The 1,153,433-nt window shown below is 48.2% G+C and overlaps 3 protein-coding genes across 8 annotated transcripts in view; 2 read left to right on the plus strand and 1 right to left on the minus strand.

The window, feature by feature from the left end:
* Nucleotides 1–5,411: 5,411 nt before the first annotated feature.
* Nucleotides 5,412–421,327, minus strand: LOC138452988 (NACHT, LRR and PYD domains-containing protein 3-like). 3 transcript variants are annotated; one of them, XM_069605372.1, is made up of 10 exons: nt 420,969–421,327; nt 209,258–209,571; nt 208,734–208,775; nt 190,986–191,069; nt 163,889–163,930; nt 157,089–158,790; nt 108,585–108,755; nt 92,454–92,621; nt 45,297–45,387; nt 5,412–6,243 (listed from the first exon to the last, which is right to left on the minus strand). In XM_069605372.1, the coding sequence occupies exons 2-9, from the start codon at nt 209,532–209,534 to the stop codon at nt 45,309–45,311; spliced, it is 2,565 nt and encodes an 854-aa protein (XP_069461473.1). In that variant the 5' UTR covers nt 209,535–209,571; nt 420,969–421,327; the 3' UTR covers nt 5,412–6,243; nt 45,297–45,308. The 3 variants fall into 3 exon arrangements, with proteins under 3 accessions (XP_069461473.1, XP_069461472.1, XP_069461474.1); XM_069605371.1 differs by lacking the exon at nt 420,969–421,327 and adding an exon at nt 222,866–222,999; XM_069605373.1 differs by lacking the exons at nt 45,297–45,387; nt 420,969–421,327 and adding an exon at nt 222,866–223,059.
* LOC138452987 (NACHT, LRR and PYD domains-containing protein 12-like) lies at nt 223,124–691,290 on the plus strand. 4 transcript variants are annotated; one of them, XM_069605368.1, is made up of 12 exons: nt 223,124–223,374; nt 298,201–298,514; nt 313,927–313,962; nt 368,890–370,567; nt 423,526–423,696; nt 430,287–430,457; nt 455,533–455,703; nt 545,857–546,027; nt 591,947–592,117; nt 621,552–621,722; nt 653,771–653,938; nt 687,698–691,290. In XM_069605368.1, exons 2-12 carry the CDS (start codon nt 298,238–298,240, stop codon nt 687,774–687,776), a joined length of 3,264 nt encoding a protein of 1,087 aa, XP_069461469.1. In that variant the 5' UTR covers nt 223,124–223,374; nt 298,201–298,237; the 3' UTR covers nt 687,777–691,290. The 4 variants fall into 4 exon arrangements, with proteins under 4 accessions (XP_069461469.1, XP_069461471.1, XP_069461468.1 ...); XM_069605367.1 differs by lacking the exon at nt 223,124–223,374 and adding an exon at nt 276,429–276,608; XM_069605370.1 differs by lacking the exons at nt 223,124–223,374; nt 423,526–423,696 and adding an exon at nt 276,428–276,608.
* A 95,347-nt stretch (nt 691,291–786,637) lies between these two features.
* The window catches only part of LOC138452738 (vomeronasal type-2 receptor 26-like), a 433,093-nt gene continuing 66,297 nt past the window's right edge, over nt 786,638–1,153,433 (plus strand). The window contains exons 1-7 of the mRNA XM_069605086.1: nt 786,638–786,681; nt 804,847–805,138; nt 832,569–833,317; nt 880,089–880,106; nt 890,320–890,345; nt 1,000,994–1,001,007; nt 1,042,773–1,042,997. Coding sequence (XP_069461187.1) covers nt 786,638–786,681; nt 804,847–805,138; nt 832,569–833,317; nt 880,089–880,106; nt 890,320–890,345; nt 1,000,994–1,001,007; nt 1,042,773–1,042,997 — 1,368 coding nt within the window. The remainder of the gene's footprint in view (nt 786,682–804,846; nt 805,139–832,568; nt 833,318–880,088; nt 880,107–890,319; nt 890,346–1,000,993; nt 1,001,008–1,042,772; nt 1,042,998–1,153,433) is intronic.

Below are 1,153,433 nucleotides of genomic sequence, written 5' to 3' on the forward strand. Positions count from 1 at the left end.
TGACCTAACTTACCCAAGCCTTCTATGGCACGAACAGCACCATTTTGGATCGTCTGAAGCTTGGTTATTTCTCCTCTCCCGAATGCCCTGTAACAGGCCAGCGCAGTAACCTAATTTGGTCCCGATGATGGCACGGGCGATATTAGCACAGATGCCATCTATCAGGAAGGGTCTTAGCTGAGCCAGCAGCTTAATATAATAGGAAGGCGAGACCACGCTGTTCACATGAGCCTTCAGATTAAGTTCTTGATCGAAAACGATGCCCAATATTTTAACTTTGGGCAGAGTAGCAATGGGGCATCCTGCTATCAGAAATTCCTGTACATAAGGTCACGCTTTCTTAGCCATGCAGCTGTGCTCATTATCATCTGCTCTGTTTTAGAGTCATTAAGGGACAGGCCATTGTCATCCATAAAAAGCTGAATCAAGGAACAGATAGCATTAATGGTTTCAGTATCTTGAGCATAGTTACCCGAAGAGTGGTAAAAGACACTGGGCCTCATTATGAGTCAGTCGGTCCGGAAAGAACAGTGGCGGTAAACTCGCCACCACCGTTGTTTCCGGACCGGCTGATCTCGAGTCCTGCAGGTGGGAGGCGTCACTGCCGCCAGGTCTGACCTGGCGGGTTTAACACCACCCGCCTGCAGGCAGACGTGGAAACACCGGCACCATTACAGCATGGTGGCGGTGTTTCCACTTCCCCACTCCCATGGAGTCCTACTGGACTCCATGGGAATGGGGACTTACAAAATTCCGCCTCTGGAATTCCCGGGTCACCGGGGCCGTAATGACCTGGTAATTCCGGGAATCATGTAGGCAGAATGGTAATACGAGTCTGGGGGTAACCTGCCGGTTTTTCCGGCACGCTTACCACCGGACTCGTAATGAGGCCCACTGAGTATCATCAGCGTAGTTTGGATATGTAACCTCTTTGCAAATCAAACAGAGGCTTTGTAAAAATGTTGTATAGAGTAGGGGATAGACATGCTCCTTGAAGGACTCACACACCACCTCAAATCCATCAGCAATGGCATTGCCACAGAAAACTCTAGTGGAACGGCTCGATAAAAAGGACTTAATCCAATTTTCAGCTGTTGGTGAAAAAGAGGCAGAAAGTAATAACCTATCAACCAGTAAGCAGTGCTCTACAAGGTCGAAAGCTGCAGAAAGATCCAGGAGCAGAAGTAGTGCAGTACCACCGTTTTCCATTATCTGTAAGATATTGGACTTTAGGTCAAGCAGTGCTATTTTGGTGCCATGAGCAGTCCGAAACTCGGCCTGCCGCTGACCTAAGATGTTATTTTGAGTGAGAAAGCCCGGAACTTGGGTATAAGCAGCACGGTCAAGAATTGTGAGCAGGAAAGGAACATTCTTGACGGGTCTGTAATGTGAAGGAACATTCAGATCCATCGTTTTTTTAACAGAGGAGAGATCCAAGCCTGCTTAATGCAGGATGATACCAAACTTTCCATAAAAGATTTATTAACAAACTTGGTGATAATCGGAATAAGCAAAGAGACACTTGCCTTCACCAGCATGGAAGGACCCACATCCCCTTTGCAATATGTAGGTTTTAAATGGCCAATGATATTAGTTACTTCCAGTTCAGTAACTAGTCTGAACTCAAGTACATTTTGATGTCGTCAGCCTTCGGAGTGTCAACCTCCAGCCTAGATCTGTCAAGAAAAGAACATTTGCTGGAGATATTTTGCTGAATTATCTTGATTTTATTGACCATAGTGTCTAAAATGGTCCTGCACCAGGTTTTATCTTTAATAGTTTTTGGTGTAAGTGAGCAAGGTTCTCCACCTCTTTCAGAATTTTAAAGTGTCAGAACTAGCATTCACAATCCAATCCTCATATGTAGATTTTCTTTGCCTGGATGCCGGTGGGTTTGTAGGTTTTAGCTGTACGATTCTTTATATCTCTTTTCTCCGCAGAGTTGGATTCCAGCCACGCATCATAGGCTTTGCATTTAGCTGTTTTTAGTTCATGTATTTCTGAAGAATGCCAGAAATTGGATTGCTTGTTTTTTGTTGAATCTGTTGAGTTTTTAGAGGAGCAACCAGGTGAACAGCTTTGGCGAGCGTCTCTCGATATGCTGCTGCAATTTCATCATTGTATTATATATGGTCAGGTTGTATACAAGAGTTTCCAAATGAGGGGCCATAGCCTCAGGGGTTAACTTACGCACATTCGTACATGTGATCAAGATTCTCTCTGGTTTAGGCTTCTTAACCTGAGAGAGAAATAGATTATTAAAGTGGATGAAACTATGGTCTGACCAACAACATGGTACACGTGCTACGTTGCTAATAACAACATTCAGACTAGCAAACCAGTAGAGCTTCTCCCCTTTGATACAAGTTAGGTCAAAAACATGGCTCATAAAACCCAGGTCATTCAATGAAAACTCGATGGCCGCCAGAGTTTAAAGTCTTAAGGTCTTATGCATTGAGATAATCATGTTGCAAAAGTGGGTGTGAAATTCAGGCATAGCCGAGGGTGGCCGATATAAGAGTAACACCGTAACAGCAGTATTAGCATCAGTTAACATTTTAACATGTAGCGTCTCACATCCTAGTGGACCTTGAGCATCAACCTCATGAACCATCAATCATGATTTGTAGATCAGAGGAACAGCCCCCCACCCCGCCAACTTGAGGCGATAAAATATAAAATGCAACATCTACAGCTTGTTTGACCAATGATCTGGTGTTTAGCAGAATGCATTTCAGGAAGTTAGTCATGTTCCGAGTAGCTATATTTATGGAGGCTGTACAAGGCACAATGGTTGATTATCAGTACATGTAACATCCTGACCAGTGCAGCTCCACACATATCTAAATGGTCAACCGGCTGCATGAGGTCATCCCCTTCTGCATTTGGACTCAGACTAAATTGTTCGTCACACATATTAATTCTGGCCATGGGTTCCTTTTCTTCAGAGGCTGTAGTGTATAGAACCTGAGAAATTCTGCACATGTCTGTCTTTGTAACCACCCGGCTGCATTAGGTTACTGCCCTCTGTGCATGTGAGAAAAAGTATGCTGCATTAACACATTATTTCCCTCCCCACCTGCTGAGTCAGAACAGACTTAGTGGTCTCCTTACTAGGATGATTAGATTGGAGTGGCAGAGCACTAGAGGCGGCAGCAGAAGGCCCATATCCAAATGTTTTTGAAGTATTGCTTTATGGCGTGTATTTGAAGGAACAGACCCGCACTTCATAATAGCATGCAGATATTCATTACAACTGTTGGGCAACAAAGGTACATGAATATAACAGTGCGTACCTTTCAAGAACACGCCATACACGAACCAGCACAAAACAGCGCGCCAGCGCTAACGCGCTTGCTGGGTAAATATGTATACACCCAAGTGAAGTAATTATGGGAAACATAGTCTCCCAATGCTATAGGATCTACACAATTTCGATTTCCGATTTTTCTTACTTTCTTGCTTTCCTAATTGAGTGCGAGTGAGAGCACAGTTAATTTGGTAAAATTACAATTGCTGCAGCTAAGCAGGTACAAGTAAAATGCAAATGGAACAATAACGTCCACCCTTACAAGCAAGTCACTGAACACAAACAGTAAACACAGCTAGCACAATGGGGTAGCTGGAGGGTAGACTGGTCTGCCTGAGCACATGGAAGGAGGAGTTAGAGAACAGAGATCACGCAAAGCAAAGGTTAGGGTTTTGGTCCACAAAAGTCTCTAGGTCCTTCATCAGAACCACATATCTACCCGTCTGACTGGAGCCATTCCAGGGCGCTCACCAGATCCTGGCTGGGTCTCTTCAGTGACTTGGATGCTCTTGAGGTTCCTGGCCATGAAACTGGATATTTTGCTGGAAGAGGACATTCTCCAGCCTTACGGGTGTAGATATGCTGGCCTCCTCATGGTGTTTTAGTGTAATTTGGTGCCATGAAATCAAGCAGGTGCCTGAAAGCTTTGAATTCACAGTGAACTCCTAAGCACTAGTGAGTGCTATATAAAACATGGTGTACCATTCCGCAAATGCAGTCCACGCCTGTACAACCACTGTCTGATCTTAGTCTGTAGTCTTTGGTACGAACCTTCTCTGTTGTACCATTCCGCACATGCAGTCCCCGCCTGTACAACCACTGTCTGATCTTAGTCTGTAGTCTTTGGTATGAACCTTCTCTGTTGTACCATTCCAACTTTGCCAATTGGGGATGGGGAGGGGGGCTCTTCTACAGAACATCACAAGTGCCCTCCTTGTATGTTAGTAAGATGTCCGCCTAAAATGTCAATTTTCTTCTGATCCTCTTCTTGACTGAAGAGTATTTCAAAGTACTACCCCTTCAGCTGGGTACATAGGTTTTCAGGGGTCAACATGGTTTCAGTAACTGGCATGCATTGAGGAGCCTCTACAGACTGCTCTCCTGTTCAAGAATAGCGTCATCTTCCCAGAGATTACTTGGTCTAAACCTTGCTCCGGTTTTCTATTTTATTCCAGCACACTTTCGCCTCCAATTCCAACCTGGAGCAGCCCAGTTCTTTCCCGGCATCTCCCTTTGTACTCTACCACCAATCCTTTTAGCGTCCTCCTTCCGTTATCGGGGGGGGGGGGGCTGTATCTTAGGATTTCACCCAGCTCCCGCTTGACCTGTGGAAAGGTTCCCCAGCTTGGGCTTGGCAAGGGTCATATAAGGATAACTTCCGATCCAGCATTGCCTCCACACCTAGGGTACTCCCTGTGACCTGCAGACTTGGCCCTGGAACCTTTGCATTCACAGGGGATGTTTCATGACTATCTCAAGAGACAAAGGGACTCCATCACAAGTTTGGCATTACACAGAATACCGCCAAACAGATTAACCGTTACCGCCACTTGGTCAGGCGGGATTACCGCCGTATTGCCAGTGGTGTTATGGCAGTGTTAGTCCCCATTCATGGAGTCCATAGGACTCCATGGGGATTTTGGTGGAATTTGGGGGCGAGGCAGCAGAATTACCCCTAGCATTTTCTGGATGTTTTTCCTCCGAACGTATAGTATGGTGGTGCAGTAATGAGGCAGTACTGCAGAGGCAACAGTTACCACTGCATTACCGCCATTCTTTCCTGCACCGCCGTACTTGTTATGAGGCCCAAAGTGTTGGAAGGGAGGCTTGTTCTCATCTGTGTGCCATTATACAGACACCTTTCGAGGGAAGGCCCCCGCCATCTGTAAATGTGATAGTTTAAGTCAATTCTGATCGAAGTCCATACATATCACCTCAGTTAAATAGCTGCTATTAATTAAGGCCACTACATAATCCTCTAGTAGCCTGGACCTGCTTAGATGCTGGTATCCCAAGGTTCTACCTTTAACTGTGAACTGTAAAAAAAAAAGACAAATCGAAAAGCAGTCTTCCAGAATTAGCAGAGACAGAACACCAGAACTCTTGCATCAAAAGTCAACTCTGGGCATTGGGTGCTTTAATGCAATTGCTATCGCAGTCATTTGTTAACAGTATTTGCACAGGCACAAAAGCAGATGAAAGCCTGGTCCAGGGACTGGAACAGCAGCTTACCATGACCTAGTTCACAGTGTATGTATCTGACGGGTAACGGAGGAGCACCTGGGTCAGCTATATAATACATTAAGGAAAAGGCGCAATTACCAAATATCGAGGACATGTTTTCTCACACTAGGGGGATTTGTATTTTATTGAGAATTTGTAGGGCACTTTCTACAGCAGCATTGTGTTTGAGAACACTCGGGAGCCTAGTTCTGTAGCTGTCATTTGATCTTGGCAAAACATATCAGATGTTGTGTATCCATGCCAGGTACCCGGTGTGTGGTGTGTGGGCAATGGGGAGGTTTCCTTGGTGAGTGGAGAACCATGCAATGTCTCTTGGAGCACTTCTCAGAAAAGCGCTGCATGAAAGGGAACGACATACCTGCATTCTCAGAAGGCCTAAGTGCGCAAAGAGAGACCCTACACAGCAGGAGAAGCATATCCCGGAATGATTAATGTGTTCATATAGGAATGATTAGAAACATTTAGTGATCCGCGCATTGGCGGCGCGCCCCTTGCACCCATGCTTCACACAGCTTTTGGCAATATAAGAACATGTTCCTGTAGGCATCATTTATAAGGCACTGATGTTTAATTACAAGCTAAAGCTCCAGCCAGACACAGGCCTTCATTGATCTGCTGACTTCATGAGGCTTCTGACCCTCCCAGTCTTCTCTCCTGCAGAGCCTGGTTGCTGAATCATTCTTTAATTGCTGAAAGGGAAATGGGAAAGAATGGTCACATTAGGTGTATTCCATGGGAAGTGTCCTGGTTCCAGTGTATCGGCTCATATCATCTGGGAAGCAACGCTATGCATATACTTCTCTGCTCATTAGGAACTGTGCATAAGCATATCTGTCATACCCTGAGACCCAGCTAAACTGCTGCGCAGGGAAGGGAATCATTACCTCCAGATGGGCCTCCGATCACAATGGAGTGGCTGATGCGCCAGCCATTTTATGTATATAGCGCCCGAGGCATCAAGGCGCTCATAAAACAGACAACACAAAAAAAGAAAAAGCTGAATAATACTCATCAAATTATAGAAACAAGAATCAAACAGAGCACAGTTCAAGAGTTAGTCTTTACAAACCCTGAGGCTGTTCATATTAAAATATATTCTTCATTGTTACAAACATTCTCATGTTATAGTGAATGTAGTGAAAAGCAAAATGAGAACAAAGCCCGGTGTGCATTAATCACTTAGTGATTCAAGCATACAGCCCTTTCATCAGAGACATATATGTCAAACATAAAAATATGTAAAGCAGGCTGGAACCCTCACTGGTGCTATTTGCCACCTCCCCCTTTCTCATAGGGGTATTTGGAAAGAGTATAGGAATTTACCAGACTGTCCATCTTGGAATGATAACATTTCAGAACATAATTTATATGGTAATTTTAGGTTCTGATCATGTGCTTTGGCCTACAGGGAAAATGTAACATTGTTGTATGGACTATGGTGGAAGTGATCATTAAAAATAGAGAATGTCAAAAGTTAAAAAGAGCCAGTAGGAAATGTTATGTGACGAATGCAGGATTCAAGCCATCTCTCCAAGAGGAAGCCACCCCCTTTGGGAGTAGGGAGGTGAGCCGGCGAAGCTTAACATCCCGTAGGGGTCAGTGCAAGCGTGATCCCACTGGGGGCGCCCCCACCCATTAGAGGACTGGCAATCCCTAAACATCGATATGCGTTATCCTTCCTTGTCTCAAGAGACCGATAGCTTTGCTTGTTATATAGGTGTTAAACTGTGTAATGACTTACCACTTCCTACACCAATGGCTGGTACGCTTTATGACCCATTGCAGGCACCGGCCACACCTCAGAAAAGAGATCAGCGCATAGACACAACCCCTGGTTGTGTGTCAAGATAAAGACACAATTAGCATTGCTACACAAAAGGGGAGAAGTCTGCAGAGCTGCAGAGGCAGAGAGATCGGCTACTAGAAGGTACAGCAAGGGGAAGCCAGCACACGCATGGTGTGGCAATTCGAAGCGTGGCCAAACCCGAGATAACGAACGGAAAAGCCAGGCTCACAACAACCCCAAGACGTGGAGAACGTATAAGCAGCAAGCAAGTGGCAAAACGAGGAACCAACACTGAAGCCCACTGCAAGAGAGTGGGATGGGAGAGCCCGAGACAACGAACAGAAATATCCGGCTCATGAAAACCCCAAACAGTGGAGAACATACAAGCAGCGAGCAAGTGACATAATGAGGAACCAACACTGAAGCCCACTGCAAGAGAGTGGGATGGGAGAGCCCGCGACAACGAACAGAAATATCCGGCTCATGAAAACCCCAAACAGTGGAGAACATACAAGCAGCGAGCAAGTGACATAATGAGGAACCAACACTGAAGCCCACTGCAAGAGAGTGGGATGGGAGAGCCCGCGAATACGAACAGAAATATCCGGCTCATGAAAACCCCAAACAGTGGAGAACATACAAGCAGCGAGCAAGTGGCAAAACGAGGAACCAACACTGAAGCCCACTGCAAGAGAGTGGGATGGGAGAGCCCGAGACAACGAACAGAAATATCCTGCTCATGAAAACCCCAAACAGTGGAGAACATACAAGCAGCGAGCAAGTGGCATAATGAGGAACCGACACTGAAGCCCACTGCAAGAGAGTGGGATGGGAGAGCCCGAGACAACGAACAGAAATATCCGGCTCATGAAAACCCCAAACAGTGGAGAACATACAAGCAGCGAGCAAGTGGCAAAACGAGGAACCAACACTGAAGCCCACTGCAAGAGAGTGGGATGGGAGAGCCCGCGACAACGAACAGAAATATCCGGCTCATGAAAACCCCAAACAGTGGAGAACATACAAGCAGCGAGCAAGTGGCATAATGAGGAACCGACACTGAAGCCCACTGCAAGAGAGTGGGATGGGAGAGCCCGAGACAACGAACAGAAATATCCTGCTCATGAAAACCCCAAACAGTGGAGAACATACAAGCAGCGAGCAAGTGACATAATGAGGAACCGACACTGAAGCCCACTGCAAGAGAGTGGGATGGGAGAGCCCGAGACAACGAACAGAAATATCCTGCTCATGAAAACCCCAAACAGTGGAGAACATACAAGCAGCGAGCAAGTGGCAAAACGAGGAACCAACTCTGAAGCCCACTGCAAGAGAGTGGGATGGGAGAGCCCGAGACAACGAACAGAAATATCCGGCTCATGAAAACCCCAAACAGTGGAGAACATACAAGCAGCGAGCAAGTGGCAAAACGAGGAACCAACACTGAAGCCCACTGCAAGAGAGTGGGATGGGAGAGCCCGAGACAACGAACGGAAATATCCGGCTCATGAAAACCCCAAACAGTGGAGAACATACAAGCAGCGAGCAAGTGGCAAAACGAGGAACCAACACTGAAGCCCACTGCAAGAGAGTGGGATGGGAGAGCCCGAGACAACGAACAGAAATATCCTGCTCATGAAAACCCCAAACAGTGGAGAACATACAAGCAGCGAGCAAGTGGCAAAACGAGGAACCAACACTGAAGCCCACTGCAAGAGAGTGGGATGGGAGAGCCCGAGACAACGAACAGAAATATCCTGCTCATGAAAACCCCAAACAGTGGAGAACATACAAGCAGCGAGCAAGTGACATAATGAGGAACCGACACTGAAGCCCACTGCAAGAGAGTGGGATGGGAGAGCCCGAGACAACGAACAGAAATATCCGGCTCATGAAAACCCCAAACAGTGGAGAACATACAAGCAGCGAGCAAGTGGCAAAACGAGGAACCAACTCTGAAGCCCACTGCAAGAGAGTGGTATGGGAGAGCCCGAGACAACGAACAGAAATATCCGGCTCATGAAAACCCCAAACAGTGGAGAACATACAAGCAGCGAGCAAGTGGCAAAACGAGGAACCAACACTGAAGCCCACTGCAAGAGAGTGGGATGGGAGAGCCCGAGACAACAAACAGAAATATCCGGCTCATGAAAACCCCAAACAGTGGAGAACATACAAGCAGCGAGCAAGTGGCAAAACGAGGAACCAACACTGAAGCCCACTGCAAGAGAGTGGGATGGGAGAGCCCGAGACAACAAACAGAAATATCCTGCTCATGAAAACCCCAAACAGTGGAGAACATACAAGCAGCGAGCAAGTGGCAAAACGAGGAACCAACACTGAAGCCCACTGCAAGAGAGTGGGATGGGAGAGCCCGAGACAACGAACAGAAATATCCTGCTCATGAAAACCCCAAACAAACAGTGGAGAACATACAAGCAGCGAGCAAGTGACATAATGAGGAACCAACACTGAAGCCCACTGCAAGAGAGTGGGATGGGAGAGCCCGAGACAACGAACAGAAATATCCGGCTCATGAAAACCCCAAACAGTGGAGAACATACAAGCAGCGAGCAAGTGGCAAAACGAGGAACCAACTCTGAAGCCCACTGCAAGAGAGTGGGATGGGAGAGCCCGAGACAACGAATAGAAATATCCGGCTCATGAAAACCCCAAACAGTGGAGAACATACAAGCAGCGAGCAAGTGGCAAAACGAGGAACCAACACTGAAGCCCACTGCAACAGAGTGGGATGGGAGAGCCCGAGACAACAAACAGAAATATCCTGCTCATGAAAACCCCAAACAGTGGAGAACATACAAGCAGCGAGCAAGTGGCAAAACGAGGAACCAACACTGAAGCCCACTGCAAGTGAGTGGGATGGGAGAGCCCGAGACAACGAACAGAAATATCCTGCTCATGAAAACCCCAAACAAACAGTGGAGAACATACAAGCAGCGAGCAAGTGACATAATGAGGAACCGACACTGAAGCCCACTGCAAGAGAGTGGGATGGGAGAGCCCGAAACAACGAACAGAAATATCCGGCTCATGAAAACCCCAAACAGTGGAGAACATACAAGCAGCGAGCAAGTGGCAAAACGAGGAACCAACTCTGAAGCCCACTGCAAGAGAGTGGGATGGGAGAGCCCGAGACAACGAATAGAAATATCCGGCTCATGAAAACCCCAAACAGTGGAGAACATACAAGCAGCGAGCAAGTGGCAAAACGAGGAACCAACACTGAAGCCCACTGCAAGAGAGTGGGATGGGAGAGCCCGAGACAACGAACAGAAATATCCGGCTCATGAAAACCCCAAACAGTGGAGAACATACAAGCAGCGAGCAAGTGGCAAAACGAGGAACCAACACTGAAGCCCACTGCAAGAGAGTGGGATGGGAGAGCCCGAGACAACGAACAGAAATATCCGGCTCATGAAAACCCCAAACAGTGGAGAACATACAAGCAGCGAGCAAGTGACATAATGAGGAACCGACACTGAAGCCCACTGCAAGAGAGTGGGATGGGAGAGCCCGAGACAACGAACAGAAATATCCGGCTCATGAAAACCCCAAACAGTGGAGAACATACAGGCAGCGAGCAAGTGGCATAATGAGGAACCGACACTGAAGCCCACTGCAAGAGAGTGGGATGGGAGAGCCCGAGACAACGAACAGAAATATCCGGCTCATGAAAACCCCAAACAGTGGAGAACATACAAGCAGCGAGCAAGTGGCAAAACGAGGAACCAACACTGAAGCCCACTGCAAGAGAGTGGGATGGGAGAGCCCGAGACAACGAACAGAAATATCCGGCTCATGAAAACCCCAAACAGTGGAGAACATACAAGCAGTGAGCAAGTGGCAAAACGAGGAACCAACACTGAAGCCCACTGCAAGAGAGTGGGATGGGAGAGCCCGAGACAACGAACAGAAATATCTGGCTCATGAAAACCCCAAACAGTGGAGAACAAACAAGCAGCGAGCAAGTGACATAATGAGGAACCAACACTGAAGCCCACTGCAAGAGAGTGGGATGGGAGAGCCCGAGACAACGAACAGAAATATCCGGCTCATGAAAACCCCAAACAGTGGAGAACATACAGGCAGCGAGCAAGTGGCAAAACGAGGAACCAACACTGAAGCCCACTGCAAGAGAGTGGGATGGGAGAGCCCGAGACAACGAACAGAAATATCCGGCTCATGAAAACCCCAAACAGTGGAGAACATACAGGCAGCGAGCAAGTGGCATAATGAGGAACCGACACTGAAGCCCACTGCAAGAGAGTGGGATGGGAGAGCCCGAGACAACGAACAGAAATATCCGGCTCATGAAAACCCCAAACAGTGGAGAACATACAAGCAGCGAGCAAGTGGCAAAACGAGGAACCAACACTGAAGCCCACTGCAAGAGAGTGGGATGGGAGAGCCCGAGACAACGAACAGAAATATCCGGCTCATGAAAACCCCAAACAGTGGAGAACATACAAGCAGCGAGCAAGTGGCAAAACGAGGAACCAACACTGAAGCCCACTGCAAGAGAGTGGGATGGGAGAGCCCGAGACAACGAACAGAAATATCCGGCTCATGAAATCCCCAAACAGTGGAGAACATACAAGCAGCGAGCAAGTGGCAAAACGAGGAACCAACACTGAAGCCCACTGCAAGAGAGTGGGATGGGAGAGCCCGAGACAACGAACAGAAATATCCGGCTCATGAAAACCCCAAACAGTGGAGAATATACAGGCAGCGAGCAAGTGGCATAATGAGGAACCGACACTGAAGCCCACTGCAAGAGAGTGGGATGGGAGAGCCCGAGACAACGAACAGAAATATCCGGCTCATGAAAACCCCAAACAGTGGAGAACATACAAGCAGCGAGCAAGTGGCAAAACGAGGAACCAACACTGAAGCCCACTGCAAGAGAGTGGGATGGGAGAGCCCGAGACAACGAACAGAAATATCCGGCTCATGAAAACCCCAAACAGTGGAGAACATACAAGCAGCGAGCAAGTGGCAAAACGAGGAACCAACACTGAAGCCCACTGCAAGAGAGTGGGATGGGAGAGCCCGAGACAACGAACAGAAATATCCGGCTCATGAAAACCCCAAACAGTGGAGAACATACAAGCAGTGAGCAAGTGGCAAAACGAGGAACCAACACTGAAGCCCACTGCAAGAGAGTGGGATGGGAGAGCCCGAGACAACGAACAGAAATATCCGGCTCATGAAAACCCCAAACAGTGGAGAACATACAAGCAGTGAGCACGTGGCAAAACGAGGAACCAACACTGAAGCCCACTGCAAGAGAGTGGGATGGGAGAGCCCGAGACAACGAACAGAAATATCCGGCTCATGAAAACCCCAAACAGTGGAGAACATACAAGCAGCGAGCAAGTGGCAAAACGAGGAACCAACACTGAAGCCCACTGCAAGAGAGTGGGATGGGAGAGCCCGAGACAACGAACAGAAATATCCGGCTCATGAAAACCCCAAACAGTGGAGAACATACAAGCAGCGAGCAAGTGACATAATGAGGAACCGACACTGAAGCCCACTGCAAGAGAGTGGGATGGGAGAGCCCGAGACAACGAACAGAAATATCCGGCTCATGAAAACCCCAAACAGTGGAGAACATACAAGCAGCGAGCAAGTGGCAAAACGAGGAACCAACACTGAAGCCCACTGCAAGAGAGTGGGATGGGAGAGCCCGAGACAACGAACAGAAATATCCGGCTCATGAAAACCCCAAACAGTGGAGAACATACAAGCAGCGAGCAAGTGGCAAAACGAGGAACCAACACTGAAGCCCACTGCAAGAGAGTGGGATGGGAGAGCCTGAGACAACGAACAGAAATATCCGGCTCATGAAAACCCCAAACAGTGGAGAACATACAAGCAGCGAGCAAGTGGCAAAACGAGGAACCAACACTGAAGCCCACTGCAAGAGAGTGGGATGGGAGAGCCCGAGACAACGAACAGAAATATCCGGCTCATGAAAACCCCAAACAGTGGAGAACATACAAGCAGTGAGCAAGTGGCAAAACGAGGAACCAACACTGAAGCCCACTGCAAGAGAGTGGGATGGGAGAGCCCGAGACAACGAACAGAAATATCCGGCTCATGAAAACCCCAAACAGTGGAGAACATACAAGCAGTGAGCAAGTGGCAAAACGAGGAACCAACACTGAAGCCCACTGCAAGAGAGTGGGATGGGAGAGCCCGAGACAACAAACAGAAATATCCGGCTCATGAAAACCCCAAACAGTGGAGAACATACAAGCAGCGAGCAAGTGGCAAAACGAGGAACCAACACTGAAGCCCACTGCAAGAGAGTGGGATGGGAGAGCCCGAGACAACGAACAGAAATATCCGGCTCATGAAAACCCCAAACAGTGGAGAACATACAAGCAGTGAGCAAGTGACATAATGAAGAACCGACACTGAAGCCCACTGCAAGAGAGTGGGATGGGAGAGCCCGAGACAACGAACAGAAATATCCGGCTCATGAAAACCCCAAACAGTGGAGAACATACAAGCAGCGAGCAAGTGGCAAAACGAGGAACCAACACTGAAGCCCACTGCAAGAGAGTGGGATGGGAGAGCCCGACACAACGAACAGAAATATCCGGCTCATGAAAAGCCCAAACAGTGGAGAACATACAAGCAGCGAGCAAGTGGCAAAACGAGGAACCAACACTGAAGCCCACTGCAAGAGAGTGGGATGGGAGAGCCTGAGACAACGAACAGAAATATCCGGCTCATGAAAACCCCAAACAGTGGAGAACATACAAGCAGCGAGCAAGTGGCAAAACGAGGAACCAACACTGAAGCCCACTGCAAGAGAGAGGGATGGGAGAGCCCGAGACAACGAACAGAAATATCCGGCTCATGAAAACCCCAAACAGTGGAGAACATACAAGCAGCGAGAAAGTGGCAAAACGAGGAACCAACACTGAAGCCCACTGCAAGAGAGTGGGATGGGAGAGCCCGAGACAACGAACAGAAATATCCGGCTCATGAAAACCCCAAACAGTGGAGAACATACAAGCAGCGAGCAAGTGACATAATGAGGAACCAACACTGAAGCCCACTGCAAGAGAGTGGGATGGGAGAGCCCGAGACAACGAACAGAAATATCCGGCTCATGAAAACCCCAAACAGTGGAGAACATACAAGCAGCGAGCAAGTGGCAAAACGAGGAACCAACACTGAAGCCCACTGCAAGAGAGTGGGATGGGAGAGCCCGAGACAACGAACAGAAATATCCGGCTCATGAAAACCCCAAACAGTGGAGAACATACAAGCAGCGAGCAAGTGGCAAAACGAGGAACCAACACTGAAGCCCACTGCAAGAGAGTGGGATGGGAGAGCCCGAGACAACGAACAGAAATATCCGGCTCATGAAAACCCCAAACAGTGGAGAACATACAAGCAGTGAGCACGTGGCAAAACGAGGAACCAACACTGAAGCCCACTGCAAGAGAGTGGGATGGGAGAGCCCGCGACAACGAACAGAAATATCCGGCTCATGAAAACCCCAAACAGTGGAGAACATACAAGCAGCGAGCAAGTGGCATAATGAGGAACCGACACTGAAGCCCACTGCAAGAGAGTGGGATGGGAGAGCCCGAGACAACGAACAGAAATATCCTGCTCATGAAAACCCCAAACAGTGGAGAACATACAAGCAGCGAGCAAGTGACATAATGAGGAACCGACACTGAAGCCCACTGCAAGAGAGTGGGATGGGAGAGCCCGAGACAACGAACAGAAATATCCTGCTCATGAAAACCCCAAACAGTGGAGAACATACAAGCAGCGAGCAAGTGGCAAAACGAGGAACCAACTCTGAAGCCCACTGCAAGAGAGTGGGATGGGAGAGCCCGAGACAACGAACAGAAATATCCGGCTCATGAAAACCCCAAACAGTGGAGAACATACAAGCAGCGAGCAAGTGGCAAAACGAGGAACCAACACTGAAGCCCACTGCAAGAGAGTGGGATGGGAGAGCCCGAGACAACGAACGGAAATATCCGGCTCATGAAAACCCCAAACAGTGGAGAACATACAAGCAGCGAGCAAGTGGCAAAACGAGGAACCAACACTGAAGCCCACTGCAAGAGAGTGGGATGGGAGAGCCCGAGACAACGAACAGAAATATCCTGCTCATGAAAACCCCAAACAGTGGAGAACATACAAGCAGCGAGCAAGTGGCAAAACGAGGAACCAACACTGAAGCCCACTGCAAGAGAGTGGGATGGGAGAGCCCGAGACAACGAACAGAAATATCCTGCTCATGAAAACCCCAAACAGTGGAGAACATACAAGCAGCGAGCAAGTGACATAATGAGGAACCGACACTGAAGCCCACTGCAAGAGAGTGGGATGGGAGAGCCCGAGACAACGAACAGAAATATCCGGCTCATGAAAACCCCAAACAGTGGAGAACATACAAGCAGCGAGCAAGTGGCAAAACGAGGAACCAACTCTGAAGCCCACTGCAAGAGAGTGGTATGGGAGAGCCCGAGACAACGAACAGAAATATCCGGCTCATGAAAACCCCAAACAGTGGAGAACATACAAGCAGCGAGCAAGTGGCAAAACGAGGAACCAACACTGAAGCCCACTGCAAGAGAGTGGGATGGGAGAGCCCGAGACAACAAACAGAAATATCCGGCTCATGAAAACCCCAAACAGTGGAGAACATACAAGCAGCGAGCAAGTGGCAAAACGAGGAACCAACACTGAAGCCCACTGCAAGAGAGTGGGATGGGAGAGCCCGAGACAACAAACAGAAATATCCTGCTCATGAAAACCCCAAACAGTGGAGAACATACAAGCAGCGAGCAAGTGGCAAAACGAGGAACCAACACTGAAGCCCACTGCAAGAGAGTGGGATGGGAGAGCCCGAGACAACGAACAGAAATATCCTGCTCATGAAAACCCCAAACAAACAGTGGAGAACATACAAGCAGCGAGCAAGTGACATAATGAGGAACCAACACTGAAGCCCACTGCAAGAGAGTGGGATGGGAGAGCCCGAGACAACGAACAGAAATATCCGGCTCATGAAAACCCCAAACAGTGGAGAACATACAAGCAGCGAGCAAGTGGCAAAACGAGGAACCAACTCTGAAGCCCACTGCAAGAGAGTGGGATGGGAGAGCCCGAGACAACGAATAGAAATATCCGGCTCATGAAAACCCCAAACAGTGGAGAACATACAAGCAGCGAGCAAGTGGCAAAACGAGGAACCAACACTGAAGCCCACTGCAACAGAGTGGGATGGGAGAGCCCGAGACAACAAACAGAAATATCCTGCTCATGAAAACCCCAAACAGTGGAGAACATACAAGCAGCGAGCAAGTGGCAAAACGAGGAACCAACACTGAAGCCCACTGCAAGTGAGTGGGATGGGAGAGCCCGAGACAACGAACAGAAATATCCTGCTCATGAAAACCCCAAACAAACAGTGGAGAACATACAAGCAGCGAGCAAGTGACATAATGAGGAACCGACACTGAAGCCCACTGCAAGAGAGTGGGATGGGAGAGCCCGAAACAACGAACAGAAATATCCGGCTCATGAAAACCCCAAACAGTGGAGAACATACAAGCAGCGAGCAAGTGGCAAAACGAGGAACCAACTCTGAAGCCCACTGCAAGAGAGTGGGATGGGAGAGCCCGAGACAACGAATAGAAATATCCGGCTCATGAAAACCCCAAACAGTGGAGAACATACAAGCAGCGAGCAAGTGGCAAAACGAGGAACCAACACTGAAGCCCACTGCAAGAGAGTGGGATGGGAGAGCCCGAGACAACGAACAGAAATATCCGGCTCATGAAAACCCCAAACAGTGGAGAACATACAAGCAGCGAGCAAGTGGCAAAACGAGGAACCAACACTGAAGCCCACTGCAAGAGAGTGGGATGGGAGAGCCCGAGACAACGAACAGAAATATCCGGCTCATGAAAACCCCAAACAGTGGAGAACATACAAGCAGCGAGCAAGTGACATAATGAGGAACCGACACTGAAGCCCACTGCAAGAGAGTGGGATGGGAGAGCCCGAGACAACGAACAGAAATATCCGGCTCATGAAAACCCCAAACAGTGGAGAACATACAGGCAGCGAGCAAGTGGCATAATGAGGAACCGACACTGAAGCCCACTGCAAGAGAGTGGGATGGGAGAGCCCGAGACAACGAACAGAAATATCCGGCTCATGAAAACCCCAAACAGTGGAGAACATACAAGCAGCGAGCAAGTGGCAAAACGAGGAACCAACACTGAAGCCCACTGCAAGAGAGTGGGATGGGAGAGCCCGAGACAACGAACAGAAATATCCGGCTCATGAAAACCCCAAACAGTGGAGAACATACAAGCAGTGAGCAAGTGGCAAAACGAGGAACCAACACTGAAGCCCACTGCAAGAGAGTGGGATGGGAGAGCCCGAGACAACGAACAGAAATATCTGGCTCATGAAAACCCCAAACAGTGGAGAACAAACAAGCAGCGAGCAAGTGACATAATGAGGAACCAACACTGAAGCCCACTGCAAGAGAGTGGGATGGGAGAGCCCGAGACAACGAACAGAAATATCCGGCTCATGAAAACCCCAAACAGTGGAGAACATACAGGCAGCGAGCAAGTGGCAAAACGAGGAACCAACACTGAAGCCCACTGCAAGAGAGTGGGATGGGAGAGCCCGAGACAACGAACAGAAATATCCGGCTCATGAAAACCCCAAACAGTGGAGAACATACAGGCAGCGAGCAAGTGGCATAATGAGGAACCGACACTGAAGCCCACTGCAAGAGAGTGGGATGGGAGAGCCCGAGACAACGAACAGAAATATCCGGCTCATGAAAACCCCAAACAGTGGAGAACATACAAGCAGCGAGCAAGTGGCAAAACGAGGAACCAACACTGAAGCCCACTGCAAGAGAGTGGGATGGGAGAGCCCGAGACAACGAACAGAAATATCCGGCTCATGAAAACCCCAAACAGTGGAGAACATACAAGCAGCGAGCAAGTGGCAAAACGAGGAACCAACACTGAAGCCCACTGCAAGAGAGTGGGATGGGAGAGCCCGAGACAACGAACAGAAATATCCGGCTCATGAAATCCCCAAACAGTGGAGAACATACAAGCAGCGAGCAAGTGGCAAAACGAGGAACCAACACTGAAGCCCACTGCAAGAGAGTGGGATGGGAGAGCCCGAGACAACGAACAGAAATATCCGGCTCATGAAAACCCCAAACAGTGGAGAATATACAGGCAGCGAGCAAGTGGCATAATGAGGAACCGACACTGAAGCCCACTGCAAGAGAGTGGGATGGGAGAGCCCGAGACAACGAACAGAAATATCCGGCTCATGAAAACCCCAAACAGTGGAGAACATACAAGCAGCGAGCAAGTGGCAAAACGAGGAACCAACACTGAAGCCCACTGCAAGAGAGTGGGATGGGAGAGCCCGAGACAACGAACAGAAATATCCGGCTCATGAAAACCCCAAACAGTGGAGAACATACAAGCAGCGAGCAAGTGGCAAAACGAGGAACCAACACTGAAGCCCACTGCAAGAGAGTGGGATGGGAGAGCCCGAGACAACGAACAGAAATATCCGGCTCATGAAAACCCCAAACAGTGGAGAACATACAAGCAGTGAGCAAGTGGCAAAACGAGGAACCAACACTGAAGCCCACTGCAAGAGAGTGGGATGGGAGAGCCCGAGACAACGAACAGAAATATCCGGCTCATGAAAACCCCAAACAGTGGAGAACATACAAGCAGTGAGCACGTGGCAAAACGAGGAACCAACACTGAAGCCCACTGCAAGAGAGTGGGATGGGAGAGCCCGAGACAACGAACAGAAATATCCGGCTCATGAAAACCCCAAACAGTGGAGAACATACAAGCAGCGAGCAAGTGGCAAAACGAGGAACCAACACTGAAGCCCACTGCAAGAGAGTGGGATGGGAGAGCCCGAGACAACGAACAGAAATATCCGGCTCATGAAAACCCCAAACAGTGGAGAACATACAAGCAGTGAGCACGTGGCAAAACGAGGAACCAACACTGAAGCCCACTGCAAGAGAGTGGGATGGGAGAGCCCGAGACAACGAACAGAAATATCCGGCTCATGAAAACCCCAAACAGTGGAGAACATACAAGCAGCGAGCAAGTGGCAAAACGAGGAACCAACACTGAAGCCCACTGCAAGAGAGTGGGATGGGAGAGCCCGAGACAACGAACAGAAATATCCGGCTCATGAAAACCCCAAACAGTGGAGAACATACAAGCAGCGAGCAAGTGACATAATGAGGAACCGACACTGAAGCCCACTGCAAGAGAGTGGGATGGGAGAGCCCGAGACAACGAACAGAAATATCCGGCTCATGAAAACCCCAAACAGTGGAGAACATACAAGCAGCGAGCAAGTGGCAAAACGAGGAACCAACACTGAAGCCCACTGCAAGAGAGTGGGATGGGAGAGCCCGAGACAACGAACAGAAATATCCGGCTCATGAAAACCCCAAACAGTGGAGAACATACAAGCAGCGAGCAAGTGGCAAAACGAGGAACCAACACTGAAGCCCACTGCAAGAGAGTGGGATGGGAGAGCCTGAGACAACGAACAGAAATATCCGGCTCATGAAAACCCCAAACAGTGGAGAACATACAAGCAGCGAGCAAGTGGCAAAACGAGGAACCAACACTGAAGCCCACTGCAAGAGAGTGGGATGGGAGAGCCCGAGACAACGAACAGAAATATCCGGCTCATGAAAACCCCAAACAGTGGAGAATATACAGGCAGCGAGCAAGTGGCATAATGAGGAACCGACACTGAAGCCCACTGCAAGAGAGTGGGATGGGAGAGCCCGAGACAACGAACAGAAATATCCGGCTCATGAAAACCCCAAACAGTGGAGAACATACAAGCAGCGAGCAAGTGGCAAAACGAGGAACCAACACTGAAGCCCACTGCAAGAGAGTGGGATGGGAGAGCCCGAGACAACGAACAGAAATATCCGGCTCATGAAAACCCCAAACAGTGGAGAACATACAAGTAGCGAGCAAGTGGCAAAACGAGGAACCAACACTGAAGCCCACTGCAAGAGAGTGGGATGGGAGAGCCCGAGACAACGAACAGAAATATCCGGCTCATGAAAACCCCAAACAGTGGAGAACATACAAGCAGTGAGCAAGTGGCAAAACGAGGAACCAACACTGAAGCCCACTGCAAGAGAGTGGGATGGGAGAGCCCGAGACAACGAACAGAAATATCCGGCTCATGAAAACCCCAAACAGTGGAGAACATACAAGCAGTGAGCACGTGGCAAAACGAGGAACCAACACTGAAGCCCACTGCAAGAGAGTGGGATGGGAGAGCCCGAGACAACGAACAGAAATATCCGGCTCATGAAAACCCCAAACAGTGGAGAACATACAAGCAGCGAGCAAGTGGCAAAACGAGGAACCAACACTGAAGCCCACTGCAAGAGAGTGGGATGGGAGAGCCCGAGACAACGAACAGAAATATCCGGCTCATGAAAACCCCAAACAGTGGAGAACATACAAGCAGCGAGCAAGTGACATAATGAGGAACCGACACTGAAGCCCACTGCAAGAGAGTGGGATGGGAGAGCCCGAGACAACGAACAGAAATATCCGGCTCATGAAAACCCCAAACAGTGGAGAACATACAAGCAGCGAGCAAGTGGCAAAACGAGGAACCAACACTGAAGCCCACTGCAAGAGAGTGGGATGGGAGAGCCCGAGACAACGAACAGAAATATCCGGCTCATGAAAACCCCAAACAGTGGAGAACATACAAGCAGCGAGCAAGTGGCAAAACGAGGAACCAACACTGAAGCCCACTGCAAGAGAGTGGGATGGGAGAGCCTGAGACAACGAACAGAAATATCCGGCTCATGAAAACCCCAAACAGTGGAGAACATACAAGCAGCGAGCAAGTGGCAAAACGAGGAACCAACACTGAAGCCCACTGCAAGAGAGTGGGATGGGAGAGCCCGAGACAACGAACAGAAATATCCGGCTCATAAAAACCCCAAACAGTGGAGAACATACAAGCAGTGAGCAAGTGGCAAAACGAGGAACCAACACTGAAGCCCACTGCAAGAGAGTGGGATGGGAGAGCCCTAGACAACGAACAGAAATATCCGGCTCATGAAAACCCCAAACAGTGGAGAACATACAAGCAGTGAGCAAGTGGCAAAACGAGGAACCAACACTGAAGCCCACTGCAAGAGAGTGGGATGGGAGAGCCCGAGACAACGAACAGAAATATCCGGCTCATGAAAACCCCAAACAGTGGAGAACATACAAGCAGCGAGCAAGTGGCAAAACGAGGAACCAACACTGAAGCCCACTGCAAGAGAGTGGGATGGGAGAGCCCGAGACAACGAACAGAAATATCCGGCTCATGAAAACCCCAAACAGTGGAGAACATACAAGCAGTGAGCAAGTGACATAATGAGGAACCGACACTGAAGCCCACTGCAAGAGAGTGGGATGGGAGAGCCCGAGACAACGAACAGAAATATCCGGCTCATGAAAACCCCAAACAGTGGAGAACATACAAGCAGCGAGCAAGTGGCAAAACGAGGAACCAACACTGAAGCCCACTGCAAGAGAGTGGGATGGGAGAGCCCGACACAACGAACAGAAATATCCGGCTCATGAAAAGCCCAAACAGTGGAGAACATACAAGCAGCGAGCAAGTGGAAAAAACGAGGAACCAACACTGAAGCCCACTGCAAGAGAGTGGGATGGGAGAGCCTGAGACAACGAACAGAAGTATCCGGCTCATGAAAACCCCAAACAGTGGAGAACATACAAGCAGCGAGCAAGTGGCAAAACGAGGAACCAACACTGAAGCCCACTGCAAGAGAGAGGGATGGGAGAGCCCGAGACAACGAACAGAAATATCCGGCTCATGAAAACCCCAAACAGTGGAGAACATACAAGCAGCGAGCAAGTGGCAAAACGAGGAACCAACACTGAAGCCCACTGCAAGAGAGTGGGATGGGAGAGCCCGAGACAACGAACAGAAATAACCGGCTCATGAAAACCCCAAACAGTGGAGAACATACAAGCAGCGAGCAAGTGACATAATGAGGAACCGACACTGAAGCCCACTGCAAGAGAGTGGGATGGGAGAGCCCGAGACAACGAACAGAAATATCCGGCTCATGAAAACCCCAAACAGTGGAGAACATACAAGCAGCGAGCAAGTGGCAAAACGAGGAACCAACACTGAAGCCCACTGCAAGAGAGTGGGATGGGAGAGCCCGAGACAACGAACAGAAATATCCGGCTCATGAAAACCCCAAACAGTGGAGAACATACAAGCAGCGAGCAAGTGGCAAAACGAGGAACCAACACTGAAGCCCACTGCAAGAGAGTGGGATGGGAGAGCCCGAGACAACGAACAGAAATATCCGGCTCATGAAAACCCCAAACAGTGGAGAACATACAAGCAGCGAGCAAGTGACATAATGAGGAACCGACACTGAAGCCCACTGCAAGAGAGTGGGATGGGAGAGCCCGAGACAACGAACAGAAATATCCGGCTCATGAAAACCCCAAACAGTGGAGAACATACAAGCAGCGAGCAAGTGGCAAAACGAGGAACCAACACTGAAGCCCACGGCAAGAGAGTGGGATGGGAGAGCCCGAGACAACGAACAGAAATATCCGGCTCATGAAAACCCCAAACAGTGGAGAACATACAAGCAGCGAGCAAGTGGCAAAACGAGGAACCAACACTGAAGCCCACTGCAAGAGAGTGGGATGGGAGAGCCCGAGACAACGAACAGAAATATCCGGCTCATGAAAACCCCAAACAGTGGAGAACATACAAGCAGCGAGCAAGTGGCAAAACGAGGAACCAACACTGAAGCCCACTGCAAGAGAGTGGGATGGGAGAACCCGAGACAACAAACAGAAATATTCGGCTCATGAAAACCCCTAACAGTGGAGAACATACAAGCAGCGAGCAAGTGGCAAAACGAGGAACCAACACTGAAGCCCACTGCAAGAGAGTGGGATGGGAGAGCCCGAGACAACGAACAGAAATATCCGGCTCATGAAAACCCCAAACAGTGGAGAACATACAAGCAGCGAGCAAGTGGCATAATGAGGAACCGACACTGAAGCCCACTGCAAGAGAGTGGGATGGGAGAGCCCGAGACAACGAACAGAAATATCCGGCTCATGAAAACCCCAAACAGTGGAGAACATACAAGCAGCGAGCAAGTGGCATAATGAGGAACCGACACTGAAGCCCACTGCAAGAGAGTGGGATGGGAGAGCCCGAGACAACGAACAGAAATATCCGGCTCATGAAAACCCCAAACAGTGGAGAACATACAAGCAGCGAGCAAGTGGCAAAATGAGGAACCAACACTGAAGCCCACTGCAAGAGAGTGGGATGGGAGAGCCCGAGACAACGAACAGAAATATCCGGCTCATGAAAACCCCAAACAGTGGAGAACATACAAGCAGCGAGCAAGTGGCAAAACGAGGAACCAACACTGAGGCCCACTGCAAGAGAGTGGGATGGGAGAGCGCGAGACAACGAATAGAAATATCCGGCTCATGAAAACCCCTAACAGTGGAGAACATACAAGCAGCGAGCAAGTGGCATAATGAGGAACCGACACTGAAGCCCACTGCAAGAGAGTGGGATGGGAGAGCCCGAGACAACGAACAGAAATATCCGGCTCATGAAAACCCCAAACAGTGGAGAACATACAAGCAGCGAGCAAGTGGCATAATGAGGAACCGACACTGAAGCCCACTGCAAGAGAGTGGGATGGGAGAGCCCGAGACAACGAACAGAAATATCCGGCTCATGAAAACCCCAAACAGTGGAGAACATACAAGCAGCGAGCAAGTAACATAATGAGGAACCGACACTGAAGCCCACTGCAAGAGAGTGGGATGGGAGAGCCCGAGACAACGAACAGAAATATCCGGCTCATGAAAACCCCAAACAGTGGAGAACATACAAGCAGCGAGCAAGTGGCAAAACGAGGAACCAACACTGAAGCCCACTGCAAGAGAGTGGGATGGGAGAGCCCGAGACAACGAACAGAAATATCCGGCTCATGAAAACCCCAAACAGTGGAGAACATACAAGCAGCGAGCAAGTGGCATAACGAGGAACCGACACTGAAGCCCACTGCAAGAGAGTGGGATGGGAGAGCCCGAGACAACGAACAGAAATATCCGGCTCATGAAAACCCCAAACAGTGGAGAACATACAAGCAGCGAGCAAGTGACATAATGAGGAACCGACACTGAAGCCCACTGCAAGAGAGTGGGATGGGAGAGCCCGAGACAACGAACAGAAATATCCGGCTCATGAAAACCCCAAACAGTGGAGAACATACAAGCAGCGAGCAAGTGGCAAAACGAGGAACCAACACTGAAGCCCACTGCAAGAGAGTGGGATGGGAGAGCCCGAGACAACGAACAGAAATATCCGGCTCATGAAAACCCCAAACAGTGGAGAACATACAAGCAGCGAGCAAGTGGCATAATGAGGAACCGACACTGAAGCCCACTGCAAGAGAGTGGGATGGGAGAGCCCGAGACAAAGAACAGAAATATCCGGCTCATGAAAACCCCAAACAGTGGAGAACATACAAGCAGCGAGCAAGTGGCATAATGAGGAACCAACACTGAAGCCCACTGCAAGAGAGTGGGATGGGAGAGCCCGAGACAACGAACAGAAATATCCGGCTCATGAAAACCCCAAACAGTGGAGAACATACAAGCAGCGAGCAAGTGGCAAAACGAGGAACCAACACTGAAGCCCACTGCAAGAGAGTGGGATGGGAGAGCCCGAGACAACGAACAGAAATATCCGGCTCATGAAAACCCCAAACAGTGGAGAACATACAAGCAGCGAGCAAGTGGCATAATGAGGAACCGACACTGAAGCCCACTGCAAGAGAGTGGGATGGGAGAGCCTGAGACAACGAACAGAAATATCCGGCTCATGAAAACCCCAAACAGTGGAGAACATACAAGCAGCGAGCAAGTAACATAATGAGGAACCGACACTGAAGCCCACTGCAAGAGAGTGGGATGGGAGAGCCCGAGACAACGAACAGAAATATCCGGCTCATGAAAACCCCAAACAGTGGAGAACATACAAGCAGCGAGCAAGTGGCAAAACGAGGAACCAACACTGAAGCCCACTGCAAGAGAGTGGGATGGGAGAGCCCGAGACAACGAACAGAAATATCCGGCTCATGAAAACCCCAAACAGTGGAGAACATACAAGCAGCGAGCAAGTGGCATAACGAGGAACCGACACTGAAGCCCACTGCAAGAGAGTGGGATGGGAGAGCCCGAGACAACGAACAGAAATATCCGGCTCATGAAAACCCCAAACAGTGGAGAACATACAAGCAGCGAGCAAGTGACATAATGAGGAACCGACACTGAAGCCCACTGCAAGAGAGTGGGATGGGAGAGCCCGAGACAACGAACAGAAATATCCGGCTCATGAAAACCCCAAACAGTGGAGAACATACAAGCAGCGAGCAAGTGGCAAAACGAGGAACCAACACTGAAGCCCACTGCAAGAGAGTGGGATGGGAGAGCCCGAGACAACGAACAGAAATATCCGGCTCATGAAAACCCCAAACAGTGGAGAACATACAAGCAGCGAGCAAGTGGCATAATGAGGAACCGACACTGAAGCCCACTGCAAGAGAGTGGGATGGGAGAGCCCGAGACAACGAACAGAAATATCCGGCTCATGAAAACCCCAAACAGTGGAGAACATACAAGCAGCGAGCAAGTGGCATAATGAGGAACCAACACTGAAGCCCACTGCAAGAGAGTGGGATGGGAGAGCCCGAGACAACGAACAGAAATATCCGGCTCATGAAAACCCCAAACAGTGGAGAACATACAAGCAGCGAGCAAGTGGCAAAACGAGGAACCAACACTGAAGCCCACTGCAAGAGAGTGGGATGGGAGAGCCCGAGACAACGAACAGAAATATCCGGCTCATGAAAACCCCAAACAGTGGAGAACATACAAGCAGCGAGCAAGTGGCAAAACGAGGAACCAACACTGAAGCCCACTGCAAGAGAGTGGGATGGGAGAGCCCGAGACAACGAACAGAAATATCCGGCTCATGAAAACCCCAAACAGTGGAGAACATACAAGCAGCGAGCAAGTGGCAAAACGAGGAACCAACACTGAAGCCCACTGCAAGAGAGTGGGATGGGAGAGCCCGAGACAACAAACAGAAATATCCGGCTCATGAAAACCCCAAACAGTGGAGAACATACAAGCAGCGAGCAAGTGGCAAAACGAGGAACCAACACTGAAGCCCACTGCAAGAGAGTGGGATGGGAGAGCCCGAGACAACGAACAGAAATATCCGGCTCATGAAAACCCCAAACAGTGGAGAACATACAAGCAGCGAGCAAGTGGCAAAACGAGGAACCAACACTGAAGCCCACTGCAAGAGAGTGGGATGGGAGAGCCCGAGACAACGAACAGAAATATCCGGCTCATGAAAACCCCAAACAGTGGAGAACATACAAGCAGCGAGCAAGTGGCAAAATGAGGAACCAACACTGAAGCCCACTGCAAGAGAGTGGGATGGGAGAGCCCGAGACAACGAACAGAAATATCCGGCTCATGAAAACCCCAAACAGTGGAGAACATACAAGCAGCGAGCAAGTGGCAAAACGAGGAACCAACACTGAAGCCCACTGCAAGAGAGTGGGATGGGAGAGCCCGAGACAACGAACAGAAATATCCGGCTCATGACAAACCCAAACAGTGGAGAACATACAAGCAGCGAGCAAGTGGCAAAACAAGGAACCAACACTGAAGCCCACTGCAAGAGAGTGGGATGGGAGAGCCCGAGACAACGAACAGAAATATCCGGCTCATGAAAACCCCAAACAGTGGAGAACATACAAGCAGCGAGCAAGTGGCAAAACGAGGAACCAACACTGAAGCCCACTGCAAGAGAGTGGGATGGGAGAGCCCGAGACAACGAACAGAAATATCCGGCTCATGAAAACCCCAAACAGTGGAGAACATACAAGCAGCGAGCAAGTGACAAAACGAGGAACCACACTGAAGCCCACTGCAAGAGAGTGGGATGGGAGAGCCCGAGACAACGAACAGAAATATCCGGCTCATGAAAACCCCAAACAGTGGAGAACATACAAGCAGCGAGCAAGTGGCAAAACGAGGAACCAACACTGAAGCCCACTGCAAGAGAGTGGGATGGGAGAGCCCGAGACAACGAACAGAAATATCCGGCTCATGAAAACCCCAAACAGTGGAGAACATACAAGCAGCGAGCAAGTGGCAAAATGAGGAACCAACACTGAAGCCCACTGCAAGAGAGTGGGATGGGAGAGCCCGAGACAACGAACAGAAATATCCGGCTCATGAAAACCCCAAACAGTGGAGAACATACAAGCAGCGAGCAAGTGGCAAAACGAGGAACCAACACTGAAGCCCACTGCAAGAGAGTGGGATGGGAGAGCCCGAGACAACGAACAGAAATATCCGGCTCATGACAACCCCAAACAGTGGAGAACATACAAGCAGCGGGCAAGTGGCAAAACGAGGAACCAACACTGAAGCCCACTGCAAGAGAGTGGGATGGGAGAGCCCGAGACAACGAACAGAAATATCCGGCTCATGAAAACCCCAAACAGTGGAGAACATACAAGCAGCGAGCAAGTGGCAAAACGAGGAACCAACACTGAAGCCCACTGCAAGAGAGTGGGATGGGAGAGCCCGAGACAACGAACAGAAATATCCGGCTCATGAAAACCCCAAACAGTGGAGAACATACAAGCAGCGAGCAAGTGGCAAAACGAGGAACCAACACTGAAGCCCACTGCAAGCGAGTGGGATGAGAGAGCCCGAGACAACGAACAGAAATATCCGGCTCATGACAACCCCAAACAGTGGAGAACATACAAGCAGCGAGCAAGTGGCAAAACGAGGAACCAACACTGAAGCCCACTGCAAGAGAGTGGGATGGGAGAGCCCGAGACAACGAACAGAAATATCCGGCTCATGAATACCCCAAACAGTGGAGAACATACAAGCAGCGAGCAAGTGGCAAAACGAGGAACCAACACTGAAGCCCACTGCAAGAGAGTGGGATGGGAGAGCCCGAGACAACGAACAGAAATATCCGGCTCATGAAAACCCCAAACAGTGGAGAACATATAAGCAGCGAGCAAGTGGCATAATGAGGAACCGACACTTAAGCCCCACCGGAAGGATTGCCACCTGCCGCTTCCCTTCACAGAAACCTAACTTTTCTATCATGGAAATTGTGTCCGAGTCTGGTACTATCTACCGAAATGTGCTCTTTAGTCTCTACGGTAGAACTTCAAATAACTTTTGAAACTTCCATAAAGTTGCATAAACAAGGTTGCTTACCTCGAACCTTGTGGAACACTTGTTCTAGGTTAGGGAGCAGACATGCTAAGTTAACTACCGAGAATTGGTGCTGCCTTATACAAGTTGACCTTTGATAAATTGTTTTAACATCTCCATCCCCATCACCACCCCAATTTAGGTAATTGCGACAGTAATGCTATTGAAACTGCACAATTTATAAAGTGTGGCCTCTTTTCCATTTTGCGATTTTGGATTAAACTGCGATTGCGTCTATATGGGATACATTACTCGCCGTAATCATATTTCTGGTGCTTGTATCTGCTTAGATTCACATCTAAGCAGACACATCTGCATAGTCCGGCTTCTTGCGGACACGTAATGAGGCCCATTGTCTCCATCATCAAGGGAAGCATTAAAGTATCAGAAGTCTAATTGATGCGATCTTAAAAGATTTTATCTGGGTTTCTCTTTTGCATTTTAAAGCTTTAAATACGCTAAAAACACAGGCTTGTGAAATTGTTATTTATAAACGGCCAGATAAACCTTTGAATTGTACAAAAAAAGCAAACCGTTTTTGTGTCAAATGAGCAGACCTTAAAATGTGCTTGCCAGAGGCTTGCGATATCTGGTGGCTTTCTTCTGTGTAGGTCCCCTCCCACTCAAATGGCCTATTTAAAAGGAAAGTTCAGGTAATGGGCTAAACAATGCCGCCAGCATGTGAGATGGCAAACCTTATTTCACAGAAGGCATCACAGTACTGTCAGTGATATAAGATGATGTGTCCAGGATCACTGCATCATCTGCTAGCAAAGTCAGGACACGAGAATGAATGCCTTGGTTTCACAGTCTTCAATATGATTAACTAATCACCGCTCCAGACTAACACTTGTGCTCATCATTAGGGGTGGCTACCTAGATTTTACAACCACCCATCTGAAGAAACCGAATTATGATTTTTAGACCATCACCACACTGATGCTCTTTGGTTTTTATAGCAACTGCTATCTAGTGCAGTTTCATTGCCGATAATAGCACCTGCTGTGCTACAAAACAAAGTAAATATACATGCATGTTTATCAACTTGCGACATAGGAAAGTCTGAGTCGGCCTTGCTGGAATTGGTTTTGTAATCTTGCATATGAATACAGACAAATGATGTATACTACAGTGAACAAAGAAAGCATTAGACGATTAATTAATCAGAGCAGAAAGTTCTCGTCAATAAAAGACAGTCAATAGATTCAACCTCAGCAGCATGCCATAAAATATCCCAACATGTGCCATTTATGTCTGCTCAACAATGAAAACTGACTTTAAAAGATCATGCAGCCTTGTGGGGCCCCCTCCAAGGTGGGGGCCCGGGGCAAGTGCCCATTTTGCCCTCCCATAAAGACGTCTCTGTTCATATAAAGAAAATAAAAAAAGAAGATGAGAACATCATAGCCAGAAACGTAACTGTAGAGAAAATATTTTCAGAACTGGTTCGTGCAAATTCACATATCAGCAGCCATATTTCTTGGGAAACGTCCAGAAGAGGGATCAGCGCTCTTCGCATATGAGAATAGTATGCTGTGGGTTTACAAGACATTTGGAGGAGACGCTTGGCTCAACTATGACAGGGAATACAGAATGATGGACAGGTACCCCGATTTAGAACGGGAGGAGGAAGATTCAAATCTGTACATAAAAGGCAGGGCCACACAACGCACCTCTACATCCTTCACGCATAGCACAAACACAACAAATGGCAGGCGGAATGTATTTATTTATTGTGCATTTGCAAGGCGCTTATACAAGTACATTTTGTTTCAAAGCGCCCACAGGGCAACAGGCAGGGAACATAGGAATGAAAATCAATTAAAACAATGAAGGATAGAGGCGGACCTACTAGGCCTTGTGAGCATTCAGAATGTGCAAGTGCAGCGAGAAGAGAAGGGGTGGGTGAAGTGCTAGGTGTGCCGGGAGGGATGTGCAAGGGCGTGGGCATCTGCCAATAAATAAGCAAGTGCAGTCCTGCGGTGGCATGCACAAAGCGTGCCAAGGCAAGTGCTGGGAGCGGGTGGAGGCTGAAGGGTGTGGGTGTGGGAAGCTAGAGCCCAGAAGGAAACATAAGGGCCCTGGTCACCAATCTCAGCAGCTGTGGGGTTATCAGTTACCAGAGGAGAGAGGAAGGGAAGGAGGAGGTGAAAAGGAAAGTCTTAAGGAGCTTCCGGAACTTGAGGAGAGATTGGACACCGGCTCTCTGTTTGGCGAATCGCTTTACACACAGAAAGTTGGTGGCGGAAGAGCGTAAAGATCTGGAGGGAGAGTATTTAGTGAGAACAAGATGAAGATAGCGTGGTCCCTGGCCCCAGAGAGCCTTGTGAGTGATGCAGAGGGATTTAAATTTGATCCTTGCAGCAACCGGAAGCCAGTGGAGAGTTTTTAGGGCTGGAGAGATGTGGTCCCTAGGCTTGAGGCCAAGGATATGTCTTGCTGCCCTATTCTAGATTAGCTGGAGGGTTCATAGAGAAGAGGAGGGTAGATTGACAAAAAGGCTATTGTAGTGGTCTAGCCGAGAGAGAACCAAAGCTCTAGAGACATTGAGCTTCTGGGGGAAAGTGAGGAAAGGCAGAATTTCTTTGGGGAGGTAGAGTTGAAAGTGGGCCTTCTTGGCAAGGTCCTGAATCTGAGGGAGGAAAAAAAAGGAGGAGTCGAAGAGGACTCCAAGGTTTCTGGCTTCAGATGAAGGAGACGCCCATAGAGGAAGGTCAGAGTGAGGGGAAGAAAGAGGGAGCAGGAGTTCCAATAGGAAGACTCTCAGTCTTGCTGGCTTTGAGGCAGAGATCATTGGAGGTGCACAATGACTGTATAGTGGATATGCAGTCAGGAATTATGGAAGAAGTAAGGAGAGGGTCAGAGGGCAGTTTGAAGAAGAGTTGTGTGTCATCAGCGTAACACTGGAAGTTGGGGGAGTAGGTGGCGATGAGGTGTACCAGTGAAGCAAGGTTAGTGTTAAAGAGCCAGGGGGAGAGGTTGGAGCCATGGGAGACACCGCAGGTGGAGATATAGGTAGGGGAGGAGAAAGAGCCCAGAATAATCTGGGACGGAAGGTCACTGAAGGAGGTCAGCCAGTCCAGTGCCCGCTCCGAGATATCCAGGGTATCATGGAGCCGTTTTATGAGGATGAAGTGGTTGACCGTATTAAATGAAGAGGAGAGATCAAGTAGAATGAGAACAGCTCGAGAGTTGGAGTCAAGAAATGCGAGCAGTTCCTCACGGGTGTTCAGAAGAGCAGTTTCCGTGCCTCTGGATGCTCGGAATCCTGTTTGATGGTCGTGGAGGCCACCAACAAGTTTGGTGTGCTGGGTAAGTTGGGGGAAGGCCAGCTTCTCCAGGATTTTCCCAAGGAAGGGGGTGATAGATATGGGGTGGTAGTTGGCTGGACAAGTTTGGTCTGCTAAGGTTTTTTCAGGAGGGGGCGCACAAGGGAGTGCTTGAGGGAGGAGGGGAAAGATCCAGTAGCAAAAGAGTGGTTGCAGAAAGCAGCAATTGCAGGGGCCAGAGTGCCAATATTGTCCTTAATGGTTCTGGGAAAGCAGGAGGGAGACCTGTTTGGAGGGGATCATCATGGAGCGGACAACTCTGGTGAGCTCATCAGGTGTGATAGGGGAGGAGGAGAGAAATGCAGAGGGAGGGTGGGAGTGCATAGGACGGCAGGAGGGTGTGGGAAGTGGAGTGGTAGCGGGACGTAAGGGTTCTCAAGATGTCCTGAGTTTTTGTAGTGACGTGTGTGGTCAATGCATTGCAGAGGGCCTTGGACGGAAGAGGTGAGGAGACTGCAGAAGGGTTGGCTAGTTCCCTGCAGATTTTAAAGAGTTCAGCCGTGTTGATGGATGCACCACAGATGCAAGCCTGAATGTGGGTCCTTTTCTTGGCTCTGATGGAGTTTGTATTGCCTTTGGAGCAGGCGACAGGCCAGTTTGTCAGAGGGTGTGCATGAGGTCTGCCACTTCCAATTTGCAGCTCTACACTTGCGTTTCAGGGCTGCAAGTTCAGAGTCGTACCAGGTGTTACGCTTGGAGACAGGTTTCAGGCGGATCCTCATGACTGGGGCAAGAATGTCAAGAGTGTTAGTAATGTCAAGATGGAGGTTTCTGAGAGCAGAGTCAGAGGTACAGTCAGCGGTGCGGGAAGTGGGGGGAATGAAGGTGGATGCAAAGACAGCAACTGATACTCGTTTCATCAAACGGATGTTCGTGAACAAGGTTGGCAGGGCTTGGGGAGGTGCGGTCACAGGGCCGAGAGGACCCAGGTGAGATGAGAGAGTAGTCTGACCAGGAGAGTAGGGGTGATCAGTGGAGAGGAGAGTGAGAGATCAGTGTGGGTGAAAGCATCAAGAGTGTGTCCAGCCGAGTGGGTTGGACCAGAAGGGAGAATGGGGAGGGAAAGTGAGGTGCAAAGGTCACCGAAGAGAGTGGATGCTGTGACAGAGGAGTCCAGGTGGATGTTGAAATCGCCCATGAGAAGGAGTTTAGAGATGGTTGAGAGGAGAGAGGAGGAGAAATCGGCGCATTCAGAGTGGAACAAGGTGGTAGAGCCAGGTGGCCTGTAGATGGTTGCAACGGTCAGAGAGGTGGTGGGAGAGATGACCAGCTTGCAGACCAGACTCTCCAAGGAAGAGTACGGCTGGGTGGGAATGAGGGAGGAAGGGACCCACTCGGGGAAAATACATCCAGAAGCAGGTAAAGCAAACAGCCACAGTATAGAGGGAGCCAGTTCTTTGGGAGGAAACAGTATGGGGGACAAAGATTTACAGTATGTGGCAACCAGTTTTTTGCAGACCCAATACAGGGAGGGCCCAACAACTGCACCACGCCAATTTGCTGGAAATTTAAGAAAGGTTTCTGGAACTGGGGGAGCGAGTGCAGATTCCATCATCAGTGTAGCAAGTGCGGTGGGGGGGCACATTTACCTTAAAGGTACAAAAGTCCCTTCCTTCCAAAGCACCCCAAAATCGTCTGAAGTCAAGAACCATTGAAAGTAGTTTTTCATTGGGGAAATCACAAATGAAATAGTAGGCCATGTGTTCTTGGCTCCAAGAATTTCCTGACAAAGAAACCAGCACATCTTTAGAAGAAGGTTTCAAGAACGGCTTTCTTATCCCTTTTCAAAGTCACAACTCAGTTAACATCCCTAAAAACTTAAAATCAGCAGTAACAGACCCCTAACGGGTGGAAAAACAAATTCAGAACAAATGGCTCTAGGAAGAGTTAGCAGGTATTTTGGCCAGATCCCTTTCCAAGAATGTATGTTCTCGCCGCTGGGATTAGTACCCAAAAAGGTGAGCTTAGGCTTATACATCACTTATCACTCCAAGTAGGCAAGTGAGTTAAAGATGGGATCCCTCACTCGAAAGCTTAGCTTCCTCGAAGCCCTAGAGTTAGTAAAGAAAGCCGGGAAGAATGCATTCTATGGAGAAGTCGGAAATAATGCATTAGACGGAGAAGGCAAACAGACAATCTGCGTTTTGACTACTCCCAGTACACAAGAACTCGTACCCTTGGCTATGTTTCCATTTTGGAAGGAATTTCTTTTTCAATAAACGGGGTGCTCTGTTTCCTGTGCATATTTTGAATGTTTTAGTGCTTTCATTCAATGGACATTGAAAAAGATCTTCCCAACGTATTATTGGTGCACTGTCTTGACGAATTCCTATTCGCAGGACCAAACAAGTCCAATTTATGGGGAAAAGTCTTTAAAAACATTTGTCAAACCGTCACAAGAGGGGGACATCCCGTTAAGCCCTCACACACGATCACATTCCTAGGAATAGAAATAGATTCCAGCAAAGGGGAATGGAGAATCTCAAAGGACAAGATAGATGACATGCTAGAAACAATCTCTTCACTGAAGGTAAAAGGAAAAGCTACTTTGGGGGAATTACAATCTATAGCAGTGAAGAACAAGTTACTTACCAACTGTAACGTTCTTTCGACTGGATGTTCCTCCCACGTATTCCTCATCTTGTGATAATTCGTTATCTCCAGCTTCGCTGCTTCGGAAAAAACTTTTGCGGCAGGGGGCGCTGTGCTCAAGGTCGTGGCGTCGATTGTCCCTCGACGTACTCCGTACTCTGTCGACGTCACCAATGGTATAAATAGCTCAAGCCGCGCCCGTTGCTTCAGTTCTGTTTTTTCGATGAAATATATAGGAGGAACACCCAGGCGTGCCCCATGACCGATACATTCTTCATGAGAGGAAAGTGTAAGGAAACGTAAAACTGTACTGTGGGGTAGGATGGCAGGGTCGATGAGGAATACGTGGGAGGAACATCCAGTCGAAAGAACGTTACAGTTGGTAAGTAACTTGTTCCTCAAATGGATTGTGTCCTCCCAAGTATTCCTCATCTTGTGATAGGCTCCCATAGCAGTAGCAATTTTGGAGGCGGGAGTACTAATTTCAGTTTTCGTAGACAGACTGCAGAACTGCCTTGGCAAATAAACCCTCATTAGAGGAGGCAGTATCCAAACAATAATGTTTAAAAAAAGTATGCATTGTTTTCCAGGTTGCAGCTGCACAAATATCTGCTGCCGGGACTCCCCTCTTTAGAGCCGCAGAAGTAGCCATTCCCCTTGTATAATGGGCACGAAGCACATCTGGTGGTTCTTTCCCCGCTAATCTGTAGCATTCAACTCTGGCTAATATGATCCAGCGGGAAATGGTCTGTTTTGTTACATATAAGCCTAATTTATGACCAGTATAACCCGCAAATAGTTGGTCATCTTGTCTCAATTTAGCCATCCTTGAGATGTAAAAACTAAGAGCCCTCTTGGGATCTAATCTGTGTAATCTCTCTCTTCCTTGCCCAGATGAGGAGGAGGATAAAAAGTTGGCAGTGCTATTTTTTGTGACAAATGGAAGTCCAAGACTACTTTTGGCAAGAACAAAGGTTTATCCTTATAAAAAATTGTATATGGTGGTTTGCATGAGAGAGCCTGAAGTTCGCTAACCCTGCGGGCTGATGATAGGGCCACAAGGAGGACAGTTTTCAGAGTCAAAAGCCTCAATGGACATGAGTGCAGAGGCTCAAAAGGTATGCAAGTAAAGAATTTTAATACTAAATTAAGTCCCAAGTTGGTACATGAAAAGATACTGGAGGGTATACATTAGTAAGCCCTTTTAAGAATTGAATTATTAACGGTATTTTGAAATATGAAACCTCTTCCGAGGAGCGCTTGAAAATGGACAGTGCAGCAAGGTATCCTTTGATTGTTCCTATCCGGAGCCCCAGATTAGCTAGATGTAGTAGAAAAGAAAGCACCATTGGGGTGCCACACTGAAAAGGGTCCTCATCCTTGTCTTTGCACCAGTTACTAAACCTGTTCCAGCGACATCGGTACAGAGATTATGTTGCTGGTCTTCTGGCCGAAAGCAAGATTTCCATTACGTCATCCGGAAGATCCCAATCCTTGTATCTCAACCTCTCAGAAACCATGCGTGAAGGTTGAGTGTCTTGACCTCTGGATGGAGAACCGGACCTTCCTCTTGCGAGAGAAGATCCTCTCTTTGCGGAAGACGTATTGGAGGGCAGATGGACATGTCTAGAAGGTCCGGGTACCACGTCCTCCTGGCCCAATCCGGGGCAATTAGGATCATGGTTTTCCTGAACTTTCTCAACCTCCTGATTACTTGAGGAATCACAGGGACTGGGGGAAACGCGTACAGCAGTGGAAACTTCCTCTCCACTACGAATGCGTCTCCCAGAGCTCCTCTTTGAGGAAATTCCCTTGAGCACTACTGATCGCACTTCCGGTTGATCGCTGTGGCAAAAAGATCTACTTGAGGGGTTCCCCAAAGGGCGAAGATCTCCAGAAGGACTTCTTGAGCCAGCTCCCACTCGTGAAAGACCGTGCTCTGCCTGCTCAGAGCGTCTGCCGCCGTGTTCTTCTCTCCAGCTAGGTGAATTGCCGATAGAGAGATTCCTTCTCGTATTGCCCAGAACCAGAGCTGCATTGCTTCTCTGCACAGTGGCAGTGACCCTACTCCTCCTCTTTTTTTGAGGTAGTACATGGCCACCGTGTTGTCCGTCATTATCAGGACATTCTTTCCCTGTACAGAGGGCAGAAAGGCCTTCAGAGCTAGTCTGATTGCCCTCAGCTCCAACAGGTTGATGTGTAGTTTGGACTCCGTAGTAGACCAACGACAGCTGATTGTCAGATCGTTGATGTGTGCTCCCCACCCCGTGAGTGAGGCGTCCGTCACTACCGTTATCTCCGGCCATGGTTGCCAAAAAGACTCTCCCTTGAGAATGTTGTCGTTGCAAGCCCACCATAGAAGATCCTGAGCAACTGCGCTCGGGACTTGCAGAAGATCCGACATATTCCCTGAGAACTGGGACCACTGAGTTCTGAGTGCCCATTGAAGGGATCTCATTCTCAACCTGGCCTCTGGTACTAGGAAAATGCAGGATGCCATGAGGCCGAGCAACCTGAGATAATCGAAGGCCGGTAGACGTTGGGCATTCTGAAACTTCGTTACCATCTGCTGGATGTGGAGAGCTCTCACTTCGGGAGGCGAGGCTTTTCCCGATGAAGTGTCCAAGACTGCTCCGATAAACTGAAGTTTCTGGGATGGTATCATGTGGGACTTCTTGAAATTGAGGGAGAAGTCCAATTTGTGGAGGAAGTGGCAGGTGATCGAAAGATGTTCCTGAGCTTGTTCTGGAGAACTTGCCCTGATCAACCAGTCGTCCAGGTAGGGATATATGTGAATACCTCCTCTCCTGAGACTTGCTGCCACAACCGCCAACAGTTTGGTGAAAACCCTTAGGGCGGAGGTCAACCCGAATGGCAGAACTCAAAACTGATAATGAGAATTGCCAATTGCGAACCTCAGGTACTTTCTGTGCTTTGGATGGATTGGCACATGAAATTAAGCATCCTGAAGGTCCAATGATACCAACCAGTCTTGGAGTTGGAGAGCCTGAAGGATCTGAGAAAGAGTCACCATCTTGAACTTGTCCTTCCTGAGGAACTTGTTCAAGTTTCTCAAGTTCAAGATGGGTCTCAGTCCTCCGTCCTTTTTTGGGATGAGAAAATATGGGGAGTACCAACCCCTGTTCATCTCCGCTACAGGTACCAGTTCTATGGCACCTTTCTCTAGCAGGGTTAACATTTACTGCAACAGGAGCGGATCTGGAAATTTGGCGGAGTTGGCTCCCGGTGGATGATTCCGAGGCCTTTTTATAAAGGGGAGACAGTAACCTTGGGCTACTGTTTCCAGTGCCCAAGCATCTGAGGTAATGCCCCGCCATTCCTTCAGATGTTGAGAGATCCTGCCTCCCACTGGTGTTTTGTGTAACAAGGTCTCAGAGGGATTTGGAGGTGGCTGCAGGAGTGGCTGAGGGTACAGATGCCGCTCCTGAGGCTGATTTTGCACCTCTTCCTCGTGCTCCACGAGGGAAGTTTCTTTTGCCCCTTTGAGAAGCCTGTCCTCTTCCTCTACCAAAAGAGTAGTAGTATCGAAAAGAACGACCCCTCCAGGAAGAGGAGCCGGAATAGGGTTTTAGAGGCTGGCGCAAAGAGGCGCTAAGTGATTTAGCTGCCGCTTTCGAGGTCTGAAGTTTTTCGAGGCTTTCATCAGCCTTTCTGCCAAATAGCCTCGAGCCATCAAAGGGCATGTTGAGAAGTCTGGCTTGCACGTTCGGTGCAAACCCCGAAGTCCTCAACCATGCAAATCTGCGTAGCACAACGCTTGCAGCCATGGATCTGCTGATACTATCAGCAGTATCTAGTCCAGACTGGAGACATTCCCCCATTGCCTCCTTCCCGTCTTTGACTATATTCAGGAAGCCTTCCCTTTCCTCACCTTCTGGAATATGATCATCCGCCGCCAAAATACAGTCCCACAGGTTATGGGTAAACCTGGCTAGGGTACAGGTGACATTTGCCGACTTAAGTGCCATACTGCCTGACGTGAAAACTTTACGTGCCCAGGCATCAATTTTTTTATCCTCTTTATCTGGAGGGATAGTTGGATAAGCAGTTTGTTTTGAAGTAGATGCTGCCTGAATGACTAAACTCTCTGGAGTTGGATGTTTATTCAAATATTCAGGATCCGTTCCAGCCGGTCTATATTTTCTTGAAAAAGTGCTATCTGCAGCAGCAATAGTTTCTGGCTTCTCCCAGTTTTTCTCCACAGTCCTTTGGAGGGCTCTGTGGAAAGGGAGAACAGGATCTTTCTGAGGTCCCTTGACGATTATATCCATCATGTCATCTTGTAAAAAAATGGGTGAAGTATTACCCCAACCCATATATTCAACTACCCTGGTCATAAGACCCCTGTACCCAGCATCTCTAATTCTGGGGATGTGTCAATTCCACTGGCAGAATGTAAAGTATCTCTCAGGTCTCTCATTCTAGATTCCTGGTCAATAAGTTCCTCAGGAACTTGTCTTGTACCATAAGTAACTCCCAAAGGAGTAACCTTGTCTTCTTCTGAAGCAGACTCTTCATAGATTGCTGACATAGATTTGAAAAAGTCTGACCTGGGCAAAGGAGTGAATCTCCTTTCTTCCTCTTCCATCTGCTTCGAAGGAATTGGCAAATCCCTCAAAGTTGTCGAAGGGGTCTTTGAAGTCTTTGAAGATGACTTCGATAATGGCGTCGAGGACGTTTTTGGCTTTGGAGTCGAAGTTATCGACGTTGAGGGCGTCGACGAAGTTGTCGAAGTCTTCGACGACTTGTGTTTCTTGTATGGCACTGGAGAAGTGCTCGACTCTCGAAGAGTCTTTGACGGTTTTACGTCGACTCGAGGTTTTTTGGATTCCTTGACGCTACCAGTCTTTGCCATGGTAGCCTTGGACTTCCCTTTGTCGTCCAATGGAGCGACTTTAGGGGTATGGCTTTTTCGAGGGTCTTTCGAGGGGGTCGGGCCGCATTCTCGAAAACCTCCCTCATCTTTTTGCGGAATTCTTCCCACTTACTGGGAGAATCCGATTTAGTCGGACAACGCATTTCTTCGGTCGACTCTGAAGAAGATGATGATGATGAGGGAGATCTATGTCTCCTCTTCATTTTTTTCGATGATGACAAAGAGTGTCTCGACCTACTCCTAGATCGAGATCTCTTTGAGTGCCTATGGCGATCCGATTCCTTAGAATCAGTCGCTTTCTTGTGTCTTTTTGACGAAACCTTTTTTGAGGCCTCCCTCACCACCAACAGTTTACTTCTCCTCTCACGAAGAGCTTTTTCGGTCATAGATTGGCAGGACCCGCAGTCGTCGGTTCGGTGACTGGAACCGAGACCAGAGACAAATCCGGTGGGGATCAGTGATCGACATCTTAGATCCACAATCTGCACACTTCTTGAACTCAGTCCTGGGTGTCCAAGGTGTCGAAGATGACGACATTTTCTTCACAGAAAATAGAAGCGCGCCGTTCTCGATAGCGAAGCGATCGGAAAAACGGAACTGAAGCAACGGGCGCGGCTCGAGCTATTTATACCATCGGTGACGTCGACAGAGTACGGAGTACATCGAGGGAAAATCAACTCCACGACCTCGAGCACAGCGCCCTCTGCCGAGAATTTTTTTTCCGAAGCAGCGAAGCTGGAGATAACGAATTATCACAAGATGAGGAATACGTGGGAGGACACAATCCATTTGAAATAAAATTTTGAAGCCGGAATAATGCCACAAGGACCATCTTCCAAAGAAGCACTGAGCTCAAGACAAAGAAGCCACTGCATACGACTGGGCAAAATGTTAGGGAGGGCTTAACAGCCTGGGAAGATTTCTTGAAGAACTTCAATGGCTATGCGATATGAAGAACACCATTAAATGGAGATGAGAAGCAGTTATTATTCACAGACCTAGCAGGCAGCATTGGTCTCGGGCCATACGGGATAATAAATGGAGTGTAGGTCATGGCCGTTGGCTCGACATTCAAAAGGTTGGACCAAGAAAATCATAGTGGTTGGTAGAAATGTTTCCGGTATGGGTAGCACTCTGCTTATGTGGTGAAAGGTTGAAAAACAAACTGGTGACCATCTGGTCAGACAACTTGGCCGTGGTACATCTGAGCAATAGGGGCTCCACATCATGTCAACTAGTGTTAAAAGGATCCCCCCATAGAGCACGAATGGGTGGGGAAAGGTTGGAGCTTCGTAGAAATAGAATGCGTAACTTACTCCATTCAGGGGGGAACACCAACGTTTCTGCATGGAATGGGACGTGGTTCTGAAGTTACTCCAAGGTGACGCCAGGGTATATGGTGCCTGAGGAAAATGAAACTCCTAGGGGTGATTTGACCAACATAACCTCAGGGGTCACAAAATGCCTGGGACTTATGAGTCCTTGTCCATTGTCCAAGGACTTTTGAGGCCTTGGACAATGGACAAGGGAGCACCGTAGTCAAATTGTGACAAAATGCACCTTTCCATCGTGCGTGCATACTTTGCTTTGTTTGTTATGCATTTACGCACTCCTTGCATTACCCACTTGGGTAGACATTATTAGAGCAATTGACTTGCCTGTTACCATCATGCCTTCCAAGATGGCCGTTTTTCTGTTTCATTGTGAATGTTGCTTCCATCTTCTGGGCCAGCTCCTGCCTCCCTCTCCCATTGGTTGCCTTGGCCCCCTTTAGCCAATGGCTGCAACCGGGAGAAGGGAGCCGGCCACACTGTCGAAGGCCCACAACAAAGGCCCTGTCTACCGCTGTCCACCGCGGTACGCCGGATCGCCTACCCCTCCGTGAGTGTCTGTGTGCCCCCCTGCCCCCGTGAGTGTCTGTGTGCCCCCCTGCCCCGCCGTGAGTGTCTGTGTGCCCCCCCCGGCCCCCTGTTAGTGTCTGTTTGCCCCCCTGCCCTGCCGTGAGTGTCTGTGTGCCCCCCTGCCCTCCCGTGAGTGTCTGTGTGCCCCCCGTGAGTGTCTGTTGCCCCCTGCCCTGCCGTGAGTGTCTGTGTGCCTCCCCTGCTTGCTCCCCCCCTTTTTTGCTCTGCGTTTCACCCCCACTTCCTGCCTCCTTCCCTTCCCCTCCTCCTTCACTTCCATCCTCTTCCACTACCTTCCTACTCCCCTCCCCATCTTCTTTCTCCCTCCTCTCTATCTTCACCCTCCTAGCACTTACTCCTATCATCGGTTCCTTGACTCTTGATAGCAGCTTGTCGGTCTCCCCTCCTCTCCCCCGTGTTCTCCCCTTCTACTCCTCCCCTGCTCTTCAAATCTGTCACCGACATTTTGCTTAGCAGCGTGCCTTGTTCTCCTTCCCCCTCCGTCCCCTGCCCCCCCCACCCTGCCTCTTGTTTACCACCTGCACTGTGTAAATTGTCGTCAGACATAGTAATGTTACTGCTTGCTTTGTTCTCCTTCCTATCCATTATCTCCTGCCTTACTTGTTCTATGGACTTGCACTATCAGAAATGTCGACAGGCCTATTATGATAGTTATTTTCACATTCTGTATTGCTTCAAGGACTTTGCTGAATGTAACTGTATTCTCCTATGTCCCCTCCCTCCTTGAAGCGCTTTGAAACACATTGTGTATAGGCGCTATATAAATAAACTATCATATCATATCATATCATAAAGCTGCATGACACACGAGAGGCATGAGGGTAGGGAGAGGAGAGTTCACCAGGATTCCAGGGACAACATAGATGTTTAAGTTAAAGCTTGGATATGGAATGGAGGACATGGGCTACGGAGGGTTAGGGAGGGGGGAAAGTTTGTTGAAAATGGCAATAAAAATCTTTTTTTTTTTTTTAAGTATTGAGGTCAATAACAAAAGGCAACACTGAGGCTTAAAAATGAATTGAGAGACAGACATATTGCCGGGAAAGAAAAAGCCATTGCCAATGCCTTGTCTCATTCACAGTTGGGAATTCTCAGGAAACGACAACCAAGAGCGGAGCAAAATATGACGCCAACAAGAAATGTTTGGGAAATACAGGACACATAAGAGAAGAGCACGACCCTGGCAGCAAGAGGGTCCGAAAAACAAAGCACTAAACACAAGCAACAGATACTACGAGCATAAAGACAGCTAACAGTATCAAAAGAAAAAACACGAGGACCGCAAATAGAGAATTAACGGATTTGGCAAAAAATGCCTTAGCGACGAAAACGGCAAAAACAGTCTAGTAAGTGCTTTGAAACCTTTAAAACTATAATAACATTTGAAAAGTTAGAATGTATCAACGACCAAGATATCAAAAACCGTCTTACAATGGTCATTTTTACAAAACAAGAAGAAATCATGGACATTGGCTCATCCGACAGCAGTTTCATATCTCGTTAAGTTGGCTCGGGGTATAGATCACCCACATAGATAAAGTATGCCCTAAAAGGACTGGCCATGTTAGAAGTGCAAAACTAGACAAGAGGAGACTTTTGAATTCTGATACATTATTGAGGCTGTTGGAAATATTGGAAAAGATTTGCAACAGCGGCTGAGAAATAAGGCTCTTTAGGGCAGCTTTTGCGCTAGCTTTTTTTGGGGCTTTCAGAGTAAGCAAGCTAATTGCTAAGAATGCATCAGCAGGGGACGGGCTAGCACTGGAAGATGTGTTCTTTTATGATTGTCTACATTGTATTTTGAATGTTTTTAACCACATTGGGCTGTAAAAGATTGTGTTTTTGAGATATGTTTTTTTGAGAGATATTGATTATTGAGAAAAATATAAAATACATTTTCTATATGATAAATGCACTTGTGTGATACCCAGCACCTATTTGGTACATGGACTGGGTGAGTATATAAAAAAAGAGGGAGAAGGGAGATATCGAGAGAAAAGATTTTAAAGAAAGGAGCCACACTGGTTCTTTGGTTTTGACTTTATGAGTGCTTTATGGGCAGAACCTTTGTGTCATTAAAATAGCCCACAGTCTCCTTTTGTTGTTTCAGGAACCATGGAAGCATGTCACCTTAATCCCAAAATCAAAAACAGATCAGTTGGTGAATGGCAGGTTAATCAACCTATATTGCATTGATGACCCTGCACATTCGCCTCTCCTTCCCCCCGACCCTCCACTGGCGTCCTTTATTGATTCACAAAGATGGCAGAGCGTTAAGCAAAAGCAATTAGGGTGACCGGCTGGGACCCCTCAAGAGTTTGAGACCCATTCTTTCTGCATAAGAGATGCCACATCGGCATAGATAGGTGGCTTGTGAGAGAAAAGAGTGAACCGGGATCTTATAGAAGATATATCAGGAAAGATATGGTATAATACCGAATTTCTCTTCCACAGGTGCTCCCTCCAGCCCCCGTCAAGTCGGTTTGGATAGTGGGACACTCATTTGCTGCGGTAGCAGGGAAGTGGCTAGAAGAGGCACGCCACAACACTACCATATCCTGGTGAGGAACCCCAGGCATGCGTTGGGAAGACATACATGACAGGTTATCCGTCTTAATAGGTTTCAGAGATCCACCTAATGTTTTAGTAATACACTTAGGGGGGGAACGAACTGGCCGAACTGGGAAGGAGACATCCAGTAGGAGACATCTGCACATCCCTGGGAAAGAAACCAAGCTATTTATATCCAAACTTGTGCCCAGACGGCACTGGCATGGAGCCAAACATCTAGAAGGAAATTGAACGAAACATTGGCAATATTCTGCAAAAGGAACGGTTTAAACTTGATCAGACATGGTAACATAACATTGGGTAACCCTGACTTTTTTCAGCCGGATGGGGTACACCTGTCTGGGTTAGGTGGATAATTTTACCAATAACATTTTTGATGCACTAGTTGTAAAAGCGTGCGTATAGGTATCTTTTGGGGAGAACCGGATCGGCCGTAGAACCTCGCAGGTGTGGCAGCACGGGTCAGAGAAGAGGAAGCCCACCTTCAAATAAATGACTGCCAGCCAGAAATTAAGTAAAGGAAAAGACTCATGGATTTCCAGGCCCCTCTTGCTGAACGCCTGAGGGGACCTGGGCAAGAACCCAGAGCTTCTGACCGGTAAAAGGATGGCACCGGGATGGACTGAATGATTAGCTCTGGGGAACTAAAGGAAGCAGCTTGCGGCGGGAGTTGGGCCACTCCCCCTGACCGCGCAGTGCCCAAAAGCACACACTTCCAGTTTGCATTTGATATGTTGTCATTAATAAAGCAGGCAGCCAACTGTATCCACTGATCAATAGCATCATGTCCTTTGTACGTCTCATGCCTCTTTATGTCTCTGCTCCACTTATAGTCTAAGCCTTAATGCGCAGCCTCCTCATCAGGTGAGAGTTTGATTAGACTGCTGTGGTGAACCGTTGCCGGTCAAATAAAGTGGACTTCTCAACACCTTATACCAGCAGTGCATGAGAAATGCCTAACAGCGGTTAACAGCCATTGCCTGCCCTCCTCACATCTGGACTGCCACAACATATCACAGGGACCACTCCATGAGTGGATAGTTCACAGCGGTACTCCAGAAATAGAACATTCAAAAAGGACCAGAGCAGCGATTACTTTCCTACATGCTTTTGAAATGATAAGACAGAACCACTGGTTCTAAAATCATCAAAACAATTCATGATATTACCAAATATGGTGGTTATCTTCTGGGAAACCAGCTCGCCACGGCTGCAAACATCGACCTAGTGCCTCCTTCCGTTGGTTCCAATTTAGAGATTCTAGAGCAAACCACAGAAAAAATAAGACGTGACAGCAGATCTGCGTAATTCTGCGTAATCCTAGGACACACATGCACGTAGACAGTCTCTAGGCCTCACTTGACAGCAGATCTGCTCAATCCTAGGACACACATGCACGTAGACAGTATCTAGGCTTCACTTGACAGCATATCTGCCTAATCCTAGGACACACATGCACGTAGACAGTCTCTAGGCCTCACTTGACAGCAGATCTGCCTAATCCTAGGACACACATGCACGTAGACAGTCTCTAGGCCTCACTTGACAGCAGATCTGCTCAATCCTAGGACACACATGCACGTAGACAGTCTCTAGGCCTCACTTGACAGCAGATCTGCCTAATCCTAGGACACACAGGCACGTAGACAGTATCTAGGCTTCACTTGACAGCAGATCTGCCTAATCCTAGGACACACATGCACGTAGACAGTCTCTAGGCCTCACTTGACAGCAGATCTGCCTAATCCTAGGACACACATGCACGTAGACAGTATCTAGGCCTCACTTGACAGCAGATCTGCCTAATCCTAGGACACACATGCACGTAGACAGTCTCTAGGCCTCACTTGATAGCAGATCTGCCTAATCCTAGGACACACATGCACGTAGACAGTCTCTAGGCCTCACTTGATAGCAGATCTGCTCAATCCTAGGACACACATGCACGTAGACAGTCTCTAGGCTTCACTTGACAGCAGATCTGCTCAATCCTAGGACACACATGCACGTAGACAGTCTCTAGGCCTCACTTGACAGCAGATCTGCTCAATCCTAGGACACACATGCATGTAGACAGTCTCTAGGCCTCACTTGATAGCAGATCTGCCTAATCCTAGGACACACATGCACGTAGACAGTATCTAGGCCTCACTTGACAGCAGATCTGCCTAATCCTAGGACACACATGCACGTAGACAGTCTCTAGGCCTCACTTGACAGCAGATCTGCCTAATCCTAGGACACACATGCACATAGACAGTCTCTAGGCCTCACTTGACAGCAGATCTGCCTAATCCTAGGGCACACATGCACGCAGTCTCTAGGCCTCACTTGACAGCAGATCTGCCTAATCCTAGGACACACATGCACGTAGACAGTCTCTAGGCTTCACTTGACAGCAGATCTGCTCAATCCTAGGACACTGTCATGTCTTCGGGTCGTACCTCCGGCCATGTCCCGTCACCCAGTCACAGGACCACTCTCTCTCATTCACCTGTCTCCCGGGACTCGCGCAGGCAACCCAGTCTGGCTTGCGCGCTGGCAAAACAATCGCCATACTCCTTTCAGTCGCGCTTACGGCCGTTTCTCCATTGGCAGTTGCCATGGAGATTAGGCAGCCGCTCGAGCGGTAACACACGCGCTCGTACCGTTGTGGCCCGGTCACGTGACTTGTCTGTACGGTCATGTGCCCCGGGTTCACGGTCAAGTGGCTCCATTCAATGTCACGTGACCAGGAAGTAAACGGTATTTAAGCTGTTCAGTACCTGTACTCCACGCTTCACAGCTGATTTCCTTGGAGACCCTGTCTGGCTGACTTACCCGTGTTACTTACCCGGCTTCCTTGAAACCTCGCTCTTGCTTTTGGACTTCTTGTGGATCACGTTTGGCTGCGGCGACACCGGCTCCTCTGTTCATCACGGCTTCTGACCTCGGACTGAATCACGGACTCCCTCTGGATCTTGCTCTTTGTTCTTCCATTTATTCGGACGGCTCTTCCTGGCTTCAGACCCTTCTTTTGCTCAACGGACTCCTCTTGGATTTCCCAGATCGCCTCGCTGCACGGTGGGTCACGCCTCCCAAGTGGTGGTTGTCATCTGACTGATTGGGACCCTTTACTCCAATACAACCCTCTCCAGGTGGAGACTGGCGAACGACATTTGGTCCTATCCCTGAAGGTGGGTCCCTTGCCTGCGTGAGTCCTGGAACCATCCTCCCCTTCAGGTTCAACGTCCTTTTTCATCAAGTCCCCGGTAAGACTCTGATTGTTCTCTGTTTGAATACATGTAGTGCCCTGCCTGCTTGGATTGTAATCATTGCCTTCTTTCACAGCTGCCTTGGGGTTCCTAGTACTTCGGTTCCGGCTTCGGATCTTCTCCACCTGTGGCCTCAAGGGTTGCACAGGGAGTGATAAGTGATTCTCCCTGTGCGGCACTTGGGGACGGAGGTCTCCTATATCTTCACGACTCTCAACGCACAACAGACTGTGAAGCCTAGTCGTGTAAGATATGGAGGGTGCCGCTGAAGACCCCCTGGCCGCTGTCATCCAAGCACTTACGGTACTACGGGCCGACATGGTGGCTGCTAATGCAGCAGTCCATCAGCGTCTCGACCTATTGCAGAGTGCCCAGCATCCCTTACCCGCAGACCCGGAGCTGGTTGACGCCACTCCAGCATCTGTACCCCTTGCACACCCACTCCCGACTCCCCCGGCTCCCGTTCCGGTGGTCCTACCCTCTCCCTTTCCTTTGGCTGCCCCAGAAAAGTTCCATGGGGACCCGAGGAAGTTTAGGACTTTCCTTAACCAGTGCAAATTGCACTTTTTGTGTCGACCCCTTGCTTTTCCTGACCCCACCACCAAGGCGGCATTCACTCTATCTCACCTAGCCGGCACGGCTGCTGCTTGGGCAAACCCGCTGTTAGAAAACTATCATCCTGCCCTCTATGATTTTTACCAGTTAATATCAGAAATGTCCAGAGTGTTTGACACCAGATATAAAGCGCAATCCCATGATCTAGAATTGCTGGATTTGTCCCAGGGTAAGGGCTCCCTCATCGAGTACATTACACGATTCAATCAACTGGCAGCTGAGACCTCATGGCCCGAAAGCAAAACATCGGTTGTATTCTATAGAGGGCTAAGCAACCCTATGAAAGACGCTCTGGCTGTGGTACCGTCCCTACCAGTTCAGTTCCCGGCTCTGGTGGATTTGGCACTCCAAGTGGACGCACGGCGCTCTGAACGCAGGGCTGAGGCCGGGTTTTCCCAGTCTGCCAGCTCTGCCGTCTCATCGTCTTACTCTGAGCCCACCAGCGAGCCTATGCAAATAGGGGGTGTTAGGAGTCCCATCACCTCAAGGGAGAGGGAGCGCAGAAGGGCTGAGAACGCCTGTTTTTACTGTGGATTGGCGGGGCATTTAGTGAAGGAGTGTCCTCGGAAACCCAAATCCAAGAAACCGGATTTTCGTCCAGCTCGATCCTAGATACGGGGGTAGGATTGAGTTCTCCATGCCCTTCCCCGAGTCACACTCCATCGTTTGGTCGAATCAGGCCTATCCAAGTAGAAGCCACCATACAGCCTGCCCCTGGTATCATTCATCCCGTACAGATCACTATTGATTCCGGGGCCTCCGGGAACTATATCGACATCACCCTAGCCCAAACACTGAACCTACCTTTGATCAACAAACACCGACCCAACCCGGTTCAAGCAGTCGACGGGACTGAGCTTGTTTCTGGTCCCATTAGGCAACAGACAGCTCCCCTCGTCCTGACCATCCAATCGACCCATAAAGAAACCCTCCACTTCGATTTAATATCCATGCCCCAGTTTGGCATCATTATAGGTATACCGTGGTTACGAGAGCACAACCCGCATATCGATTGGGGAACGGGACACATTCATTTCGAATCCGTGCTCTGTCAGAACTTCTGCTTACCTGTGGACAGAGAGACAGACACCCCAGCAGTAGCTCTTGGTGCGGTTGCCCAACTATCAATACTGGGCGACGAAATTCCCCCTGCCTCACACATAGTGGGTTTAGTCACCAATCACATTCCTGTGGTTTATCGGGATTACAGCATGCTATTCGATCAGGGCTCCTCCGAAGTACTCCCTCCTCACCGCCCATATGATTGCCCGATTGACTTGGTTCCCGGGGCTGTGGTACCCTCGGGCCGCATCTATTCTTTATCCGTGTCGGAGGATCTGACTCTTAAAGAGTACATCGATAAAGCGCTGCGCTTGGGTCACATACGACCGTCTAAATCTTCTGCAGCTAGCCCCATATTCTTCGTGCCCAAAAAAGAGGACGACCTTCGTCCCTGTGTGGATTATCGTCGGCTCAATGCCGTCACTGTTAAGAACCATTACCCAATACCACTCATCTCTCCTCTTCTAGACCGGTTAATCCATGCCTCCATATATACTAAGTTGGATTTGCGGGGGGCCTATAACCTCGTCCGCATCCGAAAGGGAGACGAGTGGAAGACAGCCTTCTGTACGCGGTATGGCCTTTATGAGTATACAGTCATGCCCTTCGGTCTATGCAACGCCCCGGCCACCTTTCAGCATTTCATGAATGACATCTTCTCGGGCATCTTGGACATGTTTGTGGTGGTGTATCTTGATGATATACTCATTTTTTCTCACACACTGAAAGAACATGTTCAACATGTATGAGAAGTGTTGTCCCGGCTGTGACACCACTCGTTGTTTGTGAAACCCGAAAAATGCTTGTTCCATGTAACTAACGTGGAGTTTTTGGGGTTTAACATTACACCTGGTGGTCTGGCCATGAATCACACCAAAGTACGGGCGGTCCTCGAATGGCCAACACCAAAAACCCTAAAATCCTTGCAATCCTTCTTGGGTTTCGCTAATTTTTATCGGCGTTTTATCTCTGGGTTCCCTTCTCTTGTGTCTCCTCTCACATCCCTTACCAGTCCTCTTGTTCCGTTCAAGTGGAAGGAGATGCACCAGCAGGCCTTCGACGCATTGAAGAACGCCTTCACAACTGCCCCTGTGCTCCAGTACCCCAACCCTGACCAGCCGTACGTTGTTGAGGCTGACGCCTCTTCCTTCGCATTGGGGGCAATCCTGTCACAAGCCTGTCCCACTACAGGACGGCTTCATCCTGTAGCCTTTCATTCACGCAAGTTTAACCCTGCAGAAACCCACTATACCGTAACCGAAAAAGAGCTACTGGCGGTAATGGACGCCTTTCGAACCTGGCGTCATCACCTGTTGGGGGCCAAACATAAGGTCACGGTATACACCGACCACAGAAACTTGCAAGACCTGGCAGCCCTGAAATGCGTAAACAGTAGACAGGTCAGATGGCACCTGTTCTTCGCCGCTTTTGACTTTCAGATTAAACATCGCTCTGGCTCTGAGCATAGTAAGGCCGACGCTTTGTCTCGCTCCCCTGGGGGGGTTTCGTTACCAGTGTTTCCTGACACACTCTTACCCCGGGGGCATGTTATTTGCACTTGTACACCTCCCCTACTGCTACTAGAGGAGATTCGCTCTTGGGTCAAAAAACATCCCGATCATTTGTCGGAATGGGATCCCACCTTTCACAACGGTCTGCCGTATGTACAGGACCGTCTAGGTCTCCCTACCACTGACACCAGAAACCTAGCCCTGGAGTGGTCGCATGACGCCCCGATCAATGGTCACCCGGGCCAGGCCCGCACCTTGGATCTCTTAAAACGCTGGTGTTGGTGGCCTTCCATGAGACGGGACGTGGGCTGTTACGTCGACTCATGCTCAGTTTGTGCTCAGGGCAAACATCGTAGGGGTCGTCCGTTGGGACTTTTGCGCCCCTTACCCATGCCACCAAAGCCCTGGCACACCCTGAGCATGGACTTCGTGACCGATTTACCCAGGATCCAGGGGTATGACACCGTGTGGGTAGTGGTCGATGTCTTCACCAAGATGGCCCGTTTCGTCCCTTGTCATGGTATCCCTTCTGCCCCTGCCTTGGCCAAGCTTTTCTTTGATTCCATTTTTTGCCTATACGGCCTTCCATCTGTCCTGGTGTCCGATCGTGGCTCTCAGTTCACTTCCCGTTTCTGGCGTGCCTTGACCGCTCTGCTAGGTATCGATGCACGGTTCTCCTCCGCTTACCACCCAGAAACCGATGGTCAGACGGAAAGAACAAATCAGTCCATGGAACAATATCTACGTTGTTTGATGCTGCAGCAGCAAACGACCTGGTTGCAGAACATCCGTTATGCTGAGTTTGCCTATAACAACGCTACACACTCTTCCACTGGTTTCTCTCCGTTCTATGCCATGTATGGTCAGCATCCCCGATTCCTCCCTGTCCCCGACATTTCACCCTCCGAGAACCCTGCCGCAGCAGCCTGCATTCGGGATATGACGACCCTCCATGCCCAGGTCCTCGTTCACCTGCAGGAGGCGCAGGCTTCCATGAAGGCCTCCTCGGACGCTAGGCGTACCATGGCGCCTTTGTATCCCGTTGGTTCCCGGGTTTGGTTGTCCTCCCGACATCTCCACTTGAAGGGCTGTCGCAAGCTGTTGCCCCGTTTCGTGGGTCCTTATGTAGTTTCCCGGGTCATCAACCCGGTGGCCTATCGCCTGGTTCTCCCTTCCTCTTGGCGGGTTCATCCTGTGTTCCATACCTCCCTCCTCAAACCTTGTCCCTCCTCGACACGTCTTCGCCCCTCTCCTGCCCCTGTTTCCCTGGGGGTGCCTGATGTTTTCGAGGTCTCGAACATTCTGGGGTCCCGTTTCCTTAGGGGTCGCCTACAATACCTGGTCGATTGGTTGGGTTATGGTCCGGTCCGAAGGAGCGTTCCTGGGTCTCTGCCTCGGATGTCCAGGCCCCCCGGCTGGTTGCTCAGTTTCATCGAGAGCATCCTTCGTGCCCACGGGGTCGTGGGCCTTTGGGGGGGGGGCTCTGTCATGTCTTCGGGTCGTACCTCCGGCCATGTCCCGTCACCCAGTCACAGGACCACTCTCTCTCATTCACCTGTCTCCCGGGACTCGCGCAGGCAACCCAGTCTGGCTCACGCGCTGGCAAAACAATCGCCATACTCCTTTCAGTCGCGCTTACGGCCGTTTCTCCATTGGCAGTTGCCATGGAGATTAGGCAGCCGCTCGAGCCGTAACACACGCGCTCGTACCGTTGTGGCCCGGTCACGTGACTTGTCTGTACGGTCATGTGCCCCGGGTTCACAGTCACGTGGCTCCATTCAATGTCACGTGACCAGGAAGTAAACGGTATTTAAGCTGTTCAGTACCTGTACTCCACGCTTCACAGCTGATTTCCTTGGAGACCCTGTCTGGCTGACTTACTCGTGTTACTTACCCGGCTTCCTTGAAACCTCGCTCTTGCTTTTGGACTTCTTGTGGATCACGTTTGGCTGCGGCGACACCGGCTCCTCTGTTCATCACGGCTTCTGACCTCGGACTGAATCACGGACTCCCTCTGGATCTTGCTCTTTGTTCTTCCATTTATTCGGACGGCTCTTCCTGGCTTCAGACCCTTCTTTTGCTCAACGGACTCCTCTTGGATTTCCCAGATCGCCTCGCTGCACGGTGGGTCACGCCTCCCAAGTGGTGGTTGTCATCTGACTGATTGGGACCCTTTACTCCAATACAACCCTCTCCAGGTGGAGACTGGCGAACGACATTTGGTCCTATCCCTGAAGGTGGGTCCCTTGCCTGCGTGAGTCCTGGAACCATCCTCCCCTTCAGGTTCAACGTCCTTTTTCATCAAGTCCCCGGTAAGACTCTGATTGTTCTCTGTTTGAATACATGTAGTGCCCTGCCTGCTTGGATTGTAATCATTGCCTTCTTTCACAGCTGCCTTGGGGTTCCTAGTACTTCGGTTCCGGCTTCGGATCTTCTCCACCTGTGGCCTCAAGGGTTGCACAGGGAGTGATAAGTGATTCTCCCTGTGCGGCACTTGGGAACGGAGGTCTCCTATATCTTCACGACTCTCAACGCACAACAGACACACATGCACGTAGACAGTCTCTATGCCTTACTTGACAGCAGATCTGCCTAATCCTAGGACACACATGCACGTAGACAGTCTCTAGGCCTCACGTGACAGCAGATCTGCCTAATCCTAGGACACACATGCACGTAGACAGTCTCTAGGCCTCACTTGACAGCAGATCTGCTCAATCCTAGGACACACATGCACGTAGACAGTCTCTAGGCCTCACTTGACAGCAGATCTGCCTAATCCTAGGGCACACATGCACGTAGACAGTCTCTAGGCCTCACTTGACAGCAGATCTGCCTAATCCTAGGACACACATGCACGTAGACAGTCTCTAGGCCTCACTTGACAGCAGATCTGCCTAATCCTAGGACACACATGCACGTAGACAGTCTCTAGGCCACACATGCACGTAGACAGTCTCTAGGCCTCACTTGACAGCAGATCTGCCTAATCCTAGGGCACACATGCACGCAGTCTCTAGGCCTCACTTGACAGCAGATCTGCCTAATCCTAGGACACACATGCACGTAGACAGTCTCTAGGCTTCACTTGACAGCAGATCTGCTCAATCCTAGGACACACATGCACGTAGACAGTCTCTATGCCTCACTTGACAGCAGATCTGCCTAATCCTAGGACACACATGCACGTAGACAGTCTCTAGGCCTCACTTGACAGCAGATCTGCCTAATCCTAGGACACACATGCACGTAGACAGTCTCTAGGCCTCACTTGACAGCAGATCTGCTCAATCCTAGGACACACATGCACGTAGACAGTCTCTAGGCCTCACTTGACAGCAGATCTGCCTAATCCTAGGGCACACATGCACGTACACAGTCTCTAGGCCTCACTTGACAGCAGATCTGCCTAATCCTAGGAAACACATGCACGTAGACAGTCTCTAGGCCTCACTTGACAGCAGATCTGCCTAATCCTAGGGCACACATGCACGCAGTCTCTAGGCCTCACTTGACAGCAGATCTGCCTAATCCTAGGACACACATGCACGTAGACAGTCTCTAGGCTTCACTTGACAGCAGATCTGCTCAATCCTAGGACACACATGCACGTAGACAGTCTCTATGCCTCACTTGACAGCAGATCTGCCTAATCCTAGGACACACATGCACGTAGACAGTCTCTAGGCCTCACTTGACAGCAGATCTGCCTAATCCTAGGACACACATGCACGTAGACAGTCTCTAGGCCTCACTTGACAGCAGATCTGCCTAATCCTAGGACACACAGGCACGTAGACAGTATCTAGGCTTCACTTGACAGCAGATCTGCCTAATCCTAGGACACACATGCACGTAGACAGTCTCTAGGCCTCACTTGACAGCAGATCTGCCTAATCCTAGGGCACACATGCACGCAGTCTCTAGGCCTCACTTGACAGCAGATCTGCCTAATCCTAGGACACACATGCACGTAGACAGTCTCTAGGCTTTACTTGACAGCAGATCTGCTCAATCCTAGGACACACATGCACGTAGACAGTATCTAGGCTTCACTTGACAGCAGATCTGCCTAATCCTAGGGCACACATGCACGTAGACAGTCTCTAGGCCTCACATGACAGCAGATCTGCCTAATCCTAGGACTCACATGCACGTAGACAGTCTCTAGGCCTCACTTGACAGCAGATCTGCCTAATCCTAGGACACACATGCACGTAGAAAGTCTCTAGGCTTCACTTGACAGCAGATCTGCCTAATCCTAGGGCACACATGCACGTAGACAGTCTCTAGGCCTCACTTGACAGCAGATTTGCCTAATCCTAGGACACACAGGCACGTAGACAGTATCTAGGCTTCACTTGACAGCAGAATGCCTAATCCTAGGACACACATGCACGTAGACAGTCTCTAGGCCTCACTTGACAGCAGATCTGCCTAATCCTAGGGCACACATGCACGCAGTCTCTAGGCCTCACTTGACAGCAGATCTGCCTAATCCTAGGGCACACATGCACGCAGTCTCTAGGCCTCACTTGACAGCAGATCTGCCTAATCCTAGGACACACATGCACGTAGACAGTCTCTAGGCTTCACTTGACAACAGATCTGCTCAATCCTAGGACACACATGCACGTAGACAGTCTCTATGCCTCACTTGACAGCAGATCTGCCTAATCCTAGGACACACATGCACGTAGACAGTCTCTAGGCCTCACTTGACAGCAGATCTGCCTAATCCTAGGACACACATGCACGTAGACAGTCTCTAGGCCTCACTTGACAGCAGATCTGCCTAATCCTAGGACACACATGCACGTAGACAGTCTCTAGGCCTCACTTGACAGCAGATCTGCTCAATCCTAGGACACACATGCACGTAGACAGTCTCTAGGCCTCACTTGACAGCAGATCTGCCTAATCCTAGGGCACACATGCACATAGACAGTCTCCAGGCCTCACTTGACAGCAGATCTGCCTAATCCTAGGACACACATGCACGTAGACAGTCTCTAGGCCTCACTTGACAGCAGATCTGCCTAATCCTAGGGCACACATGCACGCAGTCTCTAGGCCTCACTTGACAGCAGATCTGCCTAATCCTAGGACACACATGCACGTAGACAGTCTCTAGGCTTCACTTGACAGCAGATCTGCTCAATCCTAGGACACACATGCACGTAGACAGTCTCTATGCCTCACTTGACAGCAGATCTGCCTAATCCTAGGACACACATGCACGTAGACAGTCTCTAGGCCTCACTTGACAGCAGATCTGCCTAATCCTAGGACACACATGCACGTAGAAAGTCTCTAGGCCTCACTTGACAGCAGATCTGCCTAATCCTAGGACACACATGCACGTAGACAGTCTCTAGGCCTCACTTGACAGCAGATCTGCTCAATCCTAGGACACACATGCACGCAGTCTCTAGGCCTCACTTGACAGCTGATCTGCCTAATCCTAGGACACACATGCACGTAGACAGTCTCTAGGCTTCACTTGACAGCAGATCTGCTCAATCCTAGGACACACATGCACGTAGACAGTCTCTAGGCCTCACTTGACAGCTGATCTGCCTAATCCTAGGGCACACATGCACGTAGACAGTCTCTAGGCCTCACTTGACAGCAGATCTGCCTAATCCTAGGGCACACATGCACGCAGTCTCTAGGCCTCACTTGACAGCAGATCTGCCTAATCCTAGGACACACATGCACGTAGACAGTCTCTAGGCTTCACTTGACAGCAGATCTGCTCAATCTTAGGACACACATGCACGTAGACAGTCTCTATGCCTCACTTGACAGCAGATCTGCCTAATCCTAGGACACACAGGCACGTAGACAGTCTCTAGGCCTCACTTGACAGCAGATCTGCCTAATCCTAGGACACACAGGCACGTAGACAGTATCTAGGCTTCACTTGACAGCAGATCTGCCTAATCCTAGGACACACATGCACGTAGACAGTCTCTAGGCCTCACTTGACAGCAGATCTGCCTAATCCTAGGGCACACATGCACGTAGACAGTCTCTAGGCCTCACTTGACAGCAGATCTGCCTAATCCTAGGACACACATGCACGTAGACAGTCTCTAGGCCTCACTTGACAGCAGATCTGCCTAATCCTAGGACACACATGCACGTAGACAGTCTCTAGGCCACACATGCAGGTAGACAGTCTCTAGGCCTCACTTGACAGCAGATCTGCCTAATCCTAGGACACACATGCACATAGACAGTCTCTAGGCCTCACTTGACAGCAGATCTGCCTAATCCTAGGGCACACATGCACGCAGTCTCTAGGCCTCACTTGACAGCAGATCTGCCTAATCCTAGGACACACATGCACGTAGACAGTCTCTAGGCTTCACTTGACAGCAGATCTGCTCAATCCTAGGACACACATGCACGTAGACAGTCTCTAGGCCTCACTTGACAGCTGATCTGCCTAATCCTAGGGCACACATGCACGTAGACAGTCTCTAGGCCTCACTTGACAGCAGATCTGCCTAATCCTAGGGCACACATGCACGCAGTCTCTAGGCCTCACTTGACAGCAGATCTGCCTAATCCTAGGACACACATGCATGTAGACAGTCTCTAGGCCTCACTTGACAGCAGATCTGCCTAATCCTAGGACATACATGCACGTAGACAGTCTCTAGGCCTCACTTGACAGCAGATCTGCTCAATCCTAGGACACACATGCACGTAGACAGTCTCTAGGCCTCACTTGACAGCAGATCTGCCTAATCCTAGGGCACACATGCACGTAGACAGTCTCCAGGCCTCACTTGACAGCAGATCTGCCTAATCCTAGGACACACATGCACGTAGACAGTCTCTAGGCCTCACTTGACAGCAGATCTGCCTAATCCTAGGGCACACATGCACGCAGTCTCTAGGCCTCACTTGACAGCAGATCTGCCTAATCCTAGGACACACATGCACATAGACAGTCTCTAGGCTTCACTTGACAGCAGATCTGCTCAGTCCTAGGACACACATGCACGTAGACAGTCTCTATGCCTCACTTGACAGCAGATCTGCCTAATCCTAGGACACACATGCACGTAGACAGTCTCTAGGTCTCACTTGACAGCAGATCTGCCTAATCCTAGGACACACATGCACGTAGAAAGTCTCTAGGCCTCACTTGACAGCAGATCTGCCTAATCCTAGGACACACATGCACGTAGACAGTCTCTAGGCCTCACTTGACAGCAGATCTGCTCAATCCTAGGACACACATGCACGCAGTCTCTAGGCCTCACTTGACAGCTGATCTGCCTAATCCTAGGACACACATGCACGTAGACAGTCTCTAGGCTTCACTTGACAGCAGATCTGCTCAATCCTAGGACACACATGCACGTAGACAGTCTCTAGGCCTCACTTGACAGCTGATCTGCCTAATCCTAGGGCACACATGCACGTAGACAGTCTCTAGGCCTCACTTGACAGCAGATCTGCCTAATCCTAGGGCACACATGCACGCAGTCTCTAGGCCTCACTTGACAGCAGATCTGCCTAATCCTAGGACACACATGCACGTAGACAGTCTCTAGGCTTCACTTGACAGCAGATCTGCTCAATTTAGGACACACATGCACGTAGACAGTCTCTATGCCTCACTTGACAGCAGATCTGCCTAATCCTAGGACACACAGGCACGTAGACAGTCTCTAGGCCTCACTTGACAGCAGATCTGCCTAATCCTAGGACACACAGGCACGTAGACAGTATCTAGGCTTCACTTGACAGCAGATCTGCCTAATCCTAGGACACACATGCACGTAGACAGTCTCTAGGCCTCACTTGACAGCAGATCTGCCTAATCCTGGGGCACACATGCACGCAGTCTCTAGGCCTCACTTGACAGCAGATCTGCCTAATCCTAGGACACACATGCACGTAGACAGTCTCTAGGCTTTACTTGACAGCAGATCTGCTCAATCCTAGGACACACATGCACGTAGACAGTATCTAGGCTTCACTTGACAGCAGATCTGCCTAATCCTAGGGCACACATGCACGTAGACAGTCTCTAGGCCTCACATGACAGCAGATCTGCCTAATCCTAGGACACACATGCACGTAGACAGTCTCTAGGCCTCACTTGACAGCAGATCTGCCTAATCCTAGGACACACATGCACGTAGAAAGTCTCTAGGCCTCACTTGACAGCAGATCTGCCTAATCCTAGGGCACACATGCACGTAGACAGTCTCTAGGCCTCACTTGACAGCAGATCTGCCTAATCCTAGGACACACATGCACGTAGACAGTCTCTAGGCCTCACTTGACAGCAGATCTGCCTAATCCTAGGGCACACATGCACGCAGTCTCTAGGCCTCACTTGACAGCAGATCTGCCTAATCCTAGGGCACACAGGCACGTAGACAGTATCTAGGCCTCACTTGACAGCAGATCTGCCTAATCCTAGGACACACAGGCACGTAGACAGTATCTAGGCTTCACTTGACAGCAGATCTGCCTAATCCTAGGACACACATGCACGTAGACAGTCTCTAGGCCTCACTTGACAGCAGATCTGCCTAATCCTAGGACACACATGCATGTAGACAGTCTCTAGGCCTCACTTGACAGCAGATCTGCCTAATCCTAGGACACACATGCACGTAGACAGTCTCTAGGCCTCACTTGACAGCGGATCTGCCTAATCCTAGGACACACATGCACGTAGACAGTCTCTAGGCCTCACTTGACAGCGGACCTGCCTAATCCTAGGACACACATGCACGTAGACAGTCTCTAGGCCTCACTTGACAGCAGATCTGCCTAATCCTAGGACACACATACACGTAGACAGTCTCTAGGCCTCACTTGACAGCAGATCTGCCTAATCCTAGGACACACATGCACGTAGACAGTCTCTAGGCCTCACTTGACAGCAGATCTGCCTAATCCTAGGACACACATGCACGTAGACAGTCTCTAGGCCTCACTTGACAGCAGATCTGCCTAATCCTAGGACACACAGGCACGTAGACAGTATCTAGGCTTCACTTGACAGCAGATCTGCCTAATCCTAGGGCACACATGCACGCAGTCTCTAGGCCTCACTTGACAGCAGATCTGCCTAATCCTAGGGCACACAGGCACGTAGACAGTATCTAGGCCTCACTTGACAGCAGATCTGCCTAATCCTAGGACACACATGCACGTAGACAGTATCTAGGCTTCACTTGACAGCAGATCTGCCTAATCCTAGGACACACATGCACGTAGACAGTCTCTAGGCCTCACTTGACAGCAGATCTGCCTAATCCTAGGACACACATGCACGTAGACAGTATCTAGGCCTCACTTGACAGCAGATCTGCCTAATCCTAGGACACACATGCACGTAGACAGTCTCTAGGCCTCACTTGACAGCAGATCTGCCTAATCCTAGGACACACATGCACGTAGACAGTCTCTAGGCCTCACTTGACAGCAGATCTGCCTAATCCTAGGACACACATGCACGTAGACAGTATCTAGGCCTCACTTGACAGCAGATCTGCCTAATCCTAGGACACACATGCACGTAGACAGTCTCTAGGCCTCACTTGACAGCAGATCTGCCTAATCCTAGGACACACATGCACGTAGACAGTCTCTAGGCCTCACTTGACAGCAGATCTGCCTAATCCTAGGACACACATGCACGTAGACAGTCTCTAGGCCTCACTTGACAGCAGATCTGCCTAATCCTAGGACACACATGCACGTAGACAGTCTCTAGGCTTCTTGTTAACCTTTCCAGTCTTTTTGCAATTTACTTACTCTTCCTACTAGCAGTTACTGTAAAGCACTATAATGTGCAAACACCCCTCCCGGCCCACATTTTTAACATCAAATCTCTATTTCAAGATATCATCATATGCTCTCTTTTTAAATGTTCTTGGTGGAGCTGTACTCGCCTGTTCCCTGCAAAGAAGTCCCCTGACTAAACTTGGTAACCTATAGTGGGGTGGACAAAGGGGCCATGTGGCACCCCAAGCTAGTGGATTCTGGGACTGGGGTGCTTATATGGGGGATCCAGAGGCAATCCTCACTGGGCCACTGACCTGGGGCACTCGTAATGGATTGGTGGAGGAGTGTATCAAGGGTAAGTAGATTATTTATTAAAATGCCCTGGGCACTGGCACACAATGTCCCCAAAGGTGTCCACATGTTCTGGCACTTCTGCCACATTGTCATATGGGCAATCAAAGGCTGTATGTCTGTGTGATCCACAAGTCGCTGTTTTGAATACCAGCGAGACTGACTCAGCCCTTCATTCTGACCTGGGTGATAAATGGAGTACCCATTTCTACTGGGTAAGTACACATCTTACATGGGGTGTCTACACTCTGCAACAGTTTCTCTCCCACACAAACCTAATGTCGAGCATGATCCTGTTCTTGGAGTTCTCACAAAATCCCCCCTGGGAGCAGCTGAGAAGACCCAAACCGGATTCAAACAGCAACACGACACCCATAACAACAGAGACCCGCATCCCAGGGCAGCAGAAACCTCACCACCGAAAAAGAGAATCAAAACTCCAGTCTAGACACTCGTTTAGGAGCAGACAGTTGCTAGATAGTTGCGATTACCATTCGGTAGCACTAACTAAGAGGTACGGGCACCTGGGCTAGGGAGGGAACGCACGTGAGGCAAGAGAGAGGGACGGCCTTCGCGCCATTTCCCAGACCCCTTTTCCAGCTGGTGAATCCTATTGAACTATCTGTTTATTTTCTATACTGAACAATCTACACTAAAGGAAGAATAGCCAGTTTCCCCTTTTCCTGTCATTCCATATAACACAAGTGAAGTTTCCTGGTGACTCTGCAGTCTTTGAGGGCATCTGTAACAGTTTGCGTTTAGCTAAAATAATAAAAGAATCAAAATGCACAATTCCATTTTTACCAAAATACAAAGAGACCCAAGAAAATCTACTCTGAGTTGTCAAAGGACCGGTGCAAGATCACAGTTACAAATCCTAACAAAGCAGACTCAGACTTTTCACTCTTCGCGGTAGGTAAACTGAAGTTAAATGAAACAAGGGTTTTAACGCTAAACAAATGTTTACACAGTTTGTGAATTTCGCACAGTAATTTGACATGACTATTATACACAGAGACGTACCCTGATAATAAGGAAGGTAACGGGGTCAGGGGAGGCACGGGAAGCCAACCGACGACCACTGTCTGAATCAGAAACGTCGTCTACGTACGAATGGGAAAAAAAAAGAAAGTAAACTTGATAAATCTGAACTGTGATATCGTGATCAAGAGAATAAGGGAGGTGAATGCAAGTGAAATGGTGAATGCAAGTGAAATATTAATAAAGAATTATATCAATGAAAGCGAGAACCAATATTAACAAATCTGAATACTTGCAATGAAAGAAAGCTAATAATACTGATAGCCAAAAGGGCTCATAATAAAGCAGACACATCTCTACCCTGGCAAGGGGGGAAACCAAATCATTTGTGAAAAGCAGAAGAGTGGGAGACAAGAAAGAAAATGATGAATTGGAGGCCAGGGTAGCCTTTAATATGAGTCAATCTGAGTCGATGCGAGGCACTCGTAAGGTGGAAAGTAAATATTCCAACCTGAGGAAAAAGGTATACAAACTGATAAGAAGAGTCGCCAAAGACTATTGAAAAATTGGATATCAAGAAAACGTTATTTTTAAAATGAGAAGAGCAGTGCGGAAAACACCCAGCAGGAGAAGGGAGTCATTCTAAATAGTTATGTGCATTCTGCTTCATTCATGGCTGCATTAAGAAGAGGAGTTCACAGACATAGGTGTTGGCAGCATCATATTTTGTGAGAGTATGAAAGTTATAGAGTTACATGGTGGGAACATGATGGGGCAGATTCGTGATCCCAAGAAATGCATAGCTTCTGCTGATGCTCAGCCAGCAGGGGGAGGGGCGAGCTTGGAATGCAGAATATGGGCCTCATTACAAGATTGCCGCTAAGTTTACCTAGTTTCTGTGATGCCGATGCCACAGTTTCCGGCAACCTGTGGTTCCGGAATGAACAGATGATTAAGGGTTGTCGGGCACGCGTATTCCGTCATGCCGGAAACGGCGGCATCAGCATCACGGAAACACTGTGAAAAGTTGCCAAAACAGACAACACTGTTGACCTTGGTGCCGGTGCCCCCGGATCCAGCATCGCGATGCCACACCCAGCGGCGCCAGAAACTGCGGTACCACAATTACTGTGACCGGAAACAAAGTGATCGCCGGAACAGGATTACAAAAACACGCTTCACTGCAATCTACAACTACCAGGCGACATCCACCCCTCCTGACTGAAGAAATATCACAAGGAGCATGTCATCTTGCATCTGTGAGACCCGCAATAGTAAGCCGCGCTTTTCAGAGGTCGAGCTCAACATGCTTGCGGACACCATTGTCCTGCATGCAGGGGAGTTATTCTCCAATGATCAGCGCCGCCAAACCCAGCTGCGCAAGAGGATTATATGGGACGAGGTGGCACAGAAAGTGTCAGCAGTGGGGACACCACCACGCACAGTGAGAGATTGCCATAAGCGCTGGGACGACCTCCGCCTAAGGGTCCGGAATCTCCTCTCTGTACAGCGGAGCCAGGGCAAGGCCACAGTTGGACGTAGCTACTCACCAATAGGTTTGATGAACTGGGAGGGGAGGTGCAGCAGTGTGCTACACCTGGAGTCAATAGAAGGGGTTGGCGCTGAGGAGGCCGGAGCACCCGAAGAGGCCGGTGAGTAAACGTAACCCCAATGTAATGACCATCAGCCCTGGCCACCCTGCTCCGACCAGTCTACCAACATATCACTGAAATGGGAATTGCAACGTCCACAACACCCCCAAAACACCCCCCCCTGCACATGAACCAACATCCAGGTTGCATTCATGGACATACACCCTGGCCCCATAACAATGACCTATGTCTGAAAAACATGCTGAAGACTGCACCGGCCCTCTGTACTGCCAAGTGCACAAGCATCTGCACCCACACAGACACACATCACCCAGCCACAGCATACTGTATGTGTGCCCGCCGTACACAGCAATGCTGACCCCCATCTCCAGCCACACATGACCACCCTTGCACGCAATGGCAATGACATGTGTCCCCCATGTCACAAACCAAATGCACATACTGGCCCTGCAAATGGGTAAGCCATCAAGCCCATGCTTGCCCCATCAATACCACCCCCATCCCCACCCCAACACCCCACAGCCCAACCAGCCAAACCCCCCAACACCGTACCCAGCAAGTGCCAGGACACCACGCCAGTAGCCCCAGTACAGCAGTCTACCATGTATAAACATCCCACATCCTGCAGCTCAGTACGCACAAAAGAAGCATGTGTGCACCATGCCATGTACCACACCATGTCCACAATACAGCATGGCCACAACCAATATAATGCATGCATCAGTGCTTCTTGAATCCACACTGCTCCCTAACATCATGCCTTTCTGACACCCTCAGGCACATCATCTGACAGTGAAGTAGGCCAACCAAGCACCTCAAGGGGCACCAGACGCCACAGCTGCAATACAGCACAGACCACCACCACCCAGGACACCACTGCTGCACCCATCCAGGCAGCTCAACCTGCTGCTGTCACCACTGCTGCACCCATCCAGGCAGTACTACCTGCAGTGCCGCTATTGACCACAGGCCAAGCAGCAGGAGGAAGTACACTACCCCCATCACAGCAGCCATATGCAGGTGGGCAGGATTCCAGCACAGAGGACGTAGCGAACAATGCTGGAGACACCACAGGGGATACCAGCGACCACATGAGCTACGAGTGTACTGAATTCAGCCCAATTAACCCCATGTGCCCACAACGCCACAGTGTCAGGGAAATGGACAGCCGTCTGCGCCGTATTGACGAACGGCAGGATGGCTTAACTGCACTAGTGCAGCAGCACCTTGAAGAGGCCCAGATGATGAGGGAAACTGTGCAGGCCACTGGCCATCGCTCTGCACTTGCCCTTGGACATGCCACAACTGCCACCGCACTGATGGCCAAGAGTGTCTGCGAGGGAAATAGCATAATGTCCTCCATTGCTGAGACTATGGCAATGTCCCTTCAGGCGTCCCAGGATAGACGTGCCAATGAGCAAACACACATGACATCCACGAGCTCCACGCCCGCTGGTTCAGTGCATAGCAGTCCAAGGCGTAGGTCGATGTGCCCGTCGGCCATACCACACAGTGGCCTGCCTGGTGGCAAGAGACCACGTGAATAGGCCAATGACGAAAATATGCCCTGGATGTGTCTTTGGCAGGGTCTACATGGACAACGTGGCACAAGTTGGGGAGCTGGCGTGGGGAGGGATAGTTGGGGAGGTGGAGTGGGGAGGGATAGTTGGGGAGGGGAATTGGGGAGGGATAGTTGGGGAGGAGGAGAGGGGAGGGATAGTTGGGGAGGAGGATTGGGGAGGGATTTGTCCAGCTGAGCGTGGGAGAGCGGTCGCCGGCAGCCCATGAGGGAACTGCAGGCCTTGGATGCCCTTCCTGGCCCATCGGGCCCCCGTGAGTGAATCGGCACCTTTTGTTTGTTTTTCATCCGCGCTCTGAGTGCGTTGTCTGTTCCTGCTCCCCCCCTCCCACTTCCTGGTCCTCCTCGTGCTCCCGCCTCCCTGCCCACCCACCCCCCCCTCTGATTGGCTGTGTGGCTGCCTTCCCTCTGGGCTACTCGACGCCCGCTCCCCACGCTCGCTTCTTTGTCCAGCTGAGCGTGGGAGAGCAGTCGCCGGCAGCCCTTGAGGGAACTGCAGGCCTTGGATGCCCTTCCTGGCCCATCGGGCCCCCGTGAGTGAATCGGCACCTTTTGTTTGTTTTTCATCCGCGCTCTGAGTGCGTTGTCTGTTCCTGCTCCCCCCTCCCACTTCCTGGTCCTCCTCGTGCTCCCGCCTCCCTGCCCGCCCACACCCCCCCATCCCCTTCCTCTCCTCCCTCTTCCTATAACCACCCCCCTCCTGGGCAGCCCTCTGCCCGGCAGCCCCCTGCGGCTAAGGGCCCCTAGGCCAAGGGCGACTCCTACAGTTGCGGCTCCCTGTGTGTCTGCAGGTGTCCACAGGGGACGCTTGGCGCCAGTACTTGCTATCCGCGTCCTCGCCCACCCCAGCTACACCAGGCAATTGCACTTGCTTGTTGTCCTCACCTCACTGTGTCACAGTTGTGGTAAACTAGGGTTTTTCTCCCCCCGCAGGACTCTCAAACTTAGGTGGCCCCACCACTGTGTACCTAATTTGCATACCGTTGTCTGTTCTGAAAATGTGGTAAACCAGGGTTTTATCCCCCCGTAGGACTCTCAAACTTAGGTGGCCCCACCACTGTGTACCTAATTCGCATACCGTTGTTTGTTCTGAAAATGTGGTAAACTAGGGTTTTCTCCCCCCTGCAGGACTCTCAAACTTAGGTGGCCCCACCACTGTGTACCTAATTCGCATACCGTTGTTTGTTCTGAAAATGTGGTAAACTAGGGTTTTCTCCCCCTGCAGGACTCTCAAACTTAGGTGGCCCCACCACTGTGTACCTAATTCGCATACCGTTGTCTGTTCTGAAAATGTGGTAAACCAGGGTTTTCTCCCCCCGCAGGACTCTCAAACTTAGGTGGCCCCACCACTGTGTACCTAATTCGCATACCGTTGTTTGTTCTGAAATGTGGTAACTTGTGCTTGCCGCTCTCTTCCTGTCTGCGTGCTCTTGCATCGTCTGTCCTCCCCCCCACCCCATCCTACTCCATGGTGATCTCTATCTCGCCTATCTTCTCTAACTGCTTCTCTATTGACTATCCTGCTCTCCTCACTAAATCTGGTAGGAAAAAGTTTAAAAAGGACATCCTGGTCTCCAACCCAGGCCTCCCTTTTGCTGAAACCTACACTAGTGCCTGCTCTAAGGAAACTCTCACTGACATCCTCTTTTTCGTGCCTTCGCCTGACCTATGGACCCTTCATATGGTCTCCGTGCTCTCTCCTTTTTCCTCTTCTCCCATTAATGGTGGCACCCGTTGGGATGTCCTCTTGGCCTCCTTCCACTCCTCTAAGGCCATCATTAATGTCTACGCTAATGGGACCGTCTTGGTCCAAGGCCCCCAGGCCAACCTTCACCTCTTTGATAGACGCTTCCCACGCCTCATCAACTTCCTTTCCTCTCCTGCTGTCCCCCCTCCTCTGTCCTCATCTACCTTGCCTCTACCCTCCCTCCCTGCTCCCTCTCATGCTCCTTCTTCACCTCCTTCTTCTACACCTCCGCAGGGCGTACCTCTGATCTGTACCCCTCCCCGGAAGGCTTTCAAGGTTGCAACCGCCTCCACATTGCCACTCTTAACTCTCGCTCTGCCATCAAGATTTCCTCTGATATCTGTCACCTTCTCGAGGAACAGGACCTTGACGTCCTCGGTCTCACTGAGACATGGTTCACAGCCAGCTCTGTCACTAGCTTTGACACACTCCTACCTGATGGTTACATGATCCTCTCCGTTCCCAGGCCTAACCGTGCTGGGGGGGGTGTTGCCCTTATCTTCCCTGAGTGGATTCCTGCCACTGTCATTCCTACGCAGACCTACTCCTCTTTTGAATGTCTTGTCTGCCGACTCTCTCTCTCTCCCAGCCATTCCCTTACCGTGGCTACCATCTATCGGCCACCTGGTCAAATTTACCCCTTCTTCTCTGAGTGGGCTGACCTCTCCTCCTCACTCCTGTCTGCTACCACTCAACTCCTCTTTCTTGGTGACTTCAACATCCACCTGGATGCCTCCTGTCCCCCCACTGGACTCTTTCGTGACCTCTGCGACTCTCTCTCACTCTCTATTCTCCCGTCTGGGCCTACTCATTCTGCAGGGCACACTCTTGATGCTCTGATCTCTTCTGACCTTCCCCTCTCTGTCCCTCTCTCCATTTCTCTCTCCTGGAGTGATCACTTTCTCCTATCCTCCCACCTCACCCTCCCTACCCCTCAGGCAAAGCCACCCTCATCATCACCACCCACCTTCTCGGCCATCCGACCCATGAAGCGCGTGTCAGTTGAGGCTTTCGCTGCCACCTTCTCGCCCCTCCTCCCCCTTCGGCTGACTCCCACCCTGACACAGCCCTCTCCATGCCCCACTCTGCTATATCTGATACTCTTGATACCCTTGCCCCTGTCATGAGAATCCGCCTGAAGCCCAAAGCCAAATGTAACTCCTGGTATGACTCGGATCTCGTCACCCTTAAACGCAAGTGCAGGGTGGCAGAGAGGAAATGGCGTGCTTTGTTTTCATCCTCTGATAAACTGGCCTGCCGCCTGCTCCAAAGGCAATACCGTCTCTCCGTTCTCATCAAGAAGAGAGCCCTCATCCAAGCCCGCATCTCTGCGGCATCTAACAACTCGGCTGAACTCTTTAAAATCTGCAAGGAGCTTGCCAACCCTGCTGCAGTCTCTACCTCTCCTGTCCCCTCCCAGGCCCTCTGCACGGCACTGGCCTCTCACTTCATCTCCAAAACTCAGGACATCCTGTCCTCACTCTCCTCCTATCACCTCCCTCCCTCTCTTCCCTGCTCTTCCTCTGGCCCTTCTGCAGCCACCCCTCCTCCCTCCTTCTCTGCCTTTCCCCTTTTTTCTGCTGACGAGGTCTCCAGACAAGTCCGATCTGTGAAAGTCTTGTCTAAACAGGTTCACCTCTGTTCCTCCAAAACTATCAAGGACCACATCGACTCCCTGGCTCCCGCCCTGGCTGACCTTTGCAACCACTCCTTCGCCTCTGGAGTCTTCCCATCCCCCCTCAAGCACTCCCTTGTGCACCCTCTTCTTAAGAAACCCTCTTCCGACCCCTCCTGCCCGGCTAACTATCGCCCAATCTCCATCACTCCCTTCCTGGGCAAGCTCCTGGAGAAACTGGCCATCTCCCAGCTTAGCCTCCATGCTGAATCTGTTGGTAGCCTTCATGACCATCAGTCTGGCTTCAGAGCTGCCAGAAGCACAGAAACTGCTCTCCTGAACATCTGTGAAGACTTACTCTCCAACTTTGATTCTAACACTCCTTGTGTTCTCATTTTGCTCGATCTCTCTTCTGCCTTTGATATTGTCAACCATGCCATCCTGCTCAACCGTCTCCGTGATAACCTGGGTATCACTGGTCAGGCTCTGGCATGGCTGATTTCTTTCCTTTCCAATCGACCCTCCCAGGTCCAACTTGGGTCCTTCCTCTCTGACGTCTTCTTCTCCACCTGTGGTGTTTCCCAGGGATCTAATCTCTCTCCCTGGCTTTTCAACCAGTACCTGTCACTCCTTGCTCACTGCATCGCTGCCCTCTGCCCCAATTTTCAGTGCTATGCGGACGATACCCAGCTCATTTTCAGGCTACCCTTGGCCTCCTCCTCTGCTTCCCTCATCTCTGACTGTCCAGGTATGGTGTGCCGCCAATGACCTCTGCTTTAATGCCAGTAAGACTGAGATTCTGCTCATTGGCACACCCACTCCCTCCTTCCCTGCAGCTCTCTGGCCGGCCTCTCTTGGCCCTCTTCCTGCTCCTACCTGCAAGGCTAAAAACCTCAGGGTCATCTTCGACTCTACACTCTCCTTCTCTCCTCACATATCTGACGTCTCTAAGAAGTCACACAACCAGCTGCACCTCCTCAGAGGTATTCTTCCCTTCCTCTCCTTCCCCCAGAAGCTCACTGTCTCCCGAGCCCTGGTTCTCTCGAAGCTGGACTACTGTAACAGCCTCCATCTTAATCTGCCTGCCTCCACTCTCCGCCCTCTGCAACTCATCCAGAACAGAACTGCGAGACTTGTCCTTGGCCTCAAGCCCAGGGACCGTATCTCTCCAGGACTGAAATCTCTACACTGGCTCCCAGTGGCTGCGAGGATTAAGTCCAAAACCCTCTGCATTATCCACAAGGCCTTCTGGGGCCTGGGGCCGGAATACCTTCAACTCTCTCTCCCTAAATATCTTCCTTCTCGAGCCCTTCGCTCTTCCGTCTCCAACTCCCTCAGGGTCAGCCGCTTCTCAAAGCAACGAGCTGGGGGTAGATCTCTCTCCGCGGCAGGGGCCTCCCTCTGGAACAGCCTTCCTGCCTCACTGGAACTTGAGGAGAACCATCTCCGGTTCCGGAAGCACCTCAAAACCTTCCTCTTTGCCTCTGCTTTCTCTGTCCCTCTCCCGGGCTAAATTCTACACTGAAATTGCACTGAATCTGCAACTGGGCCACTCTCACCGACCTCGGTCCTGGGCCCAGCCACTCTCCCCTGCACTGCCTTCCTGGCATCGCATCCCCTGCACTGCGGGACTGTCTCTGTATCCCTACAGCCCCCCCTTCCCAGCACTTGGCTGCACTTACCTTGCACTTGCCACCAGCTGGCCCTATTTATTTATTTATTTTTATTCTACTTACTTGTACTGCACTCCCCCCCCCCCCTTCCCCTTGCACTTTTCCCTTCCCCTACCCCTGCACTTGCGCGGTCTGAATGATACCTGGCCTAGTGGGATCGTTGTCTGTCTTCCCCTTGTCCCCCCCGCCTCGTCGCGCCTTGAAACACTTGTGTATAGGCGCGTTACAAATGCCATATCATATCATATCATAGTTTGTGAGGGTGGTGTTGGTCCATCTGTTATTGCATATCATTCATCACATTATACTTGGTGTTGCATAGAAATCATGACTGGACATTCATTTTTAGTGTGAGTGTTTTATTGCCTGTACAGTGCAAATTGTGTTTGCTGGCCTAGGCCATGTACTTGTGTGATGTGCTCAGAAATAGTGTTAATCAGTGCAGCGCGTACATCACAGCCATCCACGGCATCCCTACATTATGGCCAATGGCAGTTCATCATCACGGTCATTCTCATCCCACGCCTCTGCGGGTGCATCATGTCTGGGGGGCAGTGGTATGTTGCGCCTGATACACATGTTGTGCAACATGGCACAAGCCAGGACTATCTTGCCCACCTTCACGGTGCTGGACATGAGTGCACCCCCCAATCTGCTCAGGCAGCGGAACCTTGCCTTTAACAACCCAAATGTCTGCTCGATTGTGCAACGTGTCCTGATGTGAGCACAGGTGTAGCCCTGCTCATGCCGGTTCTTGTCCTTTTTCTGTTTTTACCGTGTGTTCTGTTATGTTTTCTGCCCCGGAGTCCATTTGGGACTCCTGGCAGTGCAGCTCTCTCTTTTGGTTTGGTGAACAGACCCATGGGATACCCTTATGGCACCCATGGGTAGGGGTACAACCCTGTGCCCCTAGTGTATGTTTTTGGGCACCTGTGGGTGACCCCAGAGCAGGGTATGGGCTGGTGGCAGCTGCGTGCTGAAATTGACAGGTGCTCCGGGTGTCCTCCATTTTGGGATACCCCGGCCCTGCCATTGGGATCTGTTGATTCCTGATAGGAAACAAGATGGCCCCTGTGGCCTCTTGCTTTCTATTGCCTGTTATCTTGTTTTCCCAAAGTCCTGGGAAGCCCTGTCTCTGTCCCTTCCCCCTGACTGGCTGTTGGGTGGAAGTTCCATGTATGGTATTGTTGTGAAGGCCCAGCTAGACTGGCTGGAGCCTTCCCAGTGACTGTATGTTGTGGGTACCTCCTGTGGGTGGGACCTGGGTGAATGGAGTGTGTGACCAATATACACTTCTTGTTGTGGTTGTCTGGTTTCTGGCATGAGAGACAAAGACTGAGACAGCCCTGCCCGAAACTGGCCTGAATGCAGTGTGTAGTGTTGAATGGCTGGGTACTTGTCCCAATCCACATTTCTTGTTGTGAGTGTCTGGAAGGGAGGAGTGTGGCCTGAATGCACTGTGTGCCTGATTGGCTGACTGACTGCATGAATGCCCTGCAGTATGATTGGCTGCTGAGTGTGTGCCAGCAGCGTGGATGAGAGAGAGGATAGTATATCTGGGGACCTCTCACCACTGGAAAAGTGTTCAGAAGGGACCTTTGGTTGAGAAGCGACCATTGTGCTCCTAAAGCAGCCAGGGAGCTGAGTCTCCACTCTACGAGTAACTGGAACTGCTGATCCTCGACGTCCAGCTGGAAGAAGAAGACTTGCTGTGGCATTTGCTTCGACCGATCTGAAGGCTGACGAGATCGTCGAGGGCTGACCCGAGAGAGGACCTGGTAAGGCGCCCTCTTCCCGTGCTCCGAGGGACCATCGAGCACCGCTCCATCTTCGCCGAAGCGCCCTGGAAGACAGACCCTCGAAAGGTTGTCGACCCGAGACGGGACCGCTGAGGAGATCGAAGTGTAGCACCCGGACATCGACGCCGTCGAAGTCCATTGCCGTCGACCAGGGTTCGCAGGTTTGTGTAACCGCTGGAGGCCCGTCGAAGTTGTGTTGCCCAGCCGTGGGAACCACTTGACGCCGTGCCGCCGACGACCGGAGCCGTCCGCTCCTTTGCCTAAGAACATTCAATCGAAGGACTCCCTCGACCGCATCGTCGACCGCTTATCCTGCCGGAGAAAGTCGAGGCCGACCAACGCGCCGAGGAGAAACCTGCCGGTGGGTTTCCCGCCACCCGACGACCTCAAAGACTCGGACAACTCGACGCCCTTGCTGGGCTTCCGTCTCTACAATCTTTGCGGTCCAGAACTATTGTCATCGAGGTGCCCCGCACACCTCCGCCTTGCAGGACGCCGACGCCCCGACGCCGACGAGCACCGCTCGGACGAAGCTGCCGCCTCTTCGACATCGTTCTACCTCGTTTGTCGACGGACGTTCGATGCCCCGTGCCTCCCGCTTGAAAGGGAAGGCATTCAAGAAGGGCCGTCGATTCCCCGTCGCCGAACAGCGAGTCCCTCGACGTTTGTCGACGCCTTCGAGGAGCTCGACTCCACCAGGTACATTGGGGGGGTAAAAACATCATAGGAGAGAATAAGACTTGCAGAGCAATATATGGACTGGGCTTGTGCTATATCTTTCTTTACAGGTTGCCCAGGTGGGGGGATCTCCACACAGAACTGTGCCTAGTGGTAGGGGTCAGTATTCTGCCTATTGCTCAACCATCTTATTTTCTCTCCTCTCTCTATTGCTGGTTTCACTCTATTGGTCTGTGTGACATTGTACAGTATTGTTCATGCACTTCAATGAGATCTAGGGTGGTACCACTTTAGGATTGTAAATATTTGTCATTGTAGATTTTGCCAGAGTACAAAGTGAGTTATCATGATGAATGTACATAACTTTAACTATTGACTATATAAAGACTGTGTTCTAACCAATACAGAGTGTGGATATTCCTTTGTGGGGGCTTGGGGGATACACTGTACTTAAGAACCAGCCTGCATCACCTCCTGAGAAGCTAGGCCTTGATTGCTCGACCATTGCTAACGAATAGAGAATCTTGGCTGGGGTCTCCTGTGCCTCTCCTCCACCATATAGGGAGCGGAAGTACAGACACCCCCCACCGGTCGTTGAGATCCGTTCTCTCACACCCTACAAACAGACTATGGTAGAGGTTAAGTAGACTAGAGGCATCTAACAAGGCTTTTCTAAGCTCTGATCTTCTCTCCGCCCCTAGACTTCTACCATGGGGTCTACGGATGGTAAGGGCCCCTCACCCTATATCAAAAAGGCAGGGTATTGCTTGCATCGCCCCCCTCCCCCCACCTCCTGTCAGCTAATACCCAGAGAATACAGTCTACTCTTATTTGGTCTGCATTATCTGTGTTCTTGCTCTCCTCGGTAGGATGGTTAGTGTTTTTATTAGTTTGTTTGTAGAGAGGTAGTCTGTGCTAGAAACTCTCTTGGACTGCAGCCTGTTTACTGTTTCTTTTTGGACTACAAAACCCCTTGCCTGCTGCGGAGTTGTCCAGAGAGGCGTAGAGAGGTAGTCTGAGTAGTCTGAGACAGCTGTCAGCTCGGTGCCTCTTGCTCCGGTGTCCGACCCTCCTCCCACGGCTGGCTTCACCATACAACTCAGAGAAGGTAGTGAGACCAGTTCTGTTTAGCCCGTTTTGCCTACCTGCTTAACTTTATTCTGACTCCCAAAGCGATTTCTGACTTCACCCTAATAACGACTCACACCTGCGTGGTGCATTACTTACACATCTTATTCAGTGGCAGTCGACTGACTCCTCTGCCCCAATTGACATTGGGCTGAGGGGTCAGAGACTGCGGGCCCGCGCCTCTGAACCAACCCCAAGTGTGTGGGTGGAGACTGCAGGCTTTATAAGCCTTTGAACTGCCTCGGATTGCTGGGCTGGTGACTGCGGGCAGTTTACGCCTTTGACCCAACCCAGCCTGGTAGGTCGGCGACTGCAGGAATCTTACGTCTTTGAACTGAGTCAGACTGCTAAGTCGGTGACTGCTGGCTATTAAGCCTTCGAAACGTCTCAGTTAGTTAAACCAGGATCTGTACACAACTGAGCACTTGCGCCGCTTCTTTTCACTCATGCTCCCACTTGATTATAGTCCCACCTATGTCGTATGCCTATATGCTCAAATCAACGAAGGCGTGCAAAAAAGCTCTTGGCCCGACCTCATCTAGATTGTGCCAGGCCGCCGTGCAAAATCTTATGGGCCACTCTTAGAAAGTTTTGGCTGACCTGGGACAGAAAGACTCTTTACCTGACATTCGATCTCTCTGGTAAAAAATCTTGCAGAAAAAAAGAAAAACCGGTCCATCCCAAATGTGGTTGGTCTACCTTCAACACATGCTGAACTTTGCCCTGAGAAATCAGGAAGCACTTTTAATAAATCTGGATGATATCCCAGACTCAGCCCTTCTAGAGAGCGCAATAGAAATGGAGACAGCCTCGCTCCCGTCGAACGGCAGAGTGCATCTCATGGACCAAGATCTTGAAGGGGCCTCTGCTACCTCCATGGAACTTATGCCTAGGGCGGAGGTCCAGGTTCACTTTGACCAATCGGCATAGAAACCACTCCTAGCGACTCCGATCTCTCAAACTTTAGAATCTGCACAAATATTAACCTTTCCTCCTACAGGTGTACAAGATCAGAGTCCCCCAGTGGGGACGACTGCCGCACCCCTCCTTCTTGAATTACAAAACAACCCTACTGTGATTCATGACTCGCAAATGTTAACCACTCAACAAATAAACCTCTCAGCGTCTCCGGTCCTATACTTGAAAACTTTAAATTCCACATTTAACTCATCGTCCTCTGAAATATCTTTTGTAAATCCAACTCCAAGATGATCCTTTGGTCTACCGACCCAGGGACCATCCTTAATTGAAATTTCACTGACGGCTATCAACAATGACATCTTGGTTCTGCAAAAAATATTTCAAACAATGGAACCAAAAATAGAAACTCAGACGCTCCATTTGAATACTGATGAATAAAATTACGGGAATAGGAGGTACCATACACCAAATGAATACTAATCATGATAAGGATCCTAGCTCGTCCGTCGAGCTTGATAATATAAATGACCCCATCTCGATAATATCTCGTAATATCCCTATAACAGAGGTGACTAACTCAAAACAACGTTGCTGAGAAAGTCACTGAGCAATTACCCTCGCCTAGGTTAACTCTGCTTGATGCAGAAACCATTCCTGACTCAGCTGATGCCTTTAAATACCAAGCAATTGATGGACCAGCAGAGGCGAGTCATTGAAGTGCCCTGCTTTCAGGTGTTTATGAATGAAAAAAAGTGCAAGAAATCAAAACTAAAGCAGCAAGTAAAGAAATCGAAGAACCAATCTCCGTTGATAAAATCATTACAACTTGGTTCAAAAGAAATTGTGGGTTCCCTTTCAGTTCCCACTCAAAATCAAGGCTCCATAAAACTAGCTAATAAGAAAGGTAAAAGGAAATTGATAATAAACTCGACGCAGAGGTTGTAGACTTAAGTGAGTCTGGACCTAATGCAGACGTTCCGTCACTGAAAAGTGGCAACTCTCCCTTCTGTACCTTTGAGCCCATCAATTGACAAGGACTTGTGTAACCTATCTACATATTCAATCTTAACCCACTCAGATTTCCCTGCTGTGTTATGAGATAAAGACTGTAAATTGTGTATATCCACTGATCCTCTATGTTTAGGCATATTATATAACTTGTAAACTATGTATATTTCCTTGTAAGTATAACTGTTGTATTGGTTCTCTATGCTTTTGATGCTTCCAGCAATGTAGCCCAGCGGGATTCTATCCATTGTGCTTTCTGTAACCTAAGCCTGACAATCCGCTTGCCGCTTACACCCCTGGGTTAGGTGCGCACTACAAATAAAATAAACAAACAAACAAACAAACAAATAAAATATGACCTTCTCTCTTGTAGAAGCGACTTTACTATGCTTGAACAAATAAGAATTATAACTCTAAAGAATCAAGAGAAGCAGACAGGAAGCTTAGCTCTTAGCCGTAATGAAGATCTAGTCGCCCCAAAGAAGGGTAGTGTATCCAGGAATGATTCGTTCTTAGCTCAAAGAGTCCCTTGTGATTATCAAAGAGACATGGGAAGGCATTTCTGAACCTATTGTTAGTAACAACGGCCACCAGTCGGATGACTATTGTTCCTTATACTTACAGATGCAAGATAGATCTAGACGAGACCCCCACCCTAATAGAAGCAATGTTCTAAGACTTATGACATTGACTCCGGGACCTGAAGCAATTAGTTCAAGAGACATTGCACTAGTACAATTCATCGACTTCAATATTATTAAACTCATTATCCTGTCCAAAGTTAGGAAAAGAAAAGGAAGCTATTAGCACACCACATTTAAATTCAGATGCAGAATCCAGGTCCCGCTCGCCTACCCACCCAGACTATCTGCCCCTACGAATCTCCTCCCAGGGTGCCAGGGTGCCAATGGCAGCCTAACAAAGGAAGTGGCCATTATGCATCCTTTACCTTTAAGCGATCTTCAAGATTGGTCTTGGATGCATGGAGCCAGAACAAACCAAAAATCAAATTCCAGGAAATGATGTCAACAACTGACGTCAAAACGGAAATTCACTCTAGCCTCATGGAACACTAGAGGCTTCATGCACCTGCTCTCAGAAAAAAACTCGAAGACGGCAGAGGCAGACCTAATTCTACTCCAAGAAACATGGATGTCTGAATTTCCAACATGGGATAACCATTATTGAAAATGAGTTTATAAATGCTGTAGAAAATATGCTGGACCTCTGTCAATACTGCGACAATTTTTATCAAGAAAAGAAAATACTATTTTCGAGAGCGAAGAGATGGATGCAGTTAATGCATTATAGGAATTTCATAATGTTAAATGTAGCATTTAAAGGGGACCAGCCCCTCATCCAACCTTGCGAGGAGAAAGCCGTAATCGATAATATTTTCGTGTCTAGAGATGCTTTTCTTGAAGTACCTGCTTTTGAAGTGGTCCCTGAACACACTAGTGACCATGACATCTTAACATTAGAATAGGAACAATAATTCCCCATCTACACCAGAGAAATGTACAACCACAAAACTGTGATTGAAGCGGGGAGGAATAGACTGAAATGGAGAGAGCCCAGATTGGGGAAATTAAGAGACAACCTCAGCAATAGCAATTATCATCTATTAGAGAGAAAAGACAAAGATTATTCAGAAACTCTGAATCTCTGTGCCCAAAAAAACCTCTTATTTGCTCGCCCGACTTTTAAACGCAAACATGCGTTTGATCCAGAAATAAAATTAAGAAATACCCAACTGAGGAAAGAATGTCGACTGCAATTGAAAAGTACGAATAGCTCCAAATGGCCCATGCTAAAAATGATAAAACAGAGGTTTAAGAACTGGCTCAAAATGCATAAGAATATGCTGATGCAGCAGGATGGTGAGGCGATATTATCGGCCATAAACTCCAAATCAAGCGGCCAAATATGATCGGATTTGAAATTTGCCTCCAAGGACCTGCCTCTTCCATTGATGATAAATACTATCCAAGAGCAGGAATAGTGTAACCCATTTTGGCAAGATATACAAACTGGCTCAGACCCAATATCAATTCTTATACCAATCAATTGACAATTTGCAGAAGTTCTCATTTGATGTCTAGGATATCAGACATGAAATTAAAGGATTATCTTCTCCACGTACACTGGCCCCGGATTGTTTAATTCTTAAAACACACCCAGACCATTGGGCCTTCAACTGTGGTATATTTTTTAAAAAATCCTTCGTGAGGGGAACATTCCCCAGATTTGAAAACATTCTATCATCAGTCCAATTTTTAAAAAGAGAGATAGATCTAACCCCCTAAATTATCGCCCAATAACCCTGTTGCACGTCCCAGGAAAATGGTTTGCGTGCCTGATCTTGCAAAGGTTTTCCAAATGGGTAAATGAAACATCACCGTTTCATATCTGCCAATCGGGTTTTATAGCTGGGGTAGTTACAGCTCAAAATCTTCTAATTTTATCATCTAGAAAGAAGAGAGTTATTCAAACAGGATAGCAGGTTTATGAGGCTTTTAATGATTTTGGGATGGCATTCGACTCAATCTCGAGAGAACTACTGTGGACTAAATTGAAGGAGACAGGATATCCAGATTACATCCTGAATTTAATTAAACAGTTATACACAAAAACTTAGATCCAAGTTAAACTAAATAAAGACAGCCTTCTAACTGCCCCAATTCTGACATATCGTGGCCTTAAGCAGGGCTAAATGTTGTCCCCCACCCTTTCTAATTTCTTTGTAAAGGACCTGGGGGCTAGTCCCTCTAGAGTCATTTCCTTTCCACCAAAGCTGGGATCGGTGCCAATATCTTGGCTCCTTTACGCAGATGATTTAGTTATGCAGCCGAAAATAGTTTGAATATTAACGCACAGATGTCTAAAATACTGATTTTTACGCCTGAGGAATCCTTAAAAAAACTGCTTTTAGATGGAGAATCTGTGATCAGACCCTATATATACTCTAAGAATATACTAATCTCTCAGATAAACCTTGTTAATCAACTGTGAAACAAAAGGTGCAGACAATGACAGCTCAAGCCTCCATAGTTTACAAAAAGTATTGTGCTTATTCAGTCGTGCCAGTGATTACCTTCTATAAGCAAAAGGTGACCCCTTAGTAATTTATGGAGCCAAGACAAAGTTAATGCTGAATAGACCTAACTGGGAGAGGTTGGAAGGCCTGTACTGGAAGAGGATACTATCATTGCCCCAGAGCTGTCCTATCCATCTAATTCGCTTTGAACTCGGCCTTCCATAGCCAATATGAATGGTAGAATGGAGAATATTAGCTTCTTCCCTCTTCCCAGTACTAGCCCAGCTTCTAATACCTTCAAATTGATACCTCTTTAAACTCCTGGAAAAATCAAGGGCTGATATTGGCATTGATTTATCACTAAGTGATCCCAACCGTGCGAAGAAAAAAAAAAAACACTTCCTTAATGATTGGATAAGAACTTGGGAAGCATGTCATACTTTTAAAGCATTTCATTCTGGAAGCTTCTTGCCGAAAGCGCCAAACCAACTTCCTACTTACTTGCAAAAATGTCCTAGAGCAAGATACAGAAATCTGTTCTTGAGACTCTGCCTAAACATGTGTCTCACAAGAGAACTTTCTGAGATCTATTTGAGGCTGCCAGTGGACGGAAGAGCATGTAGATTCTGTGAAAAGTCATACGAAACAGAAACCCTAAAACATATTCTTCTGGTCTGCCCTAATCTAATAACGCAGAGGACACAATACCTTCACCGGTATTTTAAGCACTATATATCATTATCAACTGATAGGAGATGGGAAATGATCTTCAATGCCCAATCCTCTTCTCCAATTCTACAAATTCGCCCCAATAAGAAGGCGCTGTTATAGGAGTCACGAATGGGGGCTCTTGTATTGTGTATACATACAGCATGTTGGGAAGATAATGTTTTTCTTCTAAATCTGCACTTTATGGTTGTTAATCTGAAATTCGGTTTATATGCAGTTTGCTGGGAAGGCAATGCTCTTGGTTCTAAATTTGCACTTTGCACATGTTTATCTGAAACTTCTATCTTGAAAGAAGCAAATTGGATATGCACTTTCTACATGTCCTATTCTTAATGTTCTAATGATGTGATGTCTTTTTTAGAGGATTTTAACCTTTGTTAAATGCTGATAACAGTTGTACTTTGCACTTCTTTCTTCGCTTTCGTCTAATCTTATTTTTTAATATTTACTTCACTCTCTTTCTTCTATCCTTTTTTTCCCTTTTTTCTCTCATTTTGCCTTCCCAAACTATGTATGCACTTTCTAGATTTCATCATGTTTGTAAATGTATATTGAAAGGCTGTAAATTAACTCTGATATTGTTGACTGGAGGCTTCCATACAGGTTGACACATCTCTTGAAGTGTATAGCCGCCCTCTGCATATTCTGATCAGTGTTGCATCAAAAGTAGTGCAAGGTTAAGTACAGTGCTTAGAAGCCATTGATTTTCCCTGTACTCCTGCTGGAAATAGTTAGTCACAGAGGTATTAGGGCTCATTGTGTAGAAGCCCGAGATATTACGACATCCTCTGATAGTGAATGAAAGGCTTTGAGAGCTGGGGTAAAGGGGTCCTGCACGCTGAGGCCCATAATCTGCCTGGCCGCATGGCTCTGGATGCGCTGTAACAAGAATTTACAATAATTGACGATGGAAAGTATTTAGAGTTCCAGATAGGCCAATCTTTCTCGACATATCCCGATGCAGCCTGATCTTGCCAGGCATGTGCAATTTAAAATGCACTTTGTGGATTATCACGTTGATTTCTGAGGTAAATGACATTTCAGAATCCAGGATATTGCTAACGTTTTTAAAACCTTGGCTGGTACTGGAAGGGGCCAAGGGAAACTTCTGTCCCTTCACACTGCCATCTGCCGCGCTGACAAGGCATTGGAAAAAAACCTCAATTTTCGATCGATTTGAATCTTGTGTCCTACTTCCGATTCTACCTTTCTTGCTGCTAAAAGCAACACTGCTCCGATTTCATTTGATTACTCACCCCCATTCTGTTTGTCTGTTTCAACTCTTGAATCATATCTGATCAGCCCCTTCACCTGACTCTTAGGCATCCTCCTCTCTTTCCCACACTGATTGTGCCCTCTTTGCTGATGAGGTATCTTCTATGCTCCTCTGCTCCTTCTGCTGCTCTTGGAGGTACACTCACGTCTCATTCCATATCTGTTCGTCTTCCCTTTCTTTTTGGATTGACGGATTCAGGTGGTGCTTGTTTTCTTGCTTGTGCTCCCACTTCTCTTCTTGACTCTCTTACCCAGGATTTGTCATCACCTTCTTCCTTTCATGACCCCTTTCTTTAACATTTCCCTTTCAACCTCCAATGTTCCCACTGACTTTAAGCAGGCAGCCATTCTACCTATGTTTAAGTAGCCATCTCTTGAGCCTTCTATTCCTGCTATCACTCAGTTTCACTTCTTCTGTTATCTGTCTATTTATTTATTTACATTTTTATAATACGCCAACGTGCCTGCGGGACTCAGGGCGCACACAGAACAAGATACAGGACACACTAGACATGAAACAGCAGAGAGGGTGAGGAGATGGGTTTTTACAGCCTTTTTGAAGAGAGAGTAGTTTTGGATTTGACGTATGGCTGCTGGTAATAGGTTCCAGAGTATAGGGGCCAGAGAGTCAACACTAGAGCCTCCAAACCTAGTAAGCCTGGACCTTGGCTGGCTGAGCATAGTAGCTGCAGTAGAGCGAAGATTTCTATTCTTAGGCTTGATTTGAATGCGCTCCGATAGGTATGTGGGACTTGCAAGAGCTACGCATGGGTGCGCTAGTGTGAGCATTTTGTGTGTTATTCTCCGTTTTACTAGAAGCCAGTGTCGTGTTTTCCTGAAAGAGGAAATATGGGTGCAATTGTTTAAAAATAGTGCATACAGCATTATTTTGTGTGACCTGAAGAGCCTGTATATTTGCAGAGATGGTGCCGGTCAACAGGCTGTTGCAATAGTCTACAGTTTATCAATGCGGTAGACAGGAGAGCACAGTTGTCAGTTGTGATGAAAGGTCGACTATATTGTATTCGTTTGTTGATAAGTCCACAGCATGACCAGATATTGGAAACATGAGGCTTCATGGAGAGTTCGTCATCCAGAATGACACCCAGAGTTTTTACTTTCTTTAGGACAGTTATGACATTGTCTGCAATCAGGAAGTTGGAGTAATCGGAGGTCAGCTTACTCCGAGTGTTCTTGGTAGAGACAATCATCAACTCGGTGTTATTATTCTTGAGGGCCAAAGAGTTACAGGCCATCCAATGCTGAATATCTCTGCACATGTTATTGAGGGTATTAACATACGTCTTGTATTGGCTACTGAGCTGAATGACAACCTGAGTGTCGTCTACGTAGTTTGTGTACTGGACAACCAGGCTGTTCAGAAGATCTAGTAGTGGTTGGATATACAGATTGAAGAGTAAGGCACTTGAGCCCATAGACACTCTTCCATTCCGTTTCTTCTTGATCTATCTCTGGGTTTCGATGCTGTTGAACCCTTCACACTTCTTCCTGCCATACAGTCCCATGACCTTTTGGCGACTTCTCTTCAATGGTTGATTTCCACTAGACATGCTCATTCCTTGCACACTTAACATCATGGTGTCCCCCATGATCTCTTCTTGGTACTCTACTTTTTTAATATGCATCCCCTTTTGCTTCTATCATCAATTATTTCTGTCTTTCTTATATCACTTTTAGGCCAAAGACTTCTTGTCTATTGGCAACCCAATCTTAGATTAATTCTCACTTTCTTAATGTTAAACACTTCAAAAGAAAATTTCTTGTACCAACTGTTTCAACAACTCTCCCTCCCTCCCCATCTCCTTTCCCCATTCACGTTTCCTTTTCCCAATCCACCCACAAACTTGGGAGTCATATTTGACTCCTCTCACGCCTCTTCCCACATTTTTACTATCTTACTTGGATGCCATTTGTCATTTCTCACTTTGACTATTGTTCTGCTTTGCCTATTGGCGTTCCAGCTTATCAACTTTCTCCCTTATCTTCGTCCTTCAGTTTGTCAATTTGCATTCTTTTGTGCCTTTCCTACTGTACCTCTCATCTTCTCTTCCTTTTATTTCCTGGCTACCCTTCGAATCCTGCCTTCTCTTTCCTTTTATATGTATTGTCTTTAAATGTACTCATGGTCTGGCTCCACTATATCTTTCTGTTTCCCTTGTCATTTTCCAAGCCTCTCTCAGCAGAATCTCGTTTTAATTCCCACACATTACCTGCACCTAAACCTTGGAATTCCTGCCCTCTACCTGTTACATGTTCACCTACTCTTTCCACTTCACTCTTAAAGCCTGCCTGCTCGGTCAACATGAGTAATTAATTTGATTATTGGCTGTTTTTGCATAGAATTTGTACTGCTTTTCATGAACAGCACAATGCTTTCAGGATCTCTCTGCTGATGAATATGAGGGTAGTTTTGAAATTCCTGTGATGTTTGAGTCCCGACTGCATCAGTTAACGAGCCAAAAGACTCACGCTCTTCTTTTAGTCCCCACCACAGGGAATGCTTTGTGCCTCGTGGAATTATTCAGCAACTCTGCTACGAAACTGGTGGACACTCATGTCCCCCTAAAATCCAGCCGGGTTAAGACCAAACCATCCGTCCCCGTGGTACACTCCCAAGCTAGCCTCCAACAAATGCTCAATCACAGCCCTAGCAAACGGTGCCACAAAAACCATAACTGAGGAGACCTCACCAAACTCAAACCTCTGAGCACAAACCGTAGGATTCTTCTTACAGAGGCCAAAGCTGCTTACTACTCCACCACCACCATTAAGGCAGTCTCTAACAGGAGGAAATCCCCCTTTGTAGTAGTGAAGCATTGCACTAAACCCTCACCCAATCCTGAAGTATCAGCAACTCAGGAAAAATGCAAAAGAATCAACATATTATTTAATGAAAAAATTGATAAAATCAGACAGTCCATCAAATAAACCTCTCACAGCATTAACATCCTCTGCACCCTGGCACGCACACCGCCCCTCTGGACCAAATTCTCTCCTCACTGTCCCACAGATCTCCTAAAGATGATTGCCTCCATCAAACCTACTTCTTAGTCGTGATAAAATAATTCCACCCTCCATCATTAAAAATAATTGTTGATCCCGGCGCTCGACGCGCTCCTCAGCATCATCAATGCCTGCCTCACAGAAGCATCATTCCCGGACACCCTCAAGACTGGTCTCAACCGTCGTCTTTTGAAAAAACCTACCCTATATCCAGACGACCTGGCCAACTACAGGCCCATTATGACCCTCCTGTTGGCAAAATCATGGAAAAAGTAGTTGCTACACAACTACTCGCCAGAATCGAACAACTCCACCTCCTAAATGCCTATCAGTCAGGGTTCTGGCCCAAGTGTACCATCGAAACAGCCACCATCCAGGTGGTGGATGATGCTCTCCAAATCATGTATAAGGGCCACTCATGCCTCCTCATCCTCCTTGACCTCTCGGCTGCATTCGACACCGTCGACCACGGTATCCTCCTCTCCCTCCTTGCTGACAGGATGGGCTTCTCTGGCACTGTCCTGAATTGGTTTAACTTCTACCTCTCAGGCAGACACCAGGCTCCAGATGAGACTCCAGCTCTCCCGCAGAGTCCCTCAAAGCTCCATCCTCTCAGCAATCTTTTTAAACCTTTACATTGAGCCTCTGGGCACTCTCCTCAAAGATCCCAATATAGCCATCCACCGCAGATGATACTCAGTTATACAGGAGTGTAAATAGTATGCAGGACATCACTTATCTCTGTGATTACCTAGCCATCATCCAGTCCTGGATGTTGACTGCCTACCTCAAACTAAACCCATCCAAGACTGAATTCATTCGCATCTGTCTGCCTGCTAAAAAACAATTTGTGCAACAATAGCTCAATGATATGCCCCTAGAAGGATTTGATCCACAACTCTCAGACTCAGCAAAATCCTTAGGCTTCACCATTGACAGTAATCCGTCCTTTCAGAAACACATAGCCAAGAAGGCCCAAATATCCTGGCTCAGAATCTCCACCCTTTGAAAAATCAAACCCTTCATCCTGCTTCAGGACATTCGTACCATAGTGCAGACCCTTGTGGTCTCGCACATCGATGTGGGAAATGCTCTCCTGACAGGGCTCCCAGCTGCTCACTTGGCTCCCCTAAAAGCAGACCATCACGCTGCAGCACGTCTTATTACGGGAGCACGGAAATGTGACCGAACTACCCCCATTTTACGTGAACTACATTGATCTCCACTCCAAGCCAGGAGACTGTTCAGGACTGCATGCACCATCTACAAAGCAGTCACAAGTAGCACACAAACATACCTGGTGGCTAAGCTCCACATATCTTTTGGCACACGCTCCTCCTGCAGCGAATTGACCAACCAGCTTGATTCACTCATCCGCAAAGAGAGGACCCGCAAACAATCCTTTCTTTTGTCAGACCCCCAGAATTCTCCAATTTTGCAAATCTCTCAAAACATGGCTCTTTCAACAACACCTGACCAAGACTAATCCCAATGGACAACACAGACCTCACAGTACTGGGAAACTGTTAAAAGATGCAAGCCCAAATGCAGGCTGGCCACACTCTGTACAGCGCTCTGCTGCTCTTGAGCTAGGTCTGTGCTTTAAACAATGAAAAATAAACAAATTTGGCTTTGTCTGGTATGGTACATCCAAGGTAAGGGGGCATGTGTTGGAATCCTGTCTATCTAGGGCTGTTTCGTTCATTGAGGAGGTGATTGTTGCCTCCCTGAAGGACTGTGGGATTGTACCAATCGCAAACAACGCATTACAGACATAAGCAGTGGGATGCAGGGCATGGGAAGGATTGCTCGGACCCACCCAGAAATGCCCTCATGCCCTTGACTCACTAGACAACGTGGGAGTGGATGCTGGTTTGAAAGCAATTAGGTGGGGATATGCCTAGTTTCTTTGCTGGGCACACGGAGTAGGCTGTTTTTGTCTTCACTGAATGGGGATGGGACTACCTGGATTTTATCTGATAAGACACACCCATTTTGCTCCACAAGCGTCTGTGAGAGAATAGGGTCGGATGATATTTGTGAGGGGCTACTGTGCTCTTAAAGATTCAGTCGGATTGTTGGTAACTAGGTGCACTCTGTTTTGGAAAAACACCCTCTTTTTCCCTTTCTAACATCGTTCAATAACCTCTGTCCTGCATATAGAACCACTGTTTATTCTCAGTGGAGTGTGAGTGTCTTGAATGATGTTCTAAGTTCCTCACTTTCTTCTTTGGGTATTGAGCCATTTATGTGCCTTGTTGTAAAGGTTTTCAGTCTTTTCAGGGCTGCCAGTGTAAGAATGTCTGACCTAGTAATCTCTGGGCTCCAGCACCCCAACAAGGAGTTGAGGTCCTGACGGGCATTCAGGTTCACGGCTGTTGGCTTGAATGTTTCGTGGAAAGCAACTGGGGGGGAGTCAGGGGAGTTGCTAGGTCTGGAAAAGACCCGGGGCTAAGCTGATGGTGGTACTGTTGGGACTGGGGGCTAGCTAGTCTTTTGGCTGTAGCTCCTGAGATTCTATCCGGGGCTACAACCAAAAGATCAGGGGCTATAGCCCCCTTAGCCCCCCCCTAGCAACACCCCTGGGGGGAGTCAATCTGGGCCCAGGCTCAAATTGTTCACAATCAGTTGTCGTGTGTATTTCATCAATGTCCTTATTGAAGTGTTGGCGCATAGGGCATCATTCTGTATTGGTCTGCTTCCAGTTGTAAGTAAAACATTTTAGGGGATGGATTCCCTATGGAATTTGAACATAACCGTTTCTTTCAGTGACATTTGTTACACAGTTAAAATAAGGTTCAAGGCCCAGTTGAAATGTAGTCCTAAAATATTGTTTAAGGAGAGGTTTGTTGTGGTTGGGATGTTTGTTATTATAAAATAAATAAACACATTTTTAGAAAAAAACAAACAAGAGGTTTGTCATAATCTTTATTCAGTAAATCCATTAATAGCAGTCAGCTTTTTTCACTAATTGCAGAGTAGACTGCACAAATGAATCTGGGCTATCGCATCTTCATCGTTGTGAGAGTATGCCTCACACATGTAAACCAAGACCAAGGTTTAATACTATTCCTTCTCAAGACATCCAACAACATTGCCCCCTTAAACACCTTTAGCTCGGTACTTGTCCATAGCTTGAGCTATAATAATGCTGGCCTAATTCCTATGGTGTAGTCAATCCCCATTACCCCTAATTCTAGTTTTGAGTGGTGTAGAAGACGTTCCACGGGGTCATGCCAATAGGCTCTTACAGAATGTATTTTCAATAGAGATTAGACGGTCAAGTAAAACACACTCCAAGATAGTCAAAGGGTTTGACTTGTTCAATCGAAATTACATTAAGAACAATGTTTACAGGTGGTGGGGATTTCCAGTGACAAGTCATGACCTTTGTCTTGGGAGTGTTAATGATTGGCTCTTTGTTGCTGCACGTATTAACAATTGTATCAAAAGCTATCCTCCGTCCAAAGGGCGAGGTGGACAGCAAACCGCAACATCGTCAACATGAACAATATTTTACTTTCACCATTGATAGTCGGTACATCGGCCAATGACGATATAATTCCCAGAGAGTGACAGTGCAAAGGTGTGGGGGGGGGAGAGTGACAGTGCAAATGGGGGGAAAGAGTGACAGTGCAAACGGGGGAAAGAGCGACAGTGCAACTGGGGGGAAAGAGCGACAGTGCAAGGGGGAGGAGGGACAGCGTAAGGGGGAGGAGGGACAGTGCAAGGGGGAGGAGGGACAGCGCAAGGGGGAGGAGGGACAGCGCAAAGGGGAGGAGGGACAGCGATAAGGGGGAGGAGGGACAGCGCAAAGGGGGAGGAGGGACAGTGCAAAGAGGGAGGAGTCACAGTGCAAGGGGAGGAGGGACAGCGCAAAGGGGGAGGAGGGACAGCACAAAGGGGAGGAGGGACAGCGCAAGGGGGGCGGAGGGACAGCGCAAGGTGGGGGAGGAGGAATAGCACAATGGGGGGAGAGCACAAGGTGAAAGGAGGGAAGGCACACAGGGGGAGGAGAGACAACACAGGTGAGGAGTACATCTGTTGGTTGTATGCATAATTTCAGCCTTTGCTCATAGTTGTGCTATATTGTAGTTTTGATCTCAATGAGGCACATTTTCAGCACAGCGTAGCATAAGCAAAATCTATAAACGCCTTGCGTAAAGGCTTTTATACATTTTGCTTAAGCTATGCCCCATTTTTAATCATTTGTATGGCAAAGAGGAAGGGTGGAACGCAACATTCCGCCATACGCCACTTTCCTTTCTCGCCACCATACAAATGCTCCAGCATTTGTGCCGGCATGCATTTTCTCACATCTCTTCTCATTCACCCAGCCCTCACTGGCCAACAGCACATACATACATCAGACACGCACTTCAGACATGCAAAGTACACATCACATTTTAAAAAGAAAAAAGCTTTTTACCTGTTTTGCCAGCTCCGGCCTGTCACTCCAGGCCACCTTTGGCTCCCCGTGCTGCTCACAAACAGGAACCAGGAAGCTGCGACAGCTTCCGGGTTCCTGTATATTAGCCGCGAGGAAGCCGGAGGAGAAGGGCTTGGAGCTGAACGTTGCATGTGACATGCGCAGCACAAATCAAGCAAACGCCCCCTACTGGGAGCTTTTGCTTACTGCTGCCGGAGAGCAGAGCTTAACATTAGAGAAGAGGCTGCTTCAATATTCATAATTGCCTTGACTTTCTTTTAGGTTTCCTCTGCTCCCCCAGTCCAGGGGAGCTCAGAAAACGTAGCAGATGATTCAGAATTGAAAAAAAGGCATCTTTGGGCAATAATGTTCTGTGCAGCTTGTATCTGAATCTGTACTGAAGGGAACCATTCACCACAACCTGTAGCCGTTAACATTATGCTTTTTAGGATAAGCCCTCAATTGACGAGAGTAAAACATTTAAAGTGCTCACTGCACAATGCCCACACACACCCCAGACTGCAGACCAGGAATCTGTGCAGATTATAGCCTTCAGGACATTAACTGACAGCGCAACCGCTTCCTTAACCAGTGGCTCATTTTTCAAACAGGCCAATGCTGCACACACAGAGAGAGGCCCGTTTCTCCTCACTGCTGATGAACATGGTTCTCGGGTGCGCAGTGAAATATCTTCAACTGGCCGAGTGGGACCCTAGCCTGGGAGCAGTCCAACTGCACTGCTGATAAAATAGGTGTATGTCCATTTTGGGCCCAGCTTCATAAATAGTCAAATACCGAATTATAGCACTGGAATACAAATCGGACTTTGACTACTTCCACTATCAACAAGCTAAGTAGACACTTTGAGGGGAAAACACAGCAATTCCCATCTTTCTGAATTACAGTCCCAGTCCCATTTGAATCCCCTTCCCCAAACAGCCTGTAGGGGCCCACAACCCAGCTTTCCGCTGTGTCTCACTAACGTTACTAAGTGAGTTAAGAACTAAACAAAGGTTTTAGTTCACTCACTAAGTAACATTAGGTTTACCAACTTACCTGAAAGAAATTTCAGGGGTTGCAAGGGAGACCGCAGAAGTCTCAACTGCAACCCCCAGTGTCCCCCAAATGACATCTGTGCCAGCATTATGTAAGCCAAATGGAATTGTCAGAAGAACAATACGGGCAAATATGATACAATTCTCCTGACATAAGAGATCAGTTTTGAGAAACCTAGAACCAACATTGCCAAGAACCAAAAGAGATTGTGAGAGAAATAAAGAGGCAAAATGTGTAAAAAATTCTCCGGACATGGGATGCCAGTTTGGGGGAAATTGGCACAAGTAACAAATGAAGTAAGCAAGAGTTTGATAGTGAAGCAGCATCATTGTGTAATATGTAAGGACAAGGTGAATGTTGCAGAGAATCCTGGTAAGGTATGAAGTAGTGAAGCCTTTTTGGAAGGAGATACCTGGCAGGCGAGTACACCAGGGGATCTAAGTGAACTACAAAGGGGCTATTCCTGGCAGTAGAGTAAACCAGGATTTCAAGAGTTTTCAGTTGGGGAGTTTCCTGGAAGGAGAGCATACCAGGAAACACACTTTGTTGTGGTGTGTTGAAAACAGACTTGGTCATATTACATTCTTATTTCCTTTGAACATTTTGTCAACCAGAAACTTTGAAAAGACTTGCCTTTTGCCATACTTGAATCTATGTTGTGAAAAAAACCATTTGTTTTGCCATCCAGAAACCAATGAACCAACGGAAAGACAGTCTTGACAAGAGGAAATGTACGACTGAATACACAGGCTCACCAAGACAGAACGACCAGAACACCAAATCAACCCCACTCCGACCCTGAACCATTCAAAACCTCAACTGACCATTGTCACACCAGATAATAAGAGAATATAGATACTACCAAACCAAGCCCCACACCCGAAGAAAGGTCCATACGCACCTATCAACCCAAACAATACACACTATGACACACAGGGGTCAGCACAGCACCAACAAAGCGAGTAGGCCCATGAGGAACCAGCATAAACCCAACACAAAGGGATACAACTATAACGGAACCAGAAAGTACCTGAATCAGACACAAACCCAACCCTCTATCTTCTGCATACTTAAACCACACATACCCACACAACCATCTTTCTCCCAGCAATCCGCACGCACTTCACCACGCCGCATCAACAACACATAAACATCACCTACATCACTAGAGGTCTCGCCCGATCCGATACTAGCACCAAAGCCCAGCACTCGGTGTATACCGAGTTGAAGCTGCCAACAGTACATCACCTACTTCCTTGGGCTCAACCACATAGGAACCTGCATCCAATTCTGATTGGCTGCCCGCCTGCATTTGTAATCCAATCCTGAGCCGGCAGGCTCAAGCCGGCCCACGTCCAAAAGCACACTTCCCAAGGCACCATATCCTGTCGTGAGCCTGTCAGGAGCCGTCGAGCCTAGGGCCATGACCCTGGCTCCCCCCGTGACCCTCACCCGCCGCCGACACTGCTCGACTGGGTAAGCGTGCTGCCATCCAACATTACAGACTTTCCCATGCCGTCCCCAACATGAGTCATACACCGAGGCTCCCACTGTAATACTGCTAGTTTCTTTGACCCCAACTTCCACTTTCCTTGAATCCATACGGTTCTCCTAGTCAACGTGCAATCTCTTACCCCACCCACTTACTGCTACGGTCTACAAACTTTCAAAGCCGCCCATGGACGCAACTACAACTCATTAGCATTGTGCATATGCTGTATATAGGGAACCAAATGTCGTGCTGCATTCAATACGCCACCTGCATATAAGATACGATCTAGACTTGCACTCTTGGCAACATTCTGAAGTTAGGTGGAAGCGGCATTTGGGTAGGCTGCACTGAGGCATGGACTAGCGGCTTCCCAGTGCCTTTACTAGCACCGACAGCTGCTCCCACACACTCCGAGTACTGTGTTCTCCCTGTGAGAGCAAGCATGGAGAAACAGGGTTTAATCTGACTTGTGAGTGAGGTCTCTGCAGTCCGCAGCCACAGTGCAGAGCTAGCTTCGCTCCTTCCCTGATGGAAGGCACCCAGGACGATTTCTCCTTGTGTTTCATTGTGAGGCCACATCATCTGAGAAGCGTCCGTGGGCTGAGAGATAGTATTCTGAGGGGTCGGTCAGTCCATCCTAACCTGGCCGTGAGGTGTGGCGGTCGCACAGATTCTGATCCCGCTGAGGAGGCAGGATGGCCTGGAACATGCAGAGAGTAATGTCCTTACCAGGGGGTTGTGGATTTTGTGACAACTGGAGGGAGGCCATAACATGGGGAGCAGACGTGGGGCATTAGCTGTGAGGGCAGAATCACCATATTCCTCTACCCCTGGTTTTGTTGATAAAGTGCCTTGTGTACTCCCTGCAGGGAGCTCCTTTCAAAGCAGGTGGTCATCCTGCTCCCCTTAGCCCTCCATGTCTGAAGAGATGGGTAATAAATCACAGGCTATGATCTCGATCCCTGGCATCTGAAGCATATCCCATTGCTCCTTTGGGCTGGTTCTCTGAATTTTACACATTGTTAAGTAACCTGCACCCGTCCCTTCCCGCCCAACTACCTGCCTTATTTAACCTCACACTCACAAGTAGTACCTTTCCAGCCTGCTACAAAACAGCCAGTCACGCCTCTCCTAAAGAGACCAAGTGCTGACCTGCATAGTCAAGTCTCTTGAAGCACACTCGCTTGCTGATTCCCCCCTCCTCCAATCTGGGCTCCGTTCCAAACACTCTGCAGAGACATCTCTGCCCATCCGCATCGTCAGTTCCCTTGCCACTGCCCCTTGACTAGGCGTCCTCCTATCACTCGGACCACCTCTTCTCGGACTCACAGGGTTCAGGCACCTCCACCTTTACACCCCTCCCCCATGGAGGATCCTCAGGGATCAGTCCTAGGCCCACTCTTCTACCCCCATACACCTCCTCCCTTTGCTTAAACTACGTTGTGACCCCATCTGCACGTATGCACTGCTTTCCCTCTTCGCCCAATGCCACCTTTACAGGTAGCAGGGAAACGCAGGAACTGCACAAAACCCTGCATGATCAAATTGTACTTTCTCTTTTAAAAGACATTTGAAAGCTCAGCTGCAGAAGAGAATGACCACATTTTAGTCTGTAAAGGACTGCATGGCATGCTCCGTACTGTACCAGCCCCTGTATGTCAATTGTTCACTAGTATGGACTGGCTGCGCCAATCAGGATGTATTTATGTACCTTAACTATTTAGCTCTCGATTAGTCATTTCTTGCCAACTTTTACTCTCTGTTTATTAGCCATTACCAGTACTTTGAAGCACTGTTTTTGCAATTAACAAATAAAAAAAGGAAATAAATCTTCTGCTTTTTTTAACCCATAATTTCTAGGCCATACAATCTATAGAGGCACTAGAGGTCAACCCAGAGCCAAATCCTTTGGTTCTAGCCACTAAAACCACACACCCCCAATCACAACTAAAAAGCACTAAGCTCTTGTATAATTACTCACTCCAGATGGACAAGCTGTTTGCAAGCCTGCTGCAGTTGTTCAATAGAGGTGATGGCTCGTTCCGAGAAGAGGTTGGACTTCAGCGACAGCGAGCGCAAGGAGTGGTTTGCCTTCACAGCGCTGCAAAGGTCTTCCACACTGGCATCCGTGAGCGTGGTCTCGTTCAACCTAGAGATGAAGGATACACTCATGAACTTATCATCAAGGGCACAATTCCAAGGTGTAAGCTGCTAGTCTGGCATCCATGTCACTAGCCACAGTGTAGTGCCACACATTTCACACACACGTCCATCATGTCATACACAGGACGGCACATCTGCTGACTGATGATGGAACCCTCTCAAAGAATGACCAGCCATTTGCAGAGGATTTTCCTGAGCTGCAAACAAAACATTCAGTTTGTATCTCACACAGAAAAAGAACATGATCCTCACTGATAAGAAGCAGGGGGATGAAGAAACATTTTCTACCACTATTTGATATTTTGCAGACCTTGCGCCAAGTCATTGTACTGCGCTATGAAGATAATACATGGTGCAGTAAAAGCTACTGACCTGAGGGGCTGTAAGTAAGTGTAGTGGTCTTTTATGGTGCCCTTCTGCCAGTTCCGATGGACTTGCCCTGCATGGGCCCTGTAAACAGGGCGGGTGGGATGTGTGTTGTTCATGTATGCAGGTCTGGAGTTCACGGTTCTTGAGTGCCGGCCTGATTCTATGTGTTTGGACGTGACAGTTGAGAGTTGGTTGATCCGGATGGGAAAGCTCAAGGTCTGATAAGATTGCAGCGCTCTAGACCCGAGTCAGCCGCTGATGTGGGAGCTGCAGTAGAGCCAACAGTCTTCGAGGTGGCTCAATGAATGAAAGAATGCTAGACCTGTGGTGGACGTGTGGGCATGTGGGTGTATGTGTGTAAGGCGGTAGTAGTTCTTAGCAGCGAGTTGGATAGCAAAGGAGAAGAATGGGGAGACTAACTTGCGCAAATACAACAGTATTGTGTGTGCTTTAATTGAGACCACGTTAATAATCCGTGATAGGAGGAACAGTGAGAACACAGTACAGTTTGGTTTATATATTTTCATGCGTTTACAATTTGAGGTACATATTATACAGTTAAAGGGGTTTGCCCAAAGCATGTTCAAGGGCTGTAGGTGTCATTAGAACCCAGGTCTCCACGTTCCAAGGTCAACTTTGAGACTTTCAAGCTCACCCCTCTCCCCCTTTAAACAAAAAAGGACAGGGGTGAATGTCTTGTGTCAGAGAAACTAATTGGCCACTTCCATGTAATAGTAGTTCTCCAGTGCTGGCATCTTTCATAGATTCACATGCATCGTCTGGCTGGGAAACGCTGGTATGAATAAATTGCAAGGAAGTAAAATGATGCTTTCACCTATAGCCTATCCACCTCATTTTGCTCCTGAAGCAACAGGGAGCCAATCTTCATAGCGGAGTTAACCCCTGCCTGGCCCTCGCCCCCCCACCCCTCAAAGCATATAACCACATTCATATTCCCCTTATCACAATGATTGCACAGACTCATTTTGCATTGGAACACATACAGATCACTTTATTGGAGCCAACTCATTAGCTGTCCAAGCCTTGCCCTAGTCCTGAGTCATGAGTGGACCAGGCATAAAACACCTCAAAAAACACTTCCCCGGGTGGCCCTTCGGAATTCCCTGGGCTTCAAACAAACCGGTGACTTCGGTTTTACTCTCCTTCCGGGTGACCCTGTCACTTCCGGTTTTAGTTCTTAGTCAGTAATCAAGCCCACCTGCGGTTTCATTTTTCTGCCAGGACAGTCACTCCCATTCACCTGCATGGAGTGTAACCCCCCCCCCCGGGCCACTGCAGCTGTAGAGGAGTCCCAACTGTCCGTAAAGGTGTCAGTGCCTGTGGAAACCCCACCTGGCTCCTGCAGCCAGTGGGTAAAACGTGTGGCAGTATCTGCAGCGGGACTGTCCCGCAACTGTGCCACGCTTTGGGGGTGGCCCCCCCACATCCCTCAATTCCCCCATTCACCGCAAAACATACTCACCTTAGCCTCTTATTAAACCTTGTGAGGAATTCCACCATCCGCAGGGTGGGTGTACACTCGCCTGGCTTGTTTGAAATTTTATATGAAATTGAATGTGGCTAATCTACACACATTTTCCAATGCTCACTGCACAACATACACATAGAACTGTGTACTCTGGGTGGACAAAGCATACAGGCGCAGTCCCCCTGTCATATTTAGTTGGGATATGACAGTCAGGATGACACCTTGTCTCTCAGAAGGGGGAGGGCAAAAACCTTCCTACTGCATGGCCAGCCTAATTAACTATCAAAGGCTCCATGGATCTGCCCTGTCCTTTTGTGTAAGCACTGCAGAATGGTGGCAGCAATTAACATAATTAGCATACTAATAGAGTATACTTCAAACAGGCCCATATGGGGCCTAGCTCCAGAGGTGAACAAAGGTGACAGATAACCCCAACAACCTTTGATATGCAGTGTGTCAACATGAAGCCAGCTCCCACACTTAGCGTCACTGGACAGTGAAATGTCATGCCTGGGAATGCGTGGATTACAGTAGTCATTCTTGCAGGGAAACCCCATTCAGAAGGAAGGAGTATGTGATTTGACGGAGACAGAAAGTATGGTCCCGCCGTAGCTTTAAGGGAGACCTGGCGCTTTAATCAGGAACCATAGAGCGCTCCATTAGCTAGAGAGACCCTTTGATCTACAACAGACAGGAAGATGGGTGGGACTTATTACATGTTTTCACCCCTTTACCTTTTCTGTTGCAAAGCACTCTGGTTATGACATCACGTCTACAGGAGATTGTTGGTGGAGACCAATGGTGTGGTTCATTAGGGTAGACTTAGCCTACACCGATCACTGTGGCCCATTTGGTTTTAAAAGAGGGATGCGCACCTCTTATGGGGAGATCATCTGAAGGCTTCGCAAGGTGTAACAAGTAGAACTCATTTGGACACTGGCTGAAGGTACAGTCTGCCTTACAGCTTCCGCTAGTGAAGAAAGGCCAGGATTTCCAAAGAGGGAAGCAAGATCCCTCCCCTAAACATTCCCCAGGGAACAGAGGAAGAAACTGAATCCAGGAGGACCCTCCGGCAGCTCAAGAACCGGTACCCAGCCAGCACACAGTGTGCCCTGTTAGTCTCTGTAGGAAACCTCCTAGGTGGTAAGTGCCAGAGAGTCTCAGAACCAAACCAAGGACAAGGCCGTTGCCTGCAACACTCTCCTCAGCTTTGTGCCATCTGCCTTAAAGGACGATACAAGCCCAGTGAAGAAGCTAGGAGGAGTGCATTGACAAGCATCAACCAGCGTCTGCCTTAAAGACATTTTCGAGCCAGTGGAGCCCCTCGAACTGCAACTGACTACACCACTGACTGTTGTAACCCCCAGTTGCTAACGTCGTCAGAGACACCTCGACCAGTGCTTCAGACGCACCAACCAGCACTGAGACGATTCCTGACCCAGAGCCGCCGTGTAGGCTAGCCTGCAGCCGTCCGTCCAGCCTTGCTTGCCGAACTGCCTATCGACTGAAACCCGCAGCTGTCTCCCGTCATGAACTCTGTCGCAGGAACTGCAAATCGCCCGGTACCGTCTCGACCCTGTCAAGCACCAAGAACTTCTACAAGCACAAGGTACTGTGAGAAATCTGAAGGTGTCTCACGTATTAGTCCCCGGGGATCTGTCATCCAGGTGGCCTGGACACGGCCACCGCTATTGGATCCAGTTCCTGGGGGTGGACTAGTGAGGGAGGCTCATCTGGATGGGGGGGTCCTCGGGGAGTGGAAGTGGGACACCGATGGGTGCGACGTGGTATCCCCCTTCTTATACCTTTTCCTCATCCTACCGGTATAACACGCAAACACTCAATCCCCTGCCCCCTTCCGACATGAACACTTTCACCCATCGCGAAAGATGACGGACAAACACCAGAGTCGTTTACCTGACAAGTCCCAACGCCAGGGTCAGGCAAAGTCAGGCAATTGACCAGAATCACACTCCGGACGGCCCTTTCCCTTCCCCACAGGGATAAAAGGTGGAGCATGAGAGCATAATACGAGCAAGGCAGACCATACGACAAGAGAGCTAAATCAGGAGGAGGAGAAAGACGGCGCGAACCGAGAGGGGGACAAGGAGAGAAGTGACCTTGCCCTTTCCATGCCAGGCCCATGAAACCTCCACAGAAGGAATGGCAAGACCACAAACAATAGCTAGCATATGTTGCAGCCGATGTCAACGGAACACAAGGCCTTCCTCCGCTGATAACCAACCCGAGGGGAGACGCTTGACTTCGTGGTACAGGCCTTGACTCCAGAGAAAAGCAAAGCAGAGCGGTTCATCACAGCTGGTGAGTCGAGAGGAGAACCAATAAGAAACCAAACTGTATTTTAATAAAAGTAGCGCAACCGACTAATTGAAGTAAGTACAAAGAACTGCTATTTCAATACGGAGGAGGGGAAAGCCAGCTACAGGGAAGGCAGGCACCACACAGGTGCTTGCTTGAGAAACTCTGGCCAAATACCCTATGGTTGAAACTACTGTTCCCAGAGACTTGGGTCGAAGTGGTCATACAGGGTCGAGCAAAATCCTCTGTACAGTCGAAAGTCTTTGACTGGCAAGTGAAGGTGAAGTTAAGGGAAGTGAATCCTGCAGTTTGTGAATTTCAAAGGTTGGCAAGAGTAAACCCGACAGAGGGAAGCTGATGATCAAGAGAGATCTGTGCCCGGAAGAGGGGGGAACCAGGGGTGAAAAGGCAGAGGAGTCTGAGCCCGGAAGAGGGGGACCCAAGGGTGAAGAACCAGCACTCTCAAGATAAAAAAATAACTTTTTGTTTTTTGCTGTTTTGAATATCATGCCCTCGGAAGCAAGAGATTGAAAACCGAAGGTCCCGATATCGAAAATAACTTTCTGCCTATCTGAGCCCGTAAGAGTGGGATCCAAGGGTGAAAAGGCATCACGCAACATGCAAGCAGTAAGGAACTTTTGTTTATTATTTAACACATCAGATCCTCTGAGGCAAGAGACTTTTAGCACAAAAGAGACTTAACCACCAAAGGCCCCGATACCTGAGAGCAGAACTGTAGTCTCATGCTGGGAAAGCTCGAGTGTGTGCTGTGCTCTGGAGTCCCGTCTTGTCCCGTGCTCAAAACCTGGTGAAGGAAGTCCCCGACTACCGCATCCTGACTTTTTATTTGTGAACACTTCTTTCTTTCCTGTGAACATTATCCCACACTCATTGTTTGTATTTAGCGAAAGGATTGGCAATAGGTTTTTCTTAGTATTGGCCCTTTTATTTGACAAGACGACCACTAGGCTTGCCTTATTATTTGATGGCTGTAGCTTGCTCCCATCTTAGCTTTAGGTTTAGATTAGGTGTTTTTCCAACCTGCATATGCAGTTTAATAAATGCCCTTGAACTGTGATCACTTGTGTCTGTCTTTACTGTTGCCACCATGAGTTCCTTACAGTACATTGTGGTTCTGTCCCCCATGTCCTTCTCCGAAGGCCCCTAGTGACACTTTACAACCCATTGCTCCTCTTGTGTTGATCCTTGAACTACTGAGATTAATCACTTTACCAACTACCCATCTTTCATTATCCAGATTGCCTCCCTTTTCCTTCTTGAAACTGTCTGTCCTCTGCATTCCTTTACAGGCCAAAATTGGACAAGGAGGTTTATAATTTAGTTGTGTTTCCATCTGTTCGGATCCCTTCTGGTGTACTAGAGGTGTGGAGCAGATTGATGATTTAGAAATCGAAATTCATCCCTGGACCACTGGTGTTCCCGGAAGTTGATTCATCACAAACCTCCTAAATTTTTCCATGGCCACATTGGACCCAGCACCCCGCCAAACACTCTGTGGGATGGGATAATCTCAGACCAAAGTATTTCCGTGCCTTTCAACATTTGCAGCACGATCTTGATACTCTCCTGCATCAGACCCAGAAGCCGTCCCCTATCCAGGGTAGTGATATCCATGCCCCCAAGGTGCCCACCAAGCTTCTGGTTACAGGCAACCTGACCAGTTGCCTTTGAACTGCCGGCACCAGAGTGGGCCATTACATGCCCGGTGTACCAAGCCAGACCACCTCTGTTTTTCATCCCAATATTTCCTCTTTCCCTCTGGCATTGCTGTGCTCTTTTCTCTGCTCTTGTGACAAAGGAGTGCCCGATAAACCAAACGGTTCTGCAAGCTGCTGCAACAAAATAAAATCTGTTAAACACCATATCAAACATGCTCATCTCTCTTTTTTCTTTTTTAAAGGAACAACACCCTATTATATGCTACTGTTGTGGAACTGCCAGAAACCATTTCCTTTGGCCTGATATATTTCCTAAATCTGTTGGACTTCCATCTGCCCAATTTCATCATGGCCGCCGCAGGCATCCCTTGCTGAAACGCGGTGGTGGCTGCCCCTATCCTGTAGCCATGTGGCGTCTGCCTTACTCAATGCCGCCGCCAAAACCCTGAGAAATTGGAACATTGACAGAGGGGAGCCAGCCTCATGGATTAGTAGATGAGAGCAGCCAGGTCGGTCAACTTTCGTCTTCGGGTGAACAACAGTGGGTGATCCATCGCCCCTTCCATGATCCATTTTGGACTTCCTAACCTTTTTTCTCATCCCGTCTCCCATGAACAAAACATCCCCTTTTAGCAAAGCTCTCCCCGACCCATCATCTGTGCACTTCGCCACTAGTTTGCTGACCCCAAATGCGCCAAAGAAAGTCAATGACAAAGCAGCCATGAAGAGTACAACTTTGTATGGGCTGTAACACACCCCGGGCAACACTGCCACGATTCTAACCAGCACCCCGAAATCAATGGGCCTGCGCTCATCCCTAGTCGGACCTTCTAATTCCACGCAGCCCTTCAGAGCACCATGCACCTTGAAACGTTTAGTGGGATCCCCTTTTTCCACCCTGCTTGCTGTAAAATGCACAGCTGCCCAACTGTAATGCTGGCCTGGTTCGCGCTGCTGTGACCTCTTCTAACGTGATGCGCAGGGTTCGGAAGACGGACTGGACCGGGCCCCTAAATCTGGCTTCCCTGGCTCGCAGAAGTATCCTTCTGTAGGCGAAAATAGGGGATTAACTGTCTGCGGGTTAATGCAATCGGCCTCCCACTTTCCCCTCTCACCCTCCTCGAAACCCTTCTGTGATTTCTCGTAGCGTCTCACCTTAGGGTCTGGAAGGACGAGCTCTCCATCCTGCTTCTGATGCAGGGGCGCGTTGGTATCCAGTTACTTCACTGGATTTTCGGATTGGTGAGAACCAAACTTGCTTGGTTTCCAGGTAAGTTTTTTGATAAGAGGTTCCCCTTGTGTCCATGCATTAATGTACTAATGCTAGTGTCTTTTTCCCCATAGGGGCCGGGGTAGGGAATGCCGGGGAACAGGCACCGACCCGAGATGAGAGGTGAAATCCTTGTAGAAATCAGGTAAGTCTTTAATGAGCGTTTTTTTGGTAATGTCTTTTCATTCGCTCATTAACGCTGATGTCTCTTTTTCCCCTTAGGGGCCGGGATCCGGAAATGCCAGGATGCGGCGCGGACCCGAAATGAAGAGGGAATGAATCAACAGGTAAGTCTTAACATGGAGATTTAGCTTTCCTTATTCCCTTCTCTCTCTCACCTTTTGTTCTGGGCTTTTTCTCCCTAGGCGCTGGGGCGTGACTGCGAATCCGGATGATCGCTGCTGAACATGGAGGCGCCCTGTAAAGGTGAGTGGAATGCAGCGCTGCAGCGATCGACGCGATGAGCTTTTAAATTAAAGTCTTCCTTTTCAGGATTGTCGGCGAGATGTCTCCGGGATGCGGATTTAGCAGGTAAGGACTTTTCCTTCTTCTGTTCTCTTCTTCTCTTCCTTTGCAGGTGATCCAGGATGCTGGCAGGCGTGGCAGAAGTCAGGATGCAGGAGCAGACACGGTGAGCGTCCAGCTGCTAGATGCAGAACAACGCGAAGTACGTGTGGCTGTTCGGGTGGGGTTTAAATAGCCTTGGAAGAAGTTCCAGGTATGTATCCTTCCTCCAATCAGGTATGTATCCTTCCCCGACCACGCCCGGATGGTAAATTAGTCCCACAGGTAAAGTAGTTCCTTTCAGGCCTCAAGGAGGCCGGGATCCTGCAGCATGCATCAGGTAAGTGCACCCAAGCACTCCCATAATGAGCCTGGCACCATAGGCGCAAGGACACTGTCCAAAGGGCCCCTATATGGGGTTGCTGGGTCCTTCCTTGGGGACTGGATGTCCGCTTTCGGGGACGCAGGGCTTGAACCGGCTCCCCGGGAGCGGGCATCATGACAGCACTCCCCCCCAAGGCCCCTCCCAAGGTTGTTCCCTCCGGGGGTTTTGGTTTGTCTGGGAAGAGTCGGTGGAATTTCCTGACTAATCGAGGTGCATGCACATGGTCGCTGGGTTCCCACGACCTCTCCTGAGGTCCGTACCCCTTCCAATCAATTAGGTAGAACAGTTTTGACCTAAACATTTTTGAGTCTAAAATGTTCTTCACTTCGAATTCGGGCTCACCATCTATTAGAATAGGTTCTGGAGGTTTGAGTAGTCGGGTTCCGGGTACCACTGGTTTCAGAAGTGACACATGAAAAACAGGGTGAATTTGCATACTAGCTGGCAAATCAAGTTTAACAGCCACTGGGTTAATTATTGCCGTAATAGAATAAGGTCCCAGATATTTTGGGTTAAAAGTTCGAGGCCCTTTGAGTGGTAAATGTCTGGTAGCTAACCACACTTGATCCCCAATCTGATACGGAGGTGCTTCACTCCGATGTAGATCAGCATTCTCCTTGTATTTTCTCTTGGCTTGTTGTAAATGCGTAGTTGCCTCTTTGAAGGCTTGGGTAATTGTAGAATGGAGATGTTCTACTGCAGGCATTCCGAGGTTCTGAGGTGAGTCAAGGTTTGAGGTTCGAGGGTGATGCCCAAACAAAGTATAAAAAGGACTGTGGCCAGTTCCAGAGTGTACCGAATTATTATATGCGTATTCGGCTATCCAAAGAATGTCTTTCCAGTTACTTTCAGATTGCTGTAACATACACCGTAAGTACTGTTCAAGGGTCTGATTTGTCCTCTCGGTCTGACCATCGGTCTGGGGGTGGTGACCGGTCGATAATCTTACGTCGATCTGCGCCATTTGACAACATTTGCGCCAGAAGTGGGAAATGAATTGGCTTCCCCGGTCAGAGTATAGATGGGAATCCATGTAGCCGAACAATATTTTTGAGGAATTCTTTGGCTAGGACAGAAGCTGAAGGTAAACCTTTCAAAGGAATAAAGTGGGCCATTTTGGAAAACAAATCCACAATTACCAGAATAGTATTGTACCCTGAACAAGGAGGCAGGTCCGTAATAAAATCCATTGATAGTGTGTGCCAGGGTGCTGGTGGTATGTCTAGAGGTTGAAGGAGACCGGCTGGTCTTTTCTTTTGACTTTTATTTTGGGCGCAAACACCACAGGACATCACAAAAGATTTAACATCTTTTCGCCAAGAGGGCCACCAAAATTGTCGTTTCACCTTTTCCTCTGTCTTGGCAATACCGGGGTGTCCCTCTATTAATGTATCATGATAACCGGAAATAACTAGTTCGTGTAATTCCTTATGTGGCAGGAATAAGCGTCCTTGGAAATAAGGTAAACCATTATCTATGGTAAAGTCTGATCCCTTTTGTATCCATTCCTGTAAGGTTGTAGGGTCCAGGAGTTGTTTCACTCTAGCTTGAATGTCTTCAAGCGTCTGTAACGAAGTCATGCCTAGAATCCTCTGTTCGGGAATTATTGGTACTGGTTCTGAGTTTGTATCAGATTCTCCCATTCCAATTCGGGATAAGGCGTCTGCTTTGCCATTCTTGCAGCCAGGTCGATAGGTAATCACAAAATCAAATTCAGCGAAAAACAAAGCCCATCGGAGCTGCAGTGATGACTGAGCCTTGGCGGTTTTCAAATACTGTAAATTCCGGTGATCAGTGATCACTGTGATGGTATGTCGAGCGCCAAGCAGATAAAAGCGGACTTAATGGCTAACAGTTCTTTGTCCGTGATTGCATAATTAACCTCGGGTGCCGAGAATTTTCTGGACCAAAATGCTACGGGATGCAGTTGGTTGGTTTCGGGATCTCTTTGGGACAGGACAGCTCCCATGGCTAGGCTGGATGCGTCAGTCTCGACGACATAAGGGAGATCTGGACTCGGGTGTTTCAATATAGGTGCGGAGGTAAACTTAGCTTTTAAATCCTGAAAGGCCTGCTCGGCTTCTTCAGACCATTCAAAACGTTTATTTTTCCTCAAGAGTGCAGTAATGGGTTGTACCACGTGTGAAAATTCCGGGATAAACCTGCGATAGAAATTGGCAAAGCCGAGCATGCTTTGAACCCCTTTTACAGAGCTAGGTGATGGCCATTTGAGGATGGCATCCACTTTTCTTGAGTCCATTCGGACTGCTTTGGGTGTCAGGATGAAACCTAGAAACTCGACTTCTGTGGTATGGAAAACACATTTCTCCAATTTAGCAAATAGTTTGTGTTGGCGCAGTTTTTCAAGTACTGCCCTGACATGTTTTCTGTGATCAGATTCCGAAGAGGAGTACACCAGAATGTCATCGATATATACGACAACACAAACATCGATGAGTTCCCGAAGGACATCATTCATGAAGTATTGGAAGGCAGCCGGCGCGTTACACAATCCGAAAGTCATCACGTGGTACTCGAATAATCCGTATTTAGTACGGAAGGCAGTTTTCCATTCGTCGCCTTCTTTAACTCGTACCAGATGATAAGCCCCCCGGAGATCTAACTTGGTGTATATGCAAGCGTCCTTCACCTGGTCAAGGAGTTCAGGGATCAGAGGCAGAGGATAACGGTTTAAAACCGTTATCTGGTTCAATGCACGGTAATCGATACAAGTTCTAAGGTCGCCTTCTTTTTTGGGCACGAAGAACAAAGCCGAGGAAGCCGGGGACTTTGACGGGCGAATAAAACCATTAGCTAGGTATTGATCCAAATATTGTCTCAAATACAGGCCCTCAGGTTCGGTAAGGGCATAAATCCTGCTACAAGGGGGTTGTGCACCGGGAACCAGATCGATTTGGCAATCGTACGATCTGTGAGGAGGTAACGTGTTGGCCTGTTCCTTTTGTAAGACGTCCTGAAAGTCTTGGTATTCCGGAGGTAGTTGCATGGAGGCAGAGGTTACAGATGCTAGATTAATCTTCAGGTTTTCTGGGTAGCAGGTTTGTGTACAATCCGGGAAGGTTATTCTCTTAGCTCGCCAATCAATTTGAGGATTATGTGTCTCTAACCAAGGGATTCCAAGAATAACCTGAAACTGTGGAGCCTTGATTACATCAAACACAACACCCTGCCGATGGCCGTCGGGACCAATAAGAGTCACCTCAGTAGTGGAATGTGTTACCGGTCCAGAGGCAATTTCAGTTCCATCGACTGTGGTGATGACATCTTTGCTGGTTTTAGGACGGAGAGGGAGGTTAATCCTAGAGACCAATTAGCGATCTGCATAGTTTCCAATAGCCCCACTATCGATGTATGCCTTTATTGCATGCAACCGCTTAGGCTGTTCTGGATCTATGAGAACCATTGGCACAATGAAATGCGAGGTCTGAGAGTTAGTTTTCAAGCTCGGCAAGCAGACCCCTACACTTGTCGGTCGGAGTCGTTTCCCGAAACAGAGTCTTCATGGTTTTTATTAGCGGCTCCTACCGCCTTTCGGGGCGGTTTTGCCGGGCAATCTCGTAGAAAGTGTCCAGAATTCCCACAATAAAGACATAATTTTAACTGCCGACTCCTCTCACGTTCCTTTTGAGTTAAGGGTCCTTTAACCCCTCCAATTTGCATAGGCTCAGAGACATCAACTCCCTTGGGATTAGCATGGGTCTTGACCAACACCCGGGTCTCAAACCTGGACCGATCTGCTTTTCTGTTTTGAAGTCTGTGATCCAATTGGACCACTAAGTCTATATACTCTGTGCATTCTTGGGGCGGATTTACAACTTGGGCCAAGACATCTTTAAGTTCTCCGCGAAGGCCTCGATAAAACAACGTGACTATTTTATCCTCTGGCCATCCCGTTTCCATAATTAGTCTATTAAAGGTTGCAATATAGGATAGGAGGTCCTGATTGCCCTGTCGCAGGGATAGAAGTTCGTCATCCAGAGCCTGCCCCCAAGAGTGTCGAGCAAATAACCTTTCCATGCTTGCTTGAATCGGGTCATCTTGACTAACCAGTGGAACTGACCAATCGGCAGCGCAGCCGCTGAAATATGACAATACAAAGGCTACCTTGGTAAGATCATTAGGGAATGCCCCAGGTCTGCATAGGAAGTGCAAACGACACTGATTCATGAATACGGCAAATCGTTTGGAGTCCCCAGCAAAGCATTCGGGTGGGGCCAGCGGCATGTTTCCAGGTAGATTAATCTGCACAGGGTTACTGGAAACCACAGGAGCGGGGTTCCCTCCGGAACCGGGTAGAGGAGTTTGCCCAGCTTGACCTTGAAAAAGCTGTCTGGCCAGGTCATCAGTTCTTTCCTTTGATATTATTAATTCCCTCCTGAGGGCATTAGTCTCTTGACGAGTGGCATGTACTTCGACCCGTAATTCCCCCAGTAATTGGCCCAACTGATCAGTCTCAGAACTTTCCATAGCGCCTGGGTGGGAATTTGTAGGAAGTCTTCGCGTTCTGTAATGCTCACCTGACTCCCACGGAGGCGCTGGCCTGGTTCGCGCTGCTGTGACCTCTTCCAAGGTGATGCGCAGGGTTCGGAAGACGGACCGGACCGGGCCCCAAATCTGGCTTGCCTGGCTCGCAGAAGTATCCTTCTGTAGGCGAAAATAGGGGATTAACTGTCTGCGGGGTAATTTAATCGGCCTCCCATTTTCCCCTCTCACCCTCCTCGAAACCCTTCTGTGACTTCTCATAGCGTCTCACCTTAGGGTCTGGAAGGACGAGCTCTCCATCCTGCTTCTGATGCAGGGGCGCGTTGGTATCCAGTTACTTCACTGGATTTTCGGATTGGTGAGAACCAAACTTGCTTGGCTTCCAGGTAAGTTTTTTTATAAGAGGTTCCCCTTGTGTCCATGCATTAATGTACTAATGCTAGTGTCTTTTTCCCCATAGGGGCCGGGGTACGGAATGCCGGGGAACAGGCACCGACCCGAGATGAGAGGTGAAATCCTTGTAGAAATCAGGTAAGTCTTTAATGAGTGTTTTTTTGGTAATGTCTTTTCATTCGCTCATTAACCCTGATGTCTCTTTTTCCCCTTAGGGGCCGGGGTCCGGAAATGCCAGGATGCGGCGCGGACCCGAAATGAAGAGGGAATGAATCAACAGGTAAGTCTTAACATGGAGATTTAACTTTCCTTATTCCCTTCTCTCTCTCACCTTTGTTCTGGTCTTTTTCTCCCTAGGCGCTGGGGCGTGACTGCAAATCCGGATGATCGCTGCTGAACATGGAGGCGCCCTGTAAAGGTGAGTGGAATGCGGCGCTGCAGCGATCGACGCAATGAGCTTTTAAATTAAAGTCTTCCTTTTCAGGATTGTCGGCGAGATGTCTCCGGGATGCGGATTTAGCAGGTAAGGACTTTTCCTTCTTCTGTTCTCTTCTTCTCTTCCTTTGCAGGTGATCCAGGATGCTGGCAGGCGTGGCAGAAGTCAGGATGCAGGAGCAGACACGGTGAGCATCCAGCTGCTAGATGCAGAACAACGCGAAGCACGTGTGGCTGTTCGGGTGGGGTTTAAATAGCCTTGGAAGAAGTTCCAGGTATGTATCCTTCCTCCAATCAGGTATGTATCCTTCCCCGGCCACGCCCGGATGGTAAATTAGTCCCACAGGTAAAGTAGTTCCTTTCAGGCCTTAAGGAGGCCGGGATCCTGCAGCATGGTCTGCATCAGGTAAGTGCACCCAAGCACTCCCATAATGAGCCTGGCGCCTATGGCGCCAGGATTGATGTCTTTTATGAGCCTGGCGCCATAGGCGCCAGGACACTGTCCAAAGGGCCCCTATATGGGGTTGCTGGGTCCTTCCTTGGGGACTGGATGTCCGCTTTCGGGGACGCAGGGCTTGAACCGGCTCCCCGGGAGCGGGCATCATGACACCAACTCCTTGTTTTATCGGCCTTGCGTGCCCGCATATCTATATAAGATATCTTCTGCTCCTCATTGCAGCACACAGGTTCCGCTTTTACTCTTATGCGGACGACACTCAGATCTTAGGCCGCCTTGATCTAACTAAATCTGATACGGCCTCCCGTCTTGGATGCTGCCTTGAAGATCTTGGAATATGGATGTTGCAGAACTGGTTGAAACTTAATGGAAGTAAAACCGAGGTTCTTATCGTGGGTACCCCCAGTCCTCAACTATTCTGGACTACTGATTTGTGGCCCCCATCCCTCGGTCCCCTACCTATACCAGTTTCGTCTGTGCGGAATCTTGGTGTGCTGATCTCAGCCACCCTGACCATGGACGAACAGGTCGGTGGGATATGTAAATCCGGCCACTTTAAACTTCAGACGCTCCGTAGGGTTCTTCCTTTCATTCCGACAGAAGATCAGGCACCAGTAGTGGCTGCATTTGTTCCGAGTTTCTGGACTACTGCAATTCGCTCTATTTGGCTCAACCTGGTTACTTGACGAGGCAGCTGCAATTGCTTCAGAATGCTGTGGCTAGATCTGTCATCCGTCCTGCTTTTGGGGCTCACATGACCCCTCTGCTGAGGCAATTGCATTGGCTTCTAATTGCTCAGCGGATTATGCTTAAATCCATGTGTATTGTCCACAGGACCTTCTATGACACTGGAGCAGAGTACCTGCAAGCCAAATGTCCCCGCTACTTGCCTACCCGTGTTCTCCGTTCGCAAGCGGCCTGTTTGGTCACGGTGCCCCGTTTCAGATTGGTCCACAAAGGCGGCGTGCATTTTGGGTGGCAGCTGCAAAAAGGTGCACCAACCTGCCCCTCCCCCTCCCCGAGATACTACCGACCAACTCACATTTCGGCGGAACCTGAAAACTCTGCTCTTTTAAAAACGACGCCCTGGAATCTCTCGTTCCCCCTCCTCCCTCTCAGCGCCATGATGCCCTTGGGTGTATGTGCAACTTACATACCATCACATCATGAAATTGACTACTTCAATTAAATGTGGAAGGCTACACTGCTAAGGAGAGGAAGATGGCTCACAGCCTTCTCTTTAACCTCCCTGGGCATGCCCCTCCCTTCCCGATTCTGTACCTTTATTTGTCCTCTTGGCACTCCGACTTGAAGCTCCTGTTGCGCATAAGGCTGTGTGTGCTAAAAAATCCCATTGAATAAATAGGACTAAAGCATACTATCACATTTTGCACGGCGGCGTGGAAGAGCTTGGGAAGTGACTCTTTTGCACCTAGAGTCACTCTTCAACTACATAAATTAGCCCATGTATGGTGAAATCAGGGAGAGGGCAGCTGGACGGACTGACATTTGTTAATCACCGGTTCGGGAGCTTTCTCAGGCGCTGGGAGTTACCCGTTAAATAAATGTTCTCAAAGATGTGGAGCAGGTGGAGCACCGTAGAAGGAAGCCCCAGATCCCATTTACTTGTTAAAAGTGTGTAGGGAGCGCCTACTGTCAGAAAGACATGGCCTGATGTGGGCTTTATTAGTCATGCTGCTCAAAGACCTTTTCACATGGAATCCTTTGGCTTAAATGGGTCTTGGGGAGTTTGAGCGGGTGGGGAGAGGGAATAATCTTTTTTGTGCGTGTCCCTCTTATTAAGAACCAATGTAAATTAAATTGTGATCTTCCCTCATGGACAGGGCAGTTTCATAAAAATTCACGATCAACTCTCTGCAGCGCTACACTTAGATGCAGGGCTAGCATGTGCCACCATGTTTAGGTAGAATTTAGAAGTCATACCCATCACACCCATAGCCCCAAGCCCCCTTAAATGCATTATTCGAAGCCTGGACAGAAAGCAGATGGGTATGGGACAATTTATAGGGCGAGAGAAGAGAACCTCAGTCAATGGACAGAACACGATTTAAGAGGAATGGGTAGGACAACAGTCTTCCAAACATTAATGTAATAAACTCAAAAAACAATACTCAGGAGTACTTACATCAAGCTCTGCAATTGACAGCAATGTGACCTGAGGGCACAACACAGGTGTTTCATTCCAGATGCGCTTAGCGGAGTGTGGCTCAGGTCCAGCACTTTGAGAAATGAAGATTGTCTGAGCACTTGAGCAAACATTTCGTAACAAGCATCTGTCAGGCTGCAAGCATTCACCCTGTGGGAGGTCAAGGTACACACTGAACAAATACTGAAAAAAGATGCCACATTGTTATGTTAACGTACTAAATTCCATAAAGGTTACAATAATTAAAGGACAGTGTAAAACACCAACCACTGCTCATGTAATCCCACATTTACATCTGATGGAATTCTAGAACAACTTGCTGTTGCAAATGGTCCTGCGCGACTATGTACCTCGCCACTCACCCTTATACCATCTGTCAAGAACCTCTGCCACTACTTCCACCACCTTGACTCGTCCTCTCAACTATGTGCGCTGTCTTGGAACTGTTCTCGGACCTTCTACACTCTGCACTGCTACCTGTCTAGGATTGTACTCTATAGGCCCCATGCTCGGAGCCAGATGTCTGGGGTGCGGGTTTTATTCATTGGAAACCCTGCAAGCACAGCAGAAAGAGGCAACTTAATTTGACAGTCTTATGAAATCAGCAATAGACCCGCCTTTGCATCGAGAAGGAATTTGCCCAGGTGAAAGCAGTCTAGAGGTCTGTTATTACTGCTGATCAGGCCACAGCACACTCAATAATCTTCCCTGGGGTGCACTAGGTAAGTCAGGCTTTGAACATAACCACATATTCCTGCCCAAACACAGCACAGTATTTTCCCAGCAACCTTGGATCACAAAGGGCCACAGCCATCCAAACCCATTACACCCTGCCCCATGGAATGAACACTATAAAGATACTCTCCTCACTAGAGAGTCTCTGCATTCCTGAGAAAACTCCCAGGCTTGTTTGTCGGACCAAGATAAATTCCTAAGTTTGTAAATCAGACAGTGCTCAAAAGTCGAGGGACTCCCCGCATGACCCCCCTGATGTGTCACCATCCGTAGCTCTCATTAAGGTAAATCTGGAGACCCTAGGCTTCCTGACTGAGCAAGAAAACGATCACTTCCCAAGGTCCTAGTGCCTGCCTGGGCCTGGTGGTTGCGGACCAAGAACGCCACGAGGAAAATGAACAGGAAGATCCACAGGAGCCCTCATACGCCAGGGAGAGACAGTGCTAGAGCAGGGGTTTACACCATCTCCTACTTCATTGCCAAAAGTGAAATGGTCCAATAACGTATCAGCAATTGTCCATTAGGAAAGGGCTAACATATCAATACCACTAATTTAGAACTGATCCCACCAGCTGGAACGATACCAAAGTGGGAAAGCCTGTTTACGGCCTAGAAAGTAACATTTAAATACCTGGGTGTATGGATTCCTTTAGACCTGAAATAAGTTAACACTCTTAATTATATTCCCATTAATCGGAAAATGATGGCTCACCTATTGAGATGGGATGTACTACCAGTCTCAATAACGGGTAGAATTAACGCTATAAAAGAAAATTTCATACCCAAATGTACATATCGTACGCAGATGTTTCTAATACGTTTATTCTGGCATATGTTTTTTAGGGACTTGGATGCTTGCTTTTCGAGATTCACGTGGAGAAGAGGAACGCCAGACTTAAAATCTCAATTATTAAAGCAACTAAGAATATTCGTGGCCTTGCTTTTCCTGACTGGAGATCCTAAAATCGAGCAGCACAGTTGGTCATGATTAGAAGATGAGTAATTCCAGAGGATATTCCTGAATAGAACACAATTGAGATTTATAAGGTAGATCCATGGGATTTGACCCAAATACTTTATTTACCCTTGAATATGGTCCAGAGATATCTGAAAGCACATCAAATAACTGGTTTTAAATTGATGGCATGGACAAAAACATTGCATGATTGGGGTGCACCATGTAAGCAACCACTACCTGACACATGTGGTAAGTCAGAATCAGGAAACTGGCAAGATGACCTTTTCTAGAGTGCGAGTTTATTTGAGCACCACAAAAACCCTATCCAACCTCAGTCCGACGAATAAGGAAAAGAAAGTCCAAAAGGGTGCAAGTCAGGAGGTCTTACAAAATAATGTCTGTCTGATGTCTAGAGACCTATCCTAGTCTGATAACTGTCCCTACCACTGTTAGGGAGAATTCTCTGTTTAGGCTGAATTTCCCTACCTAGTGAGTCCCCCAGCAGCTTTGCTGGATTTCTTGGGGTTTCTTTTTTTCTCCTGCCAAGAGTGAGACCCTTTTTCCCTCACTCTTGGGCATGTTTGAAGAGTGTTTCTTTGGTTAACCTTGTGTTGAATGGGCTATGGGGTCTTTTACTCCATAGGGCCTCATGTGTTTTTGTAATGTGGGTTACACAGCACCCTCTGTGCAGTAACCCAGGAGTGTCCTAGGGACTCCCCAACATAGACTCCATACCCTGGGACTGACTACTGTCTCCCAGGGCAGGTAAAGTCTCCAAAGACTTTACTAGTCTTAAATCCTGAACAGAACCAGTACAAACCATCATATTGTGGACGTACTGGCTGGGGCAATTCGATTGCCCCAGGGTCTGTTAGTCAAGGGGGCACGTCTCCGTCCCCCCTGATCGAGTTTTGGCTGGTGGCAGTGGAAACTACTTTTTATATTCAACCGCGAATATTTTCCTATGGGATTTCCCATTGTTTTAGGCTAACACATTTAATTATTTATTTACGGTAGCCTCAAACATACCGCCGGTTTATATATTTATTATTATAACTCCGGTTGGGATTTTTTGCCAAAACTTGATCCTAAAATGGCGTTGGCGTCCGCCTCTGTAACTCTGGCCCAAAGTGGAGCCCTTTGTTCCACTTTTGGCGGGCTTCTCCACAGAAGCCCTCCAAAGTGGTGCCACTCTGTCTGGGGTACTTAGGAGGGGTGGAGGGGGATTTAGGCACCCTGGACTGAGTTACCTTGGTAACTCAAGTCGCACTCCGTCCTGATTGGCCCAAGTGGTGAGCCGGCCGGCTCACCACTTAGCATGTTTGAGTGACAGCTAGGCTGGGTGAATGGGGGTTTGCTGCATAAAAGCAGGGCTTTGGGGACTGGAACTTTAGAAGTCGCCACAGGACCAAGAATCCGACGAGGGAAGAGCTGAGCCGACCTGCTACGACGACACCACCCGGTGGAGCCCTGCTGAACCGTCTCACCACTTTTCCCAACGACCAAGGAGAACTCTTAACGGAGTGGCTCCTTCCCTTGACTGGTGGGGACAACCAGTTTTCACCTTCTTTCCGCTTCTTCGAGGTGTTTCGTGGCCGCCTTGCCCGTGCCAAGCACCCCGGCAACCGGAATACCACACTTTTACCACAACCGCGAAAGTCGGTACAACCCTTTAACCGGAGGACTCCGCGGCTGGTTTCTTCCCGGGCAGTGCAACGACCTTCTTCTTCTGCTCTTCAGCGAGATCTTCTTCTTCCCTGACCGACGTCGAGCCTTGCTGCCACTGCCTGGAACAACTGCCACCGCTGGAGGATCCTTCCCGTTTAAGGTACCGTGTTCCGCCTGGCTTCCCTTGCCACCGACTGTACGGGGTAGTTTTAGCCCCCGGCTTTCGAACCTGGGATTGCCTGGGACACCCTGGCTAAACTTTCTAAGCCTCTCTAAACTCTTTCTGAACTCGTTTGCAAGACTCTGAATCCCTAATAACTGTGTGATCTTGGGCACATTTTCGCTCCGTCTGCTCTAAGAGTGGGCCCTGCCTAGTGACTTTTGCTCACCTGTGACTTTGTGCTTCCTTGAACTTACAAAGAGTGTTCTTGACCTTAGAGTGGTGTGTTTATCCTAATTCTGCTCTTTTTCCCTCCCTTCTTTGAACCTACTAGAGTGTCATCTAAAGTTAAGCACTCACCTCTGTTTGAATTATGTGGTGTTAACCAAGAGTTGTCTAGTTAGGAATAAGGGTTGGGAATGCTTTCCATATAACTATGTTTGAAGTGTTTTACTATATATTGCTAGAGTGTTTTCAACTTATGTGTTCTTAAAATAAATAACTATATACTTCTGAAACCAAGCTCTGGTCAGTGTTTGCTTGTGCTATTGTATTTGAGTACATATTGTGTATACTTTGCATACTGCCTAACTCTTCTTGAGGGAAATCTGACTGCTCAGCCACAGCTACCAGGTAAATCTGGGTGGTGCAGACTGCTACCAAGGAACAAGTTACTTACCTGTAACTGTTGTTCTCCAGCATGGGTCTGGCATGGATTCACATGCTCATGAATATTCCCTGTCGTCAGGCTGGGAATCCTCGGTAAAGAAAAAACCAGTATCAGTTTCGTTTCTGATCTGTCTTTCGTAGTAACAACCAATCACTGGTCTCTGCGTCATACTGACCACAGCCAATGACTGCCCTCTACCTAAGCACCGCCTCTGGCAGCCATCTTCAGATTTGGAAGCACGTGAAGTGGCAGTATGACCAAGTGAAGAGCCGCAGAGGGGTAGGCGGGAGGGTTCGCATGTGAATCCATGCCAGACCCATGCTGGAGAACAACAGTTACAGGTAAGTAACTTGTTCCTTCTCCAGCATGGGGTCTGGCATGGATTCACATGCTCATGAATAAAGAATACATAGCAGTACACACATGCACAACCACGGGAGGTGGCAAAGGCTCAACATCAAGCATCACATCAACTCAACATTAAGCATCTTACCTCCTCACCAGGCTCACCTCAGGCGAACAGGTTGCGCAGCACTGCTTGGCCGACCCTGGACTCCTCCCTGGAATCCCGGTCGACGCAGTAGAATTTCGTGAAGGTGTGCGTCGACCTCCACGTAGCAGCCCTGCATATGTCCAGCAGGGGCACACCAGATAGGAACGCCGTGGTAGCTGCGATCGCTCTGGTGGAATGGGCTCTCGGACGGCCAGGCAGCGGTCGGTTTGCCAACCGGTGACAGCACATGATACAGCCGGAGAGCCATCTGGAGATGGAAGCCTTCGAGAGAGCCTTCCCCTGATTGACAGGTCCAAAGTTCACAAAGAGTTGTGACGTCTTCCGAAAACCCTTCGTGCGGTCCACGTAGAACTTCAGCGCTCTAGCTACATCCAGCGAGTGCAAAGTCCTCTCAGCCGGCGACGAAGGCGACGGGAAGAACACAGGTAACACCAAGGGTTCGTTGAGATGGAAGTCCGACGGTACCTTGGGCATGAAGGAGGGGTGCGTCCTGAGCACTACCCTCGTGTCGTGGAAAGTCAAGTACGGGGCCTTGCAGGAAAGGGCCTGGATCTCTCCCACTCGTCGTGCGGAGGTGATGGCCACAAGAAAAGCTGTTTTCCACGATAGAAACTTCAACGGGGCCGAGTGCAGAGGCTCGAACGGAGGTCCCATGAGCTTGGTCAGCACCACGTTGAGCTCCCACGCCGGGGCCGGAGCCTTCACCGGCGGGAACGATCTGAACAGTCCCTTCATGAACTCTTTCACCAGACGATGAGACCACAAGGACGTCCGCCCCGTGGTTCTGGTGTATCGGGAGATCGCAGCAAGATGAATCTTGATGGACGCGTGTGCCAGACCAGCTTTGGCCAGCGTCAGCAGGTACGGCAGTACTTGGGGAGCCGTGATCCGTAGAGGGTTAATCTTCTGTGCGCGGCACCAGACAGAGAACCTCTTCCATTTGTGTCCGTAGCATTTAAGAGTCGAGGACGCCCTGGCCTTTGCAAGAACCTCTCTGCAATCGGCCGGTATGTCGTATCCTCCAAACTCTAGCGCTGCAGGAGCCAGGCCTGCAAGTTCAGCGACTTCGGGTCGTGGTGGAGGATGGCGCCTCCTTCCCTGGAGAGTAGATCCGCGTCCGCCGGCAGCTTGATCGGCGGGGACGCTGACAAGTCCAGCAAGTCCGGGAACCATATCTGCCTCGGCCACGCAGGTGCGACGAGGATCATCCTGCACCGTGACCTCTTGAGCTGGTTGATGAGCCGGATTAGCAGAGGCAAAGGAGGGAACGCGTAGAGGAACAGGCCCTCCCAGGGGAACGAGAAAGCATCGCCCATGCTCCTCGTCTGGGGAAACCTGCTGGCGAACCTCCGGCACTTGGTGTTCGTCGCCGTCGCGAACAGGTCGATCTGGGGTGTGCCCCACCGTCGGAAGAGGCGATCCACCAGATCCTGCCGTAGTTCCCACTCGTGGCATGAGCGCAGCTCCCTGCTGAGTGAGTCGGCGATGGTGTTTTTTATCCCTGCCAGATGAAACGGCACCAGAAAAATCCCTTGGGCGACGGCCCAATGCCACAGGTCCTGCGCCTCCTTGGACAGCGCTGGGGACCTGGTTCCGCCCTGTTTCCTGATGTAAAACATGGTGGTGGTGTTGTCGGTGAAGATCCTCACCACCTTGCCCTTGAGGGACGGAAGGAAGGACCTGAGGGCCCAAAACACTGCACGGAGCTCCAGGACGTTGATATGCAGGGACTTCTCCGTCGGGAGCCAGAGTCCCCTTGCGTGCAGATTTTCGGTGTGCGCTCCCCACCCTTCCAGGGAGGCATCCGTGGTCACAGTCTCCTGGTGGGCTGGGGCCTGGAAGTCCATGCCCGCCGTCAGATGCGCGCGGGTGCCCCACCACCGTATCGCTCGTCGGAAGCTCTCGTCGAGCTTGATCCTTTCCTCGAAGCTGCCCGTCGTCTGGATCCAGCGCGCATCCAGGAATTCTTGCAACGGGCGCATCCGGAGCCTGCACATGGGAATGAGGTAGATGCAGGAAGACATCATCCCGAGGAGGGACTTGATGGACCTCACTTTGGCCGCGTCGGCCACCAACATCCGTTGCACCTTGCCCAAGATGGTCCTGGTCCTCTCCTCCGACGGGGAGGCCAGAAGGGACACTGTGTCGAGCCTTGCTCCCAGAAACAGTGCGACTTGCGCGGGCACCAGGTGGGATTTGGCGTAGTTCACGGAGAATCCCAGGTCCGTGAGGAGTTGGACGGTCCTTGCCGTGTGGACCACGGCGAGCTCCCTCGTCTTGGCGCGGATGAGCCAGTCGTCCAGGTAGGGGTAGACGTGAATCCCCTCGCGGCGCAGCTGCGCCGCCACCGGTGCGAGGCACTTGGTGAATACCCTGGGTGCCGACCGTAGTCCGAAGGGAAGGGCTTTGAACTGGTAATGACGCCCTTGGACCACGAACCTGAGGAATTTCCGGTGCCCCTTTAGGATGGGAATGTGGAAGTAGGCATCCTCCAAATCCAACGACGATAGGAAGTCTCCTTCCTCCAGCTGACCCAGGACATGTTGGAGGGTGACCATCCGGAACTTCTGCGCCTTGATGAACTTGTTCAGACGTCGCAGGTCTAGGATGGGGCGCCATCCTCCCGTCTTCTTCTTCACGAGGAAGTATCTCGAGTAGACTCCGGAGCCCCGAAGCCCCTTTGGGACGAGTTCGATGGCGCCCTTCCTGAGCATCGCCTTTACCTCCAGGAGAAGTTGAGGGGCGTGAAGTTCTTTCCTGGCCACGGGGGGGATGCGCGGGCACCTTCTTTGAAACTCGAGCGCGTGGCCCCGGGCCAGGGCGTCCAGCACCCAACGGTCGGTGGAGATGGACTCCCACACGCTGACGAAGCCCGCCAGCCGGCCTCCCACCGGGGTGCTTCGGTGGGGGCCCGACCCCACGGCCGGTTCAATCCTGCTTGGACGCGGCCTTGCCGCCTTGACCTCCTTGGCGACGACGGCGGGGTCCGCTAGACTTGCCTCGTCCTCTGTAGGCCTCTTGCAACGACGAGCGGGCCGCTTGACGGTAGGAAGCGAAACCGCCGCCGGAACCTTTGGAGGCGCCCTTGCCTCCGCTGCTCCGAAAGGGCGTCCGTCGTTGCTGCAGAACTCCAAGGGCCCGGGCCGTCTCAGTATCCGCCTTGATGGCCTGAAGGGAATCGTCCACTGTCTTCCCAAACAGATTGTTCCCGTCGAAGGGCATGTCCAGGACTCTGGTCTGGACGTCCTGCCGGAAGTCCGTAGCTTTGAGCCATCCACGACGTCGAAGGCAAACGCCGTTGCCCAGCTGGCGGAACCCAGTGTCGGCGATGTCCGTCGCCACGGTGATGGCGTGGTCCGAGGCCACCTCACCTTCCTGCAGGATCTCCAGGGCCTCCGCCCTCTTGTCGTCCGGCAGAAAATCCAGCAGGGGAGCTATCTTGTACCAGAGCTCCCTGTCGTAGCGAGCCACGATAGCCAAGGCGTTGGCCGCTTTAATCGTCGTCGCTGCCGACGAGATGACTCTACGTCCCATAGCATCCAATTTCCTTCCCTCGCCGTCCGGCGGGGAAGTCGATGTGGAGGCCGCACCCCCCCCCGCTTTCTTCCTGGCTGCCGCGGAGACGACGGAATCCGGGGTAGGCTGCGCCCGGAGGCACAGGGGGGCCGTGTCCGGGACCCGGTACTTTTTCTCGTACCGGTCTCTTCTAGCTGGCGTCGTGGAAGGGTTCTTGAGGAGGGAAAGGCCCTCATCCCAAATGTCGTCCAACAGAGGCACTGCGAGGACCGTCTTCCTCTTGGCCTCGCGCCGCTGATAAAGGAAGCCTTCCTTTTTCTTCTCCTCAGGGCAGAGTTGGAAAAGCTCGGAAGCCCTGGAGATCATGGAGTGGAAAGATCCGATCTCGTCGGGCGGAGAAGCCCTGGCGGGAGGCGACGACGGAAAATCCTCGTCGTATGCCTCGTCGTCCGTACCCGTCGCTGCCGTGTCAGTCCCCGTATCATCCCCTCGGGTGGACGGGGAGGAGGGCTGGACGGGGCGCGACGGTTGAAAAGGAGGTGGTGGATGGATCCTTCTTTTCTTGGTAGGGGGAACACCAGAAGGTCCCGGTTCTGGATCCCCCGACGGGAGAGGTTCCTCCGTCGGTAACGGTAGCCTCGTCCTTATCTCGGAGCATAAGGACTGTATGGCCAACAAAATGGCCGCCGAGTTGTCTTGCGGCGCTGGCAGAGGGGAGTCCGACGGGCGAGCAGGGGCCCCGTCGGTATCCTCGACGATGTCGTCGTCGTCACCTGCGTCGGGGTCCATTCCGACGGGCTGGCCTTCTTCCACGCCTAGGCCGTGGCTTAAGACCTCGATCAGCTCCTCTTCTGAGGTTGAGGCCGAATCTACGACGACGCCCTGCCCCCCCTTCTTCTTCCCCACGGAGGGTTTCACGGGGGTCCTATCGATGGGCACAAAAGAAGACTCCCTCCGAGGAGGCAGGGAGATTCTGGGCCCCGAGGTCGCCACCACTGGTGCAGCCTCCACAGGCTGAGCCAGGGCCGCCGCGACCGTTTCGATAGAGGGCTTGGTCGGATGGATCAAGGCCTTCACCACCTTAGGTGCGCTCACCGCCTTATCCTTGAGGGAGGGGGCACTGCCACGCTCCTCCTCTGCCTTAGAGCTCGACCGGGGCCTCTCCAGGAGCTTCGCCGGGTGCTCGGCCTTCCTCTTACCCGACCCAGAGCGTTGGCTCGTGGTTGATGGTGCCGGGGAGGGTGCGCCCTGCCTGGCACCCGTAGAGCCCGACCGTTCGGCGCTCCCGGTGCCAGCGGACTCGCGGTGCTTAGCCTTATGTTGGGCCCCCGTCGCCGGGGCGCCCTCAAAGGTCTTAGAAGACCGCTCGGATTTCTTCTTCTTCTCGCCAGACGGGCTCTTACCCTCCAGCCAGTTGGCGAGACGTTGATGGCGGTCCTTCATGGTCCGTTCCGACATGTTGCCGCAAAACGCACAGTCCTTCTCCACGTGCGTCTTGTCCTCATGAAGGCAGTAAAGGCAGAAAGAGTGTTCGTCCTCCTTAAAGACGTTCTGCAGCTGGCATCCAGGGCAGACCCTGAACAGCTTTCCGGGCGTCGAGCTTCCCTTCTCCTGGGCCATCTCCGAGACCGGGCCTGAGAAGCTTCTGGAGTCCTCCGAAGTGTAGCTCGACGAAATCTTCACCCTTGAGGGGCACAGACGAATCCGACACGGGTCCCCGTTGATCGGATGTAGGATCGGTGGAGCTTGAGGCTCTTTTGACCGAAAGAATCGAAGTTTTTTGTGAAAAAGCGCGAAAAATAGCACTAACGCTCGAGAGCAATAGCACGAGGATCCCAACACATGAACGTGCGGTAAAAATCTGAAGATGGCTGCCAGAGGCGGTGCTTAGGTAGAGGGCAGTCATTGGCTGTGGTCAGTATGACGCAGAGACCAGTGATTGGTTGTTACTACGAAAGACAGATCAGAAACGAAACTGATACTGGTTTTTTCTTTACCGAGGATTCCCAGCCTGACGACGGGGAATATTCATGAGCATGTGAATCCATGCCAGACCCCATGCTGGAGAAGTGGGTTTACTGCTATACCTGTAGTCTTAAATCTTTTGCAGTGTTCCCTAAGGGAACTGCACAGGTTTCTGCCTAACACTGGTGTACAGCGGTGGGATTTGTATTGAGTATACATTTTAGTGTGCTTTAGATACCTTAGTGCAACTAACCACAAAGCTTAGCACTGTAAAAGTAATCCTCTAACATGTCAGTTATAGAAAGCTATAGTCAAGAGTCCCTTGCAGCAAAAACTGCTGATTGTTTAAGAGTGCTCTGTAAACATAAGGATCTCATGACTAAGGGCAAGAAAATGGAGCTGATTGAAAGATTGTTAGCTAACCAAAGTCTGGGTGATGGTTCAGAGGAACCTACCACTCCAGCAAATGTAGATGACAGTATTGAAATTGACATAGAACAAAATGTTGATGATTTTGAGGAAGAGTCAGAAGAGGAGGGTGAGGCTGTTGTGACTGTCCCCCCTAGGCCTCTGCCTGCTCTACCTGCTGTGCCTACTGGGCCTTTACCAGGTCCCACATTTAGTCCTCAGTACTATGAACTGGAGAAAATGAAACTAGAATTGGAGTATAAAAAACTTAATGCTCAAACTGAAAAAGAACTAAGGCTAAGGGAAATGGAGCTCAAGCATGAGCTAGAAATGAAGAAATTGTCTGTTGAGAATGCTTCTCTCTCTGGCTCCTCTAGAAGTTCCAGTCCTTAAAGACCCCGGATGCCTAAAGAATTGGTTGGTATGTATGAGCCTAAGTTGGATGTGTTGGATTGGTTGTCTCTGTTTGAATATAATCATGGGCTCCAGAACATCACAGGAAATGACTTACTCACCTGGTTGTTCTCTAGGCTTCCCCCTGTTGCAACTGATGTGGTAATGGAGATGGGTGAGGAGGATAAGAAGGACTATGAATGTGTGAAACTAGCTTTGATAGCTAGGTTTGGGAAGACCCCTTCCCAGTATCTTAAGAGGTTTAGGAGCCTCAAAAAGCATGATGGTACCCCTTGGGCTACCTGGGTGAGTGAAGGGTTGAAAAACTTAGAGGGATGGATTAAGGGTTACAAGGTGAACACTTATGAAGGTATGAAGAATTTGTTTATGTTGGAGACTATTTATGATGCCTGCTCTCCTGAGCTCAGACAACACTTGGCTGATTCCAAGGAATTAGATTCCCGGAAACTAGCTAAGGCTGCTGACTTGTGGGTTGCCAACAGGGCCACTCACAAGAATTCTGGGGTAACTCATAAAAAGGATGGGGAGAAACAGCCTAAGAAGGACTCCAAAGAGAATTCTAATACTACAAATTCCAAAGAGGGCCCCAAACAAAACTATAAGGGTAAGCCACAAGGGAAACCGAATCAGGCTAGTGTACCTTCTGGTCCCAGACCAGAAGGAGGTCAGAACAAGCCTCCATTCCAGCGAGCCTTTGGCTCATGCTTTGTTTGTAAGGCTACTGACCATGTGAAAGGAGATCCCAGATGTAAGGGTAAAATTTCAGGGGTCTAGCTTGCCTCCTTAGCCTTCGCTCCAGAAGAGGAAGTACATATGGCAAGTGGAAACTTTCTATTACTGGCTGATGAACCCACTGGAGTCTCAGCTAGTGTTTCTTTAGTCTCTCGGGGGTTGTGGGAACAACAGAATTTAGATGTCTATAACTCTATCCCAGATAATACTAAAGAGTATTATAAGGACAGTGTCCAGGTGAATGGTCAGGAGACTCCTGCCATTAGGGACACTGGAGCCAGCATAACTGTGGTGGATGAATCATTTTTCAAGGCAGAGGATGTTGCTAAGGCACCCAAATGCCTCACCAAGTTAGCTAGTGGGCCTGTGCAGATGTGTCCCCAGTTACCAGTTCTCATCCAATGTAATGATATGGCTGTGAAAATACCTGTCAGTGTACAATGTGAAGTGCCAGGTAGGGTTCTGTTGGGTAATGACCTAAAAGCTCTTGGAGTTGTGTCACATACCCCCAGACCACCTAGTAAAAGGTTACAGGAGCTCACAAAACCTGCAAGAGAGAAAACCCTGAGAGGGGTATCTCAGGAGATGATGACAGAAATCACTCCTCTCCCACTGGAGCAACTTACTGCAGTAACTACCAGATCAGGAGCAAAGGGGCAACCCAAGACTCCTAGGAAAAAGCCAGCAGCAAGCACTCCAGTGCTTCCGACAAGGACTTCCCCTAGGTTGTCCAAAGTTACACCTGTAACTCCACCTCCAGCTGAGGCTGAGAGGGAGGTACAACCCTGTGTGGTTGAACTAGACTCTGAGGAAGAGCTAGAAGGAGGCCCAAACCTTATTGGAGATTTGGACCCTGAGGACCATCCTGAGCTGCAGTCTTTACTGGCAGAAGGTGGGCCTAGCAGGGCGGCTTTTCGTAAGGGGCAAAGAGAATGTCCAACTCTGGAAGGCCTCCGCCACCAGGCAGCTTCTCAGGCTGATGGGCAAGAGCCTGGGAAGTATAGGTTACACTGGGAAGATGGCCTCTTCTACAGTGAACCAACTGAGTCTGAACCTGGAGACTACAAGCGCCTTGTAGTCCCGCAAGAGAACAGACAACAGTTCTTACAACTAGCCCATGAGATACCTTTGGCTGGTCACTTGAGTTTCAAGAAGACCAAGGAAAGGCTCTCTCTCTACTTTTATTGGCCAAAGATGGGGGCTGAAGTAGATAGATATTGTAAGAGCTGCCATACCTGCCAGACTTCTGGTAAGGTTGGTTCCAAGAATGTGGCACCTTTAGTGCCTCTCCCAGTTGTGGGAGTCCCATTTGAGAGGATAGGGATTGAAATTGTTGGTCCCCTTGATCCCCCAACCTCCTCAGGCAACAGGTTTATACTTGTTGTAGTAGACCATGCTACTAGGTACCCTGAGGCAATTCCTATGAGGACTGTTACGGCTCCGGCTGTGGCTAAGGCCCTCCTTGGTATTTTTACCAGGGTTGGGTTTCCAAAGGAAGTAATCTCTGACAGGGGATCAAACTTTATGTCCCACTACATGAAAGCCATGTGGAAAACCTGTGGAGTTACTTACAAGTTCTCAACAGCATACCACCCTCAGACAAACGGGTTGGTTGAAAGGTTCAACAGAACCATGAAGAGCATGATAGGTGCTTTAGAGGAACCCCTTAAAAAGAAGTGGGACCTTCTACTGCCATGCCTTCTCTTTGCTTATAGAGAAGTCCCTCAGGAGGGAGTAGGTTATTCTCCCTTTGAGCTTCTCTATGGCCATCCGGTCAGAGGTCCATTGGCCCTGATTAAGGAGGGATTGGAAGGTCCTCCTCCCCTCAAGCCAGTCAGAGTGACTGACTATGTGATAGGTCTCCGGAGGAGAATGTCACACATGCTGGCAGAAGCAAGTGACAACTTGAAAGCTGGTCAAGCTCTGGTCAAACATTGGCATGACCAGAAGGCTAACATGGTTGAGTTTACTCAAGACCAGATAGTTCCAGTTATGCTCCCAACAAGGCAGAGGGCCTTGCAAGACAAATGGATGGGACCCTTCAAGATTGTGGGAAAACTTGGAGAGGTCAACTATCTGGTGGATCTGGGCAGACCCAGGGAAGCTCCTAGAGTCTTCCACACCAACAGACTAAAAGCATACATCTCCAGACCTGACGTAGGAGCCTTGCTTCTAGCTTCAGCTGCAGAGGAAGAAGAGAGTGAATCTCTCCCTGATCTCCTCAGAGGTGTGCCTTTAGATGAAAAAGTTGAAGGAGTCAATCTCTCTTCAGACCTGACACCTGAGCAACAAGAGGAGTGCAAATCAATGTTAAATCAGTTTGCCTCCCTGTTCTCACTGTCACCAGGCTTGACCCCTTGGGGTCAGCATGATATACTCACTGGTGACTGTCTGCCAGTCAAAAGCAGAGGATACAGAATGTCAGAACATATCAGAACCAACATCAAAGGGGAGGTCAAGAAGATGCTTGATCTCGGGGTAATAGAGCCCTCTACTAGTCCATGGTCTAGCCCAGTTGTGTTAGTAACAAAGGCAGGATCCAAAGACTTGAGATTCTGTGTGGACTATAGAGCTCTAAATGCAGTCACCAAGACTGATGCCCACCCTTTGCCCAGGACAGATGAGTTGGTGGATAAACTTGGTGCAGCCAAGTACCTCAGCACATTTGACCTTACGTCAGGCTATTGGCAAATAGCCCTGACAGACCATGCCAGGGAGAAAACTGCATTTTCAACCCCAGTTGGCTTGTACCAGTTTAAGGTCATGCCTTTTGGATTAAAAAATGCACCTGCCACATTCCAAAGGATGGTGAACCAAGTTCTGGCTGGGATGGAAGACTTCTGCATGGCATACTTGGATGACATTGCAGTCTTCAGCCACTCCTGGGAGGAACATGTGAACCACCTACGACATGTGTTGCAGGCTCTGGAACAGGCCCATTTGACAATCAAAGCAAGTAAATGCCAGATAGGTCAAAGTAAAGTGGTCTACCTTGGGCATGAGGTAGGAGGTGGAGAAATAAGGCCTTTGCTCAGCAAGATTGAAGCTGTGCAAAATTGGACAACACCAACTACTCAAACCCAGGTGAGAGCCTTCCTAGGCCTCACTGGGTATTACAGAAATTTCATTGAGAACTATGGGACCATAGCTTCTCCCTTGAATGTAATCTCCTCTCCTAAATTCCCTAAAAAGGTAAAATGGAATGAGGAGTGCAATCAGGCCTTTGAAAAACTGAAGAGAGCTCTTTGCCAAGCTCCAGTATTAAGAGCTCCTGACTACCACCAAACTTTCATTGTACAAACTGATGCTTCCAATGTAGGTATAGGTGCAGTTCTAAGCCAACTGGATGAGAAGGGTAGGGAGCACCCCATTTGCTTCATCAGTAGAAAACTGAAGGATCCTGAGACAAGGTGGGCAACAATCGAAAGAGAATGCTTTGCTATTGTGTGGGCACTGAAGAAGTTTAGACCATACTTGTATGGTTCTACTTTTGTTATTCAGACTGACCACCAACCCTTGAGATGGTTAATGCAAATGAAAGGGGAAAATCCAAAACTATTGAGATGGTCAATCTGCCTGCAAGGGTTTGATTTCACCATTGAGCACAGGTCAGGGTGTCACCATCAAAATGCTGATGGACTCTCTAGGATGTATATCATCGACTAGAGGTATGAGGTTCATCCAGGAGTGGATTAAATCCTCCTGTCCCTTAGTCTGGGGGGGGCGAGTGTTAGGGAGAATTCTCTGTTTAGGCTGAATTTCCCTACCTAGTGAGTCCCCCAGCAGCTTTGCTGGATTTCTTGGGGTTTCTTTTTTTCTCCTGCCAAGAGTGAGACCCTTTTTCCCTCACTCTTGGGCATGTTTGAAGAGTGTTTCTTTGGTTAACCTTGTGTTGAATGGGCTATGGGGTCTTTTACTCCATAGGGCCTCATGTGTTTTTGTAATGTGGGTTACACAGCACCCTCTGTGCAGTAACCCAGGGGTGTCCTAGGGACTCCCCAACATAGACTCCATACCCTGGGACTGACTACTGTCTCCCAGGGCAGGTAAAGTCTCCAAAGACTTTACTAGTCTTAAATCCTGAACAGAACCAGTACAAACCATCATATTGTGGACGTACTGGCTGGGGCAATTCGATTGCCCCAGGGTCTGTTAGTCAAGGGGGCACGTCTCCGTCCCCCCTGATCGAGTTTTGGCTGGTGGCAGTGGAAACTACTTTTTATATTCAACCGCGAATATTTTCCTATGGGATTTCCCATTGTTTTAGGCTAACACATTTAATTATTTATTTACGGTAGCCTCAAACATACCGCCGGTTTATATATTTATTATTATAACTCCGGTTGGGATTTTTTGCCAAAACTTGATCCTAAAATGGCGTTGGCGTCTGCCTCTGTAACTCTGACCCAAAGTGGAGCCCTTTGTTCCACTTTTGGCGGGCTTCTCCACAGAAGCCCTCCAAAGTGGTGCCACTCTGTCTGGGGTACTTAGGAGGGGTGGAGGGGGATTTAGGCACCCTGGACTGAGTTACCTTGGTAACTCAAGTCGCACTCCGTCCTGATTGGCCCAAGTGGTGAGCCGGCCGGCTCACCACTTAGCATGTTTGAGTGACAGCTAGGCTGGGTGAATGGGGGTTTGCTGCATAAAAGCAGGGCTTTGGGGACTGGAACTTTAGAAGTCGCCACAGGACCAAGAATCCGACGAGGGAAGAGCTGAGCCGACCTGCTACGACGACACCACCCGGTGGAGCCCTGCTGAACCGTCTCACCACTTTTCCCAACGACCAAGGAGAACTCTTAACGGAGTGGCTCCTTCCCTTGACTGGTGGGGACAACCAGTTTTCACCTTCTTTCCGCTTCTTCGAGGTGTCTCGTGGCCGCCTTGCCCGTGCCAAGCACCCCGGCAACCGGAATACCACACTTTTACCACAATCGCGAAAGTCGGTACAACCCTTTAACCGGAGGACTCCGCGGCTGGTTTCTTCCCGGGCAGTGCAACGACCTTCTTCTTCTGCTCTTCAGCGAGATCTTCTTCTTCCCTGACCGACGTCGAGCCTTGCTGCCACTGCCTGGAACAACTGCCACCGCTGGAGGATCCTTCCCGTTTAAGGTACCGTGTTCTGCCTGGCTTCCCTTGCCACCGACTGTACGGGGTAGTTTTAGCCCCCGGCTTTCGAACCTGGGATTGCCTGGGACACCCTGGCTAAACTTTCTAAGCCTCTCTAAACTCTTTCTGAACTCGTTTGCAAGACTCTGAATCCCTAATAACTGTGTGATCTTGGGCACATTTTCGCTCCGTCTGCTCTAAGAGTGGGCCCTGCCTAGTGACTTTTGCTCACCTGTGACTTTGTGCTTCCTTGAACTTACAAAGAGTGTTCTTGACCTTAGAGTGGTGTGTTTATCCTAATTCTGCTCTTTTTCCCTCCCTTCTTTGAACCTACTAGAGTGTCATCTAAAGTTAAGCACTCACCTCTGTTTGAATTATGTGGTGTTAACCAAGAGTTGTCTAGTTAGGAATAAGGGTTGGGACTGCTTTCCATATAACTGTGTTTGAAGTGTTTTACTATATATTGCTAGAGTGTTTTCAACTTATGTGTTCTTAAAATAAATAACTATATACTTCTGAAACCAAGCTCTGGTCAGTGTTTGCTTGTGCTATTGTATTTGAGTACATATTGTGTATACTTTGCATACTGCCTAACTCTTCTTGAGGGAAGTCTGACTGCTCAGCCACAGCTACCAGGTAAATCTGGGTGGTGCAGACTGCTACCAAGTGGGTTTACTGCTATACCTGTAGTCTTAAATCTTTTGCAGTGTTCCCTAAGGGAACTGCACAGGTTTCTGCCTAACAACCACTATAAACCAAAAGAACCTAATTTAAACAAAAAGTGCTCATAAGGGCTTCTTTCCAAATTATGGAATGGTGGCTGGTTTCTCGCCCCACCTGGATGTGTCCCTTTTAGATGAGAGCTTCTTGCCCGAAGCAGTTCAAAGTAAGTCACCAATAAATGTCTCCAGTGCTTCTCGCCTGGTAGACAGTTCCAGTAGAGTTCTCAACAAATGTCTTTGGGGCTTCCTGCCCCTCCAGGGCACAGTTTAAGGAAATCGATTTACAAATGTCTTTCCTCCCCTTCTGGATTACCAGGGGCCTCTTTCTCTTCCTTCTTGGAATCTCTTTGGTTCCTCACCATCTCTCGGGTCTCTGGTTTCACACCTTGCATTGTGGACAGATTTATCTCAGCCCACTCTAGGTTCTACTGTCATCTACCCCACTCTGGGGTCTTGGGTTTCACACACCCTCTTGTGGTTGGATTTTGCCTGGATAACCCTGGTTTCTTCTACCGCGCCCTGCGGTCTGAGGTGTTGCACTCCCTCTTAGGATTGGACCTCTTAGCTCATTCTGGGCTGTGGACTCTTATACCCGGCCATGGGGTCTCGGGTTTCACACCCCCTCTTGGGGTCAGATCTCTCTTAGCCCAATCTGGTTTCTAATACCCGCCACGGGGTCTTGCTTTCACACGCCCCTCTCGGGTAGGATGTCTCTTAGCCCATTCTGGCCGACGGTTTCTTCTACCCCACCCTGCAGTCTTGGCTTTCTCACCACCTCTTGGGGTCGGGAATCCTTAGCACAGCTCTGGTTGCCCCCCACTCGGGGTCGGATCCATCATCCACCCTGCTCCCAGGAGCAACCGTGTACCTCTTCGATCAATGCTCCTTCAGATAGGCATTCGCCCTGGATGACATGGCTTCTCTGTTCCGACCTCTACTGACGGCTCTGTAAAATGGAGTCTGAAACCATACCAGCCAACGGTGTCAAAACGGGTAAGTCATTACACATATAACTCCAATGTAACCAACAAAGCTATGAGAGTCCTGGGATAAAGGAGGGTAATACATATTCCTATTTCGGGATTGTCCATATCCAGAAGGGGGGGCAAGGGGCACCCCCAGTGGGATCCCACTTGTCATGTCCCCTAGGGAGTGTTAAGCTGCGCAGGCTCACCTCCCCAGTCCCAAAGGGGGTGGTTCCCTCTTGAGAAAGGACGAGTTCCCTGGATTCGTCACACATAATAGTGAAAAATTGTCTTCATGGTACACAAGGAGTTAAGGGATGGCATATTCCGACCTATATACGTACAAATGATCTATATCCAGACTTTTGAGATGTGTTGTCAAAAGGGCATTTTGTAAAAAACAGAATAGATGTTCTGCTCGGGACTTCAGCAGGATTTACAGAAAAAATGATACCCTACTGCTATTGACTGCAAGTAAACATGTTGGGAGGACACAGAGCTCCGGACACGGTACTCAAGGAATGAACAGACTTATTTATTGTTTACGGACAGCAATGCATGTGCTGCATTTATGGCGTGTGCTGTGTCTCTGGATCTACACATTCAAATAGAAACTATGGAGTTGAGTGCCTTATAGGACTTCATCTCGAACATGCCATTTCCCTCACTTTGAGATGCGCAGTTTAAACGCCCTTGAGAATCTATTATACTCCATATACACTGTACAGAATGGGTTCAATGGAATCTCCCATGTGCTAGCGATGTGGGCAGGAGCCAGTATCGATTGGTAATATGTTTAGGTTCTGCACCAAGGCAAAACGAATGGGGGAAGATTTAAGAATATGTTTAGATGATTTAGTCAATGTGCTCCTCCGGATTCATCAACGTTTTTGGCTTTAGGGAGAAAGTATACTCCATGTAAAAGCAGGCGACACACAGTCTTTTGATCTCAGCCATACGCTCAATAGTGAGTGTGTGGAACACTGAATGTGGCCCGTCTACCTGATCATGGCATAGTACGTCAACTAAGATAGCAATACCTGAATTACAAGGTTTAATTAAAAGACTGTTGCTGAACAAGATGGAGCAGATTTGGATGGTATACAATGTACTGTTGTAATCCAAGAATGCATAGCGAGAAATATAGCCATTGGACTGTATGTTGACTATACACACACACACAACTTCATTGCCATTATCGGTTCCATGTATATCATCGCCCTTATTTATAGGATTGATTTACTGTGGGATTTTCTCGTCTGTGAAAAGAGAGGGAGGTTTAAATGATTGCGCGTCTTATAAACGTGTTCTACTAAATATACATACACTAATACCAAGTGCACTATTAGGAGAGGTTGATATCTTTTAGTTGGATCATAACAAAGTAACTCAGGTTTATACTTGGTCACGGTTTGCTTTTTTATGTTGTTTCATTACTTAAAGGAATAATGTTCTGAATTTGTTTTTTATATGTGGTATTTCAGAGATCTTGTCAAGGTGTAACAAGTTCCGCAAAGTGATTTAATGAAATTATTTCTCGGATTTAAATGAGACGTTCAAATGCAAAGTTTGGCTTCTACTCACCGTCCGTTGATTACAATAGAAATATAGCAAAGAAAAAAAGGAAAAAAAAGAAAGGGGTCTCATGACCCCACGCCAACAGTGATGCCACCTACAGACCACCTGAAACCCAAAGTGGTAAGAACAATTTCTCCTGTTAACATTCTACCAACTGAGAGCCCCCCTCATTCGGACCCCTGCAACCCACTGGAATATGCCACAATGTCTCCACCTGCCCTTCCACTTGGCAAAATCTACATAAGTCTACATTAGACCTGCCATATCGTTTGTGGACTTCTTTAGTGGGGAGCAAGTTGAACCTCAATCTCATGAACTGAGTCATATACCACGGGTACGGTAAGAGCCTAAGATATCGGGGCCTTTTGCCAAATGCCTTGCTTTCATTGCTCAAAAACCAATTCCACCTACGGGAGTTTTTATCCTCTAGGGTTTGTGTCCATCCCTGGGCCCAGATTTTTCTTCAAGTTGATAATATACGGGTCAAGGAACCCACGAGAAATATAAAGACAGATATATGCAAAAACAGTAGACGCTTGTCAGGAGCATACACCAAGTGTCCCAGAAGGCCAATATAACAGAGTCTGGGACCCAGGTGAACCACAGAGACAAAGCCAAAGTAAACGGGTCAGTGCAAAAAAAGCTGAAACAACTGTATAAAATATCATAAGAGGAACAGTACCTGGCAGGAGAGTACACAAGGTCTGTTCAGTTGGACATTGAGTGAAACAAGTATAGAGAACGAGCGTAAGCAGAAGACAGGGATCTGGGTCCTATATGAAGTTGGGCGAGGCCCACTAAAGCAAAGCATGCAGGTCAACAACCCATACACGAGTAAAGAAGGAAATAGTCAAGTCTGGCAGGATAGTGCACCACACTTGGCAATACAGTTTTGGAGTTCAAGACAAGAACAAGGATAAGAGAGCTCCCCCCACTTTAATACTTGGGAACTATGTTTACAGTCATTCCGTTTGTTTCATACCACAAACTCAACTTTCGAAAGGGGCCATGTCCAGAATGAGAGAAACCTCCTTATGGATCAAGAAGGCGCCCACTTTTCCTTAGTACAGTGTAAGGGACGGAAATAGGTCTGGTCAGAGGACATTATACTTTTGACGGACAATCCCGATAGTCCCTAGAGTTTGGTTTGCTACAGGGAAACCCCTCTTAGTGCTAGGGCTGGATAAGGGTTTTCCTTTTCTTTATTTTTATAATAAAAGTCTTTGCCAACGAGCATGCCACTACTGTGTCAGACTCGTACACCTGCACCCTTACAGGAGGAAGAAGTGATAGACCAGCCTAATAGAGTGCTTAATGACACATTTAAATCTCCTTTGCATCAGAAAATGTAATCATTGTTGGCAGACAAGATGAATAGGAGGAACCAAGCTGCTCATTCAGACGATAAAAAGAGAAAATTATAATGAATGTGTCTTCCAAAGTGCCTTTAATTCAATTAGCATTCCCTCTCTTTATTTAATGTATCCAATATACTAAAACTGTTTGTTAATTAAGATGAATGAATCCCCTGTATTTTGATATAAAATGCGAGAGCACTTAAAATTGGAATTGTCTGGATCTCAACCTATGAAATCCTATTGAGAGAAAAGGGGTTTCTTGAGCAAGTGAACTGTCAGGTTTGTTGATCCAACTCGATCTAAGGGCCTCTTGAACATCACAGGTGAATTTAAGTCTTGAACACAGAGCAGAGGATAGTTTCATTTTGAGCCACAATCACGGTATAAGGACTTGTATATGCTATATAAAAGTCAGTCCTTAGCTACAACAGTGTAAATTGGCATCTCTATAGATTTCCTGATCAGTAATTCTATTATTTAGTGTAAAATCTGTCTCCAATGAAAAATGTACATCACAAATCCAACAATAAACCTCCAAAAACCTCAGACCTCTTCCCACTCAGATACACTTTCTTTTTTGAAACTATTCAGTAACCCACAATCAGTTTCCTATACAGCATGTACTAAACCAAATTTCGTCCACAGGCCACAGAGTACGAATTGGTTAAGTAACCCCATTTAAATCCAGACGCAAGTGGGGCAGAACTTCAACAGGGAGTATTCATTACCGAAGGATGGCAGAGGGCTCTTAGACATTTTTTTTAATTAAGACTCGACAGTAATATAAATATATAAGATTATGATCAAAAGTACCGAGGGCTTCTTAACATCCTTCACCAACTCGAATTTGAATCGGTGACTCAGTTTCAGTTTACTGAGTTTTCTTTGTATTCTTTCTTTCCCTGTCACTTCTGCCATTCTCAACTGGGTCCATTTTGAAATCGAGAACTCTCTGTCCTGTGTGTAGGAAACTGATGCTACACGATCTTGTGCGTTATTCTGAGGTTTTATTCCATACTCGTTATTAGCGATGCCGGTGGGTTTTCCATCTAAGATGAACGAGCCCCCCAATCCACATGGGACAGAACTACTATACCTTTCAGCTTCAAGAAAATGTCTATCCTCGAGACGGAGAAAATCATACTCTCCCTAAAACTCTCAAATTGTAAGGGAGACAGTTGCCCAGCCCAAAATCATAAAGGATGCAGCTAAAGACCTAGCCCCTTTCATCTCTAAGCTTATTAATGCCTCCTTCAAGACTAACACAGTGCCCAATAACCTTAAAGAATCTTGGGTCCTCCCTCTGCTTAAAAACAAACATTAGACCCCACCATCCCGACCAAGTACAGAACAATCACTACAGTCCCCTTCTTGCTTACAATTATCAATAGAGTAGCTTACCTTCAAATTCAGGAATACTTGGAAGCTAATCACCTATTAGGATCATGGCAATCTGGCTTCCGCCCTCTTTATGGCACGGAAACAGCCCTATTAGACCTTAAGACCCAAATTGACGAGTTGAAGGATAATGGGAAAACAGCTATGCTACTCCTCCTTGACCTATCAGCAGCCTTTGACCTGGTGGATCATGCAGTCTTATGCAACCACCTTAGGTCGGCTGCCCATTTCTCAAGGGATGCCATAACCTGGGTCCAGTCCTTTCTAGCTAACCGTACAATGAGAGTGTTTTCCCCCTCAGCCTCCGCTGACCCCATTCAAATGTCCTCCAGCGTACCACAGGGATCCTGTGTCTCACCTACTATGTATAACATTTTTACTAAGCCTTTGTTTGACAAGTTAGACATACTGGGTGTCACCTCCAAAAATTATGCACCTGACACCCAGATCCTCATCTCCCTTTCGGGCAACTTTCTCGAGGACACAGCCTTAGTAAACAAGATATACCTCCTCATTCAGACATGGATGTCATCCCATGGCCTCTGCCTGAACGACAACAAAACCAAGATACTGATCCTAGGCTCAGAGACGAACCTCAAAAAATTTAGCCCTAGTTATGCCTCCTTCAACATTGACAATAACTCCATCAAGGTGATGCCCGTAGTTAAAACTTTAGGCTTCTTCCTTTTATTTTTTTCAAACTCTTTTTATTAGTGGCAACATAGGGATAGCACTTTTCCGCCTACACCATACATATTCAAAACAAATTGTAAGCATCATGGTCATGACATTTACATAGCATGACATAGATTCGTCATCATCAGAGGACAGGTTACCTAAGTAAGTTCTGAAAGGGCCTCGTATATCTTTAGGTCTGCAGGCTGTGGGTCGGGTCATTACATACTGTTCTTCTGATTCATTTACGTACGTCAGTCCACGAAGAAATTGGTTCATACTGGGTGGGCCCGCATTCTTCCACTTCAGTAGGATACACTTTTTAGCAATTGCACATGCAACATTAAACAATCTTCTAGTTTTCTTGGAACATTTGCCTATGTCGCCAAATAAATATTTTTGGGGCTTCAGGTCTGGGGGGATCTGTGTGATTTCTTCCAACATTTCAGCAACTTCCTTCCAAAAGCACATCACCACCCGACACTCCCAATACATATGAAAGTCTCCTGCCTGTGGCATATTACACTTGGGGCCTGTATCCGACGCGCTGGGGGTACATTTCGCTATTTTAATTGGGGTGTAATGTAATCTGTTCAATAGCTTGAATTGGATTAACCGCAGGCCAGCATTTAGGGAGACCTTCTTAGTCAACGAGCAATATCTGTTCCATTTCTCGTCCTCAATGGGTCCCTGCAAGTCCCTCTCCCATTTTTCTTTTATCTGGTTTTTAGTGGGGGTTTGGGCTTGCACCGCCACGTACAGTCTAGAATTCCCAGGCCTCCCGCAGCGGTCACCATCTGCACACATCGGTGTGGCTGGGGTTCGTCTGGAAACAGCGGCCATTTTTTTTTAAATGCTGACCACATGCGGTAAAATTTAAGTGTCCTGAGTGGCCCACCTCCAAACGCTCTCAATATTTCCCCCAGGGTCGCACATTTGCCATTTATGAACATATCACCAATTTTCATTTCCATATTGGGGTTCCAGGATTCCTGTATTGTGCTGTCATGTGTGGGGGGTATACCTGGGTAGTTCCAAAGAGGTATCTCTGGATTATAGGGTGCTTCTACCTGTAATCTTTTATATATGGCCTCCCACGCTTTAACTGTACCGCTAACTAGGTTGTATTTGCATGTGTGCTTGTATTGTGTATCAGAAACGACTGATTGAATATTCGTGGGGCGTGTGGTGTATTCCTCTATTAGTGCATTGGGTGTCTCCTGTGCGGTATCATACCAATGTTTTGTAAATTGTGCTTGAGCCACATGGTAGTATAGCTCAAAGTCGGGTGCCGCTATACCGCCCGTGGAGTATGACTCAGTCATCTTTTCCCAGCTAATCCTAGCAGTTTTCCCATTCCAAAGGAACGTCACTACTATGGAACGGAGCTTGGCGAAGAAGGTTCTACCCGGCCATATGGGAATATTAACAAACAGATAAAGCAGCTTGGGCAAGATTATCATTTTAAGGACCGCCACTCTGCCATGTAGAGATATCGGCAAACGCCCCCACATATGGAGCTTTGTGGTGATGGTCTGCAGTGTAGTCTCATGATTGTCCAGGTATAGTGTGTTCCTATCCCTAGACACCAGGATCCCCAGGTATCTGATGTGTTGATCCGACCATTTAAGTCCGTGTAGCGCTTCAGGGCACTCGGTGGACGGCGTGAGTGGAAATATTTCAGACTTGGCTCTATTCACTGTGTACCCCGAGTAGGCCGCAAAATGTTGTATTTCTGCCATTATGGGAGCTATATTTGTTTTAGGCTCACGAATATATAGTAGTGTGTCATCGGCGTATAGTGAGATTAATTGGACGGACCCCTTTATATTTATGCCTTTATCAGTGTGTCTCAGTCTCACCGCAGCTTTCATAGGCTCTATAGTCAGTGCAAACGGCAGGGGCGAAAATGGACAGCCCTACCTGGTGCCCCTGACGAATAAAAATAGTTTAGAGATGGACCTATTGGTCAGAACTCGAGCCCCCGGTTCAGTGTATAGTAGCTTTACATACCTAATGAAGTGGGGCCCCATCCCAAATGTCTCTAGTACCGTAAGGAGGTAGACCCAGGACACCGAATCAAAGGCTTTTGCAGTGTCCAAGGATATTGCAGCTGCGCTTCTCTTGGGGTCTATCTGTGCCATTAGACCAAAGAGCCTAAGGAGATTCAGGGCTGTGGACCTGGTGGGAATAAACCCGTTTTAAGAGTCTATTGGCCATTACTTTATTTTAGCATCCGTGTTTATGAGTGACAGGGGGTATACCTGGGTAGTTCCAAAGAGGTATCTCTGGATTATAGGGTGCTTCTAGCTGTAATCTTTTATATATGGCCTCCCACGCTTTAACCGTACAGCTAACTGGGTTCTATTCGCACGTGTCCTTGTATTGTGTATTAAAAATGACTGATTGAATATTCGTGGGGTGTGTGGTGTATTCCTCTATTACATATTACATTACATATACACCACAGGATGTGTAGGAAGACACATCCTGTGGAGGTCGTCTCGGCTTTGGGAGCACTGTGATCACCACCTCCCTCATGGATGGGGGCAGTATATTACATTCGAGGGATTCCTCCCACACCTGAAGGAGTATCGGGACAAGTTCTTCCCGCACTTCATTATAAAATTCTGCCCCTATCCCATCAGACCCTGGTGCCTTACCCGTTGATAATGTTTTGATAGCTTCTGTAACCTCTTCTGCCGATATCCGCTGATCCAACGCTAAACAATCAACCTCTGAGAGTTGAGGAAGGCTGCGAGCCGCAATATAGTTTTAAATGTCTACGGGCGATATTTTATCCTGGTTCGAGTATAGCTTGGTATAAAATTTGACAAATTCTTGGTTTATCTCATCTTCCCTTAAAAGTACCTCCCCCTGTGTTGTTTGTATACTAGTTATTTGGTGTGGTTTTTTATCATATTTGAGAAGATTGGAGAGTGTCCTGCCAGCCTTGTTACCTTCTCCGTACCTACGTGCACGCATGGGGGCTGCCATGTAATGCACTTCTCTAGCGGCCAGCTTATCGAATTCCTGCAAGTGTGTGTGTATATCCGCTAGTAGTTCCCTATTCTGTGTACGAGGGTAGTTTTCCTCTAATACATTCAATTTACTTTCAATGTCCGTAAGTTCAGCGCGCACGCTCTTTAACATGCCAACGGACTTGGACAACAGTACGCCTCTGATCCACACTTTAAATGATTCCCACACAGTAGAGTATTTGCTTACCGTTCCCACATTGTTAGTGAAAAATTCTGCCATCTCAACATGTAGTGTTTCCACCACCCCTGGGTCACCCAACATTCCACTCGGCATTCTCCATCTTTTAGCGGGACAGGGGGTGTCCTGAATCTTCAATTCTATCTCACTGGGGAGTGGTCTGAGAACGTACGGGGCAAGATTTCACACTTCTGCAGCGCAGAGGACATGACCGATGCAACAAACCAGTAATCAATCCTAGACTCAGAGTCATGCATCGAAGAGTAATATGTATATCTCCTGTCCCGAGGGTGTATCATACGCCAGGCGTCCATCATTGACAGCTGTGAAAGAATGCTACTCAGGGTGGAGGCTGTTTTACTAGGGGCTCTAATAACCCTGGAAGACCTATCCAACACAGGGTCCATCGCCACGTTGAAGTCCCCTCCCCATATCACATTAGTCAAACCCTAGGCAGTGATCAATTGGTATATATTCACATAGAACGCAGGGTCGTCTATATTAGGCCCGTATGTATTAACCAGAAGCATTTGTTGTCCAGCAAGCCTTCCCCATACAGCCACATATCTTCCCTGTGGATCCCCCTTATGCGCCTCCAGCCCGAACCCCAAGCTTGGGTGGATAAGAGTAATTACCCCTCTGGCCTGTGTAGAATAGTCTGTGTAGAAACACTGAGTTCCCCATTTGGGCATCATGTGTAAGTTATTGCTTCCCATTGTGTGTGTCTCTTGCAGCATTAGTATCTGAGGGCCATGTCTAGTAACATAATTAGCCATTTTCTTGACTTTCACCTGGTTATTCAGTCCCCTTACATTCCAAGTAAGCAGTTTTATTCTCATCCCGTCACCAGTATTATGCAATAACAAATCTTTCCAAATCCATGACCATTAGAGTTGTGCCGTATGTATCAGCCGATCAGTGCTGCTCCCAATGCGACCACTTTTTCAACATAAAACAAACTATTAACCATAATCAAACTATAACCTGGGTCAGTCTTCTTCAGGTGACCAGAACTTCTCCCTTCAGCAAAATCGTTTCCACCAAAACTCGACCAACTCCCCCTACCTCCCCTCACCCACCCACCCTCATCATCGACCCCAACTTCACGATGTACCCAAAGGAACTCTTGGATCATTCCAGGGGTAGCCATGTTGCGTCACATGACCGCCCATTCGTTTCCACAACTCCAATAACCATATGGAGTGGAGCCGCCTTGATCGTGGAAGCACTAGGACTGCAGCCCTGCTGGTGTAGTAGTGTAGAAAGCGTTTTGACTAAAAAGTGTACCTTAATCTTTTGGTCTGGGTCTGTTATTTTGAGCCCGTCTACCTCCTCTGGGTGGGAGGGGTATAGAAGCCTCAATATATTGCGTGGCCTCAGCTGTGGACTCGAATAAATGCGCCCTACCCTCATGCTGAATCCTCATCTTGGCGGGGAACATCAGAGCATATGGTATTTGCCATTCTCTTAGGAGTCTTTTGACCGGTTTGAAGGATCTTCTTCAAGTGCTTGAACACCGGCCGAAAAGTCTGAGTATATATGTATCCGGTTTCCTTCATGTTGTAGTGTTCCAGCCTCCCTAGCCATACGCAGGATTAAGTCTCTGTCTCTATAATTAAGGAGTCTTGCAATTATTGTACCAGGCGGTGCCCCTGGCTTGGGGACCGGGGCCAGTGTGCGATGCGCCCTCTCCGCCAAGAAGTGTTCGGAAAATGCTTCCTGGCCGAATATCGTTTTAAGAAGCAGTTCAAGTTGTTTTTCCATTTGGCCTCTTCTGAATGTTTCCGCAACGCCCATCACTCGGATGTTGTTTCGCTTTGATCTGGATTCGAGGTCTTCGCATTTATTTTGCATTTTAGACATAGCTCTTTGAGTTGGGTGATATCCTGGCTATGGTGTGCAATCGTATCTTCGTTGGTGCTTATTCTATGTTCTGCTTCTGTTACACGCGCACTCTCTTTGTCAACCCTGGCCTTTAGGCAGCCAATGGTGGACACTATGTCATCCAGCTTCGTATTGACTGCCCGAAATCCATCTTGTACGATTGTTGTTGGTCTATCTTCTTTATCACCATTCTCCGGGTTCAGAGCTTCATTGTTGTTGATGGGTATATCTGCAGCGGTAGATTGTGTTTGGCTGGCAGTGTATACGTCCATAGGGCCTTTTTTCTTGGGGCAAGACCCCAAGCAACCTTTTCCATGTTTTTGGGGGTCATCCATGTTGTTGGCCGTAGTATGCTCTTGCTATAATACCCTTTTCTCTGGCCGTAGCCCGTGTTTGCCGTCTGGGTGTGGTATAACATTTCGCCCTGTCACCCGGATCCTGGCGTGTGGGCAGATGGTGCACCAATTCTGATGGACTGTGTCCTCCCACGTATTACTTCATCAATACTTAATAGAATGGCTCTGAGGATCGTTAAAGAACTTCCAGTGTCCAGGTCAGCTAAACCGCTAGGGAGGGGTTTCTACCTGCCGTGCCCCTATCTTCAGTGCTGTATCTTGACCAGGTGACACCTCCTGGTAAATCAATGGAGGATAGGGCCGAGTGTATCCCTCGGGGCAGGCCGGCACGGCCCGCAGCCGCGGTCCAGTGTATTGGGCAGCAACCTGGTTTAGCGGGAGAACCAACCTCCCTCCTTCCCACCATCTACCACACAAACCTCTTTCTCCCAAAGTGTGCAGGTCGGGTGTGGGTCACGGGTCAAATTCTATATATAGGTTCACCACCAGCTCAGTCTCTGTTGGGGTACACACATATGATAGATGTTCTGGGCCGCAGAGTTGTCGGCAGGGTCCAGTGTTGCTACGGATGTCTGCTTCTGCATGTGTCGCCTCCCCGCCGTTTTGGCAAATCAAGGGCGACGGCAGGCACGGTCCGCCGCCGTCTCGGGGCGGGCGAGGGACGCACCCCCCACCAGTATCACTGCAAGCATTATCTCGCAGCAGTTCGGGTCATTTTATGTAGCCGGGCGACGCACCGACGGGCCTTTTATCCCGCAGCCGCCTCAGCAGTTCTCCTTACTAGGTGTGCGTCGGGCCGTGTCCTCGCTCTGCCCGGCCCCAGTGCCTCCTGCGGAATCGCTGCTCTGTCGTTCCGCGACGGAGCGCCGCAGGATATGTAGGATCTCTGGGGCTCCGCAGCAGTCACGTTGCGATGGTGCCGACGCCGTCTCCTCTTTACGACCGATGTGCCTCCCGGAGCTCCGTAACCAGCCACAAGGCGCAGGCGGCATTCACAGGCCCCGCCTCGACCCGGCCCGGCGTTAGACTACGACCGTGGCCTCCAGTTACCTCCTCACGGAGCCCCTAGGCGGATCGCGCCAGCACTGGCGGTCGGCGAAACTTCAAGTCCCCAAAACTCCAGCGTTTCTCACTGCAGCACTCTAGGATTTGCAGGCACCAAGGACGGGTCTTTAATTAACCTATATCTCGATTTGTGAGTCTTACGGCGGCTCCATAAAGGATTCATAATTACAGCATTTTGAGCCAGAGTGGGAGCTCACAGATCAGGCAGCCATCTTCACAGTGCGCAACAGCGCCCCCCAACTTTAGGCTACTACCTTGACTCCACACTTACCCTTAAGAAACAAGTTAACTCATTTGCATCCACAACAGCCTACACCTGCAAACTCATCCGAGCCTGCAGACCATTCTCTCTGAAACTAGTTGTATTACCTTGGCCAATGCTCTTATAATGTCCAGATTGGGTTATTGTAATAGGTGCCAATAAATACATCACTGATACAATTCAAAGATTGCAAAATAATGCCCTAAGAGCAGCTCTGAATATTCCTAACAGAGAGCACATCTCTAAATTTAGAAGAGATGTCCACTGGTTAAAAATAAACAACAGGATCCTCCTTAAAACAGTCTCACTCACGTCTAAGTGCCTGAACAACTCAGAACCTCCATATCTCTCAGAAAGAATAAATAGGAGAATTTCTACTCGCCCTGTGAAATCTGCCAATGCCTAAACTCTAGAGAACCCCAGATTCAAACAAACCACAGCTGGTGGCTCCAGTTTCCCAGTCAAAGCAGCGCAATCCTGGAATGCCCTCCCTTCAGATCTCAAATGGAACAACCCTACCCTAAATTTAGACGCAATGTACTAAAATGGCTACGAACAAATGACTCCTAACCGGCTCCGCCCCGTACCAAGACCGCACCTCCTACCTGATAGCTGTTAAGATCTACCACATTCACTGTGTCTGCTACCCACTGCACTAGTCGACTGCAATATGTATTATGTAATATGTGACCCCCAGCTTCCACCACTCTACTGTAACCTGGAAGTGGCAGTAATTTTATATTTATTTGTATGTATGTATATGTACCCAACGTGTTTTGTAACTAAGCTTTAAGTTTACTTGTCCTGTTGCTGCCAGCTACCTAAGGGTTCGGTGCACATTACCAAATAAATGAACAAACAAACAAACAAACAAGAGGTGAAATGGAAAGCCCCGGAAGTATGAAACACCAGCTGTTCTGAGATGATCAGGGCCTGGTTTCAGGGAAGTCCCGTAACACAGAGTAGACTGAGATAAATCCTTATCGCCGCCCTTCTTAAAACAAAATGTTTTGCTTTTCTTGCAGCTAAGATGATCCGCTCCCTAAAACTGAATTAAAATATTCTTTTGCGGTTATCAGGGCATCCATTGAGAACCTGCAATATATCCTGGAAGTAATGGGGCCATGCGCGGAGCTGTCTGGCATAACAGTGAATCCTAAGAAATCATGTATATTTCCCCTGGGTAGATATAAAGGGATACCACGAGAGGAACTGCCGGTATTACAAATACAATGGGAGACCGAGACTTTCAGATACCTGGGGATTGATGTATACCACTCTGTTGGGGTCGAATACTAGCAGAACACAGAGAAGGCGGTGGCTAACATTAAAAACAGCATGAGGTTCTGGGCCAAGCTCCCTCTGACCATGATGGGAAGAGTAGCACTGTTAAAGATGCTGGTGCTGCCTACACTGTTGCACTGAAATAGTGCTGGAGGGGCAGCCCGATATGGCCATAGAAACATTTTACGATGTATCAGACGGAGGCCATGAGGTCTCCCGGATTTACGAATTGCTGATGTCAAAGGTGAGGAGCGAAGTGCCCCAGTTGAGACAAGATTGGGAAGAGGAAGCCGAGGAATCTTTGAGTGATGGGTTGTGAGTGAGGGCACAGGGATACCACAGTGTCCAGGAATGCAAGGTTGCAACAAATCCAGTTATATGTTACCCATAGAGCGTATATGACCCCTCAGAAGATTGCACGGTTTAAGAATGCAGGAATACAAACATGCCCTAAACGCGGGGAGGTGAACGCGGGACTGGTACCTATGCTCTGGGAGTGCCCGGAAATAAGGAGATTCTGGGGGGATGTGGCCCACCTTTTGAAGGAGAAGGGGATTCATTTGGAGGTGGAATCTTTGTGGGCATCTATGGTGGGGTGGGGGGTTTCCTAGGCCGCGTAAGTTGAAACATGTGAGTAAACTTAAGGACCTGGCCTATATACTTGCTAAGCGCAGGATTGCCATGGGCTGGAAAGCATGCAACAGACCAAAAGCAGAAATTTGGTGGCAAGACCTTCAGAAACAGGCGGGTGTGTGTGTTAGGCAGAATTATATGCAGTACTCTTTGGGAACACCACACACAATTAAGACTACAAGTGACAGAACAAATTCACCTTTGGTACAAACCTGTACTACACAGTTAAAGTGGTAGCTGTGGCTGAGCAGCCAGACTTATCTCAAGAGCAAGTGAGCAGTGTCAAATAGTTACACAAAGGACAGCAATTACTATGATTCAGGCAAACACTGACTCGGGTTTTCAAGTAAAAGAATATACATATATTTCACTCTTCAGTTGTATAACAGTTCACTCTTCTAAGCAATTTAAAAATCACACTCTTAATACACCACACCACTTCCCTTAAATTCCAGACAAGTTAAGCTCACAAAATGAAATGGGAGCAAAATGGCACTCCAGCAATTTAAAAGGGAGGGAAAGACAGAAGTTAACAGAAATTGAATCACACCAACAAGTGAGTACTCAGGGCAATCGAACAAGAGAGACTACAATTATAAAATCAGATAGAAAACGCTTAGGCCCAAAGTCAATGGTTCAAAAGTCTTTTTCTCAAGATAATACAGTTCAGTGTAGTTTGCGGTAAAGTTCGTGGCACGGTTTCCGGACGAGGTTAGTTGGTAGAAAAGTAAGTTCAAAGAGAAGAGAAGGACAAGCCCTCGGATTGGAGAAAACACTTTCACCGCGGCTGAACGAAACAAACAACCAACATTTCTCGATTCACAGAGATCACTAGGCTTATATGGGCCCCCTGCCCCCACCCCCGATATGGCATACTGCATTCGCCACCTTACTTAGGAGACCTTTTTGAAACCAGGATGTTTTGAAGGGTGGGGGTCTTGTGATATGAACTCCAACGTCATTCTCGAGCCTGTCAGGTTCGCGAACAACGTGGGAGTCAGTTTACCTGGAGCTATGGAGGGAGCGCACCCACCTGGGGGCTCTTATAATAAAGACTCTTAAACCTATTAATAGTGTTGTGATAATTGATACCTTAACAATTGGCAACGAGGAAACAAGAGCCTCCAGGGAGCGGACTACTGCCTGATGCCCCGGGAGCCCAGGCAGAGCAAGGAGGATGCTGCCGACCGTGGGGTGATGCAGCAGAAAAGCCAGAGCAGCTACACGGCAGAGCAAAGTACATTTTGGGGGCACAACAGAGGCACCGGTAGGTCAACTGAAAGAACTTGAAAAGAAATCAAGCTAGGGCCCTAAAGGAGACACTTACCACACAGCGCAAGGGAGCACATCCAAATCGCATAGCCCGGCGCGTGTACAATGCTCATTCTGGCTAACCCTAGAGGAAAGGACCAAAAAACCTCCCGATATGCAGCGGCCATTTTGTTTGTACACATTGTTGACGACACATTGCTATGTCAACACAACACGGAGCGCAGTGATCGTTTTGTTGTTGTAGAGCACTACCAATATAGAAACCAGCACGGCAAACTCATCATTACTTATTACTCACCAAGTTAACAACAGAATAACTGGACCCCATGTGCAGATCTAAATATAGAGACTGTACAAATGTTTTCATGAATCGAAGAATAGCAAAGCCTCAGGACCCAATGATATCCCATGAATGCTTGCACAGAGTTTGTTAAATAAATAACAGAAAAAAATGAAAGAATAAATATATAAAACAGCGAAAACAATCAGAGAAATGCAGAACACGCCTGCTCCTTGCCCCTTCCTTACAAATCCTGGCCGCCCCATCACACGGTGGCAGCAGTGGGTAAACACGTTCCAGGTGTATCTACGAGCCATCGGTGGAACAAAATGCAATGATGATCTTAAGGAGGCCATCCTGTTAAATTCCACAGGAGCTGAAGCACTCCGGATTTTCTGCACGCTAACCAACCAGGGCAATAGTGACGAGAGGGCAGGAGATTGCACTAGTGCCAGTAGCAACAGATGATATGAAGCTGCTCTTTATAAACTCTCCCAACATTTTGGGAACAAGATAAACGTTGGTTTAGAGAGATATACAGAATAAGGGAGAATCAGTAGATACTTACATTGCAGCTTTGAGAGGGCTACTGGCAACATGCAAGTTCACGGTTGTTTTGCAGATGAATATTTATGCCCCACACTGCAGATCCCCACATTCACCAAAGGTTGTGGCAGACTAAGGGCCATACTCTGGACCAAGCAGCAGAGATTGCCAGAACAATGGCATTAGGAGATAGATGCATGAAAACTGTACACAGCAAACAAGATACAACAGAAATCAGGAGCATGCAAGCAGAAAGGGATGAGGATGGAGAAGATGCCACAGAAGCGTTGATAAAAAAAGATGTCCACGGTGGCTTCAAAAATGAGACCTATTAAGAACCAGAGAAAGGAAAGATATACTTTTAATAGAATGCAATGGAGGTGTTGCAAATGTGGTTGTGGCAAGCACATCAATGGTAACCGAGAATGCCCAGCATACGCAGCAGAGTGTTTTGGATGTGGAAATATTGGACATTTTGGAAAGGTTTGCAGAAATGGCAAAGGAAGGGGAAGATTTGGTTCAAGTAGCAGAACAAGCGAGGAAAAAGTAACCACCCCACTAATGCAAATATTAGAGCCTTGGAAGAAATAGGGGGCCGGAGCAGCCTATTATATGTTTCAAATTCCAGAGAAGAACAAGAAGTACAAATGTTGACAATCACCTCTGCAGGAAAGAGGGCCATCGGTGTGCATGATTATCAATAAAATACCTATACCAGTGATGGTAGACACAGGTTCGCCATATACAAAAGTAGACAGTCTAACATTCACTAAATAATTGAACGGGCGATATGAAGAGTTGAGCACAACAAAAATCAGAGCCACTGGATATGGCAAGCGTCCCATTAACATCATAGGTTACAAATGGGTCCATCTCACCTTTGAAGGTAGAGGGACATACTGTTAGTTGTATGTGGAGAAAAATGGATCGTCAGTGGTAGGATGGGAGGAGCAGGCAGCTCTCAGAATAAAGACACACCCGGGAGAAGTGATTCCGATATTATGTGTGCCTAATTTAGAATTCAATGAAAACATCGGAATGCTCAAAGGTTTGAAACATAGGATTGTTCTGAAGAGAGGTGCCAAGCCCATTGCGTACAGAGTGAGAAACATTTCGTTGCGAACAAGAGATGCACTACAGAAACAGTTGAAGAGATTGTGTGAACAAAAGATTATAGAGCCTATCGATTCCTCTTAGTGGTTATCCCCAATTGCAATTGTATGCAAACCAGATAATTCCATAAGGATGTGGGTCGACCTTCAGGATCTCAATGCCAACATTTGGATTGATAGGCACCCCCTACCGAATATAAGTGAGATGCTAACAACCATGAAGCCTGCCAAGTTTTTTACTACACTTGAATTGTCATCAGCATACCATCAAGTTGTTCTGGATGAAAGTTCAAAGCATTTAACCTCATTTATCACTCCTCTAAGGGCTTTCAGATATACGTGCCTGCCTTTCAGACTAGCATCCGCTGCAGCAGTTTTTCAGAGGCTAATGCAAAAACTGTTCGGGGGCCTTTACGGTGTATATTACTTCCAGGACGATATTCTGATTGCCACCATGACAGAAGAAGAGCACAATGCCAAACTGTTAGGAGTTCTGCAGGTCATACAAGAAAGGGGACTCACACTCAAGATTGATAAGTGTAAGATCAAAGCGAGAGAAGTGATGTATTTGTGACAGGTTATACATTCTGAAGGGATCAGTCCAAAAGAGGAATCTGGTTGAAACAATATACAAAATGCCGGCTCCCTCAACTAAAGATCAATTGCGAAGTTTCTTGGGGCTAGCACAATACTATTCTAAATTTGTACCACATTTTACAGACAGAACACAGCATATGAGGGATCTTATGAAAAAGTCAACAAGATGTGTATGCCAAGAGAAACTAGAGAACATCAAGAAGAGCATATAAACAGTTCACCAACACCAAGTATGTTTAGCAGCACAACCGCTAAGGTAATCACAGTTGATGCTAGTAACGTTGGCCTGGGTGGATGTTGGAGCGAGTCCAGGAGAATGGCTTTGTACCAATTGCATTGGCTTTGCATGTACTGAAGGCGGCAGAACTGAACTACTCAACCATAGAAAAGGAAGCCCTCGGAGTGGGATGGATTCTGGAACATTTTAGAGGCTAGCTATGGTGCCTTCCAGTAGCCCTTCAGACTGATTACAAGCCATTCAAACATATTAAATTCGAAGAATGTCAACATTTGGTGTCCCCTAGAATTCGTAGATGGATTCTTAACATAATTCAATTCAATGTAAAGATAGATGGTAAAATTAATGTCATCGCAGATTGTTTCTCCAGACTACCTTGGGATAATGGAGAACAGAACAGGGATCAGGTTGATGAGAAGGATATTGAATGCATTATTGCACATATCAAACCAGGAATATCAAAAGAAGATTGGGCCAGAGCATCATCTGAGGACACCGAACAAAGATTACTGCACCAAGCCGTACGAGAAGGATGGGAGAAGGTTGACCATGCTCTGAAAGAATACGCACACATTGGGAACAAGATTGCAGAAGATGCAGTGTGTACTTTTAGGGGCGATCGAATAATTCCACCTTTTACATTAAGGAAAAGAGTCATGGATTTGGCACACAAAGGTCATCTCGGAAAGAATCTTACGAAAAGAAGATTAAGAGAATATTACTGGTGGGCAGGGATGTGGAAGGAAATTGAAGAGTTGGCAATGAATTGTCAGGCGTGTGCGTAAGAAACTGGTTATAGATATTACAGGACCTTTCGAGACATTGGATGCACAAGAAGGAACAAGTTACTTACCTGTACTGTTGTTCTCCAGCATGGGTCTGGCATGGATTCACATGCTCAAATATATTTCCCTTTGTCAGGCTGGGAATCCTCGGTAAAGAAAAAATCAGTTTCAGTTTCACTTCTGAACTGTCTTTCTCCTAAAAACCAATCACTGGTCTCTGGGTCATACTGCCCCCAGCCAATGACTGCCCTCTACCAGCCATCTTCAGATTTGGTAGCATGTAAAGTGGCAGTAGGACCGAAAGAAGAGCCGCAGAGGGGTAGGCGGGAGGGTTCGCATGTGACTCCATGCCGGACCCATGCTGGAGAACAACAGTTACAGATAAGTAACTTGTTCCTTCTCCAGCATGGGGTCTGGCATGGATTCACATGCTCATGAATGAAGAATACATAGCAGTACACACATGCACAACCACGGGAGGTGGCCAGGCTCAACATTAAGCATCTCAACATTAAGCACTTCTCTAACCTCCTCACCAGGCTCACCTTCAAGCGAACAGGTTGTGCAGCACTGCTTGGCAGACTCTGGACTTCCTGTCAACGGAGTAGAACTTGGTGAAGGTGTGCGTCAACCTCCACGTAGCAGCCCTGCAGATGTCCAGCAGGGGCACACCAGACAGGAACGCCATAGTTGCAGCGATCGCTCTGGTCGAGTGGGCTGCCAACCGATGACAATGGGTGATGCAGCCGGAGGGCCACCTGGAAATGGAAGCCTTGGAGAGGGCCTTCCCATGGTTCACACAGCCAAAGTTCACAAAAAGTTGCGACGTCTTCCGAAAACTCTTTGTGCGGTCCACGTAGAACTTCAGCGCTCTAGCCACATCCAGCGAGTGCAAAGTCCTCTTAGCCGGCGACAAAGGGGTCGGGAAAAATACAGGTAACACCAAGGGCTGTCAGATGAAATTTGACGGCACCTTGGGCATGAAGGAGGGGTGCGTCCGTAGCACCACCCTCGTCTCGTGGAATGTCAAGTAAGGCGCTTTACAAGAGAGGGCCTGGATCTCTCCCACTCGTCGTGCGGAGGTGAAGGCCACAAGAAACGCGGTTTTCCACAACAAAAATGTCTGTGGCGCAGAATGCATAGGCTCGAACAGTGGACCCATGCGCCTAGTCTGCACCACATTGAGTTCCCACGCCAGGGCCGTGCCTTCACCGGCGGGAACAAACGAAAAAGTCCTTTGATGTACTCCTTGACCAGGCGGTGTCACCATAACGACTACCGTCCTGGGGTTCTGGTGCAGCTGGAGATAGCCGCCAGATGAACCTTGATTGAGGCATGAGGTAGCCCTGCTTTGGCCAGTGACAGCAAATACGGCAGCACCTGCGAAGCCGTAATCCGTAGAGGGTCGATCTTCTGTGCACGGCACCAGACGGCAAACCTCTTCCACTTATGTCCGTAGCATTTCAGTGTAGACAAAGCCCTGGCCTTGGCAAGCACTTCCTTGCAGTCTGCCGGGATATCGTATCCTCCAAAGTCTAGCGGTGCAGAAGCCAGGTCTGAAAGTTAGCGACCCTGGGTCCTGGTGCAGGATCGCGCCTCCTTCTCTGGCGAGAAGACCTGCGGCCGCGGAAGCTTGACAGGAGGGGACGCAGACACGTCCAGAAGGTCCGGGTACCATATCTGTCTCGGCCACGATGGTGCGACGGGGATCATCCTGCACCGGGACCGTCTGAGTTGATTGACTAGTCGAAGAAGCAACGGCAATGGAGGGAACGCATACAGAAAGAGACTGTCCCAGGGGAATGCAAATGATTCCACCATGCTCCCCGGCTGGGGAAATCGACTGGCGAACCTGCGGCACTTGGTGTTCGTGGCCGTCGCAAAGAGATCGATTTGGGGATTGCCCCATCGATGGAACAGAAGAACCACTTGGTCCTGCCGAAGCTCCCACTCGTGGCAAGAGCGCAGCTCCCTGCTGAGGGAGTCGGTGATGGTGTTCTTCACTCCTGCCAGATGAAACGAGACTAGGAACATCTGCTGGGCAAGGGCCCAGTGCCATAGGTCCTGCGCCTCTCTGGAGAGCGCTGGGGATCTGGTGCCCCCCTGCTTCCGGATGTAGAACATTGTGGTGGTGTTAAACATGAAGACCCGTATCACCTTGCCCTTGAGGGATGGAAGGAAAGATTTGAGGGCCCAAAACACTGCCCGCAGCTCCAGTTCGTTGATATGCAACGGCTTCTCCTACAGTAGCCACAGGCCTCTTGCGTGGAGACTTCCAGTGTGCACGCACCAACCTTCCAGGGTGGCGTCCATCATGACAGTCTCCTGATGAGGTGGTGTCTGGAAGGCGGCGCCCGCCGACAAATGCGTGCAGACTCCCCACCACTGTATTTCTCAAAGGAAACTCTTGTCGAGAGAGATCTTGTCCTCGAAGCTTCCAGATACCTGAATCCAACGGGCATCGAGGAACTCTTGCAGTGGCCGCATCCGCAGCCTACAGAGCCGAATGAGTTATATGCATGACAACATCATGCCGAGAAGGGACTAGATGGACTTCACCCTTGCGATCTTCATGGTCAACAGCCGTTGTACCTGGCCCAGGATGGCCGCTATCCTCTCCTCCGACATAGACGCAAGGCATGACACTGTGTTTAGCCGAGACCTAAGAAACAGTGCGATTTGCGATGGCACCAAGCAAGATTTTGCATAGTGCACTGAGAACCCCAGTCGTCCAGATAGGGGTAAACGTGGATCCCTCATAGACGCAGCCGCGCTGCCACTGGTGCCAGGCACTTGGTGAGAACCCTTGGCGCCGACTTCAATCCGAAGGGAAGGGCCTTGAACTGGTAATGTAGCCCTTGAACCACGAAGCGCAGAAACTTGCGTGTCCCTTGTGAAGTGGGATGTGAAAGTAGGCATCCTCCAAGTCCAGCGACAAGAGGAAATCCCCTTCTTCCAGCGGTCCTAGCACATGCTGAAGGGTGATCATCCAAAACTTCTGGGATCTGATTTACTTGTTCAGATGGCGAAGGTCTAGGATGGGTCTCCAACCACCCGTCTTCTTCTTGACGAGGAAGTACTGAGAGTACACTCCGGAGCCCCAGAGCCTCTTTGGAACGAGCTCTATCGTGCCCTTCTTCAGCATGGCCAGCACCTCCAGCAGAAGCTGAGGGATGTGGTTTTCCTGCCTGGCCACTGGTGGTATGCAAGGACACTTTTGTTGGAATTCAAGGGTGTGTCCGTGGGCCAGATCGTCCAGCACCCAACGGTCGGTGGAGATGGACTCCCACACGCTGACAGAGTTCGCCAGCCGGCCTCCCACCGGAGTGCACATGTGGGGGCCCGATTTCAGGGCCGGTTCAACCTTTCTTTGCTGTGGAGGCGCCGCCTTGCAGACCTTGTCGACTACAGCGACCTCCTCCAGTCTTGCTGGGGCCTCTGAAAGCCTCCCAGGAAGAAGAGCAAGACGGTTGACGGTAGGACGAAGAACTTCCACCGAAGCCTTTGGAGGAAACTTGGGGTTTACCCCTGGAATTGCAAAAGGACGGCCGTCGCTGCTGAAGCGTGCCCAGGGTACGAGCCATCTCAGTGTCTGCCTTGATGACCTGAAGAGACTTGTCCACGGTTTTGCCAAACAAATTGTCCCAGTCGAAGGGCATGTCCAATAGCCTCAACTGCACATCCTGGCGAAAGTTAGTAGCCCTTAACCAACCTCGCTCACGAAGGCAAATGCTGTTGCCCATTTGGCAGAACCCCGTGTCGGCAATGTCCGTGGTCACTGTTATTGCATGGTCCGTTGCCACCTCGCCCTCCTGCAGGATCTCCAAAGCTTCCGCTCTCTTGTCAAGGAAGTCCAGGAGGGGAACGATTTTAAACCAGAGCTCCCTGTCGTAGTGCGCCGCAAGGGCTTTGGCCGCCTTGATGGTCGTCGCCGCCGATGTGATGACTCATGTCCCATAGCGTCCAACTTCTTCCCCTCGCTGTCCGGGGGGAGGAAGTCATTGATGCGGCAGAGCCAGAAGATGTCTTCCTCGACGCCGACAAGACTACTGAATCCGGGGAACGCTAGGACCTCAAACACTTGGGTGCAGAGTCCGGCACACTGTACTTTTTTTCGTACCGGTCCCTCTTCACCGGGGCCGAGGACAGGTTCTTCATAAGGGATAGCCCCTCATCCCAAATGTCGTCCAACAGAGGGATCGACAGCACAGTCTTCCCCTTTGCCTTGCAGCGTTGGTACAGGAAACTCTCTCCTTTTCCTCGGGGGTCAGCTGAAACAGGTCCAAGACCCTAGAGATCATGGCATGGAACAAACCTATCTCATCGGGCAGTGGGGCTCTGGGCGACGGAGACAGGAGGTATCCTAACCCGCCATCGTTGTCTGTGCCAATCTTTGCCGTGTCCGGGTCCATAGCCTCCCTCAGCGGAGTGGAGGGGGGCGACGGGTGACAAGGCGGTGGAGGGTGAAATCTCCTCTTCTTGGTAGGGGGCACGCCTGATGGCCCCGGTGCCGCAGGATCTTTTGGTGCCGCGGGTTCTTCCGTCGGTGGAAGGGTCATCCTTGTCCTAATCTCTGAACACAAGGGGTGGAGTGCCTGGAGAATGTCCACCGAAATGTCCGCTGGGGGATGAGGTGGGTGCTGAGGTGACGGAAGTCGGAACAACAAGGCAGCGGTGTAGGGTTCTCCAACTCCTCCACGGCCTGCTCCTCCTTATCTGTCTCGTCGCCCCTCTCGACGTCTCCCTTGTTGGGTTCCTTCCCGTAGGACTTGGCCTCGACAAACTTCTCGTCTAAAATGGTCTGGAGAGTAGAAAGCTCCTCCTCAGAGGAGATGTCCGTGCCCTGCAGGACTATTGTGCCCCCCCTTCTCTGCGCCAGGGGAGACGGTTTCGGGGAGATGATGGGTATCAATTTCTTCGATGTCTTCTCTATGGGTTGAAAAGATGATTCCCTCCTGGCAGGCAGGGAAACTCTCGCCTTGGGGACCGCACAATACGAACCCGCGTCCGCAGCCTTCGCTAGGCACGCCACCACGCCTTCAATGGATGGCTTTGTCGGGTGAACCTGGGCCGGCATGGCCTTGGTCGAGCAAGGGGCCTTCACCTTGGGGGGAGGGTTAGCGCCCCGCTCCCCCTTGGCCTTCTCCAACTGGCCTGTCCGGGACTTCTTCAGAAGCTTACCCGGGTGGTCCGACTTCCTCTTCTTCGACGAACCGGAGCGTTGACTCATGGTTGAAGGTGCTGGAGACACTGAGCTAGCCCTGGCCTCCGGGGAGCCAGTCGCAACGGCACTCGCAGTGCTTAGCCTTACTGAACAAAGGTCCAAGCACTGAGCAGCAGTGACAAGGAAACCAAGCATTTGGATGGATGCAGTGCTCAGGATTTGGGGGTCAAGCAGCACAAGAAGGTCCTGGAAGACACCAGACCACGAACAGATCCAGCTGTTCCCTCTCAAAAGGGTCTTCCTGGCAGCAGGTGAGGCGGAAGCTTCACAATCAGGTTTTTCAGAGTCCAACAGACGCTGATTATTATGTATGATGTCATTGTTTCATGTCGGGCGACATCTGAGCTGGCATGGTTCTGGAATCAAGCTGATTCTAGAACGATGCAAGTTGGAGAGTGGCTTTGACTGGAAGTGCCATCCCCTGGGGGCTCTTACAATAAAGTCTAAAGAGTGACATAACAATTGGCGACAAGGGCCATTGAAGATGAGAACCCCCAGAGAGCAGGAAGAAACAATGTCGGAACACACGCGTGTTCAAGAGGGACAGTTTACGGCCTGCTCGGAGGTACGATCGGATGGCCGAAGTAATTTCATAGAGAAGCGCTGCTCCGGACACCATGTAAAAGGAAACTGAACGTGTATAAAGTGACCCACAGATTATAAGGTACTTTACAAATTAACGTTTGAAGAAAAACGGAAGCGCTCACCGCGGCTGCCTCATACGAATGTGCACCCGCGAACCGGCAGCACCAGTAACTATTGAGGAAAGGACTTCAGGATATGTGCGTGGCGTGACAGCCATTTTGGAAATTGTTTACAGAAAGGGCAACCACACGTCACAGATCACTGCAAGCATCACATGGTTATAATCCTTGTATTGAGACGGATGCAAGCAACGTTTCACTTTGGAGCATAAAGCGCACGATGATAGGACACGAAAGGCATGAAGTGGGATACTAATCCCTGGGGTAACAAAGTAAAGTGTGCCCATCATTACAAAGTTAAGCACCATTCCAAGTGAGACAAGGCATAAGAACAAAATACCCCAAGCAAACCACAGTGCAAATTCATTTAAAGCAATACGCAACTATTGCAGGGGATGAATAAACAAGGAAAGAATATAACTTCATAGTAGGTTCAAGACCCTACCATTGGGGAAAATGCAACATGTGATGGCACCGGTCCAGTTCCTCCCGCAGCCAGGGAACCAGTCAGTCCATGGGAACAATGGATTGATGGGTTTCAAGTCTATATAAGGGCAATCAGAGGTGCCAAGTTTAATGATGACCTGAAAGAGGCTACTTTATTGAAATGTATTGGTGCCAAAGCTCTCCGAATATTTCGTGAGCTGCCTGATCTGAATGAAACAGAGAGTGGGTCAGGTTATTCAACGGGTGCAAGCAGCAGCAGAAAATATGAGAATGCCCTAAGCAAATTGACCAAATACTTTGGGAACAAAATCAACATTGTTCTGGAGAGGTATCGCTTTTTTTCAAGACGACAGCACAATGGCGAATCCATTGATACCTACATGGCAGCGCTGAGAGGCTTGATTTCTACATGCAGATTCACAGGGGTTGCTGATGAGTACTTGAGAGACCAGTTGGTATTGCATGTAGCTGACCCCCGCAATCAGCAGGGACTCTGGCAGGCAAATGACCCCTATTTAGAACAGGCATTAGATATTGCCAGAACAATGGAGTTAGGGGAAAAGTGTATGAAAGAAATACAGAGTAAGGATGCCATCAGAGAAATCAAATCTGTCCATGAAGAGACAAAAGATGACAATGAAGAGTCATTGATAGCTTTAGTAAAAAGAATGTCTGCAAACAGTTTCAACACAAATCCTAGGAAAGAGAAGGAACCTATAAGCAAATTCCAAGCTCGGTGTCAAAAATGGGGTTGGAATAGGCACACTAACGTTGAAAAAGAGTGCCAAGCTTTTACTGCTGAATGCTACAAGTGTGGCTATACTGGACATTTTGCTAAAGTTTGCAGAAACATTAGAGGTAGAAGTAAAGTAGGACAGCAGTATGTCAACGTATCATAGAATGTTAACATTAAAGCATTGGAAGAGAGTAGAGGACCCAGCAAAGTATTTCACCACTCTCGATTTGTCCTCGGCGTACCGCCAGGTCAAGCTAGATGAAGAGTCTAAGCACCTGACATCTTTTGTCACCCCCCTGGGGGCATTCAGATATAAAAGAATGCTTTTTGGTTTGGCCTTAGCGGCGGCAGTATTTCGAAGACTCACAAGTCACCTTTTTGGTGGTCTTAAAGGTGTCTATTGCTTCCGGGACCACATTCTCATTTCAGCTATGACAGAGGATGCACATAATGCCAGCTTACCTGGTGTGCTACAGGTGATTCAGGAGAGAGGCCTCACATTGAAAATAGACAAATGTAAAATCAAGAGGAAGGAAGTGTAACGCTTACCTGGACTCCTCAGGAGTGTAATGCCTTCTCAGTCTGTGACCTGTACTTGGGCACTCTTTGGATTCCCTTTCTGTATAAACAATAATAACAACAATAGAACTGCTATAACATCTATTAACTGAGAAGGTACTGCATTAATGTATACTTCTGTAATCCTCCCTTCTCACCTGTGTTTATTTTTTGTGGAGCTTTCCATCCTGCTATCTACAGGGGCACGTTGAGATGAAGATACAAATGGAATTTGGAATGCTGAGGTACACTATAGTTTCTTGCCTTGACAATGTCTATACTTTTCCAGAATTAGTCTTTGGATTAAGTATCTTGGAGAATATACTTTATTGTCTTATGTCTTGAAATTATTCCTACGTTGGAGAGATCCTTCTTTCTAATTAATTGACTATTTCTTGGAAGTTCTTGGAATTCAGAAAAATCCTATGGCTGCGGATGACTGCGAAGTTACTCAGGATAAGGAAACGTTAAACAACCTAAGTTTGTCTATATGAGTAACTGTAACCTTCAGGAAGAGCGCGGAAACAACTGTGAGGTGAAATCTTGAAGAACTTCAGGTATGTTAAACTTATTTTAAAACTTCTTTTGTTATTTTCTATTCAGTTCGTTCGTTAGTTAAATACCTCGATTTGTCTGCAGGTTTTCAGAGAGCTGAGTAAAATACCTTCGGAAGATGCTGAGGCTGCGGATGAAACTTCTGACTGAAGACGCTGCGACTACGAGCAAAAACTGTTGCTGGAAGATGCTGCGGCTGTGAGAGAAACTTCTGACAGGAGCTGCTGCGGTAACGAGCGACCACTGCTGACTGAAGATACTGCTGCAGAGATAACTTCTGTTCGGTAAGTTTTTTCTATAAACTGTTGTATTCTGTTGTCTTTTTCTGTAAAGCTAATGTCTTTATATTTTCTCCTTAGACAGGTTCTTTGAGGAGAAACGCTGGTAGCGTTACCCGCTGTCAGCAGAGCAGACGCGAATCGTGTGTTACAGCAGAGGCTGGTCTTAAGTAGCTCCCTCTGCAATATGAATAGAACATGCTGCAAGGTACAAATGGATCTTGCAGCTGCAATGTTTAGAGTATAAAACCAATGTTAACACTATGCGAGTCTATGGAAACATATGCTGTGAATGGTGCAAATGCCATATATGGCAGGCTAACACCCACCTTTGACCCACTGACTGATGTAATGTTCCTTGCCTATCTCGAATGCCTGAATGGGAACTGTGCTCACTGACTGGGATCGTGACAGGAAGTTACATATTTGGGACATTTAATAAATGCTGAGGGAATTAAGCCATGGAAGGAATTAGTGAACACTATTATGAATATTCCAGAACCTTCCAACAAAGATCAGCTGTTGAGTTTTTTGGGTATGACAGAATATTATTCAAAATTCATATTCCATTACAGGGAAAAAACAAAATGCATGAGAGAGTTTATGAAAAAGTGTGTGAAATTCATATGGTCTGGAGAATGCAAGAACGAGTTTGAGCAGATAAAAATACACATAAACAGAGCTCCTACGTTGAGTATGTTTGACTGCAAGGCTAGAATTGTGATTTCAGTTGATGCTAGTAAGGTGGCTTTAGGGGGGAGTTTGTGAACAAATTCATGATGATGGAACAGTTCCCATTGCTTTTGCCTCTAGGATATGAAGAGGTGCAGAAATGAACTACTCAGCAATTGAGAGAGAGGCAGTGAGAGTCAAGTGGATTTTAGAACACTTCAAGAGTCTTATATGGGGTTTACCAATCATAATGAAGATGGGTCACAAGCCTTTAGTACATGTGTTGAACTCCAAGAGCCCACACTTGATATATCCAAGGATACGAAGGTGAATACTGAACATAATCCAATATAATGTAAGTGTAAGGTAAACTCCTAGAAAGTGAAACATGGTGGCAGAGTGTTGAGGATGTTGAACAGAAGCATCTCAGGTAAGCCATTCAGAGTGAGTGGAAAGAGATTGATCAGAGCACAAGGATGTACTCTCAAATAAGAGGTGAGATTTCAACTGATGTGTGTTTACAGGGGAACTCATATTAGTCCGCCTGTAGAATTAAGACAGAGAATAGACTTGGCATATGAAGGTCATGTGGGAAGAGGTCTCACAAAAAGGATAGTGAGAGAAAGCTATTGGTGGCCAGTTATGTGGAAAGAGATGGAAGAAGCTGTTAAAGATTGTTCAGCATGTGCTGTCAGCGACAAGGGAAAGAATGTGAGAAGAACACCTTTGCAACCAGTGGATATTCCTGATGCAGTGTGGTCTAAACTTGCAATTGATTCTACAGGACCATATGAAAACGTGGATATGCAAAAAGTGTACATCATTGTTTTATTGGATTAAACATATTAATGGGTAGAGTGGGGTATTGTTGAAGGTTCAGTTAGGGCAAGGAAGATAGAGACATTTTTAGAAGAAGTGTTTAATAGGGCAGGAGACCCATTGGGAATAGTGTCGGATAACGGAGTCCAATTTATGTCAACAGAGGTACAGTCATTCATGAAGGAGAGAGCTATTGAACTCAAAACCACATCATTATATCATCCCATGGCTAATGGACTTGTTGAGAGGATGAATGGCTTTGTTAAAAGCATCATTCAATTAGCCATTGCAAATGTCTTACCGTGTCTTACCGTAGAAGGACACTTTAAAAGAAGATCTCAACACCTACAGGATGACTCCACATTCAGTGACTGAAGAAGATCCATTTACAATGATGAGGGGAAGATCTGCATCTAATCAACTGAGACCTGCTTGGTTAAATTGAGTACTCACAAACATATTGATATTAGTAACGTTGTAAGAAGACTAAAGGAAAAGCAAGCAAGATACAAAGAATATTATGACACCAATAATAAAGTAGTAGAGAGCAAGATTAAAGATGGAGATTGGGTTTGTGTAAAAGATCCCAGAAGAACAATGAAAGGAGAGTAGAAATTTAGGCCCCTCAAAAAGTAATAGGTTCCTCAGGGAAGGCTGTGTTACTGGAAGATGGTAAAAGATGGTCGTGTGACGATGTTGTACGTGTGGAGAGGAACATTCAAATGGAGATGGAAGACTGTGTCAATGACTTGCAGGGGTCAGATGTAAAGGCACAGGAGACAGGAGTAAAGACCAAGGACTACTTGGAGGGAAATAGGATGTCAAGGAAAAACAGAAGAATAATTCAGAATTTCAGAAAATACTTTGTTTATTACTAGACCATATATTTGCAGCAGTTCTGTACATCCACATCATCCTGTTCCTGGATGTCAGGTGGAGAACCTATATCCTTTAAAAAAAAAAGTGATTTAATGTGATAGAGTATGGCTTATCAATAATAATAATGCTGTTAGAAAGCCTTGCTTCATACTGAGTATCTTGAATGCAACTTAGCAGTCTACTTTCAATGAAACCCACTCCCTTTTTGTACCTTCCTAACCCATCCCATTGTCTGCCTGTGGCGCTTTTTTTAGGACTCTGCATGCAGGTCTCATAATGTGCACTTGCAACTAGCCATTGGCGAAGGATAACTGGCTGCTGGTGAGTAAGAAATGGTGTGCTGTCCTGTGTTCCTGGGTTGAACTGAGGTGGCGAGTAACATTTTATGACTGGCTGGTAGCTTGCAGATGGACATTTTGACCTCTTGAAATTTTAACCCCTGCTTGCATGCGTTTAAAAAGCTCCAATTAAATACTTGAATAGAGAATACACAAATAAGTTACTTTTAAAAAGTCTGTTTTCAAATAAATGCTTACTTCAGAGTTGAACATTTCAGCAGCGATGGCTGGAGGGCCATGCTATCTTCTGCACGCATTTTGTAGGATGATATCCTAAATTCTTCAAGTTCAGGAAGGTTCTTCAAACAGAACAACAATATTCTGAAGTCCAGGGCTGACACCGGTCTTCCCAGAGCTGCACCGAGATGGAGGCACTTTAAATGGCCCAGCGCATGCTTCACAAACTCTTCATCATGTAAATCATATAAGCAGTGCAAGAGGCCCATTTGGTACGTGTTAATCTCGCCTGAGATCAGCTTGAGTTCCTCAGACATCCACTTCAGAAGATCAGACTTCACGTCATAAGAAACCTTCCACTTCAGGTTCTTCACCAGCTGGGTCTCTCTGTCTTTTTGGAAGATACCAAACATGAACCTAACAGTTAAGGCAAATTTACCACCTTGACTTTCACTATATGCTTCCAGCAAACTCGTCACCTCCTTTCGATGCTCCTCAGTTGGTTCTCTTCCTTCTTCTCCTGTGTGTACATAAAACAGTGCTGTCAGAAAATCCTGCACACTCACGTGAGTGAAGTCAAAGTACTCATGACACTCGATGAACCTTACAAAGATGTCATTGTTTAGAAATATGGACTGATTCTCTTTTACAGCTAACCCATACATGGGGAGGGATCGTGCTTCGAAGAATATTTTCCCATTACGTACTCCGTCTTTGGCTAAAGCACAAATCTTCTTTAGCATTTCCAGGGGCGGTGTGCCAACATGGTCCCTTACTAAAATCGAGACAAACGACATGTATGAAGCGGCTGTTGTTCTTGGAGCCAGTAAGAGGTTGTCCCGCCTTTCCATTTGCTGTTTTATGGATGTGCAGAGAGACCAACACACAAGAGGTACAAAGCACATGGTGAAAAGAACTTCATTTTCTTGTACAATGTTGAAGGCCTTTGTTGCTTCGTCTGTGTTTTGGAAGTAATTCTCAAAATATTGCTTTCGGCTGGCTCCAGAAAATCCAAGTATTTCTGCATAACGGGGATTACACAAAGTGTCATTGAGTTTGTTTAAAGCCATCGGCCTAGTTGTAAATATTACGGTTGACCCCGTGCAAAACCGTTTCTCTATCAAGTCTACCAGTACTTGCCCCATGGTCATCTCCTGTAAAGGAGCATATAGTGGACGATCTGCGAAAAAATCCAACTCGTCTGCGCCATCGACCACAAAGAGCACTCTGTCTGTGCAGGCAAGTATCTCGAGGACTGGCAAATCAAATCCAGGGAGTCCATGCAGAAGGAGATCTTCCAGGGATGGATTTTGAGAGAGCTGGTTGAGATCGCGGCAGTTGATGTAAAAAGCAAAATCAAACCTCCCCTGGAACAGTTCGCCGCAGGCCCACTCAAGCATGATCTTGTGTGTAAGCATGGTCTTACCAATCCCAGCAGGTCCCTGAATCACAATGGTTGTAGGAACATACCCATCCGACTCTGGGTCAAAGAATTCTTCAAGACTCTCATAGATAGATGCAGCCCGTTGGTCCATCATGGTCACATGTTTCTCTCCGTACCATGTTAACTCTTTCTCTCGCTGCTTCATGTCACGATGCTTCTTTATCATGAGCAGAGGTGCGTAGCGGTCCCTAAAATAAACGTATTCCCCAAAGCGACTATTTCGGTCTTCCATCAGACGGTACCTGGTTTTCAGGCGTTGCGTATATAGCCTGTTGTAATCTATATTAAGAGACATAGGGAATACAAGAAATACTGTGTTAATTAAAAATTCATCCTAAATTTGATTATTTACTTATGAACAAACAAAGAATTCTCTGCATCTGTTTTAGGAATTTGTGACACACGTTTAGTTCCGATCTAAAGCTGCAAAACATATTATGGTAAATGGGTTATGTACAGACCTAAAATAAACCCGGTTGTCTTCAGTTCTGACATTCAGGAGTATTACATTTCCATACTTTCATTTAGACTGAAAAATCTCACCTTTGATCCAGCAAAAATATTTTGTGACATGTCGTTAACACTAATGCTTAAATTCCATCTACCCTAACCTCACATTACCATAAATTTGAAAATAAACTGAAAACGAGGGATTATGCTAAACAGCAGCTTTTTCATACCTGTTTTCTCTCTCTACTTCTGCCCCACTATCGAATAGCATTCTTGTAGTGGCCTAGCATCTGGCTGGATATGTTTTGTGTTTGTGTGTAAGTGGAGTGGAGCTTGGAATGTGGTGAGGGGTCTGGAACCTAGGTGGCACCCAGGGTCCAGGGATGACGGTTATAGAAATAGAAAGCTAGCCAGAGGGAGTAGAAGCTGTATTCTTGCTCGCCTTACTTACCTTCCCCCTGTAACTGGAACAGATAAAGCAAGCTTACCTTTTATACATAACAACTCTTGAGTGGTTCCTGTGTCCTGCCTGATGGTTCATGTCAACCAAGATACATCCAGTCTTTTTTTAAATTACATTTTAAACAGGATTTACCTGCTCCTCTTAGCCCTCCCTCAGTCCATCCAAAAACAGAATCAGCCTCTTCTTTATAAAACAAGTATCAAATTTGAAGCAAAATAAATCACCCACTTCGAGTCCGAGGGAGGGGAAAACACAACACGTTGGCCCTGGGGAAATTTATCTCGTTTCTAAAAGGCTTCTAAAAAAGGTTCAGAAACAGTTTTTTAAACATGCAACATAATGAGTAAACGTTTACAGTGAAGAGGGGACTGTTGCAATATCTGCTCAAAGCTGCATGTTTCCCTTTAATGAAACATAAATACGTTTTGAAAACACATACACTAACCTAGAAGAGTGAGTGGAAGGAGGGGGCATTTTGAACCCCCCCCCCTTCCCTATTCCTACACTTCCTGGGTAGGCCCAGTCACGGCTACTTTGGGTTCAGGGCCCCGGCCCCGGAGCACTCGTGCGGGAACACCCCTAGGAACTGTGACCACCCTTGTAAAACCCCTTATAACAGTGTAAGACCAGAGGTGAATAAGACTCCATTTTGTAAGTTAACAACTCCATTTTGTAAGTTAACAACTCCATTTTGTAAAGACAAAACAGCCATGAAGTTTCAACGCAGGCCTGCAGCTCTCCCAGCCCGGCGCGCACAGCGAGCAAGTTCCTCCCCCCCACCTCCTCCCCTTTGCCGTCCCTGCAGTTGTTCGGTTCCCATGAGAAGACTGGCTGCGAGAATGCAACAAAACTCACACTGTATCTTCTGTCTTCCGTCTCACTTCATTGATCCAGATACAGCCCTGAGCAGGGGCCAGAGCAAAAGCTATCTGTCTCTATAAACCTGCCCCACAGACCCAGGCCATAAAGAACATAGTCCCCATACCCCTCAGAACAGAGTCAACAGTTAGAAAGGACCCCTGAGTCCGTTTGATCATTTGCGCTCTAATGTGGACAGAGCCAACGTGCCTTTTGCATGCAAGATCATATAAACCTAATGATGGGGCAATGTGTATGCTAGTGAACAATATGACATATATGTGTAACTAGAAGTTCTTATGTTAAGCTTAATAATGAACGTGTGATGTATATTAACATATGGTAGATAGATGCTCATAGAAATAGATTGCAACAACATAATGCATAACCAGTACAATATTGTACACGCCAGCACTAAACTACCTCATTTTCATGAGTTCAAATGTAAATACATGTACGATATTGTGTAAACATAATACAGCAGCTAATCACTCTCGACAAGCCAGAATCCCTGCTAAGGCTGCACACGCAAACCCCGAGCCATGAACTGCTTTTAATGAAAGATGAACATTGATTAAAGCACACGTTTTTATTTCTTGATGAGTTCTTTGTTTTCTTTTGATATGATGAGAGTGTTTAGCCAGACAGAAAATATAGTATACTTTAAAATAGTATGAACTGAATACAACATAGTAAGCCACGTGTAAAAGCCTGCATGTAAAATTGTGTTTTGAAGGCCCTGTTTCTTTGTGCAATAAGGAACCATACAACAAAGGGGTTTCGATTCCTCTCTACCCTTCATGGTGTCAAGATGGATTAGCAGAGATTTAATGATGTTTGCACATCTGATCACTAAACCCCCCACAATGAAATGTATGCCCATGATGATATGTGCCTCTTGTGACATAGTCGTTGCAACAATATATTTAGAATCCTCTTTGTAGTTGTCTGATGGACACCCCAGGCCATACAATGACCCAATGAGCTCTACCCCTTAGTCAGTATATCCTGAATTGTCTAAACAGGTCAAGCGCAGTGTTTAATAGATTAAGTTTAAATCTATGGATCTATGGCAGGTAATAAGTAACATGCCTTTGAACCATGTTTTCGTAAGTGTTTAAGACACAGGTCTTTGAGGTCACCGGACAAACAGATTATGGTAGTGAATGAATGGGAGTGTGTGGCCACAAGGGCAAATCTCAAATTCACAGCCGAAAGGGACATCCAATTACACAAGCCAGCCATCTTCAAGAATGTCTCGGTGCTGTGACCCTGTGGGGGAGGGCCCTTGGGTACTAAAAAGGGACCCGCTGAACTTTCAGGCTCTGAGCTTATCCCGTAATCCAGAAAGACAATGTTGGGCAATCCTCAAGAGTAATCTTGATTGGACACTTAGATATACCATCAGGGTTATGTTGTGGGAGTTGGGAGGTGGGGGGGGAGAAGGAGGGAGAAATAATGGGGGGGGAGAAAAGCTGTCATCGAACAACTTGGGACTTACGTTGCTCAGTACATGTTTTCGTGTTTTGGTGGCTGTTGAAAAATAATAAAATAAAGCTTGTTAAAAAAAAGAAAAAAAACTGCCATGTTTTCTTGTCTGTGGTCGTCCAGAGATCGACAATTTACGGACCTCACTTTAGAAAGAGCTGTACAAGTCTATCCGAATCCAAGACTCAACTCAGACAGACCATAACTCCTGCAGGCTCTTATGCTCCAGGCCGCATCCTTGAAGAGCCCAGTTAGTGGGCCACAAACTGCTGCACCGAGCAACGTCTGACAAATATATGCCTATGTGACATATTTAGGAATTTGTATCAAGGTGCATTAGGGCCCACCTTGAAGACATTTTAAGTACAATGGATCATGTGCTGGGTGAGTACATTCTTTGCTTTACTTTGGTGGCACCTATTTCTGACGACAATGGGTCTTCATCCAAAGAACAATCTGTCGACTTCATATGAATGGTATGAAAACAACTCCCTTTAATTAGGGCCCCAGTGGACTGGCACAGAATTAGGGATCAGGCTGAGAACAGTGTGCCCAGTGAAGTCCATGCGGGCAGCGCGAGACATCCAGACCCTGCTCACATCTGCCTCTCGCGGCCCGGTAGAAATGCCTGGAACCGCTCAAGAGACAGAGACATTCACCAGCCTGGGTGAAAGGGATATCCCTGGCAGTCAATGCAGTTATCCCAACAGGAATGCAGCCATGATGCTCTTCCAGTAATTAGACTTCCCAACACGTACATAAGAGTTCATTGATACACCTGGCAGGTCATATTCATTACTGCTGAAAACGCGGAGTAAATGGTGGTTTCAATTAGGGAATTGTGTCTGAGGAATTTCTCCAGACTATGAAAGACTGGACACTTCCATCAAGATGCACCTGCACTGTCAAGTGTTACAGATTCCAAAATCAAATCTAATCAATGGTTTGAAGGAAAGTGACTTTCCCTTAATCCCTATTTAATCACTCCGATAAGTATGGGTTAAACCATACTCTTATTTTAACAATGTGATGGGGTCCTCAAAGTTCTCTGCTGGCACACATAACCCCATGAAGTCCCCATGCAATAGTCTGCCTTCTGAAAGGCATGGGAGTTTGCCCTTCTGTCGATGATTGAGCAGTTCAGCATTATTGCAAATATCTTTTAACGGGTTAACAATGTCTGGAGTCCCACCTGCCTAGCACCAGAAAAAAAGACATAGAGGTTCGTAAAATGAGCACAACTGAGTTGGCTAATAATACATGTTGGATAGTAGCAACAAGGAATGTTTCACACAATAGAAAATGTTGCATGGCACTGGCCTAACCAAACCTAAAATTGAAAAAGATCAACCCAACAGCTTTAATCTTGGGTGCGTCGACCGATGACCGCCGTTCTTCACAAAACATCAGTTGGATGCGACATGTGGATGAACCACATCTGTCAAGCGTAGGCTAGGGAACGAGCATATCAACTGCTATAAACTGTCTCAGGAGGATGGCTCAGTGGCAACGCGCTCGCCTTGGAAGCAAGACGACAAGGAGCAACACAGGTTCGATCCCCGGCCTGCGCTTAGAAACCTCTGCGTATTAAGCGCGTTATAAATAACCTATCATATAATATCATACCATCAGACAGCGTGAAAATGAGAATAAGCCTTAGCGAGTGACGAATGAGGGTGCACCAGCTACTTATACGAGTTTCTCAGATCTGTGCAGCGAACCTCTTTTAGTGGAAGCACTGAGTTTTCTGCACCAACAAACAGCAAGGGGATGTCTGGCTTAGACGGTAAAGGGATGTCTGCCCCTCTTCGCTGACTCCTTCCACACATCTTTCCTAGCCTTCCTCCATTGCCAACTGCGGTCTGCAACCCACCTAGCTGCAGCACAATGCACTGGGCGTTGGCCTATTTTATGCGTCGCGCTTAAGCCCTGTGGTCTGCAGGCTTCAATCACAATTTTCACTCCCAATGAACACTTTCATATTTTGCTGATATGCTGGAAGACTACTTGCATATCAAAGTGAAGTCAAATTCTTGATGTTTCCAAAAGAGTGCTCCCTTCCTCTAGGAAGCTGTGGGGAACAAAGCACTTACATTCTTGAAAACAGTTTCAACATACCTTCAATTTTGACTTTCGACAGTTTTCGACCCGATTCCAATTCTGAAAAAAACATTAAGAAAAGATGAAAACTCATATTTCAACGTAAAATATCAAAACATATATGCAGTATCGTAGATTGTCATTTTAATACAAACAGGTCAAGACTGCAGAAATAGCTTTACAGTGCTAAAATATCTAGTCCCCTGTTTAAAACGACTTTGATTGTTTAAATTATAGCTGGGGACACATAAGTGTGTGACATTTCAGTGGTGTTCACCCTGGAGTTTCTAACGTATACGGACTGTTGATGAAGGCGGTTAATAGGGGAGTGGGGAGCGGGGGGGGCGGGCCTTGGGAAGCAGTGAAGGGAACCCCTAAATTTAAAAAAAAAACAATGAAGTAGTAGTATACTTTCCAAGTAATTACTTTGAAGTAATTACCGTTGTTGACATGACAAGGAACCATACTCAGGGTTAATTCTGTCCTTTCTCCTGCCGTTCAATGACATCACTCCCTGTAGTCAGCCTCATTGGCCAGATGACTTAACTGCAGAGTGGCATTCTTAATACACACTAACTTCAGGTGGCCCAGGAGGGTGTATGCTGACATACAGGTTAAATGACAAACTGAAATGCAGTATTTTGACAGTGTTGTTCTGACAGGATCATGTTCTGAGTAGAAGGGAGATAAAGGCTGAGAGAGAGAAGGTTGGTTTGGTTAGGGGTCCTCTGCTTGATTCTGGAGATTTCAAGAGGGGTGATCAAGGATGCCGGGTACCTACCCAAGCTTGAAAATGATTAGCCTAAGGGCAGTATCTGGAGAACACCCTCACCATCCGCCATTTGGTCCCTATCTTTTGGCACAGGACAGTCATGGAACCACTCCAGCCCTGCGTGTGCTGCCATGGTAAAACACCCTGACCGTTGAAAGCATACGCAGAAAGTTAGCAGCGTTCGACTGCATCGACCTGCACTCCCCTCACTGTGCCGGGCTGTAGCTAAAGTCATCCTTATTTTTTATTTGTTGCTGTTTTATTTATATTTGGTTTAGTCAAAACCTTTACAAAAAAGACATCTTACATAGTTGATACAATAGAATCACATAAAATACGAAAAGGTTTCATAAATACAAACAAGTCAAATTCAGTTTTTATATTAACAATATCCATAATTCACTTCTTAAAAGTTGATTTGACAAATTAACTTATTGCAGTTGTACATTAATTATAGCTAAAATGCAAGTGAGGGTTTTAATTAGTGCTTCATTTTTACCCCACATGAGACGTAACCAAAAAACATTTCTGGAAAACTCAGATTCTCCACGATGATCAAGCCCAAGGAATTGCTTCCATCATTACATTTTATGTACAGCGCGTACTTGTGGAACTACTGTACTGCTACTAATAGATCATAAGCATGTCTCTGGGGTCTAATGTTTTTAAAATTAGCCTGGGCGACGCATGTTTTGAGAGAATTAACAACCATTTCGGTGATATTGTTTGCATTGTCCTTACCATTTATGTTATTGGGATTCAGTACATTTGCTCTTTGGAGATGCTTCCTCAACAAATTCATAAATGAATTACAAGAACTGTTGTTCCATCTAAGCGTGAGCCCGGAACGTTCAACGCCTACAAATGCAATTGCAGGGCCCATTCTCTAGGACTGGAGATTTATTATGCAGTTTAAATTGCAGGATCATGGGGTTGCCCAGCCCTGGGTTTGAGATCTCAACACTCCCACATTTGGTTCTTCTAGACGCAGAAACATAAAAGTAATTGATCCTGGACTTTGCACTGCCCCTAGACCAAGTCTAAGTCAGAGTCTCTTTAGTATGTATGTATGTATGTATTAATGCTTGTATAGCGCCGGTAGCACAAGGGCATCAGGGCGCTTAAACAATACAACACAAAAGCTACTAAAATAGACAAAAGAATGTCATATACCAAGACTAGAACGACCCTGAACAGGCTTACAGACCGGTTCTTTATCTAAAAAGGTGTGTCTTCAGCCGTTTCCTAACTGCCAGGTGACTGACTTCTGACCTCAGAGATTCAGGGAGGCTGTTCCACAATTGTGGTGCCAGCACCACAATAGCTGCTTCCAGTTGCCATACATCCCATTCTGAAAACAATACATTCCATTCCCGCCCCCTAGAGTCTCTTGTGGGTCCCATTCAATGTAATTTACGATTACTATGGCTGTGGATGCAGCCCTCATTTTCCCGCTGCACTGGGCTCCCAAAGTCTATTGACCACATAGGTAGATGCACATTTCCTCTGCGGATTGCCCTGGGACTCTGACATTGCTGCGGATGCAGCTAGCGGCTACTTCCGATGTGGGACTTAGAATCCACAAGTCTGCGGAAACCGACCAGGAAACATGTAATTAAAACACAAACCAAATTCTCATGCTAACTCTATCCTGGCAAATGTCATTGAAGGTGTAAAACGACCCTTATAAAGAGTTACTTAAAGGGGCTGATTGTGGGAGTTGACGTCTTTGGCCTCGCGACTTGTTAAATCCACAATGTTCCAGTGTTGTGTGTGAAAGAAAAGATCGGAAGAACCACTACCCATCCTCCGTGGCTGAATAGAGTTGTGTTGTTTTCACACATAAACAGCGCCACACAAAATTAAGTAATTTCAATTTTGAATTTATCTTGTTCAATAAATATATCACAAGTCTCCTGAAGGAGAGCCCTTTTGTATGACACGTGTGTCGGCTCTTCTTGAGCCTCTTTCAAAATAGGGCATATTTTATGTAAGCATAAGTTCCATTCTTATAGTATTCTGTATTGGCAAACTGTTTTCCGTTTCTTGCATTCTCTGGGTTAGAATCCCAACTCAAAAGTTCAACTATTCGTCTCTGTTCGTCGGCTTATGGAACAAGATCAATTCAAAATTGAAACTACTTAATTTTGTGTGGCGCTGTTTATTTGTGAAAACAGCACAACTCTTATAAAGAGTTAGGCTAACCCACAACCACAAGGACACAAATAGAGGCCTCCCTGGATTGCAGCTAATCACATACCCTAACCCCTCCCACGAGACGGATACAAATTCTCACCAGCAGCCAAGGCTAGGTGGGGTATTACAGCCTGATATCAACCAAACAGCCAATGTGGTATAGGAGTTTGGAGAAGACGGTTGGAATAGGTTGGCAAGCATTACAAGGGTTGAAGAGGAGAGTTTGGAGAGGAGCTTCGAGTCCAGATGGGAAGAATGAGATGGTTGAAGGAAGTGAAATGGAGGTTGGTGAGAACAGGGAGGGGGTGGAGGAACATCAAGAGGTGGTTGGAAGAAGTGAGGAGAAAGAAGTTTGGTGATAGCAAGTAGTAGGTGGAAGAACAGAAGGAGGTGTTTGGGGACGTAGTGATACAGTTAGGCGAGTACAGCAGAAGGTGGTGGGAGAAAGTCAGGAGGATGGAATGGAACGCCACAGGAGGCAGAGCAAAAGCCCCAAGATAGGAAGAATCAGCAGGGCCAGTTGGCCCTAGGCAGGTGTTATTGGCGGGAGGAGGAACAAGGTTGAGCCAGAGGTCAGAGGAGGCGTAGCTAGAGCAAAGAGGTGGGGAGATCAGTATCTATAGCATGGAAGGTTAACATACCTCATCCAGAGACCTCCAGGAGGAGGCAGTAGGTTAAGCATTGAGTTCCAGGTATACTGTACAGAGAAGCTGCCATAACACCACAGACACGTGGAAGGGACCACAATGTGCGTTCAAGAATTTCAAAAAACAATGGGGAAAAGCATTATGGTTCAGAGGCCACTGACAGCCTGCACATGACAAATAAGTAGAAGAAAGATTGTGGGAAACCCACAAACCCGAGATTAAGACTGTGGGACAAAAGGTTTGGGAACTCCTTGAAACCTATCACGAAGTAAGGAGGTTGAGCGCTAACCAGTCAGTGAACCTGTGTTGTATGGCTGTGCAGATTATAGTTATTTTTGGTGTGAGCCAAATATACAAAATGTCGCGTCTGGACTATTTTGGCTTCCCACTTGGCTATGTGATAAGTCCTACAACAAAGTCCCTGAAATAGGAGTTTTTATCCCTAAATTCCAGAGGTTCCCTGTCCTCTTAGTTAGGGGTGGGGGAAAGCCCACCATACCACTGTTGGTATTCACTGGCAGAGGTTTCTGTCTCACTGAGCATCAGAAAAGGCCCTTCACGAGGTGGAATGCCTCTGTCCAAGACCTGGCCAGCTGACGGACAGATGACAGTACTAATCCAATAGTTGATATGTCTTAGTTACTTACCTGTAAATATTTCTCCAGCATTGATATCTTTCATAGATCCACATCCTTGAATATTCCCCATCGTCAGACTGGGAATCCTCGGTAAATGAAATAATATCAATTAATATATTAAACCTTTCCCTCGGGAAAGAAAAGGAAAGAAAGCTACACCCACAGGGCTCTATAGGGGCACTTGTGGAGTCCCCCCACCTCCTTTTGGTCCTTTTAGGCCCTAACCAACGAGGTGGCAGGGCTTAGGCTCCACCCCAGTCAGCCATCTTCAGATTTGATTTTGAACCGTGGAGGCTAGTAACCGATGACTGACTGGTGGAGGAGGGCAGGGGCGTGTGAATCTATGAAAGATACCAATGCTGGAGAAACACAGTTACAGGTAAGTAACTAAGACTTCTACAGCATTGTATCTTTCATTGATTCACATGCTTGAATAGAATGCCTAGCAGTCATAGACCTCATAACATGCTTGATAGCTGTAAAGGAGCACCGGAGGTGCGTGTCCTGTATCTATATTTATACGTATATCATGTAATAATACTTATAGTATGCCAAAATGAGGCTACCAGTAACATGTTATGGGAGGGGACAGTCAATCAATAATCAACAACAAGGAACCACAGGCTGCTCCTACCTTAAGCAAACAAATGCTGGAGTGCTGTTTGTCCCACCGCAGATTCATTCTTGCTGTCCTCTTCCAAGCAGTAGTGCCGGGCAAAAGTGTGGAGTGCTCCATGTGGGTGCCCTGCGGATGTCCTTTAAGGACACTCCCTCTTGAAAGGCTGTTGAAGTCGCCCTCGCTCTGGTTGCGGGCGCTGTGGGCGTGGCTGGCAATGGGTTGTTTCTGAGTTCATGACAGTGCGTGAAGCAGCTGGATACTCAACGTGCCAGAATTTGCTTGGATATGCATTTGCCTTTGGTCCGTCCCGCAAACGCGATGAGTTTCTAAACTCGTTGGTAAGTTCTAAGTAGTATTTAAGTGTTCTTGCCATGTCCAGTGAATGCCATGTCCAGTGAATGTAGTGTGCATTCAGCGGTGGTCTTGTGGTTGCCGAAGAATGTAGGTAGAACGATCCGTTCTGCCAGAATGGCTTCCGACACGATCTTAGGAATACATTTAGGGTGAGGCCGTAAAACAACCTTATCTCTGTGAAAATAGATAAAAGTAGGTTCAGCAGATAAAGCCTGCAACTCCCCGATGCGTCTGGCTGATGTGATGGCTACAAGGAAAGCTGTCTTCCATGACAAAGATTTTAAATCACACCTGTGTATGGGCTCGTATGGTACTCTCATTAATGCGGCTAATGCCCTGTTAAGGCTCCATGGTGTGGCGATTTTCCTTTGTTTGGGAAAACGATGTGTGAGTCCTTTGAGAAAAGTCCTAACCGCTGGTGAGGCTTTGTTATTTAAGAGGCCACAGCCGAGAGGTGGACTTTAATGGAAGTTATTGCTAGACCATCTTTAGCTAAGTATAAGAGATAAGGTAATATTTGTTCCGCAGATGCCAATAGGGGATCTGTGTTGGTCTGTAGAAACCATACTCTGAAACACTTTAATTTTTTGGAATATATGTGCCTTGTTGACAGGGCTCTTGCCGCCCGTGGTATGTCCCAGCACACAAGATCTAGCGTGAGGTTGTGAAACTTTCTCTGCTAAGGAGCCAACCCCTGGGGGATAGACTGGCTGGTCGTGGTGAAGTAGCTCGCCCTTCTGCTGAGATAAGAGATGCGAGTGGGGTCGGAGATATGAAGGCTTCCTGATAGCTAGTTAAAGGAGCGTTGGGTACCAGGTCTGCCGTGCCCACATCGGGGCTATTAGAATCATGGTGCAGGGTTGCTCAATCATTGTGCGCAGCAATCCTGCAATCCACGCGCCGCCAATGATCTCTGCCTGAATGCCAGTAAGACAGAGATCCTCATCAGCACACCTGGCTGGCCTCCCTTGGCCCTCTTCCTGCTCCAACCTGTGAGGCGAAGAACCTCAGGGTTATCTTCAACTCCACACTCTCCTTCTCCCCTCACATTTCTGACGTCTCTAAGAAGTCAAACTACCAACTGCACCTCCTCAGAGATATTCTTCCTTTCCTCTCCTTCCCCCAGAAGCTCACTGTCTCCAGAGCTCTGGTTCTCTCTAGGCTTGACTACTGTAACAACCTCATTTTTAAATCTACTCTCCTCTACTCTCAGTCCTCCGCAACTCATCCAGAACAGGACTGCAAGACAAGCCCAAGGATCGTATCTCTCCAGCACTGAAATCCCTCCATTGGCTCCCACTGTCTGCAAGAATCAAATTCAAGACCATTTGCATTGTCCACCATGCCTTCTGGGGCCTGGGACCAAAATACCTCCAGCTTTCTCTTCAGAAGTATCTTGCTTCCCCGAGCTCTTCGCTCTTCCACCTCCAACTCCCTGAGCGTCAGTCGCTTTTCTAAGCAACAAGATAGGGCAGATCTCTCGGCCGGCACAGGAACAGCCTCCCTGCCTCTCTGAAACTTGAGCAGAATCATCTCTGGTTCCGGAAGCAGCTCAAGACTTTTCTCTTTGCTTCTGCCTTCTATTGTAAACTTCCCTGCTGATCTCCTGTCTGATAATGCACTGGTTACCTGGCTACCCTCTGAACCATGGACCCAGGTGCCTGCCCGCCCAGTTGCACACCTGCACTGCCTCCTGGCAACCCTGCACTTGAGGTTGTATCTGCATCCCTACTGCATCCCTGCAGTCCCCCTACTTGCACTTATCTAATACTTGTTGTCCGCACTTACCCCTGCACTGCCACCTGTTGGCCACACTCTTTTCTATGTCTTTATCCTATGTCTCGCACTTCTTCTCCTCACCTTCCCCTGGCACATTTACCCTTACTGCTCCCCCGCACTTAAGATCTCAATATCACTAGTCTTGTCCTCCCTTGTTCCCCTCACTTGCCTCATCGTGCCTTGAAACACTTGCGTTTAGGAGTGCTATGAATAAAATATCATATCATATATCATCTGATATCACCCGCGAACCGAAGGTGTCGGTAGAAACCCGTAAAATAATGTTTCCTTCCATGGCACGGAGAATGCTTCTTTCTGTGAATGTCTTTCCGGGTACCTGTAAGCGAACTGATCGCATTTGTTGTTGTGTTGAGTTGCGAACAGATCTATGTTGGGTTTCCCCCATATGCGGACAACTCTGTCGAGATCTTCGTCATTGATCTCCCACTCGTGTGATTGTAGAAAGTGCGTGGCTGAGCTTGTCTGCTAAGATGTTGTCCCTGCCGGGAAGGTGCTCTGCTCTCATGTGAATTTTGTGATGAAGTGCCCAATTCCAGAGCAGTTGTGCTTCCTGTGAGAGAATGTTGGATTTGTTGACCCCTTGTTTGTTCGTGTAGTGCATCAAAGTGGTGTTGTCTGTCTGCACGGTCACAATCTGACTTGTCAAAACTGAAAGTAAGGACTTTAGATCCCCACAAATGGTTCCAGCACGTTTATGTGTAGGCAAGATTCTGCTGCTGGTCTGGAGGTTACCTAGATGAGCTCCCTAACCAGAGAGTGATTAATCCGTCCTCAGTAGCAGGGAGGACAAGGGGGATTTAAAAGGGCCCACTGAATGGCATGCGAGTTCCATCACGTTTATGTGTAGGGGAGATTTAGTTGGTGACCATATCCCGCTGGCCAGGAAGTTGTCCAGATGAGCTCCCCATCTTGTCCCGTGATGCGTCCATCCTCACTAGCAGGGTGGACGTAGGGGGTTGAAAAGGGAGACCACGTAGAAAATTGGGGCAGCAGGGCAACCATCAGAGAGCCTTGTGAAAACTTGGGGTGAGGTGAACAATGTCTTCCCATGACCCGCTGTGCTGTGCGGTTGCATCCTTAGTCTGCAGTTTGGTATGAGAAGATACAGGATGGCATCATGCCCAAAAGGGATTTGTATTGCCTGACAGAGTTTGTCCTGTTTACAAACCATGCAATGAGATTTAGCATTGCAGTCACCCTGTCTGCTGAGGGGCGTACTCTGGGTACTCGGGTGTCAAGGTCTGCCCAATTGTTGTTTGTGCAGGGATAGGCGAGGACCGATGTTCCCTCTAATTATTTTTCTCTATGTGCGGAACCGGTTGGCTGTTGTGCACACATTATTTTTCATGTGCGCAAGATACTAATGAGATAAGCCACTTTGTGAGCTACCATCACAGAAGATTTTGGAAAGGAATGTCCTCTTACCAGCCACTGCAATTCTTTAAAAATCTTACAACACTTTTTCCAAATACAGTCTAAAATAAAATATATGTCATATGTGATTAAACAGAAAACTCATCAACCAGTCTGCCACAATATCCCAATACCACAATATCTGCCACAGCACCTTTCAAACGTACTTCTGAGCAGAAGAAATGTCGGCCTCATTACGAGTTTGGCTGTAAGTGGTAAAGTTGCAATGGAGTTACCGCCAACTGTACCACTATGCCAAATTACAACTTCAGGACTGGAGTGGAAGATTCGCCTCCAGGAAAATCCTGGAGATAAATCCTCCAACTCAATGCCGAAGTCGTCAGAATTCCTGCTGCGGTAATTCTGCCAAAAAAGCCAATATGGATGGGGAATTACACTGACACCACCAGTTGTAATCCCGCAGAAATTTCTCCGGACAAAGTCACGGTAACAGTAATTCATTTGGACGGTATTCTGGTGGCTTTATGCCGGGATACCGCCCCAAGTCGTAATGAGTCCCTGTATGTTTTATGTAACTGGAAAATCACTCAATTTTATTACAAAACACAAATATCTTAGTTGTGTTCCCAGATATCTCGCGCAAACAATATTGATTCTAAAAGACATTTTTCTTTGTATTCTGATTTTTCAAAAAAATTGAATTTTATTTTTGATGCGATAATCTCGTGGTCAGCCGACACGTGTTTCGACCCAAGGGGTCTTTATCAAGGCTGGTGTGTTATTGATCACTGACCATTAAGTAGGTTGGCTCTTGGTGGTGGGTTAGGGTAGGTGGGTTCCACTCCTTGAATAGGCTGGCTTGTCAGCCATTGCTGCAAACGACATCCCTGGCATTTGTGGCCTTCAAATATCTCTTGTCATAAGTGATGTGGTTGTCAGGAAACTCAGACTGAATACATTTACTGATGGATTAATGGCAATTAAAGGCAATGTGTCAAAAACATGTTGACTGGAGTTCAAGTGCCACTTTAAGTAATTCAAGGGGCAGGAGAACATGCTTATGGGATGATAATTGCATCATAATAACTGCACCTTAGAATATGATGATCCAAGATTCCTGTGCCTCTGCTTACTATACACTTTACGTTCTCCTGTGGGTAGTGATAACACCAGCCTTAGAGCTAAGAGACATATGCACCATGCATGTTTACTCCCTCAAAGGAAAATGTGCCTAACAAAAACAAGAAATGAACCTATCATTGCTTCAACCCACAAAGCTCCACTGATATTTTTTTGAATTAGTGACCAATAGAGCCGCGGCATAGGAAGGAAATAATACTATTAATGCACGATCCTAAAAGGAATTTTATGGGGAAAGCACATCTTTTAATAAGCATAAAGTATCCCTATTGGCAAAGCTTATTACTTTTGACTCCCTCACAAATCACAACTCCACGTAGGGAGCAAAATCTGTTTAGAGTCCTGCTTATATTCCTGACATAGGGAGTGAAATGACAGGGCACATAATAAAGTGTATGGTTTTGCCCACTCTTCCGCACCACAGCCTAGATAAAATTAAACAAGAGCTTTACTGAGGTTTATTATGGAGCCCTGTTGAAGAAGATCACACATATATACCTTTTTAAGTTAATGGAATCAATCGATCAGAGATACAACTGAGTGAGTGCCTTCTTCTGTAACTATGGATCACTCTTCTGTAATTCTTTGTTATCAGTTAAATAAGATGCAGGGGGATGCTAGAGACCATACACACAGAACACATGGTTATATTGAAAATCCCTCAGCAGCTGAGCATAGAAAGAAAATGAAGGTGCTGTTGTCTAAATGGGTGCTAGAATTTCCTATCCTTTAGCAGACACGCAACATATTTCCTTCAGTGTACTGCCAAAATGTCTGCCTTGGTTTTTTAAATGTGCTGCTTTGTTCATCACACGCAAGGAGTGATGCTTCAACCCATACACTTCCCCGGACCCTGTGCTTGCCTCCAATATTAGTTGATAGAGCACTGTAAAAAGTGAGGGATTGTAGCAGTGAACACTCAATGGGGTATTTGCAGACCCACAAATCAAGGCATATTTAAATGCCTCAACATTTGATGTGCATTTTAAGAATGTCGTGACTCTGCATGTACACAATTCTTTTGCAGTGCATAAAAGATTGTTTGCAATATATCCCACCGACCCTTATATCATTGTGTAGGATTACACAAGTGCTCAGTGAAACAGTTTTTGTAGAGAAGCGAGTTACCATATAACTTGTGAATGTCTATGCCCAAGGGAACTCTGAACACTTGGAAACAATGCAGATTGTATGAAAAGCATTCTCCTGTCTGGATATCTGGTGCCCTGATACTACGGACGAATAATCCCAGGCATAGTCCAAACCCATTATCCATTGTAGGCTAAGTAAATGATATTGCAATGTGGCTCTCTACTTATAGGGTAATGTTAGTAATGCTAAAGTAGGAGGCGCTGAGCATCACATTTGTCTTTTCATAATCTTTAGAGGACAAGTAACTATTTGAGTTTTATAGTGCGTTAACTTTCAAGGGGGCCGCTTCAAAGCACTTGCGTGACATATGTATAAAGAAGAGGAAGTATGGGATTTGGTTACACATCCCAGTAGCCTGCTTACTTACAGTCATATCCAATATATGAGCTGGTAGTTCGATTATATAGTGTGGGTGACGCTTTTGGTAAGGCACAATGAGTAACAGAAATTCTGGCACATGAACGTTATTCATGTCACAACAAACAAAAAACAAGTGGATGTAGGTACACGTCAGCTAACCTTTCGCAGAGCCAAGAGAGGAAGAGTTAAAGTTGTCTGGTAGAAACGTAATGTACTCTGGGGCAGAAGTTAAAATCATAAGGTAAAAGTCTGGTAGAGTCAGATTTAGGAGTCATGGGTGGGCAGGGAACATTTTTGGCTAATGTGTGCAGACATATCTTGGTTAGATTTCACTGTTCATGGAGCCAGTTTTTCATATTAGTTTTTAACCTCTTGTGTTGTATTTTGCTGTTAGGGATTCTAAGTGCATAGCAGTGTAATGCAAATTAGCTGAGTATCAAAACTATTTGCTTATTTTAAGAGAAAGAACATTTGAGGTAATTGCTGTGGCTTGTGCCTTATTCAATCTTTTTGAATAGGTGAGAATTGTCTGTGTGCGCTGCTAAAAGTCTTCTGAGCGGCACCCAGAAGGAAGCTGGGCAAGCGCACATGAGCACAGCTTAGAGGGAACATTGGTGAGGACTTATCCTCTTTTTTGAGAACCCTAGGTCCTGGCGAAGCAATGTTGTTTCCACTGCTGCCGACGTTGTGTTTAGAGAGGTTCCTTTCACTAACCAATCGTCCAGGTAAGGGAAAACCTGGATTCCTGAGCACCTGAGATGGGCGGCTACCGGGGCTAGGCATTTCGTGAATACTCTTGGTGCAGAATTTAGTCCGAAAGGCAGCACCCTGAACTGGAAGTGTTGGTCGCTGACAGTGAACCGGAGGTTATTTTCTGTGTGTTGGATGGATGGGAATGTGAAAATACACGTCCTCCAAGTCTAGAGTGGCGAGGAAATCATCTTTTCTGAGCCAAGGGAGAACCAATTGTAGGGTAGTCATTTTTAATTTTAGGCGGCAAACAAATTTGCTGAAGGCCCGCAGGTCAAGGATCGGGTGCCACAGGCTGTCTTTCTTTCGTACTAGGAAGAAGTCGGAGTAGAAACCCTTTACCTTTTGAGGGTGAGCTGCCCTCTCTATTGCGGCTTTTCGTTGGAGTTTGGTGGTTTCTACCTTCAACTGCTGCAACTGCATTACGTTTTTCTTTGGTAGTGGGTGGGGTGGTGGTTTCTGTATGAATTCTATGGTGTGTCTCCCTTTTATCACCTAAAGCACCTGTTTGTCCGACGTTAAGTTGTTCCAATGGTTGAGGTGCCTTGAAATGCGCCCTCCTACCGGGGTTAGGTTTGGGAGGAGCGTTGGGTAAGGGTCAATTATTTATTGCCTGGCTCCTGCATTGTCCCGAGCCTCTTTTGGCGCACTGATTTTGGTACCTGTTGTAACTCTGTTGGTAACTGCACCCCGACTGGTAGGGGTTTGAGGAAGGCGCCGGACCCTGGTAGGATTTGCCATAAGACTTGTATTTGGCACTCTTGCCTCGAAAGGTACAAAAGGAACGTCGGCCTAACTGCTATAGCTGTGTCAGTGTCGGCCTTGAATCCCTTTAAATGATCGCCATCGTCTTCAAAACTCTCACTCTGACATATAAATACCTACAGAAGACAGCTCCTACTTACCTTGCAGACACAGTCTCTAGATCCCAATCCAACAGGCCCACATGCTCAGCACACCTGCATCTGCTATCCATACCGAGATTCAAATTACAGAAAGCCGGAGGCAGTAGCTTCCCAGCAATAGCTGCTAGACACTCGAACACCCTACCAGCCAAACTAAGGTCTGAAGATTCATTCTGGACCTTCCGAAAACAACTGAAAGCCTGGCTCTTTACACAGGAACTACGTAACTAAGTCATGTTCATCAGTCAGTAAGCTAGCTACATAAGCAACACTCCATTCTAAGATTACGTTATAGCCTAGCTCGTATTATCATATTATCTGTCATGCATATGTGCAACTATGTAACCACTGTATTATTTACTGTCCTCTTCTGTAAGAACAGTGCCTAACTGTCTCTGGGTTGGGTGGGCTATATAAATTGCTAAATAAATAAATAAATACATACATACATACATACATTTCTTATCAGGACCTATTCTTTTTGCCGAATAGGTCCTGACCATCGAATGGCATGTCCAAGATTTGAGCTTGTTCCTTCGGTCTAAAACTGGTGGCCTTCATCCAGGCCTGGCGCCTAAGTACTGTTCCGTGTGCCATCTGCCTGAAACCACATTTAGCGGTGTCCACCAAAGTGTCTATCATGTGGTCCGAAAGTGCCTCGCCATCAGCAATGATGGACCTGGCTTCTGGCTGGAATTCTTCCGGGAGATGCTTTGCCAGTTTAGACATACAGAGCCATAGCTCTCTGTCAAATCTAGCCATCATGGCCATGGCGTTGCTTGCTCTGACTGTAAGCGATGCCGCTGTTGAGACCTTGTGGCCAATGGCCTCTAGCTTATGTCTCTCTTTATCTGGTGGAGCGGTGAGGGGTGAAGCCGGGTTCTGCAGCCTTTTTCTTGCTGCTACGGGGATGACAAAGTCCGGTTTTGGATGGCCTCTGAGGCATAAAGGGGCAGAGTCTGGGGCCTTGTATTTATTCTTCGGTCTAGCTACTGACGCTGGGGTGGAGAGTGGTGTAGCAAGAATCTTCACACCTGCATCCCAGATGGTTTCCAAAATAGGGATTGTGGTGATGGTGCAGCGCCTCTTGTCCCTGTGTTCGTAGAGAACCAACGCTTTTTCCTCAGTAGCGACCTGAATCTTAAAACATTTCTGCTGATTTTGCCATGATTATATGAAAGGATACCACATTGTCTGGATGTGATGAACCCTCTGTGAGTCCCGTTTCCTTTGTTTTTTAATGGTCACTGACTCCCAGTCATCTTGGTCTGTTGTCATGTGAGTCCCGTGGAAGCTCACCCTCCTCGCGAATGTTTTCCTGTTTATCGGAGTCTGAGAACTCCATGACTGGGTCATCAGGTTCCCCTTCTACCTCTTCGGAGTGAATGGGAATTCAGGTCCCAATATTGAGGGAGCTGATCTTGCTCTTTGCGGAGAAGATCTCAGGAGACATGGGGAGTGTCTCCTCCTCTGCGTTCTGTGCTCCTCCTGATGGCGCTCGCCCCCCTGGTAGCTATCCCTTGAAGTGGATTGACGGGGCAGTGGTGAACAGTGAGGCGTGCGGTCTCTAGGAGATCTGCTCCGATGGCGGTGCATAGGCGATGTACTTTGCCGTTGTCCTATTACTGAGACCGACTGTGAGGAGTGTCTTGCTCTTTGCATCCTGTTGAATTCCTCCATAATCCTGCACATGGATTGTAAGAGCGTTGGGTCGAAAGGGTCTGCAGCATCCTCCATTGTAGTTGCCAGTGAGGGCTATTTTTTTCTTGGGTTGAACTGTTAAATGTCCCTCCCCTTCTGAGGATTCCTCTTGTAAGATGATATCTGGGAATTCATTCATCTCAGTGATTGGTGAGAGGGAAACCGTGCCTTCTAGGCCGTCCAATTGCGATTGGACACTTAAAACCTCATATTGTTGAGGCAGAAGCTCCTCACTGACCTCTGCAGGAGTTGCGTTAAACTATGCATTTGGCTCGTCAACGGTTCCTCCGTTGACGGCGGTGGAAGCTTGGTAGATGACTGCTTGTGCGTCAAGGTGCTTACCGTGGATGGGCTTTCCGCCAAGGACCTACCCATAGATGGAAACTTTCTGCAACAGGCTCTCCGTGGACAACTTAGCCATTGATGAGTGCTTCGTGGACGAGGACGTCTTCTTCATCAACAAGTATTTGCTCGATGACTCCTTCGTGGATGTGGATGAGCGCTTTGCCGACGAGTCCTTTGTCGATGAGGATGGTGGTTTGGTAGAAGACGACGGTTTATAGTGAGGCTAACTTGGTTGTCGATGGAGTCCCTGTGGACAACTGCTTTGCAGAGGAATGAGAGGAAACGGAAAAAAACTTTACCTTTTTGTAAATCCCCCGTCACCATGGCCTAGAGGGTTCTTTGGAGGACTTTCCACTCCTCTTCCTGACCTTGGCTGGTGGGGAGTGTGCTCTGTCCACTGAAGAAGATCTCCTTTTGTGAGCTCGCTTCTCAGTGTGCATGGAGGAGGTTGATGGTGCAGTCTTGCAGGATTCCTCATCTGAGGAAATGTGCCTGCTCTCCAGATGTAAAAGCAGTGTTCGGTGCCTGTCCTCCAGGGTTTACTTGGTTAATGTCTGACAAATACTGCATCCCTGAATGTTATGAGGGAAAAGGTAGTAGATGCAGAGTTTGGGTCCCTCACAACAATGACCTTCTGAGAATTCCGGAATGGTGGCCAAGGTGGAAGCAGCTTAAGCCTTCAGCTCCTGGTCTCCTCCCTGAAGACATTTCATTGCTGATATGAATTCCAAGAAAAAGATCCTGGAACCTGAGAACCCTACTTCTAAAAAACAGAAACATATTTCTGAAATAGATGAAGAGAACCCAAGCATTCAGCATTTGTTCAAATTGATGTGTCAGGTGGCCTTGGATATGGCTGAAGTTAAAACTACCATGGCAGAATTGAATACAAAGGTCACCCATTTGGATACAAGGCTGACTGATTTGGAGAAGAAATGCTCAGATATGGGATCTGAAATGGCTGGCAGCTACAGGGCCTACAATATCCTGAAATCTGATATGCAGAAAGAGAAAAATCATCGCTTGGAAATGGATTTAAAACTGCGTGAAAGGAATATCAGACTGGTGGGAGTAGAAGAGCATTCAGACCCTAAAAGTGAAAAACTACTGCCGTTGATTTTACGGATATTTAAGGAATGCTATGATGTGGGTTTGCTTCTGGAGAGTGATGTCGATTATGTTTATCGGATTGGTAAGCTTCTAGGAACTAAACCTCGACACATCCTGGTGGCATTTGCTCTGGCAAGGAAAAGGGAATCTTTATTGGACGCTTCAAGGGCCAGGGGCTCTGTTGTTTTTAAAGGCAAACCTATTTATGTGTTGCCTGGCTATCCCAAGGAGGTGATGGAAGCAAGGAAGATGTTTAAAGCGGGAACAGAGCGTGCTAAATCTTTGCAGATAAAGGTTTTCTTGAATAGGTTTAACAATTTGACTTTGGTTTTGCCGGATGGTAACAGATCCACTTCTGATCCCCAGGAGACCGCTTCGTGGCTGGAGAAGATTCATGCTCCTGATAATAACAATATTGTTGACTGAATGGAGGCAGACCCCCTTTTTATTTTTATTTTTATTTTTTATTACAACTGTGTTTTTTGCTATTGTTTGTATTGGCTAAAATGGCGCCCAGTGAAGATTTCAGTTGGATTTCTTTTGGTCATGTTCAGAACGTTCATTTTAATGTGGCTTCATAAAATGCTTTGTGTTCTGAGTAAAGTACCTAAGTGCTATCCTGGTCAGCTGACGTGCCTCTTCTACCTTGGCTCCGGATGTAACTCTGTGCGTATGGGTGGCGCTATTGGGCACGCTGTGTTTACGATCGGAGATGATCAGTGGGGTGGGGGCTGGACGCTTGCTGTGCCCGATCCCTGCTGTCATTCGAACACACTTGGAGAGCGGTGAGGCGGTTCGTTTGGCTGTGGGGAGTCAGTGAGCCAGGGACCGGGAAGGTACTGCTGCCGGTCCCCGTGGCCCTGTGGCTTTTGTGATGTGGGGAGGTGTTGATTTGTTTTGGCCACCCGGCGCTGTTGTGCTTGCATCGGCGGGCCGTGTCTCCCCTGGTGACGGATCTCCTCGATATAGTGTGCTCTTCTTAATGGAGCCCAGGATACTTTGCTGTAGGAGGAGAGTTCCGCAGGGGCACACCTTATTAAGCCCGCACTTTTACTTCACTCTCTGTCAGCTGCCGCCTTTTATAATGAATCAACATTTCTTTGTGGGCAGCATTCGCTGACACGCATCATGCACTCGACTCATTGCGGGAGCGGCAGGATTATTGGAGAACTTTCGTAGACAGCTGGATTTGTAGATGGAAACACTCCACTCGTTCTTGTGTTCTTACTGTATTCACTGGAACTTCAAATACGCTGGTTATGCCAGTGCTTGCTGCCAGATGTTGATCATTCATCCTGTTATATTTATTATTTTTAATGTACTTGTTTTCATGATTGCATATTATCACTCATGGTCTGTCACCACCTAAACGGATACTGGCAGTTCACAGTGGGCGCACCTTGCAGTGAATATTACATGTGTGTGCTGGTTGTGAGAGCAGGTGTGGGAAGTTCATTGAAATGTCTGTCAATACATGTGATTGTGACTCAGCCGTGTTCTCGACTGGCTGTAGTTTCTGATCCTAGGAAGCCGTGATGTGCCTTCTTTTTAAAATGACACAGGTCTTTCTCTTGCTTCTTTATTTTATTCGGAAAAACTGTGTTCTGTGGTAACTGCAACCATGTTCACACTTTTGCTGTCATGTTTCAAGGCAAAATGTTTTGAAGGGAGCTTCTGTATGAATGTTTTGTTCTCTCCTTATCTGGCATAGCAGCCCTTATGTAATCAGCTTCTTTTGATAGGTTAATGAGCGTACAATTTGCATTCTAATAATATAGTTTTGGCATAGGGGTTTTGCGCTGTTTTTTCTGTATTTAGGTAATTTATTTCCGAGCCCAGATGGACAATATTTCGCAGTTGAGCGCACGCCCTCTTTCCATTTTCTCCTAGTGGCTAAGGTTGGAGTGTTTTCATCGTCATGCCTTGTTCACACACCCTTACTGTACTCTAGTGATTTATCTGGGAATCTCATTGTATTACATTATCATTATTGTCATTTTAACATGCGTGACTTTTATTACCTGCTTGCTTAAGTTATTTACGTTGTTGCATTTCAGTGTGTGCTTGTTTTTATTGCCAACTTTTGCTATAGCTGTGCTGGGATTTTTGGTGAATATGGGGCTGGTAATCTATTCACATGCGTCTGATACTTCTGGTTGAGTTAGGGAAACTCATGGGGACAGTGAATCTTATAATTAGATTATAACAGTTTTCATCGTACTTAGATGTATGTTCCCGTTCTACTACGTACACTTTTAGCTGGGGGTGGAACGAATAGTGTGGTTTGTCTTATATTAGATGTGGGTTTGTTGGGGGTGTGATTTTGATCTCTTTTTGCTCTGTGTTTTTCTTGTGGGTTCAAACTGTGTGGAATCTTCTTTTGGTTTGGGAGGGGTACCGGGGGTGCTGGGCATCCTTCTTCTGTTTCAGGGGGGTTTGGGGTGGTTTTTTTTAATTATTTTTGTTGTATTTAGTGGTTTTGGGAGTTTTTTTTTTGGTTTTTTTTAGACTTTCTTAGATTTCTTAACATGTCTACCTCAGGGGGATCACGACTTTTACTCTCTTCCTGGAATGTCAATGGATTGAATAATCCTGTCAAACGGCAGAAGATTTTGAACTGTTTAGTGGATATGCAATGTGATGTTTATTTTTTACAGGAAACTCACCTTTTGCTGGAGGATATTGAGGCATTACGTAAGAAATGGATGTGTGAGGTTGTTGCCTCCTGCTATTCCTCCAAGAGTAGAGGGGTTGCGATTCTGATACGCAAGGGCTCTCCTATTAGGGTCCTGAAGTCCAGGTGTGATCGGGAGGGTAGGATTGTGGCTCTCCTGGTGGATATTCAAGGTGTTCAACATGTGTTGTCTAATGTTTATGCTCCCTCAGTGGACGATGTTTCTTTCTTTGGGATTGTGTCGCAGTTCTTACTTGATTTGAACTCCCCAATATCATTCTTGGGAGTGATTTCAATCTGGTCGTGGATCCTTTGGTGGACTGTACTGGACGTAAAACCATACAGAGAAAGGATGCACATTTTTGCTCATTAAGAATGATGATTGGGGATTTTGATCTGAAAGATTGCTGGAGATTGCAATATCCTGACCCCAAGGAATTTACATTTTTCTCTGGGTCTCAAAATTCTTACTCAACGATTGATATGTTTTTTTACGGCAGGTAGGGCGACTGCAAATCTTTTGAGTAGCCGGATAGGTTGTATTGCGGTTACGGACCATGCTCCCATATTCCTGAGTCTGTCTTAGGATTTTGATTGCTGTAAGACCTTTCAATGGAGGATGAACACCTCAATTCTTCATGATGAGACTATTTTGGACAAAATTAGAATGGAAGCTGAATGTTTTGTGAAAGAGAATTGTTCCGGTGGGATTAGTAAAAGTATTATTTGCTAGGCATTCAAATGTACAATGAGGGGTATTGCTTTGGACTTGTCGTGTGGCAAGAGGAAGAAACTGCCGAAGACACAGTTGGAGACTGAGACCCATATTGCTGAGGTGATGAATGGTTTGTTGCGTGATACTGATGACGCAGATAAGAGAAGGGAGCTGAAGAAGTTGAAAAAAGACTTGAATGACATTTTGAGTGCTAGAGCCGAGAAAGATTTATATAGAATCAAATGTGCCTACTATGAGAAGGAAGAAAAGTGAGACAGGTGGCTCGCTTACCGGTTGCGGCAACAGGGTTCGGAGGGAGCTATCAGTTCTATTAAAGATGTGAATGGAGTGGTGTCTTTTGATCCGCGTGTGATTAATATTGTTTTCAGGGACTTCTACATTAACCTTTATGAGAATGAACCTGGTATTACTGGTCGTGGTGACTACTTTTTTGATAATTTGAATATTCTTAGGGTTTCTGATGAGGAGATGCCTGGTTTGGGTCGGTCGGTGACTCTGGATGAGATTAGGACTGCTATTACCTGCTTAAATTCTGGGAAAACAACGGGGCCTGATGGCTTGCCGGCCAAATTTTATAGGATTCTCCCTGAAGCGGCTTTAGGTCTCTTGAGGGATATGTATATGGAGTCTAAGGAGGTGGGTATGCTTCCGGAATCGTCCAACCATGCTACTATTTCTGTATTTCTGAAAAAAGGGAAGAACAGTCTTATTACCTTCTAGTTATCGACCGATAAGTTTGAAGTTTGATAAATACAGATAATAAGATCCTGGCCAAAATTATTGTACTACGCATTGAGGATGTAGTTCAACGACTTAATCACACGGATCAGTCTGGTTTTGTCAAACATCAAGCAATATTCGAAGCCTTCTGCTTACTATATCGCAGGCCCAGGATTTGGATGAGGATGTGGCTGTGTTTTCTCTCAATGCTGAGAAGGCATTTGATCGTGTTGATTGGCGTTATATGTTTACAGTGCTTAGGGCAATGAATTTAGGTGATGAGTTAATTTCCTGGGTCTCCCTTTTGTATGCTTGTCCCACAGCAACTGTTAGAACAAATGGCTTGTTGTCTAGTGTTTTCAGTCTTCAGAGGTGCACCAGACAGGGATGTCCGCTTTCACCTTTACTTTTTGTTCTAGACATTGAACCGCTCGCTATTGCTTTACGGGAAGATTTATGCTTAAAAGGTGTGCCCTTCCATGGAGTTGAGAAGAAATTATGTTTTTTTTGCAGATGACCTTTTGCTATTTCTACAGGATTTGGAGACTCCTTTGCCATCTTTGATGAACATCTTAGATCATTTTCATACGGTGGGCGGATATAATATAAACTGGTCGAAGTCTGAGGTTTTACCAATCACGAGGAGCAGTGCTAAGTCAATGTTGACTAGTTATGGTTTTCAATGGTGTCCACACAAAATGACATATTGGGTATTTGGTTGACCCCAGTGGTGAGTGATATGGTGGAGGCGAACTTGAATGAGATCTGTCATGAACTGAAGATATCTATGCAGAGGTGGTTAGTTTTGTGCTTAACGCTATGGGGCAAGGTGAATGCCTTGAAGATGGTGGCGGCTCCGAAAATCAACTATGTTTTGAGCATGCTCCCTTTGAAGATCAGTGCATGTTACAGGAAATTGATTGATGCAACTCTTCAATCGTTCATTTGGGACGGGAAACCTCCTAACTTGAAACTGTGGAAACTTCAGCTACCCGTTGAGAGGGGAGGACTTGGGGTTCCCAATTTTAGGGTGTTTCATCTTCCCTTTTTTTCTTGCCAGTTTTTGCTTCCTTTTCTAGTTGATTCTCCGAGTGCTTGGGCAATGGCGGAGGCGAGCTATTTGGGTCCTCCTGCCCCGCGGGCTCTACTTACAACAGTTAGCAAACATGGTAGGAGGTCCCTTTTGACTGAATTTTTGAGAGATGTGTGGAAAGATTTTCATGATATGTGTGGCTCAAGTGCTCTGAAATAACCTTCAGCATCGATTTGGCTAAATAAAGCGATTACGGTAAACGGTTGACCTATATTGTGGCCGGAATGGTTTGTTGGTGGAGTTAATTGGATTGGTGATGTTTACAGAGATGGGAAGTGGGTTGACTTTGATGTGTTGTGCACGGATTTCAATATTGAAAACCTTTCAGTAGCAGATTACAGGAAGTTAAAGAGATGCATTGGTGTGATTGACAGGAATGACCATGTGAGCTTGGAGTTTTCTTTGGTGGACTGTCAGCCTGTTGCGAGTAAGGTGTATCGCCGGATTGTTACTAATTACAAAGATAACATTGGTCTGCTAGATGAATGGAGTAGGAGACTGGGATGCGAGATCACTGTGGATTTGTGGCTAGAGATATGCGCAAATGTTAAGCTTTGCTCAATCAATTTATGTGAGCATTCAAGGCAAATTAAAATTCTCAACCAGGTTTTTTGGTCTCCGGAAAGGCTCAAAGGCAGAGTTATGTCTGATTCAGATGTGTGTTGGTGTTGTGATGTGGAGAGTGGCACTCTTGAGCATTTGCTGTGGGATTGTGTCCGGGTCAGAGGCTTCTGGCAGGAGGTTTGTACTATATGTCTACAGGTTTTGGATTGCAGCATTGACTTGGATTTCAAGATGATGGTTTTGGGCAGCTGTATCTTACTTGAGGACTTGTCCATTTTTGAGAGAATGTTCTTGTTTAGGGGTGCGTCAATTGCTAAGAAACTGATCTTGAGAGGGTGGAAATCCAGAGTACCGCCTGACTCAGATGTTTGGGCTGATGAGATGGTCTCTTTGGCGGCTGTTGAGAAGTTGATTTATCAAAAGCAGGGGAAATTACATTTACATGCTAAGATCTGGGGGGGTGTTTTTGAACATATATTAGTGGTGATTTTCTTTTCTTTTCTCTTTTTCTTTTACTTTTCAATTAGTATCAGTATTTTGTGGATGTACTGTTTGTTTACGATATTTTTATGTGCTTTGGTTGCCACTTGTATGTTCTTGTATTGCAATGTATAAATAAAGAATTTTAAAAAATTTTAAAAAAAACAATGACCTTCTTGCCACATTTGAACAGTCTTTGAAGGGAGAAGTCTTCTCCTTGACAGTTTGGCCTTGTTCAGCCACGAGGAGAGGAGAGTGAATCAAACACATGACGTTTTTAGGAGTAGGGCTAGGAACCCCCGGAAAAAAAAGGAAGCTGAAAAGCTTAAATTGTTTGTTAAATACCAGAGTTAAACTATGAAAAATTTCAAAAAGGCTCAGAGAGCCGAGAGGATTCCCCTGTACTGTAAAACACAGTAAAAAATCAATCTGAAGATAGCTGACTAGGGTGGAGCCTAAACCCTGCCACCTCATTGGTTAGGGCCTGAAAGGACCAAAAGGAGGTGGAGGGACTCCACATGTGAAAGGCTACACAAGCCCTATAGGCTCCTGTGGGTATAGCTTTCTTTCCCAAAGGAAAGTGTTAATATATTAATTTATATTATTTAATTTACCAAGGATTCTCAGTCTGACGACGGGGAATATTCAAGCATGGGAATCTATGAAAGATCCACTGCTGCTGGAGAAGTGGTTAATTTCACTGAGCAGAGTTTGCTGGATGGTTTTAGCCCACCACTGTACTAATGAGGTGGGTCATTCACACGGTCTGTGAGGGAGGTAGGGGGGTGTCCATGGACATGCCCAACACTGCCTTGGTTCTCACAAAGAACCAAACCAGTGAGCGCCACCTCGGGTGTTAATGTCAGTGGGGACAGATCCCTATAGCGTAGTGCTTTTTCTGCCCTTCAGATGTGCCTCTGCAGAACCCATGAATTAGGAGGGAAAGAGTGTTTTCCCGAACACAGTAGCTTAAGACCCATAAACAGTACCACACTGGTGCCTTTTAGCTGCTGGAATTAGGTTTATTTGAATCTCTATTTGAATGCCTTATAGGGGCACTTAAACAACTCAATGTTAATTTGCACTGAGTTTGCCTATTTTATACGCTTGTGCTCGGTGTGTTGATTTCCCCATCTATTTTCCATTCTTTCTATAAATATTGTCACCCCTGTCCACCCCCAACAAGTAATTAAATGCGTGTTGGGGAGGGATGCATTGTAGATATTTGGTGCATCTTACATATATTTCTATATGCATTTGCCCCTATTTTACATAAATGTACATATATGAAATGTAAAACACTCTGGTTATTTAAAACACTACTCCAGAGTTCTTCACATATGGCAGTGATTTAAATGTGTGGGTAAGGACTCGTACAAACCTTGGGTACAGTGAGGCACCTTCAGCCGAGTTAATCGCTGGCGGATGGACGCACTAAACCAGAAGTCTGCAACCTGTGGCTCTCCAGATGTCTTGGACTAAGATTCCCATGATCCTCCAGCACTGACTATGCTGGCTAAGGCTGATGAGAATCGCTCATTATACTAAATGGAACAAAGCTCAATCGGCTCTAGTCAGGACCCAAAACATTGATTATATATTGAGCCTCTAGATTTTCGTCCTCCCACCCTTAATTAGAGGGGTCACTTGGAGGCCCAAAGGGTGAGAGTGACGGACAGATCCCTGCCCTACATCAGTTACTACCCAAACAAAGATAAGGCCAGAGGATGGCCTCCGTAGGTTGTCCCACACACTATACAAACGAAGGCAGGCTACCGCTTCCCTCACGTACTTCACACCAGAGTGCACAACCCTTCTAGTACTTTTACTTAACACTAGAATCCTACAGCTACACCTACATAACATTACCTCTACATAACATCCCACCACACAAAACATTCCTACAACAATTAACATGCACGTAAAGTACACGGCCTGCGGTAGCGGCCGTGTAGTTATGGTTAAGTTGCTAAAACCATAAGAAGAGCAGTTTTTTGGCGGCTTATAACTTTGCTCTCCCTGGACGAATCCTCACCAAACTTTGCAAAAAAAGTATATGGCCCACCCTGAATATTTTTCGGCAGGTTTGGTGAGGTTTCCTCAAGGGGGATAAAGTTATAGGGGGAATCCCAAATATTTTTTTTTTCTTCCATAGACTGAATGGAAAAAACTTTGCTCACGCCTAGAGTCCAAACCGCTAGATGGATTTTCCCCAAATTTGCGGGAGGAGTGGCAGTTTGGTCCCGAAATCGTGCTTTTGTAAATTTGGGGAAAATCAGTCCAGTAGTTCTTTTTAAAACAGGCAAAATGTAAGTAAAAAATATTAGTGATATCTGGCTCCGCTCTGCGGACCCATTTCTCTGTTCGGTCCGTGGACAGGCATACAATTGGTTTAGAGGGTGACGTGATGTCTGCGGACATCGGACCCTGATTAGATGGTGAAAAGCGTGAAGTGCGTTAGATTCGCAGACTTCGTCCGATCGCGGTAAAAACATATAAAAAAACACAACATTACACTTGTCAAACTTATCAAACAATCTCTGGGGAGGTGAGGGGTGATGTGGATGGGCTGGGATATGGCCATAAGAAGCCAAAAAACGGGTGGTTTTCAGTGTAAAAGTCCTGTGAAGTTCGGGGACATTTCAGATGTTCGGGAGCAGTTCTTGGATGGCTTATAACTTTGACATCACTCAATGAAACTGCACGAGATTTTGGAATTCTATTCTAAATCTGGTACTAAAAGGCTTTGCAATGTTTGGTGGGATTCTGTAAAGTGGGGGTCCCAAAATAATGTAAAGGCCTATAAAGGCTTATACATGTGGTGCCATTTGTCGAATCTGCACAAAAGTTTGCAAGACGATTTTAAATCTATATATATATGTTCTTGCAATGTTTGGTGGGATTCTGTCAAGAGGAGGCAAAATTAGAGGGGAGTCCCAAAATATTGTAAAGGCTTAGAAATGTGGTGCCCAGTTGACAAATCTGCACAAAAGTTTGCAAACGATTTTAAGTCTAGATGTAAATGTTTTTATAATGTTTGGTGGGCTTTTCTCAAGAGGGGGCTAAATTAGAGCGGGTTTCAACATTTTTAGATGGCTTATAACTTAGTTGCCGTTTGACGAATGTGGACAAACGTTTTCAGAAAGATTATAGACCCAACCTTGAATGTTTGTGTAAAGTCTGAATGGATTTTGTCAAATTGAGGGCTAAGTTATACGACTATTGTATGTACATACATATTGACACTTTTGAAAAAAAAAGCATGGGCCGATTTCAAGCAAACTCATGTAAGGAGCATTGGCAAGGACCGGAAAGCAGGGTTTTGCAAACGTGCCTGTGTTTTGATAAAACATTTGTGATGTCATCTTTGATGTCCTGGGTGTTAGTCTTAGCAGTGCACGGTGGTGGCGCAAGTTATGGTTGCTTAGCTTAGCCTAACTTGCAAATTTCTGAGGTTTTTCAGTTTTACCTGTAACCATAACGTTCCTGTAACAACGTTTTTCCATTGAATTTCACAGGTTTTTATTAGTGCAACTTAACCATAACGTTCCCTTAACTAAGTTCTTTCATTGAATATATACATAATTATATAAACAATGGCATAGAAACATAATACATTTTGTCACATAGGAGTGACTGCAGCAGTCGGCCACCCCTTTCACAGTACCTTATTTAGCCGGCCCGACGACATGGAAAATGGTGGTTCTGCCTTGGATGTCCTTTAGGGTCTGTTCCCACAGTTCCTTTATCACTGTGTGGCCCATGCCTTAACAGATTCTATAGGCCCCTGCGCAGGTGGGGCCCCGTCATGATCACTGCTGCACCCGTGGCCCGTTGCTTTCTTCAGGTTGGTCCCATAGACTCTGTGGCCATCCCCCACGCTCACTGCCCCTCCGCGGCCCTTATAGAGGCCCATCCGCTATCAGCTCTGCATCCACGGCCACTTTTACCAACCTCTGGGCGCCCCCATAGCACCATATTAACTTCAGGTGGCATCACCCTTGCAAAGGGGATGCTGACGTTGTCACCACCACACTCGTGGCATTGTGACAGTCCTTGCCACCCTGCCCACTCTGCTTCACTTTGGAGATAGGCACGGGGAGACAGGAGATAGTCTTCACCCAGACCGCAATGACAGAGTGGCCTCGGACTTCTCTTCAGCTAAGCTGCTCCAGCAGCCCAGGGCTTTACTTCACTGCCCCGCCCGTCGAGGGAAGGGAAGTCTTCCGACACCTCTCTCTCCACCTCCCAGGCCGCACACCCCACATAAACCGGACAGGGTGGAGCTTCCCTCCACCCCCCTCCACCAGCCCACACACTAAGTGCGGGGGCAGGGAGGGGTTCCTCCATTGGGCCCATCCGGTCTTGCTGCTGGGTGGGCCGACAGCCGCCACAGCCCTGTGGGTGCCCGAAAGGCTCTGGGCTCGCAGTACGGGCCCATTGTACCAACTCCTCCCTCAAGTGAAATGCATCTAGGCCCTAGAGGGCAACTCAAGGCTATGTACCGCCCCCTCAGGATGCTGTTTTTCTCCTTCTCTCCTTTTAATCCTTCAACTGTTCACTAATGGTATAGAATATTTTCTCCCCTGACTAGCCCATTCTTGAGCAGAGGAGTTCTGTCCTTTTGTGTTTTTTTCTTTTTTCAAAAATAGGGCTGGATGGATCAGTCCAGTAACCACTTAAAATCACCTACATGCGTACACACACAACATACACATATCAAATATTTCATTGAATACCCTGGTGCCTGCGTCTTTATTTCTAGATGTCCTTAAGGGCAGAAGCAGGTAGCCCTTTCTAGCCAGGCCCCATTAGGCCACGGGCTACAAATACATCACACGTCAGTACGGAACAAGCTATGGTTGTGGAGCACTTGAAGGATTGGCATTAAAATGTACTTCCATTTTGAATAAATATCTTAACTTGTCGCACTTGCTTAAGAGATGAAAATCATTCTTTACAATCCACTTGAGGATAAAACATACCTTGGAGTCTGAATTTAGGTTTCTCTTTTTCTTTTTCCTTTTCTTGCACTGTTTTTTGGTACGATTCAATTCGGGAAAACATACCTATTTGAAAAATATACGTAATTATTCATCCATTAATACATAAAACTAAAACATGTAAGTTTTACCAACTGTTTCAGCAACTCTTAATGGTTGTGTTATCTAAGCGTAGTTCATGTATAAATACAAATAACTGGTTGCTCGTCGCAATGAGCTTTCATTCATATTGGAGTGAGGACAGTATTAGGGGCAGCATCCATTCATATCGGAGTGAGGACAGTATTAGGAGCAGCATCCATTCATATTGGAGTGAGGACAGTATTAGGGGCAGCATCCATTAGGAGCAGCATCCATTCATATCGGAGTGAGGACAGTATTAGGAGCAGCATCCATTCATATTGGAGTGAGGACAGTATTAGGAGCAGCATCCATTCATATTGGAGTGAGGACAGTATTAGGGGCAGCATCCATTCATATTGGAGTGAGGACAGTATTAGGAGCAGCATCCATTCATATCGGAGTGAGGACAGTATTAGGAGCAGCATCCATTCATATTGGAGTGAGGACAGTATTAGGAGCAGCATCCATTCATATCGGAGTGAGGACAGTATTAGGAGCAGCATCCATTCATATTGGAGTGAGGACAGTATTAGGAGCAGCATCCATTCATATTGGAGTGAGGACAGTATTAGGAGCAGCATCCATTCATATTGGAGTGAGGACAGTATTAGGGGCAGCATCCATTCATATTGGAGTGAGGACAGTATTAGGAGCAGCATCCATTCATATCGGAGTGAGGACAGTATTAGGAGCAGCATCCATTCATATCGGAGTGAGGACAGTATTAGGAGCAGCATCCATTCATATCGGAGTGAGGACAGTATTAGGAGCAGCATCCATTCATAATGGAGTGAGGACAGTATTAGGAGCAGCATCCATTCATATTGGAGTGAGGACAGTATTAGGAGCAGCATCCATTCATATTGGAGTGAGGACAGTAGTAGGGGCAGCATCCATTCATATTGGAGTGAGGACAGTATTAGGAGCAGCATCCATTCATATTGGAGTGAGGACAGTATTAGGAGCAGCATCCATTCATATCGGAGTGAGGACAGTATTAGGGGCAGCATCCATTCATATCGGAGTGAGGACAGTATTAGGGGCAGCATCCATTCATATCGGAGTGAGGACAGTATTAGGGGCAGCATCCATTCATACTGGAGTGAGGACAGTATTAGGGGCAGCATCCATTCATATCGGAGTGAGGACAGTATTAGGGGCAGCATCCATTCATATCGGAGTGAGGACAGTATTAGGGGCAGCATCCATTCATATCGGATTGAGGACAGTATTAGGGGCAGCATCCATTCATATTGGAGTGAGGACAGTATTAGGAGCAGCATCCATTCATATCGGAGTGAGGACAGTATTAGGGGCAGCCTCCATTCATATCGGAGTGAGGACAGTATTAGGGGCAGCATCCATTCATATCGGAGTGAGGACAGTATTAGGAGTAGCATCCATTCATATCGGAGTGAGGACAGTATTAGGAGCAGATTCCATTCATATCGGAGTGAGGACAGTATTAGGGGCAGCATCCATTCATATTGGAGTGAGGACAGTATTAGGAGCAGCATCCATTCATATTGGAGTGAGGACAGTATTAGGGGCAGCATCCATTCATATTGGAGTGAGGACAGTATTAGGGGCAGCATCCATTCATATTGGAGTGAGGACAGTATTAGGAGCAGCATCCATTCATATTGGAGTGAGGACAGTATTAGGAGCAGCATCCATTAGGAGCAGCATCCATTCATATTGGAGTGAGGACAGTATTAGGAGCAGCATCCATTCATATCGGAGTGAGGACAGTATTAGGGGCAGCATCCATTCATATTGGAGTGAGGACAGTATTAGGGGCAGCATCCATTCATATCGGAGTGAGGACAGTATTAGGGGCAGCATCCATTAGGAGCAGCATCCATTCATATCGGAGTGAGGACAGTATTAGGGGCAGCATCCATTAGGAGCAGCATCCATTCATATCGGAGTGAGGACAGTATTAGGAGCAGCATCCATTCATATTGGAGTGAGGACAGTATTAGGAGCAGCATCCATTAGGAGCAGCATCCATTCATATTGGAGTGAGGACAGTATTAGGAGCAGCATCCATTCATATCGGAGTGAGGACAGTATTAGGGGCAGCATCCATTCATATTGGAGTGAGGACAGTATTAGGGGCAGCATCCATTCATATCGGAGTGAGGACAGTATTAGGGGCAGCATCCATTAGGAGCAGCATCCATTCATATCGGAGTGAGGACAGTATTAGGGGCAGCATCCATTAGGAGCACCATCCATTCATATCGGAGTGAGGACAGTATTAGGAGCAGCATCCATTCATATTGGAGTGAGGACAGTATTAGGAGCAGCATCCATTCATATTGGAGTGAGGACAGTATTAGGAGCAGCATCCATTCATATTGGAGTGAGGACAGTATTAGGAGCAGCATCCATTAGGAGCAGCATCCATTCATATTGGAGTGAGGACATTATTAGGAGCAGCATTTGACAAGATGCTCCAGAAAGTTACTTTATGTTTAGACATTTCCACTTACCATCCTGAGAATATATTAAGATTGCTTAGAAATCCTTAATTACATTTTGTGTGCTATTTTAGATCTGCCATTTTAGGACTTGCCAAACCTATAAATATACATGCAACAAAGTCCCCTGCTTATACTTTGGGGCGATGGTTGGCTTCACTCCTGCTGTGAAGCTGGGCCCATAGGTGTTGTGGGGAGGAACCCCGGCCTACATCACTGCACCCTCAGGGAAAGACAGGGGCTCATCACTACAGACCTGCTGTCCCACGGATGGACCCCTTTAAGGGGTTCTGAGGTTTAGAAGCCTGCTGTCCTGTGCATGGCCTTGTTCAGCAACTCTAAAGCCTTGCAAACCATCTCTGAAACATTGCAACACTCCTCACAGTGCCAAAGGCCACATAACTCAGTATGGAAAAAGAGAAAGAACACTTACTGCCTTGAACTGAGTGGGCCGAGTCAGATGCTCTGAGATGTGCCTGCGAGTGAAATCGAAACAAACAAGGAGTCCACACTGGACTTACCATTGAGCTGCTATTTTACCAAGTCAGGAACAAGTAGCGGGAGGTGCATAGTCCTGAGAAGCCACTTCCAGTGGGTTCCCAATTATCACACATAGCTTAAGGATATTTATTGGAGGGAGGTCTCCTGGGAGCAGGTGTGTAGAGAGGGGGTGGGTATTTGAATACCGAGTTCATTCAGACGAGGAAGGAAGAGAGAGCAGTTGGAGGGAAAGCAGGACACAGGATTTGGAGGGAGGAGGAGGGTTGTGACAAGAGAGGAGAGGGGCAGAGGAGGAGAGGTGGAATACCAGCAGAGGAGAGGAGAGTTTGAAAGCAGAGAAGAGCAGGAATACCAGCAGAGAGACAGAGAAGGTGATTAGAGGGAAGGGCATGTCTAGCCCAGACAGAACCAAGTTTGTGCTGTTGCATTGGCAAGCCCGGGTTCTGAGAAGGAACAGCCTGGGTTGAGTGGAGAAACAAACGTGTGGCGAAGCATCAAGGACATGTAGCTGATGCACAAACGCAAAAGAGGAGGAGAGGAAAAGGGCAGAAGGTCCCATAGGTATGTGGCAGATCGTTCATGACAGAGCGGGCAGGTGGGTAATAGGACTAGGACCTGGAGACAGCGAGGTGGCAAGAAGCCTAGGGGAAAGCCAGTGAAAACGGCAAGGTGGCCACCTACTTGTTCAAAGCTTTGGTTCTTTTTTAAAAGTGGACTCGGGTAAAACATGTTTCGCAGTATCCGCTGGACGATACGCAGTCTAGATAGGGTGACCCGAGAAGCCCTGGGAACAAAATGTCCCACATAAAAGGGATCTGAGCTGTGCCCTGGACTTCTGGGGCTGCACTATCCAGACAACACAAGGAGGGGGAAACGAGCAGCAGGAGGCCGGAGCACACAGCAGGTAAGTGCGGGCGGAACATTTGGGGGGGGTCGAGGGGGGTACACTGCGCGCCCCATCCCCCTGGCTGGCAGGGAGATGGTCCCATCTGCGGAATGTGGCCTTTTGGGCTGCAATCGCAGGTGCTACCTTTTGTGCGCTGCCATAGTCATAGAACCCAGCTGGACACTACCAGTATGGATCTGGAACCTGAATGCACCACCAACAGGTGCATTACCAGATAGGTAATTTATTTCCAAACAAAGGGGGATTGAAGGTATGGCAGAACTCTACGTTCCCCCAATTTATAATTAGCACTAATAGCTAATGTTTGTGTTTGTCTCTTTTGCAGTTAAGGGGAAGATTTCTGGACGAAAATGTTTTTAGAATTCTTTTGAGAATCAAGAACCTGGACATACTAATTGTGACATAGAGTTTAGCTCCTGACGAATGTTCACCACTTTGAGGGCACAGGAACAGAAACATCTGGAGCCTTAGAGTGGACTTATGATACATCTAAGAGTACCGCACCTTATCTAAGATTTCTAATCTGTAACTTGGTGACTGATAGGGTCTAGAAGAGTCACTTGAGCACTTTCTTACTTTTGTATAGCTTTTGAACAAGGTGTTTTTGTATGTGTATTTTTGAAAATGTTTTTAACTTTGGTGTATGGAATATGAATTGATATTATGTGATTATTTAATAAATTGAAATATTTTTATATCACAGAAGGGTTGTATTTAGTTCCCTTACCTCCACCCGTCGTCATCAATATTACTAATTTTTATGCTGTAAGTGTAAGATATCTAGACGTAAGTGGCTAGTATATTACATGACCCGAGTTGAAGATGATACAGAAAGCAGATACCCAAGACTAAGACAGAAGTGTGGGTAACTTGGACAGGGGTGATGGGACAGAGAAGCATGGAGCAGAGGGGCGGAGAGCAGTGCGATTCAAGGGAAAGTTAATATTGGGAATTATGGTGACTGGATCAGGGTGACATGAGCGAAAGATGAGAACAATTTACTGAATTGTGACGTGGAAGAATTTACTGTGGTGGAATATTATTTTACAAAACCTGCACTCTGATGGTGACATCACACACTGGACCTTTTGGGGGCTACCATTTGATTTCTTTGTGTGGATGTGGAAGGCCAGGCCCTTGCTTTGGCCGCCACCTCCTTAGTTTTATTTGGAACTTTCCTTCTGCGTGAGCCACTGTTGGCTGCCACACATTTGATAACGGAAGGCATCCACGCTAGAGTTTTGCGGTCACAACCAACATTTAGCAATTTTACATATCGAACAATGCGAAACATTTATTAATTATGACTATAAATCCTATGAAATCAGTTGGTGGGCCCATGCGCTTCCAGAGTGGCGCTCAGGCGGGTATCAATGTGGGCAATGGGTAGCAGATGACAGAAGCAGGAGGGTTCCAGTTGACGCCCAGTATAAGGCTCTGGTCGGCATGACAAACTAATGTGGGGGGAGGAATCTTGTTGGAGGGTGGGTGGGTGACGGTGATTGTGCCATATTACCATTTTCTCATATTACTGTGCTCTTGTATTATCCACTCTTGCTTCCTGTCATCTATCTCGTCACTCATCTCTTCGTATATTTGCAATGCGGTGTATACTCACTGGTGCCGAGGGTCCGGCGCTATTCATACTGTTCGGGGCATAGGTTTGCAAGAATGGTAAATATCCTCAGTTGGGGTGTCCGTTGACCATTTCGAAAACTAGTTCTGGGCATTTGCTGGGGGTCGACTGCACTCCTAGCTGAAACTTTAGGTTCCAATCACCTTTCAAAGAACGGAACAAGGGCGGGGTCCGCTTCCCTTTTTTTGGGGTATCTGGGGTGCAAGATTGAGGCGGTATGGAGCCATCGGATCAACTGTTGATGTTATCTCCTTTAGCTTTTCTCAAATCGAAATGTGTTTCCTAAATGTGAATATGTTTTAAGAATAAAGGAGTCCGTCTTTTATGTACCTGGGTTCAACTGAAGGGCCCAGGTTTAGGTCTGATCAGGTGGGTTCTTCCCTCTACCCATGCTTGGTCAGAGTGGCGGGTGCTGGGTTGTATTCTGATGGCACCCATTTGGAGTACTGCATGACAGACAATAATAGGATAGCAAGCAATGTATAATAATCCCTTTATTAGACATTCCTTAGGTGACCGTACATACTCTATGCTTCCCAATGTCTACAAATCCTGCCCAGTTTGAGCAAAAATCTTGTCAGATATGCGCCAAAAAATTGAAAAAGAAATAGCATGGGCACCATCCTAATACAGATCGGGTACTCGTGCTTTGGGCATGAATTGGTCGGGTGGCTGGGTGGAGGGCTGAAATGCTGCAGTCCTTCCCTTGGGACCTGGCAACAGTCAGATCTGTGTGGACTTTTCTCTCCACACTCTGGTCCGTCCATGGCTTTACAACTAGGCAAGAGCCTTACTTTTTTGCATTTGACAGGAGAACCCTGGATCCCCGGTCTCTGCTCAATGGTTCCCTGCTGAGTGGAGACAACAGCTATGGGACCTCTCACTTTCGCATTCCGGGAACATCCTTGTGTACTGAGGGCTCTGGGATGACTTTGGCATTTAACCTTGCCCAGAGGACGCAACTGTTCATGCAGAATCTGCCTTCAGTGCCCTCGACACAAAGGAGACACATAATCATGTCAACCAAAGCAGCCAATGGTCTGTCTAGAAGACACTGGTCCCGGCAGCCAATGGTCTGTCTAGCAGAGACTGGTCCCCGCAGCCAATGGTCTGTCTAGAAGACACTGGTCCCGGCAGCCAATGGTCTGTCTAGCAGAGACTGGTCCCCGCAGCCAATGGTCTGTCTAGCAGAGACTGGTCCCCGCAGCCAATGGTCTGTCTAGAAGACACTGGTCCCGGCAGCCAATGGTCTGTCTAGCAGAGACTGGTACCCGCAGCCAATGGTCTGTCTAGAAGACACTGGTCCCGGCAGCCAATGGTCTGTCTAGCAGAGACTGGTCCCCGCAGCCAATGGTCTGTCTAGCAGAGACTGGTCCCCGCAGCCAAAGGTCTGTCTAGAAGACACTGGTCCCGGCAGCCAAAGGTCTGTCTATCAGAGACTGGTCCCGGCAGTCAATGGTCTGGCTAGCAGAGACTGGTCCTGGCAGCCAATGGTCTGGCTAGCAGAGTCTCGTCCCGGCAGCCAATGGTCTGGCTAGCAGAGATTGGTCCCGGCAGTCAATGGTCTGGCTAGCAGAGACTGGTCCTGGCAGCCAATGGTCTGGCTAGCAGAGTCTCGTCCCGGTAGCCAATGGTCTGGCTAGCAGAGATTGGTGCACATTAGGTCTGATCATCATCCGAGCAGATCATGGAAGTTTCGGGAGAGTGATTAACACTTTGCTGAGAGTGCGGTCTCATTATGATCTATTTGGGGTATGAGATATGTGTGGAGGGTGAAATCTAAACTACTGATGGTGGCCTCCTCCGACAATGCAATGTGCCTACAGGTGGTGGTCTACCATGGGAAGGGAAGGGTTTGCTAGCGGCGATGGATTAACATTTCATACCCGTCTTTAATTAAGGAAGACATCTGCATGTACTATGCAATAATGCACATTTGTGATGACAGATCTTTTCTGACTTACTGCATACATTCTGCATTACTTTTGGCAAGATGGAACCTGCTATCCCTAAGCAACGGTTCTGATTCTGATCAGACTTCAGTGAAAACATGCAAGACTCATTTCCCATACGACAGAAACTATACTGTACCAGAGTTGAATTAAGATGGTATTCCCAACATCATTGCATGTGCCCTGAAAGCGTTACTGTGTTAAAAGTTGAACTGAAGGTATTCCAAACATCATTAAGTGTGCCTGGTCGCATACACATTACTGATTACCACAATATCACACTACTACGCTTACTCTCTCCTATACACCACCATTCAACTAGAACACAGAAGTCGGTAAAGCTGTTCTCATACTAACATGACTCATCAAACTACCCATCATCCTAATAAAACACAGCTAGATAGCACATACCGGCTAGCTTAGGCGTCTCCTCAGGCCTAACGCAGCCAGAACTCAGTCTGGATGTCCACCCTCCAGACTGAACACATTGAACTGATTTCCTCAGCACCACACCTACCGCTAAGAAGCATCTATCATGCAACAACCACACCAGCTGCACACATACCTGGTGCCCGCACGCACTTTACGACTCTCTCTCTCAACTGACTTGAACTGCGGTTCCCGAGGGCGTTTAACCTACCAGCGCCTTGAGATCATACCAATGATACATAAGGCGTTATACAAATGCAAAATAACATAACATAACATATGGGGAACACAGCTGTGAGTGGGGGGGGGGGATTTTGTATAAATCACTAAACAAACTATCACTTATTGATGCTTAAAGGATAGTTCCGGGACTTTTTTTTTATTGTCCCTACGGTTCAGCCATGTGTTTTTAAGCATAAATCGGTAGATCGTAGAAAACTTTCCTATGGACCTTACCCGACTTTTCGTCCATTAACGCACTCGAAATAAGCCGCCATTTTCTGATAATCCTATCATTTCCCCCCATCGACCTGGCTCACCTGCTTTTGCGGCACTAAATCAAATCCCCCGCCCCTGAGCCTGACATCAGCAGACGCGTACCGCCCATTTCCCAACGCCAAAGCACGTTTCGTGTCAACAATCGCTGCGCCTCAGCTAATGACGTGTCGCCATGGAAATGGCAGGACGCCTCTTTCCTCAATAAGTATAAACACACCGTTTCACAAAACACAGCAGCAGATTTTCGATTCCATTCCTCTCTCTGTGTTACTTTGAGTATTCTGTGACTCGTTTCTGCGCTCTGGTCAGCTACCTTCGCCGCTTCTAGGCCTTGTGAACACCTGTACCATCTCTGTAAATTATTTTACTTTCTTTACCACACAATGGCTACAATAATGCCGTATATGTACGAGCCCGAGTACACCGAGGAGGAACTACTGGAAAGGCAAGCACGCGAAAACGATGGGGATTCGGACGGCAGTTGGGAGGACCAGTCAACGGATGAAGAGCCTGGACCATGTCGCATGGACGGCATCTCCACCTGGTGCACGTGCAATCGGTGCGAGCTAATGCCAACTGAGGAGGAGAACTGCTGCTGCCGTGAAAATTCCGGGTGCTTGGCCTACATTTCGGAAGGCGAGCCAAGTCCGCAATGCATCACCGAGCTGCCAGAGTTCAGGGAAGCCTGCCTCTCATGGACCGTGTTGAGGATGATGATGGTGCTTATACACGAACTTCGCGGCACTGTTCGTCCACGTAATCCGAGTAACGAGTAAGTATACTCTGGTTATGATGTCAGTGATGCCACTACTATTTCATGGTCGTCTCCCACATATAAAATTACATCTACATATCATTCGAACGCATGTAAATTGGTTCCATTGCATCTTTCTTTTTCACAGGTGGTACAGGCTGGTGGCCTATCGTTGCTTCACTTGGTGGCTTCACGGGAGGCTCGGACACCGCGTTCGGAGAGTAATACCTGCCTGTGCGGTACTTGCCATTAGACAACATTTCCCCAGCGACAGTGGACAATACCGCGGATTTTCCCTGGATGTGCTGCAACCGGAACTTTACAATGTGTAATGTTTATTATTTATGTTCAATTGAAAATAAGATCTAAAATAAAACCCAACATGTATTTTAACAATGGTTGTTTTGATTTTTTAAATGAATCTAGTGTGTCTCCATTGAATAGTCTTCCTGTGCCTTGTCTTGTCACACCACATGTCTCCGGCCAGCATCCTCCCTCACGCTGGCCGCCCACCTTCAATCCACATAACCGTTGAACCCATATGCAGCAGACATACATATGTTATTTTGCAGGTTGGCATCAAGCCTCCCGGCCTTGCCTCCTCCCCCAAAAATACTTACCACACCACTTTGTTCAAGCGTTGGCAATAAAAGGCCGTTGGATTTTATTGATACAAAACATGGTTATAGGTAAATAATCAATATGGTTGATCATAATAAATCATCCTTTTGGGCACCGGGTACAGAGATGACCCCCTCTGGCCCGTGCCGCCTTGCCACCACAGGCCAGCCTGCTGCTGACGAACTGCCTAGGCATCCAGGGTCTCCAGGGTGAACTGCACCCATATATTCTCCTGGGAGGGTGAGGTATTTATAAACTCACCCCCCTGCCTTCCATGTACTAGATCCTGCAGCCTGCCTCTTACATGCAGTTAGATGGCCTCTCCTTGGTGAGGCCCTGCGGCAAACGAGTCTTGTCTGCACGACCACCGCCCCAATCCACCCCCCCGCCCTATCAAAGGCAGTTCGCACCGGGGTACTTGCGCTGGCAAGTGGAGCTGTCAGGGAGCGATAAAGGCCAAGAGGTGCCAAATAGCATGTACACTTCAAAGTGGTCAATAGAGCATTGGTTGTTGTTCCCATGTCTACCTCCAGACCCCGTGTCTCCTGCCAAGCATCCCCCCTCACGCTGAACGCCCCCCTGCAATCCACATAAGTGTGTCTCCATTCACGAGTCTTCCTGTGTCTTGTCTGCACGACCACCGCCCCAATCCACCCCCCGCCCTATCAAAGGCACTTCGCACCGGGGTACTTGTGCTGGCAAGTGGAGCTGTCAGGGAGCGATAAAGGCCAAGAGGTGCCAAATAGCATGTACACTTCAAAGTGGTCTATAGAGCATGGGTTGTTCTTCCCATGTCTACCTCCAAACCCCGTGTCTCCTGCCAAGCATCCCCCCTCACGCCGGACGCCCCCTGCAAACCGCATAATGCCACGACATATACACGTCATTCATTCACAAACACACCCCTGTTTCGAATTCTTTATAACCCACTTCATATTTCTAATGAGAACTTCTTTACGCTTTGCTAGTCAACCCGTGAAGGTGCTGGTTATCTGCTCTTCGTCTCTGTGAACTTCCGTGACCACTTCGAGGAAACTCGTCAGTTTGCAACCTGTGAACTGCTCCCTGTTCTACGACAAGAAACTACTCTGATCCCTGCATCTAACTGTTTGTTCGTCAAGGTAAGGCCATGTACCATAATCATTTTGCGTCCAATTTCTTTTCGTTCAAGACAGTACATGCAAGGAACTAGTCACATGTTCTGAGTTTAGTCAAATTATTTTTCTATTTTTTTAAAGTTATTCAAATACTTATCCGCATGTGAATAACGTGTATAGTTCCAAGAACCAAAACGAACCTTGCATTGGACCTTTTATGTGTCATTTAATTTTTTAACACATTGGTATTCATAGAGAATTGTTGATCTTTACTTTTCAGAACTTTCCACAATGCCTGCCTGTTCCATTGGCGGTTGCCCTTCGAAGACTCATAGTAAATCTGAAGGTACTATAATGCATGTTTTCCCTAAGACAATAGATCAGATAAGAGAATGGGTCCGATATTGCGGATATCCACCGTCTGAGCTTGAAAGTAGAGTCCTAGAAGTCTTTGCGGACAAGAGGGGTGATCGATACCGCATCTGCAGCAGGCACTTTAGCTCAGACATGTACTCCACATCATTGCTAATAAAGAAGAACACACCGCGAGCGAAGCGAAAATTGCTCTCAACCGCTATTCCCACTCTATTCGTCCACATCCCTCCACTGGTGAGTCAAGTTTACGTATTTATCTCTCGGCCTTGCGGTAGTGTGTAGCATTAGCTAACAATAATTTCCCCATTTATGTATCCACTCAATATGAAGCCGGAAGATTCTCCATCCGTGTCGTTATTGCAGTCATCAGCCACTTCAAGCGCCTATCGGGTAATCTTACTTAGCTATTCTGCCACTGACTTGTTTTAGGCATGTAAATCAGTAGTTTTAATTTATCGTGTGATTATTTTACCTAATGGTACACCCTTGTACTCGTCCTCTAGTCTTTGTTTTCAGTTATAATTATTGTTATCCAAAATAATGCAAGTACTGTCTTTCAGGGAGATGCTGAGGAGTCCAACGCATTGACGACAACCGTTGATGTCACTCAGATGCTCGAGGTACGTTTCCGGACAGTTCCATCGATGGAGATCATCAGATCTTGCATTCTTGTAGCGTGATTGTTACACACAATGTTTCTTTCGTTTTTAGCCATTGATATGTCCTTCTGTCGTCGCCCTCCTATGTGCCTTCTTTTTTCAATATTGTGTTCATTACTAATGAAAGTCCTATGTTTCAGGGAGTCGATGGAGCATTAGTGCAAGAAGAAGGGGGAGCATGCAGTTACGGGTCGGCGCAACAGCTTGCAGAAGTGTGCACCACAGTTACATCGTCCCTTGATGTTCTTATGCATTTCGAGGTATGGATACTGACAGTTCGATCAAGCAAAATCATATGACGTGATTACATCCGCTATACTTCTTTCTTTATTAACGCAAGTACTATGTTTCAGGGAGATGACGGAGCTTCTTCTACAAGAACATCACCCCTAGTAGTTGATGCAGATCTCTGGGTGGTGACACTTCCAACGATCGAGCAAATCGAATCATATTTAGATATCCATTATTTATTTTAGACAACTGATCATTTGTGCAGGTCTATTTAGATGAGCCGTTGACGCCTGCACAAAGTTTATGTTCTTTTTAACAAAATAGAAAACCATACTAATGCAATTACTGTGTTTCAGGGAGTTACTGAAGCATCCTCTTCAATAATATCATCAATGGAAGTCTATGAGGAGCCCGAGGTATGGATCTTGACAGTTCCATCTAACTAGATCAACAATGCGTGAATAATTGTCGTTTGAATGTTCTACACAAAGCGTTCATTCGTGTTTTGCTATTGAGATGTACGTGGGTATTGGTCCCCAAGTACATTTTTTGTTTTCAATATTATTATACATACTAATGAAAGTTCTATGTTTCAGGGAGTCGATGGAGCGTCAGTGCGTGATGGATGTGCTTATCATGAAAATATAGTCGTTGCAGCGCAAGAGGAAGTGGAGACATGCACACACGAGTCGGAGCAACAGCGTCCCGATGTTGAAGTTCGAGGCAAGAAAGTTTCAAAGAAAAGAAAGCAAAAGAAGGTTAGTGTCCTGGTCACTATATTATGTTGTTTTTCACTGTTAATAGTTCAATACTGTAAGTTGTGTTTAAACTGAACATCCCTTTTCCAATCTGTCCTCTAGTTGCGAGTGGGTGTACGAACTAGATCTACACAGACAGTGAAGCGAACGAGAGATGTTGCTTGTCAAACCTTTTGGCAGGGACTTGAGACTGGAGATGCATCGTGCCAATGGGAAGAATATGAAGTGATTGACAACGGAGCTATACCACATCCAGCCATTGATAGTGAATGTCCTCCTGGTAGTTCGGATGCAGTCGGAGATCAATTCACAGAATCCACACCCGCAAAAACTAAGACCGCGAGAAAGTTGAAGAAATTGTTTTATTCACCCATCGCCGGAGAAGGAACAGATGTTGCAATGGAAGAGAATGAAGTGGACGACAATGAAACACCATCAATATCACTGAACATAGTGGAAGACGATATCAGAGATTCTACCTTTCATGTGAGTGACATGTCCTCAACGTTACAGGCCGAACCAGCTGGGATGCAGAGTGACAGTATAAGGAAAGAGGCCAAATTCATTGTATTCGATAGTTGTTTGATTGATATTATTATTCGGATGAAATGTGGGCATTCGGTTGGTGGGGAAGTATGTGGGGAGCCATTGATTAATGTGACTCGTGCAATTCGAGGCACTAACCTTAAAATACATGCCACCTGTACAAAATATCATCCTTTCTCATGGTCTGCACAACCCATGCTGGGGCAACTGCCAGCAGGCAATCTACTTTGTGCAGCGGCTGCACTTTTTAGTGGTTCAAGTTTTAAAAAGTTAGAGTCTTTCTTTCAGTTTGTGGGAATCCATTTCATTGCGAAAACTCAGTTCTACAAATACCAAACCGATTATCTATTTCCAGCCATTAGCGAAGCTTGGAGAATGGAAAAAATGTCTATTGATAGTACATTTGCGGGCAAACGGTTCAGGCTAGCCGGTGATGGACAGTGCGACAGCCCAGGATTTTCAGCCAAGTACTGCACCTACCACTTTCAGGACATGAAAGTAAGAAAATTGTGAGTTCGGTGGTCGTGCAGGTGTCACAAAGTACATCCTCAGTGGCCATGGAGAAAGTTGGCTTTGTAGCATCATTGCAAGAACTACAATCGCGGAGAATGGTGATCGACCTGATAGCCACGGACAGACACGTTTCAATTGCCAAGACAATGAGAGAAGAGTACAAAAATATAAATCACCAATTTCACGTTTGGCATCTTGCAAAAACAATCAATAAAAAAATGTCGGCTGCAGGTAAAAAAAAAGATATGCAAGGTATTTCACAGTGGTCCAAGTCAATCAGCAACCATCTTTGGTGGAGCTCAAAAACATGTGGAGGGTCGTTGGAAATTCTACTGGAAAAATGGCGGTCAGTAATGTTACACTGTAGCAACGTTCACCGCTGGACCACAAACCAACATTTCCACAATTGTGAACATGGCCATTTGTCCACAGAGGAGGCACGGAAGAAGAAGTGGTTGATTCCTTCATCACCCACTCACAAAGCCATTGAAAAGATTGTATTTGATAAAACTATAACAAGAGATTCGAGGGGACTCACGGAATTCTGCCACACAGGAGATTTGGAGGTGTTCCACAATATGTGCCTAAAGTACAGGCCAAAACGATTGCATTTTGGCATGGAGGGCATGATAAATCGGACTCTTCTAGCGGTCTTGGCACATAACCATAATGTTGGCCGTCAACAAAGTAGGACGACCGGAACTTTAGGGACGCTTCGCTACAATAAGGCCTTCACAAAAAGAAGTAAACAATGGGTTATCAAACCAGTGTTTGAGGATATGCAATATGACTTTATTAAGAGACTTATTGTTGATGTCCTAGATAGGCACATACATGGAGTTGTGAACGAACCTGTGCAGGGGACAACTGCATTGCCACCCAACATTGCCTCTGTTCCATGTCCACCTAAAGAAGAGCTCATTGAGAAATACACATCACGGTTTAAATGATTGTAATTTGATTGTCTGTTCTCTCGAGTCTCCTCATGTCGCAGGCCCATTGAATATGTGTAGCTATGTAATGTGTAAATAAAAGTGATTGCTCAGTGTACATGCAATGTGTCTCTCCACCCTTGATCCCTCCCTTCACCGTGCAGTAGTGCGAACCACCCGGGTGTCACCTGTGACTTTGCTCTCGAGTCTCCTCATGTCGCAGGCCCATTGAATATGTGTAGCTATGTATTGTGTAAATAAAAGTGATTGCTCAGTGTACATGCAATGTGTCTATCCAACCTTGTTCATTTGCGCATTAAATTAAACCAAACAGTAATATAAATCATTTTTCAAAAAATATAGAATGTCTCCGTATTTATGGTTCTCTGGGGCTGCAAAGCACGCAGACAAAATGCAAAGATGGAGTGTAAATTTCAAGTCCTGTGAGATGGCCTTACACTGAATGTAGCTAACTAGGAATGTGTGCTCGTTCAAAGTGAAGGTCAGCTGCTTTGATTTTTTGCTCGGGTGCCGGAATGGCCCACGACTCAGTATAAGGTTCTATTGTTATTTGACCTTGACAGGCCGGGACCATCCCGAAAGACTTCTTTTTGGGGGTGTGGTGCAATAACGTAAGAAACGATAATGAATAAAATTTCAGAAACGATAGCCATTTAATGTTCGTTCATTAGAAGAAATAACGTCGGCATAGAAGGAGTGGTATTTCGGGGCTGCCCTACGCACAGACACAATGGAAAATGCAAATATAATGTAAGTAACTCTTTAGATGAGTTTATACCGCAATTTAATTACTATACAGTAGCTTTAAAGACGGGTTAAGTTGTACTTGTTCGTTCTATGTGGCATATTGTTTTGTACAGCGCACTATCTTGAGGAGAACCATCTCCTTTTACGGAAGCACCTCAAAACCTTCCTCTTTGCTTCTGCTTTCTCTCTCCCTCTCCCCTGCTACAACTGATCCACTGTCTGCGACCTCGGTCCTAGGCCCTTCCACTCTCCACCTGCACTGCCTCCCTGTCAACCCCTGCACTGGGGGACTGTCTCAGTATCCTACAGCCCCCCCTTGACGTATAATACCCAGTTGCACTGTCCTAGCTATGAAATAATTTCCCGACCTAATATATAAAATGAATAATTTTAATAAAGATCTGATGGTGAGACTAATTTCATTTTTTATGTTTTTAAAACAGGTACATCCTTCATTTTTGTCTGTGTCACGAGTACCAGACACCGGCGGATGGCTTCTACAACCGCCAGTTGCTTCTCCGCGTGAACAACGTTAGCACCCTGACCATTTTATGGGACGATCGCCAAGTACAAGTATGCCCTTACGCGGTACTAACGGCTAGATGCAACATACAGACCGTTGTGGTGGCCTAGTGCCTCGTTGTTGGAACAGCCATGCGATTATCAGTGCGACCGAAGAGCTTATTTTATCGTAAACCAACACCCTGTGTATTGCACACGAACATCGCTTGCCTCAAGACAAACTATTTTGGATCGAGAGCAAAGAAAAATGCAAATCGCAGAATATTCTCTAAACATTTGATGTCCAATAAATGTACTTTGCCAAATGGACAATCTTGCCGTTTGCTTTTAAACCACAGTTTCATATTCCGAATTGTGGCGCTGTATTGTGAGATGATCTAAGACCCTGTGTACAGCAAAGGAACATCGCGTGCCTCAAAACGAACTTTTTGGAACGTGAGCAAATAAAAATGCAAATCGCTGAATATTCTCTAAACATTTGATGTCAAATAAATGTACTTTACCAAATTTACAATCTTGCGGTTTGATTTAAAAGTAAACTTTCATATTCCGAATTGTGGCGCGCTGTGTTGTGAGCTAATCTGTGTTGGTTTCCGGGTTCTGTGTGGAGTCGCGTAGAAGACGCCTGGGCGCGTTTGCCTACGCAGCACAGAAACGTCACAGAGAGAGGCGGGGAATATGAATGTTTTGATAAAGTCTGTTTCAGGGTCGGGGGATTTGATTTAGTGCCGCAAACGCAGGTGAGCCAGGGCGATGGGGGGAAATGATAGGATTATCAGAAAATGGCGGCTGATTTCGAGTGCGTTAATGGACGAAAAGTCGGGTAAGGTCCATAGGAAAGTTTTCTACGATCTACCGATTTATGCTTAAAAACACATGGCCGAACCGTAGGGACAATAAAAAAAAAGTCCCGGAACTATCCTTTAAGTTATTTAGGGGTGCAAATATAATGCGTACGAAAGCGCTTGGCGCGTCCGTACAACGCACTTTAGTTTGCATGAAACGTAAACCAGAGTTGGAGGGATGATGCGTGGATTTTCCAGTTTTATTAGTTGTGGACAACCAATCCTATTTCTGCCATCTTTTTGATTTTCCTATTGATAACACCTAAACGTTCAACAGATTAGTGCCATTGGATCAAAGATGGCCCTCCAGCCTCCTTTCCACCAAATATACCTGGAGAGAGGAAAGATCTGCTTTTCTTTAGGAATTGCTGAACATGGGAAGGGTAAATAGCCCTTAAACTGCACAAACCACTGCATGCAGGAAACCCGCAGGGCATTGGAGTTAAACCATATATGTGTAGCGTGACCTAGAATTCTGGCTCAAGTAAATGCCGGTGTGCCATCTAAGGGGGTAAAGCATGCACAGGGTCTCATGCAGGAGACGTTACAGTTCCTAATATGTATCGCAACAGCTTACCTTCATTTCTGTTTTGTCTTTGCCTTCGATACTCCCTGAAGCCTGAAAGAGACATTAAATACATATTTGGAGCCATTGATTTTACAGCAGCACATCATACAGAGCAAACAGACTAAACCAGCCGTCCAAATACCAGTGGAGGGACACAGGGATCCAGAGCCAGTAGGTGCTCCCCAACGTTTCCTCAACGCCTGGATCCTAGGCTGGAATCCCCCGATAAGCAGCCATCATGGGAAAGCATGCATGGTACAGAGTTGACCGTGTGCAAAGTTTGTGCAGTTTGTTTTTTCTGAACAAAGTAGTCACATTGCACCTAAACAATGTAATACCAAGGCTTTAAAAGATCCCAACTTATGAAACTAACGTCCCCCAAATAAAGCGTTTCCCAACAAGGTCTTGCATTACTGCTGTTCTAGCCTGTTCTGCCGTTTAGGAGACATTAGAATTGATGGTTGATTGGCATAAAAAAACATAACACTTTAAACCTGTTCAACAAAAGGATCTCACAACAAGACGCTACTCACAATACAGGGATGATTCCTCATAAGTATCCAAGAGATCCCGCCTGTGGATCTGGTGCAGGATGCTCCTCCCGATTTCCAGGGCATAGTCCTCTTTGTAGTAGGAGATCATAAGGTAGGCAATGTCGTCTTTTTCTGCCCCCTGAAGCTTCTCGGCCGGGATCTTGGTGCAGCCCCGTCTCAGTGGGTAGATTTGCAGAAAGTTCATATATTCGGCCATTTCACTCTCTTCCAGTTCATTCAGATAGTGAAGTAGGATACGCTCGCCCATGCTTGACATCTTGCCTCTTTTTGCCACGTGTCAGGGTGTAGAGGAGCTGAAATGAGAACCAGAATATATATGGCATATTAGGTATAAACCAGTAAGAACTCCAACGTCGATTACAGATATTGTCACTTTGGCCGGCGAACCTACCACCAGAATATGATTGGCGCTATAGTAGTGTTAGTCTCGGTGTCCAGTCAAAGTTTCGAAACAATAGTTTCGAATGACAAAAGTTCTGAAACAAAATTTTCGAAAAAAAAAGTTTCCAATGTATTTTTTTTAATATTTTTATATTAAAGGGTTTAATTTAAGTTTGTATAGTAAAATAAGTGTTTAAAAAAATAAAAAATTACATTCTAAACTTTTTTTGCCACACTTTTGTGTCAGAACTTTTGTCATTCAGTCACTATGAACCGTTAGTGTCCATTCATGTGGTCCAGAAAGATTCAGAGGAATTCATGGGGGTACTGATCCCCCCCTGTGATAATCCCTCCATCTTCAGTGTTAGTCCCCATCATGTGGTCCAGAAAGATTCAGAGGAATTCATGGGGGTATCGATTCCCCCTGTGATAATCCCTCCATCTTCAGTGCTAGTCCCCATCATGTGGTCCAGAAAGATTCAGAGGAATTCATGGGGGTACCGATTCCCCCTGTGATAATCCCTCCATCTTCAGTGCTAGTCCCCATCATGTGGTCCAGAAAGATTCAGAGGAATTCATGGGGGTATCGATTCCCCCTGTGATAATCCCTCCATCTTCAGTGCTAGTCCCCATCATGTGGTCCAGAAAGATTCAGAGGAATTCATGGGGGTACCGATTCCCCCTGTGATAATCCCTCCATCTTCAGTGCTAGTCCCCATCATGTGGTCCAGAAAGATTCAGAGGAATTCATGGGGGTACCGATTCCCCCTGTGATAATCCCTCCATCTTCAGTGCTAGTCCCCATCATGTGGTCCAGAAAGATTCAGAGGAATTCATGGGGGTATCGATTCCCCCTGTGATAATCCCTCCATCTTCAGTGCTAGTCCCCATCATGTGGTCCAGAAAGATTCAGAGGAATTCATGGGGGTATCGATTCCCCCTGTGATAATCCCTCCATCTTCAGTGTTAGTCCCCATTCATGTGGCCCAGAAAGAATCAGAGGAATTCATGGGGGTACCGATTCCCCCTGTGATAATCCCTCCATCTTCAGTGTTAGTCCCCATTCATGTGGCCCAGAAAGAATCAGAGGAATTCATGGGGGTACCGATTCCCCCTGTGATAATCCCTCCATCTTCAGTGCTAGTCCCCATCCTGTGGTCCAGAAAGATTCAGAGGAATTCATGGGGGTACCGATTCCCCCTGTGATAATCCCTCCATTTTCGGGAATTAAATTGGGAGGATTTGCCTCCAGCATTTAGCACATTAGGGCCAAAAGTACACGAGTGTAAGAAAACTGCCAGTAATTCAATTAGTGCTACAATAGGGCACTGCCAAACTCAAGACCCATATTATCTGATCATCACAGGAGAAAACAAACTCCAGGCCAACAGCTCTACATTACGCCAGAATACATTTACAACGTGGACTGGAAAGTAATGGCACATTTTCCAGAAAAACACTGACACTGATATTAGTGCACATGCAATTATAAATCTATCTGGTTTTACTAATGTTATTAGTATGATATGATAGAAGTATTTTAGAACGCACCTGTACACAACTGTTTCTCGGCGCGACAAGAGAAGGGAGGGAAGACAGAGGGAGGACAAGACAAACTATCTTACTAGGCCTTGTGTCATTCAGATCATGCAAGTGTGAGAACGAGAAGTGCAAAGGGAATAGGAGGGGGCGGTGCAAGGGAGAGGGGAGGGGAAAACAGGGCTGCAATGATCTGAGTAAGTGCAGCCAGGGCAGCCCGGCTCTGGGTAGTGCAAGGAGACCAAGGGAGTGTAGGGTTACAGCCCCTAGGTGTGTGGGAGGCCCGGAGGCAGTGAAAGGGTGACTGATCAAGAAAGAGACTGGCACCCAATGAGACTCTGTGGGTAGCCAAGCAACCAGTCAGTACAGCTGACAGGTAGGTCAGCAGGGAAGGGAGAGAGAAAGCAGAGGAGAAGAGGAAAGGGTTGAGCTTCTTCCGGAAGGAACTTCAGGTGGTCCGGCTCAAGTTTGAGAGGGGCAGGGAGGCCATTCCAAAGGGAGGTATCTACAGTGGACAGAGATCTACCCCCCACTATCTGCCTGGAGAAGTGTCTAACCCTTAGGGAGTTGGAGGTAGCTGAGCGAAGGGCGCGAGAAGGAAGGTATTTTGGAAGAGAGCGTTGGATGGAATGCGGTCCCCGGCCGCCGCCCCAGAAATCTTTATAGACAATGTAAAGGGTCTTGAACTTCATCCTTGCAATCACAGGGAGCCAGTGGAGAGATTTCACAGCTGCAGAGATATGGTTCCTGGGTTTGAGGCCAAGGATAAGTCTCACAGTCTTGTTCTGGATTAGTTGCAGAGGGCAGAGAGTAGCTGAAGGCAGATTGAGAAAGAGGCTGTTGCAGTAGTCAAGCCTAGGGAGAGCCAGAGCTCTGGAGACAGTGATATTCTGGGGGAAAGTGAGCAAGGGAAGAGTCCCTTTGAGGAGGTGCAGCTGGTAGTGGGACTTCTTAGCAACATCTGAGATGTGAGGAGAGAAAGAGAGTGGAGTCAAAGAGGACACCAAGGTTTTTTGCCTTGCAGGAAGGCGAAGGAAAAGGGCTCAAGGCGAGCAGCCAGAGTGACAGAGGAAAAGCAGGGGTGGGGTCCCAATGAGAAGGATCTCTGTCTTACTGGCATTAATCACGGATGGACAGTCAGGAATGAGCGAGAGAGGAGAGAAGGCTGAGGGGAGCCTGAAGAAAAATAAGAGTGTCATCCGCATAACACTGAAGGTTAGAGGAGAAGGTAGGGATCAGGTGGGCCAAGAAAAGGTTGAAAAACCAGGGTGAGAGGACAGAGCCCTGGGGAACACCACAGGTAGAGAGAGGTGGCAGAGAGAAAGGGACCAAGTTGGACCTGAGAGGGGCGATCCTAGAGGAAGGAGGTCAGCCACTCCAGGGCCTGATCCATGATGCGCAGGTTCTCACGGAGTCGATATATCAGGATCGCGTGGTTGACCGTGTCTAAAGCAGAGGAAAGATCAAGGACAATGAGGATAGAAGGAATGCTGGAATCAAGGATAGAGAGCAGATCTCTATGGGTGTTCAGGAGAGCAATTTCCTGTGCCTCCAGCAGCTCAGCTCTGAAGCCAGACTGATGGTCATGGAAACAACCAACAGATTCAGTGTAGAGAGTATGCTGGGAGATGGCCAGCTTTTCCAAGAGTTTGCCCAGGAGAGGGTTGATGGAGATTGGGCGATAGTTTGCCGGAGATTGGGCGATAGTTTGCCGGGCATGTAGGATCGGCAGACGACTTCTTGAGGAGGGGGTGCACAAGGGAGTGCTTAAGGGGAGAGGGGAAGTTCCATTGGTGAAAGAGAGATTACAGAAATCGGTAGCGAGGTTGTCAATATGGTTCTTGATTGTTCTGGAGGAGCAAGGGAGCATCTGTTTGGACGACACGTCAGGTGTTGTCAGAGAGAAAGAGGAAAAAGAAGAAGGAGAGGGAGAGATGGCCAAAGGGGGGACGGGAGAGGACGAGGAGATAGAGGACAGGATGTCCTGAGTTTTAGCAGAGAAGTGGGAAGCCAGAGTCATTCCGAGGGCCTGGGACAGAACAGGAGAGGTAGAGACTGCAACAGGATTGGCCAGTTCCTTTCAGATTGTCAAGAGTTTGGATGTGTTGTTAGAGGCTGCAGAGACGTGAGCTTGAATATGTGTTCTCTTCTTGAACAGGACAGTCAGTCTCTATTGTCTTTGGAGCAGAGGGGGCTGCAGGCCAGTTTGTCAGAGGAAGCGCCTGAAGCCATCCACTTCCTCTTAGCCACCCTGCACTTGCGTTTCAGGAAGGTGAGGTCAGAATCATACCAAGAGTTGCACTTGGAGGTAGGCTTCAGATGGATTCTCATGCCAGGGGCAAGGAAGTCCAGGGTGTTGGAAATAGAAAGATGCAGATTAGAAAGGGTTGTGTCGGGGCGTGGGTCAGCTGCAGGAGTAGGAGGAGCAGAGAAAAAGGAGCCAAAGGCATCCACTGACACACACTTCATTGGCCGAATGACAGGGAAGGTAGGTGGCAGTGCTGGAGGGTGGGGGCTTTGCCTGAGGGATAGAGAGTTTCAGATGAGAGGAGAGTAGAAAGTGGTCAGTCCAAGAGAGAAGAGTGGTTAGAGAGGGGGGCGGATGTCTGAGGTGATGAGAACATCCAAAGTATCTCCGGCAGAGTGTGTTGGGCCGGAGGGCAGAATGGAAAGAGAGAGAGAGTCGCAGAGGTTGCGGAATAGTCCAAAGGAGGGATTAGAAGCATCCAGGTGGATGTTGAGAAGTAGAGGCAAGGAGAGAAGAGGAGAGGTTGGTCCATTCAGAGAGCAAGAGGGCGACCTGGCCAGGTGGCCTGTAGATGGTGGCCACAGTTAGAGAGAGATTTCTACCGAAAAAATTGTCCAGAGGAACTAAGTTTTTTAATAAAGTATCAAAAAAATGTTTATTAAACTTCATGCGTCATTTATTCAAATGAGTTAATCATGACTTAATAAGCACATAAAACTCTAATTTACATTGCAGGAGAACACACCATTAAGAACATACAAATGAATACAACTGACAATAAATCATTCGCACATTCAGCTGCATTCATCAAACAAATCACTTAAAAAATTCTACCCAAATACATTAAATATGTGGTACGACCTACTAATGGTCACATCCAACAGTCCAATTTCATATAGTACATTCAATGTACAGGACAACTAAAATTCAGACATATGTGGTCTACTAATGGAGTGGATCAAATAGATGTAGTCTGCAATCACATCCCCAATTTTTCGACCGGTTTCGACGTATGAAGATGACTTGATAAACATCTTCATCAGCAATAAACATATATATATATATATATATACATGTACACTATACAAGGGAAAAATGCACGAAAGTTCATTAGTGCACTGCCCTATCCGAACAGACATTACACACTGAACAGCTAGAAGAACCATTCTTCTTGTTTGTGCCCCAGCAAAAGACTCCCACTTAAACACCAAAAAAGTGTTAAAAGGCAATAAAGCAATACTGCCAGATTCATATTCTCGGCTGTACAGCTTATTTTACAATGCGAAAAGCTAAGTGCCCCCAGAAACTGTGCCCTGTGGTGGAGTGGTGGAAGCGCCGATGGCATACAATAGTTAGAGTGTGTCCAGGAGAGATAGAGAGCCTGCAGACCAGGCCTTCAAAAGGAGGAGTAGGCCTGCGTTGGGATGACAGAGGCTGGGACCCACTCCAGAAAGATCAGGGCTACTCCACTTCCAGGACGGTTAGTTCTGGGTTCAGAGACGATCTTATATCCCACAGGGAGGTGACTGTCAAATCTCGTGACAGAACTGGCCGTAAACCATGTCTTGTGAGAGCAAGGACATCTAGGTCGAGTACATGTGTTAGTGTTCATAGTGGGTCCACATAAGCAACATATACAACATATAACTGTGTGTAATGTGACGCATGCACTTGGCAGCTCAAGCCCAATAAGAACCCAGAGAAGTTGCTGTGTTCGCCCCGGTGAGCTTGAACGACAGAGTAAGCAAGCAAAGACTGGTTGTGTTCTGCCATTCAGATGTGAGTCACGTGCCATAGAATTGTGGTTTAGAGGCTGACAGATCATGTGCCCCCAGTTGTAAGGAGTTTGCCTCATGAACACCATGTCAATAGGCAGCTTCGGGACGTGCATGGGAGGCCATCAGTTATCATTGCACCCCTACATTTGTGGCATGATCCAAGGTCGAACCGCTCAACATCTCCAGCCCTGAGTTTCTCCAGCATGAAGACAGTGTGCACTGCCGCTTGCCTGCTCCCCTCACTGAAGGCAACTGACATCCGCTAATGAAGAGCTTTAGCTCCACAGAGTCCACCTGTACTAGATATTGAAGGGCCTTCTCTAACCACCTAAATATCACTGCTAATTCGCGCTCCTATTGTCCGTCCTCTGTTTCTCATTTATTTATTTCTATACAGGGAAGAGCAGTGCTCTTTTAATCACAAAAGAATGTACAATAAATAAGATATCAGATTTGACGGGAAGCCGTGAGCTTCTTACAATAGGGGTGAGTTTGAGTGACATTCTGACTAGGTTGTGGAGGGGACTAAATGGAGCAGTCACTGGGGACAATACACGGATGGGCATTTATAGATTAAGGGCAATCAACATGTCAGGTGATCTCTTACCTTCTTCTGACTTCACTCCTGTCCCCCGTATTTCTTTACCTCCTTCCTGCTCACTTTGAGATGTCCCTTCCGATTCTGCTCCGAATCTCCTTTTCCAGACAGCTTGCTCTCTGGTCTGATGACAAGATCTACCCCGAGAGGAAGCCACCCTGCCCCTCGAACTCGGGGCAAAGGGGGCCCCCGAACCGGGGTAAACCGGTGTAGGGGAAAAAGCCCGGAAGGCACAAAAAACCCCTCTTTTGCAGGTCTCTGTAGGAGGATGTGGCAGGACTGCCGGGCAGGACAGAGGTAAGCCGGTAGCGAAGCTTGGAAGGTCCGCTAAACAGAACAAGGCAGGAGAGCCTGCATCGGAAGGTCGGAGCGATCAAGCACAAACGGAAGCCAGCAGGCACAATGGGAGAAGACACCAGTAGTTATAAGCGAGGAAGAGGAAAACAAAACAAAGAGAAGGACTAGGAGGACAAAAAAAACAGGAGCGGAAGGAAAGTACCAGGGAAGCGAAGCGATGTACAAGGGGGAAATGTGGCGGCAGAAGCCACGGAAAGGAAACACTACAGTGTACCAACCCGGAGCCTGACGCGAGGGTTGCAACGCGCGGGCTTCCGGGTTGGATGACGCTAAATAGGCTCCACAGAGGCGGGGCGAAAGAAACTAGACCGCTGCAAGCGGACGTCGGCAGCGTGACGGCCAAATCAATGGCCGCCCCATCGCCAGCGTCTCCACAGCCGCCATCGGCGGCCGAGCGTGACACAACATTAGACATTTTTAAGTGCAGGTAGGCGGTACGGCCAGCTGTGTTAGGGATGTGATCATGATGGACAAAGTGCTGGAGTGGAGGCAGAGAAAGCGAGGGACAGAGGCATGTTAGAGGCGAGGGAACCATGTTGGCTTGAAGGCAGATTAGAGGTAGGTTAAGAGGGTAACTCTGAGAAGAGGAGGTAGGCTTCCAGTTTGGTTTTGAACAAATCAGTGTGGATTGTTTCTAGGATGTCCAGGGGAAGAGAATTCCATGCAAGTGGAGCAAGAGGAGAGAAAGAGCAGACATGAGAGGAAGCGCAGGGAGGGCAGGGAGACACAAGGGGAGTCGAGGAGGCAAAGCAGAGATTACGAGAAGGCCTGCAGAGTTGGATAGAGGAGGATGGATGCAGTGGTGCCTTACCAGGGATAGATTTGTGAACCATGAGACGACATGTAAATCTGGCCCAGTTATGCGTCAGCCATCCAGCCTGGTGACGGTACAAGGAAGTCAGTGTGAAGTGAGGGAATTCAAAGAGAGTCATGGTTGCCAAGTTAATGATCTTGTTGAGAGGATGTAAGCATAGTTGAGGAAACCAAAGAGGGTGTTTTCAAGCCTGCAACCCCTGCGGCATCCGCCGCCACTTCATGTGGTTTATTCCCATCCGAGGGAGAAAGTGCCTAGCGCTCTGATCGGAGCTCCAAAAGAAAATAAGCAGCCCGCCCCACCAAGGAGAGACCAGCGCGGCCCCTGCGCACCAGTGATGATCTTCTCCAGCATGTGTAGGGAGTGGAGTAGCATCCGCCGCCAGAAAGGAGATAAGGTACTCGCTCGATCCGTGGGCGAGAGGAGGAGGAAGGAAGAGAAAGAACCCAATGGCATTCCCTCTGCGGGGCAAGGAAGGAGTAATCCTGCCCCGCTGCTGTGAGGAGAGGCGTTTCTCCAGTGGGGCGCACCTAGCCTGCACATTGCTGCCCAGCTCAAAGCATCATATGATCCCAGGTCAGGCGGGCTTCGGAAAAGAAAGTGCTCCGCACTGAGCAAGTAAGAGATGAGCAGGCGGCCACACTGCCGGCAAGGCATGCCAGCTCTGCCGTGCCGGTAGCCCCCTGATGTTCCCCGCTGCTCCAGGAGAGTCCCCAGGCCTCTGGCGGCAAAAGAAAATGAGGCGCTCCATGTCGGAGCAAAAGAATGGAGAACCCGCTGGGTGTCTGATCCAACCCAGGCCCGCAGGTGGTGCATATCTAACGTGCTCCCGACGTCAGAGCGCATGATAAAAATGAGGCTCCCCATGCTGGCACAATAGGAAGAGAAAATTGTGAGTGACCCTCTGTAAATCCCGGGCAAGCTGACAGTGGAGCTATGAATGCTCCGTGCCGGAGCTTTCACAGAGGAGGCACGGCTGCGACTGCACCGGCTGATATAAGGCCAGAGAGTCAACCCAGGCCACCCAGTTGTGAAGTATAACGTACTCCTGTCATCTGAGTTTCAAAAGGAAAGATGCTGTTTTAAGAGCACTCATTGCTAACCCAGTGTCGAGATACCACACACAGCCTAGTGTCTCACACCTGCACAGCATGATATGCCAGTACACTGATCTGTGGCACTCAAATGAAGGACCTCTGCTGTTTGAGTACTGGAAGAGAAGTGGCAGTACTGCACTGACACAGGCCTGGGGGGGGGTTGCAGCTCAATAGGAGTGCTTGTGCGCCCTCTACTGCTGGAAGTGCCATGCCAATATCCCCTGCTTAGGGGAGGGAAATGTGTGGCTCACATACCCTGCCACCAGTGCTTCCCTGCCTGCCACCAGTATCTCTCTGCCCCACACCCACCACCAAGAGGAATGGGACGCCTGCCTGGGGGAGAGTAAGTGAACACCTCCTGCCTGGGGGAGGGAGTGACTGAGGGTGGCCTCCTGCTTCTTTTGGAAGAGCACCAAGTGCAACTGCCCGGCTGACAAGTGGGCAGCCCCTTCCGCCCCTCAAGTCACTTACCTGGCTGTGACTCTCCCCCCATGAGAGTGCTTGTGCGGCCAGGTCAGGAAGATGACCGCAAGACCACCAGCCTGGGCGGGGGAGAAGAGTGGCAGGTGTTGCTACATGTAAGGTGATCCTTCTGTCGGGGGGGGGGTTGGGTGGTAATGTGGTCCAGACACCATGCCATCAATGATATGATATGATATTTTATTTGTATCGCCCTCGAACACAAGTGTTTCCAAGCTGTCCCACACCAGCGGCAAGGATGTGACTCGGGCTTACTATGTGCTGTGGTCTCTCTGAAGGCAGCACTGACCTTGGCACAGCTTTTCGCTAACAGGATGCTCGTGCAGCCAGGAAGAGGGGGTAAGTACCCAATGCGGCTTTGTCAGCCGCTGAACTGTGCGCTTGTCTGTCCAGAACTGATACTAAAGCAAGTTTGAACTGGTTTAATGCAGCCCCGCAAATGCTTAACGGGGACTCAGTAAATATGTCCGTTGATGCTGTGAGCCTGCTTGCTATTTCCATGCTTAAGGTGGTCTCAGTAAGGATATTGATGTGAAGTTGTGCTCCTGCAGATTGTCGGCCTGCTCTAGGTAGCGCCAGTAGCCGACAATGGAGTCATTCAGTGGTTGGAGCTCCACTCACCCGAGATTACTAAGGGGTCTCTTAAAATGTGCTATAACTGCCAACAGACCACCAGCAGTTCACCAACACCGGCTGTCACCCGCTGAACATGTATTAAGTGTTCGATGTGTGTCACATGTCTACAACAAGTCCCTCTGTATGTTCCATTGCTGTGCCCTACAGTTCCCAAGTGGTCTTAGTCTTGTCGCTTTGTAACGGGGTGGGGGGAATCCAGTGCTATTTGTTTTTGTTCATTATGAAAAAGGAGGAGTATTGTGTGCCCCTCCTATGTGTAGTGCCCTTTTAAGATGCGAATAAAAGGAGCCCCTGCAAGCACATGCCGCAGAACGGCTGCAGACCCCAACAATGGAACTGCTGTCTCTGCCTCCCATTTCACGCCTGCGGGTCCACACTGTGTGATCCCGGTCCTGCAGCCCTGGCCTGCAGGCCCACACCGTGTGATCACAGTGTGCAGGTTCTTCTGATCTGGGCCCCCCAGGGTCCAGCCAGGCCACTCTATAGCCCAGATGCGCCCGGCATGCACAGTGCCCGCGGCACCCCAGGCCTATGTCCCCATGGGCCATCAGGGGCTGCCTTTCAACACCAGTAAGTCTCGGTGATCCCGGCAATCTCCTAAAGTGCTGGGCCCCCCAGCAATGGCGAGGCCGGCTGTGTGTCCACCGCCAGCCCCACAACAATGACCGCTTATAGCCTTTCTACTTCTCTGATCTTCCCCTAGAACGCTTTGAAGTAGTTTCAAGGCATTTTTTGTAACATAATCTTACTTTATGTTGCTGGGAACTGCCTTCTTCACCACCACCGCCTAACTCTTAATTTATTTGAGAGCTATTGGCTTTTGTTACACTTTCAATTGAGAGTAAAATTGTTGGAAAAGTGCATACTTGCCAACCCTACCGATTTAGGCGGTAGGATACCGCTTTTTAAGCAGTCCTACTGCCTACCGACTTTCGTGGCTGCACTATGGATTTTCAGGCCTGTGCCTGAGGCCCCATAGCACTGGGGGCGTGACTGCCCATCTCAGATTTTGATTGATGACACAGGCGTGCGCTTGGCGAGGGGCACGCCTCTGTCATCAATCAAAATCTGAGATGGGCAGTCACGTGACCCGGACGCACCGTTGATAGTGTTTGCCTGCAGCGTCAAGTGCCGTGATCCTTCGGGCAGTGCCAGTGCCTCAGCTAAGTTGAGTCACTAGTGTCTGTCTGGACGACCGGACTCACTCTCAGTCAGGTAAGAGAAAAAATATTCTGTTTACGCTATTCTCATCCCACATAATATAGGCGTAGCACACCCTGTTAACATGGTAAAATATAACATTGTCAACTAGGGTGGTGTGGAGCTCTTGCCATGGTGGTGGGAGGTTCTGGTGGGGGCGTGCAAGCAATACTGTGAGACAGTTTTCACGCATTGCGCTGTTTCTTAATTACTTCTAGGTACTTTGGGATACATCTTTGTGCCCGTTCGATGGTTCCTTTTCCATGGATATCTTTAGCTTTCCCGGTGATTCAACTCGGCACAAGTTGCTGCTCATATGGAGGCAGTGCGATGATTTCTGATTTGCAGTCTGTCATTCGCATTAATAACCTACCGGGCCTGTCACACTGTCATTCCCAGTTGCTGCAACAATTTGTTACAAACACAGGACCTGATTCATAAAGAAAATTGTTTGTCTGTTTAACAGGTATCTTGGGTTATTTATGCAGAAAACGTGAAATGAAATCCACTTTATAATCACAAAAAATGTCACTGTCAAAGAACTGTGGCAGTTTTTCAATGCACTTTTTATGGGTAGGAAAGCATAATGGGCCTTAGTGCAAAAACAGCTGAACTTTTCTACAGACCAGTGATCTGCAAATAATCCCGCTAGCATGAGGAGGCCCATTAAAGTATGATCCATCGTTACATCAGGAAGTAGAAATGCACTTGCAAAATCTACTTTAAAAACAATGTTAAACACAGGAAATTTAAAACTGGGTTACTGATTTTTAAAATAAAGTGTGTGTGCCTGAAACACAGTTTGCATTAACGGATATGCATACTGAAATGCTCCATGCCTTTCAAAATTCTGTTTTGGTGACGTTGCTGGGAGAGGCGTAAGGGGGCTATAGCGCCTGGTCTTTTGGTTTTAGCCCCGGATAGAAGCTCAGGGGCTACAGCTAGCCCCGAATCCCGCCAGTCCCGACATTAGCGTAGTCCCGGATCTTTTTCAGACCTAGCAACACCGTGTGACCCACACATAATTCGGTGGCAATGCTTTCTATAATATGTATAAACGAACACTATGGGGTCTGTTGTGGGGAAAGAATGTGTCGCTGGAAGTTATTTGGTTTAATAGTTGGTTGAATAAATGCATAGCACATTCCACGGTAGCATGTAACGGTGGGTGTGGAGGGCAGGGGGGTTTATTTACGGTTGCATGTTGTACTTATTCCACGGTAAGGTGATTTTTTAAGAAGGAAGTGATGTTTACGCGTTGGCCGCAGACATGGGTGCTGACTTTCACTAGCTATGTAGGAGATTTTTTTATATTGTCCTCATATTCAATCTTTAACCATAAGGTTTTCAGGACATCACGATTTGCAACAAATAATTGTCAACAACTTAAAGTAGATAGTTACATACTTGCCAACCCTACGGATTTTTTTTTTTATATGTTTCTTTTTTTTGCCCACGCCAGCTCAGGGGGAGTCTTTCCAGGGCTCCCCCGAGCTGGCATAGTGGGAGAAGGCATGGCATGCAGGCTTTTGATGTAAAAGGTGCCCACGGCGGTGGGCTAAACGCATCCCTCCGCTGCGGGTGCCTTGACAAAAGGCGCCATTAGCCCCCCACCACGCCAGCTCAGGGGCGTCTTTCAAGGGCTTCCCCGAGCTGGCGTAGCAGGAGAAGGGGCAGCACGCAGGCTTTTGATGTCAAAGGCACCCACGGCAGTGGGCTAAATGCGCCCCTCCGCACTGGGTGCCTTTCACAAAAGGCCCTGTTAGCCCCTCACCACGCCAGCTCGGCGGAGTCTTTCAAGGGCTCCCCCGAGCTGGCATAGTGGGAGAAGGTGCGGCATGCAGGCTTTTGATGTAAAAGCCGCCCACGGCACTGGGCTAAATGCGCCCCTCCGCCACGGGTGCCTTTGACAAAAGGCGACATTAGCCCCCCACCATGCCAGCTCGGGGGAGTCTTTCAAGGGCTCCCCCGAGCTGGCGTGGTGGCAGAAGGCATGGCAGGCGCCTCATTGTCATTGAATGCACCCACGGCGGCGGGCTCATTCAATGACAATGGGCTGCAGACGCGCCCTATCCCTATCATTACCTCCTCGCCTGACTATTTTTGAAACTTTAAGATTCCTACAGATTTTTGGTCACAGAATGTTGGCATGTATGAAAGTGCCCTTTATTAAGACAACCAAAGCATAAGATAGAAAATGAATTCCGGGTTTAAATATTGTATACTTATTAATTTTAAGTAAAAAGTTAAAAAGTATTTATACAGTGCAATGATGAGGTACTTTTGGGGGAGAAACTGCAGTATGTGGGGGTGAGGGGCACCTGTACTTGGGTGCGTATGGGCGGTGCAGGTGCTCATAGGGCGTGTGATTGCTGGGCTTGGCTACTTTAAAGGCATCGCATTCGCATCTGTACATTTAATAGTTGCTTTCTGCAGCGCCTGCATGCCGAGGGACTCACTTCAGGGCGCTCTGGCGGGCACCTGCCGACGCTGATGGCTTTGGGGGGCGGGGCGGGCGGCGGGGGGGTCGCCTGGCGGTTGCGGATCCCGTGCTCGAAGTCGAGACCCACGGCCGCTCCTCTCTGTTGCAGGAAGTGTCACTTCCTCAACGCCGCCCCCCCACCCTCCTCGCCTCCAGCACGGCCGGCGCTGGGTCCTAGCGCCCGCCGCCACGCAGGGAACTTTCTAGAAGTAAAGCAGCCCAGCTGGACACGTTCCAAAGAAAACCACGCGTGTCTTCTGGGGATGCATGCACGCCACACACGCACATTAAAAGAGAGAGGCAGGCAGACACGTGGCAGAAGGGGAGTGGCCCTCCTCCCACTGACACCATCACTTGTGAGGCCAGGCTGGTCACCTGAGGCAGTGTGTGTGTGCGTGCACACTGCACTGAGGCCTGAGGGCGGCTTGCACAACGGCCCCAGCACTTCTGCCTCCCTTGACAATAGACTGATCGTCCATTTAACAGGTATTGCCATCTTGTGGCCAGTTACTAACCTCACATTTGTATTTTCTATTAATTGAAAAACAGAATGTCATTTTTTGATCCCCACTGCTGGTGAAAACAGCAGATTTGGTTTTTGGGGTGAACCCATTGAAGTGTATGGGTGTGCAAGGGGCTTCGCAGATGAGTAAACAGATTACGGAGTCTAATGGCCTCGAAGGTGCCCCATCACACGCCATGCTGCAGAGTACAAAATGGACAGTCACAGAGCTTTCTCACAGGCGTCCATCTTTATTCAATATAAGGCAAATCTGCCAACACCCCGCTGTTAGTAAGAATTCTCATAAATGTTCTAATTCCCTTCACCTTAGAGACCCCCAGCAACTTTGCTGTATTTTGAGGACTTGATTTTTTTACCTGGAAAAAGTGTGAGCCTTTTTTCCCCACTCTTTCATGTATTTTGATGTGTGTTTTACTCTTGCGTTCTTTGATTATGGAGTTTTAAGAAAACTCCATAGGCATCTTTTCCTGTGTGTTACACAGCACCCTCAGTGCAGTGACGCAGGGATGTCTTTCTGACTTCCCAAAGGTGTATATACCTTCTCTGGGATAAACTACTGTTTCCCAGAGTATGTAAGGTTATATTGACTTTACTAGTCTTTCTAAATTCCTGGACCCAGCACACACTATCTTCCCATAGAGTGCTGGAGGGGTTACCTAGTATCCTCTATGTCTAGAAACTCATGTAGCAGTCAAATGCTACCCTTTTCTATTGAAATGGCTGATGGTAGTGGTTTTACAACAAACTACCATGATTTTTCCCGACCGCAAACACCAGTAGCTAAAAATCGCAGGAGCCATGTTTTTCAAGATGGCGCCTTAAGCCCCTTTGTTTAAACGGGTCCCGGTTTTCTTTTTTCGCCATTTCTTTTTGGAAAGGTCCTTCTAGTGTTTGTCTCTGCACGGCAAACTAGGTTTGGTCCCTTTGTTTTCATGCCTTTGGCGGGCTTCAGGACTGAAGACTGCCTCTGGCGTCTGAGTGTCTGGGGTGGGCAGGAAGTGAGGGAGGTGCCCGAAACTCCCTGTGCTTAGTCTCCTAGGAGACCCAAATGCACTATGGCGTGATTGGCTGGCTGACTGTCCGGCAAGGACAGCCACCCTGCTGGGTAAGTGGCAGTTAGGCTGGAATGAAAGGGAGAGAATTGTTTAAAAGGCGAGTCTCTTGGCCTGGAAGGCAGAGTCGACCACTGGAACGAAAGAACCGAAGACAAGCTGGAAGAGGACGGCTGTTGCAACTTCTGGACAGTTGGTTTGCCCGGTGAAGCCCTGCTGCAGGTTCGAATTGCCAAGTTCATCTCGACAGAGAAGCCCCTTCAAGGAGGACTTCTTCCTTTGAGTTGGTGGCACCAATCAACTTGTAAGCCACCTGGATACCATTCTCGGAGCTGGTTAGGATTAACCAGGGGGAAGGACACCAGCTTGTGTGCTTGACTACACCTACTCGAACTGAAGTGACTTCATTTTGTCCGCATTTTCCGACGATCCCGTGCAGTGCAGGAGTCCCCTGACGTCCTCCCTCTTGTCCCCATGACTGAGGCTCAGGAACACCGAGATCTGCAGGAACTGCCAGGAAGTAACGTCTTCAGCTGCATCTTTTGCTTCATATTAAGGTACTGTGCCAACCCGATTGAGAGAACGCCTCTCTCGCGGTGAAATATTGTGGAACTTTTCCAACTTGCAGGCCTAATCAGCTTGTGACCCAACATATGATTATTTTCCGTACAAACTACTTCTGAGAACTTTCGCAAAGACTTTACTGTTTACTTCAAGCACTGCTCTTTCCTATCCAAGAGACTAGCCCATTGGCTTTGGCCTAGGCCTATTGAATTGAATCGACTCCTCTAGTGAACTGAAACTATTTGCACTGCCTAAGAAATTATTTGTGATCTATTCTATTAACTTGTGCCTTTAACCGCCTTTTTAAAGTGACTGAAATGCTATTTTGCTCCTATTTCAGGGGAGCCTAATTTACTCAGAAACGTATTGGTTTGCTGTTGAAGTTTATTTGTGTATGATATTACGTTGCCTCCTTCTGGTGAATGTTTTCTAAATGATTGTGTAATAAATTAATAAGTGTTTTACCTTGAGTGTAAGTTTCTAATTGAACCACTGTGATTGTAAGACCTCTGTGTAACATCCTTGTACTGCTCACATTCCCTCTTGAGATAAGCCTGGTTTCTCAGCTCGCTACCACAAACTGTGTAGTACAGACTTCTACCAAAGGTTGGTTTTGCTTACACCTGTAGTCCTAATTGTATGTGGTGGTCCCAGAGGGTACTGCATGCAATTCTGCCTAACAGCCGCCTTCCCACGTCACTTCCCACCCAGCCTCACGCCTCCTTGTAACCTGGAACAACTGTGTCAACATGACACCCCCCTCCCAATTTAAACAGTCACCCAACGATGTGATAAACTATGCAGGAACATTGTTCACTAGGCCATCTCCTGAATGAGCCGGCGAGGCTTATGATATATGATATGGCATTTATAAAGCGCCTATACACAAATGTTTCAAGGCGCGACGAAGCAAGGGAGGGGAAACAGAGGGAAGACACATGGATCCTACTACACCAGGTGACATTGATATCGCGCAAGTGTAAGGGAGGGAGGAAAGGGAAAGGAGAGGGGACAGTGCAGTACATAGGATAACAGTAAGATAAATAAAGACAATAATTAAAAGTGCAGCCAGCAGGTGGCAAGTGGTAGTCGGGGCTGTAGGGATACAGAACAGTCCCTGAATGCAAGGGTTGCCAGGGGGCAGTGCAGGTGTGCAACTGGCGGGGAGGGGTCCTGGGCCCGAGATCAGAGGGTAGCCAGGTAAGCAGTGCAGTTTAAGATTCAGTCAGGTGATCAGCAGGGGAGAGCAGGAGAGAAAGCAGAAGCAAAGAGGAAGGTCTTGAGGTGCTTCCGGAACCGGAGATGGTTCTCCTCAAGTTTCAGAGAGGCCGGGAGGCTGTTCCAGAGGGAGGACCCAGCAGAAGAAAGAGTTCTACCACCAACTCGCTGCTTGGAGAAGCGACTGACCCTGAGGGAGTTGGAGGTGGAAGAGCGAAGAGCTCGAGAGGGAAGATATTTAGGAAGAGCGAGTTGAAGATATTGAGGCCCCAGGCCCCAGAACGCCTTGTGGACAATGCAGAGGGTTTTGAACTTAATCCTCGCTGCCACTGTGAGCCAGTGCAGAGATTTCAGTCCTGTAGAGATATGATCCCTGGGCTTGAGGCCAAGGACAAGTCTCGCAGTCCTGTTTTGGATGAGTTGCAGAGGGCAGAGAGTAGAGGCAGGCAGATTTAGAAAGAGGCTGTTGCAGTAGTCCAGCCTAGAGAGAACCAGAGCTCTGGAGACAGTGAGCTTCTGGGGGAAGGAAAGGAAAGGAAGAATACCTCTGAGGAGGTGCAGCTGGTAGCGTGACTTCTTAGAGATGTCAGAGATGTGAGGAGAGATGGAAAGTGTGGAGTCGAAGATGAGCCCAAGGTTTTTAGCCTCACAGGTGGGAACAGGAAGAGGGCCAAGGGAGGCCGGCCAGAGAGTGACAGGAAAGGAGGGAGCAGGTAGTCCTCTTGGCCCGAAGATCCAGAGTCCTCTTGGTCTAGGGATCATCAGACATATAGTTAATGGGTATTCTCACTCTCCCACTTATTCGTCAGGACCCCGACATTGGAACTTTCTTGAAATGGGATGAGTTACGAGTGGTTGAGCCAGTGTTCCCTTGGGCCGTAATCATGGATCCCTTTTTCTCCATAACGATCAGGGGTTCCTCATGAAACAAAGGCGTGTGTTTGTGTGTTTGAGGCTGTCTTTCTGCAACAATGTCCCCTACTTCTAGGTGAGGCTCCCGCGCCCTCCGGTGCTCGTCCACGTATTCTTTCATGCGCTCCTTTGCGGACCCCATCTCCTTCCCTCACTTCGACATCCACAATTGCTCCATCTTCAGGCAGAGTGGCCTGGGGTAGCCTTGTCCGGATGTCTCTCCCAAACACTACCTCTGCAGGGGCTTTCCCAGTGGAGCTGTGCGGTGTGCTTTGGTAGTGCCTCAGTGATTGATGCAATACTTGTTCATAAGGTTGTCTGGTGAGCCGGGCTACCTGAAATGCCCTCTTTAGATTGCCCATGGACCTCTCAATCATGCCATTCGCCTGGGGCCACAACACAGTGACTTTATGATGGTGAAACCCCATGTATTCTCTGAAGTTTGTGAAGCTGTGTCCATTAAACAGGGGCCCCTTGTCTGTCTTCATTACCCGAGGGACACTGTAAACCATGGAGATGCAGTCCAGCACTGGTATCACATGGTGAGATGCTGTCGCCGATATAATTTGCGCTTTGGGATATCTGGAGTACTCGTCCATGATGGCCAGTACATCCCCCCTCGATAAGGCCAAAGAAATCAGCTGCCACTGCCTCCCATATACCTTCTGGTAGTTCGGACTTCTTCAACGGCTCCGGATGTCTGTTCAGCGTGAGGAGGCAACAAGCGGGGCATAATTTGAAGAGATCTTCCACCCTGGTGTCTAGTTGGGGAAACCACACTTTTTGGGGCAGCATGCGCTTTGTTGAGACCACTCCTCGTGGCCTTCATGGGCCAGCTCAATTACCTTTCTTTTCAGGAATGTTGGAATTACCACCTTGTGACCCTTCAATAGGAGGTTGTCACCTGAGAGTGCCAGTTCCTCTCTCACTTGTAGCAACCGCTCTACCTCCACCAGTACATCCTCTGCTGCCGCACTCCCTCTTTCCTTGGTTCTCCTCCATTGGCCCGACATGAGTCCGTCCCATATGATCCGACATGCCGGCTCCGCCTCCACTTCTTGGGCCATTTGAGCCAGCTCAATCCCTTCTGGTATGGCTTATTGGATTAAGATACCAGTCTGCCACTAACGGTTCAGGGGTGCATCCGGTTCTATGATGTCTGCAAAAGAAGTCAGCTGGGTTTTCTTCCTTCCCTGGCCGGTATACTATCTCAAATGAGTAGTCCTGTAGCCGGAACCCCCATTTCGCGATGCAGGTGGCATTTTGGTTTGTGGGTTGCCATACAACAATAGGAGTGCCTGATGGTCCGTCACCACTCGAAACGACTTGCCGTAAAGAAAAAGATGAAAGTGTTTGCAGGCCCAGACCACTACCAAGCTTTGTTTTTCAGCCTGGGAATAGACTTGCTCGGTGGCTGACAGGCTCCTACTTGCATAGGCAACAATGTGTGTCTGTGACGGGTCTTTATGGTCCACCTTTCAGGGTTGTAGTAGGACATATTCTGAGCTCTGGCGACTCTTTCCCGAATCATCTCGAAAGCTCTTTGGCACGTGTCCGACCATTTAAACACTGCATTTTGTTTAGTCAGCGCTCTCAGGGGTTCACTGACTATGGCAAAGTCTTTAATGTATCTTGTGCAGTATCTGGCGAGGCCTAAGAATGACCTCAGTTCAGAGACATTGCTTTGGGGCGATGTTTTATTCAGCACTGCAACCTTCTGCGGATCCATGCCATTTTCTGAGAAGACATGACCAAAGAAGTGCAGTGTCCCTTTCCTGAACTCACACTTCTCTTGGTTGAGGGTGAGATTTACACACCTTCGCCAGGGTCTCGTCGTGCTTGCTGACATCCATCGCGAACACAAGGAAGTCGTCACTATAGTTTATACAGTTCGGGATATGTTTTATCACAATGTGGACCTGGGCCTGAAATATCTCCGTTGCAGAGGAGACCCCGAAGCTCAACCTCTTGTACCGGTATAGTCCCAGGTGGGTGATGAAAGTTATGATGTTTCTGCTTTCAGTTCTCAGTACCAACTGGTGATATCCTTTCTTTAAGTCCAACTTCGAGAAGACCCTGGCCCCGTTCAAAAGTTCAAAAGATGGATCATGTCAGTGATGCCATGTTCCTCTCCTTCCGGATGGTCTGGTTGGGCCTCCTCATATCAACGCACAGCCTGATGGCGTCAGAGCCTTTCTTAGGCACCGGAACAATGGGCGACACCCAAGTGGTGGGGCCTGTGGCCTGCTCTATTAAGTCCTGTTCCCAGAGCTTGTTTAGCTCGTCTTCCACATTTTTCTTTTTGAATATTCACTGGTAGGCCCCTGTAATGTTGTGCTACGGGGCACACTGTCTCATCTATGTGCAGCTTCCTTTGTCTGTTTCGGAGTTTACCAATCCCTTTAAAGAGATTGCGGTAGAGGTTTGTGATCATCGCTACAGGATCAATGTATTGTGTACCATGATTTTGTATAGGACATGTATGAGACCCATCTCAATGGTCGCCTTGAAACTAAGTACACAGCCACTCTCATTTTCAGTCGCCAACACGTGTATGGGCACTCTTGCCCCTTGTAGCAGCACAACCCCTCGAATCGTCCTATGCACTTGAGTGGTGTTTCGGCTCCATAAGCATAAATTATTTATGGTAGCAGGGATTTGTTTTGGGCTCTGAGGTAGTTCTTTGAATATTTTCTCGCTGACTATGCTCACCATAGCCCCGGTGTCGATAAGAAACTTGGTGGGTCTTTCGTTGAGCTTTATGATTAATGCTGGACTGTGCTCTGTGGCTACTGGATTGCCCAGCACGTAGCCATATGCTTTCTTTCTTTGTTCACTCCCTGATGAACTAACCTCAGATTCAGACAGAGATTGCTCTACTAGGTAGAGCACGTGGTGCCTGGATCTGCGTTCCGGTCTCATGCGGATCACGTACCTTCTCCTTTCTCTTGTCTCTGTCTCTCATCACCCGATTCCCGCTCTTTTGGTTCTGGGTCTGCATGCCTCGGTGGGGGATGCGATGTTGTCCCCAATTACTGTGATGTCGGAGGCATGGCCCTCTGTTTGAATCTCGGGAGAGATTCTGTTGCTCTCTCCCTTCCTTCCTCCCTGGAGAATCTACACACTGATTTAAAGTCACCTTCCTCTCCACACGTGGTGCATCGGTGGCCAATGGCGGGGCACGTACCTTTGTGTTGGTATTGAAAGCCACATTTGTAGCAAAATGGTTCCTCCAGTCTCCTCTCCTGTTGGAGTCGATGAACTGCGTTCACTGGCGTGGAGGTGTTGAAACTTTCCACCTGCAAGTCAACTGCTCTTTCAGCACGTGCCAGTGTTAGCATTTCGTCCAAAGTGCAGGATTTATGTTGCAGCTTCCGACTGAACGTCTGTGATTCGCATCCTGCAATAATTTGAGATCTCAGGGCCCGTGTATTAGAGTAATTCGCCAAATCACAGTGCTTCATTATAATGCGCAGTCTCATGACATATGCATCCATAGTCTCACCTTTTGCCTGTTTGGTGCTGTGAAACAGGTGGCGATCGTAATCCACATTAGTGTGTGGGGTGAAATACGCAGATAAAGCCTCTTTTAAGTCCTGAATGGAATCAATACTGTCAGAGGGCATCTCATCAATAATATCACGTGTGGCCGGGCCTACTGCCAGTTTTAGAAGAGATTTTTGTCTGTCATCTTCAATGGGCCCGTGGCCCCCATGTACAGTTCAAAATACCTTATCCACCGGGCCCACTGCACCCCATGTTACTTGTGTCCATGACGTCGAAGGCACCTGGCATTTGTGCAGCCAGGATATCTGGCAGCCTGCATGGGGCCTGTTCCTGTATCTGTGGCCCCTGGTTCTGGCCACCCGGTGCTCCATCTTGAACCGACATTTTCCCTTGAACCTCTGTTGTTTGGTCCCCTTAATGACTCTGTGGCATCCACAGCCGCCTGTCAGGAACGAGCACCGTGTTGTGGCATGCAAAATATCTTCTGGCCTCTGAAATGGGGTGTTGCGCAATGATGGCCGCCTTACCAGGCATGAGCACCATCAGCTGGGATCACCTCCCTGCCACCTCCCACCGTGTGTGTGAGGCACAGTTACTGCCATAGCCCAGGACTCCGAGCTGCTCTACTGTGAGCATTCCATGAAGATCACCTTTGCGGCCCGGGAGAATCAGCTGCTCTGAGACGAGCGTTCTGAGTGTGCGGGTACCTTAACAGTGTATGCGTGTGGCCCGGCATGGCCTCTCTGTGCGACCTCCTGCGCCACGTGGGACGGCGGTCTCCGTGCCTCCAGGCATCCGCTCTGCTCGCTCTGCTTCACCCAGACATGGGTTACTGCACAATCAGTGCACCGACTTCATTGACATTGTAATGGCCTCGATGGTGCCCCTTCGCCTGCTGTGCTGCGCAGTTCAAAATGGACAGGCAAAGAGCTTTCTCACAAACGTCCTTCTTATTTCAATACAAGGCAAATCTGCCAACATCCCGCCTTCCCACTTCACTTCCCACCCAGCCTCCTGCCTCCCTGTTACCTGGAACAACTGTGCCAGCATGACACAGAGTTGAGAGGTATGACTTACAAAGTAGGCAATAACAGAGAGCAGAGGAGGTTGTGATAGCCCCCATAAAAGGGCCAAGCTGGCATTGGGCGTGGCATTCCCAGCACCCACAACAGTATACATGTCCGGTTATTGCAGAACATGCTGTGGGTGCACGCATGCCCTCACAGAAAGTGGCTAATTCCCTCGCCAACATTGGTGATAAAGGCGGTGCAGCCAATGGAGTAACTTTGCTTAAAATGTCGGGGTGCGAGGGGCGGGGCATTACAGCTAAATGAAAGCAGCCCATGCCAAAGGAGTGGGACAAAATGGTGTGCCACAAACGTTGGGCGGGGACAAGCACTCGACCTCCCCCAAAATCACGCCCATGGGTGCAGCCCAGCCAGTATTTATTTTATTTTTGTATTTATTACATTTGTAGCAGCGCACAAAACCCACAGGCATCAAAGCTCTAGTTTCAAGACAGGAAATGGGGTTGTGAATGAGTGGTCGGAGAAAGTCAGGGAGGAGGAACCTTCTCGAGGTTGTGCTTGAAAAACTGCCAGAGCGCCTAGGCCCACATAGCAAAACAACGGCCACTCGTATTCAGCAGGCGCACAGGAGAGGTGACGCACCCCAGTGATCAACGTTGCTGCCCAGAGGGTGACGGCTCCATCTCAGAGTGCTTGTGCTCACCCTTTGTGCAAGCATGATCCGGAGGGGAACATCATTTTAGGAAATGATACTTGGCCCCTATAAGCAACTTCCGTCAGGTTACAGTTACTTGCAATAAAATGTGTGTGGGGATTTATCATTTTTAAGAGGTCCCACATAGGATGCCTATGAAGGAGCTGAACACTGCATGTTAGTAGCTCATCCAGGAATTACCACCTAAAGAAAATAATACAGAAAGTTTGACAACATGGGTGCGGCAGGGGACAGACTCATGCCACCTCCAAGGCTAGCTAACAGTGTGTTGCATTGGTGGGATTCAATGTCACGGGAGCAACATTAAGCCAAGAACACCGCTGATCCCTCTTGGTGGAGAGGTTAGAAATGTACTTCACAGCCAAGTGTGAGGACGATGGTGCTACAAAGCGGTGCTCTCTGCTACATGGCGGGGCTTGAGGAGCACATCATTTTCAATACCTTCTCCGCAACAGATGGTCCATACCAGGCAGCTAAAATGCTCTTGGCGGACCATTTCATCCCCATAGTCAATGCTAATTATGAAAGATTCCTGCCAAGAGAGGCCAAACAGAGGGAGGATGAGACTCTGGATACGTGTCATGCCCAATTTGGACAACAGGAGATCACCTGCACCCTGATAAATGCCAATGAATAAGTGAAGGCACAAGCGGTACAAGTTTGCTTCTCTGCAAAATTACGTAAGCAAATATCGCACAAAGCTGGTATCTCTAAGATTCTCAAATTAGGATGAGCACATGAATTAGCTAATAAAAGGGATGTGGACATGGACAGAACACCTTTTTCATTGGGCGTGGAAGAAGTAAGTGTTGTCTCAAGATCCAGCCTTAAGGAATAACCACAGCAAAGCAAACCAAGTCGGAGGGGGTTTGAGACCCACTGGAGGCTTCAGCTGTGGTGGTGATGTGCTGCTGCTGCGGTGGAGTGCTACTGCGTATTAGCTCCTGCTCCTCCGCTCCTGCCCAGCCAAAGGGCAGGATGGTGGTCGCTGCGGCAAATCCAATCATTTTACAAGGGAGAGGAGATCTCGGCTCTTTCCACGGAGGTGTTGTGGTCAAGCAAACACTGCAAGAGGAAGTGTAAAAATAGCCCAAGTCATTGCTTCAAGAGATGACCACGATGAGACGTCACAGCCAGAAGAAGAAATCTTTTTCATCTTGGCCGTTTTGGGTGCAGGACATAAATGTAAGAGACAACCCCAGTGGTACAAAACCGATCCCCATAGAGTGAACAAAAGTCAGTGAAGAGATGTTGCTGGGGTGTGAAACCGGGAAAAGAATTACAAATGGTTGCATTTGCGGTATACACAGAAGACGTGTCCATCCTCATCGACCAGCATTGTCCCTTACTCAAAGGTGTGGGGCGCCTAAAAGGAAACCCATACAGCTAATTGCACTAAGGCAGAGAGAGTGCCCTTCTAGTGAGAGAGAAAGTGGGTCAATAACTAGATAAGTGTTGGTACAAGGGGATATCTTTGAGAGAGTGGCTGGCCCCACACTATGGGAATCCCCCATCATGATCTTAGGAAGCCAAAGCAACCATGCTCGGTACACAACTGTGTGTGGATATGCGTCTCCCACATGAATCAATTGGGCAGGAATGGCACTCTACCCACTATACATGCTGGCTGACCAACAGGGTGCAGCATTCTTCTCAAAACCTGATCTGTAGGCTCGGTACCACCAAGTAGTGCTGCACCCTGAGTCTCAGTACCTCACTCTGTTGACCACACATGAAGGCTTTCATCTGTATGAATGCCTGAGGTTCGGTGTTTCATCGGCTGTGCAAGTCTACAACACATGGGAGTATGTTGGCAGGCTTCCCAGGGGTCCTCAACATAACTGGTACTATTGTTGCCTATATGTCCACTGAGTAGGAACATACAGTTTGGCTAGACTATAAGAACATGGTCCCATCTTACATAAAGAAAAGTGCAAGCTCCTAAAGAAACGGCTGATGTTTTTCGGATATGTTTTCCAGGTGGTGGGTTATCTGCCGATCCCATAAGGTATGTGACATTCATATTGAACCAGCACCCGACAGTGCCGAAGAGGTGCAAAGCTTTCATGGAATGGTCACACACTGAGGCCAGTTCATCCGAGACCTTGACTCTTTATCCGAACAGTTAAGGAACATCACCAAGTGTAACGCTCCTTGGCAATGGGCTGCTATGAAGGAAAAAGGTTTGCAGGCCGTCAAGAAGGCACTAACAGAGAATGCAAATGACTTTTTTTATCCAGCGTGTCCCACTGAAATAATCGTAGACACAAGCTTATTTAAACTAGGGGCAGTACTAGCGCAAGAGGACAACAATTGGGATATTTGCATATTTAAGCCGATCACTGACGGGCTAAGCGTAGGTATTCACAGTGCGGGACACGCTAACAGTGTTAGGGGGCTGTCGTCATTGCTACATCTAGGTATGGGAAACTGGGATTGGTAGTGACCGATCACACGTCTCATACCGATTATGTCTGGTCCAACACTATACCTCCCAGTCTGGAGTATGATGTGGCTCTAACATACTAATCGGGGGTGACAACCTTGATGGGTGCTTTCCAGGCACCCAGGAGACCCAGGCACAGAGTATGCGCAAAAGGAATTACTGGCAGAACAGAACATGTAACAGAGTCATGTTAATGACCCTGTCTGATGAGAACCAGGGCCCCTCCCGACTTGGGTTGGTGTCCTACCAGAAGGTATATCGGAGCCAGTCCTACTCAGAGGCAGAGTGGGGGGACGACGTCCGTATCTTCCCTGGTTTTGTATTGTATATGTCTGCTTGTACGGCTGTCCTGTCCACAGTGCCTTTCAGCCTCTCTTCTGGCCAGAGTTCTCTTTTGTCTTTTTCAGAACCGCAACTCCCAGATTGCACTTCGGCAGAGCCTGGACTGGAACCAGGGGAATGGAATCAAGTACTGACATGGAATGGATTCAGATTGTTCCTGCCCAACAGAGATAAGACACCCAACCTACCAACACCAGATGGACCCCAGAAAATTGGTGGGGAAACAAAAAATGAACTGAGAGTTTGAAGTGTCTGCAGGGGAGACACAGAAATAGCCCCCAACCCAATTGGGAGAAAAACCCACCAGCATATGTAGAAAGACAAAAGGAAAATGGGAAGCCTGAGCACATGGCCGCCACCCTGCAAATGGAGATTGTAAAAGGGGCGTGGCTAAGCATTCTTAAAGGAATAGTGCGGTCAAAAATTGTATGGGCTTAAAAGATGGGCAATAATCTAAAACAAATAATAAACCTCTTTTTAATTAAAGTTCCTATGTAAAACATTTCACAAATAATGTTTAAATACCTTTTAAAATCAAGCACTAAGAGGCGTCCATTTTGTGAAATGGATGAGCCTCCTGTGCTCGAGTTAATGTCTGGCCTCGCAGCACTAATGCAGAGCATATAGAGCTATAGGGACCCACTCAGTCTCACTCATCCCAGTCTCCATACAAAATGAATTCAACAATTCAATTTCCTGACATCTTTGTCTGTGGATTATTGAGGCTGTCTAATGATAATGATGTGTTATTTATATAGCGCTTTCGCCAAAGCGCTTTACAGAGAAAAAATTTACATACAATACCACCCAACCGACGTTGGTACTCATTTATCAACCTTGGAAGGATGAAAGGCTGAGTTGCCCCTGCCGGGATTTAAATGTGCCACCTGCAGATCACCCACAGATCGCAGCAGCGAGAGCTCAACCTGTTGAGCTATCTTACCGTTTACAACACTAACTAAATTTGCATGCTCACCAAGGCGGGTTCTGGTTTCCATGACACTGCAGGGAACTGCTGTTGCATCTGCAGCATATGAGTGTTTCCAGCTCGCTCTTGAGGCTTTCTGGATAGGAGGATGGAAAGAGCTTCTGGCCTTCCAGGAGCGCCGCACAGCAGCAATGAAAGCAATCTCATAGAGCCTGTGGAACATTCACCACTATCTTTCCGAATCACTGTAGGGTCTGTTGTTGCAAGATGTTTGCATCAATGTATATTGATCCTGATTCCAAAGGTGCTGGAGTTGGCACACAAGGGTCACCAAGTCAAAAGCGAATCCAAGGCAGAAGGGTGGTTTCCCGAGCTGGAATCCAGAGTTGAGGATTTTGTACAAAAGTGTGTCTGGTACCAGGCTTATACCCGATGGACCGCCCTCCGCCTCGACAGTCACATGAAAGGAGTGAAATCCTTTGGATGCTTCTAAGCATGGATTTTGCAATGATCAACACAGACCAACACTTTCCAGTGGTGGGTGACTCAGTGGTAAATATATCCTGAAGTACTGTTTGTGAGGTTCCTAGCCACCAAGGACGTAAATCTGGCTGTCGCAAGTATCTCTGCCACACATGGCCTTCCTGTGGAAATTACGAGTGTTAATGATTCACTGTTTCAAAGGGAGGTGTTTTAGATTTTCTTAAATCGTTAAGCATATGCCTCCAACGCATCACCCCTTTTTGTGACCAAGGAGAAATGGGGATGCTGAGCGCTTCATGCGCACCTTAAAGTTTTTCTAATCTGCGCCAAGCCCTCTGCCAATTTCTATGAGAGTGTACTGCATGACCCCTCACTCGTCCACTGCAGTGTCCCTGGTGGAAGCATTGATGGGACAATCTATTCTGGGGGCCATACTGGCCACCCTACACAAGAGTATCACTCAATACAGAATGAAACTGTGTGGGAAAAGCCGAGGCAAGCTAATGAAAAAGAAAGTGTTCAACTCGAGCGGCAGAGAGATCAACTACTGGTCAAATTAGAAAGCTGACAAACAAGTTAAACTTCAATTTTAGCCGCGGCAGGTCACTTATGTCAAAGGTTCCATGCTAATGGCAAAAACAGTTGCAAGAAATTTGAACTTCCTCTGAAAGATTCCCCAAGGTGACTGTTATGAAGAAATAAGAGTGGATCAAGTCCCCTGGACCCACAAGACTATTCGTGCCCAGGTTCTGTTACTGCAGCATGCGCTGCAGGTCCGTACATGCTCCCAGAGTGAGTGGCTCACTCCCCCGCTAACACTATGATGATATGATATGGAATTTATAATGCACCTATACACAAGTGTTTCAAGGCGCGACGAGGCAAGGGAGCGTCAGGTGTCTTTACATAAGAGCATTATTTAGCTTAGTGACATATACCATGTAGTGAAAGGGTACATATGCCGGGATCAGCCGCAGGGACTGGAGGACAAAACAGTATTTTATAACACTGATAAACTGAGACCAGTATGACAAGTACTGCCAGCTAATGGCCAGGCACTCGCATCATACGCCAGACTGTGCCTTCAAATACCCACATCCTCAGCATATGTTGATATCACATGCCAAGTACACACATCATATGTAAGGTATCACACTCGAATAAAAGGGCCTTGCATCATAAGGCAGGAATTGCCATCCAAAGGCCATGTACACAACCGGGTATTTCCATCATTTGCAGGCCCCCGCCCCGACCAATGCCTAAAGGTCTGACCAACACCTTCTTGCCTTGCACAAGACGTGCCCTGGTGGGCAGAATTCCGACAGGCCACTGAGCACTGCCCCTGAGAATGGTGGGATGAGATTTGAGGCATTTCGCAGCCTGCTAACAAGCATGCGAAGTAAAGCAAAAGGGGTGATTGTGGCCCCAAATTTCAAGCAGCCCTTCCCCTGAACCAAAGGGTCTTGCCATCCATAACCCTTGGCTGTAGCTTATGGACATTGACTGGAGTTTATAGACTGCCCAATCCCTCATCTGCCAATTGGCAGAGGTTTATTTTGTTGCATATGGGATACAATGTATTGATGTGAGACAGAATGGGGGGGGGAGAGCGATTGAAAGGGGAAGAGTGAGCTAGTGAGATGGGACCTGTATGTAAGAGTGGTGGGAGTGCATGGTTGTTGTGCATTGTACGACCCACTCTCCTGTTCTCCTGACTAACCTTCTCCCCATCTAAGATCTCCTACCACATTACACTACACACAGAAACCCCCCACAGACGCCCACTACAGGCCTAGCCGTTAGCACATCAGCACTAACCGAGCCACGACTAAGATCTCCTCTTTAGCCGTCACACTCTCCGACATCAGTTGCTAACCAGACCAAAAGCTCTCAATGTTCTCTGCCAAAACCATACCTGCAGCCATCAACACCACAGGGTTTGCATCGGCCTTTCCCACTGCCCCACTAATGAACCCCACCCCCTTTTAGCTCAAAGAGCCAAGCAAGGCCACCAATAGTGGGTGCTAAACAAGACCACATACATTACATGTGCGGGTTGTGAATGATCAGGAACTCGCATCATCACCCATGTGCTCACATAAAATACCAGATAATCAGTGTTTTTTATTTTATTTATTTATTGTGATTCTGGTTGCTCATTCTCATCCTTACACAAAAATGCATATAAAACATCTAAAAAAGACCAAAAACATGTCAAATGCAAATACAAATCCATATATACTTCAATACTTATAAAACAATTAAAGACCTTTGAGTATTCGAAAGAAGACATTTCTAAATAACTAAGAGAGGGAAGAAGATTCATCGCATTTCTTAATCGCCACATAGAACATAATCAGCACCTCAAGTAGCTAAGCCACTTGTTTATAATTTTTTTATTAGCACTTTGGTTTACAAAACAGAAAACCTTTGGATATTTTGTTAATATATGTATTGCATCCATAAACGACATATTCAGTAAAAAAGAAAAGATAAAAGAAAAGAGCAAGACATTATTAAATTAGTAGAATCTGTCACAATTTTTACAAAAAGACACATGCTGAGTCTAAGTCACTTGTGTTTTCTTCCATCTTGGCCTTATCAAGCCAGACTTATGTAGGATCATAACAACAGCAATAGTAGCAATGTTCTCCTCAGCACTTGATATTCGGGCAGATAAGTGATCTGTATTGAGCAGAGAAGAATTATGTCCGTAACGCCCAGCTATACATTTCTAACTACTGTTATGGCGGGACAATTCAGAACAATGTGTTCTCCATTTTGTAAGGCTGCCAAGTCCTTGCACCATGAACTACCCATATCAGTCACCTTATTCAGCGATCTAATCTGGCATATCTCACCCGTGGGAACAGGTCCAATCTATATCGCAAGAACTGGCAAGCCCAATACGAGTTTAGGAAATAGTTTAGGAATACCACCCCGGGGCTTATCAAGTGGTGACAGACTGCTGTATAATTTATATTGCCTTATCTTTGAAATTGTAATTATCCAATCATGTGTCATCAGACGCTTCTTTACCTCATTTGGATCAATTATAAGATCACTGGTTGATAGCTCCACCTTATTCAGGATTTCATCAGCACTTTTCCTAGAGTTGGTCACAGCTGTTATTGAGGACGTGTGAAGAACCGTTGCCAAGTCTTCTTCCAAGGAGTCCTTCACAGGCTCCAGCAACGTTCTATACAGCAAGATTATCCTCCAGTCTAGCAAGCACCTCAACAAGGTTAAACCCAGCTCATATCTCAATCCGGTAAACTCGGGTATCGCTTCCAAACCATGGATTTGATCTTGTCATACAGAAGCGAGCGCAGCTTGTGATGTATCTCGGTGCGATATAGCAACCCTGGGATCACCTTCATTTTATAATAGGTAAGCAACAGGCAGAACATACAGTAGTGGAACCAAATCTTCTTCATCTGTGATGCGCTTGAGATGCCATTGGGAGATCAATATTATCGTGCATATCCATTATGAAGTTTAAATAGGTTAACGATGGTGCTGGGATAAAAATGTGATCTTCCATATGCCAGCCATAACCCATTTTACTTTTTTATAGCAATGAATCTAATCACGTTGGTCTTCTTGCTATTAATGCACAGTTTGTTCCGAGTGGAGTATTCCCAGATGGCATTAATCTGTCTTTGCAGGCCCACCTGGGTCCTTTCTATGAGGATGACATTGGCCGTGTATGTTAAATACTGGATTGCCACGGACGATATCCTAGGTGGAGGAAATTAGGATGTTGATAACAAATCGCCCAGCCTAGACAGGTAGAGGTTGAAGGGGCAGGGAGCTAACAGGCAGCCGTGACGTAGCACCCTTCTGGCATGAAAGACCTCCGTCAGAGCACCCTGTCCGTTCAACCTCACCTGCAAGAGTGTGCACTCGTGGAGATGAATCCGGAAAGATAAAAGGGACCCAGGTATATTCTAGACCCACAGTTTACACCATAGAGGATTGTGATTAGCACAATCAAATGCTTGTGTGTAATCAATGGCAAGTTTTTCCGCCAAACGAAAACGAAATGGATATTTCCAACCTGCACCCATCAAGTGCACAGGTTTTGCATCTGCCTTTCCCACTGTCCCACTAATGAGCTCCATCACCTTTTCTCTTAAATATCCAAGCGAGGCCACCAATAGTGGCAAACGGGGTGGCTATACAAGACCACTTACATTATATTACATTTGCAGGTAGTGACTGATCAGGAATTCACATCATCATCCATGTGCTCACATAAAATACCAGGTAATTAATGATTGGATGGCAGAAGGCTGGGTATTTATTGCCCTTGAAGGGCAGAAACCTACGCTAAATACATCAAATTTACATAAAATGGTATATTATGGCAGGTGTAACCTTAAAACGGCCGGGTGCCGAACTGGTGAGAAGTTCTAGGTTTATCAATGGGTATTTACATTATAAAGGTAGCACCATCATCATTCCAGGTGTTGTCATATGCCATTTACAGTATCACCAAAGGTTGTACAGGTATTGGAATCAAATGACAGGCAATCACATCATAGAGGTATTGCTATCAAATGTAGTGTTTCCTGATTCTTTGACTTCTGAAGGACAGAGGGCTGAGTCAGCCCTCTGGGGATTTGAACTTGAGGCATACAAGCCTACCAGAAGTGAAAGGTCAGCTCTTAACCCATGTGCTTTACACCCAGCACTCTGGCCCAATAGGTCGTATCCTAGGTATCGCCTCAAATGGCCAGGTACTCGCATCATATACATGCATTGTCTTGTAGGATCAATAGACCAGACTCGCTGAACTTAAAGATTGCCATTGTTTATTTGAAACCAGTACTAACAAATAGGGAAAAACATGAAGTGTAAGTCAGGCATTTCTGAGTGCTCTGATGAATTCTAACTGAAATAAAAGGAAACCTAAAGTTTCTCATGTCCCTTGCAGTATGCGTGGTATCTGGATTTCCTTCCCACAGTGACATGGGTCACCAAAAGAACATTCCACCCAAAACACATTTCTGATGTTTCTCGAGGCTGTATTTTCTTTCTGGGGTCCCGTATCTTAGTTAAAAACAGTGCACAAAGGAAACCTGTAAACAAATAGTCTCATTCTTGGGTTTCCTGGTTACCTGCACATTGTTAAGTGTCTACAGGCTGGTCTGTCCCTGTTCGGCAAGACTCATGGTGCAACCTCGAGATGGAGGTGGGAAAAGTAGATTCGGAATTGCTTTTCTAGCATCTGCTCAAATATTCAAGCCATTACGAGGACCTGGACTTCGCTTTCATGCATGCACAATTTTTAACACATACCTTTTTTCTTTTTCTATCTTTCCAAGTCGGTACTTCGCATAAACCATACCACACGCTGATCCCACCATGATATAAACAGGGGAAGGTGAAGAGTGAATTCTGGTGAATGCCCCGTGATTATAAGCCTAATTGTCTTGTCTTATCTGGAATCTGGAAGACTGGTGTTACTTGGTAGGTAGGTAACAGAATGAGGATGTAGATGCTGTGACAATGAATAAGGAGCGGGGATTCCTCGGAATGCTTCGTAACAAGTAGCTTAAGACTGACTGAAGACTCCATAAATAAGGGGGAAGGACAGACTGTAAGGCAGAGAAACAAATGAAGGAATAGAAGTAGGCACAAGGGATGAAAGTCAGAATGACCACTGGAGGATGAAAAGAATCAGAAAAAATAAAGAGTTTCTATGAAAGGCTTACCGAGTCGTTGCGACGCGTCTAGTTCCCATCCGAGAAACGGACCATAGCAACACCCCACATACTCTTCTTCACGTGACTTCCGGCGTCATCATTGTGAGCAATTTTAGTGAGCGGGAAGGCTTCGGTGGCCAGTACAAGTACAACCGGAATCTGCCTGATTTTGGCGTGCAGCGGTTAAGGTGGTGAAATGATCCCGATTATACCTTCTTTATTTTGATGATAGGATATCATATGTACACTCCACTCGGAAGATTACATGCGCTTGCCCACATTCTCATTCTAAGTTCACTCTAAGTTCCGTGTGTGTCACAGATTTCCCCCCCTTCTCACCTGTCTGAGTTTTTTGTTGGAGTTCTTCGATGGCGCCTTCTCTCGCACAGTTCGGGTCTTGTATAACCCTGTGCGTAAGTCCTCAGGTTCCAGCGTGCGTTCAGCGTCCCATCTCCTGGAAACGTTCAGATGTCCGGGAAAGGTCCAGGAAACGGCAAGGAGTGCACTCGGGAAATTAGTGCAAGGAGATCCGGGAAGCAACAGAGGACAAAAAGGGAAGTAATGAAGGAGCAGGAATTTAGGGGACCGGGAACCAGGAATCAAAGGAATTCACAGTACGAACTATGGCAGCACACGTCTAGCCACTGCAAGCGGTAGCGTTGAGACGCGCGGAGCCGCGGGGGCGTGTCAGCTTTATAGAACGTAGTGCATACGACGCGGAAACTGGTAAACAGCGTTCCGCGTTCGGCGGCCATGTTGGGAGTACTGCTGAGTGTAAGCCCCTATGGGTTAGGGACCAGGAAGTCCAGAAAGGACGCGTCCAATGGTTCATGACAGCATGCCTCCTCCGAAGGCCTGTTCCTCCGGGTTTGCCCGGGTGTATAAGGTGGTACCTATGGAGTAGACTTGGGGGCATTTAGGTTTGAGACTGGTTCCCAGGTGCGTTCACTGGGAGGGTACCCTTTCCACTCAACCAGAATCTGTAGCTGACCACGTCTGTACCTGGAGACACATATTCTGGACACTTCGTATTCTAGCTGATCATCGACAATCACAGGGGTAGATCTTGGAGCAGTCCGGGAGGTCTGGATGTATGGTTTCAATAGAGAAGTGTGAAACACTGGGTGGATCCTCTTCCAGGAGTCTGGTAGTTTGAGTTGGAAGGCCACTGAGTTAATGATTTCCTTTATGTAAAAAGGTCCATAGTACCGGGGAGCCAACTTATTTGGTCGTAAGTGTCGAGGCAGTAGTTTCGAGGATAGCCAAACCTTATCACCCACTGCATAGGAAGGCCCTGATCTTCTTTTGGAGTCCGCATAGTGCTTGGTGTTAGTTCAGGCCCTTTTGAGGTGTTCTTTGGCTTCCTTGTGTACGTTGATGAGGGTTTCAATCCAGGAGTCGACTCTAGGAACTGGTGTAGGATGTGGGAGAATGGATGGTGGAACCGAAGGGTGGAATCCTTGACTGCAGAAGAAAGGGCTGTTCTTGACAGCCGAATGATCCGAATTGTTGTAGGCGAATTCAGCCACAGGTATTAAGAGTGACCAATTGTCCTGGACCTTGGTGGTGAAACAGCGAAGATAGTGCTCCAGGGTTTGGTTCACACGTTCAGTAGATCTGTTGGTCTGTGGATGATAACCTGAGGAGAGGGCCCGTTGGATTCCTAGTATACAGCATAAGTGTTTCCAGAATTGAGATATGTATTGAGGTCCTCTGTCAGATATGATCTTGGAAGGGAGTCCATGAAGTCGGAATATGTGTTCCAGGAAGATTCCAGCGAGTTCTGAAGAAGATGGTAGTTTATACAAGGGTGTAAAATGAGCCATGTGAGTGAATAAATCAATGGTAACCATGATAGTTGTGTATCCCTTGGAAGGTGTTAATTCCACAATAGTCCGTAGCGATGAATTCCCAGGGTCCTGTTGGTAGCGTTGGTTGGAGTAGGAGACCTGCCGATCTCTTGGTATCATGCTTGTTTAGATTGCAGACTGCACAGGCTTGGATGTACTGCTGGACGTCAACTTTAATTTTTGGCCACCAAAACTGTCTTTGTATTAAACAGAGAGTGTTGGTGATGCCACAATGTCCTGAATGAAGGGTATCATGACAGAGGCTTGTAATCCTTTGTTGCAGTCTCTGTGTGGGGATGACCAGGCCATTATCCTTGAACAAATACCCGTCCTTTGTTTTAAGATTCCATCGATTCTTCCCAGTAAATTCCTTCCAGATCCCAGAGGACTGGGTTAGTATCCGAATGTCTTCCAGGAGGCTGATTGCTTGGGCTACAAATATTGTGTGGGGAAACATCTTTGGGAAGGATCCATCTTCAAGAGTTTCGTAGTCGGGACGTCGGGATAAGGCGTCAGCAATTATATTGTGTTTTCCAGGAACATGATGCATTTGGAACTGGTACTGGGCAAAGAAGAAGGCCCAACAGGCTTGCCGACTATTCCCACATTCCATGTATTGTAGAACTTGAAGATTCCGATGGTCCGTACGGACCTGAACAGGATGTTTTGCTCCCAGGAGTAGATGACGCCACTCTGTGAAGGCTTGACGGATGGCTAATAGTTCCTTTTCCCGAACAGAATAATGGGTCTCGCTAGGAGTTAGGGTTTGCGAGAGATAAGCAATGGGGTGTTCTAGCTTGTCCTCGAATTCCTGCTTTAGGACTGCTCCGATGGCATAGTTGGAGGCATCCGTCTCCACTAGGAAAGGTCGATCAATGTCAGGTTGAGCCAGGATGGGGGCTTGTGTAAACTCTGACTTCAATCGTTGGAACGCTTCATCTTGGGCTGCTGTCCAGAGAAAGGGAGTATCCTTCTTCAACAATGTAATGATCGGTTGTAGGGGGGGGGGCGTGGCTAGCTGGCCATGGAATAGGACGTGCTGCGTGAGGAGCTCCTGATGATCCGACTCTAATTTTGCCAAAGTTACCCGTTGAAACTGCAACGAGCGCCTAGAACTTTGGGGATCAGGCGTCGGAAGCCGCACGCCAAGTGAAGTTTGTTGGAGAAGCTCATAGTCCCTGGGAATCGTGAGATATACATGTTTTTGTTGGTACGGCTGTGTGACCGCTTCGACACCAAGATGGCAGCTAACAAAGAAGAGGCCTCCGAGGAGAAACAAAACTGATCCCCCTGAACTGCGGGACATGGCTGCGAGAATTGCCTGTAGGAATAGTACAAAGGGGACATATGGCAGGGTGTTCGAACTAGCACCATGAGAGAGCCCGGCCTGGCACACGTTAATGGAGCCTCGGCGATCTGACCGCAGGAAGAGATACCATTGGATGCTTGGGCGACAAGGCCTACGGGAGTTGAATGAGGAGTGTGAGGCCATAGCCCACCCATAAAACAATTCGTAGTGCCATCTCGAATGTGAGCTAGGGGACCTGGGAGCCAGACCATTGTCGGACCAAGGACAGGGCAACAGCTGCACTAAGGTGGAGTCGTACAGGAGTAAAGGGCAGCGCCATGTCGGCTAAAGGGTTGAGAGTCAAGGCTAAGCAACCCACGATGGAGGCTTTCATGAAAACGCAGCGGACCCCCTCAGCATCGGTGCAGAGCATGGTCACGACCCCTGCGGAGGACACCCCCGAAGGGGACAAGCACCAGATCCTGGAGGCCATAACGGGACTGAGTGCCAAATGGGACCTGGCAATGGCGGACCTACGCACAGCTCTAGAGAACAAGATCGATTCTGTAGGTACGGAACTCACCCTGCTATGTCAAGATGTCAGGGCGCTTGCAGAAAGGACCAGCGGTCTGGAAAGTGGGGTGAAGATTAACACCGATGTTAGCGAGAGCAATGCAAAAGAGATTCATGTCTTAAAACAACAGGTCGCCAACCTGGAAAATCGTGTTGAAGAGGCGGAAGGAAGGACGAGGAGGAACAACATTCGCGTGGTTGGCCTTCCGGAGGGGGAAGAAGGCCAAGACCCCACAAACTATGTGGAAAACATGATCCTGCAAGGGATCGGAGCAGGGAATCTTTCGCAGGGATTTACGGTTGAGAGGGCGCACCGCGCCCTAAAGAGGAAGCCCCGGCCGGGCGCCCCACCAAGACCGATCATTGCGAGGATCCTGAATTACAGGGACAGAGAGAAGATCCTCGAATACTTTCGTAAGGGCGGCACGATAGAGAGAGCATCCACCAACATCACAGCATACCCTGACTATACGATACTGGTGCAAAGGCAGAGGTACAGTTATGTTGCCGTCAAAAGAAGGCTGAGGGCGGCGGGAGTCAAATATATGCTGCTGCATCCGGCACGACTGAAAGTGCTGCATAAGAACAAAGCGCTATTTTTTGATACCCAGGAGGATGTTGTCACATGGCTGGACCTGCAAGGCTGCCCGGAACAAGAAGCGGATAGTGATCGGCAGGATCATACCGAATGAAGATTTTGTAAACACGGACATTGTGAGAGTGAGCGGGATGAGGACCCTGAGTGTACAAAGAAACTGTAACTGACTGAACTTTGAACACAATCTGAGCACAGTGCTCGACTTGGACTGGAATATAGTGAGTGTAACTGTAATTGGTAACTGTATGGCATCTGTATGCGTAACGTTTTTTTTTTTTTTTTAAAGGAGCAACAAAACGTGGATGACCTACCCCAATAGATTATTAGTTTCAGCGGCCATTAGGGCGGCTTTACCCTACTGAGCCCTGAGTAGAAGCTTGTGCTAGGCAGGGCTAGATGTGGGGGTGCCTGAGATCCAGGAATGGAGCTGGGCACCGTTTGGGGAGGGTATTGTTGGGGGAGGCGTGGGGGGGAAGAAGGTGGGGGGATGGGAAGTTGAGTGTGTGTGTGGATTTGGGGAGTTTAAGTTTTGTTTTGAGCCTATTTGAAGGAATCAGCATGTTGTACTTGCGGTGCAGGAAGGGGCGGAATCGGCGGAGGATCGAGAGGGTGCTTATTAACGACCTATGGGGGAACTCAGGATAATAACGTGGAACGTCAGGGGCCTTAACAGTTATCTGAAAAGAAACAAGATAATGATGTATCTGAAAAGGCAGAAGATAGATATCGCACTACTACAGGAGACGTACTTGACGCGAGATAAGTTGGAGTTGGTTAAGAAAAAGTGGAGAGGGACTGTAGTGGGCTCGCCATACTCTGCATACGCCCGGGGTGTGTTAATTTGGGTGGCACTGCATGTCCCGTTCAAATCGATACAAGAGGTAGTTGAAACTGATGGAAGGATGGCGATATTGCGAGGGCTGGTGGAGAGCAGGTAGGTATGCATAGTAAACACGTATGCCCCCAACCAAAACACAGCAGCATATTTCAGAGCCCTGTGTACCAATCTTAGTACGTGTATAGGGAGCGCGGTGATCTGGGGTGGGGACTTTAATTGTGTGTTGGATCCTGTGGTGGACAGATCAGATGGCAAGGTGGGTAAGCCTGGCCCAGCGGCGAGAGCGTTGCAGACACTGCTAACTGATTTTGGCTTTACAGATGCGTGGAGGATGAAACATCCCACTGAAAGGCAATACTCGCACTATTCAGCCCCGCATCAACTGCACACTAGGCTCGATTACGTCTTTGCTACGGCAGATGTGATGTCTGAGATTACCCAAATCGAATATAGGGCTAGGGTCCTCTCGGATCACTCGCCCCTGATCCTCGGATGGCAATATTGCCCCCCCGAGGGCGAAGATCCCTACATGGCGCCTCCGAGCGGAGGCGCTTAAAGATCCAGTCTTTAGAGAAGATATAAGGGAAGAGATTACTAACTTCTTTGAGGAGAATACTGGGAGTGTTGATTCCGCTGGCACATTATGGGAAGCTTTTAAGGTGGTGATGCGGGGGGCGGCCATTGCTAAGTCAAGAGGGTTACAGGGTGGGGTCTTGGCTGACCTGCAGAGGACGGAAACCGAGCTAGAAACAGCACTGAAGAGCGGTGACGTAGACACGGAGCTGGTACTCCAACTACACCAACAATGTGCAGGGCACTGGGAAAGACTCTGCAATCTCAATTATAGGAAATATGTTGAGAGGCAGCACGCGAGGGGAGATAAAACAGACCGCCTTTTGGCCTGGCTATACAAAAGCGAGACCCCTAGGCCTCCTATTAGGACCATTATTAGGGAGGACGGGGAGGAAGTGGCCACGCAAGAGGGGTTAACAAAGAATTTGTGGAATATTAAAGTGTGCTGTACGGAGATGATGAGATGGGTGACCAACGCAGGATAATCAAGACGTTAGAAGACATAGGGCTGCCCAAGATAAGTGAAGAGGAGAGGGAGGAGTTAGATGAGCCAATCACGTTGGAGGAGTTAGAGGAGGTTGTGAAGCAGTTGCCTACCTGTAAGACCCCGGGAGCAGATGGGTTCCCCAGCAAATTCTATAAAGTATATAGAGAGGAAATCCTCCCCCCAATGCTGGACATGCTTAATGAAGCGTTTGAGATAGGACGGTTGCCTGAGTCACTCAGAGAGGCGATTATAATACCGCTGCCCAAGCCCAATAAGCCGGAGCATAGATGTGGTTCCTACAAGCCTTTGTCAATGCTAAATCAGGACAGCAAGATTCTCATGGCTGTCCTAGCAAATCGACTGCAGAAAGTGATTGGTAGACTCATACATCCTGATCAAACGGGTTATGTCCCGAACAGGAACATAACACACAACCATAGGCGACTCCATCGGGTGGTCGAATGGGGTAGTAAGAACGAGGGTGAGATGGCGATATTGTCTCTAGACGCAGTTAAAGCTTTTGATTCGGTCAAGTGGTTGTGGCTATTGGCTGCTTTGGAAGGGTATGGTATGGGGCCAGGCTATATCAGATGGGCTAAAATGTTGTACAGTGAGCTGCTTGCCAGAGTCCGAACTGGAGCGGTGATATCCGCGAGATGGCAACTTGGTAGAGGCACCAGACAAGGGTGCCCCTGGTGTCCGATGCTTTACATCTTAGCCCTGGAACCTCTGGCAATATGCCTTAGGGCACAGTATGATGCGATAGGCATTGAGGTAGGAGGGGAACGACACTTGATATCCTTGTACGCAGATGATTTGTTGCTGTACTTGCAATACCCAGAAGAAAATCTCTTATACATACTTGAGGTGATGGAAAGGTATGCAGAGTTGTCGGGCATATCGGTGAACCCCCAAAAGTCCATCATATTCCCGCTGGGGAGCTATAAGGGGACCCCTGTAGATAGACTACAGGTACCATGGGCAACTAGCCCTTTCGTTACTTGGGCGTAGATGTATATCACACGGTGGAAGAAGAACACAGACATAATACGGAAGTAGCCGTCGAGAAAATTAGGAACAGCATGCAGTTCTGGGCAAGATTGTCCTTGGCAATGATGGGGTGGGGGGCTATGCTTAAGGTGGTAGTTCTGCCCAGACTCCTGCATTACTTTAGTAATATCCCATACATAATACCCAAGAAGTTTTTTAGTAAATTGAACAGCATGTGTAGGGCGTTTTGGAAATTGCAGAACTTCTATGAAAAAGGAGGTATCAGACTGCCTCATTTTGAGGTTTATTATTTGGCGGGACAGTTACAATATGTAGCTAAGTGGCTTTCTGATGAAGTGACCACTGAGCACAGGGTGCTTGGACAGGACTGCGCCCCGTTTTATTTGAAAGAAATGATTTGGCTGTCTGATACCGAAATGAAGGGGCGTCCTGCGATGTTGAGGCTTGGCTGGAAAGTTTGGCGTAGGGCTTGTCGTTTGATGGAAGTCCCATGGCCGTGCCTCCCGCAGGTACCGCTGGTTTCTTTGGCAGGAGGGGATAATCAGTTGAGGGTGATTGTTAGGACCTACTGGGAATCGGTGGGGCTGGCAACGTTTGGCAAGAGGGATCCATTAAGGAATTCATATAACTCGGCGAAGAGGCGGGGCTACACACGGGCCAATATGTCACGTACATTAGGTTGGTACGGATGATTAAGAACACCTGGCCAGAGACAGTTTTGATAGAACAACCAGATGCAGTTTTGGGAGCAATATACGATATATCCGAAGGGGGTCATGAGATCTCGAGACTGTATGAGATGGTAATGGCTAAGGCGGGAAAAGAATTGACACATCTGAGACTGGACTGGGAGGCGGAAGTGGGGGCCCCGATGGAGGATGGGATGTGGGAGCATGCCCTGGGCTACCACAAAAGTGTCTAGGAATGCCAGATTAAAACAAATACAGCTGTATGTAACGCATAGGGCATACATGACCCCCTTGAGGATATCTAAGTTCCGAAACGCTGGAATACAAGTGTGTCCTAAATGTAACCTGGAGAACGCTGACATGACACATATGTTTTGGTCGTGCCCGATCATTAGGTGTTTTTGGGGAGAAGTGGCGCAGAAACTGGCTGATAAAGGGGTTACTCTTGTCACAGACACGGCCTGGGCCTGCTTGTTGGGCGGGTTTCCTAGGCCACGGAAACTATGGCATATTGAGAAACTGATAAATCTGGCGTATGTGCTGGCGAAACGTAGGATCGCCTTGGGGTGGAAGAAATGCCACAAACCCAAGGTGGATGTTTGGTGGAAGGACTTGCAGAAATGGGCGGAGGCTGAAACGGTGGCATGGTAAGAAGCGAGTAGCCGGGCTGATGAAGGGGAGGCGGGCACCCTGTTGGCTTGGAAAACGCTAATTACAGAATTGTTTGGAGTAATATCAGATCCAACAGACTCTGAAGAGAACGAAACCCGGCCACAAGTGCCAAACATTGAATGAGAGTGACAAATAGGCTCACGGGGGGAGGGAGGGGTAGTGGGAGCAGTGATTAAGACAACTCGATGTGTAATGGAACTGTTATGATTATGCTGCTAGTTTGGTTTTTGTTGTTTTGTTTGCATAAAATCAATAAAAGAAATTTAATTTAAAAAAAAAGAAAATGATCGGTTGTACTATACTTCCGAAAAGGAAGGTATGAATTTCCGGTAGAAGTTGGCAATCCCCAGGAAGGATTGAATCTGTTTCACAGTAGTTGGAACAGGCCAGGATAGTATGGAATTTACTTTTGAGTGGTCCATTCCAATTCCTTCTGGACTAAGGACAAATCCGAGATAGTGAACAGTAGAGACATGGAAAAGGCATTTCTCGGGTTTAGCCAGGAGCTTATGTTCACGTAGCCGCTGTCAGACTGCCTTTAATATGCTCTTCATGCTTAAGAAGGTCCTTGGAGTATCTCAATATATCGTCCAGGTAAACTATGATGAAGAGGAACAGCATATCAGAGAACACCCGGTCCATAAAATGTTGGAAGACCGCTGGGGCATTGGCAAGTCCGAAGGGCATAACCAGGTATTCAAAGTGACCAAAGGGTGTTCTAAAGGCTGTTTTCCATTCGTCACCCGCCTTTATACAGATCAAATGGTAGGCACCTCTGAGATCCAATTTCGTGAAGACTACAGCTCCTCTCACCGCTTCCAGGATATCCGAGATTAAGGGCAATGAGTAGCGGTCCTTCAGGGTGCATTGATTAAGACCACGATAATCAAGGCAAGGCCTAAGCTCCTTGGTATCTTTCTTGGGAACGGAAAACAACAAAGCTCCCACCGGGGATTTGGATGGACGTATGGTGCCATTTTCTAGGTTGGTATTCAAGTATTCTCGGAGGGCCCTTTTCTCTGGTTCTGATAGAATGAACATCCTTCCAAAGGGAATCGCTGCTGAGGGTTCAGTATCAATAGCGCAGTCTTCAGGTCTGTGAGGGGGTAGGGCCTGAACTATGGCAGTTGAAAACACATCAATGTAATCCTGATAGGCCCTGGGAACCTGGATCATATTTGCGACCGTGAATGGGCCTTGCCGGTCTGTCAGCGTTCCTTCAGAGGATCTTGACAAGGAATCCAGGGATAGACAGTGAGACATAGAATGTTCTGAACCAAGAAACAAGGATCCTGCCGCCCAGTTGATGTATGGGTTGTGCTTCGGTAACCAGGGCATACCCAGTACCATTGGATAATGGGCAGACTTTATGATGTCAAATTTGATCACCTCCTGATGATGGTTTATCGAGAGCTGGATCTCTTTGGTTTGCAGGGTTATGGGTCCTGAAAAGAGAGGTCTTCCATCGATGGCCTCTACAGGTTGCATGATGTCTCGTGTTTCATATGGAATGTGGTGGGTAGTGACCCAATCCTGATCTATAAATATCCCCATGGCCCCACACTCCACTCTTGCCAGAATGGGGTACGTTTCTTTCTTGGACGGCGATAGAAAGGCCTGCAAGATCACAAGGTTGTTTTGTCCAGGAGAGTTCAAGGATGGAATAGATGTGGAGCAAACATCTCTCTCCCGAAACTGTGCTCCATCTAGGATCGGGAGCTGGCGTTTCCCGAACGCCGTGGAGGGGCTAAAGGACATTCTCTCACAAGATGTTTATCACAGGCACAGTACATACACAGCCCGGTGTGAATCCGTCGCATCCTTTCTTGCAGGGATATGGGTCCGCGGAAGGCCCCTAGTTGCATGGGTTCTGGGTCTGTGGTCGGGGCAGGAGCGGGCTCAGGTATAGAGGAAGGTTCTATAGAGGTCTTTTGGTAAGGCATTTTAGTCTTCTTCTTTTCTGCCTTTCTTTCCTGGATACGAAAGTCTATTTGTAAAGAGAGGTCCATAAGAGCCTGGAAGGAACCTGGGCGAGCTACCCTGGCTAGCTCATCTTTTATCTCTTCATTCAGTCCTCTTCGAAAAAGGGTAAAGCAGACCTCCGAGGACCAATCTGCTTCCTGGGCCAGTTGCTTAAAGCGTGTTACATAGGTAAGCATATCCTGGGACCCTTGTTGGAAATCCAGTAGACGTTCTTGGGCACTGTAAACCTGTTCCGTGCGGTCAAAAATGGTCTCTTTAGAGCCCGTACAAACCCATCATAGTCATTCAGGAGGGCATCTCCAGAATTAACTAAGGGCGTAGCCCAAGTTAATGCATTCCCGGAAAGATGCAAAATCATAAAGCTCACCTTTACCCTGGGGGTAGAGAAGTAGTAGGGCTTAAAGGTAAAGTGTACTAAACACAAATCAAGGAAGCCACGAAGGTTCTTCGATGAGCCATCATATCTATCCACTACTCCGCCCTGCAATACACTTTCCTTGGTCACGCGATCACGTGACAGGACTAGTTGTTTTAATGCGGCATTCTCGGCCTTGAGATTCTGAACTTCTATTGTCAACTCCTGCATGCCGCACATGAGGTCTTGAACTGCAGCCTTCATGTCCGTATCTGTATCAGTTTGTTGGCGTCTCAATCTGTCACAGGTCTCCCCACTTCTCACCTGTCTGAGTTGTTTGTTAGAGTTCTTCGATGGAGTCTTCTTTGGCACAGTTCGGGTCTTGTATAACCCTGTGCGTAGGTTCTCGGGTTCCAGCGTGCGTTCAGCATCCCGTCTGCTGGGAATGTTCAGATGTCCAGGAAAAGTCCAGGAAACAGCGAGGAGTGTACTTGGGAAACGAGTGCAAGGAGATCCGGGAAGCAACAGAGGACCAAAAGGGAAGGAATGAAGGAGGAGGAATTTAGGGGACCGGGAACCAGGAATCAAAGGAATTTGCAGCACGAACTACGGCAGCACATGTCTAGCCACTAATTACGGTAGCATGAGACGCGCAGAGCCACGGGGTCGTGTCTGCTTTATAGAACGTAGTGCGTACGCCACGGAAACTGGTAAACAGCGTTCCGCAGCCATGTTGGGAGTACTGCTGAGTGTAAGCCCTTATGGGTCAGGGACCAGGAAGTCCAGAAATGACGCGTCCGATGGTTCATGACAGTGTGTGCATTCCACCTATGAAGAATGCTACACATCTCATTTTTCTCCACAAAGCAAAACACAATTATGTAAGAGTACAAGATCTGAGTGACTTGATAAGACATTACAATGCAGGTTACATAAAATATAGTAACATTAAGAGCTAGAGGTAAACACTGTCTATGTAACCTACTGTAACAAATAAAGTAACATTTGAGGAATAAATGTAAAACAAAACTAAGAAACTTGATGTAACATGACTACATCACAGATGAAATCTGAAAGTAAAACATGAACACGCATGCATGAGGTTTGAGGTGCTAGCATACATCTACACACGTTTTAACAGTGGTATTATTTAACATAATCTTTCAAATAGGATGGTCTGCCACAGTTCCTAATGGGATATTCCCTTCTATGAATTTTACAAATCTCCTTGCACATAACTCGATCATTCTCTTCTCCTCTCGCCTGCAATTCTCTAGACTGCTTTATAAATCTACACACTCTATTCACATTCCACACCCGTCCATCTGACACTTCCACCGCACTATGTAATCTTTTAATAACCTTCATGGGTTGTGACCTCTTTAAACCTCCTTCTACCCTGTTGGTGGGAAATTGTATACACACCCAATCTCCTTCTTTGAGAATGCATTGTTTGGTCGCCTTTCTTACGTCAAAATTGGTTTTGTTGCTCATCCGTCTATTGCTAATCCTTTCTTTAACGGTATCCTTATCAATATTTTTCTGACATGTTCTGCGCAACCACCCTGGGCAAACTCTTGTGTTAGGTTTCCTTCCCCTTAACATTTCAATTGGAGATATATATGTAGTCACATGAGGGGTGAATCTGTAAGCTACTACAGTATACTCTGCAGCCTTCTTCCAATCACCTCCTTCTGAAATGACGACTCTTAATACTGTCTTTGATTACTCTATTAAATCTTTCAACTATTCTGTTGGTTTCTGGGTGATCGATGGCACTGGTCTTATGTTCAATCCAATCACTTTCAAATATTCTTTCATTTCATCTGCAACAAATTGTATGCCATAGTCAGTTATGATGAAGGTGGTATATCCTTCCCTCTTAAACACTCTATCAAGACATGCAATTACATCTTTGGCACACACATTTTGAACCCACAACAATTCCACCCAATGAGAAATCATGTCTACCAAAACTATACCATATTTACATATCCCTTGCAACCTCACTGATCCTACTATGTCCAGTCGTACTCTTTCTTTACCAGGGAACGGATAGAATAGACATGAGTCATTGGTTCTACTCTGTTGACACAACCTTTGGCTTTCTATCTGCAAGTCCTTTCCTGGCCACCAATAATCATGCCTAACCAATTGCTTCATTTTGTTCATTCCGTGGTGACCTTCATGCGCAACTTCGAGAATCCTTTTCCTTAGCCCTGTTGGAGGAAGTATTTTATCACCCCTCAAAATCATGCCATCTTTTTATCAGGGGTTAATAAAAAACATTCTTAATACGATCAGTTATGATCCCTCCCCTAATTACAGTACTTTTCAGCCCACACTCTAATCTTTCTCTGACATCAATTAAAACATTATTACTAACATAGCTTCATGCAATTCATCCTCTGTCACTACTGCTTGATTTATACTCATAATTTGTTCATCTTTGTCCTCATCGTAAACTTCATCCTCCACTACATTAGTCAGTCTGGACAGACAATCTGCTGCCTTATTCTTAATCCCTGGCAGATATTCAATTTCCCAGTTGTAATCTTCTAAACTGGCTGCCCACTTGCGGATTCTAGGTGACACTTTATCTAATCCTTTTGTTGTGAGAATCCCTCTCATTGGTTTATGATCAGATCTAATGGTAAACTTTACTCCCCAAAGAAATTGTCAAAGCTTCTCTATATCCCATTTGATAGCTAATAATTCTTTCTGTATCGTACAGTAATTTTTCTCTGTGGTTCTTAAAACCCTAGAGGCAAATACAACCATGTATTCTTCTCGCTCAACCGCACCTCACCCATGGTTGCTGGCACCAATGTTTTTTTTTAATATATTTTTATTTGTTTTAACAAAACGTGAACTGAAGCATTCTGTACCACCGCCACACGCAGTGTGTACAATAGGCATCATCATAACACATCGTCAACTCCCCCTTAACTTCCCTATCCTCCCCTCCATCCCCCAATTCCCTCCCTCCCTCCTTGCAGTCAGGATCATTGCTCTTTTCCAGTAATATCCCTAGCGTGACTGGATCACCCATTCTCGTCAGTGAAACTCGATCGCTTCCACCCTAGCCGTTGCATCTGCAGTGAACAAAGTTTGTACTAACACATTACATCCCATAACTCCAGTTGTGGTCTCATCCCGGTCGCCCTCCCACTGCCACCCTCCATACCACAGTTTCAGCCAATGCCCATTTTTTAAAATCTCACCACCATTCCTCTACATCTGGTCTCTTGGGGGATTTCCATGCCATGGTGATCCTGCGTTTAGCTAGTATATACTCTAAGTCCTTAATTTTACTGATATATTTTGCTTTTTTGGTATGTGGAAAGCAGTCCAGCAAGCATGCCCTCTGATAAGTAACATCTAGTTGCACTCCTCCTCTGCCAAATCTGCCCGCCACCTCCCCCCAGTATTGCCCGACCACCGGACATGCACAAAACATGTGTAGTATCCCCGCCTCTGCCGCCTTGCACCTGGGGCACAACTGCTCCTCCGCTCCTGGAAACTTGGAAATACTCTGCAGCGTCATATATGCCCTGTGAGTTATCAGTAGCTGCAGTCTCGAGTTACGTGACACCCTCTTATGGTATCTCAGTACCTTCTTCCAATTGGCCTCCGTAAAGAGTTTCCCCAGATCTTCTTCCCATTTGCCCTTTATCACCAGAGGGGGAGGGCAGCCGATTAGTCAGTAGGAAATCGTATATCCATGATATGGTGTGCCCTCCCTCTGATATGTTGTACATAGTGTCCACTATGGAATGCTTCTCTTGTAGCTCACTGTAAGTGGGCCACCTACGTACAATCTCCCCTTTAATTGCGCCATGCATTCGAAATTGGCCTGTATGCAATCCTGTATGTTCCGCTAGCTCTGCGAAGGGTATGAAAGAGGCATCATGCAATAAATCTTCTACAGTAGCCACCCCATGGGGTTCCCAGTTCGCACGTATTGCCAGTCTCCTCTGTGCCGTGGGTGCTGCAACAGAAACCAGGGGATCTGCACTGGGAACGGGTCAGTAAGTCCTAACATTGCAAGTGCCCTCTCCCACATGCACACCCCTAGGGACACCAGGTGTCACCATTGGCCCACTCGGGGCTTTCTAATCCACACCAGTTCCTTCAGATAGTATTGTGCTCCAGTGGGCTGCAACATTAATGTATCCGGAGTTGGGTCATCTGCGAGCCAATCCACTATGAACTGCAACTGTCCCGCTATGTAATATAGTCAGAATTTGGGGTTCTAATGCCTCCTTCCTCATACAGCCAGGCAGTGTAGTGAGCGCTATCCTGTTCCTCCCGTTTGCCCACAGAAAACCCCTGCAAATGCTGTCCAGTGTCTTAAAAAAGATTTTGGGTATATTGAATGGGACATTTACAAAGAACTGCAACACTCTAGGCAGTACCACTATTTTTAGCAGGGCCGCCCTACCCATTAGCGAACGGGGCAGTTTGGCACAGAACTTCATTGAGCCTTTGATACCCTCTAGGGCCTTCAACGTATTATTTGTATGTTCTTTCGCTGGTTCATGTTATATATTGACCCCCAGGTATCTAAACATGGACATATCACACTTCAGGGCAAGAACCGGCAGCTCCCTTTGTTCTATCCTGTGCAGTCCAGCCAACGGGAATAGGGCTGACTTGTATATGCGGCTTGTGATTCCTGACAATTTTGCAAATAGCACCAGGGCCTCTCGTATCAGCTCTAGGTTGTCTTCGGGATTCTGGACATATAGTAACGTATCGTCGGCATACAGTAATATCAAATGTCTGGTCACGTCTATCTCTATGCCTACCACTATGTATTCTGCCCTTAGATAGTGTGCTATTGGTTCCATGGCAAGTATCTATAGCAACGGGAATAGCGGACAACCCTGCTTGTTCTTTTTCCAGTTCATATGCCTCAGAAATACATTTGCCTGTTTTCACCCGTGCCATCGCTCTTGTATACACCAATTGGACCCATTTAATATACGTCTGCCCAGAGCCAAACCTACGCAGAGTTGCAGCCAGTCCCATCTTACTGAGTCAAACGCCTTCACCGCGTCCAATGTAGATATGGCGCACGGGGCATCCTGAGATGCTGTGCAGTCTATCATATGGTGTAGCCTCCTCAGGTTCAATGTATGCTGCGGCCTGCCTGTTAGGGAGAATTCTCTTATAAGGCTAATTTCCCAAACCTAGTGAGTCGCCCTGCAGCTTTGCTGGATTTTCGGGGTTTGTTTTTTCTCCTGCTAAGAGTGAGACTCTTTTCCTCCCACTCTTAGGCATGATTTGAGCGTCTTTGACTTTTTGTGTGCTTATGGGCTATGGGGTCTTTTACTCCATAGGGTATCATCTATTTTTTTATGTGTGTGTTACACAGCACCCTCAGTGCAGTAACACAGGGGTGTCATAGTGACCCCCAAACATAGACTCCATTCCCTGGGACTGACTACTGTCTCCCAGGGCATGTAAAGTCACCATTGACTTTACTAGTCCTAAATTGTGAACAGAACCAGTACAAACCATCATATTGTGGAAGTACTGGAAGGGGTTAATTATATTGCCTCTGGGTCTGTTTTCAAGGGGGCACTGTCCAGTCCCCCTTGTCGAGTCTATGGCTGGTGCCAGTGGTTACCACGCAAAATATTCCACCAGAATATTCTCTATGGGATTTTCCCTTTGATTTTAAACGCACCACTTTTTGGTGCAATGTTAAAGATACCACCGGTTTATTTATTTAATATTAAATCAACGGTTGGGTCTTTTTGCCAGAACTCTTTTCTAAAATGGTGTTCGTGTCCGTCTCTGTAACTCTGACCAAGGTCGAGCCCTTTGTTCCACTTTTTGGCGGGCTTCTCCACAGAAGCCCTCCAAATGGTGCCACTCTGTCTGGGTTCCACAGGAGGGGAGGAGGGGGGAATTGACACCCTGGACTCCGTTGCCTTGGCAACTCAAGTCGCACTCTTGTATGATTGGCCCAGTGGTGAGCCGCCCGGCTCACCACTTAGCATGTTTGAGTGACAGCTAGGCTGATGAATGGGGGTTTTGCTGCATAAAAGCAGGGCCTTTGGGACTGGAACTTCGGAAGTCGCCACAGGACCTAAGAATCCGAAGAGGGAAGAAGCTGAGCCATCTGCAACGATGAGACCACCGGTGGAGCCCTGCTGCAACGAACTCACCACTTTCCCAACGACAAGAGGAGATCTTCTGCTGGATGAGTCTTCTTCCTCTGAGCTGGTGGGACCAACCAGTTCACCCCTTTCGCCTTCCAAAGACGTCCCTTGGTCGAATCGCCCGTGCCAAGCACCCGGCGGCCGGATAGCCAAGCTTCACCACTTTGACCGCGAATAAAAGGAATGCACCTTTTATCGACGAACTCCGCGGCTGGCTTCATCCCTGTGCAGTGCAACGACTCCACGTTTCCTCCTCGACGAGATCTTCAACAAACTGCAACCCCTGCCAGGAACAACTGCCACCGCTGGAGCTTCCTCTCTCTTAAGGTACTGAGTCCTGCCTGGTCTCCCTTTCTTCGGTTTGCCCAAGGTGACCCTTAATTCCTTGGCTTGGCAACTGGGTTGGCCCCAGACCTTCTAACTTTACCTTCTTGAATCACCCCAACCTCTTTTGAACTTTCTGCAAAGACTTTAGTGCATTTTAAACCATGTGCTCCTTTTAAAGTGGGCCTGGCCTATGAACTTTGGCTCTACAGTATTTACTGCCTTTATTCCCTTGCTGAGAACTCCTAAAAGTGTTGGGACCTGTTTTATTTCTATGCTCTGCCTTTTTCTCTCCATTTAACTGAACTATTGGTCAGGCTATGCGCTCACATCTGTTTAACAAATCGTGATGTTTTAACTCTGACTTGTCTGATAGTTATCACGGGAGGTGTATATACTTTACCTGACTGTGTTTTAACTTGCTTTTGATTTAGAGTGCTAGTATATTGCCTAAAGTGTGTTTTAAATAAATAATTATATACTTTTTATACAAAGCTCTGGTCAGTGTTTGTTTGCTCTACTGTGTTTTTAGCCCTATTGTGTATACTCTATATACTGCCCTACTCTTCTTGAGAGAAGTCTGACTGCTCAGCCACAGCTACCAGGTAAATCTGGGTGGTACACACTGCTACCAATTGGGTTTACTGCTTACTCCTGTAGTCTTAATCTTTTTTCAGTGTTCCCCAAGGGAACAGCACAGGATTCTGCCTAACACTGGCACATAACCAGTTTGGTCTGGGTGTACCAGAGTATAATTTGTTTCAATTTGTTTGCTTGTATCAATGTCAGTATTTTGGTATTCCTGATTTAGCATCAAGAGGGACCTATATGAGCTGCATTCCGTTGAGGTTTTATGGGGCTTAAGAAGTGGTATAATGAAGGATTCCCTCAGACTGAGGGGAAGGATGCCTGCCTTATAAGAGTCTGTGAAGGCGTTGAGCAAATGTGGGGCCAACTCCTGAGCATATTCTTTATAAAATAAAGTAGTCCGTCTGATCCAGGAGTTTTTCCGGTTAGCAATGCTGTGATCGTGCTTTGTATGTCTACCAGGGTAAGCGGTTCCTCGAGGCTGTCTCTTGCTTGCTGACCTAGCCTAGGGAGTACTATCTCCCTTAATACTTGCTCTAGATAAGCCTCTGGTGTCTGTGTCCGGGGCCCTTTGAGGTAGAGGTTTTTGTAAAACTCTTAAAAGGCGTCATTAACCCTGGTTTGGGTATGGCATAAATCCCCATTACTCATGTGTATCGCGTGGATAGGGCCCTGATTCTCCTCTTTTTTAACCATGCTAACAGGCGGCCAGGCTTATCCCCCTCTTTGTGTTGCCTCTCAATGTATTTTGCGCAGCTATGTCTACCCAGCCTCTCCCAGCATTCCACGCCTGTCTATTTAAGCTCTATGACACCAGCCTTCTCACCTGGTAGCTGTACCCGGCACTGCTCCAGTTTCCTCAATCGTTCCTCCGTCGAGGACAGTTCTTTATTAATGGTTACTTGGACGTTGCATGACCCAGCAATAGCTGCTCCCCTAATTAACCCCTTTAACATTACCAAAAGGTTCCTGTACTCGGTACACTCCCCACGTCATGTGAGACAAAGTCTACGATGCTGTCCTTCAAGCAGTCACGGAATGGGGGAACTTTCAGGAATTCACTTCTAAGTCTCCATGTAGGATTCGGGGCTCTCTGGGGTGCGTATTGCCACTGCAGACTGATCGGGGCATTATCCGATAGGACCCTTCCTTTATACTGTGAAAACGTGATTAGGTGCCCCATCTCCCATCCCACAAAAGAATTCTCTATTTGTGTGTGGACTGTGTGCAGCGCTGAGTAGTGCGAATAATGTCTAGTATCCAGATGAAGCACTCTCCAAACACCTACTAGAGCAAATGAGTCTACGAGCATCTGTAATGTCCTGGCTGTCAAGCAGGTTTAATGTATTTGGTATCTGATCTGTCTAAGGACGGGTTTAACGTGCAATTAAAATCTCCCCCCCTTATGATGTTACCAACCCTATAGTGGCCCAGCCGATGGTATAGTGACCGAAAGAACGCATCTGCAGCATGATTGGGGGCATACGTACTAACAAGGCAAATATCCATGTGTTCGAGGAGACCCTACCAACACCATCCTTCCCTTGTTATCGGTTTTCATTTGGGAAACCTCAGAGGGTACCGTGGGTGCTATCCAAATCAGAACCCCCTGGTCGTAAGTGGAATACAGAGACCCAAATACTCACGCCTCCATTTATTTGCTAACCATGCTTGTTTTTCGGCCGTAAGGTGAGTTTCCAGCAATAAAGCTATGTCCACTTTGCACCTCCTTAGATAAGAATACACTGTATTCCTATTGACATAAGCATTTAACCCCCCTAGGTTCCATGTGAGTACATTTACAGTTCCAGCCATTCGCTCGTGTCTCTTGCCAATAGTCCATCTGCGTCTACTTCCGACGCAGCAGAGGGTTCTCCCTGTCTCTCATACATTTATCCAGTCCGACTTACACTACTACTACTCCTCTTTAGCAAACATGCTGGCAAGACCCCAACCCATCAGCCCCCCTCCCTACCCTCCAGAACATTCCCAACAAAACTCAATTGCCCAGTGTCATTGCGTTTGCTCAGGTGTGTCCACTTCGTGCATTCGCTTCCTGTAAGCATACCTGAGGCTAGTGCACAGCAGGTGGGCAACATAAACAGGTGTCCTCAAAAAGCAGAACTAGGAGGGTGCGGCAGCAGCAGCCGTATTTTCAGCCTCTTTTCCTGTGGTGTAAAATCTTGACTGGTGGTAGTCCTTGGCATGCAATAGAAATGTAAGCATCTCGGCCCCCTCAGAGGAAAACTGGTCCCCCTAGCAAGGCCTGTTTATCTGGAGATGCCCATTGTATTGTTGATCCGCCAAAGCGCCCAGCAAAAACCACAGGTCCAGCCAAAAGTTCTTTAGATGCTCCTAGTCACTGGTTGTGTTGAGCTTTCTCTGTGCCTCCATTGAGTGTCGGCCCGTCTCCGTCACCACTGGGTCTATCTTCTCCCTTACCATCCATGCCTGCGCCTCCTCCGGGGCATCAATGAACCAAGACTTGTTTTGATGTATGACCTTGAGTCGTGCCGGGTAGATTGACATGTATTTTATGCCAGCCTTCCTGAGCCTGGCTTTGGCCGCCGAGAATTGCGCCCAGCTCTTCTGCACCTGGAAAGTGTAATCCGGGTAGTCAGCCAGTTCCGCCAAAGCTCTCTTCAATTCTCCTCTCTGCCTGGAGTATACCATGATCTTCTCTCTGTCCTTGAAATTCAGGACCTTAGCGATGGTCTCTGTGGGTGTGCATCTGGGGCGGACAGCTTGTTATTGCCCGGTGTGCCCTCTCGATCGTGAATCCCTGTGTCGTTTTCCAGGCCCATTTTCCAAGAGTAGCATATTTTCAATGTATGCTATAGGGTCCGTACCTTCTTCTCCTTCCAGCAGGCCTACTATATGAATGTTATTTCTCCGGGCTCGACCGTCTGCTTCTTCATCCCTGTTTTCTTCCAAAAGAACATGAGTAATTTGTTCAAGCAAGCTGCCCTTCTGCTGTAGGACGTGGAAATCCGTGCACACTCCCAGAACACTCCAACATTTTCTTTTAACTGGGTCTCCAGAGTGTTAGTGTGCTCTGCCAAGCCCTGTACATCCTGGTGTAGCAGTCCAATGTTCATTTGCACTGCTTCGATCTGTGCCCCAGGGAGGTCTTCAAATCGGCAATAGCCTGCATCATGCGATTATGCAGTTCTACCCAGCGCTAACTTCTACCCAGTGCTCCCCCAACTTGGTCTGAAGCGTAATCCTACAAATGCTGATTGTGGCTAACTGGTTGCACAGGCTTTCAGAATGTAGTTCACTAGAGGGGGCAGGTGTTGTGTTCCAGGGACTGTTGTTGCCTCTCGCGCCCTGGTGCCCTTTAGCCTCGCGTTGGTACCATGTTTGCCAGAGACTGTCCTCCAAGGCTGCACCACTTATGGCTGTTATTTGTCAGCCGCCTGTTAAAGTTTTTCCCAAAGACTGTTTAGACCATAGGGATTATGGGCTACCTCACCTGCGTCACCACCCATCCAGGTCTCCTTATTTCTGTTACTGTGTCCTCTTTCTGTCCCCCAGATCCTGGGCTCTCCGGAAGAGCAGCGTTCTGCAGAGCTCCATCAGCTCCATTGAATGGGACCCTGTAACCTCTGGGATTCTTAACTGCCAGCAGACCCGGCTTTACCCCAATGTCATGGCCCCCAGTAATGAGAGTAGCTTCCTTGATGCTCTCCAGCACATCCCTGCACCTCCATGTGCCCGTATCCAGGGCACTGACCCCAAATAATGCTCCTTATTTAACACAGTGCGGCCCGAGCCCGCCGTTATGTATGATTTCTGCTCACTGGCGCCGGGGAGCAGTCTCCTTGGGGGCGGGGGGTGCTTTGCGCTGCCTTGTTTCACCCTTGTGTCACCTGCCCTGTGCCTCACCTTGCAGCCTCCCCAGGCTTGCTGGTCCGTGAGCTTCTCTTCTCCACTGTGGGGGGGTACAACATTCCCCCCCATGCTTATCATCCTTATAGGGGGTCTGTGTTTCTTATGCTGCTTTCTGGTGGTTGTTGTGGTATTCGTCTCGGTCGTGTTTTTGTTAGCTGCTCTCCATCTTCCATTCCACCCAGAAATCTGTGTGCCAACTCACAAACACTTTCCGAGGCCACATCTTCATTTAGGGGCACTTCTGCCAGCGTTCCAAACTCTTGTGGCCTCGCACTATGTTACTTGTTCATCTTGGCAGTGTTGATCATTGCCTTTGCAGCCATTTCCCCTGAAGACGTCACTTATCCTTTTGTACCTTCTGTAAAGACTGGAGGGGGGTCTGTACTTCCGCTCTCTATATGGTAGAGGAGAGGCACAGAGGACCCCAGCCAAGATTCTCTATTATGATAGCAATCAAGGCCTAGCTTCTCAGGAGGTGATGCGGGCTGGTTCTTAAGTACAGTGTAGTCCCCACGCACCCACAAAGGAATGTCCGCACACTGTATTAGTTAAAACACAGTCTTTATATAATTGATATTCAAGGTTATGTACAATATCACGATAACTTACTTTGTACTCGGTTATCTATAATGGCAAATCTATACAGTTCTACGTGGTACCACAATTATTATTCGATCTCTTTAAAGTGCATCAACTGGATGGTTAAATGTCACACAAATCAGTTTGTAAAGGAAACCAAGAATAGATATGAGAGGAAAGCAGTTGGTTAGAACAATTGGCAGGATACTGGTTCCTACCAATAGACACAGCTCTGTGTGGAGATCCCCCCACCAAGGCAACGTGTAGAATAAAGATATATCACAAGCCCAGTCCATATATTGTTCACAAGAGTCTTTACAATAGTTCAGCAACCCCAAAGTACCTGGCGTTGTAGCGTTCCTTGTCTGGGAATCGACGGCCCTTCTTGAGTGCCCTCTCTTTAAGGCAGGAGTCACGGGTCGCTGAACGTCCAGCGAAGAACAGGGTGAACTACGGCCGTGAAGTGGCAGCTTCTTTCCTAGCGGTGCTCGTCGACGGGGAAGCATAAACGTCCTACAAGGAAGAGGTGTGTGGGACACCTCGATGTCGATAGTTCTGGACCGCAAAGAGTTGGAAGAACTGTGGCCAAGCAAAGGTGTCGAGTCGTCGGTGTCTCTGTGGACTTTGGGTGGCGGGAAACGTAGACGGCCTGGCCTTCTCCGGCAGGATAAGGCGGGACGGCGGTGCAGACGAGCACGTCCGTGGATCGAAGGTTCTTAGGCAACGGGAGCACGGCGGCTCCAGTCGGCGACAGCGGTCATTGACGGTGGCGGACAACAGTCGGGCGCTTCTCTTTGGGATTCCGTGGCAGTCCCCGTCTCCGGTCGGCAGCCTTTCATAGGTCTGTCTACCAGGGAGCTTTGGCAAAGATCAGCTGGTGCATGAAGGTCCCTCGTAGCTTGGGACGAGGGCGCCTTACCAGGTCCTTTCTGGGTCAGTCCTTGGAGACGCAGCAGCTTTCAGATTGATGAAGAAGAGCAACGGCAATTCTCTTCCAGCAGGGCTTCTAGGTCAAGCTTCAGTTTCACTCCAGTTACTCTTCGTAGTTTGGACTTCAGCTTCTGAACACGATTCCTAGCAGTGAGGGGTCCCCGATATATGGTTGATCTCCCATTCATTCTGCTGCCAATCACTTTGAAGGGCATTCAGCAGTCAGTGAGTCAATCAGGCACACAGTGCATTCAGGCCATTCTTCTCCATCCAGACACTCAAAACACAGCATGTGGATTCGGACAAGTGACACGCCCTTCAACACTACACACTGCATTAATTCCAGTTTCAGGTAGGGCTGTCTCAGTCATTGTGTCAAACACCAGATACCAGACATCCACACCATACGGTCGTTGGGAAGGCTCCAGACAGTCTGGACGGCACTTCCCCACACTACCATATATGGAACTTCCACCCAACAGCCAGTTCGGGGGAAGGGACAGTGTCCGGGCTTCCCGGGACTTCAGGAAGATCAAAGTAACAGGCGATGGAAGGCAAGAGGCCACGAGGCCCATCTTGTCTCCATCAGGAATCTACCGATTCCAATGACAGGGCCTGGCCATCCCAAAATGGAGGACGATCAGGGCACCAGTCAATTCATCACAGAGCTGCCCCCAGCCCATACACTGCTCTGTGGGCCACCCACAGGTGCCCAAAAACATGCACTAGGGGCACAGGGTTGTACCTCCACCCATGGGGGCTATAAAGGTATCCCATGGGTCCGTACACCAAACCAAACGAGAGAGCTGCACCGCCAGGAGTCCCACATGAACTCCTGTGCACAACACGACAGAATACATGATAAAAAGCAGCATCAGACAAGGATACAGAGGCCCTGTCCCTCCGATGCATTTCCAGCGTCACACCTTCTTATTTCTCACCCTCTGCTCTGTCGCATTCACTCCTTCTACCTCACACTGGAACTGAGATATTCCTGTTTCCATCATATATTCCTGTTTTCTTGAAGTCTTTAACTCATCCTTAGTTTTGTCCGCTTGTCCCACTTCACGCACTTCTTCCGCCATATTCGCTTTCCCCTCTACCTCTTGTATCCTCATCTTCCTCTGTTTATTTACCTCATTGTGACTTTTGTATTTTGCTATGATCTTTGCAGTAGCAGAAAGTACATAATGGGCCTCATTACAAGTGTTGTGGTCCGGAAAACAAGGGTGCCGGTAAGCTTACTTACTACTTACACACTACGAGTCTGCCTGCTGAGGCCACTGCGCCCGACAGGTCTGACCCTGCCGGGCACAGTGGCCCGGTAGGCAGAATCTTCACGTAAGCACCGGCACCGTTAGCAAAAGTGCCGGCGCTTTCATCTCCCCACTCCCATAGGGACTCTATGGGAATATTTGGCGACTGACTTCCCGCGCCACCCGGACTTGTAATGTCCCGGTGGCAGCGGGAAGTCTGGCACAGGATTTAGTGTTACAGGGTTACCGCCAACCTCGCAATGAAGCCCAGTGTGTTATTTCTTCCGGCCCTCTTACTTTGCCATCTTTGGCCTGGATGGTTCTTTGCATTTGCTCTCTTGCCTTTGTGGCGGCAGTCTGTTCCATCTGCTCCTGACCCTTATCTTGAATGTATCTTCTTCTCTCACTTTCCTTGAGTGCAAAGTCTGCTCTATGTGTTGCTTGGACCTCCTTGTATCAGTGGACTTTCTGTGTACAGTTTGGACTGCATGCTCCTTCGCCATCTTAGTGGTCTGCATGTTTTCCTTTTCTTGGTAGGCCAGCAGACTTTGCTGGATGGCGGATGTGCATTGTTTTCTGTTTGGAGGCCCCACCCAGGTGTTTGATGGCAGGTGTGGTCGATATTCACATTCTTGGCTGGGGTCAGTATTTCTACCTTCTGTTGCCAGGATCGGCTTAAAGTCTCTATAGTATTTTTCTCCCTGCGCCGGGATCACCATCTCTTGGACCGTGTTGGTTCTTGGTTTCCCTTGGAGTGCGGTTTGGCGTGTGGCATGCAACGGAGAGCAGTCTTTTGCCAGGTAGACGTAGCTATGCGGGGTCAATACTGCAGTGTGGGCGGCAGCCTCTTGCCCACTTCGGGTCGCAGATGTTGTTGACCAGGCACGTTAGAGCAACAGCTCTATAGCCCAAGGATCAGTGTATGGATTTCTTTTGCTTGTGCCATAAATAACTTTCCTTCCTTCTCGTGTTAGTGGAGGAGGTACGGACTGCCCCTCATTACTTTCTTTTGACGAGCTGGCTGTTTTTTCAATTCTGCTATTTTGTTTGGCACATTCACTGGTGGCGTATTTTTATGCGCACTTGTCGGTGTCTTCTGACTGTGCACTCAATGGCGCCTTCTCTCTTGGATGTGTGTGCTCCCTTTCGCATTTTTTGGACTTGTGTGCTCCCTTTGGCATCTGTTGGATGTGTGCGCTCTTTTTGGCGTCTTCTGGATGCATGCGCTCTCTTTGGCATCTTCTAGCTGTGCGCTCTCTTTGGCGTCTATTGGATGTGTGTGCTCTCTTCGGTGTCTTCTGGATGCGCGCACTCTGTTGTATTCTGGATTCGTTCTCTCTTTGTTATCTTGGCCATGCGCTCTCTTTGGCATCTATTGGATGAATGCACTCTCTTTGGCGTCTTCTGGGCATTTGCACCCACTTTGGTGTCTGTTATATGTGTGCGCTCTCTAGGCGCCTGCGTTCTCTCTGGGCGGCTTCTGTAATCCTTGCGTGTGGTCTCTGCCTCTGTATTGCAGGTTTGCTTGTGGTGTCCCGTGCTGCTTTTCTTTACTTTCTGGTTCCTCTGGTTTAAGGTTTTTTTGGATTAAATTAGAGCTGTGCTCTGGACCTGGCCCAATAAGGGACAGAACCAAATTGGAAAATGGACTTTCTTTATTCGTTCTCTACATTCGTCTGTTCTCTGGCTCCCTCAGCCCCATCTCTTCCTCTCTACTTCCCTCATGTTCTCAGTCTCTGTCTCCTGTCTATGGATACATCAGGTAGTTGTCTTGCTACCCCCTGTTTTTTCAAAAGGGATTTGATGTTGGGCTGGCACATCCCTCTGGGAGAAATGGGTGGCAAGCTGTGCTTTTCAGGAGCCTTGGGGGCTGTGTAGGAAGCCTCCCAGATGATCTCTTGGGTATTGAAGAAGTTCCCTGGCTGCACCCTGGGGCCTTCCAACGATTCTGCAGGTGCTCTGGGGCGCTCCCTTAAGTCTTTTGTCTCTGTCGACTGCAGAAATGTTGAAAATCTTTTCCCGGTGGCCATAGCTTCAGCGGGATGGCATAACTGCCAACCCTACCGATTTAGGCAGTAGGCTACCGCATTCTAAGCACTCCTAGCGCCTACCGATTTCCCTGTCAAAACCTACTGATTTGTGATGGCTCCACTAGTCCTAGCTGCCTGAGGCTGGGAGCAGAATCCGCCAGTGTATTGAAGGAGGGCATGTTAATGGCCATTCATGTTGATTGATGGCAGGCTGCTGCCTGGCGAAACAGACACTCACTGCCCTATGCACCAGCTCAGTATCAGAGCGTCAGCGTGACGCGCCATCCTGCCTCTGAGCTGCCTTCCTCAGATCCGCCGTGTTGTGTATGTTCAGAGCTCTGAGCCGGTGTCTCACTAGAAATTGTTCAGGCTTCTGAGGGAGCACTGGATCACCAGCTGGAAACTGGGATCACAAAGGCTAAAAGGTCCCGAATTAGTCAGATGGTCAACAAACTGCATTTGGTGAAGGTAAGCTTGTGTAACCTCTTCCAGCTCCCACCCAATCACTGTGATGCTGGGTGCAATGGTAAACACCTGAGCACACTTCATATTCTCCCTCTTACTCTCATCCGCAAAGCCTTCTAATCACAGAATAGAAGCCGTCCTATGCCAAGAAGATACCATCATATCCCTTTGGGCACTGCCATCCTACTCCACTGTTAAAACACACAAGACGTCTCAGTGCTAAGGCAACATCAGTATAAATGACTGTTGCTTGCATCATTGTCCATGGGGTTGTATCACCATGTGCCACGGGCTGCCTAAGCTCTACAAACAACCTCATCTCTCGCCCATTCCGTTTACCGCCCTCATACATCAAGTGACGATCCATTGCCAAGGGGACTCCACTTTTTAAATTGGCCCTGCCCAGTCCTTTTGGTCGCATCAGCTGAAAACGTGCACTTTGCTCAGACTCAAGACTACAACACCCAGGATGCATTTGTATGTTAAATGAAACCCCTACACTGTTAAAGTGGTACCCAGGTTTCCCAGCTGACAGGAACAAGTTGTGTTTATGTCAGCATGGGTTATCCTCATGTTGCTATAGGAAATGTACAGTAAATATCGTGCCCCACCTTTTCCTAAATAATAAGAGTGTGATCCCTGCGGCTGGCGTGGGAAGGGCGTTTATTATCCTTTGAAAAGGAATGTGATGTTCTGAGAGTTGTGTACTCTTGCTCCCCATAAGCACTTAGCCCGCTTGACCTCAGCTGGGCACGCGGCCAGAGGGCAAAGCGTCAGTGCTCACCTGTGAAAGTATTCAGAATATATAACTGCTGATTTAAGCCCTTATAAATAGTCAGATAAAGGTATCCTAATGAGGGAAAACAATCACTTCCAGGACCACGTGATTGACATCAGGGAAACCAGTGTGCAACCTCTCTTTACTGGTTATCAGTAACAGGCCTGCTGCAGGCTGATTGGCCAAGGGGCTTGCTGTGCCTTGGGGCGGGGCCACGGAAGGCCCTTTGGTCAGTTTCTGGTTAGACACATGAACCCAAAGCCCTAATGGCACATGCAATGGATCTGGTTCCAATGCTGGGCATGAGGCAAACTGACCATAAGCCCTTAAAGTGGCTGATGAACATGAAGGGAGAGAATCCAAAGTTGCTTAGGTGGTCCATAAGTCTACAAGGCTTCGACTTCACTATTGAGCATAGGCCAGGTGTCCAACATAGCAATGCTGATGGGTTGCCCAGAATGTTTAACCGACCTGAACAAGAGACTCATCCAGGGGTGGATTAGTTCCCCCTGTCCTTAGTCTGGGGAGGGCGAGTGTTAGGAAAGATTTCATAATTGTATGCAATTTTCCCTCCATGTGTCAACCCCCAAACCTTTTGCTGCTGTTTAAACACCTGTAACTAAACTTTGCCAGAGAAGCACAGCCCTCAGCTGCACTCCTCTGGGCTTTCGCTCACTTTTTATGGGGAAATTGACATGCCCTTAAGACAGTCAGTACTGGGAGACTTTGTTTCCCTTAGTCCTTTCTTCATGTTGCAACTTTTGTGCAACATGTAACAGGTGTACAATGTCACTTACCTTGCAGTACACTTGGGTCTCTAGTCTTTTCAACGGCCCTAGAAACTCTCACAGGACTTTTTAGGAACTGTGCAGATGTGTCATGGACGGGACTGGTGGCAGCTTTCGTTTACATATATTTTTAACCCTTTCTTGCCATGTTAACCGCGTTAACCGCGTTTGGCACGAAGAGGTGGCCTGGCTCCAAAATGGACATGCCACGAGGTTCTTTGTCCTGTCCTTTGGCCATCTTGCCCCTTCACCTTCCCCAGGTCGAGTCGACCCGGGTCAGTCCTTATTTGGTCATGCACTTTCCCGCGAAACCCAATGCTTTCACGGGCTTCTGCATGCCTTGTGTGTGTGCCTCCAGGATGTGGGCTGGGATGTCTGTTCCCAATACACATCCTGCCTGCCAGAGAGTCTAGAGTGTCCTGAATGCCTGGGACCACTGTGGTCCGTGATTAGTCCACGTATGGAGTGAGTGTTTGTGAGCAGATCTCCCATTGGGTCCTCTCTGTTTTGGCGCAAAGGGAACTTTGGATAATAGGAGGCTGAAAACACCACTACCATGTCAATCTCATGAGTTCACACGAACAAAGGATAAGGAGCCATGTATCCTGCAACAAGAAGCCGAGTCGAGGAACCGCTGGAGACCCGCTGGAAGGTTTGGCACACTGAGCCCGCTGTCGTCCCGTGGGACCCCTCTGCATCTGATCGTCCTAGAAGGTCTGCGAAGACGCTGCGAAGACGCTTCGACCCATTGGAATAGTGGGATCAACTATTCTCGGCACCTTCAACAAACCCTGCAAGTAAGCCTCTTCGGAAGTGTCCCTGGGCCAACCAGTGGACTGACCATCTTACACGGGACGTTTGCTCTGTTACCGCCGCTGTTTTGAGGAGGCCCTCGAAACTTGGTATACTTCTTGCTCTGTGTCCACGGCACCCTCACACCGAATTTCGTACACTTGGTGTTCCAAGTTCTGAAGTGAGACGAGTGCACCCGGACCGGAGTAAACGCGGTTACCGTGTTGCCCTGCTGTGGCAACGACCTGTGCAAGTTTTCTGCATTTGTGACCCCTCTTCCCCTGAAGCCTGCTGCAGTGGAATTGGGCTGATTCCTCCACCCGGAGCGGAGAAATCGCCACTGTCCCGTTTGGGAATCCTCGCTGCATCTCAGGAACTACACGGTGTCGAGACGTCCTGATTGTCAAACCTGCTAGCGAAGTGGAACTGTACTGGCAAAGTTTGGGTCTGCCTGCGTCGGGGACCGGTGAGTAGTCCTACCCCAACCGGTGGCCCCTAGCGTAGGAGCCCACTTTTACGCACAAAGTGGTCTTTGAGGGCCCCTTTCTTTTCCACAGCTATTGCGAAATAGCGACTCCATCCTGCACTCTCAAACTGCCTCTGCCTTCAAGTGGTGCCTCTGCCTTCAAGTGGAGGTCCTGCTTGAATAGTGGGAACTTGTTCTTCATCGTCTTATCCGAGCTGCTAGAGACCCTTGAAGAGACCCTATTTTGTCCATTTGCACAAGCTCGTGCATGTACTATTGAGCATAAGGCTCCTCTCTTCGTAGGGCTTGGACTGCCTCCTAGTTAGGTGTATTCTTGATGTTGAACTGGGTCTAAAGATTACTTGCACTGCCTGTTTTCCTCCCCATCTAGGTGGTCTGCATATTTCGTGCTTTTAATCCCTTAGACCCCATTGGTCTTGTATATATATTGTATTGATTGTGCTGTATTGGTTTACTTTGTCCATTTGCACAAGCTCGTGCATGTACTATTGAGCATAAGGCTCCTCTCTTCGTAGGGCTTGGACTGCCTCCTAGTTAGGTGTATTCTTGATGTTGAACTGGGTCTAAAGATTACTTGCACTGCCTGTTTTCCTCCCCATCTAGGTGGTCTGCATATTTCGTGCTTTTAATCCCTTAGACCCCATTGGTCTTGTATATATATTGTATTGATTGTGCTGTATTGGTTTACTTTAGTATTGTTGTGATTCTTTGCTATGGTCTATGTTACAAAGGCCTTGTAATAAATGTGTCTATATTTTTGATATAACACTTGTCTGGAGTAATTTGTGATTGTCCTTGCTTTGTGTGCTCATTGAGGTCTTTCAGTCACCCTCACCCCTCTTGGGACTTAGTCTTGACCACCTGCCATAGCTACCCTGATTGGTCTGGCTTGTCCAGAGGTTACCCTGTTCCAAGAAACTAGGTTGGCCTTCTGAACCTCTGCCCCTCCAGGTAAGAGTTCAGAAATCCCTCTTAACACCTGCCTTTTGCTATAAGTATTATTAAATAGCAAGTTTATTATATAATACCTGCCAAATGTCATTCACAACAAATTAGCTTCAGCAATATTGTGCTTGTGCCACGCCTTAAAAGATTTTTTTTTTAAATGACCTCCAGTGAAGTATTTTCTAATCCCAAGCACATTCTGACGCATTAGCAGACAGTCTTGGTTTGCGCACGGGCCTGAATGACATGCAGCGGCCGATACTCAGGCAGAGCCTGCTCTTCTGCACTGAGGATAACTGTCAGGCTGACAACTCTGGGTACATCTAGAGAAACCTCTAAACAAAAGCACCACGATTGCTGGTTTGGTTTGAAAAAGAACGCATATCTCCCCTTTCTGGTATATTCTGGCAAGAAAATATGGTAAATTATTGGTTTCTTTTTAAGTTTGTTTAATAACCACAATGATCAAGGCAGGGACGGCATCAGTGCCTTTCCACCTTTTCGGTTGCAAGGGGCCATGCATGAACCTCAGGAGGGCCCCCAGCCACTGCCCCATGTTGCCAGTCAGCAGTCTTATAACACAACAATATATTTTTCTCTAAATTACTTTGGTTCTGGGGCTTTAAATGTGCACTTTGCAGCCTGTGATGTCATGTCCTGACATTTCATTGGGTCAAATGCATGTGACATCACTTCCTGTGATGTCGTCATTATGCTAATTACTATTTTTGAAACTTTAAGATTCCTACAGATTTTTGGTCACAAAATGTTGTCATGTATGGGATGGATTGGGACCGCCTTTTGCTCTCCGTCATACCTTGCAGGGTCCCTCAGAGCTATCGTCATGAGGTGTGACCCCAAAGTGTTCTCCTGTCCCTCCAGGGAACCTGCTTGAAGTGGAGGCAGCAGCTGTGCCTCATCTAGATGGCAGGGGTGTCCCTTTTGACCTTTATGGCATAGGCATCGACTTCCTGATCTTCAGAGATCATCTTAGTGACTTTTGACGCCTCTGGGAGGCCGATGGTTGAAGTAAACTCCTGCTCTGCAAGGTGCCCGATTCCCCCTGGAGTCATGGGTCATTCCACTAGAGAATGGCGGTCTCTGGGCAGAGGAAAGAGGTGCCTCTGTTTTGGAAATCTGTTGGGCGGCCACCTGGTCCACTCCATTCATGCCTTTTAAACACTATTGCATACAGGCGAACCCTACCGATTTTACAATTAAAAAAAAGTTATTTGTCCCTTTCCCCCCCATAAAATAATTCTTTCCTCAATGCAGGCTTATGGGAATTTCTCCTCTTTTCCGTAACAAAATCTCCCTCCCTGGTGCTTCAGAATGTTGCTGTCATGTATGCTATTGCCTCTCTCTTGCATCCCAGGAGGATAACAGTCACTAGTAAAAGTATAGTGTCACTAGGTGTGCAGTGCTTCTGTGTCTGGTGTGGTTTACTCTCCTACTCCTGGAGTGCCTCAGTGTTTCTATGCCAGTGGTATAGGTCAAGAGTAAGGACTGTTGGGGGTCGCCGGGGGTAATCCGACGGGCGGCCCCGGGCGCTATCTCTGCTAGCGCCGTGCAGTCCTGTTGTTGCGGCCGCTGCCGCTTACTTGCTTGCTCCCGACTGGAGCAGCATCCGCAGTCGCCGGGGCGGGATGACAACGGGGTTTGGGGGAGATTACGCGCCGGGGCCACAGCGCGTCACAGCGGCCCCGCACAGCGGACGCCGCAGGGGTTCGCCATCGGCCCCTCCTTTTGCGGCGGACACCGCTCATTGCTTTTTCGGGGGGGGGCACACACACAATCATCCTCCCCACGGCAGGGGTGCCGGGGGTAATCCGCACATGACCCACCCCGGCGGGTGGTGTACATCCTCTCTTCCTGCAGCAACGAACGTCGCAGGAGCAGCAAACATCGCAGGGGTGCCGCCATGCTCCGATCCCGGCCGCACGAGCACCCTCCTTACTGAAGGCCGCGGCCGGGGCGCAGCACGCAATGGCTCCCCTGCACTTTCCACCACGGCAACGAATCGCCGCTCCTCGTCCATCATCCTCTTTGCGGCGGAATGCCGCGGGTGAATGCCTCATCGCGGGGAGGCCCGGGCCTACACCACGGTGGTGAGGCGCAGGCCACTCCGGACCACGATGGGGTCGGACGTTCCTCCCCCCCCCACCACTCACTGGCAGCATGGGGGGGCCACGTGGACTCGTCTTCGTCGCCATTGTTGGGGGTCGCCGGGGGTAATCCGACGGGCGGCCCCGGGCGCTATCTCTGCTAGCGCCGTGCAGTCCCACTATGTGTGGGGGTGGGGGCCTGCCATGGACATCCGGCATGGCCCCGGGTGCCTGGGCCTCTGGCACCCTGGCGTGGGGTCACAGCCTGCCAGGCCTCTGACCGAGGGGACCTCGACTGCCATCCTGGCATGCGAGTCCCTCAGTGTCTGGGCGTGCAGGCCTGCGCCTCCACGTGTAGGCCTGTGGCCTACATGGATAATGAGACACGGACTCAGTCGTTCCTCTTTGGGAGTCTGCAGCCGCTCTGTCTCACGTGCCTGCAGGAGCTCCTTTTATTAGCTTGGGCCATGACACAGTCATGGCCCCTCTTAAAGGGGCAACACACGTGGGAGGAACACATCCCCTTAAAGGGGCAATGCACATATGGAGGGTCACCCGTAACAAGGACTGGGAAGGGGGAAGAGTGCCGTGAAGGTAATGTTTGGATAACTTAGCAGTAATCTTAATTCCGCCTCGGCCTACTCTTTCTCATTCTAGTACATTTGTCTCCCAGGGAACTGCGTCATGACTGGTAAGGTTTGGGTAGTGTCCTGACAGTCCTTCGGCATGTGCCCACCACTTACATGCGTCGGAAGGAGGTGAAAACAGAACAGGGTTTGAATGAAATAAGTTTAGATCACTGTCAGGGCGCCTGCAAGAACAAGTACTGGGACGAGGAAGAATAGGCCACGCGTAATGAAGATTGCGGAAAGAAATTCGAGTATTCCACTCAGGGACGTCTTTTGTTGAGGCGCCCTCTAGCGTAGGCGAATTATAAATGTACAGCATTCTGACCTTTCTGAAAAAAGAAAACTCTGAGAAAGGAGAGGGAGGACTTGCACACACTGCTCACTCCCACACATCACCCAGGCCTGACCCTCAGCCCAGGAAGTGAGAACTGTGGGGATCTGACTCATGGCCCAGCAAGCCACAGGCACGCAGAATAGCTGGAGAGCAGTGCTGAGTGTGCACCTTGCCCTGGGGTGGCACTCTCACACAGCACTCTGCCAACACCAAGGCAACAAGGATTCGGGAAATGAAGCAAATGGGACCGGCTGGCAACAGCACACATTACTGATAGGTAATAGTACACTTTCTTCAGTGGAATGTTTGTTCCTGTTTTCGCTTCTTATTAACCGTTATTTTAGCATTTTATGTACTGCCTAATTTCTTTTTGAAGTGTCTCCTTCTCTGCGCCACTGGCACTCTGCTGCCTTCTACAGTCTTGGCTACAGTGTCTCTGCCATAATCGAAACGTTGGGCCTCCCTAGACATGGTGGGAAGCGTGAGCAGTCACTGGCATTGTAACATCCTCAGCTGAGATGTAAGAGCTTCAATGGGGGCTGAGTGTTTGGGGTCCACCAGCCAGGGTGGGTGACTCATGCTGCTGTACAGATATTCTGTCCCTAGCTCCTCGTTCTCATGGAATCAGAAAAGCTATCAATCTGGAGCTGTGGGCAGAGAAAACACCTTTTTGAGTTATTTTTGCCTTAGGCAACAAAAGATTTGCCAAATTCGGAGGCTGAAATGCCTGACATTTTAGCTGAGCCATCGATCCCTTTGGCCTCCTAACAGGCAGACACTAATTCCATCACTACTTACCAGTATTCCTCATTACACCCAGTCCTACTCTTCCTGACCTACTCCATGATGTGAACCCTTCCCAAATCTTTCTTCTTTGAAACTCTGCCTCAAAGGTGTAAGAACCTCACCTAGCCACAATCCTACTACCCAATAACTGGGGCGAATCCCACCAAACTAAGGGAGGGCGCAGCAGGGAGCTGTATGAAGGCGCAAGAGGGGGAGGTTATTACCAAACATTGGAAGCATTAGAACTCATAACCTTACCGCAACTAGAATCAGAGAAAGCACAGATGTTAGACAAAACTATAACATCCCAAGAGGTGCTGGCCACAATCAGGACGTTGCCCACGGAGAAAACACCGGGCATAGACGGGCTGCTGGGCGAATTATACAGGGAGTTTGCAGACAGCCTTGCACGGGTCCTGCTGAAAATATTCAGGGAGGTGCTTGTAACGGGGACACTTCCAGGTAGCACAAGAGAAGCCATATTGATCCCCCTCCCTAAACCAAATAAAGGTACAATGGACTGCGGCTCATACAAACGACTGTCTCTACTGAACCTAGATAACAAAATATTCACAACACTACTGGCAAACAGATTAAGGAGAGTAATAACCAAACTAATACACCCTGACCAAAAAGGTTATGTGCAAGGTAGGAACATCTCAGGAATTTACACAGGTTACATCAGGTAATCACCAGCACGAAAGACCAGGATGAGTACTGCGCAGTAGCCTCGCTAGATGCTTAGAAAGCATTTGACTCAGTCCATTGGGATTGGCTTTACACGACAATGACGAAGATGGTCGTCGGGCTGCAATATATGCAGTGCGTCAAATTGATTTGCACGAAACCGACAGCAAGGGTAAAAACGGGAGGCATCTACTCTGAGAAATGAAAGAGGAACTAGACAGGGTGACCACTATCCCTGATGCTCATTATGGCGGTGGAACCAATAGCAGCGTTCCTCAGGCAAGAATACCAAGAAGCAGGAATCTGGTTAGATAGCAGGAGGCATGTTATATGCATGTACGTAGACGACTCTCTACTGTACCGACAAAACCCAGAGGATAATCTCCAACACATACTAGATGTACTGGATAACTTAAGTGCGCTGTCGGGTATCACGGTCAACAAGAGCAAATCATGCCTATTCCCGCTGGCCAAACTGGCCATGGTAAGCAGCGCAGAGCTACCAATGTTAGCAATCCCATGGAAGTTAGATACCTTTAGATACCTAGGCCTAGATATTCACCACACCTCTGCACAAGAACACGAGACTAACAGAGAGAAAGCGTTAGTGAGCCTAGTAAGCTCAATGACACTCTGGGGGAAATTGCCACTGTCAATGATGGGGAGGGCAGCCTTAGGAGACCTGTGGAGAGAAGGTGCCCTAATACCCTTTGTAGAATTACACAACACAACAGGGATACACAAAGGACAATACTTCCTGCACCAGTCCATAGTGAACACGATGAAGAAGCGATGGCCAGTACTCAGACCTATGTACCCACTTTCAAAAGAAGTAAAGCTGGGGATTCCAGCTTCCAGAACCTAGCTCCAAAAAACTGGAACGACCTTCCTACGGAACTCAGGAATGAAAAATCATACCAAGCTTTCCGCAAACAGCTAAAAACCACCCTCTTCAACTAACTCTCTCTTCATAGTGATTTTATGTGACATCTGTAACTATGCGCACACTGGTTCTTGCGACATCAGTATGTATCAACCACACGTGTATCTATTCTATGTAACCCGTCAAACCACCTACCTGTTGTAAATTATGTCTCTTGAAATGACATGTACTAAGTGAGAATAGTTGACCAGCGCTATGATGCCCCTGGGCAGATGTGCGCTATACAAATCCAAGTAAATAAATGAATAAATAAGAGAGGACACTATAGAACAGGAAGAAGTGGAAACAATGATGAACACATCAGAGAGAGGACACACAATATCAAGGCTATATGACATATTAGTAGAAAACCACTCAACGAGCGAGTTAAGAATCCAGACAAGATGGGAGGCAGACCTAGGCAAGTCCTTCACGGACAAGGAATGGCAAAAAGTATTACACTACAACAAGAAAGTCTCCAGGAATGCTAGATTTCAACTACTACAAATGTATATAACGAATAGTGCTTACTTAACACCAGAAGCGATAGCTGGATTCAAAGGGGCAAGTTAACACAGCTGCCCAAAATGCAAAAGGGTGAATGCAGGAATGCTACATATGTTTTGGGATTGTAGTGTCATAGCAAAGTTTTGGGAAGGCATAGCACACAGATTGTCCAGCGGGCACATAGAACTCGATGTACAGTCACTGGAAGCATGCATGTTGGGGCTTTTCCAGAGGAGTAGGAACGGAAAGGCGTTGGCAAAACTGAAAGACTTGGCATATGTACTACCCAAACGCTACATAGCAATGGAATGGTAATCAGTCAAGGGCCCATCATTTGAAAGGTGGTGGAAAGATCTGCAAAAATTGACAATAGCAGAGACGGCTGTATGGTAGTAGGCGATTAGTGCACAGAAGCAAGAATCTAGCGTAGACCTGCTGCGGACAGAATGGACAGAACTAACACTAACACTCTTGAAAACAGTAAGAGACAGGCTGTACAAGAGTCACCCAATACGGGCACATAAGCCATGAGGTGACAGCCGTAGTGAGGATGTCACGTAAATAGTTTGCTACTGTCTGGCCAGTTGGGTCAGCGGGGCTTGGGGGTGAGGGGGTTTCACGAATTGCATGTGTCATAGGTAATGTAGTGATATCGATCTGTGATCACATGTCTAAATATATGTTGTTATAAAAACTGAATAAAAACATTTTAAAAAAACATTCAATCACAGCTGAGCATGATTCGGGCAGAGGTCTTGCAGTCACTACAGAAAGTGAAAGGGGACATAGCGAATCTGGACGAGCGGACAACACTACAGAGAATGCTATCCAAGAAATCCCTGAGGACACCCGGAAGATCGACGAGCTGGTGGATCAGTTGGCAAGGGTCAAACAGAACCTAGAAATACAAAGCGAACACTTAGAGACGGCTTGAGAAGATCTATAATCAGAATAAAAGGCCTAGGCGCGGCGGTAGCGGACAAGGACCTATGGGAAATGGTGTTGGGGATACAACTGGACCGCATCCATAGAGTGGGGCCTAAGAGAGGAGAGCCGGGGACCAGACCCAGACATGTAGTGGTGGCCTTGCACCAATACAGCCAAAAAGAGAAGGTGTTGGCGGCTACTAGGAGGGCTAGGTCAATCAATTACAATGGGTCAGAGCTCCAGTTGTTTCAGGATTTAGCACAGGCTACCCTGGGGAAGCGAAGGATGATGGGCCTGGTGGTGCGGCCCTGGCACATGCCGAGGTACGCTATGGATGGACCTTTTCCTTTGGACTTCTAATTGAATGGGAGGGTATGCAACACCGGGTCACTACTTGCAAGGAAGGTTTGAAGGTATTGAAGATGGAAGAGGATGCGACTCCCCGACAGGAACGGAGATCTGCAAGAGAACACGCCAAAAGGAAACTATTGGAGTGGTCAAAGGTCCCGGTGAAGGGCTTCAGAAAGCGGGATCCATGTGGCTCGATTAAACGGTATGCAGAGATTTTACCAAATTAAATATCAGAGACTGCTTTAATAACGAAACAATAATAACGAAAAAATATCAAATTTTTGTTTAAAATGTATATGGGGTGGGGTAAGGAGTTAACACGGATGGGGAGGTGGTTGGGGTGAGTTTAAAAGCATAGGGAAACAGAGGGTTTGGGGGAGACCCCAATAAATTCGATATTTTTCTTTATAAAATGTTTGTTATTAAAGCATTCTCTGTAATTTAATTTGTTACAATCACATGGACCCACTTAAATCCCCTGATAAGGGCGGGGGAGCAGAGGGTCCTCACCCAGCCACAGACAAAGGTCCACCATGCTGAGGGGCAGGAGGGGTGACAATAAGTTCTAAGTACTAAGTCGCCAGGGGGAGGGGTTAACGTGGGAGGCGCTAGGGGTGAGGGGTGGTAGCGGAGTGCATTCTTGGTTTGGTTCCATGGGTCATTGGGGATCTGCACAGATTTACTCTGGGTTGCTTCAGGGGTTCAACCCCCAGGACGTAGGGCCGGGGGGAGCGAGTGGTTGGTTGAGCCTGACCACAGAGGGGGAAATGGGGGGTTTGGAGGAGGGGTATTTGGGGGGTTAGGGGAGGGGAAGGACGGTAAAGAGAGGGGAGGAGGTGTGGGGACACCGGCTGGGGACATTTGGCTTCAGGAGCAGTTTCACCACCTGGGAAGACGCTTCACATTACCACCCTCAATGTTAGGGGGTTTAACTTCCCGGTCAAGAGGAGGAAGGGTGAGCAGTTCCTGGGGAGGGGGAAGTCAGACATTGTGGCTCTTTAGGAAATGCATATTCAGAGGAGGGGCAAGGACAAGTTGAAACTCGAGGAGTATCGTCATTTGTTTCAATTCAACGTCCGTAGCCACGGGGGGTGTTGATAACCATCCGGGATCTACTGGGTTTATATGTCGTGGCCACAGAGGGGGACAATGAAGGTAGGTACCTGGCAGTATCGTTCCGCTGGGAGAGGAGTGTTTGGGAAGATTTCTCTTTACTGCACCTTTCCTTCCTCTTTAATGGACCCCCAAACGTTTTGCTTTTATTTTTTATCCTGCCCTGAACTGTTTACAGTGCAGTGAAGACTTAAACTTCACTACATTGTCTTTTGCTCATCTGTTTTGGGGAAACTGACATGTCCTTCAGGCTGTCAGTACTTGTAATCATCGTTACCCTTGCCTTGATACTGCTGATACTACTTTGGTAACTTCTGTATCACTTTTGTAACTTGTACCATGCTTCTTGCATTGCAATACAATGGAATACACTTTTGTTTTCTGCCCTAGACGAATACTTTTGCCTTTTTGGTTTCTCTAGGTCTGCTAAATGGACAAGCTTGTGGCAGCAGTGACTTTTTACAATTTGTTGATGCTTTTAGCCTTACAGCGTTTGGCTACTAACTGTTGCTAGTGACCAAAATGGCCATGCCACAAGGTTTTTCGCTTGTCCTTTGGCCATCTTGTCTTTTAGCCTTCAACATACTTATATGACTTCCAGTGACCGGAAAAGCAGAGGCTTTTGGCGGGCTACTGGAGGGCTATGTGTGTTTCCTGGCAGGATGTGGTCTGGACTGCCGGGTCCTAATCCACAAACTGGTTTCAGTGTGTCTGCGTGATAAGCACGAGTGTTCCCGCCAGTGGCCCTGATTGGACCACTGCTGGGGTGTGTATGTGAGCGCTAGTTCTACTATTGGCTAGTGAGAGTTACCGCTCTTACCTGGCTTTTGGGGTAAAAAGAGGACCCCTGCACCCACACTGAGGAGATCCTGGAGACACCTGAAGGAGCCAAGACTCCTGTCCAGCTGTGAGACTTGTGAGGAGACCGGTGACCCATCTGAAGGAGTCCTGGCGACCAACTTCTGCTGCTGTCCTGGAAGAGCCCTGTCTTGCTGTCGATCTTAAGCAGTCCTGCGAGGGAGCTGCGACCCTTGGAGTGGAGGGAACATCCATTCCTGATGTCGGCTCGGTACCCTGCGAAGAAGAGCTTTCGGAAGTGCCCCAGGACCGCCCTGTGGTTGACCAGCTCCGAGTTTGGGCTACCGTGCTGCCAATGTCGCCATTCTGAGTTGAAGCCTGAATCCTCAGTTGTCCAACCAGACTTACCTCAGCAAAACTTTGGAGTCCTAGCGTCAAGGGGACCCGAGATAGGAGGTAAAGTCCGACCACGACAAGCGAGTCCCGTTACATCGCCGTGCTATGGTGACCACTGTCCTAAAAGTCTGAAACAATTCACCTGGGTCCAGTCCAGTTGTGAGAGGGGTCCTGCATCATTTTCTGCTGCATTCTGCCACCGAGGGTGCTTGTACCAGCCAATGGCACCGATCAGAGATCCGCTCGAACCTGCAACCCTTGCTAATCAAGGACTGGTGCTGCTGGCGGGTAAAGCAACCACAGACCTTCTTTCATCGACCTGCTGAGTCCTGCAAAGAACTGGAGTACGGGGGTAAGTTACAGTGGTTCTTACCTGCCCCTAAACTCCTTTAAAAGTTTTGCTAACCTTCACAAACTTTTATAACACTTTGGCTTTGCCGCTGCTTGCTTGCGCAAGTCTTTGAAAGTTGGGGACACTTAAGTTGACTAGTGTAATTTGTCTCCTAACCCTTGGAATCGTTCACTGGACCCCAGACAACCTACCTTCATTGTTTCCAGCGTTACAAACTTCCTGAACATTTGGGTGTCACGGTCAGTACTCTCGGAACCCATCTGCACCGCCACCCACCGTGGGAACATTGTACCAACAAGCAGCCAAAAGAGGCCCAAAACCACTGAAGAGGACCACTTGGTCTCAGTCCTGGCGCCTTTGGCACCAGGCTCATCATGGTGATTGTGGAACCATGCAGGACAGGGAGGCATCAAGCATGGAGGACAGGAAGTCATCAAGCATGGATGACAGGAAGTCAGGGTCCTATTATTCCTTTGAACATGCAGTCTAGTTTATTGGGTGTGGTTGAGCACATGGGCGCAGCTGGCTATATAAGCCACGCTCAAACCTGGATCCATGCTTCGCGTTACTCTGCACGCCAGCAGCGTGACGCTCACTGTGTCTAACTCCCGGCGCTCCACGAACTTCAAGTCCCGATCCTGATCTGGGCTCCGACCTGCAAGGAGAAAGCAAAACAACATTATTCCTTGGCTTACCTGAGAATCCTGTGAAGTCCTCGATCATCCATCGTCGAGCTGCATCCTGCAACACAAAACAGGTTAGAGAAACCCACAACCCAGTGCTAACGCTTTTTCGCTTTTGAACTCGCCTGCCCTCTTCATCGTCTTCATTCCACCGCAAGTCTTCTGGGCTTCTCCGGCTCCGGCAAAGACAAAGGGAAATAGCATGTAAGTCGATTAAGAAGCGTGAAAGAATACAAAGGGACACGCAAAGAAGAAACGAAGGCAGAAAAGGAGCAAGGGTACAAGAAAAAGAGAGAAAAGGAGCAAAAGAGCAAGTGTGAGAGACCGCAAAGAACACTTATAGAAAGAACTGAAGGAGAAAAGAAGTAAGAGGACAGGAGTGAAAAACACACATAACGCCGGAAAAGACTGAAGTAAGAACAATCTCAAGGACCAGTGAAGTAACTAGGCCATACCATACTTCCCCAGCAACAGCACCCCTGCATAGACGAGCAGGATGGAGAGCCCACCAAAAACATACCTAAGGTGAGAATTACTCTAGAGGGAAAGACAGTGAATGCCGGAGGGAGGTGTGGGTCATTCCCCAGCAGGACCAACACCCTAATTCCTTTCCTTGTCATAACAGCAGCCTCCTTTCATCCCAAAGCTGACCGCCAGAGCGTACAGAAGCATAGTCAGCAGATGACCACGCGCAGCCCCGTCCGGTGCCCCCGCAGAGACCAGGTGAGCGTAACATTGGGCATAAGGCCCCAGACAATTTAGGGAAGGACTTTTGAAGCTACAGCTAATTCTCTGTGGACCTGTAGTGCATAATATAATCTGGTTTCACTGCCCTTGGTAACCCTAGGTCTCCTGGGGGCAACCAGACGTGGTCTCCCTCTCACTGTGCTTAGAGAGGCATCAGCTTCACCTCACTGATGATCCCCAACAAGGGTGAAACACGTGTATGGGGTTGCTGGTGGTACTCTCGTTCAGGTTGGAATTGCCATTGCATTTCGGTGCTGGACTGCCCCAGGGCAGGACAAAGACTGATATGCAAATGGATATTTCCCATCTGTGAAAGGCACAGTGAGTAAAAGCAGTGGCTGCGAACTCTCAAGTGGTTAATAACCACTGAACAGGTTATCAGGCCTTGTTCTGTCGGGAGAGGGGCGCCCGCTACCTTTGCAAACTAAATTTCAAGGAACCTGGGATTGGTAACCCTAGGTCTCCTGGGGGCAACCAGACGTGGTCTCCCTCTCACTGTGCTTAGAGAGGCATCAGCTTCACCTCACTGATGATCCCCAACAAGGGTGAAACACGTGTATGGGGTTGCTGGTGGTACTCTCGTTCAGGTTGGAATTGCCATTGCATTTCGGTGCTGGACTGCCCCAGGGCAGGACAAAGACGGATATGCAAATGGATATTTCCCATCTGTGAAAGGCACAGTGAGTAAAAGCAGTGGCTGCGAACTCTCAAGTGGTTAATAACCACTGAACAGGTTATCAGGCCTTGTTCTGTCGGGAGAGGGGCGCCCGCTACCTTTGCAAACTAAATTTCAAGGAACCTGGGATTGGTAACCCTAGGTCTCCTGGGGGCAACCAGACGTGGTCTCCCTCTCACTGTGCTTAGAGAGGCATCAGCTTCACCTCACTGATGATCCCCAACAAGGGTGAAACACGTGTATGGGGTTGCTGGTGGTACTCTCGTTCAGGTTGGAATTGCCATTGCATTTCGGTGCTGGACTGCCCCAGGGCAGGACAAAGACTGATATGCAAATGGATATTTCCCATCTGTGAAAGGCACAGTGAGTAAAAGCAGTGGCTGCGAACTCTCAAGTGGTTAATAACCACTGAACAGGTTATCAGGCCTTGTTCTGTCGGGAGAGGGGCGCCCGCTACCTTTGCAAACTAAATTTCAAGGAACCTGGGATTGGTAACCCTAGGTCTCCTGGGGGCAACCAGACGTGGTCTCCCTCTCACTGTGCTTAGAGAGGCATCAGCTTCACCTCACTGATGATCCCCAACAAGGGTGAAACACGTGTATGGGGTTGCTGGTGGTACTCTCGTTCAGGTTGGAATTGCCATTGCATTTCGGTGCTGGACTGCCCCAGGGCAGGACAAAGACTGATATGCAAATGGATATTTCCCATCTGTGAAAGGCACAGTGAGTAAAAGCAGTGGCTGCGAACTCTCAAGTGGTTAATAACCACTGAACAGGTTATCAGGCCTTGTTCTGTCGGGAGAGGGGCGCCCGCTACCTTTGCAAACATAATATAATCTGTACTTTCCTTTACATGGGTTTGATCTGTATTATGCCCTACTCTATGGCTGTATATATGTATTCCATTATTAGTGTTGTGTGATACTTATGTTAGTAGTCATTTTTCATAGTATTGTTTGGCCATAAATAAATAACTGTATTTTTATACATATTGTCTAAGTGTAATTTGTGACTCCCATTGTGTGTACTCATTGTGGATCCTTTACAAGGTCATCGGCTCTTGCGACTTAGCCTAGAGCAGTCGTCAGTGCTACCTTGAACTGGTTTGGCTACAGTTCCCAGAGTTGTCCCTGTCACAATATAGGTTTGCCTTCTATACATCTGTGCCCCAGGCCCAGTATAGAAAATCAGTCCTAGCAAGGGGGAAGTACACAATAGCAGAAATGTATGCACCCAACACGCGGCAAGATGGGTTCAAACGGGCAACGCTGACCAACCTGGAGAGGTTCACCACAGGGTACTTAATACTTGTGGGAGACTTTAACCTTGTGTGGGACCCACAAGCTGGCATGAGCACAAGGGTTTTTCACAACCAGGGGATGCCTTCCGCTAAATTGAAAGAGTGCGTGGCCCTATTGGCTCTGGTAGATTTCTAGAGGGAACTGGGGGGGGGATACACATTCTACTCTCATGTCCACAGAATTTCCTAAAGGATAGATTATGCTTGGATCTCTAGTACGGTTCTGGGACTGGTAACAGGGGTGGAGCTGGGGCGATTAAACTGTCGCACCATGCGCCCATAACTATAGCAATACATATGGGGAGGCGTGAACCTGGCTTGTGGCGATGGAAGTTTCCCAGCCATCTTGGATAGGGTCATAAGTGGGGCCCTAAAGAACAAAATAAAGGAATTCTTCAAACTTAATATGACTGAGGGAGTAAAAAAACATGTGCTATGGGACACATTTAAGGCCACCATAAGTGAGGAGCTTATTGCAAAGAAATGTCAGAGGGACAGACACTTAAGCCTCTTGCAAGAGGAACTGGAAACTAAATTTAACAGGTAATGGCCAAGATGGTGGATAATACGGGGAGCGGAACGAGGAAGGAATATTGGCTAATAAGGGGCCAATTGGATGTTTTGCAGACCAGGCACAGAGAACACTCATTACTATACCTCCAGCAGAGGTATTACGCCAAAACGAACAAGGCGGACCACCGCCTAGAGAGACATGTCAGGAAAAAAGAGGCATCAAGAACAATCCTCAAAATCAAGACGGGGACAGGAACGGATAGCACCTCTCTACCCAACATAGGGCCTAATTCACAGAAGTGTTTATAATGGCAAAACCCCATTGGAAAATGCTCTGTGAATTAGGCCCATAAAATCTGCATTTATGGAATACTATTCCTCTTTAGACTCATCCAACTCCCCTGAGGGAGCTCAGAGTATCTTTCCCAATGCGGCCTGCCAAAGGTCACTGGAAAGGGAGGAACTTGATGAAGACATCACTCCTGATAAAATAAGGGCAGCGATTGCGGCCTTGCTGGCGGGGATGGCCCTGGCATAGGATGGCTTTCCGGCGATCTTTTATAAGGCCATTCGGGAGGCTTTGATTCCACGCCTAGTCCCGTTGTTTAATTCTTTTAGTAGAGCTGGGTGAATCACCCCCTCAATGGAAGAAACCAAGGTGGTTTTACTTCCTAAACCGGGTAAGGATGTCAGGTTATGCGACACATATCGCCCTATAGCCCTTATTAACCTTGATGCGAAAATGTACACTAAGGTGTTGGTTTCACGCCTGGATAATCTCCTCCCCAAACTGATCGATCCTGACCAGTCGGGATTTATTAGGCAAAGGCAGACCTTTGACAATATTCGGCGGGTGTGCCATCTGACTGAAAAAGTCAATAAATCCAGGACCCCCGCATTGATACTAGCATTCGACCGAGTTGAATGGATGTTCCTATTCCATACAATTAAGATCATGGGGTTTGGGTCTACATTTCTCTCAATGGTCAGAGCTAATTATCAAATGCCTTCCCTGTTTCTGTGATTAACGGACGCCTCTCCTGGAGGTTACAGATGTCAAGAGGTACCAAACAGGGATACTCGCTTTCCCCGCTTTTAAACGCGATCCACAAGGAGAATCTTTAATTATTTTTTTTAACCTATTTTTATTGGGTATTTGCATAGAGTAAAATCAACAGTATACATGGCTCCCCTGCATAAAATCTTCATCCCTAGTCTCCCCACACCTGCACACCCACCACTTCCCACAAAACGTACAGCTGTACAGCACCCTCCCCCACCCTTACCCTAAACTATAACAGCTGTTATAACATTATCAATGATACACACGACTTGTAGAACAATTTGGTTGGTTTGACCAGTGAATAGCCCTAAGGCACACCACATTCTGTTCCCCCCAAGTAACTAGGGCTCATGCTAGAGGTTATCGTGTGTGATAAAACTTATTGAGATTGTACAAATTGAGATCGTTCCAGCAAACCAGCAGTTGGGTCATTAATGGGGCCCGGGGCGCTGAACGATGTTCTGGATGTGAAGCTTGTTTATGCGATATATGTGTCCATCACATCCCTGAGGTGATCTGCCTGGTCAGGTCTACCCTGGCGCCTGAGGATGCAGCACTCGAGTAAACAGATCTTGGTGATCAGCATTAAGTGTGAGTATATGGTAGAACTTCGGCCGTTTTCCAATGCATGATTATAAGCTTGCATGCAGAGAAAAGGATTGAGTGTGCCAATCTCCTTATAATAGGGTCAGTGTGCCAGTCCACATCTTCTGCCCGAACAGCATGGTACCGGGGGCCAGGCCAATCGTTATGTTTGGGATGCGTGATAAAAGCTTATGTAGCCATTCCCAGTATGTCTTAATCAGGGGGCATGTCCAAAGGACGTGGCAGATAATGCCCAGCCCATTATATTGTCACCAGCACGCCAGTTCCGAGCAAGGCCTAAACGAAAATGTTTACTCTGTGTGTAGTACTGTCTTTGGATAAGCTTATAATGTATTTCTCTGCTGCGAATACTATAAGACGTTGCTGTTATGGTCTCAAAGTAATTGTATACATTGCATGCGTCAATAGGGATATTTAAGTCATTGGACCATTGTGTTGCTAGGATTATGTTGCATTTACTGTTGTTCGGAAGGCAAATGGTGTAAATGAGCGTATTCTCGGGTACACTGTCAGGTTTTGTTCCATTATCAGTTCCCCTTCCAATGGGTTGGTTTGCAGTGTTTGAGTAGTTGTGTTTGATCGAATCTCTTCTTTAATAGTGTGGTAATGTAACCAGTCAGTGTGTCGTAATTGAAGAATGTGGTTAGTTTCTTGGAACCCCCATAAACTTGTCCCCATCGAAAAGATCTAGTACCCTAATCTCTGGCCAAGTGGTGTCTTAATGTTTATGTAAGGTCTGGTCAAGTTTTATCGAGAGGATTGCTTTTACGCTAATCCAGGCAGGAACTGCCCAGGTGTCCGATCCCATCTGCTGTCTCGTTCTATGCCATTGTGTCAATGATAGGCCTATCAGTGGGTGTGATTTAATGCGGTTGGGTATATTGGGTGGGATGGTAAGGATTTCGGCAGGAGTATATGGAGCTATAAGAGATAGTTCCATCGATCGCCAACTCAAGGAGTCTGACGTATCCAGCATCTTTTGTCTCAGCAAATTTGAGCGGATTTGGTAGTACGTCTGCCAGCCCCCCATCGTTTTTGGAGGCTTGTAGAGTTTTGAGCCGAATTCTTGCCTTCTTTCCTCTCCAAATGAATTTTGCTAATTCTGCATCTAGGTCTTCATACATTTGTCGAGTTAGGGCATTGGGAAGCATCATTGCTAGGTAGATACGTTTTGGTAGAGAGTTCATTTTAGAGGCATTGATCCGGTCGATGAGTGACATCGGGAGTGAGTTCCATCTAATAAGATCCTATTTTATCTTTGTTAAGGTAGGTGGATAGTTTAAGTCCATATTTCTTTGGAAAGATGGGGTTACATGGATACCCAGATGTTTGATGAGTGTAGTTGGTGGTGGAAGGGGGCTACCCCGCCAGGATGCCATGGAATGTCTGGTCTCAGAGGTAGAACCTCCGATTTTACCCAATTTACCTTGTATCCCGTCATCGGCCTACATTCAAGGAGCAGAAGGTGTAGGCTCTGAAGCAAAGATGCAGAATTGCCAACTTGGACCAGATGGTCGTCTGGGATATTCAGTGTTCTTCGGTTCCGCGCATCACACCGCTCCAATGTGGATCAGTGCGCAGCTTCTCCGCTAGTGGCTCGATGCATATAATAGAGGGGACAGAGGGCATCCCTGTCTGGTGCCTGAGTATAGATCAAATAAGTTTGAGGCGGCACTGTTAGTGGTCACCGAGGCCTGGGGATCCGTGTACAGCAATCGTATGAGCCCTAGAAGTGTCAGAGGGAAGTTGTAGACTGTGAGCACCTTTAAAAATAAAGTCCCATCAAACTTTGTCGAATGCTTTTTCAGCATCAACGGTCCGTATTATTTCACTTGGGTCTCTGCGTCCAGCGAGTACATTTAGCAAGCGCCTAACATTATCCGCGGAATGACGGCCCATGATACAGCCGGTCTGATCACTATGCATAAGTTGAGGGAGGGTTTTCTAAATTCTACGTGCCAGGCATTTAGCAAGAATTTTGACATCAGCGTTGATATGTGAGATCGGTTGATATGATCCACAATCCTCTGGGTCCCGGACATGTTTGTGGAATACAATTATATTGGCCGCCAGCTATCGACCTGGGCAGGTGACTTGTTGACTTGAGTAGCGGGGCGATGCGGTCGACCATTGTTTTGTATAGGTCAATAGGTATGCCATCTGGTCCGGCCGCCTTTCCCGCCGCCAGTGAGGATATGGCTTAAGTAATTTCATCTGCAGAGCTTACTGACTCGAGTTCTGATTTTTGCGACTCGTGATGGACTTCAAATGAAGTGTGTTGAGGAAGTTATCTATGTAGTCCGGTGCAGTTGGGCTAGGGTTAACGTGGAGTTTGCCGTAATATTCTGCAAAGAGTCTATTAATTTCTCTGTCTTTAGTTAGTAGGTTTCCGGCTCGGCCTCGAATGCAAGCTATATGCTGGGAAGCTTGTCTAGTGTGCAGGGCAAGCACCATCAGATGGAGGGGTCGGTCGGAGTCATGAGAATATGTCTACGACCAGCTAGTGAACGATTTCTGTACCCTGTACCTTTGGGTAGTGACTTGTTTAGGTTCAGCTCTCAATTTGCTAAGTCGGGTATACGTGCATACATGTCGGGAACCGGTGTCTGTTTTTGCTGAGATTCTGCTAGGGCAATGTCTGCGACGAAGATTTTTTCCTGTTCTTTCCGGCACTTAATTGTGTGTGCCCACCGAGAGATGCATTACCCTCTAAGAAAGTCTTTGTATGCATCCCAGCACGTAACAGGAGAGTAATCTGGGGTCAGGGTAGTTTGCCAGAATAGGTCAGTGACATCCTTTATATGATCTAGAAAATCTTTGTATGTCAATCCTCTCCGGTTTAGACGCCATGATGGTCTGTCAGGCGGGTCACCGGGTAGGTCGATGTGGAGAAGTACAGGCGCACGGTCCGATATCGTCATAGGGAGTATCAAGATAGGGCATTTATCGGGGCTACCCAGTAATCGAGTCTAGAGTATGATTTGTGGCAATCTGTGAGGCTTAAATCAGACATGAGTGTTAGCAGGGTCGTGCGTTTGTGGTGGGTCAGAGGCTGCGATAGGGGTGTGCCATTGCGGTCCAGTGCTACATCCATCAAGAATCGTGTTCCAGTCTCTGCCAATGAATGTGAGGTTCTGCATGTAGTGTGTGCACTTTGCAAAAACCTGGGTGAAAACCGTGGGCGTGTCTCCGGTTGGGGCATATATGTTCATAAGGGTGAGGCAGTGTAAGTGAATCCGGCCGTGAATTAGAATGAATCTTCTGTCCTTGTCTGAAATGGTATGGATTACCTGATTACCTGAAATGGGACACGTTGGGACACGTTTGTGAATAAGAATTGAGACCCCTTTTTACCTCTGCGTGGAGATTGAGCTGTTGTCCCGACCCAACCACGGTTCAATTTTCCTGACTCAAGAGCATTCAAATTTGTTTCCTGGAGGAAGGCTATATCGCACTGTGAGTCACGTAGGAAGTTGAGAACATGTCTTCTTTTGATTGGGTGGCTCTGGAACTTGTGCAGTAAGTAATTGGGGTTGACCTTATTGATTGATGGAAGACTACATGACTTAAGTCCAGTCATGTTTGGGGTTGAGCGTCATTGTGGTCGGTCCATTTGGTTGTCTGCCGGGACACTGGTGTTTACTTTGTGGCGCTGCTGATGTTGAAGAAGTCATTGCGGGCTGTCTGTATGGTGAGCTGAGCCTCCTGCCCCTGCGTCCACAGGGAAATCCGTAGAAACCAGACCTTGCTGGCGTAAAAGGCGCCAGGCGCCTTCAGGGTCATCAGAGTGCAAATTCTTTATATCTAATTGGATGCACCATATCACAGGAAATTTGAGATACAATTTCTGATTGGAGCTTTGTAGTGCCATAAACAATGGGGCTTTTCCTACATCTAGAAACTTCGATGGAATAGTCATTAAAGATGCAGACTTCCGATCCTTCTGTTCGGATTGTGCCGATTGCTCTATAGGGACATAGGATCGAGACTTTGTGCTGGATGTTTAAGAGCTGCATTGTAAATGGGCTAGGGAGGTCTGCAGCCGCTGGTTTCGGGATGAGAGCTCTGTAAATTCTCTCATTCACATATGATCTTGGGCCCTGGTTGTGGAGGTGATCTTGCAACAGGCGGTAAGCATAGGCCTCGAGATCAGTCCCCTCTACCATTTCTGGAAGGCCGATGAGCCTGAGATTGTTACGCGTCGACTGATTTTCTTGGTCCTCAACCTTTGCGCCGAGGCACTACATTTTTTTAATGAGCCTATCTACATCCGTGGCTGACACAGCACTGGCATCCTCAAGTGCACTTATCCATTGTTCATTGCCTGTTGTGCGTTCTGCCTGTGCATTCAGATGAGTTTGCATGTTCTGGATGTCGCGTTTTATCTCCAAGACGGTGACACTAGTTTCTTGAGTGCTGTGCCCTATGGCCCTCATTTCTGTGAGGAGTGTTTGCAATTGATTTTGCACATCCAACTTGGTGTGTTAGCATGCAGACCGACGTAGAGGTGTTATTATTGGTTCTGGAACGATGTGTGTGATGATGCTGTGACCAGTCAGGTTTTTTGCCATACCCCGGAGGCAGGCCAGAAATAGGTGCTTTGGTTTTGTGTGCCCCGTGAAGTGTAGTGGTTACCCATTGGCGCCTACCACAATCCGGTCTGAGAAGCAACTGCTTCCCCGACAGTAAAGATACAGCTGGCACCCTCGAGTTGTTGTCTCTTTTTATGGGATCAGCTGGTGTGGGAGTAGTGTGTGGTATTCCTGTATGGCCGTGCGGATAGAGTGATTGATGTAGCCGGTCTGCCGCCTGAGATCTTAGGTGCAGTGATGGAGGCCGTTCCGAGGGGAAGCTGTGGTGTTTCCGTGAATCAATGCAGCTCGCTGGGCATGACGGATCACCAAGTCTGCATAGGTTCGGATCAGCTGGAGTAGTTTGTTTATACGTGGGCCACTTCCCCTTCCAGAAGACTGATGGACGGTGATGTGAGGCACTGTATATGCAGAACTGGGACACTGTATATGCACAACAAGGGCGCAAGATTTATTAATCATATAGGTTGCATAGGTGGGGCGGGTGGGCCGGCCCTCCGTGATGGGGGGCCCAGGCGTTGAGTCAGTAAAAAGCAGAGTGGCTGTCAGACGGTGCAAGACCCATATATTTATTAACGCTGGTGGTAGGAATGGTATATTTGCGTGAGAGTGTGGCGTCTATTCGGCCCATCCCAGGCTACGAGGGGGCCAGCATTGCACTCTCCCATTGCTCTGATGTCACCAGGCCAATGGTCTGGTGCTCCCTTGTGTGGGGCCCTGTGTCAATCGCCAAGATGAGGGATCGGTGCTGGAGGCATTGGCTGAGCAGCATATCAGTCTACGGATTGTATCATCTAGCATTTGCCGCCGTGCCCATCTCCCGTATAGCCCGTAATACGGGCGGGTTGATTGGCAGGACCAAGGGGAGGTGGGCCCACTCACTGGTGATTCTCCATGTGTTGTGCGTCTCAGGTGTCCACTGCAGCGGCATATTGTGTGGGTTGTGTCAGGGATGAGTCGGTGGCTCTTCGCCTCTGTACGGCCCACGAGCACGACGGTGGATGCTCCTCACCAGTATGAGCCCCCACCGTACAGGGGCGTGCCTGGGCTCTGGTAGTCCTCTGTCCAATCCTGGGGTTAGTTCACGCGGCGCTGCACCACGTAAGCTGAAACGGTGGGTTCCACGGGTCAATGTTATGCAGAGATCAGCCGTGTGGATCAGCTCCTCCCCTGCAGCACATGCCGACAGCGCTGGCACTCGTACAGCACACAGCGGCCTCCCTCAAGCTGCATCTGCATCCCGGGCACTCCAGCCAGCTGGACATTAGGTTTTATCATCGGGCGATTCCTGGTGCAAAGAAGAAACCATTCCAGACAGTTGGAGCAGAGACCCAGTGGGGAAACACACTTATTCTGCAGGATTCCGCCCGCCTTCTTTAGAGCAGCATCAACTCGCCACCATTTTGCTCGGGCTCTCTCGCACGTACCCCCCCACCTGGAAATGCTTTTGATGAGAATTAGGGCAACCCTGGAAATCAGGGGGATTATCTTCGGAGGCAAAAACCACAAAGTTATGCTGATGACATGCTCCTCCTGTTTACTGACCCGGACACAACCATCCCAGGGATATCAAGGGAACGTTGGGGTAGTCGCAGGGCTAGAAATTAACATTCATTTTTAGCCCTGCGACTACCCCAAGTCTGAACTGCTGAACTTGTTTAATTTGCTGGCCAAGGTTCAGGAATTGCAGGGCTCGGTACTTTATAGACAGCATCAAGTATCTGGGGTCCAAATTACTAGATCATTGGATTCCCTATACCGGGCTAGCCACCCACCACTGATGGTGAAAGTGCAACGGCTGTTGGCTGAATGGGGACCCATGTCTATATCATGGCTGGGGAGGATCAATGTTCTTAAAATTTCAAATCCATTGGTCAAGGCCACGGCCACCAGGGAACTTACTCAATTTGAGAAGTATGTCAAGACCGACACAGGAGATAAACACTTGGTAGGTGCAATGTATAGGATTGGTGCTGTTGTGCCGCAGAATTGCCTTACATGGCTCAAAGGGAATTCGCAGTGGGGCACCTGCTAGAAGGGGAGCAGTGGAGTTAGCTGTGGACAGAGGTATCCAAACATACATGTGCCATCCAGATTTAGGAGAATTGGGTTAAGATAATGGTTCAATGGCATCTCACCCCCGTAAAACTGCACAGATATTACCCAGCTATATCAGCGCTACTTTGGGGAGGATGTGGGGAGCTGGGATCTTGGAAATGCATCTGATGGGAATGCTCAGATATACACCCTTTCTGGGATATGGTCTGCACAGTAGTGAACACGATCTTTGGCAATCAGATTCCAGACAATGCAGAGGAGGCCATGACGGGGGAACCTATCCTCAAAAATACAAAGAAAGGCATATGTGATATGTTTGATGGTGGTAGTGATGCTGTTGGTGGCACACAAATGGAAGCAGAAAGATGCCCCCACAGAGCATAAATGGGTTGGTAACATTTAGAATGTTGGTGCTCAGGAGTGGGTGACCCACTCGATTCAGGGGGACGACCAGAAGTTTCTGATGGACTTGGACGTAGTCCTGAAGTATCTTCAGATGGACTCACGAGCTGCCTGGTGCCCACAGAGACTGAGATTGTTGAGTTTGGTGTGATTGGTTATCTATGAAAAAGAGAATAATTTGTCGGATGTCCACAGGGGTCATGGTTGTTACGGTTGGCGTGGGGTGCTGTGGAGTGGAAGGAGGATCTGGAGTTGGGTGAGGGTCTTTGTCACATTGACTGTCGTAAGAACCTGCACCCGCAGAAGCTCGGGACTTGACCTGGCTCGTGGTAGTTTACAGGTGGGGGAGGGGAAAGGTTTTGATGAGGTTTTTTTGGTTTATATATGCTGGGGATAGGGAAGGGAGGAAAGGTGGGGGTGGGGGCGCAGGGAGGGATGCAGGCGTATGTGCAGTATTTGAAGAAAATGAAAATAAAACACACATTAAAAAAAGTCACCAATGAAAAATAAATACAATCTGAGTATGGCGTGCCACGAAGCACCTAGAAGCTGAGCAACAAGGAGCTCTATAATGCACATGCAAGGAAGGGGATTTGTCACAAAGAACCCACTGTGAAGAAAACACAGTAGTTATTAAACATGCATGCACTGATATACATACATTGGGGAATTTAAAAAAAATCTATATACTGTGTGCTCTTTTCATAAATTGGTTAGACGTTGCAGTCACTGTTTGCAAGGTGAAGTCTGAGTGACTTGGAAAAACTGGTTTTGCAGGGTTTGGGGCTGAAGAGAAGTTAATAAGTAACTGTGACATTTAGCAGATGGACAGCCAACTGGCCGCCTGGGGTTTTTATGGCTTGGCAGTATCGCGGAAGGCAGATGCAATCTTTTAAGTAGATGGGAGCTTGTTATTTATTGTTTAGGGGGATCTACCCGTTTGCTTTTTGACCATCAATAAAACTGGGGTGAAGGGACGCCTGAGGCCAGAGTTGACCGATACTTCATGAGTTATGATTGTTTTCTCAGGTTGTGACAATAGGCCATGCCTGTTGAATTGGTAGTTGTTTTAGTTCCAAAAATGCCAGCAAGTCGGAGTGGGTGAGATGGTTATCACCAGATCTAAGGTAACGTGTTTATTCTTCTCCTGCCCATATTGTTGAAGTACTCTTGCAAACCATGTGCAATTATGTCTAGGGTTAGGAGGTCTCAGGCCAGCTGGGACTTGTAATGAATTATGTTTTTATGTGAATGTGTAACTGTGTGTTCATGTCATGTCCTACCACGGACAAATCCTAAAAGGGGGTGTGTTATACACATGAGTTGAAGATGGTAGTTCAAATAACTGTGACCAATGAGAATGGGGGAACTGGAGAAAGATTGGATTTCTTTTGTACAGGTTTTGACCAATCATGTGTGGGGGCTGGTTTGTAATAGAATATATGGCAGTGTTTTAACGGTTGCAAAAATGTATATAATGTGTCAACTTGTGTGGTTCAGAGAGACTCGGGTTAGTTTGGCTCTATAGAATCATATAATCCCTTCCGGCCGATTGTACAATAAACTTGCTTTATGTATAAATGTGCACTCGCTTCTTAAGTGGGTCTGCTTTGGGTTAAGGTGATTAGAGGCCCATCCGCACACCAATCAGTTTTTGAAATTGTACAGAATTGGTAGCGCTAAAAGGTTCCATGTGTTTATAATGAATTATTAAATAACAAAACGTTTTCCGTGAAGGATAAATAACGAACAAATAGTGATTTTTAATCCCTTTTTTTATTTGGGGGGAGAGGGGTTCCCTCCAAACACCGATGTTTCCCTAGATTTATTACTCCCCCAAATCCTCCCACCCTTTTTAATCCATTAACCCACCCCCATGTATACTTTCAACCAAACATTGGAAATTTTTTTGGTTATTTATATTTCATTATAAAAGCTATTCGTTATTTATTTTTTGTTATAGTCACTGTATACTGCGCAAAAAATATCCTTGGTCAAATGTTCAATTGTGGCTTGATTTTGGGGTAAAACCCTCTGATAAAGGCATGCAAAGTGAATGAATTTAGAAGTGATCTACTATAATGCTTTTGTCTATAGTGTTATTTCCTCCTCTTTTCTCTAGATTTAAACATCAAGCTTGTAGTCCGTGGGCAGAGCTTGTGCTTCATTAGGGCCAACACAAGAAAACGTCTTGTGCTTGTGTGCACCATACAGGGCAGAAAGTGCCTGTGATTGTTGAATATCTTTGATAAAAATCTGTCTATCGCTGGCAAGGCGACCTCTGTAGAGAGACTGCCTCTAAGTAATGAGATCTCACTCAAATGTTTGTATTGCACTGCTTAACTAAAGTTGCCACCCAGACCTCTTTAGAACCTCTGTCTTTCATTGCAGCCCATCTCAATCCTGAAATACATCTGATCGGCTAGAGATGGCAGGAATTGCCAAACACATCCTGTACTCTCATTTGAGGCAGCTAGAGGAAAGCCAATTACAAGACTTCAAGTCTCTGCTGGAGAACCGCCCACTAGAAGGAGGACGCTCTGAATATCCACAAAGCTGTGGTAAAAAGGCTGAATATGTGAAGATGGCTGATCGAATATTAAGAGGCCGCAGCGAAGAACAGGCCTTTGAGATGTCTATTAACTTCTTGCTCCGAGTCAACCGGCCAGACCTCTCAGCACAGCTTAAGCAAGCTTCCCTAGAATGTGAGTACCATCTTCTGAGTTGAGCCAGAGCAAAATATTCATGTTTGTAATATAGCGCCAATGTTTGTGTTTAGCCTATCCCAAAACAGTAGTTAATTTGTGGGGGTGCTTGCCACCAGTGAGCACTGGGACTTATTTCTAAACACTAGCACTTGTTTACTTTGAATGTGCAAATTATGTTTTGTTTTGGCATCTTTATTGTTTTAACTGTCTTCCAATCGTAGTCAAACAACAATCACAACAGGTTCCGGGACATTTACCTCTGCCTCCAGAGCTGGCTCATCCTTGAGCCAGAAGAATCACGCCAGAGCTGCTGTGCTAGCATGGTAGTTATCCATTTCCATGAATAACAATAAATGAAAGCTGACGCTCCTGCTGACCATGCCCACACAAACTGTTCCAGTTACCCTGCAGGGCATTAGTATTGCTGTGCTACTCTAATAACTGTCAACATTGCCGCAGTGGGGTGCCTGAGAGTATGGTGTGGGCATCAGTCAGACAGCTGTGGTACTGGAAGTAGCTGACTAGTTCAGTAGGCAAGTAAGCATTGGTGTGGGCGGAGGGTATGAGATCTGGCACTGTTGTCCATCTGCAGGCAAGGGGATGCAGCGGGGATATGCAGGGTCTTGTTAAACTGTGTGCTGCCCCTTCCACCTCAAGTTTGCAGCCAGTGTGGGGTGCACCAATATACAGACATGTGGCAGTCGCTAACACTATGAGCCTTAAATACACGCTGGCAAGTGACTGCGCTTGGTGGTGCGCAGATGGGGCTCCCTGCATTGAGAGGTGAAGAACAGTCATCAGCCACAAGCAGCATATCGGTTAAATGAAGCCATCTGAAAGGCTAAACCCATCTATGTAGCCTTTATATTTATCAACTACACAATGGCATTCAACAACATAGAGAGTTCCTCTAGCACAAACCTCTCATTTGGGGTTGTCCGCTGCACCTACTGAATATGGTTATGGCCCTTCACACCAACACCGTGGTTAGGAAAACATTAACTCAACAAGGCCTTTTATCGTCAGCGCTTAAGACCAACAGAGGCCTAAAGCAAGGTTGTGTGCTGGCCCCAGGCCTCCAGATAAGGTGCGTACTAGGCCTTTTTACACATGAAAATCTTGTAAATACGACAGCTTTATTATTTTCCTGTGTACATTTACAGACACGTTTAGATCAGAGTGCAGTGCAAAGGTCAGATTAACTTGACAGAAACCAGAACACTGCTTTAGATTTTTATCTACATGGATGTAATTGCAAGCCATGGAGAAAAGCCTCTGAAACAGAATGTATTTCTCTGAAGCTTTTAAAAAAAAGAAACTGCACACTGTGAAGGGAATGGTTTCTTTCCATTCTGCTTGATGCTCATGGAGCAAACAGAAGCACTGCACATATTTATTTCCCTAGCATTTTAGGATTGTATAATTAATAAGATGGAAAACTAAGTTCCAATTGAGAATTAATCTTTTGTAACATATTATGCTTTTTTCCCAGTGAAAGTAAACCAGTATTGCACAATTGTATTTTTCAGAGTTCCTGTGCTGTATGCATAATCATGCAGAGGCAGATAGTTTTTACACTTATAATTTAATTAACACTCTAATTATACAAACAGTGTGTAAAATGATGAGTATGCACGGTCTAGTTTACATCCATTCAACCTTGCAGTCAATGGGGTACATTACTATAAATGGTCAGTGGCAGCAGAGTCTTTGCTCAAGGGTGAGTGATTGTCATTACACCAATCACGGGTGTTCTAGCGTCTTAAACCTGACTCTCCAGGAATTGCAAGCGCTGCTCAAAACAAACACATGAAAGTTATATTTGTAATTGAAATAGAAACTCAGCAAAACCTGTCCCTGTGATAATCCAGATAGGTATTTAACTTTATGTAGTGCTTCATACATGGTTTGTCCAACATCTAGGCACTGTGATTATTATACCTTAGTCGATACTCAGTTTACCGACCTCTGAAGGATGTTAGCCAATAAGAGGACTCAGCCGGTTGAGCACTTGCTGCTGCGATCTGTGCGCGATCTGTAGGTTGCAGGTTTGATTTCCGGCAAGGCCAACTCAGGCTTTCATTCTTTCGAGGTCAATAAAGTAGTACCGACTTCAGTTTCACTGTTGTATCATAACATTGGCATAGCATCAGGTAGTAATAGCTCCAGGACATGAGGACTTTCATTAAATATCAAAAGATAATTCTTTTATGATACACAATACAATTCATGTTTGCTTTACTATGTAATTGGCTAGGTATTTGTGTTTTCAGCAAGAGAGATCAAATGGCCAGTCCTTAGAGAATAATAAATAATGAAATGTGTATTCTGTCACAATGCAGAAAGCTGCCGCATAGTAATGATTTCCATACAGTTTTTGCACACGCCGGCTAGATGTCACATACATTTTACTCTCTTGCAAAGGAGAAAAGTCATGTTTACTCTCTTAAAATCAAATGTATTCTCACAGATAAAAAATGGGGAGTAAAATACTCCCACCTCAAAATCTTATCTGTAGCACTGGTTGGCCCTGTTGCTTTTTAATTTATATATATCTGAAATGGGAGATGCGAAGGGTCAGTAAATGTTTTCAAATAAAACCTTGCTTTTCCTACACTACCAAGGAATTTCCTACCTAGTCTAATGGCTTAAGGAACAATCTCTAGCATGGGTAAACTGGCCCTCACTCTAAACAACAAACATTCAAAGAAAATGATAAAAGCAACACACGATAATACACAATATTGTACAATATTTGGATGACCTTCACCTGTCCTGGGTAAGATCATTTCCCCAGGTTTTAAAGTCAGCTTCAAAATGTTCAAAGAAAAAGAAAAGTCTTGAACCAGTTCTTATATTTCTAAGTCAAAACAAAAGTCCATCCAACAAAAATCCACTGGTAACAAGTCTTTAGGAGTTGGTTGTTAAGATGGTTCAGCCCCTGTGTCCTTATCTTGGCCACCCTGACGAGGATCTTTTAACGATGGTGTGGAGGGGAGATGAATTATATTTTAGGAGCAACACCTTGCCTGATGCCCATGCTTCCTGCAAGAGAAGATGGGGTAAAATAGTTGGTATATTTTCCTCCTCCAGGGGTTGATAATCTAGAGGAAACCCAAAGTCCTGCCATGAGAGAACAAGTTCCTCTTCACTTCCAAGGAAGTTTCTGACCTTGATAGAATATCTTCCTCAGATGGCATGGACATATCACCCAATGAGGAGGTCTAAAAAATCTTAGACTGTGAGAATTCACAATTCTCTGTCTCTAAAGTTTGCAGGTACTTCATAGGTAACGGTAAGGCAGAAATGTTGTGATTTTCTTTATCTGGAGCCTTCACTAAAGAGACCTCTATTAGCTGTTCACATGTTTCATCACTCTAAGGCATTAGCTGGAACTATCATAGTTTCAAGTGTGTTACAATCTCCTGCTCGGTCAAGGAGAGGCATCTCTGGTGTTATGGAGATTTCTTGGAGTTGTGTTTTCTTCCTGTATTAAGCTTGACTCAATTTGTGTGTAACTGTATTCAGAGGTTTTCTCTGTTACCCACTGTGAATCAGGCGAAACGATTTCTGCCCCCCCCCATCTCAATTTGATTTTCTGGCTTCTCTAATATCAGACTGGGGCAGAGAGTGGCAAAGGGTTTCATGTACCAAAAGTCCAACCAGCTCGCCTCTCTTAACCAATGTGACAAATTCAAAAGGGTGATTTTAATTTCCCTCCAACAAAACCTCAGAGGTAGCACCCTTAACATTGCCTTTAGTCTCTCTCCACTCATGTACATAAGATGCACAGCTGGGCCCGATGGAACGTCCACCCTGAGCTCTAGGGATGTGAGGCAGACAACTGCTTGTAGTTTTCTCAAAGTAAGATATTTTATTAAAGTAAATGTTTTTAAATAAAACCTTGCTTGCCCTACTCTATCGAGGAATACCCTACCTAGTCTAAAGGCTATGGGAACAGTCTCTAGCATGGGGGCAAACCGGCCCTCGCTCTAAACAACACACATTCAAAGAAAATGATAAAGCAACACAAGATAATACACAATATTGCGCAACATCTGGATGACCTTCACCTGTCCTGGGTAAGATCCTTTCCCCGAGTTTTAAAGTCAGCTTCAAAATGTTAAAAGAAAAAGAAAAGTCTTGAACCAGTTCTTATCAGTTCGAAGTCACAACAAAAGTCCATCAAACAAAAATCCACTGGTAACAGTTCTTTGGGCTTTGATTGAAAAGATCCCCTTCCAATTCCAGCAAAGAAAATAGCACCAGTGGCAATCCTAGTTATCTTCTCTTTAAGAGTATTTTCCACAGTTCAAAAGAATAAGTATGAGACCTCTCCATCTACAACTTTACAATTGGTTAGGACTTCTGCAGTACATTTGCTATATTTGTCAGGATGCTTCTCTTTGGGTTGCTGCTTCCTTTTCAACAACCACCCTCCTACTGTTGTTACTGTGAGAACAGCCACCTTTGTCCAACAGTATGCCACTACTACAAACTACTCCAATGTGACATCCGCTGAGAACTGTGCATACCACCACAGTTCTGGTACTCCTATCAATGCTTTGTACTTCTGAATTATCAGGCAAAGTCTGACAAGATCCTTCGACCTCTTCAGGTAGGCAAGGCACTCTTCCCTTTACTGACTTTCTGCAAGGGGGCAGCCTCTTTGCCTTTTCCATCTGTCTGACTGCCCCATAAGAATAACCTGCCACTGCTCACAAGACTGACTTCCTTCAGCTTCAGTAGTCCTCGGTATTACAGGTTAACTTCTGAATATTCTTTATAAACATCCATCTCCCCTTCCCAGGCATACCTTTTCTGCCCATGTAATTACCCAGAGGCTGTTGTGCCACTCCTTCAGCTTCAGGTAACAATGTCGCACTTCTATCTGAGGCCACTGGACTGTTGACAACTTCACAGATTAGGTGCATGGGTCTAATCAAGACTGATTTCACTATGGAAAGGGTTTGCCTCATGGCTTGGGTGTTGCTTGTTCGCCTCTTCAGTATTTTGACTTCTTGAATGTGAATTCGGGATAATACAAGGCTCAGTCTTCAAAGTTAAAACATAATTAGTCACACACGACCACTCTTTAAGGTACAGTTTTAAACTTGGTGTTGAATACAACTGTGTCCCTGTGTAGTATCAAGGAGGCCACTTCTGACTTCCCCCAAAAAGCACAGTTGGTCACATGCGCCTTTCCTCTGATGCAGCTTTCACTCGTTATTAGTTGTAGCTCTTTTAAGACGTTAATGTTAGGTTTTCAGAATGACTTCAACGAGCGTTCCTTTTCCAAAATGAAGGACATGCGACCACTCTGGTAATTTGAACAAGTTTTAACAATTGGATGTAACAGCTTTTACTTCTCACGCAAACACTACAGCTTTCAGAATAAGCATGAGTGCTACATTTCCATTATTAACAGTCAGTTTAAGAATGTCAAACAACTTCTGCTCACTTTTAATTATTTAATTATATGCGAGACACTCGGAGCTGGTTACAGTTACCACCAAGGCTTGTTGAGTGGATCTGAACGCTGTGCTTCACTCACCGGCTTCAGGGACACTGTGGTTGCAGGTTTCTCTACTTCCCCAACTTCCTTGGCCACTGGGTGATATGTCCACCCCGTCTGACGAAGATATTCTATCAAGGTCAGAAACTTCCTTGATAGACAAATGTGAAGAGAAACTTGTTCTCTCATGGCAGGACTTCGGGTTTCCTCTAGATTATCAACGACTGGAGGAGGAAAATATAGCAACTATTTCACCCCCATCTGCGCCCTTGAATCAGAAATGTTGTTTCCCTGCCCTTCTCCAGCACGGGTGTCTATGGCCCGGCCACCTTAATTGGGAGTCTTTAATTCCAGAGACCCTCGGCTTGCATTGTGCTTTTGGCCTTGGGTTCCTGCACGGGCACGGCTCTGCAATCACAGCAACTCGGCTCTGATGGAGAAACTTTACTTCCAGCACGTCTTCCTCTGCGCTGCCTCTGCATTACAGGTTTTGGAAACACAGGACCCTCTCAGAACTTGCAGGGGAAATCTGCGGTCTACCCATTCCGGCGTCCCTTCTGTGCTCCCACTTCCTCGTGAATTGCCAGCCTCGTGCTTCTCCTCTACTACCACTACTACAGCCAGCCTTCTGACTCCTGCTCCAGCCCCTTCTTCTTCTGCTTTCCTGTTGGAGCCTTTTATGTCTCACAGGTTTGGCAATTGACTTCAGGTGTGAGCCATTAGTCTCAATTGCCTGACTGCTGCAATAGCGATTAGGGTTCATTGCCTGACCACTACATCTAAATGCTTCTTCAGCATTCTGCCTCGTCTCAGTTTCTCTAGAATTCTGGGATATATAGTTTGTTTTAGCAAAGTAAATTTCTTCTGCTTCTTGATTACTTACAAAGGTAGTTTTAATTCCCTTAATAATTTTAACAGAGGGGCTGTGGGTTTTAACTTTTATAGAGGAAGATGGTTTAGAGAAGACAGCATTTACCATGTACCTTTGGAATTGATGAGGGCATTTCATTTTAGATATAAAAAGAGACTTTCTTTTTGTATGATATGCTTTGATGTTACAACCTAGGGTTCACCACCTTAGATTTAATAGGAGGCTTTGAAACATTAAAATGACAATAAGCCCAACATTCGTCGAGCGCTCAACCTCATTGAGGTCGCGACCCAGGAACAACGGGGGCTGGCGGTCTTGACTCTGGATGCCACCAAAGCATTCGACAGGGTGGACTGGAACTTCATGCGCCTTACCATGAAGGCATTCCGGTTTCGCCCGATATTCCAGAAAATGGTGCTAGCAAACTACAAGGCCCCGAGAACATCACTCCGCCTGAACCAGAAGACCTCAACCCCGATCCGGCTCTCTTGTGGGACGAGACAGGGCTGTCCGCTCTCTCCGCTGATCTTTGCTATGGTCATGGAACCGTTCGCCCAAAGGACACGTGCCAACGAGAACATCACCGGACTAGAAATAAATGGCGAACAATTCAAAATCTCCCTCTACGCCGACGATGCGATGTTCTCCATCGCCAACTGCCAATCCTCTCTGCCCGCTACCTTGGAGGAGATGAAGGCCTTCGAGGGAGTAGCCGGATTCCAGGTGAACTACTCCAAATCAGAGGCCCTGAGTGCTCCCCTCGTGGCCAGCCTCCAGGCGCTCTGTCCACTATCATGGAGTTTCTCTTCAACAGCCTACCTGGGTATTCACCTTACAGCCGATCCAAAACAGCTATACACTGCTAACTTCCCCCTGCTTTTCAAGGAACTGGAGGAGGACCTCCAATGATGGGACAGCCAAGAGATCTCCCTATTAGGCCGGGTCACAGCGTGCAAGATGAATCTCCTCCCTAGGCTGCTGTACCTGTGCTCCGCTCTCCCGCCCCCACCCCCCCACCCCCAAAACAGGCCTTGGAACATCTACAGAAGAAACTAGGGAAATTCGTATGGAGGGGACGCAGAGCCAGGATACCCATGAGGGTCATGACCGTGGCTGCTAAATGTGGTGGCTTTGGGCTCCCCAACCTGATGAACTATTTCCTGGCGGCCCAATTGGCAAGCGCTGTGGCCTGGGCGATTCCGGAGGCCCCCCGAAATGGTCCTGCATCGAACAAGCCAGATGCCAGCCACAGTTACACTCTCTGCTGCATATCCACGGGTCCCCCCGGAGGGCACTCCACCATTTCACCAACTGCTGGGCCCCAGTACTGGATTACCACTCCAAATTCCCGGCGCTAACATTCCAACCCCGCCTGGTAGCAAACTATCTGCGTCCCTAGAGCCCTGATGGGTCGCCAACCCATCAGGGTGCCACAGACTAAAGGGGTGGAGGAGGAGGGATTGCGGGAGGTGGTAAAGAGTTTGCTGTAGGCATATTAGTTGTAAAGGGACTCACAATAACCCTGTAATGCATAGATAACGCTGTAACCGTAATAAATAAAGTTGTTAAAAAAAAATGACAATAAGTCATAACCCCTTTTGACACAGTGGTAAGAGTCCCTCTATCAGAGGAGAAATACTGTGTCTCATTCCCCGGAATCTCCTCACTACCTGGGCCCAGTCTCCACCCAGGTGATCCTCCCGCAGTACACTGCCGTCAGGGTTCGGACCGGGAAGCGTCTGCCTTTCCCTGGCCACCTGGGACGAGACTTTAGCCAGGGTTTCAGTGAGTAACCCGCAGGATTCTTCACAGAGAACTAACGAAAGTCCCCCTTTTTTTTATTTTTTATTGATACAGCTGAAATTAATCAACTTTTCAATGTACTTTTTCATTACAAAATATGTTAATTCATTCATTTTCCATTCTCATTAATAACAAAATATTCTTACAAGTTTTCTTTATATATACAAACATGGCTATTTTCCTCCCCAGTTAGGCCCGATGGCTTTCAATTGGCTATTATATGGGGATGATCTAGTTCTCCTTCATTGCACACAAGTTGGGTTACAACGCCAGTTGACCGCATTGGGGGCGTACGCTGTGAAGATTGACCTGATCATAAGTGTTAAAAAAAACTAAGACCTGCATTTTAAAATCAGGAAGGAAAATCACGCTTCCAAATTTTAAGTGGCATCTTCAATACGCATAATTATAAAGATTGTCTTCTTTCATATATTTGGGGTTTAATTTATTCACAGGTTCTTACAAGGATAACCTATTTAAATCGCTCTGATCTAAGATCCTATGTTTGGTTTCAAACTAAAGTGTGTTGCATTAGGCATGAGCTGTTGGGTTTTCAATTTGATGAGTCTGTCGAAGAAAGGCTTTTAAGGTTTTCTTGCTTGCTAGAGTGCCTGCTAGATTAAGAAGGGCAAGATATTGAGGGGCTGGTACGCCCTATCCCTCACCCCCTCTAGGTGTCCCTCAGGAGGTGGTGTTCTTCTGGTTAATGGGTACGGCCTTGGCTGCTCTGCAGAGGGTTATTGTTTCTTTATGTCTGCTAAGATATTGGCCCTCATTACGACCCTGGCGGAAAGTGACTGACCGGACCGCCACAGCGCAAATAGCGTTTCCGCCATTGTACGAAGGAGCAAAGTGCGGCCCATTCCGACCCATCGGGCACGAGCACCACGGCATGGCGGAAGTGCAAAGTCCGCGATGGCGGAAAAGACCCCAAAATGGCCCACACCGCCGCCGTACGGCGCCCTAGGTGCAATACCGCCACCCATCACAGCGGACACCGCAGTGTGCGCCTACCGGAAAGTACGGTGACCGGAAATATACGGAAACGGAAGTTAAAACATGGGCCCGGAACGGGAAACATCCCACGTACACCTATAAAACCACTAAAACCACACACCCACTAAAAACACTACCCTGAGACACACCCCAACCCGTCATCCACCCTAGCGAAACCAAGAAAAATGGGAAAAGTAGCGAAGAAAGCGTGCGACCGCAAGCGGCAGGTCCACTTCTCCCGTGAGGAACTCACCGTGCTAACAGAGACCCTCCAGGAGAATGCTGCCGTCGTCTTCTGCACGCAAATGACCAGGACGGCACTTGCAAACAAGAAGGCCATATGGGCTCTGGTGGCACAGCGGGTAAGTGCGGTGGGGACCGCACCCCGCATCCCACAGCAATGCCGAAAGCGATGGGACGACCTGCGGATACGCGTCCGCAGCATACTCTCTGCCAACCGCAACATTGCCACAGCCACCGGGGGAGGTCCTGAATCACCCATCAAGTTGACCCCCTGGGAAGAAATCTGTGCCTCCACCATCGGAATGGAGAGCATAGAGGGAGTCGGAGGGATGGAGAAAGGAGTGCAGACATCCGAAGATTCAGGTAGGTGGGCCAGATAAAACAATGCCAAATCCACAAAGTCCAACCATGTGAAGTACCATGTGTCCACATAGTGCAACAGAAACACATGTCCAGGAGAACGTCCACACACATCGGCCTGATAGCGCACGTTAAAACCCACAATAAATACATAAATAATTAAAAACCCCTAAAACACGCACTACACGTGCAGCAGGCACACCCTAACTGCAGGCTGCCAAACAACTGCACCCTCACTCCACACACAAATGAAAGCACCTCCAAGGCCCCGACCCAAATCACCCTCAGGTACCACCCCAATGCATGTGATACAATGCCATTCCAATTCCCACAGACCCATCAATAACCCTCGCCCTCCTTTACTCCACCACAGGGTCCGATCCAAACGACGAGCTACAGGACACCCCTACCAGCACACCTGCAAAGAGGGCCAAGACCAACGGCCAAAGACCCTCCACCTCAGCTGCACGCATCAAGACACGGCAGCAGCACAAATCAGGTGGCAGCACAGAGGAGGGAACATCAACAGGCACCCCAGCAGCCAGCATGCCCACACCACCACCACCACAGGTCCCCCCAACGGATGCCACAGAAGGCACTGCCTCTGGTGGCAGCAGCACCATAGGTGACACCCCATTGATGGCAGCATGCTCCGACACAGAAGACGGGGATGTCGAAGACAGATCCATCCATGACCTGTCCCAATCCCCCTGTCTGTCCCATCCCGTACAACATGAGGATACCACGCAGGGGCACCCACAAGACGACGACTGGCCATCCCCCACAAGCCATGTGGCAAGGCAACATGAGGTCAACAGCCCCTCTGTGACACCCCCGCAAATGGCCATGGCCCAGCAGAGGCAACAGTCCCTCGACCAGTTAATCGTGCAACAGCAGCAACTGGCCACGCTCCTCAAGGACCATGCCGATGAATGTGGGGGCACTAAGGCAGACATAGAAACATCAACTGAGACACTTAGGGCAGAAATGGAGAGAGGTACAGAGACACTAAGGGCACAAATGGAGAGTAGCACCGAGAGCCTGGGAGTCCAAATGGAGAGAAGCACCGAGAGCCTGAGGGGGGAACTGCATGCGACGTCCAAGGACGTATGTGCCGAACTTGCCGCAGTGCGCCGTGTGCTCACTGAGCTCTCGCAAACCCTTAGGGACATGCATGGACGTGAGCAGGCAGAGACATCATCCGTTGCAAGTTCCGTCCAGGGCAGCCCCCAACGTAGATCTGGGAGGAACCTGCGCTCCACAGGCAGGGGTGCCCCTGATACCCGCAGAGGGGGCTTGCAATAGCGACAGCCCACTGACAATGAGCATCTTTGAACACTGGTGTTCGGGGGGGAGGTAGGAGGGTGGAGGGGGTGTGTTGGGCTCACTTGGGTGGCGGGTCGATAGGGTGTTCAACATGATATCACATATGCCATAAACAGTGCACGATCAACCAATGGGATGTGTGGACATTGATCTTTGTGTACTAGGCCATCATAGGCGTACAGTCCATATTGTGCATGTCCCAGACACACACAGTGCCACGAGTCCCGTGTCCATGTATCAGCCACCAGGCGTGAGTGCTAGAAGCATACATCAATGAGATGCTGACGAATGTCACGGCCCTCCGGTGCCTCGCAGACTCCTTGAGGTGCTGCCACATCCCCGCCCTCATCATGACCATCATCAGGTGCTTGCAGTTCTGCGTCAGGGGGCATGGGCACATTTCTACGTACGCACATGTTGTGGAGCATGACACATGCCATCACCATCTTTGCAACCTTCTCATGGCGGTACAGGAGTGCCCCGCCAGACCTGCTGAGGCAGCGGAAACGACCCTTCAGTAGGCCGAATGCCTGTTCTATGACTACACGGGTACGTGAGTGGGCATGGTTGTAGTCCTCCTCATGCTGGTCCCGTGGGTTCCGGACTGGTGTGAGGAGCCATCTCTTCAGTGGATATCCAGCATCACCTGTATGTGGACGAGAAACGTATGATGTGGAATGCCATTGCTACGTACGCACCTCCCCCCCCCCCTTCCTGCCAGGTCATTGCCGAATCACATACCCCACATTATCATGCATGTAATGAGACTCACCGAGTAGCCAGGATCTGTTCCCTGCGTGTCGCTCCATGTAGCGTGGTATTGTAGAGTTCCTCAAGACCATAGAATCATGGGTTGATCCAGGGAATCTGGCACAACAATGTGTAATGATCCTGTTGGAGTCACACACCATTTGTACATTAAGAGAATGAAATTGTTTTCGGTTGCGGTACTGGGCCTCCATGGCATGTGGGACGACCAATTCCACATGGGTGCAGTCGATGGCACCAATGCAACCCGGTATGCCGGCAAGTGCATGGAATCCCACTTTTGTGTTGGTAATTTCCTGCTCCGAGCGTGGTAGAGAGATGTAGTCGTCTGCGTGCTGCAGGAGGGCATCGAGCACTTGCAATAGTGTCCGTGAGAACAGTGGCTGAGAAATGCCATGCAACTGTCCGACTGTGTGCTGGTAGGTGCCTGTGGCCAGGAAGTGGAGTACAGACACCACCTTCAGTAGGGGTGGGATGGCGGTTGGGCTGTCTATCATGCTGACAAGGTCAGCCTGTGTCATGTCCACAATGGCGGCTATGGTGTCCCGGTCCAGACGGTAGAGGGTGTGGATCTGCTCATCAGTGAGGTTGAACGGATGTGCTCGGAGGCGTGGGATTGCGGGCTGCCTGCGTGGTGGTAGTGGCTGTGCTGGCGGCCCTTGCTGGCCCTGCCTTGCCCTCCTCCTCCTCCTGCGTCTCCTCCGTGCGGCCGGTTGTAGTTGGTGTTCGTCTTCTTCCTGGAGTTGGAGTACTTGCAGTGCTATCAGGTCCCCCAGGGCCAACATCGCGAGTCCTGCCGGTAGCATTTCGGTGTGGTTGTGGGAGGAGACTGGCTGTGCAATTTATGTGTTTTCAGGCTGTATGGCCTCCACCTGTGGTGATTCATTCCACCTGTGCAAACTGCTCTCCCCTTTGGCCGAGCACGTCCCGCACACAACGCTGCAATTCGGGGAATGGCATCTTGCTATTGCAATCATGTATTTGTACCCGATGGCCGTGTAACATTGGTTGATATGTTCATTCTGCTATGGTCCCATTGTTTCACATACTATCTGTGCAGTCGCGAACAGACTTGTGAAGGGTCAGTGGTACGTAGTACTCGAGTAACGGTGGGCCCTCATGCATCACTGTACCGAGTTGCAACGACGGGCGGGGCGTCCCATTTGTGGGTGAAGGCAGTTGCCATTTTCACACACAGCCGCACTTGATGGATTAATTAGTGATTTCAAACGGCCACAGATGCTTCTTCGACGTGATGTTGCAAATGAGGAATTCGAAGGGCGGCGCTTTCGGTTTTCAGCTAGCGGCGGGGAAATGCCCACAGGTCTGTCTGCAAATATAACGTACTATTGTTCAATGTCCTTGGGACAGGGGCCATGGCGAGGATGCAATGATTGATATGAATGGTTTGGGATGCGCAATAGCGACGTGGGCGATGAGGCCGGACGTTCCCAAATACATGTTACTTCACAACACTGGCATTACGGGCTGGGGCACTGTGGATTTTGCAGGCTGCATAACGCACAGACTCAATGGATATTTCTAATGTTATGTGAGTAAATATTCAGGCGTTTTAATCCCGGGATGAGGGAATGATGAATGGATGCATGGGCAGGTGATTTGATACAGAGTTTGCCATGTACAGGGCTTCTTGGAATCTATCCGCCTCCCCTGCGCTATGTGATGCAGGGCTGCCATAGTGGGACCATCGTCTATCTGGCCTTGTTGAGCCCTCCCTGTCTCGACGCGCCCTCAGACACTTGTGTCCATGCACGTTACCAATCCCATCTGATGGATTCTGTTTTGACAGACGCATGCACAGGTACACTCGTTTGTGATGGTGTTTACACCTCGATATAGATAGTTATGAGTCGCAAGTGGTTTTTGGGTGGTGATGAACCTTTGGAGTGGGCTAGCATGCATATGGCTGTGGATTTAGTGTGATCATTGAAGTGAGTTGTTCGAATGTAGTTCTGATGGCCATTCTGTTCTTTTTCTTTTCTTTTGGTTGACAGGTATCTCCTCCCCTTTTGCCACTGCCATCTGTATGCCACTCCTGCAGATGGGTTTTACTCCCGACACCTGCTGCTTCGTGTTAATCAGTGGAGCAGCATTACGATCTTATGGGACGATCGCCAATGGGCCACATGCCCTTACGCAGTACTGGTGGCTCGGAGCAACATTTCGGCCTTTCAGCTGGACTAGTGCCTCCCCATTGGGACGGCCCTGCGGTTCTGTGCGCTTCCATGTTGCCTTTTCGTACGTGAATGTGGCTCTGTGTACCATGATGGAACAGGGCGTCACACAAGTAGTGGCTGGTCATTTCTTGCGGATGCAGCCCACAATGGTGAAATGTGTTTTGGAGTTCATGGCCTGATGGCTGTATGGGCTTGGTGATTTTGTTGTGCATTAAATTTCTTTTCTGATTTGGCCCGTGTAGCGTTCTTCTTTGCAAGTGATGTGGCATATTCCTATTTGGGGAGCGATGTATTGTGAGGAGATCTGCATTGGGTTCCAGCTTCGGAGTTTAGTTGCGTGGTACTGTACTGGACGCGTTTGCCTACGAAGCCCGTGAGGTCAGGGATGGGGGCTGCCAATATGACAGTTTGAATGTTGTCATGCTCAGGGGCGGGGGATTGGGTTTTGTGTAACAGATGCCGGTCAGCCAGGTGGACTGGTGGAATGATGTGATTTTCGGAATATTGCTGGTCACAGGTGCCTGTGTTTGCGTGCGTTTCTTGGTGGGGGACTGTGGTCATGTCCATTGGGATGGCTTCTGTATTCGTGCCATCTGTGCCCTGCAGCTCCCATTGGCCCCTCTTGTGTTTCATTTGTTCGTTGGCATGCATGGGTGACTTGTACATTTCAATGGTTGCATTGTGACTTCATTGCACCTACGGGGAGTTGTACTTTGTGGGCAGGGAGCGGTGTACAGGCACTCAGTGGGGCCGTTTACGGTTGATTCGCGATGCCGTACTTCTCACCATGGCGGAATGGTTCATTCCGCCATGCTTGATGGCGTTAGGTACATGTCCGCTAGGGTCGGAATTGGCGTACCCTTGCGCCATGGTGGTGTTTACGGTTTGGCATGGCGCGCGCGCACGTGCTTGGTGCAGTTTGCGTTGGCGTTCACTACGGTGTCGCTAATGGCTTCGTACTTTGCGGTGACGGGTCATAGTCGCACCGAGCGCTATTCGATGGCGGTATTGCATTTCCGCCATCGTTTTCCGAATTCCGCCAGGGTCGTAATGAGGGCCATTGTCAGATAAAACCCCATATGTAAAAATATATCGTTTTACCTCAATGACACTGGTCTTTCCAACTTGAGTCTTATGAAATGACTGAAAATGCAATTAAAGAAAAAGTATTGATAAGGACAACAGAGTGCATATTTACAACAAGTGCTAATTTAAAAAAGACACAGTCCCATTTGCTGAATTACACAAACTGTACAACAAAAATAGTATGTAATGAACGAGGTTCACGAGGAAATATGTGTATAAGAATGTGTCTAATTTTCTTTTCAGATTTGGATCAAAAAGAACTTGAAAACAAAGCAAAACGTAAGTACATTGAAAACACACATTTTCCTATGATTGATTGATATTTTATTTCTATCGCGCTCGTACACAAGTGTTTCAGAGCGCGACAAGGCAAGGGAGGGGAACAGGGGAGAACAAAACAGCGATCTTACTGGGCCAATGACATTGAGAACGTGCAAGTGCATTGGAGAGGGGGGAGTGGAAAAGTGCATGGAAGGGAGAGAGGTGGAAAGTGCGAAGCAGAGGAGAAACAGATAAATAACAATAAATAAATAATAAAGGCAACAAGTGGCAATCTGAGCAATCTGATTGGCTAGTATGCTTCTAGAAGACAAAGGATATTGCACACGGATACAACAAATTAAAGAAGGCCCTTCTGGGGTGGTCTTTTCTTCTCGTAACTCTGTGTCATTCAGCGGTCTAGTCCCGGAGTCTGTATTTCTCAACATAGAATTTTAAGATACTGCTTTATCAGCTTAGCGGGCTACAGACAGTTCGATGCAGGTCACACATTATTGTGAATCAATCCTGGTAGGTTTCCCCATTTTGAAGTGTTTGTTAGAATTTACATCCACATCGACTTTAGAGGTGCAAAGTTTTAATTTTCAGAAATATATTTATATATTAACGAGCCGATTCATGGAATTAATGTGCGCTGAAAATTCCCGCACAGAGGTGCCAAAACGTGCGATTCGCAGTAAAAGTGCGAAAATCGCAGTGCAACTGCGAAAATCGCAGGGAAACCAGCGCACATCGATTCATGGAAGTCCGTGCGCAAGAAAAATATTGGATGTGCGCTGAAAAAGTGCGCGGCGCACGCCGGCGCACAGGTCATCCAACGGCGTGCGCCACGGCTGCTGCGAAATCGCACATAGCGGGGCGCACATTACAAAAGTAGGCGGAACACGGGGCGTACCACTCGGAATGGGGAACAACGCGTGACAATATGGGCGTCACGGGGGAAGTACAGGAGGCAAGTGCGCGGAACGCCCACACGCTCGCCTACAACTCGTATTCATGGAATCGAATAGGGCAAACCAGCGCACGGTCAAAGACGCGCACAGGGCCAAACAAGTACGCCACAAGAAAGCAGGCGGTAGCGTCCCTGCACCTGAAATAAATGTGCGCCAAAATGTGCGCTAACAAAAAGCACCCATATACAGCTATGATGAATGATCCATACAGTGGCTCTCTAGGACAAATGAGGTGCAAAGGGGTACCGACAAACACGGACACCCGCTGTGTGAAAAATAGCATGTGCGTGTATTACGGGGTTCGCAGGAAGTTCCACACGCGATTGGCCTGGGCACGTGTATTCCGGGGTGCGCGGGAAGTTTCACACGCGAATTTGCAGGGTACGTGTATTTCGGTGGGCGCGTGAAGTTCCACACGCAATTTCAGCAGGGTACGTGTACTCAGGGTGCGCAGCAAATTCCACACGCGAATCCAGCAGCCTACGTGTATTTCGGGGGTGCCGGGGAGTCCCACACGTGAATTGGCCGTGTGGGTCCTCCCAGCTGAACCCTCTACACCCTCCACGGCCCCTGCAGGCGGCCCACACCACAGGGGACTACCCTGCACCCCTGCACATGTCCCGCAGGCAGCCCATCCACCATGGCCATGTCCCCCAGCCAACCCACATGTCACCTTGCACTACTGCCCACCAACGCATGTCTCCCAGCACCCCCACCCCCCAGCATCCAGGGGCCCCCTCCACCAGGCCCCCACTCATGTCTCCCAGCACCCCCACCCCCTGCATCCAGGGGCACCCTCCACCAGGCCCCCACTCCTGTCTCCCTGCACCCCCACCCCCCAGCACTGTAGGGCACCCTCCACCAGGCCCCCACTCCTGTCCCCCTTCCCCCACTCCCCTGCATCCAGGGGCACCCTCCACCAGGCCCCCACTCCTGTCCCCCTGCACCCCCACCCCCCTACATCCAGGGGCACCCTCCACGAGGCCCCCACTCCTTTCCCCGTGCACCCCCAACCCCCAGCACTGTAGGGCACCCTCCACCAGGCCCCCACTCATGTCTCCCTGCACCCTCCACCAGGCCCCCACTCATGTCCCCCTGCACCCCCACCCCCCAGCACTGTAGGGCACCCTCCACCAGGCCCCCACTCCTGTCCCCCTTCCCCCACTCCCCTGCATCCAGGGGCACCCTCCACCAGGCCCCCACTCCTGTCCCCCTGCACCCCCACCCCCCTACATCCAGGGGAACCCTCCACGAGGCCCCCACTCCTTTCCCCGTGCACCCCCAACCCCCAGCACTGTAGGGCACCCTCCACCAGGCCCCCACTCCTGTCCCCCTGCACCCCCACCCCCCTGCATCCAGGAGCACCCTCCACCAGGCCCCCACTCCTGTCCCCCTGCACCCCCACCCAGCAGCACTGTAGGGCACCCTCCACCAGGCCCCCACTCATGTCCCCCTGCACCCCCACCCCCTGCATCCAGGGGCACCCTCCACCAGGCCCCTACTCCTGTCCCCCTACACCCCCACCCCCCTGCATCCATGGGCACCCTCCACCAGGCCCCCACTCCTGTCCCCCTGCACCCCCAACCCCCTGCATCCAGGGGCACCCTTCACCAGGCCCCCACTCATATCCCCCTGCACCCCCACCCCCCTGCATCCAGGGGCACCCTCCACCAGGCCCCCACGCCTGTCTCCCTGCACCCCCACCCCCCTGCATCCAGGGGCACCCTCCACCAGGCCCCCACTCATGTCCCCCTGCACCCCCACCCCCTGCATCCAGGGGCACCCTCCACCAGGCCCCCACTCCTTTCCCCCTGCACCCCCAACCCCCAGTACTGTAGGGCACCCTCCACCAGGCCCCCACTCATGTACCCCTGCACCCCCACCCCCCTGCATCCAAGGGCACCCTCCACCAGGCCCCCTCTCCTGTCCCCCTGCACCCCCACCCCCCTGCATCCAGGGGCACCCTCCACCAGGCCCCCACTCCTGTCCCCCTGCACCCCCACCCCCCAGCACTGTAGGGCACCCTCCACCAGGCCCCCACTCATGTCCCCCGCACCCCCACCCCCCTGCATCCAGGGGCACCCTCCACCAGGCCCCCACTCCTGTCCCCCTGCACCACCACCCCCCAGCACTGTAGGGCACCCTCCACCAGGCCCCCACTCATGTCCCCCTGCACCCCCACCCCCCCTGCATCCAGGGGCACCCTCCACCAGGCCCCCACTCCTGTCCCCCTGCACCCACACCCCCCTGCATCCAGGGGCACCCTCCACCAGGCCCCCACTCCTGTCCCCCTGCACCCCCACCCCCTGCATACAGGGGCACCCTCCACCAGGCCCCCACTCATGTCCCCCTGCACCCCCACCCCCCTGCATCCAGGGGCACCCTCCACCAGGCCCCCACTCCTGTCTCCCTGCACCCCCACCCCCTGCATCCAGGGGCACCCTCCACCAGGCCCCCACTCATGTCCCCCTGCACCCCCACCCCCCTGCATCCAGGGGCACCCTCCACCAGGCCCCCACTCATGTCCCCCTGCACCCCCACCCCCCAGCACTGTAAGGCACCCTCCAACAGGCCCCCACTCATGTCCCCCTGCACCCCCACCCCCCTGCATCCAGGGGCACCCTCCACCAGGGCCCCACTCCTGTCCCCCTGCACCCCCACCCCCCTGCATCCAGGGGCACCCTCCACCAGGCCCCCACTCCTGTCTCCCTGCAACCCCACCCCCTGCATCCAGGGGCACCCCCACCCCCCCTGCATCCAGGGGCACCCTCCACCAGGCCCCCACTCCTGTCCCCCTGCACCCCCACCCACTGCATCCAGGGGCACCCTCCACCAGGCCCCCACTCCTGTCTCCCTGCACCCCCACCCCCCTGCATCCAGGGGCACCCTCCACCAGGCCCCCACTCCTGTCCCCCTGCACCCCCACCCCCCTGCATCCAGGGGCACCCTCCACCAGACCCCCACTCCTGTCTCCCTGCACACCCACCCCCCAGCCGTGCGATTTTCCTGGGTACGTGTATCCCAGGGGTGCGCGGGTAGTCTCACACGCGATTCCATCAGGGTACTTGTATTATGGGTCCGCGTGAACTTCCACACGCGATACCAGCAGGGTACGTGTATTATGGGGTTCGCGGGAAGTTCCACATGCGATTGCCATGGGTACGTGTATTTCGGTGTGCGCGTGAAGTTCCACACGCGACTGGGCCTGTGAGAGTGGGGTACGTGTATTCCAGGGGTGGGCGGGAATATTTACTCGCGACTGTGCATGGGAGAGCGTGTTACGTGTATTCCTGGGGTGGGCGGGAAGATTTGCACGGTCGCCTACACCTGCCAAAAAATAAAAGGTCCAATCCTGAAACACGTATGCCAGCATGAAGCAGGCGCACGTCCCGCGCAGCATAAAAGAGTGCGCAAACAACAAACAAGCTCAGACGCCAGGATGAATATACCGTTCCTAGCAGCAGTGGCCGTGGGATACCGCAGGAGGAGGAGAAGGATAGTCAGGGCCAGAATCTTCACACCCAGAACCAGCCTATTTGGTATGCCTGATGACCAGGTGTATGGGAGGTACAGGTTTCCACCATACATAATACTCGACCTCGTCAGTGAGTGGGAGGATGACCTCACATCACCCACCCTGTGCTCCCAAGCACTAGCCCCCTGGAGAAGGTCCTCAATGTACTGCACTTCTTGGCTACCGGATCATTTCAGTGGATAAGTGCCATAGTGGGGGGGGGGTGTCACAGGCCACGCAGTCACGGTGCCTACACCAGGTACATCACTGCATGCCCATCAGTCCACAGGCACATATACCTGCCCAGAACACCTGCAGAAAGGCAGGCTGTCCGCCAGGATTTCTACAGGGTGGCACAGTTCCCCAAAGTGCTAGGTGCCATTGATTGCACCCATGTGGCTCTACGCCCCCCCCAGGGCAACTGAGCACATCTATAGAAACCGCAAGCACTGGCATTCCATCAACGTCCAGGTGGTATGTGATCCCAAGGGAATCATCACCTCCGTATATGCCAACTATCCAGGGTCCACCCACGACAGCTTCATTTACAGGATGTCAACCCTAAACCGGGACATGGAAGCTGGGCGGCATGGCGATGCATGGCTGCTTGGTGAGTAGAAATGCCACAGCACACGCATGCATGACAGATACAGAGTAATGCCAATACCCCACTAATGATCCCCATCACCACCTCCCCAGGGGACAGTGCCTACCCTCTGAGCACACACATGATGACGCCAATTCGGAACCCCATCACGCCTCCCGAGGTAAGATACAACACAGCCCATATTGCAACACGGGGCATAGTGGAGCGCACATTCGGAGTGCTCAAGTCACGCTTTCGCTCCCTTGACTGTTCTGGTGGGCAGCTGTTATACGCTCCCCCAGTAGTGTGCAGGATCATAGTGGCAGCATGTGTCCTGCACAATGTTGCAACACGCCGGGGCCTGGCTTTGGACATGGTGGTGCCCCCACATCCCCACCCACATGCACGCCCGCTCTGCATGGGAGGGGAAAGGGCACGGGGTGAGGCAGCCCGTACGCAGCTGGTGGCTAATTACTTCACATAGAAAGCACACCCCTGTGGAGTGCACACAGCCCTGGCACATACCATCTGACAATCAATGATGACTCAATCTGACAATTCTGATGAATTAAGGGACAGTCAACTGCCAGAACCATAGCAGCCTGAGATTGTTCATCTGGAAGTGTCATAATGTGTGCATCCCTATCTACACAAACACCACCAATGCAGTGTCATCAAAAGACACACTTCCATGCAGCAAAAATGAATACCCACTTGCAAAATCAACATGAGAACAGTGCCATGTCACCCAACCCCTCCCCGGCACGGCCACACAACACACCATGGCATGTCATGCAATGTGAGAGCAAACAAATTAATCCCCACAACATGCCCCAAGTGTCACCAACTACAGTGTCCCTAATGGAAACTGGCCACACATGAAATGCTCACAGTAATGCAGGACCAACAACACACATTACCAAATACTTACCAATAATACCAATCACCAACACAACCTCCAACCTACCATAAACATGACAGTACAGACTTAAAAAATTGGTAGCCTCACTACCTGATAATGCCAGCACTTCGAACACTTCCAACTATACAGTGTTAGCGCCACTCAAGAGTGTAGGTGCGCTGCTTACAACTGGACTCCAGTTCCAAAGTAGACCGCCTTGTGAAGACATGAGAAATGGACCTGCAAATTAGGAGGATGAGATGGATGCAGAGGCACATATCAATACACCATGCAGTGTACAATACAACAACAATATGCACTAGGAATGTATACACAGTATTGACTACAGACTGCCCACACATCAAATGGGAGTCCAACGTCACCGTGTAAGTCAATGTCACTTGGGCACACCCTTTGCAAGCCCATGGAAACGGGAAGCAGGAGGGGTGTGTGTCACACAAACCCAAGCATCTGACCCAAATTCAGGACAAGCCTGCATGTGCCCAGCCACAATACAGCGTATGCCCACGGGAGCCACACAAGGCAACACACTGTCAAAAAAATCAAGACTCAAAAATCAACAAAAAAAAAGAAAAAAAGAAAAACATCAAAAATCAAAAATGGCCATGAATGGGCCCGGGTGGGGGGGGTGGGGGAGGCCACCCAGGATGTCCGAGGACAGGGTGCACACCAAAATCCACCTGTGTGGATCTTGCGGAAAAAAAAAACACCTCCATGGGCTCATGGCCTGCACGGCTACCCTATTGTGGGAGAATCGCTGCTGTCGCTCTCCTCACCCTCTGCAGCTGCATCAGGAGGTGATGGCACTATGGGAGGCAGCCCACACAAAGCCCTAGTCTGGTCCTCCATGGCAGCAAGCATGCAGGTGTGGAAGGTCTGGTTCTGGAGGATAATTGTGCGTAGGTCCCCATGCAACAACTCACGTGATGCCCGGACCTCCTCCCTAGTTGCCTGCATCTCAGCTGAGAGCGTACGTGTGAGCCGCTCCAGCTGCTGTTCTGTCCTTGTGTTAGCTGAAGCCTCAAGCTCAACCAGAGTTGCCCTGAGCTGACAGAGTTCCACCCTCAGGGCTTCCCTGTGGCCCTGGGACTCAATAGAAATGGCTTCCCGCAGAGTTTCCAGTGCCGCCCGCCTGTCCCTGTTGGACGCCAACATGTCCTCCCTGTGTGACTGGCTAATGGAGTCTGTTGCCTGCTGTAGTTGTTCAATTAGCCTTTCTTGGGGGACAATGGAAGTGGCCACCCTATCCATGGCCTGAGCCATCATCTCAGTTGATGCTGCCTGTTGGTTTGCCATACCGTACATGGATTGCTCCCATGGGGTATTGCCAGGTGGCGTATGGCCACCGCGTCGGCGGGCACCACACCTGTCTGGGGCAAGGCGAACTGCGCCTTGCTGTGCCGGCACTGCCTGAGGCTGCAGGACTGCATTCCCCCTCTGATCTGCTGGCCCAGGAACAGGATCAGATGTAGCGGAGTGTGACCCTGCATCCGTAACCACCAAAGGCGGACCTACCAACACTGACATCCCCATTGAGGGTTCTACCCCTGGTGCAGGTGGGTTGGACAGTACAGAATCCCTCCCAGAAACACTTACCTGCGACGGCACATAGGTCTCATCATCCGAATCAACACCTGAATAGAGCTTGGGGGAGGTGCACCCAGAGACACTGCTTGAGATGACTGCCTGCAGCAAGTGTGGGTTCTCACCCACCACCATACCACGTCCCTCACTGGTGCCCGGTCGGGCCTGAGACCCCTCCTGGGTCTGCACCATCTCCACAACCCCAGCAGTATCAAGTGCGTCATCCCCTGCAAAGACATGAAAGAAAAGAAATGGGAACAGGCATTAGCACCATGGAACACAATTAGTGCTGAGAAGCAACAGAAACAGTACTTCATTGACACATGTACCACATGACTATAACCCTCCCATGCATGCACTGTCACTGCTTATGAAGGGGAGGCAAATGGCACACATTGATGACACCAAGATGGAACACCAACAAATTTGCTGCATGCTGGCTAGCAGTGCCATCACACATTGGCCTATGATTGGCATGTCCAATACATATACATGACACATGCCATCACACAGATGGCATGTACCATAGCCATGTCACACATGTGACAATAGGACTGAGAAATGCCTAGTGAAAGTGGTGGAATGCAGACAATCAGCCTGAATGAACACAGAATAACATGCAACTATGTTGTGGCAAGATGACAATTCAAGGGCCACTGGCGTGAGGTTGGGCTGTATGTCTACTGTTGCCAGAAGGGATACTGCAACACCCAAATCCTGGTGCGCAGAATGTATTGGATGAAGCACATGGGTGACCCAAACCACTCAGGCACACACCCCCTCACCTGGCACTCAATCAGAAGCACTCACACACACACCATGCACATGGATGACACACACATGCATGTGCACTCACTGGACAATGCCTCGTAATCTGGCAGGTCTCCCACGCCTTGGATCTGTTCCTCCGTGACGTAGGTCCCAGCAACATACTCATGTGGAGTGAGTTCTATGTCCTCTGCCAGAGACCCGCCTCCAGTCACTAGAGTTGTGGCATGACTTGAGGCCAGCTTTTTCTTTGCCCTGCGCTCAAGGTCATTCCAGCGCTTGTAGCAATCATTAGCTGTGCGCCTCACGAATCCAAGGGCACTTATGAGTTCCGCAATGGTCTGCCAGTGTGCCTGACGTTGTGCAGGTGTGGTCTTGCATCCTGCAGTAATCACCATTTCGCTGTCATGTGCGGACACATACTCCACAAGTGCATCAAGTTCGGCCTGATTGAAGCTGGGCTTCCTTGGTGGGCCGGACTGTGTAGCCGTGTCTGGGGCATCAGCCTGTACTGGACGAGCACTTTTCCTCTTCCGCTTGGAAGGTGGTGGTGATACTGAGTGTCCTACGCTGCTCTGGACACTAGGGGCTGGAGCCCCGGTGGACTGTGGACTAGGAGTGTGGGAATGAACACTCACCATGGGACTTGGTGCAGGCATTAGCTGAAGTGTGATGTAGTCAGGGGGAACGTCAGCAGGATGGACTAGGACCGACACTGTCCTGGCTGGGACACTCAGAGCTGGGGTGGATGGAGCCGCAGCAGCCCCTGTAGCCTCTCCACCCTGCCTACTCGGGGCAGCAGATGACATAGCTGCCCCTGATTCACGTGGGCTGGTGACACCAACGTGCACCGCCACACGTGGCCTAGACCTGCTGACCTGGAAGTCAGCCATGGAGTCACCCTGTGCCAGGTCTGATGCCACAATGGGCTGGTCCAACAAGGGCTGAGCAGGGATGGTGTCAGCCACGTTACCCTCAACCAGGGCGGGGGTGTGGGTGTCCCTGACTGGTCACCCACACATGGGGGCTTGGGGCACCCTGCAAGTCCTGGCCACGTCCCCTACCGTATCCACCATGGCCACCTCTTGTGGCTCGGCCACCTTTGCCACCCTTACCGCGTGCTCGCCTCCCAACCATGGCACTGATGTTGTTGTGCGTCTGGGAGTTGCAGTAAACTATTGTCCTGGGCAATTGGGGGTCAAAGGGGTAGGGTACTAGATGGAATTCGTACCGTAGTGCTCTAGCAAGACTGTATGTGACCCCTGGAGGAAGATGACGGGTCACGCAACACACAGGCACCTCGAAAAAAGGGAGATAATGTGCACGCAACCCCTACAAGACCACCTGTGTGGAAAAAAAACCTGCACTACGCTGTGGCACCCAGAAACACAAAAATGAACGTATGCGTGCCACACGCAGCCTAGACTGACCTCTGAAGGGGTAGGCAACACACGGGGCAAGCACAGATGTCAAATACGTGCGCGACGCACCGTCTGCCAGGAAAAATCGCGTGAAAAATACGCGCGCGTGCGCGTTGGCAACACCCCAGCCAAAAGAAGAATTGTACGCTGTCTGAGGAGACAGGACAACAGGAGAAGTGAACGCTGTTTGAGGAAACAGGCCCAGGAAAAAGACAAGAAGACAAAAAGCTGTCAGAGGTAACAGGGAGTACGAACTTGGAACGCCGTGAAGTAAATCGTGTGTGAACCGACAAGAAGTACAGATTGCACCCACTCGCTCTCCACGAAAAGCACGTACAAGGAAATGGCGTTCTACACGTACCTTTTAAACATGCCCACACGTCCAGCGTCACTTCCGCGTGTACGCACTAAGGCCCCATCCTCCAATTACAAGAGCTGACACTCTGACGTGCAGTCATTGGATGTGTAACCTGCACCCGTGTACAGGGAAACGCCCGCGCACGCACGTCACAGACGCGCATACGCGCTGGTGGCCTTTGGGCCAATGAATTCGCGTACGTGTGCTGACGCGCTTACGCGCTAAGGCCCTTTCCTCGAATTACATGCAGACGTGCTGGATTTTCACGTGCCAAATCACTCCGTATCATGCTGGCCACGCGTAAGCCCACGGAAGACCACGCTCCTGCCCAGAAGGCCGAATTACTGCCCCCCAGAGCCCAGAGCCCGCTCCCACCTGCCATCTGCTGCTGCCTGATTGCCTGCTGCCCACGTGCCCTGCCATTCGCTGCCTGCACATCAGCCAGGGGTGCTGTTGCTGTGACCACCCCTGCTGGAACCAAAGACTCCCGACTGGGATTCCATCGCTCCACAGCGCAGCCCCAGGACCCAGTTGCCCACCCACTCCTGCCTCTGGGGTTGTCATGTCGGGCACTGCAACATCTGGCACCACTGACAACCCCCGGCCAGAAAGGCAGAGGGGCACCAGCTTCACTGCCACCAAAGTTGGTGTCCTGGTGGAGCAAGTCCTGGGGCAGTATGATGCCCTCTTCGGAAGTTTGCGCGCCGACAAGGAAGGACGGACTCGGATCTGGACGGACATCGTGACTGCCATCAACGCGGAGGGGGTGGCAGTCCGACAATTCCATCATGTCAAGAAGCGCTGGGAGGACTTCAGGTCCAGGACCCTCAGCAAGGCCCGGCGCCTCTTGAAGGCAGCGGATGCTAAGGGGCGCCAGGGCCACTTGTCGGACGATCAGATGAGGGTCCTGGAACGCATATCCCCAGCGCTCCACGTCCAGGTCCTTGAGAGACAGACCCGTCTGGAGTCGAGCGGTAAGTGTACATGCATCATGATTGTAAGCTGTGCGTGTGGTGATGTGCCAGTAGTGTGCAGGTTGCACATGTGTTTGTATGGGGCCAAGTATGGGTGGGGGTGTACAGGGCCGTGAGGCTAACACATGCGAGGGCTCTCATGTGTGAGACATGGATGGTGCTTGTTTGTGTAGGCTTGCATGCCAAATGCAGTTGTGTGGGCACACATGTTTGGATGAATGTGTATGTAAGTAGGCATGTTCGTGATGTCACACATGGATGTTGTTTTCAGCTGCATGTATCAGCACTGTGTACATGTGCATGTGTGTGTATTTGACAAGGGTGCAACAGTTTGCAACATGGATGCATGTGACAGCGGGATGTGGAAGCCTGATTGGCAGATGTGACATGGATGCCGATCTGAACACTGCGACAGTTGACAGAGGTGTACACATGCATGCAAGTGTGGTGGTGTGTGTGCATGTGTAGTGCACTCCCTGTGTTGCATGTGATGTCTGGCTCACCTTTGCCTGCTCATTCTGTTGTATGTGTATGGATGGTGCTGGCTGTTGCGATATGGCTGTGGTATGGCTCATGTGTGCAAGTTGAAATGACGTGTGTTGGGATTGTGATGCCATGTCTGAGGTTTGCCAATGCCACTCATGTACAACTGTCATGTGTGTATGTGTCCATTGTACAGTGTCCTGATGCCTGTGTTTTATTTCTCCCTGTCTGCAGCGTCAACTGATGAAGAGGGCGGAGAAGGTGCTGTGGAGCACAACGGCGAGGATCGCACCGCCAGCCGGAGACGCAAGGCCCGGCTCCCCTCCCAGGTTGTGATCTCGTCGGGGAGTGAGGAGTCCAGTGCCGCGTCCCAGGCCGCAGCTGCCGGGGGGAGGTCCAAGAGGCGGAGGTCGGAGTTGGACTCCTCGGCAGCAGAAGGGGCAGCTGGGACCCCACAGGGCCCAACGGGGGAAGATGGCACGGAGTCATCCAGGTTGGTGGGGGGGTTTGGTGGAGGAGGAGGCCGTGCAAGCAACAGAGACGGGGTCTGGAGGTGGGGATTCCACTGGTGCTAGTGGTGCAGTGCAGGACCAGGGACAGGAGGCAGCACAGGCCGCCGCGGAGGTGCCTGTGTGCAATCCTGTCCCTGATCCTGTCACTGCATCATCTTGCACCAGCAGGGATGCCTACGTCCAGACCTGTTTTCAGGCAGGGGATGAGCTCACAACAACTGGCCTTCCTCTGCCTGCGGACGTGGCTATCCGGGTCCGGGTTGAGCCTGTCCTGACTGGTGTGGCGTTGCGTCAACGGGCCATGCGAGGTGACCTGCAGTCTTTTCATGAGGAGACTGCACGTCATCTCGAATGGCTCGTTGACCGCGTCGGCCTACTGGGACAGGTCACCCAGGCCGGATTCCTCCGTTTGATGGGGCTTGTGGGCCAGGCTGGTGGAGCCAGGCTGGTGGAGGAGGCATCCCTGCCACAGTCGGGAGTCGGACGTCCAGCAGGGGTGGCCACATCAACGACTTCACCTCAGCCGGTGGAGGATGTGCAGGCAGCAGGAGCCATGGCACGGGCACAGGCACAGCAGCAGCAACGAGGTGGGAGCCATGATGGCTTGGGGCCTTCGACATCGGAGGGGCAGGCATCGGCCGGAGGGCAGGAGGACCCAGGACGGGAAGTGTCTTCTGTGTGGCAGCGGTTGGGCCACGCCATAGATGCGGAGCGGCAACGGGCGGAAGAGGCACGGCTCACGATGGTCAGGGCGGAGAACTCCATGCGGAGGGCCCTGAGGCGCAGGGAGTTGGAGGTGAACATGTCGACGGCCCTGCGGACCCTCGGGGCCATGGAGGGGGACCGCCTCCGGGACATTGAGCAGGAGTTCGATAATGCCCTGGCCCGGAACATCCCGAAATGAGCCGTCGGACTGGCCCGCTGCCCTTGTAAATAGTTCTGTAGTTAGTGTTAGGTTTCCTTTGGTTTTGCATTTTTTTGGACCTTTTGGACAATGGGCCTCATTTTTGTATATATTTTTTTTTATTAGGTAGTGTTATTAGATAGGTTTCATTTCTTCTTTTGGGATCATGGACCCTGGATTGTTTATCTGTATATAGTTGACTGTTGGATTTTCTATTTTTTTTTATGATTTACCCATGGAGCAATGGTTTTCGATTTTAATTTTCCATTGGATTTACTTTTGTGAACTGTGACTTTGGACACCTTTCCTTTGGATTATGATTTGTGGTTTTACATTATTTTACGGACATGCTTATTTTTTTTAATTCCCATTTTCGTTTGTTTATTTTTGATTCAATTTATGTTGGTTTTAATATATATTTTTTCTTCAAACTTCAATGTGTAGTATCATCTCATTGGTTTCATGCATATCATGATATGGGTTTTGACATTCACTGACACCCATTGTGTGTATGTGAGGGACATGTGTTCATTTACAAACTTGCCATTGGGGTTGTATCATGTAATTGCCATTTCTAAGTGGGTGGATGCAATACTTGGGTGGGTGTTTGGCATTTGGAGGCTGCCCATAAGGCCCAGGGATCTAGATTGTGATGATGTGTTGGCTGGGGGACATGAGTGGGGGCCTGGTGGAGGGTGCCCCACAGTGCTGGGGGGTGGGGGTGCAGGGGGATATGAGTGGGGGCCTGGTGGAGGGTGCCCCACAGTGCTGGGGGGTGGGAGTGCAGGGGGACATGAGTTGGACATGAGTGGGGGCCTGGTGGAGGGTGCCCCTGACTGGTGGGGGGTGGGAGTGCTGGGAGACATGAGTTGGACATGAGTGGGGGCCTGGTGGAGGGTGCCCCACAGTGCTGGGGGGTGGGGGTGCAGGGGGACATGAGTGGGGGCCTGGTGGAGGGTGGCCCACAGTGCTGGGGGGTGGGGGTGCAGGGGGACATGAGTGGGGGCCTGGTGGAGGGTGCCCCTGGATGCTGGGGGGTGGGGGTGCAGGGGGACATGCGTTGGTGGGCAGTAGTGCAAGGTGACATGTGGGTTGGCTGGGGGGCATGGGCATGGTGGATGGGCTGCCTGCGGGACATGTGCAGGGTAGTCCCCTGTGGTGTGGGCCGCCTGCAGGGGCCGTGGAGGGTGTCGAGTGAACAGCTGGGAGGACCCACACGGCCGATTCACGTGTAGGACTGCCCGGCACCCCCGGAATACACGTAGGCTGCTGGATTCGCGTGTGGAATTTCTCTTGCACCTTGGAATACACGTACCCTGCTGAAATTGCGTGTGAAACTTCACGCACAACCCAAAATACACGCACCACGGACAATCGCGTGTGGAACTTCCCGCGCACCCCGAATTACACGTGCCCAGGGCAATCGCGTGTGGAACTTCCCGCGCACCTTGGAATACACGTACCCTGCTGAATTTGCGTGTGGAACTTCCCGCGCACCCCGAAATACACGTGCCCAGGGCAATCGCGTGTTGTACTTCCCGCGCACCTTGGAATACACGTACCCTGCTGAAATCGCGTGTGGAACTTCCCGCGCACCCCGAAATACACGTACCCAGGGCAATCGCGTGTGGAACTTCCCGCGGATCCATAATACACGTACCCTGATGAATTTGCGTGTCAGACTACACGCGCAACCCTGATATACACGTACACAGGCGAATCGCACAGCTGGGGGTGGGGGGGTGGTAGAAAGGAGTGGGGGCCTGGTGGAGGGTGCCCCTGGATGCTGGGGGGTGGGGTTGCTGGGAGACATGAGTGTGGGCCTGGTGGAGGGTGTCCCACAGTGCTGGGGTTTGGGGGTGCAGGGGGACATGAGTTGGACATGTGTGGGGGCCTGCTGGCAGGTGCCCCACAGTGCTGGGGGGTGAGGGTGCTGGGAGACATGCGTTGTTGATCAGTAGTGCAAGGTGACATGTGGCTTGGCTGGGGGGCATGGCCATGGTGGATGGGCTGCCTGCGGGACATGAGCAGGGGTGCAGGGTAGTCCCCTGTGATGTGGGCTGGCTGCAGGGGCCGTGGAGGGTGTAGAGGGAACACCTGGGAGGACCCACACGGCCAATTCACGTGTAGTGCTCCCCGCGCACCCCTGAAATACACGTGCCCTGATGGAATCGTGTGTGATACTTCCTGCGCACCCCTGAAATACACGTACACTGATGGAATCGTGTGTGATACTTCCCGCGCACCCCTGAAATACACGTACCCTGCTGATTTTGCGTGTGATACTTTCCGCGCACCCCTGGAATACACGTGCCCTGATGGAATCGCGTGTGTTACTTCACGCGCACCCCTGATGTACACGTACCCAGGACAATCGTGTGTGAAACTTCCCGCGAACCACTGAAATACACGTTCCCCACTTGGCGTTTGCTGTTTGGCAGCCCTGTGAACTGGTCCAGGGTTAGCGCAGCCCCTTTGCGATGAATTGGGAATTTTGATGGCTTTTCCTTGCGCGAGGGCGTTCTTGGGGGCGTAACTGGCGCTGCTGCAGGGTCGCTGCGCCACTCTGCGCCACGGCTGGTTTTGGAGGCTAAAATCCATGAATACGCTGTGCGATGAAATGGATTTTATCGCACGTGGTCACTGTGCGCCAGCCGCGTGCGCCACTTTTGTGCGAAATTCTATGAATTACCCTGTTAGTTGTGATATGCTACGCTTGGTTTTGTTATATTTTTGCAGTGAAATGCAGGACATTTCTGTAGGAATGTCACTAAAGCCACTATTTTGCACAGCCAACCTCGTTCGATAACGCTCTTCTATTGCATATTTTTTACTGCAAATTTAAAGAAATCAAATGTGAAGGTGGGATAAAAGCTTTTCAGTGGAATCGACCCCGATCCCCAATAGCATCATCAGTTCTGTTGCTTATGGCTGTGTTTTAGTCGGGCTGCACCTGGATTAGCGTTGTCCACAGACCTGTAGTTTCAGTGAATTTACTGTATAGCTCTGTGTCAGTCTGAGTAACAGCAGGGGGTTATTTCCCAAAAGACACCGCTACATACAGGGCTTTAAAGCTAGCAGGTGTGTTCACTCCCTGCTTGTCTAATTTATATTTAGCTGATTTTCCCAGGTGAGGTTAAAAATAGTCACACGTTAAATGGATTTAGGCTTCCTTGGATTGCTCATGAGGAAGGCTTTGTAACTTATGATTTTATTAATAATTGTTTAAGCCGAAACTATTATAAATGAATACCGCTCAGTCAGAAAATAGGTTTCTGGAGCAGAAACGCGTACTTTGCTTAAATTCACATAGGCTTTTGATGTCAAACTATGGGAAGGGGTGTGAGGTATAATTTGTCTTGGTTTCTATTAAACAATTCTAAATCTAAACCCCCTCCCTCCCACCCAACACGCCTGCTTACCCCACCTACTCATCAGACCTACTCTCCTGTTACTCCCCTGCTGGTTATTATTAACTGCTGTGACCTTCACATTATGGTAACTAAACTGTATCTACCTCTGTAAATGTAGCTATGCTTGCTCTACTGCACTGCACAATGACTACAATGCTACAGTATTGTAAATACTGTCCATCTTACATTGTCCAATCGACGCATTCTTGCAACAGCGCCTCCACACCTCCGGGTTGTATGTGCGCGATACAAATTAAATAAATAAATACATCTGAGCAACAAATTACAACTGCAAGTTAAAAACAAGGTCAATGCTTTATTGACAATTATCAAAAGACTGTGCTTAAACGCACACACCACCGTAAAAATGTATAGACATCCAGGTGTCCCTGCAGTGCTATTTGTTATCAACACTTCCACTAGCTTTGAGTTAGCTTGGCTAGAAGGCAAAATGCACCAATTTTGGCTGGGGGTCTCCAAATGGCTCAGCATAAAAGCGATCAGGCTAGAACTAGGTCTGGTATTTTTAAGGACCCGAGCTATTCTAAGGAAAATGTATATCATTTGCAAAATTAAAATAGCACAAAGCGGCTCCTTTTTATAACATTTTTGAGGATGACAGCTGAAATGGGTGTCTACCCATTGGGCTCTTTTTCGTGGAAAAACAAGAAGCATTTTGAAAAGATATTATCATACTTTCAGGAACTGATGATTTGGGGTCACTGTTTCTAAAAGGAGTTCCAGTGGAAGACGTTTGTTCGAGACTGGAGGCAAATCTGTAGTTATTTGTGCAGTCAGTCTTATTTGAAAGAGTTTTTGAGGGTTCTCCATATTTTTGATAATTCCCAGAGACATATATCTGAATTTCCAAACAAACAAGACCATAGTTAAATAGGTGTCGGAAAACACTGTCTCCAGAAATATGTCCTTGTTGTTTGTGAGATAAGCCAAGCAGGGAGCTTGGGAAAGATTTCTGTCACTGTTTTTTGTTCAGAAACTGCCAGCTATCTACTGCTTCCTTCTGTTTAAAGTTGTGTTTTAGCTGATCAAGCCCAACCTGCAAATGCATATCTTTTAGAATGGCCTTTGCAACTGTTTATTGGCTTTCTTTGAGTTTCATATTTAGGGTCTCTGTCCCTTAAGAAAGCATTTATTTTTAATTTTTTATTGAGTGTTAGTTTAATGAGGAAACTTTTTACACATAAAACCCAATCAACCACAAGCACAATCCTCTACTTAGTTTTTGTGTCAGTCTATCTCGTACATGCTTGGCCACTAATGTTCTAATTTAAGCATGAGTCCCGTTGTCTTTTATCATTTTCTGGATTTTAAATTCCAGAGCTTCCAGTTTCCCCTACTCCAGCCTGAACCTGTCTCGGGCGTTGCTCGCTCATTATTTTCTGTAGGAAGTTTATCGCATCACATGTAAATCGTGGATTTATCCCTTGAGTGAAATCACTCCACCAATCGTCCAATGATTTAACCCTGAAAGCTGGCATATAAGAACATAGATTTCTCGATCTTTCTTGTGTCAGAGCAGGGCATTCGAGAAGTAGATGCTTTGGTGATTCCATAGCATCCAAGTTTTCACAGAATCTTCATGAGCCTTCCATTACTCCTCGTTTTCCAGTGATCTGCATGAATTAATTGGTTGGTACACCCCCAGTCTGATTTTCATCAAACATTCACGGAAGGCTTTTCCTCAGAATTTTTAAAGTTAATTTGGGTCAGTGTCTCTCCGGCATTGTTCTATGGCACCATGTTATTGTGTTTTGAATGTGAGTCGCATTTCTCTTGTTTTTATCCAATCGTGTCATTTTAGTTTTTCTTTCACTTTGTTGGGATTGGTTAATAATTCATCAAGTGATGAGGTTAACTCACTTAAATGCTTAGTCCAGGAGGTTTTCATTTGTTTAATACCACTGCAGCTTTACCTAAGCCATCAGCAGAAAGAATTCTGTACTCCTTTGATGAAATCTTTCTTAGTAACGATAGTGTTTTCCATCTTCTTACCCCTACAAAGATATTAACCCCAGTTCTGCTCTTACTGCCACCATTGGTGTGCATCTGGGGAGTTTTAATATTGTCTTCCAAAAAGGCTTTCTAATTTGGTTCATATTCTCCAGTCTAGATTTAGGCCTGCTTCACTCCCATACGTCAGTATCGGGGTCACTTTTCGAATGAAGAAAGCACATACCACTCCAATGGTAAATTTACCAAACCTTCCGTTTATACTGATTCCTTGATAGGAGTGTTTTTTGGCCTTACTATATAGCTCGTTTTACCATTGTTTTTCATCTATCGACTGGTTGAATAGAATGCCCAGGTACTTTATGCTGTTTACTTTACCCAGACACTAATCACTTATCTTCCAGGCAAATCTTTTTTCAGTTGTTTTTTTTGCTCCTCCGATCGTTAAGATCTTGGTCTTGTTTATATTTATTTCAAGCTTATTTAGATCCATATAGACCTGAAATTTGTTAAGCTGATCTTGTAGACCGATTGGAGTTCTAGCCACTAGGAGAATGTCGTCTGCATAGCACATCATTGATATTTTGATGTTATTAATTCTAGGTGGAAAATGTCGGCATATTTCAAGGCCTTCGGGAGGTCTGCAATATATAATTTAAATAATGTGGCCGCTAACAGGCATCCTTGTTTCACACCTTTTTTTACTTGTTATTTTCAAGTGTCCCTTCGTTAGTTCTTATTCGCGTCAAAGTACTTTTGTGTAGTGCTTTTATCGGGTGCAGGATTTTTCCTGGGCATCCCCAGCATTCCAGTTTTGTCCACAGGGTATCCCTGTCTACCCCGTCAAACGCCTGCTTTAGGTCTATGAAAGCCAAATGTATCTTCTCTTTGGCTTTAATGGCGTTGAGTTTGAGTATGGATAAAATTAATAGATTTAGTTCTGTGCCCATGCCTTTTGTGAATCCTGTTTATCGGGTGTCTATGATAGAATTTCTGGCCACCCACACAGTCAATTTTTGTTGTAGATCGCCAGCAAAGATTTTCCCTGTGGTGTCGAGCTAGGCAATGGGCCTATAATTTGACAGGTCGTGTCTCTTGCCTTAAAAATAGGAACTGTAATACTTTTGGTCCATGATTCTGGCAGCTTCTTTTGCTTATGGATGTGCTTAAAGATCATATTAATCAGTGCAGCCCATTTTGTTGGTTCTTTTTTTAGATGTAAATTTGTTACCCCATCGGGGGAGTGGCTACAGAGCCATGGAATAGGAGGTGATTCTGATGTGTTCCTGCTGATCCGTAACAATCCTGATGATTAAACATGCTCTGAACTGGCTGAGAAACGTAATTTTGGAACGACGAATGCATGAATTACTACGTCGCACCATAATCATAATTTTTGAGTGAATCATAGCGAAAGTTGGAAACTGTGAGCTGGAGGAAAATTGTAGCACCCTGTCGGCAAATTAATCAAGATGGCGGCTAGAGACGAACAAAGGAATACGCCGACGAGCAGCCGCACAGAATAAAGAGGAGCCGTGACACGGACATGATAGGAGCGGATCCCGACCAGCAAGCAGAACGCTTGATCCTGCCTTTGCGCAGTGCTGATGGGCACAAGAGCCCCTGCAAGAGCGGGACAGCGGGCCAGATGAATGGAACAAAATAACGGAGCATATGCGGAGGGACGGCGAGGTGTACCGAAGCACCTGATGCAGTGTGTACTACACGGTACGGCACAGGGAGCAACTGCATATCTTGCATATACGGATAACTGGGCAACAATGATTCAGATCGGAGGCACCCCACCCGAAATAACTTGTAATCAGTGATTGTACATGGCTCCGAAGTGGATTCCCTCCTACAGCAATAGTATAATTGCGAATGACACTTCGGGAGGAGATACATTCTCGGGAAAGTGGAAGACGCAGATCAGGACTTCCGCAGTATGGTAATTGATGAATAAATAGAATAAAATGAATTCCCACATACGCCGGAGGCCTAGATGTCGCATAACACTGAGCAACCCAGTTACATAAGTGAAATAGCCATGGTGGGCTGTGGAAACACTGAGCGCTGACTGGGAAGACACAGCCACTGGATTGCTGCAAGGGGCGTGCACGAAAAACAGACAAGGACAGCATCAGGGTGTAGGGCCCGGCGGATACCTCATAGGGCCAGGCCCAGGCTGCAGCACCCCCCCTGGCTTAATCTTGTCCCCTATGAACAGAGCTGCACAATAAAGGTCACTAGTGGGCCCGATAAGAATACCCTGTTGTTTGCGCCGCTCACGGGGTGGAGGTGGTCCAGGATCGCCCGTTACTAGAGCAACCACCAGCCCCTCGGCAGAAAGCCAATAGGCACTGAGTCAGTGCAGCTCGCACAACTGACACCCAGCCCTATTAGACCAGAGGAGAACACACCAGCAGTTGCTGAAATGGCATCCAAACTTTCCAAAACAAAAGGGAAGCAACCCACCATGGACAAATTCGCCAGGTGTAACGCTCACCTGATTCCCACGGAGGCGCAGGTCTGGCTTCGAGTGCTGATGCTTCTTCAATGGTGAAGCGCAGGACTCTGAAGATGGACAGGAAGGGCCCCTCTACTCTGGCTTCTCTGGCTCGCAGGAATATTCCCCTGTGCGTGAAAAGGGAGTATTACCTACTGACTGAGTTATGCTCAAGCCTCCCACTCTCTTCCAACCCTCCACGATACCCTTCCACGATTCCCCGTGAAGTCTCACCTTAGGGTCAGGAAGGATGAGCTCTCCATCCTGCTTCTGATGCAGGGGCGCGTTGAAACCCAGTTACTTCACTGGATTGAGGATTGATGGGAGTTCAGGTAAGCTTGACTATTCAGGTAAGGCGCTGTAAAAGTTCTGCTGCAAGTTCAAAAGTCCAAGCTTAAAAATAATGTTCATTGTCTTGTTGCAGCAAGCGCTAATGCTTATGTCTTTTTCCCCTTAGGGGCCGGGGTTCGGAATGCCGGAGATATGGCGCCGACCCGAAGTGAAACGTGCAGTTCCAGTAAATGACAGGTAAGTTCTGGATGAGCGCTCGGGTAATGTCTTTGCATTCGCTCATTCAATGTCTTTGTCTTTTTTCCCCATAGGGGCCGGGGTCCGGAAAATGCCTGCAAGCGGCAAGACCCGAAATGAAATGGGAATGACCCAACAGGTAAGTCTTAGAAGGAAACTGAGCTTTTCCTATTCCTTTCCTTCTCTCACCTTGTTCTTGTCTTTTTCTCTCTAGGCTCTGGGAAGTGGCTGTGGATCCGGATGATCGCTGCTGAAGATGGAGGCGTCCAGGATAGGTGAGAGAAATGCAGCGCTGCAGCGATCATAGCGAAATGCTTTTAAAAATGATGTCTTCCTTTTCAGGATCGTCAGTGTGATGTCTCCGTGGTGCTGATTTAGCAGGTAAGGTCTTTTGTCTCCCTTTGCAGGTGACCCAGGATACTGACAGGCGTGGCTGAGGTCCAGATGCAGGAGCTGACACGGTGAGCGTCCAGCTGCGAGGAGCAGAACAACACGAAGCGTGAGTTGCTGATCGGGTGTGGTTTAAATAGCTTTGGAAGAAGTTCCAAGTGTGTATTCTTCCACCGATCAGGTATGTATCCTTCCCCGACCACACCCGGGTGGAAAGTAGTCCCACAGGTAAAGTAGTTCCATTCAGGCCTCAAGAGGGCCTGGATGTAGCAGCATGGTCTGCATCAGGTAAGTGCACATTAAAACACTTGAACACATGTCTAGCTTTATGAGCCTGGCGCCTAAGGCGCCAGGACAGGGGTCCAACATGAGCCTGGCGCCTAAGGCGCCAGGACTGCGTCCAAAGGGCCCCAGCTTGGGCCCGCTGGCACTCCCCTGGGGGAAATGATGCCTGCCTCTGGGGTTGCTGGGTCGGACCTGGCTCCTTGGAGGTAGGCATCATGACAGTACCCCCCCTCAAGGCCCCTCCCAAGGTTCTTTCCTCCGGGGGTTTTGGCTTGTTCGGAAATCTCCGGTGAAACCTTTGTACTAATCGAGGTGCGTGGACATGGTTACTAGGCTCCCACGATCTCTCCTGAGGTCCATATCTCTTCCAGTCAACAAGATAGAAGAGTTTCGACTTTACCACCTTGGAGTCTAAAATGTCTTTAACTTCGAATTCTAATTCCCCTTCAATTTGAACTTGATCTGGAGGCTTGGACAATCGGGTTCCTGGTTGTACTGGCTTCAAAAGTGATGCATGAAAAACTGGATGAATACGCATGTTGGACGGTAGATCCAGTTTAAAGACCACTGGGTTGATTATAGCCTTGATGGGATAAGGTCCTATGAATCTGGGATTGAAGGTTCGCGGGCCCTTGAGGGGTAAATGTTTAGTTGCTAGCCATACCTGGTCTCCTACTTGGTAAGGAGGAGTTTTACTTCGGTGCAAATCAGCGTTTTCTTTATACTTTTTCTTGGCTTGCTGTAAATGACTTGCAGCTTCTTTGAACGCTCGGGTTATTGTGGAATGCAGATGATTTACTGCGGGCATTTCCAGGGTCAGAGGTGGATCTAGGTCAGAGGTCCGAGGATGGTGACCATACAAAGTATAAAAAGGGGTTTGTCCGGTTCCAGAATGCACTGAGTTGTTGTATGCATATTCTGCGATCCAAAGAATGTCTTTCCAATTCAACTCAGATTGGTGTAACATGCACCGAAGATATTGCTCGAGAGTCTGATTGGTTCTCTCGGTTTGTCCGTCGGTCTGGGGGTGGTGGCTGGTGGATAACCGCACATCTATTTGTGCTAATCGGCAACACTTCTTCCAAAAATGGGAGATAAATTGACTTCCACGATCCGAGACTAAAACGGAAGGGAAACCATGTATGCGAACTATATTCTCCAGGAATTCCTTGGCCAAGGTGGAAGCTGAAGGCAAACCTTTTAAAGGGATAAAGTGGGCCATTTTGGAGAATAGGTCCACAATTACAAGGATTGTGTTGTAACAAGCATAAGGAGGCAGGTCGGTTATAAAGTCCATTGACAGGGTGTGCCATGGTGGCGGTGGAATATCCAAGGGTTGAAGTAGGCCGGCTGGCCTTTTCTTTTGAGCTTTGTTTTGGGCGCAAATTCCGCAAGACAGAACAAAAGACTTTATGTCTTTTCTCCAAGAAGGCCACCGGCGTTTGATTTTTTCCTCCGTTTTAGCGATACCAGGGTGTCCTTCCATTAAAGATTCATGATGATGGGCAATAACAAGTTCTTGCAATCCTTTACTTGGCAGAAACAACCGCTCCTGGAAGTAGGGTAAGTCATCCTTAACGGTGTAATGAGGACCCTTTTGACTCCATTCCAGTAAGGTTGAAGAGTCTAGAAGTTGTTTTACTCGCGTTTGGATGTCCTCAATAGTTTGCAATGAAGTTAAGCCTAAGATTCTTTGCTCAGGTATGATGGGCACAGGTTCTAAGCTCGAATTAGGTTCTTCCATGCCAATCCGGGATAAGGCGTCCGTTTTTCCATTCTTGCAGCCAGGGCGATAGGTAATTACAAAATCAAATTCCGCAAAGAATAGAGCCCATCGGAGTTGTCGTGAAGATTGAGCTTTGGCCGTCTTTAAATACTGTAAGTTTCTGTGGTCCGTAATTACGGTGATGGTGTGTCTTGCCCCGAGAAGTGACGCCAAGCCTTGAAAGCAGATTTGATTGCCAGTAACTCTTTATCGGTAATTGCGTAGTTGATTTCAGGAGGAGAAAATTTTCTGGACCAAAAGGCCACTGGGTGTAGTTGGTTCGTTTTTGGGTCTCTTTGCGACAGGACAGCTCCCATGGCCGAACTGGATGCGTCGGTTTCCACAATGTACGGGTGATCTGGGTGCGGGTGCTTCAATACAGGTGCAGAGGTGAATTTGGTTTTCAGGTCCTGAAAGGCTTGTTCGGCCTCAAGAGTCCATTCAAAGCGTTTGTTTTTCTTTAGGAGAGCTGTGATGGGTTGGACTGTTCGGGAAAATTCCGGGATGAATCTTCGATAGAAATTGGCAAAGCCGAGCATGCTCTGAACTCCCTTCACCGAGCTAGGAGATGGCCATTTGAGGATGGCGTCCACCTTTTGCGAGTCCATTCGGACTCCTTGAGGTGTCAGGATGAATCCGAGAAACTCAACTACTGTGGTATGAAAAACATATTTTTCGAGTTTTGCAAATAGTCTGTGCTGGCGCAATTTCTCAAGAACTGCCCTAACATGTTTTCTGTGCTCATATTCTGAAGAAGAGTACACCAGGATGTCGTCAATGTAAACAATGACACAGACATCGATAAGTTCCCGAAGAACATCATTCATAAAGTACTGAAAGGCGGCAGGTGCATTGCACAAACCGAAGGGCATCACTTGATATTCGAAGAGCCCAAACTTGGTGCGGAATGCAGTCTTCCATTCGTCGCCTTCTTTTATACGCACCAGGTGATAAGCTCCTCAGAGATCTAACTTGGTGTACACACAAGCGTCTTTCACCTGGTCGATAAGCTCAGGGATCAAGGGCAGAGGATAACGATTCTTAATCGTTATTTGATTTAGGTCGCCCTCTTTTTTCGGCACGAAGAACAGAGCTGAAGAGACAGGAGACTTGGACGGGCGAATAAAACCATTGGCTAGGTACTGATCTAAATACTGACGCAAATGCAGGTTCTCAGGTTCCATAAGAGCATAAATCCTACTACAAGGTAGTTGAGCATTGGGTACCAGATCAATTTGGCAATCATAAGACCGATGGGGAGGTAACGTGTTAGCCTGTTCTTTCTGAAAAACGTCTTGGAATTCTTGGTATTCTGACGGTAACTGTACAGGGGTGGAAGTTGCTGAGGCTAGACCCAGAGCTGGATTTCTTGGATAACAAGTTGGTTCACAATCAGGAAAACTTATCTTCTTTGCTCGCCAGTCAATTCTGGGATTATGTGTTTCTAACCAAGGAATTCCAAGAATTACTTGAAATTGCGGGGCCTTGATCACATCAAACACGATTGCTTCCCGATGTCCATCCTGACCCACCAGTGTCACTTCAACAGTGGAATGCGTTACCGGCCCTGAGGCTATTTCGGTTCCATCTACTGTAGTAATGACATCTTGGGTTACTTTCGGGCGGAGAGGAAGCTTAATCCTGGAAGCCAATTCACGGTCTATGTAATTTCCAATAGCTCCACTGTCGATGTATGCTTTTATAGCATGCAACTGCTGAGGCTGTTTTGGGTCCACGAGCACCATTGGCATGACAAAATGCGAGGTCAAAGAGTTAGTTTTCAAGCTCGGCAAGCAGACCCCTACGCTTGTCGGGCTAGATCGTTTCCCGAATCAGGTGTCAATAATTCGTTATCAGTAGCTCCAACCACCTTCTTAGGTGGTTTAACTGGACAATTTCGAAGAAAGTGACCGGAAGTCCCGCAATACAGACAAAGTTGCATTTGCCGCCTTCTCGCTCGTTCTTTCTGCGTTAATGGTCCTTTAACCCCACCGATTTGCATAGGTTCGGATACGTCGGTACTCTTGGAATTAGCGTGGGTTTTGATCGGTATTCGGGTTTCGTACTTGAACCGATCTGCTTTTCTATTTTGAAGTCTGTGATCAAGTTGAACCACCAAGTCTATGTAGTCTGCGCAGACCTGGGGTGGGTTTACTATCTGAGCTAGAACATCCTTAAGCTCTCCGCGCAGGCCTCGATGAAACAATGTGATCCTTTTGTTTTCTGGCCATCCAGTTTCCACAACCAGTCTGTTAAAGGTGGCAATGTAGGGCAGAAGATCCTGATTACCTTGTCGTAAGGATAGCAGTTCGTTATCAAGGGCCTGTCCTTGAGAGTGTCGAGCGAACAATCTTTCCATGCTGGCCTGGAAGCCCTGAAAATTCTGGAGAATGGGATCATCCTGATTTACCAATGGAATAGACCAATCGGCAGCACTGCCACTGAGGTAAGATAGTATAAAGGCTACCTTGGTCTGGTCGTTAGGGAAGGCTCCGGTTCTGCATAGAAAGTGTAAACGACATTGGTTCATAAAGATGGCATATTTCTTGGGATCCCCCGCAAAACGTTCAGGCAGGGCCAAAGGCATGTGTCCAGGTAGATTGATTTGTACCGGGTTATTCAAACCCATTGATGTGGAAATGTCTCCGGAATTAGGTAAAGGAGTGTGCCCTGCCTGGGCCTGTAATAAACTTTTGGCTAGGTCATCTGTTCTTTCCTTGGATAGGATCAGTTCTCTTTTGAGAGCATTAGTCTCCTGGCGGGCTGAGTGCACCTCTGCCCGTAATTCCCCCAAAAGCTGGGCCAGCTGGTCAGTCTCGGAAGTCTCCATAGCGCCCGGGTGGGAAATTGTGGGTAGGCTTCGCGTTCTGTAACGCTCACCTGATTCCCACGGAGGCGCAGGTCTGGCTTCGAGTGCTGATGCTTCTTCAATGGTGAAGCGCAGGACTCTGAAGATGGACAGGAAGGGCCCCTCTACTCTGGCTTCTCTGGCTCGCAGGAATATTCCCCTGTGCGTGAAAAGGGAGTATTACCTACTGACTGAGTTATGCTCAAGCCTCCCACTCTCTTCCAACCCTCCACGATACCCTTCCACGATTCCCCGTGAAGTCTCACCTTAGGGTCAGGAAGGATGAGCTCTCCATCCTGCTTCTGATGCAGGGGCGCGTTGAAACCCAGTTACTTCACTGGATTGAGGATTGATGGGAGTTCAGGTAAGCTTGACTATTCAGGTAAGGCGCTGTAAAAGTTCTGCTGCAAGTTCAAAAGTCCAAGCTTAAAAATAATGTTCATTGTCTTGTTGCAGCAAGCGCTAATACTTATGTCTTTTTCCCCTTAGGGGCCGGGGTTCGGAATGCCGGAGATATGGCGCCGACCCGAAGTGAAACGTGCAGTTCCAGTAAATGACAGGTAAGTTCTGGATGAGCGCTCGGGTAATGTCTTTGCATTCGCTCATTCAATGTCTTTGTCTTTTTTCCCCATAGGGGCCGGGGTCCGGAAAATGCCTGGAAGCGGCAAGACCCGAAATGAAATGGGAATGACCCAACAGGTAAGTCTTAGAAGGAAACTGAGCTTTTCCTATTCCTTTCCTTCTCTCACCTTGTTCTTGTCTTTTTCTCTCTAGGCTCTGGGAAGTGGCTGTGGATCCGGATGATCGCTGCTGAAGATGGAGGCGTCCAGGATAGGTGAGAGAAATGCAGCGCTGCAGCGATCATAGCGAAATGCTTTTAAAAATGATGTCTTCCTTTTCAGGATCGTCAGTGTGATGTCTCTGTGGTGCTGATTTAGCAGGTAAGGTCTTTTGTCTCCCTTTGCAGGTGACCCAGGATACTGACAGGCGTGGCTGAGGTCCAGATGCAGGAGCTGACACGGTGAGCGTCCAGCTGCGAGGAGCAGAACAACACGAAGCGTGAGTTGCTGATCGGGTGTGGTTTAAATAGCTTTGGAAGAAGTTCCAAGTGTGTATTCTTCCACCGATCAGGTATGTATCCTTCCCCGACCACACCCGGGTGGAAAGTAGTCCCACAGGTAAAGTAGTTCCATTCAGGCCTCAAGAGGGCCTGGATGTAGCAGCATGGTCTGCATCAGGTAAGTGCGCATTAAAACACTTGAACACATGTCTAGCTTTATGAGCCTGGCACCTAAGGCGCCAGGACTGCGTCCAAAGGGCCCCAGCTTGGGCCCGCAGGCACTCCGCTGGGGGAAATGATGCCTGCCTCTGGGGTTGCTGGGTCGGACCTGGCTCCTTGGAGGTAGGCATCATGACACCAGGTCATCCCAATCAACGGAGGGTACCAGCAAAAAAGAGAGGAGCCCACAGACAGATACCAGACCGACGAGTAGTGAAAGGCAGATAGCAATAGCAGACTTAAAGGTCACGTTGGAAACGAAACTGGAAGCAGCTATGGCAAACCTCAAGACCTCACTTGAATTCAAGATACACACTGTACAAGTGGACGTCAACCTATTGCGACAAGATGTCAAAGCGAAAGCCGAACGCACAAGTGAGCTAGAAAAAGAAGTCCAGTCAAACACCACCACCTGCAAGGCGAACGCCTCGGAGATCCACATATTGCGCCAACAAGTGAGCAACTTGGAAAGCAGGGCTGAGGAGGCGGAAGGCCGGGCCCGAAGGAACAATGTATGCATCGTAGGGCTCCCGGAAGGCGAGGAAGGCTCAAACCCCACAGACTATATAGAAACCATGTTGCTGCAAGAGATCGAGGGAGGGGCGCTCTCCCAAGGATTCGCGGTGGAGGGAGCCCACTGCGCACTGTCAAGAAGACCGGCACCGGGCGCACCGCCGAGGCCAGTCATCGCCAAAATACTGAATTACCGGCATAGGGAAAGAATCCTGGAGTACCTTCGCAAAGGGGGCACTATAAGGAGAGCATCTGCGGCAATAACAGCATACCCAGACCAAACACTTCAGGTGCAAAGATGCCGACTAAACTTTGGAGTAGTTAAGAGGAGGATGCGGGAGGCGGGCCTCAGATACATGTTGCGAAACTGAAAGTCTTTCACAAACACAAGGCATTGTTCTTCGAGACCCCAGAGGAAGCCATGAACTGGCTGGATGCACAGAATGGTCTGCAGGATGTGGAGGAACAACGCGAGACGAGAAGTGAAGAATCGGCCCGGAACACTGAGGTGCTGTATATATATTGACAATGGGACTTGAAATATAGCTTTGCATAGATTTGGGAGAAGTTAGCATGTATACGAGGCGGGCAGAAAATATTGAAGCCACATGCAGGAGGCACAGAGGACCCATCTCATACCCCACTAGTCAGATTAGTATGTTGCCAGTGGTACGGCAACCTCCTGCTGCGTTCCTAGCACTGACATACATGGTAGGACCAGATGCAGGAAGGCCTGAGATCCAGGGATGGAGCTGGGCTAAAGTTGAGTATTGGTAGGCAGGTGGGAGGGGGAAATGTGGGGGGGTTTGCAGTGTATATGGTTATGGTAGTAGGGGTAGTTGTTAGGGAACGAGCTTGCCCCCCTGGGCCCCTGCGCATGATTCACTCCAAGCATAACTGGAGTGAGGGACAAGGAGGGAGGGAGGAGGGACGAGATACGGACGATAATGGGTGATCTGTTACGCTCACCTGGTTCCCACAGGGGCGTCGATCGGACCCGGACAGCTGCGGTCTCCACCAACGTGATGCGTAGTGAAGAGATGGCAGTCTGGACTGGCCCGCCTAATCTTGTCTGCTGGACTCGTAGAAGTATTCTCCTGCAAGTGGAGAAAGGGATTTAGCCACCCATGGACTTTATTGATGGCCCCCCAACAGTTCTCGTTCTCCCCACTAATCACCTCCGATATTCCCTTTTGGTAACCTTACCTTATGTTTTTAAATGATGAGCTCTCCATCCTGCATGGCATGCAGGGGCGCGTAGATACCAGTTACTTCACTGGGTTGAAGGTACTGGAGGAGTTCCGGAGGAATATTGACTCCAGTGTCTATAAAGTTCAAAGAGTTCAATATGTCCGATGTTCACTCTTGTTCCATTCCCTCGTTAGGTTGCAGCTGGGTCCAAAAGGATATTGCCTGGAGGCAGCTGATGGCATTCAGGTAAGAGTCTGTATTACCAAACACTGTCCGGTAAAAGTTGCATGAGTTTAACTTGCTGTTTTCTCTCCCTTTATAGGTGCGGCATAGGAAGATTCGGCGAATTAAAGAATAATACCTCCGGTGGTAAAGCAGGTAAGCCTATGGTGGTAAAGAGATTGTCCTTGTTGGTTTTCTCGGCTCACCTTGTTATTCCTTTTGTTTTCCCGCCAGGTGCTGGGTTTCGACAAAGAAAATGATGGAGGCAGCGGCGAGTCGAAAGATGCGGTGGACTGGTGAGTATAACGCGGCGCTGCTGCTGGCGAAGCGACGCGTGCTGAAATAATGTCCTTTCCAGGCTCGGAGATGTGCTGGGTCCGGATTCAGGTAAGGAATCAAATAATGTCTGTGATCTAACCTCTTCTCCTTTCTTTGCCTTTTGTCTAGGAGCTCCGGATTTGAGGCGGGCGTGGCAGAAGACTGGATGCTGACTTGCAGACACGGTGAGCGTCACGCTGCTGGATGCAGAATAACGCAAAGCATGGGCTGCTGTTCGGGCGTGGTTTAATTAGCCTGCAAAGTAGTCCCAGGTAAGAAGTTCCCCAGAACCACACCCGAGTGAAAAATAGTCCCTGTAATAGAATAGTCCCATCCAAGCCTCACGTTGGCTTGGACTCATTTGCAGCATGGTCTGCATAAGGTAAGTAAAGTCTATGAGCCTGGCGCGTATGGAGCCAGGACTGATTTCTATGATGAGCCTGGCGCCTAAGGCGCCAGGACTGAATCCAAACAGCCCCCAGCCAAGGCCCCTCCTAAAGTTGTTCTTCCCCTTGGCCCTGGCTTGTCTGGGAAGTCCCGATGGAATTTTTTCACCAATCGAGGAGCATGAACGTGGTCACTAGGTTCCCATGACCTTTCTTGTGGTCCGTAACCCTTCCAGTCGATTAAATAAAAAGGTTTTGATTTAACCATTTTAGAGTCCAGGATGGTTTTTACCTCAAATTCAGGTTCTCCATCTATTAGGATGGGGTCAGGTGGTTTGGTTATTCTTGTCCCGGGTTGAACTGGTTTTAGAAGTGAAACATGAAAGACAGGATGAATCCGCATATTAGAGGGTCATTCTAATTTGACGGCCACCGGGTTGATAATGGCCTTAATGGTGTAAGGTCCCAAATATCTAGGATTAAAAGTCAGAGTTCCTTTTAGAGGAATATGTCTTGTAGCTAGCCAAACTCGGTCTCCGATTCGATATGGTGGGGTCTCACTTCTATGTTGATCAGCATTTTTCTTGTATTTCTCTTTTGCTTGTTTCAAATGTTTTGTTGCCTCTTTAAAGGCTTGTGTAATAGTAGAATGCAGATGAGTTACTGCTGGCATTTCTAAATGCTGGGGCGAATCGAGTTCTGAGGTTCGAGGATGATGTCCATATATGGTATAAAAGGGGCTTTGTCCGGTTCCTGAATGTACAGAGTTATTGTATGCGTATTCAGAAATCCATAAAATGTCCTTCCAATTACCTTCGGTTTGGTGGAGCATACAACGTAGGTATTGTTCAAGAGTCTGGTTAGTTCTCTCCATCTGACCATCGGTTTGGGGATGGTGACTGGTTGATAACCTTACGTCGATTTGTGCCAATTGACAACACTTCTGCCAAAATTGTGAAATGAACTGACTACCTCGGTCAGAGATCAATACGGAAGGAAATCCATGTATTCTAAAATATTTTTGAGAAATTCCTTGGCCAAGATTGAAGCAGAAGGTAATCCTTTTAAAGGAATAAAGTGGGCCATCTTGGAAAAAAGATCCACAATAACTAGAATGGTGTTGAATCCATTAGATGGCGGTAGATCTGTAATAAAGTCTAAAGACAAAGTGTGCCATGGTGTGGGTAGAATATCTAAAGGTTGTAAAAGACCAGCTGGTTTCTTCTTTTGGCTTTTGTTCTGGGCGCAGATGACACAAGACAGTACAAATGACTTTACATCTTTTCGCCAGGTGGGCCACCAGAATTGTCTTTTAATTTTAGCTTCAGTTTTTGCAATACCTGGGTGCCCTTCCATCAGAGCTTCATGGTAATTGGAGATGACTTGTTCTTGTAGTTCCTTGTGTGGTATAAATAGATGCCCTTGATAGTAAGGTAGGTTATTGACAACTGAATAATCTTGGCCCTTTTTAACCAAGTCCTGCAGGGCTGCTGAATCGAAAAGTTGTTGGATCTTTGAATGAATATCTTCTAAGGTCTGTAGAGTAGTTATTCCAAGAATTCTTTTTTCAGGAATTATAGGCATCGGTTCCGGGTTCAAATATGCTTCTCCCATCCCGATTCGGGATAAAGCGGTTGCCTTACCATTCTTACAACCTGGTCGGTAAGTGATCACGAAATTGAATTCGGCAAGGAATAAGGCCCATCGAAGTTGACGCGATGATTGGGCCTTGGCTGTTTTTAAATACTGCAAGTTCCTGTGATCGGTGATTACAGTAATGGTATGCCTGGCAACGAGAAGATAATGCCGCCAAGCCTTGAAGGCGGATTTGATGGCTAACAACTCTTTATCGGTAACCGCATAGTTTAATTCGGGGGCTGAGAATTTTCTGGACCAAAATGCTACTGGATGAAGTTGACCGGTTTCTGGATCCTTCTGGGACAGGACAGCCCCCATGGCTAAACTGGATGCATCGGTTTCAACTATGTATGGGAGCTCGGGGCGTGGATGCTTTAAGACAGGTGCCGACATGAATTTCAATTTCAGTTCTTGGAAGGCTTTTTCAGCCTCTTCGGTCCACAAGAAGCGTTTGTTTTTTCGCAAAAGTGCTGTGATGGGGTGTACAACATATAAGAAGTCAGGAATAAATCTGCGGTAGAAATTAGCAAATCCAAGCATGCTTTTCACCCCTTTAACTGAACTGGGTGATGGCCACTTGAGAATTGCGTCCACCTTTCGAGAGTCCATTCGGACTCCTTTTGGAGTCAGGATAAATCCAAGGAATTCAACTTCTGTAGCATGAAAAACACATTTTTCCAATTTTGCATATAACTTGTACTGGCGTAGTTTCTCAAGGACTGCACGAACGTGCTTAACATGGTCTGATTCTGAGGAGGAGTACACTAGAATATCGTCTATGTATACGACAACACAGACGTCAATGAGTTCACAAAGGACATCGTTAATAAAATACTGGAAGGCTGCTGGTGCATTGCACAACCCGAAGGGCATCACTTGATATTCGAATAATCCGTACTTGGTGCGAAGAGCAGTCTTCCATTCGCCGCCCTTCTTTACACGTACCAGATGATATGCCCCTCGGAGATCTAATTTAGTGTAGATGCAAGCATCCTTTACTTGGTCTAGTAGTTCGGTGATCAGAGGCAATGGATATCGGTTCTTCACCGTGATCTGGTTTAATGCGCGGTAGTCTATGCACGTTCTGAGGTCACCTTCCTTTTTGGGCACGAAGAATAAAGCTGAAGATGCAGGTGACTTAGATGGACGAATGAAGCCATTAGCAAGGTATTGGTCCAAGTATTGTCATAGGTGACGGTTTTCGGGTTCCGTAAGGGTGTAGATTCTACTGCATGGAGGTTGTGCACCGGGTATGAGGTCGATTTGACAATCGTGTGATCTATGAGGTGGTAAGGTGTTTGCCTGTTCTTTTTGGAAAACATCCTGGAATTCTTGATATTCCTGAGGTAACTGCATGACTGGATTAGCGACTGTGGCCAGGCTTTTGTTCAAGGTTTTTTCCGGGTAACAGGTGTGTGCACACTCCGGGAAGGTTACTCTCTTCTCTCGCCAATCAATACAAGGATTATGTGTTTCCAATCAAGGTATCCCCAGTATTATTTGGAACTGCGGGGCTTTGATTAAGTCAAACACAATAGTCTCTCGATGCCCATCTTGACCCAACAGTGTCATCTCTGTGGTGGAATGAGTTACAGGCCCAGAGGCAATTTCAGTTCCATCGACTGTGGTGATAACATCCGAAGTGGTATTTTTGCAGAGAGGTAGATTCATCCTAGAAGCCAATTCGTGGTCCACATAGTTTCCTACGGCCCCGTTATCAATGTATGCCCTAACTGCGTGCATACGTGATGGCTGCCTTGGATCAATAAGGACCATTGGTATGATTAGGTGCGAGGTCTGAGTGTCCTTCTTTAAGCTCGGCAAGCGGACCTCTATGCTTGTCGGGCGTGGTCGTTTCCCGAATCAGGCTCTGTTTGATTTCTATCAGCAACTCTGACTACTTTCTTGGATGGTTTTATAGGGCAATCCCATAGAAAATGTCCTGAGGCCCCACAGTACAGACACAACTGCATCTGTCGTCTCCTTTCTTTTTCTTTTTGAGTTAAGGGTCCCTTAACCCCCCGATCTGCATTGGTTCTGATGCATCTGTTCCTTTGGGAGCAAGATTGGGTTTAACCAATACCCGATTCTCGAACTTAGCTCGATCAGCTTTTCTAATCTGAAGTCGGTGGTCTAGCTGGACCACTAAGTCTATATATTCTGCGCAATCCTGAGGTGGGTTCACAACTTGGGCCAAAACATCTTTGAGTTCACCCCGAAGTCCACAATCAAATAATGTAATTCGCTTTACCTCTGGCCATCCGGTTGCCACCACCAACCTATTGAAGGTTGCGATATAAGTTAGCAGGTCCTGGTTTCCTTGTCGTAGGGATAGAAGTTTGTTATCCAGGTCCTGTCCCTGTGAATGTCTGGCGAATAATCTTTCCATGCTCAACTGAAAACCCTGAAAATCCACCCTGAAAATCCCAAAGAAGAGGGTCATCCTGGTTGACTAATGAAATTGACCAATCCGCTGCGCTGCCACTAAGGTATGACAGTACAAAGGCTACTTTGGCTTGGTTGTTTGGAAAAGCTCCTGGTCTGCATAAAAAGTGCAAGCGGCATTGGTTCATGAACACGGTGAACCTTTTCGGGTCCCCAGCAAAGCGTTCGGGTGGAGCTAAAGAAATGTTCCCTGGTAGAACCACTTGCACAGGCTGCTCGATGAAACGGGGGTTGAATTCCCCCCAAGTCCAGGTAGTGGTGTTTGCCCGGCTTGGTTTTGCAGCAGTTGTCTGGCAAGATCATCAGTGCGCTCCTTTGACACAATCAGTTCTCTCCTGAGGGCATTAGTTTCTTGGCGCGCGGAGTGCACTTCTGCCCTAAGTTCTCCTAACAATTGGGCTAGTTGGTCGGTTTCTGAGGTCTCCATTACGCCCGGGTGGGGATTTGTAGATAGGCTTCGTGTTCTGTTACGCTCACCTGGTTCCCACAGGGGCGTCGATCGGACCCGGACAGCTGCGGTCTCCACCAACGTGATGCGTAGTGAAGAGATGGCAGTCTGGACTGGCCCGCCTAATCTTGTCTGCTGGACTCGTAGAAGTATTCTCCTGCAAGTGGAGAAAGGGATTTAGCCACCCGTGGACTTTAGTGATGGCCCCCCAACAGTTCTCATTCTCCCCACTAATGACCTCCGATATTCCCTTTTGGTAACCTCACCTTATGTTTTTAAATGATGAGCTCTCCATCCTACATGGCATGCAGGGGCGCGTAGATACCAGTTACTTCACTGGGTTGAAGGTACTGGAGGAGTTCCGGAGGAATATTGACTCCAGTGTCTATAAAGTTCAACGAGTTCAATATGTCCGATGTTCACTCTTGTTCCATTCCCTCCTTAGGTTGCAGCTGGGTCCAAAAGGATATTGCCTGGAGGCAGCTGATGGCGTTCAGGTAAGAGTCTGTATTACCAAACACTGTCCGGTAAAAGTTGCATGAGTTTAACTTGCTGTTTTATCTCCCGTTATAGGTGCGGCATAGGATGATGCGGCGAATTAAAGAATAATACCTCCGGTGGTAAAGCAGGTAAGCCTATGGTGGCAAAGAGATTGTCCTTGTTGGTTTTCTCGGCTCACCTTGTTATTCCTTTTGTTTTCCCCCCAGGTGCTGGGTTTCGACGAAGAAAATGATGGAGGCAGCGCCGAGTCGAAAGATGCGGTGGACTGGTGAGTATAACGCGGCGCTGCTGCTGGCGAAGCGACGCGTGCTGAAATAATGTCCTTTCCAGGCTCGGAGATGTGCTGGGTCCGGAATCAGGTAAGGAATCAAATAATGTCTGTGATCTAACCTCTTCTCCTTTCTTTGCCTTTTGTCAAGGAGCTCCGGATTCGAGGCGGGCGTGGCAGAAGACTGGATGCTGACTTGCAGACACGGTGAGCGTCACGCTGCTGGATGCAGAATAACGCAAAGCATGGGCTGCTGTTCGGGCGTGGTTAAATAGTCTGCAAAGTAGTCCCAGGTAAGAAGTTCCCCAGAACCACACCCGAGTAAAAAATAGTCCCTGTAATAAAATAGTCCCATCCAGGCCTCACGTTGGCTTGGACTCATTTGCAGCATGGTGTGCATAAGGTAAGTAAAGTCTATGAGCCTGGCGCCTATGGCGCCAGGACTGATTTCTATGATGAGCCTGGCACCTAAGGCACCAGGACTGAATCCAAACAGCCCCCAGCCGGGGCTGTTGGGTTTTAATGAGTATCTGGATGCCTGCTCCCGGGGCTAATGGACTCGATCCGGATGCCCGGGGGTAGGCATCATGACAAGATCTTAGAATAGTAACCTGGAATGTCAGAGGGCTCAACAGCTATCTGAAGAGAAACAAGGTAATGATGTACCTGAGAAGGCAAAGAGTGGACATAGCCCTATTGCAAGAAACCCACCTCACTAAAGAAAAGCAAGAGGCGGTAAAGAAAAAATGGAGAGGGACTACTGTAGGAGCAACGTACTCGGCGTACACCAGGGGAGTAATCATCTGGGTGGCGCCACATGTGCCCTTCCAGATGCTACAGGCCACAGTGGAGCCGGATGGGAGGATGGTAGCAATTCGGGGGCTGCTAGAGAATAGAGAAGTGTGTATCATAAACACATATGCACCTAGCCAAGACACAGTGGCCTATTTTAAGACACTATACAGCAAAATCAGTCCCCACATAGGAGGAGCAGTCATATGGGGGGGGGATTTCAACTGTACGCTGAACCCCAATATGGACAGGTCACACATGAAACTAGATAAGCCCACCCCCACAGCGAAAACGCTACAAGCCCTGTTGAGAGACTTCGGGTTGGAAGACATATGGAGGCAGCAACACCCGAATGATAGGCAGTACTCACACTATGCCGCCCACACACAACCTGTACACAAGGCTGTATTACATGTTTGCCGCTCCAGAACTGGTGGGGGAAATAACGGGTTCAGAATATAAGGTGAGAATATTATCGGACCACTCCCCTCTGGTTCTGACGTGGCAACATCAACCCCCCAGAGCCAGGATCCCAACATGGAGGCTTAGAGCCGAGGCACTGAAGGGCACCGCATTCCGAGAGGACTTAAGGGAGGAGATAATTGGGTATTTCGAAAATAATACAGGAAGCGTGAAGTCAGAGGGTACCCTATGCGAGGCCTTTAAGGTGGTGGTGAGGGGAGCGGCCATATCCAAATCAGAGGGCTTCAAGGGGGGATAGTGCGAGAGCTACACGAGACAAAAAAGACACTAGAAGCATTTATGCAAAATGGGACCCCTCACAGGAGGATGCCGAACCTGTAAGCCAATTACAACAGGCATGTGCTGGGCTATGGGAGAGATTATGCAACCTGAACTATAAAAAACATTGAGAGACAACACGCGGAGGGAGACAAACCAGGGAGGCTGCTCGCTTGGCTGTACAAGAACGAGACACCAAGGACAGAAATTAGAGAGATAACGGGAGAAGAGGGCCAAGTCTAGAACACCCAGAACAGTGTGAGCGAGGGATTCCTTAGATTCTATAAAGGCCTATATGAAGATACAGGAGAGAAGGCAGAGCGGGAGACTCTGGAGACGATAGAAGACATTGGACTTCCCAAAATGAGCGAGGAAGATAGGGAGAACCTGGATGCCCCCATTACAAAATAGGAATTAGAGACAGTGGTAATACACCTGCCCAAAAGCAAAGCCCCCGGGCGGACGGGCTCCCTAGTGAATTCTATAAAACATATAGACAAGAAGTGCTCCCCCCGCTACTGGCAATGTTAAACGAGACCTTCGATAAAGGGAAACTGCCGGGATCCCTGAGGGAGGCGGTAATTATTTTTCTCCTCAAACCTGACAAACCAAGCACAGACTGTGGATCGTACAGACCACTATCCATGCTAAACCAGGAAAGCAAAATTCTCCCGTCGGTGCTGGCGAATAGATTTAAGCGGGTAATAAATAAACTCCTACACCCGGATCAAACCGGATATGTCCCAGGCTGGAGCATATCTGATAACAACAGGAGGCTCCACCACATTATAGAACAGGCGGAGGGCGACCCAAGTGAAATAGCAGTAGTCTCGCTAGATGCAGTGAAAGCCTTCGATTCTGTAAGGTGGCCTTGGACGATGGCGGCCTTGAAAGAAGACGGGACGGGACCAGGTTACCTGCGATGGGTGAAAATGGTGTATAGCTCCCCAACAGCCAGGGTCAAAACAGGAGCGATAATTTCAGATAAATGGCAACTTAGTAGAGGCACGAGACAGGGCTGTCCGTGGTCCCCAATGCTGTACATCCTCGCCCTAGAGCCACTAATGATCTGTCTGAGACAGCAGTACGAAGAAATAGAGGTACACACTAAGGGGGGACCGCACTTGATATCATTGTATGCATATGATATGCTGCTGTACCTACGGTACCCAGAAGAGAACTTGCAATACATCCTGGAGGTGATGGAGCATTACGCTACTCTGTGGGGCATAGCAGTGAACCCCAAAAAATCATGTATGTTCCCCCTGGGGAGGTATAGAGGAGTTGCGCAGACCAGAACATTTAGATACCTGGGGATCAACATTTATCACACAATTGTAGACGAGCATAAATATAACACGGAAAGAACAGTTGAAGGCATCAAGAACAGCATGGGGTTCTGGGCAAAGCTCCCCCTAGCCATGGTGGGGAGGGCGGCCCTACTCAAGATGGTGGTCCTGCCTAGGCTACTACACTTTTTCGTGAATATCCCACACATGCCGCCTAAATGATTCTTTACCAAACTCCAGAGCTTATGTAGAGGCTTCCTGTGGCACAACTCCAGAAACAGAGTAGCCCTATGGAAACTACAGAATAAGTACGACAGAGGGGGCATAAACCTGCCGAACCTCGAGAAGAAGCCAAGGAGGTCAAAACCCTCGGCTTCTACCTAGACTCTACCCTCACCTTCAAAAAACAAGTTAATGCTATGGCATCCGCCACATCCTACACATGCAAACTCATCAGAGCAGCTAAACCTTTTCTCTCTCCATCACACTAGCCAGGGCGTTGATCCTGTTCAAGCTGGACTATTGCAACACACTTTATGTAGGCTGCAACAAATATATCACTAACAAAATACAGATCCTTCAAAATAATGCCCTAAGAGCCGCCCTCAGCATCCCGAAGAAAGCCCACATTTCTGACTCTAGAGGATCCGTCAATTGGCTATCCACTAAAGACAAAATATTCCTCAAATCGGTTTCCCTGACTCACAAATGTCTCCACCAAGCAGCTCCTCAATACCTTATCACTAGATTCACCAGACCTACTTCCTCTCGCCCCTCCAGAATGGCCAACTCTAATCTCCTTCTGGTGCCCAGGTTCAAACGTACAATGTCTGGAGGGAACAGCTTTCCGGTAAAAGCAGCACAATTCTGGAACTCCCTTCCTCCTACTTGCAGGTAGGACCTTCCCTACCACCAATTCAGATCTAAGACCATCTATTGGCTCAAGGCTCACGACACATAAAGACCGCCTGCTCTCTTGCTGCCCTGATGCCCCACACCACTATGTTTGTAAATATGTACATTTAGGTTGTCATCTGCTCGGCGTAGATATCTCTCATGAGACAACCGGCATCTTGTATATAATATTGCTTATATTGTCTATCGCTATAATTTATGCCTCCTCGGAGTGCATTGTTTCTATTTTACGCGGCCAGCACTCTAACCACAGCTGGACCGCGTTCCTATGTTTGTAACCAAGTTTTGCAATCCTCTTTATGCCTCTGCGCCTTGCTACCTCTCGGTTAGGTGCTCAATATAAATAAATAAATAAATAAAATACAAATGGCAATACAGCTACAATATGTTGCCAGGTGGCTGTCAGAAGACGAGACAGCAGAATCTAGCCTGTTGAGGGGCGAATGTAACCCTTATTTCCTAAAAGAACTGATATGGCTACCCAAACCAGAGATGCATGGCGATCGAGATTGTTGGAACTGGGCTGGAAGATGTGGCAAAAAGCGCTTCAAGCTATAGGAAACCTGACCCCATGCTCCCCGCAGGCGCCACTTGTGGCACTACACGGGGTGGATAAGTAACTGAGGAAAGGGATCTGCAAGTATTTGGAGCCGATAGGCCTAGCGACCTTGGGAGACATATGGCAAGAGGGGGAGGCACTGGACTTTCAAACGATAGTGGATGAAACTGGGATACACACAGGGCAATATAATAATAATAATAATAACTAGGCATTTATATAGCGCTACGAACCCTCAGGTATCTGAGCGCGGCTTATTATTACCCACGGAGTGTGGTGCTCATAAAGGCTGAGTTTGGCCCCGCCGGGATTTGAACCTGCGTTAACAGGCTCTGCAGGGATGTCAAAGCGAGCGCTCTACTCGCTTTGCCACTTGACCGGCTCTATATATTACATATACCAGAATAATCAAACGGGTGAAGGAAATGTGGCCCGAAAGAGCACTAGCAGAACAACCTGATACCGCCATAGAAACTATTTATGACATCTCGGAGGGAGGGTATGAGACATCTCGGATTTACGAACGGGTAATGTCCAGAGTGGGTAAGGAGTTGCTCCAATTGAGACAGGACTGGGTGGAGGAGGCAGGAGAATCTATACAAGATGGGCAGTGGAAAAGAGCCCAGAGATACCACAAAAAGGTGTCCAGGAATGCAAGGCTGCGGCAGATTCAGTTATTTGTCACCCATAGGGCGTACATTACTCCTCGAAAGATTGCCAGGTTTGGAAGTGCAGAAGCACAAAAATGTCCTAAGTGCGGGGAGGTGGATGCCGGGATGATCCATATGTTCTGGGCGTGCCCGGAGGTGGGAACATTTTGGGATGAAATCAAGCTACGACTATCTGAAAAGGGAATCAACCTAGATGTCGAATTGGTGTGGGCGTGCATGATGGGCGGATTTACTAGACCACGCAACCTGAAACACGTATGCAAACTCAAGGACCTGGCCTACATTTTAGCCAAAAGGAGAATAGCCATGAGCTGGAAAGCAGCTGGCAGACCCAGATTAGAGGTATGGTGGAATGATCTCCTGAGATGGGCAGACGCCGAGACAGTAGCATGGTATGAGGCAGCTACCAGGGGTGAGGATGAAGTAGGACCTCTGATAGTATGGAGACAAATGGTAGCCCCACTGTCCGGATCCTCCCGGGCCAACTCCAGCGAATGTGCCCGGAAAATGAGGTGGAAGCTCGAGTTAAAATGGGGGTAGTGGGAAGACATTAAAAAGCAAAATGCAAACGTACGCTAAAAAACTTGTAACTGAAAATGTCGGGTGTGATAGTTATGTTTTGTTCGTTGTGAAAACCAATAAAATCTATTTAAAAAACAAAAATATGTGTTACCCCGTCTGGACCGGCTGCTGACGAGGCCTTTAGTTTTTCATTTTCTCCGTGATTTGTTCTTCATCCATCGGCAAGTGCCATTCTTGGATCTTATTTAATTTTGGAATTTTATTTACAACCATCTGGCTTCCAAACACCTTTGAGTAATGCTTTACCCATTCAACTTCTGTTACATCACTTATAAGCCGACTTTGCTGAATCAAGGTTTCACTGTTAATTATTGACCATAAGTCTCTTGAATTTGTTTGTGATAAGACCCTCAACATTTGTTCACCTTGCTCCCGATCTCGCTGCTGGCGGAATCCAATGAACCAGTTCTTACAGTATTGGGATCGCTGTTTAATCTTTTCTAGTTGTTTCACGCCTATAAGGGCTTTCTTTATTTATCTTGCCGTAGTTATTTATTCTTGGCAACTAAGGTGACATTATATAGATGTTTTGGCTTAAGCGTAGGTTGTTTCATCCCTGTCCTCTCAGTTTCAAAGGTTTTTAATAGTCCATCATACGAAGTTTCAGGGACCTCATCCCTTACTTTTTGTGAGTAATCCTCGGTCAAGATTATAATGTCACTTTGTTTTAATCTTAGCCGATTTCCTCCGTTGTTTATTTCTAGCTAGGTTTCTTTCAGTTGAGAGGATCCCTTTTCTTTATGCTTGTCCATTGGAGTCGCAACGTGTTATTGTCGCTGCCATTTTCCAATACTACCTCCAGGCTCTTCACCTGATTTAAGCAGTTTTTAAGAATCCATATATAATCAATTGTCGAGCATGCTTTGCCATTCGTCCAAGTTGGCTTACTCTGGATGTCTCCCTTTGTCTGCCCGTTCAGCATTGTCAAGTTATTTGCTTCAGCCATCCTTATCCATTTTGCTTCGTTTGAGTCTCCGAGTTTCAATTCATTTAGGATCGGAGCACCTAGGTTGTTTATGCATTTTATATTCAAATCACTGCATATGGCCAGAGTTAAATTTGGGTCTTCGTCCATTTCATTTGTTATGATTTTCTCAATAGTATTCAGCAGCTTCTGGGTATTTATTCTTGCTGGATTCCAGAATATGTTTATTATTATTATTTTAGTTTCGTTTCCAGGAGTTTCCTCTTTTACATTAATTAATGCCCATTGTACGAAGGTATCTGGGTTCTCATTTTTTGTGATGGTTAGCCCAGGCTTGTGTTTTATTAGCATCAGTAGCCCAGCATATGTTCTTCCATTCAGCCCTTTCTAAGCTGGGTTTATGAGAACCTCGTAGTTTTCACAGAGGGTTTTTTCTTGGATCCAGAAAGGGGTCGTTGTTGCCCTTATTTACAAGGTCTCCCCCCCTCTCCACTCCATCAACACTACCCTCCACCCTAACTGCAAATCTTTTTCAGCCAAGCTCAAATGCTCTCATAATGTCACCATGACCCTCCACCTCATCCCTATCAATACCTTTGAAGACTATCTCATCCACCTCTTTTCAACAAACCTTAAGCACACTACCCAATTCTCACTTCAGGGGGACCTCAACCTGCGGACATCGAGGCCACTGTATCCAACATATTACAGATCCCACACACTCTCACGGTCGAATCCTAGACTGGCGTGTCGACCAGAAAAGTAACATCTCCATCTTATCCAACCTTCCATGCCCATGGTCAGATCACCATACCATCACCTTCACCATCTCCATCCAACACGCCAAGCTAGAAGCTGCCCCATCTACTATCCTGGCCTGTAGCACCCGCAACCTGACCAGCAACAAGATCATCCCACTTCTCAGTCACCCCCATCCAGGACACTACCTCTCTGGTTGAACATTACAATGCCTTGCTAAGCAAGACTGTAAACCTCTTGACCCCCCTCAAAGCCCAGAAAACTAAGAAAAGACAACACCTTAACTCTTGGTTCACCCCCTGATCTTCGTGCCACCCGAGCCATCTCAAGCATTCACGCTGTAAAGGAGATACCTGCCCAGTGTGAGAGACCTCGAGAATCCCTTATTCAGTTGGCCATCGAAGGGCAGGCGCTCTCAGATCCCAACACTGGGGGAGAGGGGGGTGGTGGATGAGCGAGTGAGGATCACCTGGGTAGGGGAGCCCAAGGTTGTGCTCGGGGGAATACCCAGGTGAGACGCGGTATTATACCGGGTAAGAAGGAGGGGAGGATGAGATCCCTGAGACCTTTGTAGGCTGTACCACAGCTGCCTCCCTTCCTTCCAATGAATCTCCCTTGCCCAGATCCAACGACCCCTCTGTATATGACAAATTCCCTTGGAGCAACCCAAACCCTGTTGCACTCTGAAACTATATATCCAGAATCCCTGTTTTCCTGTTTCCTACTCGAGTACTCCAGTCATTCTTCTCCACGTTCCACTGGTTATTATTTCCCAAACTCCCAGTCTGCTTTGACAATCCCCACAATCCCCCCTGGTTCTTTCCACGATAAGAATCCTGGTCATTACCGTTCATTTCACAACCCCTACAAATCTCACCCTTCTGAGTTTACCCCTCGTACGAGGGCTATAATTTATTTTTCTGTCATAGTAGTATAGTGGGGTTTTGGGAAATAATAATGAGAGGGACGGGATTGGTGGGTTTGTGGGGAAAACGGGAATGGCTGGAATTGTGAAATGATCAGAGGGAATTGTGAGAACCGTAGTTTTCTGTCAGGGTAAACTGGGTGTTTGGGACAGAATAATCAGAGGGATGTTGAAAAGAATATGCAGGTTTGTTTAGTTGGAACACAGGAAAACAGGGATTCTAGGGTAGACAATCGTTGGGTACAAGGGGATTTGAGATCTTAGGGGATTGGTTATCTATGGAGGGGTTGATGGATTCGGGTAAGAGATATTCAATGGGAGGCAGGCGGTCAGATGTGGCACAGCCCACAAAGGCCTCAGAGATTTTATTCTCCTCTTCCCCTCGGTAACATATCTCGTCGCCCTTCGGGCATCCTCCTGAGCATAACCCTGGGCTCACCTACCCAGGTGATCTTTCCCAGCTCGTCTGCCTTCAGGCTTGGGAGAAGAGAGGGTCAGTCCTTTCTTGGCCACCTGAATAAGGGATTCTCAGGGTCTGCCTGGGAAAATACCCTCAGGTTTCTCACACGAGGCAAGAGAGTCCAGCAAGTTCAGCACAGCCGGTGAGTCAGAGGAAACCAAACTGTGCTGGGCCCAAGGTTGCAAGCAACATTGTACGAACAAAGAACTTGTGTGAGTTGAACTTTAAAGAAACCCTGGTAAAATTTCAGATACAGAGTGGTCTGGCGCTACGTGGGCGCTCATTCGAAGGACTCTGGCTGGGACCTTTTGTGTTGAAACTTCAAGTACCAAGGGGCCTTGGGGGAGGGTGGCGTGAGGTGTCGAGGTGGTCATACAAGGGCTAAGCAAAACCCCTTGTACACTTGAAAGTCTTTGACATGTGAAGAAGCACATTGAATTGTGTGAAAAGAACTGTGTAGCCTGGCTGGGGGCTTTAAGGAGAGCCTGACTGGGGGTTGAAACCCAGACTTATGAAAAGGGAAGAACCCAAGGGGTCTAAAGAGATTGTTTCGAGATTGTGGCAAGTGTGTACCCGACAGAGGGATGCCAATGGAAAACTAGGGGAAGGGAACCCAGACTTTATGATGAGATTGGGAGATTGTGAACTGGGGTAAGTGTGAACCCGACGGAGGGATACCGAAAGTTAGGGGAAGGCAGCTTTTCTGATGAGCGGATAGAATTGTGAACTGTGTTAGCAGTGGCTATTTAAACCTGACAGAGGGATGCCTACGAATAAGGGGAAAAAGTAATACACCCGTGAACATTATGGCATCGAGTGTGAACCCTGCTGAGGCATGTCCACAGTGAGTGATTGTATAAAAGGACACAGAGACTCTTGAATGTTACATTTTTTATGAAAGACTGTAGTGAACCCGACTGAGGGAGGCTAACACTAAGAGAGGGATCGAAGCTGGCTGAGGGAGACCCAAGGGCGAAGAGTAATCGCTCAATGTGAAGATTCATAGAAAGGAACCTTTGTTTGTAGTTTTGGTCCATGAGGCCCTCTGAGGCAAGAGACTTTGGGTAACAAGAGACTTGGCCACAGAAGGTCCTGATATTATTGAAAGGAACTGTAAGCTCGTGCCGGAAAAGCCCAGGTGTGTGCTGTGCTCAAGAGACCCCCCTTGTCCCGTGGTTAAAACGTGGGGAAGGGAGACCCCGGCCATAATACCCTGACTTATCATTTTGTGAACACTTCTTTCTTTTCTGTTATGTTATTTGGCATTTATATAGCGCTCTATGTATCATTTGTATGACCTCAAAGCGCAAGTAGGCTGAACGCCCTCGGGGACCATAGTCCAGGTCAGTTGAGAGAGTAGGGTGTCGTAGGGTGCTTGGGAGCACCAGTTATGTGTGCAGCTGGTGTAATTGCCTGTTGGTAGCAGCATCCTAGCATTAGGTGTGGTGGTGTTGATGAGGGTTGAATGTGTGCAGTCTGTCGGGTGGACACCAAGACTGGGTTCTGGCTGCGTTAGGCCTCTAGGACGCTTATGTGAGCAGCCAGGCTGGTTTGCCATGGGATATAGCTGCGTTTTATTAGAGTAATAAGGTGTTCATGGATAATGTTCGTATGTGAGCAGCTAGGCCAAATTGATCGAGGGGTATATCTGCACTCTAATTGTGTGATGGTGTAGAGTAGAGTTATGATCAGAGGAGATTGAAATTCTGCATTTCAGTCTTGTGGTTGCGTAATAGTGAATTAATATGCGCATTCAGTGGTGACATTGCTCGGGATGTCATTGAGCATTAGTCATTGGGATGCTAGGTTGAATCGCTTCAGATGGTCGTGGTTGGTATTACGGAAAGAGTCATGTTTTTAGAGCTTTGCAGAATGTCATGTAGTCTTGGGTGTTTCGAATATGAGGGGGAAGCGAGTTCCACGGGTAGAATAAGCACAGTAATAGCTCAGGGGGCACTTTCTAGATGCGAAACATGCTAACAGGAACAATTCTGAGACATAGAGGGCACCTTCTAGATGAGAATCAACGGAGCAAGAGCAAATCTCTAAGTGTGGAACAAATAAATCACGGTACAGGCTAACAGAAACAATTTCTAGGTGTGTGGGACAGGCAGAATATAACACAGTAATAGCTAACAGAACAATTTGTAGGTGTGTGGGACGGGCAGAATATAACACAGTAATAGCTAACAGAACAATTTGTAGGTGTGTGGGACGGGCAGAATATAACACAGTAATAGCTAACAGAACAATTTCTAGGTGTGTGGGACGGGCAGAATAAACACATAAATAACTCAGGCCGAATAAACACACTAATAGCTCAGGGGGGCACTTTCTAGATGCAAAACAGGCTGACAGGAAGTGTGTGGGACAGGCAGAATAAACACAGAAATAGCTAATAGAACAATTTCTAGGTGTGTGGGATGGGCAGAATATAACACAGTAATAGCTAACAACAATTTCTAGGTGTGTGGGACGGGCAGAATAAACACAGTAATAGCTCAGGGGGCACTATCTAGATGCGAAAACAGGCTAACAGGAACAATTTCTAAGTCTGTGGGACAGGAAGAATAAACACAGTTATAACTCAGGACGAATAAACACACTAATAGCTCAGGGGGGACTTTCTAGATGCGAAAACAGGCTAAGTGTGGTTCAAGTAGAATAAACACAGTAATAACTTAGGCCGAATAAACACACTTATAGCTCAGATGGCACTTTCTAGATGCGAAACATGCTAATGGAAACATCTTCTAGGTGTATGGGACGGGCAGAATAAGCACAGTTATATTTCAGGGGGCACTTCTAGATGCGAACGGGCTAACAGGAACAATTTCTAAGTGTGTGGGACTAGCAGAATAAACACAGTAATAACTCAGGCCGAATAAACACACTAATAGCTCTGTGGGCACTTTCTAGATGCGAAACAGGCCAACAGGAACAATTCTGAGACATAGAGGGCACCTTCTAGATGAGGATCAATGCAGCAAGAGCAAATCTCTAAGTGTGTGGAACAAATAAATCATGGTAATATCTCGGGGGCATTTCTGGATGCGAAAGAGGCTAGCAGTAGCAATTCTAAGTGAGCGGCACAGGCAAATAGCTTACAATACTACCATAGTGGCACTTTTTAGATATGAATCAATGCAGCGAGAGCGGTTTAGATAGAAGTCAGTCTGGACAGTGCACTAAGGTGTGACGTAGGCTAACTTTACAGTGAGCTAAAGACTTGGTATAGTCTCTCCCAGGGGTTATTCACCCAAGAACAGGTCATTGGCTGTGTTCGTGCTGTTAGAGAGATTCCCAGACCCCCCTTTGTTTGCTAACTTTACAGTGCTTGGATAATTTGCAAAGTGGTAGGGCTTCCAGCGTAGAGTGATTGCTCTAGAGTATGGTAGATTGACCAATCAGAAGAGGGGGTGGGAGGGAGGACGGAAACAGGGCCGGGTCACGAGGGGAAGAGGGGGAGAGGAGTTTCACAAGCGCAGAAAATTACAAAATAGCCCTAAAAAACGGGCAAAATGGATGGAGTGCCTTGGCAGGCACACGCTTACCTTGGGGAAAAACCAGCAGAGTGCTGGAACTGAGGCTCTGCAGGGCCTACAGCCTCACAAACAGAGTATGGTCGATTGACCAATCAGAAGTGGGGGCGGGAGGGTGGATGGAAACAGGGCTGGGTCACGAGGGGAAGAAGGGGAGAGGAGTTTCACAAGCACACAACATTATCCCACACTATTTTGGAGCATAGCGGTAAGGATTTGCAGTAGTTTTTTTAGCATAGCCCTTTTTATTTGACTAGACTCCACTTGGACCGTGTTATTATTATTTGATGGTCGTAGCTTGCTCCCATCTTAGATTTAGGTTTAGGTTAGGCGTTTATCTCACCCATTATAAAGTTCAATAAGCACCCTTGAACTGTGATCACTTGCCTGTCTTTACTGTTGCCACCATGAGTTCCTTACAGCAGCCGTGTTTGTAAAAGAATGCTCAGAACTCCTACTCATCAGCGCTGTTATTCTTCATTTGCCTCTTTTATTGTCCCCTCTACCCTGAAAGAATGCTGGATCCCGCATGACTTAAAAAGGTTATCTTGATCCCGCAATCCTTACCAACTACCGACCCATATCCACGATCTCTTTCATCCTGGAAATCATGGACATGCTGTGTACCTGCATATGCAGGCATTCCTCAAACTCCACCATATTTTGGGAAAAACAGGACCACAACAGCGCTTTTAGACCTGAAGAATCAGCTTGACGACACAAAAGACGGTGGTGACCACTCACATCTCCTATTGCTTGACCTCAGAGCCGTGTTCTTGTCAGGTTCTCATCTCCTCTGCCTACCCTCTCCTGATGCCGCCAAATGGGTTGGCTCTTTCCTGGCTGACACATCTTCTTGAGTCTTTGCCAGTAGTGCTGTCACAATCCCACGCGTATCTCCTGCGGCATAACCCAAGGCTCCTGTTCCTCTCCCACATTGTACAATGTGTATACACAACCACTGTTTGACCATCTGGACTCTCTCGGCATCTCATATACTAACTATGCCGACGATACACAAATTCTTATCCCCTTACCGACAACCTCTCCAAGGACACACTCAGAATAACCTCGATCCACAAAGCCATGCATTCCTGGGTGGGCGCACACAGCCTCTGTCTCCTCAACAACGAACAGAGTTCCTTCTCATCGGCCCTCCCACCCACCTGCCTGTCAAAACTAAACCAGGCCTGCAGAGCCTTCATCATCGATGGCCACAACATTTCTGTTGCTGCTTCTGTCGAGACGGTTTGTACCTTGACTCCTCACTAAGCATGACACGCCCGGTTAACCACATTGCATGATCATCGGGCTATGCCACCAAGCTCCTCAACGCCAGGAAACCTTTCCTGACCATCAAGAACCGGCTTGAAGTTGCCTGTGCCCTTATATGATATAAACTTGATTATTGTAACTCACTACTGTGCGGCACTTCTGAAACAAACATGCACCAATTACAAATAATGCATTAGACATTGGCAAGCACAAACACATCTCGGAGGCTAGAAAATCTGCCCACTGGCTCCCGGTCAAGGACAGAATCAAGTTTAAGATTTAGTTCATCACTCACTGATGCCTTTCTAACGACACCCCTCCATTTTTTGCAAACCATCAAGAAGCATTCTTCGGCTAGGCCAGTAAGATCAGCCTACAAACATGGCCTCATTACCTCCAGATTCAACTGGAAAAGATTGCAAGGATCGAACTTCCCTGCCCATGCCTCCACCCTCTGGAATGAACTCCTTGCTCAATCTGAGAGACCAGCCCTCCTGTAACCCCTTCAGAAAGAACCTCAAACCCCACCTTTTCAACATACATTTCCCCCCACCTTTGACTCCCCTCTCGTCTTATTTCTGCGATAACTGATTTCTACTCCTTTGTAACCAGCGCCTATAAACCTATGGGCTTTGTGTGCTTGTTTATGAATGCATAAATAAAAAAATAAACGTATATGCTGATGTGCTTATGTGCCAGTATGCCAGGAGAGTGAAGGGAACAGCGTTTGTTTCCACACCCACACCCTGCATAGAGCACAGGCAGTGATCCAGATAAGTGAGAGTATTTTACTCACTGTTTTTTAAAGTTGGGAGTGAAATTCTTTTTTTATGGAGTAACAGTTTAAGTCCAATTCCCAATGATAATGTTTTATACACAAGTAAAAATGTTTTTTAGTATTTCATTCTTTGCAACTAGTTATTCCTGCACAGTAAAAGATACATGTTTACTTCTTCCGATTAGGCAGTTATAATACTTTCTTCTTGTGGTACTGCATTCACTACTTGTACAAAAATATTTGAAGCTTTGTCCGTGAAAGCAGGGGCTTAAGGCTCTACGTGTCTGTCTCCTATTTTTTGTTGGGACTATTTGAACTTCACGTTTTTATTTTTTGTGTGTATTTACCCATTTTTAGGGAGTAAAAGTGGCCAATACACCCCTTATCTGTACGGCTGATCACAGGAATGTATCCCACTCATCATACCGAAAAAGAGCATTAGAGGCCTATGTTATGGAGAATTCTCATACATGTGCCAATTCCCTCCACCTTAGAGACCCCCAGCAACTTTCCTGGATTTTGATGATTTTCTTAACCTGGAGGGAGTGTGACCCTTTTTCCCCACTCGCTCATGTGTTTTAATGTGATTTTGTATACTGTTTCTTTTGGTTATGGATTCTGACAAACTCCATAGGTATTATCTTTTACATTGTGTCACATAGCACCTTCAGTGCAGTGGCACAGGGAAGTCTTTCAAGATTTCCCAAAGGTTTAACCACCTTCTCTGGGATAAACTACTGCTTCCCAGTGCAGTGAAGTGAAATTGACTTTACTTACCATTGTAACTTGCTAGACCCAGCACACACTATCTTACAATAGGTTGCTGGAGGGGTTACCTAGTATCCCCTTTGTCTAGCCTCTCATGTAACATTTTATGTTACCCTTTCCTCACTGAATGGCTGTTGGCAGTGGTTTTGCTTGAACTACCATGGTATGTCTTTAGCGCGGCCTGCGTTTGCGGCTCTGGTAAAACAACTGCGGGAGACATCTTTTTCAAAATGGCACAGAGCGATCTTTGATAAAATGGTGCCCGGTCTTCTTTTTTTGCCATTTCTTTGTGGAAAGGTCCTTCTTGAGATTTTCTCTGCGTGCCAAACCAGGTTTGATCTCTTTGTTCATTTCGCCTATGGCGGGCTTCAGGAGTGAAACCTACCTCTGGCTCAGAGTGTCTGGGGTAGGCAGGAAGTGAGGGAGGTGCCCGAAACCTGTGCTTAGTCTCCTAGGAGACCCAAATGCACTCTGTAGTGATTGGCTGGCTGACTATCCGGCAAGGACAGCCACCCTGCTGGGTGAGGGACAGCTATGCTGGAATGAATGGGAGAGAACTGAATAAAAGGTGAGACTTTTGGCCTGGAAGGCAGAGTCGACCACTGGACGAAGGAACCGAAGAAGAACATGAAGAGGATGCCTGCTGCACCTCCTGGACCGTTAGTTTGCCCGGTGAAGCCCTGCTGCAGTGCCGAAATGCAGAGTTCGCATCGACAGAAGCCCCTGCAAGGACGACTTCTCCCCTTGAGTTGGTGGGACCAATCAACTCCAAAGTAAGCCACCTGGACATCTATCTCGGAGCTGGTTGAATTTCCACAGAGTTGCTACTGGAAACCGTATAGCCAGGGAGAGGACCACCAGTTTGTGTGTGTTGCTTGTAAACTGGCCTAGAGCTTTTGGAAGATCCTCCGGATGCCCAAGAAGCCGGACTGACTGAGCCTGAGTCCCCGCAGCCGAGTGCGTGACCCCAGAAGCCAGGAAAGTCCATCCCAATAGCCAAGAACCATGCTGGTGCTATCTGCGGTAGACGCTGTAAAGTGCTTGAAACTTCTACATTTCACAAGCCTAATCAGCTTGTGGCCCTACATTTGATTCTTCTTTTTATCAAAGACTCCTAAAAAACTTGTGCAAAGACTTTTCCATTTACTTACCAGAATTGCCTCATCCTATACATGACTTTTGCCCATTGACTTTGGCTTAGCCTATTGAATTGATTGACTCTTCCAGTAGAATCTAAAAGTACTTGTCCTGCTTAAGGTATATTTGTGGTCTCTTGTTGTTCTAATAACCTTTGCCTTTTACCAACTTTTAAGAGTATTCTAAATGCCAACAGTAAGATATTAATGTCCCCCAGCCCCCTTGTTACTGAAGTCACCTGTGGGTGTAGGTTGTGTCTGTGGGACATCCCAAAAGGGTCTTTACTGATTTAGAAAACTAAGAGTGTACAGTATTGAAGTATATTTGTGTGTTACTATTCTATTTCTCCCTTCTGAAGAAGGATTTATAACTGACTGATAAATAAATTAATATTTGTTTATTCAAGAAACCTTGAGTGTAAGAGTTTATTTGAATACATGTAACTGTGAATCTTTGTGTAACTCCACTACTACTCACATTTCCCCTCTTGAGATAAGCCTGGCTTCTCAACACACTACCAAAACTGTGTAGTACAAGCTTATACCAAAGGTTGGGTTGCCTATACCTGAGTTGTGTGTAGTGTTCCCAGAGGGTACTGCATTCAAACTTTGCCTAACAGCTTACCTACTGACCACACTCAGCAGAGAGCTTTAGCATCCCACTCACCTTACCCAGGTGAGAGCAGTGGAATCCATATTCATCTCCTCTGTCCAGGCCATCTCGTTTCCCTTGCACAGAAGAGATCAGTCAACGCCACCCCATTCCATACACTCAGAGAAGAACATTACCCGTCAGTGAGCAATAAACACTGTGCCAGCCAACACTCCACTCACCACACTCGGGAAAGCATTGGAAGCCACTCCACTCACCTCACTCGGGAAAGCATTGGAAGCCACTCCACTCACCACACTCGGGAAAGCATTGGAAGCCACTCCACTCCCTACACTCTGGAAAGCATTGGAAGCCACTCCACTCACCACACTCGGGAAAGCATTGGAAGGCACTCCACTCACCTCACTCGGGAAAGCATTGGAAGCCACTCCACTCACCACACTCGGGAAAGCATTGGAAGCCATTTCACTCCCCACACCCAGGAGAGAGCCACCCCAATCCCTACACCCCACATAAAACATGGGAAGGCATCCCATACCACTGATCACACCCTACAGGGCACGTTAGAGGCCATCCCATGCACCAGACTCATGACAGAGCATTTGTGGCCACCCCACTCACCATGCTCCGGGGGAGTGTTGGAAGCTCAGCAAACGCTGAACAGATCATTGGAAGCCATCCCGTTTAACACATCCAGATGAGGGCAGTTTAAAGCATGTACATCTCAACCAGGTATGTCAAAGCACTTAAAGCCTTCTTAATCTCTCCTACCCAGGAGAAACCCAGCTCCACTGCAGTGAAACCCATCTCCCACTCTCCACTACAACGGCAAACCGAGAGCATGAAAACACTCGGGGAGCATTGCACTATGAAAGACTCATCCTCTTGCCAATTTCAAGCCTTGGGCCTCAGGAATCTTTAGTTTTGCCTAATCAGGCATTTGAGGTGACCCAAACTCCATTGTCGATGATTTGCAACTAAACATGGATCCAGGCATTTCGGTAGCTCTTATTTGTTTATATTCCTCAGCTCACTTCAATCTGGTCGATCATGGAGGAAACCCCAGTGCCTTGGGGCATCTAATAGAGGTTGGGGCAACACTTCCATCTGGATTGTCTCAATTCAGAATGTTTGGACACTGCAGGTGGCTGCTTATCACCTCCTGGTCCGGAATCTTACCAAGTCCCAGGAGTTTAGGATGACCCTTGTTGACGTGTACATAGAACGTGTATGAGATGCCCTCTCGAGGTACAATGTGCCATATATTCTTCTTCTTATTATTATTATTATTATTATTATTATTGTTGTTGTTGGGGTATTTGATGACTCAGCTTCGGGAAGTGCTCTTTACAATCATGGGGGAAGGACAAGGTTATGGAAAAGAGAAACAAGGTAGTGGGGATCTAACAAAAGGGGAGGGAGGGCAATTGTCAGCAATCAAACTACAAGATCACCCAGTCTAGGGAGTGGACGGTGTATGAACCTAGATGTTAGGGAGGAGCCCTTCGTTCTTGAAGAGGAGGGCCTTGAGTTCCTTCCTTTACTGTAGAAGCAAGGGGGTGAGCTGGATGTTGATGGGGAGGATGTTCCAGAGTCTTGGGGCCTAGACAAAAGATGGCGTGTCTTCTGTTTTTTTCCTTCCTGTAACAGCAGAGTTCATATCTGCACAGGTCCTTAATTCTAGTAGATCGTAGGCTTCCGGAGATGCTGAGTTTCTCAGCGACGTAGAGTGGGGTCTTCAGGGTGACAGCCTTGTAGATGATGCAGTCGTATTTGAAGATGATCAAAGGCTTGCAGCGGGAGCCAGTGCAGTTCGGTGAGGGTCAGGGTGATGTTGTCTAATTTGAGGAGTCCTTTCATAAGTCGTGCTGCAGCATGAAGGACACATCTCAGGGGTGCCAGGGTAGTTGCTGCAAGGACTTCCAAGAGGGCATTGCCACCATCCAGGTGGGAGAGGACCAAGGCTTGGACAGCAGATCTGAATTGTTTTATGAGATGAATGGCTTCATTTTCTGCAGGAGAGAAAGTTGGCACCGAGCCGTCTGTGTCTTCCTTGCTATGTGCTGTTTGAAGGAGAGGTCCCTGTCGGTGTCATTATATATTCACAAGATCATGACTACGAATAATACACAGCCAACTAGAAAAGATTTCTAAATAAGAGGCCAAGGTGCCAATGAGAAATGCTAATTCATCTGCTCTGTGAACTAATTTCAATGCCTATTTATTGCAATTGCAATGCAAAGTTAACCTAATTGTGTGCTGTTTTTAATAGCTTCACTTCAGTCTCCCATATCCTTTTACAGTAGGTCACAAGAAACGATATGTGGCGAGTGTAATGGAAAAGATCAGAATATTGCAAGCAAAGAACTGCAGCAGTGGCCAGAGTTTGGATCTGAAGGAAAGATACACAAAGCTGCTAAGTGTGCACTATTATGAAGGGACGGGGCATGAAATGATATCTACTGGACGGAAGCACTTTAGTATCAGGTCCTCTCGAGTGACCGATTCCCACACAGAGGTTGCCAAATTATTTGAACCGGACGAACGTGGATGCAGGTCCAGAATTATCATCCTCCAAGGTGCACCGGGGATCGGAAAGACAACAGTAGCTATGAGGATTATGCAGGACTGGGCGTCAGGGGAGCTTTTCCAGGACCGGTTTGATTATGCGTTCTATGTCCCCTGCCGGGAGATCGCCCAACTATCTGGACAGACAACCTTAGAGGACCACCTCTTTCAGAGCTACCTTGAGATTTTTGAACCAGTTGGCCAATTTATGATAGACCCAAAGAAACTGCTCTTCATCATCGATGGTCTTGATGAACTAAAGTTTGGCTTACGTGAAGATGATGGGAATACACCAATGGAAAATAAGCACCTCAATTCACTAAGGAAAAGGTTATTCAGCAATTCATACACGATAGTAACTACACGGCAAACGTCTTTGGAGAAATTGGATATGTTTGGGTCCCCCAGGCGTTTCGTAGAAATTCTTGGATTTTCAGAAGACGACAGGAAGGAATATTTCTCTTTGTTTTTCAGGAATGAAAAATTAGCGATGGAAGCTCTTCATCTTGCTAAAAAAAGTGAAATCTTTCACACTATGTGCTTTGTCCCAATTCTTTGCTGGATATTCTGCTCCGTGGTACACCAACAAAATGAGAAGCGTGAAAATCTCACATCCTCTTCCGGAACTTTAACATCAGTCTACGTATTATTTCTCTCCAGTTTATTAAAGCAAATGAAGAGTGATTTGGCAGGGCTCAGGAAACTGTGCACCTTAGCCAAAGAGGCGACTTTGGAGAAGAAGGTAATGTTTGATGAAGAGGATTTCAAGAAACATGATTTTTTTATTTCAGACATTCAGTCACTCCTTCTGACAAATAGTGTGTTCATTAAAGATGACAACTGTCAGGTCTATAGCTTCATCCACTTGAGCTTGCAGGAGTTTTTTTCAGCACTATTCTATTTTTTGGAAGATCATGAAGACATTGGATCAGGAAAACCAGTGGCTCTGCCGGAAGATGTGATCAATTTATTGGAAGCGTATAGGAAAGAAAAACAAATGCACCTAGAGCTTACCGTACACTTTCTGTTCGGCCTTCTCAATGAAGGTGTACTGGGCCAGATGGAAAAATGCTTGGGATGGAAGATTTCATCAGAAATAAAACCTGCTCTACAGAGGTGGGTAATCGGAGAGCTTGAACGAGGCTCTGGTGCGGCCCAAGAGAACCTGATGGACATCCTGTACTGCTTGCACGAGATTCATGATGAAGATTTTGTGAGGATCTCCTTGCAGAATCTTAGAGACATTGATGTTGGTGGCTTCGGAAAACAGATGAATAAAATGGATTTCAGAATCTTCATCTTTTGTTGTAAGAACACGGACAAAGTTCACAATGTTCGCATCTCAAACTACTCGATGGAGCTGGAAGAATTCCAAACCCTCCTCCCCTGGCTGCTGACATGTTCAAGTCTAAAGTAAGTGTTGCCTTTTCCTTTTTATACTTTTACATCTTTAGTGTGAGCATTTAGTCTTGTTCCCCGGCAACAGCTTTCCTACAAGTGAACATGTTAGGGGCTGACTACACAAATGTGCTCTTCCCCCCTGTACACAGGCATAATGTTGCACACAGTACAGTACATATAAAATATTCGCTTTTAGATCCAAGCCGCTGAGTCAATGGGTATCCGCCTCTCATATCCTCAAGTGATGGGTGTGAAGGATTGCCATCTGGCAAAGGTGTAGAAGCCTTGGCTTTTTAAAAATGTTCATTAAATTAATAAAATGATGCCAGTAATTGCATTTCAGAAAGGCTAATCTATTAATCAGGCTCCCCTTTCATAAGCTCCTTGCAAAAAGCATGGTATACACATGTACCCTGCTGGTTGAATAGCCTAATCTGCCGCACCTGATCTATTAATGTCACAGAGCAGATCCATAGGTCAGAGGTGTCCATTTGACAACTACATTGACAGCCACCCCTGTACAGCCACCCTCAAATTATGAGCCTACTGTTCTGGTGGCACATTCAACTTTAAATATAAGCAATATTGAGTTAGGGTATGGTGAATGATATTTCTCATAATTATCACATCCACATCAAATTCGTATCACGCATGTGTCAGCCCTGTGATCCCAGTTCAGATGCAGAATGATTATGTGTATTCCCTCCAGCCAAGTTGTCCTGCTGCTGCCAACAAGACGGTAACCTTGAGACCTGCCTCTCTTTGTTCTTTTGTGAGGGCAGGTAACACTCTCTCCAGAAGACTGCCACACCACAGGAAGCTGTCCTGGTAACAGGAATCATAGGGCACACCCACTCACAAAAGGAGTAGCCTCACACTAGGGTGCTGCATAGCAAAAGGGGCTTTGGGTCTATTGAGATGGGAAGGGGGCAGGGCTAGTGCAGACAGAGGGAGCTCTTGACAGCTGGATGAAGGTTCCACCATCTTCTTTCTATCTGCCTCTATCTTTGCTTCCCATCCTCCTCACTTCATGTACGCTAGGCACTTTGGGGTTGATGTCAAAAGGACAATTCCACTTATTCCAAGGACAGGGATTGGGCCCTTTGAGGAACCTGAGGGCATCCTTACTTCTTTTCCCGTTGTATCCTCCTCTCGGGTGGCCAGGGAAAGGCCCTTGCTTTTGGATCCTGACCCTGGGGGTGGATATGCGAGGGAGGATCCTCGCCTGGGTGTAGGTGACTTGGGTAGTGGGGAGAGGAAGTCCTTAGGTGAGACATGGTATGCCCCGTTTCCTTTTCATACTGAACCCTCTATCGCTCAAGCCTTAGTAGGCTATTGTCAGCCCTTTTTCTGTTCATCCCTTAAAACACTCCCCAAGAAACACCAGTTTGACACTGGGACGAGAAAGAGACCAAATAGAGAGACACATCCTCATTTTGGTCATACACACACATATCAGCCCCAGCTGTCTACTGAGACGAGAAGGACGGCAACAAGAGTAAGGCAGAGCTACCGTTCCAATAGTAAGCGGTCTAGTCTTTTCCAGACTCATCATGGTGGCAGGAACTTTAAAAGCTGACATTGTTTTGGAAATGGAGTCAGCTATGGAAGCATAGCTACAGACTTCTGTGTGCAGGCAGCCCTCTCCGGATCGACGGTGTGGCAAGCGCGACGCTCAAGACCCATTGAAACATGCAGAGTTTATGCAAAGGGAAGCGAAGCTGAAGGACGCTGGAAGCCGGTGGCAGACCGCAAGAGGGAGACCGTCCCAACGGAGCAAAGGGGTCGCAAGAGTCTGCAGGAGGAGCATCGCTGGGTGAGCGGAGCCACGAGAAGCTGCTGGGAGAGAAAGTGAGGTACCGCACTGAAAGGAGGGAACTCGTGGTGGGCGAGGACCTTGCAGAAGAGTCGTACGCTCCAACCAGTGAGTGTACGAAGACGGGGGAACACCAGGCTGCCAGGTGAATAAACCAAAGATGATTTAAACAGAAACAAACATACTTTTGAACATCGAACGAAGTGAAAGCAATTACAAGTACTTTGGAATATCGAATGAAGTAAATGCAATTATAAGTACTTTTTGATTACCAAACTAAGTGAGAGCAATTATAATTACTTTTGAATCCTGAAAGAAGTGAAAGCAAATATCAGTACTTTTAAATATTGAACGAAGGGAAAAGCAAACATAAGTACTTTTGAATCCCTAACAGAGTGGATGCAAGTTTTGAGCATTCTTGAACATTGAGCAGAGTGAAAGAAAGTTTGCGAAATGTGCATGATTCAAAGAACTGCATTATCTGCAAAATCAAGTGTTAGCAACAGCCAAGAGAGTTCAAAGAACGGTATGTCATGAGGAAACGAGCATTAGCAAGATCCAGGCGAGGGCCAGAAAGTACAACCAATGCCGAGTGGCCAAACAAGCCATGATACAAATCAGGACAGTGCGACACTGGTGAATAAAATGAAGAAGCACTGCCAAGCTGAAACAGTAGCCTAGTGTTGGTGAAAATCAGTCAAGAAGGGGTATCGGTTGCGTGACGTGTAATGGGTGGACCGTGTGGTCTGACAACTGTGCCTTGACTGAGTGCACCCCTGTATGGAAAAACCATTGAAAACACCTAGAAAGATGTTTGTGTTTTACAGTAACCTCTTATGAGTCTTTGAAGTCAAGAAACTGAACTGCTTATGTGAACTAGTGAGAGGTAACAATATCATAAGAGCTGGGAAGTATCCCAAGGAATTGATAATAGTGAGAAGAATTGTGTTGTTTTGAAAAACTGGAAGATTTGAACTCTTGGGGAAGGGAACCCCAATAACTTTTGAACTGTTTCGAACTTTGGGAAGAGAAGCCAATTACAAACCAGGAGCTGGAACTTTACTTCAAACACTATTTGTTTTGTTGCTGACATCCCTACACATTGTATACAATTAGACGTGACAGCAAGTATAGGTTTTGGATACAGACAGACATTTGCATGGACTTCCTGACACAGACTACCCGTCGTTTTCTCTAGGTAGGGAAATCCCACCTTAGCACAGGGAACGTTTGGCCTTATTCCATCTTGCTATTTAACTTAATAAAACTTTGTGAATCAAACATGAACCTGTTATCTGTGTATGCTTCCTGATGACTTCACAACCCTAAAAGCAGGCTAGCTTTTGGCCAATCGCCTGTAGACGGTTGCCTTTAAAAGAAGAGGTCTCCCACCGCTTTTAAGATTCACTGTGGAACAAACACCTAAGGAAGGTTTCCGCTGGACCTCTGTTGAGAGAGATCACTTTCCAGACCCCTCCACCAGTGTGGTGAAGATGGGTGTCCATGGCAGAGGTGAGCTCTATTCCCTACCCATCCCCAGTTCCTCTGGAAGTGTACACCAGCCTCCCTTGCATTGAGAGCTGGAGAACAAAGACTGCACTTGTCCCTGAGACCCCTGCGAGGGACTTGCAGCACCTCATAAGCCAAGACAGCCTGAATCCCTGTTTTTCATCGTATTGAACAGCTCAAACTGCCGTCAAACTGGGTTTGCTACATCTCGAACCACCAGGACTATCTGACGCTGCCTTTATCAGTCACCAAGCTCTTCCAACTCAAACTGGACGTTCAAACCGGTTTGCTGCCGCACCCTGCAAGCTGAACGCATCCTTGCCGCGGCTTGAACCGCAAACTCTTTGTTACATCTGCTGTCTTCGAACCACTGCTCCCTCCTCCAGCATCTTCACTGCCGATCATCATCGCCAGTTGACCTGACCCTGGTGGGTCATCGAGCCGTGACCAACAGACGCCACATCAAACAGTTTACACTAAACTGGGCATCCAATTGCCAACATCTTTGCTGCGTACTCGACCATCAAGCCGACCTTGGCGGCCTCACGATACACAGCCTCTCAAGCGGTTTAGTGAACTGATCCCACAGACCAGTGCATCGCCACCTCACAATCAACTCTCCTTCACACCGTAACTGTTCGACCCCTGCTCGGCGATGCTCCACATCTAGAACAACACATCCGCTGCACTCAAGCCGCTTTGAACAGCACTGAACAGCCTGGTTCCCTGTTGTTGAACCGTCAAACCATTGACCCCAACCCTGCCGGTCCATTTTGGGCCCTAGATACTGGTTAGATCACTTGTGCTCAATACATGTCCTTTTAAAGAAACATTGTGGTCTTTGAAATTACCGTTCACATCTGTATTCCCACCCAGAGTGCTCCATTCCCTCTGTTCTTGCATATTATCTTTTCTTTTCACAGGGGTTGGTTTTGTACAGTTGTTCTATTTAGTTTTCTTGCAGATGGTGTGCTTAGTTAAAGTATATATATTTGTATACAACCTCGATTGGATAAGCTTGCAGTCTCCTTTTGTAAAAAAACACATTCTTGTATTTATTTCTGAATCTGAGTTTTAAGCATGTCCTGCATTTACTGTACATCACTAATAATAGGCGTAGTTGGAGGCCTGGTGGCGTCAGAGCTGGGTCCTGCACTAGCAATCTGGATGTTCCCTGATGGTGGCAAATTGCTGCTGACTGCTTGCAGGTTCTGTGGTCATTTCTTTCTTTTACCTACCCAGTCAGAGGTTCCCTTAAACAAACTATTACCAGCAGACTTCTTGACATTATAGTCTAAAGTTGCTCTTCTACTGAGGGGAAGGCTAGCTACAGTCTGAGGGTAGAAAACAGTGTGCATTTAAATCCCCCCCCCACCATTCTGTGTGTGTATTTCATTAAACTGTTCGATCTGAGGAGTGGTGTGACTTGAAATGTTGGGTTCAGAGGTAATCTTGTTTAGTAGACCTAACAATGTGTTGTTTTCTGCTGTTAACGTTCACAAAGACATAGAACCAGGATCAGAACAACAGACAGAGCTAGGATCTGGCAGTGTAGGATGTCACAGTGGGAAAAACGATCTGCACGTCCATACCCATTCAGGGCAAGAAATTCATTTGTATCAGAACTAGTGGCTTCACTCTCACAGGCTGATGTTGGGGATACTTTCAGTACAAGATTGTTAGAGGCAACAGTTATTTTCTTTCTTAAACTTGCCATTTTCAAAAGTGCAAATCAAAGTACAAAAGTGAACATTAGCTATTGGAATGGTAAGAATACTTAATCGTAGCGCAGGAATAGTGAGTGAGCTGGCTGTTCTGTCACAAAGAGAGAAAGGGCTGGGGAGATGGCTAGGGAATTGTGCACAAGATCACACAGTGAGTAAATATGTATCAACCAACATGCAGGATACGTGCACACTTACACCCAGGATGTGCACGTTGAACATGATACATATATACAATAAGGGATGTGGGGTAAGCACTTAAAAGCTGATTATGATTACAAGGAAAGTCAGCAAGCTCCTCAACCATAATTGCTGTTACAGGTTCGGTCAGAGGTAAGCCCAAATAGAAGACAAGAAAGGTAGGTTCTGTGGGCTGACACTTCTGATTGTATTATATAAAGTATATGTTGGTATTAGTACTTTATGTTAAGTATTTTAAAGAAAATACTCACGCGGACCAGAAACACCACCTCCCTGATGATCAGAGACCCAGAAAAGGGAGGATAACGTAATACGTACAACTCCTGACAAGGGACACGTAGGGACAATGTTTATAAAAGATTAGGCCTCTTTATACGTTTGGTGGTATCTCAGTTGTAAATCCGCTGGGATGCCACCAAACTCTATTACCTTACAGGATAGTGAGGAAAATATATGCATTCACACAGCATGTGGACACAATAGCAACCAGCAGGGGACAAAGAGAGAAGCAGTGCAATGGAAAACCAGGAGCAGACTCAAAGAGGAAGTCTAGGAACATGAGCAGAGAAAAACTAAATTACAAGCCAAAAACCCCCACACCTCCCCACCCCCAGGGAAGGAAAGGAAAATGGTACACACATCAGAATTCTCTCAAAGTTACACTACACTATCGAACTGTGCTGCACAGGAATAGGAACACGTTGGCAAATGCTGATTGCAAAGCACAGGACGCCAGAAAGGGAAACCACAAAGCACGAAATACTTAAAGCACACTAAATTCGAAATCCAGGGAACAAGAAACAAGTAGCTAGGAACTAGAAACTAAGAATAAAGAACTAGCAGCCAGGGCCTGGCCGCAAACAGGAACATTGCAGCAATGATCAGCGCTGGACTGAAGCAAACTGAGACTTTTAAAGCTGGCTAATGCTCATATGATTCAGGTGTGATGCGTGCTAGCCCCTGCCAGCCACAGGTGTTCCTTATCCTCACCCAACATTGTCCTGCTAGAGTAGAGTGTGGGCAAGGCCTTCTGGCAAGCATAGTCTTTTGAATAAAGAAGCACACTGGCTGCCAAAAGCCCGAAATAGTTCCAGAAAGGAAGCACACTAGTAAATATGGGTTTAGAGTGGCCAAATCACCACAGTACTGCGTCGTACTATTCAGAAGGAAGGTCCAGTAGGAAATGGACCTCAAATCATTGCCACACATGTCAGAAACGAGCACGAAGGGATTGAAGGGAAGACTTACCTGGGCCTGGGATATTACTGAGGGTTGATTGGCGTGGCTTACTTACTATCCTCGCCAAATCTTAAAGAAAAAGTGGACTCAAAAGTAAAAGTTAAGAATGTTTATAAAAGATTAGGCCTCTTTATACGTTTGGTGGTATCTCAGTTGTAAATCCGCCGGGATGCCACCAAACTCTATTACCTTTACTGCCACGTGGTCCGGCGGTATTACCGCCCGATTACAAGTGATGGTAGGTGGTGTCAGTCCCCATTAATTGGATTCTGTTAGGCAGAAACCTGTGCGGTTCCCTCTGGGACCACTGCAAAAGATTTAAGACTACAGGTGTTTGGCAGTAAACCCACTTGGTAGCAGTCTGTACCACACAGATTCACTTGGTAGCTGTGGCTGAGCAGTCAGACTTCCCTCAAGAAGAGTTAGGCAGTATACAGAGTATTCACAATAAGTCAAGAGAACACAGTAGAACAAGTAAACGCTGACCAGGCTTGGTGTAAAAGAGATATAATTATTTATTTAAAACCACATCTAGAAAAACACACAGGCACTAATAGTAAGCAATTCAAAAACATGGTCACTAAAAGATATACACTCCCTTAAAAGAATATTAGACAAGTCTTAAGCCCCACTTATTTTCAGACAGCGGTGAGCACTTAACGTAGATGGCACTCTAATAACTCATTTTAAAAAGGGAGAGAAAAACAGAGAATAAACTGAAACAGATCCCAACACTTTTTCACGAACACACAAGAGAGGAAGGCAAAGTAACACCGTGAATTCAGAGTCAGTAGGCCGGAACCGCTTTAAGAGGATCAACCGAAATGTGTCCAAGGTCACACGGTTGCATTGCACAAGAGTCTTGTAAAGGCTCAAAAAGGAGCTGCACCAAAGAAAGGGACCAGTTAGAGGGTCAAGGCGGCCCGCCCAGTCCAGAAGGTTAAGGGGTTATTATTACCTCGTAGCAATCTTTAGAAAGGGAGGCCTGGCGGACACGGTACCTTAAAGTGGTGAGAACGCTCCAGCGGGGGCAGTTGTTCCTGGCAGAGGTTGTAAGTCAGTGCTTCATCCAGGGGAAGAGAAGATCTCGTCGTGGAGGAAGACAGGAGTCCGTGCACTGCCAGGGAAGAAACCAGCCGCAGAGTTTCTCAGGTACAAGGAGCGGTCCGGTAATTCGCGGTTCAGTGGTGAGTGGCTATCCCGCCGCCGGGGTGCTTGGCACGGGCAGTTCGACCACAAACCGGGCTGGGGTGCGAAGAAAGAAAGGAAAACTGGTTGTGCCCACCAGTCAGGGGAAGAAGCCTCTCCAGCCGGGAGATCTTCTCTGTCGTCGGGAAGTGGTGAGTCGGTTCTGCAGGGCTCCACCGGTGGTGTCGTCGTGGTAGGTCGGCTCAGCTTCTCCCTCATCGGATTCTCAGGTCCTGTGGCGACTTCTGAAGTTCCAGTCCTCAAAGCCCTGCTTTTATGCAGAAAACCCCCATTCACTCAGCCTAGCTGTCACTCAAACATGCTAAGTGGTGAGCCGGCCGGCTCACCACTTGGGCCAATCACACAAGAGTGCGACCTGAGTTACCAAGGTAACTCGGTCCAGGGTGCCTAAACCCATTCCCACACCACCTGTGGTACCCAGACAGAGTGGCACCACTTTTGGAGGCTTCTGTGGAGAAGCCCGCCAAAAAAGTGGAACAAAGGGCTTGACTTGGGTTGGAGTCACAGAAGAGAACACAAACGCCATTTTAGAATCGAGTCTTGGCAAAAAATACCAACCGGAGAATTAATATTAATTAAATAAACCGGCGGTATGTTCGAGGCTATAAGAATTAAATAATTAAAGTTGGTAGCCTCGAACAATGGGAAAATCCCATAGGAAAATATTTGCGGGCGAATATAAAAAGTAGTATCCACTGCCACCAGCCAAAACTCGATCGGGGGGGACGGAGACGTGCCCCCTCGACTAACAGACCCCGGGGCAATCGAATTGCCCCGACCAGTACGTCCACAATATGATGGTTTGTACTGGTTTCTGTTAATAATTTGGGACTAGTAAAGCCAATGGTGACTTTACATGCCCTGGGAGACAGTAGTCAGTCCCAGGGTATGGAGTCTATGGTGGGGTGTCACTATGACACCCCGGTGTTACTGCACGGAGGGTGCTGTGTAACACACATAGGAAAAACACATGAGACCCTATGGAGTAAAGGACCCCAGAGCCCATAAAACACATTAACAGTCAAAGGAATACCATTAATCATGTCCAAGAGTGGGAGGAAAAAGAGTCTCACTCTTGGCAGGAGGAAAAAAAACAAACTACAGAAATCCAGCAAAGCTGCTGGGGTACTCACTAGGTTAGGAAATTCAGCCTAAAGAGAGAATCCTCCCTAACAGATTCTATAGCAACCCAAGGGGGTTTTGGCTGTATTCTGGCCGGCAGTAATTCGACCTGAGGTAATACCGCTGAATTTACTTATTTTGGGGTGGTACGGTGGTGTAATAACCTCCAGCTTCTTGCTGGAGATTTTTCCTCCACCGCATCCCCAAACTTGCAGTTGGGTGGCGCAGTAGGGCAGCGGTAACGATACTATTGCTACATTTTTACTGCTCCACCCCACTTATAATGAAGCCCAATGTTATCTTGGTGTGCAGGACTGCAAAGCCTCTTCCCATGGAATCCACGCAGCTTGCTTGCCTCTCCCAGTCTCAAAGTTAAATATTGGCTCCTTTTTCACCTGTATGATACTCTCTGTGCTGTACAGATTGCCTTACCCGGTCTCGAAGCTCAACATTTAGCTCCTCTTCAGTCTCTATGGTACTCTCTGTGCTGTACAGATTGCCACCACTGATCTCATAGCTCAACATTTAGCTCCTTTTCAGTCTCTATGTACTCTGTGTGCTGTACAGATTGCCACCACTGATCTCATAGCTCAACATTTAGCTCCTTGTCAGTCTCTATGTACTCTGTGTGCTGTACAGATTGCCACCACTGATCTCATAGCTCAACATTTAGCTCCTTTTCAGTCTCTATGTACTCTGTGTGCTGTACAGATTGCCACCACTGATCTCATAGCTCAACATTTAGCTCCTTTTCAGTCTCTATGTACTCTGTGTGCTGTACAGATTGCCACCACTGATCTCATAGCTCAACATTTAGTTCTTTTTCAGTCTCTATGTACTCTGTGTGCTGTACAGATTGCCACCACTGATCTCATAGCTCAACATTTAGCTCCTTTTCAGTCTCTATGTACTCTGTGTGCTGTACAGATTGCCACCGCTGATCTCATAGCTCAACATTTAGCTTCTTTTTTCAGTCTCTATGGTTTTTGTATTTTATTGACTCTTATATAGCGCTTTTGTCCAAAGCGTTGTACAAAGGTAAAAACAACGGTACAAAAATAACAAAATATAAAGTAATTCAAATATCACACCAGAGAGCAAAAAATCATGGACAGTGAAGTAGGTGGGTTTTCAAAGAGACCCAAAAGAGGGAATAGACCGTGATGGATCGAAGAGAGATAAAGTAAGAATGTTCCAATGGAGAGGAGAAAGAAGCTGAAAAGAACGAAAGCGAGACTGAGCACAGGGTGGATGGGGGACAGTCAACTTAAAAAGACAGGAGAAGCAAAGAGAGCGAGAAGGAGTATAAAAGGACAGCAGAACAGCAAGATAGTCTGGAGCTAGCCCATAAAGAGATTTAAAAACTAGACAGAGTAAATGAAATTTAAGTTGGGAATGAAAAGGTAACCATCCAAAAGAGGCAAGCTATGCTGAGATGGCATTACGACAGGAGAGTAGGAGAGTACTATGGTACTCTCTGTGCTGTACATATTGCCACCACTGATCTCATAGCTCAATATTTAGTTTCTTTTTTGGTCTCTATGGTATTTTCTGTATTGTAAATATTGCCTCTCCAGGTCTCATGATTTAATATCAATCTCCTTTTTCATTCTATACGGTACTCTGTGTGTTGTACAGATTGCCTTTCCCGGTCTCATGACTCAATATCTAGCTCCTTTTTCAGTCTATATGGTAGTCTCTATCTCGTACAGATTGCCTCGGTTAGCAGGCCGTTTCTTTGTTCATTGGTCGGTGTCTCAGAAATCCTTCTGTTCCAGATTTCTCTGGGGTTGTTCCCACTTGAATTATCTTTGTAACCCACAAGATACTTGCCTTTGATTAGAACCACATGTCTTTCATCTGTATTGTATTCTGCATGCACCACTTATGTTAGCCTTCGAAACTCCATTAGATGCTTGAATAGTTTACAGTCTTGCAACAATTGTGCTCTTCGTAGGCTTTGTGAAAAAAAACTTCACTATCTCTCAGACTTGGACACTTGTGTGCCTTATTTGCTTTGTGATAAACAGCTTCTATGTGTCAAAGGTGGCACAGGACTCACTCACAGTCTCAGAGCTAGGTAAAGGGTTTATATTGAGCTTCTGGGGCGCCCTAAGGCCGTCCTTCTCTGGTTTGCACCTCCTCCCAAACCCAGGCATCCCTGACCCCCAGGTTAGTAGATCCAGAAGATTGACCCCTACTGTCTAGTTCTGCCTTCGAATGGTTTTAAAAGCCTGAAGGCAGTGCGCCTTTTCTGACTAATCTCCCTCAGGGAATTCCTAACTTTCCCTACTCTATCCAGCTGTTATTGTACTGGCGTTTGGGGAATTGTGCCTTACAGACACCCTGTTGGATTCAGTCATTGTTCTACCACGCTCACGCTCACCTCTCTCTCTTCCTTTCTAGACTCTACCCACTATCTTCCCCTCTCACTCCAATCTTCTGTTCCTCTGATGTCTCTCACTCCTTCAAGGCCTTGCTTCCACCCTTTGAGGTTACTGCTTCCTTCACCCCACTACTACTCCTTCTTCCACACTACTATTCCCACGCCCCTCCAGCATCCTACTTCTCCCTCCTCCACACTACTACTCCTTCTTCCACACTACTATTCCCACGCCCCTCCAGCATCCTACTTCTCCCTCCTCCACACTACTACTCCTTCTTCCACACTACTATTCCCATGCCCCTCCAGCATCCTACTTCTTCCTCCTCCACACTACTAGTCCTTCTTCCACACTACTATTCCCACGCGCCTCCAGCATCCTACTTCTCCCTCCTCCACACTACTACTCCTTCTTCCACACTACTATTCCCACGCCCCTCCAGCATCCTACGTCTCCCTCCTCCACACTACTACGCCTTCTTCCACACTACTATTCCCATGCCCCTCCAGCATCCTACTTCTCCCTCCTCCACACTACTACTCCTTCTTCCACACTACTATTCCCATTCCCCTCCAGCATCCTACTACTCCCTCCTCCACACTACTACTCCTTCTTCCACACTACTATTCCCACGCGCCTCCAGCATCCTACTTCTCCCTCCTCCACACTACTACTCCTTCTTCCACACTACTATTCCCATGCCCCTCCAGCATCCTACTACTCCCTCCTCCACACTACTACTCTTTCCAACAGCCACCCTCATTTTGCCCAGTACCATACATTTCACACACCCTCACACTGCAGCGCCCCTCTCATTAGCCAATCCCTCACCTTCTCCCGAAATTACCTCCACATTTTGCTGCTCCTTCCTCCCTCCTTCTGGTCTCTTGGACGTCCACTACTTGCTCCTCTGACCTCACCCGAATAATCCACCACATCATGTTACCCTCTGTACCTTTTCTGCTTCCCCTCCACTTACCATTGTTCCCCTGGCCATGGCTAATTGTGCTTTCTACGTCTACGAGATGTTCCTGGGTGGGAAAATATTAATTAGGGTGCTATGTTCCACCCACCTTCTCTGCGTGAACTTACCGTGATGCTGATAGTGGCCCTAGGCGTTCTGCGTCATTGTCCTTGTTAGGGGTGTGGCTCAGAGTTCTCCGCTGGTGAGTATTGCCCACTTGAGGATCCTGGGCCTGTTTAAATGTACCGGGTGGTCTAGAGAGTAAAGTGCTGGCTGAAGCTCATTGCTGCCAGCACTAGAGAGCATTATCCAGCTTCATTACCCACCACATAGCTGCTGCTCAGCCTTTTCACTCCCTTACTGTTGGGTCTCTTCGTACTGGTGTGGGCTTCCGCTAATACTGACACTTAGAGGGTGGCTGTCATCGACCTGAGTTGATCATGTCCTCTGGATTGTGCTGTCTCTGAAAGAAAAAGTTACTGTGAGCACTTTGCACCTGAGGTATGGAATGAAGCAAAGGTGTAATACAACACATTATGCTAACATAAGGAATTGGGACTGTATCAACATCCACTGATTACCTCAAAGCAAGAACCAGCTCTGGATTTCTTCCCGCTCTAGTCAGTTGAGGGGGTCTCCTATCCACGCTTGACAGGTGTCGGCCTTGTCAAACTCCTGTATAATTTTCTTTGATTCTTTCCTTTGTCCGTGGTTGCTGGCTGACTGCTCGCCCCACACATAAACAGGCTCTTTTGACCCTTGAACCTCTTGGGGGTATTGGTCAAATAAGGGACAATATGTGCCCAGTAGAACTTCAAGTAAACCAGGCATGATTCTCATCTTGATCTTGATCTTGTTGTCTGTAATGTAAGGGTTGCTTGGGGTTATAGATCAATGTACCTGTGTATACATTGGATTTTGTCAAACTTGCCGGATGCAGATTTTCTAAGGCAATCAGGTCAGCCTAGGCTGCACTTTTCTTGCTCCCTTAGTCTAGGAGCGCTTTCACCTGGGGACCTTGGATTTCGATAGCGAGATGCAAGTTCTGGTCAGTTTCCTCTGTGGTACATACTGCCCAGTGTGAAGAATCCCTCACTAAAACCCTGACTAAGGTCTCCTCTGAGGTCGCCATGGGAAGGCAGACGCTTCCTGATCCCAACCCTGGGGGTGGTGTATTGCGGGAGGATCACCTGGTGAGGAGATTCTGTGGGATGAAACAGTTTTTTTTCCCCTTCACAGGAAGACTCCCCAATGTACATAAAGAGGTAATAGCCCATTGCCATTCTTTTTTTAAAACACATTTTAATTGGCATTTGTATATTTAACAAACAATAACAATCTCTTCACCCTAACACTCCTACCTCCTCCTCTTTCCTCCCCATCCCCGTTCCCTCATTTCACAATTTGTTTACTAGCATTTGTGCATGATAAAACAACTCCCCTCCCACCTATGCAGCTGCTCCTCCCCTCTACCTTGCATAACGCCTCCCCCTTCCCACTCCCTCTCCTCACGGGAGCTTCAATTCTGTCGAAGAAAAGAGCTCATTTAGCATTTGGCTTAAGTCCACCGTTATTCCCTCCCCCGGGTCGCTGTTTGCCTGTAATATCTCCAATTCCGCAACCCCCACCTGCGAACATCTACCCTCACTGCTCCACAGATGGCCCCTGGGGCCTCTTCCAGGCAACAGCAAATCTCAATAGGAACCGTGCCAGCCGATTCCGCGGTTTGTGTTGCTTCCCCCTGACAGCATGCCCCACAAACACATCCTTGGGTCACATTCCAGATTGGAGTTCACTAATTCATTGATGATTGAGACGACCACTCCCCAGTAGCGTGGGACAACCACAAACCCCGAGATCATATGATCATATGAAGCTAAGCCGGAGTTACATACACTCTGTGCAGCATATTGAACTGTACAAGTTGCATTCTAGCGTTTCTCGAGACCTTACGAACCTGTTCCCACATTTCCGTCCACTCCTTTTCAGATATCTGACAACCCCCATCCTTTTCGCATTTACTTTTCACCACCAATTCTTTCAGGGGACCTCGATCCTTGCTGCCTGGTAGATGCAGGAGATTCTGGCCCTTCCTCCGGCCTGATCTAGAATCACCTGAATCAGTGGGCTTATGCCTGCTTCCTCTGGTATCTCTTTCCATAACGTCGACAGTCTTCATACCATCACCCCATATGTTAAAAAATGTCCCTTTTAGATCCTATACCGCGTGCTCCAGTCCGCAAACATCATCAGTTTCCCTTCCTCAAATAGATCCCCCACTACTCGACACCCTTTCTCCCATAACCGTCCAAACTCTACTCTCCCAATTATTTGCTGCAGCTTTAGGTCAGTGCTCCATGGCAGATCTACACTATACAACCCTGCAACATGCATCCTCCTGAGGTGCTTCTTCCACACCCCTCGTACCGTCTGAAACACATTCGTCGTCCCTTTACACCGATCGCGCACCACAACAGTTTCACACCCTGCCGAAGGCACTGGAAGGGTCCCCACCAATCCCTACAGTGACTCCCCACTGGGATTCCCCCACTCCACACTGCCTGTAGTTGAGCCACCCTCCCCATCAGTGACAACGGCAGCTTCTTCCAATGGATGGAATCTCCTATCCCTGACACGCCCTCCCTGTATTATACCCAAAGGTGTCTTCTATGTTATGGAAGACTTGAATCCCCAAATACCGAAAGGACTACCCCTCCCATCGTATCCCCCAATCTGGCAGGTGAGCCAGGTTCTCATTCCAGCTAATGGGAATAGTAGGGATTTATCGTTATTGATCCTGAATCCAGACAGCTTCCATAAGTTTCCCAACACCTCAAGCGGCATTGGCACGTTATCCTGCAGGTTCCCCACAAACAACAGTAGATCATCTGCATATAACAAAACCACATGTCTTACCCCTCCCACTAGGATCCCTGCGTCGGACATCTCCTGTCTCAGAAACCTCACCAACGGTTCTAGTGCCATAGAGAATAGGATTGGTAATGCCGGGCACCCCTGCCGTGTGCCCCTGCCAACGTCCACTGCCGTGACACCCAGTCATTTGTCTTCACCGCCGCAACCGGCCTCTTGTAGAGTAGACTCAAGCATTGACAAATATTGGCTCCAAAACCGTAGGCCCCTAGTACTCTGAGCAACTGTCAGGAGAGGACAAAGGCAGTGAATATGGCAAGGGAAATGTGCACAAGATCACACAGTGAGTCAAACAACATGCACACACGAACCAAGACACATGTACACTAAAACCCAGTATGTGCAAGTAGAGCGTGAAAACAATACAAATATATGAAAAGGGATGTGGGGTAAGCACTTAGAAGCTCCTTATGATTAAAAAGAAAGTCGGCAAGCTCCTTACCCACAATTGCTGATACAGGTAATGACAGTGCTTAGCCCACTTACAAGGCAAGCAACGACAGGATCTATGAGTATTGTATAAGATTGATCTAAACCCTCCTGCACTGCATTCAGAGAGGTGAGCAGTTGTTTAGCAACGCATTATCTACGAATATATATGCAGTATTGCACCCCGCTCGAGGACCGTGTCCACTTCATGCCTGCTCCTATCATGGCCGCCGTCACACATCATATGGAAACGAGGCTGTCTACACATTGCCAGGCAACGTTCCTTATTTACCCAGAACTCCCGCTGGCAGGCGGAAGCCGGCCCTCTCACGGGAAGGCCTGAGACGAAAAGGCCCTGTTCTGTGCCTGTTCGTGCATTGGTGCGCGGGTGCTTCCTTCTATCCTGTCTCCATCCAAGGGTAAGAGTTGAACTACCGCCCCATACATTACCCTTCTGCTGTTGTCCCAGGTATGCATAAGAGGTCCACCTAAACAATGCCATAAACTATTGGCACACCTACAAGCATTACCATCACGAACTTTGCTAAATGCAATAGCAGTCGCCTGACCCTCCCGTGAACATCATCCTTTGACACATCTGCTTCCTTCCAGCGAAGACCTGGTGGCCTGTATTGCATCCATCAGTGCGTCCAGGGTGACCCCCCAAACCCCAAGTTCTCTTTCTGTGCCCCTCCAATCTCCTGCTGCTCCGACTCTGACCTCGGGTTCTTATGTTTTGAGTCTGTGTACTTGTCTATTTTCTGCTGGCCTTTCACCATGGTGGACGGGCTCCAGCTCCAGTCTCAGTGCCGCTCTCCCAGGAAGGTTGAAGCCGCGCAATGCACCCGTTTCAAGGCTCCCCACTCTCTTGTCTCTTCACATGAGTCTGCACTACTCTTTTCTGCAGCATCACCTAGGGGCCCCTTGCATCCTCTGCTTCTTGATACTCCCTTTATTTGGGCTAATTACCAGCCCGGCATGCCTCCTGGCCCCTCTCCAATAATAAAGAGCCTCCCCGCGGGCCTCCTGCCTCAAACCTCAGTCCCACCGCCCCCCACAGGGGGAAAAGAAGCCCTCCCCTGTAGCGTTTGCTCTCCGGGATATCCAGTCCACTCTGCTCCCACTCCTCAGCCCACTGTCTCCAGAGGCTTCACTCTGCGCTGTGCAGTGCAGCTACTCACCTCCCTCCTGCTTGGTGCTCCCTTCCCCTTCTTCTCACCTGTCCTCTGTGCCTCCCTCTGGCGTTGTGTGTTGTTCTCCACCACGCGAATCTGCAGCTGGGGGGATTTAATGCCTTCCCTTAGGTTCCTATCCAAGTATGCAACATTGCTCACTTCACAGGCTGTCCCTCCACCGCCTAATTGCTGTCAACTTATTGTAGGGCCGATGGATGGCCCTCTGCATGCACTTGACCACGGAGTGCTGAGGATATCTCGGCTCAGTTGCTGTCCCAGTGTGGCTTCCTAATCAGGCTTTGCATACAGCCACTGGTCTTTGCTGGTCTGCAGCCATTTTCACTGCTGCGGTCTGGGGGCGCTCCAACCCCCAGCAAGCTCCAACTCCCTTTCTCAATGCCGGCTGTGAGCGTGACCACAGCCTCTTCCCCACCGCAAAGTAGCCCGGGTCGGCTGGCCTCCTCCTGCCTCTTTCTGGGCCAGCAGGGATGTTTTCTCCCACACTCTGATCCCTGGAGCGGCTGCAATCCACACCCGCCACCATCTGTGCTGGCGGTGGTCCCTGCTCCACCCTGCCTCGTTCCAATAGTGAGGCAGGTCAGGACTTCCTTTCCCTCTTCAGTCGATCTGCAGTGCCCCGGGCCTCCTTGATCTGCCCTCCAGGGGCCGTCGCTGGCTCAGTGAATTATGGCGGCCATCTTGCGGCGCTGCTGGTGTCATTCACGCCTGTTCTGTGCCAGCAATTTTCTCTGCACAGCTTGGTTTATGTTCCTGTACAGAGGTGCCCACAGGTGCCTCACAGCTTCCCATGCATGGATCTAACAATTTAATCAAACAGCATCACTGTTGGTAAGGATTTAGCCAGTATAATGCAGGGCGGCAGCGGGAGGCTCTGTAATACCGTTTCATCCCGGCTACACCCCTTCCCCCCTATCCATCCCTCCCCCTATTGCCATTTTAATGTCTCTAAACCCTATATTAAATCTAGGGTTGTGAACCCTATGTTTGTAGAGTCTGACCAAACTTCACTAAAGGAAAGATCTTTTTGGGTATCCCAAAATAAACACGTTCAGGCATAATGAAATGGCGTCTTCAATAAACCATCTTCCTCTGTAACAGCTACTTCCTATAGTCCCCCTCTTAAGAACTGTAAGGGAATTAAATTTACCCTTGCAAGTCATTCATAAGTTGAAAAAATGAACTTTGTTAAGAGAAACTACAAGTCCCTAAAGGTAATGAGTCGAGGAAGAAGGCTGAAGAGGCACACAGATGTAGTCGGGCAATTAAGTCTAGTAGCCATTGCAGTAGTCAGGCAATTGAGTGTACTAGTCCACACCTGCAAATTATCATAGAACCTGGGAGGCTTATAAGGCCCCCTCAGGGAGAGAAAGGATGAAGCAGTGGAAGGAGCTGGAACGTTGGGTGGAGTGCAGGCTGCGGTAGTGGAAGCAGAAGGAAGACACAAGCCTGGTAAACCAAGCAGAAGTGGGAGAACAAGAGGGACACCGGAACAATATTCTGAGAGAGTCCTGTCCTTCCAAACTCTGAAGTGCAGCGGAAGACGTGTTGGAGGAACATGTTTCTGAATGTGAGCCCGTTTGCCAAGCTTCTGGCATGTTGAATCCTGAGGCAAGAAGCACTTGTCAAGTCGAGGGTCTTGGAAGCAGAGGTGACTTCCGAAGGCATGTGGCCAGACCGGAGACACCTGCTCAGGAGAAGGGTGGGTGTCTCAAGTGAGCCAGAAACTGTAGAAGTTGTAGTTGAAGTCGGCTAAACAGTGCGACCCGCAGAGAAAACTCTTCAGAAGCCGGTGAATGAAGCACAGCGTTCTAAAGCATTTTACGAGCCTTGCCGGTAACAGTAGCCAGCTCGCATAAGACTTTCACTGAGTAAAAGTTGACCGCTGTATTCAGAATATCTTGAACAATGAAACAATTGCGTATGAAGTTAAAGGCTTCTTGCACACGTAGGAAGCTAAACACTGTGAAACCCATTGTTCCCATAACCGAAGACTATACTTGTTGAAAGAGTGGCTGCATGTCCTTAATTAAATAAAAGGAACGATGTGAATTCTAGCTGTTTGTATAAAGCTGCCACTCTTTGGGTAGCACCTACTGTATATTTATGATATTTCATCTCTAACCACCGATGTCTAACTATACTGTGCTGCTCACTGTAACCCAGAGCAAAGAAATTTTCCTGCAACTAAGACACTCTCCTGCAACAGCGCCTCGATGCCCAAGGGCTGTTAGAGCACTTTACAAATTAATAAAATAAATAAAATAAATACAAAGACAATTACAGAAAACCTGATGCTGAATATAAGCAAAAAATAGGGCACCTGGCTATTCCCTGATCTCTCCAGGTGGTACAGAATTTAAATGATCGGGGTGACCTGGAAATACAAAAGACCCAAGAATTTAATGATTATTAAAACATAAAAAATATGTTACATTGAATACAAATTGGTGATTATCACAGATGAGTGACCGAAAAACATTCCAGACAAAGAACATATGGTGAAAACATATAGGGGGTCATTCCGAGTTGGGTGGTAAGGGAAAAACGATGCCGGTAAAGGACTACCGGCATCGTTTCCCGTTACGGCCCATTCTGACCCACCAGGCCGTTATTTACGGCGCCGTAAAGTACAAGGCCGTAAATAGCGGTTTAGTGGCGCGCGCCCGACACGCCATGCCGAAATTAGCGGCATGGCGTAAACCGGAGCTGATCCCAAGTAAAGCGGACATGGAAAAAACGGCCTCCACAAGACCGCAAAGTACCTTACTGCCATGGAGTAAATACCGGCATCGCCGGGAAGGTATAAAGAACCCTGAGCAGTGTTTCCAAGAGGAACAGGTGCACTCAATCAGCACAGGTGGAGGCAATGGAGTCTGGCACAGCACAAAAGGAGCACACCCACACACCACACCCCCTCCCACACCAAGATGATACCAATTGTAGCAGCATTCCTGGTGCTGGAGGCCCTGCTTGCAAGGCAGCAACTACAACAACAGCAACAACAACAACCACAGCCCCCACCACAGAGGATACACAGGAGGAGAAGGAGGGTGAGACAGGCCCAGCATGCCCTACCGGTGCAGCCACCATTACCACGCCGGCAGCCCCCAATCCCCTGCATCAGAGCCACCCCCTTCAACCTCACACCAGAGCAGATCCACACCCTGTACCGGCTTGACCGGGACACCATTACCACCATAGTGGACCTGATACATGACGATATAGTGAGCCGCATAGAAATCAGCACTGCCATCCCCCCTCTACTGAAGGTAGTGTCTGTGCTCCACTTCCTTGCCACAGGCACCTACCAGCATACAGTGGGGCACATGCATGGCATTTCACAGCCCATATTTTCCCGGATACTCAACCAAGTGCTGGATGCCCTCCTCAACCACACAAGGGACTACATATCCCTACCCCAGACTCCCCAGGAGATATATGACACCAAAGTTGCCTTCCATGCCCTGGCAGGCATGCCAAATTGCATAGGTGCCCTCGACTGCACCCACGTTGAATTGGTGGTCCCGCATGCCATCGAGGTGCTGTATTGCAACCGCAAGCAATACCACTCCATCAACGTCCAGATGGTGTGTAATGCCAGTAAAGCCATCACACATTGCAATGCCCGATACCCCGGATCAACTCATGACTCCTTGGTCCTGCGGAACTCAACACTACCACGCTACATGGAGCGAAATGCTGGACGACGTGCCTGGCTGCTTGGTGAGTAACCTGAATGGGCCATGGCAGTGCATTGGGGCTGTGAGTAGGTTGTCTGCATACTCCACCTGGGTGGGAAAGGGGGGGGATGCATACTCCACCTGGGTGGGAAAGGGGGGGATGCATACTCCACCTGGGTGGGAAAGGGGGGGTGCATACTCCACCTGGGTGGGAAAGGGGGGGGATGCATACTCCACCTGGGTGGGAATGTCCACGCCAGTGCACGATGTTCACCTCACAGCACACTGTGCCCCAAGGCAAGTGACACGGCACATGACCACATAACCACACAGTGATGAATTTGAGCCGACACCTAACACTACATGACTAACAGGAAACCTGGCCAGATACCACAACACATGCACCACTCATCGGCGGACCTTACACACCGTAGCGGCATCCTGCACCATGCAGTGCAATAGCACCATGTCTCTGACTCCTGCATCTCAACACACAGGACAGTCATCCCTGGGAGTGCATAGAAGTGAGTCTAACAGGGATCCTACAGCGTGTCACTGGTCCTGCACCCCCATAGGATTGCTGCAAGTCACCATGGTAGGGATCCGTGCAGAATGACGAGTATGCTACCAACTACAGCCAACACCCCCTTTCACCAAGTCTCGCGCAAGACATCAATGAATACAGTCCAACACTGCTGCATTCATATACGATGCACATGCAACAAGACGTGAGTGCACACCATGACCCATCAGGGAGAAGCTACCCCCTCCATCATTCCATTGCACATGACACATAGCCGGGCCAGTAATGGGGTGACTGTATCCTGGGACATGTGTGGATGGCCAGTAATCACCTGCGGCCATGTAAGACTAGTACAATTCTCCACCATGAATGCACAAACACCTTCATTACACTCTCATGCAGGTGATGCTGGCTACCCTTTGAAGCCGTGGCTCATGACCCCGGTCCGCAACCCACAGAACAGGCACGAGGAGGACTACAATAGATCCCTTACCCGTACACGGGTGGTGATAGAGCAGACCTTCGGCCTGTTGAAGGCACGATTTTGTTGCCTCAGCCGGTCGGGTGGGGCACTCATCTACAGCCACGAGAAGGTGTCCAAGATCACCATGGCATGTGTATTGCTGCACAACATGTGCATCCGTCGGAACGTGCCACTGCCCTCTGACGTGGAACTGGTACCACCAGATGAGGGGGAGGAGGAAGGAATGGCAGGACAGCATCACGGTGCCGATGCACAGGAGCGACGTTCCGTGCGGCAATCATTGATCGGACAATATTTCTTTTTTTTTTTTTTTTTTTTTTAAACTTTTCTTTATTGGCAAGCAGTAGTGGTTGGCATATCACAAGTTACAGTCAAACCAGGACACACAGTTCACAATTAAATCATGAATGAACATCACAAATCACTTAGAGGGTCCCTTATAGCTTCAAACAGAGGTCGAACATCATGGAGTATTTCTCATGTGGCCCGCAATGCCCCCTGGTCGGGAGAGGGGGGAGATGACAAAAGTTCCAGGTCCACTTTACGGTTCAAATAGCTGCAGAACTCCGACCAAATGTTCTGGGGCCGGGCATTACTGGGCAACATGTTAATATAGTCTTCTTCGCTAGTTTGCGTCCAAGTGAGAGCCTTCAGCCACATTTCCAGGGAGGGGGGGGATCTGCGTTTCCAGCATTGCAGAATGCATTTTTTGGCCACAGCCGCCGCCACATTCAAAAATTTAGCCTCCCGTTTCGCCTCAGCGCCCTCCCAGAGCCCAAACAAAAGGGACAGAGGTTCAGGGTCCACGCGGAACCCCACTATTTCGGAGAGGGTCTCGAGCACCGCATTCCAAAAAGAGGTAAGTGCCCCACAAGACCAGAACATGTGGGCGTGGTCCGCATTGCCAGACCTGCATCGTTGACATGGGCGGGATTGATCCCGGGCAAATTTCTCAATAGCATGAGGAGTGTAGTATAGGCGATTGAGTAGCTTGTATTGAACACACCTGACTCTGGAATTAAGGGAAACCTTGCGTGTATGCACACACATTTTGGTCCACATCTCATCAGTGATATCCAATCCCAAATCTTTGCTCCAGGCATCCCTAGCAGCGAAGGGGGGGTTTGCAGCCTTCGCCATCAACATTTTATAAAGGGAGGACAAAATGCCCCTAGCACCAGCGGAATTGGAAATGTAACGAACCTCAGGGGACTCAGGGGGTTCTTTCGGGTATGAAGGCCACATGTCGCGGACCGCCGCCCTAAGCTGAAAATATTGTAGGAACTCAAGAGAGGACTTAGAGTGCCCCGGCCTCCACGTATCTGGGGTGATGAATGTCCCGTCAGGGAACAGGTCAGAGAGTGATTTGTATCCCAAACCCAACCAATGGCGCATGAGGAGCCTGTCTTGTGTGGGGGTGAGGCCAGGGAAAGACCAGAGGGGAAGCCATTTGTAATACGGGGGAGAGCCAGAGCCGGGGTTCAGAATCTGCCGCCACGCTCTTATGGTGGAGGCCACAGGGTCCGCAGGGGCCTCTGATCGGTACGAGTGAAACAGGATCAGCGACATGACATCCATCCCCTCAGTTGCCAGGATTTCAAGCTTAACATGCGGGGGGGGGTCTTGGTGATGGTACCAGTATGTAGCGTGCTGGGCCTGAGCGGCAGTCCAGTACTGGGCAAGATCAAGTGCGTTAAATCCGCCCCTCTCATACGGGAGGGTCATGTGCTGCCACTTCCTGCGCACAGCACCAGAATGCCATAGAAAACGGGCACATCCCGCATGGAGGTCAGCAAAGTACTGTTTCCCGGGCCATAGTGGGACGTTGCTAAAGATGTAGAGGAGTTTTGGCACAATGATCATTTTTATTAGGGACAGTCACCCTGATAGTGAGAGGGGGAGGTTACGCCATCTCTCCGCCCTGTCCACGACATATTGTGCGGCAGCCCCATAATTGTCGGCCAATAAGGAGGATTTTGACAGGGATACGTGAACCCCCAGGTATTTGATGCCCCCTGGCGCCCATTTAAGAGGAAATTCACATGTAGGTTGAGGGGTCGCGGGCGTGAGGGGTAAAATCTCTGACTTAGAGTAGTTTATGGTGAAACCCGAGAATGTGCCAATTTTGATAATTTCACGTATGATCGGGTCGAGGTGGAATGAGGCGTCCCTAATGTATAAAAGTACGTCATCAGCGTACAGAGATATGATTTCGGGGGCATCACGGAGGCGAATCCCTTTGCGCGCATGATTGTTTCGCACACTATCCGCCATGGGCTCGATGGCCATCGCAAACAGCAAGGGAGAAAACGGGCACCCCTGTCGGGTCCCTCGGTGGAGGGGGAAGGGAGCCGACAAGTGAGAGTTAACCAGGACCCTGGCCACAGGGCAAGTGTAAAGAAGTTTGATGCAGGACAACATGTGTGGGCCAACCCCCATCCTCTCAAGCACTGCCCACAGATACTGCCACGAGACCATGTGAAACGCCTTTTGGGCATCCAACGTCACGGCCACCGCGTTGGCTTTGGGGTCTATTCTCGAGATGACATTAAACAGCCGCCGAATGTTTAAGGCGGTGGAGCGGGCCCGGGACAAAACCACTTTGATCAGGGTGGATCAGGAATTTCATGATGGGAAGAAACCTATTTGCGATAATTTTGGCAAAGATTTTAGTGTCAGTGTTAATGAGTGACAAAGGTCTATAGGACCCACATTCGTCTAGTGTCTTACCCGGCTTGGGTATCACGGTGATAACAGCCTCGCGTAAGGACCGGGGGAGGGTAGCGAGACGCATCGATTCAGCCCAAACCTCATGGAGGCATGGAGCCAGGAGGGCCACGTGTTCCTGATAAAATTCGGCGGTCAGGCCCTCCGGACCGGGAGCCTTGCCTTTAGGCAGAGCCGAAATGGCAGCGGTGATTTCGTCCAGGGTGAAGGGAGCATCTAATTGTTCTCTAGTGGCTGGGGATATGAGGGACATTGGAATGCGATCTAGGAGGTCGTCCAGGTCTTGCGGGCTGTGCTCCGGTTGTTGGGCATAAAGGGTTGCATAGAAGTCTGCGAAGGTCTGGAGAATAGGTCCGTCCGACCAATGACGTACCCCGTCTTTGTCTATGACATTGTCAATTTGAGCTCTACCACTCTCGGACCGGGCCAAGCGGGCAAGGGTGCGGCCCGGTCTCTCTCCCTCACCATACTTCCGGGCCATAACGGGGCGGGCCAGGTATCTAATCTCACTGTGGGCAAAGGATTCGAACATATCCAGTTCAGTTCTTATCTGTGCAAGTTTGGGTGGTGAGGGGTTAATCGCATAATCACGCTCCAACTCCCCAATTTTGGATTCAGAGCGCCGCAGGGAATTCCTAATATCTTTTAGGACACCAGCCTCTATGGAGATGCACATGCCCCTAATGTAGACCTTAAAGGCCTCCCATCTCACCCCATCAGTAGTGTCGTGTCGCTTATTACTATCAAAGAACAATGTGATATCAGCGAGGATGTCGGCCTTGAAGACAATGTCATGCAGCGCTTCAGACTTAAATCGCCAGTTGGAGTGCTGAGGGGGAGTCGGGTGTAGTGCAATGTCCAGTGTGACCGGGGCGTGATCTGACAATGTGCGCTGCAGGATCTGTGTGGTCAGTGTTTTGCCCATGAGCCCTGTGGAGAGAAGGAAGAGGTCTATCCTGGAGTGACTGTCATGGACGGAGGAGTAGAATGTAAACTCCTTCGACATTGGGTGAAGTTCACTCCAGGCGTCCACGAGACCGGCAGTGAGCATATGCGCCTGGAGGCGGCGAGCAGCTCTGGACAGAGTACATAGTGCTACCCCCGACCTATTCAAGTCGAGGTTCAGGATTAGGTTCATGCCCCCCCCCCAGATAACAGGAACTCCCACATATCCCAAAAGGATGTCAAGGATATTGTCAAAAAAGTCAGGTGTATCAATGCATGGGGCATATGTGTTAACCAGAAGACACTCTGTGTTAGCAAGGAGACAGGATCGGACAATATTTCTGACTCACAAGTCAGCTGAGGGTGTGAGGATGACAGGACATTGGGCACTGGGTGTGGGGATACATGTACACCATGCACTGTGCGACATTAAAAGACACATGCACAATGATCAATGTCCACTCTGTTTTTTAGGGATGATCAACCAGTGTATTGAATAATAATGTAGAAACGTGTACAACAAAACCTCCACCCTCATCTCCTCCCCCTCCCCCTTCCCCCCAACTCCCACACACAACCTCACCACCCTCCCCCCCAATTCCCACACACACCCTCACCCCCCTCCGCCTCCCCCCCAACTCCCACACACACCCTCCCCCCTCCCCCCCAACTCCCACACACACCCTCACCCATCTTCACCTCCCCCCACAACAACCCCACAATAGTCCCATCAGTGCAACATAGGCCACATGTGTGTGGCAGTATGGTCAATGTGCACTCCCAGAGCCAGGGGGATCCATGTCGTGGCGGCGCAATGTAGCAATGTACGCAGTGACCGACGGACAGGGCTGGTCTGCATGGAGGAGCTTTGGGAGGGTGGGTACTCCCACTGGGGATGTGGTCTGGGGGGTGCTGCCTCCAGGGCATCTGCGATCCGGCCCAGCACCTCACAGAGCCGGTTTGTGCTCACAGTGATCACCTTGCCCAGAGCCTGAAGGTCATTGTGCCACTCCAACCTTGATTCGCGGTTGTCCAGGATGAACTCCTCAATCAGGCTTGTGAGGTGCTGGGAGCGCACTGCATCCATGGCCGGTGTGGCTGATGTGCTTGGCAGGCTTGGTATTGAGCCTTCAGCCCTTTCGGGACTTTCTGCAGGGGAAGTGGATCCAGGACAGGCAGGTGGTACTCCTTGGCCTGTGAGCCCTGGGGTGTCACTCTACCGGAGTCGCAGTGTGCCACCTGGCTGTATGATGGAGTGTCTGGGCTATGTCCAATGTCATTGGGGTCCTCCACGTTGGCCACGGAAATTGATGTTGGGCTATCTGGCACATCGAGGAGGCACATGGCAGCATTCTCCCCTGCCACACTGGACTCCTCAGAGTGCACCGTGGGGTATGTGTCCGGCGGCACTGCAGGCATGGGTAGGGGTGCGGGTGGGGGTTGTGCACCCTCCATGGGGGTTGCTGGAGCAGGTGGTGTTGCATGTGTTTTCTTCCTGCTTGCAGGTATACGGTGTCCCCTGGCTCTGCCCCTGGAGGTACTGGCCTGGGTGGCTTCCTGGTCCTCACTTTCATGCCCGCTGCCTGTGGGGGGGAAGAGAGAGACAGCATGAGCAATGATTTGGGGGTCAGCATTTCTTCAAGCCTATGGTATAACAATGGGATTGCAACGTTTTGTTGACATTTGGGTGGTGAGTGGGACATTGATCTGGGCTTGGATGGAAAATGCATGCAGATGTCTGGGTCACTCATGTTGGCGGAGTACTGTGGTGACTCACATTGACAGCCTCTTTGTGTGGTATGGCCAATATGGGTTGCAGCATTGCACCTGACATCAGCCTGGTTCCCACTTGTTACGACATGATTTCATTGGGGGGGGTTTCCCATACATGATGTGACAGCTTGCCCAGCCCTTGGCGGTGCCTTACATTAGGAATGCATTTACTGTCTTGACTCATGACACTCACCTCCATCAGCGGATGACGGGGCACCGCACTCCATTTCGCCAACCCCTTCTATGGCTTCTGTGCCCATCATGTCCGCACACATTTGCTCCCAGGGCATCATTTTGATGGGAGAAGCTGGGCCTCCTCCTGTCTCCAGGGCCTGACTTCGGTTGGCCGATAGGATGGCCCGCACCCTGAGACGGAGGTCATCCCACCGTTTCCTGCAGTCCTTCGTGGTGCGAGGGTGTTTCCTACGGCGCTCACCCTCTGTGCAACCAAGTCCCAGATCTCCTTCTTCCTGACGACGGTGGGCCTACGCATGTCACTGCTGAATACTATCTCTGTATGTTCGTGCAGAGTGTCCACCAGTACCTGGAGCTCGTCCTGTGTAAAGCGCTCCTTCTATATGCGGGCGGCATCCTTTTTCAGTGCTTTCGGCATGATGCTGGTCTCTAATGGCTATTTTTCCGATCCAAATATGCCTCCGGGTCCTGTATGAAGAGGATGGCAATGGATTGTGTTTTTAAAGATGGCCGCCGCGCTCCTTCCCGTTCCTGTGCTATGACGTAATTTCCGTATCCGTTAATTAGCGGTGACCGTAATTTACGGTATCCGGAAATTATGGTCACCGCTAATTACGGACGGTGAAGCTTCGATAGCGGTGTTGTAAAGAACGTCTCGCTTCATGCCGCTAAGGGGTTTAACGGGCCCTTTAGCGGTATGCCGCTAGGGGATTTACCGGCATGGCGAAAAGCTTGTGCCCGCGAGGTCGGAATAGCCTGTAAATAGCGGCGTGGTACCAGATCGGACTCGCTCTTTCCGCCATGCCGGTAAAAACCAATACTTACCGCCAACCTCGGAATGAGGCCCATAGTCCTAGTACCAATTAATATACATTCAGAGTACAAAGCATCTCATCAGTACAGCTCTTTGTTGCTTTACGGGGAATTGTATTAATGTAGGTTCAGACAACATAAACGTAGTACACAGTGTGTACAATTAACACTGCGCAATATAAAAAGTTAACAGGACTGTGTTTCGGCCTTTCAGCCAACTCGGATGGCTGTGAATAAGACAGCCTTCATCAGAACGGAGAATGTGATTGGCGCTCTGGCGAGCTTTCCTGTGATGGTACTCGTGCTTCAATTCATGTGGCATGTGAAAACAAAATTAAAACAGCTGCTCTATGGTGAGCTTTTGCGGTCCCGGTCCAAAGCTAATGGATGCAGGAGTGGAGTACTTATCTCTGCGCTTTTGGGAAGTGAGGTGTGGGTATTCGAGCAGCCTGTTGAGTCTGCTCCAGTGTGGCCCCAGTCCTCTCGTCTATCAGTACACCTTAATCAATGGTTACTGCATGCTTTGCAGGTCGCTGCGTGTTTCTGTCGCCGGAATACCATCACAGGAAAGCAATCACTTTCACAGCTTGAAAACTACATCAAAGAGTGGTTGCGGGAGCCTAATTGTTGTTTCTCCTGAAAGACTGAACCTTATACTTTGTATACCTTTCATTCGAAAGAATCTAAATGACTGAAGTAAACAAGCATTGCCTAAAGCCGGGAAGCACCCCATACTAAATGTGAAGCTGAGCCTTTCTCAGAGATTAGAGCAATCCAGCTGCATTTTGAAGTTACTAACAATCAAAAGGCCTAAAGTACAAGAGCAGAAGTATTTCCTGAAACTAAAGGAGTGGCACCAAGGCTTCTGGGTAATTGTATGGGCTGATAATTCAGAGAAAGGCAAAGGTAACGTTAGGGAAGAGGAATGGGCTGCTTGCAAAGACTATCTTTACTAACCTTGGCTCTCTAACCTTGACTCTAACACCCCTTGTGTTCTCATTTTGCTCAACCTCTCTTCTGCCTTTGACACTGTCAATCACATCATCCTGCTCAACCGTCTCCGTGATAACCTGGGTATCACTGGTCAGGCTCTGGCGTGGCTGACCTCCTTCCTCTCCAATCGACCCTCCCAGGTCCAACTGGGTTCCTTACTCTCTGACATCTTTTTCTCTACCTGTGGTGTCCCCCAGGGATCTAACCTCTCCCCCTGGCTGTTCAACCAGTATCTGGCTCTTCTTGCCCTCCGCATCGCCGCTCTCTGCCCCAACTTTCAGTGCTACGCGGATGATACCCAGCTCATTTTCAGGCTACCCTCGCCTCCTCTTCCCCTTCCCTCATCTCTGACTGTCTCTCTGCTATCCAGGAATGGTGTGCCGCCAACTACCTCTGCCTTAATGCCAGTAAGACTGAGATTCTACTTATCGGCACACCCACTCCCTCCTTCCCTGCAGCTCTCTGGCCGGCCTCCCGTGGCCCTCTTCCTGCACCTACCTGCAAGGCAAAAAACCTTGGGGTCATCTTCGACTCCACACTCTCTTTCTCTCCTCACATATCTGACGTCTCTAAGAAGTCACACTACCAGCTGCACCTCCTCAGAGGTATCCTTCCTTTCCTCTCCTTCCCCCAGAAGCTCACTGTCTCCAGAGCCCTGGTTCTCTCGAAGCTGGACTACTGTAACAGCCTCTATCTAAATCTTCCTGCCTCTACTCTCCGCCCTTTGCAACTCATCCAGAACAGGAATGCGAGACTTGTCCTTGGCCTCAAGCCCAGGGACCGTATCTCTCCAGGACTGAAATCACTACACTGGCTCCCAGTGGCTGCGAGGATTAAGTTCAAAACCCTCTGCATTGTCCACAAGGCCTTCCGGGGCCTTGGGCCAAAATACCTTCAACTCTCTCTTCTGAAATATCTTCCTTCTCGAGCTCTTCGCTCATCTACCTCCAACTACCTCAGGGTCAGCCGCTTCTCCAAGCAACGAGCTGGGGGTAGATCTCTCTCTGCAGCAGGGGCCTCCCTCTGGAACAGCCTTCCTGCCTCCCTGAAACTTGAGAAGAACCATCTCCGGTTCCTGAAGCACCTCAAAACCTTCCTCTTTGCCTCTGCCTTCTCTCCCCCTCTCCCCTGCTAAATTCACTGAACCTGCACTGAATCTGCAACTGGGCCACTCACCGATCTCAGTCCTTGGCCCAGACACTCTTCCCTGCACTGCCTACCTGCACTACGGGACTGTCTCTGTATCCTACGGCCCCTTCTCCCGGCACTTACCTTGCACTTGCCAACAGCTGGCCCTATTATTTATCTTGTATTCTACTAACCATGTACTGCACTTTCCTTGCACTTGCCACCAGCTGGCCCTATTATTTATCTTGTATTCTACTAACCATGTACTGCACTTTCCTTGCACTTGCCACCAGCTGGCCCTATTATTTATCTTGTATTCTACTAACCATGTACTGCACTTTCCTTGCACTTGCCACCAGCTGGCCCTATTATTTATCTTGTATTCTACTAACCATGTACTGCACTTTCCTTGCACTTGCCACCAGCTGGCCCTATTATTTATCTTGTATTCTACTAACCATGTGCAGCACTTTTCCCCCTCTCCCCTTCCCCTTGCACTTTTCCCAGTCCCCTCTACCCTTGCACTTGCGCAATCTGAATAACACCTGGCCTAGTAGGATCGTTGTCTGTCTCCCCTTGTTCCCCCCCGCCTCGTCGAGCCTTGAAACACTTGTGTATAGGCACGTTACAAATGCCATATCATATCATATCATATCATATCCTGAAGCAGACTCTGCCTGTAATGCCCAAGAAGATCACAGCCAGAGAAAAGTAAATCTTGAAGGCAAACCCAGGTTATTGTTGTTTTGGTCGTTAGACAAGAAGGCAGAGAGGCTGCCCCTTTGAAGAAGGCTATCCAAAGGATGAGTGCCTTCCCTACCAGAGGAGGTTTAAGTATCTTGTCAAAGTCTGTATAGAAGTCTAATGAAGCTGTAGCAGTAGTCCAAAGCATTGGAACTAAAGAAGTGTATATGGTTGTCAGTAGATGCTATATTGCAGTTGTTGAAATCAAGGTGAACACTGTGGGACGCGAGGTGTCTGTTCCCATGGTGACGCAAGTAGACAAATCATTGTTGGAGTAGAAGTAGCAGTAGCTAGAAGGCGCCCTGACAAACATACCTTTTTGAACGTCAAAAATCTTAATTACATTTTCACTGCACTGTGGCAAATCTACCCAGGAGAGTGATACAGCATTGGGGCTATTTTTCCCAAAGATGAAAAAGTGAATGACTTTACCCAAAGAGGAGATTTGGAACCTTTTGTTGATGAACTTTTGTTTTGACTTAAAAAGCACCAAGAATTATGTTCAGACATTTTCTTTCTTTGGTTGAACACTTTTTCATGGAGCAACTTTGAATCCTGGGGAAGGGAGATCGCCCAGGACATTAGAAGGTCATTGAGGATATTGCATATTGTTTTGTTATGTTGAATGGCTATCCTTTTTTTTATGTGTTTGTTGTTTAGTGTGAGGGCCAGTTGATCTATGTTGGAGTGTGTTCGCTTAGCTTTTAGAATAGTCAGCGAATACCTTGGTAGAGTAGGGCGAGTGAGGCATTTTGATATATTTTCTTTAAATAAAAATGGCATATCTTGAAAGATCTTCAAACAGTTGTCCGCCTTGCATATTATGATATGATAGGTTATTTATAAAGCGCTTAATACCCAGAGGGTTCTAAGTGCGGACTCGGGGATCGAACCTGTGTTGCTCTGTGTCGTCTTGCTTCCAAGGCGAGCACGTTGCCCCTGAGCTATCCTCCCGAGACAGGCATTACTGACTACTCACACAAGGCTTCTGGTTACGGACACTCTTCCTTCTCGGGGGACAGACCTGCACAATTCTCTGGTTCTACTTATTTTACTGTACATTCTACTGGTTCTGCCTGGAACAGTACATTTGGACCTAGATTGAGGAGCCTAATTTCCATAGATTCTTCTTTTGGCTTTTCTGGACAAAAGCGAGCACAAGCATAGCCACATGAAACTTGAGAGCTCTGTTGGTAATGACTAGTTGACGGCTCGCATCCATGCTGCCTTAGCTAGACTCCTTTGTGTTCATCTCCTATTCAGTTGTCATGTCCCCCGGTACCTTGTCGCCTCACCCCAATTCTAATGTTTGTACACAAACCTAGATCTGGAGGTGTACTGGTGGGTTCGCAGTGTGCCATTTCTCCGACGGACTTCACATTGTGGGAGCGCTGCAGTGGTGATGCGCTCACAATCAATACTGAATAACATGTATGCAAAATCAATATCATGTCATGGGCTTTGGTGACTTGCCTAACATGTCAAGTGAGCCTGGGGAGCATCTGGACTGTGTGTTAGGGCTGTATTACGCGAAGGAGCCAAATAAACTATGAGACTTGAATGCAATCCTGCATTATCAGGAATCACAGTTCTCTTTAGAGATCAGTCACCTTAAATGTATGGTGAACTAGACTCTGCTCACAGTTTAAGAACTTATTGGGCTCATGTTCAACATGTATTCCCCCTCCATCAATACAAAAAACATAACATATACACATCCAGCTCTTGCCGCTGATACTTCTGCCAGCTGGTTTTGCAAACTCAATTCTCTCCCTTGTTACAGGGACATTTGCTTGCAAACTGAACTGGTGAAAGCCTCCTCATCCCTAGAGCCCACTTGATCACCTCTCAGGTCCATCACACTACCACACAAACCAACCCTATTTAGCACCAGGTATCGTCTGCTTTAGATAGTGCCATCACAGTTAGGTAGTGCTAGCAGGTTGGTTCCTGTTGCCCGCACTTCCCCTAGTGATACATTTGATTCCAATTATCACATAGATTGTTCAACAAAAAGCTTGATTTATCATTATTCAATGAATGGTGTGGTTCAGCCAACACGTGTTTCGACGCTAGGTCTTTGTCAAGGCACTATGGGTGTATAGAATTGCCCATGTGGGTGGCAAACTATTTTCAGAAAGGATTGGTAAAAGGCTGAATGATAGTTCAGCGGCACCAGCTTCCAATTCAACGCCTCTAGGCAATGGAACACCCTGCCACCCACACTCCGGAATGAACCCTCTCATACTGCCTTCCGTAAAGCCTTGAAAACGTGGTTGTTCATCTAAATAACATACTCACTCCAAGCATCACTCCTCTAGCCTATTAGTGGTAGCCGGTTCACATCTCACCCCTTGAACCTCCTACATTGCTATGTTTTTGCTCTCTCCTCTGCAACTTGTAATTTATATACTTTCTCCGGTCGGTACAAGGCTCCTTGTAACCTTACGAACCTTGTACTGTATATTTGTCATTTGTGTAACTAAGTAAGCTTCTTTGCAACAGTGCCGCAATGCCTAAGGGGTGCTTTGTGCGCTTTCCAAATGTAAAAATAAATCAATAAAATCTCATAGGTTCAGGGCAGGTTTTCTTCAGTCCGTCAAAGTTGCCGTCCTTGGCTTAATCTCAGTGGAAGTCAGGATCTTGGTGACTGGCCTCCTGATGCTTGGACTCTCGTCCCTCCTCCACCCTGGCTGTTTTTAGGTCATTGGATTTTTTGGTCATACACCGGCTTCCCGACCATACATGGCTCTTTGATGTGAGTTTGCTGTTTGTATAGCCTCCTCCAAAGAGGGATCATGGAGCTGGCAGATAACTTTCTAAAGATATGAGGGCAGAAAGTCTGTGAACGGCTCCAACACCAGCATATCCTTTAATCCCTGCAGGTCTTATCTGACAGCCACTTTTTTAGTAGATCTCTTACTCTATATGATAACTGTCTTGGTGTTTCCCCTTGACATAAACGTTGATGTCGAAAACAAAACTGATGGTGTTTTCGGTCTTGTCCTAACCTCTCTAGGATACCTCTCTTTAAATCTTCATAGGGAGTCCTTCTGTTGGGAGATAAGGCTTCAATGGCTTGTTGTGCTCCTTCACTAGCCAAGAAATGTATTTCCTCCATCTGTCTTGATACTTTGAGCACTTCCCAATCGCCTTCCACTGGCCTGAGGTTTCCTTAGATCACGAGCCCCGTTTATAATGGTCCAAGAGACCCTTCCTAGGCTCTACATCCAGGATTATGTTTTCCTCTGGCAAATCGATTGGGGTGGGAGGGTTATCTAGATCAGCTGACTCCAGTGGTCGTTTGATCCCAGTGGTACTGAATCGAGGCTTAAGAATTCCAACTTTATTCCTATTTCCCAGATTTCCTTCTCCCAGGGCTCTGTGCTGGTGGTTACCCAGGAGTCTCCTGTTTTAGATGCCTTGTCTGTGTTCCCTTTTCATAGGGCAACCTTTGTATCATGTCTCAAGTATCCCACTTCTAACACCACGTGTGTGTCACAGAAAGCACAAGGGTCACTCCAAATCTCTTAGTCGCTTCGAAGGTTTTTATTGGCATTTTGGTGGGCCGCCCCTCTCTCTCTTGTATTGGTTTGAACCTCCTTGCTAACTCAGGCATCATTGATCTCCAGGTTAGTAGATACAGAAGATCCCTAACTGTCGCTTTCTGGGAATTCCTAACTTTTCCTACTTTATACAGTTTTAGTTTCTGACTGGCTTTTGGGAAATTGTGCCTTACATACACCCTGTTGGATTCAATTCTCCTGCCTACCACACTTACTCGCAACTCTTCCACTCCTGCTCTTCCTTCTATTCACCTTCCTCAACTATACCCATTTTTCTTGACTCCTCCCTCCAATCTTTGATCTCTCCTGCAAGGCCACACCTCCGCCCTTGAATGCTATCCCTCCCTCCTCCACACTAATACTCCCTTCTCCCTTCAACTGCTACTCCCTCTTCCCTCCAACTGTTACTCCCTCCCTGCTAGGCAATACTACTGCCTAATGCACATGACTGCTCTCTCCTCCCTCCAACTACTACTCAGCTACCCCCCCTTTCACCCTGTACCTTGCACTTCACAATCACTCCTTACACTGATCCACACTAACATGTACTCACACTGCAGTACTGCTTTCACTAATTAGCTAATACCAACCATTTCCAGTAATTTCCTCTACTGACCCTGTCAGTGCCCACTGCCTTCCTCAGTGTGAGAATCAGCTCTGGATTTCCTCCCACTCTAACCAGAGGGAGGGTTTCTTATCCACGCTTGACAAGGCCCAGATGCCAGACTTGTCACATATGTCTCTTACATGCCGTTGCTCGCGCACACCATAACCTGTGGAATGAATCGGCTACAACGACGCTTGGAGTCTTCATATGCTTGTGATAATCCACCTTACGGGTTCTCAGACTTGGAAAATTGTGCACTGTGCATGCTGTTTTTAAAGAACTTCAAAGTCTCTATAGCAATAGACACTACCTTTTCGCGTCAGCCTGGGCCAGTAAGGGCCCGCAAACGTGAGCCTAAGGTAGGCACCAGCTGACTGAGGGTTTCGGGCCATTAGTAACCGTGTCCACCCTGAAGGCAGTTTTTATCGCTGTTAGCACCACATGGCTTTTGTCCTGGGTCCCTAAATTGGTTTTATTTGGAATTTGTAGTCCCACATTTTTTTGCATGCCCAATTTTCCTTTAAAAAAATACAATCTAAAAGGACCACAATAGTAAATATTATTAAAAGTCCCATTACTGTTCCATGCACAGGCCGGGAACATGTAGGATTGCCTGGGGGAGGCAGCGGTAGAGAAGGGCAGACAGCAGATAAGTGGTGGGGGCTGAAGGTGCAGGGTTTTGCAGAAATTGCATCACCGCCGGAACGGAAAGCATTGCTGCAGCCATTTTGGAAAAGGCAATCCATTTAAAATCTCCACTTCCTGCAGCCATCCACACCAGCAAAACAAACACAATGTCTCAGGAGAGGGTCAGGGGCAAAACTGCACAAGATCGCCTCAGAAAGCCTACATTTACTGAGGGTGAGCTGGTAGTCCTTGTGGATAGTCGTGGTACAGCATGAGGAGCTATATGGTTTGAGGCAGCGTGAAACCTCTGGCCAGTGCCGCACAGCCATCTGGCAGATGGTGAGCCAGAAGCTCAGTGCAGTTGCCCGGATCCCCCTGGATGGCGAAGATTGCAGAAAAAGGTGAACGACCTGCGGGTGCAGGTCCGGGGACTGCTGTCCGCACAGGCAGGAGAGCATGGCCACAGGTGGATAGACAGGGCTGCCACTTGCACGTCGGGGAGCACAGCAGTGTCCAATAGGGACCATCCAGTGCCATGTACCCCGCCACCAGCCCCCAATACCACCCGCGTCGGCAACGTGAGTGCACGGGAGCCAGAAGCATTTATTTATTTCTAAAGCGCTGTAGACAAAGGCCCTAAGGCATTAGAGCGCTGCAACATGAAAAACAACAAATAATGTGCAACAAGAAATAGAGAGTATCAGGGGTAGACCTAGGAACTGAGATGGGTCATCATCCCAGGAGTTATTCAAAAAGGACAGTTTTCAGCTTTTGTAGAGCCGGAGTTCAGGTGGAATGGTATTCCACAAATGCGGGGTAGAAAATTGGAGCCAGCCATTCTGTACAAGTGCCAGTTTGGCTTTCGGAACCCAAAGTAACCCTGAGTTGTTTGACGTCAGGCAGCATCTGTCAGGGAGCCATTTCAACTGATCTACCAGGTAAAATGGACTCTGGCCATTGAGGCAGGTGTGTGCTAAGCAGAGGGTGTGAAACTGGATTCTCTTGATGATGGGCAGCCAATGCAGCTCTCTCTGAGCAGAGGACACATGATCAGATTTGCACAGTCCCATTATCGCTCTTACTGCATTGTCCTGCACCACTTGCAGGCGGTTCAGTTCACCTTTACCTACACCCAACAGACTGCTTGCACAGTACTCCAGATGGCTACCAGTGATGGCCCTGCCCACTGTGGCACAGCTTGGTGTGTGTGGGAAAGGCCTGATTTGTGTCAGGAGTTTGATGTAATAGGAGGCGTTGGAAACCAAGCAGCCAACGTGATGTTTCATAGAGAGCTCTTGGTCAAAGGTGACAATCTGCCATTTGACGTGTGTATAGGCCTTGTGTAAAAGACGCCGTTTGGAGCCTGTGCCTAGAATCATAATGTCAGTCTTGGCATTATTCAGGGCTAGTCCGTTTAGTGGCATCCAGCGGTAAATGAGATTGAAGGTACCCTTGATGAGTCCCTAATCTTTTATATAGCCACCTGAGAGCGGGAACAGACACTGGGTATCATCAGCGTAGTTAGAGAACCAGGTACCCTCTGCATCCAAAAGATCAAACTGGGTAAGCATAAATAGGTTAAACAGCGTAGGGGAGAGGCAAGAGTCCTGCGGCACCCCACATTGTAACGTGTAGGCCTCTGATGCAGCGTGTCCATGGAAGACTTTTTCCATACGCTCAGACAAAAAGGAGACAATTCAATTGACTGCTTCCTTCGAGAAGGAAGCCTGTTCAAGTAACCTGCTGGCAAGAATGGAGTGATCGACCGAGTCAAAAGCAGCTGTTAAATCCAGCAGCATCAGTAGCAAGGTCTTGCCCTTCTTCATGTTGTGCAAGATGTGGGTGGTTTTCAGGTCCAGCAAAATGGACTCAGTACTGTGTGTACTCCGAAAGCTTGATTGTGTGTGGCCTAGAATGCAATGCTCGGTTAGGAAAGCTTGAATCTGTTGGTGAGCTACATTATCCAATACTTTCAATTGGAAGGGGGAGTTGGTGATAGGACGGTAGCTATCTGCCAAGAGGGGGTCTAGAGATGGTTTCTTAAGAAGTGGAGTGATCCATGCCTGCTTAACATTTGTAGGTACTAGCAAATCCTTAAATGAAAAATTCACAAATTTCGTGATAAGAGGGGCAAGTAGATGGGCACAGGCCTTAACAATTTTGGCAGGACAGGCATCGCCCTTGCAACTCGTGGGTTTCAGCTTGGATAGGAGAAGAACAATCTTATCTTCATTCACCTCAGAAAAGGTGAAAGGATTCGAGGTGTCAGCCTGATCTATGCCAACGACTGATGGTAGAAAAGGGGATATGAGAGTGCACTGTGATTTGATGTCATCCTTAATCGTGGTGATCTTATTGGTCATGGCATTGTCAACTAGGGTGCACCAAGCTGAATCCTCAGTGATCGTAGAAGTGCTGGGGCAGGGATCTTCAACTTCTTGCCGTGCAAGACAAATAACAGCTGGCCCAGCAACAACATCTTGCTATCCCCACGCTAGCCAAATGCAAAGCCCCAATGTGCCCCCCCTCCTGCACCTGTTCCCATTATTGTCAATCCACTTGCAAATGCCCCAGACCAGGCCTGTCCATTAGCTTAATAGCCTGGGGACCCACACATCACCATGTATTCAATGCCATGCATGCCAAAACATGTGGGAGAATGAGACCTGACGCCATCACCTATTTTCCCTGCGGCACACAAGCAATGCCAGAGGCGTCGGAGGACGAAGAGGCGGCTGGCCCGTCTGGGAGTGCTCTGTCCCGCAACACAGCCACCACCACCACCACCCTGCAAAGGGGCAGACACGCCACCCATAGGCGGACGACGCAGGCCACCACACCCCATTGCTGCAGGAGCAGGCCTACACCCCCAGTCCAGCCCACCAGGAGCACACCAATTGCATCAGACAACACCTCCGCTGCTGTGGATACCACCACAGAGGACACACCACTAGCTAACGTAACATTGGACGAACAGGGTGACGGCAGCAGTGACACTGACAATGCAGCAGTGCCAGCAACCCCAGGGCGCAGTCTCCACAAGCAACCCTCCCACACCGGATAACCCACCACGTGGCTGTCATCGCAGCCAGAGCCAACCATGCTGCCGGCGCATGCACACCTTTGAGCCAGACACAGACACTCCCTCCAATGGCTCCTCTGTTGCAAGCCCAATCCAACAACGTACCCCCTCGCCACTGCAGCCTACGGCCACATTGGGCATGGTGATGAAGGGGCTGGGGGAAATGGAACAGAGGCAGAGGGAAATGAAGGCCATCGGCCACACCCACTCTGGGCATATGCAGGCAGTCAGTGACGCGATCCATGGTGCGACACGAAGGATGGTGCGGGACAATGCCAGGACCTGGAGGGTCACTACTGCAAGCACTGCTCCACTGACAGCGTTTGGTCAAAGGGTGCGTGAGATGACAGCGGGTCAGAGCAATGAGCTCCAATGGAAACAGCTGCAGGGAGCAGGGTCAAGCCCTTCCCGGTCAACTACACATACCGAAAGAGTCCAAGCAAAGCATCCCTAGGTGACAGTCCCTGCCTGCTGGGAGTCAGGGAAAGAGGGCCTGAGTGGCCATGCCTTGGACACTTGGTGGGGGGATTGTGTGCTGGGGTGTTGGGCGGGGAAGGGGGATTGTGTGCTGGGGTGTTGGGCGTGGGCAGGGGGGATATTTTGTGCAAAATATTACATTAACATTTGTTATTTGTGGACATTCTTTATTGTGTACATGTGCAGTTTATTCACAGTTCGGCTAGTGGACAGAGGCAGGGTATTGTTCTAGAAGAAACTGTCTATCAGGGCCTGCCGGGTCAGTCTCCCTTTCCTCACGTCACCCCTGTGAGTGTCTGCTCTGGCTCCTGTCTCATGGTGTTCCCCTGCGTCTTCCTCTGGGTTTGGCCTGTCTGCTCTGGGTGGTAGTGGCACATTTGCACACACAAGAACAATTTTCCCAACTATGTCAGGGGCATACATTATGGCTCCACCGGTGCGATCTAGGCAACGGAATCATGCCTTGAGGAGTCCAATGGTGCGCTGAAAGCATACACTTGTCCGGCTGTGGGCACGATTGTAGGCAGTCTTGTGCGGTGTACGTGGGTCACGCACAGGGGTTATCAGCCATGCCAGCTGCGGATATTTAGAGTCACCTGCATGGGGTGGCATACAGACATTAGTCAGTTGTCTCTTACATGGGTCTGCTATCACAGCATATTGTGGCATTGTTAGCCGTGTGCATGCATGTGTGCATCCTGCCGAAGCAATGTGTATGTGTGACTGTGAGCCTTTGTAAATGGTAATATGCATACCTTTGCCTGTAGATGAACCATGTGGCAATGTGGCGGGTGTTCTGTGGTGTGTTCAAGGTGACTACACATGGGCACATGACTGTGGCAGGGGTGGACATGCTGTTGGGTGCTGCTTTGTGTATCGCGCAGTACCGCGTTCCTGATGCATTGTGGCACTGGGAGAAACCTGACGTGTTTTACCCGCTGGTCCCCGGATATCTGTCATCCAGGTAGCCAGGGCACAGCCATCGCTATTGGATCCAGTTCCTGGGGGTTGACTGGTGGGGGAGGATCACCTGGATGACGGGTCTTCGGGGAGTGGAATTGGGACACCGAGGGTTGAGACGTGATGCCCCATCCTACCCTTTAGGATATTCAGAAGCTCTACCCCCTCCCTTTTTCCGACATGAATACCTGCTTACACCATGACAGACAACGGACTAACACCAGAGCCATTTACCTTACATGTCCCAAAACCAGGGCCAGGCAAAGTCAGGAAATTGATAATAACCACACACACTTCCCCACAGGCCTAAAAGGCAGAGCACGAGAGCACACTACGAGTAAGGACAACCCCATGAGGGAGCAGCTATTCCAGGACAGCAGTTCAAGAGGAGACGAAAGACGGTGGAAGCTGAAAGAGCGACAAGGAAGGAGATGCCCTCGCCCTTTTAAACCAGACCCGCGAAGACTCCGAAAGAAGGAACATAAGACAGGGATTTATAACTGCAGTGTGGAGTAACAGATGTCAGCTGTGCATGGTGGCCTCACGCATTGATAGCCCAGGCAGGGAGGTGCGCTGGCTACCGTGCTACCGACCTTGACTCCAGAGACAAGCCAAGCCTATGCGTTCCGCACATCCGGTGGGTCAGAGAAGGCTGATAGCAAACCAAACTCTGCTAAGCCCAAGGCTGCAATCGGCAACGGGTATGAATGCAAGGACTTGTGAACAAAGAACTTGCGTTTTTGTGAACTTTGAAGAAAGCTCAGTTAAAGGTCCAGGTGCAGAGGGGTCCGATGCCACGTGTGTGCTCTTTCATAAGACTCTGGCAAAGATGTCAGGAGAAGAGAAGATAGCAAGTAGTAGAGAGTTGCAGTGCCTAAATTATAACAGGGTTATTATACCCCATTATGTTTAGGGCAGAGGCACAAGTGCGTTCATGTGCCTCTTGCTCGTATGCCGTTGTTGAGAGCTAAATAATGCCATATGCAATCCCCTATTTATAGGTATTAATACCTTGTTTCCAAAATAGGGGATCCTTTTATAGTGTCTAATCGATATACATATTTGCCCAGGTGGTACATATAGACCATTCCCAGGCTAGAGCATTCCGTCAGGACATGCTTTGCCGTCTCAGCATGTGCTTTGTCATGGCAGATATGGCAAGAGCGTTCCTGTTCCGGAATAGACAATGCTGGGCCCAGAACATGTAACACCGGCAAGCGGTTAACCCGCAATAGAAGAATAAATCTCCTTAGGTGGCGAGATGGACAGACATTCAAATACGGCTGCGCCTTCTTAAATGTATATAGTACATCAGACACAAATGGGTAACTTTTTAACATGCTTAGATGCACCACATTTCATTGCAGTCCCACAAGTCAAGGTGTTTTTCAAGGGAGCGCCTGAGCTTGGCGAAATCATCACCCCAGTTGGGGGTCCATCCTATGTTGATGAAAAGGGTGTTCATTTTCTTACTGTAGACTTCAGCTCCAATCTCTGCTCTACATTGCCCAAACGTTGCAGAAGAGGATTAGATGGCCCCTGGCTCTATATTTTTAGGACCAATGATTTCAGAGCCAGAATGCCCAACTCGAGTCTTATTATGACCTTTGGGACACAGTTGGGCAGCCCCAATAGCTTCCTCCAAAATCTACCTTCCACCAACAGGAGCCATTTGAGGTCTAATTGAAGAAGGCTCTCCAGCCCATAAATGACTGCAGGAACAAGACACTGCAAATATAGCTGTCTGGCTCCCGCCATCGTATAGCCGCCCCTTCTTTTGGGAAATTGCGCTATAAGTGCTGTCAGATGTACTGCCTTCCTAATACAGACCTCAATAAAGGTTTTAAAGCCCGGGCTTGCATCAAATTCAACCCGCTGATATGTTACAGGCGAGTATATGGGAATTCAATGTCCTTAACACATAATCGAGGTGTGGCTATGCGCTTTACGAAAAATAACATTACCTGCGTATTTTCTCTATTGATTGTCAGCCCATTTTTATCTGCATATACCCAAAGTGCCTCGGCTGTGCGCTGTATGCCACTAAAGGTGTGATCCAGTAGCACCAGATCGTCAGCATAGGCCAGAACCGTTCAGTGTGTTGTCAATTTTGGGGGGACAGCCTGTAGTCTGTGTCGGGAAGAGAGGAAGATCTGACGCATACAGATTATACACAAGGATGGCTGTCACACATCCCTGCTTGACTCCACAATTTTGGGCTATAGGTTTAGTCATTGAACCCCTGGCATTCCATCTCAGGCACACTGCGTTGTTCCTATGAAATAGTTTTATATAATACAATATCCCTGATGGACAGCCCAGAAGTTCTATATTATGCCAAAGGCGTTCCCTACTCACTGTATCAAAGTCTGCTTTGAGATCTATAAATAGAGCAAACAGAGGTGGGTTATTTCGACGACAGTGTGCCTGTGTTACCAGTGAATCCATAAGCCTTAAGTTGTGGCCTGTGGAATAATCGGGACGAAATCCACGCTGATATCTGTCCAGGATGCCTTTGCGTTCTACCTACTTATGTATTTCCTTTAATAGAAGTGAAACAAAAAGCCTCCCGGTACAATCCAGCATAGATAACAAACGGTAATTACTAGGGTCAGCCGAATTACCCTTTTTTAGTACTAGAATCAGAAATGCTGTTTGCCATAAGTCTGGAATCTTACCTTCTGGGAGCACCTTATCAGATAAGATTTTAGGTAGGGATGACCAGAATTAAGGATTCTGCTTTAGGACCACATTGGTCAAGCCATTGGGCCCAGGGCCCGGGAGGATTTAAGACTTTTAATGTTAGCAATTATGTCTTCTGTTTTTACTTTAAAGGGGGGATACCTACGTTTAATGTCTATCTGGGGAAACTGACAGGTCAAAGAAGGAGAGTTACATTGGGTCAAAAAGGACACCCCCAAATGATCACCTATGGGATTAATCAAAGTCTGTTTCTTACATCCCTTTACTTCACCCAGGAGGGAGCAGATACTACGGGAGTTCCCTCCACACAGCGCAGTTACCATCTGTTGCCATAAGGCATCTCTATTAGAGTTATGCCACCCTTTGAGCCAGTTATGGTAGGAGTTTTTTAGCTTCCTTATTTCCTGAAAATAGGCACACTGGAATAATGCAGCTACCTTGACTGTGCGCAAATCACCCCGGATTCTCTCATTAGCGATCTCATTTGCGATGTGGCATGCGACCCTGAGTAGGACAGAATCCATCTCTCAGGTACAGCCCCCCGGGGTGTCACTTTTAGTACGACCATTCAACATCTCTAGTTCCCATCTATGAAAAATCCTCAACCAACAGGACCCCTCCTGGTCAGTACCACTTTGCTTAATTACGCTCTTAGGTAATCATTTGTTATTGACTGATGTAATAATACCCTCAGCACAATGGCAATTAAGACCACCTCCTATTATAATACATTTCTCTTCTTGCCCCCAGCCCAGTTCACAAAAAGATTGTGTCATTCTTCTTGCAGCTGCTCTCTCTGCTCGACTCCAGGTGGATTATACACATTAATTAGTAATATCTTATAAGGCTTATCCTCAGCAGAAACAGTGACCTCAACTGCTCATAAGTGTCTGTGTTGTGCAGTAGAGATTTCACTAGAGTTCAAACTATGTATCACCCCTGTGACAAGGCCCCCAAAGGGTCTACCCTTGGTACCCTTCTTGGCAAGTGATTGATGAATAGTGTAGTCATCCATGATAATAGGTGTAGTTAACCATGTTTCCTGTAATAGGAAACATGTGTGCTGGGAGATATATGAGAGTGACCCATAGGGCGATAGCAAGTGCGCAAAGCCCGGGTATTCCAGGACATAAGTGTCCAAACTCAGTGGTTGTGCATTGCAATAGGCAAAGAGTCTGCCAACCACTTCAGCATTGTCTGAATGTCCGAAAGTTGGACCTTATCCTTAGCTGGTAAAAGAGCCTCTGTTCCTGACACGCTACTACTTGCTCCAATATTAACCGGCAGTGATGGATCCGTCCGATCCGCATCTACATCTAGCTCAATCCCCCCAGCCAGAAGTTGTTCTAGAAATTTGCGGAGAAGATGTAACGTAGTCTGGTTGAATTGCCAAAAGTTGCGATTATTGCCCTTAAGTGGTTTAAAAAACTCAGTCATTTGAGAGCAACACACGGAGTTGAGGAATTAAATTTAAACGTGCCAAAAAGGCAGACCTTCATAACCATTTGTTGCGGGATTTTTCCGATTAGCGTTCTTTATGATGCATATCTTGCCTTCTTGATTAGTGCCAATAATAGGCTCTCATTTTCAGTTTGTTCCTCCTTCTGTGGGGGGGGTATTAAGGTGGATTCTCTTTTGGGGCCCATTGGGGGTAGAAGAATTGGCCAAAGGTTGCCTGGCCGTTACAGGTAAGCTGATATCATGGTGTTCCACAGTGACATTGGACATATCCCCTGTGTTATCAGCTATTACCCAACTTGCTAGACTGGCCAGACCTTTGCCCAGACCTTTTGTACTACGAAGTGCCTTCTTACAGGCTTTTTTTGATTTTTGTAGAGGGATATTCGTGTTTAGAAGTGAAGCCGCCATCTTCACATGGAATGTTACGGGCGACTGCTCGTCTTGCCAAACGCTGTTGCTTCCATGAGAAAAAGATTGCTGTGGTGTCAGGAATGACATCATTTGCTGCTGTTATGAGAGAAGGCGTGACCACTTTTAAGCTGAACGGACCAATGAATTTACTGATGGCTCTGTCTTCCTTACCAGCAGTTGGTTAACTGCGTTAGAAGGCTGCTGCATATTTTCTTGAATGCGACCACATAACCTCGAGAGAATTTTCATTGCAAAGTGTATAGAGGTCATAAATGACTGCAGTTCCGCAAAGGCAGACGCATTACTACAAGGAGCTTCCAGCAAGATTGAATCCTCGATTTGTACTGTCCCATCGCAATCAATGACATGGTTTGGGGAAGCCGATAGTTAAGCTCAGGTCACCTTAGGATCTGGACTCTCCTCTGCACACATGACCTGTGCACTAACGATCAATGGGTCCTCCCTTGGTATAGGTACATTCTCTGTTACAGCAGCCATATTTTGCTGAATGTACAAACAGAGATCTAATAAGATATTATTACCAATGTCATAAAATTTGAGGGAATCATGAGATGTACACCCCGCCTATGTGGGACATTCCATTATTTCCGGGACAGATTGAAGTTTGATGGCCGCTTGCTCATCATGAAAAAAAATACCGGGATGGTGCCCCTCAGCCGCGGCATAACCGCACTACCGTTTTTTTCTTCGCCTTCTCAGGCCTGTCAGCCTTCATCTGGGAGGGAGCGGCATGTCCACCCCTCGACTCCCTTTCTCAAGTTGTATCAGGTATTTTGCGGTTTATTATGATGTAGCATATTTAATTAAGCACAGGAAATGTAACACTTATGTAAGCCACCGGAGCCTGATAAGAGGAAATACTGGTCAGGATCTGTCAAACGAGCTATGGCGGGGAAGAAAATCTGTTGTCACACGTCCGAAGAGTTTGTATGACTCCAAATGTGCGGTCAGGCTATAGTATAGGACTAACACACTCCTGACAGCCCCAAAAGGATGTCTCATCAAGTTCTGCAATCAGACCTGACACAGTATATACATAGCAATGTTTGTTTATAGGCTGCTTCAGAGCTATGGTACCTGTAGCGCTGGAAGGAGTAGAAGAGGTGGAAAAGGGAGAGCCAGCCCGGACTCTGGGCTCTGCAGCACAAGAGCACGGGTACATGAAAACACACAGTGCACACCGCACGCTCTATGTTTGTTTGGGCTTTTAAGTCCAATCCCCAGCAAAATGTAGAAACAGTGGCTAGACTTCCACTAGACACTCCTGGGCTCCAATGTCATACGGACCTCACAGGAACAGTTCTTCCTTGAAAAGACACAGTGCACATGTTACACCTGTTGCAGCATTCCACCGTCAGGTACACAGCACATCACTGGTTCCTATCTTGTGCACTTAAATGCCTCATGCTGCCACATTGAGGTTGGAATTCCAACCATGATAAATGTAAGTGCATAATTTAGATGTGGTAGATTTATATTCAATCCACCTATCAATCGAGATTACAATTCCTACCATGGCCAAGCTTCAATTTGAAGCCATTGTTATTTTCAAAACTCAGCTTATATTTGGCACTTTTAGCTTTTTGGAACCCCGCATTCTATATCCATGGTGGCCATCTTGGGACAGTATTTTCATTAATTGTCCTCCTCACCACTGCAGCTAGCTATGTCGCTATCTATCTCTCCTATTTTCTCTAACTGCTTCTCTATTTCCTATCCCTCTCCTATCACAAAATCTGGCCGAAATAAACTTAAGAAGGACATACTGGCCTCCAACCCAGGCCTTCCTATTGAAGACACCTATGCCACGGCTACCGCCAGAGAGACTCGCACAGACATCCTCTTTGCCGTTACCGCACCCGACCTATAGACTCGCTACATGGTCGCCTTTCCCTCTCCTATCGCCTCTTCTCCCATTAATGGTGGCAACCGCTGGGAGGTTCTCTTTGACCTCTTTGCTATTTCCAGGGTCATCATTTACATCTATTGTAATGGAACCGTCATGGTTCAGGGTCTTCAACCCAACCTTCTTCTCTTTGACAGGCTCCTCCTACACCTCTCAAACCTTGCCTCTTCCTCTGAGCAGGCTCCCTTGCCTGCTGGACCTACTACCTCATCTGCACAGACTCCCTTACCTACTGTGTCTTTCTCCTCATCTGTACAGGCTCCCTTGTCCACTATGCATACTACCTCCTCTGCACAGGCTCCCTTGCCTATTGTGCTTACCTCCTCCTCTGCACAGGCTCCCTTGCCTACTGTGCCTTCCTCCTCCTCTGTACAGGCTCCCTTGCCTACTGTGCCTTCCTCCTCCTCTGTACAGGCTCCCTTGCCTACTGTGCCTTCCTCCTGCTCTGTACAGGCTCCCTTGCCTACTGTGCCTTCCTCCTCCTCTGTACAGGCTCCCTTGCCTACTGTGCCTTCCTCCTCCTCTGTACAGGCTCCCTTGCCTACTGTGCCTTCCTCCTCCTCTGTACAGGCTCCCTTGCCTGCTGTGCCTTCCTCCTCCTCTGTACAGGCTCCCTTGCCTGCTGTGCCTTCCTCCTCCTCGATACAGGCTCCCTTGCCTGCTGTGCCTTCCTCCTCCTCTGCACAGGCTCCCTTGCCTTCCCTCACTGTCCTGCTCCCTTGTCGGCCTTGGCTCCTTCGCCACCCGCCACTATCCCTTTGGCACTCTTGCCACCCATGGGGGGACCACCGTCCCCTGCGCCCCCCCACGGAAGACATTCAAAGATTGCAAGTTGCTCCATGTTGCCACGCTTAACTCTCGCTCTGCTGTCAAACACTCATCTAACATCTGCAACCTCATTGAACTCATGGATCTTGATGTACTCGTCATCACAGAGACATGGTTCAAGGACAGCTCTGTCACAAGCTTTGACACACTCCTCCCTAAAGGATGCAAGATCCTCCCTGTGCCCAGGCCCAAGAAGACAGTAGGTGGAGTGGCGTTGATCTTCCCAGAATGGATACCTGTGTCCATCATCCCTACTGAGGCCTACTCCTCCTTTGAGTGCCTAGTCGGCAGGCTCTTACTCTATCCTAAATCTTCTCTCCTTCTGGCCACCTCCTATCGGCCACCAGGACAGTCCACTCTCTTCCTCTTAAAATGGGCTGCCCTGGCCTCCTCTCTACTCTCCTCCTCCTGCTTGGGGATCTCAACATCCACCTGGACTCCCCTGACTCCTCAGGACCTTTCTGCAACCTATGCAACTCTCGCGCCCTCTACCCTCTGGGTCCACGCACACAGCGGGCCACATGTTGGATGCTTTCATCTCTACCGACATCCCTGTCTCTATCTCTCTCACTACCCCTCTCTCTTGGACGGACCACTCTCTTCACACTTGAAGTTCTCCTCTCCCTTTGCATCGGCATGCCCGGCATGGCCACTTGGTTTCAAAGTCACCAGACCCATGAAAAGAGTGACAGTGGCTGCCTTTGCCTCCACCTACTCTCTGCCTCCTACTCCTGCTGCTGAATTCCACCCTGACACAGCCCTCGCTAATTTCAATCTCTCTATCTCCAACACTCTTGATACCCTTGCCCCTTCCATTAGGGTCTGACTGCAGCCTTCCAAAAAGTGAAACTCTTGGTACGACTCTGATCTGGCTGCTCTTAAAGGCAAGTGTAGGGCAGCTGAGTGGAAATGGAACTCGTCGGGTGGACCCTCTGGCAAACTGGCCTGCCGCCTACTTCAAAGGCAATCCTCTTCTGTCACACCCACCGAGGACCTTTGCTCGGCCTTGGCTGCACACTTCACTACAAAAACCCACTACAACCTTCTCTCTCCTCCACACCACGTCATACACCAACCCCTCTGGAGCCTCCCTCGGCCCCTCCCCCACTTCCCTCTCTTATCTCACTCCCGTCACACCGGATGAGGTCACCAGACAAGTCCGGTCTATGAAGGCTTTGTCCAAACAGGTGAACCCCTGTCCCTCCAAAACCATTAAGGACAACATTGACTCTCTCGCTCCAGTCTTGGCTGATCTCTGCAATCACTCTTTTGCCACTAGATATTTCCCAACTTCTCTTAAGCACTCCCTTGTTCACCCCCTGCTCAAGAAACCCTCTGCCGATCCCTCCATACCGGCCAACTATTACCCTATGTCCATCCCTCCTTTCCTGGGCAAACTCCTGGAGAAGTTGGCTATCTCTCTTCTTACCCTCCACACTGAATCAGCTGGTTGCTTCCATGACCATCAGTCTGGCTTTAGCGCATCCAGAGGCTCAGAAACTGCTCTTTTGAACACCCGTGAAGACCTGCTCTCAAACCTTGATACTAACACTCCCTCTGTCCACATTCTTGTCGACCTCTCCTCTGCCTTTGACACGGTAAACCATAACATCCTGATCGCACGTCTCTGACACCCTGGGAATCACAGATGAGGCTTTGGAGTGGTTAACCTCTTTCCTTTCCGACCGACCATCCCAGGTGGAACTTGAGTCCTTTCTCTCTACTATCACTCTTTCAACCTGTAGCGTCCCCCAGGGTTCCAACCTATCCCCTTGGTTCTTCAACGTCTACATGGCTGCCCTGGCACGTGTGATTGCCACTTTCATCTCTAACTTCCAGTGTTATGCGGATGACACTCAACTCTCTTTCAGGCTACCCTCAGCCGCCTCCTCTTCCTCGCTAATATCTGTCAGTCCGTCCACAATTCAGTCATGGGGTGCGGCAAACGACCTCTGCCTCAACGGCAGTAAGACCGAGATTGTTCGCTTTGGGACTCCTGCTCTTGCCTTTCCTCTCGCACTCTGGCCGGCCTCCCTTGGCCCTGCGCCCGTACCCACCGGCGAGGCAAAAAACATTGGGGTCATCTTTGACTCCACTTTCTCCTTCTCCTCTCACATCATGAACATTTCTAAAAAGTCCAACTGCCAGCTGCACCTCCTCAGAGGTACTCTTAGATTTATCACCTTCCCCCATCGGCTCACTGTCTCCAGAGCCCTGCTTTTGCTCTGCACCCTCGTTGCTCATCCAGAACAGAACCACAAGACGTATCCTTGGCCTCAAGGCCAGGAACTGCATCTGTACGGCTCTGAAAACCCTCCACTGGCTCCCCCCGTGGTGGCAAGGATCTAGTTCAAGACCCTCTGCATTGTCCACAAGACTTTCTGGGGCCGGGGGCCTACCTACGGTTACATATCTTTATATTGAATCTAACATATTGAAAGTAATATTTATCGAAAATGTTTCACCGAAAACATATTTATCGAAGTGCTATTACCAAAATAGAAACAGTTCATATACCTGACTGCAGGTTGTGGATTTTAGGCTCTCCCTGTAACCAGTAAGCAACGTCATAACCTGCAAGTAAGCCACTCTCTTGTAACAGCGCCTCGATGCCCCAGGGCTGACAGTGCACTTTACAAATCAAAATTAATACTGAATCATGTTTTCCGAAAAACACCAATATCGAAAGCACATGGAGACAGCTGAGAAAAGGACCCTAATAAGGAAGTGTGTTTGAATACACAAGAACCGGTAAATACAGGCGAAAACAAACAATACACGGCAGGCTGACACAATGGCATAACCCAATGCAATCCAAACTCATGGGGCTTCATAAAACATTGTAAAAAGGACCAATCTTATCAGGAAATGCAAATTGCACAAATAATATCACGAGAAAAGACCCAAATACAGAGAATAAAATATTGTGACAACCAACAAAGATTAAAGGAATATGTGCAGTCATTTGAGAGCCAGCAGAAAATCGCATACTTCAACAGTATTGCATTTAACATAAAGTGTTAAAAAACACTCACCACGGCTAACTCGAAAACTCGGGGGAGCCGAAAATCCACAAGCAAATCCGAAAGAGTGCAATCTATCCATAAGGAACAAACAAACTTACATTCCAAATCCATGAAAAAAGCCAGAAAGTGCAGAAAAAGTTCCAAAAAAATAACATGAAAGATCCAGGACACATTGCAGAAAAACCCAAGACGAAATCCACGAAAAAACCCTGAACTCCATCAGAAAAAGGTAGAAAGTCCAGAAAAATAAAAAAAAAACATAACAGATACAGAACACATTCCAGGAAAACCATCACAAAAATCAAAACGTAATCCAAGGCGTAATTCATGAAAGCCACGAAAAAACCCTGAACTCCATCCAAAAGGAACAACAAAAAAACAAGTAACGAAAAAAGCAGGAACTCCAGAGAAAGGCTTCGTGGACTCCAACGGATGTAATCCAAATTGGACGTGATGGATCCAATACATCCAAAAGGAAAGAAATGGACGGACAGCGACACCAAGTGGACAGAAAATATATTGCAATAAAAGAAATATTTAAGTATTAAATAAGTTGAAATATTAGTACATTTATAGGTTTTTAAGATACAATGTTGGTATTATTAATGCATTTTCAGAATAAAATAATTCAATATACAAAACATTCGATAAATAATTGTTTCAATAAAGGATTTTCAATAAAAAGGGTCTCGAGATAAATCCATTCGATATAAAGACCATACCCCTACCTACTTGCAACGGTGCCCTACCTAAATACTGTCCTTTCCAAGCCCTACGCTCATCTACCTCCAACCTTCTGCGAGTGAGCTGCTGCAGAGATTTGGAGGGAGATCCTTATCCTCTGCAGGGGCCTCCCTCTGGAACCGACTCCCTGCTGCTCTTCGCCTTGAGCCTGATCTCCTTAAGTTGCGGAAACTCCTTAAGACACTCCTCTTCTCCTCTTCCTTCTCTCTCCCTCTACCCTGCTAACCTCTCTCTCCCTCTGTTCCACACAGCTTGCTGGTGTACTTCAGAGTCTCACATGTCCCAGGCACCCTCACCAGTCTCTCGCCCTTGCCTCACTGTTACTGCACTTGGTCAATGTCGCATGAGAGTGGCATCTCTCAGCACTTACCCCAGCTTCTAACTCACTGGGCGCACTTGGTCCCCCCTCCAACATCCCCCCCCCCCCGCACTTGTCCCTCCCCACCCTCTCCTCTTCTGCACATGTCTGCGCACTTGTACGATCTGAATGTATCATGCCTGGAAGATCGTCTGCCCGTTTCCCTTGTCTCCCCCACCCCTGTATGGATGCGCCTTCAAACAGGTGTGTATAGGCGCATTAAATATGTACAATAAATAGATAAATTGAACGGGGCGTGCCTGGCGTCCCGTTCAATGAATGAAAAAGCCTTTTAACACGGCAGGTTACTGCTTTGGTAAACCAGGGTACTAATGTGGCGTTAACAACTGATCTAGTGTGCTGGATTGGTTGTTAACGGCCCGGGGACCCTCTTTAACTCTGGCCCCGGGGTGATAACACCTGATCCGGCCCGCCAGCTGTTAACCCCACATTATGAGTAGGATTATCTCAGTGTGATTAATCAGAGCCACCCTGCTTTCTAAGTAGTTTTAAGTGCATGAGTATATGGTCAGTCCATCTGGCTGGCCTGATGTTTCAGGCTGTGATTCAATAACTATGCTGCTTGGTTCCTCTAGCTGCTTGGCACCACTGCCTTCATATATTAATTGAAGGACCAGTCATTTGATGAATCTAGTGAAATATTAGTCTCCTTCCATGTTCCCTGGCCTTCGTAGGAATGACAACCAGTGAGGTTGGTACAAGGATTATTAAACAACGCTCTAAGCTTAGACCAAGGATAGATTTGCTTCCATTGGTACAACATTTCATAATGAAAAATCCTAGTGAAGACGAGACCCAGTGCACTTAGAAGGGCCTACCCGGACGAGTGGCGTGGGGGTCTACAGGAGAAGAGCTGAGATTAAGATTTAACAGACACATTGATGGCACTAATGACAATTGGAATGGCCTGCGCTGATTGTGGATTGACAAATCATGGTCGGGTGGCCCTGCATTTTCTGTCCCAGCTCCCTCATTATGGAACCAGTTATCACTCCCGGTGTGCTCTGTCCACTGCCACCTGTAGATTAGGAGGAAAATCGAGACTTGGCTCAACCAGATTCCCTGATCACTTTGCTGTGATGTGCCTGGCTTCCGGTTTTTCTCATGTCCAGCACTAAGAAGCCTTGAGGCAATAGCTGCACCTTAGCCCATGACTTCTCATCACATTACTTGCTCCCCCAGCCCCTTTGCCGGAATCTACCATCTTGAAGCTGTCACCCTAATATAACCAAGCACAGAGCCTGGAACTCTGGGGTATTTATCACAGTTGCTGCTGATCAAGGACAGGAAATTGATATGACAGAGTGGGTGTGATCCTTGTGGAGAGCGAAACATATTGGGGTAAATGTCAGATATAACCCTCAGTATTTAATAGTGATGGCAACGAGAACTGCCGTGAACCTGAATGACCTGCTCTGTCCTGTGTGTTTCACCCTTCTGCAGGCTGGAAGCGTGCTCCATCACAGCCTCATTCTATGCAGACATTTGCTCAGTTCTTAGCACTAATGCAGATCTCACTGAGCTGAAACTGGACAACAATAAACTGGGGGACTGTGGGGTGAAGCAGCTGTGCGAAGGCCTGAAGCATCCAGACTGCAAACTACAGAAGCTTTGGTAAGGAGCCGATTTGAGTATATTTACCATACTGTACCAGCCCTGCCTCACCCCCTGACCTACCCGAGCCCCCCTCCTCATTCACTGTCTCGCACCCTACCTTTGACATTTTCATTCAGTTTTACTCTTCCACCCTTCATGTTTTACTCCACACCTTTGCAATCTCACTTCTCATCGTCCTCCTTCTGACTCCTCACTTCCATTTGCAGTCTCACTCCAAATGGTCCTCATTTAGTTTCACTCGGCACCTTCCCATTCTCATACTCCTTCATTTGTGGTATCTCTCTAAATCTTCCCCATTCACAGACTTGCTCATTACCTTCCCAATCCTGAGCCTCTCCTAATCCTCATTTGCTGTCTTACTCTAAGCTTCCTCACATTTTATTTATTTAGTGTACATTTGTATGGTGCCTACACAGCAAACAGTGTTTCCAGGTGCAGAAGACAAAGGGGAGGGGGACAGAGGAGAAAACAACAATAACGGTCCTACTAGGCCTTGTGACCTTCAGATCGTGCAAGTACAGTGACAAGAAGTGCAGAGGGAGGGCGCTGGGCAGGTCAGGACGGGAGGGATGGGATAAGGGAAGGTGGAGGAGTGGGAAGTACAGGAGGGAGGCGGCCCCAAGGTATGGCCAAGTGCTAAGGGGAGCCCAAGAGGACAAGTGCCAGGGGGACCAGGGGAAGGGTCAAACTTGTGTGAAGATGGCGGTGGACCAGACTCAGTTGCTAGTCAGGACAGGGTGCCTGAGGGCAAGTGTTTTTTATAGGGGTGCTGGGGTGGAATGATCGAGGAGGGCCGGCGCCCGGGGAGTCGTAGCGGCAGGGGGACATTAGCAAGAGAGGGGGAGAGGGAAGGAGGAGTAGAAAAGGAAAGTCTTGAGAAGCTTGCAGAGCTTAATGAGATCCGTCTCAAGTGTAAGAGGGGCAGAGAGGCCATTCCTGAGGGAGGCACCTGTCAAAGAGAGATCTACCCCCCACTTTCTGCTTGGAGAAACGTTTGATCTGCAGAAAGTTGGAGCTAGAGGACCAAATGACTCTAGCAGGGAGGTATTTACGGAGAGAAAGTTGGGTGTAGCTGGGTCCCAGGCCCCATAAAGTGGATGATGCAGAGGGTCTTGAATTTGATCCTTGCAGTCAGTGGAGAGATTTTAGAGACAGAGAGATGTGGTCCCTGGGCCTGAGGCCAAGGATGAGTTGTGCAGTCCTATTCTGGATTAGTTGAAGATGGCAGAGGGTGTAAAGAGTCAGATTGAGGAAGAGGCTGTTGCAGTAGTTGAGCCTGAAAAGGACCAGAGCTCTGGAGAAATTGAGTTTCTGGGGGAAGGTGAGGAAAGGGAGAGTGCCTCTGAGGAGGTGTAGCTGATAGTGGGCCTTCTTGGCAAGGTCAGTGATATGAAGTGAGAAGAAGAGAAAGGAGTCGAAGGTGACACCCAGCTTTTTGCCTCACACAAGGGTGAAGGGAAGGTGCCCAAGGAGGGTGGCCAGAGAGTAGGAGGGAAGGAGGGGGCAGGATCTCGGTCTTACTAGCATTAAGGCAGAGATTGTTAGCAGAACAGCAGCCTGAATAGCAGTTAGACAATCGAGAATGAGAGAGGGAGGAGAGGAGGTAGAGGAGGGAAGCTTAAAGGAGAGCTTTGTGTCATCAGCGTAACACTGGAAGTGAGGAGAGAAGGTGGAGATCAGGTGGGCAAAAGGGGCAAGGTAGATGATGAAAGGCCACAGCGAGAGGATAGAACCCTGACCAACGCCAAAGGTAGATAGTGTGGTGGAGGAGAGAAAGGACCCAGTTGAACCTGGCAGGGCCGATCAGAAAGGAAAGAGGTCAACCAATCCAGTGCCCGGTCCGTGATGCCCAGGGTATCACAGAGCCACTTTATTAGAGTGGCATGATTAACTGTGCCGAAGGCACACACAAGATCGAGAAGGATAAGAACAGAGGGAGAGTTGGAATCGAGGTTTGAGAGCAGGTCTTTACGGGGGTTCAAGAGAGCAGTTTCTGTGCCTATGGCTGCTCTGAAGTCAGACTGGTGGTTCTATAGACAGCCAACAGATTCGGTGTGATGGATTAGTTGGGAGATGACCAACTTCTCCAAGAGTTTGCCTAAGAAGGGGGCACTGGATATAGGGCAGTAGTTAGCCGGGCAGGAAGGGCCCACAGACAGATTCTTTAGGAGGGGATGCACAAGGGAGTGGGAAGGAGCCAGTGGCAAAGTGGTGCTTGCAGAACTCAGCCAATTCAGTCTCCCCCCTCACCTTCCTGCTTCTGTCTCATTCCTAACCATCGCTATTCTTAACCGAACTCTACACCTTCGCCATTCTCAGTTTCACTCCTCAACTCCCCCATTTTCTGTCCCACTCCTCACATTTCCTATGTCTCCTCTGCTCCTAGGGACACTCTCCATGTTAGACTCTTCATTTGAATCTAAAATTGGCTAGAGAAGTTGCAACCAACTTTTGTACTATTCCCCCCCTCTCTTGACCCCTCCTCCTACCTAATTTAAGATTTAAGCACATCAGGCTGCACATACGTCAAAAGGCCCCAAACTAGTCTCGCTTGCCCTTCACCCACACTGCTCTTCGCTGGCCAGTGCTATCCTGTAGCAACGCGCTGTCCCCGTTTGTATGGTACCTGATCTTTGGGCACGGGAGAGAACCCGTGCCTTCTCAGACTATGTCAGCTTAGCTTCTGGCTCGTTATCCAGAGAGCCGCCCCATGGCAGTGTTGGTAAGTTTGTGCTATGGTCGTAACATTTAATTTTTTCCATTCATTTGAAGGTGCAATGGGAAATATATTAGGAACATGTACTTCAAGTTGTCGATTGTTTCAGCAGCTATCCAATGTTGCTCATAGTAGGTCATTAAAATGTGGTCATGATATGATATGATACAATGTGATATGGCATTTATAACGCGCCTCTACACAAGTGTCTCAAGGCGCGACGCGGCAAGGGAGGGGTGCAGGGGGGGTACAGAGACAGCGATCCTACTAGGCCAGGTGTCATTCAGATTGCGGAAGTGCATGGGAAGGGGGAAGGGAAAAGTGCAGTACATGGGAATAGATAAACAGTAAGTAACGGCCAGCATGCGGCAAGTGCAGCGGTAAGTGCAGACATCAGGTGTCAAGGGCTGGGGGGGACTGAAGGGATACAGAAACAGGTGTCATGTGTCTCGTCCTTAGAATTCTCTTTTCGGTGATCTTATTGAGGTATGCCCGTAGCTGGCAGGGATCAGAACATGTTTGAGATAGCTTATTAATGCAGACATTAGGCTGTCCTGTAAAAAGGTCAGAAAACCTTTCCCCGTTAGACATCTGTTCTGGTGTGTCCTGCAGTTTCCTAATATATTTCGGATTGCCATTTCAAATGGTTGAAAAGTACAATACCATTAACCTTACCCACATTGGCACAGCGGGCTCAATTTCTGTACTATTTATTGTTAGAAAAGATTTAAAGCACTATTTTAAAAAAAACTATACTAGTTATACTGTTATGAGTGCAATAGACTTCAGGGCATTTCATATGCAGGGCAACAAGCCTCGAAGTATTTTTCCAATCAATGCTATACTAAGCAAGAGTGTGAATGGTTTTTCTGTGCCCTCTTTTTCTTCCCTCAATCTTCCCCACTTGTTATCATATACGTTGGTTTACATTATTTTGTACCATTCTCGATATGACTGTATTTCTTTGAATCTGTGTATTTAACACTTTTGTCAATTTTATGTTGTAGTATTTGTTATTTCTAGCTAACAATATGGTCTCTTACAACGTACAATTAACTGTCAATGTAAATTTAATTCAAACATAGTTTCAATAGATGTGAAACACTGGTCAAGTGTTAGATACATTTTAATTATTAGAATAAAAAAAATGCATCGGTTACGACCTGAAATGCTTGAATGAAACAATAAACCATTATGAAAGCAGAATTGCCTAGACTCCTTGATATTGTTTAAAAATGATTTACTAGTAATTGCAGACCAGTCTCACTTTCTTTTCCTTAGTTGACCATTTACTTGCTTCAAACCCTACACTAAATAAAAGTAGCCTGTTGATTAAATTCTGATGCTTTCTATCGCCAACCCTCTCCTCTTTTTCAATCATTGGGCCTCATTACGGTTCAGGCAGTAGCCGTGCCGGAAAAACTGGCAGGCTGCCGCCAGACCGGTAATACAATTCCTCCTTCGTGATTGCCGGAATCACGGGGGCATTACAACCCCGGTGACCCGGTAATTCCGGAGGCAGAATCCTGTAAATCCCCATGGGGATGGGGACCATGGAAACACTGGTTCCGCCTATGACAGAGCCGGTGTTTCCATGTCCGCCTGCAGGCGGGTGGAGACCTGGCAGGAGTGACACCTCCCGCCTGCAGGACTCGGAATCATCCGTTGTTTCTGGACCGGCTGACTCCTAATGAGGCCCATTGTCGTGTTTGTTAAGTTAACTCTGAATTCAAAGCCTCTTCTTCTCTGGAGACATAGTCATGCTCCACTTGAATGACCGTTTTATGTAACTGGCATCGCCTCTAACTGAAATACATCAGTTTGCACCGTTTCAGTACCCTCAGAAATGCCAGAGACCGCTCCCCCCCAACCACCACTTAAACCAGACGCTTATCCAGGCATGTTTTCCAATCTACGCTGTATCGCAAATTTGGCATTTGAGGCCAACATTTTTAGATGCATTTGTTAGGGTGCAATTGCTGACAATCTGGCTGTTCCATGATTACCAGTCCAGTTTTAGTCCCTTGCGATGTTCAGAGACTAGCCTTATGTTATTTTTATTTAAATTTTGGGTATTTACAATGTGCCTAAACAGCTAAATGGTGTTTCAAGGCGCATCAAGACAAGGGAGGGACAGGAAGAAAACAAACAGAAGCGTTCCTACTACGTCTTCAAGCATTCGGAACATGCAAGTGCCATAACCAGGAGGCTGGGGAAGGGAGGTTTGAGGGGAGGTGGAGGTATGCGGGGGTCAGAGAAGAAGACAAACAGTAACGTTCATACTAGGTCATGAAACAATTCGGAACGTGCAAGAGCAGTAACAGAAGAGGGGGGAGGAGGAGAAGTTTAGGAAGGGATCTAAGGGAAGAAGACAGACAATAACATTCCTACTGGGTCGTAGGACAGAATTCGGGGTGTGCAAGTGCAGTAACAGAAAAGAGGGGACGGGGAGGAGGGGAAGAGTAGGAATGGAAGAACAGTGAAGAAGACAAACAAAGAGGTTGTGAGACAATTCGGAGCGTGCAAGTGCGGTAACAGAAATGAGGGGGAATGGAGGAGGAGGAGGAGGAGTGCAGGATGGGGAGGAAGGGGAAAGCTCAGGTGGGAGGGAGGAGAAGAGAACAGTTCACTTGCACTTTTAAGGAGAGGGTGCACAAGGGAGTGCTTGAGGAGAAGCGGGAAGGAGCACAGTGGGAAGCAGTTATCACAGAGTCCGCCAAGGCTGGAGCAACAGAGGCAATGTTGTCTTTGAAGTTCCGGAGGAGCAGGGGAATTCCGGTAGGATGATACACTCACAGAGCAGGGCCGCCCAGAGACCTCACCAAGTGATGTGGGAGAGAAAGAGGAGAGCAGGAGGGAAGGGGATAAGGGAGGCCTGAGAGCAGGTGAGGGAGAAGAATGAAGCAACTTCAACACAACAACAATGCAACCATCAAGAATCAAGTGTCCAGGATGAAGGGAAAAGCCTAAGTTTCAACATATAGCAGAACAAGCATAAACACCTAGTTGGGAGTTTCCTGAAAAGGGGGAAAATGGCTAGGTTCCCACATACAGCAGAAAAAGCAAAACACCTAGATGGGAGTTTCCTGAAAAGGGGGAAAATGGCTAGGTTTCCACATACAGCAGAAAAAGCAAAACACCTAGATGGGAGTTTCCTGAAAAGGGGGAAAATGGCTAGGTTTCCACATACAGCAGAAAAAGCAAAACACTTAGATACGAGTTACCGCGAGGAGCCTAAGTGCCCGAGATGGACAACATACAATTGTGCATGCAGGGCCCCTGAGACTCAGACAAAGGTGTCTCCAAGGAGTCGGGGATGGAAAAGCAGAGGAATTGAGGACTAGGTATGGGGACACTCAAACCACCCAGACTGAGCGATTCAGAAGAGAGCATACATTCTGGGAAGGGATTGCTGGTAAGAGACTTTAGGTGCACACAGAAACTTTGTTGATGCCAGAAAAATTACTGTTTGAAGAGAGACTGTTCAGGAGTTACCTTTTCTTTAATAGGCCCTTTTGTGTAACTGTTAGGTGGTTTTCACTGATGTAGGATTCTGGGAATTCAACCTTATTGGGCCTGCAAGGTTTCACACAAAGGCCTGAACTGGTAAGCTTGGAAAATGGTTCAGGAATTCTACCCCCAGCCAGTGTTGATCTATCGCCAGACAGGTTTCCCACAAATCACCAAAACTGAAAAACGTATTTCTGCCTCTCAATGCAGTTTTGCTTCATACCCTTAGATGACAGCGGCATAACGTGATGCACCCTAGACAGATATCATTGATTTGAAAGATTCTACAGAAGTGCGCAGATATACTGAAACCCCGAATCTGTGATGTCACCGTCAGCGCTTTCCTTCTGTGTCTCTGCAGGTTGAGTGACTGCTCCCTCACGGATCTGGACTGTGCAGACCTCAGCTCTGTGCTCAGTGTAAACCCATTGCTCACCGAGCTAAGCCTGTCCAATAATACGCTGGGGGATTCCGGAGTGAGGATGCTGTGTGAGGGCCTGAAGCATCCAGGCTGCAGAATCCAGAAACTCTTGTAAGTAGATTCTGGTGCTTATTGATGTATTTTGCTAACAACAGTATCACGTTTCTACATATCACTTCATTCCAGGCTTTTCCCACTCTTCAATATTTAAAGAAATCTGTTATTACTATCCTATTGAAGCACTCCTATTCATTGTGGTGAGAAATGGCCCCGAGGCACTGAAGCTGGCAGGGGACACATCCTCTACTTGGTTCACTGCCTTCACGCCATTTGATGCAGAGTGCACGGACAGAGTGTGGCGTGGCGTAGGACAGAGTGTGGCGTGGCGTAGGACAGAGTGTGGCGTGGCGTAGGACAGAGTGTGGCGTGGCGTAGGACAGAGTGTGGCGTGGCGTAGGACAGAGTGTGGCGTGGCGTAGGACAGAGTGTGGCGTGGCGTAGGACAGAGTGTGGCGTGGCGTAGGACATCCATCCACTCTGTGCATGGAACCCTGCAGCGGCTCCACCAACATCACATTTTACTTCGGAGGAAGAGACGTGGATTTCCATATATTCTGCCGATCCGTGAAGATTCAGTATGCATTTCCGTTGCTAATGGCTGACAGATCTGTGCATGATCGCTGCCGTTACTGATTACCACCATGCAGTGATCACAGCTTATTTTGAACTGGAGCCATGTGCTCCCTAAGGTGGAAAACAACTAAAAACGTGTGGAGCGGACCTGCTAGCAGATGCAGGGGAGTAGGGAAGAGGAGACCCTTTTTTCCAATGTAACATTTTTGACAGGTGGGAACATCTCCTGGTTGTCCTTAGCTCTGACCCCTTTTGAAATGGGTTTGATTTATTTTTCGATATGGAATTTGATATAAATAAATTTTTTATATCAAAATATTTCGATATCAAATTTGACATCGGTTTGATAGCCAATTTATATAAACGATATATAAAGTGTGTTTGTGTACTTTCTTTTTTTAAACTTTATTTATTGGCATTTATTAACACCAAGACAATCAGCAAAATGTGCTTACAATTCCTGTTGCCCTCCCTCCCCAACCCCAGTACCGCCCCATCATCTCCAAGGCTTATCACTGTCCAAGTGTCTTGACCTGCATATGTTTCATGCCATGAGTCGCACCCGTCTTGTAAACTGATGGCCGCATGAGCACCATTCCTCTACCACATTTTCATTCAACATTATGACTGGCCACCCCAGAAAATGTGGTTTCCTGTTATACATTACCCACTACATTTAACACTCAGCTTCTTGTGAAGACGCCACTTCCTCTGTGTCTACAGATTATTGGATCAAGAAGTGTGTGTACGCATCCCAATTATTACCGACATTGCCTCAGTGTTGGTTCAAAGACCCCCAGCCATTTTGCATGTCAAAGCAATACATTATGTCTGACTCCCATTGTGAGTGCCTTGGGCAGCCCCCCACTGTATCGCCACCCGCCGTTTGGCCAGCATGAGCAGTAGACTAATCAGTTTTCTGGTGTGTTTGGGGACCTCTTTGGTGTAACCCAGTAGTCCTACTAAGGGTTCTGGGCATATCGTTTGGCCTGTGCTGCCACTAACCATATCAAACACCTCCTCCCAGTATCGTTGTATGATCGGACAGTTCCAAGATACATGAAGAAAGTCTGCCTGTTCGGTGTTGCACCTGTTGCATCTCCCTGTTGCGCCTGGGAAGTATCCTTCTAGTTTAGCCGGGGTATAGTAAAACTGGTGTATATATTTGAAGTGGATGAGTTTAAATCTTGCATTAATGGCTCCCTCTCTGATCCCTGTGCAGCAGTATGCCCACACATCATCTGGAATCCCCCTTCCCAAGGATTTTTCCCAGTTTGCCCTCGGTGAGGGTCGGTCCCCACTCCTAGTGTGTATGTACATAGCGTATAATCCAGATGTCACTTTGCTTCCAACCATGCCCTGTAGTAGTTTGTCCAGCATGAGGGAGATTCAGGGCTGTTCCGGGAGTGTGGTGAATACAGGTGCAGACTCACCCTTAAGCGGATGTACATAAATCTGTCCAGAGCCGACATTGCCCCCTTCCCTTTCATCTCCTCTAGAATTTTGAATCACCCCTCTGGGAAAAGTTACCCAAAGTTAGAGACCCCCAGCCTTGTCATCAAAGCTACAAAGCCTGATTCTGCAGTAATTGGGATCCCTGGTACATGCACCAAGGGAGGTCTGGGCGAGTCTCTTTTTATGCTCAAGGCGTGTCCATGCTCTGCAGGTCACCTCTACTAGGTTTCTTGTTGAGTGCGCTCTGCCAGGTGCTGTCTTAGGCGGTCTGGGGCTGCCACTGCTCTTTCCAGTTCCACATGCCCCCTATCTCCTTGTCCCTCATACCAGTGCTTAAGATATCCCGCCTGTGCTACATAATAGTATGTTTCAAGCACTGCTAATGCCAGGCCCTCTTAAGGGGCCACCAATTTATCCCACAATACTCTGGCAGGTTTCCCCACCCAAAGAAACTGCGAAATTGCTGACTTCGCATTACGAAAGTATTCCCAGGGGAATCCCATTGGAGCGTTCAAAAATAGATAAAGGAATCTAGGAAGTAGTGTCATTTTCACAAGGGATACTCGACCGTACAGATTAAGGGGGAGATTTCTTCCAACGTGTCATTGCCGCATGAGCTTGATCTAGGACTCTCAGGTAATTGCTATGATACAGCACGGTTTCATCCCTTGCAACATTGATTCCCAAGTAGCGAGTCTGAATCATGTGCCACTGGAATCCCCAGCCATCTTGATATTGTTCAACTGTATCTGTCAGTGGGAAAAGTACCGACTTAGAGGCATTTACTTTCAGGCCAGATATTTCCCCAAAGCTCTGGACATCCCTCATTATTGGGTCTAGATTGATTTTAGGGTCCCTGACGAACAGCTCCATGTCATCTGCATATAACGAAATAACTATCCTATGGTTGTGTAGCCTTACCCCGCGGTGCACATGTAATTCACGTATCAGTTCGGCAAAAGGCTCAATCGCTAAAGCAAAAAAGCAGCAGCGAGAGCGGGCACCCCTGTCGGGTTCCCCTCTCTAGGGCTATCAGCGGTGTCATCTGACCATTCACCCTCACTCTGGCCCCCGGCTGTGTGTACAGCAGCGTGACCATAGCGATATCATTTTCACCCAGTCTCATCCGCTGTAGTACTGTGAACAGCGTCCCGGGGCTCCGAAGCGAGGTACGGATGTCCAGGAAATGGATGAAGATTAACCGGGGAATGCATGCTGTGCACATGACAACGACGATGCGCAGGACCGAAAACAATTGGAGGCCTGAAGGCGTATTGCGGAATGCTTGTGAATGGAAAGTGGGCCAGACGGAGGTAAAATTAGCATGGTTGGTGTAATGACTCTTGAAGGATGATTGCCGCAGTAGTTTAAGTCACGGTGGAAGGGGGCTGACTCGGTGTCCTACCTACTACCATAGTATTCCATTCTGCGTGAAATGCGGCAAAAACATCACATGGTAATTAATAAGCATCATGATTTGTAATAACGCGAGAGTTTTGCAAATTTGGCTTGAGTAAATCTAACGCTACGGATGGTGACTGCAGTAGTACAATGACTGGGAGATGGCTGCATTCAGTCTTGTGAGGGGAGCCTACATCATAATCAGTCATCCATCGCTGGCCCTCATCTCACTTTACCGGGTCGTATTATGTATTTAGCGTCCAACGTCAACTCTATAATGAGGAAGATCAGCGCTAAAGTCTTGGTGATTCTGCCTATATTACTCTGCTTCTTCAACACCAACTATGATGCCATGGAGATGGGGCAAACAATACAGATTTGCAATGATTCTTCACGCTTGTATATTTCCTCAGAAAAGGGATGTTGTACGCCTCCCCTCTAGTGATCTTGCTGCAGATCCAACTTTGATACAATATATACACCACGTTATTAATCACTCAGTGCTGTGTGAGTCGATTCAGCCTCTAGTGCCAAATCCCCTGTTTATTTCCTCAAAACCAAACAGCACTATTACGTGCATGGTAATAAAGCAAATCGACTGTCTATAAATTAAAGAAAATGAATTCCTGAAATAACATACACATGATTAAAGGTTTAGAAGGGATAGCGCGATACCCACAAGTGCAACCTAATCCATAAATATTGCAAGGCCTTGATGACGGGAGAAGCCAGTTGTGCGGGGGACCGGTTGGAATATATAACAAGGGCGGAGTTGCCCTGTGTGCCCACAGACCTTGCGGGTGCACTGGAGGACCCAATAGACCCCACAGAAGTGGAATGGCCCATTATAACCATTAAACATAAAGCTCCCGGACCTGATGGGTTCACTGCATCGTTCTATTAAACATTCCAGGTTCAGCTGATACCCCATGTGACGAAATGTTTAAATCAACATCTATGGGAGAATCGGTTACAATATTAATACCTAAACCTGGGAAAGATCATACAGAATATGAGTCCTATAGACCAATTACAATAATAAGGAGTGTTTTGGGTGTTGACCAATGCTGATCAGACGGGGTTCGAAACGGATAGAGACACCCAAGACAACGCGAGTCACATTGCTAGATGCCCATGGGGCTACACGCGGTCAGTCCTTGGGCAATATGGGTTTGGACCAAACTTTAGCAGAATGGTACTCGCGAATTACCAAAGCCCATCCACAGTCATTAGGGCAAATTACACCTAAGATATCCATTTCAGGGGGACCAGACAGGGATGTCCTTTATCCCCCCTAATCCTTGCATCTACGGTGTGAAATAATGGGATGATAAAAGGAATAGAGGCTAAGGGAAGCAAATGTAAGGTATCCCTTTAATGTAATGGTGCTATAAGGGAAGTTGGTACATCCCTGGCAGCACTGATGAGGAACTCTAAGATTTTAGACTAGCTTTGTTTTTTACGGTTAATTACTCTAAATACAGATGCATCAGGACCTTGCTACAATATGGCCTATTGGATGGGTGAGTACATCCATAAATTATCTGGGGGTTCCCGAGGGAAATATCACACACCTTTCAATATCATTTCCCACAGGTATTTAAACAAATGTGTGAAGATTTGGACAGGCTGGACAAGCAAGAAATCTCGTGGTTCGGGAGCACAACAGTGGTCTACCTGATGCCCAGACTATTATATCATTGCTTGGCTTTGCCAGTTAGGACCCCTGACCCTAATTTGCAGATGCTTCACGAAGAGATTTTTGAATTTGTGAGGGGGTGGGGGAGGGTGAATAGAAGGCAGGTATACCGAGGACGGTGTTATTCAGAGGGATGAGCGATGGGGGTTGGACCTCCCGGATGTACACGGCTATAACATGGCAGCACAATTATCCCATATGCTGATTTCTTTTAAAACTTCTCTTTATTCCGTTTTTTTCCATGAAAGAGCACATAAACAAACAAATGTAACATCCACTCACAGCTTGCATAAAGATGGAGAAAACCAAGCTCTTTAACCAATTCCCCTTCCCTGCAACAACTACCGGACACGTGATATTCCCCTGCATACCCAATCAATTCTCCCAGTCCCCCCAAACCCTACCCTGTCTAATACCTCCAATACATACCAACAGCTACCCCCTTTTATATCAGCAATAGTAACACCAACCCTCATTTTCTATTTCCAGTACCATTGCCACTGATGCAGACGGCGTTGCCTCCTTACATCCCGGTCTACCCCAACAAATATCTCATGGGGTTTTCAAGTTCGGGGAAGATGCCGGCTCATTCAGCAACTGCCGCCAATCCACCTGCACCCCTCATCCTCATCGGCCTGTCTAAGCCTCCTCAAACAGTCAACTTCTGCCGTCCCCCATCTGTGCATGTCCTGGAGCCATTGCACGACTGTCGGGCCCAGAGCAGTCTTCCAGGATATTGCCATTCTAGGTTTTGGCTAAAACCAGCAGAAATCGAGCTATCTTGCCTCAGGTTTTTTGGGACTTTCCCCCTGGGATCAGACCCAGTAAACAGATAGTCAGGGAACATCTATAATTACTGCGTAACAGAGGGTTCAAGCGATCAACCACTCCTCTCCAATATCTGCCAATCACCTGGCATTCCCAAATCATATGCCAAAAGCCAGCGGACCCCGATTTACACTATGGGCATTCATGTGGCACCAAAGGGTTAATTCTGTGCCGTCTAGCTGGGGTCATGTACATTCTATGCAGATAATTAAATTAAGTTAACTGGAAGCGTGCATTTTGGGGAACTTCCTTCACCTGTTCCCATATTTGGGAAATGTTTTCTCTGTAATGGATTAGCCCATATCCTGTTCCCATTTACTTTGGACCACCAGTTAATCCCTGGTTAGGGCTGTTTGCAGGGCAGCATATAATCTAGTTATCCTGTGTCCCCCCTCCACTATCATCAACGTCTGCATCAAGGTGCTCGTCTCCGATAATTCCGCCAGTCTCTTTCCTGTCCAGGTATATGCGAGAAAGTGTCTGGGTATGTTATTTCTTTTTTATTTTTATTTGTATCGCACTAATACATATTTGTTTCAGAGCACGACGAGGCAAGGGAGGGGAACAAGGGAGAACACAAACAATGATCTTACTAGGCCCAGTGAAATTGATAACGTGCAAGTGCAGGGGGGAGGGAAGGGGGAAAGTGCAGGAGGGCAGGGGGGAAGTGGAAAGTGCTGAGCATATGAATGAAAAACAACAACAAATGGTAGTGCAGCCAACAGGTGGCAAGTGCTAGGTAAAATGTACAGACAAGGGGTTTCTGATAAGTGCAGGGAAAGGTAGGGGGGCTGTAGGGTTACAGATACAGACCCAAAGTGCAAAGATTGCCAGGAGGCAGTGCGAGCGAGTGGCAGGGTGGGCAAGTACCTGGGCCTGAAATCAGAGGTTAACCTAGTGCACAATGGCAAGCAGAACAGATCAACGGGGGAGAGGAGGAGAGACGGCAGAAGCAAAGAGGAAGGTCTTGAGGTGCTTCTGGAACCAGAGATGGTTCTCCTCAAGTTTAAGGGAGGCAAGGAGTCTGTTCCAGAGGGAGGCACCAGGCGAAGACAGAGATCTGAGGGAGGGAAGGTATTTGCGGAGGGATAGTTGAAGATATTTTGGACTAAGGCCCCAGAAATCCTTGTGGACAATGCAAAGGGTCTTGAATTTAATCCTTGCAGCTAGTAGGAGCCAGTGCAGAGATTTCAGGGCTGGAGAGATACGATCCCAGGGCTTGAGGCCCAGGACAAGTCTCGCAGTCCTGTTCTAGATGAGTTGCAAAGGGCGGAGAGTAGAAGCAGGTAGATTTAGAAAGCGGCTGTTGCAGTAATCCAGCCTGGAGAGAACCAGGGCACGAGATACAGTGAGCTTCTGGGGGAAGGAGAGGTGGTGCAGTAGGAAGTTTGATTTTGTTAGAGACATCAGAGATTTGGGCAGAAAAGGAAAGCGTGGAGTCGAAGATGACCCTGAGGTTCTTAGCCTCGCAGGTGGGAGTAGGAGGAGGGCCAAGGGAGGCCGGCCAGAGAGTGACGGGAAAGGAGGGTGAAGGTGTGCCAATGAGGAGGATCTCTGTCTTACTGGCATTAAGGCAGAGGTCGTTGGCGGCACACCACTCCTGAATGGCGGATAGGCAATCGGAGATGAGAGAAGAAGAGGTGGTTGAGGGAAGCCTGAAAATGAGTTGAGTGTCATCCGCATAGCAGTGAAAATTGGAGCAGAGAGAGGCAATGCGAGGGGCGAGAGTTGCCAGGTATTGGTTGAAAAGCCAGGGAGAGAGGGGTTAAACCCCTGGGGAACACTGCAGGTAGAGAGGGAGATAGAGGAAAGGAAATACCCAAGTTGGACCTGGGAGAGGCGATCAGAGAGGAAAGAAGTCAGCCAAGCAAGAGTCTGATCAGTGATACCCAGGTTGTCACAGAAACTATTGAGCAGGATGGTATGGTTGACCGTGTAGAAGACACAAGAGAGATCAAGTAGGATTAGGACAGAAGGGATGTTAGGGTCAAAGTTGGAGAGTAGCTCTTCACCGACGTTCAGGAGAGCAGTTTCCGTGCTTCTGGCAGCTCTAAAGCCAGGTTGATGGTCATGGAGTGAACCAACAGAATCGCAGTGGAAGTTAAGCTGCGAGATGGCCAGCTTTTCCAAGAGTTTGCCCAGAAAAGGAGTGATGGAGATTGGGCGATTGCTGTGGGTTTTTTGAGAAGAGGGTGCACAAGAGAGTGCTTCAGAGGGGAGGGGAAGACTCCTGAGGCGAAGGAGAGGTTGCAGAAATCGGTCAGGGCAGGAGTAAGAGTGTCAATGTGGTCCTTGATGGTTTTGGAGGAACAGGGAAGTACCTGTTTTGACAAGACTTTCATAGATCTGACTTGTCTGGAAACCTTGTCAGGGGAGAAAAGAGTAAAGGAAGAGAAAGAGGTTGGGGAGGGCTGCAGGAGGGCCAGAGTTCGCAGGAGGAGAAGTGAGAAGGGGGAGGGGGGAGGGCGAGAGGGAGGACAGGATGTCCTGGGTTTTTTAGATGAAGTGAGAGGCAAGGGTCATGCAAAGGGCCTGGGAGGTGACAGGAGAGGTCGAGTCTGCAGCAGCATTGGCCAGCTCCTTGCAGATTTTGAAGAGTTTGGCCGAGTTATTAGATGCCGCAGAGACGCAGACTCGGATGTGGGCTCTCTTCTTGGTGAGGAAAGAGAGTCGGTATTGCCTTTGGAGCAGGCGGCAGGCCAGTTTGTCAGAGGATGAACAAGAAGCATTTCCTCTCAGCCAGCTTGCACTTATGTTTAAGAGTAACTAGGTCAGAGTCGTACCAAGAATTGCAATTAGCTTTGGGCTTCAAACTGACCCTAATGACAGGGGCAAGAGTATCAGAGATAGAAGAGTAGAGCTTGGAAAGGACTGTGTCAGGATGTGATTCAGCCGGAGGAGGAGGGGAGAAGGTGGCGTCGAAAGCCTCAACTGATACACGTTTAATGGGTCGGATGTCCGAGAAGGTAGGTGGCAATGTTGGGGTTGGCTTGGCCAGGGAGGTAAGGAGGGTGAGATGGGAGGAGAGGAGGGAGTGATCACTCCAGGAGAGAGGTTTGGTCAGTGGGATGGAGAGGGGGAGGTCAGCAGCATAACGTGTGTGCCCTGCAGAGTGAGTTGGGCCAGAAGGGAGGATGGAAAGGGAAAGAGAGAGGGAATTGCAGAAGTCACGAAAGAGTACAGACGAGGGACAGGGAGAATCAAGATGGATATTCAGGTCACCAAGAAGGAGGAGTTGAGTGGTTGAGGCCAGGAGGGAAGCTAGGAGGGAGGATGAGGGGTCCACCCATTCAGAGAGGAAAGAGGTGATCTGACAAAGAGGCTGATAGATAGTAGCCATGGTAAGAGAGTGGACAGGAGAGCGAGAAAGCCTGCAGACAAGGCTTTTGAAAGAAGACTAGGTCTGTGTGGGAATGATAGAGGCAGGAATCCACTCAGGGAAGATCAGGGCTACACCCCCTCTGGAACGGGTGGATCTGGGTGCAGAGAGGATCTCGTAGCCATCAGGGAGGAGAGTCTCAAAGCTTGTGACCAAGCTGGCTGTGAACCAAGCCTCGGTGACACCGAGGACATTGAGTTTAAAATCTTCAAGGAGGCGGCAGATGTCAGTGGAATGTTTGACAGCAGAGCGAGAGTTGAGAGTGGCAAGATGGAGGTTGCTAGCCTTAAAGGCCTTCCAGGGAGAGGTACAAATCAGAGGTACGCCCTGTGGAGGTGAGGAAGGAGCCTGAGGGAGGGGGGGTGGGAGGGAAGAGGGCAAGGTAGCCAGGGGCGGGGGCAGAGGGTGAGATAGGGAAGCAGGAAAGGGGAGAGAGTGGACAGCAGGAAATGAAAGGAAATTGATGAGGTGAGGGAAGTGCCTATCAAAGAGCAGATTGGCCTTAGGGCCTTGGACCATGACGGTGCCATTTAGGTAGACATTAATGATGACCTTGGAGGAGTCGAAGGGGCCATGAGGGCTTGAGAGGAGGAGAAAGAAGAGAGCACAGAGATCCTAGGAAGAGTCCACAGATCTGGCAAAGGAACAACAAAGAGGATGTCGGTGAAGGTCTGTCTAGCGGAAGCGCTGGAATAGGTGTCAGCAATAGGGAGACCAGGGTTGGAGGCCAAGATATTCTTTTTTAACTTCTTCCTACCAGACTTAGTGAGAAGGGAAGGATAGTCAATGGAGAAACAGTTAGAGAAGATAGGAGAACCAGAAAGCGCCATGAGCGAGGTAGAGAGAAGGGGAGGGGGCAGCGTATAAGCATAGAACAAGTAGAATAAACATTTGCCATTCAAGTTTTCTGTTTTTTCCCATCTCAACAACAACTTTTAACTCACCCTCCCCTCCCCACATCTTCCACTCCCTGTAGCTCTGGGATTGTCCCTGCAGGGATGCCTGCAGGCCCTGTGATCCGGCCCCTGTACCAGTCCGTACCATCCTGTGCGGAGAGTACTCCTACCCTGACCATTCATGGGGCCAATCCCCTCCTCAGGGTCCAGATTGGGGCACACCCATATTGCTCTTACCCTCTTCCCCTTCCATCCTGTGTAGGCTACTCCACTTCAACAGTCCTCCACCTGTCCCCAACCAGAGTACTCCAGTCACTCCTTCTCCTCTATAACCCTAATTTCCCCTACTTTCTCACTTCCCCCTTCTATCTGCGGTCTCTCGGGGTTGTACTTTTCAGGGGACAAAGCCCATTCCATCGCCATAGTTGGAAGCCTGGCTATGTAGCCATCTCGTTAGTTCCTCCATTCTGTACAGGTCCAGGGCCTTCGGGGCCCACTCTGTTTCGCTCGGGGGCCCCTCTCTCATTCATCCCCCTGCCAGGCATGCCCTGGCCGCTAACAATAAGTAATGCGGCATACGTGGAAGCTTCACCCAGTCCCTTCCACCGCTTCCATTCCAAACAGTACTAGCAGGGGGTCCAGCCTCCTATCCACCCCTCTCACACTCCCACCACATATGCCAGCAATCCGCCACCTAACCACATTTCCTCCAGCAGTGTGGATCCGCCCCATAGTACATCTTAGATATCCTCACCGGGTCCCACTGCCAACGGTATAAGAGTTTGAGGCTGTTTAGTTTGTATTGGCATGCCACCGAAGTACGATGGGTGTTTGTGCATAGACTTTCCCACTGTTCAATCTCCATCACCATCCCCAGGTCACCTTCCCAATAGTGCCGATACATTCTAGAAATGAGCCCCCTCGTTACCCTCTCCATGTCTAGTATCCTCTCTGTACGCGTCCGCTCTCTGTGCAGCTCTGCCTTCCACTCCTTTGACATTAGTACCCCTTTAAACTGTAGATATTGGAGTACAGACGTTTTCCCTATCCCGAGGGTCTCGTCCAGTTCCCCTATGTCTATGAATTTATCTTTCTTCAGTACCTGCACTATTCTCTCCAGCCCTGCGTCATACCAGCACTGAAATCTCTCATGTCCTAGTATACGTTCCTGTATCGGGGCGGCCCATATATGTCTCAGCGTCGATGGCTAAGTTGCAGCTCCCTCCATCTCCCTTCTAACTCTCCAGTCTCCAAAGCGGGCCAGAGAATCCTATGCAATTGAACCCTTCTCGGGCCGCCCAGTCTCCCAGCGTGACCGGCCGAAAAAGATGTTTTTCTATGCCTACCCACTCCTTAACCTTATCCATTCGGAGATGAGGGATCAGGGCTCTGAATTGGGCCACTCAGTAGTAAGTGCGCATCTTGGGGAGCCCCGTGCCACCTTTCTCCTTGGATTGCACCAGTAGCCTGTAGGCCACCCTTTGTTTTTCCCCTGCCACAGGAACCGCAGCATTCTTTTTTTCAGGTCTGTGAAGTGTGAGTCTGAGAACTCTATTGGCAGTGCCTCATATAGATATAAAATCCTAGGTAGAAGCATCATGTTTAGAGCATTAAGCCTTCCCAACCAGGAGATTGTTAGTTTAGACCAGGATTCCAGCACGCCAAAGAGTCTATCAATTAACAGCGGGAAGTTGATCTCGTATTGCTTTTCCAGGTGTGTGGGTATCCTTACCCCTACGTATTTCATGCTGTCCTTTTCCACCGGTATCCCCACTCCCTGCTTTGCGTTTCCATTTGTACCTGTAAAGGGAGGAGAATTGATTTACTGATGTTTACCTTGAAACCCTTTACCTTTCCATAGTCTTCCAGTGTCCCATGTACCCTCTGTACAGATCCCGTCACCTCTGAGGGATGAACTGTATGTCATCCACGTACATGCTCATCTTATGATTGTCTATCGCCACCCTAATCTCTTTTATCGTATCATCATGATGAATTTTATCCCCTAGCGGTTCCATTGTCAGTGCAAATAGTGGGGGTGATGGGGGACACCCTTGCTGAGTACCTCTGCTTAGCTCGAATTCCCTTGATTTCATCCCATTCACAACCACCTGTGCCGTGACTCCTGAATAGATCCCCCCAATTGCGCGACACATTCTCTCCCCCACGCCCCTATCTTACGTAATACGGCAAATAGAAAGCCCCACTCTACTCTATAGAAGGCTTTTTCCGCATCTAGGCTTAATAACGCCTGGTCCTCTGAGATTCCCTTTACATGTTCAGTGAGATCTAGGGTCTTGCGAATTGCGTCAGGGCCCTGCCTACCCGCTACAAACCCCATTTGATCTGGGTGCACTATGCAAGGTAGTTTCTCCTCAAATAGTGTCACCAGGATTCTCGTAAATATTTTTTCATCAATGTTTAAAAGGGATATTGGGCGGTATGATGAGCATCGGGTCGGGTCTCTCCCTTCCATCAGGGTTACTGATATCATCGCTTTACTAAACGTTGGCGGCGCCTCCCCCATGTCTAAAATATGGTTATATAATTTCACTGTATGCGTTAATAGGACCCCTGAATGCTTTTTATAGAACCCTATAGTATATCCATCCTCCCCCGGGGCCTTCCCGTTAGGGAGGCGCAATATCGCATCGTCCACCTCTTCAGCGGTTATGGGTTTCTCTAGGTGATCGACCTCTGGGCCTGTGAATTTAATCATGTTCACCCCCCTCAGGTATTCCCCCACGTCATTCTCCTTGCTGGGGGCTTCAGACCTGTACAGTGTTTCATAGTATCGGGCAAAGTCCTCTGCAATCTCTTTCGGCGAGACCTGGTCTCTCCCTTCGGAGCCTCCCAGCTTGGACACCCATCTCTCTGCTTAACGCACCCGGAGCCTCGCCGCCAGTAGTGCATCAGCCTTATCCCCCTTCTCGTAATATTTCTGTTTAAGGTATCTCAGTTTCCATAGGGTTTCCCCCATCCCCAGCGCTTTCAGTTCTGCCCTCTTTGACAACAACTCCTCCCTAATCCCATCTACATTCCTGTCAGTAGCGTGCATCCGTCCCTCCCCCTCCATAATCTCCCTTCTCAGTCTGTCCTCCTTCAGTCCCCTCTCCCTCTTCTTCTGCGTCACCCTCACTGATCAAGAGGCCCCTCCAGGTCGCCTTCCCAGCATCCCAGACCATCTCCGTCCCCACTTCCCCTGTATCATTTAATTTGAAGTATTCAACTATTGCTTCGGACAGTTGGTCTGCAAAGATCGGGTCTCCCCATAGTAATTCACTACAACGCCATGCGCCATCGGGCCTGTGCAGCCCTTCCACATCTAGGGTCATAATAACCATGTCATGATCAGTCCAACCCATTGGCTTGATAGTACTACTCCTCACTCTCGCGCCCTGTTCCTTATTTATGAGTAGGTAATCAATCCTAGTGTATGTCTTGTGTGGCGGAGCGAAGAAGGTAAAGCCCTCGTCCCGTGGGTGCAGACCTCTCCACATGTCTAACAGGCCGTGCGCCTCCATTGCCCTTCCCACTTGTCCCAGCTTGCCCTCTCCTTCATTCGACCTTTCACCTTTCTGTCCCAGGATTCATTAGACCATGAATTAAAGTCCCCTCCTATGACATACAGATCCGTATCGAGACCTTGTATTGTGCCAAATGCTCTAAGCAAGAACTCTTCTTGCCCTTGACTAGGAGGGTAAACTGCCACCAGTAGCACTTTTGCTCCATCCATGCTGCCCTGCAGTATCAGCAGTCTGCCCCCCAGCACGTTTGTGGCCACACACTCCCGTAACCTGCACTATTTATGCAGGACTATGCCAACACCTCCTTTTTTGGCGCTCCAAGACGCCCAGTGGACTTGACCTATTCCCCTCCACTCACAGAGGCCGTTCCTCTCCCTGTATTAGGCATGTCTCCTCCAAAAAGAGCACATCTAGCAAGGCTTTACGGAATTCCCTCACAACCAAGGATCTTTTTGTCAGGGAGTTAAGGCCTTTCAGGTTGAGTGTGCCAACTACTAGACCCTTCCCTCCCCATCGTGGGTGTATCCCCCTTCCCTTCCTTTCCTCATATGCTTGGTGAAGGACTCTCCCATGTTTTCATCTCCTTTCAGACAGAATCCCTTTTCATTTGGACTGACAATTTCTTCCCTGGAGCTAACCCCGTTCCCAAACCCACAACTGGGTTTAACTTGTTATGGAGTGTAAAAGTCTCTGAGACACCCTCTCTCCCACAGAAGGCCACTTTGGAGCGAGTCTATTACGTCCCTCCGGCAACGTGTCTGCAATACTTAGATCATCTACCCTGAATGATATTTATTCTTCAGTGTTCACTCATTTCCTCCCCAGGAGTAACGTTCTGGCCGCTGTCCCAGTGGCTTGGGCATCTTATGTGGTGAGGGCCCGTTGCTCTCATGCACTTTCTCCTTGCTTGACCTCTCCGCCTACTTTACGGGTCCGGTGTGGGTCTCGTGCTTTTTCTACTTGTGGACGGACCTCGTGGATTCCTCGGCGTGGCCTCAATATATGCTGTGAGATTCCCCAGAACCTGCTCCGCCTCCTCCGCCGAGGTTATTCTATAGTCCACCCCCTCCTCCTCAAATAGTAACGAGAAGGGGTAGCCCCCACCTGTATCTGATCTCCTTCTTTCTTAACCACGTAGTCAGGGGCCGACAAGCCCTGTGCCTGGCGAGTATGAGGTTTGAGAGATCTTGATATATCGTCACTTTGGAGCCCTCAAAGTTCACTTCCCCTTGTTGTTTAGCTCTGTTCAGGACGTCTGTTCTGTCTTTGTAGCTCAGGACTTTGGCCACTATGGAGCGGGGGCCTTCCGTATTAGCTTAGCTGCGTGGCAGGGACTCCCCGTCGGCTCTCAGGGCTGCTTTGCGTCCCTTTCGGGACTCTTCACAGAGGGTTTTCCTCCCGGGTCTCCGTTCGGGGTTCTGCTTTCTGTGTCGGTCTCCTTGGCACACGGCCATCCAGGCTGCCTGTGATCCTACAGTGCTCTCCGGTCAGCGCCTGGTCTCTACAGTCAGTGGCTGACTCAAGGGCGCCTCTGCGCTCTCGAAGAAGGCGGGCCCGCACTCACTGCATTGCATTATTCAGCTCCGCCGTCTGTTCGTTCCACTTTCTTCTCAGCCGTCCCGATTCTTATCGTCCGTTCCTTCTCTCGTCTGCATTTAGGCACGCTTATTCATGGTAGTTTCGCTCCTTATCATGATTGCTTTGCTGGTGGGAGCGGGAGCTTCGTGCCTGCGCGGCCATCTTCTTCTGCGCCCCAGATGGTCTCCCAGCTTCCCTTCTTTAATATTTCACATAATAAAGCGGAGCTCCCTGTGCTGTCTTCGATGATTAATACTATTCACTATTGGAGAAGGGCGTCCCGTTGGTGGGGAATAAGGACAAGTATGGGACCGCTCTCTCCTGTTCATCTGGCCAAGGCTAGGGTATGGTTTATGTGCTTGCTAGAGGTAGGAATCATTGCACATGCATTTACTACGCATCCGAAAATGTTGAATTTGGAAATCCCAATATCACTGCATATATATATATATATATATATATATATATGATATGTGGGGATGGTTAAAGTGGAGAATGCATGTGTGTCGGTATCAGGGCAGTGGGGGGTTCCCCCCACATCTATATATGTGATGAAAAGGGGGAAAATTAAAAAAAGGTCATTTTCGTATGAGCAGTAAAAAATGCGCGGGAATCGCACAGATCCGGTCAACTATACACTGAGGATAGACCTCTGTCATTTGTGGAATGTAAGTGTAAATTCCACGTGGGTGAGAGACACAGATTTCAATATGCACAACTACGACACTGGGCCTCCCAATCGCATACTAAGGCCAGGGGGTCGAGGCAACAGACCGCACTAGAACTTACAAGACGTTCTGAAGTAAAAACGGGTAAAGGGGCCCACACTATACAAGGTGTTCGTCAGATACAATCCGAAGCACCGGATGGCTTGTATGAACAAATGGGAGCAGGATCTAGGAGGTGAAATCGACGACGAGACCTGGAGTCATATCTGGGCCCGGAATCATGGATCCTCAAGATGTGCGACGGACAAAGAATGTCTGGCAAAAATATGCTACAGGTGGTATTTGACCCCACAGGTTTTGCATCAAATAAATGCAACTTATTCTCCGAATTGTTGGAGAGGGTGTCCTGACGAGGGTACCTTGATCCACCTATTCTGGACATGTGGTAAGGTGAGGCACTTCTGGAAGGAGGTACTGGCGCGAGGAACGAATATCACTGGAATAGGCCTACCGATGAACCTACCGATGAACCCACAGGGGAGGTGGTCATGGGAGAGACACAGGGAGGGGGTCTTTACCATGACGGGGCCCATGGCTGCTCTATTGACACACTTAACAACAGCGGCTAAGATCATGATTACTCGTAACTGGAAAAACCCTGAAGTCCCCTGATTCAGATTTGGTGGGTGAAAATATGGGACATTATGGTGGCGCAGAAAATCACAGATCTAAGTATAGATAAATATGAGAAATATAGAAACATATGATTACCTTTCATCGAATATTCGGAGAAAGTACCTGCGGTGACATCAAAACCACCCCTGCTTCAATGATTCCCATTACTGTGATGGTAGCCGTTCAGCCAGGAATAATATGTCGGACCTAAATGTTTACTGGGTTTTTAATGTAAACGTATGCACTGCCTTTGTCAGAATAATAAAGTTACTCACCGTAGTGACTACCTTACTCCTAGTCCAAAGTCCCCTTTCCTCCATACTTATGGGACGGGACCGGGGCACTTTTGTAAAAAGCATCACATTTTCAAAAATGTGTCCTTCTTCTCTTTTTACGTGGGGTACCACACATGGCCGTAACCCCGCCCTTCTTAGCTCCGCCCAGCGCATCGCCCATCAGTCCTTTTCTATCGCCAGGCCAGAGACCTTTAAGCAATAACAGAGGAACCTTATTAGAGGGGACGGCGGGCGGGCGTATGGAGGAAAGGGGACTATGGACTAGGAGTAAGGTATTCACTACGGTGAGTAACTTTATTATACTCCTACGTCCCGTCCCCTTTCCTCCAAACATATGAGAGATTCCCAAGCACTCCTCACAGGAATTAGGGGGGGGTGGAAACTCCTTATTGAAACAGGTTCCTAAGCACAACTTGACCGAACTGGGCATCAGCCCTGGAGCTCAGGTCCAGACAGTAATGCTTACAAAAAGCCGATGGGTACACAATCTTTGGAAGGCAACGGCGGCCGCCTTGCCTGCACAAGATGGGCATGAATTCCCCTTGGGGCTTGAAGACCATGAATGATATCCGCCTCAGAAATACAGGCCGCGATCCACCGAGGCCGGCTTTCCTTGCGGATTTCCGAAGGTCTCAAAAAGCTGCAGAGAGTTCCTAAGCTCAGATGTTCTGTCCAGATAGAACTTAAGGGCTCTTCTAACGTCCAGGCAGTGAAGAACCCTTTCGGCCTCTGAGGCCAGGTCTGGAAAGAAGACAGGCAATGAAATTGACTGATTCAAATGAAAATCAGAGGCCACCTTCGGGAGAAAGGAGGGATTCGGCCGCAGGACAACCTTATCCTTATGAAAAGTAAGGAATGGATACTCTACCGACAAGGCCTGAAGCTCACTTACACGCCTTGTCGAAGTCACAGCAATCAAAAAGGACACTTTCCATGAAAGGTACTTAAAATCGACAGTAGCCATGGGCTCAAAAGGATTATGACACAAGGCTATAAGGGCCACATTCAGATCCCTCCTAGGATGCAGGTTGCGAACAGGAGGATAAAGATGTAATAGGCCCGCACAGTGTCTTTTAATGACAGGATTCGTCAATGAAAAAGAGCACTGGTCAGTGGACAGATAAGCAGCAACAGCTGACAAATAAGTCCTGCAGGACAAGACATGAATGTCCGATTCTGCCAGATGTGAGACGAAAGACAGAACTATGTCGATAGTAGGCTCCCTGGGATCTAGCTGCCTAGCTAAATACCAGTGGCAGAACCATAGCCATTTACTCCTATACTGAGACCTTGTCGAAGGTTTCCTGGCCGCCTGAATAATGCGCATGTTATCTGCTGACAAATTGAAACGCTCTAGAGATCTGAACTCAGGCACCAGGCCACCAATCTGAACGATTCTGGGGAGGGGTGCCACAACTGCTGATTGCTCTGGTGAAGCAGGTCGGGAATCAGCGGAAGCCTGATCGGAGAGCAGACTGACAGATGTAGAAGCTCCGAAAAACCAGAACCTGGCTGGCCACCATGGGGTTATGAACAGGAGAGTGCAATTCAACGTTTTCCTGAGGTCCCCAGTGAATCAGAGGAAGAGGCCGGAAGGTGTGTGCCCTCATGTTGTGCCACGGAACCTCAAAAGCATCCCCCAGGGAAGAGGCCCAGAGTTCGTTCCAGGAGGCATAGAGGGGAAGCTTCCTGTTTGTCAATGTTGCAAAGAGGTCTACTTCTGGAGTGCCCCAACAGCGTAAAATATCCAAGAGGATCTCTGTGTTCAGTTCCCACTCATAGCTGAGCACTGCTCGTCGGCTAAGGGCGTCTGCAGTGACATTCAGCTGGCCCGGGATGTGTACTGCAACCAGCCAGATACCATGCTGAATGGCCCATTCCGAAATCTGAATGGCACGATCCACAAGAGGAGGAGACCTGGTACCCCACTGTTTGCTGATATAGAACACGACACCGCATTGTCCTTGCGGACATGGACCACCTTGTTGACAATGCCTGGTTTGAACGCTTTCAGCGCCAGGAATATCGCCAGGTGCTCCAGATAATTTTTATGTAGCTGTCTGTCCTGTGGTGACCAAAACCTGAAGATGATCCAATGTCGCACCCTAACCCAGAAGGGAGGGATCCGTCGTGACTGTCAATAGTGGGCAAGGGTCCTGGAAAGGAGCACCCACCGACAGGTTGCTGAGAGAAGACCACCACAAGAGGTGTGTCCTCATGAAAGGTGGAACCAAAATCATTTTGGAATCTGGATCCACTGCTTGAAGCCAGGAACTGCCATCTGCGTCCGTCTCATCTTGAAGAGCAAGAGGAAAAGCCAGTACGCATGAAGCTATGAGGCCCATAAGCCTCTGGAACCACCAGGCCGACATACACTCTGACTGCATGAACACTACATGAACACGTGACACGTGGCAAACAGATCCGCCATTCTGTCTCCAGTCAGGTACACTCTGCAATCGATCGTGTTCCAACGTAACCCCAGGAAAATCAAGTCCTTAGAGACCGCCATGGAGGATTTCTGCCAGTTCACTGACAGCCCAAGGTGGAACAGGAGCTGGAGAAGAGACTGAAGGTTGTTCGAGGCTTTCAGTGGACAAGGACTGCGCAGTAGCCAGTTGTGAAGAAAAGCTGCGATGACCAACATCATCTTCGTAAAGACACGCGTCGCCGAGCTGAGACCAAACGGGAGCAAACAAAACTGGAAATGCTCCTCCCCCATGAAAAACCACAGGTATTTCTGATGCGGACTCCAAATGAGGATATGCATGTAAGCATCCAGATGGTCCACCACGCTGAGCCAGTTGCCCTTCTGTAGAGAGGACTTTATCTGACAGGGCGTGATCATCTTGAATTTCTCTTGGCGAAGAGAAAGGTTGAACTGGGAAAGGTCTAGGATGGTGCCCAGGCCAGCCTGGTTGGATTTTGGCACTGTAAACAGTCAGGAGTAGAAGCCCTCCCTTAGGAGAACGGGTTCCACTGCTCTGAGATCCAGAAGCTTCTGGACTTCGGCTCTGAGGGAAGGCGTCCCCGACTGTTGGAAGGGAGGATTGAAGGGTGGGATAGGGGGAAGGGGCAAGCGGAAGCCCGCCCGAGCAGCTGACAAGATCCACTGATCCTCGTAATGGTCTGCCACGCCTCCCAGTGAGACGCAATGCGCCCTCCCACCATGGTCTCGTGCGAGCGCCGAAAAACATAATTTAGCAGACTTCTCGGCGGCCAGACCACCTGATCCTGAAGAGGAGGCAGAGGACTGAGAGAAAAATCAGCCTCGCTGCTGTTTCCGATGAGGATTCCCAGATGGAGGATCGACTCTGCATGTCCTACGATCCAGAAACCCTCGAAAACCAGAGGAGGACCGAGGCTGAGATGACGTTCTCTGAGCTTTGAACGGTGGCTTCACCAACACGGACAGGGAGTTGGCTGTTTGAGTGCTCTCCTTAGTCTTAGTTGGCTCCACATGCGTTGAAGAATGGAACAGCTCTTTGCCGTGAAAAGGGAGGTCCAGAACCTTATCCTGGACCTCCTTAGAAAACTTTGTGGCATGAAGCCAAGCCTGACTAGAGGTGCCAGCACCAAGCATGAGGCCTGGAGCCGAGGTATCAACATTATGTGCCACGGCCTCGGGCATATCCTGCGCCAGAACCCTGGCATCTGACAAGCCACCCTCAAAATCATCCAGCTTGTCCGCAGGAATGAACTCCTCAAATTCAGAAAGACCTTTCCACATTTTCATATTTGCCGCTGCTAAAATGAGCTCTGCATTCGCATGGCTTAACTGCAGGGCCGAATAGGTGAAGATCTTTCTACCCAAGGAGTCAAGCAACTTCTCCTCCTTGTCCAGAACCTGGGCCGCTGCTGTAGAAGACGCGGAAGCCGGTCTGGATTGTAGCATGGCAGCCGCCACCACTGTGGAGGAAGGGAGCGGACAAGACACTAAGGCTACCTCTTCCGAAGTGCGAAGCCTATAACGAGCGTCAATCCTCTTGACAACGTGTTGTCCAGAGTGTGGTTTATCCCAGACCTTGCAGACCTCGGCCAAAACGTCCCTCTGAAAGAACAAGCAGGTACGCTCCTGAGGAGACAAGTTGAACGCCCCAGAAAGCACCTCCTCTTGCGGAGCGGGTGCCTCAGGTACTGGTACATCCAATAGACACATCATGTCCAGAACTCGGTCATGTAACGCTCTAACACAGCGGGGCTGGTCCGCGCTATCCTGATCCCCTTGTGTGTCATCCAATGCGTCCGGATCAGCCTGTGTCACATCTGGCTCTGCCGAAGACTTGTCTATCGGAGACAAGGGAGGCAGGGGGGGAAGGGCTGGAGGTGGGCCAATCGGTAGAGGTGGGATAGCCGCCAGAACAGCCGGTGCTACGGTTGGAACTGCTGGTACAGGAGTAGGCGTTGGAGGGCAGATTTCCCTAAAAAGACCTCTGAAATACTCCTTCATGGGGTCAGAGTGCATGATCCTCTGAAATTTTCCAAAAAAGAAATCCTCCGCCGAAGGCTTAGGCATTGGAGTGGGCAGAGGCCGCTCATGATAGGGGTAACTCCAAGGACGTAAGAGAGGGGGTTGCCAAGAAGGGCCTCCTCCAGCCGGATCAACATAGATCAAGGGAGCAGATGTAGAAGGAAGCGAGACCGTGTGCGGTAATGGCATCAGAGCATTCCAGTCATAAACTGGACAAAAAGGATTTGCACAAGGAAGTTGATGTTCACCTGAAAGCACGCTCCCAGCACCCGACGCCGATGGTGTAGGTGTAAGGGAGGAACCCAAAATGGCCGCCGTAGTTCGTGTGGAAACGGTCGTCATTTTATCAGCGTCTGAGGAGAACTGCCTCACATGTGTGAGTGAGGCAGGGTTCTCCACAGACGGTTCAGGGGCCTTGACTTTAGCCTTACTACAAGGAACCTCGGCAGAGCTGGTACTGTGTGGCGTAGGATGTCAGGTAACAGAGGAATTATGGTCCGCGACCTCACTCTGTACCCCCTTGACAGAACCAGAACCAGCATCACCGCCAAGACGGGAACGTTGAGGAATCCACCTCACCAACAAGACCTTCACAGGTCTCTCAGTTCTGTCGGTCATCTTAGCCTCAGAAAGAGGAACCTCAAAACAGAGTCCGGTAACAGCTCCCTCAAGAGGGGCCTTGAACCTTGGTTCGGTACAGAAAGCCTCTACAGAGGCCTCAGGGCGCGCCCCGGTGTCTGTATGGGAAGCACCAGACATGGAGACCTTGAAGCAAGCTCCGGTATCCACAGCCTTAGTAGAACTGGGCCATTGATTAGCACCCACAGGAGGGGCCTCGGATTGTAATCCGGTGCAGGCATGCCCCTTATGGAAGCTGTCAGAGAAAACTCTGGTACCTTTTTTAGGCCTGGAAGGCACCTCCGGGGAAACCCCGGTAGTAGAGCTTATGAAGCCCCTCACGGACCGGGAAGACCCCGGGAAGGAGTCCCCTGGTCAGGGTGCCCTAAAAACAAAAGAACTTACCAGGCGTCTTTTCTTCTCGTCGATGAAACTCTGAAAATGCAGAGAGGAACACGCTGAAACACCTCCTCCCACCGCTCCAGACGACGATGAAGTGCCTGGACCGAGAGGGAATCGCAGTAGAGTCCCACCAGTGATCCGGACCCAAACACTCAAAACAAAGAGGATGGGGAACCATCCTAGCGAAGCGTCACTCACAAGAAGAACAAGAAGGAAATTCTAACCGAACCGGCATAGATGGACTACTAAGCGACCGCAAAACCGGAGCAGGAGAGAAGGACACTGGAAAGGAAAAAATCTTCCGAAGATGCAAATGTGTCCAGTCCCGACCGCGCAGAGAAAAGGACTGCTGGCCGATGCGCTGGGCAGAGCTAAGGAGGGCAGGTGTACGGCCACATGCGGTAACCCAGCGTAAAAAGAGAAGTAGGACACATTTATGAAAATGTGATGCTTTTTACAAACGTGCTCCGGTCCTGTCCCTCAGGACGGAATGTCCCATAAGTATGGAGGAAAGGGGACGGGACGTAGGGTTATAGATGTCTCTGTAGCTTTTTAATGTTTTGTGCATTGACACCAGATACAATGTATACCAGTTGGTCCAAATGTGCTGCAGTGATAAAATATAAATAAAAAGATTTGGTTGGAAAAAAGAGACTAGAATAATGATGAATTACATTAGACAGGCGAGGAAAGAACTTAGGACTTTAGACGATCGAAATGGAGGAAGAGATATGAATAGAGAAAGGGAGAGCATTCCAGTATTTTGGGATGATTAGTGAGAAGAGGTAAAGGCGGGGCTGTGCACAAGGTGGTTAGGGCACAGCAAGCAAGAAGAGGTATTGGGAGGGGAGGAGATGCAGTGGAGAGTAGAATTAGGTCAGCGATGAAAGATTGAGTGGAACAAGGTCATTGAAGCATTTATAGAGAAGGCAAAGAAAACAGAAAAGGAGACACATTGAAAGGAAAGCCAGGATAAGGAATGAAGAGCAGAAGAGATGGACGAGCGAGAGGGAAGGGACAGGATAACACAAATTCAAAGGTTATAGATAGAAGAGTAACTAGCTGGTAAACAGGAAAACCAATAAGCAGGGAAAAACAGTAGCAAAGTAGAGAGAAGACAACAGCAGAGACACATTTTAGTGGCAGAGAGGTAGAGCAAGAGTCTCATTTTATGGATATTAAATATGGAAATTGGTAGGTGCGAGAAACAGTGGCTATATGAGAGGAAACATTGAGAGAGGGGTCAAAGATTACTCCAAAGATTACAAGCAGTATCTGGACGGGGAAGGAGAACAAGGGGGAATTAGAGAGAGAGAAAAAGGAAAGGGGGAGATGGAACAAGGTGGGAGAAATGAACTGCAGTTTAAGAGGAATTCACATGACGTTAATGAGAGTGCATCAATTACTGGATTTCAACAAGTCAGACAGATAGTGAGAAGTGAAAATTACCTGAGAAGTTGGGAAAGGACAGATATATTTGTGAATTGTCAGAATAGAAGTGGAATGAAAAGCCAAATGTGGCTACGCTATTAGAAAGAGGAGAAGTATAGAGGCAGAAGAAGAGAGAGCCCCAGGGGACACAAAACTGCAGAGGAAATGGAGACGAGTGAGTGCCAGCCCAGGAAACAGAAAAGAATGTTTAGAGCGATAAGAGGGGAATCAATGTAGAACAGTGTTATACAATCCCAAATCTAAGAGTGTGGTTAGAAGAGATGGGTGATCAACAGTGTCGAAAGCAGCAGAGAAGAGGAAGAAGAGACTGTTGGCTCCGGTAATTAGACTTGAGAATAGACCACACGTTTTAGGAGTTTTGATAGAATAGGCAAGATAGTAGCACCTTTGAATGCAGAAGGAAATGCAGCAAAAAGAGTGAGGAATTAAGAAGTGCAGTCATGTACTAAGGGATGAGTAAGGTAAAAATGTTATGTATAAGAGCATAAGAACTTTGCTAGGTAAGTAAACGGCAAGATCAGGTGGGGAAACAGGGAGAGGGCAGGGAAAGGAAGAGAGAGTAAACAGTCCACAAGTTGAAAGATGAGGATGAGGGGAGTAAGATTGCACAAGGTCCGAGAAGTAATGGTTTTGGCTGCTTCAAAGGAGGATTCATAGGAAGAATGAAGAGATGGGAGCAGAAGGTGATCAGAGGCAGATTTAGATTACCTTCCCCAGCGCGACAGAGAGAATCCCGCAAAGAGCGAATCTGTGTAGGGAGCCAAGGCTGCAAGGGTTTGTATGGGGGTGAAAAAGGTGGTAAAGAATAGAAAGAATCAAGGGTAAGTGAAGACTAAAGAGAATTGAAGGCATCCTGGGGGTAAGAGTGAGAAGGAAGAGAGGGAGGGTGTGGATAAAAAGACGAGAGGAAGGAAGGAGCGTTGCCATTTGTAAGATTAAGACAGGGGCCCAAAAGGGAGGGGAAAGGGAACAAAGAGGAGTCTAGTCGGAGGAGTAAAAAGGAGATGCAGAGATGGGTGAAGGAGAGCTGGAGGAAAAGATTAAATCAAGGATCTATGTGAAATGTCTGCTTTTTGAAGGCCACACATAAAAATTACTGATTTATTTTGCAGGGGCTGACAGTTCGGTCTTTCTAAATCGGTCATTGTTCTAATCGATTTAAATAAATCTATTTATTCACTTTGAACATTTTCTTCTGTCTCCTGCAGGTTAGACACCTGCAAACTCACAGGTTCCTGCTGTACGTATATTGCCTCTGTTTTCAGCACAAATCAGTCTCTCCTGGAATTGGACATAGGTGATAATACACTTGAGGATTCTGGAGTGAGCCAGCTCTGTGAAGGACTGAAACTCCCAGGCTGCAGACTCCAGAAACTTCGGTAAGTAGACGTTAGTCTTTAGTTACAGATTCTGTTCTAAGCTCTGCTTGTCCATCTTCACTGATATTTTCATTTCCTCTTCCACGAATGTGCACACTATTAAATCCTACTACTTTTCTGTTGCCCTTCTACGGGCTATCATATAACTCTCCCCAGCTCCCTGTCAGTCCCACTGGCTCCCCCCTACTCCAGGAAATTGCTTGCAAACAATGCTGTATTGTATACAAAGCAAACCACCTCAAAGCCCCATCCTGTCTTCACAGCACAGTCAAACCCATCACCCACAGAAATACCAGACATCACTCTGCAAACTAACATGCACACACAAGCATGCATTCACCAAGCGGGCACCCGGAGCCTAGAACACCTTACAACTCCACATCAACACTGCACCCTCCATCACCACTTTCTGAAAATCCTCAAAACATGCCTTTCCTCCCCCATCCAGCCTATTCCCTGCCCCAGTCAATCTATCCATCCTGGTCGTCCTGTCCTGTCCAGAAACATGTAACTTCTGTTTCGCCTCCCACAGTGAACATTTGAAACTTGTTTGGCGCTCTGCGGACCAGATAAAATTGCAGGACTAATTGAAAATGAGATCTAATAGTGGTCAGGGTTCCATTTTGGTTTGGGAACCGGACTCTTCCCTATCAACATGTTGTATTGTGCAGGTCACAGAATCCGTTTTATGGTGCATGTGATTTTTCAGGCCTTGTCTCCAAACGTCAAAGCTTCTGCTGCGGTTTCTCTGCACTCTGCTTCTGACCTGCCGCAGCGTGAACCTTGAATTACAGTTAGAGAGTTCTTGGTACCTTTATGACTAAAGTGCAGTGTTACCAGAGCTGCCCTCCCCTGATGCATAATGCGGTCAAGCACTGAGCCCATGCAGCATAGCTATGAAAAGGCCCAGCATGTGAAAGCAATCGATTGCAAAGCCCTGCATGCATGCAGTGGGTTCTGATTCTCACAATCCCCCATGTCATTCAATCCTGAGTAACCAGAATAGACTGCTTGAGTACAGCCCAGAGCCTGTGCAGCACATTGATACATGGTTACCTGAGAGACGAGAGCTCACTGCAGGAGTGCACCCCAGAGCAAGGGATGCTGTGCAGACTCAAGGTCTATGAATGCCAAGACTCCTTCCCTGGTACTGGTGGGGCTCCCACATGGGGGTGCGTGTGCTGCAGCACATTGATACATGGTTACCTGAGAGACGAGAGCTCACTGCAGGAGTGCACCCCAGAGCAAGGGATGCTGTGCAGACTCAAGGTCTATGAATGCCAAGACTCCTTCCCTGGTACTGGTGGGGCTCCCACATGGGGGTGCGTGTGCTGCAGCACATTGATACATGGTTACCTGAGAGACGAGAGCTCACTGCAGGAGTGCACCCCAGAGCAAGGGATGCTGTGCAGACTCAAGGTCTGTGAATGCTCAGACCCCTTCCCTGGTACTAGTGGGGCTCCCACATCGGTGTGCTTGTGCTGCAGCACATTGATACATGGTTACCTGAGAGACGAGAGCTCACTGCAGGAGTGCACCCCAGAGCAAGGGATGCTGTGCAGACTCAAGGTCTGTGAATGCTCAGACCCCTTCCCTGGTACTGGTGGGGCTCCCACATGGGGGTGCGTGTGCTGCAGCACATTGATACATGGTTACCTGAGAGACGAGAGCTCACTGCAGGAGTGCACCCCAGAGCAAGGGATGCTGTGCAGACTCAAGGTCTATGAATGCCAAGACTCCTTCCCTGCTACTAGTGGGGCTCCCACATGGGTGTGCTTGTGCTGCAGCACATTGATACATAGTTACCTGAGTGATGAGAGCTCATTGGGAAGCTGTGCAGACTCAAGGTCTATGAATGCCAAGACTCCTTCCCTGCTACTAGTGGGGCACCCACATGGGTGTGCGCGTGCTGCAGCACATTGATACATGGTTACCTGAGAGACGAGAGCTCACTGCAGGAGTGCAGCCCAGAGCAAGGGATGCTGTGCAGACTCAAGGTCTGTGAATGCTCAGACCCCTTCCCTGGTACTAGTGGGGCTCCCACATCGGTGTGCTTGTGCTGCAGCACATTGATACATGGTTACCTGAGAGACGAGAGCTCACTGCAGGAGTGCACCCCAGAGCAAGGGATGCTGTGCAGACTCAAGGTCTGTGAATGCTCAGACCCCTTCCCTGGTACTGGTGGGGCTCCCACATGGGGGTGCGTGTGCTGCAGCACATTGATACATGGTTACCTGAGAGACGAGAGCTCACTGCAGGAGTGCACCCCAGAGCAAGGGATGCTGTGCAGACTCAAGGTCTATGAATGCCAAGACTCCTTCCCTGGTACTGGTGGGGCTCCCACATGGGGGTGCGTGTGCTGCAGCACATTGATACATGGTTACCTGAGAGACGAGAGCTCACTGCAGGAGTGCACCCCAGAGCAAGGGATGCTGTGCAGACTCAAGGTCTATGAATGCCAAGACTCCTTCCCTGGTACTGGTGGGGCTCCCACATGGGGGTGCGTGTGCTGCAGCACATTGATACATGGTTACCTGAGAGACGAGAGCTCACTGCAGGAGTGCACCCCAGAGCAAGGGATGCTGTGCAGACTCAAGGTCTATGAATGCCAAGACTCCTTCCCTGGTACTGGTGGGGCTCCCACATGGGGGTGCGTGTGCTGCAGCACATTGATACATGGTTACCTGAGAGACGAGAGCTCACTGCAGGAGTGCACCCCAGAGCAAGGGATGCTGTGCAGACTCAAGGTCTGTGAATGCTCAGACCCCTTCCCTGGTACTAGTGGGGCTCCCACATCGGTGTGCTTGTGCTGCAGCACATTGATACATGGTTACCTGAGAGACGAGAGCTCACTGCAGGAGTGCACCCCAGAGCAAGGGATGCTGTGCAGACTCAAGGTCTGTGAATGCTCAGACCCCTTCCCTGGTACTGGTGGGGCTCCCACATGGGGGTGCGTGTGCTGCAGCACATTGATACATGGTTACCTGAGAGACGAGAGCTCACTGCAGGAGTGCACCCCAGAGCAAGGGATGCTGTGCAGACTCAAGGTCTATGAATGCCAAGACTCCTTCCCTGGTACTGGTGGGGCTCCCACATGGGGGTGCGTGTGCTGCAGCACATTGATACATGGTTACCTGAGAGACGAGAGCTCACTGCAGGAGTGCACCCCAGAGCAAGGGATGCTGTGCAGACTCAAGGTCTATGAATGCCAAGACTCCTTCCCTGGTACTGGTGGGGCTCCCACATGGGGGTGCGTGTGCTGCAGCACATTGATACATGGTTACCTGAGAGACGAGAGCTCACTGCAGGAGTGCACCCCAGAGCAAGGGATGCTGTGCAGACTCAAGGTCTATGAATGCCAAGACTCCTTCCCTGGTACTGGTGGGGCTCCCACATGGGGGTGCGTGTGCTGCAGCACATTGATACATGGTTACCTGAGAGACGAGAGCTCACTGCAGGAGTGCACCCCAGAGCAAGGGATGCTGTGCAGACTCGAGGTCTGTGAATGCTCAGACCCCTTCCCTGGTACTAGTGGGGCTCCCACATGGGGGTGCGTGTGCTGCAGCACATTGATACATGGTTACCTGAGAGACGAGAGCTCACTGCAGGAGTGCACCCCAGAGCAAGGGATGCTGTGCAGACTCAAGGTCTGTGAATGCCAAGACTCCTTCCCTGGTACTAGTGGGGCTCCCACATGGGGGTGCGTGTGCTGCAGCACATTGATACATGGTTACCTGAGAGACGAGAGCTCACTGCAGGAGTGCAGCCCAGAGCAAGGGATGCTGTGCAGACTCAAGGTCTATGAATGCCAAGACTCCTTCCCTGGTACTGGTGGGGCTCCCACATGGGGGTGCGTGTGCTGCAGCACATTGATACATGGTTACCTGAGAGACGAGAGCTCACTGCAGGAGTGCACCCCAGAGCAAGGGATGCTGTGCAGACTCAAGGTCTATGAATGCCAAGACTCCTTCCCTGGTACTGGTGGGGCTCCCACATGGGGGTGCGTGTGCTGCAGCACATTGATACATGGTTACCTGAGAGACGAGAGCTCACTGCAGGAGTGCACCCCAGAGCAAGGGATGCTGTGCAGACTCAAGGTCTATGAATGCCAAGACTCCTTCCCTGGTACTGGTGGGGCTCCCACATGGGGGTGCGTGTGCTGCAGCACATTGATACATGGTTACCTGAGAGACGAGAGCTCACTGCAGGAGTGCACCCCAGAGCAAGGGATGCTGTGCAGACTCAAGGTCTGTGAATGCTCAGACCCCTTCCCTGGTACTGGTGGGGCTCCCACATGGGGGTGCGTGTGCTGCAGCACATTGATACATGGTTACCTGAGAGACGAGAGCTCACTGCAGGAGTGCACCCCAGAGCAAGGGATGCTGTGCAGACTCAAGGTCTATGAATGCCAAGACTCCTTCCCTGGTACTGGTGGGGCTCCCACATGGGGGTGCGTGTGCTGCAGCACATTGATACATGGTTACCTGAGAGACGAGAGCTCACTGCAGGAGTGCACCCCAGAGCAAGGGATGCTGTGCAGACTCAAGGTCTGTGAATGCTCAGACCCCTTCCCTGGTACTGGTGGGGCTCCCACATGGGGGTGCGTGTGCTGCAGCACATTGATACATGGTTACCTGAGAGACGAGAGCTCACTGCAGGAGTGCACCCCAGAGCAAGGGATGCTGTGCAGACTCAAGGTCTATGAATGCCAAGACTCCTTCCCTGGTACTGGTGGGGCTCCCACATGGGGGTGCGTGTGCTGCAGCACATTGATACATGGTTACCTGAGAGACGAGAGCTCACTGCAGGAGTGCACCCCAGAGCAAGGGATGCTGTGCAGACTCAAGGTCTGTGAATGCTCAGACCCCTTCCCTGGTACTGGTGGGGCTCCCACATGGGGGTGCGTGTGCTGCAGCACATTGATACATGGTTACCTGAGAGACGAGAGCTCACTGCAGGAGTGCACCCCAGAGCAAGGGATGCTGTGCAGACTCAAGGTCTATGAATGCCAAGACCCCTTCCCTGGTACTGGTGGGGCTCCCACATGGGGGTGCGTGTGCTGCAGCACATTGATACATGGTTACCTGAGAGACGAGAGCTCACTGCAGGAGTGCACCCCAGAGCAAGGGATGCTGTGCAGACTCGAGGTCTGTGAATGCTCAGACCCCTTCCCTGGTACTAGTGGGGCTCCCACATCGGTGTGCTTGTGCTGCAGCACATTGATACATGGTTACCTGAGAGACGAGAGCTCACTGCAGGAGTGCACCCCAGAGCAAGGGATGCTGTGCAGACTCAAGGTCTATGAATGCCAAGACTCCTTCCCTGGTACTGGTGGGGCTCCCACATGGGGGTGCGTGTGCTGCAGCACATTGATACATGGTTACCTGAGAGACGAGAGCTCACTGCAGGAGTGCACCCCAGAGCAAGGGATGCTGTGCAGACTCGAGGTCTATGAATGCCAAGACTCCTTCCCTGGTACTGGTGGGGCTCCCACATGGGGGTGCGTGTGCTGCAGCACATTGATACATGGTTACCTGAGAGACGAGAGCTCACTGCAGGAGTGCACCCCAGAGCAAGGGATGCTGTGCAGACTCAAGGTCTGTGAATGCTCAGACCCCTTCCCTGGTACTGGTGGGGCTCCCACATGGGGGTGCGTGTGCTGCAGCACATTGATACATGGTTACCTGAGAGACGAGAGCTCACTGCAGGAGTGCACCCCAGAGCAAGGGATGCTGTGCAGACTCAAGGTCTATGAATGCCAAGACTCCTTCCCTGGTACTGGTGGGGCTCCCACATGGGGGTGCGTGTGCTGCAGCACATTGATACATGGTTACCTGAGAGACGAGAGCTCACTGCAGGAGTGCACCCCAGAGCAAGGGATGCTGTGCAGACTCGAGGTCTGTGAATGCTCAGACCCCTTCCCTGGTACTGGTGGGGCTCCCACATGGGGGTGCGTGTGCTGCAGCACATTGATACATGGTTACCTGAGAGACGAGAGCTCACTGCAGGAGTGCACCCCAGAGCAAGGGATGCTGTGCAGACTCAAGGTCTATGAATGCCAAGACTCCTTCCCTGGTACTGGTGGGGCTCCCACATGGGGGTGCGTGTGCTGCAGCACATTGATACATGGTTACCTGAGAGACGAGAGCTCACTGCAGGAGTGCACCCCAGAGCAAGGGATGCTGTGCAGACTCAAGGTCTATGAATGCCAAGACTCCTTCCCTGGTACTGGTGGGGCTCCCACATGGGGGTGCGTGTGCTGCAGCACATTGATACATGGTTACCTGAGAGACGAGAGCTCACTGCAGGAGTGCACCCCAGAGCAAGGGATGCTGTGCAGACTCAAGGTCTGTGAATGCTCAGACCCCTTCCCTGGTACTGGTGGGGCTCCCACATGGGGGTGCGTGTGCTGCAGCACATTGATACATGGTTACCTGAGAGACGAGAGCTCACTGCAGGAGTGCACCCCAGAGCAAGGGATGCTGTGCAGACTCAAGGTCTATGAATGCCAAGACTCCTTCCCTGGTACTGGTGGGGCTCCCACATGGGGGTGCGTGTGCTGCAGCACATTGATACATGGTTACCTGAGAGACGAGAGCTCACTGCAGGAGTGCACCCCAGAGCAAGGGATGCTGTGCAGACTCGAGGTCTGTGAATGCTCAGACCCCTTCCCTGGTACTGGTGGGGCTCCCACATGGGGGTGCGTGTGCTGCAGCACATTGATACATGGTTACCTGAGAGACGAGAGCTCACTGCAGGAGTGCACCCCAGAGCAAGGGATGCTGTGCAGACTCAAGGTCTATGAATGCCAAGACTCCTTCCCTGGTACTGGTGGGGCTCCCACATGGGGGTGCGTGTGCTGCAGCACATTGATACATGGTTACCTGAGAGACGAGAGCTCACTGCAGGAGTGCACCCCAGAGCAAGGGATGCTGTGCAGACTCAAGGTCTATGAATGCCAAGACTCCTTCCCTGGTACTGGTGGGGCTCCCACATGGGGGTGCGTGTGCTGCAGCACATTGATACATGGTTACCTGAGAGACGAGAGCTCACTGCAGGAGTGCACCCCAGAGCAAGGGATGCTGTGCAGACTCAAGGTCTATGAATGCCAAGACTCCTTCCCTGGTACTGGTGGGGCTCCCACATGGGGGTGCGTGTGCTGCAGCACATTGATACATGGTTACCTGAGAGACGAGAGCTCACTGCAGGAGTGCACCCCAGAGCAAGGGATGCTGTGCAGACTCAAGGTCTATGAATGCCAAGACTCCTTCCCTGGTACTAGTGGGGCTCCCACATGGGGGTGCGTGTGCTGCAGCACATTGATACATGGTTACCTGAGAGACGAGAGCTCACTGCAGGAGTGCACCCCAGAGCAAGGGATGCTGTGCAGACTCAAGGTCTGTGAATGCTCAGACCCCTTCCCTGGTACTAGTGGGGCTCCCACATCGGTGTGCTTGTGCTGCAGCACATTGATACATGGTTACCTGAGAGACGAGAGCTCACTGCAGGAGTGCACCCCAGAGCAAGGGATGCTGTGCAGACTCAAGGTCTGTGAATGCTCAGACCCCTTCCCTGGTACTGGTGGGGCTCCCACATGGGGGTGCGTGTGCTGCAGCACATTGATACATGGTTACCTGAGAGACGAGAGCTCACTGCAGGAGTGCACCCCAGAGCAAGGGATGCTGTGCAGACTCGAGGTCTGTGAATGCTCAGACCCCTTCCCTGGTACTGGTGGGGCTCCCACATGGGGGTGCGTGTGCTGCAGCACATTGATACATGGTTACCTGAGAGACGAGAGCTCACTGCAGGAGTGCACCCCAGAGCAAGGGATGCTGTGCAGACTCAAGGTCTATGAATGCCAAGACTCCTTCCCTGGTACTGGTGGGGCTCCCACATGGGGGTGCGTGTGCTGCAGCACATTGATACATGGTTACCTGAGAGACGAGAGCTCACTGCAGGAGTGCACCCCAGAGCAAGGGATGCTGTGCAGACTCGAGGTCTATGAATGCCAAGACTCCTTCCCTGGTACTGGTGGGGCTCCCACATGGGGGTGCGTGTGCTGCAGCACATTGATACATGGTTACCTGAGAGACGAGAGCTCACTGCAGGAGTGCACCCCAGAGCAAGGGATGCTGTGCAGACTCGAGGTCTGTGAATGCTCAGACCCCTTCCCTGGTACTGGTGGGGCTCCCACATGGGGGTGCGTGTGCTGCAGCACATTGATACATGGTTACCTGAGAGACGAGAGCTCACTGCAGGAGTGCACCCCAGAGCAAGGGATGCTGTGCAGACTCAAGGTCTATGAATGCCAAGACTCCTTCCCTGGTACTGGTGGGGCTCCCACATGGGGGTGCGTGTGCTGCAGCACATTGATACATGGTTACCTGAGAGACGAGAGCTCACTGCAGGAGTGCACCCCAGAGCAAGGGATGCTGTGCAGACTCAAGGTCTATGAATGCCAAGACTCCTTCCCTGGTACTGGTGGGGCTCCCACATGGGGGTGCGTGTGCTGCAGCACATTGATACATGGTTACCTGAGAGACGAGAGCTCACTGCAGGAGTGCACCCCAGAGCAAGGGATGCTGTGCAGACTCAAGGTCTATGAATGCCAAGACTCCTTCCCTGGTACTGGTGGGGCTCCCACATGGGGGTGCGTGTGCTGCAGCACATTGATACATGGTTACCTGAGAGACGAGAGCTCACTGCAGGAGTGCACCCCAGAGCAAGGGATGCTGTGCAGACTCAAGGTCTGTGAATGCTCAGACCCCTTCCCTGGTACTAGTGGGGCTCCCACATCGGTGTGCTTGTGCTGCAGCACATTGATACATGGTTACCTGAGAGACGAGAGCTCACTGCAGGAGTGCACCCCAGAGCAAGGGATGCTGTGCAGACTCGAGGTCTGTGAATGCTCAGACCCCTTCCCTGGTACTGGTGGGGCTCCCACATGGGGGTGCGTGTGCTGCAGCACATTGATACATGGTTACCTGAGAGACGAGAGCTCACTGCAGGAGTGCAGCCCAGAGCAAGGGATGCTGTGCAGACTCAAGGTCTATGAATGCCAAGACTCCTTCCCTGGTACTGGTGGGGCTCCCACATGGGGGTGCGTGTGCTGCAGCACATTGATACATGGTTACCTGAGAGACGAGAGCTCACTGCAGGAGTGCACCCCAGAGCAAGGGATGCTGTGCAGACTCAAGGTCTATGAATGCCAAGACTCCTTCCCTGGTACTGGTGGGGCTCCCACATCGGTGTGCTTGTGCTGCAGCACATTGATACATGGTTACCTGAGAGACGAGAGCTCACTGCAGGAGTGCACCCCAGAGCAAGGGATGCTGTGCAGACTCAAGGTCTATGAATGCCAAGACTCCTTCCCTGGTACTGGTGGGGCTCCCACATGGGGGTGCGTGTGCTGCAGCACATTGATACATGGTTACCTGAGAGACGAGAGCTCACTGCAGGAGTGCACCCCAGAGCAAGGGATGCTGTGCAGACTCAAGGTCTATGAATGCCAAGACTCCTTCCCTGGTACTGGTGGGGCTCCCACATGGGGGTGCGTGTGCTGCAGCACATTGATACATGGTTACCTGAGAGACGAGAGCTCACTGCAGGAGTGCACCCCAGAGCAAGGGATGCTGTGCAGACTCGAGGTCTGTGAATGCTCAGACCCCTTCCCTGGTACTGGTGGGGCTCCCACATGGGGGTGCGTGTGCTGCAGCACATTGATACATGGTTACCTGAGAGACGAGAGCTCACTGCAGGAGTGCACCCCAGAGCAAGGGATGCTGTGCAGACTCAAGGTCTGTGAATGCTCAGACCCCTTCCCTGGTACTGGTGGGGCTCCCACATGGGGGTGCGTGTGCTGCAGCACATTGATACATGGTTACCTGAGAGACGAGAGCTCACTGCAGGAGTGCACCCCAGAGCAAGGGATGCTGTGCAGACTCAAGGTCTATGAATGCCAAGACTCCTTCCCTGGTACTGGTGGGGCTCCCACATGGGGGTGCGTGTGCTGCAGCACATTGATACATGGTTACCTGAGAGACGAGAGCTCACTGCAGGAGTGCACCCCAGAGCAAGGGATGCTGTGCAGACTCAAGGTCTATGAATGCCAAGACTCCTTCCCTGGTACTGGTGGGGCTCCCACATGGGGGTGCGTGTGCTGCAGCACATTGATACATGGTTACCTGAGAGACGAGAGCTCACTGCAGGAGTGCACCCCAGAGCAAGGGATGCTGTGCAGACTCGAGGTCTGTGAATGCTCAGACCCCTTCCCTGGTACTGGTGGGGCTCCCACATGGGGGTGCGTGTGCTGCAGCACATTGATACATGGTTACCTGAGAGACGAGAGCTCACTGCAGGAGTGCACCCCAGAGCAAGGGATGCTGTGCAGACTCAAGGTCTATGAATGCCAAGACTCCTTCCCTGGTACTGGTGGGGCTCCCACATGGGGGTGCGTGTGCTGCAGCACATTGATACATGGTTACCTGAGAGACGAGAGCTCACTGCAGGAGTGCACCCCAGAGCAAGGGATGCTGTGCAGACTCGAGGTCTGTGAATGCTCAGACTCCTTCCCTGGTACTGGTGGGGCTCCCACATGGGGGTGCGTGTGCTGCAGCACATTGATACATGGTTACCTGAGAGACGAGAGCTCACTGCAGGAGTGCACCCCAGAGCAAGGGATGCTGTGCAGACTCAAGGTCTATGAATGCCAAGACTCCTTCCCTGGTACTGGTGGGGCTCCCACATGGGGGTGCGTGTGCTGCAGCACATTGATACATGGTTACCTGAGAGACGAGAGCTCACTGCAGGAGTGCACCCCAGAGCAAGGGATGCTGTGCAGACTCGAGGTCTGTGAATGCTCAGACCCCTTCCCTGGTACTGGTGGGGCTCCCACATGGGGGTGCGTGTGCTGCAGCACATTGATACATGGTTACCTGAGAGACGAGAGCTCACTGCAGGAGTGCACCCCAGAGCAAGGGATGCTGTGCAGACTCAAGGTCTGTGAATGCTCAGACCCCTTCCCTGGTACTGGTGGGGCTCCCACATGGGGGTGCGTGTGCTGCAGCACATTGATACATGGTTACCTGAGAGACGAGAGCTCACTGCAGGAGTGCACCCCAGAGCAAGGGATGCTGTGCAGACTCAAGGTCTATGAATGCCAAGACTCCTTCCCTGGTACTGGTGGGGCTCCCACATGGGGGTGCGTGTGCTGCAGCACATTGATACATGGTTACCTGAGAGACGAGAGCTCACTGCAGGAGTGCACCCCAGAGCAAGGGATGCTGTGCAGACTCAAGGTCTATGAATGCCAAGACTCCTTCCCTGGTACTGGTGGGGCTCCCACATGGGGGTGCGTGTGCTGCAGCACATTGATACATGGTTACCTGAGAGACGAGAGCTCACTGCAGGAGTGCACCCCAGAGCAAGGGATGCTGTGCAGACTCGAGGTCTGTGAATGCTCAGACCCCTTCCCTGGTACTGGTGGGGCTCCCACATGGGGGTGCGTGTGCTGCAGCACATTGATACATGGTTACCTGAGAGACGAGAGCTCACTGCAGGAGTGCACCCCAGAGCAAGGGATGCTGTGCAGACTCAAGGTCTGTGAATGCTCAGACCCCTTCCCTGGTACTGGTGGGGCTCCCACATGGGGGTGCGTGTGCTGCAGCACATTGATACATGGTTACCTGAGAGACGAGAGCTCACTGCAGGAGTGCACCCCAGAGCAAGGGATGCTGTGCAGACTCAAGGTCTGTGAATGCTCAGACCCCTTCCCTGGTACTAGTGGGGCTCCCACATCGGTGTGCTTGTGCTGCAGCACATTGATACATGGTTACCTGAGAGACGAGAGCTCACTGCAGGAGTGCACCCCAGAGCAAGGGATGCTGTGCAGACTCAAGGTCTATGAATGCCAAGACTCCTTCCCTGGTACTGGTGGGGCTCCCACATGGGGGTGCGTGTGCTGCAGCACATTGATACATGGTTACCTGAGAGACGAGAGCTCACTGCAGGAGTGCACCCCAGAGCAAGGGATGCTGTGCAGACTCAAGGTCTATGAATGCCAAGACTCCTTCCCTGGTACTGGTGGGGCTCCCACATGGGGGTGCGTGTGCTGCAGCACATTGATACATGGTTACCTGAGAGACGAGAGCTCACTGCAGGAGTGCACCCCAGAGCAAGGGATGCTGTGCAGACTCAAGGTCTATGAATGCCAAGACTCCTTCCCTGGTACTGGTGGGGCTCCCACATGGGGGTGCGTGTGCTGCAGCACATTGATACATGGTTACCTGAGAGACGAGAGCTCACTGCAGGAGTGCACCACAGAGCAAGGGATGCTGTGCAGACTCAAGGTCTGTGAATGCTCAGACCCCTTCCCTGGTACTGGTGGGGCTCCCACATGGGGGTGCGTGTGCTGCAGCACATTGATACATGGTTACCTGAGAGACGAGAGCTCACTGCAGGAGTGCACCCCAGAGCAAGGGATGCTGTGCAGACTCAAGGTCTATGAATGCCAAGACTCCTTCCCTGGTACTGGTGGGGCTCCCACATGGGGGTGCGTGTGCTGCAGCACATTGATACATGGTTACCTGAGAGACGAGAGCTCACTGCAGGAGTGCACCCCAGAGCAAGGGATGCTGTGCAGACTCGAGGTCTGTGAATGCTCAGACCCCTTCCCTGGTACTGGTGGGGCTCCCACATGGGGGTGCGTGTGCTGCAGCACATTGATACATGGTTACCTGAGAGACGAGAGCTCACTGCAGGAGTGCACCCCAGAGCAAGGGATGCTGTGCAGACTCAAGGTCTATGAATGCCAAGACTCCTTCCCTGGTACTAGTGGGGCTCCCACATCGGTGTGCTTGTGCTGCAGCACATTGATACATGGTTACCTGAGAGACGAGAGCTCACTGCAGGAGTGCACCCCAGAGCAAGGGATGCTGTGCAGACTCAAGGTCTATGAATGCCAAGACTCCTTCCCTGGTACTGGTGGGGCTCCCACATGGGGGTGCGTGTGCTGCAGCACATTGATACATGGTTACCTGAGAGACGAGAGCTCACTGCAGGAGTGCACCCCAGAGCAAGGGATGCTGTGCAGACTCAAGGTCTATGAATGCCAAGACTCCTTCCCTGGTACTGGTGGGGCTCCCACATGGGGGTGCGTGTGCTGCAGCACATTGATACATGGTTACCTGAGAGACGAGAGCTCACTGCAGGAGTGCACCCCAGAGCAAGGGATGCTGTGCAGACTCAAGGTCTGTGAATGCTCAGACCCCTTCCCTGGTACTGGTGGGGCTCCCACATGGGGGTGCGTGTGCTGCAGCACATTGATACATGGTTACCTGAGAGACGAGAGCTCACTGCAGGAGTGCACCCCAGAGCAAGGGATGCTGTGCAGACTCAAGGTCTATGAATGCCAAGACTCCTTCCCTGGTACTGGTGGGGCTCCCACATGGGGGTGCGTGTGCTGCAGCACATTGATACATGGTTACCTGAGAGACGAGAGCTCACTGCAGGAGTGCACCCCAGAGCAAGGGATGCTGTGCAGACTCAAGGTCTATGAATGCCAAGACTCCTTCCCTGGTACTGGTGGGGCTCCCACATGGGGGTGCGTGTGCTGCAGCACATTGATACATGGTTACCTGAGAGACGAGAGCTCACTGCAGGAGTGCACCCCAGAGCAAGGGATGCTGTGCAGACTCAAGGTCTATGAATGCCAAGACTCCTTCCCTGGTACTGGTGGGGCTCCCACATGGGGGTGCGTGTGCTGCAGCACATTGATACATGGTTACCTGAGAGACGAGAGCTCACTGCAGGAGTGCACCCCAGAGCAAGGGATGCTGTGCAGACTCAAGGTCTGTGAATGCTCAGACCCCTTCCCTGGTACTGGTGGGGCTCCCACATGGGGGTGCGTGTGCTGCAGCACATTGATACATGGTTACCTGAGAGACGAGAGCTCACTGCAGGAGTGCACCCCAGAGCAAGGGATGCTGTGCAGACTCAAGGTCTATGAATGCCAAGACTCCTTCCCTGGTACTGGTGGGGCTCCCACATGGGGGTGCGTGTGCTGCAGCACATTGATACATGGTTACCTGAGAGACGAGAGCTCACTGCAGGAGTGCACCCCAGAGCAAGGGATGCTGTGCAGACTCAAGGTCTGTGAATGCTCAGACCCCTTCCCTGGTACTGGTGGGGCTCCCACATGGGGGTGCGTGTGCTGCAGCACATTGATACATGGTTACCTGAGAGACGAGAGCTCACTGCAGGAGTGCACCCCAGAGCAAGGGATGCTGTGCAGACTCGAGGTCTGTGAATGCTCAGACCCCTTCCCTGGTACTGGTGGGGCTCCCACATGGGGGTGCGTGTGCTGCAGCACATTGATACATGGTTACCTGAGAGACGAGAGCTCACTGCAGGAGTGCACCCCAGAGCAAGGGATGCTGTGCAGACTCAAGGTCTATGAATGCCAAGACTCCTTCCCTGGTACTGGTGGGGCTCCCACATGGGGGTGCGTGTGCTGCAGCACATTGATACATGGTTACCTGAGAGACGAGAGCTCACTGCAGGAGTGCACCCCAGAGCAAGGGATGCTGTGCAGACTCAAGGTCTGTGAATGCTCAGACCCCTTCCCTGGTACTGGTGGGGCTCCCACATGGGGGTGCGTGTGCTGCAGCACATTGATACATGGTTACCTGAGAGACGAGAGCTCACTGCAGGAGTGCACCCCAGAGCAAGGGATGCTGTGCAGACTCAAGGTCTATGAATGCCAAGACTCCTTCCCTGGTACTGGTGGGGCTCCCACATGGGGGTGCGTGTGCTGCAGCACATTGATACATGGTTACCTGAGAGACGAGAGCTCACTGCAGGAGTGCACCCCAGAGCAAGGGATGCTGTGCAGACTCAAGGTCTATGAATGCCAAGACTCCTTCCCTGGTACTGGTGGGGCTCCCACATGGGGGTGCGTGTGCTGCAGCACATTGATACATGGTTACCTGAGAGACGAGAGCTCACTGCAGGAGTGCACCCCAGAGCAAGGGATGCTGTGCAGACTCAAGGTCTATGAATGCCAAGACTCCTTCCCTGGTACTGGTGGGGCTCCCACATGGGGGTGCGTGTGCTGCAGCACATTGATACATGGTTACCTGAGAGACGAGAGCTCACTGCAGGAGTGCACCCCAGAGCAAGGGATGCTGTGCAGACTCAAGGTCTATGAATGCCAAGACTCCTTCCCTGGTACTGGTGGGGCTCCCACATGGGGGTGCGTGTGCTGCAGCACATTGATACATGGTTACCTGAGAGACGAGAGCTCACTGCAGGAGTGCACCCCAGAGCAAGGGATGCTGTGCAGACTCAAGGTCTATGAATGCCAAGACTCCTTCCCTGGTACTGGTGGGGCTCCCACATGGGGGTGCGTGTGCTGCAGCACATTGATACATGGTTACCTGAGAGACGAGAGCTCACTGCAGGAGTGCACCCCAGAGCAAGGGATGCTGTGCAGACTCAAGGTCTATGAATGCCAAGACTCCTTCCCTGGTACTGGTGGGGCTCCCACATGGGGGTGCGTGTGCTGCAGCACATTGATACATGGTTACCTGAGAGACGAGAGCTCACTGCAGGAGTGCACCCCAGAGCAAGGGATGCTGTGCAGACTCGAGGTCTGTGAATGCTCAGACCCCTTCCCTGGTACTGGTGGGGCTCCCACATGGGGGTGCGTGTGCTGCAGCACATTGATACATGGTTACCTGAGAGACGAGAGCTCACTGCAGGAGTGCACCCCAGAGCAAGGGATGCTGTGCAGACTCAAGGTCTATGAATGCCAAGACTCCTTCCCTGGTACTAGTGGGGCTCCCACATGGGGGTGCGTGTGCTGCAGCACATTGATACATGGTTACCTGAGAGACGAGAGCTCACTGCAGGAGTGCACCCCAGAGCAAGGGATGCTGTGCAGACTCAAGGTCTGTGAATGCTCAGACCCCTTCCCTGGTACTAGTGGGGCTCCCACATCGGTGTGCTTGTGCTGCAGCACATTGATACATGGTTACCTGAGAGACGAGAGCTCACTGCAGGAGTGCACCCCAGAGCAAGGGATGCTGTGCAGACTCAAGGTCTGTGAATGCTCAGACCCCTTCCCTGGTACTGGTGGGGCTCCCACATGGGGGTGCGTGTGCTGCAGCACATTGATACATGGTTACCTGAGAGACGAGAGCTCACTGCAGGAGTGCACCCCAGAGCAAGGGATGCTGTGCAGACTCAAGGTCTATGAATGCCAAGACTCCTTCCCTGGTACTGGTGGGGCTCCCACATGGGGGTGCGTGTGCTGCAGCACATTGATACATGGTTACCTGAGAGACGAGAGCTCACTGCAGGAGTGCACCCCAGAGCAAGGGATGCTGTGCAGACTCAAGGTCTGTGAATGCTCAGACCCCTTCCCTGGTACTGGTGGGGCTCCCACATGGGGGTGCGTGTGCTGCAGCACATTGATACATGGTTACCTGAGAGACGAGAGCTCACTGCAGGAGTGCACCCCAGAGCAAGGGATGCTGTGCAGACTCAAGGTCTGTGAATGCTCAGACCCCTTCCCTGGTACTGGTGGGGCTCCCACATGGGGGTGCGTGTGCTGCAGCACATTGATACATGGTTACCTGAGAGACGAGAGCTCACTGCAGGAGTGCACCCCAGAGCAAGGGATGCTGTGCAGACTCAAGGTCTATGAATGCCAAGACTCCTTCCCTGGTACTGGTGGGGCTCCCACATGGGGGTGCGTGTGCTGCAGCACATTGATACATGGTTACCTGAGAGACGAGAGCTCACTGCAGGAGTGCACCCCAGAGCAAGGGATGCTGTGCAGACTCAAGGTCTATGAATGCCAAGACTCCTTCCCTGGTACTGGTGGGGCTCCCACATGGGGGTGCGTGTGCTGCAGCACATTGATACATGGTTACCTGAGAGACGAGAGCTCACTGCAGGAGTGCACCCCAGAGCAAGGGATGCTGTGCAGACTCAAGGTCTATGAATGCCAAGACTCCTTCCCTGGTACTGGTGGGGCTCCCACATGGGGGTGCGTGTGCTGCAGCACATTGATACATGGTTACCTGAGAGACGAGAGCTCACTGCAGGAGTGCACCCCAGAGCAAGGGATGCTGTGCAGACTCAAGGTCTGTGAATGCTCAGACCCCTTCCCTGGTACTGGTGGGGCTCCCACATGGGGGTGCGTGTGCTGCAGCACATTGATACATGGTTACCTGAGAGACGAGAGCTCACTGCAGGAGTGCACCCCAGAGCAAGGGATGCTGTGCAGACTCAAGGTCTATGAATGCCAAGACTCCTTCCCTGGTACTGGTGGGGCTCCCACATGGGGGTGCGTGTGCTGCAGCACATTGATACATGGTTACCTGAGAGACGAGAGCTCACTGCAGGAGTGCACCCCAGAGCAAGGGATGCTGTGCAGACTCGAGGTCTGTGAATGCTCAGACCCCTTCCCTGGTACTGGTGGGGCTCCCACATGGGGGTGCGTGTGCTGCAGCACATTGATACATGGTTACCTGAGAGACGAGAGCTCACTGCAGGAGTGCACCCCAGAGCAAGGGATGCTGTGCAGACTCAAGGTCTATGAATGCCAAGACTCCTTCCCTGGTACTAGTGGGGCTCCCACATGGGGGTGCGTGTGCTGCAGCACATTGATACATGGTTACCTGAGAGACGAGAGCTCACTGCAGGAGTGCACCCCAGAGCAAGGGATGCTGTGCAGACTCGAGGTCTATGAATGCCAAGACTCCTTCCCTGGTACTGGTGGGGCTCCCACATGGGGGTGCGTGTGCTGCAGCACATTGATACATGGTTACCTGAGAGACGAGAGCTCACTGCAGGAGTGCACCCCAGAGCAAGGGATGCTGTGCAGACTCAAGGTCTGTGAATGCTCAGACCCCTTCCCTGGTACTGGTGGGGCTCCCACATGGGGGTGCGTGTGCTGCAGCACATTGATACATGGTTACCTGAGAGACGAGAGCTCACTGCAGGAGTGCACCCCAGAGCAAGGGATGCTGTGCAGACTCAAGGTCTGTGAATGCTCAGACCCCTTCCCTGGTACTGGTGGGGCTCCCACATGGGGGTGCGTGTGCTGCAGCACATTGATACATGGTTACCTGAGAGACGAGAGCTCACTGCAGGAGTGCACCCCAGAGCAAGGGATGCTGTGCAGACTCAAGGTCTGTGAATGCTCAGACCCCTTCCCTGGTACTGGTGGGGCTCCCACATGGGGGTGCGTGTGCTGCAGCACATTGATACATGGTTACCTGAGAGACGAGAGCTCACTGCAGGAGTGCACCCCAGAGCAAGGGATGCTGTGCAGACTCAAGGTCTATGAATGCCAAGACTCCTTCCCTGGTACTGGTGGGGCTCCCACATGGGGGTGCGTGTGCTGCAGCACATTGATACATGGTTACCTGAGAGACGAGAGCTCACTGCAGGAGTGCACCCCAGAGCAAGGGATGCTGTGCAGACTCAAGGTCTATGAATGCCAAGACTCCTTCCCTGGTACTGGTGGGGCTCCCACATGGGGGTGCGTGTGCTGCAGCACATTGATACATGGTTACCTGAGAGACGAGAGCTCACTGCAGGAGTGCACCCCAGAGCAAGGGATGCTGTGCAGACTCAAGGTCTGTGAATGCTCAGACCCCTTCCCTGGTACTGGTGGGGCTCCCACATGGGGGTGCGTGTGCTGCAGCACATTGATACATGGTTACCTGAGAGACGAGAGCTCACTGCAGGAGTGCACCCCAGAGCAAGGGATGCTGTGCAGACTCAAGGTCTGTGAATGCTCAGACTCCTTCCCTGGTACTGGTGGGGCTCCCACATGGGGGTGCGTGTGCTGCAGCACATTGATACATGGTTACCTGAGAGACGAGAGCTCACTGCAGGAGTGCACCCCAGAGCAAGGGATGCTGTGCAGACTCAAGGTCTGTGAATGCTCAGACCCCTTCCCTGGTACTGGTGGGGCTCCCACATGGGGGTGCGTGTGCTGCAGCACATTGATACATGGTTACCTGAGAGACGAGAGCTCACTGCAGGAGTGCACCCCAGAGCAAGGGATGCTGTGCAGACTCAAGGTCTATGAATGCCAAGACCCCTTCCCTGGTACTGGTGGGGCTCCCACATGGGGGTGCGTGTGCTGCAGCACATTGATACATGGTTACCTGAGAGACGAGAGCTCACTGCAGGAGTGCACCCCAGAGCAAGGGATGCTGTGCAGACTCGAGGTCTGTGAATGCTCAGACCCCTTCCCTGGTACTAGTGGGGCTCCCACATCGGTGTGCTTGTGCTGCAGCACATTGATACATGGTTACCTGAGAGACGAGAGCTCACTGCAGGAGTGCACCCCAGAGCAAGGGATGCTGTGCAGACTCAAGGTCTATGAATGCCAAGACTCCTTCCCTGGTACTGGTGGGGCTCCCACATGGGGGTGCGTGTGCTGCAGCACATTGATACATGGTTACCTGAGAGACGAGAGCTCACTGCAGGAGTGCACCCCAGAGCAAGGGATGCTGTGCAGACTCGAGGTCTATGAATGCCAAGACTCCTTCCCTGGTACTGGTGGGGCTCCCACATGGGGGTGCGTGTGCTGCAGCACATTGATACATGGTTACCTGAGAGACGAGAGCTCACTGCAGGAGTGCACCCCAGAGCAAGGGATGCTGTGCAGACTCAAGGTCTGTGAATGCTCAGACTCCTTCCCTGGTACTAGTGGGTCACCTACATCGGTGAGTGTGTGCTGAAAGCACATTAATACATTGTTTACCTGAGTGATGAGAGCTTACTGCTTGATGCAGCCCAGAGCAAGGAAGCTGTGCGGCTCAAGGTCTATGAATGCTAAGACTCCTTCCTTGATACTAATGGGGCACCCACATGAGTGGACTTGTGCTGCAAGCACATTGATGCATTGTTACCTGAGTGACAAGAGTTCACTGCTTGAGTGCAGCCCAAAGCGAGGGAGGCAGTGCGGATTCAAGGTGTGTGACTGCTTAGACTCCTTCCCTGGTACTAGTGGGTCACCTACATCGGTGAGTGTGTGCTGAAAGCACATTAATACATTGTTTACCTGAGTGATGAGAACTCACTGCTTGAGTGCAGCCCAGAGCAAGGGAAGCTGTGGGGATTCAAGGTGTGTGACTGCTTAGACTCCTTCCCTGGTACTAGTGGGGCTCCCACATCGATGTGCGCATACTCTAAGCACATTGATACATAGTTACCTGAGTGACCTTGTACATATTAACAACTTCAGGGTCACATGATTCAATTACAGCAGATTACACCCAAATCATCTCCAATCCCACATCTGACTCTACAACAAAAGACCCTTCACTTCAGCGCAGGTCTCACACATGCAGACTCCTGGATGACTCAAAATAACTGTAACTCAACCAAACCAAAATCAAGCTTTTGATTTGCTACCGCAGGATCTACACACCATCAAATCCTACACCAATCTCCTGGCTGGAAGAAAATGGAACTTGCGCTCTGCCTATGATAACTATCAGAAATGTCAAGACTTGTGATGGACAGCGACCTTACACTGCATTCACCGGATGAACCATTGTAAGGAGTTACTTCTTCCAGATCTGAGCAATCCCTCCCATGGGCTCCAGGAATACCCAATCGACCATCTACAAAGACACCAAAACAAGGCATCCATGTACCCCTGAGACTGTAAAGATACAAACGCATCAGCTCTATGACCAAACCCCTTCACACCCCTAAGAACATGGCTTTTCAACTAACACACTAGCATGAGACAAACATCCAACCCTCACTCGCAGTAACCTGGACCTAAGAGACGCCTCCCCTCCTAGGTTACATGAACATGCTGCAAATCTACATGAAGGACTATTAGAGAAAGGACTCATTCAGGTTGGGCTCCAGGCAATCATGATGAAGTCAACAGCAGTAGTACGCTGATATGGGCAGGCTGGAGAAGTTACTGAGGCCTTGGATGTCCTGAAGGGCGTTAGACAAGGCTGCGTTTTGGCCCCTTGTTATTTTGTGTTTAAATTGGAAGAGAATATTTTTTCTTTGATGCAGGGGTATTTGGACTCTCCTATAAATGGGTGTGGATAAGTACCCAGCATTTTATTATGCAGGCATCGCTGTAATCCTGGCTAGCACCCCACAGGGTTTGTAAAATAATCTGGATATTGTTCTAAGAAAATGTGGAAACTTGGTCTAAAACTGAACACTGAAAAAAACAAGGTTTAGGTATTGGGTCCTCGATTTGCCAAGCATTGCAAACCTGATGTAGTCGTGGCTGGAAAATGTTTAGAACAAGTTCCTCTATATGATTATCTTGGAATCAGATTTCATGAGACTGGCCTATGAACTGTCCAATTGGACACGGCCTGTACCAATCTAGGGAAGTATAGTGGAGCGCATAGATTTTTCCACGTGAGACATGGCAGAGGTGCTATTTCCTTAGCCCTAGAATTGTATCGAAACAGGCAATTCCAGCAGGTCTTTACGGTGCAGAACTGTGGGGTTATGGAAACACAGCATGTCTAGAAAGGGTTGAGATTAACCATCTCAAGCAACTCCTCCAGGTTCCGCTAGGCTCCCGGAATGCATTGTTACACCTAAAGCTCGATGCGTGTCCAATTGGGGAACAGGTCTCCTAATCCCAGCATTACACTGGGTGAGGTTATGGAACACAGAGATGCTTTGAAACATTTATTGAGTTTCGCAGGGGCAAAGCATCCCATGGTGATCTATGTGAAAAAAGATTGTACATATTGAATGAAGGTGGGTTGTGGGAGGAAGCACAGACCGCAGTCCATGCGGTCTCATTTAGGCTTAAGAAAAAGCACTTGTTTTGGCCAAGAGGAAAATAGATGAAAAAGCCAAAATGATGAGATTTGGTCCAGATTATTTGACAGGTAAAGTAGACTTTGGCCCAGAGGATTATCTTGATTATATCAGTCCTTCTTACGCAAGAGCTTTATTTGTTAGTTTTGGATTAGGGACATGTTAGGCAAAATTACATGCAATACCCTTTGGGAACAATACACACAATTAAGACTACAGGTGTAAGCACAATCTCACCTTTGGTACAAGCCTGTACTACACAGTTATGTGGTAGCTGTGGCTGAGCAGCCAGACGTATCTCAAGAGTAAAGTGAGCAGTACAAGATGTTACACAAAGGACTTGCAATCACAGTAGTTCAAACAAACACTTACTCAAGGTTCCTTGGTAAAAGAATATACATCTATTTACACATTTAGTTAGAAAACATTCCACTAGCAAGAAGCAGCTCAATATCACACTATAATGCACCACAGTAAACCACCAATACGTTTCTGAACAAGTTAGGCTCTTCTGAAGTGGGAGCAAAACGGCACTTCAGTAACTTTCAAAAGGGGTAGAAAGACAAAGGTTTTAAGAATCAAAACACAATTACTTTCAGAGGGAGGGCAAATAGTTTTAGTTCACTACAAGAGGCAATTCAATTCAATAGGCCTGGCCCAAAGTCAATGGTTCAGTGTCTTGGATAGGATAGCACAGTTCCGGTAGTAAACGGTTAAGTCTTTGCCAATGTTCTTAGAAGTAGTTTGCCAGAAAAAGAGTTATATGTCGGATTAGGAGCGAAGAAGACTCCAAAGTTGGGAAAATTTCACAAACTTTCACTGCGGCAGAAAGGATTTCCACACCGCTTTTGCACAGTACCTTATGGATGAAGAAGAGCTGTAGCTGAGGCAGTTGTTCTTGGCAGTTCCTGCAGATCTTGCTGTTCCTGAGCTTCAGTCGTGGGGACAAGAAGGAGGACGTCGGGAGGTTCCTGCACTGCCCAGGGAAGAAGCCACAAGCTTGGCTAAACGTCGGTTTTAAGGTGCGAGTGCCTTAAAGTCCACAAACTGGTATCCTTCTCAATGGCTATCCGGTTTTGAACAGCACTCTGAAGAAAATTAGACCAGTATGGAGACAGTGTCCAGGTGACTTGCAAGATGGTTGTTCCCACCAGCTCAAGGGAAGAAGTCGTCCTTGAAGGGGCTTCTCTGTCGAGGGAGTTTCAGGCAATTCGGACCTGCAGCAGGGCTTCACCGGGCAAACCAACGGTCCAGGAGTTGCAGCAGTCGTCTTGCTTCAGCTCGTCTTCGGTTCTTTCATTCCAGTGGTCGACTCTGCCTTCCAAGTCCCACAGACCTGCTTCTAGACAGTTTTCTCCCATTCATTCCAGCCTAGCTGTCACTCTTCCAACAGGGTGGCTGTCCTTGCCAGACAGTCAGCCAGCCAATCACACCAGAGTGCATTCAGGTCTCCTAGGAGACTAAGCACAGGGAGTTTCGGGCACCTCCCTCACATCCTGCCCACCCCAGACACTCGGGCACCAGAGGAGGGCTTCAGCACTGAAGCCCGCCAAAGGGCATCGAACAAAGGGACCAAAACTGGTTTGGCGCGCAGAGTTAAACACAAGAAGGACCTTTTCTAAAAGAAACAGCAAAAAAAGATAACCTTTTACAGAGGGGGTCTTGGGCGCCATATTAAAAAACATGGCTGACCCGATTTTTAGCTACCGGTGTTCGCGGTTGGGAAAAATCATGGTAGTTTCTTCTAAAACCACTGTCACCAGTCATTTCAAGAGGAAAGGGTAACATTTGACTGTTACATGAGTGTTTAGACCTAGGGGATGCTAGGCAACCCCTCCAGCACTCTATAGGAAGATAGTGTGTGCTGGGTCTATGAATTTAAAAAGACTAGTAAAGGCAATTTAATTTTACATGCACTGAGAGGCAATAGTCAGTCCCTGAGAAAGTATTTAAACCTTGGGAAGTCTGAAAGACACCCCTGTGCCACTGCACTAAAGGTGCTGTGTGACACACAAGAAAAAGATGATGCCACTGGAGTTTGTCTAAAACTCCATATCCAAATAACACAAAAGTAAAATACACATCAAAATACATGAAAGAGTGGGAAAAAAGGCTCACACTCTTCCTAGGCAAAAATTAAAGTCCTAGAAATCCAGCAAAGTTGCTGGGGGTCTCAAAAGGTAAGGGAAATTAGCACATTCCTGAGAATTCTCCCTAACAGGACACTACAGACTGCCTCATTTACAAAGCTCTGGGCCTTTGGTGGGACTGGTGTATGTCTCTTATGTGGTCTAGGTGAAGAAACTAGTGTGCACTTTCTGTTTGTGTGTGACACGTTAAGATCCCTGAGAGTTTGGTATCTGAAACCTTTGCTCAGGAGGGAGGGTACTTGCCCAACCCAGGAAGCTTTGGAATTCTGTAAAAGCGCTGTCAATCCCAGCACTGTGATATCTATGTAGCGCGTTTTGTGTATTGCGCATCTGAATTGTCCACAGAGGTATCAGTGTGTTTCAATGTTCAGCTGTAAAGGATTATAGGGCTCAGCGTACAGACTCTTTATTGTTATGTTCTTTTCTCCTGTGTCTTAACCTGCAGTTTTGTGTACTTTGTACAGGTGTGATGAACTTCATGGCTTTTTTAACTGCCGAACAAACTCTGATGAAATGGGAAAAAAAATGAACATGAAATCAACATGTTATACAACAATACTATGGGCCAGATTCTCAAAAGCTTTTTAGGCGCAAGTGAGGAGATGCGCTCATTCAGACGCCCCGCATTCTCCCTCTGTGCTTTAGCGCAAATAAGGGAGCATTTAAAAAGCGCATCCTGCATCCACAAACGGACCCGCGTTTAGGCGCCTTTTGAAATGGGCTCCGGTGGAGGCGCAAATCATGAAAGGTTGCTTTCATGACGTGTGACATCCGCTATTTAAACCGCATTTCCACCCCCCACATAGGGGATATTTTGGTGGTCGCTTCACAGAGCCAGGCCGTTTACTGTCTTGGTGCAATGCGGTGGTAGCCTGCACGCTCACCACGCTAGTGTATGCCAAGTGTCTGAACAGTGCATTTCTGTGCTCGTCCGGCCACCTCTGAAAGGCAACTCGTCAGTGGAGGATTAGTGGAGAAGAGACGCATTCATGTAAGAGTCCGCGCAACCTGGCAGGAATGGAGCCATCCTCCAATAGGCATGCAGCAGCTCACTCACTGTGATAGTGCCCCTGGGGAGTACACAGCTCTCTGGCTCCCTAATGGCGCCAAATGAATCCGTTTCCCCCTCTACATGTACCGCTCCTTTCCCCCCATTAATCGCCTGAACGGTAGAATCTCCTACACGTACAAACCCCCGTACATGGTAACACCTCATCCACATTCCTGGAACTGTAGCATTCTTTAGCTCTCCCACCTGCTGACATTATGAATATCATTCTTCTTTTATAATGCGCTTAATACCAGGGACCAGTTTTTAAGCGCGAGCCCGGGATTTGAACCCATATCCAAGTGTCACATTAAAACCCATTGGGCAAGAGCAGCATTCGGGTGCTGTAGACCTGCACCCACCAACAAAGTTTTTTTTATTTTTTATTTGCTTTTATTGAGCTTTTTTTATACATATGTTTATTATCATTTTTGTAAACCAAACAATCAATGTGCAAAGAAACAACGAATAAAACCAAACCCAACCCTCCTCCCCTTCCCTTACTCCCCCTCCACCCCCCAATCCATAGGTTGGTAATACATACATCTCCCCCATAGCAAGACCACACGGGTGAGCACATATGTCCTATCAACAGTCCTGGCATATCTCTGCGAGAAACCGGCTCTTACCGAACAGTCCGAGACCTCCTGCGGATCTATAATACCCAACAGAGTCATTGCTCTAGGACACCATCTCCTGTTCTCGCCGCCACCCTGAAATGCAAGCAAAGCAGACCAATCTGTTGCGAACCTCATCTGGGCACCCTGTAAAGAGTGGGTGAGCCATTCTATAGACACTACTGACCAAATTTTAGCTATCCACTCGTGTTACTGAGGGGGTACTTTCGCTTTCCACCTGCGGGCGATGACCATTATTGCCGACATCATCATTAAAACATATATTTTGCAAAGAGAAGCAGTAGAAATAGCCACCAAGGTTTCATACATACAAAGGATGTCCAGACCCCTACTCTTCCCCCCCCCCCCCACTTCCCTCAGCACCCGCGATATGGCTTGGTGTATATAGCCCCAATATATTCCCAGTTTCAGGCATTCCCACCAAATGTGCGCCCAAGTGCCCACCCACCCACATTCCCTCCAGCACATCTGGGAGTGATTCGGATTCAGCTTATGTAATTTAACCGGGGTCAGGTGCCAATGAAACATGAACTTTAGCCAGGTCTCCCGGACCTGCACCGACCTGGTAAGTTTTGGAATCTGGGTCCACAATCTCTGCCAGTCTTGATCTCCTATGCTTTTACCCACCGCCAGTTCCCGCTGTTTCGTGTAGGGTCGGTCGGGGACAACTTCCCCCTCCTTAATATTTATTGAGCATTTTTAAATAGGACTTCCTTATATCTACAATGCATAATCAAAAAACTTTAACATGAAACACAAGAAAGTATATTCCCGAACCCCCATCCCCCCACCCCCTTCCTCCCCAATGTTCAGATTGGGCACCACTGGCAGCCTTGATGGCTACTCGGGAAAGTAAATTTATGACTGGCACGGAACAGTCTTCCTCTTAATTTGTAGGCCTCCAGGAACGGAGCCCATTCCAATTCTCTACTCTCTGTAATATCGTGTAGGCAGGCCGTTATGTTTTCCATCTCATAGTGGTCCTTAGCCTTTTCAGCCCAAGTCGTTTCCTTCAGGAGTGTTTCAGATTTCCAGCTTATTGTGAAGCATGCCCTTGCCGCCAAGAGTAAGAAGTGTATTATATGGGGAACCCTTTTCCACCGATCGTCTTGCATTTCTAGACCGAATAAGACCAGTCTGGGATCACTGTCTCTAGGAGTCCCCTCAATCTTCCCGATCCAGCCCAGGACTTCCTTCCAGTATGCTTGTGATTTAGGGCATGTCCACCACACATGCCAGTAGTCTGTTTTGGCCCACACCCTCTCCAGCACATTGGGCTTGTTTGGGTGAACATTTTCGACAGTCTTTTGGGGTCAAATTGCCACCTATGTAGCAGTTTCAGACCGTGCAATTTGTATCGGGAGGAGATGGATGTTCTATCTGTTGCAGTGCAGGTTTGCGTCCACAGGGCCTCTGTCATCATTGCACCCATGTCTCTCTCCCATCTCCTCCTAAGGCCCTCCATCTTGTTTCCTCTCACTTAGAGCAGGGCTCTGTAGATTTATTTTATTTATTTTATTTATTTATTTGTATAGCGCCGATGGCCCGCAGGCATCAGGGCGCTTACAATAAGACACAGGCAAGATATGGAAGACAAACACCTTGGGGGGGCTTTATATAGGAAGAGAGTGGATTTGTCAGTATTCACTTTAAGTCCCGCCCATTTCCCGAATTCCTGGATTGCTTGTAGGATTTTTGGAATATCTTCCTGGGGTTTTGCCAAATATAGCAGAATATCGTCCGCAAACATGGCCAATTTGCATTCCACTGTATCTACTTTTAGCCCTCTGTTAAGACGGATTTCTGAACTCTGTCCCGGCGGCGCAGAAGTTCAGAAGGCCAACCTAATTACTTGGAACAGGGTAACCTCTGGACAAGCCAGACCAATCAGGGTAGCGATCGAGGCGGTCAAGACTAGGTCTCAAGAGGGGTGAGGGTGACTGAAAGCCCGCAATGAGCACACAAAGCAAGGACACTTACAAACTACGCCAAACAGGTGTTATATTAAAAATATATACACATTTATTCCAAGGCCTTTAAAACAATGACCGTAGCGAGAAATCACAATACAACTCTAGTAAACCAACACATACCATACCAATACAATATATATACAAATACAAACAAGTCTCAAGCGTTAGATGCACGAAATGTGTAGTCCACCTAAAAGGGAAGGATAACAGGCAGTGCGAAATAATGCTTAGACCCAGTCCGCCTTCAGAGGCACCTAACTAAAAGGAAGTCCGAGCCCTACGAAGAGTGGAGCCTTGTGCTCAAAAGTACCTGCACACGCTGGTGCCAACGGGCAAAAGGGGAGTCTCTTCGAGGGAAATCAGGCAGTTCAGTTTAGTGCACAAATGAAGAAGAACAGTGTTCCACGACTCAAGCGCAGCCTCCACTGTGGGCAGAAGCAGAGCGCGAGTACGGAAAGGCATGCTGTTTTGACACAGCGGGGAAAAGCTATGGGCTCCTGCAGGAGGGCGACCAGTTCCTAGCTATGCTACTCACCGGTCCCCGATGCAAGCAGACCCAGGCCTCTCCGCATCAGTTTCAGTCGCTGTCAGGTTCAGAAGAGCAGGGGACGTCTCGTCGTCGTGTTGAGTCTGCAGCAGCAGAGTTGAGTAAAAGACGTCCCAAACCAAGGAACCCGCACAGTTTGTTACCACAGCAGGGCAACGGAGTGGCCGTGTGTATCTGAGCCAAATGTACACTACTCACTTCAGACCTGGGAACGCCAAGTATACGAAACGTGTGAGAGTGACAAGGACTCGAAATACTACACAACCTGGCGGCGGTTACAGAGCAAGACTCCGGTGTAAGCTGGTCAGTCTGCTGGATGGCCCAGAGACGCTTCCGAAGGCTTACGAGCAGGAGATGGTGAAGATGCCGAGAATAGCTGTTCCCGTTATTCCAAGGGTCGAAGTACCAGTACAGGCCTTCTGGTTCGATCAAAGGTAAAAAGGGTTTCACAAGGCGACAGCAGTGCAGAGGAGCAGTCCTTCAGCGGGTCACCAGCGATTCCTCGGTTCAGCCTCTTGGTTGCAGGATACTTGGCTCCTGTATTCCTTCGTTCGTGAGAACTCAGGAGATCGACATGGTAGTGGTGTTTCCAGCCCCCCTCTTATCCACGGTTCCCTTTGCGCCTAAACGGAGGGGACCCAATGGGAGATCCGCTCATCAACACTCACACCATACGTGGACCTATCACGGACCACGGTGGTCCCAGGCATTCACACCACCCTAGACTCTCTGGCACCCAGGATGTGTATTGGGACCAGACATCCCAACCCACATCCTGGAGGCACACACAAGGCCTGTAGAAGCCCGCGAAAGCATCCGTGTTTCGCGGGAAAGTACATGCCCAAATAAGGAAGGCCCCGGGTCAGCTCGACCTGGGGAAGGTGAAGGGAGCAAGACGGTCAGCGGACAGGACAAAGGAGCCTCGTGGTCTGGCCATTTTGGGAGCCAGGCCACCATTTTGGGCTAAGCGCGAGAAACGCGCTTAAAACGCCAAAAGGAGCTCAAAACACAAGAAACGATCGCTGCCACCATTCCCGTCCGTGAATCACTTGCACCGATCAGTTACAATCCAAAAAGAGTATCTAGGGCCTGTAGAAGGCTAGAGACCCAAGAGAGCAGTAACTTAGCTTACAGTGCCCTCTTGTGTCATGTTGCACGAAAGCCGCAACATGATAAAAGAAACTACGGAAAACAGCGTTTCCCGGTACTGACTGTCTTAAGGGCATGTCAGTTTCCCCGTAAGAAAGGAGCGAAAGCCCAGAGGAGTGCGGCAGAAGGCTACACTTCTCTGGCAAAGTCGAGAACAAGGTGAAAAACAACAGCAAAAAGTTTAGGGGTTGCCACATGGAAGAAAAATTACCTACAATTACGAAATCTTTCCTAACACTCGCCCCTCCCAGACTATGGACAGGGGGAACTAATCCACCCCTGGATGAGTCTCTTGTTCAGGTCGGTTAAACATTCTGGACAACCCATCAGCATTGCTATGTTGGACACCTGGCCTATGCTCAATAGTGAAGTCGAAGCCTTGTAGACTTATGGACCACCTAAGCAACTTTGGATTCTCCCCCTTCATGTTCATTAGCCACTTTAAGGGCTTATGGTCAGTTTGCACAGTGAAGTGGGTCCCATAGAGGTAGGGCCACAGCTTCCTTAGGGCCCACACAACAGAGAAACATTCTTTCTCTACCGTGGACCATCTGAGCTCTCTGTCCTTAAGCTGGCGACTAATAAAACCAATAGGGTGTTCCTTACCCTTCTCATCTACTTGTGATACAGCTCCTATCCCAGTGTCAGAGGCGTCCGTCTGCACGATAAAAGGTCTTTGATAATCAGGGGCCCTGAGGACAGGGGCCTGGCACAAGGAGTCTTTTAAGCCATTGAAGGCCTTCTCACACTCGTCGGTCCAAGTTACCTTCTTAGGTTTCTTCGGAGTGGTGAGGGCAGTCAGAGGGGCAGCTATGGTGCCATAGTCTGCCACGAAGTTTTCGATAATACCCCGTGAGTCCTAAGAAGGCTCTCACTTGGGTCTGTGTAGTGGGGGTAGGCTAGTCTTGTACTGCTTGTACTTTACTGGGAAGAGGCTGTATCCTCCCTCCACCTACTTCATGTCCAAGGTAAACCACTGAGCCTTGTCCAATCTGGCATTTACTAGCCTTTATGGCCAAGTGTGCTTTCTGAAGAGCCTGGAGCACAATCCCGAGGTGTTTCACATGGTCTTCCCAGGTGGCACTGAAAACTGCTATATCGTCCAGATATGCAAGACAGAATTCGTCCAACCCATTCAAAACATGATTCACAAGCCTCTGGAAAGTGGCAGGTGCATTCTTCAACCCGAACGGCATTACCCGGAATTGGTAAAGGCCGTCTGGAGTAGAAAACGCTGTCTTCTCCTTGGCATGTTCTGCTAAAGCTATTTGCCAATAGCCAGCAGTGAGGTCAAACGTGCTGAGGTACTTGGAGGCACCCAAAGTATCCACCAGCTCATCTGTTCGAGGCAAGGGGTGTGCATCTGTCTTGGTGACAGCATTCAGAGCCCTGTAATCCACGCATCACCTCAATTCAGAAGTGCCTGCCTTTGGAACCAAAACCACAGGGCTGGACCAAGGACTACTAGAGGGTTCAATCACCCCAAGGTCTAAGATCTTGTTGACCTCGGTCTTAATATAAGACCGTACTTTGTCTGACATCCTGTATCCTCTACTTTTGGTAGGTACACTGTCTCCTGTGTCTATGTTATGTTTGCACCAAGGTGTCAAACCAGGCGACTGTGAAAACAGGGGGGAAAACTGCCTAAGCAAACTTTTCACCTCAGCCTGCTGATCAGAAGTCAGGTGAGGGGCCACTCGGACACCCTCAAAGGAGCTATCTGAAGGACTGCTTTGGAACAGGTCGGGGAGAGGTTCAGACTTGTCTTCCTCAACATCTGAAGCCAGTAGCAGTGCTGCGATTTCGACTCTTGGGATGAAAGCCTTCAGCCTATTCACGTGAAACACTTTTGGAGCCTGTCCAGGCCTTCCAAGGTCCACTAAATAGTTAACCTCACCCAGGGGCTCCACCACTGTGTAAGGGCCTGACCATTTGTCCTGTAAAGCTCGAGGCCTTATGGGATTCATGATCAGGACTTGCTGACCAGGTGTAAAGTTGATGAGGGAAGCTTTCTGGTCGTACCAATGTTTCACCAGTGCTTGTCCTGCCTTCAATTTATCACTAGCCAAGCCCATCAGAAGTACCATCCGTTTTCTGAGCCCTAGCACATAATCAACTACGTTGGTAGTTACAGGGGGAGTGGGCATCTCCCATCCCTCTTTGACTATGGCTAAAGGTCCCCGTACAGATGACAGAACAGAAGTTCGAAGGGGCTGAAGCCAACACCCTCCTGTGGTGCCTCTCGGTAGGCAAACAGTAAGCATGGTAAAAGAAGATCCCATTTTCTTCTCTGAGGTTCTTCCAGAGCCCCAATCATGCTCTTTAACGTTCTGTTGAAACGTTCCACCAGACCATTGGTCTGGGGGTGGTATGCAGAAGAGAACTTGTAGGTGACCCCACATTCTTTCCACATAGCCTGCATATACTTCGACATAAAGTTGCTGCCACGATCCGACACAACTTCTTTAGGGAAGCCAACCCTAGTAAATATGCCAAGTAAAGCTTTTGCAACTGACTTGGCTGTTACAGTTTTCAATGGGATGGCCTCAGGATATCTGATTGCATGGTCGACCAGCACCAGGATAAACCTATTGCCTGAGGATGTTTGCGGGTCAAGGGGACCAACGATGTCGATCCCTACCCTTTCGAATGGTACTCCCACAACTGGGAATGGTACCAATGGAGCTTGGATTGTCGAGCCAACCTTACCAGATAACTGGCAGGAGGCACAACTCCTGCAGTGACTTTCTACTTGCACCCCCATCTTGGGCCAGTAGAAGTGCATGGATAACCTTTGCTTGGTCCTCTTAATACCAAGGTGACCAACAAGGGGCACTTCATGCGCCAACTGCAGGAGGAAGGGCCTAACAGCAAGGGGAACCACCAACCTCCTATGGTCTCCTTCTGTAGACTCTGTGGGCTCACTATACAGGAGTCCACCTTCCCAATAAATCCTATGCGTCCCAGGAGGCTCACCCTCAAGCTGGGAGCAGGCCTGTCTCCTTAGGCCTTCCAGAGATGGGCACTCACGTTGGCCTTTACTGAATTTGTCCCTATCAGCACCACCTTCTACTAACAAGTCTTTTAGTTCAGGATGGTCGTTGGGGTCAAATACTTCAGGAATCGCCACCTCCTCGTCAGGCCCGGGCGATTGACCAACTTCCTCCACCGCAGTGGTAGGCGAGCTCAGGGGAATATTCTCTTTTCCTCATCTTGACTTGTTTACTCCTTTCGCCTTGGGTTTCCCTTTCGGCTGGGGCGGCGTATTGGCCTTGGCCAATGCTGCCCGTGCTTGAGACCGTGTGTAGGGTCTTTCGGCAGTGTCTCCTACGAGCCCTAAAGCTCTGAGAGCATTACCTAACACGACCTTTCCTGGGACGTTTCTCTGAATGCTCACTGGAATCCTGACTGCTGTACCATTTAAAGTAAGATTTACAGGTATTACTGGGAACATACGGAGTGGGCCGTCAGCCAACTTAGTGGGCATCAGAGTAGCTCTGGCAACTTCCTCTGAGTCTACCAAGGTAGAATCCACTACAGTGCGACTGCACCCACTATCCCTAAGAGCTGGAGTATCTACTCCATTGATCAGCACACTGTCTTTAAAGTAGTGCTTGGTATTATCTGGAATCCTAGCATAAGCCTCTGCGACTTTAGGCTCCCAGGAACCCAGGGAAACTAAAACTACCTCAGCTTCTATCCCGCTGGGAAATGAGTCTGAGGAGAAGGATGCTCCTGTAATGTCTTCTTCCTCGTAGGAGGAGAAGGCCAGATTAGCGGAGTGGACCCCCAAAGGTCTAACCTTACACCGGGGATCCCCCTTCACGTGGTCAGTTGCTCCACAAGCAAACCAAGATCCATTGGGTCTGTTTACATAGGGAGGCTTATTGTAACCAGAGTTTTGTTTCGGAGGCTGACCTCCACTACCCTGTGAGTTCTCTTAGTTCCTACCCTTATTTTTCTTTTTGTGGCCCTTTTGAGAAGAATATTTATCAGATTCTCCACCCTCCTTATCTTTGGACTTTTTCCCTTCCTCCTGCTTACCAGGATGAGTTTTGTCCTTATGGGACACTCGATGTGACACCCATAAGTTTGCTGCAATGGCCAGCTTCTTAGGATCTATCTCCTTCGAATCGGCCAAATGCTGCTTAAGCTCCGGGGAAGAAGATGCAAAAATGTGTTCCAGCATGACAAGATTTATCATGCCTTCGAAGGTAGAAACCTTATAACCTTCGACCCAGCCAGTTAAGTTTTTTAAGGATTCAGTGACATAAGATACCCAAGTACCACCTTCTTTTTTCTTATACTCTCTGAATCGTTTCAAATATTGGGCCGGAGTTTTCCCAAACTTTAAAATGAGAGTTTGCTTTAACATTGCGAAATCAGCTCGCTCAGCCTTCGACATTTCCATAATGGCACTACAGCCAGAATGGGGCAGTCTGCTGAGTAACTAGGCAATCTTATCAGCACTGTCAACTTGTTGAACTTCGCATGCATACTCAAACGCATTCAGCCAGTCCATAATGTCATTCCTTTCCTCATACACGCTGAGCAGATCTTTCGGAAACCGTGGATGAGAGGAGGCCCCAGACCCATGTACAGGACCCTTGGACCCATTTGCAACCTGAAGCTTGGCCAGTTGCAACTGGTGATCCCTGTCTTTCTGTTTTTCTGCCTGTTCGATTTTTAGTTTGGCTATGCTGAATTCAAGCTCCTTCTGCCTAAACCGCAGCTCTTGCTTCTTGAATTCAAGCATAGCCTCCCCATCAGCACTAGCAGAGGAAACATTAGACATCTCTTCCTCCCTGCCCTCGTGGTCGCAGTGGATCAGTGCAGCGGCAGAACCGTCGGTTCTACCAGTGAGAGCAGCCCACCTCCTTCCGCACTGTCAGAAGTTATAGCGTCAAGCTGCGCTTCTTGCCACGCCACGATTCTTTGGATCATATCCAATTTCGTGCCTTGAGAGGAAACACCTCTCTCCGCACACATCTTTTTCAATGTTTCTGATTTGGAAGCATTTAAAGATAACAAGGTATTTTTTTCCATACTGTTAGATAGGACTATGGCCTTTTTAACGTTATACTACAACAATTCACTACGTGTCCTGGTAGGAATAACTTGAAATGCCTTAGTTTGTGCGCAACACTGGATACCTTCAGTCGTATCCCACTGCTGTACACCAATTTGTTAAGACGGATTTCTGAACTCTGTCCTGGCGGCGCAGAAGTTCAGAAGGCCAACCTAATTACTTGGAACAGGGTAACCTCTGGACAAGCCAGACCAATCAGGGTAGCGATCGCGGCGGTCAAGACTAGGTCTCAAGAGGGGTGAGGGTGACTAAAAGCCCGCAATGAGCACACAAAGCAAGGACACTTACAAACTACTCCAAACAGGTGTTATATTAAAAATATATACACATTTATTCCAAGGCCTTTAAAACAATGACCGTAGCGAGAAATCACAATACAACTCTAGTAAACCAACACATACCATACCAATACAATATATATACAAATACAAACAAGTCTCAAGCGTTAGATGCACGAAACGTGTAGTCCACCTAAAAGGGAAGGAAAACAGGTAGTGCGAAATAATTCTTAGACCCAGTGTATAGGCGCGTTACAAATACCATATCATATCATATCAGTCCGCCTTCAGAGGCACCTAACTAAAAGGAAGTCCGAGCCCTACGAAGAGTGGAGCCTTGTGCTCAAAAGTACCTGCACACACTGGTGCCAACGGGCAAAAGGGGAGTCTCTTTGAGGGAAATCAAGCAGTTCAGTTTAGTGCACAAATGAAGAAGAACAGTGTTCCGCGACTCAAGCGCAGCCTCCACTGTGGGCAGAAGCAGAGTGCGAGTACGGAAAGGCGTGCTGTTTTGACACAGCGGGGAAAAGCTATGGGCTCCTGCAGGAGGGCGACCAGTTCCTAGCTATGCTACTCACCGGTCCCCGATGCAAGCAGACCCAGGCCTCTCCGCGTCAGTTTCAGTCGCTGGCAGATTCAGAAGAGCAGGGGACGTCTCGTCGTCGTGTTGAGTCTGCAGCAGCAGAGTTTAGTAAAAGACGTCCCAAACGAAGGAACCCGCACAGTTTGTTACCACAGCAGGGCAACGGAGTGGCCGTGTGTATCTGAGCCAAATGTACACTACTCACTTCAGACCTGGGAACACCAAGTGTACGAATCGTGTGAGAGTGACAAGGACTCGAAATACTACACAACCTGGCGGCGGTTACAGAGCAAGACTCCGGTGTAAGCTGGTCAGTCTGCTGGATGGCCCAGAGACGCTTCCGAAGGCTTACGAGCAGGAGATGGTGAAGATGCCGAGAATAGCTGTTCCCGCTATTTCAAGGGTCGAAGTACCAGTACAGGCCTTCTGGTTCGATCAAAGGTAAAAAGGGTTTCACAAGGCGACAGCAGTGCAGAGGAGCAGTCCTTCAGCGGGTCACCAGCGATTCCTCGGTTCAGCCTCTTGGTTGCAGGATACTTGGCTCCTGTATTCCTTTGTTCGTGAGAACTCAGGAGATCGACATGGTAGTGGTGTTTCCAGCCCCCTCTTATCCACAGTTCCCTTCGCGCCTAAACGGAGGGGACCCAATGGGAGATCCGCTTATCAACACTCACACCATACGTGGACCTATCACGGACCACGGTGGTCCTAGGCATTCACACCACCCTAGACTCTCTGGCACCCAGGATGTGTATTGGGACCAGACATCCCAGCCCACATCCTGGAGGCACACACAAGGCCTGTAGAAGCCCGCGAAAGCATCCGTGTTTCGCGGGAAAGTACATGCCCAAATAAGGAAGGCCCCGGGTCGGCTCGACCTGGGGAAGGTGAAGGGAGCAAGACGGTCAGCGGACAGGACAAAGGAGCCTCGTGGTCTGGCCATTTTGGGAGCCAGGCCACCATTTTGGGCTAAGCGCGAGAAACGCGCTTAAAACGCTAAAAGGAGCTCAAAACACAAGAAACGATCGCTGCCACCATTCCCGTCCGTGAATCACTTGCACCGATCAGTTACAATCCAAAAAGAGTATCTAGGGCCTGTAGAAGGCTAGAAACCCAAGAGAGCAGTAACTTAACTTACAGTGCCCTCTTGTGTCATGTTGCACGAAAGCCGCAACATGATAAAAGAAACTACGGAAAACAGCGTTTCCCGGTACTGACTGTCTTAAGGGCATGTCAGTTTCCCCGTAAGAAAGGAGCGAAAGCCAAGAGGAGTGCGGCAGAAGGCTGCACTTCTCTGGCAAAGTCGAGTACAAGGTGAAAAACAACAGCAAAAAGTTTAGGGGTTGCCACATGGAAGGAAAATTACCTACAATTACGAAATCTTTCCTAACACCCTCTGATCCCTTTATTTCTCCTAATATTCTTCCCTAGCGGCTCCATGGACAAGGCATACAAGAGTGGGGACAGGGGGCATCCTTGTCTAGTCCCTCTAGTCATAGCAATCGCGTCCAAAACTTTGTTGTTTACCACCACCCTCCCTTTTGGAGATCTATACCGGGCTTGGATCGCTCTTATGAATGTTTCCCCTAACCCTGTGTTCCTCAGCACGACCCACAGAAAATCCCACTCGACTCTATTGAACGCCTTCTCTGAGTCCATGCTGAGGAGAGCATGGTTTCCCTCGATTCCCCCTGTATGTTCCATGATATCCAGAATCTTATTCATTGCATCGGCACCCTGCCTGTCTTTTATGAAGCCTACCTGGTCTGGATAGCCAGCACTCTCTTGTGTAAACCTTGGCATTTGTGTTCAGGAGCGATATGGGCCTGTACGATTTACAGCTTGTGGAGTCCCTCCCCACCTTAGGGATTACTACAATGTGTGCTACTGAGAATGACGGTGATGCCAAACCCTCATCACGTATATGATTGAACAGACTCGCTATGTGTGGGGCCAGAGTGTCTGCAAACTGCTTGTAGAACCTTGTAGAATCTTGCGCTATATCCATCCTCTCCCGGAGCCCCCCCTGATTGGAGCCTTTGGATGGCTGCCTGCACCTCTTCCGAGGTGATGTCTGATTCCATAAAGGACCGCTCTGTGTCAGTCAGGTGTGCTAAGACAGCCAACTTGATAAAAACCTCCATCTCTTCTTCTAGCCGGGCCCCCTCCAAGGTATGGAGTGTTTCATAGTATTTAGCAAATTGTCCTGCTATTTCTTCAGGTGACCTCACTAGTCCTTTCCCCTCTGTTTGTAGCCCATCCACCCATCTTTCTGCTTTCTGAGCCCGGAGTCTAGCGGCAAGTATCTTGTCAACCTTGTCCCCTTTTTCGTAAAATGTTTGCCTTAAGAATTGGAGCTTTCTTATTAACTCCCCATTTCCCAGCACCTTTAACTCTTCCCGTTTTTCTATTGGGGGTTGCCAGATGTTCTCTGCGGTATGACCCCTGCACATGTAATTTCCCCTCTAGTTCTATAATTTCCCCCCTTCGTTTGTCCTCCTGTAGTTAACGTTCCCTCTTACGTCTCGCTCCCTCTCTCATAAGGTGCCCTCTCCACACCGCCTTACCCGCCTCCCATATCATGGCCATGCCTACCTCTCTGTTATTAGTGATCTGGAAATATTCCTCCATTGCTTCCTTAAGTTCATGGGCATATAGCTTGTCCAACCATAAGGAGTCATTACATTTCCACCTGGTGTCCCTGTGACCTCTCCCCTCTATCTCTAAGGTGGCTATGACCATATTGTGTTCTGTCTAAGCCAATGGTCTGATTATAGTTCCATGCACGCTAGGTCTGTATTCTTTGTTGATCAACTAATAGTCAATTCTTGTGAAGGTCTCATGGACCTCCGATTTAAACCTGTAGCCTTTTCCCCCTGGATTGTACGCTCTCCAGAGATCAACCAAACTCTCCTTCTGCAAGGTAGCTGCGAGCTTGCTGACCTCTGCCTGAGGGGTGCTTTTTGTCTGAATCCTTGTCTGCTGCCTGTCCTTTTGGGGGTCCGTCCAGGTGTTAAAATCCCCCCCTATCACCAACAGTTCCTTGTCGCCCCCTCCCAGAGATGATAAGGCTGCTTCGTTGAAGGGGGCTTGTCCTTGATTGGGCGAGTATACCCCTACCAGAGATATTCCTGCAGTTTTCCACTCCCCCGGACCATTATCCTTCTACCTTCCGCTGATCACTCCACTACTGGTTTTTCACCCTTAATCTTTTACTCAGCAGGATCCCCACTCCCCCCTTTTATTGGTTTCCCGAGGCCCAGAACACTTGCCCCAGTCCTTTACCCTTCAGTGGTCTTTCCTCCCCTGCTTTGAATCTAGTCTCTTGCATGAAGACAACGTCTAGTTCCGCTCTTACAAATTCTCTTATTAGTAGGGACCTCTTAGTAGGTGAATTGAGCCCCTTGACATTCAAAGTACCCACTCTTATGATAGGCCTTGCTGATATTTGGTCAGTTTGTTGCGGCATTGTTTATGTTGGGTCACATTGTGGCCATCTGCTCTTTTCGTCCCTGCTCCGCGCTTGCCAATGTCCCCTATCCCTCCATGGTGTCCCGTTGGTGTTGTTTACCTGTCTGATTTCTCCCCATGTTTCCCCCATAACGATAAACTTGATTAACTGTGTAGACTGAACCGCAGCCCCATATGGCTGCTCTTGTCCCAGAGTTTGAGACGCACTCCTTGAACTGAGGGCCATCAGGGTTTGTGACCGCCCTCCTCTGGGGACACAATCAGTTACCCTGTGCTCCTTTCCCATTTTTCCCCCTTGTACCTATTTTTCCATGCTACTGAGTCGTCTTTGAGGTCCCCCTCCCTTTGCTTCTTGCCACGCCCCTTTTCATACCTTTGTCATGGCGGCTTTGATGGCGACACAGGATTTGGTTTAAAATATTTCCTCCCCATCTTCGCCCTTCTTTGACTGCGCGGTGCGCCTCCTTGCTCCGCCGATTGAGAAGGTGCAGCTTCTTGCAGGTCAACGGTCCTGCTAGAGCTCATCTGGTCTGTTAAGCTGTTGGGGACTTGTTTTGCTTCCTCCGGCGTGGTGATTATGTAGTCTTCTCCTCTGAATTCGAACGTTAGGTCAAATGGATACCCCCATCTGTATCGAATTGCCTATTCCGTGATCCATACAATGAGTGGCCGGCATGCCCTTCCTCTTGCCAATGTCAAGCTTGAGAGGTCCTGAACACTTTTAATCTTGGAGCCTTGGAATTCGATGTCCTGCTTCTGCTTTGCTTTGGTGAGGATTTCCGTTTTTTCCTTATAACTGAATGCCCTGCCTCCCATGTTGGCTGTTTCGATTGTTACCACCTTTCCTCCTTCACTATTGAATAGCTGGTTAACAATGGGCCTCATTACGATCCTGCCGGTCCTCAAAGAACGGTGGTGGTAAAACCGCCACCACTGTTCTTTCTGGACCGGCTGATTAAGAGTCCTGGAGGCGGGAGGTGTCACTCCCGCCAGGTCTGACCTGGCGGGTTTAACACACTTCCGCCTGCAGGCGGACATGGAAACACCGGCTCTGTCTTAGACAGAACCAGTGTTTCCATGGACCCCATCCCCTTGGGAGTCCTATGGGGCTCCATGGGAATGGGGACTTACACAATTCCGCCTCCGGAATGCCTGGGTCACCGGGGTCGTAATGCCCTGGTAATTCCGGGAATCACGGAGGCGGAATGGTAATACGAGTCCGGCGGTAACCTGACGGTTTTTCCGTCTCGGTTACCGCTGGACTCGTAATGAGGCCTAATGTCTTGAACCTTTCTTTCCATTTTTTGCGGGTTCTCTCCATCTTTTTCCGCTAAACCCAAGATCCGCAGGTTCGACTGCGCTCTCTATTTTCCATATCGTCCATCTTGAGGTGATTTCTTCTTCTCTCAGTTCAATGTCCGTCATCCTTGCATTGATTTTAATTTCTACCAGATCCACATTGGTTTGGTTGTTCTCTAAGTTTTCAACTTTTCCCATGTTCGCTCCACTTTGCCCCTTATTTCAGATATGGACGTCTGTATGTCTGATCTTAACACTTTAATGTCGGCCAATATTCCTGCTATATCTTCCTTTGTGGCTGCCATGCTCCTTTCAGTCTTGCTCCCCTGTGTTTCCCCCTGGTTCTCTTGCCTTACTCTTCTGTAATGCTGGAGCTTGTCGATGCCGCCATCAGGGCGGGGGTTTGACATGTAGTTTCCCTTTTCCAAAGCACTTGGTCCCTTACGATTTCAATTGTTCATGCGCCACTCCTGCTTCCCTTCTGTCACTTTCCTTTAGTTGTATTTGCCACACTAGCGGTAGTATTGGCTTGCTATGAGTCACGGGTGGGCTATTGCCGTGGGTGGAGCTTTCACACCTTAATTTATGGGGTGGCGCAGCTGTGCTGTATGTGGTGTGGTCCCCCCGCTGTCTTAATGTTTGCGTTATGAGCGAGGCTCTAGTCTCTGGGCCCACTGCTTGTCTGTCAGTTGATTCGGGGTCTCTCTCCTTTAGCGCCCTGGATCGGTGTGTATAGTTATTTTTCACCTGCCTTTAGCGTTGGCTCACACCTCCTCTTAATGTTGTGGTCTTGTGGTTGTTTAGTCGGGTGTTCAGGGAGTTTTTGTGTGCTTTCCAGCTCTTTGCGCGCCTCCCCCACTCGCTTGCTTCCCAGACTTTCAATCGGCCTTCATTTCCCACATGTGCGCATATAGCACAGTTCATAGCCCCCTCTCAGCTAGCCCCCTCTCAGTTAGCCACTTACATTTTATATAGTCCTTTTGTCCTCTCTCTCTTTTTTTTTACTTGGGGTATCTCCAGACCACATTGTCGTATCTTTTATCTATCTATCTATTTTTGATTTTATATAGCACCCCATCGCCCATGGGACTCAAGGCGCTCACATAGACAGACAACATGGAACAAAAAAGGAGTCAAGCCTCTGTGAGACGAATGGAGCTGGGAAGGTTTACTCTTCGTCGAAAAGATGTGTTTTAATCAGTTTTTTAAAGATAGGGAGACACTCTCTTTGATCCCGGAGGGTAGAGTATTCTAAATCGTGGGGCCCAGTGAACAAAGTTGATACCGGCAATGTTTTCTGTTGGTGCTGTAAGTTGTTGTTGCTGTTGGATCGAAGATTTCTGCGTAATGGTGCCTTGATTAATCTCTTAGAGAGATAGGTAGGGGCACACCCCATCAGGCATTTATAGATGGTAACTGAGCACTTGAATGTTATGCGCTGTTGTACCGGAAGCCAGTGAAGTTTTCTTCTGGTTTTGGAGATTTTATCCCATCTATTTAGTCCAAATACAGCCCTTACTGGGCCATTTTGTATGGTCTGTAGTTTTGTGATGTTACCTTTAGATGTGCCCATGAAGAGGCTATTGCAATAGTCCAGCTTGGAATTAATTATCTCTCCTGCAGTCAGGGCTAGGTTTTTGTCAGATAGGAAAGGATGTATTTGCCAGATAAGATTTGTGTAGAATGCACATGAAGATCTTAGATAAGAGACATGTCTATTATACGAGAGATGAGATGAGAGTCCATGAAGATTCCCAGCGTCTTTTTTTAAATTGTTGATTTAGCTTGCCTACTTTCTGAGGTGTACCAAGGATGAGTAGTTCAGTTTTTGCCTCGTTAAGGGCAAGGGAGTTATTGGCCATCCATTTTTGTATGGCATTAAACATCTCGTTAAGTCTCAACACATCCCTTTCGTATGATCCTGTCAGTTCAAAGACCAGTTGGGTGTCATTGGCGTAATTTGTAAACTGGACACGCACGGTTTTAAGAATATCGCATAAAAGTTTGCAGAATATGTTAAAGAGTAACGGTGATAAACACGAACCTTGCGGGACACCACATGAGAGCATTGTTTTCTGAGAACTATAATTGCCTTTTACTACCGTGGCCATTCTTGGGCCCAAGAAGGACTTAAACCAGTTTATGGCTGATGAAGAGCATTGACCCGTTATTCTTAATCTTTCGGCCAGGAGATCATGATCTATGAGATCAAATGCTGAGGAAAAATCAAGCAGCATCAATAGGGCCAGATTTCCCTTTTCGATGATGTTAGCGATATTAGCCTGAAGATCCAAATGCGCAGTCTCTGTCCCATGTTTGGCTCTAAATCCAGTTTGTTCACTTGCCAGCAGTTTGTTAATGTCTACAAACCTCTGGTACTGGATGTACGCGATCTTATCAATAATTCTGAGTAAGAACGGCACATTAGTTATAGGCCTGAAATTACCCGGTATTGATGGATCTAGGTTCTCCTTTTTCAGGAGCGAAGTAATCCAGGCTTCCTTGAGGTTTGCGAATGATTGGTTGACGAATTGAACTACCCAAGGAGCTAAGGTGTCATCATACTCCTTGAATAGATTGGCAGAGAACATATCTCCATGGCAAGAAGATGGCCTCAGTTTGTGTATAACCTCTAGTACCTCTTCTAGTGTCACTTTTTCAGAATAGAGTTGGATGATGGACCAAAGGGTCGTTTTTATCTATCGGTATGGCTGGGGGAAGTTCCTTGTGTGCAACGAAAAGGTTTTTCCGTATTTCAATGGCCTGTTGGTGTTTGTGGGTTTTATCCGAGAAGCCCACATGGATGTCTTGACACCACTTATCACTTTCTTTGACAGAGAGGATAGATGGAGGGTCTTTTAGTTCTTTTAGAATCGAAAAGAATCCTTTTGATTGTGATTTGGCTTGTATAATTCTACTATTAAAGTGATCTGATTTTGTTTGGAAGATGAGCAGTTTATAGGCATTAATTGGTTGTTTATAGAGTTCCAGTGCGGATTCAGATTGGTCTTTCCTCCAAAGACGCTCAGCTTTGCGCTTGGTTCTTCTGGCTTCAAGAATGTTGCCAGAGAACCATTTGTTTAGTGAGGTAGATTTATTCGTTTTTTTTAGATTTAAGTGGGGCCAATTCATAAAATCCCTGGTTAGTAGCCTTTCTAAAGGCCTGAGTGAACGTGTCTAATGATATATATTGGTTTAACGAGGGCAGAAGAGGACTGACCTTAGCTTTAAAGTTATCACTGGTTATGGCCTTTTTATTACGCCATGATACCTCCGGTATAGTTTGACTGGTAGGCTGTATCTGTCTATTAACAGAATGGCAACAAAAGTTGACCATATAGTGGTCAGACCATGCGCATTTGAGAATAGAAGTAATAGTTAACTTTTGATTTTTAGTAAGAATCCAGTCAAGGATATTGCCCGCTTTATGTGTGGGTTTGTAAACCATTTGTTGAAAGTTAATGGCTTCAAGTGATGTGATAAGTTCCTTAGCTGTGGTGTCCTCAGAGTTGTTGTCCCTTAAGTTCATGTCACCAAGGACTACAATCGAGGTAGTTTCTTTAGAAATTTTTCCAATGTGTTCCATGAGGTGTTCATCGAACTTAGGGGTGCTACTGGGAGGATGATACAGCAATAGGAAACCTATGTACATTGTGTGATTGACTTTAAGTTTAATATGGAGGGATTCACAAAATTCCAAAACAGGTGTACTAGAGGTATAAATTTCAAGATCCTTCCTGAAAATAGCGGCCACGCCACCTCATCTCCCCCCAGCCTGGTCAACATGGACCATGCTGTAATTAGATGGAGTTGCTACGGATATCGTGTGGCATGTCGAGGGAGTCATCCGAGTTTCTGTGAGGAACAGGATATCTATATTTCTCTCAGTAATCATGTCTGTTATTTTCAAGGCATGCTTTACCATAGAGCGGGTATTTAGTAAGCAACAATGAAGATTATCGTTATCCTTCTTGGGAATGACATCTAAAGTTAGTTCCTCGGTATCCGAAAGGACATCCGGAAGTACATTAGGGTTCTTAGTGATATGCCTCAAAGGAGCAACCGTTTCTTTACCGTCTCGTGGGGGAGAGCAAGCAACTTTAAGTTCCTTAGGGCCAAAATACGTACTGCGATTGGGCAAATGAGCTAATTCGGTATTGTTTTCTTCGAGTGAGGAAAGAGGGGGGGCCACAATTGGCTGAGTTAGTGTGTTTATTAGGTGGGGGTCAGCGCTCACTGACTGGTCCGTAGTGTCTCCTGCATGCTGTATGTTAAGTGCAGCAATGCAAGCAAGAGTTCCTGTCCGGGTAGCTTCCATTTTAGATCTTAGGTCCTCCTGAGAATGTCGCATTATCTGTAAAATTTCAACAATACCCATATCAGGGGGATGTAAGAGTAAAGAGATGGGGAACTTACCCGGAACCTTACTCGGACTGTATCGGACTGTCCCCGATGCGCCGGCGCTGACGCTCCCGTCGAGTGAAGAAATATGTGCTATAACTCCAAGTTCACAGGGACTTGTAGTTCTAAGGGCAACAAGGCATGTGGCAGCCTTTAAACAACAGAGGAGTCAGGACGCTGACTACACTGTTTGGTAGCACGGCCCAGAGAAATTTAACAGGGTAAGTTAGTACAGAATATTTTACAGACTAAAAACAGATTTACTAAGGAATATAAAAGCAGAGATTACATAAAAAAAACACACAATAATAAAGTGAGGAGATAATGGACGGCGCTTCCAGCCGACCAGAACAAAGGAGTGACTGAAGATCAGCACACCGCTCACCTTAAATAAAGAACCTGAACCTATCGGACCGTATCGGACCGTCCCCGACACGCCGGCGCTGACGTGCCTGTCATGGGAAGAAATATGTGCTAGAACTCCAAGTTCACAGGGACTTGTAGTTCTAAGGGCAACAAGGCACGTGGCAGCCTTTAAACAACAGAGGAGTCAGGACGCTGACTACACTGTTTGGCAGCACGGCCCGGAGAAATTTAACAGGGTAAGCTAAATTGCTCAGAGCGTGTCTTTTTTTACCCCAGCTTCCCCCTCTCTTAATGTTACTGCACCTTCCTCGCTGCCTGCAGGCCAACGCTTCTTTATTCACCTCCCTGATTCACCTGTTTTTCTGTATGTTCTGCTCCTCTCTCTTTCACCGCCGCATTTTGTTACTGTCTTGTGGCTTTCTCTTGAACGGTCTCCAGTCCTCTGGATCGTGGTGAGAGCAGGTGTTCCAAGTACGGCCCCCGAGCAGGGACCCTGCTTTTCCTTTGCTGCTCCTCACCGGCACTCTGTTTCGGTGCTTTCCTGGTCCCGCTCCAATGTCTCACTGCACTTCTTCCAGGGTTTCGTTCGGCGGTGCCGACTGTTCCCCTCTGATGTCCTTGGGCTGCTTTCCTGGGGCCTCTCTGTGGCTTGCTCCCGCTGCTTCTCTCCTTCTTTCAGGGCGCCTTAACCGCAGCCCTTTCCTTTTTCCACTCTGGCATATTGCCGCTGGAGTCCAGGTGCTCCGTCCGGGGCCTCCCAGGCTCAGTGTGCCGCGATCCCCTGATACGTCGCTGGTGGTGCTACTGTGATCCGCACCCTCACCTTCAGCTGTTTGTTGTCCGCTCCTGCTCACTCGCTGTCTGCCTCGACACCACAGTTTCTCTCCTTGCCTCCCGATACAGCTACCTATCGCAGGGCAGACCATTCCGCTATGTCTCTGGGGGGTTGCTTCTGTTTCCCAGCACCAGTGGGCCTTTCAGCTTAGCCCGCCATTTTCAACCGATCCGTGGGGGGAGGGGTAACCATCAGTGATTTCTTCTTTCCCCGTTCCGATTTTGGTTCGAATGCAACTTTCCTCCCTTCTTTGAAGATCTGAGGCAAATTATCTCTGTTTCTATCGAGTTTGGAGGTCAGGATATACTTTTTCTCATCTCTGTTGTCCCTTCGGGCTGCGGAGCCGAGCTTCAGTCTGTGCCTCCTGGTGGTCTCCCCAACATCAGAATTTTAACATCGGCTTCTCTCTTTATCCTGGTCACAACTCCTAGTATACACCCCGCCTCCCTCTTTTCCCATAGGATCATGTGAGGCAAGGGAACTAAAATGGCAGACAGGTGTAACAAAAGTGTTATACATTTATACATGAAAACAAAACAAGTGATGGCTTGAAGGATTAATTAAGCCTGATTTGCATACAGTCTTTCCTCTTCTGTAAGGGCTTGTAAGCTGAAAAACGATGGTCTGGAGGGGTGCCATCAACCTTTAGTTTTGTTATTGGTCATCCAGAGTGGGACGGTTATGCCCAGACGTGGTTCCCGGGCCTGCTAGGCCTTGAGACCCAAGCTAATATTCGCTGATAATGCTGAACAAGGCTGAAACATTTCTCGGGATTGCAGTTCGGGCTGGACTGCCCCTTTTCAGGCCAAGCCAAGCCTGATTTGCATATGGTCTTTCCCATTCTGTAATGGCTTGGCAGACTGAAAAACCATTGGTCTGGGTGGTTGCCCAGAGCTGTGCCCGTGGTTATGATCTAATCAAAACCTTCCAGCTATCAACATTTGGTTCAGTTTGCGCGATACCTTTATACATTATATTACATTATAATGTTTGCCTAACATTCCTGGGAATGTACATAAGCGAATGCATGCCACCACTATGCTGAAACATTGCCCTCTATTGACCACAACTGACTGTACTTACTGTATGCGACGAGCTTTGGCAATCTGCACACGAAAAAGCGTGCCTTCCATTCTAATACCATCGTGCATTTTCTTACAATTTCGAACGGTATATATGTAACAATGCCAATGCAGAATTTACAAAGTGACCTCCTTAGTAAAAAATGGCAGCTAGCTGATGTCATAAAGTGCTTGATACATGTGCAAAGTAGTAACCAGAAACTTACAGATTTAAAAAGTGTTTGCATAAGTACAAAGGTACGCTAATTCAAAAGAAAAGTGCTAGTATAGCAGACTTCACAAGATACATATATCAATGTCTGGAAGTGCTAGTGCATCTAGGAATAAAACACTTACAAAGTTTAACCATAATTTGCAAAATTTGGTAAGGTTTGATAAAGTTTAGTATCAGTGTATCACACATAAATTGAAAAGAAGGTGGGAATACATTCCACCTCCCCAAGGTTAGATGAAAATTGGTTCAAGATGTGGCCTTAAATTTGCAGAAACACATACATTTCAGAGTGTATATGGAGTCCCTTAGGTCTTAACGTGTCAAACTTACATAAAGGGATGCCTGCAATTGCTGCAATTTAAGTTCACGATTGCCTAATCTTTTATTTTGCGGTATATGTGCCAGACCCAAGAATTACATGTCTTTAACATCACCTTTGTGCTTCTCTTGAAAATGACCAATAAGGGGGTATGTTAATCCCCATTCTTTATTGCTCTGTAGTGCTGTAATATACGCAACTTCAGAGGTCCTATGGTCGAACCAATATAGTGCAAACCACACGTACATGTTATAGCGTATACTACAAACTTTGTGAGAAACGAGATTCTATGTTTAAATTTCCATTTTAGCCCGTTCGTGCTGACCAAAGGATTCTTAGATACATGATTGCACATTTTGCAACTAGCACATTTAGGAAAGCCAGCACCTTGGTTTGCATTAAACAAGCTATGAGTATTAACTGAATTGGTTGTGACCATGCTTGGTGATAGCATAGTGTTCAGGAGCTTTTCGATGCTAGGTGTGTCATCTAATACTTGCTTAAGATCTGAATCAGTAAGAAGCACCTTCCAATGTTTGTTCATAATAGATATGATTTCTCTAGCTTGATAGTTGAAACCTGTAATAAACCTAATTTTGTCAATTTTAGATTTGTTTTGGTAGAAAAAAGGTTTTGTCTAGTGTTTTTTTCAGCTTTATCGAAACACCCTGATAGTGTTCTTACTATAACCTCTTTTGATGAATCTTTGACCAATATGCCTGGCTTCAGATTTATAGTCTAAGTTATTACTGCATGCTCGTTTCACTCTCAAAAATTCTCCATATGGAATAGAGTCTATTAATGCTCTGGGGTGGTGGCTCTTAGCATGGAGGGTCGAATTGGAGCAAGTGGTCTTCCTATAAAGCTTGGATGTAAGATTGTTATTTTCAATCTGAAATTCTACATCAAGGAAAACCAATTCTTGTCTACTACAGACAAAAGTCAATTTTAGATTGAGTATGTTTTTGTTGAGAATGTTAACATATTCATTCAATTCCGACTGTGGACCGTCCCAAATGATGAATAAATTGTCAATGAAACGATACCAAACAATAATGTGTTTAGTCAAATATTCCAATTCTTCTGTCCAGGCTATCTGAGTCTCCCACCACTCCATATATAAGTTGGCATATATTGGGGCCATACAAGACCCCATGGCTGGTCCCTGGGTTTGTTTAAATATTTGTACCTCATGGAGAAAATAGTTATGTTCTAAACAGAACTGTAACATTTTCAATAGCATGTCATTGTGCTGGCGATAACTGATGGACCTACTTTCTATAAAGAAACAACATGCTTTAACACCAGCTAGATGTTGAATAGAGGTGTATAATGAGACTACATCTAGGGATACCAAAAAATATTCAGGTTCCCAATTGATGTTTTTAAGTTTAGCTAATAAAACTGATGTGTCTCGTATATACAAACTTAAGCTGGAAACAAAAGGTTGAAAGAAGTAGTCCAAATATTTGGATGTGTTCTCAAGTAAACTACCCATAGAAGATACTATTGGGCGAACCAGAGGATCAATTAAACTTTTATGGACTTTGAGGTTGAAATAAATCTGAGGTGTCATGGGGTAAGGAGTTTTGAGAAAAAAGTATTCATCCTTATCGATTAGCTCTAAAACACACCAACTTTTCAACATTGCGTAATAGAGACACTTAGTTTCTGTCAAAATCTTCTTCTCAATAGGCACATAATTGTTGACATTACTAAGTTGTCTCTTGGCTTCTGCTTTATATTTTTCGCTGTCCATAACAACTATACCACTACCTTTGTCTGATGGACGTATAACAATGTAATGATCATTTTTGAGAGTATCTAAAGCCTGAAATGGTAAGAAACTGAGATTTCTTTGAGATGACAGTACTTTACTGGATAGTTCTTTCAAGTCTTTCATAACCAGTTCCTCAAAGATATAAATGGATCCACAAGCAATATTGGGACAGAAAATAGATTTAGGTTTACATTTCGTAGGACAATTCACATCTGCCCTTGGGCGATTTAGCGCTATATAAAAACCAATCTAGATAGATAGACAGATAGATAGACAGATAGACAGATAGATCTGTAGATATTCCAAACTGTTCCTTCATCATGATGTTTTCTATTCTAATATTCTCATCCATAGTGGATTCAACAGTTTCTTGCATGTGCGCTAAGCATATAAGGGTTGTTAGATCTTTCCCACTCTTCATAGCCATTTTCCTTTCGTGTCCCATGTCCATCATCAACCTTAGTGGCATGAAATTTCGTCAGCTTCAACTTCCTCATGAATGTAAATAAATCCACTCTTGTGGATGCATAGTCATACTTATAAGTTGGGCTGAAAGAGAAGCCTAGAGAGAGTACTGACAGTTCATTATTTGTTAAAATTCTTTTAGAAATTAAATTTTTTAACTGGAGGTCTTCTTTACTCATGGTCTCCCCCTGGGTTGCTCCCAGATCGCGTTGTCATGTTGGACTGGGTGCTTGTGTTTGCTCCCCTTCCTCGTTTTGACTTGCTGCCTCTTGCCGCCATGCGTCTTCCTTGTCCTCCGTAATGGCCTCGTCCTTTCCTTTCCATCCTGCTGTCTAAGTGCAGCAGTTTGAATTCTTCTAAAAAAAATTACTTTTTTGAACTAGGTCCTTCTGTTTCTGATGAGTCCACTTCTGAACTACTCAAATCTTCAACAGCCGATGCGTGTTTCTGTATATCTTTATTGGCAATTTGTTCAAGTCTCGTTTTGATGGGGGCATCAAATCTTTTTGCCAAAGGTGTATATTCTTCCTTGCTCATAGTCTAAACGATTCCGTTTGAACTTTTATTGTTTCCTTGTTCTTATTTCACCTTCATGTCTTTCTAAATTGCGGCAATTGGAGGCATCCCTTATATGTAAGTTTGACACGTTAAAACCTAAGGGACTCAATATAGACTCTGAAATGTATGTGTTTCTGCAAACTTAAGGCCGCATCTTGACCCATTTTTATCTACCCTTGGGGAGGTGGAATTAATTCCCACCTTCTTTTCAATTTATGTGTGATACACTGATACTAAACTTTACCAAACCTTACAAAATGTTGCAAATTATGGTTAAACTTTGGGAGCTTTTTATTCCTAGATGCACTGCACTTTCAGACATTGATATATGTATCTTGTGAAGTCTGCTATATAGTAGGTTGTAATAGCACTTTTGTTTTGAATTAGCGTACCTTTGTACTTATGCAGACACTGTGTAAATCCGTAAGTTTCTGGTTGCTACTTTGCACATGTACCAAGCCCTTTATGACATCAGCGAGCTGGCCTACAATAATATGCACTTGCACTTTCAGATTGGAGTACTAATATACTTAGGTTGATACTTCCCTAAATACTTTCAGGCCGATTCATGGAATAATTATCGCGGCGCAAGTGGGCATAAACGTGCGAATCGCAGTGGAATAGCGAAAATCGCAGTGAACATGCGAAAATCGCACGAAAAGCAGCGCACGTCGATTCATGGAAGGCCGTGCGCGAGAAAACCAGCGGATGTGCGATAAAAAGTGCGCGGCGCACGTTAGCGCACAGGCCATCTAACAGCGTGCGCCAGGTCACAGCGAAAATCGCACAGGCCACAGCGAAAATCGCACATAGCGCGGCGCACACAATAAAAGTAGGCGGAACACGGGCGTAACACTCGGAATGGGGAACAACTTGCCAAAACGTGGGCGTCACGGGGGAAGTACAGGGCACAAGTGCGCGGAACGCCCACACGCTCGCCTACAACACGTATTCATGGAATAGAATAGGGGAAAAAAGCGCACGCTCAAACCAGCGCACAGGCACAAACACGACCGCCACAAGAAAGGAGGCGGTAGCGTCTCTGCGGCTGTAAGAAATGTGCGCCAAAAGGTGCGCCAACAAATAGCACCTATATACTGCCATGATGAATGTCCCATACTGTGGCCCTCCAGGAAAAATGACGTGCAAAGGGGTACCCACAAACACGGACACCCGCTGACAAAAAATACGTGTGCATGTATACCGGGGTGCGCGGGAAGTGTCACACGCGATTTGCAGGGTACGTGCATCACAGGGGTTCGCGTGAAGTTATTCACGCGATCGGGCCTGGGGGAGCGGGCTACGTGTATTACAGGGGTTCGCGTGAAGTTCCACACGCGATCGGGCCTGGGGGAGCGGGCTTCGTGTATTACAGGGGTTCGCGTGAAGTTCCTCACGCGATCGGGCCTGGGGGAGCGGGCTACGTGTATAACAGGGGTTCGCGTGAAGTTCCTCACGCGATCGGGCCTGGGGGAGCGGGCTACGTGTATTACAGGGGTTCGCGTGAAGTTCCTCACGCGATCGGGCCTGGGGGAGCGTGCTTCGTGTATTACAGGGGTTCGCGTGAAGTTCCACACGCGATCGGGCCTGGGGGAGCGTGCTACGTATATTTCAGGGGTTCGCGTGAAGTTTCACACGCGAATAGCCTGGGCGCGTGAATTTGAGGGGTGCGCGGGAAGTTCCTCACGCGATCGGGCCTGGGGGAGCGGGCTACGTGTATTACAGGGGTTCGCGGGAAGTTCCACACGCGAATAGCCTGGGCGCGTGTATTTCAGGGGTGCGCGGGAAGTTCCACACGCGAACAGCCTGGGCGCGTGAATTTGAGGGGTGCGCGGGAAGTTCCACACGCGAATAGCCTGGGCGCGTGTATTTCAGGGGTTCGCGGGAAGTTCCACACGCGAATAGCCTGGGCGCGTGTATTTCAGGGGTTCGCGGGAAGTTCCACACGCGAATAGCCTGGGCGCGTGTATTTCAGGGGTGCGCGGGAAGTTCCACACGCGAATAGCCTGGGCGCGTGAATTTGAGGGGTGCGCGGGAAGTTCCTCACGCGATCGGGCCTGGGGGAGCGGGCTACGTGTATTACAGGGGTTCGCGGGAAGTTCCACACGCGAATAGCCTGGGCGCGTGTATTTCAGGGGTGCGCGGGAAGTTCCACACGCGAACAGCCTGGGCGCGTGAATTTGAGGGGTGCGCGGGAAGTTCCACACGCGAATAGCCTGGGCGCGTGTATTTCAGGGGTTCGCGGGAAGTTCCACACGCGAATAGCCTGTGCGCGTGTATTTCAGGGGTTCGCGGGAAGTTCCACACGCGAATAGCCTGGGCGCGTGTATTTCAGGGGTTCGCGGGAAGTTCCACACGCGAATAGCCTGGGCGCGTGTATTTCAGGGGTGCGCGGGAAGTTCCACACGCGAATAGCCTGGGCGCGTGTATTTCAGGGGTGCGCGGGAAGTTCCACACGCGAATAGCCTGGGCGCGTGTATTTCAGGGGTGCGCGGGAAGTTCCACACGCGAATAGCCTGGGCGCGTGTATTTCAGGGGTGCGCGGGAAGTTCCACACGCGAATAGCCTGGGCGCGTGAATTTGAGGGGTGCGCGGGAAGTTCCACACGCGAATAGCCTGGGCGCGTGTATTTCAGGGGTTCGCGGGAAGTTCCACACGCGAATAGCCTGGGCGCGTGTATTTCAGGGGTTCGCGGGAAGTTCCACACGCGAATAGCCTGGGCGCGTGTATTTCAGGGGTGCGCGGGAAGTTCCACACGCGAATAGCCTGGGCGCGTGTATTTCAGGGGTGCGCGGGAAGTTCCACACGCGAATAGCCTGGGCGCGTGAATTTGAGGGGTGCGCGGGAAGTTCCACACGCGAATAGCCTGGGCGCGTGTATTTCAGGGGTGCGCGGGAAGTTCCACATGTGATTTGACAGTGTGGCTCCTCCCAGGTGTACCCTGTACACCCTCCACGGCCCCTGCAGGCAGCCCACACCACAGGGGACTACCCTGCATCCCTGGTCATGTCCCGCAGGCAGCCCACCCAACATGGGCATGCCCCCCAGCAAAGGCACATGTCTCCTTGAACTAATGAACACCAACACATGTCCCCTTGCACCCCCACCCCCCAGCACTGTGGGGCACCTGCCAGCAGGCCCCCACCCATGTCCAACTCATGTCTCCCACCACCCCCAAACCCCAGCCACCAGGGTCACCCTCCACCAGGGCCCCACTCATGTCTCCCACCACCCCCACCCCCCAGCACTGTGGGGCACCTGCCAGCAGGCCCCCACCCATGTCCAACTCATGTCTCCCACCACCCCCAAACCCCAGCCACCAGGGTCACCCTCCACCAGGGCCCCACTCATGTCTCCCACCACCCCCACCCCCCAGCACTGTGGGGCACCTGCCAGCAGGCCCCCACCCATGTCCAACTCATGTCTCCCACCACCCCCAAACCCCAGCCACCAGGGTCACCCTCCACCAGGGCCCCACTCATGTCTCCCACCACCCCCACCCCCCAGCACTGTGGGGCACCTGCCAGCAGGCCCCCACCCATGTCCAACTCATGTTCCCCACCCCCCCACCCCCCAGCAGTGCAGGGGCACCATCCACCAGGCCCCCACCCATGTCTCCCACCCCACAGCAGTGCAGGGGCACCCTCCACCAGGCCCCCACCCATGTCTGCCACCCTCCCACCCCCCAGCAGTGCAGGGGCACCCTCCACCAGGCCCCACCCATGTCTCCCACCACCCCCACCCCCCAGCAGTGCAGGGGCACCTGCCAGCAGGCCCCCACCCATGTTCCCCACCCCCCACCCCCCAGCACTGTGGGGCACCTGCTAGCAGGCCCCCACCCATGTCTCCCACCCCCCCACCCCCCAGCACTGTGGGGCACCTGCCAGCAGGCTCCCACCCATGTCCAACTCATGTTCCCCACCCCCCCAACCCCCCAGCACTGTGGGGCACCTGCCAGCAGGCCCCCACCCATGTCTCCCACCCCCCCACCCCCCAGCAGTGCAGGGGCACCCACCACCAGGCCCCCACCCATGTCCAACTCATGTTCCTCACCCCCCACACCCCCCAGCACTGTGGGGCACCTGCCAGCAGGCCCCCACCCATGTCCAACTCATGTTCCCCACCCCCCACACCCCCCAGCACTGTGGGGCACCTGCCAGCAGGCCCCCACCCATGTCTCCCACCCCCGACCCCCCAGCACTCTGGGGCACCTGCCAGCAGGCCCCCACCCATGTTTCCCACCCCCCCACCCCCCAGCAGTGCAGGGGCACCCTCCCCCAGGCCCCCATCCATGTCTCCCACCCCCCAACCCCCCAGCAGTGCAGGGGCACCCTCCACCAGGCTCCCACCCATGTCTCCCACCCCCCCTCACCCCTCAGCACTGTGGGGCACCTGCCAGCAGGCCCCCACCCATGTCCAACTCATGTTCCCCACCCCCCCACCCCCCAGCAGTGCAGGGGCACCCTCCACCAGGCCCCCACCCATGTCTCCCACCCCACAGCAGTGCAGGGGCACCCTCCACCAGGCCCCCACCCATGTCTGCCACCCTCCCACCCCCCAGCAGTGCAGGGGCACCCTCCACCAGGCCCCACCCATGTCTCCCACCCCCCAGCAGTGCAGGGGCACCTGCCAGCAGGCCCCCACCCATGTTCCCCACCCCCCCACCCCCCAGCACTGTGGGGCACCTGCTAGCAGGCCCCCACCCATGTCTCCCACCCCCCCACCCCCCAGCACTGTGGGGCACCTGCCAGCAGGCCCCCACCCATGTCCAACTCATGTCTCTCACCACCCCCACCCCCCAGCACTGTGGGGCACCTGCCAGCAGGCCCCCACCCATGTCCAATCCATGCCCCCCTGCACCTGGGTCCCAACATTCCCCAATCATGTCCGTAATGCCCATCCTCCCCTGCCAAAAGGCCCAACCAACTATCACACCCACCCACATATCAAAGCCAATTACATGTTACACCCCCAATGTAAATAATGCAATTTAACACATGTCTGTCACACACAATGGCTGCAAGTGAATGACAAAACACCCAACATGACATGCCTGAAAGCAATGAGATGATACGACACATTGAAGATTAAAAAAATAATATGTATTGAACAGCAAATAAGAAAAAACACAAAGCAAATCAAACAAAACAAGATGAATGTCCAAGAAAAAATTATGAAAAATTAAAATAAGCCAATCAAGAAGATAATCCTGGGTCCATGAGCCCTACCAAATTAAACCTAACTGACTACTAACTAAAAAGGGAACTATATACAAAAAAGTGGTGCATTGTCCAATCGCAACCCAAAAAAAATTCAAAAAAACAAAGGAAACCTAACCCTAACTATACAACTATATACAAAGGCAGCGGGCTATTCGGACGGCTCACTGGTTGTCGTCATGGGCCAGGGCATCCTCGAACTCCTGGTCAATGGCTTGGAGGCGGGCATGTTCCCTGGCCCCGAGGTCCCGCGGGGATAACGCAGTGTCAAGCTCAAACTCCCTGCGAAGACCCTCGAGGCACTCAGCCCGCCTCAGCACCCTCCGCATGGAGTCCTCCGCCCTGACCATCGTGAGCCGTTCCTCCTCTGCCCGCTGCCGCTCCGCACCTATCCGCTGGCACAACCTCTCCCACACGGAAGCCACTCCCATTCCAGGGTTCTCCTGCCCTCCGGCCGATGCCTGCACCCCTGATGTTGATGGCCCCGAGCCATGATGCCTCCCACGTTGAGCCTGCTGCTGCCTCCGACGCAACTGCCTGTGCCAGCACGACGGCATCCAGGCTGATGGAAACCACCGACGCCGTCGTGCACGTGCCCTGCCCGATGATGCCGTCACATCCTCCATCTGCTGGGGTCCAGTTGCTCTGGTGTCCACCCCTGCTGGATCTCTGACTCCCGACTGTGGCAGGGATGGGATCCCCACCGAGCTGGCTGCATTGGTCGGGGCAGGTCCACAGGGGGCCCTGGTGGCATCTGGGCTGGAAGACGGCAAGGAGAACGACTGGTGGATAGCCTGCACAGAGGAGGAGAGGGCCGCCACATTGGCCAACACATGCAGGAAACCCCCGAACATGGCCGATCCCAATTGGGCCACGTCGGCACGGTGCACTTCGTGATGACGTGCGTGCTCCTCCCGGGAAGCACGCACGGCATCACGAATCGCAGCCGTGCGCAACGCGACCCCAATCAGGACCTTCTCCGCACGGCCAGGGGTTCCCACGTCCGCAGGTGGAGGGGAGTCAGGTGACATGGACATCCCCTCTACCTGCGGACAGGCCTGGGACGGGGCATCCCTGCTGGTGCATGGTGGTGCACTCACAGGGTCAGGGACAGCGACATGCACAGGCCCCTCCACGGTGACCTGTGCTGCCTCCTGCCCCTGGCCCTGGACTGCACCACTTGCACCAGCAGGGATGCCCCCACCAGGCCCCATGTGTGCCCCAGTGGCGGCCTCCTCCTCCTCTGTGCAAACCACCAACCTGGATGGCTCCTCACCGTCTCCCACCGTAGCAGGCCCCTGTGGGGGCTCACCCACCCCTTCCGCTGCAGCCGTGGGGGCATCCCCGCCGCCTTGCTCCACAGCGCCGTCTCCGCCCTCTTCTTCACTAGCCGCTGCGTAGAGGGAGACAAAGAACACAAGCATCAGGGCACTGTACAATGGTCCCCTAGACAGGAAGCAATAGCAGATGAGCACCACTGTCAAAGTACACTTCCATCATGTCCCTCCACAACACATGGGCCAGTCCAGGCAAAACACACACAGTAACAGGCATGGTGCATGCCATGGACATTTCCATGCATGTCCAATGGACTCTTGAAACATTCAATGATATGTAACTCACATGCATCATGCCTCATGCCCATCACATGCACACACATCACCTCAGTCACATCCATCTGGCCCCAAACACACCAAACACAGCGGATACAAGGGTAATTTTGCTGCTTTACTGAATCTCTGCATTGTCACACACATGTGTCATGCATCCATGGCATGCACAAGTCACAGACACGCAGGTCAGGCACACAGACATGGCTACCATATATGTACCTGGCATCAGCACCCATCCCTCACCCCCACCCATGTTCAGGTACAGAGACTGGCATGCTCTCATGTTCATAATCTGATTAGGGCTCCCCATGCGGCATATCAACACATGCAACAACCATGTGCATCACACATCACTGGTCGCACATGCATTACCATGATGTCCCTGCACACATACATGCATACATGGGCTATGGCACACATACAGGCAAGTATCATAGAACCAGCACACCGCAACATGCCCTGTCTCACACAGTAATGCATGGACACTTACCGCTCAACTCCAGACGGGCCTCCCTCTCAAGGATCTGGGCGTGGAGCGCTGGGCGTACGCGTTCCAGGACCCTCATCTGGATGGTACTCATGCGGCCCCGGCCCCCCTCCACGAGGCGCCGGGCCTTCACAAGGGTCCTGGACCTCAAGTCCTCCCAGCGCTTCTTGATCTTCAGGACGTCGCGGGTTGCCACCCCCTCCGCGTTGATGGCAACCACACAGTCGGCCCAGATCCTCTGCCGTCCTTCCTTGCTGGCGCGGGACGATCCAAAGAGGGCATCATACTGCCCCAGGACATGCTCCACCAGGACACCAACTTCGGTGACAGTGAAGCTGGTGCCCCTCTGCCCCTCTGGCCTGGGGTTGCCACTGGTGCCAGATGTGGAAGTGCCCGACATGGCAACCCCAGAGGCAGGTGTGGGTGGGCAACTGGGTCCTGGGGCTGGGCTGTGGAGCGATGTAATACCAGTCGGGAGTCTTCAGTTCCAGCAGGGGTGGACACAGCAACTGGACCCCTGCAGATGGCTGATGTGCAGGCACCAAATGGCAGGGCACGGTGGCAGCAGGCAGGCAGGCAGGCAGCAGCAGATGGCACGTGGGAGGCTGCTCGGGGCACTGGGGGGCAGTAACTCGGCCTTCTGGGCAGGAGCGTGGGCTTCCGTGTGTTTTCGCGTGGCCAGCTTGATACGGAGTGATTTGGCACGTGAAAATCCTGCACGTCAGCGTGAAATCCGAGGAAAGGCCCTTAGCTCGTAAGCGCGTCAGCACGCATACGCGATTCTATTGGACCAGAGTCCCTCAGCGCGTAAGCGCGTCTGTGACGTGACCCGCACGGGTGTTCCCCACTCAGGACGTGATGACGGGGCACACGTGGAGATACTGCACGTCAGAGTGTCATCGCGTGTAATTGGACAAAAGTGCGCGTACACGCGATTGGCCTATGTACGTGTATTTAATGGGTGCGCGGCCACTTACACACGCAAGTACGTCAGCGAACCTGTATCCCGTGGTGCGTGTGAATTTCCACACGCTATTGGACTGGGAACAGGATTCCAGGGCTGCGCGGGTCACACGCTGTATCCCGTGGTGCGTGTGAATTTCCACACGCTATTGGACTGGGAACAGGATTCCAGGGCTGCGCGGGTCACACGCTGTATCCCGTGGTGCGTGTGAATTTCCACACGCTATTGGACTGGGAACAGGATTCCAGGGCTGCGCGGGTCACACGCTCGCCTAGAACACGCGCTAAGCATAAATTGCGGACTTTAACAATAACAAGCTCAGACGCCAGGATGAACATACCGTTCCTAGCAGCAGTGGCAGTGGGCTACCAAAGGAGGAGGAGGAGGATAGTCAGGGCCAGAATATTCACACCCAGAACCAGCCTTTTCGGGATGCCTGATGACCAGGTGTATGGGAGGTACAGGTTTCCACCACACATCATACTGGACCTGGTGACTGAGTGGGAGGATGACCTCACATCACCCACCCTGTGCTCCCAAGCACTCAGCCCCCTGGAGAAGGTCCTCAATGTACTGCACTTCTTAGCCACTGGATCATTTCAGCGGACAAGTGCCATAGTGGGTGGGGTGTCACAGGCCACCCAGTCACGCTGCCTACACCAGGTCTTGAACATCATGACTGCACGCCCATCAGTCCGCAGGCACATATACCTGCCCAGAACACCTGCAGAAAGGCATGCTGCCGCCCTGGATTTTTACGCAGTGGCACGATTCCCCAAAGTGCTAGGTGCCATCGACTGCACCCATGTGGCTCTACGTCCCCCCAGGGCATCTGAGCACATCTATAGGAACCGCAAGCACTGGCATTCCATCAACGTGCAGGTAGCATGTAATGCCAAGGGAATCATCACCTCAGTATATGCCAACTATCCCGGCTCCACCCACGACAGCTTCATTTACCGAATGTCCACCCTAAGCCGGGACCTAGAAGCTGGGCGGCATGGCGATACATGGCTGCTTGGTGAGTATGTATGCCACTGCACATGCATGCATGTTGGATACTGAGCAAGGTCACAACCTCACCAATGATACCAATCCCCACCTCCACAGGGGACAGTGCCTACCCTCTCAGCCCCCACATGATGACGCCAATTCGGAACCCCACCACGCCACCCCAGGTAAGATTTAACACAGCCCACATTACAACCAGGGGCATAGTGGAGCGCACATTCGGAGTGCTGAAGTCACGCTTTCGCTCCCTTGACCGTTCTGGCGGGCAGCTCTTATACGCTCCCCCAGTAGTGTGCAGGATCATAGTGGCAGCATGTGTCCTGCACAACGTTGCAACACGCCGGGGCCTGGCCGTGGACATGGTGGTGGCCCCACATCCCCAACCACATGCACAGCCGCTGCGCATGGGAGGGGAAAGGGCACGGGGGGAGGCAGCCCGTACACAGCTAGTGGCTAATTACTTCACATAGAAATCACACCCCTGTGGAGTGCACACTGCCCTGGCACATTCCATCTGACAATCAATGATGACTCAACCTGACACTGATCCTGAATGTGTGGAGAATGAACCGGGAATTCCATGTCAGCCTGAGATTGTTCACCTGGAAGTGTCACAATGTGTGCATCCCTACCCCACCAATGCAGTTTTGTGAAGTTACACATTGAAGCAGCTAAAATGAATACCCACTTGCAAAATGCAACAAGAGGACAGTGCCATGTCAGCCAACCCAACCCCAGCACTGCCACACGACACACCGTGCCATGTCATGCTAATTGCAGGTAAACAAAGTAATCCCCACAACATGACATCACTCTCACTATGTACAGTGGCACTATTAGAAACCTGCAACACCTGAAATGCTCACAGCAATGCCGGACCAACAACATACTTGAGCACGTAGTACCATTAACATGACATCAAAAATGTAACATATTAGTAGTCTCACCACCTGGAAATGCCTGCACTCCCACCACTACCAACTGTGCAGTGTTGGCGCCATGTAGAGTTGTAGGTGCACTGCTGCCAACATGGTCCCCATCGCCAGACTAGAGGTCCTTGTGTGGACTTGAGGAAGGGACCTGCAAATTGGGAGGTAGACACAGAAGAAGAGTTACACATCAATGCAACATGCAGTGTACAACACAACAGCAATATGCACTAGGAATGTATACACAGTATTGACTACAGACTGGCCACACAGCTCATGGGAGTCCAACGTCACTGTGTAATTCACTGTCACTTGGGCACACCCTTTGCAAGCCCATGGAAACGGGAAGCAGGAGGGGTGTGTGTGACTCAAACCCAAGCATCTGAACCAAATACATTACAAGCCTGCATGTGCCCAGCCACAATGCAGCGTATGCCCACAGGAACCACGGAAGCCAACAGATCGGAGCCAACAGATCGGAGCCAACAGATCGGAGCCAACAGATCGGAGCCAACAGATCGGAGCCAACAGATCCTCCCAAAAAAATTGGGAATAAAAGAAATCAAAATCAAAATAAAAATAAGAAACAATCAAAAATGGCCATTGATGGGCCCGGGGGGGTTGGGGAGGCCACCCAGGAGGTCCGAGGACAGGATGCACACCAGAACCCACCTGCGTGGATCCTGGGAAAATAAAACACCTCCATGGGCTCATGGCCCACACGGCTACCCTATTGTGGGAGTGTCACTGCTGTCGCTATTATCACCCTGTGCAGCTGCATCCGGAGGTGGTTGCACTATGGGAGGCAGCCCACGCAAGGCCCTAGTCTGCTCCTCCATGGCTGCAAGCATGCGGGTGTGGTAGGTCTGGTTCTGGAGGATGAGTGTGCGGAGGTCCCCATGCAACAACTCACGGGATGCCCGGACCTCCGCCCTCGTTGCCTGCATCTCAGCTGAGAGCGTACGGGTGAGACGCTCCAGCTGCTGTTCTGTCCTTTGGTGTGTTGAAGCCTCAAGCTCAACAAGAGTCGTCCTGAGGTGTAGGAGCTCCTGCCTCAGGGCTTCCCTGTGGCCCTGGGACTCAATGGAGATGGCCTCCTGCAGAGTCGCCAGTGCCGCCCGCCTGTCCCTGTTGGACCCCAACATGTCCTCCCTGTGTGACTGGCAGATGGAGTCAGTTGCCTGCTCTAGTCGCTCCATCAGCCTTTCTGGGGGGACAATGGAAGTGGCCACCCTATCCATGGCCTGAGCCATCATCTCGGATGATGCAGCCTGTTGGGTAGCCATACCGTAAATGGATTGCTCCCATGCGGTATTGCCAGGTGGCGTACGGCCACCACGTCGGCGGGCACCACACCTGTCTGGGGCAAGGCGAACTGCGCCTTGCTGTGCCGGCACTGCCTGAGGCTGCAGGACTGCATTCCCCCTCTGATCTGCTGGCCCAGGAACAGGATCAGATGTCGCGGAGTGTGACCCTGCATCCGTAACCACCGAAGGCGTAGCTGCCAACACTGACATCCCCATGGAGGGTACTGACCCTGGTGCAGGTGGGTGAGACAGAACAGAATCCCTCCCTGGAACACTCACCTGCGACGGCACGTAGGTCTCATCCGAATCAACACCTGAGTACAGCTCGGGGGAGGTGCAGCCAGAGACACCCCTTGAGAGCACGACCTGCAGCACTTGTGGGTTCTCCCCCACCACCACACCACGTCCCTCACTGGTGGTTGGTCGGCCCTGGGACACCTCCTGGGTCTGCACCATCTCCACAACCCCAGCAGTATCAGGTGCGTCTTCCCCTGCAAAGACATGAAAACAAAGTAATGGAAACAGGCATTAGCACCATGGCACACATTGAGGGCTGAGAAGCAAGAGAACCAGTACTTGATTGACATGTCCCACATGACTAAAACCCTCCCATGCATGCACCCACACTGCGTATGAAGTGCAGGCAAACGGCACACACTGATGACACCAAGATGGAAGATGAACAAATTTTCTGCATGCTGCCTGGCAGTGGCATCACACATTGGCCTGTGATTGGCAGGTGAAACACACATGCCATCACACAGATGGCATGTACCATTGCTATTGAGTGAAGATGGAGAGGAGGGCAGCACCTATTCATTCAGTCCAGTTCCCGCATGTAATAGCTTTTCTGATTCTAACAGGTCAGATTTTTCACCTGGAGCTGCCAGTCTGTAATGGTCAAATTGCACAGGGACATGTGTGTACAAATGATATCCAGGTAACAAAGTCACTCCCCTTTACCATACCCATGTCAGACATGTGACTAGTGGACAGCGACATGCCTAGTGAAAGTGGTGGAATGCAAACAAACTGACTGAATTAACAGTGAAAAATAAGCAAATCTGTTGTGTCAAGGTGACACTTCAAGGGCAACTGGCGTGCAGTTGTGCTAGATGTCTACTGTTGGCAGAAGGGATACTGCTATGGCCAAATGCAGCTGCGCAGGAAGTATTGCATGAAGCACATGGCTGACCCATACGACTGAGGCGCACACACTCTCTCCTGCCACCCAAACAGAAGCCCTCACACACACACCATGCACATGTATGACACACACATGCATGTGCACTCACCGGACAATGCCTCGTAATCAGCCAGATCTCCCACGCCTTGGATCTGTTCCTCCGTGACGTAGGTCCCAGCGACTGACTCATGTGGAGTGAGTTCCATGTCTACTACTGGAGACCCACCTCCAGTCACTAGAGTTGCGGCATGACTTGAGGCCAGCTTACTCTTTGCCCTGCGCTTTAGGTCATTCCAGCGCTTATAGCAATCATTGGCTGTGCGCCTCACGATTCCAAGGGCACTTACGATGTCCGCAACGGTCTGCCAGTGTGCCTGGCGTTGTGCAGGTGTGGTCTTGGATCCTGCAACAATGACCATCTCGTTGTCATGTCCGGACACATACTCGACAAGTGCATTCAGTTCGTCATCCGTGAAGCTGGGCTTCCTGGACGGGCCGGACTGTGTAGCCGTGTCTGGGGCATCAGCCTGTGCCGGACGAGCACTCTTCCTCTTCCGCTTGGAAGGTGGTGGTGATCCTGAGTGTCCTGCGCCGCTCTGGACACTAGGGGCAGGAGCCCTGGTGGACTCTGTATCAGGAGTGTGGGATTGCACACTCAGCATGGGAGTTGGTGCAGGCATTGGCTCTAGTGTGATGGTGTCAGGGGGAATGTCAGCAGCATGGACTAGGACTGACACTGTCCTGGCTGGGTGTGTGAGGGCTGGGGTGGATGGAGCCGCAGCTGCCCCTGCAGCCACTCCGCCCTGCCTCCTTGGTGCAGCAGATGACCTTGCTGCCCCAGATCCACGTGGCATGATGGCATCAACGTGCACCAGCGCACGTGTCGTAGCCCTGCTGACCTGGAAGTCAGCCATGGAGTCAGCCAGGTCTGGTGCCACAATGGGCTGGTCCAACAAGGGCTGAGCATGGATGGTGTCAGCCACTTCAGCCTCAACGGGAGGGGGGGAGGAGGGGGGGATGATGGGTGCCCTTGACTGGTCCTCCACACATGGGGGGACAGGCTCACCCTGCAAGTTACGACCACGTCCCCTACCGGATCCACCACGGCCACCACTTGTGGCTCTTCCACCTTTGCCACCCTTACGGAATCCTCGCCTCCCAGCCATGGCACTGATATTAATGTGCGTATGGGAGTGGCTGTAGACAATTGTCCTGGGCAATTGGGGGTCAAAGGGGTTGGGTACCAGATGGTAATTGTACCCTAGTGCTCTAGCACGGCTGATTGTAACCCCTGGGGAAAGATGACGGGTCACGCAACGCACAGGAGGCCCAAAAAAGGGAGATGACGTGCACGCAACCCCTCCTAGACCACGTGTGCAGAAAGAAAAACCTGCACTACGCTGTGGCACCCAGTAACACAAGAATGAACGTATGCGTGTCACACGCAGCCTAGAATGACCTCTGAAGGGGTAGGCAACACACGGGGCAAGCACAGAAGTTGGATACGTGCGTGACTCACCGTCTGCCAGGTAAAAGAGCGTGAAGAATGAGCGCGTTTGGCTGGCTAAACCCCCGCCAAAAGAAGATGTGTACGCTGTCTGAGAAGACAGGACAACAGTAGAAGGGGACACTGTTTGAGGGAACAGGCCCAGGTAAACCAGTAAAAGAGAAAAAGCTGTCAGAGGTAACAGGGAATACGAACTGGAAACGCCGTGAAGTAAATCGCGTGTGAAACGACAAGAAGTACAGATTTCACCCACTCGCTCTCCACGAAAAGCACGTACAAGGAAATGGTGTTCTACATGTACCTTATATACAGGCCCACACGTACAGCGTCACTTACGCGGCGTGTACGTTCACCAATCACACGCTTTGTCACTCCTGCGTGTAGATCCATTTTCACCAATCACACGCTTTGTCACTTCTACGTGTACATCCATTTTCACCAATCACACGCTTTGACACTGGGACGTGTCACGCAACAATTTCCTGCACGTGCAGGTGACTATAGGCGCGCATATGCTGTTGACGGGTTTACGCGCTAAGGGCCTTTGCTGACGTGTGGGATTTCACTACCTATCAGGCTGTCCAGGCGTTCACACACGAGAGACCACGCTCCTGGCCAGGAGGCGAAATTACTGCCCCCCCAGAGCCCTGAGCACGCTCCCACCTGCCATCTGCTGCTGCCTGACTGCCTGCTGGCCACGTGCCCCACAGTGCTGGTGGGTGGGGGTGTTGGGAGACATGGGTGGGGGCCTGGTGGAGGGTGCCCCTGCACTGGTGGGGGTGGTGGGAGACATGGGTGGGGGCTTGGTGGAGAGTGCCCCTGGTGGCGGGGGGTGGTGGGAGACATGGGTGGGGGCCTGGTGGAGGCTGCCCCTGGTGGCGGGAGGGTGGGGGTGGTGGGAGACATGAGTGGGGGCCTGGTGGAGGCTGCCCCTGCACTGCTGGGGGGGTGGGGGTGCAGGGGGACATGAGCAGGTGTGCAGGGTAGTCCCCTGTTTTGTAGGCTGCCTGCAGGGGCCGTGGAGGGTGTACAGGGAACACCTGTGAGGACCCACCCAGCCTAATCGCGTGTTAAACTTCCCGCGTACCCCTGTAATACACGTACCCTGGCTAATCGCGTGTATAACTTCCCGCGTACCCCTGTAATACACGTACCCTGGCCAATCGCGTGTTAAACTTCCCGCGTACCCCTGTAATACACGTACCCTGGCTAATCGCGTGTATAACTTCCCGCGTACCCCTGTAATACACGTACCCTGGCCAATCGCGTGTTAAACTTCCCGCGTACCCCTGTAATACACGTACCCTGGCTAATCGCGTGTATAACTTCCCGCGTACCCCTGTAATACACGTACCCTGGCTAATCGCGTGTATAACTTCCCGCGTACCCCTGTAATACACGTACCCTGGCCAATCGCGTGTTAAACTTCCCGCGTACCCCTGTAATACACGTACCCTGGCCAATCGCGTGTTAAACTTCCCGCGTACCCCTGTAATACACGTACCCTGGCTAATTGCGTGTTGAACTTCCCGCGTACCCCTGTAATACACTTACCCTGGCTAATCGCGTGTTAAACTTCCCGCGTACCCCTGTAATACACGTACCCTGGCTAATTGCGTGTTGAACTTCCCGCGTACCCCTGTAATACACTTACCCTGGCTAATCGCGTGTTAAACTTCCCGCGTACCCCTGTAATACACGTACCCTGGCCAATCGCGTGTTAAACTTCCCGCGTACCCATGTAATACACGTACCCTGGCTAATCGCGTGTATGACTTCACGTGTACCCCTGTAATACACTTACCCTGGCTAATCGCGTGTTAAACTTCCCGCGTACCCCTGTAATACACGTACCCTGGCTAATCGCGTGTATAACTTCCCGCGTACCCCTGTAATACACGTACCCTGGCCAATCGCGTGTTAAACTTCCCGCGTACCCCTGTAATACACGTACCCTGGCCAATCGCGTGTTAAACTTCCCGCGTACCCCTGTAATACACGTACCCTGGCTAATTGCGTGTTGAACTTCCCGCGTACCCCTGTAATACACTTACCCTGGCTAATCGCGTGTTAAACTTCCCGCGTACCCCTGTAATACACGTACCCTGGCCAATCGCGTGTTAAACTTCCCGCGTACCCATGTAATACACGTACCCTGGCTAATCGCGTGTATGACTTCACGTGTACCCCTGGAATACACTTACCCTGGCTAATCGCGTGTTAAACTTCCCGCGTACCCCTGTAATGCACGTACCCTGGCCAATCGCGTGTTAAACTTCCCGCGTACCCCTGTAATACACGTACCCTGGCTAATCGCGTGTATGACTTCACGTGTACCCCTGATATGCACGTTACCCGCTTTGCGTTCCTTGTTTGGCTGCCCTGTAAACTGGTCCAGAGTTAGCGCAGCCCTTTGCGATGATTTAGCGATTTTGCTGGCTTTTCCTTGCGCGAGGGCGTTCTTGGGGGCGTTACTGGCGCTGCTGCAGGGTCGCTGCGATACTCTGCGCCACGGCTGGTTTGGGAGCATGAAATCCATGAATACGCTGTGCGCGGAAATCGGTTTTATCGCACGTGCCTGGCGCAGTCAATCGCACGCGGACACTCTGCGCCAGCCGCTTGCGACACTTTTCTGCGTAATTCTATGAATTACCCTCTTAGTTTGTTTTGGGAAGATAATCATTGTATACATGCACTAAGCACTTTATAATAATAGCTGGCTGGTTAATGTGCCTTTAGATCATAGGTACTGCATGAAATGTTATATTTATGAAATTAATATGCTGCCATTTTTTTACTAAGGTTTTTACTAAGGAGCTCACTTTGTAAATTCTGCATGGGCTTTGTTACATATATACCGTTCTAAATTGTAAGAAAATGCACGATGGTATTAGAATGGAAGGCACACGTTTTCGTGCGCAGATTGCCGAAGCTCGTCTCATAAGCTTTTAAAACAATTCCCTTCTGGGGCATATGACCGCTAGTTGCTATTTAACAGCAACGTGTGGCCATAATGATATATTTTTGACACACTTGTGAATTTTTATAAAATGCACCTAATATTTTTAATTTATGACTTTTTCTTGTGGAAGAGTCACGTGGTCCGAACTTCCTGTCTTTATCTCGTGAGTAGTATATAAAAAAAAATGCACTGATAGTCTATAAGGGGTATTAGACCATGATTACAATATACTATTAGCCATTGCAATATGGTGGTTATTTTTTCGTATAGGACTAGTGGTAAGTTGTTTGATCATATGATCAACAAACACGTGATGAGGGGGAGGAGTGGACCGCTCTAACTGCGCTTTTTATACTCGGTGCAATCATCATGAATGGACAATACTAGCCTGAAGAAGCCTGTGTAAACGGTCGGTACGCGTGGCTTTCTCCACCCAGATGGGTGAGTGTTTTCTAACCATCTGGTTGCCAATTAGGTGTGCATGTTCTACATGTTCACTTATTTTGTTGTGTGCTGTTCTTTTATTAATTAAAGAAACTGTTTTAAAGCAGCAAGGTCGCATGTGCTTGGGTGTTTTGTTTACATGCATCAAGTAAGGTTTTTTGAACGGCTACAACCTGAAAGATGTATGTGTTTTTCTTGTATATAATGAATTTGGCCTAATTCATACCCTCAAGCACCGGCTACGTGTTTAGGCAGAGCGCTTTGTTTGGCTAAATAAGTTTGTTTTATATATACATACATATATATTCAGTAAAAAAACTTGGTTAAAAGGACGTTATGGTTAAGGTGCGCTACTAAAAACCTATGAAATTCAGTGAAAAAACTTTGTTAAATGGACGTTGTGGTTCCAAGTAAAACCGAAAAACCCTTGAAATTCGCCAGTTATGGTAAGCTAAGCAACCATAACTCGCGCCACCACCGTGCACTGCTAAGCCTAACACCCAGGACATCAAAGATGGCATCACAAATGTCATTGATGTCAATGTCAAATGTATAGTGCTACCCTATCATAACCATTGCAATTTTCTCTGGGAGGAAGTGGTGGCTCTGAAAAGAGCCTTTGGGAGGTGTTTGTATGTCAGAAATTATAAATACTCAACACCTACTTCAAAATGGATGCTGTAATTCTAAAAAAGGTCACAATGCATTTTGTACATTTCTCAGGAAAATCTGATTGCCAGCATAAGTAAGATGGACTCCATCTCTGCGAAAAATGTATGTACTACGAAACATAATATTTTCATTGTGAAAAGAGGACATGCCAAAATCTCTTAGAAAGGCACAAACAGCCTTATTAATATTGGGCCTTGCTTTTTCCATTTGTGGACCAAATGAAGAAGAACGAAGCCACATTTGTCTCTGCGCAATCCGTGAAAATATTACTTGAGAATTAGGAAACACGTCCATGACCTTCCCAAGTCCTTCTTTCATAGCCAAATGCAAAGAAATTCCAGACACATGTCCTAAACTGTTCCCTCCACAATGAATTACAATTATGTCTGGATGTTGCTCTGTCTCCAAAGTAGCACAGAGAGGTAGCAAGTCCAACCACTTCATTCCACGTACTCCATGCCAGTGTACTTCCACATGTGGAAATCCAAGATCTACAGCTACTCCACAGCTTTCTGCATGCACCTTAAACCAATGTATCCACGAATCTCCCAAAATCCAAACAATCTGTTTTCTGAAACACACAGCCATAAATATCTGTTGTTCTCGCAGCAAAAAAGAGTATCTGAGAAACTCTACTGGCACAACACACCCACTAAACTTTCCTGACCAATCCCTTTCAGTGCTCATTCTCATTTGCATGACTTCTGAACCCAAAAATCCCTGGATGTAACACCCGATGTCCGCGTACTACCGCCATATCCGCGGACATATCGTAACATGAACAGCCCTTCTACCATTTCCACTTCACTCTCTGTGCCATTCCCTCATTGGATGTAGCTAAGAAGTCACATGACCATCCACCAATCACATTCAAGACCTCTACATCTAACCCCATCATCATAGATCAGCACTGCAAATGTACTGTGAATCTCTCTAGTACAAGTGTCATATCATTGGCAAGCACCAGCTACAAGAAATACTGTACAAGTCTCCAAGATTTCTACTTGCAGCTCCATGCATATACATATGCATGAACACAAACTACAGGTATGCATATTTTCTGTACAGTACATGAACACATTTTCAAACTGACTTTTAGCTTGTGTAATCTGTAGAATGAATCTACTGTCTTTTTTTCAATCTCCTAAAATCAACTGTCACTTATAAACCTTTATACTATTTACTTTCCTTATACACAGACTATCAAATCATGTTAAACTAACATTTTTTAAAGGAAATATATAGACTACATATATTCAAACAAAATTGTATGCATGCACACTCTATGTTCAAATCTCAAAAAGTAATACTTATACAATTACATAATTTTTTAAATTTCTTTATTTAATTACTTTAATTTAAGCATGACATTGAGGCACTATTACCTGGAAGAGCTTAGTTACAGAAATAGTGGTATTCAGTGGTACATTATGAATTTCACAAGACATAGGCCCTCATTACGACCCTGGCGGAGTGGGTTACCGCCAGCGGTAATCGTGGCGGACCCGTCCGCCCTACTACGAGTTCCCGTAGCGCCATGGAGCCTTTCTCCGCCTGGTTTTACCGGGCGGAGAAATCCATGGCGCTAAGGGACCTCGTTGTTAATTACGCCACCGTACTTTACGGTGGCGTAATTAACGCCTTCCCCACTCCCATTATACCCTATGGGGCAAGAATGGGAATGGGGAAGGGCAAAATGGGGATTGGGGATTTACCGCTCCGCCAAGGTCGGCATGGGGTGGAAAATCCGCCAACCCCCATGGCGCTATCGGCAGCTTTCCGCCGTGCTCCGCGGTGCATTTAGCACCGCGAATTCCGCCAGGGTCGTAATGAGGGCCATAGTAAAGATATTTTGTTTGCTACAGTTAGTCATTGCAATACAATTTATTCATTAAGAACATATCATATGTATTGAACTGGTGCGACGTATGTTATGTAAATAAGATAGTTTTAATGGTTTTGAGGAAGGCACTGAGGATTTCAATTAAAAAAATCAATGTCTAAATTAAAAACAGTGCTATATACAAACAAAATTACTAATTTGTTTCTTTTACAATTGCAGTGAAGACCATTCTCCTGAAAAGAAGCAGCCGAATTTGAAGAACAAATAAGAATAAAGAAGTAACCTGTTCATTTTAGAAAAAAAGTAAGTAGAATATCACCATAATATTTGTATTATTACTCAAACACACTGTAAAGTTAATTCATGCTATTTCTGTGCCTAAAAATAGAGATTGTGCACCATTCTGTCCAAAAATCCCCATGTCTTGAACAGCGATTTACAGCCAGAATGGCCCACAAATTCCTATTTTTGGACACACAAATTACCCAACTCAACCGCTAGAATTTTGATATTATAGAACAAACAACTGTTTTAATTGTATACATTAGATTTACTATTTGTACTTCTCCACACCACTAGCTTACTTTTTTCTGTCATCTGAACCCCAGTTTAGTAGCACATAAATTCAAGAATACCCACCCCTACAATCACACACCATTACATACAACTTTATCATCTTACTCAATCACTAATGCACACAGCACACATACATTGCAGAACACCCCAACCCATACCTTCTTTATTTTTTTCAACAGACCCTAAAGAATGCCTACCAAATGTCAAGTCTGTAGAAAGCAACGCAGAAGTAGAGCAAATGAAAATAAGTGTCCAACATAAGCATCCGTCTCTAGCAGAATTTGTAAAAAATAGTTGAAACAAAACAGCTAATACAGTCATTTAGTGAAACACAAGAAGTTTCAAGTACAAAAACTTTGCCTCCTCTATCAAAATGTAAAACAAACCAAAAAACAATTAACAGAAAATCAGCTATCACTACGGATAAAACTGCTTCTTTAAATTTTGATATAGTGCAAAGTAAGCATACGAAGAAAAGTATTTTAGCCAAAATGTACCGTCACAAAGTCCTTCAAAATCTTATAAAAACAGGAGAGAAATCAGGTTCAATGCTTAAAACCTATCGTAGGAAATTAATCTTAGAAGCATTGATAGACAGTACAATTCTTTTCAAAAGAAAGTTATTTATTTTAGTGTTAAACAAAATGAAACCACTAACAAAACTAATAACTAAATTACAGAAAAGACTTCTCAATAAACGAAATGTCAACGGAAAGAACTTCTTAAGTATCTGCGGAGGTGAATGGAATCTACGAGCACAGAACCATACTTTAATGAAGACGCGTACAAACAAAAGCAAACAAATACAATTGCCATACATAACAGTGGTCGAAGTTATGAAAAAGTGAATAATACCATAATGGAACAAGAAGTACTCCATACAAAAATATGCCCTGAAAACGTAGAATTACCCCTCCATTCAACTGAATCAGAACATCTAGTGTACAAATGGCCATGCACGTCAATGTGTAACATTCCCAAACAATTTTTCAAGTCTTTACGCCAATTCCTCAATCAATATGTAAAAAGCAAAGACAAAATCAAAATTAAATTACTGCAAAATATGGATACCTGTCCAGTGCGCAAGTACACAGGACTACAAGGACATTCATTGGCCTGCATTACAGGACCTACTTGTAAAACCACCTTCCATGATATCAAAAGGATATCAACACATCATTCAACTATAAGAAATCTAGTCTTAAACTATACTATGCTAAAGTCCTGCTTTAGCACTAGCACATTTAAATAACATTCTTCTACATGGTACGAAAAAGAAATACTAAAATTTCAAAGTACATCAGCTGAAGTACCAAACCATGTGTGTGTATGTTGCCGCAGAACCTTTTATAAAAGTAACACAAAAACTGTAGACCTATCATACAAAATAGAAGACAATGAAGATTCTAAATGGTTTGAATTAGGTCTCTACCTTGTAGCAGAAAACAAATACGAAATAACTGACCCCTTAATACTTTGCAGTTACTGCACTACAAAACTTGACAACAACCAAACTCCTTCACGTGCTATCACAAATAATTTGGAATTATACCCACTACCAAAACCCCATACAACAACTTAATTTATATGAGAGCATCATAATTCAAACAGTGCACCCATTTCAAGCAATAATACGCCTTCAACCAAAAACAGCAAAATTACCTCCCACTGAATTGGTAAAAGGCATTTGTGGAAAAGTAGTTTATTTACCATTAGATCTAAAAGAACTTGTGCATACTCTAGGAGTGCAACGTCCAATGCAGCAATCTTTAATTATCTTAGCAAATGGAGTACTTACAAAAGACAAAAAATATGACAACAGCTGGTAGATTTACATAAAGTTAGACAAGCCTTGCAATATCTTAAAGAGAATAATGAATATTACAAAGAAATTAATATTGAAGAAAACTTGAAGGATACAACTGAAATAATTCAAGAAACACAAGAAGCTGGTCAATTTGAGCTCCTAGATCCTGCTACAATATCAAATACTTTAGACCATTATACAATTCATCCTTTGCACTCTAATGACACTATAGAAGATGCACTGGAAACATACCAAATGCGTCAAACAAAAGTATCACCAATCAGCATATGGGAAAAAAGTATAGAAGCACATGCTTTTCCTCTACTCTTTCCTACTGACAAAGGAGGAAGGTACGATGATAGACCTATTCAAATATCAGCATCAGATTATCGCTCATTACGGATGTATTCTGAAAATCCCAGATTTAGACAAAATGTGGAATACATATTCCACCTACTCTTTGAAAGTGAACTGGCAACTTTATGTTACAGAGTTGCACATATTAAAATCAGGATCACACTTTCAAAATATGACAGCTACACAATTATTACAAAAAGTGCAACAAAAGGATGAGGTTTTACAATCAAATATTACAAATCTATTAGCAAATATGCGTGGTACTAAAGAGTACTGGTTTCGACATCATGGAGATGTACGTTGTATGATCAGAAACCTTGGCCCACCCACTTGGTTTGTTACATTAAGTTGTGCAGAATATGCATGGGAAGATTTACATGATTTCCTACGCATATCAAACAAAAACAAAACAAACAGAGATATACTAACACCTGGAGAACTTTGTTCTTTGGATCCTTTTAATGTTTCAAGATATTTTCACCATCGCTTCATTGCTATGCTACATTTTATTTGTAATACAACTGTTCCTCCCCTTAGAGAAGTGCAACACTTCTTTTGGAGAAAAGAATACCAAGCCAGAGGAGCACCACATAGCCACATGCTTTTATGGATTAAAGATGCTCCTAAATTTGGTCAAGACAGTGATGCCACTGTTTTACAGTTTATTGAAAAATATGTCACTTGTGCAATTCCATTGGAAGCAACAAATAGTGATCTTCATGCACAAATTTTACAATTTCAAAGACACAAATGTGGAAAATATTGTCGTCGCAAATACAAAAAAAAAGGGAAATACTACACCAAATGCCGATTTGGTTTCCATAGACCAGTTACAAATACAGGTCAAGTGAAAAACCTCATGTCTTCAGTTAGACATAGTGTTAAAGGTAAGTCACCTAAAAATACATATTACATAAAAAGAAAAGAAGAAGACAACTATATCAATGATTATAATGCAATAATTGCCCACTTATGGAATGCAAACATAGATGTGCAGTACATTGCAGACAATTCTACTGCAGTTGCACGATATGTCACAGCATACTTAACCAAAGCAGAAAAGACAGTGCTCCAAGACCTCTGGAATGACCTGTCATCAGATAAAACAGTGTCTCAGAAACTATACAGCTTGGGCATAAAAATGCTCTCCCATAGAGAATGTGGATCATATGAAGCAGCTGATCGTTTAACTGGTACTGCATTGTATGGTAAATCTGAAAATATAGTACGGCTAAGTCTTGGTCCAGCTAAATCTAGAAAAAGAGTTCTAAAATCATACAAAGATATAGAAACAATAGCCAAACGTGATCCCAACAGCCAAGACATTTTAAAAAACAATTCATTGGACACATACTACCCAAACAGAAGTAATACTTTGGAAACCATGTGTCTATAACACATAGCCCAAAACTACACATACAAAAATAATATAAATCCTGATGAAAAAAAGGTAAATACAGAGTGACAAACTGTGAACGCAGCTTAGTTAAACTCACCAAACCAAATTTAATTAATCCTATCAAATTGTCATTAAAGACTCCTCAACATAAAGAAGTATATTACATGTCCCTGCTACAACTCTTTAAAAAGAATGAAGAAAAGAAGAAGAAATACTAGATAACTATGACTCATATGAAGATGCTTTCAAAGCAAATGAAAGCACTATAACTGATGTAAACTTTGCACAGTACAAAACAATGTTGCACAATGAACAGCAACACGAAGAAGAACTCCAGGCCCAACTAGATAAAGAAACTCCTGACAGTAGTCAACCTTCTGTAACAGGAAGCCAAGAACCACTGGGAGAATCACTAATAATAAATGAGGCAGAATTAGCTTTGATAGAAGTAGAAAACACCATGTGTCAGTATGAAGATAAAGAAGACTTAACTATACTACAATCAAAACTAAACAATGAGCAACGTAGCATTTTCCTGGCATAATTATAAACCTATACTACTGTACGTCAGTGGTAAAGCTGGTTCTGGCAAAACATTCCTAAGCAAAATCATCAGTAAGTTCCTTCAACAATTGACAAACAACAAACTGTCAGCTGTTGTGACTGCCCTCATTGGTTTAGCTGCCTACAACATAGGTGGTATCACGTTACACTGATTACTACTATTGCCAGTAGAACACCAAAACAAATTAGACTATTACAAACTTTCTGCAGAAGCTGCAATGGAACTACGCAGAGTATTGAAACAAATGAAAATGCTACTAATAGATGAAGTGAGCATGGTCTCCAACCTAATGTTGGCTTTGATTCACCTCAGATTACAAGAAGTACTCAAAACAAACCATGAAGAGCTCTTTGCAGGAAAACACATTATTGTTTTCAGAGATCTTCTTCAATTGACACCAGTAAAAGGTGAGCCTATTTTTAAAACATTAGGACCCAAACTCTGCCGTAAAACTGTTGGCAGCATTGGAAATGTCAACCTTTGGCAACATTTCCAATACAGAGAATTAACAGAAAACATGCGGCAATCTGCAGATCTCACTTATGCCAACATCTTAAAAAGTATCAGAGTTGGTATACTTTCTAAAGAAGCAGAAGCAATATTGAAAACCCGGCACATTCATGCACTTTATGGCGATAATGCATGTGCTACAGATGTTTTGGAACAATTAGCCCACAAAAATGTCAATTGTATGGCCTTAATGCCAGCTCTTGTAAGTTGTTTCAAATTCAATGAAATAATGTTAAGTAAAGAAATGCAACTGATAATGGAAATTAGCGCCACAGACAAACTAGATGTACATGGTATGAGACTACCCATGTGTGACCAAGCCACAACAAGACTAAATAGTTTAGAAAAATCAATCTCAAACACAGCAGGCTTAGAGTAATGCTTAAACGTAACCTTGACGTGGACCAAGGACTAGTTAATGGAGCACTGGGTACAATTGTTGGCTTTCAAACATACCCACGTGACAACAAAATTCAGTTTGTCAATAGTCTCTTTGACAAACTTTCAGAAGTAAAAAGGATAGGACGCTCAACAGCTCGATTCCTTCTCTTCAAAGACATGTATGTACGCAGAGAACAATTTTCTCTAACTCTTGCATACGCAGTCACGATTCATAAATCACAAGGTCTTACCCTAGACAAAGCAATGATAGATATTGGTAACACAGTCTTTAAAGAAGGCATGAGCTATGTAGCAGTATCACGCTTACGTACACTTGACGGTCTATTTCTAATCAACTTTGATGCAAGTAAAGTAAACGCTGATATTCCTTGCATTTTAGAATACAATAGACTTCGCTCACTATACACCCCCCATCTAAACACATATTCTTTTCCACAAAAAGTAAAAAGTTATAAAAGAAAAATAAATCAAACATAAATGCAACAGGATGTCACTGCAAATCCTCCAAAGAGAGTAAAAGAAACTAATACTTCATCAAGTACCACAAGCAAAAAAGAATCAATTAGGGAAAGTAAACCAGGTACTTCTTCAAAGAAGGAAGACAATCCACAAAAAAAACAGTCAGATACAGAACAACCTGGTCCATTTAAACTCTCAAATATAGTTGGTGTAAGTTGCTACACAAATGTAGCAACGAATATTCTATTTCAATTACCACCAATTGTTGACAACATTTACTTAACACAGTACAGACCCATTGTGTTTGCAAATGTTAGTACTTCATAGAAACGCAACAAACAATCCTGACAACACGTATAGTGTTTATGGAATAAGACAACAATTGGACTACTGTGCTGGAATGGTGAAATTCACTATAAACTCACAGGAAGATCAGCAAAGAATTTCTAATGTACTTACCACAAGTACTGGAAAACAAAAACATACCTATAAATGAAATCTTCCAGATTTCATACATGTGGAAACATACATGCACTCTCTGCAACAATGTGACACAAGAACATTTCCCCAATGAACGCTTCGTATATATATCAATACCTAATTGTGAATCCATTCCATTTCAGCAACTTGTACAAAATGCAAACCATGGTAGATTATTTTCTACCTGCAATTCAGATAATCTCTCCACGTTAGTAATACAAACACATAGTAAATATGTAATACTAATGCTTCTACGTTACAATGCAGATGGTACCAAAAACAACTGCAAGCTGACTGGATTCACACATGGTCAAATATCACTTGGTAAGAAAACCTTCACAACAATAGGTATAATCTACCACGCAGGAGCCACAACCAATTCAGGGCACTACACTGCATATATAAAAAAGAAATGTGGATGGTTTGAATGTAATGATAGTACCATTACTCTAAAGCAGAGATTACCAGCAAATCCTACAAACGCTTATTTAATGTTCTTAAAACCAAAATTTGATAACTAAACTGTACTTAAACCTTAAGTAAAGTTGTAGTAAAAATATATAAACTGTTAGAATATTCCAAAAGCTATCTAACTGCCCAAAGATTCGACAACAACTAATCAGATAAATGAATACCACTAAGTTAAAGCAAAAAATAGACAGTTAGAATACGCCAATTGGTATCTAACTGTCCCAAAATTTAACAATATCCAAACAGATAAATCAATACCACAAAAATATATAAAAAAATAGGCAGTCAGAATACGCCTACTGGTATCTAACTGCTCCAAAATTTTACAATATCCAAACAAATAAATAATATGTTACTGCTCCAAAAAATGCAACAAGCCAATGTATAAAGCATTAGCCAGAAGCAACAAGTGAACACTGAAAACAAACAAACAAATAAACTGTAGCATAACAGAAAAAGGGTTTTTTTTTTTAATCCAACATGGATTTTTTTTTCTCCCACAGACCCATTGATTTTAGCAACGAACACAGAAACTGAGCAAATTGCACAGTACTCTGGTTTGTAATCTACTAAATTTGAGGGTAAAAAAAAAATGTTAATTATTCAATGTAATAAGTCATTACAAAATACTAATACTAACATGCTATTTTCTTTTATCACAGAAATGAACAATAAATACATGTACTCCAGTTACTAAACCAAACAGTAAGTATATTATACACTCTATGCCTTGGCCACAACCATCGCAGCATATCACACCCATAGTATCTTATAACTTTGTTCCTTATAAATTTGTTTTTGACCCAAAGTTATAAGCAACTGTAAGTGTGATATGCTGCGGTGGATATGGCCAGGGCATGGAGTGTTGGGTGCATGGCCAAATAGCCATGCACCCAACACTCTATGCCCTGGCCACAACCTCCGCAGCATATCACACCAATAGAGTCAAACATTTCAACTATGGCCTATGGAAAATTTTAATGTCCGCGGACATTATGAGTGTTCTTAGAACACTTTCAACTTGCCAGCGAACAATACAGACAGCATCTTCAGGACACCCCCTACGAACATTTCAGGACAACGCGAGAGTTCTAAGAACACTTTCAACTTGACAACGAACAATACGGACAGCGTCCTCAGAACACCCCCATTTTGTTTATTTGCGAACATTTCAGGACACCGCGAGTGTTCTTAGAACACATTCAACTTGCCAGCGAACAATACGGACAGCGTCTTCAGGACACCCCCTACGAACATTTCAGGACTACGAGTGAGTTCTTAGAACACTTTCAACTTGACAAAGAAACAATATGGACAGCGGCCTCAGAACACCCCCATTTTTTTATTTACGAACATTTCCGCACACTGCGAGTGTTCTTAGAACACATTCAATTTGACAACGAACAATACGGACAGCGTCCTCAGAACAACCCCATTTTGTTTATTTACGAACATTCAGGACACCGCAAGTGTTCTTAGAACACATTCAACTTGACAACGAACAATACGGACAGCGTCCTCAGAACACCCCCATTTTGTTTATTTACGAACATTCAGGACAATGTGAGAGTTCTTAGAACACTTTCAACTTGCCATCAAACAATACGGACAGCGTCCTCAGAACACCCCCATTTCGTTTATTTGCGAACATTTTAGGACACCACAAGTGTTCTTACAACACATTCAACTTGCCAGAGAACAATATGGACAAGTCTTCAGAACACCCCCTACGAACATTTCAGGACAACGCGAGAGTTCTTAGATCACTTTCAACTTGCTATCGAACAATACGGACATCGTCCTCAGAACACCCCCATTTTGTTTATTTACGAACATTTCAGGACACCGCAAGTGTTCTTAGAACAAATTCAACTTGCCATCAAACAATACGGACAGCGTCTTCAGGACACCCCCTACGAACATTCCAGGACAACGCGAGAGTTCTTAGAACACTTTCAACTTGACAGCGAACAATACGTACAGTGTCCTCAGAACACCTCCATTTTGTTTATTTACGAACATTTCAGGACACCGCAAGAGTTCTTAGAACACTTTCAACTTGACAACGAACAATACGGACAGCGTCCTCAGAACACCCCCATTTTGTTTATTTGCGAACATTTCAGGACACTGCAAGTGTTCTTAGAACACATTGAACTTGCCAGAGAACAATATGGACAGCGTCCTCAGGACACCCCCATTTTGTTTATTTACAAACATAATACGGACAGCATCCTCAGAACACCCCCATTTTGTTTATTTACGAACATTTCAGGACACAGCGAGTGTTCTTAGAACACATTCAACTTGCCATCGAACAAAACGGACACATATTGAGTCCTCAGAACACCCCACATTCAGTTTATTTAGAACATTTCAGAACACCCGTGATGTCCGCAGACAAATTGAACACAACAAGAACGTCTACCACATAAAAAAACACAACTTTCAACCTATCTCATACTCTCCCACCCTCCTCAAACACTCCTACACACCAACACACTCTACTAAATACAAATTTTGAACCAAGTTTCACTGCGCTGACCGCGGACGTCCGCAAATCCACGATGGTGGGCACTACCGAAAATCTGACGCGCTTCACGCTCCACACCGTCCAATCAGCGAACACGTCACCTGTCCACGGACACCACGCAAACTGATTGGCCAATCAGTACACTGTCCGCGGAGCGAACAGGGAAGTGTGTCCGCGGACCGAACACAGATATCACTAATTTTTTATGACCTACTTATTGGTCATTTTTTAAAAAACTACTGGATGGATTTTTACCAAATCTGCAAAAGTATGCTTTCGGGACCAAGCCGCTACTCCTGCTCCAAATTTGGTGAAAATCCGTCCAGCGGTTTGGGCTGTAGGGGCGAGCAAAGTTTTTTCCCTATTCAGTCTATGGGAAAAAAAGTTTTGGGACCCCCCTATAACTTTGCCCCCCCTGGACGAATCCTCACCAAACTTTGAAAAAAAATTCAGAGTGGGCCATATGCTTTTTTTTTGCAAAGTTTGGTGAGGATTCGTCCAGGGGGAGCGACGTTATAAGCCACTCAAAAAGTGCTCTTCCTATGGAAATAGCAACTTAACCATAACTACATGGCCACTAGTGTGGCCATGTATTATATATATATATATATATGTGTATATATATATTACCTTTTTATCCAATCATGGGTGTGCATAAGAGTTGTTTGTGAGCAAACATTTATGTAAATATGAAAAGGAAAACTATAAAAAGATTTGTTTTTTCCCCGCGGGAAAAAATCCAATTGGGAAACTACTATACATATTTTTTTCATGCACTATGCACTTTACATATTTTTGATAAAATTAGTAAAGTAGTTTCTCCAATATATTAATTCCTGAAAATATATGGAATATACAAACGACTTCATTAACACAAAATGCACACTAATGATGTTTTAAACCAATGGTGTAGTTAATACAAAAGTCATTACAAAATGGCCGAATGCTTTTAACAATGGAAAACATTGAACTTAACTATGGTAGAAAGTGAAAACGGACAAAGAAACTCAGTAGAACCATAGAGTTTTTCTTATGTGTACCTGTATTTAATGGCTGAATGTATGTCTGTTCTTTTGTACGTGATCAAGCAACGGGAGCGTTGCGAAACGCGTTGTACCGTGGTGAATCAGTTTTTACCGATGCCAAAATAAAACTGGATACAAGAAATACATTCGTTGTTGTGTGATGGACTGACTTTAAGGAACTCTTTGAACTGGCATACGGCTGCAACTTGGCGAGTGCCGTCTCACTTTTGGAGAAGTGCGATAACTTCTTTTTCTTGAAATACATATATATATATTTATATATATATATATATATTTCTTAGGCTTGTGGTGGAATCTGCTTAGATCACATGCTGTGCATAGGCTGACATCTAGTGGAAGCTGCAGAGTATTACAGTTTGTTTTTCGAAACTCGAAAAGGGACTTCGGACTAGGCGTGCCAGTAATACTATCCCTAGTGTGACGTCCCCTACACCCATGATCCCTCACGTGTGTAGGACCCTCAGATAGTTTTTTTTCCGCCATACTAGTTGGACGCATGTTGCAGAGTTCCTTCAGAACTTAGCCATTTATAGTTAACAATTACCGTTAATACTTCCCCTTTAACTTCTACCGTACGCTGAAGATCGACGCAGGTGAAGATCGAGGAAGTCAGCCATCGAGAACTGCAACAACGGACTTCGGGCCTTGGAAGGCCTCTGGCCTCGGTCCTGTACAGTAGGGAGAGTGGGGGTGGTCATACAGGCTTCTTTCCCACTTTTTCGTACATATCCCTGCCCGCTGCCATTTTGTGACATATGGAGAGTACTCAATTCAAATTCTGCCCTAAGTGTAACAGGAAGTTTCCCTGGGTGGATAAGCACAATACGTGCAATCTGTGTCTCCCTTAAGACCATCCCAAGACTACCTGTTGAGCTTGCAAGCTCTTCAAGCCGAAAACCCTTAAAGACCGCTCAACTAAACGCTGGGCCCACTACGCCAGGCAACTAGAGGCCATGGAAGTGGAGGGGACATTCAGTGATGGTGATGGCAGCAACGCCGCTGAATCAGACAGCGTGGGCAAAGGGGTGACTTCGGACACCCAAGCGCAGGCCCCCGACCCTGAAGGACTGCCCGGCGGCCACGTGGTGGGGACAACACCCGGTGGCAAAAGCGCTACATATGCTACCCCCATTAAGCACATCAGCCCCGGCCATGACTCGACTCGTGTGTCAAGCGATCGGCACCGGAAGACACCAAGGGAGCAGTCCAACGAATCTTTGTCCTCTGGGCATTCCCGTTCACCGCATGACAAAGCCCAACCGTCTTCGGTTGATAAAGGTGTTGCACTACCAATAGACCCCGAGGCCCGATCGTCAGATGACGATTCCGCCCTCTACCCTCCACAGGCAAGACGCGAGGCGTCTGACCATAAACCCGAGATTCGACGTCCTTCTTCGAATCCCACCTCCGAAACCCGACGCAAGGCGTCAAACCCCTCGGAGACCCCTAAAACACTGGGAAAAATTCCTCTAGTCATGGGAAAGGGGATAAGCAGCATAAAAAGACATCTTCTGAACACCATGTCCATAAGGGGAAGCATAAAGCCCCTAAATCATCAGGGAAGCCCAAGGTCTCAGATCCTACCACTAAAGGTAAATTCATTCCTCCCACTACTGAGGATATGGACACTGATGAGGAATCAGTACCTGTTGTTATTCCTAGCTCTAAACAATGGAGCTCAGTAGACATTGATAGGGTCATGAGAAGGCTGTCATTCATGGCTGACCTTTATGAAAAGGACCTTAATTACTTTCATAGTTACACCAACACCCCTCCTACCACTGCCCCTTCGGGATCCAAGGCAACACCTGAGTCTTCTCAGCCCCCTGCTAAGAAACCCTGCTCTGACGCCCCGTTTCAGAGCTTGGTCACAGACCCCTTTGTAGTTGAACTGATTCTTATTGTAAGGAAACAGAACCTCAATTGGTTGATGAACAGGCGGATGTCTCTTATTATGGGGATTATGAGGACCAGGAGGAGGAGGTTGAGGTTGAGGCTGAAGCCTACAACATTGACTCCCCTATTATAAAGATCCCCACCGGTGTATGACTCGCCCGTAGATGACCAACCCCTCAATGAGGTACTGGCTAAGGCAGCTGCCCATTTTCATATCGACACACAGGGTGTCCAAGAAGACATGGATTTCGCTGAAGAGATCCTAGGAGACAAGAAGGCCATTACTCAAGCTATCCCTTTGTTAAAATCCATCCAGCTAAGTATTGATCCCTCGCTGCAAACCCCAAATCTCACTCGAGCGATTAATCCGCCAGTCGAGAAATTGCTCCGTGCAGCACCTTCCGATCCACTGTACATTAGGGGCCAATTAAAGCCTGATTCACTGGTCTTAACAACCACCAGAAAGAGGGCAGGCACACCGCTTGCTTCTTCGGAAGCACCTCCTGATAAGGAAAGTAAACAAATATATGCTCTGGGTAGAAAGGTTGCCTCCACGTCAGCCTATCAGGCACGAATTGCCAACAGTGGCGCCCTTTTGGCAAGCTTCAATTGCCATCAGTGGGAGGAGGTATCCGCTTTGGTATCCTCCGCACCCAAACCCTTAAATAGCCAGTTGGCTCGATTGGCAGCAGATGGTAGGTCTGTATCAGGCTGTATGCTAAAAACAAACTTTGATGCAGCAGATAATGCTGGGAGGTTAATCGCGGAAGGCACTGTCATAAAACGTCACGCTTGGCTAGGGCAGTCAGGGTTCAAACCTGAAACCCAAACAGCCCTGATCGATATGCCTGTAGAGTCGAATGTACTATTCGGCAAGGCAGTAGAGGAAGCTTTAAAGACGGCAAAGGATGAGTACAAGACCCTAAAATATCTTGGCCAACTCACCAATAAACCCTCTGGGCAGTGGGGAAACAACAATTTTTTCCGCTTTCGGGGCCAAAGTTCCCAAAGGGGTTCAAACTATTACCAAAATCAGGGAACCTCATAGAGGAACAATCAATCCCCAATCTTCACAGGGCTACCCCAGAGGGCAACACAGGGGTCGCTTTAGGGGTAGAGGCAGCCCCGCCAGAGGTGGTACGCCACCCAACAAACAGTGACGTTCCACTTCAGGTCCCCTCCCATGCATCCCCAGTAGAGGGGCGCATTTCCACCTTCACCCAAGCGTGGGATGGGATCACTTCGGACAGATGGGTGCTGTCCACAGTGTCCGGAGGATACTGCATATAGTTGCTAGGGCGCCCCCACGACCATTCTCTGCGACAGAAAGTGCACTCGCTGGAACATCAGAAGATCCTCCTCGAGGAGATTGCCGTTCTGCTAGCAAAGGACGCCATAGAAGTCGTCCCGGTCAACCAGGTAAACAGGGGTATTTATTTAACCTACTTCCTTGTGCCAAAAAAAGATCTGAGAATGCGCATAGTATTAGATTTGCGATCTGCAACCAAGTATGTCAAGCCACAAAAATTCTGCATGACTACACTAGAAGAGGTAATCCCTCTACTAAAAAAGGGGGATTACATGGCAACACTGGATATGAAAGATGCCTATTTTCATATTTCAATGTTCCAGCGCACCGAAGATTCTTGCGTTTCAAGATACACAACCAGCACTACCAATTCAAGGTGCTGCCCTTCGGAATAGCCTTGGCTCCAAGGGTATTCACCAAGGTAATGGCGGTGGTGGCGGTGCACCTACACAGGGAGGCAATCCCAGTGTACCCTTACCTGGACGACTGGCTCATCACGAGTCCCCCCGAATTTGCAGAGTAAACATCCAAAGAACTATCGACCTCTATTTCCAATTGGGCTTCTCAATCAACGAGAAAAAGTCAAGCCTCGTACCCAACACTTCAAAACAGTTCTTAGGAGCTGTCCTAAATACCCAAGAGGGGTTAGCCTTTCCATCAGAGGAAAGAATTCTAAATTTGTTGCTGCAAATTCCTCAATATCAGGCCAGTCGCCAGATAATGGTGCGCAAAGCTATGCGTTTGCTAGGCATGATGGCATCTTGCATTTACCTGGTTCCCCGCGCGCCTGTGCATGTGACCCATGCAGGAATGGTTGGCGAAACAGTGGTCTCAGGCAAGTGGTCAATGGGACGATCTAGTGGTTGTTTCGCCAACACTAGTACAGAGTCTTCACTGGTGGACAAGAGAGAATCTTACGATGGGGAAACCCTTCTACGATCCAAAGATACAGGCTGGTGTCACAACAGATGCCTCCCTAGCAGGGTGGGAAGCTCACTACCTTCACCATACAGCTCAGGGTCTCTGGTCTCACACAGTGGCTCAGAACCACATCAATCTGCTGGAACTTCTGGCAGTTTTCAGAGCACTTTGGGCATTTGAACCCCTCCTAGCAAACCAGTCAGTGCAGATCCTAACAGACAGCACGACTGCAATGTTTTACTTAAACCAACAAGGGGGCACTTGTTCTCCCAATCTGTCCAAGCTTGCCCAGAAAATGTGGAAATGGGCACTCAAACGGAAGATTTACCTGTCATCCCAACATGTTCCGGGGGAACTCAACTCGCTAGCAGAAGCTCTGAGCAGAGATCCCCTCCCAGAGGAACACGAGTGGTGTCTACACAAAGAGGTCGTAGGAAACCTCTTCTCTCAGTGGGGTTTCCCCACTATAGACCTATTTGCCACAAGGGAAAACAGGCAATGCCCAGACTTCGCATCCAGGTTCCCCCAGCTAAGCTCCAAGGGGAACGCCCTCTGGATGAATTGGTCAGGGATATTTGCCTATGCTTTTCCACCAACCCCTCTGATGAGGAAAGTGGTGAACAAGATCCACAGGGAACCGATGACGCTCATCCTGGTTGCTCCTATGTGGGCGAGACAACCATGGTATCCACACCTATGCAAACTGGTGGTGCCCGGCCCCATCAAATGCCCGTGCCGGTACAACCTACTCTCCCAGCATGAGGGGCTAACAGTGCACCCTCAGCCCAACTCAATGAACTTGGCAGCATGGCTCTTGAAGTCATAGAGTTCGGACATCTCAATTTACCTGAGAAGTATGGATATCTTAAAAGATTCAAGAAAAACAAACACGAGGCATTGTTACGATGATAAATGGAACGATTCGTTATTTGGTGCCAAAATAAGCAAATCAACCCCGTTGATTGTACTCCTTCTAATGTGGTCACCTATATGCTCCACCAACTGGATGCAGGGTTAGTGTTTAACTCACTAAAAGTACACCTGGCAGCGTTATCAGCCTACACCACTTCCCATAACAAGGTGTCACGGTGGAAGGAACTGTCATGATCACTGCTTCCAAGGAGCCAGGACCAGCCCAACGTCCTTGGAAGCAGGCCCCTAACCCTAATCCTAAGCACCAGCCGGTCCCCACTGGGACCTTTTGGACCTTGTCCTGGCGCCGGTGGCACCAGGCTCATCAAAACCATTGGTCCCGGCACTGGAAGCGCCGGGCTCATAATAGGTGTGAAGATGCTTGGGTGGACTTACCTGCAGCAGACCATGCTGCTTACTTACCAGCCACTTAGAAGCCATCTGAGAACAGGAACTACTTTCTTACCTGGGTGGGGCAGCTTCACTCCCTGGATACAGCACTGGAACTCTTTTCTTACCTAGGCGGGGCCGTGGAAGAAGACGCCTCATCACTCCAAGGCTATTTAAACCACACCCGATAGATGAAGCGTGCTTCGCGTTATTCTGCATCTGCAGCAGAACGCTCACCGAGTCTGCTCCGGCCTTTCTTCTTCCGATCCTGGACCTGCAAGAATCCTACTTACCATTTCAGTATCCAGACATCATCAGCACCTGCAAAGAACAGAAACAACAGGTTAGCAAGGCGAACTTTACACGCAGTGCTTACTTACCTGTTCCATCGGCTGCGGCCGTTTCTTCACGCCGCATCTCCACCTGCAAAAACAAAAGCATTGCCATACTTACCAGCACGCTGTGAATTCCGGATTTCTTCGTTCTGCATCGCCGCCTGTGAAGACAAAGTATCGTTAACAACTTACTGGCATTCCGCGGACTCCGGCGCTGCAACCCAACATCTGAAAGGCAAAAGAAAAGACATTAAGCAGGTTTTTACTTACGTCCATCACGCTCGTCGCAATAAAACGCCTGCGAATACTCCGGCATCTCTTTAACACGAACTAAGCTGCAAGGAAAGAGACAGTTGGAGCGCTTGCCATACTTACGAACATCCAGGCGCTTCACTTCATCTTTCATCTCAAGAGCCCTGCAATACATAAGGGAAAAGCATTATACAGAGTCTGCATATAAACGTGCCACGCATGTAAAGACTATAAAGACAAAAGGTGTCCAGAAACTCACCGCTCGTGCAGATAACGACGGTAACCATCCTCTGAATTCAAGAGGCCTGTGTTTCACCAGTGAAGGAACTGCCAACGGCACCCTGCACCAGACGCAGATGGAGAGCCCAGCATTCACCTATATAAGGTGAGCACGTTGACCTGGGGGCTCTACAAAAAAGCTGGGAAGAGAGAGAGAGAGAGAGGGACATTCAACAACCCAGACCATTAACCCCCATATTCTTTCACCTGCAGAAACCTCACTCTTCGAGTCCGACACGCAGTGCGAAGAGGTTCGACCCCAGAAGCCAATTGAGGCCTGCACATCACTTTTCGAGTCACAGCTTCCTGCCAAGACCCGCGCCTCCGTGGGAATCAGGTGAGCGTTACAGGTACCAGTCGTCAAAGCATTTATGGAAGGGGTAAAGAGACTTCACCCTCCAATTTCTAACCCACCACCAGTTTGGGACCTTAATGTGGTACTTGCTAAGCTCATGGGACCACCCTTTGAGCCCATGCACAAGTCTAGTCTGAAACACCTGACTTACAAAACGGTCTTCTTAGTAGCCATTACTTCTATAAGAAGGGTCAGTGAAATCCAAGCTCTGTCGGTGCAGGATCCTTTCTTTACTATACATAAGGACATACTGGTTTTACGCACTCGTAATAAGTTCTCATCTAAGTTCATTTCCAAATTCCATATTAACCAGTCTATTGAGCTACCGGCTTTCTTCCAGGAACCCAAGCGCTCTGTTGAGGTGAAACTCCACACACTAGATGTGAGGAGAGCTGTCCTCTACAACGTAGCCAAGACCAGACCGCTAAGGAAAACAGATCAACTGTTCGTCTCCATAGCGCCAGGCGGAGAAGGAGATTGTGTCTCTAAAAATGCCATCTCTAAGTGGATAGTCAAATGTATCCAACTGTGCTATTCCCTTTCAGACAAAACACTGCCTTTTACGCAAAAGGCCTACTCTACAAGAGGTACTGGAGTCACTCTGGCTTTCATTGCAAATGTCCCATTAGACAGTATTTGCAAAGCAGCTACATGGAGCTCTATTCACACCTTTACTCAGCACTACTGCATTGGCACTCATTCCAAGACAGATACGCAAGTGGGACAAGCAGTTCTAAGACATTTGTTCGCTTATGACCCTTCTCACATCCCACCTCCTTCTTCTAACACTGCTCACTAATCTATGCACTGCATGTGATCTAAGCAGATTCCACAAACCTCAGAAGGGATACATTACTCACCGTAATCGTATTTCTGATGCTTGTATCTGCTTAGATTCACATGCGCCCGCCTTTCCTCCCCTCTAAGAGAAGGTGCATGGATGCTTGTAGTCTTATCTATCTTATCTGCTTGGATACTCTTTACTCACGCTACTCCTCATGCTACCTCATGTCAGAAAAAATACAATCTGAGGGTCCTACATGTGTGAGGGATCATGGGTACAGGGGAAGTCAAACTAGGGATAGTATTACTGGCACACCAGTACGGCACGTCCCTGGCACGTCCCTTTTCGAGTTTCTAAAAACAAACCGTAATACTCTGCGGCTTCCACTAGATGTCGGCCAATGCACAGCATGTGAATCTAAGCAGATACAAGCATCAGAAATACGATTACGGTGATCAAGAGCTCAGTGTAGCGCGAAACGCGTTGTTTGCCGGTCGTGCACCATGGCGTCCTGCCTCTGTCTGTCTCTGTGTTGCTGCTTGTTGTGCCTTTTATCTTTTGTACAACTTTGCCTTTTTTAATTATTAAAATTAACATCTGTATTCATCACATGGTGTTCTTTTTGCTATTTTTTTGGAGTATGCCATTGGCTACTGGCCCGCGGGAGAGCGGTTCGCCCTCTCCTCTTTTCTTTTGATATATATATATCACTGACTATGGCAAAGGGGGCTGTTTTGAGCCTATATAAACTACTGCAGAACAATATAATTGCCAAAGAAACACCTCAAGAGTAAAGTGAAGGATTTAAAGTATTGGCAAGTTGTAAATAATTGAATGCCAGCTATGGGGATCATATGGTGTGACCTGTAATGGGTGGACCGTGTGGTCTGACAACGGCACCTAGACCAGAAGCCACCAATAGTTTGACAAGCGGCAAAGAGGTGTGCATTGTTGGTGAAACTAACCAAAGGAGGGGTCAGGCGGACCCTGTAATCTCATGAGCTTGTGAACTGATGAGCCTGTGAATTTGTGAGTTTCCACTACTGTGAGAGTGACTCTTGGGGAAGGGAGTCGTAAGAGTTAAAGACTGGAGAATCCTTGTCTTGGGGAAGGAAGTCCCAGGACCACAGTGCTATGCAAACCTTTGTTGCATTTGATTTTGGGGAAGGGAGATCCCTATATCTTCAGTTTTGGTATGAACTATGATGCGCTTGAAACCACAGAAGCTAACTTCAGAACTTGTACTGTTCTTATCTAAAGAAGGTTATATTGGAACTGTGTTGAACTTGAACGAGAGAATTTTAGAGGGACTTGAATTGACACTTTTGAACATTTGCTTTGGAACACTTATTTTGGTTGAGAGCATTTGCATTTCCCCACTAGTTTTGTTGTAGTTGTGAGAACAGCATATGGTTTTGACACAGACAGACTTTTGCTTTTGGACATATTGACTTAGACTTTCCTTAGATTCCTTTAGGCAGGGAAATCACGCCATAGCATAGGGTTAGTTAGTCGATATACCATCCTGAATATAAATAAAGCTTTGGGTTATGTATTATATTGGAGGAGTAGTACTTCTGCGCTCGATTAGGCCTTTACTGTAATGAAGATGGTCCACTTCACTTGATATGAATCAATATGTTGTATAATAATACCATGTTTCGCCTGCACTGCCTGCACTGGGCTTCATCAGAGAGTGTGTGTATATATATATATATATATATATATATATACATACACACACACACACACACACATATAGGCTCTGTGCCAGTTGGCATTTCTAGGTCACCACTCATTTAAACCTAACAGAAATAAAAGAAGTGAGCCAGAATGAAATCCATGATCGGAGTCATTGTATGTTTGTATCTATTTGTTTCCTGCAGCCTGGCGGTGTGCGCCATCACAGGTGCCTGCTGTGCTGACCTGGCCGCCGCCCTTGCTCTGGGTCTGCCTCTCGTGGATCTGGACCTGTGCCTGAATAAGCTGGACGATTCCGGAGTGACCCAACTGTGTGATGGACTGAAGCACCCAGGCAGCAAAATTCAAAACCTGTGGTAGGTACTGCTTAACATAGTTGTGAAGGGACATACCAGTAAGATAGCTTAGTAGGTGGAGCGCATGGCTACAGAGACAACTACATCCTTCTCAGGTTCAATACATGGCGAAGTCAGCTCAGCCTTTCACCCTTCCAATGTTAGAAAAGAATAGTATAATTTGTTGTGTTGTAGTGAGTGGCTGAAGTGTAATTTATAAAGGGGTTTTATCGCAGTAAAATCTTAAGAAGGAGAAGAGGAGTTGGCAGGGCTTAACCGTTTGTTTTCTTTGCCTGCAAAGGTTTGTTGGGTCAGATGTTTACAAAAGGGCTTTAAAGGGTTGTCTTCTCTTGTTCACTGATAAAGCATTAAAGGTAAAAATATATTTGAAGTGTCTTATAAAATGTTCACTATATGGATTTATTTTGCAGATCTGCTATAATAGCAATAATGTTAGCATGTATGCAGTTTAAAGCCCCCCCCCCCCTTACCCTAAGACTATTCATTCAGATGGGGGGTTCCCTAGAGCCTCTCCCTATCCCCAGCTGCTGACCTAGAAGCCCAAACGCCAATGTCAATGTGGGGCAAGAGCCGTCCGCAAGCCAGGGCTGGGGGCTTAGCGGGGATCATTGCCCGAGGCCACTGCAAACACTTAATATAGCACTTGGTCCTGAGCAGCTGGCAAATGGCCCTAGAAACCTGTCTCACAATCTTGTTGCTGCCTTGCCACTGATGTCTCTATTCATGCCCCAATTGTTCTCGGGACCAGGTATAAAAATGGGTGCAGTAAAACTAGAGTGAGCGAATGTGGAAGATGTTCGGCAGAGCGGAGACAAAGGAGAAAAGGAAGCTGGAGGAAGGAGAATAAGAAGCTGGTTGGTGAAAAAAGTGGACAGGAAATGCTGGAAAAGAAAGAAGGAGGGAATGATTAAGGTGGGCGAGGAAAAATAGTGCAAGGGGAAGAGTCTGGAAAAGGAGGTGGGAAAGATTCAAGAGGAAGAAAGAAAAAGTGCAAGGGAGTAACTGGAAAAGGAGGAGGGAAAGATTTGGGACAAAGAAAGAGTACAAGTGAGGGGCAGGAAAAGGAGAAGGGGGAAGAAAGCATGCAAATGAGAGGTGGAAACAGTTGAGGAGGAATACAAGAGCAAGGAAGGAGAGGCTGGAAAAGGAGAAAGGAATAATTATGGGGAGGAGGGAAGAACCAAGGGAGATGCTGGAAAAGGAGGAGGGAAATATTCAGGCAGAGGAAAGAAAGGGAGCAAGGCGAAAGACAGAAAAATGAGGTGGAAAAGCTTATGGTAGAGGAAAGAAAGTGCAAGAGAGGCTGCAAAAGGAGGATGGAAAAATTATTGCGGAGTAAAGAAAGACAGCAGGGGAGTGGCTGGATAAGGAGAAGTGAAGGATTACATGGGAGGAAGAAAGAGTGGAAGGGAGATTCTAGAGAAAGAGGTGGGAAAGATTGAAAATGAAAGACGGAGGGCAAGGGTACGGCTGGACAAAGAGGAGGGAAAGATTGAGGAGGAGGAAAGAAAGCAAAAAAGAGACTGAAAAAGGAGGACTGAAATATTCAGGAGGATGAAAGAAAGAGAGCAAAGGGAAAGGTTGGTGAAGGAGAAGGAAATAAATAGTCCAAAGAAGAGGCTACAAAAGGAGGAGGAAAGAAAAAGGGTAAGGGAGAGGCTGGAAAAGGAGGCAGGAAATATTCAGGAAGAGGAAGGAAAAGAGTAAGGGAGAGGCTGGAAAAGGAGGATGGAAAGATTGAGGAGGAGGAAAGAAAGCGAGCAAGTGGAAAGGCTAGTGAAGGAGGAAGAAGGAAAGAGTACAAGGGAAAGGCTGGTGATCGAGGAGGAAGGAAAGAGTACAAGGGAAAGGCGGGTGAAGGAGAAGGAAATAAATAGTGCAAAGAGGCTACAAAAAAAGGAGGAAAAGGTTCAGAAAGATGAACCAAAGAGAGTAAGGGATAGCCTGGAAAAGGAGGCGCGAAAGATTTAGGAAGAGGAAGAAAAGAGTAAGAGAGAGGCTGGAAAAGTAGGATGGAAAGATTCAGATTGACGAAAGAAAGCGAGCAAGTGGAAAGGCTGGTGAAGGAGGAGGAAGGAAAGAGTACAAGGGAAAGGCTGGTGAAGGAGGAGGAAATAAATAGTCCAAAGAAGAGGCTGCAAAAGGAGGAGGAAAAGATTCAGGAAGAGGAAGCAAAGAACGTAAGGGAGAGCCTGGAAAAGGAGGCGGGAAAGATTCCAGAAGAGGAAGGAAAGAGTAAGGGAGAGGCTGGAAAAGGAGGATGGAAAGATTCAGGAGGAGGAAAGAAAGCGAGCAAGTGGAAAGGCTGGTTGAAGGAGGAGGAAGGAAAGAGTAAAAGGGAAAGGCTGGTGAAGGAGGAGGAAATACATAGTGCAAAGAAGAGGCTATAAAAAAAGGAGGAAACGTTTCAGGAAGAGGAAGCAAAGAGCTTAAGGGAGAGCCTGGAAAAGGAGAATGGAAAGATTCCAGAGGAGGAAAGAAAGAGTGCAGGGCAAAGGCAGGGGAGGGGGATGATTATGGAGGAGCAAAGAAAGTGTACATGAGGGACATTATAAAGATACCCAGTTCTCCTTGTGTCAAGGATATTTATTTATTTCTCCAAACGTTAAGTGCCCTCCTACTACTCCTTCGAACATCCATTTTCCTCTTGCTCTGGCGCTCATAATCAAGTTTCATGAAGGTGACACCATGGATACACACACATTGGAACACTCCATCAATTGAACGAAGGACTTAATTAAAGCCATCCATGCTCCACGATAGGAACTTTGCATACATGTAAATACTGTGTGAATATTAGTAGAAGGAGGAAAACGGATGAACAAGTTACTTCTTACCTTGTAACGTTCTTTCGATGGGATGTTCCTCCGATGTATTCCTTATCTTTGATGTTACCCATCCCAGCTTGCTGGCCTTGGACATTTTTTCAGTAGAGGGTGCTGCACGTCAACGTCCTTCGAGTTGATGTCCCTCGACAGCCTCCGTCTCGGCGCCGACGTCACCGTGCGTATAAATAGACTTGCGCAGCGTCCATTGCTCAGTTCCGTTTTGAAGCTTGAAATTAGCTGTGCGAATTGGTTATTGACCTTGAAGGAGCGTAAACTGCAACCACAAGGGAAGTTTTGCTGCGGGGATGGATGGGAGGGGCGATAAGGAATACGTCGGAGGAACATTGCATCAAAAGAACGTTACAAGGTAAGAAGTAACTTGTTCTTCGAAGGGATTGTGTCCGCCGACGTATTCCTTATCTTTGATAGACTCCCATAGCAGTGGTGTAAATGTTATATTCCCTTTAAGAATGTACAGAATGTAACACAGCTTTGCCAAATCTTGTCTCCTGGCTAGAGGAGGAATCCAGGTTGTAAAATTGTGTAAAAGTATGTGCGGACGACCATGAGGCAGGCGCACATATGTCCCGAATCGGAACCCCTCTCTGGAGATGTGAAGAGGCTGCGATACCCCTGGTTGAGTGAGCCCTAAGATGGTGAGGGAGCTCTTTCCCTGCCAATTTGTAGCATTCTAGAATGGTTAAAATAATCCATCTTGAAATGGTCTGTTTCGTGATTGGCATTCCTAATTTGTGTCCTGTATAACCTACAAACAGTTGGTCTGCTTGTCTTATTCTAGCAGGTCTGCTGATATAAAAACTCAAGGCACGCCTTGGATCCAGCCTATGTAACCTCTCTTCCTCTTTCCCTGGGTGTGGAGGAGGATAGAATGAAGGTAAAGTCATTTTATGAGTAATGTGGAATTCAGAGACCACCTTTGGGAGAAAATTAGGCTTCACTTGTAAGACAACATTGTCTTTATGAAAGATTGTATGCAGAGGTTTGCAAGATAGAGCTTGTAATTCGCTCACTCTTCTGGCAGATGTCAGAGTCACTAGAAAGACTGTTTTAAGAGTGAGAAATCTTAATGAACAAGAATGGAGTGGTTCAAAAGGAGTACCCATCAGAAAATTTAGGACTAGATTTAGGTCCCACAATGGAACATGGAAAGGCTTTGGGGGATAAACATTAGTTAACCCTTTCAGAAATGGGACTACCAGGGGTAATTTGAAATATGAAGGCTCCTCTGTAGTGCGCTTAAAGATTGAAAGCGCTGCGAGGTAGCCCTTGATTGTACCAACTTGAAGACCTGAATTTGCTAAGTAGAGTAAGAAAGATAACACCATTGGTGTACTGCATGAAAAGGGTTCGATATTCTTTTCTCTACACCAGCTGCAGAATTTGTTCCAACGGCAGCAGTATAACGTCTTTGTTGCGGGCCTTCTAGCTGAAAGCAACACCTCCATGACGTCATCCGGGAGATCCCAATCCTTGTATCTCAACCTTTCAGAAACCAAGCGTGAAGGTTGAGGGTTCTGATGTCTGGATGGAGACCCTGACCTCCCTTCTGCGAGAGAAGATCCTCCCTTTGCGGAAGACGAATTGTAGGGCAGATGGACATGTCCAGAAGGTCCGGGTACCACATTCTCCTGGCCCAATCGGGGGCAATTAGGATCATGGTTTTCCGGAATCTTCTCAACCTCATGATCATTTGAGGAATGACAGGGACTGGAGGAAACGCGTACAGAAGTGGAAACTCCCAGTCTACTACGAACGCGTCCCCTAGAGCTCCTCTCGGGGGAAATTGCCTTGAACAGAACTGATCGCACTTTCTGTTGATGCTGGTGGTGAATATATCCACTTGAGGGGTTCCCCAAAGGGCGAAGATCTCTAAAAAGAATTCCTGAGCTAGCTCCCACTCGTGGGCGACTGTGCCCTGCCTGTTCAGAGCGTCCGCCGTCAAGTTCTTCTCTCCGGCTAGGTTAACTGCTGATAGAGAGATTCCTTCTTGAATTGCCCAAAACCAGAGCTGCATTGTCTCTCTACACAGTGGCAGTGACCCTATGCCTCCTCTTTTGTTGAGGTAGTGCATGGCCACTGTGTTGTCCGTCATTATCAGGACATTTGTCCCCTGTACTGATGGCCGAAAAGCTTTCAGCGCTAGTCTGATTGCTCTCAGCTCCAACAGGTTGATATGTAGTCTGGACTCTGATGGAGACCAACGACCGCTGATGGTCAAGTCGTTGGCATGGGCTCCCCACCCCGTCAGTGAGGCATCCGTGACTACTGTTATCTCCGGCCATGGTTGCCAAAACTGTTCTCCTTTCAAAATGTTCTCCCGACAGGCCCACCACTGAAGGTCTCGAGCCACTCTGTCCGGGACCTGAAGGAGATCTGACATTCTTCCTGAGAATTGCGACCATTGGGTTCTTAGTGCCCACTGGAGGGATCTCATTCTCAGGCGAGCCTCTGGCACTAGGAAGATGCAGGATTCCATGAGGCCTAGCAACCTCAAAAAGTCGAAGGCTGGAAGACGTTGGGCATTTTGAAACTTGTTGACCATCTGCAGAATATCTAGAGCCCTCACCTCTGGTGGCGAGGCTTTCCCCAGGGAAGTGTCCAGGACCGCTCCAACGAACTGGAGTCTCTGTGATGGTATCATCTGTGACTTCTTTAAGTTGAGGGAGAAGCCCAGCTTGTGAAGGAAGTGGCAGACACAATCTAGCTGAATCTGAGCTTGTTCCGAAGATACTGCTCTGATCAACCAATCGTCCAGGTAGGGGTAGACATGGATCCCTTCCCTCCTTAGACTTGCCGCCGCTACCAACATTAGCTTGGTGAAGACCCTCGGGCGGAGGTCAGCCCAAATGGCAGAACTCGAAATTGATAGTGAGAGTTTCCAATTGCGAACCTCAGGTATTTCCTGTGTTTGAGATGGATTGGCACATGGAAATAAGCATCCTGAAGGTCTAGAAACACCAACCAGTCCTGAAGCTGGAGGGCCTGAAGGAACTGAGAAAGGGTTACCATCTTGAACTTGTCTTTCCTGATGAATTTGTTCAATTCTTGCAAGTCCAAGATGGGTCTCAGTCCTCCGTCCTTCCTTGGTACTAGGAAGTAGGGGGAATACCAACCCTTGTTCCTCTCTGCTAGAGGTACCGGTTCTATGGCACCTTTCTCTAGCAGGTCTATAATCTCCTGCATAAGGAGCGGATCTGGAAAAAAGAGTTGTTCCCCGGTGGATGACTCTGAGGGGTGTGTAGGAAGGGCAGGCAGTAACCTTGGGCAACTGTCTCCAATGCCCAAGCATCTGACATAATAGCCTGCCATTCTGCCAGATGTTGAGTTAACCTGCCCCCTACTGTTGTCTTGTGAGGGGAGACCTCAGAGGGGTTTTGAAGCGGCTGACGCAGATGCTGAGGGTAAAGTGGCACCTGCTGCTGCGGCTTTTGTACCTTTTCCCCATCCACCATGGGTACGTTTCTGGCCCCTTTGAGCTGGCTGTCCTCTGCCTTTTCCGAATGCGGAGTAAAAGCGAAAAGACCTACCCCTCCAGGAGGTTCCTGAGGGGCGAGTCGGAGTCTGTCGGATTGCAGCCCCAAGAGATTTCGCTGCTGCCTTAGATGTTTGTAATCTCTCCAGGCTGTCATCAGCCTTCTTACCAAACAAAGAAGTGCTGTCAAAGGGCATATTCAAAAGTCTAGCTTGTACATCTGGAGCAAAACCAGACTTCCGCAACCACACAAATCTGCGGATTGTGGTCCTTGCCGCCATGGCCCTGCTGATACTGTCAGCAGAATCAATGCTTGTTTGAAGGGACTCGCACATTGCATCTTTTCCATCCTTGATGATGTTTAAAAATGCATCCCTTTCTTCTCCTTCTGGGAGGCAGTCAGCCGCTCATGAAGCACACTCCCAAAGTGTATGGCTGAATTTTGCTAGTGTGCAAGTGGCATGAATAGATTTAAGCGCCATGCTACATGATGAAAAAACTTTTTTTGACATGGCATCAAATCTTTATCATCCCTGTCATGTGGAATAGTAGGGTATGCAGATCTACTGTTTGATGAAGTTGCTGCTTGTACAACCAAACTCTCTGGAGTTGGATGTTTGCTCAAATATTCAGGATCTGTAGCACGTACCCTGTATTTAGCAGACCGTCTCTTGTTAACTGCAGGGATAACTTCAGGAGTTTCCCAATTTGCAGAAATGTTTCTTTGCAGAGCAGAATGAAAGGGGACAACAGGATCCTCCTGTGGACCTTTATCTAAAATATCAGTAAAGGTCATCCTGCTGAAAAGAGGGTGTAGGTGTAGACCACCCCATGAATTTGATTATTCTGGTTATCAGAACCCTATAAGGGGTCTCAGCATGTTCCCCAGAGTCTGGTTTAGCAAACTTTACTTCTGGAGAAGTATTTAAACCACTTGCCTCATGTAGGGAGTCTTGAAGGTCCTTTAACCTGTTCTCTTCAGAGATAAATTCCTCTGGTATGGGTGTATTGGTCCTTTGTAAACCAAAAGGTCCCTCATGGTCGGAATCCTCACCTTCCTCATATATTGAGGACAAGACTCTAAAATAGTGAGACTTAGGATGTGGGTTAAAACCCATTTCTAGAGCAGAAAGAGCCAAATTTGTTGTCACTGGTTGGGAAAACGTCGAGGTTGTCGAGGTCGAAGCCTGTGACTTCCACAAACTCGAAAAAGGCGTTGAAAAAGTTTGAAGAGACCTCAATGTACTCGAGAGTATCGGATTCCTACTCGGTGTCATTGAAATAGTCGATGGCATTCTCGACTTAATGGTCGAGGTCCTCGACACCTCTACTGTCTGAGGTGTAGTGACAGTTGTAGGTCTGTCTTTTATCGGAGTCGACAGTGGCGTCGAAGACGGAGTCGACGCAACTGATTTATGCGTCGATGACGCAGATTTGTGAGTCAAAGAAACCTTCGATGATGGCGTAGATGACGCGGTCTTACTGCCTTTACTCGACGGTTCATGACGCTCTCGGGTAGTTTCTCTCGCCGGGTGTAGCGACTCGCTGCGTTTTGATTTTTTGGATCTTTCACTCGGGGTATCACCTTTAGACATCTCTGAGGGGGTCGAGTCCGCTTTCTCGAAGACGCTAAGCATTTTCTTACGGAATTCCTCCCACTTAGCTGGAGAGCTGTGTTTCGTGGGGCAGGTGACCCCTTCTTGAGAGACAGAAGAAGACGAAGAAGAGGGGGATTTACGACGCCTCTTCTTAGAGTGTCTCAATCTCGAAGACTGATGGGAACCGCTTCGAGATCTTGAACGGGAATGTTTCTTATGACGACGAGGAGACGAATGTCTCGACTCTCCCGAAGAAACTTTCGAGGGAGTAAGAGATTTAAGAGTCTTGCCTCTTTCTAGCTTCCCCTTACGCTCCTTCAAGGCTTTCGCCGTCATGGACATACAGTCCTCGCATTCCGAACAGTGATGCTTCGATCCCAGGCACCACAAACAGATCCTGTGAGGATCCATCAACGACATTTTCTTCCCACAGTCACAACACTTTTTGAAGCCGGACCGAGGGGTCGATGGTTCGGATGAAGAAGCCATCGAATTAAGATGATATCTTCGAAGAATAAGTCTGAATCTTCTTGAAGAAAGAACTGAGCAACACGTTACCGAACCCCACGAAGCGCGGAAAAACGGAACTGAGCAACAGACGCTGCGCGAGTATATTTATACGCACAGTGACGTCGTCGCCGAGACGGAGGCTGTCGAGGGACATCAACTCGAAGGACGTCGACGCACAGCGCTCTCTACTGAAAATATTCCGAGGCCAGCAAGCTGGGATAGGTAACATCAAAGATAAGGAATACATCAGAGGACTCAATCCCTTCGAAGGCTAGTTTATAACCAAATATGTATGCATGTTTCCCTTACAGATTTACATGCACAAATGAAATGTTATAATTAATGAAAACAAAGAAGGATATAAGGGAGGCTGGAATTAGGATGAGGGAATAGAGAGTTCAAATGAGAGACTGAAGAAGGAGGGAAAGATTCAGGGGAGGAAAGAAAGTCTGCAAGGGAGAGGCTGGTAAAGGAGGATGGAACGATTAGGTGAGTGAGGGACTGGTAAGGAATGACAAAGAAGTAAGTAATGAGTGACTTGAACTTGATTCCACAAATAACCTTGACATTGATGCATGGATGCCTGAACATAGTCCATTTTCAGCAAAGATGGAGTACTGTAACCAGGCAGTCTGATGTTTAGGAAGCTCTAGACAGGCGTTAGTTGCCAAAGAGGACAACAGGTCTTTACTAGATTGTATTTGTGGTTCACGTATAAGCTCCGAAGTGATAATCGCCCCAAGGTTATGGACCTGAGATGCAGGAGCAGAGTTCCAGGCCATAAAGATCTATTCCACAGAGCCAAGTGATCCACATTCATCCAGTTTATGCCTCCCTCCACTCAAAGATGGAAGTTGCCTCTCCGCAGGATACATATGACAAAGTAACCGCTGTGAACAGATAAAGGCAGACAGGTGCTAAAGACAAGATAATGGTTAGAAACCAGTCACAGTTAATTCCTGGTAGACCCCAAAGAGCATGGTTTGGTGCTGGGATTGAAATAGAGAAGAGGGGTGGCCTTAAAAAGAGCTTTCAGCCATTTCATGGCCCAATTTTCATCATAGTGTACTGAATGGTCCCCACCTCTGAATGCACTGTAGTGTGTAACGGATGTAGTGCCATTTCCCAAAGCTTTGTCCAAGTGTGTCATAGGACTGTACACCCATTCCGTTGATTTTTAAATGTGTCATCTGATATTATTTCTGCATGCGTTTCTGCAGCTGTGTGTTTAAATTGAGCAAATTACACATTTTTTGATTGCTGTAAAATAGCTTCAACCAATGACATGTGATACAACTAATTGGTCTGGAGCTTACAGTAGGGCGACACCAGATGTGAAAGTGACACACCCTTTCTCTCGCAATGAATATAATCCATACCATTGCACTCATCCCATAGATGCTGAGATGCCTTCATTTACGTGTGGGATCCATGACTTCCTTGGCTCACCTGACAGTTTGTCACAGGACCCATCCTCACACCCATTCCCTATCTGCCTTCGTTTAGGCTATAAATGCACACATTTACCTTTCCTCTCACCACTTCCCAACTCAGGCTACAGTCTTCCAAAGGGCTTCCAACCTTACACTGCTTCGAGGCCATAACAATGGCAGCAGTCACTATACAAATGCCACATAACATCACTTTCCAGCCCCCGTTTTTTATTTTTTATTTTTCTTAACAATATATTTATTGATTTTCAGATTCTCCCTCCCTCTTTACCCCTCCCTTTGCCCCTCCCCCCCCCCTCGGGTGGCAGTCCGATGTCGAGTTTGGTTCCTTTTTCTTTTTTTAAAACCTTTATTTAGTTCTGACATGGCAATTAGATAGTAAACAGGTATAAAATATTCATACATTTGGATATTTGGATGAACATTATTAATATAAACTGTGTTGTTAATAATGATATGTCTCTATTATTCGCTAACAGTCTTTCTAGTTGTCCTCTTCGTCTGAGCTTGGTGTCTGAGCTTGTAGATATGATCTCAGCGGGGTCCATATATCCTTAGGTCTGGAGTGGGGTTGTATACCTTGCACGTACATCTCCTCGTGTTCTTGTGTTATGGCTAGTTGTCTAAGCCAGTTTTGGAGCGTAGGGACGCAAGTAGATTTCCAATTTAGGAGTATTAGTCTCTTGGCTATCGCCCTGCTACTGCAAACAGTCTGTGTGTCTTAGTCGAAGCTTTTCCAATGTCTCCAAACAGGTATTTCTGTGGGGTTGCCGGTATGTGCATCTTCAGTATGTCGCTTATCTTCTCCGCTACATTTATCCAGAATTGATGAATTGGAGGGCAGTTCCAATACATGTGTAGTGCATCTGCTTCGATGGTTCCGCATTTGGGACATCTTGCTTGTTTAGTGGGATCAAATTTGGCCATTTTTCCCGGGGTGATGTGTAATTGATTCAGGATTTTGTATTGGATTAAGCGGAAATTCGCATTAATGGATATGGCTTTAGTGTACCTGCAGTAGTGCGTCCATTGTTGTTCATTAATGTGAACGTTAAGATATTCCTCCCATTTGGTTCGCATTGTGTTAGCTGAGGGGGTGTGAGCTTGTACTTTCTTGTATATTTCGTAGACGCTGCTTCTGTAAGAATATCTGTAAGGAATTTGTGTATCGGGGGTTCCGTCGGAAATGATGGCCAGATTGCTTTGCATGCTGCTTTCAGTCGATGGTACTGCATTATTGGGATCAGGCCTTTACCTGTTCTCTCCCGTAGCTCTGACATAGTGATGAATTGTCCTTCAGGGAAAAGGTCTCCTAGTCTGGCTCCACGTTCCGGGTCCCACCGGTTTTGTATAGTCCGATCAAGTGTCGGTTCAAGATCGTGGTATGCCCATAGCGGTATGTGTGGCCAGTATGGCGTGTCGCATTGGACTCTTTGTAGGATCTGCATCCATGCTCTCACCCTGGTTCACACTGGGTCTGCGACCACCCTTTCTTCTTTAACTTTCGTGAATAGCATGCTCCGTAGGTCATTTGGGGCTGCAGCAATCTCCTCGACGTGGATATGTGCATATTGTTCAGTGGTTTGGAACCATAATTTGTCGAACTGGGCTTGTGCCGTTTGGTAGTATAGTAAGTAATCTGGTGCCGCTAAGCCTCCTGTGTCATAATATTCGCATAACTTGGTCCAACTTGCTCTGGGTGTGTTTCCACCCCATATGAAGTTCGTACTGCTTCTCTGTAGGCTTTCGAAGAATTTACGGCCTGGCCATATGGGTATTCCTCCGAAGAGGTATAGCAGTTTGGGGATGATTATCATCTTTAGTAAGGATATCCGGCCGTATATGGATAACGGTAGCTTCGTCCAGAGGCTAAGTTTGGTTACTATTTGCGTCAATAGTGGGTCATAGTTGGTAGAGTATAATGTGTTTTTATCCGTTGCCATTATAATTCCCAGGTATCTTGCGGTGGTGGGCGACCAGCGGAACTGAGACATTGATTCTGTTTGTGAGACGGCTTTGGTTAAGGGTATTATTTCGGACTTACTTTGATTTATCCTATATCCGGAGTGCTTTGTGAATTCCGCAATGTCTTGCATGATCGGGGGGAGATGTGTTTCTGGGTCTCGGACATAGAGCATAGTGTCATCTGCATATAGTGAGATGAATTGAGTTTTGCCCATGATGCGTATCCCTCTCCAGGCGTGTTTGGTTCCCAGGAATGCTGCCATTCCCTCTATTGTGAGCGCAAAGATCAATGGGGACAGTGGGCATCCTTGTCTCGTCGCTCTTTGTAATTCAAAGTATCTGAGATGGTCGTGTTGGTTCTGACTCTGGCTGTGGGGTTGCAATATAGTGTCTGTATGCATCTGATGAATCCCGGTCCGAATCCCATTTTTCCGAGGATGGCGTACATGAATTTCCAGGAGATGGAGTCAAACGCCTTTTCGTCATCTAGAGTTACTGCAATTGTTTTTTTCTTTGGGTCCATTTGTGATGAGATCGCAAAGAATCTGCGGAGATTTAGGGCAGTCGAGCGAGATGGGATGAAGCCGGATTGGTCCGGATGAATCAATTTATTCATGTATGGGTTCAGTTTGTTGGCGAAGGCCTTGGCTATAATCTTTGCGTCCACGTTAATGAGAGATAGAAGTCTATAGGATGAAGGATCGTGAGGTGGTTTATGTGGTTTTAACAAGAATGGCTTCTCGTAGTGTAGGCGGCAGCACCCCTTTTTCTAACGCCTCCTCCCACACTTTCAGGAGCCGAGGTGCTAGTTCCTGGACGAATGCTTTGTATAAGTCTGTCGTGATGACGTCTGCCCCTGGCGCTTTGCCCATTTTTAAGTCTTTGATGGCTTGCGCTATATCCACTTCAGTGAGCGGTATGTCTAGGGCTAATTTGTCTTCTTCCGTGAGTTGCGCGAGTGAATATGAGACCAGGTGTTGCTGAAGCTCATCTCGTGTTTTTTGGTCCTTATTCTGGTATAGTTCTTTATAGTATTTAAAAAACACTTCGTTCATCTCCTTTTGATTTATGAGTGTTCTTCCCTGTTCATCTATGATACTGGTTATTTGTCCTTGCCCAATTTCCGACCTAATTAAATTGGCCAGGAGTTTTCCTGATTTGTTAGCCTCACCATACCTCCTGGCTTTGACTGGGCGTATCATATAGTACACCTCCTGGTCCGGTAGTGTTTTGAACCTTTCCGTGACCTCATGTAGGAGGTTCAAGGTGTTTTGCCCTGTGGTGATGGTGTAAGCTTCTTCTGCCTCCTTTATGCAGGTTTCGGTGTGTGTTAGATTTGAGCGGATCGCTTGTAGCTTACCGTGTACTGTGGCGATCAGCAGTCCTCTCAGCCATGCCTTAAACGTTTCCCATACTGTGGTGTATGATGACACAGAGCCTTCATTGTTCTCAAAAAGGATGTTATTTCGATGCGGAGCATTTCCACCAGATCTTCGTCTTGTATGATGTGCGGTGGCATTCTCCACATTCGAGGGGCTCGTGGTGCAGTGTCAAGGGATATATCTAGGATGATTTGGGAGTGGTCTGAGAGGGTGCGGGCAGTATTGTACATTCTTTGGTATTTTGGATGCAGTCTGTGGAGCATAGCCAGTAGTCTATGCGGGAGCTAGACCCATGAACGTGCGAGTGGAATGTAAATTCTTGTTTGTGTGGGTGAAGCACTCTCCAAGTGTCTGATAGTAGTAGCTGGCGCATGGCTTGCTTGATAGTTGCTGCTGTCTTAGTCTCTTTACGATTATTTTTGGGTGTTATATCCATTTCAAGGTCTAGAATGGTGTTGAAGTCCCCACCCCAGATTCCTTTTCCTTCGCCTGCGGGTAATATCAGCGTCAGTATCTGGTGGTAGAACTCTGGGTTGTCTACGTTGGGACCATAGGTATTAAGGAGTATCACGTCTTGTCCGTGGAGTGTTCCCCATACGATCACATATCTACCTTCTGGATCGCATTTGGTTTTGGTAACTACGAATCCTACTTTACGGTGAATGATTATCGCCGTCCCTCTGGATTGTGAGGAGTAGTCGGTGGTAATCACCTGTTGGCCCCATATGCGGTTGAGGGATGTGACCACTTTTTCAGTTGCGTGCGTTTCCTGCAGGAAGAGGATGTCAATACAGTGTCTAGCGGCGTAGGCCATAATTTTCCTGGATTTGATTGGATTGGACAGGCCTCTTATGTTCCAGGACATGAGCCTAGTGCTCTTTGTCTTATCGTGAGTGGCCATTAATCACAGTTTTCGGGATGTGTTCATCGTTTGAGTAGTTCAAGTATGGATCTTTCAGGTTTTGCCCTGTCAGGTTTTTATATTCTGCTTGAGGTATACTAGGTTTTCCTATTTTGTAACTAACTTTTGTAACTGTGATCCCATTTCCTTTAGGATCAGACGTAACCTGGCAACAAGCCTGTAACATTCCCTTCCCTCCTCCCTCACCTGCCCCCCAATCGGGCAGTGTATCCCTATGAAATAGTTGCAGCATTGCAAGGTGTGGGGGGCTGCAAGGCCCGCTTTCTGCTCTGGAGTCGTGGCTGATTTTTGCTTATGTGGTTGGTGCATTAATTTCCAATTTTCGTTTCTGTGCTTGGGTAGGTAGGTTTGGAATCTCAGGTGCCATGTTGGGTTGCCGGAATGTGCTGTTCAATGTATGCACTGGCCTCCTCGGGGGTCTCAAAGAATTGCATTTTGCCATTGTGTTGTACCCGTAGTTTGTCTGGGAACAGCATTGCGTATATTATCTTCCTTTCTCTGAGTGTTTTTTTTATCGGGTCAAAGGAGCGCCTCAAAGCCTGGACTCCCGATGAGCAGTCTGGATAAATGTGTATTAGGTTGGAGTCTTAGGAGAGGGGCGCATGCTCTCGCGCCAATTTGAGGATGAGGTCTCGGTCCCGGTAGTTTAGTATTCTTGCTATGATTGTTCGGGGTGGTGCGCCTGGTTTAGGTGGAGGTGCTAGGGTTCTGTGCGCCCTTTCGACCAGGAATTGTTTCGAGAATGGTGCTTTGGGAAACAAAGATTGTAGCATGTCTTCAAGAAAGTGTTCCATGGGAGTGTTGATTTTGTGTTCTGCCACCCCGACCACTCTTATATTATTCCGGCGTGTACGGGATTCTAAATCTTCGCATTTGTTTCGAATGGTTTTAATGTCTTTCTGGATCTGTTCTATAGTTTTGTTCTGCCCAGCAGATGTGTCTTCAGGGGTAGATACTCTTTCTCCTGCTTCTGCTACTCTGGAGTTGACTTTTCTGATGTCTGCTCGTATCGATGTAATGTTTTCGCCTATGTCATCGAGTTTGGAGTTGATCGCTAAGAAGCCTTTCTCCATAGCTGCCATATATGGGGCCATGTTTTGCTCTGTCGGATCTGGTGCGGGGTCCTTCTGGCTGGATGTCTGGGCCGTCTCCAGGGCTGATGTAGGAGTGCTCGCAAACGCGTCCATGGGGCCTTGTTTTTTGTTTTTTACGCCTCCCATCAATCTTGTGTGTTGGCCTCGGTTTCTACCTGTGTTCCAATGTTGGGAGGGTGGTCTGGAGCAAAGTACAAGGAGTTTTAGAGAATAGTTCACTTCTGTAAATAGACCTGGTTGCTGGATAGGGGTGTTTTCTGCTAGTTTGATTGTTGAGGGTCTGGGGTGCTGGCGTTCAGTTTTATGTGCAGTGCTGGCAGCTGGGGTGTTGATCCGTCCCCCCCTGGTGAAGTAGATGCCCCCCCCCCAGGATGGTGAGGTCTGGCGTTCGTGGTTTCCTCTCCCTGTGTCCCAATCACTCCCCGTCCCTCAGACTCCCCATGGGGGTGTAAGTGAAATGTCTTGTGGGTTACTTAGTTTTAGTGTCCCAACAAGAGAGAACACCCTCCCCTCACGTCCCTCGTACCTTCTTGGTCTGATTCGTACCGTTCCTCTTTGCTGGGGGAGCGCGGCACTTGGGTAACGTGTGTGCGCCGCGTCTCAACCCCGGGTATTGAAGTCTCGCTGAGGGGGGGAGGTAAGTTCGTTTCAGGGGGTGTCAGGCCGGGCCGTAGGAGACACGGCCCAGTGCAGGCTCAGCTTCCCCGCCGCCCGCTCCACATCTCACCCGCGGCCCGGGGCTTCAATGCTCTCGTGTCTACCTCCGGGTATCCGCCGTTAGATAGTTTGGGTAGCGTAGGTCTGGATGTACTCCCGCTTTCAGGCTTCCGGGGGATGTCAGGCTGTTTCCCCTCTCTCCTCTCGGTGTGTCACTAATAATGCAGGCTCTGTTTTTTGGCGCGTGCGCAGCGTCCCAGCTGTCTATCAGGTTCGCGGCTCTGTAGATGTCCGTTCCCAGGGTTCCCGGCACCGATTTTGTCCCTGTTTCGGACCGAGTGGTCTCTGAATCAGCTGCTGTCGAATCGTTTTCGTTGGGACTTCGCTAGTGGAGCACCGACGCAGGATTTTTATCAGAGGATCTCTGTCGGCCACGGAGCTCACGGGTTAAGCGGCCATTTCGTTCGGCGCACAACAGCGCCCCTTTGGTTCCTTTTTCTTAAAGAATGTCAAGAATCCTAATATTGTGGGGGCACCATTGGATCATATAGTCCCTCTGGAGGTATGTTAGGAAGCTGCCCCAGTCCGATCGGAAGGCTTCCTGGTTCCCATGTATCTTGTATGTCATCCATTCCATGGTCCCGAATCTCCAGACTTTTGCGAGCCAATCATATATCGTCGGTGGGTGTGCCTGTTTCCAATGTTGGGCTATCGCTAGCCATGCGGCTATTATCAGAGTCATAACCCCTCTCGTGTATGTCCTTTGCTTTGGTTCCCACATTCTTGCTAGCCTCTTTAACCATTTCGTCAAGCTGTTTCATCACCTCTTTCCAAAATTCTGCTATATCCGGAACCATATGTGGTGCCAGTCCCCTACTGTTGCGCAGCCTCGCCAGCAGGATTTGTTTGTGGTGGGGACCATGGTTTGAAGTTTCTCTGGAGTGTTGTCCCACTGCAGAACAATTATTTGCCACATTTCCCTCAACTGGATGGAGCGAGTCAGTTTGGGGCTTTTAATCCACAGGTCACGCCATTGGTCTCTTGTAATTGGTTCCCCCAGTGTCGCTTCCCCTTTCTTCATGTACTTCCATTTTATGGCCTCCTCCTTTGTGCATTTATGTGATTGTATAAGTTGGAGATCAGCTTTTCGGAAGACTGTGTCTGTGGTCATATAGGTTTTGAATTTGGTCAATTGTCTTGTAGCCGCCTTTCTGTTGTGGGGGAGCGGTAGCCAGTGCCTTAGTTGCGTATATTGGTATTCCTCTGTGGCTTTTATTCCTCCTTCTTGTATGCATTCTGGGAATGACCTTATGTCCTGACCTTTATACATATCCCTTATTTTCGTGCATCATGCCTGTTTCCAGCTGAGGTACGCTTTCTGATCCATGCCCACTTGGAACTCCGGATTCCCGAACATTGGAGTGAAGGGGGATGGGTACATCGTGAGGGTTCCCCTCTTAAGCGCTGTGTCCCATGCTTCTATCCCAGCTCCCATCACTTCACTTATTGTTGTGTTCGGGTGCCTGTGAGTTTTGTGCATCCATAGTACGTTTGATAGGGGGGTGCCGGCTACAGCCTTTTCTTGTTGTACCCAGATGTGATGGGGGGATTGTTCCACCCATTCTTTGATGACTCTTAGTTGCGCCGCTTCATAGTATATCCTGAAGTGGGGGAGCTCGAGTCCTCCTTCGTTCCTTTTGGCCGTTAGGGTCGTCATTGCTATTCTCGGCGTCTTGCGCTGCCAAACAAATGTGGAGATCATTTTGTTGAGTGTCTTGAAGAATGATCTTGGGACTTTTATCGGAAGTGTCTGGAAATATTAGAGCAGCCTCAGGAGTATGGTCATTTTTACTGCCGTCAGTCTGCCCCACCGTGATATGTTGAGGGGGTTCCATTTTGCAAGGCCTGTTTTTAGTCGAGTTAGAATATGTGGGTAGTTGGCGCTATAGAGGTGCTTGATCGATTGTGTTAGCTTTATCCCTAGGTATGTGATGTTATCCTGGACTTTTTTCAGTCAGGTCGTTCGTGCCAGGTTGTTCACCATTGCCGGGTCTGCCGATAGATTCAAGATCTCTGGCTTGTTTCTGTTGATTCTCAGGCCTGAAATAATCCCAAAGAGATCTAGTTCTTGGAGAAATGCTGGGAGGGAATGCTCTGGTTCTAACAGTGCCAGGAGCATGTCGTATGCGAAGGCCATGGTGTTGTGTTCCACCCATGCCATTGTCACTCCTTTTATTCAGGGAGACTCCCGGATTCTGATCAGTAGAGGCTCCAGCAATAACGCGTACAAGAGTGGTGAGAGTGGGCACCCCTGTTTTGTCCCTCTGGTTAGGTGTATGTGAGTCGAGAGGGTGCCTTTCAATGAGATTCTCATCGTGGGTGATTTGTAGTTGGCTTTTACCATTCTGAGATATTGTTGTCCAAATCCCATGCGTTCCATTGTATAGAATAGCTGTGTCCATTGACATCGCTTTTTCTGCGTCCAGCGAGACCAAGATCGTCAGGATTTTGGCATGTTCCACTTTTTCGATTAGGTGACTCACCCTGCGTGTGTTGTCTGCCGCTTGCCTTCTGGGGATGAATCCCGACTGATCTGGTCCTATCAAGGTCGGTAACAGCCGGGATAGCCTTTCTGCCAGAATCTTCATAAAAAGCTTTGCATCTAGGTTTATTAGTGCAGTCGGGCGGTATGAGCTTGGTTAAGTTGGGTCTTTTCCTGGATTGGGGAAAACTACCAGTTTTGCTTCATTCATTGAATTTGGCATGTCTCCTTGTGCTTTAAAACTGTTGAATAGCTCTGTCAGTTTTGGGACCAGAATGTCTTGGAATTTTTTGTAGAAGGAGTTCGTAATACCGTCCGGGCCCAGCGTCCTGTTTTTTGGTAGCTTTCTGATCGCTTGGACGACTTCCTCAACTTGGATTTCGCTATCCAGGAGTTGCTTTCCATCGACGTGATCTGGGGGAAGGCGATGTCGTGTGAGTACACCTTCTGTACTTCTTCTTTTGGTTGTTTCGATGAATATAGGGCCTGATAGTATGTTGCCATTATGCCTCCCATTTCTTCATTGGTCATCTTTATTTGTCCTCGTTTATCCCTCAGCTGGATTATCGTCATCTTGTGTCCCTAGTGTCTGAGTTGTCTTGCTAGGAGTTTGTCTGCCTTATTGGCGTTAATATAATATCTATGTTTTGTTCTCATTAGCGCTAGTTCTGCTTTACTATTTTGCAGCAGTGCCAATTGCCCCTTTATGTGTTTCAAGGCTAGTTTCGACTTCTTGCTCGGGTGGGCCGCCAACTCTTTTTGTGTTTCCTTGAGCTTGCCTTCCAGGTCTTCTTCACACTTGGTGCGTTGTCTATCCCTGTGTGCCTTTAACGCTATCCGTTCTCCCCTTAGTCCTGCTTTGAACACGTCCCATACTACCCCTTGTGCTGTAGCTCCTGTGTCGTTCTCTGAAAAATATAGTTCTATCTTTCCTTTGATCGTTTCCACCATAAGGTTGTCTTGAAGAATGTCAGCCGGGAATTTCCACGCCCATACTCCTCCCCCCGCTCTATTGATATTTAGTGACATTGCTATGGGAGTATGGTCCGAGAACGTAATTGGGCCCACTGCTATGGCCGCTACTTTCCTCACCAGTCCTGTGGAGGTCCAGATGTAGTCGATCCTTGATTATGAGTTATGGATGTGTGAGAAGTGTGTGAAGCCTTGTGCGTCCCCTTTCTTAGTTCGCCATATATCGTGAAGCGCTAGTGTTTCGACGGCTGCTTTCAGGGCCTTGGACAGGGCATGTGTGTAGGATTGTGTGCCTGAGCTCATATCTAACGTGGGGTCCCATGCTATGCTGAGGTCCCCCCCCCATTATGATGTCTCCTGTAGCAAATCCTTCTAGGGCCGTGAGAGTCCCCCCTCAAGAAACGGTCTTGCCCAGAGTTGGGTGCGTATATCGATGCCAGTGTAAGAAATCTGCCCTCTATTTTTATATTCAGAAAAATAAATCGCCCTTCTTTGTCCCCCATAATGTCCTGAACATGTTCCTGGAGTCTGTCCTGTATGGCTATGAGGACTCCCGCCCTTTTTCCCTCTGCGTTCGCCTGGTAGGTCTGTGTGACTCCCCTTATCTTAACCCTTGTTTTGTCTCTTTTCTGTAAATGAGTTTCCTGATACATTATTATATCTGCCTTCCGCCTCCAGGCCTGTCTCAGATATTTTTTCCGTTTGACCGGGGACATTATGCGTCAGGATTGTGATTGGTCTTGAGGTCTTCCCATCCATGTTGTGTCTATTGTGATACTTTCTGCCTTCCCAAACCTCCACTGTCCTCCTGTTGTTGACATGTTTGTTGACATGTTTGTTGTGTATTTCCTCCTTCATCCTTCTTACCACCCTCGAGTTCTCCTTCCCCCCTAACCCCGTTTCTCCCCCCTCCCTTCCCCAACTTCCCCTTCCTCCTGAGTGGGGGCTAGGTGTCTATGTGCTTCGTAATGAATTGTCCCTTCTCCCTGCCCCCTACCCGTCTCAGGTCCATGTTGTGGGGGATCCTAAACCCCACTTCGGATTCCAATTTAGCCCTACCTCCATCTCACCTGGGCCTGTTTCATTGTTTTCTGGGTGGCTTCTTGGGCCCCCTTTTTATTTTTCGGTTTGTTAGTTTCTTTGTAATCTCTCTCTTGTGTTTGCTTCAATGTCCCCTTCATGTCGCATTGGTGAGTGATAGTGGCTATCTTCTCCTCCGACCCCTACTTTTCTTCCCTACTGTTTTCCATCCTCCCTGTCTGCTGGGTCCTCTCAGTCTTTCTTGTGTTCGGGATTGAGCGTCCCCAACTTCTTGTTGAATACCCAATATCTGTTCCCCATCTTCACACATCGTTATTCGATGTTGATTCCCTTCCCATGTGAACAGAAGGCCAAATGGGAAGGTCCGTTTGTACTTCACTTGCTTTGCCGCAGATGGTGGACCATTGGGCCCATTTGTCTTCTCTTTTGGAGGGTTGATTGTGCTAAGTCCTGATATAGCTGGACCTCCTGGCCAGTAACCCTCATTGGCACGGAGAGTCTTGCTTTCCTCAGTATTTGTTTTTTTTTTTGGCGTATGATGATATGGCCGCCAGTACATCTCTGGGCCTCGTCCCTGGCTCGGCAGTTCTTTTTGATCCCACCCTGTGCAACCTGTCAATCCCTTTCAAAGGTTCAGTGTCCTCGGCCAGTACGTCCGTGAAAAGCTGTAGGACCGTCGCTTGTAGGTCTTTGTCCTCGATTGTTTCTGGCAGGTTCTTAATTCTTATATTGGATCTCCGCTATGATATGATATGATATGGCATTTATAACGCGCCTATACACAAGTGTTTCAAGGCGCGACGAGGCAAGGGGGGGACAATGGGAGGACAAATAACGATACTACTAGGCCAGGTGTCATTCAGATCGCGCAATTGCAAGGGAAGGGGGGAAAAGGAAAAGGGAGAAGGGAGAGGGGAAGTGCAGTAGCTGGGAAGTGGAATAAATATGACACATAAATAGCCAGCTAGTGGCAAGTGCAAGGAAGCGCAGACGTAAGTGCTAGAAGGGGGGGGACTGAAGGGATACAGAAAAAGGTCCCCAAGTGCAGGGGTTGCCAGGGAGGCAGTGCAGGTGGGTAATTGACGGGGCCTGGGCCAGAGATCAAAAGGGTGGCCAGGTAGCCAGTGCAATTTCGGTCAGGAATTCAGCAAGGGAGAGGAGGAGAGAAAGCAGAAGCAAAGAGGAAGGTTTTGAGGTGTTTCCGGAACCGGAGATGGTACTCCTCAAGTTTCAGGGATGCAGGAAGGCTGTTCCAGAGAGAGGCCCCTGCTGAAGAGAGTAATCTGCCACCAACTCGTTGCTTGGAGAAGCAACTGACCCTAAGGGATTGGAGGCAGATGAGCGAAGAGCTCGAGAAGGGAGATATTTAGGTAGAGAGAGTTGAAGGTATTTCGGTCCCAGACCCCAGAAGGCCTTGTGTACAATGCAGAGGGTTTTGAACTTAATCCTCGCAGCCACTGGGAGCCAGTGCAGAGATTTCAATCCTGGAGAGACACGATCCCTGGGCTTGAGGCCAAGGACAAGTCTCGCAGTCCTGTTCTGGATAACAGGGCGGAGAGTAGAGGCAGGCAGATTTAGATAGAGGCTGTTACAGTAGTCCAGCTTGGAGAGGACCAGGGCTCTGGAGACAGTGAGCTTCTGGGGGAAGGAGAGGCAAGGAAGAATACCTCTAAGGAGGTGCAGCTGGTAGTGTGACTTCTTGGAGACGTCGGAGATGTGAGGGGAGAAGGAGAGTGCAGAGTCGAAGATGAACTCGAGGTTTTTAGCCTTGCAGGTGGGAGTGGGAGGAGGGCCAAGAGAGGCCGGCCAGAGAGCTGCAGGGAAGGAGGGAGTGGGTGTGCCGATGAGTAGAATCTCAGTCTTACTGGCATTAAGACAGAGGTCGTTGGCGGCACACCATTCCTGAATGGCAGACAGACAGTCAGAGATGAGGGAAGGAGAGGAGGAGGCTGAAGGTAGCCTGAAAATGATCTGGGTATCATCCGCATAGCACTGAAAGTTGGGACAGAGGGTGGCGATGCGGTGGGCAAGGAGTGCCAGGTATTGGTTGAACAGCCAGGGAGAGAGGTTAGATCCCTGGGGGACACCACAGGTAGAGAAAAAGATGTCGGAGAGGAAGGACCCCAGTTGAACCTGGGAGGGTCGGTCGGAGAGGAAAGAAGTCAGCCACGCCAGAGCCTGACCAGTGATACCCAGGTTATCACGGAGACGGTTGAGCAGGATGGCATGGTTGATCGTGTCAAAGGCAGAAGAGAGATCAAGCAAGATAAGAACGCAAGGGGTGTTAGAGTCGAGGTTGGTGAGCAGGTCTTCACGGATGTTCAAGAGAGCAGTTTCCGTGCTTCTGGCAGCTCTGAAGCCAGACTGATGGTCATGAAGACAACCAACAGATTCAGCGTGGAGATTGAGCTGGAAGCTATCTGTTTTCCAGGTCTTCACACTGGAGCTCGAGATTGTTAGTGGCGCGTGCCAGCTGCCCTAGGACCTCATCCGATTTCTGGGTGTCTTCTTTGATTAGTTGGACTGCTTTTTCCAGTGTATCGGTTCTCTCCACTAGCTTCGCAATATCTATTTTCACTTCTTGTAGGGACTGTTTCATGTCCTCTTTCAAGGTGTGGAACTGTTCTTGAATGGAAAGCAGGAATTGATTATGCAGCTCCTTAAAGCAGGTCTGCATGTCTGCTTTGGTCAGTACGATGTCCCCAATTTCTTGCCTGTCTGGGTCGTGCAGTTCCTCCGTTGCTTTTCCACTTCTCGCTGTGTTTGGTTCTTCTGTGCCCCAGAGTTGCTTAAGGCTCTTATTTTGTTTTATTTGGGGGGTTTTGAGCTGGTGTTGTAGTCTTTGTCCTGGATTTGGACATCAATGCTATGTTATTGGATTCCCCCTGCTTCCCCCTTTCTTTTCTAAGGCCCTGCCCTCTATGCCCGCTGGAATGTGGTCTTGTGCCCCGATAGTCTTTTATTTGTTTTGTTTTTTGCTTTCCTTGTGTATATGACTGTAGTTCAGAGACTAGGACCTTTGTCTTCCTCAAACAGGTTCTACGTTGGGGCTGGAGCCTGTTTGTTTTCATCTGGGAGGGTGAGCTTCTTACGGTTGTCTGCTCCTTGCTGGTCCCTTCAATTCCGTCCCCTCATGTGGATCTGTGTCTTTCTTATGTACCACACTGCTGGTTTAGGCCGTCGCTGTGTTGGTTTGTTCTGTGTGGCTGAATGATATGGTGCTGCTCACTGTTTGATTTCCAGAGGGATTTACATTACCATCCGGGCCATGCAGGTGAGTGGGTGAACCCCCAGCCTCCTTAGGCCTCAAATCCACTGCCTGTTACCCCTTTAGAGCCCCCCAGCCCCTGCATGCCCCCCAGCGCAGGCCGCGTCCTTTCCTGCTTCCCCTTGTGCCCGCCCGCTCCGTCCCACCAGCCCTGATAGGCTGCCTTGATCCTGTGTGTTGCTCCCACCTCGACCTGCACGCCACTTCCATCCGGCCCGTGCAGTTGAGTGGCCCTCCCCTCTGGTGACTGACTCCTGTATCACTGAGCCCCGTAGGCCAACGGTAGTATGTCTCTCCCTGCCCGCACTTCTGATCATGCAAGGTGAGAACAGGCCCCTGGGAGATCCTCTGGACCTTTCACTTGAATTTCTTCCTCTCTGTGCTCCCCCACCCCTGCCCCGTGTACTCTGCTTACCTTCCGCTCGCCAACTTCACTATTCCTGCCTCCGTAACCTACCCCCTCCAGTGATTACCTGCCCACGCAGCCCAGGGGCAAGGGCGGCTCCACCAGAGGCGCTCCGGGAAGTGTCAGCCGGTGTCCCCCAGTGACCAGCTGTCAACCATCAACTACAAGGACGAGTAAGGTAGGAGTGGCCTGGTTTAGGGGAGAGCTACAACTCTACCTAGGATCCTAACCACTTAGCAAACCAACATTACACAGGGGGATTAGGCCTTCTCCCTCTATACAGGTCTCTCGAGCTCAGCATGGATTTGGTGTCATAATAATAATAATTTAATAATTTGGCATTTATATAGCGCTACGAACCCTCAGGTATCTGAGCGCTGCTTATTATTACCCACGGTGTGTGGTGCTCATTTATCGACCTCGGAAGGATGAAACGCTGAGTTTGGCGCTGCCGGGATTCGAACCTGCATTCGCAGGCTCTGCACTGATGTCAAAGCGAGCGCTCTACTCGCTGTGCCACTTGACCGTCATAATTTCATTGTGTGATATTTGGATTGCATTGATAGGCCTCTCTCCCACTATACAGGTCTCTCTATTTTTTTATGGGTTCTGGGTCCATATGGCATGTTGTGATATTTAGATTACATAGATAGACCTCTCTCCCACTATACAGGACTCTGACTCTCTAATTTTCTAGAGGGGTTATAGGTCGAGATTACATTGCGTGATGTTTGGATTGCATTGATGGGCCTCTCTCCCACTGGACAGGTCTCTCCAAGTTTGTAGAGGTTCTGGGGCCACATTGCATTTTGTGATGTTGTGACTACATTGACGGGCCTCTTTCCCACTATATAGGTCTCTCAAATCTTTTAACAGGGGTTCTAGGTTCATATTGCATTGTGTGATGCTGTGATAGTATTGCTAGGCCTCCCTCCCACTATACAGGTCTCTCAAATTTAATAGAGGGTCTATTTCCAGGCTGTATTGAGTGTTGTTCAGATTGAATACACAGCTCTCTCAAATCTGGTAGGGGTTCTGTTTCCTAGCTGCATTGTGTGATATTCAGACTGCATTGATAGGCCTCTCTCCCGCCATAAAGGTCCCTCAAATTTAGCAGGGGTTCTGTCTCCAAACTGCACTGTATGATATTTAGACTGCATTGATAAGCCTCTCTCCCACCATAAAGGTTCCTCAAGTTCTATAGGGGTTCTGGGTCCATATTGCCTTGTGATATACAGATTGCATTAAGGGGCCTCTCTCCCACTGTGCAGGCCCTTAATTTCAATAAGGGTACTGTCCCCAGACTGCATTGTGCGACAGTTAGAATGCATTAATAGACCCCTTTCCCACTATACATGTCTCTCAAATTTAGGAAGGGACCTGGGTTCATTCTGCATTGTGTGATATTTAGATTGCTCTGATAGGCCTCTCTCCCCCTATACAGGTCTCTCTAACTCTATAAGGGTTCTGGGTCTACACTGCCTTTTGTGATACTCATAGCATTGATAGGCCTCTCTCCCACTATACAGGTCTCTTAAATTGGTTGGGGTTCTATCTCCAAGCTGCATAGTGATATTTAGATTGCATCAATAGGCCCTGTACCACAATGCAGGTCTCTCAATTATTAGTAGGGGTTCTACTTCCGGGCTGCATAGTACGATATTCAAATCTGATAGACCTCTAGACAAGTCTCCCAAATCCTGCTAACCAAGTCACCCTTGAAGTGAGACACCCCTGAAGTGAGACAGAACCAACCAGCAAATCGCTGGGGAGCAACACCCCAATTAGGGACTTAAGTTGTAGCTGCTCACCCAAAATCAGTCTCAACTATTAGAAATCCTTCATAAACCGACACTGCCTGTCCATTGCGTATAGGGTAACTGACACCATTGAGAGCCACCAATAAAAACCAACTATATAACTTGCAACCACCTCCCCTACCCCTTCAAGACGGAGACTGAACGAGTTGGCTACATCAGCCAGAAATACCACCCACAGACAGGACCCATTTGTTAGCGGACGGCCTCCACTCCCTTACTACACCACAAGACAACCGGACCAAAGCAGAACCAACTGGACATCAACAAACAAAGACTAAACAACTCTCTATCTTATAATGCCGCGCAAATGACCCATTCCAAGGGAAGGAAAAAGAGAAGAAAGAACAAACACTCCGGAATAGCAACAAAGAACCACAACTACAGAACACAACCCTGCAGTCAAGAACAAGAATCGAACCATCACTGAGAAAAGAGGAAAATCCCTCTACTTACCTCCTTACCTCGCTGACAAGTGGTCACCAGTACAAACCAGCCCAACACTAGAAGCAGCAACATCAAACTACCCAGCACAAACGCGTAGAAGAAGAACGAACAATACAAGAAACAACAAACACACGACCGATGCGATAACACCTTACATCACCAAAGCAAGAAGAACTTCCAATCGAAAACCACAGCTCATGGAAGACGAACCCGATGAAAACAAGAACCCAAGACAGAACCTAGAAGAACTCTTCAAAGACGCTTATACCCCAAAACCTACACCTCAACAAGAGATCAAACAGGAAGGAAACCCCAACACCGATCAAAAGACGACCTCAACAAGAAAGTCCAAACCAAACAACACCCCCAAACTCCACTGCAATCTTATAAACGCCAGATCCATGTCCAAACACTCAACAGAGATCGTCGATCTACTCGATGACAGCAGCATTGACATCCTGTTCATCACAGAAACATGGCTGGACGACAACTACAAAATTACACTCCAGGGTTGCCTTCCAAGCAACTTCAAATGCCTCCAAATAAACAGGAAAAACAAAAAAGGAGGAGGAATCACGGGAATCGCGTTGCGTTCAAAGGATACCTGAAAATAAAAACAGACGAACCGCTCAACATCCTCAACTGCAAAACCATGGTAACACACCTAACAGCAAGCCCAAAAACCAACATCACATTCATCCTGGTGCACAGACCACCAACATATGATGCAACCTTCGTCGACAACTTAATTGAAGCCATCACCAACATAGCCATCAACCACGAACACCTAATCATCCTGGGGGACTTCAACATCTGGTTTGAAGACAGTCACGCCAACTCCCAAAACTCACTGATCGAACAACTCAAAACCATGAAATTACGACAACTAGTCAAAGGGGCAACACACTCGGCAGGACACACCCTTGACGCAATTTTCGCCAAAATTAAACTCATCACCAAGGCACCACCGATACAAATACTGTGGAGTGACCATCTCATTATTCCATTTGTGATCACTCTGCCTACTCAAGTCCACATCCAACCTCCCAAACTCACACCACCACAAAAAGAAACTGGAAACACGTCAAAGAAAGCAACCTATTCGAGCAACTGGAGTTAACCAAACCCTCAACTACAGAGTTAAAGCTGGCTAACCTAGACGAGAAAGCGGAACTGCTACACAAATGTATTACAGACACAATCGACAAGATCGCCCCAGAAAAACCTTTCACCATGAAAAAAAAGAGCAATGGCAAAAAGGTTCACTCTACTATTAAGCACCATGAAAAAGGAAAACAAAAAGATTGAACTGGAATGGAGGAAAGAATACAACCCAGACAAAAGAACAATGTACCAGAGACAAATCCGCGCATACAAGAAGGACCAATGCCACCAACACTCGAAAAGAAATGTTTAACATAATCAAAGAGATGAGAAACCCACCAGGCTGTGCAACGACCTGGCAGACCACTTCAAGAAAAAAAATCAATGACATCCGACAAACCATACAGAACATACCAACCGACCACAACACACTGCCGAGCGATCTTATCGTAGAACCTCCGCACAAACTCAAAAACTTTCCTGAAATATCAGCAGAGGCATTCGCAATGCTGGTAAAACACAGCAAGAAAGCTGGATCACCCATGGATCCCTGTCCCCTGGACATCTACAAATCAATCCTCGCTCAAGGAACACCAGCAGAATACTATAGAAACCTTTTGAACCAATTACCAGCAACAGGAAATGTGCCAAGGATCTTCAAATCAGCATATATCAAACCACTTCTGAAAAACACAAATGGCGACGTAGAACACCTTTCCAACTACAGGCCGATCTCCAACATACCCTACTTGGCAAAACTCCTGGAAACCTATGTGTATAAATGAACCCAAGAACACTTAGAAAAACATCACCTGCTAGACCTAAGCTCAAGTCGTTTTCAGACCTGCAAGAGGAACGGAAACAGCACTACTATCCATCTGGGACGACCTAAAAACTAACGCAGACTCAAACATAACCTCAGCCCTTATCCTACTCGACCTCTCCGCAGCCTTTGACACAGTCATGCCACGCTAACCAAAAGACTAGAAGACATAGGCATAACTGACACAGATTCAAAAAATGGGCTCCTGGTTATGGACCTATTCTACCCAGGAGGGTTACTTTAAGACAAAAATTACAATTGAATAGGTACAAAGAAGAGTGCTCTAATGAAAACACACTGTTTCACCCCTTATTACCCTCTGCATTAAAGGAGAAAAAGAAAGAAACTCACTTTTTTGTTGTTTGGAGAAAATAATAGTTTGTTTATCTATGCAGTTGTAAAAATCAACATAGAGTGAACAGTTCTCCAAACAACATAACATCACACGGTTTAATGAAACCAACCGTACAGGCTTATAGGATATATTTACAAACACATGGGGTCACATAGTTTGACACAACAGTCGTGTAAGTAACGCAAACTCAATCAAAATACATAGTTTGTTATGGTGATTCATATACTTCAGTATAAAACAACACAATTAGACAAAGTAAGCAACAACAGAAAAAAAGGGGTTCGTGAATTGACAATTGGTAGGGGACAGTGACAATGCACTGTTGTTCGGGGTGCGTGACACAGCACTACTCTGGACTAAGTCAATCCTAGCGGGCAGTACAGAAACCGTTTGGATCAGACCCTTCAAATCCACTTAAGAGTTAACGACTGCGGAGTGCCACAAGGATCCTCACTATCACCACTGTACTTCAACATCTACCAGACACCGGTTATCAGAATCTTCAAAAAATACGACATCACATGCTACACCTACGCCGACGATACACAAATCATCTACACAATCAAAGACACCCAAGCCGATCACGCAACCCTAATCAAATGTCTAAAAGAAGTCTTCAACTGGATGACTGCCAGCAACCTGAAAATCAACCCAGGAAAGACAGAAATCATGATCATATCCAAAAACCAAAGAAAACGAAACCACCATCCCGTGGCCAACGGAAATGGGAACCGCACCATCACCATCTAAGGTAGTAAAAAATCTGGGGGTCCTGATGGACAACTCCCTAACCTTAGAACCACAAATAAATGCAACTGTCAAGAAATGTTTTTCCTCCTCCACACGGCAAGAAGAATCCTACCTTTCCTCTCCTTCACACACAAAACGCTCACTATCGTCGCCCTCATCATGTCAAAAGTCGACTATGCAAACAGCCTCTACCTCGGAATACCAGAATACCTCCTGAAGAAACTACAACGCATCCAAAATACAGCTGCAAGACTACTCCTCAAACTATCAAGAAGCGAACACATCACTCCTGCCCTAAAAACACTACACTGGCTCCCAATAAAACATTGCATCACCTTCAAAACAATGTGCACAGGGCAATCGGCGGACAAGGAGCAGAATTCCTACAAAAGAAAATAACAATCTGCAAGCCTACTAGATTCCTCAGGTCATGCAACGAAATCCGCCTGGAACCAAAACCATACCTCAAGAAAAAATTTGGAGGCACCTCCTTCTACCACTTAGCTGCAAAAACCTGGAACAACATCCCAAAAGAAATAAGAAACACCAAAGATCACCTAAAATTTAGGAAATTACTAAAAACCTGGCTATTCAACACCACAGACTCAAACTGAAAACGGAAACAGAAAGGAAAAAGGATGACTAGACTAAACCAGACAAGGACAGCTCCCAGAACCCACTGGGAAGCTCCCACGGCACCCGGACGAGTCTCACCGGGTAGAGTGTAACACCAGCGACACCCACAGAGACGGACTCAACAAACCCTACCTAATCCCACCCAACATACACATTCGCCCCTTAGTTCCCACCAGGTACCACAGTGGTTGGAATTGTCAGGATACGTAGGCGTAGGCAGGTGCAATGGCTGTATGAGTGGGAAGGGAACATAGGTAGTGCTACGAGGCAGGCTGGGGGAAGAGGGGGCTAGATGTAAAAGGGACCTTGAATGCTGGATGGACTCAGATCAAGACAGATGCATAGGGGTGCTACCGAAACCCATCTGGGGAGAATACAGAAGCCCACCATCTCAAGTCAGGATAGAGATGCCAACTAATCAACTGCACTAACAATTTCCCCCTCTGCATACATCTCTCAAACTCCAAACCAAACACAACCACAAACCTACAGCACAACAAACCGCACAAACTTCACTACATGGCAACAAGAAAACAAAAACACACATAGACTCATACACCAGTACACGACGACTACCGGCCGCAAAACACCCCAGGCCCAGCCAACGGACCCACCGGGCTGAGGCCTCCAACAGCACATCATTGCTCTCTTGCACTTTTCCAGCTCCTTCCCACTACCCCTCTCCCTTCCCTTTTCAGAGCCGCCAGAGCGACAGTGGACCACTTCGGTGGTGATAGTGCGCGGTACAAATGTTCTTTAACATTAACACCCAAATAAAACTGGCCCACCCCTCGCCTCAAAAAAGTGGCCCACACCTCGCCTCAAAAAAGAGGCCCAACCTATGCCTCTTAAAAAGTAGCCCTCAAACCATCTACTGTGAATCGTGTCAATTCAAAATGCTACTTATGGAGGGGTCATGTGTCTGTTACATTACAACACAACTCATAAAATAACATAACTTTGCATACAGTTCTGTGACAGGGTCCACAGCTCTGAGGCGCAGGCCTGAACAAAGTACACTACAAAAAATATGGTTGTGATTTCACTAATGTGATATACATTTCATACAAGAATGGATCACCATATGTATCATTAATATCTGTGTGTATAGATACATATTGGCAAATTACTGTGAATGCAAGCAGACGTCCAGGGTCAAATGATAATATCTTGTTGTATAGGACTTAAGTTAAGCTCTTTTTTTATAGAACAAATATGCATACAATATCACCCAAGCTGTGTTGGTACTCATTTATCGACCTCAGAAGGATGAAAGTCTGAGATGGTTCGAAGCTGCAACCTGCGGATCACACACTCGTCGCAGCAGCGAGCGCTCAGCCCACTGAGCTATCATATCGGCTATAGTAAAATGAGCAATTATTCTGTATAGCAATTATTTTGTAATTATTCTGTACATCAAGCAAATGGCCACAACTACAAGGATGTGAAAAGCATGCACTTCAAGTAGGAACGGTACTAAATGATGAGGCTGTGATGGCAAACGGTTTAAACGTAGCTTTACAGACAAAAGCAGAGAAATAAAATCTGCTGTGAAATTTGGCAAGGTAATCCAATGTAGTGGCCAGAGTGGGGTAGACTAAGACATAGAAGCACAGGCTTTCATCCACCCTAATAGCTCAAGTGATGGTTATGGTACCTGCAGGTGGGCGTGGACCGTGGAGGGGAAGACCATGCACCCACGGGTGCCCACTTGTTCAGCTCAATCTGTGATGCTGGACACATCACGATTAAAGTCCATCCAGCCTCAGCCTGGGAATGCCAAGACGTGTCTCACACACACACTGCTCTACCGAAACAAGGCCTTTCCAGGGTAGCAATAATGCACTCCCAGATATTAAAGCTACGCTTTGATAAAGGCTTGCATGGTCTCTTTCCTGGCACGCCTACATCAACGAAATAGCCCAATGACAGAAGGGCAGCGAAAAGTTTCAGTTTTGGCACCTTGACGCCTCCTTTCATGCATGGCCATAGTTAGGCAAGCTGCTTCCCAGTGAGTTCTAAAAGTACACACGTTGTTATTCTCTGCCCATTTAATTCACAAACTTGTGGCAAGCAGAGGAAAGCTGTTGGAATGCCGCCCCTCCTGCCGCCACAAAGCTAAACTTAATTCTCAACCCGGTGACCAGGCCCTTTACAAATCACATGCCCGACAAGGGCCTCTAGAGAGGCGTTGTACCACCCAGCCTGCCTCGTCCAGCAGCAGCACTTTTATGTGAACCATGATGATCATTAACACCGACACCAGTTATGCAGAACGAGGCTGACACTAAATGGTCATTGTCAACATAATATTTTTTTAAAACATGCACGGTGCATCGACATGGCGTTCAGCAACACAGGTGCCAACCTTTGATGTTCGCCAAGGGAGCAGACATTCCTACACAGAGAGGAGCGAAGAGCCATACCCATGCCCATCTCGAAACAACACATTTTAATACAACCCATTTTGCATTAGGCATTTGAAAAAAGCCATAGGCTTTATACAGGAAGGTCTAAACATGAAACATTGCAGCAACTTACCTAACCTTCTGAGCTGTATTTAGACACAGAAGTCCTGGCCCACGCTGCCGATGAAAGCAGCTCACTGCTGCAGGCAGAGAGCAGAGTCTGTAACAAATCACTGGGAGGGAGCAGGCTGGGCTGAGGCAGCCCTGGCCCCGCCCAACCCTATCGCTCCCTCCTCCAGTGTTTTGAAACACTGACTGCTGCTGGCGCCATGGTGTCTCGGGCCACGGCAGTTGGCCGCCGGCCCGCCGCATTTATCAAAGAAAGGTAACACTCCAGTGTTACCTTTCTCTGCATCTGCAGCGGGCCGGCGGCGATGGGGCTGCAATTGCAAAGGATCTGTAAGTTACGTACTTACAGATCCTTTGCAACTTGCGTCTGTCAGGCGGCGAGGCGGAGGCCCTGGGGGCCGGTTCCTGAAGTGTGAAGGGACAGTGAAGCCCATACCTGGGCCGGAGACCGGCCCAGCGTGGGCTTCAGGAACCAGCCCCCAGGTCTCCTCCATGATTTTGTATCGGCCACGGGCCGATTGGCCGACGGCTCGATCCGACCCTGGTTGCATGCCCTCCTCTGCTCCTTACGCTGGATGCTCGGTTCTTGTGCTGTGATCTGACCATTGCTGGGTCCCTGGTGTGGGCAGTAATGCTTTCCACGGCACCACCTCAGGATGGTGTCTGCTGCTGTAGTGCGCCTCCCCACAGCGGGTCGGGCGGTGCAACGTAGATGTCGTGTTCGGGGCAAGCTGCGGTCTCCGCTGTGGTTTTGGCTTCTCCCTGTGCAATTGAGGTCTCGTTTAGGGTGTATGGCACATGTACCGTGGCTGCTTCAGCTGTGAGGCCCTGCCCACGGTATGCAGAAGTTCCTCCCACTTTGTTTGCTTCTCCTTACGGGGGACAGGTGCGGTATGGCTGCTCCTCACTCCTACTCTCGAAGTGCATTGTTTTTTTTGTTGTTGCGGGGCTGTGAAGCATCAGGAAAGCTTGATTGTAGTGCTTGTTAGGAGCGGCCCGGCCGCCATTTTGGAATCCAGCCCCAGTTTTTTAAAGCTCAAACTTAGTACACATGATGTAATGGCTGAATACAAGTTAGGCAGTGGGTGCACTGCCTCGTATACCAAGCAGCAAAGCTTTAAGAAGTCAGTAAAAAGGAGGCCAAAATCAGAGTCACGCCTTCAAATCAAGCTAAGCCGCAGCCTTGAAGACAGATTTCAGCAGCCTAAAAGCAGCTTTTGAAACTCTTACCAGAAAACCATTACGCCCACTCACTGTCAAGCAATAAAAGCCCCTGGACAACCGAGCAAAAAGAGTTCCGAAGAAGAAATGGTTGGACCCGGCGAGGAAGTGTTTGGTATTGAGCCAGATGCGCCTTTTTTCCATACAGAATCCAAATGATGTCCAAAAGAAACCCCAGCGATTTCTAGACTTGGCCAGAGTTGGAACGATTCTACCAAAAGAAAAATATGATCATTAGGATTGTACTTGACTTGATAATTTCTCAGGACCAAAGAGCAAAGGTTCTGCCATGGAGTTGGTAAATTTAAGATAGCCTAAATACAGCCAGGCCTCAATGACAGAGCGTCAACGGCCCAGGAAGTGGTTGTCCTCCTCTGATGACACATGGAAATAGTTGCATGTGGTTAGCATACTGAGGGTTGGAGACAACTCAAACAGCCACCAGCTCCCAGCGTGCCCAATTCACAGTCTCTACAGATACGAGGCCCGAGGAGCATGGGTACATGAAAACGTTAGAGAAAGCACAAGGCTGGGCGAATGAAGAGAAGGAGCGGGAAATACTACTTCCTTGGATGGGCGTTGGGTGGATTGCCCGGAAAAAGGTACCATGAGGCATATCTAGGATCCTATCATAGAAAGTGGGGCCCCCGCACGATAGGCTCTTTGCACCGTTTGGCTGCATGGACTGCACTCTTTAAAAATGTATTTCTTGTATTGGCATTTCTTAAATATAACATAACATCTAATTTACTGCCAGTGTCCTTGCAAAAGAATTCCAGCAGTCATAGACGTTCACGTGCACCTCTGAGGCATTGATGTTCATACAAGTCAATTTAACTCTAATATTTTAATGTTTTGTGGGCACCATTGTAGCATATAATCACGCTTCAAATGTTCTAGCACTTCTGCCCAATCACTCCTAAAATTCTCTGCTTCTCCTTGTATGCTGTAAGGGATCCACTCCATTGCCACTATGTCCCAAAGTTTGTGTAGCCAGTTTATCACTGTGGGTGGATCAGTTTGTTTCCAGTTTTTGGCTATCACCAGCATGCTGCTATTAACATCGACATCCATTCTCTCTTTAGAGGTTTCGACATTGAGGGCTCTACTGGGACTAACAGACCACATATGCTTTCTCCCACTGAGAGGGTATGCAGTTCAGGTATCAGGCAGCTTATCTGACCCAAAATATCCTCCCAGAACTTCTTAAACATGAGGCAGTCCCACCATATATGTCTCCAGTTCCCTTCCCCTCCAGCATTCCTTGGAGACTGTCTTTAACATTCTATGTAGTTTCCGTGGATCATTTTATACCATGCCTCTCATAATTATATAGATCTGGTCAGCTTCGGGGCATTCCTCCATACGCCCTCCCATAGCTCCTGTGGAATTGCTTCCCCTATTGTTCCCTCCCATGCCTCCTGATATGGCCAGATCTTATGGGCTGTGCCTTCCTGTAATAACACGTATGTATTTGAAACTAATTGTTTATCCCCTGAGTGTGTACTTATATATGTTTGAAACCTTGTCAGTCACCTTATTGCTGCTTTGCGTATCTCTGGTTGGCTTAGCCAGTGTCTTATCTGTGTGTATTTGAATCTATCAGATTGTTTGAATCTCATGTGTACCTTACATTATTTGAACATTGCTATCTCCCCATCCCACACCATGTCTGCTATCATCATGCACCCCTGCTCCCGCCATTGTCTGCATTGACCCATTTCCATCCCTGGAGAGAAGTTTGGATTCCCAAACAAGGGCGTGAAGGTGGAGGTATGTGTCGATAAATAGCCATTTTGTTAACCACCTATCCCATATGTTGCGCATTGTCCATTATACAGTGCTGCGTCTTGCGCTCTGGGGCCTATCCTTCCCTGGTAAACACAATAGCCCTGCTAATGATCCGCCAGCCACTGCCCTATCCATGCGGGCCTACACCTTTTCCCTATTTTTTTTTACCATTCCTGCACCACTCTCAACTGGGCCCCTTCTTAGTATCTGTGTATATTAGGTGGTCCCAACCCCCCTCTTTGCCTAGGAGTCAATAGTAAGTCTCGGGAGGCTCTGGGATGTTTTTTTAGCCAAACAAATTTAGAAATAAGCGAATTCAATGTTTTAAAGATTTCTGCGGGACTCCGATTGGGAGGATTGAAACTTGTATAGTAGTCTGGGAAGTGTCACCATCTTTACCGTTGTTATACGTCCCAGCCAAGATATTTGGAGAGGAGTCCATCTTGAGAAATGTTCTTGTGCTTTCTTTATTAGATCTGGAAAATGTGCTTTATATAGAAGTGTGACTCTGTTGGTTAATTGTACACCTAGGTATGTAAGACTACCACCCGTAATTCTAAAAGGGGAGTAATTGTATAAAGCAGTATATTGCTCTTTCGATAGGCCCAGTCCCATCAGTTCCGACGTAGTCATATTTATTTTCATCCCAAAAATAATGCTACCAATGCTGGAATTGACGTTTCAGGATCCACTAATGTCAGCAGCATGTCGTCTGCATGTGCAGCTGTTTTATGACACTCCCCTCCAAACAGAATACCTTTTATATTATGATCTTGTCTAATCTAGTTCTAGTTCTAGATTGATTGCATATAGGAGGGGAGATAAAGGGCACCCCTGCCTTGTCCCCCGCCTTGTCCCCCCGCTCTATTTATATAGTGTTCGATAATTGTACGTTGATGGATATTTGTATTGAGGGGTCCTTGTAGTTTACTTCTAGCCTTTTGTATAAACTTGCGCCCAAATCCAATGTGTGAGATTGCTTCAAAGAGATAGAGCCATTCTACTATACCAAAGGCCTTTATCGGCGTCTAACTATATAAGTGTCGCTGGGGTCTGTTTGATTTCCATTTTTTCTATGACGTGTATGACCCTATATTGTCCCAGGTATGTCTCCATGAAATAAAACCTGACGGATCTTGACCTATCACGTATGGAAGTATAGGTTTCAGTCTGGCCGCCAAGATCCCGCATATATTTTGGCATCTGTAATTTAATAAGGCTATGGGCCGATAAGAGCTGCAATTCGTTAGATCTTTGTTTGACTTCCCGGAGAGAATCACTTTTGCCTTCGAGATTGAGAATGTTATACGCTCATGATGCCGGAACAAGTGGCACAGTTTTGTTAAGAACGGAGTGAGATCTTTACAGAACTTTTTTAGAAAACACTGCCGGATATCCGTCCGGGCCCAGCGCTTTATTGATCGGGAGTTGCTTAATCATACATTCCCCCTCCTCCTCCTCTGTTATTTCCCCGTCCAGGATTTCCCTATCTTCCGAGGTCACCTTTGGCAACTGTAGTTTATCCAGGTAGTCCCATATTTTATGTTCATCAGGGCGCTCTGAAGAATACAGCTGTTTGTAGAACCCAAGAAGGAATTTATGATGTCTCTATTGCAACTACGCCGTCCATGTAGCACTTAGCAGTTTGTTTGTTATCTTGCTAACAGTTTGTCTGCCTTGTTTGCCGAATGTAGTATCCACCCTGCTTGTCCGAAGCAGTTCTGTCTATTGAGGTCTTTTACCTTTTTGTAATTTTCAGTTTTTATTTGCTGTTAGTTCTCTTTGGGCATCTGACAATTGGGCCTCTATATCCTTTCTTTCTCTTTAGACCTTTGGACTTTGAGTGAGATTATTTCCCCCCTGAGTACCGCTTTAAAGACATCCCATATATTGTCCAGCGATGTGTCAAGTGTGTTGTTTATTTTGAAATATTCGTGATTTGTGCAACCATGTCATGTAATATTTCTCTAGGCATCCTCCATGACCAAAGCGGGGTGCCCCTTTTCCCCTCCTTTTAGCTTACTTTTCATGGTGTCATGATCTGAAGAGAGTTCGGGTCCACCTCTGTGTCAATTAGCGACCCCAGCACACTGGGGGATTCCCAGACATAATCCTGGAGAATGTACAGTGTATGCGGGAGAACGTGTAACCCACCTCGCTCCCTTTTTTTACTCTCCAGTCTTTCAGCGCTATATCTGTAAACCTTTCCCTTAGTGTATTCGACAGTCCTTGGCTTGTGGTATTCGCCTTGCCGCTCCTATCCCTCACTGGATGCCAAGCAAGACTAAAGACCCCTTTCAAGATTATCTCCTCCACACGAAACCTTCCACCTTCCCCATGACCCTGCAAATGAATACTTCTTGACCAGAGTTAGGGGGATATATTGTTCCTATGGTTAGGACTCTGCTTCCTAAAAGTATTTTGCTGAAAATATGTCTACCGTTTGGGTCTATCTTTGTGTGGAGCACCTTGGCTCGCAGTGTATTTCTAAGGCCTATCAGGACCCCGTCGATTTTCATTTTTGCATTTGCCTGGTATTATTGAGGGAACTGGTGTATGAGTAGTCTTGATCTATCTCCCCTACTGATGTGTGTCTCCTGCAACAGTATAGAGTCTGCTGTCCCCTCCTTATTTGTGCTTCCAATTTTTCCCGTTGTGTCAGGGTGTGCAAACCCGGTATGGTATGTGATAGGATAGTCAATGACATAGTTCCAATGCATGTATATCTAATTGCACTCCCTTTGCCTCTGAAACCTCTTTTGCCCCCCCACGCCCACAGATTAGGAAACTGCGTTTCACCCTCAGTTTTCTAAAGTGCTGGGTCAGGTTCTCGATGCCCTCCTCCACCATGTGTCAGAGCACAGTGCCCTGCCAACTACGCAAGCCCAGATCAATGCCACAAAAGTCCAGTTCTATGCCCTTGGTGGCCTGTCCAAAAACATTTGATCCCTCGATTGCACACATGTGGAGCTAGTGGCAAGGCATGCCCATAGAGTAGGTATACCGCAACCACAAAATCTACCACTCCCTGAATGTGCAGGTGGTATGTGACGCAGACATGACCATTACACATTGCTGTGCCAGGTTTCCTGTTTGTTTTGTTTGTTTGTTTATTTGTTGGCTCCACTCATAACTTAATGGTCTTGTGGAACAGCACGTTGCCCAGGTACATGACATGTTATGCTGGACCGCGGACTTGGCTCTTGGGTGAATAAACAGTAACATCAACATGTTCAGTGAATGGGGGATGGGGGTAAACTGTCAGGAGTGCATGTCACACCGGTAGCAAGCAAAGCCAGTGGCCCACTTCCATGCTTGAGTGACTGACCACAACAGGCATGTACTACCTGGGTGTGTTGAGGGGCACAACAGCACAAACTGGGCACTAATGGACAGGCACATGTAATGCATTACAGGATCCACAATGCATCACACCGAAGGCACAAAGCACAGCACGACCACACCATTCCCCAAGCACAAAACCCATCTCAGTATACCAGGCCTACACACGTCCTGACCAGCATTGCCGCTCACTGGGACAAACAAGGTGTCACACATCCATCAAGTGCACCGACACAAGTGCATGTGCCATACATCTATATGCACCATTGAAACACTCCAACGTACTGTGTCCAACGTACTGTGTCCATCACTGTGTCCATTTCCATGCAGGTGTGGATATCCATTGCTGCCATGGCTGTTGACCCCGGTGAGGCATCCACAGGACCACCACGACACTGGCATTTTGAAGGCCCATTTCCGTTGCCTGCACCGCTCTGGTGGTGCCTTGATGTACAGTGCAGTACAAGTTGGAAGCATGTTACATACATTCCCCTGCCCGCGGATATGCCCCCAGCAGATGATATACATGAGAGTGATGACAGAGCTCCTTCACACATGCACACCATCAAATGAACCACACGGACGGATGTGCAGCCCGCTATTAACTAATTTCTGGTTATTTCTGAGCACACAGCACCTGCACCCGCACAAATGAAATGCTCAGTCTTGATACCATGTGTATTGAAAAATGGAAATGGAAATGAAACATGTGGCCCGACAAACACAATCCAAAAACACCCCAAACCACCACCCTTCCCATGCAAACTCCCACCAACCCCCCCAACAACCAACTACCCATGCAACTCCCACCACCTCACAAACAACCCCCAACCCAGTCACTCCCCAGCAAAACGGCAAGGGTATACCACCACCAACAGACTCCCAATGCCACTGCGTGACTGTGTCAGCCCTGCTCACTTCCTTTGTCTCTTCGTTGCAGCCTTGCCCCCTTACAGTGCCCCCAACAGGTGCAGGGACCTGTGCCTCTGGCTGCTCTGCAGTGACCCTGTGGGCGGGGTGCTGCTGAGGGTGTATGTCAATGGCATTCTAATCCAGGACCGCCTGCAGGCACAGAGATGGGGACCCACCAGAGGCGTTGCTAGGGGGGGGGGCTAAGGGGGCTATAGCCCCTGGTCTTTTGGTTGTAGCCCCGGATAGAATCTCAGGAGCTACAGCCAAAAGGCTAGCTAGCCCCCAGTCCTGACAGTTCCAACATCAGAGTAGCCCCAGGTCTTTTCCAGACCTAGCAACACCCCTGGGACCCACCATGGCTGAAAAGGCCCCATTCCCCTCACGGACCATCCGAGCAAGGAGAACCATGGCAGAGGTACCCCGTCCCAGGGCAAGTGCACTAGGGCGCCCCTGGCTTGAACACTCTCCCTAATGAGCTGTGCCTTAGCACTCAGAAAAGCGGCCTCCTCCAGCATCAGACGGGCCTCCTCCAGGTGCTGCTGCACGAGGCTTGGTGTCCTGTCAAAGTTTCGAAAACATAGTTTCAAAATACAATAATTTCGAAACAAAATGATCGAAAAAAAAAATTAGAATGCATTTTTTTTAATGTAAATGTTTTTTTTTGGTTCGTATAATTAAATTAGTGGTTTTTCCCCAAAAAACAGGGGCTAGGGGGGAACCCCACAAAAAAAAAACACATTCGAAATTTGTTTTTCCAATCCTTTTGTGTCGAAACTTTTGTATTTCGACACTATGACTGTTGAACAAATGACTATAAACCACGAGGCTTGCCATGTGTTCATGTCGTTCTTCCATTCGACAGAGACGGCTGTCCATGTCCCTGACACTGGGGAAGGGTAGGCGTGGAGGGCTGTGGATGTCGGAGGGGCTGAAGCTTGCCCGCTGGTATGGGGTGTGATCTGAGGTGCCCTCCGTTGAGTCCTGAGCATCCTGTGCAACGTCCTCTTCACTGGAGGCAGGTACATATGATGTATGCTGATGTGGGGGGAAATGGCTGTCCTATTGCTGGCACCCTTGCGGCAGATAGAGCTATGTCAGTGGCTGCATGCCGTGCCTCTGCAATTTGGGCTGGCGCAGTTTCAGTGGCTGCAGGCCGTGCCTCCGCAGTTTGGGCTGGCGCAGTTTCAGTGGCTGCAGGCCGTGCCTCCGCAGTTTGGGCTGGTGCAGTTTCAGTGGCTGCAGACTGTGCATCTGCAGTTTGAGCTGGTGCAGGAGTGGGTGCTTGGACACTTTTTTTCTGGGTTTGTGGCTTGCGTGTGTGGTGCTGTTGTGTCCCAGGTGGTGGTGCTGGATGGAGTTGCCCTCTAGAAGTGCCTTAACCAGCAACATCGCTGTCAGATGAGGGTGGAAGAAAGGCAGGACGTTAGACACCTCAGTGGCATCCCATTTCCTTGATACATGCAAAATGGACATAGTGTGGCATGGTTTTTGGGGGTCATGCTGTGGGAAATGGCATGGTGCGCTCATGCATGTGTTACAGGGCGTCAGCGGCAAGTTGGTGTATGTTGGTTCATGCAATACGTTGTAGTTGGTCTTCTGGCGTGGTGACGTAGCATTAGCAGGGCACAGTGCCACGCAGTTCTGGCCAGAATGGGGGAGCTGGTGGTGCATGTTGGGTTTGTGATTGGTCTAGCGGGGGTCTGGATGGTCCATGTTATCGCCATTGCATGGGAGGGTGGTCATGTGTAGGTGCTGGTGAGGGCTGCCATTGTTTTGTTGTGGATGCTGAGGCACGGTAGGCACACATGCTGTACGTGGTACCAGATGGCCTTGCATTTGTATCTGGGGGTCATGCAATTTCACTTGGCAGCACAGGCTGCCTGTGCAGTGTCCACCAGGGATTTCTGGCACAGTTCCATGTCCAAAGACCTGGATGAATGCCAGCAACAGTGCATTGGGTGTCGTTTCGGATGTGTGGGAGTGTGCCTACAGGGAGTGGGTATGTCGCAGTGTGCAGATGAGACAGTGAGGTGGCTTGGTCTGTGGGTGGGATTTGGGCAGGGATGGGAGACAGGACATGTGACTTGGTTGGCACAGGATTGGACATGTTTGGGAGGGGAGGTGGCACTGGGGCAGGGTGGGATTTTGGAAGTGGGGACTGTGGAAGTGAGAGATCAGTGTTGTGGTACGGTGGGGATAGCAGGGTGGGCAGGGGAGAGGTTTGTGTTGGGCTGATCAATCAATTGAGTTAGTCCATGTGTCCCAGCAAAGATGGGGGGTGTTGTTGTGGACTGAGTAGGATGACATCGCACTTGGCCATGTGTGTATGGCAGCTGGGCGTCTCCGCTTGTCCAGCTTTGGTATTTCAGGGCACCTTCAGTGCATGCATGTCTGTGGGTGTCTGTTCAGTGCACATTGATCCTGGCGGTGGCACAGCGGGTGGGGGGGTAACTCATGTATGGGTTAGGTGTGGTGTGCATTTCCATGGGAGGCAGTACAGGGCTGCCGTACGAGGCACAGTGAGGGTATATGAGGGTGCTGGCGGCATCGTTCCAGCGCCCTTTGCAGGCCGCCACACTCCCGGCTGCTCTGACCTTCCGGGGGCACCAGCACCTGCAGGCATGGTATAAACAGTGGCACTGCCACAATTGCAGCCGTTGCCTCTGTGTCCCAATGGCCATTGTTTCCTCTGTGCCTCCACTTGGAAGGTGGACGTAGGTTTTCCTGTGGCTGACATCCCACAGGGGCAGGTGCTGTTCTAGTGGCAACGTGGTTTCATGCAGTGGAACTGTGCTGCGTGTTTGGCACCCACACCCCAGTGGCATGGGGGCAGTATGGCTGTCGGGTGTGGTTATTATATTTGGGGCATTATGTACTCACCGCCCTTGACAGGTGTCCCAGCTCCAGCCTCTGCAGCTCCGACACTTTCTATCCCGTCCATGTGCAGCACGCTGCTGCATTTCTCCTCCCAAGGCATCATTGAGGATGTTCTCCCACCTGTCCCCTCAACAGAGTGCTGGACCTTTGTAACAATGAGAATTCAAGCACGGTTTTCTGTCTTCTGTGCTCCTTGAAAAGGTGCCAAATCTGCAGAACACATTGAGCCGCCAGGAAAACCTGGCCTAGAGCCTTCTTCATTGATCCTTGCTGCAAAGTCCCTTCCAAGGTCCTGTTTTCAGTCACCACAAGGAATCCACCGACCGGGGTTTTGGCTGCAGATCCTGAATTCCTCCTGCTGCAAAATCTTCTTCAATGCTGAGATACTGTGCTGGCTTTGGTATGTACTTACCTTAAGTCTCTTAGGATTTCTGTGTAGCTGTGGGTTGTTAGGTGTGTTGGGGAGGCCTCTCATCCAGTGCACCCATTCCCACTGCTAGAATCCTGCTAGAGTTTGTTCTGCGAGGCCCCTGGACCCTCTTCTAATCCTAAAAGTAAAGTACTCACCTGTTTGCCCAGTTTTCCTAAGGAACTCTGACTTTTGCTGCTAATGAACCTATTCTGACACTATCTGTTGGTCTCTAGTTCTGAGTGACCCACCCCCCTTCTGCCACTGAGAACACTCATGCTCCAAGAATAAGGGAAAGACTTTTAAGGGATTGGACCTTTTGCCTCGAAAAGAAAATAAGTGTTTAAAAGTTACTTACTTGAAAAAGAGTTGGTTGGTAACTCTAACTCTAAGAGTGAACAGTTACAAAAGTTCTTACTGATCTTGCATGTGTGATGCACTATTCTCAAAAGTATGGTCAGCATCTTTTCTTCCTTAGAAACGGTTTTTCCATTCTAATAGAAAGTAGATGTGATGGTATATTACTCTCCTGATTAGGTTGTGCCTCTTCCTGAAAGTAATGTGTTGGTTTCAGCAGATTATTCCTGCAGGGTAATTGTATGAGTGTCCTCCAACTGTTGGTATCACCAGATTAGTCATTTGAGAATAATTGTATGAGTGCCCCCCAACTTGGTCTTGCTTCCACTGACTTGCTGCTAGCCTGTCCAAGATAAGTCTGTATTAGGTTGCTGCCTACCTAGAATAACTTTGTCACCCAGTAAAGTGTAACCTTAGGGTTTGCTTTCCCTGTACTGTTGGGTGGGTTCTAACTGTCCCTTATAGGTCCTACATAAGTTCCTTGTATAGCTGGGAAAGATCTAACCTGGACTCCATTTTGAGATTAAAAAAGTATATGGGTTTTACTTACCTTGAGTTAGCTGTGTGCCATCCAAAAATAAGTTACACAAGTTAATGCTGACCACAATCTGTGTTTCACTGATCTCAAAAGAACCTGTAATTCAATATTATATCCTTGGGTTTTACTCACCTAGTATAACTGTGTGTTTTCACAAAAGTAGTTATAGGTTTTTACTGTACCTGGAATAAGTGTTCCACTATTCACAAAAAGTATATTGTCCAGTTGACTGATTATGTGATTTGTACTGAGAGTTACTGCCCTTGCATTACTGAATGTAATTGTGAAAGTAACCATTGGTTTTTACTACCCAAGAATAAATGTGACCTATACTGAATGTGTATGAAAAGGTTTTAACTTCCCTAGAACTACTGTTAGGTGTTCCAAATAAGGTTTATACTTTGGTCTGTGTACCTTTAAGTATAGTGTTGAGTTTTTATAATTGTAATTACATATAATTTGTTAGTACTTATTTACCCCTAGATTTATCTGGGCCCACTTGTATTAAAATATTTTTTTTATTTTTACATACATAGTGTTTCAGTGTTTCTTTGGATCATTTGTATTACAATTTCATTGGTACTTATTCTACAGCCCTCTCACCCTCCTACGATCAGCCTGGCTGCTCTGTCTACGCTACCATACTCAAGTGGTACAGCCTTATAGAGTGGAGTCTTGTACTGCCTCAGTTGAATGGTTTTACTAAGCCCTTAGTTGGACTTCAGAAAAACTGTCCTAACACATGTTATTTTCGGTCATGATGTTTCCGGTACCGTTAATTCCATTGCTGCTGTTTCTGGTGCTGTTGCTCCAGAATGGACATGCCGGAGACAGTTGCATCGGCACTGTGAATTACTGTGTGGGCGGATTATGGCCATTTTCACAGTGATTCCGTGGTGCCGGTGACAACATTTCCGGCATCCCGAAATGCACGTGGCTGACAGGTAGTAGTTTGCCAGTGGCTCTGGCGTGACGGGCGACATTAACAGTGCCACCGGCAACACAGAATCACTGGATATTTAGCGGCAGACTTGTAATGAAGCCCATTTTCTCCAACCACTCTTGACTGTTGCATTGAGCCCCATTGAATCCTAAGGGAGAACTCTGATAAATGTTCCAAGCTGTCTCAGAGTCTGACACACTTGGTACTTACCCAAAACTATTGTTGGTCAATTGTTCTGAGGGCAGGGATGGAATGCTTAAGCTACTTGTATAAAGAGTTGAAGGGCCTTATCGTTTTAAATAGGCTAAGGATCTGTCCTAACGTCTTTTCCCCTCACCTTTGCTTATGTAACAGTATATTGCATTGATAATTGTTTTGACCTAAAGTGTGTGTCTGAGATATCATGAGTGCCTGTGCACATAGAATAGGGATAGTGTGACAGGAAAACCTGCAGTCTGTTCCGTGTTACTTAGTTCTACTCTGGACCAACCACTAGATGGCGGCGTATGTGAAGCCTGTGAATCTAAACGGATAAAAGTCACTGAAAGACTATTACTGGGTAAGTAATATCTACCATTTAGTTTTACTTGCCTTTTAGCATCCTTCACTTTTTGCACTTGTGTGCTTTAAAAATAGTAATAAATAGTAAATTGATGTATTTTGTATCCTTACCTATACAGACAATCTGTTGTTTTCCAACTACCTCTCTATCTTGACCGTATTTTGCACCGGTCTGCCGATCTCCTTGGTTGCAGTCCATAACATCCAAAAGGCCATTTAATGAGTAGCGATATCCTGTAGCCATGATATGGATTACACTCATGTTGACTGGATTTAGTGACCTCTGCTAGAGTTCATGCTCCATTCAAACATTCAGACGGATTGATCAAAACTGCTGGCATAAATACAGACCGTTTCTTTTCTCTTACAGGTTGTCATACAACTCCTTCACGGGTTCCTGCTTTGTGGCTCTCTCCTCAGTACTGTCAACGCACGCACACCTCACCAACTTGGACATCAGTGGTAATGCCCTGAGCGATTCGAGCCTGATGCATCTGTGTGAAGGATTGGGACATGGGTCCTGCAAGTTAGAGATTCTCGTGTGAGTGGTTATCATTCTCTTTTAATACAATAGGATGGTGCTCTTTCCTCCAGCCTTCGCCATTGGTTCACCCTCACGATGCAAGGTTTATGCATCTTCACATTGCTTTTATAACCAGCCACAATGTGAATAAGCATATACAATTGGGTAGATATATGTACATCCCTTTCTGTCTTCTCTTGTGTGCGATTATGGAATTTAATGTGAGAACATTGCTGGATAACTACACACTGTTTGGAAATGTGCATTGTATAAGAAAGATAGATTAATGACAACACCATTAGTGCATTGTTGATATCACATCTACGCTATGCAAACCGCATTTTTCTGGGCATCCCCTGTATTGGGCTCACCATCTATATAGTGTACATAATTCTGCAACACACATTGCCCTGAGGCTAGGTCAATTTTACCATATCTCTGAGGACTATTAGCTTTGCATTCGCTGCCAGTAAAGGGTAGAAGAAATGTCAAGGTCCCCTGTATTACTTAAAAGGAGCTCCATTCTGATGGACCAGCCTTTCAGGCATCCAAACCCAACTTTTAAGAGTCAGGCTTTGGTCTGCATTTTTCTTCTACTTAGTTAGCTAATGTCTCCATATTTAAAGGAAGCAGACAGCTTGAACATACAGAACATACTTTCTCTTAGGCTAAGATGACATTAGAACGCTAATAGTTTCTAACAGATTCTAAAAACCTTAGTCATTCTGCGTAATCCCCTGCTAAAGTTGTGTTCATGTTACAGTGTCACCTTGTGCTGACAGTTTGCACTCTAAAAGTGCCAATAAAATACCATAACCATAATGTGGATCCAGAAGGTTTTTAAGGAATTGAAATCTGTTTGCCTGTCTCACCCTGGCCCAACCTCCATATAGTTAGTCATGAAATATCTAAAACTCTCCAAAACCACCTTCCCATTCAGCAAGATAACCCTTGTAACTGTGAAATGGCAGAAGTTTCAGGGGCGTCCACCCTCCCACTATAGCCAATGCCGTTCTTTCCACCTCAGCATTGTACGCCCATGTAGAATGCCTCCTGCAATGGTGTACTTAAGCTTTTTCAATTGTGTAGAAACAAAAGTGAAAATGATTTCTGCAGGAAGTGTGCTTTGCCAAAATGACTCACTTTCTCCATATCCTCTTTTGTGAAACATTGATTTTAGTACGTACACTTGAGGTGACTTCTGTTCCCAGGAGCAATGCACCTACTCACTGCAGACTTTATACTGTATATGTGTCATGATCTCTGCTTCCAAAAGATCAGGACTTGCCCGACTCCCTTGGAAGCAGACCCATAACCCCGGTTCCAAGTGCCAGCCAGTCCCAATTGGGACCTTTTGGACCCTGTCCTAGCGCCAGTGGCACCAGGCTCATAAAGATGTCCAGTCCCAGCGCTAGAAGCGCCGGGCTCATAATGCTTGGGTGGACTTACCTGCAGCAGACCATGCTGCTTACTTACCTGCCAGTTGAACCCCTGATCCTCTTCTGTTTGGGACTACTTTTCCTGTTGGGTGGGGCAGGAGCCACTCCCTAGGTTCAGAACACTGGAACTCTCCTGGAAAGCAGGAACTCTTTTCTTACCTAGGCGTGGCTGTGGAAGGAGACACCTAAGCACTACAGGAGGCTATTTAAACCACACCCGATGGATGAATCTTGCTTTGCGTTATTCTGCATTCTCTGCAGCAGAACGCTCATCGTGTCTTCTGCTTCTGATCCTGGGCCTAAGGGAACAAAGGCTTACCATCCTGGAATCCAGTCTTCAGCAGCACCTGTAAAGACAAAGAAAGAACAGGTTAGCACTACGGTCTTCAGTGGCAGCGCATCTCTTACCTGGTCCATCGGCTGTCACCAACGCCTCGCGCTGCATTCCAGCATCTGAAAAACAAAGGCTTACCTACTCTTCGCATGCTCCGGAGGTCTTCGCACTGCATTCCGGCATCTGAAAGACAAAAGCTTACCAGCTCTTCGCACGCTCCGGAGGCCTTCAGCGCTGGATCCCGCATCTGAAAGACAAAAGAAGGTGCGTTTAAAGACATTGGGCAACTTTATTACTCACGTGCCATTACTCCTTCCCACGCCGAATCCAGTGGGTATTCCAGCACCCTTCAGCTTCTCTAAAGCTCCGAACTTGTACCTGCAAGATAAAAGGGACAGTTAGTGCGCATCGTGAAGCAGGCTACAAGCGCTTACTTACGTGCTTCCAGGCGCTTCTATTCCTCACGCGGGTTCGATCCTCAACTCTCATCAGCCCGCCATCCGCCATAGCCGGAACCCTGCAAAACAAGAGATATCATTACAAAAGACTTTTAAGACATTTGAAGTGCCCAGAACTTACCGTTCGTGCAGTTAACGACGGACAGCAGTCCTCTGAGGTCAAGAGGCCTGCACCCTTATCCAGTGAAGAAACTGGTTACGGCACCCTGCCCCGAGGCAGGTGGAGAGCTCGGCGTTCACTTACCTAAGGTGAGGGCGTTAACCTTTGGGGTTCTACAGGAGAAGAGAAAGGGAAGAGGAGAGAGGCACCCAATAACCCCAGTTCATTAATCCCATATTTTCTATCTGCAGACATCTTACTCTTCGAGTCAGGCATACAGTGCACAGAGGTCCAGCCCAAAGAGCCAACCGTGTGTTACACATCACCTTTGAAGATACGCCATTCACCCAGTCAAGACCGGCGCCTCTGCGGGAATCAGGTGAGCGTTACAGAACGCAAAGCCAACCGCAAAACTCCCACCCAGGCGCTATGGAAACCTCGGATACCGACCAGCTAGCCCAGTTACTTGGGGAACTAAGAGCAGAAGTGCATGCAGCCCGTCAGGAAACGAATGCTCTAAGAAGGGAACTGATTATTTCCAAGGAGCGAACAGACGATCTCGCTAGACAATTGCTACAGTCACAAGCCGGACAAACTCCGTTACCCGCATCAGGGGCAAATCTTCCTTCAACGTCCTCTACGAACCCAGTGCAGATCAACCTACCTGGCAATGTACCTCTGGCTCCGCCCGAACGATTTTCTGGTGACCCAAAGAGGTTTGCAGTATTTATTAATCAGTGCCGGTTGCACTTCTTATGCCGGCCAGCAGCCTTTCCAATTGATCAAGCTAAGGTAGCTTTCGTGCTTTCGTACCTTAGTGGCAATGCGGCAGACTGGTCGATCCCTCTAGTTAATCAAGATGATCCGGTTCTCCATGATTTTCAAGCTTTTCAGCTCAGTATGGAAAAACTGTTTGCAAGACATTCACAGGGGCAGGCCTTGGACAATGAGCTCCTTTCATTGCGACAGGGTAATCAAGACCTTTTGGCTTATATTGCGTCTTTCAACAGACTGATAGTGGAAACTCGATGGCCTGAGGACAAAAGCATTACGCTGTTTTATAGAGGTCTACGTGGAGAGCTCAAAGATGTGTTAGCCCAAGTAGTGAATCCCCCCGCAAGACTGTTCGGACTATATTGACTTAGTCGTTCAAATTGACCACAGACTGCAGAACAGGAAGGCCGATCGTTCCAAGTTTGATGCTCGAGTATTTTCCAAACCACCCACTCCTACCAAAGGAGTAGACTCCGGGGAACCCATGCAAATAGGGGGCCTGAAAGGACCACTAACACAAAAGGTGCGGGAAAGGAGAAAACAGCTGCAATTATGCCTCTATTGCGGAAACTCGGGGCACTGTCTTCGAGACTGTCCGGTGAAACCAACCAAGAAGGCAGTAGGAGCTGCAGTTACCAGGGTCACAAACTCTGAGCAGGGAAACGACCTCGCCCGACAAGAATAGAGGTCCTCTTGCCGAGCGTTAAAACCAGTTCCGTGACCTCACATTTCGTGATACCTATGGTCCTCATTAGCCCTGAACATCCGGATCGTTTACATGCGATTGAAGCTTACGTCGACAGCGGTGCCATCGGCAATTATGTGGATCATGAAATGGTTTTGAGGATGAATCTGACTCTTTGTCCAAAGGCTGTAAAGGACGTCATTACTATGGTTGATGGTACGGACATAGCCTCCGGACTAGTAACGCATACCACCCAAGAAGTGACGCTAGTAAGTCAAGATGGACACCATGAGAAGATCGTGTTCGATGTGATCAAGGCCCCTCAGTTCCAGATTATTCTAGGAATTCCTTGGTTAGAGAAGCACAATCCTCAGATCGATTTGCGAGCAAGAACGGTTCAGTTTCCAGAATGTGTCTCTACTTGTCACCCTCAACCTGGTGTTGCACTGGCAGCAATTTCCTCGGAGGCTCCCCAGTTACCTCCTGAATACCTAGAATTCCAAGATGTTTTCCGGAAGGATCAGGCTAACTCTCTACCTCCTCATAAGTCTTATGACTGCCAGATAGACGTGATACCTGGATCTACTCCTCCTTGTAGTAGAATTTATGCCCTCACCGAGCCTGAGAATCTTCACCTCCGACAATACCTGGATCAATACCTAGCGAATGGGTTTATTCGTCCTTCCAAGTCCCCTGCTTCCTCAGCTTTGTTCTTCGTTCCAAAAAAAGAAGGGGACCTTAGAACTTGTATAGATTATCGCGCCCTGAACCAGATCACCGCCCTGTTAAAGAAAAACAAACGTTTTGAATGGTCTACCGAGGCGGAACAAGCTTTCCCGAATTTGAAGACTAGATTTATCTCTGCACCGATCTTAAAACATCCTCGTCCAGAACTCCCCTACATCGTTGAAACTGATGCGCCAAGCCTTGCCATGGGGGCAGTTCTATCACAAAAGGACCCAGTAACCAATCAGTTGCATCCCGTGGCATTTTGGTCCCGCAAACTCTCGCCTCCTGAAATCAATTACACTATTACTGATAAGGAACTTCTAGCTATCAAGTCCGTCTTTAAGGCTTGGCGGCATTATCTTCTGGGGGCCCGACACACCGTTACTGTTATTACAGATCACCGAAACCTGCAATATTTGAAAACCGCAAAAGCTCAATCCTCTAGGCAACTCCGTTGGGCACTATTCTTTGCCGAGTTTGACTTCATAATTACCTATCGACCTGGTACAAAAAACGGTAAAGCTGATGCCCTTTCTCGGATGGGAGTGGAAGAACATTTGATCAATCCTAAACCTGTACCTATCATTCCCGAACAAAGAATTCTAGGTGTAATCGCCACACAATCCATAGAGGAAGTTAAGGATAAAGCCAGGCTACTGGTAACTCCAGCAGACATACACAATTGGCATCTGCAGGGAAAGGACTTTACGGTGAAGGACAACCTATTATATTTCCAAGAACGGTTATACCTGCCCAGCACAGATTTACAGAAAAAGGTAATCTCTTGTTATCACGATTCTTTAATGGAAGGACATCCCGGTATGACCAAGACCTTGGAAAAGATCAAGCGCTACTTCTGGTGGCCGTCTTGGAAAAAAGATATCAGAGACTTTATAATGTCCTGTGGCGTATGCGCCCAAAACAAGAGTCAAAAGGAAAAACCAGCCGGCCTCTTACGCCCTATTGACATCCCGCCTCGCCCTTGGCATACGCTTTCTATGGACTTCATCACCGATCTACCTCCATGCTCCGGATACAATACGATCCTAGTAATCGTGGACCTATTCTCCAAGATGGCGCATTTCATTCCACTCAAAGGCTTACCAACAGCAGCAACTCTGGCCCGAGAATTTCTCGAAAACATCGTCCGACTGCACGGTTTTCCTTCAGTTCTAATTTCGGATCGAGGTAGACAATTTATTTCTCATTTTTGGCGAAGTTGCTGTAAGTCGGCTCAAATTGATGTGAGACTTTTGACCAGCCACCACCCTCAAACCGACGGACAAACCGAGAGGACCAATCAAACTCTGGAACAGTATTTGCGCTGCATGCTACAACAAACTGAAAAACTTGGAAAGATATCCTTTGGATAGCCGAATATGCCTACAATAACTCTGTCCACTCGGGAACTGGGAAGACCCCGTTTTTTCTTTTATACGGTAGTCACCCTCGAACCTCGGAGTTGGATCCACTCCAAGATCTTGGAACACCAGCAGTAGACCACCTGCATTCTACAATCACCCAAGCCTTTAAGGAAGCCGTTTCTCACCTTCAAAGGGCTAAAGAACAATACAAGAAAGGAGCAGACCGACATCGGAAGGAAGCCCCCCAATATCAAGTAGGAGATCAAGTCTGGTTATCCACCAAATATCTACCTCTAAAAGGACCACGCACATTCAACCCAAGATACCTTGGTCCCTATTCCATCACTACCATAGTAAATCAAGTAGCGGTCAAGTTGGACTAGCCCCCTCACATGAAGATACATCCGGTCTTCCACGTCTCTCTATTAAAACCCGTGCAACCTCAAACCCGACTAACTACATCTCCAAAACCTATTCTAGTTGATGGAGAACTCGAGTTTGAAGTCAAAAGCATCCTGGATTCCAAGATCTCCAAATCTAAACTATTTTCCCTGATTGACTGGAAAGGCTACGGTCCCCAAGAAAGATCCTGGGAACCTGCAGAATATGTCCACGGGCCTCGTCTAATCAAAAGATTTCATCGAACATTTCCTAACAAGCCCAAACCCCCGGAGAAGCCCGGTTTGGGAGGGGCCTTGAGGGGGGGTGCTGTCATGATCTCTGCTTCCAAAAGATCAGGACTTGCCCGACTCCCTTGGAAGCAGACCCATAACCCCGGTTCCAAGTGCCAGCCAGTCCCAATTGGGACCTTTTGGACCCTGTCCTGGCGCCAGTGGCACCAGGCTCATAAAGATGTCCAGTCCCAGCGCTGGAAGCGCCGGGCTCATAATGCTTGGGTGGACTTACCTGCAGCAGACCATGCTGCTTACTTACCTGCCAGTTGAACCCCTGATCCTCTTCTGTTTGGGACTACTTTTCCTGTTGGGTGGGGCAGGAGCCACTCCCTAGGTTCAGAACACTGGAACTCTCCTGGAAAGCAGGAACTCTTTTCTTACCTAGGCGTGGCTGTGGAAGGAGACACCTAAGCACTACAGGAGGCTATTTAAACCACACCCGATGGATGAATCTTGCTTTGCGTTATTCTGCATTCTCTGCAGCAGAACGCTCATCGTGTCTTCTGCTTCTGATCCTGGGCCTAAGGGAACAAAGGCTTACCATCCTGGAATCCAGTCTTCAGCAGCACCTGTAAAGACAAAGAAAGAACAGGTTAGCACTACGGTCTTCAGTGGCAGCGCATCTCTTACCTGGTCCATCGGCTGTCACCAACACCTCGCGCTGCATTCCGGCATCTGAAAAACAAAGGCTTACCTACTCTTCGCATGCTCCGGAGGTCTTCGCACTGCATTCCGGCATCTGAAAGACAAAAGCTTACCAGCTCTTCGCACGCTCCGGAGGCCTTCGGCGCTGCATCCCGCATCTGAAAGACAAATGAAGGTGCGTTTAAAGACATTGGGCAACTTTATTACTCACGTGCCATTACTCCTTCCCACGCCGAATCCAGTGGGTATTCCAGCACCCTTCAGCTTCTCTAAAGCTCCGAACTTGTACCTGCAAGATAAAAGGCACAGTTAGTGCGCATCGTGAAGCAGGCTACAAGCGCTTACTTACGTGCTTCCAGGCGCTTCTATTCCTCACGCGGGTTCGATCCTCAACTCTCATCAGCCCGCCATCCGCCATAGCCGGAACCCTGCAAAACAAGAGATATCATTACAAAAGACTTTTAAGACATTTGAAGTGCCCAGAACTTACCGTTCGTGCAGTTAACGACGGACAGCAGTCCTCTGAGGTCAAGAGGCCTGCACCCTTATCCAGTGAAGAAACTGGTTACGGCACCCTGCCCCGAGGCAGGTGGAGAGCTCGGCGTTCACTTACCTAAGGTGAGGGCGTTAACCTTTGGGGTTCTACAGAAGAAGAGAAAGGGAAGAGGAGAGAGGCACCCAATAACCCCAGTTCATTAATCCCATATTTTCTATCTGCAGACATCTTACTCTTCGAGTCAGACATACAGTGCACAGAGGTCCAGCCCAAAGAGCCAACCGTGTGTTACACATCACCTTTGAAGATACGGCATTCACCCAGTCAAGACCGGCGCCTCTGCGGGAATCAGGTGAGCGTTACAATATGCTGCTGTGCACAGCCTGAATACACATTGGCAGTTGGAGGACAAAACAAAGTAGCATGCATCCTTTATATGTGCACATGGACAACTGTGTAACAGTTTCCTCAAGTTCTCGTCATTCAAGTGCTCATTCTCACAAAAAGATAGGATACTATTGTCTAAATATCAGTTGGCACTTCTACCAAATCTGCACCAAAAGATATGGGGCAGTGTACATATAACATTAATCAAGAAGATCTGCAAATACGGTGATAAACCTGAAAGTATTCTCCCAAGTAGACCTCGAGAATCCCTTATTCAGGTGGCCTGGGAAGGGATCCCAACCCTGGAGGTGGACGAACGAGGGAGGATCACCTTGGGGTAAGCTCGGGGGAATACTCCAGGTGAGACGTGAGACGCAGTATTATACCTGGGAAGAAGGTGAGGAGGCTTTTATATGTTGTTCTAAATCTACCTCCCTTCCATCCAGTGAATCTCCCTTACCAGAATCCAACAACCCCTACGCATCTGGTAAACCTATTAAGAGCCCAAACCACATTACAGTAGGAAACAACATCTCAAAGAATCCCTGTTTTCCTGTTGCCTACCGAGTACTCCCAGTCATTCTTCTCCATGTCCCTCTGGTCATTATTTCCCAAACTCCCAGTCTGCTTTCCATTTCCACAATCCCCCCTGTTCATTTTACGCCAATAACCCCAGTCATTCCCTCGACAGATCTTCAAACTATTATTTTACGGATCTTTCCCATTCGTTTCACAAACCCTACAAATCTCACCCTTCCGAGTTTACCAATCCCCACTAGTACGAGAGCTATAATTCTGTATAACACCAGAACCGTTTACCTGACATGTCCCAACACAAAGGACAGGCAGAGTCAGGCAATTGCCGATAACCACACACCTGACTGCCCTTTGTTTTCCCTTTGCCGTATGCCCTTTGATAAAAGGCACGGCACAAGAGTACACTTTGAGCAAGGCCAAACGCACGAGGAAGCAGTAATTCTGAGACGGCAGTTCAAACGGCGAAGAAAGGCAGCAAGACCTGAAAGGACGGCAAGGAGGAAGTACCTTTGCCATTTTCAACCCAGACTCGCGTAGCCTCAAAGAAAAGAATCATAAGACCGGGAACTACATCTGGCGAATGGTGCAACAGATGTGAACGGTACAAAGGACCCTCCCGCACTGATGGCCAGGGCGGGGAGAAGCGCTTCCCGCCGTGGTACCGTCCTTGACTCCAGCGGCAAAAGAGAAGCCAATGAGTTCAGTACAGACGGTGAGTCTGAGAGAGCTGATAGTAAATGCCTGTGTTGAGCCCAAGGTTGCAAATGGCAACATTAAGTGAATTGAACTTGTATGTGATTGAACTTTTAAGAAAACCCAGTGAAGGACCAGCAGCAGAGTGGTTTGGCGCCATGTGGACGCTCATTCAAAGGACTCTAGCTGGTCCCCTTTGTTGAAACTGCAAATACCAAGAGACCCTAGGAGAGGCCGGCGTGAGGTGTCAAAGTGGTCATAAAAGGTTCACGTCAAATCCCTTGTACAATCGAAGGTCTGACTGAGCAAAAACAGCATAAACAGGAACAGTGAGACTCAGTGTCAACAAAGCATGCTCAAAGGTTACATGTGCATTCCAGAACACAGACGATGAAAAACACAAAGTCCAATAGACAAAGTGACTTCTGTCGACACCTCTGGCAATATATAATAATTGTGTACTCCAGGAGCCTGCTTGCAGTTATTAATATCTCATATTAAGCTATGTCTGGTGTAGACATGATGGCTACTGAGATTATACAATCATACAGTCATAAGCATTGGATGCCATATTGAGTAAGCTGCTGGTTATGTGACTAGGCCCTGACACTCAGCTACTCCGCCCACCACCAGTTTTCACACCTTCCAGGCATCTACCTAAGGACTGTAGGCCAGCTCTAGGCAGACGACATTGAGTAAGCTGCTGGTCACGTAACCAGCCCCTACGACTCAGCTGCTCCACCCACCACCAGTGTTTGTGCCTTACAGGCATTTACTTAAGGGCAGTGGGTTAGCTCCTGTAGGATAGCACTGAGTAGGCTGCGTGTCATGTGGCCAGGCCCTGACACTCAGCTGCTCCTCCAATCAACAGTTTATGCACCTTCCAAGCATTTACTTAAGGACAGTGGGTTAGCTTCAGTCAGATAGCATTGATTGCCTGTGGGTCATGTGACCAGGCCCTGCCACTCATGCGTTATGGTAGAAGTCGTGGAAGCAGTGCGTCCCGCTGAGCAAGTGTTATAGAAGCCGATGAGTGAAGCCTGGCGTTATAATCGCTTGCACGAGCACTAGCGGCAACAGTACCAGTTCCCTACTCATTCACGTGTGGGTTAAAGCGAGCTGAAGTTGTTCGTTGATTGATTGATATTTTATTTCTATCGCGCTCGTACATAAGTGCTTCAGAGCACGACAAGGCAAGGGAGGGGAACAGTGGAGAACAAAACAGCAATCTTACTAGGCCCAGTGGCATTGAGAATGCGCAAGTGCATGGGAGAGGGGGAGGGGAAAAGTGCATGGAAGGGGGAAGAAGTGGAAAGTGCGAAGCAGATGAGAAACGGATAAATAACAATAAATAAATAATTAAGGCAGCAGACAGGGTAGGTCTGATAAGTGCAGGAAGAAAAAAGGGGGTGCTGTATGGGTACAGATACAGACCCCAGTGGCCCGGAGGCAGTGCGGGAGGGTGGAGGGGTGAGCAGGTACCTGGGCCCGGAGGACAGAGGGAGGCCAGGTCCACAGTGCCAAGAGAGAACAGATCAGCAGGGGAGAGGGGGAGCAAAGGCAGAAGAAAAGAGGAACGTATTGAGGTGCTTCCGGAACAGCGATGGTTCTCCTCAAGTTTTAGAGTGGCAGGGAGGCTGTTCGAGAGGGAGGCCCCAGCCGAAGACAGAGATCTACCCCCTGTAATGCTCACCTGACTCCCACGGAGGCGCTGGCCTGGTTCGCTCTGCTGTGACCTCTTCTAAGGTGATGCGCAGGGTTCGGAAGACGGACTGGACCGGGCCCCCAAATCTGGCACTCAGAAGTATCCTTCTGTAGGTGAAAATAGGGGATTAACTGTCTGCGGGGTAATGCAATCGGCCTCCCACTTTCCCCTCTCACCCTCCTCGAAACCCTTCTGTGATTTCCCGTAGCGTCTCACCTTAGGGTCTGGAAGGACGAGCTCTCCATCCTGCTTCTGATGCAGGGGCGCGTTGGTATCCAGTTACTTCACTGGATTTTCGGATTGGTGAGAACCAAACTTGCTTGGCTTCCAGGTAAGTTTTTTGATAAGAGGTTCCCCTTGTGTCCATGCATTAATGTACTAATGCTAGTGTCTTTTTCCCCATAGGGGCCGGGGTACGGAATGCCAGGGAACAGGCACCGACCCGAGATGAGATGTGAAATCCTTGTAGAAATCAGGTAAGTCTTTAATGAGCGTTTTTTGGTAATGTCTTTTCATTCGCTCATTAACGCTGATGTCTCTTTTTCCCCTTAGGGGCCGGGGTCCAGAAATGCCAGGATGCGGCGCATTGTCACGGCTCGCTCCCTTCGCTCCCGTTCTCGCTCCCTTCGTTCCCGTCCCCGCCACTTGGGGGCATGTTTTGGGGTTTATTCCCTACTGGACATTTCCTTTGAACCTTATGCTACAGTGTTCTGATGAATTGGGAGCGTTAAAACCTTATTTTCCAAGTTTCTTCCCTTCCGGATCCATTCCAGGTTTTTGGCAGCCAGCATGCTACTTAAATCAAATGACTATGCTTCCCAGAATGCCTTGGCTCACTGCTTCACCTCCTGCTTCCCAGAATGCCTGGCTCACTGCTTCATCTCCTCCCTTGCAGGACGAAGCTGGGTGGAGGATAGGCAACAGCTGTGGCTGCAGGTGCAGCAGGCGGCACGCCTGAGGGGTGTGCTCGTTAAGCAGCTTTAAAAGCCTCAGTTTGCTTCAGTCCGGCGCTGGTCATTGTAGCAGTATTCCTGTTGTGACTAGTCTATGTTCCTTGTTCATAGATTCTGTGCCTTGTACCTAGTTCCAGTTCCTTGTTCCTAGTTTCTGTGCCTTGTACCTAGTTACAGTTCCTTGTTCCTAGTTATTGTACCAAGTACCTAGTCCCAGTTCCTAGCTTTTGTGCCCAGTTCCTAGTTCCTGTATCTTGTTCCTCTGTCCTGGATTTCGGATTAATGTGCTTAATTGATTTATGCTTTCTGAATTTCCCTTTCTGTCTTCCTCTGTCTGCAGACAGCCTTTCTCTGTGCTTTACTCTTTGATGCAGCCCAGTTTGCCGGTGCGTTCTGTCTCTTTATGCTGTCCTGGTTACTGAAAAGCTTGATGCATTAACCTTACTTTTGTACTATTAGTTTACTGCCTTTTCTCCTCGGATGGGTGGGAAAGGTTTCCTTTTGTGATATCATTTTCCCTGCTCCTGATCCTACTTTATTGAGATTCCATTCCATGTTTTCCATCGCACTTCTGCATTTATTTTCCATTGATTATTAGGTGTGGGTGTTGTTGTAACTAGTTCCAGTGTGTATCCCCTTTTTGTTTTCCTCACAATTTATTATCACAATTCATACTTGCCCTTGACTAGGGTTTTATGTATTTTGTTATCTTTAACCCTTTGCTTTTACAGCCTTCTGGGTCCCTGTTTGATCTACAGGGTTCGTGAAATTACTGACATTCAAGTGGTCTTTCCGGTCCTCTTGAGTACTGTTTCAGAGTTCCTTATTCACTATTTTACAGAGTGTCAGTTCACAGAATCTGTCCTTGCTTGCCCGCTACGTGGGTTTAGCGCTGTCAGTATCTGTAAGAGCATAGTGGGTAAAGAGTTTGCTGACTTTCCTTTCAGTCATAAGGAGGTCCTAGGTGCTTACCCCACATCCCTTTTCATATATTGGTAATTACTTTATTTGCACTCCTGGGTTTTTATATATACACAAGTCTTGGGTATTATATGCACGTTGTTAGATTCAAAGTTGTTCACTGTGCAATTCTGTGCACTTTTCCCCTTGCCATAGTCAATGCCTTCTTCCTTTCTTAACACGCGGACCCGAAATGAAGAGGGAATGAATCAACAGGTAAGTCTTAACATGGAGATTTAGCTTTCATTATTCCCTTCTCTCTCTCACCTTTTGTTCTTGTCTTTTCCTCCCTAGGCGCTGGGGCGTGACTGCGAATCCGGATGATCGCTGCTGAACATGGAGGCGCCCTGTAAAGGTGAGTGGAATGCGGCGCTGCAGCGATCGACGCGATGAGCTTTTAAATAAGTCTTCCTTTTCAGGATTGTCGGCGAGATGTCTCCGGGATGCGGATTTAGCAGGTAAGGACTTTTGCTTCTTCTGTTCTCTTCTTCTCTTCCTTTTCAGGTGATCCAGGATGCTGGCAGGCGTGGCAGAAGTCAGGATGCAGGAGCAGACACGGTGAGCGTCCAGCTGCCAGATGCAGAACAACGCGAAGCACGTGTGGCTGTTCGGGTGGGGTTTAAATAGCCTTGGAAGAAGTTCCAGGTATGTATCCTTCCTCCAATCAGGTATGTATCCTTCCCCGACCACGCCCGGATGGTAAATTAGTCCCTCAGGTAAAGTAGTTCCTTTCAGGCCTCAAGGAGGCCGGGATCCTGCAGCATGGTCTGCATCAGGTAAGTGCACCCAAGCACTCCCATAATGAGCCTGGCGCCTATGGCGCCAGGACTGATGTCTTTTATGAGCCTGGCGCCATAGGCGCCAGGACACTGTCCAAAGGGCCCCTATATGGGGTTGCTGGGTCCTTCCCTGGGGACTGGATGTCCGCTTTCGGGGACGCAGGGCTTGAACCGACACCCCGGGAGCGGGCATCATGACAGCACTCCCCCCCCAAGGCCCCTCCCAAGGTTGTTCCCTCTGGGGGTTTTGTTTTGTCTGGGAAGAGTCGGTGGAATTTCCTGACTCATCGAGGTGCATGCAGATGGTCGCTGGGTTCCCACGACCTCTCCTGAGGTCCGTACCCCTTCCAATCAATTAGGTTGAACAGTTTTGACCTAAACATTTTTGAGTCTAAAATGTTCTTCACTTCGAATTCGGGCTCCCCATCTATTAGAATAGGTTCTGGAGGTTTGAGTAGTCGGGTTCCGGGTACCACTGGTTTCAGAAGTGACACATGAAAAACAGGGTGAATTCCCATACAAGCTGGTAAATCAAGTTTAACAGCCACTGGGTTAATTATTGCCGTAATAGAATAAGGTCCCAGATATTTTGGGTTAAAAGTTTGAGGACCTTTGAGTGGTAAATGTCTGGTAGCTAACCACACTTGATCCCCAATCTGATACGGAGGTGCTTCACTCCGATGTAGATCAGCATTCTCCTTGTATTTTCTCTTGGCTTGTTGTAAATGCGTAGTTGCCTCTTTGAAGGCTTGGGTAATTGTAGAATGCAGATGTTCTACTGCAGGCATTCCGAGGTTCTGAGGTGAGTCAAGGTTTGAGGTTCGAGGGTGATGCCCAAACAAAGTATAAAAAGGACTGTGGCCAGTTCCAGAGTGTACCGAATTATTATATGCGTATTCGGCTATCCAAAGAATGTCTTTCCAGTTGCTTTCAGATTGCTGTAACATACACCGTAAGTACTGCTCAAGGGTCTGATTTGTCCTCTCGATCTGACCATCGGTCTGAGGGTGGTGACTGGTCGATAATCTTACGTCCATCTGCGCCATTTGACAACATTTGCGCCAGAAGTGGGAAATGAATTGGCTTCCCCGGTCAGAGATTAGTATAGATGGGAATCCATGTAGCCGAACAATATTTTTGAGGAATTCTTTGGCTAGGACAGAAGCTGAAGGTAAACCTTTCAAAGGAATAAAGTGGGCCATTTTGGAAAACAAATCCACAATTACCAGAATAGTATTGTACCCCGAACAAGGAGGCAGGTCCGTAATAAAATCCATTGATAGGGTGTGCCAGGGTGCTGGCGGTATGTCTAGAGGTTGAAGGAGACCGGCTGGTCTTTTCTTTTGACTTTTATTTTGGGCGCAAACACCACAGGACATCACAAAAGATTTAACATCTTTTCGCCAAGAGTGCCACCAAAATTGTCGTTTCACCTTTTCCTCTGTCTTGGCAATACCGGGGTGTCCCTCTATTAATGTATCATGATAACCGGAAATAACTAGTTCGCGTAACTCCTTATGTGGCAGGAATAAGCGTTCTTGGAAATAAGGTAAACCATTATCTATGGTAAAGTCTGATCCCTTTTGTATCCAATCCTGTAAGGTTGTAGGGTCCAGGAGTTGTTTCACTCTGGCTTGAATGTCTTCAAGCGTCTGTAACAAAGTCATGCCTAGAATCCTCTGTTCGGGAATTATTGGTACTGGTTCTGAGTTTGTATCAGATTCTCCCATTCCAATTCGGGAGAAGGCATCTGCTTTGCCATTCTTGCAGCCAGGTCGATAGGTAATCACAAAATCAAATTCAGCGAAAAACAAAGCCCATCGGAGCTGCCTGGATGACTGAGCCTTGGTGGTTTTCAAATACTGTAAATTCCGGTGATCAGTGATCACTGTGATGGTATGTCGAGCGCCAAGCAGATAATGCCGCCAGACTTTAAAAGCGGACTTAATGGCTAACAGTTCTTTGTCAGTGATTACATAATTAACCTCGGGTGCCGAGAATTTTCTGGACCAAAATGCTACGGGATGCAGTTGGTTGGTTTCGGGATCTCTTTGGGACAGGACAGCTCCCATGGCTAGGCTGGATGCGTCAGTCTCGACGACATAAGGGAGATCTGGACGCGGGTGTTTCAATATAGGTGCGGAGGTAAACTTAGCTTTTAAATCCTGAAAGGCCTGCTCGGCTTCTTCAGACCATTCAAAACGTTTATTTTTCCTCAAGAGTGCAGTAATGGGTTGTACCACGCGTGAAAATTGCGGGATAAACCTGCGATAGAAATTGGCAAAGCCGAGCATGCTTTGAACTCCTTTTACAGAGATAGGTGATGGCCATTTGAGGATGGCATCCACTTTTCTTGAGTCCATTCGGACTCCTTTGGGTGTCAGGATGAAACCTAGAAACTCGACTTCTGTGGTATGGAAAACACATTTCTCCAATTTAGCAAATAGTTTGTGTTGGCGCAGTTTTTCAAGTACTGCCCTGACGTGTTTTCTGTGATCAGATTCCGAAGAGGAGTACACCAGAATGTCATTGATATATACGACTACACAAACATCGATGAGTTCCCGAAGGACATCATTCATGAAGTATTGGAAGGCAGCCGGCGCGTTACACAATCCGAAAGGCATCACCTGGTACTCGAATAATCCGTATTTAGTACGGAAGGCAGTTTTCCATTCGTCGCCTTCTTTAACTCGTACCAGATGATAAGCCCCCCGGAGATCTAACTTGGTGTATATGCAAGCGTCCTTCACCTGGTCAAGGAGTTCAGGGATCAGAGGCAGAGGATAACGGTTTTTAACCGTTATCTGGTTCAATGCGCGGTAATTAATACAAGTTCTAAGGTCGCCTTCTTTTTTGGGCACGAAGAACAAAGCCGAGGATGCCGGGGACTTTGAGGGTTGAATAAAACCATTAACTAGGTATTGATCCAAATATTGTCTCAAATGCAGGTTCTCAGGTTCGGTAAGGGCATAAATCCTGCTACAAGGGGGTTGTGCACCGGGCACCAGATCGATTTGGCAATCGTACGATCTGTGAGGAGGTAACGTGTTGGCCTGTTCCTTTTGGAAGACATCCTGAAAGTCTCTGTATTCCGAAGGTAGTTGCATGGAGGCAGAGGATACAGATGCTAGATTAATCTTCAGGTTTTCTGGGTAGCAGGTTTGTGCACAATCCGGGAAGGTTATTCTCTTAGCTCGCCAATCAATTCGAGGATTATGTGTCTCTAACCAAGGGATTCCAAGAATAACCTGAAACTGTGGAGCCTTGATTACATCAAACCTAATACCCTCCCGATGGACGTCGGGACCAATAAGAGTCACCTCAGTAGTGGAATGTGTTACCGGTCCAGAGGCAATTTCAGTTCCATCGACTGTGGTGATGACATCTTTGCTGGTTTTAGGACGGAGAGGGAGGTTAATCCTAGAGACTAATTCACGATCCACATAGTTTCCAATAGCCCCACTATCGATATATGCCTTTATTGTATGCAACCTCTTAGGCTGTTCTGGATCTACGAGAACCACTGGCACAATGAAATGCGAGGTCTGAGAGCTAGTTTTCAAGCTCGGCAAGCGGACCCCTACGCTTGTCGGGCGGAGTCGTTTCCCGAAACAGAGTCTTCATGGTTTCTATCAGCGGCTCCTATCGCCTTTCGGGGCGGTTTTGCCGGGCAATCTCGTAGAAAGTGTCCAGAATTCCCACAATAAAGACATATATTTTTAACTGCCGCCTCCTTTCACGTTCCTTTTGAGTTAAGGGTCCTTTAACCCCTCCAATTTGCATAGGCTCAGAGACATCAACTCCCTTGTGGTTAGCATGGGTCTTGACCAACACCCGGGTCTCAAACCTGGACCGATCTGCTTTTCTGTTTTGAAGTCTGCGATCCAATTGGACCACTAAGTCTATATACTCTGTGCATTCTTGGGGCGGATTTACAACTTGGGCCAAGACATCTTTAAGTTCTCCGCGTAGGCCTCGATAAAACAACGTGACTCTTTTATCCTCTGGCCATCCCGTTTCCACAATTAGTCTATTAAAGGTTGCAATATAGGATAGGAGGTCCTGATTGCCCTGTCGCAGGGATAGAAGTTTGTCATCCAGAGCCTGCCCCTGAGAGTGTCGCGCAAATAACCTTTCCATGCTTGCTTGAAACCCTTGAAAATCACAGAGAATCGGGTCATCTTGAGTAACCAGTGGAACTGACCAATCGGCAGCGCAGCCGCTGAGATATGACAATACAAAGGCTACCTTGGTCTGATCATTAGGGAAGGCACCAGATCTGCATAGGAAGTGCAAACGACACTGATTCATGAATACGGCGAATCGTTTGGGGTCCCCAGCAAAGCGTTCGGGTGGGGCCAGCGGCATGTTTCCAGGTAGATTAATCTGCACATGGTTACTGGAAACCACAGGAGCGGGGTTCCCTCCGGAACCGGGTAGAGGAGTTTGCCCAGCTTGACCTTGCAAAAGCTGTCTGGCCAGGTCATCAGTTCCTTCCTTTGATATTATTAATTTCCTCCTGAGGGCATTAGTCTCTTGTCGAGCGGCATGTACTTCGGCCCGTAATTCCCCCAGTAATTGGGCCAACTGATCAGTCTCAGAACTTTCCATAGCGCCTGGGTGGGAATTTGTAGGAAGGCTTCGTGTTCTGTAACGCTCACCTGACTCCCACGGAGGCACTCGCCTGGTTCGCGCTGCTGTGACCTCTTCTAAGGTGATGCGCAGGGTTCGGAAGACGGACTGGACCGGGCCCCCAAATCTGGCTCGCAGAAGTATCCTTCTGTAGGCGAAAATAGGGGATTAACTGTCTGCGGGGTAATGCAATCGGCCTCCCACTTTCCCCTCTCACCCTCCTCGAAACCCTTCTGTGATTCCCCGTAGCGTCTCACCTTAGGGTCTCGAAGGACGAGCTCTCCATCCTGCTTCTGTTGCAGGGGCGCGTTGGTATCCAGTTACTTCACTGGATTTTCAGATTGGTGAGAACCAAACTTGCTTGGCTTCCAGGTAAGTTTTTTGGTAAGAGGTTCCCCTTGTGTCCATGCATTAATGTACTAATGCTAGTGTCTTTTTCCCCATAGGGGCCGGGGTACGGAATGCCGGGGAAAAGGACCGACCCGAGATGAGAGGTGAAATCCTTGTAGAAATCAGGTAAGTCTTTAATGAGCGTTTTTTGGTAATGTCTTTTCATTCGCTCATTAAAGCTGATGTCTCTTTTTCCCCTTAGGGGCCGGGGTCCGGAAATGCCAGGATGATGCGCGGACCCGAAATGAAGAGGGAATGAATCAACAGGTAAGTCTTAACATGGAGATTTAGCTTTCCTTATTCCCTTCTCCCTCTCACCTTTTGTTCTTGTCTTTTCCTCCCTAGGCGCTGGGGCGTGACTGCGAATCCGGATGATCGCTGCTGAACATGGAGGCACCCTGTAAAGGTGAGTGGAATGCGGCGCTGCAGCGATCGACGCAATGAGCTTTTAAATAAAAGTCTTCCCTTTCAGGATTGTCGGCGAGATGTCTCCGGGATGCGGATTTAGCAGGTAAGGACTTTTGCTTCTTCTGTTCTCTTCTTCTCTTCCTTTGCAGGTGATCCAGGATGCTGGCAGGCGTGGCAGAAGTCAGGATGCAGGAGCAGACACGGTGAGCGTCCAGCTGCTAGATGCAGAACAACGCGAAGCACGTGTGGCTGTTCGGGTGGGGTTTAAATAGCCTTGGAAGAAGTTCCAGGTATGTATCCTTCCTCCAATCAGGTATGTATCCTTCCCCGACCACGCCTGGATGGTAAATTAGTCCCTCAGGTAAAGTAGTTCCTTTCAGGCCTCAAGGAGGCCGGGATCCTGCAGCATGGTCTGCATCAGGTAAGTGCACCCAAGCCTAGGACTGATGTCTTTTATGAGCCTGGCGCCATAGGCGCCAGGACACTGTCCATAGGGCCCCTATATGGGGTTGCTGGGTCCTTCCCTGGGGACTGGATGTCCGCTTTCGGGGACGCAGGGCTTGAACCGGAGCGGGCATCATGACACCCCCAGCTCGTTTCTTTGAAAACCGACTGACCCTGATGTCAGTCTGAAAAACCGAAACCCCTAACCGTCGTGTTGCCCCCCCTTTTTGGGCAAGCACGCTCCCCGGTCTTCAGACAATCTTTGACAATCTCCTAGGGGGTTATGGATCGCTATATCCCCCTTGACTGCATTCGTATCAGGCCCTATGTGCACTGTGGTTACTTACTCCTAGATTACTGCTTATAACATACACCTATCTTACTACTGTACAAATAACATTAAGACACAAAGAAAACACAAAGAATCGATTCAGTTTATAACAATGGGATACATTTATTTATAAACACACAGCTAAGCATAATGCATAACAATGCAAGCAGTTCTAATCCTATGGGCCTCATTACACGTTGTGCGCTAAAAATCTCAAATTACCGGCATGGCGCTTTTAACGTGTCCGCCCTTGCAAGAGGGCGCTAATAGCGTACCATTACGAGTACGCGGACACAAGCATAACGCCATGCCGGTAATGACCCTACCGCCATGCCGCTAAAGACCCCAAAAAGTCTCTTACCGCCTTCGACGAAAGTGCAGATAGCACCTCCGCCCTCACGCTGCATGCAAATAGCGGTCACCGTTATTAGCAGTGACCGTTAAATTGCGGAACCGGAAATAGCGTCATCGCACAGGAACGGGAAAGAGCACGGCGGCTATCTTTAAAAACACAATCCATTGCCATCCTCTGCCCCCTGGACCTGTTTGGAGTAGCTTGCAGTTGGAAATCATCAGGAACACCCTCAACATGCCCAAGGCATTGAAAAAAACCACCGACCGGCAGCGGAAAGAAAAATTTACCTCAGAGGAGCAAATAATTCTGACCCAGACCCTAGCTGACAATGCCGCCGTGGTCTTTGCCAGCGACATGCGGTGGGAGACTCTCATGAAAAAAAAGGCAATCTGGGCTGAGGTTGCATTAAAAGTCAGTCCTGTGGGCACCACCACCTGCAATGTGCGTAAGTGCCGAAAGAGGTGGGATGACCTGAGACTTCGGGTGAGAAGCATCCTTGCCGAAAACCACCAAATTGCCACACCAGGTGGATCAGGGTCGACCATGAAACTTAAAGAATGGGAGGAGACATGCGCCAACCTCATTGGAGTGGAATGCATAGAGGGAGTCGGCACGATGGAGCATGGCGTGGCAACCACTTCAGATGGAGGTGAGTGTACACATGAAAGCATGCAATGTGAATCTACTGGTCCCCCCAAATGTGATCCCAGAATCACCTCATGGATTGCCAAACATCCACACATGCATCACACCCTGGCCATGTCAGTGTCAGACCCAAACACACACACATGCACACATCACCAGAGACAAGTGCCACACACAACCATGCATGGATGAGCCACTGTACTGACACATCACCTGCATCCTTTACAATGTAGTCAAAATGGCCACAACTGCATTATTGATGTATACTGCATTAAGTACATTGAACCGTAACCAATGACATCCCCCTTCTTGTCCCCGACAGGCTCACATACAGACAGTGAGGATGCTGGCAATGCATCACAGGCAACACCTGCGCATAAGAAACAAAGGGCTTTGGACACAGAGGACACCCCCACAACATCAAGGGGCAAAGGTGGAGCGTAACTTCCAAGACACAAGTTGCCACACCACCAACAACTGACCCACCTCCGGAGGTTAACCCACCACCACCGATCCCGGCCACATAGGGCCCACCCTCAGTTCCAGCTAGTTCTGCAAGAGAGGCGGCAGCCACTGCCCCACTATCAGATGTGGAGGACCCCACCGACTTCCACATGGAGATGCACAACCCAACCCCTCCTGGAACCCCCGAGCCATCACCACAGCAAACACCTGGGTCCAATGTCACAGTAGCCCCTCGGTGGCTTCATCTGTTGACCTGGTACCATCACAGGCCACAGCAGCCACAGCACCAGAACCCAACACTGCCCTCGACCTGGCCAGCATCAGCCAGTGGCAACAAGAAATAACTGTGCTGGTTGGGCAGCATGTTGAGGAGGCTGCCCGTCTCAGGGCAGACATTACGGAGACAGCAAGGCACTCCAGGGAGGGGATGGGGGCATGTACAGACAGCTGTGTGGGGCGATCATCCGAGTCAGGGAGGTCCTCACACGGATAGCGGACGCATTGGACCGCCAATTCCCAACACCACCACCACCAGGATAGTCTGCCACATCCTCATCCACCAGTTCGAGGCAGACAAGCCCCCTCCGCCGCTCCTCACGCACCACCAGGCGCTCCTCTAGTCAGCCTCCCAATGCTGATGTTGGCAATGGCCAATAGGGAGTGCATGCTGAAGCCTCGGCGTGCATGGCTGGAGGGAAACATTGTGCAAGACACATGTGGAACTGTTGTGGAGGGTGGGGGGAAGGGTGTTATGGGACTGTTGTGGGGGGGAAGGGTGGTGGGATGTTTGGGGACATGCACATTTCCTTCTTTACCTTCCTTAATACACTGGTGTTTGAACAAAACACAGGCTTGGACTTCTTCATTGTGTATGTGTACTTTATTTACGCCATGGTCCATTGTGTGCTTCCAAACAGACACCAGTGCATTACTACCCATATCCATGTGACATTACGAAACCATGTTACTCAGAATATTTGGTTGATTAGATGCTGTCTCACAGCACGTCCCTCCTGGCCATCCCCTCTTGCATGATCTGCATCCCCTTCACCTCCGTCCTCATCACCATCATCATCCTCATCAGGTGCTTCTATTGCAACGTCAGAGGGTAGTGGCACATTCCGTCTAGCATGACACATGCCATGGTGATCTTGGCCACCTTCTCATGGCCATACGGGAGAGAGCCACCAGACCTGCTAATGCACCTAAACCGTGTCTTCAAAAGGCCAAAGGTCTGCTCAATCACAATGTGGGTACGGGTATGTGCACAATTGTATTCCTCTTCGTGCCTGTTCTGTGGGTTCCTTACAGGGGTGAGGAGCCACCTCTTCAGGGGATAGCCGGCATCACCTGTATGGGGGGACGAATGGGGTCCTGTTACTGTTCACCTCAAGAGCGGCCTGTTCGTGTCACACAAATGGACTTTGCATTGTGATTGAAGTACACAATTAACAGCATACATGCAGATGGTCTGTGTGACTGCAATGTGCAAAGGTGAGCTCGACCCTGCAAGTAGACATGTGTAACGCTCACCTGATTCCCACGGACGCGCAGGTCTGACTTCGAGTGCTGATGCTTCTTCTATGGTGAAGCGCAGGACTCTGTGAAGATGGACAGGAAGGGCCCTCTACTCTGGCTTCTCCGGCTCGCAGGAATATTCCCCTGTGCGTGAAAAGGGAGTATTACCTACTGACTGAGTTATGCTCAAGCCTCCCACTCTCTTCCAACCCTCCACGATACCCTTCCACGATTCCCTGTGAAGTCTCACCTTAGGGTCAGGAAGGATGAGCTCTCCATCCTGCTTCTGATGCAGGGGCGCGTTGAAACCCAGTTACTTCACTGGATTGAGGATTGATGGGAGTTCAGGTAAGCTTGACTATTCAGGTAAGGCTCTGTAAAAGTTCTGTTGCAAGTTCAAAAGTCCAAGCTTAATAATAATGTTCATTGTCTTTTTGCAGCAAGCGCTAATGCTTATGTCTTTTTCCCCTTAGGGGCCGGGGTTCGGAATGCCGGAGATATGGCGCCGACCCGAAGTGAAATGTGCAGTTCCAGTAAATGACAGGTAAGTTCTGGATGAGCGCTCGGGTAATGTCTTTGCATTCGCTCATTCAATGTCTTTGTCTTTTTTCCCCATAGGGGCCGGGGTCCGGAAAATGCCTGGAAGCGGCAAGACCCGAAATGAAATGGGAATGACCCAACAGGTAAGTCTTATTCCCTTCCTTCTCTCACCTCTTATTCTTGTCTTTTTCTCTAGGCTCTGGGAAGTGCTGTGTATCCGGATGATCGCTGCTGAAGATGGAGGAACCCAGGAAACATGAGTGAAATGCAGCGCTGCAGCGATCGTAACGAAATGCTTTTAAAAATAATGTCTTCCCTTTCAGGATCGTCAGTGATGTCTCCGTGGTGCAGATTTAGCTGGTAAGGTCTCTTATCTCCCTTTGCAGGTGACCCAGGATGCTGACAGGCGTGGCTGAAGTCCAGATGCAGGAGCTGACACGGTGAGCGTCCAGCTGCGAGGAGCAGAACAACGCGAAGCGTGAGTTGCTGATCGGGTGTGGTTTAAATAGCTTTGGAAGAAGTCCCAAGTGTGTATCCTTCCTCCGATCAGGTATGTATCCTTCCCCGACCACACCAAGGTGGAAAGTAGTCCCACAGGTAAAGTAGTTCCATTCAGGCCTCAAGAGGGCCAGGATGTGGCAGCATGGTCTGCATCAGGTAAGTGCACATTAAAACATTTGAACACATGTCTAGCTTTATGAGCCTGGCGCCTAAGGTGCCAGGACAGAGGTCCAACATGAGCCTGGCGCCTAAGGCGCCAGGACTGCGTCCAAAGGGCCCCAGCTTGGGCCCACTGGCGCTCCCCTGGGGGAAATGATGCCTGCCTCTGGGGTCGCTGGGTCGGACCTGGCTCCTTGGAGGTAGGCATCATGACAACATGCCCCATGAATGCCTCCAACAGTAATTGACATGTCCTGGGTGAGTCCAGGTCTTGGGTGTCCCTGGGCCCAGGCAGATTTGGTACCACACTGCTGGTGTTATGCCATTCCAACATTGATGTTCTCATGCTGAGAGGCATCACTTCAGTGGTGCTATAGGTGCGTGGTGCAATGCTCTGGCTAGGGGTGATGCCTTTGCATGCTTTTAAGGGCACATTGCATTATTGTTGTTGTGCTGGACTAATTCTGTATGACTATCTTGACGGCATGTATGACATTTGTGTATTTTGTGGTATGGAATGTTGTGCAATGTGGATGTGGATGGATGTATAAGGTTTCTAGACCTGGATTGTCATCTATGTTGTGTAGCTTATACTTGCATGTACGTTCATCTCAAGTACGTTGCGGGCTTCCCAGATGGACATTGGCGTACATCTGTATGTGCATTCGTCCGACGGACGACAAGCTACACCCATTTCAAGTATGTATCCCCCCACACCCATCACACTGACATGTGCTTGCCCTGCAACTCACCAAGTAGCCATGAACGTTGTGCGTGAGAATACTGGTTTGAGATGCCATGCATCTGGCCCACTGTATGCTGGTAGGTGCCTGTGGCCAGGAAGTGGAGCACAGTCACCACCTTGAGTAGAGGGGGGGTGACAGTTCGGATGTCTATGAGGCTCACAATGTCGTTGTGTATCATGTCCACGATGCTGGTGATGGTATCCCGGTCCAGATGGTACAGGGTGTGTATCTGCTCTGGGGTTAGATTAAATGGTCTGACTCTGTTCCTGGGGGTTGGTGGGTGCCTCTGTGGTATGATTAGGTGTTGTGGTGGTGCTTGCTGTGCCTGTCTTGCCCTCCTCCTCCTCCTCCTGCGTCTCCTCTGTGCTGCCTGTTGTTGTTGCTGCTGCGCTGCAATCATGTCCTCCAGCCCATGTAATGCTGCAAGTATTGGAACCATCTTGGTGTGGGAAGGGGTGTGGTGGGCTCCTTTTGGGCTGCCACAGTCTCCATTGCCTCCACCTGTGCTGATTGTGTCCACCTGTGGCAGGTGGGAACACTGCTCAGTTCTCTTAACGGGTGGTTCGCGATGGCGGTATTAGCGCCATGGCGGTAAGGGGTTTTGGGGGCTTTACCATGCCGCTATTGGCATGTCCGCTCGCCTTGTGATGCTGTGCTATTAGCGGCATGGTGTTATTTACGGGATGGAGGGTCGCGCGCATGCGGACTGCCCGATATTAGTGGCACCGTACTTAGCGGTGCCGCTAATAGCGGTGAGCCGGGTCATAATTAGCATGGGGATTTAACGTTACTGGTATTCCATTAGCGGTAACGTTAAATCCCTACCGCCTACCGTGTAATGAGGCCCTATGTCTAATTTGCACCTTTTATTCTTCTGGTGCAAAGCTACCATGCAGTATCTATGTAAGCCTGTACTGCAAGTGTGTGGTTCTAATGCAATCTAATGCAAGGTTCAAGCATCCAATCCACACCATCTTCACAGTACACAATCTAAACAATCCCCTGTCTGGTTTGCCTTTCACCCAAAACTCTGTGTGTGTCTGTTCCCCTCAGTTTAGCCTATGCCAAAACCATACTTCCCATTCTGTTGTCAATCAGTCAGTGGCAGGCCTCAAGACTGCCAACTGCCAAGCTTACTCAAGCTCTCTCTCTGCCTCATCGATCTCATCAAGGCCTAGCAGTCGGCTGCACCAAGCACCATCTCCAGCCAACTCTCTCTCTCTGTGGCTCTCCAGATCTCTCTGGCCAACTCTCGATCTATCGTGCAGTCCCACAACTCTTCAGTCTCCCTCCAGCCCATTCTAGCCTCCTTGGTTACAGTCTTCCATGACGCACCATATTTCTATAATTACTTGCATTCTAAGAATGTCTCTTTCGGCGTATAGCAAAATGCCTGCCTGTCTGTGTTTGCGTGTTACTTGCACGGCATGTCCTGTCACTTCGTGTGCTGTCAGCGTGACCTCATATCTATCCGTCTTGGCCTTCCGAGTATGTTGCGAAATACATCATCTATTCACTGTTCATACCCATTCTCTCCTTCACTGTAGGCACTCTCTGCATTACAAAATGCACTTTTAGGCCCTGTCCCTCTCATACAAAAGGCACCCCTCCATCTCTCCATCGTCACTCCCTTGGCGCAGCCCCCACCCTTGGGTTGTCTCTGCGAAGCACACCAGCCAAGCTGATTAGCTTCCTAGGCCGTCTCTACTAGGACAATGGTCCATGTTATCTGTACTCTCTGCCAATGTTTACAAAACAATTCTCTGCATTGAGCCCAGTGCGCTTCTGTCTCTTTCCATCAGAAAATGTTGCATAGGCCTCGTGCCTCGTTCTAAATGCTTCACAATGCAAGCGCTAACTACATAATACAAAACTCATTCTAAATGACTAAACATACATACATACATACATACATACATGACAGTCTCTAAATGTGCCTCTACAAAGCATAACAATGTGTGAATGGCTTTACGTGCATTTCAAATATGCCAGTGTGTGTATGGTGCAAGCAATGCATTTTCTCTCTCAGCCTAAGCGCTATTTCTAATTCAAACATAAATGCATAGCATATCACAAAACATCATCTTTACATGTCAAATATACGGTGTCTCTGAAACACTACATGGCACTTCAAATATGTGCAAGTGCAAGTGTCATTCTATTTCAAATGGCAAAGTACAAAGTGGCAGCATGTTTCTCTATCATTCTAAATGGCAAGCACTATATGCAAACATATCAATCTATAAGCAAATCTGCAAATGCATACAAAGGTGACAGTCTAATATGTGATTGGGTAATGGTGTCTACTTCAGCAATGTACTATGGATAGCTAAACAGAATGCAATAACGGAATGATTCCATAGCAAAGATTCTAATGATTCTAACAGTGAGTCTAATAATGGGTAATGGTTCTCTGCAGATAGTACCTATTCTTCTAATGGGTGTTATGATTCTTCTAAAGATAACAATCCCAGGCGTCTCATTTCATCTAATTTCACACTGAGGGAGTTGGAGGTAGAGGAGTGAAGAGCTTGAGAGGGGAGGTATTTGCGGAGGGATAGCTGAAGGTATTTCAGACCCAGGCCCCAGAAAGCCTTGTGGACAATGCAGAGGGTTTTGAATTTAATCCTTGCATCCACTGGGAGCCAATGGAGAGATTTCAGAGCTCGAGAGATACAATCCCATGGCTTGTAGCCAAGGACAAGTCTTGCAGTCCTGTTCTGGATTAGTTGCGGAGAGTAGAGGCAGGTAGATATAGAAAGAGGCTGTTACAGTGGTCCAACCTAGAGAGAACCCCAGAGCCTGCGATACCATGAGCTTCTGGGGGAAGGAGAGGAAAGGCAGAGTACCTCTGAGAAGGTGCAGTAGGAAATTTAACTTTTTAGAGACCTCAGAGATGTGGGCGGAGAAGGAAAGGGTGGAGTAAAAGATGACCCTGAGGTTCTTAGCCTCGCAGGTGGGGGTAGGAGGAGGGCCAAGGAGTTGAAGCTGTAATACACAAACAATGGAAAAGTCGCACTTGCTTATATTAGGAAAGCCCTTTTACTTGTGTGAAAAGCAAACGCTGCATCAAATCCATTGTTAAACCTTTAAGGGACTACAACTATGTGAAGGAGAGGTTGTGTGTCACTGATTAAGAAGCGTGAACCTTGCGAAGGCTATTACTGAAAACCTAACCTTGATAAAATAATTATTGATACCTTTAACTTGTGACAACTATATTAAGAAGTGTTCACACGTGCCTAATTGTGATTCCTAAAGGAAGACTGAACTCTAGTCTTCACTTTAATGTGGCATACCTTTCATTCATAAGAAGTTAAATTGTTTAACAGTGCATCTACTATTGAAGAGAAGAGAAGAGCAAGCATTGTCCAGGCCAAGAGACCCCCCCCCCTTATTAAGAGTGAAATAGCCTTTCTCAGACTTAAAAAGCTAACTAACCTTTACTGTGAATCTAATAACAGTTCAATTGGCCTCAGATACAAGTTTGCAAACATTACCTGAAGCTAAGAGAGTGGCACCAAGGTTTCTAGGTAATCACTTGGGTTGATAGTTGAAAGAAAAGTGAAAGTAAAGTTGGAGAAGCGAAACTGGCTGCTTGTAAAGACTATTTTGAAGCAGACACAACCTGTAGTGCCAGAGACAGTGGAAGACAGAAAGAAGTGAGTCTTAAAAGAAAACACAGCTTGTTATTGTGGCAGACAGACACAAAAGGTAAAGAGGCTGCCCCTTTTGAAGAGAGATATTCAGAGAAAAAGTGCCTTGCATACTTGAAGGTGTTGAAGTACTTCAAAGCGAAAAGTCCAAAACAATGAAGCTGTGGTGGTTTATCTGGCTGCCAGTAGATGCAACATTGTAGTAATCTAAACAAAGTGGAGTACTGTGAGACAAGGGTGACTGCTCTCATGGTGGATCAGGTAGAAGAGAAGTTGTTCAAGTGGAAGCAGCAGCACTGAGAAGTCATCATTGTGAAGTCTAAAACTGTAACTAAGGAAAGACTGTTAACCAGGACCTGTGTCTTACTGACATTTGTAGACATTGCATTTCTTTTTGAACTGTGGTAAGTCTGGTTGAAGAGATGACAAAGCATTGTGGCTGGAATTACCATTGGTGCTGTTTGGTGGAAGTGGAAAGTAGACATTTCACCGAGGAGAAAAGATTTGCTATCATTGGAACTTTGGTCAACAAACTTTGACTTTACCTTTGAAACATCAAGACTGATTTGAGATATTTCTTTCTTTGGTTGAAGATTAACGGAATTGACCTTGACTCTTGGGGAAGGGAATTTACCCAGGACATTAGAAGCTTATCAATAAACTGTGAATGCTGTTTGTTTTCTTGGATCTTTTCTGTCTGTATTTGTTGCTTAGTGTGAGGGCCAGACATCCTGTGTTAGTGTTTTATTCCCTTACCTTTGGCTAAGCAGGGAAATCCTCAGCAGAGTAGGGATAGTGAGGCGTTTTTCTATATTCTTTTGAGAAACAAATGGCATGTTTTGATAAACATCAAACAGTTGTCCGTCTCGCATTACTGACCCCTCAGATTGGGCCCTTAAACTCGAACGTTGGTCCCACCTTTGACTACTTTTTTCTGTCTTCTGCAGGTTATATCGCTGTGGACTCACACATGAATGCTGTGGATATCTCTCATCGGCCCTCACGACAAACATGTCTCTCACAGAGCTTCACCTGACAGGCAATGGTATCGAGGACTCAGGAGTTCAACAGCTGTGTGAAGGGTTAAAGCAGCCAGGATGCAGAATAAAGAAACTAGAGTGAGTAGACACAGTGTTTAACTTCATTCTGTTTGCATTTATCAGATTACTATTTCTTTGATGATCCCCTTTGCAGCTTACATTCTCATTATCTGACAGGCCTCATTATGAGTCAACGGTAACAGTAAAAACAGGCAGCATTTGGAAAAGCAACTGTTATCGCAGACCACCTGATACAAGTTAGATGTCCCATGTAGTGTTTTCCACATAAAAAATAGAATAAATGCAGTATTTAGAAGACACTGCATGTGGAAAATCCTGCATACCGTGTTTAATGAAAACATGTTGGCTGTATTTACCCCCTCATCATAATTTGGGAAACAGTGTGAAAATCAACAGAAATACCTCCAATTGGTACTCCAGCGAAAGAGGATACAAAGGCTAATATCAGAGCATAAAATAATAATGTACACAAAGGCACAAACTGCATCACTCACCCATCGTCACAAGAAATCAAAAATGTCCAATCACAAATTGGAGACTGGTAGCTCCATGTATTGCAGAGAACATGGTATGGTAAATATCTAAAATATTGGAAAGCCATCTAGAAAGAGCAACACACAACATCTGAAGCCAGTTACTGGCAAGTGAGAGCAAACAAGGGATTGTTGTACTTAATTACATGAAAATTGTATGAAAAGGCAGAGCCCAAGGTGCATGCCATTGGCTGGTCCCATCGCCAGGCCTTTGCAGGAGTGGATGGTGATATTTGAAGGAGCCATAGCGGCCCAGAGGGAGAGAGGTGACAGCTGGGTGAAAGGTGGAGGAGGAAGAGGGGGAGGAGGAGGATGAGGGATGGTTCTGTTCCATTTGCGAGATCATCTCCCTCGTCGCTCAACAGTGAGTAAATACTGATATTATACAGGCTGGACACTGAGGCCGTGTCCACACACTCCACTTAATTCATGTTGACATACACCAGCCACATCCACATACAGACTTCCATATCACCCTCTACAAAGCTGCTGCCGGTCCTGCAGGTCTATGCCACTGGGACATGTCAGCACACCAGTGGGCTGCTCCATTGAATGGAACAGGCCATCTTCTCTGTAGTACTCATCCACTTCCTGAATACTCTCTTGCTCCCTGCACATACCAACATCACTCTGCACCACACAAAAGCAACAAAGCCAGGTTAATTGCCTTTGCTTGCTTCCCTAATGTCCCAGGGGCACTGTACTGTTTCCAAACGGGGAGCAGGTCTACAGGAAACAGAAGGAACAGCATTTGGTCCAGATTTAATGTGATCCCCCTAGACCAAACCATGACTCCCTGATCCTGTGGAACAGAACCCTGCCCACATTCCTGGAGTCACTCAGTCAAACACTTACCTCCTGCTAAAGACGTGACAGTAGCAACTTGTTTCCATCCACACTTCCACCACCCCGCCTTAGCACCTCTTTTCACGTCACATCTACCCTGGTAGTCTTACTCCACATCCCACTATGGCCAGAAACAATGGCATCCCTGGAGGGGGTTGGCAAGATCTTCATCCTCTGCTGCTTGAGGCACTATAAAGCGTGGAAGTGATCCGGCACCTGGTGCCGGTGCCAGCCTTGAAACAGCAGGATCCAGACAGTGACCAGGAGGAGGAGGGCCTCACCTGGTCTCCGCGATGGGAGAATTTTATGCCAGAAACCTTTGGCCAATTGTTTTGTATTTAGGTTTATACTGCTAGGAAGCAGTGGAGCACTATGCAAGTAATCTGTGGTTAAAAGAGGTTGGTGGAAAGGGGTTTATGTGACATAGTATCTTGGCTATCCCATGCTACAGGAGTGCTACATACGTAGCAGTAGCAGGTCCTTAGTGACCCCTCGGGGGTGCCTGGGAACAATCCCGATTGTGACTTGGATGATGTTCCAGTAGGTTGGAGTGTAGCAAGAGAACGCCGATTTCCTGATTTCTCAATGCATGCCAGTGAAGTGTCAAGCCTCGCAGTGGTCTAGATCCTAGAGCAGAGCATTCCCTCTGAAGCCGCTGAACTTGTGTGGACTAGCTCAAATACTCTGATCAATAGAAACATTCTAAAAATAAGGAGTGCACTTCTTTTCAAGTAAAACAAGTGTTATTGCATGCAAACGTCTCAGATGGTCCCATAGAACAAGTGACACAGAGCTCATCCTACTTAGAAAGGTTACAGGTTTTTATAGTGTCAAACTGCAAGTTAATACGACACTTAATAATCCCTCCACCCTTATTGGCTACCACTTATACGACATGCTAATACCCCCTGTACTCCTCAGACTGATTGTCCAACCTTATCTAAACCCATTCCCCTAAACACGTGGCCTGCTAAATCTTCACTTATGAAACTCAGAAGGTGATTGGTTACCAGGACAGTAACACACTTCTCTAATAATAAAACACTCTTGACCATGACGTGATGTGCACCCCTATGCCAACCCCTGATCAAAGTAAGAACAGTGAGGCCAACCCAGCTTTGATAATACAATAGGCCTCTCATTATTCCAGACCCCCTAGCTCCCTGACCTTGTAATTACTGCTTGCTGCTCCCGTCTCAGAACACGATACATCCCTAGCACATCTCCCCCACCCCCCTTTATCTCTTTGGAATGCCAGATGCCTCTGGGTGACTTGATCGGGCATCACTCTTGATTCTGAATTTCTGTCACTTATGAGCAGTTAGAGGGCAGCAGCCTGCCGTTCAAATTGGATGGTCACTCTTTCAGTAAAGGCAGTAGTGCTCTAAATCTTCACTATGCCTTTTGGCATAACACAACCTGATGCCCTGCTCCCATGAATTCAACCTTCAAAGGCACATCCCTACTCCCTTCTTCCAAACCCACATTCCGTTCGCAGCTACGTTGCTCCTTGCATCTGGAACTACTGCATGTTATCACGCCAGGCTGCTACCATCATCCTTTGCCATCTAACTTCATGATGGGGGCCTCACGGAGAAGGAGGTTTTGTTCTGGGACTAAATGAACATTTCTGGGCTTCTTCACCTAGGATCTGCTTTTCACATTTTCAGAAAACCCTTCATTTACCATGACTTCATCTTCCAACATGCTGGAACTCCTGCTCGTTGGCCCGACAGCCCAACTCCATACCTCGCCACCTTCTCTGACTCCATTTCATATTCTCTTCCCTTCTAACAACTTATTTACAACCCACCTACGTTCCATTTATCGATCTCTGCATGCACTTATGCATCCTACCGCACATTGCCCCGTCTAAGACCTCTGCATCCACAACATAAGTAAATTGTTGCTCTTTTGTTGTAGCTATAAATATGTCTCTAATATGTGTCATATCTAACTATAACAGATGCATGTGCCTTCTGCTGTGCCAACCAAAAGCAGCAAGTGCTCATCATATTCTAATAGGTTTTTCACAGCCTGAATCTAATTGCTTGCACGGGACATTGAAGCTGCATTCTTGCCTCCATCCCAACAATTGTGGCTGGGTAGTGTGACATCGTCACTGATTCTCTGGAGGGAAGCTTCTCTTATGTGGCCAGTGTGAGAAACCTGAAGGTGTCTCACCCACTAGTCCCCAGAGTTCTGTCATCCAGGTGGCCAGGACACGGCCATCACTATTGGATCCAGTTCCTGGGGGTGGACCAGAGGAGGAGGATCACCTGGATGGGGGGTTTTCGGGGAGTGGAAGTGGGACACCGAAGGGTGAGACACAGTACGCCTTCCTTGTAACCCCTTTTCCCCATCCTACCCCATAGGACATTCTACCCCACCCCCTTTCCGACACAAACACTTTCTTCCAACATTCCCGCCAACTACCACCCCATCACGACCGTACCCTTCCTTCTCAAAATACTTGACCAAGCAGCCGATCTATAATCCAAAACCATCTGGAAACCCATAAGCTCCGATCAGGCTTCTGTCCCAGTCACAGCACAGAACCCACCCTCCTGGATTTAAAAATCCAAATGGACGAAATCATAGACAAGGGCAACATGGCCATCCTCCTTCTTGACCTCCCAGCAGCCTCTGACCTGGTCAATCACAAAATACTATGCCAAAACCTCTCCTCAGCAGCCCACTTCTCATTCAAAGCCATAGCCTGGATAGAGTCCTTCCTATCCGACGGCACAATGAGAGTGTCCTCCATGACAGCAGCAGGCCCCCCTGCTCCAGTCACCTGTGGAGTGCCTCAAGGCTCATGTGTCGCACCGGCACTATAGCATATTTTCACCAGACCCCTCTGTGATCTCCTCAATGCCCAGGGTGTCACCTATACAAACTATGCAGATGACACCCAAATCCTCCTCCCTATCTCAGGCAACTATGGCACTTGACGCCAATGCACTAAACAAATTATACCAAACCATCCAGGCCTGGATGGCACAACACAGACTATGCTTAAATGATGAGAAAACCGAACTACTCCTCATCGGCACACTACACCGGTTAAACACACTCAGTGAAACATACAAAGCTTTTTCCATTGACGGGAAGGCAGTCACCGTGGCCATAGAAGTAAAGACCTTGGGTCTCTACCTTTATTCCACACTATCACTAACGAGGCAGGTAAACGCCACTGCATCAGCAGCAGCACACACTGTGAAACTGATCAATGCCTGCAGGCCATTTCTCTCTTCAGGCAGCTGCGTCACACTCGCCAGAGCCCTCATGCTATCCAGGGTTGACTACTGCAACTCCCTCTTCATAGGTACCAATGCCGCAACTTCAAAAAACTCAATAACCATCCAGAATAACGCTGTTAGAGCAGTGCTACACATCTCTAAAAAAGATCACATTTCCACAGCCAGACGTAACATCCACTGGCTACCAGTCCAATACTGCATCAGATTCAAAACACTAGCACGGACCCACAAATGCATTGCAAATACCACCCCCACCTACCTGACCTTAAACATCTCCCAAGGCACAATCCTCCAGACCTACCCAGCAGCCTACTCGCACCTACTCAACACCCCCAGATACAGGTGTCAGAAAGCAGGAGGGAGTAGCTTCCCGGTGATCGCGGCAAAACTCTGGAAGGCCCTCCCTTTACCACAGAGATCTGACGATTCCTTCTGGTCTTTCTGCAAAGGCCTCAAAACCTGTCTCTTCTCACAAGACCATTAAACTCAGCTGAACCCAACCAACCTTATAACACTTGTCACCGCCATCTGCACCCTTTTTGGCATTAACCATAACACAACATGTACATATCACTTTGCTCTGAACCACTGTATCCTGTACCACTTTAACAATCACATGCATAGATTGTATTACATACATTCAACTTGTGCGTCTCACATAGACTCTGAACCTTCGCAACCTGAACCACTGTAACCATTACTTGTAAGGTCTGTATTAGCCATTGTAACCTCTAACTGCAACTATTGTATTAACTACTGATATTGATATTGTATTTGTATCGCGCTCGTACAGTGTTTCAGACCGCGACAAGGCAAGGGAGGGGAACAAGGGAAAAAAAACAACGATCTTACTAGGCCCAGTGACATTGAGAACGCGCAAGGGCATGGGAGAGGGAAAGGGGAAAAGTGCATGGATGGGGGAGAAGTGGAAAGTGCTGAACAAAGGAAAAACAGATACATAACAAATAAATAAATAACTAATAAAAAGCAACACACGGTGGTAGTGCAGCTAGCAAGTGGCTAATGCTGGGATTAAGGCAACAGACAGGGTGTGCCTGGTAAGTGCAGGGAGAGGGGGACTGTATGGTTACAGATACAAACCCCAGTGCAAGGAATTGCCAGGAGGCAGTGCGGGTTGGTGGCAGGATGAGCTGGTACCTGAGCCCGGAAGTCAGAGGGTGGCCAGGTGCATAGTGCCGAGAGGGAGCAAATCAGCAGGGGAGAGGAATGTCAAAGGCAAAAGCAAAGGGGAAGGTCTTGAGATGCTTCCTGAACCGGAGATGGTTCACCTTGAGTTTCAGAGTGACAGGGAGGCTGTTCCAGAGGGAGGTCCCAGCTGAAGACAGAGATCTACCCCCAGCTCGTTTCTTTGAAAAACGACTGACCTTGAGGGAGTTAGAGGTAGAGGAGCAAAGAGCTTGAGAGGGAAGGTATTTACGGAGGGATAACTGAAGGTATTTTGGACCCAGGCCGCAGAAAGCCTTGTGGACAATGCAAAGGGTTTTGAATTTAATCCTTGCATCAAAGGGGGGCCAATGGAGAGATTTCAGGGCTGGAGAGATACAATCCCAGGGCTTGAGGCCAAGGACAAGTCTTGCAGTCCTGTTCTGGATGAGTTGTAAAGTGCGGAGAGTAGAGGCAGGTAGATTTAGAAAGAGGCTGTTACAATAGTCCATCCTAGGTTTGGGAAGGAGAGGAAAGGCAGAGTACCTCGTGAGGAGGTGCAGTAGAACGTTTGACTTTTTAGAGACATCAGAGATTTGTGTAGAGAAGGAAAGGGGGAATCAAAGATGTCCCCCAGGTTCTTAGCCTCGCAGGTGGGAGAAGGAGGAGGGCCAAGGGAGGCCAGCTAGAGAGTGAGGAGAAAGGAGGATGAAGGTGTGCCGATGAGGAGTATCTCCTTCTTGCTGGCATTCAGGCAAAGATCGTTGGCATCACACAAATCCTGAATGGCAGATCGGAAATCAGAGATGAGAAGGAGAGGGGATGGCCGAGGGAAACCTGAAAATGAGTTGCGTGTCGTCAGCATAGCACTGGAAATTGGAGCAGAAAATGGCAATGCCATGGGCGAGAGTTGCCAGGTATTGGTTGAAAAGCCAGGGTGAGCGTTTAGACCCCTGGGAACACTGCAAGTAGAAAGGGAGATAGATGAAAGGAAGGACCCAAGTTGGACCTCGGAGGGTCGATCAGAGAGGAAAGTGGTCAGCCAGGCCAGGGCCTGATCAGTGAAACCCAGGTTGTCACAGAGACGGTTAAGCAGGATGGTATGGTTGACTGTGTCGAAGGCAGAAGAGAGATCAAGTAGGATGATGACATAGGGGATGTTAGAGTCCAGGTTGGAGAGCAGATCTTCACAGATGTTCAGGAGAGCAGTTTCCGTGCTTCTGGGAGCTCTAAAGCCAGATTGGTGGTCATGGAGAAAACCAACAGAGTCAGAGTGAAGGTTAAGCGGAGAGATGGGCAGCTTTTGCAGGAGTTTGCCCAGAAAGGGAGTGATGGAGATAGGGTGATAGTTAGCCGGGCAAGAAGGGTCGGCTGTGGGTTTTTTTAGAAGAGGGTGCACAAGAGAGTGCTTCAGAGGGAGGGGAAAGTTCCTGAGGCAAAGTAGAGGTTGCAGAAATCTGTAATCTATGTCTGTCACGCTTTGTAACCTAGGGCAACCACTGCCCCCATGTAATCCAGCACCCAGATGCCCAGGCGTAGTATACAAACGCCAAAATAAATAAAAGAAATAAAAACGCCTATTGAACACTGAACTGAATGAAAGTTTAAACAGTTGCGAAACCACGAAGGTTGAATACCGAATTAACTGAAATCCTAAAAATCCAAAGCCTATTGAACATTGAGAGGAAATGTAAACTTTATAAGCAAAGAAAATGGCTAATAAAGGCTAAACAGGAAAATGCCCATATGAAAACAATCTTATGGGGAAGGAAACAAGTGTGAAGTAGTGCAGCCAAAGGTCGGGCATGAAGAAGACTGCCACCAAGTGAACTTTGTGAGTAAATACAGTGCGGCGAGGCCAAAGACTGGCAAGAGGTGTGTGACATGTTATGGCAGAGCCAAGAGGCTTATCAGGAGAAGCCAGAGCAGTGTAACTATCGCACAGAAAGCCAAGAGGCCATCAAGCAGAAACTAAAGGAACGTTACTTTGCAAACAGGGGCAAATGCAGAGGAACCTGTGTGGGCTGAAAAGCCGAGGGCTCCTGGTTGCGGTACCTGTGATGGGTGGACCGTGTGCTCTGACAACTGAACTGGTGAGGAAAACCAGAAGGAGGGTCTGGTTGACCTAGTGTCAAGTTTAACTTTAAAAGACTGGATTACACATTGGTTGCCACGTGGAAGTCTTGGGAAAGGGAACACTGAGACGTGATGAACTAAAAGTATCATCTCGAGGACAGGACCCCAAGATCCTTTTTGTTTGAACTGTGTTACTCTAAACTTGCGTAAGGGAGCCCTGAGAAGTTTTTGGAACAATTTGAATTTGAACAAGGTCAATCCTAAGACTTTTTGTGGAACTGTCTTGAACTTGGGGAAGTGAAGCAGAAGAATAAGCTGAGAGTTAGAAGAAGCTCAGCCTTTGTGTTGATCACTATTCTTTTCATTATTGACATCCCTACATACTGCTTAGCTTTAGTTGTGAGGGCAAGTATAGATTTTGGACACAGACAGACTTTTAAGTTGAATTCTTTGACTCAGACTTTCCTCAGTTTCATTCAGTTAGGGAAATCCCACCTTAACATAGGGCAAGTTAGGCCGTTCGCCATCTTTACATTTAAGTTAATAAATAAATATCTTTTGTTTAAACTTTAAGTCTGTTGTCTGTGTCTTGCTTCATGTTGCCTTCATAAGGAGCACCGGGAAGCGAACAGCCCCCGCCCACTACCATAAGCAGATTCTCCTTCCAAAGGCAGACAGGGGCAGTGGGGGTCACCCAGAGAGACCGTCCATCAGCGGAGCGCGGTGGGAGAGTGTGGAGTCATGCTGCCAGGGGGCATCAGACTTGGACGGCTGGAGGATCTGTGAACGAGGGAGAAAGTAAACCTCTGATCCGTAATGGACCGTACTGCAGCCAAAAGGGGCATAACATATAGATGACCCAAGGGGGGAAAAGAGACAGCAGACCCAGCAACTGACAGCAAGTGGGAGCGAGAGCTGAAGAACTCCCAACAGCAAGGGAGCAGACAATGGACTACAGGAGAGAGCTAGAGGCTGAAGGGCCCCAGGTGCACTATAGGGGCCACAGGCTGATGACCAGAAGGAAGCAGGAAAGCGACAAACCTCAGGACGGCAGGGGTAGCTGGGACTGGCAGAGAGGAGCACCATGTCGAAAGAAAAAGGTTAAGATAGGCCCCCTTCAAGTAAAAATGGACGCCTTCACCATTCCCACAAGGGAGACCACAGCCCGGGCTGTGAATGAAGCAATCGGTGGGGGCAAAGAGCCCAGGGCATCATCCTCCATGCAAGAGCTACTACTGGCCATCACAGACTCCAAAACCTGGCTCGAACTGAAGGTAGGCACAGTGGGATCAGAAGTTGGCTTTCTGCGGCAAAATAGGCAGAAAATATTGGCTAGAGTGGGCGATACAGAACAAAGAATCTCAGACATAGAGGACGCCCTGAAATAACACCAGGGTCTTGGGCTTACCGAAAAAGTAGAAGGGCCATCGGTGGAACTGTATCTTGAGAAGTAGCTGGCAGAGTGGATGGGCCCGTCGGGTCTGTCCAAATCTCTCTCTGTGGAATGAGCACACAGAGTCCCCCGGCAGTGTGATCCCAGTTGTCCACCCCAGCCCCGTAATAGCCAAAATAATGAACTCCCGGGACCGCAACGCTATACTGCAGGCGTTGATTAAGTGCCATATACTGGTCGAAGGGGCCAAATTGACAATTTACCCAGACTTCACCAGACCGTTTCACATGGTTTACAAAATGAAGTACCTTTGCATCTACCGTTCTTCCAATTCTTTGGTCTTTTCATTTGCCTCTTGCCACCCAATTTCTCCCCCCTTCAGTGTTTCCCCCATGTTCCTTCCATTCATTGGATCATCGTTAGTAGGAGAAATGATCCCTGTACTCTCTGTAGAGACCAAATTCTCGAGCAATCTTTTAATTAGAATCTGCAAATTTCCTGTGTCACTTAGACTCTCCCCAATGATACCTCTAGCGGGCATACCCAGCACAACAATTGGGCGAGTCGCTCTATGGGCGAGTCTCTCTAACCCCAACAATTTGCTGATTTGATAGCGAAAACACAGGGTTGGTTGAGGAGTTGGTGGTTTGCTGATAGAAACCTGTACCCAACAACTCCAATTTCAGGTTAATTTTGCTCAAGAGTATTGTATGAGTTTTCACTTTATCACAAATATTATCACAAATATTATTATATAAATGAAAACCATGTTTAGCGCAGAAGTAGTTTAAGTGAAGCAGATCCGGTCTTCTACAACCCGAAGAGTATGATGCATGAAATCCGCCTCATGCGATTCGTTTTTGATCCTAGAGCCTTTGTAATTATTTTCAATTAGGTCAGTTAACTCAGTCAGTGAGCCCGGTGTGGAGCCTTCATTCGTTGATGAATCCTGTCCGACCATGGAATCCCTTATCACCTCCATACAAACACCCTCAGCCTGAACTTGATCTACATTCTCTTCAAACTCAATCGTGCTAAGGTCATTGACATGGGAGTTCTCAGTAAGGGCAATTGCACAATTAGAGTTAATGGGCTGATTTAGGTACTTGTCCCTAATCTGGGAAAACTGTATTAGTGGTTACAGTTTCATGGATTAGAGGGTTGACATTTTGTTTGGTACCCTCCTGGCAAAAGGCGAGCCTGTGGCAAATTATTACCGCCAGCTGGTGATTTCAGATGTACCAGGTTCTGCAATAATGCAGAGATCAGTGCTTCCTCCAAAACACCTTCATTAATTCTGGTCGAAACCTCTTCATGCACCTTAGAAGCGTCTGCTCCCCCTCCACCTCCCTTACCCATGTTAACCATAGAGCTGGTTTGACTACTGTAATGAATCTGATGATGTCATCACTGCTTTCCCAGAGGTAGCGTCTCCTCATGTGGCTATGGGATGGCAGCCGCTAGCTGATCCTGGCTCTTCGGGCGGCTATACGAGGGTGGATCATATGGGGGGGCAACCCTTTAGGGGCAAGTCTGACATTGTCAGATGAGACATGAAATCACATTTCCCTTTTAGGGATAGCCCCTCCATTCCCCCTGCCTTGGTGGCATATTGTGATAATTAACAATCCACAAATTCCAGTGACAATATCCTTCAATGTTCTGTATCCAACATAATGGAAAAAACTGGCACGAGGAAGAAGAGGGCAACCAGAATGAACATTGCTCGCCTGAAGCGAAACAAGCACTCTAGCAGTTAGAGAAATCTGATTGGCTCTGAACAACTCCTTCCTTGGAGCGGGAGTTCAAAGACGGAACAGCGAGCAACGCAGAGAGATCTGACCGGCTAGCGACTGCCAGAGAAGCCAAGCTAGCAGGTGGACAGGCGAACGCGGAAACGCGGAAGAACAGTGTGGGAGACTTCCCAGCTCGGGCTGAGAATCCAGAAATCAGCGAGTGAGACAGAGAAGCAGCACGGAGAATGGGCAAGGCAAGGCAGTGTCTGGACCGGAGAAGCATTCCCAGAGGTTGCAAGGATGCTGAAGCGGGACGCGAGGCAAGCAAAGAGCTTCACACCGACAAGGGAAGCCAGATCAACATGCAGACCGCAACCAGCTGCAGAGACTCGCTGCCTGAAGCAGAGAGCGAAAGCGGAATCTGAGTAGGACCCGAGCAGGGTCGGAGAAGCCAAGGGAGCCGTCCTGAAACTGGTGAGCCTACAGTGGAATGTTGGGGTCCTGGGAGGGACTTGGAGAAGGCATTCCCTAACTGAAACGGGAGGCCAATTCCCTACGGCTTGCATCACAAACTGGTTTACATAGTCCAAGCATTTGGGGAGATATAAATACACCTGTGATTAAGAAGAACTTGGGGAGGATCCTTCTACTGAATGAAAAAAGAGAGTATTGTAACAAAGTCCTGGCAGGAGAGAATGTCAGTTGAAGAGTGAGTATACCAGGCATTTGGAAGTCTGGGACCCGCACCCAAGTTGTGGGTCATTGAAAAGAAAATCCCAAGGAAGATTCATGCCCTTAGGATTTTGATTGCATTTGTGACATTTTGAATGCGAGAACCCCAAGGAAGATTCATGCCCTTAGGATTGTGAATGTCATTGAATGTGGAAAAGACTTGGGGAAGGGAGTCATTTTCCCAGGGGTAGATTGCAACATCAAGAGAAAGGGATTATCCTCTTGGGCTTCAAAGAACTTGGTTATTCTTTTGAACTTTTGTTTTGGTGGAGAGAAACATGGGGAAGGGAGCTATTCCCTGGAACTGTAAACACTGTCCATTTAAAACATTTGTTGGATGTATACCTTTTCGTTGAACTTCAACATGTATGCACTTTTTCCAAGCCTAAGACATTACCCTTGGTACCTCAAGACTCAGGACATTTTTGCTTTGGACATCATGACACAGGACACACCCTTCGATTTTTGGTTGATGTAGGGAAATACCTGCTAGATTAGGGACGGTAAGGCATTTCCCAAACCCCCTTTATTTTTTTAATAAAAGTTTGTAACAACAAACGTGAGTCTTCTGTGTCCACGTTTCATTTCAAGTTCCTCACACTACATAGCTCGTAGGTCATACGACCAGTCATGGATTAGAAGAAAGAAATGCATGTCTCACTATTCTTTATAGGGGCTCGATCTGCAGCAATCCCACTATGTTTTTGTCAAGGAGAAATCTGACCACACCGCCAAACTGCAGCACTCTTGCCGCACTTGCTTCGTGCTCACAACAGCTTTTAAAGTGGAGCTAGAAACAAGACTTCAATCGCCGAGCCACGGCTCCCAGGCTAAGCCAAGCAGATGCAGAACTCCCTGGCGTGTCAGTCGTCGGCAGGTGCTCCAATAAAGTAACACCCATACAGTGCAAGGGTTACATAAGATAATGTATACACCAGATGCTTAATGAGAGCCATAGACACAGACGCAAATGAACTGTCGAAGTGGGCACTTCAAAATATGTTCCAAAGAACTGTGCCTGGAAAATGTCAAACATTAGGCAGCCACACATGAATCCCGAAAAGAAAGAATTGGGATAATTTTTGCATGCAAGTGTCATTTCTGTGTGTGTGGTGTATACATGGATTATGTACATTACACAGTCTTAGGGCTTCATTACACGGTAGGCTATTAGCACCTTGGTCCATGCCGGTAAAATACCGGCACCGCCTTGGAGGAAAGGGGAATTACCGCCCTATTCCAAGGTTGGCGGGGCGGTAATTCCCCCTTCCCCCATTGCCCTTCCCCATTCCCATTTTTGCCCCATAGGGCATAATGGGAATGGGGAAGGTGCTAATTACGGTACCGCAAATTGCGGTACCATAATTAGCACCCTGGTCCCTTTGCGGGTTGCTTTTTAACGCCTGCTAAAAAGCAGGTGTTAAAGTACCAATCCGCAAAGGGACCTCGTAGTAAGGCGGCAAGGGTTAATGGTCACCGGTACCATTACCGGTGACCGTTAACCCTTACCGCCTTCCGTGTAATGAGGCCCATAGATTTCAAGTACATCTGCATAAATTGGAGTTCCACATCCCCTCCACTGCCACCTAACCTGAGACTGAGTGATCTTTTCTTAATGTTATTTTTTATTAAGTGTTTCTGGCTAATTACTAGCTTGTTACACTACACATTAAGTAAATCAATTACAGGCGCATTACAAATATATAAAGAAAATGCTAAACATTACATTTGTGCGTATAAAACAATTTTGCATTATTAAAATCAAGTGTGCCTTTACATCATAAGATAAAATATATCGGGGAAGAACAGAAATCACGTGTACATCATATAGTCACATACTTCATAATTCATGGCTGTACAGTCGACATTTTCGTTAGTGCTGATTTCTAGACAAAATAAGACACTCCTGTTATAACTAATGAGTCTGCAGTGTAAATCGTTGACCAAAACTGGTCTGATTTTACAAATGTTGCTATTTATTTTTTTATTTAGCATCATACAGTTAATTTAATAACTTTTAATACATTTCCATCATCTTCAGAACACCAATTCATAACAAGCAAACCCCAACGTTTAAAAGAGAAGGAAAAATAACGTCAAGTGTGTATGTTCACTTCTCCAAGATTAAAATGATTTCATATACTTCTCTCCACATTTTGGTAAAAAAGATAATACAGTCCTCATGGGTTCGAGACATAAAAATGTCCCAAGGCACAGCCGGGGAAATGTGTGAATCAAGCCCCGATGCCCTGAGTGCAGATTCAGGGAAGCTGACCAAAGCTGCACATTCAGAAAGTAGGTGCTGAGCTGCTTCCAGCGTTGGTTCACCACAAAAGCGGCAGCGTTGATTTTACGTCATCCGCCAACAATCTCCAAGCAGATAGCCGCAAACAGAGTGATTCCCAATAAAATGGCAGATTTAAGAGGGAACCACCTGCCTGTCTAGTATGTAGGGGAAAAACCCATCTGCCGTAGACTTCGAGGCCAAGGTGGTGATCAACTGAACATGGATGAAACTCTCCAAAGATGTGTTCATGATTTTTTTTAAAAATGAATAAGGCCCAACAGCAATGGATCGCCCTAGGAGGTCTTAATCCAACGAGCAACTAACTGCTTGATGGCCCCCACTCATGTCTCCCACCACCCCCACCCCCGAGCAGTGCAGGGGCAGCCTCCACCAGGCCCCCACTCATGTCTCCCACCACCCCCACCCCCGAGCAGTGCAGGGGCAGCCTCCACCAGGCCCCCACTCATGTCTCCCACCACCCCCACCCCCGAGCAGTGCAGGGGCAGCCCCCACCAGGCCCCCACTCATGTCTCCCACCACCCCCGAGCAGTGCAGGGGCAGCCTCCACCAGGCCCCCACTCATGTCTCCCACCCCCCCCACCCCCCAGCAGTGCAGGGGCAGCCTCCACCAGGCCCCCACTCATGTCTACCACCACCCCCACCCTCCAGCATCCAACAAGGGATCGCCCTAGGAGGTCTTAATCCAACGAGCAACTAACTGCTTGATGGCTCCCACTCATGTCTCCCACCACCCCCACCCCCGAGCAGTGCAGGGGCAGCCTCCACCAGGCCCCCACTCATGTCTCCCACCACCCCCACCCCCGAGCAGTGCAGGGGCAGCCTCCACCAGGCCCCCACACATGTCTCCCACCACCCCCACCCCCCAGCAGTGCAGGGGCAGCCTCCACCAGGCCCCCACTCATGTCTACCACCGCCCCCACCCCCCAGCATCCAGGGGCACCCTCCACCAGGCCCCCACTCATGTCTCCCACCACCCCCACCCCCGAGCAGTGCAGGGGCAGCCTCCACCAGGCCCCCACACATGTCTCCCACCACCCCCACCCCCCAGCAGTGCTGGGGCAGCCTCCACCAGGCCCCCACTCATGTCTCCCACCACCCCCACCCCCCAGCAGTGCAGGGGCAGCCTCCACCAGGCCCCCACTCATGTCTCCCACCACCCCCACCCCCCAGCAGTGCAGGGGCAGCCTCCACTAGGCCCCCACTCATGTCTACCACCGCCCCCACCCCCAGCATCCAGGGGCAGCCCCCACCAGGCCCCCAATCATGTCTCCCACCACCCCCACCCCCCAGCATCCAACAAGGGATCGCCCTAGGAGGTCTTAATCCAACGAGCAACTAACTGCTTGATGGCTCCCACTCATGTCTCCCACCACCCCCACCCCCGAGCAGTGCAGGGGCAGCCTCCACCAGGCCCCCACTCATGTCTCCCACCACCCCCACCCCCCAGCAGTGCAGGGGCAGCCTCCACCAGGCCCCCACTCATGTCTCCCACCACCCCCACCCCCCAGCAGTGCAGGGGCAGCCTCCACCAGGCCCCCACTCATGTCTACCACCGCCCCCACCCCCCAGCATCCAGGGGCAGCCCCCACCAGGCCCCCACTCATGTCTCCCACCACCCCCACCCCCCAGCATCCAACAAGGGATCGCCCTAGGAGGTCTTAATCCAACGAGCAACTAACTGCTTGATGGCTCCCACTCATGTCTCCCACCACCCCCACCCCCGAGCAGTGCAGGGGCAGCCTCCACCAGGCCCCCACTCATGTCTCCCACCACCCCACCCCCCAGCAGTGCAGGGGCAGCCTCCACCAGGCCCCCACTCATGTCTCCCACCACCCCCACCCCCCAGCAGTGCAGGGGCACCCTCCACCCGGCCCCCACTCATGTCCCCCTGCACCCCCACCCCCCAGCAGTGCAGGGGCAGCCTCCATCAGGCCCCCACTCATGTCTACCACCGCCCCCACCCCCCAGCATCCAGGGGCAGCCCCCACCAGGCCCCCACTCATGTCTCCCACCACCCCCACCCTCCAGCATCCAACAAGGGATCGCCCTAGGAGGTCTTAATCCAACGAGCAACTAACTGCTTGATGGCTCCCACTCATGTCTCCCACCACCCCCACCCCGAGCAGTGCAGGGGCAGCCTCCACCAGGCCCCCACTCATGTCTCCCACCACCCCCACCCCCCAGCAGTGCAGGGGCAGCCTCCACCAGGCCCCCACTCATGTCTCCCACCACCCCCACCCCCCAGCAGTGCAGGGGCAGCCTCCACCAGGCCCCCACTCATCTCTCCCCCCAGCATCCAGGGGCAGCCCCCACCAGGCCCCCACTCATGTCTCCCACCACCCCCACCCCCCAGCATCCAACAAGGGATCGCCCTAGGAGGTCTTAATCCAACGAGCAACTAACTGCTTGATGGCTCCCATCGTGGAGAACTTCATAAAAGGAGCTCTGGTGGTAAACACCTCAAACAGGACCCCCCCCCCCCCCCCCCTAAGTGTATTCCTCTGAGCAGGGGCAAGCTTCCAGTAGAGAGTCAAACAATTCAATGTTATGCGCTCTCGAATGGAAAATAGCCCAAACTCCAAGTACAGCATTTCAGAGGAAACAAAAGATGGCCTCTTTAGGATTCCAGTTTCAAGCTTAGAGACAACCCCCAGAGATCCCAAGGTCCACACCTATGCAGCATAACTGATGATCGGGGCATTTTCATAGTATGCAGTTTGACAAGTGCAACCACTGAATAGCCTCCGCCCTTGATGGCGAAAGAACATATCGCTCCTAGCGTTTGAACTGAGCGCACTTTAATTTGGTTAAGGTGAGAAGCGCTTCTTAGTTTCCTGTCCAAAACAATCCCAAGATAAACGTACTGGGTTATGTTTTCAATTGGGACTCCCCTTAGGTTCCAGTCTGCTCGGGCCACTCGTTTAGAGTGATAATCAAACACAATAATCTTGGTTTTGGAGATGTTCACTCTAAGGGAATTCAGTGCTGAATAGGAAATCTAGGTTGTCCAACGTGGCTTGGAGTCCCCAAGGGGTAAGAACGAGGATGACAATATCATCGGAGTACCCCATCCACATCGCAGAGTTTAGGTGGAATACACTTCAGATCGGCCCGGGCATTTCACATGTCAGATAGATGCTGGAAGAACAGCAAAGGGGCTAGAATGCAACCTTGCTTGAGGCCCATGTTGGTGTGTATCCACCCCGAAGTACCCCCATTGCTGTAAGGAACTCATGGTGGCAACAGTAAAGACAGACACAAGTGATCACAGTTCAAGGGTGGGTATTAAACTGTATCAATGGGTTGGAAAAACGCCTAATCTAAACCTAAATCTAAGAGGGGGCAAGCTACGACCATCGAATAATATGTCAGTCCTAGTTGTGTCTTGACAAAATAGAAGGGCCTATACAAAAAAAAAATATGGCCAATCCTTACAACTAAGTTACCAAAAATAGTGTGGGATAGTGTTCACAAGAAAATAAATAAGTGTTCACAAATGATAAATCAGGAGGTTCTTGCCAGGGGGGTCTCCCTTCCCCATGTTTTTAGCACGGGACAAGGCAGGACTCCTGAGCACAGCACACTCTAGGGCTTTCTCAGCACAAGGCTACAGTTCCTTCCACTGGCATCATGATCTTCAGTGGTTAAGTCTCTTTTCTACAAAAACAAAAAGTTGCTTGCCTCTGAGGACCTGATATGTTCAAAAATAATAAAACAAAGGTTCCTTTCCGTATGTGCGTTGGATGATGACTTTTCACCCCTGGATCCCCCTCTTCTGGGCTCAGACCCTTCTCGAATGTTAGCCTCCCTCTGTCGGGTTCACTGCGGCTTTCACTCAAGACATCACCTGTTCCTTTCACAAGTCTCAATGGCCCTTATAACAACTTTGTCGCCGTTGTTTCCGGACCGGCAAAGTACAAGTCTGTGGCTAGGTGCCGTTTCGCTTGTCAGGACTGCCCTGGCGGCCAGAGCGGCACCCGGCTGCAGACTTTCGGTGAAACACTGGCACCGTTATTAACAGTGCTGGTGTATCCGCAGTCCCCATTCCCATTGAGTCCTACGGGACTCAAATGGGAATGGGGATTAACAATTACCGGCGCCTGGCTTACCGGAACACCGGGGCTGTAATGCACTGGTGTTTCCGGCAAGTCAGGCGGCGGTAATTCATTACATGTCCGGCAGCTACCTGCTGGTTTTACCGGCGCGGTTATCGACGGACCCGCAATGAGGGCCAATGGGCCTCATTACAAGTTTGCCGGTACATTAACAACGGTACTTGGGAAGCTTTCTGGTACCGTTGTTACTGTACTGGCAAACTACAAGCTCGTCGCGCCGGTGCTTTTTTCGCCCGCTAGGTCGCATCCACGAGCAGAGCATGTCGGCTGCACGGGCACCATTCTGAATGGTGCCGGTGCATCCGGCCTACCCATTCCCTATGGGGCTCAGTGGGAATGGGGAGCATGTTTTACCAGCGCCTGGGAATGGCTAATTACCGGGTCTGGCAGGGCCGTAATGACCCGGTAATTGCCCATTCCCTGGCACCAGAAAAATGTGCAAGTTCGGGGGCAGCCTGCTGGTTTTATCAGCAAGGCTACTGCCAAACTTGTAATGAGGCCCAATGTCTTTTTAAAAAATCCACTGTGGACATCCCTCAGCTGGGTTCACTCCTGTCCAACACAATGTCCATGGGGTTACCGTGCTTTACCCCGTTCTGCAGGCATCCGTCAGCCGGGTACACATTTACCCGTTTTACAGTTCCTTCTGCTTCATCACGTGATGGGATTTACTTCCCTTAGCTTGTCTTTTGTTCACGGGTCAAAGACTTTCGACTGTACAAGGGGTTTTACTCGACCCTTGTATGACCACTTTGACCTGTCCCGTGGGCTCTCCTTGGATCTTCTGGTATCGATAGTTTCAACAAAAGGGGGGGTTCAGCCAGAGTCTTTTCGAGTGAGCACCCACGTGGCGCCTGACCACTCTACAGCTGGACCTGAGTTTCAAACAGTTATTTGATTCATCTTATTTTCACCATTTGCAACCTTCGCTCAACACAGTTTGGTTTGTTACCGGTTCTCCCTCCGACTCACCGGCTGTGATGAACCACTTGGCTTTTCTTGTCTCTGGAGTTAAGGCTAGTACCATGCTAGCAGGCATCTCTCCCTGCCTTGGTCATCAGGGTAGCAGGGTTCTGTGCACCTTTGACATCTGCTACAGCACACGGTCTCTATTGTTTGCGGGCTTATTATTCCTTTCAGTGAGACATTGCGGGTCTAGGTTGGAAAGGACAAGGGCACTTCTCTCCTCGCTATCCCTTCGGTTCTCTACACTTTTCGTCTCCTCTTGAATTGCCGTCTGTAACGCTCACCTGGCTCCCACGGTGGCGCTGGTCTAGTCTGGGTTGCTGTGGCCTCTTCCAGCGTGATGCGCAGAACTCGGACCACCGATTGAACAGGACCCCCAAATCTTGCTTGTCTGGCCCGTAGGAATATCCTTCTGCAGATGAGAAAGGGGATTAACTGTCTGCAGAATAGTGTGCTTGCTCCCCCCTTTCCCCCTTCGTTCTTCTCTGACTTCCTCAAAAACCCCCAGTTTAAGCTCACCTTATGGTTTGGAAGGATGAACTCTCCATCCTGCTTCTGGTGCAGGGGCGCGCGTTCGTCCAGTTACTTCACTGGTTTTCAGAATGGCGCTGGCAAAATCCACTTGACTTTTCTGACCGATACGCCGTAAGTATGAAGATTCAAAAGTTCAAGTGTGAGCCTCTTTTTATGTTGTTTTCCTAACCTGTGATCTGTCCTTTATTTCAGGTGCAGAACGAAGGCGATGCGTTGAGGGGTTAAATTGTCTATGGTAAAATCAGGTGAGTTAGTGAAGAGGTCGACCCCTCTAAATGTCTTTATAATTCCCCAGTAATGTCTTTTGTCCTTTCCCCATAGGGGCCGGGGTGCGGTACCTGCCAACGAAGCGGCGCCGACCCGAAATGTGGAATGGTTCACCAAGAAAAGCTGGTAAGTATTATTGCTGAAAATTCGGCTTTCCTCCTGTGTTCCCTCTGCTCACCTTTTGTCTCTTCTTCTCTCCCCTAGGTGCAGAGATGTGGCGACCGGTGCTGACAGCCGCGATGGAGCCCGGAGATGTCTCGAGGACAGGTGAGTGAAGCGCGGCGCTGCAGCGAGCAACGCGATGCTTTTAAATGGAAGTCTTTCTTCAAGAATGCTGGCGTGAAGATTCCAGATGCAGGTAAGAAGTTTGAATAAGTTCTTGGTTTTCACCTTTCTCTTCTCTTCTTTCCTTACAGGTGTTCCAGGTTCGAGGCGGGCGTGGCTGGAGTCCAGGTGCAAGAGCAGACACGGTGAGCGTTCAGCTGCTGGGATGCAGAACAACGCGAAGCATGTGTGGCTGTCCGGGCGTGGCTTAAATAGCCTTGGAAGAAGTCCTAGGTAAGTATTCTTCCACAGCCCCACCCAAGTAACAAAATAGTCCCTTCAGTAAAATAGTCCCTCCTAAGCCTCATTTGGCTTGGGTCTTCATGCAGCATGGTCTGCATTAGGTGAGTATGCAGCATGGTCTGCATCAGGCAAGTGCACCAAACACTTTTCTTTATGAGCCTGGCGCCTATGGCGCCAGGACTGATGTCCAACATGAGCCTGGTGCCAAAGGCGCCAGGACAGAGTCCAAAGAGCCCCTATAAGGGGCCGCTGGGCTTTTACCCGGGGGCATGATGCCTGCTCCCGGGGGTGCTGGGCCTGGCCTGGTGCTCCGGGGGTAGGCATCATGACACCGTCCTGGAATAGCTGCTTCGTCGTGCGGTTTGCCTTGCTTGAATGTGCTTTCGCGCTCCGCCTCTTATCCCTGTGGCGAAGGGGAAGGGCCGTCAGGTGTGCGTAGTTTTTGTCAATTGCCTGACCCTTGTGTTGGGACATGTCAGGTAAATGGCTCGGGTGTTAGTCCACTGTCTATCGTGATGTACAAAAGTGTTTGTGTTGAAAAGGGGGGGTAGAACATCTGAATATCCTATGGGGTAGGATGGAGAAAAGGAGTTATAAGGAAGGGGTTAACACGTCTCACCTGTCGGTGTCCCACTTCCACTTCCCGAGGACCCCCCATCAAGGTGATCCTCCCAAACTGTTCCACCCGCACCAACTGGATCCAATAGTGATGGCCATGTCCCGTCCACCTGGAGGACAGATCCCTGGGCACTAGTGAGGGAGACACATTCAGGTTTCTCACATTACCCACCAGGCGTACCTTGGCTCGAGTCTCCTCATTGCGATGGTGAAGAAGTGGCTGTCATGATGCCTACCCCCGGGCATACGGACCAAGCCCACCAGCTCTGGGAGCAGGCATCCAGGTGCTTACTAAAAGAAGCCCAGCAGCCCCGGCTAGGGGCTGTCTGAGTACAGTCCTGGCGCCATTGGCACCAGGCTCATAGAGGAAATCAGTCCTGGCGCCATAGGCGCAAGTTTCATGTACATTACTTACCTCGTGCAGACCATGCTGCAATGAAGTCAAGCCAACGTGAGGCCTGAATGGGACTACTTTACTTCAGGGACTATTTTTTTACTCGGGTGTGGTTCTGGGGGAACTTCTTACCTGAGACTACTTTGAAGGCTATTTAAACCACACCCAAACAGCAGCACATGCTTTGCGTTATTCTGCATCCAGCAGCGTAATGCTCACCGTGCCTGCAGTCAGCATCCAGTCTTCGGCCACGTCCGCCTCGAATCCAGAGCTCCTAGAAAAAGAGGAAAGAAGAAGGAAAGGTTAGAACACGGACATTATTTTAATTCCTTACCTGATTCCGGATCCATCATGTCTTCGAACTTGAAAAGGACATTATTTCTGCACGCGTCGCATCGCCAGCTGCAGCGCCGCGCCATACTCACCAGTCCTCACAGCATTTTTCGATTCGGCGCTGCCTCCATCATTTTCCTTGCCGAACTCCAGCATCTAGGGGACAAAAGAAATATAAGGTGAGTCGAGAGAGCCAACAAATACAATCTCTTTTTACCACCATAGACTTACCTTATTTACCACCTGAGACATTATTCTTTAACATCCCGCAACTTCTTACACCGCACCTGTAAGGAGAGAGAAAACAACAAGTTAAATACACGCATCTTTTACTGGACAGTGTTGGGTAATACAGACTCTTACCTGAACGCCATCAGCTGCCACAAGACAATCTTCTCTTGGACCCAGCTGCAACACAAGAAGGGAATGGGACAAGAGTGAACATAGGACATATTGAACTCTTTGGACTTTATACTTACGGGTTCTCGTCAGGAACCTCGGAGTCAATATTCATCCGGAACTCTTCCAACGCCCTCGAACCAGTGAAGTAACTGGTATCTACGCGCCCCTGCATTCCACGCAGGATGGAGAGCTCATCATTCAAAAACATAAGGTGAGATTACTGAAAGGGAATATCGGAGGTGATTCGTGGGGTGAACAGTGGGGTGCCATTACTAGAATCCACAGGTGGCTAAATCCCTTTCTCCACTTGCAGGAGAATACTTCTACAGGTCAAGCAGACAAGATTAGGCGTGCCAGTCCAGTCTGTCATCTCTGCACTATGCTTCACGTTGAAGGAGACCGCAGCTGTCCGGGTCCGATCGACGCCCCTGTGGGAGCCAGGTGAGCGTAACAGTGGCAGCCACCGGAGTACTGCGCGTAGAGAGGGTACGGAACAGAACAGCAGGGAGGGGTATAAGCCAACAGATCAAATGATGCTACCCTTGAGTGAAGCAAGTGAAATGAAAAACATACAGACTACATATCCCAGAATGCCCCACCAAACACGGCATCAGTATAAAAGCCAGAATATGGGAAAGGAAAATAAGCAAGTTAGACGGGAAAACATGCTTCCATATTCGGGCAGACCCACACAGTCAGTGACTAAAAACAAGGCTAACATATCGAGGGCCGAGCAGGGAGGAGGAGGGGAATTAACATCAGGTGTGGGGAAACCGTTGCTGGGAACACCCAGCGTTAATTACTGGGGAGGAGGAGCACCTGGTTTAAAAACATCACCAAACGACTCAGAAGGGTCTTGTTTTGCATGAGTGGAAGGAGGCTGACAATGCGGCCCCGGAGTGGAGCGAGACCAGTCCCGAGTACCGGTGAGCGTACTAGGGAAGAAAAAAGGAATCGCCGGAGTACGCCCTACCAGACCTGCGGTCAAAGACGGCTGCACAGCGGAGGGAAGCGCCTGATGGGAAAAGAGCCTTCAGCAGTGTGAGGACGGACATTTTTGTGTTGGTTTTATGTTTCTTCGAATTCGGAGGCCGGGCAGGCCAGTGGACTGAATATCGGAAAGCCTGCAGCCGCTTGGTGAAAGTACTGAAGGAAGTTCAGGACATTCACTTAAATAGACGGGCATATGAAGACAACGCCCGAGCCCTCTACGAACTGTAAGCTGATTTCACTCGAAGGGAGAAAGTCCCATAATTTTGTTTTTGCCTTACAACAGCTTGAAAACTGGTGAGCTGTGTAATAAAACTTTGTTGAACACCTTACTGTTTCTGGCTCACTACTTAACACTCATGCAGCATTATTATCATTTTCAATAAGCCTGCAGGAATCCCCCAACTGGCTAACTTCCCCCAAAGTCTTGCACGGTCTACCGTATCGAAGCCAGGTCTGTAATCTAGAAATGCTGCATAGACTGGTCTCTTCCGAATCTGCCAGGACTATTGCACGATAGTGATGATAGCGAGGGCATTGACATAGGAGGAACAACCCTTTCTAAACCCAGTTTGGTTCCAAGGAGTAATATTGTCGACGTCAGCTGGTTAATTCGTCAAGGAGGACCCTAGCAAAGACATTAGAGGGGACATCTAGCATTTCCAGAATGTAATCGTGTCTGGGGTTGGCATGAGAACCTTTTTTTTTTAAATAAACTGTATGTTATTGAGTTTACAGAAACAAAGAAAAACACCAATTTCAAGTTTGCATGACATAAAACAGTGACCTTTGAAGAGATTACATTGAAGACCATGGTAGCCCTCGGATGAGTGATGCCTCTCCCCCTGTTGCCTTTGCCACCTTTTCTTCACTAATGGTCACATAGACCAGGTGGCGTGCATAGCATGAGGAATCAGTACGCAGGGCATAAGCAACCCGTAAGTCTTCAGTCAGGTAATGTGGAGGGTAAAACTAGGAAAAGGCAGACGCAAAATTCCACTTTCCTCTCTTCCCCCCACATGCATCAGAGAAGCATACTGAGCACTACATGATCAGGCAGAAGTCTCCTTAGTTACACCAAACATTTTCTTCCAGTGATCAAAGCTCACTATATGTCCAATGTTGATTTTGAAGACATTTCCTCCCCACCCAAGTGAGGACTTTCCGGTCACTTGAAAGCTATAATGTGGAATGGGGCCCTCCTCTTTAACCCACACCCGCCCCCTTCATCCTCTCCTGATATGCTGTGCGATATTCCAAGAACAGGAACCATGCCATATCTATGTGATAATGGGATTCCAGGAGGACTGCTGTAATGCTTTCCATCTGATAGATTGACTATGCTTTCGACAGCCATTCTCCTTTCGTTGGCAAGACCCCGCTCTTCCACTTGATCATCAGGCACACTCTAGCTGCAAGCAACAGGTTCCGAGGCATATGGAATAAGGTTACATGAGAGTATCCTGGCCTGGTTCTAACCCAAACAAAACTGGATATTGATGTGTTCCACACCGACCCTGTATATCACTGCCCATATCTCTGGTTGCTCATGTAGCTTTAGCTCCTCCTCCCACTTAGCCTGAGTAGCGGGTTGCGCTAAATGACCCCTAGTCTCCTGCCCATACGCTTACCCCCTGGAGTCGGCATTCACCTGCATTCTTCACCGCTAAGCCTGGCGTCCATTCTTCATCCTCCGGAATGCAGGACTTCAGCTCCGGGCACCGGAGCACGACATCTTCTTCATCCTCCGGAACGCAGGACTTCAGCTCCGGGCACCGCAGCACGACATCATCTTCATCCTCCGGAACGCAGGACTTCAGCTCCGGGCACCGCAGCACGACATCTTCTTCATCCTTCGGCACGCATGACTTCAGTTCTGGGCACCGCAGCACGACATCTTCTTCATCCACAAAGGCGGACTCTGTAAAAGGACAAAAGGCAAGGTTAGGCATTACGAACTTTCTGTTTGAGGTCGCACTTGCAAAATTCTTTGCGCTTATCCTTAAAAGCTCACTTTGCTGCTGCCGGACCGCCGCAGAATCCTCCGCTCCTCATCTGGAGCCACCTTGTGCTCTGTAGCTCTGCTGGGCCGCAATCACACCTATTTGGGAGAAAGATAGACATTATTACAGAGCTGACAATAGGCTGTGAGAAAGACAATGCAAATACTTCAAGACAAAGAGAAAACTGAAAGACACTTACCAGAAAGGTGTGGAATAGTCACAGCTGGACTGGACACCACGTATGAAGGATCAGTGAAGGAACTTGGTCCTCATCCTAAATGCGGCCCTGCCAGAAGTAGCAGGACGGAGAGCTCCCCATTAATAATCTACAGATGAGCCTTAAAGGGTCGATGCATGCTCACGGAAACCATGCTATGGGAATAAGGGTTTGAGCAGGAATTCACTCACAGGCCAGCAAACTTACATCCTCTCATGTCTATGCAGGAGCAGTGTTCCAATTCATCGCAGCAGCCCACAGCCTATTTGCAGCGGGAGAAAGCAGACAGGGGGGTTCTACTTCCTGGTAGGGCTGCAACCGTGCCCCAACGTCCCCGCAGAGACCAGGTGAGCATAACAGCCACCCACTGTTTCTCTGGGTTTTCCCACAAGTGGTCTGCAAGTATGCACAGTTGAGTGGCCCTGAAGTATCCATAAAGATGGGGGTATATCATGCCGCGCCTGTCCTTCGGATGAATCAAAGTTGTGTAGGGGACTCAAAGTTTTAGGTTTGCCCACAAAAGTGCCAGTCGGGACCTTTTGACATCTGTGTGGAAGACCGCCAGGATAATCATGGGGAGGGACTGAAAAAGAAACAAGAACCGAGGGAGAATGTTCATTTTGATTGATGGATGACTTGCAGCCCAGGAGAGCGCCAGTTTAGACCACCTCTCCAGATCCGCTTTGACAGCATTCCAGGGGGGGCCCATAGTTTGCGTCGGATAAGTTGGTCAGGTCGTTTGTGATTTCTACTCCCAGATACCTCAGGCCGGTAGTGTGCACTTGGAAGGCCCCATTCTTCCACTAGGTGGGCCAGGAGAGTCGCATTCGGCTAGAGCGTTAGGGTTTTATTGTGGTTCGCTCGGATGCCGGACAAGGCACCATACTGCCTCAGGGTTGCGAACAGGGTATGTATCGACTCTAGCGGGCTGGGTGACATAGGCCAAGATGTCATCCGCGAATAGTGCTAGTTTGTACTCTATTCCCCCTCTCTTTATGCCATGAATGCAAGGGTTGGTTCTTATTGCCTGCGCAAGGGGTTCTATTACAAGCGCATACAGAGGGGGGTGGGCAGAGGGCATCCCTGCCGTGTACCCTGCATCAGGCCAAAGAGCTCAGCGGCGACTCCATTTACTAGGACTTTTGCAGACGCCAAGTTTTGATTGCCAAATTTTTCCAGGCGGTTAGACGATGAAATAGGTGGTCCTACCACCTACCCCGGCCCATAAGAGCAGAAGTACAGCCCCTGGGCACGTCTGTCTGAGCTACAGGTTGGCCCATCGGGACAGTAAGAGGAATTCCAATATTGTGGGCCCCAAATAAGGCCTATACCCACCAAGCCCACCTCCCCGATAGTCCAATGCATCAAGTTTGTTACAGCCCAGGACAAGACATTCGTACCCTAATTTAAAAAATAGTTGGTTAAATTCAACAGCATAGTCTCCCGTAGCATCCGAGAAAAAATAGACCAGAGAAGTAACAAATGCAGATCCCTCGCACTGAAATGTGGTCTTAACCCCTTAAGTGCCGGGCTCTAATGCAAGTCTATGCAAAAAGGACAAGCACACTCATATCCTGGCTGCCAATAGTGCGAAGCAGGAGAATGGCTCAAACAGCTCCATACCCTGAGCCTGATTTAGATAATCGTCTTGTACTTCCCGGAAGAGGCTCCTAATCTGCAGAGCCTTTTCATGACTCCCAGAGTCTGTGGTATTAGGACCAATAACCAAGTGCTCAGGCAGGGCGGGAAGTAGCGCCAGCCTCAGTGCCCAAGGTAGTAGATACTGAGGGAAACGCAGTAGTGGTAGAGGCCGGAGTAGCAAGCAGATGTTTCAAAGTGTATACAGGAACACAATCTCGTGGCTGCTTGCCACCAACTACCTCTGTTTTTTGGAGATGTTTTGAAGAGCCCCTTTTTCCTTGTCCCCTGGGACCGGGAGTATTGGGGTGGGCGTTGTTCTGACCGGCCTGGCTGGGTGAACCACCAGAGGTTTCACATTAAGGTTCACTGCATCAGGACCACTGCTAGAGTCTCGTGGATCCAAGACAGTGAATGAAGTCTGTATGGCACAGTTGTTCTTATGTCCACCTTTACAGTACGAGCATTATTTGAGTTAGCCAAACAATCTCCCAAAGTACCAGCCTTTCCCGTCTCTGCTGGAGCTTTGGGCAGAACAGGTGCTGGGCAGACCACTTCTTGGGAGGTCGTAGAAAAAATAGGGAAAATGGGGTTGGACTCTTGGGCAGTAAAGAGAGCAGTAGCAGAGGAGCCAATTCCCAAAAGGACAGGAATGGCCTTCCTGCAATCAGAGGTGTTTTGAGTTTCGGAGGCCAGGGGGTCAACTTTTCATTTCCAAGTTTGTTCAAGGAGAAGTATAATTTACAACTGATGCGCAAGTATTTTCAACATAGTTTAGGTATTTAGCTAGTGTTCGTTTATCAATTCAACAGTGACTGTTCAAATGTAAAGTTTCTGCGTACTTGAAATTGCGTGGTGTTCCTTTGAAGTTCCGAAGTCCATTGCACGCACTTCAGTATATTGCTTCAATATTATTTTCTGACTTTGTGCTCTTGTTAAATTGAGGTACGCAATGAGTGAACTGGAAATAAGTTAAGCGTAGTGGCTGTCAGTGAGAAGAAACGCTGCTCGCGTTTGAATGTTATTGCTCAGTTTGAAACTGTATACGCATGCGCGAGGCAGTAGCGTAGCTTTGCTTGTCTGCCCGTCTTCGCGCCTGCTTCAGTAGCAGAGGCAGTATGCGCCTGCTTCAGTAGCAGAATCTTGCATACGCATGCGCGAGGCAGGAGCGTAGCTTTGCTTGTCTGCCCGTCTCGCGCCTGCTTCAGTAGCAGAATCTTGCATACGCATGCGCGAGGCAGGAGCGTAGCTTTGCTTGTCTGCCCGTCTTCGCGCCTGCTTCAGTAGCAGAATCTTGCATACGCATGCGCGAGGCAGTAGTGTAGCTTTGCTTGCCTGCCCGTCTTCGCGCCTGCTTCAGTAGCAGAGGCAGTACGCGCCTGCTTCAGTAGCAGAATCTTCCATACGCACGCGCGAGGCAGGAGCGTAGCTTTGCTTGTCTGCCTGTCTTTGTGCCTGCTTCGGTAGCAGAATCTTGCATACGCACGCGCGAGGCAGTAGCGTAGCTTTGCTTGTCTGCCCGTCTTCGCGCCTGCTTCGGTAGCAGAATCTTGCATACGCATGCGCAAGGCAGTAGTGTAGCTTTGCTTGTCTGCCCGTCTTCGTGCCTGCTTCGGTAGCAGAATCTTGCATATGCACGTGCGAGGCAGGAGCGTAGCTTTGCTTGTCTGCCGTCTTCGCGCCTGCTTCGGTAGCAGAATCTTGCATACGCACGTGCGAGGCAGGAGCGTAGCTTTGCTTGTCTGCCGTCTTTGCGCCTGCTTCGGTAGCAGAATCTTGCATACGCACGCGAGAGGCAGGAGCGTAGCTTTGCTTGTCTGCCCGTCTTCGCGTCTGCTTCAGTAGCAGAATCTTGCATACGCACGCCCGAGGCAGTAGCGTAGCTTTGCTTGTCTGCCCGTCTTCGCGCCTGCTTCAGTAGCAGAATCTTGCATACGAACGCGCGAGGCAGGAGCGTAGCTTTGTTTGTCTGCCCGTTTCGCGCCTGCTTCAGTAGCAGAATCTTGCATACGCATGCTCGAGGCAGGAGCGTAGCTTTGCTTGTCTGCCCGTCTTCGCGCCTGCTTCGGTAGCAGAATCTTGCATACGCACGTGCGAGGCAGGAGCGTAGCTTTGCTTGTCTGCCGTCTTTGCGCCTGCTTCGGTAGCAGAATCTTGCATACGCACGCGAGAGGCAGGAGCGTAGCTTTGCTTGTCTGCCCATCTTCGCGCCTGCTTCAGTAGCAGAATCTTGCATACGCATGCGCGAGGCAGGAGCGTAGCTTTGCTTGTCTGCCCGTCTTCGCGCCTGCTTCAGTAGCAGAATCTTGCATACGCATACGCATGCGCGTGGCAGTAGCGTAGCTTTGCTTGTCTGCCCGTCTTCGCGCATGCTCCAGGAGCGGAACATTATCCTTTGAGTGTGCGCAGGAAGGCTTGAGTCTCCTCGCTTTTTTTTTCCGAATGCGCATATACACATCTGATGGCACTCACCCACTCCCCTTGCAAGGGGCATCCTACACCAGGGTGTGCCATGACATGTATGCTACATAGCCACATTCTAGGTGAAGCAGTATGCCACGGGCACTCAGCTGTATTGCAATACAACAGAAGATCTGGTTCTTGTACACGTTAAGTGTATGCCAAGACAAAGTGGAATCTATGTTACAGGAGTAGCATGACCTGTATGCCGTAACGGTTTCCACAAGAACCATGAAGTAAGACTTCATATAGACCCGACAGTCCAACCAGTGGTGGAGGCCCCGGAGAATACCATTCCACATACGTAAAAAGAGGGAAACGGAGCAATGGATGTGGGAGTTGCAGGACATCATCGATAAGGTAATGAGTCCCCCACATTGGGTATCTCTGGTCATCATCGCACTGAGAAAAGCATTGAGACACAGTCAGGATCTGCATGGACATGCAACTGTCCAACAAAGCTATTAAGAGGGAACACCTTCCGAAACCCACTCTAGATGACATCATTGCGGACTTGCAAGACACAAGTTCTTCTCCACTGTCCGCCTCACTGCTGGACACCTCCAAGTCCAATTTAACTTGATACCGATTGCAACACTCTCATCTCATGAAAGGCTCTTCTGTTCTTGGCACAATTCGAGGAGTGCTGGTGGGACTCTGAGGCATCCTGAACATTAGCAACAATATGCTTGTGTCTGCCCCGCCACAACAAGAACATGTCAACTGATTGCAGGTGTTTCTTTTGCAATCTAAGGGACAATGGCCTAACCCCGAACTGGCACAAATGCAAGTTCCTGCCAAAGCAGGTTGCCTTTTTTGGTTACTTGCTCAAGGGAGCAGGTTTCTCAGCAGGCACCAAAAAGGAACCCTCCCGCACATCTCAAGATGGTGAACTTTTGTGCGTAGTCTATCCAGGTTGGAGGAAATCCTAACTTACACTACCTCTAAGAGGGGATGCCCTGCCTTAACACAACTAGCTAATGAAACTGTCTGTGTCAGAATGTCAAAAGTAAATTCTTATACATCAAAAAGTAGAAAAAAATACATTTTGGAATATCGTAACAGAATAAGTGCATGTGGGCAGTAGAAGGCCACAATTCGACATCACCCTGCATGCAGGGTGCGTGACAGCACTGCATGTCCTAGTGCATGTCCCACTGAATGCCTATGGGAATGGTAAAATGTAAGTCCCCATTCCCATAGAGTCCTATAGCACTCGATGGGAGTGGGGACTTGGAAGCGCCGGAACCGTTATTAACGGTGCTGGTGCTTCCGTGACCGGTCTGCCTACCGTGGCCCTTGCGCCCGGCAGGGTCAGACCTGTCGGGCACAGCGGCTCCGGCAGGCAGACTCCTAGCTTGCCAGTCCGGAAACAAGTTTGCTGGTGAGCTTACCGGCGCCCTTCTTTCCGGACCGGCAAACTTGTAATGAGGCCCTTTGTCACAGAAAGTTACCATTTCCGCCACTCGGTCAAGTGGACTTACCATGGGATTCTGGGTGGTGGTGTGGCAGTGTATAGTAGCCTCTAAATGAAACATTTCACATGGGGAGGTTTAAGGCACATTGATGCCTTAAACGAGACTCTGAGACTTGTGCTTGTCCTCAAGCCCAGGGATTGTATCTCCATAGCTCCCAACCTTTTGTGTCACCAAGGCGGGTGAAAACACCTGATTTTCTTTTTGGCGGGCGAGAGCCCATAGAAGTGAATGGGCGTTTGAGGGACTTGGTGGGTGATTCAGCTGCTTGCAAGGCAGGTGACACCTGGCAAAAGCGGGTGAGTTGAGAGCTATGGTATCTCTCCAGCTTAGAAATCTCTTCACTGGCTCCCTATGGTGGCAAGGATCAAGTGAAAGTCCACAAGGCTTTCTGGGGCCTGGACCCGCACTACCTCCAACTCTATCTTCCTAAACATCTCCCTTCTCGAGCTCTCCGCTTATCTACTTCCAACTCTCTGAGGGTCAGATGCTATTCCAAGCAGAGGTTTGGGGGCAAATCTCTCTTCGGCTGGGACCTCCCTCTGGAACAGCGTCCCTGCCTCCCTCAAACTTGAGCAGAACCACCTCTGGTTCCGGAAGCAACTCAAGACCTTGCTTTTCGCTTCTGCTTTCTATCTTTTTCTCCCTTGCTCATGTCCCGACTGCTCCACGCACTGGCCACCTGGCTACCCTCGAAACTCTGGCCCTGGCTCCTGCATGCCCAGTTGCCCTCACACTGCCTCCATGCACCCCCAGCACTTATGCTTTGTATCTACAATCCTAGAGTCCCTTCTCTCTGCACTCAGGAGCCACTCGCTGGCTGCACTTATCGAGTTACCTGCACTTCTCCCCTCCTCCTGCCTCTCCCACGGCACTTCTCCCCTTCCACTTCCTTGCACTTGCGCGATCTGAATGACACAAGGTCTAGAAAGATCGTTGTTTTGTACTCCCTCTGTTCCCCCTCCCTTGCCGCGTCGCGCCTTGAGACACTTGTGTACAGGCGTGTTATAAATGCCATATCATATCATATCATCTGGCTGCAGCAGGCGTCTCATGGGCAACTTTTACTCAACAGGTTGGACATGAACGGACTCACCGATGACTGCATCCCAGACCTGTGTGCAGCGCTCTGTCAAAGTCGGGAGATCCAAAATCTGTGCTTGTGTTGGAATTCCTTTACAGACCAGTCCATTGGGTCGTTCATTCACCTGATGAAGAGCTGCAGAAACCTGCAAGAGCTAAGGTAAGAATGAGGGGTCACAAGTATTGCAGATATGGTGTTTCTTTACTCTCCATTGTAACATGATGCCTATAGTGACCCCCATGACCCATTATTTTTTGGACACTAAACATTTTAAAATGCCTTTGGCGCAATGGGGCTGGCTCATTTTGGATGTGCCGGTAGTTTGCACGAGAAGGCCGCTTATATGTGTATGCAGTCCTCTGTGTGAATATGTTGATTCTGTTCACAAACGTGTCTTAACAGACACGTTTAACCAGATCAGGATTTCTATTCAGAATGTCCATCTTTTCATGCAAGCAATCGTAAATGCCGCCTGCAATGTCCGTGTGTCACAGACACGTATTTACTTGAATCCAATGAAATTCTGTATGGAAAAACGGGCCGAATCCCTTTAGGATTCCAGAGCTATCTGTATCACACCAGCAGCTCAGCATTTCACCAATAGATTCACACGCAACATACCAACCCGTGCAACCAGAACCGCACAGACCCACTACATCAAGATCCCCTGTTACAAACCACAGAGAGCTGGAGGGACCCGTTTCCCGGTCTTAGCAGAAAAACAAGAAATGGGAACAGGCTCCCCATAGCACCAAGAGCCGGACCCTCCTAGCACTTATCGGAAGAATGTCAAGCTCTGGCTCCATGGGCAAGAGCGCAGCAAATCCTCAGAGCGCTGCCTGCTCATGGCTTGATTACATTCTGCCTCGGCCTGACGTCAAGGCCGCCCTGACACACCATACACATGTCTCTGCTTGTAAATGTAAACGGGCATATGGAACGCTCACATGTTTAGGAACACATGTAATCCTTTGCCACTGCAATATGTTCACCACAACGTTCTTGTGACTTGTACGTTTAGCGCCCAGGTGCCTCAGGGTTTGGTGTGCTCTATAAATAAACAAACGAAACGAAACCAATGTACATGTTCTGCGAGGGTTGGCTGGCGGAGGCCAATGCAGATTCCATGCAACACCCACTCTGCCCCCCCCCGGCCCCCCCAGCTCCATCCTGCATCTAAAGGAACCTTAATGTGCCATCTTGTTTTCATGTCGTTGCTAGGCCGTATGAGGGTCCCCATGAGAAACAAGACCTGACCTGTCACAGATGCCTAAGAAAGACCCTGGTACTTTTCTTCCCTGGGACTCTTGACTCTGTCGATCGCTGTCGGTGTTACATTTGGAAAGATGACATTTTACTAAATCATAAGATTCATGTTTTTTTTTATTTAAAGTTACCTTAATTGTAGATTGGTGCTTTGTAACAAGCATTTGAGAAGCGATTACAAGGTTACCCTTGATAAACAAGCAAAGGATTGAAACAGCACCTTGCTAGAATGGCTTTACCCATACACGGTTTACAAAGCGTGAGTGCTCCTTCAGCAGGACAATACCAGATTGCAGCTGTGTGATGTCGGTTGATCCAAACCATGTACTAGTGTTATGTGTGCGCAGAACACTTAGGGTTACCCTGAGTGAACAAGCATAGAGGCAGAAGCACCAGCTTGCTCGAGTGGCCTCACCCATGCAGGGCTTACAGAGCTGTAATGCTCATTCATCAGGCGAGTGCCAGATTGTAGCTGCGTGTTGACAGTGGATGCAAACTATGTGCTAGTTTTATGTGTACTCAGAACACCTAGGGTTACCCTGAGTGAACAAGCAAAGTGAAGCAGCAGCTTGCTAGATTAGTGCTGCCTGAGCAGGGATTACAGAGCTGTAATGATCATTCATCAAGAGAGTGCCAGATTGCAGCTGCGTGTTCTCAGTTGATCCAATCCATGGCCTAGTATTATGTCTGTTCAGAAAAGGAGGCTTTAGATTTGGATGGCAAGTGCCTTAGGGGTCATGTTGCTCTTATGGGACTGTGGATGGCAGGGAGTTCCAGAGATTTGGGTGTGGCATTGTGATCTTGCACTAGTCCATGTGATTGCAGGAATTCCACATGATAAGGGAATGGGTGGGGCAGGGAAGAGTAGACGACCGCCGGAGCAACAGCTAGGCGGTGTGGCTCTGTCCCGTAGCCGTAACTGCACTTAACCCATTGAGGCTCTGTCCCGTAGCAGTAACTGCACTTAGGTCATTGAGGCTCTATACCGTAGCGGTAACTGCACTTAGGTCATTGAGGCTCTGTCCCGTAGCGGTAACTGCACTTAGGTCATTCAGGCTCTATACCATAGCGGTAACTGCACTTAGGTCATTGAGGCTCTATACCGTAGCGGTAACTGCACTTAGGTCATTCAGGCTCTGTCCCGTAGCGGTAACTGCACTCAGGTCATTGAGGCTCTGTCCCGTAGCGGTAACTGCACTTAGGTCATTGAGGCTCTGTCCCGTAGCAGTAACTGCACTTAGGTCATTGAGGCTCTATTCCGTAGCCGTAACTGCACTTGGGTCACTGAGGCTCTATACCGTAGCGGTAACTGCACTTAGGTCATTGAGGCTCTGTCCCGTAGCGGTAACTGCACTTAGGTCATTGAGGCTCTATACCGTAGCAGTAACTGCTTTTAGGTCATTGAGGCTCTATACCGTAGCAGTAACTGCACTTAGGTCATTGAGGCTCTATACCGTAGCGGTAACTGCACTTAGGTCATTGAGGCTTTGTTCCGTAGTGGTAACTGCACCTAGGTCATTGAAGCTCTATAAAGTAGCAGTAACTGCACTTAGGTCATTGAGGCTCTGTCCCGTAGCAGTAACTGCACTTAGGTCATTGAGGCTCTATACCGTAGCAGTAACTGCACTTAGGTCATTGAGGCTCTATACCGTAGCGGTAACTGCACTTAGGTCATTGAGGCTCTGTCCCGTAGCAGTAACTGCACTTAGGTCAATGAGGCTCTATACCGTAGCAGTAACTGCACTTAGATCATTGAGGCTCTGTCCCGTAGCAGTAACTGCACTTAGGTCATTGAGGCTCTGTCCCGTAGCGGTAACTGCACTTAGGTCATTGAGGCTCTGTCCCGTAGCAGTAACTGCACTTAGGTCATTGAGGCTCTATTCCGTAGCGGCAACTGCACTTAGGTCATTGAGGCTCTGTCCCGTAGCGGTAACTGCACTTAGGTCATTGAGGCTCTATACCGTAGCAGTAACTGCACTTAGGTCATTGAGGCTCTGTCCCGTAGCAGTAAATGCACTTAGGTCATTGAGGCTCTATACCGTAGCGGTAAATGCACTTAGGTCTTTGAGGCTCTATACCGTAGCAGTAACTGCACTTAGGTCATTGAGGCTCTGCCCCGTAGCAGTAACTGCACTTAGCTCATTGAGGCTCTATACAGTAGCAATAAACTTAAAAGATTCAGCATAGGAACCATATTACATTGCAATAATTAAAACATACCAAAAGTTAAAACAAGGTTAAGGTCAGTGATTAAAAATGAACAGCAGGTAAGACTCGTCAAATGCCAATGCGTGGCACACACTTAAAGTTGAGTTTAAAGTTCTTTGTACATTTTGATAAAAATGTAATTGGTGGCTTACTTGAATTAATGCGAGTCTAAACTCCTTCATCCTCAGTAGTGTTGGGAGGCAATGTTCCAAACACCAGCAAACCCTAAAATCATTCCCCATCATTAGATGCTGAGAAGCCACTCTAAACTGCCTGCAACTAAGAAGCCGTATAATAGAAATCTAAGGGCGTGGAGTGTCCTACCAAGGGCAACAGCACAGAGTATTCCTCTCTCCCATTGGCAGCTTGGATCCTTCAATCTTTCCAGTGCAGTCTCTTCTTACCTGCAAGAGGTAGCTGGGTCAATGATAAGGCTGTAATTGGCGTTCTTGCCCCGTATGTTATAGACACAAGAGAGGTATAGTTTGTTATTAAAATGTAAGTTCATGAACGGCAAATAGGCCCTCGCACTAACTTCAGTGTCCTCGGGTCCTCGGTTAGTTCCGCCTGGATCGGTTGCTTGTCTTAAACGAATCCAGGCTGTACTTCCTTTGATTAGGGAGAATAGACCAGGTTGTAACACCCTAGAGACTCCATGGCTTTGAGATGATTCAAGCCATTTTAATCTATTCTCTGCATTAGGTAAATCTTTCAAAAAATCTTTCGGCAAGCAACGGCCCGTTGTTTGTTCAAATAGAGAGCCATACAGAGATGGGGCCCATTTTTAGCTGATCAGTGACTGGCGTATGGCAAGCCTCAAGATTCAATAGTCCCTTGCCCATAGCTAATGAGGACCTCACTAATGATCGCAGGAATTGCCGTTCATAGGCTGCGTGCGGTGGCAAATTGGAGAACCCCCAAATGCCAGCTCCATAGCGGATAATACCACCAGACTTTGCCTGGTGGGCCTTAATTGTGAGAGTAACTGCTCAGCCTCCCCGGGTGGAAGTTGTAGTACCTGGGCCGTGGTAAGGCAGTTGAAGCAGGAACCAGACTCGACCCAGGTATGTATGAAAGGAATGCTTCTTCATTCGTCTTAGTTACAGTATGAGCAGGGATACAGGAGAGCAGGGTATCAGCACCCTTCTGGTTCCACTCTCTAAATCCAAGTCCCCGCCAGTCATCCTCGGAACCCAGAGCACACCCAGGTTCACCATACATCATCCCATGAGCTGGGATACACGGGAGCAGGGTATCAGCACCCTTCTGGTTCCACTCTCTCACTCCAAGTCCCCGTCAGTCATCCCTGGAACCCAGAGGACACCCAGGTTCACCATACATCATCCCATGATCAGGGATACAGGAGAGCAGGGTATCAGCATCCTTCCACTCTCTCACTCCAAGTCCCCACCAGTCATCCCTGGAACCCAGAGCACACCCAGGTTCACCATACATCATCCCATGAGCAGGGATACAGGAGAGCAGGGTATCAGCACCCTTCTGGTTCCACTCTCTAAATCCAAGTCCCCGCCAGTCATCCCTGGAACCCAGAGCACACCCAGGTTCACCATACATCATCCCATGAGCAGGGATACAGGAGAGCAGGGTATCAGCATCCTTCTGGTTCCACTCTCTCACTCCAAGTCCCTGCCAGTCATCCCTGGAACCCAGAGGACACCCAGGTTCACCATACATCATCCCATGAGCAGGGATACAGGAGAGCAGGGTATCAGCATCCTTCTCTCACTCCAAGTCCCCGCCAGTCATCCCTGAAACGCAGGACACATCCAGGTTCACCATACATCATCCCATGAGCTGGGATACAGGAGAGCAGGGTATCAGCACCCTTCTGGTTCCACTCTCTAAATCCAAGTCCCCGCCAGTCATCCCTGGAACCCAGAGCACACCCAGGTTCACCATACATCATCCCATGAGCAGGAATACAGGAGAGCAGGGTATCAGCATCCTTCTGGTTCCACTCTCTCACTCCAAGTCCCTGCCAGTCATCCCTGGAACCCAGAGGACACTCAGGTTCACCATACATCATCCCATGAGCTGGGATACAGGAGAGCAGGGTATCGGCACCCTTCTGGTTCCACTCTCTCACTCCAAGTCCCCACCAGTCATCCCTGGAACCCAGAGCACACCCAGGTTCACCATACATCATCCCATGAGTAGGGATACAGGAGACCAGGGTATCAGCACCCTTCTGGTTCCACTCTCTCACTCCAAGTCCCCGCCAGTCATCCCTGGAACCCAGAGCACACCCAGGTTCACCATACATCATCCCATGAGCAGGGATACAGGAGATCAGGGTATCAGCACCCTTCTGGTTCCACTCTCTCACTCCAAGTCCCCGCCAGTCATCCCTGGAACCCAGAGCACACCCAGGTTCACCATACATCATCCCATGAGCTGGGATACAGGAGAGCAGGGTATCAGCACCCTTCTGGTTCCACTCTCTAAATCCAAGTCCCCGCCAGTCATCCCTGGAACCCAGAGCACACCCAGGTTCACCATACATCATCCCATGAGCAGGGATACAGGAGAGCAGGGTATCAGCACCCTTCTGGTTCCACTCTCTAAATCCAAGTCCCCGCCAGTCATCCCTGGAACCCAGAGCACACCCAGGTTCACCATACATCATCCCATGAGCTTGGATACAGGAGAGTAGGGTATCGGCATCCTTCTGGTTCCACTCTCTAACTCCAAGTCCCCGCCAGTCATCCCTGGAACCCAAAGGACACCCAGGTTCACCATACATCATCCCATGAGCAGGGATACAGGAGAGCAGGGTATCAGCACCCTTCTGGTTTCACTCTCTAAATCCAAGTCCCCGCCAGTCATCCCTGGAACCCAGAGCACACCCAGTTTCACCATACATCATCCCATGAGCAGGGATACAGGAGAGCAGGGTATCAGCACCCTTCTGGTTCCACTCTCTCACTCCAAGTCCCTGCCAGTCATCCCTGGAACCCAGAGCACACCCAGGTTCACCATACATCATCCCATGAGCTGGGATACACGAGAGCAGGGTATCAGCACCCTTCTGGTTCCACTCTCTAAATCCAAGTCCCCGCCAGTCATCCTCGGGACCCAGAGCACACCCAGGTTCACCATACATCATCCCATGAGCTGGGATACACGAGAGCAGGGTATCAGCACCCTTCTGGTTCCACTCTCTCACTCCAAGTCCCCGTCAGTCATCCCTGGAACCCAGAGGACACCCAGGTTCACCATAAATCATCCCATGATCAGGGATACAGGAGAGCAGGGTATCAGCATCCTTCTGGTTCCACTCTCTAAATCCAAGTCCCCGCCAGTCATCCCTGGAACCCAGAGCACACCCAGGTTCACCATACATCATCCCATGAGCAGGGATACAGGAGAGCAGGGTATCAGCACCCTTCTGGTTCCGCTCTCTAAATCCAAGTCCCCGCCAGTCATCCCTGGAACCCAGAGCACACCCAGGTTCACCATACATCATCCCATGAGCTGGGATACACGAGAGCAGGGTATCAGCACCCTTCGAGTTCCACTATCTCACTCCAAGTCCCTTCCAGTCATCCCTGGAACCCAGAGCACACCCAGGTTCACCATACATCATCCCATGAGCAGGGATACAGGAGAGCAGGGTATCGGCACCCTTCTGGTTCCGCTCTCTAAATCCAAGTCCCCGCCAGTCATCCCTGGAACCCAGAGCACACCCAGGTTCACCATACATCTTCCCATGAGCAGGGATACAGGAGAGCAGGGTATCAGCACCCTTCTGGTTCCGCTCTCTAAATCCAAGTCCCCGCCAGTCATCCCTGGAACCCAGAGCACACCCAGGTTCACCATACATCATTCCATGAGCAGGGATACAGGAGAGTAGGGTATCGACACCCTTCTGGTTCCGCTCTCTAAATCCAGTCCCCGCTAGTCATCGCTGGAACCCAGGGCACACCCAGGTTCACCATACATCATCCCATGAGCAGGGATACAGGAGAGCAGGGTATCAGCATCCTTCTGGTTCCACTCTCTAAATCCAAGTCCCCGCCAGTCATCCCTGGAACCCAGAGCACACCCAGGTTCACCATACATCATCCCATGAGCAGGGATACAGGAGAGCAGGGTATCAGCATCCTTCTGGTTCCACTCTCTCACTCCAAGTCCCTGCCAGTCATCCCTGGAACCCAGAGGACACCCAGGTTCACCATACATCATCCCATGAGCTGGGATACAGGAGAGCAGGGTATCGGCACCCTTCTGGTTCCACTCTCTCACTCCAAGTCCCCGCCAGTCATCCCTGGAACCCAGAGCACACCCAGGTTCACCATACATCATCCCATGAGCAGGGATACAGGAGTTCAGGGTATCAGCACCCTTCTGGTTCCACTCTCTCACTCCAAGTCCCCGCCAGTCATCCCTGGAACCCAGAGCACACCCAGGTTCACCATACATCATCCCATGAGCTGGGATACAGGAGAGCAGGGTATCAGCACCCTTCTGGTTCCACTCTCTAAATCCAAGTCCCCGCCAGTCATCCCTGGAACCCAGAGCACACCCAGGTTCACCATACATCATCCCATGAGCAGGGATACATGAGAGCAGGGTATCAGCATCCTTCTCTCACTCCAAGTCCCCGCCAGTCATCCCTGGAACGCAGGACACATCCAGGTTCACCATACATCATCCCATGAGCTGGGATACAGGAGAGCAGGGTATCAGCATCCTTCTGGTTCCACTCTCTCACTCCAAGTCCCAGCCAGTTATCCCTGGAACCCGGAGCACAGAGTTCTCATCAGTCAGCCAGTGCCATCTAGTGGCATTTTATAGAATAACAAGATATGTGCTCTTTGTTCCAATCCTGCCGTGAACTTTTCTGCATATATTTTCTATACTTCAAGTACATAGTCACGAGGGCCCACCCCCACATTCTGCGCAGGATGCACAAGGTTTCCATTCGTGCAGTGTGCACCTGTACCCCAGGATGGTGCACTGATATATGTTGACATGCCCAGCAAGGCTCACCCAGCAGGCAGGTTCCCAGCACTGGCAACAAACCCCCCCTTATCTATGCTTGTGGCACTGTGGTTAGACTCACCCAACAGCCAGGTATGGGGTCCAGCATGTCGATCCATGTATGATATGAGATATGATATGATATGGCATTTATAACATGCCTATACACAAGTGTTTCAAGGCGCGATGAGGCTAGGGAGGGGAAAAAAATGTGGGTAGGCAGACAGCGATCCTACTAGGCCAGGTGTCATACAGATCGCGCAAGTGCATGGGTAGGGAGAAAGGGAAAAGTGCCTAGGGGAAGGGAGAGGGGAAAGTGCAGCACATGGGATAGAAGAATAAATAAGGTAAATAACGGCCTGAAGGTGGCAAGTGCAAGGTAAGAGCAGACATAAGTGCTGGTAGAGGGACTGTAGGGATACAGAAAACAGTCCCTAGGTGGGGGGGTTGCCAGGGAGGCAGGGCAGGTGTGCAAAGGCGGGACCTGGCCCCAAGATCAGAAAGCGTGGCCTGGTAACCAGTGCTGTTTCAGCCAGGAATTTCAGCAGGGGAAAGAGGCAGATAAAGCAGAAGCAAAGAGGAAGGTTTTGAGGTGTTTCCGGAACCGGAGATGGTTCTCCTCAAGTTTCAGGGAGGCAGGAAGGCTGTTCCAGAAGCTGTTGCAGAGTAAGGCCCTTGCCGAAGAGAGAGATCGACCACCAACTCGTTGCTTGTAGAAGCGGCTGACCCTGAGGGATTTGGAGGGAGTTGGAGGCAGATGAGCGAAGAGCCTGATCTTCCTGCGGAACTCCATGTAGTGGGGCAGCATGGAGTTCCGCAGGACCATTGCGTCGTGTGTTGAGCCTGGGCACCTGGCACAGCAGTGTGTTATTATTTGGCTGGCATCACACACCATCTGGACGTTTAGCGAATGGTACAGCTTCCTATTGCGGTATACCACCTCAACGGCATGCCGCACCACTAGGTCGACATGTGTGCAGTCTATCACACCAATCAAGTTCGGCATGTCTGCTATCGCATGGCATGCCACTTTGGTGGCGTTTACCTCAGCTGCAGTCCGTGGCATGCTGATATGGTCATGTACATGTTTGAGGAGTGCCTGAAGTACCTGCATCAGCACACGGGAGAAGCAGGGTTGCAATATCCCGTGCAGTTGTGGTGGGGTTAGGGTAAATGGGCTCACACGTTGTCGGGGTATTGTTGGGTGCCTGTAGGGCACAAAGGCCTGCACATTGGGTATGTGCTGTGCCCTTCTCGCTATCCTTCTCCTCCTGCGCATTTGTTGCATGGCCTGCCCCACTGCCTCCTCATAGAGTAGCTGTTCCTGCATGTACTCCTGCTCCAGCAGTGCTAGTGCTAGCATTTTTCCTTTGGGAGGGATGTGGTGCGTGGGTGGGCTGCCTTTATGCTGTGCCTGGGTTTCAATGGTGTCCACCTGTGCTGATTTTGTACACCGGTGGCAGGTTTCTGCTCACCTGATCCCTGTTAACGCCAGTCCCGCGATGCTGGTATTTAAGGCATTGTTTGTGGCCCTGTTACCGGTATGTTCTTACCGGTATTTGCAGGGCACGACAGGCGTCTGTCGGGGCTCCTGCCGGCATCAGGGATGCCGCTCACGGAGGGCCCAGTGCCGGTCCCGGTAACAACTCCCTGAAGAGTTGTAATTATCCGGTCCAGTAAACGATGCCGGTATTACCTTACCGGTATCGTTATTACCAGACCGCCAACCTTGTAATGAGGCCCATAGTCTTCTTAGGAGGGAATCTGTTGCTTATTTCAGAAGCCACACCACTGCTACTGGCGATGAGCGGAATGGCTAAGCCCACTAGTCCTGGTTAAGAAACCGACGCCCCACAAATACAGAGACTGTTTATCGACCTTTGTAGCGTAAACCAAGAGATAACAATAGACAACTACAAGTCTCTTGCTCTTCAAGTTCATCTGGACAACGTCTCTGAACTTGACCTGCCTGGTGCATACAAGCAGGTGAGACTGTGCAAGTTATCAAGACACATGACAGCCTTCATAACACTTCTGACATGTTTCAGTACACTCGTGAGCCATGTGACCTATTGTCTACTGCCCCTGCATTCCAGAGACTCATCTATAGGAGACGGGGAGGCGTGTACAATATGTCATACTCTCAAGACGACATACTAGTTTATGGGTAAAATGCAAACGAATACGATTCGACTCTATGCAAAGTGCTCCAAACACTACAAGATGCCAGGTAATGTAATTATTTTGTTTATTAAGCAGTTTTTGTAGGTTTGTTCGTACCTCGAAAGGTTAATGGAGCACCCGACAACAGTACATAATTCCCCTAAAAGAGGTACATTACACATACATCACAAGATGGACGTTGCCTAAAAAAGGACACAGATTTAACATTTTCATCCCAAGTAAACCTATTTATAAAATGACACCAAAGTATTTTATCCAAGTTTGTCCCCACCTTTTCAGAACACACTAAATCCATGAGATAATTACTTGAGAACGGAAAGGAGTATCTTTGCTGAAACGAACAAGAAGCAGAATTCAGAGACCTCAAAGAGTACTTTACCAGAGCTCCATGTCTGCATGCCAATGGTCTTGGTGTTCTTCTGGCCGAAAGATACTGTGATGAAGAAAGAGTAGTGGCCTTTGCATCCAAGGCGTTATCCACAGCAGAAAGAAACTAATCAGTTAATGAAAAGGAACTATTGACTTGTGTATGGACCGCAGAACCTTTCAGGACCTGGGGAACTAAATTCTTTGCACTGACAGACCGTAACCCCTTAAGACCAGGCAGGACAAAAACCTCCACCCCAAGGTTAGCATGGCTTGCAGCCAGATTGCCAGAGTATACATAATCCATTGTACTTGTTCAAAGATGGAATCGTGGCCCCGCCTATTATTGCATGTCTTGCCTTCCCCTCGAACTTGGACACAATACCAGCTTTTTGGGTGGAGAATGCATAGAATTATCTGTCCAAGGGATGTCCGGAGGTGAATCAAAACGTATAGCCAAAGTTGAATGGGAAATCATAAAACAGGATGAAGCCTTGGTATACATTGAATGTTTTGCCATGGTTGCATGCCCCACATCTTCAGAGCCATTTGGGAAAGTTGTGAGAACTTCTATTAGGAATGGAAAAGGCTGTTTGTCCTCACATTGACCAAGAGGTGACTCAGAGAGTAATACTGGTGGCATTGAATGTGCCAAGAGACCGAAGAAGCCATGTGTGTGCTCCCCTCATAGTGGAAAAAGGGAACTATGTGCAAATCCCGCATTGTTCAGAGCAACATAGCGAAAGGCAACCTGCTGAAGGCTGCCACCGTACGGTCGCTCTGTACCTCTCGCCCTCCCCGTCTCCATTTTTAGGGAGGTCCTCACCTGAAGCCCTTTCCGACCTCCACCCTCATGTCGACCACACCCCACTCCCAACCAGCCCATTGCTTTTGCACCATCAATTACCTGTGACGATCTAGTGGCCGCCAATGGGGAGTGTGATGCAGTTTTGTAAATCAGTGTCTCTGCAGCACTTTTTTTTATGTTACTCTTCCCTCAGGCGGCTACTAGACCACTACTAGACCACTAATGAGAAATAAATTGGTCTACGTTTCATGACAACAGATGCTGTGGCATCATAATAGTAGATTACTTGTGTAAGTGGAGTGAACTATACACTTTCTCCTTCACATAATAACATGCACAGTGATAGATGTGCCCAAACAGGTCTTTTTACTGAGGAGTCCCTAAGCAAATAGTAACCAATAGCAGAGTTCAGCTTACCTCAAAGGAGATGCAGAAAATCCTAACATCAAAAAATATTAAATAGTTTTGTTCTGCATTATACCACCTACACACCAATGGCCTAGTTGAGCGAACAAACTACTTAATACAAATAGACAGGTCCCGCTCACTTCCCACTTGGGCCCTTTCAAGACAGCATTGGAAGTGATATTAGCTCATTGGCTTACCCCCAATATGGTAATGGGAACTGTAAGGGAGAATGTTCATTTCTGTACTAATTCCCTTCAACCTTCGAGACCCCCAGTTCTTTTGCTGGACTTTTTCATTTTAACTCTTGAGTGAGTGGGACCTTTTTCTCATTTTCACATGTGTTTTTCCCTGATTTGGATTTTATGTTTTCACTGTTTTTGGAGTCTGACAAACTCCACAGGCATCTGCTTTTTGTATGGTGACACACAGCACCTTCAGTGCAGTGTCAATGAGAAATCCTTTCAATTCCTCTTGAGGGTTAAATAACTTTTCTTGGGTGAACTACCGTTCCCAAGAGTAGAAAGGTGAAATTGATCTTACTTACCTTTCTACCTTGTAGGTCCAGCACACACCAACTTATGTGGAGTGCTGGGGAGTTACTTAGTAAAAAATGTTTGTTACCCTCATTACTTTTAATGGCTGGTGGCAGTGGTTTAATTTTTACTAACATTGTGCTTTTCTACCACAAGCGGAATCCTCAGCTGTAGTACAGCACCCATGGGTGTCCATTTTGCCAAAATGGCCCCTGTCGTCTTTTTTTCACCATTTTCTGTTTCTGAGGTCTTTCTCTGCTTTTACTCTGTGTGTTGATACAGATTTGAGCCCTTTGTGTGTTTTGCCTCTAGCGGTCTTCAGCACGCCCCTGGCTCCAGTGTGTCTGGAAGGACAGGATGTGAGGGAGGGACCCGAAACTCCCCTGTCCTTTATCTCTCGGAGTGCCTGAACGAAACCAGTACTGATTGGCTGGCTGGGAAAGGACAGCCACCCTGCTGTCTGATTGACAGCCTAGGCTGTGCATGAATGGGAAAACTTGCTTTAAAGGCAAGGGTTTTGGGACTACAGTCAGAGTTGACTACTGGAAGAAACATCCGACGAAGAAACCGTGAAGCAAAGCCCTGCTGCTGTGTTGACCTCCTTTTTCAACTCGACAAAGAACCTCCGGACGGAACAAAATCGCCCCTTGGGTTAGTGGAACCAACTAACCCCGAAACGAACTCCACTTTGGCACAATCCCTGACTTTCTGTGCCTCTCTGTTGCTGCAGAAGCCTAATGCCAGGGGTTGAGTGTCCATAACCGAGTGCTACATCTGCCGCGGAACGAATCCGGCTAAAAGCTCCAGGAGCCTCCTTGAGACACTCGAGAAGCTGGAAATCCCGATCTATAGTCCCCTCACCAGAGAGCAGGACCGAGCGGAGCAAGGAAACTCCAACCGGAGTAAACCGTTCGCTGTAGCAAGACGGAATCCAGCTGGACCACTTTTTCTTCTAACCAGAGGTACTGTTTGGGCTGGGGGTACTTATCTTCTTGTCTTAAGTCGTGCTGTCTTACTTGAGGCTTGCACTTGCTTAACTTGCTGAGTTAATTTCAGCTCCCTTTGCCCAGACTTAACAGCTTGTGTTCCTACGAATGATTTTCTGAACTCTCTGACTTTGTGCAAGATTTTTATCCAAGAACTGTATCAGAACTATAGACCTTGTCCAAATGGCTTGACTTTGGCTGTCCTGACTCCCTATAGGCACTCTTCTAAATCCATTGACTTTTGTATTGCTTGTCCCTCCATAAGTTGTAGCTTGTTGAACACGGTTACTGCTGGGAAAGGCTTATCTAGACTTCAGTGGAGGATTCAATTGTCCTCACATATTCTAAAAGTATTCTAACGTTATTACTTTCCTTAATCCTTCCTTTCTGCAACTCAGAGTCTACAAAGTATATTGGTGTTATATATAAATGCAAATACTATCCTTGTAATGGAAGTCACTTCAGGGTGTAGGAGAAATGCATTAAGCTTATCCAAAGAGTATGCAGCAGCTGTATTGATTCTGAAAAGTAATTCCAAAGTTTGCTTGAACTTTTACAAACAAATGCCTTCTTAAACAATGCTTTAGTAAAACTGATGCTAAATAAATAATTATTTATGTCAAAAACCTTGAGTATAGGTTTTATTGGGAAACTTGTATTGGTGAATTTCGATGCTACCGCTCTCCAACTCACATTTACCCCTCTTGAGATAGGTCTGGCTGCTCAGTCACACTGCCAACCTGTGTAGTACAGACCTATACCAAAAGGTGGGTCACATAATACCAAACAGATAAGTCTTGTGTAGTCTCACACGGTGTGACTGCACCAATTCTTACCTAACAGGAACAACATGGTTCCAAATCATGCGAGGCAGAAAAACTTGCTTGACGCCCATTCCACCATGGCTCTCTGATCTAAGAGAAGAAACGGCAATCCATGTGAAATCCATGCTGTGGCACATATCAAAGGCACAGAAGAAAAAGAAAGGGTGGCAGAACAGCAGCATAGTATCAGGGTTCTCATTGTCAGATCAAGTCATTTCGTTCAAATTAAACTCAACCACAAGAATCCTTCCAGTGCGTTCAGATGTAGTGAATCTTAATGAGTGATTGAAAGAGAACCAGGCGCGTGGAGACAAACAATGGCAAAACATGGAATGTGGACCATGTGCTTCAGTGCACGCCTGAAGCAAGGCAACCAAGGAGGAGCAATGTAATGCATGAAAAGGTCTTAAGGGAAAGGCTCAGCGAAAACTCCAGGGGACTTGAAGAACTCCACCACACCTTTGGTGATTCCTCTGGGCATGGAAGTGAAAATGGTCCTCAGGGGAAGAGGATGCAAGAGCGGTGGCAAGGGATGTGGAAGAGAATGAGCTCAGGAGGTTTCCTGGAGATAGTGTCCGGGTCCTCAAGATGGACATGAACCATGCCAGCCCACCACTGCGCTGAATAGGTACAGGTAGTATGAAATGAACATCCTTCTCAAGCGGTAACTCATTCTGTTGTTTACTTATGCTGCCCCATCAGCAAGCACAGTGGGCCAAATGCAGAGCAGTTCCTGTGGACACTGTGCTTGCAGCACGAGGGGGGAATGTCAGGTGGTTCGGGTTGCATTACAGATGTGGCTGGCCAGACTGTTGGTTTTTCTTTTGTATGTATAGTATTTTGGTCCTGTAAATAGTGGGGGTTTCTTAGATGGATATGGGAACCTGATGGCAACAGCAGCATTCTGGACCCTTTGGAGGCATTACATTTGGTCAAATGTAAGCAACGGATAGCGGCTATTGCCATAGTCCACCTTAGTCCACTATTAACCGACTATTAACGGGGATCTCTACGACCATGGAGTGTTTCTGGAGGGTAGAAAGGGGGTACACCTTGAGCAGCTTCATTTTTATAACTGAGCTGATTTTGCTGTTGCGGCTCATGTTGGTCCCCCACTTTCGCTGAAGGACTTGGTGCCAACCAGAGTATGTCAATTCCTTGAAGAGGTTCTTTGAGGCCCCTTACCATGGTTTCTGCATTGCTCCCAATGAGATTCAAACGATTGGCTCTCATCTAAAATTCGGTGACATCTGGCCCTTAAGTGACATTAGAAATGTGTCATTGGGAGACAAGCATGATGGGTGGTAATAATTTGAATTTATCATAACCACTGGAAATCGCTAAGGGGAAGCCTTCCAAACCATCATTTTTCAGCCTGCTGCACCATTACAGAAAGGGAAAACCTTATGAAAATCTAGCCTGGTCCCGTCCCACAGGGTCATACCAGCCCAAACCGCTAGGCTACACGCCTTCTCCACATGACCACAAGTCTCCCCAGGCATGTTGTGCGGTCATTGCACAGGAAGCACGAAACCCATTTCTGATTATACCTGTGTAGGGAGACTGAAACATGGAAATAGTGAAGAGTGATGTATGAACAAGCTTTGAATTAACCATACCCACTGGCACTTACTCTTGGGCAGCCCTCTTATCCATTGACCTTCTTCCCTCTGAGCAAGGCCAGAAGGGGAAAACACATATGGGGAATTAAGGGCTGGTCCCACACCAGCATGGTCAGTGACATATGAGCTGCTATGTCATATCCCTTCTGCCAGAGGCCTCAAGTCACCCTAGACATGTTACAGCATCATCTGTGGAGTGTAACTGTAGACTCAACCCTCAAGCATGAGAAAGGGTGTCTGTAGACTTGGCTCCTTTGCTCTCCCTGCATTCTAAGGCACAGAGTTCCAGCTCACTGATGACACCCAATAAGGCTGAAAGGGATCTGGGTAAAGGGGAAAAGTGTTGTGTTGTGTCTCCCTGCAGAGGGAATGAGACTTAGTAGGTCAGGGTAGACTGCCTCTGTAGGGTGGGCCAAGGCCTTATTTGTATATAGGATGTCCTTTTCTATAATCACGTAACAGAATGAAAACCAGTGCTTGGAAGGCTGCTCAGAGCAATTTGATAGAGATGGACTAAAACACTCATATGGAAGGTTCTCTAGGCCTCTGCTACCCGGAACAGCCCCTGGAAGCGGGCATTGCTGTTTAATTAAAGAGCTCTGGCTCATCATCTCCCTAAGGAAGATAGTCTATGTATGGATGTGGGTCTCTTTTTCACTAAAACCGAAACAACAATAAGACAAATGACTCAACAAAAAGGACCTTGACACAGGGGTCCACCTGCGAGACCCAGGGAGACGGAGGCAACGACTCCAGCCAACCCTCACCATCCCCCATCACCCGTACAGCCACAACTAGGTACCACGAGCTGTGGAACGGACAAGACACAACTAATCACCACACAAACGGAAGTATGGACACTAGCAGCTGCGCTAGTCATGTGGGGGGGTGAGGAGCATGCAAAGTTATTAAGGGAGCGGGCGGAGGGGACAGCTAAATCCTCAAACGGCCTTGAATGGAGAAAAAAAAAAAAAACGAACACGTACCTCCTGAGGCATAGGGTGTACAAGCATCCCGTCGTGTAAGATTACACGAGCCCAACCGGCTCAATCCAGGATAGAGATGCCAACTAACCAATACCACTAACAACTTCCTTCTCTGCATACACCTCTCAAACTCCAAACCAAACACAACCACAAACCTCCAGCACAGCAAACCGCACGAACTTCACTACACTGCAACAACAAAACAAAAACACACATAGACTCCCACATCAGCACACGACTACCGGCCGCATACACCCCAGGCCCAGCCGACGGAACCACCGGGCTGAGGCTGCCAACAGCACATCACTGCAATCTTGCACTTTTCCAGCCTCCACCCACTAACCCACCCCTCCCTCCCTCTTTCAGAGCCGCCAGAGCGCCAGGGGACCACTCCGGTGGTGATAGTGCGCGGTACAAATGACCTTTAACATTAACATTAACATAGACTGCCATTGTATTCATGGAAAGCAGTCCTGGGGCGTCACCCTCTGTTCAGAGCAATTAAAATTTGAGACCAGGAGTGACACACAGTCTCCTCATTCTGGCACTTCAGGGATGACACGTTGCGTAGGTTCAAGGAATAGTGAAGTGGGGTCCACTATGTTTGAAAAACATACATGTATTGTAGAGCAAACCTGAAATGACCCACTGTGAAAGCAGGCTGTGTTTTTAGCATTTACAACACTTCACAGCTGGTCTAAATATGTTGACAGGTATTCCTAAAATTCCACTACTATACTGTAACCAACCTCCTTCGGAATCTTTAAATACCATGCTTGTCTGCATGCCTCTGGAAGCCCCACACATAACATTAGCTGCTGGGATTTCAATGCCTAATTATCCCCAGCAATGGCATCTCACACTACCGTGCAAACTAAGCAATATTTCAGAGGTAAGCACATGTATTCTGCAGCCCATCCGCATCGTTAGGGTAGTGTAGTGAGTTCCTTATGCTCACTGGATTGCAATGTTTGAATGGTTCAGTGTTCTTTCTTCTCCCGGTATCCCCCAGGATCGATAATGGGGGCCAACCATTTCCGTTTAGAACCCCATGATTGACATAGTTGATATACTGTGCCCTCGCTGCTGTTTGGGGTGGCACCGACAGATCACCCATATATACCGGTTGCATTCTGGTGCTGTTGATGTGGCTGTCTTCAAAGTTGGCCTTGGTGTCCTATGAATCCTTTATCTATGGCCGGACCTACATGTTTTAGGTTGAGTATCTTCAAGCCCATGAGCTTCCACAAACCTTTGTATCGTGTGTTCGAGAGGTCCTTGTCGAGACATTGACTGGCAGATCCTGCAGTGTGCACCCTCCTGTGTTAGGTGGTAATCTTCTGGAGTATTCTGTTTTGAGATGGTATTTCTAGGTAGGTTCAAGACCTTGACTGGCAGATCCTGCAGTGTGTGCCCTCCTGTGTTAGGTGGTAATCTTCTGGAGCATTATGTTTTGAGATGCTATTTCTAGGTAGGTTCAGGACCTTGACTGGCAGATCCTGCAGTGTGTGCGCCCTCCTGTGTTAGGCGGTAATCTTCTGGAGTATTATGTTTTGAGATGCTATTTCTAGGTAGGTTCAAGATCTTGACTGGCAGATCCTGCAGTGTGCGCCCTCCTGTGTTAGGTGGTAATCTTCTGGAGCATTATGTTTTGAGATGGTATTTCTTGGTAGGTTCAAGACCTTAACTGAGAGATCCTGCAGTGTGCACCCTCCTGTGTTAGGTGGTAATCTTCTGGAGTATTATGTTTTGAGATGCTATTTCTAGGTAGGTTCAAGATCTTGACTGGCAGATCCTGCAGTGTGCGCCCTCCTGTGTTAGGTGGTAATCTTCTGGAGCATTATGTTTTGAGATGCTATTTCTAGGTAGGTTCAAGACCTGGACTGGCAGATCCTGCAGTGTGCGCCCTCCTGTGTTAGGTGGTAATCTTCTGGAGCATTATGTTTTGAGATGCTATTTCTAGGTAGGTTCAAGACCTTGATTGGCAGATCCGGCAGTGTGCGCCCTCCTGTGTTAGGCGGTAATCTTCTGGAGTATTATGTTTTGAGATGCTATTTCTAGGTAGGTTCAAGACCTTTGACTGGCAGATCCTGCAGTGTCCTTCCACCTGTGTGAAGTGGTGGCCCACTGGTGTTTTTGCGTTTTAAGATGGTTTTCAAGGTAGGCTCAGTGCTGTGCCACCAGAAACGTTTTTGGAGGAGGGCAGAGACCAGCAGAGGGTCCTCACTGTTCTTCTTTGGGCAGGCATTTTCTTTTGTGCTTTAGGACTCGTCCTTATCTTCAGTAGGAGATTGAGGGATGACATGTAACTAAGCTCCCGATTGAAGGGTCACATTCATCTAATCACTGTTGTGCTTCCTTGGCCAACTGTTGTGGCCTTTTCCCCTTGATTTCCCCCCTCATGATTGGGTACAGCCTATCAAGGTTTAGGACAGTGACCGACCATGTAGCCCTCGTTTGGCTAGCCTGTCACCAAGACACCAACATCAGGATCATGGACAGGTTCCTTAGCTGTGTAGTTCTCAGTATATCATTGCAAGCGTAGACCACAAACTAATGTAGATTCTCCAGCATGGGGTCTGGCATGGATTCACATGCTCATGAATATTCCCCGTCGTCAGGCTGGGAATCCTCGGTAAAGAAAAAACCAGTATCAGTTTCGTTTCTGATCTGTCTTTCGTAGTAATAACCAATCACTGGTCTCTGCGTCATACTGACCACAGCCAATGACTGCCCTCTACCTAAGCACCGCCTCTGGCAGCCATCTTCAGATTTTTACCGCACGTTCATGTGTTGGGATCCTCGTGCTATTGCTCTCGAGCGTTAGTGCTTTTTTCGCGCTTTTTCACAAAAAAACTTCGATTCTTTCGGTCAAAAGAGCCTCAAGCTCCACCGATCCTACATCCGATCAACGGGGACCCGTGTCGGATTCATCTGTGCCCCTCAAGGGTGAAGATTTCGTCGAGCTACGCTTCGGAGGACTCCAGAAGCTTCTCAGGCCCGGTCTCGGAGATGGCCCAGGAGAAGGGAAGCTCGACGCCCGGAAAGCTGTTCAGGGTCTGCCCTGGATGCCAGCTGCAGAACGTCTTCAAGGAGGACGAACACTCTTTCTGCCTTTACTGCCTTCATGAGGACAAGACGCACGTGGAGAAGGACTGTGCGTTTTGTGGCAACATGTCGGAACGGACCATGAAGGACCGCCATCAACGTCTCGCCAACTGGCTGGAGGGTAAGAGCCCGTCTGGCGAGAAGAAGAAGAAATCCGAGCGGTCTTCTAAGACCTTTGAGGGCGCCCCGGCGACGGGGGCCCAACATAAGGCCAAGCACCGCGAGTCCGCTGGCACCGGGAGCGCCGAACGGTCGGGCTCTACGGTCGCCAGGCAGGGCGCACCCTCCCCGGCACCATCAACCACGAGCCAACGCTCTGGGTCGGGTAAGAGGAAGGCCGAGCACCCGGCGAAGCTCCTGGAGAGGCCCCGGTCGAGCTCTAAGGCAGAGGAGGAGCGTGGCAGTGCCCCCTCCCTCAAGGATAAGGCGGTGAGCGCACCTAAGGTGGTGAAGGCCTTGATCCATCCGACCAAGCCCTCTATCGAAACGGTCGCGGCGGCCCTGGCTCAGCCTGTGGTGGCTACACCAGTGGTGGCGACCTCAGGGCCCAGAATCTCCCTGCCTCCGCGGAGGGAGTCTTCCTTTGTGCCCATCGATAGGACCCCCGTGAAACCCTCCGTGGGGAAGAAGAAGGGGGGGCAGGGCGTCGTTGTAGATTCGGCCTCAACCTCAGAAGAGGAGCTGATCGAGGTCTTAAGCCACGGCCTAGGCGTGGAAGAAGGCCAGCCCGCCGGGATGGACCCCGACGCAGGTGACGACGACGACATCGTCGAGGATACCGACGGGGCCCCTGCTCGCCCGTCGGATTCCCCTCTGCCAGCGCCGCAAGACAACTCGGCGGCCATTTTGTTGGCCATACAGTCCTTATGCACCGAGATAAGGACGAGGCTACCGTTACCGACGGAGGAACCTCTCCCGTCGGGGGATCCAGAACCGGGACCTTCTGGTGTTCCCCCTACCAAGAAAAGAAGGATCCATCCACCACCTCCTTTTCAACCGTCGCGCCCCGTCCAGCCCTCCTCCCCGTCCACCCGAGGGGATGATACGGGGACTGACACGGCAGCGACGGGTACGGACGACGAGGCATACGACGAGGATTTTCCGTCGTCGCCTCCCAACAGGGCTTCTCCGCCCGACGAGATCGGATCTTTCCACTCCATGATCTCCAGGGCTTCCGAGCTTTTCCAACTCTGCCCTGAGGAGAAGAAAAAGGAAGGCTTCCTTTATCAGCGGCGCGAGGCCAAGAGGAAGACGGTCCTCGCAGTGCCTCTGTTGGACGACATTTGGGATGAGGGCCTTTCCCTCCTCAAGAACCCTTCCACGACGCCAGCTAGAAGAGACCGGTACGAGAAAAAGTACCGGGTCCCGGACACGGCCCCCCTATGCCTCCGGGCGCAGCCTACCCCGGACTCCGTCGTCTCCGCGGCAGCCAGGAAGAAAGCAGGGGGGGGTGCGGCCTCCACATCAACTTCCCCGCCGGACGGCGAGGGAAAGAAATTGGATGCTATGGGACGTAGAGTCATCTCGTCGGCAGCGACGACGATTAAAGCGGCCAACGCCTTGGCTATCGTGGCCCGCTACGACAGGGAGCTCTGGTACAAGATAGCTCCCCTGCTGGATTTTCTGCCGGACGACAAGAGGGCGGAGGCCCTTGAGATCCTGCAGGAAGGTGAGGTGGCGTCGGACCACGCCATCACCGTGGCGACGGACATCGCCGACACTGGGTTCCGCCAGCTGGGCAACGGCGTTTGCCTTCGACGTCGTGGATGGCTCAAAGCTACAGACTTTCGGCAGGACGTCCAGACCAGAGTCCTGGACATGCCCTTCGACGGGAACAACCTGTTTGGGAAGACAGTGGACGATTCCCTTCAGGCCATCAAGGCGGATACTGAGACGGCCAGGGCCCTTGGAGTCCTGCAGCAACGACGAACGCCCTTTCGGAGCGGCGGAGGCAAGGGCGCCTCCAAAGGTTCCGGCGGCGGTTTCGCTTCCTACCGTCAAGCGGCCCGCTCGTCGTCGCAAGAGGCCTACAGAGGACGAGGCAAGTCTAGCGGACCCCGCCGTCGTCGCCAAGGAGGTCAAGGCGGCAAGGCCGCGTCCAAGCAGGATTGAACCGGCCGTGGGGTCGGGCCCCCACCGAAGCACCCCGGTGGGAGGCCGGCTGGCGGGCTTCGTCAGCGTGTGGGAGTCCATCTCCACCGACCGTTGGGTGCTGGACGCCCTGGCCCGGGGCCACGCGCTCGAGTTTCAAAGAAGGTGCCCGCGCGTCCCCCCCGTGGCCAGGAAAGAACTTCACGTCCCTCAACTTCTCCTGGAGGTAAAGGCGATGCTCAGAAAGGGCGCCATCGAACTCGTCCCAAAGAGGCTTCGGGGCTCCGGAGTCTACTCGCGATACTTCCTCGTGAAGAAGAAGACGGGAGGATGGCGCCCCATCCTAGACCTGCGACGTCTGAACAAGTTCATCAAGGCGCAGAAGTTCCGGATGGTCACCCTCCAGCACGTCCTGGGTCAGCTGGAGGAAGGAGAGTTCCTATCGTCGTTGGATTTGGAGGATGCCTACTTCCACATTCCCATCCTAAAGGGGCACCGAAAATTCCTCAGATTCGTGGTCCAAGGGCGTCATTACCAGTTCAAAGCCCTTCCCTTCGGACTACGGTCGGCACCCAGGGTATTCACCAAGTGCCTCGCACCGGTGGCGGCGCAGCTGCGCCGCGAGGGGATTCACGTCTACCCCTACCTGGACGACTGGCTCATCCGCGCCAAGACGAGGGAGCTCGCCGTGGTCCACACGGCAAGGACCGTCAAACTCCTCACGGACCTGGGATTCTCCGTGAACTACGCCAAATCCCACCTGGTGCCCGCGCAAGTCGCACTGTTTCTGGGAGCGAGGCTCGACACAGTGTCCCTTCTGGCCTCCCCGTCGGAGGAGAGGACCAGGACCATCTTGGGCAAGGTGCAACGGATGTTGGTGGCCGACGCGGCCAAGGTGAGGTCCATCAAGTCCCTCCTCGGGATGATGTCTTCCTGCATCTACCTCATTCCCATGTGCAGGCTCCGGATGCGCCCGTTGCAAGAATTCCTGGATGCGCGCTGGATCCAGACGACGGGCAGCTTCGAGGAAAGGATCAAGCTCGACGAGAGTTTCCGACGAGCGATACGGTGGTGGGGCACCCGCGCGCATCTGACGGCGGGCATGGACTTCCAGACCCCAGCCCACCAGGAGACTGTGACCACGGATGCCTCCCTGGAAGGGTGGGGAGCGCACACCGAAAATCTGCACGCAAGGGGACTCTGGCTCCCGACGGAGAAGTCCCTGCATATCAACGTCCTGGAGCTCCGTGCAGTGTTTTGGGCCCTCAGGTCCTTCCTTCCGTCCCTCAAGGGCAAGGTGGTGAGGATCTTCACCGACAACACCACCACCATGTTTTACATCAGGAAACAGGGCGGAACCAGGTCCCCAGCGCTGTCCAAGGAGGCGCAGGACCTGTGGCATTGGGCAGTCGCCCAAGGGATTTTTCTAGTGCCGTTTCATCTGGCAGGGATAAAAAACAGCATCGCCGACTCACTCAGCAGGGAGCTGCGCTCGTGCCACGAGTGGGAACTACGGCAGGATCTGGTGGATCGCCTCTTCCGACGGTGGGGCACACCCCAGATCGACCTGTTCGCGACGGCAACGAACACCAAGTGCCGGAGGTTCGCCAGCAGGTTTCCCCAGACGAGGAGCATGGGCGATGCTTTCTCGTTCCCCTGGGAGGGCCTGTTCCTCTACGCGTTCCCTCCCTTGCCTCTGCTAATCCGGCTCGTCAACCAGCTCAAGAGGTCACGGTGCAGGATGATCCTCGTCGCACCTGCGTGGCCGAGGCAGATATGGTTCCCGGACCTTCTGGACTTGTCAGCGTCCCCGCCGATCAAGCTGCCGGCGGACGCGGATCTACTCTCCAGGGAAGGAGGCGCCATCCTCCACCACGACCCGAAGTCGCTGAACTTGCAGGCCTGGCTCCTGCAGCGCTAGAGTTTGGAGGATACGACATACCGGCCGATTGCAGAGAGGTTCTTGCAAAGGCCAGGGCGTCCTCGACTCTTAAATGCTATGGACACAAATGGAAGAGGTTCTCTGTCTGGTGCCACGCACAGAAGATTAACCCTCTACGGATTACGGCTCCCCAAGTACTGCCGTACCTGCTGACGCTGGCCAAAGCTGGTCTGGCACACGCGTCCATCAAGATCCATCTTGCTGCGATCTCCCGATACACCAGAACCACGGGGCGGACGTCCTTGTGGTCTCATCGTCTGGTGAAAGAGTTCATGAAGGGACTGTTCAGATCGTTCCCGCCGGTGAAGGCCCCGGCCCCGGCGTGGGAGCTCAACGTGGTGCTGACCAAGCTCATGGGACCTCCGTTCGAGCCTCTGCACTCGGCCCCGTTGAAGTTTCTATCGTGGAAAACAGCTTTTCTTGTGGCCATCACCTCCGCACGACGAGTGGGAGAGATCCAGGCCCTTTCCTGCAAGGCCCCGTACTTGACTTTCCACGACACGAGGGTAGTGCTCAGGACGCACCCCTCCTTCATGCCCAAGGTGCCGTCGGACTTCCATCTCAACGAACCCTTGGTGTTGCCTGTGTTCTTCCCGTCGCCTTCGTCGCCGGCTGAGAGGACTTTGCACTCGCTGGATGTGGCTAGAGCGCTGAAGTTCTACGTAGACCGCACGAAGTGTTTTCGGAAGACGTCACAACTCTTTGTGAACTTTGGACCTGTCAATCAGGGGAAGGCTCTCTCGAAGGCTTCCATTTCCAGATGGCTCTCCGGCTGTATCATGTACTGTCATCGGTTGGCAAACCGACCGCTGCCTGGCCGTCCGAGAGCCCATTCCACCAGAGCGATCGCAGCTACCACGGCGTTCCTATCTGGTGTGCCCCTGCTGGACATATGCAGGGCTGCTACGTGGAGGTCGACGCACACCTTCACGAAATTCTACTGCGTCGACCGGGATTCCAGGGAGGAGTCCAGGGTCGGCCAAGCAGTGCTGCGCAACCTGTTCGCCTGAGGTGAGCCTGGTGAGGAGGTAAGATGCTTAATGTTGAGTTTATGTGATGCTTAATGTTGAGCCTTTGCCACCTCCCGTGGTTGTGCATGTGTGTACTGCTATGTATTCTTTATTCATGAGCATGTGAATCCATGCCAGACCCCATGCTGGAGAAGGAACAAGTTACTTACCTGTAACTGTTGTTCTCCAGCATGGGTCTGGCATGGATTCACATGCGAACCCTCCCGCCTACCCCTCTGCGGCTCTTCACTTGGTCATACTGCCACTTCACGTGCTTCCAAATCTGAAGATGGCTGCCAGAGGCGGTGCTTAGGTAGAGGGCAGTCATTGGCTGTGGTCAGTATGACGCAGAGACCAGTGATTGGTTATTACTACGAAAGACAGATCAGAAACGAAACTGATACTGGTTTTTTCTTTACCGAGGATTCCCAGCCTGACGACGGGGAATATTCATGAGCATGTGAATCCATGCCAGACCCATGCTGGAGAACAACAGTTACAGGTAAGTAACTTGTTCCTTATCAGTCTTGACATCATCTGGGGAGCAAAGAAACGAGGGACAGCCAAGAAGAAAGCCAAAGGGTATGTGATAAAGCCACTGTCTGCAATCTGTCCAAAGAGCTGACAAGGACTCAGGAGACCAGGAAAGCCAGCCTACCAAGGGCCTTGTGCCCATGCCATGAGCTACCTCCTGTCTGACAAGGGTGAGACAGCCTCCTGGATACATGTATCAGACAACAGTAAGGTGCCTTTTATATCCCTCCCGAGCCTGGTTCACCATGATATGATATGATATGGCATTTGTAACGTGCCTATACACAAGTGTTTCACCATGTTTTAGTAAGACCAGTGATACTTTGCCTAACACCAGAACAGAGCTTGTGAGGATATATATAAAATGCAAGTGTTTTCTTGCTGTCAAAACAGCACAGCCATACAGGCTGGGACCCTATAGAAGTGATGCAGCTGCACAAGCACCTGCAGCAGTGTACAGTGTTTCTCCGCTCAAATCGACTTACCATTTGGAGATTGGAGTAGCCCTGAGGGACATCATATTGAAGTTGCCAGAGGGGCCACATTTGCCAGTCCTGCAGGAACAACCAAGCCATTGAAGCCCGGAGCACTGGGAATCGTTCACCTACTACAAAATGGCCCCATCTGCAAAGGAAAGAGGCTGGAGGGCTCCTTGACTAGGGAAAAAGAGCGGCAACCAGGAAGGCACCAGGTGGGCGGGGCTTGCTAAGTGGGGAAAGAGAGTGGCAACCTGGAAGGTACCAGGTAGACGGGGCTTAGGCCAGAATGTGTACTATATCCCTCTGTGTGGTCTCTGTGCACGCTATCCTTAGACGTGGGCTGGGTACTATATCCTTAGACATGGGCTGGGTACTATATTCTTGCATGTCGGTTGTCTACTATATTCCTGGGTGTGGGCTGGATGCTAAATCCCGGGTGTGAGCTTGGTGCACTAGATGTGGGCTGGGTACTATATCATGGCATGTGGGTTGTGTACTTTATCCCTGGGTGTGGTCTAGGTAATATATCCCTTGATACTATATCCATGGACCTGAGCTGGGCACTATATCCCTGGACGTGTGCTGGGTACTATATCCCTGGAAGTGGGCTTGGCACACTATATCCATGGACGTTGGTTGGGTACTATATCCTTGACGTGGGCTGCGTTTTGTATCCCTGGGTGTGATCTGGGAACTATATCCCTGTAAGTGGCCTTGGTGCACTATATCCTTAGATGTGGGCTGGGTACTATATCCTTAGACATGGGCTGGGTACTATATCCTTGCATGTCGGTTGTGTACTATATTCCTGGGTGTGGGCTGGGTGCTATATCCCTGGGTTTGGGCTGGGTACTATATTCCTGGACCTGGGCTGGGTACTATATTCATGTACCTGGACTGGGCACTATATCCCTGGAAGTGGGCTTGGCGCTCTATATGCCTAGACGTGAGTTGGGTACTATATCCTTGGACATGAGCTGTCTATTATATCCCTGGGTGTCGTCTGGGAATTATATCCCTGGAAGTGGGCTGGGTACTATATTCCTGGACTGGCTACTATAGCCCTCAACGTGGGCTGGGTATTATATCCCGGGACGTGGGCGTGGTGCACCATAAATCCCTGGGTGTAGTCTGGGTACTATATCCCTGGGTGTTGGCAGGGTACTATGTACCTGGAAGTGGGCTTGGCACTATATCCCTGGACGTGAGCTGTGTACTATATCCCTGGATGTGGTCTGGTTACTATATCGCTGGCTGATGGCAAGGTACTATATCCCTGGAAGTGGGCTAGGGCGTACTATATCCTTGGATGTGGGCTGTGTATTGTATCCCTGGTATGGTCCGGTAACTATATCCCTGGAAGTGGGCTGCATACAATATCCTTGGATGTGGGCTGTGTATTGTATCCCTGGGTGTGGTCTGGTAACTATATCCCTGGAAGTGGGCTGGATACTATATCCATGGACCTGGGCTGGGCACTAAATCACTGGAAGTGGGCTGGGTACTATATCCCTGGAAGTGGGCTTGGTGCACTATATCCATGGACTTTGGTTGGGTACTATATCCTACGACGTGGGCTGCGTATTGTATCCCTGGGTGTGATCTGGGAACTATATCCCTGTAAGTGGCCTTGGTGCACTATATCCTTAGATGTGGGCTGGGTACTATAGCCTTAGACATAGGCTGGGTACTATATCCTTGCATGTCGGCTGTGTGCTATATTCCTGGGTGTGGGCTTGGTGCACTATATCCTTAGACATGAGCTGGTTACTATATCCTTGCATGTGGGTTATATCCCAGGGTGTGGGCTGGGTACTATATCCCTGGGTTTGGTATGGGTACTATATCCCTGGACCTGGCTGGGTACTATATCCCTTGACCCGGGCTGGGTACTATATCCCTTGATGTGAGCTGGGTACTATATCCCTCGACCTGGGCACTATATCCCTCGACCTGGGCTGGGTACTATATCCCTCAACGTGGGCTGGGCACTATATCCCTGGACGAGGGCTGTGTGCTATATCCCTGGATGTTGGCAGGGTACTGTATCCATGGAAGTGGGCTATGTACTATATACCTGGAAGTGGGCTGGGCACTATATCCCTGGACGTGGGCTGGGTACTATATCCCTGGACATGTGCTGGGTACTATATCCTTTGACGTGGGATGTGTACTATATCCCTCAGTGAGGTCTGGGTGCTATATGCCTGGGTGTTGTCAGTGGACTTTGCGTACTATATTCTTGGATGCGGGATGGGTGCTGTATCTTTGGATGTGGGTTGTGTACTATATCCCTCTGTGTGGTCTGGGTGTATGTGACTGGATGTGGGCTTGGTGCACTCTAGCCCACTTCCAGGGATATACTGCCCAGGTCCAGGGATAGAGTACCCAGCCCACGTCCAGGGATATAGTACCCAGCCCACTTCCAGGGATATAGTACCCAGACCACACCCAGGGATATAGTACACCACCCACATGCAAGGATTTCGTACCCAGCCCAGGTCCATGGATATGGTACCCAGTCCACCTCCAGGAATTTAGTAACCAGGCCACACCCAGGGATATAGTACCCAGCCCACACCCAGGGATATAGTACACAACCCACATGCAAGGATATAGTACCCAGCCCACGTCTAAGGCTATAGTACCCAGGCCACGTCTTAGGATATAGTGCACCAAGCCCACTTCCAGAGATATAGTTCCTAGACCACACCCAGGGATACAATACTCAGCCCATGTCCGAGGATATAGTGCACCAAGCCCACTTCCAGGGGTATGGTACCCAGCCCACGTCCAAGGGTACACTGCCCAGTCCAGGTCCAGGGATACAGTACCCAGCCCACATGTGGGTTGTGTACAATATCCCTGGGTGTGGGCTGGGTACTATATACCTGGATGTTGTCTGGGCGATATATATCCCTGGAAATGGGCTGGGTACTACATACATGGACCTTGGCTGGGCACTATATCCCTGGACGTGGGCTGGGTAGTATTTCCTTGCATGTGGGTTGTGTACAATATCCCTGGGTGTGGGCTGGGTACTACATACATGGACCTTGGCTGGGCACTATATCCGTGGACGTGGGCTGGGTACTATATCCTTGCATGTGGGTTGTGTACTATATCCGTGGGTGAGGTGTGGGTACTATATCCCTGGAAGTGGGGCGGGTATTATATCCATGGACCTGCGCTGGGCACTATATCCATGGATGTGGGCTGGGTACTATATCGTTGCAGGTGGGTTGCTTACCATATCCCTGGGTGTGGGCTGGGTACTATATCCCGGGGTGTCGGCTGGGCACTATATCCCTGGAAGTGGGCTGGGTACTATATCCATGGACCTGGCCTTGGTACTATATCCATGGAAGTGGGCTGGATACTATGGGCCTCATTAGGACCCTGGCGGTAAGGGGTTTGCGCCAGCGTTAGCTGCGCCGACCCCTTACCGCCAACTACGAGTTCCCATAGCGCCATGGTCATTTTTCCGCCCGCTTTTTGCGGGCGTAAAAATCCATGGCGCTATGGGACCTTGGTGTTAATTACGCCACCGTAATTTACGGTGGCGTAATTAACTCCTTCCCCACTCCCATTATACCCTATGGGGCCGAAATGGGAATGGGGAAGGGTAAATGGGTCAATGGGGACTTACCGCCCCGCCGACCTCGGAATGGGGCGGTAAGTCCACCATCCGCCATGGCGTAAACGGACTTTACGCCATGGCCGGAAAGTCCGTCGATGGCGGAAAAAATCCGCCAGGGTCGTAATGAGGGCCTATGTCCACTGACCTGGGATGGGTACTATATCCTTGCATGTGGGTTGTGTACTATATTCCTGGGTGTGGTCTGGGTACTATATCCTTGGACCCGGGCTGGGCACTATATCCTTGGAAGTGGGCTTGGCGCACTATATCCTTAGACGTGGGCTGGGTACTATAACCTTAGATGTAGGCTGGGTACTGTATTATTGCATGTGGGCTGGGTACTATATCCCTGGGTGTGGGCCAGGTACTAAATTCCTGGAAGTGGGCTGGGTACTATATCCATGGACCTGGGCTGGGTACTAAATCCTTGCATGTGGGTTGTGTACTATATCCCTGGGTGTGGTCTGTGTACTATATCCCTGGAAGTGGGCTGGATACTATATCCATGGACCTGGGCCAGGCACTATATCCTTGCATGCGGGTTATGTACTATATCCCTGGACATGGGCTGGGTACTATATCCCTCGACGTGGGCTGGGTGCTATATCCTTGCATGTGGGTTGTGTACTATATCCCTGGATGTGGGCTGGGCACTATATCCCTGGATGTGGGCTGGGTACTATATCCCTGGACCTGGGCTGGGTACTATATCCTTGCATGTGGGTTGTGTACTATATCCATGGGTGTGGGCTGAGTACTCTATCCCTGGGTGTGGTCTGGGAACTATATCCCTGGAAGTAGGCTGCCCCATGACTGCATTATTTTGTTGGGATAGTTTATTAGTTTCTTTGGTAGAGAACCCCTATAGACATTTACACAATTACTCATCATGACAAGAATGCAGGCTTTGAAACTAATTTCTGTTTTGTATTCTCTTGATCTGGCAGATGGTGGGAGCAGGCAGACGTTGGGAACCTGTTTTGAATTGCATGTGTTTGTGGACTTGCATTTGCATTTAGGCAGGGACAATGGCCAAGTGTAAGGGATTATGAAGTAATTCCTTTTTTTTGACTGTGACACAGTTGCTCTAAATCCTGATGAATTTTCAAGAATTTCTCTCCTGATTAGATCTTTTCTCTGCCCTTTTGGAGCACAGTGTAATTTTACTTTGGAGGCTGATGTGCAGTATATTGGTGTAGTCCAGGTTCTACATGATCATAACACAACCTTTTGTTGATTTGGGAAATGGGGTCAGCATTACTGTAGCGCTTGATGCTGGCAGATGACTGAGGCACTATGGACCTCAGATACTAAGGCAAGCACTTCTTCGATGCTTACTGTACCTTTTACTTTTGCACGTGCCTTGCTCTGACTGCTCAGGCCGTTTGGTCTACAGTAGATGTCAGATTTGCTCCCTCTCGAAGTCAGATGGCGCGCTGTCTTGCAAGGAGGGTGAATTGGGGAGAACACGTTTTTAAGTTTTGAACTATTTGCATTGCTAGATAGCAAACTAGAGCTGTTTGCTATCTAGTGATGTTGCATCATTTGCAAACATCCCTATCAAGAGGAAAGCTGAGCCATGTCTTAGGTGAATTCTGCTGCTGAGGTTTGAGATGTAGTGAGGTCAGGCAAAAATAGATTGAAAAGTAAAAAAGCCAAGATATATCCTGCTTTGAATTAGTTAAACAATGGTTGTTGTATAATGTTCAGAAGGCTCACTGTGTCAATTAATCATGATTCTGGGGACCGATTAATGCAAAAGTCTGATGGAAAGAGTCATAAAATTGCGGGATTTCATGAGATATGATGGTGGGTTTCACCTGAGATGTGTTGTGGCAGGAAATATAATTTCATAGAGTAGGTTTGGATGTAGGTTTGGATGCAGTCTACATGAAATTTACAAGCCAGGTATGTAAACATGTAGTGGGCTCAGGTGGTGACTTGAATTAGGAACTGGATAAGCCACGTGAAGCATAGCATGATTTTGGAGTGACATGCATTCCAGTATGTTTCACCCTCCTTGCTACAGAAGCTCCCCTAAACATCTGGCTAATAGAATCCCACCATTGACTGATAACTAAGGTACAGATTCAATGGCCCGTTGATCTCTATGGGCTTCTCTGAAGTTATGATATAGTATAAGCTACTGGCAACTAGGGCTGTACCGAATAGCATATTTAGTATTCGGCCTAATACCGAATAGTTTGTCAACTATTCGGCCGAAGCCGAATATGAAGCCGAATAGTTGCTTTATTTAATGAATCCTGTTCCAAACTTCAAAAAACACATTTGTTAAAAAATCTAATAAAGCACAATTTTAAATGCATTCTATACTTTTATTTCTCGTCAGTGTAATTAATGTACATTCTTTATTTAAAGTATAAAAGCCGGAAATAAAGAAGATTTAACCAAAATGAAGGGACCAAATGTTCCAAAGATTGTTGCATATTCAGTGCCAGTTAAAGGTGGAGGCTTCACAAATGCAAATGGACTGCCTTTGTGAATCAGATGCATTGCATTCTCTATCCAGTTGCAAAGTCGATGCAGTTGAGTTTCGAAACTTCTTTGCAGTTCACATAGAAATGTATAAAATGGTTCATGTCGGCTCATGCAGGACACAAGTCAAGAGGAAATCTGAAATGTGTGAACTCCATCTCAAACTATTCACCCCACCCAAACAAATGCTGCTCACTTTTCACTTATCCTAGCTACTCTTTCTCGCCAATACACAAACATATGCAACTTACACTCAGGACTCAAGTCCTTAAAAACAGAAAAGGGGGGACTATGACGTATGCAGTGGGAAGTGACATGACAGGAACTGAAAGTATCTGTGCACATTTTTTTCAGTTTGCTTTTTTCAACTGAAAAAAGTGCACATTTCATATAAACATTTGCCAAAAGAAAAGATGTTACTGTAATGTTGCAGGCTAAGTATAAAAGATGACCACCCTTTTTTGTCTATGAATCTGTATCAAAAACTTGCCCTAAAGAGAAGATTACAATATAAGATATTTTTCAGCTGTGTAATAGCAATTTGTCTGGTCTAATTCTATTCAATTTTGCAAACTGAAGTCTATATTTGCCTTTCTGAGTTCATGTTGCATTGTATTCAAATGAGAATGTCAAAGTATTCGGCAAGAGCCGAATAGCTTTTTTTCAGCCAAAATTCGGCCGAATACTTACTCGAAGCCGAAGTTCGGTACACCCCTACTGGCAACTATTATTTAAAAAAATTAGTGAAAGGTTTTAACAATCTGTTTTCTTGTTCCATTTTAATGTAACCACTCCCTATTGTGGTACTGCCCATCTATTTGCAAAAGGGACTGCCTTTATTGATATCTATCTATGAAGATGAAGCATGACTGAGGTCTTCCAGCACATGTTGCTAGGTGTTCCTTCTTACTGGCAATGTTCTAACCTATCCAACGTGTTCACCCACGTGCACTGCTTCAAAGTCCTCAATATATCTCCCTTTGATTGAACGCCCTTGGACTAGTAGGCCGGTACCCCCCGGGCATGCTCTCCTCTTCCCAAAACCTTACATTAAAAAGAGGCATCAGTCCCTTGCAGAGACAGCCACCTGGGTGCCTTGCTTGCACACACCCTACCCCTCTCCTTTGAGCCTACCATTGTTTCCATCCCTCCCCACCCGCCATCTTGAAACACCAACTCTCCCTCCTGTGGTGGGAAGATTCAGCTGGCAGACTTGTGGAACCCCTCAAACTGTCTGCTACAAAGTACATCTCTGAGGTGTTGCCTTTCAGAAAACTCTGTAGAAAAGAACATGGTTGATTTCTGTATTGTGTAGACTTCACTCTGTATAGTGTTGTATTAAAGTTATTTAAAAACTGAGATATAAGACAAAGTTATGCGTTTCCTGCCTGTAACATTTACCAGCCTTTCTTCTGTCTTTCAGATTGTTAGGCAATGCATTCACTCAAGAAGGACGGGAAGAACTGAAATTAATACCAAATATAGAGTCAGACTGGTATTGATATTTCACAGTAAATTCTGTATATTCCATTTTTATCACTCTGAAATGTGCATCGTTGATGAACAGAAGAGCCTATTGATGAAATGAGGCATGAACGCTTTTCTTAAAGACATCTACCCTTGATTGTTTGGACGTTTCCAGGATATGACTGACCTGCTTTGAATCTGTTCTTGAATTAACCATAAGTGTTTGCCATTTTATATTATCAACCATGGTATGAAGTACTGGCTGCCTGTACATTTTGGGTAACATTTGATAGCAAATGCGACCATTTCCCCAGAAGCCATCTTCTGTATCCTCTTCTGCTGTACCTGTAAAGGAAGGAACCTTGCCAGAGTCTTGGGGATTGAGTATGGCATCTGGATCGACGTCAGGGCGTCCAGGGTGCGCAACTCTCAGATTTGCTGTGCCTGTAAAGGAAGTAACCCTACGCCAATCACTTTGGCGACTCTTGGGATGAACCACAGTGGGAGAGTCCTGCGTTTTGTGGATAGCATCTAAATCCACTTTGGGTGTTTCAGGGTACACAACTCTGGGTCCCGCAACCCAGTTTTTAACTCAGTTGTTGCCTGTGAGTTTGGAACTATGCTCCGTATGGGCTTCCTACTATGCAGTTTGTGTATTTCTTCCTTGTTAGTGTCTGACAGCAGATGTCAAAATTGAAGCAGGCGTCTTGCAGCCTCTGTTTGTTTTACCTTGCTTCATTTTTATTTTTCAATTTCTTTTGTTTCCATACAGTTTGATCTGGTAATTGGCCTGTGCATCGCAGACCAGGTACCAGAGTTTGTATTTTCTGCCTGCCAGATCACTGAGTGTTCTAATCTGCCCAAATGATATTCTTTCAGACCTTTTGCCAGAATTAGCATTTAGGGGTGGCTGAAATATCCACCAACCACCACGAGTACCACAAAAGCAGGTTGTGGAATGTGAAGATAATCTTTCAAATCAGAGAAGTGGAGTGGAGTGGGCAGGTAGGACACAAAAACATAAAAACCAATCACATGGCCAGGATGTTCCACGTACCCTGATTGGCCGTGATGCCCTGTGTCTCAGGCAATCAAGTTCCCAGAACTCTTCGATCACCTGATTGGCTGGAGTGCATCACATTTCAGTCAATCACAATCCATCTTGCCCTCATCTTGGCAGAATTTGAAGATTTGCTACCTCTGTAGCGGTTGAGAATTCCAAGAGCAGAATCTACGACACGACAGATAGGAGGCATGTTATGGCAAATTTGGATGAGCGAAGTGCAATGGACGCCGTCCCACTGACTGACCGATTATGGCCACTTGCAATTACCAAAAGTCAACACAAACTCATGCCCAACATACAGACTTGACAGGAAATGATGCCAACGAGGAGGCAAGGAACTGTGGGCATATGCATGAGTGAACCTTTATGATATGGCCTCCAGAGGAAAGAGTGTGAGGTTCATTCCAAACAAAAAAGTATCAACATTTTTGTTTGGCGGGGAGGCTGCTTACCTCCCAAACTCTTAGCACGATGTTGTATCCTGCTTCCACACGATCTGGCTTGTCTGGTAGATCCATCCTGCGTGGCTTTGATGTCATAGAATGCACAGCATATGTTGATGCAGGGCCCCAGAATGTTATGCCTTGAGTTTGGGTCCCGCCCAGGGACAGATGGAGAGACGACATGAAGCCTGGGTGGTGGGAGCCAGTGGGCTCTCCCTGTAAAACTTAGGATCCTGCTACCATCTCCTGTACCTGATGTTCCTGATTTAACCGTATGTGTGCAACGTTATAAAGTAACCTAAGGTTTACCATGCTTCCTCCTGAACCTTCATTATAACGCACGGCTCACACCATATGCACTGAGTTTACCAGATAAGGAAGGAGACACAGGGTGTGCAGTTGCTTACCCTCAAGGGACCATTTTATTAAATATTTATTTTTTCCAACTGTATTGATAGGAATTGATTGTGGAGAAGGCGCCAAGTGTGGGGTTTTCCTCCTTCACTGTTAAGTGTGATTATTGCCTTGCACTCCAACACTTTCATATGGGAGAGAGTGAATAGACAAAGAGCTCTTTCAGATCCAATTCAAAGTAGGCATGGCCTCAAACAAGGCTACGTCTTAGCACCACTTCTTTTTAGTTTATTTATTTCTGGCATTTCTTGTGCTTTTAATGAAATGAGTTTTTCCTCCCCGTTTAGCTAACAAAAAGGCAAACTATCTTTTATATGCAGAAGATATGGTTTTGATGGATTGCCCGCCTATCAGTTTTCAACAGTAGTTTACGGGTTTGGAGGATTACAATAATAATAATAATTTGATTATAAATGTAACCAAAACAAAAGTCTTTCAATTTAGGTCAGGAAAGAAATGCTGCCATAGTAATTTTAAATGGTTCTTGGGAAGTTGTGCATTGGAACGAGTATCTGATTTTATGTATTTGGATTATTACCTATTTGAGGGTTCTAATCAAAATTTACTTTTTAATCTTCAAAAATCTAAAATCATCTCTCTGGCTGTAAAAGCGGCTCAGATAAATAAGAAATGTGGATACTTCTCTTTGATCCGGTTATAGAGTACTATAACAAAAAGCTTGTTCTGATGATCATATATACGGTGCAGAAACTCTGGTTGTTCTACTCTCCTGCTCATTGGATTAAACTCAAAATTTGTTTTTGGCGGAAGATTTTGAATACCCCAATGGGGGTCCCTGCTGCCGTACTTAGATACAAATTAGGTCAACTTTCTATCGCAGCACCTATTTTATGGAAACATCTGATTCTGTTGTCTAAAATTGTGTTCGCAGAAGAGTCTACAATCCGGTGGAAGTGAAGCAGATTATGCACCAAAGAAATCTGAGTCCCACTTAATAAATGGGAAACTGAATGCTGTAAATGTATGCTAAAGTATGATGTAAACATCAATCTAATACGGTGCTAAAAGGTGGTTTGGGAGTTAGACTGGATATTTACAATTCAGTAAGTCCGTAGATATCTTTACTGAGGAATTTTGCTTTATGTATGGCCTTTGCATGTACTACAAAATTATTTGATTAAATTCCCTAGTCCCTTTTGGCAAACTCAATTTCTTCGCTTATGGCTCAACCTCTTCCCGACTAGAGAAATATTGGGATCTAGGTAGGGAGTAGAGCGGCAGCTTAGAGGTTGTAGGTACTGTCAGATTGATAGAACTATTGAGACCAATTGTCACTTGTTGGTGGGGTTTAAAGGTTTATATGAACAACATTTGTATAATTTTGATAACCTTTTTCAAGATTTTAGAACTTTGTCTAGTGGAATAGTGTGGCAACTTATGACTTCTGATATGAATGGTTGGCGCTTTGCAGCCTTGTGTTTTCTGAAGACATTTTTGGAGACTGTTAGTATTGTCTTCTTTTATCCGAGTGATTATATATGTATTTGTTTTAGTATTGACTGTTGGAAAGATGTACTGTTATTATGAAATTATTATGTTTATCTTTTCTATTGTATAGTAAAAAAGGTCTTGTTTTTCACTAAAAATAAATTTAAAAAATTTCAATCAGGGTCCAAGGCATTGGTCAGTGTGGGAAATCCAAGAGGGAAGGAGCGATGTGACATACGGAAGGGCGCACTCCCAGTAGTAAGAAAAGGAGACAGAGTAGTTACAGTGTGAGAACAAATGCACTAGTCAACAACAGTGAAAATGCACATGGGCACCCACATAAGGCGCCTAGGCAAAGGGCTGATACAGCATGTTTCGGAATGTGTTCCTAATGGCTCCAGCATATGCAAATTCATTCATGTTAAAAATCGAAGAAGATTATATCATCAAACATCCGGTGTGGCACAAATATATCAGTCATTGGGGTCAGTACATAGACAACATTTTCATGGTGTGGAATGACACGTTCAAGACACTGGAAACATACTTATAGTACCTTAACCTAATTGACAGATGGATACAATTTACACACGAGGTTGGCAATCCAGGCATCCATTTTATGGATGTACAAACTGGGAGACAAATTTAGACTGCGATTTGAGTTCTTTTGCTTTTATTGCTCCTGGTTGTATCCTTAGTTCTTGTAGTTCATTCCTCATTTGGTATTCTTCTGTTTCCATTAAAGATCTCAATGTATAGATGTCCTCTATCTCCTGGATTGTGATATTACTCTTATCTAATTTTTTACTCATCCTGATCGTCTGTATCGGGAGGGTTTAGTATATTTAACCCAAAGCGCAATTATGGACTGTGCATCTAACGATGCAGTTAAGTCTGCAAACATGAGAGCCACTATACAAATATGGCCGCCGTGCCCGCGATTAACATAGAGCATGTCCTGTGGAACGCAACGTTGACATGGCAACGGTCACGAGGATTCACGGTGCCATGCAAATGTCTCCAAACATTTAATTAACATGGCTCGCATGGAGATCAGCTACGCGGAACCATCCGAGTTTATACGGTAATACCCCATTGGGTAGATAGAATGGAATCCATCGGATAGCCTCTGAGCATACGCAATATGACTTAAGAAATGTAGAACGTAGTCAGCATATTTAAAGGATATTTACCTCACTTTTAAAACACAGCATGAAAGAGTCTGAGTAAATGTGGCTATTAGCAACCAATTTCCATCCAAAACGCACCATTGAAAGTGTACCCCTCAGCCAATTCCTCCGATACAGAAGGAACATTTCGAAGGCCGATGAACATAGAGCACAGTCCAGCGCAGTACAGACGAAATTCCACAAGAGAGGCTACAACCCCACACTCATCTCCAACATCGCTACCAAGGTCGATACCATCGAAAGGGATGCTCTTCTGACACCAAAACCTCCTAAACAGGGACAGTCACTTGTCTACGTAACAACACACTCCCTCCAAAGCCACAGAATCAAAGGGATCATCAAGAAAAATTGGCCCATGCTTCAGACGGACCCAACACTTCAACCCGTTCAGGGAACCACTACATTTGCTTACCGGACTAGCAAAGCTCTGCGGAACAGTTTGGTAAGAGCAGAGATGATTAAAACCAGAACAGGTGACAGTAGACACAAAGGGACACAACCGTGTCATAACTGTCAGCATTGCAGCAATGTAACAACAGAGAATACCATCACACACCCCCATTCAGGTAAAGCCTTCGTACTGAGACCCTCTTGTACGTGCGATTCCAAAAATGTAGTTTATGCACCGAAGTGCCCCTGTGGATACTATTATGTCGGGATCACTACAAGGAAAGCCAAAACCCGCTGGACGGAACATAAGTCCAATATATGGACTAAGAACTCCAAATCCTCAGTTGCACTGCACTTCAAAGAATCAAGACACACAGTGGCACAACTGAAATGCGTGATCCTTGAGCAGATGACATTGGGGAGCCGAGACGGGGACCTGAATAGAAGACTATTGCAAAGAGAGGTGCATTGGATCGACCTCTTGGATTGTATGTATCCCACAGGGATGAATTGTGAATCAGATTTTATGTGTTTTGTCTGAAGTTGAATTGTGTCTAGGACACACTCCCTGACAAGGGACACTCCCTAATACATACTACCTAACATATGTATGTACCAATGTTGGTACAATTGGATATGATTTGGTCACCAAGTAGTATGGGTCACCATGACACATTATGCCACTCAGATGTTAATCAGTCATTTATGTAGACCACCTCAAAATAAGAACCATTTAACTTTCATAACACAATCGTCTTTCTTGAACATTATCTGATGCGTATTCTAAATGTGCAAAAGGCTGAATGTTGGACACTATTTCCACGTTAGTGAATGTGTACAAATCTGCAGATCTTGCTGATATCATTGCCACTACGATTACTATAACACGAGGTACTGATTAAGATGGATTTATTAGATGCGATATGGAGTAGGGATCCTGCAACATATGGATAAGTACACATTCAAGTTCTGTATACATATCCTGACTCAGCACACTTGTCTCTTTTAATGTAAATTGTGCTGACTGAAATGATTGTTACTTTAACTAGCCTTGGTCCAACCCATTAAGGCATTGCCAAAGGACATATTGGTAGCCTCGGCTCAGCTTGTAATTCAGATATAAACTTAACATAGACAGGAATGGGGCACCCATCCAATTTTTTCGGTTTGGCTGCCTCTCCCTGAGTCATGTCAAAACCCTTTCTACCTACCCGAGCAAGGTACGTAGACACCCACTTAACCTTAACACAGACAGGAATGGGGCACCCAACTATTTTTTCTGGTTTGGCTGCCTCTCCCTGAGTCATGTCAAAACCCTTTCTACCTACCCGAGCAAGGTACGTAGACACCCACTTAACCTTAACACAGACAGGAATGGGGCACCCAACTATTTTTTCCGGTTTGGCTGCCTCTCCCTGAGTCATGTCAAAACCCTTTCTACCTACCCGAGCAAGGTACGTAGACACCCACTTAACCTTAACACAGACAGGAATGGGGCACCCAACTATTTTTTCCGGTTTGGCTGCCTCTCCCTGAGTCATGTCAAAACCCTTTCTACCTACCCGAGCAAGGTACGTAGACACCCACTTAACCTTAACACAGACAGGAATGGGGCACCCAACTATTTTTTCCGGTTTGGCTGCCTCTCCCTGAGTCATGTCAAAACCCTTTCTACCTACCCGAGCAAGGTACGTAGACACCCACTTAACCTTAACACAGACAGGAATGGGGCACCCAACTATTTTTTCCGGTTTGGCTGCCTCTCCCTGAGTCATGTCAAAACCCTTTCTACCTACCCGAGCAAGGTACGTAGACACCCACTTAACCTTAACACAGACAGGAATGGGGCACCCAACTATTTTTTCCGGTTTGGCTGCCTCTCCCTGAGTCATGTCAAAACCCTTTCTACCTACCCGAGCAAGGTACGTAGACACCCACTTAACCTTAACACAGACAGGAATGGGGCACCCAACTATTTTTTCCGGTTTGGCTGCCTCTCCCTGAGTCATGTCAAAACCCTTTCTACCTACCCGAGCAAGGTACGTAGACACCCACTTAACCTTAACACAGACAGGAATGGGGCACCCAACTATTTTTTCCGGTTTGGCTGCCTCTCCCTGAGTCATGTCAAAACCCTTTCTACCTACCCGAGCAAGGTACGTAGACACCCACTTAACCTTAACACAGACAGGAATGGGGCACCCAACTATTTTTTCCGGTTTGGCTGCCTCTCCCTGAGTCATGTCAAAACCCTTTCTACCTACCCGAGCAAGGTACGTAGACACCCACTTAACCTTAACACAGACAGGAATGGGGCACCCAACTATTTTTTCCGGTTTGGCTGCCTCTCCCTGAGTCATGTCAAAACCCTTTCTACCTACCCGAGCAAGGTACGTAGACACCCACTTAACCTTAACACAGACAGGAATGGGGCACCCAACTATTTTTTCCGGTTTGGCTGCCTCTCCCTGTGTCATTTCAACACCCTTTCTACCTACCCGAGCAAGGTACGTAGACACCCACTTAACCTTAACACAGACAGGAATGGGGCACCCAACTATTTTTTCCGGTTTGGCTGCCTCTCCCTGAGTCATGTCAAAACCCTTTCTACCTACCCGAGCAAGGTACGTAGACACCCACTTTAAGGAATATTTAATATTAAGGCATTGTTAAGAGCCATGTCCGTGGCCTCAGCTCAGTTTATAAATTAGGTTTAACCCTAACATAGACAGAGATGGGGCACCCAACCGATTGCTTTGGTCTGGCTGCCCCTCCCCCTGTCATTCTAACAAGTGTTTCACCTACCCGAGCGGAGTATGTAGACACTCACTTTAAGAAATATTTTAATTACTATTTAATTAGTCGTTAGGTTTTCACATAACGAGTTATTTACGCAACATGCTCATCCCTAGATGCTGACAAGTACGGCACTTCAGTCTTGTACACATTCCCATACCAAGATGGATCCCTATGTTGCCGTAGCAATGTATATACATTCACACTAAAATGGCCACATTTGTGACTCAAAATGCATGTGTCTGTGTTGCACGGCAACCACAGCAACATCCAGCGCGGCAGAGGGACGCTTCCAGTGAGCACCGGCTGTCCTCCGAATCTTTGGTAACAAAGGTGAGTTTTATACTCCATCCAGGAAGCATTGACTTCACGTGACCTTACGACTTACCACTAGCAGTATCCAGACATTCTTTTTGGCCGCTCGTAACTGAGGAGATCGCTACCTGGACACATTAGGAATAGTACGCGGTTTTCCGCGACACTGTCCTATCTTTGAACACGGCCCCGACTCCAGCACCCCACACTGAACTAACTACTTCCCCCCTTTCTCTTTGTTCTCAGATCCCAGAGATTGGGTCTAATCTCTCCTGCTACACACGCCTGTCGTCCAGCGTGACTCCTCATGACTGGAATTCTAGCGATTATTGAACAATGATATTTTCTCCCTCTAAATTAAAGCTCTGGAGAAGTACAAGCGGACATGATCTCCTCATCGGTATGACGTCCTCATACAGACAGAAGGGATCATATTATCGAGAAAGAAGAATTCTTTAAAGTCAGTTTTTCACGCTTAGGATACATGTTAAATTACCCAGTACTTATTAAGTTTGTGCAGGTACACATCCAGGCAAGCAAGAGGCTACGCACCTTTAGGAAAAGTAGGGGCACAAGCCTTGAAAACGGGTTCATGTGAAATCCGAAACGCGTCCGCAACTGATCCACCATCAGAGGAGCCTATTAGAAACGAATGGAAAGCACACACACAATGAAATTATGTTGATGTTTACTTGAGAAGTTGTGTGGGACTTAAAACACAACCTACAATTTTGATGTGACCAATTGATGTAAACATCTCCTTGCGCATGTTTAATTGTGTAATTATTGTCAATACATATGGACTCTTGCACCACTGCACTTGATGAATTATGTTTTTTCCTTTGTGAAATGTTGTCTTCCACAATTATAATTACAAAAAGAAATACAACATTATATGAATTGTTATTTATTGGAATGTCTCCAGGACTGAGCTCTCGGGTAATGACTAATTGGTTATTTCACTAATGTTACACTGACTACAAGCTATTGAACCTATTTTGAACTTTTCAAAATCAACACGTGAGCTGTGATAGCCCGTGCAGTTCATATTTGGGATTCCTTTATCCCACAAGGAGTGCATCATTGGGCCACTTGTTGGCATATAACAAGTCACGTTTGTGTACATTCGGATTGGAGCATTCCAATGGTTTAACAAAGTCAAAATTATTGGTTTGCAGTACACGCAGGAGGGGACAAACAAATGCAACAAATGAGAACCATTTACTCTCATCTCTGCTTTGTTGATTCAGCCGTTTTATCGTAAACATTTTACTATCACCCTTGATACTAGAGTCATTTTCATTTAATTTGTCAAAATTCGGCACACAAACAACTCTAGACACCCGAACCGTGTCTCCATTTGAACGATCGGCAGTAGAACAGTGTTCTACACGATTCGCTTTACTGACTTCAAGCTTGACCACAGTAATCTCTGTAAAGTCCTCTTGTGCTATACTAGCCTCAGAACCATTTTCATTAGTAAACCAACTTGTCAGGGTCTCAGCGTTCCTGGACAATCTTTTTTTCCTACGATTATCCCTTTTTCTTGCTTTTTAAGTAGCAGACAATGTTATTTGACTCAATGTATTATCCGTGCTAGTATTTTTTAGATTTTAACTCTAGTTTTGTTATATTCTTTTGTTTAATTGACCTCCTGTGCTTACGTGTCAGATACATTTTTGATGAGTCAGACACCACAGTTATTCTCATCAAGCTGAGCTGAGTTAGTTGTTTTATCGCTAGAAATTATAAGCTCCACTATCCTCGCTACCGAGGGCTCTTATTTTCTCCCACATTAGTTGAATGCACATTGGAGTTTTTATCCTCAAAACAGCATTTACAGGGACACCAAGATCTTTAACATATTTATGAATTTCGTCGCAAAGCTTAAGTACAATTTTCATGGCAAATTGAATGATCATCATAAAGGATTGGATCTCGACGTAGGCCTCATTGTGAACATGCAGGTAATCGGACACATTGCACAAAGAGATTAGGAGAGGCAGGTAATCTACATGCAAGGCCAGTCGTTGCTAGGTTTTTCGCCAGAGTTGTGACTAGCCCTACTCAGCAGTGCAGGCCACATGTGCAACATCATCAATGCTTTGCTGCAGCGGATAGCACATGTCAATGAGCAATTGTTGTCAATGGAATTAGAACTTTCATGTCCATTTTGCACAACAGATACAGAAGTGCCTTCCACAGGAGCACCCTCGGACCTTGATTCTAACCGCCTTCTCTCATTAACTTCCTTCCTTCTCCTGCATCTCCCCCTACTGCTCTCTCTCTCCCTCCTCTGACTGGTGTTCCACGCCCCTGCACACCACCTCAGAAAACTTTCAAAGGGGCCTCTTAACACCCGCTCAGCAAACAAACACTCCGCTGACATCTGCCCCCTGCTTGAAGACATTGACCTCGACATTCTCGCTCTTACTGAGACTTTCCAGCTTAGTCACCGCTTTTGACTCCCCCCTCCCAGATGGCTTCAAAATCATCGCCAAGCCTCGATCTCACCGCACAGGCGTCCTTAATCTTCCATGAGTGGATTCCTGCTTCCAGCTTACCCACCCAACACAAATCTTCCTTTGAAAGCCTGGTTTGCAAATTGGTCACCTCTCACAAATCCACCCTAACCATTGCTACCATCTACCAGCCTCCAGGCACCACATCCCTGTTCCTCTCTGAGTGGGCTGACTTCTGCTCTTCCTTACTTTCATCCACCTTCAACCTCCTCCTGCTGGGTGATTTCAATATCCAACTGGACTCCCCTGGCTCTGCACCCACTCTCTTCCCAGACCTCTGCACCTCTCTTTCCCTCCCCATTATATCTTCTGGGCCAACCCACTCAGCTGGACACACTCTGGACACCCTCATACACTCTCTCTCTCCTCTCCACTAGTCACCCCTCTCTCCTGGTCAGAACATTCTCTCCTCTCCTCCCACCTCGTGACCGCCCCCCAAAAAGCCCCTCCATCCTCATTCACTAACATCCGCCCGATGAAATGAGTGCCTGATGCTGCCTTTACTTCCACCTACATTCCCCCTCACCACCCTACCTCTGACTATGCTCTCAGCAACCTCCACCTTTCCATCACCAATACCCTTGACATTCTCACCCCAGTTATGAGGACCTGCCTGAAACATGCCTCTAAGCGTAATACCTGGTACGACTCCGAACTTGCGGCCCGGGAACGAAAGTGCAGGGCGGCGGAACAGAAGTGGCACACTTCAGGCTCACTATCTGACAAACTGGCCTGCCACCTGCTCCAAAGGCAACACAGACACTCCATCCATACCAAGAAAAGAGCCCACATATAGGTACAGGTTTCTGGTGCATCCAACAAAATGGCTTGATTTGCAGGGAACTAGCCAACCTTTACGCAGTCTCCACCTCCCCTTCTCCTTCCTAGGCCTTCTGCAACGCATTGGCCACACACTTCGTCACCAAAACGCAGGACACCATGAACACCCTTGCTACCAACCTCTGAACCCATCCCTCAACCCCTTGTCGATGTCCTGTGAAAAAATACCATGCCTGTCCCCTGGGCCCCACAGGGCCAAACACCCACACTCATATCAACGTGATTATGTGTGTATGCGAAGTGCTGGAGTGCCCAGTGGGCAGGCATGGTATTTTTGACTACACATCTGTGATAGATGTCCAGTAAAAAAATGCCATGCCTGTCCACTGGGCCCCACAGCGCAAAACACGCACACACAATCAAAGTGATTATGTGTTTATGACAGGCGCTGGGGGCTAGGGGGGCATGTGTGGTATTTTTTACTAGACATCTCTCATAGATGTCCTGTAAACAAATACCGGCCCTGTCCCCTGGGACCCACAGCACATCAGACGGAGAGCTGATGTTGGCCAGTGGAGAGGTGGATTGTTCTACAAAGCCATTTTTAAAATGTCTTTGTTGTATGATATGATATGATAATTTATTCATATTGCGCTCATACACAAGTGTTTCAGAGCACGACCAAGCAAAGGGAAGGGAACAAGGGAGAACAAAAACAACGATCTTACTAGGCCCTACGCACAAGTGCATGGGAAAGGGAAAAGGGGGAAAGTGCACGGAAGGGGGAGAAGAGTAAAAGTAAAATAAATAAATAGACGATAAACAGTGATAGTGCAGCCAGCAAGTGGCAAGTGCTAGGTTAGTCAGATAGGGTATATCTGATAAGTGCAGAAGAGAAGTGGGTGGGGGACTGCATGGGTACAGATACAGACCCCAGTGCAAGGGGTGCCCCGAGGCAGTGCAGGAGGGTGGCAGGGTGAGCAGGTACCTGGGCCCGAAGGACAGAGGGTGGTCAAGTGCACGGTGCTGAGAGAGGAAACAGATCAGCAGGGGAGAAGATGGGCAAAGGCAGAAGCGAAGAGGAAGGTCTTGAGGTACTTCCGGAACCAGAGATGGTTCTCCTCAAGTTTCAAGGTGGCAGGGAGGCTGTTCCAAAGGGAGGCCACAGCCTAAAACAGAGATCTACCCTGAGAATGTTTCTTTGAAAAACGATTGACCCTGAGGGAGTTAGGGGTAGAGGAGCGAAGAGCTCGAAAGGGGAGGTATTTACGGAGAGATAGTTGGAGGTATTTTGGATCCAGACCCTAGAAAACCTTGTGGACAATACAGAGGGTTTTAAATGTAATCCTTGCATCCATTGGGAGCCAATGAGGGGATTTCAGAGCTGGAGAGATACAATCCCAGGGCTTGAGGCCAAGGACAAGTCTTGCAGTACTTTCGGGATTAGTTGTAAAGGGCGGAGAGTGGAGGCAGGTAGATTTAGAAAGAGGCTGTTACAGTAGTCCAACCTAGAGAGAACCAGAGCTTGGGAGATAGTAAGCTTCTCAGGGAAGGAGAGGAAAGGCAGAGTCCCTCTGAGGAGGTGCAGTAAGAAGTTAGACTTTTAAGTGACATCAGAGATGTGTGCGGAGAAGGGAAGTGTGGAGTCAAAGATGACCCCGAGGTTCTTGACCTCGCATTTAGGGGTAGGAGGAGGGCCAAGGAAGGCCGGCCAGAGAGTGAGGGGAAAGGATGGTGAAGGTGTACCAATGAGGAGGATCTCAGTCTTGTTGGCATTTAGATAAAGATCGTTAGCGGCACACCAAATTTGAATGGCGATTCGGCAATCAGAGATGAGGGAAGGAGAGGAGATGCCTGAAGGAAGCCTGAAAATGAGTTGGATGTCATCAGCATAGCACTGGAAATTTGAGCAGAAAATGGAAATGCAGTAGGCAAGATTTGCCAGGTATTAGTTGAAAAGCCAGGGCAAGATATTAGACCCCTGGGGAACACCACAGGTAGAGAGGGAGATAGAAGATAGGAAGGACCCAAGTTGTACCTGAGAGTCGATTAGAGAGGAAGACAGTTGAGCAGGGTGGTATGATTAACTGTGTCGGAAGCAGAGGAAAGATCAAGTAGGATGAGCACAGAGGAATGTTAGAGTCAAGGTTGAAGAACAGGTCTTCACGGATGTTCAGGAGAGCAGTTTCCGTGCTTCTGGAAGCTCTGCAGCCAGATTGGTGGTCATGGAGAGAGCCAACAGAATCGGAATGAAGGTTAAGCTAAGAGATGTCCAGCTTTTCCAGGAGTTTGCCCAAAAAGGGAGTAATGTAAATTGGGCGATAGTTAGCCGGACAAGAAGGATCAGCTGTGCGTTTCTTGAGGAGAGGATGCACAAGGGAGTGCTTTAGAGAGGAGGGGATAGATCCAGAGGAAAAGGAGAGGTTGCAAAAATCAGCAAGGGCTGGAGCAAGGTTATCAGTGTGGTCCTTAATGGTCTTAGAGGGACAGGGATGGGCCTGTTTTAATGAGGCTTTCATAGCTCGGACTTGTCTAGCGACCTCATTAGGGCAGAAAGGAGAACAAAGAGGGAGGGGGATAGCTGAAGGAGGGTCAGCAAGCACAGCAGGAGAGGGGAGAGGAGGGGGAGCAGAGGAGAGGGTGGACAAGATGTCCTTGGTTTTAGAGAAAAGTGAGAGGCAAGGGCATTGCAAAGAGCCTGGGAGGCGAGAGAAGGGTTGGAGACTGCAGCAGGGTTGGCCAGTTCCTTACATATTTAAAAGAGTTCGGCCGAGTTGTTAGCTGCTGCAGAGACACGGGCTTGAATGTGGACTCTCTTCTTGGTGCGGACAGAGAGTCGGTATTGTCTTTGGTGCAGGCGGCAAGCCAGTTTGTCAGAAGATGAGCAAGAAGCCCTCCATTTCCTCTTAGCCGCCCTACACTTACATTTGGTGTAGCTAGGTCAGAGTCATACCAAGAATTGAACTTGTCCTTGGACTTCAAACAGATCCTCGTGACAGGGGCAAGAGCATCAAAAGTAGCGGAAATAGAGGAGTAGAGCAGGGACAGGGCTGTGTCAGGTGTGAGTCAGCCCGGGGTGGATGGGGTGGGGGAGAAAGTGGCAACGAAAGCCTTGACTGACACAATTCATGGGCTGGATGTCTGAGAAGGAGGGTGGCAATCTTGGAGTAGGCTTGGCTTGGGGGAAGGAGATGGAAAGATGAGAGGAGAGGAGGCATTGATCTCTCCAGGAGAGAGGAGTGGTGTGCTCCCACCCCCACTCATCAAAATATGCTCAGACAAGCACAAACAAACACACACACATTTACACAACATACACATAGCAAGCACTATGTTTCATCATGCAATCACTCATAACACAAGCACATACGCGCATCCATACACATATTTAAATAGATAAATGAACATACAAACGCACACATTTAGAGAACATACACACAGCAAACATTCTCTCTCATTCACACGAGCACCCATTATGCACACGCTCATAGCACAAGCATACATGCATCCATACACATAAATACATTAACATACAAACTCACACATTTAGACAACATACAGACTGCAAGCACTCTATCTCATTCACACGAGCACCCATCATGCACTCAATCATAACACAAGCATACACGCATCCATACACATGTTTAAATAATAAATACATGTACGTACAAACACACTCAGCAATCACGCTCTCATTCACACCAGCATCCATCATCATCCATTCATTCACCTAACAACACAAGCATGCACGCAACATACTCATAATTTAAATTTTAAAAAACACGGCACGGAGTTCGAAGCAGAGTTCAGTCTGCTTCCTGTTTTCCTGGTGAGAGGCTGTCCTTGTGAGGAGCTGCAGCTATGTGGAGCCGAGTGTGCTTGCCCTTTTAATTGCAAGTCCAACCTACTTATAAGAACTCCCCACGCGGAGAGCGGCGCGGGGGTTCGAAGCAGAGTTCAGTCTGCTTATTGTTTTCCTGGTGAGAGGCTGTCCTTGTGAGGAGCTGCAGCTACGTGGACCCGAGTGTGCTTGCCCTTTTAATTGCAAGTCCAACCTACTTATAAGAACTCCCCACGCGGAGGGCGGCGCGGGGGTTCGAAGCAGAGTTCAGTCTGCTTATTGTTTCGTCAATTTACGTTGATGCTCTGGTGATGCCGTTCGACTTTGATATCACGGACATAACAGATTTGGATCTGCTCGAACTGCACTTACCCGCAGATGCCGTTTCACTGACCAATGTATCCGGCGAAAATGTAGTAACACAAAAAGCGGATTGCGACGAGGATAAGAGCCCTGTCGTGAATGACGACGTCAACGGCCATTTTAAAATTGCAGCTTCAACTGAACTTAATCCAATAGCCAACCATTCAATGCCGGCCACAATTAAGCATGTTCAGTTAGTGAAAGAAATTGCCGTCAATACCACAGACACAAACGAGTCACTCGGAAAAGGCTGTTTGTCAGAGAGCTACATGAACCAAGAAGATTCCACAACCCCGCATCTGGCAAACAAAGCCTGCAAACAAAACCGACATCCTCAGATGAGCGATAATGGAAATGGTAACCGAAACGATCCGACGCAACAAATAAGAGAAAAATGTGGCGATGTCAACAAAAAAAGAAAAATCGACAATAAAATCCATCATTTTACCACTAAGCTCATCTACGTTTGATGTGGCGGCACGTGAGGCACGACTGACAGAACAGCTGAAAGCGGATTATTTACAAATTCAAGAGCGGCTGGAAGCAAGCTACACACAGAAATATGCGATCACGCCGCAATCAAAAGACAGAACACCTCACATCAACGCCCCATGCCGGAAAGATAACATCGATAATAACCTGACCCATGGCCAATCATCAAAAATTAAGTTGGCACAAGTAAACTCACAAGCTCAAACTATCAATTTACATACAGATACGGAAGCTGGAAGGAACTTGATATCCCCAAAAATCCATCAAAAGGAGCCAAATGCGACAAATTCTATTGAAGGTCCACAAACATCATCAATAATAGGACCCACAGGAAGAGAAACAAAAGGAAATCTGTCAATTGCAGCCAGCGTGCAGATACACAACGTACTGGCAGCCACTTCAATTGCACTTTTACCGTTTATGAAACTCTGAGACCATAAATGATTCCATGCAAGATCAAAGCTCACTTCTAGCCACAATTAACAACAAACTGCAGACTTTGGAAAAATTCACGGAAACTCTCTCGCAAAGACTAGAGTATGAAACGGAAACATCGCGAAACTGGCAATCCCGCGTAAACGAGATAATGAAACGCGAGGCAAGCGAAAGATCAGAGTTAATTGACGCTGTAATCGAATGCACGAAGTGGATGCGTCACAATGTATCTGCGCTGCAAACCTGTAATCCTTATATGTGCTATGGTCAAGGTGAACGCTCAAAGCGAGCATGACAGCTTGCGTGATTCCCTCACCGACAGAGATCACGCTAAGTCCGGACCTCCAGCTGACGTTGTTCCCAACTGCCAACACAGTAGCTGTCCAAACTACTGGAAATGAAGAAACTTCAAGCTCACAAGCAGTGCAAATTATCGCTGATCAAAACTACAAATCATCACAAGAACCAATTGGAACAGGAGTATCAGCCCCGCAAACGGTGCAAGAACATGCAGCCCCAAAAACTGAAACTCCAGTTGATAAGGAGAATGAACCAGCGGCCCCACCTGCTTGTGAAAAAACTAATACAACAAACAAAGCCTTGTTTGGCATTGTTACCGGTGGTGCGTTATCTATAGGGAAGCCAATAGACCTCTCCTCTACAAAACAATAAATCTAAATGGTGCCATCAGCAAGAAAAAAAGGGAACCACCGGCCAAAATAGCTCGCCAAAACACTTCAAAAAAGTTTATTCGGAATCTGACTACTCCACCAAGACTTGGGCTATTTGATCGAAATACGAAGATCTCAGAAAAATCTAAATCGCCGAACGAGAAAACGGATGAAATTACACCACCTATCACCCTAAAATCAAATAAAAGACCACGCGACGAAACTGAAGACCCTGAGCTTTCCGTCGAAGACAAATCGATTGACTTATGTGACCTCTGCACATATTCCATTGACGATGAGGTTGAAGGTGAATCTGAAACTGAAAATGTGGCAAACATAAATCATCGCAATTGAGTACTACGATCAAAAGCCTGTGACGGCCAAAATAGACCATCTATTGAAACAAAAGAAGACGATGATATACCCCATGGAGAGAGAGTAAAGAGGAAATTAAAAACTAAGGTTCCAGATCCGCGATCTGAAGATAGATGGAAACCAAATAAAGTTTGTACACATATAAACACAAAGACTGCTTTAAAATTAAACCCCAGACAAACTAAAGGACAACAGCTACAAAAAGAACAAGTAGCTCCTAACTCCACAAAAAAACAGAGGGCCACTTAAGAACAAAGTATGGAAAATTCAGTTAGAAAATATTTTGGAAGAAAAAAATGAAGTCAATCTAAACAGGAACAACACAATGAAGCTGTTACATAGTATTCCGGCTCTTCGGACTATTCGATCTGACGATATTGCGATCGTCGAGTATAAATCGGAAAATCGATCCGATTGGGTGATTCTGCATATGAGATCAAAATTGAGTGCAAAATCCATAATCGAAGCAAAAGACAATTTGCTATTTTTTGGATTCGATACAAAAAGACAAACTGACGACGAAGAAAAGTATGTCGAGATAGAAGAAGAACAAACAATAAATTCCTCACATGAACAACATAGACTCGACTTATGGAAAAGATTCAACGCCTCACCGGAATCGACTAATGATCAACAGCAAAAGAAATCCAATCGACACTTTGTCAGACGAAATGGAAACTCGAAAAGTAATATCTAGCAAAAAAAGACAGCAGAAAGCAGTGTACACTTGCTGACGTCTTGGAACACTCGAGGCTTCGCCCACCTTTTTCAAGATGTCACTTGGATAAATGAAACTCACTTTATAGTCTGTCTGCAAGAGACATGGCTGCGTACGATGCCAAGTCGTGACGGATACGCAATCTACCAAATTCCCGCAGGAAAAAACTTATTCGGAAGACCATACTCTGGTTTAATCACAATGGTCAAAAAAAAAAATGTTTAATATTTTTTATTTAATTTATAAACACAACCAAACAATACAAACCAAACAAGCAGTGCATATTTCAACAGTTCCATTATACTTTCTTAACTTCTAGCCACTACTTCCCTTATCCCACCCCCCTTTACGAGTCTATTACTTTAAACATTCTGTTTCCGCAACCTGTGGTACGGTCTCCCCTTCTACAGGTTCCGCCGGGTCACCAATTGACCCAAACAGCTCGGCTATCAATGATTTCCAGACCATCAGGGACTCAGTCTCCTCCTCCCCCCCTGTGCTACTCGCTTCTTGCCATACCATGGTTTCCGCTTCCGCCCATTTTTGCAAATCTCTCCACCACACCTCCACATTTGGCATGTGGCATGTCTTCCATCCCATGGCAATCCTCATTTTTTGCAATCACATAAGCCAGATCCCTCAGTTTACTCACATACTTGAGCTTCTGTGATCTTGGGAACCCTCCCAGCAGACAGGCCCACACTGCATCCACTACAATCTTGACCCCCTTTTTTTCCAGTTTCCCTTTCACATCCCTCCAGAAGCGTTCTATGACCGGGCATGACCAGAACATATGCACCATGCCCGCGTTCTCCTCATCACACTTGGGGCATGCCTGCCGCCCAGCATTCTCAAACCTCGAAATCCTCCAAGGCGTCATATATGCCCTATGCGTTATATACAGTTGAATCTGTTTCAGTCTCGCATTTCTAGACACCTTCTTGTGATACCCCTGCGCCCGTTCCCACATCCCGTTCTCCATCGGTGCTCCAACTTCCGTTTCCCAATCTAGTCTCAACTGCGTGACCTCCTTCCCCACTTTAAACATTAGCATTTCATACAATATGAAAATCTCATGGCCCCCTTCAGCTATGTCGTATATCATATCTGTGGCGGCATCTGATTCCTCCTCCAACACAGTTTCAGCCCATATTCTCTTAATCCTCTGTACCATTCTATAATATGTAATGTACTGGCCCTCGTGCAACCCAGTTTCATCCCGCAGCCCCTCAAAAGTAATACTAGAGCCCTCCCTTCAAATGTCACCCATTGTTGCCACCCCAGCCGGTTCCCAGTGGTTCCTGAGTATCATTCGTAGCTGCGCGTCTGCCCCCGTCAATGCAACCAGTGGTATCTGCGGTGAGCATGGGGACGGTTCCCCCATCATTTGACATGCCCTGCGCCACACCTTCCACCCCAGTAGCATCATTTTAGGGCACCCCATCATTTCCGGCCAGGGTACCCACATCATCTCTTTCATATAAATTGGCACACAATCGTGCCCAAACAGCCTAAATTCTGAGGTCTCCTCGTCAGAGAGCCATTTGGCAACATATTGTAACTGGCTTGCCACGTAGTACACCTCAATGTTGGGCAGTTTTATCCCTCCTTTGTCATGGAAGTTCTGTAGCTTCCATAACGCCACTCTATTTCGCGTGCCATGCAACAAAAAATCCCTACACATGCTATTCAGTTTGGTGAAGAACTTCTTAGGAATCAAGTACGGTATATTCCCAAAGTAGTGTAGGAGCCTTGGCAGAACCACCATCTTTGGCATTGCTCCCCACCCCATCATTGCCAAGGGTAGCTTTGCCTAAAATTGCATGCACTTCTCAATTTTTTTTAAAGGCTACTTCCGTGTTGCACCTATGCTCCTCTTCCACAGTGTGGTATATATTTATCCCCAGGTACCGAAATGTGCTGACCGCCCATGGTACTTGCAATACAGGTAATCGCTCTGATGGAATCCCCATGTACCCCCCCTAATGGGAACATGCTGGACTTCTGGGGGTTCACTGCTATACCGGACAACACAGCGTATCTCTCCATCACTTCTAGGATGTACTGGAGATTTTCTTCTGGGAAACGCAAGTACAGTAGCATGTCATCTGCGTATAGGGAGATCAGATGTCGCTCCCCTTTCACCTCGATGCCTATGGTGTCATATTGCTGCCTCAAGTATATTGCTAGAGGTTCCAGGGCCAGTATGTAGAGCATTGGAGACCACGGACATCCCTGTCTGGTACCCCTGCTGAGCTGCCACCTTCCCGATATCACAGATCCTGTCTTAACCCTAGCCAGTGGTTTGCTATACAATATTTTCGCCCACCTTACATATCCAGGCCCTAACCCGTAGCACTCCAGGGCCGCAAGCAGCCATGGCCATTTAACTGAATCAAAGGCCTTAATTGCGTCCAAGGACACAATTGCCATTTCATCATCCTTTTCGCTGCCACACTCAATAATTCTTTGGAGTCGCCTATGGTTATTGTAATATTTCTACTTGGGACATAGCCCGTTTGATCCAGGTGTATTAGTTTGCCAATAACCTTCTTCAGGCTATTTGCTAAGACAGCAGTCAATAACTTGCTGTCTTGATTCAGCATCAACAAGGGTCTATAGGAGCTGCAGCTGTGACCAGGTTTATTAGGTTTGGGGAGCGGTATTATGACGGCCTCTCTTAGTGACTCTGGTAAGCTTCCCGTCTCAAACGCTTCGTTTAACATCTCTAACAGTGGGGGAAGGACCTCTTCCATGTATACTTTATAAAACTCACTTGGGAGTCCATCTGTCCCCAGGGTTTTTCTAGTAGGCAACTGCCTCACCACCTCCCCTAATTCTTCCCCTAATTCTTCTAAGGTAATCGGGGCATCTAGTTCCTCTCTCTCCTCCTCGCTTATCTTGGGCAACCCTATGTCCTCCAGCATTTCTCTCATCATAGGGCGACTACTCTCACCATCGTCCCCGTATAATACCTTATAATAATCCACAAGCGCTTGATTAACTCCCTCCTGGGTGTTTACTACGCTACCGTCTTCTCTCTCTATAGTCCTGATTGTGACTCTGGGGGTCTCACTCTTATATAACCACGCCAAAAGTCTCCCCGGTTTATCCCCTCCGCATGCTGTCTCTCTACATATTTTTTATAATTGAGGTTACACAATCTGTCCCAATATTCTGCACATTTTTGCTGTAGCCTGAACTTCTCTGCTGTATCATCTTCGCCCCTTAAAGCCTCTTCAAGTTTCTCCTCCGTCTCCTGTAGTTCAGCTAAAATCCCACCTTGTAAACCCTTAGATTTTGCTATGGCTACTCCCCTCATCACAACTTTAAAGGCATCCCATAGCGTTCCTGCCGAGGCCACACTCCCAATAATTTACAATCTCCTCCCTCAAGTCTTCCCTAAAGAAGGGGTCTCTCAATGCTTCCGCTGGTAGACGCCATGTCGGGATCCTCGCTCTCGGGGGGCAGTATTGCCATTCGAGAATCAGGGGTGAGGGGTCCGAAAGGACCCTGGCTTTGTACTCTATTCGTGTAATCTCCGCTATCATTTCAGGTGAAGTGAAGACATAATCCAACCTCGGGGATAACTGCTGTGGGGCAGAATAATGTGAGCATTGCCTTTCCTGGGGGTGTCTCACTCTCCATGCATTCTCCAAACCAAAGTCACTCAGCAATGTCTGTAACGCTTTGGCTGCAGGGGCCGGTCTATCCATCTTCTCATCCGATCTGTCTACCCTCGGGTTCAGTACGCAGTTGAAGTCCCCTCCCCAGATCATCGCGCTTCCTACACATGCGCTCAGATTAGTACACAATGTTCTAATGTACGCCACTGTGTTCTGGTTCCGGGCGTACGTATTGACTATGCTTATCTCCCTATTTTCACCAGTCCCCTCAGTATAACCATCCTCCCATCTGTCTCAGCTACCACTTGCAATAGCTGAAAAGGGACATGTGGCGCCACCCAAATAAGCACTCCCCTCGCATAAGCAGAGTACGATGAGCCCACCAGCACTCCCTTCCACTTCCCAGCAATCGTGTCCATTCTCTCCCGTGTAAGGTGGGTTTCCTGCAGCAATGCAATATCTATGTTTTGCCTGAGCAGGTACAACATGACTTTGTTCCACTTTAAATAACTGTTGAGCCCCCGTACGTTCCATGTAACTATTTTAAGGTCACCCATGGCCTATACACGTTCCATTCCTCCTCCCACAGGTGCAGTCTGACTCTAAGTTCCAATCTAATCTGTATAGGCTCGTTTCCCATTTTAAACTCCCCTTAATCAAAAACACCCCAAACTTCCCGTTCACCCCCACCCCCCTCCCGTCCCTTCCCCAACATCACTCCCCTTAACTGTTGCCCAGCTCCATCCCTGGATCTCAGGCTCCCCTGCATCTAGCTCTTTCCGGCTCTCGCCTGTACTCGAAGCTCCGCAGGGCGAGGCCGCCCTAGTGGCTAACCTACTACTACAACTATAATTCGGGGGGTAGGGTGATTCCGCCCTGCCGCTCCTATTTCACTTCAGGTTAACTACACATTGCTACACACTTTGCATATATGTACACCCTACTATATTTTAGTCCTTCAAGTTCGTTACAGTCAGCCGTATCCTATCAAAATATCAGCCTCACTTGGCCACACCCATTAATCTTAATCTTCATCTAGGCACCACTGGGGTGCTCGCTCTATGCCTTAACAGTATGCATACAGTATCCCAGTCACTTATCGTGTTCCTCTTGAGCCTCCTCCGTGTCTCGTTCCTGGCAGCCCTGCAGATCCAGCCATGTCGTTGCTTCTTCCGGAGTATCAAAAAAAATACATTTTGCTTTTGTGCACCACCTTCAATTTCACAGGGTACAGAAGCATATATTTTATCCCAGCTGCGCGTAGCCTCCTTTTGATTGCCACATAGCTGTACCGTTGCCTCTGGACCAACATTGTGTAGTCAGGATACGAAGTGATGGTGCTTGAAGCCCTTTCGATTATTCCACCTTTTCGGAAGTACTCCAGTATCTTCTCACGATCTTTATGGTTCAGTATTTTGGCGATTATCGCCCTGGCCTCGGCTTCCTCATAAGGGCTCTATGTGCGCGCTCCACTGCAAACCCCTGCGAGCCCCTATTCCTTGTAAGAGTAGGTTCTCAACGTAGTCTGTCGGATCCTGTCCTTCCTCTCCCTCCGGCAAGCCTACCACGCGGATATTGTTCCTTCTTTCTCTCCCTTCCGCTTCCTCCACCTGAGTCTCCAGGTTAGCTACCTGTTGTTTAAGTACATGGATCTCCTTTGCGTTGTTGGTGCTGGTGTGTCTGTATTGGTTTTCACCGCACTTTCCAGGCTGCTCGTTCGTTCCGCCAGCCCCCTAACATCTTGCCTCAGCAGGGTGACTTCTATGCCTACTGCGTCGATTTTAGCCTCCAGGGAAGTACGCAGGTCTGACATCGCTATCCCCCATGAGTCTTTCAGCTCTGTGATGGCTGCTAATATCTGATGGTTTTCAGTCACTGCGGTGCCCTCCGCTGGTGCTATCAAGCCTTTGGGCGATATGGCCGCAGGAGATTGTTGCGTCTTGGCGAATATATCCATTGTGGGTTGCTTATTCTTGTTCTTACTCACAACCCCTTGCGTCGACATCTTGCAGCCTCCGTTAGGCGCCTGAGGTTGTCTGGACTCAGGTGTGTCAGTCCTGCTTCTCTGTATCGATTCGGCGCCGGTGTGCCTCCACAACCATGGGGCGATTATCCCAGAGGAGCCCCGTTGTTAGTTTATGTCCGCTGAGCCCTTACTCAGAATGGGTTGTGCCCTCCCACGTTTCAAAGTGTCTCACCGTGTCCTGGAGACCACGCTTTCCATTGATGTGCCCACCTAGCTTCCAGGCTCCACGTAGTCTGCGCATCACTGTCTGTGTCCCCATCCGCTTGAGCTCGCCCCCATGCCATGCTTCTATGTGGCGGCGTCCACTGTTCACTCCTTGACTTCTCAGGGGGCAACTACATCTTTTCAGCCCTCCATTGTATCAACAGCTCCCATTATTATATTGCTCTCTGCTGCCAGGAGCACATTAGCCCTTCAATAGAACCAGTTCAGTGTTTGTCCCGTGTTTTCCAGTGGACGTTACTGCCGGGTGTCCTTTTCCACTCTTATCAGCTGCTGTAGTGTTCTTTAAGAAGCCGCCGTGCACCATTCACCGCCTCCTACTGCGGTGTTCCACTTATTAATCAGTGCCGGGCGAGCGCTTCATGTGTCCATCGTAGCGCGGCCCATCTGTTCCAGTGGCGCTGCGCAGGGTTCGCTCTGCCTCGTATTACGTGGGCGCGCACCTCGCGCCAATGCTGTGTCCCGGTGCTCCTGGCCTGATTCCTTCACGGAATTGCTCTGCTCGCACATTTAGCAGTGCGCTGCTTGGGATCCCGCTGCGTGCGATCAGGGACTGCACAACGCTGTGTGCCAGCCCCTCGCCTCACACCCCCACTGACCCCGGGCACTTGCCTTCTAGGTCGGCCCACCCTCGGTATGGTGCACATCGCAGGCCGACGTATCACGATGCAAACACACGGCTTACAGCCGCGGGGGTTCCACTATGCCTCCGCTCGCCAGTATCATTCTTTCCCAACGGCTGCCAGCTCTATTCTGCCGCTCCGGGTGCTTCAGTTTCGATTCCTTTGTTGACGGCCATTTTGTGTGACAATGTATCCAGTGGCCACAGTCTCCGCCGAGCGATTCCTCCGGAGTTCCACACACGATTCACTCAATCTTTATACAGTGTGCAGAGCACACGTTCCCATGCCTGTGCTGTCAGTCCTGGAACCAATAGAGCGTTTTTGTAGGTAGTTTCACTGATCATTTGTCGGATCCTCCGGAGCTGCACAGGAAGCACGTCCTACTCCATGGCTGCCCAAGCCACGCCCCTCCACAATGGTCAAACTTAGTAACAAATGGAAAGTTCTAAGTTCAAGTAATCCAAATTTGTTTACCCAAGTCACGATTCTCGAACAAAGCAACCAGCCACCATTAAAGACAAAACAGATGATTTTCATAAATCTATACTGGAATCCTGCCATGATACCACAGAATGAATTCATTTCTGCGGTAACCAAAGAAATCGACAACTGTTTATTAACTTTTACAGATCCTTTTTTCCTACTTTGTGGAGATTTAAATTACTCCTGGTTCAACAAAGTTAATCAATTGTGTAATATTAAAGATCACAAACAATCAGACATCCATCCACACCGTGCACAACAATGGACCAGTGAGATGGCTCTGAGACAATGTGTCATGCTGAACGGTTGCACTGAAGGAGACATTCCCGCTGCAAAAACATGGCATAGAGGCTCATCCAAAAGGACTCTTGATTACATCTGGGCGTCTAGAAATTTGTTAAGCCAAATTGACACATTAACTATTGTACCAACTGAAAAAAGTGACCATGATCCGCTGACGCTTTTTTGGCGAATGCTCATTGAAGATAGGTCCATTCGATATATCTCAGTGCTTGAAATAAACACCGGAAACAACAGACTACGGGTAAATGGGTCACAAATCACAGACCTAACTTCGATGTTGAAGCACAACAATAAAAAAGAAATCGGAGTCAACTACGAACCGCTGTTACAGAAATTCAAAATCAAGCCACACGGACAGAAAATTGACCTACTAACCCCGAAATATTCTTATAGCATCACAGTTGGAGATGCAAAAAAAAAGTTAACAAAAGATCTTAGAACTATAAGAAAATCAGAAGCTTCGGATAAAGAAAACCTGATAAAAAAACAACGTCAAAAGTACCGAAATTGGCTCAAATCTTTTAATGCAGTGCGAGACCAAGATCAGGCTGAGCAAATGCCAAAACTAATTATGTCAAAAGACACCTGACACATTTGGGAAATAATAAACACAGGTCAGCTTAAGCAGTCATTTGCGATGTCAAATGGAGTAAACGCTGAAAAGTGGGTTAGACACTTCTCAATTGTTTTTAAGTCTGAAATCCCCACGATAACATCATGCCAGACGACGAAAGAATCAACCTGGGCGGTGACAGAAACACAGGAAGATATAGAGAAAGCCATCCAAAAATTAAAAAATTCCCGAGCTCCAGGGCCTGATGGCATTTCAAACGTAACACTCAAACAAAACGGAATGGGCCCTCTTCATTAAGATCTTATTTGAGAAAATCGCAAAGGCAAAAACTCTCCCGAAAACGTGGAAGAAGGCAGTGATTGTGCCAGTGTTCAAGAAGGGCGACCGCAGTGACCCTGCCAACTACCGCCCCATCGCCCTTCTTGACACTACCGAAAAAGTGTTTGCTACATTTTTACAAACCAAGCTGGCGAAATGGGCCGAAGACGCCAACATGATCGATGAGCGACAAACAGGTTTCACCAAAGGTGTAGGTGTGGAGCTAAATTTAACATTGCTTAATATAGCAAAACTAGAAGCTCTGAAGACCAACACACAACTGTTTGCGGGATTCATCGATCTCAAACAGGCCTTTCGACGGCATCAATAGAAAGATCTTGTGGAGCAAACTGAAGGCCTGGGGATGTCCAGAAAACCTGCTGCAACCAACAATGGCGTTATATTCAAACACCACAATCAGAGTGAGATTAAATAAACAGGGTCTCTTAACGGATGAAATCCAAACCAAAGGCGGAGTTAAACAGGGTTGTCCGTTGGCAGCACTCCTGTTCAAGTTGTATATCTCAGATTTACCAAAGGCGTTAAAACAACCAAAGACCTTCCAGCCAAAAATCAATGGCAAACCCATTAGTTGGATAATTTATGCCGACGATATTGTGCTCTTAGATCAGACGCAAATAGGTCTTCAAAGACTTCTCTCTGCACTACAGCATTTTCTAACGGAAAATGATCTCGAAATAAATGTAGAAAAATCGAGAATAATATCCCTAGGTCGGAAATCTCAAGCACGTCATAAAAAATTCCATTGGAAGGTAAACGGAAAAACGATCGAACAAACCAACACAATTCGATACTTAGGAATTATGTTTAATACCTCAATCCAGGAATGGTGCTGGAAACAAAACTTGAGATCAAGGATGCAGATGTTTGCCGTTCAAGGGGCAAAATTACATGCTAAGTTTGGCAAGTACACATTGTACCCAGTCCTAACATTGTATCTACACAAAGTAGTTCCAACACTCATCTTTGGCAATGAAGCTGGTTGGAACAGAAACGCAAAAATCTGGGACTAAATGGAAGCATTATTCTGGCAAAAGGTATTGAAACTACCTTCAAATGTATCAGTGATTGCCATTCGACATGAATTGTGCATAAAAGCCCTATAGAGCACAGTAGTGTGGAAATCGATAACAATGCTACGAAAGATGCGTTTACAACCGTCAGCTAAACTGTATGAGATCTTAAACAGGAGAGCTGGACACCTTACAAATGATCTACTAAAAATATGGGAAGACAAGTTAACAAAAATATTAGAAGAAGCTGATATATCCATAGAGCAGGTGCTGCAGATGCCTCAAATTGCAAAAAAACTGATGCGTCGATGGAATTGGATTACCAACGAAGAAAAGCGGATACAAATGAAGACAGCTTGTGACTTCGGTCTAGCGACTCACGAAATCGGCGTGCTCCCGAAATATCTACCTAAATTCCCTTCACGTTACCACAGAGATCAATTCATCAGATAACGACTAAATTTATATAAATCTAAAGAGATACTTACATTGAAACGAGATCCAAAAACATCAGACAATCTATGTCGTTTCTGCAACAAAGACATCGAATCGATAAAACATTTGATAACCAGTTGTCCAGAAATTTCAGCAGAAAGGTCACTGCATATTGGGAAATATGCACCAAAAAATGACAACATGGAAGACTGCTGGAGCTATCTGATCTCTGGCACGAACCAGCAATTGACGTGTGGAGTAATACATTTCATGGACAATATTCTTTCAAATCAATCATAATAAACAAACTCCCGTACAATTAACAGACATTACAACAAGTAGAATTGTTATTCTGTGACATTGGCAGTTAGAAGTACATGTGATGAAAATTAAGCTGAACGGTTACAGACAAATGTTGACAACAAGTTTGTATTTTTCTGCAAAAATAAGTAAAAAAAAAAAAACAATGAACATAAACAAACATAACTTTTGTCGCAGGTCTTTCCTCTGCAGCGCTCAGGCCCCTGCTAGCATGAACAAGAATCAGGAAGCTTCCTGGTTCCTGCACATGTGTGCATGGGCCTGAGCGTTGGGTGATGAGATGTCCCACTCCAACCTGCTCTGTTTGGATGTACAAGGAGTGCCCCCTTGCACATACAGACATGCAGTTCCCCAGCCAGCATTTCCAATGAGCCATGCAAGGCTGGAAAAGCGAAACGCCCCCAGCTTTGCATGGCTCATTGAGCTTGCACAGCTAGGGAACTTTGTCAAAGGGAAACAGTGTTTCCCTTTGACCGTTAAGCGCGCTCCCTCAGCTGGAAAAACAGCTGAGGGAGTGCTCATGTTTCACTGGGCTGGCTCGTCCATAATGGGTGAGAGGGGGCCAAGACCCGGTGGGTCGACACCCCCTCACCCATTTTGGACGAGCCACCGTTGGCTCTTCCTCAAGCTGTAAGTCCTGGTACACAAAAGCAAAAGGTTCAAGAGCAATGTCTCTACGAAGCCTAGGGTTTCCTCTCCCAAGCTTCAAGTTCTGGTTCACAATACAATAGTTCAAAGGTGCTCAGGGGTTCCCTTCCCCAAGCTGAGCCTTGTTCTGGATGGGCTAGGATCTCCCCGTATAGGCAAAGTCAGCAGGACACACGGCCCACCATTACAGGTCACACAACCAGTAATCCTTGCACCTCTCTCTCGCTCTCTCTCTCTCTGCTGGTTTACTGTAAGTTTGTTAAAGGAGCTCATTCAGCATTTTTCTCCCACTTCAGTGGCTTCCCTTCGGCTGCACGTTCACACTGTCAATGTCTTGCGGAGATTTAAACCTTTTTAGGACTTCAATCTGAGGTTTCCGAGAGCATGCCGGCTGCATGAATGCCCTCCAATACAATCTAATGCTTTCACTTCATTGAACCTTATGCCTGTTCAGTTTATTTCAATCAGAGGCTTCTGAAAGTGTACTGCCTGCATTCAAGCACTGTGATACTTTGTATACAGTTCAAACATTCACAGTTCACTCATGGGATAGCCTCAGGGAAATCTCAGGGAAATCTTACGGTAACAGTTGCACTGGAGACTGACTTTCAGTGCACTCATCGGGCTTCCAGTAGGCTTCTGCAGCTTCCACTCGCCCACGATCGGGGTCTTGACAATTATTTTATCCTTTCCTGTCACACTCCTGCATCTTGGCAGTGCTGCAGGAGAACAAGCACTCACAGACTTTATAAAGGGGCCGGCTCCTCTATTGCCACCCCTCTTCCTCGGGTACCAGCTCCACAGAGATCCTGTTTCTTCTTCGCCAAACGGTCTTGGACTTTCAGCAGTCACAGTTTTTGGTCTCTCGTCTGCTCGTAGCGGCGTTTTGACTCCCTAACCAAGTTTGAGCTTGTTAAGTGGACATGCCTGATCTTTAGAACAGTATTCCTCTGAGGCCCTCTTCCTCGTCCCAGTACTAAAATGGCACTTTCCATAGGTAACCTCCATTACTCTTGGGATGATCTTCTTCTTCTTAGTACTGGACTTCACTTCAAGGGGAAAAATAGGATAAGAGTTACAATATCCTACAAAAGCTGAGGGAGGGTGAATTATGTCACTGTCAGGGAAGGGGGGGCATGATGTCTCGCCCTCTGGCACTCTCTCCCCAATCTCCAAGGACTCTTCGCCAAGGTGATCCCAGGGACATCAAATTTTTTTTTGTAATGCAAGCTCCTGGGCTATGGCCAGCACCATGTGGCTCTTTACTTCTGGAGTGGCTGGCTTTCTTGTTCAGGCCCCTTAAAAAAAATAAGAAACATAAGAACGGGAGTGCCACAAGTCTAACACTTTCAGCACTGACCCTAAATAAGAAAGAATAGGAATACCAAATAATGTGTCTTTCTGGAATTCTATACAATAATTGCTAGACTCATTATAGGTTTATTTCAGGCACACTTCAGGGGGTGGGTCACTGATTCAGTATGTTCTTAAACGCCTCAACTCAGCCTTTCATCCTTCTGAGGTCGATAAATGAGTACCAACACAGGTTGGGTGATATTGGGTGTATATTTTTTCTAGATAAAGCGCTTAAGCATAAGTGCTATATAATAACACATCATTAACATTTGGTCATGGAAGTCTGCTTGCATTCACAGTAATTTGGTAATATGGGCCTATACACACTGATCTTAACGATACATATGGCGATTCATTCTTGTATGAAATGTACATCACATTATAGTGATATCGTAACCATATTGTTTGTAGTGTACAATGCTATGTGATGCCACTTCCTGTTTTGTCAACGGGTGAAAGGTCGTGTTCCATCGCTTCCCGCAATATCACTTCGGGTGAGGTCAAATGACATCACTTCCTGTGATGTCATCCGGTGTCAAGGGTCATGTGATGTCACTTCTGCTAGCCCTGGAATGTTGGTGAAATGACATCCCTGGGTGATCCTCCCTCTCTAGTCCGCCCGCAGGGTTGGAATCTGAAAACCTCGCCTTTCTCTTGGTTACCTGAGGGGTGGGAGGTCCTAAGAGGGCTAAATATGAGAACACCCTCAGATTTCTCACAGGTGATAATATCCTGCCTATCCTGCTCCACTCCTCCATTTTCTGCCATAATGTGTGGTAGATTTATCCCACTATTCAATACTTATTTCTTACGCAGATTATAGCCAATAGTCTTGGCTTTTACTTTAGAAGTCCTGGTATATATTTAAAGTTATAAAAGCAACAGCAAGCGGCAGGCTTTAGGTATAAAAATTACCTTGTAAAGGAGGAATGACAGCAATGCGTCACCAAGCATGTGACTACTGAACTACACACTTCCTACCTAGCTTGCTGATACAGTGTTACGCTTATCTGGTCTCTGCGGAGGCGTTGGGGCACGGTTGCAGCCCTCCCTGAACTCCCTTCATGCCTCTCCCTCAGTAGAAAAGCTGTGAGCGATGGTATGTGGTGATACTGCTCCTGCGTGGAGATAAGTGTGTGAGTGCGCCAATCTGTGATTGTTGTACCTCTCAAACCCTTCACGCCAAAGTATGGTTTCAGTGAGCATACGCCGGCCCTTAAAGCTCACCTGTGAATTATGGAAGATAAGCTCTCCGTCCTGCTACTTCTGGCATGGGTGTGTCGAATGGGATCTAGTTTCTTCACTGATCCCTGATAAGGATTCGTCCAGTCCAGCTGCGACTATGCTTCTCCTTATGATTGGTAAGTCTTTCTTGAGCTCTTGTGATGCTGTTCATTCTGTTTAATGTCTTTATATGTTGCTCCTATTTATGCCCGCAATAATGTCTCTCTTCTGTTTTCTTCCCTTAGATGGAAATGCGACCTCAATGCAGCTGTGAGACGCGAGACGTGGCCGGATGGAAGATGGATGCTACCGCAATGTTCGACAGCAGGTAAGTGATGGTTTAAGGAAAAGCGCGAAGTATGGCGAAGCACAAACTTAAACTGACAGTTTTTTCGATGTCTAACCTTGTCTTCTGTTTTTTCCTTGCAGGCACTGCTGTCGACGATGGAGCTTGTCGTGCTGCGGTGCCAAGATGAAGATTTCGGCGTTCCGGAAAGTGTAAAGATGAATATTTGGTTCACCGAAGAGATGTACAGGTAAGAACGGCTTCCCCCAGTTGGTAAGTATGCTGGCAGGAAGCAGGATGTCCAGGAAGCAGGATCTTCAAAGGTAATTCTGACCTCAGGCGACGGTGAGCGTTGCGCTGCTTGCAATTGCAGAATAACGCGAAACGTCTTTCTTGAGGATCGGGGCAGCTTATATAGCAGAGATCGTGGGCACACCCATTAGGGCCGGCTTACCAGCCACACCCTACCACTCCTAGAGAGTGAGCACGTGCGAAGGCAATCCATTATCAGCCACACCCATGAATACGCTTGGGCCTGCTTAATGGATGGAATGTTCAAGGTTAATGCATCTGAAGTGCAATGTCCATAATAAAAGCGTTTTGGTGTTAAATGGATGTTCTTGTTTACTTTTGTTCATGAGCCTGGCACCAAAGGCGCCAGGACAGTGTCCGCCCAGGTCTCCTGTGCATGCAACATGCGACCTCTGCATGCCTGTGTGCCTGTGCCCCTGACTTCATGACCATGACAGCACTCCCCCTCAAGGCCCCTCTCAAGGGTGGTTCTCCTCCTGGTCCTGGTTTGGTGGGATTATTGCGATGGAATTGTCTGATTAAGCGAGGAGCATGGACGTGTTCACTGGATTCCCAAGTTCGGTCTTGAGGTCCGTAACCTTTCCAGTCAATTAGGTAATACAATTTTGATCGAACCACCTTGGAGTCCAGGATGGATTTGACTTCATATTCTGGTTCTCCATCTATTACTTCGGGTTCTGGCGGAGCACTAAGCCGTTATTGGATTTCATGGGTTTGAGGAGAGTGACATGAAATACAGGGTGAATTTTCATGTGAGATGGTAACTCCAATTTCATGGCGACAGGATTGATTATGGACTTTATAAGATAGGGGCCCAGGTATCTTGGGCGCAAAGCTCTTGGCCCCTTTAGGCGAATATATTTGGATGCTAACCACACCTTTTCTCCAATCTGGGAGGCAGGAGCTTCCTTCCGATGTCGATCAGCAAACAGTTTTTGTCTTTCCTTAGCCTTGGTCAGATGCTCTGTCGCCTCCTTAAGAACCTGAGTGATGGTTTTATGCAAGTTTTTATGGCTGGCATTTCCAGGGTATCAGGTGGAACAAATACTGATGTCCTCGGATGTCTACCGTGCACAGTGTAGAATGGAGTTTGCCCTGTGCTTGTGTGAACTGAGTTGTTGTATGTATACTCAGCTATCCATAGTATACTTTTCCAAGAATCGTCGGACTGTAGCAACATACACCTGAGATATTGCTCTAAAGTTTGGTTGGTTGGTTCGTTCAGTTTGCCCATCAGTTTGAGGGTGATGGCATGTGGACAACCAGAGATCGATTTTGGCAATCGTACAACACTTTCTCCAAAAGGCAGAAACAAATTGAGTTCCGCAATCAGATACTAATATTGATGGAAATCCATGAAATCGGACAATTTGCTCTAGGAACACAGAAGCGAGAGTTGATGCAGTTGGGAGTCCCTTCAGAGGGATGAAATGGGCCATTTTGGAGAATAAATCCACAATGGCTAATATGGTGTTGTATCCATTGCAGTGTGGAAGATCCATGATGAAGTCCATCGACAGGGTATGCCAAGGTGCTGGTGGTACTGTTAGGGGATGTAGTAAGCCAGCAGGGTTCGGTTTCTGAGACTTGTGTTGTGCACAGGCACCGCAGGTTTAAATAAATTGGGCAATGTCTTTTCACCAGGTTGGCCACCAGTAGTTTTGTTTTACCTTAGCCTGAGTTTTGGCTATTCCTGGGTGTCCTTCCACTAATGAATCGTGGTAATTTGTGATGATTTACTTTTGCAGTTCTTGGTCTTGGACGTATAATTGTCCTTGGAAATATGGTAGATTGTCTTTGATGGTGTACCGGTCACCTTTTAACAGCCACTCCTGTTGTGTTGATTGATACATCGGGGATTGCACACTGGTTCTTTGGTCATCCACACACGTGGTGGAAGCTATTCTGGTTTGAATCCTTTCCTCAGGAATTATGGCCATGGGGTCGGATGCTGTAAAAGCCTCTTTTTCTTCACTCATCCATGATAGAGCGTCTGCTTTCCCATTGCATACTCCAGGTCTATAAGAGATAATAAAATCGTATTCCGGGAAAAAGAGAGCCCAATGAAGTTGACGCAAGGATTGTGCTTTGGCGGTTTTCAAGTATTGCAAGTTACGGTGGTCCGTGATGACAGTGACCGTATGTCTCACCCCAAGAAGATAATGTCTCCAGGCTTTGAATGCTGCTTTAATCGTCAGTAATTCCTTATCTGTTATTGCGTAGTTCAACTCGGGGGCTGAACATTTGCGGGACCAGAATGCGACAGAGTGTAGTTGTCCTGTTTCAGGGTCTCGTTGTGACAATACTGCTCCGATGGCTATTTTTGAAGCATCTGTCTCAACTATGTAAGGTAGGTCTGATGGTGGGTGTAGAAGGACTGGTGCTGTAGTGAATGCTAGTTTCAACTTGTGGAATGCATCTTCAGCTTCTGTCGACAAATGGAACTTTTCATTTTTCTCTAACAAGGTGTTAATTGGATGCACAATTTGTGAAAACCCAGGTATAAACTGACGGAAAAAAGTTGGCGAATCCGAGCACGCTTTGCACTCCTTTCGTGGATGTTGGTGAGGACCATTCGAGGATTGCATCCAATTTTCGTGTATCCATATGTGCGCCTTGTGGTGTGAGCATGAAACCGAGAAACTCAACCTCGGTGACATGGAAAAAACATTTTTCCAACTTGGCATAAAATTGGTGTTGTCGAAGCTTCTCTAAGACTGCCCGGACATGGCCTACATGTTCTTCCATGGAATTTAAGTAGATAAAAATGTTGTCAATGTAAACAAGAGCGCAAACGTCCAGTAGTTCACGGTGTACATCATTCATAAAGAATTGGAACACCGCAGTGGCATTGCATAGCCCAAAGGGCATGACCTGGTATACAAAGAGGCCGTACTTCGTGCGGAAGGCCGTTTTCCACTCGTCTCCCTCTTTTAATCTTACAAGATGGTATGCTTCTATTAAATCCACTTTTGTGTAGATTTGAGCATGTTTCACTTGGTCCAGGAGCTCTGGTATAAGTGGTAAAGGATATCGATTTTTTTACTGTGATCTCATTGATGGCTCTATAGTCGATGCAATTTCTTAAATCCCCTCCTTTTTAGGCATGAAGAATAAGGGCAAGGAGGCAGGAGACTTGGACGGGCGAATGAAACCGTTCGCCAGGTAAGTTCTAAAATGCTGATTTGCTGTTCTGTCAGACCGTAAATTCGGCTGCAAGGGATCTGGGCTCCAGGTACAAGATCTATTTGACAATCTTAGGGTCTGTGCGGGGGCAGAACGTTGGCTTGCTCTTTTTTGAAGACATCCTGGTAATCTTGGTATTCAAGCGGTAAGGAGCTGATGAGGCCCAACGCGATTCCTTTCTTCGGTTTCAGATTGGTGTCATCTTTCGGCACAGTCATGAGGAAATGTCAGAACTCGTTTTCACCAGTCGATCCTAGGATTGTGGGTCTCCAGCCAGGGCATTCCCAATATCATCTGGAACTGAGGATCACCGATGAGATCGAAAGTAATGTCCTCTTGATGCCCGTCCTGACACAGAAGCTTGACTTTCTCAGTTTATTGTGTCACTGGGCCAGATGATAGCTGAGAACCATCCACAGCAGTGACGTTTTCCGATTTCTGCTTCTGTCGGAGAGGAAGGTCTATTCGGAGAGCCAAATCTTGGTCAATGTAGTTACCCACAGCTCCACAATCAATATATGCCTACAAGGCATGTATTTTTGATGGTTGCTTGTGATTCACCAAAAGCACTGGAAGGACTAGATGTGAGGTCTGTACGGATTCCTTTTTCATGCTCGATAAGCGGACTCCTACACTTGCCGGGCATTGGCATTTCCTGAGTTCTGTTCTTCTTCATCAGTTTTGTCAGTTGCCCCAAACGTTTTTTTGGGTGGTTTTACTGGGCAGTCACAGAGGAAGTGACCTGCTTGTCCACAATATAAGCAAAGCTTTTGTTGTCTTCTTTTTTCCCTTTCTGCTTTGGTAAGGGGACTTCGTAATCCACCAATTTGCATTGGATCAGACTGTTCATGTGGTTTAGTCTGATTCTCACGAGGTCGTACGTAAAATGACCGTCCCTCTGATCTTGCTTGATCCATTTTCCGATTCTGCAACCTATGATCGAGTTGCACCGTCAGGTCTATGTAGTCCGCACACCACTCAGGGGGATTCACCACTTGCGCCAACACATCCTTAAGTTCTCCACGTAACCCTCGGTAAAAGAGTGTAGTACTCTTCTCTTCTGGCCAGCTGGTCTGGGCTATGAGACGATTGAAGGTTGCAGTATGGGTTAATAGAACTTGACTCCCTTGTCTGAGTGACAACTTCTTGTCCAGAGCTTGTCCTTGAGTTTGACGGGCAAACAATTTCTCCATCTCATGTTGGAAATTCCCAAAGTTCCGGAGTAAAGGGTCATCTTGATTTAACAAAGGTATAGACCAGCCCGCTGAACTACCCCCTAAATACGAGAGTACAAACGCCACTTTGGCTTGGTCATTAGGAAAGGCTCCTGGTCTGCACAAGAAATGAAGGCTACATTGGTCCATAAATACAGCAAACTTGTTTGGGTCGCCGATGAAGCGTTCGGGAGGGGCTAGAGGCACTACTCCTGGAAGAACCACCTGAACCGGTGTTGATTGTTGTGGTGTGGAAGAATGAGAAGAATGGGTCACTTCAGACAGTGGAACCTGTCCTGCTTGTGCTTGTAGAATTTGGCTTGCCAATTCGTCAGTTCTTTCTCGAGTTACAATAAGATCCCTCCGTAATGCATTGGTTTCCTGTCTTGAAGCATGTACTTCAGCCCGTAATTCCCCTAGTAAGAAGGCTAACTGATTTGTTTCTGAAGTTTCCATAACTCCAAGGCAGAGAGTATTAGAAGCTTTGCGTTCTGTTACGCTCACCTGGTCTCGCAGAGGCGTTGGGGCACGGTTGCAGCCCTCCCTGAACTTGAATCACCCCCTTCAGGCCCCTCCCTCAGTATTGAATTGATATTGATATTTTATTTCTATCGCGCTCATACACAAGTGTTGCAGAGCGCAACAAGGCAAGGGAAGGGAAACGGGAGAACAAAAACAACAATCTTAGTGACATTGAGAAAGCGCATGTGCAGGGTAGAGGGGAGGGGTAGAAGTGCATGGAAGGGGGAACAAAAAGGAGAGTGCGGAATGAGGCGGAAAAAACATAAATAATAAAAAATAAATAAATAAAAAGGCAACAAGCAATGGGAGAGCAGCCAGCAAGTGGCAAGTGCTGGGTTTATGGCAGCAGGCCGGGTAGGTCTGATAGGAGCAGGAAGAAAAGGGGAGGGCTGCATGGGTACTGATACAGACCCCAGTGCAAGGGGTGGCCCAGAGGCAGTGCGTGAGGGTGGCAAGATGAGCAGGTACCTGGGCCCGGAGAACAGAGGGTGGCCAGGTGCATGGTGCCGAGGGAGAGTAGAATCAGCAGTGGAGAGATGGGGAGAAGGCAGAAGCAAAGTGGAAGGTCTTGAGGTGCTTCCGGAACCAGAGATGGTTCTCCTCAGGTTTTAGAGTGGCAGGGAGGCTGTTCCAGAGGGAGGCCCCAGCCGAAGACAGAGATCTACCCCCAGCTTGTTTCTTTGAGAAACGACTGACCCTGAGGGAGTTAGAGGTAGAGGAGCGGAGTGCTCGAGATGGGAGGTATTTGCAGAGGGATAGCTGAAGGTATGTTGGACCCATGCCCCAGAAAGCCTTGTGGACAATGCAGAGGGTTTTGAATTTAATCCTTGCATCCACTGGGAGCCAATTGAGAGATTTCAGAGCTGGAGAGATACGATCCCAGGGCTTGAGGCCAATGACAAGTCTTGCAGTCCTGTTCTGGATTGCAAAGGGTGGAGAGTAGAGAAAGGTAGATTAAGAAAGAGGCTGTTGCAATAGTCCAACCTAGAGAGAACCAGAGCGTAGGAGACAGTGAGTTTCTGTGGGAATGAGCGGAAAGGAAGAGTACCTCTGAGGAGGTGCAGTAGGAAGTTTGACTTTTTTTTATACATCAGCGATGTGGGCGGTGAAGGAGAGTGTGGAATCAAAGGTGACACCAAGTTTCCTGGCCTTGCAGGTGGGGATAGGAGGAGGGCCAAGGGAGGACGGCCAGTAGAAAAGCTGTGAGCAGTGGTACGTGGTGATACTGCTCCTGCGCGGAGATAACAGTGTGTGAGTGAGCCAATCTGTGATTGTTGTACTTCTCGAACCCTTCACCCCAAAGTACGGTTTCTGTGAGCATACGCCTGCCCCTAAAGCTCACCTGTGAATTATGGAAGATAAACTGTTCATCCTGCTACTTCTGGCAGGGGTGCGTCGAATGGGATCTAGTTCCTTCACTGATCCCTGATAAGGATTATTTCATTCCAGCTGCGACTATGCTTCTCCTTATGATTGGTAAGTCTTTCTTGAGCTCTTGTGATGCTGTTTGTTCTGTTTAATGTCTTTATATGTTGCTCCTATTTATGTACGCAATAATGTCTCTCTTCTGTTTTCTTCCCTTAGATGGAAATGCGGCCTCAATGCAGCTGTGAGACGTGAGACGCGGCCGGATGGAAGATGGATGCTACCGCAATGTTCAACAGCAGGTAAGTGATGGTTTAAGTAAAAGCGCGAAGTATGGTGAAGTGCAACCTTAAACTGACTGTTTTTTTCAATGTCTAACCTTGTCTTCTGTTTTTTCCTTGCAGGCACTGCTGTCGACGATGGAATGTGTCACGCTGCGGTGCCAAGATGAAGATGTTGGCGTTCCGGAAAGTGTAAAGATTAATTCTTGGTTCGCCGAAGAGATGTGCAGCTAAGAACAACTTCCCCCAGTTGGTAAGTATGCTGGCAGGAAGCAGGATGTCCAGGAAGCAGGATCTTCAAAGGTAAGTCTGACCTCAGGCGACGGTGAGAGCTACGCTGCTTGCAAGTGCAGAATAACGCGAAGCGTCTGTTTTAAGGATCGGGGCAGCTTATATAGCTGAGATCGTGGGCACGCCCTTTAGGGTCGGCTTACCAGCCACACCCTGCTACTCCTTGAGAGTGAGCACGTGCGAAGGCAATCCATTATCAGCCACACCCAAGAATACACTTGGGGTTGCTTAATGGATGGAATGTTCAAGGTTAATGCATCCTGCTTAATGGATGGAATGTTCAAGGTTAATGCATCTGAAGTGCTATGTCCATAATAAAAGCTTTTTGGAATTAAATGGATGTTCTTGTTTACTTTTGTTCATGAGCCTGGTGCCAAAGGCCTCCTGTGCATGCGATCCCTGCATGCCTGTGCCCCTGACTTCATGACCATGACATACAGGTCCTCATGGCTAATTTTGTGATGGCAGTAGGGGTGTTACAATTGGTCTGCGTGGGTGCTACACTATTGAAGAGCGAGGAGTCGGTCTGATTTTACTTTTTACTGGAGGAGGCATGGCAGCTGTTCACCAACTTCTTGAGTACCTCTACAAAACACCATTCGCTGCATGGAGCGTGGCATGGAAGTGGTGTTAGAAGTGGTCTGCCCTGGTTCACGGGGAGACCCCGGAGACCCGATTGCTGAACTCTGAGGCGTAGAGTGAATTTCAAATTCGAATATATGGAGGTTCTGTAATATTTTGACTTTTTGCTCAATTCAAGCTGCTCATCGATGATCTCATACTCCCTTCGCAGTAAGGCGAAAGTGGAAGCCTCTCCTATGCGTTCCCAGCCGGCAGATACTGCGAGACGCAGGAGTCACAACCTCTTAATGACGTCTCTGCCCAACTGAGTGCTTTGCTCCCTTGGTTCAGCCAGCAATCTCTTTTTTGGATAACTCGCTTTTAAATCCTATACCTTCTTGTACTGCCTCTCTGGAGCAAACAATGCCTAACCAAGGCTCTAGAGACAGAAGTAATTTAGGCGAAAGAAGAGTTTCTTTTGCATCAGAATAATGCATAATCCCGGATACCAATCTTTCACACTCTCTGTCTCTATTTGAAGGTGACTCAATGATACCTAACTCATCAGTAAAGTTTTCTGCACTGTCGATCTTGCTATCAGCGGACTCCATCCAGTTTTATTTTCGGATTCCTATACAAATGATGCACCAAATGAGGCAGCTAACACGCCAGGATCAGCTTTACACGCATTGATCTTTACATTATCACATTTCGCAAGCTCTTCTGAAAATATTCTGGAAGAATTTTGCGAGCAACGTTTGGTTCTCACGGCTCTCACGACCATTGGCTCTCATGGTCATTGCCATTTATTTATGGTGTAGCGCGAATCCCAGCTAGAATGCACATGGCGAATGGCAGCACTGAAGAGGCATTGTCCCCGGACGAGCGGATGAGCCATTTTCTCCTCTACACCACCATGACAAAGACACAAATACTAACGCGGTATGCTATTATACAGAGAAAACAATCAAAAATATAAAAAAAATCCACCAAAACAAAGACCAAAAGGTTTGTCAAACTTTTTGAGATCTATGGAGGCTGTGGACTTGCTGTGCCCCGCCCCCCTCACCCCCACTCACATTAGTCCAATAGTTGTGAATTCAATGGAATCATTACCCTCCGATCATCCTTCATGGTTGGTGCAATCCAAGAAAGTAGATCTGACAAATCAAAATCTGTCCTCTTTAAAACCATTGTCTCCTATTTTTTATCCAGCTAAAAAAGTAGTGAAATCGAGTGGTTCCTCTTTAGGAAACGCCGTTGTCGGAGACGTGGGGATGGCAATCCCTTCCCCCTGAGTAATGTGCCTCTTTTTACAATTCCAGACTCGAACTTGGCTGTTGGAACTGAGAAGACCAAAAACCCTCTCGCTCCATTCTCAACCCTGGAAGAGAGGAGAAAAAACTCTTGTATAATTCAATTCAATTCATCCTTAATAGATACATCATTCCTAACTTTAGAGGACAGGAGGAAAGAATCGTGTACACTTCATTCTAGCTCCTGCTCATTAGATGCAGAAACATTTGGTGCCCCATCGAGGTCCCTTCAGCCTGTCCAGGGCCTGGGGGACACGAGGCTTGGTCTAACTGCCGGGGTCCAGTTTACTGAGAAGAAGGAAGGCTACCTTCTAGAAATAGCAATGTGGAATTTACTGAAGAGCGCGTGTTCTCCATTGAACACATTCTTCCGTGGGGTGATGGTATATTGCTGAATCATCTTCACATTCTGCAGTTTTTCTCTTCAATTCTAAATTTAAGATTGATAACATCGAACGATATAGCCTTGGTGGAGTTTTGTCAAATTGATTTCATAAAGCTACATTTTTACTCCCATTTGGTTAGAAACATTTAAACTGCAGAATCTGAGACTTGGCAATCGATGGGCTTTGATCTAAATGGTGGGAAGAGCTGTCCAAAAGTGGAAGACCCTTCAGTCTTATTTATTAAAGATCTGATTCAATACTTGCCCTTGAAAATCCATATTAATGTACAATTTGATTTTGGAACGTCTAGTGCTTGATTTAGATCAAAGCTCCAGTCATCCATCTTATGACAGGAACTCTATCTTAACCGTTTTGCACGCAAATACTTATGGCCGTGCTGCATGAGAGGCCCCAGTTTCGATAGCTTCTTGGAACTGCAGGGGTACCTCATATCTCCTGTCTAATTTTGACACTTTGATGGGTTATTCTCTTGTATGTCTGCAGGAAACTTGGATCGTTCACTCTCCTATTACGGATGTTAACACAATTTGCTTTGTGAAGTCAAATCAAGGGAAGTGTGGTGTCCATATGGAGGTCTGATGTGTGTTTTGAAAAATAACATGGGGTTAATTAAGTCCTTGGTGGAGACCTTCAGGGATGACATTCAAGAGATAAAATTGTCATAGTCAAACAGTTCATTGGGGGGCCTGTGTGTGGCTATTATTTTTAGTATTTATTTTAAGACAAAACGAGTTAGTGAATCAGTCTTTTTGGATACTCTATCAAGCTTGTTTATCCAGGTAAAGGGTGATGAGTCAACTAGTATGATAATCCTAGGGGATTATAATTCTGAATGTTTGGAGCCGCTATTTTATGCAGCGGGAGAAAGGGCAGGTGTGTCCTCTACTTCGATAGATAGAGGGAGGCTGTTTCGGGAAACTTTGAGATCCTGGGGTCTATTTCAGATAAATGGAAATTTTGGGCATGGTCCTCGTCGTTTCAAGTGGCCAAATAAGAATTTTAAATCAACTTTAGATTATATCTTGTTATCAAACGATTTGTATTCTTTATGTGAGGATTTTAAGGTAATAGATATGTTTAGATATGATCACAGTTTGCTAGCCTTGTTTCTGGATCTGGACCCATTGAGGGATCCAGGAAATGTCCTAAATATAGCAGTGGAGGCCACTCCCTAAAATCATGTGCTTGTATGGAAACCAGTGTCTGCTTCTCGTTTGGATAATGAAATATTAGTTTCTGATGACCTTGCAAAGGACCAATTGTTGAATCCATTAACTTATGACAGAAGGATTCAGACTTTATTGAGGTGTTTGATCACTACTAGGTCAAGTGGTAAGGTATGGACAGTGGTGCTACCTTGCAGGCACCCGTTTGATGAGATTGTACGGGATAGAAAGCGGTTGTTGAATAAAGCCATAAGAAATTTAAGGAAAACTGATAAAGACCATAAGGAACAAACAAAAGCACAGAAATGTGCTTATAGAATCAGTTTGGAAAGTCATTGGGCCTTAATGTATATCGCTGATGCAGAGAACATGTTGCAAGTGGTTAATAGTCGGGATGCAAGGGCCTTTTGTAGGTTGATTAAGGAACCGCACTTGCAACTGTTATTACAGTTGCAACCAATTGAGGATGACAGGTGGAAAAACTACTTTGCAAATGTATATTCCCAGAGTGAATCAATTAAGGAGACATGTGAGATGGCTGGATTACATGGAAACTGATATTAGTTACAACCAATCAATTATCAAGCAATCCAAAGCCTCAAGTGCTCCAGTGCCTGGCAGCCTGTCCAAAATGATATTTAAATCTAATGTTCCTTTGTGGTCAGCATTTTAAGGGGGCTATTTTCTAACATTCTTTCACTCAGTTCTATTCGGCCGTCCTGGAGAGGTGCGGTTATTATATTGATTTACAAACATGGCGATAGAACACTTCCTACAAATTATATACTATATCTTTGTGATTCTGCAAGTAAAATCTTTGGTACCTTAGTTTTGGAAGAGCTTCGGGCGTGGGCAGATTAAGTAGGATGCATAGACGCCTATCAATCCGAGTTTAAATCCCGTTTTTTGCAGTCCCAATCAGTCCATCAAAAGAGAACAATTTACGGCGCTTTATTAGATATTATGCAGGTATTCTGTGAGGGAAATTAAGTAAATCAGGGTGGCCAAATGGAATTTTGAGTATCCCTTCATTCTGATACGAAGGTAAAAATTTGACTGGATCAAGTCGGTAATACAACCAAATGGATTTCCATGTATCGTGGCCTGCACCAAGGTTGGGTGCTAGCGCCATTTTTATTTAATATTTATATTTCTGATTTGGGCAACACAGTACTTACACGTAGTTCCATCCCCGCAACCCCCCAAATTGGGGAAGTTGGTTCTAAACATTTTAGTATACGCAGACGATTTGGTTCTGTTCGATTTGACCCCTGCCAGTTTGCAGCATGCACTCTCAGTGATAAATATGTATTTTAAAAAGCTGGATTTCATTTTAAATGTAAATAAGTCAAAGATTTTATTTTTAAACTATACTAAACGTGCAAACTGAAATGTAATTGGTTCTTGGACCAGATCCATTTGGAAACTGTAAACAGTTTTAAATATCTAGGAATTATTATATATGCTAAAAGTGCTGAAAGAGATAAAGTTGTTAGTTTGAGGAATCAACTCACAGTGAATATTTCTGAATTGCGATGCCTTGACAAAAAATAGGGTCGCTTTTCAGTGATACCTCTCTTGAAATATTATCATCCAAAGGTTATTCCCCACCCGACTCTCATACGGGGTGGCATCAGCTGTGTTATATTCTAAGTGGAATTTGGTGGAAGGTCTCCTATAGAGAAATACTCTAGTACTGCTGCAGGGGGTTCTGATACCAATTATTAGACATGAATTTGGTTTAATATCATTAACGACTCATGCCAATTGAAAGCTCGTACAACTATTTAGGAATCTTTTAATACCCCCTAGATAACAGTCTGTTCATTAATCTTCACAAAGAAGTGTTGGATAACAATTGCAAAGCTATTACATTATGGAAACACCAGGTTTACCAGACAATGAATGGGTACAATTTGACGGATGAGGATTTGATATCTAATTACTCTAAGGTGAAATACACAATTTTTGAACAAGTTTGGATTTCTAATCGGGCATTAGTTATGAACTATCTTTTATTGAAGCACCTTCAATATGAAATTAAGGCTTTTAATGCCTCTCCCCCCGCCCCATTTATGGAAACACCAATCTAAAGTGCACAGATTGGATATCCTAAGGTTTAAAATGAGTGTATTCCCCACAAGAGGAATTTTGGTAGCAAGAGCTAAATTGCAGAGATGTAGGAGATGATGTAGATACTGTGCACCAGCAGTAGAAACGACCTTTCATTTAATAATGGAGTGCAATAAACTCCTGGAGCTTAGAGTGGAGCTAGAGTCTAGGTTTGTAGTTAAGAGTGGTTTCTGAACACTGAGGCGTTTTGGGTGCGAACTTTATCAAGTCAAGGATCAACCTTTTTAGATATTGCGGTTATAAAATGTTTAAATAAGGTTTTATCCAAATGACCGTGTAATTAATGAGAAGCAATCATGATTTCAGTGTTTGGTTATTGTGCAAAAAGGGAATTAGACCATTACTGCGCCCCATCATTCCGACCCCTTTACACCACATATATAAGTATGGGGGGGGTAATGGTATATAATGCAAGTAGGAGGAGCTGCAGGGGGTCTCCCCCGCTATATATGTGGTGTAAAGCGGATCAAAATAAAAAATAGTTAGCAATTTCGGGGTTGCAGTGATGGGGGGTTGCAGTAATCGTATAGATTCTGCTAAAAGTTAGATAGTTGCATGCACATGAAATCAATCAAAATAATAAAATAAAAAATAATCCCCTAGCTGGCACTTGCACAACTTTGCCAGCGCTGTGCTCTTGGGCCACCGCCAAACGCCAGACCTGAGAGGCAGTACCGGCCTTGGGCAGCAAGCTTTCCCAAATATGGTACACGTCCAATGCAGCAACATGGCCCGTGAGCCCAAGGGCAACACAACTACACACACACACTAATGCCACAGGTCTTGCGGTCTGCAGATACTACTGCAGAAGCGGGCCAGGGGAGGTTAGAAACCAGGCCCTCAAGAATCTGGGGCAAAGCCCAGCCCTCTCGCCCAAGCACTGGCCTCTGTTATATGACTCTACAGAGAGCAAAGAACAAGTCACCACACACAATAGTGATGCGGGGTCCCTTAATGAGTATTTGCTCCAGTGTCACCAGGAGCTGAAACGAGCTCCCTTTGCTAATAGGGAAGGCACGGCTGGGCACTCTTTGAGTCACTGTTTTACGGGATCTCGTCTCTAAACCCCACTAGGAGAGCAGATCAGCAGACGTGGCCCCCTGGGCCGAGGGGCAGTAGGACCACCTGCTCACTGCTCTCAGGAGCTGCTTTTGGAATAATGGGCATTGTGGGCACAGCAGAAGGCTGTTGTCTGCAAGTAACGTTGTTTACAGCCTCGCTGCTCATGACCCCCCCCCCCAACCCCCGCATTATCATCTCTGCCGCGTGCCTTGGGTGGACGCCCCCTTGGCTTCCAGCACTTTCCCAGGGCAGCGCCGAGCTCAGGGGACGGCTCTGCGCCTCGCCCGCCCAGGTGTGCGGTGCATCGTGATTAAGGGTTCCGGTGCATCGTGATTAAGGGGTCCAGTGCACCTGGCGCTTCAGCGGGACCCGTGTCTGCGATATTATGACACGTGTCAATGGCAAAGTGCAGCTGTTTGTGCACTTGGCCAGCTGCGGATTCATGGCACAGGCGCAAACAGAAAAGAAGTGGACCATTCTACTTGCCCCTCATAAATAGAGGCCAGGCTTTGGGGTGGGATGCAAGTGGCACACTGATGAGGTTGCACTGTGAATGCTGTAGGGTGCATGCACCCGCCGTGTCTGCTCGGATCATCATGTCCACTGCATACAGCGGTTCTCTGGCCCTTCACCTGCTAATCCTCTGCTGCCCTGCAGCTTTCCGCATGTGTGCGTTCAGAAATCATTGGATATCGGAATACTTTGAGGACGATATCATCATGAGGGGATATTACAAGGAAGGAGAGTTCATCGTCGGCGGCCTCATCGGCGTGAACACGGAAAGGAGCAGAATGAGGCCGTGCCACGAGTGAGTGCATCCGCATGGCTGCTAGCCCCAGGCACTGGCCACAGTGGCCGCCTGTTCCTCTGTTACCAGCCGGCCCTGCCCTGCGCCTGCATCCGCTTTAGTGATATTCTGGCATGTGTCAGTAGTAAAGAGGAGTGTGCAATGCAAGAGGGAGTGTACACAGTAGCTACTGATGGCTTAAGATTCTGACACAGTAACCCAGAGGCGTTGCTAGGGGGGGGCTAAGGGGGCTATAGCCCCTGATCTTTTGGTTGTAGCCCCGGATAGAATCCCAGGAGCTACTAGCAAAAGGTTAGCTAGCCCCCAGTCCCGACAGTTCTGACATCAGTCTAGCCCCGGGTCTTTTCCAGACCTAGCAACACCTCTGCGTAACCGAAACAGTGAACTGGATGGTGGGGGTGGGTGACCCCCAAACAGGACATGGGGGAAGCATACCTTGAGTTGCCATATGCCTGCCGGCTGACTTTATTTCCCCTTTATGTGTTTTTTTGAGCAAATTGCTGATTCTCTTTGTGGGTGTTGTGTCCCCCCCGTGCCCACCCTCTTCCCCCTGTTATTTTGTCACTCTTTTTGTTATGTAAACAGATGTGCTGTCCAGCGGTGCCGGTGGTTGGCAATCATTGGTAGGGCCAGTGGGAGCCCCACAAGACTCTGGGGCTGCGTGGTGGCGTGAAGGTGACTCCTAAGGGTGCTATTGGAGCCAGCGCCTGTCCGAATGCTCACAGTGTCTGGAAAGTAAGCGCTGTTTCAGGGATGGGGAGCGAGGAGGGACAGTCTGGGGCAGCACGTGCTGGGCAATGGATGCTGAGGTTGATGAGCGCTTGAGTGAGAGTATACCGCTCAAGGGATGACTGGCGGGATTCGGGCAGGTAGGCAGGGCTGGGAATTTGCACGGGGGACACAGGGGAGGTGTGGAGGAGGTTCCAAAGAGTATAGCGCAAGCAGCGTGAGCAGAAGGGGGCACTGCAGTCACCCACCTGCTCAGGGCCAGCGACGTGGATGAGTGGAACTCCCGGCAATGCTGCACCGCCAGTTCAGTGATGGGAGAGGACAGCTGAGGGGTGCAGCTGCTGAAGGAGAAGGCACGTTGTGCACTCAGAGAGATAGATGCTGTGAGGAGAAGGAGGAGACGACATGTGCAGTTTGAAAAGTAGGGGTCCAAGGACAGACCACAGTGGAACCCTACTAAAGGTTGGGCTGGGAAGGAGGTCCTGGTGTTGCAGGAAATGGAGAACTAGTAATTAGCCAAGTATGAGGTCACCCAAGCAAGGATAGTGCCTAGAAGCCAAGATGTTAGAGTGAGGGGGTGATCAAGTGTGTCAAAGGCAGCATAGATATTGAGGAGGTGATGGCAGCTAGCAGTGCTGAGCTGTTGGGTCAATATTTTACATTTATTTATTTCTTGTATTTGTTGACCACGCCCAACTTTGTGTGTATCACAGTGCTGACACACAAGTGAGGAAAAAGAACACAAAATAAGGTACACAGGCATGGTCGTAAATGCTAGTCAGGTAGTGGAGCTACCCCAAATAAGGACAGCATGATAGTAAATGCTGTGATATAGTCAGTGGAGCGACCCCAAATAAGGGTAGCATGATAGTAAATGCTGTGATACAGTCGGGTAGTGGAGCTACCCCAAATAAGGGTAGCATGATAGTAAATGATGCAGTATAGTCGGGTAGTGGGGATACCCCAAATAAGGGTAGCATGATAGTAAATGCTGTGATATAGTCGGGTAGTGGGGATACCCCAAATAAGGGTAGCATTATAGTAAATGATGCAGTATAGTCGGGTAGTGGGGATACCCCAAATAAGGGTAGCATGATAGTAAATGCTGTGATATAGTCGGGTAGTGGGGATACCCCAAATAAGGGTAGCATGATAGTAAATGCTGTGATACAGTCAGGTAGTGGGGATACCCCAAATAAGGGTAGCATTATAGTAAATGATGCAGTATAGTCGGGTAGTGGGGATACCCCAAATAAGGGTAGCATGATAGTAAATGCTGTGATATAGTCAGGCAGTGGGGATACCCCAAATAAGGGTAGCATGATAGTAAATGCTGTGATACAGTCGGGTAGTGGGGCTACCCCAAATAAGGGTAGCATGATAGTAAATGCTGTGATACAGTCGGGTAGTGGAGCTACCCCAAATAAGGGTAGCATGATAGTAAATGCTGTGATACAGTCGGGTAGTGGAGCTACCCCAAATAAGGGTAGCATGATAGTAAATGCTGTGATACAGTCGGGTAGTGGAGCTACCCCAAATAAGGGTAGCATGATAGTAAATGCTGTGATATAGTCGGGTAGTGGGGATACCCCAAATAAGGGTAGCATGATAGTAAATGCTGTGATACAGTCGGGTAGTGGGGATACCCCAAATAAGGGTAGCATGATAGTAAATGCTGTGATACAGTCGGGTAGTGGAGCTACCCCAAATAAGGGTAGCATGATAGTAAATGATGCAGTATAGTCGGGTAGTGGGGATACCCCAAATAAGGGTAGCATGATAGTAAATGCTGTGATATAGTCAGTGGAGCGACCCCAAATAAGGGTAGCATGATAGTAAATGCTGTGATACAGTCGGGTAGTGGAGCTACCCCAAATAAGGGTAGCATGATAGTAAATGATGCAGTATAGTCGGGTAGTGGGGATACCCCAAATAAGGGTAGCATGATAGTAAATGCTGTGATATAGTTGGGTAGTGGGGATACCCCAAATAAGGGTAGCATTATAGTAAATGATGCAGTATAGTCGGGTAGTGGGGATACCCCAAATAAGGGTAGCATGATAGTAAATGCTGTGATATAGTCGGGTAGTGGGGATACCCCAAATAAGGGTAGCATGATAGTAAATGCTGTGATACAGTCAGGTAGTGGGGATACCCCAAATAAGGGTAGCATTATAGTAAATGATGCAGTATAGTCGGGTAGTGGGGATACCCCAAATAAGGGTAGCATGATAGTAAATGCTGTGATATAGTCAGGCAGTGGGGATACCCCAAATAAGGGTAGCATGATAGTAAATGCTGTGATACAGTCGGGTAGTGGGGCTACCCCAAATAAGGGTAGCATGATAGTAAATGCTGTGATACAGTCGGGTAGTGGAGCTACCCCAAATAAGGGTAGCATGATAGTAAATGCTGTGATACAGTCGGGTAGTGGAGCTACCCCAAATAAGGGTAGCATGATAGTAAATGCTGTGATACAGTCGGGTAGTGGAGCTACCCCAAATAAGGGTAGCATGATAGTAAATGCTGTGATATAGTCGGGTAGTGGGGATACCCCAAATAAGGGTAGCATGATAGTAAATGCTGTGATACAGTCGGGTAGTGGGGATACCCCAAATAAGGGTAGCATGATAGTAAATGCTGTGATACAGTCGGGTAGTGGGGATACCCCAAATAAGGGTAGCATGATAGTAAATGCTGTGATATAGTCGTTTAGTGGAGATACCCCAAATAAGGGTAGCATGATAGTAAATAGTCAGGTAGTGGGGATACCCCAAATAAGGGTACCATGATAGTAAATGCTGTGATATAGCCAGGTAGTGGGGATACCCCAAATAAGGGTAGCATTATAGTAAATGATGCAGTATAGTCGGGTAGTGGGGATACCCCAAATAAGGGTAGCATTATAGTAAATGATGCAGTATAGTCGGGTAGTGGGGATACCCCAAATAAGGGTAGCATGATAGTAAATGCTGTGATACAGTCGGGTAGTGGAGCTACCCCAAATAAGGGTAGCATGATAGTAAATGCTGTGATACAGTCGGGTAGTGGAGCTACCCCAAATAAGGGTACCATGATAGTAAATAGTCAGGTAGTGGGGATACCCCAAATAAGGGTAGCATGATAGTAAATGCTGTGATATAGTCGGGTAGTGGGGATACCCCAAATAAGGGTAGCATGATAGTAAATGCTGTGATATAGTCGTTTAGTGGAGATACCCCAAATAAGGGTACCATGATAGTAAATAGTCAGGTAGTGGGGATACCCCAAATAAGGGTAGCATGATAGTAAATGCTGTGATATAGCCAGGTAGTGGGGATACCCCAAATAAGGGTAGCATGATAGTAAATGCTGTGATATAGCCAGGTAGTGGGGATACCCCAAATAAGGGTAGCATGATAGTAAATGCTGTGATATAGCCAGGTAGTGGGGATACCCCAAATAAGGGTAGCATGATAGTAAATGATGCAGTATAGTCGGGTAGTGGGGATACCCCAAATAAGGGTAGCATGATAGTAAATGATGTGATACAGTCGGGTAGTGGAGCTACCCCAAATAATGGTAGCATGATAGTAAATGCTGTGATACAGTCGGGTAGTGGGGATACCCCAAATAAGGGTAGCATGATAGTAAATGCTGTGATATAGTCGGGTAGTGGGGATACCCCAAATAAGGGTAGCATGATAGTAAATGCTGTGATATAGTCGTTTAGTGGAGATACCCCAAATAAGGGTACCATGATAGTAAATAGTCAGGTAGTGGGGATACCCCAAATAAGGGTACCATGATAGTAAATGCTGTGATATAGCCAGGTAGTGGGGATACCCCAAATAAGGGTAGCATTATAGTAAATGATGCAGTATAGTCGGGTAGTGGGGATACCCCAAATAAGGGTAGCATTATAGTAAATGATGCAGTATAGTCGGGTAGTGGGGATACCCCAAATAAGGGTAGCATGATAGTAAATGCTGTGATACAGTCGGGTAGTGGAGCTACCCCAAATAAGGGTAGCATGATAGTAAATGCTGTGATACAGTCGGGTAGTGGAGCTACCCCAAATAAGGGTACCATGATAGTAAATAGTCAGGTAGTGGGGATACCCCAAATAAGGGTAGCATGATAGTAAATGCTGTGATATAGTCAGGTAGTGGAGATACCCCAAATAAGGGTAGCATGATAGTAAATGCTGTGATATAGTCAGGTAGTGGGGATACCCCAAATAAGGGTAGCATGATAGTAAATGATGCAGTATAGTCGGGTAGTGGGGCTACCCCGAATAAGGGTAGCATGATAGTAAATGCTGTGATATAGTCGGGTAGTGGAGATACCCCAAATAAGGGTAGCACGATAGTAAATGCTGCGATATAGTCGGGTAGTGGAGCAACCCCAAATAAGGGTAGCATGATAGTAAATGCTGTGATATAGTCAGGCAGTGGGGATACCCCAAATAAGGGTAGCATGATAGTAAATGCTGTGATATAGTCGGGTAGTGGGGATACCCCAAATAAGGGTAGTATGATAGTAAATGCTGTGATATACCCAGGTAGTCGGGGTACCCCAATTTCAGGTTAGTCATATTTGTCAAAAAGCCACGTTTTTAGCAGTTTTCTGAAGATGAGGTAGGATGGCTGCTCTTGGATGTGGAGAGGTAGGGCATTCTGAAGGGTGGGGGCAATCCCTGTGAAGCAAGTGCCCCGAGCTCTTTTTTCTTGAAAATCTGGGGATGGCTAGTGATGGAGTGTATGAGGACAGTAGGCAGGGGAGTTTGGTTCTTTTGGAGATGCGTTGGGCATCACGTCTGGCATGAGATATGTGGTACGAGTGCTTGAGGCCCCAGAAAACCCAGAGGGCATTGTTTTGGATCGGTTTAAGCTGGACCATATTTTTTGAGGAGGTGCCTGCAAGGATGGCGTTGCAATAAAGGGTGTAGGGTGGGCGGGGCTAGAGAGCAATGCAGTAGGTTGTATGGTGGGGGTAAAAAGAGGGGGTAGGGTTGAGTAGAGAAAGAGGGGATAGGATGGGGGTGGTACAGAGAGGGGAGTAGGGTGGGTTGGAAGAGAGAGATTCTGGGAATGGAGGGTTGATGGGGTTGAGAGACAGGGGGTAGGTGGGAATAAAAGAGGGGGTATGGTGGTTTGGTGTGGGTAGAGAGGGGTGAGGGTAGGGTGAATGAGGTAAAGAGTGGGGATAGAGTGGGTAGGGTGGGTTTGTGGGGGTATATAGATGGGATAGGGTGGGTGTCTAGAATGAGTGATCGTGAGTTTGTGGGGGTAAAGAGAGTGGTGGGTAGGGTGAGTTTGTGGGGGTAGAGAGATTGGGGTAGAGTGGGTATGTGGGGTAGAGAGAGTGGGGGTAGCGAGTGGGGATAGAGAGAGTGGGAGCAGGGTGGGTGGGGCAGAGAGAGTGGGGTAGGGTGGGTGGGGACAGAGAGAGTGGGGTTAGGGTGGGTGGGGGTAGATATAGTGGGGGTGGCTGGGGGCAAAGAGAGTGGGGGTCGGTGGGTGTAGAGAGAGTGGGGGTGGGAGGTTGAGGGTAGAGAGAGTGGGGGTGGGGTGGGCATGGGTATAGAGAGTGGGGGTGGGGTGGGTGGGGGTAGAAAGAGTGGGGGTATGGTGGGTGAGGGTAGAGAGAGTGAAGGTAGAGTGAGTCAGTGGGGAGAGTGGGGGTAGTGTGGGTGGGGGTAGATAGAGTGGGGGTATTGTAGAGTGAGTGGGGTTAGGGTGGGTGTAGGGTGGGTGTAGAGATAGTGGGGTAGGGTGGGTGGGTGGGGGTAGAGATAGTGGGGGTGGGAGATTGAGGGTAGAGAGAGTGGGGGTGGGGTAGGCATGGGTATAGAGAGTGGGGGTGGGGTGGGTGGGGGTAGAAAGAGTGGGGGTATGGTGGGTGAGGGTAGAGAGAGTGAAGGTAGAGTGAGTCAGTGGGGAGAGTGGGGGTAGTTTGGGTGGGGGTAGATACAGTGGGGGTATTGTAGAGTGAGTGGGGTTAGGGTGGGTGAGTGGGGGTAGGGTGGGTGTAGAGAGTGGGGTTAGGGTGGGTGGGGTAGAGAGAGTTGGGGTAGGGTTGGTGGGTGAGGCTAGAGAGTGGTAGAGTGGGTGGGTGAGGGTAGAGAGAGTGGGGTTTAGGTGGGAGGAGAGAGAATGGGGCTCAGGTATGTAGGGAGTGGAGAGGTAAGGGTAGAACGTAGGGTGGGTCGGGTGATGGGGTTGATAGAATGGGGCTAGGGTGCGTGGGGGATAGAGAGGGTGGGGTGCTCAGTGGGTGGAAGTGGAGAGAGTTTGGGGTGGGGTGGCTGATTGGTGGTAGTTGGTTGGGACAGGAAACATGAGATGACATGCCAAAATATAATATACATCTCTGGGCTGCCATCAAACGGATTAATCACACTGCCATATCCCAACTGGAATGGAGATGGGACTCCTTCCTGTGGCCTGCAGGTAACAAGCACAGAGGCGTCGGGCATACTACATGATTAAGCAAGGTGAATGCCAGGTCCCCAAAAAGTATTAGTGGACCCAGGTGCAATGATGAATTTTGAAATGAACATGAACTCATGAAAGGAGGCGTTGAAAGGGGCAGGTCGCCGCGCAATGGTGTGATTTACAATGTGATTTCCTTTCAGATAAGCAAACGCAGTCTGCTATATTAAGGATAAGCCAAAAAGCAATACACTTTATTAATTTTGTTAAATGTTAAATGTTAAAGGTATGTGTACCGCGCACCGTCACCAACGGAATTGGTCCCCAGGCGCTCTGGCGGATCTGTAAACGACAAGGTGGGATGGGTTAGTAAGGTGAAGAGGGTGTAGGACAGTGAGAGGAGTGGTGTTCTGTTCGCAGCTTCAACTCGGCATACACCGGGTTCTGCGCTTTGGTGCAAGCATTGGATCGGTGTCAGTCCGCGTGTGCTGTTGGTGCGGCTTATGTGTTGTTGCATTGTTGTGAAGTGCGTGCGGCTTGTTGTGCGAGAGATGGTTGTGTGATTTTTGTTTGAGTGAGATAAGTATGCAGAGCTTACATTGGCTAGTGGGCTACCTGACATTTAACATGCTAACATGCACAGTTCTGTCTAATTGTAGCATTTGCTGACCTTCATAATTCGGTCTAAGTGTGGCACTTGCTAACCTTCACAATCCTATGTAGATGCGGCGCAGGCTAGTGTTCACAATTCTAAGTGTCACGTGGCACATGCTATCATTCAAGTTTCACCTAAGTGCGGGCATTCTAACAATCACAGTCCTATCTAGATGTGACGCAGGCTAATGTTCACAATTCTGAGTGTGGCACATGCTAACATTCAAGTTTCATCTAAGTGCGGCGCTTGTTGACCTTGACAAGTATGTTAGTATGTAATGCAAGGCAGCATCTACAATCCTGAGATGAATAGATTCAGTCTGCTGGTCACAAATCTTTCTAGGTATGCCTGGTGTGAGTCTATGGCAGTCTATGTTATGGGAAGGTAAGACAGAGTGGCAGGGGTTTTTCTGGAGTAGAGTAATTGCTCGACTCCCCACCCATGCCACACTTACAGTTTTTTGTTGGCGTCTGTTGACTGCTGGCTTCGCTGGCTTCCCCTGCGGACACCAGCAGACACTCTCTGGAGCTGCCACCGTAGGAGCCGCCTTTGGCCTTAGGGCCCTTAGCCGCAGGGGCTGCCGGGCAGAGGGCTGCCCTGGGAGAGTTCATGATATGGGGCGAAGTAACCAATCAGGGCGCAGTGGGAAGGAGACTCGAGTGCCGAGCGCACTACATCGCCATTATCTAACACTTTTGCAGTGTTACCAATGTTTGGGAGGCTTCTGGGTTCAACTCACCTTGGCCTGCTTCTTGGTGGAGGGAGCGGGTGGGGGAGAGCAGGCAGCATAGGGGCTCAGAGGGCCTGGGGCGCGGGTGAATACTCCCGAAATACCCAAAATGGAGCCTGGCGCACTAAGGCTCAGAAGACCACAGTCACCTGGCTCTGGATGGAAGTGGAGCAGGCGAGGTGTGCGCTGGTCGGTAGTCCAAGAAGCACTAGTGAAAGTCCTCCGATCGGGGCATGGGCCGGTCTGGGAGGTGGGAGGGCTCGGAGCTGGGGGTAAGAGCAGGGTGGGGGGAGCAGGCAGCATAGGAGTTCAGAAGGCCTGGGGGCGCGGGTGAATACTCCCAAAATGGCCAAAATGGAGCCTGGAGCACTAAGGCTCAGAAGACCACAGTCACCTGGCTCTGGATGGAAGTGGAGCAGGCGAGGTGTGCGCTGGTCGGTAGTCCAAGAAGCACTAGTGAAAGTCCTCCGATCGGGGCATGGGCCGGTCTGGGAGGTGGGAGGGCTCGGAGCTGCGGGTGGGAGAGGGGGATGGGGGAGAGCAGGCAGCATAGGAGTTCAGAGGGCCTGGGGGCACGGGTGAATACTCCCAAAATGGCCAAAATGGAGCCTGGCGCACTAAGGCTCAGAAGACCACACTCACCTGGCTCTGGATGGAAGTGGAGCAGGCGAGGTGTGCACACCCCGACGAACCTGCACAAATTCTCAGTCGCACTTGGGCTGGTCGATGCGTAGGGAGTACTATACGGCCTGGAACGTGGCTTCTCCTTTCGCTCGGGAGCACATGGCTCTTTGTCCAGGCTGGACTACTTCTTTATTCCCCTAGGTGCAACACATAAACTTGACGCTATCACGTTTATGGCTAGGGGAATATCAGATCACTCTCCACTCTTAATGAAACTCTCCACTGGGAAACCACAATCCAGACCGCCCTGGTGCCTACATACCTATTATATCGGCTTCCTGAAATTTGTGAAAGATATAAATTCTAAAACCACTGACTACTTCACTACAAATGAGGGGTCGATGGACTCTGCAGTGATGCTGTGGGAGGGTCATAAAGCAGTCCTTATGGGGGAAACAATCTCTCTGGGTTCCGTACAATTGAGGGTTTATGCACACACAATAAAAGAGATTGAGGGCCTTGCATTGGCAGTGGAAGAGGCCTTCCTCCAGTCAGGTTCCTCAGAGGAGCAAGAAACCCTCCTCTGAGCTCAGGAGAAGCTCAGGAATGTGGCCCTCGATAACACCAAGCAAGCTCACTGGGTTAAGCGCATCTGATCTTCGAGGCGGGCGACAGAGTCGGGAAGATGCTTGAAAGGAGGGACGAGGCTTAGAGACACGTGTGAGAATGAACTGAGGCCAGGCAGTGCAGACTTACGGAGGATGCCGTAATCCCTGAGGTATTCACTGCATACTACAAAGAGCTTTATCGATCATACCGGGATCAGATCCCTCTCTGGGATTGTGCTTCCTACATGGTCCTGAACACCCACGGCTAGCGCCTCAACAGGTACTCGACCTGGAGGCTGATGTCACGGAGGAGGAGATCTCGTGGTCATCGCCTGCCTCCAGTCTGGTAATGTCCCAGCCCCGAAGCGCTTCCCAACTGAGGTTTGGAAGAAACTCTCTGACCTAACATGTAACGATATGCATAATATGTTCACATATTCTAGATCGAACAGACCACTCCCCTTGGATCTCAGGAAAGCCTGTATAGTTGCTGTCCCCAAGGCAGGCAAACCACTGGATCTCTGCACCTCCTACAGGCCTATCGCTCTGATTAACGAAGAAGTGAAAACTCTAGCCAGGGTACTCACGGACTGCTTTAGTGCCGCAATCTCATCTCTGGTTCATCCGGACCAGTGCGGGTTCATGCTGGGAAAATCTATTTGCATGCATTTCTGTAGACTACCGACAGGAATATATCAGGTTTCCAAACTGGAAGGTCTGCTGGCTTTGCTCGCAGAGGATTTTGAAAAGGCCTTTGACTCAGTGGAATGGGGCTTCCTGTAGGGGGAGACCATGACACAGATGTGGTTTGCGCCAAACGATATGGGTTGGGTTTGTCTGCTTTACACCTCCCCGATAGCAGAGGTATGGGTTAAAGGTGTGTCCTCGAGGACCTTTCCCCTTGAGAGAGAGATGAGGCGGGGTTGTCCACTCTCCCTTCTGCTGTTCACACTATCCATCGAACCCCTGGCAATCCGGCTACAGTCAGACCCGACTTGATCAGGGTTCTGATGGCCGCACGTGGGGGCAAGGAGCAGATTTCCCTTTATGCAGATAACCTCCTATTTTATTTGGCGAACCTCAGCAGGCTTGTCAGCATATCACGCACATTTTGCAGGAGTATCAAGAAAATAGCGCACCCTCTGGATTGCCCCTACGAGGTGTCGTGCACAGCTTTTAAGTATTTGGGTATATGAGTGGACCCTCAATAATTTTACAAAGAAAAATCTCCACCCTATCACGGACAGGTTTGCTCAGGATTTCACCCACTGGAAATCCCTCCCATTAACATTGTTGTCGAAAGCAGCCCTATTTAAAATGATGAAAAAATGATCCATAGGCGCCCCTCTGCGAGAACGAACACGGCTAAATGACCTTTTCTTTAGGTTGGTACCCACTCGAGAGTCCGCAGCCACACTTTAGCTCACTGTACCTTTCACAGATGGGAAATATCCATTTGCATATCAGTCTTTGTCCCGCCCACTTGGGCAGTCCAGCACCGAAATGCTATGGCAATTCTCATCCGAAAAAGAGTACCAACAGCAACCCCATACACGTGTTTCAGCCTTGTTGGGCCTCATCAGTGAGGTGGAGCTGTGCCTCTATGAGCACAGTGAGCAAGGTGTCCACGTCTGGATGACCCTAGGAAACTAAGGGTGACTAAACCTATCTGACAAAGACTGATATGCAAATGGATTTTTCCCATCTGTGAAGGGTACAGTAAGCTAAAGTGTGGCTCCGGACTCTAGCGTGGGTACCTTCCCAAAGAACAGGACATTTTTGTCTCTTGAGGCAAACCTACTCCCAGAGTGTATCTGCACAAAAGTCACATCCACACTATGAGCCTCATTACAGGTCCGGCGGTAACCCTGCCAGTGCTATCAGCGGGGCGCCGCCAGACCCGTAATACTTTACTGGCGCCTGACTTCCCGGTGCCACTGGGAGATTACAATTCTGGCGGCCCGGGATGTCAGGCGCCGGTAAAATGGACTCTAGGGGAGTGGAGACATGGGAGTGGAGACACCGAAGCACACCGTTGCTAACAGTGCCGGTGCTTCCATGGCCGCAGCGCCTGGCAGGGTCAGACCTGTCGGACTCAGCAGCCACGGTAGGCATACTTGGAGTTTGCCAATCCAGAAACAAGGGTGCCGGTGAACTTACCAGCACCCTTGTTTCCGGACAGGATACTCCTAATGAAGCCCTATAACGGCTGAATCATCGGTGTTTAGCGAGATGCTGACTCCTCCCTTCATTAGCAACTTGCTGAATTATCTCTAAAGCAAGGTCGGCAGCAAGTTACTAAATTAGCTTTAAACCTTCAGTCAACATTCTCACTCATATCTGGCCTTGCTCCGGAGGCATTGTAGTCTGTTGTAGTTTCTGAAAATATTGTTATCCTAACGCTAACATTCAGTTTTATTTACCAAAACAAACAACACAATTGGAACACATCGCAGACTGTTGGGAGTACAGCCAAGAAGTATTGTTATTGTAAAGCTCCTGCGTGTGCCAAAACAATAAATAAGTCAAGTGCATCGCCCAGACATTCAAACTGAACGAGAAGAACAAGTTACTTACCAACTGTAACGTTCTTTCGATTGGATGTTCCTCCCACGTATTCCTCATCTTAGATATATCCTTACCTTCAGCTTTGCTGCTTTACACATTTTTTCTCTCTCCACCAGAGGGCGCTCCACTCAAGGCTGCAGCGTCGATGTCCCTTCACGGCATCCATCGAGCGCCAACATCACCCTCTGTATAAATGCCTCGAGCGCGCCCGTTGGCCTGAATGGATTGTAGTTAATGGCGTACCTCTTTTGACCCAAGCCTTAAAAGAATTTAGAGTGTAAACCACGTAAACTGTACTGTGGGGTAGGCTGGGAGGGTCCATGAGGAATACGTGGGAGGAACATCCAATCGAAAGAACGTTACAGTTGGTAAGTAACTTGTTTTTCGAATGGATTGTGTCCTCCCACGTATTCCTCATCTTAGATAGACTCCCAAAGCAGTTTTGTATTGGAGGTGGGAGTACAGAAATTTTTGTCATGTACAGAATGAAGTACTGATTTAGCGAAAAGAACTCCTTGTGAAGAAGTCTAATCTAGAGCATAATGTTTTATAAAAGTGCGCATGGATGACCATGTGGCTGCTGCGCAAATATCTTGCACAGGGACACCCCTTTGAATTGCTGTTAACGTTGCCATGCTCCTGGTTGAATAAGCCCTCAGCCCATCTGGAGGATCTTTCCCAGCCAATCTATAACATTCAGTTATAGCCAAAATTATCCATCTAGATAATGTTTGCTTAGTCACTGCTAGTCCCAATTTGCGACCAGTGTATCCCACAAAAAGTTGGTCACACTGATGTAGTTTTGCCAATCTTGAAATGTAGAAGCTAAGAGCTCTTCTACGATCTAATCTATGTAGCCGTTCCTCTTCCTTACTTGCGTGAGGAGGAGGGTAGAAAGTAGGCAGTGTTATTTTTTGTGACAGGTGAAATTCTGAGACACTTTTTGCCAAGAAGAACTAGTTACTCTTACCTTGTAACGTTCTTTCGATGGGATGTTCCTCCGACGTATTCCTTATCTTAGATAGAAATCCTTCAGCTTTGCTGGCCTCGGAAAATTTTTTCGCCAGAGGGCGCTGCGCGTCGATGATCGCCGAGTCGATGACCCTCGACGGCCTCCGTGCCGACGTCGACGTCATCCTGCCTATAAAGGCCGCGCGCAGCGTCCGTTGCTCAGTTCCGTTTTGTAGTCCCCAGTAATGTTTTTGGATTAGACTAATCACCTTGAAGGAGCATAGGCTGCAAACCCACAGGAAGTCATACTGCGGGGATGGATGGGAGGGTCGATAAGGAATACGTCGGAGGAACATCCCATCGAAAGAACGTTACAAGGTAAGAGTAACTAGTTCTTCGAAGGGATTGTGTCCTCCGACGTATTCCTTATCTTAGATAGACTCCCATAGCAGTGGTATTGTGACTGGAGGCGGGAGTAATAAAAGTTATGTTACCCTTCCAGAATGGACAGAGTGTAACACAGCCTTGCCGAATCTAGTTTCTTGACTAGAGGAGGAATCCAGGCTATAGAATTTGGTAAATGTATGTGCGGACGACCATGTGGCAGCCGCACATATATCTCGAATTGGCACCCCTCTTTGAAGGGCTGAGGATGTTGCGATACCCCTGGTAGAATGAGCCCTTAGATTTTGAGGAGGCTCCTTTCCTGCCAATTTGTAGCACTCCAGAATGGCTAAAATAATCCATCTGGAGATGGTTTGTTTTGTTATTGGAAGGCCCAACTTATGTCCTGCATAACCTACAAAGAGTTGGTCTGCTTGTCTGATCTTAGCCAATCTGCTGATATAGAAGCTCAAGGCTCGCTTAGGGTCCAGCCTGTGCAGTCTCTCTTCCTCCTTCCCCGGATGAGGAGGAGGGTAGAAAGAAGGTAATATAATCTTCTGAGTGATGTGAAACTCCGAGACTACCTTCGGGAGGAAGTTAGGCTTCACCTGAAGAACAACTTTGTCCTTGTAAAAGATTGTATGTGGAGGTTTACACGATAAGGCTTGCAACTCGCTAACCCTTCTAGCAGATGTCAATGCTATTAGCAAAACAGTTTTGAGGGTGAGAAGCTTCAATGAACAAGAGTGTAGTGGTTCAAAAGGGGCACCCTTTAGGAAGTTTAAAATTAGGTTTAAATCCCATAAGGGAACTTGAAAAGGTTTCGGGGGATAAACATTAGTTAATCCTTTTAGGTATTGTATTACCAATGGAATTTTGAAGTATGAAGGCTCCTCTGCAGTGCGCTTAAAGATTGATAGCGCTGCGAGATAGCCCTTAATTGTGCCAACCTGTAGGCCTGAATTAGCCAGGTAAAGTAAGAATGACAACACCATAGGTGTACCACAAGAAAAGGGTTCAATATTCTTTTCTCTGCACCAGCTGCAAAATTTGTTCCAACGGCAGCGGTATAGAGTTTTAGTTGCCGGCCTTCTGGCCGAAAGCAACACCTCCATAACATCATCCGGAAGGTCCCAATCCTTGTACCTCAACCTTTCAGACACCAAGCGTGAAGGTTGAGGGTCTTGATGGCTGGATGGAGAACCTGACCTTCCTTCTGCGAGAGAAGATCCTCTCTGTATGGCAGTCGAATTGGAGGGCAGATGGACATGTCTAGAAGGTCCGGGTACCACGTTCTCCTGGCCCAATCCGGGGCAATTAGGATCATGGTCTTCCGAAACCTTCTCAACCTCCTGATCATTTGAGGAATGACAGGGACCGGAGGGAACGCGTACAGAAGTGGGAACTCCCAGTCCACTACGAACGCATCTCCTAGAGCTCCTCTCGGGGGAAATTCCCTTGAGCAAAATCTGTCGCACTTCCTGTTGATACTGGTGGCGAACAGATCCACTTGAGGGGTTCCCCAAAGGGCGAAGATCTCTTGAAGGACTTCCTGAGCTATCTCCCACTCGTGAGAGACTGTGCTCTGCCTGCTCAGAGCGTCCGCTGTCAAGTTCTTCTCTCCGGCTAGGTGAATTGCCGATAGAGAGATTCCTTCCTGAATTGCCCAAAACCAGAGCTGCATCGCCTCTCTGCACAGTGGTAGTGAGCCTACGCCTCCTCTTTTGTTGAGGTAGTGCATGGCCACTGTATTGTCCGTCATTATTAGGACGTTTCTTCCCCGTACAGACGGCAGAAAAGCCTTCAGCGCTAGTCTGATGGCTCTCAGCTCCAACAGGTTGATATGTAGTCTGGACTCCGATGGAGACCAACGACCGCTGATGGTCAAGTCGTTGGCGTGAGCTCCCCACCCCGTGAGTGAGGCATCCGTGACTACTGTTATCTCCGGCCATGGTTGCCAAAACATTTCTCCTTTCAGGATGTTCTCCCGACAGGCCCACCACTGAAGGTCTCGGGCTACTTTGACCGGGATCCGAAGGAGATCTGTCATCCTTCCTGAGAACTGTGACCACTGAGTTCTCAGTGCCCACTGGAGGGATCTCATTCTCAGGCGAGCCTCCGGCACGAGGAATATGCAGGATGCCATGAGGCCTAGCAACCTCAGAAAGTCGTAGGCTGGGAGATATTGGGCATTCTGAAATCTGATGACCATCTGCAGAATATCTCGAGCCCTCACCTCTGGTGGCAAGGCTTTTCCCAGGGAAGTGTCCAGGACTGCTCCAATGAATTGGAGTCTCTGTGATGGTATCATCTGTGACTTCTTTAAATTGAGGGAGAAGCCCAGCTTGTGAAGGAAGTGGCAAACATAATCTAGTTGTCTCTGAGCCTGTTCCGAAGATACAGCTCTGATCAACCAATCGTCTAGGTAAGGGTAGACATGAATCCCTTCCCTCCTTAGATTTGCAGCCACAACCGACATTAGCTTGGTAAAGACCCTCGGGGCGGAGGTTAGCCCAAATGGCAGAACTCGAAATTGATAATGAGAGCTGCCAATTGCGAACCTCAGGTATCTCCTGTGCCTGGGATGGATCGGCACATGGAAATAAGCGTCCTGGAGGTCTAGAGATACCAACCAGTCCTGAAGCTGGAGGGCCTGAAGGATCTGAGAGAGAGTCACCATCTTGAACTTGTCCTTTCGGAGGAATTTGTTCAATTCCCGTAAGTCTAAGATGGGTCTCAGTCCTCCGTCCTTCTTCGGTATTATGAAGTAGGGGGAGTACCAACCCTTGTTCCTTTCCGCTACAGGTACCAGTTCTATGGCACCTTTCTCTAGCAGGTCTAAAACCTCCTGCAAGAGGAGCGGATCTGGAAGCTTCAAAGGGTTGTTCCCCGGTGGATGACTCTGAGGGATATGTAGGAAGGGCAGGCAGTAACCTTGGGCTACTGTCTCCAGAGCCCAAGCATCTGACGTAATAGCCTGCCATTCCGTCAGATGGTGAGTTAACCTGCCCCCTACTGGTGTTCTGTGAGGGGAGACCTCAGAGTGGTTTTGAAGCGGCTGATGCAGTTGCCGAAGGTAAAGTGGCTCCTGCTCCTGCGGGTGCGGCTTTCTTTCCCCTACCCCGTCCACCACGGGTAAATCTTCCTTGGCCTCTTTGAGCCGGTCGTCCCCTGCCCCTTCCATATGAGGAATAGTAACGAAAGGACCGTCCTCTCCACGATGATCCCGAAGGACGAAAGGTATTCTGACGGATAGCAGCTCCCAATGACTTGGCTGCTGCCTTGGACGTTTGCAGTTTCTCCAAACTGTCATCCGCCTTCTTTCCAAAGAGGGTAGAACCGTCAAAGGGCATATTCAAAAGCCTGGTCTGCACGTCAGAGGCAAAACCAGACTTCCTCAACCACGCATGCCTGCGGATTGTGGTACTTGCCGCCATGGCCCTGCTGATACTGTCAGCAGAATCTAGGCCAGTTTGTAGGGTCTCGCACATCGCATCTTTACCATCCCTGATGATGTTTAAAAATGCGTCCCTTTCCTCTCCTTCTTGGAGGCAGTCAGCCGCTGATGAAGCGCACTCCCAAAGGGTGTGGCTGAACCTAGCGAGCGTACAGGTCGCGTTAATAGACTTTAACGCCATGCTACAGGCAGAAAAAACCTTCTTAGCCATGGCATCATATTTTTTGTCATCCCTATCCTGCGGAGCAGTGGGGTATGCAGATGTGCTGCCTGATGAGGTTGCAGCCTGTACAACCAAGCTCTCAGGAGTAGGGTGTTTTGACAAATATTCAGGGTCAGAACTAGCCACCCTGTATTTTGTTGACAGTTTTTTATTTACTGCCGGGATAATTTCTGGCGTTTCCCAGTTTGTCAAAATCCTTCTCTGTAGAGCAGAGTGAAATGGAACCACAGGATCCTCCTGTGGGCCCTTGTCCAGTATGTCAGTGAGGTCATCCTGCTGAAAGGCAGGAGAAGGTGCAGACCAACCCATAAATTCTATGATTCTAGACATCAGAGCTCTATATGGAGTCTCCGCATGTTCTCCTGGGTCTGGTTTGATAAATTCTGCTTCAGGAGAAGTGTCCAAGCCACTAGCTTCCTGAAGTGCATCCTGAAGATTTTTTAATCTTCCTTCCTCAGAGGCGAAAGTCTCTGGCTCTGGTGATGTGGTCCTCTGTAAATCAATATCTTGGTCTGAATCCTCCCTTTCCTCAAAAATCGAGGTTAAAGGGGGATACATTGGTTTTTGGAATGGTATAAACCCCATTTCCAATGCAGAAGGAGCCATCATCACAGGCCTTGAAAACGTCGATGTCGTCGACACCGACGTGAAAGTACTCGAAGGCGCCGTGAAAAGCGTCGAGAAATGTGTACTAGGCCTCGAAGAACTCGAAAGGATCGGAGTCTTGCTCGAGAACGACGTCGACGTTCTCGGCGTCGAGTCGGAGGTCTTTTGTCTAACCGTTGGCTGTGGAGTAGCCGTGGTTCTTTCCTTCACCGGCGTCGATATCGGCGTCGACGTCGGCGTCGACTCGATCGACTGATGCGCCGATGAATCCTTCGACAACGGCGTCGATGGCGCCGACCTCTGTTTCGAAGGAGTTTTCGACGATGGCGTCGATGATGCTTTATCTCCCGATGGCTCGAGGCGCTTTCGGGTTGACTTTTCCGCCGGGTACTGCGACTCGCGGCGTTTAGATTTTTTGGGTTTTTTACCCGGGGTATCACCCTCAGCTGTCTTCGAGGGGGACGAGGCCGCTTTCTCGAAGACGCTTAGCATCTTTTTCCTGAATTCCTCCCACTCAGCTTGCGAGCTGCGTTTTGTGGGGCAATGAACTCTCTCAGGAGAACTCGACGAAGATGACGAAGGGGATCTCCTACGTCTCTTCTTCGAGTGTCTCGATGTCGACGAGTGGTGGGAGCCACTTCGTGATCTAGATCGAGAGTGTTTTTTATGGTGAGGAGACGAACGTCTCGACTCTACCGAAGAAGCTTTCGAGGAAGTTAAAGTTGACCTACCTCTCTCGAGCTTCCCCCTACGCTCCTTCAAGGCTTTCGCCGTCATGGAAAGGCATTCCTCACACTCCGAACTCTGGTGCGTGATTCCCAGACACCACAAACAGACCCTGTGAGGGTCCGTCAACGACATTTTCTTCCCGCAGTCTCGGCACTTTTTGAAACCGGACCGAGGGGTCGTCGGGTCGGAGGAGGATGCCATCGATATCGAGGTAAATAGTAGTTATTATATACGTTATCTTGACGAGAACTGAGCAACGGTGTTCCGAGGCACAACGAAGCGCGGAAAAACGGAACTGAGCAACGGACGCTGCGCGCGGCCTTTATAGGCAGGATGACGTCGACGTCGGCACGGAGGCCGTCGAGGGTCATCGACTCGGCGATCATCGACGCGCAGCGCCCTCTGGCGAAAAAATTTTCCGAGGCCAGCAAAGCTGAAGGATTTCTATCTAAGATAAGGAATACGTCGGAGGACACAATCCCTTCGAAAGAGGGTTTTACCCTAATGACCACTTTTTCTTTATAAAAGATGCTGTGAGGAGGCCCGCTAGAAAGTGCCTGCAACTCACTTACCCTGCAGGCTGATGTCATTGCCACAAGAAGTATTGTTTTTAAAGTAAGGAGCCTTAACGGACAGGAATGTAAAGGCTCAAATGAAATGCATGTGAGGAGATAATAATAGATAATATTGTTGGAATATTACACTGAAACGTGTCCACATTCTTATCTCTGCACCAGTTACTGAACTTGTTCCAACAACACTGATACAGAAATTTAGTTGCTGGCCTTCTGGCCGAAAGCAAGATCTCCATGACGTCATCCGGAAGGTCCCAATCCTTGTATCTCAACCTCTCAGAAGCCATGCGTGAAGGTTGAGTGTGTTTACCTCTGGATGGAGAACGTGACCTTCCTCTTGCGAGAGAAGATCCTCTCTTTTTGGAAGACGTATTGGAGGGCAGATGGACATGTCCAGAAGGTCCGGGTACGACGTTCTCCTGTCCCAATCCGGGGCAATTAGGATCATGGTTTTCCTGAACTTTCTCAACCTCCTGATTACTTGAGGGATCACAGGGACTGGAGAAAACGCATACAGAAGTGGAAACTCCCAGTCCACTACGAACACATCCCCTAGAGCTCCTCTTGGAGGAAATTCCCTTGAGCAGTACAGTTCGCATTTCCTGTTGACACTGTTTGCGAACAGATCCACTTGCAGGGATCCCCAAAGGTCAAAGATCTCTTGAAGGACTTCCTGAGCTATTTCCGAACTTGTGGGAAACTGTGCACTGTCTGCTCAGAGCATCCGCCGCTGTGTTTTGCTCTCCGGCTAGATGGACTGCCGACATAGAGATCCCTTCTTGTATTGCCCCGAACCAGACCTGCATTGCTTCTCTGCACAGTGGTAGTGACCCTACTCCTCCACTCTTGTTGAGGTAGTACATGGCCACAGTGTTGTCTGTCATTATTAGGGCATTCTTTCCCCGTACAGAGGGCAGGAAGGCCTTCAGCGCTAGTCTGATTGCCCTCAGCTCCAATAGGTTGACGTGTAGTTTGGACTCCGATGGAGACCAACGACCGTTGATTGTCAACTCATTGGTGTGAACTCCCCACCCTGTGAGTGAGGTGTCCGTCACTACTGTTATCTCCGGCCATGGTTGTCAGAAAGATTCCCCCTTGAGGATATGTTCCCTGCAAGCCCACCATTGCACATCCTGTGCTACTCTGGTTGGAACTTGCAAAAGTTCTGACATTTCCCCTGAAAATTAGGACCATTGAGTCCTGAGGGCCCATTGAAGGGATCTCATCCTCAATCTGGCTTCTGGTACCAGAAAAATGCAGGATGTCATAAGACCGAGCAACCTGAGAAAATCGAAGGATGGTAGATACTGGGCATTCTGGAATTTTATTACCATCTGTAGAATGTGGTGAGATCTCTCTTTTCGTGAGGCGAGGCTTTGCCCGAACAAGTATCCAGGACTGCTCCAATAAACTGGAGTTTCTGAGATGGTATCATGTTTGACTTTTTTAAATTCAGAGAAAACCCTAGTTTGTAAAGGAAGTGGCAAGTTTTGGACAGATGTTCCTGGGCTTGTTCTGGAGAACGTGCCCTGATCATCCAATCGTCCAAGTAGGGGTAGACGTGAATCCCCCCTCTCATGAGACTCGCTGCCACCACCGCCATCAACTTGGTGAAAACTCTCGGGCGGAGGTCAACCCGAAAGGCAGAACTCGAAACTGATAGTGAGAATTACCAATCGCGAACCTCAGGTACATTCTGTGCTTGAGATGGATTGGCACATGAAAGTAAGCATCCTGTAGGTCCAATGATACCAACCAGTCTTGGAGTTGAAGAGCCTGAAGGATCTGAGAAAGTGTGACCATCTTGAACTTGTCCTTCCTGAGGAACTTGTTCAAGCTTCTCAAGTCCAAGATGGGTCTCAGTCCTCCGTCCTTCTTTGGTATGAGGAAATATGGGAAATACCAACCCTTGTTCCTTTCCCCTACAGGTACATGTTCTATTGCACCGTTCTGTAGCTTGGTTAAGATTTCCTGCAACAGGAGCGGGTCTGGATTTTTGACAGAGTTGTATCCCGGCGGGTGATTCTGAGGTTTCTTTTGAAAAGGAAGGCAGTAACCTTGGGATACTGTTTCCAGTGCCCAAGCATCTGAAGTAATGCCCCGCCATTCTCCCAGATGCTGTGAGATCCTGCCTCCCACTGGGGTCTTGTGGGTCAAAACCTCAGAGTGGTTTTGCGGCAGCAGCGGCTGAAGGGACAGTTGCGCTTCTGGGGCAGATCTGGCACCTTTTCCTCGCCCCCGAGGAAATTTCCTTTGCCCTCTCTGACTGGCCTTTCCCCTTCCTTTCCCCAATGAGGAATAAAATAGAAAGGGACGACCCCTCCAGGAAGATGAACCTGTGTAGGGGCGTTGTTGAGGTTGTCGTATAGCGGCACTGAGTGATTTTGCCACCGCTTTGGAGGTCTGCAGCTTCTCCAAGCTTTAATCCGCCTTGCTGCCAAACAACCTTGAGCCATCAAATGGCATATTAAGAAGCCTGGATTGCACATCCGGTGACAAACCTGACTTTCTTAGCCACGCAAATCTGCGTAGCACCGTACTAGATGCCATGGACCTACTGATACTGTCAGCTGTTTCCAAACCTGATTGAAGGCATTCCCCCGAAGCCTCCTTTCCATCCCTTACTATGGATGGGAACCCTTCACGTTCCTCACCTTCCGGGATGTGTTCAGCTGCCACTGACATGCAGTCCCATAGGGTATATGTAAATCTTGCAAGGGTGCAAGTTACATTTGTGGATTTTAAAGCCATGCTCCCTGATGTAAAAATCTTTCTGGGCCATGCATCAATCTTTTTATCATCCCTATCTGGGGGAATTGTAGGGTATTCAGCATTTCTAGTAGAAGTAGCTGCTTGAGCTACCAGGAGATGTGTGTTTACTTAAGTATTCGGGATCTGAGGAAGAGGGTCTATATTTTGACACATACTTCTTATTTACTGCCGGAATAGATTCAGGATTTCCCATGCAGTGTCAACCTTCCTTTGTAAGGCTATGTGAAAAGGAAGTATGGGGTCTTGCTGAGGTCCTCCTGAAAGGATGTCAGTCATGTCATCCTCTTGATAGACAGGTGAATTTCTACTCCATCCCATGAATTCAGTTACCCTGTTCATCAATTTTCTATAACCCACTGTTAGGGTAATTTCTGGAGGTCGGCAGGGCCGTACCCGGAGTCTGCAGACCTCCAGCTAACGGAAGGCCCTAACTCCTTCCGTGTCCCAAAAAAGTAGGCCCACACAAGAGCAATAGGTTACTGCTGTTTATTACACGGAAACAGGCAGGTACAGGTTCATGGAGCGTAGGTTCCGAAAGCTTCTCATTGCAATCGGGCTCGCAGGCCCCTTTTGTAGCTGAGTGATGTAAAAATGTGCGTCATCTGCGAAAGCTCATCCCCAAACCTACCGCCACTCCGGGTTGGTTCCCTGAGTGGTAGGTTCAGTATAGGATGATATAGTGAAAAGTTTTATTGGTAGAGAAGAGGTCAGGTGGTACGCTTGGGTTGTCCCTAAAAATGGCTACTTAGAAATGGTTACATGAAGAGAGTTAGTGATTGGTTGTGTTGTGGTACCGTCAGTGGTTAGCCCCCCGTGCCCTGATTGGTCCATCCACGAGCCCCTAAGCCTGGAACCATCGTCGTTCCCAGCTCGCGATGTACCTGGTGTTGGCAACAATGTGTGACTATGTGTCAACGAAGGACAATGGTCAGGTCCTGTTAATTGCCATTAGAGCGCTCCTTTCCCATTGCTGCCGGGGTCTGGGTTGTTACGCTTTTGTTGCAAGCTGGGTCCTAGACGTGGGACCCCAGTGCTTCTTCAGTCGTTGAAGCTTGGCATCGTATCAGGTCGGCCTGGTGACGTGTTGAGAGACCATGTTTGAGGCAGAATTATGGGGATTTGATTTGTATTTCTGCTTCTTGTAGCTGCAGCAGTGGCAGGTGTAGCCTTGGCTGGGGGAGCTCAGAGTGTGGATTGTAACATTGCGACCTTGGCTGCGGTGGCTCCGGTTTAGGGGCTGTTTTGTGTGCTCAGCATCTTGTGGCTCCGTGCGAGCTGATCCGGACCTGCCAACTCTGGTTTGAGGCCTACTTTGGCTTGGTTATATGTGGCGGTATAAGGTCCATAAGGCAAGGGGTGTGGGGGTGCGGTGCGGTCCTTTGTGCATTGGTCCATTTATGGGGTCTTGTCTTCAGGGTTAGTTGCATGAAGCGTCTGCAAGCATATACACAAACTCTTCTGGCGTCTTGAGTTTCTGCGATGCGGTTGCTGACCTATATGAAAAATAATAACGATGCATGTCTGTGTGTAGGGTCCTCTAAGTCGTAGCCCTGAGTGTGTTCTTCGTATGGGTTGGTGCGAGTCTGATCCAGGTGCATGGCAGCACATGTGTTTCTGTCCGTTGTAGCTATGTCGTCATGTCATCTCTAACAATGGCAGGCGTAGGTTTGTGACGTTTAGTCAAGCTGGTCCATCTGATCGGTTTCAGCTTCATTGTGGTTCCCACCTCATGTTCTGGGTGGGAAGCGGCCAGGATTTGCAGGTGGAGCAGGGTCACAGTGGATATTGACATCCGGGGCAGTGGACAGTGGTGCAAACTCTTCCCGCTGAGGGTGCTTGGGTTGTGATGTCGTCGGCCATAGTTTGTGCATTGGTCAGGGGAAGGGACCGTCCCATTTTCCCGCTTCAGTCCCCCCTCTGGTCGACTTGTTGACCACAAAATTATATCCACTCTTTTGTTTCCTCGCACTCGCCACACCTTTGCAATACCTGCCAGGTGTCCGTAGCGATCTACGTGATCTTCAAATGACCAGTTCATATACACACATCCACCACCGGGCTTACAATAAACCCATTTCCCAACACAGTTCTTCGGATTACGTGGATTTTCAACCTTTATTGATGGTGGGTACAAGTCTGCTTCCACTATCTGTTGGCGTAGCCGTTCGCGTTCTTTGAGGATGACGTCTGTGTGTATTTCATCTTCCGCAGGCATTAGTATGTGCATGCCGATCATTTCTTCTGCTGTACGCTTTGACCTTGCCGTCCATAACTTTATTCCCATTAGTGACCCCATTCCCAGTGTTATGCATCCTGCCAAAACCTTGAGACCATCCGCCAGCCATGCTGGCATCCATGACCAGATGTATGAAAACCAGCTACCATCCTTTTTTGTCCCCTTCGCTTCTTCTTCCATCTTTGCGTGCATCTTGGCCAATTGCGATACTGCTTCTGATAGAGTGCCATTATCGTCGTCATTCGTGGGAATGAATGTGCAGCAGGAACTTCCAATTTTCACGCAAACTCCTCCTTACATCGCTGTTAGGAGGTCCAGCACATATCTGTTCTGCAAGACCACCATTCTTATTGCCCTTAGTTATTCTTTTAATGCGTTGAATCCATTCACGTGGAGTGGATCGTCATCATCAGCTCCCATCTTGTAATCTGCAGCCATTTTGCATTCGCATATGCTTGTACTCCGGGATGTATTACTGAGGAAAAGAACATGGCTGCTCTACTGAATATTCTGTGAGCTGCAGGGATGTCGCTGAGGGCTGTTTCTGATTTGCCCCATAGGTAGTTTCCCGTCAGTGGTTCTCCTTGCCTGGAGAGATGTTGTTCCAGATGAGTGTTTATGTGTGGTTGTCAGCGTTCTTCCGGTGGGGGTGGCGACCCGCGAAGTGCTAGCCGTTTGCTCCATTGATCTTTTCCTCCTCCTGTTTCCTTCATCCATTTTGGGGAAGTCTTCTATTTTAATGTGTTTCTGTGGTACAACCAGGGAGGGAACATTTACGTGTACCAGGGTACATACTCCGCCCCATGATTGTGGTAGGCTATGGTATGCTTTTGTTCCACAGGCCCAGTAGTGGTCCATTAGTACTGCTGTTCCAGCTCCCCCCTCAGGTAGCTTCACTATTCGTTTGCATCCTTCATTCGTCCCTACAGCAGTTTCTCCATCATGCTGGTAACATAGCGTGGGCAACTCCACGGGGATAATCGTTAACGGCTCCTCCTCCTTGTCCAACCATGTGAGTAGTCCTGCGCTCTTCGCCCACTCCTTGTAGCATCTGTCATTCTCCTCCTGAACTTTCATTACTGGAACATTTACCATTGTCAATATCTTGCTTCCCAGTACTCGTCCACCCATCCGTTCTTTGTATATACCTTGCTATATATTAGTAACAGTGGTCTCTCCCAGCATCCAGGCTCACCTCCTACCTCACTTGCGCTCCATTTACATGGCAGATAATCTAGTGTCACTTCTTTCGTTTCTCCTTTGTCAGTTCCGTCTGTGTTATGTACCGTAGTCCTTCTGTGAGTTGGCAATAATTATCGAACATAGGGAATGTTTTAATGAAGTTATCTTCGTAAGGGTATGTTGACCTTGATTTCCACCTCAGTGTCACCATTTTACCTTGGAATCGTCCTTGTGTCTGGAACAGTGCTAGATAGAGAAGACACTTTGCTGTGGGCACCGGCACTTCAGTCGCCACAAATGTTCGTGAGGCGCTCATGGCGTACGGGATCAATGAGCAGACGTAACAGTTGTTCTTTTGTTGTATCATTACCAATTTTGAACATGTGTTTATACCACATGCTGTTAGAGACGTGTGCAGACTCTAAGATATGTGTCAACCCCAGGTACATCAAGGAAAATACTACGTTTACCTCTCTTTATGTTTTGTCCCGTGCTACTCGTACCACCTGACACAGTGCTCCTTGCGGCTGAGGTAGGGGAAATGTTAGTATTGACCTTTGCAGTTACATGCAAAGCGTAGTAGGCCTGCCAGACAGCGGCAGTTATCAGGCCAGTGGTCATAAATAACCCTAACATTTTAATTACAGTTGTCACGACCACTGGCATATTGATCTTACCTTTTGCTGCCGTCCTGCAGCTATTTAGTTCAGATGATATAGGTGCCTGCCTGAAATTGGCTACATTTTGCATTGTTTATAGTTAGTATTTGTTACTTTAACCCTGCGTATCAAATAGTCGCTCAATGCCCATGCAAAAAGCTCCTCCTACATCCGCCTGACCGCCCTGTCTCTCAGAGCAGATAAGGCCGCATGGAGGTGTGGATCTGAGCGCAATATTAATTGTATAAACGCGTTATAGTAAATTAATTTGGCCGTTTAGTCTGTGTATAAATTGGTGTGATAATGCTTCTGGGTGGTCGTGGGGAGGTAACATTTAAGCCTGGGCAGTGATGGGTGTGTTTTATCAGGTATTTGCATACAATAATTACAATGCGCGATGCCTGCATGCGCGAGACAAAAAGAGAAGAGAACATGCACGTGTTTACTCAGTGTTGTGCGTATAGCCAATATTTTTGGCAGTGTTTCTTGTGTATCAACTTTTTGTTTGATCCTCTTAATTTACTCTCTACTGTCTCATACCAATATCACCATTACATTTAAATCTGTATCAAGAGTGCAGTGGGGACATTTTGTGTCTGTGATCTCGTCAGCATGGGGTGTGCTGTGGGCTGTTGCACGTTTATGTCCTTGGGTGTATCTGACGTCTGTGATGTGTCTTTTCCGTCGTCTGTTGTTGCCGTTGCCGAAGTGTTGGCCTTGTCGTTGTAGTGGTGGGGCGCGATCTGTGCTTTGTAGGGCTTGATGTTGTGGATATGTGTCCAAACGTCCCCATCTGTCAATTTGACAGCTCTGGGTGCCACTTTCTCGATAGTGTGTGGCCCCGTAAATCTAGGGGCGTTCCACTTCCTTCGGTAGTTCCTGAGGAGAACTGTGTCTCCTTCTTTCACCGCCCACTGTCCAGTTTGTTCCTCGTTGTTGGTTGCTTCCTGTTGATTGTTCTCTGACCCGCCCTGTGTCCGTTGAATCTGTTGACAGATAAAGGAGGCACCAGTAACCAGAGAAGTGACATAGTCGTACATTTCTTGACCAAAGACATTGTCTGTTCCTTCACATTCATACATTGCTCTTGTGGGTGGGGTTAGTGGGAGGTGCATTTGGCGTCCAGTCACCACCTCGTGGGGTGTGAGGTGGTGGTCCGAACCAGGTTTGTTTGTTAACGCAAACAGAGCCAGAGGAAGGCAATAAAGCCAACTCTTCTTGGTGGTCTGCTGAGTTTTTGCTATTGATTCTTTTAAGAGGCCCTTGAGGCGTTCACAGACGCCATTGGCTTGTGAGTGGTATGCACAGGCAAACTTATGTTTAATCCCAAGCAGGGCAGTGATGTGCTGAAATAATTCATTTGCAAAGTGTGGGCCGTTGTCTGACCTTAATACCTCGCAGACTCCCCATCTTGGGAACACTTCCCTTACCAGAAATGTTGCTGCCCTAAGTGCGTCTGCATGGGAGCACGGGCCAGCCTCAATCCACCTTGAAAAGGGGCATACTACCACGATCATGTATCGGTAGCCTTGGCATACGTTGATCATGTCAACGTAGTCGATGTGTAGGTGCAGGAAGGGTCCTTCAGGCCGTGGTATTGTACCTTTGATCACTTGCAACATGTGACCGGCCGTAAATTGCTGGCAGGTAAGGCAATTACTGATAAAGTTTGCAACATGTGAGTTTAGTTCGGGAAAGAACCATGACTCTTTTATCCTTGCTGCAATTACTTCCTTTCCTGTATGGGTGGGATGGTGTGGTTGGGCCAGCGCTGTTTTTAGTAGGGCCAGGGGCATCACCACTTTGCCTGTGTTATTTTGTCTTCATAGTGCATCTGTTGGGGACATAGTGCATCCTCTTTTTACCCACAGCTCCTTTTCTGCCATTGTGGCTGCCGTTGTAGTTCCATAATCTGTGTTTCTGGAATGTGCTTGTAACCATCTTTCATTATCATCTGTCTTGCTCCCCCCCCCTTTCTTTTTGTTTTTCTTGGAGGTCCCACATCTCGCCAAAGTATGCAGCATATTTTGCATGTGCATCTGCTGTTTCATTAGCCCTAGATATTGGGTCTTCGCCATTTGTGTGTGCCTGACATTTCACCAGCGCTAACTCGTGTGGGTATGTTATTACTTCTATCAGTTCACCCAGGAGGAGAGCATGTTGCACTGGAGTACCGTCTGCTCTCCTAAATCCCCTTCTGAGCCATTTTATTAATCCTGAGTGTACCGTAGACGTGACATAGGCACTGTCAGAATATATTGTTACTCTTTTGCCGTTGCTTTCTTCTAAAGCCAATATGAGAGCCACCAATTCTGCTGCTTGGGCTGAATATTGTTGGGGTTATTTTACACATTTTACTGGTACATATGTCCAATCCTCCCTTAATCGCACTACAGCTGCACCTGTCATTCTTATACCATCACTTTCATCAATTGTTGAGGACCCATCAATGTACAGAACCTCACCTCCCTCGAGTAGTACTCAATGGCATAGGTACAATCATGTGCATATTCGCCCTATGCTATTTATTCTGCTATGAACTGTGCTGGGTTAACTGTCACGTCCCTTCGAAGACGCTGGTACCTTTAACTTAGTTTCTACTCTCTGCTCTAATTCCCAGATTTTTTCAACCACCATTCAGGAATCCTGCGGCTCCTTCCGCCCATCTGCGGAGCGAGTCCTTTTACACTCGCAAGCACAAACACTTTACTTAGCTCCGTCAACTTGCTTCCCTCTCCTTCGGAATCCAAACAACCTGGTGAGTACTATAGGGTTAGAATAGCGGCCCGATTCAAATCTCCTCCGCTTACTGATTCTGCGAGTCTGCAGCCACAGCACGGCTGCCTCTGACTTCTGTCCACAGTGTCCAAACCTACTTCCCAGCTGTGCGAGCATTGTCACTTTCTATTCCAGGTACATTTTCGGTTGTAAGCCTTTACTAGCGTTTCCTTTCCTTCCTTCTCTTTACTTACATCGTCTCTACAGTGGCACTTCTCAATACCTGGCTTCTCTGAAGAAAGACGCTGCAGTTTAATTGGTTCCTTCTGAGGGTAAAACACAGTACTTCACCTTCCTTCCATGCTGAGTTAAACCCTACAGCTAATTAACTGTCTCCTCTTCCTTCTCATTCCTCTATTAGACACTACTTTTCGGAACATCCGCTAGAGCAAGCTCCTCTCAGCATCACATCTGAGAAAGACGTCCATCCGAAGACGACAGGGTTTTATTCCCCCTGAGGGTTTTCCTGGGGCTCCTCTCTACTTCTGGTTATTTCTGCCGTGGAAGAGGGAGAGGTGACCTAGGGGAATTACTTATCATCTCCATCCTCCTTGTCATCCAGTTTACCCAGACGTGTCTGAGGAATCCTGCCTATTGGTGTATCCTTTGCTTATGGTAAGAAACTTATTATAACCAGTTTAACGTATAATAGTACAGTTTATCACAGTTAGCAACGCCTAGTTTTACCATAAACATTGGTCGCACCAGTTGTGGGTTATCCTAGACATGGACCAGGCACGACAGCAGCAGCTGATTGAGGCTGTCCAGTCTTTGACAGCCGAAGTCCAGTCTTTGAAACAAGAGAATGCTTTATTACGGCAGCCTATGGGACGAGCCCCCAGCTGTTCTGAACTCCCTCCTGGTCCTCTGCCAGGAGGTCAGTATGATGGAGATCCCCATAAATTGAAGGTATTCATACTGGCCTGTACTGTTCAGTTCTCGTTCAAGGCTGCTTTCTTTCATAGCGTTCGAGACAAAGTGGGACACATGATTTCCCATCTAACTGGCCCTGCCTTGGCTTGGGCAACACCCTTGGTCACTACTAACAATCCTTTGTTAGATTCTTATCCTGCCTTTTTGAATAGTCCCAAGGCCATGTTTGGTAGACAAGAGATCACAATCTTGGCCCAGGAGCAACTCCTAGACATTCGTCAGGGATCCCAAGACCTGTTGTCATACATTACCAGGTTTAAACAGTTATCAGCTGGAACTTCCTGGGCTGATGATGCACTGATCACGCTGTTCAGACCGGGGTTAAACAAGGAATTAAAAGATGAAGTTTCCAGAGTGCCTCGACCTCAAAACCTTGCAGAACTAATTTCTATGGTAATACAAATGGATTACCGGTTTCAAGAATGACATAGAGAATGACGACGACCTACGAGTGCCCGATTATCTTCCGACTTTACCTCCACGACAACTAAAGCCCTAACTGATGAGCCCATGCAAATAGGAGCGGCACGAGGTCCATTAACACCAGAAGAGCGTAATAGACTTTGTATCCAGGGCTTATGTATGTATTGTGGTTCAAAGGATCATGCGGTCCCGAACTGTCCTATTGCGCCTACTAGAAGGCCGGGAAATGCTCACACCCTACCGTCAGGGGGACCACAGTCAGGGAATCAATGAGCGGTTCCCCTCCTTCGTATTTTTCTTCTCAAATCACAGAGGTCCCTGAGCCCCCCATGGTCATCCTTCCAGTCACTCTCAGATCGGAGTCTTCTGAGCCGGTAGTAGTGCCCGCCTTAGTCGACAGCGATACCTTGAGGTTTGAAGTCGATCTCTATCCCAGTAGAGTCAGTGGATGGCAGCCCTTTGATTTCGGGTCCAATTAAGGAACAGACCCGGCCATTACGAATGAACATTGCTTCCCATAGTGAAACCATTGTACTGGATATTATCCGGACCGCACACTACTCTGTTATACTCGGCATACCCTGGCTTCGGGTTCACAACCCTTACATCAACTGGACAGCAGGAAATTTATTTTTGGGTTTGGAACATTGCCTCTCCTGCTGTCTCTAGAGCAGCACCTTGGGATTCCATTCTGTTTCCTCTCTCTCAGAGCATGGCCCAAAGACTGCCGTGCTCAATCAAATCCAAGAAATACCGGACATGTATCATTCCTTTCATACAGTATTCTCCAATGCTGATTATGCAGAACTACCGCCTCACCGGAGGGATGGCTGTGCAATAGAATTAGTAACTGATGCACCCATTCCCTTCGGACGCATGTACGTCCTATCCTCTCAGGAAAAGGAAGTACTGAAGGAGTACCTTCAAAAGAACCTTCAAAACGGTCTGATAGCGGAATCCACTTCTCCTGCAGGGGCTTTGTTGTTCTTCGTTCCAAAGAAGGATACTACATAACTCAGACCATGCATAGATTTCCACGGCCTGAATAAGATAACGATGCCAGATCGCTACCCGATGCCCTTGATTCCTGATATACTCGAGGGGCTACTGTTTTCACAAAGCTGGACTTACACGGATCTTACCATCTCATCCGTATCCAAGTAGGATATGAGTGGAAGACGGATTTCCAAACACCTTTCGGGCATTATGAATATCGCGTAATGCCTTTCGGCTTATCCAATGCCCTAGCCGTCTTTCAATGTTTCATGGACCACAACTTCTCGGATATTCTACTACATTCAGTCATCGTCTACCTGGATGACATCCTTGTCTTCTCCATCATTAGCCGATCACATTCGGCCCGTTCAGGAAGTACTCCAGAGGCTATTGGAGAATCATTTATATTGTAAGTTCGACAAGTGTGAGTTTCAGAAAGAGAGTGTGGCATACCTGGGTTACATATTATCAGCCAAAGGCATTTCCATGGATCCTCGAAAGGTCTCTGCCATCACAGAATGGACTTCCCCTGGTTGTGTTAAGGAACTACAGCGTTTCCTAGGATTCGCCAAGTTTTATCGACGATTCATCCCCAACTATTCGGAGGAGATACTGCTGATGACTGCTCTTCTCAAGAAAGGAGTGGCTTTCCATTGGTCCACTGAGGCTCAGCGGGCATTTGATGCAATCAAGAGGCGCTTTGTGACCGGTCCGATCTTACTCACACCCGATCAGACAAAGAAATTCATTGTGGAATCGGACGTGTCTCATAGCGCCTTGGGAGCTGTTTTCCTTCAAGAAAACAATCAAGGGCTGGAATGTCCGGTGGCGTATCTGTCAAAAACTCTCTCACCTTACGAACTGAACTACACAGTCCTTGAGAAGGAATTGCTTGCAATTAAACGAGCCTTCGAGGAATGGCGTCATCTTCTGTTAGGAGCCCGTCATGCCATTGATGTTCGTACAGATCACAGTAACCTCTGTGCTTTGCAGTACGCACAGACCACTATGCCTATCCCGATCCGCCCTTGGCAGATGATTTCGACCGATTTCATTGTGGACTTACCAATCTCTGAGGATTGTATGACAGTGATGGTCACTGTGGACTATTTCACAAAATTGGCTCCTTTTTTTCCTCTCCCAAAAGTGCCCACTGCAGCACAGATGGCCAGGATTTTCATTGCATGGATCTTCACCCTGCACGGTCTCCCGGAGACCATAGTCTCAGATAGGGGTCCACAATACACTTCACGGTATTGGCGTCAGGTTTGTAAGTCTCTCCACATCACCCGGGCCTTAAGTTCGGGGTTCCATCCTCAAACCAACGGTCAGACTGAGCGCCTTAATCAGACGCTGGAAAGTTATCTCCGTTGTTACATCTCTGCCTCCCAGGACAACTGGTGTGAACTCCTTTTATTTTAAGAATTTGCTTACAATAACACTCATCATGCAGCCCTTAATGCCAGTCCTTTCTTTTGCTCCTGCGGATTCCACCCTGCCTGCTTCCCTGTGGGACTCACCTCTCCTTCAGTGTTTCCTGACGTGGATAGTCTACTTCTGGATATTCATAATGGCCACTGTCCTGCTCGTGCCTCCCTTCTGGCCGCCCAAGAACGTGTCAAGCATTTTGCTAATAGGCGCCGTACTCCGGCTCTGCAATTGAAGCCTGGGGATCAGGTGTGGTTGGCTTCCCGTTTTCTGCCTCAGTATTTGGTGCCTTCCAAGCTCTCTCCTAGGTTTTTTGGTCCTTTCCCTATTCTGCAACGCTTGGGAACTTCTGCATTTCATCTCAAGCTCCCTCCTTACTGGTCTCGGATTCACCCTGTTTTTCACGTCTCCCAGCTCAAATAGGATGTGGTGGACCGGTTTGCTCGTCGTCCAGGTGCTCAGCTTCCTCCTGTCTCCACTCCCTCGGGGCCTGAGTATGAAGTGGCTGGGATCTGTGACTCCCGTTTCTATCGGGGTCGGCTTCAGTACCTGGTGGATTGGCGGGGTTATTGTCAAGCCGAGCGCTCATGGGAGCCCACATCACCTGTACATGCTCCTCGCTTGCTGTGCCGCTTCTATCGGTGCTATCCCGGGAAGCCTGGTGTGCCTGCCCTTCGGAGGGGGCATACTGTCATGTCACTTAGAAGGCGCTGGTCCCTTTGGAACCGTTGGTCTCGGGTGCACATGGCATCCATCTTTACACCCAAGATGGTGGATCGTTCTGGCTGCAACACTCCAGTCTTTCGAGACTCAGAGGACAGGGAAGCTTCGCCCCATCTGCAGAGCTCGGCATATCAGGCATTCACCACAACACGTGGACGCGTTGCTACTCTCTTACACCAACGCTGCGTACGTTAGATATCTATGCTTTCACCTCCTTTCTGTCATTTCAGTATTATTACCTTTAACTTAGTTCCTACTGTCTGCTCTATTTCCCAGATCTTTTGAACCGCCATTCAAGAATACTGCGGCTCCTTCCACCCATCTGCGGAGCGAGTCCTTTTACACTCGCAAGCACAAACACTTTCCCAAGTTCCGTCAACTTGCTTCCCTCTCCTTCGGAATCTAAACAACCTGGTGCGTACAATAGGGTTAGAATAGCGGCCCGATTCAAATTTCCTCCGCTTACTGATTCTGCAATTCTTTTGCTTCCCTTAGCAGTTCGTAAGCAGCCACAGCATGGCTGCCTCCGACTTCCTTCCACAGTGTCCAAACCTACTTCCCAGCTGTGCGAGCATTGTCACTTTCTATTCCAGGTACATTTTCGGTTGTAAGCCTTTACTAGCGTTTCCTTTCCTTCCTTCTCTTTACTTACATCGTCTCTACAGTGGCACTTCTCAATACCTGGCTTCTCTGAAGAAAGACGCTGCAGTTTAATTGGTTCCTTCTGAGGGTAAAACACAGTACTTCACCTTCCTTCCATGCTGAGTTAAACCCTACAGCTAATTAACTGTCTCCTCTTCCTTCTCATTCCTCTATTAGACACTACTTTTCGGAACATCCGCTAGAGCAAGCTCCTCTCAACATCACATCTGAGAAAGACGTCCATCCGAAGACGACAGGGTTTTATTCCCCCTGAGGGTTTCCCTGGGGCTCCCCTCTACTTCTGGTTATTTCTGCCGTGGAAGAGGGAGAGGTGACCTAGGGGAATTACTTATCATCTCCATCCTCCTTGTCATCCAGTTTACCCAGACGTGTCTGAGGAATCCTGCCTATTGGTGTATCCTTTGCTTATGGTAAGAAACTTATTATAATCAGTTTAATGTATAATAGTACAGTTTATCACATGAACATTGGTGCATCTCACTATTTCTAACTCAGATCTTGACAAAATAATCTCATATCCCGTTGCTCTCTGGGTAGTGAGCGTGCTTTTTGGCTTATGCAATATTGCAGCAGCCAGGTGTTGTTCGCATGGGAAGTTTCCCATCATTACTGGGACTAAGTGCCCGCTGTAAAATGCTAGGGGTTTGTGTCCCATACTTGTTTTTTGCTTTAGTACTGCTTTCATTACTGCACCATTGCAATGCGAGAAGATGTAGAACTCTTGTTCGTAGTTGGGAATGCCCAGAACTGGTGCCGTTGAAATGGCCTCTTTCAGTTCATTGAATGCATCAGTCATCTCTCTTGTCCATCCCAACTTTTTCACCCCTCTTTGTGCTTCCCTAAGAGCTGCCAGTAGGGCCCTATGTATGTGCTGTAGTCAAAAACCCATGCTCTGCAATAATTGCACAGGCCACGAAATTCTTGCAATTCCCTGATCGTTTGTGGCTGAGGTGTATTCTTTATTGTTTGTGCCCTTTGTGGTGCGATGTTCCTCCCTTTCTGTGATATAACCTGTCCTATGTATAGGGCCTGTTCCTGGCAGTACTGCAGTTTTTCCTTGTCAAACTTGTACCCCTTTTCGACCAGTACTGTGAGCATTTTCACAGAGTCCTTCCTGCGTTCCTCCTCGGTGGTGCCGCAGATGAGAATATCATCTACATACTGCAATACCGTGCTCTCAAGTTCAACATTCCCTAGGTCCATCTGTATAACCCTGTTAAAGATGGATGGTGACTCGCAGTATCCCTGGGGTAGCCTAGTGTGTTTCCATTTTGTGTTGCAGTATGTGAAGCTTGTCAGATCTTCTGGGTCTGGGTGCAGGGGTATCGAAAAGAACGCATTCTTGAGGTCAATCACAGTGAATCGTGATGCCTCTGCTGGTATTCCACACAATATTGTGGCGGGGTTAGCTGCTATCGGGTGTTCTGCCTCTACAATGTGGTTAAGTGGTCTCAAATCTTGTATGAAATGCCAAGACCCTCCATTGGCCTAACGCACAGGGTACACCGCAGTGTTGCATAGTGATTCTGATGGTACCAATATACCCCTTTCCACTAGGGCGCTTATTGTCTCATAAATCCCTTCATCAGCTTCTTTTGACAGTGGGTATTGTTTTACTCTGGGCAGTATTGCTCCCCTTTTTAGTTTTATTTTTACCCCTCCAATGCTTTTTATGCACCCCACATAATAGGGACTAGTAGTCCATAGTGAGGCGGGTACAGCGGCTAAATCTTCCTCGCAAAAATCAGGTTGTGTGGGGAGGGGCTCTTCTAGTGCCATTGCCATTTTCTGTGCTACCTCCTTGTATGTCACTTTCAACCACACGTAGACACTCATCTGGAACACCATCTCTCCATTGCCCTCTTCATCTGAGAACAGTTGCTCGTCTGACACCTGTGTTAACCTACACCCTTCTGCCAGTGCTATTACCGCTCTCCATGCCTTTCCTTCCCCATCCTGGGCGTGAACTGCAACCCAGTCTTTCTTTTATACAATACCTTCGATATCTACTGATATTATTGCCCCTTCTCCCTCACCTGTGGGCGTTTCTGGCCTGAAAAAGTAGGCGGCGGGCCTCCTCCACACCTTGCCCTCAATCCCCGGTAGTCATGCTATTACCATGTCAGTCCCGTATTGGAAGATCTTGGCGTCCACTGGTTCTGCCCTTGCCACTGTCTTGTCACAGTAAGCCTGAAGTATGTGTCTTGCCGTGAGCATGTGTATGCCTGGTGTGGAGCATATTATGCCTTTGTCAGTAAAGGAGATGGTCCTGTTCAATCTACTCATGATGTCACGCCCTAGTATATTTACTGGTGATTGTTTTGTATATAACAAGGGCAACGATAAGTCGTGCTCTCCAACAGATAAAGAGATGTTATCAGTAAAAGGAACCACCCCTCGAGCCCCAGAAAATCCTTGAGTGTGTATGGCATCGCCTGACAATTTGAACTTCCCTTCCCTAATACAGGATCTAGTGGCCCCTGTGTCAACTAGGAAGGAAAATGTTTTGTCACCTATCACCTTTATGCATGGTTCCTCCGCAGGGTTAGGTGTGACCGACAGGATGGGACACCACAAGGAAGTCTGTGGGCTGTCCCATTGGGGGTACAATGATTGTCCGCTACCTGTGTAGAGGTTATGTCCCTTTATTGTTACTCCCCCATTCGTGTCGTTGGTACTGTCGTGTCCATGGGTTGTTGTTGGTTGTCTTGTACTTGTGTTAGTTGCTGCACTGTGTGGACGTGTTGTTGTTGTGCCAATGTCATTTGTTGTTGTGCTTGTTGTTGAGCGGGTTGGTGTGGTATCTGCTGTGTAGTGGGCATCACGTTTGGTTGCTGTTGCAGCTGTGGTTGTGGCATGCCACCTTGCTGTCCTATCTGCATCTGACCCGCTTGTAGCGCTTCTTGTTGGTGGTAGTTGTTTTGTCCCCCTTGGTAGCCCTGTTGTCCTTTCTTGCCCCATCCTGCTTGTGCCAACCTTGCCCTGCATGTGCGTGATACGCGTCCTACTAACCCACATGTCCAGCACGTGGGCGGCTCCCGAGCTTGCCATGGGTAACCCTCTGTGCTGTCCAAATAACCCTGTTGCCCATATTGGGAATACCCTAGGAGCCCACCCCCTGGCTGGTGTGCTGATGGCCCAAACCCCCTCCCTCTGTTGAACCCTCATCTACCTCTGTAGTTGTTCATGGAGCCATTGCCCATTTGCGTGTACCCTCCCCCCATGGGTTGTGCGTATTGTTGTTGTGCTGTGTAGGGGGCGGGGCTGGCAATTGTTGTGACATTATGATGTACTTGTTGCTGTATCGTAGGTTGTTGTTGTGTGAGAGCTGGTACCGGTGGGGCGGGGCTCGTTATGAGCGCCCCCTCTCGGGCATTTTTCGACAGCTTTTTTTTAACCAGTTTTGCCTCATCTGCCTTTCTATCTTCCCTTTTTCTGTTTCATCTTTTCTTGTCATAGTCTACAATGGAGCACTATTGTCAATTGTATCTCTGGCCACGCTTTTGCTTCCATCCCCACCAATTTTTTCAATTGCCTCTGCACGGGTTCTGGGAGTCCCTGTATCAGCATGTGATAAAATATAGCTAGTGTTTTGTCCCACGGCTCCCACGTTTCCAAGCACCATTTCTCCTGAATTTCTTGGATGTAATTGACAGGGTCCTCGTCCTCACACATTTTGCGTGAGGTAATCGCCCCTATGTCTGATGTGTCGGGGTACTGTACCCTTAAGGCCTGCCATACCGCGTGTCTGCAGTTTGCAAATGGCGACCCGTCGTGTGATGTGTCGCTGATGGTCACCCCCGGGAATCCCGCCCTCTTTCAGATGTCATCTGCAGCGTGACCCTAAATTGATATTAAGAGCCCCTTGACGTCCCCAACCGCTAGCCTGTGTCCCGCAGTAAATTTTTCCATTTCGTATAGCCACTTCCCCGCCCCTCCGCTTAGGGAGGGTAATCTACACTTAATGTTTTCTTTGTCTGCATGTTTCCATGGTACATATTGCGGTCTTGACCCGCCCCTCTCCAATAGCGGCATCTGTGTGTATTCTGTCATTTCCCCTGGTGTGCGTCTATGCTGTGAAGTATATATGTCTTGAGTTTCTTCCTCCATGTCAGATAACTCGTCAAAAAGTTCAGTAATTTTACTTGCATGCTGTGCATTCCCTGTGTTCCTATGGTCCCCGCGTTGGCATGTCTGGCCCTTGTTATGTGCTATTGCTGAGCCTTCCTTCCTGCGCCCACGGAGGTCTCTGAGTCTGTTGACATATGGTGTGTGCTTGGTGGATGATGTTACTGTTTGTAGTATCCCTTCCCTCTATGTGCTTGCACCCTCCTGTCCCGCTGTGTCTTCCCCTAGTGTTCTGCATTCCCATGATTACCCTATGCCTGTACGTGTGATGTAAAGTTTACTAAGCCCTTCTCTGTTTTCATCGCTCTGTCCTCCGCATAATTCTTCCTCCTCCTCGTCACTACCGAGTCCCCCCACTCCTGTTCCCCCCCTGAGAATGTCAATTTTGCACTTGGACGCGGGTATCATACTGTTACTGTTTCTAAATCTATGTCCGTGCACCTACGTGTATCCCCTATATCTCCCCCTACTTGGGGTGTTGTGGCTGCTTGGCAACTCCATGTGTTCAACTTACTCCTTGTTGTTCTGTCATTTTCTCTTAGCTCTTGGTCACCTGGCCGTTTGCCCTCACTCTCCACTTCCGCTCTAGCCCTGCATAGTTCTTTCATTATGGCGTCACTCACCTGGCCCAACATCCTTGCATCTCTATCCTTGGTACTCGCTTCTCCACCATCTCTTGCTAATATGCTCTCTATTATTCTTCCCTCCTCGTACTTATGTGCGCTTTCTGACAGAATCTTTTTCTTCCAGAGCGTCATTTCTCGGTCACTTTCTTCCCGTTCTTCTTCTTTTCTCCTATTCTCCCGTTGTTCCATACATGCTGCTCTTTCTGCAATACTCTGTATGCGAGCCTCCGCCCTCTTCCTTTCTTCTTCCTCATGCTGTTCTGATTCCATTCTCACTCCTTTTTCTCTCTCCAGCTCTACCTGTCTCTCCAGCTCCTTTACCTCAAGTTTTTTGGTGAGTATGCTTTGCGTCTTCTTCAATTCGGCTATTTTTCCCTCCAGCTCTGCTTCTTCTTCTTTCGTTGTGTTCCCTTCTTCCCTGTTACTTACCTCATTCTCCCTCCGCGTTTGTCCTAACTCCGCTCTGTCTATTGCCTGCATCACCTCCTCCTCCTTTCCTGTCACCGTCCCCTGCAGTTTTAACAGCACCTGCGCTACTATCCATTCGTCTGGCCCTATACCTGCTAACTCGAGCTGTTCTTTACGCCATCAACGTTCACCTGTGCCCCTTTCATACCTACCGTGCCCCCTGCATACAACTCTTTCTGGTAGTGATCCCCCAGAGCGTTCTTCCTCTCTCTCCTCAGCGTTCTTCGCTACATCGCTGGGAGGGGCCTGGGGCGTACTGCACCCTTGCCCCTCATTCAACTCCTCTTTCTTTACCTTCTGCATGCTCATCATCCCTGGGCCATATCCCTGAAATATCCTCCAGAGGTCGAAAACCTCTAAATGGCTTGACAATTTTTTCCCCTTGTATGTGTTGTGTAAATATGCTAGCAGTGAATGTTGTGCTTCAATTCTAAAGCTACCATTGGGCGGCTACGGTATCCTTATCTTTTCGTCTGCACCTTTAGTCAATTCAATACTGTATTTTACTATTTTGTCTCTGTGCAGTGGCAGTGTTCCACAAATGTGTTGAAGTAGTGTTGTTAATGTGTGGTACCCATTGTCGGTTCCTATCCCATAGTACGATGACATATTTTAAATATATACCACCGTTACCTGGCCCCTAGTTGGGGACTTCCGACTCTCCGCTGTCAATAGGAGGAAAAGATTTGCGTTATAATACTCTTGAAGTGTTCAATACCAACTTATCTGTTGTCCTGCACCGGGCTGCGCCCTTCGACACACCTCCCTGAGCAACTAGGGCCCCCTTCGACCCATGGCGCGCAAGGTCCCCTGCGACCTCGCACACAGCGTGGCGTGCTCCTGGGCCGCCCTGCCTTCTCGGGGTAGCCACGGCTCAGCACACCCGTGTTAGTGTCCTGATCCCTCCTTCCCTCTACTTTCTCACAGCCTGTGCTGCGTATGTCTGTACCTTCCCACTCACATGGGTTGCACCGTTGCTCGGCACACCCCTTTCTATCAATGATGTGCCGGCGTTCTCCATGCGTGGCTGCCTGTTCACCTTTACCCTGCCCTAGCTGCTGGCAGCGGCTCTAATTTTTCGTTAAAAAAGAAACGCGATGTCCTATGTAAGCCCTATGGGTGACGTCACCAACTAACACAACGTATTACGTATACACTCAGTTTGAACATGTAATGCACGCCAATTTCCACAATAGCAATCCCCAAAGCTGTCTTCCCACTACACCTTGAGTGGAGTATCCGTTAATCACCTTTATTATTATAATTAAGCTGCACTCGCTGCGTCGCCTCGCGTGTGATACGTTCCCTCACTAGGGGAACTTAACCAGCCAACTATCTTCCGCAATCTGAGAGAGACTCTAGCTACCTCCTGCGGGAATACGTCATCTATTCACTGAGCTAAAACACTCAATGTATAGGGATCCTCATCTATTCACTGAACTTCAACGCTGACTCACAGGAATACCACACCCCCATACATGTGTTTGCTATCCAAACCAATCAGCGTGGCACTCCGTTCAACAAGTGGGGACCCGTTACCCCACCCAATAAGCTCATCAACACAAGAAGGGACAACCTCCGCTCCGTTCCCTACTACAACTCACGTGTCGATCTCCACTGATAGACCAAATTATGCGACAATGTAAAACCACCCGCCACCCTATTTACAATACCTCCCCCACCCGTACAACATGATATTGCTAGTTGTGTGGACCATACTCACATCGGGCTCACGTCTGCCGGTGCCGCTCGGCTGCGGACACCCCTCCCAATCAGCTGCCGCCTCCCCTGGTCTGGACCACGTGTGGACACTCGCCAATCGCGGGCAGGAAATTTCTGAAGTCGGCTCCCGACGGCCAATCTCCGGATTGCGCAGTCCGGTCGCCTCCCAGTTCCGCAATGGTCCTGCAGTCCTCAAAAGGGGCAATGGCGGAGGGGGCTGCGGTGACGGGCCACATTGTCGCAAACGTTCTTGCTGGGATCTATCTCAGAAACTCAGCAGTGCCTCCAACATGTTAGGGTAATTTCTGGAGGTCGGCAAAGCCGTACCCGGAGTCCGCAGACCTCCAGCTATCGGAAGGCCCTAACTCCTTATGTGTCCCAAAGAAGTAGGAGGCCCACACAAGAGCAATAGGTTACTGCTGTTTATTACACGGAAACAGACAGGGACAGGTTCATGCAGCGTAGGTTCCAAAAGCTTCTCATTGCAATCAGGCTTGCAGGCCCCTTTTGTAGCTGAGTGACCTAACAATGTGCGTCCTCTGCGAAAACTCATCCCCAAACCTACCGCCACTCTGGGTTGGTTCCCTGAGTGGTAGGTTCAGTATAGGACGGTATAGTGAAAAGTTTTATTGGTAGAGAAGATGTCAGGTGGTACGCTTGGGTTGTCCCTAAAAATCACTACTTGGAAATGGTTACATGAAGAGAGTTAGTGATTGGTTGTGTTGTGGTGCCGTCAGTGGTTAGCCCCCATGCCCTGATTGCTCCATCCGCAAGCCCCCAAGCGTGGGACCATCGTCGTTCCCAGCTCGCAATGTACCTGGTGTTGGCAACAATGTGTGACTATGTGTCAGCGAAGGACAATGGACAGGTCCTGTTACTTGCCATTAGAGCGCTCCTTTCCCATTGCTGCTGGGGTCTGGGTTGTTACGCTTTTGTAGCAAGCTGGGTCCCAGACCTGGGACACCAGTGCTTCTTCAGTCATTGAAGCTTGGCATCGTATCAGGGCGGCCTGGTCACGTGTTGAGAGACCGTGTTTGAAGCAGAATTACGGGGATTTGATTTGTATTTCTGCTTCTGGTAGCTGCAGCAGTGGCAGGTGTAGCCTTGGCTGGGGGAGCTCAGAGTGTGGATTGCAACATTGTGACCTTGGCTGCGGTGGCTCCGGTTTAGGGGCTGTTTTGTATGCTCAGCATCGTGTGGCTCCGTGTGAGCTGATCCGGGTCTGCCGACTCTGGTTTGAGGCCTACTTTGGCTTGGTTATATGTGGCGGTATAAGGTCCATAAGGCAAGGGGTGTGGGAGTGCGGTGCGGTCCTTTGTTCATTGATCCATTTATGGGGTCTTGTCTTCAGGGTCAGTTGCATGAAGCGTCTGCAAGCAGATACACAAACTCTTCTGGCGTCTTGAATTTATGCGATGCGGTTGCTGACCTATATGAAAAATAATAACGATGCATGTCTGTGAGTGTGTAGGGTCCTCTAAGTCGTAGCACTGAGCGTGTTCTTCGTGTGGGTTGGTGTGTGTCTGATCAGGTGCACGGCAGCACATGTGTTTCTGTCCGTTGTAGCTATGTCGTCATGTCATCTCTAACGATGGCAGGCATAGGTTTGTGACGTTTAGTCGAGCTGGTCCATGTGATCGGTTTCAGCTCCATTGTGGTTCCCACCTCGTGTTCTGGGTGGGAAGCGGCCAGGATTTGCAGGTGGAGCAGGGTCACGGTGGATATTGACATCTGGGGCAGTGGACAGTGGTGCAAACTCTTCCCGCTGAGGGTGCTAGGGTCGTGAAGTCATCGGCCATAGTTTGTACGTTGGTCAGGGGAAGGGACCGTCCCATTTTCCCTCTTCACCACATCAGCATGTTCAGCTGGGTCAGGCTTTTCAAATTCATATTCTGGAGATGTATCCGGACCACTTGCTGACTGCAAGCACTCATGTAAGTCTTGCATCTTAGATTGAGGGTCAATTAACTCCTCAGGGACTTGTTTTGTACCAAATTTAACACCAGCAGGTGAAACCTCTTCTTCTGCTGATAAATCTCCTTCATATATGGTTCTAAAAAAATCATGTCTATTTTCTGGATGAAACACCTTTTCAGGTGGCATAGACTTTGACATTGGTGTCAATTTTGTCATTGGAGCGAACAAAGACGTCGACAAAAGCGTTGATGTTGTAGTCATTACTCTTGAATTTGACGAGGTAATTTTCGAAACCTTCAAAGGAATCATCGACCCCGTCGAAGGAGTTGTCGAGACCATCGACACCGTCGAAGGAGCGTTCGACACCGTCGACTGAGCACTCGACGTAACCTTTTTGGGTTGGGTCATTGACACCTTGTGCTCGACCGCCTTCGATAGAGGCCTCGAGGACATTTTAGATGAGGACTTTGATGGCGTATGAGAGTCTGACGCCATTCTACCTCAGATTTATGCACCAGTAGGCTTTTTCTATGAGGTGTCTGGGAAGATTCCCTGAACGACACCCTCAACGATTTTTTGTCGGATTTTCCCATCTTAGATCTTCCCCTGTCACTTTTTTTGTGAGCAGGGGCATGGTTTTCGTTAGACTTTTTTTGAGGCTGCATTCTCAAAATGTTTAACATAGATGCTCTGAAAGCCTCCCACTTTCTTGCGGAGTCATGTCTCGACGGACATGTTATGATTTCCTAAGACAACGTTGAGGAAGAGTGAGACCGGTGTCATCTTTTCTTCGCCTTTTTGGAGGAAGAAGAAGAGGACTTCCTAGATCTACTCCTCGACCTATATTTTTTGTGACGTTTTGCTGAAGATTCAGCCAAGTCTTTTCTCGAGGATTCCTCCCCCACCGCCAGGTTATCTCTTCATTCTTTTACGGCCTAATGGGTCATCGACTGACAGGAACCGCACTCATCTATACGGTGGTCGGAACCGAGGCACCAGAGGCAATTCCGATGGGGATCAGTTAGCGACATCTTTCTCCCACATTTCTCACATTTCTTGAATCCAGTCTTCGGTGTGGAAGGATTAGATGAAGACGACATTATCGTACAAACTGAAGCGCCGTTTTCTCGATCCGAATGCAAAGCTAACAGAAAAACGGAACTGAGGTCAACGGGGCGCTCGAGGCATTTATACAGCGGATGACATCGGCGCTCAACAGATGTCACCAAGGGACATTGACGCCGCAGCCTCGAGTGGAGCGCCCTCTGGTGTAGAGAGAAAAAATTTCCGAAGCAGCAAAGCTGAAGGTAAGATATATCTAAGATGAGGAATAAGTGGGAGGACACAATCCATTCGAACCTTTGTTCTCATTGCCTGAATATATTTCAATGTATTTCACTATGTACTTGTCTAATGGCTGCACAGCTTGAGATATCGCTCAACCATCATTCCCCAAGCTTGGCTAAAGCTGAAATGACATAACATAGTAAGTTCTGACTCAGAATATAATATTACAATATGCACTGCATTTCCTCCCCCAAGGAATCCCAGCTAGGACCTCAGGAATACTCGGAATCCCAGCTAGGACCTCAGGAATACTCAGCCATCTTTTACTACTTCTTAACAATGTAATAAGAGTAGATTCTAGCTAATGAATAGCCTGATTCCCTAACATTGTTGATGCAATAGACTGCATCCATGTTAGACCTGTGCCACTGCAAGTACGTGAGCGAATGTTCAGAAAAAGAAAGGTGCATTACTCGATGAATATATAATTAGAATTAACATCCAGCTTTAGAATTACATAGTGAAATGGAAATTTGGGATTACGGCTCATTCATTTTAAGGAGAAGTTGCATCCCAAATATGATGTCCATTCCTACACAATAACGGTATTGGCTGATTGGTAAGTTGTTTTGAGCAGATTCTCGGGCTGTTATCAACCTAGTGAAATTAATGCAATTTGACCACAAATAAGATTTGCTAGTGTCTTTTGACATTGAAGCATAACATACCAATATACCTGAGGTCGAAGCAATGAGAGTAGTTAGTGTTTTTTTCATGCAAATAAAAAGGTATTGCGATGGGAACTGCAGTCACACCCAGTTTGGCCAATCAATTAATGGCCAAGTTTGAAAAACAGTTCATGTTAACTGAGAACAATCTCTTCTATGGAGCCATGTGTCTCTTCAAGAGCTACATTGCTGTTATTTAATCATTTGGAACAATCAACAAGGTGATATATAGAAAACTTGTGCGACAGATCAAAAGCTCCCAACATACAGCAGCGTAGATAAAACTTCTTTGCTTTTTGCTCTGGTTTTGGGTGCATTACCATCTTGTTGACTAAGAACCATGGTCCTTGTTGCCATTGATAACACATTTTGGGGGAGGGCTTTGGGAAAATGGGTGTGGTAGGAAAGGACCGATGTGGTGGCTGGTGGGGGCTGCAGTGCTATGATAAAAGTGGTGTGTACTCAGGATTTCCTTTTCTGGACCTGGGGAATTATTTCCATTTGTGGTTCCTCAGAGCACAGATCGATCACCCCACCTGCCCTCTAAAAGTAAGGCAATGTTAGGTTCTTTATCTGTTAACCTTTTCAGTTACCTGGAGCTTTGCCCAGCACCAAGTAACACCTACTGGTGAAGCAGCAGCAATTTAATTTCTGCATCTTCGAGTTGTGCATTTGTTTGCTCTGTGCTTCCGTAGCCTCCATTTCTTTTCCCCAGCCAGTTCTCTCCCTGAACCTGAACCACCTCCCCCTTACCGTCCCCACCAATAGCCGTGTGATTGGTGTTTTAGTGAGGGACATGTAGAAGTGACTGTGTGCATCAGCGTTTGTGTCTTTGTCCATGCTGACACAGTAATCGACCGATTTGGTCTCCTGCCTTCTCCAGGTAACACCTACTGGTGAAGCAGCAGCCATTGAGTTGTTGTGCATTTGTTTGCTTCATGCCTCAGTAGCCTCAATTTACTTCCTCCCAGCCATTTCTCTCCTTGATCCGCCTCACCCACCCCCTGCCCACCCATAGCTGTGTGATTGGTGTTTTAGTGAGGGACATGTGACCAGAAATGCATGTGTACTTTGGAGACTGCTTTTCTCTGTGCCGATGCGATAATCAGCCCATTTGGCTGCCTGCCAACCTCCAGGTAACAGCTACTGGTGAAGCAGCAGCCATTTCATTTCTGCAACTTTGAGGTGTGCATTTCTTTGCTCCGTGTCTCTGTAGGCTCCATTTCCTTTCCCCAGACAATTCTCTGCCTGACCCGCCTCCCCCTCGCCTGCCCATAGCCATGTGATTGGTGTTGTAGTGATGGATATGTGAGGACATGTGACCAGAAGTGCCCTACTTCTTGGGACACCCCGAGGCAGCCTTGCCCGGGTAGCCGGCAAAGGGCCAGAGGAAAAGGGCAGCTCCCTAGGACAGCTCTGTCCATGAGAGCCAACGCCAGGCGATCCAACCTACCTTCACTGATAAGATAAATATCATTCATCTACCTGCATGGCCTAGGTTCAGTTTGTAGCTCCTGTACACTTCCCTGCTACTGTACGTATAATTCAGATACTGTGTGCACATCACTTTGCTTTTGCTTCTTCACGTCTGCATTTTACAGTTGATTATGTAAATATAGCCTATTTACATCTAGCTGTATATTTGAGTAAAGCCTTGTACTGCATCTAACTGAAACTTGAGTGAAGCCTGTTATTTACATCTAGCTGGACATGTGAGAATAGCCTGGTATTGCATTTAACTGAAACTTGACTGCAGCCTGCTATTTGCATCTAGCTGTTAATTTAAGTTTAGTCTTGTATTGCATCTAGCTGTTAATTATAGTATATCCTTGTATTGGATCCAGCTGAAACCTGGGTGTAGTCTGTTATTTGCATCTAGCTGTACATTTGAGTATAGCCTTGTATCACATCTAGCTTTTAAGTTGAGTATAGCCTTGTAATGGATCTAACTGAAACTTGAATTTAGCCTGTTATTCGCAGCTTGATGTAAATTTGAGTATAACGTTATATTGCACTCCCTCCAAACTGCACACCGACCCCGACCCCACCAACCAATTCACAGACCAGAGGAGCTATCGGGCACACCAGAGCACTGGGCAATCCCCTGCCCCTGCATGCCCACCCTCATCTTCCCTACAGACCCTGCCAGAGAAACACAACCCTCTGCCGCCACCCAAAAGCAAACCCCCTCAGCTCCCCCACACTGCACTCTGGGGAAACAATCCCCATCACACCTATCATCTCCAACCGATCCACCCCGCTTTATCCACCCATCTCTATCCACCCACACTGTCTGTTAGGACTGATTTTCTATACTCTGGCCTGTTGGACAGATGTATAGAAGACAAACCTAGTATTGTGACAGGGACAATTCTGGAAGCTGTAGCCAAACCAGTTCAAAGTAGCAAGGCAAGTGGTCTAAGCTAAGTCTCAAGAGGCGGTGAGCTTGTAAAGGTTCCACAATGAGTACACACAGTGAAGCAAACAAGGTACTCACTTAGACAAACAGCTATACAAATACTTCTTTACTTATGGCCAAAACACACAGTGAAAAATTACTACAAACATGTCATATTATCACTCAATACTAAACATTTGTTACATATATATAATTACTGGTGTAGGGCAAAATACATATAAAACCCCTGAAAAGAAAGGTACGGATTAGTATTTGCACTACTTGTCCACAGAGATTCAATCCAAACTTCAGAAGTCCATCCATAAAATGTGTGGGGCCTGGTGCCCAAAAGTTCAGCAAAGTTCCATACAGTTTGTGAAGCTGGAAAAAATTAAGGTAGCGTCTCTGGGGCCCAGTGACCAGTTCCAATGGAAAGGGTACAAGTTAATCCGACTAACAAATGTGTTCCCAACCTTCGGAGTGCTTTTGTGAACAAGCAATGACAAAGTCAAAGTAAGACAAAAGTTCCTTAAAGTTACCAAAACTTTCAAAAGGGAGTTAGGGGTATAGGTAAGTATTGCTACAACTCACACCCCGCACAACTCCAAATCATTGCAGGATTTGGCAGGTCGATTGAAGGTCCAAGGTTGCTTTTCCCACCATCAGCCTCAGGCCTTAATTTCCAGAGGTTGCAGGTTTGAGCAGTTCTCCAGTTGGTGACTATTGCTGGTGCAAGGTCTCTCAGTTGAAAATTGCAGCAGATCCGATGCAGGGCCCATCCAAGGACAGGACTGGATTCAGGTAAGCAGTTTCAGACAGTGGTCACCGATGCACTGCGATGCAAAGGTATTCACTTGCCACAGTCAGGCTTCCCTCCTATCTGTGGTATCCTTGATGCCAGGACCACATAATTCTGCAGAGTTAAGTCTTGTTGCACAAGCTCGGGATGCCCCAAGTTCCAGGACTCAATTCAAAACGGTGACGTCTGCATCACGGTAGCCCAAACTCAGAGCTGGTAAGTCACTGGGTGGTCGAGGGGCACTGCCGAAGGCTCTTCTTCGGAGGACTCTGAGATGACGTCGAGAATGGATATTCCCTCCACTCCAAGGGTCGCAGCTCCCTCGCAGGACTGCTGGAGATCTTCCACAGGACAGGGCTCTACCAGGACAGCAGCAGAAGTTGGTCGCCAGGACTCTTTCAGACAGGCCCATGGTCTCCTCGCAAGTCGTGCAGCTGGACAGGATTCTTGACTCCTTCCGTTTCTTCCAAGATCTCTCTAGAGTGGGTGCAGGGGTCCTCTTCTTATCCCAAAAACAAGGTAAGAGCAGAAACTCCCACTAGCCAATGATAGATTTGGCCTATACACACACCCCAGCAGTGGTCGAATCAGGACCACTGGTGGCAAAACTCATTCATACCACTCGGACACACTGAAACCAGTTTGTGGAATGGGACCAGACAGTCCCAGCCTACTTCCTGGCAGCAAACCACAAAGCCCTCCAGTAGCCCACAAAAAGCCTCTGCTTTCACGTCCATATAAGGATTTTCCTGGCCTCACATGCCAGGAAGAAAGCTAAAAGACAAGAAGGAAAAAGGACAAGCGAAAAACCATGTGGCCTGGCCATGTTTGGACACTAGGCACAGTAAGTAGTCAAACGCGGAAAACGCTGGAAGGCTAAAACAAAGTACACCAAAAAATTGTGAAAAGTCACTGCTGCCACCAGCTTGTCCATTTAGCACACCTAGAGTAACCAACAATCATCCTCCGAGTGTTAGTTTAGGGAAAACAAAAAGTGTACCCCATTGTACTGGATTGTAAGATGCATTGTACAATGCTAAAAGTTACAAAGGTGCCAAAAGTAATAACAAAGTAACAAGACTAAGGGAATCTATGTTTCCCAGTACTGACAGCCTTAAGGACATGTCCGTTTCCCCATTACAGATGAGCAAAAACCAGTGACCGCACTGTAAAAGGAACAGGTCAAATACAAAAATAAAACCAACAAGTTTGGGGGTCCATAGAAATGCAATGAAATTGCAGTAAAGAGGAATCTTACCTAACACTGCCCTCTCTCACTCCCATGCCCTCCAGACCCACGTGCGCCTCAGCTTTCCCATCCCTAAGTGTCATCCGATTAGCCTTGCCAACACCCTTGCTAACACCCCCTCTCCAGTTGAACCGCCAACTCTCTCGCACACACCACCGGCACTCAAGCACTCCACCAACATAGAACCTGCAACACCCATACCATTGCATCCCTGCAGGCCTCTCCCTACCTGCATCCATACTCGCACCCATTACACACACAACTCCAACTCAATAAAGTCCCTATTTGACAGATGCGCTTATACTTAGCCGCTGCAGCAAACCCAACATTCCCAGGGAATTGAGCAACCCAACGTCTCCCCAAATCTCACTCTGCTGCCCTCATTACAACCCCAATCTCCAACCACCGCCCTCATTAAAACTCTTCACCAACTTGCACACCCCCCAGAACACCCACCCACCTCTGGAATCTCACCTGAAACCCCTTTACACACACTCCCACATCCCCCACCACACCAGACTCTTGGCCAAAACTCACACATCATGAACACTCTTTCCACATACACACCACCCGCCTGTACTTTCCACACACCCCCACAAGAACTTCATGGGGGAACCCCCTCCACCACCATCTCAACCCAACGCCCCCAGCCCCCTGACACCAGCATTTCAAAGGACCAACCACTCCCCCTTATCTCTCTCACTTACCTTTATTCTCAACGCCAGATTTGTGAACCAATCATTTGAAGAAGCATATGTTCCAGTAGACCTTAAGGAAGCTTGGATCACTCCTCTTATTAAAAAGGAGAACCTGGACCCCTTGATACCTGGCAACTTTAGACCTATAACAAACGCACCTTTTTTGCTCAAAATTATTGATAGGATTGCCTCCAGTATCAAAGGTTTGTACACCTGAATGAATTACTGGCTAATGAGCAATCCGGCTTTAGGGCCAAACACGGAACGGAGACCGCTCTTTTGGATCTCCAGGCTAACATTGCTACTATTATAGAACAAGGAAATACCGCCCTACTCATGCTACTCGACCTCTCCCCGGCATTTGATCTTATTGATCTCCTGGCCGAGAGATCGAGAACAACTGGTAGATGCTATCCACTTGCAACAAAATGATTCACATCATTTTTAGGTCCATGGATGGCGGCAGTGGTAAAGGGAAACCTTTCTTCCCTGTGTTTGTCCCCGCTGCTTTTTAACATCTTTTATAAACTATTGTGTGACATGCTTCTTAATCTGGGTGTCCAGTTCACGAACTACGCTGACGACACCCAGTTGGTTTTTGAACTGTCAGGTTCCTAAGAAAAGGATGCACAAAGAGTGAATATGTATTTAATGCTACCCAAAAAATTGATGGCAAATAACTCTCTTGCGCTCAACGAGGCGATGACCGAACTGCTGATACTTGCCACTCCTCCGAAAATAGGAAAATTAAACAAACAATACAAAAAATGTAAGATTAATAATAGCTTCATTGAAGTATCGGAGCATGTTAAAACCCGGTGTGTTTTCATGGATTCGCACCTCTCTTATAAGAGACATGTCTTATTTAAAATCAACATGTGCTTTTTACACAAACCTAATATGGCAAATCCGACAATACCTTACTGAATAAAATCTAGCTCTGATGGCGGGAGCGATAATTAACTCAAAATTAGACTATTGCAATAGTCTTCTGATGGGTACATCAAAAAGTAATATTACAAAATTGCAGACCATACAAAATGGTGCGGTTAGGGCAGTTCTTGGACTGAGCCAACGGGAAAAAATATCAGCAGCCAGAAGAAAACTCCACTGGCTGCCAGTCCAACAGATGATTACATTCAAAAGCTCTGTTATAGTTTTTAAATGCCTAGCTGGTACTGCTCCCAATTATCTTGCAGAAAAATGTACTAAGGCACCCGTCATAAGAAAAATTCGATCTAATGATAAACATGACCTACAACAACCACAGGTTTAACAGCACAGAGGACACTATACTTGGGAAAGTACTTTAATAGTATGAACTCATTGACCATTGATGAATGGTGGAGACTATAGCTTGTAGGTGAAAAAACATCTTGGGTGTGTGCTGGAATAAACTTTTTAGACAAAATACTAGAAAACTAAAAAGGAATGGTATCCCTAATTAATTGATAGAGAAATTGCAGGTTGAACTTGGAAGTAATGTAATTGGATATGATAAGATATGATGGGCGCATTTAGTAAGATCTTGGTTCTGTTGGAAAAAGTATTGGAAGTAAACGGATGATGCCGCAGTTATCCCCATTGAGAGGTCACCTTAATGGCTTCTCAAGCATATCACCAGTTGCGACTTTACTGAGAGTAGTTCGATGTTATGCTTCGATACTGAATAAGCAGCAGTCCTGTGTCAAGGGCAAAAAGGAGGCTGGGCCAAAGCTGAGACAGAGACCTCCAAACCCGAATGGGTGATATGAGGACGAAGGAGAAGCCCAGTGGCCACCAGAGTAACGGCCCCAACTCAGGCCTAACAAGCTGGCCCCCTCACAGTCAATGAGGATCACAGAGAGGATCACCTGGGGCAGCGTTGAGGGGTCAAATCAGGAGCAGACTGCAGCGCCCCACAGCGCAGGTATCGGTATCAGTGCTCCCTATTATTGTGGCTTCCCAACTCACACAAGGAAACAGAAGGATGAGCTCTACGACCTATATGGCAGCACCCCGCCTATCACAGGTGTTGCAAGGGTCCAGCCATAAAGCAGGCCGCAACCAAGGAGTCGCAGGGACTTCAAAAGATGGCCCTAACCAGTCAGGGGCCCTGCAGGGTACCAAGCAGGAAGTCCGTCCAGGCCACTATGTATTGCCCACAGTCACACCCAGGCTCTTCGCTGCAGGGCTATTAAGGATGTCAGGTGGCATTACGTGGCTGCCACAACCTGAATGGTGGCAGGCGCTTACTGCGGGACAAAAGCTTTCGGGCTTCTACAAGGTTCAGGGACATACAGCACTCACCGTCAGCAGCGCCGCCTCAGTGCGACTGTCCGCTGTCACTGGCGCTCAGGAGGTCGGCAGGCGCCGCGCCAAAGACCCACAGTACCGCACAAGCGATGAGCAGGCCCAGGGGGGGAAACCCAGTGGTCGCTGGTGTGCACCTCCGGGCATGCGGAGCTCAGTGGAGGCCTGAAGTCATGTATCCCCAGGCACAATGTGACTGCTCCACCACAGTTCTAAAGTGAGTAAGGAGGCGGTGTCCAGCCAGGAGATTTCCACAGCGTCAAGTCTCACAAGCACCAGTAAAAGTGTACAAATACAATATCGCTGCACTGAGTGTTCCAGTGTCAATTAGGGCGAACGCACCAGGTTGGGAGACAGTGTTCAGCCTGTCGCAGGAGATGCAGGAGCCCTCCACAATCCCAGGCCGCAAACAATGTGCTGCATCAATGATCAGGGCGGCCCCCTACAGCCTGAAACACCGTCAGGTGACAGGAGGGATGTTCGTCCAGCGCCGGGCACTCCCTCGCAGGTCGCATCCGGGTGTCTCTCCGAAGGATGCTGCTACATTGTGTCTGTCACTCAGAAGGCCTACTCCTCCCAGACGGCGGCAGCCACATATGATGGAGGGTGTCGAGGGCATATGGTCCACACCAGCGCCGGTGCCACCGTTAGTGCAGGAGCGATGCAAAAGGCGGGTCGGGGCCCATACAGCTCACCGTTCACAACGCCGGCCACTCCAGGCAGCCCTCACCAAGAGAGCTCGCAGGTCAGGCTTGCAGTGCTCCGAAGTGCGCATCACGGGTCTCACTCCTCCGCTCTACAGCCGGTTCTCGGCGAAGCACTGCACCGCCCTAAAATAGCGGATCGGCACAGGAACAGAACCCCAAAGTCCACAACCAGTTTGCAGCACTTTGTGATCTTTACTATGCCTAAACAATGGATTAATACAGGACTTTTTAAAAGAACAGGATTCCGTGGGGCCGGAGCTCCCAGATCAAGCGGCCATCTTCCTGGCTGCTCAACACTGCCCCCCCAGTTAATTGTTTTGTTTAGCCACCCCTCACATTTCCTCTGGAATGTCACATTTGCACTGCTGCTGTGTTTATAACTAGGTCTATTTCCCCTTTTTTATGAAAGTTGAATCTGGGTGGTTTTGCATTGTGGTTACTGTTGTACTGTGAACTGTGTCCCATTAGGCTTTCCCCCACTTTCTAGGTCCCCACCCCTGCTGGGGGTACCATTGTACGGTTATGTGTCTCCTGTCTCTGCTCCTGTGTGTTCCCTACTGTGTGACCCCCACCTCTCCTCTGCACTTCCTGCTTTGTGCGGCGCTGGGCTGTGTCTCTCCTTCTCTACTTCGCTCCCTCCTGCTCCAATTTCCTCCTCACACCCTCTATGGTGCTTTCCCTCTCTCCCATCTTCTCTAACTGCTACTCTATCTCCTATCGTATACCTCTCACTAAATCTGGAAGGAAGAAGTTCAAGAGGAACATCCTGGTCTCCAACCCAGGCCTCCCTATCGCTGATACTTACATCAGTGCTTCCTCCAGACAGACTCCCACGACATCCTCTTTGTTGTTCCTCACCAGATCTATAGACTCCTCATATGGTCTTGGTTCTCTCTCCTATCTCTTCATCTCCCATTAATGGTGGCACTCAGTGGGCGGTCCTCTTGGCCATCTTCCACTCCTCCAAGACCATCATTAATGTCTATGTGAATGGCTCCATCCTGGTCCAAGGCCCTCAGCCCAATCTCCTCCTTTTCGATAGGCGTCTCCCGTGGCTTATCAACTTCCTTTCGTCTCCTGCTACTCCAACTAGCACCTCTCAGGCTAGTAGCCTGCCTCCTGTTACCACCTCTTCCCACTCTCAAGCCCCTCTACCACTTCCACTGGGTGTACCTCTAGTCTGTACCCCACCCGAGAAGACTTTTAAATGTGGCAACCTGCTCCACGTTGCTACTCTCAACACTCCCTCTGCTGCCAAACACTTCTCTAACATCTGCTACCTCCTCGAAGAACTTGACCTGGATGTCCTCACTCTCACCGAAACATGGTTCATGCCCAGCTCTGTCTCGAGTTTTGACACTCTCCACACTGATGGCTACAAGATCCTCTCTGAGCCCAGAATCAACTGACCTGGAGGTGGAACAGCTCTGATCTTTCGATAGTGGCTCCCTGCTTCTGTCCTTCCTATGCAGGCTTACTCTTCCTTTGAATGCCTGGTCTGCAGGCTCTCTATCTCTCCTGGCCTCTCTCTGACTGTGGCCACCATCTACAGGCCTCCTGGCTAGGTTGCCCTCTTCCTCTCAGAGTGGGATGACCTCTCCTCCTCTATTCTTGCCTCTACCTCTCCACTTCTCTTCCTCTGAGACCTCAACATCCACCTGGAAACTTCTAATGCCTTTTCTGGGCTCTTCTGCAACCTCTGCGACACTCTCTCTCATTCCATTCTACCCACTGGTACGACATACTCTGCCAGACACACCTTGGATGTACTCATCTCCTCAGACATCCCCCTCTCTAACCCTCTCACCAGTCCTCTCTCTTGGACTGACCACTTTCTGCTTTCCTCTCACCTGAAACTCTCTGTCCCTCAGGCAAAGCCAGCCCCAGCACTGCATCCAACCTTCTCGGTCATTCGGCCCATGAAGCGTTTGTCAGTGGATGCCTTTGCCTCTACTTTCTCTGCTGCTCCTACTCCTGCGGCTGACTCACACTCTGACACAGCCCTCTCTAACCTGCATCTTTCTATCTCCAGAGCTCTGGACATCCTTGCATAACTAAAGTTGTGTAGTTCGGGACTGTGATGAAGAAGAATGAGGTGGGCAGTTAGGAACTGTGACTAGGAAGAGTGAAGTGTGATAATTGCAGACTATGATGAGGAATAGCAAAGCATGGTTAGTGGGGGACCGTGACGAGGAAGAGTGAGTTGGTACAAATATACCTTACTCATTATAAACACAGAACCTCTTTTAAGGACTACCGATAAATAGGAACTTTTTATTCCAAAAATAAGACTCAGATCAAGATCTACGAATGTACTGAGACAAGGAAGAGGGACATGCAGATCTAGATTCATGAACAGTATCTATAAAAATTAATAGGCACCGTATTAATCAAACACTATTCACATTTCACTACTCATAACGTGAAATCCTTGCTTTCTGTTTTTTATGTTCACTTTAATCACTCATCAGGAAACTAGATCTCATACCCATGCAGCCCTCTTACAGGTCCAAGTACTTTATTGCATCACAAATTCAATACATAACAAAAAATACTTTCTCAGCAAAACCGAATTACATACACATTTAGAGACATGGCCAATTTTCATTAATCACTTACCTCCAATTACTTGTGAATGAGTTTCATATATTGGTTAGATTTTATGTCTTTCAGTATTGAGACAGAGAATTAACAAAAAAGGAGAGCTATGAAGACACTATGTGAATTAAGAACCAGATAAAATCATGTTTTTGAAGTGTACCTTGTTTCTGTCCCCCACCCAAAACAAAATCGAGAACGTATAATGTTTCAAATTGTTTGGACGATACTGAGACTAGGAAACGTACATTGAGCAACAATGCAGTTCGAGAACCACGTATACACTGAATGAAATAAAATCTGCATCTTAATCTTCCAATAACTTTATTTTATGTTAAGCGAACATGTACATACTACCAAAACCATTGATCATTACACTCTCTTTTGGAAAAATTCAATACAAATGGTGAAAAAATGCACAAACATTCAACAATTGATTCCCAAACCACGATTCGTCTGAATATTCATATAACATTCGTAGAAATAAGTATTTACCACACCTGATCTATTCAACAACCAAATTAACAACCAAATTGGCACTTAACATTAAAAAAATCCTTAATATAAAAAAATAAAATGGACACACGATTCGGCATGCAAACAAATCTGCAAATGCATTGGCCTAAGGGCATGTGCTCAGTATGAATTTTGACTGCTGATTGGTATGAATCACATATATATATTCCATGAAACCTTACACTTTCTCATTGCTTTGGAGACAAATTCAGATAGTCACAGTGCAAGCTGCGACTGTCCTCTTTGTCCAAACAGCACTTCTCCCTACCCAAGCCTTTTTCCCCTGTGTGTTCTCCCCTTGTTCTGATTTCTTTCTGTTGTTTTTTTGTGTTATATTCCTTTTTGTTTTTTTATTCCCTTTTCAAGGATTTTCCAAATCATTTTTTGTCTTAATTGTTTCATATAACTTTTTTCCGGTTTTGAAAGATGTGGTGCATTAACACGTGTTAAATATTCGCAAATTTGTCGAAATAAATTATAGTTAATATTACATTATTTGCAGTATGGTACATTAAAATGAAAAATATATATTTTTGGGTTAGAGGTTTTCTACTCTCCAGTGAGTTGATTTTTCTGCCACTGACCATACTATTATTTTTCACAATCTTAGATGGTTGAGTGCATAGAAGGAGTAAGTTGCTCACCTGTAACTCCTGTTCTCCGGTATCCTTTCTGTGACTATTCCCTGGCATCTGACTGTGAATTCTCGGTTACCTTTTGTTTACTTTGCCTAAAGCACATCAGATTATGACCTGTCATGGTGACCAGATTCAGAAGGCTGTTACCCTGTAGGAGTGGAAGAAGGGCGCATGCAAATCTATGAAAGATACCGATGCTGGAGAACATGAGTTCAGCATTGGATCTTTCATAGATTCACATGCTGTGAATAGACTTCGTAGCAGTATGTAGTATCAGTGGCTGTAAAAGGGAAAATGCCTACCTTCAGGGACATCATTTGGGGAAGCCAGGGGTCGCACCTGCGACCCATGAGGTCTCCCGTGCTACCCCGAAAAAAATGTTACAATGTTTTTTTCTTTTTTTTTAATGTAAACTCCTGGGCTGTAGCCAGCGCCATGTGGCTCTTTGTTTCTGGAGTGGCTGCCTTTCTTGTTCAGGCCTCTTAGCAAAAATAGAGGGTTCCACAAGTGTAACACTTTGAGCAGTGACCCTAAATAAGAAGTAATAGGAATAACAATTCATTTGTCTTTCTGGAATTCTATACAATAATTGCTAGACTCATTAAGGTTTATTTCAAGCACAGGATGTGAGTCACTGATTTAGTCTGTTCTTAAACACCTCAACTCAGCCTTTCATCCTTCTGAGGTCGATAAATAAGTACCAACACAGGTTGGGTGTTTTTGTATGTATATTTGTTCTATATAAAGCGCTTAAGGGTAAGCGCTAAATAATAACACATCATTATCATTTGGCCTTGGACGTCTGCTTGAATTCAAAGTAATGTGGTGCTTCGTGCTGTTTCTCCAAGTAGTAGTGCCTTATAAACATATGTGACATCGACCATGTAGTTGCTGGGCAAATGTCTGTGATGGAGACACCCACCGAACACGCCGCTGAGAGTGCCGTGGCCCTTGGGGAATGAGCATGGTGTGGCGAGGCTAACAATTTCCCCGCTGACAAATGGCAGACGGATATTATCGAAGAAATCCATCTAGAAATGCACTGGTTGGACAAAGCTTTCCCTTTGTAAGTGGAACCATATGCCAGGAACAGTTGCATTGAGTTCCTAAAGGACTTGGTCCTGCTGATGTAGTATTTAATGGCTCTTTTTACATCCAGAGAGTGCAGAGCTACCTCCACAGAAGAAGTAGCCTTTGGAATAGAAGATCAGTAAAGCAATGGTATCATTCTTATGAAAGTCAATTGCCACCTTGGGAATGAAATGCAGATTGTTTATTAGCAGAACGTTATCCTTCCAAAAGCGCAGATACAGCTCGTTTACGACTAGAGCTTGACTTTCTGACACTCTTCTAGCTGATGTGAAGGCCACCAAGAATGCCACCTTCCATGAGAGGTACTTGAGTTGGGTAGTGGCAAGTGGCTCGAAAGGATTCATGACACCCGCTAAGACCGTATTGAGGATCCAGTCTGGTAGGGTCCTATGTGTTGGTGGAAAAATGCTGAAAAGACCCTTGAGAAAGTGTTTAGCCACTCTATTGCTGTATAATGGCATGCCTTTCCTCTTTCTGGTGTATCTCAAGATCGCCGCCAGGTAGACCTGTATGGATGCATGAGCCAGACCTTGTTTAGCTAGTTAGAAGAGATACAGCAACATTTGTTCAGGTTGTACCTGGAGTGGCAGGACCCCTTGTTTCATAAACCATGCACAGAACATCTTCCACTTGAGGTTATACGACTTATTAGTGGAAGGAGCCCTACACGCCAACAAAATATCTTTACAGTTCTGCAGAATTGTTTGTCGGCCAAATTCTGCAAAATCAGGAGCCACGCTGTCAACTTTAGGAACTGCGGGTCATGGTGCAAGATTTTTCCATGGTCTTGTGATGTGATGTTCGGAGGATAGCGCAGTTTTGTTGGTTGGTCCGCCAAGAGTTGAAGCAGGTCCGAGGACCAAACATGGCCAGTTCAGCATGATGAAGGTCACTCAGCAAGGAGGCGCCCTGATCATTTGTATTGATAGACGTATGACCAGGATTTGAGGAAATGCATAGGCAAACAGTTTCGCCCAAGGGAAGGAGAATGCATCACCCATCGACCCCCGTAGCGGGGACCTGTTGGCAAATCGTGTACATTTATTGTTGTAGCTGCTGTCAAAAAGGTCTGCAGATGGGTGACCACACTTCTGAAACAGCAGCCGCAGCTGGCTGTTGTTGAGTTCCCACTCATGGGCTTGAGTCTGTCCGCCACCTGGTTCTGGACTTTGTGGAGATGGAAGGCCTGCAGAGAAATGTCATTGGGGATTGCCCAGTGCCACACCCACTGTGCCTCTAGGGACAGAGTCGTGGATATCGTGCCCCCCTGCTTGCTGAGACAATACATTGTTGTAGTATTGTCTGCCAGGATCCTGACCATGTGCCCCTTCAGTAGCGGTAGGAAGGATTTTAGCGCCCATCTCATCGTCCTCAGTTCTGGCACACTGATGTGGAGAGTCGTCCCCTCAGCTATCCATATCCCCCCGGCATAGAGTTGGTCGACGTGGGCCTCCCAGCCCAACATGGACACATCAGTGATGAGTGTTTTGTTGTGCTTTGGGTCCTGAAAGGGATTTCCTTTTATAATGTTGGATCTTTTGACCCACCCCTGGAGATTTTGCGACAGTTGGGAAGTGATCTGTATCTTCTCTCCCAATGTTCCTGAAATCTAGGACCAATTGGATGCAATACATTCCTGTAGGGGCCTCATGTGGAGTCTGTAATTGGGTATCAGCAGAATGCATGATACTGTGGTTCCCAGTAGACGCTTGCAGTCGCACACTGTCTGCCATTTCCCCAGCTTGAAGGTGGAGATCAGAGAGATGAGCGTGTTCACCCTGTCTGCTGACGGTTTCACTCTCAGCTCTCCCGTCGAAAATTCTGCCCTAAGAAAAAACAATTTCTTGGATGGCAGAAGTGAGGATGTATTGTAATTTATCGAGAAGCTGAGGTCTTGGAGCCGCTGCAGCGTGGATTCTTGTGCCCCAGCCATTGATGGAGCCTTCAAAGGCCAGTTGTCTAAATAGGGATAGGCGTGGTGGGCCTCCGTTCGCAGGCTTGTGGCTACTGGTGTGAGACACTTCATAAACGTTCCGGGGCTAATTTCAGATCGAACGGCAACACTAGAAGTTGGTAATGTCACCTTGACCATGAAAGGGAGCTACTTCCTGTGTCTTGGGTGAATTGGTATATGGAAGTATCCGTCCTGGAATTTTAGGGACGCCTTTATTACCTGCTGTTAAGTCACCATGGTAAACCTTTGCTTCTTTATGAACTTGTTTAGCTTGCACAGATAGAAAATAGGGTGACATTTGCTGTCTGGTTTTCGCACAACAAAGTATTGGGAATAGCCCCCTCATCCTCTGTATTGCCTTGGTACTTTCTCTATGACACTCTTAGATAACATGTGTTTTACCTCTTTTATTAATACTTTTACGTTTGCAGATGTGCAATGACTTGAGGAATTTCAGGGGGAAGCTTCCGGTAGATGTCTGTGGGTTAATGCTTCCAGTACCCATGTGTCCAATGTTACTTGTTGCCGGTTTTGAACATACTTGAATCAAATCACAAAATTGGGATGTATCGCTGAATGTAGATGCATTGAGAACAAAAAAGTGATACATGCAGTACGCCACCCAAGGGTTTATTGTTGGAATTGCAAGTGATTATCTCCTGAAATATTGTATTTACGACCTGTACTTATATTTTCTATTGGTTGCCTGTGTTGTTCAATTATTGCTGCACTCTTTTCTTATTTTTTGTCTTTACAATGTAAAGATACTTCCGTATCAGTCGGTATCACAGTTGTTCAGAAGGGTGAGTAGTTGACTACAGAAGGTAAGAGTTTTCATTTATCACCGTTTGTAGAATTACAAGTACATGGAAGATATAGGATAACAAAACCCTTCAAATTCAGTTGAAGCAGGGTTAAGGTGAAACAATCTGATGCAATAAAACCCTTGAAATTTGGAGAAATAACTTTGGTTGAAGTCACATTAAGTTGCTGGTTTAATGCCACCAAACCCCTGAAATTAAACAGGTGCTGGAAGCTACGCCAGATTACATATGATGCCCCTATTGCGCAGCCTGTAAGAACGCTGATGACAGCACACATGGCATCACTGATTTCACATATGACATCCAGTCCAGTGGTCGAGCCCAGGTCACCAGAAGCCATCCAGAGGTCAGTGCTGCGGCTATAGCACCAAAGATCCCAAAGGCGATAAACCGTGAAATCCTGAAACCCAACACCTACTTCTGTCACCAATGAAAGGCATCCAAGGTCTGCAGAAGACTTATCTTCTTCAGCAAGGCCTTTTCGGAGTCCACAGAAAGTTCACCTTAGTGGGACATCCACAGCCGGAGTAACGACCAGCCAAAGGAGACCACTGCAAAGACTGATTGTGCTGATTTTCTGACACTTTCTGGTTCCGCCTTTTCTCATGGCCTCAGCATCCCAGCAACTCCTTCTTACCAATGGGGGTCTATTCTTCAGGGGTCCTGTCGAGTGAAGCCAAGAAACTGAACCACTTCGCCTGTCAAGGCACCAAAGGTACTGTGACGAAGAAGAGCGGCTTCCAGCCTCAGCAATCATCCAGGGGCCCTAAATTCGTCATGGATCCTGTCCCCTGTGGCATCTCAGGTTATTTGGGGTGGTGTAACTGTAAAGACTGGAGGGGGATCTGTACATCTGCTCTCTATATGGTAGAGGAGAGGCACAGAGGACCCCAGGAAAGATTCTCTATTACGGTGGCAATGGACGAGCAATCAAGGCCTTACTTCTCAGAAGGTGATGCAGGCTGGTTCTTAAATACAGTGTAGTCCCCAGCCACCCACAAAGGAATGTCCACACACTGTATTAGTGAAAACACAGTCTTTATATAATTGAGGTTCAAGGTTATATACACAATCACAATAACTCACTTTGTTTTCAGTTAATCTACAATGGCAAATATATACAGTTCTAAGTGGTACCACAATTATTATTAGATTTAATTAAAGTGCATCAACTGTACTCTGGTCAAGTGTCACACAAATCACTAAATCAAGGTAACCAACAATAGACATAGGAGGAAAGCAGTTGGTTAAAACAATTGGCAGAATACTGGCCCCTACCACTAGACACAGTTCTGTGTGGAGATCCCCCCACCTGGGCAACCTGTAAAATAAAGATATATCACAAGCCCAGTCCATATATTGTTCTATTTGTCTTATTTCCTTCTACAATGTTTCTACCACCCCAATGTACCTGGAATAGCAGATTTCGATGACGAGTCGTCGACAGATCCTTCTTGAGCGGCTCCCTTTAAAGCAGGAGCCACGGATCGTCGAGATCCCTCGAAGAAAGTGAACTCGGTGTCGAGGCGGCAGCTTCGGTCCCATCGGTACTCGTCGATGACAGAGCGAAGACGTCTTGCAAGGAAGAGGCGTGCGGGGCACCTCGATGTCGATAGTTCAGGACCGCAAAGTTTGTGAAGAACTGTGGCCCAGCAAGGGCGTCGAGTCGTCCGGCGTCTCTACAGTCTTTGGGTGGCGGGAAACCCACCGGAGGATGCTCCTCAGCGCATCGACGGCCTGGCCTTCTCCGGCGGGATAAGGCGGAGGGGGGTGCGGACGAGCGCATCCGTGAATCAAAAGTCTTAGGCAAAGGAGCGTGCGGCTCTGGTCGCCCATGGCACAGCACCAAGCGGTCCCCTCTTCTGGGCAACACAGCTTCGACAGGCCTCCAGTGGTTATGCAAATCTGCTAACCCAGGTCGACGGCGGTGGACAGAATGTCTGGTGCGTATCTTCGTTCTCCTCGGCGGTCCCCGTTTCCGGTCGGCAGCCTGTCGAGGTTCTGACTTCCAGGGAGCTTTGGCGAAGGTTTAGCGGTGCTCGATAGTCCCTCGGAGCATGGGAAGAGGGCGCCTAACCAGGTCCTCTCTTGGATCAGTGTCGACAGCTCGGCGGCTTTCGGATTTCGGCGAAGGGAGACAGCAGTCAACCTTCTTCTTCAGGCTTGGTTGTCGAGATCAAGTGTCAGTTTCAACTTCAGCTTCTGAACGAATTCTAGCAGTGAAAGGCCCCCAGATATACTAGTTGATCTCTCATTCATTCTGCTGGGTCACACTCAGGCAACCAATCACTCAGAAGAGCATTCAGCAGTCAGTCAGCCAATCAGGCATACAGTGCATTCAGGCCATACTCCTCCCTCTCAGACACTCACAACAAGGAATGTGTATTGGGACAAGTACCCAGCCATTCAACACTATACACTGCATTCATACCAGTTTCGGACAGGGCTGTCTCAGTCATTGTGTCAACACCAGATACCAGACATCCACAACAAGGAGTGCATATTGGACACACACTCCATTCACACAGGTCCCACCCACAGGGTGTACCCACAACATACAGTCACTGGGAAGGCTCCAGCCAGTCTCGCCTGGACTTCACAACAACATCATATATGTTACTTCCACCCAACAGCCAGTCAGGGGGAAGGGACAGAGTCAGGCTTCCCAGGACTTTGGGAAAACAAGGTAACAGGCAATAGAAAGCAAGAGGCCACAGGGGCCATCTTGTTTCCTATCAGGAATCAACTGATTCCAATGCCAGGGCCTGAGTATCCCAAAATGGAGGATACTCAGAGCACCCGTCAAATTCAGCATGGAGCTGCCACCAGCCCATACCCTGCTCTGTGGGCCACACACAGGTGCCCAAAAACATACACTAGGGGCACAGGGTTGCACCCCCACCCATGGGTGCCATAAGGGTATCCCATGGGCCTGTACACCAAACCAAAAACAGGAAGAGCTGCACTGCCAGGAGTTCCACATGGACTCCTGGGCAGAAAACAATACAGAACACAAATGAAAAAGGACTACCGGACAAGGACAGGGAGGCCCTGTCCCTCCAATGCATTTCCAGCATCACAGTAACCTATAAAAAGAAAAGCAGAGCATTATTGCACTTCTTTGGACTGGGTTGTACATGATAAAGTACACCTTCACTCATCCTTTACAGGTTGCTCAGGTGGGTGACACAGTATCACTATTTAAGTCTAAAGAAAGTGTACTGTCTATATTCTGAAACTAACCTGCCTTTCTTCCTTAATCTATGCAGCCACCCCTTGCTTAGTAATTCACATGCTTTTTAAAACGTGTCAGCTGTTCGTGCATTATTAATGATATGATGAGTTATTTATAACGTGCCTGTACACAAGTGTTTCGTGGCACGCAAGGTAGGGAGACATAGGGAGGACGAAACAAATGATCTTACTAGGCCTTGAGTTCTCCAGATCGTGCCAGTGCAGGGAGAGGGGGAGAAGTACCAGGGGGAGGGAGAAGGGAAGTGCGGTCAGGCCAGTAGTTGCTCTGAGTAAGTGCAGCCGGGGGAGCCAGCTAAGGGAAGTGCAAAAGGGAGGGGACTGTAGGGTTACAGATACAGCCCCTAATTGCGCAGAGGCCCGGACACAGTGCAGTTGCTTGCAGTTCGTGGAGGAAGCCTGGTGCCTGTTCAGTTCAGAGGGTAGCCAGGCGACCATCTAGCGCGGCACACAGGTGGTCAGCAAGGGGGATCAAGAGAGAAAGCAGAAGCGAAAAGGAAGGTCTTGAGCTGCTTTCAGAACCTGAGGTGGTCCTGCTTGAGTTTGAAAGGGTCAGGGAGGCCATTCCAGAGGGAGGCCCCTGCTGAGGAGAGAATCTCTGTATTGTGTGGTACCACACAGAGTATACATATTTTTGCCATCATTAGAATAGAACTGCCTGACATTTTCCTGCATATCAATCTTTGCCCTGTCCGGTGGCAGTCCAGCACCGAAATGCTAGGCAATTCTCCTCTGAACAAGAGTACAAACAGCAACCCCAGACATGTGTTTCGGCCTAGTTGGGCCTCATCAGTGAGGTGGAGCTGTGCCTCTCTAAGAACAGTGAGCAAGGAGTCCATGGGCCTCATTACAAGGTGGGCGGTAAGGGATTACCGGCACTGGTAAGGGCACCGGTGCCGGTAATCCCTTACCGCCCTACTATGAGTTCCCTTTGCGGGTCCTGCTAAGGCTGCCTGGTTTTACCAGGCGGCCTTAGCGGGAGCCGCAAAGGGAAGTTGGAGCAAATAACGGTACCGTAATTAACGGTACCATTATTAGCGCCTTCCCCATTCCCATTGAGCCCTATGGGGCTCAAATGGGAATGGGGAAGGGCCCTGGTGAATGGGGAATTACCGGTCCCGCCAACCTTGGAATGGACCGGTAATTGCTCCATTCACCAGGGAGGAGTCGGTAAGCGTTTGGAGGCAGCCATGGAGCTACCTCCAACCTCGTAATGAGGCCCCATGTCTGGTTTCCCCATGTAACTTAGGGTGTGACGCAAAGTTACTTAATATGCAAAACAAGGGGGGTTCTGGGAGTTCCTCTACCAGCACGAACATAGCCCATTGACCTGTTCTTGGGCGGATGGCCCCCGGGAGAGTCTCAACCAAGTCTTTAACGCACTGTCCCTTTCACAGCAGAGAAACGTCCCTGCATATCAGTCTTTGTCCTGCCCAGGGCATTCCAGCACCAAAATGCTAGGCAATTCTCCTCTGAATAAGAGTACCAACAGCAACCCCAGACATGTGTTTCGGCCTAGTCGGGCCTCATCGGTGAGGTGGAGATGTGCCTCTCGAAGAACAGTGAGCAAGCCAGTTCCCCTAATTTTCTCCCCTAATTTCTCCACAACTGACAGTTCATAGTAATGGGATGAAGAAGAGGCAACTAAGAGCAATGAAGACTATGCTCTTTTTCCACTCTAGAACTGGGACGAGGAAGATGCCTGCTAAGAGCAGTGAATGTCAAGCATGTCCCTTTAATTGTGGTCAGGCAGGGTGGAGTAATCATCCACACCTGCAGCCTGTCAAGGGGCTACAGGTGTATAAATGGAGTCCAACAGAGATGCTAGGAGAGACAACAGGAGAAGGGCCAGGAGGCTGATGTATGCAGCGGAGAACGCTTTTGTGTGGCGTGGGAGCCAGGACTCCCTGGAGCAGACTGGGACCTGTAAAGGGAGCCATGCTGGAAGGCAGCCCATTCCCTTTCTACTCAATGTACTCATTCCCCTGTGGTGGAGGGCCACCCCAGGAGTCTCTGAGGGGCAGGAACTGGAGACCCAACACTAACGGAAGGAGAATATGTGATCTGTGTTGCAACACACACTTTGAAAGCGACTGGTGAGTTGTTGGGACTTGAGCAAGCCAGTGCGCGTGTGTGTGAACTTGAGCATTTCCTGTTGTGAATACTTTGTATAGAGTGGTCGCATGTAGTAAGAAGCACGTTTTCGAAGGTCTGCGAGCAACATATTACTCAATTACAGTTAAACGTACAACTATATTTGTCAATTATCAAAGAAAGGAATATTTTTCAACTGAGGGGTCGCGTGTGGCTAGAAACACGTTTTCAAACCTCTCTAAACATTCAATCAGTCAATTAAAGTGCAACAAACCACTATATTTGTCACTTATCAAACAAAGGAGAATATCTTGTAGCGGAGTAATCACGTGTGACAAGAAACACATTCTTGAAGGTCTCTGAGCAGTGAACCTTTTAATTAAACCAAGACAAATAAATCTTGAACCATAAAAGAAGGGAAAGTGAACCCTCAATAAGAGATGTAAATATTGAATGCCGAACTGAAGTAAAACTTTAGAACTATTACAAAATTAACACATTTGGAACCCAAAGAAGAGGAAAGACATTTGGAAATCAAGCGAACCATTACATATTGAACTGTTGAAGCAAATTATGAATCAACCATTATGTTAACCGAACCACAGTATGCTGAAATATAATGAGACTTTCAAGATTATACAAACAAGAGACATTGAAGTCTGATTAGCAGTGGAATTTACAACTTATTTGCAAGCAGCAAATTATCTGACCAAATATTCAAATCAACATTGCAACAAAGATATTTTGTGTTTTGTTCTGAACTGTGCTACTTGAAACTTCGGGAAGGGAACCCTGAGTCCTAACAGAGAGCATTTTCATCTCAAGATTGTTTGACTTGTGTTACTTGGAACTTGGGGAAGGGAACCCTGAGTTCTGACCAGAAACTTTTCATCTCACGATTACTTGAACTGTGTTACTTGAAACTTGGGAAGGGCACCCCAAGCCCTTACTTGGGGAAAGGAAATCCTGAGACCTGAATATAACTATTACATCCGAAAGAAAGGGAAGTTTAAGTCTTTGTTTTTTTGGAACTGTTTTATACTTTGAGAAGGGGGCTGAAAGAAAGCTGCAAGCTGGAAGAAGCCCACAACTTTATGTTAAACACTATTTTCTTTTTGGTTGCTGGCATCCCTACACATTGTATAGTTATAGTTGTGAAGGGAAGTATGGGGTTTGGACCCAAACAGATTTGAACTCTTTGACTCAGACTTTCCTTACTTTTATTTCGGTAGGGAAATCCCACCTTAGCATAGGGCAAGTTAGGCCTTTTTCCATCCAGACATTTAAGATAATAAATCTATTTGTATACCGCAAACATTTACAATACACATAAAACATCTTGTGTTCCTGACATTTCTTCATATAAGATTTTTGAACAACAACAGTTTAGAAGACCACTTGAATCTATGGACTTCAACTCTCATAAAGCCTCAAGTACTGAAACAAAGAAGAGAAGGGAGGAGTGGATGCAAACCAAGTGAGGACCAAGGACTAATGTGCAGACTAGCTGTTCTGCGGGAACTAAAGTGCCCAGGACCTTTAAAAAAGGGATCCACAATAACACAGCAGGCAGTGCTGGAGAGATCCGTGAAGGAGAAAGCCAACAGGAGGGAGACGTGCACTTCAGTACGGTGGCTCGTGACCGTGAGCTAGACGCCCTGGCATGTCACAAAGGAAGGAGAAGTGCAGCAGACATACCCGAAGGACTGTGGGCACACAAAGATACACGCAGAGCTCTTGGAGTTGCGGTTGTGACGGGGTTCAGCATTCTCTGATCCAGGCCACAGAGACAAGCCGACGAGTAGGCGCAGAGCCGCAGGAAGAGATGGGGAGAGATCCGCAGCCTATCAGAGGTCAATCCAGAAGGAAAGCTTCATCGTGGAAGCATGACAAACGCCATAGACGCCGAAAACAACTTGTGGGCATACCCATAGCCATTGGGGGGCCCGGGCGTACCGACATCCATATAATTCAGTAAATGAAGTACGTGAGAATGATATTACTGACAATGCCCAAATGCAATTTAGCCACATCGATGTTTGAAAGAGAAAAGATTTGAATACCGACAAGAGAAAGTGAAAAAACAAAAGGAGAACATGTGCCTATGCATGAGACGTCAATGTGGGGGAGAGCTGAAACCAAAGTTCCACTATGTAAACACTTTTGACAGAACAAAGCAAGTGCTGATGCAATATACATTGCAAATGACAGTGAAGCCACTGGGAAGTCCTGGTAAGGAGAAGACATCAGTCAACTGACATTTGGGGTGTAAGATGCCTGGAAGGGAAATGTACCAGCGGATCTGTGAAACACCAGAACAGGATTCCAGGCAGGCGAGTATACCAGGCAATCCACCAAAGTTGTGCAAAGTCTTGAACATTTGAAGACGATACCTGGCAGGGGAGTATACCGAGGAATCAGAAGAGCCCCATGGATACCTGTCAAAAGTAGATCAGGAAACCACCAAAGAAGGAACCTATAAAGGAAATCTACCGGGCCACATTGTGGGAAGATACCTGGCAGGGAAGTATACCAGGTAATATAAACAATCCAGGATAAGGAGGCACTTTTGAGGTACAGATACATTCTTGTTTAAAAGAGAAAGTTGCCATCCTAACTAACAATCCAGGATAAAGAGACACTTTTGTGCTACAGGGAAATTCTTGTTTAAAGGATAAACTTTGTCATCCTACCTACCAATCCAGGGGAAGGGAGCCAGACTCTGGATCCAAATGTTTCTCCTTGGAAAAACAGTTTTGGATTTATTTATTTTACGTTTTGTTTACGAGCACTTTACACTGAACATGAATCAGAGACATTTCTTTACACCCTTAGTTGTTTGTTTCTAGTGTGAGGGTCAGTTTAGAATGTTTTGGACACAAGGACGGTTTTCTAAGTTGAACTACTTGACACAGACTGATTCTTAGTTTTACTCTCCTAGGCAGGGTACCTCTTTATTTAGGGTAGGGTTAGAAGGGCGTTGTAACAACCCATTTTATATTCAATAAAATGTCTGAGAATATTATAAATGTGTGTCTGCCTCTGATTTTATCCATGTTTATACTGCACAAGCAAGACAAAATTCACTGCATCTAGGTGCAGGTGACATTGTACAAAAGTGAGGTGAGTAGAAGGTGACACTAGGCAAAGAAGGACCCAACGACAAACTTTGCATAAATAAAAAGTGCCGGGTACACTTGTAAGCCATTGAACATCATCTTGTTGTTGAGTTGTTGATCGCATCCAGAAAGTTGCATAAGCTATAGAGAACGTCGTCCGGTCTGAGATCCTGAGATCTCCCTGGGGGTCTTCTGCATACGAGTGGTAGTGGACCCCATGTGTGGCAAAGAGGAACATCAGTGGCTAGCTCTACTTGTTGAACACCAGGGGGCAAATGGGTGAACATGAATCATTGTGGTGCTTGTGTTGTGTGTGCAGACTGGACCTGCCCTCTGTGCTGCATGAGAGTGATCGTTCTATGTCTTTTGTGATTACAAACTTCAAAGGCTTTTAGCCCAGAGAGAAGTCATGCACTCATTGTGCAGAGATGCATTAGCTGGAGTGTCATCAGTTAGTTGAGTTGTAGAGCTCAGTTGTTGGATTCAGTGTCTGGGTCTATAAGTAGCTGTGTGCACTTGGTATACATGTCTGTGTGAAGGGTTGGTGTAGAACCTGAGGATTAGTGGATGGCGCTCATGGTGCATCCCTTGTGACTGTGTTGAAATGCGATTCTCAGGTGAGAAGTCGCACTGCCCATATTGTTGCATAGTAGTAGCATGCGTTGAGTGATTTTTTTTTTATCTGCTCTGTGTGAGTTAAAATAACTCCCTATATTGTTATGTTACACACCTCAATAGTGCAGGTGTTACTGGGCTAACAACAAGGAAAAGCAGAGACAGGGATGCATAACTCAGCAGGTTGTCTATGCAATCTCACAATCGCCCATTAAACTATATTTTATCAGCTTCATAGATGAAAGACTCAGCCATTCCTATTTATAGTCACATCTGTGACCTGCAGCTTACGCACAGATCTCTGCAGCAGGCGCATTTAAAGCATTCGGTTATCTTACCCATGTAATGTACTGCCCTACATGTCACCTAACATGTATCTTGAATTTGGAGTAACTCCAGCTACAGGTGTTTATTTTGAAAATCTCAGGGCTCCCTTGGTGGGAGACATCACATAAATGAGGAGATGTATTTCTTTATTTTGGTGTTTTGTATAACCCCATGTTGCAGTGAAACTACTTGCAAGTGCTTAAAGTATAGGATGTGGATTAGGAACGGAGCACAAGTAACTTGGCCGTAGGTATGACCTATGCACAGGAAGGAGAACATGCACAACTGCTAGGCAGCGAAATAGGGACAGAGGTTACAACTGTCAATAAATGAGTAGGAGGCACCAACTCCTACTCCGGAAATATACAAAGGCATCAAGCACTAGCAGTTACTTCAATGTTGGTGCTGTGTGTGCATCAAACAGCCACTGCAGGAGACACAATGTCCATACGGTAGGGCCAGATTGCATTGTCCTGGGGGCACCTACCAAGCTGGTGAAATATTCAAGCAGCACACTCCAGATGTATTAATATGTATGCGCTCAGTGTCTGTAATTAGGTCTTATTGCATGCATATAGGTGAATAAAAATATGTAATACTATAAATAATAAACAATTAAACAGTGTATGATCCTCTGTGACTGCAGATATGGTTTCCAGAACTATTTGAGCCTTTTGACGTTGGTTTACGCTGTGGAGGAAATCAACGCCAACCCTGTCCTGCTGCCCAATGTATCCTTGGGGTTTCACATCTATGACTCCTGTGATGATGGAGTATTGGTGACCAATGGAGCTTTCGGGGCACTTTCAGGACGGGACGCATCAGCGGCAAATTATAACTGTGAACCGTGCAGACGTGTGATTGCCATCATTGATGACTTACCATCTGAAATGTCCAAACAGATGGGAAATCTACTCAAGATATACAAACACCCGCAGGTGGGTACAACCCAGTGAGCGCTGTGTACCTTGACGTTAATTAACAATACCCAGTACTTTTCATTCATGTTTCAAATCTCTTAATCACTGCAGTCTTCAGTTTGGTTGATAAGACTTCCCTGGATTTTGGTAACTTACACTGAATATAATTATGCAATGCACATTGGGGCTGTTTGCCTCACATCCATTCACTATTACTCAGTATCTTTTGGGATATGCCAGTGGCACCATAGTTGTCATTGGCATTAATACTCATTTTAGCTTTATTTTGGGGGAAGATGAAGCCCATTTATTATATATTTGTGCTGCAATATCATCCACAAAATAACTTCTTGTGGTAGGTGAGACAGGTATGCAAGGTTTCTGTAATTGTTTCTCACTATGCATTTCATTTCCATTCAAGCCAGTGGCACTGTTCGGAAGGGGAGATATGCTCCCTGCCCCCAAGCGATTTTGAATGACGCAGAGGCCTGGTAGCGTGCTATTGGGACTGTAAGAGCGCAAAAGGGAGAGGAGGCGGTGGTGGAAAAATTCAACATGGTAAAGTAGTGTATTCTTAGATGTAGAGTGTGCTTAGTGTAGAAACGCCATCTTGAATAATAGCAGCCATATTGAAATCAAGGCCTTGCATGGATCAAGCCTGCAATGCTCCAGAGCAAGCCACAAACATGAGAAACGAGCGTAGACATGCAGCCTTTTCCAGCAATGGTGAGAAAGGCAGGAGTTGCAGAACATTATAACCCTTTAATTGTCTTAAGAGTTGCCAACAGTCGCAGCTCGGGAGGAATGCGCCCTGCAAGGCCATGGAAGGAGGGCTGAAAGCTTTGCAAGATACAATCCCTTGAGAAGGAGGGTACATGTCTCCCATTCCCATCAGCCTAACTGTACGTTATAGTACCCAACTGCCCAGTCCCAAGACCTCTGAATTCCAAGGTACCAGCCAGCCCCAGACCACCGACCATAAAACTGTTAGACCCCTGATTGATCAAAAAAGATCAGAGAACAGAGCTCTAAGGCCTATGTGATTTGTGATGCGTGGTGCAGGGAGGGGTAAAACAACAGATCTAAATTGTGGGTGGAAGACCTTGGAAGATAACAAATGTGTTATTTTTTCTTTTGGTATGTCCAATTAATTTTACCCTTGTGTGGGGTGACAAGCGAGGAGGAGGCCACGTGGAAATAGACGCACAGAAGAGACTGGGACCAATGGCCTGGCATCACCTATGGAGCGGGTAGCCTATGTATAGGGTCACACCCACCAGCCGTGCAGGTTTATACTTTATGTGGTTGCGTCAATGATGACGCTGTATGCCCTTTTAAGATGTTGCATAACCTGATTTCGGCAGAAGGTTCGTCGGCATTAGAGTCTTTTGCTGGCGCATTCCTATTTTTGTGGAAATAAAACTTGTTATTCTCGCATGAGGTGTGCTGGGCCTTCTTTCACTAGTGGGTAGTATTTTGTATGGTGTGAGCATTGAGGGACTCCCTTACATCACTGAGAGATATTTCTGAGTCCGGCTGGAGCAAGCTTTGTTCACTGCTAGCGAGAGATACAATGAGCGAGAGGCTCTGGTGTCAGTCAGCTGCTCAGTCATGCTTGCCCCGTTATTTGGCATGTAGAACATATATAATTATTTTGACTTCAAAGGGTATTTTGAGATAGTGATATCACCATTTGAAAGCACTCTGTCTAGTGACCATAATTACTTAAAATGCTTTTAAACTGTGCCATGTATGCCTTTTAACACGATGCTAAGCATTTCATGGGATCGGTGGCTAACCATAACTGCTTCCTTTGATCTCTATTATGTTTTGTGTGGACATCTGTATCTTGTGACTTCTTCCTTTAATCCATATGCGATTTCTTGTGAGGACATCTGTATGTCACGACTGCTTCCTTTGATATCTATGTGATTTCTTGTGAGGATATCTGTGAGTTGTGACTGCTTCCTTTGATATCTATGTGATTTCTTGTGAGGATATCTGTGAGTTGTGACTGCTTCCTTTAATATCTATGTGATTTCTTGTGAGGACCTCTGTATGTCACGACTGCTTCCTTTGATATCTATGTGATTTCTTGTGAGGACATCTGTATGTCGCAACTGCTTCCTTTGATATCAATGTCATTTCTTGTGAGGATATCTGTGAGTTGTGACTGCTTCCTTTAATATCTATGTGATTTCTTGTGAGGACATCTGTATGTCACAACTGCTTCCTTTGATATCTATGTGAAAACTTGTGAGGACATCTGTATGTCACGACTTCTTCCTTTGATATAAATGGGCCTCATTACAAGGTTGCCGGTCCGGTAAAATCGATGCCGGTATTACCGTACTGGCATCGTTCACCGGACGGAAGTATTAGGAGCTGCGATGCCGGTGTCACCGGCATCGGCAGGGACCCGCCGTGTCCGTCCACACCATTGCCGGTATCAGCGTACACACGCGGCAGCCGTGCCAGTGACACCGCCATGCCGCTGTTAAGTGCAAATTAAGAGGTGCACGGATAAGCAATTACCGGCATGCACATGCCGGTAATAACGAATACAATGATGCCGTTAACAATGGCATCGCAGTGCAGGCGTTAATAGGAATCTGGTGTGTAGAAACCTGCCACAGGTGCACACAATCACCACAGGTGGAGGCAATAGAGTCTGGCACAGCACAAAAGGAGCACTCCCACACACCATACCCCTCCCAAATCCACAATCCTACCAATAGCACTTGCAGTACTGGAGCTGGAGGACATGCATGCACTGCTACTCTGTTAGGAGGCAGTCAGCCAGAGAATGCAGCAGAGGCACAGGAGGAGAGGGAGGGTGAGATTGGGCCAGCACATACCCATTGTGCAGACAGTTGTTCCCCACAGGCAGCCACCAATCCCTCGCCTAAGGGCCAGCCCATTCAACCAACCCCCTGCCCAGATCCACACCCTGTACCGGCTGGACAGGGACACCATCACCACAATAGTGGACCTCATTCATGATGACCTAGTGAGCCTGATCAATATCCGGATAGCCACCGCCCCCCCTTTGCTGAAGCTAGTGTTTGTGCTACATTTCCTTGCCACAGGCACTTATCAGCACACATTGGGGCAGCTGCATGGAATCTCACAACCCTGTTTCTCCCGTGTGCTCAACCAGATGCTAGTTGCACTCCTGAAACACGCAAGCGATCACATTAAGTTACCACGTACTGCGGAGGAGGTGAATGCAACCAAAATAGCATTCTATGCACTGGCAGGCATGCCAAATGTAATTGGTGCCCTCGACTGTACACATGCAGAGCTGGTTGTCCGGCATGCTGTGGGGGTAGTGCACCGCAACAGGAAGCTGTACCATTCCCTGAATGTACAGATGGTGTGCGATGCACGCAAAATCATCACGCATTGCTGTGCAAGATTCCCTGGCTCCACACATGACGCCATGGTGCTGCGCAACTCCACGCTTCCCCACTACATGGCACGACATTCTGCACAACGTACCTGGCTGCACGGTGAGTTTAACCACAGGGCCATGAGGGCTGTTGATTGGGGGGGAATCCCAAGCATAGGCAATGTGTCTGCTGGCTGGGCCATGAGGGGTGTTGATTGGGGGGGATCACAAGCATAGGCAACATGTCTGCTGGCTGGGCCATGAGGGGTGTCGGAACATACCATAGGATTGCATGCATGAGGAGCACAAGTGCAAACTGCATGCATTAATCCATTATCACTCCTGCATATAGCCGTAAACATTACCAGGTATGCAATGAAGTGCAGAGACACTGGGTCGGCCAATAGAAGGCAAAGTCGGATGAGGAATCAGACCTAGCAACTTCTACATTCCCAACATGCACAATGTTGAACCACACACATAGAATGGAACAAGACCACACACAGCGTCCTGGGAGCCCTCAACTGTGACCTTAGTAACTTGCAACACAGCCATGCTTGCAGATGTGCAAGGCCTACACAGCTGTGTGTACAAGCAATCAACAGACACAGTGCCCACACCAGCACATGTATCAGGGACATCAGAAAACATTAACCACATGTACCACAATGCACCACCCTGTTGTGTCAATGCATGAAATACATGATCTCTGTAAAGGAAATCACGAGTCATGCTGCCCTGCCTGAGGGAAACCCATCTGCCACACTTAAAAATATCAGTTACTGCACTCAGTCCACAGGTACACTGAAGATCAGTATGCCTGTCATGTCACCTTAAGGGACACCTCCAAGTGCAATGGGCCAAGTATGAGAACGATTATGTTCAGCAATCATTGACTACCACCAAGATATGATTGACTCATCCTAAGTACCTTAGTTCCACCATGCCAACCCCCACCCAGCCGTATCACAGAAACGTAACCCTTCCCCCGTGGCCCGTACCACCAATGTAAATCTGACCTAGTCATATGGGGGAAGGTGTTGATGGACATGTACATGGAGACATGAATTAGTAGTATGCATACTGGGGATACCACTGTGTTAGATTAAGCCAATTAGGTAAATGTGTGATGATCCACTGTACATGCACAGTCTATTTCCATTGGTAACACATCAATGAATACTGAGGTCATCATGGACATTTGGACTTGATTTGTGAGAGTGCAGGTTCACATTGAATGGTCCTTGGGACGGCAACTGTACCCATCCCCCCACCCATGGATCAGCCCGGGTCATTAAAAATGGAACATGTCATTTGCAGTTATGAATACTTAGTTGCATTTAATCATGAACACTGTACAGGCAGTGCTAACATGGAATTACTAAATTCATCACAAGTACCCTTTCTCTTGCTCCCATGCAGGTGATGCTGGGTATCACCTGAAGGGCTGGCTCATGACCCCCATCATACAACTAGTGAACATGCACGAAGAGGACTACAACCGTGCACATGTACGCACTTGTGTCACCATTGAGCAGAAATTTGGCCTGTTGAAGGCCCGGTTCCGCTGCCTCAGCAGGTCGGGGATGGGAGGGCACTCATTTACGGGCCAGCGAAGGTGGGAAAAATAGTGTTAGTATGTGCCATGCTACACAACATGTGCATCCGGTGCAACGTCCCCCTGCCCCCTAACATGGACATGATGCCACCTGAGGATGAGGATGATGATGAGGAAGATGGTGGAATTCCTCAGCGGCACAATGTAAATGAAGGACGTGCGATACGGCAAGATTTAATTGCCCCGTACTTCAGATGGACTGGAAAAGACAAGGCACTGGGCATGGGTCACACTAGGCACTGGGCACTGTAAATAATTAAATAGACACACACTCAAGAAGAAATGTTCAGTCATGTGTTTTTCTTTTACACACCAGCTGTATTGAATAATGAATAACTATGTACAGTTTGCATTATTTAACTGCCCTACTGTCCCCTTGAATAGACCCCACACACCCTCCCCCACTACCCCACACCCAATACCCCAACACCCCCTCCCACACTACCCCCACAACCAATACCCCAACACCCCCACACCTAATACCCAACACCTCCTCCCACACTACCCCCACAACACCTTCCCAACTACTCCCTCCCCACATGCACTTGTAAGTTGTCCTATTCACACCTCCTTTTGGGAGGAGGGGGGTGAGCCTCTGGGCGGCAAACAAGTCGCTGTGAGCGACGGATAGGGCTAGTTTGAGTTGAACTGGCCGGCGTTGTGCTGGAGGATGGGCCGGGTTGGGGGGTTGTGGTTATGCTCTTTTGTTCCGCTATTGCGGTTGCCAACTGGACTGGGCCATGGCAGACATGACAGCATTTCCTTCGCGCACACTCAGCCACGTGGAACACGGCTCTGCTAACCATTATTGCAGTGTCTTGCAGGGCATCCTGCATGGTCTGCCATGTGCATTCAGCCTCTGTCACGTACTGTGTGACCGGGGCCTGCATGCCCTGCTGCCGCGCTTCCATGCGAGAGAGTCGCCCCTCAATGTCCCTGATGTGGTGGAGACCAGCTACTGGCAGGGGAGGTGGGCTCTGAGGTCTTGCAGGACTGAACAGAGCGTTGTCGCTATGAGTATCTGGCCCACTGGCCTCCACTGCACAGTGTGCACTTGAGCCATCTTCAGGTGTACCTTGCATGCTTGCCTGCTTGGGTGGCGTTGATTCTGCCTCCTCATGCTGGCTGTGGCCTGGGGAGTCTGCCTCCTCCTGCTCACCGTGCAGTGCGGATTGTGCTGCCTCTCCCTGCTCGCTCTGCACAGCAGATAGTGCCTCCTCCTGCTCGCTGGCCACAGGGGATTCTGTCTCTTCCTGCAGAAGTGCCTGCTGTGCCCCAGATGTTGCTGAGTGCCGGGGGGCCTTGCTGGCAGAAGTTGATGTTTGCCGGGGGGCCTTGCCAGAAGTTGAAGGTTGCTGCTCGGGCTGCTGGCCAGTCTGTGTTTCCTGGTGGCAGGGGTCTGTGCCATGGATGGTGTGGCACGCTTGTGGCTTGCCGTGGAGGTAGACGGCTCCTGGCTGGAGGCAGTGTCTTCGGCACAGCGCTCACGTGCAGCGGCTGTCCGGGGTGTTGTGGCATGTTCACCCTCGCTTTCAGATACTGTGCCTGTGGGGGACAGTGGGGCAGGGCATTCATTATGGGTGTGCATCCATCTGACATACATCAATGCTAGTACATTCTGAGTCATGCGCATTCTCATTGACATGTTGGAGAGCCTGGCATGGTGCACACAAGAATGTGGGGGGGATGCAGTATCGGGGCATCCTTCTGGTGCAGCCATGTTGTCCACAGTGTCTGTTGGGTGGGGTACAGGTGTCTAGTGGTTTGCATGTTGTGCATGCCACAGGGGCTGTGTGCCATGTGGTGTTTCATTGTGGAACTTATGTGCTCCCATTCTGTACGTTCATGCATTGAGGTTTACTCTGCGTGTATGGACATGGTGGGTGTGACAAGTGTGCAACTGGTGCTGGTGATGTGTGCATCTTGCCATGAGGTGACACGGTGCAGTTGTACAGTGATGTGTGTGTGTGTGTGTGTGTCTGCGCATGCAGATGGTACTTGTGTTGGCAATATAGGGGTCATGTGGGGTGTGTCAGTGGGGTTTGTTGAATGTGTTCGTGGCAGGTACATTGTGGTTTTGTGGGAGGTGGCTTTCGGTGGGTGCAAATACAGCATGAATCTGGTGCCACCTACTTGGCATTTGGACTTGGCCATTGGCATTGGGGATGAAGGTGTGTGGTGTGACTTTGGGATTACGGTAAGGGACACTCACCGTCATCATCCGATGTTGCAACTCCCTTCTCCGCATTTCCTATGCCCTCAATACCCTCCATGTTGATGACGGTGCTGCAGGTCTCCTCCCAGAACGTGAGTTTGAGGGGGGATGGCGGTCCGCCTCCTGTGGCCAGCTCCTGGCTGTGCTCTGCAGCAAGGAGGTTACAGAACCGCAGACGTAGACCATCCCAGCGCTTGCGGCAATCGCGGACAGTCCGGGGTGTTGTCCCCACTGCCGATACCTTGGGGGCCACCTCCTCCCATATGGCTTTGTTGCGCAGTTGGGCTGGCTGCCGCAGGTCAGCGTCGAAGACGACGTCGCCATGTTGGGCGAGTGTGTCTGTCAACATGCATAGCTCTCAACTCACCCGCTATTGGCAGGTGTCACCCGCCTTGAAAGCTGATGAATCACCCGCCAAGCTCCTCATACGCCCATTCACTTCTATGGGCCTCTCACCCGCCAAAAAGAAAATCGGGTGTTTTCACCCGCCTTGGTGAAAGAAAGGTTGGGAGCTATGCAACATGTTTAGCTCCTGCTTCCTAAAACTTGGTTTCCGATGACGGACAGTGCGTTGCCCCGATGACCTGATGGTCTTGTTTGTTCCTGCCTACTCAGTTATCCTGTTGGACTGCTGTAGACTGAGGATTGCAATGGATTGCGTTTTTAAAGATGGCCGCTGGTGCATTTCCTGTTCCGGCCCAATGACGTTGTTTCCGGTGACGGTATTACCGGCATCGGGGTACTGGTAATTACGGCATTGTCGGTGTTGGTGCCTGCATCATCGAGGATGCCGGTACCGGGGGCTTTGGGGCCGTTACCCGCATGCCGGTGCTACCATTTCCGGCATACCGGAAGGCGCGTGCACGCTGACTCGGAATCTAATGTACATTCCGGCAGCAGTGCTACACAGACACGGTAGCACCGGCATGCCGGTAATTTATTTTTTTACCGGCAAACTCTTAATGAGGTATCATGTCATTTCTTGTGAGGATATCTGTATGTCATCACTGCTTCCTTTGATATCTATGTGATTTCTTGTGAGGAGAGCTGCATGTTGTGACTGCTTCCTTTGATCTCTATGTGATTGGACCCAGTCATAAACAGAGCACATCTTTAAAAGCTATACACCAACACATTTCACTAAAACAGCCAGATCTATTGGTTTTGCCAATGCTTGTTTCTTAATGCTGAGGGTCCCCCTAGGCATTTCTTGTGAGGACATCTGTATGTCATGACTGCTTACTTTGATATCTATGTGATTTCTTGTGTGGACATCTGTGAGTCGTGACTGCTTCCTTTGATCTCTATGTGATTGGACCAAGTCATAAACAGAGCACACATTTCACTAAAACAGGCAGAACTATTCGTTTTGCTAATGCTTGTTTCTTAATGCTGAGGGTCCCCTAGACATCTTCCTGTGTGAAGAGATGGGTAGTGTATTGTTGAACTCCAGTGGAGATTTGCAGGTAGATCGAGTGTTATCATGGTGTTACTAGGGAATTGTGGCCAGGCAGCAAATTAGGTGACTGATCAATTGTCCTAACATCCCCCTCTTGCAGTCTTAACATTGTCTGTGTAGGAGGGGTGCTGTGTGTGGACTCCACACCCTTTACCTTGGCACTGGAGTGAAGTGATGAAGAGGCCACGATCATTCTTTGGATGGGCTGAGGAACTCTGGCAATTGGGATGCGTCACAGGAAAAGATATCATGTTCCCTCTATGCTCTATAGATTGTGGGAGAAAGAAAGATGGAATATGATTGTTTTGCGCTATTTCCCTATTTGTTTTGAAAAAGGCTCTTGAGCAGCCGAAACACGTGTTAACCAGGAATAGAGGGCTTTGTGATTTCGAATGGAAAACTCTAAAACTTGCACAACGATTTGCTGTATATGGCCAAATTTGCAAAATATAAAGGAAGTTGTTTTTGGAAACATATGTGTGGCGCAATCATTGTGTGGCAGACCACTTTGATCTGTTTTCAAACCAAGGAGGTAGGGGATTGGTTCCTCCAACAAGTGCCACACGGATGCGACATGGCTGGAAAGCATTAAAAATAATCTAAGGTCGCCAACAGAAGAGGTTGTACCCACACACATCCCCACAAAAAACTCTCACCTCCGATATAAACCTTGGATCATTTGACATCTTGTGTCTTCAAGAAATATGGATGCTCAAAAAAACAACGATCGATGGCTTTGAGATCACCTTCTCCTCAGCCCTGAGAGGACCCACAGGTAGACCGAAGGCGGGCCTACTAACAGCAATCCGCATAGGGTCCAACCTTCAACTGACCAAGGTCGTAAAAGAAGACCCCCACATCTTGGCCACCTTGATCCAACAATGCTCACTTCAATCTGGCACAAACCAACAGAAGAGCATAACGTACCTATTGGTAAACGTTTATTGGAATTCGAGGGAAAGCCCAACAGAATTATTCCTCCCTAAAATGGAAGATCTTCTGGACGAAGCCAGAAATAATGAAACTATTGACAGCATAATCATTTGTGGGGACTTAAACGCTAAAATAGCGTTAAAACAAACTGAAAACCCACCGAGGAACTCTTTGCCCAATCCAAGTACAAACACCACTCCTACGCCTGGAAATGGGCCAACCTTATGGCATCTCACGACCTTCTTTATGCACACTCCCTGGGAACTAGCAGGACGACACGCCATCTTGGACCACGTATATCTTTCCAGAGAACTCCTGACACAGGTCACCGGTTTTGAGGTCACTCAAACACTCTATAATGATCATAACCTTTTGAAAACAACCTGGACAACCCCCTCACTTACTACCAACTGTTCGCGAACATTTATGCCTACCAACATCGAGACCAACGCAAACACTACACGCCTCCGATTGAAGGAGACAGCGATAATTGATCTAACAAACAGTTACCGACAAGCAAAAATACTGAATAAGCAAAACGAGATCACGAGTCTCACGGACTATTGCCCGCTATTGCTACCTTACCAGGTGAAAAAAAACAGAGGCAAAAACCAACCCAAGGCCCAACACCACAATAACCTGGTCCTCGAGAAAGAAGACTCACCATTAGAAGAGCGAAAAGAAAGGCTGTTCGCCTTCCTTCGATCACTAATAGTGTGGAAGCACGGATAGCGACTAACCGATATAAGAACTGGTTAAAAGGCTACAAAATTCAACTTTACCAAGAAGATTCTGAATCAATGCTGAGAACGCTCAGTGGCAAGCAACCAAAGGTTTTTTGGCCACTTATATCATCCAAAAGCTGCTTAACTCAAGACACTTTAACAACTAGCGTCCCAGAAGAGTCCTGGATTACTCACTTCTCAGCTCTCTTTGACTCGCCACTTTATGCAATTGAATCTTCCGGTGGAACCACCGACAAATGGGACATAGAACTCACCCCACTTAGCATCGAAAGCAAAATCAAAAAGCTCAAATCATCACGCGCTCTCGGTCCAGATGGGCTCTCCAACATGGAGCTAAAGTCTAATCCCGCTTGCTGGTCCACCTTAGTGGCTGAAATTTTCGAATCCTGTGCTTCAACAAAATCCATCCCTTTGCCCTGGAAGACAGCTAACGTGGTCCTGATATATAAATCAGGTGAAAGAGGTGATCCCAACAACTATCGGCCCATCGCGCTGCTGGATAGCATCGGAAAGCTCTTTGGATCATTTCTTTTGGACAGTTTCAAGGCCTGGGTTCCTTCATCTGAAGGGTGGGACCCGTTCCAAACTGGATTCACAAAAAATCTAGGCACAACGGCCAACATATTTGTGCTTAACAACCTTAAGGCCAGAGTACTGGAAGGCGCACTCCTCTGTTCTTGGCCTTTATTGACCTGTCCAAAGCCTTCGACAAGGTCAACAGAAACAAATTGTTGAAAAAACTCCTTAGCTGGAACTGTCCTCAATCGCTGTTGGAACCCATTCAAGAACTGTATTCCCAGACATCCATGAGAATCCGACTCAATGGTACAGGCCTCCTTTCCACAACTATCCCGACGAGTCGCAGAGTAAAGCAAGGATGCCCCCTGGCGCCGGCTCTCTACAATGCCTATACAGGAGACTACCAACACTCTGAAAAAAGCGTCAAAGCATTTCCACCGACCTTGGGCACAGAAAAGGTCAGCAGGTTGCTCTATGCTGACAACATCATTTTAATTGACCAAACCCAGATCGGGCTACAGAGAAAACTGGACAACTTGAACGAATACCTCAAAACCAATGACCTTGAGAGCAACACGATGAAGATCAAGGTGATGCGACTGGTCAAATCAGCCAAACGAAAAGTCCACGGTGCTTGGTTCCTTGCTGGCGCACCACTGGAAGAAGTTGAAACCTTCAGATATCTGGGCATCACTTTCAGTAATAAAAACAAAGAGCAACTGATGCAAGAAACCTTGGACCTCAAAAATAAAACCCTGACCAACCAAATGATCCTGATGGACAAAAAATGTGGTCGCTTTTCACTCAAAGCGGCGATCCCCTTTTACAAGGCGAAAGTAGTGCCAGCACTCACTCACGGAGTAGAAGCCATGCCAATCATCCCCGAAACAATCTGGCCAAAACTGGAAGTCTTTCTCTGGAGGAAGCTACTCCGTCTTCCAGCTTCGACCCCAATGGCCCTGATAAGAAGAGAACTCTTATTTCGCTCAAGGGTACGGTGTCTCTAAACAGCCTGATGCTTTACAGAAAAATGAGATTGTCTAAAGAAAAAATCTATACACTCATCCACGAAGAAATGGAGAAAGGTACAAACAAAATGCTCCAAGCATGGATTAGTAAAAACTAGACAATTTTGGAAGAGATAGGAAGCACAGAAGAGAAACTCTTTACTAATCCAACAAAGACAGCAACAAAATTCAAAGAAATGGACTGGTGTGATACACAGTTGAAAGCGCTGAGCTATAAGTCTGCAGCCCATTTACCACCCTTCGCGCAAAAAATAAATGAGCCCCTCTGTTACCTTCTGAAATTCCCAAATAAGAAAACCCACTCAACCTTTTTGAGAGCAAGACTAAACATCTTGAAAACAAACGAGGTACTGGGAATTTGTGGCAAAACAGAGGCAAACTTCTGCCGCTTCTGTCTGACACCTGATACAATCGAAAGCTTGAAACACCTGATCCTTGACTGCCCGGGTCTAATCTCTAACAGAGAAACCCATCTTGGGCGTCTATATTCAGAATTGAAGAATATTGGTGGACGTTCTTGATGAACGGGCTAAGTCGAAGACCAGTCATAGCAATGGGAAACTTCTTACATAGCCTCGAGTTGGATTCCCGAACCTAGAAGGTGCAATATTAAAGGACTTAGCCCTTCGCAAGCCAATCTAAAGAAACCCAAAGAAACAACACGGGGGAAACAACACAAACTTAAAGAGGAAATCTTTTCCTTTGTAAAAACTGTTGAAACAGTTAAATACAATAAAAAAAACAAAAATAGGTCTATTAATACAGCAAATGCCTCCAGTACACGGGAAGGTGTGGATCTTCACAGATGAACTTGGCTTTGAAAAATGGTATTACTTCAACACTGTTCCGCTTAATGGCAATTTGGCCTTTGTCCCACATAAACAGGAGATTCCAGGTTTCTGAGAATTTTCCTCGAAAACCAACCCAGAAAGATATCCAGAAGACTACTTTCTTAAACATGTTTGGTTTTGGAATTTTAAGTGTAACTTGCCTCATACAGAATCTTACGACCTTTTTGGAAATTGCACTGGGAAGGAAGATCTGGGTATTTTGGGAGATCACGGTGGTCCTAGACTAAGAGCAAAAGACTACCCAATTTACAACACGGCCTATGCAGTGGTGTACGCATTAGACAAAGCTCTTTCATCCCCGAATGATCAAAAAGTAACAAGTGGAGGCGCACATCATCAAGAACTCAAACCCATTAAGGTAAATGTAGGGAAAAGACAAAACTAAAGAAAGCTACACGCAAATTAGTTTACAAGAAACAATGCTATTCAAGTGTTCAAGCCTTGCCCTTTTATATTTCTGAAATACTTTACTGACCGCAACAGGCTCATTTTCTATTTGGCTATGCTCCGGCTCTTTTCAGAATGGACACATATTTCGGAGAATTGTATAGCTGTTTTTCTGTGTAAACCGACTTCCAGGTTAATCAACAGCCATTGTTTTAATGAGAACAGCGAAGTAAGCCTAGTTTCAATATATCCCTCCCTATTATCCTTGGTGCATCTTGCCCCCTTCCTTTTGGTTACTTACTACAGACATCTTTCTCTCCCCAGCCTACAGTTTGAACCAGTTGGTCTCCCAGTTTTCCTTCTACCCCCCCAGTAATGTCCTCTGTTTCTCCACGACCTCACTTTAATATAAGAGATAACCCTGATCCTATCGCCAGAGCTACAATTCGTGCCATTAGTGCATTTGTAGGGTTTAACTTGCCTCCCCTTTGGACCCCATTACTCTCCTCGCTCATTTCACCCTTCCATTTCACCCATCTTTGCTCGCGCTCTCTGGACTGACTCACACCAGTTCTGTCCTGATTTAACTTCATATCATAGTTACTTAGTTCTCAAACCCTCCATGTTTGCTTTTGATTTGGCTTTACTTTAATAGGTCCCTCTTATTTCTGGAAACGTTCATGTTTGGCTATATCAATCAGTCAGACCTGTGTGTTCCTGCTCACAGGAAAGGCCAGGAATTTCCGCAATGATTGGGGGATAATCCATTGGGAGAAATTCTAACCCTCTTCGCACCAGCTTTTGGAGAAACAGCAATTTTAGACATGCCCTATTCCTTGGCTTCCACACAGAACATCGCTGATGGGTCTCAGTCAACAGGCCCCTCCCGCCTCATCCAAGGCTCATGCTTTTTATTGACCTGTTCTGCGTTCTTCTCATATATACTTCATATATGTCCATATCGTTTAATCACTCACTGAAATAGTTTCTCAAATTAATGGAGGTGACCGTTCACACGGATGGAGCATTTCATTTCTCCTTGGTTTCCAGACATGGGAGCATGTATTTGTCTTTGCAATGGCATAGAGTTGTCCTCTCCTGGTATTCCTTTCCAACTCCATACTCAGACCTATTACCCCCTATCACACTCTATGGGCAGAAGCTTTTAAAACACACTATAACCATATATTCACCGGTCCACTGCAATGCTATTCCTCTCGGCCACGCACGGTACGTAATTCTATGTTTTATCTCCATCTCGGTTTCTCTTTGATCTGAATTACGCACATTTCCCAGAAAGCAAACAAACCAATGCAAATGTGTACCCTAACATACACAAAACGATTTGTAATAAAATGTGGATCTTATTTGGGATTAATTAGAAGTACAATTAGGATCACAATATTAACATATTCTAGATCTTATATGTATATTTGCACTTCATCATAATGAGATTAAAGCCAGTGCCTTATACATGGTTCAAAGCAGTTTGAAATTGGACTGATCTTTCATAATAAAAGGCATTTTGGATCAGATTAGGAGACATTGTCAACTACATTTGCTTGCTGTGAAAACAGGCAATTTCCTTAGGTCACTCTCATCAAGGGTTTGCTTCACATGCTGTGCATGATCCGGCCATCTGAGGGTTGGGTCCGAATGGTAAAACAATATATCTTGTCAATGGGCTGGTCTGCAATAAGAACACCCTGTGAGAATCTCTGTTTCTTTTTGCCAGGCCACACAACCGTCAGATTCTCCGGCCACATCCCACGGTTGCATAGACTGTATGCCTGCAAGCTACCTCAGTTTCTTGGGCAAGGCATGAGATGGCGACTTTATCTTTCTCTTCTGGGCAAGGGGGCTAACAAGATAATCTATAGGTTTTGAGAATGTGTGAAGCATCACGATGAAGGGTCTAAGTGATTCCCAGGCCAACAAAGGAGTGTGTCTATGGTGGCACTATTTCTGATTGGAGTACAGAGATAGAGGATCTGCAGAACTGGCAGGTTAGTGAGTGAACACAAAACACCACTCACCACTGGTAGGCCCAACCTACACTGGGCCCCATTTATGATCCTACTTTGTTGCCTCTTAATGCGATTCAGTGCCCACGCTTAGCACCTTTCTGTTGATATTATTGTTGGTCATTTCCATCCTGACCATGGTGCATGTAGCATCAACTCTTAATAAACATCTTGAATAATACTTACAGCATAACCTTACATGTTCTTAGGGCTCCTACTTCTATTTACATACTGCACAGCATCATTTTATAACCTTAAACATGCTTAATACCCCCGATGATACGTTGGTCCTAATGTTTATTTAATGTCTATGATATCATGCTATATAGTGAGTATTTCTGAAATGTACATGTACCTTATAAACCATCTATGAAATAAAATGAACTGCTTAACATGTACTATTTCCCAAATATGCATGTAAACTAATTGCAGAGTGTGATGAAGCAGAGGTGGTCATCCCAAGAATCCTGGCTTGTGACCCTTCTCATGTGGCCAGGCTATCATGATCCTGACCCTAGGGGTGGTGTTCTGAGGGAGGATCACATGAAAGGGGAATCCTCCAAATAACTTCCTGAGAGACCGCACATATTTGATAGCCTGTTACAAAATGGAGGCCTTTGATATAGAAAGAAATCAGAACATTGGGGACTTTAAGTTCCACAATGCCCTAAGTACTGGGACGAGGAAGAGGTGCTCAGAGGCACCAAAATGCAAGATGCAGTCTAGTGGTTCTGATGACCCACACCTAAACGGGAGATTTGAATATTTAAGGCCCTCTCAGGTACAGGCCATGAGAACAAGAAGGTGGAGCAGTAGTAGGAGTTGCAAGCCGCAGATGCAGCAGCAGAAGCCGAAAACTGAAGATGCCGGAGCTGCCGCTTTTTGTGGTGCAGAGTTCGGTCCCGAGAGGGTCTTCCTAGCAGAAAGGCTAAACTGCAGAGGTCGCGCAGCGGGAAGCAGTATTTGTGCAAGCTGTCCTTTGGGAGAAAGATGCTCTCAAGTGTTGCATGCCTGATCGTGGTGGTTGGTGAGCACTGCATTACAGGAAGAGCAAGGTAGGCACCTTTCTAGAGCGGCACGGGCCGCAGCAATATCACCGAAGCTGTCGGACGTGCAGGAGTTCACAGAAGAAATAGAGGCGGTGGTTCAAGCGGACACATGTAGAGAGACCGGTGAGCTGGCCTGTCGTGGGTAACCCCAGAACACTCTGTAGTCGAATGCTGACCACTAATGAGTGTTTTGAATACCAAACTAATGTAGGAAAGTTACCTGGGCAATATACTCATTTTGAAGGGAAGCCAGAAAAGAAAGATTACAATTATTATTGCCAAGACAAAGAAGCTGCAATATTGCAGCAAGAACACGCATTGCCAAAGTAAAAAGGGGACAATATTGAAGGAACTAATAAGGTTACTCACCGTAGTGACCACCTTACTCCTAGTCCATAGTCCCCTTTCCTCCGTACTTATGGGACATTCCTCCGTCCTGTGGGACTGGACCAGAGCACTTTGTAAAAAGCATCACATTTTTAAAAAATGTGTCCTTCCTCTCTTTTTACACGGGGTGCGGCACTTGCCTGTAACCCCGCCCTCCTTAGCTCCGCCCAGCGCATCGCCCATCAGTCCTTTTCTATCGCCTTTAAACAATAACAGAGGAACCTTATTAGAGGGTACGGCGGGCAGGCGTATGGAGGAAAGGGGACTATGGACTAGGAATAAGGTGGTCACTATGGTGAGTAACCTTATTATACTCCTACGTCCCGTCCCCTTTCCTCCAAACTTAGGGGAGATTCCCAAGCACTCCTCACAGGAATTACAGGTGGATGGAAAACTCCTAACTGAAAAAGGTTTTTAAGCACAGCCTGGCCAAACTGAGCATCAGACCTGGAGCTCAGATCCAAACAGTGGTGTTTACAAAAGGCCGATGGAGAGGACCAGGTAGCCGCTTTCGTGATGGTCTCCCAGGGGACATAATTTTGAAAGGCAACAGCAGCTGCCTTGCCCCGTACCAGATGTGCATGAACCCCTTTTGGAGGTTGAAGACCCTGAACAACGTAAGCCTCCGCAATACAGGCAGCAATCCATCTGGAGATGGTCGCTTTCGAGGCCGGCTTACCTTGCGGATTACCGAAACTCACCAAAAGCTAAGAAGAGTTCCTAAGATCAGATGTTCTGTCCAGATAGAACTTAAGAGCTCTTCTAACGTCCAGGCAATGCAAAACCCTCTCAGCCTCTGAGGCTGGGTTTGGAAACAAGACAGGCAAGGAGATTGACTGATTCAGATGAAAATCAGAGACCACTTTTGGAAGGAAAGAAGGATTTGTCCTCAGGACAACCTTATCCTTATAAAAAACCAGAAAGGGATGCTCCTCTGACAAGGCTTGGGGCTCACTCACACGTCTTGCTGAAGGCACAGCGACCAAGAAGGACACTTTCCACGAAAGGTGCTTACGGTCTACAGTAGCCATTGGCTCAAAGGGCTTATGGCACAAGGCCGTAAGGACCACGTTCAGATCCCACGTCAGATGCGGTTTGCGAACAGGAGGGTAAAGACACATGAGACCCGCAAAGTGCCTTTTAACCAATGGGTTTGCCAGTGAAAAAGAGCACTGATCCGTGGATAGTTATGCGGCAACAGCCGAAAGATAAGTCCTGTATGTCAAGACATGGATGCCTGCCTCTGCTAGATGAGAGACAAAAGATAGCACTGTGTCGATCGTAGCCCCCCTGGGGTCCAGCTCTCTGCCTAAGCACCAGTGGCAGAACCAAAGCCATTTGCTCCTGTATTGAGATCTCGTTGAGGGCTTCCTGGCCGCCTGAATAATATGCATGTTATCAGCGGACAAGTTGAGGTGTTCTAAAGATCTGAACTCAGGCACCATGCAGCCAAGCTGAACGATTGTGGGGAGGGTAGCCACAGCTGCCGATCTCTCTGGTGAAGCAGGTCGGGAGCCAACGGAAGCCTGATCGGTGCACACACCGACAGATGCTGAAGCTCTGAAAACGAAAACCTGGCCGGCCACCACAGTGCTATGAGCAGAAGAGAACAGTTCACCGTGCTCCTCAGCTTGCACGGTGTCCGATGAATCAGAGACAGAGGCGGGACAGCATAGGCTCTCATGTTGAGCCAGGGAATTTCGAGGGCGTCCCCCAGAGAGGAGGCTCCCAGCCCGTTCCTGGATGCATACAGGGGAAGTTTCCTGTTTGACACTGTTGCGAAGAGGTCCACTTCTGGAGTGCCCCAACACGTGAAGATTTGCAAGAGGACCTCCGAGTTCAGTTCCCACTCGTAGCTGACCATTGTTCGTCAGCTGAGGGCATCCGCAGTAACATTCAGCTGACCCGGGATGTGCACTGCCACCAGCCAGATGCCATGCTGAACCACCCATTCCCATATCTGAATGGCAAGATCCACAAGAAGGGGGGACTTGGTACCCCCTTGCTTGTTGATATAAAACATGGACACCACATTGTCTGTGCGGATCCGGACTACTTTGTTGACAATCACAGGCTGGAACGCTTTGAGCGCCAGGAAGATCGCCAGGAGCTCCAAGTGATTTATATGAAGGAGTTTGTCCTGTGGTGACCAGAGATCAGAAACCTGAAGAAGGTCCAACGTCGCACCCCACCCCAGAAGGGAAGAGTCCGTCGTGATTGTCACTAGCAGGCCGGGGTCCTGAAAGGCCGCGCCCACTGACAAATTGTTGAGAGACGACCACCACACAAGGTCAGCTCTCATGAAAGATGGAACAGGAATCATTTTGGAGTCGTGGTCCACTGCTTGGCGCCAAGAACTCCGAAGAGCCATCTGTATTCGCCTCATCTTGAGACGAGCAAGAGGAAGAGCCAGCACACATGAGGCCATGAGGCCCAGAAGCCTCTGGAACCACCAGGCCGACATGTTCTCTGATTGTGCAAACACCTGACACATGGCCAACAGATCTGCCATTCTGTCCATGATCAGCTAGTCTAATTGCCCTCAGCTCCAAAAGGTTGATGTGTAGTTTGGACTCCGATGGAGACCAACGACCGCTGACTGTCAGATCATTGGTGTGGGCTCCCCACCCCATGAGTGAGGCGTCTGTCACTACCATTATCTCCGGCCATGGTTGCCAAAAAGGTTCCTCCTTGAGGGTATTCTCCTTGCAAGCCCACCATAGGTGATCTTGAGCCACTTTGGCTGGGACTTGTAGAAGATCTGACATCTCCCCCGAAAATTGGGACCATTGAGTCCTGAGGGCCCATCGAAGGGATCTCATCCTCAATCTGACCTCTGGCACCAGAAAAATGCAGGATGCCATGAGGCTTAGCAACCTTAGAAAGTCGAATGCCGGTAGATGTTGGGCATTTTGAAACTTTGTTAACATCTGCAGAATGTGGTGAGCTCTCTCCTCGGGAGGCGAGGCTTTCCCTGAGGAAGTATCCAGGACTGCTCAGATGAATTGGAGTCTCTGGCTTGGAATCATTTGTGACTTCTTGTAATTGAGGGAGAAGCCCAGTCTGTGTAAGAAGTGGCTGGTCAAGGCCAGATGTTCCTGGGCTCGTTCGAATGAACATGCCCTGATTAGCCAATCATCCAGATAAGGGTAGACGTGAATCCCCCTTCTCCTGATACTCGTTACCACCACCGCCATCAGTTTGGTGAAAACCCTCGGGCGGAGGTCAGCCCAAATGGTAGAACCCGAAACTGATAATGAGAACCACCAATTGCGAACCTCAGGTACTTTCTGTGCTTGAGATGGATTGGCACATGAATGTAAGCATCCTGAAAGTCCAATGAAACCAGCCAGTCCTGAAGCTGAAGAGCCTGAAGGATCTGAGAAAGGGTCACCATCTTGAACCTGTCCTTCCTGAGGAATTTGTTCAAATCTCTTAAGTCCAAGATGGGTCTCAATCCTCCGTCCTTTTTGGGGATGAGAAAATACGGGGAGTACCAACCCTTGTTGCTTTCCGCTACAGGTACATGGTCTATTGCACCTTTCTCTAGCAGGGTTAAAATCTCCTGCACAAGGAGCGGGTCTGGAATTTTTACAGAGTTGGCTCCCGGTGGGTGATCTTGAGGTCTTTGATGAAAAGGAAGGCGGTAACCATGGGTCACTATCTCTAGTGCCCAGGCATCTGACGTAATGCCCCGCCATTCGTCCAGATACCGAGTGTTTCTGCCTCCCACTGGGGTCTTGTGGGTGAGGACCTCAAAGTGGCTTTGCAGTGGCTGCATCAGTGGCTGAGGAGGTAGTAGCCGCTGCTGTGGCTGATCTAGCACCTCTCCCTTTTCCACCACGAAAGGGTTTTCTCTGTTGGCCTCTTTGACCTGCCTGCCCCCTCCTTTTTCCAAAAGAGGAGTAGAAACGAAAGGAGCGACTCTTCCAGGAAGATGAGCCTGCGTAAGAGTGTTGTTGAGGCTGTTTTATAGCGGCGCTGAGTGATTTTGCTGCCGCTTTTGAGGTCTGCAGCTTCTCCAAGCTCTCGTCCGCCTTTCTGACAAACAACCTTAAGCCGTCAAAGGGCATATTAAGTAATCTAGATTGTACATCAGGTGCAAAGCCAGATTTCCTTAGCCATGCAAATCTGCACAGGATCGTGCTAGATGCCATGGACCTGCTTATACTATCCGCAGTGTCCAATCCTGACTGAAGGCATTCCTCCATGCCTCTTTACCATCCTTCACTATAGCGAGGAAACCATACCGCTCCTCACCTTCCGGGATGCGTTCAGCCGCTGATGACATACAGTCCCACAGGGTGTATGTAAATCTTGCTGAAGTGCAAGTGACATTAGTCGATATAAGGGCCATGCTGCCCGAAAAAAAAACTTTCCGGGCCCAAGCATCAACTTTTTTTTATCATCCCTGTCTGGTGGTATTGAGGGGTAAGCTGATTGCCTAGTGGAGGTTGCAGCTTGAACCACTAGACTTTCAGGGGAGGGATGTTTAGATAGATATTCCGGATCTGATAAAGATGGCCTGTATTTTGGTACAAATTTCTTGTTTACTGCTGAAATAGAATCAGGAGTATTCCAATTTACCATTACCCTCTTCTGAAGTGCTTTATGGAATGGAAGAACAGGATCTTTTAGAGGACCTTCACTCAGGATGTCCGTCATGTCATCCGGGTCGAAATTTGGGAAAGCTGCCTTCCAACCCATAAAATCAATGACCCTTCCCATGAGATTTCTATAACTAGGATCAGCATGATCTGTAGGGTCTGGTCTCTCAAATTCCACTTCAGGTGAAGTGTCTAGGCCACTGGCATTTTGGAGACAGTCATAAAGATCTGTTATCTTGGAATTCGGTTCCACTAGCTCTTCAGGGACCTCTCTGCCTCCAAACCTTACTCCAGCTGAAGTGACATCCTCTTCAGTGGAGTGTTCTTCAAAAATGGATGACATGGATCTGAAAAATTCCTCTCTGGGTTGAGGATGGAAAGCTTTTTCAGGTAAAGAGGGTGGTATCGACTTAGGCATGGGCAATGGCGTCGACTTGAGTATCGGGATTAAAGAATGCCTCGATAAAGGCATCGGAGGCGTCGATAAAGAAGACGCTGGCTTCGATGTTTTCGAAGCAGGCTTCGATACTGTTGAAGAAGGCTTTGATACAGTCAAAGGTGTCGATGCCATTTTCGTCGGCGGTTTTGACGCAGTAGTCGTCGACTGTGTCGAGTCGAGTATTGACTTCGACGCCGATGTCGATTCCGCTACCACCGATTTATGCACCTGAGGTTTTGTCTTAGTATGAGGCATCGGGGAACTTTCCCTTGATGACACTCTCGACTTTTTTTTGGCTCTTGCGTGTTTAGACTTTGATTTCCCTCTGTCACTTTTAGAGTGGGTAGAGGCATGATCTGCACGCAGCATGTTTGAGGGGGTCTGGGCCGCCTTCTCGAATATTTTAAGCATCAAAGCCCTAAAGGCCTCCCATTTTTCAGGGGAATCGTGCTTGGATGGATAAGTCACTCTCCTCTCAGAGGAGGAAGAAGACCTGTGACGTCGCTTTTTTGACTTCTTAGTCGAAGATGAGGAGGATTTCCTCGAGCGACTCTTCGATCTCGACCTCCTCGACCCATGTCGAGATTTTCAACTAGATTCATCCGAATCTTTTTGTCTTTTAGAAGACGTGTAAGTTTGCTCCCCTACCACCAGCTTACCTCTATGTTTCCTAGGAGCCTTAGTGGACATGGCCTGGCAGGAACCGCACTTGTCAACCCGATTTTCTTGGCTGAAACACCAGAAGCAATTCCGATGGGGGTGGGTTATTGACATTTTCCTACCACACTCCTGATTTTTTTTTTAAACCTGTCTTGGGTGTGGTGGGGGTAGATGACAAGGACATCGTCGAGAAAAATCCTGATGCACCGTTCGTGACACAAAGCAGTTGCTCGGAAAAACGGAACTGAGGTTATGTTATGTTATGTTAATTGGATTTATAGCGTGCCAAAGCCTGTAGGCATCCAGGCGCCGAGAGACAGATATAGGAAAAGAAGCTGGGCGATTATCCTAGTAAAATAGCATTGTCTTCAGCTGTTTGCGAAAGGCGAGATGGTCCTCTGTCTTTCGTAGCTGAGATGGGAAAGCATTCCATGCTTGAGCACCCTGAACATGGAAGGCCCGCCCTAGTCCGCAAGAACTATTTATCCGCGGCAATGCCAACAAGGAGCCTTCTGTAGATCTTAAGCATCTCTTAGGTCAGTAAATGCTAATATTCTCCTTCAAGTATAGGGGAGCATTTCCAAAAATACATTTGTGACATGTGGTGAGCAATTTAAATTGGATGCGTGCTGCCACCGGGAGCCAGTGGAGTGTTTTCCTCGCAACACTAATGGGTTCAGAGTTTTTCATCCGGAAGACGATCCGCATGGCAGCATTTTGTATCTTCTGTAACTGTTGGATATCGGCCTCATTGGCACCTCCCAATAAGGCATTACAGTAATCCACATGTGGCAATATCACTGCCCTTACAAGTTTTATACGGTTTTCCACCGAGATTAAAGGGGCTACTTGTCTAAGTACCTTTAAGTGGTAGTTAGTGTTTGTGGAGATGGCGGTGACATGTGCCTCACTGTCCAGACTTTCCTCCATGTATGTACCTAAGGTCTTGACTTTCTGCACTATTTTTATGATTCCCAGTGATGTTCAGTACCAACTGAAAGTCGTCTGCATAATTACAGAAGAAGATCCCCAGGGATTCCAGTTCAACACACACAGGAAAAATGTAGATGTTGAACAACAAGGGGGAAAGCCATGCCCCCTGAGGTACTCTGTGCCTCCGAGTAACAGTTAATAACAGTCACCCCAATAGACGCATGACTGGCGGCCCTCCAAGAAGGATCTAAGCCAAATAATGGCATTATTGGAGAGTCCGCCGACAGTAGCCATCCGGATGAGCAGGATTTTGTGGTCCAGCAAATCGAAAGCTGCTGATAGATCTAGCAGCATCAGCAGCCCTGACTTGCTGTGTTCCATTTTACCGAGCATGTGTGTTTGTAGATCTACCAATGCGGTCTCGGTTCTGTGGAAACTCTGTAAGCCTGATTGCATCACATGCAATTTGCCAGTATCGAGTACATTAGATTGCAGCTGTGTAGTAGCTGCCTTATCAATGAGTTTGAGGAAAAATAAGGTATTTGTAATGGCCTTAAGTTAACCGCATCCAGTGGGGCCAAGTCAGGTTTTTTTAACAGGAGAGTGACCGCCACATTTTTAATAGAGTGAGAAATGGAGCCGGTACGAAAAGAAGAATTGACAAATCGACAAAGAAATGGTGCAAACAATTCTCGATACGTCAATATGTATTTGGAAGGGAAAATTTCCGCCGGGCAGTTTGTGGGATGCATATTTTTTAATAACTCCAACATTTCAGTTAAGTTGGGATCTATAAAATCACAAATGGCTGGTAGGTTAGTACAGGTAACTGTTTTAGGTGAGTTAAGTTTGGGTAAAGGGTCTGACAATGGGAGTGTTAATGTTTCCTGTTCAATTTTACTTTGTGCTGTCAGGAGCTTCTCAGCAAAAGCCTTCTGGACTCTATTGCAATCATCAGTGGTAGGTATAATGGAGGGGATACAGACAGTAGGTTTCTCCCATGTCCTAAAGAGCCAGAAGAGTTCCTTTGTCTTATCTCCAGCCTGATTTATTTGATCATCATAGAAAGTTTTCTTGGTCTCCATGATCATCTTCTTGTACTACTTCTCAATGAGTTTCCATGCCAACAGATTCTCATTAGATTTGTCTTCATGCCAGGTATGTTCCGCCTGTCTTTTGCTGATTTTAAGTTCAGCTAGTGCAGGAGAGAACCATTTATGGCGGTTAGGCAGATCCTTAACCGTTTTGTCTTTCATGGGGCATACTTATCCAACATTTTCAACATAACTTCGTTGTACACTTTTATAAGTCTCTCTGGGTCATCAAGGTTGTTTTGTTCATGAGTGATTCTGCGCAAGTCGTTAGAATATGAGGGGTAATGTTTTTAAAATTACGAGATTTAACCGTATGTGCCGTGACATGCACTCTTGCGGTTTTAACAGGAAGCTCCAGGCAACATGTCAGGAAATAATGATCCGACCAGATGCATGGAGTGGTAGAAATAGGTCCAAATTGAATGTTTCCACCTCCAATCCAGTCAAGTATATGTCCGTTGTTGTGTGTGGGCTCTGTATTATGATATACAATATGATGGTTTTTCATCATTTTTTCTAGTTGGAGTGCTTTTTTGGCCACTTTGTCATTTTTCCAAAGGTTAAATCACCCAGAATGACTAGCCATGAGTTTGTGGTCAGCAAAGGTGCAACTAAATTGACTAAATCGTCGTTAAAGTTACATGCCTCCCCTGGTGGGCGGTAAAGTAAGCCCATATTCAGGCTATAATTAGGGTTTGAGGTCAATTTCACATAGATGATATCACATCCAGTGGATTGTATTTTAGCCTCATAACGAAGGTAATGGGCGCTGCTCGGGCCCTTTATACAGCGGATGACGTTGATGCTCGATGGCGGCCCTCAAGGGACTACGACTCCGCGGCCTCGAACACAGAGCCCTCTGGTGGAAAAAATGTCCGAATCAGCAGAGCTGGGAGACAACATATCTAAAGATGAGGAATACTTGGGAGGACACAATCCATTCGAAATATGAATATTATTATGCCAGTTATTGCGCGTCAACCTAGCTTCGCGAAGTAACAGAGTGCTTTACAATCATAGGGGGAAGAATAGGCAGCACCTATGGTGTCCACAAGCTCATCAGCCCTGGGCAATGGGTGCGCGTCAGTTTGGTGATGGCATTGACTCCTCAGCAGTCCACACAGAACCTCCAATCCTTGGTACCTTGGTACCTGCCTGGGAACTGGCCTTGGGGACCACTGGACAGGACCAGGGACTGGTTGAGGATTCAATAACACCCAGATCCAACATCTTGGTGACATCAGCCTGGATGTGGTTCTTAATTGTATACGACATACGGTAGCACCTGCTTTTTACAGGCACACTGTCACCAGTGTCAATTTCGTGCCTACACCACGGGGTAAGGCCTGGTGTCAGTGAGAACAGAGAGGCATACTGCCGGAGCACAGCCATGCAGGCCCTATGATGCTCTGTCATCAGATCTGTAGAGAGATGCACTCCCTCCACTGAGCCATCCTGAGGGTTGCTATGCAGAAAATCCTCTTCTTGGTGTGAAGCCAGCAAGGGGCATGAGACTTCTGCTCGCTTATGGAAAGCCTTGTGGAATACCTAAGGGGCTACCCCAGGGACTCCCATGTCAACCAGATAATTGACTTGGCCCATCTTGGAGATTATCCTGAAGGGTCCAGGCAATTTATCTGCCAAAGCCCTAGGCTTGGTAGGCTCTATCACAAGGATCTCCTGTCCTGGAGTCCAATCCACTTGTGATGCTTTAAGGTCATGTCAGTATTTGTTCAATTCCTGGCTGCCTGAAGATTCGCTGTCGCTTGGCCCATCATCTTTGCCATCCTCCGTCTGAGGCCTAGCACATAGTCCCCCACTTGCTTGGCAGGACCGGGAGGGGTGGCTTCCAAACCTTCTCTGATCTAGACAAGGGGCCCGCTCACGGGATGTCCATAGAGTAACTCAGAGGGGCTGAGACCAACACCCTCTTGAGGTACCTGGGGAAGAATAGGTTTAGGGAGCATAGAAGCAAGGGTGTGGAGATTTGACAACAGGGTAGGGTGGGTGCAATAGCCAGAATTGAAGCTCCAAGTAACCAGGGGCAGAAACAGTGGGGATCAGATCACCCAGTCTCAGGTAGAGTGGGGAGTGGACAGTGTATGCAGATAGGTGTTAGGTCATGATTGCCAATCAGCTTCCATGCTCTTTTAGCTGGACCTGTTCTTTATGGGGTTGACACAGATTCATGCATCTGAACGTAAACTGCAATGAACACTACACAATCCTAAGGTATTGGCTTTGGAAAAGCATCTCTTGTTTTAGTGCACGTCATCAAGGATTTCCATTGGCTGGCGGCCTGATGCCTTCTGTATGGCTAAGAAGCACTGGGATGACTGCCAATCTCCTTTTTTCATAAAGGGGTTATTTATTATTAGACATAAGACCCGCCTCTTTCCTGTACTTGGGTATTCCTGAGTGCACTTAGGAATTCCTATTGTCACTTTGTTTCCTTTCATTTTCTATGATGTCCTTTCTCCTCTTATTCTTTTTATTCAGTTTCTGCTCTTTAGTGATAGCACTGTATATTTTTTCTGATTTCTCCTTTGATCAACTATTTTGACCACTCTCTGGTCCCTCCGTTCAATTTTGTCTTTATTTCTCTAGTCATATTTCTTCTTCATTTTATTTTCACCGCCTTTGTCGCTTTCTGTTATTATCATTTATACATTTGATTTTTTTTCTCCACTTTCTGTCTGTCATTATACTTCTTGTCTGGTTCCAGATTGTCTGTTTCTTCTAACTTTCTCTCTCGTTTTGGGTCTTTCTCCCTTCTTTATTTCCTCAAACCCTTGTCTTGTGCAAATGCAACTTATCAGCTCATGATAATCTAATACAATGAATGAGAGGTGTCAGGAGTTGTCTCTGACAGTATGCTGGGGGAAATCGCATCTGTGTAATTGGTGGTTGCAGTTGAGTAGCTTATTACAAGAGAGTAGTGGTGAAAATATTAGAGTTTAATGAGAACATTATGTACAAGTTTCATATGGATATTTTAGGATTCCATGTTTAGCATTAAGGCAAGCAATATAGGTAAAGATAATTGCATATACTCTGTGAAATCGTACATTTCAATTGTGATTCATAAAATCTTTTGTGTTACCACAGATTAGCGCTGGCTCAAGAGATGGATTCCTCAGTGACCGAGTCTTGTTTCCCTCTACTTACCGCACTGTGGCGAGTGGGGCGCATCTCCATATAGCCATCAGCAGGCTGCTAAAACATTTTGGCTGGACCTGGATTGGTGTATTTTCAATGGAGGAGGGAGACAGCGTGGGGATCATCAAGCGTCTCCAAGAAGAGATCGCCAAGCAAGGAGGCTGCATTGATTTTGTGGTATTTATGCCCACAGTGGCCCGCCAAGATCAAATCCTGAATAAAGTGCAGGAGTCGCTAAGAAGCAGTTCAGTCAATGTCATTGTCTTTCATGGCAGTGCCAAGGCCCACTTCAACATAGGTCTATTAATACAGCAAATGCCTCCAGTACACGGGAAGGTGTGGATCTTCACAGATGAACTTGGCTTTGAAAAATGGTATTACTTCAACACTGTATCGCTCAATGGCAATTTGGCCTTTGTACCGCATAAACAGGAGATTCCAGGTTTCCGAGATTTTTCCTCGAAAGCCAACCCAGAAAGATATCCAGAAGACTACTTTCTTAAACATGTTTGGTTTTGGAACTTTCAGTGTAATTTGCCTCATAGAGAATCTTACAACCTTTTCGGAAATTGCACTGGGAAGGAAGATCTGGGTATTTTGGGAGATCACGGTGGTCCTAGACTAAGAGCAAAAGACTACCCAATTTACAACGCAGTCTATGCAGTGGCTTACGCATTACACAAAGCTCTTTCATCCCCGTATGATCAAAAAGTCACAAGCGAAGGCTCACATCATCAAGAACGCAAACCCATTAAGGTAAATGTAGGGAAAAGACAGAACTAAAGAAAACTACACTCATATTAGTTTACAAGAAACAATGCTATTCAAGTGTTCAAGCCTATTTCTGAGCTACTTTACTGACCGCAACCAGGCTCATTTTCTATTTGGCTATGCTCGGCTCTTTTCAGAATGGACACATATTTTGGAGAATTGTATAGCTGTTTTTCTGTGTAAACCGACTTCCAGGTTAATCAACAGCCATTGTTTTAATGAGAACAGCGAAGTAAGCCTAGTTTCAATATATCCTTCCCCATTATCCTTGGTGCATCTTGCCCCCTTCCTTTTGGTTACTTACTACAGACTTCTTTCTCTCCCCAGCCTATAGTTTGAACCAGTTGGTCTCCCAGTTTTCCTTCTAACCCCCCCCAGTCGTGTCCTCCGTTTCTCCACGACCTCACTTTAATATAAGAGATAACCCTGATCCTATCGCCAGAGCTACAACTTGTGCCATTAGTGCATTTGTAGGGTTTAACTTGCCTCCCGTTTGAATCCCTTTACTCTCCTCGCTCATTTCATCCTTCCATTTCACCCATCTTTGCTCGCACTCTCTGGACTGACTCACACCAGCTCTGTCCTGATTTAACTTCATATCATAGTTAGTTCTCAAACCCTCCATGTTTGCTTTTGATTTGGCTTTACTTTAATAGGTCCCTCTTATTTCTGGAAACGTTCATGTTTGGCTATATCAATCAGTCAGACCTGTGTGTTCCTGCTCACAGGAAAGGCCAGGCATTTCCGCAATGATTGGGGGATATTCTATCCATTGGGAGAAATTCTAACCCTCTTCGCACCAGCTTTGGGACAAACAGCAATTTTAGACATGCCCTATTCCTTGGCTTCCACACAGAACATCGCTGATGGGTCTCAGTCAACAGGCCCCTCCCGCCTCTTCCATGGCTCATGCTTTTTACTGACCGGCTCTGCGTTCTTCTCATATATACTTCATATATGTCCATATCTTTTAATCACTGACTGAAATAGTTTCTCAAATAAATGGAGGTGACCGTTCACAGGGATGGAGCACTTCATTTCTCTTTGGTTTCCAGACATGGGAGCATGTATCTGTCTTTACTATGACATAGAGTTGTCCTCTCCTGGTATTCCTTTCCAACTCCATACTCAGACCTATTACCCCCTATTATCCTCTGTGGGCAGAAGCCTTTAAAACACATTATAACCATGTATTCGCCTGGCCACTGCAATGCTATTCCTCTAGTAAGTCATTCTATGTTTTATCTCCATCTCGGTTTCTCTTCGCTCTGAATTAAGCATATTTCCCAGAAAGCCAACAAACCAATGCACATTTGTACCCTAACATACACAAAACGATTTGTAATAAAATGTGGATCTTATTTGGGATTAATTAGAAGTACAATTAGGATCACAATATTAACATATTCTAGATCTTATATGTAGATTTGCACTTCATCATAATGAGATTAAATCCAGTGCCTTATACATTGTTCAAAGCAGTTTGAAATTGGACTGATCTTTCATAATAAAAGGCATTTTGGATCAGATTAGGAGACATTGTCATCTACATTTTCTTGCTGTGAAAACAGGCAATTTGCTTAGGTCACTCTCATCAAGGGTTTGCTTCACATGCTGTGCATGGTCCGGCCATCTGAGGGTTGGGTCCGAATGGTAAAACAATATATCTTGTCAATGGGCTGGTCTGCAATAAGAACACCCTGTGAGAATCTCTGTTTCTTTTTGCCAGGCCACACAACCGACAGATTCTCCGGCCACATCCCACGGTTGCATAGACTGTATGCCTGCAAGCTACCTCAGTTTCTTGGGCAAGGCACGAGATGGCAACTTTCTCTTTCTCTTCTGGGCAAGGGGGCTAACAAGATAATCTATAGGTTTTGAGAATGTGTGAAGCATCACGATGAAGGGTCTAAGTGATTCCCAGGCAAACAAAGGAGTGTGTCTATGGTGGCACTATTTCTGATTGGAGTACAGAGATAGAGGATCTGCAGAACTGGCAGGTTAGTGAGTGAACACAAAACACCACTCACCACTGGTAGGCCCAACCTACACTGGGCCCCATTTATGATCCTACTTTGTTGCCTCTTAATGCGATTCAGTGCCCACGCTTAGCACCTTTCTGTTGATATTATTGTTGGTCATTTCCATCCTGACCATGGTGCATGTAGCATCAACTCTTAATAAACATCTTGAATAATACTTACTGCATAACCTTACATGTTCTTAGGGCTCCTACTTCTATTTACATACTGCACAACATCATTTTATAACCTTAAACATGCTTAATACCCCCAATGATACGTTGGTCCTAATGTTTATTTAATGTCTATGATATCATGCTATATAGTGAGTATTTCTGAAGTGTACATGTACCTAATAAACCATCTATGAAATAAAATGAACTGCTTAACATGTACTATTTCCCAAATATGCATGTAAACTAATTACAGAGTGTGATGAAGCAGAGGTGGTCATCCCAAGAACCCTGGCTTGAGACCCTTCTCATGTGGCCAGGCTATCATGATCCTGACCCTAGGGGTGGTGTTCTGAGGGAGGATCACATGAAAGGGGAATCCTCCAAATAACTTCCTGAGAGACCACACATATTTGATAGCCTGTTACAAAATGGAGGCCTTTGATATAGAAAGAAATCAGAACATTGGGGACTTCAAGTTCCACAATGCCCTAAGTACTGGGACGAGGAAGAGGTGCTCAGAGGCACCAAACTGCAAGATGCAGTATAGTGGTTCTGATGACCCACACCTAAGCGGGAGATTTGAATATTTAAGGCCCTCTCAGGTGCAGGCCATGAGAACAAGAAGGTGGAGCAGTAGTACAAGTTGCAAGCCGCAGATGCAGCAGCAGAAGCCGAAAACTGAAGATGCCGGAGCTGCCGCTTTCTGTGATGCAGAGTTCGGTCCTGAGAGGGTCTTCCTAGTGGAAAAGCTAAACTGCAGAGGTCGCGCAGCGGGAAGCAGTATTTGTGCAAGCTGTGCCTTGGGAGAAAGATGCTCTCAAGTGTTGCATGCCTGATTATGGTGGTTGGCCAGAACTGCATTACAGGAAGAGCAAGGCAGGCCCCTTTCTAGAGTGGCACGGGCCACGGCAATACCACCGAAGCTGTCAGACGTGCAGGAGTTCACAGAAGAAATAGAGGCGGTGGTTCATGCGGACACATGTAGAGTCCGGTGAGCTGGCCTGTTGTGGATAACCCCAGAACACTCTGTAGTTGAATGCTGACCACTAATGAGTGTTTTGAATACCAATCTGTCAGAAACTGTTGCTGAAGGATCCTGCAGGCGTGAAGCTAGCCCTCCAGACCCCCTAAGCCTGCCAGCCCAACAATCCTGATTCATAAAACTATTGGACAGGTAAACCCAAGGGGAAGGGGGAATGGAGAAAACATCAATTCAGGAACTCCTACTGCTGCACTTCTGCACTTCTGTCTGTCTTCACAGGAATGTCTTTTGTGTATAACAGTAGAGAACCTAAAATGAAAAGGCAATCTTTTTAAATATATATTCTAACTCTCTTCACATGACTAAAACTTTCTTAATCTTACTCTTCTAGTTACCTGTAGCCTAAGCTTGATAGCTTTTAGGCTTTTTCTTTATGTGTCTTTGAAATTGACTGCAGACCACTGTAATGCTTTTCTTCACCAAAATTTAGAATGTTGAAATCCAAAAAGAACTTCTTCTTAAATTAGTTTTGTTTCACGTTAAAACTCTTCCTTAGCACATGAAAGTATTGCCCTTAAATAAATACCCAGAAAAGGATTTACTGCTAATTCAATCTTTGTCTTTTGTAACTTTAAAAAATAAACCTAGAATATTGCTTCTTTTTTTCATTTAAATACCTGGTGCTGCATCTGAAGATGAATAGTCTGATTAGGCTTTCCGAAATAACAAAAATCAGAAAAAAAGTACCTTCAAATGAAAGTCTATTTACCTCAAAGTCTCTCGTAAAAACCGTTACGGAGAAAAATGAAAAAAATCAATGCACTCCAAGATGGCCGCGACGCACGCACGACGTCGTATCCCAAAATGGCTGCGACGCTCGCATGATGCCGAAGGGTCCTTTTCTCTAGTCGCGTGCATAAACACAATGCAAGGTACGCGCTGCCTGAATACCTTGTGTCTCGCGCCCGTAGTAATTTACAAAGTTAGTAATGTTTAATAAATGTTATAGAAGTTAGTAACACGGCGAATCAGAACCGTACGCCCCATTTAATATAAGTAAAAATACACACGAAATTGAAGTTACTTAAAAACCCAAATAACAAAATGTACAGTTCAAAATTCAGTTAAAAAAACTTAGTTGTAAAATACGAATTATTGACTCCTTTACTAAATAATTACTGAATGTCCAAATTCACTTAGCTTAGTCTTTATCTTCTGAACAGGAAACTCTGCTGCACTGCAATCAGACTCTCTTGGGTTTTTCTTTCTTCTGCTGCTGTCTTTAAACTATGACTGGGTATATACTTAGATGAGGTGAAAACTAAAATATTCAGTAGTCTCAACTAATAAATGAAAATTGTAACTTTATTTACTGGAGCTAACTAAAAACATGTCCTACTCAGAGTGAAACTTTAATGAAAGGCAGTTTAGAATTATAATGAAGATTCCAAATGACAACACAATGCTGACTGCAATAGTCCAAGCCAATCACTGCTGAAAAGGTGTTCCACCATCTTGGCTTGGGAGAATTACATCTTTCTAAATGAAGATTAGTTAAGGGAAGATAAACAATTTTAAATATGAAAATTGTTACACTAAAAACAGAATCTTATACTTAAACAAACCTCCCCTTCTAGTTCTCCAGAAAGAATGCCTGAAACGCCCAAATCTTCTAGGGCCCTTGCTAATGTGGAGTACATAATGTGGAAACCTGACACAAACTAATGTAAGAAAGTTACCGGGGCAATATACTCATTTTAAAGGGAAGCCAGAAAACAAAGGTTACAATTATTATTGCCAAGACAAAGAAGCTGCCATATTGCAGCAAGATAAAAAAATGCATTGTCAAAGTAAAAAGGGGGCAATACTGAAGAAACTAATAAGGTTACTCACCGTAGTGACCACCTTACTCCTAGTCCATAGTCCCCTTTCCTCCGTACTTATGGGGCATTCCTCCGTCCTGTCGGACGGGACCGGAGCACTTTGTAAAAAGCATCACATTTTTCAAAAATGTGTCCTTCCTCTCTTTTTACGCGGGGTACCGCACGCGGCCATAACCCCGCCCTCCTTAGCTCCGCCCAGCACATCAACCCATCAGTCCTTTTCTATCGCCTTTAAGCAATAACAGAGGAACCTTATTAGAGGGGACGGCGTGCGGGCGTATGGAGGAAAGGGGACTATGGACTAGGAGTAAGGTGGTCACTACGGTGAGTAACCTTATTGTACTCCTACGTCCCGTCCCGTCCCCTTTCCTTCATACTTATGTGAGATTCCCAAGCACTCCTCACAGGAATTATGGGTGGATGGAAAACTCCTTACTGAAAAAGATTTTTAAGCACAGCCTGGCCAAACTGAGCATCAGACCTGGAGCTCAGATCCAAACAGTAGTGTTTACAAAAGGGCGATGGAGAGGACCAGGTAGCCGCTTTCGCGATGGTCTCACAGGGGACATACTTTTGAAAGGCAACAGCAGCTACCTTGCCCCGTACCAGATTTGCATTAACCCCTTTTGGAGGTTGAAGACCCTGAACAGCGTAAGCCTCCGCAATACAGGCAGCAATCCATCAGCAGATGGCTGCTTTCGAGGCCGGCTTACCTTGCGGATTAGCGAAACTCACCAAAAGCTGGGAAGAGTTCCTAAGCTCAGATGTTCTGTCCAGATAGAACTTAAGAGCATCGTCTTGGATTAGTTCCTTTTTAGCGAATAGAACTATGAGGGTCTTCTCTCCTCTAGCCCCTGCAGAACCTGCCCCTGTCCTTTGTGGAGTCCCTCAAGGATCTTGTGTCTCTCCGACATTATACAATGTGTTCACCAAGCCACTCTTTGACATACTTGACTATCTGGGTGTCTCATACACCAACTATGCTGACGACACCCAGATACTCATCCCTATCTCTGGTGACTTTGCTCTTGACGCAAAGGCACTTAATGACGTCTACTCAATCATCCAGGCCTGAATGGCTCATCAGGGGCTCTGCCTCAATGATGAGAAAACAGAGCTACTCATCCTTGGATCGCATTCCAAATTGGCCAAACTTGACCTAGCCTACAAATCATTCACTATAGACGGCAAAATCATTAAAGTGTTGAATGCAGCACAAACTCTAGGCATTTATCTAGACGCAACTCTATCTCTAACTAGACAAACAAATGCTGTAGCGTCTGCTTCGGCATATATTTGTAAACTTATCACAGCCTGCAGACCCTTCCTGAACTCTGGGAACTGCATCATCCTAGCTAGAACTCTAACATGGCAAAAATAGACTATTGCAACGCTCTCTACCTAGGGACTAGTCAAAAAAACACTGACAAGTTACAAGTTACACAAAACAATGCCATTAGAGCGGCCTTCAACATCCCTAGAAGACCTCACATCTCAGACATCAGATGTAGCCTTCATTGGCTCCCCGTCGTGCAGCGAATTTCGCTTAAAACCTTAGCCTTAACCTACAAGGCTCAGAACAACCTGGCACCAGCCTATATGACTAGCCGCTTCTCGCAGCATGTCACGAACAGACTTCTGAGATCAGCCTACGTCAACACACTTTCTATACCTAGATTTAAGTTGCAGTCTGCTGGGGGATCAAGCTTCCCAGTCCTCGCAGCTAAACTCTGGAACACCACCCCTTCTACTCTCAGATCAGAACCCACGTTCCACTCCTTCAAGACCAAAACCAAACTTTGGCTTCACAAGCTTGATGAGCCTACCACATCCTCACCATAGGCACTCACCTTTAACCACATTAGCACTTCCTACTCTTTTCTAATTCTGTACGTTCCCTCTACCTCTCCTTCTCATTTGCATCCCTTACATCAGCTTTTAGTATCCTTATATGTTTCTGGAGCAACTATGTGTAACCTGCACCCTTTTTAAGTTCTGTCTTTAAGTTTTATTGTATCATCTTTGTTAAGACTGTTCCCCTCGCGGAACAGGTTATGCCTGCCTGTAACCACCTTCTTTTAACTATGCGCCCAGATGCCTCAGGGCAAGGTTGCGCTCTACAAATAAATCAAATACAAAATACAAATACAAAGAGCTCTTCTCACATCCAGGCAATGCAAAAACCTCTCAGCCTCTGAGACTGGGTTTGGAAAGAAGACAGGCAAGGAGATTGACTGATTCAGATGAAAATCAGAGACCACTTTTGGAAGGAAAGAAGGATTCGTCCTGAGGACAACCTTATCCTTATGAAAAACCAGAAAGGGATGCTCCACCGACAAGGCCTGGAGCTCACTCACACGTCTTGCTGAAGTCACAGCGACCAAGAAGGACACTTTCCACGAAAGGTGCTAACATCTACAGTAGCCATTGGCTCAATGGGTTTATGGCACAAGGCCGTAAGGACCACGTTCAGATCCCACATTGGATGCGGTTTGCGAACGGGAGGGTAAAGACGCATGAGACCCGCGAAGTGCCTTTTAACCACTGGGTTTGCCAGTGAAAAAGAGCACTGATCCGTGGATAGGTATGCGGCAACAGCCGAAAGGTAAGTCCTGCATGTCAAGACATGGAGGCCTGACTCTGCTAGATGAGAGACAAAGGATAGCACTGTGTCGATCGTAGCCCCTCTAGGGTCCAGCTGTCTGGCTAAGCACCTGTAGCAGAACCAAAGCCATTTGCTCCTGTATTGAGATCTCGTTGAGTGCTTCCTGTCTGCCTGAATAATACGCATCTTATCAGCGGACAAGTTGAGGTGTTCTAAAGATCTGAACTCAGGCACCATGCCACCAAGCTGAACGATTGTGGGGAGGGGACCCACAACTGCCGATCTCTCTGGTGAAGCAGGTCGGGAGCCAACAGAAGCCTGATCGGTGCACACACCGACAGATGCTGAAGCTCTGAAAACCAAAATCTGACCGGCCACCACGGTGCTATGAGCAGAAGAGAACAGTTCCCTGTGCTCCTCAGCTTGCACAGTGTCCGATGAATCAGAGGCAGAGGCGAGAAAGCATACGCTCTCATGTTGAGCCAGGGAATTTCGAGGGCGTCCCCCAGAGAGGAGGCTCCCAGCCCGTTCCTGGAGGCATACAGGGGAAGTTTCCTGTTTGACGCTGTTGCGAAGAGGTCCACTTCTGGAGTGCCCCAACACCGGAAGATTTGCAAGAGCGGAGCGGGTGTGAGCAGGCGCCAGTAGCCCAGATTGCTGGATAAAGCCCAGCACGGTCCCCGGGGTCTCCAGTGAGTGATTTGCGTCTTGCCGAAGTCACAGCGACCAAGAAGGAAACTTTCCACGAAAGGTGCTTAACATCTACAGTAGCCATTGGCTCAAAGGGCTTGTGGCACAAGGCCGTGAGGACCACGTTCAGATCCCACATCGGATGCGGTTTGCAAACGGGAGGGTAAAGACGCATGAGACCCGCAAAGTGCCTTTTAACCACTGGGTTTGCCAGTGAAAAAGATCACTTATCTGTGGATAGGTATGCGGCAACAGCCGAAAGGTAAGTCCTGCATGTCAAGACATGGATGCCTGACTCTGCCACAAGTGCTGGCTCTCATCTAGCAGAGTCTGCTGATTCTGCTAGATGAGAGACAAAGGATAGCACCGTGTCGATCGTAGCCCCGCTTGGGTCCAGCTGTCTGGCTAAGCACCTGTAGCAGAACCAAAGCCATTTGCTCCTGTATTGAGATCTCGTCGAGGGCTTCTTGGCTGCCTGAATAATACGCATGTTATCAGCGGACAAGTTGAGGTGTTCTAAAGATCTGAACTCAGGCACCATGCCACCAAGCTAAACGATTGTGGGGAGGGGAGCCACAACTGCCGATCTCTCTGGTGAAGCAGGTCGGGTGCCAAAGGAAGCCTCATCGGTGCACACACCGACAGATGCTGAAGCTCTGAAAACCAAAATCTGGCCGGCCACCACAGTGCTATGAGCAGAAGAGAACAGTTCACTGTGCTCCTCAGCTTGCACAGTGTCCAATGAATCAGAGGCAGAGGCGAGAAAGCATAGGCTCTCATGTTGAGCCAGGGAATTTCGAGGGCGTCCCCCAGAGAGGAGGCTCCCAGCCCGTTACTGGAGGTATACAGGGGAAGTTTCATGTTTGACGCTGTTGCGAAGAGGTCCACTTCTGGAGTGCCCCAACACCGGAAGATTTGCAAGAGCGAAGCGGGTGTGAGCAGGCGCCGGTAGCCCAGATTGCTGGATAAAGCCCAGCACGGTCCCCGGGGCCTCCAGCGAGTGATTTGTGTTTTATTATTTTTTTTTTCCTGTTCCACGCTCCGAGCGCATTGTTTCTCCCCCTCCCCCTGCAGCCACTTCCTGGTCCTCCACTCCCTCCCGCCTACCTGAACGCCCACCCACCCCTCTGATTGGTGCCTTCTGGTGTCCCTCCTGGACTACTCAACGGCTGCTCTCCCCGCTCGCTTTTTTGCAGAGCGGAGCAGGTGTGAGCAGGCGCCGGTGGCCCAGATTGCTGGATAAAGCCCAGCACAGTCCTCGGGGCCTCCAGTGAGTGATTTGCATTTTATTTTATTTTTTCTCCTGTTCCGCGCTCCGAGTTCCTTGTTTCTACCCCTCCCCTCTCCCCCTGCAGCCACTTCCTGGTCCTCCACTCCCTCCCGCCTACCTGCCCGCCCACACCCCCCTCCCCTTCCTCCCCTCCTATTGGGTGCATTTCTGGTTAAACTGACCCTCCTGGGCAGCCCCGCTGCCCGGCACCCCCCTCGGCTAAGGGCCCCTTAGGCAAAGGGCGGCTCCCACAGCTGCAGCTCCTGTTGTGTCTGCAGGTGTCCGCGGGGGACGCCAGTCCCCAGTAGGTCTCCACTGTTAGTCCCACCAGTTCTCCCGGCCTACCCCTCCTGCAGACTCCTATACACGGCTGGCCCATCACCCGTGTTACTAAATACGCACTGTACCGATATTTAAAAATGTTGCGCTGTGATGAACGAGGCCTTTTCTTCCCTCTCAGGATTCTCAAACTTAGGTGGCCTCTCCACGTGTACTTAATACGCACTGTACCAATATATAATAATTTTTGCGCTGTGATGAACTAGGCCTTTTCTCCCCTCTCAGGATTCTCAAACTTATGTGGCCTCGCCACATGTTACTTAATACGCATTGTACCAATATTTAAAATTGTCTTGTTCGCCTGTCTCCTCCCCTCTCCTCTCCCACCTACTCTATGGTGCTCTCTATCTCTCTTATCTTCTGTAACTGCTTCTCTGTTGACTATCCTGCTCTCCTCACTAAATCTGGTAGGAAAAAGTTTAAAAAGGACATCCTGGTCTCCAACCCAGGCCTCCCTATCGCTGACACCTATACCAGTGCCTCCTCCAAGGAAACTCTCACCGACATCCTCTTTGTCGTGCCTTCACCTGACTTATGGACCATTCACATGGTCTCTGAACTTGCTCCTTTCTCCTCTTCTCCCATTAATGGTGGCACCCGTTGGGATGTCCTCTTGGCCTCCTTCCACTCCTCCAAGGTCATCATAAATGTTTACTCTAATGGGACCGTCTTGGTCCAAGGCCCTCAGGCCAACCTTCACCTCTTTAATAGACGCTTCCCGGGCCTCATCAACTTTCTTTCTTCTCCTGCTGTCCCTCCTCTCCTTTCCCCGGCTACCTTGCCTTCCCCCTCCCTCTCTGCCCCCTCTCGTGCTCCTTCTACACCTCCGCAGGGCGTACCTCTGATCTATACCCCCCCCCGGAAGTCCTTCAAGGATGGCAACGTTCTCCACATTGCCACTCTTAACTCTCGCTCTGCTGTCAAACATTCCTCTGATATCTGCCACCTTCTTGAAGAACTTGACCTTGATGTCCTCGGTCTCACTGAGACATGGTTCACAACGAGCTCTGTCACCAGCTTTGACATGCTCCTACCTGACGGCTACAAGATACTCTCCTTGCCCAGGCCCAACCGCTCTGGTGGGGGTGTGGCCCTTATCTTTCTTGAGTGGATTCCTGCCTCCGTCACTCCTACGCAGACCTACTCCTCTTTTATATATATATATATATATTTTATTATTTTATAGGTACAAACAAAACAAAACGGAAACACATTAACACTTAATCAATACTTTCAAACACACGGGTATATACTTCTTCTTGGTGCTTGGCTCTCTTCACACATGCTATACAGACTATTACGCCTAATAAGTCCTTGGGCTCCTCTCGTTCGCCTGGATTAGTTAGTTTTCAGCAGTTCAACAGGCTTTCGGCTCCTTTCTGCATGCCTTCAGTTGTCCTCCCATCTTTGCCATATCTTGCTCGCTTTCCCTGAGCACCCTCTTGTGGTATACACTCTCGTTTCCATTGGCACACACATGTCTCCATCTGTTACCCACTTCTCGTATTGTGGGGGTGAGGCCGAGCCCCATAGTTGAGCTAGATTCCTTTTTGCAAGGCCTGTGGATGTTGCGAACATGAGTTTTTCAAATCGGGATATCTCTATATCTGTATTTATCCCCAGTATTATATGTTTGGGTTCCATTGGTAGCTCACGCACATTGGTAGCTCACGCATCAGTGTTGATAGTCTGTCGCAGCATTTCTGCCAAAAGTCCTGTATTTGTGGGCATTCCCACAGGATGTGGAAGAAGGTCCCTCTCGTTTGGTGGCATCGTAAGCAGTTGGGATCTGCTGCTCTTCCCCACTGGTGCAAGGCATCTCCAGGATAGTATACCCTATGCAGGATTTTTAGTTGGATCAGTCTGATTCTAGCTGAGATTGCGGTCTCCTTGGGGTACATGAGAGCTGTAGTCCAGTCCTCTGGTTGAATTCGGCCCACGTCTCTTTCCCATTTCTCTTTAAGCTCTGTGAGTTCTGTTGTAGCAAATGAGCCAATTGTATTGTACATTGTAGAGGTTATCTTGTGGTCAATACGCTCCATCACTATGTTCCTCTCGATCGGGGTGCACTCTGGTACACTAGGGAAGTCTACCTCACTTGTGATGAGTGCGTGTCTCATTTGCCTGTAGTGGAAGTGTTCTGTGGCGGGAAGATTGTATTTGTCACTTAGGGCTTGGAATGTCTTTATTTCTCTGTTCCTTATCATGTCTTCTAGTCTTTCTATCCAAGCCTCTTCCCAGGTTGCCCATTTGGGGAGTTCTCTAAGTTCTGGAAGATGCCTGTTACGCCACAGGGGTTGTCTCAGTGTAACCATCCCTTCCCATCCCAGGTATCTGTGTGCGTCTATCCAGATCTGTGTTCTTTGAGCAGCTATTGCGTTCCGGACTGGGCGTGTTTTCTTTTGATAGAGACTTTCTATTGGAGTGATCCCCTGTTCTGCCTGAGTATCTGCTCTGTTGTGCGGTAGTGTTGGGTTGTTGTGTAGGATATCATTTACTACTGACATTTGGGCTGCCCAATAGTATGTTTGTAGGTGGGGAAGTCCAATTCTTCCCTCCCATACTGAGCGCTGCAGGGTTTTCAGTGCGATTCGAGGATACCCTCCTCCCCACAACAGTTTCCTAAGTGTCTCATCTAGTTTGCGGAATTCTATTTTTGGTATATATAGTGGTGCATTCTGCAGGATGTATAGAAACCGAGGTAAGGCCAGCATCTTGAACAGGGCAGCTCTCCCCAGCAGGGTGAGCGGAGGGGTCATCCAGTACTTCGCATCATTCACAAATCTATCTCTTATTGGATGCAGGTTTTTTTCTGTATATTCTGTGAGATCTGTCGTGATCTGTATCCCAAGATACCGGAACTGCTCTTTCTCGGTTTTATATGGGCAGTTGTCTAGAGCCGCTATGTCAAGGGCCTTGATCGGGAATAACAAGGATTTGTTATAATTCACCCTTAGCCCACTAAAGATCCCGTAGTTGTTTAATATATTCGTGACAATGGGACATGAGACTGCTGGGTCACTTAGGTAGATCAGTAGATCGTCCGCATACAGGGACACTTTATCCTCCCAGTTCTGTGCTCAGTGAAACCCCCTCCAAGCCTGCATTATCTCAGCATTATCGCTAATGGTTCAATTGCTAGTGCGAATAGCATCGCAGAGAGGGGGCAACCCTGTCTAGTTCCTTTCCCCAGTTTAATGCTGCGTGAGGACCAGCCATTTACTCTGATTTCTGCAGTCGGGGCATTGTATAGAAGTTTGACCCAGTTTGTGAAGTGGACTCCGAATCCCATTTTACCCATTATGAGCCATAGGGCCTCCCAGTGGACCGAATCAAAGGCTTTCTCAAAGTCAATGGTGAGGAGTGCCAGTTGGTCCTGTAGGGATGGTGCTCTTTCAAGGGCAGCTTGAAGTCTATGAATATTCATTTGCGTGGATCTCTTGGCATGAAGCCGCATTGGTCTGTATGGACAAGAGAGGGTATCACTGTTTGTAGCCTGTTGGCCAGTATTTTTGCCAGTATTTTGGCCTCTGTATTTATGAGAGAGATCGGTAGGAGCTGCATGCATCTGGTGGTTTGCCTTCCTTGTGTATTACCACTATACTGGCCTTTCTTAGGTCTGGCGGAAGGATTCCTTTTTCCTTTGCGTGCAGGAACATTTTTAGCATGTGAGGCGCCACCTCTGGTGCCAACTTTCTTCCATACTTCCACCGGGAAACCATTGGGCCCTGGGTTTTTCTCATTTTGGAGCTGAGAAATGGCTGTTGTCAGTTCTTCCTCTGTTATTTCGGCTTCCAGGTTCATTCTCTGTGTTTCGTTTAGTGATGGGATGGTTAGCGTATCCAATATACTAGGATCCGTCGGGGTCGTTGGGGGGGCATATAGCGCCTCATAGTATGTTGCAAAGGCCTCCGCAATGCCTGAGTCAGTTGAGGCCCATTCTGTGTTTGTGGTGCTTATACGGCGATCTTGAAGGTGACCCTCCTCTCTCCTATCTAACCATGCTAGCATCTTGCTGGCCTTGTCTCCTGTCACGTATAGTCTGGCGCGCATGGTTCTGTGCGCCTGTTTTGCACAGGTCAGCGCAACGTTGTGTAGTTTCTTTTGTGCCACTTGCAAGGATGTGTTGTCTTCCTCCGCTCCAGTGCTTGCGTATTTCGCCTCAGCACGTTTCACCTCTGCTTCTGCATCGTCAACGTCTTGCTTATGTGTTTTTTTATGTGCAGCTGTCCAGCTCAGTATTTCGCCTCTCAGAGTTGCCTTATATGCTTCCCATACTATCCCCATGTCACCCACTGAGTCTTGATTTAGTTCGAAGTATGTTGCGGCGCTTCCTGGATCTTCTCTGTTAGTTCCGGAAATCCTAGATAATAAGCGTTCAATCGCCACCTCGGCGGAGGCTGGGGTCTCTCTGTCTCAAGCAGCATTGTGAGTGGGGAGTGATCTGATATCCCTCGGGGATGTAAAGTTGCGTCCATTACCTTGTGTATATTTTCCGCGGGGAGGAAGAAATAGTCTAATCTAGACATTGACGTGTGTGCGCCTGAGTGAAATGTGTATTGTCTCTCCGCTGGGTGAAGATCTCTCCATGCATCCTTCAGGCCCAGTAATGATGTAAAAGTAGCAAGCTTGGTTGGTAGTGCCGGGTTTCTTCCCCTCATATGTGTGTGATCCTCAAGAATGTTCATCACCTCATTGAAGTCTCCGCCCATTACCAGTGTATCTGCTGAGTTGTTAACTATAATCGGTGTAATGTCTTCAATTAAGGCTGTCATGAGTGCTGGGGGCGAGTAGACCGCCAATATGGCCATGGTTTGGTTCCACAGTGTGCCTTGCATGAAAACAAATCTGCCTCCAGGGTCTTGGGTTACGTTAGCTATGTCGATGGGGGTTCTTTTGTTTATCAATATTAGCACTCCCCTCAAGCCCATGGAGAAGCCTGCGTGAATTGCCGCCCTATACTTGGTTCTCTTGAAAAATTGTCAGTTTGTGCCTGCCAGATGCGTTTAGGTGAGCAACACTATATCTGGATCATGCCGGTTTATATATTGTATTACTAGCCTTCGCTTTATGCTGTTTCCCAGGCCATTCACGTTCCATGTCATGAAGGCGAGTTTCTTAGTGTTATTTCCAGTCGTGGCCATTAATCTTTGGGTTTAGTTCTATGTGCGGGTGGCCGTCGCTTGTGACCCTCGTATATTCTGTGATTGACGTAGCCTTGCTGATCCAAGTGCCAACTGAATACCTTTGTAACACCCAACTCCCCCTCCCCATACTCCATCCCCAACTGAAGCATCTGTCGCCCGTTGAACAAAACGTTTAACCAATCAAACTAATGTTAAGTGCTTTAGTCTCTTTGGTATTAGGAATACCTCAGTATGCACTTGGTACTGTGGGGGGTTGTGCTGCGTTACGCTGTGGGCTGCCTGCGTCTCCTCCTCACTCTTGGCGTCAACCACTCAACTCCTCTTTCTTGGAGACTTCAACATCCACCAGGATGCCTCCTGTCCCGCCTCCGGAAACTTTCGTGACCGCTGCGACTCTCTCTCACTCTCCATTCTCCCCTCTGGCCCGACTCATTCTGCAGGGCACACTCTTGATGCTCTGATCTCCTCTGACCTTCCCCTCTCTGTCCCTCTCTCCACTCCTCTCTCCTGGAGTGATCACTTTCTCCTATCCTCCCACCTCACCCTCCATACCCCTCAGGCCAAGCCACCTTCATCACTGCCACCCTCGTTCTCGGTCATCCGACCCATGAAGCGCGTGTCAGTTGAGGCTTTTGCTGCCACCTTCTCATCCCCCCCTCTGCCTTTGGTTGACTGTCACCCTGACACAGCCCTCTCCACGCTCCACTCTGCTATATCTGATACTCTTTATATCCTTGCCCCTGTCATGAGAATCCGCCTGAAGCCCAAAGCCAAGTGTAACTCCTGGTATGACTAAGATCTCGTCACCCTAAAACGCAAGTGCAAGGTGGCCGAGAGGAAATGGTGTGCTTCATGTTCATCCTCTGACAAACTGGCCTGCCGCCTGCTGCAAAGGCAATACCGGCTCTCCGTTCTCACAAAGAAGAGAGCCCATATCCAAGCCTGCATCTCTTCGGCATCTAACAACTCGACTGAACTCTTTAAAATCTGAAAGGAACTGGCCAATCCTGCCACAGTCTCTACCTCTCCTGTCCCCTCCCAGCCCCTCTGCACGGCACTGGCTTCTCACTTCATTTCAAAAACTCAGGACATCCTGTCCTCACTCTCCTCCTATCGCCTCCCTCCCTCTACTCCCTGCTCTTCCTCTGATCCTTCTGCAGCCACCCCCCCTCCCTCCTTCTCTGCCTTTCCCCTTTTCTCTGCAGACGAGGTTTTGCGACAAGTCCGATCTATGAAAGTTTCGTCGAAACAGGTAAACCCCTGTTCCTCCAAAACTATCAAGGGCCGCATCGACTCCCTGGCTCCTGCCCTGGCCGATTTCTACAATCACTCCTTCGCCACCAGAGTCTTCCCATCCCCCTGAAGCACTCCCTTGTGCACCCTCTTCTTAAGAAACCCTCTGCTGACCCCTCCTGCCCAGCTAACTATTGCCCAATCTCCATCACTCCCTTCCTGGGTAAGCTCCTGGAGAAACTGGCCATCTCCTAGCTTAATCTCCACACCGAATCTGTTGGTTGTCTTCATGACCATCAGTCTGGCTTCAGGGCTGCCAGAAGCACGGAAACTGCTCTCCTGAACATCCGTGAAGACCTGCTCTCCAACCTTGACTCCAACACCCCGTGTGTCCTCATCTTGCTTGATCTCTCTTCTGCCTTTGACACTGTCAATCATGCCATCCTGCTCAACCGTCTCCGTGACAACCTGGGTATCACTGGACAGGCTCTGGCGTGGCTGACTTCTTTCCTTTCCAACCGACCCTCCCAGGTCCAACTCTGGTCCTTACTCTCCAATATCTTTTTGTCTACCTGTGGTGTCCCCCAGGGGTCTAACTTCTCTCCCTAGCTGTTCAACCAATACTTGGCACTCCTTGCCCATCGCATCGCCGCTCTCTGCCCCAACTTTCAGTGCTATGCGGATGATACCAAGCTCATTTTCAGGCTACCCTCGGCCTCCTCTTCTCCTTCCCTCATCTCTGACTGTCTGTCTGTTATCCAGGAGTGGTGTGCTGCTAATGACCTCTGCCTTAATGTCAGTAAGACTGAGATCCTACTCATCGGCACACCCACTCCCTCCTTCCCTGCAGCTCTCTGGCCGGCCTCTCTTGGCCCTCTTCCTGCTCCCACCTGCAAGGCTAAAAACCTTGGGGTCATCTTCGACTCCACACTCTCCTTCTCTCCTCACATCTCAGACGTCTCTAAGAAATCCCACTACCAACTGCACCTCCTCAGAGGTATTCTTCCTTTCCTCTCCTTCCCCCAGAAGTTCACTGTCTCCAGAGCCCTGGTTCTCTCTAAGCTGGACTATTGCAATAGTCTCTATCTTAATCTGCCTGCCTCTACTCTCTGCCCTTTGCAACTTATCCAAAACAGGACTGCGAGACTTGTCCTTGGCCTCAAGCCCAGGGATCGTATCTCTCCAGGACTGAAATCTCTGCACTGGCTCCCAGTGGCTGCAAGGATTAAGTTCAAAACCCTCTGCATTGTCCACAAGGCCTTCTGGGGCCTGGGGCCGCAATACCTGCAACTCTCTCTTCCCAAATACCTTCCTTCTCGTGCTCTTCGCTCATCTGCCTCCAACTCTCTCAGGGTCAGTCGCTTCTCCAAGCAACGAGTGGGTGGTTGAGCTCTCTCTTCAGCAGGGGCCTCCCTCTGGAACAGGCTTCCTGTCTCCCTGAAACTTGAGGAGAGCCATCTCCGGTTCCGGAAACACCTCAAAGCCTTCCTCTTTGCTTCTGCTTTCTCTGCCTCTCTCCCCTGCTGAAATTCCTGGCTGAAACTGCACTGGTTACCTGGCAACCCTTTCTGATCTTGGGTCCGGGCCAGGCCCCGCTTTGCACAACTGCCCTGCCCCCCTGGCAACCCATCGCACCTGGGGACTGTTTTCTGTATCCCTACAGTCCCCTACGAGCTCATATTCTGCTCTTACCCTGCACTTGCCACCATCTGGCCGCTTTTATTTATCTTATTTGTTCTTCTATCCCTTGCACTGCACTTTTCCCCTCTCCCTTCCCCCAGGCACTTGCCCTTTTTCCCTACCCATGCACTTGAGCGATCTGAATGACACCTGGCCTAGTAGGATCGTTGTCTGTTTCCCACTGTTTCCCCTCCCTTGCCTTGTTGCGCCCTGAAACACTTGTGTATGGGCGCGTTATAAATGTCATATCATATCATATCATATCAAGAGGACCCCTGAGTTCAGTTCCCACTCGTAGCTGACCATTGTTCGTCGGCTGAGGGCATCCGCAGTAACATTCAGCTGACCCGGGATGTGCACTGCCACCAGCCAGATGCCATGCTGAACCACCCATTCCCATATCTAAATGGCAAGATCCACAAGAAGAGGGGACTTGGTACCCCCTTGCTTGTTGATATAAAATATGGACACCACATTGTCTGTGCGGATCCGGACTACTTTGTTGACAATGACAGGCTGGAACGCTTTGAGCGCCAGGAAGATCGCCAGGAGCTTCAAGTGATTTATATGAAGGAATTTATCCTGTGGTGACCAGAGATCGGAAACCTGAAGTAGGTCCAACGTCACACCCCAACCCAGAAGGGAAGAGTCCGTCTTGATTGTCACTAGCGGGTCGGGGTCCTGAAAGGCAGCGCCCACTGACAAATTGCTGAGAGACGACCACCACGCAAGGTCCGCTCTCATGAAAGATGGAACAGGAATCATTTTGGAGTCTCGGTCCACTGCTTTGCGCCAAGAACTCCAAAGAGCCATCTATGTTTGCCTCATCTTGAGACGAGCAAGAGGAAGAGCCAGCACACACAAGGCCATGAGGCCGAGATGCCTCTGGAACCACCAGGCCGACAAGTTCTCTGACTGCTCAAACACCTGACACGTGGCCAACAGATCTGCCATTCTGTACCCGGTCAGATACACTCTGCAGTCGATCGTGTTCCACCGAAAACCTAGGAAAATCAGGTCCTGAGAGACTGTCATGGAGGATTTCCGCCAGTTCACCGACAGCCCAAGATGGAACAGGAGCTGGAGGAGAAACTGAAGGTTGCTCAAGGCTGATTGAGGACAAGGACTGCGCAGCAGCCAATCTTCCAAATACGGATACACATGGATACCCTGGAGCCGAAGATGAGCTGTGATAACCGACATCATCTTCGTAAAGACACGCAGTGCCGAGCTGAGGCTAAACGGGAGCACTCGGAACTGGAAATGCTCCTCCTCCACGGAAAAATGTAAGTATTTCCGATTCGGACTCCAAATCAGAATATGCATATAAGCATCCTGAAGGTCCACCACGGACTTTATGTGACAGGGCGTGATCATCTTGAATTTCTCTTGGGGTAGAGAGATTGAACCGGGAAAGGTCTAGGATGGTGCACAGGCCAGCCTGGTTGGGTTTGGGCACCGTAAACAGCCGGGAGTAGAAGCCCTCCCCTCGCTCCCCTAGGGAAACGGGTTCCACTGCCCTGAGATCCAGCAACTTCTCTATCTCGGCTCTGAGGGAGGGTGACCCCGACTGCTGGAAGAAGGGATTGAAGGGTGGGGTAGGAGGAAGGGGCAAGGAGAAGCCCGCCCGAGCGACTGACAAGACCCACCGGTCCTCAGTGATGGCCTGCCATGCCTCCCAGTGAGACGCAATGCGCCCTCCCCATGGGGCCTCGTGTGAGCGCAGAGAAACTTAATTTAGTTGGTTTATCGGTGGCGGCGCCACCTGAACCTGAAGAGGAGGCTGAGGAACGGGAGAAAAACCTGCCCCGTTGTCGCCGTCGGCAGGAATTTCCTGATGGAGTATCGTCCCTACGGGACTTCCGATCCAGAAATCCCCTAAAACCAGAGGAAGATCGAGGCTGCGAAGACGTTTTCTGTGCCCTGAAATGCGATTTCACCAAGACAGACAAGGGCTTGGCGGTCTGGGTGCTGTCCTTAGTCTTAGTCAGGTCAACATCTGTTGTTGAGTGAAAAAGCTCCTTGCCATCAAAAGGCAGGTCCAGATCTTTATCCTGCACCTCTTTAGAGAACTTGATAGCGTGCAGGCAAGCCTGATGAGAGGTGTCCACGCCAAGCATAAGGCCCCGGGCCGAGGTGTCGACATGATGCGCCGTGGCTTCCAGCATATCCTGCGCCAGGACCCTGGCATCTGACAATACCGCTTTAAAATCCTCTAGTTTATTAGCGGGAATGAATTCCTCAAACTCTGACAGACCTTTCCACATTTTCATACTCGCCCCTGCTAATACCAGTTCCGCGTTAGCTTGACGTAACTGCAGGGCTGAATTAGTGAAAATCTTCCTCCCCAAAGAGTCAAGAAGTTTAGCCTCTTTGGCCAGAACCTGCGTTGCCGCTGTAGAAGACGATTAAGCGTGTCTGGATTGTAATGTAGCAGCAGCCACCACTGTGGAGGAAGGGGGCAGACACGACGCTAAGGCCACTTCTTCCGAAGAAAGGAGCCTGTAACGAGAGTCAATCTTTTTGTTAACAAACAGTCCAGAGTGTGCTTTCTCCCAGACTTTACGGACCTCAGCTAAAACGTCCTTTTGCAAGAACAAGCCGGTGTGCTCCAAAGGAGACAAGGTGAACACCCCCAAAAGCACCCCTTCCTGTGGAACGGGTGCCTCGGGTACTGGACCATCCAAAAGACATATCATGTCCAGCACCCGGTCGTGAAAAGCTCTAACAGAGCGGGGCTGGTGCTCGCTGTCCTGATCCCCCTGTGCTTCGTCCGACACATCCGGATCAAGCTGCGCAACATCTGGCGCTGCTGGAGATTTGTCCACTGGAGACAATGGAGGCAAGGGAGGGAGGGCCAGTGGGGGCCCGGCCGGTAGAGGCGGTGCTGGCGGAACCACCGGTGCCACAACGGGGACCGACGGCACAGGAGGGCATATCTCCCTAAACAAGCCTCGAAAATACTCCTTCATGGGGTCGGAGTGCATAAGCTTTTGAAATTTGCCGAAAAAAGCGTCCTCCGCCAATCCAAACGATTTAGGGGCGACTGGAGGAGGCCTTTCATGAGCGGAGTAACTCCATGGACGTAAGGTAGAGGATTGCCAAGAGGGCCAATCTCCGCTGTTATCAACATAGATCAAGGGCGCAGATGCCGCAGGGAGCGAGATGTTGTGCGGTAGGGGCATCCGAGCGTTCCAGTCAAAAACTGGACGAAAGGGATGCGCACAAGGAAAACGATGTTCACCTGAAATGCCACTCCCCACACCCAGCGCCGATGGCGTAGATGTAAGGGAGGTATACAAAATGGCCATCGTAGTCTTGGCGGGAGTAGCCGCCATTTTGTCAGCACCTAAGGAGAACTGCGACACGTGTGAAAGTGAGACAGGGGTCTCCACAGATGGGTCAGGGGTCTTCATCTTAGCCTTGACACAAGGAACCTCGGCCAGCCGGTACTGCGTGGCCTAGAATGTTTTTGAGACATGGGGCCTCATTACGACCCAGGCGCTGGACCATGGTGCTATTAGCAACATGGTCCATGCCGTTCTCCGGCATGGTGGATGGCGGAATTACCGCCCCCATCACAAGGTTGGCGGGGGCGGTAATTCCCCATTCACCATTTGCCCTTTCCCATTCCCATTTTGCCCCATAGGGCATAATGGGGATGGGGAAGGTGCTAATTACGGCACCGTAAATTACGGTTGCCGTAATTAGCTCCAAGGTCCCTTAGCGGGTTGGATTTTAACGCCTGCAAAAAGCAGGCGTTAAAGCCTCCAACCCTTTAAGGGACCTTGTAATCAGGCGCTAATGGTTTAACGGCGCCGACGCTCTTTATGGCGCCGTTAAACCATTAGCGCCACGGTCGTAATGAGGCCCATGCTATCAGCCAGAATAGCCTTCGACGGAAAGACCTCGGCAACGCCAGTAACAGAGGAATTCCAGTCATAGACCTCACTCTATGCCCCCTTAACAGAACTGGCGTCACTGCTTGAGCGGGAACGATGAGGATTACACCTCACCGACAAGGCCTTAGCAGGCCTCTCAGATCTCTCGGTCACCTTAGCCTCCAAACGAGGGACCTCAGACCTGAGTGTTAGGGAGAATTCTCATTCTATGGCTAATTTCTCTCACTTAGTGAGTCCCCCCCAGCAGCTTTGCTGGATTTCTGGAGTTTATTTTTTCCACTTAGTAAGAGTGTGAGCCTTTTTCCCCCTCTTACATGTGTTTTGCCATGTGTATTCTTACTGTTTGTGTAATAGTGGGCTCTGGAGGACACCACTTCATGAACCCCACTTTTCATGTGTGTTACACAGCACCTTCCGTGCAGTAACACAGGGTTGTCTTTGAGACTTCCCCATGACTCCATTTTCTGGGGCTGACTACTGTCCCCCAGAAAACAGGTAAAGTTGCCATTTACTTTACATAGTCATTTTAAAACTACAGACCCAGTACACCCCATCTTACATGGAGTACTGGAAAGGGTTAACTCCTATCCCTTTTTGTCTGTGCCTCTCTGAGCTTTGTTTTGCTCTTTTAACATTTAGACTTGGCTGGTGGCAGTGGTATCTACCCTAACTTTTCTACCGCGATTATATTATATAAACGTGGTACTGTTCCAGGCTATCATAGCAGCCTCGAACATAAACCCGCTTGACCAAATACTCTTTCTTTTGGCTCCGGTCGGGTTTATTCGCCATTTATTTTTGTTAAAGTCCTTCTTGTATTTTACTTTGCGCGGCAAACCAGGTTTGCCTTCTGTGTTCACCGTCTTTTGGCGGGCTTCTTCCAAGAAGCCCTCCTCTTGGCGCCTGGGTGTTTAGGTGGGCTGTATGTGAGGGAGTGGTGTAGTCACCCCTGCAGAGGGTATCCTTGGAAACCCAAGTTGCACTTTGTTGTGATTGGCTGCAGTGGTTGTCCGGGCCGGACAACCCCCCTGCTGTGTGATTGTCAGCCAGGCTGTGTAAATGGGGGATTTTCGCATAAAAGGCAGGACTCTTGGGCTGGAAGTCAGAGTCGCTACTGGAACTGCAAGGAACCGAAGAGAAGCGGAGAAGAAGATGGCTGCTGCACCTACCGAAATCCCGCTGGAGCCCTGCTGCAGTCCTGAGCGATCTACCCTTCGATGAAAAGAGAAGATCCGTCCAGAGTCTTCTTCCCTTGAGCTTGGTGGGATTAACCAGCTCATCTTCCACAGGCAGAGGATCCTCTTCTTGGTCGAAAACGCTGCACATTGCTTTAGTGGTCCGGATAGCCATCTGAAGAGCCTCTCCTGTTTTAAAGGAGCGCACCTTTTATTCACCTTTGCTTTTGCTACTACTGGCCTCATCCCTGGATAGTGCAGATCGCTCCAGACGTCCTCCTTCTTGTCCCCACGACTGAAGGCACAGGAAGTGTGAGTCTGCAGGAGCTACCAGGAACAACTGCCGTGGCACCAGCTCTTCTTCACTTGAATAAGGTACTGTTTCCGACCTCGAGGAACTAGGGTGAACCCCTTTTCTCCTCACTAAAGGCTTGTCCTTTTCTTCCTTCCCTCTTATAACTTTTGCTTCCTCTTGTGACAATATCCAAGTACTCCTGGCAATCTCGAATCGTGAACTGTACTAACCGTGTGATCCTCGACAACAGGAACCCTGTTCCACTTGACACTGGCGCAGCCCTATTGACTTTTATTCACTTGTAAGAAAGTGTCCTCTGATTCTATCTGGCTTTACAAAAGTATTGCCTATGATTTCTATCCCCAACTCTCTTGTGTTGATTCATGTGCTAAGTGTGTTTTAACTCCGGTGACATTTCTTTCCGTGGGTACGCGTATCTTTAGTAAGACCAAACTGTCATTAATGTCAAAAAGTGATCGCATCTGTCGCTCCGGTAACGTCTTTGTTTCACAACACCAGTCTGTCAAAACCAAAGGTATTTACCTTGAATTGTGCTGCACAACGTGAATTGGTTGTGTGTAGTGCATTTTACGTGTGGTTTTAATTTAATAGAAGTTCAGTGTTTTGCAAACAGATGGTCTAGAAATAAATGTATGATTTTTGGCCCCAACTCTCTCTCGGTATCTGAGCTGCTAAGTGTGTTTTGCCCCGGTAACATTTCTTGCCACGGATACGCGTTTATTTATTAAGACCGAACTGTCATTACTGTCAAAAAGTGATCGCAAGTGTATTCCCGGTAACGACTTTTGTTTCACAACACCGGTCAGTTAAAACACAGGGTACTTACCTTGAGCTATACTGTACAAAGTGAATTGGTTGGTTGTAGTGTATTTTACGTGTGATTTTGAATTAATAGAAGTGTCATGTTTATAACAAACGGTTTAAAAATAAATGTACTTATATTTTCAACCAAAAACCTTGAGTCAGTGTTTGCTTGAATCACAGTAATTGTGGTCCTTTGTGTAATCTCTACTACTGCTCATTTGCTCTTGAGATAAGTCTGGCTGCTCCGCTACTGCTACCACTTTAACAGTGTAGTACAGGCTTGTACAAAAGGTGAACTTGTATTGCCACCTGTAGTCTTAATTGTGTGTAGTGGTCCCTAAGGGCACTGCACAGGATTCTGCCTAACACTGGTGGCAGTGGTGGGATTTTTAAGTATAGTGATTACACTTAGAGTGCTGCTATTACCTTGGGTCAACTAACCACAAGGCTAAACACCACTTATTCTGTTAACTGAAAAATCATGTCAAATATGGAAAAATACAGTGAAGAGAGTCTCTTAAACTATAATGCTGAGGTTCTGAGAACCATGTGTAGAGAGAAGAGGCTCTCTGGTAAAGGAAAGAAATCTGAACTGGTTGCCAAATTGTTGGGAAAACAAAGTAGTGGGTCAGAAGTACTTACCCCCTCCAGCAAATGTGGATACTGATGTTTCTGATTCTGAGAGTGTTGGATTTGAAGAAGTAGATGAGTCCTTATTAGGAAACCCTACAACTCCCTTGCCTGCTCAGAAAGCACAACCTCTGTCCACAGGACCCCCACAGGTCCTACACTCACTCCTGAATTTATTGCACTAGAGAAAATGAGACTTGAATTAGAAGTGAAATGTATTGATGCACAAACTGCCATGAAACATCAAGAATTAAGGCTCAGAGAAATGGAGATGGCTCATGCTTTAGAAATGAAGAAATTGTCTTTGGAAAATGCTTCTCTCCCAGAGTCTTCTAGGTCTTCCATTCCTAAGAGACCCCGTATGCCAAAGGAAATGATTGGTATGTATGAGACTAAACTTGATGTTTTGGATTGGATAGCAATGTTTGAATATAATCATGGGATTCAGGGTATTTCAGGGAATCAATTGATTCTTTGGCTTTTCTCTAGGCTTGCCCCCGTTGCAAGTGATTCTGTAATGGAGATTGGGGAGGAGGATAGGCAGGATTATGAGTGTGTGAAGCTAGCTTTGATAGCTAGATTTGGGAAGACCCCTTCCCTGTACCTTAAGAGGTTCAGGACCCTCAAAAAGCATGATGGTACCCCTTGGGCTACCTGGGTGTGTGAATGTTTGAAAAACTTAGATGGTTGGGTTAAGGGTTACAAAGTGAACACTTATGAAGGTTTGAGGAATCTTGTGATGTTGGAGTCAATCTATGATGCCTGCTCTCCTGAGCTTAGACAGCACTTGGCTGATTCAAAGGAGATAAATCCTAAGAAGTTAGCTAAGGCTGCTGACTTGTGGGTTGCCAACAGGGCTACTCACAAGGATTCTGGGTCAACTCAGAAGAAGGATGAGGGAAAGCAATCAAAGAAAGACACCAAAGAGAATTCCAATAATTCCAATCCATAAGAGGGCCCCAAAAATATCCAGGGTAAGCCATAAGGGAAACCAAATCAGGCTATTGTACCATCTGGTCCCAAACAGATGGAGGTCAGAACAAACCCCGATTCATTAAAGCATTTGGAAAATATTTTGCTTGTGGGTCAACTGGCCATGTGAAAGGGGATCCCAGATGTAAGGGTAAACCTTCAGGGGTCCACACTGTCTCCTTAGCCTTCCCCCAGGTGGATGAAGTACCTATAGCCAGTGGAAACGTTCAGTTACTAGCTGATGAGCCCATGAGAGTCTCAGCTAGTGTTTCTTTAGTGTCCTTGGGTCTTTGGGAACAACAGAACGTAGATGTCTATAACTCAATCCCAGATAATACTAAAGAGTATTACAAAGATAGTGTTCTTGTGATTGGTCAGGAAACCCCTGCCATCAGAGACACTGGAGCCAGCATAACTGTGGTTGATGAATGTTTTTTCAAGGTGGAGGATGTTGCTAAGGCACCCAAACACCTAACCAAGTTAGCTGGAGGCCCTGTGCAAATGGTTCCCCAGTTACCAGTTCTCATCCAGTGCAATGACATGACTGTCAGAATACCTGTAAGTGTACAAAATAACGTACCTGGGAGAGTCCTGTTGGGTAATGACCTTAAAACTCTTGGAGTTGTGTCTAGTACCTCCAGGCCTCCCAGCAAAAGGAAGCAGGAGCTCACCGGGTCTGCTAGGGAGAGAACCTTGAGAGGCTCTCCTGGGGACTTGATAGAGGAAACTATCACCCCAAGTCCACAGGACTTACTTACTGCTATTGCAGGACAGAAAGAGACAAAGGGGAAACCCACGTCTGCCAGCAAGAAACCAGCAAGCACCCCTGTGCCCATAAGGACATCTCCAAGACTGTCCAAAGTCACACTTGTGACTCCTCCACCAGCTGAGGCTGAGTGTGAGGTTCAACCCTGTATGGTTCAACTAGATACTGAGGAATCAGATCTAGAAAAAGATCTTACTCTGGTTGGAGATCTTGACCCTGTTGAACATCCTGAGCTGCAGTCTTTACTGGCAGAAGGTGGACCCAACAGGGCAGACTTCAGCAGAGGACAAAGGGAGTGTCCTACCCTTGAAGGTCTTCGCCTACAGGCCGCTTCTTAGCTCAATGGGACAGAGCCTGGAAAGTATAGGTTGCACCGGGAAGATGGCCTCTTCTACAGGTAACCGACTGAGTCAACCCATGGAGACTGCAAAAGACTTGTAGTACCTCTAGTGAACTGACTCCAGTTCCTACAGTTAGCCCACGAGATACCTTTGGTTGGTCACTTAAGTTTTAAGAAGACCAAGGTAAGGCTCTCTCTCTACTTCTACTGGCCTAAAATGGGCTCAGAAGTAGACAAATTCTGCAGGAGCTGCCACACGTGCCAGACCTCTGGCAAGAGTGCAGCCAAGAATGTGGCACCCTTGGTGCCTATCCCAGTGGTGAGAGTTCCTTTTGATAGGGTCGGGATTGACATTGTTGGTCCTCTTGATCCACCCACATCTTCAGGTAACAGGTTTATCCTGGTTGTAGTAGACCATGCTACTAGGTATCCTGAAGCAATACCTATGAGGACTGTTACGGCTCAGGCTGTGGCTAAGGCCCTACTTGGTATTTTTACCAGAGTAGATTCTCCTAAGGAGGTGATATCTGACAGGGGATCACATTTTATGTCCCACTACATGCAAGCCATGTGGAAAACCTGTAGAGTCACCTACAAGTTCTCTACTGCCTACCAAACCCAAACCAATGGGTTGGTAGAGAGGTTTAACAGAACTATGAAGAGCATGAAAGGGGCTTTAGAAGAACCCCTTAAAAGAAAGTGGGACCTTCTACTGCCATGCCTTCTCTTTGCATATAGAGAAGCCCCTCAGGCGGGACTTGGTTACAGTCCCTTTGAACTTCTCTATGGCCATCCAGTCAGAGGTCCATTGGCCCTGATTAAGGAGGGGCTTGAGAGTGCTCCTTCCCCCAAGCCAGTCAGAGTGACTGACTATGTGATAGGTCTCCGGAGGCGAATGTCACACATGATGGCAGAGGCAAGTGATAACTTGAAATCTGGTCAAGCTCTGGTCAAGCAGTGGCATGACCAGAAGGCTAACATGGTTGAGTTCACTCAAGACCAGCTTGTTCTTGTTATGGTACCTACAAGGCAGAGGGCCTTACAGGATAAATGGATAGGACCCTTCAAAGTCGTGGGTAAACATGTAGAGGTGAACTATCTGGTGGGCTTAGGCAATCCTAAGGAGGCTCCTAGAGTCTTTCACACCAACCGTTTAAAGGCTTATGTCTATAGACCTGACATGGGAGCACTGCTCCTAGCTTCAGTTCAGGAGGAGGAGGAGGAGGAGAGTGAACCTCTACCTGAACTCCTCAGAGGCTTACCTTCAGATGAGTAAGTGGAAGGAGTTAATCTCTCTTCCAGTCTAACCTCTGACCAGTAGCATGAGTGCAAATTACTGTTAAATCAGTTTGCCTCCCTGTTCTCACTTTCACCAGGCTTGACCCCTTGGGGCCAGCATGATATCCTCACTGGTAACTGCTTGCCTGTGAAAAGCAGGGGGTACAGAATGTCAGACAATATAAGAACCCATATAAGGAATGAGGTCAACAAGATGCTTGATCTCGGTGTTATAGAGCCCTCTACTAGTCCATGGTTGTGCCCAGTTGTGCTTGTACCAAGGAGTTGAGATTCTGCGTGGACTATAGAGCTCCAACTGCAGTCACTAAGACCGATGCCCATCCTTTACCTAGGACAGATGAGCTGGTGGACAAACTTGATGCAGCCAAGTAACTCAACACATTTGACCTTACGTCAGGCTATTGGCAAATAGCCCTGACAGACAATGCCAAGGAGAAAACTGCATTCTCCAACCCAGCTGGACTCTACCAATTTAAGGTAATGCCTTTTGGACTAAAGAATGCACCTGCTACATTTCAGAGGATGGTCAATCAAGTTCTGAATGGGATGGAGGACTTCTGCATGGCATACTTGGATGACATTGCAGTGTTCAGCCCTACATGGAAATAACATATTGATCACCTAGGCTATGTTTTGCAGGCTCTTGAACAGGCCCATCTGACCAGAAAGGCAAGTAAATGTCAAATTGGTCAGAGCACAGTGGTCTACCTTGGACATGAGGTAGGAGGAGGTGAAATAAGGCCATTGCCTAGCAAAGTACAAGCTGTACAAAACGGGGCCACCCCTACTACTCAAACCCAAGTGAGAGCCTTCCTAGGTCGCACTGGGTATTACAGGAACTTCATAGAGAACTATGGGACCATAGCTTCTCCCTTGAATGTCATCTCTTCTCCGGAATTTCCTAAAAAAGTCAGGTGAAATGAGGAGTGCAATCAAGCCTTTGAAGGCCTATAGAAAGCCTTTTGTCAAGCACCAGTCCTAAGAGCTCCTGACTATCACCAACCCTTCATTGTACAAACTGATACTTCTAATGTAGGTATAGGTGCAGTCCTTAGTCAACTGGATGAGAAAGGTAGGAAACACCCCATGTGTTTCATCAGCAGGAAGTTAAAGGATCCTGAGACAAGGTGGGCAACAATAGAACGTGAATGTTTTGCTATTGTGTGGTCACTGAAGAGGTTTAGACCATACTTGTATGGTTCTACCTTCATTATTCAGACTGACCACCAACCCTTGAGATGGCTGATGCAAATGAAAGGGGAAAACCCCAAACTACTCAGATGGTCAATCTGCCTGTAAGGGTTTGATTTTTCCATTGAGCACAGAGCAGGAAGTCACCACCAAAATGCTGATGGTCTCTCTGGGATGTTTATAACCGACTAGAGGTATGAGATCCATCCAGGAGTGGATTAAATCCTCCTGTCCCTTAGTCTGGGGTGGGGGGGCGAGTGTTAGGGGGAATTCTCATTCTATCGCTAATTTTCCTCACCTAGTGAGTCCCCCAGCAGCTTTGCTGGATTTCTGGAGTTTATTTTTTCCACTTAGTAAGAGTGTGAGCCTTTTTCCCCCTCTTACATGTGTTTTGCCATGTGTATTCTTACTGTTTGTGTAATAGTGGGCTCTGGAGGACACCACTCCATGAATCCCACTTTTCATGTGTGTCACACAGCACCTTCCGTGCAGTAACACGGGGTTGTCTTTGAGTCTTCCCCCTCACTCAATTTTCTGAGGCTGACTACTGTCCCCCAGAAAACAGGTAAAGTTGCCATTTACTTTACATAGTCATTTTAAAACTGCAGACCCAGTACACCCCATCTTACATGGAGTACTGGAAAGGGTTAACTCCTATACCTTTTTGTCTGTGCCTCTCTGAGCTTTGTTTTGCTCTTTTAACATTTAGACTTGGCTGGTGGCAGTGGTATCTACCCTGACTTTTCTACCACGATTATATTATATAAACTTGGTACTGTTCCAGGCTATCATAGTAGCCTCGAACATAAACCGCTTGACCAAATACACTTTCTTTTGACTCCGGTCGGGTTTATTCGCTATTTCTTTTTGTTAAAGTCCTTCTTGTGTTTTACTTTGCGCGGCAAACCAGATTTGCCTTCTTTGTTCACCGTCTTTTGGCGGGCTTCTTCCAAGAAGCCCTCCGCTTGGCGCCTGGTTTTCTAGGTGGACTGTAGTGAGGGAGGGGTGTAGTCACCCACTGCACAGGGTATCCTTGGAAACCCAAGTCGCACTTTGTCGTGATTGGATGGGGTGGTTGTCCGGGCCAGACAACCCCCCATGCTGTGTGATTGACAGCCAGGCTGTGTGAATGGGGGATTTTCGCATAAAAGGCAGGACTCTTGGGCTGAAAGTCAAGAGTCGCCACTGGAACTGCAAGGAACCGAAGAGAAGCGGAGAAGAAGACGGCTGCTGCAACTACCAAATCCCGGTGGAGCCCTGCTGCAGTCCTGAGCTATCTACCCTTCGATGACAAGAGACGATCCGTCCAGAGTCTTCTTTCCTTGAGCTTGGTGGGATTAACCAGCTCATCTTCCACAGGCAGAGGATCCTCTTCTTGGTCGAAATTGCTGCATATATCTGTAGTGCTCCAGATAGCCATCTGAGGAGCCTCTCCTGTTTTAAAGGAGCACACCTTTTATTCACTGTTGCTTTTGCTGCTGCTGGCCTCATCCCTGGGTAGTGCAGGTCGCTCCAGACGTCCTCCTTCTTGTCCACACGACTGAATGCACAGGAGCCGTGAGTCTGCAGGAACTAACAGGAACAACTGCCGTGGCACCAGCTCTTCTTCACTTGAATAAGGTACTGTTTCTGACCTCGAGGAACTAGGGTGAACCCCTTTTCTCCTCACCAAAGGCTTGTCCTTATCATCCTTCCCTCTTATAACTTTTGCTACCTCTTGTGCTAATATCCAAGTACTCCTAGCAATCTCGAATCGTGAACTGTACTAACCGTGTGATCCTCGACAACAGGAACCCTGTTCCACTTGACACTGGCGCAGGCCTATTGACTTTTATTCATTTGTAGGAAAGTGTCATCTGATTCTATCTGCCTTGACAAAAGTATTGCCTATGATTTTTATCCCCAACTCTCTTGTGTTGATTCATGTGCTAAGTGTGTTTTAACTCCGGTGACATTTCTTTCCGTGGGTACGCGTATCTTTAGTAAGACCGAACTGTCATTACTGTCAAAAAGTGATCGCATCTGTCCCTCCGGTAACATCTTTGTTTCACAACACCGGTCTGTCAAAACCAAAGGTACTTACCTTGAATTGTGCTGCACAACGTGAATTAGTTGTGTGTAGTGTATTTTACGTGTGGTTTTAATTTAATAGAATGATATGATATGATATGATATGGTATTTGTAACGCGCCTATACACAAGTGTTTCAAGGCGCGACGAGGCAGGGAGGGAGGGAAACAAGGGGAAGAACAGACAAACGATCCTACTAGGCCAGGTGTCATTCAGATCGCGCAAGTGCAGAGGTAAGGGGAAAAGGAGAAAGTGCAGGGGGAGGAGGTGGGGGGGAAGTGCAGTACAAGGTAAGTAGCGTAATAAAATAATAAATAAAAAGGGCCAGCTGGTGGCAAGTGCAAGGTAAGTGCAGAGCAAGTGCTGAGAAGTGCTGGGAAGGGGGGCTGTAGGGATACAGTGACAGTCCCACAGTGCAGGGGGAGCCAGGGAGGCAGTGCAAGTGGAGAGTGGCTGGGCCCTGGACCGAGGTCGCTGAGAGTGGCCCAGATGCAGGTTTAGTGCAGAACTCAGTGGGGAGTAAGCAGGTTTAGCAGGGGAGAGGGAGAGAGAAGGCAGAAGCGAAGAGGAAGGTTTTGAGGTACTTCCGGAACCGGAGATGGTTCTCCTCAAGTTTCAGGGAGGCAGGAAGGCTGTTCCAGAGGGAGGCCCCTGCTGCGGAGAGAGATCTACCCCCAGCTCGTTGCTTCGAGAAGCGGCTGACCATGAGGGAGTTGGAGACGGATGAGCGAAGGGCTCGTGAAGGAAGATATTTAGGAAGAGAGAGTTGAAGGTATTTAGGCCCCAGGCCCCAGAAGGCCTTGTGGACAATGCAGAGGGTTTTGAACTTAATCCTCGCAGCCACTGGGAGCCAGTGAAGAGATTTCAGTCCTGGAGAGATACGGTCCCTGGGCTTGAGGCCAAGGACAAGTCTCGCAGTTCTGTTCTGGATAAGTTGCAGAGGGCGGAGAGTGGAGGCAGGCAGATTAAGATAGAGGCTGTTACAGTAGTCCAGCCTTGAGAGAACCAGGGCTCGGGAGACAGTGAGCTTCTGGGGGAAGGAGAGGAAGGGAAGAATACCTCTGAGGAGGTGCAGCTGGTAGTGTGACTTCTTAGAGACGTCAGATATATGAGGAGAGAAGGAGAGTGTGGAGTCGAAGATGACCCCGAGGTTTTTAGCCTTGCAGGTAGGGGCGGGAAGGGGGCCAAGGGAGGCCGGCCAGAGAGCTGCAGGGAAGGAGGGAGTGGGTGTGCCGATGAGTAGAATCTCAGTCTTACTGGCGTTAAGGCAGAGGTCATTGGCAGCACACCATTCCTGGATAGCAGACAGACAGTCGGAGATGAGGGAAGGAGAGGAGGAGGCCGAGGGTAGCCTGAAAATGAGCTGGGTATCGTCCGCATAGCACTGGAAGTGGGGGCAGAGAGCGGCGATGCGGTGGGCAAGGAGTGCCAGATACTGGTTGAAAAGCCAGGGAGAGAGGTTGGATCCCTGGGGGACACCACAGGTGGAGAAAAAGATGTCAGAGAGGAAGGAGCCCATTTGGACCTGGGAGGGTCGACCGGAAAGGAAAGAGGTCAGCCAAGCCAGAGCCTGACCAGTGATACCCAGGTTATCACGGAGACGGTTGAGCAGGATGGCATGGTTGACAGTGTCAAAGGCAGAGGAGAGATCGAGCAGAATGAGAACACAGGGAGTGTTGGAATCGAGGTTAAGGAGCAGGTCCTCACGGATGTTCAGGAGAGCAGTTTCCGTGCTTCTGGCCGCTCTGAAGCCGGATTGATGGTCATGAAGATTACCAACAGATTCAGCATGGAGGTTAAGCTGGGAGATGGCCAGTTTCTCCAGGAGTTTGCCCAGGAAGGGAGTAATGGAGATTGGGCGATAGTTGGCCGGGCAGGAGGGGTCGGAAGAGGGTTTCTTGAGGAGGGGGTGCACAAGGGAGTGCTTGAGGGGGGATGGGAAGACTCCAGAGGCGAATGAGTGGTTGCAAAAGTCAGCCAGGGCAGGAGCCAGGGAGTCGATGTGGTCCTTGATGGTTTTGGAGGAACAGGGGTGAACCTGTTTAGACGAGGCTTTCATAGATCGGACTTGTCTGGAAACCTCATCAGCAGAAAAAGGTGGAAAAGCAGAGAAGGAGGGCGGAGGGGCGGCTGCAAGAGAGCAAGAGGAAGAGCCGGGAAGAGAGGGAGGGAGGAGAGCGGAGGAGAGCGAGGACAGGATGTCCTGAGTTTTTGAGATGAAGTGCGAGGCCAGTGCAGTGCAGAGGGCCTGGGAGGGGACAGGAGAGGTAGAGACTGCAGCAGGGTTGGCCAGCTCCTTGCAGATTTTAAAGAGTTCGGCCGAGTTATTAGATGCCTCAGAGATGCGGGCTTGGATAAGGGCTCTCTTCTTGGTGAGAACGGAGAGCCGGTATTGCCTTTGGAGCAGGCGGCAGGCCAGTTTGTCAGAGGATGAACATGAAGCACGCCATTTCCTCTCTGCCACCCTGCACTTGCGTTTTAGGGTGACGAGATCCGAGTCATACCAGGAGTTACATTTGGCTTTGGGCTTCAGGCGGATTCTCATGACGGGGGCAAGGATATCGAGAGTATCAGATATAGAGGAATAGAGCATGGAGAGGGCTGTGTCAGGGTGGGAGTCAGCCGGGGGGGGGGGAGGGGGCGAGAAGGTAGCAGCGAAAGCCTCAACTGACACGCGCTTCATGGGCCGGATGACCGAGAAGGTGGGTGGCAGTGAAGAGGGTGGCTTTGCCTGTGGGGTAGGGAGGGAGAGGTGGGAGGATAGGAGAAAGTGATCACTCCAGGAGAGAGGAGTGGAGAGAGGGAGGGAGAGGGGAAGGTCAGAAGAGATCAGAGCATCAAGAGTGTGCCCTGCAGAGTGAGTAGGCCCAGACGGGAGAATAGAGAGTGAGAGAGAGTTGCAGAGTTCGCGAAAGAGACCAGTGGGGGGACAGGAGGCATCGAGGTGGATGTTGAAGTCACCGAGAAAGAGGAGTTGGGTGGTTGAGGACAGGAGTGAGGAGGAGAGGTCAGCCCACTCAGAGAGGAAGGAGGAAATTTGACCAGGTGGCCGATAGATAGTAGCCACGGTAAGGGAATGGCTAGGAGAGAGAGAGAGTCGGCAGACAAGACATTCAAAAGAGGAGTAGGTCTGCGTAGGAGTGACAGTGGCAGGAATCCACTCAGGGAAGATAAGGGCAACACCACCCCCTGAACGGTTGGGCCTGGGCACGGAGAGGATCTTGTAGCCGTCAGGTAGGAGTGTGTCGAAGCTGGGGGCAGAGCTGGCAGTGAACCAAGTCTCCGTGAGACCGAGGACGTCGAGGTCCAGTTCCTCAAGAAGGCGACAGATATCAGAGGAGTGCTTGATGGCAGAGCGAGAATTTAGAGTGGCAATGTGGAGAAGGTTGCCACCCTTGAAAAACTTCCGGGGAGGGGTACAGATCAGAGGTACGCCCTGCGGAGGTGTTAGAGAAGGAGTTGAAGAGGGAGCAAGAGAAGGGGCAGGGAGGGAGGGGAGAGGCAAGGTAGCCGAGGACAGAGGAGGGGGGACAGCGGGAGCGGAGAGGAAGTTGATGAGGCATGGGAAGCGTCTATCAAAGAGGTGAAGGTTGGCTTGAGGGCCTTGGACCAAGACGGTCCCGTTAGCATAGACATTAATGATGGCTTTAGAGGAGTGGAAAGGGGCCAAGAGGACATCCCAACGGGTGCCACCATTAATGGGAGAGGTGGAGAAAGGAGAGAGCACAGCGACCATGTGAGGGGTCCATAGGTCAGGTGAAGGCACGAAAAAGAGAATGTCAGTGAGAGTTTCCTTGGAGCAGGCGCTCGTGTAGGTGTCAGCGATAGGGAGGCCTGGGTTGGAGACCAGGATGTCCTTTTTAAACTTTTTCCTACCGGATTTAGTGAGGAGAGCAGGATAGTCAATGGAGAAGCAGTTAGAGTAGATAGGCGAGATAGAGAGCACCATGGAGTAGGAGGGGAAGCGGACGCCACGAGTATGCAGACAGGAAGTGAGTGGAGGGCACTAGTTTACCACAATGCAGAGCAAACAGTAATGCGTAGTAGGTCAGGGCCACCTAAGTTTGAGAATCCTGCGAGGGGGGAAAAAGCACCCTAGTTTATCAAAATAATGGAATAGGGGGGGCGAGGCATCATGCGGATGAGGTGAGCAAGGTGAGGAGGGGTGGGCCGGAGAGCGGAGGAGCTGGCGCCTGGCGTCCCCTGCGGACACCTGCAGACACACAGGGAGCCGCACTGTAGGAGTCGCCCTTGGCCTGGGGCCCTTAGCCGCGGGGGCTGCCGGGCAGAGGGCTGCCCAGGAGGGGGGAGGTTATAGGCAGAGGGAGAGGAAGGGGGGGGGGTGTGGGCGGGCAGGGAGGTGGGGAGGGAGGGGAAGACCAGGAAGTGGGAGGGGGGAGCAGGAGCAGGCCAAACACCGCGCTGGGAGCGCGTGCAAACAATTCACTTTCTTTTTCCTGCACAAAGAACACAAAACTCACGGAGGCCCAGGCAGGGCTTTCCAGGCCTGCTGATCCCCTCAGGTGAAGTGTTTTGCAAACAGATGGTCTAGAAATAAATGTACTTTTACTTTTCAACCAAAAACCTTGAGTCAGTGTTTGCTTGAGTCACAGTAATTGTGGTCCTTTGTGTAATCTCTACTACTGCTCATTTGCTCTTGAGATAAGTCTGGCTGCTCCGCTACTGCTACCACTTTAACGGTGTAGTACAGGCTTGTACCAAAGGTGAACTTGTATTACCACCTGTGGTCTTAATTGTGTGTAGTGGTCCCTAAGGGCACTGCACAGGATTCTGCCTAACACCAAGGGCCTCATTACGACCCTGGCGGTAAGGGGTTTACGCCAGCGTTAGCTGCGCCGACCCCTTACCGCCAATTACGAGGTCCCCTAGCGCCATGGCGCTTTTAACACCTTTAACACCTGCTTTTAGCAGGTGTTAAAATCCATGGCGCTAAGGGACCATGGAGTTAATTACGCCACCGTAATTTACGGTGGCGTAATTAACGCCTTCCCCACTCCCATTATGCCCTATGGGGCAAAAATGGGAATGGGGAAGGGTAAATGGGGATTGGGGACTTACCGCCCCGCCAAGGTCGGAATGGGGCGGTAAGTCCGCCAACCACCATGGCGTAAACATAGTTTACGCCATGGTGGTAAAGTCACGGCCCAGGCGGTAACTTACCGCCTGGGTCGTAATGAGGCCCCAAGCCTGGTAAAAGCCTCTTCACAAAGGGCCTCGAACTTTAGGTCGGTACAGAAAACCTCAACAGAGGCCTCAGGGCGTACCCCTGTGTCTTTAAGGGAAGCTCCAGACAAGGAGACCTCGAAGCAAGCTCGGTACCAGCCGCCTCAGTAGAACTGGCCCAACAAACAGCCGCCACAGGAGGGGCCTCGAATTGTAATCCGGTGTCAATAGGCCCCTTACGTAGGCCCTCAGAGAAAACTCTGGTACACTTTTTAGGCCTGGAAGGCACCTCAGGGCATGCCCCGGTAACAGAGCTTTTGATGCTCCACCCGGACCGGGAACACCCCGGGAAGGAGGCCCCCGGCCGGGGTGCCCTAAAAAGTAAAGAACTCACCGGGCGTTTCTTCTTCTCGTTGATTAAAGTTTGAAAGTGCGTAGGGGGAATGCACTGAAACACTTCCTCCCACCACTCTAAACGACGTTGAAGCGCCCGAACCGAAAGGGAATCGCAGTAAAAACACGAGTCCCACCGGTGGTCCGGACCCAAACATTCTAAACAAAGAGGATGGGGATCCGCTCACAGGAAGAACAGACAGGAAAGTCTAACTGAAACAGCATAGACAGACTGCCACATGACCGCTAAACCGGAGCAGGAGAGGAGGACACTGGAAGGAAAAAATCTTGCAAAGATGCAAGTGCGTGCAGTTGCGATACACCGGAGAAAAGGACTGATGGGCGATACGCTGGGCGGAGCTCAGGAGGGCGGGGTTACGGCTGCGTACCCCATGTAAAAAGAGAGGAAAGACACATTTTTGAAAAATGTGATGCTTTTTACAAAGTGCTCCGGTCCCGTCCACAGTATGGAGGAAAGGGGACGGGACATAGGAGTATCTATAACAATCATTGGCAAGTAAAGAGGGGACAATAATATAGAAAATATATAGTCCACCTTCGCAAAATACTAAAAGAACAAGACTTCATAGAGATTGTGACCCTTATTCCCAGAGTGAGGAAGATGCAATAGCAAAGTCAGTTACCAACAAGCATTAACTCAGCCAGAAAAATTCAAATGTGCTTAAGAGACATTGGGCCTCATTACAAGTTATCCGGAATGAAATTGTAATTACTGGCATGCCGGTGTTACCGTGTCCATGTGGCACAGCTGCCGGAATCAACAGTTGATTCTGTGTCAGCGTGCACAGGCATTCCGGCATGCCAGAAACGGTAGCACCGGCATGCCGGTAACACCACCAAACTCCCCCAAAAAACCCCACAAAAGCACCCTTGTTGCCGCTGACTCCGATTCCGGCTCTGCGCTCCCGGACCTAGCGGCACAGTTGTTACGGTACCGGTATTACCATGACCGGAAATAACGTGATCGCCGGAACAGGAAATGTACCGGCGGCCATGAACAAAACACAATCCATTTCAATCCTCAGTGCACAGGAGTCAGAGTCATATCCAAAGCACTGACAAAGTACCACAGACATGTACTAAAGGCTACTAGCTGCACGGTGGCGCAAGCTGTAGTTCAGCAAGGCTGAACTCAACATGCTGGCGGACACGCTAGTGCAAAACGCAGACGTCTTCAGCAGAGATTTACGCTGGCAAACACAATTGCGGAAAAAGGCCATCTGGGAGGAGGTGGCCCGGAAGGTCTCAGCGGTTGAGACAACCCCCAGATCAGTCAGGGACTGTCGCAAGTAGTGAGACGATCTATGTCTCAGGGTGCAGAATCTCCTTTCCGCACAGCGTGCCCAAGGCACAGCCACAGGAGGCGGACCTGCATCACCTATCCAACTCCAGCCCTGGGAAGAAACTTGCAGCAGCATGATGCACCTGGAGGCCATCGAGGGAGAATGTGCTGCAGAGGCTGGAGGTGCAACATCTTATGAGGCAGGTGCGACCCCGCCAACCCAATGTCAGATCATACACATTGTACCCTGTATACAAATGAGTAGGTCAATATGTCAGGTATGTTGTACCCAACACCAGTACAGCCCTGCTGGCGGTCCACCCACCTCTGACCTGGTTGCAAACATCCACATAAAACTTGCTCGCAACCCACATCCATACACCACTCACCCATCACACAGGCCCCCTGTATCGCCCTCACAATAAACACATGCAGGCACTGAGACACACATCCCCCTGACACTGCACAACTGCTGCTGTCACCGCCGTGCTACCACATGCCCAAAGTCAGGTCAGTGTCAAGCACCTCCAACACCGGAAAATGACAAGATGCAAACATCAATGATACATGTGGCCCATGTGTCACATCCACCATGTCCCATCCCGCTAATTCATCACCAACGCAGCAACTGCCATAGGCAGCAGTCACATGTGTAACACATCTGTGTCACAATCAGCCACAACACCATGTTACACAGCTTGTGTGGCACACCCACAACTCCCAAACCTGGAAACTCCAGTACCCCAAATAACAGCCACTACACACACCATGTCCGCACACCACAAATGCACCCACACAGAATCCCTGACACATGCATGTGTGAACCATGCCATGGCAAACCACCATGTCCATGACAACACACTTACATCGGAAAAAACTAGCACTTATGTCTGTCTAATGGATCCACACCCATCACTGATGCCCTGCCTTTCTGATCCACACAGGCACATCATCTGGCAATGAGGCTGAACAGCCTACCACATCCAGGAACATCAGGCCACGCCACCACTGGACCACCACCACCTCCACCCAGGACCCTAATGCATCCACCAGCAGACGGGAGCGGGCAACAATTCATGCACCCCAGTCACACACAATTCAGGAACCACCTGCCACCCAGCCACCACCACTCCAGGTGGACCCCGACGCCCAGCCACCACCACGCCAGATGGAACCTGCCACCCAGCCACCACCACCCCAGGTCGAACCTGCCACCTAGCCACCACCACGCCAGGTGGAACCTGCACCCCTTCTGCCAGGGGGTCCACCCGACAGCACAGGGGACGACGGTGGATTCAAAACTGTATATAATGACCTGAGCTATGCCGAGGTCGAGGGCTTCAGTCCCGTGTGCCCAATGAGCCCCCAACCCACACAACCACCACCCCTGCGCAATGTTAGTGATATTGAGGGGCGCTTGTCCAGGATGGAGGCACGACAAGAATCCATGGCCAGAATGGTGCAACAACACCTGAATAAGGCCCAGCTCATGCAGGAGGCAATGTATGCGACATCCAGGAGGGCCGCACGGGCGCAGGGCAGTGTCACAGGAGCCATTTATCATCTGGCATGGCGTGTGAGGGAGGGGAACGGAGTAATGTCATTCCTGTTGGAGTCAATATCCGTGTTGGTCCAGGCACATGGCCATGGCACTGGCACCCTCCACTAGTTCAGCCACTGGAAGTTCCCTTGCAAGCAGCCCAAGGCGTAGATCCGAGTGGCTGTCTCGCCCATCAGAAGGGCGCATCCCTCTGCCTAAAAGGGGACATAAGTAGGACACAGATTGGGTGTGTATGGGGAGGGATAGTTGGGGAGGGAGTGTGGGGATAGTTGGGGTAGGGGTGTGGGGATAGTTGGGGAGGGGTTACAGGGAGGGATAGTTGGGTGGGATAATAGAGGGAGTTAAGGGCTTTCAGTATTGTAAATATTACATATCACCATATGTTAGGGAGAATTCTCATTCAATGTCTAATTTCTCTTACCTAGTGAGTCCCTCAGTAGCTTTGCTGGATGTCTGGAGTTATTTTTTTCACTTGGTAAGCGTGTGAGCTTTTTCCCTCACTCTTACCCATGTTTTGCCATGTGTATTCCATCTGTTTTTGTGATTGTGGACCCTGGAGTGCACCACTTCAGTAGCCCCCTTCTTTTGTGTGTTACACAGCACCTTCAGTGCCGTGACACAGGGTTGTCTTTTAGACTTCCCACCGACTCCATTTCTGGGGCTGACTACTGTCCCCCAGAAAAGGGTAAAGTTGCCATTTAGTCAATTAACCACAGATCCAGTACACCCCATCTTACATGGAGTACTGAAAAGGGTTAATCCTTAGCCCTTTTTATCTGTACCTCCTAGAGCATCGTTTCGTTCTTTTAACATTTAGACTTGGCTGGTGGCAGTGGTATCTACCCTAACTTTTCTACCGTGATTATTCTATATAAACGTGGTATTGTTTTAGGCTATTATATTAGCCTCGAACTTAAACCCGCTTGACCAAATACTTTTTCTTTTGGCTCCGGTCGGGTTTATTCACCATTTCTTTTTTTTAAACTCCTTCTTGTGTTTTGCTTTGCACGGCAAACCAGGTTTGCCTTCTTTGTTCGCTGTCTTTTGGCGGGCTTCTACCTAGAAGCCCTCCTCAAGGCGCCTGTGTGTCTAGGTTGGCCGTATGTGAGGGAGGGGTGTAGTCACCCCCTGCACAGGGTATCCTATGAAACCCAAGTCACACTTTGTCACGATTAGTCAAGGTGGTTGTCCGGGCTGGACAACCCCCCTGCTGAGTGATTGACAGCCAGGCTGTGTGAATGGGGGTTTTGCGCATAAAAGGCAGGTCTCTTGGGCTAGAAGTCAGAGAGTCGCCACTGAAACGACAAGGAACCTAAGCGAAGCGGAGAGAATGACGGCTGCTGCAACTACCCCGTCCCGGTGAAGCCCTGCTGCAGTCCTCAGCTATCTGCCCTTCAACGACTCAGAGAAGATCCAGTCCAGAGTCTTCTTCCCTTGAGCTTGGTGGGGATAACCAGTTCATCTTCCACAGCTAGAGGATCCTCTTCCTTGGTCGAAAATCGCTGCACACAGCTGTAGTGGTCCGGATAGCCACCTGAAGAGCCTCTCCTGTTTTTAAGGAGCGCACCTTTTTATACCTTGTCGCTGCTGCAGGCTTCATCCCTGTGTGGTGCAGACCCCCTTCAGACGTCCTCCTTCACAACGAAGCTCCAGGAATCATGGGTCTGCGGGAAACCACTAGGAACAACTGCCAGGGCACCAGCTGCACCGTTGGAACAAGGTACTGTGTTCTACTCGAGGAAACTGGGTGAATCCCTTTTCTTCATATCCAAGGCTTGCCCTTGTCTTCCCTTCCTTCTTATAACTCTTGCTTCTGAACATTGACAATATCGAAGTACTTTTGGCTACGTTGAATCTCAAACTATCTGACTGTGTGATCCTCGGCAACAGGCCCCAGTGTCTTTCGGCCCTGGCTCCGGCCCTTTGACTTTTGAACTCCTGTCTCTGAGTGTTTCTTGATTCTGCCTGCCTAACCAAAATATTGCCTGTGATTTTTGCCTCCAACTCAATCTCAGGTGCTAAGTGTGTTTTTATGTCAGGGATACGCGTTTAGTTAGTAGACCGAACTGTCAAAAAGTGATCGCAATCGATTCGCGGTAACGTGTTTTGTTCATAACACTGGTGCATTCAACACAGGGTACTTACATTGAGACTTACTGTACAAAGTGAATTAGTAAGTTGTAGTATATTTAACGTGTGGTTTTTAATTGAGTTTAATAGAAGTGTTGTGTGTGTTGTGTTTATAACGAATGGTTTAAAAATAAATGTACTTATATTTTTTACCTGAAACCTTGAGTCAGTGTTTGCTTGAGCTCCAGTAATTGTGGTCCCTTTGTGTAATCTCTGCTACTGCTCCTATACTCTTGAGATAAGCCTGGCTGCTCCGCTACTGCTACCACTATAACTTAGTAGTGCAGGCTTGTACCAAAGGTAAAACTTGTATTGCCACCTGTAGTCTTGTGTGTAGTGGTCCCTAAGGGCACTGCACAGGATTCTGCCTAACAGCTGTCTTGTACCGAGGCAGCGTGGAGTTCCGCAGCACTATGGATTCATGTGTTGTGCCAGAAAATCTTGCACAGCAATGAGTGATGACGTGGCGGACATCACACACCATCTGTATGTTCAGTGAATGGAAGCAACTGTGCCGGTGCTTCCGTGGTCCCCATTCCCATTGAGTCCTATGGGACTCAAATGGGAATGGGGATTAACAATGTTCCAGGAACACCAGGGCGGTAATCCCACAGTGTTTCTGGGCAAGTCAGGGGCCGGAACAATTCGCAAGTCCTGCGGCAACCTGCCAGTTTTACTGGCACGGTTACCACCAGACTTGTAATAAGGCCCACTACCTTCAGCAAGGGGGTTGGGGGTGGCTGTGCAGATATTAATGAGGCTCACCAGGCCATCAAGTATCAGGTCCACTATTTTGGTGATGGTGTCCCTGTCTAGCCGGTACAGGGTGTGGATTTGAGTGGGGGTGAGGTTGAATGGTGTGGCCCTTAAGCGAGGGATCGGTGTCTGCCAGAGGGCTGCAACCTGCAGGACATTGGGGATTTGCAGGGCCATGATGGCCCTCCTTCTCCTCAAGCGCCTCCACTGTATCCTCCGCCTGACTGCCTCTTCAAGTAATAGGCCTGCAGGCATGGCCTCCAGCTCCAATACTGCTACAGCTACTGCTAGCATTGTTATGTTGCAAGGGGTGTGGGGTGTGGGAGTGGTCCTTTTGTGCTGTGGCATAGCCCATTGGGTCCACCTGTGCTGATTGGCAGCACCTGTGGCATGTTTATACACACCAGAATCCACTTAACGCCTGGTCTGCAATGCCGGTGTTTCCAGCATCATTTTCACATTGTTACCGGCATGTACATGCCAGTGATTGCGTGTCTGTGCACCTCAGAATGTGCACTTACTAACGCCATTCCGGTATCTCAGGCACGGCTTCCGCATGTCTCCACAGATACCGGAAACAGTGTTGCTGGATGCGGTGGGTCACTTGCGATGCCGGTTTTACCGGCATCGCGACTCAGAGTACGCTTGTCTGAAAAAAGGTGCCGGTACGGATATACATTCCCTGCTATTTCAGGACCGGCATACTTGTAATGACGCCCATTGGGCCTCATTCTAAGTTGACCGGTCCGATAAAAAAGTTCTGGCATTGATGTATACCGGTACTTCACCGGACCAGCCAACTTCAGGTTTGCCGGTGGGGCACCTGAGTTACCTCCAAGGCAGGCGCCCTACCGGGAAAAACGCAGTCATTACCGGCACCGTTACTGCAGTGTTTTGTTGTGAATCAAGATGAATTGTGGACAAATGAAAGTGTTTGTTTTACAAGAAGAAGTGATATTGAGACATGTACTATCTGTTTAAAGATTGGCCCTCATTACAAGTTTGCCGGTAGCCATGCCGCAATTTGCTGGCTGCCGGCAAAACCGCATCCGTGTCCGTGTCCTCGGAATAAAAACTTACCGGACCATTCTGAGTTCGGATGGCCCAGTAATTCCTCACTCGAGGACACGGACACGGTTCATCCCCATTCCCATTTCAGCCCCCATAGGGCTGAATGGGAATGGGAGAGGGAATAAACAACGGGCCATTACGAGATGGCCCGTTGTTTGCTCCCTCTTCCCCTCGCGGGACCCGGTATGCACGCCTGGTTTTCCCAGTCGTGCTTAACGTGTCCCGCGAGGGGACCTCGTAATGTGGCGGAACGGGTTGATTGGCGCCGCAGCCTTTTACGGCGCCGTTTAACCCGTTCCGCCTGGGTCGTAATGAGGCCCAAAGACTTTTCTTGTCATTTTGTGGAAACTTTGTCAAGTGCCAAGTGAAAGACTTTTGGAGTGAGTAGAACTTGGCTATACAAAACAAGGCACTTTCTCATTTGGAACTTTGATTTAAAATCCTGCTTTGAACCTGGGGAATGGGATCCAACCCAGGATACAAGGATATGTTGTTATCAGGTTCATGGTAAATATAATTGTTGTTTCTGTTAAACTTGAATTGCCATATTCTACCTTTATGAGTTTCATGTATGTATAATAGTGAGAGACAGATTCCTTTTATTAGAGTGTTTTCCTTTAGTTTTATTTTGATAGGCAGGGAAATCCTTTTTAGGTTAGGGAAAGCGAGGCGTGTGTCACACCCTTTTAAGTTAATAAAATGACTACGTGTGCGAGATCACCAGGGGGTGCGGACGGAATTGACATCTAATCCACTGCCTCACTTGCCCGACAACAACCAACCAAAAACAAGCCATGAAGGACACAGTAACTTTAATATAAATCAGACAAGGGAAATTGGAAGGTGTGACGAGGCGGTACCCCGGGTCTGAGCAAGATTGTAGCAGGGAACCCGGAGAAAACATTGACAGAACTCTGTGGCCTGTAAAGACCCAGAGGCCCCGACAATGTAAGCGGAAGCCGAACGCGAGAGCCACAGAGCCGCAACATACCGCACCAGCAGCAGTGGTGCACCGCACAGCCAAGGGGGCTCAGGCCTAGACCGGCAGCCTCATGTAATGTGCCTGCGGGGGAGCTCCGGTGGCAATTGTGGGCTGCCAGACATCAGGCAAACCAGTAGCGGAGAAGAGCGCAGCCCGAAATTAGATGGCACAGGGGCAGCAGTGATTGCACAGTATTGCAGTTCCCAGCATCCTGGAGCAGCATCCACAACAAGGTTGGTAGCCCCCCCCCCATCCCCAGCACGCTGGCGTGCGAGCGGGGGCCAGCAAACCTGCGCGGCAAACAAGCAATTCCCTATTACATCACTGCACGGCCCAGGCTCAATGTTGTACTAGGGAGGATAGCTCAGCGGCAACGGGCTCACCTTGGAAGCAAGATGACACGGAGCAACACAGGTTCGATCCCCAGGTCCGCGCTTAGAAACCTCTGAGTATTAAACGTGTTATAAATAACCTATCATATCTTATTGTGCTGGCAGGGGCCTGACGCTCTCTGCTCCATAGGCAGAGAGATCCCTAGGTAAGGCTCGCCCCCCCCTCCCACATGGACTGGAGCGCACTTGAGTCACCCAGAGGTCAGCAGTACTTAGTGAAGACAACCTACGGACTATAGCTGCTAGTAGCAGACAATTTAGGCGGCCCAGGGGACCACATTTAACAGGCAGCAGCACACCTGGCTGGTTCAATCCGGTCAGAACACTGGGTGGTGCAGGGGCTGGCAGAGGCGGGTTCTCCATCGGTCCTGGCAATACCCGGACATAGCGACACTTAACTACACCACCGGGCAGGGAGCTTAAGGCACCAAGTCAAAACCACCATGGGACACCTGATCCCCCTGAAAACCTGCTTCGAGCCAAACCCAGCACCTGCTGGGGACTAGCTGCACAGATAAACGGTCCAGCGAGCCCAGACACCAGCACAAAGACCCATGGCACACGGGGACCCACCACGTTGACCCTGCGGAGACCAAAGATAGACACACCTTGACACACTGCACGCTATACTCCGGCATGGCCACATGCCTGAACAACTGAGAGCCGCAGCAGAGGCCACAATGGCTCAAATACCAGAGACCCAACCAGTGACTGGGGGTGACAAAGAGGGTTCCATGAAGGCAGACATACGAATGCTGCTGGAGGAAATACGAATGATAAGACAGGCCTAACAGGGGTGATATCAGACCTGAGGGTGAACTGACAAGGTCGAAGAGAAGCTCATAAGGATCGAGAACTTCCAGCAATCGGTGGACCTGACTAAAATTAGAACAGAAGCCTGCTTACAGGAACTAGAACAGAAGAAGCGGGACCTGGCTTCGAAGATCGATTACCTCAATACCAGGAACGAAGATCTAACATCAGAATCATGGGCTTGAAAGGACCGCCAGCTGAATCCGTCGCGCCCTTGAACATCATGTAAAGTCTCTCGTAAATGGACTCTCGTGCGATAGATGGAGGAGGCCTGGCCCCAACAGCACCAAATCAGTCCTAGTAAAATACCACTATTTTAAACAGAAGATGACATACTTCAAAGAGCTAGAGTCAAAGTGGACATCACCTTTGGGGGGTCATAAATCCAAATGTGCCAGGACTTTTCCCCATTGACCTGACCCACGGGCTACAAGAAAAAAGCACACGCTATCGCTGGGAGTTCCTGTTTGCTCTGAAATTCGAATGCCAAGGAGAAGAATACAGGATCGCCACTAAATAAGGAGAGGAGGGGGTCCTGAAATGATTAAGGATGGAGTGCAGTGCCTTAGATACAAATGATGTACCTAAAGGCACTGGGGCCGAAACACGGGGCACGGGACAGCCACCCTAAAAGAAGTCGGTCAGCGGGCTCGAGGAAATACCAAAGGTTTAATACTCCATGACTGCACACTTTTTTTCTACTAGCAATCTTGGGACGCCGTCAAACAATGGCCGGGCCGGACCCGGGGTCTTGCTCCTGGCTGACCATTGATGGCAGGCGCCCCTGTTTGGACATGCTCAGGTGAATGTTCTTGTAATTTATTTGATATTCACATAGATAAGCTTGTTTGTTGTGGTGCGAGGGGCCCTTTTTTGGCTGACCCTCATATATCTGGGCATCTCCATCATGGGGGAGTCACGCCACTTCGCGTCAATTTTACGGGACATTCTGGGGTAAGCTGTAAGTTGGGAGTTGACTGGAAGCACAAGATGGTGTGATGTGGATATGCATAGGGGACCGGGGTGGAGGTGCTGTTGCATCTCAGTGGTCGGGGTCTGGATTGAGGGTCTTGTTATGGTAGGCTGGCTTGTTGAAATCTTGGAGAAAGGAGACGCACTCGAACATGTATAATGTTAGTATAAGGGTTGGGTCCCTAAACGTTAAAAGGGTTAAACTCGCCACCGAAACGCTCCATTGTGATGCAGGAATTTAAAACCTCAGGCCAGGATAGGTGCTGTGGGCTTCAGGCCCATCAAAAAGAGGCAGGGGTGAGTATTGTGAGAAACCAGAAGGTGTCTCACCCACTAGTCCCCAGAGGTCTGTCATCCAAGTTGTCATCCAGGTGGCCAGGACATGGCCATGGCTTTTGGATCCAGTACCTGGAGGTGGACCAGTGCGGGAGGCTCACCTGAGTGAGGGGTCTTAGGGGAGTGGGAGTGGGACACTGGTTGGTGAGACTCGGTATTCCCTTCCTTGTTACGCCTTTACCCCATCCTAACAGGTCGGATATTTAGAAACTCAAACCCCCTCAGCCCCCTTTTACAACATGAGCACTTTCTTACGGACAGCCCTCTATGAGAAAACAGATTAACACACGAGCAGTATATCGGACGTGTCCCAATACAATGGTCAGGTGAGGTCAGGCAATTACCAGCCATCACACACACCTGACTTCCATTACACTTCCCCACACAGATAAAAGGTGGAGCACGAAAGCACACTCTGAGCGAGGCAAAGCGCATGAGGAAACAGCAGTTCCAAGATGGTAGTTTAACAAGAGAAGAAAGATGGCGAAATAGAAGGGGGTCGCAAGGAGGGAAGTTCCCTTGACGTTTTTCAACAAGGAAATGTTACTTTCACGAAACCTCGAAAATAGAAAGTGTAAGACTAGGAAACCAGGCTGAAGAATCCTGCATTGTGTGTCAGAGGTACCCAGGGCCTCTCCGTGCCAATAATTATATTTTGTATTTAGAATTAAGGATTGGCAATAGGTTTATTAGTGTAGGCCCTTTTATTTTGACAGACTGAACTAGGACTGCGGTATTTTTACGTTGATGGTCATAGCTTGCTCCCATCTTTAGACTTAGGTTTAGATAGGCGTTTTTCAATCCAAATTGAAGTTCAATAAACACCCTTGAACTGTGATTACTTGTGTCTGTATTACTCTTTGATACAATGTGTTCCTTACAGAATGCTGATAAAAATGTCAGATGAATGGAGGGGAGGTTGTTGGGAGTAAACGGGAATATAGGCCACATGGAAGTCACTCTCTGCTCACTGTACACCCGCAGCCAATGACGTGTAGAGGTGGAGCTAAGTACCCTCACCCAAAGCTCCTCCCCCATGTTGCCTAAATGTTGGGAGCCAGAGTGTGAGACACGTGTAGTACAAGTGAGAATACCTATACCAAAAAGAATATTTGAGACAAGGTTCCCATTGAGGAAGCCATACATGCACTCATGAAAATATGATGGCCATTTGAATGAAATTCCGGAGGGAGTGTGAAAACTGAGCAAAAGAGAAGATTGGTGACGTCATGAAGAAGCAGAACTAACGCACCCAGAGGAGATGAAGAGGCAAAAAAACCTAGATATTCTATAGGCACTAAAGAAGAGGTGTCAAAGATGGGAAACATTTCAAGTTGGAAACAAATGAAGAAAACGTCAAGTCATTTTACAATTGTACAGATGCAGTAACGCAAGTAGGGAAACGCAATCATAAAGGCTGGCTATGTAGAAATGTAGATGCGGCAATGCGCCAACGTATATACATAGGAAATGTAAGGACTATGGATGATTCCACAACGTACTTTAGCAGAGCTGGTTACTGCAAGCAGAAAGGATTTCTTAATGTGTTGCAGTTAGAAATTGGAAGCTCACCCATGGAGGTGAATCAAGGAAAGGCTTGGTTGGCCCAACACCAGGATGTCAAACCACTCTGGGTCTGAATGTTCAAGCAATGGTTACAGAACGTGTGAAAAGAACAAATCTCCTGTCTGAGGTGAGGAGTGAGAACATTGAAGACGTCAGAGGTTCATCATTTAATAGTATTTTAAATACAGAAATGCTCTGAAACATGGTCTGCAGTCACATGGTTGGATGAAAATAGACACTGAAATGAGCTGTATCGAAACCAAGAAAACAGAGTATGCCTATACTCCCTCTTATTCTCAAGCACAGAGAACATTTCCAAGGCCATGTTCAAAGCCTTAATTGACTAGCAGACTACAAAGGTGATGATGGATGATAAGCTCATTGGTGGGAACCTATGGTTATGACCAGCCCACCAGCACCTGGATGCCAGCCTGCGTGCTGCTTGCGTGTATGGAATATTACAGAGGGGTACAAGGGTGCCAACCAATTATAGAGGGACACATAATTAAGAGCCCTATAGTTCGGATAACCAATGGGATGTTGTGTATTTGATGGCGTTCATAGTGACTTGCACTAAAGGAGGGCTTAGGTGCCCCACCTGATGTTGGAAACTCAATCACTTCCATGACAAGTATGGAACGTATACCTAGATGTTCCCTGCAATCCTATCATGTCCCAGAGTAGGTTTTTGAAGTTTGCCACGTAGATTGACGTCAATAGTGATGAATTTTGATTATAAAAGCTGTATTTTTTCTAAAGTTTGTTGAGATCGTGCTTTGCGACGTCGAATGATGTCTGCTGCAACTCCCTGTTTTAGATAACTGATCTTAAAACAGATGTACTTTGCCAACTTCCTGAGTCAGTTTTATTATTGATGTTTGAGTATATTCTGCATCCCCATCCATCTCTTTAAGTACTGCTATCTCGCCTTAAAGGGCTGGGTCATTCACCCCAGTTCAGACCAATCCAGTTTTGCTCGACCGTGCTGGAGACCCTGGAGCCATGGAAGATGGGCCACCTCATCTGTGGAGGGGACTTGAACCGGATCCTTTTTTTAATCGTTGGTTTATTGGCATTTTCAAATATAAACAGCAAGGAACAAGTTACTTACCTGTAACTGTTGTTCTCCAGCATGGGTCTGGCATGGATTCACATGCACATGAATATTCCCCGTCGTCAGGCTGGGAATCCTCGGTAAAGAAAAAATCAGTATCAGTTTCGTTTCTGATCTGTCTTTCTTAGTAGTAACCAATCACTGATCTCTGGGTCATACTGCCCCCAACCAATGACTGCCCTCTCCCTAAGCCCCGCCTCTGGCAGCCATCCTCAGATTTGGTAGCACGCCAAGTGGCAGTATGACCAAGTGAAGAGCCGCAGAGGGGTAGGTGGGAGGGTTCGCATGTGAATCCATGCCAGACCCATGCTGGAGAACAACAGTTACAGGTAAGTAACTTGTTCCTTCTCCAGCATGGGGTCTGGCATGGATTCACATGCTCATGAATAAAAGAATACATAACAGTAAACACATGCACAACCACGGGAGGTGGCAACAGGCTCAACATTAAGCAATACAACAACTCAACATTAAGCATCTCTTACCTCCTCACCAGGCTCACCTTAAGCAAACAGGTTGCGCAGCACCGCTTGGCTGACCGTGGACTCCTCCCTGGAGTCCCGATCGACGCAGTAGAATCTTGTGAAGGTGTGCGTCGACCTCCACGTAGCAGCCCTACAGATGTCAGCAGGGGCACACCAGACAGGAACGCTGTGGTAGCAGCGATCGCTCTGGTCGAATGGGCTCTCGGACGGCCGGGCAGCGGTCGGTTTGCCAACCTGTGACAATGCATGATGCAGCCGGAGAGCCATCTGGAAATGGAAGTCTTCGAGAGAGCCTTCCCTTGATTCACAGACCCAAAGTTCACAAACAGTTGTGATGTTTTCCAAAAACTCTTTGTGCGGTCCACGTAGAACTTCAGCGCTCTAGCTACATCCAGCAAGTGCAAAGTGCTCTCGGCCGGCGTCGAAGGCGACGGAAACAAAACTGGTAACACCAAGGGCTCGTTGAGGTGGAAGTGCGACGGCACCTTGGGCATGAAGGAGGGGTGCGTCCTCAGCACTACCCTTGTGTCATGAAAAGTCAAGTATGGAGGCTTGCAAGATAGGGCCTGAATCTCTCCCACTCGTCGTGCAGAGGTGATGGCCACGAGGAACGCTGTCTTCCATGACAGCATACATGCCAACAGTCTGACGTGCCTGGGAGGGAGATTTCTACAGAGAAATCGGGAGACAACAATTCCCCATAGGAATGCACTGGGGAAATAATTCTTTTCGGCGGGAGAACGTGAAAAATAGAAGTATTTTTCACAAAAAAATCGGGAGTCTCCCGCCTAAATCGGGAGGGTTGGCATGTATGTGACAGGAACTTCAAAGGCGCCGAATGCATAGGCTCGAATGGGGCTCCCATGAGCCTGGTCAGCACCACATTAAGCTCCCACGCCGGGCAGGGGCCTTCACCGGCGGAAATGATCGGGATAGTCCCTTCATGAATTCCTTTACCAGGCGATGAGACCACAAGGACGCCTGTCCCGTAGTCCTGGTGTATCGGGAGATGGCAGTCAGATGTATTTTTATGGAGGCGTGAGCCAGTCCAGCTTTGGCCAGCGACAGTAGGTACGGCAGCACTTGAGGGGCTGTAATCCACAGAGGGTTAATCTTCTGTGCACGGCACCAGACAGAGAACCTCTTCCACTTATGACCGTAACACTTGAGAGTCGAGGATGCCCTGGCCTTTCCAAGAACCTCTCTGCAATCAGCCGGGATATCGTACCCTCCAAACTCTAGTGCTGCAGGAGCAAGGCCTGCAAGTTCAGCGACTGTGGGTCGTGATGGAGAATGGCGCCTCCTTCTCTGGAGAGAAGATCCACGTCCGCCAGCAGCTTGACTGGTGGGGATGTTGACAAGTCCAGAAGGTCCGGGAACCAGATCTGCCTCGGCCACGCCGGTGCGACGAGGCTCATCCTGTACCTGGACTTCTTGATCTGGTTGATGAGGCGGAGCAGCAACAGAGGGAACGCGTATAGAAACAGGCCGTCCCAAGGGAACAAGAAAGCATCGCCCATGCTCCTCGGCTGTGGGAACCTGCTGGCGAACCTCTGGCACTTGGAGTTCATCGCCATCGTGAACGGATCGATCTGGGGTTTGCCCCATCGTTGGAAGAGTCGATCCACTTGGTCCTGGCGCAGTTCCCACTTGTGGCACGAGCGCAGCTCCCTGCTGAGTGAGTCAGCAACAATGTTTTTTATTCCTGCCAGGTGGAAGGGAACCAGAAACATCCCTTGGGTGACGGCCCAATGCCACAGATCATGGGCCCCCTTGGATAGGGCTGGGGATCTGGTGCCTCCTTGCTTCCGTATACAGAACATGGTGGTGGTGTTGTCGGTGAAGATCCTCACCACTTTGCCCTTGAGGGACGGAAGGAACGACTTGAAAGCCCAGAACACTGCTCAGAGCTCCAGAATGTTGATGTGGAGAGACCTCTCCTCCGGGAGCCAAAGGCCTCTTGCATGGAGGTCTCCGATGTGGGCCCCCCAACCCTCCAGAGAGGCGTCCGTTGTCACCGTCTCCTGAAACACCGGGATTTGAAATTCCGTGCCTGTCGTGAGGTGAGCACGGATGCCCCACCAAAAGATCACCTGACGGAACTCCTTGTCGAGAGGGATCCTGTCCTCGAAACAACCCCTCGCTTGGAGCCAGCGGGCGTAGAGAAACTCCTGTAGCGGACGCATCCGAAGTCTGCAAAGGTGTACAAGGTAGATGCATGAGGACATCATCTCCGAGGAGGGACTTGATGGACCTCACCCTGGCCACGTCCGTGGCTAGTAGGTGCCGCACCTTGCCCAGGATGGTCTTGGTCCTCTCCTCTGAAGGGGAGGCCAATTGCCCCACTGTATCGAGCTTCGCTCCCAGAAACAGTGCTATCTGCGATGGAATCAGGTGGGATTTGGGGTAGTTGATGGCGAACCCCAGCTCTGTGAGCAACCAGACGGTCCTCGCCGTGTGTTCTGCAGACGCAGTCGCGCCGCCACTGGTGCCAGGCACTTGATGAAAACCCTGGGTGCCAACTTTAATCCGAACGGTAGGGCCCTGAATTGGTAGTGGCATCCCTGAACCACGAACCTGAGGAACTTCCTGTGCCTTTTTAGGATGTACTTGTTTAAGCAACGCAGGTCCAGGATGGGGCGCCAACCGCCTGTCCTCTTCTTGGCGAGGAAGTACCTTGAGTACACTCCGGAGCCCCAGAGCCCTCTGGGGACAAGCTCGATGGCACCCTTCTTGAGCATCGCCTTTACCTCCGACAGTAGTTGAGGGACGTGATTCTCCTTCCTGGCCACGGGAGGAATGCGAGGGCACTTCTTTTGGAATTCCAGCGAGTGCCCGTTGGCCAGGGTGTCCAGCACCCAACGGTCGGTGGAGATGGACTCCCACACGCTGACGAACTTCGTCAGCCGGCCTCCCACCGGGGTGCTTTGGTGGGGGCCCGACAACCCAGACGGGTCAGTCTTGCTTGGAGGCGGCCTTGCCGCGTTGGCCTCCTTGGCGACGGCGGCGGGAACCCCCTTGCTTGCGCGACCTCTGTAGGCCTCCTGAGAAGAGGAGCGGGCTGCCTGGCGGTAAGTGGAGGAGCCACCGCTGGATCCTTTGGAGGCACCCTGTCTGCCTCCGGAGCTCCGAAAGGGCCGCCGCTGCTGAAGTACCCCCAGGGCCGGGCCGTCTCCGAGTCAGTCTTGATGGCCTGTAGGGACTCATCCACCGCCTTACCAAAAAGGTTGTTGCCGTCGAACGGCATGTCCAACACCCGGGTCTGGACGTCCTGGCGAAAGCCTGTCGCCTTGAGCCATCCTTGTCGTCGGAGGCAAACTCTGTTGCCCAGTTGGCGAAATCCGGTATCGGCAATGTCCGTTGCCACCGTTATGGCGTGATACGACGCCACCTCACCTTCCTGCAGAATTTCTAGGGCCTCTGCCCTTTTGTCATCAGGCAGGAAATCTAGCAGGGGAGCTATCTTGAACCAGAGCTCCCTGTCGTAGCGGGCCACGATCGCTATGGAATTGGCCGCCTTAATCGTCGTCGCCGGCGACGAGATGACTCGTTGTCCCATAGAGTCCAACTTCTTGCCCTCGCTGTCCGGCGGGGAAGTGGAAGTTGAAGCCGCCGCACCCGCTGCCTTCTTCTTAGCCGCGGCCGAGACGACCGAGTCCGGCGTGGGCTGGGCCCTGAGGCACAAGGGGGCGGCATCGGGGACTCGGTACTTCTTCTCATACCGGTCCCTCTTGGCTGGTGTGGTGGAAGGGTTCTTGAGGACAGCAAGCCCCTCCTCCCAGATGTCATCGAGTAAAGGCACCGCAAGGACTGCCTTCCTCTTGGCCTCTCGTCGTTGGTACAGAAACCCCTCCTTTTTCTGTTCTTCAAGGCAGAGATGGAAGAGCTCGGATGCCCTGGTTATCATGGCGTGGAAAGAGCCAATTTCGTTGGCTGGAGACGCCCGCGGGGGGCGTGACGACGGGATGTCTGCTGTCGAAGGGCGCAGCGGGGTGGACTATCCTCCACGGGCCTGGTTCTGGATCCTCCTTCGGGGTCCGTGGTAATCTCGTCTTTATCTCGGTGCATAAGGATTGGATTGCCAACAAAATGGCCGCCGAGCTATCTAGGGGCTCGGGCAATGGCTGCGACGGACGGGGTGGCCGTTCCACTGGGCCCTGTTCGTCGTCGTCATCGCTATCTTCGATCACGACATCAGGGACCGCCCCCTGGGATCGAATCTTCTCGAACCTCTTGTTGAGGCCTATGAACCTCTCGTTGAGGCCTAGGGACCTCTCGTTGAGGCCTATGGACCTTAAGTTGTGGCCCTTCTCACCAGTTCCTCCTCAGAGGCTGATTCCGAGTCTGTAATGTCCACCGCCCCCCCCTCTTTTTCTGCCGGGGGCTTCACGGGGGTCTTAGTGATGGGCTGGAAAGAGGAATCCCTCTGCGGTGGCAGCAATACTCTGGGCCCGGCGGGCGTTTCCACAGGCGTAGTCTCAGCCGGCTTCGCCAGGGTCGCAGCAACCACTTCGGTAGAGGCCTTTGCTGGGTGGATCAAGGTCCTCACCACCTTAGGTGCATCCTGGGCCTTTGCCTTGGGGGGAGGGTCAGCGCCTCGCTCCCCCTTCGAGATCGACCGGGTCCGCTCCAGCGGCCTACCCGGGTTCTCGGACTTCCTCTTCCCCGAACCAGAGCGCTGGCTCGTGGTCGAACGTGCCGGGGAAGTAGCGCCCTGCTTGGCAACCGAAGAGCCCAACCTGTTGGCGCTCCCGGTGCCTGCGGACTCGCGCTGCTTGGCCTTCTGTTGGGCCCCCGTCGCTGGGGCACCCTCACAGGACTTAGAAGCCCGCTCAGACTTCTTCTTCGCCTTCTCACCTGCTGTGCCCTTCTCCAGCCAGGCGGCAAGGCGGGAACGACGATCTTGTTTGGTCTGTTCCGAAAGGTTCTTGCAGAACGCACAGTCTTTCTCCACGTGCATCTTGTCCTCATGGAGGCAGTAGAGACATCGCGAATGCTCGTCCTCCTTGAAAACGTTCTGTAATCCGCATCCAGGGCAGCACCTGAACAGCTTGGATCTGGGCGTCGAGCTTCCCTTGTCCTGGGCCATGTCCGTTGAGGTAGGCCGCAGATCTTCCGGAATCCTCCAAGAAGTATAAACTCGACGAAAACTTCATCCTTGAGGGGCGTAGAGAATTCCGAAACGGGTCCCCGTTATCGGAAGTAGAAACGGGGGAGCTTGAGGCTCGATTAAACCGAAAAAAACGTGAAAACGCAGTAAAAAACTCGAGAGCTAAACACGATGACTCCCAACACTTGAGCGTGCGGTAAAAATCTGAGGATGGCTGCCAGAGGCGAGGCATAGGCAGAGGGCAGTCATTGGTTGGGGGCAGTATGACCCAGAGATCAGTGATTGGTTACTACTAAGAAAGACAGATCAGAAACGAAACTGATACTGATTTTTTCTTTACCGAGGATTCCCAGCCAGACGACGGGTAATATTCATGAGCATGTGAATCCATGCCAGACCCCATGCTGAAGAACATTAGAACCCCCCCAACTCCTCATTTCCCTCCCTAGCCAGGACCTCCCCGCGCCCCAGGGTCGGATGGGCTTCCTTGAGTACATAGTCGGCTATTTAGGGTGAGAATATCAGTTAAATCCCAGGATACGTAGCTTTTGTGGGCAATATGCCTTGCGGTATTCGTCTTGACCGGTCTCCATTCAGTTGAGAATTTGGCGCGAACAGGTCCACCATTCCACTGCCACAAAGTGCCCCACTTTGGCATACCAGTCTTGTTCTTGCTGAGGGACCTTCACCTTCCAATGTTGAGCTATTAACAGGCGTGCCACCAAAGTTACAATTGCATAGGCCGTTCTCAGGGACTTCGGCCAGTCTTTATTTGCAGAGACTCCCAGACCCAAAGTGCTTTCCCTCATGCCTCTCTTGATCAGATCACCAAATATTTTCTTCATATTGTCATTGATTGCTTTCTAGTATGCCACCAGTTTGGGGCAGCCCCACCAGATATGGGCCCAGACCCCACACCCCCAACATGCCTGCCAGCCATCCTGGGAGCAGCTCTGGCTAATGGAATGCAACCGCACTGGCGTGTAGTGCCACTGAGTCATGCGCCTGAACCATATCTCCCTGGTTTGGATCGCTCACATGAGTTTTGGGCTATTTCTCCATAGCTGCTCCCACTCCTCCATATCTATGGGCCCTCTCATTGTCCCCTCCCATCCGGCCATATATGTGTTGGGCTGTCTAGGGAGTTCGTCTGTCAGAAGTATATAGATATTGGAGACTAGTTTTCTATTCCTGGGGTTGGTAGTGAGATATTTTTCGAATGGTGTGAGGGGCCTTGTCACTGCTGCTTTGTTGGTGGGATGTTAACCAGTGTCCGAGACGCAGATATTGGAGTCTGTCGCTTTCCCCAAAAGCGCAGCTCATGTTTGCATTGTTCGAAAGATTTGACCCCCTGGGACGTAACCATATCCCCTATCTTAGTGCACCCCTTAGCCTTCGAGCTGGTAAACGCTCCCGGCTGCATCCCTGGAGTGAACTGAGGGTTTTGAAATATTGGTGTGAAGCGAGATCGGACTATAGTAATGTTGCACTGGTGTATTGCTTGGTCCCACGTGTCTGCTGGTAGGCATGTGATGGCACTTTTGTGTACGTTTGGTGGCCTATCTCTTCTGCTCAGCCACAGAACCTCCACGGGGGGGACCCATCACTGCCCCATCAATACATAGCCATATTTGTTTTGGGTTTGCAGTAAACAAAACTTTAATATACCTCAACTGGGCTGCTTTAGAGTAGAGCAAGAAATTCGGAAGACCCAGCCCCCCTTGTGCACCGGGCCAGCATTGTTTGTAGGGCCACCCTCAGGGCTCTGTTGTTCCACACAAAGGTTACCACCATATTGTTTAAGGCCCGGAAAAAGTGCTTGGGGATAGGGGCCGGGAGTGCCTGAAGATAGTATTACATTCTGTATTATAGTCTGGGCTGAATCACCATTTTGATAGTATTAATTCTCCCGAGTCAGGAGACCGGTAGGGGAGTGATTGCCTCCAACAGTGGTTTATAGTTTGCGTTGTGCAGTCCTTCGACGGACCTGGTGATGGTTACACCCAGAAGCTTAATTCCCTGCGGCACCCAGCGAAAGAACAAACTTTCCACCACCCGTTGTAGTATATCAACAGGGATTGCTAGGTTTAGGATTTCTGACATTGCGACATTGCCTTTCAGTCCCGCCACTGCTCCAAATGCCTCTATCTCTCGAAATACGGCAGGACGAGAATGTTCGGGATCCTTGAGGGCAAGGAGCATGTTGACCGCAAACGCAGTAACCTAGTGGTCTTCGCCCCCGAATGGTATCCCTCGGATATCTTCTAGTGATCTGATTTTGCACAGGAATTGCTCTAAATGAATAGGATAGAGGAGTGGGGACAGAGGGCAGCCCTGCTTTGTTCCTCTTTTTAGGTCGATAGTCTCGGAAAGCTGTACATTGATTGATAGCCTAACTGTTGGGTTGCCACAGATGGCATGCACCTTTTGCAGGAATGAGGCTCCGAACCCCATCAGCTCCATCGTGTGGAACAGGAAGGGCCACTCCATGCGGTCAAACGCTTTTTCCCGCGTCAAACAAAAGGAGGACAGATGGAGTAGCCTTCCGAACTGCTTTCTTATCAAATGCCTGGCACTGCTTAATAAACCCAGTTTGGTCCGGGTGTATATGTTAAGGGAGGAGGTCCTCTATTTGGTTTGCCGGGACTTTAGCAGAGCGCTTGGCATCTATATTAATTAGGGCAATAGGGCAGGAAGACCCACATAGCGCAGGATCCTTGGCCTTCATTCTGGCGGCAAGTTGCTTTTGGAAGGTTTTGTAAAAAATTGACAGATAGTCATCAGGGCTAGAGGATTTATTGGGCGGAGCTCCCTGATTGCTTGTTGTACCTCCTCTATCGTAATACATTTCTCTAATCATTCTAGTTCACTCAGGGATATTTATTGATGGGACAGAGTGGAGGTACTATCAGGGCACTCGGATGTGTCCAAGGCAGTATAAAATGTTGTAAATTGTTCAATGATGTATTATGTGGTGGTGGCTGTGGACCCCCGGGGGTTATTACATCGCGGATGGTCTGCCTTTTGCTTCAGAAGGCACACCAAAAGCTTTATTGGCCTTCACATAGTTTCTGCCGTAGGTGGCAGCCCTTTCACTACCTCTGGTCTGAATGAGTTCGAGATTAACTCGATGCCCCCTATACTTTTAGTTCCTGCTCCAATTCACATTCGAGTGCAAAGGATTGTTTTGACCTAGCTGCACGCATTGCTATTAAGTCTCCCCATGGGGTCTCCTTGAAGGCGTCCCAGAGACATTGCTCTGTGATGTCTGGAGAGGCATTGAGTTAGGAAAAATCCCCAATCTTGGATCCTATGTCTTTTCTCATTACCTGGTCCGAAAGAAGCCCCTGAAGGAATGACTAATTGCACAGGCCTCTCCACACCTGCTGCAAGTCCAACCCTATAGTTAATGGAGCATGGTCTGATATCTGGATAGTGCCTATCTCCCTGAACGAACCCAGCAGAGTTGTTGTGGACCAGATATAGTCAATGCGGGAAAATGATTTATGGAAATGCGAGTAGAAGGTATAACCCTGCTCCTTACGTTTTAGTGCCCTTCGAAGAGTCGGTCAGAGCCAGTTGGTCCATTTTAGCGCAGAGAGCTTGCGAGGGAGGGGGCTGACCATGATATGTGCACATGCTTCTGTCCCTCCCGGGTCCCATGCCTGATTGACCCTGGGGGTCAGAAACAAATACTTCCCCTGGCTAACAGCCCTAGTCTCTATGATATGTGTATCGGGATCTGAGCGGAGCGCTATCATTACCCCAGCCACCTTGCCCTGGGCATTGGATTGGTAAATGTGGGGATATTGGCGTACTTTGAATCTGTGCCTGTCCTGTTTCCTTATGTGTGTCTCTTCGAAAGCCACTATGTCCGGATGCTCTCTCAGGAGGTACCGCTCGACTTTCGGTCTTTTCGTGGGGGAATTTAACCCTCTAAAATTAAGAGTTAGGCATTTGAAAGCAGTCTAGTTAATGTGGTAAAGCTATTGCCGGCCCTGTGGCCTTGCCCTATCTGATCGTCCCTCCCATCCGAGTCCCCCGCAACACCCCCCAGAACTCCCCTCATGCACCTCTCCCTGACCCCCCTACCTGGAGAGAGCCAAAATCCTAAGGACTCTTCGGGCATATTATCCTCCGATTTGGTTCACTAGCAATTCCAGGTCCAACTAGCGGGTGGAACTATACCCCTCGATCGATTCCAAGAGGACCCGTTAGGATGAACTTCATCCTCCACAAACCCATTGCTTTTTGTTCTCTGTGATGTGGTCGACCGCCAAACTTTCTTATTGATCTTCATCTTGTCGATGCCGGTTGTAGGTCGGTTGTGGGAGGTATGTCATGGGAACCTATGCTTGGGCACTGATTCCTTCTTCGCAGCCTTCTTACTTGTGAACATTCCCATGACCTGCTCCTCGTAGATGTCTCTGCCCCACCCAGGGTTTAGGTCAGGCATCCTCGTCATTGAGTTTAAGAATATGGGCTCCTTCGTCACAAGTTGTGATTCGGTGGTGCTGCCCTTCCCAGGTGAGGAGGAGACCAAAAGGGAAGGTCCATTTGTACTTGATTTGATTAGTCTGCAGGGCTCTTTCGACCGGACCTATCTCCCTGAGCTTCTGTAAGGTTGACTGGGCAAGGTCCTGGTATAGACGATTTCTACCCCATTGTAGGTGATGGGTTCAACTTGGCGAGTCACTCTGAGGATAAGTTCTTTCTCGGGATAGTTTGATAGGTCTGACAGCGTATCTCTAGGATGTGCTACTGGGTTCAACCATCTTGGGCCTGTCCGATGCACTTGGTCGATAGGAACCTACTGCGTTGTCTCGTCTCCCAGGAGGTCCACAAAAATCTGCTGCACTGCCCCTTTAAGATCTTTGTACCCCACTTCGTCCGGTAGGTTGCGTATGTGGATGTTGGACCACCGGGACCGGTTTTCGAGGTCTTCGCATTGGAGTTCTAAGTTGTGGGATATCCTGACCATGTCATCGAGGGCCTCATCCATTTTCCTATTATTTTCCGTCATCTCCTACAGCTCCTTCTCTGTTGTGTCCGTGCCCACCTTTAGGCTCACAACATCCTTTTTCAAGTCCTGGATCGCTTGTTTTACCTCTGAGGTGAAAGCTGTGAACTGGTTTTGAAAGGAGGCAGTAAGTTTGGTCTGGAAGTCATTAAAGGAAGCCTCAAGTATTTCTTTGGACATTGACATGGTATCATTACTGCTGGGGGTGTGTGCATCATCGTTGGCCTGCTCTCTCTAGCACAGGCACAGCTGCCACCTCTGGGTCCCTTCCCCAGCACTGTTGGAGGGTACCTTCCTGTGGCACCAGCGGTGGGTGCCGCTTGCTATGGGTACCCCGCCCCATGCTTCCGGGCATTTGATGATAGTAGTCCTTGCTTCTGTTGGAGGATTTGTGGGGGGGGGCGCTGCAGCTCCACTTCCACTGCCAACAGTAGATGGGTTGTCCCCGCCCCAGCTCCACCACCTTTCCTTAGGGGCCTGCTGATGTTTCCTCTAGGCACTTATTTACCCGGGCTGGCGGACTGTTGCGTCTCCCGGGCCGGCACGGGTTACAGTGTTTATTGCTGTTCTAGCGGGGTCACAGGTTGAGCACCTCTCGCTCCCCTTGGCTCAGTCCCGGCTCACCTGGGCTTGCTGCGTGTGCACCGGAGCTCTCTCTTTCCCTGCTCTGCTTCACAGGTAGAGCTTGGGCCGGTCCCAGCCGGGGCCTGCTGCGCCCAATGTAGTCCACCAACTTTCCCTTCTCATCGGGGTCCGGATCCTGCAAACTCAGGCTTTCGCCATAGGTCTTGCCAGGCTTGCGTGTTTACAGGTGCTATCAGCAGTTATTCTAGCATCACGGCTGGGCTGATTCCCCACACTTCGATGTGTTTGAGGAGGTCGTGGAGATGGAGCTCAAAGGCACACTTCTATCCTGAGCAAGGCGTCATCTTGGAATCTTGGAATCTTGGAATCCTTGAACCAGATTCTTAACCCCACAAGAGATTGGTTGTCCCAGAGACCCGGGGCTGCTCCCCCTACTGCCCAGGATGGTGACGCCTTGGGGCCCCTCCGGCTTGAACATTTTGTGATAGACTCATGGAGGTCACCACACCCACATACACAGGCATTTACCTTTTTCTCCCCGCCCCACATGACCTACACAAGGATTGACTATATTCTCTTAGACGCTTCATAAGAGCACACAATATTTGACACAGACATCCGAATAGCAGGGTGGGCTGACCGCGACATGTGTAAACTGACCATGGAGATTGGACCCTGTGGACCGCTCGCCTCACGATGGTTCTGCAATTACACTTTTTATAGAGACCTGGTCTTTAGGGAGACCCTCTGAAACAGAATAGATTAGTTCTTCCAGTTTAACCATGTGGTTGATGCAACGCTGCACACGATCTGGTAGGCAGCTAAAGCCACCTTCCGCAGCTTCCTGCTGTCAGAAGGCGTGGCAAAAAAGAGAAAGAACGCTACTCAAAACTGACCTGAAACAGAATATCAAGGAAAGACAAAAGGCATTGAAAGATACGGCGGAAGGCTCAGAGGAGTGCCTAGTGGAGATCAGGGATCTTAGGAAGACATTGGGGGATATCTGGAGGGGAAAGGTGATCGCACATCTGTGCTACATCAAATAACAACCCACACAACACTGGCGGCCTGTCTGAGGGGCCACAGGGTGGAACAAGCAATTTACAAAACCAGGGACGACTGTATTTCCCAGAATACACAGCACCTGATATTATCTCGACTGGCTGGAAATCCCCATGCTCAGAGAATGGCCCTCGACTCCCCCATAAGCAATGAAGAAGTTCTTAACGCCATCTCAAGACTAAACGTAAGAGGAGGGAGAGCCCTAAGTGGCAGGATGGCAGGCAGATATTACTGAAGTCAACAGAGTGGTCCTGCTATTAACAAATTTGCCATAACTTTGGTTGTGTATGTAGTATTAGCCCAAGGTATTTGGCTGAGTCAAATCTGCCTATGAGATCCATCCACAGTATCGTACTGGCTGTATGATATGATATGAAAGTTTATTTATAACGCGCTTAATACCCAGAGGTTTCTAAGCGCTGACCCAGGGATCGAACCTGTGTTGCTCCGTGTCGTCTTGTTTCCAAGGCGAGCATGTTGCCGCTGAGCTATCCTCCTAAGACTATAGGAGAAATCAAGTAGACCATAGGCTATACTAGTAAAAACAGCCTTTTCAAATTCGCTGTGGCATAGGCTTTATTCTGATTTTTAATAGCAAGCGAGAAAACTTCTTGGTACTGTATTTACCAAAAACAACTGTTCAGTATATAGTTTACTAAACATCAGTATTTGTATACATTGTTAAAAATGCTGAATGTTGTTAAAGCATACAGCAGTGCATAACATGACTTGTCATAGTTATAAACAGAAATATAAGCATAAACGAGTAGTGCAACATGTTCATATACGTGTCCTCATATATGACCTAACAAAGGTCAAGTAGCAGGCAGAAAAGGTGACCAATCCTGAGTCTATTTCGTGGAGGGGATCCCTGGGTGTATAGTGGACAAAGCAGCTTGGTATTAGCTGATTCCTTGGACGTTTCGGCTAGAGTTCTTGGTGACTTCTTCCGGGCCTTGGATTGTGTCTCTCTGTAGAAAGAGCACATGCAGTAACTTTAAATGAGGCAGACCGGAAGAGACAAAACAGAGGCCCACCTGGTGGGCTCTAAAAGCATGAGTGAAACAAACAATGAGAAGGAGGAAGAGACTATGCTTCCTAGGCAAGTACCACTAACCTTGTGCAAGAGTCCTAGGAACGGGGGAAGCTTGTAGGGTTAAATCCGTAGGCAAATGAGGGCAGAGGGTGCACCTCTGTACTGGGGTGTCAAGTCGTCCTCAGAGGGAGGTCATCGAGCACATAGGGGGGCACACGTATCCGAGCTGAGCTCATCTGGAGTCCATGTGGTCACTGAGGGCCTGTGGGGAAAGAGAACATAGGCTTAATGTCGAGGGAGCGCTGCCATGGGCTAATGCCTTGTATTCTAATAGTTTATAAAATAGTCCCCAAATAAGAGGGAGCTGGGTGAAGGAAAGGTATTAGACACGCATCATGTCACGCCGGGCTTACCTTCAAGTGTGTGTTGCTGTGAGGATGCTACGAGCGGGATCAGACGATGACCATTCAATGGTGGATAATGCCAAAGATAACACCACTCTGCTAGGAGAAACATGAAAAATGGCATCTGAGGAGAGCGTAATAATGGCTGCTGCTGTTCCGAAGAGGTAGGGTGAGTATGCTCACCTATGGTGCAGACGTTAGCTGCAACAACACCGGAGTGACGGCATACACAAGCGTGAGCTGTGTATAGCCACAGTGGCAGCACATCAAGGGCCAGGTATCCTTGGGCCAGGCAGACGTGGGGTCCGCCAACACGGTGGCCGTGTGGCAGTTGGCGATACTGTGTGGGAGCAGTCCATGTATACTGTTGTACAAAAACAGGGTGCTTTCTATGAGATGTTGGCTCAGGGCATGGATAGGCTGGCCAATTCCATGATCCCCCCAGGAAGACAGGTGGAGCTCCAGCAGCAGACATTGCGGTCCACATGCCGCTCACACAGGCTGCACATGGAGGCCAGCAACATGAGCCGACGGGCGGAACTGAGGGCTCTGCAGGAATCCCTGGTGACAGAGGGTTGTGCCCACAGGGAAGCCCTCAGGGAAGAATATAGGTCCCTCAGAACTACACTGGCTGCACTCAAGGCAGCCCGCAGTAGATGGTCAGAACAGCAGATGCAACAGTTGATTCATACCATCTCAGAGGAACTCCGAACATCCTGTGAGGTGTTGCATGCGGACCTCCGAGCTATCATGTTGGCGATGCATTCATCTCATTCCTGCATGGCCACTGCCATGGAGGACCAGGCCAGGGCTATGCGTGATGAAACTCCCTTACCACTACCACCTTCTAATGCTACACCAGAAGGTGGCGACAGCACTCCCAATCCATGCTAGCCGTGCGGCCCATGAACCCATGGAAGTTATTTTTTTCCCTCAACATCCACACCTGTGGTGTGACGTCCTCCTGGGTGCCCCACACCCCCCACCACACCTTTGGGCATTTTTGATTTTTGTTTACTTGGTTTACCCCTTGGTTTACCCCTTCTGAACTTTACCCCATCTGAACTTTTACCCTGTTAATTTGAGTTGCCATTCTTGTGTCCTCACTTGTGCTTATGTTAGTCCTTAGTTACCAGTTAGACGGCTGGGCTTCCCCACAGCCAATCTGTGCACCTTCCCTTCCCTTTTCTTACCTGTGGTCTATTGTGAATTTATGTATCAGTGTGTTGCTGTGTGTGGCATCCAAGGGCATCCACTGTAGGTTCCAGCTGGGCCTATTACAGGCTTGTCTCGTGTTGGTACAGTCCTTGTTTGTGCCTTAGGGTCCAGACACATATGCCACGCCTGCTTCCCCTTTCCATGGGCTTGCAAGGAGAGCAGCGTGTTAAAGTAACTTACACAGAGGCATTTGTATCTGTGGGCAGTCTCAAGTCCAACCTGTGTATACACCCCTAGTGGGATTCATCATTGTTTGTCCAGTGCATGGTTACCATCCCTTTTTGGTTCGACTTTGCGATCCATCCTTTGTTCATGTTGCATCTCCATTTATTACCTTGCCTATGCACAATATTGTTTGCCTTCATGATGTATGCGCTTATCTGCCCCCTTTAGTTAGCAGAGCCACACATTAACTGCAGGGGTGCCCTGTGCAAGTTACGACACATTGAGGCACTTGTGCTAATATGATGACTCACTGTCAGACAGATTAACTGTTGGGATACTGTGTTTCTGTTATGTTGTACAGGGCAATTGATGTTCCTGTGTACATTATTATTTTGATGTGTGAGAGTGTGTTCTTTCTGAACTAGTTCCATTGATCACTCAGCGCTTGGGGACAGTAGTGCTATGTGTTGGCCATTTATTTATCTCTTTTGACATTGCATGTCATGCCATGGTGTGGCAACCAGGTTACATGAAGTGTGGGAGGGTTTAGCTGACATACCAGCATTTAGATGTGTACTTTGGCATGGTCTTAGTGGCATACTCCATCTTCCATGTGTTCCTTTTGTGCAAAACTGATTGAATATGTTTAAGTTCTAAGGGATTCACACAATGTAGCACTTCCAAGGACAGGTTCTCAGGGTGGCAAGGTTGGGACAGATGATTGTCCCTTTGTCATCATCGAATGTCACCTGGTATGTGCCAGTGTGTGCACTCCGCAGGGGTTGGATTATAGGGGAACAATTGTACTACAAGCTTTGTACGGGCAGCCTCGACACGTGCCCTTTCCCCTCCCATGGGCAGCCACCGTGCATGTGGTTGGGGATGTGGGGGCTCCACCATGTCCACCGGTATGCCACGACGTGTTGCAACATTGTGCAGGACACATGCTGCCACAATGATCCTGCACACTACTGGTGGTGCATATAGTAGCTCACCACCAGAGTGGTCAAGGGAGCTGAAGCGTGACTTGAGCACCCTGAATGTGCGCTCCACTATGGCACGAGTTGCAATATGGGCTGCGCTGTATCTTATCTAGGGTGGTGTGGTGGGGTTCCGTATTGGCGTCATCATGTAGGTGCTCAGAGGGTAGGCACTGTCCCCTGTAGAGGTGACATGGTTTTTCAGTGGTGTGTTTCTGTCTGTGTGTGCCATGCATGCATTTACTGGGCCATTTGTACTCACCAATGAGCCATGTGTTGCCAAGCCTCTCAGCTTCCAGGGCCCGGTGTAGGGGTGACATTCTGAATATGAAACTATCATGGGTGGACCCTGGATAGTTAACATATACAGAGGTGATGATTCCCTTGGCATCACATACAACCTGCACGTTGATGGCATGCCAGTGCTTGCGTTTGTGATAGATGTGCTCTGTGGCCCTAGGTGGATGTAGGGCCACATGAGTGCAATCGATGGCACCAAGCACTTTAGGGAAATGCGCCACCCGGACCATGGCCTGCCTTTTGCAGTTGTTCTGGGCATGTATATGTGCCTGCGGACTGAGGGGCGTGCAGTCATGATTGCCAACACCTGGTGTAGGTGACTGCGGGGGCTGTGAAATGCCCCCGACTATGGCAGTTGTCAGCTGAAATGACACAGTGACCAAAACATGCAGTACATTGAGCACCTTTTCCAAGAGGCTCAAATCTTGGGAGCACAGGGTGGCTGATGTGAGGTCATCTTCCCACTCCCTGACCAGGTCTAATATGATATGAGTTGGAAACCTATTCCTGGCATAGACCTGGTCATCAGGCATCCCAAAAAAGCTGGTCCTGGGTAAAAAAAAATGCGGGCCCTGGCTATCCTCCTCCTCCTGTGGTGTCCCACGTCATTGCTGCGAAAAATGGTACATTCATCGTCGCTGTATACGCGCGTTGGTTTTTCGCACAGCCTTTTTATGCATTGATTTTGGTCCGTGGTGATGCTTACACCAGCTTTTGCGTGGTGGACGTGTTTCTGGATGTGCGTGCCTTTTTCCGCTCACCGGTGAGCCCTGTTTGATTCCATGAACATGTGTTGTTAGCGCACGTGTGGGCGTTGCGGGTATTTTACTGTGGTACTTCCCATGTAACGCCCACATTTACGCTTGTTGTTCCACATTCCACATGTTCCGCCCCCTTTTTAAGTGACTGCGCATGACGGTACGCACCTTCGCTGGGAGTCTCGAGCAAGGCGTTCGTAGTGTTGCAGTGATGTGTTGGAGCCGCGTGGATTCCTTGCACGTCTGCGGTAATCCCCGCGCATTGTGTTCCATGAATCGGCAATCGGGCGCTTGCACGCGTGTTCGCTAGCAAGACCCCCTTTTTCCGGGCAATTAATTCCATGAATCGGGCCCTTCATTTAGTTCTCTTTTTTTTTTTTGTACTTCAGCCCTTGGCTGCACCTCCAAAAAACAAACAACCAAACAAAAAGAGATGAAAAACGACTAATCCCCATGATACTTTTCTTCCTTCTAGTCCTGAGATCCTCTGTCCCAGTCCACCAGTCAGGGCACACGCCACAGTACATAACACTCTCTGCCTAGGTCCCTTCCTGTTCTTTTTGCTGCTCTCTGACAGCTAAGTACTATTTTGTTTCTTCCGGATACAGTCGGTTTTACATTATAGCTTTTGACTGAATATGCCTTACGAATGTTATTAGAAGAAGCGCGTGAACAGCGATGAGGCAGCGAGCGTATACTGAATAGGTAGAGAGAGGCCGAGTGAGCCCGCTAGCGGTCTCGTCACAGGGCTCTGGTCTGCCCACGTAACATAGAAACTACAGCTACCAGCATGCAACGCTGCGCATGGCCTCCTGGGACAATACGACACATGTTGCACAAGAACGCAGTGCGCATGCGCTCTTTCAGTACCTGTCGCGTCGTATGTCGCGAGAGGAAGGCATCCTGTTAGATGCAGAATTAGAGCTGTTAGCACAGAAAAGGGCAATTGAAATATCAGACACTAGAGTGCTAAGCTTTCAGAGCAACATGTTCTTAGTGCACCGCAAAGACAAAGTACGCCCGGTCATAAATCTGAAAGAGTAAATGGTTGGCTATAATACAGGCATTTCGAGATGGAAGGTACCCATCTACTAAGGGACATACTCAGAAGAGATGACTGGCTAGCACGGCTGGACTAAAAGACGCATACCTGACAGTGCCAGTGACAGCAGAACACCGTCCATTTTTGATATTCACTTGGAGAGGGCAGTCCTGACAGTTCAGGTGTCTCCCATTCAGCGTTGCATCAACCGCCTGAGCGTTTACCAAACTGATGAGGCCGGTGGCAGCAATGCTCAGGGAACAAGGGATTAGAATGATCATTAGATGACATCTTGCTCATGGCAAGCGACAAAGAGAGGCTGATCAAGCAGGTCCATTGGGTAATCTTGACCTTAGAGTGTAGGATTTCTAGTAAACAAGGAGAAGTTTGCCCTTGTTCCCAGCAAAAGAGCAGAATTCTTAGGGTTTGTGATAGACACACAGAAAGCAACGTTAGAGCTCCTGGGACCCAAGATACTCAAGACAGACGCTTTGCGTTATTCTGCACTTGCAAGCAGCGTAACGCTCACCGTCACCTGAGGTCAGACTTACCTTTGAAGATCCTGCTTCCTGGACATCCTGCTTCCTGCCAGCATACTTACCAACAGGAGGAAGCTGCTCTTACCTGTACATCTCTTCGGCGAACCAAGTATTCATCTTTACACTTTCCGGAAATGCCGAAATCTTCATCTTGGCACCTCAGCACGACACGCTCCATTGTCGACAGCAGCGCCTGCAAGGAAAAACAGAAGACAAGGTTAGACATCGAAAAAACAGTCAGTTTAAGGTTGCGCTTCGCCATACTTTGCTCTTTTCCTTAAACCATCACTTACCTGCTGTCGAACATTGCGGTAGCATCCATCTTCCATCCGGCCGCGTCTCGCGTCTCACAGCTGCATTGAGGCAGCATTTCCATCTAAGGGAAGAAAACAGAAGAAAGACATTATTGCGGGCACAAATAGGAGCAACATATAAAGACATTAAACAGAACGAACAGCATCACAAGAGCTCAAGAAAGACTTACCAATCATAAGGAGAAGCATAGTCGCAGCTGGACTGGACTAATCCTTATCATCAGTGAAGGAACTAGATCCCATTCGACGCACCCCTGCCGAAGTAGCAGGACAGAGAGCTTATCTTCCATAATTCACAGGTGAGCTTTATGGGCCGGCGTATGTTCACAGAAACCGTACTTTGGGGTGAAGGGTTCGAGAGGTACAACAATCACAGATTGGTGCACTCACACACTCTTATCTCCATGCAGGAGCAGTATCACCACGTACCATCGCTCATAGCTTTTCTACTGAGGGAGAGGCCTGAAGGGGGTGATTCAAGTTCAGGGAGGGCTGCAACCGTGCCCCAACACCTCCACAGAGACCAGGTGAGCGTAACAAACCCCTCCGAGAGGGTATGCGCTATCACCAGCTAGTGCCTCTAGACGAAGAAAGCAGGACAGAGCTGCTATGGTGGCTCCATACCATGGAGACATGGAACGCCCAAGCCATTTTCGGAGATGTTCCGGAGCTCATCATAGAGTCTGAGGCCAGCAGATCAGGCTGGGGTGCAAGGTATGGTCAGCTAGAGACAGGCAGCAAATGGCCTCAGGCAGAACTCGACTTACATATCAACTGCCTACAGCTGCTAGTAGGCTCATTTGAAGTGAAAGCTTTTGTCAGGGAGAAAACACAATGCTGCGTTCTACTGTGAATGGAAAACATTTCGGCAGTGAGATATATAAACAAGCTTGGTGGGACAAAGTACAAGATGCTAGTGGAACTGGCCAAAGACTTCTGGCCCTTCTGCCTAGGGAAAAGGATCTTTGTCAAGGCGTAATACCTGCAGGGGCCACAGAACACAGTAGCGGATTGGAACTCCCGCTATTTGCAAGCCCCAAGCGACTGGAAGCTGCATGGAGCCATGTTTGTGTGGTTGCAGCAAGTGTGGGGACCATTTGGTACGGATCTCTTCGTTTCAAGGCTGAACACTCAGCTGCCAAAGTACTTCAGCTGGAGGATGGATCCGGACGCACTAGGGACGGACGCCTTCCTACACAACTGGGCAGGACACGTCCATTAGACCTTTCCCTCCTTCGCAATGCTGGTGAGGGCACTAGCAAAGGTATACAGAGACAGAGCTGAATAGTGATAGTGACACCAGAATGCAGGTCGCAGGCATGGTTTCCAGTTCTGATGGAACTTTCTTTGTTTTTCCCCCCGAAGATTCTGCATTAGGCGGATCTCCTGACAGATCTGTCCGGGGCAGCACACCCTCTAGTGCAGGAGAAAAATCTAGCACTGATCGCGTGCAGAGTGTCAGGCACAGATGGTGTTTGCCAGGACTTTCAGAGGAGGCTACATAGCTCATTGGAGTATCCTGGGCTCCATCGACCACAGGACCTATGTTGCCACATGGCAAGCCTGGGAGGTATGGTGAAGGGGCAGGGGTCTACCTCCCGTTTAGTGACGGTGATAAACTATCTGGTGAGTTTGTCCAGTAAGGAAGAGTGTTCCGGACAGTGGGAGTGTACAGGTCAGCTATCTCAGCCAATCACAAATTGGTAGATGGCATACCGGTAGGGGAGCATCAAGAAGATTGATTAGGGGAGTGAAGGTCAGTAAAGCCCCACAGTCGAAATCTCTATGGGATGTGAATACAGTACTGTGGGTTTTTGAGTAATGGTCATGTAAGGCTCTTCTGTCAACTAAACAGTTATAGGGGAAGCTCCCAACCCTACTATGTCTAGTTTCTTGTAGATGTATCTCAGAGGTAAGAGCATTAGAGATTGACAGGAAGATATTTTACCCGAAGGAGTAGTGTTCAGCATTGTGCAGCACACCAAGACCAGTTCTTCAGTTATTTCCTACCCCTACTTTCCAAATAATAGCAAGCAATTTGTCACCCAGTGCATTAAGAGTTACAAGGCGGCTACGGCATGAGTGAGGTCACAGGGCATGACCCAATTGCTAAAAGCACGCAGGAGCCTTGTCACGCAGGAGCCTTGTCACGCAGTAGCGATAGCAACCACAGCAAGGTGGGTGAGAGAGATAATGGCCCTAGCAGGGGTTGATGTATCAGTGTTCGGAGCACATTCTGCAAGGGTAGCTTTGGCTTAGAAGTCTTTTGCAGCGGGAGTTATGCTGCAGGAGATCATGAATGCAGCGGATTGGTCTAGTGACTATGTTCAAGACGTTTTATTTCAAGCCGACTTCAGCGATTGCTGCGGCGGTGGTAGAGAGCTTTGAAGAAGCCTAATGCACTCCTCTGGTCTTGACCTAGAATGAAGATTGCCCAAGCTCACAGCGCAGTGAGTCTTGATTCTATTAAAGACATGGAGACGAGCATTATCCCACCCATCGAATATGCCATGTCATTTACAGAACAGTGTATAATTTGAAAATTGGTAGTGTATTCCCCTCCCTAATGGTACGTCTCTCTTTTGATGCAGAAGATGACCAGAAGAGCACCTGAGAACAATCCTGAACGGGTGGAGCAAAAGATGACCGATCGTCAGAAGATGAAGAAGTTTAGTTGGAGGGATGGGTGAAGTTCTGAGTACGCTGAGAGGAGTTCCCTTGTGTTAAATAGACTGTTTGTTCAAGAGACTTAAGAGAGGCATCCAAAAGAAGAGGAAGGGACCTAGGCACAGTGTGTTATGTACTGGGGTGTGTGCCCTGATTGGTGGACTGGGACAGAGGATCTCAGAACTACAAGGAAGAAAAGGATCATGGGGATTAGCAGTTTTTCCTCTCTTTTTGTTTGTTTGTTTGTTGGTTTTTTATATATGCAGCCAATGAATGGCTGAAGTAAAAAAAAAACATTAAGAGTTTTGAAGAACTGTTGGAAGCAGTAATTAAAGAAGTTAGGCATAATGCTCGCCTCTGTGTCTTTAATAGCGTCAAGACTACCTATGCTGAAGACTTGGGCAATCTTCGTTAGCTTAGCAAGCATTTTAATCATACGTCTTACTGTTTCTCGTAATATTTAGAGCTGCTTGTGTTTTAAGTTCAGAATATCTTTTTTTTCTTTTAATATTACTGGAGCCTCAAATGAATAAGCTGTTGACAATCATTTTACCTTTCCAAAGTAACAGTGTTTACATTGTGTTGCTTTTTGGTTAATTAAGCTTCCTAAAGTTTTCTGTTTAATAATGTATTTTTTATTTTCTTGTATTTAAAATGTTCCAACAAAGGAACGGATGCTTCAGCCCAAGCGACAACGCTGCTATCAGAGGGAAAGCACACTTTACATTAATAATTCCTTACAAGTTGTCACTTACCGAAGTTAGGGAAAGGGTCAGGCCGGCTGGTGGGGCACAGAGGGGATCAAATAGACCAACGAGACATGTACCAATATCCCGAGAGGCAAAAAGGGATAGAGAGAGAGAACTGTTACAGACTTTACAAAATATCCTATGTGGAACAGTAGCTGGCAGGAGAGTACACCAGGTATGTTCAATTTGACATTGAGTGAAGCAGGGGCAGAGAGCCCACAAAAGCAGAACACCCGGCTCTGGGACCCATATGAAGTCAGAGAAGCCCACCAGAACAGCAGACCAGGGACTGGGACCCCAGGAAGTTGGCCAAGCACCGCAGACGCAGCACACAGGGATCAAGGGCCCACACAAGTCTAAAGAAGAAGACAGTCAAAGGGCTGGGCCAAGAGCAAGTCGGGGAGATAATGAGATAATATAAAGGGGTCTGGAATCCACACAAAAGAGAAACAAGCTTCAGCACAAGTCAGGGGGAGATCCAGAGACAGCCCAGGGGTTTGGAACCAACATAAGAGATAAAGTGAAGAGCAGGAAGCTAGAATAAGGGGACAGACACCCATTACCAAAGGAAGAGATACATTTTATAATTCTAAGATCTACAGTCAAAGTCTGACAGGATAGTGGACCAGGCTTGGCACTACATTTGTGAGCTGGAGAAAAGAACGGGGGAAGAGGCTCCCTCTCCCCAGATACTTCGGAACTGTGTTTCATGGTAAGAAGATCTGCAGTCAAGTCGGCAGTATAGTGAACCCGACTTAACACTTAACACTGCGTTTGTGAAAGAATAGGACAAGATTCTCCCCCTTGATACTTGGGAATTGTGTTTTGTGATAAGGTCTACAGTCAAGTCTGGCAGGATAGTGAACTAGACTTGACGCTGCATTTTGAGCTGGAGAAAGAACAGGGGAAGAGATGTCGCCCTCCCAATATATTTGGAAACTGTTTTGTCGTAAGAAGCCTACAATCAAGTCTGACAGGACAGTAAACCAGAGTTGGTGTTACTTTGTTGAAAGAAGAGGGGAAAGTGACTCCCCCTCACTCCCTCTTTAATACTTGGGAACTGTGTTCTTTTTTTGTAATAGATAGAACCGGGAAAGAAAGAAGAGCGAAGACACTTCCTGTTTAATCCGGTTGTGTTTCTTTTTATCTACACGTGGAGGAGCATCCAACGTCAAGAACGTTTAAGTTAAAGAACCACTAATTGTGTTTTTCATCCAGAGATGAACGTTTGAACCTATATCCAGAAAAGAGGCGCCTCCTTCCGGATCAAGAAGACATCCAGTTGTTTTCCATAGTTAGTGTAGAGTGTAAGGGACTGAAAAAGGTTTGGACACAGGGTGGGGGACACTGTATTTTATGGGACATCTTGATAGAGTCCTTTGTATTTTTGAAAAGGTGGGGCAACCCTTCATAGGGAAAGGTATGTTTTTTTCCTTTTTTCTTTTACTTTTATATAAATACAAGTTTGTACCAACAAACATACCACCACTGTGTCAGGCTTGCACTTCTGCACCCTTACACAAGGTATAGAAGAACATTTAGATCATAATGAAACAGACACAATGTGTAAATATTGTTAAAATAAATGAATAATGTGCTATTATTCCTGCAGCTCTTTGAAACCTGCACATTTTTTAGATGATACTCTGCAGACCATTCATCTTTTCCAGGTGCTCGACTAGAAAGAAGATCCTCAAGGTTGCCTGGTGAAGAGCTTTTAAGGAGCAAAGGGAAACATGGGCACTTGAAATGGAAGAAATTGAAAGAACGTTTAAAGAAACGGGGTGTGAAATGCCAACTGCAAGGTTCTTTGTGTGTTGCTGAATGTAGAAGCCACACAAGAGAGGAAATGCATCAGGATCCTCTTGATAGTAGGAAAGTAAAAAGAACATCAGCTCATTTTTTGAAAGAAAATACTGATATGCAAAATGTAGAAAAGATTTCTCAAGAACAGAATGGCAATTTCAATGATTTCCCACAACTGTAAATAATAGTTTGTATAAGCACTATACATTTTACACTGACTTGATGAAAGCACATTTTGTACTATCTGATTTTCAGTGGCTCACACTCTTAAGCCAGCCACGCATTTCCAAAATAATACTCTACGTGCAGTGATATCATTCAAAAGGTCAAAAGAACAGGATCAGACATTAGAATCAAAAATAACTTCCAGAGGTCCGGTTTATGCTGAGAAGCTTGGGCCCTCCCAATTGGTTTTGACTTCAAGTTGTGCAGAGTGTGGTTGGGGGTTCTTACAGATTTCATTTATGAAAGTAATCCCAATAAAGAAGGACACCACTGAACTGTTTGCCATGGACTCTGTTCTCTTTCACCCTCGATTCATAGACATGATGCACTTTATTTGCAGTAAAGAACATTCCCCCTTAAGTTCAGAGCAAATAATATCACGCTTGTGGAATTGCACACGCTGTTGTGACCAAACGGTGCTTCAAAGTTTGTAAAAGACCATGGCCCTCATTACGACCCTGGCGGAAAGTAACTGACCTGACCGCCATAGCGTAAATAGCGTTTCCGCCATTGCACGATGGAGTAAAGTGCGGCTAATTCTGACCCATCGGGCACGAGCATTACGCCATGGCGGAAGTGCAAAGTCCGCGATGGCGGAAATGTCCCCAAAACGCCCCTCACCGCCGTCGTACGGCGCCCTAGGTGCAATTCCGCCACCCATCATAGCGGTCACCGTAATGAGCGGTAATCGCAAAATACGGTGACCGTAAATATACGGAAACGGAAGTAAAAACATGGGGCCGGAACGGGAAACAGCACGCCGTACACCTATAAAATCAGAATCCCAACACAACCATTAAAAATCCTACCCTGAGACACATCCCAACCCGTTAGCCACCCTAGTGAAAACAATCAAAATGGGAAAAGTTGCGAAAAAAGCGTGCGACCGCAAGCGGCAGGTCCACTTCTCCCATGAGGAACTCACCGTGCTCACAGAGACCCTCCAGGAGAATGCTGCCGTCGTCTTCTCGACGCAAATGACCAGGACGGCACTTGCGAACAAGAAGGCCATATGGGCCCTGGTGGCACAGCGGGTAAGTGCGGTGGGGACCGCACCCCGCAACCCACAGCAATGCAGAAAGCGATGGGATGACTTGCGGATACGCGTACGGAGCATACTATCAGCCAACCGTAACATTGCCACAGCTACCGGGGGAGGATCGGAATCACCCATCAAGTTGACCCCCTGGGAAGAAATCTGTGCCTCCACCATTGGAATGGAGAGTATAGAGGGAGTCGGAGGGATGGAGAAAGGAGTGCAGACATCCGAAGAATCAGGTAGGTGGGCCAAATAAAACAATGCTAAATCCACAATGTCCAATCATGTGAAGTACCATGTGTCCACATAGTGCAACAGAAACACATGTCCAGGAGAACGTCCACATACATTGGCCTGATAGCGCACTTTAAAAGTCACATTAAATACATAAATAATTAAAAATCCTAAAAACACCCTCTACACGTGCAGCATGCACACCCTAACTGCAGGCTGCAAAACAACTGCATCCTCAATCCACACAAAAATGAAACCACCTCCAAGGCCCTGACCCAAATCACCCTCAGGTACCACCCCAATGCATGTGATACATTGCCATTCCAATTTCCACAGACCCATAAATAACGCTCGCCCTCCTTTACTCCACCACAGGGTCCGATTCAAATGACGAGCTTCAGGACACCCCTACCAGCACACCTGCAAAGAGGGCCAAGACCAAGGCCAAAGACCCTCCACCTCAGCTGCACGGATCAAGACACGGCAGCAGCACAAATCAAGTGGCAGCACACAGGAGGGGACTTCAACAGGCACCCCAGCAGCCAGCATGCCCACAACAGCAGCACCACAGGTCCCCCCAATGGATGCCACAGAAGGCACTGCTTCTGGTGGCAGCAGCACCATAGGTGACATTGCATTAATGGCAGCATGCTCCGACACAGAAAACGGTGCTGTCGATGTAGGACCATCCATGACCTGTCTCAATCCCCCTGTTTGTTTCATCCCGTACACCATGAGGATACCACGCAGGGGCACCCACAAGACGACGACTGGCCATCCCCCACAAGCCCTGTGGCAAGGCAACATGAGGTGATCAGACCCTCTGTGACACCACCGCAAATGGGCATGGCCCAGCAGAGGCAACAGTCCCTCGACCAGGTGATCGTGCAACAGCAGCAACTGGCCACGCTCCTCAAGGAGCATGCTGATGAATGTGGGGGTTCTAAGGCAGCCATAGAAACATCTACTGAGACACTTAGGGCAGAAATGGAGAGAAGTACAGAGACACTAAGGGTACAAATGGAGAGAAGCACCGAGAGCCTGAGGGTACAAATGGAGAGAAGCACCGAGAGCCTGAGGGGGGAACTGCATGCGACGTCCAAAGACGTATGTGCTGAACTTGCCGCTGTGCGCCGTGTGCTCACTGAGCTCTCACAAACCCTTAGGGACATGCATGGACGTGAGCAGGCAGAGACATCATCCGTTGCAAGTTCCGTCCAGGGCAGCCCCCAACGTAGATCTGGGAGGAACCTGCGCTCCACAGGCAGGGGTGCCCCTGATACCCGGAGAGGGGGCTTGCAATAGCGTCTGCCCACTGACAATGAGCATCTTTGGACACTGGTGTTCGGGGGGGAGGTAGGAGGGTGGAGGGGGGGTGTTGGGCTTTCTTGGGTGGCGGGTCGATGGGGTGTGTAACATAATTTCACATATGCTATAAACATTTCACAATCATCCAATGAGATGTGTGGACATTGATCTTTGTGTACGAGGCCTTTATAGGCGTACAGTCCATATTGTGCATGTTCCAGACACACACAGTGCCACAAGTCCCGTGTCCATGTATCAGCCACCAGGCGTGAGTGCTAGAAGCATGAATCTATGATATTCTGACGAATTTCACGGGCCTCCTGTGCCTCGCGGACTCCTTGAGGTGCTGCCACATCCCCACCCTCATCATGACCATCTTCAGGTGCTTGCAGTTCTGCGTCAGGGGGCATGGGCACATTTCTACGTACGCACATGTTGTGTAGCATGACACATGCCATGACCATCTTTGCAACCTTCTCATGGCGGTACAGGAGTCCCCCGCCAGACCTGCTGAGGCAGCGGAAACGAGCCTTCAGTAGGCCGAATGCCTGTTCTATGACTACACGGGTACGTGAGTGGGCATGGTTGTAGTCCTCCTCATGCTGGTTCTGTGGGTTCCGGAGTGGTGTAAGGAGCCATCTCTTCAGTGGATACCCGGCATCACCTGTATGTGGACAATAAAGGATGTTTGTGGAATGACATTGCTACGTACGCATCCCCCCCCCTTCCTGCCAGATCATTGCCGCATCACATACCCCACATTATCATGCATGAAATGAGACTCACCGAGTAGCCAGGATCTGTTCCCTGCGTGTCGCTCCATGTAGCGTGGTATTGTAGAGTTCCTCAAGACCATAGAATCATGGGTTGATCCAGGAAATCGGGCACAACAATGTGTAAAGATCCTGTTGGAGTCACACACCATTTGTACATTAAGAGAATGATATTGTTTCCGGTTGCGGTACTGGACCTCCATGGCATGTGGGACAACCAATTCCACATGGGTGCAGTCGATGGCACCAATGCAACCCGGTATGCCGGCAAGTGCATGGAATCCCACTTTTGTGTTTGTAATCTCCTGCTCCGAGCGTGGTAAAGAGATGTAGTCGTCTGCGTGCTTCAGGAGGGCATCGAGCACTTGCAATAGTGTCCGTGACAACAGTGGCTGTGAAATGCCATGCAACTGTCCGACTGTGTGCTGGTAGGTGCCTGTGGCCAGGAAGTGGAGTACAGACACCACCTTCAGTAGGGGTGGGATGGCGGTTGGGCTATCTATCATGCTGACAAGGTCAGCGTGTGTCATGTCCACAATGGCGGTTATGGTGTCCCGGTCCAAACGGTAGAGGGTGTGGATCTGCTCAGCAGTGAGGTTGAACGGATGAGCTCGGAGGCGTGGGATTGCGGGCTGCCTGCGTGGTGGTAGTGGCTGTGCTGGTGGGCCTTGCTGGCCCTGCCTTGCCCTCCTCCTCCTCCTGCGTCTCCTCTGTGCGGCCGGTTGTTGTAGTAGTTGGTGTTAGTCTTCTTCTTGAAGTTGGAGTACTTGCAGTGCTATCAGGTCCCCCAGGGCCAACATCGCTAGTCCTGCCGGTAGCATTTTGGAGTGGGTGTGGGAGGGGGTTGGGTGTGCAATTTATGTGTTTTCAGGCTGTATAGCCTCCACCTGTGGTGATTCATTCCACCTGTGCAAGCTGCAATCCCCTTTGGGCGAGCACGTCCCGCACACAACGCTGCAATTTGACGCATGGCATCTTGCTATTACAATCATGTATTTAATCCCGATGGCAGTGAAATATTGGTTTATATGTTCATTCTGCTATGGTCCCATTGTTTCACATACTATCTTTGCAGTCGCGAACAAACTTGTGAAGGGTCAGTGGAATGTAGTACTTGATTAACGGTGGACCCTCATGCAGCACTGTACCGAGGTTCACCGACGGGCGGGGCGTCCCATTTGTGAGTGAAGCCAGTTGCCATTTTCACACACTGCCGCACTACATGGATGAATTTGTGATTTCAAGCGGTCACAGATGCCTTTTCAAAGTGATGTTGCAAATGAGGAATTCGAAGGACAGCGCTTTCGGTTTTCAGCTAGCGGCGAGGAGACGCCCACAGGTCTGACTGCAAATATAACGTTCTATTGTTTAATGTCCTTCGGACAGGGGCCATGGCGAGAATGCAATGATTGATATGAATAGTATGGGATGCGCAATAGCGTAGTGGACGATAAGGCAGGACGTTCCCAAATACATGTTACTTCACAACACTAGAATTCCGGGCTGGAGCACAGTGGATTTTGCAGACTGCATTACGCACAGACTCAATGGAAATTTCAAATGTTATGTGAGTAAATAATCAGGCGTTTTTATACCGGGATGAGGGAATGATGTATGGATGCATGGACAGATGATTTAATTGAGAGTTTGCCATGTACATGGCTTTTTGGAATCTATCCACTTCCCCTGCGCTATGTGATGCAGAGCTGCCATAGTGGGACCATCGTCTATCTGCCCTTGTTGAACCCTCCCTGTCTCGACGCGCCTTCAAACACTTGTGTCTATGCACGTTACTAATCCCATCTAATGGATTCTGTTTTAACAGACGCATGCACACAAACACTCGTTTGTAATAGTGTTTTCACCTCGATTTATATAGTTATGATTCGCAAGTGATTTTTGGGTGGAAATAATCCTTTTGAGTGGGCTAGCATGCATATGGCTGTAGATTTAGTGTGATCATTGAAGTGAGTAATTCAAATGAAGTTCTGATGCCCATACTATTCTTTTTCATTTCATTTGGGTGACAGGTATCTCCTCCCCTTTTGCCGCTGCCATCTGTATGCCACTCCTGCAGATGGCTTTTACTCCCGACACCTGCTGCTTCGAGTTAATCAGTGGAGCACCATTACGATCTTATGGGACGATCGCCAATGGGCCACATGCCCTTACGCAGTACTAGTGGCTAGGAGCAACATATCGACCTTTCAGCTGGACTAGTGCCTACCTAATGGGACGGCCCTGCGGTTCTAGGCGCTTCCATGTTGCCTTTTTGAACGTGAATGTAGCCCCTGAGTACCATGAAGGAACAGGGCGTCACACAAGAAGAAGTTGGTCATTTATTGCGGATGCAGCCCACAGTAATGAAAAATATTTTGGAGTTTATGACCTAATAGCTGTATGGGCTTGGTGAATTTGATGTGCATTAAAATTTTATTCTGATATTAACCGTGTAGCGTTATTCTTTGCAAGTAATGTAGCATATTCCTATTTGTGGAGCGATGTATTGTGAGAAGATCTGCATTGGGTTCCGGCTTCTGAGTATAGTTGCGTGGTACTGTACTGGCCGCGTTTGCCTACGAAGCCCAGTAAGGTCAGGGATAGGGGCTGCCATTATGACTGTTTTAATGATGTCATGCTCAGGGGCGGGGGATTAGCTTTTGTGTAACAGATGCCGGTCAGCCAGGTGGATTGGTGGAATGATGTGATTATCAGAAAATGGCTGGTCACAGGTGCCTGTGTTTGCGTGCGTTTCTTGGAGGGAGACTGAGGTCATGTCCATTGGAATAGCTTCTGTATTCGTGCCATCTGTGCCCTGCAGCTCCCATTGGCCCCTCTTGAGATGAGCCTGGCTGCTCAGTCACTCTGCCAACTTGTGTGGTACATGCTTATGCTGATGGTTGGTTTGTTTACTGGCAAGAGTACAGGGCTGGTGCAGTCTCCCTCAGGATACTGCTTTGAATGTTGCCTTACACTGGTGTCAAGCGATGGGGGCCTGTTGTTGTTTTGTCTCATATTTCAGTTCATATTGCTGTACTTGAACCTTCACATGCCTGTGCTGCATCAGTACGGCAATGGTGACATGCCAAATATGGATGGCCACTCACAAGGCACTTGGAGCCCCTACATTCATTTGTTCGTTGGCATGCATGGGTGACTTGTACATTTCACTGGTTGCATTGTGTAACTTCATTGCACCTACGAGGAGTTGTGCAATGTGGGCAGGGAGTGGTGTACAGGCACTCAGTAGGGCCATTTACGGTTGGTTCACGATGCCGTAATTCTCACCATGGCGGAATGGTACTTTCCGCCATGCTTGATGGCGTTAAGTAAATGTCCGCTAGGGTCAGAATTCGCGTACCGTTGCGCCATGGTGGTAATTACGGTTTTGCATGGCGCGCGTGCGCGTACTTGGTGCAGTTAGCGTTGGCGTTCACTACGGTGTCGCTAATGGCATCGTACTTTACGGTGACGGGTCATAATCGCACCGAGCGGTATTCGATGGCGGTATTGCATTTCCGCCATCGTTTTTCGATTTCCGCCAGGGTCGTAATGAGGGCCTATGACAGGCCTTGTTTGGAATTAATACAAAAGCATGGCACATGCACCCACAGAAACGGATTACAAAGGGTTATTGGCAAACGTATTAGTATCCAGGACCCACAAATGTTGCAAATACAGGAGGAGGAAAGGCACATTTTATACATGTGTACAGCTGGGCAGGCCAACAGTGTGCTTCTGTCCATCACAATGTCACTGGGAAATCACCCAAGAATCCAAAAAGAGAATCACACACTCCCTTTATTGAAGATTGCAGTTCTGTTATTGCTATGCTCTGGAATGCTAACTTTGATGTGCAATATGCAAGCAATAACACAATAATGGCTGCTTGTTATGTTACAGCCTACTAAAACAAAGAAGAAAATAGCTATGCCAATGAGGTTTCAACTGATATGTCAGTGGATACAACTTTGAGTCAGAAACCTCTCAGTGTTGGCATCAAAATGCTCAGCCAGCCTACATGTTTATGGCCGGTGTAACAACATTTGTTTGGATAACCCTTGGTCATGCAATTAGTAGCAAACAAGTGCTGAAGCCATTTACTGCTATTGCAGTGTGGGCAAAAAGCATGTCTGTCAGTACAGTTATTTTGAAAAGTAATCGCATTGACACTAATAATTCAAGGTTGGCTGATATATTGGAGGACCCTTCTTGCCTGAATTAGCAGAGCACCATTCATCCCACAATATGAAAGGCGATGTGAAAGCAGAGAGATTTACATGATTGTCTGTCCTAGTTGCCTGGTGAGCTGTGAGCCACGCATCACTCATCAATCACATGTAACTGTTAAACTGCAGAGTAAAAGGAGTTGTTTTACTTCTGCATTTTGCAGTTGTTCATATGTTGGCGTAATGAAGAAGATTGTTTTGGCAATTACTTTTGAAGCAGCCTTTAAAAAAGTAGAAATTAAACAGTGTTTACTCATAGATTCAATAATATAAAAGAAAGATAAAGGAGTAAAGAGGAAGCTGAAATTGCAAAGCACACTCCTGACAGGAGTTAAGAGCCTCTGCAAAGTAATCAGAATGTTCTTGATGGCCTACTTGAACAAAGTGCTTGTAGAACCGGCTAAATTATCACCAAAGTATTTTGCACCATTCAAAATACTCAAGGCACTCGGAGAAGTGGCTTACCGCATTCAGCAACCCAAGTCCTGACACCGAATACACAATCTATTTCATGTTTCTCAATTGGAAACACATGTAATGGACAGATTTCATGGAAGACAAACCTCCATTCCTCCACCAATCGATACTCCAGAAGGACCTGAATACGAGGTTGCAGCCATCAGTGACTCCAGATATTACCGGGGATCATTGCAATACCTTATCGATTGGAAGAGTTATGGGCCTTCCGATCGTACATGGGAACCTGCTACAGCAGTACATGCTCCCACCTTAGTACACAGATTCCAGCATACTCATCCCTGGAAACCTGGCCCTACTACCCCACGGGGAGGGCATACTGTTAGCGGGCCCTCCAGGTCCGTCTGGATGAATTGGAAGAAGCATCACCCTCACTACCTAAAATGGAAACCATGATGGCGCCTCCTTAGCTCCATATCCAAGGAACCTGGGAGCGGGTCTAGTCTTTTCCCAAAATGGCGGACTCCACTTCCTCCCGTTCCTACCGTTACAATATTAGCACGGGCGAGGAACAGGTAGGTGCGTCGCTACTTCGCTCCAATTCTCTGCCCTTAGCTTTTGCAATCGGCTCTGTGAAACTTCCTCCGCTACTTCAATAGCTGCCCCTTTTTTCTTTGCTCCACTCTGCCTATTTCTCCTTTCGTCATTCGGCTACTCTTCCCTTCCCTGTTTCTTTCTACTCAATTCTTTGCCTTTCTGTCTTTCCTTATTTCGTCTCGTTTTGTTCCCGCTTAATTCTTTCTACCTTTTCTCACTGCTCCTGGAAACCTGCCTCCAGTAGCTTCTACCTTCTTTCCGGCCGGTTCTTTCTCTGTGGCTTCTCTGCTCCTTACAGCATCCGCCGCAGCTAACTGTTCCAGCCATCGCTGCCTGTCGTAGCCGCTCGCTGCTTCTGCAGCTCCTCACAGCTCCACCACAGCAAACTGTTCCAACCAGCACGGCCTTCCGTGGCCACTTGCTGCATCCGCAGATCCTCTCAACCTCCCTGCAACAATCTGTTCCAGCCAACGCTGCCTTCGGCGACCGCTCACTGCTCATTCATTCTAACTCCATAACACCCTGCACGATCACCAGCCGCAAGGACTGTCTTCATCTACTCCTTGCAGCTGTTTACAACTTCTGCCACTCCATTGCGTGCTGGGTTTTCTGGCCCAGAAGGATTTCCGGAGGGTACTGCTCCTGGGGTGCACAGAGCCCAGTTACTGGCCTCTGGACACCTGGAGGGAAGCTCTCGCATAACGTCACCTACCGAGGACTTACGCCAGCACAAACAGAAAACGACCAATTGTGAGTAAATTCTCATTATTACTAAGGATACTGATAATTATAGTTATGAACCAATGTAGACACATGCCGGCTCCATCAAGATTTTTCTCTAGTGGTCAGGGTGCCCAACATGCTCAGAATGGTGTGGTTGAATCGATCTGCTTGTGCATCACCTTGTGGGCGATAAGGGGAGATTCTTGTTTTCTGCACCCCAATTAATTCCATCAGCTTCTTAATCAGTTTGGACTCAAAATCAGGCCCTTGATCTGAATGCAACTGTGCCGGCCAGCCATAGTTTACAAAGAATTTGTCCCACAATACTTTAGCTATGGTGGCGGCTTTCTGGTCTTCCGTCGGGTATGCTTGCGCATACCAACTGAAATGATCGGTTACCACTAGTACATTTTGTGTCCCACTGCTGTCCAGTTCAAGGCTCAGGAAGTCAACAGAGACTAAATCCATCAATGCATGGCTCTGTAGGTGTTGAAGTTCTGCGGCTGGACAGAGGAGTGTCTTCCTGGTGATGCAACGGCACATGTTCAGCAGTAGTCATCTATCTCAGGGCCCAATCTATGCCAGTAGAAGCGACTTAGAAATAATCCAGCGTGCATTCACTTCCCTGATGCCCATGCTGGTCATGGAGGGCTTGTAGTGCCACTGTACGGAGGGAGCGAGGAAGTACCAGGCAGTGAATAAGCTGCCCTTGAACGTGGCTTTCTTTGAACAGCACACCACCTTTTAACACTAGAGTCTTCCACTCTTTGCCGTATATCCATCGATATTCCATTGAAATGGTTTGGTGGTCCCACTGCTCCATTCTCTTTTGCCTCAAGGACTGCGTGTAAATAGGGATCATTCAACTGTGCTTGTCTGAACTCTGCTCTGGTCAAATATGGCAGTTCTGGAGCCATCAGGCTGGTAGCATCGCAATAACTTACAGGAACTGTGCTAGCCCTGCCTCCAAGACCGTCCATGAGACGTTTGGGTTCAGCATCTCAGAGTGTTTCGTTCAAGCAAATCGCCCGCACAGTAGCCATCTCTTGGTCTCGAAGGTGGTCTTCTGGATAGGACGTCAAGTGTCAATATTGTTAATTCCTGTGTGTTATTCTAGCTGGAAATGATAAGATGATAAATCGGCCAGTCACTGATGACCTGTGGCATCTCATTTGACAGATTTGAGGATGTAGGTCAGTGGATTGTGTAACGTTCGTACAGTGAACTGCACTCTGTATAGATATTCATGGCAATTTTCAGTAACCGCCTACTTGAGGGCCAGGAATTCTAGCTTTTGTGTTGGATAGTACATTTCCGATGGACTTAGTCAATGACAGGCAAACGCCACTGGTCTGGCAATACCCTGATGTTCTTGCTGGTGTCTACATGTAGTATATATGGCAGCTGCGGATCAGCATAGGCCAGGATCTGTGCTTCTGGGTGGTCTTCTTCAGCTGGGCAAATGCTTGGTCACACTCTGCACTCCACCGAAGCCCAAAAGTCTCTTTGGGGTGATAAAGTGCTTTACAGATTACTTCACTGAAAGGCGTTTTCTACTGCAGGGCCGGATAGCCCCTGGTCAGTTCAGTCAGCAGCCGGGCTATAATGGCAAATCCTGGCACAAACCTTCTATAGTAACTGCAAAACCCCAAGAAGTTCTGGATCTCTCCTAGGTTCTGTGGTGTAGGCCAGGTTCTGAGTGCTTTCATCTTGGGGAGTCCACATTAGCCCCTTCTGCCGATACCACATGGCCAATGCATTTCACGCTGGTTCGGCAAAATTAACATTTCAACAAGGACACCTTCAAGCCTTGCTGGTGAAGTCGATCTAGGACCTTTAAAAGTCTTTGATGGTGCTCTTCTAGGGTTTCTCCAAAGACAATGATATTGTCAAGGCCTCTGGTAAATTCATATCGCCCACAGTGACTCATATCGCATCAGTCGCTGAAAAGTGCCTGGAGCTCCTGATATCCCTTCCGGCATCCAGGTGAATTGATAAAACCTGAGCAGGCAAATGAAAGCAGTCTTCTCTTCACCTTCCAGCAGCATAGGAATTTGATAATATCCACTCCTTAGATCCAGCACCGAGAACCACTTGCTCCCGGCAAGACAGTCTAGGGCTTCATCTACTCGGGGAGGAGTGTATTGGTTGGGGACCGTTCTACTGTTCATGCGAATATAGTCTATGCACAGCCAAGCATTGTGATTCTTCTTTCGGGCTACTACTATAGGTAAAGCATAGTGACTTCTGGATTCTTGAATGATAACGGTATTTAACAGTTTCTCGAGATGCTGTCATCCAGCCGGATGTGGTGTTCCACTCCATTTGCTTCACCCAGATCCCAGTCACTAGTAGAAAATACTTCGGCTTGCAGAAGCAACTGATTTCACAGATTATCTTTTTCTCGTTCAGACAGGGGCAAGTCTCCAAAAGTTGATGTTCTGACCGTCAAAGAGAGGATGGGAGGATAGACACTCTGTGCAGCATTAGCCTGTGCTACTGAGAGAACTGCGTAATCTTCAGCCCCCATGGTGTATATGTATGATTTTGTCAGTGATATTGGTGATAGGGACCCTGATGTTCTTCAACCAATGGCCATCGTCGGTTACTAATGTGCGCTACACCAACAGACATCCAGTCATGTCTTTGCACTCGGAAGCTTCCATCACCAACCAATAACTGTCATGTTCTCGGAGGCTTGCGTACACCGACACCTTCACAGTCTTGCCAGGTGGTATGTCAGCTTGACCATAAGTGGTGGTGGTCACATCTCCCACGAGCCTGGCAGGTCAATTACGCTCTTTCATGCCTTTCTTGAGGTAGGCCTGGTGGCTTTGCTGGGTGCATCTTCAGTGTTCTGGCAAACTGAGGGCCGGCCATCTCCTCACACACGTTGGCTAACGTACCAAACAGTGCAGAGTTGGTGCCCATGACCAGCCGTTCTTCAGGATTCTGATTCTGCGTGATGCACAGCAACACAAAGGTGTTCAAAGTGGTGTTCACTACAACCACCTTTTGTCTTAGATGTATTTTTACACAAACGTATCCAAGGTGTCTACAGGCAGCATCTCCAACTCCCATCAGATTCAGTCCTCCAGAGGTTCCAACGGTAGATGGCATAGTAAGGTTCGTACACAAGGTGACCTGGTAGCCACTGTCCAACAATGCTGTGGTTATTCGACCTTCAAGATCAGCTGGGATGGTTGTTGTGGGCCCAATGAGGCCAGCTGGTATGTCATGATGGGTACGTGCTAGAGTTCTCAGCCTGGAACAGTTCACTGGCAGCTCAGCCTTGGTGCTACAGAGCTCATGAACTGGAGAGAGATGGTCATATGTTGGACCTACCCACGCCTTAGCTTGACATCCGATCAGGGCTTGACTCTAGGATTCGGCATCACTGTCGAGATGTCAATGTTAGTTTTGGTGGAGCTCACTCCTGCTGAAGAGATTCTAGCTGCTCCTCCTCTGGAACCTCCTGAGCGTTTCCCAACAGAGCTCTTGCGGCACTAGGTTTACGAGCATCAATACAAGCAGCTACCCGTGCATAATTTGTGTCTCATCTCGCACAGACGAGTTGAATGATCGTCAGCCCCACACCGATGGCAGAACCTCCCTGGTGGTAACGGCGCAGAAGACTGTGGAAAATTCTACGGGCTCTTGGGCCTGTCGGCAAGCCTGATTCTCCCGCTCCAGGGATGGTGGATAGGTGTTTCTCCCCCTGTTCTAGATAGGCAAAAGGTTCTCCCGGGCTGCCCGTTGTATCTAAAGCTTCCTGACCAGCTGCTGTAGCTTGTCTATCTGCCTCTACTGAGCCGTGGTAGCGTTGTGGGCAGGGGTCCGGCCTTGTACTGGATGACTCTGCACAAAGATATCGCTGGTTTCCTCTTCTAGAGCCCTAAATCTCTTCAGAAGAGGGGGGATTATCCAGCTTCTCCCGCAGTCTCAGTTGCAGTAGCGGGATCGAAGCTTCCCTTGCCCCTCATAATATTTGCTTCAATCGAAAGCGGTTACATTTTGAGGTCCCCACTCCTCCTCTTTGGTGGGCCAGCAGCAGAATTTGATCAATCCTCACCACAAAGTCGATCAAATTCTTTCCCAACCACAAAGTAGTGGCATGGAACTTCATCATCAAGTCTTCCACCGGGTCAGTGGTTCCAAAAGCGCCTTCGAAGGCTCCCATCACCTGGTGGGAAGTGAGGTCGGGACACAAAACACAGATCGACTTCACCATCTGTAGTGCGGGTCCCCTTAGAACTACTTGCTATTCCCTTCTCCCGAGCCGACACTTTCCAGTCTTGTAACATTAGCTTGGTGAGAAAAGCCCATAGCTCATAGGTCTCTTCCTCTTTTGGCACTAGCCTCTCGCCTGAAGATTGTTGTAGACGAGTGTGGGTTCCATGTTCTGGCGTGAAAGAGGGTGCAGATTGTCGCTCCAACACCACTCAGCCTCAGCCACAGCGATAGCAATGACAACTGCTTCTTTGGTTGATGTCGCTGGTTTAGGGCGCAGAGGTATACCAGGACAGGCATCTAATGATGAGACAGGGCAAACAAACAATGGCTCCCCACCTCAAATCTCAGTGAGCATGGTTTTACCTTTAAGAGAACTATGACCATAACACAGATTATACCATTTGGTGCCTTGTTTATTTGTTTGTATGTTTGTTTTATTCATTTATAATGCGCACCAGACCCGGGGGTATCAGGGTGCAGCAGTACAGAATATGCAAGGCTTAGGTTACATGGTTACAAAGTAAACAGACACAATATATATACAGGCAGTGATATGGTAATATGTGATGAGGAATATATACATAGCAATGAAGGACATAAAGATACATATAGGCAACATGGATTAGGTAACTGGAGGCTATAATTTAGATACCAGTGCAGTAACTTCAGCCTGGTAATATCCACTTATAAGGGACTAAGTATCCATGGCTTTCAGCCAGTTTATGAGATTAAGTCTAAATTTAGGGAAGGGTTGCTCTACTCTTAAGGAATGTGGTAAGGAGCTCCAGAATTGTGCCGGTTCTGACTTTGAAACTGCTTCCCCCATCCTTGGCCAGCTTAAATCTAGGTATGATGAGACTATTAGTATTGATTGATCTCGATGGTCTAGATGAGGTTCTCTGCTGGATTCTGTCCGTGAGATAGCTAGGGGCTGCATTATTCAAAGCTTTGTGAGTGAGGGATGCAATTTTTAGATAAATTTTATTTTGGGTGGAGAGCCAGTTGTTTTGGCGCCTCATCATGGATATGTGGGATCTTTTAGGTATGCCAAGAGCTGCTCTCAGAGCATTGTTTGGCAGGATTTGAATCCTGTGGATGGTGGATTTATTGGCACCGATGTATAAAGCATTGCAGTAATCAAGCATAGATAGAATAAGGGCTCTAGCCAGGATGATGCAGTTGCCTTCTGAGAGAAAGGGTTTGCCTGTACTAATGATCTTACAGGTATAGGCTGTAGCTGAAGCCATAGATTTCACTTGTTTGGCGAAAGAAAGGGTGACGTCCAAGTAGAAGCCGAGTGTCTTTACCTCCTTAGCCACCAGGTTACTAGCAATGACAAATGAGGAGTAGTCAAGACCTAGTTCCTATAGGTTAAAGTGGGAGCCCAGGATAATAAGCTCTGTTTTATCATCGTTCAGGCATAGTCTGTGGGTTGCCATCCATGCCTGGACGATGAGATACACTCTATTTAACAAGGCCAAATCCTTGTAATCCCCAGAAAGTGGGAGGAGAATCTGTGTATCATCCGCATAGTTTGTGTAGGTGATTCCCAGAAGGTCCAGATCATCAAAAAGGGGCTTAGTAAATATACTGTATAGGGTGGGGAAGACACAGGAACCCTGTGGCACGCCGCAGGTGATGGGGATCAGGTCTGCCGCTGCTGCTGGGGAGAACACCCTCTTACCTTCGGGTCTGGTGCGCATTATAAATGAATAAAACAAACAAACAAACTCACTTAAGAAGGACTCGATCCAAGTTATAGCCTCTTTGGAAAAATGGGCAGCTGAGTCTAGGTGGCTGCATAAGACCTTGTGGTTAACAAGGTCAAATGCAGCTGAGAGGTTGAGCAGTAAGAGGAGGGCTGATTTCCATTTATCTAGCAGCTCATCAATTTGTGCCTTCAAATCAATAAGGGCAGTCTCGGTCCCATGTTTAGGTTGTAAACCTGATTGTCGCGCACCTAGGAGCTTAAGTAGCTCTGAGAATTTTTGAATTTGATTGTAGGCAATCTTGTCCAAGATTTGTAACAGAAATGGCACTGCAGTAATGTGACGGTAATTTGTAGGCATGAGTGGATCTAAGGTTTGCTTCTTTAGCAGAGTGTTAGGGAGAATTGTCTTCTAAGGCTAATTTCCCTTACCTATAGAGTCCCCCAGCAGCTTTGCTGGATTTCAAGGGTTTGTTTTTTTACTCCTACTAAGAGTGAGACCCTTTTTCCCCACTCTTAGCTGTATTTTGACGTATGTTTCAACCTACTTTTTTTGCTTATGGGCTATGGGGTTTTTCTCACCCTCATAGGTATCATCTTTTTACTTGTGTGTTACACAGCACCCTCAGTGCAATGACACAGGGGTGTCGTAGTGACCCCCAAACATAGACTCGATACCCTGGGATTGACTATTGTCTCCCAGAGCACATAAAGTTACCATTGACTTTACTAGTCAATAGTTATGAACAAAACCAGTTAAAAGCATCTTACTATGGAAGTACTGGGAAGGGTTAATAGTTTTTCCCTGGTGTTCATTTTCGAGGGGGTACCGTACAGTCCCTCTCTCCAAAGTTTCTGGCTGGTGGCAGTGGTTACTACCGTAAATATTTGACCGCAAATATTTTCCTATGGGATTTTCCCATTGTTCGAGGCTACCAGTTTTACTGACAGCCTCTAACATACCGCCGGTTTATTTTAATACTAACTTTACTGCGGTAGGTTTTTATTACCAGATCTTTGATAATATTTCTTTTTCGTGTCTTTCTCTGAAATCCTAACCCGGGTCGGGGATCCTTTGTTCGTCCTTTTGGTGGGCTTCTGTACAGAAGCCCTCCTCTAGGCCCCACTGAGCCTGGGATAGACAGGATGTGTGGGAGGGGGAACAGGCACACTGGACAGGGTTACCTAGGCAACCCAAGTCGCACACTGCCTTGATAGGTCAGGGGATTATCCCGCCAGGATAGCCACCCCACTGTGTGAGTGACAGCTAGGCTGTATGAATGGGGGTCTTTCTGCATGAAAGCAGGGTCCTGAGGACTGGTGGAAAAGACGTCGCCACTTGAACTAAGAAGCCGAAGAGGAGAGAAGCCAAAGACATCTGCAACGACTGAACCACCGGTGAAGCCCTGCTGCAGATCCTCACCACTTTTCTCCAATGGCTCAAGAAGATCTTCACCTGCAAGAGTCTTCTTCACTTGAGCTGGTGGGGCCAACCAGTTCGCCAATCTCCTTCCAGGACCTGCCTTGGTCGAATCGCCTGTGCCAAGCACTAGCAGACCGGATAGCCAGGCACGCGTCCACCACGACTGCGATTCAAAGGAGCGTACCTTTTGTTTCCTTTTGGCAGCACCGCGGCTGGTTTCATCCCTGGGCAGTGCAGTAACTCGAACCTTCCTCCACGATGAGAGCCCCTCTTCCTCTGCTGGATCTCCCGAACTGCAGGAACTGCCAGGAACTCTCTGCCACCGCAGGAGCCTCTTCCACTTTCAAGGTACATTGTTCCGCCAGGCCTCCCGTTTCGTTGGGTATTGCTAAAGGTGTTTTAAATCCTTTACTTACCTTCTGGGTTGGCCGCCCTCATCGTGTAACATTGTCTTTTCAAATCTGCAACTGCCTTTTCACTCATTAAACAACGACCTGACTGCAGCTACTAGAACATTTTGAACCTAGGTACTTTGCCTTGTACCACTGACAAGCCTCTTGACTCTAGCTACATCTGTTACAACTGCCTTCTCTAGATTTTTTCTCACTAAGAAATGTGTTGGTGCACCTAAACTCATATAACCACCTTTACTTCCCCCTTCTATATTGTTGAAGTGTCATTTTGCTCGGTTGTCACCCAAGTATTCTTGATGCTAAAGTACTGCCTTGCCTAACTTGTTCACAATCCGATTAGGAAGTGTTGCTGGTTTGTTTAGAACTCTAACCCTGTATAACTTGACCTTTCCCTCCCTCTGAAGAAATTGTTAGAGTGTCATTTCTGCTTGGTTTACACTGTGCTGTTTTGCTCAGTTTTCACTCTTGCTCAAACTTGTCTACAATTTCAATAGGGAGTTGTGTATACTTCCTTGACCATTTTAACTTGCATTGATGAAAGTGATTTGTGTGTTGAATTAAGAGTGTGTAAAATAAATATAGATATTCTTTTTGATAAAAAGCTTTGGTCAGTGTTTTCTTGCTCCATAGTACTGTACTATCTATTGTGTAAACCCTGAATACTGCTCATCTCCCTCTTGAGATAAGTCTGACTGCTCAGCCACAGCTACCAGCTAAATCTGTGTGGTACAGACTGATACCAAAGGGGATTTATTGCATACACCTGTGTTAGGGAGAATTCTCTCTTTAGGCTGAATTTCCTAACCTAGTTAGTCCCCCAGCAGCTTTGTTGGATTTCTGGAGTTTTTTTTTTTCTCCTGCCAAGAGTGAGACTCTTTTTCTCCCACTCTTGGACATGATTTATGGTATTCCTTTGACTGGTAATGTGTTTTATGGGCTATGGGGGTCCTTTACTCCATAGGGTCTCATGTGTTTTTACTATGTGTGTTACACAGCACCCTCCGTGCAGTAACACAGGGGTGTCATAGTGACACCCCACCATAGACTCCATATCCTGGGAGTGACTACTGTCTCCCAGGGCATGTAAAGTCACCATTGGCTTTACTAGTCCCAAATTATGAACAGAAACCAGTACAAACCATCATATTGTGGACGTACTGGTCGGGGCAATTCGATTGCCCCGGGGTCTGTTAGTCGAGGGGGCACGTCTCCGTCCCCCCTGATCGAGTTTTGGCTGGTGGCAGTGGATACTACTTTTTATATTCGACCGCGAATATATCCCTATGGGATTTTCCCATTGTTCGAGACTACCAACTTTAATTATTTAATTCTCATAGCCTCGAACATACCGCCGGTTTACTTATTTAATATTAATTCGCCGGTTGGTATTTTTTGCCAGGACTCGATTCTAAAATGGCGTTTGTGTTCTCTTCTGTGACTCCAACCCAAGTCGAGCCCTTTGTTCCACTTTTTGGCGGGCTTCTCCACAGAAGCCTCCAAAAGTCGTGCCACTCTGTCTGGGTACCACAGGGGGTGTGGGAGGGGGTTTAGGCACCCTGGACTGAGTTACCTTGGTAACTCAAGTCGCACTCTGATTGACAGCTAGGCTGAGTGAATGGGGGTGTGCTGCATAAAAGCAGGGCTTTGGGGACTGGAACTTCAGAAGTTGCCACAGGACCTGAGAATCCGACGAAGGAGAAGCTGAGCCGACCTACCACAACGACACCACGGTGGAGCCCTGCGGAACCGACTCACCACTTCCCGACGACAGAGAAGATCTCCCGGCTGGAGAGGCTTCTTCCCCTGACTGGTGGGCACAACCAGTTTACCTTCTTCTCTTCGCATCCCAGGCCGTCTTGTGGTTGAATTGCCCGTGCCAAGCACCCCGGCAACCGGATAGCCACTTACCACTGGACTGCGAATAAAAGGACCGCTCCTTTTACCTGAGAACTCCGCAGCTGGTTTCTTCCCTGGCAGTGCAAGACTCCTGTCTTCCTCCCCGACGAGATCCTCTCTTCCCCCGGACGAAGCACCGACTTGCATCCGCTGCCAGGAACAACTGCCCCCGCTGGAGTATTCTCACCACTTTAAGGTACCGTGTCCGCCAGGCCTCCCTTTCTAAAGATTACTACAAGGTAATAATAATCCCTTAACCTTCTGGACTGGGCTGGCCGCCTTGACCTTCTAACTGGTCCCTTTCTTTTGGTCCAACTCTTTTTGAACCTTTGCAAGACTCTTGTGCACTTCAACCGTGTGACCTTGGACACATTTCGTTCTGATCCTCTTAAAGTGGATCCGGCCTTCTGACTCTAACTTCACGGTTTTACTTGCCTTCCTCTCTTGTTTTGTTCTTATGAAAGTGTTGGGATCTGTTTCATATTATACTCTGCTTTTCTCTCCCTTTTAAAACGAATTATTAGAGTGCCATCTGCGTTAAGCGCTCACCGCTGTCTGAAAATAAGTGGGGCTTTACTTAAGACTTGTCTAAAATTCTTCTAAGGGAGTGTATATCTTTTAGTGACCGTGTTTTTGAATTGCTTACTATTAGTGCCTGTGTGTTTTTCTAGATGTGGTTTTAAATAAATAATTATATCTCTTTTACACCAAGCTCTGGTCAGTGTTTACTTGTTCTACTATGTTCTTTTGACCTATTGTGAATACTCTGTATACTGCCTAACTCTTCTTGAGGGAAGTCTGACTGCTCAGCCACAGCTACCAAGTGAATCTGTGTGGTACAGACTGCTACCAAGTGGGTTTACCGCCAAACACCTGTAGTCTTAACTCTTTTGCAGTGGTCCCAGAGGGAACTGCACAGGTTTCTGCCTAACAACCCTGGCGAGATAGTAGGCTGGTGGAAATAGGTAAGGGCAATATGAGAGACAGCAACCTGCATGCACTCAGTTAATGTGAGATCAACACCTTACTGCGCATATGCACGTGTAAAATATCCACAGATATCGGCCAGGGATGCTTATGGATTTTGAAAGACCTCTTTACCTTGGAAATAAATGGTTAGTAACAGACAGATAATCATTTACTCAGACTAGAACACTCAGGTGAAACAGCAAACTTTATAATAAATATTAAATAATTATAGCAGCTGCATGATGATCAGCAGCATAACAATGACAGGTACGTTTTATTTAATTCAAGACAAATGTAGGACCGCTAAGTCATCAGGCCCCAAAGTCCACTAAGCATTACATAGCAAACCTGAAAAACCGGCTAGGAATACCCTAACCCTTGACCCTACAGTGAAGGGTGTAAAGTTTAACCATATACATAACCCCAAATTGCACAGATTCCCACAACTACTTGTTTATTTCCAGTAATATGTACTCTCAAATTGTCTGTGTAACTGGCTTGTTTGTACCAAATAAACTGTTGACCCTTTCCCCACATACACATAATGAAACCGAGAAAGGAAAACATCCAAAACACAAAAAGGCTTCTCAGTGTACAACAGGTAGTCTGTGCGTACCTCTTGTTGAAATCCGTTTGTTATGTATATTTATCTATCACAGTCTTCAAATGCAACCAATAGCCTCCCTGTCTACCACACCACATATGAGTACCTTGCACACAAACATACACAAACGTTAACACTTGTGTGATGGTATCTAGTCAATTCATCTAAAACCATAGCATCTAATGCCATACCATCGAATTATAGGCATTGAAAAGCATTTCCATCCAAATGCCTTTCCATTGACTATAATTTGATTGAAACTGGGGTTAGGGGTTTGGGTTGTGGCTGTGGTTAAATTAGGGTTTAGATTAGGGTTAGAGTTGGGGCTAGGGTTAGATTAAGGGTTACATTCGGGTTAAGGTTGGGGCTAGGGTTAGGGTTGGGGCTAGGGTTAGATTAAGGGTTACATCAGGGTTAGGGCCAGTGCCGAAATCTCTGCACTGGACAGCTCCATGTAACGTGTTAATGTTACCAAAAAATGAATTGAAAAGCTACCTTTTACATGTAAAAGTGCATTTCCATTGAAACCAGTCCATTTATATTATCGATGGACTGGTTTAGATGGAAAAGCACTTTTACATGTAATAGATAGCCTGTCGATGCTTTGGCAGACAATGCATTTTTTTCTATGCTGTGGTATTTCGATGCATGTATTTCGACGGAAAGACCATAGACCCGTGTGATGGCTCTGGCCTCTGTGTTACATTTAAGGAAGTTGGGGTTGCACAGATGCTCAGGAGTCTTAAATGGTTTAGGTGGTCTTTACTAGGTTCTTTAGTCATATGTAAGTACACAGGGATAAGTAAGGTAAAACATAAGTTAAGTCTATGGGAAAGAAACATCCACCGGTCCTCCTGTGCCAAGCATACGTTCCCAACTGACTTTTCTGGAACACAGGCACTCACATCATAACATTCCAACCAGAACACGCCATACCCAACATACTAGACACAGACAAACACACTTACAGGAAATAGCCTCATAGCCAGATTAGGTAAAACCCAACACTCTGACACTCAGATCTGCGTCTCTAATGACAAGTGTAAACCACCAGCCTCATGGTGGCCAAGGGAAATCCTCCCATACAGAGAAGGGGTAGGAGCCGAATGTGACATGTGGCACATGCCACAGCGTGCCACAGCATGCCACCAATCTCTGGACTAGCTGATGTAAAATGTGCAGTTTTAAGGATTTCAAACATATTCAACAAGGGAAAAATACCCTCTCAATCATTGTGGGATTGTTTTATATTGAAACACTTTCAGCAAATGCATAAAAAAAGCACTTATCATGCCACAGCATGCCACCAATCTCTGGACTAGCTGATGTAAAATGTGCAGTTTTAAGGATTTCAAACATATTCAACAAGGGAAAAATATCCTCTCAATCATTGTGGGATTGTTTTATATTGAAACACTTTCAGCAAATGCATAAAAAAAGCACTTATCATGCCACAGCATGTCACCAATCTCGGGACTAGCTGATGTCAAATTTACTGTTTAATGACTTCAAAGACATTAAACAAGTGAATAAAAAGCCTCATAATCATTGTGAGATGTTATAAATCAAATTAAAAAAAACAAGAAAATATAAATTCCAACAGCTTCCTAGAACTTTCAACCTTGTGCACTGCAGTCTGAAGCTCTACCATTGCACCAGTGCTGCAGATGGGAGACTGATGTTACTAGTTCCTATGACCTATTCAAACAGCAGGGCCTGAAAGTCCCTTTTCAGTGTCAATTCTAACGTGGCATGCCACCTTGATATTTCCTTATATCTGCTTCAAATCAGTGTTTTCATTGCTTCAAAATTACTTCAGGCATCTCACCTCTTAGTCTCTTGTCTTATGTTTCATACCTTTCTGCAATTGAATGTTTGAAAGCACTTGGAACTCCAGCATGCCACAGCATGTCACCCTTCTCGGGACTAGCTGATGTCAAATTTACTGTTTAAATGACTTTAAAGACATTAAACAAGTGAATAAAAAACCTCACAATCACTGGGAGATGTTATAAATCAAATTTTTAAAAAAAGAAAAATTTGTTTCTGACAGCTCCCTAGAGCTTACAACCTCATGCACTTTAATCTGAAGTTCTACCATTGCACCAATGATTCAGATGGAAACTTTTGTGGTGTTAGTTCTTATGACCTTTTCAAACAGCAGGGCCTGAAAGTCCCTTTACAGTGTCAATTCTAATGTGGCATGCCACCTAAATATTTCTTTATATCTGTTTCAAATCAGTTTTTTCATTGCTTCAAAATTACTTCAGGCATCTTACCTCTTAGCCTCTTGTATTATATTTCATAACTTTCAGCCACTTGGAACTCCAGCATGCCACAGCATGTCACCGATCTCTGGACTAGCTGATTTAAAATGTACTGTTTAAATGACTTCAAATACATTAAACAAGTGAAGAAATAGCCTCACGACCATTGAGAGACGTTATAAATTAAATGTAATAATAAAAACCCTGTACGTCACCTTACGGTTGCTAGCTGTCTGTCTCCTGTGCATTACACAATATGGCCTGGGTATAAGTAGAATCCTCTGACAGCGAGTAAAGCAGAAAAGGGCCTTCAAACATTCAGCAGGACCCCTCTCTGGGACAGCTGATGGACAAAGCAGTATGGGCAGGCCTAAGGCCGCTATCCCATAAGATGGACTGTCTCCTCGGCTGGGTCGCCTTCTTGCAAGGGCCGACAGCTGTGAGGCCCAGAGCCTGCAAGAGACAATGGCAGGAGGAACATAAGGCCAGTGGCGAAACACTGTCCGAATCACGCAAAGGACACACAAAAGAGAGGCATGCTAAGGGAAAGGCGTGATGGAAGGGACAAGGTGACATACCCCTTAGCCCACAGGACGACCAAGAGGGCACTGAATGGGATTCCAGCAGCACTGAGAGTTCTCACCTTTCTGTGAGCTTTGCCACTCCTCAGGAAGGAGAACCGTGCAAAAGGCACAATAAGAGCGTTTAGAAATGCAGAGATAGTTCCCTGGTCGACCCCTTTCATCCAGACCTGCTACTCCACCCGAGATCCTCGGAGGGGAAGCCCCCACTTAAGGCCAAAAGGTACTTGAGCAAGCAAGTGACTGCGCACGCCTCTAAATAAGGAGGTGAGAGGCTAATTGAAGGCACAATATCCCAGACCTTCTCTGCCGGATAAAGTAGGGAACACTCTGGAGGTGGGCTCATTCATGGTGAAGCACACCAAGGACCTGAAAAGGGCACTGACCGCTTATGGATAGCATGCCAGGACACGCTCCCCGATTCCATAGGTCCATTGGCCAAGATCATTAAAATGGTCGAAGAAACCAAAGAGGCCCTGCCTACGGATGTGCATATTCTGGCTAATTGGGCACAAAGAGCAGTTTGTTTAATAAGTAATACCAACTGTACAAAAGCAGCGGAGAGCAGACGATCGATTGTAGTAAAGATCGACCTGAAACTCAGGGAGTTGGCATCCTCTGAGGCCACTGCAGCAGCTAAAGGGCTTTTGTTTGGAGAAGCTTTTGTCAAAGACATGTCCAGATTTGTTAACACCTTTGCTGCTCTGGACAAAGGTCAGACATCGTTAAAAAGAGTGTTTGTGCCCTGTGTATCCGCCAGGGCGGCAGAAGCAGAGGCGTCTCTGCCAGCCACTGAGGAGGCCAGAGGCCCTAGAGAGGAAACAACTGGTGACAGCAGGAAGACAGAAGGCTGAATCCTTCCTTCCCCTCCCGTGGAAGAGGCAGGGGTCGGGGGTTGGCACTGCAGCAGCAGGTGAGACTACAGTCGTATGCACACAGCGCAGCAGCAAGCAATGCAATTCCCACAATAGTTGGTAGGCTAGCGATGAACCTAAGCGCTTGGGAGGAGCTTACTGTGGACTCTTGGGTTGCAGAGACTGTGCAGGGGTGTTGTCTGTAATTTTTAAAGAGAACAAACTAAACTGCAGCACGCTTTCGCAATTTCAGAGTGTAAGGCAAAATCACATGCAGTACCCTTTGGGAACACTACATGCAATTAAAACTACAAGTGTCAGTACAATTTCACCTTTGGTACAAGCCTGTACTACACAGTTATGTGGTAGCATTGGCTGAGCAGCCAGACTTATCTCAAGAGTTGAAGTGAGCAGTAGAACAAGTTACACAAGGGACCAACAAATACAGTGGTTCAACTCAAGGTTTCTTGGTAAAAGAATACACATTTATTTACACAGTCAATTAGAAAACATTACTAGCAAAAGCAGCTTAATATCATATAGTAATACACCACAATACACAACCAATAAGTTACTGAACAAATTCAGCTCCCCTGAAGTGGGAGCAAAATGGCACTTCAGTTACTTTAAAAAGGGGTAAAAAGACAAGGTTATAAGAAATGCAGCCCAAATACATTCATAGGTAGGGCAAAGGGTTTCAGTTAACTATAAGCAGCAATTCAATTCGATAGGCCTGGGTCAAAGTCAATGGTTCAGAGTCTTTGTATAGGATAGCACAGTTCTGGTAGATAACGGTTAAGTCTTTGCCACGGTTTTTAGAAGAATTTGGCTAGGTGAAAAGTTAGACAACTGTTTAGGGAAGGACCAGCCTTCAAAGAGGGGAAAGTTTCACAAACTTTCTCTGTGGTCGAAAAGATTTCCGGATCGTGTTTGCACAGTACCTTTAAAGTGAAGAGGAGCTGTAGCTGAGGCAGTTGTTCCTGGCAGTTCGAGCAGACCTCGCTGTTCCTGTGCTTCAGTCGTGGGGACAAGAAGGAGGACGTCGGGAGGTTCCTGCACTGCCCAGGGACAAGGCCACAAGCTTGGCTAAACGTCGGTTTAAGGTGTGAGTGCCTTAAAGAACACAAACTGGTATCCTTCCCACCGGCTATCCGGTTTTCCACAGCACTCTGTAGAAAATTCCACCAGGAGGGGACGGTTTCCAGACGGCTTGTGAGTTGGTTGGTCCCACCAAATTCGAGGGAAGAAGTTAACCTTGAAGGGCTTCTCTGTCGATGGAGTTTCTGGCAATTCGGACCTGCATCAGGGCTTCACCAGTCGTCCAGGAGTTGCACTAGTCCTCTTCCTTCAGCTCGTCTTCGTTTCTTTCGTTCCAGTGGTCGACTCTGCTTTCCAAGTACCAGAGACCTGCTTTTAAACAGTTTTCCCCCATTCATTCCAGCCTGGCTGTCACTCACACAGCAGGGTGGCTGTTGTTGCTGGACAGCCAGCCAGCCAATCACGCCAGAGTGCATTCAGGTCTCCTAGGAGACTAAGCACAGGGAGTTTCGGGCACCTCCCTCACATCCTGTCCACCCCAGACACTGAAGCGTCAGAGGAGGGCTTCACCACTGAAACCCGCCAAAGGACAACGAACAAAGGGACCAAACCTGGTTAAACACAAGAAGGACCTTTCCTAAAAGAAACAGCGAAAAAAGTCGACCAGAGTCTGTTTTTACAGATAGCTCTTGGGCGCCATCTTGAAAAACATGGCTGACCCGATTTTTTGCTACCGTTGTTCGCGGTCTGGTAAAATCATGGTAGTTTGATCTAAACCACTGCCACCAGCCATTTAAACTAGGAAAGGGTAACATTTGACTGTTACATGAGTGTTTTGACTCAGGGGATGCTAGCCAACCCCTCCAGAACTCTATAGGAATATAGTGCGTGCTGGGACAGTAAATATAAAGAGACTAGAACTTTGCATGCTCTGGGAGACAGTAGTCAGTCCCAGAGAAAGGCCCTCATTACGACCCTTGCGGAAATCGAAAAACGATGGCGGAAATGCAATACCGCCATCGAATAGCGCTCGGTGCGACTATGACCCGTCACCGCAAAGTACGATGCCATTAGCGACACCGTAGTGAACGCCAACGCTAACTGCACCAAGTACGCGCGCGCGCGCCATGCCAAACCGTAAATACCACCATGGCGCAAGGGTACGCGAATTCCGACCCTAGCGGACATGTACCTAACGCCATCAAGCACGACGGAAAGTACCATTCCGCCATGGTGAGAAGTACGGCATCGCGAATCAACCGTAAACGGCCCCACTGAGTGCCTGTACACCGCTCCCTGGCCACATAGTACAACTCCCCGTAGGTGCAATGAAGTCACAATGCAACCAGTGAAATGTACAAGTCACCCATGCATGCCAACGAACAAAAGAATCTCAAGAGGGGCCAATGGGAGCTGCAGGGCACAGATGGCACGAATACAGAAGCCATTCCAATGGACATGACCTCAGTCCCCCACCAAGAAACGCACGCAAACACAGGCACCTGTGACCAGCAATATTCCGAAAATCACATCATTCCACCAGTCCACCTGGCTGACCGGCATCTGTTACACAAAACCTAATCCCCCGCCCCTGAGCATGACATCATTCAAACAGTCATATTGGCAGCCCTCATCCCTGACCTCACTGGGCTTCGTAGGCAAACGCGCCCAGCACAGTACCACGCAACTATACTCCGAAGCTGGAACCCAATGCAGATCTCCTCACAATACATCGCTCCCCAAATAGGAATATGCCACATCACTTGCAAAGAAGAACGCTACACGGCCCATATCAGAATAGAAATTTAATGCACAACAAATTCACCAAGCCCATACAGCCATTAGGCCATGAACTCCAAAACACATTTCACCATTGTGGGCTGCATCTGCAAGAAATGACCAGCTACTTCTTGTGTGACGCCCTGTTCCTTCATGGTACACAGGGCCACATTCTCGTACGAAAAGGCAACATGGAAGCGCACAGAACCGCAGGGCCGTCCCAATGGGGAGGCACTAGTCCAGCTGAAAGGCCGAAATGTTGCTCCGAGCCACTAGTACTGCGTAAGGGCATGTGGCCCATTGGCGATCGTCCCATAAGATCGTAATGCTGCTCCACTGATTAACACGAAGCAGCAGGTGTCGGGAGTAAAAGCCATCTGCAGGAGTGGCATACAGATGGCAGTGGCAAAAGGGGAGGAGATACCTGTCAACCAAAAGAAAAGAAAAAGAACAGAATGGCCATCAGAACTACATCCGAACAACTCACTTCAATGATCACACTAAATCCACAGCCATATGCATGCTAGCCCACTCCAAAGGATCATCACCACCCCAAAACCACTTGCGACTCATAACTATCTATATCGAGGTGTAAACACCATCACAAACGAGTGTACCTGTGCATGCGTCTGTGAAAACAGAATCCATCAGATGGGATTGGTAACGTGCATGGACACAAGTGTCTGAGGGCGCGTCGAGACAGGGAGGGCTCAACAAGGCCAGATAGACGATGGTCCCACTATGGCAGCCCTGCATCACATAGCGCAGGGGAGGCGGACAGATTCCAAGAAGCCCTGTACATGGCAAACACTGTATCAAATCATCTGTCCATGCATCCATTCATCATTCCCTCATCCCGGTATAAAAACGCCTGAATATTTACTCACATAACATTAGAAATTTCCATTGAGTCTGTGCGTTATGCAGCCTGCAAAATCCACTGTGCCCCAGCCCGTAATTCCAGTGTTGTGAAGTAGCATGTATTTGGGAACGTCCGGCCTCATCGTCCACTTCGCTATTGCGCATCCCAAACTATTCATATCAATCATTGCATCCTCGCCATGGCCCCTGTCCCAGGGACATTGAACAATAGAACGTTATATTTGCAGTCAGACCTGTGGGCATCTCCTCGCCGCTAGCTGATAACCGAAAGCGCCGCCCTTCGAATTCCTCATTTGCAACATCACGTCGAAAAGGCATCTGTGGCCGCTTGAAATCACAAATTAATCCATCTAGTGCGGCTGTGTGTGAAAATGGCAACTGCCTTCACTCACAAATGGGACGCCCCGCCCGTCGTTGCAACTCGGTACAGTGATGCATGAGGGTCCACCGTTACTCGAGTACTACGTTCCACTGACCCTTCACAAGTCTGTTCGCGACTGCAAAGATTGTATGTGAAACAATGGGACCATAGCCGAATGAACATATCAACCAATGTTACACGGCCATCGGGTACAAATACATGATTGTAATAGCAAGATGCCATTCCTCGAATTGCAGCGTTGTGTGCGGGACGTGCTCGGCCAAAGGGGAGAGCAGCTTGCACAGGTGGAATGAATCACCACAGGTGGAGGCCATACAGCCTGAAAACACATAAATTGCACACCCAGTCTCCTCCCACAACCACACCCACTCCGAAATGCTACCAGCAGGACTCGCGATGTTGGCCCTGGGGGACCTGATAGCACTGCAAGTACTCCAACTCCAAGAAGAAGACGAACACCAACTACAACCGGCCGCACGGAGGAGACGCAGGAGGAGGAGGAGGGCAAGGCAGGGCCAGCAAGGGCCGCCAGCACAGCCACTACCACCACGCAGGCAGCCCGCAATCCCACGCCTCCGAGCACATCCGTTCAACCTCACTGATGAGCAGATCCACACCCTCTACCGTTTGGACCGGGACACCATAGCCGCCATTGTGGACATGACACAGGCTGACCTTGTCAGCATGATAGATAGCCCAACCGCCATCCCACCCCTACTGAAGGTGGTGTCTGTACTCCACTTCCTGGCCACAGGCACCTACCAGCACACAGTCGGACAGTTGCATGGCATTTCTCAGCCACTGTTCTCACGGACACTATTGCAAGTGCTCGATGCCCTCCTGCAGCACGCAGACGACTACATCTCTCTACCACGCTCGGAGCAGGAAATTACCAACACAAAAGTGGGATTCCATGCACTTGGCGGCATACCGGGTTGCCTTGGTGCCATCGACTGCACCCATGTGGAATTGGTCGTCCCACATGCCATGGAGGCCCAGTACCGCAACCGAAAACAATATCATTCTCTGAATGTACAAATGGTGTGTGACTCCAACAGGATCATTACACATTGTTGTGCCCGATTCCCTGGATCAACCCATGATTCTATGGTCTTGAGGAACTCAACAATACCACGCTACATGGAGCGACACGCAGGGTACAGATCCTGGCTACTCGGTGAGTCTCATTTCATGCATGATGATGTGGGGTATGTGATGCGGCAATGACCTGGCAGGAAGGGGGGGGTGCGTACGTAGCAATGGCATTCCACATAATTCGTTTATCGTCCACATACAGGTGATGCCGGATATCCACTGAAGAGATGGCTCCTCACACCAGTCCGGAACCCACGGGACCAGCATGAGGAGGACTACAACCATGCCCACTCACGTACCCGTGTAGTCATTGAACAGGCATTCGGCCTACTGAAGACTCGTTTCCGGTGCCTCAGCAGGTCTGGCGGGGCACTCCTGTACCGCCATGAGAAGGTTGCAAAGATGGTGATGGCATGTGTCATGCTACACAACATGTGCGTACGTAGAAATGTGCCCATGCCCCCTGACGCAGAACTGCAAGCACCTGATGATGGTCATGATGAGGGTGGGGATGTGGCAGCACCTCAAGGAGTCCGCGAGGCACAGGAGGGCCATGACATTCGTCAGCATCTCATTGATGCATGCTTCTAGCACTCACGCCTGGTGGCTGATACATGGACACGGGACTCGTGGCACTGTGTGTGTCTGGTACATGCACAATATGGACTGTACGCCTATGATGGCCTAGTACACAAAGATCATTGTCCACACATCTCATTGGTTGATCGTGCATTGTTTATGGCATATGTGATATCATGTTGAACACCCTATCGACCCGCCACCCAAGTGAGCCCAACACACCCCCTCCACCCTCCTACCTCCCCCCCGAACACCAGTGTCCGAAGATGCTCATTGTCAGTGGGCAGTCGCTATTGCAAGCCCCCTCTGCGGGTATCAGGGGCACCCCTGCCTGTGGAGCGCAGGTTCCTCCCAGATCTACATTGGGGGCTGCCCTGGACGGAACTTGCAACGGATGATGTCTCTGCCTGCTCACGTCCATGCATGTCCCTAAGGGTTTGTGAGAGCTCAGTGAGCACACGGCGCACTGCGGCAAGTTCGGCACATACGTCTTTGGACGTCGCATGCAGTTCCCCCCTCAGGCTCTCGGTGCTTCTCTCCATTTGGACTCTCAGGCTCTCGGTGCTACTCTCCATTTGTACTCTCAGGCTCTCGGTGCTACTCTCCATTTGTACTCTCAGGCTCTCGGTGCTACTCTCCATTTGTGCCCTTAGTGTCTCTGTGCTTCTCTCCATTTCTGCCCTAAGTGTCTCAGTTGATGTTTCTATGTCTGCCTTAGTGCCCCCACATTCATCGGCATGGTCCTTGAGGAGCGTGGCCAGTTGCTGCTGTTGCACGATTAACTGGTCGAGGGACTGTTGCCTCTGCTGGGCCATGGCCATTTGCGGTGGTGTCACAGAGTGGCTGTTCGCCTCATGTTGCTCTGCCACAGGGCTTGTGGGGGATGGCCAGTCGTCGTCTTGTGGGTGCCCCTGCGTGGTATCCTCATGGTGTACGGGATGGAACAGACAGGGGGATTGGGACAGGTCATGGATGGATCTGACTTCGACATCCCCGTCTTCTGTGTCGGAGCATGCTGCCATTAATGGGGTGTCACCTATGGTGCTGCTGCCATCAGAGGCAGTGCCTTCTGTGGCATCCATTGGGGGGACCTGTGGTGGTGCTGTTGTGGGCATGCTGGCTGCTGGGGTGCCTGTTGATGTTCCCTCCTCTGTGCTGCCACTTGATTTGTGCTGCTGCCGTGTCTTGATGCGTGCAGCTGAGGTGGAGGGTCTTTGGCCGTTGGTCTTGGCCCTCTTTGCAGGTGTGCTGGTAGGGGTGTCCTGAAGCTCGTCGTTTGGATCGGACCCTGTGGTGGAGTAAAGGAGGGCGAGCGTTATTAATGGGTCTGTGGGAATTGGAATGGCAATGTATCACATGCATTGGGGTGGTACCTGAGGGTGATTTGGGTCGGGGCCTTGGAGGTGCTTTCATTTGTGTGTGGAGTGAGGGTGCAGTTGTTTGGCAGCCTGCAGTTAGGGTGTGCCTGCTGCACGTGTAGTGGGTGTTTTTGGGGTTTTTAATTATTTATGTATTTATTGTGAGTTTTAAAGTGCGCTATCAGGCCAATGTGTGTGGACGTTCTCCTGGCCATGTGTTGCTGTTGCGCTATGTGGACACATGGTTCTTCACATGATTGGACATTGTGGATTTGGCATGGTTTTATTTGGGCCACCTACCGGATTCTCCGGATGTCTGCACTCCTTTCTCCATCCCTCCGACTCCCTCTATGCTCTCCATTCCAATGGTGGAGGCACAGATTTCTTCCCAGGGGGTCAACTTGATGGGTGATTCCGATCCTCCCCCGGTGGCTGTGGCAATGTTGCGGTTGGCAGAAAGTATGCTACGGACGCGTATCCGCAGGTCGTCCCATCGCTTTCTGCATTGCTGTGGGTTGCGGGGTGCGGTCCCCACCGCACTTACCCGCTGTGCTACCTGGGCCCATATGGCCTTCTTGTTCGCAAGTGCCGTCCTGGTCATTTGCGTGGAGAAGACGGCGGCGACATTCTCCTGGAGGGTCTCTGTAAGCACGGTGAGTTCCTCACGGGAGAAGTGGACCTGCCGCTTGCGGTCGCACGCTTTCTTCGCTACTTTTCCCATTTTTCTTGGTTTCACTAGGGTGGATGACGGGTTGGGATGTGTCTCAGGGTGGTGTTTTTAGTGGTTGTGTGGATTTTGTGGTTTTATAGGTGTACGGCGTGTTGTTTCCCGTTCCGGGCCCGTGTTTTTACTTCCGTTTCCGTATATTTACGGTCACCGTACTTTCCGGTTGGCGCTCACTGCGGTGTCCGCTAAGATGGGTGGCGGTATTTCACCTAGGGCGCCGTACGGCGGCGGTGTGGGCCGTTTTGGGGTCATTTCCGCCATCGCGGACTTTGCACTTCCGCCATGCCGTGGTGCTCGTGCCCGATGGGTCGGAATGGGCCGCACTTTGCTCCATCGTGCAATGGCGGAAACGCTATTTACGCTGTGGCGGTCCGGTCAGTCACTTTCCGCCAGGGTCGTAATGAGGGCCAAAGTGTTTAAACCTTGGGGAGTCTGAAAGACACCCGTTTGCCACTGAACTGAAGGTGTTGTGTGACACAAAGAAAAAGATGATGCCTATGGAGTTGTTTTAAAACACCATAACCAAAGAACACAAAAGTAAAACACACATCAAAATGCATGGAAGAGTGGGAAAGGCTCACACTCTTCCCAGGTAAAAAAATCAAATCCTAGAAATCAAGCAAAGTTGCTGGGGGTCTCAAAAGGTAAGTGAAATGAGCACCTTTTGAGAATTCTCCCTAAACACAGAGGAGGAACAAAGCCTCATGGACAAGGAAGTAGGAGAATTTCTAAAGAAAATGGCGATAAGGCCAGCGCAGCAGGTGGCGCAATGCTTCCTAAGCAATGTCTTCGTGGTGGAACAGAAGCAAAAGGTCAGGCCGGTGATAATCTCAGACAATTTAACGCCTTTCTCGTGTACCGACACTGCAAGATGGAGGAAATCCATCTCTTCAGGGACATTTTGCAGAAAGGACACTGGCTAACCTGCATAGATTTGAGGGATGCCTATCTAGCAGTACCCATTCCTGAGATGCACCAGCAATTTTTAGGATTCCTCTGGTGATGGCAAAGGTGGGAGTTTATGTGTCTCCCTTTTCGGACTAACTTCAGCACAGTGGTGCTTCACAAAGCTACTCAGGAGTCAGACTGATTTTATACATCGAGGATATTTGTCTCATGGCGCAGGATCCGATGCGGCTGCCAGAGCAAATGGTCCCAAGGACGGGTCTCCTAGAGAAACTGGGGTTTCTCATCAATTGGGAGAAATCCGAGACCACCAGTGTAGAGAATGGAGTTCCTGCGGTTTATCACAGATTCAAAGCTGGGGCACTGTCTCTGCCCCTGTAGAAAATAAACGACCCTTTGAAACATCACAGTATTGACTTTCCATTAAAGACTAAACTTTACTTGACAGTCTTATGTTTGCTCAATCACCTCTTCTGTTTAAAAGTTCTTTTAACTCACTGATCAATTTGCCATCAATCATATGTCATAACAAGTTGCATTCGTCAGTAATTTTACAGTCACTTATCTAAGAAGGAATCTGCTGAACCTCCAAGGGAACCTGACAACCGGTGCGGACACTAAACAGGCAGACAACACACGGCGGATCCCTGCTGGAGTTGGAGGCGGTTCATTACAGGTTTTGTTCTTTGCTATACCCTGTTCGAGATGGAGTCATTCATTAGACAGCTACAGCGAGACAGTGAAAGAAAGAGGAATTGGGGATGAGGAATTGTGAGGTGATAGGAGCATAACGTTGTGATTCATGGACTAGGACAAGTGTCATGCCTGAGGGCAATAGAGTTTCAAACTGCAAAGACTACACTGACACAGAAAATGTTTTTTTCTTTGATTTTTCTTTAATGTTTTTTTTCTTTTTAAGATTGCTGCTTGAGTTTTAATAAAGAAGAGTATGCATAATACGAGCCTCTTTGTCTTTAATAGAATAATTACTTTCCTGAAAGAAAGTATTGACAATCTGGACTCTACCACAGTACCAACTGCCTCAATGGAGTTTACCATCAGACAGCATTTCTGGCTAGTCCCTTTTTTCTGGCAATGTATTCCATATCGTGTCATGGAGGGCCCCTACATTTCTCTGTCAACAGAGCTGCCAAGTGTCCCTAAAATCGTGGGAGTCTCTAGCAAAAGGAGACGGACACCTGCACTCTCGTATTTGAGCAGGATTTTCTTTCTACATCTGCAAAGATCTTCAGCTGTGCCTCAGACAGTCCCTTTGTTTGTGGCAACCCTGGGTTGAAGTAAGTAACACACTGCTGAACACAGCACTCAACAGCACATGCTGGTCTGACTGGGGCTAAGCTGTGTCCTGTGCACCTCGACTGCTGAATTTCCAGCTGATCTCAGTGGCAACTTTGGATAAAGAGGAATAAATGGGATAGATAAGATGATCATGTGTGTAATTTCAGCACAGGTGGTGTGCGAGAGGCTACACAGCCCATCTGATGGTCTGACATGTATATTCTGGCACACAAATATGACTGTAGTGTCTGACAGGACATATTCTTGCTTTGCTTCGAAATATGATTAGAAACCACATCCTGCAGCCTCATATGAAGCACAGTTTAGGGTTTCTAAGCCAGACCTTTCATGTTTTAATGTTACATCAGGAAAGGAGAGGACCTTGCAATTCTCTTATTGATTTAATGTGCAAGTTCATCACTACCAGGTTCGTGCTGCAGGCCCCAGTCAACGTCAAGGGATAGGCTTCACGGAGGGACTACTTCACCTTAATGTCTACTTTCCTTAAGCCTCAGCCCAAGGAAAATCCAGACACTTCCCAACAGACTGGTCCCTCTGAATGTCGCTGTGGCTCATATGTCTCACACTCTGCATGACCTCTATTGTCCTTCAAAGGCATGCATGAAATGGACAACTGCCCTCAGGGCCACAGCTTTATAGAAGATATGGCAGCAATTATATGGCTTTTCCCCTAGTCCATGTTGGCAAGAGAGTAACAATATTCTTATACTGCAGGCCCATGTGAAATATAGCTTTCTCTTAAAATCTATGTATCATATGTTTGTCCTTCTGTAGGCTGTTGATTTCTTGGAGTCATAGATGTGTGTGATGCGTTGCATTTTGATAAGTTGTTCATTTTGTGAGGCCCATTGCTTCCGAGTCACATTTTATATGTGACTGTGTGGGATCTCAGCAGTGGGTCAAAGAATAGAAGAAAAGCATGTCAGGGTTTAGTTAAAAACAATATTTCAAAATAAAAAAATTAAAAAAAATTACAAAAAAATATTTCCAGAGACACATGGGCTAGTTGGAGCCTGGGGTCCCATGGTATATTAAACAGGCCAGGCATTTCAGGAGCCACATAAGGAAAGAAGTAAGGCCATTTACCCTGGAATAGGGGGTGCAGAGAGTGGGGGCTCCCAAAGCATTGATACGAACAGAAATGCGACATTCACAAATAGAGCGTGAGGTGTTCCTTGGTCTGTTGTGGTGTTGTCATGTCCACCTTTACATTTTTCATCATCCTATCATGATCGTGATGGACCCAAAACCCCTACTGCCAATTTTCCAAGGGTCATTTCTTCACACTACTCCCATTAGAGCACTTGATTGCAACTGTCAGATTACATGGTCACTGTCCATTTCGATGCAGTGGCTGGCAACCCCATGGACTACCTGCTGGATTATCCAGGTCTTCGGGCGTCGACATCGGAGGCAGTGGAAGTTGAGGCGAAAGCTCTGGTTAGCATGGTCAGATCGATGACTCCTCTAAACTATTTATCACTTTGATTGTCCTGCTGCTATTTAAATTCGTTTTCAGCTGTGTGCATATCGCGATTGTCCTGCTGCTTTTTAAATTCGTTTTCAGCTGTGTGCCCATCTTGATTGTCCTGCTCCTGTTTACATTTGTTTTTAGCTGTGTGCATAACCTGCTTTTCAGGAGAATGTGTTAACAAGTCCACCCCTCTGTACTCTGTCTAGTCTGCTACCCGTTCCCTCACTCTTCCTCAGTCCCATTGTCACTCTGTGCTGTTATTCCCCTCAGCTCTACACCCGCTACCTCGCTTTCTTGTGCGTGTTCACTGTTTTTCTCTGCATATTACCTCCCCCAGCTCCCATTGTTTTTCTCCCAGTCTTGTTCCCTGTCTCTCCCCCTCTACCTTCTGCTCTCGCTGCACCTCTGTGGCCTCAGCCTGGTTAAGTGTACCTCACTCTCTGCAGTTTGCTATGGCGCTCTCTATCTCTCCTATCTTCTCAAACTGCTTCTCTATCTCTTATCCTTCACCCCTTACTATGTCTGTCAGGAAGAACCTCAAGAAGGACATACTGAGCTCTAACCCAGGCCTTCCAATTGCAGGCACCTAAGTCATTGCCTCTGCCAGAGAGACTCTCACAGACATACTCTGTTGTTCCTTCACCCGTCCTATGGACTCCCCATATGATTGCTCTTCTCTCTCCTTTCTCTTCTTTTCCCATCAATGGTGGCACCTGCTGCGAGGTTTTCTTGCCCTCTCCACCTCCAGGGTCATCATCAATGTCTACTGCAATGGTACCATCATGGTCCAGGGTCCTCAAACCAACCTTCTACTCTTTCATAGGCTCCTCCCCCGCCTTATCAACCTCCCTCCGCCTTTTGCACCAGCTCCTTCAGCTGCCATGGCTCCCATGCCTGCTGTGCCCACCTTGGTTCCCTTGCCACCTCCTAACCACCCTCGCCATGGCTTTCTTGCCACCACCCCACACATTGACAACCCCATCTGCCTTCTCCCCTTGGGTGAACCAGTCACCCACTAACACTGTATCTGGGGCTCCCTTGCCCCCTGTGGTGCCTCCCGCACTGGCTCCCTCCTCACCCATTATGGTCCCGGCTCCCTTACCGGACTTGACTCCTCTGCCCCTTTCTACCTCTGTCCCTCAGGTACTATCATCACTTAGGGGGGCCCACTGTCCCCTGCTCCCCCCGTAAGTCTTTCACTGATTGCAATCTGCTCCACATTGCCATGGTAAGCACTCGCTCAGCTGTGAAACACTCCTCTGACATCTGCAACCTCCTTGAACTCCTGGATTGTGATGTTCTTGCCATCACTGAAACCTGGTTCAAGGATTGCTCTGTCACAAGTTTTGACACACTTCTCCCAGAAGGCAACACAATACTCTCTCTTCCTAGACCAAACAGACCAGGTGGGGGAGTAGCATTGATCTTTCCTGAGTGTATCCCTGTATCTGTCATTCCCACTCAGGCCTATTCATCCTATGAGTCCCTGATCTGCAGGCTGTTCCTCTCTCCAAGCTCTTCACTGCTGCTGTCCACCTTCTATCGGCCACCTGGTCAGCCCTCCCTCTTCCTTTCGTAATGGGCTGACCTGGCCTCCTCTCTCCTTTCCTCCTCTTCTCATCTCCTCCTACTGGGTGATCCCAACATCCATCTCGACTCACCTGATTCCTTAAGACCTTTATGCAACCTTTGCGACTCTCCCTTTCTTTCCATCTTACCGTCTGGCCCAACGCACAGCGCTGGCCACACCTTGGATGCTCTCTTCTCAACTGACATTCCGCTATCTATCCCTCTCACTACTTCTCCCTCCTGGACTGATCATTTTCTCCTCTCTTCTCACTTGAAGCTCTCTTCTCCCGTTGCATAGGTAAGCCCGGCACTGCCTCCCGTCTACGAGGTCATCTGACCCATGAAAATAGTCTCAGTAGCTGCCTTTGCCTCCACCTATTTTACTCCTTCCACTCCTGCGACTGACTCCCACCCTGCCACAGCCCTCTCAAACTTTAACCTCTCTGTTTCCAATACTCTTTATATTCTTGCCTCTGTCATGAGGGTATGACTGAAGCCTACCAAAAAGTGCAACTCTTGGTATGACTCCAAATCAGCTTCCGTTAAACACAAGTGCAGGGCAGCCAAATAGAAATGGGATTCCTCTGGAGCACCCTCTGACAAACTGGCCTACCGCCTCCTCCAAAGGCAGTATAGACTCTGCATCTGCTCCCAGAAAAGAGTCTTTATACAAGCCTGCATCTCTGCGTTATCCAATAACACGGACACACTTTTCAAAGTCTGCAAGGAATTAGCCAACCCTACCGCAGCCTCCTCCACCACCTCGCCCCACCAGCTCGCACCATCCACCACACATGACACAAAGTCAGGCACGCATGCAGTGTCAATGAAAGGGAAGGGGCGCCTGAAAACAGACATGGATGCCTGTCAAAGGGCAAAATAACACATATACTGCATAGCACCTGCATCACACACAAGCATGTGACTGGCATAGTCCTTCCACAAACATGACTGATGCCAATACACACATGGCACGTAGTACAGCCATGCCAGAATTGCCAACCAACAAGTTGAATACTACTGACCATGAGCCATGTACAATGCATGTCAGATGACATTTCATGGAATTCACTATTAGAAAACCCACATGTGTCACAGGGTGCAACAACGCTAGGGTGTTGTAATACAGTGAGGGCAGGCATACGTATTCAATAATGCTAGGTCACATTGACATCACGCAAGTGAATAGGCATATTGAAAGGGATAACAGGGTTTAGAAGTGTGTGGGTGCAGTGCAGTACATGGGTACGGCCTCAACTATGAATAAAAACACAGTTCCAGTAATGTCAATGTGGTGGCCTGATGGCAGTGTAAGGGTAAGTGCCATCATCATGTGTAAAGTGTTGGTAGTGGGTTGTAGGGATACAGTAAACCCCACCCCCCAAGGGCGGGGGGTGGCTGGGAGGCAGTGCATGTGTTAAAATGGTTGCTCAGAGTACCGTGTCGTAGCAGACAGTGTGGGCAGGTGGCAAGTGCATTCTCTCAGTCATCTGGGAGGAAGCATCAGAAGTACCTGCAGACCCGGAGAAGCTACACCTTCAGTTACATAAAGGCAGGGAGGCTGTACCAGAGGGAGGCCCCAGCTCAACACAGACATGAACCACAAACTAATTTCCATGAGGAGCAACTGACCCTGAGGGAGTAAGAAAAGGATGATCAAAGACAATGAGAATTAAGTAAATACTGGAGGTGGAGTTGAAGGAATTGTTGGCCCAGGACCCATAGGGACTTGCTAAGAATGCACAGGGTTCAGGAATGAACACTTATAGCCACTGTGAGCCTGTCCCATCATCACAGTCCTAGGGAGATACCTTGCACCAAGCCTAAAGGACTTTTCACACAGTCCAGGACTGGCAGAGTTGCAGAGGGAAGAGTGTAGAATCATAGAAATCCTGGTAAAGCCTGTTGCAGTAGTCCATCAAAGGAATTACCAGTCCTCTGGAGACAGTGAGCTGCTGGGGGATGGAGAGGAAAGGAAGAATTCCTCTGAGGATGAGCAACTTGCAGGGTGACCTCACAGAGACGTCAGTCATGTGATGATAGAAGGTGACTGTTGAGTGGAAGATCATCACAGGCTATCCGCGACCACAGGTTGGAGCAAGAATAGGGCTAATAGAGGCTGGACAGAGAGTGTCATGGAAGGAGGGAGCAGGTGTGGTGATGAGGATTGCCTCTGTGTGCAGCATATGGTTTGTATGCAGTCTGCATGACAACAAGCACGTATCAGTCCAACATCACATGGGTCACACATGGCAGTCATTACAATGTAGCCTGAACTGGCAGACAATCGTAACACATCACCCAAGCAACATACACATGGCCTGTACACACACGCATCACCACTCACCGGACATTCCCTCATACATTGGCAGGTCTCCCACTCCTTGGATCTGCTCCACTGCAATGAAATCACTAGCGATCTCCTCATGTCCAGTGAGTTCATCGTCCTCTGGTGGTGACCCACTGCCAGTCACCAGAGTAGAGGCGAACTTTGTAGCCAGCTTGTCTTTTGCTTGGTGTTGGAAGTCATTCCAACGCTTCACAACATCACCAGCTGTGCGCCTCTCATAGCCCAAGACGCTAATACAGTCAGCGAGGCACTGCCAGTGGGTCATACGCTGTGCAGGCGTATGTATGCTCCCTGCCGGCACCAGCATGTCACAGCGATGTTCCAACATGTAGTCCACAAGCATCTCCAGTTCCTCATCACAGAAACTCCTCTTTCTCGGCGTGTGGGACTCCTGTGCCGTGTCTGGGGTTTTAGCCTGTACTGCTGGAGCATGCTTCTGCTTCTTGTGAGGTGGTGCAGACCCTGAGTGGCGTGTACCGCTCTGGTCAGTAGGGGCTGGAGTACAGGTGGACTGGCCTATGAAATCAGCCATCAATGTAACTAAAGAAGGTCAGCTTGCAGGTATCAGTAGCTCGGTGCTGTTGCCAGGACTCTGCGCCACACCTGTCTTGGCCTTAGTGACAAGGGACTTGGACCCTGAGTCACACTGGGCCGGGACCAATCCATTCCTGGATGGGTGACCCTGAGACAGGGTGCCGGTTGCTACAGCTGCCCCTGCAGCTTCCAGACCCTGGCCGGTGTGAACAGCAGATGACACTGCTGCTCCAGATCCCAGGGTGCCGGTGCCTGGAACTTGCACCGCACGTGTCTTGGCCTTTGGGACATGGAAATCGGCCATTGAGTCACCCTGTCCCTGTGCCGGGACCACTACGGTCCGGGCTGTCTGACCCTGAGCCTGGGTAGTGGTAGCCCGAAGCTGCTCCTGCAGCTTCCACACTCTGGCTGCTCTGGACAGCAGATGGCACTGCTTGTCCGGGACCACGGGTGCTGGGTATGTCAGCAGCTACTGCATCTCCCTGGCCCGGTTGGGTGTGGGGCATAGTTCTCCCTGCATGGTCCTGGACACCTTGCCCACGTGGACCACCTTGGCCACCCTGGCCATGTCGCCCACCTTGGCCAGCTTGGCCACCCTGGCCAAGTCGCCCACCTTTTCCTCCCTTCCTACTTGTTGCCCTCCCAGTCATGGCACTGATGGACTAGCGCAATGGGAGGTGCAGCCAACAATTGTGCTGGGCAATTGGAGTGAGGGGCAAGGGTACGTGATGGAAAACGTACCACTGAGCTCCAGAAAGGCTCTATGTGATCCCTGGTGAAAAAATAACGGGTCGTGCAATGCTCAGGCACCAGAAAAACAGAAATCAACATGTCCGTGACCCCTCGGTAGCCCACGTTGAGTAAAAAACATCCTGCAGTACACTGTGTCACCCAGCAACACACAAAATGTGTACGCGAGGAAGACATAGGCTACTATGACCTCGAAAATGGGGTACACGTCACACAGGGGCAACCACAGTGGGAAAAATGTGTGCACAACTCACCGTCTGTCTCGTAGAATGAAAAGAAATCACACGTGTGTGTGCGTGTAGGCAACTCCTGCACCAAAACAAGAAGTACGCACTGCCACAGTAGTGAACTATTTGCGTGTGAACCCACAAAAATACGAAGTTCACGCATCCGTCCCCACGAAAAGCAGGTACAGTGCACTGTTGTCCTACGCAGACCTTTAACCCGATACTGAATGACAACGCTCAACGTCCAGCGCATGTCACGTAACTTACGCGCTTAGGGCCTTTCCTCTGATTACACGCTAACGCGCTGTTTACGCATGTGCGGAGTCACTCTGTTTCCGGCGGGCCACGCGAAAGAATATGGAAAACCCACGCTCCTGCCTACAAGGCCATTTACCTGCCTCCAACTGCCCAAGCTGCCTCCTACGAGCCATCTGCTGATGCCAGCCCACTCTGTGTGCCTGCTGCCCACATGCCCTGCATTTTGGTGCCTGCTCATCAGCCATTGCCAGTGATCCTGTCGTTGTGACCACCTCTGCTGATCCTGAAGCCTCCTGACTGTCATACCACCGCTCCACAGCCCAGCCCCAGGACCACCTTGCCCACCCACACCTGCCTTAGGGGTTGCCATGTCTGATACCACACCATCTGAGGCAAGTGGCAACCCCCCGGCAGAGAGGCGGAGGGCTGTCAGCTTCACACCCAGGGAAGTTGGCATCCTGGTAGAGCAAGTCCTTGGGCATCATGATGCCCTCTTCCACGGCCCATCGCAAGTTGGCAATGAAGGACGGAAGAAGATCTAGGGGGACATTGTGGGTGCCATCAATGCAGAGGGGCTGGCACCCCGCGACTACCATCATGTCCACAAGTGCTGGGAAGACTTCAAGTCCAGGACCCACAACAAGGCCCGGTGCCTCATTAAGGCTGGTGATGATCGAGTGAGGTGCCGGGGCCGGTTGACCACCAACGTGATGAGGGTCCTGGAGCCTACCCAGTGCTGTCCCCCCAGGTCTTGGAGTTGGTGCTCCATCTGGAGTCGAATGGTTCATGTGTTCTTGCCCACCATTGATCATGTGCATGTTGACATGTGGCTGGAGTGTGCACCTTGGCCTTATGTCTGGCATGCCTCCTGTACAGATGTCTGTGTGCATGTCCCTGACAGTGCTGCATGAGAGTCCATTCAAGCGTGTCCCACATCAATGGTGTCTGTGTTGCGCACCGGCATGTAACAATGCGCACATGTTTGCATACCTGTGTCTGGTCTTGGGCATGCGAGAGGTGTGACACATGGGTGCTTATGTCATCATCATAGACATGCATAGTGTACATGTGCGTGTGTCTGAGTAGTGAGTGTGTAACTGCCCAACACTCCGCACGTATGTTACTTGAGTTCTTGATTTGTGATTGCCTCACGCTGCCAATTTGCCCTTGAGTGCACTGTGACGTGATAGCTCCATGGCCTGCCTCATGACTGTCAGGTTATGTGTGTGAATGAGATGTGTATGTCCCAAGATGTGTGTGAGCTGAATACAGAATTATGATCTTGTGTCAGTGCCTTGTCCATGGATCTGAATGTCTGTTGTGAATGATAGACATGTTTGCGAATGTGTGTGAATGGCACTTCCCTGTGTGTAGTGGAGGGTGATGATGGTTGTGACCTTTGACAGTGTCACTGATGTACATTTGCATTGTGACAAACACACATACACACATATGTTCAGTAGCCTGATGTTTGTGTTCTATGTTTCCCTATCCACAGTGACGATGGAAGAAGAGGGCGGAGAAGGTGCTGTGGAGCACCGCAGCAGGGATGCCTCCACCAGGCACAGACGCAGGACCCAGTCCTCCTCCCAGGTACCGTCATCTTCCGGGAGTGAGGAGACTGGTGCTGCGTCCATGACAATGGCCTCAGCTGCTGAGGGGAGGCCCAAGAGGGTGAAGCTGGCCGTGGGCACCTCGGCAGTGGGAGGGACAGGTGAGCCCACATAGGGGCAATCCGATGTAGAAGACAGTGGGGAGTCATCCAGGTTGGTGGTGGTGGAGGAGGAGGAGGCCATATCAGCCCAGCACATGGGGCCCGGCAGGGGTGATGAAGTAGGTGTGAGTGGTGCAGTCCAGGGGGGCCGGAGGCAGTGCAGGTCACCGTGGAGGGGCCTGTGACTGATCTTGTCCCTGGAACTGAGACTGCACCAGTATGCACCTGCGGGCAAGCCTCAGGCCGGACCCCTCCACAGGTGGCAGATGTATCCACACAAACAGATCCTCCACTACCTGCGGTGGAAGCAATTTGTCACAGGGTGGAACCGTTGCTAGCCGTTGCTAGCCAGTATTGCGAGGCGTACAGTCACCATTCATGACGATGTTCAGGCTTCCAATCGGGGGCTTGCACATCATCACGATGAGCTCTATCGACTCATTAACTGGCTAGCTCATTCCTGGTCACAAATCTGGTACATGTGCTGGCCACTGCTGCAACCCCCTCTTCCTTTTAATCCTCTGTGCGCCAGTCGTCCTCCATGCCGTCTTCCGGCCCAGATACCACTAGGGCCCCCTGTGTACCTGTCCCAACCCCGGCGGTCAGTCTGGTGGAGATCACATCCCTGCCACAGTCAGTAGTCGAAGGAGGATCAGCAGAGGTTGTCACTGCAGCGACAGGAGCTATGGCAAGGGAGGAAGTGCAGGCACGAAGAAGGAGTGCACGTGCATGACAGCCCCGGATTGTGACATCATCCCGGATGCTGTCCTTGTGGTGCAGGCACTGGGCATTTTGGCAGCAGCAGGCTCAAGAAAGGAGGCAACAGGAGTCAGGGCGTTCCGCATCAGAGGGGCAGGTATCGGCCATCGGGCAGGAGACAAACGTGGACCTTACGACAAGGATGTCTTCCGTGTTGGAGTGTTTGGACCGCCAAAACAGGGAAGAGCGGCAGCGGGCACAGGAGGCGCAACTCACCTTGGCCAGGGCGGAGAATTCACTGCGTCGGGCAGAGAGGCGGGCGGAGGTCCTCGAGGAGACTCGCAGGGAGTTCGAGAGGAGCATGAAGGAGTCCCTGCAATCCCTCAAGGGGGAAGCCGAGGCCCGCCTACTGAAAGTGGACGCAGTGTTCGATGACGCCCTGGCGGAGACTATGAGAGAGCATGGTGAGGAGATGGACTAGCCTGCTGCCTTTGTATATAGTTCTTTAGGAGTAGGTTTCATTTGTTTTTTTCTTTTTATTTGGAGTTCCTGGACTTTGCTCCGCATCTTGTATATAGTTATTTTTGTATTGTATTTTTAGGATTTTTCTACATGTTTTGGGACCATGGACCCTGGATCTTTGTAAATATTGGGATTTTAATTTGGAATAGTTTTCACGTGATATGTGATGTCATTTGCACACACATTAATGGACAAGGACCACATTTTTGACTCTTTCATTTTTTACATCACATTGATTTTGGTTTTCACTTTATTTTGATTTTTTATTTCGTTCATGCATGTTTAATTTGTTGTTTTTACTGTGTGTGACTTAGATATATGTTTTTTAATATGATTTTTTGAAATTGAAATCGAAGTGGTATCTGGTCTCAACGGTTTAGTGCATGTTTCACTCCTCCTAAACACATTTGCGTGTCCCTGCTGTTCACCAATGTTGCTCATGTGTGTGCACATGCATGCATGTGTGATGTTAGGATTCACATGACTAATGGATGGGTGTTGAGGTGCACCAGGGGGATGCAGCGTGTAGTGGCATTTTAGGTGGCATGTGCTGCGTGATTATATGTTGGTCCAATGTGTTTTGGAGTGGGGGGCGGGGACATGTGGCAGGGCCTGCCTGCAGGTTGCCGTCACTGGTGGGGGTTGGGGACATGAAGCGGGGCCTGCCTGCAGGTTGCCGTCACTGGTGGGGGGTGGGGACATGAGGCGGGGCCTGCCTGCAGGTTACTGTCACTGGTGGGGACATGTGGCGGGGCCTGCCTGATGGTTGCCGTCTCTGTTGGGGGGTGGGAACATGAGGCGGGTCCTGCCTGCAGGTTGCCGTCACTGGTGGGGGTGGGGACATGGGGTGGGGCCCGCCTGCAGGTTGCCGTCACAGGTGGGGACATGAGGCGGGGCCTGCCTGCAGGGTATGGTCACGGGTGATGGGGTGCCCATGTGGTGTGGGCTGCCTGCGGGGTATGTTCACGGGTGATGGTGGTGTCCCATGTGGTGTCGGCTGCCTGCGGGGTATGTTCACTGGTGCTGGTGTGGGTCCCATGTAGTGTGGACTGCCTGCGGGTTATAGTCATGGGTGATGGTGTGGTTCCCATGTGGTGTGGGCTGCCTGCAGGGTGTGGTCACGGGTGATGGGGGAGCCATGTGGTGTGGGCTGCCTGCGGAGTATGTTCACGGGTGATGGTGGGGGTCCCATGTGGTGTGGGCTGCCTGCGGGGTATGTTCACAGGTGATGGTGGGGGTCCCATGTGGTGTGGGCTGCCTGCGGGGTATGGTCACGGGTGATGGTGGGGGTCCCATGTGGTGTGGGCTGCCTGCAGGGTGTGGTCACAGGTGATGGGGTGGCCATGTGGTGTGGGCTGCCTGCAGGGTATGTTCATGGGTGATGGTGGAGATCCCATTTGGTGTAGGCTGCCTGCGGGGTGTGGTCACGGGTGATGGGGGGACCATGTGGTATGGGTTGCCTGCGGGTTATGATCCACTGCTGGGGTCTGGCTGTCCTTTGAGGAGGCGTCTGCTTCCAGGGGAGTTGTGCATGTATCACAGGGTACACGCGGGCCTTCCCATGTGATTTGGCTGGTGCGAAAGGGGTACGCGATTTCGCTGGGGCACGGACAGGGTACACGTGGGCCTTCCCACGCGATTTCGCGAGTGGGGTGCATGATTTTGCTGGGGTGTAGATGGGGTGCGCGTGGGCCTTCCCACACGATTTAGCTGGTGCGAGCGGGGTACGCGATTTTGCTGGGGTGCAGACGGGGTACGCATGGGCCTTTTCACGTGATTTGGCTGGTGCGAGCGGGTTACGCTCTGATTTTTCACGCAATTACAATGGGGGGATGTGTGCTGGGTCACGGATGGTGCGGGGAGTTGCGCCGTATTGGGCATTTCACTGGCTTTTGCCTGCGCATGGGGTTGTGTTGGGGGCGTTGCTGGCGGTACTTGATGTTCTCTGCGCCACGGTTACTGATGCCTCAGAAAATAAATGAATACGCGTGCCACAGCTGGTGCACGCATGGCACATGCACCTTCTCGGCGTGCAGCACTTGTGCTGCTTCTGCGCTGGATTCTATGAATTGGGCCCTAAATCTGAAGATTTAGCAACATTTGTAAATTATGTTTTCATGATCCTGTATATACTCTGATATATAAGTTATACAGATTATTAGTAGGATATGGTTGTACTGTATTTATCACAGTTCGTACAGTCAAGTGTGAAACACATGAATTAATGTACAAACACACACACTTTAATATTGCAACCATACTGTTTTGGAAAACATGTACACAATACATGTTTGATATTTAAAGCATTACACAGTAACAGGTTTTGGATTGAACAGTTTTTTACATTTAGTATTATGCAAGAAAAGCACAAGATGCAAATACTTTCAGTAAATTGTTTCAATCCTACAAGCTTTCAGAATTGCACATGCAGTTTGTTTTAAGATGTGACTTAAAATAAGAAAAGGAGCAGCTTTGAACCATGTAAGAGTTCACATTAGAAGTAGAACTTGAACCTGTAATGTCATGAGACATAATGGTGCAGTGGTTAAAGGAGCTAGGCCCCATAACACGAGGCCATGAGTTTGAATCTTCCATGGAGACTTTCAATTTTATTTTTACAAAAAAGGATTAAAATTGGCATTTCATATTTTTATTTTTAAAAAGGAGGATTATAATTTGAAAAACGAAGAGACAGACTTACCGTGGCACGTGAAACCTTTTTTTGGGGCATGGCATATGACACCTGCCAGTGGCACGTGTCACTTGTAGTGGTGACATGCAGTGGCACGTGTCACTGGCATATGACACATGCCATATTCGGCTCCAACCCGTACTGCCCATAGACGTACACAAGAACTATGAGGAGGCTGCATGACCCAGAGTATGTTGTGTATATAATAAATAAACTACTACACAGGACCACAGCACTTTTACCAAACAAGCTGTACTAGAAATAAAAACTATGCGAGCATGTGAGAAGGGAACCGTGAAGGGTGTAATGTCCTGGCCTGCGGTCAGGCAGGAAAGGCGGAACAAGTCCCGTAATTAATGTTCTTCTTCTTCTTAATTATCGGATGCATGGGCGGACCCACGCAGGCGCTTCCTCATTCTAAAGGATGATGTGCACCAGACCCACCAATCAATACTTAGCTTACATAAACTCACAACTCCTCCCACCGCCCCGTTTGCCTCACAAAATCCAACATCACACTATTCCTCCTCCTGTCTCTCTCAACGTCACCTCCCAGCAAAATCTTCCCACTCAGCTCAGCCACACCCAGCGCAGACAATCGAACCCTCATCAATTCTCTCTTCTCAACATGTCTCTCACACCTAAGCAGAAAATGTCCCACAGTCTCAGGCACCCCACACACCGCACAATCCCTCGACTCACGCCTCCCCACTTGAAACAGACAATCATTCAGTCCCGAATGCCCTATCCTCAACCGATTCAGCATCACCTCCTCCCTCCTCCTCCATTCCAGACTCCCTGCATCCACCTTCACCGACACTTTCCCACGAACACCAAACATCCACCTGCCCTTCACCCCACTCACCCACCTCTCCTGCCACTCATCCATGACCCGTCTCACCACCACCGCCTTCACCTCATCCACACTCAAAGGTAATCTCACATCAACCGCTCCCCTTCTCATACCCTCACCCACCGCCAGATCCACTAACTCATTACCCAAAATGCCACTGTGACTGGGGACCCACGCCAACTCCAAATCCATTCCCCCGTGCACGCACCGATCAATCTTCCTCCTGATGTCCATAATCACGTCCTTCCTATCACCATCCCCCGCCACAATCGCCTGCAACCCACTCAATGAATCTAAAAATATCACCACCTTCTCTAACCCCAACTCACACACCCTATCAATCGCCAATGCAATCGCCACCAACTCAGCCGTACAAATTGACACATCATTCGTCAATCGTCCCACTTTATACTCCCCAGTGCTTTCCAGATAATACGCCATGCCCACTCTCCCGGACACAGGATCCTTCGAACCATCCGTAAACACCTTGCATCCTTCCTTTCTTGCCACATACGCCTGACCCAAAGCTTTGATCTCGCCCTGCAATCCTCTCTTCTTCGACACCACATTCGCTAACTCCAAACACACCTTTGGAGACCCCATCATCCACCTTGGCCATCTCTCCAAATCCGTATCCGTCACAGTCATCAAATCGCCCACACCCCACTGCGCTCCCTTTTCCCACATGTGAAACCCAAAAGTGCCCACCTTCCTCTTCCACCGATATCTATAATAATCAAACCTCCAATTATACTTCAAACATTCACGCACCGGATGAGCCACACTCTTCGCACTGCACTTCACCCACCATCTCATATTCAACGCATCCCTCCTCAACCCCAACGGCATCTCCCCCACAAGCACCTGAACCGCATTCGCTGGAGAGGACCTCATCACACCCGAACACACCCTCAATGCCCTTGCCTGAACCCTGTCCAACCGCAACTTCTGAATCGCCGTGAAACCCACTGACACCTGACATCCAAAATCCATCACACTCAAAATCAACCCCTTATACAACATTCGTAGACACTTCTGCTGAGTACCCCACTCTTTCCCAGTCACCGCCTGCAACAAATTCAACCTCCATTTGCTCTTATCCACCATTCCATTCACCTGCAAATTCCAGTTTAACTTCCTATCCAAAATCACCCCAAGTACCGAAACTCTTCCACGCTTTTCACCCTCCCACCTTTCAAAACCAAGTCCAACCCTTGCTGCACTCTTCTCCTTGAGAAAACCATACTCACGCTTTTATCCACAGACATCGAAAAGCCCCATTTCCCACACCACTCCTCCATACGCACTATCGCAGCTTGCAACCGATTCTGCACCAACAAAAAACTCTGCCCTCTTACCCATACCACACCATCATCTGCAAAGAAATCCACCTCACACCCGAAACCCTCCAAGGCTCGAATCAACCCGTCCACCATCACATTAAACAGCATCGCACTAATCACACTCGACTGCGGTGTCCCATTCTCCATCTCCCAAACCTCAGACAACACCCCCCTCACTCTCACCTGAAAGGTCCTGTCAGCCAAAAACGCCTTAATCCACCGAAACATCCTCCCCTTCACACCCATCTCCAACAGTCTCACCAGCGACCCATTCTTCCACACCATATCATACACCTTCTCCAAATCCAAAAAGAACGCCCCCACCATCTCCCCATCACACAACGCCTCCTCCACTCCAGTCACCAACCTCACTAACGGATCTGCCACTGACCGATTCTTCCTGAACCCACTCTGAAAATCGCTCAGACACCCATTCGACTCCAAATATAGAACCCCAAGCGCTCAACTACAACACAACAGTCAGCGCAATCGGCCTATATGACTTACACTCTGTCGGGACCTTGCCACTCTTCAAAATCCCTACCACAATCGCTCTCTTCCACAACCTCAGTAAAACTCCACTCTTTCAGATCTCATTGAACAATGCTAACACCTCCAACTTACATTCCACCGACAACTTCTCCAAAAATACATACATGACCCCATCCACCCCTGGACTTCACCACTTGTCCTTCCGAATCGCCCCATCCAACTCCGCCATAGAAAACAGAGCCTCATACTGCTCTTCCCAAGGCCCAACATTCGCCAACAACTCCCGCATCTCCTCCTCAATCACTCCCATACTTAGTCTCACTGCCTCCGGGAAGTTCTCTGAACTGTGCACTCCCGCAAAATGCTCCCCTAGCAAATTCGCCTTCTCCCCATCTTCACTGACCACCTCCACCCCTTTCAACAACACAGACATGCCACCCTGCGGCTTCATCAACCCTGACATCCGCTTGAACTGCTTCCAAACCTCACCCACGTCAGAATTACTCCCCAGAGACCCACAAAAGCCCCTCCAATATCCGCGCTTTCTTTCCCTAATCACCCTCTGCACCACCGCCTTCGCCTTCTTATATGCCAACAAATCCTCCAACATTCCCGTTCTCACCGCCCTGGCCCTCGCCTTCTTACGCGCTGCCACAGCCCGTGAACATTCCACCGACCACCAAGGAACCTCAACCTTCCCCCCTTTCCCCTTCTCTACCTCCGGAACTGCCGCTACCGACGCCGCTCTCATTCCCTGCACCAAATGCTCATTCCATTCATCCACCCCCCCATCCCTATCCCGAGAAACAATCAATTCCTGACACAATCTTTTATACAACTCCCAATCAGCCTTCCTAAAATTCAACCGATTCCCAAGCATCCGGGATCTGACCCCTACCTCACCCCTCACAGTCACTAAAATGCCAGAGTGATCACTCCCCATATCCCCATCCTCACGCACCATCGAGTCACATTCACCCGCAATCGCAGCAGACACCCAGGTCAGATCCAAACACGACAACTTCCCAGTCCTCACATCCAATCGTGTGCCCGAACCGTCATTCAGCAAAAACAGACTCAATTCATCCGCCATACCCTCCAACATTTCCCCATTTGCATCCGTCCGATCACTGCCCCACAACGTATTGGCACTGTTGAAATCACCACATAAAACACAAGATCCCACATGTCCCCTTATCACTTCAGACAGCACATCCACCTCCACCACCTCACACGGATTATAATAATTCAACACTAAGACTTCTGATCCACCTACCCGAATCCCCGCCCCGATAGCCTCCACTGCTCCATCTACCACAATCTCCCTTGCAACCAACCCCTTCCAAACAGCCAGAGCTACACGCCTCCTCTCCCCTCCGTCCTATCCTTACGAAACAACTCAAAACCCGGAATCACAAACCTCAGATCACCCCTTAACCACGTTTCCTGAATACAAACCACATCAACATTCAATTCCCCACACAACACCGCTTTCAACTCCTGCCCATTCCTCAACAAGCTCCTCGCATTCCAGTGCAAAATTCTCAGGCCGACACCCCACTCTGTTTCCGCACTTTAGTAACCTTCTTGAACACATCTTCTTTCGACACATCTACAACATTCAAAAACCTCCTCCCTGCTTCCACCACTCCTTTCGTAAGATTCGACACACTGACTGACAAATTCCCCTGAACCAGCTCCAGCACATTTATTATAAAACACATAAACTCAGTTTTCGGGACAACCACCATTTCTACGCCTTTCACCTCTCTCACCACTCCCTTCCTTCCCGCAGCCTCATCCACCACCGACTCTCTCCTACACATCTCACTCACTACTCGAACCGGTTTCACCTTTGCCACAGCCTCCGCATAAGATAAACCTTCCGCTGCCCTCACCTGCACCACCTCTCTCGCCACCCTTTGACTCTCACACCCCCTAAACGCAGTAGAGTGCCCCCCCCACAATTCACACACTTCTCCGGAGTTTCCACCTTACATTCTTTAATATCATGATCTCCACCACACCTCCCACAGTGCCTCTCATTCCGGCATACTCTCGCCACATATCCAAACTGCTGACACTTATGACATCTCAAAGGCAAGGGTACATAAGCTTTCACACGAAACCTCTGATATCCCAACTCCACCACCTCCAGACACTCCGCTCTCGCAAAACTCACTGCCACAGTTGTAGACACCACATCCCCATGTGTATCTCTCCTCCCCAGCCTCCACGCCTCCACTACCCCCACCTCTGCCAGATGCTCCTCCACCTCAGACATATTCACAGTCAATGGTACCCCATACAACACCCCCTTACACGACACACCACTCTGATCAAACACTTGCACCGTGCGCCTACCCAGATAACCCACCTCCAGTATCTTAGCCTTACTATCAGCACCCGTTCCCTCCACCAACAACCGACCCCCAGTCACCACTTGCACCCGAGTGACATTCCCCACAGCCTCTTTCATCCATCCAACAATCACCATCGGATTCTCCCCTTGAAACGTTTTCCCACGGCTATTTGGCTTCAACACCACCTTCCACACACTGTCAAACTGCATCTGCTCCTCCCCAGTCAACCCGCTCCCTGAGGCCCCCAGCCCCTCCAAATTACACTTTTCCTGGGTCCCCGACCCTGAGATACCCCGATCCGTCCCCCCTCCATCATCCCTTTGTGGAGACCTGCTGCGATGATGCCCCTCACTTCCCCCATTCCCCCCCTCCACAGATGTAGACTTCACAGTCAGCGTCCTCCCCCTTTTCTCCCCTTCCTCCACCCCTCCCTTCTTTTCAGCCTTCCCACCCCCCTTTCCCATTCTTACTGCCTCCTTCGAGCACACTCTCCCCCTGCACCCTCCTAGAGAGGTCGCTCTGTTTCCTCAATCCCATCACCCTTCAACCAGACACCACTCCGCCCTCCCTGGGTCCGCCCACTTAATTAAAGTTCCCCTCTCAGCTCAGGTTGTCCTTTTTTTTCGAGCCATACCAAAGTGCGCCTCATAGAGGGGGGAAAACAAACAAAAGAAACCCTAGAGTACCTCACAAACGCTTGCAACCCCACTGCTGTTGGGCCATACCAATGGCCTCCATTTCATGATTGCCACGCACCACAAGAAACAAATAAGAGGAGAGCAAACACAGTATAAAATACCTTGTAAAATGGTTTATTGATCACCTGCAATAAGTATAACCAGACAAATCCCCACAACAGATTTACATAGACACAGCACACCGAGACAATAGCACAATGGGCTAACCCACTCCCAGATATGCACGTGCCACATCATATCATATCATACGTAGTAACTAAATTACTGGGCTGTTTCACAAATGGGAAACCCTGCTAGATCATTTTAACAGGTGAAATATATATATATTTGTCTTTGCTGCTAAAGAAGCAACACTGGACATTCCCCACATCTAACCACAAACTAAAACATTTCTACACAATGCTTGGGGTTGCAAGTGAACAAAGATTCACCCAGACAATTTCGGTAGCGGGCCAAGCCCGTACAGTTGTTAAATGGTCCAGTTTTTTGATGTAAGATACAATGGTCTAGATGAGGCAATTGAACCATGCACTGAAACCATTTGTAACAATGGGGTCTCAGAAGCCCACCTTCTTGGGGAATGTAAGACCTTGGTGGAGTCCATTTTCCCCTTTGTAAGAAGTGACCAAACCATAGTGAAGGAGCATGCACTCATAAGATCTAAATGGTATGATGAGGAATGTGCCCAAGCCAAACACTGTGTGAAGACCGTTCTGTCTGCTGTCTGCCGGTTGATAGGGTGAATCTGTGGGCTAGTAGATCCCACTATAGGAAACGATTGAAATGGAAAAAAGATGAGTTTGTAAAGGCTGCGTGGAATTGTTTGGTTTACTGCCCATGAGACGGTGCACAGCGAGGCATTGTGGAAATTGGTTTCTGGGGCTGGGTATAATGAGGGTTTGGTGCTCCAAAGTAGAATTACTTCAGATGAGTGGTGTAACCACTTTGCCCATGTCTTCTAGTACAATGGTTAGTCTAGACCCAGACTGGTCCCAAGGAGAGAAAAGGCTGGGGGGGCATAGGGGCGAGGATACTCTTATCATTGACATAGAGAAAGTTGCAAATGCAATAAACTCCCAAAAACGTGAACAGGCCTCGGGCCCACATAGAGTGCCTGCAGACTTCTTTATTTTATTTTATTTTTTATTTGTATTTGGTTATATGAAAACCTTTTACAACATTTTTTAAATTTCATGCAGACTTCTTTATTGATGAGCCAGTCGTTTGGGGCCCTATCCTTTGGAAAGTTTTTTTCAGCATGCATCAACCTGAACACAGTCCCTTCCTCAGGGAGCAATGCTGAAATCATCCCATTCTATACAAAGGCTTGGAGAGAATCCACAGACAACTCCTCAGGGAGCAATGCTGAAATCATCCCATTCTATACAAAGGCTTGGAGAGAATCCACGTACAACTCCTCAGGGAGCAATGCTGAAATCATCCCATTCTATACAAAGGCTTGGAGAGAATCCACGGACAACTCCTCAGGGAGCAATGCTGAAATCATCCCATTCTATACAAAGGCTCGGAGAGAATCCACGGGCAACTCCTCAGAAAGCAACGCTGAAATCATCCCATTCTATACAAAGGCTCGGAGAGAATCCACGGACAACTCCTCAGGGAGCAATGCTGAAATCATCCCATTCTATACAAAGGCTCGGAGAGAATCCACGGACAACTCCTCAGGGAGCAATGTTGAAATCATCCCATTCTATACAAAGGCTCGGAGAGAATCCACGGACAACTCCTCAGGGAGCAATGCTGAAATCATCCCATTCTATACAAAGGCTTGGAGAGAATCCACGGACAACTCCTCAGGGAGGAATGCTGAAATCATCCCATTGTATACAAAGGCTTGGAGAGAATCCATGGACAACTCCTCAGGGAGCAATGCTGAAATCATCCCATTGCATACAAAGGCTTGGAGAGAATCCACGGACAACTCCTCAGGGAGGAATGCTGAAATCATCCCATTCTATACAAAGGCAATGCTGAAATCATCCCATTCTATACAAAGGCTCGGAGAGAATCCACGGACAACTCCTCAGGGAGCAATACTGAAATCATCCCATTGTATACAAAGGCTCGGAGAGAATCCACGGACAACTCCTCAGGGAGGAATGCTGAAATCATCCCATTGTATACAAAGGCTCGGAGAGAATCCACGGACAACTCCTCAGGGAGCAATGCGGAAATCATCCCATTCTACGGACAACTCCTCAGGGAGCAATAATGAAATCAGGGAGCAATGCTGAAATCATCCCATTCTATACAAAGGCTTGGAGAGAATCCGAGGACAACTCCTCAGGGAGCAATGCTGAAATCATCCCATTCTATACAAAGGCTTGGAGAGAATCCACGGACAACTCCTCAGGGAGGAATGCTGAAATCATCCCATTCTATACAAAGGCTTGGAGAGAATCCACGGACAACTCCTCAGGGAGCAATGCTGAAATCATCCCATTCTATACAAAGGCTTGGAGAGAATCCACGGACAACTCCTCAGGGAGCAATGCTGAAATCATCCCATTGTATACAAAGGCTTGGAGAGAATCCACGGACAACTCCTCAGGGAGGAATGCTGAAATCATCCCATTGTATACAAGGGCTTGGAGAGAATCCACGGACAACTCCTCAGAGAGGAATGCTGAAATCATCCCATTCTATACAAAGGCTTGGAGAGAATCCACGGACAACTCCTCAGGGAGCAATGCTGAAATCATCCCATTCTATACAAAGGCTTGGAGAGAATCCACGGACAGCTCCTCAGGGAGGAATGCTGAAATCATCCCATTCTATACAAAGGCTTGGAGAGAATCCACGGACACCTCCTCAGGGAGGAATGCTGAAATCATCCCATTCTATACAAAGGCTTGGAGAGAATCCACGGACAACTCCTCAGGGAGCAATGCTGAAATCATCCCATTCTATACAAAGGCTTGGAGAGAATCCACTGACAACTCCTCAGGGAGCAATGCTGAAATCATCCCATTCTATACAAAGGCTTGGAGAGAAACCACGGACAACTCCTCAGGGAGCAATGCTGAAATCATCCCATTGTATACAAAGGCTTGGAGAGAATCCACGGACAACTCCTCAGGGAGAAATGCTGAAATCATCCCATTCTATACAAAGGCTTGGAGAGAATCCACGGACAACTCCTCAGGGAGGAATGGTGAAATCATCCCATTGTATACAAAGGCTTGGAGAAAATCCACGGACAACTCCTCAGGGAGCAATGCTGAAATCATCCCATTGTATACAAAGGCTTGGAGAGAATCTACGGACAACTCCTCAGAGAGCAATGCTGAAATCATCCCATTCTATACAAAGGCTTGGAGAGAATCCACAGACAACTCCTATGGGAGGAATGCTGAAATCATCCCATTGTATACAAAGGCTTGGAGAGAATCCACGGACAACTCCTCAGGGAGGAATGCTGAAATCATCCCATTGTATACAAGGGCTTGGAGAGAATCCACGGACAATTCCTCAGGGAGGAATGCTAAAATCATCCCATTCTATACAAAGGCTTGGAGAGAATCCACAGACAACTCCTCAGGGAGCAATGCTGAAATCATACCATTCTATACAAAGGCTTGGAGAGAATCCACGGACAGCTCCTCAGGGAGGAATGCTGAAATCATCCCATTCTATACAAAGGCTTGGAGAGAATCCACGGACAGCTCCTCAGGGAGCAATGTTGAAATCATCCCATTGTATACAAAGGCTTGGAGAGAATCCACGGACAGCTCCTCAGGGAGCAATGCTGAAATCATCCCATTCTATACAAAGGCTTGGAGAGAATCCACGGACAACTCCTCAGGGAGGAATGCTGAAATCATCCCATTCTATACAAAGGCTTGGAGAGAATCCACGGACAACTCCTCAGGGAGGAATGCTGAAATCATCCCATTCTATACAAAGGCTTGGAGAGAATCCACGGACAACTACCGTCCAATTTCTTTGCTTGATACTACAGGAGTTATTTTTTGCAAAGGTAATTTTAAAACATATAGACGAGTGGGATGATGAAAATAATATCATCCATACTATCCAGGCGGGGTCCAAAAAGATAGGGGCACGGTGGATCAAGTTTTTGTCTGTTCCTGATCATACAGAAAATACCATCCTGAGGAAAGCTAACTTACATACTATTTTCATCGACCTCAGGACACCCTTTAATGGGGTTTAACGCCAGAGACTATGGCAAGTTTTGCAAACTGGAGGGATGCTCTCAAGTCTTTTATCTATTTTACAATCCCTATATTGCAAAAATAAAGCCAGGGTTCGCTATGGACTTGCAGGAGAGGTCACTCCGCTGTTTGATGTAACAAAGGGGATAACTTTTTCGGATACCTGGGGGTCAGGTTCAATGAGAACAGGCTCTGGTCCTCCCAGATCATAAAGGCTTGTGAAAACCCAGAAAAATACAGTGGGGGAGTCAGATAATTCTTTAATGGGCATGTCACAAGAGCATTTGCGCCAGTAATGATTGTGTATATGAAGCAGGCGGCTATGTCCGCCTCTTAACGTACTGATATATAGGGCCATGTAAAGGCTCCTGTCCTGGATATAGTTGACTAACCAGGCAACACCAAATGCCACTATGCACATGGAGTTTGATTTGTGTCCAATTAACACTGAACTTCAAATTAAACTATTATTGTGTTGGCTGAGAGTATGGTCCATGCCATTATTGTCCCAATATCGGGTTGATTTTGTCCGATTTGTTTAATTTGGATGGTGCAGGGGTCTAATGTGGGTTAGACACGTACGGAATTCCTTGTTGGTCCTTAATGAACAAGAGCTATGGACAAACACCACATTGATTAATAAAGCTGCTATTTGTAGAGTTAAGAAAGAAATAACAGTATATAGCAGAAGGACTATGATAGAGAACTGCAAGCAATTGAAATTGGGACCTGCTTATCTGACTCGGTAAGATGATTTTGCATATGAAACATCTGTATTTTTTTGGAACCCCCATCTGCCTGTGCCTTGTACCTTGATTTTTCGGTTTGGGATACTGAGAGTGTTGTCTTTCACGAAATCCTGGAAGAGAGCAGAAACAGACATATGCCCATTTTGTCCTTCTGATATTTAAACGGTGTGCCACACTTTTGACTTTTCTGTAAACAATTTAAAGCAATGAGGTCCATGCATCCATCTCAATTGTTGTTATATATTGCCACTCACCCGTAGGTCTCAGATCGCTCCCAAGACATACAACGAGAAACACAGAGGTCATCAGGAGGAGGGCACACTAGTCTAGCAGAGAGTTCAACCTAATCCTTTATCAAACAGAAGAACAAGTTACTTACACATGGTAATGTTCTTTCGACTGGATGTTCCTCCCACGTATTCCTCATCTTATTATATTTCCATATCCGGCTTCAGCTGCTTCAGACATTTTGTCCACCAGAGGACACTGTGCGTCGATATTGGTCGACTGGATGTCCCTCTGAGTGCTCTGTCTCGATGTTGACATCATCGATGGTATAAAGTGCGCACAGCGACCGTTGGCTTCAGTTCCGTTTTAAAACATGTATAGGATAACCCACACCAGACAGTTACTTCTCCTGAAATAGCGAAGACTGCAATCACATCAAAATTCTACTGCGGGGCAGGTTGGGAGGAGCAATGAGGAATACGTATGTGGGAGTAACATCCAGTCGAAAGAACATTACCATGGGTAAGTAACTTGTTCTTCAAATGGATTGTGTCCTCCCACATATTCCTCATTTTATGATAAACTCCCAAAGCACCGTAAGTATTCCTGGAGGAGGGAGTCAGAATTTTCAGGCTCACAATAATTTAGGAGTTTCTTCATAGGTCTGTGTGCACAGAATGTAGCACTGTCTTTCCAAATAAACCTTCTCGGCTTGAGAAAGAGTCCAGATTATAATGCTTGGTAAAGGCGTGTACGGACGACCATGTGGCAGCCGCACAAATATCCTCAATTGGGACACCCCGCTGTAATGCAGAAGAGGTAGCCATGCCCTTGGTTGAATAAGCTCTAAGACCCTGCGGAGGATCCTTTCCTGCTAATATGTAGCATTCAGTTGTTCCCAAGATAATCCATTCTGACATGATTTGTTTTGAAATTGCCATACCCAACTTGTGGCCTGTGTAACCTACAATAAATTGGTCATCGTGTCTTATCTTAGACATCTTGGAAATGTAAAATGCCAGTGCACGCCTTGGGTCAAGCCTGTGTAATCTCTCTTCTTCCTGTACAGGATGAGGATAAAATGAAGGTAAAATTATCTTCTGAGTTAAATGGAACCCATTCACAATCTTAGGCAAGAAGGTTGTTTTCACCTTAAGGAATAGAAGATTGTATAGGGAGGCTTGCAGGGAAGGCCTGAAGTTCATTTACCATTCGGCTGATGTAATGGCCACTAAAAGGATTGTCTTCAAGGTTAATAACCTTAAAGGACAGGTATGGATAGGCTCAAAAGGAGCACACATTAGAAATCTCAATACTAGGTTGAGGTCCCAAGTTGGGACTTGGAATGGGACTGGGGAAATATAAGAACTGTATTGCAAGGAGAATCTTGAAGAAAGATACCTCTTCAGAAGAGTGCTTAAAATGGAGAGTGCTGCAAAATACCCCTTGATTGTACCAACCTGGAGCCCCAAGTTGGCCAGGTGTAATAAAAATTATAACACTATAGGTGTACTGCATGTAAACAGATGTTCATTCTCATCCCTACACAAGCTGCAGAATTTGTTCCAACGGCAGCGGTACAAGGACTTTGTTTCTGGCCTTCTGGCTGAAAGCAAAATCTCCATTACATCTTCTGGTAGGTCCCAATCCTTGTATCTCAACCTCTTAGAAACCATGCATGAAGGTTGAGAGTCTTGACCTCTGGATAGAGAACCCGGCTCTCCCCTCTCAAGAGAAGATCCTCTCTTTGTGGCAGACGTATTGGAGGGCAGATGGACATGTCTTGAAGGTCCAGGTACCACGTCCTCCTGGCCCAATCCCGACCAATTAGGATCATGGATTACCCAAACTTTCTCAACCTCCTGATGACTTGAGGAATGACGGGGATTGGAAGAAATGCGTACAGAAGTGGAAACTCCCAGTCTGCTAGGAACGCATCTCCTAGAGCTCCTCTTAGGGGAAATTCCCTTCAGCAGTATCGTTCGCACTTCCGGTTGACACTGGTCGGGAACAGATCCATTTTAGGGGTTCCCCAAAGGGTGAAGATCTCTTGAAGGACTTCCTGAGCTAGTACCCACTCATTGGAGACTGTGCTCTGCCTGCTCAGAGTGTCCACTGTCGTGTTCTCCTCTCTGGCTAGGTGAACTGCCGATGGGGAGATTCCTTCTTGAATTGTCCAGAACCAGAGCAGCATTGCCTCTCTGCAGCACAGTGGTAGTGACCCTACACCTCCTCTCTTGTTGAGGTAGTACATGGCCACCGTGTTGTTCGTCATTATCAGGACGTTCTTCCCCCACACAGAGGGCAGAAAGGCCTTCAGCGCTAGTCTGATTGCCCTCAGCTACAACAAGTTGATATGTAGTTTGGACTCTGAAGGAGACAATCAACCGCTGATTGTCAGGCTGTTGGTATGCGCTCCCCATCCTGTGAGTGAGGCGCCTGTTACTACCTTTATCTCCGGCCATGGTTGCCAAAAAGGTTCTCCTTTCAAAATGCTGTCCACGCAGGCCCACCACAGGAGATCCTGAGCGACTCTGTTTGGGACCTGAAGGAGATCTGACATCCTGACTGAGAAGTGGGACCATTGAGTCCTGAGAGCCCACTGGAGAGATATCTTTCTCAGGCGCGCCTTTGGCACCAGAAAAATGCAGGATGCCATGAGGCCGAGCAACCTCAGAAAGTCGAAGGCCGTGAGACACTGGGCATTTCGGAATTTGGTGACAGAATGTCCTGAGCCCTCACCTCTGGTGGCAAAGCTTTTCCCAGGGGTGCACCTAGGACTGCTCCAATGAATATGAGCTTTTGAGATGGTATCGTGTGAGACTTCTTGAAGTTGAGGGAGAATCCCAGTCTGTGAAGGGAGTGACAGGTGGAGCTGAGATGTTCCAGGGCCTGTTTGGGAGAACGTGCCCTGATCAGCCAATCATCCAGGTATGGGTAGACGTGAATCCCCCCTCTCCTGAGACTCACTGCCACCACCGCCATTAACTTGGAGAAAACCCTCGGGCGGAGGACAGCCCAAATGGCAGAACTCGAAAATGATCATGAGAACCGCCAACGGCCAACCACGGGTACCTTCTGTGCTTGTGATGGATTGGCACATGAAAGTAAGCATCCTGTAGATCCAATGATACCATCCAGTCCTGATGCTGGAAGGTCTGAGAAAGGGTAACCATCTTGGAATTGTCCTTCCTGAGGAACTTGTTCAAGTCTCTTAAGTCCAAGATGGGTCTCAATACTCCGTCCTTTTTTGAATTAGAAAGTACGGGGAGTATCAACCCTTTTTCCTCTCCGCTACAGGTACTGGTTCTATAGCACCTTGCTCTAGCAGGGTTAATTTTTCCTGCATAAGGAGCGGATCTGGAAATTTGAAAGAGCTGTTCCCCGGTTGATCACTCTGAGGCTTTTTTAGAAAGGAAAGGCAGTAACCCTGGGCAACTGTTTCCAATGCCCATGCATCTGAAGTAATGCTCTGCCACTCTTTTTCAGATGCAGCGACAGTCTGCCTCCCACTGGGGTCTTGTGAACTAAGACCTCAGAGAGGTTCAGAGGTGCCTGGAGCAGTTGCAGAAGGCAAATCGGCCGCTGCCTGGGCGGTTCTAGTACCTCTTCCTCGTCCACCACAGGGAAATCTTTTCTGACCTCTTTGATTGGACAGTCCTCTCCCCCTTCCAACTGAGGAGTAAAAGCGAAAGGACCTACCCCTCCAAGGTGTGCCGATGGGTAGATTTTGTGGCTGTCTAATAGCAGCACCAAGCAACTTTGATGCTGCTTTAGAGGTCTGTAATTTCTCTAGGCTCTCATCAGCCTTGCTACCAAATAAATGTGCACCATCAAAGGGCATGTTAAGCAATCTAGACTGCACATCTGGAGCAAAACCAGACTTTCTTAACCAGGCAAATCTGCTCATAACTGTACTAGCCGCCATGGACCTGCTGATGCTGTCATCCGTGTTGAGACCTGTCTGGAGGGATTTGTACATTGCATCTTTCCCAACCTTGACTAGATTTAAAAATCGGTCCCTTTCCTCCCTTTGGGGGATATGATCAACAGCCATTGCTACATCATTCCCAAACAGTGTGAGTGAATCTGGCCAATGTGCACGTAGCGTTTGATGATTTTAGAGCCATACTTCCCGCAGAGAAAAGGCCTTCTTGGCCCAAGCGTCGTAACGCTTGTCACCTCTGTCTGGGGGAATATTCGGGTATGCATTCTGTTTCGAGGTTGATGTGGCAGCTTGTGCCACTAAACGTTCAGGAGTGGGATGCTTTATCAAGTAACTGACGTCACTACTGGACGCCCTGTATTTAGATGTCAATTTTGTATTTACAGCCGGAATCAATTCTGGTGTCTCCCAATTTGAACTCACTCTCCTTTACAATGCCACATGAAAAGGAAGAATAGGGTCCTCCTGGAGTCCCTTATCTAGGATGTCAGTTAGATCATTGTGTTTGTATATTGGTGTTGGTCTTTTCCACCCCATATATTCTACCACACTGGACATTAACTGTCTATAAGACCCTTAAGTAGGGTCTAGTCTCCCAAACTCTAATTCAGTGGATCTATCCAGTCCACTTGCATTCTGCAGGGACTGCTGTATGTTTTTTAGCCTTGATTCCTCTGAGATGAAAGACTCAGGGATCCCAGGTGTTCCATATTGGAGACCAAAAGGTTGTGAATCATCTGTAGAATGTTTTGCTTCCGGATAAATTGAAGAAAATGACTCAAAAAAGTTCTTTCTTGGTCAAGGTGTATATATCTTTTCTGTGATCCTCGATGGCATCGATGGCGGTGCTGAAATCTTTGTCACAGTCGACATTGAGGGTTTCGCCACAATCAACGTTCGGTGTCGAGGACTTGTCTGACGCTTTCAGCATCGAGGACTTGTCTAGCGCCTTTGGCATCGACGACCTGTCACAGTCAGATAAGGAGTCTTTTGGCGCCAATGGCGTTGATGACTTCTTCCTTGAGGAAGATTTGTCTCGACTCGAGGGATCTTTCGACCGCTCTCGAGGAGATTTTTCTTTGCCTTCCGGGCCCGATGGCACACGGTTTTTGCCCTTATCTTTTTTCTTGTCGAGTTTTTTGACGTGGGCATGGCTTTCATGAGTTTGCATAATTTGTACTCTGAACTTCTCACACTCAGCCGGAGAGGCCGATTTCGTCTGGCATTTAACCCGTTCTAGGGAGGAACTCGACATCAAAGACAGCGACCTATGGTGCCTTTTACTCGATCGTCGTGTGGATGACGAGTGGTGAGAACCACTGCGTGTTCTTAACCTCTTTGTCTTTTTACGACAAGGGGAAACATTTCGTGACTCGTCTGAAGACACTTTTTTTGACGGGGTTGAAAGGGATTTTGACCTACCTGCCGCTCATTTTCCTCTTCGCTCTTTCAGGGCTATCGCCGCCATGGATAGGCAGGAACTACAGTCGAAGGTAGGGTGAGAGGAACTTAGGCACCACAGACACACCCGATGGGGGTCCGTAAGGGACATCTTAGCCCCACAATCTTGGCACTTCTTTACCCCCGATCTCTGAGTCGAAGACACCAACGATGATGATGCCATTTTCAACAATATATTCGAAGATTCTCGATATGGAACCGAAGCGTACCGTATTTGAAGCGATAACATTCTCCGAAAAACGGAACTGAAGCCAACGGTCGCTGCGCATGCTTTGTACCATCAATGACATTGAGACGGAGGCCTCCGAGGGGCATCGAGTCGACTGACATCGACGCACAGCGCCCTTTGCTGGAAAAAATCTCTGAAGCTGAACATGGAAATATCATAAAATGAGGAATATGTGGGAGCACAAAAACCTTTTCGAAATGTCTTTAAATGTTTTTTGAAGATGATAGTTGACACAGATTCTCTGATGTCCAATGGGGCCATGTTCCATAGAGCTGGTGCCCAAACATCAAAGTTAGCCATGTCAATTTGTTTTGGGGTGCTCGTGGTTGATGTAGTCTGGGGGTATTATTGGAACAAAGGGTACGTTTGAGTGGGATCTTGTTGATTCTAGAGGACAGATAGGAAAGCACATTGCCTTAAAGACACTTAAATACCATGGGCAGGCCCTTAAACTGAATCCATCGCTCCACCGGTAGCCAATGCAGTTTCCTCCATGATTCAGACGCTAATGTTTGACGTTTCAAGCCACATACTGCCCGTACCGCGCCGTTTTGCGTGACCTGCAGCTTTCTTATGTTGTTCTGGGAGGTCCCCACTTGCAGGCTGTTGCAATAATCCAATTTGATGTTGATGATGGCAGCAGCAATCAGTGCTCAGTTTGCCTCAGAAATATATGGTCAAATCTGCCCCAGCAAGTGGATATAGTAGGCACAAGAAGATTTAAGATAGGTGACATGCTTCTTAAATGAGAGGTGGGAGTAAAACAAAACATGCAGTGTTTTGACATGATCAGAGACTTCAATATTATTGGCAGCAATCTTAACATGTTTGTATAGTAGGTCTAGTTTTCTCATTTTCTGTTGGGTCCCGAAGATAAGCAACTCTGTTTTGTTGAGTTATTGAGGGCTAACAAGTTCAGGGCCACCCAAGGTTGTATGGCTGAAAAGACTTCATTCATTTTTTCAGAGTCCTCCGTGTAAGATCCAGAGAGCTTAAAAACAACTTGGGTGTCATCCGCATAGTTTGCGAACAATATCCCTAGAGAGGAGAGAAGATCACATAATGGTCGAGAATAAATGTTAAAAAGCAGTGGTGATAGGGAGAACCTTGGGGAACTCCACATAGAAGAGGGGCTCTGCATGATTCAGCGTTTTCCATAACCACGTTTGCGGTTCTTGGTCCAAGAAAAGATTTAAACCAGGAAGCAGCAGAGGAGTTACAATTGCCAACAATAAATAGTCTGTCTCCTAAAAGAGAATGATCGAACGCGGCAGCAGAATGATATGACCACAGAAGTAATGCCATATTGCTGCTATCTATAATGTTTGCAATGTTGGATTTTAAATCTAAAAGTGCAGTCTCAGTCCCATGATTGGGGCGAAAGACAGATTTTTCTGATACAAGAATATATTGTTGCTCTATGAACTTTTGATATTGATAATATGCTATTTTGTCCAGCATTTTCTAACACAAACGGAGCATTTGTGATGGGTCTGTAATTAGCCACATCCATGGGATCAAGGTTTTCTTTTTTTGGCAATGGTGTGATCTATGCCTCTATGACATTATCAGGGACACAGGCTTCCTGGAAAGATCGATTAATAAATGTGGTGACCCAAGGTACAATTGTTTTGCATGGAGGCGGGAACGATATCCCCCTTGCATGATGTTGGTTTTAACTTTCGTAAAACCTCCATGACCTCCTCCTCTGATACCTCTTTAAAGGTAAATAATGGAGTTTGAGAAGCAATAGTATTTCTGGGGGAGGAGTAACCTCTGTGTTCTGTATTCTCTTCACCTGGTCAGCGATGTGCTATTGATGTTTTTGAGTTTTCTGAATAAATCTGTTATGAATATTCTGACATTATTTCGTTATCAATGGTTATCAATGATTTAATTGTAGTCCTCTTTAGTTCCTGTAAAATACTGAACAGTTCTTTAGGACGGGATTTTGCTAGTTCTATTCTGGCGTTCAGTTTGGACTCTTTTGCTTTGGAGACAGTGAGCTTAAAGGGTTTGGCTGCAAGTTTATAAGCTGCATGATTGGTATCTGAGGAATGTTTTTGCCAGATACGTTGGCCTTACGTTTTGCAAGTCTAGCACTCAATACTTCTGGTGTGTACCATGGGTTTAGTACAATAGAGTTATTTTGTTTTGCTAGATTTCAGAGGTGCAAGTGTATCAAGGGATTGATTAGTGGCAGTTCTAAAAAGATGGATGAACATTTCTAAAGGAATATCCTTCAGTGAGAGTAGGAGTCGAGTAAAGGTAGCCTCAAATGCTTCAAGCGTTACATTTCTTAAATTCCTAGTCAGAGAATTAAATTCCTAATCAGAGAATACTGTTTATCTAATTAGGAGTTTCTAATGACAAGACGAGAGAAGTAAATCTCGAAGGATAACGAGGAATGATCTGACCAAATACAATCATGGACTAGAACGGGAGACAACCGATTTTTTGATAAGATCCAGTCTAAAGTGTTACCACATTTATGAGTGGGAAGGTTGACATGCTGGGTAAATCCCACAGATTGAAGTGTTTGCAGTAGCAGTACTGCATCATAGTCCAGGGGATCATTGGCCCATAAATTAAAATCACCAAGTACAAGGAGGGGCGATTGATATTTAGAGATGTTGCCCACAAAGGCAAGGAGTTGTTCCTTGAATTTTGGCATCATTATGGGAGGTCTATATAATAGCAATAAGCTAAATGTACTAACAGAATCCAAATTAGCTCGATCAAGATGTGGTATATCTGATATATGAAAATTAAGATTGTGTTTAAGATTAGGGCCACTCCCCCCCTCTATTCTCCAGACGATCGTTATGAAGAGATGAATAGCCAAAAGGGATGGCCAATTGCAGTGCATGATGGGCAGCCTCATGGAGCCATGTCCCGTTAATGGCTAATAAGTCAAGATTGGATTCCATAATGTAATCAGCTATTTCAGCTGCATGTCGCACCAGCGACCGTGTATTTAGTAGAGTGCATTTTAATTGGTGTGGTACTGATGGAATAGTATGCGCTATATCCGTGCACTTGCTGTGTTCAGTCACAGTGTCTAAAGGGACATTAGTATCTACAGTACTCGTGTCCTTGTGACTTTCAAGTAGGGGTGTTTAGTGATCTCTGGCATGGACGTGATGGGCATATGATTCGATGTCTCACCACCCAGTATTTCTGTAACGTGAATAATTTCCCCAGACATGAGCAATAGCTTGGCTCTACGATTCCTGTGAATCACAGCCAGTAGCTCACAGCACGTGGATATTGCTGTAGCAAACAGAAAGTAGCAAAGAGGCGAACTGTGCCACTCACCGTAACACGAACCGGCACAAACCAGCTTAGACGTGCCAGCGCTGGTGCACCTGACAACCTCTAAAAAGACACAAAGAACTACAATAAGACTAGGAGTTGTCGTTTCTTTTGTCACCAAAACAGCATAAATACCATGCAATGCGTGAGAGCAGTAAAGTTCACTAGAATGAGTTAGTAGGCTTCACAGGCAAGTTAACAGAGGGTGTCCCTTACAAAACAATTCAAATTCCGTTTCTGTTATTTCTGCAGTTTCTGCAAAAATGTGCTAAAATCTAATATTTCCAACAACGTAACTGCATACAATTAGTGAGGTGAAAATAAAATTAATCTAAGCACAGTAAAACAAACAAGACCATATACATTTCACAAGGAGGAGAAAAAGCTAGTTCCCCATGATCATCTCGCTATTTAAGTACACCGGCACAAACCGGCTTAGACACGCCGGGGCTGAGGTCCCTGACAATGTCTAAAAAGACACAAAGAACTACAATAAGGCTGGGGGTTGTAGTTTCTTTTTCACCAAGACGGCATGATTACTGTGCAATGCGTGAGAGCAGTAAAGTTTACTAGAACGAGTTAGTAGGCTTCACAAGCAAGTTAACACAAGCCAATCCTGAGAGCAGCAGGAGTAATAACTGTTTTGGATGCAATGTCTGTCTTGTTTGGCTAATAACCAGCATTGGTTGATTGTTGGTAATGTCGCCAAATACATCCACAAGCCTTGTTGGTGAGAACAAAGTGTTAGTGGAAATCATCTTGCCAGGTGGACCGTACATGTACGTGTTTGTTCAACAGGGTGAATTTAGATTTTTTACGCGAAGGGGTTCAGGATAGATTGTCATTCAGGGCTGTGAGTTATTCTCTCCCTGTTTTATTATGTGTTTTTATCATGATAATTGTTTTCAAATATTTTTAAATTTCTTGTTTCTATTATCATGTTTATCTGTATGTTGTGGCACATACATTACCTCAAAACTCTACCTTGAATTGAAAATATAATTTACATATGGAGGATCCTGTTGGGATGCACGTACAGCGTCCTAGCCAGGCAAAAAGGATCAGGCTGAGTAAACTCTATTAATACGTTTTATCGTGAAAGCAGACTGAGAGTTGCACATCAGACAGTGCATGTGGTGTTTTAGTTAGGTCTGACACATATTAGATACCACATATAGCACCACAGAAAGAGCAACAAATGCAGTTGCAGAGGTTATATATAGGGCAGCATTATAGACCCGATGTATAGTTCCAGTACTCACAGTTAGGGAATGCGGAGAGATGTGTGAAATGACTTGAATCGGGTGGAACAATGAGTCAGAAGGTTATTAGGATAGAGACGAGGTGAGAGAATGAACATGACTCGAGTATCGCCATATAGGATGCTAAGACCCATTCCAGAGCAAACAAAATAGTATTCAGGCCTGTATAGGCTAGTTTGCAAAAATCAAATCCCTTTGTCTGTTCCCCAGGAGACCAGTCGAGGTCAGATGCACTGAGGTACACAGATGAACAAGTTACTTACCCCATGTAACGTTCTTTCGACTGGATATTCCTCCCACGTATTCCTCATCTTATTATATCTTTGTTTCCTGCTTCAGCTGCATTGGAAAATGTTTCTCTGGACAGAGGTGCTGTGCATTGAGACGGTCGGCTCGATGTCCCTCGAGGGCTTCCATCTCAGCTGACATCATCGTCGAGTACATATACCACACGCAGTGGCCGTTGGCTTCAGTTCTGGTTTTATGCAACCCATATGCAGAATTACTGCCATTGTCAAGGGCCTTTAATTTATCAGACCTTAAAAGAGCGCAGAGTCTAAAGCTTGGAAATTCGTGGGAGGAACATCCAGTCGAAAAAACATTATCAGGGGTAAGTAACTTGTTCTTCGAATGGATTGTGTCCTCCCAAGAATTCCTCATCTGTGATAGACTTCCAAAGTAGAATTGGGTTCTTTTGGAGGAAGGAGGAAGTATTTGAGAGTTAAAATTAGTCAACAATGCAGCATAGAACTGCCATTCCAAATCTTAACTCATTGTTAGAGGCGTATAAACAATAATGTTTTGTAAACATGTGGATGGTGGACCAGGTAGCTGCCTCGCAGTTATCTTTTATTGGAACTCCCCTCTGAAGGGCAGAGGAAGTTGCCATGCCCCTAGTGTATTGAGCCCCTAAGACTTTTGGGGGATCTTTCCCAGCTAACCTGCAGCACTCGGAAATAGCCAGTATGAGCCATATCGATAGAGTTTGTTTGGTAACTGACAGTCCTAGTTTGTGTCCTGTATAACCAATGAAAAGCTGGTTGTGCTGTCGCAACTTTGCCATTCTTGAAACTTAAAAGCTTAGAGCTCTCCTTGGATCGAGACTATGAAATCGTTCCTCTTCAATGCCAGGATGAGGTGGAGGATGGACGGCCAGAAGCACAATTTGCTGTGCTAAATGGTAATCTGATGCATTTTGGCTAGAAAAGTGGGTTTGACCTTAAGGAAAACCTTATCCTTGTAAAAGGTGGCAAAAAGAGGTTTACAGGATAAGGCCTCCAACTCACTCACCCTGCGGGTTGATGTATCGCTACTAACAAAATAGTCTTGTAAGTTAGCAACCTTAAAGGGCAGGAATAGAGTGGCTTGAAAGGAGCACACGTCAAAAGCTTTTGAACCAAATTAAGGTCCCAAGTTGGGATTTGGAATGGTGTAGGAGGAAACACATTTTTGAATCCTTTAAGAAATGTAGTTATTAAGAGTATTTTGAAGTAGGATGTCTCCTCAGAGGTGCGCTTGAATAGGGAAAGCGCTGCTAGACAACCCTTGATTGTTCCAATCTGTAGCCCCAGATTTACCAAATGCAGTAGAAACGCATTGAAAAGGGTCCACATCTTTCTTTCTCCCTACACCACCTGCAGGACTTCCAACGGCAGCGGTATAAGGACTTTGTTACTGACCTTCTGGCTGAAAGCAAAACCTCCATTACGTCATCCAGAAGGTCACAATCCTTGTATCTCAGCCTCTCAGAAACCATTAGTGAAGGCTGAGTGTCTTGACCTCTGGATGGAGAACCCAACCCTCCTCTCGCGAGAGAAGTTCCTCTCTTTGTGGAAGACGTATTGGAGGGCAGATGGACATGTCCAGAAGGTTCGGGTACCTCCTTTCTCAACCTCCTGATCACCTGAGGAATGACAGGGACTGGAGGAAATGCGTACAGGAGTGGGAATTCCCAGTCCACTATGAACGTGGCTCCTAGAGCTCCTCTAGTGGGAAACTCCCTGGAGCAGTTCAGTTCGCACTTCCGGTTGATTCTGGTCACAAACAGATCCACTTGAGGGGTTCCTCAAAGAGTGAAGATCTCTTGAAGGACTTCTTGAGTTAGTTCCCACTCGTGGGCGACTGTGCTCTGCCTGCTCAGAGCGTCCGCCACCATGTTCTCCTCTCGGGCTAGGTGAACTGCGGATAGGGAGATTCCTTCTTGAATTTCCCAAAACCAGAGCCGCATTGCCTCTCTGCACAGTGGTAGTGACCCTACGCATCCTTTCTTGTTGAGGTAGTACATGGCCACTGTGTTGTCCTTCATTATCAGGACATTCTTTCCTCGTACAGAGGGAAGAAAGGCCTTCTGCGCTAGTCTGATTGCCCTCATCTCCAAAAGATTGATGTATAGTTTGGACTTGATGGAGAACAACGGCGGCTGATTGTCACATCATTGGTGTGGCCTCCCTACCCCGTGAGTGAGGCGTCCGCCACTACTGTTATCAGCAGCCATGGCTGCCAAAAAGGTTCTCCTTTCAGCATGTTGTCCTTGCAGGCCCACCACCAAAGGTCCTGTGAGATGCTGCTCGGAACCTGAATATCATCTGACATCCTGCCTGAGAATTGGGACCATTGAGACCTCAGAGCACATTGAAGGGATATCATTCTCAGGTGAGCCTCTGGCACCAGGAAAATGCAGGATTCTATGAGGCCGGAAGACGCTGGGCATTCTGAAACTTGGTGACCATCTGCAAAATGTGTTGAGCCCTCACATCGGGTGGCGAGGCTTTTCCCAAGGATGCATCCAGGAGCGCTCCAATGACTGGAGTCTCTGAGACAGTATCCTGTGGGACTTCTTGTAATTGAGGGAGAAGCCAGTCTGTGGAGGGAGTGGCAGGTGATACTGAGATGTTCCTGGGCTTGTTCGGGTGAACGTGCAATCGTCCAGGTAGGGCTAGCCGTGGATAACCCCCTCACCTGAGACTCGCTGCCACCACCACCATTAACTTGGTGAAAACCCTCGGGCGGAGGTCAGCCCAGATGGCAGAACTCAAAACTGATAATGAATACTGCCAATGGCAAACCTCAGGTAGTTCCTGTGCTTGTCATAGATTGGCACATGAAAGTAAGCAACCTGACGGTCCAATGATACCATCCAATCCTGGATCTGGAGGACCTAAAGGATCTGAGAAAGTGTGACCATCTTGAACTTGTCCATCCTGAGGAACTTGTTCAAATATCTCAAGTCCAAAATTGGTCTCAGTCCTCCGTGCTTCCTGGGGATTAGGAAACAGAGGGAATACAATCATCTGTGCCTCTCCATCACAGGTACTGGTTCTATAGCACCTTTCTCTAGCAGAGTCAACATTTCCTGCAACAGGAATGGATCTAGAACATTTAACGAATGGCTTCCCGGTGGATGATCCCGAGGTCTCTGTATAAAAGGGGAGGCAGTAACCCTGCTACTGTTTCCAGTGTCCATGCATCCGAAGTAATACCTTGCGATTCTTTCAGATGCTGTGACAGTCTGCTTCCCAATGGGGTGTCGTGAGTCAAGACCTCAGAGTGGTTTTGAGAGGGCTGAAGCAGCAGCTGATGGCAAAGACGCAGCTGCTTGGGCAGGCTTTGCACCTCTCCCTCATCCACCACAAGGGAATTTTCTCTGTCCTCTTTGACCAGCCTGTCCTCTTGCTCTCCCAACGGAGGAGTAGTAGTGAAAAGACATACCCCTCCGAGAAAATCCGCTCTGGTGAAAAGGCTGTGACTGCCTGATGGCGGAGCATAGGGTCTTGGCTGCTGCCTTTCAGGTCTGCAAGGCTTTCGTCAGCCTTATTACCAAATAAATTGGAGCCATCAAAGGGCACTTTAAGGAGTCTAGATTGTACACCAGGTGCAAATCCTGACTTCCTCAACCATGCAAATCTGCGTATGACAGTGCGTGCCGCCATGGCCCTGCTGATGCTGTCTGCAGAGACCAAACCTGATTGCAGAGACTCACACATATCCTCTTTGCCATCCCCCATCAGGTTCATGGAGCCATCTCTTTCCTCACCTTCAGGGATGTGATCACCCGCCAACACTATGCAGTCACACAGGGTAAATAGGAATTTTGCAAGGGCACAGAATGATCAGACTTTAAAGCCATGCTGCTAGCAGAAAAGACTTTCTTTGCCCATGAGTCAACGTGTTTATCATCCCTATCAGGGTGTATGGTTGGGTATCCAGCTTGCTTAGAGGAAGATATATCTGCTTGCACTACTAGACTTTCCAGAGTCGGATGTATTGACAGGTAGCCAGGGTTGCTACTAGATGGCCTGTATCTTTTTGTCAGATTTGTATTTACTGCAGGGCAGGACTCTGGAGCCTCCCAGTTTGCTGCAACCCTTTTTTGGAGTGCCACATGAAATGGTATTATAGGGTCATATTTAGGACCTTTGTATAATAATCCGTAAAGTCATCTTGATCAAATGAAGGAGTTGGTCTACTCCATCCTAGGAATTCTACCACTCTGGTCATTAGGCTTTTGTATGATGCATCTGCATGATCAGCCGGGTCCAGTTTCCCAAAATCTAGCTCTGTTGAGGTGTCTACCCCACTAGCTGTCTGTAAGGTGTCATGTAGCTCTCTAACCCTGGTCTCTTCTGAAATTAAGCATTATGGGACAGTTGTGGCATGAATAGCAGGGGTATCCAATTGAAGACAACATGGAGGGGAATCATCTTAAGTTTCATATATTGATGTTAAGGACCTGAAAAACTCCTTTTTAGTTAGAGGTTTACCAACCTTTTCCTGACTTTTTTGTGGGAAAGGCATCGATGAATGCACAGTCTGCCTTAATGTTTTTTGCATCAGCGTTGATGGCCTCGACGTCAGTGGCGTTGATGGTATTGATGACTTGACCTTGGACTTGTTTTTCGCGGCACTCGACTCTCGACTCAACGGTTTCGAAGATTTCTCGCCTCATCGAATACTTAAAGACAATTTAGTAGTTTTAGCCTTATGAACCGGGCTCAAGGGCACAAAGTGTTTTGCCTTGGCTTCATGCTTGTCCTCAACCGTAGCATGGCCACTTTTCTTATGTTTCGAGGAGGACAGTCCTGTTCCTCAACGATTTTACACCTTTTATTTCTAAATCTCATCATTGGAGGAGGATTTAGTCGTGCAGACTGCGCTCCTTTCATCTGAGGAAGACAAAGAAGAAGAAGAGGATGATCTATGCCTTCTCTTTGATTTTTTCTTTTTTCTTTTTTTCTTTTATTATTTTTTCTTTTTTGATGATGCAGAGGAGTGTGTGCTCCTCGAGTGGGATGGTTTTTCCAACCTTTTTTTATGAGGAGATGAATCTCTCAACTCGTGGGATGACCCAAATTTCGAAGGATTTGACAGGGATTTGCGGACAATACTAACCACTGACAGTTTAGCTTTTTGGTCCTTTACGGCCTTACCTGTCATCGACTGACAGGATCAACAGTCAGCGGTCTTATGCTCGACGCACAGGCTCCAGATGCATATTTTATGCGGGTCTGTGATGGACATTTTGGCACCACAATCTAGGCACTTTTTGAAGCCCGTCTTTGGAGTAGTAAGAGTCGAAGATGACGCCATCTCGAAACGTTTTCGTTGAAAAATGAAGCACGCGGTAATTCTCGAAGCAATCGCATTTGCAGGAAAACGGAAATGAAGCCAACATGCACTGCACGTGGTATTTATACTCTATGATTATGCAGCCGAAATGGAGGCCTTCGAGGAACATTGAGTCGACCGTCTCGACGCACAGCGCCCTCTGCCGAGAGAAAGAATTTATGACGCATCTGAAGCTGGAAACAAAGATATCATAAAATGAGGAATACGTGGGAGGACACAATCAGTTAAAAAAATGGTATTTATATCCAGCTGCAGAGCTGCGCGCGGTAGGAACGGAATGTGAGCTGTTGGGAAATGGTCGGGATGCGCCCTTTGAAGGATAAATTCACAAGACTAGAGCATAAGGGTTTGTGATGCCAAACAGCAACAAGAGGAATTAGCATACTACAGGCCTCACCCTAAAATGGGTGTCCTATTTGAATTACAAGCACACATACCAGCAGAGAAAAAAACAATCCCTGAAATTCAGACTCAAGAGCGGTGCCCCATTCACGACATTACTGGGTACCTGGGATTCGAAAGGAGTTAAGGGGGAGCCATTGTGATTTGGAACAGGAGGAGCAGAGGTGAGGCCAATAAATCAGTACAAAGGTGGGGAGGCAACATCCCGCACAACTACAACTAAACATGGTGTGGGAATCTTCTTAACCAAAATAAGTGTTACAAAATTAAAGTCTAAGCAGCTTTCAGCTTAAGATCTTCTTGGGTTCCCTATTCCATGTTCAATACAGTTCCAATATATGTTTACTTCAATAGTGTTACATCAGGTTCTGAAATTCTCTTCCCTAAGTTAAAATATAGCACAGTTCACACAAAAAGGAGGTCTTGGGATTCCCTTCCCCAAGTTCATATGTCACGCAGTTCTCTGAATCTAAGAGTTCCAGTCCGCAAGACTTCAACATGGCACTCAAGGCGATTTCATATGCTAATTGTTCAAAAGAAAACAACAGGTCTACTTGACCCACCTTCTGGCTGCTTTACCAATTGTTTCACAATTCTTTATGACTCATTCACACTATTCTTTGCTTGTCACCACTTCAGGGTTTCCTTGTCTAGATGCTGTTGTCAGACCACACGGTCAACCCCTCACAGATCACGCAACCAGTATCCCTATGGCTTTCCTTGGTTTGATTCTTGATGTCTGTAATTCTTAGAGTAGAAGACTCTTTAGTTTAGGCGCAGTTGTCAGACCCCATGGTCCACCCAGTACAGGTTGCGCAACCTAAGTCTCCCCAGAGCAGTTGGGCCCCTCAGAAGATCTTCTGCCTTGGGTTTTTGTTTTACACACTGGTGTTCCTTGTAATACTTTTTTGTACCAGTTCTTGGCTTGCCATATGTTTGTGAGTCTCACTTTCGTAGTTATAATGTTCCAACAACCTTTCTCACGTTTGTAGTTATAGTGCTCAAACAAATGTTCAATCCTTCACACGCCTTTAGCTCTGCTCACACAGCGGTTTGCTGGCAGTGTGCTATTTGATATATCTGTTCGACTTCAAAAGGTTCGCTCAGTATTCGACATATTGTGGTTTACTCAAATAGCAATTTTCTTTCAGTTCGGCATTCAATATAAAGTAGCTCTCTTCAAATACAAATTTTCTTTCAGATTGGTATTCAATATTTCAAATGGATTGTGTCCTCCCACGTATTGCTCATCTTTGATATCTCCAATATCCAGCTTCAGCTGCTTCAGATTTTATTTTCGGCAAAGGGCACTGTGTGCTGATGCAATCGACTCGATGTCCCTCGAGGGCCTCCGTCTCGAGGATGATGTCATCAAAGGTATATAGAGCATGCGCAGTGCCCGTTGGCTTCAGTTCTGTTTTTCCTCGTAGGCTTACGCTTCGAGAACTATGGCGCGCTTCAGTATTTCCTTGAGAAATATCAGAAAATGTCTTTGTATTCAACACAGACTACCCCGAAGAGCGGGTTTAAAAAGTGTCAAAACTGTGATGCCAAGATGTCACTGCCGATCCGAATCGAGTATGCTTTTGGTGTCTCGTGTGGAGCACAAGACCTTGGCCTGTTCAAAGTGTCAATCGATGACAGGAAAAGCTCTGAAAGAGTGTAAGGGTAAATTGGCAATAGGTAGATTCCCTAAGAAATCCCCATCAACTACCCCGTCAAAGAAACCTTATGACAAAGCGAGAGGCAACTCTCCTCCAAGAAAGTAGGCAAAAAGGTCCAGGTCAAGGAGTGTCTCCCACCACTCCTCATCATTGTCGAGGAAGTAGAAGAAGAGGCACCATAAATCCCCTATTTTGACGTCCTTGTCTGACTCCTCTATAGCTATATCCTGTCCCACTATGGCCTCCACTCCTGTCGAATGGCAAGCATTCAGGCAAGAAATGCTTAAGATATTCGAGAGCCAAAAACCCTCAAAGCAAGCAGGCCATGCTCCTACCGTGCCTTCTAAAGTCAGTAAGGAAAGGCCTCGAGCCAAATCCTGTGCGCCCTCACACCCAGGACTAAGGCCAGATCCCCATCGAGAGCCGTTGAGGCCTTGACACAATGATAAATCTTTGAGGGATCCTTCGAGTCATAAGTCGAAAGACATGTCGAGGTTGAGGTTGTCGACTCCAGCTGCGCCATTGATGCCAGCTGCACCATTGACACCAACTGCGCCATCGACGCCAGCAGGCCCATTGGCGCCATCACTCAATCAATGCCATCGAAGCCTCCGGTGCCATCAAAGACGAAAACGTCTTCATCGAAGACATCAACGACTCCTTGGGTATCGGGCTTGAAATTTCTGAAGCCTTCAACGATTTCTTTAAATCTCTGACCTCTATTTATGAGGACAATGAGCCATCTGATAATGATGCACCCTTTGGTTTGCAGTATGGCACACCAAATGTCCCTGATAGTTTAATTTCAGAGGAATCCAGACTGCAAGATCTATAAGAATAATTGCAAACAGCCAGTGGAGTGGACACTTCACTGGAATTAGAATTTAGACATCCTGAGTCAGATGAGCATGCAGATGCCTTTACAGACAGTTGATGACCAGGGTAGTAGATTACCTGGGATGGAGCAGATCTCCTCTCCCTTTTGAACAAGATGACCTTATAGACATCCTAGATAAAGGTCCTCCAAAGGATTCCATCTTACCTTGCTCTTCAGAAGAGAGTAAGTGCCAATTGGGAAGTACCGGAGTCAAGTCTGGCAGTAAATAAGAACTTGACAAGGGAATACCACCCATCAAGTAGTGACCCCAGCTACTTATCGAAACCGCCTACCCCAGAAAGTATGGTGGTGCAGGCAGCAACCGCTATCAGGCAGCTTATCCGACCATCCCACCGGATAGGGATGATAAAAGGGTAGATGCCTGGTCACGAAAGGTATTTCCTGCTCGGAGCATGGCTATTAAATCAGCCAACTCCACATGTGCCTTGTCAAACTTTTTACACACTCCACGGGAGTGCATTTCTATAGCGGCGGAGCATATTCCTGAAGAGGAGGCAAGAGACAGTTTCTTGGCCATTGTTAAGGATGGCAAGGAAGCCATGTGCGAACCTCTTCAGTCGGGTCTGGATTCTCATGACCACATCAGCAGAGCCATGGCAGCAAGTACCGTAATTCACAGATTTGTGTGGTTAATGAAATCTGGATTTGCACTGGATGTGCAATCTAGACAATTTAACATGCCTTTTGACGGGTCTCATCTTTTTGGCAGCAAGGCTGACAAAAGCCTTGAGAAGCTGCAGACCTCAATGGCGGCAGCCAAATATTTGTGTGCCGCTACTAGGCAGCCTCAGCCTTTTCACCCAAGTGCTTGTCTTGGAGGGGTAGATCCTTTTGCTACTACTCATCTGTTGGAAGAGCGAGAGGTCTGGCTGGTCAAAGAGGCCAAAGAAGATTCCCTCATGGTGGATGCTAAAGAGGTGCAAAGCCCGCTCAAGCAGTGGCTTCTTTACTAACAGACACTGCTTCAGCCGTCTCAAAACCTCTCTGAGGTGTGAGGCAGACTGTCTCAGCATCTGAAAGAATGGCAAGACATTACTTCGGATGCTTGGGCATTAGAAATCACAGCCCAAGGTTACTGCCTTCCCTTCATTCAGAGACCTCAGAACCATCCACCGGGGAGCCATTCTTTGAAGGTTCCAGATCCGTTCCTTGTGCATGAAATGTTGATGCTGCTAGAGAAAGGTGCTATAGAAGCGGTACCTGTAGCGGAGAGGAACAAAGGATGCTATTCTCCATATTTCCTAGTCCCCAAGAAGGACAGAGGACTGAGAACCATCTCGGACTTCAGATACTTGAACATGTTCCTCAGGAGGGACAAGTTCAAGATGGTCCTGCTTTCTCAGATCGTTCAGGTTCTCCAACTCCAAGATTGGATGGTGTCATTGGACCTTCAGGATGCTAGTTTTCATGTGCCAATCGATCTCAAGCACAGGAAGTACCTAAGGTTCGCCGTTGGCGGCTCTCATTATCAATTTCGAGTTCTGCCATTCGGGCTGACCTCCGCCCTTAGGATTTTCACCAACTGATGGCGGCGGTGGCAGCGAGTCTCAGGAGAGGGGGGAGTCACGTCTAATCCTACATGGACAATTGGCTGATCAGGCTTGTTCTCCCGAACAAGTCCTGGATCATCTCAACGTCACCTGCCTCTCTCTTTACAGACTGGGCTCTCCCTCAATTACAAGAAGTCCCATACACCATCTCAAAAGCTCCAGTTCATCGGGGCTGTACTGGATATCCTTGGGAAAGTGCTTGTCACCCGAGGTGAGGGCTCAAGACATTCTGCAGATGGTCTCCAAGTTTCAGAGGGCCCAGCATCTCCCGACCTTTGACTTTTTGAGGTTGCTCGGCCTCATGGCATCCTACATTTTTCTGCTGCCAGAGGCCCGCCTGAGAATGAGATAATGGTCTCAATTCTCAGGCAACATGTCAGGCCTACTTCAAGTTCCAGGCAGGGTTGCACAGGATCTCCTGTGGTGGGTCTTCGAGGACCACATTCTGAAGGGAAAACCTTTTTGGCAACCATGGCCAGAGATAACAGTAGTGACGGATGCCCCACTCACTGGATGGGGAGACCACACCAACGATCTGACAATTAGTGGTTGTTGGTCTACATCGGAGTCAAAACTACACATCAGTCTTTTGGAGCTGAGAGCAATCAGACTTGCGCTGAAGGCTTTTCTGCCCTCTGTACCGGGAAAGAATGTCCTGATAATGATGGACAACATAGTGGCCATGTACTACCCCAACAAGAGAGGAGGTGTAGGGTCACTACAACTGTGCAGAGGGGCAATGTAGCTCTGGTTCTGGGCACTTCAAGAAAAGATCTCCCTGTTGGCAGTTCACCTAGAGAGAGAGGAGAATACGGCAGCGGACACTCTGAACAGGCAGAGCACAGTTTCCCACGAGTGGGAACTAGCGAAGGAAGTCCTTCAAGAGATTTTCACCCTTTGGGGAACCCATCAAGAGGATCTGTTTGTGGCAGTGCCAACCGGAAGTGTGAACTGTACTGCTCCAGGGAATTTCCCCTAAGAAGAGTTTTAGAGGATGCGCTCGTAGTGGACTGGGAGTTTCCACTCCTGAACGCATTTCCTCCAGTCCCAATCATTGCTCACATGCTCAGGAGGTTGAGTAAGTTCGGGAAACACATGATCCTGATTGCCCGAATTGGGCCAGGAGGATGTGGTATCCAGACCTTTTAGACATGTCCATCTGCCCTCCAATACATCTTCCACAAAGAGAGGACCTTCTCTCGCGAGAGGAAGGTCGGGTTCTCCATCCAGAGGTCAAGACACTCAGCCTTCACACATGGTTTCCGAGAGACTGAGGTACAAGGATTGCGATCTCCCGGTTGACAAAATTGAGATTATGCTTTCGAACAGAAGGCCAGTAACAAAGTCTTTGTTCCGCTGCCGTTGGAACAAAGTCTGCAGCTGGTGCTATCCTTCCTACTGTACTTAGCCAATCTAGGGCTTCAGGTTGGGACTATTAAAGGTTATTTGGCGGCGCTATCCATCTTCAAGTGCTCGTCTGAGGAAACATCATATTTTAAGATACTCACTAATGTGTTCCCTCCATCCCCCTTTCAGGTTCCCATTTGGGACCTTAATCTGGTGTTAACATTGCTTGTGTGTGCACCATTTGAACCACTCCATTCATGTCCCTTAAGATTACTAACTTTCAAGACCATCTTCTTGGTAGCACTAACTACAGCCCATAGAGCGAGTGAGTGAGTTGCAGGCACTATCCTCTAAACCACCATTAAAAGTATTTCGCAAGGACAAGGTCGTCCTGAGGCTCAAGCCTTAAGGTCATTACAGACTTTCCTTTAGGACAAAAGATTGTGTTACCCACTTTCTGTCCCCCACCTCATCCTGGCAAGGAGAGGTTGCACTCGCTCGATCCACGTAGTGCTCTGAACTTCTACATTTCAAGGTTGTCAAAACTGAGTCTGGATGACCAACTATTCATAGGTTATATGGGTCATAAACTGTGTCAGGCATTAACAAAGCAGACCTTATCCAGATGGTTTATTCTAGCTATTTCGGAATGCTACAGGCTAGCAGGCAAAGATCCTCCAGAATGCGTGAGGGCCCATTCCACTAGGGGCATGGCTACTTCTTCTGCTCTGCAAAGAGGTGTTCCTATTAAAAACATTTGTGAGGCAGCTACATGGTCTACAATACACACTTTCACTAAGCATTAATTGCTTGATTCTACCCTAAGTCAGGATGGAAGTTTTGGAAAAGATGTCCTCTACTCTGTTCATGGAAACCATTGATGACACAATTCTTACTCCCTCCACCAAAACAAACACTGCTTTGTGAGTCTATCAAAGATGAGGAATATGTGTGAGGACACAATCCATTCAAAGAACAAGTTACTTACCCCTGGTAACGTTCTTTCGACTGGATGTTCCGCCCACGTATTCCTCATCGCCCTTCCAGCTACCCCTCAGTAGAATTTCCCATGCAATTACAGCTTTCACTCCTTCAGAGCCTAGTACGGTAAAACATGTGTTGATGCAGGTAGTTCTACTTGAGAATGAGACAAAAAAACAGAACTGAAGCCAACGGGTGCTATGTGTGCTATATATGCCTTCAATGACATCATCCTCGAGACGCAGGCCCTCGAGGGACATCGAGTCGACTGCATCGACACACATCGCTCTCTGCTGAAATTATTTTTGCAAAGCTTCTGAAGCTGGATATTGGAGATATCAAAGATGAGGAATACGTGGGAGGGATATCTAGTTGAAAGAATGTTACCAGGGGTAAGTACATGTTCTTCTCGTTCTTGCTTGAACACATGGATCGCTACTTTAAAAAAAAAATATATATATATATATATTGTGCCATAGCCGATCATTGACTTTTCACAATTACAGTAAGACCATCACTTGCCTGCGGTCTGCCTGGGGTTCCCCAGTGTCCTCTGACACTCACGGTGGCTGACGCTACTCGCTCTTGCCTTCTCTGGAGCCGGGAAGCAGACTGCCAATTCGCCAGGCATGTCTCCGCACACACTGGCTTCCCTGCTCTGCTCTGCATGCTGTTGCGTCCCCTCTGGACCTGGCGAGCTCTGCAGATCCAGCTGCACCTAGGCTGGGGCACGGTCAGCTTCTATGTTCCTCTGCTCTACGGTAGCACCTGCTGTCCGCCTTCCAGATTGAAGACTCCCAGTCCTGCAAAGCCCCTCTTGCGGCCCTCTGGGATAGTTGCCGGCGTCTTGACTTCCTGGTCTCGTCCCAACATGGCAGATTCTCTCCTCTCTCTTCTCTCCCCTTTGCATGGTTTTGGGCTCCTCCTTTTATATTCTTAACTATTGTTAACGGGCTGAAGGTGAAATGGGTCAGACTCAATTGTCTGGCCTTGTATAAGCCTGTTAATGGGACTTGCCTGACTTTTAGTACTGGATGGCTCCATACCCCTCTTCTTCGTCCCAGTACTGGAGTGGTGTTTGCAATAGGAAGTGAGAACAAGCCTTAGTTGCTTCTTCCTCTTCTCAGAACTTGGGGGTTACTTACAGGGGAAATGGGATAGGATTGGCAATATCCCATGAAGACTGAAGGAGGGTAGGGTAGGTTGGTGTTAGGAAAGGGGGATACCATGGCTCGCCTTTCAATGTTTTCCTCCTCTTTTTAGAAGTTGGTATAGATTGGGGAAAACTGATGTATTGGAAACTATCATACGAAGCACCCATCTCTCATGGTTGTTTTCCTTTCTAGGTTAGTTTCTGGGATAGGGAGCAGTTAATGCTCACCACTCTTTTGTTCTGGCCCTAGCGCTGTGCAAGCTTGAAGGAGGGAGGATGGAACAAGGTTGACAACAACCCATGAACTTAGAGGGATTTTGGGGTAGGTCGTTCTCTTTCAAAAGTGGATACTGTGTCTTCCCCAGCGGCGCTCTCCCACCCAATCCCCAAAGAATGTTCATTTAGGTGATCCTCCCTCGCTTCTCCATCCACAGGGTTGAGATCCAAAAGTGATGATCCTTCCCTGGCAACCTGAGCATAGGATCCCCCGGGAGTACAGGTGAGAACAACCTCAGGTTTCTCAGACTAACTATTAATCTATTCATGGGGGGGGCACCAAACCCGTACCTGGGTTTGACAGTGACAGAGTAGCAGACCACATGCATAGGGGTAGTGGGCAGACAAGATGTGAACAATCGGTCCAGGGACTATGGGGGACATTAGCATATATACATGTGGTAGCCAGTGAGTGTGCTGAAATTATGTTGTAACTCATGAATTTGTTAGTATTGTTAATTACGGCTTATCAGCCTATGAAAGATGTAACCCTTTGAAGAATCTTCGCAATATGTATCTGTTTGGTTCTACGGGTCCTTCAGAGACCTTTTTGCATGTAATAAAACTGGGTTTACCTTGCAAAGAGGTGTCGTGCTTATTTGGCTTTTCGTTATTTTTACGCCTCAATTTTGGTTACCATTCTTCTTCACAAATTGGGGACCCTGATGTGACCCCAGACTCTCTGTGAAGTCGGGGGCGGGGGGGTGAAAAAAAGTGCATCCTGTGGGGCAGCAGACATCTCCAGCGACCAGTGCCCCATGCACTATTTGAAGCGGTTTGCAGGTGCAGTAATACAGAAGGTCTGCCTGCTCTTTGGTAGTGGGGCACTGCTCCCAGATTGTGTAGGCCGTTGATGGGACCCCGTACTGGAGGTGCTCTGGAGAACGCATAATTGTAAGTGCACCTTTGCAGGAGAAAACAACAAAGGGAAGTGGTAATGTCTGGAGTGAGTTTGTGGGTTGTAAAAGACAACGTAGCAACATATAGTGATTTTTTTTATATATATGGTAGTGGCCAGAGTAATGTCATGGCATATATTGTGAGATAAAAAGGTGACGATACAGAAAAGGGGAACTTCTCTGATTGTGGAGAAGGCAGCGCTGCAGAATAACAATAAGAGCTGAGGTCCAGTATATGAAGGACCTGGGATCCCTCCACTCAGCAAAAGGGAGTGTGAGACGGTAAATGCCCTCATCCCACTAAAGAGATAGAGAAAGGGTCTAAACCATTTGTAATTAAAAAGATTATTTATAGTGCAGGAGTTGATGGAATTATGAGTTCCCACACCACACTTTGTACATTGCTCCCGCTGTACACAGAGAAGATCATGAAATACCACAAGGAGTGGGTTATTGATACGAGAGGAGGGATGTATAAGCCACAGCCCAAAAAGAGAACAAATAATAAAGTCGTCCTGGGCCACATGTACACATATTTAGCTGCGAGATATAAGGGGAAAATTAGAAAAAGTATTTTGGAGTTGTGGCGGATGGTTGACGATTTAGAGGATGTACCCAAGCACCATAGGTGGGGAGAAGTGGCAATACAAGCGCCCTGTGTCAGCGCCGCTCTCGGTGTAGCCCCTGTGTCCTATGATGCACCTACAACCACCATTGCACGACACCCCCACACGGCTGTTACCCCATGCAAATCGCAGAAGCGTATACTAACCCAGAGTATGTGCCCAATGCAGTACCGTGACAGAGAGTGCCCCCAGCTTATCGAAATGTCCTGCTACTCCCAGCAGTAGATAACAACACAAACTCTGTTGGCTATGAAAACGGAGAACCATGCTTGAATGGATTAGGAAACAGCGCTATGACAGACAGATGCGGGGCTTGTGCGAGTAAAGCGAGAAAGGGACGAAGGACCAAGAGCATCAATAGGCACTGACGAATGGAGAGTGGGTGATATTTTATTCAGGATTGATAGCACTGCGATTAGTGATGTACGTGTTGAAAAGGAGGATGAGGGATATAATAATGATAGGTATGGAGAGAGATTCCCACAGGCGGGTAACTTGGATTATGAATCAGATCAGACGTTGATGTAGGAACAGCAGAGGAGGAGGAGGAGTAATAAGGCATGGACAACAAGCAAGGAGATGAGATACTGCCTAGAGTGACACAGAGAGTAGAGAGTTTGTGGGGTCCAAGATTGAGAGCCCGGCCAGGTCATATGACAGTGGTGAAGGGAAAGGGGCGGGGGAAGACACAGTCTAGACATCCTGCACAATGCACACCTTTAGTCTAGGAATATTCAAGCAAATATATCTTATACCTCTTAGAGATTCAAATTTGTCTGAGATACAGACGCAGGGGAGAAAGGACAGCCCTGGCACATAGGCTGTATACACCAATCAAGCTAAGTAACTTCCCAGGATGGAGGAACTCCCGTCCCCTGCACACTATTTTAGGCCTGAAGCAAGATAATTGTATGTGTGTAAATATAAATTATGGTATCAAGTAACATGTATTCTTTTTTTTTTTATCAAAAACTTTATTGGTTTTGAAAACATGCATGTAACATTACAAGTATCCCAACATTACAAAGAAGGGGATGGGAGGAGGGGGGCGGGGGGAGGGGGTAAACAGCTCCAGGGAAGAGGGGAAAGGGAAGGGAAAACAAAGAAAGCAAAGAAAGGGGCTTTAGCTCTCGCTGTCATGAGGTCTGCAGTGAGGAAGCTCGTGAGGCAGTTCGTGCGTTCCAGGCCACCAACCCGGCGTCGCCCACCCGTATGGCACGTTTCACTCGATACATCTCGTCTGGGACTCAGCTATCCTCTTCCCATCTCTGCCATATCTTCTCTGCTTTCTGCGGGCACCCCCTTGCAGCGTACACCCTGCGTTCCGTTATCACGCAAATGTCTACATCTGTAACCCACTGGTCATAGCAGGGTGTTCTCTCGGATCCCCATAACTGCGCAATGTTCCTTCTGAGGACTGCTGTTGCGGTCGACCATAGCAATTTCTCGTAGCGTGTCAGATCGCTTTCGTCGGAGATTCCTAATAGGAGCTGTTTTGGACCCCTTTGCACTGGTTTGCCCATGACTCTGGAAAGCTTGTCGCAGCATTTCCTCCAAAATTGCTGTATTTTGTCACATTCCCATATAATGTGGAAGAAAGTACCCTCTTCCCGTTTACAACGCAAGCAACGCGCGTCCGAGGTTCTGCCCCAACGGAAAAGTGCCACTCTGGCATAGTAGATGCGGTGTAGGATTTTAAGTTGCACTAGCCGAAGTCTCGATGAGATGGCCACTTCCCGGGGATACATCAATGCTTCTGCCCAGTCCTCAGGCTGGAACGAGCCCACGTCGCGCTCCCATCTGGCTTTCAGACTGAGCAGTTCAGGTGTAGCAAAGGATGTGATTACATTGTACATGGTTGAGGTGACTTTGCGCTGTATTCGGTCCTGGACAATATTGCGTTCTATCGGGGTGCACTCCGGAATATCGCTGATTGTTTGACGGTGGACATGCAGTGCGTGTTTCAGTTGGGTGTAGTGGTATTCCTCAGAGGGTGGGAGGGCGAATTCAGAGCATAATGTTTCAAAGGTGACCAGTCTCTCCTCCCTCATAACGTCTCCAATTCTGGCAATACCTCTACTGGCCCATACGGGCCATTTGGGGAGCTTCAACATTTCGGGGAGGAGTCTGTTGTGCCACAGAGGTTGGGCTAGAGTCAGCTTCGCGTCCCAGCCTATGTGGCGATGCGCTTCGGTCCAGATGCATGTGATGCTAGTATCCATATCTAGAGCTGGTCTGCGGCACCGGCTGCGATACAGGAGTTCCAAGGGGGCAGCTCCACTTTGCGAGTTGATCCTTTTGATGTGTGGCAAATTCCTGTCCCCATGGAGCATGTCGTTCACCACCGCCATCTGGCTGGCCCAGTAATAAGTTTGCACTCTGGGCAGTCCAATCCCACCTTCCCAGATGGATCTTTGCAGGGTAGAGAGGGCAATCCGCGGGTGACCCCCGCTCCACAACAGCTTTCTAAGGATACGGTCTATCTTCAGGAATTCCTGATGTGGGATGTGTAGTGGAGCGTTTTGCAGAATGTACAGAAACTTTGGGAGTGCAATCATCTTGAATAGGGCTGCTCTGCCCATCAGTGTTAGTGGCAGGGCAGACCAGTGGCGAGTGTCCTCCGCAAACCTTGTGACAACCGGGTGTAGGTTCAGCAATGTATAGTCCATCAGGTTCTTCGTGATGATGACCCCCAGGTATTTAAACTGCTCTGTCACGACTTGGTAGGGGCAGTCCGCGGGGCTAGCAGCTGCTACGTTGCCTATGGGAAATAGGGTGGATTTTGACCAGTTTACTCGTAATCCACTGAAGTCTCCGTACTCCTTCAACATCTGTGTGACGCGGTGGCAGGAGTTGCACGGGTCTTTCAGATATATAAGCAGATCATCCGCGTAGAGAGACACTCTGTCCTCCCATGTCTCCGACCAGCGGAACCCTTCCCAGAGCCGTGTATCACGTAGGAGGATAGCCAGGGGTTCTATGGCTATTGCGAAGATCATTGCGGACAGGGGGCAACCCTGTCTGGTGCCTCTGCCCAGGCCAAACGGCTCTGATTGCCAACCGTTAACCTTAGTCCTGGCCATCGGCCCGCTGTACAGCAAAAGCACCCAGCTCATAAAGTTTTCTCCAAACCCCATGCGTCTCATTATGTCCCAGATGGCCTCCCATCTCACTGAATCGAAGGCCTTCTCAAAGTCGATTGCCAGCAAGGCCAGCGGCCCTTGAATGCTGTCGGATTTTTCCAGTGCCGCATGTAGTCTGTGAAGGTTCATACGCGTCGATCTCTGGGGCATGAACCCGCATTGGTCTGGATGGATCAGCGCGGGTATCACCTGCTGCAAACGGTCTGCCAGCAGCTTAGCTAGAATTTTCGTTTCGCTGTTTATGAGCGAGATGGGCCGGTACGAATTGCAATTGTCAGGGGGCTTGTCCGGTTTGGGCAATACGATTATCGTGGCTTCTCTCAGGTCTGGGGATAGAATGCCCCGTTCTTTTGCATGCTGGTACATTCTCAGTAGTTGTGGGGCAATTACATTGGTCCCCACCTTCCGCCACAGTTCGATCGGGAAGCCATTTGGGCCTGGGGATTTGCCAGATTGGAGGGCAGACATCGCCCCTGCCACTTCCTCTTCCGTTATATCCCTGTCCAATAGTTCTTGTTGGGTCTCGTCCAGAGTGGGGAGGTTGATTTCATCTATTATTGACGTGTTCATGCGGGTTGCGGGCTCTTTATAGAGATCAGCGTAGTAGTCTGCGAAACCTTGTGAAATGTCCTGATCCGCTACTAGTGGCCCTGCGCTCCCCCCCTGTAGCTGATGCACATGTCTGCTTCCCTGCTCCTTACGCTCCAGCCACGCTAGCAATTTGCCAGCTTTATCGCCTGTTTCATAAACACGCGCCCTCATTGCCATGTGTGCTTGTTTGGCGTTATCAAGTGCTGTGTTCTGGAGCAGCTTCTGTGCTCGGATTAAGGCCCGGTTCGTCTCAGGCGTGTCCTGGGCAATATGGGCTTCCTCTGCCAGTTTAACTTGTTGTTCTGCCTCATGTATTTTAAGGAGGTGTTGCTTCTTATGTGCGGATGTCCATGAGATGAGTTCCCCCCTTAGAACTGCCTTATATGCCTCCCACAGTGACCCAGGGTCCGCTGCAGACTCCGTGTTTAGCTCAAAATACGTTTCGGTCGCCTCTTGGAGTTTTTCTATCAGGTCTGGGTTACCCAAGTAATAATTATTCAGGCGCCAACTTGGCGGGGGGGTCGGTCTAGAGATCGTGATTTTCAGCACCACTGGGGAGTGGTCAGAGATACCCCTAGGTAATAGGTATGCTTCTTGTGCTCTATATAGGTCAGTTGAAGGGATGAGGAAGTAATCCAGTCTGGAGAGCGAGGCGTGCGCCCCAGAATGGAAGGAATATTCCCTGGAGTCGGGGTGGAGCTCTCTCCACACGTCACACAAGCCTAGGGCGTTCGTGAACGTGGCAAGTTTGGTGCGTGCCTCGGGGTTTCTATTGCGCAGGTGTGAGCGGTCTAGGGTTGGGTCCATGACTTCATTAAAGTCCCCTCCAATTATCGTGATGTCAGAGTTATCTTCCGTACTTATGGGGGAAATGTCGGTGAGTAATGGCGTTAGCAAAGTTGGTGGTGCGTAGACAACAAGCAGTGTGATGGAGTTTCCCCAGAGTGTGCCTGTCGCGTGTATGTACCTGCCTCCGGTGTCCTGAGACACCGTGTTCAAATGGAAGGGGAGGTTTTTATGTATCAGAATCAGGACACCACGTGAACCCATTGTGAAGCCCGCATGGAGTGCGAGCCTGTAGTTTGTGCGTTTAAAGAAGGAACATTCTGTGCCTGCAAGGTGTGTTTCTACCAGAAAAACTATATCTGGGGCGTGCCTTTTCAAGTATTGCCCTACCAATCGGCGTTTGATTGCATTGCCGAGCCCGTTGACATTCCAGGTCATGAAGTTAAGTGACCTGGCCTTGCCAGTCCTGATGCTACTGGGGGCCATAACTATTTGTGGACGAGAAAGTATGTGCTACTGGCGGCGGCGCCTGGCGCCGGGTTTCTGTGTGTTTCTTTAATGCTGCCTCTATCTTGGATTTTAGTGTATACCCTGCTTGTCTGGCCCCTTTCATAACTAAACATAACAAACCCATAACTACCCACCCTATACTCCTCCCAACTAGAAGCATCTGTAGCCCGAACATGAGAAACCAAGTTGTCAACCGGACAACTCACATGAAACAAACTGACTTAGAGGTACAGGTGTCTACCTGTAACGCAAGTGCGGCTTAACTTTAAGCTCTAAGCGAAACTCCAAGAGAGGACCCACCCAGGGGGCTCTCCTTCTTGTGCCGTATGTTGGTGTTCACCTGGTGGGACGTCTCCCGTGGCTAAGGTCGGGAGTATGGTTTGATTACGCCTGTATGCAGCGCTAGGGCACTCTTTCACACCGCTACTGGGTTGAGCATTTTCAGTGTGCGTCCTGCTCCGCTAGTCGCTCCGGAGCCTCCTGTTCCCCACGTTCCGGGGCTCTCCTTGGGGAGACTTGTTGTGACCCGGGTCGAACCCTGCCTCTATGCCTTTGTGCCCTCGTGGACCAATCCCCTTCAATATGAGCCTCGGCCCATCTCCAGGCTTCCTGTGGGTCTGTAAAGTGCACCGTCGTCCCCTTGTGGTGAATCTTTAGTTGGGCCGGAAAGAGAAGGCCGTATTTCACCTTTAACTGCGCCAGCTGTCTTTTGAGAGGCTCGAAGGATTGCCTTGCACGTTGCACCTCACGGGTGTAGTCTGGGAAAAAGGCTATTCGCGACCCATTGTGTGTGATCGACCCTTGGGAGCGAGACATTTGCAGGAGCGCATCTCTGTCACGATAGTTCAGCAGTCTGGCGATTATTGTTCGGGGCGGAGCGCCCGGTACCGGTCTGCCCGAGGGCATTCTGTGTGCCCTCTCTACGGAGAAAAACTTCGAGAAAGGGTAGGGTTCGAAGATGTCAGCGAGCCATTGTTCTAGAAACAGTTCCATGCACTGCCCTTCCTCCCCCTCCGGGAGGCCCAGGATGCGAACATTATTGCGGCGAGACCTTCCCTCTCCCTCATCGACTTTGGCCTCTAGGGTCTTCAGGCGGGCCAGTGCCTGGGTCATCTGCCTGTTAATCCCAGTGACGTTATCCTCTACTGCGGAGATACGGTGTTCGGCCTCGCTCGTTCTGGAGGTTAACTTTTGTAGGTCGTGCCGCAGGAAGGAGACATCTGCAGCGATGCTATCCATCTTGATCTCCATGGAGGAGCGTGAGCTAGCGATAGCCGCCATGATGTCCCGCAAGGAGAGAGGTTCATCCTCTGGTTGAGGGGTCGCTCGTGTTGTTGACGCTGCGGGAGCCGGGGCCGTGGCTACCGCAAACTGATCCATACTGCTTTGAGTGGATGTTTTTCTCTGCCTGTCCTTCCCCATCGTGCCGTGCGTCGAAGGTCACGGTGGTGGAAATCCGCGTCTTCCACTAGGCCCAACGGCAGCAGCAAAATTCCGGCGGGGCGGGGCGCCGGCGTTTCTCCCTGGTGGTTCCACCCCAGCTATGCCCTGCGCCGTGACTCGGAGTAGTCCCCGGAGTCCACTGGGACCCCTCTCCTTTGTTGGCTTGTGAGACCCTCTTGCGTTCCCCGCGTCATGCGTTCCCCGGGATCGTTGGGGTGGCTGGGGTGGGATGCTCCCACTTACTTGCTTGCTGCTCTAGGGGGCGCTTCTGATGCAGGCACACTCTTCTTGCCCAGGGTCCTCTCCGCACGGGTCCACGGCAAGAAGCCTCTGGGCGGGGAAAGACAGTTCGTCCGCCCGGCCCGTCACCGGGCACCGTAGGCCGTCCTGGACCAGGGCCGCCAATCGTCCGCAATGACCACTCCCCCAAAGTTCGCGGGTCCGCAGCCACACAAACACCGGCTGCCTACCCAGTCAGAGGCGCCCGATATGCTGGGGTGCCTGTGTGTAGGAGTTCAGCCAGGAAGTGCCTGCTCACCTCTGCTACGGAGGGGGGGGGGGGAAACCCGGTCAATCTGCACGGGGACCGGCCCACTCCGTCCTCGTGCGCCCTGGCCCCGTGGGTCTTCCTCGCCGGCGCGCGCGGACAGCGCCGCTCCTTTCATCCACCTCCGCCCGCACCACTGGGGGCCGCACCGTGGTCTGCGGGTATAAGGCCGAGAGTCCCAACCCGACCTCCGTCAGGCGAGCACCTTTTCTGCTCACTGGGGCGCTACAGGGTCCCTTCGCTCTCGGGGACAGCTCGAGCGGGCTCACAACACTCCTTTTCCTTGCGATCGGGCGTCGGGTCGCAACGCGGCGCACTGCTCCGGCCGAGGCAGCCGAGGGGTCCACCCCCTCCAGGAGGTTCGGTCTAACACAGGGATCGGACCGCAGCGGCCATTTTGGATTCGGCAACTCGCGCCCAGCGCGCCGCAACTTCTTTGCTTTTTTCCTTCACCCAGAGCAGGATTCTCGGGGTGAAAATGCACACGGAGCTTCTTCCAGCATTCATGCGGCTAATCTTGAAGTTGCAAGTCGTATCGTCCCACCAAACAGGATAATTTCCTCAGGATGTTGTCGGCGGCAAGAGGAGCTCACGGAGCTCACGTCCTCTGCGCTTGCATGCTGGCCACGCCCCCCGTAACATGTATTCTTAATACGAAAATGTTCAAAGGAAAATTATACAATAATTCACAAATATGTGTTGTACAGAAGATACATTTAATATAACCAAAGACGCAACACGTGTCTCTTCATCAGGGGTGAATTTTAATAAAGTTATCTAGAAATAATTCAAAAAGATTCATCAGAAAATGTTCATGTCTCATTGTCAAGCTTCAAACACAATGGGCCTCATTACGACCCTGGCGGAGTGGGTTTACGCCAGCGTTATTCGCGGCGGACCCGTCCGCCCTACTACGAGTTCCCGTAGCGCCATGGAGCGTTTTCCGCCTGGTTTTTCCGGGCGGAGAAATCCATGGCGCTACGGGACCTTGTTGTTAATTACGCCACCGTATTTTACGGTGGCGTAATTAACGCCTTCCCCACTCCCATTATACCCTTTGGGGCAAAAATGGGAATGGGGAAGGGTAAAATGGGGGATGGGGATTTACTGCCCCGCCAAGGTCGGAATGGGGCGGAAAATCCGCCAACCCCCATGGCGCTATCGGCAGCTTTCCGCCGTGCTCCATGGTGCATTTTGCACCGCGATTTCCGCCAGGGTCGTAATGAGGCCCAATATGATCTATTCAATATTCAATAGTCATAAATCTGAAAAGTGTACCTTGTCAATTCCAGAGTGTTCAAATGAAACATTATATGTACATATAGTGCGGATGCTGATCCTAATGAAAATTAAGGAATAATAAGAAATACTGGCATGTTGCAACCAAATATAGGGCCTCATTACACGGAAGGTGTTAAGGGTTAACGGTCACCGGTAAGGGTACCGGTGACCGTTAACCCTTACCGCCTTACTACGAGGTCCCTTTTCGGGACCCGACCTTAACGGCTGGTGTAGATCAGCCATTAAAGTTGGGACCCGCAAAGGGACCTTGGTGCTAATTACGGTACCGCAATTTGCGGTACCGTAATTAGCTCCTTCCCCATTCCCATTATGCCCTATGGGGCAAAAATGGGAATGGGGAAGGGCCATGGAGAAAGGGGGAATTACCGCCCCGCCAACCTTGGAATGGGGTGGTAATTCCCCTTTCCTCCATGGTGGTACCGGTATGGTACCGGCGGCAACCATGGTTTACCGCCTACCGTGTAATGAGGCCCATAGTATTTACAGAAATAAGAGTCATGTAGAGGTGTCTCACCTCAATCTCTTGTGGCTGGATAACCCTGTGAGCATATCACGTGTGTGCCAGTTACTTGGCCTGTGGAGACAGATAACCAAGTAAGAGGCTGCGCTCTAGAAAGTATATAACTCTGTATGTGAGAAGTAACACAGTATTAACTCACCTCTCTTGAGGCTGATACTGCGCCCAAATGGCAGCAAGTGATATGTTAGAAGCCAACCAGTCAAAACAGGTTCCCCTTCTATTCTTTAAAATCTGTGAATAGAAGCCATATAAATATCGCTGTGGTCTTGCACATTCATCCCATCTGTCAAAAAAATATATTGCATGGATAAAAGGTCCACTCACCCCAGCAAGGTCAAGTAGTGGATAGTATTTTTAGATTTATTCGGGTTCTAGTCTATCCATCCTTATCCCATGAGGAACCTAGTAGCTATCAAAAAATTTGTGCTGGATTTAATTATAGAGTCCTGTACTAACAATTGAATGAAAATGATCCTCAAATGCTTGTACTCACACTGCTTTACAATCAGTAATAGAAACATCCTTTTCTGTGGCGTGTTTCCATTCACAGAAGACTTACCCATCAAGGTAGGTAACAAGGAGGTGTTGGCTCTGTTATCGTTTTTGACCGCCAAACCAGTGAACTTGCTAGGCAGTGATCTGTTAAGCAAGTTGAACATGAGAATCTCATTCTCAGAGGAAGGTGTAGGGTACTCCACGCCATTAATTTGTTATGCTAGGGTCGTGGCGATAACACAAGCTCTGTACAGTGATGGTGCCAACAGGGGAATACCGTTGCACCCAGATTGGTTAATGTATGGAGCGACCATGGTGTTAAGTTGGGTGCCATGTATCAGAAACAAGCCATGGAGGGTACCGTCAGAGTTTCTGTTTAGGCCAGCAGTGCCCCAATATCACGCTCCGGGGTGCCCATCACTGCACTAGATTTACAGGGGGTGTTGATTGCTGATTATAAGATTGTGCTTATAGGGACCAATGAAGAGGGAGATGAGCAGCACATCATGTTATGCATTGACCCAGCTCAACCACTGAGTGCGGTGTCAGATAGGCAGTTGTTTGAGGATGCAGACAATGATGGTGAAATGATACTGGAGGTATGTATCCCATGTCAGATAATGATTGAGCATAGGAATGTTCCTGGTTGAATGCCTACTGCTAAATGCATGCCTGCACATTTACAGGAGAACTTGTTACAGGGCCCAAGCACTTATGGACAGACAACCCCCACAACCCCCACGATGTACGGCTCTAGAAGAGCATAGAAGCAGTACATATCAAGTTGAAGCGAGGTGCAGTGTTACCTAGAGTGTATCAGTATCCACTGTCAAGAGAGGCAGATGAGGGAATACACAAGAGGATTGTGGCCTTGCGGCAACAGGGCATTATAGTACTGAAAGCCGACGTAAAAACTTACAATGGGTAGATCCTCCCTGGAAGAACTGAGAGCATGGTGAACACTCACTGTGAAGAACAGCAGGGGAAGACCAGGATGCAGCCAGAGAACAAGGTCGGTTGGAGAGAGCACACGCAGCGTGTTACTGATAGGACCATGCAGTCCAACGCCAAAGGGGTACAGGAGTCGGTGAGCCGCTGTGGCAAGCTAAGAAGAGCCCCAGAGAGGCAGCGAGCAAAGAAAGAAACGGTGGATGCCCCCAATTAACTGGAGGGCTGCAGCCAAAACCCTAAAGGTATTTGGGTGGCTGAGTCTATGGTTGGAGGTATCCAGAGGGTACGAGGAACCCTAAGGTCAACAGCACAAAAAAAGTGGGGAAAAGAGGATACCCCAATGGGACATTAAGAGAAGCACAAGCAAAGCAATATTATAAAGAGTAGGGTCTGGGACCCTTACCTGAATAGGACATATCGCCTAACCAGGATACCCAATCGTCCTTTTGGCAGTGCATGGAGAAAATATGACCCATGGCGGTCAATTGAAAGGGGAGACGGCAAAGCAAACTGTGAGAATAAGATAAATGAAAATAGTACTTGGCAGGAGAGTAAACCAAGTCTGTATGTGAGATTAAGAGAACGTGAAGAGAACTGTGAGAACCATACATATGTAGACAGTACTTGGCAGGAGAGTAAACCAAGCCTGTTTGTGAGGGGTCAAGAGACTGTGAAGAGAACTTTCAGAGTGATACATATGAACACAGTGCTTGGCAGGCGTGTAAACCACGTCTGTGTGGGAGCCTAAGAGACCTGAGAGAAAGGAGAACCAGGTCTGCCAACCAGGGTTAGGAACCCTCCACGGTTTGGGAAAGCATCCAAACTCCTTTTCTTCATCACAGTGCCTGGTAGAAGGGAACCAGGTCTGCCAACTAGGCTCACCTTTTGAGGAAGCCGCATAAAGAATGGTTGGGGAAAAGGAGACATTTCCCCCACCAAATGTTGAACTGTGTTACAAGCCTAAGGACGCTGGGGAAGGGAGCCGGTCCACGCATCAGTTGACAGACTCTAGCAGAAACCAGAGGGAGGCTGTGGAATGGAGAGTTTCTGAGAGGTGCCTTGCCAAGTGCCTGACAAGAAGCCTGCAAGAAGCTCTGCGAGTTTTTGTTTCAACTGGGGAGCTGCCACGTTCAAATCGCGTCATTTGTGGATTCTTTCTTCCCATGAAAATCGCAGACTTTGGACTGGGCCATTGTTGGCTCCGCTCCCTTTCTGGGGCAGCAGCAGCAGCAGCAGTATAAAACATCCGGACACGCACCTCTGTGTGCGCACGCCTGATAAGTGCCTTGCCAAGTGCCTGACAAGAAGCCTGTTTGCCTGTTCGCCGCATTTGCCGGCGGGCCGGCAGGGGGTTCCTTTCTCACACTTTTAGTAAAATATTAATTCCCTCTGTTTATCGTTTTGTTTGAAAAATCTACTCTAGAGGTGGTTGGGAGTGTGCATAGAACGATGACAACTAAATACAAGCATAATCGTACAGGACCCAAAACAAGGAAGGAATCTCAAAATGGCACATGCCCGATTGAGGAACAAATCCCCTTTCCACTGGTGTTTACTCCAGGTAGAGGAGTGATGAAAATGGCGCAGGATTTACCACTACCCCTTTCCCCCCTGACTCCAACGGACACAGTCATATTGGCAGCAATTGAGAGTGAAAACTCAATACTGCTGATTGAGTCTGGTGTCACTGACTATAGTCCCAAAGCTCGAGAAAAGGTTCCTTCACTTGTGTCAGTGGGAAAAGGAAGAGACGAAGTACCGGGATCGGCATTTCCACCTAGCTCCAGTCCTCAGTCCGTGGACAGACCTGACAGCTCCCTCCTGGCTCTATCACAATATCCTTTGTGTCAGTAGGGAGTGTGGGGTATATCCTCAGCCCAGAGTGAAGTAAAAGGACCCGGACAGGAGATGGGGTGGGGGGCAGTTGAATCACTACAAGGATAAATCTTGGCTGAACTCAAAAGGCACACAGTTCTACTAGAAAAATTGATTTTGACTAGACAAATTAAGAGGGGTACAGATTGGCAGACTCAAACCATAAGTGGACTTTGGGTGAGGTGGGGAATGTGCCAACGGAATTCAACAAAAAGTCAGCAAGAGTCTTAACTCTGACTTTAGGGGAAGGAAGACAAGAGTTTAAGGACTCACTCACCGACATAAGCTCTCGGGGTAAAGTAGTGAGTTCTGTGTGTCCCCCGCTTCTTAAAACTAAAGAATCAAATATAAAGAAAAATAAAAACAACAAACACCTAACAGGCAAAGGACAATATAAGCTACTAGGAATACATGGCGTAATTTTATTAAAGAGGACATGGTAAATTTCGAAAGTGACTCGTTCCTCGACACATCAGGAGAGGAGGCGTCTCTTTGTAGTCGTGAAGGGAGTACCTTGGCTACAGACACTATGTCGGAATCTATGAAACATTTAAATAAAAAACAAAAACAGAAGGGTTCTAACAAAGGGCAGACTTTTGAAAGGCTCAAGAGTGGTATTAAGGGGGATCTATACAACTTCTTTTTGAAAAAAATATTAAATGAGACATCAGAGAAATTGGTGGATATCTCCGCTTCGACAGTGCCTCTTTTGGAAAAAAAAGGCTTAGGGGTACAGGCTAATGGTTCAGGCAAGGAAACAGTCAACATTGTATCTAAAGGAAATGGTCCAAATAAGACTGATGTTATTACAATAGTCACTCCCATGAAGTTTGTGAATTTGTCTGATAGAACAATACATGGGGATGAACGGCAGTCTGGCTCTCAGTTTGAAGTTTATGGGATCACAGGAAGTTCTCCCAAGCACTCCATGACTACCATGGTTCGGGGTGTTACAGCTACCACAGTGGTAACGGAGAAGGGACCTTCTAATTTGAACACACATGGATTAACTAGTTGTATATAAATACCTGAGAAAAGACTGAGAGATTATCCCGATATAGAGGGCTTGAAAAAGAAAGTGGTGAGGCAATTGATGGTGGAACAAAGTGAAATAACAAAACCCGCAATAGCACAAACTATCATCACAGACACCTTAATGGCTGGAATAAACACTAATGATAGTAAACACACATTAGTGGAGAAGCAAATTAGGCTTGTCGACCGAACAATCCCTTTTGCTCCAGGTAATTCTGGAACTGAGAGCTCTAAGGTCAGCAATCAAGATGTTTCATATTTAGTAAATGTGGCAAACAATGGAGAAGGGAGTACAAAATAAATTCCATCAAGTTTGTCCTGGAATGAACCAAATGAAGACATTTGTGCCAATAGTAATAGTCAACATATCTGGAATCAGCCAGTTAGTACGAGACATCTAAATTACTTCCACTCAAATAACAACCAGGATGAACAAGAGAGGAGACACATATTACATAAAAAAGCACAGACTAGTGATTTGAAAAATGTACACTGGAGACAGCCTGCTTTTCTAGAACTTTCTAGTGTGATGTTGTATTTCCTGTTTGATCATGGAGGGCCTGAGTCTTTAAATAGGCCTCAAATTTTAGGTATGCAAATTATATTTCCACATTGAGACTGCTGTCCTCAGCTGACATAAAGCTGGTTGATTATATACACCCTGAACGGTATGATCATGTAAGGTTGGTACTTAATACCACTTCAGTGTATGAGGCGCTTCTACAACAATCCTAGGCATTTAACAAACTGGGCTTTGATATTCTGTCATTCTCCCCAGGCTCTCTGGAAGAGCAAAACGGTAACATTGCACAAGGGAGAAGGAAAACAAGCCCAGTGAGCACTATGCCTATAGTCTCAAATAACTTTCAGGGGAAGGAGGAGGATGACGCTAGCTGGCGCTGGCTAGCCCTCACACTTACGAGACTCTATCCACCAGCTAAAGGATCTAAAGGCGGAATTTTAGTAAATGTGAATTTTCAATTCTTTCTTGGAATGTGAGGGGTCATGATCATCTGGTAAATTCTGTTGATCTTTGTTCTCAGTTTTCAAAATACTCACTGTAATGTTTCCAGGAGACCTGGATGACAACCTCATATTCATTGGATGGATTTGATTGTTACTATGAGTTAGCCGAGCAAGGTCCTGTTGGACAGCCGGCAGGTGGTCTATTGACGGCTGCAAGGCTGGACAAGAATGTCATCATAACTAAATACATTAACATTGTTGAAGGCATTCTGGCTCTCAAACTGGACGTCAAAACTGTGATCTGTATTGTTCATATACTGTTGATAAATGTATACTGGTCACCAAAGAATAACCTGGCGTTGGTTCTGGGTATTGTGAATAATTTATTGTGGACGAAAGGTCAGACTGTATAGGTCTACAAGTTGTAGTGGTGGGTGATCTAAATGTTCATTTGGAAACTCTGTCTGTGTGTCCTTTGTCCAGAATGAAAGACACTACTTTGAGTAAAGATAAGGCATTAGGTCATAAGCCTCCAAATTTAGTAGTTAGTTTAAAAGGTGGAAAGAAGACGGAACAGAAGGAACAATGGAGTACATTTTTTCAAAGTTGGGGTCTATTGTCTGCTAGAGAAACTGAAGGTACTTGCCATAATATTCCAACCTGGACAAATGGGCCTAAGTCATCTGTAATAGATTATATATTCATGTCCAAACATTTTTCTGATCTCACTCGATCATTCAGAATAGTGTTATCTTGTCTGAGTGATCATAGCAGGTTTGAACTAGTTTGGGATTTGCGTGAGAAGCGAGAAATGAATTATTGTATGACAACTAAGGTTTATGTTAACCAGGCAAAAACGAGGCTCAGCTGACACCCTGGGAACATAAGGAAGCTAAATGTACTGTTTGAAAAAGACATTGAAAAAACGACAATAGCTGAAAAATGCGCCCTGTTCACACATAAAGATTTTGGATTATATACTAATAGTCTAATTGAAGCTGTAGCCAGTAAAATCTCTGTTAGAGGTCAACGTGAAGTTAAGCACAGACATGGGTATGACAACCTTGTAAAAGAAAAGAAAAAGTGAATGTAAAAGGCTGGTCAGACAGCTGAAATATTCTGGCTTAAATATCCTGGTAATTAGAGAAGAGATCAGGAAAATCAAGTCAAAGCGTAGAAATTGGATGTAAAATCATAAGCTAACTCTATTACAGGAAGAGAATGAGAAAATGTTGGCTGTGCTGGAAAATGGCTCCAGTAGAAGTTTCTGGGTATTCATAAATAGTTCGGAAACCAGTAATTACATATCCCAGACTAATCCTATAGCAGCACAAGGCTGGCTTGGTTATGTTGGAACAATATATGTGCAAAATACTAAACCTAAAACGTGGGACCATGTTAAGAAAATACTCTGGATACTAAATTCATGGTTGAAGAAATAGAAGCACAGATAAAGAGTGCAAGTTCTTCACGGGCTGCAGGACCTAGCAACTTATCTAACGCTTTGTTGAAAGGGGACAGTGCGTTATGGGCTAGGGCTTTAGCATTTTTATTTGATGACATTGTAACAACTAAAATAATTCCCCTATCTTGGCATTTCTCTTATATTATCCCTATTCACAAAAAGGGCGACAAAAAGTTACCTCAAAACTATCGCCCTATAGCGATTTTGGACACTGAATCCAAAATCTTTGCGGGACTCATTTTAAAATAAATTAATGAATGGTGTGTCATTAATAACATACTATTGCCGCAGCAGTTTGGCTTTAGGAGGCAAACAGGAACAGATGCCGGGGGTTTGGCATTGACTGTCCTACAGCGAAAGGCATGGAGAGCTGGGTCGCAGCCGCCTTATATGGTGGCGATCGACCTCTCCATGGCTTTTGATTTAGTTGATCGGGATTCCCTTTGGCAAAAGTTGCTAACCTTGGGGATGCCGGGAAACTTACTATCTATATTAATACACCTGCATGAAGAGTCGCAGGTGCAAGTATGTTTGAACAATGAGGGCTTGCTGACATCCCCTATAAAAATGGCCTGAGACAGCGGTGCATATTTGCACTGACACTTTTTAATCTTCACGTGTCTGATGCTGGTAACTGTTTAGACGGGGCTGCGTTTGCTTATCCACAAATTGGTAGGAAGAAAATTGCATGGTGTGCCTATACAGATGACTTCCTTCTGTTTGACCTAACCCCAAAGGGATTGCAATACATGCTAACAGATTTTAGTACTTATGTCGGAGCAAATCATCTTCGGATAAACACAAGTAAAATGGTTATTATGAAACTGTCTAACCGCAAACCCATGAAGGGTTATACATGGTATATCAATAATGAGATTCTAGAAGTTAAGAACTCAATGAAATATTTGGGATACGTGATTTTTGATAAATTCAAGAAGTCTATCTATGAAGAGTATCTATTGAAGAAAATATCCTTAGAAATTATTCAAATGAAAAAAAGATCAAAAATATGGAAGATTCTCTTTAATCCCATTAATTCGGTTCTATAAACTGAAGGTTATGCCAAAGATTTCATATGGTTTGGAATTTGAGTCCAAGATATGGAAGACTTTAAAGTTCTGGCTCCCGAAATCAATTCCGATTGAGGCATTGCGATATGATATGAGGCTGTTATCCTTGGAGTATCATGTTCTTTGGCGCAAATTGTCGTTGTATAGAAGGTTGGTTGGCGACTCAGGGAACAACCTGTATAGAATTCTGAGTGAGGGTTTGAAGGTGGGTCCCACACAGGATGAAACCATAATAAAGCTGCAGGTATTATCTATTCCAATTCTAGAAGGGTTGGACCTCACCATCAGTACCCTAATTCAAAACCTGTTACGAGTTAAGAAGTTACTACAGTTTGCAGATTGGGCTGCAACGGAAGAGAAAGTTGCCTCAATGACATTATTTAGGCATCTGGTTACACATCAAAAGAAACTGGGCAGTCTAGTGGAATATCTGTGTAAATTTCCTAATAAAGGGTGGAGAAATGCTTACATGAGATTTCGGTACAATGTCTTTTTGACAGGAGAAATAGTTGAAATTAGAGCGCGGAATACAACCCCTGGGGCACAAACTGGAATGTATAGTTGCCGATTCTTCAAAGATAACGAGGTTAAAGAAACTCTTGCTCATTTACTGTTGTATTGTCAAGCATTACTTCTGGAGCGTATCAATGTGTTTAAAAGGTTTGTTTCAAATTTAGAAAGTGTAAACTCTGATGTAAACTCTCCACGGTCCATCGGTATCGCTAAAAATCGCTGTGGTTTACCTTTTATCTGAGATCTGTGGAGTTGTCTCTATTGGGGTGCCTAATGGTTTTACCGGATAAAGCCTATTGAGTCTGGTGACATCAGGTAAACTACCCCAGTAGTTAGTATGGTAGTTGTGTTGGCTTTTGTATGAAACCAAAGTTTTATCAAGGAAACTGGATACATATTTTTTCTGTTAGGAATGGAGTTATCGTGGATTGTACTTAAATTTTTAGTTGGCAGTGTTTAAGTATTTGTGAAGTATTTTATTTATATTCTTGTTTGATGTTTGCATCTTTTCTTTTTTCTTGATAGCGTGTTGCAAATCATTTCAAGGCTGGAATAATATGTTTTTAGATCGTAATGACATGTTTTAATTTTGTAAATATTTGTTTATCAAATCATATACAAATAATAAAAAAATAAAAATGATTCTCCCCAACATTTGAGTTAAAGCATTAAGAACTTTCTAAAACAAGACACTGGCCCTCATTACGACCCTGGCGGAAATCGCGGTGCTAAATGCACCGCGGAGCACGGCGGAAAGCTGCCGATAGCGCCATGGGGGTTGGCGGATTTTCCGCCCCATGCCGACCTTGGCGGGGCGGTAAATCCCCATCCCCCATTTTACCCTTCCCCATTCCCATTTTTGCCCCATAGGGTATAATGGGAGTGGGGAAGGCGTTAATTACGCCACCGTAAAATACGGTGGCGTAATTAACAACAAGGTCCCGTAGCGCCATGGATTTCTCCGCCCGGAAAAACCAGGCGGAGAAAGGCTCCATGGCGCTCCGGGAACTCGTAGTAGGGCGGACGGGTCCGCCGCGAATAACGCGGGCGTAAACCCACTCCGCCAGGGTCGTAATGAGGGCCACTGCCTTGTTTTGTCCCAGGAAAGCGAGCCATTCCTCAGGACCAGAAAGACATCCTTTTTTTATTTAGATTAACATACAGTGAGGGACAGAGCTAGAATTCTGAGATTGGACTTTGAACTCTTGTTCTGACATCCTAACTGTGACATTGGTAATTTTAGTTGAGCCAGGGGCACCACTCTCAGAGTTAGGACAAGATAGGGTTTTCTTTTCATTTTATCATTGGAATAAAAGTGTATGCCAACCACAATGACCACTCAGAGTTTTCTCTTACAATAGCCTGCCAAAAAGGCAAAACGATCAAGTTGGAGGATGATACAGGATTTGTGACAGTTCAACAATATTGTTGAAGCTGAATTTTCAGTTTTACCGAACCTGGCCAAACATACCAACCGAGGCCATTACTTTTACTGCAATTGATTTGAAAATGTTTTCTTTTCCATTCCATTGCATCCTGATTCTCAAGACCTCACCTTGCTTACCTATTGCGGACAAAGGGCCTCATTCCGAGGTTGGCGGTAAGGGGTTAACAACCCCTTACTGCTGCATTACAAGGTCCTTTAGCGGGTCCCGCTAAGGACAGCTGGTTTTACCAGGTTCCCTTAGTGGGAGCCGCTAAAGGACCAGCATGCTAACAACGGGTCCATTATTAACGGGCCCTTTGTTAGCATGGTCTCCATTCCCATTGAGCCCTATGGGGACTCGAATGGGAATTGGGATGGGTTCCCTGAATGGGGAAATACTGGGTCCTCCAAGGTTGGAATGGCCCGGTAATTCCCCATTCAGGGAACCCGGACCCGGTAAGCGGTAAGGGGGTTGCCATGGAGCTAAAAGCACCATGGCTACCTCCAACCTCGTAATGACCCCCAAAGGGTTCAACACAGTAGACTTCTCAGGGGTACTGTGAATATCCCAGTATTTTTAACAAGCGTATTACACATTCATTTGGGTAATATACACGTACCAAGCATAGTCATTCAGTACGTAGACGACCTATTAGTAAACACACCACAGAAGAATTATGTAGGGCAGATTCCATCACCCTGTTGAGATTGCTCACAGAAAAAGGATACAAAGTAGACAAGAATAAAATGCAATATTGTCAAAAAGAAGAAGTATATCTGTGGCAAATGATATCATCTGAGGGGACTTATTCCTGATATGCGTGAGTTAAAATTCATAATCATTGCCAAACCTGGGATCATTGCATTTTGTTTTGGCAATTTATGTTCACCTTGTTGCGTTGGTTACACTCAAAACATGCTTCTTTGTTGTTTATGTTCATTGTCACTTGTAAAATGTTCTTTCTCACTTGTTCCTTCCACCCAAGATCTACCCCCACAACCTTCATCTCCCAACTGTTCTTGTTTTTTTTAAATAAATTGTTTTAGTTGATAAATCAACTTTTTCAATTAGACATAACATATGAATTAAATATACAGTCAATATACAATTACGTCAGTTACTTCCTTTTTGTTTTAAACATTCCTATATGCGAACACAATGGTAATAACAAACACACTTAATCATTCCTATGTTCAGGTCTGTACTACCTATTTAGATTCAGCAGTTGACTACCAATAAAAGTAAATGTAATCATTCTAAATGTATAAAATTATTAAACCAGATGATGCATCAGAAAACTTTTAAAATGGGGTGATGGGCAGAAAGTCGATCTATACTCAATCAGCAGGAAACAGCTTGACTCTAAGTTACCAAATTCAATCGTGCAAAGAAGGATACTGTATCAATAATCAAAGATCTGCTCGACGTGTTGAAGACTTCGATCCACATTTGGTCTTTAGTTAGGAGATCTCTGTCATTTTTTCTCTTAGATCGGCAAGATTTGTACATTCAGTGACAAGATGGTATGTTGACTCATTAGTATCGGCAGAATTACAGAATCTACATATGGTGCTTAGTGACTTGGCTTTACTGTAAAGTGCAATTTTCATTTTAGTGGGCAGTAAATTCAGTCTAAATCGCAAGAATGTATCCGTATAAGACCTATCTGGAAATATTTGGATGTAAGTGGGGATTACATTGAGAGCCTTAATTAAGAATTTCCCAGATCTGAAAGCGGAATATGTTTGTCATTTTTCTAAAGTAAGGATCCAATCATATGTATTTAGATTAATCTTAGCCTTCTAGGGCTGTTCTAAGAGAAGATTGATAGAGATGTCAGCAAGCCGAAGTATGTCATCACACGCTTTTTGCCATTTTGTGATGGGAGATAACTGTTCGCTTTCGAGCATATTTTTAAGAACTGGAAATAAATTTCTTGAAAGATCTGATGAGAATAGGCATTTCCTATACAGCGCTAGCATGGCCCATGACACGACTTCATTCAAAGATGTCAACCCAAGTTCGTAACAAATAAGTGCTATTGGGATACTAGTAGGGACTGGTAGGATTGTTTTCCAGAAAATACCTTCTAGAGTATCCCAATCGGCCGGTTGAGACATGATTTTAGTTTGGCTGCCATAAGTGATTATATGGACAGCTTTTTGTAAATAGAACATGCGCACAGGTAATAACGAAAAAAGATCCATATTTTTTCTGCAAAGCATTTGCTTGAGTGGCCAAAAGTCGCATTTTGAGGATGAGCTCTTCTTTATACGGATTGTCAGAGGGATCTGTGTTGATATTCATTCAGAGATATTTATATTGCGTTATTTTAGTAAGAGAGTGCTTCACTAATTTCCAATCAAATTTTTAAGGGACTTTCTTATGCGAGCGTTGAAATATAAAAATATTCGATTTTAGAATGTTAATTTCTAAATGATTAGCTTCGGCGAATGAGGATAGTGCCGTGATCTTTCTCTGCAGGCCAATAGGGCTTTTGTCAAAAAGAACAAAGTCATCAGCATATAACAGGTAAGGAATGTGATGTTTACCAAGTCGCGGAGAGAATGAATGAACTTGTTTTAAAAAATGTGCTAATATAAAAGTTTAAAAGTATTGACGCGAATGGACAGCCTTGTTTTAGGCCTGCATTAGTTTAGTTAAAAGTGCTTTTATCAATATTTCAGCATCTTTTCGCTTTTGTCGAGCAAGTGCCTGTTTTATTTTCACTAAGCAGTCTAATAACTCCATGCACTAGTTTTCTAAATAGTTTAGTGGTGAATGGGGTACCACCATGTACAAAATAACTATATATCTCCCATGGTGCATTGCAGTACTGAGGCTTTTAGGGGGAAAAGCTGTCATTTTTTGTCTGATGTGTCCAGGTACCATGATAATCTCACAGGAACAGGACAAAAGATAATTGCTCAAAATGTTATTCCAGATTGGAAAGGGGAGGTTTTACATTAGATCAAGCATTGCAAGGGTGACAAAGGATCAATTGGTGAGTTTTACACTTCAAAGTGTAATAAGCCTATTTTAATTTTAATGTTTTTGTCTTTTTGAGGGAATAACATGTACTACTGTAGTTACATCACTATGTTCTTGCAGAATTTTGCCGTCAGTCACATGGAGCAGCAACAAAAAATGTGATGGGCTACTGGGGGAATGAGACAAAAAGGAGGCATGCTAACACAAGGCCTCAAGTAAGCCATACATTCACCAGTACATACATCATTACTGAAGTGCTAAAACAAGGCCTCAAGTAAGCCATACATTCACCAATACATACATCATTATGGAAAGTGCCAACACAAGGCCATACATTCACCAGTTCATTACTGAAGTGCTACCACAAGGTCTCAAGTAAGCCACACATTCACCAGTAGATACATAATTACTGAAGTGCCATCACAAGGCCTCGAGTACGTCATACATTCACCAGTACATACATCATTACTGAAGTGCCAACACAAGGCCATACATTCACCAGGACATACTTCATTAATGACGTGCTAACCAAGGCCTCAAGTAAGCCATACATTCACCATTACATACATCATTATGGAAAGTGCCAACACAAGGCCATACATTCACCAGTTCATTACTGAAGTTCTAACACAAGGCTTCAAGTAAGCCATACATTCACCAGTTCATTCCTGAAATGCTAACACAAGGTCTCAAGTAAGCCACACATTTACCAGTAGATACATCATTAATGAAGTGCCACCACAAGGCCAAGAGTACGTCATACATTCACCAGTACATACACCACTACTGAAGTGCCAACACAAGGCCTCAAGTAAGTCATACATTCAACAGTACATACATCACTACTGAAGTGCTAACACAAGGCCTCAAGTAAGCCATACATTCACCAGTACATACATCATTACTGAAGTGCTAACACAAGGCCTCAAGTAAGCCATACATTCACCAGTACATACATCATTACTGAAGTGCTAAAACAAGGCCTCAAGTAAGCCATACATTCACCAATACATGCATCATTATGGACAGTGCCAACACAAGGCCATACATTCACCAGTTCATTACTGAAGTGCTAACACAAGGTCTCAAGTAAGCCACACGTTCACCAGTAGATACATCATTACTGAAGTTCCATCACAAGGCCTCGAGTATGTCATACATTCACCAGTACATACATCATTACTGAAGTGCCAACACAAGGCCATACATTCACCAGGACATACTTCATTACTGACGTGCTAACCAAGGCTTCAAGTAAGCCATACATTCACCAGTTCATTCCTGAAATGCTAACACAAGGTCTTAAGTAAGCCACACATTTACCAGTAGATACATCATTAATGAAGTGCCACCACAAGGCCAAGAGTACGTCATACATTCACCAGTACATACACCACTACTGAAGTGCCAACACAAGGCCTCAAGTAAGTCATTCATTCTACAGTACATACATCAAATGTTGAAGTTCCAACACAAGGCTTCGAGATAGCCATACATTCACCAGTACATACATCATTACTGAAGTGCCAATAAAAGGCCATATACTCACCAGTTCATTACTGAAATGCTAACTCAAGTCCTCAAGTGCCAACATGTAAGCCATACATTCACCAGGACATACATCATTAATGCTAACACATGGCCTCAAGTAAGCCATATATTCACCAGTACATTACTGAAGAGCTAACACAAGGCTTCCAGTAAGCCATACATTCACCAATACATATTTAATTGCTGAAGTGCTAACACAAGGCCTCAAGTAAGCCATACATTCACCAGTACATACATCATTACTAAAGTGCCCACACAAGGCCTCAAGTAATCCATACATTCACCAGTACATACATCATTACTGGAGTGCCCACACAAGGCCTCAAGTAATCCATACATTCACCAGTACATACATCATTACTGAAGTGCCCACACAAGGCCTCAAGTAATCCATACATTCACCAGTACATACATCATTACTGGAGTGCCAACACAAGGCCTCAAGTAAGCCATACATTCACCAGTGTTAGGCAGAATTATATGCAGTAGCCTTTCAGAGCACCACACATAATTAAGACTACAAGTGACAGTACAATTTCACCTTTGGTACAAGCCTGTACTACACAGTAAAGTGGTAGCAGAGCAGCCAGACTTATCTCAAGAGTAAGTGAGCAGTATCAAATAGTTACACAAAGGACAGCAATTACTATGATACAGACACAAACTGACTCAAGGTTTTCAAGTACAAGAATATACATTCATTTCACTATTCAGTTGTATAACATTACACTATTACAAGCAGTCTAAAAATCACACTCTTAATACACCACACCACGTCCCTTAAATTCCAGACAAGTTAAGCTCACAAACGAAGTGGGAGCAAAATGGCACTCCAGCAATTTAAAAGGGAGGGAAAGACAGAAGTTAACAGAAATGAATCGACACCAAAAGGTAAGCACTCAGGGCAAGCGAACAAGAGAGACTACAATGATAAAATCAGATAGCAGAGGCTTAGGACCAAAGTGAATGGTTCAAAAGTCTTTTGCTCAAGATAATACAGTTCAGTGTAGTTTGCGGTAAAGTTCGTGGCACGGTTTCTGGACGAAGTTGGTTGGTAGAAAATTTAGTTCAAAGAGAAGAGAAGGACAAGCCCTCGGATTGGGAAAAGATTTCAAACACTTTCATCACGGCTGAACGAAACGAACAACCGGATTTGCACAGTACCTTAAAACAGAGAGGGAGCTGTAGCTGAGACAGACATGCCTGGTAGTTCCTGCAGGCTCACGGTCCCTGAAGCGACTGTCGGACTGATCAGAAGTAGGAAGACTGGAGGGTCCTGCACTACCGAGGGAAGAAACCAGCAGCAGAGAAAAGCAACAAATAAAGGGTGCACTCCTTAAAACCCAAGCAGGGTCTGACCTTCCTGGCTATCCGGCCCACTGTAGCTCTGTACAGCGAATTAGACCAGAGGAGGGGTCCTGGCTTGCTGTTTGGGTGAACTGGTTGGTCCCACCAGCTCAAGGGAAGAGGTTTCCTGGAGGATCTTCTCTGTCGTCGGATTCTGGAGATTCAGACCTGCAGCAGGGCTTCACCGGGCGTTCAATTGTTGTAGGGGTCATCTTCTGCCAGTTCCTCGTTGGTTCTTTCGTTCCAGTGGCGACTCTGCTCTCCCAGTCCCAGAGACCTGCTTTTTTGCAGTTTTCCCCCATTCATACAGCCTGGCTGTCAATCACACTGCAGGGTGGCTGTCCTGGCAAGGACAGTCCCCTTAGCCAATCAAGCAGGAGTGCGACTTGGGTTACCAAGGGAACCCATGGCAGGGGTCCTAAAACCCCTCCCTCCCATCCTGCCTACCCAGACTCTCAGGCGCCTAAAGGAGGGCTTCTGTGTGGAAGTCCGCGAAAAGGCGATGAACAAAGGGACCAAACCTGGTTTGGCACGCAGAGCAAAACACGAGAAAGACTTTAACAAAAAGAAATGGCAAATAAACCCAGCCGGAGCCAAAATAAAATGTATTTGATCAGGCGGGTTTATGTTCGAGGCTAATATAATAGCTTAAAACATTACCACGCTTATATAAGATAATCGCGGTAGAAAAGTTAGGGTCGATACCACTGAACCAGCCAAGTCTTAATGTAAAGGGAGCGAAACAATGCTCCAAGAGGCACAGACAAAAAGGGATAAGAATGAACCCTTTCCAGTACTCCATGGAAGATGGTGTGTACTGGGTCTGTGGTAAAAGTGACTAAAACAAGTTAATGGCAACTTTATCTTTTCTGGGGGACAGTAGTCAGCCCCAGAAAATGGAGTCGGTGGGAAGTCTAAAAGACAACCCCGTGTCACTGCACTGAAGGTGCTGTACAACACACATGGAAGAATATGGTGCCATGGAGTAGGTGAGGCTCCAGTGCCCAAGATCACACAAAAAGTAGAAATACACATAGCAAAACAAATATAAGAGTGGGAAAAAAGGCTCACACTCTTACCAGGTGAAAAAAATAAATCTTAGAAATCCAGCAAAGCTGCTAAGGGACTCACTAGGTAAGGGAAATCTACCATTTATGAGAATTCTCCCTAACAACCAGTACATACATCATTACTGAAGTTCCAGTTGTCAAGGTATTTTGGAGTAAGACACAGACAACAGATTTAGAATTAACAAAAAAACTTTTTTAACTTAAACGTCGGTATGGAAAAAGGCCTATCTTGCCCTATACTATGGTGGAATTTCCCAAACAAACCAAAACTAAAGAACGTCTAAGTCCAGGAATTCAATTTAGGAATCTGTCTGTGTCCAAAACCTTTACTTGCCCTCACAACTGATTTATATAAAGTGCAGGGATGTCAGCAACCAACAAAACAGTGTTCAACATGAAGTTTGGCGCTCTGTCCAGGCCACAGCTTTCTTTCAGCTCCATTCCGCAAGTATAAAGCAGGCCCAATAAAGGTCTCAGGATTGCCTTACGTTCAAGATGTGATGGAACCAGCCAATACTCGGGGATTCTTTCCCCAAGTTCAAAAACACAGTTCAAAACACAAAATATCTTGAGGCTCCATCCTCATATCAATAAATAGTTCAAACCTCAAGGTTCCCTTCCCCAAGATGCACTTTCAATGTTATAATGTTGTTTACCAATTTCATCAAGGTTCTGCACCACATCAGTGCCTTCTGTGTATGGTTAGTCTTTGTACAACAAAAATGTCTTAGGTGAAAAGTGCAGTTCGTTTTGGTTTATTTGTTAAAGTTCATCAATTCACGGTGGAGTCCAATATGTAATGGGTTCAGTTGCATTGTTAAAGGTTTTCATTTAAATCCCTTTGTTGTTATATTCAGTTCATTTAGTTGTAATATGCCTTTGTAGATTACCTTGAAATGGGCTGATCACTCTGAGACTTACGAAAACATGCTTTCATGATTACGCACTCACTGCGTAACAAAGTAATCTCAGTTGTTCAATGATTAACAACTTATATTGCTCGCTGGTTAGCAAGGATTCAGATCGGAGACCTTCTAAAGCATGTCCTATCATCCACGTGAGCACTTTGATACAAAATGATGTTATGCGTAAGATCAAACACTTGCATACAGGGTTTCTGCTTTCATAAAAAATCAAGTACCCGGAGCACAGATCTCTCTTCCTTCTGGTCTCCGCCACAGGGCTCCAACTTCTGCCCCTCAGGCACTCCTGGGATAGTTTCTGTGCCAAGGAGAATGAGTACTTTGAACACCAGTAAAAGGAGTAGCCTCCTTGCACGGCTCCCTTTTCAATGTACATTCGGTTCCACAGAGCCCCAGCTCCCGGGCCCCTCTTCCCTGAACCGTTGGCATGCTCCACATGTACAGCTCCCTGATGCTTATCTTGGCCTCTCTGCTGCTGCTCCACCTTCACCACCACTGCTTCTCCTGTTGACATAGCTTTATTGGTTTTTTATACACCTGCACCCCTTTAACAGGTGTTGAGATGGATTTCTGAACTCTGACCTGGTGTGCAGAGGTTCAGGAGGCCAACCTAGTTTCTTGGAACAGGGTAACCTTCTGGACAAGCCAGACCAATCAAGGTAGCTTGGTGGCAGTCAAGAATAGATCTCTGGAGGGGTGAGGGTGACTGAAAGACCTCAATGAGCACACAGAGTAAAAGACACTTACAAATCACTCCCAGTCAGGTGTAGATATATTAAAAATACATATACATTTATTTCAAGGCCTTCGAGTTTCAACACACAAATCAAATCACAGTAATACTTATTAAGCCAACACAATCCACCTATACAAGACCATTGCAGTCTAAATGGTTAATGCACAAAATGGGTCCACAACCTAAAAGGGGAGGGAAACAGGCAGTGCAAATAGTCTTTAGTCCCTTCTGCATCCAACACACTCCTAACAGGCAATCCAATCCCTAAGAAGAGTGGAGTCTAATGCTCAAATGTACATGCAATGCCAGCCCATGCGGTAGTTTAAGTGGGTAAAACGGGGGCTCTTCAAGGGTCTGAAGCAACTCAGGAAGGTGGATGAGGCGATGAAGAATAGGTTCCCACTATTTGAGGAGGGCCTCCACTTGAGGGCAGAGTCGGTTCCAAGATTTGAGAATAGTTCGCTAGTTCGCACTAGCAGTGGAAAGGAGAGGGGCCCCAGGGGCCACTCGTGTCTAAAAATGGATGGAGGAGCTAGGGGCCACTGGTTAGGGTTGCGATTACTCACCGACCCCCAGTGCACTCCGGACCAAACTTAGGCAGTCGAGTCCACTTTGGTTGCAGGTTCAAGTGCTGTAATTTGGTGGCTCAGCGGCTTTCAGCGACGAACATACAGCGATGATTCCCAAACGGGACATTGGCGATTTCTCTGCTCCTGGTGGATGTATCAGGCCAGTTGCACTGCAGCAGGCTTCAGGGGTGAGAGGGGCACATTTGAACTATTTAATCATGGCATCTTGTGCTACCATTGCATTGTTTGTGATTTCGGACAGTTCGGGTTTCAGCTTGATTTTTGTGGCAGCTTGCGCACAGCTACCGCCTATCATGGTGCAAATGGCGGGTAGAACCTGCACGCAGCAACAACAGAATAGTATGAAACTGAGAATTATGGCCAAGAATGCGAATATCTTCCAGCCCCAGGAGCCTAGCATGTCCCAGAACCAGCCACCTGTGTTCCAATCACCCTTGGGGTCATGAATTTCTGTACTTAGCAGATGCAACCTTTTTATCGCTTTGAATATTGTGGGGGAGGAGTCAGGTACGTAAATACAACATGCGGATCCCACTAATTTGCATACACCACCACCACTATTCTGCCAGGATGACGTCAAACACCATCCTATTTTGAAGGGCCACCAATGGGATTGCTTTTTGCTCTAATGTCATATTATACATTATGTCTGTTGTTTTGTTAATTGTTTTCTACAAGACTCTAGCTAATCTTCTAATGTTGTATGAGTTGATTACTTGACCCCAGTGTTAGGATGAGTAACGTGTCATTCATGGGACATATGTTATCCACTCTGTACATGTTATCTATCTTGCATTTCCTGTGCATCTTATGTTACCTAGTTACTGTAGAATCTGATTGCTACTCACTGTGATGGTTCTGGGTTCTGGAGTGCTGGGGGAGAGGAGATTGTGGAAGCGAGGAGGATGGTTGTGCTGTCCCTGACGAGGTGGCCGTTCTCCCTGGATAACAAATCTACCACAATAAAGGATACCAAACTGCTGCAGTTTCTCAAGGTGTACTTCCTTTCATAACACCCAGAAGGGTACAAAAGATGTTGCCACATCCCCAAAAATCTCCCAGGTTGTATCACCATCTACCTGCTGCCTGGGGCGTGGTTTGGAAATTTCGGAAGGCGTTGCAAGATATACTCCTGGCAAGAGTATCCCTAAGTAGCAGTACCTCCCCAATCCCTGGGTAACCATGCATATGCCTCATCCTTGCATACAAAATAAACGGGACCCCCTATGTACAATGTTCTGTCTTCATTCCCTAAGACAGCAGTATTTGCGCACCTATCAAATGTACCCAGAGAGGCGGTATTGCCTTTGGAGCAGGCAGCAGGCCAGTTTGTCAGAGGATGTACATGAAGCACGCCATTTCCTCTCCGCCACCCTGCACTTGCGTTTAAGGGTGACGAGGTCTGAGCCGTACCAGGGGTTGCACTTAGCGTTGGACTTCAGGCGAATTCTCATGACAGGTGCAAGAATATCGAGAGTATCAGATATAGCAGAGTGGAGCAGTGAAAGGGCTGTGTCAGGGTGAGAGTCAGTCAAAGGGGCACAGGGGGTGAGAAAGTGGCATCAAAAGTCTTAACTGACACGCGCTTCATGGGTTGGATGACCGAGAAGGTGGGGGGCAGTGATGGAGTGTCATGATCTCTGCTTCCAAAAGGTCAGGGTTTTCCCAACTCCCTTGGAAGCAGATTCATAACCCAGGTTCCCAGTGCCAACCAGTCCCAATTGGGACCTTTTGGACCCAGTCCTGGCGCCAGTGGCACCAGGCTCATAAATATGCCCAGTCCCAGCGCTGGAAGCGCCGGGCTCATAATGCTTGGGTGGACTTACCTGCAGCAGACCATGCTGCTTACTTGCCTGCCAGTTGAGTCTCTGATCCTCTTCTGTTTGGAACTACTTTTCCTGTTGGGTGGGGCAGGAGCCACTCCCTAGATTCAGAACACTGGAACTCTTCTGGAAAGCAGGAACTCTTTTCTTACCTAGGCGTGGCTGTGGAAGGAGACACCTAAGCACTACAGGAGGCTATTTAAACCACACCCGATGGATGAATCTTGCTTTGCGTTATTCTGCATCCTCAGCAGCAGAACGCTCATCGTGTCTTCTGCATCTGATCCTGGGCCTAAGGAAAAAGGCTTACCATTCTGAATCCAGTCTTCAGCAACACCTATAAAGACAAGAAAGAACAGGTTAGCATTACGGTCTTCAGTGACAGCTCTTCACTTACCTGGTCCATCGGCTGTCATCAACGCCTCGCGCTGCATTCCGACATCTGAAAGACAAAGGCTTACCTACTCTTCGTGCGCTCCGGAGGTCTTCACACTGCATTCCGGCATCTGAAAGACAAAAGCTTACCAACTCTTTGCATTCTCCGGAGGCCTTCGGCGCTGCATCCCGCATCTGAAAGACAAAACAAGGTGCGTTTAAAGACATTGGGGAACTTTAATACTCACGTGCCATTACTCCTTTCCACATCTAACCCAGTGGGTATTCCGGCACCCTGCAGCCGCCCCGAACTTGTACCTGCAAAATAAAAAGACAGTTAGAGCGCATCGTGAAGCAGGCAACAAGCGCTTACTTACGTGCTTCCAGGCGCTTCTATTCATCACACGGGCTCCACCTTCAACTCACTTCAGCCCGCCATCCGCCATCGCCGGAACCCTGCAAAACAAGAGACATCATTACTAAAGACTTTAAAGACATTAGAATTACTCGAAACTTACCGTTCGTGCAGTAAACGACGGACAGCAGTTCTCTGAAGTCAAGAGGCCTGCTCCCCTTATCCAGTGAAGAAACTGGTTACAGCAACCCTGCCTCGAGGCAGATGGAGAGCACGGCGTTCACTTACCTAAGGTGAGAGCGTTAACCTTTGGGGTTCTACAGGAGAAGAGAAAGGGAAGAAGAGAGAGACATTCAATAACCCAGTTCATTAATCCCACATTTTCTATCTGCAGACATCTTACCCTTCGAGCCAGACATACAGTGCACAGAGGTCCAGCCCAAAGAGCCAGCCGTGTCTTACACATCACCTTTGAAGATACGGTATACGCCCAGTCAAGACCGGCGCCTCTACGGGAATCAGGTGAGCGTTACAGAACGCAAAGCCTACCACAAAACTCCCGCCCAGGCGCTATGGAAACCTCGGATACCGACCAGCTAGCCCAGTTACTTGGGGAACTAAGGGCAGAAGTGCATGCAGCCCGTCAGGAAACGAACGCTCTAAGAAGGGAACTGATTATTTCCAAGGAGCGAACAGATGATCTCGCTAGACAATTGCTACAGTCACAAGCCGGACAGACCCCGTTACCCGCATCTGGGGGAAATCTTCCTTCTACATCCTCTATGAATCTAGTGCAGATCTACCTACCTGGGAATGTACCTCTGGCTCCGCCCGAACGATTTTCTGGTGACCCAAAGAGGTTTGCAGTATTTATCAATCAGTGCCGGTTGCATTTCTTATGCCGGCCAGCAGCCTTTCCAACTGATCAAGCTAAAGTAGCTTTCGTGCTTTCGTACCTTAGTGGCAATGTGGCAGACTGGTCGATCCCTCTAGTAAATCAAGATGATCCAGTCCTCCATGATTTTCAAGCTTTTCAGCTCAGTATGGAAAAACTGTTCGCAAGACATTCACAGGGGCAGGCCTTGGACAATGAGCTTCTTTCGTTGCGACAAGGTAATCAAGACCTTTTGGCTTATATTGCGTCTTTCAACAGACTGATAGTGGAAACTCACTGGCCTGAGGACAAAAGGATTACGCTGTTTTATAGAGGTTTACGCGGAGAGCTCAAAGATGTGTTAGCCCAAGTAGTGAATCCCCCACAAGATTGTTCGGACTATATAGACTTAGTCGTTCAAATAGATCACAGACTGCAGAACAGGAAGGCCGATCGTTCCAAGTTTGATGCTCGAGTATTTTCCAAACCGCCAACTCCTTCCAAAGGAGTAGACTCCGGGGAACCCATGCAAATAGGGGGTCTGAAAGGTCCTCTAACACAAAAGGAGCGGGAAAGGAGAAAACAGTTGCAATTATGCCTCTATTACGGAAACTCAGGGCACTTTCTTCGAGACTGTCCGGTGAAACCTGCCAAGAAGGCAGTAGGAGCTGCAGTTACCAAAGTTACAAACTCTGAGCAGGGAAACGACCTCGCCCGACAAGAATAGAGGTCCTCTTGCCGAGCGTGAAAACCAGTTCCGTGACCTCGCATTTCGTGATACCTATGGTCCTCATCAGCCCTGATAATCCGGATCGATTACATGCAATTGAAGCTTACGTCGACAGCGGTGCCATCGGCAATTATGTGGATCATGAAATGGGTTTGAGGATGAATCTAACTCTTTGTCCCAAGGCTGTAAAGGACGTCATTACTACGGTGGATGGTACGGAGATAGCCTCCGGGCCAGTAACGCATACCACTCAAGAAGTGACGCTAGTAAGTCAAGATGGACACCATGAGAAGATCGTGTTCGATGTGATCAAGGCCCCTCAGTTTCAGATTATTCTAGGAATACCTTGGTTAGAGAAACACAATCCTCTGATCGATTGGCGAGCAAGAACGGTCCAGTTTCCAGAATGTGTCTCTACTTGTCACGCTCCACCTGGTGTTGCACTGGCAGCAATTTCTTCAGAGACTCCCCAGTTACCTCCCGAATACCTAGAATACCAAGATGTTTTCCGGAAGGATCAGGCTAACTCTCTACCTCCTCATAGGTCTTATGACTGCCAGATCGACCTGATACCTGGATCTACTCCTCCTTGTAGTAGAATTTATGCCCTCACCGAGCCTGAGAACCTTCACCTTCGACAATACCTGGATCAATACCTGGCAAATGGGTTTATTCGTCCTTCCAAGTCCCCTGCTTCTTCAGCTTTGTTCTTCGTTCCAAAAAAGGAAGGAGACCTTAGAACTTGTATAGATTATCGCTCCCTGAACCAGATCACCGTTAAGAATAGATATCCGTTACCTTTGATCCCTGAACTCCTGGACCAAGTCAGAAAAGCATGCATATATACAAAGCTGGATCTTAGAGGAGCTTACCACTTGGTACGAGTAAAAGAGGGCGATGAATGGAAGACGGCCTTCCGCACCAAGTATAGGCTATTTGAATATCAGGTCATGCCCTTCGGACTTTGTAATGCCCCGGCCGCCTTTCAATATTTTATGAACGATGTCCTCAGAGAGAGAGATGTGTGTGTTGTTGTTTACATTGACGACATCCTCGTTTATTCTTCATCGGAATCTGAACATCGGAAACACGTGAAAATGGTCCTCGAAAGATTGCGTCAACACAAACTTTTCGCTAAGTTGGAAAAATGTGTTTTCAACGTGACTGAAGTTGAATTCTTGGGATTCATATTATCACCTGGCGGAGTGCGTATGGATTCAAAGAAGGTCGATGCAGTTCTCAAATGGCCATCACCATCCTCTGTAAAAGGTGTGCAAAGCATGTTAGGCTTCGCTAACTTTTACCGCAGGTTTATCCCCGAATTCTCTCGAATAGTCCAGCCCATCACTGCCTTGTTAAAGAAAAACAAACGTTTTGAATGGTCTACCGAGGCGGAACAAGCTTTCCAGGATTTGAAGACTAAATTTATCTCTGCACCAATCTTAAAACACCCTCGCCCCGAACTCCCCTACATCGTGGAAACTGATGCTTCAAGCCTTGCCATGGGGGCAGTTCTATCACAAAAGGACCCGGTAACCAATCAGTTGCATCCCCTGGCATTTTGGTCCCGCAAATTCTCGCCTCCTGAAATCAATTACACGATTACTGACAAGGAACTTCTGGCTATCAAGTCTGCCTTTAAGGCTTGGCGGCATTATCTGCTGGGGGCCCGACACACCGTTACTGTGATTACAGATCACCGAAACCTGCAATATTTGAAAACCGCAAAAGCCCAATCCTCTAGACAACTCCGTTGGGCATTATTCTTTGCCGAGTTTGACTTCATAATTACCTATCGACCTGGTACAAAAAACGGTAAAGCTGATGCCCTTTCTCGGATGGGAGTGGAAGAACACTTGATCAACCCTAAACCTGTACCAATCATTCCCGAACAAAGAATTCTGGGTGTAATCGCCACAGAATCCATAGAGGAAGTTAAGGATAAAGCCAGGCAACTTGTAACTCCAGCAGACATACAGAATTGGCATCTGTAGGGAAAGGACTTTGCAGTAAAGGACAACTTATTGTATTTCCAAGAACGATTATACCTACCCAGCACAGATTTACAGAAAAAAGTAATCTCTTGTTATCACGATTCTTTAATGGAAGGACATCCCGGTATGGCCAAGACCTCAGAAAAGATCAAGCGCTACTTCTGGTGGCCGTCTTGGAAAAAAGATATCAGAGACTTTATAATGTCCTGTGGAGTATGCGCCCAAAACAAGAGTCAAAAGGAAAGACCAGCAGGCCTCTTACGCCCTATTGACATCCCACCTCGCCCTTGGCATACGTTTTCTATGGACTTCATCACCGATCTACCTCCATGCTCCGGATACAATACGATTCTAGTAATCGTGGACTTATTCTCCAAGATGGCGCATTTCATTCCGCTCAAAGGCTTGCCAACAGCAGCAACTCTGGCCCGAGAATTTCTCGGAAACATCATCCGACTGCACGGTTTTCCTTCGGTTCTAATTTCGGATCGAGGTAGTCAATTTATTTCTCATTTTTGGCGAAGTTGCTGTCGGTCGGCTCAAATTGATGTGAGACTATCGACCAGTCACCACCCTCAGACCGACGGACAAACCGAGAGGACCAATCAAACTCTGGAACAGTATTTACGCTGCATGCTGCAACAAACTGAAAAAACTTGGAAAGACATCCTTTGGATAGCCGAATATGCCTACAATAACTCTGTCCATTCGGGAACTGGGAAAACCCCGTTTTTTTTTTGTACGGCAGTCACCCTCGAACCTCGGAGTTGGATCCCCTCCAAGATCTTGAAACACCAGCAGTAGACTACCTGCATTCTACAATCACCCAAGCCTTTAAGGAAGCTGTTTCTCACCTTCAAAGGGCTAAAGAACAATACAAGAAAGGAGCAGATCAACATCGGAAGGAAGCCCCTCAATATCAAGTAGGGGATCAAGTCTGGTTATCCACCAAATATCTACCTCTAAAAGGGCCACGCACATTCAACCCAAGATACCTTGGTCCCTATTCCATCACTACCATAGTAAACCAAGTAGCGGTCAAGTTGGACTTGCCCCCGCACATGAAGATAAATCCGGTCTTCCACGTCTCTCTATTAAAACCCGTGCAACCTCAAACCCGACTAACCAAATCTCCAAAACCTATCCTAGTTGATGGAGAACTCGAGTTTGAAGTCAAAAGCATTCTGGACTCCAAGATCTCCAAATCTAAACTATTCTACCTAATTGACTGGAAAGGCTACGGCCCCCAAGAGAGATCCTGGGAACCTGCTGAATATGTCCACGCTCCTCGCCTAATCAAAAGATTTCACCGAACATTTCCTGACAAGCCAAAACCCCCAGAGAAGCCCGGTTTGGGAGGGGCCTTGAGGGGGGGTACTGTCATGATCTCTGCTTCCAAAAGGTCAGGGTTTTCCCAACTCCCTTGGAAGCAGATTCATAACCCAGGTTCCGAGTGCCAACCAGTCCCAATTGGGACCTTTTGGACCCAGTCCTGGCGCCAGTGGCACCAGGCTCATAAATATGCCCAGTCCCAGCCCTGGAAGCGCCGGGCTCATAATGCTTGGGTGGACTTACCTGCAGCAGACCATGCTGCTTACTTGCCTGCCAGTTGAGTCTCTGATCCTCTTCTGTTTGGAGCTACTTTTCCTGTTGGGTGGGGCAGGAGCCACTCCCTAGATTCAGAACACTGGAACTCTTCTGGAAAGCAGGAACTCTTTTCTTACCTAGGCGTGGCTGTGGAAGGAGACACCTAAGCACTACAGGAGGCTATTTAAACCACACCCGATGGATGAATCTTGCTTTGCGTTATTCTGCATCCTCAGCAGCAGAACGCTCATCGTGTCTTCTGCATCTGATCCTGGGCCTAAGGAAAAAGGCTTACCATTCTGAATCCAGTCTTCAGCAACACCTATAAAGACAAGAAAGAACAGGTTAGCATTACGGTCTTCAGTGACAGCTCTTCACTTACCTGGTCCATCGGCTGTCACCAACGCCTCGCGCTGCATTCCGGCATCTGAAAGACAAAGGCTTACCTACTCTTCGTGCGCTCCGGAGGTCTTCACACTGCATTCCGGCATCTGAAAGACAAAAGCTTACCAACTCTTCGCACTCTCCGGAGGCCTTCGGCGCTGCATCCCGCATCTGAAAGACAAAACAAGGTGCGTTTAAAGACATTGGGGAACTTTAATACTCACGTGCCATTACTCCTTTCCACATCTAACCCAGTGAGTATTCCGGCACCCTGCAGCCGCCCCGAACTTGTACCTGCAAAATAAAAAGACAGTTAGAGCGCATCGTGAAGCAGGCAACAAGCGCTTACTTACGTGCTTCCAGGCGCTTCTATTCATCACACGGGCTCCACCTTCAACTCACTTCAGCCCGCCATCCGCCATCGCCGGAACCCTGCAAAACAAGAGACATCATTACTAAAGACTTTAAAGACATTAGAATTACTCGAAACTTACCGTTCGTGCAGTAAACGACGGACAGCAGTTCTCTGAAGTCAAGAGGCCTGCTCCCCTTATCCAGTGAAGAAACTGGTTACAGCACCCTGCCTCGAGGCAGATGGAGAGCACGGCGTTCACTTACCTAAGGTGAGAGCGTTAACCTTTGGGGTTCTACAGGAGAAGAGAAAGGGAAGAAGAGAGAGACATTCAATAACCCAGTTCATTAATCCCACATTTTCTATCTGCAGACATCTTACCCTTCGAGCCAGACATACAGTGCACAGAGGTCCAGCCCAAAGAGCCAGCCGTGTGTTACACATCACCTTTGAAGATACGGTATACGCCCAGTCAAGACCGGCGCCTCTACGGGAATCAGGTGAGCGTTACATGGAGGTGGCTTGGCCTGAGGGGTAGAGAGGGTGAGATGGGAGGAAAGGAGAAAGTGGTCACTCCAGGAGAGAGGAGTGGTGAGCGGGGCAGAAAGGGGAAGGCCTGAGGAGATCAGAACATCCAGAGTGTGCCTTGCCGAGTGAGGGAGTGGGAGAGAGAGTTGCAGAGGGCGCGAAAGAGTCCAGAGGGAGGACAGGAGGCATCCAGGTGGATGTCGAAGTCTCCAAGAAGGAGGAGTTGAGTGGTGGAGGACAGGAGTGAAGAGGAGAGGTCCGCCCACTCGGAGAGGAAGGAGGAGATCTGACCAGGTGGGCAATAGATAGTAGCCAAAGTAAGGGAATGGCTAGGGGAGAGAGAGAGAGTCTGCAGATGAGGCATTCAAAAGAGGAGTAGGCCTGTGTAGGAATGACAGAGGCAGGAATCCACTCGGGGAAGATCAGGGCTACACCCCGTCCGGAGCGGTTGGGCCTGGGCGCAAAGAGGATCTTGTAGCAGGGAGGAGCGTGTCAAAGCTTGTGACAGAGCTGGCCGTGGACCATGTCTCAGTGAGACCAAGGACATTGAGGTCAAGTTCCTCCAGGAGGCGGCAGATGTCGGAGGAGTGTTTGACAGCTGAGCGAGAATTGAGTGTGGCAATATGGAGAAGGTCGCCATCCTTGAAGGACTTCCGGGAGGGGTACGTCCTGCGGAGGTGTAGAAGGAGCCTGAGGGTGGGCAGAGAAGGAAGGAGAGGGCAAGGAAGCAGAGGAGGAGGAGCCAGGGGGAGGTGAGGAGGCCAAGTAGGCGGGAGAGGGGACAGCAGGAGAAGAGAGGAAATATATGAGGCGTGGAAAGCATCTGTCGAAGAGGTGAAAGTGGGCCTGAGGGCCTTGGACCAGGACGGTGCAGTTCACATAAAAATTAATGATGACCTTAGAGGAGTGGAAGAAGGCCAAGAGGGCATCCCACTGAACCTCATACATACCCACAATTTCTTTAGGCATACAGTGTCTCTTAGGACTGGAAGACCTAGAGGACTCTGGGAGAGAAGCATTTTCAAGAGACAATCTTTTCATTTCTAGTTCATGATTCAACTCCATTTCTCTGAGTTCCAGTTCTTGATTTTTTTGTTCAGTTTGAGCATTTAAACGTTTGAATTCCAGTTCAAGCCTCTTTTTCTCTAAAGCAATGAATTCAGGACTGAGTGTAGGACCTGTGGGGGTCCCAGTGGACAAGGGTTGAGGTTGCTGAGCAGGTAAGGGAGCAGAGAGACCTACATTAAGAGATACATCTACTTCTTCAAACTCATCATTAATAGACATAGCATCATCCTCAATACTTTCCACATTTGCTAAGGAGTCAGGCATTTCAAACCCACTCCCTAGACTTGGACTCTTTAACAATTTTTCAATCAATTCAGACGTTTTGCCTTTGACAGAGAGTTTCCTTTCTTTATACATGTTTCTTAAATAATCAGCAGTGTAACTCAGGAGGGAGAGGAGAGGAAGAGAAAGGAGAGAGCACAGAGACCATATGTAGGGTCCATAAATTAGGTGAGGGAACGACAAAGAGGATGTCAGTGAAGGTTTGCCTGGAGGAGGCACTGGTATAGGTGTCAGCGATAGGGAGGCCGGGGTTGGAGAGCAGGATGTCTTTTTTAAACTTCTTCCTACCAGATTTAGTGAGGAGGGCAGGATGAATAGAGAAGCAGCTAGAAAAAATAGGAGAGACAGAGAGCACCATGGAATAGAAGGGGAGATTAGAGAGAGGGAAGGGGAGATACACTAGGAAAGGACACAGGGCAGGGTGCAAGCAGACAAAACAACGAGAGGCACGACAGATGCACAATTGGACAAGACGACAAAACTCAGAATTAAGAAACTAATATAAATCAAATAGTAATGTGAATCAACATCAGACATAGCAAGGAAGACAAGTTAGGTTGAACAATGGCAGAATACTCCTACTACCATACCACAGTTCTAACCTGGGCAACCTGTAAATAAAGTGTATAAACAAGCCCAGTCCATACATGTTTAAAATAGTCTGGTTTACCTGGTAAAATGTTCTACTACCGTAATGTACCCGGGTTTAGCAGAGTTCTTTGACGGTTCATCAACAGATCCCTCGAGGGTGGACTCCCTTCAAAGCAGGAGCCACAGGGCGTCGAGATTCCTCAAAGAAATGTGAACTTCGGCATTGAGAGTCCTCGAAGAAGAGAGTTTGGTGCAGCCAAGAAGACTAGATGAAGAACGTAGGCCCGGCAGTGGGGCATTGAGGGCCGGCGTCTGATATCAGCTTTGGCGATCAGGACTCGACCACGGCTGGCTTTCGGATCTTCGTTGGTCTGTCTCTTTGTGGACTTCGGGTGGCGGGAAACCCACCGGCGGGACAAAAGCGGTCGACGATGATGACAAGGGAGTCATTTGTTTCAATGTTCTTAGGCAAAAGGTGGAGCGTTGCGGCTCCGGTTGTCGAGCAGCATGGCGTCAAGCTGTCCCCACTTCTGGGCAACCCGACTCGAATGGCTTCCAGCAGCTTACCGAAATCATCCGAACCACGGTCGACGGCAATGGACTTCGACAGCCTCAATGTCCGGGGGTTTCACGTTGAGATTCCTCAGCAGACCCTGTCTCCGGTCAACAGCCTTTCAAGACTGGCTTCCAGGGTGCCTCGATGAAGATCAGCTTCTGCACGATGTTCCCTCGTAACACAGGGAGCGGTCTCCTAGCCAGGTCCTCTCTCAGATCAGCCCTCGACAGACTCGACAGCGTTTGGATCAGGTTGAAGGAAAGCAGCAGCAATTCTTCTTCTTGCAGCTGGGCTTCAAGGATAAGCAGCTTCAAGTTTCAACTTAAGCTTCTTAACATTTTTGGTAAGTGAGAGGTCCACAGATACAGTTCTGTCTCTCATTCACACTGCTGAGCCAAGCTGAGGCAGCCAATCAGTCATTCATGCAGGCAGCCAGCCAATCGGGTTCACAGCACATTCAGGCCATTCACTTCCACCAAGACACCCATAACAAGGAATGTGGATTGGGGCAAGCATTCAGCCTTTCATCACACCACACTGCATTTATATCACACACACAGATACCAGACACCCATAACATGGAATGCATATTGGTCACACGTTCCATTCACCCAGGTCCCACCCCAAGGGTGTACCCACATCATACAGTCACTGCGAAGGCTCCAGCCAGTCTGGCCTGGAATTCCCCACAATACCATATATGGTTCTTCAACCCAACAGCCAGTCAGGGGAAGGGACAAGAGTCAGGGCTTCCCAGGACTTTGGGAAAACAAGGTAACAGATCATAGAAACCAAGAGGCCACAGGGGCCATCTTGTCTCCTATCAGGAATCCACTGATTCCTATGGCAGGGCCTGGGTGTCCCAAAATGTAGGATAGTCAGAGCACCTGTCAAATTCAGCATGGAGCTGCCACCAGCCCAAACTCTGCTCTGTGGGCCGCACACCGGTGCCCAAAAACATACACAAGGGGCACAGGGTTGTACCCCGCCCATGGGTGCCAAAAGGGTATCCCAAGGGTCTCTGCTCACCACAACCAAAAAGAGGAAGGGCTGCACTGCCAGAGTCCCACATGGAATCCTGTGCAGAGAACAACACAGAACATACATAACAGGGTAAAGGACAAGGACATGGAGGCCCTGTACCCTCCAATGCATTTTCAGCATCACACCTGGGAAGATTTACGTTCCAAGTAAGCATCTGAAGCATACAAGGGTTTCAGTGAAATTGATTTTTTTCATCTTAATGTCACTTCTCAAACCTATAAGCACACCCCTGTTTGGACACCTATAGAGCTGGTGCAATTAAAACTGACAGACCTTCAATGAAAGGAGGTTTGGTAAGTCAAAATTCCTGTGGTAGAATTATGTCAAGTGTCAATAAAAATGTATCGGTGCGAGGCTAGTAGCCACCAAGATTACAGCCTCATCCTGGAACTTTTCAGGTTACATTATTGCAATTTAATACCACCACTGTGTCAGAAACCAAATACCACCACCATTCATTTTACACATAACAGCCTGTAATCCTTCCAGGCTACATTGTGGTATTAGAGAGACCAATTTGTTTCGGCGGACCAAATCCTAATTACTAGCCGCCTTCCTCAGGGTCAGTTTCTTTAATTATATCTGTTCAAAAACACACATATTTTAAATCTGTTTAAAAACTTGTACAGCATACAGTTGCAACATTACAGGTTTTTAAACAGCCCAAAACACATTTAGTTTAACAACCTGAAACCCAAAGTGCAATTCGTTTAAAGTAGTAATGCAAAACATATTTGGATTCAACATACATTAGGATCCAAACAGTATGAAATGCGAGGGCTTAAACATAGTGAGGATGAAATGAGAAGGGGGAAAGGCTGGAGAAATCCACTAATTGACTTACATTAGATAGAGGAGCCAACGGTGAAGGTTGGTATGTGTAAGCAACAATCAGGACACTTATGGTCAACGTCTAGCCCGTGTGCTGTTGGAGGGATCTGTAAACATAGAGTGGCATGGCTTTAGTATATCTGAAGGCATTAGCCAACATATATGCCCATGCAAAAATAGAGCATGGCTGCGTCACCCCACATAGAGAAAAAAACAAAAAATTAACAAGGGGGGTGTGTGGGCGCCCAAAGAACGTTCTAGTTGTCACAGTATGCCCTTAGTGCAGGAAGCTGAAATGCCAGTGTAGTAGGCAGGACCAGTGAGTGTAGACATGCTGTGCAGCTGCTGGTGCGCTTACAAGGCGGAGATAAATGCTGTGTTTTATGGGAATTAAAGGAAAAATTAGGCGAGTCGCGCCACCATGGTGTAGTGGTAGATGCTGACCCTCAGGAATGTATTCCGCGGCCATTGCCACAACCTCCCATACAGTGTATGCATACTTGGCCTAGAGAACAGGTAGCATTAATGGCCTTAAGTGAAAGCCTCTCACCAAAAACACTATTTTTCCAAGAGCATCAAATCTCTTGACACTATCTGGAGGGATTGTCAGATATGCAGCCGCCTTTGAGGTTGACATGGCCGCCTGAACAACCAGACTTTCTTAAGTTGGATGTCTAAACAGAAATTCTGGGTCTATAACCATCAAGTCCTTATTTACTGCCGGTATAGTGTACATAGTGTATAGTGTGAAAAAGCAGTACTTTTTCCAATTTTCCAAGACTCTGTTCTTCAGTACCATATGAAAAGGCAATATTTTGGAGGAATCTTATGAAAAATGTTTGTGAGATCATCCTTCTCATATTCTGCTACAGGTCTACGTCAGCCTAAATACGCTATCACTTTGTCCATGACGTATCTATATGAGGCATCGGCAGTCACATCTGGCGTGACAAACCACTTCTGGTGACGTATCTTGACCACTGGCATCCTTCAAGGTATCCACCAGGTCTTTCAACCTTGAAACCTTGACTCCTCAGAGATTAATGCTTCTTGAGCACCGGGAGTACCATACTCCAATCAAAACGAGGGCTTTGTGCCTCCTCCACCTCCTCCTCTTCATAAATCGAGCTCATCGACCTGGAAAAGTACTTTTTAGATAAGGGCTTAAAAGTCTCAGACATATCAGTCAAAAACATTGATGGCTTCGATGTCGACTGCTTTGACGTTAAAGAGGTTGGCGCTGATTCTTATGACGGAGCAGAGGGGGAGGAAGTGGCTTTGTCTTGTCTCGTGAAGTCAACTCCCTCAACACCTCTTGAGGACGTTTCAAGGACTTACTGCCCGGGTTCTTAGGTGTGCAAGTAGTAGACTTTAACGGTGCTCTGTCTGCCTCACGAGGCACGATGGGGACGGAAACCCTTTTTTAGTCCACTCAAAGGGGCAGGTGGAGCCGCCTTTGTGACCACCTCTAACATTTTGAGGCAAAAATCCCCACCATTCTGCTTATGAAGTAGATTTACTAGGAAAACATACCCGCTTCCTATCGGGTGAGTAGTCAAGAGTCCTAGATCTCTATTGAAAGGACGATGACGAGTGTTGAGATGTGCTTCTAGAGCACTTTGAATGTTTACTGACAATTTTAGCCCTATGAGGTCAAATATCTCTAGAGTTTTCCTCGTCAGATGACCTCATTTTAAACAGGGTAGTGGAAAGGGATTTACACAAAGGCCTACCCAGAGGAAGATTCCCCTTCCTCTCCTTCAAGGCCTTAACAGTCTGACATGAGCCACAGTTGTCAACCTTATGGCCCCCTCCAAGACACCAGAGGGATATTCGGAGTGGATCAATGATGGATATCTTTGACCCACAGTCCAAACACCTCTCGAGTCCAGTCTTCAGAGTAGACATATCGACGTTTTTGAAGAAATAAAGTAGAGCATCGCTGAGGCCATCAAACTGTTTTGAAGCTTGCAGTGCAATTGGTAAAACTGAACTGTGGCAACGGGTGCAAGGCATGCTACTTATTACAGCATCAACGTTATGGCCGAGAGCAGGTTGCAAGCCGGCGAGGGACCACAAGTCGACAACATACGTATCCTATGCTGTCGAAATGTTTATGAAGCTGCAAGTCGTCGAATATCGGATATATCAAAGATGAGGAATCTGTGGGAGGCTACGATCCATTCGAAATGTAAATGCTAGTCCCGCTGTTCCCATTGATTAGAGTTTGAAAACCTTGATCCAGAAATGATGGCTCCACAAGTGGTTGATCAAATGTGTAGTAGAGTAATATATCTAAGAAACAAGATGGTGCATTGCCATGATATTAGCTCGGTCTGCTGTGTGTTGCCTGGTCAGGAAAGTCATCCTACACCTCTTACATCTTACACCCAAATCTTCAGGAAGAGCCAATTAGGCTTCCCAGGTTATGACTTGGGTCCAACTTTGTCTAGGGGTAAGGGAGATACATATTTATTAACCTGAGGAGAGAAAGGTTAGTAGTCGGTAGTTGGTGTAGCTGATCAGCAAGCAGTGAATAGGTAGAGGTGTGGAAGGAGTGTACGGGGTAGGAGGAGGTGGGGTTCAGAACGAGTGGGGGTGCTGGAGGAATTGGAGATGCAGAAAGAGTGGAAAGTGCAGAAAGAATGGAAGGTACAGACTGAGTGGGAAGTGCAGGGGGAGTTAGAGATGCAGGAGAGGTGCAGCAGAAGGTGGAATTACAGTACATGGAGAAGAAGCAGGAGGAGGTGGTGGTGCAGATCAAGTGCAGATTCAAGAGGAGCTAAGAGAGAGAAGAGGGTGACGCAGGTAAACTTCAAGGAAGATGGAAGACAGCAGATACGGTTGGAGGAGTTGAACATTAAGGAGTGGGAGAGCATAGAACAGCTTGAAGGAGAACATCAAGGAGGAATGACAGAGCAAAAGAGTTTGAAGAGGGGAAGGGAGGGGGACAGAGGCTGACAGAGAGGGGGTAGCAAAGGGGGAAGAGGAGGGGGGAGAAATGAGAGGTAATTAGAGAAGAGAAAGGAACCAAGAAGGAACGACCCTTGTAAATGTGAGGACAAGCTTGTTTTCTGGAAGAAGCGTGCAGAGGAATGCCTAGGAATTTAGATGATAGTGAGCTTGCGGGATAACGCTAAAATGCAGGGACAGGTCCATAGGCATGACTGGGCAATGAGCAGGCGTGGAAGTAAGAAAGATAGGGTTGGGTGATTTTAGGCTCAGAGCCCAGAGACTCAGAGGTGAGTTTTACCAGGTTACTCACCGTAGTGACCACCTTACTCCTAGTCCATAGTCCCCTTTCCTTCCTAGGAACTATGGGTGGATGGAAATACCCCTTACTGAAACAGGTTCTTCAGCACAGCCTGGCCGAACTGAGCGTCAGCTCTAGAGCTCATATCGAGGCAGTAATGCTTACAGAAAGCAGATGGGGAGGCCCAAGTAGCCGCTTTAGCGATGGACTCCCAGGGAACATACTTCTGAAAAGCAACCGCGGCTGCATTGCCTCGCACCTGGTGTGCATGGATACCTTTAGGAGGTTTCAGCTTTTGGACGGTGAAAGATTCCGTGATACAGGCGGCAATCCATCTGGAAATGGATGCCTTAGACGCCGGCCTGTCCTGAGGTTTACCGAAGGTCACAAACAGTTGGGAAGAGCTCAGAAGCTCGGACGTCCTGTCCAGGTAGAACTTAAGAGCTCTTCGGACATCCAGGCAATGTAGAACCCTTTCCGCCTCCGAAGCAGGGTTCGGAAAAAAGACCGGAAGGGAAATCGACTGATTCAGATGGAATTCGGTCACTACCTTTGGTAGGAAAGCTGGGTTCGTCCGAAGGACTACCTTGTCCTTGTGAAAGACCAAGAAAGGATGCTCCACCGACAATGCCTGGAGCTCACTCACTCTCCTTGCTGACGTAACGGCTACCAGAAAGGACACTTTGCAGGACACGTACTTGAGGTCAACCGTAACCATTGGCTCAAAAGGTTTGTGGCACAGCGCCGTCAGGACTACATTTAGGTCCCAAGGCGGGTGCATACTACGAACCGGAGGGTAGATGCGTGTCAAGCCAGCAAAATGTCTCTTCCCCACCGGGTTAGTTAAAGAATAAGAACACCGGTCTGTAGAGAGGTAAGCGGAACTCGTCGAGAGATAAGTCCTGCAAGGCAGAACCTGAACTCCTGACTCTGCTAGGGAGGATACGAAGGACAGCACCGTGTCAATCGTCGCCACCCTCGGGTCCAATTCTTTCTCCAAACACCAATAACAGAACCTGAGCCATTTACTCTTGTATTGGGATCTGGTCGAGGGTTTCCTGGCTGCCTGGTTAATACGCATGTTATCCGCAGACAAACCCAAAAGCTCCAGAGACGTGAACTCAGGCACCATGCTGCCTAGTTGAGCGATTGTGGGGAGGGGTGCCACATCTGCTGTTCCCCCTGGTGAAGAAGATCGGGAGTTACTGGTAACCTGATCGGCGGACACACCAACAGGTGTTGAATTTCTGAGAACCAAAACCTGGCCGGCCACCACAGAGCTATAAGTAGGAGAGAACAGTTGACAGAGCTCTTCAACTTCCAAATTGTTTGATGAACTAGGGGAAGAGGCGGGAAGGCGTAAGCTCTCATGTTGTGCCATGGAATCTCGAGTGCGTCCCCCAGAGAGGAGGCTCCCAGCCCCCCTCTGGAGGCGTACTGAGGAAGCTTCTTGTTTACCGCCGTGGCAAAGAGGTCCACCTCCGGCGTGCCCCAACGCGAGAAAATCCATGAGAGGATCTCCGCCTTCAACACCCACTCGTAGCTGACCACTGTCCGCCGGCTGAGGGCATCCGCGGTGACATTCAGCCGGCCCGGGATGTCCGCTGCAAGCAGCCAGACCCCATGAAGCACGGCCCACTCCCAAATCTGGATGGACAGGTCCACGAGAGGGGGAGACTTCGTTCCCCCTTGCTTGTTTTTGTAATACATTGACACCGCATTATCCATTCTTATGCGGACCACCTTGTTGACAATGAGAGGTCTGAACGCCTTGAGCGCCAGACAAATCGCCAGAAGCTCCAAATGATTTATGTGCAGGAGCTTGTCCTGAGGTGACCAGAGGTCCGAGACCTGAAGAAGATCTAACGTCGCACCCCACCCGAAAAGGGAGGAGTCTGTCGTGATCATTACCATGGGGGCTGGGTCCTGGAACCCCGCGCCCACTGACAGGTTGCTGAGAGACGACCACCAGTCCAGGTCCACTCTCATGGAATCCTGAATCATTATCCGCTTGGAATCCGTTTCCACAGCCTGATGTCAGGAACTCCGAAGAGCTATCTGGGTCCGTCTCATTTTGAGACGAGCAAGAGGAAGAGCCAGTACACACGAGGCCATGAGGCCCAGAAGCCTCTGGAACCACCAGGCCGACATGCTCTCCGACTGCGCGAACATCTGACACGTGGCCAACAAATCCGCCATTCTGTCCCCGGTCAGATACACTCGGCAGTCTATAGTGTTCCAACGAAAAACCCAGGAAAGTCAGGTCCTGTGAGACCGTCATGGAGGATTTCCGCCAGTTCACAGACAGCCCAAGATGGAACAGGAGCTGAAGGAGAGACTGGAGGTTGCCCGCTGCTGCCAACGGACAAGGGCTGCGTAGGAGCCAGTCGTCCAAATAGGGATACACATGGATACCCTGGAGACGAAGATAGGCCGCAATCACCGACATCATCTTTGTGAAGACACGTAGTGCCGAACTGAGGCCAAAAGGAAACACTCGAAACTGGAAGTGCTCCTCTCCCAAAGAGAAGCTGAGATATCTCCTGTGTGGGTTCCAAATCAGGATATGCATGTACGCATCCTGAAGATCCACCACGCTGAGCCAATCGCTCGTCTGCAAAGAGGAGCGAATCTGGCCGGGCGTGATCATCTTGAATTTCTCTTGAGGTAGGAAAAGATTGAACTGGGAAAGGTCTAGGATGGTGCGCATGCCAGCCTGGTTGGGTTTGGGCACCGTAAACAGCCGGGGGTAGAAGCCCTCCCCTCACTCCCCATGGGGAACGGGTTCCACAGCTCTGAGGTCCAGAAGTTTCTGAACCTCAGCCTTGAGGGAGGGTGAGCCCGACAGCTGAAAAGGAGGGTTGAGAGGTGGGGTAGTGGGTAAAGGTAAGCGGAAGCCCGCTCGAGTGACTGACAAGACCCATCTGTCTTCTGTGATGGTCTGCCACGCCTCCCAATGAGACGCAATGCGTCCTCCCACCGGGGTCTCGTGCGAGCACGGAAAACCCTCATTTGGCAGGTTTATCGATGGCGGTGCCACCTGAACCTGATGAGGAGGCTGAGGAGTGGGAGATATACCGCATACGTTGTTGTCTACGGCGGTTATTCCCCGCAGGAGTATCCACTCTGCGAGATTTGCGGTCGAAGAAGCCCCTAAAACCAGAGGAAGGTCGTCCTTGCGACAATGGCCTTTGAGCCTTGAAGGGAGCTTTAACCAGAACAGACAATGATTTAGCCGTCTGAGTGCTGTCTTTGGTTTTGGTGAGCTCTACATCAGTAGAAGAGTGAAAAATCTCCTTACCATCAAATGGAAGGTCCAGAACCTTGTCTTGCACCTCCTTGGAGAACTTAGTGGCATGCAGCCACGCTTGCCGCGAGGTATCAACTCCAAGCATCAGACCCCGAGCCGAGGTGTCTACGTGATGAGCCGCAGCCTCCAGGAGATCCTGGGCCAAGACCCTGGCATCGGAAAGGCCTCCTCTGAAATCCTCCAACTTCTCGACCGGAATGTGCTTCTCAAACTCCGACAGACCTCTCCACATCCGCATGTTAGCTCCTGCCAAAATCAATTCTGCATTGGCCTGCCTGAGCTGTAAGGCCGAATTGGCAAAGATATTCCTCCCTAGGGAGTTCAGGAGCAAGACCTGAGTAGCCGCCGCAGAGGAGGATGCTGCAGGCCTGGATTGCAACATAGCCGCAGCCACCACTGTGGAGGAGGGAGGCGGACAAGACGACAAGGCCACTTCTTCCGAAGAATGCAGCCTGTACCTCGCGTCAATCTTTTTATTGACAAAAAGTCCCGAGTGTGGCTTTTCCCAAACTCTACGGACCTCGGCCAAAACATCCTTCTGCAAGAACAGGCCGGTACGCTCCACAGGAGACAAGGTGAACGCCCCAGAAAGCACACCCTCCTGCGGAGCAGGTGCCTCGGGCACCGGAACATCTAAGAAACTCATCATGTCCAGCACCCGGTCATGGAAAGCTCTGATAGAGCGGGGAAGGTCCTCTTTGTCCTGATCGCCTTGAGGGTCATCTGACAGGTCAGGATCCTGCTGAGCCGTGTCAGGCACTGCCTTGTCCACTGGGGACAATGGTGGCACAAGCGGAAGCGCAGGGGAGGCACCACGGGCAAGGGAGGCGCCGGCGGAACCACCGTCAGAACGGGTGGAGCCAGAGGCGCGGGCGGACATATCTCCTTGAAAAGCCCTTTGAAATATTCCCTCATGGGGTTGGTGCGCATAAGCGCTTGAAATTTACTGAAAAAAGCGTCCTCAGGAGATTGTTTCAGAACCTGAGGAGGCCTCTCATGAGGTAGACAAATCCAGGGACGTAACGGAGAAGGGTGCCACACCGGCCCCTCCACCGACGAATCCACATAAATCAAGGGAGCCGCCCCCGCGGGCAACAAAACATTGTGCGGAAGAGGCATCCGGGCGTTCCAATCATAAACCGGCCGGTAAGGATGCGCACAAGGGACCTTAGGTTCACCCGAAGGACCGAACCCTACACCAGGGGCCGATGGCGTAGTTGTAGGGGTAGTACCTAAAATGGCCGCCGTGGTCGTGGCGGGAACGGCCGCCATTTTGTTCTCATCTGAGGGGAACTGCGGCACGTGAGGAAGTGAGGCAGGGGTCCTCGTTGATGGGTCAGGGGTCTTAATTTTAGCCTTAACGTAAGGAACCTCGGCAGAGCCGGTACTATGAGGCCTGGAATGTTTCTGCGACATACCAACCGCCAACTGAGCCTTCGAAGGAAGGGCCTCGGCACTGCCCGTAAAAGAAGAAACTTTCTTCTTTGCCCCCTCAACAGATCTGGTGTCACCACAAGAGCGGGAACGGTGCGCTGTCACCGACAGGGCCTTGCCCGGCCCCTCAGAACTGTTGGTATCCTTAGCCTCTGTACGAGGGACTTCGGACCTAGGCCCGGTAGAAGCCTTATCAGCATACTCCGGTGTTCACAGGCCCCTTACGTAGACCCTCGGAGAAAACTCTGGTAGAATTATTAGGCCCGACAGGCACCTCAGGGCGAACCCCGGTAACAGAGCGATCAACGCCCCTCCCGGCTCAAGAGGAACCCGGAAAGGTATCCCCCGGCCGGGGTGCTCTGAAAAGTAAAGAACTTACCGGGCGTTTTTTCTTCTCGTCGATGAACGCCTGAAAATGCGAAGGAGGCGTCCGTCCGAACACCTCCTCCCACCGCTCTAACGACGTTAAAGTGCCCGGACCGAAAGGGAGTCACAGTAAAAACAGGAGTCCCAATGGTGTTCCGGACCCAAACACTCTAAACAAAGAGGATGGGGATCCTCCCTCGCGAAGCGACGGTGACACGATGTACAGTCTGGAAAATCTAGTTTAAAAGACATAGGGCCTCATTACAAGTCGGGAGGTACAGGGTTAATGGCACCGTTAAAGGTGCCGGTGCCGTCAACCCCGTACCGCCCAATTCCGAGTTCCCCTCGCGGGACCCGCTCTGCACGTCTGGTCTCACCAGACGTGCAGAGCGGGTCCCGCGAGGGGAAGAGGGAGCAAACAACGGGCCATCTCGTAATGGCCAGTTGTTTTCTCCCTCTCCCATTCCCATTCTGCCCTATGGGGGCTGAAATGGGAATGGGCAAGGACCGTGTCCGGGTCCTCGGAGGGAGGAATTACCGGGCCTTCCGACCTCGGAATGCCCCGGTAAGTCCTCATTCCGAGGACCCGGACCCGGACGCGATTTCGGCGGCAGCCATGCCGCCAATAGCGGCATGGCTACCGCCGAACTCGTAATGAGGCCCATAGACAGACTAGTAAACGAACGCTAGCGAGAGCCAGAGAGGGAAAACAAGGAAGAAAATCTTCCGAGGATGCAAGTGCGTCCGGCCCCGATCGTGCGGAGAAAAGGACTGATGGGTGATGCGCGGGGTGGAGCCAAGGTGGGCGGGGTTACAGCCACGAGAGGAGGGACACATTTTTGAAAAAAATGTGGATGCATTTTACAAAGTGCTCCAGTCCCGTCCCACAGGATGGAGAGATGTCCCATAAGTATGGAGGAAAGGGGACGGGACGTAGGAGTATGAACCCAACCAGGCACATGGAGACCCCCCTGGTCTGTCCCACCACTTGGAGACACTGCGGATCTTACTACAACAGCACCTCGACCTTCAATACAGATACCTACAACATCCGAGTGGTGCTACCCTATATGCGCCCTAGAGGGAAGGGCAACCATTTGACCAGGACATTTGTTATTCAAGCAACATTATACTTTAATATTCTGAGTGACACTGGGGCGAAAGGCAGAGAAACGCATGCAGAATCTTTTCGAGCACAAAGATGTTATTTCACATTCCAACCCCCTTTTGAGGTGCTCAAAATTGTATACAGTCATTAATAAATCTGTTGAACCCTATTCCATGCATTGCATCTTGTCGTGAGTTCACTGCCTTTCTGACATATTGCACTGCATTGGTGTGAGAGGAAATGTCAATGATCCATAAAGCTTGGCAAGACCTGCAGTAGGCATGGAACGTGGTCCAGAGAAGGTGGGCTGGCAGAGTTGGAACCCCATGAATACAGCGGGTGCATTTGGTCAAATGTTGACTGATGAAATGTCATAGATGCATATACTTAGCACATATGGGCATTCTAAATCATTTATAACATCAGGATATCTTCCTGTTGTAAACAAAGACCCATTTGTAATAATGCTGTTTCTTCTCCAGCTCAATAGATATTTGAGGAGCGTGCATTTCACCAACTCTGCTGGTGAAGACATCTTCTTTGATGAGAACGGGGACGTCATGGTGGTCTACGACCTTCTGAACTTAGTGTACTCCGGGAATAGGAGTCGCACAGTTCAAGTTGGGAGGTTTAACCCACTGGCTCCCGCTGGGGAGGAGCTGACCCTCGATGATAGTCTGATCACATGGAACCGTGATTTCACAAAGGTCAGTGGGAATGAGATACAACATTATAATAAATGAAATGCTGCGATGAATACGGTGCATATGAGTACAGCAGTAGAAAGAAATGCATGAAAGGCATATAGGAAGTGTGATATAAAAGATGATGGATCATTTATGGAGCAAAAAATGACATTACAATGCCTGTCAGATTTTCCTACCGATAGGATTTTCTGACAGATAGCAAAAAGTGACGTTATAACTGCACTCCACTCCTACCTGAAGTCACATATCACCTCTTAGGATCAGTGGTGGTCTCTTGCTTTGGTTCCCGTCTACAGGACTCTGCAGAGGTCTTTAGGCACACACATGACTTGCAGCAACTTCCCAACCTAACCTACACACCTGTGTGTAAAAGTTACGATTACAACCCAGCTTCAAGCATTGCGTTTGGCATCCTGGAATGATCTCTTTGTAAGTAGAGGCTGCGCGTGTTTTTAACAAGGTCCCTTTCCTCATTTGCACATTACTCGCCCGTTTTTCCCCTGTGGTTGTTTTCACAAATTTTCTTTTTAATATGGGGGTTTCCCCCATCCACTATCTAGCCCACCCCACGCCCTCACCCTGAAAACCCAACACCCAATCCCCTACCCATACCTGCCAAATGTGTGGGCGGGGCATTCCAGTGATGTAGATCTCCCGGGATTTTCATTTTGAAATGTAGGCAGGTAAGCGCCTACTCCCAGACATACCACATCTATATGTGGAAATGAGGAAAGTGACCTTGTTAAAAACATGGCATATAGTGAGTAGCAATACTGTATGTGTGTGAATTTGCATTTCACATCATTTTATTTAATTATGCTGGGTGCGTTTACCCTTCTCGGCCTCTAGAGACTTGTGCGTTCCAGCCATCTCATGTATTTTGCGTCCTTAATTGCTTGCTGCTCAGCACCTGCAACCGTTTCCTCCTTGGCCTAATCTACAAGAAATATGTCTGCCACCCTCATCTTATCCTCTTTGCTCCTCTGTCTGGCAGTTGCCTTCCATCCTGTCCTTGTTCATTTGTGAGCCAGACAGCATGGCTGTGAGTTTCACACAAGTACCATTTCATTCTGCGGCTTGCTTACGTTCAGGTCGTTTATGCCTCTTTACATGGAGCCTGCGTCCATCATGGCTACTATAGTCGTGAGTAGGTTCTACTGTCAGCAAACTTTGAAACGGTTGCTTTCTATCTCGTTTCTGCGTATATACATACATTCACTTCCTCTCTTCTAACTGATTCATGATTTCTTCACGTTCTATTACATAGTTCTCTTGTCATTCTTAGTTACATCTGTATTCTTTCATTTGGAATATCGCTTTAGTGCATCCTTGTCTTTGTTTTCCATGACGTCCTTTTGCAACAATGAAGATTCCCCCTGCTAATAGCGCAGGGAGCTCTTGATTCTATTAAAGACAAGGAGGCGAGCATTAAGCTTCATCTTCACTTTATTCTACTCTCCAGCAGTTTCAACAAATAACATGAATTTAAAATTTCTTCTTTTTGAAATAACAATATATATTTTTTTTTACAAACTCCATATCCCATCATTCCTTGTAGTCGCAGTGTCTTAACCACGTGATCTAGTTCTTCCTTTTCCTCTGTTCCTCCTCTTCTTTGACTGCTTCGAACTGCAATCTTCTCCAAAACTGAACTGCCAACTGGGCTAACTTAGTCTCTGAACTTTATTCTTTATGTCGAGTCGGTCTCGCGCATTTTAACTTGCAGATTCGTTTCGTGCGACTCACTCACTTCTCGAGCGATTTCAGCCGTTCTTCTGCTGATCTCCTAGTGTCAGAAATAACAACAGTACATGTTAGGGTGGGGGATACACACCCTATTCTGGAAGAAAAGTTCATGTAAGTCATTTGCAATACATCACTTCGTTCTACTAATCATTGCTCAAATCTCCTGTGTATCTAGGGAGGGAATTTAATGCTCGCCTCCTTGTCTTTAATAGAATCAAGAGCTCCCTGCGCTATTAGCAGGGGGAATATACATTCTATGTCAAGGCGGAGGCGAGCATTAAGCTTGTTCAAAGCTTCTTACTACCGCTTCTGCTATAGTGTTGATTGGTCGAAAATAAAAAGTTCTAAACGTTGTATCGATAGCACAATCTGCTGCTTTCATAATCTCTTGCAAAGCTGCGCCTTGCCCTAATGCTTTTGAGACCATTGCTCCTCTAACTGAATGCGCTCTAAATTTTGTCATGTCTATGCCCGCTAGACTCATGATATCTCTGACCCATCGCGCCATAGTGGCTGTTGCTACTCCTTTGTGTGGTTTCCTGCACGCTATTAACAATTGGGTTGTCCCTGCCGGTCTTAGCTCTGCTGTTCTACTCTCGTACTCTTTTATGCATGTGGCTACGCACCACTTTGGATGATCTTGCATGTAGGGGTACGTGATCGTGGAGGAATCTGTTATCGTTCTTCTGGCCATATTGAACGTTACTCCTTCTGGATCATGGGCCTCATTACGACCCAGGCGGTAAGTTACCGCCTGGGTCGTACCTTTACCACCATGGCGTAAACTACGTTTACGCCATGGTGGTTGGCGGACTTACCGCCCCATTCCGAGGTTGGCGGGGCGGTAAGTCCCCAATCCCCATTTACCCTTCCCCATTCCCATTTTTGCCCCATAGGGCATAATGGGAGTGGGGAAGGCGTTAATTACGCCACCGTAAATTACGGTGGCGTAATTAACATCAAGGTCCCTTAGCGCCATGGATTTTAACACCATGGCGCTAAGGGACCTCGGAATCAGGCGGTAAGGGTCGGCGCTGTTTACGCCGCCGTAAACCCCTTACCGCCTGAGTCGTAATGAGGCCCCATATGTCTTTCTATTCACTTCTAGGGCTTTGACGTCTGCCACTCGCCTGCATGACCCCATGCATAGTAGCATAGCTAGTTTCCCCGAAAGCTTTCCTAGCGACAGATACCTGTTACTGGGCCAGTATGCTAGTAGTTTCAGCACTACTGATACGTCCCATAAAACCTCTTACCTCGGCTGAGGCGGCTTCCTAAATCTTATTCCTTTTAGAAGTCGTATCACTGCTACATTCTCTCCTACCGTCGCTCCTTCCACGGGCAGGTGACCTGCTGATATTGCGGATCTATACACTCCTATTGTTCTATATGCTTTTTCATCTTGTAGGAGCTCCGCTAATAAATTCAGTATCTCGACTAAAGGGGCAGAAACGGGATGAATACTTCTCCTTTTGCACCATGTCGACCATCTGTTTCAAGCTGCGTCGTAGCTCCTTCTAGTTGAAGGAGCCCATGACTCGGCGATGAGGTTAGCAGCCTGTGCCGAAATCCCTGGGAGGTTCCAGCATCTCCTGCTATCCTGCACGCCATCAACGGCAGCGTCCTCTTCACACTCTGAGAGGGTGAGATGACCCAACCCGTGAGAATGTTCTCTCCTTGAGGTAGTACTCTCAGGTAGTCCGCTACTAGCTCCATGAGCGCTGGAAACCATACTTGGGATTTCCATATGGGAACTACTACTATCAAATTCGCTGCTTCCCTGCGTACTTTTGCTAGAACCCTGCTCCTCATTGGGAAGGCGTAGAGTATCTGACCTCTCCAGTCCTGTAGGAAGGCATCTATTCCGGCTGCTGCTTGGTCCAGTCTCCAGCTGAAAAACCTCTCCTTCTGTGCATTCAGTCTGGACACAAACAGATCTGTGTGTACTGGGCCCCACTGTTCTTCCAGCTGTCGGAATATCTCTCTGTCCAGCATCCAGTTGCTGGAGTCTGATAGGTGCTTGCAGTTCCAGTCCGCTATTACATTCAACGAGCCTGGCAGGTATTCAGCCACTACTGACATCCCTGATTCTAGGCAGGAATGCCAAACATCCTTGGCTATTTCCGCTAATAATTTGGACCTCATCCCTCCTAAGTGATTGATGTACTTGACTGCTGAAATGTTGTCCATTTTCAACAGAATACATGAATTCACTTTTCCTTTCGTAAAAGCCTTGATCGCAAAAGATCCGGCTAACAGTTCCAGACAGTTGATGTGTAACTGGATTTCTTCTGCGCCCCACCTTCCTCCTGTCTGGAGGTCTCCGCACCGAGCTCCCCAGCCTGCTCTGCTGGTGTCCGATTCTATCATTAAGTCTGGACGGTCGCCTAAGATGGCTCTCCCGTTCCATGCTTCCATGTTTAGTAGCCACCACTCCAGCTCCGTTCTGGATTCCTGGTCTAAGGGTACCAATTGGTGGTAACGTAAGCCTTGATGAAGATGTTTAATCTTCAGTCGTTGCAGGGCTCAGTAGTGCAGTGGCCCTGGAAATATCCCCTGTATCGATGCTGCTAGCAAGCCTACTACTCGCGCTATTGTGCGAAGCGAGATTACTGTTTTGCTGAGGTATAGTCTTATTTCCCTTTTTATGTCTCTTATCTTTCTGATCGGGTGCTCTAGGATTGCTGCCCTGGTGTCCATAATAAACCTTAGGAACTCTATCCTCCTCGTTGGCCTCATCTCCGACTTTTCCCGATTCACTAGAAACCAGAGGGAAGTCAAGAGATTCTCTCTGCTGTTGGCCATCAGCAGGATATCGTCCAGGTAGATAATCATTCGTACCCCTTTCTCCCTGATCGCTGCTGCTTCTGGCTTCATGAGCTTCGTGAATGCCCATGGCGCTGATGCCAGTCCAAACGGCATTGTCGCAAATTGCCATAATTGCCCGTCCCAGTCGAATGCTAGAAAGGGACGGAAATCTATTTGTACTGGTATTGTCAGATAGGCATCTTTCAGATCTTTCCTCGCTAACCAGTCGTTCTGTCTGAGTGTGTCTCTGAGCTGATAGTTCCCCTCCATTTTGAAATGGTGGTAGACCACCCAGCTGTTCATGTTCTTCAGATTTATCACTGGCCTCACTTTGTCTTTTCGGTGGACCAGAAACATATTGCTCACGCACCTCAGATGTGCCTTGCACAGTTCGATCGCCTGTTTTTCCGCTAGGCTCTGCAGCTCTGCGTGCAATAAGTCTTTCTCTGCTTGTGCCGAGGCTAGTGGACGGGGGGCTTGGTATTGGGTAGGGGTCTCTGTAAACTCTATGCGCATGCCCTTCGCTGTCTGCAGAACCCAAGCGTCGCTGGAAAGCGCACGCCAATTCTCCCAGAATACCGTTGTCCTCCCCCCCCTACTGGTGGGTATGTAAAGACTCTGACCTGCGGGGAAGTTTTGTCCTCTTCCCTGTCCTCTACTTTGCCTTCCTCTAGGGAAACGGCCTCTCAGCAGGAAGAAGGTGTCTGGCTGTCTGTTCTCCCAGTATTGGGCTCTATTGCCTTGGGGCCTTCTGAATGCTTGGTAACGACCGGCCACTCGGCCTCTGTACCGACCGGTCCCACCAAAAACTCTTCCGGGGAAGATTTTCTTCATGGAAGCCTGGGCCTTCTCTACGGAAGTGTAGGTTCCTACAACCTCCCCATTTCTTTGCCGAAGGTCTCTCCGAACAATAGTCCCTGAGCTGCCTCGCCTGCTTCATATGATGATAGGTCTCCCAGTTTGTGATCGATCTTAAGCAAGAGCCCTCTCCTGCGTTCGGACGATATTGCACAATTGGCATTTCCTAGGAGACATATGGCTCTCTGTGCCCAGTTCCCTAGACTACTGGGTCCACCTCCTCTCCTGTATCTTTAGCTCGCTCGGCTAAGTCCATAATTTTAGCCAGAGGCCCGGCTAGGTCGAGAATCTTTTCCTGACAGCTTCACCATGAGTGATCTATTCCTTTCCTGGGTTCTCTGTTGGACTTGGAAACAAAAGATAACATCTTTGGATCCAGTTCTGGGGCTTCAGCTATTTTGCCCGGCAGTTCCGGTCTTGGATACTCCGCTCTCATTCTCTGTCTGACTTCCTTCTCCAGTGCTTTCCGCAGCATCTGGGTCATGTATCGTGCGACCCTCAGTGATGGTACCCATTCCGAAGATTTTGGATTCCGGATATCCTCTGGATGGAACATGTCTGAGGTTTCCTCCTCTTCTAAATTATGAAGCTTTCTCAGCCTTTTCTTTGGCAGAGGTTGGCTTTCCTTGTCCCCTTCGTTATCAGCATCCTCCTGCGCGGAGGTAGGGGATTCTGCCGGTTCCTCTTCTGGGAACCCTTCTTCTGTATTGCCCATATTATCATCCCCTGGGTAGGGGGTCTCGAGGCTCGGCACCTGTGATTCTTTCATGAACGCTTCTCTCAATCTATTGAAAGCGTCTGAAGCCTCTGGGGCCGTTGCACCTGCCCCTTCCGTTTGGCCCGAGGGGTCAGAAGAGTCTTTGCTCTTCCGGGCCTTATTACACCCCTTGGGGTCCTTTGATGTGACCCTTGTGGACGTGCTTTCCTTTAGCATGGTGCTCTTATCTTCCTGGCTCAGGTATAATTTGATTGTCTGTAGTCTGTCTTGTAGGGGTCTGACCCCTTGAGCCACTGCCTCTGTGAGTGAATCTCCCAGCACATCCTTGAAACTATAGGCTAAGTCTTCTGGGTAGACTGCCTCTTGTTCTTCTTCACTCCATTCAAAGTTTGCCATGTTACAGTGCTGTTAGGTGCCTTGACAATACCTTTTCAGGTGTAGTGCCACGTACACTGAATCACTACTGCTTTATGAGGCTGCACCTTGTCTGCACTGTGGATCTATCTGTGCAGGTCTGTCAAGGGACAGGTCTTAGAATCTTTCACGTGTTAAAATTATACTGTTTATATTTAGCTTTTGCTCGCAAAATGAGGGTATGATGTTCTTAGACAGATGTTTTTTACATAAATGTTTTAGATTAGTACTATGTTGAATTTTGATATGAAATTGTAAACAAATTGATAATGTGATTTTATGTTTTGGCTACTAGGCCAATTTTTCATTACTGAGCAGTGGGAAGTAATATGTGATTGTCACCGGAAGTCTTAACATTTGTTGTCCCTATCCTTTCTTTTTGCGTATACATAAGAATTAGCACACAACGTCGGTGCAACCTGTACGAGCTGCCACGCATTGCTTACCTGATCTATTCACTTTTGTTTAGAAGGTAGAAAGGTTGTCCCTAAATGCCGGGCCATAGTATGGAGCGTGAGCGCCATATTGGGGTTGGCACACAAGTTCATAGTAGGCCAGCTTCATTTTGAGATTGGCGTTTCCTGCGATATTGCGTCCAATGTTTCCAAAGAGACCATGAAAGAATGCAGCAGGGCAAGGCCGCAGTCTAAACTTACCTCTGTTCCTCAGATGTGATACTGGTGCTTATACATGTTCTGCTTTCCGGGGCTGCTGTTGATGGCAAGAGAATGCTCATGCTCTGCCTCCCATTAACGCTTGGCATATGTACTATTTAGTTGCCAGTATGTCTCAGCAGAGCATTGCACACGCTCGTTCTTCTATCTCTAAACAAGCATCTTTTGGAGATATTGATCTCCATCTCCTTCAAAGTCGCAGCCATATCCTATACTTGAAAGTATTCTTGAAGAGTGTGTGGCAGCCTTTCATGCTAACAACCAATGAGAATGATTGCAGTGAAAGGATAAAAGGCCTTTGAAGGCAGAGCAGCATAATGGCGACATGCCAGATATGCATTTTTATTTTTTATATTTATAATTTGTATTTATTGAGGAAAGGTGAGCGCTTCTATAACCAAAATCTACATGCAGGATGTCTTACAAATTAGGGACAAACTAATACATAAGCAGGACAAGGATTGAGGAATGGTGTTTAGAATCATCATTGAAAGCATAAAGGTATGACATACAGCAAAAGATTGTGCTTGCCATGATTTAGAGGTATAGAATGTAGGCTGCATAATGTCATCCTAGACACTCATGCCTAAGGTGTCTGATTTGTGCACAACACACCCTTTCATGGAACAGATACATAGACGATATTCTTCTCATTTGGAAAGGAGACGAACAGAGCTAAATAACTACACCGAAAACTCTTATGGTTTTATTAGCAGGTCATTATGAACGATGAAGTTTAAACCCCTTCCTAAGGGAACTACGTACCACAGCCCTTCATCATTTTGCACAAATAGAAACCATGGTAGCTGTGAGAAACCAGAACCAGAAGTTCCATCGCTCCACAGCACCAGGACCCAGTTGCCCACCCACACCTGCCTCGGGGGTTGCCATGTTGGGGGAAACACCATCGGAGACCACTGGCAACCCCCAGCCAGAGAGGCAGAGGGCTACCAGCTTCAGTGCCGCAGACGTTGGTGGAGCAAGTCCTGGTGAATTATGATGCCCTCTTCGGAAGATCACGCGCCGACAATGAAGGACGGAAGAGGATCTGGAAGGACATCGTGGCTGCCATCAACGTGGAGGTGGTGGCAACCCGTGACATGCAACACGTCCGGAAGCGCTGGGAGGACTTCAGGTCCAGGACCCTCAGCAAGGCCCGGTGCCTCTTGAAGGCAAAGCATGCAGAGGGGTGCCGGGTCTGTCTTACCAACATCCAGATGAGGGTCCTTGAACGCATACACCCAGCGCTCCACCTCCAGGTCCTTCAGATGCCGACCCATCCGGAGTCGACCGGTAAGTGTCCATGCGTACTGATTGGACGCAGTGCATGTTGAGGTGTGCCAGGAGTGTGCAGGTTGGACATATGTCTTGAAAGGGCCATGTATGGATGTGTATATACAGGGACATAAGCCTGCCGCATGTGAGTCCAGTCATGTGTGAGTCACATCAATGGTGTATGTGTTGAAATGCATGATGGCCAAATGCATGTGTGGGTGCACACATGTTTACATTTCTGTGTATGTACTATGGCATGGTTGGGGTGTGACACATGGATGCTGGTTCCACCTTCATGTACGTGCACGGTGTACATGTGCGTGTATTTGACATGTGTGCCACTGTGATACACCATGGATGCATGTGACACCGACATGTAGGAGGCTGATTGGCAGATGTGACATAGTTGCCGAAGATTTCACTATTACAGGTGGTGGAGATGTACAGATGCATGTATGTTTGGTGCCGTGTGTGCATGTGTTTGGCACTCCTCGTGTTGCATGTGACGTCAGGCTGACCTTTGGATGCTCATGCTGTTGTATGTGTATGGATGGTGCTGCCTGCTGCATCATTCCTGTTAATTTGTGCATGTGTGTGGGTTCAAATGATGTGTGCTGCGGAGTGTGATGCCATCTGTGAAGTTTGAGACTGCCACTCATGTGCAACTGTCATGTGTGTATCAGACCATTGTACAGTGCCCTGATGCCTGTTTTCTTTCTCTCCCTGTCTGTAGCATCAACTGATGAAGAGGGCGGTGACGGTGCTGTGGAGCACAGCGGCAGGGATCCCACCGCCAGCCGGAGGCGCAAGGCCCTGCTCCCCTCCCGGGTTGTCATCTCTTTGGGAGTGAAGAGTCTGGTGCCGCGCCCGCGCCCACAGCTGCCAAGGGTAAGTACAAGAGGCGGAGGTCGGAGGTGGACTCCTCGGAAGCAGAAGGGGCAGCTGAGACCCCACAGGGGCCTATGGAGGAAGATGGCACAGAGTCATCCAGGTTGTTGGGGGGTTTAGTTGAGGAGGAGGCCGTGGAAGGCCCACGCACGGGGCCTGGAGGCAGGATTTCCACTGGTGCTAGTGGTGCAGTCCAGGGGCAGGGGCAGGAGGCAGCACAGGCGGCCGCAGAGGTGCCTGTGTGTAATCCTGTCCCCGATCCTGTGACTGCATCATCCGGCACCAGCAGGGATGCCTTCATCCAGACCTGTTTTCAGGGAGGGGATGCGTGAACAACAACTGGCCTTCCTCTCCCTGCGGACGTGGCAATCTGGGACCGTTTTGAGCCTGTCCTGACTGGGATGGCGTTTCATCAAAGTGGCATTCGGGAACACGTGCAGGGTTCCCGTGTGGACAATGCACGTTTTTTCGATTGCCTCATTGACCGCGTCGACCTACTAGGACGGGTTACCAGTGCTGGGTTCCTCCGTGAGCTGCACCTTCTACCGACCCCCTCCTGAACCCCCTATGCGCCAGTCGTCCTCCATGCCATCTTCCTGCCCATGTATCACCTGGGCACCCTGTGGAGCTGCCCCTGACCCAGCTGCCAGGCTGGTGGAGGACACATCCCTGCCACAGTTGGGAGTCGGAGGTACAGCAGGGGTGGCCACCCCAACAACTGGACCCCAGCAGGAAGAGGATGTGCAGGCATCGACAGGCAGGGCACATGCACGGCAGCAGCAGGCTCAAGGTGGGAGTGATGATGGCTTGAGGCCATCAACATCACAGGGGAAGGCATCGGTCAGAGGGCAGGAGGACCCTGGATTGGGAGTGTCTTCCGTGTGGCAGCGGTTGGGCCGGAAAATAGATGCGGAGCGGCGGCGGGCGGAAGAGGCATGGCTCACTATGGTTAGGGCGGAGAACTCCATGCGCTGTACGTTGAGGCGGGCTGAGTGCCTTGAGGCAACTCGCAGGGAGTTGGAGGAGGACATGACTGCATCCCGGCGAGACCTCGGGGCCAGGGAAGAGGCCATCTTCCAGGACATTGAAGAGGAGTTTGATGATGCCCTGGCCCGGGACATCAACAAGTGAGCCGTTGGACTTGCCCGCTGCCTTTGTACATAGTTCTTTAGGGTTAGGTTTCCTTTGTTTTTTCTTTATTTTGGAATCCATGGACTTTGCTCCACTTTATGTACATAATTATGTTAACATACTTTAGTTATTTTGTGGATTTTTTTCTTAAATTGAATGTTTTATTTTTTGGGGATTCAATCATTTCTTAATTTACAAGTTTGATATTTCTTTATGTTTTCTCATTATCTATTTTAATACAAATCATATTTCTTCATTATTGGTGTTGTGTACTTGGTTGTGGGCATGTCTCAATGAGCATTGCCTCAGTTATGTGTTGCTACTGTGTGGCTCTGTTGTACATTTATGCATGGCCATGGTGGTTCTTTTGAGGCTCTCATGGCATGGGTAATTTGGGAGTGGGGGCAGTGGATGCTTGCGTGCTTGTACTGGAGGGCAGGGGGGATTTGTGTAGGCATTAGGCCCATGGGTCTCTATTGTTAGAACATGGTGTTTGGTGAGCCACGTATCGGGGCCTGCTGGCGGGTGCCCGTCAATGGTAGGTGGGTGGGGACATGATTCGAGGCCTGCTGCAGGTGCCCGTCAATGGTGGGTTGGTGGGGGACATGAGTTGGGGCCTGCTGGCAGGTGCCTGTCAATGGTGGGTGGGTGGGGTACAAGAGTCGGGGTTTGCTGGCAGGTGCCCATCAATGGTGGGTGGGTCGGGGACATGAGTCGGGGCCTGCTGGCAGGTGCCCGTCTCGACATGAGTCGGGGCTCGCAAGTGCATGGTGCCATGTGGGCTGCCTACAGGGCATGGTCAGGGGTGTAGGGTAGTCCCCTGCGGTGTGGGCTGCCTACAGGGCATGGTCAGGGGTGTAGGGTAGTCCCCTGTGGTGTGGGCTGCCTGCAGGGCATGGGGAGGGGGGAAAGGGCACACCCAGGAGGGCCCACAATGCCAAATCATGTGTAAAAGTCCCTGCGCACCCCCCAAATACACGAACCTCGCTCGCCCAAGGCCTATCGCGTGTGAAACTCCCCATGTACCCCCGAAATACACGTACCCCGCTCTCGCCAGGATTGTCGCGTGTGAAACTCCCAGCGCACCCCTGAAATACACGTACCCTGCTCTCGCCTGGACTATCGCGCGTGAAACTCCCCGCGCACCACCGAAATACATGTACCCTGCTCTTGCCAGGACTATCGCATGTGAAACTCCCTGCGTACCCCCGAAATACACGTACCACGCTCGCACAAGGCCTATCGTGTTTGAAACTCCCCACGTAACCCCGGAATACACGCAGACACCCCATCCACCCTGGGCATGCCCCACAGGCAGCCCACTCACCCTCCCCATACCCCGCAGGCAGCCCATCCACCCTGGGCATGCCCCAGAGACAGCCCACACCACCGAGGGTATTTTTTCCACACAATTTACCTGGCGCGAGCGGGGTACGTGTAGTCTGGGGGGTGCGCAGGGAGTTTTACATGCGATAGGCCTGGCGTGAGTGGGGTATGTGTATTCCGGGGGGTGTGCAGGGAGTTTTACACGCGATAGGGCTGGCACGAGCAGGGTACGTGTATTTTGGGGGGTGCGCAGGAATGTTTACACGCAATAGGCCTGGCGCGAGCGTGGTACCTGTATTCTGGGGGGTGCGCGGGGAGTTTTACACGCGATAGGCCTGGCGCAAGCGGGGTACGTGTATTATGGGGGTGCGCGGGGAGTTTTACACGTGATAGACAACTTTTTTTACCCCTGGGAGTAGTATGATGAGCCCTTGGAGTACTGGCTTCCTGCTCTGATTAGAGGAGTACACAGACGCCCTTCCTGAGACTTCTCTGAAAGATTGAAAGGACCAGCGGTTTTGCAAGGACGTTAAGGAGGGCATGTCTGTATCTGTCTGTATGGCCTTGTGGACCTCATCAATTGTCGGGCCTCATCAATTTTTGGGCCACAGAGCTCATCCCCCTCGAATGCCATGTCCACTACTTTGTGATGGACATCAGTGCGGAAGTCTGTACATGTGAGCCACGCCTGGCACAATAGGACAGCTCCATTCCACACTTACTTAAACCCTGTTTCGGCGAGATCTAAAGCCATATTCATGCTGTGGTTCGAGGTCACCACTCCATCCTTAAGAATCACCTTTGCCTCTTCCCTCTTGTCCTCCGGGAGGTATTCTATAATGGGCGCTAGTTTGAGACACATATCCCGGTCGTAGCGGACGATGATAGCTAGGGAATTGGCCATGTTTATGGTGGTGGCACCTATTGCCAGAACCTTCTTGCCAAATGTGTCTTGTTTACGCACTTCGTTGTTGGGGGGTACTGCGCATTTCTGTTTATCCGACTTGGCTTTACGGCCAGCCGCTGTCGACACCACTGACTCTGGAGAAGGCTGTGGTCTAAGGCACTTTGGAGCAACTTCCAGGGGGTTGTATTTCTTATCCAGTTGACCTTTCAAAGCTGGTGTTGTGAATTGATGCTTCATTACCTTGAGGCCCTCATGCAATACATGATCAAGGATCGGTATGGATACCACCGCCTTCCTTCTCTTTCCCATGTGGTTGAACAAAAATCATTCTTTCTCATTTTCGGAGGCTAGGAGGCCAAACTCTTTGCATGTGCTTGCTACCATAGTGTGAAACCCCGAGATATCATTCCAGGAGAGGGGCTTGGAGGTCTCCTCCTATGATGGGTTGTCCTGTGGGGAGTCGGTGTCCCAGTCATCGTCCCCCTGGGGTGTGCATGAGGAGGTTGATGGATCATAGGGCTCGTCAGCGTCTGTGTCCGTTAGCTCTCCTTTTTGCGCGGGTCGCCATGGAGGTGAGAATGTTTGACACCTCCTTAGAGGAGATGACGTCAATGCTGGTGATGCAGTCCTACCCCTCGGTTCAGAACAGGGTCTTGGCGGCCTGGGTAGTGAGAAAGAGCTGGATCTGGACCGTGAGTGGCCCTGTGGGGACCTTGTTGCAGACGCCATGGACCTTGACCTGGATCTCGGCGGCGAGGGTGAGTGCTGGGGTGGCAGAGGTGGGGCAGGTGACAGCAGAGCTGGTAGAGCTGTTTTCATTTAAGGGGCATCTAGTTGGGTAATCACCTACTGGAGAGAAGAGAGGACTTGTAACGACAGTAAGGTCTGCAGATTTGTCAGTAGTGACAGCATTTTCTCCTGGTGTGAGCCTAAGTGGCTTGGCCCCTGAGTAGAATGAAGCGCCGCCTCCATACGTGTGAGGAGGGACAGATGAATGTGGCCCTTGTCGCTCCGGTCCCGCTCTCATCCCAATGATACAGAAATGACAGGTGTACATCATTCCTGGCCCCTTGTGAGAAACTCTATTCACTCAGATAACCATTCAAACCCTATCCTGATGACGTTGTGGAGGAGATAAACTTGCAGACGATGGAGCAAGTGGACTGACTGTGACCGTGCAGAGAGCCGATGCTGTTCCGACTAAGTCCAAGACATAGATGCGTTAGACATGAAGCACATATGCATCCCTGCACGAAGCTACGCAGACACTTAGATTAAACTTCTCTTAGAAACAAAGAACATGCCTTTGACCCACTGTAAGATGCAGCTGCATTGAAGTGAATGGAAAGCGTTAAGAAAGCACAGGAACGCTGGGGGAGGCCTGACTTGCTGATTTAGCAGGAAAGCGCAGACCACACTGTTCGTGGAGCCGGTGTATGTGTTACAGCCAATGCTATCAAGGGAAGGAGAGTTTACACATCGACACTCAAGGATACAAAAGCAGACGCTACAAACAGCCTTGTTAGGTTCGGACACCTGCATGCATAAATACTAAAAATCCTCAAATGTGGAGAAGGAAAATCGAGCCAGTGGTCCCTAGACATGTGACCTGAGACTGAGAGACAAAACTTATTAATTCGAGCCAGACAGATCTCAGGACAGACGATACAAAATAATATTAGGATGAAAGTTAAATGTACTGAGCTCAAGGCCTAGAGGATCAGAGATGGTAACCTTATTGGTACAGACAGCACCTTTGGGGCTGTTCTCACCATCTTTAAGTGTTGCTCATGAGCTGGTAACCTTCCAATGTACCAAGGCTGAGAAGACCCTCACTGACCAATCCCTACTCTGTGTATAGGTCGATCCCCATGACTATGACCGACTCCGACTCCAAAGCTTTATCTACAGAGCGTGAACGGGCACCTCTCCCACTTTTTTCCGCACTGCAGTCTACAGGCACACAGCCAGTGGCACTAGCCTTACCTTTAACATGGCTGTGTTGACACATTTGCAAACTGACAACTGATCCACCTATATCCCACTCCAGTACAGTACCTTCATCCCATAAGGGGCTTGTACAGCTCACTACCCGAATAAAGTAGGTGACTCAGGATTGAGAACCAATTTCGGCGTCGAGGTTTACAACACGACCATCAATAAGCATGCCAATCCAGATTCTTTATGTGAAGTCCCTCTACAGTGGTGCTAGTTTACTGTGCACCAGCACCCACTTACAGCCACGAGTGAAGAAACTCCACCCTACGCAAGGGACAGCACCATTCAGCTCCAGATGTTACATTCCGAAAAGCCTTGAAAAGTGTCAGGACTCACAAATAGGAAGACCTGCCCGGAACTGTTCGCTAATAAACAGTGAGGTCGACCAACACTGAGTACCCCAGGTCTTATTGATTAGGGACCTTTCGAGGAGTACATCTCCACTAAAAGTATGTGGAATACTCAGAGCAAACACTGGAACAACAAGGGTTGTAATTACGAGTGTAAAAACCTTTTAAAACCTCTCCAAGCTGTTAGATCCCTACTCACCTTCCGCGCCAGTGCACACTTTGTTGCACTCACCAATCATAATGCACTAACCTGACATGACTTTACTTGCAACATTTAGGAGGTGGTCACAGGTGGAGCCACCAGATTATGCACATCCAATCAGAGCGCTAACCCCATATAGATACTATATGTAGTTTGCCCCATTAACCAACCCCAGCCTGCCTTAGGTTTGTATGGTAGAATTTGTCATTTCTGACGTCACAATCTGGTAAAAGATGTTGCCAAGCCTGTAACCAGTTGAAGGAGCATTGGAAATCCTGTGATGTCCACATATATTCCTGTTTACAAGATCTCATAATAAACAGTTGGTTTTGTCAACTTTTTGGGCTTTTCCATTTCCTGGGCATGGGGTTTTACCCCGAACCAGACCTCTTGCTATTATATTGGGGGTTTACCCCATCCCTCCACTTCACGTGGTTGATGTAGGCCTTGACCTGAGTGGTCGTACACAGATATGTGTCTGCCTAGTGTAGAAGGCCTGCTCGGGGCTCCTTCCTGTATTATTACGGACTCCTCTGAGTCTGAAAACTGCATTTGCTCGTCCTGTGTATCGAAATCTGTATCGATCTCGTGCTGCACGATTTCCTCTAGAATGACATTGGCGTATGCGATCAGAGAAATTGGTGATGGCTCGACCTGTTCTAGTGTCTTGTCTAGTATGAGGATCACTGATGGTAGCTGAATGGTCAATGAAACAGCTTCTCGAGGTTGCTGGTTGAAATCTTGCCCAGGCAGCTTTTTTTGCTTCTCTATCGATGAGTGTATCACCGACGACGAGCTGCCTTTTTGTAGAGACATTTTGTCTGTTGTCGACAGAGATTTACCTTTTGTGGAGTTAGTGGACGGCTATGAGTGATGCCCCGTTGCTACCTGTTTTTGCTTTGTTACTGCGTCTACAGATGAACCATACTTCTGTTTTCGCTTTGTTGATGCTTCCGTCAACAAGCCTTCCTTAAATGGACGAGGTGACACAGTCAACAAGGCTGCTTGTTTGACGTGTCCGGGTGACTTGGCATGCCCTCCCGGTTTGTTAGGGCCGCCACTCAGGAGGATGTTTTCCGTGGATGTGGTGACTGGGGTCAGTGGTGCCTTAAGGCCTGAGGACTTGGCCTGCCCTGGGGACCTGGAACGCCCCACTGGATTCTGTACTTCTGGCGTCAGTGCTGTTGACGACAATGATGTTCTCCCTGTAGTTGGTAACTTTGATCCTTCTATGGACTTGGACTTGTGTTTATGATGCTTGGATTTGTCTGACTTAGTGTATGATTTCTCTGTCATCGATTCGCTCGACACCAGATTGTGCATCCACTAGTCTGACGACAACGAATTTTTTTTCTGGTGATGACGCCCATTTCTGGAGCCTTGAAAGGCCTCTTCTCGCCCACCGCAGGGACGTCCTGCCCAGTCAACGGCTCGTAGCCATGGGCGTCCCTGTGTTTGTTTCTTTGACAGCTGCTCCTCCATCCTGGCCCTCTCTTTGAATTGTGGTTGCTCCTCTGTGTGGATGGCCATGCTCTTCGTTGACTCAACATCAGAGGTAAACTCTGGATAGTTGCCCTCATTCAGCCAGATGGGGGTATAAACAATATGTATACAATCAGTATGTTTACCCCTTCATACATGTTTATAAGGCCACAGGTGGCACAGGCCTTAAGCAGGGGCCTATGTTTTCCCTCCATCCCCACTTATCTGTCACTTGATTTGTCTTGGGTAAACCACCATGGATCCTGTAGTCAAAGAAGACTTTTTGTAAAAATGTTCTCTGAACAAGAAGATATTGACTGAAGTTTTAGATGTAGATTCTATGTGGAGAAACTCGAGGACTCCCATCAGCTTCAACAGGCGATGACAATCTGAAGGGAGGAAGAGGAGGAGGGACTAGTCTTTAACTACTCGAGGTCTCATTGGTTGGGACCAAAAACACCCATAAGGAGGGTGACAGCCCACTAAATAGCATGTTTTCATTGTGTTCAGCAAGGGAAACAGAGGATTCCCAGCCTGACGCTGGAGAATATTCCCAGCATGTGAACCTATGAAAGATCCAATTCTGGAGAATACCAGAGTTCAGCCTGTGCTTCAATCACACTGAAAAAAAGAAAGAAAGGCTGCACTGTCAGCAACTGCCTAGCGGGAAGAGCCTCTGCTGATGTAGACACAGCGCTGCCTGGAAGGATGGAATTGGGTTATTTGCTCCAGTCTAGGGCTCAGTTACACCACCAGGAAGACCAAGATGGTGGTGGAGGCAGATTACCTAATATCGGAGGCGAATGCTGTGACTTTATCTCCGTAAATGACTAAAGTGAATGATTGTTATTGCCACCTTCGCATGTGGAGCACATCCTTGCCCCAGATCCCGCTGAGGCCAAATGTGGAAATGTGAGTCTGGGGTCGTGTGTCTCGGCCCCATCTAAAACTTTACAATTAAGGGCCTCTTTGTCAGAGGGACCAAATGGCTCAGATAAATTATTCAAAGGTGGATTAGCGGGACACGCAAAGAAAGGTAAATATGTCTCAAACCTTAAAAGTACCTTAAAATAAATAAGGGCTTATTTTCCTCTGGTAAATGGCTCATTAAACAAAGAAATGGAACTGGCTCCGGAGCATGTAGGTACTGATAGAAATGTTTTGAAGTTACCGATACAGAGCTGTTCAAGGAAGCAGGAAGCTCTGGTAAGCCAAATAACTTCTTTTGAGCAATGCCTGTAGGCCCCTCCTGGAGCGAGGGTAGAGAGACCAGCGCAATATGAAATTACTTTTTCAACCCCTTTACCACAATGCCAACGAGTGGACTCTAACCTAGCTGCACAAAACACTTGTGACATAGCTCCAGGAACTCAAGATCGAGAGATTGGATGTCTATGGCATTCAGCTTGCTGCCCTTTTCATGAGTGGGGTTGATACAGCTCTTGTTGCCAGCAACGCTTGTGGACAGCCAGTATCCTAGGACCACTGCTGCCCCTGGATCTACTTTGATGGAAAGCTTTTCCAGAGCAAGCTTATTCGGGTGGGCAAGAGAGAGCACCCTTGATTGGTCTCTGTAATGGACGGGTACAGTCGGAAATGGTAGCCCTTTGTAGATGTTCCCAATTCAAACCTGCAAGTGCTTCTGTAATATTGATACCTATTGATAAAAAATATGTTCTTTTTGCTGCGTTTCCTCCATAGACATCATGGGGGCACCCAGGTTTTTGCAATTTTGTACCTGTTCTGACAATGACAATTGGAGACCAGTGAAACCTTTTCATCTTCACTGACCTTGCTAACCTGAACTGTTTTCACCACTCAGTCCCTATGGCTATCAGTGCAGGAGATCTCTGTTCACCATAGTAGGATTCACTGTTTATCTTTCTTGCACACATCACCTTACAGTGGGGTGTGGTAGAGACCCTTTATTTCATTTTACATTTGTTTGTAACTTTTTGGTTTCAATGTCCAGGACAGGCTTGTGGCAGTGGATACATTTGTAAAATTTTACTTTTGTGGAATGCGAACTTGCTTGAGACCATAAGAAAGAAAACGGTCAATTATCTGCTGCCACCTGTTACACATCATGTTTGTAACCAGAAAGTTGCAAGTGGAGCTACAGAGACAGTGTCCCTACTACACTTCACGGAGGGTTAGTGTGCAGGAAAAAGCAGAGAATGTTTCTATGGAGAACAGAGTTCACCTCCCCATGTAGCCAAAGGGACTGATCAGTGCCCCCAAATCAGATGACCTTGATGTTACTTCTCCCCAGGTTATTTCTCCCTAGCCATGGCGCTAGGGAGGTGAGACTTCTACCAGATAGTACCCCTGGGGGTGGTACTCAGTGATAGGATCCTCTGGGAGGGACCCCCTTTGAAGGGAAGACTATCAAGGGAGAACACTTTGTCAACCACCATTCCACCCTAACATCATGCGCCACACCACAAGGGTAGGGCCTAAGCACCCCCATCGCCTATGTTTCCTCTTTCTTCTCTTAGTTACTTCATGCATAGTAGCCCTGTCCCTAAGATTGACAATACTCTGGCGAGGAACAGTGAGGAAAGTATGGTAATGGCTCCACAAGTATTGACACGAAGAAGAGCAAGGCAATGAAGAGCTGCACGCGGAAACCAAGACAAACATGCTAGCTATCCGGGAATTCAAAAGCTGACTAACCATAAACACTGATAAAGGACTTTCCTCTGGGTCAGTCCTGCCCCAGAGGAACAATCGAGCTGGGAAGCGACACTGCACAGAGAAGATGCGCTGCAGACCCGGATGCCTGGAGAAGGAAGCCGGCATCTGAAAAGGTGGAAAGAAGTCAACACATTTCCCTCACTTCTCGCTCCTGCCGCTTCCACCTCTTCAACATTCGCAAAATCCACCCCTCTCTCACTTTCCACGCTACTAAACTCTTAATCTCCTCCCTCATCTTCTCCCGCCTCTTCTACTGCTCTACCTTAGTCTTTGGACTTCCTGCTTCTCACCTTGCCCCTCTTAAATCCATTTACCACTCTGCTGTCCGCACCCTCTGTCTCCTTACCTCCCGTGATTCCATCTCTTCCTCTCTCTCCTACCTTGGCTGGCTTCCTTTTCACTCCCAACTTAAATTTCAATTTCTCTGCCTTGTCTTCACATCTCTCCATGGTCTTGCCCCTCCTTATCTCTCCTCCCTTCTCTCCTTCTACTCCCCCTCCCGTTCCCTTCGGTCCACCGACCATTTCCTTCTCACTTCACCCCCACCCCCCTGTGCCTCCTCTCGTTTTCGCTCCTTCCAGCTATTAGCTCCTCTACACTGGAACTCCCTTCCACTTGCTATCCGCTGTTCCCCCACCTTCACTTCATTCCGCACTTCCCTTAAATCTCTCCTTTTCCATCCTCCTCCTTGAAACCCCTACCCACCTTCTACTTCCCCCGTCTTCACTTTTTTCCCTGACTCTCTCCCTTCCCCTCCCTACCCCCCTCTTCTTCCCTCCCTTTCCTCCTCCTGCCCTCTTCCTTCACTCCCTCCAACCTCTCCCATCTCCCTCTCCTCCCTCCCCTTCAGTTAATTGCTCTTTTCACTGTTTTGTAGTTTGATTGATTCACATTGTAATGCTTCAACAGTTTTATTGTTCATCTTTTATGTATTATGTTGTTCCATGAACAGCGCTTTGGCGTAAGGCGCTTTATGAATCATTAAAATACAAATACAAATACAAGCCTAAACTTACCTGAAGGCTGCGGTACCCAATGTCCGGTGACAAGAAGGAAGCCCACTGAGTGGTCCTGGCGAGATCAGACGTGTGTGGAGAAAGCAGCGTGGTGGAGCCACAGAGAGCCGAATGCAAGGGCCAAGGGGGAAGCCAGAGAAGGTTGCCGGTGTTGCTGAGGAATGGAACCCTCGTGGACCAAGTTAGAATGTACGCGGAGGGGGACCGGGAAGGTGTGGCGACCCCTTAAAGGCTGCGGTTGGGAGGAAGTGGGGGACCATCTTCCTCGTCCCTATGGGACAGAGCAGAGAAAGGAAATAGAGACATATTGGGTGAGAAAGCACCCCAAAGAAAACAGAAGAGAAGACAGTGCCTGACAGGATAGGGAACCAGGCCTGATTAAGAGACATTATAAACCCGAGAAGGGGGTCTGGGAGCCACAAAGAGAAATAAGGGTCTGGGAAAATGGTACTTACAAGACAGTGCGTAGCAGTATAGTGAACTGGGTCTGAGATATTATAAATAGGGTGTCCGGTTTTCGGGCCCCAGTTAAAATTTAAAAATTCTCGGGGTTTGCTGGGAGCTGGATTCGAAACCATAGTGTCTTATTTCCAAGACACGCACGTTGCCAGTGAGCTATCCTAGCAGCTCTGTTAAAGCATTGTCTATTGGAACTGACATTGCTACTAACTCTGCAATGATAATTTATTATCCCATATTGCCACCTTGTGGCCAAATGCCGATTTGACTACCTGGTCATAAGGACCTCACATTGCAAACTGCAATACTGGACAATCCGGAAAACTCTGGTTTCGGTTGAGCGTTAAGCTCTTTGTGCCTCTCCCAGCTGTGGCATTGTTCTTGGGAGGGAAACATTAGCAGGGCTGCAGGGGGAGGGCTAAAGTACTCCCTCCAGTCATGACCTTTGAGTCCTGCATGGGTCATTAGGCTGCACGTACATGTTTGCCCGGGAAATCTCGCTCCATATAAGCAGCGTCAATTGTTCGAGCCATTCACTGCTCCCTGAACCTGCTGAACGGTATTTTCCAGTGTTTCCTTCGCTTTTGCTCTGCTGGATGTGTTGGACCCTTTGTAAGGTAAGTTGTATGTATTTGTTTGTGTGATGCCGACGTGGTGGGGGTTTGATTTACATACATTTTAAACACAAGGACTCCTGGGCCATTTCTAGTGAGCTCAGAACTGGCACAACCCGTGCCCCTGAGCCGAGGTGCCATAATTACCCCTTACCTTGGAGGGGGCCCCACAGGGCTGCCTGATTTCAAGAAGTAAGATTCCACTGGGCACCAGTCTTAAATAACACATGTCAGGATATTTTATGGAGTGCTGCTGAGGCTCTAAACCCATTGCCTTTCTGTTTTGACAAGTCACTCAAACTCATCCCCTCAAAGCTGCATATAGGTCGGTGCTAACGTTTGCATAACAAGATGTCCCTTTAAAAGCATCATGCCTGCACATGCATATTACAACATGAGTACTTTAAGCGCACAGAACCAGAAACCAGCTTCATGATGTTCCGTGCTCACAAAATAGCACCAAAGAGCAGAGGAATAGTCTGAAAACAGTCTATGAATTTGACAGCCTAAAAGCAGATCCGCGCATCGAAATCGGTAACCTTTTGGGGAAGCGCTACAAATTAGTTTATTTATTATTAGTAGTACACTTCATGTGTTTTCATTGCATAGGTTGACGCGCGCATAGAACCTCTCCAACTAATAGAACAATTTTCATTTAATGAGACATGCGATGTAAACTTATTTATTCCACGTTGGGTGTAAATGTGTGACGCAGCGCTAAATGAGTAACTGAACTCTACGCAACAATGCATGTAAAATGGCAAGCAATGCTGTGTCGAAACATTCCATCAGCCACCATGTCATTCGAAGTGAGTGAAGCCTCTTTGTGGTATGCCATGCAAGTACTAGATCCCTTCCACAAAAAAGAATTTACACAAAACTTTGAAAAATATGCATTTATTTTTAACCATTTTAAAGACACTGAGACTGTGTGCAGCCAGTTTAACGCCTATTTGGCAGAGCCTGTGCCTGAGAATCTGCAGCTTTGGGGGCATGAGTATTGGGTCGGAAAGCACCAACAGTGGCCAGATTTATCAGCTTGTGTGTTGGATATTTTGGCCCTGCCCGTGTCCAGTGCCAATGTGGAAAGGTCGTTTTCCCAAATAAAAGTCTTTATGGGAAGAAAAGAAAGGACACGGATGGGCAACGAGGCCTTGAAGAAATATTGTATGATTTATTACAACCATTTTGACTTGTAGGAATGCAACATATTACTTGATTAACATGAAATTGTTTAGAACATCTTGCACTGAGAGATTACCCTACATGTGCACGCAACAAAGCAATAAAAGAAAATGTCTGTGTTTACACCTGAAAGAACAGTTGTCCGCGATTTTTTGAAAGGGGCAAATGGGAAAACACCGATAAACACAGATTCCGAAAGTTTTTGAAAACACTGGAAAAACACCCCCCGGAAGTAAAAAAAAAATAAACCCCTAAAACAGGAAACCCTAATTATAAACCTGAAAAGGGGGCCAGGAATCCACATAAAATCAAGAGAAGACAGTCCAGGGGAAAATAACCAGGTTACTCACCGTAGTGACCCCCTTACTCGTAGTCCATAGTCCCCTTTCCTCCATACTTATGGGACATCTCTCCGTCCTGTGGGACGGGACCGGAGCACTTTGTAAAAGGCATCCAAAAATGTTTCCAAAAATGTGTCCTTCCTCTCTTTCTTGCGTGGGGCCCGCCCACCTTGCGGCTGTAACCCCGCCCACCTTGGCTCCACCGCGCGCATCGCCCATCAGTCCTTTTCAGAGACCTATTAGCAATAACAAAGGAACCTTATTAGAGAGGACGGCTGGCGGGCGTATGGAGGAAAGGGGACTATGGACTAGGAGTAAGGTGGTCACTATGGTGAGTAACCTGGTTATACTCCTACGTCCCGTCCCCTTTCCTCCATACTTATAGGAGATTCCCAAGCACTCCTAACAGGAACTACGGGTGGATGGAAATACCCCTTACTGAAAAAGGTTCTTCAGCACAGCCTGACCAAACTGAGCATCAGCTCTAGAGCTCATGTCAAGACAATAATGCTTACAAAAAGCAAATGGGGAGGCCCAAGTAGCTGCCCTAGTGATGGACTCCCAGGGGACATATTTCTGAAAAGCAACCGCGGCTGCCTTGCCCTGCACCAGGTGTGCATGAATACCCTTAGGAGGTTTCAGCCCTTAAATGGTGAAAGACTCCGTGATGCAGGCGGCGATCCACCGAGAAATAGTCGCCTTAGACGCCTGCTTACCCTGAGGGTTACCGAAGGTCACAAAAAGTTGAGAAGAACTCCTGAGCTCAGAAGTCCTGTCAAGGTAGATCTTAAGAGTCCTTCTGACATCAAGACAGTGCAGAACCCTTTCATCCTCTGAGGCAGGGTTCGGAAAAAAGACCGGTAGGGAGATCGACTGATTCAGATGGAATTCAGTTACCACCTTCGGTAGAAAGGCCGGGTTTGACCGTAGGACTACCTTGTCCTTGTGAAAGACCAAGAAAGGATGCTCCACTGACAAGGCCTGGAGCTCACTCACTCTCCTCGCTGAGGTAACGGCGACCAGAAAGGACACTTTCCAGGATAGGTGCTTAGGTGCTTGAGGTCCGACGTGGCCATTGGTTCAAAAGGTTTATGGCACAGCGCCGTCAGGACAACATTTAGGTCCCACAGCGGGTGCGGACTACGAACCGGAGGGTAGAGGTGTGTCAAGCCTGCAAAATGCCTCTTAACCACTGGGTTACTCAGAGAGTAGGAACATTGGTCTGTAAACTGATAAGTGGAGACCGCTGAAAGGTAAGTTCTGCATGACAGAACGTGAACACCAGACTCTGCTAGGGAGGACACGAAGGACAGCACCGTGTCAATCGTAGCCACCCTTGGATCCAACTGCTTTTCCAAACACCAATGACAGAACCTGAGCCATTTACTCCTGTATTGGGATCTGGTCGAGGGTTTCCTGGCTGCCTGGATAAAACGCATGTTATCCGTAGACAAGTTAAGATGCTCTAAAGACTTGAACTCAGGCACCATGCCACCAAGCTGAGCGATTGTGGGGAGGGGTGCCACATCTGCTGTTCCCCTTGATGAAGAAGACCGGGGGTCACTGGTAACCTGATCGGCTGATACACCGACAGGTGTTGAAGTTCTGAGAACCAAAACCTGGCCGGCCACCACGGGGCTATGAGTAGAAGGGAACAGTTCACCGAGTTCTTCAGCTTCCAAATTGCTCGATGGACTAGAGGCGGGAAGGCGTAAGCTCTCATGTTTTGCCATGGAATCTCGAGAGCATCCCCCAGAGAGGAGGCTCCCAGCCCCGCTCTGGAGGTATACTGAGGAAGCTTCTTGTTTACCATCGTAGCAAAGAGGTTCACTTCCGGTGTGCCACAACGCAAGAAAATCCATGAGAGGACCTCCGCCGTCAACTCCCGCTGTGACATTCAGCTGGCCCGGGATGTGCACTGCAAGCAGCCAGACACAATGAAGCACGGCCCACTCCCAAATCTGGATGGACAGGTCCACGAGAGGGGGAGACTTCGTTCCCCCTTACTTGTTTATGTAATACATTGACACCGCATTATCCGTTCTTATGCGGACAACCTTGTTGACAATGAGAGGTCTGAACGCCTTGAGCGCCAGAAAAATCGCCAGAAGCTCCAAATGATTTATGTGCAGGAGCTTGTCCTGAGGTGACCAGAGGTCCGAGACCTGAAGAAGATCTAACGTCGCACCCCACCCCAGAAGGGAGGAGTCTGTCGTGATCATCACCGTGGGGGCTGGGTCCTGAAACCCCACACCTACTGACAGGTTGCTGAGAGACGACCACCAGTCCAGGTCCACTCTCATGGAATCTGGAATTATCAGCTTGGAATCCGGGTCCACAGCCTGACGCCAGGAACTCCGAAGAGCCATCTGGGTCCGTCTCATTTTGAGACGAGCAAGAGGAAGAGCCAGTACACACGAGGCCATGAGGCCCAGAAGCCTCTGGAACCACCAGGCCGACATGCTCTCCGACTGCGCGAACATCTGACACGTGGCCAACAAATCCGCCATTCTGTCCCCGGTCAGATACACTCGGCAGTCTATCGTGTTCCAACGAAAACCCAGGAAAGTCAGGTCCTGTGAGACCGTCATGGAGGATTTCCGCCAGTTCACCGACAGCCCAAGATGGTACAGGAGCTGAAGGAGAGACTGGAGGTTGCCCGCTGCTGCCAACGGACAAGGGCTGCGTAGGAGCCAGTCGTCCAAATAAGGATACACATGGATACCCTGGAGACGAAGATAGGCCGCAATCACCGACATCATCTTCGTGAAGACACGCAGCGCTGAGCTGAGGCCAAAAGGAAGCACTCGAAACTGGAAGTGCTCCTCTCCCAAAGAGAAGCAGAGATATCTCCTGTGTGGGTTCCAAATCAGGATATGCATTTACGCATCCTGAAGATCCACGACGCTGAGCCAATCGCCCATCTGCAAGGAGGACCGTATCTGTTTGGGCGTGATCATCTTGAATTTCTCTTGGGGTAGGAAAAGATTGAACTGGGAAAGGTCTAGGACGGTGGGCCAGCCAGCCTGGTTGGGTTTGGGCACCGTAAACAGCCGGGAGTAGAAGCCCTCCCCTCACTCCTTAAGGGGAACGGGTTCCACAGCTCTGAGGTCCAGAAGTTTCTGAACTTCGGCTTTGAGGGAGGGCGAGCCCGACCGCTGAAAAGGAGGGTTGAGGGGTGGGGTAGGGGGTAGGTGTAAGCGGAAGCCCGCTCGAACGACTGACAAGACCCATCTGTCTTCTGTGATGGCCTGCCATGCCTCCCAATGAGACGCAATGCGTCCTCCCACCGGGGTCTCGGGCGAGCGTGGAAAACCCTCCTTTAGTAGGTTTATCGGTGGCGGTGCCACCTGAACCTGAGGAGGAGGCTGAGGAGCGGGAGAAAAACCACGTCCGTTGTTGCCTACGGCGGTTATTCCCCGCAGGAGTATTCACTCTGCGAGATTTGCGGTTGAGGAAGCCCCTAAAGCCAGAGCAAGGTCGGCTTTGCGACAACCGTCTTTGGGTTTTGAAAGGAGCCTTAACCAGGACAGACAAGGACTTAGCGGTCTGAGTGCTATCCTTCGTCTTGGTGAGCTCTACATCTGTTGTAGAATGAAAGAGCTCCTTCCCATCGAACGGAAGGTCCAACACCTTGTCCTGCACTTCCTTTGAGAATTTAGTTACATGCAGCCACGCCTGCCGTGAGTTATCAACCCCCAGCATAAGGCCCCGAGCCGAGGTGTCTACATGATGAGCCGCAGCCTCCAGGAGATCCTGGGCCAAGACCCTGGCGTCGGATAGGCCTCCTTTAAAGTCTTCCAGCTTCTCGACCGGGATAAACTCCTCAAACTCAGACAGACCTTTCCACATCGGCATGTTAGCTCCCACTAATATCAATTCAGCGTTGGCCTGCCTGAGCTGCAAGGCCGAGTTTGCGAAGATTTTCCTCCCGAGGGAGTCGAGGAGCTTATCCTCCTTTCCCAGAACCTAGCCGTCGTGGAAGAGGATGCTGCAGGCCTGGACTGCAAAGTGGCCGCAGCCACCACTGTGGAGGAGGGGGGCGGACAAGACGACGAGGCCACCTCTTCCGAAGAATGCAGCCTGTATCTCGCGTCAATTTTCTTATTGACAAAAGTCCAGAGTGTGGCTTTTCCCAGACTCTGCGGACCTCGGCCAGAACATCCTTCTGCAAGAGCAGGCTGGTATGCTCCAAGGGAGACAGGGTGAATGCCCCAGAAAGCACGCCCTCCTGCGGAGCGGGTGCCTCGGGCACTGGAACATCTAAGAAGTTCATCATGTCCAGTAGCCTGTCATGAAAAGCTCTGATAGAGCGGCGAAGGTCCTTGCTGTCCTGATCGGTTTGTGTGTCATCCGACAGATCAGGATCCTGCTGAACCGTGTCAGGCGCTGCCTTGTTCACAGGGGACAATGGGGACAAAGGCGGAAGAGTCGGGGAAGGCACCGTAGGCAAGGGAGGTGCCGGCGGAACCACCGGAGGAACGGGTGGAGCCGGAGGCACGGGCAGACATATCTCCCTAAAAAGCCCTTTGAAATACTCCCTCATGGGGTCGGTACACATAAGCGTTTGAAATTTACCGAAAAAGGCGTCCTCTGGGGACTGTTTCGGAACCCGAGGAGGCCTCTCATGAGGTGGACAAATCCAGGGACGTAACAGGGACGGGTGCCACACTGGCCCCTCCACCGACATATCCACATAAATCAATGGTGCCGACCCTGCAGGCAACGAAACATTGTGCGGAAGAGGCATCCAAGCGTTCCAGTCATAAACTGGCCAATAAGGATGCGCACAAGGGACTCTATGTTCACCCAAGGGGCCAAGCCCTACACCTGAGGTCGATGGCGTAGTTGTAGGGGTAGCACTCAAAATGGCCGCCGCGGTCGTGGCGGGAACGGGTGCCATTTTGTCCTCATCTGAGGGGAACTGCAGCACGTGAGGAAGTGAGGCAGGGGTCCCCGTCGATGGATCAGGGGTCTTAACTTTAGCCTTAACATAAGGGACCTCGGCAGGGCCGGTACTGTGAGGCCTCGAATGTTTTTGTGACATACCAACCGCCAAATTAGCCTTCGAAGGAAGGACCTCGGCACTGCCGGTAAAAGAAGAACTTTGCTTCTTTGCCCCCTCAACAGGTCTGGTGTCACCGCAAGAGCGGGAACAGTGAGAAACAGCTTTCACCGACAAGGCCTTGTCAGGCCTCTCAGAACTGTTGGTAGCTTTAGCCTCTGGACAAGGGACCTCGGACCCGGGTCCGGTAACAGCCTTATCTGCGCGGGCCTCGAACATCCGTTCGGTAACAGCAATCCCACCCAAGGCCTCGGGGCGCACCCCGGTCTTATTTTTGAGGGAAGCCGACAGAGAGGCCTCAGAGCAAGCTCCGGTACCCCACGACTCAGTAGAACTGGGTCTACAAACAGCCCCCACAGGAGGGGCCTCAGAGCGTACTCTGGCATTCACAGGCCCCTTACGGAGACCCTCGGAGAAAACTCTGGTACAATTATTAGGCCCAACTGGCACCTCAGGGCGAACCCCGGTGGCAGAGTGATCAACGCCCCTCCCAGCCCGAGAGGAACCCAGAAAGGTATCCCCCGGCGGGGGTGTTCTGAAAAGTAAAGAACTTACTGGACGTTTCTTCTTCTCGTTGATGAACGCCTAAAAATGTGAAGGAGGAGTTCGTCGGAACACCTCCTCCCACCGCTCCAACCGACGTTGAAGTGCCCAGACCGAAAGGGAGTCGCAGTTAAAACAGGAGTCCAAACGGTGATCCGGACCCAAGCACTCTAAACAAAGAGGATGGGGATCCGCCCTCGCAAAACAACGGTGACACGATGAACAATCTGGAAAGTCTAGTTTGAACGACATAGACAGATTAGTACACGATTGCTAGCAAGAGCCAGAGAGGAAAAAGGGAAGAAAATCTTCCGAGGATTGCAGTGCGTCCAGTCCCGAACGAGCAGAGAAAAGGACTGATGGGCGATGCGCGGGGCGGAGACAAGGTGGGCGGGGTTACGGCCGCGTGCCAGGCCCCGCGCAAGAAAGAGAGGAAGGACACATTTCTGGAAAATCTTTTGGATGCTTTTTACAAAGTGCTCCGGTCCCGTCCCACAGGAAGGAGCGATGTCCCATAAGTATGGAGGAAAGGGGACGGGACGTAGGAGTAAGAGAAATATCCTTTGGCAAAAGTCAAGAGAGGAACAGAGGAGGAAAGATATATCCTCTGGTAAAAATCAAGACATCATGGAGACTATTGAAGGAGAGCCTGAGGGAAGGGAGATAGTTCCCCCAGCTTTGTGGAACTATAAAGAATCGCCTGAGAAGGCCTGGGGAAGGTAGACTTCTTGTCCACCCTCAACCCCCTTGTGAGGAACTTCACAGAAAAGCCTAGGGAAGGAGGATATTCCCCCGTCATTTACAAACTGCCTAAACTCATCCTAAAGGAGGGAGACATCCTTCTGGGATCAGGGTACAACCCACTAGTTGGTTTTCTCATGAAGTGTAAGGGATGGAAATAGGTTTGGGACACATGCCAATGGACTATTTTTGATTTTGATGGACGTCCTGACATTATCCTTAGTTTTATTTGAGGCAGGGAAAACCCTCTTAGTTATGGGGACAGATGGGGGTCTTCCTTATTCTTCTTTTAATAAAGGTGTATGCCACCTTTGTATCCTGCGTCTATTTCTGCACCCTTACAAAGGCCAGTGAAGTTAAGGACTGCTGATGAGGCCCAACAAGGCTGAAACACGTGTATGGGGTTGCTGTTGGTACTCTTGTTCAGAGAGGAATTGCCAAAGCATTTCGGTGCTGGACTGCCCATGTGGGCGGGACAAAGACTGATATTCAAATGGATATTTCCCATCTGTGAAAGGTACAGTGAGAAAAAAGCTGTGCTGCAAACTCTCATCTCAGAACAGGTTATCATGCCGTGTTCTTTCTGGAGAGGAGCGCCTGCTACCTTTTTTGAAATAAGTGCCAAATTTGGTTAGAATTGTGAACACTAGCCTGCGTCGCACCCCCTCTGCAGGACTCTCAAATCTAGGTGTAGCCGCCACCTTTGTCTACTGTATGGTGCAACCCACTTACTGTGGAACCTAGGCCTCTCCCCACCACACAGGACTCTCAAGCCTAGGAAAAGCCTCCATCTTTGTCTACTGTATGGTGCAACCCACTTACTGTGGAACCTAGGCCTCTCCCCCACCACACAGGACTCTCAAGCCTAGGAATAGCCTCCATCTTTGTCTACTGTATGGTGCAACCCACTTACTGTGGAACCTAGGCCTCTCCCCCACCACACAGGACTCTCAAGCCTAGGAATAGCCTCCATCTTTGTCTACTGTATGGTGCAACCCACTTACTGTGGAACCTGGACCTCTCCCCCACCACACAGGACTCTCAAACCTAGGAATAGCCTCCATCTTTGTCTACTGTATGGTGAAACGTAATGCATTATGAAACCTAGGTCTCTCCACCACTTTGCAGGACACTCAAGTCTAGGTGTGGCCTACATCTTTGTCTATTGTATGGTGAAACGCAGTGTATTGTGAGATCTGGGCCTCTCCCCCACCATACAGGATTCTCAAATCTAGGCACTTGGCCAAACTGCGAAGGTCAGCTGCAAAACATATAACCCATTAACCAAAAAGCTCAACATTTCTGCACAAAAACCCACACAACCACCTCTTGCACAGCAGGCTGCACACACTTAACCACACTGCAACAACAACCAAACAACACATAAGCCGCACCAACAGCACACGAGGACTGACATTGATCCGATACTCGCACCAAAGCTCAGCGCACCGTGTAAACCGAACTGAAGCTGCAAACAGGACACCACTTCTCGCACTATCCTACTCCCTCTTCACCTTACTAACCCACCCCGCCTTCTAGTTTGCAGATCCGCCTGAGCGCATTGGGACCAATTCCATTGGTGACGGTGCACGGTACAAATACCTTTAACATTTAACATAGCGCACTGTAAAGACTGGAGGGTGGTATCTGTATCTCTGCCCCTATATGGGAGGGTAAAGGCACAGAAAACACCAGCCAAGGATCTCAATTTGGTAACGATGACTGAGCAACCAAGGCTTAAGCTCTCAGGAGGGGAAGCAGACAGGTTCTTAAGTACAGTGTTTCCCCAAGACCCCACAAAGGAATGTCGATGCACTATGTTAGGTGATAACACAGCTTCTTCATATACATATCAATAATGAAACTTTGTTCTTTAAAAATACTATACAGATAATGGAAAATATATACAATCTACATGGTACCACAAAATACTTAAATTCAGTAATAGATGTCCCAAATGCAGACAGTTTTAAATATGTGAATTCTTACGCAAGGTGTAACAGCATAGATAACGGAAGAAAGGGAGATTAGTTGTGAACAGTGGCAGAATGTTTTCCTTAGAATAGATAGACAATTCTGTGTGAGGTTCCCCCCCACCTCGTCAACCTGTAATCTAAAAGTTAGGGAGTAAACTTATCTTGGGCCTCACCAGGAGTTGGGCTGTAGCCCTTAAATCAGGCAGTAACGGAATTAGCGCTGCCAATACCGCTCCACTGGATCAGGACTCGGCACAATTACTGCTGGACACAAAACGTGCCAGCGCTATTACAACCAGCACTAATAGCGTCGACAACACAAAGCGCGATTACAGCCGCATCACAAAAGCATGTACGGCGGTATTAGCACCAAAAACCGGCACCAATACAGCCGAGAATGACCTCCGGCCTTCAGCTGGAGGTAAATTAACCCAAGTGCTAGAAACTAAGCCACAGGTACACAATGCACGCACACCAGAGGCCTATATAAGAGACAGCCAGGCCCAAACACTATTCCCAACACCATGCTACCATTATTTGCTGCAGGCTGAGACAGGCAACAGTTCATGCTGCGCCTGAACCTTGAGATGCAGGCCAACCAGGCCAGGGCACAGGGAGTATGGGGGTGTGGGGATGAGGAGGAGGAGGGGGAGGAGGAAGAGAGGAGAATGGCACCAGCAAGGCGTGCACCCATCCACAGGGTCAGGTCATCCACATGGCCCCTCAGCGACACCCATTTCCTAACTGAGTACTACCTCAACAAGTAGTTCATCACCGAGCTGCTGACCACAATCCAGGATGACATAAGGAGCAGGATCAATATCCGTACAGTTGTGCCCCCACTGGTGAAGCTGGTGGCAGTCCTGCAGTTCCTGGGGACAGGCACCTTTCAGCACTATGTGGCCATGATGCATTGCATGGCAAGGCCCACATTCTGTTCTGCATGCCCTCCTGCACCATGTCAACCACCATATTGCACTGACCACCACCCAGGCCCAGGTCAAGGACATGAAGGGAAGGTTCTATGCCACCGCACAACTGCCCAATGTCATAGCAGCCATTGACTGCGCCCACGTTGCGTTGGTGGCCCCCCATCTCCATGAGGCCACATACAGGAACTGGAACCACTACCACTCCCTCAACGTGCAGGTGACTTGTGGCCCTGACCTCATCATCACCCACTGCTGTGCTGCTACCCAGGTTCCACTCATGATTCCATGTTCCTACGCAACAGCACACTGCCAGGATACATGGAGAGGCACAGAGGACAACGGGCCTTGATAGTGGGTGAGAACAATCCCTGCCACATATGCATAGTGTAGAACCAGAACAAAAAGGGGGAAGGGGGGCGGGTATTGCAACACTGAAAGGAAGCAGGGCATGACAAGTGGATGCACTGGCAGCACCCAGGCAGAATTTGCACCAACGACAGCGGGCATCCAAGGGAGCATGCACACGTTGGACACACCTAGACACACACATGCTGATGGACACACACTGCTGCCATCACAATGACACAATAGACCACAATGCATCTGGAATGCGGGACATCGCAGATCCACACAGCAGCACACAATAGCCTGTCCACCCATGGCACAGTCATCTACCCATGTGCAGTCACCTGGGACACGCCACAGAACACCTGCCACATTGCCACAAGATGCATGTGCAGGCTAAGGTATGAATGACACGAAGGCTGCACAGCCATCACACATACACATTGCATAGACGGGATGCACACATGCATGCTTACTGCTAACAATGCCCTGATACGTCTGGAGGATAGCTCATGGGCAACCGCTCATCTTGGAAGCATGACAACGCAGAGCAACACAGGTTTGATCCCCGGGTCATGAATATGAAGACATGACCTCTGCACAAATAGCGTGTTATAAATAAACAATTACAATTACATTGAGATGGCAAACCCATGTATGAGACAATTGACTGATGTCTGTATGCCACCCCATGCAGGTGACTCTGGATATCCGCAACGGGCGTGGCTGTTGACCCCTGTGCATGACCCACGTACACTGCACAAGACTGCCTACAACCATGCCCACAGCCGTATACGTGTATACATTGAGCGTGCCTTTGGACTCCTCAAGGCACGATTCTGGTGCCTAGATCGCACTGGTGGAGCCCTAATCTATGCCCCTGACAAAGTGGGGAAATGCTACATAATATTTGCTTGAGGTGGAATGTGCCACTACCCCCCAACAGGGACAGGTCACACCCAGGGGATGATGCAGATGAACAGCATGAGGCAGGAGCCAGATCAGACACTCACAAGATGACATGAGCGAAGGGAGACAGGCCCGGCAGGCACTAATAGACAATTTACTCTAGTACAATAACCTGCCTCAGTCCACTACCAGCACTGTGTGAATAAACTGCACATGAACACAATCAGGAATCTCCACGCATTATTGATGTTCAATTAACTTTCATGTAACATTTTGCGCCAACAATCCCCCCTCCCCACCACCAACACCCCAGCGCACAAAACCCCTCTCCCCCTGCCCACCACCAACACCCAAGTACACAATCCCCCACTCTCCCCACCCATCACCAACATCCCAGCACACAATCCCCCCTCCACCAACACCCCAGCACACAATCCCCCCTTCCACTGCAACACCCCAGCACAATCCCCATTGCCCCTGTCCACCACCAACACCCCAGCACACTCCTCCCACCCTCCAAAGAGCCCATGGCATTGCCACTAGGGTCAATAATTGTCTTGACAATTACAATGGCCTTGGCCTCTTCCCCCGAATCCAAGCAGCCAGTAATATTGCACGTAGCAGGTGCAGGGACTGTCGCGTAGGGGTACTCTGCCGGGATTCCTCTGTCGTGGTGGAACGGGAAGGGATTGACCCCACACCCTGCAGCTGTTGCCGTTGGAGCTTACGGCTCTCATGGATTTGATCAGCAAGGGCTGAGATGCTCTCTGTCATATCGCGCACCCTTCGGCCAAACGTCGTCAGTGCAGCAGTGCTTGCGGTAGTGGCCCTCCGAGTCCTGGCATTGCCCCGTGCCATGCGGCGTGTCGCACCCTTTATTGCGTCATGTATTGTTTCTAAATGCCTAGATGGGTGTGGCCGATGGCCTCCATCTACCTTTGCCTCTGTTCCATTTCCCCCAGCCTCTGCATCAGCATGCCCAATGTGGCCGTGGACTGCGGTGGTGAGGGGGTATGTTGTCAGGGTGGGCTTGCAACAGGGGAGCCAATGAAAGGGGTGTCTGTATTAGGCTGGGGGTGCATGCGCCAGCAGCATGGTGGGCTCTGGGGGCTCTGACTGGGCTGTCGGCCACGTGGTTGGCTCTCCGGTATGGTGGAGGGTTGCTTGCACAGACTGCGCCTTGGGTTTGCTGGCACTGCTGCTGTCAGCCTGTTCCTCCAATGTCACGTTAGCTGGTGGCGTGTCCTCTGTGGCAGTGTCCACAGCAGCAGAGGTGTTGTCTGATGCAACTGCGTGATTCTGGTGGGCTGGACTGGGGGTGTAGGCCTGCTCCTGCTGCAATGGGGTGTGGTGGGCTGTGTCTTCCGCCTATGGGTGGCGTGTCTGCCCCTTCGCGCGGTGGTGGTGGCTGTGTCGCGGGACAGCGCACTCCCAGATGGGCGTCACCTCTTCCTCCTCCGACGCCTCTGGCGTTCCTTGTGTACCTGTAGGGGACATAGGTGATGGTGTTAAGTCGCATTCCCCCATGTGTTTTGGCATGCATGGCATTGAATACATAGTGATTAGTGGGGCCACGGGCTATTGAGCTGATGGACATGCCTGGTCTGGGGCGTTTGCAAGCCGATTGACAATAATGGGACCGTTCCCATTTGGCCAGCGTGGGGATGGCAAGATGTCGTTGCTAGGCCAACTGTTATTTAGCTTGCATGCTTCTGATCCCCATGCACCCAGTAACCCGGGTGATCTGTGTGGGTGGGGGAGGGGTTGCAGGGTACATGTCACTGACAGGTCCATATGGGGCACTGCTGTGCTTCCGCCATGGGTGTGTGGTGCATGGCCCTTGAATTTGTCCTTTGGTTGCCCTGCACTGGCACATGAATGCTGCGGTAGGTGGCTGAAGTAGCACCCACTCACTGCACCCAGTCGCAATGCCCAGCTCATGGGTATGTCCACTGGGGCATACTGTGCTAGGCTGTCATTGTTACATGCACATGATTTGGGGGTTAGGGGATTGACTCACCTGCCTCCTGGCTGCCGGCACCCGCCTCTGCACCTCCGACCCCCCTCGAAGCCCTCCATATCCAACACCGAGCTGCACTTCTCCCATGACGTTAGTGCAAGTGGCGGCACTGTCCCTTATCCAGTGGCCATGCTCTCCTGCCTGCGCTGGGACAGCAGTCCCTGGACCCGCAGGTCGTTCCACCTTTTTCTGCAGTCTTCCCCTTCTGGCTCATCATCTGTCAGATGGTTGTGCGGCGCTGGGCAGAGGTTTTACACTGCCTCAACCCATACAGCTCCTTGTGGTGTTTCCACAACCTCATCCACAAGCCCCACCAGCTCCCCCTATGTGGATTAAGGCTTTCTGAGGCGATCCTATGCAGCCTTGTGCCTGACCCTCTCCTGGGATATTGTAGCTGTTTTGTAAGTGTGGAGCCCTGATATCAAATGGAATGTGATTTTCAAAATGGCCACCGCAGTGCTTCCCTTTGCGCTACATTTTCTGCTGGTAGCCTGTCTTTCCACCGGGCGCAATTAGCATTACCGCCGGAGCCAGATGCATGTGCTCCCATACTTGTGATGCAGCACTATTTGCGCTACGGGTCCCGGCGGTAACGCTCTTTCTGCTTGGCAGAAACGGCACCCGCTTACCGCCCAACTCTCGATGAGGCCCTTACAGCCCAGTCCAAAAATGTTCAAATAGTGTTCTGCTTTCTTTTAAAGGTTCTACCACCCCAACGTACCTGAGATGTCACAAGAGAACATGATCCAAGATGAATCTTGGACCCCTGGACGACTCCTGAGGCTGGAAGGTGCTCTTCCTTGTCACAATCCTTTGGGTGCCTTGGCAGGCGAAGTGACAGAGTTCTCAGCTTTACTCGACAGGACCCCCCCTTGGAAGAAGGCATCACTGGGGTGCTGAGATCAAGAAGAAAAGAAGGTTCCAAGTACCTTCGGAAAGGGCACAGTTTTGGTCTTCACGCTGCTCTCCTTTGGACAGTTACTACTCCGGCCTTAGAAGTCCTGGGAAGGCGAAACTTGCTGTGGGCTCCTGAAAGGCTTGGACCATGAAGACAAGACCCTCTGGGACCTTGTATGACTCCTGGTGGCGACTGCTGCAGAGGTCACTTTTGGTGTTGGGTTTTGGATTTAGCAGTTTTCCGACTTTTGTTTCTTTGGTGCTGCAGCCACAGCATGGACCTCTGGAAGGCTTCTGGCAAACTGGACTCAACCACTGGAGTTGGCTGCAGTCCCTCACCAAGTCTGGACCCTCGGGACGTCTTTGTTAGATTTTGGTGGTGGGAAACCCACTGGCGGACCTTCCTCTGCAGCCAGAGACCCTGGACCTTCTCTGGCATGGACAAGTGGCCAGCTGAGGTGGTAAGCATGTCCCTTGAAAGCTTCTTACTTCAGGTGGAATTTTCGCAGTTCTGGGTGTCAAGCAGTGCTATGCCAGGGTACCTCCTCTTCTGGGTGATATGATGCAGTTTGGCTTCCAGCAGTCAAGAACGCTTATTCGGACCCTGGGTGATACCAATGGACTTCTCTGACTCAAAATGTCTGGGCATTCCGCTTCTGGACCCACAAAGACCTCTTCGCCGGACCGAAGGCACACAGGCCTGGCTTCCAGGGCACTTCGGACAAAGAGCAGCAGGTTTTCACAATGTTCCCTCGTAGCTCGGGGAGAGGTGTCCTAACCAGGTCCTCTCTTGTTTGTTTCCACGGTTCAGCACAGCAGTTTTCGGATTTTCAGAAGAGATGCAGCAGCAGACTACTTCCTCTAACTGGACCCAAGATACTTGCTTCGGTTTCGACTTCAGCAGTTTCCAGACAAGAACAAATTGTTGAGTGCAGGCACCCTAGTTATACACATTTGTTTCCCATGCACTCAGCTGAGCCAGGCTCAGTCAGCCAATCATTCTCCAGGGCCTTCATGCAGACATTCAACCAGATCAGGCTTACAGGCACTCAGGCTATTCACCCAAAACCAGACACCCATAACACAGAATGTGGATTGGAGTAAGCACCCAGCCATTCAGAGAAATACATTTCATTGAGGTCAGTTTCAGTCAGGGCTGTCTCAGGCATTGTGACACACAGAAACCAGACACCCACAACAAAGAATGTAAGTTGGAATCTAACTCCATTCACACTGATCCCACCCCAAGGGTGTCCCCACAACACAGTCACTGGGAAGGCTCTAGCCAGTCTAGCATGGGCTTCCCATCATTCCATCCAACAGCCACTCAAGGGAAAGGATGGGGTCAGGGCTTCCCGGGACTTTGGTAAAACAAGGTAACAGGCAAAAGAAACCAAGAGGCTACAGTGGCCATCTTGCTTGTGTTCAGAAATCCATTGATTCCTATGGCAGGACCGGGGTTGCCCAAAATGGAGGACACTCGGAGCCACTGCCAAGTCAGCATGTAGCTTCCACCAGCCCATACCCTGCCTGTGGGCAACACACAGGTTCCCAAAAACACACACTAAGGGTATAAGGTTGTACCCCCATCCATGTGTGCCATAAGGATATTCCATGGGTGTAGTTCACCAATACGAAAAATGAAGAGCTGCACTGCCGCCAGTCCAGGCTGGACTCAGTGGCACAAAACAGAGAAAACACACAGAGAGAAGCGGTAGGACAAGGACTGGGAGGCCCTGTTCCTCCAAAAGGCATTTCCAGCATCACACGCATATTACCCAACTGATGGCGCTAGAAAAAGGGGAGATGGAACAGGAGTGCTAACAAGCGCATATGGAATTTACATGAGGATGCACAAGGATCAGGAGGATCAACTGGGAAGCCACTCAATCACTAGATCACCAAATCATCAATCTGATCAGAAGGGAGAGGTAGTATCCCAGTGTAGTTCTGCATTGATTCGTCCTCTGCCGCAGCTGCAGCTGCAGCCTCAATCGCGGGAAGCATTTGATAATTCATCTGAATCCTCTTCTAGGTTTTATGGATAACTCTGTGGCCAGTGGTGCCACAGAACCATCTAAGTCTTATAAGGGTAATGGAGATGCCCAAAGAGTGGATAATCAAATGCAATTAGACTACTTTCAGATGATGTCAACACTATCCATTTCATTAGCTCCTTTTTTGAAATCATACAACTCTATTAATGACAACTTTAAAGACCAAGCTACATCGCTGGCGATGGTTCATTCAAAGATGATTTTTATTGAAAGATTTGTAACATCCCTACAGATGAGATTTGAAAGAGAATGAGATCAGACTAATTGCTCCAGCAAAAGGTCCTGGAATACAAAACTAAACAGGCAATGGAACCAAAAGATCTTAATGGTCTTGAGAATTTAGTAAAACGGTCTAAGCAATCCAGTGAGCCAGATGAACCTGAAAGCAAATCTCAGAGGACCGCGCAGTTTACCTCAGAAATTAGAGCAATTGTGGTGGGGAGTGTAATGGAGGGTGAAAGGTTTTCATCAAGTGACTGGTCTTTTATAAAATGTTAGAGGAGTTACCTCATGAGGCAGTAGTCTCCCAGAAGGCTGTTTTATTTGCCTCTGAGGAGCATACAGTGCCAGAGGATGAGGCGAATTCTAAATTGGATATGGAAATGATGGAAGAACGGGCGTGTTTATCACCAAAGGGATGTCAGGAGCCATCCAAAGAATGCTCCATTTTAAACAGAAAAAGGAAGAAAGTTAATAAAGAACAAGTAAAGCAGGTTAAAAAAACAAAGAACATGCACCAACCCAAGAGAGTAAAGTCTAATGATTCAAGGAAGTTCCTTCGCAACCTGAAACTTCCATCTCCAAGGTTAAAGCAAAAGAGGAGTCAGAAAGTCGCTGACTCTAATTCATGCCTTAGTAACTCGTCCCCGGGTAATCTTGGCTATAATACCAGGGAGGTTAAGAACCTCCAATAAGACACATTATTTTCACAGGAGAAATTGTAGAAATGTCTGTATACACGATCAAAGGTCCTGAAGAGCAAGGCCACCAAGAGATCTACGATTATGGTTTGTCTAGTAAAACTGTTAATTTGACCAATACAGCTGTCTGTAAGGAGGGAACCCTGAGTGGTGAAACGCGGCCTTGTTTACTAGGTGACTTCGCATTGTGTTTTATAACATTGGAACAAAAACGCCAGGCAATAGATATAAAACACAAAATGGGGAAGGAAGGTGTAAGTCGATGATCCTTGACCAAAAATGGGGGTGGGAAGTGCATCACCCTAAGGGATGTGCACAAAACTAGTTTGGACAAATGTACGTTACTTGAACGTGTAGTGTGTGGGGAGGATTGCCTTCTATTGAACCGTGCCAATGTCCTGAAACTGTTCCATCTAATTCCGAAATGGAGGGCTATTAGTACCCTGGATATAAATCAAGTTGAGTTTGTGAGTCTCGGGAGGATAGCTCAGTGGTAACGTGCTCGCCTCGGAAACAAGACGACACGCAGCAACACAGGTTCGATCCCCGGGTCCGCGCTTAGATTACTCTGGGTATTAAGGGCATTATAAATAACCTATCATATCATACACTTGGAGTCTAATCTATTCAAGCAATCTCTACTGGAGGCAACTAGTTATTTGCTGCTACTGGAATTTGACTTGTCACACAAGAAAGGTTGGCTGACATCAAAATTTATGAAGTGGGGAAAGGCCATATTTGAGGGAAAAGGGGTGTTGTCTGGAGTGAGAAATAAGGAAAGTGTACTGACTTCCAAGATAAAGGATAGTAAAGTGGAAAGTAGTCTTACTGTAAGTAATTGCCTGTTAAGAATAACCTTTGATGGTAAAACAACATTTGAAATGAAGATTACTATGGATCACGTGGAACTGCCTTAGGTAGCCTGAGAAGGATCTTGGGCTTGGATGGCAGAGGCCCTAGTGGTATATAATAGAAGTTAACCCAAGGACCCAGGTGGCGCTGTGATCTAGCGTTGGGATCATGGAATAAACGTGGATTTGCACACTTATTTATAAAGGGAAAATTAAAATGTGAACTGTATGATATATTATGTTTACAAGAAACATGGCTACAGAAGACCCCAATGTTAGACAGTTCTATCTATTTAAACGCAGCCACAAAGGGTTTACATGGAAGAACTTCCTTGGGTTTATTAACTGCACTTAAAAATGGGCTGCGGTTGAAAGTCTTAACAGTGTGCAACCTAAACCCATTTTAGCAGATGATTAAAATCAAATGGAATCATGTAGGAACCTTGGTCTATACGGAGAAAGCACATTTAAACTTGTATTGGAATCCGGCAGCTCTTGGCATTGAGGAATTTATGGATTGCGCGACCAATTTAATTAATGATTGTAACACGAACATTTCAAATCCGGGAATAGTTATTTGTGGAAAATTGGGTCCCAAATGTCAGAATGTACCAAAGTATTAACTGAAAAGGATACAATACTCAAAAGGATACAGGAGGTAGGGTCTTCCGGATCCCTGTTCACACGATTTGATAGTCGTGAAGTCAATAAAAGACCTTCCAAATGATACAACCCTCTGGCTGATAAAACAGGCAGAGCGATGGATCACTGGAAAGGGCGTGGGTAAGGTATAGTAATCCAGCCTAGGACAAATTAAAGTATCATGAATAACTGCTCAAATCTGAGTATGATGAATTAGATAATGACAGGAATGTTCACACTGACCTTTAGATTTGGGTAGAACAATCCAGAAGTCTCTTGATGGATTTGAATGAAGAACAAACGACAAGGAAGGGAAAATTAGTAAGGGAGACTTATCCCGAACGGAACGAGGCTCACGCTAGATACGGGTTGAATTCACCACAGGATAGCGTCCAAAGTTCAGTTCAATGTCACCTTCCAATAATCCTTGAAAGGCTTCCTTCCCACTATAGGGATCAATCCTTCTGTTAATTCCACAGATGCAGGAGTTAGAAGTACACGCGGTTATAAACAGCCGCGAAGAAAATAACGTTTGAAGACAACGTGCGCGTGTGGATTTTACACGCGGGCAGGATTCGCGCAGTCTGGGCCAGCCGCGTGTGAAGACAACGTGCGCGTGTGGATTTACACGCGGGCAGGATTTACGCAGTCCGGGCCAGCCGCGTATGAAGACAGAGAGCGCGTGTGGTTTTTACACGCGGGCAGGATTCACGCAGCCTTGGCCAGCCGCACTTGAAGACAAAGAGCGCGTGTGGATTTTACACGCGGGCAGGATTCACGCAGCCTTGGCCAGCCGCACTTGAAGACAAAGAGCGCGTGTGGATTTACACGCGGGCAGGATTCACGCAGCCTTGGCCAGCCGCACTTGAAGACAAAGAGCGCGTGTGGAATTACACGCGGGCAGGATTCACGCAGCCTTGGCCAGCCGCACTTGAAGACAAAGAGCGCGTGTGGATTTTACACGCAGGCAGGATTCACGCAGCCTTGGCCAGCCGCACTTGAAGACAAAGAGCGCGTGTGGATTTTACACGCGGGCAGGATTTACGCAGCCTTAGCCAGGCGCGCTTGAAGACAGAGAGCGCATGTGGAATAACACGCGGGCGGTGTTCCCGCAGTCCGGAACAGCCGCGTTTAGAGACAGCGTGAGCGTGTGGAATTACACGCGGGCAGGATTCCCGCAGTCCGGACCAGCCACGCTTGAAGACAGAGAACGCGTGTGAATTATCACGCGAAGGGATAGCTCCAGGAATCAGCGTGTGGCGGAACACACGCTATCGAAGGCCCAAAAGTAGCTGTAGAAATATGCCAGGATGCAGATCAGAGGTTCAGCTACACAACGCCAATAGAGACGATCAGAAGCAGCGAGTGAAGCTTCTACGCTGCTTAAATACGTAATACCGTAGTTCACGTGACGAAGCAAAAGTCACGTGAAGTTAGCGACGTGAAAAGTGCAAACGTCGTTTTCCCGGTAACGTATCGAATAACCTCCATTTGGAGTAGAACGGTCTAGCTGTTCTACGAGCGTAGCGTCCAGCATGCATGACACCAAAAGAGTCCTGTAAACTCTGTGTGGGTTGTGCTGAAAGAAGGTGCGTACCCGGGTAGTCCGGCTGAAAACAGAGGTATGACCGAGCTTAGAAAGATGAACATGAGAGATCTCCATATGTTAAATGGTGAAATGCAGGCAGATATCTCCTCTCTACCAACATGGTCTAGGGACTTGAAAAAAGGGATTATGGATTACATATTTGTATTTTGTATTTGTATGTATTGGTTTATAAAGCGCTTTAATCCAAAGCGCTGTACAAGTGAACAACTTAATACATAAAACATAAGGGACATTTTGGGACATTTTGTGTCCCAAAAGCTTATTCCAGAGATTGAGAACTTTGAGATTCTTATACAGTGACTAGGGACCACAACAGTCTTAAAATGAGATTTGAGTTGCAAAATGGACACTAAGGAAGAACTATATGACCAAACTTTGGAGGTTTCTCAGGGAGGGAACAGAATTTGAATGCAAGCTCAGGACATAACTGAGACATATATCAGACACTTGAATAATGGGGGCTCCAGTAAATGTAACATAGCACTCCCCAATTGTATTGTATGATTTTGTGGAACAGTGCAGGGAGGCGAAGAAGTGTGGATTCCAACCTAAGCAAGTTTATGATTTGGAGGAAATGACACGTAAGAAACAGTTGAAGGCAGACATTTGTAGAATTAAAACCTCTACAAACTGTCTGTAACTGGAACATTGAGAAAAAGGAAGCAGAACTTTAAGAACTGGCTGCATCTGCATACAACTATGTTATTGCGACAAGATGCAGGAAACATGTTAAAAATGATTGGCAAGAGGAAGACAGGAGAAGTGTGGCAATTATTCAATAATCAAGTCACCCCACCAAATTGCATTACAATGTAATGTGGTTTTGGGTGAAACATGGGTACAGCATTTTGCAGGACTCTTTTGGGACCCAAAGAAGCCCATAAAAGGGGCAGGTGTGCTAACCACTAGCCAATGGTTGATTGATTGTGAAAGAGACAACAACATTAGGGTAATCAAGAAGGCTAGTAGCTCTCTAGCCCTTGGCTCAGACGGGTTGACTAATGGTGTGCACACAAGGAACCAGAACTGTGGGAAGACTTTGCGATGTTATTTATTTATTTATTTATTATTAATGTGATTTAGTTTAAAATTATAAACTTTACACATATTACATAAAAACAAAACATGTGATCTAACATGCAACAATTTAAATAATCAAAAGAAATAATCCTAATAAAAAATAAATAATGGAAAAAGAGAACCATTAACAACAAGACAAGTAATTAAACCAAAAAGAAAAACAAAAAAAACTACTGGTCAGTGACAGACCTTGATAACATACTACCACGTACAATTTCCCTTACACACTTTCTAATATCACAGAGCATTTAATCAAATACAATAACATTTAAATGCTCTTGATTATTTCTGCAAGTAGGAAAATATATGATCAACAAAGCGCTGGATATAAAAAATAGACATGTAGTTCTTCAGGGTTTCAATCCATCTTAACTCTGAAGTCCAAACTGGCTTATATTCAAATTACCCATTCCTCATATTGATATACCCAACCTGACTTCAATCTGCAGCCAAACGTTATATAGGGCAGTTAATAAACGCATACTCCTAGTATTAGTACAATACTGCCAGAAAGACATCTCCCCGATTGTTTCCATGTTGTGAACATAAGCACCCATATAATATTTAATGATTTTGGACATGTTATGGCATTCAGTCAGGAGATGTTTGGCTGACCCTAACATTTCATGATTTTTCCAAAGGCGACAAAACCATTCTTCTTAGGAATCTTGTTCACAATTCCCGTCTATCATAGTGGGGAGCTGGGCTACTCTCAATAGCAATATAAAGCATCTAAGCCTCTTAGAGGAGCAAAGATTAAGGTACTCCTGAGGCTTCTTAAATGTATATAATCTATATTTTACAAATTGATACATTTTAAGTTTGTTCAGATGGTCAAAATTCTCCAACTAGTCCGAGAGTTCAATACGCTTTATCAAAGCATTCTGCATTCTCTCTGAATAAATCTCTCCTCTAGATGACCAACCTATCTCTGAGAGAAGATTTTCACTGGCACCTTTCAATGAGCAAGTGGTGTGCATTCTAGTTACTTCCTGATAAATGGCTGTCAACAGAGAATTCTTGGTGCCACTGCTCATCTTTAAATAAATGCCAGCCCTCTTCTTAAGCACCCTCATTACGACCCTGGCGGAAATCGAAAAACGATGGCGGAAATGCAATACCGCCATCGAATAGCGCTCGGTGCGACTATGACCCGTCACCGCAAAGTACGAAGCCATTAGCGACACCGTAGTGAACGCCAACGCTAACTGCACCAAGTACGCGCGCGCGCGCCATGCCAAACCGTAAATACCACCATGGCGCAAGGGTACGCGAATTCCGACCCTAGCGGACATGTACCTAACGCCATCAAGCATGGCGGAAAGTACCATTCCGCCATGGTGAGAAGTACGGCATCGCGAATCAACCGTAAACGGCCCCACTGAGTGCCTGTACACCGCTTCCTGCCCACAAAGTACAACTCCCCGTAGGTGCAATGAAGTCACAATGCAACCAGTGAAATGTACAAGTCACCCATGCATGCCAACGAACAAAAGATCCACAAGAGGGGCCAATGGGAGCTGCAGGGCACAGATGGCACGAATACAGAAGCCATTCCAATGGACATGACCACAGTCCCCCCCCCAGAAACGCACGCAAACACAGGCACCTGTGACCAGCAATATTCCGAAAATCACATCATTCCACCAGTCCACCTGGCTGACCGGCATCTGTTACACAAAACCCAATCCCCCGCCCCTGAGCATGACAACATTCAAACAGTCATATTGGCAGCCCCCATCCCTGACCTCACTGGGCGTCGTAGGCAAACGCGCCCAGCACAGTACCACGCAACTAAACTCTGAAGCTGGAACCCAAAGCAGATCTCCTCACAATACATCGCACCCCAAATAGGAATATGCCACATCACTCGCAAAGAAGAACGCTACACGGCCCATATCAGAATAGAAATTTAATGCACAACAAAATCACCAAGCCCATACAGCCATTAGGCCATGAACTCCAAAACACATTTCACCATTGTGGGCTGCATCCGCAATAAATGACCAGCTACTACTCGTGTGACGCCCTGTCCCATCATGGTACACAGAGCCACATTCACGTACGAAAAGGCAACATGGAAGCGCACAGAACCGCAGGGCCGTCCCAATGGGGAGGCACTAGTCCAGCTGAAAGGCCGAAATGTTGCTCCGAGCCACTAGTACTGCGTAAGGGCATGTGGCCCATTGGCGATCGTCCCATAAGATCGTAATGCTGCTCCACTGATTAACACGAAGCAGCAGGTGTCGGGAGTAAAAGCCATCTGCAGGAGTGGCATACAGATGGCAGTGGCAAAAGGGGAGGAGATACCTGTCAACCAAAAGAAAAGAAAAAGAACAGAATGGCCATCAGAACTACATTCGAACAACTCACTTCAATGATCACACGAAATCCACAGCCATATGCATGCTAGCCCACTCCAAAGGATCATCACCACCCCAAAACCACTTGCGACTCATAACCATCTATATCGAGGTGTAAACACCATCACAAACGAGTGTACCTGTGCATGCGTCTGTGAAAACAGAATCCATCAGATGGGAATGTTAACGTGCATGGACACAAGTGTCTGAAGGCGCGTCGAGACAGGGAGGGCTCAACAAGGCCAGATAGACGATGGTCCCACTATGGCAGCCCTGCATCACATAGCGCAGGGGAGGCGGATAGATTCCAAGAAGCCCTGTACATGGCAAACTCTGTATCAAATCATCTGCCCATGCATCCATTCATCATTCCCTCATCCCGGTATAAAAACGCCTGAATATTTACTCACATAACATTAGAAATATCCATTGAGTCTGTGCGTTATGCAGCCTGCAAAATCCACAGTGCCCCAGCCCGTAATTCCAGTGTTGTGAAGTAACATGTATTTGGGAACGTCCGGCCTCATCGCCCACGTCGCTATTGCGCATCCCAAACTATTCATATCAATCATTGCATCCTCGCCATGGCCCCTGTCTCAAGGACATTGAACAATAGAACGTTATATTTGCAGTCAGACCTGTGGGCATCTCCTCGCCGCTAGCTGAAAACCGAAAGCGCCGCCCTTCGAATTCCTCATTTGCAACATCACGTCGAAAAGGCATCTGTGGCCGTTTGAAATCACAAATTAATCCATCTAGTGCGGCTGTGTGTGAAAATGGCAACTGCCTTCACCCACAAATGGGACGCCCCGCCCGTCGGTGCAACTCGGTACAGTGATGCATGAGGGCCCACCGTTACTCGAGTACTACGTTCCACTGACCCTTCACAAGTCTGTTCGCGACTGCTAAGATTGCATGTGAAACAATGGGACCATAGCCGAATGTACATATCAACAAATGTTACACGGCCATCGGGTACAAATACATGATTGCAATAGCAAGATGCCATTCCTAGAATTGCAGCGTTGTGTGCGGGACGTGCTCGGCCAAAGGGGAGAGCAGCTTGCACAGGTGGAATGAATCACCACAGGTGGAGGCCATACAGCCTGAAAACACATAAATTGCACACCCAGTCTCCTCCCACAACCACACCCACTCCGAAATGCTACCGGCAGGACTCGCGATGTTGGCCCTGGGGGACCTGATAGCACTGCAAGTACTCCAACTCCAAGAAGAAGACGAACACCAACTACAACCGGCCGCACGGAGGGGACGCAGGAGGAGGAGGAGGCCAAGGCAGGGCCAGCAAGGGCCGCCAGCACAGCCACTACCACCACGCAGGCAGCCCGCAATCCCACGCCTCCGAGCACATCCGTTCAACCTCACTGATGAGCAGATCCACACCCTCTACCGTTTGGACCGGGACACCATAGCCGCCATTGTGGACATGACACAGGCTGACCTTGTCAGCATGATAGATAGCCCAACCGCCATCCCACCGCTACTGAAGGTGGTGTCTGTACTCCACTTCCTGGCCACAGGCACCTACCAGCACACAGTCGGACAGTTGCATGGCATTTCTCAGCCACTGTTCTCACGGACACTATTGCAAGTGCTCGATGCCCTCCTGCAGCACGCAGACGACTACATCTCTCTACCACGCTCGGAGCAGGAAATTACCAACACAAAAGTGGGATTCCATGCACTTGCCGGCATACCGGGTTGCATTGGTGCCATCGACTGCACCCATGTGGAATTGGTCGTCCCACATGCCATGGAGGCCCAGTACCGCAACCGAAAACAATTTATTTCCCTGAATGTACAAATGGTGTGTGACTCCAACAGGATCATTACACATTGTTGTGCCCGATTCCCTGGATCAACCCATGATTCTGTGGTCTTGAGGAACTCTACAATACCACGCTACATGGAGCGACACGCAGGGAACAGATCCTGGCTACTCGGTGAGTCTCATTACATGCATGATAATGTGGGGTATGTGATTCGGCAATGACCTGGCAGGAAGGGGGGGGGGGGTGCGTACGTAGCAATGGCATTCCACATCATACGTTTATCGTCCACATACAGGTGATGCTGGATATCCACTGAAGAGATGGCTCCTCACACCAGTCCGGAACCCACAGGACCAGCATGAGGAGGACTACAACCATGCCCACTCACGTACCCGTGTAGTCATTGAACAGGCATTCGGCCTACTGAAGGGTCGTTTCCGCTGCCTCAGCAGGTCTGGCAGGGCACTCCTGTACCGCCATGAGAAGGTTGCAAAGATGGTGATGGCATGTGTCATGCTCCACAACATGTGCGTACGTAGAAATGTGCCCATGCCCCCTGACGCAGAACTGCAAGCACCTGATGATGGTCATGATGAGGGTGGGGATGTGGCAGCACCTCAAGGAGTCTGCGAGGCACCGGAGGGCCGTGACATTCGTCAGCATCTCATTGATGCATGCTTCTAGCACTCACGCCTGGTGGCTGATACATGGACACGGGACTCGTGGTACTGTGTGTGTCTGGTACATGCACAATATGGACTGTACGCCTATGATGGCCTAGTACACAAAGATCATTGTCCACACATCTCATTGGTTGATCGTGCACTGTTTATGGCATATGTGATATCATATTGAACACCCTATCGACCCGCCACCCAAGTGAGCCCAACACACCCCCTCCACCCTCCTACCTCCCCCCGGAACACCAGTGTCCAAAGATGCTCATTGTCAGTGGGCTGTCGCTATTGCAAGCCCCCTCTGCGGGTATCAGGGGCACCCCTGCCTGTGGAGCGCAGGTTCCTCCCAGATCTACGTTGGGGGCTGCCCTGGACGGAACTTGCAACGGATGATGTCTCTGCCTGCTCACGTCCATGCATGTCCCTAAGTGTTTGTGAGAGCTCAGTGAGCACACGGCGCACTGCGGCACGTTCGGCACATACGTCTTTGGACGTCGCATGCAGTTCCCCCCTCAGGCTCTCGGTGCTTCTCTCCATTTGGACTCTCAGGCTCTCGGTGCCACTCTCCATTTGTACTCTCAGGCTCTCGGTGCTACTCTCCATTTGTGCCCTTAGTGTCTCTGTACTTCTCTCCATTTCTGCCCTAAGTGTCTCAGTTGATGTTTCTATGTCTGCCTTAGTGCCCCCACATTCATCGGCATGGTCCTTGAGGAGCGTGGCCAGTTGCTGCTGTTGCACGATTAACTGGTCGAGGGACTGTTGCCTCTGCTGGGCCATGGCCATTTGCGGGGGTGTCACAGAGGGGCTGTTGACCTCATGTTGCCTTGCCACAGGGCTTGTGGGGGATGGCCAGTCGTCGTCTTGTGGGTGCCCCTGCGTGGTATCCTCATGTTGTACGGGATGGGACAGACAGGGGGATTGGGACAGGTCATGGATGGATCTGACTTCGACATCCCCGTCTTCTGTGTCGGAGCATGCTGCCATCAATGGGGTGTCACCTATGGTGCTGCTGCCACCAGAGGCAGTGCCTTCTGTGGCATCCGTTGGGGGGACCTGTGGTGGTGGTGTTGTGGGCATGCTGGCTGCTGGGGTGCCTGTTGATGTTCCCTCCTCTGTGCTGCCACCTGATTTGTGCTGCTGCCGTGTCTTGATGCGTGCAGCTGAGGTGGAGGGTCTTTGGCCGTTGGTCTTGGCCCTCTTTGCAGGTGTGCTGGTAGGGGTGTCCTGATGCTCGTCGTTTGGATCGGACCCTGTGGTGGAGTAAAGGAGGGCGAGGGTTATTAATGGGTCTGTGGGTATTGGAATGGCATTGTGTCACATGGTACCTGAGGGTGATTTGGGTCGGGGCCTTGGAGGTGCTTTCATTTGTGTGTGGAGTGAGGGTGCAGTTGTTTGGCAGCCTGCAGTTAGGGTGTGCCTGCTGCACGTGTAGTGGGTGTTTTAGGGGTTTTTAATTATTTATGTATTTATTGTGAGTTTTAAAGTGCGCTATCAGGCCGATGTGTGTGGACGTTCTCCTGGACATGTGTTTCTGTTGCACTATGTGGACACATGGTACTTCACATGATTGGACATTGTGGATTTAGCATTGTTTTATTTGGCCCACCTACCTGAATCTTCGGATGTCTGCACTCCTTTCTCCATCCCTCCGACTCCCTCTATGCTCTCCATTCCGATGGTGGAGGCACAGATTTCTTCCCAGGGGGTCAACTTGATGGGTGATTCAGGACCTCCCCCGGTGGCTGTGGCAATGTTGCGGTTGGCAGAAAGTATGCTGCGGACGCGTATCCGCAGGTCGTCCCATCGCTTTCTGCATTGCTGTGGGTTGCGGGGTGCGGTCCCCACCGCACTTACACGCTGTGCCACCAGAGCCCATATGGCCTTCTTGTTCGCAAGTGCCGTCCTGGTCATTTGCGTGGAGAAGACGACGGCAGCATTCTCCTGGAGGGTCTCTGTTAGCACGGTGAGTTCCTCACGGGAGAAGTGCACCTGCCGCTTGCGGTCGCACGCTTTCTTCGCTACTTTTCCCATTTTTCTTGGTTTCGCTAGGGTGGATGACGGGTTGGGGTGTGTCTCAGGGTAGTGTTTTTAGTGGTTGTGTGGATTTTGTGGTTTTATAGGTGTACGGCGGGATGTTTCCCGTTCCGGGCCCATGTTTTTACTTCCGTTTCCGTATATTTACGGTCACCGTACTTTCCGGTTGGCGGTCACTGCGGTGTCCGCTAAGATGGGTGGCGGTATTGCACCTAGGGCGCCGTACGGCGGCGGTGTGGGCCGTTTTGGGGTCATTTCCGCCATCGCGGACTTTGCACTTCCGCCATGCCGTGGTGCTCGTGCCCGATGGGTCGGAATGGGCCGCACTTTGCTCCATCGTGCAATGGCGGAAACGCTATTTACGCTGTGGCGGTCCGGTCAGTCACTTTCCGCCAGGGTCGTAATGCTTTTAGGGGGCTCAGACCCAACTCCAGCCTAATAAGGGCCATGGGTACACATGCTGGTAGGCCTAAGATCTTCCGCCAAAATGTACCCTCAATTACCTGTAGCCATTTAAGATCTTAAAGTGGGAAAATGGGAAAATACCGTCCCCCCAGTCTCATCCAAACCATGGCCCAGGACATCAAGACCCAAGCACCCCTGCGAGAGGAGTTCGACCCGTTCACTTCCTCACCAGACGGCAAGATCCACTGTGGCCATGCCCCACACGCCCGGGGAGCCTGCCCAGCTAATGAAACCACGTCTGGGAACCTCTGGTGAAGCCGACATCAGCCTCATGGATCAACTCGATTAGACAGCAACCATAAACACCATCATCGTTAGAGATGCCATGACGACATAGCCAACAGACAAGAACACACGTGCCACCATGCACACTGGTCACTCACACACCAACCCACACGAAGAACATACTCAGTGCTATGACGCAGAGGACTGATACACCCACAGACACACATCGTTGTTATTTTCCACATAGGCCTCCTACAGCACCGCAGAAACGCAAAACGCCTGAAGAGCTCGTGTATATATGCTTGCAGATGCTTTCTCGCTACCTATCCCTATGAAGATGCCACGCTACTGCTACTTGTGATGCTCTGTCGCCCCTCACGACCCCCATATTATGGATTATGTACCGTCACCCAGAAACTAGGCCAAGGTAGGCCGCAAAGCAAGAGTCCCCAGGCAGTAGCCTGTCAGACGAAAATCCTCTCAGATGAAAATCCTCTCAGACGAAAATCCTCTCAAACGAAAATGCAGAAGTGCGGATCACGCAGAACAAGCCCCAACGAGAACTCACAGCCAAGGCCGCGATGTTGCCATTTACATGCCGCGCTCCCCGCGCCAAGGTTACACCGGCCCATGTCAAACGCTCCTCTGAGCCGAAATACAAATCAAATGCTCATAATTCTGCTCCAGCCACGGTCTCTCCACACGTGACCAAGCCGAACTGACAAGATGCCAAGCTTAGGAGACAGAAAGTCGCCGGGGTCCCACGTCTGGGACACGGTCTGCAACAACGAAGTGACAAGTTGGACACCTACAGCAACGGGAAAGACATGCACATCAGCCACGAGTCAGACCTGCCCATTGTCCGCCACTGACATGTAGTTGCACATTGTTGCCAGCACCAGGTACACCGCGAGCTGGGAACAGCGATGGTCCCAGACTTGGGGGCTCGCGGGTGAACCAATCAGAATACGAGGGGCTCATCATTGACGCCATCCTAGCTAGCCAATCACCAAGTGTCCCCTTGTAACAAATTTGGTGTAGCAACTGTTAGGGACAGCCCAAGTGTACCACCTGACCTGTCCTTATCCTATAACCCTTTCTCCTATAGGTAACTATACTGACCCCACCACTCGGGGATCCAAACCCGAAGTGGCGTTAGGTTTTGGGACATTTTTCCCAGGTGACACAAGTAGCGCGTCATACTACAGTAAAAAGGGCCTGCGAGCCCCACTAATGCTGAGGGCTTCTCTGGATGCATACAGGCTGAGAGTTATCCATGCCGTCACTATAATAAACAGCAGTATCTACCGTGCTACCTTGCTCTTGTGTGGGCCTCATACTCCTTTTGGGACGCGGGAGGAGTTGGGGCCTCCCCAGCCCCGGAGGTCCGCAGACGGCTCTGCCGGCCCCTGGGAAATCACCCCGACAAGTTGGAGGCACTGCTGAGATCTGTTTAAAGTCCACCTAACCTAAGGACACAACTACAAGGCCTTTTGTGACGAGGTAGCGCGGCAGTGCGCGCCCCTCTGCCGTTGCCCCCTTTTGAGGACTACAGGACCATTGCGGAACTGCGAGACTACCGGACAGCGCAATCCGGACATTGGTCGTCTGGAGCCGACTTGAGAAATATCCCGCCCGCGGTTGGCGAGTGTCCAGACATGGTCCAGACGAGGGGAGGTTGCGAGCCGCTTTGGAGGATTGCCCGCGGTCGAGCGGCCCCGGCTCACGAGGACTTGATGTGAGTATGGCACACCCAACCAGCAATGTAATGTTGTGCGGGAGGGGGGGGGAATTGTAATGAGGGTGGTGGGCGGTTGTTAGTGTTTTGGAAAAGATTTCGATTAATAAGCGGCGATAGATATGTGAGGTGTAGCGGGACAGGCACGGGAGCCATCCTCTACAGCGTCACGAAGTGGATTGGGTGGGCCTTCAAGCACCCACGTGTGACTGTTAGACGGCGCTGATTTGTCCAGATCACGGACACCTGTATGTGGCTTTCCTATGATTTGACGTTTGGATCAATGAATAGATGAGAATACCTACTAATTGAGTGTTGAAGCTCGTTAGGTAGATGATGTTTTCCCGCAGGAGGTAGCTAGATTGTTTCCCGAGTGCGGAAGATAATTGGCTGGTTAACCTCACCTAGGGAGGGGGCGTATCACACGTGAGGCGACGCAGCGTGCGCAGTCCGATTGTAATAGGTAATTGATTGTTGCATGCTCCACTCCAGATGTAGTGGGAAGACAGCTGTGGGGTTAACGGGGAATAAAAGGGTTAAGGATAGCGCGCATTCATTGGTTCTGAAATTGTACGTACAGGTAATATAATGTAGAGGTTGGTGACGTCACCCATAGGACTTGTATAGGACACAACAACCATCTTGTGTTCATCCACGGGTGGTTGAGGGCAGGAAGTACGAAAGGGTAGCGGCGAAGGGGGAGAGGCGGCCGTGCACGGAGAACGCCAGCTGCGCTCGACAAGAGGGTTGCACCAGAAGAGGAAGGGGACTGAGCAGGCAGTGGGGACGGGGAGGAGAAGGAACTAAGTTGGAGGTGTGCCAAGTACAGACAGCACAGGAAGGTGTGACAGCTCAAAGGCAGGCCACACAGGGCACATAGCCGCAGGGGGCTTCGTGCGCCACGGCCGAAGGGGGCCATAGTTGTAACATCGGGAAGGAGGAACAGCAAAAGCAAAGCATATTGAAATTGCCTTCCTTTTCAGCGGACGGTCGGAAGTCCCCAGTTTACGCGGCCAGGTAAAAGGTTGACGTTGAGAAAATTGAAATTGTAACATGGCCAAGTACTACGGGTCGGGGGCAGGAGCAGGGTTGGGGCTAAGGGTGAACACTTTAACTACACCACTTCAGCACACCTGCACGACATTGTCACCGTACAAAGAGAAAATTGTAAAATACAGCATTGAGTGGACACAAGGAACAGACAACAAAATAAGGGTACCATGGCCGCCCAACGGCAGCTTCGACACATTCACCCAACATTCACTTCTGACATACCTACACAATACATGCAAAGGCAAAAAGTTAGCAAACCATTTAGAGGTTTTTGATCTCTGGAAGATGTTCCAGGGAGGTACACCAGGAGCCCGGGAATGTTCGCAGTACAGGGGGTAAAGGAGGAGAAGTGGATAAGGGAAGAGAAGGAGGTAAAAGAGGAGAAGGTAACAGGAGGGGCGGGGGTACGACGCACAAAAACCCACCCAGCACTGAAGAGAGTGAGGAGGAAGCAGAAGGATTGTTTGCGGTAGCAGAGGCAAAGGTGAAAAAGGAAGGGGCAGGGGACATGCCAATGGCTAAGGTAGTGAAGAAGGAGGAAGGGGGGTTGTATCCACTAACAGAACTAAGAGAAGCCGCCCGGCAGCAACTAACGGCCGCTGAGGGATACTCAAACCCCGCATACAGCCCTCCACCATACACACCAACAGATAGCTACCAAAGGGGGTGATAGCGACGAGCACGGCAGATATAAACAAAACGCAGGCACGGGGGGGGCGGGAAGAGGGTCCTGGGAGACTTCGCAAATATAGGGCCAGATGAATGGATAGCAGCACAGGTGCTTCTGAAGCTCCGGGGGACACTAACAGGGGAAGAGGAGGACGCAGCGAGGAAGGCAAGGAAGGAAGAGATGGACCACGTACAGACAGGGCACGAGGTAAGTAAAGAGAGAGAAGGGCGACTTTCAGAAGAGGAAGAGATGCTGGAGGAAAGGTTGGCAGAAATGAGGGAAGTACGAAGCGTACTGATCAGACAGTTCGAGCAGGAAACACGGGAAAGAGGAAAAAAAGAAAGCAAATAACAAACAGAAGAAAGGAAGAAGGAAGAAGTGCGCATACGGGCAATAGCTGAAAGAGTGGCGCGCGTGGAACAACGGGAGATGAGAAGGAAGGAGGAGGAGCGGGAAGAAAATGACAGGGAAATGGGAATGTGGAAAAAGAAGATTATATCAGAAAGTGCGCGGAAATATGAAGAAGGAAAGGCAATAGAATGCATATTAAAAAGGGAAGGGGGGATATCGGGGAGAAAACAAGAACAGGAGAGGATATTAGAAAAGATGAGTGACGAAGTAATTGAAGAACTTTCCAGGAAACGAGCAGAAATAGGTGGCGAGGTAGTAAAGAAAAACAATGAAGGAGGAGAGAGGAGAGTGGAACATGGAACAAAAAAGTATACACGCCAGGATAAGGAGGTTGTGACAACATCAACACAGGGGGCTGGGGTTAAAGGAGGTGAGTACACAGACGTAGACTTAATAGATTTGAGGACAGTGACAGTGGGGGGAAACGCACAGAGTGGCGACTGTGATGGAGATAGATTTTGCAGCGAGGAAGAGGAAGGGTCGTGCAAAGGTAGAAGAGATGGAAATAGAGAAAGTTTAGATAAATTATACATACCACGCACTAACTGCGAGTCATCATGGGCATGCGGGACACGGGGAGAACAAAACACGGAGGAAAAGCAGAGAAGTGAACAGAAAAACACCACGACCACTAACACCAACACCTGTCCACACTCCATATGTCAACAGACTTAGAGACCTCCCAGGACGCAGGCAGGAAGAGCGAGCAGACACACCCATGATGGGGCAGGTGGGTAACAGGAAGGGAAGGAAGAGCATAGGAAGTGATAGCGCGAAACACTGTAACATTGACAGTATAGAAGAGTTACTTAGCATAGAAGAAGGTGATGAATACACTATCATATTCCCACACAGACGAACGCCAGGGGAAGTAAGGGAGTACAATTTAATGCCACTCCTCCTGGAGAGAGGGGGATCAAGACCACAACATGTCCCATGGAAACATGCAGATAAAGAAAATATTAAATGCAGACTTCCATCTCTGAGTGGGGGAGCTGGGAAATGGATATATGAAATGGAAAAACACACTGCGGGTCTAAGGTTAGCGGTGGGTGATGTAAAGGGGCTACTAATTTCAATACTGGGGGATGCTGCAGATGACATCTGGAGGAGGGCGGGATTCCCAGGGGTAACAATAAACGACGCATCACATGATGGAGCGCCATTTGTTAACTGTAGGCACGCTCTATTGCAGGCCTTGAGGGTCCAATACCCAGACACCTCAGACATAGGAGCAATAACGCCTCGCAAAGATGCGCGAGAATGAGGACCCTGTTGATTACATCCAGGAGATCCAGGAAAAGTGGCGCCTAGAAACGCGGGAACCGTGGGACAAGACATTAGCAATATTTTACCATATACTAGTACAAGGGCTCCCGGAACAAGTACAGAGGCATTTGAAGAAATTAGTAGGAATGGAGGATAGAAAGACAGAGGAAGCGAAATCGGTTCAAAAGAAGTTATCTAAATATGCTATGGTAGGAGTTCTGATAACAGCACCCGCGCCCACAAAGGTCACAGTGACACAAGACACAACACAGAAACAGACCCCTCCAAGGACATGGGCCATTCTCTCCTGAACAGGAGAGTTTGCTTGTTTTGCCTTCCGACTTTTCGGGGTAACAGGTGTGCGTGCAGCTGTGGGCGAAAACCAATTCGCGAGCTCGCCAGTTTATCCGTGGATTATGTGCGAGCAGCCATGGCATTCCCAGGATCAGCCAAAATTGGGGGGCTTTAATCAGATCGAAGGCGATGATTTCACGGTGTCCATCTTCGCACAGGAGGGTGAGTTCAGTGGTGCATTCAGACACAGGGCCCGAGGCAATCTCAGTACCATCAAAGGCGGTCACAGTCTCAGCGGTTGGTTTAGGGCAAAGAACTAGCCCCATGTTTGCTGCAAGGTCTTGATCTATGTCATTTCCCACCGCTCCGCTGTCGATATAGGCTTCCAACGAGTGCATGTTGGACGACTGCTGATAGGAAATTAAGATCATAGGTAGCGCAAAATGGGAGGTCTGTAGCTGGATTTCTTTGCTCGACAATTGGACCCCTTCAATTTCCGGGCTTGATCGTTTCCCGACTCCTCGTCAGGGGTTTATTTATCTGTGGCTCCCACGGTTCTTCTGGGTGGCTTGACCGGGCACTCCTTTAGGAAGTGACCATCTCTTCTACAATACAGGCACAACTGCAGTTCCCTCCTTTTATCTATTTTGGCTATGGTTATAGGAGGCCTAACTCCTCCTATCTGCATGGGTTCACTGGTTCCGTCAGGTCCCCGCGGGGTTTGATCTTTGGCTCACAGGAATAAAGGGCGTGAATCGGGCTTCCCACGGTCGTTCTTTCTATCTTGCAGTCAGCGATCCAACTGTACCACCAAACTAATGAACTCGGCACAATTCCGGGGTGGGTACACTACTTGGGCCAAAACGTATTTTAGCTCCCCTCGAAGACCCCAGTGAAACAAGGTAGTTTGTTTGTCCTCTGGCCAGTCTGCCTCGACCACCAGTCTATTGAAAGTTGCGATGTAAGTCAGAAGATCCTGGCTCCCTTGACGAAGGGACAAGAGTTCATTATCTAGAGCCTGTCCATGGTGGAGTCGGGCAAAGAGTTTTTTCAGCTCCCGCTGAAACCCGTCGAAGTCTTGTAACAGAGGGTCGTTCTGACTAATGAACGGTACTGACCAATCTGCCGCACTCCCACTCAGGTAAGATAACACGAAGGCCACACGTGATTGGTCAGTGGGGAACGTCCCAGGCCTGCACAGAAAATGGAGGCGACACTGGTTCATGAAGGTAGTATATCGTCGGGGGTCTCCCGAGAATCACTCCGGAGGAGCCAGAGGTACTGCCCCAGGAAGATGATCTGTACCGGATTGCTTGCTGGAGCTGGTGTAGACTGACCGATTCTGGGCAACGGGGCTTGTCCTGCTTGTGGCTGAAGGAGCTGCCTCCCGAGGTCATCCGTCCTTTCCTTGGCCACAATTCGTTCTCTTCACAAAGCATTAGTTTCCTGCCGCGCAGAGTGGACCTCTGCGCGCAACTGCCCCAACAACCGGGCTAACTGGACTATTTCCGAAGTTTCCATACTAGGCGCCCGGGTGGATCATTAAGTTTAGGGCTTCGCGTTCTGTAACGCTCACCTTGTATCCACCAGGACGCACCTCGACTGGCCGGGATGCTCTCCGGGACCCCTCACCTTCACTGGAGTTCGTGCTGTCGAGGATCGGCTCTAGAAGACAGGAGGTGAAGTTTAACTGCTGTTCCTCCGCTTGCAACCCACCTCCCGGGTTCCCCTTGAAGTTCCCCTGGAGACGTCTCTCACCTTGATTTCTATAAGGATGCACTCTCCATCCTGCCGCGCTGGGCAGGGGTGCGTCGTCAATGGCACCGTACCGCCGAGTTTCTTCACTGGCGAGGGTCAGAGTCCAGACCGGCTGCGACTCCGCTTTTCATTTAAGTCTTTTAAGATGAGAGCAATGTCTATATTGGTTTATGCACCAAATAACCTTCTCCCCTTTACTTGCAGATGTTGAAAGTTGAGGTTGGATGCTGAAGCTGAATTCGAGAAGGTAAGATGAATGCACCAAGCGGCGCTGCGAGCGTCCTTGCAAGTGGCTAACCTCTGCTATTGTTTGTTTTGCAGGTTGAGAAGAATCTAAGAAGAAAGCTTCCCCGGAACCCAAGCAGGCAGAAAATGTACTGGAGACGATGGCCTTCCTGACGGACTGGTAAGTAGCTCACTCGATGTCTTGTTCCCGCTCTACCTTCCAGAGATGGTGCAGGAGGAGGACAATGAACGTTGGACGACTTCGGTTGACGGAGGATGCCGTTGAGCAGGTAAGGATGACAATGGTTCTTGCCTTTTCTCGCCCGTGCAGGCCAGGATGCTGAGCAGGACCCAGTGAACGTCACGCTGCAAGAGCAGAATAACACGAAGCGCGTGCCTCTAATCGGGCGTGGTTTACATAGCCAGCAGGTATCCCAGGTGCCTTTGGGGCGGCCCCCGCCCTGGATGCTAGACCGCTGAATGCAGTTCCTCATTAGTCCTCATGGGGGTGGCCATGCCTGTCCATTGCCCATTGAAACTCCGTCCTAGTATGTGCCTCCGATGCCAACAGCGCCAGGACTGGCTCCAAGGGATCCGAGGGGGGCCAAATAGAGTCTTTAGGGCCCCGTTAACACACAGTGGGGGTAAGGTTGTGACAATAATGGAATTACAGGCAGCAGCACCTATGGCAGAAAAGGAGTTATGGGTAAAAAGAGGATGCACAATGTCTCCCACAGACGCATTATGGAGACAGAATAATACAGGCAAAATAGTGATGCCCCTAGCCCTATTGAAAACAGCCTTGGCCCAACTACATCACCCCACACACACAGGAAAAGAGGTGATTGCAGCACGAATAAAGGAGGCGTGGTTCTGTCCCGAGCTAAATTCACACGTTGCAAACTTTATTAGCAATTGTCTCACTTGTCAACAATGTACGGCCGGTCACACGCTGCAAGTGATTAAAGGTACTATACCCCGGCCAGAAGGACCCTTTCTGCACCTACACATTGACTACATTGACATGATCAATGTATGTCAAGGATACAGATACATGATTGTAGTAGTATGCCCATTTTCAAGGTGAGGCAGGTCCATACTCCCATGCAGACGCCTTCAGAGCAGCGAAGTTCCTGGTAAGGCAGGTGTTCCCGAGGTGGGGGGTATGCGAAGTGCTGCGGTCTGACAATGGCCCACACTTTGTCAATGAAATGTTCCAACACATAACTGCCCTCCTTGGTATAAAGCATAAGTTTGCATGCGCGTACCACCCACAAGAAGATGGTGTCTGTGAACGCCTCAACGGCCTCCTAAAAGAAGAGATTGCAAAGATTAAGCAAACAACCAAAAAGAGTTGGCTTTACTGCCTCCCCTTGGCCCTGTTCAAATTAAGAAATAGGCCAGGGTCGGACAACTCCCTCACACCCCACGAGGTGGTGACCGGACGCCAAATGCACCTTCCACTCACACCACCATCAAGAGCTATAACAGACTGCCATGCCTCACAAAATGTCTTTGGTGAAGAAATGTACGAATATGTCTTTTCCTTGGTTACTAGTGTTGCCTTTATCTCTCATCAGATCGAATGGACATGGGGCGGGTTGAAGAACACCCAACAAGAACAAAAAAAAAACGCAGAACAGGAACAAGCCGCACAGTGGACAGTAAAAGAGGGGGACCACGTCCTTCTAAGGAATTTTAACCGCTGGTGGAACAGCCCCAGTTTACTGGGCCCCACCAGGTGGAAAAAACAGCTCCTAGAGCTGTAAAACTGAAGGATAAAAACGTTTGGTCCCACCTGCATGACATCAAGCCCTACAAAGCACAGACCCACCCCTTGAGTAGACGAAGGGCCAACGCACCAGCAACGACAACCAACGACAACAGCGACACAGCCCAGACACCAAACCCCCCTAAAGACATAAGTGAACAATCACCCATAGCCCACCCCATGGTCACGAGATCCCAGAATAAAGCAAACACTGCCCCAGCCAATCCCTAATAAAGAACATTGTCCAATAATTGGCAAATTTACACCACACTGTGTAGACACGTGCATGCTCTCTTCTCCTTTTTGTCTCGCACATGCAGGTATCACACAGTACTGTTATATATAGAAAGAGTTGAATATAAGTTACTAACGCATAAGTCATTGCCCAGAGGTAAATGCTGCCCGCGGATGACAACACCCCAGGAGCATTGTCACACCAATTTGTGTATGTTATAAAAAGACCATAACACTTAAAGAAAAGAAGAATATGTGTGTATTACAACACGTTCCTTATGATAATAGAGCAATCTTTCCCACATCTCCACGAAGCATTACCCACCCTAAGAAATAGGACGGTGAGGAAAGCGTGAGAACAGCTATTCACCTGGGCATTGAACAAATATTTGATAGGAGGCTTGAATAAAAGACACTAACAAAATAACGCACATTTTTTAGAAGTTTTCAGGCGGGCATCTATATCATCTAAAAGCAAAGAAGCTGCAGGACTGCAGCAAAAGTAAGAGAAATATGCCAGTGATATTAGCAATTATAATAAAGATAATAGGCATATTTTTCATCACTGGTATACTTGCTGCCACTGTCTGGCAGGCACACTATGCTTCCTATGTTATGGCATCACCTTCTACTAACAAACCCCCCACCACGGCTGCAACAGGTACAGTGTCAGGTGGTACAAGTAACCCAAGAGGAAACAGGAAGAGGGATAAACGTAGTGTTCCTATTGATAACCACAGGGTAGACACATATCTTACAGAGTCCGCACACGTCTCAAATAACATGTGGTACCAGCACATGTCCAAAATTGGTAAGGGGACAACTAAGGACAACTGCTATGTGTGCTCATTGATCCCATACGCCATAACCGCATCCAGAACATTTGTGGCAACTGAGGTACCTGCAACATCAGTGGAGTGCCTGCTATACCCGGCCTTGTTCCAAACAAGAGGGTGATTTCAAGGGAAACTAGCAACGCTGAAATGGAAATCGAGGGATACATACCCGTATGAAAATAACTTCATCAAAACACTACCCATGTATGACAACTACTGGCAGCATACGCAAGGGCTCTAATATGTGACGGATGGACCTGACAAAGGAGACACAAAGGAAGTAACATTGAACTACCTACCATGCGAATCGCACGCCAGAGAAGTTGCTGGGATACCAGGGTGCTGGGAAAGACCACTGATATTAATATATGGAAAGGTATACACCAAAGAAGGATGGGTGGACGGGGTTGTAGGAAGCAATATGGTGACATTGGCAAGAACAACAGTGGTAACGGTTAATGAAGAGAACAATAAATGTTACAATGGATGGACAAGGAGCGCAGGCCTAGTAACTTGGCTAGATAAGGACGAAGAACCAATAACGATACATCCACTAACTGCACCTACACTATGTTATCAGCATGATGGGAATGTAGATGTTGGAAAAAACAGCAACTGCAAAAGAACAATAATGATTGCTAAGGGGGGTGCTGGCACAGCAGTTCTGATGGATCACTATTGGGCCTGCGGAGCAAAAGCATACCACAGCTTGCCACCATCATGGAATGGAATATGTACTATGGTACACATCAACGTACCATCCCTAGTAGTACCGCAGAAACATGTCAACTTGGTGAACTTCCCTAAGATGGACGAAGGAAACAAAAGGAAGAAAAGGTCAGTGAAGTTAGGAGGAGGAAGGGAAGAGAACAGCACGGCAAGCCTGTCAAGAGTAGAAAGACAAGGAGAACCACTGACGGGGAATTACCTGTGGGGAAGATCAGAAACAGCTCTTAGTGACATCCCACCAGAACACAGACTGTTCAGCAGAGCGGCAATGTTTTTCTCTTCCATAATACATCCAGGGATGCAGGCATATGCAAATGGGAAGTGGCTCCAGATTACCAGATGGGAACTAATGAAGACGATTAACTCCACCGTCGATGGATTCAACGCAATAAAAGAAGAACTGAGGGCAGTACTTCAGAACAGATATGTGCTGGATCTCCTAACAGCAATGGAAGGAGGAGTTTGTGCGAAAATTGGGAGCTCGTGTTGCACATTTAGCCCTGCCAACGACGCAGACAATGGCACGCTTTCTGAGGCAGTATCACAACTTTCCAAGATGCACGGCAAGGTGAAAGAAGAAGCAAAGGGAGTGAAGAAAGATGGTAGCTAGTTTTCCTACTTGTGGTCATGGATGCCATCCTGGCTGTCAGACGGTCTTAAAATTCTGGCAGGATGCATAATATTGGGAATGGTCGCCCTGTTAAGAATGAAGTTATGGAGAGCGAGGTCAGAACGTACTACTGATGAAATGATGGAAATGATCAGCATGCACGGCCTAATGACAGCTGAAGACGACAAACACACAGACATCATCATAAAGGAACGTGAACGCAAGGAACCCGAAGAGTTACATTGGAAAGTGGGTTTATTGCAAGCCTGGCAGTGGATGCGTACACATGTACTGGCCGTTTGAAGATCACGTGAACCAGTATGGACACCTGGCTGGAATAACAAAAGTGTAGAGAGTACGCGGAGACAAGAGAGTGGATAATCTTGTGGTCGACAAGTCGATCAGAGGAGGGACTGAAGTGGGAAAATGGGAAAATACCCTCTCCCCAGTCTCATCCAAACCATGGCCCAGGACATCAAGACCCAAGCACCCCCCCCCACGAGAGATGTTCGACCCGTTCACTTCCTCACCAGACTGCAAGGTCCACTGTGGCCACGCCCCACACGCCCGGGGAGCCTGCCCACTAATGAAACCACGAAACCACGTCCGGGAACCTCTGGTGAAGCCGACATCAGCCTCATGGATCAACTCGATTAGACAGCAACCACAAACACCATCATCGTTAGAGATGCCATGACGACATAGCCAACAAACAAGAACACACGTGCCACCATGCACACTGGTCACTCACACACCAACCCACACGAAGAACATACTCAGTGCTATGACGCAGAGGACTGATACACCCACAGACACGCATCGTTGTTATTTTCCACATAGGCCTCCTACAGCACCGCAGAAACACAAGACGCCTGAAGAGCTCATGTATATATTCTTGCAGATGCTTTCTCGCTACCTATCCCTATGAAGATGCCACCCTATATATCTACTGCTGCTTGTGACGCTCTGTCGCCCCTCACGACCGCCATATTATGGATTATGTACCGCCACCCAGAAACTAGGCCAAGGTAGGCCGCAAAGCAAGAGTCCCCAGGCAGTAGCCTGTCAGACGAAAGTCCTCTCAGACGAAAATGCAAAGTGCTGATCACGCAGAACAAGCCCCAACGAGAGCTCACATCCAAGGCCACAATGTTGCCATTTACATGCCGCACTCCCCGTGCCAAGGTTACACCTGCCAATGCCAAACGCTCCTCAGAGCCGAAATACAAATCAAATGCTCATAATTCTGCTCCAGCCACGGTCTCTCCACACATGACCAAGCCGAACTGACAAGATGCCAAGCTCACGAGACAGAAAGTCGTCAGGGTCCCACGTCTGGGACACGGTCTGCAACAACGAAGCTACAAGTTGGACACCTACAGCGATGGGAAAGACATGCACATCAGCCACTAGTCAGACCTGTCCATTGTCTGCCACTGACACATAGTTGAACATTGTTGCCAGCACCAGGTACACCGCGAGCTGGGAACAGCGATGGTCCCAGGCTTGGGGGCTCGTGGGTGAACCAATCAGAATACGAGGGGCTCATCACTGACGCCATCCTAGCTAGCCAATCACCAAGTGTCCCCTTGTAACAAATTTGGTGTAGCAACTGTTAGGGACAGCCCAAGTGTACCACCTGACCCGTCCTTATCCAATAACCCTTTCTCTTATAGGTAACTATACTGACCCCACCACTCGGGGAGCCAACCCGAAGTGGCGTTAGGTTTTGGGACAGTTTTCCCAGGTGACGCAAGTAGCGCGTCATACTACGGTAAAAAGGGCCTGCGAACCCCACTAATGCTGAGAGCCCCTCTGGATGCATACGGTTTGAGAGTTATCCCTGCCGTTACTATAATAAACAGCAGTATCTACCTTGCTCTTGTGTGTGCCTCATACTCCTTTTGGGACGCAGGAGGAGTTGGGGCCTCCCCAGCCCCGGAGGTCCACGGACGGCTCTGCCGGCACCCGGGAAGTCACCCCGACAATCTATATCTAGAAGGGCTTCTAAACCATAGGTCATCATTGGGGAGAAGACTTGTATATACAATTGGCGGGTACCCCATCAGGTAAAGCCTTCTTGTTTGTTGGTAAATTTGTACATCAACGCAGTAACCTGCGCAGCGCTAATAGTACGCATTTGCTTGCATGTGACATAATCGCTGCTAGGATCGAATTCGATTCCAAGGTATTTGTAGTGGGGAGCGTAAGTAATTTCTGCATCACATATAATAAGTCTCACGCAGGCAGAGGTGAACGCAGTCTTTAGCAGTCTGCACCACGTCCCTTTGCTCTGCTTTGCTGCGCCAGTCTGTCTCCTGTTTCCTTTGTTGTGGGAGGACCCACAAAACACTTCCAACGGCCGCAGAACAGCCACAGAGCTGACCGCAGAGGTGAACGCAGTCTTTAGCAGTCTGCAACACGTCCCTTTGCTATGCTTTGCTGCAACAGTCTGTCTCCTGTTTCCTTTGTTGTGGGAGGACCCACAAAACACTTCCAATGGCTGCAGAGCGGCCGTGGAGCTGGCCGCAGAGATGAACGCAGTCTTTAGCAGTCCTTGGCAGAACTGAAGGCTGGAAATAGAGTTCGAAGTTTTCCAGCATGTTCCAAGCACCTCGCCGAAAGGAGTGCAGGCTGAAGACGACGGAAGAAGGTGCTTGAGAAGCTCCCGCCTCCGCCGTGACATGATTCTCTCTCACACACACGGCAGAGACCGCTTCGCATCAGCTCCTGCACTGATGCCTGACATGCATCAGCTTATAGACTGTACTGAAACTCTCTTGGTTACACAAACGAACCTACGAACTTCGATAAATCAAACCAACACATTGCTGGACTTCGAATCTCAAAAGCTCAATTTCACAGATAAAGCCCTCCAACCCACCCAAGCTGGGGCAGTTATCAGAGAATAAATTGACCCTGCAGGACTTGTTCCCGCTGCACCGGCACCTGTACCTGCATCAAAGCCTGAGAACCCAGACCCCTTGCCACCCAGCTCCTTACCTGATCTTAGCGACCCAGTGCCACCCGCCAAAAGACTGACGGCAAGGGTTTCCACTTCGGCTCTGCGAGTGGCAGTGAATCTGTGGGGGGGCGCTCAGGTTTGTTCCAAAGAAAGGGAATGGATTTCATCTGCGACACCGTCATTAGGAGACCCTTTGTCCCCCTGCGACGTGGAAGAAGCCCCCCTCTGCGAAGAGGAGCAGGCTGAGAGCGGCGACCCGGGTGGCGAGGGGAGCCTGCAGCACTCGGTCCCCTTGTTTCGAGACACCCGCTCCCACAACTGATCAGTTGTTCCTGAGACCAGACCGGACAACTGTTTCTATCTGCGTCTCAGCGGAGGTGCATGCTGGACGTCGTGACAACAGGGAACCAAGCCTTCCCGACGGGGCAGGCTCTCTGGACCCCTTTGAACCATTAAGTGAAAACAAAACCACCCCTCAAATGGGAAAACCAACGGTGAACACAAATCCGCAACTGCGCACAAAACACACTGCGGACAAGAAAGAAACCAGGGCGAAAACCTTAATCTCCTCCACTACAAAAACGAAAACCAAAAAAAAAGTTACCAATTTGTCAACAGTGGCCCGATGACAAAGAATTCCAATGGAAAGGCCACCCTCGAACTCAGATGCAATAAAACCTGCTACGTCAAGAGGAAAAAAGCTTAGGAGACCATATGGCTGTTAGGGAGCTCGGGAAGCTCCAAGAAGACACGGACGCCAGCGGGTACAACAAGGAACCGTCTTTATTCAATTACAACTAGGAAGTGTTTTTCCCGACACCCCCTTCCTCCTCCTCACGTCACTTCCCCCCCGTGACGTCCTCCTTACATGTGGCTTGCCTTAAAGGGGCAGCCACCCATAACAACACCCCCGGACCAACTCAACTTGGCCAACTGGCACCAACGTCAACACTCCTCCACTAACCTGGGAGGCTTCCTAACGTTCCTTTGTGGCCTTCCTCGCGGCTCCGGGTGGGGACCGCCGTCAGCGTCATGCTCAGGGTTGACCTGACTTTGAACCTGTGGTTCGAGGGGGATCCACGTTTCATCACGACTGTCCATGACTTCCGGGTCGGGGTCCTCAGGGGGCAACTCCTCCTCAACCGGTCTGGTAATGTGCTTGAACCTTGAACTGTTGCGAGTCACTTCTTGATGTCCATTTGTCGCTGTTATCATGGTGCCTTTTATCGCCACCACTCTAAGCGGCTCAGGTGAGAATTGTGAGTCTGTTTTTCTTGTTGCGGCTCTCTGCACCCACACTTCATATCCTATTTGTAGTTCTTTGGGTTGTGCTCTCCTCCTCCTGTCAGTCTGTTCCCGCATCTTCTCTTTGGTCGCTCTGTCTCGTTCGATGACTTCTTGGTCTGCCTCAGGCCGGTTCGTCGGGTTGTTGACGAGCCTGGTCCTGACCTGGTATTTCATCATAAGCTCTGCTGGGGTTCTGTTCGTGGCTTCATGAGGGGTGTTCCTGTAGTCCCTCAACATTCTGCACAGCGCTTGATGGGGTTCAATCCCCTCTAGGCGCGCCCTTTGTATGGTCTTTTTAATGGACGCCATAAATCTTTCCGCCATGCCATTGGCTTGTGGCCATCTCGGTGTCACTCTTTGGTGACGGAAGCCCATGTGTTTCGCGAATACCCCAAACTCGTGACCACTGAAAGGGGCACCATTATCGGATTTTAGCGTGTCTGGTATCCCCCACTCGCTGAAGACTTCATCAAATGTTGCAGCGACGTGGGCGAACGCTATTGATTTGACTCGTTTTACTATGGGGAACCTGGAGTGTTCGTCAATAAACAGTAACAGGTAATCTCCTTCCTCCCTTGGTCCATAGAAATCGACCGCTACTCTCTCCCAAGGATGATCGGGGATTGTGGTTATCCTGAGCGGTACTGGCGGGTCGGGTCTTGCTGTGCACTGGCATGCCGCGCAGTTCTTGACCCACCGGTCAACCATATCGTCCATGAAGGGGAACCAGACATTGCATCTTAACAGACGTTTGGTGTTCTCCGCACCACGGTGCCCTTCGTGGGCCGTTTTGATGACTTCCACGCGTAGTGTGGAAGGTATGACAATTTTGCAACCCCTTACCAGAATGACTTTGTCTTGGACTGCCAACTCGGCGTGCACCTTCGCCAGTCTCTCCTTCTCATCGCGGCACGCTCCAGGGTGGTTTTGTACCGCTCTGCGGAAATCCTTCCACTTTCCATTTTCCGTCAGACTGATGGCTAGGGCCATGGACGGGTCTGCAGCCGACGCCACCGCAATTGTTTCAATGGATATGGCAGGCGGTAACGCGTTGGTCGTTACGTAGCTGATGTATTCTACGTCTCCCTATCGAGGTGTGGGGCTACCGCCCGGGTGTCTGGAGAGGTAGTCTGCTGGGTTGTTCTCACCTCCAGGTCGGTGAACAATGTCAAAGTCATATTCTTGCAGACGGATTCCCCACCTCTCAATCCTGGGTGGCATTTTTGTGCGCGGGTTGCCGAAAAGGGAAAGCAGGGCCTGATGATCTGTGATCAATGTGAACTTTTTCCCAATGACGAAATTATGAAAATGCTCGCACGCCCAGACGGCTGCCAGGCTCTCTTTTTCTGCCTGGGAGTACGCCGACTCCGGCGGGGCCAGGGCTCTACTGGCATAAGCAACTATGTGCCTTGGATGCGTGTCTTGTCCACTGGTCTGTGCCAGAATGGCACCTAGTCCCACCGGGCTGGCATCTACCACTATCTCAGTGTGCCAGTCAGGGTCAAAGTATGCCAGTTTTCTCGCCTCAGTCAACGATTGTTTGATGTTGTCAAACGCAGCTTGGCACTCCTCAGACCATGCAAATGCGACCTCCTTCTGAAGCAGGCGCCGGAGAGGTTCAGTGATGGATGCGAAATGTGGGATGTACCGAGCACAGTACCCTGCCATTCCCAAAAATGACCTGACGTCGGCGACCTGAGTGGGTCTTTCCAGCTGAAAGATGGTGGCTACTTTGTCTGGGTCGGGAGTCATCCCGTCAGCCGAGAAGATGTGGCCAAAGAATTTGAGCTTGGCCTTGCTGAATCGACACTTGTCGATGTTAAGTGTTAGTCCGGCCTCTTGTACTGCCCGGCACGCTTCTCGAAGGGCAACATCATGTTCCTTACGTGACTTTCCGAAAACCAAGATGTCGTCGCTGTAGTTGAGTGTCCCGCTTACAGGGCGTATGATCTGTCGGATTGTTTCATGGAATATTTCCGCCGCCGACGAAATTCCAAAATTTAGCCGTTTGTAACGGAACAGTCCTTTATGTGAAGCAAAGGTGGTTATGGGTCGTGAGTCCGGGTGGAGTACCATCTGATGATACCCCTGATTCAGATCCAATTTCGAGAAGAGGACGGATTTGTTCAATTGGACTATCATGCCCTCAATTTTCGGACCAGGGTGCCGTTCTCGCTGTATGGCCGTGTTGGCCACCCTCATGTCCACACATAGTCGTAGGCGACCACCTTCTTTCGGGACAATCACAAGGGGAGAGACCCACGGTGTCGGACCGGTGGCCGGTTCAATTATGTAATTTTTCAACAGTTGGTTTAGCTCTTTCGACACCGTCTCCTGCAAATGGAACCCTACCCTGCGCGGGTGTTGCGGGACCGGTGAAATTTTCGGGTCTATGTGTAATTTGATCGGCGGGCCATTCCATCTGCCCAACCTCTGGCATAGTTGCGGGAACTCTTTGATGATGTCTTCTTTTGTGATGGCAGGGGTGTCATGGGTGACTATGTTGCCTATGTGCTCCATCTTGCTATGTGGTGGCTCCGCAGACTCAATGATATCTCCAGCCCGGACAGGTATGTTGATTAGGCCCAGGTGTGATGCCGTCCTGTAGCTTAGTAAACACCGACCTTTGGTGGGGCTTTTTATGACATGGATGACCGTGTCGGTTACTTGGCCAGCAAATGTGAGTCTCCTTTTGAACGACCCAATGCACTGCAGCGGGGCATCCGCCCCCCATTGATAGATCTTCGACTTTGACGGGCTCAGCTTCGGTTTATCATGCAGTCGTTGAAACTCTGTTTCCCCTATAATGTTCACTGTCGCCCCTGAGTCAATTAGAAAACAGAACTGCTGGTCGCATATATTTATCAAAATCTTGGGTGCTTCCTGGGCTTCCCTTTCATCCATGATAAGGTTTACAAACTCATCCTGGTCATGCAGGTCATACGCGAGACCATAGTCGAGCTCCCCATGTGGTTCTAGCGAAGGGTCATGGCGTGTCGACGGTGGTCCATCATATTCGTCCCTCAGTTGCACGGTTTGTCCTTGCGTGACATACTCTTGGCAGTCTTCCTCCGGGTATACCTCCTCAACCACTCTTACATATCTCCTGGGTCCTTGCTGGTATGGTCGAGGCTGGTAAGACTGGTTGGGGAATGATCTTTGGGTTTGTCTCGGTTGCGTGCCCGTGTACGCTCTCGGAGTGGGGAATGGTTTTCCTTCCCTGCACACAGACTGAAAATGTCCTTCCCTACCACAGTTGCCACATTTTTGGGACAGCGCAGGGCAGGAACCTGCATGTGGGAATGCCATTCCACACCTGTAGCATTGTCTTTGCATTCGCGGGGCTGTCGTGGCGTGTCTGTCGTAGATTTTCTGGTTGCCAGGTTGCATTGCAGTTATTACGTCACTCTTGTCAAGCTTTGTGGTGGCGTTGGTGGCCATGTGAGTGGCCTGCTTTTCCACTCTCTCGAGTATGCGTGCCATCTCACTCACTTGTTCTATTGTGACAGGTTTCTTTAGAAGTTGTTTCTGTAGTGTAGCTGACACACAGCCCTCAATGACCCTGAGTCGGATCGCTTCGTCCAGTGAGAACTCATGGAATAGACAATGTGCTCCTTTGACTCAAAGTCTCGTGATGAACTCGTCGACTGTTTCTTCCATGCGTTGCGTGCACTGGTTAAAGACATATCTCTCATAGTCTCTATTGGGGGCGATGACAAGGCGTTTGTTTAGGGCTACTATGAGACTGCTGAAATCAGTGATTTCTGTTGGCGGTATGGTTTTGATGAGCATCTTTATCTCAGTGCCGGCCGTGTTGATGAACATACTTCGTAGTCGCGGAGAGGTTTCTTCTCCAGCTGCCTCTATAAAGTTATTGAAGTCCTCCAACCATTCCACCCACCTCGCACCTTTAACTGCTTGAGGCGTCATGGCGAAGGGTAGAGGCATGCGCCAAGCCGTGACGGTGGACCTCGATACCGCAGGCGGAGGCTGCGAGCTGGATGATGCCTGATCCGGAGTGGTGCTCATATTGGATGCGGTCGGTGTTGCTTGCAGGTTGTAACCGTCAGGTGACTTCCTTGTGGGCCAAACCGGCTAGTCTTGGGCACCCCAAGTCGAACTGTGGGTTCTTGTGGGGTGATAGTGGCACTGTTGTAGTGGATGCAAGTACTGCGACGAAGAAGAAGGCTGCCGGAGGAATGAGGAGTAGTAGTATGGTGGGGGAAAAAAAGTTTTTTTTTTTCACTACTTTAACGTGCTTGCTGGCGGGTACCCCTTCGTGTAGTTGGGCATCTCTGGAGTCTTGTCTGCTCCTCTGGCGTTGGCCGTTTTCCCGGGCTGCGCCGTGTTTGTTTATTATATATCTTATTTTTATTTTTTTTTCACCACGGCGGGATCGCACGTGTGGAGCGGGTGCCTGCAGGGCCGTAGCGGGGATCCGCGGGCTAGTGGGATCACTAGCAGTGGAGGAGGACGCACGGAGGGATCTCCGTAGCAGGAATAAGGAGGACCGCTGGCTGGAGAGTCCTCGTCGCCAAATGTTAGGGAGCTCGGGAAGCTCCAAGAAGACACGGACGCCAGCGGGTACAACAAGGAACCGTCTTTATTCAATTACAACTGGGAAGTGTTTTTCCCGACACCCCCTTCCTCCTCCTCACGTCACTTCCCCCCCGTGACGTCCTCCTTACATGTGGCTTGCCTTAAAGGGGCAGCCACCCATAACAATGGCTCCAAAAATAAAAACATCCACAGTGCTCCACCAAAGAAACCTCTCTTCAAACCAGCGCTTTCTAACATTCTAAAAGACTTCTTTAAGAGACAAGGTAAGCGGAAACATAACAGTCTAGAGGAACTATCAGACGCAGAAATACTGGAAGCAGTGCAAGATCCACTACCAGTCTTAAAAAGGCGCAAAACAGGACGAAACCCAGTGCACAATACACCGGCGTCTCCGTTCCTGCACGATCCCCTGATCTCACCTCCCAGAGGGGCAGAACGACCCCTTTTGCAACAATCACCAAGTTCGAACAAGGAAAACAAGACTGTCACCAATACGCCTCTTTCAACAGGCGGAAATGAAAAAACAAACACAGTCGTTCTCACTCCATCTGACTCCCAGAAACAAACTCCATCTCTTCGCCTAAACAGATTTAAACCTGTATTTCCCCGAAACACCATGCAAACGGCGGCTGTGGACGCACCAAACTCTCAGAACTTGGTAAACTTGAGTCCCATCTCTTATAAAATTACTCCATACTAAACCACAAACACACGTGGAGTAATAGGTTGAATAGCGAAAAAAAGAAATTGAGAAAAGACTTAAAAGAACTACGATCAAGAGCTGGCATCAACAGAGCACAAGAAATCAAACAACGCAAACAAAGGTATCGAAACTGGCTAATAGCATTTGCAAACCAGCGAGACCAAGAACGCGGCGAGACGATGCTCTCTTTGATAAGAACACACAACACCAGAGATATCTGGAAAATTTTAAATCACGATCATCAAAATCAAGCTGCAATAATGGCGAACGGAGTCCCGGAAGGTGCCTGGGTGACCCACTTCCAGAAAGTATTCTTCTGCAACCTACAATCACCAGATGAAGAAAACAACTCTGTTGCCCGTGTTGGGACACAATAGAGACGGTGGACGATATAGCTCACGCTATAGCTAAGTTAAAAAACTCCAGAGCAGCTGGCCCGGACGGCATCACGAATATCATGCTAAAACATCACTCTCGTGAATGGGCCAAATTCATAGCTGAACTGTTTATGACAATAGCAAAAGCCAAGAAAATTCCATCATCTTGGTCTGAGGCAATAATTGTCCCAATTTATAAGAAAGGCAGCAGGGACATCCCTAGCAATTACCGACCTATTGCTTTATTAGACACTATTGGAAAGGTATTTGCCTCCTTCTTACAGGGAAAGATTTCAGCTTGGGCCTTCCAGTCTGGGCTAAACGATGTAAGACAAACTGGCTTTACTAAGGGAGTTGGCACCGAAAACAACCTTTCCATACTGAACCTCTTGAAATTAGAAGCCATGCGAAAGAAAGAAAAATTGTTCCTGGCATTCATCGACTTGCAACAAGCCTTTGATGGAATAGATCGAGCAAGGCTTTGGGGAAAGCTGGAAAGATGGAAATGCCCCGATAATATACTAAATCCCATAAAGGCCTTGCATAAGTCAACCACGATAAGAATACGACTAAACGAAAATGGCGACCTTTCTCAACCAATTACCACAAATAAGGGAGTGAAGCAGGGCTGCCCGTTGGCAGCGGAACTATTCAAACTCTATATTGCGGATGTGTCAGGAACACTAGCCAAAACGCATTGTTTCCCCCCTAGAGTCAACGGAAATCCTGTAAGCTGTTTGATTTACGCAGACGATCTAGTCTTGATCGACAAGACACAAATAGGCCTACAGGGGCTATTGAATACGTTGAACATTTACATGGTTGAAAATGATCTAAGGATCAATGTGGAAAAATCCAAGATACTGAAATTTGGCCTTGTTGAGGGCCAGAGAAACAAGAACTTCAACTGGACAATAAACAACGTCAAGATTGAGGAAGTGAACGAGATCCGCTATTTGGGTATACCCTTTAGCACCTCAATAAGAGAATGGAGTTGGGTTACAGAACTCGAAAAAAAAATTAAAACACTAGCTCTCCAAGGAGCTAAAATCAATTCACAATATGGAAAATTTTCCTTGATCCCGGTACGATCTTTTTACCTACAAAAGGTAATACCAGCAATTACGTTTGGAACAGAGTCAGGCTGGAACATTGACTATAAGATCTGGTCTAAACTAGAAGGACTGTTCTGGCGACGCGTACTAAGACTGCCCAAATACTTATCAACGATAGTAATTCGTTATGAATTAGGCTTGGAGCCCTTGCACGGTGCCGTCATTTGGAAATCGATGGCACTGTTGCGAAAGATGTCAATGATGAATCCACAACCAGCATTTGAACTGTTCATACCCTCTAAAAACTGTAACACAGAAACATTACAAGACCTGTGGTTCGGGAAAGTAAAAGCAAACATGCAGGCCGCAACTATCACTATGGAGATGCTCCTGGAACGTCCTCTGACTGCCAAGAAAAAAGTGAGAGAATGGCTCTGGATCGACAACTTAGAAAAATATCAAGGTCTAAAGACTACCCTGGATATGAGCCTAACCTTGAATAAAATGGACCAATTGCCTAAGTACTTGAGTAAATTCCCGTCTAGATATCACAGAGACGCTTTCTTACGACTAAGAACAAACATTTATAAGACCAGGCAAGCCTCCTTTGTCCGCCACATTGACAATGTAAAAGATCCTAAATGTAGGTTTTGCGCTAACAACCTGGAAACGACAAAACACATACTTACTGAATGTCAGTTGCTTAAAGATGTAAGAAGCTTATACCTGCTGAAGTTCGCCCCACTAACTGACAATATGGACGATTTGTGGACGCGAATTTTAAGTGGGTCCTCAATTCACTTGACCTGTGCAGCTATAAACTTTCTGGAAAAAATGTTAAATTAAAACCTTCCAGTTCATGAAATTAACAAGGAAGAAGAAGTGAAGTGAAGACAAGTGTAATAAAAGTTTGTAAAAAACTAGAAATTACAATAATAAAAAAAAAAAAAAAAAAAAAAATTACTCCATCTGACCTTAGCCTCCCGCCTACGCCCCCTCATAAAGAGCGGGACTCTTCTCGTCCAAATAGAGATAAAGACTCTTTACTCAGTAAGCCATTTTACCTCCAAACTACGGCGAAGGAGTCAAAAAAGAATTTCCCCACCACGAACATTGCTGCAAGATTCATTCTCGAGCTCACCCTTGAGAGGTCGCAGATTCAGTGAACTTCCATCCACTGCTCCAAAAGAAACGCCTTCAAAGAAACCTGATCTGCTGACCATTATGTTATTGTTATTGTTATTGTTATTTTGCATTTATATAGCGCCTTATATACCATTGGTATGGTCTGAAGGCGCTGGTAGGTTGAACGCCCTTGGGAACCGAGGTTCGGGTCAGTGGAGAGATTAGAGAGGGTCAAAGGTGCGTGTGCGCACCAGGTATGTGTGCAGCTGGTGCGGAATTTCTGTGGTAGCTGCTTCCTAGCGATAGGTGTGGTGGTTGAGGAATCAGGAGTATGTGTTCGGTCTGGCAGGAGTTATCCAGTCCGAGTAAGGCAGCGTTAGGCCTGACGAGAACGCTTGGCTGGGGGTGAGAAACCAGCAATGTTTACTTAGAGTGATGGGGAGTGAGCGGCGGATGTTGATATGAGAACAGATATACCGAATGGTGTCATAGTATCTCTGTGTTCTACTTGAGTGGTGGTGTAAGGAGAGAGTAAGCGTGGGGTGTGAAATGAAGTATGCTCTTACAACGGTTCCTTGCGTTCCACATCAGAGTCTGCACATTACGCAATTCAGGGGGGTCCGGTCCGGTCCGTGCGATGTGTTTTGTTTCTCATCTGCTCTTATGCACTATTCATCGGGTCAGCGAATTCTTCCGTATAGCGTACTCCTCCATCTAGCATAATCATGCGCTCTGGTCCATTCATTCATTTGTTTCGTGCGTTCACCCGCTCCCCAGGCTCATCTGTTACGCACTCATTCGCATCAGATGCTCATCCGCCACTTGTCAGTTCTGCATTCATCAGCTCCGTTCACTCTTCCGTACAATGTACTTAACTGTTTTGTGTACACTCGTTTTCTCGCTCTTATTTCTCGTTCGTTCGACGCATACCCGTTCCCTCGCCATACTCAGCCGCTTACTACACTCGGTCGCTCGACATACTCAGCTGCTTGCGATACTCAGCCGCTTGCTACATTCCGTCGCTCGTCAGATTCAGCCGATAGCTGTACTCAGCCGTTCCCTAAGCTCCTCCGCGGTCCATGTTCTTCCCCTCATTACACTCAACCGTTTTCTACAATTCATGTGCTCTCCATATTGATTCAGCCGCATTCTACACTCGTGTGTTCTCCACATTCATCTGTCCACCACATTTATTGGCTCTTCATATTCGTTCGCTCTGTACGCTCACCGCCCTCCACAGTCATCCGCCCTCCACAGTCATCAGCCCTCCGCAATCATCCGCCCTCCGCAATCATCCGCCCTCCGCAATCATCCGCCTTCCGCAATCATCCGCCCTCCGCAGTCATCCGCCCTCTACAGTCATCCGCCCTCTACAGTCATCCGCCCTCCATAGTCATCCGTCTTCCACGGTCATCCACCATCCACACTCATCTTCCAAAGGCATCCGCCCTCCACAGTCATCCGCCCTCCACAGTTATCCGCCCTCCACAGTCATCCGCCCTCCACAGTTATCCGCCCTCCACAGTCATCCGCCCTCCACAGTCATCCGCCTTCCACGGTCATCCGCCTTCCACGGTCATCCGCCCTCCACGGTCATCCGCCTTCCACACTCATCTTCCACAGGCATCCGCCCTCCACACTCATCTTCCACAGGCATCCGCCCTCCACAGTCTTCCGCCATCCACACCCATCTTCCACAGGCATTCGCCTTCCACAGTCGTCTGCCCTCCATAGTTATCTGCCTTCCACGGTCACCTGCCCTCCACAGTCATCCGCCCTCTACCGTCATCCGCCCTCCACCGTCATCCGCCCTCCACCGTCATCCGCCCTCCACCGTCATCCGTCATCCGCCCTCCGCCGTCATCCGCCCTCCACCGTCATCCGCCCTCCACCGTCATCCGCTCTCCACAGACATCCGCTCTCCACAGACATCCGCTCTCCACAGACATCCGCCCTCCACAGTCATCTACCACAGGCATCCACCTTCCACATGCATCCGCCCTGCCCAGTCGTCCGCCCTCCACAGTCATCCGCCCTCCACAGTCATCCGCGCTCCACAGTCATCTTCCACAGGCATACACCCTCCACAGGCATACACCCTCCACAGTCAACCGCCCTGCCCAGTCATCCACCCTGCCCAGTCATCCGCTCTCCACAGTCATCCGCCCTCTACAGTCATCCGCCCTTCACAGTCATCCGCCCCCCACAGTCATCCGCCCCCCACAGTCATCCGCCCCCCACAGTCATCCGCCCTCCACAGTCATCCGCCCTCCACAGTCATCCGCCCTCCACAGTCATCCGCCTTCCACGGTCATCCGCCCTCCACGGTCATCCGCCCTCCGCAATCATCCGCACTCAGCAGTAAATCCGCCCTCAGCAGTAAATCCGCCCTCCGCCATCATCCGCCCTCCGCAGTCATTCGCTCTCCACAGTCATCCGCCCTCCACAGTCATCCGCCTTCCACAGTCATCGGCTCTCCATAATCATCTGTCAGCAGCGTTCATCTTCCACGCGCATTCCACCCGTCGGTACTCAGTCGGTCTCCCACTTCCGGCCTCTCACCCTCCACATTCCTCCGTTTTCCACATTCTTCCGCTCTCCACACCCAGTCGCTCCCCCATTCAGTCACTGATACTTTTCTCTACTCATTACGCGCATCTGCTCTCCACGTTCTTCTGCTCTGTATGCTCTCTTCGCTCAACAGGCTCCTTCGCTCTGCATGCTCTTCCATTCTCCATCTTCCTCCAGTTTCTACACATAGCCGCTCTCCATACTCGGACCGCTTTCTACAGTCAATTGGTTTACACACTCATCCGTCACCCCCATTGAATTTGCTCGTATTATTCGTCGGGTCTCCAGACCCAACCGTCTTCCAGACGCACTTGTCAACCGCTTTCATCCTCCACATTCATTTATACTTGTCTAGAATCATCTTTATTCATTCGCCCTTCTCACTCATCCGTTCACCACACTCATCGGCTTTCCAAGCTCGTCCACGCTCTATTTTTCTTTTGTCCAGTGATCAATTTGTGTTATTGACTTCGATGTTTAGATCTACATTACTCGTTTTAATTTCTTTTGTGAACATTTGATACAATCCGTTTTTTTTTTTTTTTTGCTTTTGGTATTGCTTTAGGTGCTTCGCTGGGTCGGTGTTATTTTGATGGTGCTAGCACGGAACCGGTTGGTTTAGGGAAAGAGCCAGGTTTTCAGTAGTTTGCGGAAAGCTGTTAGCTCCTCGGTTAGCCTGATGTGGGGTGGGAGAGAGTTCCACAGGGTTAGGGCTAGGGCTGAGAATGATGCTCCGCCTAACCTGACTGAGTTAGTCTTAGGAATTACTAGGAGGCCGGCTGTGCTTGATCTGAGGGTGCGAGTGGGGTGATAAGCTATTAGTTTTTCTTGAAGATATTGCGGTCCAGTTTTATGTACTGCTCGATGGGTGAGGCATAAGGTTTTGAAAGCTACCCTACGGGCTACTGGAAGCCAGTGCAGTGTCTTGAGGGCTGGGGATACGTGGTCTCTTGGACCAAGCGCAAGTAACACTTTGGCCGCTGCGTTTTGTGCTCTTTGAAGTTTGTTCATTTGGTAGGCATGGATTCCGAGGTATAGGGGGTTGCCGTAGTCCAGCCGTGAGATGACGATTGATTGTACCGCAGAGACTCTGTTAGGAAATGATAGATATGGAAAGACGCGCCTAAGGTTTTTGAGGTGGTAGTGGCAGGACTTTGAGACATTGTTGACTTGGCGCGAGAGTGTTAGGTCAGAGTCTAGGGTGCATCCAAGATTTTTCACTGTGTTGGAGGGTATCGGTGAGTTGCCCATGGCGGTTGGCCAGGGTAGAGGGTGCGGGAGAAGATCTGGGTTGCCTCACACCATGATTTCTGTTTTGGAGGGGTTTAACAGGAGGTGGTTTTGGGTCATCCAGCGTTCAATGTTAAGGAGGCAGGATGCCAGGTCTGGTCGTGAGTTAGGATTCGTGTTCAGGAATTTTAGAATTAGTTGTGTGTCATCGGCGTAATTGTAACATAGGATGTTGTGTGCACGAATTATCGGTGGGAGGGTGGTCAGGTAGAGATTGAAGAGGAGGGCAGATAGACACGCTCCTTGTGGGACTCCTGTGTCGACTGGTCGGGCTTGGGAGGTAAAGTTGGAGAGTGTCGTTATTTGGTGCCTGTCTTTGAGGAATGAGGCTATCCATTTGAGGGCGGTTCCACGTATTCCTAGGGAGTGGAGGCGATCAAGGAGTATTGAGTGATTGATCGTGTCAAAGGCGGCTGATAGGTCGAGAAGGATTAGTGCGGCGCATCCTGCGAGTCAGCAGTCATTTTAAGGTCATCCCAGATAGAGGTTAGGGTGGTTTCAGTTCCGTGACAAGTTCTGAAGCCTGATTGGGCAGGGTCTAGGAGTTTGCTGGCTTCAACAAAGGCGTTAAGTTGAGAGTAGGCGGTTCGATCAATGAGTTTGGCGAGGAATCTGGTGTTTGATATGGGGCGGTAGTTTTTGGGGTCAAGCGGATCGAGCGAGGGTTTTTTAATCAGGGGTTTGACGTGCGCCAATTTGAATGCGTCTGGAAAGGTACCGGAAGAGAGGGAAGCATTTATGATAGATCTTGCGTGTTCTCCTGCGCAGGTGGAGGCAAAGATTTCTTTAAGGGTAGTGGCTTGGCATGGATCCAATGGTGATCCGGATGGTTTGCGGGCAGATAGGAGTTTGAGAAACTGTTCTGTTGTTAATGGACTGAAGGAGTCGAACGTTGGTTGCGTGGAGGTTGCAGCTGATGGGTTGGGTGGTACGGGCTGAGGATTGTCTAGTGGCTGTAAGAGTGCTAGTTTGGAGGTTAGAGTATTTGTCCTTTCTATAGCTGTGGAGTAGAAGTGGAGGGAGAGTGAGTCACAGAGTGATTGCGATGCGGTCGGGATGGTTGTGTTACAAGCTGGATTGGTGAATTCGGAGATAATTTTGTGGAGTTCTTTACTTGGGTTTTTGCAGTTTAGGATTCGGGAGTTGTAGTGGGCCTTTTTTGTTTTCCGGATTTCGGCTTTGTAGCGATACAGGTGTCGGGCCAGGGTGGTCCTGCTCTCATGGGTTTTCTCTTTATGCCATTTGCGTTCTAGGTGTTTGTATAGTCGTTTAGTGGTCTTCAGCTCAGGAGTGAACCATCTGGGGAAAGGGCCACGGCGGGTTGATGGTTTGCAGGAGGGGGTGAGGCGCATCAGAGGTGCGCTAAGCCATGAATCAAGGGCCTCAGGGGTGAGATGGTTGTTGAGAGGGCAGGATGGTGGTGGAGACTGGAGGAGAACCTCGGCTAAGTCTGGGGTGATTATTAGTTTCTTCCAGCATTTGCCTATATTCGGAGGTTCGGATATGAGTAAGGGGAGGGGTTCGGGTGAGTGGATGGTGAAAGAGAGAATGAAGTGATCAGACCAGATGATGGGGGTGGGCGGCATTAGCTGAATCAGGTTGTTGGAGCTAAAGATGGCATCGAGAGTGTGTCCTTTATAGTGGGTCGGTCCGTTTATGTGGGGTTGGAGGTTAATTGCATCTAATCCGTCAACCAGGGAGTATGTCATAGGGTTGGTGGGGATGTCGAGCCATATGTTGAAGTCTCCAAGAAGGGTGAGGTTGGGATGGTTTAGTTGGAGGGTGGCAATAGAGTCGCAAAGGTTATTTGCGAAGTGTCTATCGTAGCCTGGGGGCCTGTAGATTAATAGGAAGCTATGTGAGAGCGATGGTGAGAGGGATAGTTTAACAAGGAGAGATTCGCAGGATGGAATGGAGGGTTGGTTATCGATGATTGAGGCGCGGAAGAGAGATTTGAAGACGAGTGCTACCCCTCCTCCCCTGGACGGACGGTTCAGTGGGATGAGGGAGTAGTTGGGGGGAAAGGCTTCATTGGCGATTGGGCCGAAGTCGTCAGAGAACCAGGTTTCGGTGATGAAAACTAGGTCTGGTTTGTCAGAGGTGAGGAGGTCAAAGATGGAATGTCTGTTTTTTGCTATTGATCGGGCGTTAAATAGGATGCAGTTCACATCGGCAGTCGGGGATGATCTTTGTGGTGGAGGGGGAGGGTGCAGTGGTGGAGAGTTTGGGGGAGGGGGTAGGTTGGGTGATGATAGATGGGAATAGTGGGCGAGCAGAGCGATTGGCAGGCTTCGGGAGGGGTTGGGATGCTGCGTGTGATAGGATGGTCGGGTCTTGGAAGGGGGATTTGAAAGAGGGATGATGACGGTTAGGAGTTTCAGTTGCAGCTGATGAGAAATCGAGGGAGAGGGGTTTCAGACGGGGGGACGCCGCGGGGGAGAGGGGGGATTGCAGGATAGATGTGATTGGTTGGGATAGGGGGGGCGAGGAGTGCTGTGAGATTGAGGGGGACCAAGAACGTTTCCTCTTTAGTTTCCTTGCTGCGACTGGTGTGTGGGAGAGAGTGGGGGGGTCGGAGGGTGATTGGGAGGCAGCTTCGGTTCTTGCTAGGGCTAGCCGTGCAGTTTTTATAGAGTGGAAGGGGTGAGGTCGAGTGGGGATGGTGGCAGCGGTATAAGGGGAGGGCGGGAGTTGGGTGATTGCAGGGTGGGGTGTGTCAGGTATGATAGAGAGGGGAGCGGGTATGGGTAATGCTGGTGGGTCGGGGGTGGGGTTCAGGGGGTGAGTGGTCTTGGGGTGGGTGGCTCGCCATCGTGCCCCCCTTGCTTGGTGTTTGGAGAGGGGAAAAGCAGGGGGTGCGAGAGAGGGTGGGGGGGTTTGGGAGAGGCGGAAAGGGACGGAGGACAGATCGGAGATGGTGTTTCTGACTGATTCTGGTGGAGTGGGTGCACTCATGATTGGTGCGAGTTTTAAGATTGGTTTAGGAGGGTTTTCTGATTGTAGTTCTAAGGTCGGTGATGACACGCTTTTAGGCACACTTTAGGGTTCAACTGCTCAAACCTGAGATCCTTCCCACAACACGAGATGTGATATCCAACTCCCTCCCATTCCAGACCGGAGACCCTTCCAATAGCATGAGATTTTTCAGAGAGGTTATTGGGCGCAGCTTCTAATTGTAATTTTGGGGAACAATTCTAAATGCCAGTTTCTTAGAGAGGCTATTGGGGGCAGCTTCAGAAATACAATTGGGAACACTTCTAAATGCAGCTTTCTTCAGAGAGGCTATTGGGTGCAACACCTAAATGCAATTGGGAGCACTCTTCAATGCAGTTGCGAATACTATTAACTGGTATTAGGAATACTTCTAAAATGCAACTTTCCACAGAGAGGCTATTGGGCGCAACACCTAAATGCAATTGGGAGCACTATTAAATGCAGTTGCGAACACTACTAAATGGTATTGGGAACACTTCTAGAATGCAACTTTCCTCAGAGAGGCTATTGGGCGCAACACCTAAATGCAATTGGGAGCACTATTAAATGCAGTTGCGAACACTACTAAATGGTAATGGGAACACTTCTAGAATGCAACTTTCCTCAGAGAGGCTATTGGGCGCAACACCTAAATGCAATATGGAGCACTATTAAATGCGGTTGGGAACACTACTAAATGGAATTGTGTGATCTTCTAAATGCAACTTTCTTGAGAGAGGCTATTGGGCGCAACACTTAAGTGCAATTGGTAACAATACTTAATGTAATTGGGAGCACTACTCGAGGCTATTGGGCGCAACTACTAAATGCAAATGGGAACACTTCTAATTGAACTTTCCTGCGAGAGGCTATTGGGCGCAACTCCTGAATGCAATTGGGAACACTATTAAATGCAGTTTTCCTCGGAGAGGCTATTGGGCCCAACATGTAAATGCAATTGGGAACACTATTAAATGCAGTTGGGAACACTATTGAATGTACTTGAGAACACTTCTAAATGCAACTTTCCTGCGAGGGGTTATTGGGCACGACTCCTGAATGCAATTGGGAACACTTCTAAATGCAATTTTCCTCAGAGAGATTATTGGGCACAACACCTAGATGCAATTGGGAACATTATTAAATGTAATTGAGGACACTTCTAGATGCAATTTTCATTAGAGAGGCTAATGGGCGTAACTTCAGAATGCAATTGGGATCACTTACTAAATGCAATAGGGATTAGGTAAGAGGCTATTCTAAAAGCAATTGGGAACATTTCTAAATGCAACTTTCCTGCGAGAGGCTATTGGGCGCAGCTTCAGGATGCAGTTGGGAACACAGCTAGATGCAATTGTGAGTACTTCTAAATGCAACTTTCCTCAGAGAGGCTAATGGTCACAATACCTAAATGCAATTGGGAACACTATTAAATACAATTGGGCACACTACTGAATGCACTTGAGAACACTTCTAAATGCAATTTTCCTCAGAGAGGCTAATGGGCGCAATACCTAAATGCAATTGGGAACACTTCTAGATGCAACTTTCTTCAGAGAGGCTATTGGGCACAACACCAAAATGCAATTGGGAACACTTCTAGATGCGAATTTTCCTCAGAGAGGCTATTGGGCACAGTACCTAAATGCAATTGGGAACACTTCTAAATGCAATTTTCCTCAGAGAGGCTATTGGGCACAATACCTAAATGCAATTGGGAACACTATTAAATACGGTTGGGAACACTACTGAATGCACATGAGAACACTTCTAAATGCAACTTTCCTTAGAGGGGCTATTGGGCACAACACTTAATTGTAATTGGGAACACTTCTAAATGCAAATTTCCTTAGAGAGGCTAATGGGCACAATATCAAATGCAATTGGGAACACTTCTAAATGCAATTTTCCTCAGAGAGGCTATTGGGCACAACACTTAAATGTAATTGGGAACACTTCTAGTGTACTTTTCCTTAGAGAGGCTAATGGGCACAACACTTAAATGTAATTGGGAACACTTCTAGTGTACTTTTCCTTAGAGAGGCTAATGGGCACAATATCAAATGCAATTGGGAACACTTCTAAATGCAATGCAATTTTCCTCGGAGAGGTTATTGGGCGCAATTCAGGGAGAGGCTATTGGGCACATTTCAAGTGCAACTTTCTCAGGGAGGCCATTGGGCACAACTTCTAAATACACACTTAGGTTAAGGGCACACTTCCAAATGCAACTTTCTCAGAGAGGCTATCGGGCATAACCTCGAAATGCAACTGGGAACACTTCTAAATGCAATTTTCCTCAGAGAGGCTATCGGGCACAACACCAAAATGCAACTGGGAACACTTCTAAATGCAATTTTCCTCAGAGAGGCTATTGGGCATAATACCTAAATGCAATTGGGAACACTTCTAAATGCAGTTTTCCCCAGAGAGGCTATCGGGCACAATACCTAAATGCAACTGGGAACACTATTAAATATGGTTGGGAACACTACTGAATGGACTTGAGAACACTTCTAAATGCAACTTTCCTTAGAGGGGCTATTGGGCGTAACTCTTGAAAGCAATTGGGAACACTTCTAAATGCAATTTTCCTCAGGGAGGCTATTGGGCACAACTTCTAAATACACACTTAGGCTAAAGGGTACACTTCTAAATGCACCTTTTCCTCAGAGAGGCTATTGGGTGCAACTTCCAAATGCAGCTTTCTCATCAAGGATATAGGTACACTTCTAAAATGCAATTTTCACATGCAGAGGGCAGAGTTTCTGAATACAAATATAATGAATTTACAGTGGTGATGCTTTGTTAGTTGAGTGGTAGGGTAGTATGGTGTGAAGTAATTGCTTCTGGCCCCGCCCTTTCCACACTTACTTGATGTTGTCTTCTTGCTTCTCCTGCTGATACCTGCAGATACAACCTGGAGCCGTCACTGTAGGAGCCGTCCTTTGCCTCAGGTCCTTAGCCGATGGGCTGCCGGGCAGAGGGCTGCCCTGGAGGGACTGGTAATGAGTGCAGATCTTCTTGTCAGGGCCTATCAGGGGAGGGGGCGGGCTGGGAGGCGGGTCGGGAGGGGAAGAGAGAGCGCGAGGGCCGGGACAAGTTACGGTGCACGCAGGTGCAGGGGGCCTCTACAGGGGCTGGATGGAGTCAGGATGAGGGCCCAGAAGGGTCTTGGGTGTGCTGCATTCACCTCGATGCGTCCAGATGGAAAGGGCTGCCCTGGACGGAGCAGTGATGAAGGGAGGGATGGGCGGGTCGGGGGTGGGAGCTGGACTAGGGAGGGGTGGTGGGGCGGGCTGGGAGGCGGGCGGGCGAAGGATGCCGGAAGGGAGAGGCAGGGAACCACGGGGCAACGCGGGGCCGGGGGGGTAGAAAAATACAACAAGGCACGCGGAATGGGGTCGCGGATGGGGGCGCACTCACCTGCTCCTCAGATGGAAAGAGGAGTAGGTGCAGTGGCGCGGGTCGCTAGACCCAGCAAGGCTAAACTTGGTGACCAATCAGGGGTGGGGGGCGGGCTGGGAGGCGGGCGGGCGAAGGATGCCGGAAGGGAGAGGCAGGGAACCACGGGGCAACGCGGGGCCGGGGGGGAGAAAAATACAACAAGGCACGCGGAATGGGGTCGCGGATGGGGGCGCACTCACCTGCTCCTCAGATGGAAAGAGGAGTAGGTGCAGTGGCGCGGGTCGCTAGACCCAGCAAGGCTAAACTTGGTGACCAATCAGGGGTGGGGGGCGGGCTGGGAGGCGGGCGGGCGAAGGATGCCGGAAGGGAGAGGCAGGGAACCATGGGGCAACGCGGGGCCGGGGGGGGGAGAAAAATACAACAAGGCACGCGGAATGGGGTCGCGGATGGGGGCGCACTCACCTGCTCCTCAGATGGAAAGAGGAGTAGGTGCAGTGGCGCGGGTCGCTAGACCCAGCAAGGCTAAACTTGATGACCAATCAGGGGTGGGGGGCGGGCTGGGAGGCGGGTGGGCGAAGGATGCCGGAAGGGAGAGGCAGGGAACCACGGGGCAACGCGGGGCCGGGGGGGGGAGAAAAATACAACAAGGCACGCGGAATGGGGTCGCGGATGGGGGCGCACTCACCTGCTCCTCAGATGGAAAGAGGAGTAGGTGCAGTGGCGCGGGTCGCTAGACCCAGCAAGGCTAAACTTGGTGACCAATCAGGGGTGGGGGACGGGCTGGGAGGCGGGTGGGCGAAGGATGCCGGAAGGGAGAGGCAGGGAACCACGGGGCAACGCGGGGCCGGGGGGGGGGGAACACAACAAGGCACGCGGAATGGGGTCGCGGATGGGGGCGCACTCACCTGCTCCTCAGATGGAAAGAGGAGTAGGTGCAGTGGCGCGGGTCGCTAGACCCAGCAAGGCTAAACTTGGTGACCAATCAGGGGTGGGGGGCGGGCTGGGAGGCGGGCGGGCGAAGGATGCCGGAAGGGAGAGGCAGGGAACCACGGGGCAACGCGGGGCCGGGGGGGGAGAAAAATACAACAAGGCACGCGGAATGGGGTCGCGGATGGGGGCGCACTCACCTGCTCCTCAGATGGAAAGAGGAGTAGGTGCAGTGGCGCGGGTCGCTAGACCCAGCAAGGCTAAACTTGGTGACCAATCAGGGGTGGGGGGCGGGCTGGGAGGCGGGCGGGCGAAGGATGCCGGAAGGGAGAGGCAGGGAACCACGGGGCAACGCGGGGCCGGGGGGGGAGAAAAATACAACAAGGCACGCGGAATGGGGTCGCGGATGGGGGCGCACTCACCTGCTCCTCAGACTCAGATGGAAAGAGGAGTAGGTGCAGTGGCGCGGGTCGCTAGACCCAGCAAGGCTAAACTTGGTGACCAATCAGGGGTGGGGGGCGGGCTGGGAGGCGGGTGGGCGAAGGATGCCGGAAGGGAGAGGCAGGGAACCACGGGGCAACGCGGGGCCGGGGGGGGAGAAAAATACAACAAGGCACGCGGAATGAGGTCGCGGATGGGGGCGCACTCACCTGCTCCTCAGATGGAAAGAGGAGTAGGTGCAGTGGCGCGGGTCGCTAGACCCAGCAAGGCTAAACTTGGTGACCAATCAGGGGTGGGGGGCGGGCTGGGAGGCGGGCGGGCAAAGGATGCCGGAAGGGAGAGGCAGGGAACCACGGGGCAACGCGGGGCCGGGGGGGGGAGAAAAATACAACAAGGCACGCGGAATGGGGTCGCGGATGGGGGCGCACTCACCTGCTCCTCAGATGGAAAGAGGAGTAGGTGCAGTGGCGCGGGTCGCTAGACCCAGCAAGGCTAAACTTGGTGACCAATCAGGGGTGGGGGGCGGGCTGGGAGGCGGGCGGGCGAAGGATGCCGGAAGGGAGAGGCAGGGAACCACGGGGCAACGCGGGGCCGGGAAGAGAAAAATACAACAAGGCACGCGGAATGGGGTCGCGGATGGGGGCGCACTCACCTGCTCCTCAGATGGAAAGAGGAGTAGGTGCAGTGGCGTGGGTCGCTAGACCCAGCAAGGCTAAACTTGGTGACCAATCAGGGGTGGGGGGCGGGCTGGGAGGCGGGCGGGCGAAGGATGCCGGAAGGGAGAAGCAGGGAACCACGGGGCAACGCGGGGCCGGGGGGGGAGAAAAATACAACAAGGCACGCGGAATGGGGTCGCGGATGGGGGCGCACTCACCTGCTCCTCAGATGGAAAGAGGAGTAGGTGCAGTGGCGCGGGTCGCTAGACCCAGCAAGGCTAAACTTGGTGACCAATCAGGGGTGGGGGGCGGGCTGGGAGGCGGGCGGGCGAAGGATGCCGGAAGGGAGAGGCAGGGAACCACGGGGCAACGCGGGGCCGGGGGGTAGAAAAATACAACAAGGCACGCGGAATGGGGTCGCGGATGGGGGCGCACTCACCTGCTCCTCAGATGGAAAGAGTCACGATTGCGCTTGCACCGTTTGGAAAATTATATGAGGCCTTAAACGATACTCTCAAAGACCACACCACCGTAACAGCAATGATGCATACAAAGTTAATTTTTTTGTACGGTTATATAACAGCAATGGAGCAAAAAATGAACGCGCAAACAACAGGGTCAAAATCAATCTCGACCGGTCTGGCAGGTAACAAACTATCAAACCCAACGTATTCCTGCCACCTTGTTAAAAAGCAGGTTCCAGACTCTTTAAGATTTCTTCAGGTAAGTTTATTTCCAAGTTCTTTGTTACATATCCACATGAAGACATAAAGGACATAAGCTGTGACAACACCGGTTCCCATCACCGAGGGCCAGCCAGCTGTAACCGCCTCTACACAGAACACTCACTCAGAATATTCCATCATCCACACATAAACATTCCACATGACATCTCAAGCTACCTCACCTCAGACAGGCACAATACAACACACCTACCTCCTTTACTAAACCATACATGCACAGAACAAGTCACATACCAGAACAACACCTTCCAAGATATACGCACACATAACACTCAACTGGAAGACAGACACTTCCACGACCAAACCCAACCATCAAAACATCACACCCTAACAAACTACATTCCATGTACCAATAACAAAAATACTGTCATCCATCTGCCTGTTCCTGCCACAAACAAGCAACTGGGCTCTCACCCCAGGACCTGGCCAACCCTGAAACTGGGCTACTTCACCTACATTCCGTAACCACCACAAGACTGCTTCGCCTCCTACCACCTGCCCCCGCCTACAACAACGCAGGTGTCCAAGCTGCCACCCTGGAACCCCAGCAGGCCTCTAGACTGCCACTCTAGAGAACTGAGACCTCAAAGCCTCCAAAAAGACAATCACAACCTCACTCCAAAAGGGATTCACAAAGTGGAAACATACAACATCACTGAGATCACAAACACCCATGGTCTTAATACCATACTCATTACACCAGACCAGGATGTACAAGCCTTCCAAACACATTGGGAGTGGTGGCCACGCACTCCCAATGCCAACGTCAATGACTGGTAAAAACTAAACTGTCTTATAGCAAGGAAAACATCCTAACCCAAAACAAGCTGTTGAACCCATGGATACAACAAAATCCACAATAAATACCACAAGTAACATAGAAAACAATGTACTCATCATCTCAGGACTTACCACACTCAATACCGACGGGTCATTACCAGGCGTTCTCCAGCTACCCCTGCACCACCAGCTACCTACTGTCCAATGTGATGAGAAGGATAAAATAAAACCTAGAGGAGGCGCTACCTCCCTCACAGAACAACCTCATCGCTGTTCAACCTTTACCGGAATGAGGTAACCCCTATAACCAGACCAATCCCCTCATATGAAATTAGAAAATCCTAACATCCTTAATTGAAAGAGTCGAGGCGCTACCTCACTCTAGAACAATCGCATGGGTGTTCAACTTTTACCACGACAGGTAACTACCCAAACCAAACCAAAACAATGTAAGGAAAACTATATACCCCACTGACATTACCCAAACAATTCAAACCATGCATTTCACACTGCAACACTTCCATGCTGAATGTGAGTTCACCCAATACCCAACACTCACTGACTCTCTCCAACCTATCTGAGTCAGATTAATCATAGCATACATTCCAAAATCATAGAATGCTGCAACCATATTCTGTAAACAATACATAAACCGCATTGAAAACATTTGCGTTGTGCACATTTGATATACAAAACCATGTTGCTCATAGTAAGTAAAATCCCCAAAACTAACACTTTTATGAACTAAAACGTCCATAGCCATTTGTAGGCTCTTAAGCGAACCTATGAGTCCATACCCATTTACACAGGCTCTACTGACATCTGCAATATAGCTGAAAATCCTCAAAATGATTAAAGCTATCCCACTCATACACATACCACCCATTTTACATTAACAGCAACGATTTATGCACATTAGTGTCCATGTGCCATGGTGCTTGGCACTCGAAACCTGCAATTCCTCAAAAGAATGATGCTAAATACCCTTCAATACAACATATTACCACACTATATTGTCACCGTTTCACTTACCCATTTACATAACAGAACAGCGCAGTTTAAGATGCATGTATATCTTCTATAAACATGAACTCATTTGCATCCTCGCAGTGCCCCCATTCTACAGATTTACATCGCACCAAGGCACTCACCATCCTGCACATGCAAAATGCTCTGTCAGTTTTAAATAGGTATATTAAAATTCCAAACCACCCAACATTATGGCTGTTACTCTCTGCACAAGCCTATACCCCACCATACTGTCATGACCTAAAAATGTCACCTTATTTGTTGGCCGCTACCTGTCGCCTCACTAACTGAGACGGAGCGGCATGCCAGCATCACAATCCGCCGAAAATGTCTCTTTTGCCAAGCAGAGACCACAGCATTTGGCACCTAAACAAACCATGTCTCTTGGATCCGATTCGTATCATAGGGTTCCCATGATCTAAGCATTGTTCATTCCTGCCTTAATATAGCTGCACACATATTTTGCTTCCTTCCTTCTAAGACACATGCCAAAGAACATTCTACGCTTCACCATCTCCCCCTGCTGCATGTGTGACATCATCAGTCACTACTGCTCAGCAGGGCTCTGCTGAGCTTCATAGGCCAATGGTCGTTCACTTCCCAGGAGACCTCGCCACGAAAGGCTCATAAATCACCAGAGTTTCAGACAGCCAAAAACATGATGTGCACGATAAGCACAGTATGGTGCTGCCAGGCTCCCATATCTTGAAAAGCCTGCAATTATCTCGTGAGCAGGACACAGTTTAAAACAACAGCTCCCCATTGCTATGAGTGCACAAGACATGGGAGTGACGTGTAGTCAGGCTAACAGTCCTCCTTGTTCATGTCAAATTCACATCCATTTCCCAAACTCAGAGCAGCGTCTCTTTTTTTCTATTGCCATTCTAACTTTAAAAAAACCTAGAGTAGCATCACATCCCTCCCAGTGGGCTAGCTCCTCATTACATCTCATGGAGGACCAGGGTACAGCGTTTGCTTTCAACATCAATTTCCCAGTATTGCCAGTATTATCTTTCACCTGCTGGTCCAGCGCCATCTCCAGCCCCCAGGGCAGAGCTCTGCCTCCTACTTAGGAGCTGCCCATCCAAAAAGGGGCCTCTTTCTTGGACTTCCCCTGAACCCTGGGACGCAGTCCTCCTTCCTGCTCCTTGAGCTGATCCCTCTGCAATGGGGCCCAATTCCTGTTCTTGCCCCTGCGCTCTGGGGAGCCATGTCAGGGCTTCTCCCTGAAGACTCCATGGGGCCCAGCTTGCCCACTACTTATGTGCGCCGGTCCCAACAAAGATGGGGCTTTAATCCTGCGGCTCCCCCTGCACCCTGGGTGATGGGACTTACAGTTTCTGGGGGCGGTGTTGTCCTTCTCCAGAAGCTTGTCCTTCCTGCACCCCCCGCAGCAGGGTCCTCAGTCCATCAGCTTGTGGCACGTAGGTTACCAAAGACCGACACATCGCCATTGTTAAAAAGCAGGTTCCAGGCTCTTTAAGATTTCTTCAGGTAAGTTTATTTCCAAATTCTTAGTTACATATCCACATGAAGACATAAAGGACATAAGCTGTGACAACACCGGCTCCCATCACCCAGGGCCAGCCAGCTGTAACCGCCTCTACACAGAACACTCACTCAGAATATTCCATCATCCACACATAAACATTCCACATGACATCTCAAGCTACCTCACCTCAGACAGGCACAATACAACACACCTGGAAAAAGAAACGACATAGCGACCCAAACATCATTGCAGAATCTTTCTGAAAAATCATTAGACACTCAGACTCACATTAAAGGCCAAAGCATGGGAGCCTTATTTCGACCAAAGACTCAACAAAACCGCCCAACAGCCAGACAGATACCTCAAACTGAGGACTTCTCTTGAATCATAGTCGAATCGCATCAAGAAGAAAATTCGACCAACAAAAAATACTCCACGTGTGAGGGAGCAAAAGTAAAATCGGTGACAACGCCTCTTGAAAGACGTCAAGTGACTCTCCAGCTTTCAGAAACAGAGGCACCAAGAATGGATTTGATCCCTGACATCTTCACAGCACGGGTGCAAACCCAACCTACGAAAAGTCAAAAATTGAGGGGCAGTTACCCGCAGCGTCAGCGATCCAGCGAACTAAACTAAAGCAAAACCTGACTCGGGAAACTCTTGCTAAATCACCGACCTCTATCGATGACTTTCTGGCGGATACAAATTTGATGAACCTCAGCCAGCATCTTCTTACAGAAACTGATGCATCCAAGGAGGAGATCTCCAACAAAGAACTCCAAGGCTCTGAAACACCCCACTTATCGCAGAAAGAGAGCCAGCCTAAAAAAATGAACTCCTCAAGCCATTCACGTGAAACTCTCTTGAACACTACGAAATCAGGACAGAACAGACGGGGATCTAACACAGATCGGACCCCTTTATCCCCATCACTGTTCAGTCCTAGAAACCAATGAGAAACGTCGGATCCGAGAAGAAACTCTGCTACCTCTCCCTTGAGCCCACGACTTGTTGAACATGTGCCAAAGCAACAAACAAAAAAAAGCCTCGAGAAAGAGAGCAGGAAACTCAAAAACCTATACGGAAAAGCTCCGGAATAAACTCCTCACTGAAACTAGAAGCCCAAACAAAGTACTTACAGACACGAACATCACGACGAACAATCTCCCATTCAAACAAAAGAATAAAACCATCCGCAACAAACATTTTAAGAACTTCGACCTCCATAAAAACCTTTAAACTGGAGCAAATAGTAGACAACCATGAGGATTCTTCAAAAAAATATGCGGGTTTTGATCACTGAAACTGGACGATTACATTCTAGTGGAACCTTATCACAAAGATCACAAAGCAAAAACGTACATCCACATAAGAGCCTGGGCTCTGAAACTGCCACCTTAAGAGGCAGAGGGAGACCTATTAAAATGGGACTACCATCTAACAGAACTGAGAGGAAAACCTCATGAAGAACAGAAACAGGAAAGGGTCGGACGCCACCTGACTTCCAGATGGCACTATACGTCAAGAACAGAGGCATTATACAGACCTAATAGGCAGAGTGACAAACCCGAAATAGCATCAGGATCGAACCTAAAAAGAAAAAATGTATGATCGCAAACCAGCCCAAACGACCCAAACAAAGAGGTTCAGTATCTTGCAAAAAGACCACAAAAGCCTAGGGCACAGGCACATAGAGGAAGAAACTTGCGATCTCAATCTGATCTCGACGACTTAAAAGAAGAGGAACCATCCCGATCAAAAAGAGCGGAAAAGCACAGAGTTCAGCTCCTAGAAAAAAAAGATCTTCAACCAGCTGCCTCACCCGATCAGAGAAGATATCCAAGAGACATAGATCGAAAGTCCTCTCGAGACGTTCAAAACGAAACAGAAGTCATCAATACAAAAGAACCATCTTCTGCCCCCATGAAACAGCTCTGGGCTTGGCTCCACAAAGTACTCTCAACTCATTAAAAAGAAATAGCAACCCGCCGATCAACGAGAGGTGCTGCGGTCAATATGCTTCACATAGCCCATAAAAACTACAACTGCAACTTTGAAGTTGGGATCTTGGAAAACCTGCGGCCACCAACACCTCACGAAAACCGGAGGTCTCGACTTAGGCAACTTTGACATTCTCTCACTTCAAGAAACCTTTGTTGGTAGAAAAGCCTTCCCTTGATGCTTTCTCCATCAAAATCTCGCCAGCAACAGAAGGACCAATTGGGCGACCATCATCGGGTCTTCTACTCGCAACTCGATCTGGGAACGGGATCACCATCCAAAAGAAACTTGCACCTTCTCCAAACCACCTATCTTGATTTGGTGACGGGAAAAAAACGGACTACTCCAATAGTAATAATAACCATCTACTGGAATCCGCAAACAATATCCGACAAAATGTTTCTAGTGATAATAGAAAATGAAGTCAGGTACATCATAATTTGCGGAGATCTCAATGCAACATGCACTAGAAAAAGACACATTTCTACTGAGAAAACATCCAAAACTTCTTCGGAGCTGCACGGCATCCTTTGGCAAAAGCTAATGGACTCCCGAAATTTCCACAATATTGATCACGTTATTGTCAATCCCAACCAGATTCCGACGAGGGAAAATTCAATAGCAACCATTGACAACATCTATGTGTCAGATGCCATGCTACAGCTAATCAGTTCATTTGAGGTTCTCCAAACTAAATCAAGCGACCACAACCTTCTAAGAGTAGCGTGGGCCCCCAAAATATTTACAAAATCAACAATATGGCGCCCCAAGGCCGACATGGTAAATACCCCAAATTCAGATCCACGTTATGGTTACTGTTCACAAGTTGGATTTTAGCTGCTGTTCTATTGTTGCAGCTTCATAGATGGATTCATAAGTTAAAAACTTGGTTGCAGATTGGGATTGGAACAGCAACAGAACTAGATGGTAGATAAAACTGAACTGGACTCTATCCCCCCGCCCCCTGCGTGGCAGAGCCGAATCCTCACACGAAGTCTCTGCCCCATCAGAAATTGAACTTTGTTTCACTTAACCCAAAGAGCCTAAATGCACCAACAAAGCGCAAATCTACTCTCCAGTGGCTGCAGGACCTTAACGGCTCAGTGGTCTTCTTGCAGGAAACTCACCTTCTTCCACCTGACTTTGCCCGTCTCCGCAACAGAAACTTTCCACTTCAATACTTAGCCTCTAGTGGCTCGAAGAGAGGTGGGACAGCAATCCTCCTGGCAAAAGGGGTCTCATTTAGGAAACTGGAGACGCTGTACTACTCGGAGGGACGCTATACAGTCAAAGGTATGATGTTTGGACAATAATATACTTTAGTCTCCGTCTATGCACTCAATGAGGGACAGGAAGACTTGTATTTGGAACTGGAATCTAGACTCCTACCCTTCATTGAGGACCAAGTGATCATGGCAGTGACTTCAATGGGGTCCCAAACCCTCTGATGGACACATCTCACCCACCCGCCTTGAAAGACTTTAGGATTGCTACGGGGCACCTTCACCTATTTAGAACCCTCAGGTGGTTGATGCCTGGAAGTTGCACCAGGGCGAAATATACTTCTCTTTCTTCTCACATGTACACCAAACTTCCTCCCGAATAGACTTGCTTCTGACATCCCCCCCAATTATTTTCTTTTGTCGATGAGGCGAGTATAAGGCCGAGAATACAGTCAGACCATTCTCCAGTCTTGTTAACATCTCGTTTCCATAACTCTGTAGCCCCTCTAAGACCTCACTGGAGCCTATATGACCCAATCCTAAATGACATGGCGCTGAGAGACGACATTGCCAAGGCCATCCGGGTCTACTTCCAGGGGATCCCCACAGAACTCACCTCACCGGCAAACACATGGGACACAATGAAAGCTTTGATCAGGGGGGAGCTCATAGCCCATGCACCAGCTTATTGAAAGCGTAGGCAGGAGGCCCAAACCAGAGTGGAGAGGGAAATAATAGAGGCATAAGGGAAACACAAGAAGGGATGGTCCCCCAAGGCACATCGCTCCCTACAGGTCACCCGAAAACAAAGAAACTGGAAGCACACGATGCCGAGGAAACGGCCCACTCCCTGTCTATAACCAAGCAAGGCTATTATGCCAAAAATAATAAAGCGAATAAATTCCTGGTTGAAAAACTAGCTAAAATGAGACAGTGGAACATGATAATGGGCTTATGAGACTTGCAGGACAGGGTTCAAAATGTGGAAGATGCCAAATTCCAGCTGACAGCTGCACACCTTACCAAAACTCTGACAGCGTCTCCTCATAATTTAATGGAACAGGTGCAATATATTGAAGGGGCAACCCTACCACACCTCACAAAGGCAGACATCGAAGCCCTGGATGCCCCGATCACAAACAAAGAAGTAGACTCTGTGATTAAATCCCTAAAAACAAGGGCCCCGGGCCCTGATGGGTTCACAACTAGATTTTACAAGCTCTTTGCTTACAGCTCTCTTTGTGGCTCCTTCCGTCTGTTGGGCTCTACAACTCCATCAATGCAAGACTCCTTAAAGGGATATTCCAGTAAAAAATGTTATTTTAAAAATAGATAGGCAACATTAAAAAAATAATACTAGCACTAAAGCCAGGTAAAGAGCCCAGGGATCACACTTCTTACAGGCCCATTTCCTTGCTTAATATAGACACCAACATATATTCCAAAGTACTGGCTAATCGCCTAGTGGCAGTTCGACCTAAAATAAGTGACCCAAACCACTGGCTTCATATTGGGCAGATCAACAGGGGATAACATCCGGCGGGCTTTAAATCTAATGAAGGTAACAGCCTCAGACCATGATGAAATGGTGCTGCTAGCCCTGGACGCGTCCAAGGCTTTTGACAAAGTGAACTGGTTCTTCTTGCAGCTGACCCTCACAGCCTTCCAGTTCAGCCCACTCTTTCGGAAAATGGTCCTGGCCAAATGGTCCTGGCCATCTATAACTGGCCTGGAAATGTATGTAATAGGTATAGTAGCTAACAGACTGTCCAATATCATTTGCTAATTACCATATACGTACCCAGGACTTGACCAAAGTCGCTTAACTGGAGGGTGTCCAGCATGATCCCTCTGTATTGAATGGCAGTTGACTGCCTTAGTTCACCTCATTTTTAACAACCATGCAGGCTACCACCATTGTAGTCAGTGTTAGACTCCTAATTATTAGCCTAAATCTTAATATCGTTGCATCAGCTGATGTCACCCGGCAACTTAAGACTAAGTCGTCACTTACCAGGACACGGACACAGATAAACCGAGCACTATCTACCATGACAAATTAAACTGACAGTGCGAGCTGGATTAAGCCTACCAAATTCCTGCCACCATTGAATTTACTGATCAGGATTAAAACTACCATTTTCCTGCCCCCCCTTGATCCCTACGACTATTCCAACTTCCAATAGAGCCATCCAACCACAGCATGAATCATATCCATTAATTAAACATACTAACCTAGACACCAACCTTAGAAGGGAAATGCTCGGCATACCAGCCACCTTCCCAGCAACTCAGATTGACACTCCTATACCGATTGCCAACCTTCCATGTCATACTTTAGTCAGAAACACCAGACTTGGCTCTAGATTAGGTAAAACATACATAGTACCAACCAGCCCACCTCCCATGAATAGCAAACTTCAGGGTCTGAAGAATATCTCCCCAAAAATCTGAAAAGGTTATAACAAAGCAAACAAGGTGTCTAGCATGCCTGACTCTAACTCCCGTAATAACACTCCTACGCTAATCAAAGGGGCACTTATCAATGCCAGATACTTGGTAGCCCACGCAGCAGACATTACTGACCTGATTATTGATAAAGAACTCGATTTCCTAGCACTAACAGAAACCTGGCTACATGCAGCTGCAGGTCGCTATCTCGCAATTGCTACCCTGGATAATTATACGATCCTTAGATCCGACAGAGAATCTTCTAGAGGCGGCGGGATTGCATTTATCGCCAAATATACTCGGGACTTAGAATTTCCACGCACTCCCCTGTCACATCATACGAACTGCTGACAGTTAAACTTTCTCACACTATAACGGCACACTTGATATATAGACCTCCTGGACCTATCAGTGTTTTTGAGGAAGAAATCAGTGCACTACTATCTACCATTACTAAGCCTTCTTCGCAAATCGTTATTTTAGGAGACTTCAATCTTTGCTTCAATGACCCTAATGATCTACATGCCTTAGCTCTGTCAAACTCCCTCGTTGAACTAGGTCTTAATCAAAGAGCTCTTCACCCTCTGCACGAAAAAGGAAGAACCCTCGACTGGGTAGCCAACCTCAATTGTGAGACATCTATCACTTCCATTGAACCGTACCCTTGGACTGACCATCTCCTAGTGACCTTACTATCCAAGGATGTGCACTGCCTAACAAAAACAACCTTATAGCTCCAACTGCTCCTCCCAGAAACAAACAGAGCATCATATTGGAAAAACTCAGGCACTTCTCCGACCCTTACTAAATCCTATGCCTGCTTCTTCTGACCCGTCCATTTTAGTTGAACTATACAACACCACCATCACCCAAGCCTTAGGTAATATTGCACCTCTAAAATTGCACAACGGTAAACCTAGAGCCCACCTGAACACTTGGTTTACACCTAAACTTAAAGCCTTGCGGAATGAAAAAAGGAAATGTGAACCCACTTGGAAAAATCAACCCACCCCAGCCAACAAAGATAACTTCCTCATAATCACAGCAAACTACAAACTAGAAATACTTCAAACTAAACGTGACACCTATAACGATAGGATCAACAAAGCCAGCTCTAGAACTAGAGAACTCTTTGTTATTCTAAGAGAATTGGGATCTCCTATCCCCGCCACAAGACAATTGTAATAAGGACAAAACCTGGTGCGCCAAGATCCAAACCTCATTAGCTAACAAGATCTCTCTTCTCCAAAATAAAATAGCCACAAAAACACTCAACCTCCCTACTCAAGTCAACGCCCTAAAAACATGTCCTAACCCTCCGAAACCTTTAGAACGATTTAAATTTACCCAAGTGTCCACCCGAGAAGTAACAAATATTATAGCCTTGCTCAAACCCTCCAGATGCCAGGGTTACACCTGCCCTGCTTCTATATTTAAAGAAGCTGCTAGTGACCTTGCCCCTTTTATCACCACTCTAATTAACTCATCATTCTGCACCTGCACTGTCCCCACTAACCTGAAGAATTTGTGGGTTCTTCCACTGTTAAAGAAACCTTCCTTGGACCCAAACACCCAATCCAACCACAGACCCATCACAACAGTGCCCTTTCTATTGAAGATCATTGATAAAGCAGCCTACATCCAGAAACAATCATATTTAGAGACTAATAATCTACTAGGGCTCCGTCAGTCTGGTTTCAGACCCCAACATGGCAGAGAAATAGCTCTGATTGACTTGAAGAACCAGATTGACGACCTGAAAGACAAAGGGAAACCTGCACGCATACTCCTATTAGATTTGTCAGCCACCTTCGATCTGGTTGCTCATGGTGTGCTTTGCAAACATCTCTCTACAGCGGCTCATTTCTCCACAGAAGCAACATCATGGATCCAATCTTTCTTGAATAACAGATCCATGAGAGTCTTCTCACCTTGGGCAGCAGCGGACCCCATACCCATAACATGTGGAGTACCGCAGGGTTCTTGTGTATCGCCTATGATGTACAATGGGTTTACCAAACCACTGTTTGATGACTTCGACCTTCTGGGTGAAACCTACACTAACTAAGCAGATGATACCCAGATCCTCATACCTGTGACAGGCGACTATGACAAAGATCTGGCGCTGGTTAACAAAAACGATCTTATCATTCAGGCCTCGATGGCCACACATGGCCTGTGTCTGAATGATGAGAAGACAGAGCTTCTGCTTCTAGGCGCCTCTGCCAATCTGAAGAAACTTAGTGACCACTACCTTTCTTTCAACATTGACGGTATCAACATCAAGGTGCCAAGGAGGTTAAAACCTTGGGTTTTTACTTAGACTCTGCCTTAAGCCTGCGTAAACAAGTCAATACCACAGCATCGGCGACAGCTTACACTTGTAAGCTGGTCCATGCATGTAAACCATTTCTATCCACTGAAAATTGCATTACTTTGGCCAGGTCTAATACTTTCAAAACTGTACTATTGTAACGCACTTTACCTAGGAGACAACAAATACATTATCAACAAACTTCAAATTCTTCAGAACAACGCACTTAGAACAGCCTTAAACATCCCCAGAAGACAACATATCTCAGTAGTCAGACGGAAGATCAACTGGCTTTCAATCAAGGATAGAATACGACTCAAAACAGTCTCCCTGAACAACAACATAGCCCCTCAATACTTGAATGAAAAATTCACCAAAAACATCTCCTCACGACCTACAAGGGCCGCTAATTCTTTTTTGCCTAACAGTCCCTAGATTCAAATTGAAAAGAGCAGGTGGCAGCAGCCTTCCCGTTATGTCTGTCCAACTTTGGAACTCTACAACATTAAGAGCCGACCAATACTTTCACAACTTCAGGAAAAACACCAAACATTGGCTTACCTCCAAAGACTGCCCACAGTCCCAACATTCCGAACCTAGGACTCTGTAATCAGCATCATCTTGTATCTTTGTAAATAACTTCTTGTATATATGCTATGTCTAATTAAGTAACCTTGTGTTCGAATGTAACCTATCATGTATGCAATGTAACTAAGAAACTGAAAATTCATGTAATGCGCCTAGATACCTCTGGGTTTACAGCGCTTTATAAATAAATAAATAAACAAACAGGCAAACAAACAACTATCGCTCTCCTAGAACCTCTCTGCGGATTAATCAAAGACTAACAGCGCCCATATCACTGACCTGTGGGACTAGGCAAGGATGCCCTCTTTCCTCCTTGTTGTTCGCCCTAATAATGGAGCCGTTAGCTCAACGGGTTCGGAACGACTCCATCATTGAAGGGTTACAGAAAGGCACTACACAGCACAAACTCTCTCTCTACGCAGACGACGTCCTGCTCACCCTAACGAATATCCAGGCTTCGCTGGAACAATCCCCTTGGGAACTGCATAGGGTTGGCAGGGTTGCAGAGTTCACTATTAACTATAGTAAATCCTTAGCCTTGGGGGTGAGCCTGATTCCAGAGGAGATAGAGGCTCTCGGGCCCCTCTGCCCCATTCAATGGAACTAGAAATCCACAGACTACCCAGTGCACATTCTTGTCCGGCCGGGATAGGTATGCTCAGCAAACTTTCCCCCCTCTTTAAAGAATTGGAAAAAGACCTAGAATGGTGGGCTACACAAGTGATATCACTACTGGGGAGAATAACGGCCTGTAAATGGAATCTGCTTCTTCTACGACTCCTCTACTTCTGTTCTACTCTGCCGGACCCAATCCCGCTACCCCCCCCTACGGCCCCCGTCTCCGCCTACAGCAGAAAATGCTTTGATTTATATGGAAAGGTAAGAAAACAAGGATCCCTAAAAAGGTTATGATTGGCAGTGCTTGCCTGGTAGGTTTGGGGGTCTCGAACGTAGGCAAATATGTAGCCTCACAACTGGTGCGATTCCAAGTGTGGATCTCCTCAGCCGATCCCCCAAGATGGCTGGATATCGAACAATCAAGACTGCTGCTACCACTGTTTCCTCCCTTATGTTCCTCCCCCTGCGTGGAAGTTCTGGCCAGGCATACTCTCCTCCACAAAATGTGCGGAGAGAATATGGAACTGGGCAGTGAAATCTGAAGGCATTCCGAGTGGCCTGGGCCCGAACACCCCAGCTCTTTCACTATCCGACCTTCACTCCAGGTATCCATCCCACAAACTTTAAGAATTGGCCGAGGGGTGGGCTGTGAACCCTAGTGCAGCTATTTGAAAATTGGCAGCCAAGTACATTTGAGAGCTGCAAAGCGGCTTTTTGACTGGCTGAGCCAGACAAATTTGCCTACGCCCAACTCTGCCAGTGGTACACACACCCGCTAGTTTGACAAAGAGCTCCACGCGACCTCAGCCCCGTCGAGCTCACTTTGCAGGGGGATCTAACTGGGGGAACACATCTAAATGTTATAAATTGCTCCCACGTATGTGAATGATGGGAAACAGACCTTGCTGGAGCCGTTAGGCGTAAGCCGTCCCACTGCCTAAGGACCACGCTTAAGGACCATTCCTGTCATGTGCCTGTCCAGTGACCACAGTGGCCTGGGCCAGATCCTATACCCCTCCATGTGCAACTGTACTTTGCATCCGTGCTGCACCTATTACCTGGTAAGCCTCCCCCTCATATGCTCATACGAGCTATCTACGTTGCTCGCCATTGTCACATGCTCTCAGCCCACTGAGCCTCTCCCCCGTTACCCTCTTAACTAAGTCCTACACTATCTGCTAGCCTCGCCAGTACTGCATGTGAGTGCCATTGAACTTTGATTAACGTATGACTTGCTTACTGGCACTCGATTGCTGCCATAATATTGTAATTTGCCAATGTCGGTTATTATCCTTGAATCCTACTTGCCTCGTCTCTCACTCTTAGTAACTATATTGTATGGCGCCATGCAGCTCGAATTACCCCACTGTAATTTACGCATTGCATGCGACTTCATTATATTGTACCTCACTTGCGACAATTGTGCACACGATTACAGCTGAATCTAGTCTGAATAGTCACTTCGCTGGACTGCTTTATGATTAGTGACCGTATCCGATTACTTGCATATTTGTATTGTAACACCTTGCACCATTTTACTTTGTGCTGTTGTGCGTATTGTAAATGCAATCTCCTGTGACTTATTTGACTTATGTTACCTCCCCCCTATTCTGAGGTATATTAGCACGTTGATTGCATCCAGCCTGCCGTAGGTACTCCTTTCCTGGACCTTGTTCTCCACCCTTTACCTCTACCTAGATATTCAGATACTAGACGGCTGAGTCGGGTATTGCTGTATCCTAATACCAATAGCCACATTATACTGTTTTATCATAGGTACCATCATAATATTGTTTAGGTGTTTCCCAAGTGCCATTTATGTATACTGATCCTACTCCACCATATATAGGATCCTGACCGCGCTCTTCCATATATTACACTTCAGTAACTGGCCCAGACCTATGCTTACTGCTAGTGACACGATTTACCAATACTACCACTACACCTCCCAACTCTCTACTAGCACACTTTTCAGGTCACACATGGCCTATCCCACTTGGGCGATAGCCAGCAATCACTTGCCTAGGATTACTGACTCACTGTCACACATTAATCCTTACTTGAATGACACTGCCCTATGGCTACAACATTTCGCTACCAAACCAACACCTAATCAACCATGCACTACTGCCATTAGAAATCTCAGATTGTGATCTAGAATTAACTTAACAACTAGCTGTTCTTACTTGAGGACGCATAGTACGATACCTGCACATCGAGCTACTATTACAAATAACAACTCTTTAGCCAAACTATCACCCAACCACCACAGCATTCTCTTAAGAAACCTGAGATTAGGATCTAGACTGTGTATAAGAACTCCGCACCCCCACTTAACCAAGAGCAAAAAAAAGAAATCATCATACCAAGACCTTGAACATTGCTGACTTAGGTAACTCTGATGACACTAATGCCCCACATACTAGCCATACCTCCACTCATAAGGTAATCGTGATTGACACCATGATCAAGGCAGCCCTCATCAATGCCAGATCCCTCCCTGACCATGCACTGGACATTGCTGACTTTATAACCACGGAAAACCTCGACATCTTAGCTGTCACAGAAACCTGGCTACATACAGCGTCGGGCCCTTCATTGTCTCTAGCCATTCCAGTCAATTACTCTATATTCAGATGCGATAGAAATACAGACCAAGCGAAAGGTGGACGAATTGCCGTCATCTTTAAGAACTCCTTTGACATTAGAGCCATTCCTAACCTTCAAATCACATCCGCCGAATCATTATCCTTTAAACTGCCACTATCATCAAATCAGACGGTTACATTACATCTCATTTACCGACCACCAGGTCCTATTTCAACCTTCTCTGAGGACATTGTGTCACTCCTCACTTCCATGCCAAACCATATTCACAAAGTATAATACTTGGAGATTTCAACCTTGGCCTTAATGACCCAGCAGACACCAACGCTACTGACCTAGCCAGTACACTCTCAGATCTTGGTTACACCCACCACATTCATGAGCCTACTCATATTAAAGGTAGAACCTTAGATTGGCTTGCGGACCTCAACTGTAGTACCAATCTGATAACTATCACACCGTGTATCTGGTCAGATCATCACAAAATAACCTTTTCCATCAACGCCACTCCATACAGTCCGAGTGTGAACACTGCGCCGGCTACCCTCACTCGCAACAAAAAAAACATCACAACAGATAAACTGCTCCCCCTCATTCTCCCCCTTCTTAACAATACATCATCCTCTTCGGACCCTACAGTCCTAGTGGATACATATAATCATGCCATCCTAAAATCAATAAACATCATAGCCCCACTAAAACCTAAACCACAATCCCATCTCAATTCGTGGTATACACCACATTTGAGAGAACTGCACAAAACTAAGAGAAATGCAAAAGAATGCTGGAACAATTGCCAGACGCTAAATAACAAAACTACTCAGACTATAGCCTCCTCCAACTATAAAGAAGCTATCATTCTAGCCAAAAAAAACAACTACAATGAACGTATCATACAAGCTGAATCTAATACAAAAGAATTGTTCAGGATTCTTAAAGAACTTGAATCACCCATTGCCCCTACTGACAATTGTATCACGGATGCTGCATGGTGCACTAACATCCAGTAGGCTCTCCTAGATAAAATATTGATGCTTCAAACCAAATTCAACATAAAAAACAACACCTTCTGACAGACCCCGACCACAAACTATCTACCTCTAACATTACCCGTCCTGAACCTTCATTCAAACCATTTAGCTTCTCACCTCTAGACACTTGGGAAGTGGTAAACATCATTAGGAAGCTAAAACCGTCCAATTGTCAAGGAGATGCCTGCCGCGCTCCAGTCATTAAAGCGGCTGCTCATGACCTCACGCCTTTCATTATCAACCTCATCAATGCCTCCTTTAAAACAGGTACTGTGCCTGATCATTCAAGACGCTTGGGTCATTCCACTTATCAAAAAACCTACACTCCACCCTAGCAACTCTTCTAACTACAGACCTATTACGACGGTGCCCTTTTTACTAAAAATATTGGACCACGCCACCTATTTGCAAATTCAAGCATATTTGGAAACTAACAATCTCTTGCTGCTCCGATTGACCTTGTAACGCAAATACAAGTTATAAAAGATAAGGGTAAATTAGCCCTCCTACTATTGCTCGACCTATAGGCGGCTTTCGATCTTGTCAACCACCAAACATTGTGCCATCCCCTGAAAACAGCTGCTCACTTCTCCGATACTGCCACCTCTTGGATCAGGTCTTTCCTTGCTAAAAGAACTATGAGAGTCTTCACACATCAGCCTCTGCCGAACCGTCTCCAGTACTCTGTTGGGTCTCACAAGGGTCATGTGTCTCTCCTACGCTCTATAATGTCTTTACTAAGCCTCTATTCGACATTCTTGATTACATGGGTGTCACGTATACTAATTACGCCGCCGACACCCAGATACTTATTCCCATCACAGGTGACCACACGTAATCTACTCAGTAATCCAAGCCTGGATGGCGCACCCTGGACTCTGTTTAAAGAACGAGAAAATCGAGCTACTAATACTTGGTTCCCACACTAGACTGAACAAACTAGACCCTGCCTTCAAATCCTTTATCATTGATGGCAACACCATCACAGCCTCTAACAACAATAAAACCCTCGGTATTTACCTTGATGCTACACTATTCTTCACTAGACAAATGTTCCGATTCCGGTTACTGCTCTCAGAAACCAAAGTAAATGCTCCGATCCGCAGGATCTGACATTTAGGATACTTATTACAGCGCAGCTCTACATCTAAGCGCCCATCTTAGTCGGCGCACAACAGCGCCCCCAGTGTTTAGTATATTTAAAGGTAGGTCTGACAAGTCTGATGAGTGGATCTTGGAACAGTGGAAGCAGGTTTGCAAATTCATATTGAGGGAGTAAGATCCCTCGGAGGTGGTACTGGTGTCAGAGCCAATGGCTGTAAAGCGAAGTTGTGGCGAAGGGAATGGATTCAAACACAGGATGAAAGGGAAAGATATACATTATTTTACCATTGCAACATTGAAGTGAGGGCCTATAACATGGTCCCCAGATATTTAGTAACATTTCCGAATAAATACTTCTGCAGTCAGCTTATGCGACTGGGATTCAACCTGTCTTCATTTTTAATGGGTGAAAACTTGAGTTTGGGTTTTGGTGTATGTAGAAAAGCAAGTTCCTTGGACTCATCTGTCAGGTTCCACAGGTAAGCTTTATTCCAGTTACACTTGAGATGATAAACATGAACCACTGTGTCCCATCACCCAGGCTAAGCCTCTCCAACTGACAATTCCTGGATCCTCCAAAAACAAGCATTTCTGCACTCACAAGTGTTAGGGAGAATTCTCATTTTATGGCTAATTTTCCTTACCGAAAGAGTACCCCAGCAGCTTGGCTGGAATTGAAGGGTTTGTTTATTTTTACCTGCTAAGAGTGAGACTCTTTTTCCCACTCTTAGGCATTTTTGATATGTGTGTTCTAGGCTATTTTTGTGTTTAATGCCTATGGGATCTTTCTCAACCCCATAGGAACCATCTTTATTCACATGTGTTACACAGCACCCTCCGTGCAGTGACACAGGGGTGTCGTAGCGACCCCCAAACATAGACTCCATACCCTGGGACTGACTACTGTCTCCCAGGGCATGTAAAGTCACCATTGACTTTACTAGTCAAATCCTATGAACTAAACCAGTACAACCCATCTTACTATGGAGGTACTGGAAGGGGTTCATAGTTTTTCCCATATGTTCATTTTCGAGAGTGTACCCTACAGTACCTCTCTCAAAAGTTTCTGGCTGGTGGCAGTGGTTACTACCATAAATATTCGACCGCAAATATTTCCCTATGGGATTTTCCCATTGTTCGAGGCTACCACATTTTCTGACAGCCTCTAACATACCGCCGGCGCATTTTAATATTAACTTTGCTCCGGTAGGTTTTATTTGCCAGAACTTTAATATAACTTCTTTCTCGTGTCTTTCTCTAAACTCCTAACCCAGGTCGGGGGTCCTTTGTTCGTCCGTTTGGCGGGCTGCCCAGAAGCCCTCCTTCCGGCGCCACTGAGTCTGGGGTGGGTCCATTGTGTGGGAGGGGGAATAGGACCCCTGGACAGGGTTGCCTCAGCAACCCATGTCGCACTCTATCCTGATAGGCTGGAGGGTCTCCCGCCAAGATGACCACTCCACTGTGTGAGTGACAGATAGGCTGTATGAATGGGAATCTTTTTGCATAAAAGCAGGGTCCTGAGGACTGGAAGAGCAAGACGTCACCGCTGGAACTAAGAAGCCGAAGAGGAGAGAAGCCAAAGACCCCTGCAACAATTGAACCACTGGTGAAGTCCTGCTGCAGCGTCTCACCACTTTTCTCCACACAACGTGAGAAGATCTTCACCTGCAAGAGCCTTCTTCCCTTGAGCTGGTGGGGCCAACCAGTTTGCCAATCACCTTCCCGGTCCTGCCTTGGTCGAATCTCCCATACCCTGTACTCGGAGGCCGGATAGCCAGGCACCCGTCCACCCGGACCGCGATTTAAAGGAGCATACCTTTTATTTGTCGGGCAGCACCGCAGCTGGTTTCATCCCTGGGTAGAGCAGTAACTCGAACCTTCCTCCACGACGAGAGCATCCCTTCCTCTGCTGGATCACCCGAACTGCAGGAACTACCAGGAACAACCGCCACCGCAGGAGCCACTTCTCCACTTAAGGTACATTGTTCTGCCAGGCTGCCCTTTCTTCGCGGTAGTGCTAAAGGTGTTTTAAATCCTTTACCTACCTGTTGTGTTGGCCGCCCCCTCTCTCTTAACATTGTCGTTTCAATGTTTGCAACCACCTTTTCAAATATCGTTAACCAAAGACTTGACTGCAGCTACAAGAACATTTTGCTCCTGGGTCCTTGCCCTGTACCACTAACTCTGGCACAGGCCTACTGACTCTGGTGACGTTTGTTAGATCTGCGTTCTTGAGAATGATTCTCCATTCGAACTGTGTGGTGCACCGCTTTCTTATAACTACTCTTTCTTCCCACTGCATAATCATTGTGAAATGCCATTTTGCTCAGTTTTCATTTTAAGTATTGCTTATACTGATGCACTGTCTTGCTGAACTGGTTCAAAACTGATGGGAAGTGTTGCTAGGGTGTATAAGAACCTATTTCTGAATAACTTGTGCTTTCCCTCCCTTGTGAGGAATTGTTAGGGGATCCCTTGTGTGTAGTTTTCACTGTGCCGTTTTGCTCAGTTTTCACTCTGGTTCACTTGGTCTACAATTCATATAGGGAGTGTGTATATTTTTCCTTGACTTAATTTAACTTGCTTGATACTTGTGATACATGTGTTTCATTAGAAGTGTATAAAATAAATATATATATACTTTTTAACTACAAAGCTTTGGTCAGTGTTTCCTTGTTCCATAGTCTAATAGACCTATTGTGTAAACCCTGAATACTGCTCATCTCCCTCTTGAGATAAGTCTGACTGCTCAGCCACAGCTACCAACTAAATCTTTGTGGTACAGACTGATACCAAAGGGGATTTATTGCTCTCACCTGTAGTCCTAATCTGGTGTAGTGCTCCCTAAGGGAACTGCACTGGATTCTGCCTAGCACTGGTGTACAGCGGTGAGGATACAAGTATTGGATTTACATTTTAGAGTTCTGCTAGTGCTTTGGTTCAAATAACCACAAAGCTATCTATCACAACAAGTTTATTTTAAACAAAAGTCAAAATTTTGGAAAGTTACAGCCAGGAGACCCTCCTTACTAATACTGCTGATTATTTAAGGGACCTGTTTAGACAGAAAGGTCTTCCTGTCAAAGGCAAGAAACAAGAAATGATTGATAGACTGTTAGAGAAACAAAGTCTGGATAGTGGTGCTGTAGTGCCCATTACTCCAGCAAATGTAGCAAACAGTAATGGAGATAATGTTGAAGATGTTATTGTTGAGACAGATGAGGAAGAGGAGGATAACAATGTCACCCCCTCTGGCCCTCTGCCTGCTCAAAGGCTTCAGTCTGTGGCTACTGGACCCTTACCAGGCCCCACATTAAGTCCTGAATTTATCTCACTAGGACAAATGAGACTTGAACTTGAATTCAAAGGAATTAGTGCCCAAACTGAACAGAGACATCAAGAACTAAGGCTCAAAGAAATGGAGCTCAACCATGAGCTTGAGATGAAGAAATTGGGCCTCATTACACGGATGGCGGTAACCATGGCGCTAATAGCGCCATGGTTGCCGCCGGAGTCCGGCATGGTCAATGGCGGAATTACCGCCCCATTCCAAGGTTGGCGGGGGCGGTAATTCCCCATTCACCATGGCACTTCCCCATTCCCATTTGAGCCCCCATAGGGCTCAATGGGAACGGGGAAGGAGCAAATAACGGTACCGCAATTAGCGGTACCGTTATTTGCTCTGAAGTCCCTCAGCGGGTTCCGTCGTTAACGTGTGGTCTGACAACACGTTAAGAACGGGACCCACTGAGGGACCTTGTAGTAGGGCGGTAAGGGATTACCAGCACCGGTGCCCTTACCGGTGCCGGTAATCCCTTACCGCCATCCGTGTAATGAGGCCCATTGTCTTTGGAAAATGCTTCTCTCCCCGAATCCTCTAGATCTTCCAGTCCAAAAAGACCCCGGATGCCTAAAGAGATTGTGGGTATGTATGAACCTAAGTTGGATGTATTAGATTGGCTTGCTATGTTTGAATATAATCATGGGCTCCAGGATATCACAGGTAATCAGTTGATCCCCTTGTTATTCTCTAGGCTCCCCACTGTTGCATCTGATGTGGTAATGGAGTTGGGGGAGGTGGATAGGATGGATTATGAATGTGTAAAGCTAGCTTTGATAGCTAGATTTGGGAATACTCCTTCCCAGTACCTTAAGAGGTTTAGGACCATCAAAAAGCATGATAGTACCCCTTGGGTTACCTGGGTGTGTGAATGTTTGAAAAACTTAGATGGTTGGGTTAAGGGTTACAGAGTGAACACTTATGAAGGTTTGAGGAATCTTGTGATGTTGGAGTCAATCTATGATGCCTGCTCTCCTGAACTCAGACAGCACTTGGCTGATTATAAGGAGATAGATCTAAAGAAGTTAACTAAGGCTGCTGACTTGTGGGTTGCCAACAGGGCAACTCACAAGGATTCTGGGGCAAATCAGAAGAAGGATGAGGGAAAGCAGCCAAAGAAAGACACCAAAGAGAATTCCAATAATTCCAACCCAAAAGTGGGCCCCAAACATAACCAGGGTAAGCCACAAGGGAAACCGAATCAGGCTAGTGTACCATCTGGTCCCAAACCAGATGGAGGTCAGAACAAACCCCCATTAATTAAAGCATTTGGTAAATGTTTTGCTTGTGGGTCAACTGACCATGTGAAAGGGGATCCCAGATGTAAGGGTAAACCTTCAGGGGTCCACACTGTCTCCTTAGCCTTCTCCCAGGAGGATGAAGTGCCTATAGCCAGTGGAAACTTTCAGTTACTAGCTGATGAGCCCATGCGAGTCTCAGCTAGTGTTTCTTTAGTGTCCTTGGGTCTTTGGGAACAACAGAACTTAGATGTCTATAACTCAATCCCAGATAATACTAAGATAGTGTTCTTGTGAAGGTCAGGAGACCCCTGCCATCAGAGACACTGGAGCCAGCATAATTGTGGTTGATGAATGTTTCTCAAGATGGAGCATGTTGCTAAGGCACCCAAACACCTAACCAAGTTAACTGGGCCCCTGTGCAAATGGTTCCCCAGTTACCAGCTCTCATCCAGTGCAATTACATGACTGTCAGAATACCTGTAAGTGTGCAAAATAAAGTACCTGGGTGAGTCCTGTTGGGTAATGACCTTAAAACTCTTGGAGTTGTGTCTAGTACCCCCAGGCCTCCCAGCAAAAGGAAGCAGGAGCTAACAAGGTCTGCTAGGGAGAGCACCTTGAGAAGCACTCTAGGGGACTTCTGTCATGCCTGCGCCATGGGCGATCAATATGGACTAATTGTTATTCATTTATCTGCGGAAAACTCTT

This window comes from Ambystoma mexicanum, chromosome 4p (genome assembly GCF_040938575.1).
Source record: "Ambystoma mexicanum isolate Mex_15411 chromosome 4p, UKY_AmexF1_1, whole genome shotgun sequence".
NCBI lineage: Eukaryota > Metazoa > Chordata > Amphibia > Caudata > Ambystomatidae > Ambystoma > Ambystoma mexicanum.

Coding starts and splice junctions, on each gene's coding strand:
- LOC138452988 (XM_069605372.1), bottom strand. CDS start 209,534: ATGTCAAGCATGGGCGAGCGTATCCTACTTCACTATCTGAATGAACTG. Junction 191,070..208,733: donor AAGACAAAACAGAAATGAAG/GTAAGCTGTTGC, acceptor TTTTTCAAATAG/GTATGTTTTCCCGAATTGAA. Junction 108,756..157,088: donor CTGAAATGTTCAACTCTGAA/GTAAGCATTTAT, acceptor GACCTCCCACAG/GGTGAATGCTTGCAGCCTGA.
- LOC138452987 (XM_069605368.1), top strand. CDS start 298,238: ATGGCAGGAATTGCCAAACACATCCTGTACTCTCATTTGAGGCAGCTA. Junction 423,697..430,286: donor TGCAAACTACAGAAGCTTTG/GTAAGGAGCCGA, acceptor GTGTCTCTGCAG/GTTGAGTGACTGCTCCCTCA. Junction 621,723..653,770: donor TGCAGAATAAAGAAACTAGA/GTGAGTAGACAC, acceptor TTTACTCAACAG/GTTGGACATGAACGGACTCA.